Source organism: Leopardus geoffroyi, chromosome D2, assembly GCF_018350155.1.
Source record: "Leopardus geoffroyi isolate Oge1 chromosome D2, O.geoffroyi_Oge1_pat1.0, whole genome shotgun sequence".
Taxonomy (NCBI): Eukaryota; Metazoa; Chordata; class Mammalia; order Carnivora; family Felidae; genus Leopardus; species Leopardus geoffroyi.
In genome coordinates, this window is record NC_059334.1 from 34,716,925 (window position 1) to 35,679,220 (window position 962,296).

General features: G+C 38.5%; 11 protein-coding genes, 3 long non-coding RNA genes, 4 other non-coding genes and 1 pseudogene across 68 annotated transcripts; 10 read left to right on the forward strand and 9 right to left on the reverse strand.

Moving 5' to 3' along the window:
• The first annotated feature begins 545 nt into the window (after nt 1–545).
• Nucleotides 546–26,307, forward strand: SEC24C (SEC24 homolog C, COPII coat complex component). 10 transcript variants are annotated; one of them, XM_045439621.1, is made up of 25 exons: nt 755–875; nt 1,066–1,318; nt 2,622–2,821; nt 4,907–5,042; nt 13,694–13,869; nt 14,299–14,670; nt 14,961–15,097; nt 16,332–16,400; nt 17,713–17,824; nt 18,044–18,171; nt 19,336–19,474; nt 19,688–19,803; nt 19,976–20,100; nt 20,220–20,411; nt 20,621–20,714; nt 20,917–21,033; nt 21,812–21,982; nt 22,664–22,760; nt 22,863–23,008; nt 23,234–23,372; nt 23,521–23,639; nt 23,735–23,914; nt 24,162–24,353; nt 24,832–24,921; nt 25,067–26,307. In XM_045439621.1, the coding sequence occupies exons 3-25, from the start codon at nt 2,650–2,652 to the stop codon at nt 25,205–25,207; spliced, it is 3,360 nt and encodes a 1,119-aa protein (XP_045295577.1). In that variant the 5' UTR covers nt 755–875; nt 1,066–1,318; nt 2,622–2,649; the 3' UTR covers nt 25,208–26,307. The 10 variants fall into 10 exon arrangements, with proteins under 10 accessions (XP_045295579.1, XP_045295576.1, XP_045295584.1 ...); XM_045439620.1 differs by lacking the exon at nt 1,066–1,318 and having other exon boundaries at nt 748–875; XM_045439628.1 differs by lacking the exon at nt 1,066–1,318 and having other exon boundaries at nt 748–875; nt 14,578–14,670.
• Nucleotides 26,308–26,390: 83 nt separating this feature from the next.
• On the forward strand, nt 26,391–33,386 carry FUT11 (fucosyltransferase 11). The gene is made up of 3 exons (XM_045439638.1): nt 26,391–27,214; nt 27,334–27,959; nt 29,567–33,386. Exons 1-3 carry the CDS (start codon nt 26,507–26,509, stop codon nt 29,712–29,714), a joined length of 1,482 nt encoding a protein of 493 aa, XP_045295594.1. The 5' UTR covers nt 26,391–26,506; the 3' UTR covers nt 29,715–33,386.
• A 1,372-nt stretch (nt 33,387–34,758) lies between these two features.
• On the forward strand, nt 34,759–36,027 carry CHCHD1 (coiled-coil-helix-coiled-coil-helix domain containing 1). The gene is made up of 3 exons (XM_045439639.1): nt 34,759–34,919; nt 35,043–35,161; nt 35,726–36,027. The coding sequence occupies exons 1-3, from the start codon at nt 34,796–34,798 to the stop codon at nt 35,837–35,839; spliced, it is 357 nt and encodes a 118-aa protein (XP_045295595.1). The 5' UTR covers nt 34,759–34,795; the 3' UTR covers nt 35,840–36,027.
• A 1,671-nt stretch (nt 36,028–37,698) lies between these two features.
• Nucleotides 37,699–51,935, forward strand: ZSWIM8 (zinc finger SWIM-type containing 8). Of its 4 annotated transcripts, none has more exons than XM_045439616.1 (26): nt 37,699–38,375; nt 40,679–40,832; nt 41,066–41,160; nt 41,337–41,509; nt 41,683–41,790; nt 41,906–41,987; nt 42,122–42,242; nt 42,482–42,683; nt 42,830–43,005; nt 43,374–44,367; nt 45,113–45,244; nt 45,380–45,559; nt 45,671–45,854; nt 46,053–46,151; nt 46,708–46,832; nt 47,259–47,499; nt 47,599–47,757; nt 47,855–48,083; nt 48,253–48,542; nt 48,686–48,909; nt 49,432–49,920; nt 50,151–50,334; nt 50,439–50,615; nt 50,784–50,903; nt 51,227–51,337; nt 51,458–51,935. In XM_045439616.1, exons 1-26 carry the CDS (start codon nt 38,168–38,170, stop codon nt 51,916–51,918), a joined length of 5,718 nt encoding a protein of 1,905 aa, XP_045295572.1. In that variant the 5' UTR covers nt 37,699–38,167; the 3' UTR covers nt 51,919–51,935. The 4 variants fall into 4 exon arrangements, with proteins under 4 accessions (XP_045295572.1, XP_045295574.1, XP_045295573.1 ...); XM_045439618.1 differs by having other exon boundaries at nt 37,705–38,375; nt 51,159–51,337; XM_045439617.1 differs by having other exon boundaries at nt 37,705–38,375; nt 50,151–50,310.
• Nucleotides 51,936–52,045: 110 nt separating this feature from the next.
• NDST2 (N-deacetylase and N-sulfotransferase 2) lies at nt 52,046–60,456 on the reverse strand. 8 transcript variants are annotated; one of them, XM_045439631.1, is made up of 17 exons: nt 60,096–60,444; nt 59,319–59,423; nt 59,178–59,232; nt 57,883–57,928; nt 56,458–57,798; nt 56,179–56,266; nt 55,709–55,863; nt 55,338–55,523; nt 54,935–55,063; nt 54,621–54,803; nt 54,432–54,528; nt 53,943–54,066; nt 53,630–53,804; nt 53,269–53,439; nt 53,054–53,163; nt 52,781–52,883; nt 52,046–52,683 (listed from the first exon to the last, which is right to left on the reverse strand). In XM_045439631.1, exons 5-17 carry the CDS (start codon nt 57,460–57,462, stop codon nt 52,558–52,560), a joined length of 2,652 nt encoding a protein of 883 aa, XP_045295587.1. In that variant the 5' UTR covers nt 57,463–57,798; nt 57,883–57,928; nt 59,178–59,232; nt 59,319–59,423; nt 60,096–60,444; the 3' UTR covers nt 52,046–52,557. The 8 variants fall into 8 exon arrangements, with proteins under 8 accessions (XP_045295587.1, XP_045295586.1, XP_045295590.1 ...); XM_045439630.1 differs by having other exon boundaries at nt 59,178–59,423; nt 60,096–60,456; XM_045439634.1 differs by lacking the exon at nt 57,883–57,928 and having other exon boundaries at nt 60,096–60,449.
• Nucleotides 60,457–60,832: 376 nt separating this feature from the next.
• CAMK2G (calcium/calmodulin dependent protein kinase II gamma) lies at nt 60,833–117,020 on the reverse strand. Of its 21 annotated transcripts, XM_045439640.1 has the most exons (23): nt 116,809–117,007; nt 115,377–115,471; nt 103,862–103,921; nt 96,635–96,689; nt 95,691–95,756; nt 92,631–92,703; nt 92,385–92,487; nt 91,870–91,953; nt 91,329–91,423; nt 90,587–90,709; nt 86,911–86,994; nt 86,620–86,662; nt 84,023–84,085; nt 81,970–82,013; nt 74,332–74,364; nt 72,048–72,116; nt 70,860–70,904; nt 68,982–69,030; nt 67,663–67,776; nt 65,536–65,611; nt 65,075–65,169; nt 63,307–63,551; nt 60,833–62,856 (listed from the first exon to the last, which is right to left on the reverse strand). In XM_045439640.1, exons 1-22 carry the CDS (start codon nt 116,871–116,873, stop codon nt 63,319–63,321), a joined length of 1,767 nt encoding a protein of 588 aa, XP_045295596.1. In that variant the 5' UTR covers nt 116,874–117,007; the 3' UTR covers nt 60,833–62,856; nt 63,307–63,318. The 21 variants fall into 21 exon arrangements, with proteins under 21 accessions (XP_045295596.1, XP_045295598.1, XP_045295597.1 ...); XM_045439642.1 differs by lacking the exon at nt 84,023–84,085 and having other exon boundaries at nt 116,809–117,006; XM_045439641.1 differs by lacking the exon at nt 74,332–74,364 and having other exon boundaries at nt 116,809–117,006.
• Nucleotides 117,021–146,440: 29,420 nt separating this feature from the next.
• PLAU (plasminogen activator, urokinase) lies at nt 146,441–152,340 on the forward strand. 2 transcript variants are annotated; one of them, XM_045439663.1, is made up of 11 exons: nt 146,441–146,592; nt 146,897–146,983; nt 147,432–147,465; nt 147,617–147,724; nt 148,042–148,216; nt 148,406–148,497; nt 148,681–148,924; nt 149,141–149,289; nt 149,880–150,020; nt 150,372–150,520; nt 151,197–152,339. In XM_045439663.1, exons 2-11 carry the CDS (start codon nt 146,927–146,929, stop codon nt 151,371–151,373), a joined length of 1,326 nt encoding a protein of 441 aa, XP_045295619.1. In that variant the 5' UTR covers nt 146,441–146,592; nt 146,897–146,926; the 3' UTR covers nt 151,374–152,339. The 2 variants fall into 2 exon arrangements, with proteins under 2 accessions (XP_045295619.1, XP_045295618.1); XM_045439662.1 differs by having other exon boundaries at nt 146,459–146,592; nt 146,897–147,724; nt 151,197–152,340.
• A 33,040-nt stretch (nt 152,341–185,380) lies between these two features.
• Nucleotides 185,381–260,101, reverse strand: LOC123577416. 3 transcript variants are annotated; one of them, XR_006701832.1, is made up of 5 exons: nt 259,998–260,101; nt 233,462–233,575; nt 216,546–216,601; nt 193,038–193,194; nt 185,381–186,397 (listed from the first exon to the last, which is right to left on the reverse strand). It is a non-coding gene; the product is annotated as an uncharacterized LOC123577416 (long non-coding RNA). The 3 variants fall into 3 exon arrangements; XR_006701830.1 differs by having other exon boundaries at nt 193,038–193,197; XR_006701831.1 differs by lacking the exon at nt 259,998–260,101 and having other exon boundaries at nt 193,038–193,197; nt 219,090–234,381.
• VCL (vinculin) lies at nt 217,980–328,425 on the forward strand. Of its 2 annotated transcripts, XM_045439664.1 has the most exons (22): nt 218,034–218,315; nt 253,128–253,198; nt 281,454–281,604; nt 281,788–281,896; nt 283,933–284,055; nt 285,645–285,805; nt 294,397–294,487; nt 295,766–295,913; nt 299,968–300,121; nt 301,310–301,485; nt 304,491–304,681; nt 306,797–306,996; nt 308,130–308,258; nt 311,905–312,054; nt 313,767–313,875; nt 315,000–315,302; nt 316,529–316,653; nt 317,956–318,141; nt 321,183–321,386; nt 323,405–323,608; nt 323,979–324,083; nt 326,313–328,425. In XM_045439664.1, the coding sequence occupies exons 1-22, from the start codon at nt 218,148–218,150 to the stop codon at nt 326,457–326,459; spliced, it is 3,405 nt and encodes a 1,134-aa protein (XP_045295620.1). In that variant the 5' UTR covers nt 218,034–218,147; the 3' UTR covers nt 326,460–328,425. The 2 variants fall into 2 exon arrangements, with proteins under 2 accessions (XP_045295621.1, XP_045295620.1); XM_045439665.1 differs by lacking the exon at nt 321,183–321,386 and having other exon boundaries at nt 217,980–218,315.
• On the reverse strand, nt 270,630–279,517 carry LOC123577415. The gene is made up of 3 exons (XR_006701829.1): nt 279,504–279,517; nt 273,828–273,832; nt 270,630–270,742 (listed from the first exon to the last, which is right to left on the reverse strand). It is a non-coding gene; the product is annotated as an uncharacterized LOC123577415 (long non-coding RNA).
• Nucleotides 328,426–328,512: 87 nt separating the features above from the next.
• On the reverse strand, nt 328,513–352,552 carry AP3M1 (adaptor related protein complex 3 subunit mu 1). Of its 5 annotated transcripts, none has more exons than XM_045439667.1 (10): nt 352,483–352,552; nt 345,182–345,283; nt 341,371–341,646; nt 340,491–340,662; nt 337,406–337,543; nt 335,910–335,995; nt 335,163–335,296; nt 334,097–334,304; nt 332,281–332,425; nt 328,513–331,841 (listed from the first exon to the last, which is right to left on the reverse strand). In XM_045439667.1, the coding sequence occupies exons 3-10, from the start codon at nt 341,641–341,643 to the stop codon at nt 331,741–331,743; spliced, it is 1,257 nt and encodes a 418-aa protein (XP_045295623.1). In that variant the 5' UTR covers nt 341,644–341,646; nt 345,182–345,283; nt 352,483–352,552; the 3' UTR covers nt 328,513–331,740. The 5 variants fall into 5 exon arrangements, with proteins under 5 accessions (XP_045295623.1, XP_045295626.1, XP_045295622.1 ...); XM_045439670.1 differs by having other exon boundaries at nt 352,207–352,521; XM_045439666.1 differs by lacking the exon at nt 345,182–345,283 and having other exon boundaries at nt 352,207–352,552.
• A 333-nt stretch (nt 352,553–352,885) lies between these two features.
• Nucleotides 352,886–882,021, forward strand: ADK (adenosine kinase). Of its 4 annotated transcripts, none has more exons than XM_045439672.1 (11): nt 352,886–353,019; nt 393,823–393,897; nt 419,426–419,479; nt 521,408–521,486; nt 599,176–599,348; nt 604,286–604,394; nt 703,368–703,538; nt 770,807–770,842; nt 781,124–781,238; nt 841,384–841,470; nt 881,199–882,021. In XM_045439672.1, exons 1-11 carry the CDS (start codon nt 352,955–352,957, stop codon nt 881,321–881,323), a joined length of 1,089 nt encoding a protein of 362 aa, XP_045295628.1. In that variant the 5' UTR covers nt 352,886–352,954; the 3' UTR covers nt 881,324–882,021. The 4 variants fall into 4 exon arrangements, with proteins under 4 accessions (XP_045295628.1, XP_045295631.1, XP_045295630.1 ...); XM_045439673.1 differs by lacking the exon at nt 352,886–353,019 and adding an exon at nt 374,919–375,302; XM_045439674.1 differs by lacking the exon at nt 393,823–393,897 and having other exon boundaries at nt 352,939–353,019.
• Nucleotides 452,865–455,340, forward strand: LOC123577413 (pterin-4-alpha-carbinolamine dehydratase-like). Its single transcript, XM_045439676.1, has one exon. It carries the CDS (start codon nt 454,435–454,437, stop codon nt 454,846–454,848), a length of 414 nt encoding a protein of 137 aa, XP_045295632.1. The 5' UTR covers nt 452,865–454,434; the 3' UTR covers nt 454,849–455,340.
• On the forward strand, nt 491,367–491,482 carry LOC123577629. The gene has a single exon (XR_006701971.1). It is a non-coding gene; the product is annotated as a U5 spliceosomal RNA (small nuclear RNA).
• Nucleotides 530,242–530,594, reverse strand: LOC123577414 (annotated as a pseudogene).
• Nucleotides 789,065–789,134, reverse strand: LOC123577606. The gene has a single exon (XR_006701958.1). It is a non-coding gene; the product is annotated as a small nucleolar RNA U2-30 (small nucleolar RNA).
• Nucleotides 789,701–789,780, reverse strand: LOC123577607. The gene has a single exon (XR_006701959.1). It is a non-coding gene; the product is annotated as a small nucleolar RNA U2-19 (small nucleolar RNA).
• Nucleotides 878,873–878,979, reverse strand: LOC123577574. The gene has a single exon (XR_006701933.1). It is a non-coding gene; the product is annotated as a U6 spliceosomal RNA (small nuclear RNA).
• Nucleotides 882,022–889,511: 7,490 nt separating the features above from the next.
• Nucleotides 889,512–908,034, forward strand: LOC123577417. Its single transcript, XR_006701833.1, has 2 exons — nt 889,512–889,901; nt 906,681–908,034. It is a non-coding gene; the product is annotated as an uncharacterized LOC123577417 (long non-coding RNA).
• Nucleotides 908,035–962,296: the final 54,262 nt, after the last annotated feature.

The window sequence follows — 962,296 nt, forward strand, 5'->3', positions numbered from 1 at the left end:
ACCTGAGCCAAAGTCGGACGCTTAACCCACTAAGCCACCCAGGCGCCCCCGATGTGGGACTCTTGGTTTCAGCTCAGGTCATGGTCTCACCATTGGTTAAGTTTGAGCCCTACATGGGGCTTTCTGCTGTCAGCACGGAGCCTGCTTCAGATCCTCTGTTCTCCCACCCTGCCACTCCCCCCCTCATGCTCTCTCAAAATAAATAAACATAAAAAAAGTTAACTAGTAATATCTGACATTTACTGAGTGATTGCTATGGTGCCAAGCAACCTGTGTGACGTGTCTAATTACATTCTCTCAAGAAGCTATTAATATAAGGGCATTCAGTATTCTCTCATTTAAAAAATGAAAGAAACTAAGGCAGAGATAGTTGCCTAAGCTGGTCAGCAGCTAAGCCAGAACACGAACACATGAAGCCTGAAAGCCGAGTTAGAACTCTTTACCATACTAGTTCCGCACATCTTATGACCAGCGAAAGTCATAAGAGCAACTTCATAGACGGAAATCAGTGGGGCCAGGGGTCAGCAGGAAGTGACTGCAGGATCTAGATTAGAGGTCACTAATGCGTCACTCTCAATCGCATCTCAGCTAGTGGGACCATAACGTGATCAGAACGGGGAGCGGGGTAAAAAGGCAGAAATGCACTAAAACCTGCGGAGGCTCTCAGGCTGCAGCCACGACGGGAGAGGCCGTGGCGCATGCGCGGCATCCGGGTTCTTGCGCGCGCATCTACTGCAGACGTGGCAGAAGGAGTGTCCGGCCCTGGAGCGTGGGGGAGGAGCTTCCGGGGGCGACGCTCAGGCCCCCTCGGAACCGGAAGTTGGGCCTGGGATCCTTGACGTTAGGAACGAAGTCGAACCTGGATCTGGAGCCGGGTGAGGAGTGGCATCGGGAGGTTGGTGGGTAGGACAGCAGGGGAGAAGCCGGGGTATCACTGGCCCGATAGGGGTCCCGTCCGAGAAGGAAGGGAGGAGCCTGGGGGCGGGGCACGGAGAGAGACCCTCACCTCACGCATCCACAATCCTGAATCAGTCCTAGACCCTCCCTTCTGTCCTCCCGGCCCAGATTCCGGCTCCCGCTTCCTGCCCCAAGCCTGTTGAAGGGCGCGAGACGCTCGATCTCCATGCTTTATGGACCAGCCCTCTCGTCGTGGCCCGAGAAGCTAGCTTGACTTCTTGGTCTTGATTCCCGGCGCTCCCAGCCTCCACAGCTCGACTACCTTCAGAGTTCTAGGAAGCTTGCCCCGCCCCCTGGGTTGTCACCCTCGGCTGTCTACCCAGAATGAAGTCCAGACTTGAGCCTTACTCCAAACTCTTGGGTGTGAGATTATTTCCTGGCGAAGAAGCTCCTTTCCTCCGCTCCCCGCCCCCACACTGATTTAGGAAGATACAGGGGCAGGGGACATCTGTCAAGCTTAGTGTTTGTGACCTGTGCAAGGTTTAGGATTTGGAAGAACAGCTCTTGAGATGGGTTTAAGATTAAAGAATTCTAGTCCAGGAGCAGCTCAGCTTTTCTATTATCAAGATGACCCTCTTTAGCAAATGGGAGAGGCCCATTGTTCCACTACAGCATCTGTGAACTCTCCTGCTTCCTGTGCCCCATCTGTGTATAGGGTAGTTGAATGATAAGGCGTTCAGATGTGATCAGATAGTCTTGTTCTTGGAAGGACCCCGGAAAGGCTCTCACATTCATTCCTCTGTTGCTGGGTGAGATTGTCATAATTTTAGTGGTGGCCTATATTCATGACAAACATAAGGAGAGCAGAAACGGGATAGTTGGGAGAAGTGATGGGATTTGGAATACTCCAAATCTGCTTGAAGTCCCTCTGCTTGAAGGATAGGTGAATGATCTTTTTACATGAAATCTTTGTCATTGATCCTTGAACTGTTTTCCTAGGTTATTGTGAGAAGTTTTTGTTCCTGGCCTGCACTTACTGGTGTCTGTTACCTTGCTAGAGTTTTGGGTGTCCTTTGCATTTAATGATTTTAATGCTTTAGTTTTCAAATCCATACATTCTTTTGGTGGAAAGACTGGGGATGGAGTAGCATTTGAATTATTGCAGTTCAGCCAAATAATTTATTTCTCTGATCAGTTACTCTAGAATTTGTCTTTTGAGAAGGAGGGAATTTAACTGATCTGTTTTGTATGTGTAGCCTGAGTGATGGAAAATGACTAGCACTTTAGAGGGTATTCAGTGTTTGTTGAATGAATGGATGCTAGGGTGAATGAATGGAAAGTGGGAACATTGTTTCATTTACTTATAATATCACAGTAGTTCATCAGTGGCAGGACTCCTTGTGTGACTAGACACTAGAAATCATACCACTGGGGAATGGAGGCTATTCCCCATTCCAATGGGGCCTATCTGAAGTTGAAATTTATACCCTCCTGGCAGTGACAAAGCATGGGGTTCACATAACAAATCCTTACTTTGAGGAGGTAATGTGGCTACTGGCTGGGGCAGAAAATTACAAAGATCTTGTGGTAGTATGGGAACAATTAGGCTGATAACTGCCTGATAAGGTCAGTCCTTTTTTTATCTATACTTTCTACCCTGAATAGTTGTTCTCTCTTTAGGAAGTTGATTTTGACTAATATCTCTCTTCTCTCTCATCTATTAGGTGAGACCAAGTTGGGGATGCACTCATAATGAACGTCAACCAGTCAGCTCCACCTGTGCCGCCATTTGGGCAGCCCCAGCCTGTCTACCCAGGATATCATCAGTCTAGCTATGGTGGGCAACCAGGGTCCACAGCACCCCCAACTTCCTATGGAGCCTACAATGGCCCAGTACCAGGCTATCAGCAAACACCTCCCCCAGGTATGTTTCCAAGTTTCCTTTGAGCTTAGGAGGGGAATCAGTAGTGTTCAAGCTGGGTGGTATTGCCTTACAGAAGCTGCCTAGAGAGTTGGGATGACTGGGATTGAGGAACGTGCCTCTGGCTCTCGGTTACAAGAACTCTGTGGGCAGTCTTCCCTTCCCTGTTTTTACATAAGTTCTGCCTTAAGACATCTAGTGGAAGCGCATCTTCCAGGTTCAGTGGCAGTTCATTTCATGTGAGTGTCATCCTGTATGTATAGCCTCAACTGGCTGCTTTGTTCACAGCTGGATGGAAAGGTTGTGGTCACAGCTCTTACAGAGCCTGTGACCAGGATTGAATATTTCCTGTTGACCTGAAGTCTCCCTGAAATCACTTGTTCTGCATGTATATTGGTAATACCTGTCATTGGATTAATGGTTCTATTTATAAATGACCCTGGGACATGGGAAACTAATTCGTGGATAAAAAGTGTGGTGTTTGTGTGTCTAAATTTTGGTGCTTCTCATATCTTTCTGCTGATACCATTTTTTGCCTTTGCTTGAGTTTCCTCTGCTTCTTAGATGCTCTGTAATATCAGGACAATAAGAGAAGACTAATCTGCTGCCTTAGGATCAGTGTTTGCCTTTTACATTGCTTTTTCAAGAAGAGCAGCTGGTACTCTACAGACTGTCCATAAGGCTTTTTGGAAAATGGTTAACACAGCGGATCTTTGGTTAGGCTAGCTGAAGAGTTAATGCCAAATGCTTTATGCATAACTTTTTAAGATAGTAAATTCCATACAAGGATATGGGAAAAAGAAGGCACCAAGAAAGCATAGGTAAGATTTGGGAAATGAATGAAGTATTACTGTTTTAATTATGATTTTGAGAAAAAAAATTGTCAAGTGGTGAGATTAGGTCTCAGGTCTTTGGAAGAGCCTTATTCTGGGTTGAGACTTTGGCTGGACAGAGTCCACCTCTGATCTGTCATGTCCTGGCTTATCAGGATGGAGTTTGGCATTGCCTCAATGGGAAGTTTTATTATTGAAAGGAAAACCTATCTGGTTCTGGGATGGCTAGTGAACGGGTTCAGATTAATTAACCTGTAGGCAGGTTCTAAATTGTCTAATTGTCTAATCTATTGAGTAACAGAGCAAAAGAAAAACAATTGTTTGAACAGGGGTCAGCAACACTTCCAAAGTGATGTGCCGAGTAACTAATTCCCTGCATTTCATGTGGGAAGGATGGTTGGGGATAGTATTCAGAAAGGATGGTCGGGGGTAGTAGAAATAGCTTTGATAGGAGCTCTGAGGAGCAAAAGGGCTGGGGTACAGCTTTTGTGAAGACAAAGGTGGCACCACTAGTGAGATGGCAAGTCAGCTGTCCTGACTGAACCACTGGGCAGAGTCTCCAACCTGAGATTACTTTCCTGAACCATGTAATATTGGCAACGTCAACACTTAGAAGTGGATGGTTAGGATAAGTAGAATATATGAAAAAGAGGTTGGCAGAATAGTCTCCCCAACAGGAGCCTGTCTTTACAAATTAGTTCAGTTTATTACTTGATCACCTTCTGTACTACCTTTCTCATATGTTCAAAGTTTCTGAGTTCTGGAGTAGGATCTTTTCCTTAAAAGAGTTGACTTTTTGGGGCACCTGGCTGACTCAGTCAGTGGAGCATGTGACTCTTGATCTTGAGGTTGTGACTTTGAGCCCCATGTTGGGTGTAGAGATTACTTAAAAATAAAATCTTTTTTTTTTTTTTTTTTTTTAAGAGTTGACTTTTTGTCTAGGGTAAGAACATTAGACTGTCCTGGATTGTATGAAAGTGTATGGTGATTGCAGGAAGCCCTTATGTTCTTGTGGCTCTAGTTACAGCTTCACGTATAGTATATCTGTCTAGAAGAGTGGAGACTCTCTGACTGGGTGTCCATGTTCAGAATCTGCTGTAGCTGGAGTTGCATGTTCATGGTATCCTTTTGATATCAAAGCTGTGGCACTGGGCCAGTGAAGCTCTGAGCTTATTAATTCTTGCTTTATATTCCTTGCTCAGGGTGGAGAAGAAAGTTATTTCCCAATTGCTTAGTTTCTGTCCTTTACCCTCAGGTGTGTCAAGAGCCCCACCTTCTTCAGAGGCACCTCCAGCCTCAACAGCACAGGCCCCTTGTGGCCAGGCTGCTTATGGCCAGTTTGGCCAAGGAGATGTACAGAATGGGCCGAGCTCCACTGTTCAGATGCAGAGGTATGTATTTGGATCAACCTAAAATCGGTCTGATGAAATTAGAAGGATTAGGAATGGATGAGGGCCTGTTTCTTTTTTCTTGACTTTCTCTTAGATCCTTTTTTCTCTCCCCTCTACTTTTTTGTATTTTGTTTTCATTTTTCCAGATTATGGGTGCTGCTGTTGTCTACTCCATAGATCATTAACCCATCTTCGTACCTGAGTTCTTTTGTATATTCTTTCTGTGAACTTGAGTTTTTTTCTTGACTAGACATATATCTTCAATAATTGTTGCAATCATACTGAGCCTGCCCTCAGGGAGAAACAGGAAGAAAGGATCTCAGAATTATTTATGTCTCTTCTGACTTCTCCCTTTCCTCTAGATCAGGCAGTTAGTAGGACTTACTGGATAAGTTTGGGTGTGACCAGTTTTGAAAAGAAAGATACTCAAAGAAAAACCACATAAATGATAAAAACTTTGGTGGTACATGATCCAATAAACACCTGTCTTTGTATGGAAGTCCATTAAGGGAAGGCAAGTCATCTCTGTTGGACTATTGTTTGTTTCTTGGTAAACAAAGGATAAAGTATAACTGTGAGTAGGGTGTGTGGTAATGGAAGAGTCACTTTCTGACATTTTTATTGGGTGTCCAGAATATCCATTTTTAGCATCAGATGTTAGCATCGGAAAGACCCTGGGAAGTGCTCCCTAATCTTGTGTGTTAGAAAACACTGAAAAGCAGTATAAGAAATTCATTCATTCATTCAGCCACTCAAAAATATTTATTTTGTATTATTATGTGTTGGATGTTGTTCTACAGGTTGGAGATAAAGCAGCAAACAAAACAGACCGAATCTCTGCCCTGGTGGAATTTATAGTCTAGTGGAGTACACAGAAGATAACAAGTAGACAAATATAAATAAGAAATAAAACAGAGTAGGAATATACAGAATGTCTGGTGAGGAGGTAGGGAGCTGTTTTAAATACATTGGTCAAGGAAAGCCTCTCTGAAGTGATGTTTGAAACTTCTGTGAAATGACTCAGGGAGCTATCCAAAGATCTGGGAGAAGAATGTCTTGGATAGAGGAAACAAGTGTAAAGGCTCTGATGGAGAAATTAATTTAGTGGGTGTGAGAAAGAGCAAGAATGCCACTGTGACTAGAGCAGAATGGAGTGTGGAGGAGATAAGGTAGAAATATAGTCAAGAGCCGTATCATGTAGTGCTTTGTAAGTCATAGTAGGAAGTATAAATTCGATTTTAGTTGGAGTGAGAAGCCATTGGAGAGTTTTAAGCTGGGGAATAACACATTTACATTTATTTGTTTATGCAGTAGATTTTTTCATTATAATATAAAACACATACAGAACAAATGTATGGCTTAGGAAATTATTGTAAAGTGAATACCCTTGTAACTACAACCCAGATGAAGAAATAGAAAGAACTCTGCCACACGCCCCAAAAGCCCCTTCCACGTGCCTCAGTTCAGTCATAACTCTCTCCTTATCCTCATGAGTAATGATTATCCTCTTATAGTAACCACTTTGTTGTGTTTTTAAAAATAGTTTACACCCAAATGTACATCCCTAGATACCACAGTTTAGTTTTGCCTGTTTAAAAAACCAAAAAACAATTTGATATGTCTTTAAGTTGATAGGTTCTCTTTCTTTCTTTCTTTCTTTCTTTCTTTCTTTCTTTCTTTCTTTCTTTCTTTCTTTCTTTCTTTCTTCCTTATTTATTTATTTAGAGAAAGAGCAAGCGAGGGAGGGGCAGAGAGAGAGGGAGATAGAGAATCCCAAGACTTGAGGCTCAGTCTCACAAACCGTGAGATCATGATCAAAGCCGAGATCGAGTCAGATGCTTAACTGACTGAGCCACCCAGGCACCCGCCATCCTCCATCTCTTTCTTTTCTTTCTATTTATCTGTTGAAGAACTGAAGCCAATTGACCTGAAGAGTTTCCCACAGTCTTGATTCTTCTGGTTCCAAATTCATATTACAGTTCAACATGTTCCTCTTTTCTCTGTATTCTCTGCAAATTGGCAGCTGGATCCAGAGACTTGCTTTCTTAATATCTTGTCTTTTTTTTGTAATGTTAGCAGTTGTTGGAGCTTAATACATATGTGTATTAATTCCTTGGGTTTTCAAAATGGTGATACTTTTGAATTCTTTTGTTTTTCATTTAATTGTTTGAATACTGTTACAGTTTTCCTCTTGTGTTGTTTGGTTACTTATGCAGCTCATATAGGTTAAATGCTTGCTTCTTTACCTTTATTTCCAAGTTTATAAGGGAATGAATTGGTCCTTTGTTACCTACTGAAGGTGACCTCTTCTTTTTTAATGTTATTTCGAATTTACAAATTTAAACATACATATTTTTATTTATTTAAAATGTTTATTCATTTTTGAGAGAGAGAGAGAGTAGGGGAGGGGCAGAGAGAGGGGGGGACCAAGGATCTGAAGCAGGCTCTGTGCTGACAGCAGCCCTGTGCGAGCCCTATGCTGGGCTTGAACTCGTGAACCATGAGATCGTGACCTGAGCCGAAGTTGGACGCTTAACCAACTGAGCCACCTAGATGCTCCTAAAAATATATATTTTTTAAAGTTTTTATTTATTTATTTTGAGGGAGAGAGTGAGGAAGAGAAAGAATCCCAAGCAGGCTCCATGCTGTCAGCCAGAGCTGAACACGGGGCTCTATCACACAAAACATGACATCATACCTGAGCCGAAATCAAGAGTGAGATGTTTAACCAACCGAGCCACCCAGGCACCCTGAATTTAAACAAATTTGATGGGTTTTGGGGCACTTGGGTGGTTCAGTCGGTTAAGCATCCCGACTTCAGCTCAGGTCATGATCTTGCATTCATGAGTTCTGCACTGGTGGCACAGAGCCTGCTTGGGATTCTCTCTCTCTCTCTCTCTCTCTCTCTCTGCCACTCCCCACTCAGGTTCTTTCTCTCTCTCTGTTTTTCTCAAAATAAACTTAAAAAAAAACATCTTTGATGGGTTTCAATCCACTGCAATTATCATCATTATTGAAGTTAGAGTGTTCCATCTTTGACCAATGGGAGCTTCTTCAAGTTGACTCCTGAGTACTTCTGACATGACCCTAGTAGTCTTTGAGAATGATAAGATGTCTTAGGATTGTCTTACACATTTTAAGACCCAGACCAGGAATTAGGCATTTTTCCAAGAAATCCTTTATTTTGGTGGTGATAAATGACATTTTGTGGCCGTAATCTGGGCACTAGGCACGTTCAGTGATTGGTCACTCCTGGGCCTTTATAGTAAGCATAGCTAGGAAACACATATCTACATATCTATAGATATCTACATATACATGTTTAAATTTGTACTTCCAATTCAAGACTACAGAGCCTTTACTTAACCTATTATACCTGTATCTCTTCTTTTTCTTAAGGCTATGGGGATGATGGAATTAAAATACTGAAATATGCCATAATTTCTCATTTACTTTATCCCTTATTGTACACAGCAGTCTCAGTACAACAATACTAACACTATCACAAATGTGATTACTAAAAACAGTATCTTTTTAAAATTTTGCATATAGTCTCCTCATTCTGTAATAATTTAAAAACATATACTATATATATCTATACTAGATATATATACATATATGTCTTTCTTTCAAAAATAAAAATAAACATCAAAAAAAAATTTTTTAATTGGATTCTGGTGATGGTTGCACAGCTCTAAATTTACAAAAAATCGTTGAATTGTACACTTAAAAGGAATGAATTTAATGGTATACACATTGTGTTTCAAAGCTTTTTTATTTTTATTATCATTATTTTTTTAATGTTTATTTATTTTTGAGAGAGAGAGAGAGAGAGAGAGCATGAGAGGGGGAGGGGCAGAGAGAGAGGGAGACACAGAATCTGAAGCGGGCATCAGGCTCTGAGCTATCAGCACAGAGCCCGATGGGGGGCTCACACTCACGAATCATGAGATCATGACCTGAGGTGAAGTTGGACGCTCAACCTTCTGAGCCACCCAGGTGCCCCAGGTCAAAGTTTTTTTTATTTTATTTTATTAAAAAAAATTTTTTTTTTTTTTTAATTTTTTTTTTTTTCAACGTTTATTTATTTTGGGGACAGAGAGAGACAGAGCATGAACGGGGGAGGGGCAGAGAGAGAGGGAGACACAGAATTGGAAACAGGCTCCAGGCTCTGAGCCATCAGCCCTGAGCCCGACGCGGGGCTCGAACTCACAGACCGCGAGATCGTGACCTGGCTGAAGTCGGACGCTTAACTGACTGCACCACCCAGGCGCCCCAAAAAAATTTTTTTTTAATGTTTATTTATTTTTGAGAGAGACAGAGACAGAATGCAAGTGGGTTGAGGCAGAGAGAGAGGGAGACACAGAATCTGAAGCAGGCTCCAGGCTGAGCTGTCAGCACAGAGCCTGACGCGGGGCTCTAACTCACAAGCTGTGAGATCATGACCTGAGCTGAAGTCGGACGCTCAACCGATGAGCCACCCAGGTACCCCTTTCAAAGCTTTTTTTTTTTTTTTAATTTTTTTTTTAATGTCTATTTATTTTTGAGACAGAGAGAGACAGAGCATGAACGAGGGAGGGTCAGAGAGAGAGGGAGACACAGAATCTGAAGCAGGCTCCAGGCTCTGAGCTGTCAGCACAGAGCCTGACGCGGGGTTTGAACTCACGGACTGTGAGATCATGACCTGAGCCGGAGTCGGCCGCTTAACCGACTGAGCCACCCAGGCGCCCCTCAAATCTTTTTTAAAAAATGTCATCTTGGGTGGCAATATCATTGGAGTATCTTTCAGAAGCAAATGTGAAACAACCACACTCCCTCAACCCAGGCTGTAAAGGATTCTCAGAGAGAAAAAAAAAAAAAAATTGATTAGACTAAATAGAAACTATTAAAAGAGAGCAGATAGTAGACTAGTGCCTTGAAAGGACTAAGGGAATGTAATTGTCAATGTAGAATTATGTACCTGGCTAAGAGAGAGTACAAATATAGATATTTACAAACTGACTGAGAGTTTAAGAAAATTATCAAGGGATAGACTAAGGAAAGAAAGGAAAATTAACCCAGAAAGAAGAATCTTTAAAGAGAAAGGGAATAGGAACTAAAGACATGGAGATAGAATATAGACCAATTCTTTTGTAATGCTTGGCTAAAGAAGGAGCAAAAGCTTGAGGGAGGTCTGAGGTTTTAGGGCAATTTTATTTGATTGCATTTTTGAAGACAACTTAATTGAGATATAATTCACATATCATGTAGTTCATCCATTTAAAGTGTACAATTCAGAGGCATCTGGGTGGCTCAGTCAGTTGAGCGTCTGACTCTTGATTTCAGCTGAGGTCATGATCTCACAGTTTGTGAGTTTGAATCCCCACATCAGGCTATGCTCACAGCGTGGAGCCTGCTTGGGATTCTCTGACTCCCTCTCTCTCTCTGCCCCTCCCCGCTTGTGCTCTCTCTCTCTCAAAAATAAATAAACTTAAAAAAAATAAAGTGTACAGTTGAATGGCTTTTAATATATTCGCAGATAATGTGCAACCATTACAATTTAGAATATTTTCATCACCTCAAGAAAAAACACCATATCCTTTAGCTGAGTAGCTACCCTTATTTAGCTATTTCTTCAGTCCCCCACTCTCTCAACCTTAAGCAACCATTACAGTAGTCTCCCTTTCTGCAATCCAGAAGCAGATGATCCTCTTTCTGACATACTGTCAGAGGGTCAATAGTAGCTCAATACTTCTTCACAATGCCTACATCATTCACTTCACTTCATCTCATCCTGTAGGGACTTTATCATCTCACATCATCACAAGTAGCGTGAGTACAATATAAGATATTTTGAAAAAGAGAGGAAACAGGGGCGCCTGGGTGGCGCAGTCGGTTAAGCGTCCGACTTCAGCCAGGTCACGATCTCGCAGTCCGTGAGTTCAAGCCCCGCGTCGGGCTCTGGGCTGATGGCTCAGAGCCTGGAGCCTGTTTCCGATTCTGTGTCTTCCTCTCTCTCTGCCCCTCCCCCGTTCATGCTCTGTCTCTCTCTGTCCCAAAAAAATAAATAAACGTTGAAAAGAGAGGAAACATATTAAAAAGCTATCCAACCTCATAAATAATGAGAAAAGTACAAATCAAAAGCCGTAACAAGATTCTATTCTATTATGTATCCATCAAAGTGGCAAAATTAAAAAGTCTGAGAGTCCCAAATATTGCTGGACTATCAGAATAACAGGAACTCTTTATCCACCGGTGATCAGATGCAAATTAGAACAACTACTTTGGGAAAATAGCTTGGAATTATTTGTTAAAATTAAAGATATCGGGTACCTGGGTGGCTCAGTTGGTTGAGTGACTTCAGCCCAGGTCATGATCTCACAGTGTGTGAGTTTGAGCCCTGCATTGGGCTTTCTGCTGTCAGAATGGAGCCCACTTGGGATCCTCTGTCCCCCTTTCTCTCTGTACCTCCCCCACTTGTGCTCGCTTGCTCTCTCTCTGTCTCTCAAAAATAAACATTAAAAAAAAATAAAGATATACATACCTTATGACCCAGCAACTCATTCATAGATACATGCTTAGAAAAATTCATGTATATATATATATATATATATATATATATATATATATATATATACATGAATTTTTCTAAGCATGTATATATATATATATGAAAAATTCATGTATATAAACAGGTATATGAGTGTTCATAGCAACATTGTTTGTAATATTAAAAAATTAGAAAAACCTAGAGATCTACATTAAAATACTTAAGTAAATTATGGCATATTTATTTAGCAGACTAACATTTAGTGATGAAAGGAAATGCTACATGCAACAGCATAGATGAATTTCATAATCATGGTTGAACAAAAGGAGGAAAACTCAAGGAGTATATGTGAAGTGATTCTGTTTACAAAAGTGTAAAAAAGTGACAGAACTAGTACCTGGGTGGCTCAGTTGGTTGAGCGTCCGACTCTTGATTTTGGCTCAGGTCATGATCTTGCTGTTTGTGAGATTGAGCCCCATATTGGGCTCTGTGCTGACAGTGTGGAGCCTACTTGGGATTCTCTCTCTCTCCCTCTCTCCCCACCACCCCCACCCCCCACTCGTGCTCCATCTCAAAATAAATAAAATAAATATTTTTTTAAAAAGTGACAGAACTGAACTATGTTGTTTTAAAGACAAGGGAATGATTATTAGGAAGTTAGGAAAGTGGTTACCTCTGGGAGAAGAGAGAGGGCTGTGATGGAGGGGAGGAGCACTGGGCCTTTGGGTGCTAATGTATTCTATTTCTTGACCTGGTTTTTAGTTACATTGGTATTTGTATTATAATTATTCAACAGTATATACTTGTTTTATGTTTTTTTTTTTTTCTATTTATGTTACACTTCATAATTAAACAGTAAAGTACATTGAACTAAGATCAAGATCAGGTCTGGGCTCTAGTTCTAGCCTAGTTTGCCACTTACACTCTTCATGTCTTACTTTTCGATCTGCTGTGTCCTCATTTTGCTGTGAGGATTACATTAAATAAAGCACTTAGAGATGCTTTATAAGTTGTAACGCTACTTAGAGATAAGGTGGTATTTTATTATTACTCAGGCATGTGATGGAATAACATTGGGTAGTTGATAGTATTATCCATATTAATGGAGTAGTAACCATGAAATATAATTATTCTGACAAGGATTTATGGGCTTAGGCTATGGAGCTAACAGTATGTTTGGTGCTATGGAAGACAAAAAATGCAGAGCCCAACAAAGGACAACAAATACAGAGCTGCTCTCTCAGGGAGATAAGGTTCACTAGCATAACACTCAGAAAATAGTAATTGAATGAATGAATGAAAGAAAAGTGTTAAACTACAAGACTAATGTAATAAATATATTATATTTATTATACAAAATATAATAAAGTACAAGTTGTTTAGTAGAGACAAAATAAGCAGGAAGAATAAATCAGAATTTAAGTGTAACTGATTATTGTTGTAAAGAGTTTGATTCACTCTTGAAATCTCATATGGAGCTTTTATGTATCATCTATGTTGTAGATTTCTGCAGTAATATCAACCTAAAACACCACTTTAGTTACTAGTTGATATGCAATGCTACTGGAATGATTTTGTATTTATATTTTAATGTGCCATCTGATACCATGGGAATGTCCAGTGTCTCTATCCAAGTAATGAGGCTTTGCTAGATAAACCTGGCTAGAAGGCTCTCTGGTCTGTGCCCTGTTTTCCTAGTCCCTTTCTGGTAGAGCTGGCATCATCTTTCTGATTAGTACAGAATGTCAAACTCAGATGACTTACTCTGCTCTTAACACCTTTAGCCAGGATAAAGTAATAAGTACTTTGATTGTTTAACTCTGTTGAGTCAGAGGAGGTGATAATCTAACTAGTAGAATAAATAATACCTGATCTGAGGGTGCTTGGCATATGTTTGTGGAGTGAACCTAATGGAAAACAAGATTTTCCATGAATAATCATAGTGTGGATCATCAGGAATGTAATACATCTACAAATATACAAAAACATGAAGCCATAAAAGAGCCCAGGATGACAGGAAGATGCTGTAGAACAGTATAGTTTCCTGTATGATGTGGAGCTCCTGCCAACTTTGAAGGGTCTCCCAGCCTACTTGTTACCTCTGCCTTCCTTGTATTTACAGGTTCCCTGGGTCTCAGCCATTTGGGTCAGTCCCATTGGCCCCTGTGGTCAGCCAGCCAGCTGTGCTTCAGCCCTTTGGCCCTCCCCCGACAAGTGCACAGGTGACTGCTCAGCTGGCAGGAATGCAGATCAGTGGTGCTGTGGCTCCAGCCCTTCCCCCTGTGGGGCTGGGCTATGGTGAGTACTGATGACCCCAGGATTGTTATTTTCCCCTTCTTTTTAAATATATATATTTTTAATGTTTATTTATTTTTGAGAGAGAGAGACAGACAGAGTGTGAGTGGAGAGGGGCAGACAGAGAGGGAGACACAGAATCCAAAGCAGGCTCCAGGCCCCGAGCTGTCAGCACAGCCTGATTTGGGGCTTGAACTCACAAACCGTGAGATCATGAGCTGAGCCGAAGTTGGACACTTAACTGACAGCCACTCAGGTGCCCCTGCCTTCCCCTTCTTTTTAAAAGCATCAGACTCTGGTGTATACCCGAATCCCTTTTATTTCTTGTGGTTCTGAGGGCCAGCTGATAGGAATGGTCATTCCTGCCCCTCTCATGTGGAAAGGGGAAGGCAAAATGACTAGGGTTCTGACTGTATCTCTTCTACTTCTCAGGCCCACCAACATCGCTGGCCTCAGCCTCAGGAAGTTTCCCCAACTCTGGTCTGTATGGCTCCTATCCTCAGGGCCAGGCTCCTCCCCTTAGCCAGGGCCAGGGTCATTTTGGGGCCCAGCCTCCCCAGCGATCTGCCCCACCACAGGCCTCCAGCTTCACATCCCCAGCTTCAGGGGGTCCTCGGATGCCTTCGATGACTGGTCCACTCCTGCCTGGACAGGGTTTTGGGGGGCCCTCTGTGAGCCAGCCCAACCATGTGTCCTCACCTCCTCCTCAAGCTCTGCCTCCTGGCAGCCAGATGACTGGGCCCCCAGGACCACCACCACCTATGCACTCCTCCCAGCAGCCAGGCTATCAGCTGCAACAAAATGGTAAGTTTTTCCCAAGGTCTGTCTAGAAGCCAAAGGCTTCAACTATTCAGGTGTTTTTGTTTGTTTAATATTGCTTGCTAAGCGGTGAACTAGAAGCGGTGAACTAGCTTCAGGGTATTACTACTAGGATGCAGGATTTATAAGACATTCTTTTTTCTTTTAGTTCAGATAGTGTGGTCTTTCTCTGAATGGTCATTACCTCTATACTTATAGGAGTCTAGTCATTTCCCTGAGGCCTTAAGAAGAGATCAGGGATTTTGAATTTATCAACCTGTGCCCTTGTCTTTCAGGTTCCTTTGGACCAGCCAGGGGCCCTCAGCCCAATTATGGAAGTCCCTACCCAGGAGCATCCACTTTTGGCAGTCAGCCTGGGCCTCCTCAACCACTGCCTCCTAAGCGCCTGGATCCTGATGCCATCCCAAGCCCTGTAAGTAGATACTTATGTGGTCCTAGGGAAGGAATTTGTGGCTGCCAGATAAGTGAGTCAACCTAGATGAGATGTTTGCCTAGCATTTTCTGATTATTTTCCCTTTTCATTTATCTTCTGTTAGGTATAGAACCTAGATGTAATTTTTGACTCTTTGAACTGGAACTTGAGGCCCCAGAAATCTTTTGGGGGCACTTTTACTCTATAGCTGGGCAGGGAAGAAAGCAAAGCTAGGAGTGATCAGTAGTGTCAGTAGACAGCTGGGTTGATACTGCCTTCTGTCACTATTGGACATAGCATGGTAACCTCTACCCTTCTGTGGAGTAGTAGCTGGGTCCAGGTCTTGTCCTTTTAGATTTAGTAGGATAGCAGTCTTCTTAATGGGTAGATCTGGTAGGAATTCTCTGATGGTAGGTGTTAAGAGAAGGAAAGCCTCATTGGTTTCTCTGTGCCCCTAGTTGGACAGTGTTTTAGGAAGAAACCTCCAGTACTTTTGTTGGCTAGAATCCTGCTGTGTGGATGGGGGAAAAGTGATCTACAGTTTATAAGGGCAATGTGGGGAAGCTGCTTCTCCCAGGAGGGGGGTGAATTTCACTCTTACAGCCATCATCAGAATCCTTAGGGCTTCCTTATCCTACTTGGAATAGAGGCTGGGACTGTACTCCCAAGTGGGGGCTATTTTATAGTTCTGTCTGCAACATTTGCTATGTCAATTACCTCACCATGCTTAGCCATTGTCATATTCCATTCTGTTCTCTTTCCTCTTCCTTTGGGGAATTACCATGGTGAAGGACCCTTTTGGCTAAGAGCGACCCTAGAGGATTAAGCAGCCCCTCCTTTTCGTCTCCTTCAGGGAGAAGTAGAATCTGGGTTGGATGTGAGGAAAGGCTTCTTTAAGCATAAGCACGGTCCTTAGATGGGAGTTTGGCCTTTTGGGGGGAACATCCCTCTTCTTCCTTCTTAAGATTCCTCCCATTCAGCCCCTCTCTCTAAAACTTGCTTCCTATTTGCCACTTTATCTTTCTACATCATAGTCTGAGCCATTAAAGCCTCTGTGTTGGGCCAGAGAGCCCTGGAATTTCTGACCTAGAAGGGGCCTGATTTCAGCAGTATGAGCTGGGCTCCAGCTATTCATGTCTAATTCATCAGGGTCAAGAGAAGTAACATCTGCTTCTTGTTCTTTTGTCTCCCTCCCTGTATTCCCCTGCTGCCTTTATTATTAAAACACTAAAAGCAACTCAATGAGCTGCCTCCTCAGCAGAAAACCAGGCACAGAATAGACCCTGATGCCATTCCTAGTCCAGTAAGTGCAGGGGGTGGTGTGTGTGTGCGTGTCATCCCTGTGTTAATGCCACCCATGCATGCCTGTGACCTCATCTTCACCTCATCCACCATGTCCATCCCTCTCCACCCTCTTCCCTTAGTCCTTCTAGACCCTCGCTTTTACAAACCAGAAGGATGTGCATGTCTTAAGTCACCATGTAATGAAATAACAAGCTGTTTGGCGGTGCCTTGAGTATGGGGTGGTAGAAGACCAGGCTGTAAGGTGGCATGTTAAGCTTTGGTTTTAGTTCTGCTGGGTCCTCCAGGAGCCTGCATGTGACATTTGAAGGAACAGGACAAAGTTGAGTAGTAGGTCCTTCCCCTTTGGGACTGATATGTCTACAGCTTGTGGAAAAACTTTGGGTAGGTGACTACTAATGTACAAGTTTGGGATACTGGTATTTCTCACAGGGGAAGAGACTACTGGTTTGGGAAAGTGTGGGCCACTTTCTCATCTGGAGAGTCTATTTGACTCTGATATATTTCTAAGCTTCAACTCTTTCTCCTATGTAATATGGAGTCTTATTCTCCCTTTACTTTTTCTGGTTTTACAAACCATCTTGAAGTACTGACCAAAGGTCATCAGCCTACACAAAGATCTGATTACCAGCTTTGCAAAATCTTTTTTTTTTTCCTTTCCTTTGCTGGATCTGTCAAAATGTGGGGGACTGAGGATTGGGCTTGTAAGGATTGGGTACTTAATCCTCTTCTCCCATATTTACACACGGATGCTTACCTGAAAATAAGGCAGCATCTGCTTCCTCACCTTACCTGTTCATTTCTGTTTAATCCTCTCCTCACCCTGTCCCTTCTACTTTCATTGAGTGTAGAGTCATTCCAGGTAGATTTCATTTTTACATGGTTATTGTTGTCTGTTTTCCTGCTCTGACTCAGAATGTGTCTTGGTGAGAGGAGTGGGTGGGGGGGGGGGCATGTAATGTGGGAGGGAAGTGAAATCTGATATATTTGAAGGTTTGTGATGAGAGCTGGAACTTTCCTGGAGTGGGGGGAATAATGGGGTGGTCACCACTGATTGGGGGTCAGGGCAATTCATAAAGAAGCCCTTTCTCAGTGTTGACTGTACAGCATCTTGCTACTGATTATAGAGCGGAAGATTGGCATTGTAGCATTTTATGTGATCTCCAGAACGAGAGCAGGCCTGGTGCATGAGGTGTTCTTAGCAAATTACTAGTTTCTGTGCAGTAGCTCTAGCCTTTCTTTCTCCTGGTTTTCTAGGACCTGGTACTTCCCTTTCTTGTGTCACCCTCACTCATTTCATTTCTTCCTTACAGATTCAGGTTATTGAGGATGACAGGAACAACCGGGGTTCAGAGCCATTTGTTACTGGAGTACGGGGCCAGGTGCCACCCTTAGTCACCACCAACTTCCTGGTGAAAGACCAAGGTAAGAAGGGTATTAATTCCTTCCTGTGAGGGCCTTTTCTCCAAGATTATCAGCTAATGGATAGGCTTCTGTTAGTCTTTAATCAGAGACCAGTCCCTCTAGGGGAAAAGCCGCCATCAGCTCTAGCATATGTCGGGGTGATGAGGTGGATCAGCAATGGAGAGCTGGTGTCTAGAGGGATTCTGTGATCTGACTTAGGTTTTCTACCTCCTACTTCAGGGAATGCAAGTCCCCGATACATCCGATGCACATCCTATAATATCCCTTGCACATCTGACATGGCTAAACAAGCCCAGGTGCCTCTAGCAGCTGTCATCAAGCCACTGGCAAGGCTGCCACCAGAGGAGGTGAGTCAGGGAAGGGACTGGAGTATAATGAAAGGGAGGAAGAGAGGGGGGAGGAAAAGAGGGGGCATAAGACTTCTTCCTGAAAGTGATTCTAGCAGTCACAATGAAAGAAGTCCTGGTTGGGCAGGAAGGGAGAGTATCTCAATAGCTTTCTACCCAAGGGCCCATGCCTGATGGGTGTGGTTGTGATGAGAGTAAAAGCCCAAGAAGTTGTTGGGTGGGAGCATGGTCCATATGAGAAACAAACTGAAAAGAGGCAGGGCCAACTTGTAGGGGAGGAGACAGCTGAATGCAGAAGCCTTACGGTCATCTCCAGATGATTACAGGTACATCATTCTATTTTTATTCTATACTGTCCTAACATCCCTGGTGAGTTAGGGAATGTTAGGAAATCATATAAGGGAAAAAGGTAGATCAGGGTCCAATAGTCCTTCTCTTATCTGGCTTGGGCCCTGATTTTTCACCTCAATACCTGAAATCAGGAAGAAAAGAGAGAGAGAGAACTTGTCAGCTGCTCTGCCAGGCTTTGGCAGGAAAGTCTGTTTATGCCTGGCTTAATGAATTTAGAGTGGATTTCTCTATAACTGGCTCACTTTACATCTTGCTTCTCTGTCTTGTTCTGTGTTTTTCTCTTTCTCTCTGGATCTCAGTGGAGATGGTTAGACATTTAGCTGCTGGTCTCTTATCTGTAGCATGGCATCTAGTTGAGACACTGGTAGATGTCACAGATATCCAGGGATGGGGAGGATCAGTGTCATAAATACCTGGTTGGGGAAGGAAGCAGAGTCAAGATCCCTAGGGCAAGAGTGAAGAGAATTGAAGATAGGGTGTGAAACGAGAATCCTAGGGAATCTTTGGCTTTCTCCTTATATGCTTATAGCAGTCCCTGATTTGTTAGGGCCACTTTCACAGTTCTCTTTCAAGAAGGGGAGTTGTGGAGATGAGGAGTAAGAAGAGGGGACTATAGAATTTGAACTCTTAGGGACATTCCTGTGCCTGGTACCCTCATCGTTTGTCTTCATTCCCTTTCACTGTATTCCCTCCTCAGGCAAGGTATCTCAACCATGCCCTTCTCCCCTCCAGGTTGTTCTTCTTCATCTACTGCCACATGTCTCAACCCGCTGTAGCTTTCCTTTGTCTGAGCCCCTCCCCTTTGCTCCTTAGGCTTCACCGTATGTCGTGGACCATGGGGAATCTGGCCCTTTGCGCTGCAATCGCTGCAAAGCATATATGTGCCCCTTCATGCAATTCATTGAGGGAGGGAGGCGCTTCCAGTGCTGCTTTTGCAGTTGTATCAATGATGGTATGTTCACAGAGGCTGGGATTGGGGGTGGGGGGGTTCTGAATTGCATCTTCATTATTCTCTTTCTAGTTAGATAGGTAAGGTTCCCTTATTCAGGAACTGTGGAAGTAGGGCACATATGGGGATGTGGGGTGGTAGAGTGAGCTTAGCCAGTGCAAGACTACTAAGATTGAGAGTGGACATTTGAGTAATATTCTCACGTACTCCCCACAGTTCCCCCCCAGTATTTTCAACATCTGGATCATACCGGCAAACGTGTGGATGCTTATGACCGTCCTGAGCTATCGTTGGGCTCTTATGAATTCTTGGCCACTGTAGATTACTGCAAGGTAAGAGAAAGTAGCATGGGGAGGAGAAGTGGGTGGAAGACAGTGAGACAGCTGAGAATTGCTGTGTTCATTTTCCTCACCCTTTCATTGTCCCCTCTGATATTGACTTCTCTGTAGTCAACTAGCCTGCTTACCAATGCCCTTCTCTCCCCAACATTTCCTTCCTTTGCAGAACAATAAGTTTCCCAGCCCTCCTGCCTTTATCTTCATGATTGATGTCTCCTACAATGCCATCAGAAGTGGTCTTGTTAGGCTCCTCTGTGAGGAGCTCAAGTCACTGTTAGATTTTCTACCTAGGTGAGACTTATGGAGCCAGGGTTCTTTTTTTGGATAATCACTGGGGTGGGGGTGGGTTCTGGTTGACTCAGTAGGTGGAGAAGGTGGCCAAGTGTGGGTAACAATGTTACCTTCTACAGGGAGGGTGGAGCAGAAGAGTCCGCAATCCGTGTTGGCTTTGTCACCTATAATAAGGTGCTCCACTTCTACAATGTGAAAAGCTCATTGGCCCAGCCACAGATGATGGTTGTATCTGATGTGGCTGACATGTTTGTGCCACTGCTGGATGGCTTCCTGGTCAATGTCAGTGAGTCTCGGGCAGTCATCACCAGGTAAGAGCCAGATTGTGGGGATAAAGTGGGAATGGGGTAGAGACAATCAGAGAAAGTCAGTCAAGCAGAGGGGTCAGCAGATGGACAGGGACTGTGCCTCAGGAGCTTTCAGTGTGGGGTGGGGGGAACATGATTCTTCAGTGAATTGAGGGCTAAGGCACTGAATCTGGATAGCAATTTTGATTGCCTCCCATCATCTATCTTTTCAGCTTATTGGACCAGATTCCTGAAATGTTTGCAGACACCAGAGAGACAGAGACAGTATTTGCTCCAGTTATCCAGGCTGGGATGGAGGCTCTAAAGGTAAGGCTAGAACCCTGGCAACTTCTCTGCCTCACTTTCTTCTGACCATCCTACTCCCTGGGATATAACTTTCTTTAGTGATTGATGACTGCCCAATGAGTCAGCGTATCTGACATAATTGGCACCAAATAAATGATGAGGGAAGGGATGAATGAATAGCTGAATAAAGGAAAGAATGAACAAGTAGTCCTCTCTTTCCTAGGCTGCTGAGTGTGCAGGGAAGCTGTTTCTGTTCCACACCTCCCTGCCCATTGCAGAGGCCCCAGGGAAACTGAAGAACAGAGACGACAGGAAGTTGATCAACACAGACAAGGAGAAGGTGTGGGATTGGGAGATGGGGGGAGAACTTTCTATTACAGAGGAAGGTGGTGACTCTTCATAATGTAGTACTTTTTTTTTTTTTTTTATGTGTATTTATTTTTGAGAGAGAGAGTGTGAGCATGAGAGGGGGAGGGGCAGAGAGAGGGAGACAGAGGATCCGAAGATGGCTCTGTAATGACAGCAGAGAGCTCTACGTGGGGCTGACGCTCACAAACCATGAGACCATGACCTGAGCTGAAGTCGGACACTCAGGGGCCCCCACGATGCAATACTCTCAACTTTCTTGAGGGGGACTGGGATGAGATACTCTCCCCTTTCACATGTCAGGTCCATGACTGCCAACCTTCTCCAGTGCTCCCACACCTCTTTACCCTATCTCATCCCAAAGCGCTCAATAGATTCTTCTTCTTTTTTTAATGTTTATTTTTGAGAGAAAGAGGGAGACAGAGTGTGAGTGGGGGAGGGGCAGAGAGAGAGGGGGACACAGAATTTGAAGCAGGCTCCAGCTCTGAGCTGTAAGCACAGAGCCTGATGTGGGGTGCAAACTCATGAACCATGAGATCATGACTTGAGCCAAAGTCGGATGCTCAACTGATTGAGCCACCCAGGTGCCCCTTGATAGATTCTTCTTTTTAAGAGAATGTTCTACTACTCCTGCAAATGCTTATGAGGTAGATCTGAAGTCTTACATATATTTGAATATCCCATATTAAATATACAGTTTTCAAATAGGGTAGAGCTGAGATATTCGAATGTTTTCTCCTGTTCCTTCCCAGACTCTGTTCCAGCCTCAGACAGGTGCCTATCAGACCCTGGCCAAAGAGTGTGTGGCCCAAGGCTGCTGTGTAGACCTCTTCCTCTTCCCTAACCAGTATGTGGATGTGGCCACGCTCTCTGTTGTACCCCAGCTCACTGGTGGCTCTGTCTACAAATATGCTTGCTTTCAGGTAGGGCATGGGACTCTGGGTGGCAGGTGGAAGCCGGACAGACAATGTCTGCCTACGTGTGGAGCAGCTCTTTAGCTGCCGACTCATTAATAGGAATACTGTTGGAGGAGAAGACCCCATAATGTAAAGAAGAGAGTAACAAGGGTAGTGGTTAGGAGCATGGGGTTGGAATCAGTCTTCAGCTGTTATTCTGGCCCTCCCAGAATACTCACTATATAACCTAGGAGAAATTACTTATTTTTTCTTTGTTTCTTCATCTGTGAAATGGGATTTCTACCCAACCTCCCATTTTTCTGAGCGATAGAGAGGCAAATGGAGAGGGAGAGAGAGAATCCCAAGCAGGTTCCATGTCCGGCGTGGAGCCTGATGCAGGGCTCAATCCCATGACCGTGAGGTCACACCAAAGCCAAAATCAAGAGTCGAGCCCTCAACCGACTGAGCCACCCAGGTGCCCCTATAAAATGGGATTTTAATACTTAAGATTTATTATCAGGAATAAGTAGTTATATGTAAAATACTTAATGTAGTACTGGGCTTGTAGCAAATGCTTAAAAGCTATCATTATTATCATCGTCACTGTTACTATGATTCAGCAGCTTGTAGAGTGGAGGGGATGCAGGGAGATAATCTGCAGGGTGTTATGTAGTCACTGATGTGACTCTGGGCCTGGGGGGGCTGCAGGTGGAGAATGACCAGGAACGGTTCCTGAGTGACCTGCGTCGGGACGTACAGAAGGTTGTTGGCTTTGATGCTGTGATGCGTGTTCGGACAAGCACTGGTCAGTCCTGGTTGGAGAAGAGCAGGTTGGGGGCTAAATCTGGAAGGGAGGCAAGTGGCACCTGTCGTATTTGTAGCCCTGACTCTATCCATGTGGCTTCAGGTATCCGTGCTGTAGATTTCTTTGGGGCTTTCTACATGAGCAACACAACAGATGTGGAGCTGGCTGGGCTGGACGGGGACAAGACGGTGACTGTGGAGTTCAAGCATGATGATCGGCTCAATGAAGAGAGTGGAGCCCTCCTGCAGGTAGCAGGCAGGAGGCAGGGGTTGGGGAGGAACTGTCAAGTTCATTGTACTGGATATAAATAGGCTGTGGGGAAGAGGATAAGAGGTGGGTGGAGAGGACTAGAAGAGGCTGGGGAAGGGATGGCTCATGTCTTTCCTCTATCTTACTAATATAGCAAAGGAGCAGTTTTTCAGAGGGCTTTGGTGAGGGAGGGGTATGAATTCTCCTTTTCTCCCTTCCCCTAGTGTGCTCTGCTCTACACCAGCTGTGCAGGGCAGCGACGGCTCCGCATCCACAACCTGGCCCTGAACTGCTGCACCCAGCTGGCTGATCTGTATCGAAACTGTGAGACTGACACACTCATCAACTACATGGCCAAGTTTGGTGAGGGTAGAGGCAGGGCGAGGGGGGATTGGGGCTGAGAGAAAGGTGGTTGTCGGTGATTCAGCATTCCCGGGTAGGTGTGATGGTGGGAAAGCACATGTGATGGGGTGGCTAGCCAGTGACTGTGCTGTCTCCCTTTCACATCCAGCATACCGGGGGGTCCTAAATAGCCCTGTGAAGACTGTTCGTGACACTCTCATCACTCAGTGTGCCCAGATCCTGGCCTGTTACAGAAAGAATTGTGCCAGCCCCTCCTCTGCAGGACAGGTGGGACAAGCATGTTGGAGGAATTGTTAGGACAAATTTTTGCATTTGGGAGAGATTTCTCATGATTATTAACTTTACTTTGATAACCCCTGCAGTTGATCCTTCCTGAGTGCATGAAGCTACTCCCAGTTTACCTGAACTGTGTGTTGAAGAGTGATGTCCTGCAGCCTGGAGCTGAAGTCACTACTGATGACCGTGCCTATGTCCGACAGCTGGTTACCTCCATGGATGTGGCCGAGACCAATGTCTTCTTTTATCCTCGGCTCCTACCATTGGTGCGACTAAGGGCTGGGGTGTGAGACATTGCACTGAGAAAGGGGCATCATAGAAGGAGGAAGGGAAAGGTTAATATTATCTGTGGTTGACTCTAGTGAGTTTGTTTCTAACCTACATTATCTGATGTAATTTTCACACTGAAAGAGTTACTGATTTAGCTTTCTGAAATTTCACGTGTGTGTGGTGAGGGGCAAACTTGTCTTATGGCCCTTGGTAAATAACCTCTTGCCCCTTCCTTTTGTCTAGACAAAGTCTCCCATTGAGAGTGCCACTGAACCACCAGCAGTTCGAGCATCTGAAGAGCGTCTGAGCAATGGGGATATATACTTGCTGGAGAATGGGCTCAACCTCTTCCTGTGGGTGGGAGCAAGTGTCCAACAGGGTGTTGTCCAGAGCCTCTTCAGTGTCTCCTCCTTCAGTCAGATCACCAGTGGCTTGGTGAGGGCAGGAAGTCAAGGGGAATATGGGTGTGGAAAAGCATTTTGTTTCTTTTGTTTTTAATTTTTTTTTTTCAATGTTTATTTATTTTTGGGACAGAGAGAGACAGAGCATGAACGGGGGAGGGACAGAGAGAGAGGGAGACACAGAATCGGAAACAGGCTCCAGGCTCTGAGCCATCAGCCCAGAGCCTGACGCGGGGCTCGAACTCACGGACCGCGAGATCGTGACCTGGCTGAAGTCGGACGCTTAACCGACTGCGCCACCCAGGCGCCCCTGGAAAAGCATTTTGTGATATGAGTGGGAGTCAGTAAAGTTTGTATGCTAGTCCCCTTTAATAGCAAGGAATCCTTGGAGGGGATGGGGGATGCTGTCATTATTCCGAGGCTTGTTTCAGATAGTGCATAAATCTTTGCTGCCCCATTTTGCCTTGACTCAGAGAATTTTACCATAAGGATAAATGAATTTTGTGTTGCAGAGTGTTCTACCAGTTCTGGATAATCCACTGTCCAAGAAGGTGCGAGGCCTCATTGATAGCTTAAGAGCACAGAGGTCACGGTACATGAAGGTAACTCTGATCTAAACTCTGCATTTCTTACCTTGTTAAGTCCTCCCCTGGAATGGGGGGTGGGAATAAATGATTGGATAATGGGATTTTAGGGCATGTTTAATTCCTTTTGGCCCTGCCTCATGACCCTGTCTTCTGGCCATAGCTTATCGTGGTGAAACAGGAGGACAAGCTGGAGATGCTGTTCAAGCACTTCCTGGTGGAAGACAAGAGCTTGAGCGGGGGAGCATCCTATGTGGACTTTCTCTGTCATATGCACAAGGAAATTCGGCAGCTACTGAGCTAGAGCAAGTGGGTAAATGGCATAGGGTCCCAGGCCAGCTTCCAGAAAGTACACCAGGATGGCAGAGAAATTGGAACAGTTCCATTATCTTATAAGTCATGTAAGCTGACCTCAATCTCTCTGGGGGGAGGGGGAGGTATAAGGAGACACCTTTCTGGAATCAAGTATCCTACCACTCTGTCATGTCCTGCTGATGGAAGGTGCCCCTATCCCCTCACTTTACCCTCCTTTTCCTGCTAATCCTGTCGTAATGAATGTAGTTTCTCAGTTCACTGTATATGATTCGGTATTGGGGGATTTGGAGGCACCCAGATTCTGGCAATATTATGTGTCCCCTTAGACCAGCCTCCAAGAAGAGAGGGGCAGGCAGGAAGGAGTGGGAATCCCAGGGGTACTATACGGGGGTGGGTAGGGGCTAATTCAGCTCAGTGTCATCAAAAACTTCCTATATTAGGGACGAAACATTCAGGTGCACAAGAGCTGGGGTATAGACCATAGATGGTGGAGAGAAAAGTGGTTGGTCAGTCCTTTTTGGGCCTGGAAGTCAGCAGCCAAGTCAAAGTTGGAGAGTGGTTGATTAGCTCTTCTGTCTCCTGCAATGATTGGTGATCACTAAGTGGATAGAGGCACATTGTCAGAGATGAATGAGCCTGGGAAGTGAGTTGCAAAGAATATTAAGACCTGGGAGAGGTAACAGCCTCTTTCCCAGCTGGAGAGGCTCCAACACTGGATGGTTCTGTTGGGAGCCTGGTCATCAATTTGCAATACCTCACAGAGCCAGCCCCATCCCACTCTGAGCTCCCACTGGAAACACTGCTTCTCCAAGCTGGGAGTTGTTGAGAGGGGAGAGGCAGAGGTGGCTGGAGCTCTGTTCTCTCCTGCCGGGACACCATTCAAGCTCTGGTATTGACAGAGTGGCCGACCGTTATCTTCCAACCTGAACTGGCTGGGGCAGGACAAGGGCTAGGCTTGATGGTGGCCAGGCTTGCCTGCTCCCAGCCTGGGATGCCCCTGCTCCAGACCTCTCATTTCTCTTCATTGGTTTATTTTTCAATGCATCTTTAATTTGTAAAGAAGTAAAATAAATTAAGATGTAACAATTAGCCTCATTTTTACTTGTGACTTACCATTTTCCGTCCCATTTGTTGCTGCTAGGCCTAGCACTTCCCAGGAAGTGGTAGGCTGAGCAGAACTACGCATGCGCCACACGCACCATGGGCGTAGGACTTCGTCAGGTCGCTACTCCCTGCGGGGCGGAGGCCTGATGCTGCCGGGAGGGGAGCGGGGCAGCTGCCAGTGGACATGGCGGCGTGCAGCAGCGGGGCTGTGCTCGCTGCCCTGGGAGTGCTTAGTATTTGTGCGGCCAGCGGCTCTGGGCCCATGGCTCAGGGGGAGACCGGCAGAGAGGCGGGCTGGGCAGAGCCGTGGGATGGCGCAGTTTTCCGGCCGCCCTCGGCGCTGGGCGCGGTGGGGGTGGCGCGCAATCCCGGGCCCTTGCAGCCAGGGAGGGAGGAGGCCGTGGACTTGCCGGTGCTGCTGTGGTGGAGCCCAGGGTTATTTCCCCACTTCCCGGGCGACTCAGAGCGCATCGAGTGCGCGCGCGGCGCGTGCGTGGCGTCCCGGGACCGACGGGTGCGAGGGCACTCGCGGACGCGCGCGCTGCTCTTCTACGGCACTGACTTTCGAGCCTCCGAGGCGCCGCTGCCGCGCCTGGCGCATCAGAATTGGGCGCTCCTGCACGAGGAGTCGCCCCTCAACAACTTCCTGCTGAGCCACGGGCCGGGCATCCGCCTCTTCAATCTTACTGCCACGTTCAGCCGCCATTCGGACTACCCGTTGCCGCTTCAGTGGCTGCCCGGGACCGCTTATCTGCGCCGCGCGGCGCCTCCGCTACAGGAGCGCGCTGAGTGGCGCCGACGCGGCTACGCGCCGCTGCTCTATCTGCAGTCCCACTGCGACGTGCCTGCGGACCGGGACCGCTACGTGCGCGAGCTGATGCGTTACATCCCGGTGGGTGGGGCCGGGGCGGGCCTGGGGGTTGAGGGGGGCGCGCGGGGCGGAGGCTAGGACCCCGGGTGTCCAGGTCGGCTCGCCGCACCCACTTCACGGCGGTATTCTACCCCGAACAGGTGGACTCCTACGGGAAATGCCTACAAAATCGGGAGCTGCCCACTCCGCGGTTACAGGACACAGCCACAGCCACCACCGAGGATCCAGAGCTCTTGGACTTCTTGTCTCGCTATAAGTTCCACTTGGCCCTTGAAAATGCCATCTGTGACGACTACATGACAGAGAAGCTGTGGCGCCCCATGCATCTTGGTGCTGTGCCTGTGTATCGCGGCTCTCCCTCTGTGAGGGACTGGATGCCCAACAATCACTCCATCATCCTCATTGATGACTTTGAGTCACCTCAAAAGCTGGCAGAATTTATTGATTTTCTGGACAAGAACGATGAGGAATATATGAAATATCTGGCATACAAACAACCTGGGGGCATCACCAACCAGTTCCTTCTGGATAGTCTGAAGTATCGGGAGTGGGGAGTGAATGATCCTTTGCTGCCTAACTACCTCAATGGCTTTGAGTGTTTTGTCTGTGACCATGAACTGGCTCGGCTGGAGGCCGAGAAAGCACACGCAGCCTCTCCTGGGGACATCCCTGTCCCTGAGCCTCACATTGCCCAGCCCTCACACATGGACTGCCCAGTGCCCACACCTGGATTTGGCAGTGTGGAAGAGATTCCTGAGAATGACAGGTAAGGATAGCTGGGGTCCCTGTGGCCATCAAATCAAGCGATTTACTTACTTGCTCACTGTGGGCAGTGAACTAGCAGTAGGTGCTGAGGGGATTGTTGTATAGGGAAATTATGACATGGGCTTACTCTGCCTTTAAAGTGTCAAGAGTCTAATTGGGAGAGTCTAATTCCTGAAAAAGCTCAGGAAAAGATGCAAAGTGGAATTCAGGGCAACAACCTATGAAAATCAGCTTATGTGAGCAATGTTTGCAATAGTGATTCAAAAAAGGCTTCAACCAGAGCAGAGGAGGCCTGTTTAGGGAAGTGATGAGGGAGAGACAAAGTTGGGCAGATAAACTCGGGCCAGGCTATACATAGCCTGAATACCAGGCTTAGGAGTTGGACTGTCTCGAAAACCAACTCAGCTGTTTATTTAGCACCTTTGAAATGTTGGGGTTGGGGATGAGCAATACATAGATGGGTATTTTGAGAGAGGTTTGTCTGCAGTAGGGTTTGTATCTATTAACCTGGCACAATTATTCATAGTACCTCCTTTCACTCTTTAATTTTTTTTAATGTTTATTTATTCTTGAGGGAGAGAGACACAGAGTGTGAGTGAGGGAGGTCCAGAGAAAGGATCCAAAGCAGGCTCCAGGCTCTGAGCTGTCAGCACAAGAGTCCGACACAGGGCTTGAACTCATGAGCCATGAGCCGTGATATCATGACCTGAGCTGAAGTCAGACACTTAACTGACTGAGTCATCCAGGCGCCCCATATAGTACCTCCTTTCACTCTTAGAAGTACCCTGATTTGGGTGATAAATTATATGTTCACCCCAAACAGAATGGAAGGAATGTTTTCAATAGATAGAATAAACACTGCTGGGCAGTGTGGATTGGAAGAGAAGTGAGGAAGCTACTGCACTAGGTGGCAGAAAGTGGTGCATTGGGAAACAAGGTCAGCACGGGAGGTGGGGTGGGAAAATGCTGAAGCCACTTGCAGCAAACCACACCTGTTTGGGGAGAGGTGATAAAAGATTATTAAGCTTAATAAAGCAAGACTGCTAGAATGGCCTGCAGAGACTAACTTGCACAGTGGATGGCAGCAGAGGGCTGTTTATATATACTGCTGGCACAGTTTGATTCTGGGAATGGAGTCTTCCATCAAATAATTTGTTTCTAGTTTATGCTGAACATATTATGATTTACTAGGAAAAAAAGTGTAAAACGTTAAAAAAAGAAAATGCGTTTTATCTAGACTTTGGATAGCACTGCACCTTCATTTTGATTATTGAAATTGCAGCTTATAAGGTAACCATCTAAATATTAGACTACTTGGTTCCATAGTCTGCCCCACTGCCCTGCCTTCTTCTAAACTCCCACCACATTTGGGAACCAGGAGCGGGCAAGTCAGGAAGTTTAACTCATTGGGGGTGGGATGTGTGATAGATTTGTGTTTGCAGCTGTCACCTGTACTATTACTAGACTACTAGATTTACTTCACATTCCCTTTCCTTCAAAGCAGAGCCCTGTCTTAGCCAGAGACTGCTTATCTGCTTAAAATTTCAGAAGGCAGGACTTGTAGCTGTGCAGAGGTTCCATAATCCAACTCCCATTTTGATGTTTCAGCTGGAAGGAGATGTGGCTGCAAGATTATTGGCAAGGTCTGGACCAGGGGGAAGCTCTCACTGCCATGATCCACAACAATGAGACAAAGCAGAGGAAATTTTGGGACTACCTACATGAGATCTTCATGAAAAGGAACCAAAATCTCTAATTATCCTTGCAAGAGCCTTTAAATTGGTAGAGTTAAGGAGATGGAAGTCCTTATTCTACCATGGGACATGAGGGGCATCTGCTGCATATCCCTTAACGAACACTGTCTTATTATGAGTTCAAGGAATTCCAGTTATATCCACTGATATTTTGTCCTAATGATGTGTATCCAGTGTCTCAGTTTGTGGTATTAGGGCTTCTCCTCAATGAGAGATGGAGGCCTCTAGTTCTTGGATTAATGGAAAACAGAAGCCTGAAACACCCACTTGTTTTAAAGTGCTGATTCAACAGAATCTTTAAAGAATTGCATCTTTCTCTAGCCATTTCATCCTCTTAACTGTGATTGGAACAACACCTTGGTACTTGGCTTAAGAATGAGGTAAAATGGACCACATTCTTTAGTAGGGTCTTAAAATTTCTGTGCTCTTCTTTAAACTCTTTATTATTCAGTACCTTTCCTTTATTTTTTTTTACATTAAAAAAAAAAATTTACTTTGAGAGACAAAGCACAAGTCAGGGAGGGGCAGAGAGAGAGGGAATCCTAAGCAGGCTCTGCATCGTCAGTGCAGAGCCCAATGTAGGGCTCGAAGCCATGAACTGCAAGATCACCACCAGAGCCGAAGTCAGACACTCAACTGACTGAGCCACCCAGGCGCACCTATTCAATACCTTTCCTAATCTCTTTTCATCTCCTGCTTTATAAATGGTTACATTGGTGGTGAAGCAAAACTCCTGGTGGGTTGTGTTATGGTTCTTTGGAATTGTATTTTTTATATCATTTACTTGCTCTTGATGTCAAACTTTTTAACTTTTTTTTTTTTTTTCAGGCGCCTGGGTGGTTCAGGTCATGATCTTGTAGTTCATGAGTTTGAGCCCCATGTCGGGCTTTGTGCTGACAGCTTGGAGCCTGAAGCCTGTATCAGTTTCTGTATCTTCCTTTCTCTCTGCCCCTCCCTACTAACGCTCTGTCTCTCTGTTTCTCAAAAGTAAACATTAAAAAAATTGTTTTAATGGTTTTTTCTTTCCTGGTTTTCCGTAATCTGACGAAGATGCCACCATCCCCACATTCATTCTCCTCTACATTAAACTGGCTGTAGATTTTTGACAGCTTTGCTTACTGCTGGTTTGCTTCTTTTTTAGGGAATAGCTGTAATTCTTTCTCATCTCATGAACAGAAAGATCCGATAGTTAATATATATCATGTCAATTTAATGAATTGTCCTGCTCTGTTTTAGGTTAGAGATAGAGACTATGGCTGGAAATGATGGCAGAAAAACAAATTTAATATTTAAATGATTTTTTTAATGTTTTTATTTATTTTTGAGACAGAGCATGAGCAGGGGAGGGGCAGAGAGAGAGGGAGACACAGAATCCGAACCGGGCTCTAGGCTCTGAGCTGTCAGCACAGAGCCTGATGTAGAGCTCGAACTCACGAACTGTGAGATCATGACCTGAGCTGAAGTCAGTCGCTTAACCGACTGAGCCACCCAGGCGCCCCTAAATGATTTTTAAATGTTAAAATACACCAGGGTGAATCAAACTGCAGGTTTTTATAGATCTTTGGTCTTTTCTGTCTGCCTAATGAACTCTTCTCTATATTTTATTATTTAAAAAAATTTTTTTAATGTTTATTCATTTTTGAGAGAGACAGAGTGCAAGTGGGGGAGGGGCAGAGAGAGAGGGAGACACAGAATCCGAGGCGGGCTCCAGGCTCTGAGCTGTCAGCACAGAGCCCGATATGGGGCTCGAACCCACAGACCAAGAGATCATGACCTGAGCTGGAGTCGGCTGCTTAACTGACTGAGCCACCCAGGTGCCCCTATATTTTATTATTTTTAAATGCTACAAAAATCCCATTTCCTCCAAAGAGTCATGAAAATTACATTGGAAAAAACAGCCCAGCAATACAGTTGTAATAATTACTTCATACTATGGAGCACTTTTCAGTTCATGTGGGATGAATATTCCAACTTGACTCATTCTATTACTGATATCCTTCTGTTCAACTTTATAGTACGTACTGAGACTACATTTTGATGGAACATACCTAAACTCAAGGGGCTGAGAGGTGAGGCAAGACTTATGTTGGTGGTGAAGCAAAACTCCTGGTGGGTTGTATTATGGTTCTTTGGAATTGTATTTTTTATAACATTTACTTGCCCTTGATGTCAAGGGGCTGAGAGGTGAGGCAAGAGTTAGCCACCACAAGTGGCTGGTTCAGTAAAAAGCTGTTAGGCAGATTTGGGGATATAGCCAAACCTTTATATTGCTGTGGCTTGAAAATAAAGCTTAAAGGGCAGGGAGACCATTAGCTTTTTCAGGGCCAGTGGAACAAGAAATACCTTAGACCTTAGAGCTACTCTGGTTGTAATGTGTAGTATTAATGAATTATCACTAAAGAAGTTCTATAGCTTATCAGTGTATCTATAAATTAATATGTATATGTACTTATATATATACACATACATTAATTTACAACCAGGTGTGTGTGTGTGTGTGTGTGTGTGTGTGTGTGTGTGTGTGTGTTTATGTATGTAAGGTGCTTCAACAACTAGGGTCCCACACTTAATATTGTGACATCTAAGGATGTGGCCAAGGAGAGCTCTCATTTAGACTGGATTTCACGGTCATAATGGTTCTATTTTCATTTTATTTTTTAGTAAAAAATACCCTCACAACAGCATGGAAAGTTTGCTTAACCTGTTTGGGCTTTTGCAGAAAAGCACAAGAGGGTAAGATAGACCTTCAAATGTACTATTAAAATTGGGTATAATGTAGACCCACAAAAAGAAGTCAAATTCAGGACTCTGACTTCTAAACTTGAAATCTATTTTTTTTTTTTTTTGGAGTAGGTTGTTTTTTTTTTAACGTTTATCCATTTTTAAGAGACAGACAGAGTGTGAGTTGGGGAAGGGCAGAGAGAGAGAGGAAGACAGAATATGAAGCAGGCTCCAGGCTCTGAGGTGTCAGCACAGAGTCTGATGTGGGGCTCAAACCAATGAGTCGTTAGATCATGACCTGCACTGAAGTCGGGCACTCAACCGACTGAGCCACCCAGGTGCTCCTAAACTTCCAATCTACTTAAATGCAGGTGCTGATATATAGTGCAAAATACACATTACTCAAATGCAAACTAAGGTTAGGACTCAAGTTTACGTGCAATAAAAAGGGTAAGTGATGGTTATGCAAAATGTAGAATCATCCTTACCTATTACACCAGTTCAGATTGGCATTCCTTTTATGTACAAAATGGGCACTTTTATGTACAAAATGGGCCAGTTGTTGAATGATTGTGAATGATTGTGAATGATTGTGGCTGGAGACTCAGGCCTGCTTTGTGGACAGGGCTTTTTAGACGTTCTTCTTTAATCCTATTACCATAAAAGTATTCGTAAAAGAGCAAGATAAGCCAGGTGCTACATTTCCACAAGAGCAAGCAGAACCAATATGAAGAGAAAGCAAACAATGTGAATTTTCTCTGGTTTGGGGCTCAGTTTGCTCTGTCAACAGCAGGAGGCTTGGGGTTATTGGTGGTAGAAGTGCTTGATTAGGAATCTGTTTTATTGGACTGGGGGTGGAGCATGGGGCTGATGCCTTTATTACTCCATGTGTTGCAATATCCTATAATCTCAGGTTTCATTTTGTATAATAAATGGCTTCTTTTTAAACAGTGTCTGCTGCTTGTTTATATTTCTGGGCTGAGTATGATACACTTGGAGACTTGGAAAAATATGTGAAACACTTGTTCACTTAACAAGTATTTATTATCACTATTCTAGGTACTAGGAATTCAGTAAGACAAGGTCCTGTCTCTCATGGCACTTACATTTTAAATGGGTGTCGGTGGTAAGTGAGGCCATAAACACACATTAAATGAACAAGTTAATTCAGACTGTGATATGTGCTATGAAGAAAATAAAACAGCTTGATAATGGAGAGATATGGGAAGTCAGGGAAGGCCTCTCTGACAGGAACTGAGAACAGAAGAAAAAGAACCAGTCATGCAGAGATCAATGGGAAGATTAAACGTCTGTGATAAATGATTTTAGCACACTAAATTTTACACAACCAAATACCTATTGCTCCTCCAAAGTAGTCATCTTATGAACTAAAAGCTTGCTCAAGTTATGCTTCCGTTACCAGAAACATTTCTTGAAGTTGTTATAAATGCCTTGAGAATCCTTGGCACATCTTTGAACTGAGTTGTTTGTTTCTTTTTGAATGTTTCATTTATTTTTGAGAGAGGGAGACAGAATTTGAAGCAGGCTCCAGCCCAATACGGGGCTGGAACCCACCAGCCATGAGATCACGACCTGAGATCATGAAGTCAGAGGGTTAACCAACTGGGCCACCCAGGTGCCCCCGAAGTGCCTTTTGTAAACACCTAAAAGTCACTTAGAGCCAAGTCTGATGAACCTAGGCATCACAATTGAAGAGCCCAGTCTAATAATAGGAATGATACCACCAAGTATCTTCACAGGATTGGAAAGAGTCTTAAATTAGACAATGAGCGCCAAAGCGCTTAAACTTCACCCTACCCAGTGAGATCATTACAAAGAAGAAACGATATATAAGTGGTCGCTACTGTTTATATGAGCATAATTTTTCTTTATGGCTTCGGGGTGGTTTTAAAGGTAGTAAAATCCAATAGTTCTTGAAGACTTATTAAAAACATAATAATAGTCTGTCCCAGCCTAACATCTTAAGGTCTCATATTTTGATTCGGTCCCATCCTCTGCCCTTGCTTTTGTCAATCACCCTCGAGTTCGGCCAGCTACCACGATAAATGAGTGTCCATTTATCGAGCCCTTTCTTGGATGTTTCCGGCCTAAGACCGCCCTCAGACTTCAGGGCCGGGAGCGGCCTAGGTCAGCACACGAGTCCCAAAGACTCTCCTCCTAACCTGCACACAGGTCTTGAACGACCGGTGCCCGAACCCAGCAGCAGGGGTACGAGGCGAAGAAAAGCAAGCACGAAGGCAGCCGAGCTTTCGGGAGGCTGCGCGCCAAGCTTCGTCGAGCTCTTACGGGTCACGCAGGGTCACGCACGGTGACGCAGAGCCTGCCGGGAGCTCGGTGCGTAATGGCGACGCCCAGCCTGCGGGGTCGGCTAGCGCGGCTGGGAAACCCACGGAAACCTATACTGAAGCCCAACAAGCCGCTCATCCTAGCTAATCGTGTCGGAGAACGACGCCGGGAGAGAGGCGGTGAGCAGTTGGAGCCAAGGAGGCTCCCAGAGCAGAAGTCCGAGGGATGAACGGGGCGGCTGGGTGGGAGGGCTACAAGATAAGGTAAGGGTGACTGAGGGTCTTCCCGTTCTGCTCCTCCAGAGGCGACTTGTATCACAGAAATGTCGGTGATGATGGCATGTTGGAAGCAGAATGAATTCCGCGACGAAGCTTGCAGAAAAGAGATCAAGGAATTCTTCGATTGTGCTTCGAGGGCCGAGGTGACAGAAGGCTCTTAGGGTGTCATCTTGGGAGAGAATGGGGGTGGGGGGATACAAGCAATTATACAAGGCAAGGAAAGTTGTGGGAACGATTTCACTAACGCCCAAGTGGAAAAGGTTATGGTTTTGAAGGCATTGTGATCTTGAGCGATTTGTTTCACTGCTCTAAGCTTTAGCTATACCAGTTGTAAAATAAGGTTAATTTTAATACCTTACAGAATTTTGTATTACATAAAGGGAAATTACATGGGAAAAAATCACTTTGTAAAATTTAACGTGCTGCTCAAGTAGATATTATTGTCCGAAATAGAACTAAAGATAGATAGTGAAAGGCAGGTTGTTTGGATTTTAACCTAGAATTAATTGCTAGCTGGCATGGTAGCTTCAGGTCATACAGTCATCTGTAGATCTTAAGTCCCTTTGTTGAAAGGGGACTGGGAAGATGACACAGCTATTTCCAGGCTGGTTAATGTATTAGTGTGCTTTGTGGTATTGTGAGAACTGTTGGCCTAGGTCAGGACAAACTTAAGAGCTGTCATTTTTGTTTTTGTTCTGTCTTTTCAGGCAGCGCGAAAGATGAGATCAATCCATGACACGTTGGGAGAATCTGGGGGTTTACCCCCCAAGAAACTGAATAAATTGTTACAGAGGTTTCCTAACAAATCTCATGTCAGTTGAAAATGAAGAAGCATTTTCTATGACTGGACTGTTAGCTACTGAGAACTATGCGTAGGTGTTTTGGAAACGTTTGCACTGCCATGCGCTATTTGCAGGGTGAAAGGAGGCAAGACACTTTTTCATCCTTTGGAATCATTGTCATGGTGGAAGTTATGCTTTATTTTGAAATAAAATCCTCTGAAGATAAATTGGCCTTTGTTGTAGATTAGGTTCTCCCTCCATACTTGAACTCTGTATCCTTCCCTAGATTCTGGAAGTTCTTTGCTTCTTGATTTGCCCGAGGAGCAGGATAAAGACTTTCATCTTGTTCTGCCTTTGAAGTCCTTACACCATTTATTGCCCTTGCCTTTGGATGCAATAAGGATGTTCAAGTCTGCCTATATGCAGAGTTTTTCGGTATCATCTGTATTTAGTGACTACCCATTTTGTGCAAAATAGTCCCTGCAAAATGCTCACAGAATAATCAGAAGTTCACAAACTGATGAACTGCAGATGTATTTTATTTAGCCAACACAATTGGAAATTAGTTTTTAAACGATCACCTTCAAAAATGGGAAAAATGTCATTAAAAAAAAATCCACTTTTTAGCTTTCAATTAAAAAAATAAAAGGATCTGTAAACACCAGTTTCTTATCCCTGCATGGCAATAACCAAGTAGAGCTGATTATCTTTTGTCTCCATTCTCTAGGGACCTGGCCATTGGCCTCTTCCACATGGTGAAACTGAAACTTATTTGGCAGTTCTCTTCTTTGTGTATCACCTGTTCACTTCTCTCATTAAGTTATCCACCTAGTTGCTGAAGGCATTAACTTTTGTGACCCTTTGATATTAGAAACAGTTGTATGGCATTTTATATATACTCTGCCCTTCCAGGTTTAATTCACTTAACCTTTTCTATATACCTTGCAGCATTAGACAGACAAAGATCAGTGGGGTTTCTAAGGCTCCAGTGGGATAATTATTAAGATAAAGAAGTGGTCTTGCCTCCCTGACCCACACAGCTACTTCTTCCAATAGTCCTCAGACCTCATGGGTAGAGCACTGGGCAGTTGCCTTGTTCTGAAAGCTGAGGCTTTTAGTTACAGGAAGAAGCTCAATACCTAGGCACTTTGGACTTAGGAGTTCTTAACCTAGGGTCAATAGATTCTCAGTAGGAGGTCTGTGGATGTGGATGGGAAAAATTTTTTATCTTTAACCACAACTGAAATTTAGCACTTCAGTTAGGACCATGGAAGACAAACCACAGTATCAATTAGCAATACCTATATGAGATTATAATATTTTCATATAGTAGGTTGCAGGTACCTCAATATCATTTATACCTATCACTAGCTTCAAAATTATGGTAGTTACCCTTGCTGCTGGACTTTACTTAATGTGTAAATAAAGAAGTATTACTATGTTACAAATTTGTTAATATTTTGATAATCGTATTTCAATATAATTCATTTCCTTTGTAAGTTATATATTTTGTGCATTTATAAACAATCTGAGAAGGAGGTCCAGGGACTTCACCAGGCTGCCAAGGTGTCCGTACTACAAAAAAAGGCTAAGAACTTCTGGATTCAAAGGACCCACTGACAAAACAGTACAACCATTTCCCGAAATCAAATGCATTCTTTTCAGGGTGCTTTCCTGATCAGATCTTAGAAAAAAATCTAATGGAATGCAGGCTTCTGGACTACAACTCCCAGAAGGTGATGCGGCCCCAGGGCCTATCCGGAGTTGAGGCAATGACTCCACCCAGTTGTCCTGTGTACCGCTTGACAGCCTACGATTCCCGGCATTCATGGCGGCTGTTTATTCCTTGGGGACATTATGGACGCCGAGTTATTGCTGGGATTTGTAGTCATTTCATGTATCTCTGGTAGTCGGTTCCCTCTTACAGTATCTGAGGGTGGCTTCGAGAAAAAAGAGGCAGGAAATGTAGCAATTAAACAAACGGGTCCTCTACATCTGCCGGTACCGGGTCTGGTTCCCAAGCGCGTGAGGCGGAAGTGGTGGTGGCCGGCGCGGCCGGAAGTTCAGATCAGCTGATGGGGGAGGCGGCGCCGCAGCCGCGGAGAGGCCCCGGCTGCCGAGCGCTTCGTCCGGGCCCAGAGTCTCGGATACTGGCCACGATCCCCGTTCGCACCTCGCAGTTGGGCGAGGCCCGGTCCCATATCCCTTCCAGGTTTGAGATCCTCGTCCGGCACGGCCGCCCTGAGCGCCCCGGCCACCCCCAGCCCCGGCTCGCCCCTCAGGCCCCGGGCCTCCCCTCAGCCCCCGGCCGGCGGCCCAGGCCCCGGATCCGCGGGGGGGGACCCGGCCCCGGGGGGTGCAGGCCCCATGGAGCTGATGTTCGCGGAGTGGGAGGACGGGGAGCGCTTTTCATTTGAAGATTCGGACCGCTTTGAGGAGGATTCGCTCTGTTCCTTCATCTCCGAGGCCGAGAGTCTCTGCCAGAACTGGCGGGGATGGCGCAAACAGTCAGCGGGGCCCAATTCCCCCACTGGCGGCGGTGGCGGAGGTGGCAGTGGCGGTACCAGAATGCGAGGTAAGGGTGAGCTGGGGGGAAGGGAACGGGCTGGCTCTGCTCAGGCCTTGCTGGGGAGCTGTCCCCGCTCGGGAGCTGTCCCGGACCGCGAGCTGTCCCGAGCAGCTTGGAACGGACTTCTGGACTCGCTTTTCCAGTCTTCCTGGGGTTGGCTTCTCCACACCAGCGTGTGTGTGTGTGTGTTGGAGTGATGGCTGGGAAATTCTGGGTTGGATATGATTAGCGACAGAAAGTAGATTTTTTTGTGGTTCATTTGCCTTAGTAATGGAATAGAAGAAAAAACAACTCTGACTTGGGAATACTTACCTAGTTAAGCCCGCGGCAAGCCAGAAAATAGAAGAGAAGGAGGGTAGGGAGTGGATTGTGAAGAAGGGACCACTTGAGGCGTGTCACCCCCATTGCAAAGTGCATTGGGAGCTTCTTGTTAGGGGTGATGATGATCTTTGATTCTGGCTACACCAAGAAGGGATTCCACTCATAGGAAAGTGGAGGTGAACTGGAGATTCCATAGTCACATAGGTTCAAATCAGAGGCTTGTTTCTTGTCCATATTGAACAGCTGTCAGAAGCTGGGACCACTGGATTAGAGCCTTAGATTTCTATCATCTGGGGCCTGGGGAAGAGTGTAGGAAACTGTCTCTAGAGTCTCCTTATGAAATGCTCTTCCTGCTTTGTGCTGTGAGTTTCTTTCATCCTGGGGTCTTTCAGTGAATTAACTGATTAGTGCTGTGAAGAATTTTGCTTTTATTAAAGGGGATTGAGGGAAGAGTGATGATTAGTGAAGCTCCACAGGCTCAAGACTTACCACATCCTTTCCCTGCCTTCCTCATGGCACAGTTTTTGTTCTGGGCCTCAATGCAAGCTGACTTTTTTCAGCAGTTGGGATTGTGATTGTACTCCGGCCATTCCAAACTCCCGTTTTCCAAACTTCCCTGCAGAGATTTCTAGCACCCTTTTGGGACAAAGAAGTGTACATATGTCACTTGTTAGGAGTGGTAGTGTTCAACTTCAGTTGGAGAGGTAGCATATGTTCTGTGCACATACACCCACACATGCACAAAGATCATAGGCAGTTTCACTGTGGGTCTTCTGTGGTCTCTTTGCTTTTTCACATTTGCATGTGTGGGTAGCCTTGGGGCTTAGAGCTCCTTCACTTTGAGGGAAGTAACTGAAGTAATGTCGGTGAAAATTTTCAACATACTGGTATCTTCCTGAATAGGTTAAAATCTAGAAAAGCATGTCATTCCCCAAACCTGCTGCCATCCCGGGGTACTCTCAGTCTCTCACTTGTAAAATAAGGAGATTAACTTTTTAAAAAAAAAAGAGGTTTCTTTCAGCTCCATGATTTTCTGATCTGTCTTCTAATTTGACCAATTTGGTGAGATATGTATGCAGTCTGTCGCGTTTCACCTTTTTAAAAATTTATTTATTTTTGAGAGAGAGAGAGAGAGCAAGCAGGGAAGGGGTGGAGAGAGGAGAGAGAGAATCCCAAGCAGGCATCACGCTGTCAGTGCAGAGCCTATGCGGGGCTCGAACTCACGAACCACGAAAATCTTGACCTGAGCTGAAACTAAGAGTTAGACGCGCAACCGACTAAGCCACCTGGGCGCCCCTCACCATTTATTGATTAAAACAGTGTGGGAAACCTTGAGTGGTAACTCCATCCTACTCCAGGTGTTTTCAGGAGCAGCAGCTAGGTTCCCTTGGGATAACCCATCTTCCTCCCCATCCCCCTTCCCAGGCTTCCAATTGTAGGAAGCCAAGGATCAGGTGTGCCAAGGGACATGCAGCCTCTCTTGCTACTGGAGGTCCCTGTCTTAACTCCTTTGGGCTCTGGCCTGTCTCCTCTCCTTAGTTAGAGGCCTAGAATAATCTAGAGAAAAAGGGATAGTAAAAAGCAGTTGGAGAAGAGAATGTCAGGGGAGAGACATTAACAATGTAATATAAATATAAAGTGCTAGGTGTAAGGGAAATTAGATGCCAAGCCATGTGAGAGGGTTACTTGCTAGGATCCTGGAACACACCTGTTTGGCCAGGATTTTCTGGGATATCTGTGGTATCTTCTGTTCTAGACCTTAGGTAGCAAGTTATGGGCTGCAGTTGGTTAGCTCCCCTCCCCGAGATGAAATCTTAAGAGTTGATGTATCCTAACAGGAGGGTCCCTTGGTTTTTCATCCAGATCTCCCTTTTCTTTCATAGTGAAGGTGGGGCCCAAGATGTTAGGCGCTGGCATTGGTGCCAGGTAATCATGACCCTTTTCATTTCCCCTTCTCTTTACCCTCACCTAAACCTTTGTTTCCAAAGATGGACTTGTGATCCCATTGGTGGAGCTCTCAGCAAAGCAGGTGGCATTTCATATCCCATTTGAAGTGGTGGAGAAAGTTTATCCCCCAGTGCCTGAGCAGCTACAGCTCCGAATTGCTTTTTGGAGCTTCCCTGAGAATGAAGAGGATATCCGGTGAGGCTAAAGGACTGATGGTGGGGAGTGGGTCCTGATATTCCTCACTGTGTGCTGGGTTTCCTCCAGAACAAAGGAGATACTGTGTTTGGGGTTGTAAGAAGAAGACAAGGGGAGGAGTGCCTGGGATTTTCCCCAAGAGGGAGTGACACTGGGGAGAGCGTGTCCAGGGCATTGTGGTCTCTGACAGGTTGTTTGCTGAGTTGTGGCTGTGTCCTCTTCTTCACTCCCAGGCTGTATTCGTGCCTGGCCAATGGCAGTGCCGATGAATTCCAGCGAGGGGACCAGCTGTTCCGCATGAGGGCTGTGAAAGACCCACTGCAGATAGGTAAGGGTCCCATCATGCCCTGTGGCACCCCCTGCTCTGCCCATCCCCTGTATTATGAGTTAAGGACCTACTGCAAGAAGCTGGAGCAGGTTGTTGGAATAACTGCAGGGCCAGGGTTGAGGGCAGAGAATTATGTCTTGATGGCTCTCCCTGACCATACCCATGTTTCTCCCCAGGGTTCCACCTGAGTGCTACAGTGGTGCCACCTCAGATGGTCCCCCCCAAAGGGGCCTACAACGTGGCTGTGATGTTTGACCGCTGCCGGGTCACTTCCTGCAGCTGCACCTGTGGGGCTGGGGCCAAATGGTGCACTCACGTCGTGGCACTCTGTCTCTTCCGCATCCACAACGTGAGGCCCTCCCAATTTATCCTGGCCCTATCCTACGCTCCATCCCCCCCTTCTCTGCTGCATGCCTGGCCACAATGTGAGCCTCCTCGCCTCCCTTAATCTGCCTGTCTTTCCCTTGCTCCAGTGTCAGCAAACCTTTTCCAGCTTGTTCTGTTTCTCTGTTTCTCCTTCAGGCTTCTGCAGTCTGCTTGCGTGCCCCAGTATCAGAGTCCCTGTCTCGGCTGCAGAGGGACCAGCTGCAGAAGTTTGCTCAGTACCTCATCAGTGAGCTCCCTCAGCAGGTGAGTGAGGTTGGGACACCGTTCTCCAACTCTAAGCTCCAGGACTGCATATTAGTCTTCATGTTAGGCCAAGGCCAACTTGGGTCACTTATGCCTTTGTCCCTTTCCCCCTCAGATCCTCCCCACGGCCCAGCGTCTTCTGGATGAACTCCTCTCTTCCCAGTCAACAGCCATCAATACAGTGTGTGGAGCCCCCGGTGAGTGTGGAGAGAAGGAAGGGCAGTCGGAAGGAAGAAAGCTGGTGGTGCAGAGCACCACTTACTAAAAGCTTGCTGTTGTCAGGTGAATCCAGGCCCCTATCTCTATGTAACTGACTACCTATCATCCCCAGACCCCACAGCAGGGCCCTCTGCCTCTGACCAGAGTACATGGTATTTGGATGAGTCAACACTCACTGATAACATCAAGAAGACACTACACAAGTTCTGTGGACCTTCGCCTGTGGTCTTCAGGTAAATTGGATCTCTCTATGTCTGTGTCTGTGGTGGAAGGGAACAACCCTCAGGCTGTTAATCGATCCTTTGCTCTGTTAATACCTGTGCCTCAAGAATTTTTGTCTTAGACATCTTTTGTCTCCTACACTCTGTATTTTGGGTCAGGGCCTCTTTTGTGTCAAAGCCCTGGTGTACTTTCACCTGTCGTATGCAGCCCCATCTGAGAGTAATCATTTTCCACTCCATTACCTTCACAGTGATGTGAACTCCATGTATCTGTCTTCCACGGAGCCTCCAGCTGCTGCTGAATGGGCATGTCTGCTGCGCCCTCTGAGGGGCCGCGAGCCAGAGGGCGTTTGGAACCTACTTAGCATTGTGCGGGAGATGTTCAAACGGAGAGACAGCAATGCTGCCCCTTTGTTGGAAATCCTCACTGACCAGTGCCTCACCTATGAACAGGTAACCCTCCAGAGTTGGGTGGCCCCACTGTGGTTCATTTTCTCCTTCCCTTAACTTCATTTACCTCTTGCTGACAGGGACACTGGGGAGGGCTGCTCTTCTTTTCTCCAAACTATTAGGTGCATCTCAGAGCTCTCTGTTTCCAGATAACAGGTTGGTGGTACAGCGTGCGCACCTCAGCCTCACACAGCAGCGCCAGTGGACACACGGGCCGTAGCAATGGGCAGTCAGAGGTAGCGGCCCATGCATGTGCCAGCATGTGTGATGAGATGGTCACACTGTGGAGGCTAGCTGTTTTGGACCCTGCACTCAGCCCCCAGCGGTGAGTCTCCCCCTAGGCTCATCACAGCACGGATATTGGGCCAGCCCAGGACAGTCCAAGGCCTCATATCATGTGCACATAGAAACGTACTATTCTTCTAGTCCTAGGGAAATGGGAGGTACTGAGCGTTAAGGTTACCAGTGATTTAGGCGTCCTTTTTCTGAGAAGCTCTCTTTCCTCCCTTAAATAGCTCCCACTTTCCCAAATACCTGAGTATTGGAGTGATGTGTATGAGCTGGCTCAAGAAGTTCTTCCCTGGGTCCCTTCCTGTACCCTCCTTCTGGGGGTTATGCCTGCTCTATCTCCTTCCATCCCTTCTCAGAGCAGAATGTAGCCCCCCAGCAACCTCCCCAACTTTGTTCCCACAGCCGCCGGGAATTGTGTGCCCAGCTACGCCAGTGGCAACTGAAGGTGATTGAGAATGTGAAGCGGGGACAGCACAAAAAGACCCTGGAGCGGCTCTTCCCTGGCTTCCGGCCAGCGGTGGAGGCCTGCTACTTCAACTGGGAAGAGGCCTACCCACTCCCTGGTGTCACCTACAGCGGCACCGACCGGAAGTTGGCATTGTGCTGGGCCCGAGCCCTGCCCCCTCGGCCAGGTGCCTCCCGATCTGGGGGCCTGGAGGAATCCCGGGAGCGGCCCCGATCTCTTCCTTCTGAGCCAGCTGTGCGGCCCAAGGAGCCTGGGGCCAAGCGCAAGGGATTGGGTGAGGGGGTCCCCTCATCGCAGCGGGGTCCCCGCCGCCTCTCTGCTGAGGGGGGAGATAAGTCTCTGCATAAGATGGGTCCAGGTGGGGGCAAAGCCAAGGCACTGGGTGGGGCTGGCAGTGGGGGCAAGGGATCAGCAGGCGGTGGGAGCAAGCGACGGCTGAGCAGCGAAGACAGCTCCCTGGAGCCGGATCTGGCTGAGATGAGCCTGGATGACAGCAGCCTGGCCCTCGGTGCAGAGGCCAGCACCTTTGGTGGATTCCCTGAGAGCCCGCCACCCTGCCCTCCTCCTGGTGGCTCCCGTGGTCCTTCTACCTTCCTTCCTGAACCCCCAGATACTTATGAAGAAGATGGTGGTGTGTACTTCTCAGAAGGGCCTGAGCCTCCCACAGCCTCTGCTGGCCCCCATGGCCTACTGCCTGGGGAGGTCTGTACCCGGGATGACCTCCCTTCCACAGATGAGAGTGGCAATGGGCTCCCCAAAACCAAAGAGGCAGCCACTGCAGTTGGAGAGGAGGATGATGACTACCAGGCATATTATCTGAATGCCCAGGATGGGGCTGGAGGCGAGGAAGAGAAGGCTGAGGGCGGGGCTGGGGAGGAGCACGACCTGTTTGCTGGGCTGAAGCCACTGGAACAGGAGAGCCGCATGGAGGTGAGGGGACACTGAGGGTTCTCTTTCGCTACAGCTGGGAGAGGGGCCATCTGGCTCTAATTGGGAATGTCAGGACTGTAGTGAGGCTGTTAGAAGCCTTTAGCGGGCTCCTGTCTGGCCTCCCTGCCTATAGTCCATTCTTTTCACTGCTTCCATATTGATATTCCTGAAATGTCTGATTGTGTCCCTCTGCTGCTTAAAAGTCTTCAGTGGTTTCCCACTGCCCTTGGCATGACCTGTGAGGCCTCACTTGTTCTGATCTTTGTATGCTTTTTCAGCCTCATCTAGGCATTCTGCCCTTTCTACTACAGTCAGTCGAACCATTCCTCCAGCTTGCCATGCTCTCTCTCGCATCCTTACATTTGCACAGATTGGCCTGTCTGCCTAGAATCTTCTTCCCTCACCTTTCCTGGCTAGCTTCTGTTCTTTCTGCAGGTCTCAGGTATCTTAGAGATCACTTCCTCTAGGAAGTCTTCCCTGAGCTTGCCCCTTTGCCCCAGGTCCCAGTGAAGTATCTTACTTATGCCCCTCTTGGCCTTTCCCAGTGGTAGCTGGCTTCACGCTGGTTTGTGCGTTCGTGTGTCTGTTTCTCTAATCAGACTATGAGTTCCTGTGGTATACCCAGGACCAGCATAGGGCCTAGCATATAGCAGGTACTCATGGGATGTTTGCTGCTTGAGTATGAATATGGTGTCCTGCCCCTGGAAGTTGGGGCTTCAACCTGTGTGGTGCCCGTCCTCTCCAGATATTGTTTGCCTGTGCTGAGGCCCTGCATGCGCACGGCTACAGCAGTGAGGCCTCCCGCCTCACTGTGGAGCTTGCCCAGGACCTGCTAGCCAACCCACCTGACCTCAAGGTAGAGCCGCCCCCTGCCAAGGTGAGAGACCCCCCATTCACCTCTCCCCCATTTATTGCTAACCCTTTTCTATGTCCCACCCCAAGTGAGAGCCTCCTCACTCCACCAAGATGAGTCAGACTCATATGTCTGCTTCCTTGTACTTCCCCTCTTTAGGGCAAGAAGAACAAGGTATCTACGAGCCGTCAGACCTGGGTGGCTACCAACACCCTGACGAAGGCAGCCTTCCTGTTGACAGTGCTAAGTGAACGTCCAGAGCACCACAACCTGGCCTTCCGAGTTGGCATGTTTGCCTTGGAGCTACAGCGGCCCCCAGCTTCTACCAAGGCCTTGGAGGTCGGAGGTTCCATCAGCCTTGTACTGCAGTCTCCTCAGGGACTCCTCAGAGACTTACAGCTTGAGCTCTACTGAAGTGTTAGGGGTCTGAGTTTCTTCCTGTATCCTTAGGTGAAGCTGGCATACCAGGAGTCTGAGGTGGCTGCCCTGCTCAAGAAGATTCCTCTGGGTCCAAGTGAGATGAGTACCATGCGGTGCCGGGCAGAGGAGCTTCGGGAGGGGACACTCTGTGACTATCGGCCCGTTTTGCCTCTCATGCTGGCCAGTTTCATCTTTGACGTTCTCTGTGCTCCAGGTATGGTGCGTGACTCTACTCAAGTGGGGATCTTGGGTAGGAGTAGTAGAAACCAAGAGGCCCAAGGCTCTGAATTATCCTTAGGACCCATCAGGCAACTTCATGAGTGGTCTGGAATGATGAGGGTCTTGGGTTGCCTACATTTCATTCTTTCCAATGACACTTCTTTCTGCCTGACTTACTCCACCTTTCATCCAGTGGTTTCTCCCACGGGTTCCCGGCCACCAAGTCGTAACTGGAACAACGAGATGCCTGGGGATGAGGAGCTGGGATTTGAAGCAGCAGTTGCTGCCTTAGGTGAGTCTGGAGTATCTTGAGCACTTCTGTGAGCTAGTTGGCCCAGGCCTTGAAGGGCATGAGACATGGTCCCTGTTTGAAGGGGTGGTATGGTAGTGGGACAGTCAGAATGTGACATGTTTGAACCAGGTAGTACAGTCAAGAATTTAGGGACAAAAGGTGTGCTATGGCACACAAAATGTAAGAAAAGGATTCAGGAAGGGTATAGAACACAGAATGTAGGTCAAAAGATCAGTTAAGTTTTTGGTAAGGGGACAAAACACCATGAATAAAGACAGGGACCATCAAGTCTTAATGAGGGCAAGGAGTCAAACTTCCTTGAAGTGATGGGTATGCCATGAAGGTAGAGTGGGCCAATTATGAAGGTCTTAAAAAGCAGATCAGAGCTAAGGCCGGATGTAATAGGCAATTGGGACCTTCCACGGGGGATGTGGGTTGGACCAGGAGATCTCCTTATCTCACATATGCTGATGGCTGGGCAGCCCTGGCCTGTTCACTTTGGCTGTCTTGGGAGTTATGGCCATTCTCAGTCCCTATGAGACCCTTCTTCTCACAGGTATGAAGACAACAGTGAGCGAGGCAGAGCATCCCCTCCTGTGTGAAGGCACACGTCGGGAGAAGGGTGACCTGGCACTGGCACTAATGATCACTTACAAGGATGATCAAGCCAAGCTCAAAAAGGTAGGGACTGAAGTACTAGGATTTTGACAGGCAGAGAGCAAAATTTTACCCTTTCTCAGAGGATTGCAGTCCAATGAGGAAAGGGCTATACTGCCCATAGGGGATAAGTGGAAAATCTTGGGGACACTTGATAAAGAATAAGACCAATGGTTCTCGTAGGAGTGCTTGGGCAGGGGATGAAAGAAAAGAAGCAGTTACTCATTTATTTCAATATTTACTGAATATCAACGTAGTCAGTCCTGTGTTAAGTGTTAGGATATCAAGATATGTAAGCCGGTGCCTATCATCCAGGAGGTTCTCCTATGGTTGTGACTGGGGAAGGTTTCCCGAAGAGGTAGTATTAAGCTGTTTCAAAGAGAAAGTAAGGTAATAGAAATAGAAGTCAGGATATAAAGGGCATCCTGTCACTGCTTCTCTCTTCTTCAGATCTTAGACAAACTCTTGGACCGAGAGAGCCAGACGCATAAGCCCCAGACACTGAGTTCATTCTACTCATCCAGCCGCCCAGCCACAGCCAGCCAGAGGTCTCCTTCAAAGCATGGGGGCCCATCTGCCCCAGGGGCCCTGCAACCACTGACCTCGGGCTCTGCAGGGCCTCCTCAGCCAGGGAATGTGGCAGGGGCTGGGCCAGGCCCCACTGAGGGCTTCACAGAGAAGAATGTGCCTGGTGAGGTGGGGGCACTGGGCAGGGGGGGATGAATGGTATGGATTCATGTTGGGGTCCCCTTTCCTTGGCTTATCCCAATGTCCTATTTTCCCCACCTAGAAAGTTCCCCACATTCTCCCTGTGAGGGCCTCCCATCTGAGGCAGCTTTGACCCCAAGGGCGGAAGGGAAGGTTCCCAGCCGCCTGGCACTTGGCAGTCGTGGAGGCTACAATGGACGGGGTTGGGGCTCCCCAGGGCGGCCTAAGAAGAAACACACAGGTATGACAGCCTGTGGGATGACATGGAGGGAGGGATTTCCTGAAGTGTGAATTCTGTAACTTCTAGCTTCTGAGACTGATTTGTCTTGGGGAGTTAGGCATGGCCAGCATTGACAGCAGTGCCCCTGAAACAACATCGGATAGTTCCCCCACCTTAAGCCGGAGGCCACTTCGAGGGGGCTGGGCCCCCACCTCCTGGGGCCGAGGACAGGACAGTGACAGCATTAGCAGCTCTTCCTCGGACTCTCTGGGCTCCTCATCCTCCAGTGGAAGTCGCCGGGCCAGTGCCAGTGGAGGGGCCCGGGCAAAGACCGTTGAAGTTGGCAGGTCAGTGGAAGAAATACTCCTCTCATCTGGCCCACCCTCAGAGTCACATCCCTGGTGTAATCCAACTATTGTTCCCCCAGCGACACCACTTATCCTGCTCTTTCCTGCCTACCTGGACACCCATTTCAGAGAAACCCCAATCCCCGTCCCTACCCCATTGCCCCCTCAGGTACAAGGGCCGCCGTCCCGAGAGTCATGCCCCCCATGTACCCAATCAGCCATCAGAGGCAGCTGCACACTTCTACTTCGAACTGGCGAAGACGGTGCTGATCAAGGCAGGGGGCAACAGCAGCACTTCCATTTTCACACATCCATCTTCCTCAGGGGGCCATCAGGGTCCTCACCGCAACCTGCACCTTTGCGCCTTCGAGATTGGGCTTTATGCCCTTGGCCTGCACAACTTTGTTTCTCCCAACTGGCTCTCACGTACTTATTCTTCGCACGTTTCCTGGATTACAGGTAAACCCAGTATCTTGATTTGGGAATGGGTTGGGGATTAATTGATAGAAATGAGAGTCTTATCCTTGTGGAGTTACTGATCTGAAAGAAGACACCATACTAACCGCCCCCCCCCTTTTTTTTTTTTGCTCCTTTCCTTGAAGGTCAGGCAATGGAGATTGGTAGTGCAGCCCTGACTATACTGGTAGAATGCTGGGATGGACACCTGACGCCCCCTGAGGTTGCATCCCTGGCTGACAGGGCATCACGGGCACGAGACTCCAATATGGTGAGGGCAGCAGCGGAGTTAGCCCTAAGCTGCCTGCCTCATGCCCATGCATTGAACCCCAATGAGATCCAGCGGGCCCTGGTGCAGTGCAAGGAGCAGGTATTTCTACAGGCAATCTGGGGACTTGCTTTCAGGTATCTAGGAAGGGACATGGGGAAAACTAACAGCCCAGCTCGATTTCCAAATCTTAAAGTTCACAAATTTTCTAGTTTGTGCTATTATGGTGACACTTGACGTATTAATGCACTTTCACATCCATTACTTCTTTTGCCTTACGACTCTGAGGTTAGGATTATTCCTGTTTTATAGATAAGGAAATGGAGATCTATAGGTTAGGGACTAAGGTGGTCACCAGGTTGGAATACTTGGGGAAGGCCTTGGGGAGATAGTGGGAACTGGATGGGAGGGAGTGGCTAGATTAGTTTGGAACTGGGACTGTAAGTAGTTTGGAACTGGTCACCAAGTGTTTGTTCAGTGTCTGTGTGAGGCATCCATTGCTCTGACTCTGACCTCTGATGCCTCCCTGGGAACCAGCCAACTCAGAGGAAGATGTTGGAATGTCATTTACAACCATGCCTGAGTAAAGCCCCTCCCCTTAACTTCTGTGCCCCTTCCTTCCAGGATAACCTGATGTTGGAGAAGGCCTGCATGGCAGTGGAAGAAGCGGCTAAGGGTGGGGGTGTATACCCTGAAGTGTTGTTTGAGGTTGCTCACCAGTGGTTCTGGCTATATGAGCAAACAGCAGGTGGCTCATCCACAGCCCGTGAAGGGGCTACAAGCTGTAGTGCCAGTGGGATCAGGGCAGCTGGGGAGGCTGGGCGGGGGCTGCCTGAGGGCAGGGGGGGCCCAGGCACTGAGCCGGTTACAGTGGCAGCAGCAGCAGTGACAGCAGCAGCCACAGTGGTGCCAGTCATCTCAGTGGGGTCCAGTTTATATCCAGGTCCAGGACTGGGGCATGGTCATTCCCCTGGCCTGCACCCCTACACTGCTCTACAGCCCCACCTGCCCTGCAGCCCTCAATACCTCACCCACCCAGCTCACCCTGCCCACCCAATGCCTCATATGCCCCGGCCTGCCGTCTTCCCTGTGCCCAGCTCTGCATACCCACAGGTGAGACCAGTGTTTTGTTGGGGGGTTGGGCACGTGGGAAAACATTAGGAGTTCATGTGGGGTTGGAGTGTGGGGTACTCTGGGAGAATAATAGGACTGTCTTGGTGAGGTGGTGGGGGTCTGGGGGGACTCAGACCAACCAAGATAAGAAATGTAGGGATACCCACTTGTGGGATGAAGGGGGAGAACCACATCTTAATATAATTTCCTACTCTTTTCCCTGTCTCTAGGGTGTGCATCCTGCCTTCTTGGGGGCTCAGTACCCTTACTCAGTGACTCCCCCCTCACTTGCTGCCACTGCTGTGTCTTTCCCCGTCCCTTCCATGGCACCCATCACAGTACATCCCTACCACACAGAGCCAGGGCTCCCACTGCCCACCAGTGTGGCCTGTGAGTTGTGGGGACAGGGAACAGGTGAATGGAGGGGAGGTACACTGGGCAGGGGAGATGGGGGGAGGAACCCTCTCCATCCCTCTTCGGGCTGTGAATTCCTCATATAGCTTTCATCCCACCCTCAGTGAGCAGTGTCCATCCAGCATCCACGTTTCCAGCCATCCAGGGTGCCTCGTTGCCTGCTCTGACTACACAGCCCAGCCCTCTGGTGAGCGGAGGGTTTCCACCACCCGAGGAGGAGACCCACAGTCAGCCTGTCAACCCACACAGCCTACACCACCTGCACGCTGCCTACCGTGTTGGTGAGAGGTCTTTTTTTTGTGCCCCCACCTGCAGTTGTGCCAGAGGCTCTTTAGTGATGCCTCCCTCCCCATAGCTCTTACTTTGTTTGTTGTGGGGTCCGATGTACCAGATTGAGGTGCAGGGTGAAAAGGATGTACCTTTACTATGTGCCCACCCTTTTCTCCCAGGAATGCTGGCACTGGAGATGCTGGGTCGCCGGGCACACAACGATCACCCCAACAACTTCTCCCGCTCCCCCCCCTACACTGATGATGTCAAATGGTTGCTGGGGCTGGCAGCAAAGCTGGGTAACACCTCCCCTCCCCAGGACCATTGTCCGCCCCCACCCACTTTCCCCACCTTCCTGTCCCAGACCTCCTTCCTAGCTCTTGCTCAGAGTTGAGGCCTTGGTCGGGTATGTGTGCGTGCGCGGGGGGTGGGGGGTTACCTCAGCTCCTGGGGTGGAGGGAGGCTCTCTGCCAGGCCAGAGCTGAGAGATAAAAGTTGGGTCCCTAGGGCAGAGGTGGCCACCCCCGTCTCATGCCCCTCCCCCTGCCCCCCAGGAGTGAACTACGTGCACCAGTTCTGTGTGGGGGCAGCCAAGGGGGTGCTGAGCCCGTTTGTGCTGCAGGAGATCGTCATGGAGACGCTGCAGCGGCTGAGCCCTGCTCATGCCCACAACCACCTGCGTGCCCCGGCCTTCCACCAACTGGTGCAGCGCTGCCAGCAGGCATACATGCAGGTGACAACCCTGGAAGTATGGAGTAGGGTGGAGCACCTCCTGGGCAGGCATGGAACTGATTACCCCGCATGCTAGGGAGGACGGGCCTGGTTCTGTGCTTAGTGGCTCATCCTCTTCCAGTACATTCACCACCGTTTGATTCACCTGACCCCTGCCGACTACGACGACTTTGTGAATGCGATCCGCAGTGCCCGCAGCGCCTTCTGTCTGACACCCATGGGCATGATGCAGTTCAACGACATCCTGCAGAACCTCAAGCGCAGCAAACAGACCAAGGAGCTGTGGCAGCGGGTCTCACTCGAGATGACCACCTTCTCCCCATGAGTCTGGCCCCTCTAGGGTCCTATACAGGGATACAGGCCTGTGGCTATGGGGGCCCCTCACACAGAGGGAGTGAATCTTGGCTGGACAGATCATCCCCACTCAGTTCTCTGGTAGCCCAGACTGGCAGCTGCTCTTGGGCTGTAGCTTGGGGCCAAGATGTCTCAAACCCTAGAAGCCTAGGGTTGGGGGAGACAGCCCTATCTGGGAGGGGGCATTGGGTGGCCTCTGGTATTTATTTGGCATTTATAAATATATAAACTCCTTTTTTACTCTAGTCCGCCTGGGCCTTTGCCTTCTTTCCCTCCATGTGCAGATGAACTTTGAACCGGGGTGGGGGGAAAAGACTGATACTTCCAAGTTTCTCCCACTCCAGTGAGGCAGACAAAACAGAAAAATAAGGATGTTTATTAAGGACATTTCTAGCCCACAGCTAGGGCTCATACTCAGCTCTATGAGCCACTGTCCGGCCTCATCCCCATTCAATGTGAATGACATTAGGGAGGCCGGGCCACAGGTAGATCCCATTGATCCCACAGTAGGGGGGGGTCCCTCCCATAGCCAGGTATAGATAGATATACTGCTGAGAATGAAGAGGGAAATCACTGGATTAATAAGTTCCTCTACACCTTGCCTGGACCCTTTCATTCTCACCCACCTTCAAAGACCATGGGTTGAAGGTGCCTAGTACCATGATGTGGGGTATCAAGGGAAGCCCCTTTATAAGACCCTAGAGCTATGGGAAAGGACTGCCCTTTCCTTCTCAGCCATCCCAGGCCTGGGGGCCACTGAGGTAGAAGGGGCAGGGGCTGGGCCACTCTAATACCCCTTGTGGGCCCTGCTCTGGGCTTGCCCTTTAGGGTAGCGGGGCGCTTTTGCTGGTACAGGAGGCCTGGACATCAGCCCAGACTGGAATGTTGCAGTTCTTCCCGAAGCCATGAGGGCACTGGCTGTCCAAGCCGGCTTAGCAGCTTCGACAGATCCAAATTGTGGTTCCGGAAAAAATCCATAAGAAAAAGGCGGGACTGAGAGGAGAAAAATGGAGGCAGAAATGGTAAGGAGTGGGACGCAGGATGAGACCTCAGAGGTAGAGAGGGATACCTTGTCTGAGGCTTTACTCACCTCAGTGTCCATATCCGGATACCTCCGGCCTTTGCTTTTGCCCAGACAACGAGTCTTCCCACCTTCAAGTCCCTGGCACCAGAATCCCTTATCTTCATCAAACCTGCTCAATAGCAAAAGGGCATTAATTGGTAGGGAGAAAAGCAAATTCAAGCCCCATAAATGTATATTACCTCTCCCAGCTCACAGGGACACATGTCTCTTCCAAACAGACATGGTCAACCTGTTTCCCCATTTCCCCGATTCCTCCTCCCCTGGGTCATGCTCTCCCACCTGAGGGTCCGTGTGTAGTTCAGAAAGGGTGTGATACCCAGGAACTTCTGGATGCTCTCCATTGAGGCAGCTGGGTTGGTACGCAGCTCTTGCCCATCCACAATCAGCAACTAAAGGGAGAGATGTAGTTCCCTCTGTATTCCTTAGAAGCCTCTAGGCTGAAGGGACAAAGAAGGGAAGGGGGACCCCAACAAAGGCTACTGGGGGGCATGTACCTGTCCAGAGGGGTAGTAAGTCAGCCAGCGCTGCAGATGGGTGGAATAGTAGCCAGGGACAAGACAGCGGTTCTGCAGGGAGCGAAGTGCCAGAGGGGCCTGAGAGGAGGCTGAAATCACCTGGTAGAAAGTATAATTCAGAGCAGCTGGGTCTCCATGTGCTCGCTGGTGCTGAAGGACAAGGAACAGGAAAGGATGGGTGATTTGATAGAATTATTCTGCCCTACTCTTGATCTGATGAATACACAGCATAGGAATCCCACACCAAAGCAATTTAGTTTCCCTACCCTCTTCCTTTCTGTCTCTAGCAGTCACCACCTCCCTCACTTAAGCCCTAATGTATCCCTAGCTTCAGGCTCACCTGATACCAGGAGTAGGCCCTGTCAGCAGGGTTGGTGAGCACAGTGATGATCTTGGCTCGTGGCAGAAGGGCAGCCCCCCGACGTGGTACAACCTCTGAGTCAAAGTAGGTGGCACTTTTTTCAAAGAGAAAGTCAGTGCTGGCATTGGAAGGGACAGGGAAGAAGTCCATGTACCTAGGAAGTAGCACAGAGGAGAGGCAGAGAATTTGCAGCATGAAGGGGCCAGATACCTGCACTGGTGGAAGCTGGAATGAGGATTTGGAGGGAAGGGAATGTTCCTCTGAGAAGCATTACAAAGGGTCCCAGTCTCACCAATCAATACCCTTGTGGTAATTAGGGCCGTTGAAGAACTGAATCTCCTCAAAGGTGCTGGGGCTAGGGAAGCTGCTAGTCACAGCTGGGTGCAGGCTCAGGAAGAAGTGAATAGCTGTGGTCCCTAAATGGGAGAGAAGGTCGAGACTATTTTGGGAAAGAAGCCAGATCAACAATATGAATTTTAAGGAGGTGAGAAAATAACCACTCTGAGTAGTAATATCCCCTTTGGACAAACTAGAGTGAGAGAAGGAAAAGACAGCGAGACCCAGGGAAGTTAAAATAGTAGTTCTCAGCCTTGACTGCATCAGAATCACTTGTGGATCTTTAAAAAAAAACAACAAACCACAGATGATTCTGATTCAGGATTAAGAATCACTGTCTCAAGAGACTGGATTAAGGAGAGGTGGGTATGAGAAGGGAATTCCTTGGCCAAAGAATCCTTTGGGCTTAAGGCAGGGCAAGAGAAGTTGACTAAGGACGATTCACCTGTTTTCTGGGGTCCCACAATCAAGAACTTGGGTAGCCGATCACAGGTTTTCTCCTTGGACCAGATATCTTTGTGCCTCTTGTCATCACAGGGATTCTGAAGGTGAGGCCAAGAATCAGATGTTTCATCTTTTCTTCAACTCTCTCCACCCCCATCACGTCTCTGGTCAGCCTGAGCTCCAACCATACCTGCCAAAGGGGGCTTCGCTCTTGAGGGAACAGTTCAAAGTACTTTCGTGCAAGAGGGACAGGAGGAAGGGTCTGTAGGCGCAGCCGTGTCCAGCATTGAAGGAAACGCACCAGGCTCTCAAAGGTATACAGGCCCAGCCGATCATTTCCATAATTTGACAGATGGGTCATAAAAATGCTGATCTGCAAGAGGGAGCCTGCGTGTCAGAATTAGAAAGCCTACCCCACCTCAGAATCAGGCTTGGTGAGCAAAGTTCCCAGCCTACATACACTTCAGCTCTCCAATCTTCTAGCCCTTCCTCTCAGCACCTTACCGGATTAAGCAGCACTGTCAGAAAGAGCTCTCCACCTCGGATGCTCCGGTCTAGTTCACGAGAGCCTCCAGGATATTCATTATAGAAGATTGTGTGAGTGAAGAGTCCACACGTCTGCCGTGGTAATACCTAGAAGAAGAAGGAAAAAACAAACTAATATGAGATTTGAAAGGCAGAATGAAAAATAAATAAGGGACAAAAGACCTAAGGCATTAGGATTCCCTGGGTTTGTAAAGTACTGAGTTACACCAATAAAACTCTTACTATGTGCATTATGACTTTTCACCCCTTTACCCCCTATTATGTGAACTTGGACTGGCAGTTGAGAGGACACAGGTCAGTGCAGGTTGGTGGCTGTCTAAATGTAGGAGTTTGATTCAGGTTTGTATCAGGGGTCCCTCACCATAATGCCATTGTGAATGAAGCCACGGCGGTAGCGGGCAGGGCGGAGATGGGGATATTCCTCAGTGCTGGTCACCTGGATGCCCCACACAGATTTCCAGGCCTCATAGAGTTGCGTGTGGATGGGGTATACACCCGAGTGGTGGGGGGCCACAGCATACCCCAGATCCGTGGGAATCCCATGTTCCTGGGAATGGCATAGATTCTCACCAGGACCTGGTGAGGTTCAGGGAGTAGAGGGTAAAGAGGGTGGGGATACCTCCACAGAAAGAAAAATGGAAAGGGTAGGGAAAGGGCACCCCATTAGGGGAAGGTTGAAAAGGAATCATTATGTCTGGGAAAAAGTATGGGGAACAGATCCAAGGGTCTCACCAGAGCAAACTGTTTGTTGAGCCTCATCTGGTCAGCCAGCACGGAGCGATTGTGGAACAGGTGTGGCTGCATGTGGCTCCACATGTGGGGGAACCACCAGAACTCTTTGCGGTGCTTCAGCAGCATGTCGTCCCCTGCATCCTCCTCCTCTGTCCCTATGACCACACACTGACCACTGACCACAGCCAGTCAGGCCCTGTGCCCTCCTCTGTTCTGTAACAACACTGACCATCTTCCATTCTTGGGATAAGATTGCTGACTTCTGCCCACCTGAGACTATTTTGCCCCACGGCTGACTTGCTCTTCAGCCACCCATGCTAACCTAAATTCATATCCACCGCTAGCTCCTCACCATATTTTGACCCCAAACCCTGCCCCTTTTCTCCAACTTGCCTGCCCAGGAAGATGAACAGTGAAGGGACAGTCCAAACTAAGACAGATATGCTGAAGGAACAGGGGAATACACTCACCGGTATGATAGAACTTGCCCGAGAAGCCCAAGTTGAAAGTGAAGTTGGGGACTAAGGTCCTGAGTTTGTTCTGGGTGGTCAACAGAGCCTGGGAAGAGTAGCAGGAACACAAGAAATCATGAGAGCAGACTGATCAGGAGAAAAATGAAAAGTAATGTTCTTCCTGCCTGAAAAGGGCAGGGAGTATACCTATGACAAGCTCAGAATCAAGGGAGTCTGATAGGACAGAGCTTGAAACAGCTTCTAAGGAAAGAAATTTGAGTCAGGAAAAAGACTGACCTCAACATCAGCCACCTTCATGCGGGTACCTTCCTTGCCCACAAAGATGTCATCAATGTCTACCAAGATGTAGCGGTCAAGGTCTAGGCAGAGGCGCTTGCCAGTGAGGTATGCAACAGCATCAACAAAAACAAGTTTGTGGAGCCAGAAGGAAAGGCCATGGCCAAAGAGCACCCGCTGGATGCCATCATGAAGCCCCAGGTCTTGTACGACAGTGGGAAGCCGGGTCCGGCGAGGCACTGGTCCTGGCACAGGGGATTCAGCTGGCCGAAGGCTGGCAAGAAGCACTGGTTCATATGTGCTATGATTGGATTGGAAGATGGTCCAGTCATCACCAGGCAGCGGCCCAGGTTCCAGGCGGCTGGGGCGTGTGAGATGCAGTAAGGGGGCAGAAGGATTCACTTGGTAGTCCCGGAGCCCCAAGTTTGAGTGTAGGAAAAGGGGAAAACCCTTGAGCTGGGCACTCAGTAGGCTATGTTCATGGGCTCGGAAAAAGCCAATGATGCCCACACCGTACTCCACACAGTACCGGTCCAACAGTTCCCGACTCCAGGCATCCAGGTTGACATACTTGAGCAGGTTTTCATAAATGACCAAGACATAGCGGCCACGGGTATGATCAGTCAATGTGGGCATGTCCCCTCGGCCGGGTGCTAGCTCAGTGCTATAACGAAAACGACTAGACTCCAAGATGGCCACAATCTCCTGCCCCAGCTGTGAGTATGCACTCTCCACAAACACAAGGACCACAGGTTCAGTTCGAGCTGTCTCTGGTGGCCTGGGGGGCCGTGGTGGGACTGGTGGACGTACAGGGCCAGGGCCAGCTGCCCCACCACTGCTGCAGTCTCCCAAGGGCAGGGGCAAGGGTTCCTTGGCCTTGGGGCTGGTGGATACGTAGTAAGCCAGGAAGCCCATGGAGCCCAGACTGAAAGCGATCAGCAGCAGTATGAGGCGGTGCAGTTCCAGCTGCCGAGCTGGGCGTACCACCTTCCACAGCTTGAGCATGGCGGGGAAGGGGAGGCAGGGATGGGGTCTACCTCAGGGGATGGGAGGTAGGAGTTCTATAGGCTGGGCTCTCTTAAGAGGGTAGGATAGGAAAGTAAGGGAAAATGATTTCCTCAGGGTTAGTTCCCTGAAAAGTTGGAGCCAACTCCCCTTACTTTAGGGTAGGGGAGTTAGAAGGGGCAACGAGGGGCAACTGGACACAGTCCACTGGTCTCAAGTCACCATGGCCCCCTGGTCCATGGCTTCAGGATGCAAATCTAGCCAGGCTCCACTCTTGGTCCTGCTGAGCTCCTCACATTAGAGGTCAACAAAGTTCATAATCCCTGCCCTCACTATCTGTAACACAGAAAAATCAATGGGTTACTTCTCCACCTGAAAGTGTATCATTAACCCATTCCCCTCTTCACCCATCTCTCTTACCTCCTGCTCACAGGATGATTTGTTCTCCAAAAAAAAAAAAAAGCTCCTGTAGAAGAACAACACAATCTGAGTCTTATACCTTCACTTCATAGCTTGTTGCCTTTCTTAGAATATAAATTCTCCTTCCTGAGCTAAACTCAGAGCTAGAGCACTATATTCAAAGGCTGGAAGGGAACAAATCTCCCATCAAAAGGAGACCAAACAGCTCAGGAGGGTGAAAATGAACCTGTTCTGGAAGAAGTTCCCAGCCCACGACTAAGCAGTTGGCCAGCCAGCAGGAGCTCTGGTCGTCCTGTGAGGAAGGGACAGAAAGCCCCACAAGTCCCGTGCTCCAATGAAATATGAGATAAGAGGAAACTCATGAGTCTGTTAATCTTCCTCATCAATCAAACCCAACATCACAAGCTAGAAGCACTAACGAACTTGTAGTGAGAACACTATGGTGGGGGGTGGGGAGATTCGAAAGGTAAAAGAAACGGTGCTACCTAATCATTCGATTCACTTCCAAACCCAGAAACTCTCTATTACTTGTGAAAAATTACTCATCCCCTGTCCTTCATCTCACCTGCATGAGTGTCAGAGAGGTGATAAAAATGTAGCCCCAGGGCAGACCACATCACTGGGGCCTGAGAGAAGCCAGAGGGCTGAGTCCAGTCTGTCTTCCTATCACTTCAGTTCACCTTCTTAACTTAGCCTAGGTGATACTATATCCTCATCACTGAACAGCTCAGAAGGGTCCTGAGCTAGCCTATGGAGACATAAGGGATTGAATCCTGTTACAAAAAGATAGCAAACTTAGTGGGGCTGGATGAGAGCTACAACAGCTTAAGTCATACCCAACCAGTAAGAAAAGGGGTAAGGACAGTGTGATCAGAAAACAGTTTCAGGGAGACCTAATTTTGGAGACTGTTTTCTTAAATATATAGACTGCTTCTAGAAGCTTTATTGTTGTTCTCTCCAGCTTAGCCATTCCTAGTAAGGCCAGGGACTGGCAATCCTTCTCTGCTACCCACTCCCAGGCATATACATCTCAGGGGTGAGATCAGGCAGAGACAGGGTTCCTCAGAATTGAGAGAGATGATTTAAGAACAGTTCAGCTTTGGCCTGGGTAAAATTGACATGAAAAGAAAGCTGGGGAGAGGACTGAAATAGTGATGGGAAGGGGTGAATCCTAAGAATTAAAGGAAACTCTTTAGGGAAAACACAGTAGTGAGAAGTCCTCACTGACACGAAGTGGACACTCAGGGTGTCTCCCCCATTACTGTTAAGAATAATTGTAAATAGTGAGAGCTTACTCTTTGTCAGACATTCTTCCAAGAGCTTTCCATATATTTAACGCTCACATCAGCCCTGGAAGGTAGGTAAGAGGCAGACACTATTATTATCCCCATTTTACATGTGAGTAATTTGAGGTCCAGAGAAGCTTAGTCACTTGCCCAGGATCACACAGCTCAGTCAGTCAGTGGAGGAACTGGGATTCAAAGTCAGGCCTGTCGAGCTCCACAGCCCGTGTTCTTAACCACTGCATGTTGGCTTCACACCTAGAAGAAGCAGCAATATTTAGGGAAGGGGTGCTGAGGGAGCTATTGGGGTCCAGTGTAGGATGGGATGACAGATACCGAAGTAGGAACGCGGGGAAAGGGTTGCTGTACGTGTGAGCAGCAGCGGGAGGTTTCTGAGGCAGAAACCAAAGGGGTAACCCAGGCCTGGGCTGAGCGACAGCACTAGTGAGAGGAACCAGGGAAGGCGGGGAGACGAGTGGTGCAGATGCCGCGGCGGGGGGGTGGGGGGGGGGGTACCGAGGAGCGAGCGACGTGGGAATGCGGGGCTGCCATACCAGGAGTCACGGGTAGAGGGTCCCTGCTGAGGGGGACATGGGGTCACAGGTGGATATGAAGGGAGCGCCAGATGGGGACCGGGCAAGGGACACGCCGAGGAGAGCTTGGGGTGACATCGAGGCAGGCATTGGGCTGGGAGAGCCCCGAGGGGAGGAGGAGCCCCCTACTGAGGGAAATGAAGCAACTACGAGGGAGGCTAGTGGAGGGGACGCAGGAGAGGGGAGCGCTGGGCCGCGCTGAGGGCCGCCCGGGACAACCCCGCGGGTGGTTATGGTGGCAACACTGAGGGGAAGTCTGTGAGGGGAGGGACTGCGGGCGACCGTGGGTGGGGGCCACCCTCTGAGTGGGGGGTGGTTACCCTCAAGGGCGGCTCACCCGGCGGACCAGGCGGCGTCCCCGCTGTCCCCGGGCTCCGCCGCGTCCCGGGGCTGCCCGGCTTCCCAGCTCTCGGGGCCTTGGGCCGCGTCGCGGCGGCTCCGCCATCTCCGAGAGAACGCTCTGCCGCAGCCGGGCCCAACCACCGCTCCCACCCGGGGTGGGGGGAGGCGGCTCGCTGCCGCTCGTGACGCCCCTCAGGTCCCCGCAGAGTCCGGGCCTGGCAGCTGCACTGCCGAGGTGCTGGGCGGCCGAACAGTCCTCCGTAGCGCTCGGTCGAGCCTCGGCCTCCGAGACGGCGGGCTGCGCGCCTCGCCCGCAGAGGCGCACCCCTTCCTCCCCGCCCGGTGGCACAGTCTGGCGAGCGTCGGGCGCCGCGGCTCCCGGGGCAGGGGCGGGCCCAGGGTTCGGGCTCGTCCACTCAGCCCTGCGAAGGGGGAGCCGAGTCGGGCCACTGAGCGGCGAAGGGGGCGGGGCAGCCCGTGACGCGGGCGGGGCCCGGGGGCGGGGCGAGACCCCTAGCCCGCCAGCTAAGGGTCCACATCTTTTCTCTCCACCCCAAACTCGCCTCAGCAGCCCAGTGGGCCAGTTGGAGGTTGATGAGTTTATGAGGAAGTTTTATTTTAAAGTGGGCCCAAAGGGAGTGGGAGAAGCTACATCTCCTCATCTGAAGGCTTGTAACCCAGGCTGCTCAAATCAGCCTTTGGCCATAAGCTTCCAACAGCAGTAACACAATGGACTGTTTAAAGGTTATTTTATTAAATATCTTCAGTTCAAGGTTTCATTGTAACAAAGCTATGAAGGGTCTACCAACATTCAGAACAAACACTAACTATTTTTAAATTATTTCTATGTCATCATGCAAAAATTCTGCATCAAATGCCTTCCATTTCCTGTTTAAAAGGTGATTTTTTTTTTTTTTTTATAGTCTATTGTCTATAGATGCTGACATTAGCCCCAGAAGAGGAGTAAGAATGCTAAGAAGTGGGGCTGGAGCAGCCATATGAAGCTATGGGTCTTAATGAACTCTAAGACCATTTGTCTTCAAGCCAGCAAAACCAAATCCTGTGGTGAAGGCGTCTGCGTGCTGGTACTGCAGGCTGCAGGGCAAGAAAGGGCTGGGGCCCAGGGGCTGAGGCATGCATGAGGTGCTCAGAGGAGCCTGGCTAAACCCAAGCACCAGCACCTGTGAGTCTGCTCTCTTCTCAGCTGGCTCCAAGGTAAACCTGTAGCTCTGCCTCTTCTCCCAGCTCCTGTGCCTCCTGAAGATAGTTCAGGAAGCTGGGATTTACCCACCTTTCCCCCAATAGTGCAGATATTTGTGCAGATAAGTCTGCATAGTTGTTCTGGGGGAAACCAAGGCCATGACCAGTTGCTCCTCCATTATCTTCTCCGCTATCTGCTTAGGGTATAGATCTTTCCTTCCTGGAATGGAACTCCTTGAGCACAGAGAGGGACAATGAATGTAGGAGCCTTGGCTCTGGACACCTCTTTTGGGTACATGCAGGTGAGGGGGGGGTGATGCCCATGCAGATTGTCCAGCAGTAAGTCATATACTTCAGTTGGTCAGTAGAGAGGCCTCTTTAAAGAGAACATCTCTTCTTGCCAGAGCAGTCAGGTCAATCTCCAAGACAGGTAAAGAGATGGGCGTGCAGCAAGGGAAGAGTAAGAAGGGAGGCAGTCCTGAGGGCAGCCTGAATGCATAGAAACAACCATCAACTCAATCCCGCTGCCTCACTCCTCCCATCCCACAGGGGCACTTGGCAGAGGGCCCAGGCCCAGATGAGGGTCAGCACGGGGACCACCACAATGAAAAGTCAAGACAAAGATGGTCCAAATCGGCACAGAAACAGAACTGCCAAAGGCAGCAAGGGGAGCCCTGACCAGGGCCTGACTCTCTCCTTGCTAAGTTATAAGAAAACAAACACAAAGCAAAGCAGCAACCCCTCCCCTTTCCCAGCTGCAGGTATTAGGCCTCAGTATCAGGGCCCACGTGCATTGTGCATCCTATAGAAATGGATGAGTAAGTGAGTACATGTCAGACTAACACGAGGTTTCTCAACAGCTTTGTGGCGGACACACTTCTGCAGCACCAATTCTCTTCCTTTCTACACTAAATGGAACAGTACAGCAACGTCCAGGCCCTCAGTCCCAAGGCCACTGCTTCTCAGCTGCCTCCACAGCAGGCTGGGAGCTCTGCGTTCTCTCACAAGTAGGTCTGATGGCCACGATGTTCTCATCAGCCTCATTCTAGGCGCTATGCAAGTTCAGAAGAAGTCCATTCCTAGACCTGGGGCAGGCAGGCCACCTCAGGGGCTGCAATCACATCACAGCCCCCAAAGCTCTGTCAGAGTTCTTGCCTGGTCCCCTGAGTCCACGGAGGCCAGAGGCCGAGCTCACCTCTTCAGGGCTGGTGGGTGAGCCGGCTGCTCATGCCAGGACGGGTGTCACACAAACTCCTGCCTTCTTGCCAGCCCAAGGGCTATCGGTGGTTTTAAAACGCATCATGGTATGGATTCCATTTTTTTTTTAAACAATCTTTTTTTCTTTTTTTTTCTTAAATGTAAAAAACACCTCGGTACAGCAGAGACAGACACGAAGGGCGGGCGGGAGGGCTGCATGCAGGGGCGTGCATTGGCTGCTGCCGCTTTGTAATTTAATTGTTTTAAACCTCAAACGAACAGGACTGCCGCTGTCACTCAGGCCCTCCAGAGCCACTGGCTGCGAAGGTTTGACCTCCGGCTGGGATCTCCTAATGCCCCTGTCAAAGAGGACAGACGTGGTAACAGAACAAAGGACAATAAGCACACAGATGAGTTCCAGGGACTTAAACACACTAGACACGTGGCCAAGTCTGCCTGAGAAGGTGGAGGATGGGGGAGAAGCTAGCATTTAAATATAACATTGCTTCACATTTGCTAAGCAAATGCTTTACTTCTGAGTATGTTATTTAATCCTTACAACTCAATGAAGTAGGTACCACTCTTTCTCTCTTTTTTGACAGCTAAAGAAACAGGCTTAGGGTAGGGAAGTAACCTGTCCAAAGTCACCCAACTTAGAGTCCTAGGGCCAGACACAAGTCTGTCTGACAGCCGTTGCCACTCCCCTGGGATGATCCATATCTCTTCCCCTAGTGCCACTTCTCAACCTCCTCTTCCTCCCCTGATCCCATCTGTCCCCCTCCTCACCCCCCCCCCCCCACCAGGTGCACCTGTGGCTGAGCTCACTGCAGCGGTGCAGCAGGGGCTCCTGAGCAGTGATAGTGGACATTGAGCCACTTGCCATCCCGGCGGTGCCAGACCCGGGTCTCCTCCGACTGGCTGGTGCGAGGCCGACCCTGCCCATCGATGTACTGGGTGAGGCGGATGTAGGCGATGCAAGCTGCGTCCTCCCCAATCACGTGGACGTGCGGGTTCAGGATGGTGGTGTGGATGGGCTTGCTGTTCTTGGATAGAACTGCAGGGGGCAAGGCAGAGTGCAGTAGGTAGGAGGGCATCAGGCCTGGGCACTGACATTTTCCTCCCAGCCTGCTCTTCCAGGTCTCACCCTCTTTTCCAGCAACCGTTCTGGGAGTCCCTAAGTCCCCCATACACCAAAGGCCAGGAAACCCCATAACAGTAGTCTCAGTTATCCAAATGGAAGAAAGAGGTGGAGAACAATGATAATAGCAACTACTACTTTAATCAGACATTGCACTAGGGGTTTTACATACATAAACTATTATTTCTTGGTCAATATTATTTTCTTTATTATGAAATAATGAAGCAGGCTCAAGGAGGTTAAGTAATTTTCCCAAATCACACAACATTTGAACTCAGGACCATCTGACTCTTTACTAAAGCCTATGATCTTTCCATTCTTCCAGGCCGATGTTTAGATTTCATAAGGGTTGGCTTGACCCTAACTGGCTGCAGAGCAAAATCAAGAGCTTAAGATTTCAAAATTGATTTGTGATTTGGAAAAAAAAAATGTCCAAAGTTAAAATAGAATCACCAAAGCACCAAGCTCAGGATATTCCTAGGGTTCCCAGATTCTGCTGTGGGAAGGCCAAAAGAAGTTGGATTGCCATTATCAGCGAACACTGTGAACTGTGTTGCTTTTAATGAGATTCACATTTTAATTCATTTCAAATGTTAGACAGGGTCTACCTGAGACCCTCCCTAGGGCTTCTATAATCTCTGAAACTGCTTCTGGCTAACAGAATTACTTAGATAGCCAAGGGTTTACATTTGCAGCCGACATGGAGAGGATGGTAGTTAGTAGAAAAAAACCGTGACGAAAAAAAAGCCACAAAACAAACAAAAAACAAACAAAAAACAAACAAAAAAACCTCAGGGCAGGATGGGGGAAGGCCCGGGATAAAATGGGAAAGAAAAGAAAAAAAAAAAAAAAATAGGAGGAGGGTGCTAGAAAGTGGAGAGAAAGACAGGAGGAGGTGGTGATTCACCTTCTTATTCCCTGGAACTTCCACGAACTGTCCAGAGTCCAGAGTATACAGCCCCTCAGCCAGGACTGCTTCCCTCCATATTCAGGAGGCCCCTAGCCACAACTTCTGATCTCACAAATCACCCACAGTGCCCTGCTACTTGCTTGTACATTCTTATCCTGGTTTTAATTTCCTCTACTGTGAAATCTATACATACAGAACTTCATTACTACTTGCTGACGTCATCTCAACCTAATCTCAGTGGTTTCCAGTCATTGTGGAAAGAGGTGAGGCTTAAAGAAATCGTGACCCTGATTGTGCCACAAAGCAGCTGCAGTATGACGGGGCGTGGGGCTCTGAAGCAAGTCCTTCAAAGGTGTCAGTTTAAGACCATCCTCAGGGCACAAGGAAGCAAACACATAGAACAAGGTGCAGCCAAGCAGGTCAAATAAGGGAAAAGCAGGCAACTGGGAAGAGGAGATGGTGAGCAGGGACAGAGGCAAAGGGGGTAAAGGGTCAGGCAGGAGTATATCAGCAGCACGAACCCACTCACGATTCTCAAAGTAAAACTTATGGAAATCCATCCCCTCCACGAGGTTACCAAGGGCCTCAGGTTCAAAGGAAGTGAGGCCTGGATCGCAAATCTTCCTGCAGAAAAAAATAGCCTGTCAGTCTCCTATAGGATTACTTGTCTTTCTTCCTTGTCAGTGATGTCTGTCCTGCAGCATGTTAGCTGCGGGCTAGGTCTGACAAGATGGCTAAGATCTTAGGGTCTTACCCTCTCAGCCCACCACCAAGACACCATGGCAGGGGTGGGGAATGGGGGTAGGTGGGGGTGGGGTATTATCATAGGGTATCTATCTGGGAGGGATTCCAGCCCAAGGGCCTGGTATTTAATTCAAGCATTGTGCCCAAGGCCCAGCCTTCCCTTTTCCCAGGGTCCAAGCTGATTTTGGGGAAGAGGGAAGGCTTCTAGAGTTGACTTGGGTCTCAAGGAAATGGGTCTCTACTCACGTGTAGGCTTCAAAGTCCCCATTGTTGATGGCCTCAATCAGTTGTTCTGTGATCTTAATGATCTCCTGTTTCCGCACTGCGGGGGGGGGGGGGGGGGGAAGGGGGGGAAATCCAGCAATTTACCTGCACGGGATTGAGGAGCTCCCAAGTGACAGAGAACCCTCCCCAATCCTTCAGAGAATACCCTGTGATCTCTGTGACAAAGACATCCCTCTTCTCTGTCTTTAACATTAAGGCCCTCTGCAGAAGAGTGAGCCCACTTTTCTCTTCATGCCTTCTCTGTTGTCTGTAGAGCTAATGGCCCCCTCCTCCTGAAGCCCACCCACTGGTTATGGCTCCCTGGCCTTTGTCTCCCTCTCCATCAACAACCAGGATGCAAAAAACACTCTTGTCTTTTACAGTTGAGGAGCCTAGCCATCATGAATACTCTGACCAGACTCTCTACCCCATCCCCAGCACATTCAGCCTCTCTAAGAAGCATCTCCTGATATGGCTGTTTCCACCACCCACTTACTTCTCTCACCTGAAGGGGCTCAGTCAGGTCTCAATTACCACCATCACTACACCACCCCAGCCCTCATTCAGTGGTCCAGAACCTAGTCCTGGGCAACAGCCAGGCTGAGAGCAGAACCTAGCCAAGGATGAGGGCTCCACAAGGATGAACAGAGCCCTGGGACAGATGCTTAATTCTCTTTACCCTGCTCATCTCCTCCACAGGGCTTTTCTGGGATAAAGGATCTTGGAACTATAAACACTCTTTTTAAACAGAGCCTCTCACCAGAGAGATGTCTCCATTTACCCTGGACGAGCCTTAGAATAGCTCTAAATCTCGTACCAGCTCTCATGCCAGGATGCGTCCCCCAAGAAAACTGAGACAAGGTTCAGAATGACAGCAGGCAGAACTGATGCCCAAAGAGCCCCCCACCTCCACCCTATCCAAAGCCAAGGGACTTTTGGTGGCATCCTACACTCACAGGCAGCTCACTGACAGGGAGCGCCACTATCAGCAGAGGCCACCAGGGTAAGAGAGGGCTCAGGCTGAGCTCAGGCCAACCCTGACCAGAGCCCCAGGCTGGCCCAGGCCACAAGCCTTTCCTCACAGGAGCGAGAGGCTGCAAGACAAATGCGAGCATTAGAACAGCACAGCCAAGAGGCACAGCTGGGAGAGGGCAGTGCAGCCAAAGATACAGCCAGGTGGTGACCCCATAGCCACCAGTACTGTCACGGAGGCAGCTCCAGGTGAGTAAGCAGCATCTTAGGGGAACAAACGAGCTGCATCCACTTTCTAGAGGCAAGCAGGTATGTGAACACACACACACACACACACACACACACACACACACACACACTCATACACACCCCCTCTCCAACCCACCAAACCCATTTGCAGGACCTGACTGGGGCCCTAAGGGTGAAGAGGATTGTGTTTCGAAACTTTAAAAGGACAGATAATAGAAGGAAAAGAAGCAGACAAAGGCATCCTCTACACAGACACAACTTAAAATAAAAATATGAGCTACCATTAATCCAGCAAGGCATCATATCAAGACATTCTACTATCTCATTTATTTTCATAACAGTGCTATCAGGTAGGTGCTATTTTATTCCCATTATACAGATAAAGAAGCTGAGGCTCTGGGAGATTTAAGCTACTTCACACATTTTGAAGCTGGGATTTAAACTCAGGTCTGTCTCACCCCAAGCCTCATGCTCTTAATATGATGTGCTGAGCCTCAGGAAACCCCAAATCCCAACACGGTTCTTGGCTTATGGCAATTTCACCATCATCCCCGCTCCCACCACCTTTGACCTGATTTCTGACTCAGCCTTTCTTCCTGGCTCGTTGCTGAGGCAAGGCCCACTGAATATCCCAGTGGCTTTCTATTCCTTCCCACAATGCCATGTTCTTCCACCCACTCTTCTTTATGTCTTTGGGCCCTGGTCCCAGGGGCCCCTGCCTGGTATTAACAGCACCTCCAATCAGCTCCCCCACCCAGCAGAGGCCGAGCTCCCCAAGCTTACTAAGACAGATAGCTGGGCTGGGCTGACAGCTCTGGGGGGGATCCCTGAGGGGCTTCAGGACGAGCCAGGGAGACAGAAGCCAGATTGTGCCTCCCTCACACTTACTGGCTGAGGAGCAGAGAGAAGGCTGGGGCTGCATGCCTGCAGAGGGGGCTGTTCTGTCCCGGGAGCTCCGTCCTTCAGGCACCGAGCTGCCATTCCCAGTGCGGAGCGGGGCAGCTAGCCAGCCAGGGCAGGGCAGGGCAAGGCAGAGCAGCCAAAACAAACAGAACAAGGCAGGTGAGCGAGCAAGCCAGACAGGACCCAAGCCCGTGGCACTGCAGAGCCGGGGCAAGGCAACGCCTCGGGCTGCTGTGGACACTGGACCACATCCCACACTGCCGCCTCTGCCAGAGAGGCCTCCCAGCTGAGAGCCCCGGGAAGGTGCACAGACTTGGGCTTGTGGCTTACAGAGGAGCCTTCAAACAGACTGTACAAGGACACCTGCTCCCAGGGAAGATGTTCTAGGGCGCTAGGCTACAAGGTCAAGAGCCCAGCAGTGAAGGAGCCACTGACTCCACCAGCATCACCAGAACTGAATTGCTCTGGCCTTAATCCCAGCAGCCCTAGAGGTACTGTTGTTTATTGCTTTATACATTTATGCTCTCTATTTTTTTTTTCGTTCCCAAAGGTTTATTGCCCCCTTACTGCTCCTGTGTATGTTCTCTTAGCTCTGTCCTGCAGCATTTCTCCATCTTTTCTGAGAGCCTGGCCTCAGGCCACTTACTGTGGCAAAGGGAACAATTCCAGGAGGCCAAACCAAAGAGCAGGGCAGAGATTCCCAGGGGTCTGGCCTGCCACGCCCTCCCACACCCCCTGGCCCTCCTGGCCAGGCCCAAGCTTAGGGTGGTGGTCCTCACAGGACCACCTGGATATGGCCAAATGTGGTTCTGGCTCCATCATTCATGTCAAGACTTTGTGATGAGAGTGACTGATCCCAATGTGCCCAGGACCGTTCTAGTTTTAAAACTGAAAGTTCCACATTCTGGGAATCACCTCAGTCCTAGGGAAATTGGGACCATTGGTCACCCTACTAATGACTCACTATATTTAAGGGCTACTTCTGCAGGGGCTCAGGATGTCCCTGTACAGCGATGTCACATCATTATCAGCAACAGGAACAGTTCTCTGAGCCCTGGCCCTGGAAAGGCTTAGGAAAAACTCTAGGTTAGCTATTCCAGACCTGGGGTCAAAAAAGAGAAGCCTCTTGCCTAGCCCAGCCAGGGACCTCACAACCCACAGAGAGTAGCTTTTATGCCAAGCCCTCTCCTAGAGTCTAAGGAGTCACCATTCTCAGTTCTGGGGACAGACAAGACAGGTGCCCCACTGGAGCCAAGGTACCAGGGACACTGCTAGGGTCCCTTCCCGACCCTGCCAGCACCTACCTTTGAGGTCTTCATCTTCTGTGGTGGTGTTGCAGCTCTCTGTGGAGCCCTGTAGGCCAAAAAGAACATGTTTCTATAACACTCAGGCCCTTGGAAACCAGAGAAACTGAGCAAAACAGAAGCAGAGTATGTGCTCCTGCAGGAGGTGCAAGGAAGAATCATAGGAAGTTCTATTTTCACCCTTGCCATCTGACTTTTATAACACCTTGGGTTCCCAGATCCCCTCCCAAGTCTTCCCCAACTCAGTAAATGACAATATCTATCTTGTGGTTAAAACCTACAGTCACCTTCTAGGTTTGATTCTAGGTTGAATCTTTGCTTTCTATTTTTTTAAAATGTTTATTCATTTATTTTGAGAGAGAGAGAGCGCACAAGTAGAGAGGGGCGGTGAGAGAGGAGAGAGAGAATCCCAAGCAGGCTCTGAGCTGTCAGCACAGAGCCCGATGCGGGGCTCGAACTCACAAACCCTGAGATTGTGACCTGAGCTGAAATCAAGTAGGAAGCTTAACCAACTGAGCCACCCAGGCACCCCTCTTTCTCTTATATCTTAATTATCCAATCTAAATTCAAATCTCTTAGTTCTACCTCCAAAGTAAGTCCTGTCTCTTAACTCTTCATTTTTTTAAACAAAGATTTTATGTTTAAGTAACTCTACACCCAATATGGGACTCGAACTCACTACCCCAAGATCAAGAGTCACATGCTTCACCAACTGAGCCAGCCAGCCTGGCACCCCTACCCCTTCTCTTTAAATGCACAGCTACTATTTGATTCCAAGTTACCAACATTTGGGACCTGAACTACAATAGCTTCCTGGGCCCCCTGCATCCATACTTGCCTACCTCCCTAAAGCTCTTGCCCATAACACAGCCAGAGGGGCTTTTCAAAGTGTAAATTAGACTATATGACTCTCCTGCTAAGAACCTCCAATAGCTTCTCCTGACTGCTGGAATAAAATGCAAACTACTATGAAGTCCTACGAAGCAGGCCTGCCTGCTTCTCCAACATCATCACCCTGCCCCCCTTCCCCCTGCCCCCGCCACTCCCTTCCCTCTTCCCTGTGCCACCCGCATCCTCCCCCCCGCCCCGCCTCTCTCCACCCCCCCAATGCCACTCTCCTCTGGCTCCATGCTCTAGGCTCTGCTTCGTTTCCTCTGTTCTGTATACATGCTAAGCTCCTACACTTGCAGCCTGCCTGTCTAGGGCATTCTGCTCCAGAGTCAGCCCAGCTGTCTCCTTCCTATTGTTTAGTTTTTAGCTCAAAAATCACCTCTTGAGGGAAGTCCTTCCCTGACCACTTAATTAAAGGCCTTGTTCACCCCCCCCCCCTTTTTTTACTTTGTATCATTTTCTTCATAGCATTTACCACTACTGGATTTTATCTTACTTATTTGGTTTTTGGTTTATTATCTGCCTCCCCCACACCTGTGGAGAGAGATTTTTATCTTGTCATGAGTAGTGAAAATAAGACAAAGTTACTGAGGGCATAGTGGGGGAGGCAATGGAGGATGTTCTAAGGGTCTGGTTATACTCTCCTCTGTTTTTCTAGCTAATTGCTGCCATTTAAGCCTCACAAGTCATGGAGTAAGATTTAATTATTATTATCCTCAATTTACAGAGAAGCAAATTGAAGTGCAGAGCACCAGAGTGACAGTGGCCCCAGATTCAAACCCAGGCCTGCCTGACTATAGAGCTTGAAGTATACTGCTGTCCAGGAAACAAACAGATGCACGGTATTCCCAGCCTGGACTCCACACATACTGTGGCCTCGAGGTGTGGCCTGTCATCTGCCATCTGCAGGACCCATAGACCCTGTGATCCAGCCCACCTGTTTCCTGCTGATCCATAAAGCAGGAGACCAGCTCAGGAGCCACTCACCTTGATCCCATCTGTAGCATTGTGCACCACGGTGGTTTGTGGCTCCTGTGAGAGAAGATGAAAATTACCCTCTTGACCTCAGGACAGACCTACAGCTTTTCCCTGAGGGACCCTATCCTTATCCCATCACAGACCCTATGATGACCACTGAGGCCTGCCCACCAGCCATTCCCACAAGACAAAATATCCTGGCTCAACTGGGTCCCAGACAGCTGGGAAACCCCAGATTTAGGGGACAGCACTGGCTGAGAAAGAAGGAGAGGCCTGGCACTTAACAAAAGCAGGTACCAGGGAAGCTGAGAGGTCAAGGGTCTCTGTCCCTGATTCCTTGATTCCTGCTAGATCTGAGTGTTCTTTCCCATGGGACAGGTACACTGGAGGAGCTGTGGGGCTGAGGGTCCAGGCCAGGTGCTGCCAACAGCATTCATCAAGGAGTATGTAGGAGGAAGGGACACAGGGAGAGTAGACTAAGGTCTCCCAGAAAGACCCAGGATGGCCCCTCAGCAAGCTGAGCCCAGAGAGCTGCTTGCTTTACCACCTTTCCCCAGAGTTCCTGTCCCTGTTGTGCCATAAGGCAGCACGAGGGTCCGGGTCTGCAAGCACAATTATCCCTCCTTCTCTCCCAGTCACCCCCCATGCTAACTCTCTAGTTAGCCACCACTAGCAGAAGGTGCTCTGGGAGCACACAGTGCCCCCAGCATGGGGCTCTCCAGGAACTCAGAGACCTCAGCACCATCCAGAGGTAAGGGACCCCAGCCCTCCTTCTTGTTCAAAGCTTTGCAAAGAAGAAGAAGCCGAGGCAGATTTTACAAGGAGCCTCTAAGAACCGATGTGCAGGTCCAAAGAAAGCTCCTACCCTCTTCTTTTATAAGCCACTCACCTTCCCGGCTCCCACAGCAGACCCATGGGGGCCCAGCCTGGGGCTGAGAGGTTTAGCTGAGAGCCCTGACCACTCTTCCCCCCCAAAAGCGAAAGGAGCAGGAGCAGCAGTTGTGCGGTGCAGGAAGGAGCATGGCCACACGGGACAATGAGGGGAAGGGGCCCACAGGGCAGTACACAAAGCAGCCTGCTCTATAGGGACTAGAAGGAAAGGGCCAAGGAGGCCTGGGAGGGAGGGCAAGAAGAGGAAGGGAGAAGGAGCGGGAGGCAGCCAGGGGCAGGGGCGGAGAAGCCGTAGTCAGGAGGTACCATGGCCGTCTGCAAGGGCGCGGGCTCTTGGGCTGGGCTTACGAGACTGTTTTTGTTGTTGCTCTGTGGCTGAGACAAGAAAACAGATGGTTTAGTTCCTCTAGAGTTACCAAAGCTGCTCAGGTTCGACTCCCAGACCTCCCTTGCCCCCCGGCCTGGCCCGGAGGAGCTAGGCCTGAGGTGGCCTCCATAATACTATGTGGATGGGAGCAATGGTCGGAGACATGATCAATCTGAGGAGGGGAGTATTGGGAGAGGCCCAGAGACCTAGCTCTGGAAGCATCCTTAAGGTGGGATTAGCCCAGAGGCTTGTTTTAAAGCATCTCTCCAGAAATCTCTGCTTATGTCAGATGCCACGTCACTGCACAATCATACTTCGCTCAAAGAAATTCAGGATCTTCTTATTTTACAGGGAAAAAGAAGGGTGGTTTATAAGAGAGCAGAACAAAATTCAGAAACTCTGGGTCCCCTATCTGTGGGTAGTCTCCTGCTGTCCTTTCAACCTGCCACCTGCATTTCCTTTCCCTTAAAACATCAGCTCGGAGCCTGATCTGAAAAGAGGAGGAACATGAAGAGAAAAAAAAAAAAAAACCTCGCCTAGAAGATGGTGGCGAGATTTCCTCGCCTAGAGGAAAGGGGGGGAATGTGACTTTGGATACAGAATGCACCCACTGCCCCCAGGGAGCAGAGACAAGGCTATGCAGTTGGCACAGATATATTTTCTGCCTGGTAAATCTTGGATTTGCTTAACTGGGAGTGAGAGCAGAACTCCAAGGCAGGGCAGGTGAATCCAGGGTGGGTGGCTGTGGCTATGGTCCCAGAACCCAGCCCCCGGGAGAGTAGGCTGCCTAGCAGGCCAACATTCCTAACAGCAGCAGACCACTGGGATATCTCCTTGCCTTTTGAAATGTTATACTGAATGGCACAGCAAGGAAGGTGGGGGAGGATGGTGAGGAAGGAAGGAGGCTGATCTCTGGGGTGGGGGAGCCATATCTATAAGAGGCTCTTTTGCCTCTTACAATCCCCTCTGCTTCTTATGATACCCTCACCAATGTACTCAGTATCACTGGGAGTCCCAGTGGAGCCAGTGGCCACCAAAGAGCAGCCTGATGCCTGCATGTTCTTCAAAAGACAGAGAGACAAACATGTAGCTACCATCTCTGTGCAGGGCACAAATGGGACACATTGGCAGTTAGGATGTGCTTCTTCCTTCCTAGGACACACACAGAAAGCTAGCAAGACTGTCCTACTTCTTGACTGGAGGCTTCTTTTATGGCTCCTTAGACAAGACCTGAAGGCATCCAACCCTAGCTTGCTGTCAATGGCTGACATGTGCCCAAACCCAGTGCTAGGCATGGAACCTTAAGTCAGGTACCAAGTACTACCAGACTCCACTGAACTCTGCAGGCTGGAAAACAGGGGTCCCAGGAATAGTCAGGACGTGGGTCTAAACTCACATAAACTCTGCTCTCTTCTATTCCCCACCCCCCTAGCTCAGCTACTAAGTCTGACCTGTTTGGGAATCATTGGATAAGGCTGCCCTCCCTGCAAAGCCTAGCTGAGACAGAGATCTTGGCAGGGAGCAAGAACTCCAGGGTGCCCTTAAGCCTGCCATATCTGCAGAAGGCTGAGATGTCACCCAGGTGGACCGACCTCTGGCTTTAATGGATGGTTTCATAACAATTCAGGCTGCTGTGCTCCCTCCCCTTGGTGGCCTGTGTCCCATGAGAAAGAAAGGTACGTTCTCTGGATTCTTTCAGCTGCTCCTCCTGAGGGGTGGGTGGGGAAGGATGAAATGTTGGGCACAGCCTGTTAATGGGCACTTGCATAGGGGAAAAGGCTGAGAGTAAGGCTCAGGGCTGTAAGCCTACAACCAGGTCCTCTGCCCACCACACAGATGCCCACCAGCTACCAGTCTGTAGCAGGAGGCCCCAGTGAGCAGGGCCTCTCCTCCTGAGCAATAGCGAGTGAGGGTCTCTCCCTGTGACTGCCACCTGGCTCCGAGTCCCTCCTAGCTTCACTTCCTGCCCTGGGCTGCTGGAGGCAGTCCAAGCTCTGCAGCAGGGGGTGCCATACCATACATTCCGATGCCCATTTTTTAGGTCACCGGGAAACCTTGGGCAATGGCCCCTGCTTGGCAGGACAGGCCACGCTTGCCCACACAGCACAGACATGCAGTGAGGATGAGTGAAGCACACGCACATGGCAGAATGGGTTTGCGTGGCTGGCAGGCGGGCACGCAGGCAGCATGGAGGAGGCAGATGGGTGGGCAGGCAAGGCTCACCATTAGGTGCACGCTGGAACTCGACTTCCTTTTCTGGACACACCACAGCGAAAGGGAAAGAGAAGGGGAAAGAGGAGGTAAGAAGAGAAGCACAGAGACGCCGCAGGTTAGTGCAGCAGTGCGGGCTCTGCCTCAGGAGGAAAGAGTGGAAGAAGGAGACCTGGAGCCCAGCACCAGAAGGATTAAAACAGCACCTAGACCACCAGGCACACAAATCCCTCCAGACCCTGGGAGAAGACCTCCTTTGCTGTCAGGTTCACAAACACAGATTTAGTATATTCTAAAATGTCTCAGCATTGCTCAAAGCTTTGTGAAGAGATGAACTCACAAGTTTATGAAGGTAACATTTTGCTGCAAATTGATAGGTTTGGGCTTACAAGGCTGGCTCTCCTATAAGGTTATTTATTTTCTCTCATTACTAGGTCTGCCCAAAATTTGGGCAAGCAGCTACCAGGTAAATAGCAAAAGCCACTCGGGGCCATCCTCAGCTTTAGAGACATTATACTTCTGAACCTAGTTTTTTTGTTTGTTTGTTTTTTGCCGCACCCCTATACTGCTTTTCAGATAAAAATGCTGAGCTTTTGAAAATCATCTTGTAAACAGTGAATTGGTAGCATCCCTTTCTTTGTCAGTGTGGCCATGCTCATTTATAAGACTACAGTATCTCACTGCATTTTGGAATTAGTGGGAAATGGGAAAATAGGAGTGCTGGTGATTAAAAGTGCGGTGATGACAAAGACATCAAGATGTGAACCAGGGGGAATGTTGAAAGCAGTGATTCTTTAGCCCTCAGCCAGATGCTCATGGACTTTATGCTCAGATGTGAAACAAGAGCATAAACATAAAGACCACATGGAACACTGAAAGTACATCTCAGAAGGCTGTGTCTAAAAGGTGAAAGCACTTTATAATTAGCTTGCTGGGAGACAGAAGTACCCTTGGAACATGTCCTATCTGTTGTCTGACTACTATTCTAGGCACAGTGAACATGTCAGATAAATGCTCCTTTCCTCAAGAGCCTGCATTCTACTTTAGAAGACATCTTCAGGACGGTATTAAATTGAAAAGAAAGGGACTACAAGTATTGAAAAGAACTGAAAATTACATCTAAAGGAAAAGAAAGCCTAAATATAATTGGGCAGCTTCTGCTTCTTTTTTTAATTTATTTTAAATTAAAAAATTTTTTTTACAGTTTTATTTATTTATTTTTGAGAGAGAGACAGAGTGAGTGAGCGGGGGAGGGGCAGAGGGAGAGGGAGAGAGAGAATCCCAAGCAGGCTCTGTGCTGTCAGCACGGAGCCCGACGCAGGCCTCGAACTCACACACCGTGAGATCATGACTTGAGCCGAAACCAAGAGTTGGACTCTTAACTGAGCCACCCAGGGGCCCCTCTTCTTTTTTTTTTAAAAAATCATCTCTGTGCCCAATGTGGGGCTCAAACTCACGATCCTGAGATCAAGAGTTGCATGCTCCACTGACTGAGCCAGTCACAAACCCCTAATTGGACTACTTTTGCATTAGTCTTTCATTTATGCCCAAAAATGAGATTTTACTTCCAAAATTATTCCTCAAAAAGAGGAAGGTGCGCTACATCCATACTTATCCTTTTATCCAACTAGAGTGTTTACAATGTGAGGGAAGGTCCATCTTTTTAATCTCCTCTGTGCCTAGCAAAATGCCTTAAAGTTAGCATATGATCAACAAACTTTTGCTGAGTTGAACTGGGTTTGTGGACACTGGTTTCTCCCCAGGCTAAAGCAGAGCACAGGTTTCTAACTTGCCCAGAATCACTGGAGTGAAAACTGCAGGGACACCGACCAGGCCTAATCTTGGTTCTTGTGATTTTCAGGAACATGCTGTCAAGCTTTCACCTGGACTTCACCTTAGGTAGAGCACTTTCTATTGTCTGCTTCACCTAATGGGGAGTAAGTTCTCAATTCCAGCTGCCTCTCTTTTTCCTAAACTGTCCTGCAGGAAAACCTAAGATAATCCTCTTCTACCCAAGGGCTAGTTTCTACTGGGTTAGTAGACTTCTTCCAGTTCCTCTCTCCATCCTTTCGGGGCTTTGCCCTCAACCATGTATAGTTGAGCTCCTCTCAACCAGCACACTGCAGCATTGTTTCAATACCAGATCATTTTTAAAGAATCACATCTCACTTTTATTTAAAAATTAAATATTTAAAATTTGAAATCAGAAAAGGGTTCAAACCTACTTTCCATACTTAAACAAATATCCAAACAGTACTTAAGGAAATGGCTATATCCCTTGTTTTTTTCTTTTGTTCCTTCATTTTTTTTAAAACTGGATGGCCATTCTGGCCTTGGGGCTAGTCCTCAACTAGAGGCCTCTCAGGATCTGAGAGTTTGTGCCCCCCCCCCCCCCCCCCCCCGCCCAGAGTCTTGTCCTCACAAGTGGCTGTCATTCTTCTACAGACCCTGGGTCCCTATACCACTATTAAATAAGTCTAACCAGAACCTGGGGTCCCTAAATTCAAAAAGAGTCGATGCTCAAACCAATGCTAATAGCTCAGCATCTTGTGAAAACTTCTGGACAGTGAGAAACAAACCTCTCTACAGACCTTAAACACCAGGAATTGGGAAGGGGAAGCTGGGAAAGAAAGGTGGGTCTATAAGAGCCCAGGATGCTCACAGGTCAGCATCTTTTGGGCAACTTCATAGGCCTCCCTCATATACACATGTGGTGACCTTGACCTTCAAGAGAGTCCAGAAAAGTTGAACCCCACACATCTCGCATTGCCCTCCCCTCTGCCTTTGCCAGTACTTCCATCCAGCCACGCCATTCATTGTTATATACATGTTCCTGATTCTAAAAAGTCTGTAGCCATATTATAAGCAACTTGGAAAACAAAGAAGGAAAAAAACCCACCTAATCCTATTTGTCTTGCTAGTCTTTTTTCTTACACAATTAAAAAAAACATCATTATAAGCTACATACAAGTTGATGCCTTACTTTTTGAAACAAACAGTATTTTGATTTTTACTCTGATTATCAAAGTAATGCACGGTCTAGGTAAAAAAGGTAGAAAACATAGAAAAATATATAAAATAAAAGTTTCCCAAATTCCCATCATCCAGTGAAGTTACTATTAATACTTCATGGGGTTTCTTCCAGTTCCTTTTCTATCCACATGATATATACCAAATATAATCAAAAACATATCATTTTTTCAAACAAAATTTAGATGATAGTGTACGAATTGCTTTATATCCCACTTTTTTTTACTTAATATAAAACATTATATAGTCATGAAAATTAATAACTTTGTAAAAGTCTAGTAAATGGAGTTCTTGTAATTATTTGGTCATTATCTTACTGACTTTTGAAATTGTCTCCAATTTTTTCAATTACAAATGTCATGTTGAACATGAAATTATTTTTTTTCTAAAGTTTATTTATTTTTTTTAGTCATCTCCCCACCCAGCATGGGGCTCAAACTCACAACCCTGAGATCAAGAGTCACACGCTCTACTGCTCTACCAGCTGAGCCAGCCAGGCGCTCCTTGAATTTCTTTAGGACAAATTCCCAGAAGTAAAATTAAAGGGTAAAAACAGCAGGAACGTTTTTATGGCTTTTGACACGCAGACTGTTTCAGAAAGGGCCACTGTTATTTATGCTACTATCACAAACTTAAGAGTCAAAAAATGGCACCTCATTTCAACCTGCATTTCTTTGTTACTAGCAAGGCTAAACATCCACATTTATTAACCAGTTCTACCTCCTCTTTATGGGGTTGTCAGTGCATCTTCTCTGACCACTTATTTACTGGATTTTAGGGGGGATTCTTATTTGTTAGAGAAAGCTTTTTTGTATAAAAATAATATTAACCCTTCCCATCATACCTGCTGTGAATATTTTCCTCAACTTGTTGCTGGCCATTTAATTTTGGATGATTATTCCCTTCTTAAACATTTGCATCTTTGCCTCTGATCCAGCTACTATATTCAAAGTCTTCTCTCAAGCACAAAACTCATGTACTGAGCACATAGCAGGATCAGGCACTGGGTTCCCCACATACGTTCTCATTTAAAGCAATTTATTTAACGATTTTTTTTTTTTTGCCTAGTCCTCCTCCTTCTCAGTGCTCTGTAAGGTCAGACAATGTTGTACACATATGTTCTTCTCCCACCTCTTCTGTGTTTTCTGTTTCCTTTGATGATTCCTCTTCTTCCAGCCTCTCAATGACAGCCCTGAAAATATGCATTTACTGAACTTTTAAACCTTCATGCGCTTTAGATTCATATGGGAGAAGGGGAATATTATTAAATTCAGATTCCACCTCCCACCCAAAGCTTCCTGAATCTGAATTCCAGGGTGGATCCTGGAATCTATATCTTTTTAATTAGTTCTTTAAGCTAATATTACAAGGCTATGCCTAACACTCATCCTTGGAGGCAGCCATCTAGAAAGTTCCATCAGAAACCTGTCCTTCAATGTCTCCTTTATCCATCTTTTTACTACCACCTCGGCTGTTACTGCTTTATTTCAGGTCCTACGTCGTGCAATCACTTTTTCCTTCAGGCTTTCAGAGCTACTGAAGTTCCCAGAATCACCACACTGTTTCAAACCTATACATCTTGTGCTATTTCCTCTGCCTGGAATATCCCCCCCATCTCCTGCCCACTTCAACCTAGCAAGATCAAAGGAGTCCTTCAAACTCAGGTCATGGGCCATCTCCTTCAGGAAGATTTCCTGTTTTGGCTCAGATGCTGGCCTCTACTCCCCCAGCACCTGCCCTATATACACCTCCCTCATAGACCTTACCAGACTACATGGGCACCGCTGGTTTCTCTGTCTCTCTCCAACTCTGAACACCTTACAGGGTGGATTATGGTGTTATCTTCCCAGCTCCTAAAGCATGGAATTTGGCTGAATGAGTGAACTCCTGTGATTCACTCATATGAGCCCTATCTGCAGGTCCAGTACTGACCTCTTCCCTGGGCTACCCCAGGTACTTCCCAGCACCTTAAAAGTCCTCTCCACCCAGATCTTCACCTGTCTCTCAATCTCAGTGTGGTCAAAATAAAACTCTGGCCATCAAAATGGGCATTCCTTCACAATTACTCCCATTTTTAGCAGAGTTACTACCAATTCTTCCAACCTTCAAGGAACTCTGACATTATCTTTGATGGGTCCTTTTTAACATATTCAGTGTCAACTTCCTTTGAAGTTGGGGCAGCCAACCTCTAATCACAGCCTCCCATTCTTGGATACAGCTGGACCAATTATCTACAGGCACTGCCTATTCTTTTTTTTAAATTTTTTTTTTCAACGTTTATTTATTTTTGGGACAGAGAGAGACAGAGCATGAACGGGGGAGGGGCAGAGAGAGAGGGAGACACAGAATCGGAAACAGGCTCCAGGCTCTGAGCCATCAGCCCAGAGCCCGACGCGGGGCTCGAACTCACGGACCGCGAGATCGTGACCTGGCTGAAGTCGGACGCTTAACCGACTGCGCCACCCAGGCGCCCCAAGGCACTGCCTATTCTTAATATTTGTTTATTTTTGAGAGAGAAACAGAGTGCGAGTGGGGGAGGGGCAGAGAGAGAGGGAGACACAGAGTCCGAAGCAGACTCCAGGCTCTGAGCTGTCAGCACAGAGCCCGATTCAGGTGTTGAACTCGTGAACTGCAAGATCATGACCTGAGCCAAAGTCAGATGCTTTACCAAATAAGCCACCCAGGTGCCCCTAGGCAGTGCCTATTCTGATTAGTTGGTGCCTGTGCTCTTCTGGTAGTTAAGTATTTTCAATATTAGCTCTTTCTATTTCTAATCACCTTTTCTTCACTCTATGCCTAGATCATTCTAATTGATACCTCTGTGTCTAGTTTCCACCCTCTTCTATTCATCCTTATACCCTTAGCCAAATCTTTTGAAAGCATAGCTCTTGCTGTAGCTTCCCTGCTCAGTGGCCTATATTTCCTGTGGTCTGACACACAAACCTCTAATCCCTCTGCCCAACCAGACCAGTCCAGCTGTATTTTAGATATCCTTCTACCACAAACCCCATGTTCCAGTTGAGCAGAGAACATCAATATGCATGACAGAACCCATACAATTACTTTGTTGTTTTTAAGTTATAGAAGGAATGCCTTTTCATTTTAAGGAAAAATACACGTGTACAAACTAAAAAACGAAAGATATGTCTTTCCACCCTGTCCTCACCACCAATCCCATTCACTAGAGGCAATCAGTGACTGGGTTCCAGTCTTCCTACATCCTTTAAGTCTTCTCCAATAAGCTTTTGCCCAGAAGCTTCTTGGACTGAACCATGCAATGCAGGGTCCAGAATCAATACCATTCAGTGCCTAGCTGATTTCAGGTATGTCCATTTTCCTATTCTATTAACTTTGCAACTTCTCAAAGCTAGATGAAAACTACATCACCCCTTCTATCTCTTGTGTGCCCCTAGAATTGAGTACAGCACTGGGCCTCTGATAGGTACTTATTAAATACTTTGTAAAGAACAATTGATTCTAGCTTCTTTCCCAGATAGAAATATGCAAACTTTCTCTCCAACTAAACCTTCTACCTTTTCCTAACTTGGCTCCACCCATCCAGTTCATGTCCCTATAACTGGGGGACTGCTGGTCACCCCCCACTCTATGTCAGCAGGTGTGTGTGGAGCCCAAGCTCCCCTCCTTGGGGCAGAAGTACACAGAAGCAGGCATGCAGAGAATGAAAAAGAAGAAGGGGAGGGGGAGGGAAACGGGGCACACATATATATCTCAGCGGGGACATAAGATCCAGGGGAAAGGCCCAATTTAAACTTTTGTTGGAATTTAAAAGTTTGGATAATTTCATAGTTTGAAATATCCTATGGTGTAAATTGGTAGGCTTCAGGATAGTATGAACTCCTGCCCCAGCCCCAGGACCTGTTCTGCCCCCAAACATTTACAGAACACTCTGGGACCTGTAAAGACCTCTAGCCACCTCTCTTCCACCTTTCCCAAGCAGCCACTCCCACTAGGGCTTTCTGCTGGTCCCTGTGGGCCCCTGTTCTTTTGCCACAATCCCGTAGGGAAAGCTCCCTAAATGGGAACAAGCTGTGATACACCATGTCCTTCATCTGTTTCTGAGGAGGCTATGCCTCAAGAGAGTATAAGACACTTTCACTTAGCGGTATTTGAGCTGGGTTCTGGAAGTGCTTTGGAGATAAGGACAAAAAACTAAAAGGATAGTGGCTTCCAGTTCCAAGCCCTGGTACCCTGAGTTAACCAGGCAAACTTTGCTTTCATTTGTTAAAAAGGATCTGCACTCTAAAAAGAAAAAGAAAATGAGAAGACTGACCCAAATGACCTAAAAAAAACCCCTGAGAGTCAAGCCATGGAGATGACGCATGTGTCTGTAGTCAGGTTCAGGATTCAGCTCTAGTAAATTATAATTTAGACCACTTCCTCTGAGTCTTCATGATCAAACTAGGGCCAAAAGAAACACATCTTCCTCCTGCCCTCTCAGGCCAATGGAACCTGCTGTTCTGAGCACAAAGGTTTCCGGTTTTAAAGCAGAAAAGCAAGGATAGGAGGGTTTCTGGGAAAGGAGGAACAAAGTGCCAAGAACCCCCCATAGAGACATTGGGAGAGAGACCAGTCTCAGGCCAGAGGGGTGGAGACACCTACCTTGACACCACCGTCCGACTTCTTGTTCAGTAGGCTTTTGGCAGCTGTGAAAACAAAAAGGAAAATCAAGTCTCCTGCATTGTACTCTCTCCCTAACCTGAAGTCTGGCAGCCGGATCCGCAAGAGTCCGCTGTGTCTGACAAGGGGGCCAGGAGTCTCCTGAAGCCCCTGGAAAAGGGCCCTCCTGGTAGCCTCAAAGCAAGAAGGGCATCTCAAGCTGCATCAGACCCTCAGGGTGGCACCCTGGGATCTCTTCTGCCACGGAAGTGGGCTCAGCAGAAACAGGGACACACTGCACTTAGGAGGAGAAACCACATTCAATACTGGAGCTGCCTGGGGTACTAGGAACTCTGCCTTCAACAACTTCACCCAGGTCTGGAAGCAGAGTGCCAGGGTGAAAGGTGAGGGCTCCGTCCTTAGATGCCATGAAATTCCTCAGAACGGCCAAGCTGGAAGGATGCAAGACATCTCCTAAGAGCTCTTAAGAAACAAGAGTGTCACAGTTCACAAAGGAGACCAGACGTGAGGACAGACAGACACAGACACAGAGACCAGGACCACCTACAGGAGGGTTTTGCCAGGGGGTTGAAGCCTTGACTGGGCAGGTCCTTACCAGGCTTACTGGGTCCTATCTGCCCCTCTTTCCTCAGTCTACTCTCTGGACCCACTGAGCAGGAAGGAGTGGGCAGAATAATGAGGTATTAAACAGATTCTAGCCAGGCACAGGATGAGGCTCAAGGCTGATGAGCTTCGTGTAGGAAGGCTGGTGATGCCTGCTGGTCACCAAGGCCACAGGAAGGTAGCAGACAATGGATGGCAGAGTCTGGGAGGCACAGGGGGATGGAATCAGCTGTCTGATCCACCATGACAACTGGCTCTCCCGGTTGCTACCTGTATGACCTTGAGTGAGTTAACCTCCCTGAACTTCAGTTTCTTCATCTATAAAATGGGATAAAATAGGGCCTAGGTCACAGGACAGTGGTGAGGATCTAATGGGACCATGCATGAAAAGCACTAAGCAGAGTCCTTGACACATAGCAAGTACTCACTAAGTGTAAACCATTGTCACTGTTACTGCTGCCATTCTTCCCTTCAAGTGGCCATTCCTACCCTAGTTGGGTCCCATCTAAGACTAGGGATCTCTCCATCACAAGAATTCTGACGTCCCAGAAGTGGCCTATGGTCCTATCTCCATGCGGGGGCGACTTAAAATTTATATATTTTTTATGTGTTTACTACTATGCCCGACCACCTACTGTGTTAAGTGCTTTGTATACACCAGAGTTTTCAACCCTGGCTGCCCATTAGAATCACTTGGGGAGCTTAAAAAAATCATTATGCCTATCCCCTGCCTAGGATTCTGATTTTATTTGTCTGGGGTGGGGGGTGTCGGCATCAGGGTGTTTTACAAGCTGTCCTATATAGGCAGGGTTGAAAGCCTTCGACATACGTGATCGGAATCATCGCCACGTGATTTATTATCCCCACCGGAGAAATGAGGAAACTAAGGCTGGGAGGGCTGACATGACTTGTTCAGGATGTGGCAGGGCTATCATCCAAAACCAGGGATGGCTCTCTCTACAGCTTCTGCACTCTATAGCCTTTCAGACCTGGAGGCCTGCAAATGCCAGACTTCACAATTTTGAGAGGCATGGCTTCCTCTGTGGGGTCTGCCAACAGTGCTGACAAAGCCTAGTTCTAGCATTGGGCAGCTCCAGCCATGCCCGGGACTGTCTCTGGGGGCTCCCGCTGGCCTTCGCCCTCAGGCAGGCCAGGCTCTCGGCCGTCTGGAGGAAAGCCTCCTGCTGCCCAGCTCCACGTCCCCAGGCTATTGCCTCCTGAGAGTTGGCAAGCGCCCAGCATGCACGGCTGGTTAGGGGGCTCTGTGACACCAATGCGCTCGCAGATGCCAAGTTAGGTGGTCCGTCCGGCATGCCCATCTCAGCCCGCAAGCATGGGACTCGCCTCCCTGGTGAGTGGGCCTGGCATGCTGGCCCTCCTGGTGGGGTGGCAGGGAGCCGAGGCAGGCGGTCGGGGGACTCATGCCACGTACCTTGCCCGGCCAGGCCGGCGGCGCTCGCGGCAGGCGAGGCGGGGGCGGAGCTCTGCCTGCCAACTGAGGGGATACAATCTCTCAGTGCACAGAGCTGCCGCAAAGCCACAGGGGCCAGTCAGCAGCGAGCATGCCCCAGCACGAGGCGCGGGAACCGCTGGCCGCCCACGCACAGCAAGGCCCAGGCGGCGTGGCCAAGCCAGCCGAGCTGGGGGAGCGAAGGCGCCAGGGGCAGGCTGATGAGCAGGTGCAGCCAGCCCTGCAGCAGTCTGGGGATCTGAGAGGACTGGGTTCGGTCAGGGTGTGGGGATTACCACAGCTCCAGCACCTGTCCCATAAGCACCTCAGGCGAGGGTCTAAAGCCTGAATCGGTGAGAGATGGTGTCCTTTCTGAGGCAGCCAGGCCCTCGCTTGAGGCTGTTGAGGAAACTGAGCCTCACCTTCAGACCTTCCCTCCTTAGGGGACTTACATGAGGATATTATCAGAGAGCCCTTTTCCTCTGGCCATATTCCAAACAGGAGGGACACTGGCACTCGGGGCCAGGGGCGGGTGCATGGCCCTTGTGCAGCTCGGTTCACTGATGGGCCCTAGCTGCCTATCCCTCTCTTATTCCTCTAGCTCCTTAGAGACACGGGTTGCTTGCCCTCTTCAAGGGAGGTAGCCAGCTTTTCTCAGCCTGTATTTCAGTATTCTGAGGGTGAAGATGCCCAAGAAATGAGCCTCAAGAAAGAAAACAAAGGCTGCTGAAGCAATACATTCTAGAAGCCCTGATTCCACTATTAGCTAACCTGCTAGAGTCTAGGGCTAAGCTGCACCCCCTATTTGGGGTAAACTCAGAAAATGGCCTAGTTCATGCCCAAATAAAACACACAGGTGCCCTTCCTTCTTGATTATACCTGGTGACACCATTTTCTGCAGCAGCTTTTAGAGACAGGCTCTATCCCCAGATGTCCCAGAGTCATACTAGAGTGCTTGCAGCACTTTTTTGGGTCTCCTCTGACCCAGGGCAAAGTGAGCTCAAAGGCTAACAAGGTCTGGGCAGCAAGGACAGGAGGCTCTTTAGGGATGAGTGAAAGTACTTTGTCCTAACAGAGAGACCAATTTCCTGAAACCAGGATACCAATTTTCTGAAATGGGATGGGGGAGGGAGGTTGATGTGGAGGCCTTGGGACAGGGCACATGCTACTGATTTCCTGGTCTAGAAGAAACGCAGTGGCCTGTCTTCACATTTCTTCTACTCGGAGAGACAACAGATCACCATTCTAGGTCAGCACAGAAATGCCCTTGACCGTCCTCCAGAAAGCTCTCACACTGAGAAAGTAGAAGCTTCAAGTAATTGGAAGACAAGAAGCCTGATGTGGAACTACAGGTCCATCTCTGTTGGAGGCAGCCAAGCTGTGCTGTCCTGCTCTCATTTGTGAGAGCTGAATCCAGAACCAAAGTCTTCCCCTTATGGATATCTACATAAGAATGAGTCCCAAACCAGAAACACAGGGGATGGTCCTGAGGTGGGACACTTCCCTGGTTCACTTTCCAGTCCTGACCCCAGGTTCTCACTTGGGTAGAGCTCATGAAGACCCAGGACTTCCCATCTGCAGTATCCTCAGACTCAGGGCCCTTAGGTTATCCTGAATCAGCACAGACAAGCCCCTCCTGATCAAGGGGGCAACCCTGGCCCAGAGTGGCTGTCTACACAAGTGCTGCCTCACAACTCTGTCTCCACGTCAGCACAGGAAAGCAAGAGAAGGAATCTTGCTATGAGAACAAGAGAAAGGGTCTTCAGCCAAAACAGTGGGGCTGGGGGTTGCAAGGCTGTGGAGGCCGGAGGGGAAAAGGCAAGCTGGGAAGAGACCTTCTTTCTTCAGTTAAGTTCTGACATTAACCTTTTCCTCACAGAAAGCCACTGGGCTTCCCCACTGAGGGCAAACAATCATGGGGTTGGGTTGGGGTGGGGTGGAGTGTCTTGCATCTTAAAAAGACATGCCAAGTGTGATTTACAAATTACTGGTCCCAACTATCCCAATTTCTCAGGCAAATTTAAGCAAGTTGCTTTCCCTTCATCCTGCTGGTCTCTATTTCTTTACTTTTACACAACTAGTATCACAGAGCATATTTTAAGCACAGTCTCTACAAAATGTTTAAGCATCTGGAAAAATTTCTATTAGTCATCCCTACTTAGACACAATAAAGTAGAGATGGTCCCAGTAGGCAAATTAATGGTGGTGATTGAGAAGATTCACTACATCTCATCTCTTTCTTTTCCCCAGCACATTGTCCAATACCCTAGTGACTGGCTAAAAGCTTAAAGTGCTAAGAGTCTTTAGAGAATTAAATAAGAATCCCCAGGGACAAGGTAAATGGGAGGCTGGGCAGTTTACTCTTTGGGAGGGTTTAGGGAATAGAATTCGTAAATGTGAACCCAAGAGAAGTCCCCCAGAATCTCATGTAATAGGACCCAGCAGCAGCAGCCCCTCAAAACAGGGTCATCTTCATATTGGTCAAGGTATTGCCTGAGACACCCACCACTGGGATGGCAACACCCTGTTCTGACCCACTCACCTCAGTGGAATTAAAGTGCACGGCTGGGGAAACATACCTGAGAAGTTTCTGGAGACAAGCATGGTCGTGAGGATGGCACCCTGGGGAAAGAAGAAGGGCCTGTCAATTCAGCTGGAACTCTCGAAAAGCACAGCCTGGTCTCAGGCAGAGGGCAGCTGCTGTCCAGAGCCTCAAGGCCTCAGGTCTTTGGGGCTTCCCAACATGTACAACTTTCACAGCTCAGCTCCAGCCAGAAGGGGAGCTTCCTTTTTGATGGGTTAGGACAGGCTTTTGTCCTGTCAAAAGCCATGATTCCAGGATGCTGGCAGCCTGGAAAGGCAAGACTCACCTTCAGTTTTCTCCGTGCATTGAACTTGCGCAAGCACTCCACAGTCTCTTGACGATGCATCATGGACGCCACCGTGGATCGTTGCTGGAACCCAAACAGACAGACCTGTGAGCCCTCCTGCCAGGTCCTCTGCCCCTCACCCTAGTCCTAGCACTGTTGGCTCTGTGCTCAGCCACCCCTGAGTTGATCTGAAGATAAAATGAGGTCATAGATGTGAAATGCTTTTACAACAAAAGCACTATCCCGAACTCAAGGTTATATAAGGACAAAAATCCGAACATGAAAACATCACTGATAACTGATGCTAGATGAGGAGGGTGCATGAGACAGCCTCTCCCCTTCCTTGGGAAATGGGAGGCTACGGAATGGAAGAGAGTATCCTGTGTGTTGTGATCCTCATGCAGTAACTCCTTCAGCAACTGCTGGCTGAGCACGTACTGCACTCCTGAGGAGTGAGAGAACAGGCAGTGTTCCTGCTCTCTACAGAGAATGTTCATCCCTTCCAAGAGCCCCTCTCATCACACCCCCACAAGGACCTGAAAGCTGATCTGAGAAGCTAAGGGTCTTCACCTTGAAGTATCAATTCTTTTCATCATTTTGGATGGTAATTTCTCTTCAGTGTATCACTGCTAACTTCCTTCCTCCTTAAAGAGTCCACTGGAAATGATTTACAATTATGATGATTTACAATGATTTCCTTGATGACTCAGGGTCATCAATACAAGCATCACTTATTATGTAATGTTTTAATAGAGTGATGTCCTCAGGAGCTACTGAGTTATATAGGATGGTGGAGGGTGGGGCCTATGAGAATGACTCCCAGGACACAGTATAATCCCCAGTTCTTGAGTATCTGTTTTAAGTTGCTCACTGCCCCCCTCCTCCCTTTGCTGTTGCTGTCTTGGCTAGTCTGCTAGAAAAATAAATCCCACAACATGCAGACTGGTGCCCCTCCATGGGGCTGCCCCATAATCCTTCCCCTCATCCCTGACCCACTCCTTTTCCTGGTTCCCAAAGCAAGTCTGCCAACCTCCTCTTCCCTTTCCTGAGTCTTATAACTTCACTTCCTCCTCCAAAGCATAAATTTTTCCACAAAGAGAAATGAGAGATCATCACACAAGAACTCCTTCAACTTCAGACCCCCATCCACAAAGTGATGTTCATCTGATTTCAACCTCTTTTTACTAGCCCAACCTTTGCTTCTTCAATTAGTCAATATTTTTAATCCTTTATTCTAGACTATATTCTTCTCTATACATTATACTCAAGCCTCTCCTTAAACAAAAATATAAAACTCCCCTGACTCATCATCTTCTGTATACAGTACCATTTCTTTCTCTCCTCACCCTCATTCCCTCTTCCCTCACTGAAGAAAGGGTTCAGTTTCTCACTCCACTGCCTCTGTCAGTGAAATAATGAAACAATGGCTTCTGATTGGTCAGAGTATATGGATTCTTCTCCATCTTTATCATGGACTCTCTGTGGCAGACCATCCCTTATTGAGACCTCGTTTCTTAGGATCTCCTGCTCCTGAACCTCCTTCGGCCACAGAAGTTCTCATTCCCAGCCCTCTTTGCTGGCTCCTCTAACTGTGTCTTTACTTGCTGGTGTTCAGTGGCCATCTCTTTTCTTACCGAAGCAAATACAAGCCATAATGGGAATTCGATCAGCATAGAAACAATCCCATTTATTTCAACACCACCCACACAGAAATGACTGCAACCCACATTTCCAATTTTTAACTTCTTTTCTAATCTTTGGAACCACATTTCTAACCACCCATCTGATGTCTCCAGCTAGAGGTCCCCAGACACCACACTCGATATGTATAAAACTAACATCATCATCTTTTCTCACAAACTGGCTCTTCCTCTGGGTTTCCTCTGAATCAGTGAATGGTACAACCCTCTGCTTATTACCAACTCAAAATCTGGCAGTCCCCATAGATACCTCTCTCCTTCACTCCCTAAATCCAACTGGTCACTAAATCCTTTTGATTCTGTCTACCAAATATCTCCCAAATCTGTCCACTCTTTGCCACACCACTCAGTCTCCTATCATTACCCTTAGCTAAGACCTCATCTGGTCTTGCTTAGACAATTACGACAGCTTCCTGAGCTCTCTGCCCCAGCCTCCTTTCTTCTTCAATTTCATTTTCTACAAAGCTTCCAAAGTGACCTTTATTAACTGTGTACTTCATTGCCTCTTTATTTTTTTGTAATTTATTGTCTTCAGATTTTATTTTTTTCTAAGCAATCTCTACACCCGACATAGATCTTGAACGTACAGCCCTGAGATCAAGAGTCACATGCTCCACTGACCAAGCCAGCCAGACGCCCCTTCGTTCCCTCTTTAAATCCCTTAAATGGTTCCCTGTGCTCTCAGAATAAAATCCAAACTCATTAGGCAGAGACTTGTATGTCATGGAATCTTTTTGGCCTTGTTCTCTTGCATTTTTGTAGGCATATCTTCATCTACAACCAAACTACTTAACATTCCTTAAACTTGCCACAATTTCCCATGGCCTTTCACCCTGGCCCATGCTAACCTCTGTCTTCAGGTTGTTATCCTGAGGAACTCCCAGCCAGCTGTCAAGAACCAGGACAGAGGTCACCTCCTCCATGCAGCCTTCAGTAACCTCACTACTCACCAGACAACAAGAGTTCCTGTGCACTCATTAGATTTTTTTATGTACTTGTCACATTGCAGAATGGCTGCTGTTTGAGTGCCTACATCCCCAGATAATTTTTAAGATCTCTGGGGGGAAGGGACCATGCTTTACTCATCTTTTTATCTTCAGTACCCACACAGTGACTGGCACTGAAGAGGCACTCAGTAAACACAGGAAAAGCAAATACATAAATGCACCATGGTTGTCAGGAGGCCTAACTGTACCAGATCCTCTTCTTTGTTTGAAAACAGATTTCAGGGGTGCCTGAGTGGCTCAATCAGTTGAGCGTCCAACTTGGGCTCGGGTCATGATCTCACGGCTTGTGGGTTCAAGCCCCGCATCGGGCTCTGTACTGACAGCTCAGAGCCTGGAGCCTTCTTTGGATTCTGTGCATCCCTCTCTCTCCTCCCCTCCCCCGCTTTCACTTGCACTCTCTCTCTCTCAAAAGTAAATAAAAATTAAAAAATATTAAAAAAAAAAAACAGATTTCAGCTTTATAGAAGTGTTCATGGAAAAAGAATATGTTGATCCACATTGACAGCCTGGAGGCTCTCCTAGCTTTATGACTGAACTTCAAGATGCTCTTTTTAACTGCCCAGAGGCCCCTTTTGTTTATTTGTTGGGTCTTGGTCACATTTCCATTAGAGTTGTGTGACAGCTGAGAGCTGAATATGCACCCTAAGCTTGGTAATTCACTTTGGGTTGTGCCAGCTGCTTTCTACCATCAACTCTCTAGACTCTGCAAGGGTCAACCTAAGCTTTCATTCAAGATCAGAACTAAATCACACCTGACAAGTAAGTGGGGGAGAGACAGGTTGAAGCCAATTAGGCCACTGCCTCCTTGAATCCCTCCTGGGCCCCACCCAGTCCCCCTCCCTCTCTGCTGGGTCTTTGCTCAGGGCCCAGAATTATTCTCTGTTCATAAAAAGGAGGGTGAGGAGAGTACTAAGGGCATATTGAGGGCTGACATCTCTGAGATCCTCCACCCCAGGCGAAGACACTTACGCAGACCCATGGATGCTTGAGAGCCTGGTCAGCTGTGATGCGCTTCGCAGGGTTTATGGTCAGCATCTGGTTGATTAAGTTCTTGGCTTCAGGAGTCACCGTGTCCCACTCTGGTGATGGGAACTAAGCAGGAAGAGGGAAAGGAGACATATGAAATCTGTGAGCCCCACACTCTGAAAGGGAGGCTCTGTCTTCGTTCCAACTCCTATAAATGGGATATTCTGTGCTATCTAAACCTCCCTGGCAGAGAGATGGAGAAGCCCTGGGGCATCCCAGCACCTGTGTCAAAACTTAAACACTAGGAGAGGAAGATAGAATCATGGTTAGAATGCCAGGATATCAGATCAGAGTGGGAAGGGGATTCCAGCAATCCCATCTTCTGGTTCAACCCCATCTTTTTCCTACTAGAAAGAAACAGTGGCTCAACAATGTGCCCAAGGCTGCACTGCAGTGGAAGGAGCCATGACACTTCTTGTCCCTATGTTATGTACCACATCACACCTCTCAGGCCATTCTCTGCAAATAACGGATCAAAGAGCTTCCATGTGCTCCTCAATTTTATAACTACCAAGAAAGGCTGTGCAAAAAAGTTGTTCTTGGGATAGGGTGTGGCAGGAATTGAGACCTGTATGCCCATCCTTGGGTCCTCAAAGTCCCCAGACACTCCCCATATCCCATGACATACTAAACATGTCCCCTCCTGTGGACAGAGCCCGAGGGTCATGAACAAACCAGTCCTTACATCATAGGCCCCAGCCTTGATCTGCTGATACAACTTGTGCTGATCCTCATCCCAGAAGGGAGGGTATCCCACCAGGAGGATATACAGGATGACCCCTACGAGACAGAACACAGGTCATCGGGGTCACTCACCTACTTCACTGAGGAACCAAGAAAAGCCACACAGGGCTCAGCCACGCAGAAAGTCAAGGTTATATCAGAGGTGGAAGTGGATGGCAGACGATAATGCTGTGCCACTAGCCCCCTCCTGCTATCCTTCGCTCCCAGTGTCACCACCCACATTAGGGATTTCTTTAGGCATAAGCCATCCTCTAAGGCGTGGGTAAATCCCTCTTCAGGAAGGATGCAGTATAATCCAGGAAGTATTTGGGGAGGAGCGAGTGATGAGAACAGCCATCCCAGGGGCACTAGAGCAAACACCGTGATTTCACACACACCAGACACTTGGGGGGCCCACGAGGAATAGCGATGCCTCTTTCTCACCATCACTGGAAGTTGAGGGCCCTTAACATCAAAAAGCTGAGAGTGTGGAATGGGCTTACCGCAGGCCCAGATATCCACAGGTTTTCCATAGGGATCTTTCCTCAAGACCTCAGGGGACAAGTAACCCGGGGTGCCAGCAAAACCTGTAGCAGAAGAGAGGGCAGAGGCACATTGAACCCACTTTCTCTCTCATTAAAACCACATCAGCAATTTCCCCCGAGTCCCTTCTCATTCCTGCTGCTTTTGCTACATAAGCTCTCAGCACGTGGGCAGCAAGAGATGGCAGGCTGGGTTTCTTGTAGTGCCCAGAATAAAAATCAGAGGGCAACTCCGTGTGCCTACCAAGAGCTCCCATTCCTCCCCAGAGGCAGCAAGAATGCTGTGCTGACAACAGCTAGACTCACTGTACTGAGTCACGTAGGGCCAGGGGTACACTCTGTACCCTCCCCCTTCTCCAGTCTCTGAGGAGACCAGGACCATTAAGGGTCTGGCTTTTAGTTCTGAAAGAGGAAAGCAGATCAGGAAGAGGAGGAAGGGCGGGGGCCACATTCCAGGAAGACAGGGTCACTCTTACCAAACCAAGCCTGCTGCTCTCCCTGTACTTCAATGGCTAGGCCAAAATCAGCCAGCTTGACGGCGGCACCCTTGCATTTACTCGCCAGCAGCAGGTTTTCAGGCTGTATAAGGAAAAAAAACCTTATGAGGCACCCACCCTCTGGCCCTGAGGAAGCCTTGTTTGGGTCCTCGCAGTACCACACCCTGGCACCAGGTGGCGCCTATGCTTCACAAGCAGAAGGCAAAAGGGGAGCCTGGGTAGTACCTTCAGGTCCCGGTGGACGATGTCATGCTGGTGGATGTGGTTAACACTCTCCAGGATCTGATGTATACAGTGGCTGTAAAAGCACAAGGAAAAGAAATGTCAGTGCAGGGTTAAACTACTCATCCACGACCACACACTACAGATTAAAGCATGTAAGTCTGGGTTACAGATTCACAGGGAATCACTGAACAATAGCTAAAACCTTGGACTCTGGACATCATCTAGTTCAACCTATTTTACAGAAGAAACTGAGGTCCAGGCATATTAACAGGTTTGTCCAGGGATTCCCACTAGATAATGGCAGAGGACAGACCAGAACAGAGTCCACCAGGCCTCCCTAGACTGCAAAGGCCCAATACAACCAGTCCATTTCCAGGAAATTGGGGACACTCCTGAGAAAGAGAGACCATCCAATCCCTTCCTTCTTTTTTCCGCCTATAGAAACTCTGTTCTCGGAGAAGAGATTTGTGGTGGCATCTTAGGAAAGCTAGTACAACTATACCTAAGTTGTTTTGTTGGAGGTACACTCACTCATTTAAACATTTATTGACAACCTACAGGCACTGTGCTTGGTAGCACACAGACTATAAAGATAAAACCCAGGACGCAGACACCTTTAAGAAATGATGTGCTTAACTACTGGGCATTTATCCAAGGGATACAGGTATGCTGTTTCGAAGGGACACTTGCACCCCAATGTTTATAGCAGCACTATCAACAATACCTAAAGTATGAAAAGAACTCAAATGTCCATTGATGGATGAATGGATAAAGAAGATGTGGTATACATATACAATGGAGTATTATTCAGCAATCAAAAAGAATGAAATCTTGCCATTTGCAACCACGTGGATGGAACTAGCGGGCATTATGCTAAGTGAAATTAGTCAGAGAAAGACAAATATCATATGACTTCACTCATATGAGGACTTTAAGACACAAAACAGATGAACATAAGGGAAGGGAAGCAAAAATAATATAAAAACAGGGAGGGGGACAAAACAGAAGAGACTCTTAAATATAGAGAACAAATAGAGGGTTACTGGAGGGGTTGTGGGAGGGGGGATGGGCTAAATGGGTAAGGGGCATTAAGGAATCTACTTATGAAATCATCGTTGCACTATATGCTAACAAATTTGGATGTAAATTAAAAAAGTAAAATTAAAAAAAAAAAAAGAAACGATGTGCTTAAGAAGGTTCCAAACAGGGCAACTGAGGAACATTTCTGGTGATGATTTTCCACAGAAAAAAAACAAACTAACCCAGAGTCACCTTCACCTACTATTTCTTTTCTTTCTTTTTTTTAAAATAAGGTCCACGCCCAACATGGGGCTTGTACTCAACGTGGGGCTTGAATACATGACCCTGAGACCTCAAGAGTCTCATGCTTTATCACTGGAGCCAGCCAGGCACTGCAACTGCTATTTCTTGAATCAGGCCATCCACCTTCCAAAATATCCTGCCACACTTGCAGTCAAACTCCTGGCAGAGAGCATTGGTGATCTAGAGCAATGGTGAAAAGTGGGGGATGATTTTGCCCACAGGGGACATCTGGTAACGTATGGAGACATTGCTGGTTTTCACAAGCCATCCTCTAAGGTGTGGGTAAATCCCTTTTCAGCGGGGGGTAGATGCTACTGGCATCTAGTGGGTAGAGCCCAGTGACTTCTAAAATGCTACAATGCACAGGAGAGGCTCTCACAACAAAAAATTATCTGGTCCCAAACATCAGTAGTGTTGAAGTTGAGCCTAGAGAATGAGACCCCAGCCAGCCGGGAGGTACTACCAGGTATGCAGAGCAGGCTTGCAGAGTGTCCGGGGGTGCTGGTCTGATGTCCTGGACTTCTTATTCCTTCCTCTAAAATCTGATTCTGGGGCTTCCACAAGAGCCAAGGGGTCTTACCAGGCTCCTGGAGGCTGAGGCTCAGGCCTCCCTTCAGGACACAGCCCATGAGTAGGCCAAAGAGACTTCAAGACTGAGCTGAAGAGGCGAGTCTCCACAGAAATGTATAATTAGAACAGAGCCAGGCTAGCAGGGAGAGCCTTCTGGCCAAAAATGGCAAAAGTGCGAAGTGTCCCAGCAGAGCCAGGCCAAGCCCACTGGTACAGTCACACACAACCCCTCCCCTCCCCCTAGCCAGCTCTCCCTCCTCCCCGCCAGGCTCCCAGAGCTATCACCGCCTCCTCCTGCCCCAGAGTCTGGTCCTCCCCTGCTGGCACTGGAATTCATCTCCCCACTTGAGAATTTTTCCCTGAGGCCGAAGCATCTGAAGTTGATCAGCAAACGCTGGCCTCTCAGGGTTGAGAAATTTGTGAGGAAGCTGCACTCTCCCACTCTCCAGAGGCAGCCAGAGCTGCCACAAATGCCAGATAAACTGTAGGCAGGATGATCAAAACCAGGTTGTATGGACATCACCCTCAGAGAAATCTCAGGGCTGGGGGAGGAGCCAAGGCAGGAAATACAGGTCACACAAGCACCTAAGAGCTTTGTGGGCTTCCGTCGGGGGGGGGGGGGGGGCGGCGGGGGTGAAGACTGAGGGATATGACCAAGGAACAGTCCTCCAGCCTGAGGAGCCCCACATCAGGGCTGGTCATGGTGGTCAAGAGACTAAGTGATCCAGGATGGAATCTCTGCCAAGAAGGTTCCTGGTTGGATTATTAGCCCAGATGTTTACACTCCTTCAGAACACAAGCCATGTTTCCTCCATCTCTGGATCATTCCCAGGATGCCTTGCACACAGTAAAATTTGTCAAAGGAAAGAAGCAGGGTAGGGAGGGCCCTTGGGCAGGCTTGCAAGTACACAGTAGTACAAAGAAAAGGTATTTCCAGAGTGAAAGGATAAAGGAGACTTGCAAATGCTTCACAAAAACACGGATCTGGGAGTATTGAACTTTTAACTTCTAACATCACCTATCAAATGCAACCCAGGTCCAGCTTACAGAATCTCTGTCCAGATAAGAGCTCTTCTGATCTTCCCCAAAGACTATTCAAATAGGCAAAATGCCTGCCCCCCCTAACGTGGCCAAGACTCACACTGAACTCTAGGGCACCCATCTCACCTGGCATCAGCTTCACTGTAGTACTCTCTGGCCACGATGTCTTCAAACAGCTCCCCACCGGTAACACTGCAACCAACAGACAGAGAGAGTCAAAGGGGGTAGGTCAGTTGGCCAATACCAGCATCCAACAGGTAACAGGTCACACCAAGGAACAGCTTTTAAAGAAATCCAAACTCTACATGCATTTCATCTGAGAGCCCAGAACATGCTCGATCCTTCAATGACATGGGGCTTCACCTTGGGGTAATGTGGGCCCTCCTTTTCTCCAGCACATTTGTTTCTATAACCTACAGATTAGTTAACACTCAGGCAAAGAAGAATATACAGAGATCTAAGAGAAAATAATCAATCTACTCAGAAAGTCATAGCTTTATTTGAGACCAATATGAATACTAAGATACACAGCTACCCAAGAAGGACACACCTATTCTTAAAGTTGAAGAATAATGAGACCAAGGACACAGAGACCCAATCCTGAAAATACCAGAGAGGCATTTCCAGGAGGTAAAGAGCCACTTTTAAGATATTAAACCACAACCAAAGTGGAGGAGAGACCAATTGGAGTCCAGTTTATGACTAATAAAAGCCACCTTCAATTTCCCAGAATTTTTAAGGTCATGTGAAGAGCTGTATTCTATTTCTCCACTAAGGACAACACACCAAGAAACAAGAAAAAAGCATTTGCACAAGGTGTGCTGCTGAACAGAAATGCAAGAGTAATGCCATCTGGGGGTTCAGAGCCCTGGGGAGATACTGAGTGAGCAATGAGGTCCCCTGAGCAACCTGCCCATTACTAGAGGAAGTTCAAACTCAAACCCTTTCTTTTGGCTAAAGGAGAGGGACTCTCAGCAGAGGCTGAAGACCCAGTTTAGGTCTTTTTCCAAGCCTTCATCTTGAGCCAGCTGGAGGGAAAGGCCCCCACACCCTCAGAAAGTGGAACTTACAGGTCAAACACGAGGTAGTGAAACCCTTCTTCAGAAATACTGTCATGGAGGCGCACTGCAAGAGAGGAGATGGGGACAGAGATTAACAGAGAGAAACCTTGGAAACCTACTCCTCTCCTCCTCAGCAATCCCACCCCTGTCCCAGCCTGTCAGCCTCACTGGACGGTCTTCTGAAGGAGTGGCAGTAAGAAGTGGCGACATGCCCATCACCCCCCAAGACCAGGTGACACAGCCACAGAACAGAGAAACAACCAGACCCCAGGTCCAGTGCTCTGGCTGCCATCTCATACTGCCTCAAACGTAGGCAAGAGATAGAAGCTTTGTGGCTAAGAAATAAGACAGAAAAGCAGGAACCTTCCCAGAGGTGCTAGTCCCAGAGGAGGTGGTCCTGGGATATGATGCATGACAGTGTAACGTAGAGCAAGAGCAAGGACCACCTGGGGATGCTGACCGCAGAGGAACAAAGAATGACAAGATGGATGAGCCCGAGAGCTCTTTTACGGGAGTAGATGGGAAAAGGGGAATTAAAGGCAAGGGGAAAAGCTGGAAAGGTAGAGTCCAGCAGGAAGGCACGTGGAGTGGGGCTAATGGATGGTAAGCATGGGAGGCAACATGCAAACTCAGGCAATGACAATAATAATTGTTTATTAAAGTGCTTATTACATGCCAGGCCTTGGGTTAGGCTCTTTGCATACATTATGTATTTCTACAAGCATTTATTGAGTGCCTACTATGTGTCAGATTCTGTGCTGGATGGTGGAATTTAGGGACATAGCAGCTGCCTCCGAGGAGTTTATTCTTCTGGACAACCACTCCCATTCTACAGATGAGGACGCTGGAGGCTCAGAGATGTTGTATCTTACCAAAGGCCAAAGATATAATAGGTCAAGATGTAAATCCAGCTCTTTCTGAGTCCAAAGACTGGTCTACACCACTGCTTCCTATAAGAGATGCAGTGTAGCCCACACAGCCAGGCCATAGAGCAATGGAGACTGTGAGAGAGACTACTCACGAACGCACTTATGACAGCAGCATAGACGGGTCCAGGAGGCCACTGCAATGAGCAGACTAGGGCAACTCACCCGCTGCAGGAAAAGGCTGGCAAGCAGAATCCCTTCCCACTTCCCGCCTCCAGAGCTCCTGGGCAAAAAACCAATCTAATGTCTTCTGAGGTCTCCTTTTCAAGCTTCTGCCCACAAAGCCACCTGTGGCCTAAATGCCAACCCCTGAGCACCATTCTAATGCAAACACAAGGAGATGCTTTGGCTGAATGTCCCAGCTGCTCCCGTCCCTTCCCTCACCTGATCTCTCCTGATGGGGAACCTCTGTCTGACCCTTGCCAATCCTCGGGGGTTTCAGGAGCAACTCACAGAGCACGTTAGGAATGGCCTGACACCAAACCAGCCAGTGAAGATCTTGGATACACAGAAGTCATTGTGTCTCTTCCTTGGTGGCTCCATGTTGCCAACCACCCCAAATGACAGATTCCATTTCCAGTGTCAGACTCTTTCCTCAGGGCCAAGGGGCTTCCCTACATCCTCTCCCACCACAGCAAGATCAGCCAGAACACAAAATATAGGCACTTAGCCATTACTACAGCTCTGTGGTTCTTCTCAGTTGACAAATGAGGACGCAGACCTGCCAGAGCCAGATCCAGGGCCCAACAACTGTCATATCGTCTACTTTATTTGATCTGATCTGGTTACCCAAAGTTCTACCCCAAACTCAGTATCTCTGTGATCTACCAATGGGATCAAACGCAGGTGGTACTACCAGGATCCCTCCTCCTCCAACTGTTCCCTCCTGTACTTGGGCAAACAAGCTCATACTTCTCTAGGCCCCCAGATGACAGAAGGAAGGAGCTACAGCCAGACCCGTTCTTCCCTCCCACGCTATTCAACCCAGGCGTGCTCAAGCGAGCTCCCCCAAAGCCCGGCCAGCCCCCTCCTCACTTGTGCTTCTCTGGTCTAAGTTGGGGCTGCACACAAAGTCTTGCTGCAGCTGCTGCTCCCTTGCTTCCAAAAGGACTTTCCATTTAATTAAAAATGCACTATTAAAAAGCATTAAAGTGTGTAATACAAATAATCCCCTGGAAATCAGCTGTCCCAGAAGCTAAAGACCAGCTTCATTAGGGAGGTGACTAACAGTAGCAGGACAGTAAGCTAATAGTACAGCAGGTACGATGCTAACAACCGCTCCCAGGGGAGTCCTGCCACCCGGCCCTACCTCTCCCAGCCCCTGGCCCCTGTGCCTGCCTCTTAGACTAGCACAGCAGGGCTGAGAATGGGGCAGAAAGTACAGGCACCCATGCCCATGCTGAGCTATGGAGGCACTGGCGCTTGCTCTTCTCCAGGAAGGCCACACACAGAGCCCAGGTGGGAGGAAGCAGGGGAGGGGAATCAGAAGAGAAGAGCAGTAATGGAAAATTAATCCAGCCCAGAGAATGGCTTTGATGTGTGCCCCAGAGCAAGGTACCACTGAGACAAGAAGGGACAGGTGCACAAGTCCCCATACCTGAACGAGATACTTTTTTTTCTCTTGCAAAGAAAATTAGGAGAACTGAGAACGAGGGAAAAACTTGACTGCACAACTCTAAGTGCCTCCCTAGCAGAATCTTGATAATAACGATCCAAGCTATAACAGCTAATATTTAGTTGGGCTGTTTCTATGTGCTAGACATTGTGCCAAGTGCTTCACATATGTTATGTTATTGAACTCTAAGAAAGGTACTTCTACTACCCCCATTTGACAGGCGAGAAGACTGAGGTTCCGAAAGGAACTCATCCAAGCTCATACTAAGTGGCAGAACTGAGACTTGAAACCAAAACAAACTGACATCAAGATTCTTGACATTGTAGAATTGCCTGTGAGGGAGTCACTTTTTCTGTCCTCTTAGGCTAAGGAGCTCCAACCTGTCCCCACTAACTCCGGCCATTCCGACCTGCTCCCCTGAAACAGGCATGGCTGAACAGGCCATGGATATGGCTGTGAGGAAGAGAAACCCAGCCATGCTACTGCAGAGCTTCCAGGCCAGTGGGGAAGACGGGTGTTAAACCAGCACTTACACAAATATGTAACTAAGCACTACTGTGTTAAGGGCTATGAAGTAGAAGTAAAGGATGCTACGGAATAAAATAATCACCCAGCCCGTTCCACAGTAATTAGATGGTCGAAGGCCAAGGAGGGCTAGACTAAGTCCACAGACGGGAAGACCTGGAAAAGGACTATAAAGCATTTACTGCATTTCAGTGATATAAACCTAATTACTGCTTTTTAAAAACTGCGGAAAGAAAAAACAGCCCAAACACCTAAATACTTTTACTTGATGTTTCGTACCTCCAAGCACTCACAAAGCCATAACCCAAGTGCTGTGGCTATTTCCAATTCCTTAAAAACCACCCCAAAACATGCCATATTTTAAGCAAATCTTGGCTTGGAAAAAGCGTCACTGTTAAAAGTGTCTGCAGCAATAGCAGAGTGGGAAGGAGGTCCTGCTTCCCGGGGGACTGACGGGAGACTCTGGCTGCCCTCCCCATCTAGGAGCAGGTGGGCAAGAACCCCCTTGGAGCAGAGATTTAGGAGCTGCTTGGTCATGATGCAATGTTTTCTTCTTTTTCTTTGCACCTGTTTTTGCTACACTTACTGTTAGCTAAATGGCCCTGGGTCCAAGGTAAATGGCAGCCTGGCTTAAATAATCTGCAAACTGAGCTGGGGCTGAGGATTTAGGGAAGATCACTTCTGGGGGCTAGAATCTCCATTTTCATCACTTCCATTTATTTCCTAGGCCTCCTTTGCTCACGGAGCCCTCTCACAACTCCACGAAGAGGCACAGATAACAAAATGGAGGTGCAGGCAGGCTAAATAATTCGCTGCAGGTCACAGCTACAGACCAACACATCCCAGATTCAAACCTGGAAGACATGATACCAAAGCCATACACTTTGCTTCTCCATATATGGTTCACAGACCAGCAGTGTGGGCATACCCTGGAGACTACACACGAGGAAGCTCAGGTCTACCCCAGACCTCCTGAATCAGAATCTGAATTTAACACGATCCCTCGATGATTCATGAGCACATGAAAGTTTGAGTAGTGCTGCTCTAAACCATAATCCTAGACTGTGATTGAACCTCCCAGGGCAGCTCAGCACGAAGGAAGACAGAGTCTATTCATTAGAGGAATTTAGAGCAGGGAGCAAGCAGATCACAGGTAGCACACATTCCACTCAGACTAGACAGTACTGCTGCTGGCTCCTCCTCTCAACTCCACACCTCTGGCCACTCTCCCAAAGATGTTTTAGTTTCTGCAGTTAATGCCTCATAACCAACAGGCTTTTTTTTTTTTTCATCAATAAACTTTATTGTTTTGAGCAGTTTAGGGTTCACAGCACAACTGGGTAGGAAGTACAGAGAGCATCCACATACCAACTGCCCTACACACTCATGGCCTCCCCTACTGTCAATATCTCCCACCAGCAAGGCACATTTGTTATCATCCATGAGCCTATACTGACACATCATCGTCTCCCAGACTCCACAGTTTACAGTAGGGTTCATTCTTCCAGCAGGCTTTTAACCTCTGGGATAGAATATCTATTAGGGAGGAAAACTGGGGATGCCTGGCTCCTTGCACCAAATATCCTTCTGAATTCAAGGGTCTCCGAGTCTGACAGCAACCAGAGGGTGATCATGTGCTCTCTGTTCTCAGCATCCTCAACTCTGCACCACTCTCAGGCTGGTCCACTTGTATCCCTGCGGGATGGAGTTAAAGAGGCTGGAGCCAAAAGGGCCAAAGCTCTGAAGGAGGGGGCAGCGAAGAGAGGAGAAGAATAGTGAATTAGGGCACAAAACTGCCTCCTCTCCCGCCACAAGCCAGATCAGGATCCATGGCAACCCCCGCCTCCTGGATCCACAGTTCCACCACATCTCTAGCAGCCCTGGTTCCCACCGGAAGCCAGAGAGCCTGGCCAGCCAGCTCTCCCAGGACACCGTCCTGACTCACCCTTCCCTCTCCCTGCTCTTGACCCCAGAATAAGGCCTCAGACCAACATCCCTCAGGATCTGGGAACATTCATGACACGAAGCACAATTCTAGGCAATCAGATGCTGATGAAGTGAGGATGCCTTTCCTGGGTTGGGTCTCGCTGGCCCCCTAACAGAGCAGATGGCTGAGGCAGACGGTCTCCAGGTAGAGCTGGGGGCAGGTAGATAAAAAGGAAAGAGCTACCAAACCACAGTAAGGTCTAAAAGGTCAAAAGTATATATTTCATTTCTAGAAATGCATAAAAAGAAGGGTATGACTGTTTTCAGCTAGAATCCCATTTTTGCCCTTCCTGGTCATTTCTCAATTGTCTTCATCTTACCTCAACCCTTCTAGGGTCAACCAGGTCAACCAGGAGGTGGTTCCGCCTCCTGCCTCATTTATCCCACCCTATATTCTCCTCCCTACATGAGAACAGTTCATCATTACTCTATGAGTTGGTCACAAGTAGCATAAGGAAAGGAAGTGGCTGTCCTCAGACCCTGAGACCTGGGACTGGAACATCAAAATGCTTCTGTGTTTGTGGATGGCTTTAGCTACCAACATACTTTTTCTTCCTGTTCTGGAACTTCTAGGTTAGAGGTCACAAGCTCAAAAGCCTATGGCAATCAGTGCAAACATGAGGTACCAGAGAGTGGCAAACGACGGTGACCAGCAGGCTCAAGGGACAGCCGCTGCCCAGCCCGAGCAGATGGAGGCTCAGGAGAGCCACAATGTCTGATTCGAAAGACTGGGAAACAGAATTTTTTTTTTCTTCAAAATGTGAAATCTCGTTTTTAAATATTGGCAAATAATAAAATATTTTTAGACCACTGAGCTGGCCAAACAAAACACGCCTGAATTTGCGATTGCTGGTCTAGTTATTCCTCTCATTGTCTCTTCTCTCCTACCCAAGGTGATACATTGGTCCCAACTGTGCTGTTTTCAGGTGAGGGTCTAACTGGAGAGCTCACCCAGGGAGCTCCAGTAGTTCCAAGCCCAGGACCCCTCAGCTGAGAGGTGCTGGCTCGATGGAGCACACTGCACCAGCAGAGTCGAGCACTGGCTCTGCCAATCTGCTTCAGGTGTAATCCAAGCTGCTGATTGCGATCTGTAAAGCCCTGCATGGTTGGAGTTCTGGTTACCTCAGAGCTGCTCCTCTCCCCCTTGGGCCGGAGTACGACCTCGGCTCTCCCATGTAAGGGCTCACATTAAGCATTCCAGCCTGAGGTCTGGGAAACCAGAGGCTGGGTAGCTCCGGAGGAAGCATCCAGCTTCGGCATGTCACCTCACAGCCCCGGCCGCCAACAGAGCAGAGGGGGAGGCCTCTGGGGCACTGTGGGAGCCCCGATATTTAGGCCATGCCTGAGGAGCAGGGAACACGTGTTGTTCTTTGTGATGACTCAGGGCTTTCAGGGAAAACCTAGGAGATGCTCCCTGCTCTGCCTCAAGTCAAGACTGGGGTTTCTGCTCAGATGCTGCAGCCAGCCCAATTTCTGTCCCCTCTGCAAGAAGCACCAAATCAGGGCCAACGCTTTTGGCAAAGGCTATTTCAGCTGAACAATATAAAACTGAGCTGGAGTGGGTTGTGGCAGGCAAACCTCCTCAGGCTTTAGAACAACCAACAATGTGCTCTTGTCCCCCAAGTTGGGGTGGGAGCAGGGAGAAATCCTCTTAATTTTTTCTCCTTCCCCATGAGAGTGGCCCCTGCCATCCCTTCTCCAGAGAAGCCAGGCGGGTGGGCAGCTTGCTTTCCTGGCTCTGGGGAATACAAACGGGAGCACCATGGAAACCCCCAGAGTGTGCATGACACCGTTAACAGGAACAAAACTCTTTCAAGTCCAGAAACAAAATCCGGACCCTTTTATGATGGCTGTGGAAGGCCCCTGGTGAGGGATGCTGGCAGGCTACTAGCCCAGTGCCTCACACGCTGAGGATCCTGGACCTCAGCCCAAAGACGGAAGGAGAAGGGGAAGAAAGGGAGTCCAAAACCTGTTCCAATCCTCACATCCTAGCCCTGAAATAACACTGCAGGGATGGAGACCCTCAGGTCTCTAAACTAGAACGCCCCAGAATTCTTAGCAAGACACAGTTGCTATCCCACTTGGACAAGGCCCAGGGGCAGAAGTGGTTTCATACACAAAAGCAGTGCACCTCTGTTCTCCCTGCCTTCTACAACATGCCCAATAAATACCCTAAGCACTTACCAATGTTTGGATGTTTCAAAAGTCGGCATATCCGGGCCTCACGTTCTAGTTTTTGGTGATCTAAAAGCAGAAGAGAGGAAACAAAAACCATCAACCATCCATTCTCTTTGTGGCCACCTTGCTATTCACACTCTTCCAACTATGCACTTTTTACAATTTGCTGAATTAATGCAGCAAGTCACAGCAATCCCAGGGATAGGTATTATGGCCACTTTTTCCAAATGAAGTAATGCTCTAGGAAAGCACCTTAAGTTAGTGACAGGTGGAGCTGGGATTTGAATCCAGGTCTTCAACTAAAACTCTGGTACCCTTTTCACTATAGCAGGGATTTCACTGGGCCAGGGTGTCCAGAATTTCTTTCTTGATAGAAATACTAATAATAGCTAAGTTTTATTGAACACCTACTATATGACCAGGCACTGTGCTAGGAGTTTTACATATATTCTCTAATTGAATCTTCATAGCATCCCTGAAACATAATGCTGCTGACAACCAAGATGATGATGAAGATGGTAATGATTTGATAAAATAATCATAGCTAACATTTCTTGAGAGCTTACTTCTACACCAGGCAGAAACAGCTTTTAACTGATTCTCGTAACAACTCCATGAGGCTGGCACTATTATGAGGCCCATATTACGGTAATCCTGCTTCTCCCCAGGATCTGCTTGGCCATACACTGCTATGAGCTCTCACCTCTTCGCACTCAGGCACTGGGGTTACTCTGCTTTGGTGAAATGACCAGAATCTAGGAGATCTCAGATGCAAGCAAGCAACATTGGTCAATTCCTTCCATAGGAAGGCAGAGCTCCAGGAAGTAGAAAGAGAGGATGCTACTATGCAAAGCAAGGTGGCCTAGAAGCCCTCTCCACCCCACCTGCTGGAATTCTGCCAGACAGCCCCCTCCTACACAAAGTCTCCCCTATTCCTCTCAGTAGATGGGACTTCTCCTCCCCCTGACCATCCCCCCACCTTCCACTGCACTTCTTATAATGTTCACATCATACATTATGTCCACCATCTTTTGGTCACAAGCTCTTTAAAGGGTGGGATCTTTTTGAGTGATGCTTCCTAGAGTTCCTTCCATAACAGAGGCTTCATAAGGGTTTATCAATAGCATCAATAGTAGTAACAACCATTATTTACTAAGGATTTACTATTTGCCAGGCAGAGGCATAGATTATCTTATGTCACCCCCACCAAACCCCTATGAAGTAAAGGATCTGATTAACTCTATTACATTACAAGTAAAGAAATGAGGAAACTGAGGCTTAAAAAGTTGAGGGAACCTGCTCAAGGTCGCAGGCAGTGGATGCAGGTGGTCTGAGCCTAGAGCTCTTTCTCCAGCATGATGCTATGATGACAGGATAAAGAAAAGTAAAAGCAACCCGTAAAAACTCCAGGCTTTGTGGGGGCATAGCTCAGTTCACCTCGACTTCTCCAGGCCCAGGCAGGTGCCTTCACATCTCCATCTGCCAAACAATTCCTGCCTCCCTTGGTAAGGGCTTCTCCCCACCCTACCTCTACCTTAATAGCAAAGAGCCTCTGTAGAGCTTGCCATGACTCCCACAACCATCCTACCAGGTAGGTGCTATGACGGTCACCATTTCACAGAAAATGACACTGAAGCCCAGAGAAGTTAAATAACTTGCCAGAGATCACACATCTGGAAAGGGAGGAACTAGGATTCAGACCCAGGCCTGCCAAGACAATGTAGTCTGTGATAATGCAGGGATTATAGACTAAAAGGAATTCCTAATTGTTGTTTCACCAATCACCCCTAGTTTTGTCCTAAACTTTCCCTCTAGCAACAGCTCTGCTTTGTGGAAAAAGGAGGTGGGGACAGGCAGAGATTAGTTCCTGCTGCCCAGGCTAATCCATCCCAGCTGCCCAAAGATCTGGGTCAGGCCCTCCTTTCTATCCTCAGGTTTGGCATTACCTCTAACCGGGATGCAGCCAGAAAACCACAGGTAACCCCACACTCCCACATCACCTGGGACCCATCAGTCCCAGGGACTTTCAGACCCTAGAGTTAGTTGAGAAAGTAGTGCTAGCCCAGCCCAGTTGGCAGGGGGCTTGCTTTTTCCAGATATGGCTGGAAGGATGTCAGGGCTACCCCACCTTCCTCTCAGCCCCTGAAATTGGGATGGGAGTACCCAGCTAGCCAGCCCCAAAGCTTCCCTCTCTCTGACCACTTACCTCACCACCCTCCAACCCACAACCCTTGGGCATGGCTGCCCAGGCAGGTGCAGAGGAACAGCATCTTGCAATGCGGAGGTAGCTGCTAAGGGGAAGGCCTGTAAGATCAATGTTTATCTCCTCCCTTAAGTCTCTTACTGGCTAATGGTTCCAGTCCCACAAGAGCAACAGCACTAAAAATAAGGGTGCTCTGGCTTTACCAGTGACTCAGAAGGAGGAGAGACACAGATTCATCCTTCCAGCTCCTTGAAGGAGCTTCCCAGCGTCCAGAGGGTCCTTGTTAGCCACTTAATTCAGCCCTGTCTCCAAGAAACTGAGTCCCCATGTCTTCTCTGAACCCCAGGCTACTCCTTCGTCTTTGCTCTGATCCTTAACCATGCAGTCCATCCATGAACACAACAGTTCTGGAGCCAGACAGCTCCGGGTTGAGTCCAAGCCCTGCTATATCAGGTAAGCTATTAAACTCATCTGAGCCTCATTCATGCATTCAAAAAAATATTTACTGAGGCCTTCTATGTGACATGCACTGTCCTAAATGCTGTAGATACAGCAGTGAACAAAACAGGACAAAAATCCCTGCCTTGATAGAGGTGATATTCTAGTGGCGCTGGGTTGGGGGAGGGACAGACAATAAGAACTAGATGGCACATTAAATGTCTTGGCAAGTGCAATGTAGAAAAATAAAGCAGGGAAGGGGAATAGTACATATCTAAATAGGATGATCACGGAAAGCCTCAGCAAGGAAATGACATTTGATTAGGACCTAATGGAGGTGATAAAAGGAGCCAGATAGATACCTTGGGAAAGAGTGTCCTCACTTCTAAAACAGAGGCAGTCAGGGGCGCCTGGGTGGCTCAGACAGTTAAGTGTCAGAGTCTAGATGTCGGCTCAGGTCATGATCTCGCGGTTTGTGAATTCCAGCTCTGCATCCACACACTGCCAGTGTGGAGCCTGCTTGGGATTCTTTCTCTCCCTCTCTCTCTGCCCCTTCCCAGCTCACACTCTGTCTCTCAAAACAGTAAATGAATAAACTTAAAACAAAGAAAGAAAACAGAGGCAGTGATATCTGCAGATTAAATGAGGTAATCAGGTAAATGCTCGGCACGGTGCCTGGCACATGGAGAACCTCAGCCGTGGCTATCACCAGAGACACTGAGAGAGTTGGACCCATTCTCTCTCAGCTTGGGCACCCAGAGAGTCCACAACACACCAGCAGAGCCCTCTGACTCAGCTCTGTTGCAGCCCCCCTGGGCATCGAGGTATTCCCTCCTGTTTTGGTGGGGCCCGCCTGTGTCTACAGCCTGCAGGTGAAAGGTTAGCAACAGGGGCTTCTCAGAGAGAGGAAAGCCTAAGGAAGTGCCACTGCCTGCAGGATCCCTCCTCTTCCTCAGCCTCACCTTTGTTGGCTGTGGCGTCCTGCCATGCAGAAGCTCTGCTCAATGAACCATGTGGTTTTTGCCAACCATTCTCTCTCTGCCTCCTCACACCATACACAGCCAGCCGGTACCCTGGCCTCTCTGCTATTGTCTCCTGTCTCTTTCCTCCACACAGTTCCTGGCCTGTAGTCCCCTCCAGGACTGGTCTACGTCTGGGGAAAAAGCAGAGAGCTCCACCCTAGCAGAGGCTGTGGTATTTCAGGAACAAATATGGTATGTAGAGCATCTTTCCCAATTGCAAGGGCTGTCCTGGCTAACACACAGTATCACAACCCCAAAAGAGGTGAGGCCACTGAACTGACTTGGTCCACAGTGGCAGGTCAAGGGCCTGGCTGGGCATCCTAAGGTGATAACACACCAGCTGGTGCTCTTGTCACAAAGGTGGCCTTCTCCCTTGATACACCCCTCCTCCTACTGACCATGGAGCTCACCATTCCTAGGCCTTCCAAGGCTGACCCTCTTCCCACCCACCTTTCAAGCGGGCTATTCCCCGCCCCCTCACGTGGCCCAGCCCCCCCTTCCTGTTTGACAACAGCCACTTCCCGCTTTTGCACAGGGCCACTTCCTGCCTGCCTGTGTGCTGCTGCCATGGAGAGACGCACCCCTGCCGACCTTCAGCCCAGCTCCAACCACATCTCTCTGCAAAGTTCTCCCCCTCAATAGTAGAGGTAGCAACAGGAGCAGAAAGCAGAAGTGGCTGTTATCAGGGATCTGCTTGGGCCTTCCCCAACAGCCCCTCCAGACAGAGCCAGGCCCAAGAAACAGGCATCCCTGGAGGCTCTGCCTCTCCTGCCTTTTGCCCAAGTATGTCCAGACCTGGTCCAGGCCAAGTACCGATCACAGGAAGAGCAGCAAGGAGTGACCAGAGGGTCAGTGCCAAGCGAGACAGAAAAGAGGAAGCAGTGAGGAGACAGCATACGGCAAAGGGGAGGCAGAGTTCTAGAACCACCTCTCCCCTAAACCCAAAAGAGAAGCCTACTCCAAATGCACTTTCCTTCCATCACAGGATCAGGGGCCAGGGAAGGCTGGCCATTGATCCTCCATGGCCCTGTAGGGATATGACTGATTTAGCGACTTTTCTCTATAACCACAAGTGCCAGCACTAATTTAAAAAAAGATTTTTTTTAACGTTTATTTATTTTTGAGAGAGGCAAAGACAGAGTGTGAGCTGGGGAGGGGCAGAGAGAGAGGGAGACACAGAATCCAAAGTAGGCTCCAGGCTCTGAGCTGTCAGCACAGGGCCTGATGTGGGGCTTGAACTCACAAACCGTGTGAGATCATGACCTGAGCCAAAGTGGGACGTTTAACCGACTGAGCCAACCAGGCACCCCGCCGGCACTAGTTTCACATAAGATCCTATTGCCACCTAAATACACAACCCTCTATCATGGAAAGGACACAGAGCCCTGCTCTGGCTATGAGGACACTCTCCAAGTTCCAATCCCAATGACATCTTTGACTTTTCAAAGGGTATTTCAAGGGTCTGTGCCTATGATCCCAACATGAATGATGAGAAGATTCCTACAGTTTCATAAAGCCCAATTTCAGATGCTTCAAGTGGAATGTCTCCTCTTGCTGCCCTCCTGAGTGCCCTCCTCTTCCTTACTAAGCAGCACAGACCTCCGTCTGGCCTCTGGGGCATCACCTGGAGGAGAAGAAACAAGGGCACCAGAGGGATCTGGTGTCATTATCCGCATTTCCAGCTGCTTATTAACAGTCCCTGGCCTTGGGCACTGACCAGTGGGAATCCCAAGTCACAATCCCATTGACCTCATCCTGACACTGTGATGCCACATCCCTTCCTGTTTGAATCTCACTCTAAAGGTGCAAAGAGTCTCCAATTAAGAGCAAAGTCCATCCACCATGTAAGAGCAGGGGTCATGGCTTCCAATTCCTTCACACTCACACACCCGGGACCAGCTGAGGGCTATGAGTACAGTGGGATAGGCCCTGAAATGTGCTCATGTGAACCTCCAAGGTTCTGTCCCTTAATCTGGTATTCTCCCTTTCTCTTCAGTCCTAACTCAAGCAGGTTTAACCAGGTGACACAAAAAGCCAAGCCCTACTTTGGCCTTTGTGTCGTAAGATAAGAGAAGCTTTAACTAAGGAGGGAAAGGAGAGAGGAACCAAGAAGTTGTTCCATAGCAAAGGTCTTCCAAACCAGCTTGGGTGGAGAAAATACCCATGGGGTCACTAGCAAGGTCCAAGAAGGCAGGGCTCTGCCTCTGGACACTCTGGATGCTCTCAGGGCCAGAACAGGGTCAGCCGCTGAGTTCTCCATGCCCCCGGCACGGCTCTGGGTGCCTGCAGCCTTTGCCCACTGTTTTGGTGACATTTCCTTCATGGTAACCAGCCCCAAGTAAAACATCCCAGGAAGCAGCCCCTAAAAATAGCTCCTCCCAGGGCAGCAGCAAGCGGTGGGGGGGGGGGGGGGGGGGGAGGGGAAGAGAGAGAGGAGAAAAGAGGGGAGCAGATGGGAAGCTGTTGCCGCTGCTGATAGGACCCAGGAAGCAGAGACGGTGTTGGTGGGGAGTGGCTGGAAATGTCCCCACCACAAAGGGTCTGTACCCAGAGAGGGGGGGTACAGATGAGAGCGAGGCCTCAGCCAGCAGAACGGAGGGATTTGCTCCACTGGGCTTAGAGCTCTGGGCCTAGATGGAGGTGTGGGGATGATATATCAACATTCATCACAGGAACAAAATGCCCAGAATCTGGTTTAAAGGGAGGAGCCAAGTGAAGACCACACTGCTTGAGGATGCTGGGGTCTGAGCACTAGCAAAATCACTGGCATACCTACAGCTCAAAAGAAACAAACCAACCTTCTGTGCCTTGGTTTCCCCACTGGCCCTGGGGCAGATCTTTTTGGCCCTGGGCAGATGACAAAGGCCTCTGCTGAGAGGCACTCAAGAGGTGCAAAGTGCCCATCTCTTCCTGTCATCACCCTTTTGGCACCCATGGGATCAGGCCCTTGTTGGCCTGCCAAGGCTGTCCAGAGAGCGAGCACAGAGATGGGGACGGGAGCCCATCATACCCACACCTCCCCTTCCCTGCCTGTAGCCTCACCAGAGAATGGGGTCAGCCACTCACCTCTAGGGTTTCAGCATAGCCTCAAAGCTTGGAACACAGCTTCTGACAAGAGACCAGGGCAAGCAGCAGAAGAGATCAAGGATGGGGCCACCTTCCAACCTCCATCCCCACCCCATGAGGCCAGCACCCGAAGTCACCCTGGGAAGGTGGACAGGATGGCAGGGTGACAGGCCAGTGTTGTATGAACTAAGCCACATAGCTCACAGCGTGACTGTATGACAAAACCGGCCCAGCATAAGCCTTGGCACAGAGAAGGGACCTCCAGGCTGTTTTCTCATCCACTTAGGGGGACGAGTCAGTGGAGCTCAGTCACTTATATACAGGATGCCCATCTCTCTGTCAACAGAAACTGACTGGCCTATTATCTTCAGGAGGAAAACACAGTTCTGCATACAACCTCCTTAAATGCTTCCTCAAGTCGCAGAGTCCTGGCATTCCAGTGCTGCATAGATCTCTCTTCCTTCTACCCCTCCCGCACTGCTGCTTCACCCTCCCCTCTCTGCCTCCCCTCACTTCACCCAGATCCTTAACAGGAAAGTCTCATTTGGAGATACCACAGGGGACACAAATGTCATGGGGGCTACTCAGGCCAACACTAAGGGGGTGGGGACTTACAGCTGGCACCACCCAGGGGGATCCTATTTCAGTCCCCAGGGCCAGCTGGACCCAGAAAGGGACAGCCTTTGCCCTTCTGGTGGCCAACATGCCACAATCTCAACCACTCAGCTTGCCACAGGCTTGGACACAGACTGACACCTCAATCTGGGGGCTCAGAAGGAGGCCCCTAATCACAGAAAAGCCCATGTGCACAGATGGCCACATACAGGCAGAGATGCCACCTAGAAAAGGCTGGGCCAAGGTTTGTCTGGTAATCTCGGAGAATGTGGCAAGAGTGATTGTTGATGCTGTTACTGATTTTAGATGGCATTTCTTAAAGCATGGCTGAGGGACCACCTGCATGAAATTCATTAGGGCACCTGTATAAAATTTAGATTCTGGGACCCAACCCCAGACCTTCTGTGGATGGAGACTAGGAATCTGTATTTTTTAACCAGTACTCAGGTGATCCTTACACATACTAAAATTGAAAATTGTGGCTGAGAGGAAGTCCCAACATTGCCCTATAAGGTCATTTCTGAAGGGAAGAAAGAATCATAAGCTACACTATCTTCCTACATCGCCCACCTACCATATATGCCCCAAGCACGGTCTATAACTTCATGTGTCCTCTCCAACAGTCATGTCAGGCTTACAGCTTGGCTCCATGGATTCACAAAGGGGGAACCCAAGCCAGCCACAAGGTACAAGGGTTTCTACAACTTGGCTCCGAGTTTCCTGACAGCCAAAGCCAAGAAGCAACCATGACCGGTTATGTGGTCCTTTGAATCCATTCATTCAACATGTATAGGCTAGGTATGTGTCAGGCACTTTGTTGGGCCCTGCCTGCACAGAAGTGAAGAAATAGATATGGTTCCTACCCTCACTTCACAGGTCCTCAGGAAGAGGAAAGCTTGCTTACATTTAGCCTCAATAGAAATTTCTTCACGGGGGTAGGGGGTATACAGACTAAATAAATAGACATAGCAAGTGCTGTAACAGATTTCAAAATACTGTTTCTGGTAGCATCTCTTAGTAAGGCCAAGTATCCACTGTAGTAAAAGCAACTGGAATCCAGATAAATGGATACCAGAGATAAATAAATACAGAGATTTCTTATAATGCTAACTGTTCCAAGGATAAATCCTAAACTACAGAAGAAGAAAGGACCATTTGCCCTTCAACTATAGCAATATGGGGAAATGCTTTGGATGTAAGCAAGAGAGCAGGATATAAAATGTTAGGCTCCACGAGGTGAAAATCTATATGCATATGAATAAAGATAAGAAGGGAATATGAAGATTTAAAAATAAAAAAAGACATAAGGGCTCAGGCTCCTTGGGGGGTGCTCTTAAATCTTAAAATAACGACTTATCATTGCCATCACCTGGCCCACTAGCTCCTGCATCCAAGCCTATTTTAAATGCCTCCTTCAGCCTAGTGGAGAGCTAAGCTTGGAACCACAGGCTCCCTTCAGAGCCCCAACTCCACACCTATCACTGTTCCAAGCAAAGGGAGTGACGTTATGTGACTTCCAGTGACTTTATGTAGACAGGCCAGCAGACAAAGACGGTGCTCAATGCACAGGCACACGCACGCCCTACCTTGTAACACGGCTATGAACATGGGCCTCTGAAGCCGCAATGACAAGAAACAACAGAGCAAAAGAAGGATTCCCATCCAGATCAGATCCCCCATAAGACCAGGTGATCTCTCCCCATGCCTCCTGAACACTTCACCATGGATGCCAAGGAGAAGCAGCTTGATACCCTTTTCTTTCCTTTCGACTTACAGCACAGAAAATCACAAACAAGAAAGGAAAAGGCAGAGAGACTCAGCAAACAGAGCAAGCCCCTTCGGACCCTCATGGATGACTCCAGTGGGCCCACCACATTCCCAGACACAGAAATCCAACACCTGCGGAGCCCTAGACAGACAGACAGTGACGAGTGAAACCCAGCCCCAGCTGCTGCACCTTTATAAAATATACAGCGTAAACTGAGAGGCTGCAGGGAAGCCACGGCCTTCACTCCCTAACCCCATGGGCACCAGCCTAGTGGGCACCCTGGCCCAACTCTCCACAAGCTCACATCCCCTGTGCCCACACCTACAGCACAGCCCCCAGCTTGGTCCCTCCATCTCCAAGACAACACCCTCCCACTCTCCCACCTCCAAACGGTACTGGCACCGACAGATTCCTGACCCGTCTTGTTGGCACCTGTGCCTATCAGCCAGGACCAGGTCTCTGTCCCTAAGTTAACCTGGCACGCAAGCCATACAACAGAGCCCCAGTCTTGGCATAACCATCTCGAGAGAGGGGGAGTTGATGTCTGAAGCATATGATCTTACACAAGAATCCTTTTCTTGAGGAAAAAAAAAATCAAAGAGAAACCAAACCTCATCCAGTTTGGGCAGGGAAAGAAAGATGTCAGTCAGAAAACCAAGACAAGGTTGAAAGGAGGTGAGGAAGGGAATAGAACATGATGACACAGGTCAGGAAAGTTCAGGTGGGTAGGAAAGGAGAAGGAAATGACAACCAAAGGCAGGCAGCTCCACAAAGTCACCACAACAGCTATCTTCACATCCTAGAGTTTGGTTCCTAGAGTCCCTCCCTCCCTTACCCCTGGGTCAGAGGACACTGGTGAGATGAGGAACGCTAAGCATTGCATCACTAACTGGAGACACCAGACACCAGCCCCATTTCTGATGCACCAGGGCTATGCTGCGTGGGCACAGGGAGGTATCCACTCTAGAACTGTCGTCTCTGCCTGCACCCTGCACCCTTGGCCAGAGGATGTCTGCCAAAGAGCCCAGCCCACTGTGTCATCCCCTACCCCAGGGGAGGAGGGCATCTGACTGCCCACATATCTCTATGGCAACCATCGCCTCCGACTCAAGGTACCCAGAAAGAAAACAAACAAATAAGTCAACTTCATAGCCAATTAGAGGAATGGCAAGAAGTGGAAGCTGGGAAGGAGACAGTAAGACAAGCTCTGTTTTGGGGGATAAAGAGAAGCCCTCCCAGCCAGGAGGCAGACACAGCCTTGGTAAACAGGTCCCAGAACAACTGTACACATAACAGAAGCCCACTGTCATCTCTGTGGAATTTAACAGCTTCTCTGATGCTGAGGGACATTTACTGTATCTCTTACCCCAGAGACGCCTGGGTCACTATTAACCACAGTCCTCACCTTCCCCAGGGTGTTTGTCCTGGCTCCTAATATATTTGTGGCATCCCATTGCCCCATACTAATTCCTTTCTCTGAGTCTAATAACCTTTGTCGCCCTCGATGACGATCCATCCACATTACCTCTGTACTCACTAGACCTGTTCACATAGCACTTCACACATTGCTGGGTCTATACCTATCAGATGAGGTGAGTTTGGCAAGCACCCAATACAAGGTTCAGGGAGTGTAGGTTTGAGGTGTGAAAGACAGGGCCTCACCCTCCTGGCCTCAGGTACTTGGGAGGATCTCACAAAGCAGGCTCCAAGGCCTGGGCCTTCACAATCCTCAGATCTGGACACAATGCTGCTCCCACCCGGGCCAGGCAATTGAGATTTCCAGACCATGAGGCATCACCCTCTCCCCAGGACAGGCTGCATCTGCTGCTGCACCACCAACTTTGTAATTTGATCAAAAAAGCAATCAAGTTCATCTGGCAGGATTTGTTCCCGAGAAGCCCTCGCCAGTAGCAGCCTCCCCTGATGTTTACAGATTCCCTTCCCTTGGGAGTCTGTTCTGCCGCCTGGTGGGCAGGGGGAGGCTGGATTTGTCAGAGCTGTTCACTTACTGCATTTCCATCCTAAGTCACCACTGGGGCACAGGGAATAGGACAGGCCTGGGGTGGCTACCACTACCCCCAACACAGAGACTCCAAATTTAGAGCTCCCCATTCCATGCTACCACCACTCCCCACATCTCCTCTTCCCTTAAAAACCAAACTCCCTTGAGCCTTCAGGGACCATTCCTTCTCATAGCTATCTCCATGTCTTACATCTTTCTCATTCTTTTCTACCTGAGCACTTCTGGTTCCCCATGCAACTCCTTGCCTGGCTTCCAAGTCAACCAACCCTGAAATCTCAATTCTTCTGCAGGGGCTAAAATGCACAACTCCTAATCCCTGGAACATCTTCAGAAGCTATAGCCCTTCGAGGCAATCTAATGAGAGGCCAAGATGGGGGAACACTCACCCCGGGCAGATAACTTCTTGGTATTGATGATTTTTGCTGCATACTCTTGCGTGGAGGTTTTCTTCACACACCTGCGGACCACAGAGAAAGCACCCCTGGAGGGAGAAGGGGGAAAGAACTGGGACACGGAGCAGAGCAGAGTGACACAGACACACTTCGGGTCTGAGAACAGCGATGATCGCATTACCATCCCTTTAGTCAAAATCACACACACCAGCATAGTGACCATCGCCATCCAACGTGGGGCAGAAGGATGAGGCCACTGCATGACACTGAACAGATGTGATGGAGGACCACCACATCCTACTCCCACATCTAGTCACTGGACAAAGCAACACCCCAACCTCAGGCTGTACATCAGGAGCTGGTGGGCAATGCTTAAAACACACACCTGCTGCATCTCACAGACAGCTCTGCAGTCCCAACCAGGAGAACCAGGAGAAGGGACAGAGACCCTGCCCTTCTCTCAGCGGGAATAGTTGAGGGTAGGGGAAGGGAAGATTAGACAGAAGGTATAATCCGGAGAGGGAAATCTCCCTCAATCATAGGGGAAGATGAGGAAAGTGAGCCCCCACAACTGGCTTCATCCCACTGCATCCCGGCTCAACTGACAGCACGGAAAGAGAGGATCTCAGACATCAATAGCTCCCCAACCCTATGCTATTTTCCACTACTTTCCCCCCAAATGGGAGCTCGCACTCTCTAGCTCTGGAAACGTCTAGGGGGGCGGGCAGGGCGGGGGCTGCAGTGGCCGGGCTCGGCGCCGCGGGTGGGGGTGGGGGGGGGGCCGGGGCTGCTGCAGCGGCCAGCTCAGTGCAGAGGGGAGGGGGATGCTGCGGCTGCGGCGCGCGGCTCCCGGGACCACTGCAGGGATAGGGGGAGGGGATAAGGGGGTGCTGCAGCACTGCCCAGAAGCGGGGCTGGGATCCTGGAAGCATCACTAGCGGGGGGCGGGGCCGGGCACCAAACATCCCCCCCCACACTCAGGCACCGCAGCGGGGTTGGAGCCGCAGGGCCAGGGAGGGTCCTGAGTGCCAGACGCGTGGGACCTGAGACAGGGTGCTGAGTGAGCTCCTGAGTAGGGTGAGGAGGGGGCGCGGCGAGCAGGCGGGGTCAGAATGGGGGGCGCCTGATGGATGAGGGAGGGGCGGGGCTGGAGGGCTCAGAGGAGCGGTCCGGGGGCTGCAGTCCCCGCGACAGCGCGGTGTGCAGCAGCCTGGGCAGCTGCTGCAGGGCGCGGAGGGGGCTGCGGGGCAGAGAGCTGGGGACCAGGGGGCCCCGGAGGCGGCAGGCGGGAAAGGCTGGGGGTGGGGCGGGCCGAGGGGGCGCTGCAGCGGCCGGTGCAGGGCCGGGGGGCGGGGCGAGGAGCCGCATAGCGCCCGGGCGGCGGGGACAGGGTGGGGGACCGCGGCAGGCGGAGTGAGGGCCGTACTTGCCGAGCTCCTCGAAGAGCTGGTAGTCGTCGGTGAAGCGGGTGCAGGTGGCTGTGGTGGCCATGCTGGCGGGCGGGCGGACGCGGCGGTGCAGCCCGCGCCGACGTCGGTGCACAGTCACCGCCGCCCGGCTGAGGGAGCAAGAGGAGGAGACGGGGCTGAGCCCGGCAGCACCGCGAGACTTTACCGGGGAGAGCGAGGGAGGGAGGGACACCCCCGCGCCCGCCCGCCTGCCCCGCCCCCAGTCCCGCCGGCCCCCCGCCCGGCCCCCGGACCGCCTCCGGGGAGGGGCCTTCTGTCGCCGGCTCCGCCCCGCCCCGGGAGCCGCCCGGGTCTGGCCGCGCGCTCAGGGGAGCAGAGGGGAGCAGAGAGGAGCGGGGGTCCCAGCCCCGGGCCACCCCGAGGGAGCCGAAAGCCTCGCGACCTGTGGGTTTGTCCCAGGGCAGACCCTGCAAGGGCTCGGAATGTGCGTGCTATGTATGTGTTTTGGGAATATGTAGCGGTCTGGACCACGGAGTTTTCTAGCAGTCTTTAGCCCCCAGACCGGCTCATACGACGTGTAGAAGAGGCCAAGGTCAAAAAGTCGGCGTCAGACCGCACACGCGGGCGGCGCCCCCAGCCTGTGCAGAGCCAGTGCTTTCAGCAGCCTTCCCTCTGGAAGCTGATAGTCTAGACTTGTGTAAGCATCAGGGCCATTATTAGATAAAACCCTTCAGGCACGGTTTGTTCAGGGAGACCAGGCCAGAGCCAAGGATGCAGGTGGAACTTTGCCTTCCTGCACTCCAACCTTGGAGATAAGATAGTGTTCTCTCAGGCTAGTAACGGCAGGGATGAAGTGGGAATGATTAGAAACGTTTTGTGCAGTTGTGGGCTGGAAGAGCAAGTGGAAGGAAGGAGAAAATATCCCCATTTTCTTTCAGCACACCCTGTATTTTTATTTTATGGCACCCATCACAATTTGTAATGATATATTTACTGCTATGAGAGGCAGTAGAGCTAGAATGTGGTTGTCTAAAGAGTGAATTCTGATGTCAGACTGCCTGCTTGGATGTATGCGCAATTCATTGACCAGCTGTGTGATGTTGGGCAAGTCACTTAATCTTTCTGTGCTTCAGTACCTTATCTGAAAACTGAGAAGAATAATAGTATCTACCTCGCAGGGTTGTGAGTATTAAATGGGCTAAATCACATAAAGTACTTTGAAGAGCTCCTGGCACCTAATTAGAACAGAGGTAGCTATTATTATTTAATATTTGTCTTCCCACTAAATTGTAGGCTCCAATAGGGCAGGGCCCCTGCCTCTGTTCATCATTGTGTACTTAGCCCCAGACCCTCAGGAAATATTTGTGGAATGAAGGGACTACTTAGGGCTGTGGTAGGGGGAGGGAGCTACCATTCCTTCCTCTGTCCCCACTGTCAGGGGAATGGTAGGACTGAGGCACATAACTGTCTCAGTGGAGGAGAAACACGCTGGGCAGGTTCCCGACCTGCCCTCCCTGGGCAAGTGTACCCCAAGTCCCGGGCCAGCCCCAACTGGGCAGGATGGAGTTGGGCCAACTGCTGCAGCTCAGTCTTGATTACAGCAAGACGCCCACTGGGAGTCAGGCCTCCATTGTCAGCAGGCTGGCTCACAGAGAAGGCAGCCGAGAGGCTGAGAGGCTTTCCAGCCTCCCTGGCTGCCTCCCTGAGGGGTGGGTGGAGCAAATCTCCCAGGGAGGGCTCCCCTCCTCTCCTTAAGCAACAGCCCTGGGAGCTGAGGAGAGCCAGACTGCCCAGTGGGGGCGATTTAAGGAATAGGAGAGGAAAAGCATTAACAGATTGTCTAGGTCAGAGAGGGCCAGAGGAAAGGGCTGAGGTGACAGTACACCATGCTCCACCCCTCCCCAGGGCAACAGGAAGTAAGGCGCTGGGGAGTAAGGCCACTTCCTATCTCAAAGCACTGGGGTGAAAGCCAGGTTCCAAGTCCCAGCGTGGGACTTGGGCAGGGCAATGCAATGAGATTATATATGGGGATGACAAACAGTCCCGAGTTTCTTACCTTAAATGCAGAAGTGACAGCTAGTCTGCACTCCAGAAATAGGGGCTGTATATTAATCATCAATATGCCCTTCCCGAGCCCTCAGGACAACTTGGTTCCTGACCTCCTCAGGTTGAAACTTAATATTCATTAATATAAGGTGGAGTGAGAAGATGGAGGGAGATCTGAACAAGCACAGACTAGGGCTACTGGAAAGTCCCCTAGGGTATCCCAGGAAAAAATGTTAAAACAGCACTACAACTGCCAGGTACCTACTGTGAGAGGGGGGGCTATCTTCTCCACTGAGCATGAGGGTTCTACCCTGGATATTTGAGTGTAACCATATAAAGCACTTTGCAATGAGCCTCTGGGTAAAAGGAAGAGTGATGAAAAAAATAGTGGGGGGGAAGCCTTGGGGATGACTCACAGTACTGTGTAAGGGGAACTAGCTATCTTTCAACAAATGTTTATCAACTGCCTACTATGTGCTTGGCACTGCCTCTCATTTTGAGAAACATCCAAATAAAGTGGAAAATTAGACTTCACAATCAAAACAAAACTCAAATCATTCTCTCCTTTTTCCTTTCTATGTTTCTCTCACTGCTCCTTCTCTCACTACTTCTGTCAACAATTCAGACTCTGACATGGCCAGAGTGGCAATTCGGAGCCTATAGACACCTTTGTGTGCACACACAAATACACACCCTCATACACACCCTCCTGATTCCCATTGCTGTAGTACCTACACAACCTCCAGCTACCCCACAGAAATTAGGAGGAAGATACATATAAATAATAACGAGTTCACCAGCTCCCTGCGCATCAGTATCTATGGCAACCTCATGGGGTCCTCGAGCTGTGCTGTTCTGGTTGCAGCAAGTCCCCTGGGCAGCACCAGCACTCAGGCTGTGCCCACAGCACGGGGAACAGGGAATTACACAGGAAATTGATGCCCTGATAATCACCAGAGGGGTTCCACTGGGTGGGACCCTCTGTCATTCCTCTGCTCTTTCTCTTTCAAGGCTCCGAAAATTGCACCATGGGACTTGCTCCCTGAATGAGAGAAGCCTCCCTTCCTAATTTTGGAATGCAATTTTAGAGCAGAAAGGTACTTATTCTTCAGACCTGAGGAAAATGGGGCAGTTGAAAGTGAGGTGTTTAAATGCAAGGGGGATGACACTTTTGGAAACAAACAATAGTTACCTACTTGTTGGGGGATGTTGTAAAATAAATTTGGAGAGAATTTAGCCTTGTGCCCATGAGGAGTTTTTAATCCATATTCCACAGAAATGTACAGGTTACATGGTCATGCCACAGCAGCTACTCAACATATATATTGAGGTTCAATGTAAGGTTTTGTTGAAGAAGAGTCCCTGGCTTAAAGACGTCCCTGAAAGAAGTTTGAAACTCACTGGACCAGTGGCTTCCGAGTCCCCTCCAACTCTAAGATTCTATGGCTAGTTTTGGAGAATTAGGGGTGATGAGGTCATGGTCTCTCTCCAAGGACTCTGAGAAAATTATTAGTGGTGAGGTATTTGAACCTAGTGACAACATATGAAAATGGGGATAAGAAAGAGGGAGAAAGACAAATGAAAACGTTTAAATAAACAGTTCCTAAACTAGGGGGCCTGGTGAGGGATGCCCCTCTCTCCTCTGGAAGACACATCAAATCACAACAATGCACAGAGTAGTTGCAACCAACCTCAGTAACTACTCCTGATAGCAATCGTCCTTAGTCCTTAGTAGGAGTGTTTTCCCATCCCTGCTGTGTCTAAGAACTGAAAAAAGGATTAGGAACCACAGATTTAACCAATGACTACAGTGTTCTTAACAGAGGACCTGAGGAATGTAAGGTGAGGGGCTGAGCTCTGAAGGATTGGCCACAGGGGATGAGATTTTGGAGGGGATGTGATATATATAATGTGAGGAGCTGTAGTATTTGGAGTGAGGGGCTGAGGGACTGGCAGGAAGGAACTCCCTTCCATTTCCCAGCTAGAGGGCTGATTCCAAAGGACAATCTGATTTCCTTCTGCCTTCCCACCCCCAGTCGAGGTCAGGGCTCTCTCTCACCCCTCCACCATCCTCCTAGAGACTATGCATTCCTTGAAGATAGAGGGTACCTGATCTTTCTCCTCGTATCCTTAACACAGAGCACAAAGCCTGGCAGATAGTAGGTGCTCAGTAACTATTTGTAGAATGAATGGAGTATTGGGGGCAGGAAACTGAGACATTTAGGATGAAGAGGGAGCACCAGAGGAGAGGTGACAAAGCTGTTATCAGAGACAGAAGGGAGATACTGAGGTAAGGGGCCAGCTGCCTGCACCATTGGGGATGGATGGTCAGGGCTGGAAGAGTGGCATGTGGGGCCCCCTGGTGGGCAGACCTGAGGCACACAGGATGCTAGAGGGAGGGGATGGAGAGCCAGAGGCCTATGAATGAGAAAGAGAGGTGTGGTGACAATAATAAAACCATAATTGTAGTTAACCTTTAGGGAGAGCTTGCTACCAGAAAGTCATAGGCACTAGGTACTCTAACCTATGCTATTCCATGTAACCCTCACCACCACATTGTGAGTGTAGGGGCCGGGCCATCAGCCCCATTTTACAGAAGAGGAAACTGGAGTTTAGAAAAGCAAAGTAGGGGCACCTGGCTGGCTCAGTTGGTAGAGCATCTGACTCTTGATCTTGGGGTCTTGAGTTCAAGCCCCATGTTGGGTGTAGACATTACTTAGAAAGAAAACAAGGAAGGAAGGAGAGAGGGAGGGAAGAAGGAAGGGAGGAAGAGAGGGAGAAAGAAAAGGAAAGTAGCCTGCCTAGGAGCAAACAACTAATATGTTGTAGGGGATGATGTGACTGAAGAGAAGTGAAAAAAAAGTGGGTATTGAGGTGGAAGAGAAGTAAATGGCATGCAGGGTTCAATATAGATATGATCATACTAGCAATGGGATCCAGATTGGAATCTTAAACCCAAGGTGGATTTATCCCAATCTAATCCTAGTCCTGAATCCAGATACTTACTCAGAGGAGACACTCATTCATTCATTCATTCATTCATTTCTTTAATCTTGTTGCTCACTATTCTGTTCCAGTCACTTGGGAACCTAAGAGAACAATCTGACAAAATTCTTGCCCTCATGGAACTTACATTGGACTGTAATGTAGTCCTGTATGGACTGTAATGCAGTCTGTACTGTTGGCAAGCAATTAGCCTAGAAAGTGGTCCCTTTAGACTGGAGTAAGTTCCACAGAGAAAATAAAATAAAGCAATGGGATAGAGTGAGGGAGGAATGGAGAATTTCTTTAACTGAGGTACTCAAACATGGATACTCTTGGAAAGGGACTTTTAAGGGAGACCTAAAGGATAAAGAGGCAGTCATTTGAAGACGTGGGGCAAAAGCATACCTGGTGGAAGGAACTGCAGCAAAAGGCTGAAACAAAATTGGTCACGGTATATTGGAGGAGTGGAAAGAAGGACTGTGTGGCAGGAACAAAAGGGCAAGTGGGAAGCAGTAGGTTAACAGGATCTGGAGACCCCAGTAAACCCCACTGTCCTGGTACAACTACCCTGGTGCTCCTTCCAAGCTGTGGGTCACAGGTAGTTCTCAGGGGCAGGCTGCCTTCATGCTCACAAAGGCATGAGACCTGAAACCCCAGCTCAATGCCAGAAGATACCTTCATCAAGAGTGGACATAAAAATGGGCCTGAAGCTGGAGATGATGCTGTTCCTTATTTATCACAATAGAGGGCAGTGAAGGGGGGCTCAGGGTGACCTCTTAGTGCCCCTGAGGTTTTGGGGATGTTGTGCTGAGGGGTTCTGCACACAGCCAATGTCCTCAGTTCTGCTGAGGGGTTCTGGGACAGCCAATATCCCCTCAGTCCATTTAGACAATAGTCTTACAGCCCTAGGTAGGCGTCAGTGCTAACTCTTATAGGGGACAAAAAGATGGGCCAGAAAGAGGCCCTGCCTCAAAGGAGCTTTACTCACTGGAGGCAAGAAGATAAGCACGATAATAAAACAATGATACAACAAAAGATAAGTACCATAGTACAAATGGCTACCTGCATCACATTTCCCTTCCCTTGCCTAACCTCCAGTTCTCTGTTCAGGTGCCACTTTCTCCAAGTACCTTCCCCTGGCCTTTTGACTACATCAGATCCCTGAATGGCAGCCGCAAAGTTCCATCCACCACTTCTTCAAAGCGCTTGTCCCAAGTGTAATCTTGCATGTGTTTGTGTGACTACAGACTTCATGAGGGTAGGGTCTGTGTCTGTTTATGTTTATCCTGTATCCTCTAAAGTGCCTGGGGCATCGTAGTTACTCAATAATAAATGCATGGGGGGTAAAAAGCAAAGTACTATGGGATTTTAATGGGGGAGCAATCAGATCAGTTGGAACAATTGGAAAAACTGGATGAGCTAAAAGGAAAGGAAGGATGTTGGCAGATGGAGTTGTAGGTGAGGGGTCATTGCTAGTAAAAAAGAGAGTGTGAATCAGACCCTGAGATACTGAGTGCTTGGCAGGTGTTTGGGAAACTGGGTGGTCAGGTGAGCTGGAGGGGAGGGTGGAGTGGAGGAAAAGAACATAAATCTGGGGACCAGCAAGATGTAAATAGTATCTGGCTCTGGGCCAGGCAGGCTAGGCCTCAGGAAGGACCAATGTCCAACTGTCTGACCAGACCAACTCCAGAGGGTCTTAGATACCAGATCTGGGCTAGAGATGATTACTTACCAGATGATTCCGCTTGAATGTCTTGCTGTCCCCTCAAATTTAACATGATCCATAGCCAAATTAATCAGATTGAGAGAGAGTATAACATAGTGGTTAAGAACAATAAAGCCAAATAAATCCTGGCTCCTCCTCTTACTAACTATGGGAGTCTGTGCATTTTGTGACTTCTCTGCCTCAGCTTTCTCATCTGCAAAATAGGGATGATGATAGAACTCACCTCACAGGGTTTTATGAGGAGTACATTATTTGTACATGAGAAAAGTAAAACAGTGCCTTTCATATTAAGGGCTCAGTAAATATTAATTATTATAATTACTTCTCTTGCCTTGACCAGTTTTTCTCTCCAGTTCCTTTGGCTGTGACAGTGACATGACTATCCTGCCAATGACCTATGTTCAGAATCTTGGAGTCAACTTTGACTCATCCCTTATCTCACTTAGAGGCAGATGTGGGTGTGGATTCTGCCACTTACTAGTTGTGTGACCTTGGGCAAGTTTCTCAAAGTCCCTGAGCTTCATGCTACTTCCTGGTAAAATAAAGATGTCATAATTTTCATTATAGGGTCCTTATAACAATTTAATGATAATATTTGTAGATTAATGGCTCAATTCCTGATGCTAAATAAATGGTAGTTATTATTATTTTCATCCTGTGTGTTATCAGGAACCAGCACCAGTATATTTCACCCTTTAAATGTCTTTGTGTCTATTCCTTCTTCTGCATTTCCCTCCCACCACCCTAGACTTGGCTTACCTCACCCTCCAGAGTTACTTCAGTAGCTCTCCTACCTTTGTCAACTTCATTTTATATTTCACTTTTCTTTCTTTCTCTTTCTTTCTTTTCTCTTCCTTTCTTTTCCCAGTGCTGGGGGGTAGAGCAGTGAACACAATAGAGGCTATCCTTGCCCTCAGGAAGCCTACCTTCTTGTGAGAGGGACAACCTATAAACAAATAAATATTTAATATGTCAGGTGGCGATAAATACTACAAAGGAAATCAAAGTAGGGGAAGGGGATGGAGGTGCTGTTTAATGTAGGGTAATGAAGTAATGTCCCTCTGATAAGATGAACATATGTGCAGAAATCTGCAGGGAATAATATCGCTTTCCTTAGGTCACATCTTGGCTGAAATGCTGTTTCCTTCAGAATTATGTATGAATGCTTATGTATAACTTCTTAGCCAATTCTAGCCAATCTTGTGATTTCATACCACTCACAGAATGCCCCTGCTTCTGTAGACATGCTTAACACATTAAGAATGTATATCATTGGATTAATAGTACTCTGATCATGATATCAGTGTGAACATTTTACTCTTCCTTAAATGTGCTAAGTTTTTTATGATGAACGTAGATTACTTGAATAAGAGCAAGAACAATAACACCATATTTTCTCCTCATCATCTTATTATAAACTTCATGTAACTCTGCAAGGTAAGTTTTATATCCCTGTTTTACAGATGGGAAAACTGAGGCACAGAGAGGTTAAGCTAAATCTCTGAATTCAGCTCTTGAAATGTTTGGCACCTGATTACAGGCTCGCTGTTTGCTTACTTTAAATTTTAGTTTTGCCTTCTTAGAGCATAGGTTTCTTAAGGGCAGAGTCCTTGCTTGTTCCTGTATCTCCTTCTTCCCCCTCCTCGTGCTTTTATCAGAGTACTATGTACTGTACATAATGGGTGCTTTTTAATGGATTGGCGTGTTTGATGTCTCTTGTCTATTGCTGTGATATGGTTCATTATCTTGCTGATGGTGCCATGGTGTATACTCTTGACCCTGGGTCCAAGGATGGAGAACCTGAAGCTCCTGGTTTCAAAGAGGTGAGGGAGCTGGACCTCCACCCCAAAAGGGTAGTGATTCTGCTTGTCCACTAGAGGCCGCAGTAGGCCTGGGTTTAGAGAGACATCAGGGCTGTGGATTACTCAGCAGACCCCACCCCAGGAGTCATTTCCAATACCAAGTCTGTCCTAGAGCCCAAAGCCCCAGAGACAGCCTATCAGTGTACCTGGCTTCAGTTTCTTCCAATAGACCATCAGATTCCAGGACCTGGAATGAGCTCCAGAATAAAAGCTGCTGATGGCAGCTAGATAGCAGGAGCATGCTGGCAGTTTCCAGATGCCCCTCAATTAGCCAAATAAAGAAACATGCATGGAGCACACTACTGAGCGCCTGCTGTGTACCACGTAGCATGCTAGACCCTGGGACTAGCTTGGTCAACAAAACAGACTCTTATGATCCCAGCTCTTATGATCTAAGGAGGTATGCAGACAAGCCTAAAAATATTGTATTGTGTGATAAGCTGCTAACATGATTTCTGTTCCAGGGTTAGTTAGCTCTCCTTGGGTCTCATTTCAAAGTAGGTTATCCCATGGGATATCTACCTGCTTTAGAGAAATGAAATAAAGATGAGAGACAGAGATAAGAACCTTTGTCCACATTTGGAGAATCACTGTGGAGTCCCCTCCTCTCTCAAGGTGGAACGGTTCCCAGGGGCTCCTGGGAGATCTGAGGGTGTCTGGGGTTGGGGTGGGTGCTGGGGGAAAGGAAGTGCCAAGCCACCTCTCCACAGCTTTTTTTCTCTCCTTTCTCCAAGTGGCCTGGGAGCTTTGCTTAGGAAGGAAAGATTCCCCAGATTTTGGGGTGTGACCCAGACTGCTGGTTTTCTCACTGATTTCTCTTTGCCTCTTTCTTTTCTTTGCTCTTTTTTCTCAGATGATTTGTCAATCAATGTATTTATCAAATGAATGTTCTGTTTAGGGTACCCCTTTTTATCCAGAAACATTAAGTCAAGGAAATTACAACAGTTAGAGAAAGAATATAACTAGAGAGGTAAAGACAGACACCCATGCAATGCAGCATTTTGACAAGTGCAAATTGGTAGCCACAGACACTCATCCCTGGGGACTATCCCTGGGGCTGATGTGGTCTGAGGAGACTTCCTTCCTGGACAAGGTGACCAAGACCTTCCAGGATGAGCCTTCAATCTATTCCAGTGGGGTTTCTCTGGGAGAGATACCCTCAGAGAACAGAGGGAAGGGTAAAACATCCCCCACACCCCAGCTGTTCCTTGTTCATTCCCTTGTGCCTGGACAAGGGGCTCAGAGGCCCATGTGCTCAACATTCCTGAGAAGCAGCTTCTGAGTCAGAGCCCCAGAAACAGCTGAGGCAGCTTCAGGCTGGAGTCTTGGCTCTCTTTTCCCCTTTTCTGTCCAAAAGCAACTCCCTCCCTAGCTATTTGGATGTGACCAGAAACCCAAGCAGGGCTGTGGGGTAGCAGCCTGGCTCAGCCAGTCTGCAAAATGTATTTGGTCCCTGAATCCCCTTTGAGACTGTGGCCCTTAGGTAAAGGTGTATGCCCAATGCCACCTATGCCAGGAAGTCCAAGGGGTGAGGAAGACTCGCCCATGCCTACAAGTCAAAGCTCCCCATGTGGCCATTGTTGGGCTGCCTCTGGGAAGGGGTCGTAACTAGGACTTGGCTTGAGTTAAGACAGCAGCATTCCCCAGGCAGTGTGCCAGCACCTCCTTACTGCCTGGGCGTGGGGCCCAGGACATGCCAGGGCAATGCCAGAGAGCTGACTCAGGGGGCGGCATAAGGGGAACAGAAAAACCCTTCGCACCCACCAGCTAGGAGAGGAGAGGAAGCTGCCCTGAGGCCTGCTGTGATTGCCCTATAGTGTAGACCACCAACAGGTTCTGTGGATGGGTCTGTTTCTCAGCCACTGATCCATGAAGTGCCACATTTCCTGGGGCCACCAGCAGAAGGCCAAGGCTCTCCCACTTTCCCTGAGTTCCTCTCTTCCTACGAAGACCTCTAGATGTGCAAATCTAGGTTCCCAAACCCCTTTCTGTGATTGATTCAGGCCCCACCATTGTCAGTTTCTTAAGACTGTGATCTTGGGCAGGTCACTTACTTTGACTTTTGTGAGTCTCAGATTCCTTCTATTTAAGGTGGGATGGGTAAGACCTGCTTGTCCATAGGACTGCAGTAAGGATCAAATAAGATCACATCTATGAAGGTAATGTATATACTCTAAAGTACATTTTTAAGCAGATATTGTTAATTGTCATGGTTATTCCCAAGATGGGAATGATAGCTGCTAGCCCTTGAAACTCAAGGTCCTCCTCTTTGCCTATTTCATCAGACAAGTAGCTCTGAAGCCAGTGCTGGAATCCTAACCCAGTCCTGGGCCTCGGAAGAAGCTTTTCTGCCTGGTGCTATGGTGCCAACTCAGGGAAGCAACCTCCACCAGCCCAGCTCTGTTAAACCGGTTCTTTCTCTTCTAATCAGACTCCTCCAGTCCAGTTTGCCTGCAGTGATGACAAAGGAACCTAAAATAGCACAGGCTCTGCAAACACTGCTGGAGATGGCTTGGGGCATAAGGTGTTGCCTGTCACCCGTGGGCCTGTCTGGGCATCCCAGCCAGGTGCAGCCCTCTACCCTCCAGGGCCTGGTGTGTCTTCCTCTATGCAGCAGAGGATGACAGTGCCTCCTGTCAGCACTTTAGGTGGCTGAATTGGATGACTACTAGAAAGTTGGCTTGGCTAGAGGTGCCAGTGTGGGGAGGGGGACTCACAGCTCTCCCCACCCCCCACTGACTCCTCGAACACATACTCTGGGGGCCCCTCTTTGTACCAGGAGGCCAGGTGAACTCAGATCATGCAGAACAGCAGCTGTCTTGCAGTTTTCGGAAAGGTTGCTGACTGGGAACCAAAAGAGTCTCACTCTGAGGACCCTGCAGCTGCAGGTCCTGGCTTGCCACTCTTGCTGCAGAACCAGTTTGGTACAGGCAGCTGCTGGGCCTGCCTCTGCTCTGAGACTTCGCATAGGACGTTCCTGTAACTCAGGTGGGAGCCATAACTGCTAGCTGCGAGGGGGCTTGCAGCAGGGAACCATGGGCAGGAGCTGCCAACCTCGAAGTAGCATTCATTATTGCTGAGGCCTCCCTAATTCCCCATATTTTAAGCAGTCATTTTCCCACAGCACTAGTCTCACTCTTAGAATTTTCTCATCAGACTCTTCCTTAAGCACTTTTTCTTGACATGTGTATTCCTTTCCTGGGTGATTGCTATAAGAAAGATGAAGTCTTAGTTAATGTCAGGAATCCTAAACTGATGGTCTGTTGGCCAAATCCAGCCCTTAAACCTGTTTTTTTTGTTGACTTGCATAATTTCAATTGGAAAGTTTTAACATTAAAAAAATCCAGATTTCAGACATTTCTTAACATTTTGTGTCCTACGTAGGTTTCTCCCAGAACAAGTCTTCAGTTGCAAGTAGTTTATTTGGAAGGTGATCCTAGGAAACTCTAGTTAGGGAGTGAGGAAGTCAGACAGGGAAGGGATGGTAGAAGGGCAAGGTTACCAAGGAAGTTACCATATGGGCATCTGGAGCTTACTTATGCTGGGGCATTCGGGGAACCAGTGTAGAACACGCGTCTCACAGTTGTCTCACCTGAGAGGCAAAGGCATTAGCATATTTATCCACCAAAACCAGCAGTTATTGGCTGGGAGCTGCTACAGTGTGGGGGAGAAGGGACAATGGTGGTGTTAATGCATAAGGAACATCCAGCCTGTTGTACAGCAGAGAAGAGTGGGCTCCCAGATCCAGAAGACGCTGGAACTGACAGCATCTGCCACAATATGGAAGATTTAGCAAAACTGCTCCTCAGTTCTCACTTGGCAACAATTGGCAGGAGCTTGATGGCAGGTGCCCCTTTAAACAAGATAAGAGATCTCCTGTCTGCCATAGTCGTTACACTCCCTTCCCCACGTTGTCCTACACTCAGCCTGCTTTACTCTTTATGTTACCTACTTAGCCTCTGGGGTGTTGGCGTTTGTGACCCCTGGTGTATGTCTAGTTATAGCTGTGAGTCCCACTGACTCTGTTTCCAATAACTTCTTAGTCTTCTTTGCATCTCACAGGGCAGCTAGCCCAGTGATTCCAAAAGATGTTGTCTGATTACTTCTGTTTCTCTAGCCCTGTACTCTGACTTATTTAATTCTCTGAATTTCAGACCATCTTCCCTCTCTGCTTCCGAGCGTGTAGAGTAGGTCTTCACTTTGTGGACTGGCTTAGGGAGGCCCTTTCTTATCTAACATCAACCTAATTGGCTTTCAGTTTCTAAGACACATGAAGCTCCTTTCTGCCTCATGTCAATATCCCTGCCTGAAAAGTTCTTTTTTTTCCTTTATGACAGGCTAACTCATATTCATCCTCTAGGACTAAGACTAAGTGTCACCTCCTCAGTGGAAACTTCCATATCATTCAGTCCCTTACAAGGGTTATGTCCCTCTACTATACATTGTCACAGTGCACTGTATTCCTCCTTAACATATTTATAATAATTACATATATATTGGTATAATTTGTATTTACACTGGAGTTCCCTCATTAATGCAGTTATCTTATGCAAACCCGACTATACACACTCAACTGAAAGAGAAAGAAACAAAGAAATTCCTTTATTTAAAGCATGCTCTTCCCTCAAAGCCAGATCTGGACATCTACTGTCTCAGGTGATACCTGAAATGCTAAGAGAAATAGCTGTTATTTCTTGTTTTTTGTGCTTCTAAATGACAAAGTCCTGGTGACTTAACATATTTTCAGGAGTAATTTTGCAATCTTTGGGGCGTCTAGGTGGCTCAGTCAGTTAAGTGTCCAACTCTTGATTTCGAGTCAGGTCATGAACTCACAGTTTGTGAGTTCGAGCCCCCTGTCCAGCTTTGAGCTAACAGTGAAGAGACTGCTTGGGATTCTCTCTCTCCCTCTCTTTCTCTGCCCCTCCCCTGCTCGTGCTTGCTCACTCTCTTGCTCTCTCTCTCAAAATAAATAAATAAACTCAAAAAAAGAATAATTTTGCAATCTTTGCCTTTGAACTGATTTTAGAACCTGCCTCCACTCACTAACACACACAAATATAGAAGATTGAAATTTCAACTGCATTATCTGCCTCTCCGTCTAGACTGAAGCTCCATGAGGACAGACAACATTCTTGCCTCCATCATTATTGCATCCTCAGGATCTGGCAAAGTGCTGGACACATAGTGAGTATCCAATAAATCTTTGTTGAATGGATGATGATGGGTAGGTAGGTGGTGGATGATGGAAGATGTGGAGGGATGATGAGAGACATGAGGACCAGCGCTGTGCAGGACACGCCTGGAGATAGGATGGTACTTAATATGACAGCTCATTAGGGGGAGAAGGATGAAGGAGGTGAGGTCACTGAACTACTGCAGTTGACTATCTGCCTAAAGGCCTACTCTTCTATAAGTCTCTCGGGATTTGTTAAGTCCTGCATTCTACTTTCCCCCAAACCAAATTCTCTGGATTAGTGCCTTTTCCCAGGTAGTGCAGCCGCCTCTGAGTCACTGCACAGAACTGCTGTATCCCTCAGGGCTCAGACAGAGTGCACCATCCGGCCTGAATTCCTAGGCTAAACTAAAAACTCCACCCAACTCCCTACTGTGATCCTGCTCATGACTCCCTCCCTATTTTAGCCCAAAAGTTTATTTTGACCCCTAAGGCCAACACTCATCTTGATCAGTTTGTTTTTATTTTAAGTTTCTTTATCTATTTTGAGGATGGGGGAGAAGGGGCAGAGAGAAAGGGAGAGAGAGAATCTCAAGCAGACTCCGTGCTGCTGATGCAGAGCCTACTTGGGGCTCTGCCTCACAAACCGTGAAATCATGACCTGAGCTAAAATCAAGAGTCAGCCGCCACCCAGGTGCCCTTATCATAATTGTTTTTTATAGCCCTCATGCCAATCCCACCCTTGATTCCCATCTTGACCCTAACCTTGGCCCTGAAATAGGCTTGCTTCTGATTCTGAGTACATTATATACATCCATGCTTTTTGGTTGTTGTTGTTGTTGTTATTTATAAAGCCTTTACAGATAGTATTTAATTTGAAATTTACAACTCTATGTAATCATCCCCATCTTATAAATGAGGAAACCAAGAGTATGGAAAATGCCCAAGGTCACACAGTTAATAAATTGAGGATCCCAGATCAGATTCAGGTCTTCCTGCTCTAAATCCAGGGTTACAGGCGTCTGGATTACTGAAGTTCCAGAATAAGGTTCCATTGCCCTTGGGGCAAAGCAATCCTAGATAATCAAAGACCTCAGGGTACTAATAGTAGTGATAATAATAATAACCTTAACTCACTGATCAATTTCTTTGTGACAAGCAAAGTGCTGAGAAGCTCTTCATACATGAACTCATCTAATCCCCCCACCAAGGCTACAGAGCTCCATAGTTCCATTTGACAAGTGAAGAAACCATGGCTTTCAGAGATTTAAGTAATTTGCCCAAGGACACATAGCTAGTAAGGGGCAAGACAGAATTCAGACTCGAGTCTCTCTGATTTTAAATGTAGCTCACTTCAATCTTTACAAAGAAATGGAATAGCAACAGGAAGCAGCTTGGAGCCTGGATCTTGCAACGATATACCCACCATACCTTTTGAGCCATGGTGCCAAATTCTAGAGTATTGTGTTTGATTACTAAAATTGGGTCAAAAATGAGTCAAGTCTTGGTAGGACTGACTCACTGTGGTGTCTGTCAGCTCTAAAAGGAGACAGGAAGCCTCAGAGGGCAACAGCCAGCAGACCACTGCAGAGTGGATGAAGGTCCCAGAGGCATCTACCACAAGCCCTGCAGTGGTTAAACATGGAAATCCACGTGCCTGCCAAAGAAAAGACCCAGACTTAAGACTCATTTTGAAAATTAAACCTGCCAAACCCCATTTCTTTCTCCATACTCAGCCCTACTCCCTAATAGGGCTCCATTTTGGTCAACTTCTCTGTCTTTCATCTCTGACTCTCACACTTTATCCTTCTCTTTCATGGGCAGGGCTCTTTGTCTCCCTCCAAGTCCCCATCCCCATCTCAGCTCATGACTCTGAATATCATTGCTGCCACCTTCCCATGTCCCATTTCTCTGAATCTTACTCTCAGTGCCTGGTAGATCTCTGTGTTATGGGATCCCCCCTCTTTTTTAGTAGAATATACATAACATAAAATGTACCATTTTAATTTCATTTATTCTTATTATGGTAAAATATGCATAATATTTACTTTTTTAACCATTTTAAGTGTACAGTTCAGTGGCATCAAGTACATTTACTTTGCTGTATGACCATCATCACTATTCATTTTCAGAACTTTTTCAACACTACAAACAGAAACTCTGTACCCATTAACCAATAACTCTCCATCCCCTCTCTCCTCAACCCTGGTAACCTCTATTCTTAACTTCCTGTCTGTATGAATTTGCCTATTTTAAATACCTCACAGAGGTGGAATCATACAATCTGTGTCTGGCTTATTTCACTAAACATAAAATTTTCACAGTTCCTTCATGTTGTAGTGTGTATCAGAATCTGATTCCTTTTTAAGGCCGAATAATATTCCGTTGTATGTATATGCCACATTTTGTTTTCCCATTTGTCTGTTGGTGGACAGTTGGGTTGCTTCACCTTTTGACTTCACCTATTGTGAATAATGCTGCTGTGAACATGGTGTACAAGTCTCTTTTTGAGTCCCTGATTTCAATTCTTTTGGGTATATACCTAGGAATGGAATTGCTCAATCATATGGTAATTCTATGTTTAACTTTTTGAGGACCTGCCAAACTACTTTTCATAGTGGCTGCACCATTTTATATTCCAACCAGCAATTCACAAGGGTTTTAATCTCTCCACATCTTTGCCAACACTTATTATTTTCCACTTTTTTGATAACAGCCAAACAAGTGGATATGAAGGGGTGTGTGAAATCTCTTTTGAATACAGTGTTCCAAGCATTCCTGATTCCCAGGGTCTGCTCCTCCCTCTGGACTCCCCATGCACCTCTCCTGACTGTGAGGGTTGGCATTTCCCTGTGGCAGAGAAACCATCTTTGCTGATGAGCAGTCACCACCCTTCTTTCTCCCTGTACTTTCTGGTCTTTCTTCCAAGCTCTGGCAAGCTGCTGCCCATCTCTCTGCCTTTTGCTTACGGAGAGTTGGACTGAGAAATAATACAGGCTTTGGGAAGAATACAAATTCAATATCATCAGGCCCACAATTTTCTGAGCTCTTTTATTCATATCGTCTTCCAGACCAGAGACCATAGGACTCCACGGGGACCAATTTTATGGCTTTGACCTGCCACTGACCTCAGAACTAGAACAGCATCCAGATCCTTAGGCAAAATTGTTTCTTGGTCTCATCGGAACCCAAGGGAACAGCTTATATTCTAGTTACAGCGCCCGATCTATTTGCATCAAGTCCTTTCCTTTGCTGAGGCTCATATTTGGTGGTTTAGGTCTCCAAGACAGATCCTGGGTGTGGTGATTCACCTCTTGCATGAGCCTCATGACTCCTTCAGGGGAACTTGGAGACCTGGAATTTTGGTTGGGATTCCCAGTTCATGTTCCCAGAATCTAGACCCTCTGGGGCAACATTTGTTTGTACTGTTTAGTACTTACGTCCTCTCCATGGACTTCTGATGTCAAGAGCAGAGTGTGTCAAAACCCCACGTTGTCATACATTCTGGGCTTTGCTTCAGCCCAGTCCTTACCTGTTTGCTTAAATTAGGTGCCTGGTGTAAATTTCTTTTTCTTTTTGTCTTTTCTGTCTTCCGTGAAAGCAGGTGGAAAAAAAACGTCCTGCATTTCACAAAAGAGGAGAGAACTATGGAGGGAAGTGATTCACCCTGGTGCACAGATGGACTCAGCAATGAAGCTGGGAATGGAACCCCATTCTCTGACTCTGAAACCACAGCCCTCACCATGGGCAGTCACCCTCTTCTTCAAGAAAAAGCTCTTGGCTTATGCTCCAAGATATGGCCTTTGTACTTGACAGGTGCCACTGGGATTGGGTAGTGGGGCTCTCTACCCTCATTATTCCCACTCCAACCCATGAGAATATTGTATTGACCTTCAAATATGGATTTCGTGGTATAACCCTTGAAAGGAAATTTCTAAGGCTCTTTTTTTTTTTTAAGTTTATTTTTGAGAGAGAGAGAGAGAGAGTGAGAGCAGAGGTGGGGCAGAGAGAGAGGGAGAATCTTTATTTTTTCAATATATGAAATTTATCGTCAAATTGGTTTCCATACAATACCCAGTGCTCATCCCAAAAGGTGCCCTCCTCAATACCCATCACTCACCCTCCCCTCCCTCCCACCCCCCATCAACCCTCAGTTTTTTCTCAGTTTTTAAGAGTCTCTTATGCTTTGGCGAGAGAGGGAGAATCTTGAGCAGGCCCCGTGCTGTCAGTGCAGAGCCCTATGTGGGACTCGAACTCACAAACTGTGAGATCATGACCTTTGCCGAAATCAGGAGTTGGACGCTTACCCGACTGAGCTACCCAGGCGCCCCCTTTCTAAGGCTCCTTCTACAGCAAAACATATGACCTCGCAAGTTTGGAAAAACAAAAGCTCCTGAAGAATAAGAATGGAGGCAGCTGTAGGGGCTCTCCTCTATTCCCTTGAATGGTCACTTCCCCTCTGGTGTCCTCTCATTTCATTTCTCCCTTCCGCTACTACACCCAGCTCTGGGGGGTATCCTTCCCTCATTCCCTCCAGCCCAAGCCCATACACAATCTAGGTCACTCTCTTTTGCTTCTCTTGTTTCAATTGAGATTAGTAGGAACTTTCAGCTTTACTAAAAACCTTATACACATCCTTGTTTAAGAACTTATAGTGTCTTTCTGGAGTCTATGGTATCATGTGGTTTTTAAGAACTTTTACAATCAGAACTCATGCTACTTAGCTCTACTTTGTTCTCACTACTCGTCAGTGTAAACTTTTCTTAACTGTACCAGATTTCTCACTCTTGTATACACGTGTACACATGTATACACACAACCACACGCATGCATACACACACCACAGTTAAGGACATATAAAATTTACTCTCTATAAGATATACAATGTTTATTCCAGCTTCTGCCTTTTTCCAGGACTCTTGTTTGGAACTTCTTTTTTTCTGTGCTCTTACCAATCCATCATGACCCATCCCTTAAGATTTGTTCAGGCCTAGGAAATCTCTAACTTCAGTGTGCCTGTTCTCTACTTTTACTGTAGTTTTGGTCAGTGGTCAGACTGTTTGATGTTAACTTTTTTTTTAAGCATTTGACTTTAAATTTTTTAAGCTTGTTTATTCATTTTGAGAGAGAGAGAGAGAGAGAGGAAGAGAGCATGAGCAGAGGAAGGGGAGAGAGAGAGGGAGGGAAAGAGAAACCAAGGAGGCTCCCCACTGTCAGCATGGAGCCCAATGTGGGGCTTGAACTTACAAACTACAAGACCATGACCTGAGCTGAAACCAAGAGTCGGATGCTTAATCAACTGAGCCATCTATGCGTCCTGACCATTTTTTTTAATTATAGTAAAAACACATATAAAACTTACCATTTAACAATTTTTAAATGTACATTTCAGTACTATTAAGTATATTCCCTTTGTTGTGCAATAGATCTCCAGAACTTCATCTTGCAAAACTGAAGCTCTATACCTATTAAACAATAACTCCCCCCATTCCCCCTTCCTCTTAACCCCTGGTAATTCCCATTCTCCATTTCTATGAATTTGACTACTTTGGATACCTCTGTATCTAAAGATATATGTAGAATCACGCAGTATTTGCCTTTTTTGTTCGTTTGTTTTTGGACTGGCTTATTTCATTTGGCATAATGTTCCCAAGATTCATCCATGTTGTAGCATGTGATAAGATTTCCTTCCTTTTTAAGACTAATTTCCATTATACGTATATACCACGTTTTGCTTATCCATTCATGTCAGTGGACATTTAGGTTGCTTCTACCTCTTGGCTATTGTGAATAGTACTGCTATGACATGAATGTACAAATATCCCTTTGAGACCCTGCTTTCAATTCTTTTGTATGTATACCCTGAATTGGTATTGCTGGATCATATGATTGTTCTATGTTTAATTTTTTGAGGAACTGCCATACTGTTTTCCATGGTGGCTGCACCATTTTACAATCTCACTAGCAGTGGAAAAGGGTTCCCATTTTTCCACATCTTGCCAATGCTTGTTCTTTTCTTTTTTCTTTTCCTTTTTTTTTTTATAGTAACCATCTTGTTTAATAGCATTTTAATTGTTTCATATATAGCATTTTGTCTTCCTTACCAGATTTAAACTTCTTCAGGACACAGATCACGTATGTTCTGTGTGCTCTTAGGGTCTAGCCCAGCACTAGGTACACATTAGGTATTTGAAAGTAATTTTTGGTTGATTGTATGAAATTAACAGCTTGAGTTGAACTTAATTCTTTTATTTTTGAACTTGGGCTGGAGTTTGCTTTCCAAATAGAATAAGCTGACTGCCATGACATAGACTGAATAAATCCTAGGACACTATGCCATGGAGCAGAGAGTCTGTTCAGGGAGAATGTCACTGTTATTTCCTTGTTGACTAAAAATGCAAACTTTGTGGTTATCCCACAAGCTGCTGGGCCCACTGTTGCTGAGGGTGGTTCCTACCCTCCCTGCAGAGGGACAATGCTCTGGAAACCCAGTTTTACTTAGAAGATCCTAGAAGGAAAAATTAAAAAGCTCAGAAGGGTGCCAGCACAAGAACTGTGAGGAACTATCACAGATGGAAAGTAAGTACAGATATTCTCAATTCTGCTATCTTCTCACCTCTACCCAGTTTCTCCCAATTTTCCTGAACCTTAGGGAACCAAATTCTCATCCACTGCCGTGACTTTCAGGGTTACTCTCATTCCCCAAATTCTTTCAATTTCTGTACAGAAAAGTCCCTCCATTAGCCAAACATCTGACATTTTTAAAATGGAATTATCACTAGGATCTAAAAAAAGAACAAGTACAAAAGTGCCGAAGCAATTAGCTTTTTTGAGAACAGATTCTTCAGGAAAGTCGCCTCAGGGTAGCCGGGTTTGCACAAGACTCTCAGGTGTACATTCCCTTCTTGATTCATCCCTGTCTGAGAAATTCTACGCAAAAGTTGGCCTTCCAGCCCTGGATCTTTCCCACTTCTATACTGGTCCTTATTTCAAAGGAAAGGGTTGGAGTAGAAGACATAGGAAATAGAAAGTTTGTGACTTAACTGGGTATTCCCACGTAAAAAAGTAAACCAACAGTCCCAATTATGCATTAACTGACATTTTCCCCAAATTGTTTAATGGTAAGAATCTTCTAAGATGCATATTAGGATTCAGATTCCTAGGCCCCATCCTGGACCCAATGAATTAGAATTTCCCCAGAAGTTACCTGACATTCTGTGTTGTTTAAACCTTTAAGTCAGGTGATTCTTATCATCAGACAAGGTTAGATAACATAACAGGGAATATTTTTTTTTAGTTTTTTATTTTAGAGAAAGAGAGAGAGAGCACAAGTGGGGAAAACAGACAGAAAGAGAAAGAGAATCCCATGGGGCTTGAGCCCATGACTCTGGAATCATGACCTGAGCCAAAATCAAAAGTCAGACACTCAGCCGACTGAACCACCTAGACATCCCAGTGAATGTTTATTATTACCATTTCCTGGGCACCTATTCAACAGGGTGCATTGTTTCCCTTGGGAAGGGTAAAGCAACAACACTATCGTAGTGATAATCAGCACAAGTTTTGGAGTGAGAAACTGAGGTTTGACTTGCCAGGTATCGGCTTAGCTTTGTAACTTTAACTTCTCAGAGCCTTGGTTTCCTTATCCATAAAGTAGGGATGATATTGCATCTCATTAAATGGGATAGTGCACATGAAGCTGTTACCCAATGCTTGCTAAACAAAATGCACACTCAGTAAATAGAAGCTATTGTTACTTCCCTACAGAAGAACTCTTGGGTATCCCCATTACTTAATATGGTTGAATAATGGTTGCAAAAAGGGAAGACTGGCCATAGATGGTTCCAGAGATCCACTTAGATATAATAAACATAGCCAGAAGACCCACTGATCACTTCTTTGACTAGACCCAGTTGTGGCTGGTTATATTAAATAAGAGGAAGAACATTTTTATTAAAGTCTGGCTGAAGCTAGGTAGTCAGGAACCAATACAGACAAGACTTGGACAGCTGGGGCTACCCCAGGATAGCATCCGTGGTTAGAAGTGGGAAGATTCCCAGAAAAAAGGACAAGCACCCCCAAAACCCTCACCTTCTTGACAGAATGCATTACTGCCTCAGAGATAGTTCTCCACATTCTGGAATCAATCAGGTGTGAGTATAAATCCCAAGTCTACCATTTACCTACCTATAGCGGGAACTTGGGTAAGCTGCTTAAACTCCATGAGCTTCAGTTTTCTCCTTCATAATGGTGAAAATAATAGTACCTTCTTTCTCATCAAAATAAAATAAAGCTTCAGGGGCGCCTAGGTGGCTCAGTTGGTTGAGCGTCTGACTTCAGCTCAGGTCATGATCTCACAGTCTGTGGGTTCGAGCCCCGCGTTGGGCTCTGTACTGACAGCTCAGAGCCTGCAGCCTGCTTCGGATTCTGTGACTCCTTCTCTCTCTGCCACTCCGCCTCTCACGCTCTGTCTCTCTTTGTCTCTCTCTCAAAAATAAATGAACATTAAAAAAACATTAAAAAATAAAAATAAAAAGCTTCTGCACAGCGAAGGAAACAATCAACAAAATTAAAAGGCAACCGACCGAATGGGAGAAGATATTTGCAAATGACATATCAGATAAGGGGTTAATATCCAAAATCTATAAAGAAATTATCAAACTCAATACCCAAAAAACAAATAATCCAGTGAAGAAATGGGCAAAAGACATGAATAGACACTTCTCCAAAGAAGACATTCAGATGGCCAATCGACACATGAAAAAAATGCTTAACGTCACTCATCATCAGAGAAATACAAATCAAAACCACAATGAGATACCACCTCACACCTATCAGAACGGCTAACATTAACAACTAAGGCAACAACAGATGTTGGCGAGGATGCAGAGAAAGAGATCTCTTTTGCACTGCGGGTGGGAATGCAAACTGGTACAGCCACTCTGAAACCAGTACGGAGGTTCCTCAAAAAATTAAAAGTAGAACTACCCTATGATCCAGCAATTGCACTACTAGGTATTTATTCAAGGGATACAGGTGTACTGTTTCAAAGGGACACTTGCACCCCAATGTTTATAGCAGCGCTATCAACAATAGCCAAAGTATGGAAAGAGCCCAAATGTCTATCGATGGATGAATGGATAAAGAAGATGTGGTGTGTATATATACAAAGGAGTATTACTCAGCAATCAAAAAGAATAAAATCTTGCCATTTACGACTATGTGGATAGAACTAGAGGGTATTATGCTAAAGGAAACTAGTCAGTCAGAGAAAGACAAATATCATATGACTTCACTACAGATGAACATAAGGGAAGGGAAGCAAAAATCATATAGAAACAGGAAGGGGGACAAAACATAAGAGACTCTTAAATATGGAGAACAAACAGAGGGTTACTGGAGGGATTATGGGAGGGGGAATAGGCTAAATGGGTAAGGGGCATTAAGGAATCTACTCATGAAATCATTGTTGCACTATATGCTAACTAACTTGGATGTAAATTAAAAAAAAAAAGTACCTTCCTTAAAAGTTGTTGCCAAGATTGAAAAAGAACTTTAAGCAAATAAAAATTGGTTCCTATCATCTATCTTCAACAAAGGATAGATTATAACATCTCCTTGGGGGGAACAGCCTTCCTCTTCCTTTTTTTTTTTTTTAATGACTTTTTTTTTTTAAGTGTCTTTCTTTCTTTCTTTCTTTCTTTCTTTCTTTCTTTCTTTCTTTCTTTCTTTCTTTCTTTCTTTTTTTCTTTCTTTCTATAATCTCTACACCCAATGTAGGGCTTGAACTCATTACCTCAAGATCAAGAGTTGAATGCTCTTCCAACTTAGCCAGCTAGGCACCTCCAGCTCCACTTCCCACCATCCACTGCTTTAATTCTAGCTGCTGTCTTTAACTGCTGTCTTCTTTAACTGCTGTCACACTTCCCACCATCCACTGCTTTCAGAGTAAAGAGAAGCCTCCTGGTTAGACTACCTGCATGCTGTTTTTCCACTCACTCTGCAAACACACCTATCTCAGGGGCTCCCTGCTGGGTCCCTGCTCCCTCCTCTCACAGACTTCCATACATTTCGTCTTGTGTGCCCTCTGGAAGGAAACTGACCTCCCCGCAGGGCTTGGCTGCCTCATCACACTAGTATCAATCACTGTTTGGAGAAAAGAAGCACCTTCAGAAGACAAAGAGACTGAGGGTGGGGATAGAGGGTGGTCAGGAAGGGAGGCGGTGAGGATTCAGAATAGGAGGGGAGAGGGTGGAAATGTGTCATGAGTTTCCTCAAAATCGGTGAATTCTGAATCTCATCATTTTCAGTGAATGAACTCAGATGATTCACTTCCCTTCATTAGCCCTCTATTTTCCTCTCTGTGTAATGGAAAGGGAAGTGCTTGCACTTGCTTTACAGACAGAGAAGCATATAGAAATCATCTCGGGAGAGCCATGAGCACATGATATTATACATCGTATGGGCTATGGATGCTATGTTGGTTTTCTTCTGAGCAATGTTTTTTAATATACTAGCTCCTGGCTTAATGTATTTCCTTAAACATCATCGACTTCTTGGTAGTACCCACCAGTTTCCAGTTTCCCTTTCCAGTCCTTTCTTCCTAGGTATCCCCTTACCTTCCAATTAAGGAGCCATTGCCATCCAGCACGGTAACTTAAGCAGAATTTCTAGGACCTAGCTTTAGTTCTTGGAGGGGACTCAGAATCTACGTCTAGAAAGCCATGACCAACACTCCTTTAAGGTCACAAGTTCCTGATTTAGGAAGTTAAAGACAAATTTGGGTTAAAGATGAAGAAAAATTTGGCCAAGGCTCAAAATATTCACGCAGAGATCTGAGCTAATTGACTTCAGCGGGGTAGGAATTGGAACAGAAATTGTGAGGCGTAAAGGGTGAGAAAGAGTAGGGGTCAGAGGCTGAACTGGAGGGACCAACGTGGCCTCTCTGTTCAGGGCATTACTGACGACAGACTATAACCTCAGGATGCAGCCCCTGGGCTCTTTGCTTTCCATGAGTAAGGAAGCAAGTATGTGGCTTCCTCTGCCCCACTCTTTCCACAGGCTGCTGGGGGCCTAGCTGTTCCAGAAGCTCCCCTATCATGTTTCATTGCATACTGTGACAACAGCGTCTTTTCCCTTAGCTCCAAACACACGTGGGAGTCCTCAGACCCAGGGAAGCTATGTGACAGGCATTCAGTGCCTCCTTCCCAGAACTGCAGAGGAATCTGTCTGCCCTGGGTGTAGGGGAAAAAGAGAGGAGCTTCAGGCCACAGACAGCAGAGAAGTGGGGGAGGGAATGGAAGTCAGGGCTATAGAGGGTGAATAGCACATGCAGCTGGCCAGCTGCTGGGAACTATTGGCTAAGGACACGGCATCCCCACTTAACCGGAATCCTGGGACAGACTCCAGAGAATTGCTGGTCTTCTGGCCCAGTACAGCCATAGTCAGGAAGGCAAGGCAAGCACTCAGGGTAGGAATTGTAGTTTACAAAGTTCATCCCTCTATCTCTAGTATCCAGAAAAGTTCATCCCTCTATCTCTAGTATCGAGAACTGTCCTTGGCATTGGGTCCATAAATAAAGGAATGAACAAACACTTCCACACACACAAGCATGATCTCATTCAATCTGCAAAGTGAGGAACAGGCAGAGCAGGCATTGCCTCATTTTGCAGCTAGGAACTGAGATGAAGAGAGTTAAGTGTCTTGTCTGAGGTTATTCAGCCTGGATGTGGCAGACCCGAGGCTAGACGCTACTCTCTATGTAGTACCATGCTGAACATTCTTTTTTTATTATTATTATTTTCATTTTATTTATTTGAGAGAGAAGTGCAGAGGGAGAGAGAGGGGGAACCCCAAGCAGGCTCCACGCCCAGCTCAGAGCCCAACGCAGGCCGTGACCTGAGTCAAAACCAAGAGTCGGATGCTCAACTGACTGAGCCGCCCAGTCACCGCCATGTTGAACATTTTTGGTACAGCAGACCAGGAATACATCCTGTGCCTTGATGTGAGCTTCCCTTTGGTTCCTGCTGGTCAGAAAATAGCCTTTTCAGGGGCCCAGTTTCCTGGACATAGTCTCAAGGCCAAGTTTGGACATCCTGGTTCTTCTTGTGCACCTGGCATCTGCCTGCACTTTTATAAGAAGCTTTGGGAAAGGGGACCCCTTCATTAGTCTCTGTTGCCACATCTGACTTCAAAGTTTGGTCTTCTGAAACACAGAGGTGGGGGCAGGTGGTGTGACTCTGGGAGTCAGGAACAGAATGAAACCATATACATTATGCTCCTTATTCTCTTACCCTCGATAGAAACTTCAGATAGCCTAGACGACCAAGTTAGTTCTTAGAACTCAGGCAAGCAACTAACCCATACCACAGTGCAGACTTTCCAAGAACTAGGGGCCCATAGCCCAAGGAGAATTCTGGAAGGTGGTCCCAAAACCAGCAAGAGGGTTCCCCTGAGCTGGAACATTGTACATCATCTGATGCTCATCTTCACAGCATTCTGTCTTATTCCCTTCTCCATGGAGGCAGTGAGGTATAGAGCATGGGAATAAGGATCAGAAAACCTGGGTCCTAGTGCTGGCTTTGCCACTCATCAAGTGTGTATCTTTTCTCCACCTCATTTTCCTCATCTGCAAAATGGACACGATTTCCAGCTATGTCATAAGGCTGTTAAGAGTTTAGAGAGGAATAGTTTGGGGGCAACTAGGTGGTCAGTTGGTTAAATGTCTGACTCTTGATTTTGGCTCAGGTCATGATCTCATGGTTGTGAGGTCAAGCCCCATGCACCAGGCTCTGCACTAGGGGTGGAGCCTGCTTAAGATTCTTCCCCTCCCTCTATCCATCCTCTGCTCGCAGGCACAGGCATGCGCGCTCTCTCTCTCTCTCTATCTCTCAAAAAAAAAATTGTTTAAAACAAAAGAGGAATAGTTTGTGTCAAATTGCTTTTTAGCACAAGACAGAAACAATACCAGTACTATTTTTCACTGCAAGAAAGAGAGTAGGAAAACTTTCAGGGTGCCCCAAAGCTTTCTATTGCCACTTGTTTACTGATCCATTCCTCATAAAACACCTACATGAACAGGGCATGTACCCAGGGTTGAGGGAGAGACAAAGATGTTTAAGATGTGGTCTCTGCCCTTGAAGAATTGAAAAGACTAGCACAGGCTGTGCACCAAAAGACGGACACAGAGGTTTCAGGGAGCACCAAAGATCATACAGTGGAAAGACAGTAAAGAGTTGGAGGCTCCAGGACTGTTCAACCAGGTGAAGGCACTGCAGGGGGAAGAAAAGGGAAGAAGAGTGTCACGCTGCATAACGGTCTCCAAGCCTCTTTGTCCAGGAGGAAATGAGGTCATCCTGCTCTCAAGAATCAGCATGACAGCCTCCAGCCAAGTAATCTGGAGTCATGAGAGCTGCTGGGGGTGCTCTGTGAATCATGACAGTGTGCTGGGAATTTCCTGATACCTAACCTAGTAGTTTCGGGGTAAGTCCTCAGGCTGCAACATCTCTGTTTACATTTTGATCACGTTTATTTGCAATTAATGGGTTCTAAATCCAAACAAAACATGCTTCAGTTTTCTAGAGGAAGTAGCCAGGCCAGCTCTGAAGCCTCTAGCACCTGTGACTCAGTCCATTCCCTGAGAGCTGGCAGCTCAGCCGGACACAGAAAAACCCTCTCCAGAGGATGATGGGTCACCTTCCTCACGAAAGCTGAATGGTTAACTTGAACTTCCCCCAAGCAGAGGTTGGCATCTTGAGACCTCTGGCTGGAGCAGAGCAAAGAAGCTTTCCTCCTTCCTACTGGCATTCTCCCTGCCTTCCTCCTTCCCTTCTCAAGTGGATCCAGACCCAAGGTTCAGGTTTGCCAGGCAGCAAAATGTTGTAGGCCTAGGCAGAAAGAGGGACCAAGCCTGGGGCTTGGCTTTAGGATGCTAATGAGTAACAGGGACACAGCCCTCTTTCTTCCCATTAAGGGGACAGTCCCTCTGGATAGAAGGAAGTCACCCCAAGCCATTCCTTCACGCAGGTGTTGGTTCCCAACACCAGGGGAAAGGGAAAGGGTTGACTGAACCTCAGAGTCCCCGCTGTGCTCCTTCAGCTATGCCTGAGAGATATGTGAATGTGCATGGCTATACAACTATGTGTGCTTGCCTTCGGGCAGGTAAAGCGGGTGGAGTCCTTTACACATGGCCTGTCTTTCTGGAGGCCAGCCTTGTTTGATAAGCAATTATTTTATCTCATTAGAAACAAGGCTTTATGGTGAAGTCTAGAATACTAAATACATGTGCATTTTTTAAAAAGTTTATTTATTTTGAGAGAAAGAGAGTATGAGAGCAAGTGGGTGAGGGGCAGAGAGACAGGGAGAAAGAGAATCCCAAGCAGGCTCCACAATGTCAGGGTACAGCCTGATACGGGGCTCACCAACCGTCACCTCATGACCTGAGCCAACTGAGCATATGCATTTTTTAAAGTTTATTTATTTATTTTGAGAGACATAGGGGTGGGGGGAGGAAGAGGGGGAAGAGAGAATTTCAAGCAGGCTCCAAGCCCAGTGCAGAGCCCTATGAGGGGCTGGGACCCACCAACTGTGAGATCATGACCTGAGCCAAAGTGGGATGCTTAACCGACTGAGCCACCCAGGCACCCCAATACATATGTTTGTTTGTTTGTTTTAAATCTGTGATTATGGGGCACCTGGGTGGCTCAGTCGGTTAAGTGTCCCACTCTTAGTTTCTTCAGCTCAGGTCATGATCCCACAGTTTTGTGATTCAAGCCCTATGTTGGGCTCTGTGCTGGAAGCAAGGAGCTTGCTTGGAATTCTCTGTCTCCTCTCTTTGGCCCTCCCCCCCAACTCATGCTGTCTCTCTCAAAATAAATTTTAAAAACTTAAAAAAAAACTGTAATTATATTTTTGGAATGGGTGATATAAAGGTATGTTTTCAAAAGTTGAAGCAGTGCAAAAAGGCATAGAGTGAAAAACAAATCTCATTCTTGTCCTCCAGTTCCCCAGTTTCTCTCCTCAGATGTGAAAACAGAACTTCCTGCCCCTCCACAGCTTAGTGTCTACCTTAATAAGGCTTTACATTCTATTGTCTTTATTAACTGACTATACTCTGGCCCAGGCAAATAAAGGGATTGTTTGTTACAGGAAATTTTTGAAAGATCCATCAATACTTTAATAGAAAGCATTAACAGTTTGTGCCCTTAGACTTTGTTCTCACAATCCTATAATAATATATCGTGCGTGATCCTTATGTAATCCTTACCAAGCCCTCACTTTGAAAGGCTACCCTTAAGTTAAACCAAACTCTAAATTCTCAATAAAATCCGATCTTGCCTACCCGCTGCTCCCGCCCTTAGGACGGTAAGCAATAAACTCAACTTTGTTTTATCCACTGGTTGTGTTGATGAATTTCGGGGAGCTGCTATTCAACAGCTCCTGTTAGCAGGAGTAAGCAAGCATGTGTCACGTGCATTTTCACGTTGAGAAACAGACTTAGCTCTCTGAACTGCGGGCTATGACCCCACACCCAGTGGTCCGAATCATTCTCCCAGGCGTTTGGGGCCCAAAGGTGTAAAGGCTGGAGAAGAGCTGTTTAGGGGATCTGGGGAGAGACATCAGAGCTGGACGGAGAGTCTCCCAAGAGCAATTCGGAGGCCCCATGCCCTGGGATGGGGCCCAGGACAGGTGAATGGGAGGAGAGGGCGAGGAATTTAGATGCCTCTGTGTCTCTGTTTTCAGACCTCGTACGTCCCCTCCCCTGGGGACCGCGCAGCCCCTCACTCTCAGACAAGGTTGAGGAAACACACTTCCCCAGGGAAGCGGAGAGAAGGGAGGGGCTGGGGAGATCCCAGGCTGGGGCGGGGCCAGGGCTGGGGCGGGTCCTGATATAGAGCCCGGCGGCGGGCTAGCAGCACAGCGCAACTGCTGGAGCCCCAGAGCCCCTCGGATTTCAGTGTCAACCTGTCTCTGCCGTCCCAGCGCCGAGTCCCTCCTGCCGTAGCCGCCGGTGAGTGCAGGCCACCCTAATTGCGCAGGGCTGCTCCTCCGGGTTTCCCTTCCCCCTAGCCCGGCTGCCCCAGCGGCCCGGCTCCGCAGCGGCAGAGTCCGAGTCACCGCTCCCGGTGCCTGTGCATCCCCTTCGGGTGCCGGAACCCCTGAGCCTCCAGCGAGGAGAGGCGGCGGGGCCTGGGAAGCCTGGTCACCGCAGGCGCGCCTCTGGGGAGACCTTGGGATTTCTGTTCTGAACTGCGGTGACCCACCCGGCACCTTCCTCTGCTCCTTCCTCAAGTTGACTTCTCCCTCCTTTGTAGAGTGCTGTCTAGAGCCCCAGCCTGGCCACCATGAGAATCCTGATGACCTGCCTGCTCCTCTGTGTCCTGGTGGTGAGTGACTCCGAAGTAAGTGGCTTCCCCGCTTTGACTTATGGCGGCGGGAGGGGGCTTGGCAGGACTCCTGAACAGCGTCAGGGGAAGGAAGGAGAGCGGTGCATAGGGAGCTGGGGTCCTCTGGATTCCATCTACAGGGGGCTAGCCTCTCAGGAAAATAGGACAGGTGTGGCTGTGGGGACCCTGAGAACCAAGGGAGTTCACACCTTCAGCCAAGGGAAGAAGAAACTGCAGAGACTGGCCTAGCTCTCTTGCACCCTAGCTTGCTTGAGTCAATCCATTTCTCCCTGCTTGAAACCTATGATCTTCCATTTGAGGGCTAGTTAGATATGAACAAGGTGAAGAGAGAGGGAGCTGGAGGAAAAGGTGAGATTTGGCAGGAGGCCAGTTTATCCTTCCCCTTGGGTCCCAGGAGCATGGGACCTTTGATGAACTTTCCCCTCCCTCTCATCGTTTCCAGGGCAGCCATGAACTTCATCCAGTGTCTGATGCATGTGAGTATCCACCCCTTGCATAATATCTGGCGGTACAGACATCTTGGAAAAGCCTCAGGGGGCAGCCCCTCCCTGACCCTGTTGCAGGGCTGGCTCCCCCCTTGCCTCCTCCCACACTCCTTGCTTACCCCTCCACCTCTGTGCTCTCCAGCAAACTGCGGCTGCCTGAATGGAGGAACATGTGTGTCCTACAAGTACTTCTCCAACATTCAGCGATGCAGCTGTCCAAAGAAATTCCAAGGAGAACACTGTGAGATAGGTATGGATATCCTGACTCTAACTGGGGAGTAGGGGACACCAGAGATTTGGGGACAGGGAGAGATGGGTGGGATGTAAGAGCAGGCAGGAGTTAAGGGCTGGAGGTAGAGTGGAGGACATCTTGATCCCCATGTGATGTACACAGACACACTGTCTCATGAATCTGTGGCTGCACAAATGTGGGGTGGGGACGGAAGGAGATCCTTTCTAGTGTTTTCTGCCAGGTCTGAAATCATGCAAGGCCTGACAGGATCTCTAAAACGCCTGTCTGAATTTCCTCCTCTTTCTAATATCTCTCATCCTCACATTCTTCCTTAGATACATCGAAAACCTGCTATCAGGGGAATGGTCACTCTTACCGAGGGAAGGCCAACACCGACATCGTGGGCCGGCCCTGCCTGGCCTGGAACTCTGCTGCTGTTCTTCTGAAAGAGTACCATGCCCTCCGATCTGATGCCCTTCAGCTGGGCCTGGGGAAACACAATTATTGCAGGTGAGGTGGGGCAACAAAGACCCTCCCGTAGCCACACAGGAACCTTTGGTACCATCCTGTGTTTCAAGAGTACTGATCGTAGCATGAGAAAAGCAAGGCCTCTGGCTGAGTTTTCCCTGAAGGGGAAGGAAACGTATTCTGGGTTGGAATGACAACCCCCCCACCCCACCTTTCCCTCTGTGTTACCAGGAACCCGGACAACCAGAGAAAGCCATGGTGCTATGTGCAGGTTGGCTTAAACCAGCTTGTCCAACAGTGCATGGTGCACGACTGCTCTTTTGGTGAGTGTCACTGACCTATTTATGACAGTAGGGTGGAAGGGGACAGCCTCATACATCGCCTTATTCCATCAGGAGAGTTGAGGAGGGAGGTCTGCCCGGCTTTGAAAAACTGGGAGGTCAAAGGACAAGAGAGGGACACTATCCTACTTGCCTCCCCAAGACATCCCTCTCTTTCTCCTCCAGGAAAACGTCCCCTGTCTCCTCCAGGAAAAAGTCCCCTGTCTCCTCCAAAAACAGCAGAGTTTCAGTGTGGCCAGAAGGCTCTGAGGCCTCGCTTTAAGATTATTGGGGGAGAATTCACCACCATCGAGAACCAGCCTTGGTTTGCAGCCATCTATAGGAGGCACCGTGGAGGCTCTGTCACCTACTTATGCGGAGGCAGCCTCATCAGTCCTTGCTGGGTGGTCAGCGCCACACATTGCTTCATGTACGTCCCTCTGTCTCTTCTCCCTGACCCTCCTACCTTACCCCAGACACATCCCATTCTCCTTCCCAGCAAAGCATTCCGCTTAAATTCTGCCCCCTTAGCCCCTCTCCATGTGGCCCATGGCCTTGGGGACAAGTCATGCTCTGAGCTCGCTGTGGAGGGGAAGTGACAAGATCTCATGAGATCAGACTATCTAACAGGTCTCCCCTCCCACAGTAATAACCCGAAGAAGGAGGACTACATTGTCTACCTGGGTCGGTCAAAGCTTAACTCCGATACACTTGGGCAGATGAAGTTTGAAGTGGAAAATCTCATCTTGCATGAGGACTATAGTGCTGACACTCTTGCTCACCACAATGATATCGGTGAGTAGAAAACCCTTATCTGCTATAATGATGATGGTTGGAGGAAGAGGGGTCCAAAAAGAGAACCAAGTGGGAGGTTGAGGTTGTAGGGGAACTGAAAAGCCTACTTTATATAACAAAAGGACATATGTGAAGGGCCTGCTGCTCCTCTGCAGAGTCTTTAAATTTTCAAACATTTAGCCTCCTACAGATGGCAGTGACCCTGTGGGCATATGGCTTGGGCTGGGAGGCCCCTTCTTTTGTTGGATACAACCTCTGCCTGTCCCAGGATCTGCAACTTCGAGCATTGGGCTGAATTCAGCTCATCTACATCAGCCAGGGCTGTTCACAGAAAACAACCATATGGCTGTATACAGCGGCTCTGGCTGGCCAAGCTCTTGTCGGCAGCTGTAACAAAGCCCTTGAGACATGGGACAGGGGAGACTTGTTTCAGGTAATAAGCTACAGGCAGACTTTCCAGGATGATCTCTGACCCTAACCGGTTTAGGGATAGACAGACAGTCCTTCAGCATTTGGAGGCGAAACATGGTGACCAACTGACCAGGTGGAGATCTTTCCCCCTGACCTCTCCTGCTTCCCTCCTCCCCCAGCCTTGCTGAAGATCAGATCCAACACAGGCCAGTGTGCACAGCCATCCAGGTCCATACAAACCATCTGTTTGCCCCCATCGTATGGTGATGCTCATTTTGGCACAAGCTGTGAGATCACTGGCTTTGGAAAAGAGAATACCAGTAAGTGACATTTGGGGCTGGCTGAGAGGGTTCTGAGGGAGTGTTGTAACCTGGAAGTGAACTCAACTTGATCAAAAGAGGACCATAGAGATAGAGATGGGAGCATTGTGGAGGTAGCAGACGGGTCCAGGGATGGAGTAGGGAGCACTGTTTAGGGAGTAATGGGCCATAAAGGTAAATAGATGGGGGATGAGGGGCTATACATGGAGTAAAGGCTCAGATTTGGGTGGAAATGAATAAAGGTTTTCCCTGGTGAGGACACTTTTTGGTCCTCACTCCAGCAGAGAGTCCCAGTGGAAAGACTAGACATATACAGCTTAATGTAAACTTCTCCTTGTTTCCTCCCTCCAGCTGACTATCTCTATCCAGAGCAGCTGAAAATGACTTCTGTGAAGCTGATTTCCTACCAGGAGTGTCAGCAGCCCCACTACTACGGCTCTGAAGTCACCACCAAAATGCTGTGTGCTGCTGACCCACAATGGGAAACAGATTCCTGCCAGGTGAGAGTTCTAGCTTCTCTCCTTGTCACCCCCAAACCTCCCCAGGGCTCCTGGGCCTGTACCTGCCAGCTTTGGGGAGCCTCTGTCCAACCAAAGCCCTAAGAAGCCAGTATTAGGAGCTTAGGTCTTAGACAGTTTAAACTAACCCTTATATGTTTCCCAAACATTTGCTGTGAGCCTGGCTCTGTGCTAGACACTTTGCACTGGGGAGGGAAAGAAATAAGACCACAAGAAAGAGGAAAACAATAGAAAACAACACAACTCAGTGCTCAGGGTGTGGTATGAATTGTAAATGATTAGATGTTTGGGAGCAGAAGGTGAGTGCCAACTGGAGGGAAGGCTTTAAAGAGAATGTGACTCTGCAGGGATTTGAGGAGGTCTAGGGAAGAAAGGAAAATGTTCCAGTTCAAAGATACAAAAATGGGTGAACATGGCATAGTCCAGGATGGGGAGGAAAAGGATCTGAGAATGTAGATGGAATTGTGGCAGATAGCAGGGCTTTGAAAAACAAGCAGAGCATTTTAAACTTTATGTGGTAGAAAGTGGGGAGTCACTAAGGATTTTGACTCTAAGAAACTCTCCCTTCTCTCTCTCTTGCGTATGATTGGGTGATTGGATCAGATGGCCCCCTCCTCACTTCTCTCTGGGCTCACCTTTTGTGTCTTTGGCTTAACAGGGAGACTCTGGGGGCCCTCTGGTCTGCTCTATCCACGGCCGCCTGACTCTGACTGGGATTGTGAGCTGGGGCAGCGGATGTGCCATGAAGGACAAGCCGGGCGTCTACACAAGAGTCTCAGGCTTCCTGCCTTGGATCCAAAGGCACACTGGGGAGCAGAATGGCCTAGACCTCTGAGGCTCCCCAGGGAGCCAAGGGAAGAGAAGGGTACCACCCACTCCCATGCTGTCATTTTTGCAGTAGAACCATCTGCATCAGCTATATATAAGGAAGAAACTGAGGAAGATAGGCTCTGCAGAGATGGTTTTGCATGTGCCGCCCACCAGGGTGAGCAACAATAGCTTTAACCTTAGATACAGGCCTGGGTGCTAAGTGCCCAGATCTCCTGTGGCCAGGATGGAGGGCTGGTTCTGACCCAGGATGGTATTGACCAGTAGTTTGTCTTTTTCGGAACTAAAGCCTCCTGGAGTTAAAAATGCCATTTCCTGGGCACAGCTAGAAGGAGAGCCAGCTCCCCCAACAGTGGGCATTCATGAGGCCCACTGTTGGGGAAAGGAACAATTTCTCAATTAGGAAGTAGAACAGAACTGAGGTCTTTTGAGTGAGCTCGGCCACTGTGGAACAGTGGTTTGGGGAGTGGAGACACTAATGACTTAGGGAAGGGCTCTGACATTCCATGAATGTATCAGGAAATATTATATATGTGTATGTATGTTTGCACACCCGTGCACAGGCTGTGTCAGTGTGAATGAGTAACAGCTGGTATTCCTGTGTCTGACTGCAAGTCTAGATATTTCCCTAAACTGAATGGACTATGATGCCACATAGAATGGTCTGTCTGGAGAGGTCATGGACTCCTATGTCCTTTTGAGTCTCTCATGTGATGCCTATGAATGTATCATTCTGGGGCATGGCCCGTGACCAGCACTAAATTTTCAGTTTCACTTTTACATAGATGTTCTTTCTTGGCCAGTTATTCCTTCTGACCTTTCAGCTGAGTCTATCCAATCCTCACTGGGTGAAGTGAGGACCACTCCTATACACTGAATATTTAATAATTATATTCTGCTATTTTTATTTATATCTATTTTTGTAATTTTGAATAAATATGATCAAAAAATGTGATTTTTCTGAAGACTTTGGTTCTTTCTTGGTACTTGTTTGGGAGGAAGTTGGGGAGCATAAAAAGTGGAAAATGATGATGGCGGCATATACCTCAGAGTTCCTTGGGGGCTGAATCTCCGGACTTAATGGCACTTTGAGAAGTAGAGGCTAGAAGAATTGTAGAATAGGTCCTGCATAGCATGTAAGGTACAGCCTAGTGTGCAGATTGGATGTCTGCCCTCAATTCCCTCCTTAGCCTGATGCCTTTGTACAATGCACATCTTGTACGGCTGTACACAGTGATCCTCTAGGATAAGTCCCACCACATTCTCTTTACTCTGCCCATAACAATCCTGGGGTTGACCTCAACCTAGGAGAACACTGGCATGAGTGAAACCTGCTGATTCAAAACCCAGTCTGGCTTGGGTCTGTGTCATTCAGGGAATAGAAAACAATTTCCCATCATCTGTGTGAGGGGCTGGTGCTGAGTTTTCTCAGTGTGTTAATGAAGCTCATGACCAGTCACTGCTATCCCTAGTATCAGAGGACCCAGAATCTAAACCTAGGTGGTATCCTAATAGAGGTGACCACATAGTTTGAACCAAACATCAGTTTCTGAAGAAGTGGGGAGATATAGTTGGATACTAAAGTGTTGGGATTTCCAACCTATGTTAATGGTTTTTAGCAGTGTTTCTTAACCAAGTCACATGAAAACCTTTTAAAAAATACATACATGACCATTCCCCCCCCCCCCCCCCCCCAGACATTGTGATTCAGGTCAGGACTGGTGCCAGGGCTTGTGATGTTAGAAAAGTTTCCCAGGTGTTTCTTATAAGAACTCCTGATTGAAATCCTTTGGGGACAACTGGCCAGATTATGTGAAGGGCTCAGTAAATTCAAGATTTGTCAGCATGCATTCTCTGCATGAGCAATCAGTTTTCTGAGTGGGGTTTGGGGGTGCAAGGTCTCCTGGGCTTCCCGTTCAGAGGTTCCCTAGATCATGGGCCTCTGGAGGTCAGGGACCCAGAGTATTTCATTTTTAGTCCCTCTAATCTGGCATGTTGTCTTATTACTATGATACAGTGGTTCAGAGCATGGGTTACAGAGTCAAGTGGTCTGGACTAGAACCCTGGCTCTGACACTAGCTGTGTGACAAGGGAAAGACTCTTAACCTCTCTGTGCCCCAGTTTCCCCATCTGAAAAAAAGAGATCGTAATATCTACCTCCCAAGAATGTTATAAGGATTCGTGAGTTCACAAATTTCTTAGTATAATCCTGGCACCTAATAAAGGCACAAAAATGATGGCTTATACTATAAAACTATAGATTGAGTGGGAGCCCCCTCTCTTCCACCCCAGCATTGCATTCGTGGGTTTTGTGGGAGCTGAAACTTGCCAGGAAAGAAAAGGCATGATGTGAAGCTAAGGGACCCAGCCCAGGCTGAGTTGCTTCTCAGCCTCTGCATTTCCCCTGAGGGGCCAAGAAAGATCTTGTTCCAACATGAGCAGCTCCAGCATCTGGGCTCACAGACACTGAAAACAGGAAGTGTGAGCCCCACTGGTGGGATTGAGCAATGACACTGCTCTTTTCAGACCATTTCCCAGCCACCACCCTGACCTGACTCCCCCCTTCCCCTGCCAGCTACTATCTCTTCCCTAATCTCTCTCTCAAGACTATCAGGAACAGCCACTTCTCGGGCAACCAGTTTCAGGGTTCCATATATTAACCTGTCACTCACCTTAGGGACTGCCTTCTTCTAGTCCTCACTATGTATTAGACACTGTTTTGTTTTTTAATTTTTTAATGTTTACTTTTTTTTTTAAATTTCTTTTTTTCAACGTTTATTTATTTTTGGGACAGAGAGAGACAGAGCATGAACGGGGGAGGGGCAGAGAAAGAGGGAGACACAGAATCCGAAACAGGCTCCAGGCTCTGAGCCATCAGCCCAGAGCCCGACGCGGGGCTCGAACTCACGGACCGCGAGATCGTGACCTGGCTGAAGTCGGACGCTCAACCGACTGCGCCACCCAGGCGCCCCTTTAATGTTTACTTTTGAGAGAGAGAGAGAGACACGGAGTGTAAGCAGGGGAGGGGCAGAGAGAGAGGGAGACACAGACTCTGAAGCAGGCTCCAGGCTCCGAGCTGTCAGCACAGACCCCGATGCTGGGCTTGAACTCACAGACTGCGAGATCATGACCTGAGCCCAAGTCGGACGCTTAACCGACTGAGCCACCCAGGCGCCCCTTGTTTTGTTTTTTAAAGTAAGTTCTATGGTCAACATGGGGCTTGAACTCATGCCCCGAGATCAAGAGTCACATGCTCTACTGACTGAGCCACCCAAGCACCCCTGTATTGCACACTGTGTCTGGTTTAATCCTTACAACAGTCCTATGAGGAAGGTGCTATCATTGGCCCTATTTTACAGTAGAGAAAGTGGAAACACAGAGGGAGACTTGCCGGAGGCATCACAGCTGGTAAGTGGCAGAGACAGGATTCAGCTGGCTTCCTATGACCTCCTGGCAGGGCCCAGCCTGGGAAAAGGAGAGCAGCCCCCTTTCAAGCTCCCTACTTCGGAGATGCTGGGGTTTCCAGGCTAAGTGTATTAGTATTTCCACCCCTGCCTATATTATAACTCTTTTCTCTTAAAAGATTCCCAGGTCAAATGAGGAGACCACACTCAGCCACTAGTTTCAAAGTAAAATTTCACTCTTCTCAGCTAACCTCATCCTTCTTTTTTCTGAAACCTGATTTCATTGAAGTGGTTTCCGTTTACACCAGAAGCCCTCCTTCTGAAATATTCTGTGGCCCGTTCTATTAGGAGGACTCAACTTGATTTCCACTTATGCTCTGCCTTTCCCAAGCCAACCCCCTACACCACACCCCTCATCTGCCCCTCCACACTCACCTCCAGTGTGTCCATCTTCCTCCCCAGCAGTAAACATTTGAACCTTCCCTTTGAATCAGATACAGTGGGAGAAGTTGCTGAGGTGCTTTTTAAATAACAATACTATAGAGGCACCTGTTAAGCGTCTGACTCTTGATTAGGCTCAGGTCATGATCTCATGGTCATGATCTCACAGTTGTGAGATCAAGCTGAGCCCCCTGTGGGGCTCCCCATCCCCCACCCCAGCACTGGATGTGGAGCCTGCTTAACATTCTCTTTCTTTCTCCCTATCCCTCTGCCCCTCCCTAGCTTGCACAGCTCAGGTGCTCATGCATGCTCTCTCTTAAAAAAAAAACAAACAAAAAAACAAAAAAACCTCAAACAAGCAAAACCAAAGCCACAAATAAAATAATAAAAAAATAAATAATAGTACTATTTAATTTTTTTTTTAACATTTACTAATTTTTCAGAGACAGAGCGCAAGCAGAGAAGGGGAGAGAGAGGGAGACACAGCATCTGAAGCAGGCTACAGGTTCTGGGTTGTCAGCACAGAGCCCAATGCGGGCTCAAACTCACAAACTGGTGAGATCATGACCTGAGCCAAAGTGGGATGCTTAACTGACTGAGCCACTCAGGCACCCCAAAATGTGTTTTTAAATTTATTTTTGAGAGAGAGAGAGAGAGAGAGAACTGGGGAGGTGCAGAGAGAGAGGGAGACACAGAATCTGAAGCAGGCTCCAGGCTCTGAGCTGTCAGCACAGAGTCCGATGCAGGGCTTGAACTCACCAGCTGAGAGATCATGACTTGAGCTGAAGTCAGATGCTTAACCGGCTGAGCCACCCAGGTGCCCCATAACAGTAGTATTGAGATATAATTCACATACTATACAATTCACCCCCCTTAAAATGTACAACTTAATGATTTTTATATTCAGAGCTGTGCAACCATCACCATAATCAATTCTAGAACATTTTTATCACCTCAAAAAGAAACCCCATGCTCGTTAGCAGTCACTCCCTTTTTCTCTCCATCTCCTCAATCCTCTAATCTAGGTCTGTCTCTGTGGGTTTGCCTATGCTGGGCATTTCATATATATAGAATCATATAATATGTGGTCTTTTGTGAGAGACTTTTTTCCCCCAGATTTTTGTTTTTAAGTAATCTCTACACCCAAAGTGGGGCTTGAACTCACAACCCCGAGATCAAGAGTCACATGCTCTACTGACTGAGCCAGCCAGGCACCCCTTTTGTGACTGATTTCTTTTGCTTGCCATAATGTTTTCCACTTCCATCAATGTTGTAGCATGTATCAGGACTGTTGCTGAGCTTTAATTTTTTTAATGTTTGTTTATTTTTTTTGAGAGAGAGAGTGAGCACGAGCGGGGGAGGGTTAGAGAGAGGGAGACAAAGAATCCAAAGCAGGCTCTAGGCTTTGAGCTGTCAGCACAGAGCCTGACGTGGGGCTTGAACTCATGAACTGGGAGATCATGACTTGAGCCGAAGTCGACCACTTAATCCACTGAGCCATCCAGGTACCCTGTTGCTGAGTTTTAAATAGAAAATTGGGAGAAAAGATAGTCTAGGGCCCCCTGACCTTGCAGTCCCATTGGCAGTCATTCAACAACCTTTAAAAAAAAATTAGTACCTGGACACCAGACATTGTTTTAGATGCTGGGGATACAAGAATGAGTGGGACATAGTCTTAGTCCTCAAGGAGCTCACAGCTTTGTGAAAGAGACAGAACCAAGACTGCAGTTCAACGTGATAAATGCTATAATAAAAGTATGTATAAAGTATATGGAACAATGATGAGGAAACAATTCTGCCTTGGGAAGTCAAGGAAGACTTTATAGAGGAGGTGATATTTTACCTGGGCCTATAAAAAGGCAAAGAAGTTTGCCAAACAAGGAGGAGAAAGGCATTCTATGTATAGGGAAAATCGTGAAGACATGAAAAGGCAAGGCATTCTCAAGAAATGATGAATAGGGGCACCTGGTTGGCTTAGTTGGTGGAGCATGTGACTCTTGATCTTGGGGTCATGAGTTCAAGCCCCATGTTTGGTATAGTGATTACTTTAAAAAAGGGAAGAAATGATAAATAAATCACTGCAGTAGACAGAAGAGTTTGAGGGTTGGCAATGAGCAGGCAGAGGGCTGGTGGGGGCAAGGGGGGAAGGAGCTAGTTGGATCCAGTTGGTGAGGACCCTTAAGCAGGGTTGATAATCAGAAATAGCTGTTTGAAGATCCCTTCCATGTGGCCTCCTGCTACCCAGCCTCTTTCCACTTCATGATCCAGCAACCATAGGGCATAGGGCCTCTGACACCCCTCCCTCCTTTAGCTACCATCCATGTGTTGGGGCTCTGAAGTCCTACTAGTTAAATATTTTGAACATCACCTCTTGCCCTCAAATACTATTTTTCAAAAATCTAAAAAGTTAATTAAGGTCAAGGAGCCATAAGAAGTTTTTTTTCCCCTTAACTAAAATTTTCTACCCAATTATAAAAGTAACTATAAAAGTAAAATGCTTCCATAGCATTCCATAGTTGCTGTTAACGTCTCTGGTTTCTTGGGTTTCCTTTGCAATCAACCTCCTCTACTTGGCCCTGAATATTGGGTTCCCTAAGTTCTCATTCTAGACTTTCTCCTGTTCCCAACTTTCTCTCACACAGTTTCATTCACACACAGGCTTAAATTACCACCAATAAACAGTTGACTTATAAATGCTTATACCTAGCCAGACCTACCCTCATTTTCTGCTACTTTACACCCCCTTTTGGTTGTCACACATAGGGCACCTCAAACAACCTGCCCCAAATTGGTCCTGTCTTCAGGCCCCAACCTGATGAACTTCTTCCATCACCCTCTGTCTCAAGGGATGGCACCACCTCGATTCACATCCAGAAACCTAGGAGCCATCTCAATGCTTTTCTCCTCTTGCTCCCCTCATCCCATCCTGGCAATTTGCTTCATAGCCCTTGAAGTCATCCATTTCTCTCCATTTGCAGCACCACCATTTCTTGAGCCTAAGTCACCATCAGCTCCTGCAAGGACTGCCACAATAGCTTCCCAACTGGCCTCCCCCATTGACTCTATTTCCCCCTCCACTCTCTCCCACACCCCACCAATTCATTCTGGAGAAATCTTTTGAAAATGCAAGTGTGCCTAATGACTCCCATTGTTCCTGGCTGGCTGGTTTGGGCAGTGTCTGGCCCCTACTTCCTCTCTAGCTCCACCTGCACCACCCTCTCCCAGTCTTGCTCTACTCAACCATTCTCTTACTCATCAGTCTCTCTTACCACAGGGCCCTTGTTCATGATGTTTCTTCTGCCTCGGACTTTCTTTGACTAGTTAAATTCTTCCTTGTGCTTCAGAGATCATTTCTTCAAGGAAGTCTTTCCTGGACTGCCTATAACTGTATAAGATCCCTCTATTTTGTCTGTAATCTCATGGTAACAAGTACCACCTCTTCGACGCACTTGTAACTGCTGCAATTTTACCTTTACTGCATCATTTGTTATTTGATTAATGTTTGCTTTTCCCCACCAAATTGTAACTTCCATGAGAGGCGATGTGTTTTTGATCACTACTATATCCCCAGCACTTAGCACAATGTCTAGAATATAGCAGATATTTAATAAATATTTATCGAATGAATGCATTCTGATGTATTTATTTCCTTTTTAAAATATTTGCTTCTTTTTTACATAGTTGTGTTCACATTCTATACATAATTTTGTGTCTTGCTCTTTTCTTTTGACTACTTTGTCATAAGCCTTTTCTTGGGGCGTTACAAATTTCTCTAAGCGTTGTATGTACCATGTAGTTAATAACACTCATCCAACCTACCTTTCTGGTTTCAGGCATCATAGATAAAGTATGTGAAAGTTCTTTGTAAACTGCATATACATATGAGGCAGTATTATTTGCATTTAAAAGGAAATGTGGTAAAGTTTGTTTTGTCTCTGGTGCCCTCTCTACCCTTGCCTTTATACCTCCTTTCCTTGGGCGCACATGCGTGTGTGTGTGTGTGTGTGTGTGCCCTTGTTCTGCCTGATCACCTAGTTAATCTAAAATAACTCATTAACTTTAATATGCTACCAGCCCAAGGATGTTTGCATTTTTTAAAAGGACTTTTAAAGAAGGACACTCAGGGCAAGTTGATGAAGTTTGGGGCCTGGGCAAGGACTCAAGATATTCATTGATTCATTGATTTATTTTTCATTCATTTATTTAACAAACATTTACTGATAGTTGGTTGTAGGCCTGGCACTGTACTGTGTACTGGGTATGGAGGTAAAAGCCCCAGTCTCATCTTCAGTGGAATAAAAGTCAAGTGGAAAAACAGATAAGCAGATGAATGGAGTACAGTGAGAGTGAAACTATGAATCAGATGTTCAAATGGGCATGGATGGCTAAGAGTGGAGTCTTGGAGGGCAAATACAGAAGGGAGAAATGACAATCTGAGCAGAGGAAACAGCATGTGCAAAGGTAAAGAGGAAGGAGAAAGCAAGGAGCACTCAAAGAACTGCAGGTGGTTCAGGTGGATGGGGTATAAAGCCAATTCTGTAGAGGTGATTTGTCTGCTGGGATTGGTGAGAGCTGGCACCTAAGGTCCTAGGCGACCATGCATGCCACAGAAAGGACTTTGGACTTCATAATGATGGAGAATCATTAAAAAGTTTGGGGTGTGTGGCAACAGTGTTAAAGATTAATTAAAAGAAGATTCTTGGGCCTAGATGATATTACGAGCAGGGAAAACCAGTTCAGAGACCACTAAACTGAGCTTGGTGGGAACTGAAAAAGGTCTGAACCAGGGCAGTGGCAGTGGGGTGTGAGGAGAGGGTGCAGATATGGGAGATTTTGTGAAGATAGGATTGACTTGGTGCCTGGGTCGGGGGTGAAAGAAGGTATCATTTGACTTAGCCTCCTGCCTTTAGACAGATAAGATACTGTATACTTTTACAGCTGACGTTCTACCATAAGTGATTTCCCTAAAGCCATATCTACCAGGCACATGAACAAACTAGAGTTATTTCTGGTGGAATTTGGGGGATCAGTATCTACAGGGCAAGCTAGACCTGCTGATGGCCTCTGTGACTCTGTCCAAACCTGCAGGGGTAAATACCCCAAATCTGTTTAGCCTTGTGACTGTGGTTCTGCCTCTAGAAACTTCTCCCAAACTTTGCAGTCCTGTGATTTACTGTCAGTGAGTTAGTAGATGGGCCTGTACTATGTATAAAGGGATCAGCAGACTGGATCTAGCTATTTGCCTTCTGGCTTCCTAAAACTGAGACGTGACTTCTGGTGTTTGAGCAGGTCATGTGAACTTAGCACATAACCAAATTCTGTATGCAGAGTGTGAAAATAAAGTGGATTTCGTAAGAACTTTGGCTGGTTGGGTTCTCAGCCCTTACATCCCCTTGCCAGTTATGGCCTGTCAGTTGCCTTTAATTTTTCACTCTCTCTTAATAAAAGGACAGGGAATGACTTTCCTCTCTCACCTGGCTCTTCTCATCTTTGCTCTTTTGGTTTCTTTAGCTCTCCTCTCCAGAGCATGTGTATAAGCTGAGGTCAATACCACTGATGAACAAGACTCTATAGCCTCAGCTTGGCTTTCCCCCTAATTACTTTGGTGACAAAGGTGACCTCAGATTTTCTCTTATTACTATACCTGCATAGCTTTTACTATCACAGGCTGTGAGGCTCTGCCAGGGAAGCTCTAAGCCCTTGAGTGCCAGTGGGGCTGGATGTATATGTGGAGTTAACAGCTATTGATCATATCATTTTTATTTTCCACTGGAATTTGGCCACCATGGAGACTGGCCATGAAGAGCTCTTAGATTTATGCCAGGATGCCCCTGTGGTGAGCTTACCAGAAGTCCTTCCCTAACAGCCCCTCTGTAGCCCCCTCAAGTCAAGAGTCTCTTGGCCACTTGCCTTAGCCCTTTCTTTCTCCTTGGCTAGACTCTTTCATGGCTGAGAGAATCAGGAGAAAGGATGGATAGAGACACATGGTGAGATCAACACTTTGCTTAAAACGTCAATCTGAAGTGATGGTTCTCCAGGGTGCCTGGCTGGCTCAGTCAGTGGAGCATGAGACTCTTGATCTCTGGGTCATGAGTTTAAGTTCAAGCCCCAAGTTGGGCATAGAGCTTACAACAAACAAACAAACAAATAAATAAAATAAAGTGGTGGCCCTCCAAGTGTTCTCAAATCAGCAACTTGAGTATCACCTGGCACTTGTTAGAAATGCAGATTATCAGGCTCTACCCCAGACCAACTGATTCAGAAATTCTATAAGTGCAACCAAACAATCTGTGTTTTAAGAAGCCCTGCAGGTGATTCTGTTACATACTCAAGTACCAGAATCACTGATTTAAGGCATTGATTCTCAGACTTCAGCATGAACCAAAACTTCCTGGGGAGCTTGTTAACCATAATCTGGTTAAACAAAACTGGATTGGTGTCTGAGAAACTATTTTTAGCAAGGTCCCTAGGTGATTCTGATATTCATCAAAGATTGAGAATCATTGATCTAAGGAATTCATCTTGTCAATTAGCTGAGTCTTTTGGGGAAGGAGCAGACAGAAGGCTGTGGAAATGTCTCTCCAAGTTCCAAATGCCACCTGCATCTGACCCCCTGAGGAGCTTGTTAGAAGAGTAGGATATAAGTATCTAATGTATTGAACCAGACTCTCTAGGCCTTAGCCCGTGGCATTTACATTCAGAGTTCTCTAGGTAGCTCTTATGCATGTGAAAGTTTGATAACCCTGGAGCAACAGGTAGACAGGTGTTCTCAATGACAGTATGCACAGTAGAATCACTTGGGGGAACTTTAATAATGACATACCTGAGAGCCTGTTTTAATAGGTATGGGCCGGGGCTTCAACATTTTTTACAAGTCTTCCCCCTCCCCCACTCCCATCCTCACACCACCTACCACACCCAAGTGATTTTAATGTATAGTTAGGGTTAAACCAAAGGCTAATGCAGATCTGGGAAGGGTCAGGAAACAGGAGAAAGCGATGAAATGCCAAGGAAACAGTTGGTGGAAGCCTGTGGGGGGAATTAGTTATAAATGTCAAGTTGGAAATCTACAGGAGATAGAAAGGTGGAAGCAGCCTCAGGTGGAAGATTGAGTAGGTTGGCTTGAGTGGTATGGAGCTTGGTGAATGAAAAGGGTTAGTTTATGAGTTTCCTATTGCTGCTGCAACAAATCACCACACTTTAGTGATTTAAAATACCACAAGGGCACCTGGGTAGCTCACTTGGTTAAGTGTCCAACTCTTGATTTCAGCTCAGGTCATGATCTCAGTTCGTGTGGGGCTCTGTGCTGACAGTGAGGAGCCTGCTTAGGATTCTCTCTCTCCCTATCTCTTTGCCCTTCCCCTGCTTGTGTGCACATACTTGTGCTCTCTCTTTCTCTCTCAAAACAAATAAACATTAACAAACATAAAATAACACAAATGTATTATTTTTATAGCTCTTGAGGTCAGAAATCCAAAATGGATCAGCAGGGCTGCATTCCTTCTGGAGGCTCTGGGGAGTAGAATCCACTTCTTTGCCTTATCTAGCTTCTAGAGGCTGCCTACATTCCCTGGCTCATGAATCCACATCATCACATCTCCTTTAATTCTGACCCTCCTGTTTCCCTCTTATAAGGATCCCCTTGTAAGAGATCCAGATCTCTTAAAAACCTAGAATAATCTCGGGGTGCCTGGGTGGCTCAGTCAGTTAGGTGTCTGACTTTGGCTCAGGTCATGATCTCGTGGTTTGTGGGTTCGGGCCCCATGTTGGGCTCTGTGCTGACAGCTCAGAGCCTGGGGCCTGCTTCGGATTCTGTGTCTCCTCTCTCTCTGCCCGTCCCCTGCTCATGCTCTGTCTCTCTCTGTCTCAAAAATAAATAAAAACATTTTAAAAAAAATCTAGAATAATCTCTCCATCTCAAAATCCTTAATCACATCTGTGAAGTTCCTTTTGCCGTGCAATTAACATATTCACAGATTCCAGGGATTAAGATGTGGATATATTTTTTTAAATGCTTATTTATTTATTTTGAGAGAGGGGGGTACAGACAGAGAGGGAGAGAGAGAGAATCCAAAACCAGATCCAAGGTCAGCACAGAGCCAGATGTGGGACTGGATCTCATGTACCATGAAATCATGACCTGAGCTGAAATCAAGAGTCAGATGCTTAACCAACTGACCTACCCAGACTCCTCAAGAGGTGGATACTCTTGAGGGTCATTATTCAGCCTACTACAGTTTGCCCTCCAGACCCCAAGGATTCACATTTATCTCATATACAAAATATACTCACATACCTATTCCAACATCCCTCAAAATCTCAACCCATTAGAGCATCGACTCAAAGTCTAAAATATCATCTAAATCTCATCAGCTCAAAATCCTCAAATCTCATCATCTAAATATTCTAAATAAGACATGGGTGAGACATTGGATACAATCCATCCTGAGGACAATTTTCTCTCCATCTGTGAACCTACGAAATTCAAGAAACAAGTTATCTGCTTCCCAGGATGGGCACTGAATACTAGTTACAGATATTCTCACTCAAAAAAAAGGGAGAAAACGGAATAAAAAGGAAGTCACTGGTCCTAAGAAATTTCAAAATGTAGCTGGGCAAACTCCTTTAGGTTTCAAGGCCTGAGAATAATCCTGTGGCTTGAGACTCTGACATCTGGGCTTGCCCCTCCTCTCTAAGTTGTTCTTCCTTTTTCTTGAATAATTTTATTTTATCATCTTGTTTCTTGCCTGTAGAATGTTGAGAGTCTGGCAGCCTTCTTTCATTTTGTTTTTCCTCTATCCCTTTTAATCCAAGTCGACAGTGTTTCTGCCAGTATAAAATTCACAAGAACCTTGTGGGTCTCCCATACATGTCATAGGCATTCACTCCATTAGACAAAAGGCTCCTCCATAGATTTTTTCCTAGATGATCCAAACTTTATTTCTGGATTCTTTTTTTTTTAATGTTTGTTTATTATTTTGAGAGAGACAGAGCATGAGTGGAGGAGAGACAAAAGAGAGGGAGACACAATCCAAAGCAGGCTCCAGGCTCTGAGCTGTCAGCACAGAGCCTGATGCAGGGCTAAAACTCATGGACTGCAAGATCATGACCTGAGCCGAAATCGGATGCTTAACTGACTGAGCCACCTAGGCACCCCTATTTCTGGATTCTGCTGAGATGGTTGTGGGGATACATGAGTCACATGCCTAATATTTTCTAAGAATCCACTGAGAAAATGAATACTCTGACCTTTTGGTCTTTCCAAGGCATTAACAAAAGATTGTCTAGTCACACCTTTGGCTTTCTTTCCAGAGAATTCTTTCCTGACAGTGAATCTCCTAATTTTAGCATCCTTTCCAATCTGGATAGGCTGAGAATTTCCCAAATCATTACTCCTGCTTCCTTTCTTTTTCTTTCATTTTTATTTATTGGGGGGTGGGGAGAGGAGCAGAGGGGAAAGAGTGAGAGGGGGAGAGAGAGAGAGAGAGAGAGAGAGAGAGAGAATCCCAAGCAGGCTCAGTGTGGAGCCTGACATGGGGCTTGATCCCACAACCCTAGGATCATGACCTGAGCTGAAATCAAGAGTCAGGCACTCAACTGACTGAGCCACCCAGGCACCTCCCCTTTTTGTTTATAGTGCTTCTCTCAATTTATCTCCTTCCTCTCACATGTTACTATAAAGACAAAAATAAGCCAGGTTGCACCTTCGATACTTTGCTTGGAAATATCCTAAGCTAAATATCCAAGTTCACTCCTCACAAGTTCTGCTTTCTATATAACTAAAGGATGCAATTCAGGTAAGTTTTCCATCACTATATAACAAAGACCCCTTCCCTCCTTCCTCCAGTTTTCAATAAAATATTACTACCTTCTAACCCCTACCAGCATCACCTTTAATGTCCATATTATTACTAATATTCTGTTTATGATGATTTAGATATTCTCTAAGACTATATAGGTTTTCTCTATTGTGCTCCTCACTTAATTCTCATTCCTCATTAGCAGAATTTTCACCTTCTATAGTTCTACTAACAAGTCTGTTCAAGGGAACCTAGATTTTTTTCTATCACACTTAAAATTCTTCCATCCACTGCCTACTGCTCAATTCCAAAAGCCATTTGGCTTTGAAGGTATTTGTTACATCAGCACCCTTCTCCTAGTATCAGAATCTGTATTAGTTTCCTACTGTTGCTGTAACAGAGGACCACCAACTTAATGGCTTAAAAGAACACAGATGTATTATTTTATTGTTCTAGAGGTCAAAAGTCCAAAATGAGCCAGCAAGACTGGAGGTTCTGGGCAGAATCTGTTTCCTTGCCTTTTCCAGCTTCTAAGGACTGACTATATTCCTTGGCTCATGGTCCCATATCACTCTGACCTCTCTTTCCATCAAGACCTCCCCTCTTTTCACTCTGGTTCCTCATTTCCCTTTTGTAAGGACCTTTGTGATGACATTGGGCCCACCTGAATAATCTAGGATAATCTCCCCATCTCAAGATCCTTAACTCAATCACATCTGCAAAGTCTCCTTTGCTATGTAAGGTAGAATTATAAGTCCTAGGGATTAGGATGTGGACATCTTTGGGAAGCCATTATTGAGCGAACTACAGTTAGTGCAGCTTAATAGGAGTGGAAACAGTTGTTAAGGCACAGTGAAAGTCATGCCAAGGTGAAGATTTCCAGTATAGAGTCCAGCCTCTCCCAGGGTTCGGTTTGTCACCTCTGGCCAGCTCCAGGAGGTCCCTGGCATGGTTGAAATGTTGGTCAGGCTCTGAGGCTACTTGTTGGGATCAGTATGCTCATTGGTGCTCCTCATGTCCTGGACTTTCTCCTCAACTCAGAGAGAGGAGAAGGGAAATAACATTTTTGAAGGCCCATTAAGTGCCCGGGACTTACCTCTGTCCTCTCAGGGAGATTGTGGCTTTGTCTACTAAGGTACTAGGAGCTGCAGGACAGGTTGGCTAACCAGCCATGGGTTCCCCATGGGTGGAGGGGAATGAGAGGGAGAAAGGAAAAGGTGTTAGATAAGGAAAGGAGCCTTAATTCTCTACCCTAAGTTCTTGCCCTTGGCCTGGAACTCCAAAGTCCTTCACAGAACAGTGTGGGTTCTTAGCATCTAGGGTCAGATTGGTCCCCACAACCCCCAGTAGCTAATGTCCTTCCTGGGCAAACAGATGTATCATATCGGACAGCACCTCTCCCTTGCTGGCACCTGTGTGGTGACTCAGACCCCCAGGTAAAGCCCTACCCCATGGGAAATGACTAAGCATTGAAGTTTGCTTCCTCTTAATGGGGAGGGAGGAGGAAGCTGGAAGCTAGGCCTGACCCTCCCCCTCCCTCAGATTTCTCAAGGTAGCAAGAAAGGGGGTGGGGCTTTGCAGGCGACAGCGCTCCTGAGGATGTCCCCTAGAGCGTCCAACTTCTGCTTTTATTCTGGGTATGTGTACGTATGTGCGTGCGTGTGTAGACAGTTTAGGAGATTTGGAGGTGGTGACCGTGCTGGGATTTCTCCCTTGCTGTCATCTCTGTCATCTGCCATCTCCTGTCTTGCTGCCTTTGAAGAGGGTCAAAAGTTTGTTTCCTGTCCCATTGCATCCATTTTCTTGAATATGGAAAGTAGGATTTGCAGAATGGGGAAGACTCATGCTGGTTGCCTGGACTGGAGTCCTAACAGTGGGATAGCACTTAAGAAAGCCCAGTACTAGATTACAAAGGCTCCATTTAAAGTGCATAGTTGGACATCAATGAAAGGCTGCATGGTACTATAGTGGCCTCTAGGAAGGAAGGCTAGGTAGCTGGAGGATGGGAAAGGGAGACTTACTCTTCTCCATATCTATCTATATATATATATCTATATATCTACATCTATATCTATCTATCTTTTTAAAAAATAGGTAATACCTTTATTTTTTTAAAAGTAAGCTCTATACCCAATGTGGAACTTGAACTCATGACCCAGAGATTAAGAGCTGTATGCTGTACTGACTGAGTCAGCCAGGTGCCCCATTCTCCATAAACCTTTTGATAACTCAAATTTTGTTCCATTTTCAAATATTACTTATTCAAATGAAAAGAATAGTACATGGTTATCTGGAAAGGAGGAGAAAAAGAGAGGGTTTTTTTTTCCATATTAGTGCTGAAGCAGTTCATAAAGTTAGTTATTGATTGTGCAAACATTACAAAGTCCCTGTTGGACATCAGGAACTGAGCTAGGTTCTGGATACTCTGCATAGGGCAATGTACTATCCCTTGCCTCATAGATATCTGAGTCAGGGGAGCAATTCAGATATCCAGCCAATCAATGATCATGCAAGTGTCAGAAGCATGATAACAGCTAAGTGGAGAAACCAGGGAGTGCAAAGGAGACTCTTCTGCCCTGACTTGGGAGGTGAAGCCTTCCTGGGCTTGGGGCTGCCCACATGGAGATTTGAAGTGTATGTAGCAAGTTAGCCAGGGGAAAGGAAGAGGGTACCAGGCAAAAGGAAAAACATATGTGCACAAAGACCACAGGGGCCATAAAAATCTTGGCTGCTTACCTGGAATTGCAAGGAGTCAGTAGGTCTGGAGTGTTGAGTTTGGGGGTGATGTTGAAGAAATGAAGTTTGAGAGGGAAGGTCAAACATCAACATGTTTTATAAGGCGGTTTAATGTCAGTTAGCAGTCACTTTGAAACAGGTGTGGAGCCCTGAGGGGCAGGGGTAAATAATAACCCACAGGTATTGGAATGTTCTTTTGTGCCAAGCACTGTGATCTTTTTACATAAATTATCTCATTTAATCCTCCCAGCAAGCCTGTGAACTATGTATTATCATTTTTCTCTATTTTATGAGGAAATTGAGGATCAGAGAGGTTAAATTCAGCCAGAAATATTATAGGGTCCTATCAGAAATAACATAGATTCTAGGCATCCAGCTAGCTTAGGGCAGAACTGGAGTCTAACCCAGACACTCAGTTTGCCATGCTACCTCCTCATTCATATAGAGAAGTGGTTCTCAACAGAGGGAGGTGATTTTGCCCCTCTGAAGACATTTGGCAGTGTCTGGAAACAGTTTTGGTTGTCACAACTGGGGGGATGCTACTGGCATCTAGTGGGTAACTAACATCTTTCAATGCATAGGACAGGTACACCCAGCAAAGAATTATCCGGCCCCAAATGTCAATAGTGCCAGGATCAAGAAATCCTGAGATTGAGAATAATCCATAGAGGGCAGGCACAGGGAGGTAGCCAGAAGGTGAGTGTGAAACTTTTGGAAGAGACATTTTTAAAAAGGCCTTGAACATACTGTACTCACAGCAGCAAGAGGCAGGGGTCAGCCACAACAAAGCCTGCAATGGATTTGGCACATCCTTTTCCCAGTGTGCTCCTGCTTACTCCCAAGCACCAGCCTTAAAGCTCAGAGAAAGCCATTAATGAGTTATCCTAGAGTTACTCACTAACTCTGAAGAGTTTCCTGACACCTAACAGACCCAGGACTGCTAAGAGGTACTAGCCAAGATGGCCATTCCTCGCTAGCACATTGTGACAGGCCAGAGTCCTAGCTCTGGCCCTATTGACACATGGTACCTGAGCCCAACGTTTTTTACCAATGTGTAATTTCAACGAATGATAACATTCAGCAGCCAGAGACCAGAGATACAAGAAGTATATTGGAAGTCCTTACTGCCTGAATCTGCTATTCTTATAAACCCCTTAGTATCCCTTCCACCTGGGTCAAGAGAGGACATTAGGTGGGTTAACTACCTATTCACTGATTTAACACACCAGCCAGGAGTTTCACTTATCTTTATACCTTTATACTTTTATACCTTTATACTTTATACTCTAGAATGGGTGAATCTTTATAGGAGGCATATAAAAACTCATAGGATGAGGCAAAAGTTGCCTTAGTTTCCAGGATGTGTGTGTGTGTGTGTGTGTGTGTGTGTGTGTGTACTTGGATTCCTGAGTGCTTTAAATTTTGCATATGTCTTGATATCTGATCTCTAGCTGAACTTTTACCTGTTTCCCTCCTGGTTTTTGTCTGGTTCTCTGGTTTGACTCTTGACATAGGTGTTTCTCCTAATTGGGTTTTCTAGCAGGCCCTGTTCCTTTCCCAGGCCCACATGAGTCATCAGAGTCTTGCCTCAGTCTTCCTTATTCTAGTTTTTTGTCTTGCCCATAGTGTTATCCCTGAGAATAAGGAAAAACTATCCCTAGGACCTAGGCTCTAAAAGCTTTCAGGAAGATCCACCTTTTCCTATGTCTGAGAATCCACTGTTAGAGAGTTAAATTCTTATGAATATCCCATGTTTCCTAGTGTCCACATGGAAATTCTTTGAGGTATTAATAGATATTAAGTGGAACAAAGAGTTTTGTAGCCAAATAAGTTTTGGGAGTACTCTTTACGGTTCATTTCTTGTCTACAATCTTTCCAGAGCCTTGAAATGCTATAAATAGGATAAATGAGGGGATTTATACAGTTCACAATCCAGGACCCAAAACCCTTGGGGCCAGATGTATTCAGAATTCAGAATTGTGCATATTTTAATAAGATATTATAATGAATGTACTACTTATTCCATAGCATCCCCAGCAGAGTGGATCACATACTTATCACCTGTAATCACATACTTCTGCAGATAGTCACACTAAGTAGGTTAAATAAAGAATCTGAAAAGAATCAGGACTTTGTTTTTACTTTAACATTGTGGATAAAGGATTGTGGATCTGTATATTATGTCCCCTAAACATATTTGACCACAAACCCCATTTTTCCGGAGCATCCAACAGAACTAGTGTTGCAGAGGCTCTTTAGGATACCCCGAGCTATTAGTCTATAATATAACCTTCTCAGGAGAGGGAGCAAACTGGGGCCCTTGCCGGTCATTCACATTTGCCTTATCATCTCCCGTGACAACCAGAGATGATGGGGATTCTGACAGCTGAACAAGGAGGAAGAGGTTGAAAATGTTGAGCACCAGAGCAGAAACCACAGACCTTGGGGAGATGGGGAGAGGGGTCCATGGTGCTCAGCCTCCAGGTCCCAAGTGAGAAAAGAGACATGAAGACAAGCAGCATTGTGGAAATATGGGTTGTTGTTTTCTCTTCATTGGCAAGAAGTTGTTGTTCTGACTGTTGCTGAGGAGAAGGTGCCCAGGGCACTCGGAGGGCAAGTGCTAGGTCCCTGGGAAGATAATTTCCTGTTGTTTGGGCCTCTTGGCCCAGCCCAGAGAGGAGGTGGGGTGGGCGGGGTGGGCTGCACGCCTGAGGCTAGTGTCCCCTGGGTAAGGAGGAGGATGTTGGATTCCTGGAGAATTTCCAGGAAGATTTCCTGCTCTGAGAAAAACAGCACAACCACAGGAAAAGGCTCTGGGGCCTATGGGGTGGGAGTAATGGCCCAGAGTGGAGGTTTTGCGGGGTAGAGACTCGTACAGAAAACAGCTGGGAGCAGAGAAGCTTCACTCTTGCCATCCATCTATGTTTCTCAAGCCTGCTGGGTGCATTTTTCCACCTAAGGGTGATGGATTGGGAGCTGGAAGAGGGGGACCAGTAACTTTCACAGCTCCCTCTTCTCCATTCTGTACTTAGTGTAATATTTCACTGTGGCCTGGTCCATGGAGGGTAGGGATGGATAGTAGGCAGTGGACTAGAAGGGCCATTTGGCTAGGGTCTCACATTTATGATGGGCCTTAAGTACGGATCTGAAATGTGGGGGTTATGTACGTATCACAGAGCTGCACTCAGTCTCACTCACTGGATGCAGAAAACATGCATCCCAAACCTGTCCCATTACCAGACCATGCCAACTGTAGTGTGCTATAAAGTATTTTCATACAGCTTGTGAATTGTACTACTATGTTGCAGTGTGTATGGGGGGGGGGGGTATCCTGAAGTTTAATTTTCTAAGTATAAACTTTTTAAATAAACCACAATTTTAGTAATTTTGGGGGGCATTAAAAATATATCAGGAGCCATAAAAATGGAAATACTAAACATATTTCTTAAAATAATAAAATGGAAGTACTCTGGCCCTGTCTTCACTTCTGAGAGGGATGAGGGGAGCTCTGAGCAGGAGGCTCAGAGTGCCTGTTCCAGCTAGGTGCTTGGACTGAGAGCTTCTGAAGTATAGGCTATTATGCCAGCCCCTGGGCCCTGTTGGCAGCCCTTCTTTTACCATTCCCGCCAACTCTGGCTCCATCTGCATTACTCTAGCGGCCTCTGCTGGGCTGGGGGTGAAAGCGACCAAGGATGGGGAGGCACCCAGAACTCTGGCTGTGAAGAAAGGCTGGGAGGGATGGTCTGACGGGCAGCGTGTGGACCTTGCTGTCAAAGGAGGCTCAGAGAAAATAGACTCTGACTACCTCAAGGTTGTTTATGCCATGCTCTGGGTTTTAGAAATTGTTCTGATATTGGGGCTGAGGAAAAGAGGCAAGTCTAGGTCTGAGGGCAAGATGGCTTAGCCCAGGGAGACAAATGGTCTGTTGCTGCATGGGGATTAATGACTCCATTTTTTTCTCTTCCGATTCCTGCCTCCATATGGACCATAAAGGGCCTGGCCTCTCTGAGAAGGGCAGACATCCTTTGTGCAGCTGGTTGGGTCATGAACTCTCTGATTCAGACAAAGGGAACAGGAAGGCTTGCTGAGGCCTTTTGGTTACAGCTGAGTTCTCTGACCCAGCTTTTACTAAAGAACCTTGTTCCAAGGGCATGCAGAAGCCTTACCCAGCCAGTTACTAAAAATGCTTCTTCTTGCTATGGGGCATTCATCCCTGTGAGGTGGATGGAAGCATTCAGGCTCCCAAACACTTCTGTGCACATACTGGTGACCAAGTGGGTACTAGTGAGTATTTGGGTTAAAAATAACACATGGGAGCCCACAGCTTAGTGCAGCTGCTGTGGCGTGTGACAGAAGCTGGTATCAAGTTATTGAGAAAATAGACCCTTTTAGGTTTAGCAAAGGTTCACTTCAAACAGACAGAGGTTTTAGTCATCATGAATAAAGCAGTTTATACCACCACAGCTTGCTTTCCCCCCTTCACCCTGTTTCTCATCCAATATTGCAGATGGAAACTTTAAAGAAAAAATAGCTTAGTTTCATACGGATTAAGAACACTTATGTGTGAAGTTTGGGGCCATTAGGTTGCTAGTGGTAGAAGCCTCCCCCAATTCTGTCCTCCTTCTCATTTTGTATATATTTTTAAAGTTTTTTTTTAATATCCATTTTTGAAAGAGACAGAGTGCAAGTGAGGGAGGTGCAGAGAGAGAGGGGGACAGAAGATCTGAAGCAGTCTGACTTTAGGAATCAAGTTTGCTCAGACTCAGGATTAGTATCTGGAATATGCAGAAAACTCCTGCAGATAAACACGAAAAAGACCAGAAACCCAATGGAAAAGTGAACGATAGATAGATCAGGAAATCACAGAAGGGAAATCAGAATGGCTTGCCAGTGTGTGAAGAGATGCTCAACCTTAGAAGCATTCTAAGCAATGCAAATTAAAACTTGTTATCACTTTGTGTTAATTAGACTGGCAAAAGTTAGACAAGTCATCTATTACCTAACAAGGGTTGGCAAGGATGTGGGAAAGAGGGAACCATGGGTAGAAGTATAAACTTATAGAACCATTCTAGAAGCCATCTGACTCTATTTCACGAATTTAAATATACTCTACCCAAAGAGCCAGCAACCCCACACCTGGGTATACTGCCCTGGAAAAAACTCAAACAGGTCCCTAATGGAACATAAACAAGCATATTTGTCAGAAGATTGTGTGCAGGGGTAACTTAGGTGTTCATCACTGGAGAAATGATGAAGTGAAATGTGTGGATGCATGCTTTGCAGTACTGTGCAGATGTCAGACTCAATGAACCAGATGTACTTAGAGCCACACAACAATATTAAATTATATGTCATGAAGGAAGAAATACACTAAAAGTTTTGGTATAATACCATTGATGGAGGCTAACATCATATCTATCCACAAAAGAACACTATGTATACCGAAGGATATGTATTACATGCATTATAGAGATTGCCCCTTATGAGGTGGGAAGAAAGATGAATGAGTAGGGAGATGAAGCGGTGGGGGGGGGGGGGCGGATAAAAGAAGGCACCTACCTACTGATGATGAAATAATGTACCATGAACTGAAGAGATTTGTCCAACTTTCTGTACCAGAGACAAAAAAAAAAAAAAAAAAAAAAAGCTACCACCCCAAAGTTGGTCAACAATAAGGGCATCTGGAGCTTAATGATTAGAATAGTTGGTGGCTATGTAAAATTTAGACAGACATTTTAAAGGAAGACCCATTACATTACAAAATGTTTCAGGCATCTTGGAGGCATTTTAAAGTGACATAGGGATTGTAAGAGTGAGAAAGCAGGTAAGGGCTTAGGCTCCCAGGTGACATACTCAGGGAAGTCATGGGGTGGGAATTACAATGGAAGGCATAGGGAAGATGCACACTGAGAGAAGCCAGAACACAGTGGATCCAGGCCAGTCCTGGGTGAGATGCCTCCTAACAGGCAAACCTCCTGGCTGGACTTACCCTACTCAGAGAAAAGGCAGTGAGCAGGATTTGTCTGACCAAAGCAGTCTTCAGAGAGACCTTATATCTATGGGGTCCTCCAAAGGCAGTCTATGGAGAAGCACATGAGAAAAGTAAATGACCTGAAAGCAAGGAGATAAAAAAAAAATGAAGGAAGGCACTCTGACCCCATGTTAGTACTACATGTAGTAGTAAAAGAAGAGGAGCAACTTAAGAAGCAGGTGGAATTTATGAAAACTTATTTGTCTCAATGCATTGTGGTATCCTGGAACACAAAAAGGACATAAGTGGAAAAACTGGTAAAATATGAACAATGTCTAAATTTAGGTTAATAGTACTATACTGGCATTAATTTCTTAGTTTTGACCATGGACCACCTTTATTTTTTTTTTATGTTTCTATTTATTTATTTATTTATTTATTTATTTATTTATTTATTTATTTTTGAGAGAGAGAGACAGAGCATGAGCTGGGAAGGGTCAGAGAGAGAAGGAGACACAGAATCCGAAGCAAGCTGTAGGCTCTGAAATGTCAGCACGGAGCCTGACATGGGGCTCAAACCCACAAACATTGAGATCATGACCTGAGCCAAAGTCGGACACTTAACTGACTGAGCCACCCAGGCACCCCGACCATGGACCACCTTTAGGTGTATGTAAGGTGTTAATATTAAGGCAAGCTGGGTGAAGGTTATACAGGAATTCTCTGACTCTCTTTGCAACTTTTCTGTAAATCTAAAATTATTCCAGGGGCACCTAGAGGGCTCAGTCAGTTAAGCATCTGACTCTTGACTTTGGTTCAGGTCATGACCTCACAGTTTGTGAGTTCAAGCCCCACATCAGGCTCTGTGCTCACAGTGTAGAGAATGCTTGGGATTCTCTCTCTCTCTCTTTCTCTCTTCTGTCTCTCTCTCTCTGCCCCTCCCCACTCTCAAAATAAATAAATAAACCTAAAAAAAATATTCCAAAATGAAATGTTTCTTTGAAAAAATGAAAGTCAGTTCCAGTCCAAAGGCATATAAAAAGAAACAAAAATAGGTAAATATATCAATTAAATATGTATTGTATATATTTGCATACATATGTGTTTATAGATGTGCAAATTATAAAGTTTAGAAAAATGTATACCAGAATATTCTTATCTCTATACCATATTATTACAAAGATGTGAGCTATAGGTTATTGGTTCATTTCTTTGTACTTTTTTGTATTGTCTAAATTTTACGATAAAAATATGTAAATGTTATAATTATGAGAAAAAAAACCTCGTTTGGGCCTCCCTAAGAAAACACGGTGCCAGGCTCACAGGACACCCTCCCTGGATGTCTTACACAGATTCCAACCTTCACTGGGTCCCAGGTTCATCCTCTCCCAGGGTCAGGTTTGAGTAAATCTCCTAGAGATGAACAGCTTTCTTCTCCCTCTGCAAGGTCCACCCTGAATGAAAATGTGTGGCCCTGTGGATGTTCAGGAGAAAGCGTGGATACTATTATTGGTGGTTAGAGAGCTCCGAGCATGTTGGCATGTCTGATTGTTACTGTGCATGTATGCAATTGCACAGTATGGACTGTATATATAGACTGACAGTATTTATTCTTCCTTTCTTTTTTATCTTTAGTATTTCTCAATTACCAAGATGGTTAATATATACGTGCAGTGTAAAAAATTTGGAAAACATAAATGTGTAAATAAAAAGTTAGAAATCCTCCATATATGGCTCAAGGACGTTTTTTAAAATAGGCTTTTAGAAAGAATATTTTTAAGCTCACAGCAAAACTGAATGGAAGGTACAAAGATTTCCCATATACTCCCTACACCCATCCGTATACAGCCTCCCCCACTATCAACATCCCCCGCAAGAGTGGTATATTTGTTACAATTAATGAATCTACATTGATACACCATTGTCACCTAAAGCCCATAGTTTATGTTAGGGTTGACTCTTGGTGTCGTACATTTTATGGATTTCAACAAATATGTAATGACATGTGTCCATCATTTTTGTATCATATAGAGTAATTTCATTGCCCTAAAAATCCTTTGTGCTTCATTTAGTCATCCCTCCCTTTACATTTTTCATATCAGTAATAGATACATATTTGTCATTCCTTTGAATGGTTACATAATATTCCATTGAATGATGTACCACATCGGGCATTTTCTAAACCTCTGCAATACAAATGATGCGTCCACAGACACACTTTGCACCTATGTCTTAGTACAGTTTTGCTATTTCTGTAGGATAGACTCTTTCAGTAGGATGGCTGAGTCACACAGTATCACATTTACAATTTTTATAGAGACTCTAAAAGCATTCACTTATTCAACACATATATATATTGGGTGCAATTTTGTGTCAGACATTTATGAGACCCTAGGAATTCGGCTATGAACAAAATGACACAGATTCATCCTATGTCACTGAATAGACATTATCACTAAACAAATAATTACATGAATTAATATATTACTGTGATTAGGGTTACTTCTTTGAAGAAAAAGAACAGGTTTGTCAGAGAATGTAGACAGAGGAACCTAATTTATACTAGGGGTTTAGAGACAGCCTCCCTGAAACTGAGAATTAACAGATGAATAGGAAGATTAGAGAGACTGAGGGTCGGGAGAATGCCTGGGGAAGAAGGATGTTTCCAGACAAGGTAGACCTGTGTAGAGGTCCTCAGATGGACAGTAGGCTGAGCTGGAGGAATACCAGGGCCAGTGTCAGGGAGAAAATCTGGAGTTGAGGCTAAAGAGGAAGACTGGGCCAGGCCACACTTGGCCTTCTAGGCTGCCTGATTTATAGTCTCCCCAGCAGAGCATGAAGGGTTCCATTTCCTGCACCTCTGATACCAGCAATACTTTGAAGTGTTCTCCTCCCTCCATTCTATTACTGTATGAACATTCCCTGATTGCTGTCCTTGCTTGATTTTCAGTAAAAGTCTTTTTGAGAAGTGAGAAACAGCTCACGTTGAGATTGTCAGATTCAAAATGCACATCAAATTTACTTCACAATGTTAACCAAGTTCCCTAATTCCCTGTGCATCCCAGCATATTCCTTCTATTTTAGGACTTGAAGTATGAGAGAAATTTCCTGTGTCTGCAAAATCAATTTGTTCATCTAACGCAAACTATGCTTGCTCTATTCAGCTCATGTTCTGGAAGCTCCCTCTGGGGGTCCTGGATCCTGCCTTGTTCTAGCCAATGAGATGCAAGGCCTGGGTGGGAGGGAGAGTGCTGGGAAGCTGAGCTTTTAGATTCATACTTGCTAGTAAATCCTTGATGCTACTAGTGCAGTCAAATACGTGCCTCCCAGCCTATGCATCTCCTCTAGGCTCTCGCAGCATCCTGGGATAAACCTGCCATTGTGAGCTCAACACTGCTATTTATTTTTTCCTATTGGTGCTCAGTAAGTATTTTTTGAATGGATATATTGTATCCATAAAGGGTTAGAAAACATCTAAATCATGGCACACCATTCAATGGAATACTATGCAAGCATAAAAAGAATGAGGTTGGGGCTCCTGTGTGGCTCAGTGAGTTAAGGGGCCGACTTCAGTTCAGGTCATGATCTCACAGTCTGTGAGTTCGAGCCCCACATCGGGCTCTGTGTTGACAGCTCAGAGCCTGGAGCCTGCTTTGGATTCTGTGTCTCCCTCTCTCTCTCTGCCCCTCCCCCACTCACACTCTGTCTCTCTCAAAAATTAATAAACATTCAAAAAGAATGAGGTTGATATATACTTATTGACCAAGTTGTCCATGAGCTACTAAGTGAAAAAAGCAACACTTTTTTGTGTAGCTATGGATGTACAGTACAGTCTTCTTTTTCTTCCTAAAAATTGTGAATACACATATACACATACATATATGGAAGATATCTACCTATTTATTTATACATTTCTGTATTGTATGAATTTGTTACAGTGCACATGTGTTACTTTTGTAATTAAAAGAACACAGTAATGAATGAATAAAGGACTTTTTAGGTTTCCCAGAAGGGTGGATGGAGAAGGAAACTCTGTCCTTAAGTTTCTATCCCTGACCTATTTACCGAGTTTGAGACTTGTGCTTCCAACGTATATTTCAATAATAATGGGAAAAAAGAGACATTTCTAAAGGGTGTTCACGATGTAATAAATAAAAAACAGGTTCTGAACTACATGACCCCATTTTTGGGAAAAGAAATTGTATACATATAGAAAAAGGTCTGAAAGCAAATTGCTGATAGGGCTGTCCCTGGGTGTGTCATAGACTGGGGGAAACTTCTGCTTCTGTTGCTTGAATAGTTCATCATATGCATGTATTTCTTTAACTAATGGAGACAGTGCTGAAGGTTTGCTTTCCTTTTTTTTTTTTTTTTTTTACTATTAACATATTTCCTTTTCTTTCAAGATTTATTCATTAATTCAGTATATGTTTATTGAGCAACTGCTATCACATGACTGCCTGACACAGTGCTAGGAGGTTTTCTCCTTAAGAAACCCACAGTCTGATGGGGAAGACTCACAAGAAAACAATGTGATGTGAGTGGATATATAACACCAAGTGTTATGAGGCCATCCATCTGGCTAGGAGAGTCAAGGAATGATCAGGGAAGACTTTACAAAGGAGGTGTTGCTCATGCTGAGTGTCAGAGAATGAAGAGAAGTTTGCTAGTTGGACTAGGTGAGAAAGGGTATTCCAGAGAAAAGAAATACCTACATAAAAGCACCTTGTATAAAAATGTAGAGGAGTAAAAGAAGACATCCTGCTCATGAACTTCAAATAGGTCAGTGTGGTGGAAGCATAGGGGTCATGGGGGAAAGATGAGCTGGAAAAAGAGACACTCTAAGAACAGTAGGAAGCCTTTGAAGAACCCTGTGCAAGATAGAGTGCAGGCATTGCTGCCCCATTTAATAGTTTACAAGACTGAGTCACAGAAGGTTAAATAACCTGCTCAAAGGCCACATTAGGGGATGAAGTCAAACTACAAAATAGTTCTAAGATTTTTATGCTTCGGGCTACAGTGCTTCCTGGGCCAGGACATCCTTGAGAGCCTTCTGATGCTCTGGCTTGAACCACTCCAAGTTGTTAGCAGCAATGAACAGGCCCAGCCTCACAGTAGGCTCTGACCACATTGGCCACACACTTGGCACACCCTTGTACCAGAAGCCACAGGAGAGCTTTCTCTAAAGGAGCTTTTCCTAGAAAATGGCATGTGCACACTCAATCTTGACTTTGATGGGCACACCTCAGAAATGATGGAGGAGGCAGATGTCCTGGCACGTAGCTGTCCTGGAAAGCCACTTTCCATTCTTGCTGCCAGCATGTAAGTGGTACTTAAGTGGCTTTTTCCTACCCAAGACCGAGAACTATGGATGTAGCAGGAGCTCTATGATGCTGCATAGGCTTTGGGATGGGAAAGGGCTGATTCTCACACTCATTTTAATGGCTAAAATGAAGACCAACAATTCCATGTATTAGCAAGGATGTGGAACAACTCAACTGTTTGGCAGTATTTAATACTGTATTAAACATTGGCAGTATTTAATAAAGTTAAACTCACTACTACCTAAGAAAAATGTTCATGGCAGTGTTATTCGAAAGGGCCTAAAACTGGAAACGACCTAAATATTCAGCAACAAGAGGATAGATAAAAGTAAATTGGGTGGTATATTCATAAAAGCAAATACTGTTCAGCAGTAAGGAAAGGAAAAAACTGCTGATACATACAACAAGGTAGGCAAATCCTGGACACACTCTACTGGGCAAAAGAAGCCAGATATGAGTATGATTTCATTCATATGAAGTTCAAATGAATCTATGAGGATAGAAGTCAGAACATTGGTTGCCTTGGAAGTTAGGGGGAATGGGCATGGGGGAACTTTTACGAGTTATGTAAATGTTCTAATTTTGATCTGGGTGGTGGCCACATGGCTATATACATATTAAGTGTATGTAAGTGATAGTTCAATAAAGTACTGAGAGAGAGAGAGAGAGAGAGAGAGAGAAGCAAGTCTTGATTCTAATTCCCAGTTCTACCACTGTGACCCCTGGGCAAATTAACATTTATGATCCCCTTACCTCATCTATAAAATGGGGATAATAATAGTACTGTTCTCAAAGGGTGGTTTTTATTTTTTTATTTTTATTTATTTTTTTTTCAACGTTTATTTATTTTTGGGACAGAGAGAGACAGAGCATGAACGGGGAGGGGCAGAGAGAGAGGGAGACACAGAATCGGAAACAGGCTCCAGGCTCTGAGCCATCAGCCCAGAGCCCGACGCGGGGCTCGAACTCACGGACCGCGAGATCGTGACCTGGCTGAAGTCGGACGCTTAACCGACTGCGCCACCCAGGTGCCCCGGTTTTTATTTTTTTATTAAAAGGTTTTTTTAATGTTTATTTTTGAGAGAGAGAGAGACAGAGCATGAGCAGGGGAGGGGCAGAGAGAGTGGGAGACACAGAATCTGAAGCAGGCTCCAGGCTCTGAGCTGTCAGCACAGAGCCCAAAGCGGGCTCAAACCCGCTGACCCCAGGATCATGACCTGAGTCGAAGTCAGATGCTTAACCAATTGAGCCACCCTGGTGCCCCTCAAAGTGTGGTTTTTAAATTTTTCATTTTATTTTATTTTTGAGACAGAGAGAGACAGAGCATGAGCGGGGGAGGGGCAGAGAGAGAGGGAGACACAGAATCCAAAGCAGGCTCCAGGTTCCATGCTGTCAGCACAGAGCCCAATGTGGGGCTCAAACTCATGAACCATGAGATCATGACCTGAACCGAAATCAGACACTTAACCGACTCAGCTACCCAAGCGTCCCTAAAAAAGTTTTTAACATTTATTTATTTTTTGAGAGACAGAGTGAAGCAGGGGACGGGCAGAGAGAGGGAGACACAGAATCTAAAGCAGGCTCCAGGGTCTAAGCGGTCTAAGCACAGAGCGCGACGTGGGGCTTGAACCCACAAACCATGAGATCATGACCTGAGCTGAAATTGGATGTTTAACCAACCGACTGAGTCACCCAGGCGCCCCTGTACTTAACAGATTTTTGTGTACAACACAGTATTGTAAGTTATAGACACAATGTTGTACAGCAGATCTCTAGAACTTATTCCTTTTGCATGACTGAAACTTTAAACCTATTGATTAGCAACTCCCCAGGCTTCTCCTGGCAACCGCTATTCTATTTTCTGCTTCTACGAGTTTGACTGTTTTTGATACCCCATATAAGTACAATCATATGGTATTTGTCCTGTGACTGGCTTCTTTCACTTAGCATAATGTCCTAACGTCCTCAAGACTCAATCATGCTGTCACATATTTTTAAGGTTTCCTTCTTTTTAAAGGCTGAATAATATTTCATTGTATGTATCTATACATTTTCTTTATCCATTCATCCTTCAATTGACATTTAGGTTGTTTTTACATCTTGACTATTGTGAAACGTGTTGCAGTAGACATAGAAGTTCCAATATTGATTTGTGATCCTGACTTCAATTATTTTGGATCAATACCCAGAAGTGGGTTTGCTCGATGACACAACACTTCTATTTTCAATTATTAAAAATTTTTTATATAAATTCCAGGGGTGCCTGGGTGGCTCAGTCAGTTAAGTGTCTGACTTTGGCTCAGGTCATGATCTCACAGTTCGTGGGTTTGAGCTCTGCATGAGGGTCTGTGCTGACAGCTCAGAGCCTGGAGCCTGCTTTGGTTTCTGTGTCTCCCTGTCTCTCAACCCCTCTCTGACTTGTACTGTCTCTGTCTCTCAAAAAATAAAAAAATTAAAATAAATAAATAAATAAATAAATAAATAAATAAATAAATTCCAGTTAGTTAACATACAGTGTAATGCTAGTTTCAGGTGTACAATATAGTTATTCAACACTTCCATACAACACCTGGTGTGGTCACAACAAGCACACTCCTCAGTCTCCATCACCTATGTGACCCATCTTCCCATGCCTTGTCCTCTGCTAACCATCAGTTGTTCTCTATAGTTAAGAGCCTGTTTCTTAGTTTCTCTCCTTTTCCCCCTTTGTTTGTTTCATTCTTAAATTCTACATATGAGTGGAATCATATGGTGTTTGTCTTTCTCTGGTCTATTTATTTTGCTTAGTATAATTCTCTCTAGCTTCATTCACATCATTGTAAATGGCAAGATTTTTCTTTTTTATCGCTGAGTAATACTCCATTATATATATATATATATATATATATATATATATATATATATGCACAAACATATACATATAATATATACATACCATGTCTTCTTTATCCATTCATCAGTTGATGGACACTTTTCTGCATTTCCACCAACAGTGTACAAGGGTTCCAGTTTCTCCACATCCTCACTATCACTTGTCTTTTGCATAGCACTTGTTTTAAGAGTCAAATAAGATAATGCACAAAAATCTTAGTCTAAAAGCCTGAAAAATACCGAGTCTGGCAAAAATTATTCTCACTGATGGTTCCTCACTCACCACCTACGAGGAACAGGCCCCTGAAGACTCACCCCCCCCGTCCCCCAAAAAACAGTTCCACCTCTGGTTAGCAGCGCTTCCAAGCCCCACATGACAAAATGCTGTCATGCTTGCAGAATCCATGAGGCTCCAGTGACTAGAAAGAAGTTTCATTGAATTCTGAACAGGAAGTAGCAATGGCAGCTGATAATCTGTGACCTGAATATAGCTATCCATTATCTCACTGTGGTTTCTTGTTTCTCTGACAGAGGAAACACCCACGACTTTCTTGAAGTTATTCAAAACACTCAGCTCCTTGTTTAGCTCTGGCAGGATAATGTTACCCCTGGGCACTCCTGTGCTTTGGGCTGTGGCCTCCCTGCCAGCCTGCGGCTCCCAGCTCAGCAACCAACCTGTAGAGTAACTATCCCCTCTACTTGGGGGGCAGTGATAGGAACAAACCAGGAACGAGGCCAACAGTATCTATAGCTGTTGGAAGGGGAAAACAAACAAAGCAAGAAACCTTAACTACAACATCCACTTTTTTTCTTTTTCAAGAAGCCAGTCAGGCATAACTGACATGCTGGAAGAGTATGTGTTACCAGCTTCTTCTCATCATCACTAGTTTCTAGAGCAGAATTTTTTTTTTATCTTTTAATGTATTTTGCTTTTTAAATGTATGTTAAGTAGGCTCCATGCCCTACTTGGACTTGGGGTTTGAACTCATGACTGTGAGATTGAGAGTCACGTGCTCTACTGACTGAGCCAGCCAGGCACCACAAAGGTCATTAGTTTCTAAATTGCTCTCCATCTCTGGATGCTTCTCTCTGGTTCTGTTCTCAGGGAAGTGAATCTGTCCTAGAGGATCCACCCTCTAGGCGAGGAGCAGAGCTCAAGCCCAAGTCTCAGGTTTGAGCAGAAAAGTGTTGTTGACTCTTGGTTTTATAAAACTCAGAGTCCTGGAGACTCTTGGCCAAATCGTATAGTAGGGAGTTTATCTTTGACTTCACCTCCTGCTGTCTCCTGTCCAGCCTGCTCTCTTACCAAAGCTTTTGTCACTTACTACTACATCTGGGAAATCATTCATTCCGAAGAATTATGTCATGTGTTGCCTCTCTCAAGAGTACTTCTATTTTAAAAAAGAACTCTCAAGACAGTAATGCTTAAATCAAAGTACTTCATCTCTAGACTTCAGGGGAGCAGTGTTTGGCAGGGCAGGGAAGGCCTTAGGACTCTCTTTGGCCCCCTGGTGGCCATCACTTCTTAGTTCTCCGGATGTAGATGACACAGCATGACTCTCATTTTAAAAGACTTTTCTTTTTCTGAAGAGGAACAGAAAGGTGGAACTCCTGTAATTTGGTCAGAACAGAATGGGGAAGCTGTAAAAGCAGGTGGCCGAAAAGCCCAGGAAAATGTGTTCAAAAGCTGTTCTTACAGGCCCAGAGCTCATGCTCAGAGTTGGAGGGCCCCCAGAAAGCTGGAGGAGTAAAGGGTCACTCAGGGATTCTGAGACACAGTGGAAGCAACACCACACTGGCGTGAATGAAACCAGATTTCTGACGGCTGGTCTCTGCCACCTACCAGTTGAGCCCTGAGCAGTCCTTAACCTCTCCAGAACTCATTCTCTTCAATGAAAATACTCCAGGCAGGAAAAATACAGACTGAGATGTTGACAGTGGTCCACTCAGGATGTGGGATTGCAGGTGAAGTCTGTTTCTTCTTATTGCCTGTATCAGAGTTTAATTAGAGATGCATAACTACTAAGAATGACCTAGAATCAGTGGTTTATTATAAGGGATTTGAAGTTATGTAATTGTGGGCACTGGTTAAATAGCTTATGTGCACTTGCTGCTTATGTTTCTCGCGCTGGGCCTGAAGTCAGGAGGGTAGCAGCTAGGAAGAATGAAGAGACATGAAGTATGGGAGAGTGAGGGCAAACTGGAACTTGCAAGAAAAATGTGGCACCCTGAAGGGTGAAGTGGAACCTGCATCTGTCTCCCACTGCCTCCACCATCTCCAACCTCAGTGATGTCAGTGACCTGCAAAAGGAGCTGGGACCTTTGGCATGGAGCTAAACACACATTTGGACCAGGAGTTGAACAAGTTGAAGGACAAGATGTGGTGGGAACTATGAGTCCAGTTGCCTTCCCATGCCAACAGGTAAACCAGCAGATCTGAGACATGTATGAGTTGCAATGGTGCCTGCCTTTATGCAGACCTTCTGAACATAAACATGGCTGCTTCACTTCTGCAAGTCTTATGCAAACTTACTTTTTTTTTTAAGCTCACTTATTTATTTTGAGAGAGAAAGAGAGAAAAGAGAGACACAGCATGAGTGGGGGAGGGGCAGAGAAAGAGGGAGATAGAGACTCTCAAGCAGGCTCTGCACTGTCAGCACAGTGGGGCTCCAGCTCATGAAACCACTAGATCATGACCTGAGCCCAAACCAAGAGTCAGTCGCTTAATGGACTCAGCCACCCAGGCACCTTGTATGCAAATTTTCTTGTGGCTAAATCTAGCCTGGAATCAGATAGGGAAAAAAAATTCTGAAAAACGTAGTTCCAATTTAACTAAATTGACGTGTACAAAGCCACCACGATTCCTTTCTGTATTTGACATACCTTCTTCAATTAGCATGTATTACTTTAATAACCAGGAAAGCAAAACCTTAAAAAATTCCTAGAATATCCAAATGGCTAATAAATATATTAAAAATACTCCATTCACTAATCAACAGGAAAATGCAAATTAAGAGCACAACAGGATATCTGTTCACATCACACCAGAATGACTAAAATAAAGAAGACAGACAACACCAAGTGTTGGTGAGGATATGGAGCAACCAGAACTCTCACACATTGCTAGTGGGAGTATAAATTGGTTACAACCACCTTGGAAAAATGTCTGACAATATCTATCCAAGCTGAAAATGTGCATACCCTATGACAGCAATTGCATTTCTAGAAAAACATATGTTCACTAAAACATATATACAAGAATGCTCATAGTGACACTATTTGTAATAGCTAAAAACCAGAAACAATTCAAATGTCCACCAACAATAGAATGGATAAATAAATCATGGTGAATTCATATAAAGGAGTATTAGATAACAATGGGAATAAATAGTCTATATCTCTATACAATAGTAAGGATGAATATCATAAATATAATGTTAAGTGGAAGAAGCCAGGCAAAAAAAGAATACATACTTACAATTCCATTTATGTCAAGTTCAAAAACAGGAGAAATTAATATATGTTTTTAATTTATGAACAGGAATTACCCTTGAGAAACTAGTGACTGGAAGATGTGCTAGTGACATTCTGTTTCTTCATTTAGGTTTTGGTTATATGAAGGTGTTTGCCATTTGAAAATTTATAGAACTGTATATTTATGATTTGTGCATTTTTCAGTATATATGTTATACTTCCACAAAAAGCAGAAAGAAAAAGAAAAAATTAGTAATCCCTCATTTAGGAAACTCACAAATTATATCACAAATTGAGGTGATTCAAATGCAATAATGTGGATTACAGTGCTTGGATTACAGTTCAGAGGAATACATAGACATAGGAATAAGGACAGAGAATAGAATATTTAACCTAGGTTGGCTAAATATGATTCTTTTTAATCATAGTAAAATACGTATAACATAAAATTTACCACTTTATGGCTTGGGGTATTTTTTAAGAGAATATGTGTGGTTGTATGTGTGGCAGGGGGAGGTACTGGTTGGTGAGAAGTAAGAAGGAAAGACAGGTTTCCTGAGTCCCTGATTAGCTTCTGTCATACTTGCCTCAGTTTGTTCTGCTTGCTCAGCTGAGGTCTCATGACCAAGCAGGGTAATTCACCGCCCCTTGAAGTCAGTCCCTTCATTGGCTGTGGGGGGATTCTCCAGCCCCCTGAAGTCAGGCTAGAACTGATGACAGGGGCTCCTATGAACTCCAGAAGTGCCATTGAATCCCACTCTGTTCTCCTCACTACCCCCAACACACACATTTCACCTCACCTGTGACTATCTCTACCCCTGAAGCTCTTCTCTTTATCAGCAGTCATGAGAAAGACCAGGAGTACAAATTCAGCAAAGGTTTTAAAGGGCCGTCCCAGGACAGTAGTCATGGTGTCAATTTTGCTCTCCAGAGAGATGACATGTATGTATTTCCAGGCTCACTTGGGCAGTTGGTTCTTTATCTGGCTCCAGCACCAGCACCAGCACCATCTAGAGAGGGAAGGAATTCACAGCTCTTTTTTTTTTAAGAGGTGGGGAGGGTCAGAGAGAGAGAGAGAGAGAGAGAGAATCCCAAGCAATCGCGGCACTGTTGTCGCAGAGCCCAAAGTGGGGCTTGATCTCATGAACTGCAAGATCATGACCTGAGCTGCAATCAAGAGCCAGATGCTTAACTAACCGAGCCATCCAAGTGCCCTGAAACTCACAGCTCTAAAATACTTACATTGGAGTAGAGGCCAAGAATAACAGAAAATTCTGTTCCTGATAATACCACTGGAGAGAAACAACGGAGTGCCTACTGTGTGCTTGGCATGATGCTTCCAGCAAGATACCCATGCCTCTTGGAGACCAGCAGAGGGCTCAGGACTCATCTAAGTGCAGGTTGTTTGAGCTAGAGCTTTTTAAGGGGAAGAGAAATCTGGATAAATTACAGTGGGTGACTCATTCTCCCTCTTCCTGGAAGCCCAATCAACCCAGATTTTATTCTACTAAAATCAGATTAAAATAAACACCACACACACTTATGTAAAGAGAGGTCTGGAAAGATAACACAGTAGTTACCTTTGAGTGGTGGACGAGGGTTGATATTTCCCTCTTCCTTGTACTTTTAAGGAAGCCTGTGCAATATTTTTTTTTTTTAATTTTTTTTTTTCAACGTTTATTTATTTTGGGACAGAGAGAGACAGAGCATGAACGGGGGAGGGGCAGAGAGAGAGGGAGACACAGAATCGGAAACAGGCTCCAGGCTCTGAGCCATCAGCCCGGAGCCTGACGCGGGGCTCGAACTCACAGACCGCGAGATCGTGACCTGGCTGAAGTCGGACGCTTAACTGACTGCGCCACCCAGGCGCCCCAGGAAGCCTGTGCAATATTTAAGCACATGGCCTTAGGACAGAAAGCACTTGGGTTCAAATCTCAGCCATGTGACTTTGGGCAAGTTACTTCACCTGTATGAACTTTAATCTTATTATCTGTAAACGGGGATGATAATAAACCTACCTGAATAAAATGATGCACATTAAGTGTTTTCGTATAGTGTCTTACACAAAGAAAACACTCCATAAATGGGAGCTGTTATTGTTATATTTCCATATTTTTTGACATTTTTTATCAAACACATTTTAAAAATAAAAAAAATAAAGATTTTTTTTTTTTTTTTTTAAAGAAGAACAAGGACAGTCCTGAAAAGGAAGAGAGTTTGTAAGAAGACATGTGGAGACTTAGGAGGTGTGGGCAAAAGGAGGGAGTGGCTCAGCCATGGAGTGGGGGGTAGGGGTTGAATTGGACTATGAGCCTTTCTTTTTTGGCTTCCAGCTGAGGATCTATGTCTTTCTGCCCTGGGTTACTGCTCCCTGCACCCTATGCTCAGACACAAGAGCAATTGCCCCAGTTAGCTCTACTCTGGAAACATCTCTGATACTAGAGAATCCTGGGGCACACTGGTTACTAGAGAGTTTCTTGCCATGATCTGGATACAGAGTGACATGACCAGCTCAGCACAAGGCTCCTATCATTTCATTTCTTGTTCTCACATGCTGTGTCTGTGAGTACTGCTTTAAAAACCTCTAAAGGTTAGCCCTTTGAAATCACACCTCTTAGTCCCTGGGGCTGGCAAGGATTTTACTGGTTTTTAAGTGCTTATTTATTTATTTTGAGAGAGAAAGAGAGAGAGCGAGTGCGACAGCACAGGTGAGTGCACGAGAAGGGAGGAGGGGAGAGAGAGAGAGAGAGAGAAAGAGAGAGAGAGAGAGGAGAGAGACAATCACAAGCAGACTCCTCAAGGTCAGCGTGGGCTCAAACTCACGAACTGTGAGATAATGACCTGAGCTGAAATCAAGAGTTGGACGCATAACTGACTGAGCCACCTAGGCACTCCTGCTTTACTTTTAATAAGACATTCACTGCTATGACATCATCAAAATAACTCTAGGAAAGGGACACAGTCCTTAGAGGAGGCATCCTCCCACCACTTTTCTGGGGTTGTTCCTTTTCCTTTAAGTGAATACTTGCTCTGCCTCTCCACGCCTGGCCTGGCATTCAGCACACACTGTGGGTTTTGCCTTTTGTCACACTGAGCATGCCTCCTGCAACCGTGGCTGGGGCACACATTCTCCCATATTTGGGAGTAAGCTGGAGACTTGGCGGCATGTGGGTTTCTGTTTAAAATTCCAAAGCCAGCGGGGCGTATATTATCCATTTCCTCAAATCCAACATGCTGTAAAGCATGAGTCAGAGTCGGATAAGCTTCTTCCCAGGGGAAGTTGTGTCAGTTGGTTAGTGAATGTAATTAAACAAGGATAATGTTCACTGGCATTAGCTGCAGATTAATGCAGAGAAAAACAAAATCTCCATCTTGAGTTTACAATCTTCCTGCCAAGATAGGACAACTTCCCCAAGTGTCACTGATCAGGGAAGGCAATCCAATCTTAATGTAATTTCAGGGGCATAGGAAGACCACTCCATCAATTGTCTCCTTCCACATAAATAAATAATGTAGATATTAGGAACTTTTGGGCACTTGGGTGGCTCAGTCGGGTGAGCGTCTGACTCTTGATTTTGGCTCAGGTCATGGTCTCACGGTCATGGGATCAGGCCCACTTGGGGCACTGCAATAACATTGCAGAGGCTGCTTGGGATTCTCTCTCTCTCTCTCTCTCTCTCTCTCTCTCTCTCTCTCTCTCTTCCCTCCCCTGCTTGTGCACTTGCATGTGCATGTGCACGCTCTCTCTCTCCCTTTCTCTCTCAAAGTAAATAAACTAAAAAAAAGATATGAGGAACTTTGGAAGAGGGATGTATATTCGGATTATTTTTAAGTTATTTTGTGAGGAGGGTTACATGTTAGGAAATCTCAGTGAGGGTTATTTTATCTGATTTAATCCATCATCACGCAGGGCCAGGTGGTTGAAAGCAGACTCTGAGAGAATGGAATATAGGACAGATAAAATTCGATAAGCACTGGGAATGATATTCAGCTTATTGTGCTTTGCATACTAATGGGTCTTCTGGGAGGTCCCTCCAGGAAGCCCGAAAGCAACACCAAGGCCCTGGGCTCCAGAAGGGCTGAGGGTTTAAAGGTACCAGGAGGGAAGTTAGGGAACGATGGGTGTGTCTAGAGGTCATTGGAAACCCATGGTTTCTGTTGCACGCTTTAGCCTAGACAAGCCCTTTCCACAATCATGGAAATCACAAAACAGAAAGTCAATTCTGGAAAGGTTATTGGAGGTCATTTAGTCCAACTCCTCTTCAAAGAAGAGCAAAATGAGGTCCACCCAGAGAGGTTAAGTAATTTGTCCAAGTTCACCCAGCAGCAGGGTTGAGACTTTAGTCTCCTCTTTTCATCTTTCTACCAAGCTGCTCCAGGAACGACAAGAGCTAACACTCAGGCCGACCTCATTGGCCCATCCTGAAAATATCCACTTAGTCCCACCTTTTCAAATATAACCTCTGCGTAGGAGAGATGCAATGCTAAACCCCATCTGAGAAACTATAGTCTCCTGCCATTCAGCTCCCTCCTGGCTTCAATAGCAGTTTCAAAATGTATTTTTTCTTCATTCCAGTAAAAAGTGTGCTAAATTTCATATAACTGAGATACAAAGCTTATTGCTAACTAGAAGAGCTTCTGGGGTTAAAGCAAAAGGGTTTTGTGAATGTTCTTTCTTTTAACTATCTGATGAAGCATTCCCCACCCCATCCACATTCCCCCACCTTCCACTTGAGCAAAGTATTTAGAAATATACTTGATCTTTTTGCCATTTCTCTGTGTTTTAGTGTTTTCAAGTGCCCCTTCTGATGTAGGTCAAAGCATTTTGTTTTTTTTTTTTTAATGTGAGATTGTATTCTTTCTGCCCAGATAGGATGGAAAGGACTTTTCCAAATAAGGAAGTTTTGCTGGAGTGTGTGGCTCAGGCAGCAGCAGTTGCTACCATCCTAACTTAGTCAGATACAGTAGGTCCTCTAAGCCAGGAAGACGAAGCATTTAAGGACTCATTAGCATTTTTGCACCATTGGGGGTCAGGGGGTGCTGCCAGCAGGTGGTTGTGGCAACCAGGGATGTGAAAAAAATTTGTAGAGAAGGCAAAGTTTGGTTTCGGCACACCTCTACTCTCCACATTCCCTACTTCCCAGCCCCAGAGTTCTGCAAGTTATTTGTTCTCTCTTCAGGACAGAGAGTGGATGCTCTGGTTTTTTGGAATCAGATAGATATGAGTTAAAGTTCTCACATATAATTTGTGTGATTTTCAGTAAGTTACTTAACTTTTTTTTTTAGCCCTTTTCCTTTCTTTTAAAGTAAAAATGGGGGCAGCTGGGTAGCTCAGTTGGTTAACCATCTGACTTCGGCTCAGGTCATGATCTCCTGGTTCCTGAGTTCGAGCCCCGTGTCAGTCTCTGTGCTGATGGCTTGGAGTCTGGAGCCTGCTCGGGATTTTGTGTCTCCCTCTCTCTCTGCCCTTCTCCCACTCATGCTCTTACTCTCTCTCTCTCTCAAAAGTAAATAAACATTAAAAATTTTTAAAGGAAAATGATAGTACTTATCTCATGGCATTTTTATGAGCAGTAAATAACCTACTAAATGTAATACATGTAGTGTGTCCCAATTCCCCTTTTTAGGCTCTAAAATTACTTGTTTTCTACCTTTTTTAAAGTACCTCCTCTACTACCAGAACATCTTAGTCGGTACTTAACCAGGGGTTAAGAGGAAAGTGTGATTATTAAAGTAATTTGTGCTAAGGTGTGAGTGACTACAATAAAAAATTTATTAGCCCATATGAATTTCTGACTTCTGAAACAAGGGATGTTGTTGTAAGCGAAATGAAGAATTTCCTTGCAATAATGAAGACATATTTTCTTTTGTAATGCTCCTTAATTTATACAACTATGCCTTGCTCCACGTGCCCCTAAAGTCTACTCAGCCTTTTAGGGTGAGAAGAGTCAAGTGCTCCTTAAGAGTCTATATAGTTCTGGAAACTTGATAAACAGGATCTTTTTTTTTCCCTAGAGAGAAGAATGCTAATCATCGTATTTTCAAAAATGTTGAAAAGCACATACTTTTTTAGATTGTTAAGTTCAGATCATAATGTAGTGAAAGCCTTTGACAGAAGTTTCTTATCTGAACAGCAAGGGCCTGTTTCCAAGGCCATACCCAAATGGAACAACAATTAACCCAAGACCAAGTAGATCTTAAGAGAGCCTTGATGTAAATCTGGCAGTTTCTCAAAAGGTTAAACACGTGGACCAGTAATTCCACTCTTACGCATACACCCAAGAGAAATGAAGACATATGTTTACACTAAAACTTGCACATGAATGTGCATAGCAACATTATTCATGATAGCTAAGAAGTAGAAACAACTCAAACGCTCATTAATTAATGAATGGATAAAGAAAACGTGGCACATCCATACAATGGAGTATTATTCAGCCATTAAAAGAAAGGAAGTACTGATACACACTGCAACATGAACTTTGAAAACATTATGATAAATGAAAAAGACTGACACAAAAGGCCACATATTATATGCTGCCATTTATGTGAAATTTCCAGAATAGGCAAATTCAAGGAGACAGAAAATAGATTAGTAGTTGCCTAGGGCTGGGGTGAATAGGGGAATGTTTGTTTGTTTGTTTGTTTGTTTGTTTTGTTTCTGTGATTCTTTTAATTATTTTAACAGTTTTAATGTTTATTTATTTTTGAGAGAGACCTAGAGACAGAGCATGAGCAGGGGAAGCAGAGCGGTAGAGAGAGAGGAAGACAGAGAATCCAAAGCAGGCTCCAGGCTCTGAGCTGTCAACACAGAGCCCAACGCAGGGCTTGAACTCATGAACCACGAGATCATGACCTGAGCTGAAGTAGATGCCTAACCGACTGAACCACCCAGGCACCCCAATTTTCACGATTTTAGATGCTGGAAAATTCTATATCTTCTCAATTTCAATCCTTTTTGTTATAAAATATAAATTTCCCAAATTAAAAAATAGGAGTCCTTAAAAATATTCTTTGCACAATTTGAGATAGGACAAAACACAATTATAGAATTTAAAAATTAGAACACTATGCACAGTTTGAGATTTCCTTTTAATCTGTCCTTTTTGCTTTAGTAGGATAAATTTCAATACTTTTTTTGGTGAGCTTTGTTGTCACTATGTGGAATGGGGAGTTTTGTTACTGGGCATGGGGTTTATATCTGGGGTGATGAAAATGTTCTAAAATTCATTTTGGTGATAATTGCACAACTCTGTGAATATATTAAAAATCAATGAGGGGCGCTGGGTGGCTCAGTTGGTTAAGCATTGACTCTTGATTTCGGGTCAGGTCATGATCTCAGGGTCATGAGATCAAGCCCCATGTTGGGCTCTGCACTGGGTGTGGAGTCTGCTTAAGATTCTCTCTGTTCCTTTCCCTCTCACAAGCCCCTCCCCAGCTTATGCACACACACACACACACACACACACACACACACACACACTCAAAGAGCCCAAAACAAACCAACAAGTTTTACACTTTAAATGGGTAAATTGTGTAGTATATAAACTATACCTCAATAAAGCTGTTACACACACACACACACACACACACACACACACACAGAAAGATAGCCTTGAGAAAAGTACTTGTTACCTTGTAGGTACTTACAGCTTGGCTGGTGAAAGGCTATAGGACTCCTGAGGTCTGGAAAATGGCTCTGGTATCCATTTGGATATGCTAGTGAGTGGCCACTTGTTTGAATCCAGGCATGGGTGGGAGGAGCCAGGGTGAGAACCTCATAAGCTTCTCATTCTGCATTCCAGTTCTTCTGACCAGAAACACAAATAAAGCAATAAAAAACAGGCCCGAAAATGGCTTCTAGAATACATTTTAACAGTTATTTGTAGTATTGCTGCTGTTTTCTCTTAAAAATCAAATTTCTCTTTAAGCCCTATAAATAGAACAAAGCTTATTAAAGGGATATCATTATTTAAGATTGGAGTCACAAGAGAAATCATATAATTACTAATTCCACAGGCAATGAATTAAAATAGAATACTCCAATCTACCAAAGGGAGACGAGACAGGATCTTGGAAAAGATGCTAGATTATTAACAGAGTTCTTTCACTCTAAAACAAAAAGCCTTAGGGGTCAACATGAAATTTAGTTGGAATTGCTTTGCTTCAAAGATCCGAATGACCAATAGAATACTAAAAGGAACTCCTTGTAGATTAGGAAATTCAATGTCATTAGTAGTTGTTTTAGGAACAATTTTGGTAAAAAAGGTACCACAACTTCATGAATTTTTGTGCCCGGGAAAGTGCCCCTCCTTGATTTATAGAATGGAAAAGAATAACTAAAGCACAATTCAGACCTTAAGTGAGCAGTCTCCGTTTCCTCTGAAACACCAAGAAAGCAGGGCAAAATTCCTATTTTGCAGCTTAACGCATGACTTGATAATTTAAGAATGCATTTGTATTAGTAAACGCTCAAAATTAAGGTTGACTTCACACATTTAAAAATGTTTTTACAATTTCAAAAATGGGGTGCCTGGGTTGTTCTGTTGGTTAAGTGTCTGACTTCAGCTCAGGTCATGATCTCACGGTTCGTGAATTTGAGCCCCACGTTGGGCTTTGCGCTGACAGCTCAGAGCCTAGAGCCTGCTTCGGATTCTGGGTCTCCTTCTCTCTCTGCCCCTCCCCTGTTCGTTCATGCTGTCTCTCTCTCTCAAAAATAAATAAATATTCTAAGAAGTTAAAAATAAATAAATAAAAAATTTCAAAAGCAATGCATTTTAACTATAAAAATGTAACTATGCAGGGTTGCCTGGGTGGCTCAGTTGGTTAAGCATCCCACTTTTGGTTTCAGCTCAGGTCATGACTTATTGGTTGGTGGGTTGGAGCCCTGTGTCTGATGACACAGCACAGAACCTGCTTGGGATTCTCCCTCCCTCTCTCTGCCCCTCTGTTGCTTGCCCACGTACCCGTGCACATACACACACACAAGCACACGGGTGCGCTCTCTCTCTCTCTCTCTCTCTGTGTCAAAATAAATAAATAATTTTTTAAAGGTAATAATGCAGCAGTATATAAATTATTATTAATAATTACTAACAATTAATACATATTTACAAAGTGCCTAGCGTTAGGTTTGGAGGCATCTGATTTAATCATCACAATCATCTAACAAGATAGTTATTATTATATTTTCCTCCACTTTGCAGATAAAAAAGCTGAAGCTCACAGAAATTAAGTAACTTGCCTAAGGTCATACATCTTGTGAATGGTAGAATCAGGATTTTAAACAACGCGGTTACGTTTCAACATCTAAGCTCTTAAATGGGTGGCTCAGTTGGTTGAGCATCTGACTCTTTTTTTTTTTTTTCTTAACGTTTATTTATTTTTGAGACAGAGAGAGACAGAGCATGAACGGGGGAGGGGCAGAGAGAGAGGGAGATACAGAATCTGAAACAGGCTCCAGGCTCTGAGCTGTCAGCGCAGAGCCCGACACGGGGCTCGAACTCACAGACTGAGAGATCATGACCGAGCTAAAGTAGGACTCCCAACCGACTGAGCCACCCAGGTGCCCCGAGCATCTGACTTGATTTGGGCTCAGGTCATGATCCCAGGATTGTGGGATCATGTGTTACATGCTCAGTGTGGAGCTTGTTGAAGATTTTCTTTTTCCCTCTGCCACTCTCCCCCACTGGTGCACACAAGTGCTCTCTCTCGCTTGCTCTCTCTCAAAAACAAACAGAAAAATCAAATTCATTTACCCTTTTTTTATTTCTAAAATAGTTTTTTATTTATTTTATTTTTTAAATTTAAGTTAATATTTATTTATTTACTTATTTTCTTATTTATTTATTTATTTATTTATTTATTTATTTATTTTACATCCAAGTTAGTTAGCATATAGTGCAACAATGATTTCAGGAGTAGATTCCTTAATGTCCCTTACCCATTTAGCCCATCTCCCCTCCCACAACCCCTCCAGCAACCCTCAGTTTATTCTCCATGTTTAAGAGTCTCATATTTTGTCCCCCTTCTTGTTTTGTATTATTTTTGCTTCCCTTCCCTTATGTTCATCTGTTTTGTCTCTTAAAGTCCTCATATGAGTGAAGTCATTTGATTTTTGTCTTTCTCTGACTCATTAATTTCACTTAGTATAATACTCTCCAGTTCCATCCACGTAGTTGCAAATGGCAAGATTTCATTCTTTTTGATTGCCGAGTAATACTCCATTGTATATACACACCACATCTTCTTTATCCATTCATCCATTGGTGGACATTTGGGCTCTTTCCATACTTTGGCTATTGTGGATAGTGCTGCCATAAACATGGGGGTGCATGTGTCCCTTGGAAACAGCACACCTGTATCCCTTGTATAAATACCTAGTAGTGCAATTGCTGGGTCGTAAGGTAGTTCTATTTTTAGTTTTTTGAGGAACCTCCATACTATTTTCCAGAGTGGCTGCACCAGTTTGCATTCCCACCAGCAGCACAAAAGGGTTCCCCTTTTTCCGCATCCTCACCAACATCTGTTGTTGCCTTAGTTGTTAATGTTAGCCATTCTGACATGTGTGAGGTGGTATCTCATTGTGGTTTTGATTTGTATTTCCCTGATAATGAGTGATGTTGAGCATTTTTTCATGTGTTGGTTGGCCATCTGGATGTCTTCTTTGGAGAAGTGTCTATTCATGTCTTTTGCCCATTTCTTCACTGGATTGTTTTTTGGGTGTTGTGTTTGCTAAGTTCCTCATAGATTTTGGATACTAACCCTTTATCTGATATGTTGTTTGCAAATATCTTCTCCCATTCCGTCAGTTGGCTTTTAGTTTTGCTGATTGTTTCCTTCACTCTGCAGAAGATTTTTATTTTGTTGAGGTCCCAATAGTTCATTTTTGCTTTTGTTTCCCTTGCCTCCAGGGATGTGTTGAGTAAGAAGTTACTTAGGCCGAGGTCAAAGAGGTTTTTGTCTGCTTTCTCCTTGAGGATTTTGATGGCTTCCTGTCTTATGTTTAGGTCTTTCATCCATTTCATCCAATGGTCTTTCATCCATTTTGAGTTTCTTTTTTATTTAAAAAAAAAATTTTTTTTAACGTTTTATTTATTTTTGAGACAGGGAGAGACAGAGCATGAACAGGGGAGGGTCAGAGAGAGGGAGACACAGAATCTGAAACAGGCTCCAGGTTCTGAGCTGTCAGCACAGAGCCCGACGTGGGGCTCAAACTCACGGACCGAGAGATCATGACCTGAGCTGAAGTCGGCCGCTTAACCGACTGAGCCACCCAGGCGCCCCATTTTGAGTTTATTTTTGTGCATGGTGTGAGAAAGTGGTCCAGGTTCATTTTTCTGCATGTCTCTGTCCAGTTTTCCCAACAGCATTTGCTGAAGAGACTGTCTTTGTTTCATTGGATATTCTTTCCTGCTTTGTCAAAGATTAGTTGGCCATTATGTTTGTAGGTCCATTTCAGTGTTTTCTATTCTGTTCCATTGATCTATGTGTCTGTTTTTGTGCCAGTTCCATACTGTCTAGACGATTACAGCTTTGTAATACATCTTGAAGTCCAGGATTGTGATGCTTCCATATTTGGTTTTCTTTTTCAAGATTTCTTTGACTATTTGGGGGTCTTTAGGGGTTCCATATAAATTTTAGGATTGTTTGTTCTAGCTCTCTGAAGAATGCTGGTGATATTTTGACAGGGATTGCAAATTCCTTTACCCTTAAAGTAAAGGTCCCATCAACTTCTCTAATCATCTTCTTCGAAATTAACTATTATTTGCTGTTAACTGGGGATTAGAAAGATAAAGTTTAATAACTGGAAAATAACCTTTAGCTTTCTCATAAAAATATCAATGAATCAGATATATTATAGAATACATAAAATTAATTAAATGTAGAAATGTAATTAAATATAATTAATTATATAAAATTAATAAATATATAGAATTAATATATTATAAAATATATTTAAATATTCATGGACCAGATATCAACCCAAGAGAAATGAATACTCATGTCCATATAAAAGCATGTATTTGAAGGGCGCTTGCCACTTTTAGTCAACTAACTTGAACAATGGAAACTTGAGTATGGTAGAAGGGCCCACAGAGACTCCCTACTGAATACAAACAGGCCCATTAGGCCACCCATCTCAAAATATCCATAAGGCCTAGCTGACCAATGAGTTACTTATACCTGGACATAGGTTCCAAAAAAGGAAAATTCCCATACCTTCTCACCTTCCCCCTTAAATACAGCTTCCCCACCCCCCACCTGCTGCCTCCTGGCAGGCAGTCTCTCCTTTGCTGTCCTGCCCATTGCTCCCTTGTGGTATAGTCAATAAACTTCTCTCTCCTTTGTTCTGCATTGGGGGAATTCTTTCACCAGCCTCTGATCAGGTCATCCCACAGAGATCATATGGAGAAGTGACTTAGAGACCAGGTAGAAAGGGAGAGACCCTGAGACTGCATGGGCAAAGAGGCCCCATCCATCTCAGTGGCCTATTTCAGCCCTATCCCTCTTCTAACCAACCTCAGCAAAGTTCCAAACATGTGAGTGTGCCATCTTGGATGTTCAGCCTAGGGGACACCCAGATGACTGCAGCTTCATCTGCTGTCACAGGGAGCAGAACTCCCAACTAAGGCCAATCAATCCACAGAATCATGACAGATAATACAATACAGCCACTGAATTTTAGAGTGGTTTTATTATGCAGCCATAAATAATTGAAATGAAACATTTTTGTTTTCTATTCCTCCAATCTTTTGGAGGTGTTGATGGGCTTTGCTATTCTTAGAGTTATTTAGGGGAAGAAAATGCCATTGTCTGTTTTTCTTTCTTTCTTCTTTCTTTCTCTTCTTTCTTTCTTTCTTTCTTTCTTTCTTTCTTTCTTTCTTTCGAAGCATGCGTGCAAGTGGGGGGGGGGGGCAGAGAGAGAGAGAGAGAGAGAATCCCAAGCAGGCTCTGCACTGTCACCACGGAGCCTGATGTGGGGTCGGAACTCACGAACCTTGAGGTCATGACCCGAGCCAAAATCAAGAGTTGGGTGCTTAACCGAGTCACCCAGGTGTCCCTATTGTTTTTCATTTTTAATTTTTTAAAGTTTATTTATTTATTTTGAGAGAGAGAGAGCAGGGAGGGGCAGAGAGAGAGAGAGAGAGAGAGAGAGAGAGAGAATCCCAAGCAGACTCTGCACCATCACCACAGAACCTGATGTGGGCTTGAACTCATGAACCTTCAGGTCATGACCTGAGCTGAAATCAAGAGTCGGACGCTTAACCAACTGAGCCACCCAGGTGCCCTTTGTTTTTAATTTTTAAAACTTTATTTGGCAATAATTTCAAATCTACAAAAAAAGTTGCAAAGTAGTACACAGAGCTTCCGTATACTTCCATCTTGATCCTCTATTTATTTCTCAATTATTTGAGAGTAAGTTGTAGACACAATGCCCCATTACCTTTAGTATTCTAATTTGTATTTCTTGAGTGCAAGGATTCAGTATAACAATCAAAATCAGGAAATTAATGTTGATCCAATAATATCATCCAATCTATATACCCTACTCAAATCTTATGGTCTCAATAACGTCCCTTTTAGGTTCAGGATTCGGTTTACAATCATATATTGCATTTAGTTGTGTCTCTTTAGTCTTCTTCAGTCTGGAACAGTTTCTCAGTGTTTAATGATCTTTCATGATCTTGATAGTTTTGGAGACCCCAAACCAATTGCTTTTGAGAATGTTTCTCAATTATGGGGAGTTGTCTGATGTTTCTTTGTAATTTATGCATTTTGGCAGGAATCTTACAGAAGTGATGCTGTGCTAGTCTCCAGGAATCATATGAGGAGGCACATGATGTCAATTTGTTCCATTAATGATGATGTCAACTTTTATTACTTAGTTAAGATTGTGTCTGCCAAGTTCTCTATTGTAACATAATAAATTATTATTTTGTAGCAAGACTCTTTGAGATCATTTGACTATCTTGTTTCTTAGCAAATTTTCACCAGTTTACCATCAGTTAATGATTCTAGCCTGAATAAATTATTATTCTGATGATTATGAAATGGGAATTTTCTAATCTTGTCATTCATTCTAGATTAGGTAGGATAGAGCTTTCCTTTCTCTCCAATTAATTAATTAATTAATTAATGTCAGTATGAACTTAGGATTTGTCTTTTACTCACAGGGTTACAATCTGTTATTATTGTTATTTATTTTGATACTCAATTTGTCCCAGACTTACCAGCGGAAGCCACCTCAAGCTGGTTACTGTGTATTATACACAAGCTCCCATAGTTTTTCAAGCATTTTTTTTAACCTTCTGGTGTCATAAAATGTTCCAAATACATACATCTTATATTTTCCTTGCTCTAGTCCTAGAGTCATATTGTGGCAAGGAGACCTGGTTCCTTTTAGCAGATAATGTTATCTAGAAAAAAAAGATCTAAATCGGTTCATTGTTATCAGAATGCCATTGCTTCTAGACCCTCTTAGTGAACAGAGCTAGAACACACACACACACACACACACACACACACACACACACACACACACTTATATTTGTCTATCTAATCAGGCCATAAGACTGATATCTCCAGTTCCTTTGCAGCACTCCAGGATATATTCTGGACTTCCTAATTTCCATAGTTGTAACTCCTTTCTCTGATAGTGAGAAATCTGTATTTATTTATTTGTCTAACCCTGGACATACCAACTTCCATCCTTTACTGGGTACCAGTGGAAAGCTCAGCCCTAATGAAGGCAAAGAGGAAGAGAAAAGAAAAGTCCTTTTTTTTTCTATGTGTCAGAAACTTGAGCAACATATAGCAGACATTTATGTATATTTAACTTTTGACCAAGCAGTACACAGACCATTCACGTTCTTAAATAACACAAAGGATAAGCAGGTTTGCTTAAAGATCCATATATTATCATTAGCAAAGATTTTGGCAAACTAGATTTTCAGTGGCATCTGAAAAAGCAACAAGATACTAGATTGTGAACCAGAAGGAACTTGGTTTAATTTCTGTCTATAAGAGTCAGTGAAGCAACCGTTGGTAAATTTCTTAATTTCTCTGAAATGCAGTTTCCTCTTCTTAAAATGGAGATAAATGAAAGACATTATTCTGCTTAGGATAAATGAGATAAAATATATGCAGTGGCTTGCCTTGGTAGAAACTGGATCTTGAGCTTTTTTTTTTAAGCCAAATAAAAACTGTTATTTAAAAATTATAAGCAGTTCCTTCTTGCTAACAAGTGAAGATTTGGATACATATTGAACGTTGGCCCCCCCTCTGTTCTGGAAAAGCCGTGACTGTTTTAAAATTATGCAAACAAGTACACAGTATCCACCCTTTGTTCTTAGGAGAATATTGAATAAAATGTAGTGGTTTTCAATCAGGAAGTTATATGTTTGATCATGTAAATTGGGTGTATCTTTAGTGTTCTTGAAGGGGAAACTGTTCTTTCTTCCATGAATCTAGGCTGTCCTATGCCTATAATTGTTACTCATTCTTGGGTAGTAGTGTAAAAATTTTTGTTTGTTTGTTTGTTTGTTTGTTTGTTTTTTAGGAAGGAACGCTGAGGACTGCAGGAGGGACCACAGACATGAACTTCACCTCACGTTGGAGGAATGACTGTACACAATGATAGCTCTGGGCTATTATTGCCCTTCACATTATAATTTTTAAGACTGGATAAACCAGAATGTATTCATACTGATCTGTTAGTTCAGGTCCATTGAAAAGCAAATCAAGATGCTATTAAATGTCCAACAAATTTATTAGGAAAAATGCTTGTGAGACAAATGGAGAGAGAACAAAGAGAGTTTGGACAGTTATTTTCCAGACTATGGATGAAAAAGTAAAGTAATTCAGACTACAGAGGGTGGAGAATGAAGCAGGTGCCCAGGAGAACAAGGGGCTCCAGAAGAAGGCACAGAGAAGATACCTGCTATTGTACTTGACTACTCCTGGATCCCTTTTGTTCTGTGTCTTATGAGGCTGGGCTGCACATCTTATCCTTGGATTGTGTCGGGTACTCTACTATCTATGCAAAACATGGCTTTTTTGTTCAAGTCTTTTAAAAATATTTTTAAAGTTTATTTATTTATTTTGAGAGAGGGAGAGAGCACAAGTGGGGGAGGGGTAGAGAGATTAGAAAGAGAGAATCGCAAGCAGGATTCACACTGTCAGCGTAGAGCTGGGCACAGGGCTTGAATTCACGACCATGAGATCATGACCTGAGACGAAATGAGGAGTCAGCCACTTAACCGACTGAGCCACCCAGGCATCCCTGTTCAAGTTTTGATTCACATTGACCTGCCTGTACTCCTAGCAAAACTTTTCCAACTCTGGGACACTATGGACTCTGGGTTCCTCCTCCCTGGCAATGAGCCAGAGCAATTGTAAAGCTCCCACTGCTTGTTTCTCTTCTTTCAGGTGTTACTACCATGCACTGCCTATTGGCTAATGTTTGAAAATGATTGTTTCAAATGTTTTGTGTGGTTTTTCTTTAGTTTTTAGGTAAGAGGGTAAATCTGGTCCCTGTTACTCTGTCTTGGTCAAACTTGGAAGTTAACTTCCTATTTGTTTATGCCAGTCTTAGGGTTCTATTATTTGTAGCTAAAAGCATTCTTAATGGATACATGCCTCGTTGAAATCATTTAGGTGACTAATTTATATTCTGACTAAAATATAATCTTTACTGTATATCAAACAAAGAGTAAAATGATATTAAGTGGTGACATACTAAGGTAATTATCATTAAAAAAGAGATGACTATCAACATCACTAAATTGATATATTGAAGGTTGTAGCTAATGCAATAAGATAAGAAAATAAGATGGAAGTGCAAGCTGGTGCAGCTGCTCTGGAAAACAGTATGGAGGTTCCTCAAAAAACTAAAAATAGAACTACCTTACGACCCAGCAATTGCACTACTAGGTATTTATCCAAGGGATACAGGTGTGCTGTTTCGAAGGGACACTTGCACCCCCATGTTTATGGCAGCACTATCCACAATAGCCAAAGTATGGAAAGAGCCCAAATGTCCACCAATAGATGAATGGATAAAGAAGATGTGGTGTGTATATATACAATGAAGTATTACTCAGCAATCAAAAAGAATGAAATGTTGTCATTTGCACCTATGTGGATAGAACTAGAGGGTATTATAATAAGTGAAATTAGCCAGTCAGAGATAGACAAATAGCATATGACTTCACTCATATGAGGAATTTAAGAGACAAAACAGATGAACATAAGGGAAGGGAAGCAAAAATCATATAAAAACAAGGACGGGGACAAAACATAAGAGACTCATAAATATGGAGGACAAACAGAGGGTTACTGGAGGGGGTGTGGAAGGGGGATGGGCTAAATGGGTAAGGGGCGTTAAGGAATATACTCCTGAAATCATTGTTGCACTATATGCTAACTAATTCGGATGTAAATTTAAAAAAAACATAACATTTTTAAAAAGATTAGAAAATAAGATATACAGGAATAAATATTGCAAATAAAGTGGCAACATGAATTTGATTTTTCAGATGATATGATTACATAACAAGAAAACCCAAGAGACTATCAAAAATACATCTTATTCACAGCCAGTAAGAGAATTTATCTTATGGTAAATTTAAAAATAGCCTTTCTTTAAATTATAAATAATTTCTTAGAAAGGGTAATTTCAAAAGCTGTTCCAGTTATCAACAAACTATGAATACCTAGAAATAAATTTACTAAGATAATACCTCTCTGTGTGAAAAAAGCAATACATTTTATTGAAGGAACACAACACAAAACTTTCATAATTATCATATACAAAACCCTTATTTGCAAATACCATTTCCAAACATTTCTGAGGGTGGGGACTTGAAGATTTTCTCTCAAAGTCTTCCCTACCACTTTAGATCAGCTAAAGTTTGATAATGATCAAATAATTAGAAACTTCTGCCTGAGTTTCCTAGATTTTGCTTTGGTGCCCAGCCTAATGGTGTTCAAGCTGCTGTCCTTATTAGTGGCTTTTTGCACATTTGAATGATGTCTGTTATTGATTGGCAAAATGCTGAATTGCCAAATACTGTACAGTGTTGTATATTATGTGTGTATGTTAATACATACAGTTAACAGCTTAGTTGGCAAAGATGTGGACAAGATAGAAATTTGAAGAAGATAGCAAAGAACTCTTAAACGGTCTTAGCTGAAAGGGGATGGGAAGTGCATGGGTGCAATGCTTTGTGTGAATATTTTACCTAATTTATAAATTCCAGGATTTCTCTTAAGTGAATTTCTGAAAATCATGGCATTCCTGTACTAGCCAAAGAAGTTTTCTTTATAGAAGCATAGAAATCCATACTGCGTATTGTTCTTACAGATGGAATCAATAGTTTTCTAGATTAGTGTTTATCAAATGCCAGATCTTGTACTGATTGTGTCAGAATCACCAAGGGACCTTACTAATAATACATATTCTTTGGCTCCATCAACTGAGTCAGAGTATTTTGGGCAGGGTCTAGAAGTTTGTATTTTGAAAAAGCTCCCTTAGTTGATTCTGAGGTGTACCCACATTTTAGAAATAAATATCTGGAAAACTCCATACCACCTAAATGTTTTGCCTGTTGTCCTACCACAATGTCTGAAATTCTCATGTTACATTTAAATGTTGAAGGCTGTGATTGATGCATAAATGTTATCAATGTGTATTAAGCAGTGTTTCTTCACTTGTCAGGGACAAAGACCTAACTTTAGCAAACTGGCTAACACAACTGGGAAGAGGGAGGAGAGGTTTTTTCAGTCCTGGCTTGCTCCAATAATTCAAATGATGTCATCAGGGATTGGGGCTTTTCATTTCTTAGAAGGCTGTCTCCACTTAATGGGGAAGAAAGTTGTTTTTAGGCTTTCCTAAAACATGATTTGCAAACTGGAGGTAGAGAGGGAAGACAGGGAGTGAGTGACAGAAAGAGAGAGACAGGGAGAGAGAGAGAGAGAAATAATTTTCTAATAGCTCAGCATGAGAGTTCCCAAGAAGCTCTAGGCAATCATGCATCACATGCATATCACTGGGTGAGAAAGGGGTGTGGTCAACTTCATCTCAACCATCTTGAATAGGTTCTCTTTAGGAAATAAGGGTTTTGTCACCAAATGAAGATGAATGTGATGCTGAGAAGTCAAAATAAAAGATGATTTATACAAAGTGATATGATAGGGGCAAAGAATGCATCAGCACAGACCAGTGGTTCTTGTAGCATAGTCCAGGGACTGCTTTGAGTATCTGAGATACTTTCAGGAGGTCCACATTATTTTTCATAAAAATATATTATTCTGGGGTGCCTGGGTGGCTTAGTTGGTTGAGTGACTGACTCTTGATTTTGGCTCAGGTCATGATCCTAGGGTCATGGAATCAAGCCCCACATTGGGCTCCATGCTGAGTATGGAACCTGCCTGGGGTTCTTTCACTCCCTCTGTCCCTTTACCCTGCTTGCAGCTCTCTCTCTCTGTCTCTCTAAAATAAAAACAATTAAAATATGTTATTTATGTTAATGCATGATGGGTTTATCATTATTTTTAAAAATTAATTAATAAATATATAAAAGTTTTATCAATTTCTTTAAAGCAGTAAATACTGATAAATATAATCACATAAACAAAAGATCTTTGGGGTCCTCAATAACTTTTAGAAATATACAGAGGTCCTAGGGGTGCCTGGGTGGCTTAGTCGGTTAAGCATCCAACTTCAGCTCAGGTCATGATCTCGTGGTCGGTGAGTCTGAGCCCCGCGACGGGCTCTGTGCTGACAGCTCGGAGCCTGAAGCCTGCCTCAGATTCTGTGTCTCCCTCTCTCTCTGCCCTTCCTCTGCTCATGCTCTATCTCTCTCTGTCTCTCAAAAATAAATAAACAACAACAACAAAAAGAAATATACAGAGGTCCTAAAAAAGAAAAAAGTATATGGAGATCCTGAGATCAAAAAGTTTGAGAATTGCTGGCATATGCAAAAATTAGCCATTCATCAATTTTGTTATGTAGTAGTTTTACTCACAGCGTAATTCTTGGATCTGCAAAAATATTGCTGAAAGAAGTTCTCTGTGCATAAGAATCTAGGAGGACTGAAAGTTCTTTTTTGATGGATTACAAAAACCCATGGGAATGAGGGAGATAGGAAGAACCCATTCTCCACACAGCTAAGAAAACAATGTCCTCTGATTATTCCTTTGCCATTATAAGTAGTTAAAATTTACAAATTAAATGTTGTTTGGAGGGGCATCTGGATGGCTCAGTTGATTGAACATCTGACTCTTGGTTTCAGCTCAGGTCATGATCTCAAGGTTCATGGATTTAGGCCCCATGTTGGGCTCTGCACTGATAGCATGGAGTCTGCTTGGGATTCTCTCTTTCTGCCCCTCCTGTGCTTGTGTGCATACGTGTGCTCTTTCTCTCTCTCTCAAAATAAATAAATAAACTTAAAAAAAAATAAAGGTTGTTTGGAAATGTTTAAAAGATAAGGTTGAGTTTTCAGTCATTTTCAAAAGAACAGCAGGAGAGGCTAATAAGTAAAATATCAGAGTAAGCAGTAGTATAGGAAAGTTGGAAGCAAGAAATATTACTTAAAAAATTTTTTTAAAACATTTATTTATTTTTGAAAGGGAGAGAGACACACACACAGAGTGTGAGTGGGGGAGGGGCAGAGAGAGAGAGGGAGACACACAATCTGAAGCAGGCTCCAGGCTCTGAGCTGTCAGCACAGAGTCCAATATGGGGCTTTTGGATGTTTAACCAACTGAGCCACCCAGGCATCCCAGAAATATTACATTTTAAAAATGGCTTCCACGGGGCACCTGGGTAGCTAAGTCGGTTAAGCATCCAACTTTGACTCAGGTCATGATCTCATGGTTCCTGAGTTCGAGCCCCACATGGGGTTCTCGGCTGTTAGCACAGAGCTTGCTTCAGATCTTCTGTTCCCCCCTCTCTCTCTGCCCCTCCCTCACTTGCATGTGCTGGCGCTTTCTTTCTCTCTCAAAAATAAACATTAAAACAGTTTTTCAAGTGGCTTTCAAGAAAAATGAGTATATATGTGTCCAACCAAAAGACATATATGATTGTTCATAGAAGTTTTATTTATATAATCAAAATGTGGGAAAAAATTAAATTTCCACCAACAGTAGAAAAGATATATTTTGGTATATTTATGAAATAAAATACTATACAACAATAATAAAGAACAGACTATTTCTAGATGTAAGCATATGATGAATCTCACAGATATAACAGTGAGTGGAAGAAGCCAGGAACAAAGAGTGTATCCTGTATGAATTCAATTACATAAATTTCAAGAACAGGTAAAGCTAACTTCTGATGATGATAAAGGTCAGATTAGTGGATATGTTTGTGGAAGGGGCATATTATACATCTATTCCTATGTAAAAAAATACCTGAAATCTTAATGCTGTGAAACAACAAAAATGGTTACTATATCAGAAAAATATCTGTGGGTCAAGGACTTAGGAGTAGCTTATCAGGGTAGTTCTGGTTCAGGGTCTTTCCTCTTATGAGGTTGTAGTCAAGATGTCAACCAACTTGCGGTCATCTGAATGTTATCTTTTAATACCATTTTTACAAAAAAACACAACGGTTTGGAGGCACTTGGCTGGGTTAGTTGGTGGAATGTGTGACTCTTGATCTCAGGGTTGTGTGAGTTTGAGCCCCACTTTTGGCATAAAGATTACTTAAAGAAATAAAAAAAAAAAAGCAGTGGTCTTCCTACATATGTTGCTAGACTGGAAGGTCTGTCTTACTGTTTTGGTGCACTTGGCACAGTCTGGCACAGAGTAGATTCCCTATATCAATGTAGCCTTTTTGGTTGCAAGTGAAAGAAAACCCAAATCAAACTGTTTTAAACCACAAGAGGGATTAATTTGCTCAGTGTGCTGGTTAAATTTGTGTCAACTAGCCTGGGCCATGGGGTGCCTGGATATTTGGTCAAATGTTATTTGGAGTGTTTCTGTGAGAGTGTTCTTGGATGAAACTAACCTTTAAATTGGTAGACTCAGTAAAGCAGATTGCCCTCTAATGTGGGTGGGCCTCATCCAATCAATTGAAGGCCTGAATGAAGCAAAAAGAGTGACCCTCCCCCAAGTAAGAGAGAATTCTTTCTTTCCTCACTAATTCCAACAGGGACATTAGCTTGTTTCCTGCCTTTGGACTAAAAGTGAAACAGGGTTTTTTTTCTGGGCCTTGAGCCTGTCACCCTTTGACAGGAATTACACCATCAACCCTCCTGGTTCTCAGGCCTTCAGACTTAGACTAGAACTAAAACATTCTTCTCCTGAGTCTCAAGATTGCCAATCATCCTGCAGATCTTAGGACTTGTCTTCCTCTATAATGGCATGAGCCAATTCCTTATAATAAATCTCTTTGGTTCCTACTTGCTCTGTTTCTCAAGAGAACCCTGACCAATATATTCAGTAAATGAAAAATCCTGAGGTCAGTCTGGCTTTAGGTGAGGATTGAGTCCAAAATAAAAATTTCACTGAAGACAAATTTCTCTGTCTCTCTCTCACTTCTTGGTGTTGCCTTCAAATTCAAGCTCCTGTGGTGTTCCCCAGAGCTCCAAACTTTTTCCTAATGAAATAAAAATGACTGCAGATGCTTCCTACTTTCATATCATGCCTTGAAGGAAAAAGAAAGCACGTCTTTGGTAGCTCCTACACCTGAGACCTGAGAGTCACTCTTTCTCATGTTGGGCCAAATTGAGTCAAATACTTATTCCTGAACCAAACACTATGAGCAGGTGGATAGACAGTATTGATTGGCCCATGCCTGTCGAGAACTATCCCTGGAGCTACATTCTTGTGTATCAGAAAGGGGCAAGGACTTACATTAGGAAAATGAAAGCTTTACTAGATCTCTTAGCTTAGTTTCATTAAGGCAGAATTTATCACTTGGCTATCCTAGCTGCAGGAGAGCTTGGGTAATTTAGTATGTTTAGCTGGGTTCTGATAGGAGGAAGGATAAATACATTTTAGGTGGACAGCTAGCAGTGTCTTTTATACTAACAATAAAGAGTGGGATTACCATAATTGGTTTAGACAAAGCATAGTTCATCCCTTAGGTTTGGGTAGGGTTCCACCTTCTCTGAGCATTTTTGCTCTTCTGGCAGGTTAGATTTTCCAAATGTCTCCTTAAATGTGACTGATACTTTTACATCAAGGAAGAAATGAGGTTCATGTTCTCTTTCTGAAATCTGGGTGGGCCTATATATGTACGATTCAGGTGGGAGATGATATTTGTGATTTGCACGACTAAGTTAGAAAAGGTGATACAGCTTCTGCCTTGCTCTTGATCTCTTCAGAGATGTGCTTTTTGAAGTACTGAGTCCTATATAAGAAGTCTGGCTACCCTGAAGTAAGCATGTTTGAGAGATAATGGTGGGGGGACCACATAGATATAGAAAGAGATTCTCTCTCTCTCTCTCTTTTCTTTCTTTCTTTTTTTAATTTAATTTTGTCTTAAATTTATTTTTGAAGGAGAGAGAAAGACAGAGCATGAGCGGGGGAGGAGCAGAGAGAGAGGGAGACACAGAATTCAAAGCAGGCTCCAGGCTCTAAGCTGTCAGCACAGAACCCATCGCGGGGCTTGACCTCACAAACCATGAGATCATGACCTGAACCGAAGTCGGAAGTCGGACACTCAACCGACTGAGCCACCCAGGCACCTATCTTTTCTTTCTTTCTTTCTTTCTTTCTTTCTTTCTTTCTTTCTTTCTTTCGAGAGAAGATAGAGCATGAGTGGGAGATGGGTCTAGGGAGGCAGAGAGAATCTTAAGCAGGCTCTACACCCAGCACAGAGCTTGATGAGGGGCTTGATCTCATGATGAGATCATGATCTGAGCCAAAATGAAGAATCCTATGCTTAACCAACTAAGCCACCCAGGTGCCTCGAAATAGAAAGGGATTTTTGAAAGGCTCTACCATGTAAGACCCCACTTTTTCTAATCTTCCCAGTCTAGGCATCAAACATGTGACTGAAGGAGCTTTGGAGATGACCCCAGCTGACTGCAACATTATGAGAGACTCTAAGCTAGAACTTCCCAGCCAAGCCACTTCCAAATTCCTGAGCCATAGAAAACATGAGAGAGAATAAAGGATTATTTTGGGGTAATTTATAATGTTTATTTCTTTTTAAGGAGAGAAAGACAGAGCATGACTGGGGGAGGGGCAGAGAGAGAGGGAGATACCGAATCTGAAATAGGCTTCAGGCTCTCAGCTGTCAGCACAGAGCCCAACATGGGGCTCGAACTCATGAGCCATGAGATCATGACTTGAGCCAAAGCCTGACTCTTAACTGACTGAGCCACCCAGGTGCTCCTGTTTTGGAGTAGTTTATAGACAGCAATAGATAACTAATACACCTCTCCAAACTATGAGATTCTACAAACTAAGGATGAAGGAGAGAATGTCTATTGGGTAGGCAAACAGTAGCATTTGCCCCTCTCATAAGTAAAAATGTGTTAAAACAATAATTCTATGTCTATAAAAATAAAAATACGAGACTATTTTTCAAAGCATTATTTACAATAATGAAAAGTTGGAGACAATTTAAATGTCCAATAAGAAGATGTTTAAATAAAATATGATTCTTGCATACTTTAAAATGGCTATAAACTATAAAAAATAAAGTTTTGGAGAATATTCAATGTCATGAGCACATGTTCTTGATATAATAATGTTGAGGTGAAAATAGCAGGAATAAAAATTGAACACTATACTTTAAAAGGGTAAATTTTATGGTGCGTAAATTATCTCAGTAAAAAATTTGTCTGAGAAAAAAATGAACACACACATAAAAATATATACGGGCAGAGAAAAGCCTGAAAGGTAATATATTAAAATGTTATTAGTAGCTATCTCTGGGAGCTGAAATTTTACGTAATTTTTAATAACCTTCTCTGTAGCTTTCTCACAGAGTAGAAGGTTGAAGTGCAATAAAAAAGTGAGAACACTGGAAAAATGTGAAGCTGAAAATGATTTAAATCCATACTGAATTTTTAAAAAATTGGTGAATAAAGGAAAAGATCAGGATAAGATAGTTCTATTTTTTATTTTTTGAAGAGCCTCCCTCCTGTTTTCCATAATGCCTGTACCAATTTACATTTCCAACAGGGAATAAAGATTCACTTTTCTCCACATCCTTGCCAACACTTACTATTTTTTGACTTTTTGATAATAACCATCCTAACAGATGTGAAGTGATATTTCAACGTGGTTTTGATTTGCATTTCCCTGATGATTAGTGATGTTGAGTGCCTTTCCACATACCTGTTGTCCGCTTAGATATCTTCTTTGGATAATGCAATCCCACTTCTGGTTATAAATCCAAAAGATATGAAATCTACATCTTGAAGAGACATTTGTACTCCAATTTTTTTAAAAAGTAAAAAAAAAAAAAAAAAAAAAGGAAAAAGAAAAGAAAGAAGGGTGATTACCAGGGGGTGGGGGGTAGTGGGAGAAATGGGGAGATGTTTGTCAAGGGTACAAACTTCCAGTTATAAAATGAATAAGTTTTAGAGACCTAACATAAGCATGATAACTATAGTTAATAATAATGTATTGTATAATTCTAAAGGGTAGATTTTAAGTATTCTCACAAGAAAAAATGGTAACTATGTGAATGTGTGAAATAACTTGATTGTAGTAATCATTTCACAGTATGAATATATATAAAAACACTACATTGTATAGCATATATGTCTGTGTGTGTGTGTGTGTGTGTGTGTGTGTGTGTGTGTGCATGTTTTGTTAATTATACCTCAATAAAGTTAAGGGTAACAAAGAAGAAAAGAGAAGAGCCCTGCTGTTTTCAAAGTGATGGGGGAAGTGGTTGTGGTTTTGGGTGGGGGTGGAGGGAGGAGTGTGGTGTACATGTAGCATTTGGGGAAGAAAGGAAGAACTACTGATTGAGCCACTGTGTGGTTCTGATGTGGGGACAGTGTGGGGAAGAGGTTGGTGAGATGGTATAAACAGAGAAGGTACATCTGTGTGAGTTGGGGGATGCAGTGTGTGGCGTGTAAATTGTAGATTTACCAAAGCGGGCGTGAAGTATACTAGAGAGTATTGAGAAGGTATAAGCCAATCCTCATGCCCATAACTGACATAGAGCAGTCCGAAAACTAATTAGGAGGACAGCATAGAAACTAAACTAAACAACTAAATACAGAAGACTTAGATTTTATACCCAGCTCTCTCCCTGATTAAAATTTCCACATATTGTATTCATACTGACAGTTGCTACTATGTCTCAATTTCCCAGTCTGTGTAATAAAAGAGAGCTGTACTTCTTGTTTTTCATGTAACCTGGAGAACTGCTATGGACTTAGAAGAATTTAAAGCTTCCCATACCATGGGGCACTGTGTGAAATAATTGCCATCATCAAAAACTCTACCTCTGGGGCACCAGGATGGCTCAGTCAGTTAAGCGTCCGAGTCTTGATTTCGGCTCAGGTCATGATCTCACAATTCGTGAGTTCAAGCCTCATGTCCAACTCTGCACTGACAGTGTGAAGCCTGCTTATGATTCTCTGTCACTCTGTCTCTGCCTCTCCCCCACCCTCTCTTTCAAGATAAATAAATAAACATTAAAAATAAAACTCTTCCTCAATTATTTTTTTACCGAGAAATGCTAAATTTTTACATATCTTACAATGTACCCTGTCATTAGTGGCCTTCAGACTAATTATATGGCAGAGCGATGTTGAGCCAGCTGCAACCACGAGCAAATGTCACACAGTCCTTAACCTCTGCAGGTTATAATCTTGTGGAAATTTATCTTTTCATTCTTATCTTTGAGCCATGTGAACATTCACTTTAGTCTGAGGACACTAGTCCCCCTCATCCAAAGCTTCAACTTGGGGGCTTTCAGTGATCTACAGTCCACCGTGGTCCCGAAGCAGCTGCTCTTCCTTCTGACAGACATCAGAAGGGCGATAGCAGCCTACACTTCATCACAGCACCTATGTCCTTCACCTCATTTGTCCCATCATGCAGGCATTTTATCATCTTAGAGCATCACAAGAAGAAAGGTGAATATCGCATGGCAAGATATTTTGAGAGAAAGACCATAGTCGCCAACTTTTATTATAGTATATTGTTGTAATTGTCCTCTTTTATTATTAGTTATTGTTGTTAATCTCGTACTATGCTTAATTTATAAATCAAACCTTATCATAGGAGAAAAAACAGTGTATATAGGGTTCGATACCATCTGCAGTTTCAGGTATCCACTGAGGGTCTTAGAATGTACTCTCCTGTGCATAAGGGTAGCTACTATAATTTAATCATGTCCCAGAACATGCTGCCACCTCTAGGTGCCTTCCTAACCAAAATTCTTCCTTTGCAGCTACATTGATTTCACTGTCCCATAAACTCTTTTTTATCCTTAGGTCCTTATCGTGATCTCTTCCTGCTTGGTACATGACAACATGGTCTTCGCCACATTATTTGTGACTTAGTTTCTTAGTCTAATGTAGGCTGTCAATTGACCTTTGTTAATGTTTTTCTCGTGCTGATTTTGTGCTAAGTCCTTTCTATTAAAAAAGGTCCAAAAGATTACTATCCCTATTTTAGAGATGAGAAAACCAAAGCTTTGTAACTTGCCATGTGTCAAATTGGAACAGTGTGGCTAAGTGCCCAGCTATAAATCTGGGGTTCTATTACTGTGGAGAAAGAGCAGAACAAGTATGGGGGACATTTAGCAGTCTCTGTAATAGGAGAGAAATGTAAAGTGGTCATGTAATAAAAGGGCGATTGTGATAAGTTTTAAGAAGGAAAAAGGGTTTGTATAAATAGTTCATGCCAGGGTTTTGTGGTGGGAAGTCATATAGAAAGGACTAGTAGACCTTGGGGGCGCCTGGGTGGCTCAGTCGGTTGAGCGTCCTACTTCGGCTCAGGTCATGATCTCACAGTTCATGGGTTCGAGCCCTGTGTTGGGCTCTGTGCTGACAGTTCAGAGCCTGGAGACTGCTTCAGATTCTGTGTCTCCCTCTCTCTCAGCCCCTCCCCTGCTCACATTCTGTCTGTCTGTCTGTCTCTCTCTCAAAAATAAATAAACATTAAAAAAAAAAAAGAAGTAGACCTTGAAGGTAGGTGCATTAGTATTCTATTGCTACGTAACAAGTTACCTCACAACACTCATGTTCATTTCACAATTGTAAAGGTCACATGTTTGTCCTTCATGGTGTGGCTGGGTTCAGTGTTCATTATCACATTCTGAAATCAAGGTATCCAATGGACTGAGTTCTCATCTGGGGGCTCTGTGGGAAAATCTGTTTCCGAGATCATTCTTCTCCTTCTCCTCCTCCTAATTCTCCTTCTCCAGAGAGACAAAGAACATGAGCATGTTAACAGGGCAGGGGCAGAGTGAGAGAGAGAGAGAGAGAGAGAGAGAGAGAGAATCTTAATCTTAAGCAAGCTCCACACTGGGTGTGGAGGAGGGGCTCAATCCCATGAGCCTGGGATCACACCCTGAGCTGAAGTCAACACTTGGATGCTCAACCAGCTGAGCCACCCAGGCACTCCCCCAAGATCATTCTACCTGTCAGAATTTAGTTCCTTGTAGCTGTGGGAATGAGGTCTACATTTCCCTGTTGTCAGCCAGGGTCTACTTGCAGTTCCTAGAGGCAGCCTGCATTCCTTGACATGTGACCTCCTGCATCTTTAATCTATCCACAGCTTGTTAAATCCTTCCTGTGGTTCTAATCTTTAACTTCCTCATGACCAGCTGAAGCAAACTCTTTGCTTTAAAGGGGCTAATATGGGCACCTGGGAGGATCAGTTGGTTAAGTGTCCAACTCCTTTTTTTTTTTTAATGTTTATTTATTTTTGAGACAGAGAGAGACAGAGCATGAATGGGGGAGGAGCAGAGAGAGAGAGGGAGACACAGAATCCGAAGCAGGCTCCAGGCTCTGAGCTGTCAGCACAGAGCCTTACGCGGGGCTCGAACTCACGGACCGTGAGATCATGACCTGAGCCGAAGTCGGACACTTAACTGACTGAGCCACCCAGGTGCCCCAAGCGTCCAACTCTTGATTTCAGCTCAGGTCATGATCATGGTTCGTGGGATCAAGCCCCGCATCAGGCTCTGCACTGACAGAGCAGAACCTGCTTGGCATTCTCTCTCTTTCCCTCTCTCTCTGCCCCTCCCCTTCTCGTGTTCTCTCTCTCTCTCAAAATAAATAAATAAACTTAGAAAAAAAGGACTGATGTGATTAGGCCAGACTTCCTGGATAATCTCCTTATTTTAAGGTCAACTGTGCTATATAACATCACCATGTAGATAAAATCCATTACTTTTGCAGTTCTGAGGATTACACCAGGGATAGGAAATCTAGGCAGACATCTTAGAATTTTACCTACCACAGTAGATAAGACTTAGACAACCAGAGAGAGGTTTTAGTTGGAAAAGAAATATAGGCAAAAGCTGAAAAGAAAAATTCCACCAGCAATTTTGTGACTGTTGTGACTGCTCCAATCATAGTAACAGCTCCCTTTTCCTGAGGGTCTCCTAGGTGCTTTACACAAATTCATTTAACAATCCTTACATCAGCTCTATAAGGATGGTATCATTCTACTTTTACAAACACAGAAATTCAGGGAGAGAGAAGAAAAGCTACTTGTCAGAGTTCTATCCCAATCGAATTGTGAAGCTGGGATTATGGCTTGAACTCTAGATGACTCCAGCTTTGTGCTCTTTGCACTATTTAACCCACCTTTCTGTGGGTCTGGATGAGGAAGGAGAAGGCAAGGAGGTTGGTCTGAACACAGACTGTGGAGGACGTTGACGTTAACATAGGTTAAAAGTTGCCATGGAGGATTTTGGATGGTGTGCATGAATGTGGGGGAGGAGGTGGACAGACGTGGACATGGATGTGGATGGAGGGGAGCATGTGGCTTGGACATCCCATGTGGTATTTTAGGGAGGTTAATATGGTTAGTCTGGAGTAGCCTGGAGTATAAAATTGGAGACAGGGATGATATATTACAGTTAGAAGTCTATTGCATGATTAAGTCTCTGAGTCTTGCTGCTGATTTGCAGGAAATAGACGGGCCAGAAGAAAGTGTTAAACTACACTTAAGTATATAATTATTAAAGCGGGGGCAGAGTAAGGATTACAGAAAAAAGATCATATGTAATTCCATTGCCCATATATTACTATTACTACGTGAGATAATAAGCAGAGAAAACAGCTTTGGTAGCTGTGGTAGACTAGACAAAAATGTTATTAGTTTTGAAGAGAGGATCCATCAGGCAAGGGAGTTCCTGTGAGCTGTTTAGTAATTAAGAGTTAGTCATGGTCAGACTAACATGGTTACTAGCTGTGTAACTAGGGTCAGGTTCACAGGCCGGGGTGGTTGCACAGGGCCCTGCACTCATAAGAGCTTCACATTTGAGGTGTAATGCTCGTGGGTTATTGTCTTAATTTTTATAGTTTTATCTTTGAGGGGCCTCTGGGTGGCTCAGTCAGTTAAGAGTCTGACTTCGGCTCTGGTCATGATCTCATGGTTTGTGAATTCAAGCCCCATATCGGTTGTCAGCGCAGAGCCCGCTTCTGATCCTCTTTCCTCTTCTTTCTCTGCCCCTCCCCCACTCGTTCTCTCTTTCTTTCTCTCTCTTTCTCAAAAAAAATAAAAAATAAAAAAAAAAAACCCAACTTTATCTTTGAGTTTGTATTTTAGAAGTCCAATGAGACAATGGAGCACACATCGGGGGTTTGGAATCTCCACTTTTGCACGGTCCTGTCTCTCACCACCTCCTGTGGATGGGTTTTAGGCAGCCTGCTCCCCCAACCTCTTGGTCCCCTGCCCCCACTAACCTTTTCTTCCCCACTCCTGTCCAGTGACCACAGCTGGTTTCTGTTCTGCCTTAGGCAGGATTCCATGTGGGCTCCCCATAGCATCTAGGGGTGAGGGATTATGGTGGCCATTCCCAACTCAAGCTATCAGGGCCACAGCATGTTTGAGAGCTGTTAGGTGGCCATGGGTCTCTTTCCCTCCCTTGATCCAGTTACTTAGTGAGTCTCAGTGTTGAGGTAAAGATGTCTTTTGAGGTCACCCATCTGCTGAGGGTTGTGGAGGAAGGCCTATTGGAAGGGAAGATGCCTGGCTTGGTTTCCTTACCTTTCGCTGGTCCTAGGTGAAACTTTAGATGAACGACAGAGCTTCAGTTTCCTTATCTGTAAAATGGGGGAGAATAAAGTAGTATAAACTGCATATACCTCAGTTTGAATAAGGGTTTACACAGTGCCTAGAACTTATAAAGTATAAATAAATGTTAGCTTAAAATAGATATAGAATTCTGTTACCTATAAGGATATGGAAGTAGTAGCCAAACAGTGATGATATTATGAGAAGAAAAAAATGCAGGATTTGGCAACATGCAGAGTAGAAATAGGGGATATATATTACCAGACAAAAATAGCTTCAAAAATTGCACAGGAAAACACACATAGTTTAGCCTCTTGGAAATGTGGGACCTTGAGAAATAGTTTCATTTGACTTGAGGAATGTCAGCTTGGTGGTATTAGTGAAAGTGTTACCTTGGAATGGGAAAGTTTGGGTGAAAGAGAATCAGAGATATATTCACAAGATGTCTTTAATATAAAGTGTGCTGTGAGAGGAATAGGTAATTTGGTTGTATCAAAATGTAAAACTTTTGATAAAACTTTTTCATTTTTACTTCCTTTCTAGGTTTCTGTCCTAGATATTTACACACGTGCACAACACAATGCTGGTCATGCAGAATTGTTTTTTGATACTGACAAACAGAATTTAATCTAAATGTCCACTAGTAGGAAATTGGTTATCTAAATTGTTTGATTTAATGCAATGGAATACCATGCAGCCATTAAAAAAGAATGAAGTTAGACCTATATTTATCAATGATGAAAGATAACCAGGGGATTTTAATTAAGGGGAAAAATATCAAATTCCAGGAAAATGTTTAATCCCACTTACTTAGAAAATATACATGTACAAGAAAATGAATACCCAAAAGTCTAGAAGGCTACACATTAAACTATTAACAGTGAAAATCTCTGAGGAAGGGAGTGGGTGGAGTGTGTGTGTGAATGAATGGGACACTCATGTTACATGTGCATTCCTGTTATATGAATGTTTTACCAAAAGTATTTCCACGTATTACTGAGAGGAAATGGAAAGAGTATTTTGAGGGAATTGTGCGAAGGGAAAAGTTGAGGAGGGGGCGGGGAGACCCTGATCTCTTGAGACTCCAGAGCCGCGGGAGGTGAGGAGACCCCGCCCCGCTGAGGTGATTCTGCAGAGGGGCGGAGCTCTGCAGAGCCCTGGCGGGAGGTGGCTCCTGGGGGCGGGGCTGCTGATTCCAGCCGCACGCTCCGCTCCCACCATGCCCTTATAAGGAGCGCCCGGCGTTAGGGCTCCGGAATCCGGTCGCAATCCCTGCGGCGCAGCCCCAATCCCAGGCCCCTCCCTTGGGAATGGGGGCGGGGCGGGTTCTTGGCGGCGCGGTAGCGAGGGCGGAGCATCTTGAAGTGGGACCAATAGGAGTGGCGGACCCGGTCTGAATGGTGCTGCCATTGGGCGCGGCTACATGAGGGGGCGGGGCGCCCGCGGGGCTGGTTACGCCGAGGGAAGCCCCGACTCCGTAGTTGCTGCTCGCAGTCGGTCTCTTTGCCGGTTCCCGGCCCAGCCGTTCCCAATTCTCTGTAGCCAGCGGTTCGCCGCCTCCTGCTTGCCGCCGCGATGCCGGTGTTTCATACGCGCACGATCGAGAGCATTTTGGAGCCGGTGGCGCAGCAAATCTCCCACCTGGTGATCATGCACGAGGAAGGCGAGGTGGACGGCAAAGCCATCCCTGACCTCACCGCGCCGGTGGCCGCTGTGCAGGCGGCAGTCAGCAACCTTGTCCGGGTGAGCGCGCTAGGCCTGGAGTGGGGAGCGGGGTGAGGAGACATTCCAATGGCTCCCCTTTGCCGGCTTGCTGCCTGTGGCTTTGCGCGTGGGTTCTGCAGCCAGATGGCCGTGGGTTCGAATCCCAATTCCCCCACTCTGTGACCTTGAGCGAGCCCCTATGCTTCTCTGGGCCTCAGTTTCTTCATCCATAAAATGGGGGCAATCATAATAATGCCTGCCTTGCGGGTTTGTTGTGAAGATTCAGCGAGGTGGTATTTGTAAAGTGCCTAGCGCAGCTTGTGACCCACAGTAGGCGCTCAGTAAAGGATAGTTGTTAGGGTGTCTGATGGCCCCTTTCACTCAGCAGGCTGTCGCCCCTCGCGTTGACAGTCTTGCTCTCAGTTCCTTCTTAGGCCTCCCCAGTCTGGCCTATGTGCGGGCGCGCTCCCCTGCCTTTCCTTCGAGGGATTCTTATTTGAGCGGCCTTGTTCACCTTTCTAATACTTTTGCCCCTCACCCGGAGACCTCCCTCACCCACCACCCTTCCCCCCCCGCGCTCCCCGAGTCGGGCTCTTTTGTCTACTTGTCTTACTTGCCACTCGTCTCTCGGTCTCCTCCTTCCTTCCGAGGCATTTCTACTTCTGCTCACACCTCTGGCACTCTCAAACACCGGGTAATTTCTTTATATTTCTTTATGCAATAATTCATGACCCCGAGTCCCTTTTCCACTTTTGCTTCACCCTGCGGCCTTTCATTTTATTCCCTCCCGTGGAGATTTCCACCTGGCTTTACCTGCTGTCAAACGGCTTCCTCCTTCTGGGGCCTTTCTAGACTTGGGGGCCCTCCTCCTCCGCCCCTCCTCCGGGCAGGAAGCAAGATGGAGTGTTGGGAGAGGCCTGTGGAATCTGGGATCTGCGGCCCCTGCCGGAGAGAGGCCCCTGCCGGAGAGGGGAACGGGCGTCTCCTCCCCAACCCACAACTTCGCTGGGTGGCTGAGTGGCCCTGCAGACCTCTGTAGCCCACAGCTGTGACTAATAACAGAGGTGGTTCTTAGGGGAGGCGGAGCTCACTTCTGAAATGGGAAAAGAGGTGCTGTGACCAGCCTCCTAACACTTCCCTGACTAATATCACACTTCTTTCCCACCCTTGGTGGGTGACTGACTCACTCAGACCCCTGCTGCCTCTAAGGGACAACTTTGGAAAAAGTTCATACTGTTCCCCCACTGAGCTGTGTAAATAGTGTATGTCAGGGTAGTTGGCAGCTTGGGAGGCAAATGTGGGTCTGGGTGGGGCTTGGTTTACTTGTCTGATTAGAGCACTGTAATGCACTAGTGGCACTTCAGCCGCTGAAAGTCTACCTCAGTCTTTAGGGGTCCTTCTCAGCCAATTCAAGAGACTGATAATTAGGAAGGGGGGGGGACCCCACCGACTAAATTCCTCAATTTCGTTCTGTATAGATTTAGTAAGAATCTATTCAGTAAGAATGCAGTATTCATTCAGAATATCTAGTTCTATATTGTTCTTGTTCTTTTTGTAACTAATTTTAATCTAAGACTCCAGAGTACATTCTTAAGTAGTGTTGTCTAACATGGCTGCATTCCAGACCTCCATTTTTCAACAAATAGGAAACAATGTAAAGAGACAGAGTAATAGTGTCCCCCCATGGAATACTTCAGGAAATGAAATCTTAAAACCACATGTTGCACTTGGAACAGAGCTAGTTTAGTCTAGGGGTTGATATCTGGTTAGGCTATTTAGAGAAAAGTTATTTATGAGCTTCATTGCATGAATTAATAAGAAGTGAATGCTGCCTAGGGAGCATTGTAATAAATCAGTGGTTCTCAGGTTGGGGTGTGCATCAGAATCACCAGAGGGGTTTTTAGGAATAAAGTTGTCCAGCTCCCATGTCAGACTTAACTGAGGAGCCTTTCATGGGGTAGTCTCAAGGCCTTTGTATTTTTCAGAAGCTTCATATGTGGTTGTGATACACCCTTAGTTAGGAAACACTGCAAAGGTATCGTGAGACAAATACAAAAGAAATAAGGCCAGTCATGAGCTGAAAAAAAAAAAAAATACATATAGTTGCATCCCAATACATACAAAGAAAGGGACTTGAGGTTGGTGGTACATCTGAATTAGCAAAGAGAAAGTTGGGAGGATTGTGCTGATAGTTAAAATGAACAAAGGTACTGGTAAGTCATTTCCAGGTTACAACAAGTATATTGTCTGGACTAGCTCAGGAAGTAAGTTGGAGAGAAATTAGAGACGAAGTCAGTGTATGACATATGGCAGTTAAACAGAAGGCCTTATCGAATCATCTTATCCCAGATGAACAAAGACGGTGGGAGGGAGGAGTGGATGAGAATAGTTTTTGAGGGAGACTGTATAGGTTGTGTTCTCTGGAGGCCAGGGGACCTACCCATTGCGTGGAATTCTCAATGCCAACTGTGGCCCTTATATATATGCTACTGAGTGTTGTGATGAATTGTGTACATGTGTCAAGTTCTCAACTAGGTTGTGTCTGGAGAATAGGCCTCACAGGATGGCCCAATAAGTATTGCTGAAGGAAAGAAGGAACTGTAGGAGAGGAGATAAATTAGGAGAACTTTTAAGTTGGCTGGTCATGAAAAAATTGAGGACCTGGACTTTGAGTGTGGCAGCGAAAATGGAGAAGGAGTTAACTAGAAATATAGTAGAGGAAGAGTTAGTGGAACTTGATACTGGCGCCCTCAGGTTTTGCTAGGAAAAAACGTTGTGTTACTATAAAATAATGAAACTGATTTTTGAACAAATATTCTGGAATTGATATAATTCAGGCTTCTTTCAGTTACCTTGGGAAGTTATATCTTTATTCCAGTGCTTCTGTTTGAGAATTTCTCTCAGATTATTTACATATATGTGTCAAATTAGTCCAGAAAATTTTATCTGCGGTGGGCATTCCTTAACCCTACTATTTTATGTGTCGTTCTTGAGTCTAAGTGCCTTTTGGACATTTCCACAATGAAAGTTTACCAGATGAAGATGAACTTCTTGATTGTTAAGCGTAGTCACTCACTTATCAAACAGGTGTTTATTGAGACTCCCTTTTAATGTCAAAGCAGTAAGTATGATTCTGGGCAGAATAAGTAGAATACTAGATTGAAAGCCCCAAGTGACACTAAGGAAGTGAAGTACTGTGAAAGTTCAGAGGAAGGTGAGGTTACTTTCGGTGGGAGAATTGGGAAGGCTTCAAGGAGGATGTAGCATTTGAGACAGCTGGAATTTGAACATTTAAACATGTGGTAAGAAAGCATCCTAAGTGGAAAGAATGACCCAAACAGAGGCATAGAATTATTGAGAATCTGAGGACCAAGTTTAGACTTAGGGCATCATTAAGGTGACTACTTTTGGAGGGGTAAGACTCATTTGGAGTTGTAATTTCAAGTATATTTGTTAAACAGAAGTAGTCCGGTCACTTTTTATACATATCTTATTGCAACTGAGTTATCATTTTTACTCCACACTTAGGGAGGGGTAAGATGGGAGTATTTATTTGCATGTCCTTTTTTTCAGGATCCTGAGGAGGACCATGTTTTAAAAAAACAGTTTTGTTGAGATGTAATTCACATACCATACAATTCCCCCATTTAAAGTGTACAATTAGGTGTTTTTTAAATATATTGACAGAGTTGTGTAACCATCACTGCAATCTAATTTTAGAAAGTTTCTATCCCATGAAAAAGAAACCTCGTACCCATCAGCAGTCACTCATTCTCTCGATCCCCCACTTTCTCAGGCCTAGACAACCACCAGTCTACTTTCTGTCTCCGTGGATTTGCCTATTTGGACATTTTGTGTTAATGGAATCATAAAATATATGGTCTTTTGTCTCTGACTTCTTTGACTTTGCATAATGTTTTCAAGGTTCATCCACAGTGTAGCATAGTATGTATCAGAACTTCATTCCTTTTTGCTGCTGAATAATATTCCCTTGTATAGAATAAGGCCATTTTAAACATAGAGAGTGATTCTAATGTAATAAAAAACAAAACAAGGAAGAGGTGCTGAGACAAAGAAGGGTGGGAAACGAAAAACAGAGGAGGGGTAAGAATTTCCAAGGGTGGGATTCAATGAGCAGTGTGAAAAAGTCAGAAGTCTTAGACTGCCTGTTTTGTAGCATGGCATATAAATTTTTCTTTTTTTCCCACTGAAGTGGCCCATAGAAATCTGTCAGTCTTTGTGATCGTATGGTCATGGTAGTTTTATTAATGGGACTTCAGACACTTTGCCTTCTCCATTGCATCTGAGGGCATGTGTTGTAACTCCTCCTTGGGCTCATGAAATATTTATTTTGGGAGTTTTTGTGGCCTTGACTTTTATGAGCCTCACCCATATATTATACCCTGTTGAGACCAGCTATGGTACAAATAGCAGGATTGTCTTTACTTTAAACTGATACATGGGAAAGGCCGTTCTGCTCTTAAAAAAAAGATCAGCAATTAATTTTGTCATTTGTAAATTATCATTAACATCCGAAATTATTTTTGCTCTAATTTTTTTTTGGTTGATGTTAGATTTATTTCAGTTAAGATAAATAACAGGGGTGCCTAGCTGGCTCAGTTGGAAGAACATGCAACTCTTGATCTCAAGGTTGTGAGTTTGAGCCCCACGTTAGGTGTAGAGATTACTTGAAAAAAACAAAATCTTAAAAAACAACAACAACAATGGTGATAGGCCTGTGGGTGATTTTTTTCTTCTTCATATTTTCCTGTATTTTCCAATTTTTAAAATGAGCATATAATTCCTATATTAAGGAAAAAATAAAGGGAATAATATTTGTGTAATCCTTCATAGTTAATAAAATACTTTCTTTTTTTTTTAATGTTTATTTTTGAGAGAGTGAGTGGGGGAGTGGCAGAGAGAGGGGGAGACAGAGGCTCTGAAGTGGGCTCTGCTCTGACAACAGAGAGCCTGATGTGGGGCTCGAACTTACAAACTGCAAGATCATGACCTGAGCTGAAGTTGGACGCTTAACTGACTGAGCCACTCAGGTGCCCCAATAAAATACTTTCATATGCGGTATCATAGTAATCCATTAAGGTAGGTATTGCGATGGTCCTGGTTTTACAGATGAGGATACTATATAGATCAGAGAAATTAAGTAACCTGCCCACAGTGGCACAGCTAGTTAGTGGTATAGCTTGAACCCAAATTCTGTTTTTCTTCCTCTGTATCCTTTGCTTTCTCTACTCCACTATTCTGTGTCCACTTAGAGCAAAGTTGTTAAATATCAGTGGAAGTTTTCCACCTAGAGTCTGAAACAACGAGAATGCTGTTAGTCATAGAGTTTCCGTTTGTCCTGGGCCTGGCAAGGTTATCTGTTTAAAACCTTTTTTTGGCATGGCCTGCATGACGGGCCTATGTGAAAAGAATGATGTGTAGGTATGGTTCTGTTTCACAGTAACATTTGATTTTGCAGCAATTCTTTAAAAAAAAAAAAAAAAAAGAGTAGATATAGATCAGCACAGAAGTATTTATGCCTGCAAAACAGATAAAGGCTTTTTATAGTATATATGCCTGCTCAGATTGAAAGCCTATTACAACTAATAGTATTTAAAGTAGTTTTGTAGGATTTCTGTATTTAAACAGTATTTGAAGTAGTTTGTGGACTCTTTGGGGAATCATGAACTTTCATTTGAAAAATGAAGGGGCGTCTGGGTGACCTAGTCAGTTAAGCGACTGACTCTTGATTTTGGCTCAGATCATGATGTCACAGTTCATGAGTCTGCACTGGGCATGGAGCCTGCTTAAGATTCTCTTTCCCTCTATTGCTCATACTTTCTCTCTCTCTTTCTGGAAAAAAAAAAAAAAAAGAAAAGAAAAATGAAAAACTATGGATCAAAAGAGATAAATGGATGGGACAGGTCGTGAACTTTGTTCTCTCATGTGATTGAGAGAACTGGAGAGTTTTGAAGATTATAATGTTTCTACAACTATGGTTTTAATTTTAATAGGGCCCCAATTTAAATATTTGTGTATCTACGTAGTAGAAAGTTGGGCCTTTTTTTTTTTTTTTTAAGTTTATTTGTTTATTTTGAGGGAAAGAGAGAACATGAGCAGGGGAGGGGCAGAGAGAAAAAGAGAGAGAGAGAGAGAGAGAGAGAGAGAGAGAGAGAGAGAATCCCAAGCAGGCTCCACTGTCAGCGCAGAGACCCTTGCAGGCTCCATCTCACAAACCACGAGATCATGACCTGAGGCAAAATCAAGAGTCTGCTGCTTAACCGATTGAGCCACCCAGGTGCCCTGAAAGTTGGGTTTTTCTAAAGCTTTTGTATAAATGGCACTAGTATAATTCTAAGTGGACAGAATAAAGGTTAGAGTAAAAGTCCTATGGTATTAACCACAGTGTCTTAAGTTGGCTTCTGTTACAGACCAGGAATAAGGGCAGCATTAAGGCAACTACTTTAATGGGGATGGGACTTATTTGGATTTTAATATTTCTTGTATATTTGTTAAAAAAGTGGTTTCATCATTTTATATACTTATTTAATTATTAGCCACTTATACACATGTAAAATGCTTATGCTTCATATGTATCAAAACTGAGAAGGTCATTTTTATTCCTGGTCTTCTCCTCCAGTTCAGCATGGCATGTGTATACTCTCCTGTGACATTCATCATACTTAGTCAATGTTTGTTTTCTCCACTAGATTATAGGTTCTCCAATGGCAGGGACCATGTCTGTTGTGTTCATTACTTTATTTCTAGTGTCAAGCTGTGACCATAGGTGTGCAATATAATTTTCTTTTAACTAAGTGAACATGTACATAGCATTTCTTTCTTATGTGAAAAATATTGTAATAAAAATTTTGTGCAATGTATATTTTTCATCCCCAGCTTTGAAGCATCTGATGTAGCCAAATTTGAACAGTTGCAGTGAATTTATAGTGGGCTTTGTCTGAAACAAGTAGAATATGTATAAGAGGAAGGAACGAATGGCTAGCTGCCCATTGGTTGAGATAACAAAAGTGTTCAGGCTATTTTGGGTTGTGGTTCTCTGTTTCAGAGTCATTTCAAGTACGCAGGCCACTTATTAAATTCATAATGTGAGAACATGTTCCTAACTGAAAATGGCATTGGGATCTTGCATTCTTTTTAAACTGCAATGTCTTTTTAAAATTTAACAATTTAGACCAGGTATTGATACATTATTTGGAGGCCTGCAGGTTACAGCATAGTATCATACTATGAGTCATGAATTCCTCTGTCTTTTCTCTCTACTTCAAACCAATTTGTGTTTCCCTGGATATAAATACAAATTAAACTATATATAGATGCACCAGTTCTTATTGTTTTTCACCATTAAAAAACAAACAAACAAACAATACCTCAACTCCTTTAATTCACTTTCCTGTTTAAGAATTTGCAAGGAAAGGGGTGCCTGGGTGGCTCAGTCGGTTAAGCGTCCACCTTTGGCTCAGGTCATGATCTCACAGTTCATGGGTTCCAGCCTTGCATTGGGCTCTGTGCTGACAGCTTAGAGCCTGGAGCCTACTTCGGATTCTGTGTCTCCCTCTCTCTGCCCATTTCCCGCTCGTGATCTATCTCTCAAAAATAAATATATGTTAAAAAAAAATTTGCAAAGAAAAGTGAGGAGACCCAGTCTGTTACAATATCCCAAGACTTTGTCATGTGCCATTGAAGAGCCATGATGTACTTTACTGCTTGTTTCAGTAAGTGTGGAATGAGATGACTTTAAAATAATGGGCTAGATCCTGAAAGAACTAATCTTGACATACTATTTAAAGATATGGGGGCTTTAGTCTGATTAAATCTATTTAGGTATGAGCAATATGTGCAGACAAAGAGATAGGTAGGGTATGAGAGAGTAATGGATAAAAGGGAACTTGTATAACTAGACATAGGAAATTGGGGATTTGTTGCTTTCTTTCCAGTCGCTTGGTAGATTTTGTGTCCTTGTATATTGGGTCATCAGTCTGATGATTGATTTGTGGTTTTTCTTATCCCTCCCACCTGCCCCGCCCCCTCCCTTAGGGTATTTCCTTTAGATTGTTGGTTTCTGGAGGGCAAGAATGGGGCTATATTCTTGGTATTTCTGGTGCTGTTCTTATCCTAGTCCCTTGCTCATGGTATTCCTTCCACAAGTGTGTTGTGCTTTGATAGTTGCTATCCCAGCTAGTCATTCTAATGAGGATAGCTCACTATCTTTTGCCTCCCTTGGAAGGCATGGTGATTCTCTTTTCTTGCCTTCAAATGTTGCTATATACAAATGGCTATGTAATCAAAGAGAAAAACAAAGATTCATAAATGATACTATATTCTGTTGTTACGTATTTGGACTTTTAGATTTCAAAAAATGTTGTTACTTCTACTAGAAGTCAGCTTATTGGATTGGTATGAGTGTGGGATTTTTATGTGTATAGAGGATGAGAGGTAGTGAATCTTAGAACTAAAAATGTTTTACAAATATTGTCAAGTTGCAGAAAATAGAATCTTTGGCCCCTAGAGAATTTCCCACCGATAAGATTTCCAGTCAAATGACTTTTAAGAGGAAAGTGGCTGAATTTCATTGCAGCTGGCCACAATCCAAGTAAAAGTCATTCCTTCTTTTGAAATAAGTTTACCTTATTCCCACAAGTAAGCTTTCTGTGAAGAAAGAGAAATAGCACATTTGTTCTTAGAGTTGAGAGGTGAGGGACCTCTATTACCTAGCTCCCTATATTTTAAGCCTTCTTTCTTTGTTCAATGCATCTCTGAAGAATTGGTTTTATCTGTAAGGTAGACAACCTGTTTTTATATATACAGTTAAAGTGGATAAGGATATATGAATGGCGGCATAATTCTTACACAGAAAAAAATCAAGTCTACTAACACTTAAATATCTTATCTTTGCTCTTCTCCCCAAAGAACAAAATTATTTATCAGACCCTTGTTATGCACCTTGCTAGGTGTCCTGAGTGATAGTAGGATATGTAAGATATGGTCTCTGGCTTCAAGTTGTTAAAATACAGATGAAATTTATAATCTTAGAAAATATTTATCTTACCCATGTCCTCTCCACCAGTGAAATTGTTTGCAGAATTTAAGTTACCCATTTTAAGGGGTTGTGCGCTAGTACTGTAAATGCTTTATTTCTTGGAGCCACGGAGAAAATATGAGTGGACCAGCAGCAGAGTGAGCAGGTGGTGGGCCTCATAGTGAGGAAAAGACCTTTGAGCATTGGCCTCAGCTGTTGTCTTCTTGTGGTACTCCAGACACACTGGGTTTTCATTTCCTCCAAAGCACAGTGCTGTTCCTCTGCTTGAACTACTTTTCAGTGCTTCTTTATTTGGGCAATTTCTACCAGTCCTCAACTTCCATATTAAATGTCAGTGTTTTAGGGACACCCTCCCTGACTTTATCTCCAGAACTAAGTTAGGTCAGTCTATCATATGATTTCTATACTTTTTTCCTTATTTTGCTTATCACAATTGTAAGTAATTATCTGTGTGATACTTAACATCTTTCTCCCCACTAGAGCCTTAAGGAGCAAATACTGGTTCTACTGTGTTTGCCCCAGAATTTTCAGCACCCATCATAGTGCTTGCACCTAGTAGAGTCTTGAAGAATACTTGTGGAATGAACAAATGGGAAGACCATGTGCTGCTTCCCTACCAAAACTGTTTTATGTTTTTTTGGAAAAATATATATCATGCTGTGGGTGAATCTTGGTGAGGTTTAGCTGCCAATTAGGAAAGTAGCTGTAAATTTTTGCTTAGCACAGGGCATTGCATGTAGTAGGACCATCTAATTCCTGTTTCCTGAATGAATCAATTCCAGGCATAAAGTCCTGGGGTGAGGTGGGAATAATCCTGTCCAACATAGGAAGATGCAGAATTTGTTAAGTGTAAATGAAACTATAACATGGATTTGAAATTCTCGATTAGTTTTAATGCTTTGCAAATAAACAGAATAGACAAGTTTGGCAAAATGCATCTAGTATGAGTTAGCAAATACCAAAGTCAGACTTTAGATAAAGATACAAGGTAAATCAGGATACAAACTTGACAAGAATCTTGGAAAGCAGTAGGGTATAATGGTTAAGAGTAAAGACTCCAGAGCTAAACTCCTTGGTTCAAATCCCACTATTGATTGATACCTCTGAGGTATGTAAATTGGGGAAATTAATTTAATCTCTATTTCTCATGGTCCTCCTCTGTAAAATAAAGCTAATCATAATACTACCTGACTCATCATGTGTTATTGTGAGGATTAATGAATTCATAAAAATGTTTAGAACTATGCCTGTCATATAGTTAAGAGCTCAACGAGTGTTAGATATATTAAGATATTTTCCATAATTTTTAAGTCATATTTTAAAATGTTAGTCTAATGAAAAGGCAGTGTTGATTCTTTTTTTTTAATGTCTAAGCATAACTTCTAACTTTTGCTTAACAAGGCAAAGTGCCAGTGAAAGCTTTCAGTAGAATTCCATATGTTGTGGAATATACAGTTTTACCAACTGTGGGGAAAATATCACTCACAGTTTAGGTGCCTGAGCTTTGATTGCCATTTCCTCATGATTGAATCAAACATCTAAATTTTTGATTGATAACTCCTTTGGAGCAATAGTGAAGGGAAAAGTAAAGTATCCCCCCCTCTATATTTGTCCCCCCAATTTAGAATCAAGAAATGGAGCTTAGGATTTGGGATTTTATCCCAAGCATTCATTGTCCCATTTTCTAAAAAGGAAAAAAGATGAAGGGATAGTCAGGCCACTCACTAAAATAAGTAAGATAGGATCAGCCTTCCAGGTAGAGTTGAGAAGTATAATGCATTTGTAAAATAGAATTCATTTTATTCTGGAACAGCCAAATTAATGTAACAAATATATAATGACTACATATTATGGTAGGTACTGGGTGGGCTTAGTATCTCTTATCTGAAAGGAGGGCTAGAATCTCTTTCAGATGTCCTATCAACATGGGGGTAATAGAGTCAAAGAATATGATGGCCACACTACTAGTTTAGAAGGTATACTGTTATTTCTAGTCTTATGGTGGTTTTCTGGAAATTTTTTTAACGTGTGTATTTAATGTCAATGTCTTAAATTAGATAGCATTTTTACTATCTTCCTGAGTAATATAAAGATTGTAAAATACTTCTAGTTCCATGATCCCTTTACTTATGGTTGTGCAAAATTTTGTTTGTCTTGTTTTTTCACCCCATAAGTTAGATAGTATTGTTGTCTTATACTGTTGCTTTTTTCCCCATTTACCCACATTTACTATTTCTTTGAGATGTAAGAGAAGTGATGAACAGACCTTCCTTCTAGGTATATTTCTCTACTTCCTGAAGTATACCCTACACTAGTATCTTTTTTTTTTTAATGTTTATTTTTATTTTTGACAGAGAGAGAGAGAGAAAAAACAAACATGCGGGGAAGAGGCAGAGAGCGAGAGGGAGAGCCACAATCTGAAGCAGGCTCCAGACTCTGAGCTGTCAGCACAGAGCCCAACATAGGGCTCAAACTCACAAACTGTGAAATCATGACTTGAGCTGAAGTCAGACGCTCAACCAGCTGAGCTACCCAGGGGCCCCTATGCTAGTATTATCTTTAATGGGGTCTTTGGGCAGTATACATTCTAAGTGTTTATTTGGCTGAAAATGTCTTTCTTTTGTCTTCTCTTTTGAAAGATAATTTCATTAGATATGCTAATCAGGGCTGATAGTAATTTTTTTCCAGCACTTTGAAAATACTATTCCAGTGTTTCTGTATTCACATCAGCCAATTGTTGTTTTGCTGCAGGTTACAACTTTTCTCTCAGGGGTTTTTAAGACCTTATTTATCTTTCTTGAGATTTTTTTTTTGGGCTCCCTGATTTTTGAGGATTGATTTCTTTTATCAATCCTAGATAATTCTTAGCCATTATCTTTTTGAATTTTTACCTCTTTCCTCATTTTATTCTCTCCCTTGGGAACTCTAATTAGAAAAATGTTGTACTTTATCACTCTATCCTTCATATTTCTTAGTAGTTTGTGTTTTACCTTTAGTAATTTCTTCAGTTCTTCCAGTTTGCTAATTCTCATGCAGCTGTGTCTGTCATTTCATTCATCTACTGAGTTTTTAATTTAAATGACAGTATTTTTTACTTCTAGAATTCTGTTTGTATCTTTTTCAAAATCTGCCTGTCAGTTTTAATAGTCTCCTGTTCTTTCATCAGACCCTTTAAAAAAGATTATATTCTCTCTCTCTCCCTTTTTTTTTTTTTTTTTTTTTTTTTTGGTTTGATAAAAAACATCTTGGAGTGTAGAAACTATAAGAGCTTAATACCAGGATGAAAATAGAAAGGTACTTTTGAAATCTGAAGGAATTCTAGGATAATATTACTGTCATGAGACTGTGGAAGTCTCTGATTCTTTTCTTTCTTTCTTTAAAAAAAATTTTTTTTTTTATTATTGCGGGAAGATACATGTAACATAAAAGCTACCATTGTAGAGGCCCCTGGGTGGCTCAGTTGAGCGTCTGACTCTGGATTTTGGTTCAGGTCATGATCCCAGGATTGTGGGATTGAGCCCTGTGAAGGGCTCTGTGCTGAGTGTGGAGCCTACTTGGGATTCTCTCTCTCTCCCTTTGTCCTTCTTACCCCACTTGCACTCTCGGTCTTCAAAAAATAAAAAATAAAAAAAAAATAATAAAAAGGTGTCATTTTAACTATTTTTAAGTGTACAATTCTGTGACAATAAGTACATTCACATTGTTGTGTTACCATGATCACCTTCTACCTCTAGAACCTTTTCATTGCCCCCAGCTGAAACTCTGTACCTATTACACACAACTTCCCATTTCTTATTTCACTGAGTTCCTGACAGCTATAATTCTACTTTCTGTCTCTTTGAGTTTGACTTCTCTAGGCAACTCCTATAAAGTAGAATCATATGGTATTTTTCCTTTGGTGACTGGCTTATTTTACTTAACATAATGTCTTCAAGGTTCATCCATGTATCTTATGTCGGAATTTCCTTCCTTTTTAAAGCTAATAATAATACTCCATTGCATGTATGTACTGCATTTTGTTTATTCATCTATTGATAGCCACTTAGGTACCTTCCTTTTGGCTCGTGTGAATAGTGCTGCTGTGTCATCACTCTTTTTATTGCCTTCTGAGGTCTGGACTTTGCATCTGAGGGGTAGAAGCTTCTGATGGATTCAGGTAGGACTGTGAACCCAGCCATGTTTGCCAGGGAGCAAACATGTAATCAAATCAGGCCAAAGGCCCTTTTGCAGAATATGGCAGGAAGACAGGAGAGGAAGTTCATTCCATCCCAGGGAGCCAGTATTTGAAGCACAAGCAAGTTTGTCAGCCAGAGAAAAATGGAAAAGCCTTCTGTGCAAATGCAAAGATACAAGAGTGTAAATGTGCAGTTAGGGAGTGGGGAAGCTTTAGTGATGAGACTACCAAGATAGATTGTGCTAGTTTGGGAAGGGACTTATATGCCATATTAACCAATCAGAAAAACCCAATCAAAAAATATTATATGCCATATTAACCAATCAAAAAAATCCTTTAATTTTTGAATAAGTAAAAAATTCACCTGGTTTGAAATTTGAAAGGTTTGGGATTTAGTAAACAGTCTCTCTCCCACCCTTGAACATCAGTCACAGTTTCAATAGGAAACCAATAGGCTTCCTCCTCATAGGAAACCAATGGACACAGGAAACCCAATGTCTTGGGTATGCTTCTAGAGATAGTTTATGCATATTCAGGCAATATGTGTTCGCCTTTTACATAAGTGGTGACCTATCATTACTGCCCTGTTCCTCGATTTTTTTCCCTTGAAATACTTTGAGAACATTTCTTAATACATATTGAATCTTTTGACAGTTACATAGTAATCCATTGATGACTGTAACACAGTTTATGTAACTAGGCCCTTATGGAGGGACCTCAGGTTATTTGTGATCTTTTGCTATTTCAGACTGTGGCAATGAATGACACAGTTAAGTCATTTTATGCCTGTGCAAGTACATTTATAGGATAATTTCTAGAAGGGGACCATTCTAGGCACTGGATGTGAGGCAGTGGAAGGATTTTAAACTGAGGTATAACATGGACAGTTTTGGGTTTGGGTAGGATAACCCTGGTAGTGGTGAGGAACATAGATTGGAGAGTGAGACACACATTGTTGGAGAGCCATCCATCCAAGAGACAGGGAAGGCTGCCTTCAAGCACTGGGGGAGTGCAGATAGAGAAAGACGGGGCAAATTCTAGAGAGTTCTTTATTACTTCATTTACATTTGGAGTCACAGTAATCTCAATTTCAGTAATGCACCAGTGAAACAAAGTGGTTTTAAAAATTACTAATTATTTTATTTATCCTTAGGGCAACACTATGTGGTTGTTACTCCTATTTTATAGATGAGCCCGGGGCTAATAAGTGGCAGGGCCAGAACTTCAGTATTTTAATTATGCAAATGAGCTCACTTTGAAATGCAGGACCAAAAACCTAAAAGGTGTCAACAATGGCTATATTGAAGTTGTATGTTAAATAAGTCATACCATACATACCTTTTTGATTTCATGTGGAAAACAGAAAAATTAAATACAGTGGCTAGTAGCATGGATCTACCTATAGAGATCTTGGAAGGAAAGAGAAAAGAACAAGTTGAAGTGGGAGCTCTAAGGAAAGAGCTGTACTTGGCCTTCAAGTCAGGTAGGCCTGTGGTTTTTAATCACTCCAGTAAGATGTTATGCAAAAACCAGTAGGGAGATATGTTTAGAATGATCCCGTTTTATATTATCCTATATGTGGAAGAGCATATACTAAAATGTGGTGGGATTGAGTGGTGGGATTTCAGGTTAAACTTTTTTTTCCTTACCATAATTCATGTTTTTCCCCTAAAAATGAAAATGTACCACTTTCGAAGTAAAAAAGATACATCCAGTATTTTCTCATATCTTTTTCTTGTTATTGTTTGTGCTATTTTCAATGCTTGGAATCACCCTTCCAAGAGTTAAAATGGGCCCGATGTTGATCTCACTTTCTCCCTGAAGCTTCTTTCCAGGAGGCTCAGTTGAAATTAACCTTTCCATAAGGCTTGTCTATGTTTCTTACAAGATACTGTCATGAATTAGAGCTACTTGAGTATATGTGTTTGTACTCTGTCCTCCGACCTCACCCACCTTACAAGTTTGAGTTCTGGAAGGCTTGTAGTGCTCTCGTAGAGTGGGATTGCTTGCACTTGGTAGATACCGTAATGCTGAATCAGTTGTATTTGCAGCACTGCAGTTTTCTCTCTGTCAGAGGAAGAAGAAATAGAGATAAATTCCAAGTCATAGTCAGCAGAGTGACTGTGATATTATCTGTGTACACCAGATGAATACTCTTTCCTAATTTGCGAAGGCTGCTGAAAAGTCCCTGGAGGAAAAGGAGCCGTAAATAAATAAACATCATCTCTAAAACTGCCATATCTATTGCGTCTCTAACACCTAAACATGAATGCTACATTTTACCTAATATACCAGGACACTATTATCTTTGAACTGGAAGCTCCAAATTGGCTGCTTGTTCTAGAGTTTCCAGAAACAGGCAAATTCCTCAGTCTCCTGTAGTCATATACTGATGGCACTGAGGAATGGGAATGCAGAATCCCCTTCTTCCCCCTTCTTGTCCAGAAATTGACCCCTTTTATTATGTTTGCCAGATAAACCTTTTCCTCTTCTTTTTTTTAAGTAGTGTTCTGTTGATCTTTCCTTCTATACCTTTTTTCTTCTTCTCCTTCTTCAAAGCTACCAGTCTAGATTAGACTTTAATAATGTCCCTCCTTGGGGCGCCTGGGTGGCTCAGTCGGTTAAGTGTCCATCTTGGCTCCAGTCATGAACTCACCATTGGTGCGTTGAGCCCCGCATCGGGTTCTATGCTGGCAGCTTGGAGCATGGAGCCTGCTTTGGATTCTGTGTCTCCCTCTCTGCCCCTTCCCCGCTCACGCTCTGGCTCTCAAAAATGAATAAACATTAAAAAAATTAAGAAAAAAAGAATAATGTCCCTCCTTGATAGTTACCTATTAGCCTCTCACTCCTATCCATTACTGCCAATTTACTTATTAGTAAATCTAAGTACAGTTCTGATCTCAATACTTGTCTTGCTCAGAAGTCTGTACCTCCTCCTATTGTCTTTTAAATTAATCTAAACTCCTTATTTTAGCTCTTGAGGGCTATTACATTTCACGCCCCCCCCCCTTTGTTTTTATTTCTCTGTGGAGTGGAGAAGTCAGCAAACTATATATAGCCTGTGGGCCAAAATTTATACTGCCCAGGAGCTGAAATAGTGTTTATATTTTTAAATGTTTGAAAAAAAAAATCAAAAGAAGATTCCATGGTGCATGAAATTATATAAAATTGAAGTTTCAATATCCATAAATACAGCTTTCTTGGAACAGCCCTGCCCACTCATTAACATATTTTCTATGACTGCTTTCAGCTTACAACAGTGTTGAGAAGTTGTGACAGAGGCTATATGGTCCATAAAGCCTAAAATATTTACTATCTGGCCCTTTATAGAAAAAGTTTGCCAACCCCTGACCCAGAGTCTTAAGATTTATAAAGTTGGGAATAGACCTCAGAGATGTTCTAATCCAACTCTCATTTTTTTTTTTTTTTTTTTTAAGTAAGCTGTATGCCCAATGTAGGGCTCAAACTCACAACCCCAAGATCAAGAGTCGCATGCTTTACTGACTGAGCCAGCCAGATGGCCCCAACTGTCTCATTTTAAAAATGAGAAAGTGGGGGCACCTGGGTGGCTCAGTTGGTTGAGGGTCCGACTCTTGATTCGGCTCAGGTCATGATCTCATAGTTTGCAGGATCAAGCCCTGCGCTATCAGCACACAGCCTGCTTGGGATCTCTCCTCTCTGCCCCTTCCCTGCTTGCATGTGCTCTCTCTCAAAAGAAAGAAACTTAAAAAATAAATAAATAAAAATGAGAAAATGTATTCTCAGACATGATCAATAGAGTCTCTGAGGCAGGTACCTTTGACAGTGGAAAAGCCAAAATCAGAATCTACTGCTGGTCCTACCCCAGAGTAGGGCCCCTCCCTCAAAGCCTGCACTTAGAACCCATGAGACTGCTTGGCATTTCATGAACACATTCCAGTCCTTCTCAGTTCTGTTTCTTTGCATATGCTGTATTTCCTTCCATCTAAGATACCTTCTTCCCTCCAGAAATTATATCCATGCTTTAAGGCTTAGCTCAAACACTGAAGACTGTCTTAATCTCAACAGCTGGTTGCACTCTGTGTCCACCTACCCCCAGTAGTGCTAAGCTCTACTTCCCTGTTGGCCTATACACAGCAGGCATTTATGTAGTTCTGATCTTTTCCAAGCCTAACTAACTATAAACTGCCTAATTGCGTCTTTGTATCACTTGCACATTGCCTTACAAATGGAATTCCTAGGACATAATTTAAAGAATAAATTAACTAAAAACATCAGGATACAAAAGATGCCTTCAACATCTCTAGTTTATGTCTTATTAAAAAAAGGGGGTGCCTGGGTGGCTCAATCGGTTAAGTGTCCAACTCTTGATTTGGCTCAGGTCATGAGCTCACCATTGTGAGATTGAGCCCGTGTCGGGCGGGCAGGCTCCACTCCCAGCGACCTCAAGATTCTCTCTCACCCTTCCCCTCTGCTCCTCCCCCACTTGTGCTCGTACTCTCTCTCTCTCAAAAAAAAAAAAAAAAAAAAGAAAGAAAAAAGAAAATACAACACCACTGAATAATATTTTTGATGGTATTAGCTATATAGAAGAATCTACCTCACAGTCGATGAAGTATGTATACCCTAGGGAGAACTTGGATTTGTTCCAAGGAGGATCATCTAATTATGTGATTATTATTTAAGACTTGAGTATATTTATTGATTACTAGGCTTATAGAAACTTCCCTGCTAAGGTAGGAATTCACACTCTAAATTCAAATTCAACAGTGATAATCTTATACATTCTCTATCTACAGGGATTCTCTGTTGTTATATCTTCCATGTAAATTCAATTCGGGAAGGTTTCCATTTATGAACCAAATACAGACTTGTGTTCTGTAATGAGTCATTAGGAGTGAACTTGATATTTAGGGATGACTGAAGATAAAAGGATTGTAGTTTAGTGTATAGGTGCTTTGCCAGCATTGACTTTGATACTTTGCTTGAAACAACATCAACAATAAAAAAAAACACAAAAAACTAGATGGATGAATAGACCCTCATGATAATGTAATCCTCTCAGTTCTAATTCTCTTTCTTTTCCCCAACTGGGAATAAGTTATGTAAGATGGTAGAGCCAGAACTTAACTGATGGGTTTGGTTATCTGTGGCAGCTCTTCAACATCTAGGCTTGTGGTACTTTGTATTAGTAAGTAGGTGAAACAAAAGGAAATAATGTCCCTGTGAAAGTCTTCTAATTAAACCAAGGTTGTGTCTGATCTATTAATGTTACATGAAGAGCAGTGATGAAATATAATTGGCAAAAGGCACAAACACAAATAGTATAGCTGGGGATGGTTGACAACAGCTTTTTTTCTGTCTGTACATCTCGGCCAGTTTGGTCTGGATGTGTTGCAGCTGTTCTCTTATTTCACTTTTCAGCAAGTTTAGAATTGAGTCTTGCTTAGCCCATATGTAGTCGCACTAAATATGTTTGTAGTCATTAAGAAGAAAAGGTAAAAACGTTAAAAACAAAAGCCTAAAGGTAAAACTTGGGGGTTTTATTTAGTTTAGGTACCATTAAACAAATCTTTTTTATGGGCATTTGAAGTGAGCAGCCTTAACCGTTTGTCATATTAGTATTCCCAAACATTGGATTTCTGGTTCTGGCTGTTTATAAGAAATGTGTTTGTAGCTTGAGCTGAAATAGAATAATTCTGCTTCTGGCCCTAATTTAATGGGTCAGAGTGTCTGTTACAGCCTGGAGCCAAATTTAATTACTAAACTGTAAAAGTGACTCTGAATGATCTCCAGTTAGCAAGCAGGATGGTTCCCAACATTAGTAAAGACACTCAAAGACATTTGTCTTTGGGTTACTATTTCAAATTTTGACCACACCTGTAATTAAAAAAAAAAAAGAGTAAAAGGCTACATTATTGGTCAATCCTGGTTCAATTTTAAAAGCTAATTGAGGCCAGGTTGACTCAGCTGATCATTCCTAAGCAAGTAACAGTTATGGAGCTGAAGCAGCTTTATCCCTAGTGAGCCTGACCTGTCCTCGCTGTGGAAACCTTCCAGCTTCTGGGAAGGAAAATCAGAACAATTGGATATGAGCTGATTAGACTGCAGCCTGGTGGTTTATGTATACCCATTGTGGGCTTGAAGTCTTTCTTATCCTTGCCGTCTGATAGCTCCATAGAATTATAGAATCATGTGATGTAACAGCAGGAAACATTCCATATCATTGAATCCTTTTCCCTCATTACACACACACATACACGCATGCACACACACCTACACACACATACACACACAAACACAGTAGAGTGGCTTATTTTATTTGTATTTTTTAAGATTTTGTTTTTAGGCAATCTCTACACCCAACATGGAGGTTCAAACTTACAACCCCTAAGTCAAGAGTCACATTCTCTACTGACTGAGCCAGCCAGGCACCCCTGAGAGTGGTTTAGAATTAGAGCATGGGTGTGCTGAAGTCAACACCAGTATCTGAGTAATTTTAGGCAGATCAAGGAACCTATCTTTGCCTCTGTCATCTGTAAAATGAGATTGTAATGGTACCTACCTCATAGGTATATTGTTATAAAGATTTAATGAAGTAATAAAGAGCTCCTGATTTACAGCATGTGCGCAGTTAAAAAAAAAAAAAAACTTTTTTAAAAGGAGAAAACAGAAGTCACAGATGAATACCACAATGGCAGAGGGAAAGAAAAAAGGACTAATGTTTATTTAGCACCTGGTATCTTCCAGGCCCTGGAAGATACAGATGTATTAGGTGATTTACATATGTATTACATTCTTTAGCCTTGAGAGAGATTTTACTTTTCCCATTTTACTGGTTAGAAGAGTGAGAAAGAGATTAAGTTACTTGCCCAAGGACACTGTATTAATAATAGCAGAGTGGGAGGAGAGATTCATTCCAAAGCCCCAGTTCTTTTCCACTACCCTGTTACCTTCCATGAGGTCCCCAGTTTTCCCCACATAAAAATGGGTTGCATTTCAAAAATTCATTTAAAAATTCATTTGAAGTTATTTTTCCATAAGGACAAAGTTACAAATGGTGGTTATAGACCCAGACTTATCTGCAAAAGCTGCATTGTTACTGAAATTATGCACATTTGTGAACTAAAACTGTCAGAAAAAAATGCATTTGCAATTTTGGCTATTAAACAGAAAAAGTATATTTTAAGTTCTGTGGAATAATAGTTCTTTGAGAAAAGCAGATTGGTTAGAAAACAGTAAGAAGATGGAGACTGCTTTGATGCTGGTGGGGCCTTTGGGATACTTTAAGGGACTGAACATTTATAGCACGGAACAGCCTATGTTTGATGACACCTTGATGATGTACAAAGCACATTCTTATTCATTATAATCATGTATGAGACACGTAGGATAGGTAGTAGAGTTGACCTAATTAGTTAGCTTTTTTTCCTCCATCATTTCATCCATGATTTTTGTTTTTTAAAGGACCCCAGCTAGTCACTTTAATACTCAAAGGATTAGTTTATAGATATATTGAAGAATGAATGAAAATAAAAGAATGAAGGTCTTTGATGTAGAAATGTTGGGGCTTGGAGCAAGCGGTCAAGAAAGAATTCTTGAGGCCTCTTTGGTGCAAAAAGGTGGTTTTCTTAAAGCATGAAGACTGGACCCATGGTTAGAAAGGGCTGCACTGGGATTGTGAGAACAATTGATTACATACTTTCAAGTTGGGAGGGGTTAGGGATAGTATAAGTCTCTAAGGAATTTGGAAGCAAAGTTTCCAGGACCTTGAGGGGCTAGCTGTTGTTAGGATAGGTCATTTACTACTGTCTAGTAAAACCTTAGTCATAAGACCCTTCAGATGTATATCAGTGGGCCATATGCTTGGAGGATGTTTGCTAACATATATCTTGGGGGGGGGGGGCGTGTAGAGATAAAGGAAGTTTCCAAAGGAATTTTTGTATGTTAATGGAGACTTAACAGGACCCTGGAGGTTGGGATGTTAAGCCCTTAGCAAAGTATTAACATCCAGGCAGTTGAGTTCCTAGAGGAAGGTCACTCTGCCTGTTTCAAGGACTTGTCACTGGGCTCTAAGTTGTAAGGAAATTTAATTTTTTTCTGTTGCTTTTGTTCCCCATATCAGTCTTCCTGAGTTAATTGTGCTGAAATAGAAGGAATTAGAATGGAGTAAAGGGTATATGTGGGCAGATAAGAAAATGGTAGAATTAAATGTTAACTTTTTTTTTTACTGTCTTTAATATTTTCTTATTTTAGTTGGCACTATTTTCTGAGCACATTATCAGTCATTGTGTGTCAGACCTGACCCCAGTGGAATTTGTTCTTTACTTGAAGCATTTGCTAAAGATTATATTCAGATCATGCAATGATCTTTTCCTCCCCACCAGTATTTATGAATATGCGATAGTTATTTAATTATAAGACTAGTGGGACTAGTACGGAGTTCCTGTTTAAGTAATCTTTTTAATAACTAAAAAAAATTAGAAAAACTAAAGCAGATTGAATGAAAAACCATCCTTTTATTTTCCTGTAATTATTGCTTGTTCTCCTCTTACTAAAGGCAGGACTAAAGGGTGAGAATTGGGGGAACTTTATGTGATGTAGTATTTGCTTATGCATGTTTCGAAACAAAAGGGAAATCCCTTTAAGTAGGATTTGATATGCTGTAAACGAGTGTAGGACTATTTGTCACTTAATGTCTTGCTTGCAAGTTAGGAAGTATACCTGAAAACACAGGAAATGGAGCCAAGATGCTTGGATTTACATTCATGTTCTGCAACTTCTTTAGAGAAAGAACCTCCCTGACCCTCCTTTTTAAAGTGATGCATTTAGGTTAGATTGCCAAATTCTTTATTACTCTGAAATTCTCCGTGAAATGGGAGGAGCATATTTTGTGTTTATTTGAGATGGCTGGGAGAAAGTGGGTGGTGGCGAGAAGTTCACTGTGCTGGAGACCTGCTTTGTTGTTAAATTAGTGGCCATCCAGAGCGCAAGTGTAAGTATTTGTGATGTGTACAGAAGAGTACTGAGTTGAGGGAGAGAATCTAGTATTTGCCAATTGGAAGCCTGCCCACAGCATCTTCATAAATATGAATCTGGTGAGCAGGCTGCTCTGTTAACATTTATCTAACCTTAACTAATACAATCTTAAATTGGTTTAGAATAAAAGGCTGCTGCCGAGGCAGCTTAACACTAGTTCTAAGGAAAGTATGTTGCATCAAATAAGCCTGCTTGACGTTAGAACTTGCCACTGACATGGTTCATCTACTATTTATCCCATGTGATTGTGTTATCATTGGTGCACATTTAAATTCAATTTTTGGCAGTTGGTCAAAATATGAACCTTTTAGGCACTGGTGGTTTCTCATTACTTTATGGATTATTACTTGCCAGGAATATTTTTTTAAAGTTTATTTATTTATTTTTTGAGAGAGATTGTGAGGGCAGGGGAAGAATAGAGAAAGAGGGAGAGAGAGAATCCCAACCAGGCTCCACAATGTCAGCACAGAGCCTGATGTAGGGCTCCAACTCACAAATGGCGAGGTTGTGACCTGAGCCAAAATCTACAGATGGATGCTTAACTGACTGAGCCACCCAGGCGCCCCCTTACCAAGAATATTGTTGACACTTTTCATTTTATTTTTAAATGTTTTATTTATTTTTGAGAGAGAGAGTGCAAGCAGGGGAGGGGAAGAGAGAGAGGGGGACAGAGGATCCGAAGCGGGCTCTGCACTGACAGCAGTTAGCCCAATGGGTGCTTGAACTCATGAACTGTGAGATCATGACCTGAGCTGCAGGTGGATGCTCAACTAACTGAGCCACCCAGGTGCCCCTGTTGACACATTTTAGAAATTTAGTTTGTTTTTCTGATTATAGAGGTAATGCATAGTCATTTTTTAAAAATCTGGAAAGTACAGGAAAAGATTAAGAAGAAAAGAGAAATCACCTGAAATTCTACTTTCCATGCTGTTTCCTTCTAGTCATTTTTTTCTTTTTTTTTGAGGTAGCTATGTGTTTGGGGGAGAGGGGGATATTTCCTTAGTGAAACAGCTGAGGCATAAGTAGAATTTCCCATGACACTCATGATGTTGGGAATCTTGCCTTGTGTACTGTGCTAATTAAGAACTGAATGATTTTGTCTGGGGCACCTGGGTGGCTCGGTCGGTTGAGCATCCTGACTTTGGCTGTGGTCATAATCTCACGGTTTGTGAGTTCAAGCCCTCTCCTGTCAGCGCAGATCCTGCTTCAGATCCTCTGTCCCCCCCGCCCCACCCCCCATCCCTCCCTCACCGATACTTTCTCTCAAAAATAAATAAATACTAAAAAAATATAAGAACTGAATGATTTTATTAAACCAGGTGGCACAAACTCAGATGCCTGCACAACCAAATGTGTAAATGTGTGAATCAGACCAGTTAGAGGACACTGGGGAGTGGTAGGGACTGTGGTAAATTGAAAAATGTAGGACCTGATTGAAGAAGACTGCTACTATCTCCAGCTTATTGTTGCCATATGGAAACAGAGTCTTGTGTTACCAGATCTTCCTGATATCCAATAAAATCTGGAAATCTGTATTTCTTTTTAATGTGAAGTTTTCCGTTTTAAAAAAATACCGTGCCTGTCAAATAGGTCTGTAGATTACACCCGGCCCATACACTGCCGTTTTGTCATTCCTGACGTAAATACTTCCCTCAGTCTTTCTCACAGCTCTCATAAGAAGAGCACTTTTATAACAAAATATTTAGAGGGGACTTGGATAAGGAATTTCTAAGAGTGGCTTCAGGAATTTTCACTCTGTGTAGACACTGAGAGGGTTGCCTAATGTGGGAATGATAAACCTAGATATCCACAGAGACCAGGAACTGACATAAATGAGTGAAAGGGTCTGGATATTAAGATTATAGGGAATGGTACAGAGAGTATATTCCCTGTATAGGATATTTGGGTTCTAGCAAATTGTTTCTTTGCTGAAATGCAGATCTGATGTGGCCAATCTTCTAGTATGTCAAGAGTTTCATAAATTTGTATCTTTATGAAATTTCTTGACTTAAAAACAATGTGGACGAAACATAAATTACCGTTGGTCCAAATCTGCACAAAGGCCACTAATTTGTAACTCGTGGCCTAGATGACTGTTTTCCTAAGTATATCCTACAAATCCCAATTCCATCATAGGTTGGTAGGAATTAAGAAATTGGAAAGTGGTGGATTAAATTAAACAGATTTCCTGACTGAAAGTTATCTTAGATCCTTAAATAAACTGTTTGTAAATTCCTAAGAAGATATAGGTCATAGGCCCCACAGTTACAGTTAATGTCTCTGTCTTCACTCACCATCCGTCTTGTCTCTGAGGAAGAGATGATTTCCTCCTGGTAAATGTTAGTGTCTCTACCTGTTCTCCAGATTCTGTCCCTGCCTCTTTAGAGACCTTGCTTTATAATCAACGTCTTGTTTCCTGCCTCCTTTCCTTCAGCCTATCAATATGCTTGGTTTTTTTAAAGAAAATAATAACCATTTTCTTAGCATACACAAAAAATTAACTTCAAATGGATTGTGGACTTAAAATGTAAGAGCTAAAACTGTAAAATTCTTAGAATAAAACATAGGAATAAATCCTCATGACCTTGGTCATGCAAAGCCTTCTTAGATACTATACTAAAAGCTCAAGCCACAAAAGAAAACAAATAGATAACTTGAATTTCATCAGAATTAAAAACTTTTGTGCTACAAAGGACACCATCAAAAAAGTGAAAACAAGTCACAGACTGGGAGAAAATATGTGGTATAACCGTATAATGGAATATTATTTGACAATAAAAAGCAATGAAATACTGCTATATGCTCCAACAGGAAAGAAGCCAGTCACTAAAGGTTGTATCCTGGGGCACCTGGGTGGCTCAGTTAAGTATCCGACTTCGGCTCAGGTCATGATCTCACGGTTCGTGGATTCGAGCCCCGCATTGGGCTCTGTGCTGAGAGCTCAGAGCCTGGAGCCTGTTTCAGATTCTGTGTCTCCCTCTTTCTCTGCCCCTCCCCCACTCGTGCTCTGTCTCCCTCTGTCTCAAAAATAAATAAACATTAAAAAAAATTTTTTTTAAATGTTGTACACTGTGTGATTCCATTTGTATCAAATATAGGCAAGTCTGTAGAGACAGGAAGTAAATTACTGATTGCCTATGGCTGGATGGGGTGGAGAAGGTTTGGGGATAAATACAAGGAGTGACTGCAGATGGTTTCTGTATGGGATGATGATGATATTCAGAAAATGATTATGGCGATGGTTGCACAACTCTCTGAATATACTGAAACCATTAACTATGGCAGTAGACACTATTGACTCTTCTTTCACATTCTTGGAACTCTGTATTTCTTTAGCTTTCATGGCATAGTTCTACCATTCCACACATCCTGTTTTCAGACATTTCCTTCTCAGCTCTTTTCACCAGCTTGCTTTTCTACCACCTCTACTCTGTTTCTTCAGCCTAGGCATGTAAACTGAAGAACCATCTCTTCAGTTGCTTATTGAGCAAGTGCTTATCTCCATCTCAACATCCCATAGGTAGTCATTATTTTCTTTCTCAGATCTGGTTTTCTCTTCCTGTATTACCTATACTACCAAGTCCATTTGAGTCAGGAGCCTGAGAGTCATTCCAGACTTCTCCCTTACCCTCCACGTGGAATGCCACATAGATGCACCTCTTAAATCTGCCTTCATATCCATATCCATACTGCTGCTGCTTTTAGTTTATCTTTAGTTTACTTTCACTAAGACTCTAAGCTCTGTGTGATTAGGGGCCACATGTGTTTTCTTCATTACTGTCTATAATACCTGGCACATGGTATGTTATATAAATATTTGATTGAATAAATGAACTAACAAATGAACTGATCATCCTAGTTTTTTTGTTCTGTTTTATTTATTTATTTATTTTTTTTACCTTTGTTTTATTTTTGCTGCTGAATTTTTCTTACTGAAATGCAAACCTAATAATGTCTTTTGCTTAGGACCATTAAATAATTTCCCATCGGTTAGAGAATAAAGTCTAAGTCCACTGCACACAAGGCCCTCCCTGATGTGGTCCCTTTCTTCTTCTCCAATTTCCTATCTTCTTTATATCTCCTCCTTGTGGACCTGTGTTCCTTGAACTGGCCATACCTTCACATAGCTGCTCCACTGCTGGAAAGCTCTTTCTTCCCCAAATCCCATTACTCCTGGAGAAGAACTCTTATCAGCCTTTCTAGAGTTTCTTTTCCTCTGTGAAACCTCTTCTACATCACTGATGCAGAGCTGAAGCTTGGATGTGACTCTGTTAGAGCACGCATTACACTGTGTAACAATGATTAGTTTAAGCATTTGTCTTGTCTTTCTGTGAAGGGCAAGGACTGAATCCCACTTACTTTTATATTGCCATCACACACAATGTTGTGCACAGTGCCTACCACATAGGAAGTACTCAGTGAGTGGTTGATTAAATGAGTGAGTTGGAAATCAGAGTAGGTTAGAGAGTCCTTGTTTTTCTGGATATATGGCTTTTTAAACACCTGACTCTAGTATATCATCTGTGAACAATGCAAAAGGTACAGTGAGGGGTGGGTGGATCATAAATCCATCACCACTGCAGGAAAATAAGCAAAAGTGTTGCTGATGGTGGGCATATACATTATTATTGTTTTATGACATAGACATGGTACTGGACACAGCTGCATATCAGAATGGCCCTTCAGTATAACGGATTGATCAGCCTAATAGCTATACTACAGAAACAGAGATTTGAGCCAAACTAAGTGCAGGCAGTATTGTGCACATTCCCTTGTCTGGTCACAATCAGTTGGTTTCCATCAGTTGGCTCCATGGCTGGCCTACCGTAACTTTAAGTGTACATTTGGCTTACATTTTCATTGTTTGCATTTTCTTGTCTAAATACATTAGGGGAGCATCTGGGTAGCTCAGTCAGTGAAGCATCTGACTCGATTTCAGCTCAGGTCATGGATCTCACGGTTTGTGGGTTTGAGCCCCGATCCAGCTCTGCGCTGACAAGGTGGAGCCTGCTTGGGATTCTCTCTCCCTCTCTCTCTCTGCCCCTCCCTCTTAGCTCTCTCTCAAATAAAAAAATAAATAAAATAAAAATAAAATACATTAGGGACTTCTGTTGATTACCCTCTCCCTGTACCCTTTAAATCTGATGTTCTATGGCTACCACTTATACTGTGTAAATCTCTAATACAGATTCTCTTATGTGTTTTGTCTTTCTGTTTTATATTTAGGCTAGCTAAGGGAGACATCTACATTAACATACTTTTAGTCTGGGTAATGACTTGAACCAGCCAAGTTGTTGTTTTCTTTCTTTCTTTCTTTCTTTCTTTCTTTCTTTCTTTCTTTCTTTCTTTCTTTCTTTCTTTCTTTCTATTGCTGGAAAGAAACCAAATCTCTGTACATTACTGAACCAAATTGAGTGGGTCGTGATAAAAGGAGTAATAATAACAACAGCAGAAGACAAAAGGCCTCTCTCATAGAATTTTGAACTAAAGTCACATATTGAACAAAAGATATTTAAATTAACTACTGAACAAAGTAAGAGCTCTTCAAAAGAAACAGGGCTTCCCGCCAAGCCCCCTGAAAATGCCCCCAGGCCTCTTACTCATTCACTACCCTTATTTCATTTTATCTAAGGATGCTTTATTTCTTATCTCATTCTCTTCCTACCACCTAGCGGACACATAGTTGGCACTTACTGCCTGTTTATTGAATTGAGGGAATTGGGCCTCAAGAGTTAGAGGCAATTCTCTGAAGAAGAAAATAAAAGAGAAATAGTTTTAGCAGTGAATAGAACCAACAAGTCTGAATTTCAGCAATGGAACAAAGCTTGGAAGTAATAAAATGTATTTACTATAAAGTTAGATTACTTTGAAAGGGTTGTTTTTAAATGCTCACCTGGAAAACCTCAGAACTTATAATTAAGACCTATTTGGCATTCTGGCATTCTTTTCTCTGCTTTTTTTTTTTTTTTTTAAGTACCCTTCATGCCCAGCATGAGGCCTGAACTCACGGCCCTGAGATCAAGACCCAAGATGAGATCAAGAGTCCGATGCTCAACTGACTGAGCATCCAGGTGCCCTTCCCCTGCTTTGTACCCTTTAACTATGGGCATTTATTTTTCAGAGGGAATATGATTTATTTTAAGGTTAAAAAATCAGACATCAACTTTAACCTCACAATCATAAAATGTATAGATAAAATATACAGGAAGTGAGAGCTTTTAAATTTTGCATTTATTAATCATTTCATACCTTGCCTTGTTCCTAAAAAGAATTTGAAGTGGTCAATGAAGACTGAAGGTAGAAAAGATAAACTTAAAGGTAAATTTCCTTTATCAGAGAGCTAAAAGGTAATTGGGTCAACCTACAGTAGACAAGGAAGGAAAGAGATCACATAGTTGAGAAGAAATATTTGAGTAATTATATGATTCATTTCAGGTCACATGACCATATATTTATTTATTTGTTTATTTTTAATGTTTATTTTTGAGAGAGAGAGAGGCAGAGCACAAGCAGGGGAGGGGCAGAGAGAGAGGGAGACAGAATCCAAAGCAGGCTCCAGGCTCCAAGCTGTCAGCATGGAGCCCAACGCGGGTCTTGAAGTCACGAACCCTGAGATGACCCAGAGCTGAAGTCGAACCCTTAACATACTGAGCCACCCAGGTGCCCCCATACATGACTATTTATTAGCTAAGCTGTAACTAGAAACCAAGTCACTAAATTCCTGTGCATGTGCTCTTAACATGTATGTAGTAAAAACATTTGGCTTAACTACTCAAGTTGTTAAGTGTTTTGATGACTGGTGCTGCACAGGTTCGAGAAGCATTTGTCCAAATTATTACTGACCTGCTTGTTTGCAAAGTGTAGCTTGTATTAGGAATCATGTGCTTCCCCACAGTAAGGCTGAGGCCTCCAGGAGTAATGTTTTCCACAAGCCATGAAGATTCCTGCTAGTTAACAAAGAGCATTTTGTGAATTAATCCCTTTCTTAATTGTTCTACTCTTTTTGTTTGGAAAAGATGGATGCTAAAAAAGCTGTTTTGTTTTGATAGTGTGGGAAAAGAGAAGGAAAGTACATTTCCTGGTTGATGGCCTAAAAAATGTGAAGCTTTATCTTGGCTCTCCTAGATAGACTTTGCCAGCTGTTCACAAATAGAAGATGCTTTTCTGATCCTGCATATCTTTAGAAACTGGCTTCTTTGGAACTTCTTGACTTGATACTTGAGTGATACAACACTGAATTGGAAAGATCTAGAACAGAGGATGACAACCTTTGAATAAATGGGCAAGTGAAGTTACATAATCTTCTCTGTCTTTGCTTGGCATACAAAGCCCTTCCCAAGGTGACTGGAGCTTCCCTTTCTAGCCTCATTTCTTTTGCTGAGGCTACACCAACCTGTTTTTCTTGTCTACTCAACCATATGCTCAAACACATCGGAGCCTTTGCCTGTTCTCTCCTTTCTGCTTGGACTGTCGGATCCCTCTCTTCTCCATCTAGCAACTCTGTCTTTGCAGACCCAGCTCCTTTGTTTTGTGAAGAGACCATGCAGCAAAGGCAAAAATGAAGGTTAATCTAGCAGCTGTGTGAAGAGTGAATTAGAAGATGGAAGTCTAGAGTCAGGAAGACCAGTTTTAGGAGACAGTGAAAGTCCCATCGACCTGAGTTGTGCAATATAGTAGCCACTAGCCACATGTGGCAATTACAATTAAAATTAATTGAAAGAAGCCAATCGATAAAGGTCACATACTGGATGATTCTATACGACATTTTAGAAAAGGTAAAACTATGGAGACAGTGACATGATTAGTGGTTGCCAGGAGTGAGTTGTCATGTCGACTATGAGTTTTGGGTGATTATGATGTAGTCAATGGTAGGTTTATGGGTAGTAACAAATGTACTCTCTGGTGTGGGTTGTTGATAATGGGGGAGGCTGTTGTATGGAGCAGGGAGTGTATGGGAAATCTCTGTTATCTTCCCCTTAGTTTTGCTGTGAACTTAAAGTGCTATAAATGAAAAATAAAATCTTAATTAAAAAAATAAAGATTAATTAAAATTAAATAAAAAGTAATAATTTACTTCTTCATTTGCACAAGCCATACTGCTCAATAGGCATATGTGGCTGTTGCCTACTGTATTGGGTAGGACAGTTCAAAAAGAACATTTCTATCATAACAGAAAGTTCTATTGGACAGCATTGCTAAAAATCAATTCCTCAAGTGAAAATGACATTTATTCTACACAGTCATGCTTTATGTGTTTTGCCTTAAAAACGGGAGCGTTTATTTATTGTACCTAATTTAATTCTGGACTGAGTATATTGAAGATTGGAGTGACTGTGGATACTGTCACCACAAGTATGAATGCAGCTTAGAATAGTAAATTAAGGGGTGCTTGGGTGACTCAGTCAGTTGAGTATCTGACTATTTCAGCTCAGGTAATGATCTCAGGGTGGTGGGATTGAGCCCCGCATTGGACTCTGTGCTGGGTGTGGAGCCTGCTTAAGATTCTCTCTCTCCCTCTGCCCTTCCACGCCATCTCCCTGCCACCAAAAAAGAAGAGCACAGGCTCTGGAACCACATGCCTTTTTTTAAAAAAAAATAGCTTCTGGATAAGTAGCCTTTGAGTATATTTTTATTATCTACTTTTCTTTCCCCACTTACCCCTATCCTTAGAAAAGAGAAATAAAATATTTAAGTAAAATTCATTCATTCTTCAGTAATTACCTTCACCAGGGTCAGGTTATTGGCTATTTGTAAAACTGTTTTAATGGTTTTGCTGGGTGTACTCATGATTGCTTTATTTTTAATTTTAATTTTTATTTATTTTTTTAAAAACAGATTATCTTGGGGCGCCTGGGTGGCGCAGTCGGTTAAGCGTCCGACTTCAGCCAGGTCACGATCTCGCGGTCCGTGAGTTCGAGCCCCGCGTCAGGCTCTGGGCTGATGGCTCAGAACCTGGAGCCTGTTTCCGATTCTGTGTCTCCCTCTCTCTCTGCCCCTCCCCCGTTCATGCTCTGTCTCTCTCTGTCCCAAAAATAAATAAACGTTGAAAAAAAAAATTAAAAAAAAACACAAAAAAACAGATTATCTTAATTTTTAAATTTAATTTTTTTGAGAGAGACAGAGAAAGCATGAGTGGGGGAGGGGCAGAGAGAGAGGGAGAGAGAGGGTCCCAAGCAGGCTCCCTGCTGTGTGGGGCTCAAACTCCCGAAACTGTGAGATCATGACCTGAGCCAGAATGAAGAGTTGGACAATTAACCGACTGAGCCATCTGGGTGCCCCATGATTGTTTTATTTTTTGAGGGTAAATCTTTGCCATATATCAGCCTTCCAGCATTGCTGCCTTCAAAGACCTTTCACCTAATTGATCAGAAGTCATTTCTGATTCCCCCACCCAACCCCTCGGTCTACTCCCCATCCCCCACTCCTTGCAGTCCAAGAGCAAGTCCTATTAGTTCTTCCTCCAAAAGAGCTAATTCTCCATTTCCACTTTCATGTCTTATTTTAAGTTACTGTCATCTCTCTGCTGGATGACTGCAGTAGCCTCCTAACTGGTCAGACTGCTTCCCCTTACCCACTAAGATCACTTGGCCACATCACAGACAAAAATGTCTTTTTAAAAAGAAAATCAGGTCATTTCAATCTCCTGTTTAGCAGTCCTTCTTCTTACTGTATTTAGAAAAGATTCCACACATCTTAACCTAGCCTAAAAGGCTCTTTGCCATCTGGCCCTTGCCTTCTTATCCAGCCCTATCACCACCACACCTTCTCCCCTCACTGAACTTCAGCCACTCTGGCCTCCTTAAGCTTCCTTGGATATACTCAAATTTTCCTGCCATAGGGTCTTTGTCTTGTTTCTCCCTATGGAGTGTTCTTTCCCAGTTCTTCCATGAGGCTTCCTTCTCAGCTTCAGAGTCTCAACTCCAGTGTTACTTCCTCAGAGAAGTCTTCTTTATCCACTCTTTAAAGTAGGAACCCTCTACTCCTACCCTATAGTCTATATAGCATCATCCTTACCATTATCTGGGGTGATTTTGTTTGTGTATTTATGTACTTGTGCACTTTCTGTCTACTCCTACTAGAATAGAAGTTCCATGAGGGCAGGAGGCTTATTTTTACTCTCTGCTCTAGCCCCAATACCTAGAACAGTGCCTGGCTTATGTAGTTGTACTCATTAAATGTTTCATAATGCTGAATAACTGCTGAATAACTGAATGTTTTCTAAAGGAGATATAAGAGGAACTCACTCCTCTTCTTCCCTTGCTGTGTCTCTGTGTGTGTAAAATAAAAGAAATCTCCATGTGTCTAAATATGAATATCCTTCTAGGCCCTTATACTCAGTATGAACTAGTGACTTTGTTGCTGAACTTCATTTTTTATTTCATGAAATCATGGCCCACAGCTTTTTGAATGGTTGATTTTAGTTGGAAAATATAGTGAACAATACATCTGGAAATATTCTGTCATGTTTTGATCTGAGAAACTCTAGAGAACCAGCTGCTGATTTGAAAGGCTTTTATTATGATACAGGCAGTCTATTGTGTACAAAAGCACTGGCTATTACACAGTGGTATATGTGTTTTTGCTTTTTTCTGAGCTATTAACTTGAGAGAAAAAACTTGTATTCATTAACTTATGCATGACTTGTATTCCCTGAGAATAGTTTATTGTATTATTTTCTTTAACTGATTTACTGTGCACTAAGGGATTTTTCTTACTTGTTTTTTTTCTTTAAACTCAAGCAAAAGTTAAACAGTTAAATGGTAGGATTGAGATACTTTCCATTCTGGATTTAAAAAAAAATTACAGATTTCGGCATTAAACTGTGGTTTATATTTATGATTTAACACTTTTATGTAGCTTTATATTGGTAAAATGGGTGGATTTCACCATTTACTATATTCAAGTTTACCTTTCTTTAGAGTACTTTAGAGTATGTGATATAGCTGTAGTGAAAGAAAAATTGACATCCAAGCCCTACAGAGGAATAATTTTGAAGAAAGTGAGTATGTGTACCATTTGTGATATAATAAATATGTGTGCACATAATCTGGTTAGTGTGGCTTTTAATATTTTGATATATTTTTAGATATTACTATTTGGAAGATTTATATGAAATGACCTAATTACTACAGTTATTAGGTAGCAAATAATTGCATCTAAATAACCCAGAATAACATTTTAATATTACTTTTTAAATTATAAAAATTGTATATTCACATTTCAGAAGATTAGAAAAGAGGAAATACAGATACAGAATTTCCTAAGCATCATTATAATCACTGTTAACATTTTGTTCTGCATTCTTTCAGTGTTTTGCTTCATACATATGGATTTTTCTGGTTTGTTGTAATCATAGTGTATTTATTATTTTTATTCTTCCTTTTAAATGAAATATAATGTCAGAAAAATTTTTATGTAGTGCTGAGTCTTTATAACCATTGTTTTAATGGCTCTGTAGTACTCTATCTTTATCCTAATTTACTTAGCTGTTCCTTGTTGTTGGATAAGTTATTTAAAAAATGTTTTGGCTTTTATAACTAACATGATAGTGAATATTTTTGTGAATCTTACCACATTTGGTATTATTGCTTATAGTGTATATTCTCTTTAAGTGGAATTCCTAGATATGACTTTTCATATCTCTTAACACATACTAGTAAATGCTTTTCCAAATGGAGTATGCCAGTTTACATTGCCATTAGAAGGGTATAAAACTATTCCATTGTAGCATTCAGCATTATATATTATTTTTTAAAAAGTTGATCTATAATTAGGGGAAAAATCATGTTGCTTTAGTTTGAATTTATTTATTTTTAATTAAATTTTTTTTTTTTTTTTTAGTTTAGAGAGAGCATGAGCAAGGGAGAGGGGCAGGCTCCATGCCCAATGCAGAGCCCGAGATGGTGCTTGATCCCAGGACGCTGGGATCGTGACCTGAGTGAGCTGACATCAAGAGTCAGATGCTCAACTGACTAAGCCACCCAGGCACCCCTGGTGTGAATTTTTTTGATTAATGGTGAAGTTGTGTATTTTCATATGTTTGGTTTCTAGTTTCAGCATCATAATTGCTTTATACTTTTTTTCAGTTCCAGTAATATGTTTTTTTTCCCCCCTGTATAGACATTTAGCTTACTTATCTTGATTCATTGTACTTCATGTACTGTATTAGAGATACAGGGGTACTTGACTAGCTCCGTTGGTGGAGCATGTGACTCTTGATCTTGGGGCTGTGGGTTTGAGCTCCACATTGGGTATAGGGATTACTTAAATATAAAATCTTAAAAAAAAAGATAAAGTAGTTTGTCAATTAAACATATATACATATATCTCAGAGATGAGTTTATCTCTTTTTTTTACTGTGCTCCGTGGTGCCTTCAAATGAATTACTCTGAACAAGGGGTGGTACATTGTTTGTATCCCATATTGTTATCCAAGTATATTGTGGAAGGATATATGGGAACTATCTTGATAATTTCAAAAATCCAGAAATTTTCTTTGAATCCAGAAACTTCGATGATAAAGTATGTTTCAATATGTTTAAGTATAAGTTTTTAAAAGTCTGAGAATTTATTATTGAATTGTGAATCTTTTTCTCCTGTAGGTTGGAAAAGAGACTGTTCAAACCACTGAAGATCAGATTTTGAAGAGAGATATGCCACCAGCATTTATTAAGTGAGTAAATCATTCTTCTCTTGCTAAGCAGAATAATCCTCTTGGTAGGAAAGAAAATTAACTGATTCCAGGGCAACTTTTTTTTTTTTTTTAATATAAAAGTGTTTACAATTGAGATTTTGACTTTTCATCTTATAACACTGTAGTTCCTACTGTTGATTGTATTCATTGCTATTAGGCATTTTTGACATAGTGATTTTTAAAAAAAAATTTTTTTTTTTTTCAACGTTTATTTATTTTTGGGACAGAGAGAGACAGAGCATGAACGGGGGAGGGGCAGAGAGAGAGGGAGACACAGAATCGGAAACAGGCTCCAGGCTCTGAGCCATCAGCCCAGAGCCTGATGCGGGGCTCGAACTCATGGACCGTGAGATCGTGACCTGGCTGAAGTCGGACGCTTAACCGACTGCGCCACCCAGGCGCCCCGACATAGTGATTTTTAATGAAAGTTTGACTTCTGAGTTTCATTATTTGGAATGGAAAAGATTCAGAAACATTCTGACCTTAGCAGGTGTGAATCTGAGTTATATGCTAAACACCTTTGCTTGGAGATGAGGGAATAACAGTAGATACAAACTTAAAAATTTGTTGCAGTGTTATTTCAGTAACATTTTAAATTTAAGTTATATTTACTTATCACCCAAATTCCTACAAATAATTTGCAGGTGTTTTGGCCTATCCTGAGTAAAAGTGGAGATACTAACTTTTGATTAGTTAAAACTTTGTCAAGTTTGTCTTTGCTCAGTGATTTTGTTCTATGGCAGTCAAGTCCTAAGTAAATGTAAAGGTTGGTGCATAGGACAGAAAAAAAGTGAAATCTTTACTTTTCAAAAGTCAAAAGTAAGGAAAGGCTATTCAGTTACAAAAAGAAAGTGGCAAAGGATTTGAATAGTCACCTCAAAAGAGGAAATCTAAATTGCCAATAAATTATGAACAGGCACTCTATCTCATTACTCATCAGAGCTGTGCAAATTACTCCATTATAAACCCTAAATTAAGAAGTGTGATAATATTAGTTGTTGATAAAGATGTGGAGCAATTGGAACTCTCATACACTCCTACTGGGAATGTAAATTGGTGCGGCCACTTTGGAAAACAGTTTGGTGTTAGTAAAGTAGAGGACAGACAATTCTCAGAGAAGCTTATGCCCATGTACACTAGGATCCATATATGAAAACATTGATGTCAACATTTTTCATGATGACTCCACTGGTCTGTTTATTGTAGAATGGATAAAAACAATTATGGTATAGTCATAAATTGGAATACCAATCAGTAATGAAAGAGAATTTTTCACTTCAAAATGGTTGATTTTATATTATGTGAATTTTACTTCAATTAAAAAAATGAATGAATCTCAAAAATAAATGAGAGAAATTAATGATAGATACATAGGCAGTCTCCATTTATTTAAACTTCAGAAACATGTAGAAGTAAACTGCCTTTAAAAGATGAAGATAAGTAAGGAAATAATGATTACAAAAGTCAGGGTAATGGTACCTCTGGGAGGAAGGAAGAGGGTTATACTCAGGGTGAGGCCACACAGGGGCTTCTGAAATGGTAATAATATCAAAATAAACAAATAAACGGTAATGTATTTCTTGATGTAAGTGTTGAGTTATATGGGTTTGTTTTATAACTATTCATTATATTATATGTATGTTTTATACAAATTTCTCTATGTATGTTATATATCACAATTTTAAATAAAGTGAGAAGTATTCTTTTATTTTTAACCTCCTTATGTTCTATTTTCATTGAACAGATGCAAAATTTCACCCATGTTGATGTCTTTTTATTTCTAACTTACTTGAGTGGGTGTTTCTACATAATGGTGTTTCTGTTAATTCTGCAAAATGTTCATGTGTCAGGAAGTAAGGGGCCAGAAGCATCTGTTTTTTGTAGAGCCTGTTTTGTGGGAGTATCTTTTCTGATTTGCCTCACTGGACTTGATAACCTCCAAGGTTTCTTCCAGCTCTAACCAATATGAGCCTACTTTGTTTATGTGCCATTTCATCAGCATGGTAATATTAAGAGGAGTCCTATGCTGTCAGTTAAACGTTATAATTAAACTTATATTTACCTTACATTAAAAACACAGATCTTGGGAATGCAAGCTGGTGCAGCCACTCTGGAAAACAGTATGGAGGTTCCTCAAAAAACTAAAAATAGAACTACCCTACGACCCAGCAATTGCACTACTAGGCATTTATCCATGGTGTGCTGTTTCGAAGGGACACGTGCACCCCCATGTTTATAGCAGCACTATCCACAATAGCCAAAGTATGGAAAGAGCCCAAATGTCCATCGATGGATGAATGGATAAAGAAGATGTGGTGTGTATATACAATGGAGTATTACTCGGCAATCAAAAAGAATGAAATCTTGCCATTTGCAACTACGTGGATGGAACTGGAGGATATTATGCTAAGTGAAATTAGTCAGAGAAAGACAAAAATCATATGACTTCACTCATATGAGGACTTTAAGAGACAAAACAGATGAACATAAGGGAAGGGAAACAAAAATAACATAAAAACAGGGAGGGGGAAAAAACAGAAGAGACTCAAATATGGAGAACAAACTGAAGGTTACGGGAAGGGGTGTGTGGGGGGGGATGGGCTAAATGGGTAAGGGGCACTAAGGAATCTACTCCTGAAATCATTGTTGCACTATATGCTAACCAATTTGGATGTAAATTAAAAAAAATAAAAAATAAAACAAGTTAATACAAAAAGACATTAAAAAATCATTTATAGATTCACAAAACAGATTGGTAGTTGCTAGAGATGAGGCAGAGTGGAGTGGGGGGCCAAAATGGTGTAGTGGGTCAAACGTACAAGCTTCAGTTACAAAATAAATGAGTCTTGGGGGTATAATATAAAATTGTTAAGAAAATGAATTTTAAAAGTTATCATATGAAAAAATTAAAACTATGGATGGCAACTAGTCTTAATTTGTGATTCTTTCACAATATATACCCATTTAAAATCATGTGTACATCTGAAACTAATATAATGTTATATGTCCATTATACCTCAATAAAAAATAAAAAGAGAAAAAAACCACATAGATCTAGCTCATACCTGTTTGCCCCTCACTCCCTGGAAAGTATAGAGCATGGTGAGATAATGCACAAGGGGTTTTCAACATCAGGTGGGTATTTGAACTAGGTGACCCTACAGAAATTTCCTTTCAACCCTGACATTCAAGTCTATGAAGATCATTTGACTGATTAATGATTTTTTTTTTCAGGAAACTAATTTCTGCTCATCCCCAGAAATATATCCTTGAAGTATGCTATGTGCTCTCACAGGCTTCCTTGGGGACTTAGACAAATTAAGGAGTGTGTCCTAGTGATATTTTCCAAAAAAATAGGTAACTTTAAACCAAAACAAAACTTTAGGGGCACCTGTGTGGCTCAGTGGGTTAAGCATCTGACTCTTGATTTCAGCTCAGGTCATGATCTCACTTTTGTGAGTCTGAGCCCTGCGTTGGGCTCCATTGGGCTTCTTCTCCCTGACAGTGTGGAACCTGCTTGGAATTCTCTCTCTTCTTCTTTCTCTGCCCCTCCCCTGCATGTTTATATGCTCTCTCACTCAAAATAAATAAAATAAACCTTAAAAAAAAACCACCAAAACAAAACTTCATTGATTACCCTTAGTGGTAAGTAGTACACCAGTTCCCTACTCTAGTAGGTTATTTATTTGTTTATTTATTTATTGGTAATTGGTGATATAAAGAAAAAAATTAAGATTTACCTTGCCTTTCCAGAGGTTCTTCAAAAAAATTAAAAGTAGAACTACCATATGATCCACAGTTCCACTTCTGGGTATTTATACAAAGGAAACAAAATCACTACCTCAGAAAGGTATCTGCATACCCATATTCTCTGCAACCTTACTTACAAAAGCCAAGACATGGAAACAACCTAAGTGTCCATCAGAGAATGAATGGATAAAGAAAATGTGGTATGTTTGTATGTGTGTATGTATACAGACACACACACACTGGAATATGGGGGAAATGAGTGAAGGTGGTTGAAAGGTACAAACTTTCAGTTATAAGATATATAAGTCCTAGAGATGTAATGTACAGCATGGTGGCTATAGTTAACAATATTGTATATTTGAAAGTTGCTAAGAGAATAGATCTTAAATGTTGTCTTCACCCACACACAAAAAATTGTAACTATCTTGCCTTCCCTGTACAGACTTTATCTCAGAGTAACCGAACAGTCCTAGTTGATGAGGGGAATTTTAGCCAACAAATGTGAAATTAATGACAGAATTAGGAAGTCGTAATTATGCAATTTTAATTAGGAAGCAATTGATTTAGGTAAAGATCATTAATGGATTTAGGTAAACCATTCATAGGTTTTAACCTTTATTGCACCATGGGGAAAAATCCTGGTCTCCATGGAGAATAAAGGAAAAACACTATGTTATGATCAACTGAAAAACTTACTGAACGGTGTTTTTTTTTCTTAATGTTTGTTAATTTTTGAGAGAGCGAGCAAGCGCATGAGTGCGGGAGGGGCAGAGAGAGGGAGACACAGAATCTGAAGCAGGCTCCAGGTTCTGAGCTGTCAGCACAGAGCCTGACGCGGGGCTCGAACTCACAAACTGTGAGATCATGACCTGATCTCAAGATCAGGAGTCAGTCACTTAGCCAATTGAGCCACCCCCAGGTGCCCCCTGGGTGGCAGTTTTTTATTGGGACATTGTTTAGGCCAGTAGCCAGGCTTACCAGAAGTGTGACAAGCTCTTGGAGGGGGCTTGGAGAATGTTTAGGTTGAGCCAGCAGGGTAAGACTGAATAGCTCCAGTAAGGGCAGTAGCTTAGTAAGCATGAGATCGTTTTTGATCTCTTTGTCTCGTTTCCTCTTTGATTCCTCCTGTCTGTTGTTAAAGACCCTGAAGGCCAAGTCCAGTAGTTCATATTGAGGGGTTTGAGGGCCTTTATCCAACTTTTGAGGTTTCTTTCTAATGTCTGAGGCTGACTGGGAGATGAAATGCATAGATAGGCAGGATCGATTTTCCTTTGTGAAAGAGAGAGAGAGGGTGCAAGTGAGTGAGGGGCAGAGAGAGAGAGAATCCCAGGGAGGCAGAGAGAGACAGAGACAGAGAAGCAGAGCTCACCTGATGTGGGGCTCGAGCTCATGAGTTTGTGAGTTTTTAAAGAGCCTCAGTGAGGTGGGTGAGAAAAAGGGCAGAGTTTTCATCTGATCTGTGGGTGCTTTTTCTTAACCTTTCATAATTGACCTGTTTAGAAGCTGCCTGCTACATGCCTCTTATGAAGCCGGTGGTCCTGTGGTTGCATTTGGCTTTGTCTCCAGAGGAGGGCTGGTAATTCCGATTGGGCTCAGCTAAGGGAACTGCTGCATTGCTGGGAGCATGTTGTACAGGCTCTCTGCAGTTTAGATCATCGGCATATTCAGTAGCCTTGGACCAAATTCTGTTTTTTTCTTCTGGGGTGGTACAGGTGGAGAGAATAACATATAGGTCCCTCCACAATAAATCACAGGAAAGAGTGAGATATTCAAATTCTTTAGTGAACCTGGAGGAATCAGTTGAGAAAGAGCTAAGCTTAAATTCCATATGAGAAAGATCTGGCATGAAGGGAACGTGGACCCAAACAATGCCCCCTGCTGTAGCCACTTTGCGAAGAGGGAATTGGGTGGTGAGAGCATCAGGAGGTTGGTAAGAGTGATCAGAGCGAGTGTGGGCAGGAGAAGGATTGAGAAGTGGAGGCAAGGGCTTAAGGGGGGATGGGGGTGCTGAAGGGCCTTGAGGGGAAGGAGGGTACTGGGGTGTGTGTGGAGGTGCCAGAGGATCAACTATGGGTAAGTGGAAAGGTGGAGGTGGGTCAGCAGGGTCAAATCCAAGTTGGTAGAACTGGGGAGATAGAAGGAACATACGACAGGCAGTGCGAAGGTCAGGATGACAAGCGAGTTCAAAGAAAGCTTGGACATAAGGAACCTCACCTCATTTACCCAGGCCATGACAATATAAACTCAATTGGAGAAGAGAATTGTGGTTAAGAGAGAGCTGTTCTCTGGCCAGCCCTTCTGGTCATCTAATTAATATTGGGGCCAGGCTGCGTTACAGTAGAAAATTAAGACGTTTGGGCCAAATACCTTGTTTCAACTGAAGGTTTTTGAGATTTTTGTAAAAATGGTTTTTATCTATTTATTTTGAGAGAGAGAAAGAGCACGTGAGCAGGGGAGGGGTGGAGAGAGAGGAAGAGAGAGTCCCCAGCAGGCTGCAGAGCCAGACATAGGGCTTGATCTCACGAACGGAACTGTGAGATCATGACTTGAGCCGAGATCAAGAGTCATATGCTTAACTGACTGAGCCACCCACGCACCTGGAGGTTTTTGATATTTTTTTAAGGAGGCATCCCAGAGGGGAGTCCTTGGGAGGGGTGGACAAGGTATTACCCATCTGGAAATCTAGAAGGAGAAAGGAGATTTTGAGGACCAGGAACAAAGGGAAAAACTGTGAAGGGAGACATCTTGACTCAGCGTTCCAGGAAGATGAAACCCTGAGCAGTGTGGAGCCTGAGAAAGGGGCATCCCCCAAACTCAAGGGTCTGTGTGAAGGGAAGGGATTGAGGATCCCAAGACTGCAGAAAGACCCAGACGAGGTGTCGCTCCAGTGGTGAACTGTTGATTGTTGACTGAGCCCAGTACTGGGGCTTGAACCTTGCCGTGGGGGAATTGGCCAACACCTGGTGGGTGATTGCTGTCAGTGCTCAAGATCTCAAAGCGCCCTCCTGAAAATGAAAATTTGACTCACCTGAGATAAGTTGAGAAGGCGATCTGGTTGAGATGGATTCCGGTCAGTAGGTAATGGCCAGTCCTCTTATGGGCCACCAAAGCTGTTAGGGAATTGCACAAAGCATGTCCAGACAGGCAGGACAGAGTTTATTCACTCTCTAAGGGAGGAGAGGGGCCAGACATCAAGAGAGATGTCGGCCACAAGTTTCTGTCAGGCTGAGCCTTGTAAGGGGTTTTAAAGGATGTTGAGAGGGGACACAGTGTGTGGAGAGAGGGTCGACTCTCGGCCAGGTAGAGTAGAAGATGGCGTGTTTTTTCAAGCTGCTCTGTCTGGGGCTCCTCCAGGATGTGGGTTGTGGTCTGACTAGAGAAGAGTATGTTCTGTAGTTGGGGTCTGTTTTCTGAGAATATAGGCCCTGTGACCTAAAAAAGCAGAGTTAGGACCAAGTGCAGACACCTGTGAGTTTTACCTGTAAGCTTGGCTGGGAGGTTGGGGGGACTTTGAATAGATTCCTTTCAATTAACTTAATATGTTACTTGAAAATAGCACAGGGTAAAATCAACAATATGGCTGTGGCTGTCAAACAGATTTGGGGGGGCAAATATTCCACAGTTTAAAACATTATAGCTCTTTATGCTTTTCTTACTTTTCTTCAGAATGCAAATGCAAAATGAAGCAGAACGTTTTTGTAGATGCCTTGACTTGAAGGGGGAGGGGACAGAGAGAAACAGATGGAAGCAATTAATGACATCCTTGGAACTGTTGAGTAGGACATTCTTTTGGGCTGTTTCGTTGATGTTTGGAGGTTTCCAGGGCATGACAGAGCTTCCTCTGTCATCTACTTTTACAAGCACTTCTAATAGTGTCTGCTTAGGCAACACTAAAGAATAAAAGTTTCAAAAATTTATTCTTGGATCTATTTCTACTCCTAGAATGGTAGAATGTCAGTACTAGAGAAAACAGAATGCTCTTGGTCTGTAGATAGATTTATATCTAAGCAGTCTGAAATATGTTTAGAGATTTTTTTCGGGGCAAGATACGATATTTTCAGGATTTTTGGCATTTTTAGGACTTGGGGGTGTCAAAATCAAATCATAGTCTTATTTGTGTGACTGGCAATTGAGAGCATGTTGACATGTTGGAGAAAACATTTCATATCAGTTAAAACTATATATCTGAGTTATAATTCTCATTGAGGGACTTCCAATGCTTGAGCAATTCCTTACTATAAAAGCAAGAACATTTTAATATGGAGCAAGATTTGCATTGTTACAGGAAGTCTTTCTCTTGGGTGGAGTAAGAGTTATCTGATCTCTAACTGCACTAGCAGAGTTTACAGTTTACTAATTTTACCCAAGATTGAAGTAATAGCCACACTGTTGCACAGGACGTGTGGGATTGCACGATGATTGCCATAGAAACTGTCTCAATCTTCATAAACTTCAGGGGTATAATGTCCCTGCTGTACTGTTATAATATTGGTTAGATTTGCCCCGTAAGAAGTCATGTGTTCCTGTAGAGACTGTCAGGAGAAGAGTATTTTGCATCATCGTCAATCATCATCCTTATCAGGCAGCAGCAGCAGTAATATTTATGTGTAATTGATTGATTAATGTGCTGGACACACTAATTGGTTAATTAACTATTTATTGATCACCTTCTATTATGTGTAGCACACTAATCACTTGTAAGATGTATTATAAGTTATTTATTAGTAGTAATAAAATAGCCACATTTGTAAATGCTTTACTTGGGGGTATGTCATACATGTGGGTTTTATTCTTCTGTGTTGTCATGGAGGAACAAAGGTGGAAAGCTGCTGCAGAGAAATTTTTAAAAAATGCTTTAAGAAGGGGGCACCTGGCTGGCTCAATTTGTGGAGCATGTGACTCTTGATCTTGGGGTTGTGAGTTTAAGCCCCATGCTGGGTGTAGAGATTGCTTGAAAACAATCTTAAAAAAAAAAAAAAAAGAAGTAAAAAGATGCTTTAAAAAGTTTGAAATTAAAGAGCTGTAATGCAGACTGACTTTCACTATATAATAGGAATTCAGAGAAAGTGCTATTGTTGTAAGTAGGAATAGTAGAAAGAAGCTTCCTGTGGGAAATGGAACTTGGGAAGATGGATGTGGGGAAAAGGAAAATACTCTGGGTGGAATGAATTGCATGAGCAATTCATGGGGCCTGTGAGGAGAGGGTCAGTCATGTTGGGAGTAGTAGGGGCTGAGCTAAGTTCTGCCAGGTGATAAAGGCCCTTGAAAGCCAGGCAGAGGAACTTGGAATTGAGTAGCAGAGAAGCTTTCCAGTTCTTGAGCAGTAAGATGACAAGCTGGAAGTGGTTTTCCAGAGTTCATAGCCAAATACTGGATGAATAATAGGTGCTAGTGGAGGAAAGAAAGTAAGCCATGTGAACCTCCCGGATCCATTTTCTGTCAGTGTGGATTTACTTCAGATGGATTCCTTATAGGTAAATGTTTATGGCAAACTATTTTATTTGCCTTGGAAAAATTGCTGTTGTAGTGTGCATGGAATTTCATTCTTATTTCTGCAATGGAACAGAAATGAAAAGGAGGGGCGCCTGGGTGGCTTAGTCAGTTAAGTGTCCGACTTCGGCTCAGGTCATGAACTCGCAGTTTGTGAGTTCAAGCCCTGCGTCAGGCTCTGTGCTGACAGCTCAGAGCCTGGAGCCTACTTTGGATTCTTTGTCTCCCTGTCTGTCTGCCCCTCCTCTGCTCGTGCTCTCTCTGTGTGTCTCAATAATAAATAAATGTTAAAAAAATAAAAAATAAATAAATGAAAAGGAAGGCAGTTTATGGACCCTGTATAAGAGTGTTCAGTATCTGAATGTATCAAAATGTGTCACTTGTGAGGTGGTCTAGTGCTATGAACTCCTTAAAAAGGGCATCAGTGGCTTTGTTTCTTGGCAGGCAAATGATAGTTTCATGTAGAACTGCAAAGTGTTGCCAGTTTCTGTCTCAGTGCTGCTCTGAACAGTCTGCTTGAAATCATTCACCAGCTTGGATTATTTTTGAAACATATTGTGATGTCTAGGCCTATTGAATAAAAGAATGTTTCTAAAATACTGTGTGAAAGGGCTTATGTACTGTTGACAATCTGCATGATTAGCATTAATCATATTTCCTAGAAAATTACCTTGTTTTAACTCTTAAAAACTTTATTAGTTAAGCACAATTTTACCTTGGTTGATACTCATGTCCTACAAAGAAGACATTTGAAAAGGATTGAAACATGCTTACATTTAATTTAGATCTCTTTGACCTAATGTAGTAGTGTCATATTTTTAGATCACCAGCCTGTATATTTAGCTTTTTCTTTGCTTATGATCTTGAACACTCAAAATAATCTGTGATGAAATTTGTATTTTTAAACGTTCTTCTCAATGAATGTGCCCAGAATATCTCTTTTTAGAATTAATTCTTTGATTATACCACTCAATGCACTTTGCTTATCTGGGCCTAATGTGCGATCCTAATGCTTTATTTTTTTAACTTGGGTTTTTTTTTTGTGTGTGTGTGTGATTATTTCCATTGCTGTTTAAGAGAAGATTTGTGTCTCAACATAGATGACCAAGGTTCTGTGAGACTATTCACATCTGCCAGCTGACTTGCTTCATTTTTGACCTAGAGCAAACACCCAAACTTTAAATAGTTCACCTTTGAACTTGCCATATTAAACATATTTGGGTACTACTGTTTTTCAGGGACTTTTTAAAAAAAAATTGTTTTTTAATGTTTATTTATTTTTGAGACAGAGAGAGACAGAGCATGAACAGGGGAGAGGCAGAGAGAGAAGGAGACATAGAATCTGAAGCAGGCTCCAGGCTCTGAGCTGTCAGCACAGAGCCTGACGTGGGGCTCGAACTCATCAACTGATGAGATCATGACCTGAGCCGAAGTCAGATGCTCAACTGACTGAGCCCACCCAGGCGCCCCTTCAGGGACTTTCTTAAACAAAAATGGTTTAACTTTTGAGTCTTGTCAATAATGAACTCTGAGTCAGTATTATTGATTTGCAGAAGAGTTCTAAACAGTTTGGCAAAGATTTGATCCTTGGTTTACTTTGTATACCCTTTATGATTAAGAAATCATACACAATTTTAATGTGTAATTCTTTGGCTTCGATTTCTAGAGAGTAATCAAAATCATATGATTGAAAGGAACTCAAGGGACCAAGGGAACTCACCTTTTTGAAAAGCATATTATTGGGCCAGGTACTTATGTATTTTCATTTTCTCATGTAATTCTGAGAACATCAACTTCAGGATATTAATAAAGTAATTCTACAGGTAAAAAACTGAGGCTTGACAAACTTTAACTCACCCAAGGTTGGCTCAGCTTGTATGTGGCAGGACATGTTTCCTATTGGTGGTTTCATGGCTTCTTCTGAATCCACGGTCTTTCCACAATCTGACCTTCCATGAGGGTCATGTAGTCCATCGTCCTCTCCAAGGCAGTGCTACTTTTATACCACTCTTAGAAGATAACAGTTTACACTTTTCCTAAGTATTTCCAGAGAAGGAATATTACACGTGTAATTTGTGATGTATTGTGATGTCTTGCAACTCTTAAGCTATAAAGAAGTTAAATTCGTAACATTTTAAAGTTAAAAGGAATCCTAGAGATTATTTAATCCAGCTGCTTTATTTTATAGATGAATTGAGGTCATTGTCTATGTCAGCCCTACTGCCCCAAACCAAACAAACACTATAAATAATTAGACACAGGTATTCCCTTAATTATTACCTTGACTGTCCATATATAGGTCAAGTCCCAAATCAAGAAGTTCTCAAGATTGAAAATTTTTTTCCCACATCTGTTTAAAATCTTTATTGCTCTTTCCTTAGTACAGCAAAAGAACCTTATAACAATAGCTCCATTTCTTGAGCACCTTTTGTGAACTGGATATTTTAAGTTGTACTATTATGATTTTTTAATGTTTATTTTTGAGAGAGAGAGAGTGAGAGAGAGAGTACATGTTCATGTGGAAGGGGAGGGGGGAACAGCAGGGAGAGGGAGAGAGAGAATCCCAAGCAGGCTGCAGAGCTTGACCTGAGCTGAAATCAAGAGTCAGATGCTTACTGACTGAGCCATCTAGGTAGCCCTAAGTTGTATTATTTAATTCATCTCATCTTGCAGTTGAGGAAGCTACGACTTGGAGAAGCTCAGTAACTTGTTGCAAAGTCACCCAATACATCAATGTCAGAGGTTAGGATTCAAACCCTGGACTGGCTCCCAGGCTGTGCTCATTCCGATATGCTAAGACTCTTTTTCTGTCTTCATTGTAAGAACTTATAACATAATTACTGTGATGCTTAAATGTATGAGATAATGAATGTGAAAGTACCTGGGGGAGGGGGGAAAGACATTGGTGATTATTACCCTCCTTCCTTGGCTTCTCAATCTTTTTTTCTTATTCATTTTCTTCAAATAAAGTTAGTTGCTTTTTAAACTTTACTCAGAGAAAAATTTCCCCTCATTTATTGTTGCCTGTAGTAAGGTCTTTTAAAAAAAACCCAAAAACTAAAAACATGATTGCTTGTTTTTATTTAAAGTTCTTTCTGTATCTATTGAGATGATAATGCAATTTTTATCCATTACTTGATAAGATAGTCTCTGGTCTACTACATGAATATCAATTTTCTGCGATAAACCCTGCTTGGTTGTGATTTTAAAAAGAAAATGCAGTGCTAAATTCAATTTGCTAATATTTTTGAAGGATATTGCTTCTTTGTTCATGGGGTGTCTTGATCTATAATTTTCTTGTTCTGTTCTTATCTGGTTCTGGTGTCAAGGTTATTTTAACTTCATGATATAAGAGCTTTTTCTAGTCTTTGAAACAGTTTACAGAAAATAAAGATTATCTGTTTTTTGAAAGTTTGGCCAAACTTACATGTAAAACTCTGGGTCTAGTGTCTTTGAGAGAAAGAAACTTGGTTATTCATTGTCTTTTTTTTTTTTTTGTAACTCAGGTTTTAAATTCATTTTGAGTCAACTTTGGGCTTTTTTTTGTTTTGAGTCAACTTTGATAATCTGATACTTTTCTAAGAAATTATCCATTCACCTAAGCTCACAAGTTTATTAGTATGAAGTTCATAATAACCTATTATTATTTTTCATCTGAGTTACGTCTCTAGTTATATCACTTTTTTTGTTCAGTATTATTTAGTTCTGCCTTTTTTCTTTATTTATCACTCATTTAGAAATTTATGTTTTATTATATCCCCCCAGAATTCTTCTTTAATGTTTATTATTTACTTTAAGCTTATTATTTATTTTTTATTTAATTGAAGTATAGTTGACATACGATGTTATATTAGTTTCAGGTGTACAACATAGAGATTTGACAAGTTTATCCTTTGTGCTTGCTCGTAAGTGTAGGTGCCATTTGTCACCATACAACACCATTGACTTTATTTCTTATACTATAACTTTTATTCCTGTGACTTATTCATTCCATATTAAGTTTATTATTTAAATGCCTTATTTTCAATATTTCAGTCTTTATGTTCAGTCTTCTTGTTTTTAAATAAATATAGTTTAGACTCTTAATTTTGTTCTAAGTTCTACTACAAGTTTGGAAGCAGCTATAGGTACTTTTTGTTATTCAATGTATTTAAACTAAAGAAAAAGATAAAAGCAGTTCACCCATTTCTCTCACTCCCAACCCCTGCCTCTGGCAACCACCAATCTCTTCTCTGTATCTATGAGCTTGGTCCGTCAGTCGGTTGGTTGGTTGGTTGGTTATTCCTCCGTCCATCCATCCGTCCATCCATCCATCCATCCATTTGATTTATTGCTTTCACATATAAGAGAGGTGATGTGGTATTTGTCTTTGTCTGACTTATTTCACTTACCATAATTCTCTCAAGGTCCATCCATGTTGTTGCAAATACTAAGATTTCACTCTTCGTGTATATTTCATTTCATATCTATATTTCACTCACACACACACACACCACAGTTTCTTTATCCATTCATCCATCAATGGATACTTAAGTTGTTTCCATATCTTGGCTATTGTAATAAGTAATACTGCAGTGAACATGGTGCATATATCTTTTCAAGTTAGTGTTTTCATTTTCTTTGGGTAAATACCCAGAAGAAGAGTTGCTGGATCATATGATAGTTATATTTTTAATTTTTTGAGAAACCTCCATAATGTTTTCCAGAGTGGCTGCACCTGTTTACATTCCCACCAACAATGTACAAGAGTTCCCTTTTCTTTACATCTTTGCCAGCATTTGTTATTTCTAGTTTTTTTGATAATAGCCGTTCTGTCTAGGTGAGGTGATCTCTCCTTGTGGTTTTGATTTGCGTTTTCTTAATGATCATTGATACAGAGCATCCTTTCATGTGCCTGTTCGCCATTTGTATGTCTTCTTTGGAAAAATGTCCATTCATATTTTCTGCCCATTTTTATTTGATTTTATTTTTTATTTTTTTTCTTCAGCCCATTAAAAAATTTTTTTTAATGTTTATTTATTTTTGAGAGAGATAGCACTCATGGGGGTGGGGCAGAGAGAGAGAGACACAGAATCTGCAGCAGGCTCCAGGCTCTGAGCTGTCAGCACAGAGCCCGATGTGGGGCTTGAACCTCACAAGCTGTGAGATTATGACCTGAGCCGAAGTTGAACACTTAACCAACTGAGCCACTCAGGTGCCCCTCTTCTGCCCATTTTTAAATTGGATTGTTTGTTTTTTTGTTCTTGAGTTGTAGGAGTTCTTCATGTATTTTGGATATTAGCCCCTTATCAGATATATGATTTGCAGATATTTTCTCCTGTTCAGTAGGTTGCCTTTTCATTTGGCTGATGGCTTCCTTTGCTGTGCAGATTTTTAGTATGATGTAGTTCCACTTATTTTTGGTTTTGTTGCTTTTGCTTTTGTTGTTCAGATTAGAAAAATCGTTGCCAAGACCAGTGTCGAGGAGCTTTACCACTTACGTTATCCGCTAGGAGTTTCATGGTTTCAGGTTTTATATTCAAGTCTTTGATCCATTTTGAGTTAATTTTTGTGAGTGATAGAAGATAGAGGTCCAGTTTTATTCTTTGGCATGTGTCTGTCCAATTTTACCAACACCATTTATTGAAGAGACTGTCCTTTCACCACTGTATATTCTTTACTTCTTTGTCATATTGACCATATATGTGTGGGTTTATTCTGGGCTCTCCTGTTGCATTGATCTGTGTGTTTGTTTTTATGCCAGTACCATACTGTTTTAATTACTGTAGCTTTGTAACATAGTTTGAAACCAGGGAGCGTGATGCCTCCAGCATTGTTCTTCTTTCTCAAGATAGCTTTGTGTACTTGGGGTCTTTTATGGTTCCATACAAAGTTTAGGATTGTTTGTTCTATTTCTGTGAAAAATGCCACTGGAATTTTGAGAGGGATTGCATTGAATCTGTAATTGGTTTGGGTAGGATGGAGATTTTAACAATAATAGTTCTTTTAATCCATGAGCATGGAACACCTTTCTGTTTGTGTCTTCTGTTTATTTCATTGATGTCTTGTTTTCAATATATAGGTCGTTCACCTCCTTGGTTAACTTAATTACTAGGTATGTTATTCTTTTTGATGCATTTGTAAATGGGATTGTGAATTTTCCAGCTATAGACATTTAATAGTTGTAATTTTGGTTGTGAATTCCTCCTTCATAATATGCTTTATTCAGGAGTATATTTAAAAAATTTCAAAAATCTTTTTACTATCTTTTTATTGTTCTATTTCTAATTTAATTGCATTTGCCCAAAACATGAATGATATAATATCAATTCTTGGAAATTCTCTTGTGATATAATATGTGGTCAGTTTTGTGTGCTATGTGTGCTTGAAAAGAAAGTATATTCTCAGGGAGCCTGCGTGGCTCAGTCGGTTAAGCATCTGGCTTTGACTCAGGTCATTATCTCACAGTTTGTGCATTCAAGCTCCATGTCCAGTGTTGTGCTGGCAGCTCAGAGCCTGGAGTCTGCCTCAGATTCTATATCTCCATCGCGCTGTGTGTCTCTCTCTCTCAAAAATAAACAAACATTAAAAATTTTTTAAAAAGAAAGTATATTCTCTTTTGCTTGGGTTAGGGTTTTCTTTATATCGTTAGGTCAGTGTATAAAATATTATTATTATTTTAAAGTTTTATTTTTAAGTAATCACTACACCCAAAGTGGGGTTTGAACCCACAACCCTGAGATCAAGAGTCGTGTGCTCTACTGACTGAGCCAGCCAGTCACCCCTAAATATTATTGATCAAACTGTTTATAGCCTTACTATTTTGTTTGTCTGAATTATCAGCTTATGATGATGTATCTTGAAATCTATAGTAATTGTGGGTTTGTCAGTTTTTCTCATAATTGTCAGTTTTAGCTTTATATATTTCAACGTTTATTTGTTTTTTGGGGGACAGAGAGAGACAGAGCATGAACGGGGGAGGGGCAGAGAGAGAGGGAGACACAGAATCGGAAACAGGCTCCAGGCTCTGAGCCATCAGCCTGGAGCCTGACGCGGGGCTCGAACTCACAGACCGCGAGATCGTGACCTGGCTGAAGTCGGACGCTTAACTGACTGCGCCACCCAGGCGTCCCTAGCTTTATATATTTCAAAGCAATAGAAGTAAGTGGTTATAAGGTTATGATTAGTAAGTGGTTATAGGTTATAAGGTTATATATAGTAAGTGGTTATAAGGTTATGATTCTCCTGGGTCCTAAATTCTGTCAATTATTTTGTTATTTATAGTCCTTTTTTGAGAATGACTTTTGGCTGATGTTAGTCTACTGTTGACTTGTATCTCAAGATTTTTAAAGACCATATCTTAGTATTTGGCAGTTTTTTTCATAAGTAAAAGTATTCTCTTATTGTGTCTATTCCACCTCATTTTGTGTTTAGGCATTTATACCTCTAACTCATTCATTACATTGTGCTGTAGAACAGTGACTGTCAACTTTTTTAGTGTAAGGACCATCAAATAATAATAGACTTGTTATTATTTGATAAGGAGTGAATAAGAACAAACGGTGAAGTGATTTTATAATGTTTTCTGTATTTATTTTTCCCCAAACTCCAGCTGTTTAATAACAAATGCTTCCCCACCCTCACCCCATCACAGCAGCAGGAAAATCACCCATCCAATTGTGGGGGGGGGGGAGGGGTGCACTGCAGAAAGCAGGGAACAGGGAGCAGCTGGTGAAGGGCTGGTCAGGCTTCTGCCCCCCATGTCACTGACTCTTGGGAGCATCAAGTTGGGCTGGCACAGAAGCCTTTCCTTTGCCCAGCCACCAGCAGGGAGCTCCAGCTAAGGGAGGCTGGGCCTCCAGCCAGACAGCTTGAGAGGAAGCCAGGGCCGGCAGTGGGAGCAAGGGGATGAAAAGGGAAGAGACTCTGGTCTGCCACCAAGTCTGGGTCTTCTGGCTTGCCGGTGCCAAGTTCAGCTGCCAGGGGCGGGCCTTGCCCATCAAGAGGCTGCTGCCACTCACATGGACCTGGCCTCCCTGGCCTTCCTCTGAGACCTCACAGCCTCGTTGTGGGCTTTATGCTTCTCTGCCAATTTGGTGTCCTCTTGGATTTTGTGCCTCTTGCCAAATATGATCTTGTTATAAAGATACTTCTCCTGCTTCATCATCCTGATGGCCAGGCACTTGGCTTAATTCTCCTCCTCTTGGGCCAGCCGCTGCCTGTCCTCCAGCTTCACAGTGCCTGCCATCACTCTGGGCTTCTTCGCCTCCATCCTCTGCTCCTCCAGGGCTATCAGTCAGGCCTCTAATGTTTTAAAATAAAGTTTTGTTTTAGTCATCACAACAGCCTTAAGATACATTAAAAATCTACTGGTATCTGTAAGACACACTTACTTCTATGTTCATCTGTTTCTGCTGTAATCCTAGCATGAGAGAGAGGAAGAGCCATAGGAGCCAAAGGACCTACAGGTAGCAGATTTCTTGCCTGAACTTTGCAGGCTTGGAATCTCCTCTCCCTTATCAGATGTCAGATTTGAACAGGGGGTGAAGGCAATGGGGAGAAAGACTATGACTAGTCATTCAGGCTTTAAAGGATTCAGAGGGTATGACTCATACTGTACCTTTCAAATAAGTGGCCTGCCAAAACTTGAAGAGCATGTGGCTTGGACAGAGGTGACACTTCTCATCCGCCTTGCCCACGTGCCACTTCCTTTTCAGTTATCTGTTGGCTCTGGCAGAATCCTGTTTTGTTTGAAGGTGAAGTGAAAACTGGTCGCATACTCTCCTACTCTCATCTGAAATAAAAGAATTTAGTGAGCCTGTGGTGTTGGTATCTCAATGTACATATTCTAGCAAAAAGAGGTTGGTGTGGCCCTTGAAAGGCTTTGAATGTTTTAAGTATGATTCACTGTGGTTTTTAATTTTAGTTTTGGGTGTATACATGTAGTGTCCTGTGCTATCACTGAGTTAGGAGAGGGATAGGAATAATTCGTGGATGAGGCCTGTAGGATCTTTAAATCTGGGAGCACAGGGTTGGAACAGCCTGTTTTAGTGTTATCACACAGTGTACACATGGGTGAGTGGCTGCTGTGTACTTGCTACATGAACTAGATTAAAGTTTGTCATTGTACTCTGTGTTCCTGACTCCCTCCTAAAAACTGTAACTATTCTTGTGGCCATCACTCAGGTTTCTAGATGACTAATGGCTGAGGATCCTTGACCTTTCTCAAAATGGTAACACTGGGACCAAAGCATATTGGCTAGTCCTAGCTCTGGGATGCCACAGGATGAATCTACTTTTGCTATTTCAAAGTAAAATTTATGCCAAATGGCCAGTATATAAAAGAAAAGTTTATTTTCACACAACTCCCTGAGTCTTTTGTGATCTTCACATTATTTTTATTATTACTTTTTAATCCTATGTATATAAGATCTGAGGATGAAATGAATGGATTATAGAGGCAGTACTTCGTATTTGAGGGATACTAGAAAGGCTGAACTGCCAGTTGCTGATGGCTGGAATTTCACTGGAGCTTGTTCCTCAGGTTAACAATTTAAACGCTTAAATGCCTGGTGAAGGGGGAATTTTTGAAGCCTCAGCAGTCATTTTCACTCATCATACTTGTGGCTGAGACTAGGCTCTAAATATGGGAAAGCAAAGAGAGTTTGAGAGCCTGACCCTTACCCTACCCCCAGTCTCTCAGGCCTGGACTTTAATATTCCTTTCAAATGAGACCATATATAGTCATAGAGAAAAAGGAGCCTTAAAAGGTGTTTTTCATGCAATTAAAATTATTAAATGTAAACACTTAAGTCTATACCAACCATTTTTATGACCCTGTTTTGGCATTTCTTCATTTTTAAATATGATGGACTTCTCAAACTTGGAAGTGATCTGGGCCTTTCTTGATCTCTGAGAGACCCTACCTAGATGGCAAGGAAAGGAAAGCCTCAACAGGGATTAAGATGAGAGAAGGAATAGCCTTGACAGGCCGTTTTGCCTGCCAAATACTTATGTCAAGGCTAACCTGGTCGGTAATGGCAGTGATGGAGGTGCTGGGCGCAGTGGCCACAGTAGGGAAAGCCTCACTGACCAGTTGATTGTGTTTTCTTTCTTTTGTCTGTTACCTTCCCATTTTGCAAATGTTGTTTTGTGTGATTGGACATGCTTGTGGCCTAACCATCTCTCTCTCTTGAAAGGACAAGACCCAAAGTATATGCTTCTTTGGGTGTGCTCCAGGGTAATCCGACTTCCATGAAATCAAATTTTCAGGTGTTCTTCTCCATAGCACTTCAGTCTTTGGCAAACAGAATGCATTTGTGTGTGTGTGTATGTGTGTGTGTGTGTGATAGTATGTATAACCTAAATGGCTGTACTTGCTAAGTTCAGATTAAAAAATTTTATTTTAAATATTTATTTCTTTTTTGGGGTGGGGTGACAGAGAGAGAGGGAGACACAGAATTCGAAGCAAGCTCCAAGCTCTGAGCTGTCAGCACAGAGCCCGATGCGGGGCTCAAAGTCATGGACCGTGAGATTATGACCTGAGCTGTAGTCGGACAACTAACCCACTGAGACACCCAGGCACCCCAGTTCAGATTTTATCAGTGAATTTGATACAGGATTGTTCCCCCCCACACCTGACTACCCCAACATATTTTTTTGAGGTGAGGTATAGTTTCACTTGTTGAATGTTTCAGAGAGGTTTTCAGTTAAAAAAATTTTTTTTAAATGTTTATTTATTTTTGAAGGAGAGAGAGACAGAGTGTGAATGGGGGCGGGGCAGAGCGAGAGGGAGACACAGAATCCAAAGCAGGCTCCAGGCTCCGAGCTGTCAACACAGAGCCCAACGCAGGGCTTGAACTCATGAGCTGTGAGATCATGACCTGAGCCAAAGACGGACACCCAACCAACCGAGCCACCCAGGCACCCCATTTAGTTTTATATTATGGAGCGGTATATGTCTAAATAGGCCTATTAGACTGTCTCCCTGACATTATTTTGTTCCAGGGCACTCTCTTTTTCCCTCTGCTGAATCAGTGAGCTGGGATTTGCTGGTTGATTTTTTTTTTTTACAGAAGCAGATGGGAGATTGTTTGGTTTCAGAGTGAATGAGTTACCTGTACTTAGTGATAGTAGGCTGCCCTCTCTGGTCAAACCACACCTATGGCAAATGCATGGTATTTTTCACAGAAAGAACTGTTTGTGTGTGTGTGTGTGAGAGAGAGAGAGAGAGAGAGAGAGAGAGAGAGAGAGAGAGAGAGAGAGGAAGGGACGGTAAGAGAGAGAGGGAATATTATCCCATTGGAAAAACAACTCCCAAGATGCTGTGAAGAGGATCATCTTTCTAAGTAGTGCTGAGCTTCTGAGGCAGGAGCAATGTTGTCTCCACCTTCTCTATCACCACTTTCCTAATTTCCCAAGTAAAAAGGACTACTTCTACTTTTATGTCCCCTTATCCTCTGCTGGAGGTACTTCTAAATACTAATTTATATTTGTTTGTTTACATGTATGTCTCCTCCTACCAAAGTTGTAACCCCTTAAAAGTAGGGACTTAAAAATACTTTCTTTTTTTATTTTTATTTTATTTTATTTTATTTTTTAATTTTTTTTTCAACGTTTATTTATTTTTGGGACAGAGAGAGACAGAGCATGAACGGGGGAGGGGCAGAGAGAGAGGGAGACACAGAATCGGAAACAGGCTCCAGGCTCTGAGCCATCAGCCCAGAGCCCGACGCGGGGCTCGAACCCACGGACCGCGAGATCGTGACCTGGCTGAAGTCGGACGCTTAACCGACTGCGCCACCCAGGCGCCCCTATACTTTCTTTTTTTAAAAAAAATTTTTTTTTAACGTTTATTTTTGAGAAGAGAGAGAGCATGAGTTGGGGAAGAGAGAAGAAAGAGGGAGACACAGAGTCTGAAACTGGCTCCAGGCTCTGAGCTGTCAGCACAGACCCCGATGCGGGGCTCGAACTAACGGACTGCAAGATCATGACCTGAGTTGAAGTCGGACGCTCAACCGACTGAGCCACCCAGACACCCCTTAAAAATACTTTCTATTCCTGGGTATCTTATAGCATGCAGTAGGTCCTCAATATGTTAGATGAACAGATGGATGAAGAATTAAATTCAAGTAATTTAAGAGTGGGTGCATTCTGGTAGAAGCTTTAAAAATGACTTAAGGTAATCTTTATAATTTCTGGATCTGTTTTTCTCTTATATTTCTTAAATTAAAAATTCAGCATAAACTTAAGCTTGATAAAGTGATCACTGAAATCACATGGAACTGAGTAGTTTGGGATCTTTATATATCTTAAATTGTATCAAGTATATCATGTGTAATTCTGGAGAGAATGGATTTAGTAGCTTATGAGTGAACATATTTTGGGTCCTGTGAGGCTGTCATTAGTCCATTGATCTAAAGCATAAGAATTTTCTATTAATTTATGTTGAAGACTCAAAGGCAGAGAGAAGTTTTAACTTGTGATACACTTGATTGATTTAAAGTATCTAAATCAATATTATTAGGATAGAGTCAAGATATATAATTGTTTAGGAAACAGACCTTTTTCCTATTGTCATTCTCTGAAATGCTTTTTAAAAATTTTGGATTTGTGTTAAAAAGGAGATTGGGGCACCTGGGTGGCTCAGTCGGTTGAACATCCGACTTCAGCTCAGGTCATGATCTTGTGTTTTGTGAGGTCAAGCTCTACGTGGAGTTTTGTGCTGACTGCATTGGAGCCTGAAGCCTGCTTCCTAATTCTGTGTCTCCCTCTTTCTCGGCCCCTCCCCCACTTGCTCTCTGTCTCTCTGTCTCTCAAAAATAAAGACACATTTTTTAAAAATAAAAAAAAAAAGACTTAAAAAAAGTAGGAGATCACTTTAAGAAGTGAGGCAGCTTGAATGTTTAAAATCTCATTTTCCGCAGACGAAAGAGACTTCTGTCTGTTTCTGACTACTGGTTAGTCATGGTGGGATTTGTTTGGCTTTTATGAATGCCATTAAATTTTAATGTACAGATCAGATGTCTTATTGTAGAAAAATGGTACAGTGTCTGTTTTAGACCTATCAGTTTACCACACAAGGGAACCATTAGTGGAGAATCAAATTGATTCCTGCAAAGCCTTTTGATTTCATCATCTTTTTTCTGTTTCTTTTCTCCATGATGGTTATTCCTTTCATTTATTTATTTTTGTTTTTTTATTTTTTTCCAAATTTGAAACACTTAGGCAGTAATCGAATCCTTGCAAGTAGGTGTAGTACAACAGTTGCATTCTGTGATTCTTGTTTGTTTGCTTTAATTTCATCAGGGTTCATGTCACCTGGGAACAAAACCAAGTTTTGTGACTTTTTAAAGTTAATGATCTCTATGGGTGAAAATTCCTGATTGCCTATACTGGGTGAAAATTCATTTATTTACTCATTCAGCAAATATTTACTGAACATTTGTTATGTGTTGGGCATTCTCTGAAGACATTAATGAACAAGATAGACAAGGTTCTTAGCCTTGTTGAACTTAAAGTCTTGTGGGAAATAGAGAAAACTAAACTGAGAGGGTGTGAGCAGTCTCATGGGAGCACATAGGAGGTGTACTTGTAGATTTGGGATGGTTTCCTGATAGAAGAGTCATTTAAAGGCAGGGTCTAAGAGAGTAAGTAGTGGTTAGGGGGGAGAGAGAGCGGGGAGAGAGAAGTGTTTGAATTCGAGGGAATGGATATGAAATCTCTTGAAGCAAGATGCCAGTGCTCTTTAACTAAATGTCTTCAATGAGTGGTTGGCTGTCCCTAAAGGTCTTTTGAAGTATTTCTCTTGAATATTTTAAAGTTTTCATTGAAACATTTTTATTTATTTTAATTCCAGTGTAAACATACAGTGCTATGTTAGTTTCAGGTGTGCAATGTAATAATTCAACACTTCCATACATTACCCAGTGCTCCTCATCACAAGTGCACTCCTTAATCCCCATCACTTATTTCACCCATCCCCCAACCCACTTCCCCTCTGGTAATCATCAATTTGTACTTAACAGTTAAGAGTCTGTTTCTTGGCTTCTCTCTCTCACTCTTTTTCCCCTTGCTCATTAGTTTTGTTTCTTAAATTCCATAAACATTTAAAAATAAGTGTAACTAGTTTTACAGCATGTATTTTCTGCCATATTGTGTATTATATACCTGTCTTAAATGTTTCCATGTAATTTGGCTCATTTGATTTATGGAAAGCATCTGCCATTAATCATTGGCAAAGCCAGTTCTCACTGTCTATCTAGCCAGCTGGATCAAATTTACTTTTTTCAACTTCACTTTTAAAATAGTTCTTGCTTTAGTCAATTGTCTTTTAAACATATTTAAATAATATAATTTTTAATATTTACTCAGTACTTAACATGTTGTTATTTATAACCTCTTGTCTTTTGTTAGTTGTCATTTTTTTCTGTGAGTCCAAATTTCCATCTGGTATAATTTTCCTTTTTCCTGAAGGATTTCCTTTGACATATCCTATAGTTCAGGCTTGCTGACGATGAATTCTTTCAGCTTTTATATACCTGAAAAAATCTTTATTTCACCTTAATTTTTGAAATGTGTTTTTTTTGGGGTGTAGATTTTTAGATTGATGGTTTTTTTTTTTCTTTCAGTACTTTGCTTCACTGTCTTATGGCTTGCATTGTTTCTAGCAAGAAGTCTGTTGTTATTCTTTGTCCTTTTGTATGTAAAGTGTCATTTTTCTCTGACTACTTTAAATATTTTCTTTTCAACCTTGGTTTTGAGCAATTTCCTTATGATGTGTGTAGTTCTCTTCATGCTTTTTGTGTTTGGCATTTATTGAGCTTCTTGGACCTGCAGCTTTATAGTGTTCATTAAAAAAATTTTTTTTATGTCATCCTCTCTTCAAATACTGTTTTCTCTTTCCCCCTTTTCTCTCCTTTGGAGACTCAAATTGCACATGTATTAGGCTGCTTTGAGTTGTACCACATCTCACTGATGATCTGTTAATTTTTTCAAGTCTTTTTGTTCTTTCTGTTTCATTTTGGATAATTTTACTTGCTATGACTTGAATTTCACTGATCTTTTTTTCATGCAATATCTTATCTGTTAGTAATTTATAAAGTCTGTTTTTGTATCTGAGACACATCTCCAGTTATTGAGTCTTGTTCTTATATCTTTTATTTATCTATTTAATGTACTCAATCTTTCCTTTAGCTTTTGAGCATATGGAATACTGTTATAATAATGGTTTTAACGTTCTTGTCTATTAATTTTGTCATATGTGTCATTTCTGGGTTGTTTTTGAATGATTTCTTTTCATTGTGGGTGGTGTTTTCATGCCTATTTGTATGCCTGGTAAATTTCAGTTGGCGGACAGTGTCATATTACTGTTGTAACAGACACAACATTATCTTCCAGTTCTGGAGGTCAGAAGTCCAAAATGGGTTAATAGAGTTGTGTTTCTTCTGAAGATTCTAGGAAATAATCCATTTCTTTGCCTTTTCCAGCTTCTGGAAGCTGCCCCAATTTTTTGGCTTGTAGCCCTGCATCTCTCTTACTTCTTCTGTCATTATATCTTTCTGCTTCTGCTGTTACATCATTGTGAAATAATACCTTCAATGTGCGATAAAATAGCTGTCAACCTAGAAATCTGTACTACAGAAATAGTCTTTGAAGTAGGAGGACAAAATAGATATTTTCAAACAAACAAAAATGGATACATATTGTTATCAGCATTCTCTTAGTAGAGAAAATTCTAAAGAATGCAATTCAGACAAAGTCAGATGATTCTAGATGTAAGGCCTGAGATATAAGAGGGAATGATTAACCAAAATATGGAACAATTTGTTGGTAAATATAAACAAACTTTGACTTACATAGTATAACAATGTAATATCTAATGAGTTATAAAGGTTAAAATGAAAGATAGGACATATTATACATGAAAACAACATAAACATAAAACAAAACTTGGAAACAGTAGCATAAAGGTCAGGAAAGGGATGATTGAGAATTAAACATGCTAAGATCATTCTTTGGGAAGGAGGTAGAAATATTGACTAATTTTAGATTTTCATGAGACTGATGCACTGCCAACTATGCTAAGAGGACAGCTTTTATTTTAGATTAAAAAATTTTTGAGGGGGGGGCACCTGGGTGGCTCAGTCGGTTGAGCGTCCAACTTCGGCTCAGGTCATGATCTCACGGTCTGTGAGTTCGAGCCCCGCGTCGGGCTGTGTGTTGACAGCTTGGAGCCTGGAGCCTGTTTCGGATTTTGTGTCTCCCTCTCTCTCTGACCCGCCCCCGTTCATGCTCTGTCTCTCTTTGTCTCGAAAAAATAAATAAACATTAAAAAAAAAATTAAAAAAAATTTTTTTTAACATTTATTTTTTGAGAGACAGAGTGTGAGTGGGAAAGGGACAGAGAGAGAGAGAAAGAGTGAGTCACAGATTCTGAAGCAGGCTCCAGGCTCTGAGCTGCCAGCACAGAGCCCGAGGCAGGGCTGGAACTCATGAACTGCGAGATCATGACCTGAGCCGAAGTCGGACGCTTAACCAACTGAGCTACCCAGGCGCCCCTATTTTAGATTTTTAATGTGCCAAGTATGCATGCTAAAATATTTAAGGTGACCACAAAAAGAACAGAGTATATAACCTTTAAGGGAATAAGAAAAAGATAGAAAAAACTAGCAACCCCCCCACCCCCACCAACAAAAGATAAAATAAGGAAAAAAGAAAAAAAATGAATTAAAATTACAGGCCATATAGAAAACAAATAATAAGATATGAAAATAATCCTAAGTATATCAGTAATATTAATGAATTTAAGTGGGCTGAATTACTAAATTAAAAGTTCCTAGCTGGATAAAAAATCTGTAGCTATATGATATTTATAAAAGACATCTAAAACATAATGACAGTGGGGCGCCTGTGTGGCTCAGCTGGTTGAGTGTCCGACTCTTGATTTTGGCTCAGGTCATGATCCCAGGGTCATGGGATCGAGCCCTGTGTGGGGCTCCATGTTGGGCATGGGAGCCTGCTTGTGATTCTTTCTCTCTTTCCCTCTGCCCCTGCCCCGCTTGCACTCCTTTTCTCAAAAAAAGAAAAAAAAGAAAAAAGAAATTTGTACATGAATGTTAGCAGCATTATTCATAATTCCCAAAAGATGGAAACAACCCAGATGTCCATCAACACATGGATGGATAATCAGATTTTCAAAGCTGAATAAAATAGTATTCAGCTATTAAAAAGAGCAAACTAGTAACACATATACTATAACCTGGATGAACTTTGAAAACATTTATGCTAAGTGAAAGAAGCCAGACACAGAAGGTCGCATAGTACATGATTCTTTTTATATGATATATCCAGAATAGGTAAATTCATGGAGACAGAAGGCAGATTAGGGGTTACCAGGGGATGGGGGAAGAGGGAAATGGGGAGTGATTACATAATGAGTTCAGGCTGCATTTCTGAGGTCATAAAAGTTTTGACCCAAGAGAGGGGTGGTAGTTGCTCGGCATTGTGAATATACTAAATGCCATTGAATGGTACTGTTTAGAGTGACTGATTGCATGTTATGTGACTTTCACCTTAATAAAAAACTATGTTGTGATCTAATTTTGGTCTTTCATATTGATGAAGATAAACTTAAGTTTGATTATATACCAAGTTGTTGAGACTGTGAGGAAATAGGTACTCTCATCTATTGTGTTAGGAATGTAAGTAACTTCTGTGATTGGCAATATGGCAACATTTGTCAAAATTTTAAGTGTCTGTACCTTTGACTCAGCAATTCCATTTCTGGATTGTGTCTTACAGATACATACATTTTAAAATGATATTTTTCAAGGTGATTTATTGTAGCAGGCTAATGAATTATGGACTAGTTGTATAGTTATATTAAAGAATGAGGAGGCTCTTTATGTACTTTTATTGGAACATTTCTCAGGTAAATTAGGTGGAAAAAGCCAAATGCAGAGAGTATGAATAGTATGATCCTATTTGTATAAAAAAGTAGAAGCCTGTCTTTGTTTCTGGATGCATAAATGTTTTATTTTAAAGAATACAGAGGAAACGTGTAACATTAATTGCAAGTAGATGGAATTTGAATGTCTGGGAGATAGTGGAAAGAAGGTGATTTTTCACTGTCTTTCATATATAGGACTATACATATTCTATATAACTTAAAGTTAAATTAAAGATTTAATTTAAAAGTTAAAAAGGAACAGTAAACAACCAGGCCTCTAAGAGTGATCCAAAGCCACATCAGTGAGGTTCTGTTCTTCATTGATTTCATTCATTCATTCATTCATTTATTCTGTATGATCAGGTTGTCTATGTTATTGAACTGTATTAATATTAAACTATCAATAAATGGTTTTGTTATTAATGCTAGTGGCCTTTTAATTAACAACATAGTGTTAGAGGGCTCTTTTCAAACAGTCCAGTGGATTTGTCAAATCCTTTTAGCTAGATGAATGAGAATTTATGCATTACTTCATACTTTTTGTTTCCTCCTAATCCTTTGTGTTATCTGATTATTAAATTTCATTTAACACAGTGCTTTGGCATTTTAATTTACTTCCAGATATTAAATCTGAAACTGTTGTTAAGGATTTTCGTTCTTTGTGTGGTGTCTTTTTTTTTTTTTTTTTTTTTTTTGTGTGTGGTGTCTTTTAACGGCAGTGTCGACGGGGCGAGGAAGAAGGAAACAAAGGAGTTGCAGAGATATATAGCAACCTAAACTGAAAGGTCTAAAACATTTTGTCATCATTTTTTGTTGCCAGGAAATAACAAAGAACAAGGGCTTAGTGAAGTGAATGAGTGAATGTGTGAATGAATGAATGGATGGATGGATGTACCCCCTTAATTGTAGATTTTAAAAGCTAAAATCTTAAATCCTATTGTAAATTGGTCTTGGCAATTTTCCATGCAGTAAAAAAATGTGGATATGTCTCTTCATTCTTTGCATTGCACGTGATATTCTTCTGCTTGGTTCTGCCAGTGAATTAACTCCATGTTCCTCCCCGCAGGGTGGAGAATGCTTGTACCAAGCTTGTTCAGGCAGCCCAGATGCTTCAGTCAGATCCTTACTCGGTGCCTGCTCGAGATTATCTTATCGATGGGTCAAGGGGCATCCTTTCAGGCACATCAGACCTGCTCCTCACCTTCGATGAGGCTGAGGTAGGCAATCTGAGGCCCATGCAGACCTCTTCCAGGCAAAAGTCTTAAAGATAGTCTTAAAGGTAATAATGGAGGATTGATGATTGTTGAGGATGGGAAGATGTTGAAGAGCTGCACATCTGAATTAGCATGTTTTCTACTTATTGTTCACTCACTTGACTAAAATATGAAATCTATTTTCAGGTTCGTAAAATTATTAGAGTTTGCAAAGGAATTTTGGAATATCTTACAGTGGCAGAGGTGGTGGAAACTATGGAAGATTTGGTCACTTACACAAAGAATCTTGGACCAGGTTAGTCATGTCCAGTTTTTATAATAAAGAGTTTTTAGAGATTGTCCAGTTTGATCAAGGTGAAAGGAGTACTCCCTCCTGCCTTTTGCCCAAGATTAGTCATGACACATTGGGTTTTGAGGTGTCTGTACTCTGCTGATGGAGCTGACACTGTGTTTCTACTGAGGAGATATTGTCTCTGAAAGCTGAATCTGCTTTCTACAAATCCTGGCCCTGCCTAATGAATTAAACTAGACATTGTAAATGTTGCTGGAGAATATAGGAAATACTTTTCTATTACTGTAATGCTTAAGGCCACCCTGAATTCTGACCCCTCCATTCCATATTATACAGCATTCCTTCACTGTCTGCCAGCTGGCCTGTAGCTCTTAATGACCTCGTGTCTTGTTAATTAGCCTGCCTACTATTATGGATTCATGCCCTAGCCCGAGGCTGCATAATATAATCAGACCTGGAAGAAGAGAAGAGCTACTGTGACTAAGTCTCATTTTGAAATGATTGTTTAGTCACCTGAGAATTGAATATACAAAATACATGAACAGATACCAGCTTTTTCTGTTATAGGCATATAACATGAACTTGAGGGTCCTTAAAGTATGATTGAGACCAATGACAGGACAACCTCAGATGTTCAACTTATCAGTAGTAAAGATCACATACCACCTCATAAGAGTCTTTTGCCTTAGGTGGAATGATTTTTAATTCACAGTGTGTTCATGAGGTTCCGATACAGTCATTCTGTAAACTTATGGCAGTTAAGACTTTCTCTGAGCCATCTTTGAAGATCACCAGGAAATGCCTTTAGAGCAGTATTCTTTAAACTTTCCCATAGCACTGGGAAAATAAAGTTTATTTCTTCAAATAAAATCTTACACGGAATCCCAACATATAAAGACAAAAATGGAACTATTCTGAATGAGGCAGGGGCAACCCCTCCTTTCCTACCCCTCTTTGGTATCCTTTGATGATCTGTGAAACTACTTAAGAAATCTTAAGAGCAGTTTGAAAACCAAAGCTTGAGAGAATCACATAGCACCTTTGAATAATAACCAAAGTAAACAAAAAGTGCTAGCAGGCCGGTTCCAAAACACCAGATGCTTTTGATTGCTGTCCTTAGTATAATTATTTTTATAATATTTCTATTTGTTTCTAATTATAAAAATAGTACATGCTTATTTTGGACAAATCGGAAAGTACAGAAAAATATAAAGATGAAAACAAAACACATTATTGTAATTCTTAAGATTTTTTTCAGCCACTAGATTCTCAGTACTAAGCTCGCATGAGTTTTTTTTTTTTTTTTTTACTATTTTTTTTTTTAATGTCTTTACTTTTGAGAGAGAGAGAGAGAGAGAGAGAGAGAGCATGAGCAGGGGAGGGGCAGAGAGAGGGAGAATCCAGAAGCAGGCTCCAGACCTTGAGCTGTCAGCACAGAGCCTGATGTGGGGCTCGAACTCACTAACTGCGAGGTCATGACCTGAGCCAAAGTCATACGCTCAGCTGACTGAGCCACCCAGGTGCCTCAGCTTGCATGACATTCTTACATACATGCAGTGGCCAGATCCATTATGTGAACCTGGTATGTGTAGTAACCAGGCAAAATATTTTTATTCATTTTTTGCAAATCCGTATTTGTTTTTCACAAATACGTTTTTATATTTTATGTACATATAATATATTATTTATATTATAATTATACGTTATATTATATATTGTTTATATTATTTATAACATATATTATTTATATTATAATATATAGATATAATATATTTTATATGTCAACCATGTGAAAATTATGTCATAGTTTGGATTTACATTTAGCAAATTACTTTTAATGAAATGAATAAAGTTGCATTGTTACAGCTGCCCTGAAAAATTTTTATCAAAAATGCTACAGTTCAGTGACAGTATCTGTTGTTTAAATAAGCCGACAATCAGTTTGGACTTTTGTAGTCATTCGTAATGGATTTAGGCTCAGAAAGTGAATCTGGATCGTTTCACGACTCACCCTGCACAATTTATTCCTTATGCCCCAGGAATGACGAAGATGGCCAAGATGATTGATGAAAGGCAGCAGGAACTGACTCACCAGGAGCACCGAGTGATGTTGGTGAACTCCATGAACACTGTGAAAGAGTTGCTGCCAGTTCTCATTTCAGGTATTTTCTGCCTGTACATTATCTTACAGGAAAAAAAAAGTCACTATATTCTAAACTCCTGAAGTTCATTTTCTTTTGCTGCTCGGTTGCATGTCCTTCAGGCTGGGTAAAATGAGACCTGATAGATTGGGTGTTACTTGATGGCTGTAGCTGATTGGCTAAGAACCAGTATTCATCTTCTGTAATGTCCTCCTTCTCCTGCTCTTTGTTTGAAGCTGCCTTTCCTGTTGCCCAGCTCTGTTCTCATAGTTCTACTAGGCTCCTTTTCTAGGAGGTAGAATGTCTAGAAACTTTAGTTATGGGCATATGAATATTGACACTTTTATTTGTGTTATGAAAAAAGAATTAGCTGGAATGGATATTATAGAGTACTATATGACAAAGAAGTGACCCCCAAAGTCCACAGTTTTTCCTAAAATAAATTGAACTGTACAGAGCTAGTGTACCAGATGGGACTTCTTTTCCACTGGGTAGAGCCCAGAAATGCAAACATGGTGGCCGCTGTCTCAGCTAGCAAGAGGGAGCTACACTCATTGGGTGTGTAGTATGTACCAGATACCTCATGGTTCACATAAGTTATCTTAGTCAAGTTAAGGGTTAGTTTAACTGTCAGAGGGCAGCTCTATAGTCTGTCTTTTTTTTGTTTGTGTGTTTCCTATTTTCAAAATCTTGTAGGGCATGTCCTGGCACCCCCAGATCCTGCCTTCCTGCTTTGGCATTTCAGGTAGTAGCTAAAAAAGGAGAGGTGAATGTAAGAGCTCAGAAAGCCCTTATATAAACCAGAAAACAAAACATTTGTGAGTAGAGTCTTACTATCTCCGTGGGAAATGTTTTTGAGGCCAGCTGTTCCATGTGATAGAAGAGTTTTGGGAGCAAGATTTCTTTCTGATCTGGGTAACTCAATAAAGTGTTGGTTAGTCTTTGTCTTCACAATTTTAATTATTTTATGGGAAGATATTCTCTTTCTCTAGTGCTTCAAATTATCAGTATTTTCTTGTACTTTCGGGGGTTAAAAAGTTCCTACTACATGTTGAGAGAAATTCTGAAAGATAAACTCAGTATTTTGGGATCTTCATTAGGATTGGGTGCAGGAGCATACTCCAGTTACAGTTGTACTGACTATTTTTGTCTTGTCCTATTGGGTGTGCATTAGATGGGGCACAGTGTTAGGGCTGGGATGATAACTGATTTAGAAGGATATTGGACATTTGGGGATTATAGGTCATCTATATATGCATGTCAGATTAGCTCCCTGATCATTTGTAGTGATGTCTTGTACCTTAAGGTTGCTGATATTGGAACTTCATTGGCAGCCTTCAGTGTTTTGTTTGTTTGTTTTGTTTTGTTTTTAACATATTCTTTTTTTTTAAGATTTTATTTTTTTAAGGTATCTCTACGCCTAATGTAAGCCTCAAACACACAACCCGAGATCGAGAGTCTCACGTTCCACCAACTGAGCCAAACTAATATATTCTTTTTAGGATCTTAGAAACCCAAAACATGTACTAAAATATGGAATATCTTGTGTGAATGTTGTCATACAGCAAGATTAAATTCTAAGCTTATTTTCTGATCGTTTATTTTTACAGCTATGAAGATTTTTGTAACAACTAAAAATTCAAAAAACCAAGGAATAGAAGAAGCTTTGAAAAATCGCAATTTTACTGTAGAAAAGATGAGTGCTGAAATTAATGAGATCATCCGTGTATTACAACTCACTTCTTGGGATGAAGATGCCTGGGCCAGCAAGGTGTGTGTTCTCAGAGGGGAAATAAGAAAACTCCTGAATTCTCCCCTCACATTTTATCTTGTAATTGTGAGTGGCGGAAGAGTACTCAGATTTTATGAAATAATTTCTACTTCACTCTTCATGGGTTTCATGGGTTACTTGCTGCTTTTGCAAATTTACTTTGCCCCAGACTAGAACAAAGAAATGGGTATGTGGGGTGAATGGTCAGTTGAAGGCTCAGATGTGTAGCTTTTTCTTTAAGCTGGACCCTCGCTGGTCTGGTGGAGGAATTCTGATGTGGTGTCTACTCCCCTGGGTGGGAACCCTCCCTTTTTATGTGGGTGGTTGTTGCTAGGTGACTAAGTAAGATACAGAATATGCCTGTGACTGAATTTTATGGAAACTTTTCCTTAACCAACCTTTGAACTAAGAGATCTACAGAGGAAATTGTTGGCATTTCTAGGTGTGTCCCTTCAGCATACCATTTTCCTTAAGGAAAGCTTAATTAAAATATTAGTTTGCACTTTCGTGAAAACCTCGTTTGAGGGTCCTATTCACCCTTTATCTAGAATTTCTTCCTGGACTCCAAAAGAGTTGGTGGATTTCTTCTAGAGCCTAGTAGCAGTGGTCTTGTGTTGCTGCTACTGTGGTCTGCTTCTCCCTGTCTAGTGACTCTCTGGGAGAATAGGGGCACTTGGGTTTACGCTTTCCTGGGTAGAGCCCAAGATACAAGCAGTGGAGGAAACACACTCCATGTGTGACTCAGATGGTGTTTCCAGAGCCCCCAGCAGGCTAGTAGCAAAGAGGGGATTTGTAATATGACTTCCACTGGGTGCGCAGTAGGGCTGTGTTTATCCTCCAGGACACCTATAAGGTAAGGTCAAAGGTGGGGTCTTAAAATCACCAGCCCTCTCTCTTGCTGCCCAGAAAGTGAATCTAAATATGCAGAAGGAAATTAGCTTATCTTAACTATGGATTTGTTTACAGAGGCACAAAGCTCTTGAACAAGTTCTAAGACTGTATTTTAAATCTATATGGTGAAATCATTTTAAGTCTTTGATATTTTACTTAATTTTGCTTTTGCATATTTGACAACTTTCACTTCCCTGTTATGACTTCTTTATGCATCTTTTTTTTGTTCTCTTGTTTGTTTTATTCTTTTTCTCACATTTAGAAGGTAAGCTTTCTCATGCCCTCTAGTTTCTTTTTCGCTTAAAAAGAGAAAAAGCATGTCTGTGAGGTTTTCTTGTGCTGTGTGCCGTGCCTTATTCTGTGTGCCGGTGTGTAACACTGTGTCCGAATGTGCGTCAGAATGTGGTTTAATCTGGGACTTGGGGCTGTGTCTGGCAGACTGACTCTGGCTCGTATTGAGCTATTTCTTTGGGGAAAGCAAAAGAAAATACATTACTATGGCATATCAGACTTTCTGTGTTTGGTGGGTGCTTTCATCTTTTTGAACAGGCTCCTGAGAACTGTTTTGGCCTGGTCATTCGTACTGACTTCATTTGAGGGGCAAGTTTCTCCAAGTAGCTGGGTGACCTCCAAGTTACCTGTGGACCCTGCTCTTAGGAAAGGAAACTTCTAGCAGATGCCATCACTGTATTTGCATTTGCTACCAGTCTTCTTTGCAGGCTCCGGAATTTTGCTTTAGGAGATGTGTCGCTGAGGTTTTAACCATAATGGAAATGGGTAGGCTAAGGAGTTTAGATGGGGCACCTGCCCTTCACAATAATCCTAGCCTTCAAAATCTAAAGGGAAAAAGTTAAGTGTATCTAAAGTTTTTCCTAACTTCAGTTCGTGGTTCACTGCATGTCCTGCTAAGCTGTGAATCAGCCATAGTTCTCCATCACCTCATGGTCCCCTAATATAATCTCTTTCCTTATTCTCTCTCCTTTGCTTCTAGCAGATGAGAAATAGCAAAAAAGAGGAGCAGGCATTACAACTTTAATGGTTTTCTATTTTTGGAAGGGAAAAGTTATCCATCATTTAGTTAATAAGTGTTATTAAGCTTTATTTTGTGCAAGTTCCATTGAGAGATGCTTCTTTTTTTTTTTAAATGTGGTCAGTGGAGTTTTTCAGGACAAGGATTAGGCACTTGGGGAAATATACAAGGGAAACAGACCTGGTCCCCACTGTGTACATTCTTGTAGATGTTTTAGTCTTATGCTGATCTGGAAGGAACCAGACTGTTAGGGTACTACTATACAGCTATCAGAATGAAAGAAAGTAAATAAAATTAGTTCACCTGAAAGAAGCTCAAGTATATAATCACATCAGAATGAGCAAGAAATGTTTATTTTTAAATCTCATTTTGCTTTTGTTATACATTTACCTGGTTCAAAAATCAAAATGCTATAAAAAGATGTACATGACAAATCTTACTTCCAACCCCATCCCCATTCACTCTACTTCGCCCTACCCCTTAAGTTTGATTGTTTCTATTAGTTGCAAGAACGCTTAGAAAAAAAAATTTCACCTTGAGAATGGAAATTGGTAACTAGGATTTTGGTTATTTTTTTAGTTTGGTAGCATTATGCATCTTTCATTGCTCAGCTGTAAGCAGTGAGTTAATCAGACCTTATGTCTGTCTTTGACCACTGGGTCCTCATTCTATTTACATATATCTTTTACCTCCTCTCGACCCTGCCAATAAAGAATTAACTTTGTCTTACCATACTTGTTTCATGCTTCCCCATTGGTGCAGTTTTCTCCTGGAAAGTGATGGTTCCTCTAGAAAAGTGGGGGAAGAAAGTAAGTGGAAAAAATTCTTGGTAAAAGTGCGTCTTGCCAAATAAGTTAAGTTTTTAAAGAGGCAATGCGATAGCTGATTATTTTACCTTTTATACCTACCTTCAAATTACAGATTTACAAATTTAAAAGTACTTTCACTTTAAACACTTTATTTTATTTTGAAAGTAAAAATTTTCCCCTCCTGAAATCAACAGTCATAGTGATTAAAAATTAATTTAGTATACATTGTGAAGCAAAAGAATTTGTGAATTAAACACAATCATAATCCTACCCTTTGTAAATTTAGCAATTTATACCTAATCTCTTTTTTTTTGTATTTACGTTACTTGTTTGTTGATGCATGCTGAGAATCAAGAGGAAGTGAGAAAAATTTTAAAAGCTAAGAGTTTTTGAGCCCTACATAGGTGCTCCCACAACTGCTCCTTGAGTCATTAGATGCTATTATTCAGAATTAGTTCTTGTAGTGGATCTCCTTCCACTGTGGGCCTAGGCTGGTCATGAGTAAATGTAGTGACTGATTCAGATGTCATGCACCGAAGATTACTTTACCCTACCAAAGAAGGAAATAGTGATTAGAACATGTGATCCTATAATACTTGCTGTTAAATACAGACCATTGAGATTTAAGGGTTGATTTTTATATCATTTTTTAAAAAATAAGGTTGTATGTGAGGATTTTTTATATTATTATTAGAATGTCTACTATGAAAATGAAACATGATTTAAGATTGAATCAGTTAATTAAAATGATTCCATTATAGGTGTTTTATTTTTATTACTGAGATATAGTTGACATATAATGGTATATTAGTTTCAGGTGTACAACATGATGGAGCTTCTTAAGGAGTCTTAGAGTGTTTTATGTTAGCAGCAAATACAATAAAAGACTTATCTCTTGGAGTTTGAGATAAATAGTTAATTAGGCATTTATGATATTTTAGCCCCTCCCCTCTAAAAGGAGAAAAGCCCAAAATGTTAAAGCAATTGAGATTTCCCTTCTGATCCAAGTGATCTTGTAGTTGCTACCTCTGATTGTGTGCACATAAGGTGGCATAGAATTTTAGAGCTGGGAAGCTATTCTTTTTTATTTTGGTGGTAGGGAGGTATTCTCAAAGATGGGGAACTGAAGTCTGGGAGAGTAACTTCTCTGAAATTTCAGGGGTAGACAACTTTCTCCCACCACTTAAATGTAGTTTGTAAAATTTTGTTCTACTGCTCAGTCTATGCTTTCCAGAAACATCTTTGTTTAAAACACTAATTTAAGGGTCGGGGAGGGGAATGCCACAGGAATGGAACAGAGTGGGAAGGGAAAGGTGGGGAGGGGAAGTGTCAGTGGGAAAAGGGAGAGTAGGTTGGGCAGTGAACAAGAGGGGGTCCTTAGTCCCATACTGCAAATTTTCTGGAACATGGCATTGTAGAACCTCCCTTTTTCTACTACAGTTCCTCTCGATTATTTGTAGGAGGAGCTCTGGTTCTCAGTTCTAGTCAGTGTTCTTTAGATCTCACTTTGTATTACATTTCAGGAGCGTTTCAGTTCCTGGGAGGGTGTACAGAAAGGAGTTCTTTTAAGGTTGTCCCTCTGCTTTCTGGTGTGTGACAGTGCCCAGCCACCATGGTTTTTTCATTTAAAACTTGAACTCAGAAGAGTTTTACTGTAGAAGGGACCATAGCGGGAGGTGACATGCCAGCTGTCCCCAGAGCTGCACACTTAGATCTGGTCTTTTTAAAAAACAGTCACTCCTTAAAATAAAAGAGAGAGAGAGAGAGAGAGAGAGAGAGAGAGAGAGAGAACAGGGGACCTGTGTGGATCAGTTAGTTGAGCTTCTGACTTTGGCTCAGATCATGATCTTAACAGCCCAATGTCATGATCTTGCAGTTCGTGAGTTTGAGCCCCACGTTAGGCTTTGTGCTGACAGCTCAGAGCCTGGAGCCTGCTTTGGATTCTGTGTTTTCCTCTCTCTTTGCCCCTCCCCTGATCACGCTCTGCCTCTCTCTCTCTCTCTCTCTCTCAAAAATAAACAAACATTGGGGCGCCTGGGTGGCGCAGTCGGTTAAGCGTCCGACTTCAGCCAGGTCACGATCTTGCGGTCCGTGAGTTCGAGCCCCGCGTCAGGCTCTGGGCTGATGGCTCAGAGCCTGGAGCCTGTTTCCGATTCTGTGTCTCCCTCTCTCTCTGCCCCTCCCCCGTTCATGCTCTGTCTCTCTCTGTCCTAAAAATAAAATAAACATTGAAAAAAAAATTAAAAAAAAAAATAAACAAACATTAAAAAAAAAAGAACAACAAAAAAAACTGAGAAGAAATTGGTGGAGACTTTTCTCTTTCCCAAATTTGAGATTTTGCAGAGAAAATATTCAAATGAGGTGTGTTTTTTTTGTTTGTTTTTGTTTTTGTTTTCCCTTCTATTTAATATCCAGATTGTACTTGGTATTTAGGCTTCATATGGCTTAATGAAAACTTTGTGGTACATAGTACGGTTGACCACAGGGTTATGGTTATTTTCCCCCTTTATAAATATATCTCAAAATTGACTTCTGGTCCTAGTTGTTCAGTCACTTGGTTTATATCATATTCGATATTAATATACTTCTTATGTTGCTTATGACAATTCTTTTAATTCCATAATAAATACTGCCCTTCAAAAGAAATATATATGGGTTTCTTAGAAGACCAAAATATTTGTTCCCATGGACATTTTTTATTTTAATAGGTATGACATTAAAATGTAATATGTTTAGGGGCGCCTGGGTGGCGCAGTCGGTTAAGCGTCCAACTTCAGCCAGGTCACGATCTCGCGGTCCGTGAGTTCGAGCCCCTCATCGGGCTCTGGGCTGATGGCTCAGAGCCTGGAGCCTGTTTCCGATTCTGTGTCTCCCTCTCTCTCTGCCCCTCCCCTGTTCATGCTCTGTCTCTCTCTGTCCCAAAAATAAATAAACGTTGAAAAAAAAAATGTAATATGTTTAAATGTTTATTAAAACTTGCTCTGTTCCAGAAAGAATTTAAGGTGGTCCTTTCAGTTACTGTCTTAAACACCAAAATTATCTAAAATTCAGGCTATTAAAAACTTTGGTAACTAATTGAAGTTCCCAGTTTAAAATTGCGGCTTCATTTCAACTTTGCTGTAGATGCTTTTTAGGGGAAAACCAGCACCTCTGAATTTTAATTTATTCATGCCACATCATCTTCCACTCAGGAGTCAATTACTCACTTCCTGAGAATTAGATTCTCTCCTTCAAGAGTGGTGGTCATTGATGCTTTATTAGGGAGGAAAAAAACAATTAGTTTTGAGGGTACTGAGTAGAGCAAAGCCACTTTTTTGTCATTATGTTTCAAATCTTTTTTGGGCAATGGAGAATAAAATAACTCCTTTAGGTTAGTGAGGATTATGATTTTGATTTCTAGAGCTTATTTTCTGGACACTATTAACCCAAGCCAACGTCAACAAGGCAAGGACCTGCATAACATAAGGTTAGTAGAATCTTTGGCAGCTCTTTTTAGTAAAAGGAAAAAGTTCATGGGTTTGATGTCAGCAAACCTGAGATCAGTTGGGTTTGTAGGACTGAGCCCTTGTTTCTTAATTTGTGAAATTAAATTATATTTATTTATTTTTTAAATGTTTATTTATTTTTGACAGAAAGACACACACAGAGTGCGAGTGGGGGAGGGTCCGAAAGCGAGGGAGACAGAGAATCTGAAGCAGGCTTCAGGCTCTGAGCTGTCAGCACAGAGTCTGACACGGGGCTTGAACCTACCAGTGGTGAGATCAGACCTGAGCCAAAGTTGGACGCTTAACTGCCTGAGCCACACAGGTGCCTCATGTAAAACTAAATTATATTTAAATTTGAGGTTCAATAAAGAAATGAAGGGAAGAAATACCTAAAACAACTTGACTTGCAAGAAATCCTCAAAGTTAGTTTCCAAATTAATCTTTTTAATCTTTTGTTTTTTAATCTTTTTTTAAGTAGTCTTCATACCCAACGTGGGCTCAAACTCACAACCCTGAGATCAAGAGTTGCATGCTCTACTGACTGAGCCAGCCAGGGAGCCCCAAACTAGTAGACATTAATGCTAGAGTAGACACACACAAAATGTGATCTTTGTTCCTGTGAATTTAGGTTTTTGAAATGCAATAAATCTCTGATTTTATTTCACTAAAAACATAGTGTGTTAGGGAAATGGTTATGAAGTATTTTTACATGGATATGATTTCTCTTCAGAGTGTGTGCATACTGCCTCAGTCAGAGATCGTGATTTTTTTTTTCTGTATCCAGGTGAAGTCCTATAACTTATATTAGACACTAACGGCTATCTAATTCTCTGAGGTTGGGAGTTGCCTGAGCCTCTCTAAACAGGTGTTGATTTGGGCCTTGCTAATTTGGAATCATGCTAATGCTGACTTTTAAAGGCAGGCTTTGCCGTAGAACAAGATGGAGGAGGAGCAGATATTTAAGCCACTGAGAACGAAAGCACTTAAAAAATGCCATTTGTCTGCTTGTACTAATTACAAATGGATTTCGAAATACTGTCATGACTCTCTCTGCCTTCTGTTGATAGGTAGCCCCCATAATTCCAAATAACTTAGAAATAGAAAATATTTTCTTTACATTTTTTCAGTAATTTAGTTCACTTCTCATTCATTGCTGTGGCTGAGAATTTGCTATTCAGAGTCTTTGATAGCCAGGGTTAAAACGGAGAGCAGTCATTATCTGTTTAAATGGGGAAGGAAGAAATCCTAAAGCCGAGAGTCCTTATAATGTGAGTAGGTACTTTGGAAAAACTGTGGTCAGGCTGCTGACCTTAGGCCTGTGAGCGTTGTCAGCACTTACTCTGTATTAGTATACTGTACTAATTCTTGTTTGAATTAAAAGTTGGGGGGGGGGATGCTCTTTGTGCCCCCGTGTGGAAACATGGTGATACAACACCTTTAAGAACCCCAGTTTTGCAGGATTGGAAAGTGAAAAAAAGTTAAGGATTCAGGGCATTGCCCAGAGCTTCAGAGGTTAAATCTATGCTTTGATGGATGAACTCTCTAAGAGCCAGTTCCCTAGAGCAAAACTTTGATGAAATTTTAAAAACTTCATCAAACTATAGGTATAGTTTTAGTCTGTTTCAGCTTCTCATGCCATATCCTGGGAGATTTTATGGTAGTTTAATGCTAGCCATTTTGAATCCTGATTGTAAGCAATAAATTGAGACCTGCTTTATTTTATTCTGCCTCTCCTTCCAGGTTAGGATGGTAAAGGAACGAAGAATGAGGAGGGTGAGGAGGATGGCAGGGAAGGCCAGAAAAACACTTTTTTCTTACATTACATTCAGTGGTTTATTTGTGGAATTAAAACTAAATTGCTAGATTAAAATTTTCAGTTTTTTTCCAACCAGTAATTCCAAGTTTTTCAGATTAATTAAGTATAGTGAAGCATCATCCAGTGTTTGTGTATTTCAAAACAAGATGTAAAAGAACTGTGATTTGTGGCGCCACATGCTAATGAGGCTTCCCTGATGCAGGGAGGGCTTTGCCAGGGTTGCGCTAGATGAGTGGAAAGGCTGATAATGAGGCATGTGACAACAGGGCTTTTTCCTGCTGCAGACATTAAGCATCTTTTGGCTTGAGTGATTTTACCAGTTTTCACAGTCTAGCAATAGAGAAACCAGAAAACAAAATAGAATTAACTGAAGATTTGCATGCACAATGCTGCATTTTGACAGAAATAAGCACTCTGGTGTGATGAGAGTATTTTTAAGGATGTTTTAGGACTACATTAGCTATTGTATGTTAAGTGCTGTAACTTTTTCTCTGTCTTACTTTGTATCATGGTATCTCAGTTTTTGCAAAGAAAATAATTGTGGTATTTCTCTTCAAAAGGACACTGAAGCCATGAAGAGAGCATTGGCCTCCATAGACTCCAAACTGAACCAGGCCAAGGGTTGGCTCCGTGATCCCAATGCCTCTCCAGGTAACCCACTGGTTCTACTTTCCTGACAGATACAGTAAAAAGCGAAAAGTCAAGCAAACAAATAAAGAAAGAGGGTCTTTCCATAATCTCATAATTCTGAGATAACTACTGCAACATTTAGGGGCATACTCCATTCTCTGATAGTTTTGACTAATTGAAGCATTACTGGTCCTTAAAAAGATGAACGGCATAGACTAATCACCTCTCATCATGGAGGAATAAACCAAGCCGAAGTGGGCATTCTCTGCCAGAATATTGGCTCACTTCTTCCCTGAATCTGAAAGGTAATTATTCTGAATAAAAACTCTTGTCTTGGGGCACCTGGGTAGCTCAGTTGGTTAAGTGCCCAGATCTTGGTCTCAGCTCAGGTCATGATCTCATGGCTCGTGAGATTGAGCCCCAGATTGGGCTCTGTGCTGACAGTGCAGAGTGTGCTTGGGATTCTCTCTCTCCTTGTCTCTCTGCCCCTCCCCCATTTGCTTTGTCTCTCTCAAAATAAATAAACTTAAAAAAAATTATTAAAAAAAAAAAAACCTGTTATCTTTAGGGGAGTCTGGGTGGCTCAGTCGGTTAAGCACCCGACTGCAGCTCGGGTCAGGATCTCGTGGTCCGTGAGTTCAAACCCCACGTCGGGCTCTGTGCTGACAGCTCAGAGCCTGGAGCCTGCTTCGATTTGGTGTCTCCCTCTCTCTCTGCCCCTCCCCCACTCATGCTTGCTCTCTGCCTCTCAAAAATGAATAAATATTAAAAAAAAACCCAAACTCTTCTCTTTCTAGTTCCCATTGGGCAGATTTCCATTTATGTCAAAAAAGTATTTAATTAAGCAGATTAAATGATGCCAATAAGAATTGGAAAGAAAATTTAACTTACGTAAAGACCCAAATGGGTTATTGAGCTGGGTTTTATGGATTTTCTAATCTAATATTCAGTTTTAGATTAATATTTGAATGAATGTGAAAAGCCTAATGGAGGTTAGAGGTGCTAAGTAGTATTAAATTAGTAGAGCTTATTTTCATCATCTGTATTCTTACCACAAGCTGCTTATCATCTCCAGATGGATATGGTTCCAAGTATTTTTTTTTTAGAAGTATCTGTGGTTAAAACCTCACCCTCTGCTTATAAGGGCACTGCTTGGCTGTTAGCTATCAGATGTATTGCCTTCTATTCACTTGTCTTCTAAAATCACCCATTCCTTCATGAATGAAATGACTTGTAAAGTATCCTTTCTAAATAATTAATATATCAGCAGTGAGGATATTGAGTATCTCTTTATTTTAGGGGATGCTGGTGAGCAGGCCATCAGACAGATCTTAGATGAAGCTGGAAAAGTTGGTGAACTCTGTGCAGGCAAAGAACGCAGAGAGATCCTGGGAACCTGTAAAATGCTGGGGCAGATGACTGATCAAGTGGCTGAACTCCGAGCCCGGTAAAATTGCTCTACTCTTACCCAAGTTAGGTAACAGATTGTATCTCACTCCTGACAAAGTAATTCAGAGACCAAGTTTCTGCTAATTTCCCTGTGTTATTTTTGACTAATGGACAACACAGATTTTATACGCTATTAATTCTTTCAAGATTGAAGTGAACTTTTCCTTTGATAAACTTTCAAAGTAACAGATTCTTTGTAGCAAGGTTGAAATAGAAATAGAAATATGGTATCTTGGTTTCTAGCCATAGGTTTAGAAAGAATAAGGGGCAGTGGTGAAGTCTGGCATGGGTAGCCATATCTTTTATGAAGGATGGGTAAAAAGAAACAAAGAGTGAAAACACTAGAATTATTTCATGTTATTCTAAAATCCAATTAAATAGGTTATCCTGTAAGTTGGTTATTTCCAGGCTTTTGAGTCTCTATTTCGTCATTATTCATTTGGTTTCATAATTCTTTTACTTCCTTTAAGACTTGACTGTTAGAACTTTTCCCCCTGTAAACTAAATCTATATAGTTTACTGTTAAGAAAACTCAGTATAATATAGGCTTCTTTGAAACTCAGCCATAGAGTTAATGCAGCTCTAAAAGATTATCCTCATTTTTATGGACTTTTATAATATCAGCATTGAGGAAAAATTGAAATATGAAATACTAGTGTAGATGAAGTTTAATTTGCTTCAAGAAAGTCATGAAACATCTTGAGATAATTGGAATATATAGGGCCTCCATACAAACAGGCCTCAGAAATAACCCCTTGACATGTTGTTCAAATGTATTAACAGAATAAACTTAAGAATACAGTTTTTTGGGGGTGCCTGTGTGGCTCAGTCGGTTAAGCAGCCGATTTCGGCTCAGGTCATGATCTCACTGTAAATTCAAGCCCCGTGTCGGGCTCTGTGCTGACAGCTCAGAGCCTAGAGCCTGTCTTGGATTCTGTGTCTCCCTCTCTCTCTGCCACTCCCTCACTCATGCTCTGTCTCTGTCTGTCTCTCAAAAATAAACATTAAAAAAAAATTAAAAAAAAGAATACAGTTTTTTTAAAGTTTATTTGTTTTTTGTAATCTCTGCACGCAACATGAGACTTGAACCTATGACCCCGAGTTGAAGAGTCACACCCTTTTCTGACTGAGCTAGCCAGGTGCCCCAAGAATACAGCTCTTAAAGGAGTGGTTCTTAACCTTTTTTGGATCAAAATAATTTTTATAATCTCATGAGAGCCATTAATCTTCATGTAAAAAGTTGCACATAAACTTGCCCCTATAGTAATATGTATAATTTCCCGAGGATCGTGGATTCACTGCAGTCCTGGGAACTCCAGAGGTTTCAGGTTTAGGATCTCTACCTTGTAGGGGAGAAGGAACTGCATAAATAAATGTGATCTCATTGAACCCAGTGAGCCTTTTTCTCTTGCTGTGAAGCAGTCTCCCCTGTCATGAGCATGACAGGAACTTTACAGAAAGGACAAAAAGAAGTTCTGTTCCCATTCGGAGAAATGCCAATGCAGTTTGACAAGATTCTTGGCTCTTCTAATTTCTCACTGCTGGCTCTTTTGTCTGCAGCCTTTTCACAGTGTGGTAGACAGTTTTCACTTGGAATTCTCAAATACACAGTTGTATGTGTTCAGAGAAAGATGAATTTGAGCAAGAGAACAAGGTGGCTGCTGTATGGGATCGGCCATAAATCTGTAAAGAGAAAAGGCTAGAACAGGGAAGGGAGCTATGGGCCTTCTTCACACTGGAGCCTGCAATATCCTTTCCTGATGAAAGATTAGAAAGCTATCCCCCTGTTAGCTTTTCTTAAATATGCCTAGCTATTTAACATTTTAGTGGCTGAAACTCAGTAACAATTTCCTCATTGATACTCTTCTTTTCACCTAGGGTTTCTAGGTTGTAAGGATATATTTTTCCTCTCATGGGGCTCAGTAAACTTTTTATTTTGAATGAAAAATTATGTAGCCCATCAATATTTTTACATTTTCACAATTGGACTTTTATACTAACATGGTTTCTCATCATGAATTACTAGATATGAAGGAAAAAAGCAAATTAAATCCCCAAAGTCTTCCACTCCTCTGCACATAAAAGGGAAGCCTCAAGTACAAATAAAAGGTATATATATCTTTTATATACCTGGCAATAAATAGTATTTGAGTTCATTACTTCACATATTGGTTTAGATGAAAAATAAGGATGAATTTATTTTTTTAAGTTTATTTTATTTATTTTGAGAGAGAGAGTGTGTGTGAGTGGGGTGGGGCAGAGGGAGAGAGAGAGAGAGAGAGAGAGAGAGAGAGAGAATCCCAAGCGGGCTTTGCACTATCAGCGGGGCTTGATCTCATGACTCATAAGAACATGACCTGAGTCGAAATCAAGAGTTGGGCACTTAACTGACTGAGCCACCCAGGTGCCCCAATAAAGATGAATTTGAAAAGATAGATAAATGAATGACAGATCCATGCTACTATAAAGGGAAGCAAAGATGTTTTGGAGTTCATCCTAAAATCAGAAGCTCAGGTTAAGAGGATAAGCCATGCCATTATACCAACTGATAAAGTTGCCACCCCATCATTGAGTTTACCAGACCGAGTGGATTAAAAATATCTGAGGGGCGACTGGGTGGTTCAGTCGGTTAAGTGCCCAACTCTTGATTTCGGCTCAGGTCATGATCTCACGGTTTGTGGGTTCGAGCCCTGTGTCAGGCTCTGTGCTGACAGACAGAGCCTGCTTTGGATTCTGTGTCTCCCTCTCTGTCTCTCTGTCCCTCCCCTGCTTGTGCTCTCTCTCTCTCTCTCTCAAAACTAAATAAACATTAAAAAATTTAAAAAATATATGAGCTTATAAAAATGTGGCAAATCGTATTTTGTTATGACTTGGAAAGTCTCTTACAAAGAGAAAACACTTTTCTAATAATGCTCATCATTTTTAGAAGTGTATCACTTTTGGGAGAGGAAAATAGTAAAATTAGTTCTTTTTTTTTTTTTTTTTAATTTTTTTTTTTTTTTCAACGTTTATTTATTTTTGGGACAGAGAGAGACAGAGCATGAACGGGGGAGGGGCAGAGAGAGAGGGAGACACAGAATCGGAAACAGGCTCCAGGCTCTGAGCCATCAGCCCAGAGCCTGACGCGGGGCTCGAACTCACGGACCGTGAGATCGTGACCTGGCTGAAGTCGGACGCTTAACCAACTGCGCCACCCAGGCGCCCCAGTAAAATTAGTTCTTTAAGAATGTGATGGAAAACAACAGTTTCTTGTCACCTCAGTGACAACTGTTTTTGATATTTATAGATTGCATAGGAGTAGAAGGTAGACTTGAAGATTATTATTAGGTTCATTTTAATAATCATGACAATTTAATAACAGTAGTAATTATATGTTCGTATTATTTTATTGACATAGTGTTTTCAGGGTTTTTGTTTTGTTTTGTTTTGTTTTGTTTTTGCTTGAAGCCACCCTGTTAGGTAAGCAGGGCAAGTATTGTTACCTGCACACCCCTCATTTTATAAGTTACAAAGCTGAAGCCCATTGTAAACAAGGTTCACAGGTCCCAGGAGCCAGGATTTGAACACAGATCTATTTGGTCCTAGTGTCATGTGCTTTCAGTAATACAGTGCTTGCTGCTTCCTGAAACATTTTCAATGTATACTTGCCCATAAATAAGACAGTCTAATGGGATTTTTTTTTCTAAAGCACACATTACTATGGTAACAAAACCCTCATAGCAAGAAGATCACAAGCACATTTTCCCCCTGAAGTTCAGACTTGATTATGTAATCACCATCAAAAGGAGAATCATTATTATTGAAATTTGCAGGCTGGTCTGTAAAGTGGTTATGCTGTTCCAGGAAGCTAATGCATATTTTTAAAAGCCAAAGGAGAAAGTCGATGGTTTGGGTGTTTTGCTTTATCTCTTCTGTTTTCTTGTGCTATCCCAGATGTAGTAGGGGAAAGGAAAAAGACAAGCATGTTAACAAAAATGACATATTTGTGCTTCTCATGATATTTTGCCAGTAAGTATTTGAGAGAGTACAATGACAACATCTGTTTTGAGCAGAGGACAAGGAGCCTCGCCAGTGGCCATGCAGAAGGCCCAGCAGGTATCTCAGGGTCTGGATGTGCTAACAGCCAAAGTGGAAAATGCAGCTCGCAAGCTGGAAGCTATGACCAACTCAAAGCAGAGCATTGCCAAGAAGATCGATGCTGCTCAGGTAGTAATGATGGTTTTAAGGAGGGATGGGAAATAAAAGAGAAATGTTCCATAATTATTCTGCATCTCTCTCTCTCCCTCCCCCCACCTCTATATATATAGATGGGTAGATAATGGGTGTTTCTAAGTGATGATTGATTCCCAGCAATTACCAATGTTAACACTTCCTCTACTACCACAGGTTTAGACTCATGTTAACTCTATTTTGAAATAGAGATCTTAATTTTGAATACTTTGATTAAAGGAAGTACTCTGGGGGGACCTGGGGGGCTCAGTCGGTTGAGTGTCTGACTCTTGATTTTGGCTCAGGTGATGATCCCAGGGGTGTGGGATTGAGCCCTGCATTGGGCTCTGCGCTGAGTGTGGAGCCCGCCTGGGTTTCTTTCTCTCTCTCTCTCTCTCTCCCTCCCTTTGCCCCTGTACCCTGCTTGTGCATGTGTGCTCTCTCTCTCTCTCTAAAATGAAAAAATTAAAAAAAAAAAAAAAAAAAGTACTCTGAGCACCAAGAAAATTCTAGTTCCTGGTATAGATCACAGTATATAAAAGCTTTTCTTCATCTTAGAATTCACAACTGTATTTGGTCATAGCAATGTTAAAAGGTTAAAGTTTTCTGATGCCACTCTCCTGTAAAATGATTTTCAAGCAGTTCACAGAGAAATGTTTGACAAATTGAAGAATTAGTAAGGTGTGATTAAAGCAAAGATACGCTTGTGAAGATTCTCTTTTTTAAAATTTATTTTTATTAAAAATTTTAACGTTTTTTTTTGAGAGACAGAAACAGAGTGAGAGAGAGGGAGGGGCAGAGAGAGAGAGGGAGACACAGAATCTGAAGCAGGTTCCAGGCCCTGAGCTTTCAGCACAGGGCCTGATGTGGGGCTCAAACCCATGAACCATGAGATCATGACCTGAGCCAAAGTTGGACGCTTAACTGACTGAGCCACCCAGTCGCCCCTGAAGATACTTATTCTGATGGGGAAGGAAAAAAATCACTTTTAAGAAGATGGAGGATTGATTTGATTTTGCCTGAGCTAAGAACCTGTTTAAAACAGTAAGAATCAACATTGTAAAAGCGATCACTGGTGTGCCTTGTGATTACTTTTGAAATATTTCTCATGGCCTTGTCAGTTGAATGAAATGTGGTTTATGAGGAGATCACAGTGTGCTTTTTTCCCCATTTTTATGTGTTTAGAATTGGCTTGCAGATCCAAATGGTGGACCAGAAGGAGAAGAACAGATTCGAGGGGCTTTGGCTGAAGCTCGGAAAATAGCAGAATTATGTGATGATCCTAAAGAGAGAGATGACATTCTACGTTCTCTTGGGGAAATATCTGCTCTGACTTCTAAATTAGCAGATCTACGAAGACAGTATGTATTTAACTTCTGACATTGCCTTTTAATCTCTCTCTTTTTTCCCCCAAGTGCATATATAGTTGAATACTATAGGTTAAATGCACATGTGATGCTCTTTCACTGTATTCTTGTTGATTCTGTGTGACATGGCTAGGTCAGGTATTACTTCTGTTTTATTATTGACATAACTGAGGTTTAATGATTTATTGCTGATCACATGGTTTTAAATTAATGTATTTAGGATGCTAAGAACTCCTTTTTTGAGATCCACTTTTTATTTCTAAGCTAGGACTTTTCCTGCTATATCATGTTTGTGGCATAGCTGTTTCCCAGGCACAAGAGGGAAATATTTGTGGCTATCTAAGAAAAGATACTGTGGACTGTGGACAGGGGGGAGGGGGAGGAGGCATAAGAAGATGCTTTCTTTTCTCCCCAGGAATGTTATTTCTTATGTAACAGTTATAAAACATCCTTAAATACAATGTCCTCACCACAGCTACTGCTTTTAAAGGCTTTCATGGCTTCTACTTTGATTATATAAAGAGGTGTTGCTTTGTTCCTTTGATCAGTATTTTTCTCTCTTAAATAAACTGCTAAAAGAACATTAAAAAAGAGGACAAAAGTCGCTTCTTCTCCACCTCAGGCCTCCAGCCACTTCTTCAGGGATAACCATAGTCAAGTATCTTGTGAGATTTGGCTTTTCATTTAACTTGTATGTTTCATTTCCTGTTCTTCCATGGGAGAGTACCTAACCTTGTGTCAGTGACTTGTACTTTAGAATTCTTTCAAGTCTTGTATTGAGCAAGAGGACAATACTGGCTAAGAAAGCACACTCCTGCCTACCATGAATAGGAGATGGGTGGGAGCAGGGTAAACATACTTTAGGCAGGAGGTTGTGATAGAGACCAACTTAGCAGCTCAAGTTTGATTACATATCAAGGTTGATCATTTGGGAATCACTGTTTTATACCCCAAATCTTGAGTTGTTTAGGTAGAGAAAATAATTTGATCATTGTAAAATATAATGTCTATACAGTTAGGTCTATGTTTGTTAATATTAACCCATTAATATAATCTGTTTACATTATCACTAGTTTAAAATACTCAAAGGAGAAACTGTTTTAAGGACCAGAACACGATTCCATATACATATCAGGCACTCATTAATGTTTCTTAATGATGAAGAGAGAATTGATGCTAATGGTGAGAACAGCAAACCTTCCTGTGTGGTCATATGCCATCATTACTTATTAGTATAACATATACATATCCATAGCTTCCTGACAGTGGGAGTAGCCACGATCAGAACCAAAGTAAATACCTTCTTTGTCCAGCTTTATAATGGAGAAGGTACTGAAATTTAAAATCACAAAGGAGTTCTTCAGAGAATATCTAAATTAGTTGTTCTCGCTGGTAGGCTAACATTTTCATTTTTACAGGTGAGGCAGATAAGATTAACCTGATGTTTTCTCTAGGTGGACTTGAGAAATAAAATGTGTCATATTTTTTATATGTTCATAATGGTTAGAATCTGAAGTCTTTGGAATAGGGTTTTGGGGGCAGTAATCTCCCTTTGTGATACATAATTGTGATTCTCTTTTTATTTCTGTATTTGGTTACAAGAAACTCAAGAAAAAGTGGAGGCCAGAAATGTGTAGTGGCATCTAATGTCTAATGGAACTTAATAGTTTGAAGTATGGCCAGGTCTGGTGGCAACTGGAAACTACTCCCTCTGTTTGTTAGTAGCTGTATGGCATGCTGTCTGCTTCAGTCTGTGTGTTGATTTTGTTTATTTGGGTTCTTTGTCTAGCTTTGCCCTACCATGTCCCAGGCTTTCTAGTTCCAGACCCACCGCTAATTGACTATGCAGTGTTTTTGAAGCATGGGCCAAGGACAACATACCTCAGAACCACCTGGGAATCTTGTGAAAAATGTACAGCCTGGACTCCACTGCGTTTGCAGTGGGGTGTACTTAATCATAATCTCTTCTGATGGTGCATTTAAAACTAAGATCCCAGATGACTTTTATGCACACTGGAATTAGGTTCCTTGCTTGACTGTGTTCATGTTGTCTTTGAGTTAGATAACCAGTTCAGTCGGTTATGGCAAGAATTGGAGAATTATTTTGATACCAATGTAAGTAGCTAAGAGTGAGGACTCTGAAGTCATAGTGCCTGGGTTTGAATCCCTAGTCCACCAAAGTAAGTGATAGGATCTTGGGTAAGTTATCCAACCTTTTGGTCCCTCACTCTTGCTTTTTGAATAATGGGGATAATACTGGTATCTACCTCTTAGGTTTGTCATGAGGATTAAATAACATAAGAGTGTTATTTACTATCAGAGTTGGGACTCAAAAAATTGTACTACTTACTACTAGTTCTATAACTAGTACTGTAACTGCTTCAACTACTGCTATACAACATACATGGCTACTTGGGCCCACCTAATCCCTGAGGGAACTAGTGTTTTCCTTGATGGTCAACTGAGGGGTCAGACAATGTAGTGATTTTTTTTTTAATGTTTATTTTTGAGAGAGAGAGCGAGTGTGCGTGCGTGTGTGAGCACGAGTGGGGGAGGGGCAGAGGGAGAGAGAGACACACAGAATTCAAAGCAGGCTCCAGGCTCTGAGCTGTCAGCACAGAGCCTGACACGGCGCTTGAACTCACAGACCATGAGATCATGACCCGAGCCGAAGTCGGATCCTCAACCTACTGAGCCATCCAGGTGCCCCCCCCAACTTAGTGATGTTTGATTGAGCTCAGCTAACCAAATGGTTGAGCTCGATTGAGGTAGATTGACTCAAACTCTTATTTAATGTTTTAACTGGGATAATGCAATCTGAATTTAAATGATCAATTTCTTACTTTAGTGCCAAATAAATAAACCACTCTCCTTCCAAACTAAGCTAATAATAATCATTAGCAATTTGGCATCTCATTAGCATTTGTGTAGCAATTAAAATCCTCTCACTGTAAATAGTGTCTATGACAGGATGGCTTTTTTTTTTTTTTCCTTTTCAGGGGGAAAGGAGATTCCCCAGAGGCTCGAGCATTGGCCAAACAGGTGGCCACGGCCCTGCAGAACTTGCAGACCAAAACCAATAGGGCTGTGGCCAACAGCAGACCCGCCAAGGCAGCTGTCCACCTGGAGGGCAAGATTGAACAAGCACAGCGGTGGATTGATAATCCCACAGTGGATGACCGGGGCGTTGGTAAGGCCATGAGTGCACTTAACCCTCCATAAACTGGTCTTAGTGAAAATAAGCAAGTTGTTGATAGAGATCCTGTTCATCTGAAATTAGGTGCAGAAGGGGTTCTTCAGCTACTGGTGAGTAAATCATCCTACAGTGTGACTCCATTTCCAAATATAGCCCATAAATGATACCTGTGGCTTATTCAAAAAGAATTTGTGAGTAAATGATTTTGCTGTGGGCAAATAGAAAGGTCCTCAGGTTGGAATCGAAACTTTGAACTAATTATTTCCAGTCTATGTGTACTTCCATTCTGTTGTATTTCTATTACACTCATTGGAAAATACCCAGTTAAATGTAGTTTTTGAAAATAAGTAAGAAGCACTTAGCTACCAAGGTTATTTTCATTTTTGAGGGCTCCTGCATTACACAGTCACCAGTAGAACTGATAACCTAAAATTTTGATTTTGGGGAGTTTTTAGGGATGAATCTATAAGAAGTTAGGTCATATTATGATAGCAAATCTGCTGAAGCTGAAAGATCTGTTTACTTCATTTACTATTTTTGTTTAATAAAAAGATTAATTTTTAAATTGGTGATTCCCAGTTTTGGGGAATCAGACAGATGTATAATTTACTGGGGGAGGAATAAACTGGTATAAAGGTTCTGAATGGCAATTTAGTATTACATATTAAAGCTTTAAAAAAGTTCATGCTCATTGACTTAGCAATTTGACTTAGAGGAATTTATTATAAGAAATAATTAGGGGCGCCTGGGTGGCGCAGTCGGTTAAGCGTCCGACTTCAGCCAGGTCACGATCTCGCGGTCCGTGAGCTCGAGCCCCGCATCAGGCTCTGGGCTGATGGCTCAGAGCCTGGAGCCTGTTTCCGATTCTGTGTCTCCCTCTCTCTCTGCCCCTCCCCCGTTCATGCTCTGTCTCTCTCTGTCCCAAAAATAAATAAACGTTGAAAAAAAAAAAAATCTAAAAAAAAAAAAAGAAATAATTAGACATGTTTCTATACAGAGTTACATATGAGAATGTATATAAACAGTATAAATATTTAATAATAAGTAAATGATCAATAATTATGGTTAATATGATAAAATATTACATAGATGTGTAGATCATGATTTTTTAAGAATACTCAATTATGCGGAAAAATGCTCCCATTAAATAAAAAGAGGCAAGGAATAAAAGTTAATGTAAAGCACGATTTCAGTTTTGTAAAAGAGAAATGTGTATTTGTATAGGGACATGCAGTGCATTAAAAAAACCACTGAAAGATTTGCAATAACGTGGATGGATCTAGAGCGTATAATGCTAAGCAAAATATGTCAGTCAGAGAAAGAGAAATTCATATTTAGAATTTAAGAAATAAAACAAATGGACAAAGAAAATAAGACAAAACAAAAAAATAGAGAACTTAGAGAACAAATTATGGTTGCCAGAGGGGAGAGGGGTGGGAGATGGCTGAAACAGGTGAAGGGGATTAAGAGTACACTTATGGTGATGATCACTGAGTAATGTATAGAACTATGGAATCACTACATTGTACACCTGAAGCTAATATAACACTGTAAACTATACTGGAACTAAAATTAAATAAATAAATAAATAAATATTAGTAGAATAATTTTTAAAAAGACTGGTAGGAAATGTTCAACTGTATCAGTTTCTGAGGATTATGGGTAGATTATCTATTCTTATTTATACTTTCCTGTATTTCCTAATTTTTTTTTCTATTGTTAGGGGAAAAAAACCCCACTAAATGTTTTTATTTAAAAAAAACAACAGGGATACCTGGGTGGCTCAGTCACTTAAGTGTCAGACTTGGTTTCAGCTTGGGTGGTGATCCCAGGGTCAATGGGATCGAGCCCTGAGTTGGGGCTGACTTGCATGGAGCCTGCTTGGGATTCTCTTTCTCTCTCTCTCTCTCTCTCTCTCTCTCTCTCTCTCTTTCCCTGTCTCTCTGCTCCTCCCCTATGCATGCACACACGTGTCTCTCTCTCTCTTTCAAAAATAAGTAAACTTTAAAATAAAACAAACAACAACAACAACACAATAGTTTACCACAATGGTACTGCAGTTGCCTTCTCTGGGTCTCTGTAAGTTACAGTGCTTTCCTCTTGATCCAGGTCAGGCTGCCATCCGGGGTCTTGTGGCCGAAGGGCATCGTCTGGCTAACGTCATGATGGGGCCGTATCGCCAAGATCTTCTTGCAAAGTGTGACCGTGTGGACCAGCTGACAGCCCAGCTGGCTGACCTTGCTGCCAGAGGGGAAGGAGAGAGTCCTCAGGCGAGAGCACTTGCATCTCAGCTCCAAGACTCCTTAAAGGTAGAACTTTGGAGCACACATTATTACATTTCTGTGCTTACTATTATTGAAAAATGGGAGGGGAGAGATTTTTAAAATATACAATTTCTTGAATCTAGGGAAAGTGAAGAGTGTGATCAAGGAGCATATAATGAAGTCTAGAACTTACTAGGAAAAAGCTCACCTGTGTTTGACTGCAGCTGAAGTTGTTTTCCAAGTCTCAGTCAAGCAAGACCTCTTTTGTGATATTTGTTCTACCATATGTCCTCTGTGTTTATTTATTTGATCAATATTTTTCTTAAAATGGACTCCCTTTTTAAATTTAGGTGGATTTATTTAAAAGACAACTTTATAATAATCATGAAAACATGAGCTTGATGTGCTAGTTACATTTTTCCTAATATTCTTTAGAAGAAAACACATAATTATCAAAATGAAAACACTGTTCTGTCTAACATCTAACATCATTTCAGGTATCGTGAGTGTCACCCACTTTGAGAAGCAGTGGGAGTGACTGAGACTTCTTTCTCTAAATCCAGAAAACTTAGATTGGACTAAGTGTGATAACTATGAAAAGGAACCTTTTCCGTGACTTACAAGAATTGTCTTTAGATTATGTTAAGAAATGGGTACATATATTGGTTATCAAGTTTTTCTAGAAACTTAACTGAAAAAACATGTGTCAGAAAAGTTTCCCATTCTTAATTTCTTTACTCTTAATGTAAGAAAATGCTTAGAGATATGGCACTGCATCTGCCAAACAATCCTTACAGCTTCTGTGGCCATGATTAGGCTCCTCCAACATTGGGAGTGGCGAGGAACTCTGTTGACATTTCAGGGTCTTCTGTTCTACCCCATGAACCTCAGTACCATTTCTTAGAAGCCACCAAGAAAGGAAGTAAGATTTCTTGTTTGGGTGGAGAATGTGGGTGCTGTCTTACCTCTCCTACTAGACATGAATCTCTTAGAGGGTAGGATTCATATCTTACACCTGTTCCATGCTGGTTCAGTGCTTTGTACATAGTTATAGTAAATACTTACTGAATGAAAGATTAAATGAATGAATGAATGAATGTGTCACTAAAGTAAGGATATTGGCAGATGTACCTTTTGGACATTTTTGGTAATTTTTATTTGTGAACAATGTTTTTAAGGATCTGAAAGCCCGGATGCAGGAGGCGATGACTCAGGAGGTATCAGATGTTTTCAGCGACACCACAACTCCCATCAAGCTGTTGGCGGTGGCGGCCACTGCACCTCCTGATGCACCCAGTAGGGAAGAAGTGGGTATCTGGAGTCTTCCTTTTCTTCTGTTGGCCAGCCACACACACACACACACACCCACATGCACACGCACGCACGCATGCATATTTATATATATTTGGATATTTGTAAAGGTAAAATTTGATTTCAGTGTGCATCAGAGGCAGTGGTTGGGAAATTGTGGGTGAAGGGTGGAAGGGCAGAAGAGGAAAGGCCTTGCTACCTCTTCTTTTAGTTATCAGGTGTGTCAGTTAGTAATGTCTTTAGGACATCTCTTGAGTTGTAAGCTGTAGAAGACCTGACTATCAGAGAAGAAAACAAATGGGTTTTGTTTTTATGGTGTAACAAGAAACACGGACATAGGTAGCCCTGGCATTGGTTCAGCAGCTTGACACCGTGACAGCTGGCATTTCTGTGATTTTTTTTGGTCTTTTCCTAATGGTGTGAGATGGCTGTTGTAACCCTATGCATCATGTTCAAGGCAGGAAGAAATGAGGGAAAGGGCACTCCAGTCACAACTGTCCCTTTTATTAGGGCATTTTATTCTCAACGCAAAAGTCAAGGTAGTCCTTTTAAATGATTTGGTGTCATTCTTCTACTCACCCCCTTCCGACGACTCCCTCCTGTCCCAGAGGGAAGCCAGGATCCTTACAATAACAGCAAGACCAGTGATGTGCTGGTAGACTGGCACTCTAGGAAAGAAAGCCTAAAAACCAAAAAGCCCTGATTTGTAATGTTTGTTTGTTTCCATGATGTAAATATTCCCGTTGTGGCTGTTTCGGTGTGGAGTCACTGAAAGCGGTTGGGAAGAAATGGGTGCATTTGCCTCTTATGAGCTGGTGTGAGTGGTTACGGTGACTTCACACCACTGCATCTGGTTCCCCTCTACCTCTCTGACATCATGTTGTACCACTCTTACTCTGCAGGCTGCTCTGTCTACACTGACTTCCTTGTGTTGTGTTCCCAGCATGCCATGTTTATATTTTCCCTGTTTGAACCTTGGGGCCGTTGTACTTGTTCTCTCTGTTCCTCCCATAGATAATTACATGTATTATTTACTCTCTTCCTTGAGCTTCTACTGAAATACCACTTTTGGGTCACTGCCCAAGATAGTATCCCTACCCCGCCCCCAGCGATTTCCTAATCTCCATATCCTATTTTTCTCCTCAGCATTTATCAACATTTGACATGTTTGCCTCATTTTTTGTTTGTCTGTCTCCCTCACATTAGCATGAAAGGCCATGTAGGCAAGGAATTTGTTTTGTCCTACTTTATTCCCAGTTCTTAAAACAATGCCTGGCACATTGTTGGTGAATGAATGAAAGTAAAGGTTTTCCCAGAAATCCTCCAGGTGACTTGCTTATGTTTCATTGACTCCATCATATGGCTGCTCCAGCTGTAGAGGCATCTAGGAAAGCAAATATTGGCAGCAAAGAAGAAGGGGTTATTGGGTCAGGCACCCAAGACCAGGTAGCATTGGTGGGTTGGAGGTGTGTGTTATTCTTACTTGCTGATGACCCCCATTTTTTTTCTCTGGCCTGGGCGTAGTTCAGCTCATGGTCCCCTTAGGCTAAGATGATTTGCTATGTTTTTCAGTCCAAACTTCTCTGAGTTTTGACTAGTAGATCAAGTCTCTCCTGGTTATCCCCAATTTGATGCTTCGTTGGGACATCAGCATGTGTTGTCCTTTTCCTATTCTCTCTCTCTTGGAAATTTGGGAGTTGCCATTGCCTCTTCTCATACCAATAAATAACTTAAGGCAAGCTAATTTGATCTCACAAATATTTCTTGAATCCTTTACATTTTCCGTTCACACATTGCTGCAGCTCTAGCTCTGATCCTTGTCCTCTGCTGCCTAAATGACTGCACAGCTGTGACTCGTCTTCTTTGAACCTGTCACCAGGCCACCAATAAAATAAAAACAGAGATTTGACCTTCTTTTCCTACCCCTTCAGTGAGTCTTTCCTTTCACATAGGATAAAGTAGCACTGGGATCTACTTCTAATACTCTCTCTAAACCTGTTTCCCACAAACCTCTGCCTCTCAGTTCATGCCCCAGCAGTACTTAATTGCTTATGGTTTCCGGCATACTCTGCTCGTTCTCCCTTCTATGTCTTTGTTCTTTTTGTCTCTGCCTAATTATCTTCCCCTTTTTCTTTTTTGGCTAATTCCTATATATCTTTTATCCTTTACTCTTTTACTTCCTGGATAAGGTTAAGTGCCTTTCCTTTTGCTTGCATGGTATCTGCTTAGTTTTATGATTGTACATAGCACACTGTATATAAGTATCCGTTTATGGGCCCTTTTTACATCTGAAGGATTTGAGCTTCTGAGATGCAGAAATTGTGTCTTAATCATTTTTGTATCTTGAGCACCTACTCCAGGGTCTGGCACATAGTAGGTGCTTAGTAAATTTTGATTGAGTGATACGAAAAGCAGGCTAAATGGCCAGTTAAGTCAGAGGGAGCAGCAGACAAGGCTGGAATTGAAATGACTGACTAGGGTAAGCAAAAGCCCCGTAGATCCAGATTATGGGAGACCAGCCAAGATAAGAAAAGGACTGAGGCCAGGAGAAGGGGACTAGGAAATCAGAGATTTAGACAAAGATTCTGAGCATTAAATGGCAAGAACCAGGTGGCTGAACCCACAAGAGGCCATTATGGGGAAGAGACTTGTGTGGGTCAAGACAGCACCCTGGCAAGGAGACTGGAGTCTGCTGTTGAACCAGGAGGGCTTGAGGGCTTTACAGGTGGTCTGCCCTGGTCCCTGCATATGGGCAAGTAGACCCTCAGGAGGAGGCAAAGGAGAGGATGGATTCTGTCAGGCAGTTTCTGATATGCTCTGTGTGGAGTGTAAACCTGACCCAGCACTGCTTGGTATGCCTTGCTTCTTCTCAAAGCATTGTTATCTAAGCAAGTGACAGAAGAGCTTTTGTTATTTTATCTAAGTTAAATAGTCTACTTCATTGTATGCAACTTTGCATAATATCCATGTCAACAGAAAAGCTAACTTTTTTCAAATTTGAGAGCTGAATGGACAATTCAGTAGATAAGTTTTTTATTTGGGATAATAAAAATCAACCTTCCCTGCCCTAGTGTTAGGCCCCATTGTGAGCACCAGCTATCATTTTTCTCATGGAGGTCAGGGGCAGAGTTTTTACAACATTAATGGTAATGGATATGTGAGCGATTCTGCCTTGAGGAGGCTGGAGTTCGGGTTAGGACTGGATATTCTTGGCTCTTAATGCACCCAGCCACCTGCACTGGAGCCTTGAGTGGGTTTGTCTCTCTTCTTCAAACTCCAGGGTAAGACTTTTGGGAACAGGGATTTTTGGTCTTCACCTTCTGTGAAGTCCTTGTTGTAGACTTCACAGTGCTGTGTGTTCTGTCTGCACTTGGTAAGCATTGGTTGAGCTGAAATTCAAGGGTGTGTGGGTGTGCGGGTGTGCTCATGCACGCACATGATGCCTGTGGCCAAACCTCTGAGGAGATAGAGCAAGGCCAAGACCTGGCGATTGATTGTTGTCTTATTAACTAGGGTTTGATGTCATCTGTGAAGTCTTTGCTTGAGTGGTTGCTGCCTCTGCTTAAAGTGAGAATTTTTCTTAGGCTTCCTGACCCATTTGATTGAAATAAAGTTTCCTAATGTTTTTGTTTTTTTCTCAAGGTATTTGATGAGAGGGCGGCGAACTTTGAGCACCATTCGGGAAGGCTTGGTGCCACAGCGGAGAAGGCGGCTGCTGTTGGAACTGCTAATAAATCCACAGTGGAAGGCATTCAGGCATCAGTAAAGACAGCTCGAGAACTCACACCCCAGGTTAAATTATGCTTGCTTTTTATTGTTTCAATATTCACCCTACAGTGTTCAGTAAAGGTCAATTACAGAAGAGTTTCTATACATTTTTGAACACTTATTGTAAATTGTCGTGAAAGAAACACACTCATAGTCTCAAAATCATTTTTATATTGTTGTAGTTTTCTGTAATGATCATAGATTACTTCTGAAAGTAGAAAACTAGTAAAGTGACCCCTCACCCACACTCATAATTAGGGAAATATTTGGATAATCTTCAGAGGTTAGTCTTTGAATTTTAGAGCTTTTGCCTTTCCCCGCATCTCTTTGAGGATATTTTTTAAAAATTCGGTTGTGTTCATAACTTGTTTTCTTTTTCTACTTCATTATATAACCAAGTTATAGCCAGTATGCTGTGAATAATATAGTAATCAAATTATAGGAAACTCATCTTTTTAAAATTGATTTATTCAGCAGATATTTATTGTGTACCTGTAGTATATTAGGAACCGTGCTAGGCTTTACATGTCTGTGATACTGGCTTTGGTGGGAACATGCAGGGAGAGATTTAAAAAAAAAAAAGCACACCTTTATATTGTTTATCTTTTGCCCACATGGCATGTTAACAAGTTAGATTCTCTTGAAAAATCATACATGTCCAACTTCTAAAAAACACTTCCATAAAATATGAACATGAGTAACTTTCTTTAAAAAATTCCATAAAACATGGAACATAAAACAGGATTTCTGCATAAAAGTGAGATTCCTAAAAAAGAGAAACAGAAAACTAAAGATACCAATGATGGAAAGAGTAAGGATTTTGGAGACAGATCTGGACTTGAATCCTCTGTGACCTTGAGTTTCCTCATCTGTAAAATGGGGAGAATTCCTTCCTAGTGGATCATTTGGAGGATTAAAAGGATATGTGTACAGCCTGTAACTAACCAAATACTCAGGAAATGTTAGTTCCTTCCCCAACTGCTATACCTGATTAGCTGGGAGCTCTTGAGCAAGTCATTTACATTTTGCATCTGTAAAGTGGAGAAATTACCTGACCTGTCTCATAGGGTTGTTGTGAGGATTCAGTAAGTTAATAGATGTGAAAGTACTTCATTAACTGTATATAGTTAATTTTTTAACGTTTTTTTTAAATTTATTTTTGAGACAGAGAGAGACAGAGCATGAACGGGGGAGGGTCAGAGAGAGGGAGACACAGAATCTGAAACAGGCTCCAGGCTCTGAGCTGTCAGCACAGAGCCTGACGCGGGGCTCGAACTCAACGGGCCTCGAGATCATGACCTGAGCCAAAGTCGGCTGCTTAACTGACTGAGCCACCCAGGCGCCCCTATAGTTACTTTTTTAAAAATAAATATTCATAATCAGTTTTAAGTAATTTTTAGTATCTTTGTTGGTGATGATTTTTAAGGTGGAAGAGTCTTCCCAAGGGCTTAAACATAGGTCAGTTTGGTGTATGTTTGGAAGTACCAAGTGAATGCCATTTACTTTGTCATTTTATTACCTTCCCCACATCAGGCTGTGACTGTAAAATCTTCTGCAGGGGCCCATTTGGGTGAGATGTTTATGAGACCAAATCTAATGTGTTCAGCCTGAAAAGAGACTTACCCATTTTTGGCTTTCTAGCGCCATCTGTAGGTAGAGAGGGGAAAGCTTTGCTGAAAGTTTGTATTCCAGCGGGAGGGTGCCCTGAGGTTTAAAGGTTGTTTTGTCATTGGCAGGTCGTCTCAGCTGCTCGCATCTTACTTAGAAATCCTGGAAATCAAGCTGCTTATGAACATTTTGAGACCATGAAGAACCAGTGGATTGATAATGTAGAAAAAATGACAGGTAGAGCTGTGTGCAGAGTTCTTACTGTCTAATCCTTGAGGAATGAGTTCTGAGAAACTCGAGTAGGACTGGTTATATGACTTAGCTGTAATTGGATGAAGGGACGGTCATGTGCCCGACAGTGTACTTGGCCCTGATTAAGGCTGCTGAGCAGCGGCGGCTTCTCATTCAAGCCTTGCAATTTTGTTTGAAGAGAGGCTCTTTGAGTCTCTTTTATTTTAATGCTGCCCTCCCTGTGTGATGTTTATTGTTACAGCTCCTATCTTCTCTTTGAATAGTGCCTTTGCTCAGTCTGAACCAGAGTTTGGTTTCAGAGGCTGGGAGGCAGTGTTTGTGGATACAGTAAGTGTCCCTGTCATTTTCAGTGGGTTCACATTTCAAGGAACCACAATAGCTACCATTTAATTCAACTTGTCTCAGAGTTTCCTCCAACTTATCAAGTACGTAGTTTTAAAAAAAGGAGAAACCAACCGCCAACAAACCTGTGTCTGTGCAATTGAAGTGGCACCTCTGAATCTTCATTCTCTGTGGAGGGAGGGATGGGAGAGGAGGGAAGAAATGAGGAAGGCAGGCTCTTCGGCTTCCCTGCAGAACTTGCTGGGACAGGGTCCGTAGCAGCCAGAGATGAAAGTGGAGCTCCTGAGGTATCGTAAGAGAGGCAACGGAAACAAGAAACAGGTGGTTAGGGTTATTAGACTCCTCTGAGTGGCTCATCTTGGGCACTACAAGCTGCCAACAAGCAACAGATGGCTGGGGAGTGAGGCAGAAAGGGAGAAAATGTTATTAACACAACGTGGAGATGCGGTAAAGGCTTGAGACGCAATCCTTGTTTCCTCCTGATGTCGTTGCAATTCTGGTTGTCTGTTGTAGCCACAGGAAGGCCAGTGACCACGGTGGTACGAATGCTATGACTCTATATGGCCCTCCTGGTCTCCATCTTCACTTTTTTTTTTTGAACTAAGGTATTCACCTGGAAGCTTCTGATTGTAGAGGAAGGGCTTAGAGCTGAAGGAGAGAATTCTGGGTGTTAGACTTTCATGTGAGAAACTTGAGTGGACAACAGGGTTTTTGAGTCTCTCTTCTTCTAAAATAGAAACTAAATTACATTCCTTTTCTCCTGACAGGGCTGGTGGACGAAGCTATTGATACCAAATCTCTGTTGGATGCTTCTGAAGAAGCAATTAAAAAAGACCTGGACAAGTGTAAAGTGGCCATGGCCAATATTCAGCCACAGATGTTGGTCGCTGGGGCAACCAGCATTGCTCGCCGGGCCAACCGTATCCTGCTGGTGGCTAAGAGGGAGGTGGAGAACTCTGAGGATCCCAAGTTCCGTGAGGCTGTGAAAGCCGCCTCTGATGAATTGAGCAAAACCATCTCTCCAATGGTGATGGATGCAAAGGCTGTGGCCGGAAACATTTCTGACCCTGGTAAGCAATTCATGGTGTGGTTCACCTCACTTGAGAGGTTAACTCAGGAAGCCGACAGAGTGGTAAGACGATATGCACCCACCCGCAACCACCGCATACAATATCTGGGAGCCGAAACTGCAGATACTTAGTTTGAGAGTGCTAGATTAGTCTTTTCATGTCCAAAAAAAAAATATTGCACAGACTAATTTCTGCCATATTGCAGGTTTGTTGCAAGTTAGTTTCTCTGGACCAACTTTTCTGTGCTTGTCTGATTAGATACCTCCTGGTCCTGTTTACTTGTTATTTTGGAAATTACCCAAAAGATGCATGATAACCAATGTATAACTTCTTTTCTGCTTTTCTTAAAATGCTTTTACTCTGTTAAACATTTTCTGTTTCTGTCAAATTGGGAGGGCTTAAGTTGACATGTAGATCTCCTAGGTGAGTGTCCTCATCCTCTACCAAAGAGTCTGGACTTTCTTTAGCTGAACTTTGAGCATGTTTTCAGTATTACTGAAGATGTTACCACTCCTTTGGTTAGAAACATCTGAATTCCTTCCTGTTCTGAGCATCCAGTGTGTCTAGCCTCGTCTGTGAGTAGAATGCAGTCAGTGTAAGGGAGTGGGTAGGAAGAGCTGCCCTATTCATCCCTAGCCCAGGCAGGATCTTTCTGGTATCTTGAACCCACCATCACTAAGGACACGCTCAGGTTCCTAATTGGAGTTTCTAGTAGTTTGAGGAGAATTCTTGAATTCCCGGTGACTGGACACTGTAGCAGCAGCAGCTCAACAGAGAGGGTTAATACACTTAATGCCAAGGTGAGCAAAGGAGTAGTGAGAAAGATGAGACGGACTCCAGGGAATGTATGCCCAATCTGAAACTGACATCTCCCCTGTTCTGAGTTAGGCAGGCGTATCTCTTGACTGGTTCATCATAAAAGAGGTGATGAGCACCACCTGAGCCCAAAGTGATCACGCCCAGGAGTGTCTTGAGTACTTGTTAATTGTACAGGCAAGAAGGCACCCTGCACCACTGGGAATAGCTGGCTGTGACCCTTCTGACTCTTTGTATGCCTTGCGGCTTCTGCCCTGCCCTTACCTCCTTTCCCCTTCAATCACTGCCTGTGATGCTTCCTGGCAGCTTCACATCCAGCTTTTGTTAATAGAAACCAGTTCTTCTGCTGGACAGACAGTGCTCCAGGGCGCTGACCTGCCCAGCTGAAAGTGAGGGCTTCTTATGTTTAGGCCTGCAAAAGAGCTTCCTGGACTCAGGATATCGGATCCTGGGAGCTGTGGCCAAGGTCAGAGAAGCCTTCCAACCTCAGGAGCCTGACTTCCCGCCTCCTCCGCCAGACCTTGAACAGCTCCGTGTAAGTAAATTCAGAGTGATGGGGAGAATTGAGCAGAGGGTGTTGGGACTCTAACAAGGGGGAGGTTGGCTGTGTTCTGGAGCCTCAGTTACCAGAGGTCTTTGTTTAACTTCTGCTTAAAGCCTAGTTGGATGCACAAGTTGACTTTCATCTTTCATTCTGAAATTAGTGGAGTCCTAACCCCATGGTTCTGCATGGGGCGTGCTGGATAGGTGGGGGTCCGTGGGGTTGGCCTGCTGTGTTGGGAACTGATTGGAGCAGAGGAACTGGCTTTGGTAAGTGTGCATGTGATGAGTGATGAGGTAGTAGTAAGTTAATGAAGAGTGGGAAAATAATCTTGCGGTGAGATTTTTTTGTGTTCCCAGTTGACAATGGCAAACTGAAGTGGGTACACTCTTGTGTGCATTCTTTGTTCCTTTACTTGACTTTTTTTTTTAATAACAAAGTAATACAGTCTCTTTGTTTTCAAGTTTATTTTTCCCCCAACTATCATGTAAACTCTTTTGATGCACCCCGAAGTACTATAAATTTATTCTTCCATAAATCAGTGGTTTAGAAGGAGGCTTAGCTGGGCAATAGCTTATAGATACAAATCCTAGAATAGGAAATAGTGATTATTCTAACCAAGTATTAGAAATAGCTGGACTTTGGGAATAGTTTATCAAGGCAATACTTTGATTTACTCTCCTTGACTTACTTTGCCATGTTTAATGTCGATAAAAGATGTAAATTTCTAAGTTGTTTGAGGATACAACTGGGTCATTTTGCCCAAACTAAGACACAGTGCTTCCCTAGCCTCCAATGCTTCAGCCTCATTTGATTCTTTATAGCTGGACTGTTGGTGGGTTGTTAGGGCCAGGGTGGGTGGGGGCTATTTTGCCAAATGGCTTTTTATGGGATCATCAGATTTTTGACATGCAGAATCAAGATCTTCGAGGCTTGTCTAGCTACCCCTTATTGACAGAGGAGGAACCTGAGGCCCAGGGGAGAAATTACTTGCCTGTGCAGCTTCCCTTCAACATAGGGCCACAAATTAGATCTTTGGGAATCCTTGGTCCAGTAGTGCGTGCGTGCCTCCCTGGAATATGTCCAAAACTGTAGCTGCTGGCTTTTTGTGGAGAACAAGGAAGAAAATATGCATCTGTTGAGATTGAAGCAGGTGGTCCTTGCGCTCAGTGTGGGTGGTCTTATATGGAATGAATGTGGGTGGCTTTTCTGGGGATGCTTTTTAGAGGAAAGGAAAGAATTCTAGAGGGGAGTAGTTCCTAGGGTTTTACTTACAACCCAGTAATTCTTTCTTAGCTGACAGATGAGCTTGCTCCTCCCAAACCACCGCTGCCTGAGGGTGAGGTCCCTCCACCCAGGCCCCCACCACCAGAGGAGAAGGATGAAGAGTTCCCTGAGCAGAAAGCCGGGGAGGTGATTAACCAGCCAATGATGATGGCTGCCAGGCAGCTCCATGATGAAGCTCGCAAGTGGTCCAGCAAGGTAAGTAATGAAGCTTTTCTTGTGGAAAAAGGATGAAGAACTGTTCACACAGCCCAGGAAGAAGAGTCTGTTTGGAAAGTTACCCTCTGTCTGCTTTGGTTCCTGTTGTTGTCAATAGCATGTTCCTCTTCTTACTTGTGGTTTAGTAAGATGCTTCTGGCGCCTGATGGCTTCTCCTTCTATTGTCATCTAGGCTGCCTGTGATTTAAGAGGAGGGTTCCTGTCCTCTGTCCATGCAAGGGTCAGCTGCTGTGACCCTGGACATTTGGGGTCTTTGAGAAACTGCTTCTCTTTCTTAAGATTGCTGAATGTTTTTAGATGCTTTCTTGCTAATTATCAGCACTCCAAACATGAAATAGTCTTCTGTGGGCTCTGCTAGAGCTAGGTGAAGTGTTTGCATTTTCCTTCTGTTTTTCATAAAGGCAGTTAGATTGGTGTCTTAAAAGCCATGTGCTTTGTCCTTTCCTTAGAATCATCTTACCCCTTGGTTCAAGACAGCTCCAGGCTAACTCCACCTCGACAAATCTGAAAGTGTAACTATTAGTGTGGTTGGTGAAAATTTAGATGCTGGCAGCAGTCATGCCCTGGGAATAACTTTTGCCTATTTTCCCCTAAACAATGGAAAGTGAGTGGAAGCTTTTCTAGATATGAGCTAAATGTTATTGCTAACCTTGCAATGAAATATAGTTCTAAACTGTTCGTGATATGACCCTTTCTTCTAGATCTTTATTCCCACCATTTATTTGCCTTTTTACACCCTCAACTGTCTCAAGCTCTTGTATTAAATGTAGTTCCCCAGGGACCTTCTGCACGCAGCTGATCTTGGGTTTTTCCAGCCTGGGAAATTGACCTTGGGTTTTTAATTCTGTATTTTTCTGTGCTGTTAGCTGTGAGCCTAGGTTCTAAGAAGGAATGAATAGTGTGACCTTGCTGGTGTTGGGCCTGACCATGGAATTATTTATAATTGTATCTTTCTAACTAGGGCATGCACACCTCCAGGACCTTAGCAGAGTCCCACTGCATGTGGAGAGTGGGATGGAGGTGACGATGAAGGTTGGTTTTACTTAAAGATTTTAAAGGAAATTTAAGCTTTATTACAGTAAACCCAGATATACTGTGCAGCAGGACACAAAACATACATGAATTATAAACAAACAAGGGGCAGAGAGCATCAGCCTACATATTTTTACGACTCTGCCATTTGTGGCCAGAAGTCTGTAGGTCTGACTATCCCTGGAGATTTGGAACATTAGGAGATTGCCGACTTTGAGCTGTGTGAAGTCAGGAGCTATTTGAACTGTGTGTATCTGGGGGATGGGTGTGTTATGTGTTTGTGTATCTGTCAGTCTGTTTTTGTACATTTCGAGACTCTGAACCCCAGTAGCAGTGAGCTGGCTTCTCTTCTAAGGAATGGGGATGAGTCCTACTTGAGACAGAGTTTAGGGAAAGAGTTTAGGATGTACCTGAACCCCTTGTTTTCCCTGAATTCTCCAACTCTGTCATCAACGTTTGGAGACACGTTTCCTGTACAGGATAAGAATTTTAGGAGTGATAGCAACCTCAGTTAAACTTCCATGTAAACTCTTACTTCCTCTTGGTTAGCGATTTTTTTTTTTTTAAGTAGGCCCCATGACCAGTGTGGAGTCCAATGGAGCTTGAACTCATGACCCTGAGATCAAGACCTAAGCTGAGGTCAAGAGTCGGACACTTAACTGACTGAGCCACTCAGGTGCCCCACTGATGTTTGATATAAAAAAAAACCCGTGTTCAGGAGAACCTGGCTGGCTCAGTTGGTAGAGCATGTGACTCTGTATCTTGGGGTTGTGATTTCGAGCCCCACAACATTCTTAAAAACAAAACAAAACAAAAAAAACCTGTGTTCACCATTCTTCATATACATGGTTTGGCTTCCTTGAGGCAGTTCCTTTTGTTTTCTTTCCCCTCAACCTATTTCAGCATCTGATCACACTGCTTCTTGCCCTGGCCTTTCAGAATCCCCATCCCTGTTATTAAATTTATTCTTTCCCCTCATGGGTCCTGTTCTCTCGCGGGCCCACATTTGGGCTTCTCTGAACCCAGCCTTGGTCAGTTGCCACGTTCATGTGTTATCTGTGAAGTATGTAAATTAAGTTTGGGATGAGAACCCTAGTTTGCAACAGGAGAGATTTAGTTTGTACCCAAGGAACAGCTTTCTGAGTCAGTACTAGCAAGGGATGCAATATGAGATTGTAGAAGTGTTGGCCCTGAAGATCTTGGGGGGGGGGGGAGAGAGAGAGAGAGAGAGAGAGAGAGAGGTGGTCTGAAGTGTGGGTTTTCCCTAAGATGGGAAGCTGGATGGGGCATCTTCTGGAGACTTCTTTCAGCTGGGTGGTTGTAGGGTATTTGATAAGTCCTCTTCAATCACCATTGTGTTTGGTTTTTTTGCCTCTTTCCTGGTTTCATTATCAGTTGCCTCTGATGTATCATTTTAAACTCTGGGACTTTTTAATTCCTGAAGGAAATAATGATCTGTGTCTGGTTACTGCAGAGCTGACCCAACTCACTTCCTGTGCCCAGGAAGATATAGAATAGTGTCCTTATGAGCCAGCAGGGAGTACTCACTTTCTTCTGTTCAAAGCAAGTTGTGTGGCTGAATTTACTTTTTCCCTCTGGATTCCTTTTAAAGGTAATCAGCTACTATTGTTTGGTTGTTTGGCTCCTCAAAACTATTCTGAGAATTACTCTTGGCAGGTTTACCTTTGGTGGTGAGTGTATGTAAAAGGAATTGCACTTGCTTCCTTGGTATGACTTTTTCTCTGGAAACCCTTCACCACTGGAGTGAGGCTCTTTCTTTTACTATGAACAGGGCAGCTGGGATTGGTGCTGGAGGCTGAGAATTCCCTTTCTGTGAGTTTGGTTCATCTGGCTTCTGGAGAGTCTGCCGTTTTCTTTCCCATCCTAGGCAAGCTTTGGTTACTAAACCAGCTGATGCTCAGCTTCCCCAGTCCTACTGCTCTTACTAACACTGTCCCTGTTTCTCATCCTTCCTGCCATCGACAAAGCGGGGTAACCCAGCCGCTGAGGTGGGTATCGGTGTTGTAGCTGAGGCAGATGCGGCTGATGCTGTTGGGTTCCCTGTCCCCCCTGACATGGAAGACGATTACGAACCTGAGCTGCTGTTAATGCCATCCAGTCAGCCGGTCAACCAGCCCATTCTGGCCGCGGCTCAGTCATTGCATCGGGAAGCTACCAAGTGGTCTAGTAAGGTACTGATTAGCACCCCCGGTTGGGGCTGCTCCATATGCATCCGGCCATGTGCAGCCTTGACACATTGCATCACTCATGATCTGTGCGAGTCCTGTGAGTCTGAGCAGGGCGGGCATCTGTCTGTCTGCACCTTGTTGTTAGGACTGGCTTCACAAGTTTGATAGGTCTGCTAATGCCAGATTAATTGGATTGCATTTATGTTTGGGGGTAGAGATGGGGTCACTTTTTGAAAGGATTTCTTTTCTTACCTCGGGGCCACAATTGGAACCTTAAAGCCCTTGGGAAGCCGTGGATATGTCTCTCCATGACTTGCAGGTCTGGAACCATTGTAGACCATTAAGAGGTCACCTGGCCTGACCATTGAGCTTTGCCTGCCACCCCCTTCTCTGCTGACCTCTCACTGATGGCTCAGGCAGAGTTGATCAGGGTGAGAAGCAGCTTTATACGGCAGGGTCTCTGGGGCGGACTGCTTGTGGCCCTGCACTTGGCTGCCTGGCAGATGCTGGCTTCAATGGGAACCCACAGAGAAGGGGGCTTTCTTGTCCAGGTATTTCAGTGGGAGGGGCTGGGAGTGGGGAACAGTGGGCGCTTCAAGGCTGTAGGACAGGCAGCCACAGAGCTTTGACCTTGGGACTGAACCAACACTAGTTTGGGGAGTAGGGAAGAGGGTGATTATTCTTTTTTCCTTTTGAAGGTAGCATGTTGCAAGAAGAAAGGGTTTGAAGACTGATGGGTAATAACTAACCCTGGCACTACACTGTCTTCTAATCAAGGTCATAAAATCCTGGAATGATACCAGGTCTACACTGGAAGAGATGGGCCCAGACAGCCTTGTCTAACATGCCCCTATTCTCCTGACTACTTCCCATACCTGCATTCTCTCTGGCCTCAATTACTGCCTGAGATGTTCCACGCCTCCCCCCATAGTGATCGGCCACTTCGTGATGCCTGTGGGGGTGTCTCACACGGTGCCCTGCAGTGGCATGGTTTGTGTATGCTTCACTGCCTTGTATAGAAATTGAAAAGCATGAGGGGAAAAATGAGTAGGGCCTGACCTTTTAGGTAGTTTTGAACATTGCAGTTGTTATTTTTGGTTTTTATCAGTCAAAAGAGAAACCTTTTGAAGGCATAAATTATTTGTACATTTCTTTATTGTGACCCATGGGGTTTTAATGAACCCAGATGCCAAATCTCAGATAAACTGCTATTTGTTGGAGTGGGGGTTCCATTTATAGCTTTGACTCATGATTTTTATTTTTCTGGTGCCTCTGCGGCATCCTCTTAGCTGAAGGTTTCTTTAATTGAAGCCACTTAGCTGAGGGGACAGAAAAATTGATTCTTGGCCTTTTAAAAAGTGATAAATTAAAATACCGTGTTCCTTTAGGCTGACAGGACAAATAAGAGGCAGTAGAGGGAGGGCAGGAGCAGTCTAGGTGAGAAAATACATCTTGTCTCACCAATGCTGATAACAGTTACTTGGTTTAAATTCCAGTTCAGCAGCAATGGTCCTTGGCTGCTATTTGTAACAAGGGTTAGGATGAAGAGGAGGATTTCAGCATCTGGAAAGGCTCCTCTGTATTTTTCCCCTCAGGCCAGCTTACTGCTTTCCCCCTATAGAAAGGAAACTGCCTGTTTAACCAACTTCTTGACCTCATCCTCATTTTTATTGCCATGATTAACTTGGAAATGCTGAAGTGCTGTGTTCAGTGCTATGCCAGGGATGCACATGTTGCCCTTCCAGACTAATATTTTACCTGGTCTTCCTTTTTTTCAGTTGGATAATCTCTTTCCCTCTCTGTCTCTCTCATTCAGTCCTGGGGAGTGCCTTGGATCACTCTTCTCTCTGTTCTCCTGTGCCATCCATGTCACTCAAGAGTAGTCCTTTTATCTTCTTCCCACCCTTCCAGAGGGCCACTGGAGCAGCAGGCTCCCTCCTTTCTTCTCTGTGCTTCTCCTTCCTTCCCTAACTTGGCCAGAGTTGGGGCTGAGCTCACATTATGTCTTTGCTTCTCTCTAGGGCAATGACATCATTGCAGCAGCCAAGCGCATGGCTCTGCTGATGGCTGAGATGTCTCGGCTGGTAAGAGGGGGCAGTGGTACCAAGCGGGCACTGATTCAGTGTGCCAAGGACATTGCCAAGGCCTCAGATGAGGTAACGCGGTTGGCCAAGGAGGTTGCCAAGCAGTGCACAGATAAGCGGATCAGAACCAACCTCTTGCAGGTATTCAAGAAAAGTGTGCGTGTGTGTCAGAGTGGGGAGGATGGGAGGGAGAAAGCAAGAGAGAGAAAACTGGATGAGCAAGGAGGAGGAGGAGCTTTCGGAGTGGAAAGAAATGGCAGAAAGGGAAATACATATATGTACACTTGGGAAAGGCAGAGTCAGGAAAATTTATTCCCTGATCAAATGAAAAAATGTTAATGCTTCCTTTCTGAACAAAGGGACTATATTGGTCCTAGGGAGAAAGCAAGTGGAATCCTGCTGGTAATTTATTGAATGCCTTCTGTATTCCAGCCCCTAGGAATACAGAGGTGGATAAGTCTTGCCCTCAAGGAACTTGTGGGTAAGAAAACATACTAAATTTTCTTTATAGGTATGTGAGCGAATTCCAACCATAAGCACCCAGCTCAAGATCCTGTCCACCGTGAAGGCTACCATGCTGGGTCGGACCAACATCAGTGATGAAGAATCTGAGCAGGTATGTGTCTGCTGCTTCTGGTGTCGTGCCAGCAGCTTCTTTGCCAATTATAGCAACTTAATTCAGCTTTGGGTAAGTTTTACCCATGATTTGAGTATTCAGTATGTGGAATGGAGTCTCTCCAAGGGCATCTGGTTGGAGAGATGCATCAAAAACTTCGAAGGGGAAGTAAAAGTCTTAGCAACTTTGGTCACTTTACAGATGGGAAGTTGAGGCCTAGGGTTAAGCATTGGTAGCAGTTGGGACTCTGCTCAGTTCTTTTTCTCCATGGAATAGGTTTGGCTATCTTGAGGCCTCTAGTCTGTTCACTCCTGCCCATTGTGACCTTTTTGACTGGAGAGAATTTCTCCTTCCTAGCTCACTGGGTGATAAGTACCCTGGGGAGGTTGAATAATGTAGGCTTTTCAGGGGCGTGTGATGAGGCTGAAATGACAGCTCAAAGGAGGTGCTTCTCTCGGTTTCTTTGACAGCAATTGAAATAAAGATGATGGGAAGAGGGTTCTCTTAAGCAATGGCAGCCACTTTTTGGAGTTTGTCCTTTCACTGCCTCCTAGAAATGTGGCCCACGACTATTCACAAAGTCTTCATCTGAGCACCTGTTTCTCTCCTTACCTCCTCTCTAGTAGGCCCTGCTGTAAGCCAGACTTCCAGTGTCGTCTTACAGTAGGTAGCACAGCTTTTGTTGAACTGCTCAGTCAGGCTCATCGTACATGGGCATGCATGTGGCACTCACTGTATTAGGCACTATGAAGGGGGTTTGAAAAAGTCAGACACAGTCCCTCTCCTTGGGGAACTCCGTCCTTGATCTCTGGGCCAGGATACAGAGAACCTACTCCCCTAGTGCCAGTGGTGCTTTCACTACCATATTTCAATCCAACAGCTCTCACCCTGGCCTTCCTTGTGCACCAGAGGAATTGGATCTTCTCCCCTAACTTCCATGTAATCTAGGCAGGGTTTGGGCACTGGGTTGTTTCCTGTCATGTGATCTCATCTGCCCCCAAGAAAAGGAAGTAGAGAAAACAGGGAAGGAAGAATAGGACTCATAATTTCAGACCATATCATTTAACCAAAAAAAACATATTCTGGGAATATCTACTATGTTCCACCTAATATCCCAAATAAAAAAGGTAGAAAGTGACAGGGTGGTAGAATGAAAAAAAACACAGGACTGCCAGGTCAGAAGTTTTGAGTCCTCATCCTGATTATTGTGTGTTTGGTTGGCAAATCTCTGAGCCTCTCTGGGCCTTGGCCTCTTTGTTGACAGGCATGAAAAGATCAGCTCACCAGGAATTTAAGCCCATAGTTCTGCCTCTCAGAGCCGATGAACCCTCAGAAATTGCATGCACAAATTTTATACACTCGAGCATTTTTCGGGGAAGAATCTTTAGACTTCATGAACTCCTCACAGGGTCTGTGGCTCAAAAATAGTTTTGTGGTTTTGTGTGTGTGTGTCTCAAATAACAATTAAGAAATAAATTACTGAGCTAATAGATTGTAAGTTCTCTGAGTTTCTATGTTGGAGTACTAGTGTTATCCCAGTCCTGTAAGTTTGTGTTTAGATTTACTGATTTGGATTTTCATCGATTTATATGACAATGGGTTTGTTCATTTGGTTTTTTCACTCCTTATTAGAATTATATATTTATGAAATATCTCTTGTGCCAGGCACTGTCCTGAGACATAGCAGCGAACAAAACTGAAAAATATCATGGCCCTTATGGAACTTAAATTTTAAATCAGGTAAAATATCAGATAAAATGAACAGCTTAGGTAAAACATACAGTTTATCAGTTAGTAATGATGGGTTCTGTGGAGAAAAATGAAGAATTGGAGGATGAAATGCTGTCAGTGGGAAGGTCTTTGTGATTTAAAGTAAAATGAGCAGGGAATGCCTTACCAAAGATCAGAGCAAAGATCTGGAGGTGAGGGGTGAGCCATGAGGGAAAAGCATTCCAGGTAGAGGGAACAGCAGGAGCATGAGGCAGGAGCTTGTTTGAAGACCAGGAAAAGAGTATGTGCTAGAATCTATCTGCTGGTATAGTACACAATCAGTGATGGCCTTTTTTGGGTTGTTTTTGGTGATTCCCCTACACCACCAGTGATATGACAAGTGGGGGGATGCCAGCTGCAGGCGGGGTAAACTGCAGTCCACTCCTAGCTTAAGCCAGTCTTGGAGGTTGGACTGCGTCAGGGACTGTGAGTAATGGAGAGTTCTTGCTTTCCTTGCAGGCCACCGAGATGCTGGTTCACAATGCCCAGAACCTCATGCAGTCAGTGAAGGAGACTGTTAGAGAAGCTGAAGCTGCTTCAATCAAAATTCGAACAGATGCTGGATTTACATTGCGCTGGGTTAGAAAGACTCCCTGGTACCAGTAGGCACTTGGTCAAACTTGGCTGGCACAGAAACCCCTACTAAACAGAATGAAATGATTGGAGTCCCAGAAGATGATGAAAATTGCTTAGGGGGTTAAAAGCCACATCCTGGCCTGACGTAACAGAAAGGAATGAGGCCTCTTCACTTTAGAAATCATTTATACTCTTGTCATGGACACTTTGAAATATGTCTCCGTATAAAGCCTGTATTCTCAAACACAGTTAATACTTGTGCACACTCTATCCCAATAGGAAGACTGGGTTTATAGCCCATGGACTTCACATAAGCTCAGAATCCAAGACTGAACACTAGCCAGACACCTGCTCTGCCCTCATTCCCTAGGGGACAGTTCCTTCTTTGCTTCATTCTCCTTGTTCCCCTACCCCCTTCTACCTGCTAGGCTCCCAAGACCCAGGGCCCAGACAGCTTAGTTAAGAAGGAAATCACTGTGCCTCCAAAATTTGTTTTGGGCTTTCTATATTACTCCTGACCCTGGCTGTGTACTATCTGGGTCCTTTTCAGAGTGAGCTTCGCTGCTACAAGGGAAGATGGCCTCTGGGGAGCCCCAGTAGGTGGAGCCTGGATTTACTTCTTGCCCTTCCCCAATTTAATCCTTCTAATTTCCCACAGTACAAAACCAAATTTCACTCTCAGGAGGAAATCACAGAATCACATGATTCTGTCTTTACCTTGCCCCTGAGCAGTGTCTGTGCTAGGGAAAATTCCTGTCCTATATCCGGCCTCGGCCTGTCAAGGTAGCCACCCCACAAACACACTGTGTGTCCTGGTGCTTTCTGCTACTGGAGGGGCAGAGTAACCGGGGCGTGGCCCTGCCCATCTTCCCAGCAGGGTCACTCCCAGGAGCTTCATGCTTTGTCACTGCCTGCAGAGGTCTGTGCTGAGGCCTTAGCATTCATTCGTATCTCTTGTTCTGAGCTGAAATGCTGCATTTAATTTTTAACCAAATCATGTCTCCTGTCCTGGCTTTTGTATTCTACCCTCACCCCCTTCCTAAACAAGATTTTAAAGATATGTGTTTGTTCATTGTAATTTTGAAAGAGCCTTTTTATCCTTTTGAAATTGTCCTAAGAATTGGTGCTTGCCTCCCAGGAATGTTTAAGAGAAAGGCAGTCCTGTCTGAAGGGCACTTCCTACCTAAGGGAGATTGGTACTTGCAGACTGGAATTCTGGCACTGTTGGGAATGAATCAATGAGAAATAGTCCTCAGTATGTTCCTACCTCCCGTAACCAAGACCCTGTATCCTCTCCTCCCTCCCAAGTATGAGTGTCCAAGAGAATAATGGGTATAATATTTAATTATCACCATAAATTTCCTATTAGCAAAGTGAGAGAAGAACTTTTCCTTTTTTGCACTTATCACTGCTGTCTAAGCATTGCCCAGCACATGAAATCTTATTTCTTCCCAAAGCCAGAACTGGATGAGTAAAGGAGTAAGAACCCTTGCCTGAATGTCCTTTCTTCTCACCTCCAATATATGTTAAATCTCAACATCGAATGTGTAAAACTTAAGTTGGTACTGTACACTCAGGCTTCCTCTATTTTCTTTTAACTGATGAATATTATTTTTAAGGCCCTCAGCATATTTGTAGTTGCTTACCTGATATAAATGCAATATTAATGCCTTTAAAGTATGAATCTATGCCAAAGATCACCTTTTGTTTTACGAAAGATTACTTAGAGGAAATAAGAAGAATTATGTTTGCTCTCCAAGTTCTTCCAGTGTTTTGAGACACTGGTTTACACTTTATGCCAATGTGCTTTTCTCTTAATATCAGCGCTCAAGACACAGTGAAGCAAGTTAAAAAAAAAAAAAAAAAATCCCTGAAGACTGATTAGAGACATCACCACTAAAAAACTACATTTATAAGCTAGGATTTGTTATATGCAAATATTTTCTGCCTCTTCTTTTGTTCTGTTTAAAACAATAAAGTGCATTTGTATAAATAATGATTTAAATGATGGATATATTATTTTAGCAGAAACGTTTAGACCAGCTTTCTCCTTTGTTTTGAAAAATAGCCAATGAAACTAATCTTCAGGATTTGGCAACTAAAGACTTTTATTTAATCCAAATGTACTGGATGAACAACATACTACTGTATAGCAGTAGTATATTTACTTAACAAAGATCTGCATAATAAAGGACAGGTTTGGGATTATACACTAGAAGGAGGTGACAAAGGTTAACAATAGAAAGAAAGCAGCCAGTTGATGTGGATCATCCAGTAGTCTGTCTTCATCTAGCTAGCTGTGGAAACCATCGCCTCTAAGAAGCTGAAGCTGTTACATGTGCAGGAATATCACATGCCTATTTTTCGAATTTCAAAGCCCAATACAGAACAACAGGGCTGTCAGGGATCCACCAGGGCTATAAGGCAGCTAGCTTTTGGGGACATTCTCCTTTTGCTTGAGGAAGCACTGACTATAAGCAGGAACAGGTACTTGGGAGCAGAGTGGGCACATCACTTTTTGCCTGGTTTTCTAGATCTGAAAGGGGAGTGTGAAAGGGGGATAGTGCTGCAGACTACACCTATTGCCAATTTAGAAGCGTTGCTGACTAGGGAGGCAGATTCCAGACTCCTGGAGTTGAAGAGAAATATCCAAGGCTACAGAATTAGCTCAGCATCTGAAAACAGTATTCATGGTCTAATTTTTGTTACTCACCATATGTTCACTGGTGCTGCCTTCCTGCTGCATCATATTTTAGTTGTTTTCTCAAATCAGAGGACTCTAAGGACAGTGAGACCAGCATCTTCCAAAGGTTCTTCTGTAGCACCACTTTAGGAATGAACCCATCACATGAATACTCTTTGAATAAATGAGAGTAACTTCCTTATACAGAGAATGAGCGACTAACTTCATTTGCTCTTAGGATGGCTCCTTTAAGAATTTATAAAATGGGGCAATTCTGGGATTAGCTGGATTTCTGTGTTTGAAAAATATTCTACTAAGTATTCATGGATCTTTGTTACTTATTAGTAGTTGGTGCTGGTGGTGGTGGTAGGGAGAGTAGCTTTGATCACTTATTGCTCAGTCTCTGGCCATAGGGTGATGCTTAGAGAAAGTACACATGGCTGTTAACATACTGAGGTTAAGAGACGAGCACCTGGAAGTGCTCTGCAGCAACCCTTACACCTTATGTGATGATACAGAACAAAATCTGATCATGTTTAGCCTGCTCTGATACTGAGGCATGCCCATCTGAGAATGCTCAATCAACAGTCAAGTTAAAAAAAAATCAATTTGTTGCTTCGTCTTTTAATTGACAGTAAAGCCAGGTTAGATAAAGGACTTACTGGATTCAAATTAATAAATACAATAATTTAATTATAAAAGGAAACAGTCTACTTGGAAGTTTTAGCAGAAATTGCTAAAGACAAGGGACTCTTGGCATATAATCTGTTTATATATGAGAAGATAGCACAGAAAGAAAACTGGACATTTGCGATATGGATGGTTGAGATTAGGGATTCTGCAGAAAGAAAAGCCAAGGTACTGACTGCTCTTTTAAGATAGGGCATTAAAAGACATTAAAAATGAAAAGCAACTGAACTGGGTAATTAACCTCAGGCAAAGGGAATAAATATTTGGCAACGCCCTGATTTTAGCTGCCAAACTGATATCGGTTACCCAGGAAATTCCAAATTTGCAAAAAGTGCCATTTCCTATTAGATGAAAGGCAGGCTGGGTACCCTAGGCAGGCAAAGGTAAGAATGCTGCTGTATGGTGGGCTCTGTGTACCAGCATCAACCACTAGCCCTTGATAGCACAATGTGATGAATTTAAGGGTCATTCTTAGCATGATACAGAAAAGGCAGTTATAAGCAGAGACGAATGAAGAGAATGGAGTTACAAGGAGAAGAAAACTAATACCATAAGCAAGAACATGTGGGAACCATGATGAACAAGCACTTACATCTTTCAGCCTATCTCCATTCTTCGTATCTCATGAGGCAAAACAACTGGGCAAGGACTTCAAAGCCAATGAAGTTGAGTGAAGTGATACAACTACAGACTGACTTGCCAACCATGAGGATCAATATGGTTTCATCAGTGTTGGTGAAGGTTTTGTTTCTGCCTCAATATAATGCACATCCAAGTATTTTGTCAGTACAGTAGAGACATTCAAGTAATAATCCTGAACAGCTTCAGGAAGGAACCTACTACCATAACCTTGGGAAGCACACAATATGAAAAGGGGGTTCCCCTTGAAGACAAGGGATGCAGGTAAATTCAAAGACCTTAAGAACAATAAAAAAGATAAAAGGTTTAAAAGACTGACGATAGTGAAGCAGGCACATTTTCTTCCTTTTGCTGAACTAGGGCTTGAGGCCTTTAGGCTAACTATGGTTTAAGCGGTGTTGACAAGTTTTATAGAACACGAAGGTGGCAAAGGTTCACTGAAGTTTCTCTTTTACTGCTTAAATTTGCTTCAAATCTCAAATGCTTGTGCTTGCAATAACTTCCTAAAAGCAGAAGTAGTGTTCCCTTTTATGACCTTAATGAAGCATTTGCCCCTTTGATACAAATCATTTTTACTATGCTATCTAAATGGCTGAACCAGTGGCACAAAACTGAGATGGTACATACTGCAGCAAGGTCCCTGTAAATCAAAATCTGAGCTTTACATAAAAATCTTATTTATAAAAAATACAATACCAAGTATAGTGAGAATGAAGCATGGAGCAGTAGTGCCCCCTGCCAGGGCCATGTGGAAGTGGCTTCTGCTACAGTGCTTGCTTAATGGCACAAGTGAAAAGCTGAATAAGGCAAACACTTGAAGAGGCAGTTTTCTGTAAACTTCTTGGGGGTGGGGAGATTTCCTCTGTTGGGACAGTTGCTGATTTGGGATGGCTAAAATCAGGTGTGACATTTGGCTGCACTTGATGCATCACATTACAGATTAAGACAGCTCCTGCTGGCTGAGACCAGTTCATTTGCTTTAGGGAACAGGTGATCACTGTAGACTTTTGCCTTTACTGTTACAACGTGCAGCCTCCAGCTGATGCCCCCCATGAAGGAAATCACCTCCAGAATCTTCCTAACTGAAATGATACAAAATAAGCTAAGTAATTCAAAGTTTCCTTAGCTTAAAGCTCCTTAAGAACCCTACATTGATTACTAAGCAACTTCGTTAGCGGTGTGTAGCTCAACAGGGATGCTTTAACTAGAATATGTATTCCCACCCACTTGGTACCTAACAGTAATAAACTATAATGACACTAGGAAAACAAACAGATCTTGAGGAATTTTGGCTTCTTCTCATGTCCTCACTTGGAACTTTCCAGCTTTCGTGACATATTTGACTCCTTTAAATGGCTTGTATTTCTCCCCATACATGTCCAAACGGTTTACTTTTAAGCCTGTGTCAAAAAGAACAGGTAAGGAAAGGAACAAATTATTATCCTGGTCACACCAACCAATGATATTTGTTTAGCAATGAATACTACACAGTAAATCTGACATTAACCAAGAGTCCCTTTTATCATTTGGAAGCAATCTCCTTTCTACTGTTCATAAATTATAGCACTGTGGAAGGATGGTTTTAGTTTAGATTCCCATGTGGGCAAGGGATGTCTTTTCAAGATGATTCTTTCTGTGAGTATGAATGACTCCTTCTTTTCTGCTGGGAAGGGGGTCTGGTGAAGGAAGTTAAAGTGCTCTCCAAAATCACTGTACCTGAGAGGAGGCCCCATAGCACAGTGTGAAAGGCAGGCTGGAGTTAGTTCTTTTTAGAGAAGGAATGTTAGTAGCCTTCTAAGCAAAATTCAGTTAACCCTTAAACACAAAACTTATCCTTACCAGAAATAGCAAGCTGCTGGATCTTGAATTGTATGTTGAGACTTGGATTCTCTTCTGGCTTGGGTGCTCCAGACTGTAAATTTACCAGTCCTTTAAGACTTGGGAGCTTTTGTGGAGTAATTTTTCCCACATCCCATGTTAGTACCTTAAAAAGACATAACAACCAAATACAACCTGAACTATTTACTAAAGACAAATGTTTAGAGACAAGGTTCAAAGACACCATAACTTTCTGTACAGAATGGAGCACAGTGTCTTGGAAACAAGAGACCTGGGATCTTCTGTGACTCTGAATGGTGAGCACAGAGAACCAACATTTGTAGACCATCTACTTTTGGATACAGTATTGTGCTTAGCACTATTCACACATTATCTCAAAGAAGCCTGGGGGCACCTGGGTGGTTCAGGTGGTTAAGCATCCAGCTTCAGCTCAGGTCATGATCTCATGGTTTGTGGGTTTGAGCCTTGTGTAGGGCTCTGTGCTGACAGCTCAGAGCCTGGAGCCTACTTCCAATTCTGTGTCTCCCTCTCTCTCTATCCCTCCCCCACTCGCTCTTGCTCTCAAAAATATACATTAAAAAAAAAAAGCCTGTGATGCAGATTTTATCTTCTTTTTATCAATAAGGAAACTGAGGCTCAGGGGTCAAATGACTTGCTCAGGGTCACATAGCTAGTTTAGAGGCAAAATTGGGATTTGAAGGGGCGCCTGGGTGGCTCAGTCGGTTGAGCGGCCGACTTCGGTTCAGGTCATGATCTCGCGGTCCGTGAGTTCGAGCCCTGCGTCGGGCTCTGTGCTGACAGCTCAGAGCCTGGAGCCTGTTTCAGATTCTGTGTCTCCCTCCCTCTCTCTCTGACCCTCCCCCGTTCATGCTCTGTCTCTCTCTCTCTCAAAAATAAATAAATGTTAAAAAAAAAAAATTGGGATTTGAACCTAAGACTGATTTCAAATGTTGTTTCTACTATATTGCCTTCACTGTGTCTCTGGGCCTCAGTTTACTCTTCTTGTAAAATGAGAAAATGGACCTAAACTGGTGTTTTTTAAACTTTTAGCTTTCTTTGTTCAAATGAAATCTTTAGTGTGGAAGCTCAGTAACAGTCAAGAAAGTGAAGCTGTTACGACTGAAGCCAAGGTGAAGGGCCAGGGATCTGGAGCTCCCCCTTCATTGCTCAGCCCTGTGTAGTATCCGGGGAGGTTCTTCAAATCCTTAGGACTGGATTGGATGATGATTTCATTCAAAAATATGCCTTTTCACTTATCAGGCAGTACAGTAACTGCCACTGAAAAGAATCATATTTTTTACCCAAGCAGGAAGCTGAGAGAAAATCATCTTTTATAGTTTCTCTGAAAACCCTCTGCTAGAGGCACATTTATGTATAGTGAGGAAGCAGCTTTCCTAGCCAGTACCCACTGTGGAAAAGTGTGAAACAGTGCTTTTAAATGAAAAAGAAAGGTCTTACTGATCAATTTCTAAAGAAAATTTAACAATAGACTACAATACTATCTTCTTATATCCAGGTAATGCTTCTCTCTTTTTAAAAAGCTCATTAGCGAGTGGGTCTCTAGATGATCAGTGGATGAGAAAAAGACACACTCTGAGGGAGAACAGAATGAGTCTCAGTTTTCTGTTCATCTCCTCAGCAGCAGATGTGGGTTCCCTCCACAGCCAGGGCAGGCGCATAGCACAGTATGCTCTCTAGGTTTTGTTAGGAACTTTAGTTTTAACCAAGACATTAAACCCTTCCTTCTGCCCTCCCTGCCATTACAAAATAAAGACTGCAGAAACACTTGCTTACTCTTGATGAGAGGTGGCCATACCTTGGTAACTGGATCAAATGTATAGCTGCCTTGTGTTGGTGTCAGGTTCATATTCAGTACAACTTTTGGCATGTGAACTGTTACTGTGATTCCTTCAATAGTTTTCCCCATATTCTGCTTTGGTCCAATTGTAATATCGAATCTTCCACAAGAACTGTTCTCCTTAAAGCTGATGCAATGTTTCACATACACTGGTATTGCCACTAGACTGAAAAGAGAAAGAGAGACTCAACCACAAACATGATTAATGGTGTGAGACAGTTCTAGAGGTAGCCTGAAAACTTCAGTCCAGAGTGTCCTACCCTGCCTTTGACTCCACTATGGGACCATATACCCCCAGAAGTGGAGACTTAGCATCTGTACCAGGGGGTTTGAGTATATCAGGGTTCCAGCATCACTGCACTAAGACTCATACAATTTCTGAGCAATACATATACAAGTCAAGATAGTATAAACAATTGGGGCAAATAGCCCTAGTTTAAAGAAATGAATTAAGATACTATCGAAAAGATAATTTAAAATTATACTAAATAAAATAGTCCCTATGTGGTAAGAGCCAAGAAACAACTCCTTTGCTTTTAAGTCCCGTCTAATATTACCCGTATACCTTCTGATATTTTCCAGGGACAAACCAGGTACAACCCATAATGCTAATTCATTCATTTGAACCTCAGTACACAAAAGAGTGACCTGAAGCCAGTTAGTTGGGAGATAACCCTGGGAAGCTGGAGATATGTGTGTCCTTTAGTTATGAAGCCTAAAGACCACAGTAAAATTATGGCATGGATTCAAGGTTTTGCCCAGGTTACACAATTCCAAAATGCTTGTTCTCAGGTATATATTTTACTACTCTCATTTACTACTATTTTATACTCTCAGATTCAAGTTACACTGATTATATTAGATACATATTTTCACCAGTTCTTCCTGAGTCTCCTGCTGGGCCATGGCTAAAGGGAGCAGTGATGAATTCAAGTATTCAACTGTCAAAATGGAAAAGGTAAAGTGAATTCTACCCATCACACTGATCTATGATGGTAGATTTCTGGTTAATGCACCGACATACTTTTGTGAGCTGACACGATATGATATGAGTCGGAAATTCCCATCTGGAGGAATAAATGACAAAACTCTTTCAGATTCCCAACGCTTGAACCGGATGCAGGGGTGGAAGCTGACATCATCTAGAAGCCGTGGGTTCTGCCAGGAAAACAAGATAGCAATATTCATAGAGTGCAGTGAATATGGCAACTCTACTCAGATATGAGAAATTAATAGACTCCCTAAAGATAAAAGAGTCATGTTAAGAGTTGGTTACTATGACCACATTAACACAATCTTAATGGATATTATTTTATTTGAATTTCAATAACTATTAAGTAGAAAATACAAGTAGTATCATGTCCATTTTATAAATGAAAAAACTGAGGTTTGAAAAAGTCAAGGTCAGGACAAGACAGCATCAGAACTCTGTTCTCTTGATTTTCTTAGTAGTGTATCACGCTGAGTCTAAAATGATGAAAAAGATCAATGCCCTTTCATCAGCAAAACAAATAATTCGGTTAAGTGAGACTACACATTTGCAGAAGCCAGCCAGCCACTTAAGCCACTTCTGGCAAACTCAGGAAAAGACCTCAGCCTTTTCATAAAGGCCATGCTCATCATGTAAAACACTGTCTTGGGAAGCTGTACTAAGAATATTACTGAGATAATCCTTATAATCTAAGATACAAACATCTCTCAGTATTTATCATTTCATTTAGTACTTCATATGTATTAGGCATGCAAAGAACTACAGGGCAGGAGAACTTACCATGAAAGAAAGAGAAAGGTCAGGCATTCCAGATAGCTTAATGCAAGCATCAATGACCCCCTGAATTTCTGCAAAGACTGTAGATCCTGAGGAAAGAAATAAAGTGATAACATCACTGGAATCTGAGTCTTTACTAGAGCTATCACTGTATCTGAAGTAATGGAGACACCTCCTGAGTGTCAGACATAATGAAACTTGCACATCTTCTAACAAGTTAGTGGACAAAGGATCTATTACACCAGTTTCAACAGCTTCTTCACTAAGTGCCATGGCCCACATCTAACTCTGGTAGGTAATTCTAAGGAATATCAAACCTGACTCTATCTTGAGAGTGAACCTTGAAAGACTGCTGGATATGAAGTTAAAAATTAAAAACATTTTTTTTTCACGTTTATTCATTTTTGAGAGACAGAGCACGAGTGGGGGAGGGGCAGAGAGAGAGAGGGAGACACAGGATCTGAAGCAGACTCTAGGCTCCGAGCTGTCAGCACAGAGCCCAATGTGGGGCTCGAATCAACGAACCGCGAGATCATGACCTGAGCCGAAGTCGGATGCTTAACCAACTGAGCCATTCAGGTGCCCCTGAAATTAAATATTTTTAATGGAATTTACAAATGAGGCAAGTTTCTCATGAAATGGACTAAACTGTTAACTTTAAGAAATAGGCATTATTCTGTAATAATACAGTTATTATTCTGTAGGATAGAATTTTATAATGAAAAAGAGCACTCACTAAAGAAAAGATTGGTTGTAATTCGTAATAACTCATTTTCACACGGCAACTAGCTGTGTGACCTTAAGCAGATTACTAAGCTCTTCTGAGATTCAGTTTCCTTATGTATAAAATGTGAGGGTTGGACTAGATGTTTTAAATAAAACTTTATGATTCTAAGACAGTACTGCTGTTTTTTGGGGGGTTGTTATTAGAAGTACTGCATATAGGGGCAGCTGAGTGGCTTAGTCGGTTAAGTGTCTGACTTTGGCCCAGGTCATGATCTCACGGCTCAAGAGTTCAAGCCCCGTGTTGGGCTCTGTGCTGACAGCTCAGAGCCTGAACCTGCTACAGATTCTGTGTCTTTCTTTCTCTCTGCCCCTCCCTGGCTGGTGCTCTGTTGCTCCCTCTCAAAAATGGATAAACATTAAAAAAAATTATACATAAAAAAAAGAAGTACTGCATATTAAAGTGGTAGCAAAAGTATGGTGTATGGTAGATATACAATAAATGTTTAAATGAATAAACAGCAAAAGGCAGAGGCATACAGGGTAATAACTGGCTTAACAAGGCAGCATGAGATCTGATTTATAAGGTTTGGCAGATCTAAACTAGTGGTTATGAAAATTATATGTAACCTCTGGGCAAAATAAACAGATTTTTAAGCTATTAGAAAGTGAATGCCTTTCCACTGAAGCCATACTGCCAAAGGGTTTCAATTTTCTGTTCAGCTTATGTCAGCTCAACTGTTTCTTCCCAAATAAGATTACATGCACACAATTACCTGATTTATCTATAATTGCATCTATTTCTTCAACGACATCAAAATAGGCTTCATTGTTTGTGTACTTTACCCCTGCCCGTCGCCATGGGATGTTGGACAGCTGCCCAGTGGGGAGTGTGTCCCCAACATTACTGCTGCCTAGAAACCGGAAGAGGAGAAAGCAAAGGTAATGCATTAAATGGTCATCAGAAAAGCTATTTACAAGGGCACCTGGCTGGCTCAGTTGGTAGAGCGTGCGACTCTTGACCTTGGGGTTGTGAGTTCAAGTTCCAAGTTGGGTGTACAGCTAACTTGAAAGGAAGAAAGAAAGAAAGAAAGAAAGGAGAGAAAGAAAGAAAAGAGCAAAAAAGAAAGAAAGAGAGAGAAAGAAAAAGAAAGAGAGAAAGAGAGAAAGAAAGAAAGAAAGAAAGAAAAAAAGAAAGAAAGAAAGAAGCTATTAACCAGCAAAACAAAACCAAACCAAAAAACAAAAAAAGAATGCTTTATTTGCTTCTTTACTGTTTGGGTTTTACTTCATTGAAGTATTTGAAGAACCACTTGTGGATGGTTTCCAGAATTGTCGGAGATATATTCATACCAACATGATCAAATTTCTAGAAGACAGAAGTAGACCATGTGGTCCTCTATGTGCCAAACCAGGTTAAATTCACTTACTTATCTTTTGCTTTCTGCATGTTAACAGTAACCTAACCTGATTCCAGTGGCTCAACAACGGAATCTCATCCTGCTGCCACTGATGAAGAAAAGAGGCTAGTTGTTTTAAAATCTTCTGCTGATAAAATGTCTCCACTGAGAATACAAAGTGATTAGTAGGCCCTTTGGTATTCAGCTTAAATTCTACATGAGATGCTGCCAAGCAGGCCTCAGTGGAGTAACTGGATGAAGAACACACTCTAGCCTTCTCCCATTTTAAGGTCAGACACCCATATGGCTGCAATATCGCTCATGTTTAATGTCTGGCTTTTTTACTGATAAACTGACATATGTCTGAAGAAAGTCTGGTTGTCCAAAACATATCCTTGAGCTCTGACATATTTAACATTTTGGTTAATTTACATTGCCAACATACAAGTAGTACATGCTTAATAACAACAACAACACATGTGAAGTTCAGAAAAGTTGCTAAAAATATCTATCTTCCTTTTACCAAAATACAACTACCATTAACATTTTGGTATATTTCTTTAAACATTTTCCTCATAAGTAGGTTCCACTTATTATTTTTTTTTGTATTTTGATAATTTTGCTTTTTTTACATATAATTTTACAGTCTCATTTGATTGGTGTTAGTGTCTCCAACCTTTTGCCTTCCAAAATTTTTGAAAAACACTGCCTTAATCTTCCTGTTCAAAACTTTCAATGTTTCCACACTGGCTTTGTGGGAAAAAAAAAAAAAAAAAAAACACCAAAAAACCCCCCAAAACAAATTTAGCCTAGCATTCAAGAATTTCCTCAACTTAACTCTTTAATTTTATCTCTCACGACTCAGCTAAAAAACAGCTCTGCTTCTGCTAAACAAATTAATACAATTCAAGGCTTTTCACTTTGTGTGTGTTTTCTCATATCGTTCCATCTATAGAATGCTCTTATTCCTCCCTCTCTCCCTAAATTCTGTTGCTTCTCTAGGGCTCTGCCCTAGGGCCAACCAGTATAATTCAGAAGGAATTATTTCATCCACTGAACCATTCTCTTGAATTTTATAAAGCACTGCCTTAATAGCCTATACGCTGTCATTCTATTATTTTAGTAATTATAAAATACATGTTCATTTTGGAAATTAGAAAGTGTAAGGCAAAAATATAGTATGTAGTTCCTTAGTTGGAGATGGTCATTGAAAACATTTTAGAGCTTTTTTGTCTGTATGAATGTTTATGTATAATTAAGATAATTAAATAATTTTTATGGTTTGTGTTTTTTTTTTTTCCATTTAATATTATATCATGTGTACCTTCCAGTGTCACTGCATTATCTATAAAGTATGGAATTGCCTTTTACAATCTTACTATTATTTATGTACTTTATTTTTTTTTCCCAATCTCTCATCCAGAGTTTAAATTTTAGGCACACAGACACTCCATCTTATCTTTCCTTGAATTTCTCCTAACACTCAGCCTTGTATAGAGGATGAATAAAGCTTTCTTGCAAGCCTCCCTTGCCCCATTTTTTAGGTCAGTATATTTGGAGAGGGGTTTATAATGGTAGACATTATAGCTGGTGTGGCATGTAACATTTCACAGAAATCTTTCTCCAGAAGACTTCAATGCTCTCAAAAAAAAAAAAAAAAAAAAAAAAAAGCCATCATCTGGATGTACCTAATTTCTAGCTACACTCAAGAAATAAACCAAAATTAGAAACTTACAAAACAAGTACAAGGCCCACATTGCATGAGATCTCACAAATAGACTAATTTCCTATCTTTTTGTTTTAATAAATCTTCTGCATGTATAAAACAAAGACTTGGAGGAGACAATATGTACTCTGTGGTGAGGATCTTACATTTTCTATAGTCTAGTAATTTGGGTTTTATATATTTTATATATAACATAATGCCAGTTTTATAATGCTATTTTTGCCAGCTTTTATTGAGATACAATTGACATATAATATTGTGTTAAGTTTAAGTGTATAACATGATTTGATATACTTATACACTACAAAATGACTCTGAGTATAGTATTAGTTTATACATTCATCACATCACATAAAATAATGCTATTTTAAATAGTACAATGCCAGTCTATACATAGATTGAATGCTCTTCTATGTAGCCTTCCCTTTTCTATTGGCTTCTTTAGGATTAACTGGGAAGTTATTCAGTCTTATTATTTAGTATTAAGTAACAGTAATAATGTTATTGTGGTCTTATAGAAAAATCTATAATAAAAGAATAAAAACCAAAAGTTTTCTTTTTCATTTAAGACCTAGCCTCTTCCCATGAAAAGAAACACACATCCATTTTCACAACAGCACTAACTTTAACTCTGGGAAAGCTGTACTACCTTAATAATCTGTCAGATCATAAACAAGATTATAAACAACTTGTTTATAAAGTTTTATTTGCTCAGTTCCTACGTTTTCACCTTACCTGTAATAGAGTTGACGACAGAACGTAGAATTGTTGGTGGTTTAATCAGTTCTTTCAAAATATTAGATTCAGTAGCCAGTGGAAATCCATTGTCTAACATTTCTTCCAAGAGCTCATATACAATGACCACATTATCCTTAATTGCAGCTTCCGAACACTCTCCAAAGTAGTCCTTAATAAAATGTACATAATATTGCACAATGGAAGACATGAAGAAAGGCTTGCTAGACACTCTTTGTTCAGCAGGATAAACTTATAGTAGCATAATTCATTGTTTAATATGTTGAAAATACATAAATCAGAAGGAAAAAAACCCTTTGTAGTTCTCTACATTATTCTTGAATAATTTTCTTAATATTTTTAGATTGAACTGAATTCCTATTACATATTAAGCCAGAGAGTACACTGAAACATTAAACTAGAATGCGAACTATAAACTTCACTTGCCTACCTCCAAAACACAGATAAGTTTTCAATTATTTGGTACATTTAGCAAGATAATAAAATGTAAATATTAGAAGACTGCATAACCAATAAAAATCTTGGGACCATTCAGAGAACTGTATGTAGAGGGCATTACTGTTTCCTGATGACATAATTTGTAATACATATAAAAAATAACCTTCTGAAGTGATATTGTTTTTTGGGGGTGCCTGGGTGGCTTCCATGACCATGAGATTACTGTGTTCTACTGAAACAATGAATACAACAGCCATGTAAACTGCTACACACCCTACAAAAAAGGGTTTATGAATTTATTCTTAGTTGAAAAGGAGGGAGATAGAATACACATACAAAGCTGGATAATTAAAGAATATCATCATGTGTCCTACCCCTAACTTGAGTAATTTAAGTTCAAAAGATTTGATGAATAACCAACCTGAAAAGTGTCAGCAACTCGATGTAGAAACTCAATTACAAATAGAGGTGGCACTTCAGTCTGTATGACAGACACAAAGAAGAGCTTATCCCGGTAGATACTGATGAGGTAGTGATGAGGTGTTGAAATGACAGGTGGTACATTTTCAACATCAGCAGCTTTCTCTTGAGCTTCAAAGAAATAATCACAGACAGACTGGCTCACAACACTCTTCCAGTGCTTCTCTAGAAATATGTCACCGGAACAGTTTATGAGAAATAGGCTGTGAATCATTTTCTGGAGGGAAAAAAGTTTAAACAATTTAGTGTACATCAAAAAGTACCCTTGTATTATCCTGACAAAACTAGACAAAGGCAATACAAGAAAATACAGGCCAATATCACTTAAGAATAGCTGTAAAAATCCTCAACAAAATGCTAGCAAATTGAATCTAGCAATATATACAGAAGATTATACACCTCAGCCAATAGGATTTATTCCAAGAATGGAAGATTGGTTCAACATATGAGAATCAATCAATGTAACACACAACATACATAAAATAAAAGACAATAAAACCATATAATCATTTCAAAACGTGCAGGAAAATAATTTGACAAAATCTAGCACCTGTTTATAATAAAAACACTTAAAATAGAAAAAGAAACTTCCTAACATTGATGGGGCATCTATGAAAATCCCATAGCTAACATTATATTTAATGATTACAGATTAAAACCTTTTTCCTTAAATATCAAGAATAAACAATGATGTCCACTCTCACCATTTTTTTAAAATATATTTTTTAATGTTTTTATTTTTGAGACAGAGAGAGACAGAGCATGAGCAGGGGAGGGGCAGAGAGAGAGGGAGACACAGAATCCAAAGCAGGCTCCAGGCTCTGAGCTGTCAGCACAGAGCCCGACGTGGGGCTCGAACTCACGGACCGTGTGAGATCATGACCTGAGCTGAAGTTGGATGCTTAACGGACTGAGCCACCCAGGCGCCCCAACTCTCACCATTTTTATTCAGTATGGTACTGGAGATTCTAGCCAGGGCAATTAGAAAAATGAAACCAAAGGCTTCCAAAGTGGAAAGGAAGAAAAAAACTACCTCTATTTGCAGATGACACAATTTTTATATATGTAAAGTCCTAAGGAACACAGACGCACACACACACAAAATCGTAGTTAGTGAGTTTGGCAAGCTCACAGAATACAAGATTAATATAAAAATTATATTTCCTTTTTATTAAAAAAATTTTTTTAACGTTTATTTATTTTTGAGAGACAGACAGAGTGCGAGCAGGGGAGGGGCAGAGAGAGAGCAAGACAGGCTCCAGGCTTGAGTTGTCAGCACAGAGCCCGATGTGGGGCTCGAACTCACAAACCATGAGATCATGACCTGAGCCAAAGTCGGACGCTTTAACCAACTGAGCCACCCAGGCACCCCTAAAAAACAATTCTATTTCTACACATTAGCATTGAATAACCTGAAAATGAAATTGAGAAAACAATCCATTTACAAGAGCATCAAGATCAAAATACTTAGGACTAAATTTAACAAAAGTGCAAGACTTGTACATTGAATAGTACAGAACATCACTGAAAGAAATTAGAAATTAAATATCTAAAACTTGGGAAGGTATTTCATGTTCATGGATTAGAAAACTTAATATTGTTAAGATAGCAATACTCGCCAAATTGGCCTAAGATTCAAAGCAATCCCTACTATAATGCCAGCTGTCTTTTTTGTGGATACTGACAGGATCATCCTAAAATTCATACAGAAATGAAAGAGATAAGGATAGCCAAAACAATCTTGAAAAAGAAGAACAAATTTGGAGGACTCACACTTCCTGATTTTAAAAACCTACTACAAATGTACCATGTGGTACTGGCAAAGGGATACACATATAGATCAATTGAATAGAACTGAGAGTTCTGAAATTAACCCTTACATATACAGTCAATTGATTTCTGATAAGAATGCCAAAACCATTCACTGGGAGAGAGATGAGTCATTTCAACAAATGGTGCTGGGACAACTAGATTTCCACATGCAAAAGAATGAATATGGACCTCTACCCCATGTCATATACAAAAATCAACTCAAAATGTATCAAAGACCTAAATCTAAGAGCTAAAACTATTAAAAACTCTTAGAAAAAATCATATATGCACTAAGTTGTCAGTACCCTGGGTTAGATAATTTTTTTAGATATGACACCAAAAGCACAAGCAACAAAAGAAAAAAACAGATAACCTGGACTTATATCAGAATTAAAAATTTTTGTACTTTGAAGGACATTATCAAGAAAGTAAAAGGAGAACTCACAGAATGAGAGAATAATTGCAAACCATATATTTTATAAGGGACTACTATCCAGAATATATAAACACTTAACAACTCAATAATAAAAGGACAACACAATAAAAAAAATGGGTAAAGAATTTGAAGACATTACTCCAAAGAAGACAGACATACAAATGACAAATAAGCGGAGGTAAATGTGCTCAACACCTTCTCAGAATGTAAATCAAAATCACAATGAAGTATTATTTCATATCCATTAGACTAGATATAATCAAAATGCAGACAATAACAAGTATTGACAAGAAAGTGGAGAAACTGGAACCCTCATCAATTGCTGATAGGGATTTAAAATGGTATAGCTGCTGTGGAAAACAGTGTGAATTCTTGCAAAAGTTAAAGACAGAGTTATCAAATGACTCAGAAATTCTACTCCTAGGTATACAACCAAGAAAACTAGGAATGGATGTCCATACAAAAATTTGCATACAAATGTTCCTAGCAGCATTATTCATAATATTCAAAAAGTGGAGACAACTCAAATGTCTATCAACTGATGAATGGGTAAATAACAAATTTTCAAACAATGGAATATTATTCAACCATAAAAAGGAATGAAGTAATACATGCTATTAAATGGCTGAACCATGAAAACATTATGCTTAGAAGCCAGACACAAAGGTCACATATTGTATGATTCCATTTGTATAAAATGTCCAGAATAGGCAAATCTACACAGACAGAAAGTAGATTAGTGGTTGCCAGAGGCTGGGTGTAAGGGGAAGAATGTGGAGTTAGTGGTTATGGGCTTCTCATGTCTTCTTAAGGTGATAAAAACCATCTGGGATTAGAGATAATGATTGTACAGCTTTGTGAATATACTAAAACCTACTAACTTGTATACTTTAAAATGTGAATTTTATAGTATGTCAATTATATTTTATTTAAAAAATATTCTTAATAACTGTGACACACAAATCTACTTCCATATGGATTAAAATGTGTACAAATGTGCACCCAAAATATGTATAAAAATATATTGTTATGGTGAAAACCTGCAACAACTCAAATGTTTATTAATAGTGGAATGGAAAAATAAATTACACAATATTACTAAAATGAAAAATTGCACAGCAATGAAAATTAACTTGTTACATGAAGCAAAATCTTAAATCTATTTGTAAGATTTGTTTGTTTACTGAACAAACAAAGCCAGAAGCAAAAGGAAACATACAGTATGATTCTATTTATGTGAAGTTCTAGAACAGACCAAATTAATCTATGGTTTGATAAAAATGCTTTCATTGAGGAGAGTGAGGGTAGTGACTAAGAGGAGCGTGGGGGTGGTTTAGGGTACTTGTAACATTTTATTTTTTGATATAGTTACAAGTTGTATTCATTTTGTGATAATTCATTGGGCTTTATATTATGACATATAATTTTCTGAGTGTTAATTATGCTTCAAATAAAAACTTTATTATCCTTGCAAATGGGGGATGGTGGAAAAATATCTAATTACCTTAACGTGTTCCCTTCTTTTATATGGATAACATCAGTTATCAGGTGTTTAGTCTGGTGGTCCATTAATTCAAAATTATACTACTGTAGAAGTGTAGCCCAACTGTAAAAAAATTTAAAATGAATAGTTTCTCTGCATGAAGATAAATCCCAAAGAGGAAAGGAAAACTTTCCAGAATGGATGCATTCATTCAATTCTGTTGACACAGAAAACAATGACATAAACCTGAGCAGTTCTTTTAAGATTAAGTAATTTATTTTATGAAAGCATCTGACATTTAAGGACTAATTGGTGATGATTTCCCCCTCCCGTCTGGCACATGTTTAGAAGTTTTTTTTTTGTTTTTGTTTTTTCCTTTTTTTTCAACATTTATTTATTTTTGGGACAGAGAGAGACAGAGCATGAACGGGGGAGGGGCAGAGAGAGAGGGAGACACAGAATCAGAAACAGGCTCCAGGCTCTGAGCCATCAGCCCAGAGCCTGACACGGGGCTCGAACTCCCGGACCGCGAGATCGTGACCTGGCTGAAGTCGGACGCTTAACCGACTGCGCCACCCAGGCGCCCCTAGAAGTTTTTAAGTAAATTACTAATTACTAAGATGTGTTTTAATAATTACTGTATTAATTATTATGCATAAAATAAATGCTGTTAACAGTTCCTGTATTAGAAACAAATACATTTCTTTGTTCAAAGCCATCTCTACTTAGCAAGCAACCAACAGGACAATAAACCCTGACACTTCAGGCATTGGACCTACTAAATTTTTCTAGATTAATACTGCAACCTGCTCATTTTTCTACTTTATCTAATCAGATGCTTTGTTTAATAGGTTTGCTTAATGTCAGCTTTATATTTCTATTTGGGTGTTAAATAGTGTCATTAGGGGCACCTGGGTGGCTCAGTCGGTTAAGCATCTGACTCTTCGTTTTGGCTCAGGTCATAATCTCATGGTTTGTGAGTTCGAGCCCCACGTTGGGCTCTGCACTGACTGAAGCCTGCTTGGGATTCTCTCTCTCTGCCCCTCACCTGTTCCCACTCTTTCACTCAAAACAAATAAACTTAAAAAAAAAAAAATTAGTGTCATTGGAATACAGACTTGCTATATAGAACCTACTAACTTTTAACTATCATCTGGGCTAATACACTTAAAAAAAAAACAAACAAACAGGAATATCCAATGAGAAGATCTGCAACTAAACTTGTATTATGATACATTTCTTGGAATAAAATCTTCACCTGAAATATAAAATGTAGCTTAAAGGAGAATACTGTAATTCCCTCAATGAAGACTCCAATTTGAGCACTTCAACCGAGCCAACTTTGGAAGATGGTACCCTTTCCAAAACTAAATTTTCAGCTCCAAAGTGTTTTATTCATTAAGGGTAAATAAATTAATAATACCTAAAATGTATTCAGTTACTAACTGTGGGCCAGGCACTATGCTAGGCACTTATCTACATTATCTCACTGAATCTTCACAACTCAATGTTATAAATATTGTGCTTATCCCCTTTTTACAGATAAGATGATAAAGTCTTAGAAATGTTAAGTCAGATCCTACAATAAGTATAAGAGCTAGAATTCAAACCCAGGTCCATGAATCTTGGGCTCCCTTTCTCACCTGGCTCCTAGAGACTAGTTATTAGGAACATTCTCTAAGGCAGCACTGTCCAATAGGATTTCTTGCAATGATGGACTAGTATCCATTGGTCACACGTGGCCATTGAGTACTTGAAATATGGCTAATGCAACTGATGTACTGAAGTTTTAATTTTAACTTAATTTAAATTCATATAACTACATGTAGTTAGCGGTTGCCATATTGGACTAGGCAGCAAATGGATAGCAAATGTGCTCTTTGAGCTTATAATTTAAGAAAAAGAACTGAAGGATGTGCTTCTTATTTAGAAGCCAAAATGTGTTCTAATAAATTATTTTGAGCAAAAATTATATTTAAAAGATCTGACAGTAAGTTATATTCTTAAACCAGTCACCCTATAGAAGGTATAGGTCTGTGGTACTTTGTTGTCACAGCACACCCCAGAAGAGCTGCTTGTTCTCAAAGCAAGTGACTTCATAGTTCCTTTATTTTAGAGGCCACATTCCTATTCATCCTCTTAAACTGGTGAAAAATTCTTTCCAGGAAAAGTTTCCACCAAAGTTGTTTTCACTGGCAATAGTTCAAATCTCAGGAGAATACTGTAAGTTAAACCAGCCATCTGGATTTATTGTTATCCTTAATGCTGAGATGAAAGCATAACACTTGTGGCTCTCATCAGTGCTTAGCTTTAAAACCCACCTTACCCTTCTATTATAAAAGAAGAGAGCTTATTTCTTCTATTCATATTATGAACAAAAGCCTAATACATATAACAATTAAATAAATGCCACACATAGCAGTGTAAGTTGTCTCTTTAAAAATTTTTTTTAAATGTTTATTTTTGAGAGAGAGAGAGACAGAGAGAGAGAGAGAGAGAGAGAGAGAGAGAGAGAGAAACAGAGCATGAACCGGGGAGGGACAGAGAGAGAGAGCACAGAATCTGAAGCAGGCTCCAGGCTGTCAGCACAGAGCCCGACAAGGGGCTCGAACTCACGAACTGTGAGATCATGACCTGAGCCGAAGTGGGACCCTTAATGGACTGAGCCACCCAGGCGCCCCTAGCCTGTTTCTTTAGCTACTTATTCTTTTAGCAGCTGCAGTTACTTCTTTCATCATTTTAACAAACTTTCTGGGAAATTTATACACGTACCACAACCATAGCCATCTTTTTGTTATTAGTGACTTTTGAATCAGAAAACAGAATGCTACCAGCTTATTTTAAAGCCACTTGAGAAACTGTTCAGAAACAGTTCTATCAGAGCTTTGACTGCAGCTTACATGCTTCATAAATCCTCTTTACCAAATGAACACTCAACCTGATGAGTCACAAACAATGCAAATATAAAACACACAGTTCCTGACTTAGGATGGTTTGACTTAAGATTTTTCTAATTTACAATCATGCAAAAGTGATATGTATCCATTAGAATCCATATTTTGAATTTTGATCTTTTTCCAGTAGAGTGATACCATACTCTTGTGGGATGCTGGCCAGAGGCAGTGAGCCACAGCTCCCAATCACCCACATGATCACCAGAGTAAACAAGAAATACACTTACAACTATTCCGTTCTTCACTTCAGTATTCAATAAATTACATGAGATAGTCAACACTTAATTATGAAATACGCTTTGTTTAGATAATTTTGCCTAACTGTGGGCTACTGTTGAGTGTTCTAAGCACATTTAAGGTTGGCTAGGCTAAGCTATGATGTTCAGTAAATTTAGGTATATTAAATGCATCTTTGACTTAAAATATTTTCAACTTACAATGGGTTTATCAGGACATAACCTCATCATAAATAAGTCAAGGAAGATGTGTAGTCAAATTTCTATTCTTGGAATAGTGTCTAAAAAAGAAAATGTATACTCTGGTTTCTCTTCAGATCACATAAATCTTTCGCCTTTTAAAAAAGAAAATGTATTCCTTCTACATATAACAGAATGAGGGCATAGAAGGGCCTATATGCAAGGTAAGAGAATGAGATCAGAAAAGAATCTAGCTCCTCTGATTCTCAGACAATTCTTAGACCATTTATTCATTCAACAGATAGTTCGGAATATGTTTTATATACAGCATGCAATGGAGATAAAAGGGTGAACTAAATAAGTCCTTGAACTTAAGAGTGTTTAGACTTCAGCAAAGAAGGCAAACAAAACAGTAAGATGTAATTTCTATGACAGAAGTCCTTCAGAATTTCACCAATCTTTAAGGTGACAGAGAACACAAGTAAAGAAAACCAGCACAAATTTAGCAACTTTAGGAGGTGAGGTGATGTGGTGAGATGTGACGGGGAAGGAGATAAGCAGAGACTGGTTCACTTAGTTTTTAGTGCAATGTAAAGTCATTTTTTATGGTTTTAAGCAGGGAATTCATGAGATCCAATTTATAGTTTTAAGAAAAACCGCACTGTGGAAACTTAGGCAACTGGATATTGTGACACCGGCTGAGAGATGAATTATGGTGGTGGCCTGGACTAACAGAGTTGACAGCAGGGACAGAGTATAATGAAAAGATAGGAGAAATGCTTAGGCTTGAGCAAAGATTAGGTGGATTTGGGGGGTGGAGATGAGAGGAAAAATGAGGCAGTTAGCCCTGGTCCTGTATACTGACCCAATTCTGGATATATCTGACCTAAATGTATATATTCACAAGACCACTGCGTGTGTAGGTTTGGTGCTTCAGAGAGAAGCCGAGTTGGAGACATGCTTATGAGTAAACACGACTTTTTGTTAATGGGGATTATAGCTATAAGGAGAAAAAAAAAAACAACAAAGAGAGAATGTGCATAGTAAGAAAGAGCCTATGGAAAGAACTCCAACATCTGAGTAGGGCCAAGGAAATGGGCCTAAAAGAAGACTGAGAAGATGTGGCTGGAGAGCAGTAAAAAAAAAAAAAAAAAAAAAAAAAAAAAGGTAGGAGGGAGGGTAACAATTTTTAGTAAATAGAATGTGTTAGTGTGTTTCCAGAAGAATATATATAGTACAACTATATAAAGTATAATATATAAAGTATACATAAAGTATTATGTTTTTTTTGTCCCTATTGAGAATTTATGATTTAACACATAGAGGGCATTGGTGACTTTAGTAAAAGTAGTTTTTGTGGTAGTTCAGTGGAATGCTGGAAAGAAGACAGGATGAAATAGGCTGAGAAATAGCTCAAAGTGGAAAAAACAAAGGAAAGTAGATGATATACTCAAGAACTCTAGCTGTGAGGATGAAAAGACACAAAAATAAATGGGAGTATATCAAAATACAGTTAAGGAAGAATATTTCTAAATGCTTAAGGAAAGGTATGAGTAGAAGGCAAAAGGCAGATGATGTAGGAGAGAGGAAATAACTGGAAAAAAAAAAAAAAAGAGGATCCTGATTAGGGAGGAGAGGATGGTACTGGGAGACTTCAGAGATTTGTTTTCCTTAAGAAGGGACACTTTTCCAAAAATCATATGACTTCACTCATATGAGGACTTTAAGAAACAAAACAGATGAACATAGGGGAAGGGAAACAAAAATCATATAAAAACAGGGAGGGGAACAAAACGGAAGAGACTCATAAATATGGAGAACAAACAGAGGGTTACCGAGGGGTTGTGGGAGGGGGGATGGGCTAAATGGGTAAGGGGCACTAAGGAATCTACTCCTGAAATCATTGTTGCACTATATGCTAATTTGGATGTAAATTTTAAAAAATAAAAAAGAAAATTAAAAAAAAAGAAAAAAGAAGGGACACTTTGTCTCTTTAAACAAAAGGGAAGAAGGTTTGTACATTTGGTTGTAGCAACATGATCGCTTCTGTTTTTTCTGTGTAACAGAAGAGATCATTTGTAGAGGGAGAGAGAATTCTTCTCTATAAATGTCATTTGCTACTCAAGCATTTACATATTACTGAGCTACTTAAACATATCTAATCTAGAGGGAACTCCAACAGTATAGTATGTTGAATGTTTAGAAATACCATAAAAATCCTAAGACTCAGGTAAGAAAAACTAACCTTATTGCAAAGAGAACTTTCGTACCAAAGATATGTAAATTTCAGGTACTTCCTCATTCAACTCATTCCCCCACTTTTCCTATATTCTTAAAGAGTCCTCCTAGGGGCGCCTGGGTGGCGCAGTCGGTTAAGCATCCGACTTCAGCCAGGTCATGATCTCGCGGTCCGTGAGTTCGAGCCCCGCGTCGGGCTCTGGGCTGATGGCTCAGAGCCTGGAGCCTGTTTCCGATTCTGTGTCTCCCTCTCTCTCTGCCCCTCCCCCATTCATGCTCTGTCTCTCTCTGTCCCAAAAATAAATAAACGTTGAAAAAAAAATTAAAAAAAAATTAAAAAAAAAAAAAAAAAGAGTCCTCCTTTCTCTCCATAACTGATCGTTCCATTTGTAATTTTGATCCCATTTCCTTCTCTCTTTTCTTAGATTTGTATCATACACATTGGTTACTTGCTTTCTGCCCCAAAACATGATGTGTGTTGTATTTTTTAAACCAAACCCCAGAAGCGCCTGGGTGGTTCAGTGGTTAAGCGACCAACTCTTGATTTTTGGCTCAGGCCATGATCTCACAGTTTTGTGAATTCCAGCCCCAGGTCGGGCTCTGTACAGAGCTTGCTTGGGATTCTCTCTCTCTCTCTCTCTGCCCCTCCCCTGCTCACGCTCTGTCTCTCTCAAAATAAATAAACTTAAAAACATTTTTTTAAATAAAATAAAAATAAACCCCAATCCTTACAGGGACTGACACCCGCTCAATAATCTTTTGCTTCATGCTCCAAACGATGAAGGTTTGATTAGTCTACACTTGCAATCTCTCCTCTCAGTAATTGACTGTATTCAAGCAGATCTTTTAACTGGTCTAATGACTTCCTAATCATCAAATCCAGCTACCTAGTCTCAAACTTCAAATTCCTCTTTTGAACCTTGCAGCATTTCATGTCATTGATAACTTTCTCCAAACCAAAACAAAGACTTCTTATTACATGAAACTTCACCTGTTTGGTTATCACCTTGAAAGTTTCTTTTCGGCTTACTTCCCAGCCTTTTCTTTTCCCCCTTTTAATCTTTCTACCATCCACACCTAAGCCCCTGTTTCAAACTCGGTATATCCCAAGCTCCACAAAATTCCTCCTCCTCACGTATGGGCTCCTAATTTTAGTGGCACCACCTTCATAATCATACAGGTTATAAGCTTTAGCTTTGGGTACAAGCCAAACCCAACAAATCCAACCAGCCACAGTGCTCATCACTTTTCCATACTCAGTTTAGATTCCCGTCACCTCTCTCCTGAAGAACTGCAACACCTTCCTCACTGTATTCGCCACCCCAGGCCCATCCAGGCGCCACCTTCTAACAGGACGTCCGTTCAGGTTAGTCAGGGGGTTTGCCTTCCAAAGCAGAAGGCTAGGGCTGAGGTCCGAGTTGTTGCTACTTCAGCTCACCGTGGGTGACAAAATCTTTTTCCCGCGCCGAAGCACGGAGAGGGACCCCAATGAGCCTGAACCTCTTGGGCGTGGGACCCGAGAAGGCCGGGCTGCAGGTGCACCTCTCCCTTCCGGCCCTGCCGGCAAGAAAGCCTGGAAGGCCGAGAGGGAGGCCTGGTCAGCATCAGAAATTCTCCCGAAGCCCAGGCTGGAGTCCGGACCCCCAGCTATTCAGCCTGCTCCCCAGTTTTCGAGCTGTTCCCTGTCCGTAGACTCCCCGCCCCTCACACTCACCCCGACACCTGGGCCAGCCAGTGATTCGGCGCCAGGTCCACTCCGGACCTAGGCTGTGGCAGCTGAGAAGGCCCCGAGGACCCCCGCAGGTGGGGTGCCCAAGAGAGTGCCTGACTAACAGCTTCAAAGAAACCAACTGGGTCTACAGTATTGAGAAGATTAAATAAGAAGAAAGACGTTGAATGAGAAGAAGGACGTCTCTTGAGGTTTAGGATCTAAATCTTCTAGATCACCCAGAACCTAGAAGAAAGTGACTTTCACATCATGTGGACTCAGGCGCTCGTACGCAGCCTAACTCAGTCTGGGGTCCCCATACAGCCGGGGGGCGGGACCAGAAGGGGGCTGAGCCAATGGCTGTGGAAGGAAGAGACACCAAGTGGAAAGAGTCAGGAGAGGCGGGGTTCGGGGAGAAAGGGGCGGTGATGAGATAAGGGAGGTGGGGCCAGAGAGCAGAAGGGGTGGGAGTTCGAAGATGGCTGCGACCGAGGAGGAGCCGAAGCCCAAAAAGCTGAAGGTGGAGGCGCCGCGAGCGCTGAGGTGAGCGCTCCACGACATAGGGTGGAGGGTGACGGCGTCTGCAACTAACCGGGGCCCACGTAGGGTTTCACGGCCCTGGAGCCGAATGGTGTCCTCGCTGTCGGCTTGGGGCCAAAGCTCACGATCGGCAGTTTACGGAGCTGCCCGCCAGGCTGCGACCCTTTGCCCCGCGCCCGCCCAGTTTGGCCGAGTCGCCGCCTGCTCGCTCCGGCTGCTCTTGGCCAATCAGGACACTGGCCGGGGAGAACCTATCTGGCGAGGTGCACGCTGCGGGCGCCACGTGGGAGCTCCCCCCGGCTGGGCTAGTGGGACTTTGGATGACCTGACTTGTGCAGAGCAGAGTCCAACCCTGCCACCTCCTATTTTCTGGGGGATAACGAGGAGGAGGTCCAGCGACTGCTCTACCCTTGAGCAAAGACAGAATTCTTAGGGATTTTTAGTAGTGTCGCGGAAGGGCGCCTTGACCTTTCTTTTTTGTACGCACTCTGAAAGTTGACATCTTTGAAGACCTTTTGCAGGCTTGGCGGGACGGTTTTGGGCTGAATAGCTAGGAAATACTGATTTTTCTTTTTACTTTTTGGCAGCAGTGGAGATAGTTTTGCCCCTAACACCTGCCTCACATGATGTTGTAATTTACTTATAAAATGTTGTTTGTTAAAGTATTCCTTCCTGATAAGTATAAAGTGTAACATGCACAGTCCTTGATGATTTTGAAATGTTTGTTGTAAGGCATTGATTTTTATATGTAAGTATAGACAAATTGTTTTAAAACTATTGGGATATTCCTTGATTATACAAGACAAGTCTCATTTTTCCCAAAATCATCCTTCACCTCCAAAAGAATGAAGCATTTGTAAATGAAAGGAGAAGGTCATTTAGAGGCCTGATACTGTTTTCTCGCTGTTTTGGATGGATGGTGGCCATATCTCTGCCAGTGCTTTAAAAAAATTTTTTTTTTTAATGTTTATTTTTGAGACAGAGAGAGACAGAATGGGAGCAGGGGAGGGGCAGGGAGAGGGAGACACAGAATCTGAAACAGGCTCCAGGCTCTGAGCTGTCAGCCCAGAGCCGGACACCGCGGGGCTCGAACCCAAGAATGGCGAGATCATGACCTGAGTGGAAGTCTGATGCTTAACCCAGTGAGCTACCCAGGCATCCCTCTGCCAGTGCTTTTAATGTATTTCTACTACCCTCAAAGGATTAGTTTGCAAAGAAATAAACTTATTTTTTCTTTTGACAACTCAGGATGTTCTCAATTTTAAAATAAATGTTTATTTATTTTGAGAGAGAGTGAGAGACAATCCCAAGCAGGCTCTGCGCTAATAGCACAGAGCCTGACCCCTGAGTGATCCCGCTAACAGTGAGATCATGATCTGAGTGGAAAGCAAGAGTCGGATCCCAACTTACTAAGTTACCCAGGCGCCCCAGGATGTTCTCTTTTTATGTTAAGCTTTCAATCCATAGATTGAAAAAAGCATCGGCTTCTTGAATCAGACCTACCTGGGTTCAAGGGCATGTGCTTTCCCTACTCTGTCCATTACTAGAGCATTTTTTTAAAAGGTACCTCCTTCACAAAGTTTCCTCTACCAAATTGGAAGACAGATGCAACTTTTCCTTTCTATCCTACTAAACATATGGTCCTTAGATTTTTCTCTTATGCTGACACATTTTCAAGGCATTTGCCTATTTTGCAGGTGAGGAGATTGAAGCCCAAATGAAATAATTAGTTAAGGAACTGAAATATGAATCCAGAGCATCTGGATGCAAGTCCATTGTTTGATTCCATTGTCAACTTTTTTTTAATTAATTTTTTAAAATATTTGAGAGAGAGAGAGAGAGAGCAAGAGTGAGTGGGGCAGGGGCAGAGAGAGAGGGAGTCACAGAATCTGAAGCAGGCTTCATGCTCTGAGCTGTCAGCACAGAGCTGATGTGGGGCTCGAACTTATAAACAGTGAGATCATGACCTGAGCCAAAGTCAGATGCTTAACAGACTGAGCCACCCACGCGCCCCCAGTGTCAACTTTTATATAGCCATCCAAGAAACACTACTCTCTGCTATGCAGCCTTAAAAACAATGATAAATAATAATATTTAACATTTAGTATGTATGTATCAGGCACTGTTTCAGTAGTTTACCTGTTTTAACTCATTCAATCCCACAACAACCTTACAGGGTAGATACTATAATTCCTTTACTAAGGAAGAAACAGGCATAGAGAAATTAAGTAAATTGATCAAGGTCACCTATCTAATAAGAGATGGGGTTGGGATTTTAATCCAGGTGTAGTCTGATTCCAGGCTTGTGCTCTTAATTACCATGCTGTATACTTATAACTTCAAGCAATTATCCAAAAACCCTTGAGAACTGTTAACTCAGTTTTTGTTTCTCTGTTTTTGCTTATTTTTTTTTGTTAATGTACATAACTTTTTATATTGTTGCAATATATAGGTGTCTCATACTTAATTCTTTTTTTTTAATTTTTTAAAAAAGTTTTACATGCAAGTTAGTTAGCATATAGTGCAATAATGATTTCAGGAGTAGAATCCAGTGATTCACCCCCTACATATAACACCCAGTCCTCAACCCCACAAGTATCTTCCTTAATGCCCCTTGCCCCCTTAGCCCATCCCCCCCATCCTACTTAATTCTTAAATATATTGAATGTATCTTATATGTCATTGTGTTTATTTAAAACTTGTGAAAGTACTTGGGCTCCTAGCTGGCTTAGTTGGTACAGCATGTGACTCTTGATCTCAGCGTCATGAGTACAAACCCCATGTTGGGCATAGTGCTTACTTTAAAAAACAAACAAACAAAAAAACCCACCCCAAATTGTACAAGTCCTTAGGCAGCTAAAAACTCACTTTATATAGTAACCTATTTAGTGCCACTTGTAGACATGAAGTTAAAAGCTTAGACACTTGAGTACTTGGACAAATCTCTTAATTTTGTGTGAAGACCTTTGGGGATTGGCTATTCCTACTTATATTAATTTGGTTTTAAGGGTTGCAGTGTGATAATGCACTGATTGGTTGGATTGCATGCATTATCTATGATGACTGGTTTGACAGTTAAGAGGCTAGCTACCCGTTTTGGTTAATTTTTCAGGAGAGTGGCTTATAAAGCCTAAGCACAATTTAATGTGTGGAATTAGACAGTGAGGAACAAATGAATGTATGATATATGTTTGTAGGTGTCAGGGAGAAGAGTTAGAACTTTGAGAATTTCAGTTAGCTCTGGGGTAGTAGTTCTCAACCAGGGGAAATTTTGCCTCTTAGGGACATTTGGCAATGTCTGGAAACATTTTTGGTATGGAGTGCTACTGACACCTAGTTAAGTAGAGTTCAAGGATGCTGCTAAACATCCTACAATGTACGTGAAGCCCCCTACAACAAAAAAGAATTATCTAGATAACATTAACAATAGTGTTGAGACTGAAAAGACTACTCTAAGGGAGAGTATTTGACAAGTCTAGCCTCCCTTTTTCAAATATCCATTATTTTTCTAGGTTGGATTGCTTGTCAGGTTGTAGCAGTTACTAAAGCTGCAGAGAAATAAGCAGGCTTTAACATGTTTTCACGTGGGGTTGGGGAACAGAAGGGAATATTGAGTGCCAGATATTATACTAGGTGCTTTATATATGCTATCTCCTTTAGTCTTCCCAGCAGCCTGTGAGGTAGGTAATACTCCTTGTGTCACCGATGAGGTATTTGGGGCTGAAGGAAGTTGAGAACCATTTTTGGGAACTGATCCCTAGTTGAATATATTCCACGATGAATACCTATATTTAGGACCACTCATTTTCTTTTCTCTCCTTTGGGAATCTCATCCAAGTTCATTTCTTTAGTGGTCATCTCTAAGAGGATCCTGTTCTTTTGAAAGCTTATTGAACATGTGCCAAGTCTGTTTTTTTCCAATCAGTGTTTAAGTGGCTGCTATTTTAGGAATGGTACTAAATATTAGGTGTTAATATGTAGAGAGGTAAGACCCAGGCACCATCCTCCTGGTGGGAAATGAGTAAGGGTTGGGAAAATGATACCTGAGCATTCTGAAATATGACAAGGAGTTAACCGGGTATGAAGTAGGGTGTTTGGCTTTATAGGAAGGTTTGTTTGGAGGTAGAGATGGGAGAGAGCTGCCTCTGTAGGGGAACTACAGATGGTTTGGTCTGACTGGAGCAGAAGGTAGAGGGCATCCATACATTGTACTGGACATGTACTGGATCATATTGCTATTGCTAAGTCCTTAAGTTGTCAGACCCTAATTTTAACTGTCTGCTGAATATCTCCTGAGTGTCTTGCTGGCTCTTCAAAGTCATGTATATCAAGCTAAATCTGTCTCTTGTCCTAAATGTGCACCTTCTTACATGGCTCCTACATCTGTTAATGGCATCACTAATTCTTTCTCCACAGTTTGGAACCTAGGTATTTGCTTCATTTTCCATCCACATATGATTATCAAAGTTGATCTTCTTCAGTAATGTCTCATAAACACCTTTCCTTTTCCATTCCTGCTGCCACAACTCAAGTGTAGACTTTATCTTGCTTACATTTGTTGGCTTCCTAACTAGTCTCTCCACCTCCAGTGTCAAGTTCTTCCTAATCTTCTTGAGACATAGCTGTACTTATTCATCATAGCAAATATTTGTAATTTCTGAAGTTGATGTTAGGAAGGGTTGAATCCTAAGAACCAACATCATAACTTACTGACATTAGCAATTAAAGATTGTTCCAGGTTATGACTTTTAGTAACATTAAAAAGAAAACAAACTGCAGTTCTCCAATCAGCAAATATTGAGCTTTTCTCAAATTATTGCTTCCTAACCATTTCACTTCCATGGATTCCTTTTATTCTTTCCCTCTGTGTCCTGCCTTACTAAGGACCCTGTGTTTTAAAAATTGGATAGTAAATGTAGGGAGAAAAGGCTAAGTATCTTAGGTGACCAGGTAATAGTTTTAGTAACCCTTCTTCTAAAACACATTTTTTTCCTCTTTCAGAAAATTCTCTGGAAGATTAGTTTTACAAACTGAGCACACTGTTCTAGGAGCGTTCTGTTGTGAGGATTAAATGAGGAAAATATATGCAGACTGGCAAAGAGAAAGGGTGATTTGTACGTCCTTAGTGTGTTGCACAGTGCCTAGTCCTTAGGAGTGATTTAATTAATGTTTGTTGAATGAATTATTAGCACAGTATAGAGTGGCACTGATAACCTTCACTTTTTTAGACTTTATATTTTTAATAATGCAGCCTAAAATTGAAGATGGCTCTTTTTTGGATTATACTGCATGCTGTTCACTTATATTCACAAATGTAATCCTTTATGATTAAGGCTTTGGGCTATGAAGGAAAATGGAAAACAAAAGTCTTCTGAGGTACTTTGTATGAATGTCCTAATAGGGTGCTTTCCTGGGCATTATATACTAGGACAGGGTGAGGGAGGTGGAGAGAGAGCAGGGGCAAGCCTGCATGGATGGTCCTGGGTGTCTAGGGGCACATGGGAAATGCTTAGAGCTCAGGGAAAGTGGGAAGGGCTCTATGAAAAAAAGATAGGCATTGAAAACCTTGTTTCTGATTTTAGGTATAGGCCTAGACTGAATAACACTAAATAAAATATAAGGCTGATATACTACTTTCTACCTGGAATACAGCTCCACTTCCCTTCCGTTACTTAAGACGCTGCCTGTGTGCAAAATGTTCACAGTTAGGTGGAATGAGAGAGGGAGAGAGAGAAAGAGAAAGAGAGAATCAGAATTATAAAGAGCATTTTGATCAGGATGGAAGGCAGTATAGTGATTAAGAGTGTGGTCTCTGGAATCTGATATCTGGTTTGACTCTTGGTCCTTATTAGCTGGTGATCTTGGAACAGTTGCTAACTGGCCTTGTGCCTGTTTTCTCACCTATGAAATGGGTATAATAATAGTACCTACTTCAAAACATTGTTAAGAGGATTATATGAGAAAATAAATATAAAATTCGCAGTCCATAAGTATACAATAAATGTTAGCTGTTATGGTATTGTTATCCTACTGTTGACTCTCTGCTCCAGATGCAGCAATTACAAATTTAAAAAGAAAACAGATACAGCTATATTCAGGAGCAAGATAAACATATGCAGGGACTAAAACGGGAAGGAAGTATGCAATTAGACTCTGGGTTCATGAGCTGGTGGAAATAACTGTGTAGGGGAAGAGGTGTCATAAAGTGGATGAAACTGGGAGCTGGGCTGGGCCTGGATGAAAAGAAGGCTGAGTGCCTTTACTCCTGGCTGTTGCTTTAAAAAGCTGTGGACCTAAAGTGGTGGCACAGAGACGGCTGAGCTGCCAGATGGCTCAGAATTGGGAATTGTAATTTCCCCACTATCAAAAACATGTTATGAATCAAAAATTAATAGATATGAAATAAATAGCTATTTAAAAGAATAAATGGAGTTATTGAAATTAAAACAAAAAAATAGGGGCGCCTGGGTGGCGCAGTCGGTTAAGCGTCCGACTTCAGCCAGGTCACTGTCTCGCGGTCCGGGAGTTCGAGCCCCGCGTCAGGCTCTGGGCTGATGGCTCAGAGCCTGGAGCCTGTTTCCGATTCTGTGTCTCCCTCTCTCTCTGCCCCTCCCCCGTTCATGCTCTGTCTCTCTCTGTCCCAAAAATAAATAAACGTTGAAAAAAAAATAAAAATAAATAAATAAAACAAAAAAATAGGTTGATCAAACTCTAGACCAAACATATTTGAAGGGAAAATTAGTGAATTGGAAGATAGTACTGAGTAATTCACTCAGATGTAAAATAGAGAAATAAAAAGGAATTAAGAGATACAAATATCAATTGAGAGGCAACAACTTAACATCTAACTGGGTTTTCCAGAAAGAGGAAATAGTGTGAATGGTGGAGAAGATATATTCGAAGAAATGATGGCTGACAATTTTCCAGACTTTAGGACCAGCATCCTCAGGTTGAAAGGGTATTCCAGGTCCATAAATGGTGGAGAAGATATATTAGAAGAAATGATGGCTGACAATTTTCCAGACTTTAGGACCAGCATCCTCAGGTTGAAAGGGTATTCCAGGTCCATAGTAAGATAAAAACAAAAATCCGCACTAAAATTATGGAGATTTGATCCTAATTATTAATGTGTATAGAAAGAATCAGACAATTTAGACAACATCCCCAATTTTTTTTAATGTTCATTTATTTTTGAGAGTGAGAGAGACAGAGCACGAGTGGGGGAGGGGCAGAGAGAGAGGGAGACACAGAATCGGAAGCAGGCTCCAGGCTCAGAGCTGTCAGCACAGAGCCCGAAATGGGGTTTGAACTCATGAACTGCAAGATCATGACCTGAGCTGAAGTTGGACACTCAACCAAACTGAGTCACCCAGGCACCCCAACAACATCCAAAATTTAATAGCTGTTATCTCTGTGGAAACATTGTGGGTTATTTTTGTGTATTTATTTATTTTTTTTGTATTTTCCAACTTTTTTACACTGCACGTGCATATTAGGACTCTGGATTTTAAGCTGGAGAAACTTGATGTGCACTGAATACATATTTTGGGTGGGTGCTGAGTAGCTAGATATCCCCATTACAGAATGGAACTCTGAGATACTAAGTAAATCTGAAACTTTATAAAATAAGTAGTATAATGGTTTTATTACAGGTTGTAATCTTTTTGTCTATATTTCTGAAATCCCAAAAGCTCTAAAACTGGAAGTTTTAACTTTTTTAAAAAAGTTAATTTTTTTAAAAGTTAATTTGGCAGCAAAACTTGATATGAGGCTCTCTGTAATTTTTATCTGCCTTATACAACTGTATATGTTTTGTTGTAGAAATATTGTTTGTTAATGACATGCTTGATGAAACTGTGGGTGGTTTACAAAGTACATAGTACATACAGCATATTATGTTCCTAAAACCATTAAATTTGGAATCTCATAAAATTGTGGCCCCAAAACAAATCTTGCCCAAAAAATTCAACAAAAGGATTGTGGACCTTTATTAAAATTTTAAATTGCTTTTAAAACTTTGCTATTGTGCAGAAACATGAATTTCTTATCAGTTGCTGCATTTTTCCTGAGGTTCCCATTCAACACATCTATGATTTTAAGTATTTCAAAGATCTCTTTTGTTTAGCCCTACCATAATACTGGTCACATATGTCATGGGGCGCCTGGGTGGCCCAGTCGGTTGAGCGTCCGACTCCGGCTCAGGTCATGATCTTGCAGTTCGTGAGTAGGAGCCCTGCGTCGAGCTCTGTGCTGACTGCTCAGAGCCTGGAGCCTGCTTCGGATTCTGTGTCTCCCTCTCTCTCTGCCCCTTCCCTGCTCATGCTCTCTCTCTGTCTCTCAAAAATGAATAAACGTTAAAAAAAAAATACTGGTCATGTCATTAAGTTATTAGTCTTTTCTTCCTGTAAAATACTGACTGACTAAAGTAAAGATTTTTCTTCAACTTTTGGATCTCAAGATTTAGAAGGCTTATTTCACTGAAGTGGTCTTTACAAACTGAAGTTTCACATGCCACTTGAAAAGATACTTTTTGAATATTTTCCAAAGCAGATTCAAAGTTGTTACTTTCGCTTACATGTTTTGTTTCTGATGTTTTTGCTTGAATTGTTTGTACTTGTGGCCTCCTATGATTTGTGTTCATTTAGGAAGCAATGTAATTAGCTTTAAGCATAAGAACATCTGAACATGTGAGTTTCCATTTGCATTTTGGCTTTCATTGCGTACATGCTGATTTCAGTGTCTTTTCTAGAATAGAATAAGAAAATATGTACAGCATTTGTCTATGGGGAAAATTCCTTCAGAAGTAAATATACTTCTACGTAAACATTTTATTAAGGCCCTGTGGTCAGTGTTTTCTTTTTTAAATATAAAATTGCTTATTTGGTGGAGGAATACATTTTCTGAAAGAGTGCATTTACAAAAAAGATCTCAGTGACCTATCAGAATGATTAATCTTTTTCCTGTGGGTTAGCAAGTCCTTAATTAGTGACCCTATTTGAATGTAATTAGAACTCTAAAAACATTGAGGATTAGCCATACTGTTCTTAATTTTGTAGGGTACTGTGTAACATAATATGCTGTGTAACCAATGGATAATACCACAAAATGGTCTTTTAAAGGAATCTGTCTCTGTTGACTCATCCAAGAGAGGTCACTTGGAAACAAAATATAGCTGAAGAATCAAATTCAGATGTCTTGGTTTTCTCAAATTCCTTTAGGCTTGATATAGCAATAAACTGTTTTACTCTGAGCCCTAGAGCTGAAGTCTGAAAAACCATGTAAGTTTTTGAGTAAACAAGTTGAAATACAAGAAAATTATTTCCTTTAAAAATAAACAGTTCAAATGTGTTGTCTTTGAAGTTAATCACATGAGAAATTTGAACATTTTCTTGTTTTGTAGGCATGACTGAGGGTAGTCTTAGGTTCCTCCTAAAATAGAGTTTTTCAGAAATTGTTTTTCCTAAATGGAGATGAAACCATAGTTATCATTTTTAGTTTAGTTTTGTTGAAGATTAAAGCTGTTAAGCTGTAGAAGTGATGCAGGCTTATACCCTGGGTTATGTCTCTGTTCTTACACACTCAAGATGAAGCGACTCTAGTACAGATGGCTTGTTGATGCACATGAAAGTATACTGACAAAATTCTACTTGTTTGTTTTACTTAGCCGTTGCTTACCCAAATATATAGAACTGGGTGGTTTAGATTTGAAATAGTACAATAAAACAATTACAATTACATTATTTAAAGTTTTTTAATTTTTTAATTTTTGTGTTTTGAGAGAGTGATCAGAGGAAGTGCGGAGAGAGAGGGAGAGAGGGAGAATCCCAAGCAAGCTCTGCACTGTCAGCTCAGAGCCCAATATGGGTCTAGAACTCCAGAACTGCAAGATAATTATCTGAGCTGAAATCAAGAGTCTGATTGAGACTGACTGAGCCACCCAGCTGCCCCCATAGTTACATTATTTTATTCAGTAAGTAATATTCAATGTTTAGTATTAAAAATAGTATTTTAGTAAAAAAAGAAAGGAAAAGATTTGTCTTTTTTGGGGGTGGGAATACAAACCTGTGTTTGAATGTTGTAAGGGTGCTGTATAGAGAAATACATACATTTCTACACTTAAACTCACAGGTCTTTAGTTATCTTGGTCTACCCTCCTCCATTAGGCAGCAGTTCCTTCTTTAGCACTCATTTCCCCTGTGTGTGCACCATTCCTCCCCTAGGTTCAGCACAAATAAGGGAAGAGGAGTACATTTTTCTACTAATGGAAACAGTCGCGCGCGCGCGCACACACACACACACACACACACACACACACACACACACACACACACGAGACCTTTGACTTCTGTGAAGCTTGAATAAACTACATTCCTGAGAAGATTTGTTAATATCCGGTAGATATCGAGTCCAAGCCAGAGCTCCTTAAATGATTTGTTGGCCTAGATGTTGAATCTTTACACTTATAAAACAGATCTGTATACTCATAAGCAAGCTGTCTAGCCATTCCTTTTGAGCAGTTTTTCCAAAGACTGCTGGGAAATGTTGGCGGGAGTGGGGGTAGGAACAGGGGTGGGTGGAGATGACTGGGTGCGAATTCTCTGGTAGGGTGGGACCTCACAGAGCTGAGGTTTTCTGCAAATTGTGGAGTTGGGGTGTGAAAACAATAGCATATTTCAGCCAAGATGTGCCTTTGAAATTGTAATTTACAATTTTATGTGATTTTTAGAAACTTTTGAACATATTTTAGAACCGTTAGATTGTTAGTGCCTTAAAATCAGTCTAATATTTACATAGTAGAGGAGAGAATTGAAGCCCAGAGAGATTAAGTGGTATCAGTCAGGTAACACAGCTAGTTACTTAAAGCAATTAAGTATTTGAGTTGAGATTTGATCCCAAGTCCTATAACTTCCCATTGTATTTACCCTCCGGAACAAGAAACGAAGTGCCTGTTTTCTTTGAAGTTTGTTCCTTTTGAGATAAAATAACATTTAAGGATTATATCATGTGCTCTCACTTACCTTTTCTTACTGATCCTCACAGGAAGGGCACTAGATAATTGTCTTCAACTGAGGAAATAGACCCAGAGACGTTAAGACTCCCTAATTAGTGAGCTCTCAGTTCACACCCAGGACCTACAACTCACATTTCCTGCTGTTTATATTACATTTATGAAGATATAAATTGAGAATTTGTCAAAGTGAATTCTGTGTGTCCTAGATAATCACACTATTTAAAGAAATTCGGTGGCACTGTTTAGTAATCTTGTTTAAGTTTTGTCTTTCAAGTTCTCTTATTAACCAAACATATGTAGCCCTTCCCCCCAAACCCCAAGAATAAATAATACTGTATTCCCTTGTGGAATATACTTCAGTTGGTTAACTCATTGAACTTGACTTTTGAGCAGATTTCCAATTAAAAAGCCTTGAGCAAACCCAATTTTGCTTATGTTTAAGAATTAAACTGTTCCAGTTAAGAGAACAATATCTAATAAGTTTTAATTTACTTTGCAGATTTTAGACTTTCCCCTGATATTAATAATTTGAATCTTATGTCCCAAATGTTATTAATTATTATAATAATATGAAGTAACTTATTGTTTAGAAAGTGTAATATATGCCCAAGATTACACAGTGAGTGTCAGAGATAGGATTCAAACCTGAGTCTGTCTTATTAAAGATTTTTAATAATTAGCTATAATATTCAGATATTATATAAACAACAGCAACAGGAATCAACAGTGATTTGTATGACTAAAAAATTAAGCACACCCTTTGTTTCAAAAAGTATTCCTATATTATAAATGAAACAATTACTAGTAATCGTCTGAAAAGCTGTTAATCTTTTAATACTATTAGTAATTTCAAATCCTGTGAAAATGTTCTACCAGATCTGAGATGGCAGTGATGAGAATTTTTTTTCATTAAAAATGACCTATAGTCATAATTAGCCTTGGATCTCATACAAATAATAATAATAAAAAGCAACCTTTTAATAGAAATGATGAAATGTTCAGTTAACCTACTTTTAAGAATAGGACTACAACATTTCATTAAATTCATATAATATTTAAAACCTCAATTCCATAATGATAATCATAGAAAAAAGAAAGTGGGGGAGGGAAATATAGCTCTGTGAAGAGGAAGGGGGAGGTAGAAGGAAGTGATAAAAAAGAGAAAGGCTCAATTCCTCTTAGCTATTTCTGATTTCTGTATAATCTCCAGCCTCAGACACCTCATCTTTTCAGCTTTTCACTCAGCCCTGAACTGTGTGAGTTTGTGAGAAACTTCTTGTTATGAACTGGGTCCTAATAAGGTTTTTGTTTAGCTTTGTGTATGTACCTGTGAAGTGAGTAGTATAAATTAAAAATGCTTTTCAAACTACATCATGAATCAATTTAATTGTAGCATAACTGGTATTTTATAAAAGGAAAACAGAATAGAAAGTATCAGCGCATTGAATATAGTAAGTGTTAAGTATTGCTTTGTGAAACATTGTTCAGTTAGGTATAAGTATAGTATATTAGGTTGCAATGCAAAATGTGTTTTTCACAGTGAGTGTGGCTTTCTATCCCAAAATTTAGTGGCTTAAAATAACAACCATTTTATGAGTTCATGATTTTGTGGGTCAGGAATTCAGACGTGGTTTGACTGGTTGACTCTTCTGCTCCATGTGGTACTGACTAGGATCACTTGGAGGTATTTAGCTGACCACAGGTCTGGTCTGGAGTGTTCAGTTTGTCCTTACATGCTTGATGCTTCATTGAAGATGGCTGGAAAACTTGGCTCAGCCTGCTTCTCTACATCTCTGTGTAGTTTGTGATCCTCCCCATGTGGTTTCTTCAACCTCTTTGTTGGGCTTCTTACCTGGCAGTTCAGGGCTTTAAGAGACCAAGACAGGAACTGGCAGTCCTCTTAAGGCTAGTCTGGAATCTGTTATAGCATCACTTCATATACCCTATTGGTCAAAAAGTTCTAGGGTAAAATTCAAAGGGAGGGGGCATAGACTTTTGTCTCCAAGAAATTGAGGCCATTTTTAATCTGCCACAATTATGGTAAAGTAATTTTGAAAAACATGACTGAATTATATTTCCAAGCTTTTAATCTGTTATTGCCCTTTGAAAGATGATTACTCTAATAGTCTTCTCCCCATTGGGAAATATTATAAGTCTATTTTTGTTTCAAAGTTCAGAATTTATGTATATTATTTTTCCACGGAATACTGATTATTTTAGGTTTTTGGAGAAATGATTTAGGGGCGCCTGGGTGGCTCAGTCGGTTAAGTGTCCGACTTTGACTCAGGTCGTGATCTCATGGTTTGTGAGTTCGAGCCCCGCATTGGGCTCTGTGCTGACAGCTCGAAGCCTGGAGCCTGGAGCCTGGAGCCTGGAGCCTGCTTCAGATTCTGTGTCTCCTCCTCCCTCTGCCCCTCCCCTGCTCACTCGCTCTCTCTGTCTCTCAATAATAAATAAACATTAAAAAAATTAAAAATAAAGAAATGATTTAAGGTTCAAAAATTTCTGTGAAGTCTTAATTTTGCTACCTAATACTTCCTAAAATGTCTGTTTGGCATGCAAAAGGAGCTGCCTTCTTACAATGCCTAAAGATTACATTTGGATTTAATAACTCCCTTCACATACAGGCAGTTTGAGGTTCTTATGTTTTTGTTGAAACCAGAATGAGTGAGAAATCTGCTTCTGTTTCCCACCCCCCTTCAGTAAAGAAAACAAAAATGTTGAATAAAAGAAAAGGTTAGAGGGGCACCTGGGTGACTCAGTCAGTTAAGCGTTAGACTTCAGCTCAAGTCATGATCTCACGCTTAGTGAGTTTGAGTCCCACGCTGGGCTCTGTGCTGACAGCTCAGAGCCTGGAGCCTGCTTCAGATTCTGTGTCTTCCTTTCTCTCTGCCCCTCCCATGCTCACATTCTCTCTTTCTCTCTCTCTCTCTCTCTCAAAACTAAATAAACATTTAAAAAAAAAAACATTAAAAGAAAACATTAGAAACTCGTTCCATTATTTATAAAACAACCACATAGAAATGATTATTTCTTAGGACATTTTTCAGATAAAACTGCATATTCAATTTGAGACTACATTTATTTTTACTGTTGTAAAGAAAATGGTAGGGACTAGGACTTAGAAAAAGAATGTACTAAGGGCTATCTAAGTTAATTTATTTTTACATTGGAACCTTTTGTGAACATTTGTGTTTTCAACTTCTGAGTCTTGAAAGATTTTGATAAGCAAGGCCTCAATAAGGCCTAAATTAGATTCATACAGCTGAATGTCTAGGATGGGGGATTTACTTAGCTTGGTAGTAAATTTAGCCACTTGCTACTTCTTGTGTACCCCTAAGTTCTTGCAGAGTGGTTAAAAATGTTTTTGTCAAAAACCACTCTTGTGATTTTGACAGAAATGAAATTTTGAAAAATGAAGAGGTCTAAGAAATGATTCTTGGCTTTAATTAGGAGTCTTGGTTAAATTAAAGATTAAAATGGCAATTCATTGGCTGCTCAATCTATTTAAGCATATATAGGAACAAAGGAAACAATTTCTGAAAATATTTCATATGGTGCTCTAGCTAATCAGAAAACTCACTGAATCACTGCATCTTGTGGGTGAAATCATGGTGTGGTGTTCTAAAATTTGGGTATTTATAAAAGTCTCAGACTTTTGGGTTTACTCTAGTGACACTGTGTATAGTGGTAATGAGCCCCAGTTCTGCAGTCAAACTACTAGAGTTTTGATTTCTGTTTTGTAACGTGTGATTTTGGGCAAGTTATTTAACTCTTTGAGCTTCAATTTCTTATCTGTAAAATGACAATAATAAAATATCTCCTGATATTTGAGAGGTAAAATGGGATAGTACTTGAAAGATAGATAGCATGGTGTCTGCCACAAACTATGCACTCAGGAAGTTTTACTTCTTATTCTACTTATGTATATACCTATGGCTGCTAGCATTTGACTCCAAGGATGGTTTCTTGTGGTGGTGTTCAAATGAAACTGCATATACAATTCTGGACATTTATTTTTAGTCTATCAATAGAAAACAGTAGGCACCACAGAGTAAGAAAGACTAGAAGGAAAAATATGTTTCACAAGTCTCTATCTCCAACCCTGACCTCTCCAAGAGCTCCAGTCTTCTGAGCTTATCTTGTGCTTTCTCCATTTATCTCAATAAACAGCACCATTTATCCAGTTTAGTCCAAATTTGCCCAATGTGATCTAAAATCTAGGAGTTGCTCTAGATTCCTTCTTTTTCCTTAGTCTCTCATGTCTAGTCCACCAGCAAGCCCTGTCATTCTGTCTTGAAAATGCCCATCTTCTTTTATGTCCACCACTATTGTTTGTCATCTATATTACTATAATAGGCTTCTAATTTGGTCTTTCTGCTTTCATGTAATCCATTCTCTACACAATAACCAAGGGTGATTTTTGAAAACAAAATCAGATCATATTATTCATCTATTTAAAACTTAATTATAGTGGTTTCCTGTCATGCTTATAACAAAATCAAAACTTCTTAGGCTCATAAAAGCTAAGATGATCTGCTTCTTGCTCTGACCACAAACATTTCTTCTCTCCCTTGCCTTTTTTCACACTGGTCTAGGCATCATTTTACTGCTATCAGTAATGGCCTGCCTCCACCTGGCTTTGTCTTGTCATTCATTTCTCTCCTGCTGGAAGCCTTCCCTGACCATCTAAAGGAGCCTGTCTCTACATTGATCTGCTGGTTTTAATTCTCTGCATAGCACGTATGATCATTTGATGTTCTTACTTGTTTGATTATTCATCCATATCCCCTCGCTGGAATATAAGGGCAGTTCACGTTCTTAATTGTGGCTGAATTTCTAGTGTCTTGAGCAGTTGAGTAGGTACTCAGTAGATATTTGTTGAGTTAATGAATGAATAATTCCGAGGCACTTGGCTGGCTCAGTCAGTGGAGCATAGGACTCTTGGTCTCAGGGTTGTGAGTTCAAGCCCTATGTTGTGCAGAGAGATTACTTAAAAATAAAATCTTTTTAAAAAAGTGTTTATTTATTTTTGAGAGAGACTGAGGGACAGAGAGAGGGAGACACAGAATCAGAAGCAGACTCCAGGCTTAGACTCCAGGCTCTGAGTGCTTAGCACAGAGCCTGACGTGGGGCTTGAACTCATGAACCGTGAGATCTGACCTGAGCTGAAGTTGGATGCTTAACTGACTGAGCCACTCAAGCGCCCCAAAAGTAAAATCTTAACAAAAAAAAAAAAAAGCTTGTTTGTAAGTACCGTATACCAGATCTATAGTGAAATAAAAATGAGAAAAATTTGGTGTTTTTTGTTTTTTTGTTTTTTTGAGAAATAGAGCACAAATGGGGGAGGGGCAGGGGGGAGAGCGAGAGAGAGAATCTTAAGCAGGTTCCACACTCAGCGCAGATCCAGACAGACAGACTTGGGGCTGTGTCTCACAACCCTGAGATCACGACCTGAGCTGAAACCAAGAGTCAGTTTCTTAACTGCCTGAGCCACCCAGGTGCCTGAGACTAATCTATTCTATAGAAACTATACTTTATAAGATTCTAACAGTACTTTGGGAAGAGCTGTTCTTTATTTTGTGATGTGTTTCATACATTTTTATGTTAAGATGCCCTTTCTTTAATGAAATGGTAGTGATATTCAATTGCATAATTTAAAAATGTGTTCTTATCAGCATAAATAGTTGGGTAGCACTGTTGCCCTCTACCTTTAGATTGGAGGTTTTCTTTGAGTTTCAGAGATTTGTAGTTCACTGGAAATAAAGAAGCACTGTGTAGGTGTTCCTGGGAGGGAGGTTTGCTAAGAATTCTTACTAAATAAAGTTCAGTCAATCAAATGTTATTATATTCTTCAAATTCTCCTGGGAAATAAATCATCAGGTTCCATTTAAAGATTATATTGTTTGAATATGTAATGTTAAAGTGAAATGTGACATGATCTACAGATAATCATTAAAAAAAAAATAATAGGCCTTTTTTATATAATGTCTTTTGGGGAAAAGAGTAAATACATTTACCAGTGTTTCTGGGAATAATCTTGTCCATAATGAAAGATGACTAAAATTGCCTTAAATTGATCAACTCTTTAAAAAACAACCGAAGTTGTATTGAGACACAAGTGAACTTTTTTTGTTTGTTGATCAATAAAAACTGAAAGGGATTTGAGATGTCACCTATAACAACCTCCCTTGTGTTTCAGGTAAGAAAACTGATAGTCAAGGTTATACTGTTTTTTGTTAGGTCCAGGATTAGAATTCCCATCTCTTTTTTCCCAGGCTCCTGAAACTTAAGCTATAGCATGCTACTTATTTTTAGGAGAAAGTCTTAAGAATTTTCTCTTTTTGGAGTAGGATATAGATTGTTTTAGAAATATTACTTTATTAGTATTTTCATTTATATTAGATGAGGAGATGTGTTTTTAAGTAATATGCAGGGAAGGCATTCCACATTCAGTGTTGTGATAGCTGGCCTCATAAGGGCTATGTAGAACTCTAAAAGTGGTATTAATGCTTTTAACTTTTGTCAAGGTAAGATTTAAAATTAACCAAGAAAATCATACAGACATTTTTGTTATTCCTGTTTTAAAGAATAAAAATGAGAATAAAATAAGCCCAGTTCCTCTAAAAATAAGGGTATTTTTGATGAGTTGTGATTTAAAAAATACATTTTAAAAAATGGAAAGAATAAGTTGTGAATTTTTAAACCATTTCAGAAAGATAATTAAAATTTAACAATAATTACAAAATTTTTACTTTAGTAAAACCAATATATAATAGAAAGTTTATAATCAGATCAGTATGAAAAAGAAAGATTACACATAATCCCACTCTCCAGAGAAACCCATAATGACATATTGGTATATTTCTTTCCAATCTTTTTTCTTTGCATAATGGCATGTATTTTTTTTTTTTTTAACATGGTCAAGATCACACTTGACATTCCTTTTTTTATTTTGCTTTTTCATTTAACATATGATAAATATTTTCGTACATCCTTAAAAAGCCTGTGAGGGGCGCCTTGGTGGCTCATTCGGTTGTGTCTGACTCTTGATTTTAGCTCAGGTCACGATCTCCATGGTTTGTGAGTTCGAGCCCCACGTCAGGCTCTGCACTCATAGCATGGAGCCTGCTTGGGATTCTCTTCCTCTCTCTCTGCTCCTGTTTCACTTAAGGGTGTGCACACACACATTCTTTCTGTCTCTCAAATAAATTTTAAAAGTGTCTGAAAACATTTTGCAATAGCTCTATAACATTCTTCTGTAATTTATTTAACCATTACCCTATTTTTTGTTATTTAGAATATCATAAATTTTTTTCTATTAATGCTGAAATGAATAACTGGGTTTACAAATATTTGTTCACATTGTTCTATTTTATTTATGATAGTTGCCTAAAAAAGGAATTGGTGACACATACTGCCAAAAAGCTTTCTAGAAATGTATTAATTTATACTCCCACTAACAATGTATGAAAGTGCTTGTTTTATTGCACCCTTAACAACAAACTGGTTGTGTTTGATGAGAACTTTGCTATTATTTTGAGGTTTGAAGCATTTGTTGAAAAAATTTCAGATGGTGGGTCTACATACTGTATTTGTTTATGCTACCCAAAGACACTTAGCTGTTTGGAGTTAGTTGTCTATTTGCTTTTACAGTGGCTGACTAACCACATGGTTAAATAAAATAGAGTATTTACTTACCTATCTTTCCAAGAGCAAACTATTCTGACCCACTTATCTTGATGCAACTATTTATTTATTGATGCAACAATTTAAATTGTAAGGTTAGTGAAGGTTAGAAATTTCAGTTGGCCATTTTTTCCCCTAAAGTGAAAAGAATTCAGTTGAAATAAGTTACTTAAAAAATTGATCAGGGGGCACCTGGCTGGCTCAGTCAGCTAAGTATCTGACTCTTGATCTCATCTAGGGTCTCCATCTCAGGGTTGTGAGTTCAAGCCCTGCATTGGGCTGCATGCTGGGCTTGAAGCCTGCTTAAAAAAAAAATTAATCAAAGAAGTTTAAATAATAGTTACTCAGTAGCTGCATGTGAAGTGTGTGTGTGGGGCGGTGCCGGGGGGTGTGGGGAGATGGGGAGAGAGATGGGGGCGGGGGAGATCGGAAAGGTTGGGTGGAAGGGAGGGTAGGGAAAGATTAGAAAAAGAGTGAAAGAAAGGCCTAGGAGAGAAAGAATAAAGAGAACTTCTGCTTTTGCCTGGAAAAACTTGTCTTTACTTTTGTCCCTACCTTATTGACTCAATCACACAGGAGCCCTGTTTGCTGAAATAACATTTTTATGCCTATACCTGCTGAAATGAACTGGTACCTAAATATGTTTTAAAAGAAATTTTTTGAAAGTTGTGTAGACTGATTATGAGTAAAAAACATTTAAAGTTTTGATTGTTAGATGAGAATGTGATGTAGCTTTACTTTGGTTAAAGATTTGGATAGTACAGACCCTTATCTTTCCTTAATGGCACAGAATTTAGTATATTTTTGTTAAGTAAAATTTCGAATCTAGAAGCTTAAGAAAATATTTTTAAAAACTTTATTGTTAAAAATCAAGAGCAGGAATCACTGAGTATTTTAGGCATGAGGAAAAGTGCATTTTGTTTTTCACAGGGCTAAGTTCATGTTAGCTTTCATATAATGCTTCCCAGAGATGTAATTTTAACCAGTGTGATTATAACAAAGTAGTACTTACCCATATGCCAAGGACTTTAATAGATACTTTACTAGAATTAAGTTTTAATTTTCACAATGCCCTGAAAAACATGAGTGGGTAAACTGAGGGACCGATAGGTTAAGAACCAGTCCAAGGTCATGCAGCTAGTAGGAAGTCAAGCAGGGGCTCCAAATCTTGCCTGTCTTGCTACCTTTACAACCTTACTACTTAACATGGCCCACAGACCACAAGCACTTGATGAAATCTGAATGCATAAAGAACTGGCAAAATGTTGGCCACAAGACCTATTGAGTCAAACTCTTTATTTTAATAAGATCTGTCAAGTGATGTGTATGCATAATAAAGTAGCACTATACTACATCCCATATAAAAATTACATTGAGGTTTTGAAATCCTTTCTAAGGATTATTCCTGATTTAACTTTAGTTCATGTGGGCTATCAACATTTTCCACTTCAAATTGCTATTCTGTTGCCTCTTTGATTCAGATCTTGTTTAATCCAGAGGAACAATTGATTTGTTCTGCTTGTGGACATTTGGTCAAAGTCTGAATCAGCCAAGCATAGTTCTGGTTTTAACAGCCTTTAGTCCTGGACTGAACGCACCAGATTTATAGTCCATGGGTTCATTCTGGATATGCATTTCCCAAATTAAAGAGAACAATGCTTTAAAAAAGCATTTTTGAATGAACCTTGAAGTCTTTTGAAATATTTGATGTTTTAGATGGTTACCAAGGAACCACAGATCTGAATAAACTGGTCTGCCTACTAATTTCATTTTGTGAACATAATTATTCTGTCAGAGGGGCAATGATAGGTAAGAGAAGAAGGAAGTCTAACTTAGAATATCAACGTTCAGTAGAAATATAATGCAAGACGCATATAATTTTAAGTTTTCTAGTTGCCACGTTAACGTGAAAAGAAACAGCTGGTATTAATCTTAATATATTTTAACTCAGTAAAGCAAAATATTAATGCAACATGCAATCAGTATAAAAATTATTACTGAAATATTTAATATATTTTTTTGTACCAAGTCTTGAAAAATTTGGTATGTATTTTATATTTACATTGTCGCAATTTGGGTGCTAAATTTTCAACAGTTAAAAAGTGACATGTAGTCCAATGAAAACAAAATTGTGTTTAATGGAAAATATTTTACATTGCTCTGCTTTTAAAATTTAAACTAATTAAAATTAAATAAAATTAAAAATTCAGTTCTTTCGGATACATTAGGCACATTTCAGTATCACATGTTGGGTTGTGTTTCTAATATAACTGATTTCAGACCTATGGCATTGATCACACCCTGTATGGTCAGTAGTGAATGCCACTGGAGGCTGTAGTGAGTTAATATAAATATTACTTTACAGAGAATAAAGAGGGAATAAAGAAATGCTATTTAGGTCATAAAGCCTGTATTGATATTACTCCCTCCGATCCTTGCCGCAGTTGAAATTTACCTTTTATTAGTGGTTCAGAATCAGTTTCTTAACCCTTTAGCCCCACTAAATTGTAAGGTTAGGGCCCCGAGTTAGGGTCCTTCCAATTCCCGCCCGGCAGCCCCCCCCTCCCCGCCTCGTGGCATTAGTTGATTGCTTCAGAGCTCTGCATACTTTTCAGAAAATTGTGGTAATCCGACAGTTAAGTGTGGCAAGCAGTATAGTATGAGTAGGTTAATTTGACCCAGAGGCTTTATAACTATATATGTACCTGGATTACCTGCGACTTGCTAAAAATACTAGTATCTGGACTCCACCCTTCTAGATTCTGATGCACAAAGTTTAAAGTGGGCCCTGGAAACTTCTATATTAAATAAGTTGTTCTAAGTGTTTCTGAAGTCCGAGAACGTTTGGGGACTGCTGGACTCAGCAAATGATTCTTAAAGGCTGCGAGTTCGAATTTAACACATCATGCTGTGTTGCCACACATTCGGGTTGCCACGCATTCGATTTTCCCCGGGCTGAGGTTTCCCAGGAGGTTGCTGCTTTTCTTCTGCACATGGGTTTTTTCCAGGCTGTTAAATCCCATCCCCAAGATTGCCCTGACAGCGTCCCTGTCCCAAGTCCTGTTAAAGCGACCTGAGCTTGTAGAGGTAGAGCGTGGCCATGTGACTGGCAAGCCAGTTGCCAGTTTTGGGCGGCCATTTTTGAGGCGGGCACCCAACCTCATGCCCCATAAACCGGGTATAGGGGGAACGCTGTTACCAAGACTCAAGATGGCCACCGTTCCCACTAGCCCCTCGGCTAGCCAGTGGGCCAGGCAGCCGGCACGAGACGGCACGGGCGGCTCGCCTTGGCCGGAGGCGCCCCCGGCTCATCTCCGGCCACCGGCCGTGGGCGGAGTGCCCGCCTCCTCCCGGCGCGGCCAATCAGCGCGTGGGGCCGTCTCGGCTGGGGCCGCCGGCGTGCGGGGTGTGTGAGGACGCGCTCCCGGTCGCCGAGTGCCTGAGCAGAGGAGCAGTTGCCGTGGTACCTGCTGCTGCTGGTGCTGCCGCTGCCGCCGCTGCCGCTGCTGCCGCCGGTGCGGACACAGAGCTTCGGACGCGAGCGCTGGTGCGTGGGGCAGGAAGGTGAAGCCATGACGTCCGTCAGGTAATGAAAGAGGGCGGCAGTCTAAAGTGCTCGCCTGCTGGGCATTAGCCTCCCGACTGCCGAGAAGTGTCGCCCCTTCTCTTGAGTGGTCTGGAGCCTCCCCGTGGCACGGGTCTCCCACACGTTGCAGCTTCTCTGCACTTTTCAATTTGGTCATTTCTGCTCTCAGAAGTTTTTGGGTTTTTGGCACATGAAAGAGCCCTGTAACTAGCCGCACCGCTGAGGTGACCCTCGTCCGGATGCCGGGGTCTGAAGCTTGCTTATGTGTGTAGGATTTCTCATGAAAAAAATGTAGCTATCTTTCCCCCCTAGGGGTGACCCAGCGCCTGAGGAAGTGTGACGTGCACGATGTGTAGCTATGCCTGCATGTCATGCGTTCTGACAACTTCGTTTGTGGCCATGAGCAGACCTGTATATTTGGTCCTCTCTGATGCAATTAGATCGCCTCCCGGGCTGTGAAATTGTGTGCCCCTGAAATGTTTGCTTATGACTGGAATTAGTGCTCTGGCCAGGTACCATATGTTTACTTACTTTTTTCTGAAATTCACAAGTGAAATGACTTTTGTGAGATAGTAGATATATAATGGGAGCGCTGAACAGATTAACCCCCAGTTGCTCTTCCAAAGTTGTGATGGTTTCTTGCTTTTTCTTCTTCTTCTTCTTTTTCTTCTGCTTCTTCTTTTTCTTTTTTTTTTTTGGTTAATGGTGATGGATTAATGGGCCACTCCACTTTCTGCAAGTAGCTTCTCTGAATGTTTAACTATGCTAATGAGACTACTTATAAAAAGAGATAAATTGCCGTATTTACCCAGTGTTCTGAACTGCCTCTTTTAAAGTAGACCTTGGCAAAAAAAAAAAAAAAAAAAAAAAAAAAAAAACAAAACATCAAAAAAACAATAAACAAAAAACCTTGGCGATCGTAGTCCCAGAGAAAGGGAGGCCCTAGCACAAATGTGAAGAGAATAAAATAAATTAATTTTTGGTCTTTGAGCTTCCGGCAGCCTAAGCCCTGGTGATTTAACGGTTTCTCAGTGATAATTTTGAACTACACAATATTTAAGAGATGACTTGAGAACCTCCTTCAGGTAAGATAAGGTAAGATGCAACTGTGCTGAACTCGGATACAGTTTCTTTAATTGTATAATTTTATACCAACATAGACAAAGAGTAATTACCTCATTACGCAGAAGAGGAAATTCAGGTGCTAAAACTTGGAGACCCACATGGGAAGGTTTCACAGTAAGTTATACTGGGACATGAGAATCTAGCTTTTAATGTTAATATTTTAGGATGTATTAACATTATGCTGTCAAACCAAGTTAGTCCCCCCCTCACCCACTTCCATTCCCATCCTGGCAGCCTGCTGCTAATTAGGAGTGTGGGTCAGATACTTTTATGTTAAGCATCAGTTCTTATGTGGACTTAATTTTAATTGACCATTGTCTTCTGGCTACTCTTGAGTGGAGAAACACAAATCTAAAGCTTCTGTTGGCAAGTGACAACAGGATGCATGTTTTAATGTAGAGGTTGAAAGGTTGTTCTGTTCACAAGACTGAATTAAAGGTTGACATCAGCCTTATTTGACTTATGGAAGGATTGATAACTGCTAATAGTTAAATTTATGCTTGTTTCTTCAGATGTTAGTTGCATTTTATATAGCCTTGAATTATAGTGGTGACTCAAAAAAAAATTTTTTTTTAGGTGTTATCTAAACCAGATACCACATTTACACCTGAGGAAACAGACCAAGAAAAGTCGAGTGCCTTGTACCAAATCATTTAGTGGCAGTTAGGAATTGAATCCAGACATCCATGATCTAGTGCACTGCGTGATGCTTTTATAGGAACAATATACTACTTAAATTTCCTGAAAAAGCTGCTTCTGTGAACAAAAATTGTCACGTATTATGAGAGACAATTATAGCAACTCTTGCTTTGCTCTAGTCCTTTGAGGAACTTGATAACTTAGAACGTAGGTTTAGAAGTAGGCAGGAAGCCTTCTGAAGTTGAAGCAAGTCTGTGTAAGTGGTGGCAGTTTTACATGAGCTGGTAATCCTACAGATACCAGCCACTTTCCACTGAGGACTGCATTCAGTGCAATTTTGTCAGCCTTAGTTTTCACAAACATGGTATTAGGCTTGTTCTCATTTTGTGCCTAGTCTAACAGTAGCCCAAAAGATAGGTGTTACTGACTGGCTTTTACTGGTGAGGAGAGTGATTGAGATCACAAATTATCTAAATCTGAGTTTATGTCCAATGTTGTTTTTTATACCACACTTAAAATAATCAATGCTAAATGTAGTAATATGTAGCTTTTTGCAATGACAGAATATAAGATTAGAAACCAATGAGGACCAATGATCAACATACCTGGGTTCCGGGAGTCATTTTTTTTTTTTTAGTTAACTGATTTCCCTCTTTTCTTCTCTGAACGTTTGTTTAATGAACTACTCAGTGATGACGATACTAATAGGTATCCCACAGTGTTGTTGGGTAGGTATGAAAGTGCTTTTAAATTTTATGGCATTTTATAAATGCAGTGTTCTCTCATTAAAGCAATTTGAACCCCCTAGAGAATAGTGTTATCTGAGAATAATTGTTTAAACTTTAAAATTTTTAAATAGAAAGCAAACTAACCTATTTAATTCCCTCATTTTACATTTCAAGAAACGAAAGCTAAGAGATGTTGGGATTTGTGTAAGCTCACACAAATAGTTGCAGATCTTGAACTACAATCCAGATCTCTAGACACTTGGTTCAATGCCCTTTATAGTGTAGCATTCAACTATTAGGAATTCATAAACAGTGATTTAAATAAAAAAAAATTATTTATGAGAGAGAGACAGAGTGTGAGTAGGGGAGGGGCAGAGAGAGAGGAAGGCACAGAATCTGAAGCAGGTTCCAGGCTCTGAACTCTCAGCACGGAGCCTGATGAGGGGCTCGAACTCATGAACTGTGAGATCATGACCTGAGCTGAAGTTGGACACTCAACTGACTGAGTTGGCAAGTGACAACAGGATGCACACCAACAATGATTTAAATTAAAAGCATTTTTAAAGTTTATTTATTTTGAGAGAGAAAGACAATGCGAGTGGGGGTTGGGCAGAGAGAGAGGGAGATAGAGAATCCCAAGCAGGCTCCGCAAGGTCAGCATGGAGCCCGATGTGGGGCTTGATCCCATAAACCGTGAGATTACGACCTGAGCTGAAATCAAGAGTCAGTCGCTCAATTTACTGAGCAACCCAGGAACCCCAAATTAAAAGCATTTTTTAAAAAAACCTTAGATCTTTGAATGAATTTGGTGGAGATACTGTTTCTTTGGCTTACTATTTGCATTCTGCTCTGCTACATCATTACTGATGAAGAGTCTAAATTTATAGCCTCTAAAACCAGTTATCCTTGAAGAATAATGTTTGTCTTTTGTTATATGTATCAGATTCCAGCTGGGCTTTATTTGGAAAATGATAGAACATATCTGATAAGTTGATGCTTTTGTCATTTTTAATTGGCCCAATAGGAAAGTTGATGCTTGGGTTAAATTCAGGAGACAGGAAAATGTACAGTGTCAGGACTAGATGAGAATCTTAGAGGGCATTTTACCTTTTCCTTTCTCTATACTGGACCTTGAGGTCCAAAGTGAAGGGTATGTCCTAGTTAGACAGTGGTAGAGCTTAGGATCGAACTTAGGTTTTCTGACTCCCATTTTATGTACTTTTCACTGAGCAATACTGTTTCGAAATACTGCTATGAATATTGCTTTGTTTTCCTAACATTAGTGTCTAGTCTGGTTTTGGGCATTGCTTAGAGCTGGATTTTGTCCCAGGGAAGACTAGGAAAATGAGGTAGGGAGATAGGGAGAGTGTTTGCTGTAAAGCTGAGGAACCCTATTCTTTGGCCTGCCCAGACAGGTCAGATTTGGTCTATTCTGGGACTTGACATGACTGTGCTCTACATGATGATTATGGAACCACTTTTGTGGGTTAGGCCTACCTTGGAAAATTTATGTGGGCTGTGGGTTGGGTCCTATGGTGTTTTTCTCCTAACACTCAAGTCTTTTGAGATGCGTCCAGTAATATCTGCCAAGCCACTCAGATGGCGAACATTCATTTGGAGACTAAAATCTGGCTAAGAATGAAACTGCCTTACTTTGTTGAGTTGGTTTCTTTGGAGCCTTTAAATAGAATTTTCAAACTCATTGCAGGACTTGTGTCTTTTATAAGAATTATAAATTTCAGATTTACATAAACTTTTTTATGCTATGGGACCTCTTAGTGAGACAAGTGAGCTTTTAAATTAAAATGAAATTGTTTCATTTATGAAATATTCTGAAGAACTAAAACAGAAACCCTTCTGTTACAGAACTGTGCAGTGTTGTCAGTTGTTAATGCTCATATTTGTAAATAGGTCATCTTTCCTTGAAAAAGCATACAAGGTTTTCTAACTACAAATCTTTCCAGCCACAGTATTGCTACATTAAGAAATGTCAAAGATAAAAGGGAACCAAAATGATTGCCTAGACTGTTTGAATGTTAACCCTTTCCTGTAACATTGTTAACATTTATATTTCTTTATCTCTTCATACCTACCCAGTTTTAAATTATTTCAAAAACGTCATAATAAAACATAAGTATGGATTTTTATTTTCAAAAAGCAAAGCTAACTTATAAATAGGGTGACCATATGTTCCAGTTTGCCCAGGACATTCCTGGATCATACAGTTATCCTGGCATAATTATTAATAGCTCTTCCTTTATTCTCAAAGGTGTCCTGTTTGGGTGATAAATTATCTGGTCACCTACTTATACACTGTAATAATTTTGTTGTAGTAGATTTTGGTCATTGAAATGTTACTTGAAATAGGACCATACGAGAATGGAATATTAGCCTTTTGGTGGGGGGGAGTATATTTGGATGTTTTTCATTGGTCAGGTATTTTTATTGTACTGAGAGTTCTGGATGTCGAAATCTAGTATTTTATTTTATTTATTTAAAAAAAATTTTTTTTTCAATGTTTATTTATTTTTGGGACAGAGAGAGAGACAGAGCATGAACGGGGGAGGGGCAGAGAGAGAGGGAGACACAGAATCGGAAACAGGCTCCAGGCTCTGAGCCATCAGCCCAGAGCCTGACGCGGGGCTCGAACTCACGGACCGCGAGGTCGTGACCTGGCTGAAGTCGGACGCTTAACCGACTGCGCCACCCAGGCGCCCCTAAATCTAGTATTTTAAACATGAAAGCATGATTTGAAGTTGGGAATCATTTATTTGTTGTCTGACTTTTGGCAGGTTTTAAAACGTTTTAAACCTTGTGTTCTTGTTAAACAGAGGTAATTGCAATACCTATCCTATGGGGTTATTGTGAAGATTTAAAGACAGTAACATAAAAAAAATAAAGACAACATATAAAAATGCTTAAGCTCTAAATAACTGTGTTAGCCTTGTCACATATGTGCTTCTGAAAACTGAATTTAAAACGAACAATTTTGGGGTGCCTGGCTGCCTTACTTGGAAGAGCATGCCGCACTTGATCTTGCGGTTGTGAGTTCAAGACTCACGTTAGGTGTAGAGATTACTAAAAAAATAAATAAAATGAACAATTTTTATCTAGATTAAGGGAATTTACTATTTAATAGAGCAAAGACAATCTGTAGAAGTGTTTTACTGTAACAGGAACAGGGACTTAATAGCAGTTGAAGATATATGTGTGGGTTTTTTGGAAGGAAAGGGCTGAAATTTCAACATATTTGTATGCTGAAAAGAATGATGCCATAGGAAGCAAAAAAAACAGATGATGCTGGAAAGAGGGAAGAGATCATTTCTTTCTTTTTTTTTTGTCAAAAAGAGATTTATGAAATAAGTGTATCATTAGGGAAGTCTATAAACTTTATTTTTTATTTTTTTGTCAAAAAAGAAGAGCTTTATTAAATAAGTTACTGTATCAGAGATCATTTTCTTGAGAATGCAAGGAGGTGTATTCAAAATACAAATGCAAGGATTGGCCTTACAGAGCCCAAGGGACACAAATATTTCCCTAGTCTATTCACTTGGCTAGTGAAAAAAAAATGCCAACAAAATAATTTAAATACAGTAAAATCAATGATCATAAGTTCACTGAATTTTGAATATGAATGTATGTATTCATATTCATATAAATACAACTCAGGTCAATATATAAAACATCTTCATCTCCCCTGCCTCTTTTCAATTAATCCTGTTATTTCCTGTTGCATCCAGGCAACCATTTTCTATCAGTAGTTACTGGTTTGCCTGTTGTAGAACTTCATATAAATGGAATTATACAGTAAGTACTATTTGTGTCTCTTTACTTTTATCTGTTTACTTTTGTTCAATAATAATTTTGAGATTTATCCATTTTGATGTGTATATCAGTAGTCTGTTCCTTTTCATTGCTGAGTAATATTCCATTACATGGAACTGTTGGTGGACTTTGGGTTGTTTCTAGTTTTTGATTACTCTAAATAAAGTTGCTGTGAACATTTTTGTTTAAGCCTTTGTCTAGACTTGTGTAAATACCTGGGTGTGGAATTGCTGTGTCCTAGGGTAAATGTCTGTTTAACTTCAGAAACCACCAAACTACTTTTAAACCACTTTTTTAAAATGGAAAGCTAAACACATTTGACATTCCCACCAGTGGTGTTATAAGACTTCCAGTTATTCTATATTCTTAACAATGTTTGACATTTTTTATTTTAGTCATTCTGGTGGGTGTGTAGTTACGTTTCATTGTGGTTTTAGTTTGCAGTTCCTTGATGGCGAATGATGTTGTGATTATACACTGTTTGCTTATCTTTTCTTTTGAACTGCCAGTCATTTCAAGTCTTTTACCTATATTTTGACTCAGTTGTCTTTTTGTTGCTGATTTGTAGTTTTTATATTCTGGATACAAGTTATTTGTCAGATTATATATACACACACTCTTAAACACACTTTGATATGTAGCAGATGTTTTCTCCCCATTTTGAGCCATGCCTTTTCATCTTTTGGGAGCAGAAGTTTTAAATTTTGATGAAGTCAAATTAATTGATTTGATTTATTTGTTAGTTATTACCTATTGTGTTCTTAGAAATCTTTCCTTATCCCTGTCACAAAATTGTGAAACTATTCTGTTATGTTTTCTTCTAGAAGCTTTATAGTTTTAGATTTCACTTTTAGGTCTATGATCCATCTAAAACTAAATTCTTGCTGTGGTGTAAGAGTTTCTCAAAAAAGTCCTCAGTCAATTGATTAAATTGGTGTATGTTTTTCCTAGGACTTACTATTCTGATCCATTGAACTATTTGTATATTGCTCTGCTGGTGCCCCTGTCTTAATTATTGTAATTTTGTAAGATTGATATGTTTCTTTAAATTTTTTTATTGAATTCAGTAATGAAGCTATCTGGGTCTGAAATATTTCTTTGGGTAAAACAGAAAATTTTAAATTACAAATTTACTTTCTTTAACTGATATATAATTAGTCACATTTTCGATTTTTTCCTGTGTCAGTTTTGGAAAGTTGCATTTTTAAGGAAATCTGTTCTAATTTATTGAGTTATTACACAGTTGCTCATAATATTTCCCTAGTATTCTATTATTGCGGGTAGGGGAGGAGATCAGTCTTACAAGGGTTTACCAATCATAATAATCTTTTTAAAGACCCAGATTTTGGTTTTGTTAAATTTAAATTTCTGTTTTGGTAATATGCTTTCTATTTCATTTATCTTTGGTCTCATCTTTTTCCTTCTACTCTTTTGGAGTTAATTTGCTCTTTTGCTAGTTTTTTTTTGTTTTGTTTTGAGTCAGAAGTTTAGATTATTGATTTTAAACCTTTCTTGTTTTCTAATATATGTACTTCATATATGAAATTTCTCCCACTAAGTACTTCTTTGATTACATCATACAAATTTTGATATGTGTGTTCAATTCAAATTATTTTCTAATTTTTATTGAGATTTCTTGAATCCACAGGTCATTTAGAAGTTAAGTTTCATGGCCTAGCTTATAGTCTGTTTTGCTGAATGTTACATGTGTTTTCAGTCTTTAATTTCAGTCAGCAGTATTTTGAGGTTTTCAGTGTAGATGTTGTGCACATTTTTCATTAAGTAAATAAATATTATGGTTACTGGGTATAGTGTCCTATAAATACCAGTTAGGTCAAGTTTAATTCGTTTACTTAATTGTTATTAACTGTTGTTTAATTGAGATATAATTCACATACCATAAAATCTATCATTTTAAACTAACTGTACAGCTCTTCGGGGTGCCTGGGTGGCTCAGTCGGTTGAGCGTCTGACTTCAGCTCAGGTCATGATCTCACAGTTTGTGGGTTCGAGCCCCGCATCAGGCTCTGTGCTGACTGCTTGCTCACAGCTTAGAGCCTGCTTCAGATTCTGTGTCTCCTTGTCTCTCTGCCCCTCCCCCCTCACGCTTTGTCTCACTCTGTTTCTCAAAAATAAATGTAAACTGTACAGCTCAGTGTTTTTTAATATATTTACAAGGTTGTACGACTATTACCACTATCTAATTCCAGAACATTTTCATCACCCCAAAACTAAACCTCATACTTGTTAGCAGTCACTCTCCATTTTTTCTGTCCATCCCCTGGCAATTCACTAATCTACTTTGTCTTTGTGGTTTGCCATATTCTGGACATTTCATAAGTGAAATCATAATATTTGGCCTTTTGTGTCTGGCTTCTTTCATTGAGTATAATGTTTTCAAAGTTCATTTATGTTGTTGCATGTATCAGTATTTCATTCCTTCTTATGGCTGAGTAATCGATAGTATGTATATCCTACATTTTATCCATCTTTTGATGGATATTTGTATTTCCACTTGAGTATTATGAATAACGCTGCTATAATCATTCATGTATAAGTTTTTGTATTGTCACGTGTTTTTATTTCCCATACTTAGAAGTGGAATTGCTGGGTCATATGCTAAGTTAATGTTTAGTTTTTTAAGAAACTGTCCAACTCTTTTTCAAGCTAGCTGCTCATTTCCAACAACAATGCACGAGGATTCCACTTTCTCCACTTGTTGCCAATACTTGTTATTGTCTCCCAATCTTTGCTGAGAGGCTGTGTGTGCTTGTTGAGGCATACCTTTTAACATTCAGGCAGGCTTACAACTCTGCCATAATCTTTATTTCCTGCTTGTGCAGAGACTCATGGCTCAGAGATGATTGCTTAGGACCTTTTCAGGTCTTGAGCACGCCACAGCTCTGGGCACATGTGCATAGCTTTCTAGGTCCTTAGGAATATTCAGAACTTTTCAGAGCCTTTTGTGGATGTCTCATGCCTCCACTTTTCCTTTTAAGTTTTTTGGTTAGCTTCTTTTGTGTGCCAACTGCTTCAGACAGCTGGGAGGTTAAACAATTGCGGCTGATTGTTTTTGACAAATGCTCCTGGGGAAAAGGGTGTTAGAGCTGGGCAAGCTCGGAGTCAGGTCAAATAATGAGAAGCCTCAGGAGTGGGGTTTTTCAGGGAACTGCCAGTAAGCTTAAATAATAGCAGTTCTCTGAAGATAGGGCTTTGAAAGAGCTCCAGTCCTGTTCGGACCTGTCTAGCAGCTGCTAGGCTCCTGGTTTTCACTGTGTGTGTGGGCTTTTGCTTTTTAAGGCTACCATGGAGCTGGGAAGAGGGGAATGGGAATAGGGCAAGTTAAAATGGCACAAAACTTGCTGTTTAAAAAAAAATTTTTTTAATGTTTTCTTTATTCTTGAGAGAGAGACAGACAGACCGAGACAGAGCATGAGTGGGGGTGGAGCAGAGGGAGAAAGGGACACAGAACCCAAAGCAGGCTCCAGGCTCCGAGCTGTCAGCACAGAGCCCGACGCGAGGCTCAAACTCACAAGCCATGAGATCATGACCTGAGCTGAAGTCGGATGCTCAACTGACAGCCACCCAGGCACCCCAAAACTTGCTGTTTTAAATGAGATTTGGCCTTTTTTAGAAAATGCCCCCCCAGATCATTGTAAGCCTTTGGTTAGTATTTAAGATTTTGAAAAAGTTGATTTTGACATTTTTTTGCCAGTGTTCTTGTCGCTTTTATGGAGAGACAATTTTTGGAGGCTCTTATTCTGCTATTCCTCATGATGTCATGATGAGGACATTTTAAGCTTTTTTGTTATTGTAATTTTTTTAATATACTTTTCATTTTTGTTATTTTAAACTTTTTAAATATACTTTTTCTTTCTTTTGAAATACTTTAAGACTCACAAGAAGTTGCAAAAATAGTACAGAGAGATCCTGTGCACTCTTCACCCAACTTCCCTTAATGATACAGGATAAGTTGACCACAGATATTACTACAATGTTATCAGTTTTCACACATACTGTTTTTTTATTGGTGTGGTGGTGGTGGTGTATAGATCTACGAAGTTTTGTCATGTCCAGATTAGTGTAACCATTAACATAGTTAAGGTACTAAACTGTTGTATCATCACAAAAAACCTGTTTTGTGTTATCCCTTTATGGTCACCTCCCCTCAACCTTAGCCCCGGCAGCTACGAATCTATTCTTTAACAATGTAATTTTTCTCACTTTGAGAGTGTTATATAAATGGAATCATACAGTATGTAACACATAAATAAGGCTTTTATATTCACTCAGCATATGTCTTCGAAATCCATCCAAATTGTATCCTAGTTCATTTCTTTTTATTACTGAGTGTTAGTCCATTGCATGGGTGTACCACAGTTTACCTACTCACTTGTTGAAGGACATTTGGTTGTTTCTAATTTTTTTTTTACTATTACAGATAAAGCTGTTATGAACATTTGTGTACAGGTTTCCGTGTGAACTAAGTTCTCATTTTTGTAGGATAAATATCTAATAGTGTGATTCCTTTCTTATTTCTGTGTTTTACCAATTACTGAAAGAGGGGTGTTAAGATTGTGTATTTATCTAATTTGTTTCTGTCAAGTTTTTTCCCCCCAAGTATTTGAAGCCATTTCTTTTCTTGATCAAATGACTTATTTATTTGAAATCCTTTTTATATGGTGATACTCCTTGTTTTAAAGTCTACCTAGTCTATACAGCATAGGGAGTAAAGTTAATGGTATTGTAGTAGCATTGTATGTAGACAGATGGTAGCTACACTTGTGAGCATAACGTACAGAGTTGTCAAATCATTATGTTGTACACCTGAAACTAACATAATGTTGCATGTCTACTATACTTTAATAAAAAAATAAAATCTACCTTGGCTGATATTAATATAGCCACTGAAGTTTTCTTATAGTGTTCGCATAGTATATCTTTCTATTCAGTCTTTTATTTTCAAACTCTCTGTGCCTTTATATTTAAAGTGTATCTCTAGTAAATAACATTTAATTTGTTTTTAATCCAGTGTGATTATCTTTTAGTTGGAGTATTTGATCCATTGACATTTAATATATTACTAATATGGTTGGTATTAATAATGTTTTCCAATTATCCTTTATGTTGTTTTGCCTTTCATGCCTTTTTTTTTCCCTAAGTTGAGTATTTTATAGTTTTTCATTTTATATCCTCTATTGGATTTTGATGTATTATCATTTAGTGATTGCTGTAGGGAACACAACATTCCTTTTTAACTTATTATAACCTGTCTTGAATTAATGATCTGTCATTTCACCTTTAAAATCTAATTTTACTCTAGACTCAGTCTTGATCTTTGGGAACCTGAGAAAAGCAGCAGTCTATTGATAGAAAAGGTCAGAGCGTAGAATTGCAAAATTGCTCAAAGCCCTTGTGATTATCATATGCTAGCCATTGAGAAGACAAATATGATTAAGATTTAAAAAATTATTTTACCTTTTATGTCTCGCTGATTGAGATTAATTAAGATAAAATACAAAGTAACCCCTAAAATCAGTTAAAAAGTTTATCAAAGAACTTATAGAACCTAGGGGGAGAGAATGAATAAAACTTTGGGAGGAAGGGCAGCAGTACTTAACACAGAACTCCAGAAGCTATCATCCATACTGTGAACATCAACTTGTGCAGCTTTACATGAGAACCTTTTGGTAGGAGTTAGGCAGAGAAGATTTTCTAAAAGGTTGCATATGAGAAAATTTTAAAAACATGAATGGGAATTTGCTAGGCAAAAGAAGTAGGGGAAGGACTTTTAGTCAGTCTTTCTTGGGGAACAAGTGAAGTGTTATGATCAGCAAATAGATTGTGTGTATTAGAATGGTAAGTGATAGAGTTAAAGACACACTGTATTTCAGTGCTTTTTTTAAATTTTAATTTATTTTTTTATTAGAGAACACATGTGAGCAGGGGAGGGGCAGAGGGAGAGGAAGAGAGAGAATCCCAAGTAGGCTCCATACTGAGACAATGTGGGGCTCCATCCTGTGACCCTGGGATCACAACCTGAGCCAAAACCAAAAGTTGTGTTTCTATTTAAGAAACTAGCCATTTTAAAGAATTAGTGTTTTTAGCAAAGTTTTAATTTGTCATATTGGAATGAAGTCATATTAGTTATATGATGATGGAGAGTAGTTTAAAGTATTTGCTTTTGGAAATAACTGTATAATTTTTGTTAAGTAATCTCTATTCCAAACATGGGGCTCAAACTTACAACCCAAGATTAAGAGTTGCATGCCTTGCTGACTGAGCCAGACCAGGTGCCCCGAGAAATAATTGTTTAATTTTAACTTACTATATGAAGACTTCTTTTATGTATTACTTTAAATTTTGTCGCTACCTCTTACACTAGCCACTGTTGCAGCAACAGGTTCCACGTGGGTTTTGGACAATTACAACCTAATAGCATTTCTCATCAGGGCCATGCTGCTTACTTTTTTAAGGGGAGATAGTAGTCACCATATAAATTCTCTCTCTTTTGTCCTTTAGACAGGGATCTCTGAGTCACATTTCAACTTTTCCTGAAAAGTTTGAGCCACAATCACCTATAGTGATGGGATTGAGTGATATCATCTGTAATCATGGCCAGCTCAGTAACACATCTTCATAGGCTTTTCCTCCTTTCCTGTTTCAGTCTCTCATCTCTTGCCTCTGCTTCCTGGAATCACTTTTCAAATAAGTGCCCTGTTTATAAGTCTTTGTTTCAGACTCACTTTTGGGAGAACCTATCCCAAGACACCATCTTTTTTTTTTTTTTTTTTTTAATGTTTGCCTGTTTATTGTATTTTTAATGTTTACCTGTGAATGTATACTTGTTTATTGTTACCTGTTTATCATAAAGTATACAGACAAATGGAAAAGATGCATAGGGCAAGTACGATGTGTGGGTTTTCCAACACCACCAAGCAATTAACTCAATTCTGACACTATCTACATGGAGATAGTGTTAGATGCCACAAGTTAAGAGCTCAGTTCCACAAGATTGTCCCTTCCCACACTTCAGATTCTGGATTCCATCTATACTTTTTTTTTTTTTTTTTAATGTTTATTTATTTTTGAGAGAGAGACACAGCATGAGTAGGGGAGGAGCAGAGAGTGAAGGAGACATAGAATCCAAAGCAGGTTCCAGGCTCTGAGCTGTCAGCACAGAGCCCGATGCGGGCCTAGAACCCATGAATTGTGAGATCATGACCTGAGCAAAAGTCGGATGCTTAACCGACTGAGCCACCCAGGCGCCCCTCCACCTGTACTTCTGACCAACCAGTTCGAGATCAGAGATTCCCATGACCCCCTACTTGGGTTCATTTAATTTGCTAGAGTGGTTCATAGAACTCAGAGAAGCATTTTACTTACTAGATTATGGTTTATAATTGTCAGATGACAAACAATTTAGTAATGAGTTTCATGTTCTTTATTTAAGGGAAAAACTGTGTGGATTTGGAGTATACAGTGCCTTAGAAGCAGTGGAATACTCCTCCCAAGGCATGTTGGGCAAGCGTGTATTTTGTAGAGTGTTAGAAGGGGCAACGTGGAAATGGCATCATTGGCTAGGATTGCATATCTGACTTTATTTAGAGAGATCAAGGAACAAGCAAATAAGTATAGAGTTGTCTGGTGTTAGGGGAGTAGCTGACTGGATATACCATGTTTCTGGTCAGTCTGACCATTTACAGGAACACAAAAGTTAAAAGTTATTTTTTAATGTTTATTTATTTTTGAGACAGAGAGAGACAGAGCATGAATGGGGGAGGGTCATTGAGAGAGGGAGACACAGAATCCGAAGCAGGCTCCAGGCTCTCAGCTGTCAGCACAGAGCCTGATGCGGGGCTTGACTCACGACTTGACTCACGACTCACGGACTGTGAGATCATGAGTTGGATGCTTAACCGACTGGGCCACCCAGGCGCCCTGGAACACAAAAGTTTAGTTTGCTGATGACGCACCCTGGGCTGGAGATGGCTCCATCTTAGGCTTAGAAATTTATTTTAACATTATAAAAGGATATAACTGAGGAAGAGCTGGAAGGAAGAGATGCATAAGCCAAGGTATGTGAGAAAGGACAGGAACTTCATGCTCTGTGAGCCCCTTTCCCCAAATCTCCAGATATGTTCACCAGTCTGGAAGCTCTCTGAAACTCATCCTTTTGGATTTATATGGAGGCTTCATTACATAGACATAGTTGATTAAATCACTCCCTGGAGGTGAGGGGGGACTACTAATCCTCTAGTCCCCCGAGGTTCCCCTTGGAACCACCCCCATCCTTAGGTTACCTAGGAGTTTTCCAAAAGTAACCTCATTAATATAACAAAAGATACCTTTATCCCACTCCTCAGAAATGCCAAGGTTTTTAGGAGCTCTTTGCCAGGGACCCAGAAGAAGGCCAAATGTGCATTTCTTATTCTAAATCACAATATCACAGAAAGGTATGGGAGTGGGGGGATTGAACTTCCCTGCACTCTTTGGGCGGTGCCACCTTCCCAGCAGTTGTGTTCACCAACCCAGAAGCTTCTACACCATCTTAATTTATTGTGTTTTTAAGATTTATGTTAAAATTTTGATTGGCATCTGCTAGTATATTTATTGAGTTACTCTTGGGGAAGTAGTTTAAGTGTATAGTTCGAGAATTAGAAATAACTTTATAAGACAACAAGGCAGCCTATATATGTGAATAAGTAGAATTTGTTTAAATGCATGAAACTATTACCGTCTATTGGAGATATACAAAGAAAATCTCAAATATTGGTTGAACATATTTTTTCAAGCTCCATATTTCTATGACAGTAAAAGTAAAATCCATATAACCTTTGTCACAAAGGGAAGGAAAAGAAATCCAAGAGATCTGCCTGAGAATTAATTAAGACTTTAGCCTCAGAGGAACTTAAATTAATGGAACATGGATTCATAATGCCAATACTAACAATCTTGTCTATATTACAGCTTTATAATAAAAATGAATTATAAAATATAACAAGTTTAAAAAATGAAATATGACAATTTATGTCTATTAGTAACAGAAAATGAGTCTGAAATTGTAATCAACAAAATAATTTACTTACATGTAATCAAAAGTCCAAAGAGGATATAGGTTTCAAGCGAAGCTTAATAGGTCCAACAGCTTCATCAAATGATCCAGTTTCTCTGTGTCATGACTTAGTTTCCATTCTGCCCTCTGTGATGTCAGATTTACCTCAAGGCAGCCACCTGGGAACCTTGAGGTACTTAAATCTTCCAACACCTTCTGCATTTATACTCTGGAGGAAGATGTTTTATATATGAGCATTCCTAGGAAGGAAACCTTGGCGTCCCTTTTGATTTGACTGGTTTAGGTTACATGCCTATCTCTGAACTGATAAGTATGGGTAGAGAAATGCATTGTGCTGATTGGTTTAGACTTTGCTGTTCCTCCAGGTTAAGCCAGTCAGACTCACTCTCTCCATGAACTGGAGTAGGTCAGTTCCACCCAGATCTCTTTAGCCTGTACCTTTGGAGTGAAAGTAGGAGGATGACAAGGAACAGATGACAAGCACACAATTCTGGTTTGTTAGAGAATGTCTTCAAATGACCTTAACTGAATTGTAATATTATTTGGCAATAACAAGGCAAATATTATGGTTATCTAGTTTATTAACAATAAATAATAAAAGAACAAGTTTCCAGTTAAATTTTTTCCTGATCACATTTCCCCTCCTCCTCCTCCTCCTCATCCTTCTTCTTTTTAAATTTTATAGAGAAGAGAGAGAGCAAGAGTGCAAGTGGGGGAGGAGGGCAGAGAGAGAGAGAGAGAGAGAGGGAGAGAATTTTAAGCAGGCTCCATGCTCAGCATGGATTCCAACTTGGGGCTCGATCCCACGACCCTGGAATCATGACCTGAGCCATAATCAAAGTCAGACGCTAAACCAACTGAGCCACCCAGGCTCCCCAACAATCATCATTAATGATATATAAAAAATTTCTTCCAATATTACATTTGACCAATTCAGTTCCAGTATATTCTTGCTCTGTGTGTAAATGTATTCGTGTCCATTTGCATTCAGGAAAAAAAAGTTTTGCTAGACAGATAAGTTTAGGAATATAAGTTTAAACAGGGTTCTGTGATTCATTCTGCTCATCTTTCTCCCCATATTTCTTAGAGTATAGAAACCTTAGGCCCAGAGAGGGTGCATTGATTTATTAATACTATACTAAGTTTTCAAATGGGGTGCAATGAACTGTTTTGGGAATCCATGAGATGTTCAAAGGTTTGACTTCTGAAAAAGAAATATCACAATTATTGTCCTTAAAACTAAGAGGGGGGGCGCCTGGGTGGCTCAGTCGGTTGAGCGTCCGACTTCAGCTCAGGTCACGATCTCACAGTCCGTGAGTTCGAGCCCCGCGTCAGGCTCTGGGCTGATGGCTCAGAGCCTGGAGCCTGTTTCCGATTCTGTGTCTCCCTCTCTCTCTGCCCCTCCCCCGTTCATGTTCTGTCTCTCTCTGTCTCAAAAATAAATAAACGTCAAAAAAAAAAAAAAACAAAAAAAAAAAAACTAAGAGGGGACAAGCTGGGGTGGAGCGATTGATATGAGGGTAGCAGGATATTTTGTGGTGTTAGAAATGTTACATATTTTGATTCTGGTGGTGGATTCATGACTGTATGCATTAAACCAAACACTAAAAAAGGGTGAGTAAAAAGAAACAGCCAAGCAGCCCAGTAACATCCCATGCTTTTTTTAAAAAAAGCAAGTTCTAGGAGTTTTTATTGTTTGAATAACAATACACAAATCAGGCAGAGAAGTTTCTAATAAAATGATGGCCAAGTTTTACTGTATCTGCCAGTTGATCCTTTATCTTCTAAGTACTTAAGATATTTTCTTTTTATATTAGATTTTTTTTCTGATTATAAATGCAACTTAAGTCTGAATAGATAATTGTATTTTCTTTTAACTCTCCCTCGTTCAGGTTTCTTTAAACAGAAAAAAGGGGGCGGTGTGGCGCCCGTGTGACTCAGTCAGTTAAGTGTCTGACTTCGTTTCAGGTCATGATCTTGCGGTCTGTGGTTTTGAGCCCTGCATTGGGCTCTGTGCTGACAGCTGAGAGCCTGGAGCCTGCTTTGGATTCTGTGTCTCCTTCTCTCTCTGCCCCTCCTCTGTTCATGCTCTCTCTCAAAAATGAATAAACGTTAAAAAAAATTAAATTTATAAAATAAAAAGAGAAAGGGGAGAGAAAAAAGAACAAAGGGACAAATACCTCTTTATTATGTATTCAGCCATAGTTGCCCAAACTGTGGTTTTAATATGATACTGCAATTCAGTCTTCTAAATCATTGTAGATTATAAGTGTAGGTTATATTTTATTCTCTTAAAGAAACTCTGGGGTACCAGTAGTATTGATATTACTGATAGTCTCCATGTGATGAAGATAGAAACTGGTTTGGAGGCAACTGGAAGAGGTCTTCAGCAAACTGGAGACCAACGGGAGATTACACAGAGGCAAATTTCATTGAAAAACCTAGAAGAATGCTTCCCACTGAGGCTGACCCAACCATGGCCACTGGTCCATTTCTTGCTGTTAGTTGGGCTTCTGTTTAAGGCATCTCTTGTGGTGGAGTTGTAGCCTTCTCTTGGTTTTGAGCTACACTGGGATCATTGTGAACATAGACTTCTTTGAAGTCTGTTAAACGTAATTGAAAATTTCACTATCTGTGATACTCATTGTGCGGGTCTCACCACATTCAGTTTGTCCAAGGTGGGGCTTTTGGCTGGACTCCTGGAGGACTTGCTGCAATCTCCCTAATCACTTTTGGTAGTTGGGTATCTTACTAGCTAGATAAAGTTAATTATCTGTCGTGTTTGTTGGGTATAGAACTTTTGTTATGATAGAACTTAAAAAAAAAAAACAGTCTAATTAGCTTTGGTCATTAGCTGTTGAATATTATGAAAAAAGATCACATGATCTGGTTTCTTCTATTTGATCCAATTTGAAAGTCATCCTCCTTTCTAAATAGCTTATGCTACCTCTAAAATGTTGTCTGAAATGTAAAAAGCAAATCAAAGGTTTAATAAACTAGCATGTTAGGTTTATTTTTGACGTAAAGTGAAGATACATATTTTTATATTTGTGTGCATTTTATACATCAGCTTACTTTTAGAAGTATTTCTAACTTGTGCTTGCATTTTTGTGTGTTTTTTTTTTAGTGAAAATATTCTCTTTGGGATGGGAAATCCTCTTCTTGACATCACTGCTGTAGTGGATAAGGATTTCCTTGATAAGTGAGTATTAAATTCTTCGTATGTACTATGTGAAACTTATATCAAAAGAAAAACTGTTGAAGACTTTGGACTCTAATACTTTCAATTGGAGGAAAACTCAGGAAATTTAATGTGATTAATAGCAAGTTGCACTATAATTATTTATGAATTGACCACAGTTTTCTCTGGGAAAACTTTAGGTACATTTGTTCAATCCTGTTGCTAGTTTCACTTGAAATTAATTAATTCAAGTTTATTTTTGAGAGAGAGAGAGAGAAAAACTGCATGCACGTGCATGGGTGCAGGGCAGAGAGAGAGGGGGTGGCTAGAGGATCCGAAGCGGGCTCTGTGCTGACAGCAGAGAGCCTGATGTCTGTCTTGAACTCACGAACTGTGAGATCATGACCTGAGCCGAAGTCACACACTTAACTTGATTGGGCAACCCAGGTGTCCCTGAAATTTATTTTTTATTCTCTGCAAGGAAGAAGTATATATGATTTACCTAATGATTTAGTTCCCAAATTTTTAAATTGTTATCAGTGAACTACATCTGTCATGGTGCTATAACACAAATGGGAAAAGAAATAGGATTAGAGAGGACAAGAAGAATATGCAAGACATAATTCAGAGGTGATCATTCTATATTAATTCTCCCTTAATAGTAACTTCTGATGTTTTAAATTTAGCTGAGAAATCAGTTTGTGTTTATTTTTCTGGCTGTTTGACACCATTTGGTACAAAGAAAAAATTAAGTAGTAAAAAAGGGATTTATAATGAGGAAGCAAGTTCTGTCTGTGCCCAAGGGCAACCACTTTTTTTTTTTAATTGAGGTAAAGTTCACTTAAAATTTATAATTTTAACACTTGTAAAGTGTGTAATTCAATGACTGCCAATACATTTTTAGGGTTGTACAACCATCACTGCTATCTAATTCCAGAACATTTTCATCACCCCAAAAACAAAACTGTACCCAGTGGGTAATCATTTCACTATCCCTGCTTGCCCTTTCCCCACCTCTGCTCCATGCTCTGATCTCTTGGGACCTACCATTCTGCTTTCTGTTTCTATGGATTTGCTTATTTTGGCCATTGTATTTCATATAAATGGAAACAGTTTGTGGCCTTTTGTGTCTGTCTTATTTCACTTAGCGTGATGTTTTTCAAGGTTCATCCAAGTTGTAGCATGTATTAGTAACTCATTCCTTTTTGTGGCAAAATAATATTCCATTGTGTACACTCGCACACACACACACACACACACACACACACACACACTGTATTGGTTGATGAGCACTTAGGTTGTTTCCTTTTTTGGCTGTTGTGAATCAAACTGCTATGAACATTTGTGTACGAGTTTTTGTGTGGACATGTATTTTCATTAATCTATGGTATTGGTATCTATTGGAGTGGAATTACTGAGTCATGGTAATTCTGTGTTTAACTTTTTGAGGAACTACCTAACTTTTCTACACGGTTGCACCCTTTGATATTCCTACCAGTAATGTATGAGGATTCCATTTTCTTGCCAAAACTTGTTCTTTTCCCTTATTAATTAATTAATTAATATTTATAATTTTTTTTATTTTTGAGAGAGAGAGACAGCATAAGCAGGGGAGAGTGGCAGAGGGCGGGGGCGGGGGGAGAGAGGGAGGGAGGGAGAGAGAGAGAGAGAGAAAGAAAGAAAGAAAGAAAGAAAGAAAGAAAGAAAGAATCTTAAGCAGGCTCCATGTTCAGCACAGAGCTGGATGCATTACTCAGTCCCACGACCCTTGCATCATTACCTGAGCCAAAGTCAAGAGTCAGATGCTCAACCAACTGAGCCACCCAGGCACCCCATTTTATTATTTTTAAATATTTTATTTTTTAAGTAATCTCTGCACCCAACATGGGGCTTGAACTCATAATACCGAGATTAAGAGTCACATGTTCCACTGACTGAGCCAGCCAGGCGCCCCTTCCTTTGTTTAAATTATAGCCATCTTAGTGGGTGTAAAGTGATATTTCATTGTGGGTTTTGATTTGCATTTTTCTAATGACTAAAGATGTTAAACATCTTTTTCATGTGCTATTCATGTATATTAAAGTCCTTCACCCATTTCTGAATTTAGTTGTTTGTCTTTTGTTGTTGAATTGTAAGTGCTCTTTATATATTCTGGATAATAGACCCCCTTATCAGATAAATGATTTGTAAACATTTTCTCCCTTTCTTTGGGTTATTTTTGCTTTCTTTATAGTTTCCTTTGATGCACAAAGATATTTAATTTTGATGAAGTTCAGTTTATCTGTTTTTTCATTTGTTGCTTGTGCTCTTGCTGTCATAATGAGAATTCATTGCTAAATCCAGAATCACAATGTGTATGTGTTCTTTTAAGATTTGTTTTAGCACTTAAATTTAGGTGTTTGATTTGTTTTTAGTTAATTGTTTTATTAGTTGTGTGTTAAGGGTTTAGTTCATTCTTTTGCATGTGGAAATCTGGTTATTTCAGCATCATTTGTTGAAAAGACTATTCTTTTTCCCATTGAATGCTCTTGGTACTTCTTATGAAAATCAATTGCTTATAGACTTGAGGTTTAATTTCTGGATTCTCAATTCTTTCCACTGATCTTTATGTCTGTCCTTTTGCCATTACCACACTGTTTTGATTATTGCAGCTGATTATTTCAGTAGTAAGTTTTGAAGTAATGTGAGGAAGTGTGAGTCCTCCAACTTTGTTGTTTTTTAATTTAAGCTTGTTTTGTCTATTTAGGGGGTGCCTGGGTAGCTTACTCGGTTAAGTGTCCCACTTTGGCTTAGGTTATGATCTTGTGCTTTGTGATTTCGAGCCCCTCATCCGGCTCTTTGCTGACAGCTCAGAGCCTGAAGCCTGCTTCAGATTCTGTGTCTCCTCTCTCTTTGCCCCTCTCTGCTCGTACTCTGTCTCTTTCTCTCAAAAATAAACATTAAAAAAAAAAAAAAGATGTCCATTTGGAGTCTTTTGAAATTCCATATGAATTTTAGAATCAGCTTATCTATTTCTGCAAAATTGGCACTTGGCATTTTGTATGGGACTGTACTGAATTTGTAGATCAGTTTTGTAAGTACTGACATTTTAACAATACTAAGTCTTTCAGTTCATGAACAGGGGATGTCTTTCCATTTATTTAGGTTGTCTTTAAGTTGTTTCAAAAGTGTTTAGTAGTTTTCAGTGTGTAAGTCTTACATTTTCTTGGTTAAGTTTAATCCTAAGTATTTCATTATTTTTGATGTTACTGTAAATAGAATTGTTTTATTAAGTTTATTTTTCTTTGTTTTTTTCCACAGTACTTGTTAGTTGTTTATTTATCAAGAGAAACTATTCCATAGTCCAATATTCATGTTTCATAGTTCAGGAATACAGGTCAGTGACCAACTTCCGTGGAACCAACTGAAAGAAAGTCACTTTGCTCTCTGAAAGATACCAGCCTTCATCATTTCCTCAAAATCTTTTCCGGGAATCATAATTTCTGTAGAAATCCACATAAACCTTCTTTCTGGTTTGTCCACAGCAAACTTTTAGGAAGCTGGAACCCCCAGGGTTATAATGAATGTTGCAACAATACGAAATTACAGATGCTTAGCCAGAAGGCCTTGCATCTGAAGTTTTAGCAAAGCACTGGAAGTCACGGTATTTATTCTCCTCAACACCATCTTCAAACCCAAACTTAATTTTACTTTTGGATTATTCATTGCTAGTACATAAAAATACAACTGATTTGGTGGGGGGAAAACCATTGTTAACAAACTGTATTTTTTAATGTCCTGGAAACTACCCCTATAACTCTTTTAGGTAAACTTGTATGTCAAAGGATCAGGCAAGAATTTATAAATGTGTAAATTTGGCCTATTATAATATAATAAGAAATGGCTCAGATCATGATCCCAGGGTCATAGGATCCAGCCCTGTGAAGGACTCTGTGCTGAGCATGGAGCCTGCTTAAAATTCTCTCTTTCCCCTGCTTGCTCTCTCTCTCTCTCTCTCTCTCTCATTCAAATTCATTTATTTATTTTTAAATGTTTATTTTTGAGAGAGAGAGAGAACACGTGCAAGCAGGGGAATGGCAGAGAGAGAGGGAGATAGAAGATACAAAGTGGGCTCTGCGCTGACAACAGAGAGACTGATGTAGGGCCCAAACTCATATTTATGTCTCTATATAGACTGATGTCTTGCCTATAGACTTGTGGGTTAATTTCTGGATTCTCAATTCTTTCCCATTGATCTTTATGTCTTTCCTTTTGCCACTACCACACTGTTTTGTTTTGATATTGCAGCTGATTATTGCAGAAGTAAGTTTTGAAGTAATGTGACAGAGTGTGAGCCCTCTAACTTTGTTGTTGTCTTTTAAGATTGTTTTGTCTATTTAGGGGGTACCTGGGTAGCTCATTCGGTTAAGAGTCCCACTTTGGTTGTGAGATCATGACCTGAGCTGAAATCAAGAGTCACATGCTCAACTGACTAGGCTACCCAGGAGCCGCTAAGATTTTTTATTTTTTAGGTAATCTCTACACACAACATATGATTAGAACTCACTACCCCGAGATCACATGCTCCACTGACTGAGCCAGCCAGGCCACCCTGCATTTATTTATTTATTAAAAAAATTTTTTTTAATGTTTATTTATTTTTGAGAGACAGAGAGACCAAACATGAGCAGGGGAGGGGCAGGGAGAGAGGGGGACACAGAATCCGAAGCACCCTCCAGGCTCTGAGCTGTCAGCACAGAGCCTGATGCAGGGCTCGAACTCACAAACCGTGAGATCATGACCTGAGCCCAAGTTGGACGCTTAACTGACTGAGCCACCCAGGCGCCCCAGGATATTTGTTTTTAAAAGTTCATGCAAATGTGATCAGAATGGTTGTGATCTGACAGCTGTGTGCTGATACTACAGAGAGCTCAAGTCGCTTCTTTGTTTCATTAGCAGCTCATCCTAAATAAGCTGAAACTTAGTATTTTTGTTTTGAGTTTTAATTTTTAAACTTGATTTTTGACGTCAGTACTTGGAGATAAAAAGCAAGGTTTTGGATCCTAATCATAAATGTAGAGACTTTCCTATTCTTATGTTCCAGAACATTTTTTCCAAAATACATTTTGAAAGTATTCCTTATTATTTCACTAGACTGTGTTTAATTTACATTTCAGACCATATTTAGTTAAGTGTTTTTTATATTTGAACTGTGTAAAAATAAATTTTCTGGGAATAGTTGGGTACTAAGCAAATGAATAAATATATATTTATTAGTCTCTTACACTGTGAAAACGAGTTAACTATCAAAAATTTTTGGATAGAATTTGTTTCCTGATTCTAATTTTTTAAACAAATATCTGGCCTTGGGGCACCTGGGTGGCTTAGTCAGTTAAGTGTCCTGCTTTTGATTTCGGCTCAGGTCATGATCTCATGGTTTGGGAGTTTGATCCCCAAGTAGGTCTCTGCGCTGACAGTGTGGAGCCTGCTTGGAATTCTCTGTCTCTCTCTGCTCTTCCCTTGTGCTCTCTTTCTCTCAAAATAAATAAATAAACTTAAAAAAAGGTATCTGGGGGGTGCCTGGGTAGTTCAGTTGGTTGAGCATCCAACTTTGGCTCAGGTCATCATCTCACAGTTTGTGAGTTGGAGCCCCACGTCAGGCTGTGTGCTGACAGCTCAGAGCCTGGAGCCCACTTTGTGTCTCCCTGTCTCTCTGCCCTTCCCCTGCTCATGCTCTGTATCTCTCTCTTTCAAAAATAAGTAAACATTAAAAAAAGAAAAAGTATCTGGCCTTTTGAATAAAAAATACTTATCAATGTACAACTACTGCTAGTTAAAAAGTAAACTAGTACTAAAGGCTTATTGTTTTTAAGTTCATTTATTTATTTTGAGAGAGAGAGAGAGAGAGAGAGAGAGAGAGCAAGCAGAGGAGGGACGGAGAGGGAGGGAGAGAGAGAATCCCAAGCAGGTTCTGTGCTTTCAGCATGGAGCCCGACGAGGGGCTTGGTCCCATGAACTAAGACCATGACCCAAGCCCAAATCCAGAGTTGGACACTCAACCAACTGAGCCACCCAAATGCCCTACTACTGAAAATTTTTAAGGAATAATGTTAGTCCTTTGCTGCATCTTCCACCTCTCCCCTTGCTTTTACCCTATATCCCAAAAGTGCTATTTTTCCAAAAGAAACCATTTCTAATTCTTAGCTGTTCTTTCCTGGTATCCAATTGTTTCTAAATAATACACTAATATTGCTGTATGTGATTTTTATAAGGCTGGTTGATTGGAGAGGCAAAGAATAAATGTTCCTTTAGTGTAGGGAAAGGATACAAGAACACGATTGCATTAGGAGGGTTTCCTGAACAGAGGACACAACACTCCGTGTGGAGGGGCACATTGATCTTCAAGTTCCTGTGGGAGGATATAACCTAATCATGTTCATGAGTGATAGTGGAAAGGATTTCCTCTGGCCTTCTGAGAACTTTGCTTTTGCCATTTTTTACCAGGAATTTTTATAATTTCTTGGTGTTTAATTGTTGAAGAGTCTCTGGTTACTTATCTCATTGTTGTCCAGGTTCTAGTAACTGTTAAAAACTGCTGTACATTCCTGAATGTTTACTGTGAGAGTAGGCAAATTGAAGGTTAATTTCTCATGCATACAATCTGACTAGCAGTCCCAAGCTTAGGGTCTGTTTGAGGTCTGTATTACTAGGTATTTCTTAGGTTTGTCAGTTTTTATTTATTTATTAAAAAAATTTTTAAAAATTTTATTTATTCTTAAGCACTACCCCCCACCGTAGGGCTTGAACTCATGACCACAAGATCAAGATTCACATGCTCCATCTACCAGCAGAGTCAGCCAGGAGCTCCTTGGGTTTGCCAGTTTTAGATATGTATTGACTCCCTATTGTGATAGCTAAGGATTTAGCTCTCTTTCACCTGTTACCGTTTCCTCTTCATCTTCCCCATGTTATTAAATTATGTTAAAAGCCAATAATCATTGTGAACAAAATTGTGGACTATGGTTACTTATAAAACTTTTTGTTTTTTTTTTTTTTTTTTTTTTTTTTTTTTTCTTCCAGTGACTTATTATATCCTGTATTCATTTGTACCATTTTCTATACACTTACTGAAAATTTCAAACCACTGTTGTTAAATCTGTCATATGTCTACTAACCTCTTCCCTTCTCCTCCCCCTCTGCCTCCTCATTTCTTAAAAATCAGTAAGGGGATGCCTGGGTAGCTCAGTCAGTTAAGCGTCTGACTCAGGTCATGATCTCATGGCTTGTGAGTTTGAGCCCCGTGTCGGGCTCTGTCTCTCTCTCTCTCTCAAAAAATAAATAAACATTAAAAAAAATAAATAAAAATAAATCAGTAAGTCTGTCAACATCTTTTTCTCTGGTGACTTCCTTTCTAGAGTTCTCCATCTTTGTGCTCAAAATGAACAGGTTGTGCTGTTAGACTTTTTTTTTGTTTTTAAGTTTATTTATTTTCAGAGAGAGGGAGAAAGCGAGAATGAGCAGGAGAGGGGCAGAGAGAGACAGAGGGAGAAAGCGAGAATGAGCAGGGGAGGGGCAGAGAGAGACAGAGGGAGAGAGAGAATCCCAAGTAGGCTCCACGCTGTCATGCCAGATCCCGATGCGGGGCTCAGCCTCAGGAACCTTGAGATTATGACCTGAGCTGAAACCAAGAGTTTCCATTTCCTCAGAGTCAGGCACTCCACTGACCGAGCCATTCAGGCGTGCCCCCACCTTTTAAAACAGCAGTTTGCCTTGAACTTCCCTCTGACTTTCTCCTGTTTCAGATTTCTTGTTTCCCATACCTTATATATGCTTAGTTGGTTTTGTGTGTGTTTGTGTGTGTGTGTGTGTGTGTGTGTGTGTGTGTGTGTGTGTGTGTATGTATAGCATAGCCTCAGTAGCTTCCTAAGAGAAAGAGTGCATGAGTACATGTAATTTTAATCCTTGCATATGTGTGACAATCTTTAAAAAATTTTTTCCTTTGCACCTATTGGTTGGTTAATAGGGTTTTTTTTTTTTTTTTTTGCAAATTTGAAGGCATGTGCCATTGTCTGCCGTACATCAAATGCATCTCCTTCCTTTGTAGATCACTAGTCTTTTTCTCTGTGAAAGCTTTTAGTGTTTTTGTTGTTGTTGTTCCTGCTGTTAGTAAATTATTATTATGTAACATTCTGTTGTGTTATGGATGTAGTCTTTTTCTCCTCTCTAAACATTAATTAGAGATGGTTTTGTTTGTTTTATGAAGGTTTCTCTTCTGTTTCCTGCTTTATCTCTATTTTCTGTGGATTACTCTTATTGTTTACTGTGGCCTTCACAATGGAGACTTTCTTTCAATATTAGTTGATTTTTGGCTCTCTGTTCATATTAAATGGTAAGACATTAAAAACCTCATTCCATTGATTTGTATAGGAAGAAGAAAAAATACAAAAGGATATGTTCTAAGCTCTAACAGTTGTGGGAGGGTAGGTTGCCTATGGTAGGTACTTTTATTTCAACATTCTGTACAGTTTAAGATTTTTATAACAATTTTGCTTTTATAATTTTCTAAAAAAGTTTTGATAAAATTATCTATTGCTATGTAACATGTTACCCCCAAACTTGGCTGCTTAAAGTAACAAACAAGTTTAGCATCTATCACGGTTTCTGAGGGTCAGGAATTTGAGAGTGTGGCATAGCTGAGTCATTCTAGCTTAGGGTCTCTGGTCAAGTTGTAGTCAGTCTCTTGGCCATGAGTCAGGGCTCAACTATGGCTGGAAGATTTGATTCCCAGATGACTCATTATTGGCTGTCCTCACTTTCTTAAAACCTTTTTATTTTTTTTTCTTAAAGTTTATTTATTTTGACAGAGAGAGAGAGAGAGAGTTAGTGAGTGAGCATGAGTGGAGGAGGGGGTTGGTGCAGAGAGAGAGGGAGAGAGAATATCAAGCAGGTCCCATGCTATTAGCAAGGAGCCAGTGTGGAGTCCTACCCGGGCTCGAACCCATGAACTGTGAGATTGTGACCTGAGCTGAAACCAAGAGTTGGATGCTCAACCAACTGAGCCACCCAGATGGCCCTCTTAAAAGCTTTTGAACAGAGGATATCAGTTTCTCATCTCATGGACCAACACATGGTAGCTGTTTGCTCTCTTACTAGTGATTTGAGAGAGGCAATCATTTTCCCTAGATGGAAACTGTAGTCTTTTTTATAACTTAATCTTAGAAAGTGACATGCTATCATTTTTGCCATATACGGTTGATCATACACACCAAGCCTGGTATAATGAGGGAGGGCACTACACGTGGATGTAAAAAACAGGAGGCAGGGATTACTGGTGGGGGACCAGAGTGTACACTTTGGTAGCTTCCAAGATGGCTCCCAGTGATCCCTTCCTCCTGGTATTCCATTGAGTAGTCTCATCCCAACTGTACTAGGACTGATCTATATAAGGAATGGCATACAGTAGGAGTGTTGGTATGCTACAGATTAGGTTGTAAAAGACTGTGGTTTCCATATTGAGTGTTCTCTCACTTATTTGTACACACACCTCTTTCTTTCTTTTGGATTACTAATTCTGGGGGGAGCTAGCTGCCATCTCTTGATATTCAGGCACCCTATGGAGTGGGAGATAAGAGGCCTCTGCTTTACAGCCTTTGAGGAACCGAGACTTGCCAGCAACCATGTACATGAGCTTAGAAGTGGATTCTCCATCCTCTGTTGAACCCTGAGTTTACTGCAGCTTTGGCTGACAGCTTGATTGTAACCTCATGAGAGACCTTGAGCCAGAATCAGTTAGCTAAGCCACTCCTGGGTTCCTGACCCTTAAAACCTGTGTGGGATAATGAGTGTTGTTTTAATCTGACAAGTTTTGGGTGAATTTGTTACATAGCTGAAGAACACTAATAAGTAAAGCAAAAAAAATTTTTCACACACACACACACACACACACACACCATACACATTCAAAACCTCATTGGAAGGTTGGTATGCATAGGTTGGGCTTGTTGAGTAATGGAACTTTATTGTGGCTTGATTATATTAAAAGCCTGTTTTTATGGGCTGACTCCTAATATTGGTATCTGGAGGTCTGTTCTCTGAGTCTGTTTAGTTTCTTTACAGAAAAGTCTTTGAAGCGTGGTTGCTTTATTCTTAGAGCTGGACAGAGTAAGGGGGCTAAAGTTACCATAATTAAGTAGGTGGTTTGATCTGTCCCTTCCTATTTGTCCTGTTTTGCCTGTTGTCTCTCATTTCAGAGATGCTTCTGTTTGGTTTCTTCAGACAGTAAATCTCTAATTTATTTTAGGAATTGTAACTTGTCATGGTGAGATGGTAGTCAGTTTCCCTACTTTTAGCTCCATGCCTTATCCATTTCCTCTGAGACTTAGGGCTTCTGCTAGTAGCCTTGGCTTGCCTATCATATGTAGCCTTTTTCTCTTGGAATTGAGATTTGTTTTTCCAGCTCTGGTAAGTTCGTTCGTTCGTTCTTTCTTTCTTTCTTTCTTTCTTTCTTTCTTTCTTTCTTTCTTTCTCTTCTTTCTTTTCTTTCTTTCTTTTCTTTTCTCTTTTCTTTTCTTTCTCTTCTTTCTTTTCTTTCTTTTCTTTCTTTCTTTCTCTTCTTTCTCTTCTTTCTCTCTCTCTCTCTCTCTCTCTCTCTCTCTCTCGGATTTTTTTTAAGTAATCTCTATAACCAACCTGGGGCTTGAACTCACAGCCCTGAGATTGAGTTACATGCTCTATTTACTGAGCCAGCCAGGTGTCTCTCCCTCTCCTTAAAAAAAAAAAAAAAATTATCATTTTTTTTAAGATTTTAATTTTATTTATTTATTTTTAAAGTTTATTTTGAGAGAGAAAGAGAGTACTTGTGCACAAATGGGAGAGGGGCAGAGAGAGAGGTAGAGAGGGAATCCCAAGCAGGCTCTGTGCTGTTAGTGCAGAGCTCCGACTCAGGGCTCAGACTCACGACTGTCAGATTATGACCTGAGCCCAAATCAAGATTTGGATGCTTAACCAGTTGAGCCACCCAGCAATTGGTGGGTAAATAAATGATTATCTTACTTTTTTCTAGGTTCAAATCTTTTGTTGATTCCTGACTTTATTTTTTAAGTATTTAATAATTTATATAATTTATGTGATGATCTTATAATTTCTCAAGCAAGCAGTGTTTAGAATAAAAGAGAGGGTTTTTTTTTTCTTTAATTTACAATTTCTTTTGATTTTCTTGTCTCTCATTTATTTATTTTCTTCTGCTTTTTAATCTCTTACTTGAAAGGATGCTAATTTTTTTTTTTTTTGTACTAGGTTTATAATTAAATATACATAGTATAAACCTTGCATGCAGGGTTTATAAACATTGATGGAGAGAGACAATTCGGAAAAGTATCTTTGTAAATCTGTTATATATACAGTAAACTCTTTGTATAAAGGAACTACATTATATTTTTGCTATATGATAGTATAGTGATGGATACATGTTAGGTACTTGGGAGATAGCATCTGACTGAAAATTTTTTTTTATGGAAAGTCCTTTTTAAAGTGGGATTTTAGGGGCCCCTGGATAGCTCAGTTGGTTGAGCATCTGACTCTTGATTTCGGCTCATGTTATGATCCCAGGGTCATGGGATTGTGCTCTGAGTTGGGCTCCACAGCTGAGCATGGAGCTTGCTTAAGATTCTCTCTCTATATATAAAATAAAAAAATTGAATTAAATTAAAAAATAAAGTGAGATTTTAAGTGTTCAGTGTTTAAAATGTGAGAATTGATACTTTCCTTTTTTGTCTTTAGATACATATTTTTTCTTTCTTTCTTTTTTTTTTTAAGTTTATTTATTTATTTTGAGGGGGGTTAGGGGCAGAGAGAGAGAGAGAGAGAGAATCCCAAGCAGGCTCCTTGCTGTCAGCACAGAGCCCAGTGTGGGGATTGATCTCACGAATTGTGAGATCATGACCTAAGTCAAAATCAAGTCTTTTGCTCAAACAACTGAGTCGCCACTGAGACGACTGGGTGCCACTCAGAACAGGTTTTTAAAGAATTAGAGCCATCATATGCTAATAGTCTTGACACACTGGACTGATGCACCACAAAGAGTGGAATGTAAAGAAGGGCCATGGAAGATCCATCTGAAAAACATTCAAGAATATATGAGAAAAAAGAATATAATAAATTTTAAGAATTGTTATCTGATAAAGATAACATTTATTCAGCATGTATTAGATGTATACGGTATCAGTTTAGTCCTCTTGGCAACTTTATGAGGTAGGTATCTCATAAAGAATAAGTTAGATCTTAAGAAATTTGTTGATGTCCAAAAAACATCAATCATTGAGCAGAGATTTGAAATATAGATTTGTTTTAATTGTAACATTTGTATTATTTATTTTCTGTGAACTTACTATGGAAGTATTAATTTGAAATTAATTATATGTCCAGACTTTGGTGTAAATTATGGTAGATATGTAAAGGTTTATAAACTTAGTGAAATTGTGTTTTCCTTCAATTATAGGTATAGTGTAGGTGAGAAAAAAATGTGTGTAATTTGCTCTAAAAATTGTTAATATTTAGTTTTAATTGGTACATTAGTAGATGAATAAATCCTGTATGAGAGATTGAAACACTCAACAGTTCTTCTTGACTAAGTTTTCAAACAATACACTTCTTGTATTGAGAGTTTCCAGGATAGAACAAGAATTGCCCCTATTCAGAAGTATCAATTAGATAATTATTTGATATTTAAAAATTAAACTTCTAGAATATACTAGTTTGTTTAAAGATTGTGAAAGCCAGTTTTTTCCTGGAGTAAGAAAAATGTTGGATCTTTATCTAATTGAAAGAATTAAGTTAGTCAATTTTGATGTGTCCAATTTGTCAAAATATAGTAGCTGAAAATACGTAGGAAAACTTGAAACAAAGTAGGCTGTTGAAAATAATCTTTTCTAGCATATTGAAGAGTTACAGTGGGTATGAGGAGAGATAAAATGTGGAATGTATAATAACTGCCAGATGAGTGTTGATCTAATTATGGAGAGTAAAGGAAGAGGTTTATACAAAAGAAAGTGGAGGAATATATAAGACAGGTTTGTTTTGATTTTTCCTGACACTAGGTAAATACTATAGAAGTAAAGGTATGAAGAGAATTAATGTCATGGTAATCGGGAAGTAAAAATCCTCATTAGAAATGAAAATAGTTTTAAGAAAGGAAGCTAGAGTAGTTGAGGAAATATATTTTTCTTATGAATCCAAATCTTTAATAATGTAATCATACAAACCTTAGGTAAGTCTTGATTAACGTAAGCACGCATGAAAGACATTACTTAATGTTTACTCCAAAAATACTCAAAGTAATAATAGTTGGTTGTAAATTTCAGTGCTGATTATTCAATAACAAAAATTTACAGCTGGATTATTTGTATAAATCAGGATGAATTATTTCTGTAAATAAATATATAGTAGTTTGAAGTAAAACAATATTTGGAGTATCAAGTGATACTCCATATATAAGGTTAAAAGGCTATAATTGTTTTGTTTCATTATAAATTTTTTTTTTTAATTTTTTTTTGATGTTTATTTATTTTTGAGACAGAGAGAGACAGAGCATGAACGGGGGAGGGGCAGAGAGAGAGGGAGACACAGAATCGGAAACAGGCTCCAGGCTCTGAGCCATCAGCCCAGAGCCTGACGCGGGGCTCGAACTCACAGACTGTGAGATCGTGACCTGAGCTGAAGTCGGACGCTCAACCGACTGAGCCACCCAGGCGCCCCATGTTTCATTATTAATTTTTAAAAAAAATTTTAAAAATGTTTATTTTTGAGAGAGAGAGAGAGAGGGAAACACAGAATCTGAAGCAGGCTAGAGCTGAAATTGCACACTTAACTGACTGAACCACCCAGGTGCCCCTATAGTTAATTCTTTATAAAGCTATTTTTCAATATTTTCTTCTCCATGTTTTAGCATTATGGTTTGTATATTTAGGTCTTCAATTGACCTGAATAGATTTCTGTATATGATGTGAAGTGGGGATCCAGTTAATTTTTTTTTTTTCCTCAAGTGAAATCAAGTATTCTATCACTGTATTGTGATAGTCCCGATCTTTACCCATTGATCTGCAATGCCAATTTTTATTTGTCTATAGCTTGGTTTCTAGGTATTCCATCCTTTTCTGCGTGTCTGTTTGTCCTTGAACTAATGCAGCTTTATTTTTATTTTGTTACAAAACTTTATAATAAATCTTGATGTTTGATAGGACAAGTCCCTACACTTTGCTCTTATTCAAGAATTTTCTTAATTATTCTTGGCTCTTTCCTTTTGTGCATAAATTTTAGAATGAGTTTGTCAAGTACTTAAAAAATTCTTTTTGGGGTTTTTGTTTAGGATTGCATTGCATTTTTAGATTAATTTGGAAAAATGAGATCTTTACCATATAAGTTTTTCTATTTATGCATATATATTTCTATTTTTTCCTCTAGCTATTTTGTATATTTTAGTAACATGTAGTCTCTAAGTACATTAAATACAGGATTACAAAATGGTTAGGTTTTTTTTTGTTTTGTTTAAAAATTGTTTTTTAATTCTTTAAATGTTTTTATTTATTTTTGAGACAGAGAGAGGACACAGAACATGAGCAGGAGAGAGAGGGAGACACAGAATCCGAAGCAGGCTCCAGGCTCTGAGCTGTCAGCACAGAACCTGACGCGGAGCTTGAACTCACGGACTGTGAGATCATGACCTGAATTGAAGTTGGTTGCTTAACCAACTGAGCTACCCAGGCGCCCCTGTTTTGTTTTAGACTTCCACATCTTATGGTAGTGATCATTGCTAAGTTTGTTAGGTTCAAAAATTATAAAAATAATTGTGTTTGGGGAAAAATGCAAACCATGCAGAAGTGATTAAAAGAAAAATCTGGGCAAATTATTATCTCTACAGCAATACTGTCCATTAGAATTTTCTGCGATGATGGAAATGTTGTATGTCTGTACTGTTCAATATGGTAACCATTAGTCACATTTAGTTTTGAACATTTGAAGTGTGGTTAGTGCAACTGATGAATTGAATTTTAAAATTTTATTTGATTTTAATTGTTTTTAAAAATTTATTTGTTGTTTTTAGTAATCTGTACACCCAACGTGGGAGTCGAGCCCATGATCCCGAGATCAGTAGTCATACTCTCTTCTGATATAGTCAGCCAGGCACCTCTAATTAATTAAATTCAAATAGTGATATGTAGTTGGTTGTTACAATATTAGTGCAGCTTAGGTCTTACTGCAGTATTGTACAGTTTTCTTCTAGGTGTACATTTTTGGTGAGGTTTATCCTGGGTATTTTATTTTATTTTATTTTTATTAAAAAAATTTTTCTTTAACATTTATTTATTTTTGAGAGAGTGGGAGACACAATCTGAAGCAGGCTCCAGGCTCTGAGCTGTCAGCACAGAGCCTGACGCGGGGCTCGAACTCACGGACTGTGAGATCATGACCTGAGCCGAAGTCGGACTCTTAACCGACTGAGCCACCCGGGTGACTCCCTAGGTATTTTAAAAGTAAAGTTATTGCTATTGTGAGTAGAATATTTTTTCAGTAACATTTTTTCGATTATTGCTGGTATTTGGAAATGCTCCTGAATTTTGTGTATTTTCTTTAACTTGGTTACCTTGTTACCTGCATTAAAAGAAAGATGGTCCTTGGCTCTTCTGATTCTCTCTTTCAGAATTCCAGATTCTTAGATTTTGGGATAAAGCAGCATTAGGGATGTTGTTGAGGGATGGTGGTGTTGAGGGATGGTGACCTGATCATGCAGTTTGGAGAAAGTTCAATAATATTTTACTGTTATAAAGGTAAGTTTAATGATTGATTAATGAAGGGGGCAAAGGAGTCAGGGATGACATTCCAACTTTTGGTTTTGGTGGTATTTACGATTGAGTTAGGGAGTATGAGAGAATGACATGTTAGAGGGAGTGGATAGATTGAGTTCAGTTTTGTTCATGCATGAGGTGCATATGTGATATTCAGGTGGATTTGATTTATGCTTCTGGTGGGTAGAGGATTCATGGCTGGAGGGAAGTATAATAAATAAGCATTATACTTAATTTTACCTTGATATAATGCCATTCAATGAAGGTTAGCTGTTATTATACTATTATCAGCATCATCATCATCACCACCAAAATTATTAAATAGGTGGTATATAAAGCAACCAATGGGGCACCTGGCTGGCTCAGTCAGAAGAGTGTACGACTCTTGATTTGGGGGTCATGAGTTTGAGTCCCGCATTGGACATAGAGATTATATATGTATGTAGATACATACATATGTATAAATAAAAAATAAAAAATAAAAGCAACCAATAGATAAGCCTTTCAGAGAAAGGGTAAAAGTGAAGGCAGTGGGTTGGAAGATAGAACACTGAATAAATGGATAGATGAAGAAGAATTGATTATGTAAGGGGCTGAAGAAGAAATAGTGAGTTTTTAGCAGAACTAAAACAGGGTCTCATGAAGTCATTGAGTTTGTATGACAGAGCGGTTAATAGTATCAAACGTAAGAGAGATGCCTAGTAACATAAAACCTACAAGAATTTAGTGGATTTGATAATAGGATGTCAGCAGTGACCTCAGGTAGGTAAATCACGGTGGAATGATAAGGGACAGAAGTCAAATCTAAGAGTGTAAGAAATAAATGACAGGTGTGATGTAAAGTGGCCCAATTTTGTTGATATGGCCCAGTGGCCAAGCAGTAACATCTTCCAAGTCAAATTTTAAATTTCCTTTAATGAAAATACGTGGCTAGTCATTTTGAATAATTATCAGTGATTTTTAAAAATAAAAACATAAGTGGGGTGCCTAGGTGGCTCAGTCAGTTAAGTGTCTGACTTTGGCTCAGGTCGTGATCTCATGGCTGGTGAGTTCGAGTCCCGTGTTAGGCTCTGTGCTGGCAGCTGCTTTAGATTCTGTCTCCCTCTCTCTCTGCCCCTTGCTGCTGTACTCACTCTCTCTCTCTTTCTCTCTTTCAAAACTAAACAAACATTAAACAGAATTAAAAATAAATAAAAATAAAAACTTAAGCAAAGAAAATTTAATAATATAAAGAGTGTAGTTCTATTTAAGTGTAAATCTAGGTTTTTTTTTTCTTCAGCCTTCTGTAATTGAGTTTTAATCCTCATTTAGTTTACTAGTGAGAATTTAAAATGTTATTTTTATAAATCTTGTAACTTTTTGCTATTATTTTCGTTCTAATCCAGTGGTTTACTTTTTAATCTGTTTCTTGGTAAGCCTCTTAAAACATTGCTGTGGTGATTAACACTTTTGGCCTCCCTTTTTCCTTTCCAACATGTTTTGATATGTTTATTTTTTAATTGCTAGGGGTAATTAAACATGTTTAAAATCTTAACCATACCCATACTATCTGATTGATTCTACCAATTCTATAAAATTTTGCATACTGCTATTAGGATTCTTTGGACCATGTGGTAGTATTTATAGATTTCTTCAAATTTTACTTAATTCTTGGAAGGCAATCTTAGTTGCAGGCATTTATGGAATATTTTATTGTTATATTGCTGTGTAAGCAAGTCTTAGCTTGGTGTTACCTATTTGTGTGATATTGGGGGTTGGCCATTTCATTTATAACTGGGCTGTCTCTGGACTTGACAGCATTTTTAAGGACCTTTGTAGGTCTGAAATTTTGTGTTATGCTTATCTTCAGGGAAAGCACATTTGAATAAACAATGTTTGTTTCAATCTTAAGGCCCTACCTGTGTTTCATTACTGTTAGTTGCACACTGCTGCTGATCTAGCATATCTTAATAGTTATCTATCATGTATTAATACATTTTATTTATGTGTTCTGATATTTAATTATACACCTAAATAACAGTGCCATTTTCCCATTGCCCATGATGGGAATGCCATGATGGGATTTTATTCTTGTGTGCTTCCTTTAATAGCTCGGATAGGGTTGAAGGAAAGTTCTCCCCCTTGTCCTCTCCTACTTCTTGCCCTCCTCCCTTCTTTCTCTCTTTTCCCTCTTCCTCCTTTCCTTCCTTCTCTCTTTTTTCCTATCCACTTGTCACCTGTTGCTGTCAATATTTATACAATACAAATATTTAAAAAAATTTATTTTAAAAATTTTACACAAGAAAAGTTTGAACTAATCTTCGGAGGCTTAAATGTTCATTGGTTGAAAAATTTAAGTGAAAACTACATCCAGAAGAATATTATAACCCCATTCTAAAGTATTATATCTATTTGTTTTTAATGTGATTTTTCTAGTTTCAAAAGTAAAACATGCTAATTATTTACATTTTGAAAAAGCACAAAGAAGAGAATAAAAATAATCTGTAATGCTATATAACATTTTGGTGTTATGTTTCCAATTCTTTTTGGGAGTATATTGCCATTTTTCCTTTTTTTTTTTTTTTTTTAAACTTAATGCTGACCTGTTTCCCAGTGGTGTTATAACTTACTCATTTTAAATCTACTACTTTCTGGATAATGTTTGCTTCCACTTTTCCTTAAATAATGCTCGCATTGACATCCTTGTACCCAACTGTCTGATGTCTTAATGGAAATTTGTAGTTATACAATTGTTTCAAAATGTGAACAGTTTCAATTGCTTTCCTTCTCTATTTAAGCTAGATGAATTAGTCATTTTATTGAGGTGCAAGCATTACAGGAAAGGGAAGAGAGGTGAGTATTGCATGTAAATGTGTCGGCACCTCTCATGTATTATCTTATTTGATCCACATAGCAACATGAGATAGGTAGTTTTATCCTTCTTAGAGAAATTAAATGGCTTGTCTACTTCCAAAAGCTAATTAATGGCTGAATCAGGACAGTAACACAGGTCTTAGACTTGCAATCTAATGTTCTTTCACTTAGAGGTTCTCTGCAGAGGCTAGAGGCAGGATAAAGTCTGTGCTTTCCTGTATTGTCTCCACCTTCCTTATCTTCTGATAGGAGTAGGCACTTGTCTTTATCCTCTGGCAAATTCAGACAGAAAAAAGGTTGAGAACTACCAGTAAACCATTTTGCTGTCTCTGACTTTCTAGGGACCATGTTTATGTTTGAATTTAAGAGATGAATATAAAAACAGAACATCTATCTAATCATGTCTTTTGGAAACAAAATCCAACTAAAAAATAGGCTGTACTTAGTATCATTTTAGGAAAGACATGGTAGAAAGTAGAGGTATGTACATTTTAGTGAGAACTAGCTCCATTTCATTAGTAGGGGTTATGGTCCTGATGGTATATTTACCTTTATAATTTATACTTTGCCTACTTTCAAAATGAATGTGAGGCATTTGTTAGTTAACACATAATTTTTACAATTATAGGTTTGTACTATTTTTTTGTGTACACTTTAAAGGTGTTTTGGAAAGTTTTTGTTTCCTTAAAAATAACCATCTATATAGAGTTTGGTTGTAGTTTATGAGCTTTGGAAATATATTTAAATTGCGTGGAGGAACAAATAATCTTTCTCTATTAGTGCCTTTTTTCTAATTTGCAAATTAAATCAGTGTTCCATTTTAAAAATTAGAATAATTTTCAACATAATTATATATATATATATATTTTTTAATGTTTATTTATTTTTGAGAGAGAGAGAGAGAGAGAGCAAGAGAGACAGAGTGCAAGTGATGGAGGAGCAGAGAGAAAGAGAGACACAGAATCCGAAGCAGGCTCCAGGCTCTGAGCTGTCAGCACAGAGCCCGATGTGGGGCTTGAACTTAGGAACCATGAGATCATGACCTGAGTCGAAGTTGATTGCCTCACCAACTGAGCCACCCAGGCGCCACATAAAATTAGAATAATTTTCTTTTGGGCGGGTAGATAATTAATAACAATAGGTTATTCTAGTGACTTTTCATATAGTTTATTAACCTAACTAAAATTGGGTAAAGTGAGTATAAGGGAGAGTTCTATGAAAAATGCAGATCTAGATGGAAGTTTATGAATATGCACTCATATAGTATGCCTACTATACATAGGCATATGTGTAGTAAAGAATTTGGCCTTGTCCAAAGAGATGTCTGACCTTTGGCCCCAGCTTCTGAGAGGTAATCTACATCATACCTGATAGAAGTGTCATTTTATTTAGGACAGGGCTGGCCACACCCCACAGAGTGACCAGTTACGTGATTTAGGGTTAAACTTTGGGTCATATGATATCAATTGACCTGAAGACTGAGTTAACCATTGAGGCAGTCAGTTGATCAATCATGCCTATGTAGTGAAGCCCCAATGAAAAATATGGATATTGAAGCTTGGGTGAGCTTCCCTTGTTGGCAGTACTGCATACCTTATAGTCACATATCAACAGTGGTCTATATGGTCAACATACTGATGTCAGGACAGACTTTCCATTTGGAACCCTCCCAGACACTGCTCTATATGTCTTTTCCCTTGGACTTTGACCTGTATCCTTTTCTTATAATCCATAACTGTGAGTGTAATAGTTTTCAGGGAGTACTGTGAATCCTCCTAGTGAATTATTGAGCCAGAGGGTGGTTTTGGGAACTTCTAGAACTTGCAGTTGGTGTCAGAAGTGATGATAGCCTTTTTTTTTTTTTTTTTTTTTTTAATATTTAATTATTTTGTGAGAGTGAAAGCAGGGGAGGGACAGAGAAGATCCCATGCAAGCTCCATGCTCAGTGTGGAGACCTCCACAGGGCTTGATCTCATGACTATGAGATCATGACCTGAGCCAAAATCAAGAGTTGATTGCTCAACTGACTGAACCACCTGGGAACCCCAGAAGTGAGGATAATCTTGGGCACTGTTTCCTCAAACCTCGCATTTTGGCTAACTCTAAAATGCAGTGTGTAAGAGTCAAGGAAGAGATAAGGAAGAGAAAATTGAATTTAAAAAAACCTAGCCTGGGTGGCTCTCTTGTTTAAGCGTCTGACTTTTGATTTTGGCTTAGGTCATGATCTCACAGTCATGAGATCGAGCCCCATGCTGGGCTCCATGCTGAAGCTGAAAAATTAAGGCTTTTGAGATATGATAAAAGTTACCTGGTTTGGGGCAGAAGGAAATCAGATGAGAGAAAGAAATGATATGGGAAGAGTAACTACTTTGAAGTTTGTTTGGAATTAGAGAACTAATTTGCTTGGAGAATAGTTCAAAATGAATCTTGTACATTTATTCTTGAGGATCTGGAGATGTACTCAGTCCATTGAGAGAGTAAAATTTCCTGTTTGCTGATTTAATCAAAATCAGGTCTATCCTTCCTTGCCTGCTTCTTGCCTATTTGGACTCCATTTTTTTTTTTTTTTCTGGCCTCCACCATTTCCTTTAAATTCTTATCCTGAGACTTTAGAAGAGAAGGTTTTGTTGTTTTGTTTTGTTTTTTAATAGGAAAGGAACAGAGAAGAGAGATGAAATGGGGAAGGAAGAGAAAACAGATAAAAGCTCTCCCTTTTTTTGACTCTTTTAGGAAGGAGACTTTCTACTGTTTTGTTTGAACACTGTACATAGCTTTATCATAACCTTATCACACCACATTTATTTTTATTCTTACTCATTTACTGCATTGTGAGGTCCTTAAGTGCAAAAAATATTTGTTATTCTCTATCACTAGCCAGCTGGAGAAGGAAAATAACATTAATTGATTTGCTATTATCTATGTACAAAACACTTTGTTGAGACATAGATATCATCAAATCCCTTAGTTTCAAAAAACTTTCATAAAAATGTTTTAATAAACATTAATAACTTTCCTTACTAAGTTAATATTTATGATTTATAATGCTAAATAAAACTGATAAATCACTCTTAGTGGACTCTAAATACCATACGGCTTTGATACCTACCATAATCCATTTATTTAAAAAAATTTTTTTACCGTCATTCATTTATAAAAAGACACAAACAAGCTCTTTTATTATTTTTTTTTTAAATTTATTCAGCTTTTGAGAGACAGAAAGAGACAGTGAGTGGGAGAGGGGCAGAGGAAGAGGGAGACACAGAATCCAAAGCAGGCGCCTCTGGGCTGTCAGCACAGAGCCTGATGTGGGGCTCAAACTCACAAACTGTGACATCATGACCTGAGCTGAAGTTGGCCGCTTAACGGACTGAGTCACCCAGGTGCCCCCAAACTCTTTTCTTAACATTGAAAAATTTTATATTCCTTTCTCTATTTAAATTTATATTTGTATTATACTTTTTCCTGCCAGATTTTATCCTTATGTAATGTATTTTTGTGCATGAATTATATTTTTATGTAATATGCATATATTAGGAAGGTAATATATTTTTATACATTAAAGTCTTTTGTGCACATTAATCACCCTATCAGGTCTCTGCCACAAATATATGCCTGTAAATTGAATTTAAAGATATCTCCTAGGGGGCTCCTGAGTGATTGAATTGGTTAAGCGTCCTACTCTTGATTTCTGCTCAGGTTGTGATCTTGCCATTTATGAGATGGAGCCCTGTGTTGGTCCCCATGCTGACATTGCGGAGCCTGCTTGGGAGTCCCTCTCTCCTTCTCTCTGTGCCCCTCTCCTGCTCACGTGCATGTGTACACTCCTTCTCAAAAAATAAATTAAAAAACTTAAAAATCTATTCATTAAATTGTAATTAACAGATAGTAAAATAACGTAAATGTATTAAAATGTTGAGTAATTATTAAACAAAAAATCTTATTGGAAATGCATCTTTTAATGAGGTGGATGAAGCTAATCTAATTTTTTTCTTTTAGTTCAGCCTTTCTTGGATAAATAATGCTCATTGCTGCAGTTAGACAATGTTCAGCATCAATTTTATTTTCCTTTTTTCTTTTAGAGATGTGAAGAGGTTCAGGATAGGCCCCCCTCAGAATGTGCCACTTTGGCGTGTGGATTATTTTGAGCTGAAGACACTTAAGACCCTGTGGGCTCAAGAGGAAGTAGTTTCCTTCCCTAACCACATGGAAGAATCTACACTGAGAGTCTTTCCAAGAATAAGGGTTATTAACAGAGATAAATTTTATCTAAGTGACCCATCTATATGGTAGGGCACACATCTAATTACCAAACATCTCTTATCACCCTTTGAAGTACATTCCTTTCCTTGAAATCCCAGACCCTTACTCCCTCTCCTTAGTTCAGAATGACAGGTATACCTCATTTTGTCTGACCGACTTTGGAATTTCCATGTCTGTGTGGATTCCCCGTACATATACCTATTAAAGTTGATTTTCTCCTGTTAATCTGTCAATTTGATTCTTAGTCTGGCTAGAAGGACCTTCAAGGGCACACAGGTCCTTGCTCCCTGAGAAGGGAATGAGGAATTTTTGCTTCCTGACAGGTAGAAGTGCTGAGAAATGTGTTCACATAATTAATTGGATGGAAGTAGACAGAGCTTTGTTTCACCAGTATCACTTAATTGTTTGAGCATCTCTGTCATCAAATGGTCTATCATCAAAAATTATTTTTATTTGTCTATCAGCTGATAATTTGATTAGGTCCTTCAGTTTTTTTGGGAGCAAAGAATTAGAAACCACCTGACTTTCAGTTATTAGAGTCACTAGAGACATGCAGTTCTGGGAAATGCACCAAAAAAGACTTTAGTACGTCTTCTTAAATAGCTAGTAATCATATCTATTAGTGTTTTACTTATAGGTGTATGTTTACCTAAACAGTTTAGGACATGCTGGGGAAAGTTAAATATTGTTAATTTCAATATACCTATGTCAAAAGGATTAAAAAAATTTTTTTTAATGTTTAATTATTTTTTGAAGGAGAGAGAGTGTGAGTGGGAGGGGGGGGGGCGGGCAGAGAGAGAGGGAGACACAGAATCTGAAGCAGGTTCCAGGCTCTGAGCTGTCAGCACAGAGCCTGACGTGGGGCTTGAACCACAAATCGCAAGGTCATGACCTGAGCCGAAGTTGGATGCTCAACCGACTGAGACACCTAGGTGCCCCAAAAGGATTTTTTTTTTAAATAGAATGTTTTTATTGAGTGCTTTAACTATGTTTTAGTCAAAATCATTCATTCAGTTGCAGGCCACTGTCTGCCGTGGAAGGATTGGTAAAACTGTTCTTCATTGTCAAACAAATCAGATTTGCTTTCATGATAGAAAAAGTCTGGCTTCAGTTTTCAGTTCAAATAAATGATTTGATTTTTGTTTCTGTGACAACCATGTTCTGATAGTTAATCCTCAGTAGATAAATGGAAGGCAAGGAACCTTGTTTAAAATTATTGCTTGGAAGAAGTAAGTTGACTCTTGTTTTTTTTTTTTTAATTTATTTTAATGTTTATTTATTCTTTGTGTGTGTGTGTGTGTGTGTGTGTGTGTGTGTATGTGTGTGAGAGAGAGAGAGAGAGAGAGAGAGAGCGTGAGCGCGCACGGGGGATGGGGGGAATGAGTGGGGAGGGGCAGAGTGAAAGAAAGACACAGAATCTGAAGGAGGCTCCAGGCTCCAAGCTGTCAGCACAGAGCCCAGTGCGGGGCTCGAACCCACAAGTCGTGAGATCATGACCTGAGCCTAAGTTGGATGCTTAACTGACTGAGCCACCCAGGCGTCCGAAAAGATAAACTTTTTAAAGAAAACTGTAATCAGCTTGTGCCCTATTCTATAATATACCTGAAAATAGAATATCCTACGACAGATAGTTCCCCATTGATAATTTGTGGCTTCATTCTTTACAGAAATAATGTATAAAACAGGAATTCCTGTGGGCAGTTTATGGTACTTTACTTACAGAGGCTTTGAAGATAAAAATATTATGAACCATTTCTTGTTTAGCACTTCAGAGGTTTTTATACCCCAGCCAATGTAGTACAGTTCTATTTAGGATGTGTGAGAGGTTTGCCATTCTTTTCATAAAGTGGGTAAAGGGACTTGTGAAAGGGGAGGCAAGAAAGGAGACTCTACATGCATGACCTTTCCACTTAAACCCCTGACCCATTGTTAGGCAGCTTAGTTTTAGGAAAGAATTGAACACAAGTGGGAATTGAAGACCTGGGAATTGCCATCCAATGTTTATTTTTTTCTGTATACTCCTCAGAAACAGTTACCTTTAGCAGTACAAATTATATGGTAATTTGAAAGATAAATGTTCTAATATTTATCGCAACTTCTGTTTTATAGACAGGGAAAGTGAGACTTAAAGAAATGAAATGATTGCCTATGGTCATTAAGCTAATAAATAACAACTTATTTTTCCTCCTGTGTCATGCCACCTAGGACATAGTCTGGTGCATAGATGTTTACTGTATATTTAATGAATGAATAACTGCTTATTGTTTTGTGAACTTCTAAATACTTACTGTAGTAATTTCTTGAATTTTGAACTACTAGAGGCATGTTACATTGCAGATTATTCACTACAGAAGAATATTGAAGATACCTTGTGTTGTCAAAGGTCAGGTTGATCCTACTTCAGTTCTTTGGATGGTGTCTGTGGCAGTGACTAATAGAACAACAAAGAACTTAGGTATTTTTCAATGTTTTATCAATGAAGACAGAGGACTGTAACAGTGTAGTAGTGCTTATTTGATAGGAGTTAACTCATTGTATGTTGATACCACAGTCAGATGTCCATGAGGCAAAGGTACTTATATGTTTATATGATGTATTTTTTTGTTTCTGTGTTACAGGTATTCTCTTAAACCAAATGACCAAATCTTGGCTGAAGACAAACACAAGGAATTGTAAGTACATTAAACCCTAGGTGGTACATAGTTTATTCCTCTATGGAGGTGTGTGTAAACAATCTGAGTTTTCAAATGATATAAAATATAAAGATGTAATTAACACTATTACCTTAATACTAGTAAGATTAGGATAATTTACATTACATAAGATTAACATAGGAAATAATTGTTTCTGCATGCGTGTTAAAACATGTAGTATTGCATCATCTAGACTAAGGGCATATTGGGAAATATATAATTTCATTTTCTTTCCCCAGATAAAATATTAAAGTGTTGTTAATTTTACTCAATTGACTTCCCCAACCTCATTATTAAGATGACAAAATGTAATTTTGTTACTTTTGTTTCTTTATGAAAAGGTAAATGCCTAGTATTGATTGGCATAAGGAAAAACACTTTAAAGTTTGGTATATGAACAAAATTTTGTTCCTTTTTAAAATTTTAATGTTCTTAGGGTTCTTTCAGGGAAAAATAACTTGAACATATGATTCTGAGATATCTCCATTGCTATTTTTCTGCTCTGTTATAGTATATTATTTCACAGGAACTTTGAGGTTTTTAGTTAAAAATGATAGGTTTGGGAATTTTAAAATTTCATCTTAATCTTTTTAGTGCCATTGTCCAAAGGAGACAGCTATAAAATAATTTATATGCTTCTATTTTCTACTTAGTCTACTTTATTTTTCCCATTGTACCATAAGAAAGTTCTGATAGCCTTAATTATTATGCAAACACTTAATGTCAAATAATACTGTGGAATTAAAAATTCGAGGAATCTGTGGCTGGCTATACACCTTCAGGTCAGACTACACTTATTCTAGATATCCTTATTAAGGTTCTATCCTTTAATAAATATACTCATGAATTTTACAAACTTCCGTCAGGAAGCTTCCCTTCCCCTGTTCATCTGTTTTGTTTCTTAAATTCCACATATGAGTAAATCTTACGATATTTGTCTTTCTCTGACTGACTTATTTAGTATAATACACTTCAGTTCCATCCATATTGTAAATGGCAAGATTTCATTCTTTTTGATTGCCAAGTATTATTCCATATATATACATACATACATATATATGTTCCATCACGTATATATATACACACACACACGCACACACACACACGCATACACATACATATACAGACACACACCACATCTTCTTTATCCATTCATCAGTCGATGGACGTTTGGGCTCTTTCCATACTTTGGCTATTGTTGATAGTATTGCTATAAACATGGGGTTCATGTGCCACTTAGAATTAGCATTTTTGTATTCTTTGGATAAATACCTAGTAGTACAACTGCTGGGTCATAGGATAGTTCTATTTTTAATTTTTTGAGGAACCTCCATACTGTTTTCCAGAGGGGCTACACCAGTTTGCATTCCCAGCAACAGTGCAAAAGGGTTCCCCTTTATTTGCATCCTTGCCAACATCTGTTGTCTGAGTTGTTAATTTTAGCCATTCATCATGATGGGTGTGAGTTGGTATTTCCTTGTGGTTTTGATTTGTATTTCCCAGATGATGAGTGATGTTGAGCATCTTTCCTTGTGTCTGTTAGCCATCTGGATGTCTTCTTTGGAAAAATGTCTATTCATGTCTTCTGCCCATTTCTTCACTAGATTATTTGTTTTTTGGCTGTTGAGTTTGATAAGTTCTTTATAGATTTTGGATACTAACCTTTTATCTGATATATCATTTGCAAACATCTTCTCCCATTCCATTGGTTGCCTTTTAGTTTTGCTGGTTATTTCCTTTGCTGTGCAGTAGCTTTTTATCTTGATGAGGTTCCAATAGTTCATTTTTGCTTTTGTTTCCCTTGGTTCTGGAGATATGTCAAATAAGAAGTTGTTGCAGCTGAGGTCAGAGAGATTGTGGCCTGTTTTCTTCTCCAGAATTTTGATGGCTTTCTGTCTTACGTTTAGGTCTTTGATCCATTTTGAGTTTATTTTTTATGTATGGTGTAAGAAAGTGGTCCAGGTTCATTCTTCTGCATGTTGCTGTCCAGTTTTCCCAGCACCACTTGCTGAAGAGACTGTCTTTATTCCATTGGATATTCTTTCCTGCTTTGTCAAAGATTAGTTGGCCATATGTTTGTGGGTCCATTTCTGGGTTCTCTATTCTGTTCCATTTTTCTGTGTACTTGTTTTTTTTTTGCCAGTACCATATTGTCTTGATGATTACAGCTTTGTAATACATCTTGAAGGCCAGAAATGTGATGCCTCCAGCTTTGGATTTTCTTTCAACATTACTTTGACTATTCGGGGCCTTTTCTGATTCCATACAAATTTTGGAATTGTTTGTTCTAGCCTTCTGTGAAGAATGCTGTGTTATTTTGTTAGGATTGCATTGGATATGTAGATTTCTTTGGGTAGTATCGACATTTTAACAATATTTGTTTTTCCAATCCAAGAGCATGGAACGTTTTTCCATTTTTTTGTGTCATCTTCAAAAAGCTTTTTTTTTCATAAGCCTTCTATAGTTTTCAGTGTATAGATTTTTCACTTCTTTGGTTAGGTTTATTATTAGGTATTTTATGGTTTGGAGCAATTGTAAATGAGATCAATTCCTTGATTTCTCTTTCTGCTGCTTCATTATTGGTGTATAGAAATGCGACCAATTTCTGTACATTGATTTTATATCCTGCGGCTTTGCTGAATTCATGTATCAGTTCTAGCAGTTTTTTGGTAGAGTCTTTTGGGTTTTCCACATAGGAGTATCATGTCGTCTACAAAGAGTGAAGGTTTGACTTCCTCCTTGCTGATTTGGATGCCTTTTGTTTCTTTCTGTTGTCTGATTGCTGAGGCTAGGACTTTAAATCCTATGTTGAATAACAGTGGAGAGAGTGGACATCCCTGTCATGTTCCTGACCTTAGGGAGAAAGTTCTCAGTTTTTCCCCATTCAGGAGGATATTAGCTGTGGGTCTTTTGTATATGGCCTTTATATGAGGTCTAAAATGAGTCTCTTGTAAGCAGCATGTAGATGGGTCTTATTTTCTTATCCATGCTGATACACCCTGTGTCTTTTGATTGGAGCGTTTAGTCCATTGACATTTAGAATGGGTACTGAAGGATATGAATTTAGCACCATGTTGCCTGTTGAATTGGTGTTTCTGGTGATGTTCTCTGGTCCTTTCTATTCTTTGTTGCTTTTGGTCTTTTTATTTTTGTTTTGTCTTTTCTCTGCTCAAAGAATTTAAGAATTTAAGTATCCTCCTTAAAATTTCTTGCAGAGCTGGTTTAGTTTTTGTTTGGGAAACTGTCTTTCCTTCTATTTTGAATGACAGCCTTGTTGGATAAAGAATTCTTGGCTATGTATTTTTCTGATTCAGCACATTGAATATATCCTGCCACTCCTTTCTGGCCTGCCAAGTTCTGTGGATAGGTCTACTGTGAACCTGATCTGTCTTCCATTATAGGTTAAGGACTTTTTTCCTTTGCTGCTTTCATAATTTTTTCCTTTTCTGTGTATTTTGTGAATTTTACTATGGTATGCCTTGGTGATGGTCAGTTTTTGTTGAATCTAATGGGGTTCTCTGTAATTCTTGGATTTTGATATCTGTGCCATTCCCCAGATTAGTAAAGTTTTCCACTAAAATTTGCTCACATAAACCTTCTGCGCCTTTTTCTCTCTCTTCATTTTCTGGGACTTCTATGATTCAGATGTTATTCCTTTTTAATAAGTCTCTGAGTTCTCTAAGTCTTGTATCATGATCTTTTGCCTTTATTTCCCTCTTTTTTTCTGCTTTGTTATTCTCCATAATTTTATCTTCTGTATTGCTGACTCGCTGGTCTGCTTTGTCCATCCTTGCTGTCATGGCATGCATTTGAGATTGCATCTTGGTTATAGCATTTTTAATTTCAGCCTAAATTTTATTTCTTTTATCTCTGCAAAAAGGGGTTCTCTGGTGTCTTCTATGCCTTTTTCAAGTCCACCTGGTATTCTTATTATCGTGTTTCTAAATTCTGGTTCAGACATCTTACTTATATCTATGTTAAGTCCCTGGCTTTCATTTTTTCCTATTCTTTTGGGGTGAATTCCTTTGTTTGTCATTTTGGAGGAAGAAAAAAATTAATAACATTAAAAATAAAAATTAAAAACAAAAAAAATCAAATAAAGGAAGCTAGATTCTAGGTATGTTTTGGTCTGCTTGTTGAAAGAAGCTTGATAGAGAAATAAGGGAAAGGTAGGAAAAAATTTAAAACTTAAAAAAATTATATAATAAAATAGACAAAATAAAATAAACAAAATAAAATAGAATAAAGAAGTAAAGAAATAAAAAATAAAGTAAAAAATAAATTTTTTCTATTCTGTATACAAGAAAGGAAAAAAAAGAAAGATAAAAGAAAACAATTTAAGCAAAAACAGAAGCAAAGAAAATGAACAAATAAATGAACCAGAAAACAGAATGAAACTCGAATGAAGTTACGTCCAGTTTCCCCTAGAATTCAAACTATGAAGCACTCTATAGTTTGAACACTAAGCAGATGGAGTGACTTGTTCTGGAATTCCTGTGGGATGTGCTTGGAGGGTGCAGTTGGGCAGGGCTTGGTGTAATGGCTCTGTTCTCCATTAGGTGGCGCTGTTTAGCTTACTGGGGTGGATCAGTGTGCATGCATGCATTCATGGGAGATGTGGAAATGAATGGCTTCACCCAGCTCCGTAGTCTGGCGCAGAAACTTCATACTCTCACCGACCTACGATCAAGCTCCTTTGTCTCAGCCCTCCATCCACTCCCTGCCTGTATCCTGCCTGTGTCCAAGCTGTCTGTCTGCCAGGCAGCACTTCCTTCCAGAATTTTATCTCAGATGGTGTTGTTTGAAAACCCCACACTTCAGGGGCACCTAGGTGACTCAGTCGGTTAAGCGTCTGACTTCAGCTCAGGTCATGATCTCCCGGTTCATGAGTTTGAGCCCTGCATTGGGCTCTGTGCTGACAGCTCAGAGCCTGGAGCCTGCTTCAGATTCTGTGTCTCCCTCTCTCTCTGCCCCTCTCCTGCTCACACTCTGTCTCTCTCTCTCAAAAATGAATAAACTTGGGGCGCCTGGGTGGCTCAGTCGGTTGAGCATCCGACTTCGGCTCAGGTCATGATCTCGCAGAGTGTGGGTTCGAGCCCTGCGTCAGGCTCTGTGCTGACAGCTCAGATCCTGGAGCCTGTTTCCAATCCTGTTTCTCCCTCTCTCTCTGCGCCTCCCCCAGTCTCACTTTGTCTCACTCTGTCTCTCAAAAATAAATAAATATTTAAAAAAAATAAAAAAAAATGAATAAACTTAAAAAAAAATTAAAAAAAAACAAGCAAACCCCATACTTCAGAGACCCATGCCAGCTCTCTTGGGGAGGGTCTTGCTGTGCAATGGCTGGGTGCTAGTTTGCCCCAGAAAATGTTTGTGTGATTGTGCAGTGGCAGAGGTTCAGAGATTACGGCAAATCACAACACACATCTGGCACCAGGTTTTGCTGAACTGTGGTGTCTTTGTTCCTGAACCAGTAAATGTGGTTGCTTTCTGGGGTCTGCTGGGACCTTTGCCTGTGGGGAGGCCATATGGTCTCTACCAAATGCATTCCAAGCAGGGAAACCACATCTCCCAATGTAGCACACAGACCCCTCATACCGTGCTGCCTGCTTCTGGGGATTTGACCTACTTCCTTACCAGAACACTATCGGGCACTAAGCTCTGAAACTTCGGACTCTGTGCTCCACTGTTTGTAGAATCCTGGTGGTACTGAAACCCTCTCCTTTCTCGCTGTCAATGGTTTTGGGGAACAGATTTCTTGTTCAGTTCCGTGCAACTGTTTTCACTCTTCCTCTTTCTCCAGTTGCTTTGAGGGGGAGTGCTTTTCTTGCACGATCCGGATGTGCAGTTCTCTTCCCCTTCCTTTTTCTCTCTGTCCTCCCTCTATGAAAATGGCTCCCTACCCTCCACGGTTTTTCTCTCCCCTGTTCACCTCTCCACACCACGTACCTGCTGAGTTCTGTGGCTCAAGTTAATGCAGATCATTGTGTTGTTCCTCAGATCAATTTCTTTATGTGTTCAAAATGGTTTCGTGCAGATCTAGCTGCGTTTCAGGGATGAGACAAGCTCAGGACTCCATGTTGCTCTGCCATCTTAACTCTTCCCCCTGCTCTATTGCTTTTTAAAATTGATCTTTAAAAAAGCTGTAACATATACCATTTGTGCTTGCAAAGCTGTGCCTCCAGGAGTACCTTGTAAATGTATGTTAGATTTATTTTGCTCATTTTTTAAACCAATACCATCAGGTGACTTCTGTGAGAATCTCAAATGAACATTGATCGAATTTATTTCAGGCAACCACAAATGGTTCTCACCTTCTCTGTGACCAGAGTTTATCCTGTTTGGTGAACTTTTGACTGTGCTCTCACTTTAAAATTCTAGGATTTCATAGTTTCTTCACATCTGTTGTTATACCTGAATCATGAAACTTCTGGAGTATTTGCTTAAATATTTTACTATTTCAAAGAAAATTATTAACCCTGACATAAAGAAGAAGAACTCATTATAAGAGATAATTTTGGGATTAAACTTGGATTTATATTCATGTATGTATGATGGATGAAGGAAAAATATATATCATTATTGGTAAAATCTTAAAACCTTTAAAGGATTAATCCTGGGCTCCTGGGTGGTTCAGTCGGTTAAGTGTCTGACTTCAGCTCAGGTCATGATCTCCTGGTCCTCACGGTCCGTGGTTCAAGTCCTGCACCAGGCTCTGTTCTGACAGTTCAGAGCCTGGAGCTGCTTCAGATTCTGTGTTTCCTTCTATCTCTCTGCCCCTCCCCCTGCTCGTGCTCTCTCCCTCTCTCTCAAAAATAAATAAACATTAAAAAGAAAATTAAACTAACTTGCAATTTTCTGCTTTTGAAGAAATGTGTACTGCCTTGGACTTAGCATTAGAAGAAATTTATGTATGAATTTTGTCATAGATTACAACCTTGGTGTATCAGTTCCACTATGAGTGTTAAGAAATAAAGGAATTTACTGTAGGAATTAAACCTTGTTCAGTTGTGGAAAAAACTAGGGAAGTAAAGGCTCACAAAGAATCAGAGAAAAGTCCAGTCCTGGTTCAGTTTCATGAGTTGAAGCTTTCAAAAATCCACCTGCTGGAGTAAACTGTAAAGGAGGCTGGTAGGTTGTTGGCTCTTTGCAGCTACCACCTCTCAAGTTTCAGTGGAGCATCTGGTGATAGTGCTGGTACTGTTTGGGAGGGTGAGCTGGGGTGGTATGGGGATAAATAAGGGCAAATTGGAATTCTACCCATACTTCTCTGTCTTTTACTACCTGTGACCAATAACTACCTTTGGAATAAAATGGCTGCTGCTTCACTTGCACCCTCCACATTGTACACAGAATTTTTTTGTGGTTAGTCCTAATCTGAAACCATATAGGAAAGGAAATTCTGGGAAATATAGTTCTAGTTAGCACAAGTATAAAACCTATCACACTTGGATTAATCATTTAATCTTCTGAATTTAATGTCTTTATTTATAAAATGGTGAAAATTTCATGTTTGAATAAGTTTAAGGATGGTTAAATGAAATTATGTGAAAAAGTTTCGAGCTATGGAAAGGTTATATAAAAGTTACTTGTGATGTAGGTTTTTGTGAGTCTGATGATGTTTATGAAAACTCAACTGGCTTCTGCTCTTGGAGCAGTTGTCTCTCAAATATCCTTGTGGGATTAGATCAGTACTCTGCTATTTTATAATTATCCATTAAGCAAATGATTTGTTTAGTTGCCTACTTCTCTTTTAGTCTATTCAGTAATCCTATTGGGTATAGTTTCTAAGTTTCTAGCCTGAAATTCTACAGGCAAAAAATGCTAATGGATTTCTTTGTTCTCTCTTTGTTGTTTTAAATTGACTATTATTAGTAGTAGTAGTAGTAGTATATTGTTATTATTATTTTGCTTTCTCTCTCTTTGATGTTTCACCCTGGAAGGGTGAGGTGTTTTCTGAAGTTTTATTCAGTGCTTTTTTCTGAAGTTTTATTCAGTCCCAGTGTAGTTCATCAATCCTTTGTTACAAATTTACTTGACAGTATTGCAGTATGTGCTATCAATGGGAATATTCATCAGGGTCAGCATGGAATGAAGAGAGCAGAAACTTCTGATTGTTGAATTCTTTTTTCCTTTGGCCTACAACAAACAGGAATATTTTGAGAATGAAGCTATGACAGATTTCTGCCTGAAAAACACTGTAAGGGTTATATGCCAACACTATCTATATCCCCTTGAGGACTGAGTCGGAAATTTTGGGAGTAATATGGATTTGGGAGTTTTGGGGAACTTTTAGCATCTATTAGCAACTAATCTAATCCTTGAAAACATTTTCTTTACTAACTGTAATTATTGATTTTTTTGAAAATTTATTAAAATTTTTTTAGAAAAAAATTTATTAAAGAATTAAATAATACTTATGTATTAAAAAACCAAGGAAGGAGATCTTTATGTCAGTTACTTTTGTGCTCTAATTTAATTCTCATAGCAACACTAGAATGTAAAAATTATAATCATTCCCATTTTATGGGAAATAGGCTTGGAGCGATTACATAACTTATCTTCTATTAGAAAAGAAATAGATTGTGATTTGATTTCAGATTTCTATTTATTGCTTTGTACTTTTTCTAAATTCAGTGACTTAGAGAAAGACTATGTTTTACTTTTTTTGGGAGGGATAATAATATTTATTTTTTTTATTTTATTTTTTTTCCTATAGTTTTTTAAAATCTTTATTTATTTATTTTTAGAGACACAGGGATAGAGAGCGAGCAGGGGAGTGGCAGAGAGGGAGAGAGGGAGAGAGAGAATCCTATGCAGGCTCTGTGCTTGAACCCACCAACTGTGAGATCATGACCTCAGCCAAAATCAAGAGTTGGATGCTTAACTGACTGACTGAGCCACCCAGGTACCCCAGGAGAAATAATAATATTTAAAATAAATGTACCTACTTCACAAACTGTTTAAAGGTACTCATGGTAGATATTACCTTTCATAAGTTTTAATATGGTTTAATAGAAATATGCCATAATATGTAGGTAATACTGTATTTTTGGGGGGTTGTTAATATCTAGGGTAAAATCTTAGAAGATAAACTGAACTCATGTTGGTGAATGGAAATCCAATTATTTCTAATAGACTAGGTCATTTCTTGAAGTCCAGTGTAGTATAAATTTGTTCTTTGTGATGCTAGCTCCCTCTGTGGAACTTCATTGAGATTACAACTTGACTTTTTCGATTATTTAGCTAAACGATTGAACATTTAGACTAGATTTTGAAATTTTCTGTAAATTTTACTTTGTATGCTAATAATTTCAATTGTTTTTCTTGTGAAAATGTTATTTTATAAAAATGTCTCACTTTGTAGATACTGAATTTTAATAGCTTGTGTGAAATGAAACCCACTTCCTCAAACATTGCAACAACTTTTATGCTTTTTTGTTTGGGAAGGCCAGAGATACCAATTCCTAGGTCTGCAGCACTGTGTTAGGTTAGACAGAAGGAGATAGATAAAGCCTAATGGAAGATTTGGGGGGAAAAAAAAGGTTTTGGAATTATGTTTTTTTTTTTTTTTTTGAGTTTTTTAATGTTGAATTGGGTGGGAAAATGTTCATTGAAGGATTTTTTTTTGTTTGTTTTATTGAAACAGACAAAATTTCTGCTTGACAGAAAGAGGAGAGAGAAATATCTTAGCAGGATCCCAAAATTCAACAAAGAAATGTAGAAAATGTCTTTTACATGTATAATTTCCATAAATTTATGCTCTTGTAAAGAAAATTCTTTGTTATCAAATCCTACTACTGATTTCCCTTTTACAGAATGTGTATATTTTTTTCACCCCCACTTTTTTTCTCCTTTGTCTCCCAAACTAGTTTATATTTAAATATTAAATTGTGTAATTAGTTTTTAAAAATATTTTCCATTCTAGAATGAGGGCAGAGGGAACATGACTGGCTTCCACGATAGAATTTAGCAAAATGGGCAAACCGATGTCAACCATAAAGCTAGGGACTAAAACATAAAAGATGAAGATAGGAAAGAGCTAAAGTGTATATGCTCTTTGAATTTATAAAAATTTGATTTTAGTAGGTCATTGTTAAGATCATACATGAATAAGCTTTTAAACAATTTTGTAAGATAATTATTTTGAGCCCTTTGTTAATACTAAACATATATTATTCCCTTAAAATATAATATAATTTACACAAATACAGGCACGCATTATGGTGGCACAAAGAAATTTGTTTTAATATTTTTTAACCTTGACTAAATTTAGATTAGGTATTTCTTTAAAAGAATAGAATTGAACTAGTTTTATTTATGTAACAATCCTATCCTTTGTTATCTTTAAAACATATTATATCCTTGATAATAGTAATAATGTTTTCTTATATGAGTAAAAACTTTGAATCAATATATAAATATTTTGCTGGGGTTCTTATAGTTTTTATCTTTTAGTCAGTTATTTTCTCACAATCTTTAAGGATAATTAACCCATCTCCCATTAGTTTTTGAAGAAATCTAGAGTGAACTTCCTTTATATTATTGGCTACTTAAGTCCATGTCATTTTGAATTTGATTTAACCTATGTGTCACATGTATAGTAGTGCTTTCCAATGTTAGTACTTCATGTATTATTTAAAGTTTTCTCAAAAACTGTGGAACCTCTTTTATTCTCCTTGACTAACTCCTCTTCACCTTTTGAGGCTTAACTCAGATGTTCTTTCTGGTAGTCTTCTCTATTGTACACTCTTCCTGTACTCTGGGGTTAGTTTGGTACAAACCAACAGGCAGACCAGAATTAAAATCCTGGTTTTGATAATTCCTACTTGTGAGACTTTGGGTTACTTATTCTTTTAAATATTTCCTCATCTAAATTATGAGAGTGATAATCCTTAACCTTACAGGATTATTATGAGCATTACGTATATTTAATGTACATGTAGAGAATTCCATGATGCCTGGCATGCAAATAACTACTTCTGCTTTTATTTATTTATTTATTTATTTATTTATTTATTTATTTTTTGTTAATATTCTTTCTAGACTCAGTACTTTGAGCACAAGGTTCGTATTTTATTCATCTTTGTATCCCCAGTGGCTGGCACATGGTAGAAACTTAGTAAATATTTGTGAATACTTAAAGACTACTTTAGTCCGCAGGGTATCTATGATGGTTTCAGTTCATATGTTTATTCGTGTATTTTATCATTAAGTGGGTTTATTCACAATAATTTTGGTTATTCTTGGTTTCACTACAAGGTTGATGATTAATTAAACAGCTTTGTTATCCAAGTTTTGTTTTCATGAATGTAATCAATTTTAACAGCAGGCTCCTTATGAAAATCAGAATCCTGAGTTAAAATTAAGTGCCTCTCTCATTATTCCTCAAATATTATCAACCTAAGTTTCCTTAGTAGAGAGCAAACAAGCTTTCTTTTTTCTTCAACATTTGGATTGACTTTGTATATAAGTGCCTCTAATTCTAGTAGGCAGCTGGTGTTGGTGATTAAGTTTGGAATGATTTGTGTGACTGCCCCCTTAGGTTTGGATTCTGAGAGAATTTTTTCAATGCCAAATTTAGTTTTTTTTAATTAGAATTTTTTTCTTTAAATATGTGATAGATGAGAGTATAAACTTTTCCAGAACTAATTGTCTCCAAAGTCAGGATATTTGCCTACTATTTGTAGGTATACAGTCACCCAAACAAAGTAACAGACACCCAAAACAAAATGTCGACTTAATCTATAAATACAATAAATTTGGAGGTAAAGACTGGTTACTTCAGTGCTTCAGGAACATCATCAGAAAGCCCTTTCTGGATGTAATTTGCAGACTTTTTCTCAATTTGATCCTCAGCAACCCAGCAGGACAACTTTAAAAATAAACAAAACAATTTACTGTCTCTAAACCAGAGAAGGTAGAAAAATGTATTCAGAAGAATGGTATACAGTATAAGCTGTTGCTTTGGTTAGTGCTTTATATTTGAAAAGAGATGCATATTTTTAGAGGATCACAATGGGGAAGCTGATCACATTTCTGCTGCCTCCTGAAAACCTGATTTATGGTATAGTTTTTCGGTGGGGGGGCAGAGTTTAAAGTCTTAGTACTTTGGGGGATTTTATTCTAGACTAGTATAAATCATTACTTAGTAACTTGTTTAGAATTGTTTTACTGAGTCATTTAACAAAGGTAGGATTAGATATTCTCCATAAGAATATTAACTCACATGGAAAGAGGTATAGATTAGTCATTGATGAAAGCAATGACTTTGGGTTCAGTCCACCTTGAAGAAAGAATAAAAGTAGAATCAAATAATCTCTGGAAAAAGCAAGATGGTCTGTCATATTCTAGTACTTACTATATGTAAGAATGTTTAATATTAGTAGGTGATTGTATAATTAAAATATTCTAATTTATGTATCTTTAAATCAGTTTGTAATAGCCAAACCACAAAAATTCAGTTTCCCTTGCATGTGAAGAACTTTTTAAGTAGAAAGCTCTGCCTTAATTTTCATGTCTGTATATATTTATGCTTTTCATTTCTCTGCAATGCTTTTTTTTTTGTTAAAGTGAGACTTGGAAAATAACGGTAATAATGTTTCAATTCCTGAGATGTGGGTAATTTTCATCCTCTCTTCAAGACTTTCATATTATTTTTGTAATGTTTTTATTTTTTTTTTTATTTTTGAGAGAGAGAGAGAGAGACAGAGTGCGAGCAGGGGAGGGACACAGAGAGAGAGGGAGAGCGAGAATCCCACGCAGGCTCCAAGCTCAGCACAGAGCTTGATGCAGGGCTCAGTCTCACGATGGTGAGATCACAACCTGAGCCAGAATCAAGAGTTGTACGCTTAAGTGACTGAGACACCCAGGTGCCCAAGACGTTCATGTTATTTTTAAGTGTATTGTTATCATTTGCATGTTTCTTATTTCCTTTGTTGATTCTAATTATGCCCTCAGGAGTTATCATAGTATAAATTTATTTATTTATTTATTTATTTATTTATTTATTTATTTATTTATTTAGAGTATAGCTGGCACACAGTGTTACATTAGTTTCAGGTGTATAACATAGTAATTGGACAACTCTATATGTTATACTGTGCTCACCACTAGTGCCACTGCCATCTGTCACCATATAACATTATTATGGTACCATTGAGTATATTCCCTCTGCTGTACCTTTTATTCCCATGACTTATTTATTCCAAAACTGGAAGCCTGCAAGCATATTATAAATTTATTATGTTTTCTATATGACATGTCATCAGATATTTAAAAGTGATTAAATATTTTTTAGGGGTAGAAACTTTCATTTGTGTTTTCAAGACTCAGTAGGCCATTATATTTGTTGACTGACCTGACTGAGAACTTAATGTTTATCAATATTTCATTGTGTTCCAACAGTTTGTGTAATGAGAGATTTTTTTTTGTTCTTACCTTAGATTTGTGGTCCATAAAGTATACTCTAATAAAGTTACGTATTTATTTTCATAATTGTTTTACCTGGGCCTGCATAAATGAAATATTTTTTTTAATTGTAATCATTTAACCTTGTAAATCCATTGTTAAGGATTTGGAAAAACCAATATTGTATGAGATGAAACGCTTTTTTTTTTTTTCAAAGATTAGTAGAGGAAGCACTTCTTTTTTTGTTCATTTCATATTACACTGGGAAACCCCTATGTGAAAGTTCTATTAACTATCCCATTCTCTTTGGAATGAGTTATTGATATTTGTAAAACAAAATTTATCAGTAAGACTGTAAGATTCTGTTGGATTCTGGGGATCATGTCATTGACTTTGTTACTGGTATTGTTGACAGCATTATCATTGTTATTAGCCATTAGCCCTTGATGTCCACATTTGTATGGCAGAGTAAATAAAGCTATTATATAGGTTGATTACAGGAATGACTTAGCATACAGTTTACTGTCAATCTTTAGGAATTTTATTTAGAAATTTTTTTTTTAAAGACTTAGGGTGTTATGGCTCTAAGCCTCTCTGCTTATGGCCATTTTTATGTACAAAAAACTTTAGGGTGGTAAAATTGTGTTTTATCATGAATGATTGATTTAAAATGAATGATTCCATTTCCCATCCACAAAGGTTTTCATAAGGTATTACTTAATGTTTAAGTTATGCCATTCTCTGACAGCAGTAATGAAAATGTCCTCAGGTTCTTGAATATTTTTAGCTATAGAAAACATTTAGTGTACGATTCCTTTATTTTTGGTAAAGAATAAACTGGGGCATAGAAATCATAATTGGTAGGGAAGACTGGTACTCAGGTCTTCTTTTTTAGTCCATTGTTCTTAGCATTTTACCAAATTGTAGTCAATTTTCCAATATATACATATGGAAACATTGGGTTTTGAATTGATGTCCTTTCAGAAAGCAGCAGATTTGTTCTTTATTTTTGGGCTGTTGATTTTTAGTTTGAATACAGGTTACATTGTTCCATAGTTATTAAGTGATGTATCCCTTATTGTTATGACCTCTTTTGAAGTTATAGTAGTATTTCATCCTATGAAGAATAGGCGACTAGAAATTTTTAATTTTTTTTTAATGTTTATTTATTTTTGAGACAGAGACAGAGCATGAATGGGGGAGGGTCAGAGAGAGGGAGACACAGAAACTGAAACAGGCTCCAGGCTCTGAACTGTCAGCACAGAGTCTGACGTAGGGCTCGAACTCACAGACCGCGAGATCATGACCTGAGCCGAAGTCGGCCGCTTAACCCACTGAGCCACCCAGGCACCCTAGGCGACTAGAAATTTAACATACTTCTTCAAGGTCACAGTATAAGTGTTGAATCAAGAGTACTCTGAAATCAATTGTAGCTCTTTGGCTTTTTTGTCACCCTCCCTTTGTATTGTTAATTTAAGATAATTCGTGTGAATCATCTAACTCTTTCTCGTGTGTGGGGACACTCAAATACGCACATTATTTATATTTGGCCTATTATAATTTTTATAAATGGAAATCTGATCTTGTTTCTTCCAGGTTTAAAACCTTTCAATGACTTCTCTTTGCATGATGAAACCTAAAGAACTTTCTTTGCTTTTTAATCCCTAATTCTAGCATCTGTTTGCAATTCATTGAACATGTCCCTCTTGTCCATATAATTGCACATGCTGCTCCCTCTAAAAACCTCCTCCTTGTAGGTCTCCCCTCACTACCTCAAATCCTTTTCAAGATTCAGAATTTTATCTGGGAAACTTTGATCTCTGTTAAAAAGCAATATTGATCTAAGTAAATTTGAAGATCAAATTAGCTTTGTTTGCTCATTTATGAATCTGGTAGCATTCCATCTGATGAAGGCTGGCTGGGTCCAAGGACTCAGAGGAGGGCCTGTAGGACCACCCAAGAGAGTCCTTGGCTTTGTGCAAGGTAGAGATCAAAGGTGAGCCAAGAGGAAGTGAGAGCAGAGTTTATTGAAGATATAGAGTGTAGATACGAACAGAGCATCAGGGAGATTCAAAAAAGAAAGAAGAGTGATTCTTGTCTTTGCTGGGGTCATGGGGTTTTTACTGAGGAAGGTTGTTGGGTGGTCTCCATAATCCAGGAATAAAGAGTGTTTAGGTGTCTTGATGAGTCCATGGTCTTGGAAAGTTCATGACAACCCTGCCTGGTCACTCCTTAGATTATCTGTTGTGTTTGTTGGGAGACTCCAAAGAAATCATTGTCCTCTCCAGGGAGGACATACATTGTCTGTTCTATAACATGTGCGTATGTCCTAGCAAAAGTAGAGGTGGGAAAGAAGTGGGAAAAAGAAACAAAGGAACAAACAGCTGTTCATGGCGTTCCTTTAGTTCCCCTATCTCATATGTGACAATAGAAGGGTGTCCCGTTGAGCTGCAGGAAAGGAAAGGTTTTTAAGGATAGATAGGGAATGGAAAGAAGGAAATTATTAGCAAAGAATCCTGATCAGCACTACAAGGTAATCCAGTGATAGACCTTCTGTTCCCCTTACAAGTGTTGCTGGATCGTGGAGTGCAACAGCCAAGAAAGAATTCTTGAGAAGTTGTATGGTGCAACTTAGTTTAGTTTATTTAAGTAGCATAGGGACAGGACCTGTGGACAAAGGCTGCACTTTTGCTTTATGAAGCTTGTGGTTATATGCTTAGAGTTTCAGGGGGGAGGGACACGCAGGGAGTATTAGATTATAAATGTTTACTTCGAATTTCTACTTGTAAAACTATTTTTGTAAGATTTCTCTGGTGCTTATCATTCAGTTCCGTATTAACTATTGGTGAAATGTACAGACAGTCATGAGACCCTTTAAGAATGTAGCAACCAGCACTTATTTGATCCTTATCAAAATTATGCAGGCGATAGGTCAGCCTTCTGGGTTAAAGGTGAACATTTTTCTGCTTCTATCCTTCATCAGGAGGACAACTTTGCCTAAAACAATGCAAACTACAGGTTAGCTGGCTAAAGGTCACATTCTTGACCTGGTGGAGGGGGCAAGGAAGGATGTTGTTAAAACTCTAGTTAGGTTCTGTATTAAGTCTTGGTTTGCTAATGTGGTGGCTTAACATAAGTGACTCCATTTTGGGCTCATGGTTTTGTTTTTAGCATTTCAGTGATTCATGAACTGGATAGCATCCAGTCTAACAGATGGAAAGATGATTCGAAGGGCACCTGGGTGGCTCTGTCAGTGGAGTGCCTGACTCTTGATTTTAGCTCAGGTCATGATCGCAGGGTTGTGGGATCAAACCTCACATTGGGCTCCATTTTGAGCATGGAGCCTGCTTGGGATTCTCTCTCCTTCTGCCCTTTTACCCTCCTTGTGCATGCACACTCTCCCTCTCTCTGTCTTAAAAAAAAAAAGGCTATCCAAGGAGATGTACAAAATGAAAGATTTTTATAGGCAGGAGGAAGCAGGAACAAGACAGTTTTACTAGGCAAAAAGGTTGGTTTTTGCAACTAATGGCAGGGGTCTAATCAGGCAGATTTGCTAAACTACTGCTGATCAGGCTGTTCCTGATTGGGTTAAATATTTCATTTCTGGGAAAGCTAAAACTGTAATTAAATCTTGCTTTGGTGATGTCACTTAACATAAGTGACTCCAGGTTAGGCTTGTTGTCTGTTTTTAACACCTGAATCTAAGTTTTATGCAGATTTTATGTCAGAGGAATTATTAGATCATTTTGTAATTCCCTGTTTTCTTTTGTCTTTTCTAGATTATGAGCTAAAGGCAAGGGTACTTTTATCTTTCTATCAGGGCTTGGCACTATACCAAACATATTCTAGAAACTCAGTACATTTTAATGAATATATATTATGTTTAAATGTCTCCAATTCTAGGGGCACCTGGGTGGCTTATTCAGTTAAGCATCCAATTTTGGTTCAGGTCATGATCTCACAGTTTGTGAGTTCAGGCTCTGCATCAGGCTCTGTGCTGACAGCTCAGAGCCTGGAGCCTGCTTCAGATTCTGTGTCTCTCCTTCTCTCTGCCCCTCCCCTGCTCTTGCTCTCAAAAATAAACATTTAAAAAATGTATCTCTCTCTCTTAAATAAATATTAAAAAAATATTTTTTAAAATATCTCCAACTCTATCCATTCTTTATTTTTCATAGTTCTCGCCCGGGATGTTACAGTAGCACCTCATATAACTGTGCCTCCAGTCTCACCCCTTCTCCTGTCCTTACTTTACATTCTTTTTTTAATGCTTTTTGTACTTTTGTTTGTTTCTGTCCTACTGATTGTCCATCTTTCTAAAACACTAATTTGTCCCATCATTTGACCATGTTATTAAAACACCTTAATAGTTCTCCCATTGCCTACAGGATGAATTTTAAGTTATTAAGCATGACTTTGGAAGCAGATCTGAATCTTGCTTTCCCCTTTGGCACTATTCCTACCAACAGCCTTCTTCTACCTTTAGCCCTAGTAAGAATTAATTGCTTATTTTTGTATCTGTGCTTTTGCACGTGCTGGTCTACCCTTCTCGAGTATTAGCTGCCTGATAATTTCAAAACTTAGCTGCTTCCTCTTCACCTCTGATAAATTTGTTTCTGTTATACTATAATTTGTCTGTGTTATCTTCTGTATTAGACTAAACTTCTTGAGGCCTGTGGCTATTTCATATTCAGTTCTTCTTGTGTGTAGTACATAGAACACTGTTTGTTGAATGCTGTTGAAGTGAATTAAATGCCTGTGGATTATAGAATAAGTATTACTTGAATTAAGAAGGTGGTGCTTCATGGGGTGCCTGGGTGGCTCAGTCGGTTGAGCATCTGGCTTTGGCTCAGGTCATGATCTCTCTGTCCGTGAGTTCAAGCCCCGCATCGGGCTCTGTGCTGATGGCTCAGAGCCTGGAGCCTGTTTCAGATTCTGTGTCTCCCTCTGTCACTGCCCCTCCCTGGCTTACACTCTGTTTCTGTCTCTCTCTCTCTCAAAAATAAACAAACAAAAAAAATTACCAAAATTAAAAACACAACCTTTTTTCTGATTTTGTCTTCTGTTTGTTTGTATTCCTTTCCATAGTTGTTACATGTTTATTTGGCTCACTAAAATTGGGAGTTAATTTATGTTTTGACACTTATCCAGCATATTGTTAGTACTCAGAAAGCTGTTATTGTTAATAAACCTTTAGATCAGCCTTATTATTTTCAGCTGATAATTTAGACACACCCACACTTTTGGGGATGAGCACTGGATGTCATATGCAAAAGATGAATCACTGGGTTTTACTCCTGAAGCCAAGACACTGCATGTTAACTAACTTGAATATAAATAAAAACAAAATTAACCCTAAAAATAAACAAATAACAGACAATTCTACTTTTTGTGAGGATTATGTTCGCATCTCATCCTTTTCTTTGAATAGTATAGATGTATTATATGAAAAATATAAATTATTTTTATATTAAAAATGTCTTTTTTATATTAGTCTTTTTTAAACTAAGACCACAAGGTTAAGTTCTGAGGAGATTTTATCCTAAATGGCATCATAGAAAGTTAACTTCTTAATAATTAAGAAACAGTGCTGCAAAGTTGGCTCGATTTTAGAGTGTACTTTTGCTTGCTAATTAAGCTACTTTTCATCATTAACGCATAGTACTTTAAAATGATTCCCTATTGTTATGCAGTTTTTTCAAAGAAGCGTTAGTAAGGTAAATGTAGAAAATTATTTTAAAACTAAAGTGATACCCACCAGATGGTGCTATTTTGCCTGTTTTGTTTGTGCAGATACAGAGGATGAATGAATACAGAACTTTTAAAAAGAGTATGGGAGATCTTCTAATATTTTTAGGGCATAATATTTTGGGGGTGGAGGAGCTCAGTGGAAAATATTCAAATGTAAACTTATATTCAGTACTGAATTTTATCTTAAAGGTAGAAACTATTGCTGGTTACATGCCAGAGAAACTTCTATATAGTCTAAAATTCAGTAGATATTTTTAAGTTTGACATAATGTAAATCCTATTGACTATCATAATTCCACATGCATGAAAAATGTAGTTATTTCTAAAAGGAATTGTGTATTACTAAAATTTATGTTTTAGTTTTCTTTACATTTTCAAGTAAACAATATTACTGAGCTACATAGTTACTTACAAATTAAGGGAAACATTTTAATTATTTTATGTGTTCTTGAATATTTCCCAAATAAAGGAGAGAAATTTAGGCTTAAATTCATTATTTTTACAAATGAAAAGGATGATCATTCTAAATTATGTGTTAAATTAATTACATAATTAAATTATGTATTAGAAAGTAGTATGTGGTGCACTGTTCGTTTGGGTGCTGAAATTGAATGTTCACTATAGTTAAAAATGGCTAGCTAATGAAATACATTTTTCAGTGAAGTATGAAAGATTCAGCCAGTATTTCTAGGATTTTAATTTACTTAAAAATTTATTTATTTATTTTGAGAGAGAGAGAGAGAGAGAGCATGCACACACGTGAGTGGGATAGGGGCAGAGAGAGAGGAAGAGAGAAAATCCCAAGCAGGCTCCATGCTGATACAGGGCTCGATCTCATGACTCTGAGATCGTGACCTAAGCTGAAACCAAGAGTCCGATGCTTAACTGACTGAGCCACCCAGGTACCCCTTACTTTATTTACTTTTTCTGATCTTATTATCACTTGTTTTTATTTGTGTCTGGCCATGAGATTGAAGCATGAAAGTATGTAGGTGTCATTGTAACTATTTCCCAAAGTCATTGTTGATTATACCAACAATTACTTTTTTGGAATGTGTGAAATTAGAGATTGAAGTTGCTTTTATTTTTTTTTAATTTTTTTCATGTGTATTTATTTTTGAGAGAGAGACAGAGTGTGAGTGGAGCAGGTTCAGAGAGAGAGAGGGGGAAACACAGAATCCAAAGCAGGCTCCAGGCTCCAAGCTGTCAGCACAGAGCCTGACGTTGGACTCTAACTCATGAATGGTGAGATCATGACTTCGCTGAAGTCGGAAGTCAGAAGCTCAACCGACTGATCCATCCAGGTGCTGCAAGTTGCTTTTATTTCTTAAATTTGATTTTTTCTCTGGAAAGGTACATGTATTACTTTGAATTTAGTGAATGAAACATATCACCATAGGCTAGTAAATATAGATAGATTTTCTTATGTTCCTAGACTTTGTGCATGAGTAGTTTAATCATAACTATATTAACATCATCTTCATAATACCCTTAAGATTATGAACCACCATATTGCTTTATCCTATAGCATTTGTTTGGTTTTTTTTCTTTGTATTATAGCTTTGGAATCAATCCTTCAGATCTCTTCTATAAGAGGATAAAGTTCCTCTTCCATTAAGACAATTCTTTACATATAGTAGGTGATCTATATATATTTGTTACATAAAGAGTAATTTTGGGGCACCTGCCTGGCTCAGTTGGTAGAGATTGTGATTCTTGGGGTAATGAGTGTAAAGTCCCATGTTTGGTACAGAGATTACTTAAATAAATAAATAATTTAAAGCTGAGTGATTTTGTTATGCCGAATATTATAATACAAAGGAAATTATTTCAATAGCTTTTCTTCCTTGTAGGAATTTCCATAGTAACAAAGAATATTCTATATTCTGTTGTTTTTACCTTATACTCTTTTTCTCAGATGGCTTTTTTTATAATTTTATTTTGTTCATTTTTTTAATGTTTATTTTTGAGAGAGAGAGAGATCGTGCACGTGTGTATGAGCAGGGAAGAGGCAGAGAGAAAGGGAGAGAGAGAATCCCCAGCAGGCTCCAACAGTGTGGAGCCTCCCCTGTTGGTGTGGAGCCTCCACACTACACTGTTGGTGTGGAGCCTGATTTGGGGCTTGATCTCATGAACTGCAAGATCATAACCTGAGCAGAAATCAAGAGTCGAATGCTTAACCATCTGAGCCATCAACATGCCCTGAGATGGCTTTTTATAGTTGGTTTAAAAAGGATCATCTCACTGAAATATCTTAGAATCATAATAGTGATACATTCTATCATAGTAAAGTTGGGTGTATTTTCATTAAAAAGATTAAAAATCTTGACATCATTCTGGTTTCATGTAGATCTAGAGAATTACAGATGATCTAGTGTGGTACAGGGCTTCTTGGAGAAGGTTTCCTAAGACCTTTTCAGCGGGTCCATGAAGACAGAACTGTTTTCAAAGTGATACTTAGACATTGTTTGCCCTTTCCATTCTCATTTTCTCACTAATGTAAGTATTTTTCCGGAGGTTCCATGATATGTGATATTGATCAAATGCATAAGAGAATCTAGCTATCCTCTATTAAGCCAGACATTAATTTTAAAACAATATTACTCTTCTCACTCAATTTTTAAAATTTGGAAATAGTTATTTTTCATAACATGTTATGTATGTTAACATTTAATGGTTCTGTTTAAAAAAATTAATAAACATTTAGAATTTTTGTTTTAATTTTAATATGGTCACCAGGGATAGATATAAAAGCTCTTTGAAGTACTCAATACTTCTTTTTAAGTATAAAGAGGTCCTGAGATCAAAGCATATGAGATCTTCTGATCTTAATTCTTTATCTTCATTTTACCAGTGAGGGTACTCTGAGACTCAGAGGGGGTTAAATGGTTTAGTCATGTATATTCAACCATTTTTGGCTTAGCTGATACTTCCATCACTGACTTCTGACTCCTTTGATTTAACTGTTTCACGATTTAGATATTTCCAACCTCGCACCAACTCTGAGCTCCTTCAACTATTTTTTTCGTGTGGTATTTTAACTAACTTTATTAAGTGCATGAGCAAGTTGGGAACATTCACCTGATTCTTCAGCTACAATAAAATGGTGTCCTTTTTTTTTTTTTAACGCATAAAATATCTAGTATAACTTTGCTATAAAATGTGAACTTCCTAGCAGGAAAAGGGAATTGATACATGAAATAGTGTAGCCTTAGTGTCAAAAAAAAAAAAAATAAATAAATAAAGTTGAGGGCAAAGAGGTAGCCTCTCATATTTTAGAGACTCTTTTATTATCTTCTTTACTTCCCTCCTACCCTGGCCCCCCATCAACAATAAAACATTGGATACAAGCTTCCCTGGACATTTATGGCAGTCCATTCATAGAAGAACAAAGTATTCTATCCTTAGGTTTCAAACATTAAGAGGATAATAATTCTATATTGCTCTTTTGTTAGCCGTATATTATTTCCCATGTTGAAACTTATGATTGAGAGGATAGATTCTAAAACCATCCTCCCTCCCCCCTTTTTTTAATTGTTGAAGGAATTTAAAATCATGTCATGAAAATGGATTGAAAACCTGGGTAGTTTTAACTTAGAAGAAAGAAAACCAGGATATATATGATAAGCCTCCTTCTTCATTTGAAGCACCTTCTTTATGTGCAAATGAGATTAGATCTATTGATTTATTTGTGAAACCTCAAGGATAGAACAACTAATGAGTGGATGGTATAGACTGAATCATTTTAGCTCAATAAAGGAAAACTTTCTAGTAGTAAAGAAATGCAAAAATTGAATAAACTTGTTTTGGAGGTAATGAATTCCCTTTCTCAGGAGGTGTTATAGACTGGATTACTTGGTAGGAATTACTTGGTTGGCACACAAATCAAGAAGGTATAGTTAATTGGATTAAATGACCTTTTAAGATTCTTTCTATTTTTATATGCTTGGTATATTTGTTGAAAATAACTTAATTATAAGAATTTTATTTACTTTTTAAATAAGAGTTAATTTTAAAAGGACAATTGGTTTAGTAGATATATTCCACCCTTATATCAACTAGTCAATAGACCTGAAGACTTTATGGATCTGTGGTCTTGCCATGAACATTAAAATTGATTTTCTTGAGTGTGTGTTTTATTTATTCCTTTCATTGCAAGCCATTTGAAGAGATGATTGATTGGTAGCAAAAATTTGGAAGAGGAAAGGATGATAAGCATTAGAAAGGAAAATAAAAGCCATTTTGAAAATGTACATTGATTTGATATTTTGGGGTTTATTTTCTAATTTGCTTATGATCATAAATATTTTCTGCCTCTTATTACTACTCTTTTCTGTTTCTTTTCCATATATTCCAAACTATCCATAACCAATATTTGTGTGAAATTGTCCTTAATTGTAGGTGGTTTTATAAGTAGTAGAGTCCATTGTAATATAATCACTAAAATGATGACTGCATTAAAACATGTGGTATAACTTCCTAATTTAGCAGGTTATTTTGGGAGAAGAGGAGAAATGGGTCTACCCTAATGTTTCTAACTCTTTTTTTCTTGGGGTACTAGAGGGAAATACATACTCTTATTATTACTAGAAATAAATGGATAATCACAAAATATTTGGCTTTATTTTCATTTGGGAGTAGGTATTTGTATTTCTGTGTATAAACATGTATCTTTATATATCACATATATTTTTAATACTTCCAAAAAGAATTTGAGATCTTATAATGTGTTATTTTGTACACACACACACACACGTGCACACTGAGTTTTATTTGTTCATCAGAGAAGGCCTGGCATAGGATTTAAGTTAAATTAGCTATAGGGTTCAGGTATCAAATGAGTGAGTAAAATGAGCCAGTTTGAAGCAATAGACATTGATTGATTGGTACATTATAACCTCTTTTCAAAGGAAGATCCATGGCACTGTAGAATCTTGCCTTCAGTTATACAGTGTAAATAAGATTGCCGTATGTGATATTTAAATAGTTAAGAAATTAGACCAGAACTGAAAGAAAGGGTTTCCTGTATAATCTGCTGTCATTAGACAAATTAAGTGATTGTTCCATTCTGCAGGTATGGTAAGGTTGTGTTTTATTAATTAATTAATTAATTAATTTAATATTTATTCATCTTAACTATGTGTAAAGCTTGACTTTAGACATTGGATACAGAGCATCAGACAGTTTTCCTTCACTTATAGAGTTCACAGTCTAAGACAGATTTGAATATTAAATTTCTTATTCAGTAAGTATTTCTGGTAAAAAGCTTATAATATGGAGTCTAATGACTTAAGTTCTTATTCTGCTACTTTTTCTTTATTCATTCAGTTAACATTAGTAATAAATGCTTATTATATATCCCAGAAATGTAGAGATTAGTAAGATATAACCTTGCCTTAAAAATTCATTCTCTTCAGGGGTGCCTGAGAAGCTCAGTTGGTTGAGTGTCCGACTTCGGCTTAGGTCATGATCTTGCAGTTCGTGGGTTTGAGCCCCACGTCGGGCTCTGTGCTGGAGAACTCAGAGCCTGGAGCCTGCTTCAGTGTCTCCCTCTCTATCTGCCCCTCCCTTGCTTGTTCTCTCTCTCAATCTCTCTCTCTCTCTCTTTCAAAATAATAAACATTAAAAAAATTCATTCTCTTCAGGAGTATTAAACAGGCAATAACTAGCTATCATACAGTGTGATAGATAACTGCTATGATTAAATTATGTGTCAAATCCTATAAGAGAAGTAGATTCCTCTAGCTGTGCAGGATGCAAGAAGCTATCTCAAAGAGCTGATATTTGAGCTGGGACTTGAAGAATGAGTAGAAATTAGTTGGGAACAGAGGAATCAACATGAACAGAGGATTAGTTAATCTATGTTAATAGGTTCTGCATGAACCCACAGTATAGAGTGATCTGCATGAACGCACAGAAACATGAGTGAGTAGTGTATTTGGACAATGATGAAGTATTGTTTAGTTTGGTTAAAACACTAGGTATGTTGTGGAAGGAGTGGAAAGAGAAAAAGCTACACATGTAGGTTGGGGCAGATTGTGAGAGGTCTTATATACTGGGCAAAGGTTTTAGGTTTATATATGAGAGGTATTTGGGACCTGTGGAAGGTTTTTAAGCAAGCAAACATGCTTAGTTTGCATTTTACAAAGACAGTTGATAGAAAATAGGATGAGGTAGAAATTGAGGCTGGAGGTGCGTATACTAATTTGAAAACTGTTCGTAATAGAAATGAGTAAGATAATGAGGATCTGTTATAGGGAGGTAGTAGTGACTTTAGAACAACACAGGGGATGGATTCAAAATATAGTTCAGAGGTTTGAGTTGATGGGATTTAGTGACTGATCAGTGAAGAGAGAGGGCATCCAGGAAGATTTTAAAATTTTGTCTTTGGCATCTGTATAGATAAATAGTGATGCTATTATCTTTGAAAGTAAAAGCAATATGACTTGGAAGAAGTTATGAATTTGGTTTTGTAATGTTGAGTTTGGAGGAATAAATCTAAAGGAATGTTGGAGGTGCTTAAGTTGCAGGTGGAGGAAATGCCTCTCCAAGAGAAGAGAAGAATTAGGAGAGAGGTAGTAATTGTTAGGTATATCTCAACCTGTTATTTATAGAATATGAGACATGGAATTATTTTCTGATTTGAAAATGAGCAATGTTTTAGTTATCTTAAATTCTAATTTCGTAGTGCAAAAATCACAACACTTATGTATATTATAGGCCAATAATATTAATTAAAATTTATTGAGTGCTTGCTATGAAGCTTAGCTAAAATGCTAAGCATTTTACATTCATCATCCTTTAATCTCATAGCAGTGTGACTTAAATATTACTATTATCTGGATTTTCAGAAGGGTATCTTGACCAAGATTTTATAAGTGGCCGAATGGGTTTTCAAACAAATGTCAGTGTGACTTTACAGCCCAGGCTCTTAACCACTATGCTATTTGTATGTCTTGTAGAACATGAGAGCTGAAATGGATCTAAAGGCATCTAGCCCTACCCTATAATTAAATATATGTCATAGCTGAAATCTGTAATTTTGGTTAAGATTAGCTATTCAGTTTACTTAATAAAAAGCTTACCCACCAACCATTCATTACTCCTGTTGTTCTTGTGGCAGATCCTTCTGTGTGTGTGTGTGTGTGTGTGTGTGTGTGTGTGTGTGTGTGGTGTGGGTAGGCTGACCCCTCTGCCGTGTGAGTTGCCTTATCAGTCTGGGTCAATCTTGTTTGTCCCATTTTTTGTGCTAGTTAGTTAAGAGATGAGCATGTGACTTCTGTCTGGCCAGTGAAACATGAGGGGAGGCTTGATGAGGAGCTTCTGGGAAAGGTCCTCAGCCCTGCATTTCTGGATGTTATCCATATAAGTGGGTGCTTAGAATTCTGAGAGCTACTTTGTAACCATATGAGGGCTAGTTGAGTGTAAAATCAAAACACTACATAGCAGAGTGAAAAGATGGAGAGAACCTGGATCCTTAGTGATATTTTTGAGCTGTTAAATTACCCAATTCTAAAGCCACCCTAAGTCTTATGTGAAATTGGAGGAAGTTTATTAGGCCACTTTAAATTGGATTTTTTTTTTTTTTCATATTTACCAATGAAAGGAACTGAACTATGGTCTAAAGTATCTACCCTTCACCTGAAGTACAAAAAAGCCATGGTGGGGGCGCCTGGGTGGCTCAGCTGGTTAAGCATTCAGTTGTGGCTCAGGTCATGATCTCGCATTTTGTGTGTTTGAGCCCTGCGTTGGGCTCTGTGCTAACAGCTCAGAGCCTGGAGCCTGCTTTGGATTCTGTGTCTGCCATTCTCTCTCTGCCCCTCCCTTGCTTATGTGCGTGCGCTCTCTCTCAAAAATAAATAAAGATAAAAAAAAAGCCATTGTAAGGCTTGCATTACTATTAAGGTAAGCTTGAAACTGGAACAGTTTTTGTGTCAATGTTCGGTTTTAGTGTCTACACCTAATTTTATTGGGGTAGAAGCTAGAAGTGCTCGTGTTCTAGAAATTAGATGTTATATGTTAAAGTAGCAAAATGTCATTGAGGAAATAAGATTGATTATTTTGATAATAGATAAAAGGAATAGGAAACTGCTTTTCAAGTTAGGGTAGGAAATCGATATGGGTTTAATTTGTAGTCAGTTAACAAGTTTCAGGGTTTCTCTCATAGACCCTTCCAAGACCCTGAGAGGATCCCAAGCAATGTGTTTACATAGCTATATTTTGGGGGGATAAAATTGTCAAAAGTTAGATATTTTAACCAGTTAAATTGCTATTTATTTTCACTTTGACTTACTGGGTGGCATTAGAGTGGTCAGAGGCATTTCTGGGATCTGGTTATGGGGAAGTATAGTATGGGATATGTTTAGATGGAGTACATAGTTTGCAGTTATTTCTGCATATTGTTAAGTTCTTACTAGCTGTTCTGGCATAGGTATGACTCCCAGTAATATTCTTACTGTCCACTGTGCTGATGGCTTTGTGATATATAGATGCAAGGGCAGAGGTCTTAAATTTTTTTTTTTTTTCAACGTTTATTTATTTTTGGGACAGAGAGAGACAGAGCATGAACAGGGGAGGGGCAGAGAGAGAGGGAGACACAGAATCGGAAACAGGCTCCAGGCTCTGAGCCATCAGCCCAGAGCCCGACGTGGGGCTCGAACTCACGGACCGCGAGATCGTGACCTGGCTGAAGTCGGACGCTTAACCGACTGCGCCACCCAGGCGCCCCATGGGCAGAGGTCTTAAAGCAATCTAAACATGTTCCTTGAGTCTGGTAGGAGAAAGAGGAAGGGAAATATCATTTAAATATATGGACTCAGAAGCTAGTCTGGAAATTTTTTCTAAATCTTAGAATTCATATATGAAAGAAACTTATTAGGAGTTTTCCTGAATCTGACAACAATCTTAACAGTGTTTATGACTTTATCAGTAATAACTTGTGAAACTGACAAAAACTTTTCTAAACTATCAAGAATAAAACCTGAATCAAACACACTAGCAGAAAGACTGAGTTACCTTTTTGTTTTCTTAATATTATAAAACTTTTATATGAAAAGGAAATCAAAAGTATGCAGTCAGAAATGTATGAAAATAAGAGCATATAGAGGTTGGTTAAATAATTGATAAAAATATGCCAATCTTGGGATGCCTGGTTGGCTCAGTCAGTTAAGCATCTGACTCTTGATTTTGGCTCAGGTTGTGATGTCACAGTTCATGAGATTGAGCCTTGCATCAGACTCTGCGCTGACAGTGCAGAGCCTGCTTGGGATTTTCTCTCTCCCTCTCTTTGCCTCTCTCTCTCTCTCTCTCTCTCTCTCTCAAAATAAATCAAATAAACATTAAAAAATGCCAGTCTTTCTTGAATTTATGATGTTTGTAGTATTTTGTTACCTTTTAAAAATTTGTAATTTATATTTGCAAACTGAATCTAACAATACATTGAAAGAATTATCGCCACAATCAAGTGGGATTTATTCCTGGGCCGCAGGGGTGGTTCAATATCCAAAAATCAATGTGACTTATCACATTAACAAAAAAAAAGGATAAGAGCCACGTGATCCTCTCAATTAGATGTAGAAAAAGCATTTGACAAAATACAGCATGTTTTCTTGATAAAAATTCTTGAGAAAGTAGAGATAGAAGGAACATACCTCAAGATCATAGAGGCCATATATGAAAGACCCAGAGCTAATATCCTCAATGGGGAAAAACTGAGACCTTTCCCCCTAAGATCAGGAACATGGCAAGGATGTCCACTCTCACCACTGTTGCTCAACGTAGTATTGGAAGTCCTAGCCTCAGCAGTCAGACAACAGAAAGGAATAGAAGGCATCCAAATTATCAAGGAAGAAGTCAAACTTTCACTCTTTGCAGGCAACATGATACTCTACGTGGAAAACGCAAAAGACTCCAACAAAAAACTACTAAAACTGATACATGAATTCAGCAAAGTCACAACATATAAAATCAACATCCAGAAATCAGTTGCATTTTCTATACACCAATAATGAAGCAGCAGAGAAATCAAGGAATTGATCCCACTTACAATCACAGTGAAAACCATAAGATACCCAGGAATAAACCTAACCAAAGAGGTAAAAGATCTGTATGCTGAAAACTATAGAAAGCTTATGAAAGAAATGGAAAAACATTCCATACTCATGGATTGGCAGAACAAATATTGTTAAAATGTCAATACTACCCAAAGCAATCTACACATTCAGTGCAATCCCTATCAAAATAACACCAGCATTCCTCACAGAACTAGAACAAACATTTCTAAAATTTGTATGGAACCAGAAAAAAACCCTGAGTAGCCAAGTAATGTTGAAAAAGAAAACCAAAACTGGAGGCATCACAATTTGGGACTTCAGGCTGTATTACAAAGCTGTAATGATCAAGACAGTATGGTACTGGAAGAAAAACAGGTACATAGATCAATAGAACAGATTAGAGAACCCAGAAATGGACCCACAAATATATGGCCAACTAATCTTCAACAAAGCATGAAAGAATATCCAATGGAAAAAGACAGTCTCTTCAGCACATGGTGTTGGGAAAACTGGACAGCGACATGCAGAAGAATGAACCTGGACCACTTTATTACACCGTACACAAAAATAAACTCAAAATGGATGAGAGGCCTAAATGTAAGACAGGAAACCATCAAATCCTGGAGGAAAAAACAGGCAATAACCTCTTTGACCTCGGCTGCAGCAACTTCTTGACATGTCTCCAGAGGCAGAGGAAACAAAAGCAAGAATGAACTATTAGGACCTCATCAATATAAAAAGCTACTGCACAGCAAAGGAAACAGTCAACAAAACTAAAAGACGACCAACGGAATGGGAGAAGATGTTAGCAAATGACGTATCAGATAAAGGGTTAGTATCCAAAATCTATAAACTTATCAAACTCAGCACCCTAAAACAAATAATCCAGCAAAGAAATGGGCAGAAGACATGAACAGATATTTTTCCAAAGAAGACATCCATATGGCTAACAGACACAAGGAAAGATGCTCAACATCATTCATCATCTGGGAAATACAAATCAAAACCACAATGAGATACCACCTCACACCCATCAGAATGGCTAAAATTAACAACTCAGGCAACAATAGATGTTGGCGAGGATGCAGAGAAAGGGGAGCCCTTTTGCACTGTTGTTGGGAATGCAAACTGGTGCAGCCACTCTGGAAAACAGTATGGAGGTTCCTCGAGAAATTAAAAATAGAACTATCCTATGACCCAGCAATTGCCCTACTAGGTATTTATCCAAAGAATACAAAAATGCTGATTCAGAGAGGCACATGTACCCCAGTGTTTATAGCAGTGCTATCAGCAATAGCCAAAGTATGGGAACAGCCCAAATGTCCATCAATTGATGAATGGTTAAAGAAGATGTGGTATATATATACAATGGAATATTACTTGATAATCAAAATGACTTAAATCCTACTGTTTGCAACAAAATGGATGGAACTAGAGTGTATTATGCTAAGGGAAATAAGTCCACGAAAGTTAAATATTGTATTATTTACTCATGTGGAATTTAAGAAACAAAACAGATGAACCTAGGGGAAGGGAAGGAAAAATAAAATAAAAACAGAGAGAGGCAAACCATAAGATACTTTTAAATACAGAGAACAAATCGGGGGTTGCTGGTGGGTTGTTGGGTGAGAGGATGGGCTGAATGGGTGATGGGCATTAAAGAGGGCACTTGTTGGGATGAGCACTGAATGTTATATATAAGTAGTGAATCACTAAATTCTACTCCTGAAACCTTTATTACACTATATGTTAACTAACTTGGATCTAAATAGAATAAAAAAAAATTTAAATAGAAATTTGTAATTTAACGAGGCTTATTTTCATATTTTAAATACATACTTCACATCTAATTTGTGTCCTTTTCCTTCAAAAGAGTTCCCCAAGTTGTAGAAGTTACTGGTCCATAAAACCTGGATCCACTCCTCAAAGGAAACACAAGCTAAGATTTATTTTGTGGGGGCACCTTGGTGGCTCAAAGCCGGTTAAACATCTTACTCTTGATATTGGCTCAGGTCATGATCTCACAGTTTGTGAGATTGAGCCCTGCATGGAGTTTTGCACTGGTAGTGCAGAGCCTGCTTGGGATTCTCTCTCCCCTCTCTTTCTTTGCCCCTCCCCTGTTCATGTAACCTCTCTCTCTGTCTCTCTCTCTCTGTCTCAAAATAAGATTTGTTTTGTGTAAGTGTTGAAATAGGTACTGCAAGTGACAGTTAAGGGAGTCCCATGTTTTAGTATTATGATAGATGATAAAGGTAAAGATTTTGAAAGATTTGGGGTAGGATGGAATGTAGCTGTTTAAACATCTACAGTGGATTAGAGTGATAATATCTTCCCTTAAATTTTGTCAGATTTTTCTAGTACATGGCTATGGCAGCTTTGATGATATTTTCTTCATTAATGTTTTTCAGAAATTAGAATGGGGGAGATTTGATGAGGGGAAAGAAGGCCTTTACTGTGTGCCAGCTAATGAAAACAGAATCACTCCCTGTTGTATAATAAAGAATTTGGTTTTTACCCTGGGTTCCTGGTACAGAGCAACTAAAACCCATGGAATATCCCAAGTGACAGAGTGTCTTTGTTATTTATGAGCTACTAGGATTGCTGTGCTATCACTGTCATTATTCTAATGAAGTGACTCATGGTGGGCCCCTAGCTCACTTCTGAAGGGGGGCTGATCAACCAGGAAGATCAAATCATGTGATTATTTAGAGGGTTTGGACTTAGAGCTAGCCCACCTCTGGGAAGGGGGTTTGGAGATTGAATTCATTCATGTGGCCAATGATCCAATCATTGTAATGACATCCCAGTAAAAACTCTGGACAGTGAAGCTCAGTGAAACTTCCTTCTTAATGAACAAAATACTTTGCAGAAATGTGTTGCACTCTGATCCCAGGAGGGGAGGGCATGGAAGGTCTGTGTTTGGGACTCTTCTAGACCTCACCTTATTTGTCTCTTCATTTGGTTGTTCTTGAGTTGTATTATTTACAATAAAACTGTAATTGTAAATACAATTGACCCGTGAACAATATGAGGATTTAGGGGTGCTGATTGCCCATGCAATTTAAAATCCATATATAACTTTTGATTACCCCAAAACTTAACTACTAATAGCCAACTATTGTTGATTTACACATATTTTGTATGCTATACGTATTATATACTATATTCTTACAATAAAGTAAGTCAGAGAAAAGAAAATGCTGTTAAAACTATATGGAGGAGAAAATACAGTACTGTAAAAAATCTACTTGTAAGTGGACCTGCACAATTCAAACCTGTGTTTTCAAAGGTCAAACTGTATAGCACTTTCCTCAGTTATGTGAGTCATTCTAGTAAATTATTGAACCTGTGGGAGGGTAATAGAAAACTCCAAATTTGTATGTAGTCAGAAGTGTGGGTGGTCTGATGTGAGGGAAACATGCTGTGAACTGTGTCCATTAACTTGTGAGATCTGTGCTAACTCTGGGTGATTAGTACCAGAATTGAATTGCAGTACACTAGTTGAGGTTGAAAGAGAATACCTACAGGAAGACAGATTCTAAAATTAATTGCCAAAATACTGAATCCAATTTAGGACTTGGTAGTGTGTAGCACTAAACAAAATACAGGAACAAATTTCATATGAAGATGTTCAACTTCATTCATAGAAGGTAGAACATTTTAATTTTTGGCCTCTACTGTGTTCCAGTGTTTCATTGTCATGAGATGTTAATCACTAATTCACATGTTGTATCAATTAGGATTGAATTTGCATATGAGAAAGTCCAAAATTACAGCAACAGAAGCAAGATAGAATTTAATTTTTCTTTCATGTAATAGAAGTCTAAGTTGGTAGCCCAGGTTGGCCTGACAGCTTTACAGTCAACAGGAACTGAAGCCCTATCTTTACTATGCTGGCTTCCATTTTTAGGGTCCTCTTATAGTGACTATTACTTTAAGACATGTTAGGTCTTATACTAGGTCTTGTCCTTAGTCTATAAAACAGACCTAGTCCCCAACCTCATGGAGTTTTTAATGTGTGAAGAAGCATCCTGTAAAACAATGTGTAGTAGGCTTCAAATAGTGGCTTCTCCTTGGGAAGGATAGAGGTGATTTCTGAATAGGATAGATTAGTAGCAAAAATAATAATTATGATGATATAATCAGAAAACTGTGAGTGAATCTGTTAACCTTAAAAATAAAACTGCCAGTTATTTTATCAGCAAAAGTGGGTTTGTTTGGGAATAGTAGAGAATTGCAATTAGGGACAAGCAAGCTGTGGCAAAACCATAGACAAGTCCAGCAAATAAAGAAAGTTATACTCTTTTATAGGGGAAAGTGGAAATTAGGAAGACTTTTATAAACAAAAAATCCATTGGAGTAAACTGGGAGTTCGAGTACAGTGACTTTCATTGGGTGAGTTGTGACAGTCTCTCATTGGCTAGGCTGTTGCCTGGGGACGAGGAGAACCTTTCTTCCTCCTACTGAGTTAGTAAAGCAGTAGCTAAAATAGTATGGATTTGCAAGATTCATCTCTTCTGTTGGGTCTGCATTTGACCACCAGTGGTACGGTGCTCCCCATCTGTACTCCTGGCTCCATTTTAATGAGGTTTCTCTTTGTGAATTTTTACAAAATAAGTGGTAAGATAATCATATAGTATGCTAAAGGAAACAATAAAAGAATCTGTATAAGATACAGAGGTAGGTGCGCCTGGATGGCTTAGTTGGTTAAGTGTCTGGCTCTTGATTTCGGCTCAGGTTATGATCTCACACGGTTTGTGGGTTTGAGCCCTGCATTGGGTTCCCACTAACCACGCCCCCCAACCACCCAACCGCACCACCCCTGCTCCACAACAACTCAGAGCCTGCTTGGGATTTTCTCTCCCTCTCTTTCTGCCCCTTCCCTGATTGCACTCTCTCCCTCTCTCAAAATAGATAATAAAATAAACTTTTAAAAAACCTTAATAAAAAAAAGATACAGAGCTAGAGGTAATGATTAACTTCCAGTAGTATCAGTATTGAAAATCAACAGGATAGTCTTTCAAATGAGTTGAAAACCCCTATCTGGTTTCCCTCTGAGCCTCCTTTTTATTCACACTTTAGTTTTCTGGTTAGCCCCAGAATTTCTTGGTTGTGTCCTGCCTTCAGTGCTTACATAATTTTCTCTCTGGAAGTTTTTGCTCTCCACAAGAAGCTAACTTTGGTTTGCTTGGAAAATTCAAGATTCCTTAAAAGGTTATCTGAGAGCCTTCTTGATCTCCATCATGCTAATCTTTCCGTTGCTCACATTAGTACTTTTTGCACTTTACTGAAATTATTTTTGGTTTGCCATTTCCTTTAAATTGTATATTATTTGAAGATAGAAACTGTGTTTTAATTCTTTCAGCGCTACTGAAAATAAAATATTTACATGAAAAAATTTTTTTAGTGTAGTGTGCTTAACCGCGTATGTGTTGTGGGATTGTTGAGTGTAATGGTCAAGAAAGAATTCTTGAGACATTTTATGGTGCAACTTAGTACGTTTATTTAAGTAGCATGGGGTCAGGACCTGTGGGCAGAAAGGGCTGCACTTTTGCTGTATGAAGCTGGTGTTTTATGCTTAGTGCTCAGGGGGGTTGGGGACATGCAAGGAGTATTAGATCATAAATGTTTTCTTTGAGTTTCTACTTGTAAAACTACTTTCACAAGATTTTTCTGGTGTTTATTATTCTGTTGGATATTAGGTATTGGTGAGATATACAGGCAGTCATGAGACCCTTTCAGAATGTAGCAACCAGTGGGTGGTGCCGCCCTCCTGCCCACAGCCATCTGCTGCTTGGCCACATCCGCACCTGCGCAGTGCTCAGGATGGCTGGCAAAGCACAGAGGCTGAGTGATGAGGAGAGGAACCAGCTGCTGCCAAACCTGAGAACTCTAGGGTGGAACGAGCTGGAAGGCAGAGATGCTATCTTCAAGCAGTTCCATTTCAAAGACTTCATTTGGGCCTTTGGCTTCATGATGAGGGTGGCCCTGCAGGCTCAGAAACTAGACCACCATCCCGAATGGTTTAACATGTACAGTAAGGCCCACATCACCCTGAGCACCCGTGAATGTGCAGGCCTTGTAGAACAGGACATAAACCTGGCCAGCTTCATTGAACAATTAGCAGTATCCATGACATAGGCCCTGCCCTTCCTCTTTGAAATCTTTGGGGGACGTGGAGGGACTGATTTGGGAATCCAGGGAGGGAACTGGGGAGCCCTGAGATGTTCTACAGCCAGAATTGCCAAGTGGACTCCGCTGCCTCTGTTTAGGGGAGAGTCCTTGCTGTGGTAAGAGGAGACGCCAGCCTCACTGCCGACCACTCTTTATCCCCAGCGCTCTGGCACACGTATGCTAATCGAGTACGATCTTCCCCTTCTGTAGGACTTCCCAACAACAGTAATGGTCTTCTTGCCAGGCTGTGTCTTGCTCCTTTTCTGATTCATTTCCCAAGAAGCTGTGTCTAGGATGCAGTCTTAACTTAGAAGCCAGGACCCTAAAGTCAACCCCCTGGTGTGTGACAGAAACACGTGTGCTTTTATGTCTCAAATAAAACTATTGTTTCAATTGGGAAAAAAAAAAAAAGAATGTAGCAACCAGTGCTTACTTGATCCTTATCTAAACCATGCAGGCCTTCTGGGTTAAAAGTGAATGTTTTTCTGTTTCTATCACTATCACTCTTTGGGCCTAAATATATAACAAACTGTAATTTTTAAATATTTGGAAGCATTATTTTCCTTTAAAAATCTGGGGTTTGGGTCATTTGTTCTACTTAACTCTGTTATATAATTTTATAAATTTTATTTTATTTTATTTTTAAAGGATCTTATTTTTAAGTAATTTCTATACCCAACATGGGGGTTGAACTCACAATCCCAAGATTCAGAGTTGCATGCTCCACTGACTGAGCCAGCCTGGCACAGCACCCCCACACGCCTTTTTTTCTCTAAAATTTATTTTAAGTGCATTTGCACTGAACATGTACGTGAAAGTTTTGTTATATCTTTGAAAAATACTAATATAACTAATAAAGTTACTAATACAGGGGTGTCTGGGTGGCTCAGTTGGTTAAGCAAACGACTCTTGATCTCAGCTCAGACCTTGATCTCAGGGTTGTGAATTCAAGCTCCACATTGGGCTCCACCCTGGACGTGAAGCCTACTTAGAAAATGAATGAGTGAATGAATGAAGAAGTGAATGAATGAATGAATGAATAAATAATAAAATAACTGATATAAACTCTTAACAGCTTTTTTTCCTGGAGGCTGTAACTTCAGTAAACTCTTAGTCTATTTCCTATTTTTTAGTTACTATAAATTATAATTTCAAAATTATAAAATTCACCCTTTTTTGGTTCCATGTTCCTTTTTGGTTCATGGTCCTTATGAAAGATCAAAGTGATTTATAAATATATAGAAAGCACAAGTTCCCCACATATGTTTTCCAACATTTTCTTTAAAGAGTATTTGATATAGACAAAAGAGTATGTATCATGTTTTGAAGCATACCAATGAAACTAAACCTCATGAACCTATCACCCAATTGAAGAAATATGATATTATTAATGGCTTCGAGACTCCTTTCATACTCTGCCTAGAGTCATTCTCCCAAATCCTCCACAGAAGTAACCATACTCTTGAATATAGGTTTGGTATTTTTTTTTAACATAATTCATTTTCTTTATAATTTAATTGTGATTATGTATTCCTGAACAGTATGTTTTTTTAGTTTTGTTTTTAAACTGTATAAAATTAATACATTTTTGTATATATCTGTGATTTATCCTCGTTGATACATATAGCTGTAGTTCATTGATTTTCATTATTCAATAACTAGTATTCCACTGCATGAATATGTATCATTTTATTTATTTTATTCATTTATTTTTTTAACATTTATTTTTGAGAGACAGAGCATGAGTGGGGGAGGGGCAGGAGCAGAGGGGGGACACAGAATCTGAAGCAGGCTCCAGGCTCTGAGCTGTCAGCAGAGCCTGACACAGGGCTCGAACTCACGGACCGCGAGATCATGACCTGAGCCAAAGTTGGACGCTTAACCAACTGAGCCACCTAAGTGCCCCTATTTATTTGTTTGTTTATAATTTATTTATTTTGAGAGAGAGAGAGAGAAAGGCAGACAGAGAGGGAGAAAGAGAACTCCAAGCAGGTCCCACACTGTCAGCGCAGAGCCCGATGTGCAGCTCATTCTCATTGAACTGAGAGATCATGACCTGAGCTGAAATCAAGAGTTGGATGCTTAACCGACTGAGCCACCCAGCATTTTATTTTTCCATTCACCTGTTGATGGACATTTATGTCATTTCCAGTTGTTTTGTGACTATGAACATTCTTATATTTGCCTCTTGTACATACGCAAGAATTTATCTAAGGTAGTAGTTATCAAAATACTGTCAACTGAAACTAACAGCAAGACTTCATTTACATTGAAGTGGGCATATAGACACACACACATATACATACACATGCTCCTCTGATTGAAACATTTCAGGAAATAGTCCTTTTATTAAACATTATATAAATGTAAGAAAGTTAATAACAAATACAGTTCAACAATCTCTAAAATGAGCAATACAGACATGAATATTTAGAAATGTTTTGGAAATATTTATACAGTTTTGGAAATTTTTATGAAGTGTATTCTTGTCTACTCATAAATTCATTTTAGTTCACAGCATACAAGAATAATGCCGTATGTTTATTTGGTACACTGTTGAGCCTGTTGCTTTTCTATGTTTTTCATAATCACAGTTAAAATCCAGTTTATACTAGTAGGTTGTTGCCTATAGTAATATACTCTTTCTATTTAGCAGTAGAAAGTTTTAAACCTTAAATAATTCATTATGTTTGGGCACCAAATTTAATATTATTATTAATTCATGGTCTAAAAACTGGGTCTTTTATCCAAATATTTTTCTTTAATGTTTCACATTTCTCTTTCAGAAATTAATCGTGAAATGTTTTGCAAAGGGAAGTTAGAAGTGACATATTGTATTTATCATTTAGTTCAAAACTATATTTATTAATAATGTTCTCTTCATTAAGCTTGGGAACATAGAGTAACTAGAGTTTTTAATTTTAAGTCTTACTGACTATAATGATGTTTTTTGGTATCCTTGGGTATCTCTGATGTATTAAAATAAATCATTATTGCCTGTAGTTTCACATTTATTTCTTTTAGAGTGTTTAAATAATCAATTAAATATGCCTATTTTATCCCCCAATTTTTCAATATTTGCCAGTTGAGATTTTTATTCACTTGAATACAAAAGTATCCTATTCCTGCATTTCATACCATCTCTGCTTAGCATCCTTTTTTCTCAACAACCAATAAATGTACTTCAATATTGTATTATAAATGAGTATGGTTAGTTCCAGTCTCTGAACAAAATACTTTAGAAAGTCAGCTATTCAGTGAGCTTCCTTTCATTACATTAACAGTTTTTATTACATTTTACCCATGAGATCTGGTAGAATTTCTATGCTAAAGCTTTATTATATAAAACAATGATTCTAACCAACTTTAGTAATCTCCTAATTTTTAAGAATGATTCTGCTCTTTCCCAATCATATTTGCTGCTCTATAACTTATAATTCTTGTAAATTTTTAGTTGAATTTATATTGATCAGCAGTGTACTTCATAATTCTATAAATAAATATAAGCCAGTTATGAGAGGTTAAAATTTCTACAATCAGAAAATCTTATATTAAATGGTCTTCCCACATGTATCTGACATAAATTGTAAAGTTCCTATCAAGTTAGGTTATGAAATTTATACCAGGCTACAATGAGAAATAAATATTTTCTTGTTATTTCTGCAGTAGTACAGATTTTATGTAATAGTATATCACCAAAAGATACAGCTTTTAATTTATTAGTTCTTTTATTATTAAAACAAATGTGCTTTTAAAAAATACATTCTCTGCACAATGCTAAACACAAAAAAATGTTCAGTGGCTATGTGAGTCACTTTGTTTTGCCAGTGTGTTAGGCAACTAAATGGTGATAACAAGAATGACTAAGTATTAGGCAGATAACTTTGCCTTTTTTGTTTCTCGGAAAATATTTCAGGAATGTAGAGCATGCTGTTTTTCCAAATGTCTTGTTACTTTTAAAGATTCTCATCTTTCATTTTTAAGGTATCATTACAAATAATACTTGGTTTATAATTTTTATTAATGTTTTTGTGCAGCATTTTCATTATTTACCCTTTCAGATCCAGCAACTAAATTTGAGCATGCCTTCATATTTTTTACTTACTCATTTTGCTTTTAAAAGTAAAGTCATCTATTTTAATGTCAATTTGCTCTTGTTTAAGTAAAGTCTTTAATATGAACTTGAATGACATTCTTCTATAATATACTTCAAAAAAAGATTTTTAAGCTAAACATAGTTGATACTCTTGTGGTCAGTGGATGATATTTGTTCCAAACATTTTCTTTTTTTTTTTTTTTTAATGTTTATTTATTTTTGAGACAGAGAGAGACAGAGCATGAACAGGGGAGGGGCAGAGAGAGAGGGAGACACAGAATCCGAAACAGGCTCTAGGCTCTGAGCTGTCAGCACAGAGTCCGATGCGGGGCTCGAACTCACGGACCGTGAGATCATGACCTGAGCTGAAGTCAGACGCCTAACCGACCAAGCCACCCAGGCGCCCCTGTTCCAAACATTTTCATAACTATAGTGAATTATGTTAATATAAAATTACATTGTGAAGTCTTAACCCTCCTCTTACAGTGATGGTGAAGTGAACTGTCAAAAAATTAGATGAGACATCAGTGAGCAAAATATTGAACTGACCTATTTAAAAAAAATTTTTTTTAATCTTTATTTTGAGAGAAAGAGAGAGACTGAGTGCGAGCAGGGGAGGGGAAGAAAGAGAGGGAGACACAGAATCCGAAGCAGGCTCCAGGTTCTGAGCTGTCGTCACAGAGCCTGACGCAGGGCTTGTACTCATGAAAGCAAATTCATGACATGAGCCGAAGTCAGATATTTAACCAACTGAGCCACCCAGGCGCCCCTGAACTGACCTGTTTTTGTCTGATATTGATGACGGTGTCTCAGCTGACCCTTAATTAATGCCATCTCTAGAACCTCTACAGTTGGCATTCAGTAAATACTAGTTGAATAAAGTAAAGACAGGGGAACGATGAAGGAAAAATGAACTGAGTGTCACGCAGCTTTAGGTTAATTTTATCAGAATTGCCCCCAACAAACTCTGTGTACTCTGTGTACTCTGTGTACTAAAGGAACTGTGTACTCTGTGTACTCTGTGTACTAAAAGGAACTCATTGAGCAAGCTTATTTCGTAATTATATCTTCATGAACTGATAGGACAGTTATTCTTCATCAAAGCATGTTGCTTTCCTTTAAGATCATTCATTTGAGACTATGGACTTTTAGTTATTTTTCTAGACATTTATTTGTTGATTAGCCAGTAAATGTCAGGTACTGGGGATTCAGAGGTAAATACAATAGTGTCTGTTTTCAAGGAGTTCATAATCTAGTGTGTAGCCAATGAACAATCATAGTGGAGATGTGGAATCAGTGTTAGAGTACAGTACTGGGTGTTGGGATCAGACTCAGGTGAAGCTTCACTGTGGAGATGGCCTAAGCTTAGTTAGAGGAAGAGGAAGATTTCATCAAGTGGAGGTGGCAGAGAAAGCATTCTCACATGGGCAGCATGTAAAAAGATTTAGTACAGTATATTTATTAGATTTGTCTTCCTGGAGCATTCTGTACATAGTACTGAATATTCTGAGAAGACAGAAAAACAGGCCGGGATCATTTCATGGAGGGTGATGGTAAGAAGGTCAGAGGATTTTAGGTAGGTGGTCTGTTCAAATGCAGTTTTGAAAGTGTGCTTGATATTAGCCTGGTTATACTTTTGGCAGATTTGGCAAGAACACCTTGTTGTGATATGGTAGCAAAGTAATACAAAAAGGAATTTGAAATGCTATTTGTATTCAAAGTCCTTTATGAACATTATCTAACCTATCTTCATAACTGACTTTGTGAAGTTGATGTCTTTGAAAAATTTTTTTTTCAAGTTTTTATTTAAATTCCAGTCAACACACAATGTAATATTAGTTTCAGGTGTAGAATTGAGTGATTTGTCACTTATAGACAACACCCAGTGCTCATCCCAAGAGAAGTTGTTTTTTTGTTTTTTTTTAATTTTAGAGGCATGTGCCTGGCTTAGTTGGTAGAACATGTGACTCTTGATCTCAGCGTTGTAAATTGGAGCCCTGCAGTGGGTATAGAGATTACCTAAAAATAAAATATTAAAAAATTTTTCAATATTTAAACTTTTTCAGGGTTTTACTTTCCCAGATAGTTAATTGGGTAATGAATTATGAGCAGAAGTGAAATTGTTTTTCTGGGTTGGAGCATTTAATGACCAGTGCAAGACTGTCCAGAGCTCTCTTTCCATCTGCTATGATGACTGGTAGAATTTGAGGTGATGACTGCTCCATTATCTTGGGTATTGAAATGAAAAGACATGGAGTAGAACCCTTAGATGACCCATGGGCATCTAGTGTAAATGAGAAAAAGACCTTATTGTTTAAGCCACTGAGATTTTGTAGTTGTTACGTGATAAATATTGCCTGAACTATACCTGACCTGTCTTCATTGATACGACCTGCATATTAAAAGTCTTAGCTTAGGGGCGCCTGGGTGGCGCAGTCGGTTAAGCGTCCGACTTCAGCCAGGTCACGATCTCGCAGTCCGTGAGTTCGAGCCCCGCGTCGGGCTCTGGGCTGATGGCTCAGAGCCTGGAGCCTGTTTCCGATTCTGTGTCTCCCTCTCTCTCTGCCCCTCCCCCGTTCATGCTCTGTCTCTCTCTGTCCCAAAAATAAATAAAAACGTTGAAAAAAAAAATTAAAAAAAAAAATAAAAGTCTTAGCTTAGAAATCAAGTTATTTTAGAAGGAATCAATGTATAAGTATAAAAATTGTAGAAAACTTTTTACCTAATTTGATTTTGAGATATTGAAACCACAATAGTTCATGTATATAGTAACAAAATGAGTAAGTTATTGCAAGTATCTATAAGAAGGTCATTTTGAAAGAGATTAAAATTACCTTTAATTTGTTGACATAAATACAGCAAGTGTGATATGAATCCATTCCAAAACTGGGTAAAAATTGAAGACAATTGCAATTATATAGGTCCCTGAATTTAATCTTACACTTGATATTATTTTACGGTAAGTATTTACATGGTAAGAAACCTAAGTGGTTCATTTGCACTTTGATATTCACAGTCTAAAATAATCTATATGTACATTTTTTATAAGGAATGTGGTGATAATACTGTTTATTTGAAAATATGAATTACTAAAGTAATTTAAAATTTATTGACATCAGCTAAGTGTTTTGGGCAATCATCATTATCCAATATCATTAGAATAATCATCTATATAGATACAAGTACCTTAATCTTTCTATAAGATATTCTTTTGATGTTTTGATTATTATCTTAACTAATTACGAATAATGAGTAAGAAATCACACTACAAATATACAAACCGATGTATGCTTAAGATTGTTACTGTTTACTGATAGTAAATTAGATTTCCATACTAAATGATTCCTGTTTATCTAGGCAATAAATTTAAACTATAGAAAAAATGCAGTGTAACTTGTACTGTAAATAAACTATTAGCGATGAGCATCGCAGTGAGAGCTGGTAGTATATGAATTATTCACTGCAAACTTATTATCTCTGTGTCATTAGCATGTAAGATAATGAACCTAATTACCATGGCTTTAAACTCGGGGGAGTTAGCAATTTATGTGTGGAACTTTCTGGGTTGCAGTTACCACCCACAAGGGTATTGAGAGAACTGCAGACATTATTTCTGTGTTTTGTTGCTGAGATGCTCTTTCTCCTTACTTGCTTCTTTGTTGGTAAATTAGTTTTTATTTATTTTTAGGGTAAGACTTATAGGATTTTTCTCTTGCTTGAATACCCTTTAAAGGAGTTATGGGAAATATTCAAGTATTTTAGTATGTGTTCTTTTTAGTCTATTTTAGTGTTTTAGGTAGACAAAATATTATTCATATGCTTTTATTCACTCACATAAATTAGCATCACCTGTTATAATAGATTACCATAAATAGTGTAATACCTTGAAAAATCTAAGCTAAAAGGTTAATAATCAATTTTCCTCTGTTAAAGGATTTTGGACTAAAATGATTTACTTTCAAAGTACTTGGTATTAGCATATTGCCCTTTCTAATCTATAATATTGTATCTCTGATCTTAATTTAAGGTTTTGATGAACTTCTTCATTCTATTTTCTCTCTTAGAGTGTAAATTATCTGTAATAAGCCATCCTAATTAAAGTTGGTAAATCTACAACTGCTTCAATTATACACTAATCAATTATACACTAATTTAATTCTACTTATCCGGATGCAGTGCGTCATTAATTGGTTTCAGCCTTAATACAACAGATTTAGAAGTGATCAAAATTTGAAGCATTTTATTTAGCTGGGAAGAGTATAGGATCAAAATGTCAAGTAATTCTTAAATCAACTGTGATAAACTAAGAAATTCATTTTTTTAAAAATGAAGGTGTGTGTCTGCCATTTATGTTCATTGTTGAGTGCTGTGGGATGAGGTGGTGATTGTCCAATATCTTTAGATATTAATAATATAATTTTTATTCTACCTTTTCCCTAAATTTTTACTTTTAAAAAAAATGTTACCAAATTTATTTTCTAAAGCATGGTTGTATATATAATATCATATGGATATATACCTTCATTCATTGCTTTTCAGCCTTTTCCTTGTCATGGCTCATGCAGAATATTAGTAGTTTGTTTTGAACATGTAAACACGTGCTCAGGTGTATTTTTTTCAGAATTATAAAAGGTGATTAGATACAATTAACTTAAAAATCTTTAGCAAAGTGATCTGTTGTTAAAGTTTTATTCTTGTTGAGATGTGTTGACTTAAGTGTGTTTCAGAATTCTTAGGAATGAGTTATTAACTCAATGTGACAATATTTCTGCAGTAACTGCTCATTGAATTAAATGGTTCAGATTAAATTTCATTACTCATTCTTTCTCTGCACATTCATATTATTGGGAATACTCCTTGCCTTGCCGAGCTTTCTTCCCAATAAAATAGTATTCCTTTGTTAACCTGTCTTATATTTTTTTTCAGAGGGAATTTCTTTTTAAGTTTATTTATCTATTTTTGACACACACACACACACACACACACACACACACACACACACACACACACACAGAAAGACTGACAGCATGGAGCCTGACATGGGGCTTGATCCCATAAATGCAATATCATGACCTGAGCCAAAATCAAGAGTCAGACGCTTAACCGACTGAACAACACAGGTGCCCCTTGTATTTCTTTATAAGAATATTCTATATAGAGTTTTTCTAGATTGTGTGAAGACTATGTTAAATGCATTTCACCCTTTTGAGAAAGTTATTCTTGATAATAAGTTTTGGGGAACCCCATGGACTTTTGATCCATTATATCTCAGGGCCACTTTTTAAAAACTCAAAGGTGATATATGTACATCATTAGAAATCAAATAGAATAGATGTATAATAAAAAACAAAAGAAATCCTGTTCCATGTTTCCCTGCCACTCCCCCAAGGCAGCCACTTTTAACTATGTTTTGAGTGCTTATTGTGGTTATTTCTACGTATAGTAGGATTATATAATACTTCTTGATATTTCTTCTTTGTTGTGTTCCTTTTTGATTAGGTGAATCTTCATCTCACACCATTTTTACCTTTTCTTTACCTTGCTTCCATCATTGTTTCAGTTCCTAAGTTGGTTATTTTACATGTCCAAATAATATATTTCATGTTTTATTAACTGTTTTGCCTGTTTTCTGTCTCTCAGAGTCTTTTAATTTTAACATCATCAAAGTTGATTATACTAGGAACATTTTTTTTTCCATGAAGCCCCAAAGGGGCACAAGAATATTTTTAGTTAAAGTAATTCTTGCATATGGGTAAAAATTTGATTATTGCCAAAAGGTTTACAATAAAATATAGCAGTCTCCTGCCCTTTTGTTAGTGAGCCCTCCTATTCAACAATAGACCTCAACAGCTAAAACCAGAAATAGACAAGACTGCTTAACTCATGCTCCAACTAAAACCTTTTGTTCTTATTTCTTACCTCATTTTCTTGAGGCACTGATGAAGATGTTTTGCAATGACTGGAACATTCCAACCACCAGAAAAGCCCCAGTAGTAACAGAATGTCTAGAAGACCACACCTGCATATCCCCTGCTCTGCCCATAGTCTTGGGCTGAACAAATACCAACCCCCACCCAGGATCATGTGCCCTCTGCCTGCTTTCTTGCATGTACCCCTCAACGTCTCCTCATAAAACTCTAGGTGTCCATCTTGCCAGCAGAGAGGTTGGTTGGTAAGGCTTGAGCCTGCTGGCACCTGAACTAAATTTCTCCCTTTCTCTCTTACAAACTTTTGTCTCTTGAGTTATTGGCTTTTCTTGAAATGAGTTTATCCTTTGTTTGGCAACAGTGTTGGCAGGCCCAGCCAGGAGCTGTGCTTTCAATGTGTCCACCCCCCTTGAGATTCCCCAGGATGGAGCAGTTGGCCATGCCAGCATTCTAGGGCTTTATCTGGCTTTACCTGAGTTAGGGGCTGTGATAGGTCGTTCAGTAACACTCTCAGTTCTCTAGAAACAACCACTTTTAATCCTATTAGGTTATTCTTTCTGATGCTACCTTATGTTTAATAATATGCTTATTCAGCTTTCCTTGATGAACCAATTTTAGATGTTATCTATTGACCTTTTTATGGCGATTGGGGATTTAGATCATATTTTATACCTACTCCTGCTAAAATTTTGGGAAGTTATATAATAATTTTGCTTAAATCTATAAACAACCTATACTCAATATTTACATTATAATGACCATGTAAGTATTGAATAACATAATGCATTATATTACACTTATTTACTTAAATACATTTTTTTGTCCTTTTCCCCATCCCATATTATTTGTCTTGCTTATTCAGTTGCTTAGTTTCCTATGGGCTAAATTACTGCTTTCCCTCTTTGTTTCAGCAACTCTCTCAGGCATCGCTCATTAATTTTTTTTTCAAATGCTTAAATATAGGTCCCAAAGCTCCATTAATATTTTTATGTCAACTTCTTTCCTCACCTTCAATTCTGCTTCAGTCAGGTTTTATTTTGTTTTGTTTTATGTTTGTTTTTTACTCTCCACAGTTCTCTGATCACACTTCCCTTTGTTGCTCTTGTGTTGGAGAAATTGCTTTTTTTTCCCCCTCTTAGTAGTTTATTCCCTCGTTTTGCTGAAGCATAGCATCCTCCAGATATTGCTGAAAAAAGAAAGGGTGGAAAATAAAACTTTTGAGTACTTGCAAGCCTACAAAAATGTCTTTATTCTACCTTCACATTAGATTGGTATTTCAACGAGGTATAGAATTGTAGGTTGCAAATGATTTTCTCTTAGAAATTTAAAGGTCTTTCTCCATTAGTAGCCAGCAGTGCCCATGAGAAGACTAATTTCTGAACTTTTATATGTGATCTGTTTTTTGTCTTTGGAATCTCTTAGACAGAATCTTTTTTTCCCTTGGTATTTTAAGATACCTTTATGTGATTTTTCTTAGTATGGCTTTTCTTTTTTTCACTGTGCTGAGCATGTGATTGGCCCTTACAATCTGGAAACTTGATTGTCCTTCCTGCCATTTTTGTTACTCATTTTAGATAATTTCCACTTCACCATTTTCTCTGTTCTTTCTCTCTAGAACTGTGAATTATTTTTATTAGTTAATCCCGACTAATGAATACTTTGGGTTTTTCTAGTTTTTCACTACCAAAAACTACTCACATTTATAATCTTTTTGCATATACTTTTACAAAATTCTGCCAGTTTTGTCGGGGGGGGGGGTTCTGCCAGTGTTTTTAATAAGATATAACTAAAAGGAATATACATTTAACTTTTGAGAGATACCAAATTTCATAAAAGTTGTATCAATTACTTATGATAGAGTACAATAGTATTTATCTACCTCTGCTACCAATGTGATAGGTGCAAATGTGACATTTAATAGTTATAGTAAGCTTTGTTTTCTCTGATTATTGGTGAGGTTGAAAGCATTTTATTGGCCGTTTGTAATATATTTTGCAAAGATCCTTTTGTAGTCATTCTGCAAACAGAACTATTTGGCCATTTTCTCCTACGTTCATATCCTGATACTCGTTTTTCTAATCTTAGCATTCTAATGGGGAACACATAGCATGAGAGAATCAATTCAAGGAATAATGTGTCAAGAAAAAGATCTCTTTTCCTTTAGGTTGACAGTGATTGGCTTAAACTATGCACCCCACACCTTTTTCCTGGCTTTGTCATTTTGTAGACAGAGCCAGCCAAATGGAACACTGAGAGAAGGCCTTACCATAAGACACCAGATTATAAACTTAAAAATGGGATTTAGCCTTCATCCCGTTTATCAGTATTTCCTCTGAGAGATGGAAAGTGGATTGCATTTAAGGCAGAGGGAGAGAGAAGCTTTGAGGTTCTCCTGCCTGAACTTCAAATTCTGGTGTGAAGCTCCAACATTTAGAATTGCTTTTTTATGCAACTTTATTTCCAGTTTTTCATTTTATTTTGTCTTACTAAGTCATGATGTACAACAAACCAACATGGAACATATTCGATACTGATGATAAATGTAAATAGGTAGTTTTATTCATTGATTCTTCACTTATTCATCCATATGATGTTAATCTTTGAGGATATGGTGTGTACTATACTTGCTCTCATGGAACTTACAGTCCCAGGGATTGGTAGAAGTCTAATTGATAAAACATATTTTTTGTACTTCTCAACAATAGGATTGAGTAATTCAAGAAAACTTTTGAATCCAGAGACAAGCTTTCTTTAAAGGGAATGCAATGTTTATTTTTGTTTTCATGAACACGTTTATTAGCTTTTGATTTTTAAAACTAGAAGAGAGCAGAATGTTTTGGCAGAAGGACCTAATATGTGATCCTTATGAGTTCTTCAATTGTTGCAAAACATAAACTTTCAATAAGGGGTTGAGCAAAGTAGATTAAATGTTATTTAAAACATATGTTCTAGTTGACCTCATGGCTAAATGGCCTGGTTCAGGAATCCATGAATTATCCCAAGGGTAATTCTTATATAGCAAAGTTTTTTGTTTTGCTTTTTGCTTTTTGTTTTTTCATGCTTAAATACTTGATTTCCACAAATACTACACAAGGGAATTGAATAAGAAGTCAAAAAGTCAAGGAAAAGAGAAACCTTGCATTTTTTCTGCTTTTACTACTAGGAAGCAGAAAACATTTCTGGTGACAAGCTATGCTTCATCATGAAAATACAGTTGGGTATTTTAGGCCTTCACAAATTTGATTTCATTGTGTTTAGTAGTGGATCTTAGTTAACTGAGATGGGGAGAAATTAAAGAATAAACTGGAACTCTAAAACTTCAGGTGGTTGTGTTCTACAGTTTGGAGCATGGATTTTCTTGTTTTTAGTCTTTCCTTATGAAATATTTTAAGTATACAGTAAAATTTAACAATACCAAGACACTCACTTAACCAAAGTTTTAACACTGTGCTATAGTTGAAGGTTTGAGTGTGGTTCTGGAAGGGAATAAAACATTACAGATACAGTTAGGGCCCTCCAGATTCTTCTTTGCAGTCTGCAATCCCATTCTCCTTCCTGTCCCAAAGGTGACTGTTATTTTTAGCTGTTTTTGATGTTTTTAACTATAATACTTTTCTTAGTGCTTAAACTGTATTTATGTGTATCTATAAACAATATGAGGGATTGATTTGTAGGTTATGTTATGTAAATGCTTTTTACTGTGTCTATCCTTCACGTTTTTTATGCAGTATTGTATTTTTGAGATTTATGTATATTAACAAATTATTTGTATATATAATTTATTTTTCCCATATATCACTTATGAGTATACCAATTTATTCTGTTGAGGACTTACAAGTATTTCAGTATTAGGAACACTGTTGCAATTAAGATACTTGTATTTATTTCTGTATGCATATGTGAATGATTTTCTAGGGCTGTATTGTCCAATATAGTAGCCACTAGCCACATGTGGGTTTTTTTTTAACTTAAGTTAATTAAAATGTAATACAATTAATTTTGTTTCTTGGTTGCACTAGTCACATTTGCAGTGCTTAATAACCACATGTAACTAACAGCTAATGTATTGGGTATTGTATGGATAAAGGACATTTCTGTTTTTCCAGAAAGCTCTATAGGACATTGCTGCCTGGGATTTTTATGTGCCTATGGAATTGTTTGCCGCACATCTCTTACATCACTAGATTGCTAAATTGTTCTTGCCAGCAGTATCTGGGCATTCCCTTTCTCAATTATTTTGCTAAGAATTGGTATCAGTAGAAATTTTAATTTATTTCTAATTTGGTACATGTGAAATGTATCTCACTGTTTAATTTACACTTTAAAAATGTGATGTTGAGGGGCACCTGGGTGGCTCAGTTGGTTGGGTGACCAACTTCAGCTTGGGTCATGAACTCACTGTTGGTGAGTTCGGGCTCCACCCCCCACCTTGGGCTCTGTACTGACAACTTCAGAGCCTGGAGCCTGCTTCAGATTCTTTGTCTCCCTCTCTCTCTCTGCTCCTCCCCCACTTGCACACTCTGTCTCTCAAAAATAAATAAGCATTAAAAAAATTCTTTTTAAATGTGAGGTTGAGCATATTTCCTATGTTTGCCTAAAGGTTCCTGCCTCGTGTCTTTGCTAAATTTTTTTTCTGTTGGAATATTTAAAATAACTAATTTACAGAAGTTCTTTATATTTTATGGATACTAATTATTTGATTGTGTTTGTTACATGTATCTATGCCCTCTGTGTGACTTTCCTTTAACTTTGTGGTATCTTTTGTTTCAAGTTTTACAATTTGATGTAATAAAATTTATCAATCTTTTTCTTTTATGCTTTTTATGCTTTTATGCCTTAGAAATTCCTTCCTACCCCTAGAGTCAAGGAATTTTTCTATATGTGCTCTGCAGAGTTTGATCTTTCATTCAGCTGAGTATAATTTTTGTGTAGTGATAGAGTTTTGAGACTGAAATTCTTTGCATATGGATAACCAAATATCCTGGCATTTTTTTTGAACAGTCCACTGTGATATGTTGAGTTTTCTATATGTGTATGAGTCTGCTTCTGGGCTGTAATTCTGTTCCATTGGTCTATTTACCACTATTCCATTATTTCATTTGAATTTTCTTAGAAGGAACAGTAGTGGTTAGGTCTAAGTCCTCCCCCCCCAAATTGATTTAACTGATGATAAGCTGGAAGATGAAAATTCATAATACAACATATTACAAAATGATATTAGTGTAACTAGCAGATGTGAACAAGAACATTGATGGTATTTGAGGAAAGTTTGGCTTAACTTTGAAAGAGTGAAAAAAAAATGGATATTTACTTTTTAAAACCAGGGCTTTTTATTTTATTTTACTTTATTTTTGTCTGTGCCCAAGGACAGAGGAATTTGTTCCTGGTCCCTCAGTACCATCCTTCCCCACTGCTGTTTGCAGCATTGGGTATGGGGGTTCCTGGAGACTGTGTCTCCATCTCTCTTGCTGTTCTCTTGCCATTCTATCTTTGGTTGTTGAGAAGCTGTTCAATCTGGTCTCATTTTTTCTTCCTGAGAAATTATTTTATAAATAGGTGTAATTTCATATGTTCCTTGAAGGAGATGAGTTCATGGTCTTCCTATGTCACCATATTGGACCAGAATTGAATGATTACTTTTTGGGGAAAAAAAAAAGTGTTTTGGACACAGTAAAAAATGAAGAACTAAGAAAAAGCAGCATGAGCCTTATGAGTAGTAATTAAGAAAATGAGTTTTAAAATCACATTGCCTATCCAGTGATCTGTGAGCTTTTGTATGTGAATGGGATACTACTTATAGTAGTAACTTCAGAAAGTGCTTGTAATAACTTACGTTAAGCACCAATTATCTGGCAAAGATCAAGACCACACTAATGAGTTGTTTCAAAAGTAACTGGACAGTTGAGAGAGGCATTAGAGGAGACAGGACAGTGTGTATGTACAAATGAATAAGAAAGACATGGATTTGGGGGAAGAATTATTAATGAGAACAACAGTGAGAGACTAGTTTGTGTTCCTTCACCAGTAAAAGGAAGTGGAAGACAGTGAGTCTGATAGTGACCAGTACAGGACACTAGGTGGTGCCATTAGCTTAGACTGCTTATTTGATATGGCTGAATAGCCTCAGGGTAGATAGAAAGGCAGTCAGAAATTAAGGGGTTAGTCAATAATTGCTGATATATTAAAGATGTGAATTGTATTATTATTTCAAAATAATATGATAGTTTTTCATATTTTCCTCTCCAGTGATCATTTTGAAAAATTTCCTGTCTTAAAGCAGTTTATCCATCAAATAAAACTGTATTTTAAAAGTAACAATGTTTCTAATTTAAAAATAAAGATTATGTATAAAAAACTATTTATTTAGAACTTATTAAAACAAGATAACTGAAGTTTTCATATTGAAAAATGATTGAAATGATGTAGTCAGAAAGAACTTAGTGTTTTATTAAGCTTTAGAGGCTTTATTCCAGGTCTGTGTACAACTCCATTAAACTTGTGAAATACTGAAAATAGTTCCTTGATTCCTGTTAAAAATGTTTTTCAGGTTCTAGATTGAGAGTAATTAAGTACAGCATTTGATTTCTGCAGATGATTTATACCATTAAATTTTTATTAATAGGTACATTGAACAAGTGACAGAAATCCTCCAAATAAGCAAATGGACATTTATTGGGGCACGTAATTTAAAAGATCATGATATGGCCAATTTCAGGTGAAGCTTGATCCAGTGGCTCAAATAATGTTTTTGGACCCTCTTCAACTGTTCGCTCAGTTTATCTTGGTTTGGCTCCTTTTGCAAATAGGCTCTCCTTTTCTGGACATAGGGTAGCTCCAAGCAGCTATAGGTTTACATCCTTCTTACTTTTTTTGTATTTGTTCTAGTGGCTTCAAGAAAAGTTGTGGTATTAGATCATGTATTAGGTCTGTTTAGCTTGGCTTGAGCTACATACTCACTTCTGCAGTTGGAGATAGAATTAGCACTGCTGCTGGAAATATATGGATCAAGAATGTTGGACAGAAAATCTCTTAACAGAAGGAAAAAAAAGAATGTTGGAGAGATGGTTCCCTAAAAACAAATTTGGAGTCTTGCTTTGGGAATAAAGAATGGTTGTAAAATGACAACCAGTTATTTAAGAAAGTTATCTTAAAACTATTTTCATTCTTTTGATTTTATGTCATTAGAATTTATGTTTACTTTGATCCCATTCCTACTACTTACTAGTTATTTGACTTCTCAGAGTCTACTTCATTATTGACTAATTGGGGCTATAGTTATTGTGACGATGAAATAAGATAATGTATGTGAAATACCTAGCCTAGTGCCTGGCATCTATTAGATCTTCTAGAAATGTTAATTTACTTCTGAGCATGATTATGAGCCAGCTGTTTTTGGGTTTTTATCGACACTGCTATGTTGTATATTTATCTGTAATCTGTCAATATTTCAAATGTAGTTTTTTTAATAATTAAAATAATTTTTGATTCCCTTTCAGTGCTTAAATGATAGTTGAAAGATACTGTTCTATTCATGACTTACTTGTATTTTTTACTTATATTGAATGTGTAGATTTCATTCATACAAGATTTTTGTAATAAATCTATGTTGAGAAATATAAATTGTCTTTAAAAACAGCAATAAATACAGTGAAATTATGATAAATGGTTTTATTGTTTGGGGAAATAATATAAACAGGTTCATGTATTTGAGGAATAGAAGGAAGTTGGCAGCAAGAGAGAAAGATGAATGATTAAATATTGTTTAAATTTGTTTTTTAATTAAGGTGCTTCATTGCTGTGTACATATTCAGAAATATATTTTAAATGTAACATTAATTTTTCACTTACCATTTATCTTTATTAGAAAATATTGCTTATATTTATCATAATTTTTTCACCAATTATAAAGCTTTTATAATCCATTTAAGTTAACTGGTATGAAGTCTCAAGGAAAGAACCCCTATAATGGTTTTTAAACTATTTGAACGTTAGATATTTGGTAACCCACATCTCCAATAACTAGCAATACACATGAAACTGTTGATAGTGATGGAATAGAACTATTAATTTTACTTATAAAATAACATAGTACATCATTATTTGACTTACAGCATATTTAAATGTGTTTAGCTACAAGCTGTGTTATACTGGTATCTTTCATTTATAATTGATAAATATAAATGTAAAGTGTAAAAAGTTCTTTTTACCAGATTTCAACATATAAACATTTGTAAACAAAATAAAGCCACATCAGACCAAAGGATGTCATAAACAGCTGTGGCCCTGTGATTTTATTGTTGGTTATTGTGTTTTTTATTTTGTACTGTGTTTGCTTTGTGTTTTAATTGCAATTTATTTTTAATTTTTTTTAACGTTTATTCATGTTTTGAGAGACAGAGCGAGGGTGGGGAAGGGGCAAAGAGAGAGGGAGACACAGAATCCAAAGCAAGCTCCAGGCTCTGAACTGACAGCACAGGGCCCGACGCAGGGCCTGAACTCACAATCCATGAGATCATGACCTGAGCTGAAGTCGGATGCTGACTGAGCTGACCGACTGAGCCACCCAGGCACCCTAATTGCAGTTTATTTTTACTAATATTGTATTTGTGGGAAAGCAGTAGGAATATGAAATATTAATAAGGAGAGAGGTATCAATCTGATGGTAATTAAAAGCAGAAATTTTTTTTAAAAATTGCAAATGGTGAAAAATTGGCTTATGCAGTAACAGGAATTATTTTGAAGACAAAACCAATGATTAAAACATGTGTAAAGTAGTGTGCCTATGCTCCAGAGGTATTGCTTAATGGCTTATGTATTTTGATATTTACCGTATCAGAAATTTAAAAAGGGGTGCCTGGCCGTCTCAGTTGGTGACGACTCTTGATCTCACGGTCATGAGTTCAAAATCCATGTTGGATGTAGAGTTTAGGATATAGACTTTACTTAAAAATCTAAAAAAATTTAAACATTTAAATGGAGACATTTGAAAATATTTATTAATACATTTAAATATAATTGTAATAAACCCATTATATGTTAACATAAGTAACATTTTTGTGAAAAATATCTATATTTTCCAAAACTAAAAATATTGTAAGAAGAGTGGTATTGTTTTACATTTTTGTAAATTCTTTTAATGCCTGACTTAACTGAAAGCAGATGGAGTCTCATTTGCTTCTGCATTCAGTCTGTTGCAATATATTGATTGAAAGATATGATATAAATGTATATGTTGAAATGTATGAATGAAATATTTCCTCACAGAGATACTTATGTATTTTTTTTATTAAAAATTTTTTTCTTAATGTTTATTTTATTTTTGAGACAGAGAGAGAGCATGAGCCAGGGAGGGGCAGAGAGAGAGGGAGACACAGAATCCGAAACAAGCTCCAGTCTCTGAGCTGTCAGCACAGAGCCCGACACGGGGTTCAAACTCACGGACCATGAGATCATGACCTGACCTAACTGAGCCACCCAGGTGCCCCAGATACTTATATTATAGCACATATAGCTAGTAAGAGGACAGTAGAAGTTCAGAGAACAAATTTAATTAATCTCTGAAAACACACATATTAATACCTTAGATATATTGCCTGAAAATATTTTCAAAACAGAACAAAAAAATACACAAGAATCCATTCCATTAGCCACCAGAATGTTGTTATTATGTTACGTAGCTTCTGGAAAACTTCACTGGAGAGTAGTACAAGAATGACATTGAAAAAAGGCAGTTTTAACCTGTGGATTCCCTGCAAGAAATTTAGAGACCCATGTGATTTATGGACCATGCTCTGAGAGCTGCTAGTCTGTGCAATTGAAAATAATCAATAAGAAACATTGGTAGAAATTCTTTTGAATTTACAGGAGAGTCTGAGAATCATTGTCGGATGTCTATTGACCTTATGTTAAAAGACAAAGCATTTGAGAGTTTAAAGTTTAAAGCAGTGTGTAGATGCTGGTGATCAAACTTATCACAGCCAAAGATAGTTCTATGGGGCTAAGGCCCTTCAAATCCATCAATAACCAAGTAAGTGTCAGGGCAGCAACTGCGGATATGATAGCTGCTAAAATTTTCTTATGACACTTCTGCAGAGATCATCAAGAAGAGAGATTATCTCTCACTGTCAATTTTTAGTGTAGACAAAACTTTAATATTTTGGAGAAAGAAGCCTGGAAGACACATGTACATTCAAGTTAGAAGAGAGGATAACGTTGTAATCTTCCATTTGATAGGACTATAGATAGGGACTGGTTATGTTAGGTTAAGGAACAAATGAGACTTATTAGCATACTTATAAATAGGGCTTCTGTATTGGGAATTTTTCATAGTAGAACATCTATTCACCCTGACATCAAGTTGTGGGTTTTCTTGGTACCTCCACCCTGGCAGTTGTTAATAAGAAGCATGGAGACAGTATACAGTATCTTGTAGTAATTGTCCTTTCTCATGCTGGAAATTTTAGGTCTTACACTATTGATATCATACTTGAGCCATTTACGTTTTCATGTTTAGAGATTAAAAAGTGTTTGTTTTAGGGGCGCCTGGGTGGCTCAGTTGGTTAGGCGTCCGACTTCGGCTCAGGTCGTGATCTCGCAGTCCGTGAGTTCGAGCCCCGCGTCAGGCTCTGTGCTGACAGCTCAGAGCCTGGAGCCTGTTTCAGATTCTGTGTCTCCCTCTCTCTGACCCTCCCTCGTTCATGCTCTGTCTCTTTCTGTCTCAAAAATAAATAAAGGTTAAAAAAAAAAGTGTTTGTTTTATACTTTCATTCAGGTATATTTGAAGACAGTTTTGTTTTAAATATATCATTTATTTGTTCTGATAGTGTTTATCAAAATTGTAATTATTTGGTATGACAGAGCCACTTGGTATTGTCATATTTAGCTTAACCTTCTCTTTGATAAGTCCAGCAAACAAACAAATGCTTGTTTTATTTTTTTTGTGTAGAAACCAATGAGACTGCAAATCCATTGATATTACATTATTTGCAGAGATTTAACTTGTAGGTAAAGCTTAATTATTCAGAATATACTTATGCTGTGTAAATGTTTACTGTTTTTAATGTGACTCGATCAAAATCTATGTAGATAATTTGCATCAGGGGGAAGTGTTGCTAATATCTTTTGCATTATTGAATGTTACATGTAAAGGTGCTTTTCCTTGTAAGGGATATACGATATTTTTCATTCTTTCATTCCGTTTCTTCAATTTCTGTGAAAATGTAGACTTATCTTTTATAATATAAGGGGAGTAGAACAAATGATCGGAAGCAAGATCTGAAAGTGTTTGCTTATAAGCTCTCAGTCACAAGCATTTTCATAATTCCCTAACGATAAACAGCAATAAACAGATTAGGTAGGAAGAAGGGTTATTGATGCTGACATTGAAATTTTGAGTAGAACTCTTAACCTCCTGTAAGAGTACCCTTGTTCAAAATGTTTCAGTGACACCAGTCTTTGTTTGTTACTTCCTTCAACAGATACTCATTCCTACCTTGAGACCTTTGCATATGTTGTTTCCTCTTTTTGGAATGCTCTTCATTATGGTTCTTTTGGACTTCTTTTAGTTCTCAGTTTAAATGACACATCTCATAGCACTTACTCATATATGAAATGACTTTATTTCCTTGCTTTAAATATCCATGCTGTCAGCACAGAGTCGGATGTGGGGCTCAATCTCACGAACTGTGATATCATGACCGGAGATGAAATCAAGAGTCTGATGCTCAATCGACTGAGCCACCCAGGTGCCCCTGTTTCCTTGTTATTATCAGACTCCTCTAACTAGAATGTAGATGCTCTTTGAAGGCAGGAGCTTTGTCCTGTTGACTTCTGTATCTCACTCCTAAGAAGCAGTTGTCTCACAGTATGAACTTAAATGTTGTATGAAGGAAGGTTGTGATTAAATGCAATGTATGATGAAAACATTAAAAATGTGCCTTATTTTCTAATTCTGATTATAATTAAAAAGATAGTATTATAGATGCTTAATTTTATAGCCCCCAAATAGTGATCTTTTACTGCTCCTTATTGTGATGGGTAAATTACAAGCCATCCCATGTTTAATTCCAGTTTGGTTTGGTGGAAAAGTCATCTACTTTGTTTGCTGTTGGACCATTTTGTGAGTTACTCCTATCTAATTATTTCATTAGCAGCCTTAGTCAGCAATTTACAAATAAACTCAGAGTTCCTTAGAGTAGGGCCTAAATCTATATCCAGCTCAGTATGACCATGGTTTGTAGTATACCTCTCGGCGAGGTCTTTGCAGTGCACATACTTAGCTACAAATGCTTGGGTTTCTGCCTTAACAAAGCACACTGGTATAATAAGAAGTAGAAAAGAGTAGAAGTAGAAAGTACAAGAGAGGAGAGGATTTTTAAAATGGAGAAAACAGGTTCCTATGCAAAAGTGTGGTAGACATGGAATTGTACAGCCCCGATCCTCCTTCAAAGAGGAATTGCAGCCCGGCTGTGGGGAGGAAAGTAATCACAAAGCTTTCATCTGTCAGCTTCTTCAAGGTCTGCCTCTGCTACAGGAAGCCTCCTTGCCTAAACCCCAGCCTTCCCAGGGCAGCTCTTGTCCTTCAGCTGATCAAGATGGAGTTATAAGGGCCCAGCCATTTTGTTCATACCTGAGACAACTCTGACAAGTAATATATTTCCAGAGATCCCTGCCAGGTTGCCTGAGGCTTTGTGAGGTACTGTAATTTGACTTCCTGCTTTCCAAACCTACCCCCCCTTCTTTTCACAGGGGTTGATCCTTAATAAATATTTTGCACCCCAAACTATCTCAGTGTCTGTTGTTAGACAATCCAGATTGCAATAGGGGAGTATATGGGCTACATGTTTTTCTTGAAACTTTTGTAAAATTCTGTGCAATTTTTTTTTCTTTCCTGTGGATGTGCATTATTCTGAGAAGGTCTATAGCTTTCGCAATATTCTTAAGGATAGATTGAAAATGACAGGTCTTTCTCATCAAGGACTTAAAGAAGGAAAGGCTTTTGATTTTCTTTTTTGATGCAGGGTCAAACTAAATATTGTAAAATTTTGATTTTGGTTAGCATTCAAGCCAAAGCTCTGTTGATATGGGAGCATTCTTCAATGACACAGCAATTAACTTCCTGGCAAAGGCCACTGGAGCTGGTTCTAATATGCTGCTGTGATGGCTCTTGGAAGTTTGGAAAAAGTGATGGCCCATATATATTAAATGAAGTACAGGTATCAAGGCTGCTTGGCAGATAGTAGAGCAAGGGATCAAAAGGCTCAAAGAAGTGAGCATGCCCGGAATGGATCTACTATATTAAGATGAGAAAGACACTTTGTTTGTCAATAATGCAATAAGGAAATGCAGAGCGAAGGGAGCACCAGCATCATAGAGAGGCCTCAAGAGTGGCTGTTTACGGTAGACGGAGGCTGATGGTAGAAGATGCCTTTACAGAACTAGAGTCTCTAAATAGTGGTGTTTCAGCCTATGTCTAATTTGTATTTTTTAACAAGTGAAGTTGAAGATCTTATTTAAAAACCATTTGCTTTTCTCTTTTTATGAAATGTTTGTTCATATCTTCTGCACTGCATTGACTTTGTTAGGGGAATTGTTGGTCTTTTTAGTGTTTCTGGGAGCTTTTTGTATGTTAGGAATGTAAGTCCTTTTGTGATATGAGTTGCAAACATTTTTACATGATTATAATTTGGATTTTCTTTTGCTAATTTCATTTTTATTATATAATGGAATTTATTAATTATTTTAAGACTTCTTTACTCTTAATTATTTGATCCATCTATAATTTGTCTTCACACACAGTATGGGATATGGATCCTGTTTTAATTTATTAAAAAAATGTTTTTAACTTTATTTATTTTTGAGAGAGAGAGAGAGAGAGAGAGAGCGTGAGCGGGGGAGGGACAGAGAGAGAGGGAGACACAGAATCCAAAGCAGGTTCCAGGTTCTGAGCTGTCAGCACTGAGCCCGACGTAGGTCTCAAACTCACGGACCCCGTGAGATTGTGCCCTGAGCTGAAGTCAGACACTCAACCAACTGAGCCACCCAGGCGCCCCTTGTTTTATTTTATTTTGAAGATTTAATTTTTTAAGTTTATTCATTTATTTCTGAGAGAGAGAGAGAGAGAGCGCGCGCGCGCGCGCGAGAGCAGGCACACAAGCGGGAGGGGCAGAAAGAGAGAGGGAGACACAGAATACGAAGCAGGCTCTAGGCTCTTGAGTTGTCAGCACAGAGCCTCACACAGGGCTTGAACTCACAAACTGAGATTGTGACCTGAGCTGAAGTCAGATGCTTAACCTACTGAGCCACTGAGGCACCCCCAAAAGATTTAATTTTTAAGTAACTATCTACCATGGGGCTCAGACTTAACAACCCTGAGATCAAGAGCCACATGCTCTACCAACTGAGCCAGTCAGGTTCCCCTATTTTATCTTTTATTGTAGGTAATTTGGTTGTCCCATACTGTTTATTGACTACTCCATCTCTTTCTCATTATTTTGAGATATCACTTTAAGTATATGTTACTGTCATATCTCAATTTACGTGTTTATAGAGTTTGTTTGTTTACTTTTTCTCATGTTCCATGGATATGGCTCATTATTGTGTGCCAGTTTAATTGTTGAAACATGAAAGTTTTGTTCTCAATTGGGCTATTGTCTCTCACTTCATTATTTTTTTAGAGCATCCTTATTTATACTTACTTTATCAACATTTTATCATGTCTCATATGTACCATTCTTCACACAAAACCAAATAAAAACCCCCAAAAACCTGAAACCTGTTGCTCTTGATATGGTTATTATGTTAAAATTAGAAATTATGTTAGCATCTTAATATTGATTTGGCATCTTAATATTATGTTGGCATCTTTTTTTATTTTTTTTATTTTTTATTTTTTCAACGTTTATTTATTTTTGGGACAGAGAGAGACAGAGCATGAACGGGGGAGGGGCAGAGAGAGAGGGAGACACAGAATCAGAAACAGGCTCCAGGCTCTGAGCCATCAGCCCAGAGCCTGACGCGGGGCTCGAACTCCCGGACCGCGAGATCGTGACCTGGCTGAAGTCGGACGCTTAACCGACTGCGCCACCCAGGCGCCCCTATGTTGGCATCTTAATATTGAGTCTTCCTAAGCCAGAGCATGGTTTGTACTTTTATTGCTTCAGGTCTTCTGTTAATGACTTCAGGAGTGTTTTAAATTTATTTTCTTACATGCATTATATATCTTTAAAGTTTATCTCATTGTTTTTGTGAATCAAGATCTTTTTAAAGTGGTTTTGGTTTATATAAATGAAAGTTACTTTTTTGCATTATTTTTCTTACCCATATACCTTACCCAACTTCTCTTACAGTTTTAAGTTTTCTGTTCATTTTTATTGAGAATTTTTTAAGGTGTGTAACAATAACAGTTTTAAGTAGTAATAGATTTATTTCTTGATTCCCAATATTTATACCTTTAATTTCTTTCATTTTGTTTAATAGTGTTCACTAGTATTCCAGTAGGATAATAAATGGTGGTGATAGTGGAGGTTCTTGTCTTATTTCTAACTTGGCAAATTAGTGGTATAATTATTCATTTCATGGTAGTCCCCTCACTTTCAAAAAGTATTATTTCATAGGCTCTTTTTAGTGAATTTCTACCACTGGACCCTCGTGCCACTTTGTACTTTACTTGCTACTGCATGGCAGCACTTTTGACAAGCCATCATTGATTATTCCATCTTTTCCTCATTAATTTGCAATACCTCCTAACTATGTCTCCTAATTTTACTGAAAATAAAGTGCTATTTTAATTTTCCTTGATTTTACATGATTTCCAGTACAAGGAAGTATTCCATGAACATATTAGATGTTCTCAGAAATTTCAAACTTAAAGTTGGAGCATCCTGAATTGAACTACACCTCCATTTTTCTTTTTCTCTGTGTACAAATGAAATATTTAGAGTTGCTCAGATTTGAGTGATCATATTCCTCTCTTAGGGTTCTGGCTACTGTAAAACCAACTTATTTATTACTTAAAGCAGACATTTTTTGTGCAAGGCTATTTTAAGTCTCAGTAGTTAGTTTCATTTTTGCTTTATTGTCAAAATTGTGTTTGTATTTCAAGGCAATGCTCCATTATCTGCTAGCTTTCAGTGTTGCTGTGGTGAAATCTGATGCCCTTCTGTTTCTTGATCCTTTGTTTGAAACATTTGTTTTATTCTACAAAAAGCCTTTAGGCTCTTTGTACTGATAATGTCTTTGTAGGGGTTTCTTTTCATCCATTTTGCTGGACACTTTGGTGATGAATTCTTTTGACATGGATCATGTCCATTAATTCAGAGAAATTTTCTTGAATTATTTATTTGATTTCTTCTTCTTTTCTTCTCTCGCTCTCTCTTGTTTTTTGAACTCTAATTATTTGGTTGGACATCTTGGACTGGTCCTCTAAATTAATCTTTTCTAATTTTATATTGATTTTTGAGAAATTTTGATTTTTACTGTCATTTTTATTTCAAAGTGTTATTTATCTTAATAGTTGTTTTTTTTTTTTTTAGTAGCATCTGTTCTTGTCTCATGGATGCAGTATCTCCTGGCATCTCTCTGAGGATATTAATAATAAGATAACATTTTTCTCAAGCTTTTCCCCTATCATATGTATCCCTTTCCTCCAAGCTGTCATTTACAATTTTTGTTTATTTTGGCTTCAATCTTTCACAGTAGAGATTTTCTTTTTCTTTCTTTCTTTCTTTTTTTAAATGTTTTATTTATTTTTGAGAGAGAGAGAGAGAGAGAGAGAGAGAGAGAGAGAGAGACAGAGTGTAATCTGGGAAGGGGCAGGGAGAGAAAGAGACATAGAATCTAAAGCCGGCTCCAGGCTCTGAGCTGTCAACACAGAGCCTGATGCGGGCCTCAAACCACAAGCCATGAGATCATGACCTGAGCTGAAGTAGGACACTTAACCAACTGAGCCATTCAAGTGCCCCATAATAGAGTAGTTTTCTAGTGAGATATTCAATTGATCAGTATTGAGATATTAATGGTTACAAAAAGAATTTGCCACATTGGTATATATAATGTTCATTTGAAGCATGTAAAAGAAATAATGATTATTATGTATTATTATAAACAGTGTATGAAAATAACATTGATTTGATTCTTCACTTTTAATACAGTTAATTTGAAATTTCAGCTTTTACCACTCACCAGATACCAATATGCTTTATGGGAAGCTGGGTTCTTCTTTACCCTCAGGGGCTGAATCTGAATTAATCTAAGCCAATCATGGTTATTTCATTCCCTTTGTGCCAGTGATTGATTTAGTAACAAGTGGGCAGCAACAGTTGAGAAGTTTAATGGGAAAGTTTTCCTTTTATTTATTTATTTTTTTGCTAGACATACAGAAGGGGCAATCTTTCTTCAGAACTTTGGACATTAGGTAAAGTGATACTTGGAACTATGGTAGCTGTTGTTGAACCATTAAGGAAGAAAAGCCATCACACTAAGGATGACACAGAGAAAACATGGATAAAACTGAGGCCTCAAGTGATATTGAGTTGTAAATTAATCCCAGAGCTGTTGTAGCCCTGGATGTTTTGTTATATGAGGTAATAATTCCTCTGATTGTCTTTAAAAAAACAATGAAAATAAGTATTACTTATATCTAGCTAAAAAATATTGTTAGTAAACATTCTAAAGTTCAAATTGTATAAATATTAAAGCTTAAAACTGCAGTTTTCTGAGAAGTTAGTGATTATTGTTTTTGCTAAAATAAGCTGAATTGGATATTTATATCATGTTCTTTCATTATTGTTATCTTTGTCCATAACTTATGTAGATCTGACATTTTAGCTATTTGGTAAAGCTGATGATTTTAATCTTTTGTTTTGGTATGATTCAGATTGACCTGACATTTTAATAAGTCTGGCCCTTAGGACTGATTAAAGAAACATCTTATTTGTTGAAGTATGTACATTTTCTTCATGAAATTGGTTTTTCTTTTTATCTGTGACTTGTCTTGCTAAAACTTTGAAGCATATGTTTTTGATACTGGCATTACATTTTTAATTAATATTTTAGATGCAAAAGGTGACAGTTTAAAAGATTGTTTTGTTAGTGGTTTATCCTTAAAAGCAAGTGGCATTTGGTTTTATTTTACAATAGAATTTAATCTTATATGTTTTTTGTTAAAGTAATGTTAACCAAAAAATCTCTTATTGAACTATTTGTGGTGAGCTTTTTAAGGATGTTTAAGATTTCACATGGAGTTTAACTGATCACAGATGAAGTTGTAAATTAATACCTCATGAGCGTATTTGACTGCAGGGCATTGTTTGTGAATCAAAACTGCTTTGTTCCTGTAAACTGTGAAAGAGGTTTAAGCATATGGATTAAAATTGCATGGTGATTCCAGTGTACTTATGAAAAGACACTGTAGTTGGATCATATAAAATGTTACTAAAATATTATCAGTGGCTATAAATTGTAATAATTCCCTTAAGCTTTTAAGGGTTGTAAGATTTAGTTTTATTCCTTTGTTGGATTTAACCACCTTAATAAGAAATTGTTTTGTTGTTTTAAAGCTGTACATAGCAATAAGAATAATCATTAATGTATAATGGTAACACAGTGAAGTTTCCCAGAAAACATGTATTTTTATGTAAATGTTCACAACTATATCAAATATATACATGGTTTTTTTCTTGTTTTCATTTAAATCATTCTCTTACCAGAAACTGTGGAATGAATAATTGTTCATTGATAGCTTCTATTATAAGATCATTAATGTGTTGTTTAGTGTCAAATCAGACTTCTTTTGCTGTTATTTTTGTTTTACAATATATGAAAGTCACTATTGTAGAATGTACTCTCTGGCCATGACAAATTGAAGTTTCCATTGAAAAAAATAGCAGAAAATTAGGGAAGCCTTGTTCTGGAAGACAGTGATAAGTTAGAGGAAATAGGATTGTGCTTTAATTAACTTCTTAGGTCAGTAAGGCAAACACTAGATCATACTTAGCAAAGGTTTGAGTGTCATCCTTTTAGACCTCTTCACATCCTTTGAAAACTTTGGTACCTGTTTTACAAATACTCTTTTTTTCTTGTACCTTCTTAACTTTCCTGTGGATGATATTTCCAGCACCAGTTATCACACTTCCTTAAACTCCTCTATTATAACTACCCTTATCTCCATTCCACTTGAGCAACCCTCTTTCCACATTCTGAACCCATTCCCTGCCTCAACTGCTTTAAAAAATTTTGTATCAGCTTCGTGTTTAGTTCCTTTGTATTTTTACTTTATTCTCTTTATTTAGCCTGAGTGGCATGGTCAGTTGCTTCAACTACATTTTGCCATTGCCTTCAATTCTCTCTCCCTTTTGACCTTGTCAGTTTCTAAACCTGGGTCAGTTTAATTGCGTGCCTTGCTTCTTGACTTTTTGTCACAATTTATTTTGCCATACTAGAGGCTTTCAGTCATCTTTGATCCTATTCCCTAAACAAGCAGATTGTTTGCTAGCTCTTATTTACCATTTGAAATGTCTTTCAAATCTCACCCCTTTTTGCTACTCTCCTGTTTATTGCCCCTGTCACCATCTCTTGCATTGAATCTTGTAGCCCTTTCTTCTCTGGCCGCGTTTCTCCAGTTGTTCTTTCTTTTTGCCTTTTCTATCCCATCAACACATGAGAGATTGGATTCCCATCCAACCACTTCATCCCCATCTTAATTAAGAGAAGCTTCTTTAAGTAGTAATTCTCAGTTGAAGCACCAAATATTGTGAGTCTCTGTGTAGTGTGTATTTATTTAGTTTTCAGAATACCTTAAAAGCGATTTTCTTCCATCTTCCTGAGGTCCTGAAGGATCTGTTGCAGGACTTTCTCAATTCCACCTTCTATAGTGCTACAGGAGTCATCCTTCTGAAATGTGGATTTGTTCACTTTACAAATGTATAGCAACTTACTTTTTGCCAAGTACTGGAATAGCTGCTAGAATACGGAAGATGAATGCTAAGGTGTTTGCCTTTGAGAGAAGTATTAATGACATAGTACATCTGTCATTTACTAGAACTTTTATTAAGTGTTAGGCACTTCCTAGATATGTTCCCCCCCACCCCCCGCCCTTGGATTTATTCTTATAAAAGTCCTTCAGTGTAGATAATATTAGTAACTGTACAGATGAGTGAACTGAATCACATAGAATTCTGAGCAATCACACAGCAAGTAATTCTATAAACAAGTGATAAGTGTTATGACAATTACTTGAAAAGGGACCTCTGAGAGCATATAGGAGAGATACCTAGTTTAGGATTGGAATATTAACAAGGTAGGCTTCACAGAGAAGATGATACCTTAAGCTGAGTCTTTCAAGACAAGTATGATGCTTGTGAGAAGAAAATGATACACAGATAGGAAGGTATGTATGTGGCATGGTTGTGCTTGTGAACAGGCTTTGCAAAAGACATGCAGACATGAGAAAGCATTTTGTGGGAACACCTCAATATGACTGAATCATAGTGCCTGAGTTGGGGAACTGAGAGTGGTTTTAGCAGATGTAAACACATTAAACCAGGTTGTATTACGATAAGAAGTTTAGATTTGTTTTTAGTGGGTGATAGGGATGATGTTAAATAGGAGAGTTAACTGATTAGACATTGTGAAAAATGGATTAGAGCAAAGCCTTTCTGGAATCATAAAGGCCTATCTATTAGTCTGTTGGAATAGCCCAATAAGAAATAGGAGGTCCTGAAATGTGTCAGTAAAATTGAAAACAACAACAACAACATCAACAACAACAACAACAACAACAACAGGTGCAACACAGGCTCTTTGGGAGGTAGAATCAACAGACTTAGTGGTGTAAAAAGTGAGTGAGAGGAATGATTTCTTAGGGTATCCTCAGCTTGGGAGAGTAGTTATGCCAATCCAAGATATTTTATGCTTGTATGTATGTATGTATTTAGAAATATGTTCTTTAAACACCTTGGCCAACTATGAGCTTTGAGACCTTTTCATTTATCAAGCCTTCCTTGAATGCCCAACAGCTCAGTTATATCCTGCGTCCTGGGAGGGGGCACAGTGGAAGTTCTAGGACTTGCCCATCTAGTAGAATCTCTTGAGTTTAAATAGTTTTCAAACTTTCAGTTTTCATATTTTCCAGTACAGAAAACAAACTTTGCTAGAGGTCATGTAAACCAGTATTGTGGTTTAAAAAACAAGTGACCATAGTATATGGAAGTAAACTTTAAAAACTTGACTATAGAATTCTTCACCTAAATATCATTGTTTTTGTTTTTTGCCTATTTATCGACTATTAAAATATTATAGTGAGTTTGAGTTACTGGAGGTATCTCTTTACATACCTTTGGTATGGAACCTTGATAACTAATACAGTGGAAAATAGGATCAAAACAGGGTAACATTGTCATCTCACTTTTCTTTCTTAATATCCATGGAAGTTATTTTTTCTTAAATTATTTAAGAACTTATTTATATGAAAAGTAAGTAATGTTTTTTAACCCTGTATTGCAGTTGAATGGGGGGAGGATGGTTAGTTTGAAAATTATGTCATCTAGGAAATGAAAATATCATAATGAAATAGTTTATACTTCTTTGTTGAATTGAACCATGATGTTGTGTAATAAAGCCTGGATTAAACTTTATTGCAACTTAAAAGATACAAAAAATAATAAATATATTATTTATTGCATTAATAAATTTATTGCAATAATAAATAAATATATTATTTATTGCATTAATAAATAAACTTTATTGCAACTCCGACACCCCTCACACACACACACTCAAATACACACATACCTATACTATATAAAGACTGAAGTTTGTGGCTTCTTTCATGAACTGCGTATCATTTTGTTATGATACTTTGCTTTACACATAGTAGATATTTGATAAATATTTGTTGAAGTGGACTGAATAAACATTTCACTCTCAAAACTATGTGAAGATGAAGCCTAAGTAAATATGTGCTTTGAGCCATAATGAGAGTTAAAATTACTTAAAATGTAGTCTTATTACAAAATAGCATGTTTCTTTCTGATTGGTAAGAATTTGGAAAACATGTAAAATAGAATGAAAAATATGAAGATCATCAGTAATTCTAATGAGAATAAAATACTCCTATTGCCTATTCTTTTGTAACTAATTTTTCTATCAAAAACAGTACTGCATTTTTTAGAGAGGGGAGTACTTCAGGAAAGTTGCTATCAGTTTACTTTCTTAAATTGGTGCTTTTCAAAAAAATTGGCTCTAAAGCGATCTCCTGTAGTGAATCTTCTCTTGATTTTTAAAAGACCTTCACCTCCTAAAATAAAGGGGAAAAAATTCTCCTTTATGGAAAAAGGAGAGAAGATGAAATGTATGGTGTCATAATACACCTGAAAATTGATATATTTCTGTAGATACATGGACAATTAGTAGTTTACTTGTTCTTAAAATAATATTTCTAAACCCTATTAGGATTTTTGGCTACATGTGACAAGAAACCTAACTAGCACTAGCTTTGGCTAACAAAGGAATTTAGTAACTCAAGTCATTGAGGTGCACTCACACAAAAATATGGTTACAGTTGGGCCTTAGGGATGAGTAAACTTCTAAGGACTCAAAAGCTGTCAGATTTTTCTTTCTTCAGTTCTTCTTCCCTTTGTCTGTCTCAGAGTTATCTTCAATTTGTCAGACTGCCTTTTTTTACTTCATCTTTTTTTTTTTTTACTTTGTTTTCTTGGTTTTGTGCTAGGTTTTTTTTTTTTATTGCTTTTTTGAAAAATTAAACAGTATTTATTAGTAATTTCAGATACCGTTTTCACATTTTAAACCTTATGCAAGATAAATATCTAGAAAAAATAGTTTGGTTTAATATTTTTGTAAGATTTACAATGTATATCACTGTTCTTTGTCAAAAGAGTAATCTCAAATGAAATATCTATGATAGGATTCTCATTTGTTTAATGGCTGAAAAAGCCTTTCAGTTTACACTAGGGACGAGTAGATAAATTTTAATATTTGTGACCAGTGTTCATATTCTAAGGTATTAAATGCTTTTATTTTTTTTTTTAATTCTTTTTTTTTTTTTTTCAACGTTTATTTATTTTTGGGACAGAGAGAGACAGAGCATGAACGGGGGAGGGGCAGAGAGAGAGGGAGACACAGAATCGGAAACAGGCTCCAGGCTCTGAGCCATCAGCCCAGAGCCTGATGCAGGGCTTGAACTCCCGGACCGCGAGATCGTGACCTGGCTGAAGTCGGACGCTTAACCGACTGCGCCACCCAGGCGCCCCTTAAATGCTTTTATGATAGAAATGTGTTTTTACTTATAGAAGGAGAAAAAATTCATTTTTTTGTGATTAACAAAGTTTTCCCCATTTTTGCTGAATGCTTTCTTTTTAAAAAATTATACATCATTCCAGGCTTTTCTTCTTGCTGATCACCTAAAGTGCTAAATGTGTTTTGTTAAGGTGACCCTTGAAGATTGCTCTTATAGACTAAAGAGAGGCACTGCATTTTCTAATGTTGTGAAAGAGGTTATATTTAGCTATTGGTATTTCAAGTTGGAACACTTCATTCTACTGTGACTTTTGTTAATGAGTCATCTGGAGAAAATGGGCTGCCTCTTGCTTTTAGGAAGAGTCTGCAGCAAATAATAATAATAAGTTAAACACTGTGGGAGATTTTCTGCCAAATAACAAACTTAAAATGGAAACTGTTTTGTAATACATTTTATTGCCCGTATGTAAAATATGTGCTCAAGGATATAGAAATATTTTGCTCATTATTATCTTCAGCTGATAAAAACAAATAATAATCCTGACGTCACATACAACAAAAAGAAAGCATTTTCTACCAAAGCATCGTGTAGGTTGTTAGGAGTTATAGGCAAGTGGGAAGCTAGCATATTTTTTTAAATTAATTTATTTAAAAATTTTAATTCCAGTATAGTTAACACACAGTGTTTTATTAGTTGCAGGTGTACAATATAGTGATTCAACAATTCTATACATTATTCACTGCTCATCAGTTTAATAACTGTACTCCTAATCCCCTTCATCTATTTTACCTATCCATCCACTCATTACCCCCTGGTAACCATCAGTTTGTTCTCTACATTTAAGAGTCCATTGTTTTTTTTGGTTTGTCTCTTTTTTTCTTTGTTCATTTGTTTTTTTCTTAAATTCCACATATAAGTGAAATCATATGGTATTTCTCTTTCTCTGACTGACTTATTATTCACTTAGCATTATACCCTCTAGATCCATCCACGTTGTTACCAATGGCAAGATTTCATTCTTTTTATCACTGAACAATATTCCATTATATTATATATAATCACATCTTCTGTGGTCGTTCATCTGTCAGTGGACATTGGGTTGCTTCCATAATTTGGCTATTGTAGACAATGCTACAATAAACATAAGGGTGCATATATCTTTTCAAATTAGTGTTTTTGTGTTCTTTGGATAAATACCCAGTAGTGGAATTACTGGATTATATGATAATTCTATTTTTTATTTTTTGAAGAACCTAGCAATGGTCAAATCTTAATGATAATTTTTAGTAACTGGGGAAAGTATTGCAATTATTAAAGTATTGATTTTTTAAAAACGTATTTTTATATTTGTTTAACTTTTCCCATTTTTTAATTTTGGTAAAATACACATAACATAAAATTTACCATCTTAACTATTTTTAAGTGTAGGTTTAGTGGTATTAAATACATTCATACTCTTGTGCAGCCATTACCACCACCCATCTCATAACTCTTTTAAATAGCTGAATCTCCATACCCATTAAATTATCACTCTTCTTCCCCTCTTTCCTCTATCCCCTGGCAACCACCATTCTACTTGCTTTTTCTATGATTTCGACTATAAATGGAATTATATAGTATTTGTCTTTTTGGTGCCTGGCTTAGTTTACTTAGTATAATATTCTTAAAGTTCATCCCTGTTGTAGCCTATGTCAGCATTCCTTCCTTTTTAAGGCTGAATAATATTGCATTGTACATGAACACCATATTTTGCTTATCTGTTTATCCATCAGTGAACACCTGAGTGGCTTCCATGTTTTAGCTTTTGTGAATAATACTGCTATGAATGTGGATGTACAAATATCTCTTTGAGACCTTGCTTTCAGTTTTTTGGTGTATATACCCAAAAGTGAAATTGCTGGATCATATGATAATTCTATTTTTAATTTTTGAGGGAACCACTGTACCTTTTTTCACAGTGGCTATACCAGTTTACTTTCCCACCAACTGTGCATAAAGGTTCTAATGTCTCCATTTCCTTGCCAACACTTGTTATTTCTAGTTTTTCAATAGTAGGCTTCCTAATGGGTGTGAGGTACTATCTAATAATTTTGATTTGCATTTTCCTGATGACTAGTGATGTTGAACATCTATCCTTGTGCTTATTGGCTATTTGTATATGTTCTTTGGAGACATGTTTATTCAAGTCCTTTGCCCAATTTTGAATCAGGCTGTTTGTTTATTGTTGTTGAATTTTAGGAGTTCTCTATATATTCTGGATATTATTTCCTTATTAGATAAATGATTCATAAAGATTTTTTCCCATCCTGTGGGTTGCCTTTTTATTCTGTTGATGCTGTCTTTGATATACAAAGGTTTTTAATTTTCATGAAGTCCAATTTGTCTATTTTTGTTATTGCCTATGCTTTTGGTGTCATATCCAAGAAATCATTGCCAAATCCAAAAAGCTTTTTGCCTTATGTTTTTTTTCTAAGAGTTTCATCGTTTTAGCTCTTAAAATTTAGATTTTTAATCCATTTTGAATTAATTTTTTCTATATGGTGTTAGATATGGATCCACTTTCATTCTTTTGCATGTAAATATCCAGTTTTCCCAGCACCAATTGTTGAAAAACCCTGTTTTCCCACTGAATGGTCTTTGCATCGTTGTCAAAAATCATTTAACCATGTTTGTGAGGGTTTATTTCTGGATTCTCTGTACCATCCCATTGGTCTATATGTCTTTTTGCCAGTACACACTGTTTTGATTATTGTAGCTTTATAGTAAGTTTTGAAATCAGGACGTGTGAGTCCTCTCACTTTGTTCTTCTTTTTGAAGTTTATTTTGGCTATTTGGGGGTCCCTTGAGATTCCGTATGCATTTTAAGGTGGCTATTTCTTGAGATTCCATATGAATTTTAAGGTAGATTTTTCTTTTCTGCAGAACAGATCACTGGGATTTTGATAATGTGCTAAATTTTTCATAGGTTTTGTTGTTGTTACCACCTCATATTTAATTTAGTATTACACCTTTACAAAATTAGAAATTCTTTGAGAGTGGATAGTTGGCAAGGGGTATGAGAGATACGAGTTCTAATATTAGCTACCTTTATACATGTCACACTGATTGCATACTTCATTTTTCTTATCTATACAATAGTTTTTCCTCATGACTTTTCTTGCAGGAATGAAAGGAGATAGTATGGAATAATTAAAAATATATCATACTGATACTCTGTTTTTTCTTCAGATCATATAAATGTTTTGCTTTTTACTAAAGATTTCCTTGGAGAGGAATGATTCTTAGTGTTTATCCAATTTTTTGAGGCCTTGCACTTGCAGGGCTTACTAATAATAAGATATATATATATATATATATATATATATATATATATATATCATACTGAAAAATATGAAGATCTTAGAATTTGTATTTGAAGCAAGTTGTCTTTTTTTTTTTTTAATTTTTTTTCCATGTTTTTATTTATTTTTGGGACAGAGAGAGACAGAGCATGAACAGGGGAGGGGCAGAGAGAGAGGGAGACACAGAATCGGAAACAGGCTCCAGGCTCTGAGCCATCAGCCCAGAGCCCGACGCGGGGCTCGAACTCACGGACCGCGAGATCGTGACCTGGCTGAAGTCGGACGCTTAACCGACTGCGCCACCCAGGCGCCCCCAAGTTGTCTTTTTTGAGGTGAACTTGCCAAGTCTTTCTTGGGCACTGAATGACTATATCACTAGTCATGAACTATAATAGCACCATGAACTATGGGATTTTTTTTTTCCTTTTTCTCAGATTTATTTATTTATTAAATATTTATTTATTTATTTATTTATTTATTTATATAACATTTATTTAACATTTAACATCTATCTGTCTGTCTGCCTCTCTCTCTGCACTTTCTTTGTCTCTATCTAGAACTCTTATGAGCTTAGTGTTGCCTGCTATACCAAGAATACCAGTTCTTTACTCTTTTTTTTTTTTAACAAAGATCATGTGTAATATACTGGAGGGGAATTTAGGCCTTTGGTTCTGCCTTAGGAAAGCCTGCATTTTTGTTCTTTTTATACATGGCAGTCAGGCTATATAGGCCAGTTCCTGCCATGGAATGATAGTTCCTTTTGTGAAGTCTATCCTTTTTGTGGGTCTCACAGAATCATTTCTTTGTAGTGAAGTAGAGTGTATGTTATGGCATAATTCTTTGTGTCCTTACTCATCGCAGTTTTGGAGTATTGGGGAATCAGTAGTGTTTGAAAGATTGACTGATTTGTTCTTCCAGCATTTATTTAATGAATGCACTTGGATTTTTTATAGTCTAAACTCAACAAATCCAAGCTGAACTCCTAATTTTCCCCACTGTCCCAAACCTGTTCCACCTACAGCCTTCTCTGTTTCACTTAATGGCAACTCTGTCCTGGTTGTTTAGACTACAAACCTTAAAGGTATTCTTGGTACTTCTCTTTTTCTTATAGCACATATCCTGTCCTTCACACATTGTACTGAACCACCTTTGAACTATATCATGAATCTAATCACTTCTTACCATCTACACTGCTGTAGTCATCTGTCCTATGCTTTGTGCCACCATTATGCTTTACCTGAATTGTTACAATGGCCTCTTAACCTAGTTTCTCTCCTTCCACCCTTGGCTGCTTTCCTCATATTCTCAGCCCAGCAGACAAGGTTGACTTTTTAAAAACAAAAGTCAGACCATAATACTCTGATAAAAATACGTTAGGTATAAAAATGGTAAAGAAAGGAAATGCTATTTGCAGATGAAAGTACTGTATTTTTGTAAAACGAAGAAGTGAAAAATAATTAAAAACCAACATTTACTTGGTGGGTAGTTACAAAATTAATACACAAACATGCATTCTTAATACTTTACTAGATACAAAGAGCCACAAATGATAAATTAAGAGCAGTATAAACTAAATACAGTGATATATCAAGAGACTAGTAGTACAAGTAGGGTTTATTCCAAAATGAAAGGATAATTCAGAATTAGGGAATCTATTAATATGATTTTACCCTGCTCTCCAACTGCTTCCCAGAGGGTTTCTGTTGTTTGCTTAGTAACCCCAGACCAACTAAACCAATGAACTCTACTATCTGGTGGCTGACCCACACTTTCTCAAAAGAGGTCTGATCCTTCATAAATTTTTCCTTCCTTGGGTACTTTTCATTCAGCCCTAGAATACCATATGGACCTTTCTTTTTTTTATCATAGTTAATAATTCTTTATGTTAAAATTCCGTTTAACTTACTATGTGGTTTTAATCTTTGATTGGACCCAGATTTGATTTTACCATTTAATTTTTAGAGAGATTTTAAATGATTATTTTCATAGATGCTAAAAATGCATTTGCAAAACTCAACATTCATTCTTCTTTTATTAACTTTTTATGAATTGAAGTATAACACACGTAAAAGAAGTATACAAATCATAAGTGTACAGCTGAAAGAATTACCTCAAAGTAAACATACTTGTTTAACTACCAACCAGTTCTAGAAATAGAACTTGGCCAGAAGCCCAGAAGCACCCTTGGCCCCTCTCCTTCCCCAAAGGTATCCACTATCTTGACTTACAACACCAGAGATTAGCTTTGCTGTTTTGAACTTTAAATAAATGAAATCATATAGTGTATATTTTTTTGTTTATGGCTTCTCTGGCTCATCTTGGTTTGTGTGATTTATCCACATTGTTGCATATAGTAGTGCTTTCTTCATTTTCTTTTCTCTGTCCAATTCCACTGTACAAATCTGTCTCAATTTAATTTTATACTCTACTGTTGATGGGTATTTGGGTTGTTTTGGGTTTGGCTTTGTTACAAACAATGCTAGTAATGAACATTTTTGTATGTGTCTTTTGGTGTTCATGTACACACATTTCTGTTGGAATTATAAATAGGAATGGAAATATTGGGTCACTGGGTGTGCTTGTCTTAAACTTTACTAGATACTACCAAAAGAGATTTCCAAAGTTTTATATTCCCATCAACAGGACTGAAGTTTCCATTTGTTCCACTGGTATTTTCAGTCTTTAAAATTTTTGTTTTAGCCACACTGGTTGGTGAGTGACTAGAGGTATCTTATTATAGTTTTAATTGTATTTCCTTGACCAGACCACTAATAAGGTTAAGCATATTCTTATTTGTATATTGACCATTTAGATACACTTGCTTTGTGAATTGCAAGTTTAAGTTATTTTTTCCAGTTTTCTATTAATATTTTTTTAGCAGTTAATAGAAATTCTCTGTATATTCAGGTTATGACTTATTTTAGTTGGTAAATGCCAGCTCTGACTTGGCCTTTTCCCTATCCTCATGATATCATTTCATGAATAGATGTCTTCATTTTAATGGGGATACTCTTTTTGGTGTTCCTGTCCTTTTTAACTCTCTGTACAATTGTGCCTATGGTTTGCCTATGCCTTAAATATTTGGCACAATTCACTGATAATGTGATTGAGACTTGAGTTTTCTTTGTTGGGAATATTGCATTAAAAAAGTGAAAGACTGGGGCGATTGGGTGGTTCATTTAGTTAAGAGTCTGACTCTTGATTTCGGCTCAGGTCATGATCTCATGATGCTGATACTGAGTCCTACATTGGACTCTGTGCTGAGCATGGAGCCTGCTTAAGATTCTCTCTCTCTACCCCCCTACCCCCCTCCCACGCTCGTGCTCTCTCTCTCTTACTGTCTCTCCCTCTTTAAAAAAAAAAAAGATTCTCTCCTTCTCTCCTTGCCCCTCCCCTGCTTGCATGAACCTTCTCTCTCTTCTCTAAATAAATAAAGTGAAGGACTTTTTAGATTTTTTCACTTATTCTTATGTCAGCCTTGATTAAGTATTTGTACATTTTTGTCTAAATGTTAAAATGCATTGACATACTCTTGTTCATAATATCTTTCTATGACCTTTTAATATTTATATAGTCTATGGAGAAAAGTATCCTTTTGCATTTCTCTAATGGTTATTTGTTCCCTCTTTGCAAGGGGAGTGGCTCATTAATTTTGTTAGCCTTTTCAAAGAACCAACTTTGGCTTTGTTGTTTCCCTATAGAGCATGTTTGTTTTCTCTTTCTACATATTCAGCTCTTTCTTATTTTCTTCTTTCTACAGTCTTTGGGTTTAATTTGCAATTCCTTTTTGGTTTTACATTCTTGCAGTGGATGAATGCCTATATTAAAAATATTTTTTAATACATGACAAAAAGTTTGCATAAAGTCAGAAGCGAGTTTACCAACTGATAAAAATAATTGCCAACTACATCACAGTCCAAGATATTTCTATGTAAAGAGCTTCTAGAAATCCATGAGAACAACAATTATATATTAATAATGAGCAATGTCTGTGAACTGTTGCTGGGTAGAAAAGTTAATAAAATGGTGTGTAAACATATGAAAGTATGTTCACCCTCAATCATAGGAGGAATGAAAATAAACCTGTTACGATAATTCTTATATGGCAAGGATTATAGGGAATAAGCAGTTTCATAATATGGTGGGACTATAAGTCACCACACCCTTTTTGAAGGAATCATTTTATTTATCAAATTTATCAAATTGTATCAATATTTATCAAATCAATATTATTTATCAAAATCTTAGGTCTTAAATGCTCTTGGATCTATGAACTGTATATGTGTAAGGATATTTGTTTTTAATTTTTTTTTCTTTTATTTATTATTGTTGAGAGAGAGAGACCAGGCTTGAATGAGGGAAGAGCAGAGAGAGAGGGAGACACAGAATCCAAAGCAGGCTCTAGGTTCTGAACTGTCAGCACAGAGCCCGACACGGGGCTCGAACCCACAAACTATGAGATCATGACCTAAACTGAAGTCAGACGCTTAACCGACTGAGCCACTCAGGCACCCCTGTTTTTATATTACCTGTAAAAGCAAACAAAATTAGACAAAACCTAAATGTTTATTGTAGAGATTAAGTTGTAGCTATACAATGGAAAACTATGAAGCTACCAAAAAGAGAGAGAGTGTACTTGCTGGCTGTATGGAGGAAGTCCCAAATAAGACTGGTTGCTGAAATAAAACATTTATTAAAAGAGTTTGTGGGTAAAGTGTTTTTTTTGTATCCATAGTGACTTTCTGAAGTGCTTGTTTGTTTTGCAGGTAAATGCTTAGTGTTTGTTTTTTATCTTTATGGAATTGGATTGACTGCCTGCATAAGTACATTGAATGTTGTGCAATCAATATTTTGTGAATGCAAAATAGAATTAGTTGATACTCATTGTTTTATAGTTTTAGAACCTGTTCACGTATGTTTGATGATCCTTTTCATTTTCCTCTGTGGTAGATAGGTACAACAATCATTATATTATTTACATGTGACAGAAGAGTGAGCTGAGCCCAAGAGAATAAGTGACTTGTTTAAAGCAGGGATGGGCCAGATTTGTCCCACCACTTGTTTTTGTGGTCTGTAAGCTAAGAATGGTTTTTATATATTTTTAATGACTGGTAAAAAGAAGAATAATATTTTATGATGTGAAAGTTATATGAAATTTAAATTTCACTGTCCATAATTAAAGTTCTATCTTACTAGAAGATACTCATGCTCATTCATTTATGTATTGTCTATGGCTGCTTTCCCACCCCTACAGCAGGGATGAATAGTTACAGCAAAGATTTGACGTGGTATTCTCATTGTTTCACACTGCTGCTTGGCATACTAACATCCCAGTGATAAAGTAATTCAACAGTGTTTTAAGTGTCACATTTGTTACTGTGGCATAACACTTTATTTTCTATTTCTAGTACATACCTATCATGTCAAAACAAGAAAAAGAGAAAAGGGGACTTTGAATCCCATTTTTACAGGATAGTGAACTATGGGTTATTTTATTAAATTAGATGATGAGACATTGTGTTTATTAAGCTCTATTAAAAGACTATTGCATACATTGCCATTACCAGGCTAAGCACTTACAGTATTCCAAACTCAAGGAAAGCAATTCTTATACAAGTTAGAAAATTTAAAGTATAATAGCTTATCACAGCAGAGGTTTTTCACACATACAAACAAAAAATCAAAATGAGGTTGCACCCAAAGTAAGGTTTGGGAGTATATAATTTCTTAGCTAAACAGTGAGAGCCATTTACCAGTGTTGAGTGAATTAAACTGTGTTTTGTTGTATTAGCCAAAGAAATGTGTTTAGAGAAAATAAATTTAAGACTGTCAGTTTTTTGGTGACAATAGTTGCTTTAACAGTTGAGGACATTGGTAGCAACATCAGTAGTCAATTAAAGAAAAAGAATGATTTTGAGTGGTTTTCCTTAGTTTTTGGTGAGTCATCAGATATTTACTGACAGTAATCAGTTGTTTTTTTTTAATTCACAGAAGTGATACTGAGTTTCAAGTGACTGGACAATTAATTAGCCTTCATGAAAAGTCTGTATCAAACAACTGTAGGCAAGAATATTTTCAAAAAAATTAAGAAAACACTATTTCAGTATGTCTGAAAGTATAATCTGTTAAGATGTGTTACATATGAAACAAAATACGTATGGAACAAAAAAAAAGAGTTAAGTAAGATATTTATAAAGTTTGTGAAAATGTAAGGTTTTTAAAGCCTGTGGTTATTCATTGTATTATTGTAATCACAAAATTTTGTAAAATATTTGAATCTCTCATTTATTATTGAACTAGTAGTATTAACAGTGAACTTCATTTGATCTCATGAAGAGATAGTTCCATAAATTTCTGCCTGAAATTTGAGCTATTTGACTTGCCCTGCCATTTGATTACTACAGTTATTTTGAGTTAAGAATATAGATTCAGAGTTTTCTAGATAAGACGCTCCATTAACTAATTATTGTAGCACATGGAATGGCTTTGAAAATTAACTTTTATTTCAGTCTTTATATTGTTTCTTAATGATACTGATATTGTTTCTTAATTGTGAGGCCTATATAGCTCTTACATTTGAAATTTAACCATGGTAGTCATTTGACAGCAACTACTGTAGTTTGAATTGTGACAAATGTCAAGCTACTTTATGTATGTCTCATTCTGTCAGAAGTTAAAACAAGAAGTAATATCTCTATTCTTACACTCTTTATAGCAGATATATTTTTCAGGCTGAAACAATAGTTCCAGGAGTATTTTTCAGACCTTGATGGCAGTGCAACGGATGCTTCCTTATTTTAAATCCTTTAACAACGCAGTTGACGACCCTTCGTCTAATTTTGAGTTGGAAGTGATTAATCTATAAGGTAGTGACATGCTAAAAGGCAAATATCAAGAGACTCCTGTAATAGAATTTTATAAATGCCTTCTATGTGATGAATATATTCAATAAAAATCATATGCTTGTGGATTGGTATCAATATTTGGCAGAATCTATTTATGTGAAAAGACTTCTTCAAAATTGAAATATGTAAAATCTCATAATAGATCAATGTTAACAGATGAACATTTGCAGTCATTTTTGATGATAGGGAACGGTAACTTTGAACACCAATTAAATGAAATGTTATTCTCCCCAAAAGAATTATATTCTTTTTATTAGTAGACTGAATTACAAAACAAACTGACAAGCAAAAAACAAAACACTACTCAATTATATTTTTAATTTTATCAGCAAAAGTACTTTTGGAAATTTGCTAATCTCGTTTTCCAACCACCTAAAAAATATCCTTGAGTTTTTCTTTTTACCCACAAAGTCTAAAATATTTACTACCTGGCCTTTTATAGAGAAAGCTTTCTGACCTCCCCTCTTGTCCAGAAAGAATATTATGTCTAATTAGATATCAGTTCTACATTAGATTAATTGTCCTTTATTTTCATTTTAGAGTTCTTGCATTTATAAAATACTAAAAATGTTCAAATCTGGTTTATTATCAATATAATATATATTTAAATTGCATACTTTGAAATTGGGAAACAGATTTACTTATAAATTATATATCAGTATAGCCTGTAGGGTATACTGTAACACTCTTTCTGTAGTAGCTAAATAACTGTGGAACCCAGGGTTTTGTCATTTCACCTTGCTTTTGTTTGCTTTTGCTTCCAAATTGGTGGATGTTTGAAGTTTTTACTTTTGAAATTCAGTATGTACTGAAAAGAATATATTCCACATTGTATTGAGTCCAGTGTTGGTGGTTGTTTTAAAAATAGTCTGAATACTCTCTTCAGTTAATAAGCTTTATGGACAGTTTTATTGTAAATTCTGTAAAAAAATTATGAGTTTTAGGGGCACCTGACTGGCTTAGTTGGTAGAACATACAACTCTTGATCTTGGGGTCACGAGTTCAAGTCCCATGGTGGGTGTAGAGCTTACTTTAAAAAAATATATATGAGTTTTAGGATCTCATGTATCATGTCTTGATACATTCTATATCGTGTATTTATAAATGCAAAGTTTATGAAATAACTTTTGCATTAATATTAACTTGATGTAAAAGAAAGATACATCTTCAGTTTTTAAAAATATAAATTATCCCATTTATTTCTTACATTAGCTTTCTGGGAGTTTATTGTTATCATATGAGAATTCATAGCTGGAGAAACATCTTTTACAAAAGAATGTTTGTAATCTGAACCCATCACCCAGTATTCTTCAGTTAGCAATTACAAAGGTTTATTGACAGTTACTTTCTGGTTGCTAATATCCTAAAATCATTATATTCTCATGATTATTTAATAATTAAGTTCTTTTTGTTTTATAATTGAGCTCTAGTGTTTATTTTTAAAGTTTCCTTTTATGGAGCATTTTTGTCTCTTGGCACGTTGCTTTCGAATTAGAGTTCTTTTTTCTTCTTCTTTTTTTTTTAAGAGTCTGTTTATATTCAGTGGGATTAAAAACACACTTCCACTTTTAGAGCAGATTTATCATCTACCCTTCAGGCTGTTCTTTAACATGGAGCTCTTAAGAATGAATATCTTAAGATACTCCCCAGATGTTTTAAACTTCAGCAAAGTTGTGGTTTTCTTTATTGGAATCTCTGTTTGTAGTGTTCGAAGATGAAAGAAAACATCTCTTTAGTATCTAAACACTTTTCATATTGGTTTTAATGTCTTTTGCTGCAAAGGCATGCATAAGATAAAACTTCTATACTGATAAATTTTCAAAACTTTACTTTTAAAAAGTAATACCAAATTGAGAATTTCATTTACAGTAATATAAAAAGTAATATTGTGTGCTATATGTGCTTTTGAATCAACATTGATGTTATGTGGTTAGTATGTAACCTTTGGATATGCAATAGATTTTATTTTTCATTATTTAATGAAGTAGGGATTGAGACTGTTATGCATCAGATATTTTCCAGGATGTTGAGAAGTTTGAATTTAAAATTGTAAAGGTGTCAATTATTTGTGTGTTTTTTAGATGGTATCCAGATTGAACATTCTCTGCAAAATCAGCAAGTTATTCCTCCCCAGTTACATAGATAGTTGGTATCATTCATTAACTGTTTATGTTTAAGGCACTGATATAGTATTCACAACAGAGTGGTAACGTTTTATATTAATTGAAAGAAAGATAAGGAGTTACTAAATGACGTGAAAGAGTGAAATAGTACACTGCACGTGCATACACAGACACACACATGGACACACACACTTTTTTTTCATTCTGAGCCTGGTGTAGGAGGAGCAACTCAGAACACCCTAATCTAATCTCAGTTCACAAATAATTTGATTTTGTTTTTTCTCACTAGATAACATAATGTCTACTTATTAATCTAAAATCTGTCTTATAGTTAAATGTTTCCCTAATAACAATTTTCTACATTCTTATTTTTTTTTAAAGTTCTTTTGCCATAAGTTTTTATTTAGTGTCCAGTAGGTATCTAAGATAGAGGGAAAATTCAAATCAATGTCAAAGTTTTTTAAAAATGCTCAAGAAAAACTTAATTTTGTTAAAATGTGTACAGATTGATCGTCTGTACTTTCATAAAAATCCAATAGCAACAGCAATAGTAAGAAGATGGTCATTTAATCCTTCCGTAGTTCTTCTATCCAGCCAAACATTCTTTTGTTTATCAACTTTTTTGGCATGTATGTACCTAATATCTGTTAGGTACTATACTTAAATATGGTAGAATGCAAAGACAGATATGGTCTTCAATACCATGTTTTACAAATGAGGAAACCTAATCTCAGGGAATTTAGGTTACTTGTGCTATGTCATAATTAGATGAACATGAAATTAAAGCCAGGTCTGTCTGACACCAGAACCTTTGCTCTAAACCAGTAAGGAATGCTGCCTACCCTGATGACTTGAAATATGAAATCCTTTTTTGGATCATATTGATATCAGATTTGCCTTTAATGTTCTTTAGTAAGGAATTTGACTCTGCTGGATACTTCTTCCTTCCTTCTAGATATCTTTCTCTCTCTGGGCACTCTCTCTGCCCCCTTTGGTAGGTCAGTGCTTCCCTTCCTCTCTGTTGGTCCTTTTCCTCTTAAATATTGATATTCCACCCAGTTCCACTCTCTGGATTCTTCTCATTTGTCTGGGCATGGATTTCCATGAGTTTATACTGTTTGGGCTTTCTGAACTTTTTGAGCCTGTAGGAGTGTGTCTTTAATCAAATTTGGAAAGTTGTAGACTCTTATATTTTTGAAAATTTTCTTCTACACTGTATTTTTCTCTCTTCATCTGGTACTCTGCTGACATAAACTTTAGATGTTTTAATAATATCTCATAGATGTCTGAGTCTTTAATCATTTTTTAAAAATAATTTTTCTCTCTGTTGTTCAGACTGGAATATGTTTATTAATCTGTCTTCAAGTGTACTGAGTCTTAATTCTGTCTTCTTCATTTTGCTATTGAGCCCATCTTGTGAGCTTTAAAATTTCAATTACTGAAATTTTTCTTAGATTTTTTTATATCTTCTATTTCTTTGATTAGTCTTTTGTATTTTCCAGATGTGTTAAGAGCCCTAGTTCTTTGTGGTTCCCTGGAATTCTTCTCTTTGGTTCTCTAGCCAGAGAACCGGGGCTTTATTTTCCCAGTTGTTCCACATCCTTCTGTGACTGATAACATGTCTGTGGCTAAGTAGGAGGAAGATTCAGAGAGAATAGTTTAAATTTAAACTTATTCATGAATTCTGTCTTTTTAAAGTTTTAATTTTAATTACAGTTAACATACAGTGTTATATTAGTTTCAGGTCTACAATATACTGATTCAGCAATTCCATACATCACCCAGTGCTCATTATGACAAGTGCATTCCTTAATCCCTATCATCTGTTTCACCCATCCCCCCTTACCCACACCCTTGTGGTAACCATCAGTTTGTTCTCTATAATTAAGAGTCTGTTTCTTGGTTTGTTTCTCTCCCTTTCCCCTTTGCTCATTTGTTTTGTTTCTTAAATTCCACATATGAGTGAAATCATAAGAATTTGTCTTTCTCTGATTTATTTGTTTAGCATTATACTCTTTAGCTCCATTCATGTCATTGCAAATGTCAAGATTTCATTCTTTTTTATAACTCAATAATATTCCATTGAATACATATGTGTGTGTGTACACACACACATACATACATATGTACCACATCTTTATCCATTCATCAATTGATGGACCTGTGGACTGCCGCCATGATTTGGCTGTTGTAGATAATGCTGCTATAAACATAGGGGTGCATGTCTCATTTGGAATTAATGTCTTTGTATTCTTTGGGTAGTGCATTTTCTGGATCATATGGTAGTTCTATTTTTAATTTTTTGAGGAATTTCCATACTGTTTTCCAGAGTGGCTGCACCAGTTTGCATTCCCACCAGCAGTACAAGAGGGTTCCTTTTTCTCCACATCCTTGCCAACACCTGTTGTTTCTTGTGTTTTTGATTTTAGCCATTCTCACAGGTGTGAGGTGATACCTCATTGTAGTTTTGATTTGCACTTTCCTGATGGTGATAGTGAGCATCTTTTCAGGTGTCTGTTGGCCATTTGTATATCTTCTTTGGAGAAATCTCTGTTCATGTCTTCTGCCCATTTTTTCATTGGATTAATCGTTTTTTGGGTGTTGAGTTTTTCTTTTTTAAGAAAAAGAGCGTGTGTGCACCAGTGCAAGTGGGAGAGAAGGAGAGAGAGAGAGAGAGAGTGATAGGTATTTCCCAAGCAGGCTCCATGCTGTCAGCACAGTGCCCAACATGGAGACCTGACCCCACAAACTGTGAGATATGATCTGAGCCTAAAACAAGAATCGGATGTTCAACCAACTGAGCCACCCAATGCCTTGGGTGTTGAGTTTTATGAGTTCTTTATGTATGTTGGATATTATTGGATAAGTCATTTGCAAATATCTTCTCCCATTCTGTAGGTTGCCTTTTAGTTTTGTTGATTGTTTCCTTTGCTGTGAAGAATATTTTTATTTTGATATAGTCTCAATAGTTTATTTTTGCTTTTATTTCCCTTGCTTCAGGAGACATATCTAGAAAGAAGTTGCTACAGCTGATGTCAAAAGAGATTATTGCCTGTGTTCTCCTCTAGGATTTTTATGGGTTCAGATCTCACATTTTGGTCTTTCACCCATTTTGAATTTATTTTTGTATTTGGTGTAAGAAAGTGGTCCAGCTTCATTCTTTTGCATGTTGCTGTCCAGTTTCCCAACACCAGTTGTTGAAGAGAATGTCTTTTTTTCATTGGTTATTCTTTCCTGCTTTGTCAAATATTAATTGACCATATAGTTGTGGGTTCATTTCTGGGTTTTCTATTGTTTCTTTGCCCCGTGTGTCTATTTTTGTGCCAATACCATATAGTTTTGATTACTACAGCTTTGTAATACAGCTTGAAGTCCAGAATTGTGATGCCTCCAGATTTGGTTTTCTTTTTCAAGATTGCTTTGGCTATTCAGGGTCTTTTGTGGTTCCATACAAATTTTAAGATTGTTTATTCTGGTTCTGTGAAAAATGCTGTTGGTATTTTGATAGGGATTGCATTAAATGTTAAACTTATTCAATGAATTTTTAAACTATATCAAATTAAGTTCTAGATGTTTATTATATTGTTTTCTTTATATATTTAATTCTCTGTTGTAATTCTCTATTCTTTTATCTAGTTTATCAAGTTTTATCAAGTTCTTTCCTTGTTTCCTTGAAAATACTAATCATAGTTATTTTGAAGTCCTTTTATTTCCAGTGTCTGTATTATTTCTGAAACTTTTCTCTTGTTGTTTCCTTTTGTTTTTAGGCAAATTATTTTGCCTCTTTGCATAACTATTAGTTGTTTATTATTTATGTAAGAAATGTAGATCCTTTAGATTGTATTATCTACCAGTGTTTGCCCTTTCCTCTTTGGGACTGATATGGAGTGATGGGAGAGCTGATTGCCTTAACAAAACCAAGGATTAAGCTAGATCAAAGTTGATTTTCAGTTTTGATAGGTTCAGTCTACCTTGTTTACCTCTGTTTCTAGAGCTTGATCCTCTTGGACTTTTAATTGAGGCCACTGGGTCTTTGTCTCATCAGCTCTGAAACATAGCATCAGAAGTGCTCTCAGAGATTTCCAGCTTCTTTATCCTCCAGCCTGATCCACTTCAGTGTTTGGCAAATATCTCAAGTGGGAAGCTGACCTTTTATTTTAGGTCCTCAATTTCCAATTTTATCACTTTAGTACTAATAGTGTCTGAAATCCCTATCTTTTTTTACTCCCTTGCTCTCCACCCCCACCCTAGTGTTCTGTTAAGCCCACAGTCTGAATTTTCAGCCTTTAGATATAACCAGTATAGATAGATGTCCTCTCCCAGTCCCCAGGGAAAAAGTGTCTGTGTTATCTTTAGATTTTATTCTCCATGCCTTCTAGGATTTCATTTTTGCCTGTTATGTTTTTAGTTCCTTTTCTGTTCCTGTCTTTGTTTTTTAAGCCCTGCCAGGCTGAGAGATCTTTCTGCTTTTCAAGTGATTTTGGTTAACCTTCTTAGCTTACCAGTTTCAGAATTCAGCAAATGTGTTATGGGACAAACCAGCTGTGTGTTTGAGGTCCCCAAAATGTCAAATTTTCTCTCTCTAGCCCCATGCTACTGACTACAAATTTAGCCAGGTCGGATAATCATCTGCCAGTTCTAGCCTACCCTCTGAACAGTCCCCACTTCCTTGGAAATTTATTCATTTGATCCTTCTATAGCTCTTTGGTACCTTTAATGATTTATAATTTATATGACTTTTCAGATTGTTGTCAGTATGAATGTTGGCTGTGACCTGCTATATGCTATTCAGAATCAGAAGTTCCATATGTTCTGTTTTGATAAGAGATTTAAGTGTTTGAGTGTTCCTGATGAGTGATATTTTTCTAAAGTTTGGTAGAGAAAAATGATTAATTATTGCTTGAATACTTTCCCTTTGTATCTGTTACATATGTTTCTAGAATTTTTCTATGATCAGCGAAACTAAGGCCCCCTTATAAACCATGGATTCTGTGATAGAAATAACAGATGAACCAAACCAATACAGGAGGTAAAAAGTATAATTTGTATTTTGGAACTGCCTGTGGGCATATGGCTGGCACTATAGGTTTACCAGGAAGCTGCATGTTTCGTTTTGAGAACCATTGTCCCGCACTATTTCTCCTTTTCTCATATGGCTTTTTTTGGTATGGTTTAAAACTGTCAAACAGTTTTACTATTTAATGGAAATTGTAAATTGGTTTAGTCAAATTTTGTTGTGTTTTTATAATGGGTAGAAACCAAATACACATATCATGCATCTGAATTTAGGAATAATTCATTTTATTGTAATTATATACAAAGTGCTTTCAAAGGTATATTTGATTATCTTAACATGCAAAAAAAAAAAAAAAACCTTTCAGACCTATAAATGAACAGAATTAAACCTTTAAACCTTTAAACTTTTTAGTATTGAATAAAGGTTTACCTAAGCAACACATGGTTAAAAGTGTTTTCTTATCAAAGAAAATAAAATTAGAGCTTAGAGAAATACCTTTAAATTACAATTCATATGAACTAATAGCTTAACCCTAGTTTTGAAACCCTAGTTTTGACTGTTACTTTTCCATCTTTAAAAATATGGTTAAATATAAACACATGTGAGAAATGTCCCTTTGGCTTTTATCAAACTGACATTTAAGCAAATTTTTTTCAACCTTACTAAACATTTGTGGTAAAAGGTTTCAAAGCTTTGAATCTTACAATTTGCCTATGGATTTCCCTCCTTGCATTATTCTATTAACATTTGGTCTTAATAAGTATAATCTGTTTAGAATTACTGATTTTTTTTTCATTTATTATTTGTTTAGATGAGAAGTTTAGGAAAGAACATCAAAAACCCTAGTTGGAAGTTATGAATGCTTTCTTAAGGAAGTTAAACTTTTTTGAGTTTTGCCGTAAAGATTTTACTTGTCTTACTTTACTTTCTCTATGAAATGTTCAAAACTGTTGATGTTTGTTTCTATGCAATGGTGATAACACATTGTGAGATCTTTACCTCCTGATGTATGCTGATTTCTCTTTTTTTTTCCTCCCAGGGGAAGGTAAAAAGAAGCTTTAGTTACTGTGAAAGTGGGAAGCAGTTACACTAAGTTAGAACTAGAAGTTGTAAAGGGTGCTTTTGTGGACATTTTCTTACCATATCTTATCATATCTTACCAATTCTTACCATATCTTATTTATAAGGACAGTTTTTTCCATATAAGAATGACTGGTACAAGTTACAGGGTATAGTAATCTTTCACATTTCACGTAGTATTTGCTTCATATCAGATAGCTAGAAAACAATTGCACATCAAAATTTAAAGAGCTATTTCTGTTAATTTCTCTCTCCCTTTTTCCTTTGTCATCATTTTCATTTTCTTTTGTTTTTCTGGCTTTATAGAATGCTTCTTTTGGATGCATCTTAAAAATAATTAAACCATGGGCACTTGGGTGACTCATTTGTTTAGGTGTCTAACTCTTGATTTTGGCTAAGGTCATCATCTCACTGTTGGTAAGTTTGAGCCCTGCCTTGTGCTCTGTGCTGACAGCACAGAGCCTGCTAAGGATTCTTACTCTCAAAATAAATAAATAAACAAACATTTTTTTAAAAGGAAAAAAAATAAGCCACAGCTACCTTTAATTAAAAAGAAATTCATTCACGGGGCGCCTGGGTGGCGCAGTCGGTTAAGCGTCCGACTTCAGCCAGGTCACGATCTCGCGGTCCGTGAGTTCGAGCCCCGCGTCAGGCTCTGGGCTGATGGCTCAGAGCCTGGAGCCTGTTTCTGATTCTGTGTCTCCCTCTCTCTCTGCCCCTCCCCCGTTCATGCTCTGTCTCTCTCTGTCCCAAAAATAAATAAACGTTGAAAAAAAAAATTAAAAAATAAAAAAAAAGAAATTCATTCAGTTTTGGGCCATAAGGAGTTTTATTCTAAATATTCTTATTTTTATCGTATGTGATTGTATTATTTTCTTAATTATATTGGATGGATCTCCTAATCCTGCATGCGCCACTTAACAATTGTGAGAAATCCATCAAAAGTCACTTAAAATAGGCTTGGAGGATAATGACTCTGAATTTCTTCATCCTTAAAACAAAGGATACAAATAGAATCACATATAACCTGCACCTTCAGAATTGCTGAGAGACAGAATATACTAGAAATCTAATTTCTTATAAGTAGAGGAAGAAACATCATATTTCAGTAGAGCTCTTATTGCTTCTATAGGTGTGCACCTTTGGAGAGCAGGGATTTGGGGAGGGGGTGCTTAAGAGACTGTGAAACAGAAGAGAGGGATGTGGAGAATGTAGTTCAAAACAGACACAATCATTCCTGAAAAGAAAAAGCCCAGACACAGGTCCCAGACTGTTGTTGCTTTGGACTTAGAGCAGAATTAAGCAGGCCCTCTTACCAGTGCACCATCCCCAGTCCTTTCCAGTTAGATTTCTCTTTTTAATTTTTAATGCTTATTTTTGAGAGAGAGACACAGAGTGTGAGTTGGGGAGGGGCAGAGAGAGAAGGAGACACAGAATCTGAAGCATGCTCCAGGCTCTGAGCTGTCAGCACAGAGTCTGATGCAATGTTTGAACCCACAGACCATGAGATCATGACCTGAGCCTAAGATGGACGCTGAACGAACTGAGCCACCCAGGTGCCCCTAGATTTCTATTTTTTGCCCTTTAAGGGGCTTGTCCAGTATAAGTGCTGAATTCTATCCTGGACCTCAGAGCCAAGGATCTATCTGGAGAAGAAGAGAGATACATAATGGGGAAAAAGATAACAAAGAATGGGAGAAGACCATGGCTTTGAATTGTGTTAGATTGGAATTGGAGATATCCATATGAACTCATAAAATCAAATTATTTCACAGATACAAACTTCAACTTCTTAGGAGGTTTTCACTGTGATATTATAAATAATAAAAGTGCATTTTATACAGTCTTTTTAAATGATTTGTGAAAACTAAATATGTATCTATAGAGAAAAAGAAAAATTAAAAATTGTTAAAAACTGATGAATCTTGGTAAAAGGTATATAGGTATTCTCTGTATTATTCTTTAGTGTTTCCATAGTTCGAAGTTATTTCCAAATCAAAAGTTTAAAAAGCAAGTCACTAAGAGTCTAAATCTGAGTCTTAGAAAATTGGGATATTTGAATTCGTCTTACTTGTCTCATAGGCTTGTTTTGAGTTTCAAATGTGTTTCACATGTATCTATGAGTGTCCCTGTGTATGTCTTTCTGTGTAGGTAGGTGATATGTATATATGCGTATACATACATGCAGAAAGAGAGAGACTTTTGGAATTTCCTCTTTTTTTCTAGATAGTGTATTATTCTTATTTAAATTGCCTATATATTTGCCATATCCAGAATGTCAAATAAATGGAATCATACTGTATTGTAGCCCTTTTATGCCTGGCTTCTTTCACATAGCATATTTTGAGATTCACCTATGTTCTTGAATGTATTATTTGTTTGTATTACTTGATGAGCTTGCCTTACATGGATATACCACAATTTGTCCATTCACTACTTGATAGGCATTTGGGTTGTTTTAAGTGTTTGGTGATTATAAATAAATAAAGCTATTCTAAATAGTCATGTATCTGAGTTGTCTGGTGACTGTATGTGTAATTTCCTAAGAAATTTCCAAATTGTTTTCTAAGGAGGGTGTGTCGTTTTTTATTTCCATCAGCGATTTATGAAAGTTTCAGTTGCTGTACATCCTCATCAGCATTTAATATTGCCACTTTTTTTAAGTCATTCTAATAGATGTATTTCCTTATAGTTTTAAGTTGGATTTTCTTTAATGACCAGTGATATTAAAATCTATGCTTATTTGTCATCTGTATCTTTTCTTTGGAAATGTTGCTATTAATTTTTTGCCATTTTATTGGATTTTTTCCTCATTAATGAGTTTTGAAAGTTTTTAATATATATTTGGGATATTATATCCTTTGGAAAGTTAATATTTATAATAAATATTGAAAAGTCTTCTATAACAATAAGTATATTTTGAAATATTAGGTCAATCATATTTAAGTCAGAAATTATGAACAAGGCTTTGGTACCCTTATTTGCTAGACTCACTATGCAAGACTCACTATTCAGACTAATAATAGGTTGTCAGACTTGTCAGGAATTAATGTTATATAATATGAAGAATATAATAGCTTAGTAACAAAATAAGTCACCTTTTCAGGAATGTCAGAAAATAAAAAATTTATATTTCAAAAATTTCCTATTAAGTTTCTCACATTTATATAATTTTGCCATTGGTCTTGCCAACTTACAGTATTGCCTGGGTTATTTGATTAGGCTTAAAAAAAGTTATTTGAAAGAAGTTTCTTAACCTAAAAACTGAATGAAGAAGATAGGAAATCAAAATACCCTAGATTTTGAAGCTTTTTTTGAATCTTCCAAATTGAACTGGAGCATTTTGATCCTTAGGTTACGGAAGTAAGTCTTTTTCATTAGATTTTTTTTTTTTTTTTTAACATTTAATTTTGAGAGAGAGAGACAGAGTGCAAGTGGGGGAGGGGCAGAGAGAGAGAGGGGGGCACAGAATCCAAAGCAGGCTCCAGTTTCTGAGCTGTCGGCACAGAGCCTGACGCGGGGCTTGAACTCACGAAAGAGAATTCATGACCTGAACCAAAGTCAGATACTTAAGCAACTGAGCCACCCATGCGCCCCTCATTAGATTTTAAATGTATGGATCATAGTGGTATTAAGAGTCCTGGGATTGTTTTTCTAAGGTATAGTGAATATACACTGTTTCATTATCACCTTCTAAAAAAGATTGTCCTCCTTACCTTTCACACCCCTGATTTTCTTTACTCTTGTGTAGTGGGTATTCTTTAGTTGTGAGCGCTAAATTTTCTAAGCAGAGCGCGGTTATTGCATTGTATATATTGTGTGAGACTTGTATGTATTTATGCTGTTATTAATCTACCTCTTAAAATTCATTGAAACATCAGTTACTGTTTGTTCCTCATTTTACAAAGTGGAAACTAGTTGGGGCTCCTGGGTGGTTCAGTAAGTTAAGTGTCAGACTTCGGCTTAGGTCATGATATCACGGTTCATGAATTCGAGCCCTGCATCAGGCTCTGTGTTGTCCAGCTCAGAACCTGGAGCCTGCTTCAGATTCTATGTTTCTCTCTCTGTCTCTGCCCCTCCCTCGTTTGCACTTTGTCTTTCTCTGTCTCAAAAATGAATAAACATTAAAAAACTTTTTAAAAAAGTGCAAACTAGTTGGAAGTCTTAGGAAACAATGAGTACACTTTAATAATCAGCAAAACTAGCTGCTCTCTTTTCAGTTATAGCATCAGTTAATTCTGTTCCACTAAAATTTTCAGTTACTGACCTTCCCATAACTTATCTGCTCATGTTGTACTTAGTACAATTACTGTTTCTGAAAAGGTGAATCTCTTTGTAATATACCTTCCCACATTTATTTCTATTAATAGTTGTACCTTGATAGCAGTGCTAAAGGGATTTATTCTAATGGCAGATTATGTTACTTTGTTTAAGTTAGTCATTGAGTCACTGCCCAGCTTTCTACATTTACAAGCTGTTTTCTGCTGCTAGTAGCACGGTTATGATCTTCAATATTATTATTATTTTTTTTTTCAACGTTTATTTATTTTTGGGACAGAGAGAGACAGAGCATGAACGGGGGAGGGGCAGAGAGAGGGAGACACAGAATCGGAAACAGGCCCCAGGCTCTGAGCCATCAGCCCAGAGCCTGACGCGGGGCTCGAACTCACGGACCGCGAGATCGCGACCTGGCTGAAGTCGGACGCTTAACCGACTGCGCCACCCAGGCGCCCCAATATTATTCTTATTTTTACAGGAAGTCAGTGCTATCTTTTAGTAGACTTTAAATTCCATATGTGATCATTTCTTTTAATTTTTTTTTCTTTTGGGCAGACAGAGTGATCATGATCGGGGGAGAGGGGCACAGGGAGGAAGGGAGAGAGAGAGAGACAGAGAGAGAATCTTAAGCAGGCTCCTCATTGAGTGTGGAGCAGGGCTCTATCCCACAACCCTGGGATCATGGCCTGAGCCAACATCAAAAGTTGGATGCTCAACCAACTCAGCCATCCAAGTGCCCCACCATATATGATTGTATCATTTGATATCTTTTCTTGTGTATAGTACCATGCTGAGGTGGTCCTGTATCTCAGAAGATTTAATATTAAACCCAGCATCAGAAGACTAGTGGTCACAGCTTTGCCTACCAAACATTAGTGTTTGAAAGTTTCTCCACTTCCTTGTATGTTACTTTTCTTCTCAAACAGCAAAACATATAGATAGCTATCGTATTAATTGTCAGGAATTATCAGTTGTTTATAAAGTAATAATATGTGATATGAGCGTGGAAAGCATTACTTGGAATTTCAGTTCTATTCATTATCAGAACAAGTACAAAAACTTCTTTAGGAGTATATAGCATATTGCTTTTTTTTTTCTCTTGAGGTTAGTCCACAAGAACTTCTGAATTACATTCCAGTGACATTAATTTATATTTAAAGTTTTCTTTAATAAAACCACTTTCATTATAAAATGAATATAAACACATGAGTAAATGGTAGGAAATATAAAAAAGGAGAAAGCTTATATAAAAAATACCTTTGGCATGTTAATGTATTTTCTTCTGGTCATTTTTGTTAATAATTTCATTAAAAAATAATGAACATGTGAAATGCATCTCTGATTGTTCTGAACATCCATTCTTTTGTTTTTTGTTAATATGTCCATTTATCTGAGCCTTAATATTTTCATTTCTCTTCCCTATGAGAATATTAAATTAACATTTTAAAAATTGAATTAATTTATTAAATTAATACCAAAATACATAATAATATCTTAAGATATTTTTTTAATTATATAAAGTAAATGTAATAACCATTTTTCATATTGTAAAATTTCTTTAATTTGCTTGGATTTGTTTAATTTTGCTTTTATAGAGAAAAATTCTAAATATTTTTACATTATCAAATTTGTTTTTATTCATTTTTTACTTCCATTGTATAGAAACTCTCATCTAGAAGTTGGATAAGCACTGAATCCAGTTTTTCTGTAGCATTTTATTTAAGTAACATTCTCTCTGGAAGTTTTTAAGCATTATGAAAGCTGTATATATTTTATTAATTTGGGTTTCACAAATAGACTGCTAGTAGGAAAATGGGTCAGCTATTGTTCTTTCACTTCTGCCAGTCATTTGATTGAAGTGTTAGATATGCCCACTCCATTTAGACAAAGAAGATTAACCAAAAGGAGAAAGTAAGAATGAATCTAACATGTACTAAATTGCTACTTTACTCCCTGTAGAAAAAAATCACATAATAGAAATATGTTGAAGTTTCCTATAAAATATAAAGCTTTTAAACAATTTCATCTCTAAACAACATAGGAAATACTTAATGTTTTCACATAATTGATTAGATTATTTACCTATCAAATTATAATCATAGTTTGAAGTTCATTAATGTTTCAGCCTGAATTTATGGTTTTATTCATTAAAGATACATAGTCCTTCATCTTTTCGAGGTATTTTCCATTGACTACATTGATAGTTTTGACACAAAGTAGACCATTTACCGACAAACAAAATTTTGTGTCAGCTAGAAAAGTATAGAGAGAAAATCTGGTTGTAATTTATGTTCCTAATCCCTGCAAGAGATAAAAAGAAACAAATCTTGCCTCCTTAGAATCACTTCCCTAAATAGAAATGTTTCTTGGTTTGTTTGTTACTATATAGGAATTCCCTTTGTTCCATACAATTTCTTTTCTCTCTTGTATTTACCTTCTCAACATCATCCACTTGGTCATCCAAACTAGAAATCTCAGAATTGTCATCCCTCTACCACATCTTCTGCTTCCAGCTATTTATCACGTGTTATGTCTTCAACTTCAGAAATGCTTCCTTAGTTTAATAATTTCTCTCTAGCATCTTAGCTCAACATCTGATCTTTAGTATGAACTATTTGAAAAGTGGCAATCTGCCTGTCTTTATTCTACACTGTCCTCCAAACAGCGCTGACTTCATTAAACAACAACAAAACAAGTCTGTTTTTCACACTGTTGGCACAGAGTTTAGTAATTTCTCCTTGCGTACTGAATAATGTCTACATTTATTAGCGTGGCAGAGAGAGTTATGTTTGTCAGTTTTTACTACTTTGATTTTGACCTATATTTTAGTCTGTGTTTAAATTGTTTCCTGAATATGTCATATTTTTGTTTTACCCTCAGTCCTGAATATTTTTTCTCCCTTATCTGTCAAATTCAGTTCAAGTGTTAAATTTTTCCTGCCTCTTTCATTCAGAATCACTCACTTCTCTGCTCTATGTTTTATTCTGCTTTGTCCTATATGTAGTTCTTTTTAGATACTTATGTAGAAAATTGTTATGTTCTTCCACTATAAAATGAAGTAAAAAGTGTCTTCATTACAAAGCAGTTTATTATGCTTATTACACAGTCAAAATAAATGTATACAAGATCCATAATTCCTCCTACTTTGGAGCTAACCACTGTTAACTCCTTGGTTGTACTTTTCTAGATCCTTTATATATATTACATATTATTATTATTATTATTATTATTATTATCATATATTTTATATATTATTTATATATGTATATATACACACACATATATGTATATATTGGGTAAATTTGTTTGTAATATACACAGGTATATTTTAATTCTATTGGGTTGTATTATACATTTGAAATATATGGAAAATATCAGTAGATAGAGGTCTAACAGTTTAAAATATTTAACTCTTTAGTAGAAGCAGTGCATACATACAGTAAAAATGAAGTGAAAGATTAAATACTTCCCTCTAAGACTTAGCCGTTCACCAGGATTCATTAGGATTTATTAGGTCAAAGTTTGGAATAAGCCTAAGTTTGCCCATTACTATCCACTGTTATCTGTGCATGTTATGCTGGAGGTCCTCAGTCTTTGCACTAAGGCAAGAAAAATAGAGAAAAAATTGTCACTGTTCACAAAAGTTATGTCCGGCAAAAACAGATAATTATTGGAATTAGAGATGTTAGCAACTTGGGTAGGTAAAAATTGTTATATAAAGAATTATATTTCTGAACACCAGCAACAAATAAAAACTAGGTTTAAACAAATATTACTTCTAGTAGTATTAAAGCAGGAAATAATAGTGACTTGAATAGAAGATGCACAAGATTTATGGCAAAAATTAAGAAACTAATTAAGAAGTACTAAAGACCTAAATAAATATATTGTGATGCACACTGTGATCAGGTTTTAGTTTAATATTAGAAAGGTTATAACTTCCATATATATCTTTAATACAGTCCTAGTCAAAATCACTACAAATTGTTATTTGGAAATTGACATCTAGTTGTACATTTATATAGAAGTACAAAGGACCAAGAATAATATTCAATGACGAGGAACAAGATGAAGGTACTTGCTTTTCATTAAGACTTACAAGGCAATAGTAATTAAGACAAAATGCAGATTGTGCAGGGGTAGAAATGTACATCAGTGAATCAATTAAGAGCCCAGAGATGGTCAAGCGTACATATATCATTATGTCTGCCTGCCTTTCTATCTTCTATTTATTTATGGTGATGATGCCTCTGGCCATCACACCAAAAGCCCAACAATGTAACTTCCCTTATTCTGCACTCCAGAGCTACAAATACTAACAGTTAATGTTTTTAGTTTATCATTATAAAATTTATATAATGTAGTTATATTCCTTAATTAACAAATTTACATGTCTATGGACTCTTCCTCTGGAAGATGAACAATATAGTGCACTTATGCTATTTTTCTCTTTTTCCTTCCTCATTGCTTTCTTTATGCTATTTCATACATTTTAATCTTCCTACTGATTGATTTTATGACTTTAAACAGTGTACTTAAAATCCTTTTTGAAAATTTGATTATTAACATTTGAGATACTTATGAACTCTAACTGAAGGAGAGAAAATGAGAAAACTTTTTCTTTCATCTTTCCCTTCTTCCATTCAAAATGTCCATGTATATACAATGTTTTTATATTTTGTAAATGTTATTAAGTATTACAAATGTTTGCAATTGCAATTAAATGTTACATGTTTTATCTCAGCATAGTTTCTAAAATTGAAAACCAGACAAAAGGCTTTCATTACCAAATAACTAGGTAACTATTATTCTTTGTAGAACCACGTACTGTAGTGTATGTATGGATTCATAGAAGAGAAATACATTACTTTGTTATTAAAATATTTGCTACTAAGGAAGAATTTTACATGTAATAAGATTTATTACATGTAATAATTTTACATGTAATGGTTCCTCCTTTAATTTCTTTTTGGACTCCTTTACTTTTTCAAAGTTATACACAGTTATCACTTTTTTCCCTTTTTTGTTGTTGTTGTTGTTGTTGTAAACCCATGCTTATCTTCTTTCTTATGTTTTGTTTTGATTGTTACACCTCCTCCTTAGTAACTTTTCTTTTCATAATTGCCAGTACTTACATGTGAAGCTTATATTTTCCCTTATCATGAGTTGATAATCTGAGTGGATATTGAATTCTATTTTGAAAATCTTTTTTTTTCTTCTAGCATAGAATATAATGTAGGGTTTTTTTGTTTTTGTTTTTTGTTTTTTTTAGCATCCTCTGTTCTTTAAGAAATCTGATATACTCTGATTCTTACTCCTTTTCAGATAATCTGTTATTTTTCACTCTAGAAGTTCTTAATGTTTTCTCTTGATATGAAGAATTCTGAAATTGAATAAGGTATTGTCTAAATATGGATCCTAGTCCCCTCCCTAATGGAATTGCTTCACATTTGAACAAATCTGAAGATTATATATTTTTTCTCTTTCGAAAACTTTTTTTTCTAGAATTTCTTTCTTACCCTTCATTATCTCTAGTCTCCCCATCATTCTTCTTAAATGGATCTTGGGCTACCTGATCCATTCTCTGTGCTTCTTAATTTTTCTTTCATACTCTTCATCTCTTATATTTCCTACGGATTTTGGGCATTTTCCTGGGTATTTTCAGCTTTCTTACCTTCATCTTATTTTTTATCCAAAGCCATTTTTATCGCTCAGGTCCTTCACTCAACTATTGATATTTTTAAAAATTCACAAGTGGTAAAACTAATTTATAGAAACTCTGTTATTTTTTAGTTGCTTCCTTTTCATATAATTAGGCAGGCAGGTTTTTCTGCATTTTCTCTGAGAAAAAAAATAAAAAGGAATGGAAAATAGTGCAGCAGTTCTTCAAAAAGTTCAAAAGTTAAAGTTAATAGTTAAAAGTTAAACTGACCCAGTAGTTCCACTCCTAGGCATATGCCCAAGAGAAATGAAAATATTATGTCCACACAAAACCTTGTATGTGAATGTTTATTATGGTATTATCCATAACAAATCAAAAGATGAAAGCAATCTAAGTATCTGGGATGGATGAATGGATAAACAAAATGTGGTATATCCATATAACACAATGTTATTCAGCTAAAAAAAGGAGTAAAGTACTAATAGATGCTGCAGCATGTATGAACACTGATAACATTATTCTAAGTGAAAGAATCCAGTCAACAAAATCATTCACATATTATATGATTCCATTTATATGAAATGGCTAGAATAGACAAAAATACAGACATAGAAAGTGGAATAGCAGTTATTTAGGGTGGGGAAGGATGATGGGGATATTCGGTTTTGGTAACTAAAGGTTTGGGTGTTTCTTTATGAGTTAATGAATATATTCTTGATAGTGGTGATGGTTGCACAATTATGGATATATTTAAAATGATTGGACTGTAGACTTCAAATGAGTGAATTAATAAAGCTGCTAACAAAAAAAAGTTAAAAAAATTTTTTTTTAACATTTATTTTTTTTGAGACAGAGAGAGATCATGAACAGGGGAGGGTCAGAGAAAGAGGGAGACACAGAATCCAAAACAGGCTTCAGGCTCTGAGCTGTCAGCACAGAGCCTGACGCGGGGCTCGAACCCACAGACCACGAGATCATGACCTGAGCCAAAGTCGGGCGCTCAACTGACGGAGCCACCCAGGCACCCCAAAAAAAGTTTTTTAAAGAAAAAAAATTTTTCAGGTAGGCTAGGAAGCTACACAATTATTTGGGATATGGAGGACTTTCAACAACAAATTGGAACATTTAAACAAATTGTACTCTTGTGGGTAAGGTAGGAGAGGCTGGACAGTGTTCCAAATGGAGTGTTTAAAGGAATTACTTTTTTATGTCTCCTATCACTGCTTTGTCAATTCTATTATGTTTTCTCTCTGTAAAGTTAGTATTTATTATTTCTTCAATTTGTGGTCTGTGTTTGGCCTCTTTGCTTGCTTTGTGGTATTGTTATACGTTTTTTCATATATAGGTAAATATATAAATATATATGTATAAATATATATAAAACATGTTTTTTGACATCTGGTAAGACTTGGGAAAGTATGCAAACATATGCATCATCATCCATCTTGAAATGTGAGGTCCTATAATTTTTATACTTGAACTAATTCCAAAAGTAATATTAATAAACAAGATTTTGGTTTTTATAGAAAACTCTCTTTACTGACTGAAATGATAAAAAATAAACCCTGATTTGTGTGTATTTGTAATTAATTAACAAGTAATTTTGATACTGCAGTTCTGATTTTGACTCATCAGTGTGCCATATGTGACCTCTGGCAATCTACTCAAACTTTATGTCTAACTTTTCCCATTTTTTTTAAGTTTATTTTTTTATCTTTTGAGAGAGGGAGAGAGAGAGAGCGAGGGAGAGGCAGACAGAGAGAGGAAGAGATGATCCCAAGCAGGTTTGACATTTGAGCACAGAGTCCGATATGGGGCTTGAACTCATGAACTGCGAGATCATGACCTGAAATGAAATCAAGAGTCTGACGCTTAGCCATCTGAGCCACCCAGGTGCCCCATTTCCCATTTCTTAAATGAAGGTATTCTTTTAGGTCCATTTCAGCTCTAGAATTGATCATGTTTACTCTGTTTATTTTGTTATTGAACTCTTCCAGCACCTCCAGCAGTACTTTTTTGTAATAAAGGGATATTCTTTATTTGTGTATGACTTTGATAGCCACTATTCACACATGGCTGCTGAGCACTTGAAGTATGGCTAGTGTGCCTGAAGAACTGAATTTTAATGAGTTAGTTTTTTAATTTAATTTATTTTTTTTTCTTTTATTATTATTTTTAATGTTTATTCATTTTTGAGAGACAAAGAGAGACAGAGTGCAAGCAGGGGTGGGGCAGAGAGAGAGGGAGACACAGGATCTAAAGCAGGTTCCAGGCTCTGAGCTGTCAGCCCAGAGCCCGACACAGGGCTCGAACCCACAAACTGTGAGATAGATCGTGACCTGAGCTGAAGTCAGACTCCTAACTGACTGAACCACCCAGGTGCCCCAAGTTAGTTTTTTATTTTAGAAAGAATGCAAGTAGGGCAGAGGGAGAGAGAGAGAGAGAATATCTTAAGCAGGTTCCACACTCAGTGTGAGCCCAATGCTGAGCTCTGTCCACAACCCTGGGATCATGACCTGAGCCAAAATCAAGAGTCAGGTACTCAACCAACTGAGCCACCCAGGTGCCCCTGAAGAACTGAATTTTAAATTTTATTTAACTTTATTAGTTTAAATTTGAATGTCTGTAGCCTTCCTTGCCTCTTCCAGCTTTTGGTGGGTGTTGGCATTCCTTGGCTCCTTATCACTCTAGTCTTTGCCTCCATCTTCACATGGTCTTCTCCTTTGTGTCTTTTCTTCTGTCCATTATGAGAAGACTTCTTACTGAACTTAGGCCCCTCCTGGGTAATGTAGGAGGGAAGATCTTATCTCAAGCTCCTTAACTTACTTGTATCTCCAAAGCCTTCTTTTCTAAATAAGGTTACATTCACTGGTTATGGGGGAACATATCTTTATGGAGGCCACAATTCAACCCACTACAAATACGATCCAAAACCTTTGGAGGAATTGGCTTTTGACAGTGGAGGGACCTCAAATGAGCCTAGCAATTGATCACTGTATATTTACTTTATCCATTCACTCTCCCTTTCTTCAATCTGTAACGTCACGCTTAGCTGATATCTGTCTAGTTCAGAAAGTAAGTAGAAGAGGGGCACCTGGGTGGTCAGTTGGTTCAGCATCGACTTCAGCTCAGGTCACGATCTCATGGTTAGTGGATTGGGGCCCTGTATCAGCCTCTGTGCAGACAGTGTGGAGCCTGCAGCCTGCTTTAAGATTCTGTGTCTCCCTCTCTCTCTCCTGTCCTCTGCTCGTGCTCTCTTTCTCTCTCTCTCAAAAATAAATAAACATTAAAAAAAAAAATGTACCTAAGTAGAAGGGAACTTCCCTTGAGCTACTGCAGCTACCTACCTCTGCATCTGTGCCTATATATTTTGCCTTTTCTACTGTTATTATTACATTGGTATTATTAGTGGCATACGAATTCTGCTGTCAAAATTCTGGGCAGGTTTGCTAGTTGTGTTTATTGTCATCTCAGTGTTTTACAGATGGAATCCCAAGGTAGTTGGATGTATGGGAGTGGGTATAACTCCATTTTTCCTATTCCTAATATAACCATATCTGTATTTGTCTTTTTGGTATTTTGAGGTTCTGTGAAATGTTTCATTTTAGTGAAAGGATCTACTTCTGTACTTTGTTTTTAAAGTTTTGAAAATACTTGTCAATACTGAAGCCTTCCTTGAATATTCTATTCATATCCCAATCTCCCTTTTTTTTTTTTATAAATTTTTTTTCAACGTTTATTTATTTTTGGGACAGAGAGAGACAGAGCATGAACGGGGGAGGGGCAGAGAGAGAGGGAGACACAGAATCGGAAACAGGCTCCAGGCTCTGAGCCATCAGCCCAGAGCCCGACGCGGGGCTCGAGCTCCCGGACCGCGAGATCGTGACCTGGCTGAAGTCGGACGCTTAACTGACTGCGCCACCCAGGCGCCCCTCCCAATCTCCTTTTTTGACCAACCTCCTCTAGCACTTGCTGTCTACATTGCACATATTCTGTTTTTTGATAATTTGGTGGTTTCTAATTTTCTGTATTTTCTCATGTGTATTCATCCTTGTCTCCCTCCAAAGCTTCTTAGTCCTTTGAAATTAAAGTGCATACTTATGCCCCTTGGATATCTCTAACATGCTAAAGACATGCAGTAAGGAATATTGATTTGAAATCTAGGTTAATAAAGGCCATCTAATTTGAGATTTATTCAAATCAGTGTCCGTAGTTTTTTGCCTGGGTACATGAAAGTTTCATGTGTAGTGGATGTATGTATTTTCCTGGAGAGAAGTTCTATAGCTTTTATCAGATGCCCAAAATAATGGCTTTAGATATTTGGATATTTAGATAAAGCTTTAGATCACTCCTGTCTGTGTCTTTATATGGCAGATACAGAAATTATGTCACCAAGCAGCTTGCCTAGAATCATACCCCAATGTGTGGTTTCCCAGTTCTTTACATTTTAAACTAATTGTCTTTATGATATCTAAAACTTTTTAAACTTACTAGAATTTACATTTGTAAGGATTCTAGAGATCAACATTTAATATGGGAAAATATGCATTGCTTATAAGTAATAATTTATGAATTTGTATTTTTACCTTTTTTAGTATAGTGGTTAATTATGGACAGTTTATATATTTTAAATTCTTATAATTGTACATTTGTAGAAAAATTTTCATAAGTACAAATTCAGCATGCTTGTTTTTCATATATATTTTAATTCATTTATTCAACATAATTATATAATTGAAAATATTTTACTAATGGTGATTCAGTGTGCTTCTAATCAGAAAAATTTGCATTGTGACAACTGACAGATGCTAACTTACTTTTTTCTACTGTGATTTTCTTGTAGGTTTGATGAACTTGTAAAAAAATTCAAAGTCGAATATCATGCTGGTGGTTCTACCCAGAATTCTATTAAAGTGGCACAGGTTGGTTAATTATTTTAAAAGTTACAAAGAAATAGATTCAAAATGATTCTAGATTTATGGTCATTGTACATAATTGTTCCAATGTATATTTTATTGCTACAGAATAGTTTTGTTGGTTTTGAATTGGGATTTTAGCAATCATTGTCCATCTAATCAGCAAAAATTATCTTACTTTAATTGATATTCCTTTGATTATTGGTAAGCTTAAACATGCTTTAATACGTTTATTGTTCACTTATATTTCTTCTTAATTACTTATTGAATTCATTCACTGTTTATTTTATAATTTTTAATGTGTTAATGACTTATGGAAATACTTTATATTTTATGGAAATTATCTGTTGAAAGTAATTATTATTCATACTTAAAATCTGCTTGTGGTGTATTTTACTGTGCCAAAGTTCTTAGTTTTTTAAATATAATTAAACTTTATGGCTTTTCTGAATTTTCTTTATCTTAACAAAACTTAAATTTACCCATTTATGGACAGGAATTGTGGCTCTCTTCTACTTAAAAATACTAATTTCAGTCTAGCCCTCAGTTGAAGATGTTGTTTGCTTTTCAGTTCCCCTAATATTTTGAGAGTACTTTTCCTTTCCATCTGACTGATAATCCAAATACATAATTACCAAATTATAATTTGTGTCTAGGATAACCACAGTTTTCAAAAACAGTACTTTAGAAGTACTTGCCTTTAGAAGGACAATTTCTCAGATTTTCCTTGAAAGTCAGTAATAGGAGGAACTGATTCGTTTGTACATAAAGCACATATTTATTGAGCTCCTGGTATATGTGCTAGTCATTGTGCTAGGTAACTTAAGTTCTCTTGTCTAAATTTTAAGAAAAATCTGAAAATATAGTTAGAACCTTAGAGTGGCTGATCCTGATATGGTCTTAGTTATATCTAATTCTGATATGGTCTTGTTGAATGAGGACATTGAGGTTTAATTTAGAGTGGTCTAAAAAGTATAGGCAAATACACTAGAAAGGAGTTGACAGGGATACCCACCAGGGAAAGTACTGGGTTTTGTTTTGTATTAATGTGTTTGATTGGTTGGTTCGGGATTTTTCTTTCCATTCGAGTTCTCCTTCACCCACAAAACAACTTGATTATTGATTTCCATTTTTTCTATCACTCTACATTATTAAAGAAGCACGTACTGGGCAGCAACTATAAGCCCCATAGACCTATGCTCACAATGTCTGCCAGATTCTATGAACTGGAGATCTAAAATAGGATAAAATATATGATAGGGTAAGAATTCAGGGATCATCTATTCACAGACCACTTAATTCTACATATTTTTTGATGGTATATACCATGTGAAATATATATTTTCTGTATCTATGTGTTTTATGTAATACATATTTTGAAATATTCAGTTCTTCCATTGAAATAAGAAAAACAGGGTGGATAGGATTCATAGATAATAAACTGGTAGCTTATAAGATTGAGACAAAAGTCATGGGATTTTTTTTAAGTATAGATAGTAAATAATCAAGTAGTTTGGGAAATAGGTGAACATTCAGCTAGTTGAGGTCCTTTATAACTTGATTGCATCCTAAGGTGTTATACCGTGAGTGTTAACTTAACCCCAGCTTTTCCCCTTGCTTCCTGCTGTTTGTTTTAAATGAATAAATGTGTAATGTAAACATCATGATTTAGTTGGTAGGCCCTTTTTGTTCTTTGCCCTCTGGAATAGCTGGCGTATTTATGTACGTGGAGGTACATAGTGCTTCAAGGTAACTTCCCCACACAATACCAAGGTTAGGTGAATTTCTCCTTGTCCTGTGGTTTAATAATACTTTACATGGTAGCTGTGGAAAAATATGTCAAAGGGAAATATAATGAAAGGGAGCATTAATTTGCAAAGATCAAAACTTCTATGAAAGAAGAACCAAAAGTCATACAGGGAATAAAGTTTAACATTTCACAATCAATGTAGAGCTCATTTTGATGGATCTAACCAACAACCACACTTTGACATATCCATCGATATGGCAAATCATATCAACAAGAAAATGTTCCGTTTAGTTCTTAGATACTTTGATTTGTTAAGTCCGTTAAATCATATTCTTAAAGATTTTAGTGAAACCACAGGCAACATAAAACAAGATTGTTGAGATGTCCAAATATAATTCTAGACTTTACTCATCTGTGTATTTGACAGACAGTGCAAATTTAAATTTTGGACAATTTCATTCAGTGTAATTTTTTTAAAAAATAAAATAAAAGATCTTATCTGCAAAGTGTTTTGCGCCCTTTGTATATAGCACTGCTAAAATGTGATGTGATTTGCTTACTTCTGATATTGAAGCTTTCATAGTGAACATTTTAGGGCACTTTTCAATGTTCTCAATATGTACAGGTACACTTAATGTGATTTTTGACTTTAAAGAAATGGAAGGAGATAGCCTCCTTGGACATGTGCCTAAAGAATGGCTATAATTGTTGTTGGACTTAGAAAAGATATCCTGCAGTAAAATATTTTTAAAGTGTGAGACAGGAAGAATGTCCTTGTCTAATTTGGCAATACATTGAGGATGAGAACGGAGAAAAAGATTATACTAAAACAGAAATTTTTATGCCATTTCTCCAAAAATGTTTGATGATATTTGAAGAAGCCATAAGGAGACTAGAAAAAACTTATACAACAAACAAATGTCTCATTTTTTGTGTAACATGACTGCTTCCTAACTCAAGGTGGAGAAAAAAAGTCACCACAAAAGGACAGCCAAGTTAAATAAGATACTCTCAATGTCTTTACTAAAACTGTAACTCATTTGGAATGCAACTTTGATAGCATAAATTGAAATTACTAGTGTGCTTCTGAAATGATATTTATTTTACACATGGAAAGCAAAGATAATTAATCTATCAATGCAAAAGACATGATTGATTAACAGTTGGAATACCAAAACAAGCATTTAGATTCAAAATAGATGGATGTTTTGTGGAGTTTGAAACAATTTCTTACATATCTAAGTACCTGCCATTACTAGTAATTACAATCCTAAGTATTCTGTGCTTATTGAGAGGGTATTTAGCTTGATATCATCACAGGACTGACACCAAGAATATGGACTTGATACAAGCAGAGTGGTCAAAATGAAATTTACATTTAACGATACTCAGTTTTACCACACTAAAAAGAAGGGTTCTACTCGGTACAGGGAAGTGTTATTATTGGAAAGGAGACACAAAGCATGAAACTATTTTATTTCATGGGACAAAAAGAAACATGTCATTGTTATTTTTTCTAAATACTGGTAATATTTGTTTAATCCCACTTTTTTTTCTCTTCTTTTAAAAAATCTTAGGGGGCACCTGGGTGGCCTCAGTCGGTTAAGCGTCCGACTTCAGCTCAGGTCATGATCTCGCAGTCCGTGAGTTTGAGCCCCGTGTTGGGCTCTGTGCTGACAGCTCAGAGCCAGGAGCCTGTTTCAGATTCGGTGTCTCCCTCTCTCTCTCTGACCCTCCTCTGTTCATGCTCTGTCTCTCTCTGTCTCAAAAGTAAATAAACGTTAAAAAAAATTTTTTTTTAATCTTAGTTACATTTATATATATTAAGAATATAAAATGTGGCCTATAAAATTTAAATTCCAATAGAGTTAAAAAAAAGATAAAATAAGTTGCTGAATTTATTTTATCAAAAGAAACATAATAATGATTATTATATTTTCTCACACATATTTTTTGATTAGTCCTACTTTTAATTTTTACTGATTGCCACTGTTAATTGTTCCTGTTGTTTCATTTAAATAGCACTCATGTTACAGAAAAGTAAATAATGCAGAATAATATGTTCTTTCAAATAGGTACTGTATTGGTTTACTCAGGCTGCCATAACAGTACCACAGACTGAGTGGTTATCCAAGAGATATTTATTTTCTAATAGTTCTGGAGGTGAGAAGTCCAAGACTGAGATGTCAGTAGCTTTAATTTCTTCTGACTCCTCTCTCCTGTTGCTACCTCTTCACATAATTGTAATTCTGTGCATACCCCTGGTATCTATTTGTTTGTATCTAACTTTATAAGGACAATGGTCAAATTGGATTAGGATCCATCATAAGGGCCACATGTTAACTTTTTTATCACTTTAAAGGCCCTTTCTCTAAATACAGTGCATTCTTAAATTCTGGGGCTTAGGGCTTCAACGTATGAATTTGGGGAGGACACAATTCAGTCCATGTCAAGTACTCATTTGTATGTTTTTTATTTTTGGTAGTGTACCATTTTGATTTTCTTATTTTCTTTTGTGTATGTGTTTTAGTTATTTTCTTAGTGGCTACTTTGGGGATTACAATTAACATACTAAACTTACAACAACCTAGTTTAATTACTACCAACTTAGTTTCAGTGGCATACAAACAGTCCCTTCCTTTGAAAAGTCCCTTTCCATCCTCCCCCTTTATATTGTTATTGTCAGTAATTACATCTTTATACATTGCCCATTAATATAGATTTATAATTATTTTATTCATTTGCCTTTTAATTCCTACAGGAATAAAACAGGAGTTGCAAACCAAAAGTGTGGTAATACTGGCTTTTATATTTACCTATACAGTTACCTTTACCAGTGTTCTTTATCTTTTGTTATGTCTTCAGTTTACTATCTAATGTCCTTTCATTTCAGTCTCAAGAACTCCTTTTAAGCATTTCTTGCAAGACAAGTCTACTATTAACAAACTCCTTTAGCTTTGTTTATCTGGGAGTGTCTCAATTTCTCCTTTATTCTTAAAGAATAGTTTTGCTGGATATAGAATTGTTGGTTTACATTTTTTTTAGTATTTTAAATATCATCTCACTGCTTTCTGGCCTCCGTGGTTACTGATAGTCAGCTTTTAATCTTATTTATCCACTTCTCTCTCTGTTTTTAAGATTCTTTCTTTGATAGTTTGGTCAAGTCTTAGTATGGATCTCTTTGAATTCATATTCCTTGGAGTTCATTGGGCTTCTGGATGTGTAAATTCATGTATTTCCTCAAAATTGGGAAGTTTTAGGCCATCTTATTTTTAAATATTTTATATTTGCCTCTCTCTTTCTCCTTGGATTTCCATAATACGTATGCTGGTCTGCTTGATGGTGGTGGTGGTTGTCGTCGTCTTCTTCTTCTTCTTCTTCTTCTTCTTCTTCTTCTTCTTCTTCTTGATGTTTCTGTAGAACAGGTTTTGAGCTACCAGTTTGTTCCACAGTTATTTATCATATTAAAAATTTTTTTTTGTCTGGTATGTTCATTCTTGGATTAGCATTCTAAAAACTTGCTACTCTACCTTAAGACCAGTGGCTTATTGTTTCATATTCCCACACTGGAGCTATTGGTTTTCTTAAACCTGGACTACTTAACTTACTTACCTCTTTGCAATCCTTATTTTATGCTACTGTGTACTCTCTCAAAATCTAGATCCTCACAACAGCTTAGGAGATAGACCAGATGAGTCTTCGTTTTAGTGATAAGGATTCTGATTAAATAAGATAGACAAAAATATGCCATGATAAGTATCTAGGTAAAGCAGAATTTAAAACCAGGTGTTTTAACTGGAACTTCTGATTTCTCTCCTTACTGGAGATTTTTCTCTCTTCCTTAGAAGACTTCAGTTTTGACTCATCTATATGTGTGAGGTTTTGAGTGTTTTCATAAACCCTCTCCACTTCTTCCAGTCAGCTCTAATTTTGAAAGAATTGGAGGTTGTCAGGGAAAATCAAGTATCCATCATTTTAAATGTAGTTCTGAGTAAACCAACTTGTTCTTTCATGCTTCTTAGAGACAGCAATTTTTCTTGATGTTTAGATACCTTTTTGATCCTTGGACATTTATGCTTTTTTCTGAATAATTAAATTTTTTAGAAGCCTGATGACCAGGTATATGAGGTATTCCAAAATATTTCTATGTTGTTTTCAGTTATGTAGGTTCACTTGTTTTTATGTTTCTTGCAAGTTAATTTACTGATTTTTCTAATGTTCTGTAGTCGTTAAAAGTTTGTTATTGTTCTGGGCATCTAATCAAATATTTTAAGTGTCTTCTTATCCTTTGTTAACTGAACTATAAGCAGATCATCATTAGAATTGTTGAACAACAAAACTCAACCAAGTAAATTTGAAGCTCTAATTGGCTTCTTTAAATGATTTGTGAGTTAGGCAGCATCCCATCTCACAAGTAGAGGAGAGCTCTGTTGAGCTGCAGGAAAGGAACAGTTTTTATTTTATTTTTATTTTATTTCATTTCATTTTTAAAAATTTTTAATGTTTATTTTTGAGAAACAATGCAAGTGGGGGGTGGGCAGAGAGAGAGGGGGACAGAAGATCTGAAGCAGGCTCTGTGTTGACAGCAAAGAGCCAGATGCAAGGCTTGAATTCCTGAGTTGTGAGATCATGGCCTGAGCTGAAGTCGGAGGCTTAACCAGCTGAGCCACCCAGGTTCCCCAGGATCAGTTTTTAAAGGCAGAAAAGGAATAGAAAAAAAGGAAACTATTAGGAAAGAATGTTGCCCTCCTAAGGGGAATGAAAAGGGTCTATCAGTACATTTCCCAGTGCTGACCAGGAAATTTCATATTGACTGGTTAAATGTTACATTTTTGGGGGTACGGAAACTGCAGTTAGGTTAGGTATTAAGTCTTGATTTGCTCACATGGGGCTCTTAACATAAGTGACTTCATTTTGGGCTTGTGGTTTTTCTTTTTAACAGAGTAAATTATTGCTTCTCTCTGTTATCCCCCAAAATGTTGAGGCTATCTGAATTTTTATGACTCTATTCAATAATTAAGAGTAACCATTTTTCTATTATTTTAGTACCTGCCATCTTTGTAAATAAAGCATATTTTTCTCTCATTTGAAGCAGAGATCTTTGGGATGAGTGTAATGCCCCTGATTTCGAATCCGAGAGACCACCAAGGAGCCGATACCGATGCAAACACACGAGGGTTTATTTGCAAGCTCGAGCTTGGGCTCAAGTATACCCGACACAGCGGAGCAGGGACTTGGTCCCCTAGGTTATGAGGTGTAGCAGTTTTATGGGGGCCAGTGGCCGATGAGATTGTAACACACACAGAAAGTTGTACATTCATGTCAGTCCATATGCAGGTGGCCAATTGAATTACAATTTACCGTATAGTAACTGTTTGAACTAGCCTATCACTCTGGTCAGAATTGGCGCACAAGTTTGGTGAGCAAAAGGCGGGGTTTACATTCTTTGGCGGTTAGGGGTTCTGCATTCCTAAATGAGCCAGTTTCCAGTGAGGGTGTGTTCAGCGGCTTGACTAGGGTGGGGGAGTGTCTTAAGCAATAAGTAGGTCATGTGGGGGTTATACATGAGATGGTGGGTGTAGCACAAAATGGAGTTAGTCTTGCTCTGCTTGTCCAGGGGTAGGGGATTTTTGTAAAATTCCTTGGGTCCCACATGAGATAATACTTCTTTATTTGCTGTAGTCTAAATCATTTCATGGAAACTACTAAAATTGTATATGTTCCTTACCCCTCTTTCTATTTGTCTTTCGTTAGTAGCAATGACACCTCTCATTACAGATGTTCCTTGATCACATGTATAAAACTATCAGTAATAGATCTGAATTTTTTTCTTCACATAAACATTAAACATTTAACTTGGTCTCTTCTTGAATTCTTATATCCTTACCTCTGTCTTTTAAGTCCTAACCTGGTTCTCTGATCATCAACTTTCTGGTTTTCCAGTTTCTCCTCTCGTTCCCAGTTAGATAAGCGTCCGTATTTTTATTTAGCTACTAATGAAAATTTAACCAAGTTTTGTTTAACCAAGTTTTTGTTTTGTTTTTAATTAAATTTTGAGAGAACTAAGTACCAGGATGTTTATATTTTTATACAGGATTTTACCTGGAGGAGAGAGGAGGAGTGCTTTGTTTTTTTTTTCTTTGATGCAATGTCATGTAATGAACCAGCTTTCAGAATTATGTTTTAAAGCCCAGACTACGTACATTGAGTTCCTAAAAACATTTTTTTTAAGTTTCAAAAATTACATTTGAATAAACAGAAACAAGTTGGGCCAAAAATTGTAGAGCTGGTATTTCAAGAACCATGTCGCATCTCCAACTAAGTCCCATAGTATTTAGAAATTAAAAGTGATGAAAATCAAGAGGTTCATACTTCTCTTCTTCTTAAAAAAAGCAGTTAATCTGTGTGTTTTTTTGTTTTAATATATATTTCTGATTATCTCTTTTTCTTGTGACCTATTTCACCTGAACAAACCAGTTAGAGATTAAAAGGCTTTTTACTAGACATACCTCTGGGAACCTGAGAACAGTCCAGACTGCTTGTATTTAAAAAGAAGAAATGACTTTGGAGTGATCAAAGAGAATTCTGTATTCTAATGTCTTACACCTGGAACAGTTGTAGAACCATCAATAGCACAACTGTATTTATAAATATCAGAGCAGGATGTGGCAGATGGTGATGCAACACAGAGGCTTGTCAAGCCTTATGTCATTAAAAAGGAGGTTTTTGTTGGTGCCAATTTTAAGATAAATGAATAATTTTAAGTAATTTGGTTCTTACAAAGTAAAGTTGACTATGCAAAGCGTGATTTCTCCTTGCAGTTGAAAAAACTTTAAATGTGAATTAACACCTTTTGTTGTTGAATTAGATTGTGAGAGACTTTAGTAGCTAAAATAAAGTGAAGAAAGCAGTGTTTCGTTTTCTGAAATGATATTTTTAATGGGTTTGTGACATTTTTTAAGTTACGTGAGGTTATTTATTTATCTATTTTTGATTTTTTAAAAATTTATTTAGCAACAATTTGTTTATTGGGATAGTTTCCCACTCATCTTGATTCAGGGTGGTTTTAGTGCTGCTTCCGTCTGAAGGAGCATCCTTCTGTAAGCCTTGCTTTTCTTCCTGTAGGCTGGCCAGTGGAGCAGCCAACACACAAAACTACCGTTTGTGCATAGCTAAAGATAGGTGATGATTTTGTAGAGTCCTGGGCACCTCACGTCCATGAAGTAGGAGGTGGGGATCTGCAGCAGTCACTGCTTCTTATGCTTCCTCTTTTCTTCCAGGAATGGGTACAGGAGATCCTTTTTGAGGGGCATGTTCTCTTGGGGAGGTGGTTACCACAAGAAAAGATGTCAGGTTTTTTTAATGTGAAGCAAAATGTCAGATTTTTTTAATGTGCCCCTCCCCTGCTCACACTCTGTCTCTCTCTCTCAAAAAATAAATGAACATTAAAAAAAAAATTAAAGAACAGCTTTTCTAGAGTATTTCTTTGATCTTTGGTACTTTTGATGGTGAGATACTTGAGATAATGAAGTAAAAAGCAAAATAGTCTAAATTTTAGCAAGGCATAGTGATTAGGGGTGTTGAGGATGTGCTGTGGAGTTAAGCAAAGCTGGGCAAGCAAAAACTTGGACAAGTCAGCTAACTTCTTCAAGTTTCAGTTTTTTTGTTTGTTTGTTTGTTTTGAAAAATGGGAATAATCCTAGTAATTTACAGCCTAAAAATTTTAAAAGAATAAAATTATGACTCTCATAGAAAATGAACACATGTCAACAATTTTAACTCATAATTAATGAGTAAACAGGTAAGTATAGTTGACTTAAAAGAAAATTCAAAGTCCAGAGACATGTGTGGTCTGTGAAATCAAACTACAAGTATTACAAAACTGATTTTTTGTTGGGGTGGCAGGTTTCACTTCTCTCTGGAGGATCACATTTTATTTACTGATTTAGAGACAAGAATTATTACTAAGTAATATATAATTTATGTACTTATAAAATAGCTCAAAGGTGATAAAATGTATCAACCCCATAGAATCAGATAATCTAGAAGGCTATGCTCTAAAAAAAAAAAAAAAAAAAAAAAAAAAAAAAAGCATAGGCTTCCATTAATACCTGCAATCTTTTTGATCCATTTCAAAATCTTTCACAATTTTTTTCTTTGGTGGTGCTTAACTCAATATAGTGTGTTGTTAGAAGTAAATTATAAAATATGAACAATATAACTCAGTACTTATACTGAGGGCTCAATAAATTGTAGTTATTATTACATTCTGAAAAATGTATATGGTGGGCATTTTCCATTAATTGAATTAAACTTAGGCTGTAATTCCAGCAATTTGATAAGACTGTATTTAAAGCAATAAAATATACCAGATATTCCTTCCTTCACACCTATTTATCTCACAACAACTTCTTTCAAAAATAGAAAATAATGCGGGGCGCCTGGGTGGCTCAGCCGGTTGAGCGTCCGACTTCGGCTCAGGTCACGATCTCACGGTCCGTGAGTTCGAGCCCCGAGTCAGGCTCTGTGCTGACCTCTCAGAGCCTGGAGCCTGTTTCAGATTCTGTGTCTCCCTCTCTCTCTGACCCTCCCCCGTTCATGCTCTGTCTCTCTCTGTCTCAAAAATAAATAAACGTTAAAAAAAAAAATTTAAAAAAAAAAAAGAAAATAATGCAATGGGGCCTAAAACTGGTTAGTGGATTGGTTCTTACAAGGATTAAGAAGTTGAATAAAATTTGAACTTGTTCTAAGCTCCTGAATGTTTACTTGGTTAGCTAGATTGTTTTGGTTACTGACTTGGAAATTCTTTGTTTACAGCTTGGAAGATTTGTTGGTTGATTTAAATTGATATAAGGATTGTTAATCGATAGTTAATTGAATGCAAAAGAAAAGAAATGTTAGTCTCTTGGTATTTGAGCATGGTACTTAAATAAAGATGTAGTTTAAATGCATTTTATGTTAAATATAAACACTCTAAGTTTTTATTTAAGGAAATTAATAATAAATCCCTTTGTAAAAGAATTTTTTAAAGAATGAGATAATAGTCTCTAATTATTGCACCTAAGTCAGTTTCATAAATGTTTATCTTCCATACCACATTCCTAATTCCACAGTCTTTATTCAGTAATTTTCCTCACATTTTCTTAGGTTTCCATGTCCTTATTTAAGCTAAGTAAACATCACAGAAAGCTCAGAGCATGTTGTCAAAACCAGTTTTTTATTACAATCAGCCTCTTTTTGTCCCATGGCCTAGGCCACTACAAGTATATAAAGAGTGCCTTGATGCTTCTGGATGCCAATGAATCAAGAATCACTGCAAACACCACTTTTTATCAAGTCCTGTGAACCTGTTTGTTCTGTTTAGTCTTAGAGTTAGATATTTGTTAGTCTTCACCTTCCCATGTATACTTTCCTCTGCCTAAAATGCTTTTTACCATGCCATTTTTTCTCTCATCCCTTCTAAATTTACCTGTCATTTCCAGCAATAAATGCTTTTTCTGACTTTTCATTTCCCTATGTTAGAAGTTCTTATAGGAACATATATATCTCTTTATATAGCTTAACCCAGCTAAGTCTGTACATTTGCTTGTGATATCCTGTCATTAATTTCATCTTTCCCTTTAACACCATGCAAATCATTGGTCATGGTTTTCCCCCCGTTTGTTCATTAATGGATTAATATAACCCAATCAATACTTACCATATAATGGGCAAATGAATGAATCTTTGTTCCCTTTTGTATTATTTATTTGACCTTCTGATCATGAACACTTACACCTCTAGTCAAGTAGATCCTAGATTATCCTTACTTTTACACTTTATTATCTAAATCAGAATTAGAAGTGGCACCTGGGTGCTCAGTTGGTTAAGCGCCTGACGTCGGCTCAGATTATGATCTCATGGTTCATGAGTACAAGCCTCGCATCAGTCTCTGTGCTGACAGCTCAGAGCCTGGAGCCTGCTTCAGATTCTGTGTCTCCCTCTTTCTCTGCCCCTGCCCTGCTATTGCTAAATCAGAATTAGAGCCTTTTGCTAAATAAAAACAAATCCAGAATCCTGTAAAGGAAGAGTTTATTCATAAGGATTATTTCAAGAATGGAGAAAGGAACCTTTGCAATAGGGGAATGGGAACTATTGCAATAAGGAAAATGCTACCATTGTGAGAATCTGTAAGTGTCTTAAAAGTCAGGTAGAAAAGGGGTGCTTGGGTGGTGCAGTTGGTTAAGCATCTGACTTCAGCTCAGATCGTGATCTCTAGGTCCATGGGTTCATCCCTACTTGGGACTCTGTGCTGACAGCTTGGAGCCTAGATCCTCCTTTGGATACTGTGTCTCCCTCTCTCTCTGCCCCTGCCCTGCTACTGCTAAATCAGAATTAGAGCCTTTTGCTAAATAAAAACCAGATCCAGAATCCTGTTAAGGAAGAGTTTATTCACAAAGGTTATTGTAAGAATGGGGAAAGGGACCTTTGCAATAGCGGAATGGGGACTATTGCAATAAGGAAAATGCTACCATCGTGAGAATCTGTAAGTGTCTTAAAAGTCAGGTAGAAAAGGGGCACCTGGGTGGCTCAGTTGGTTAAGTGTCTGACTTCAGCTCAGGTCGTGATCTCTAGGTCCATGGGTTTGGCCCCACTTCAGGCTCTGTGCTGAGAGCTAGGAGCCTAGACCCTGCTTTGGATGCTGTGTCTTCCTCTCTCTCTCTCTCTGCCCCTCCAGCTCCCATTCTCTCTCTCTCTCTCTCTCTCAAAAATAAATGAGCATTGAAAAAATTAAAAAAGAAAGTCAGGCAGAAAAGTTTTTCTTGTAGAAGGAAGAGGGAATATTCTAGAAAGAACCTGTTGTGTGGAAGTGGAATGAATAGATACAGGTGGGTACAGGTGGAGTGATTGGATAGTACAGAGAATGTTTTACTTTGAGATCAGCCTGTTCTTAGGAGGGGCTGTTAGGTTGTATGCTGGTTAAGAGTGGGTGTGGGTCAAAGTTCAGGGGTCTCAGGGAAGTAGAGAAGCTTTGTAACTAACCTTTGGTTAAGTCCCAGTAACAGATATTTTGTTGAGATCATTGGGTACAAATAGTTCAAGTAATCATTTTTGAACAAAGAATGGGAATTTGGAATGTCTGTGTCTAGCCTTGTCATAAGGGAAACAAGGGAGTTATCTGTGAATCTTTTCTAGTCATATGAGGAAGAATGATTCCTTGTAGTAAACTATTTCAGGAACACAAAGGGGTGGGGGATTTCTTTAACTGTCCCTGGTTACTAGGATTGTAGGGCTTGAGGTAAAGTTAACATTGAGAGAGGAAATTGGAAACATGTTTTTAATACAGTTATCTTGGTCACTTCCTCCTCCTCTTTATCTTCAGCCCTGCGCCCCACCCCACCGTGCGTTGCCCCCCCAGGGAAGAATTAGAAATCCGTATCTCTCAGATTCAGAAACCTTTAAATTATTGCTAAAATATTTAGTCCACGTAGTTGTACATTATCTTTTCCACAAAATTTTATTTTCTGTTTTTAGTCTTTCCTCAGAATGATCTTTAGAATAATTTTATCTGTATTTTGAAAAAATCCTCCTGTGGTTTGATGGGAATTTAGTACATGTTCTAAATTAATTTGGGGGTAACAGACATTTTTATGTTGTGTTTTGATCTAGTTAAATGACATTAGAATGACGTATCTCTACTGAGTCAAATGTTTTTTTAATCACCCAATAGTTTTATAATTTTTTAAAAAGATCCTCGTACGTTCATATATGTTGTAAATATCATGTAGTGTGATATCATTCTTATTCTTGTTGTTATTCCTACAACTTTAAAATGACATCTTTTTTTTTCTTTTACCATGCTTTCCAGGTGATTATTGCTGGTATAGGAAGAGATATAGTTATTTTATACTCAGATACAACATTCCTTTACTGATTCTGTTACTTTTTTAGCTAATATCTTCCTTTGAGTTTCTAGATAATTATTCATGTTCCCTGAAAATTGCATTTGTTTTTTCTTCCTTTCTTTTGTTTATCCCTTTTTCATATGCTGTTGCAGTAACAAGAATTTGAAAACTCTTTGGAGAATTGTAATTTTGATTTCTGAAGGTATGTGCTCTGTGTCAGGGAAGAATTCTTCTAATCCTGGTATTTTTACAACTTAGATTAAATGGCTGTTGAGGGGCACCTGGGTGGCTCAGTTGGTTAAGTGTCTGACTTTAGCTCAGGTCATGATCTTGCTGTTGTCAAGTTCCAGTCCTGCGTTGGGCTCTGTGCTGACAGCTCAGAGCCTGGAACCTGTTTCAGATTCTGTGACTCCTTTCTCTCTCTGTGTCCCTCCCCCACTCACACTCTGTCTCTCTCTCTCAAAAATAAATAAACATTTAAGAAAAAAAGTGACTGTTAAGTTGATTACATAATTTATTTTAGTTTTAGCTTATTGTTAAAATATAAGCATTATGATGTCAGGCGCTTTGTCAGTTTTGTTCTCTGTTGTTTACCCTCAGCATTTCCAACAATCTCTGTCACTTAGAAGACATTCATTGAACATTTTTTGAGCGATTTAGTGAATTAATAGACATAACCCTGTATAAACAAGCTGTATTTTTCTTTACTGTTTGATTATGTGATTTGTATTAATTTTATTTAATTTTTTGACGAGTCAAAACATAGCTTTTTGTTTAAACATGAATATTTCCTTTAATCTACTTATTGATATTTTTTCTTTGAATGCCATGCATTATACATTTTGACAGGCAGTATAAACAAGGCAATAAAGAGTATAGACTTTAGAAGCAAAAACCTGGATTCCAGTCCTGGTTCTTCACTTACATACTGAGTGATCTGAAACTCTTTGACTAATAGTTTCTTCACAAGTAAAATGAGAGAACTCATAACAAAGCCAGCTTTGTAGTTTAAGGGAGTTAAATATGATAATACCATAGATTACTTAGAATAGTACCTGGCACATAGTCAATAATCAAAAAAGCTTAGCTGTGTTGTTGTGCTATCATTGCTTTAGTTGTGTTTGAATTTGGTTGTGTTGTATCATAGAGTTGTAAAATCTTATTTTCTTTATGTAAAAGCAGTTGTTTCAATGATATCTAAAAACTGTGTGTGAAATCATTTCTGAGTTGTTAGACTCATCCCTAACTAATAGATATGTAAAGTAAAATGTTGGGCTGTCATGAATACCCTTTTATAAGTTGGTATTTGAGATGTTCACAGAACAGAAAATCAGTATACAAAAATCTGTTGCATTTCTATACACTAATAATGAACAATCAACAAGAGAAGTTAAAACAATCTCTTTTACAATTGCATCAACAAGAAGAAAATACTGAGGCACCTGGGTGGCTCAGTCAGTTGGGCATCATGTCATGAGTTCGGCTCAGGTCATGATCTCATGGTTTGTGAGTTCGAGTCCCGCATCAGGCTCATTGCTGTCAGCTTTAGAGCCCACTTCGGATCCTCTATCCCCACCTCTCTGCGCCCCTCCCCCAACTCTCAAAAATAAGTAAACATTAAAAAAATTTTTTTTAAGAATAAAATAGCTAGGAATAAACTTAACCAAGGAGGTGAAAGACCTATATACTGAAAAATATAAGACATTAATGAAAAAAATTGAAGAAGACACAAATGAAAGATATTCTGTGATCATGGATTGGAAAAATGAGTATTATTAACATGTCCAAACTACCTAAAGGGATCCACAGATTCAATGCAATCCCTATCAAAATCTCAATGACATTTTTTACAGAAAGAGAACAAATCATCCTGAAATTTATATGGAATCACAGAGACTCTAGGTACCCAAAGCAGTCTTGAAAACGAAAAATGAAGTTGGAGTCACCATACTCCCTGATTTCAAACTAAAATTACAAAGCTATGAAATCATAACAATATGCTGACAAAAACAGACACATAGATAAATGAAACAGGATAAGAGCCCAGAAGAAGTTTATGCATATATGGTCAGTTAGTTTACAAGAAAGAAGCCAATATACAATGAGGAAAGGACAGTCTCTTCAGTAAATAGTGCTGGGAAAACTTGACAGGCACATGCAAAAGAATAAAACTTGATGAGTATTTCATACCATACACAAAAATCAACTCAAAATGTGTTAAAGACTTGAACATAAGATTTGTAACCACAAAACTCCTAGAGGAAAATATAGGCAGTAAGCTCCTTGACTTTAGTCTTGATAATGATTTTTTGAATCTGACAGCAAAAGCAACAAAAGCAAAAATGAATGAGTGGGACTATATCAAGCCAAAAATCTTTTGCAAAGCGAAGATAGTTATTAAAATGAAAAGCAACCTACTGAATGGGAAAAAATACTTGGAAATCATATATCTGATAAGACGTTAATATCCAGAGCACATAAAGAACCCATACAACTCAGTAGCAAAAATAAAAACAAAACAACAACAAAAAAACCCTGTTTGATTTAAAAAGGGTAGAAGATTGCAGGAGACATTTTTCCAAAGTAGACATACAAATGTCCAATAAATGCATGAAAAGGTACTTAACACCACTAATCTGAGGGAAATGCAAATCAAAACCACGCTTCACATATCACCTCCCACCTGTTAAGAGTGGCTATTATCAAAAAGACTAGAAATAACAAGTGTTGGTGAGGATGTAGAGAAAAGGGAACTATTGTGCACTGTTGGCAGAAATGTAAAATAGTGCCCCCTATGAAAAGCAGTATGGAGATTATCCCAAAAATAAAAATAGAACTAGCTACATGATCCACCAATTCCACTTCTGGATATTTATCCAAAGAAGATGAAAACACTGCTTTGAAAAGTTACATAGAACCTTCATGTTCTTTGCAGCATTATTTATAAAATAGCTAAGATGTGTATACAACCTAAGTGTCCACTGATGGATGAATGGATAAATTAGACCTGTTGTATTATTCAGCCATAAAAAAGAATGAAATGTTGCTTTGTGAACAGCACTGATGGACTTCCAGGGCATTATGCTAAGTGAAGTAAGTCAAATGGAGAAAGACAAATAATATGATCTCATGTGTGGAGTCTAAAACATACACATACACAAAACCAAGCTCAATAGATACAGTAAACAAATTGGTGGTTGCCAGAGGCTGGTTAGGGGAAATGCATAAAGGGGATCAAAGGTATGGAAGTCTTATGACAGACTTCCAGTCATAAAATAAGTCATAGGGATGTAAAATACAGCTTGGTAAGTATAGGTAATAATAATATATTGCGTATTTGAAATCACTGAGTCAATTTTAAAAGTTCTAATCACAAGAAAAAATTTTGTAACTATTTATACTGGTAGACATATACTGATAGATACTAGACTTACCGTGATGATCATTTCCCAATATATACAAATTTTGAATCATTATGTTATGCAGTTAAAGCTAATAATAGTATTGTATGTCAATTATACCTCAGTAGAAAAAAAATTCTGCCTCTTACAACTTGCACTATGTCTTACTATTTCAGATTTTAAATACAAAAACTCCAAATGGCCACACAAACAAAAAAAGATTTTTATGTTCTATTGATCATGTGCTATCATAAGATATTCACCATACCTAGGAAAATAATGTCCTGAATTATTTTGTTACCTAGAACAGTGGACAAATTAGCTCATTTCTGAGGTTTAAGCCAAAGGTTTGAATTTTGCTTAACACATTCTGTGATAATGAAGTAGAAATTTAAAAACATTTCTAGGATATACTCACTTAAGATCATCATTAAGCCATAGAATTCACTTGATAGTATCCATGACAAACTGTATAGGAAAATTGCAAAATTTTCCTGTGATTCCACTGAAGGAGAAATTATAAGTATATATTTTAACAAGTCCTTACAGCAGAGCTTTTTTTTTTTTTTTGTAACTGTACTTTTGATTAGGCTTTTGAATGTAATAGCTTATTGATAAAAATCTTGACTAGTGAATGAATTGTGCATCTTTTAAAGTATTTAGGGTTTGTCTTAAATGTTGGGAAATTGCTCTTCATTCTTCATCGATATAGCCTGGGTTTTATAGTATAATATCAAATTTTGTAATCTATAATAATGAATTATCTAATTCAGAGTGTGTGATATTACTTTTCCAAGTTCTAGTATTTGCCTTGCACTCGTCTTTAACTGTGAGAAGGTGAGGTAAAATATTAGCTTCCTATCCACTACCCTGTGCATTACTGCCCAGAGGTGACCAAATACTCAAAACCCCCATCTCCCTTTTCTTGTCTCTCCTTTTCCCCCTCAGAGGCATTGTTGCCTTCTAATTAGAGTCAGTGACTTCCTATTTTCTAGTTTTACTCCTTTAGCAGTCAAGAGTCCCATTCCATCATTGGCATGTTTAAGACAATGTATTCACATTGATTTTTAAACTTATTTAAATATGTACCTGTTTAATATTTATATTATTATGAAATGAAAGTCCTGGTTGTTAATAGAATTTGAAATAATTGCAAATGTAAGGTAGGCTAAGATACTTATCTCTGGTTTTGAAATTAAACTCTGGGCATGTTTGGACCTAAAGATAGATATGTGCACATGTACATATAGTACGTTGTAAGGCGAAGTGAAGAATTGGCCTAAGGAACCCTATTACATTCTTTGCTTCTTTTTGAATCCCTCACATAAAAAGCAATATGCATATTTACAATATGTATATAGTGATATAATTTTTGGCCCATTTTCATAGGTTTTACCTGGTAGTAATTGTTTTTCATTCCATCATGGACCAGAATTTTCTTCTTTCTTCAGAAGTCTCTACATGAAAATTAGCAGCTATGCAGCAGACTTGAAATAAGGGAAAGGAGATTGGTTGAATGGGTGGATGTTAGCTAACTATTGAGAAACTCTATTCTTGGTAGGAGTAGCAGGTGGGTTGTAGATGGTGTGTAGTTAAGTTAAAAAAACTTTGCCATTTACTATTTCTGTATTTAGAAGTGATTTAACAACATGTAATAGAAACTGAAAATATTGAGAATTTTAGAAATTAGAGGTCTGACAAAATAAGAGAAACTTAGATTTGATTTTATAAAAGCAATGACAATTCAGTCATTTATGAATATGGCATACCATTTATGCAGATATGAAGAATTACAATAATATGTTTTATTAAATAGATCAGATTACTTTTCAGTTCTGTTAAAAATAGTAATTATTCAGGGGCGCCTGGGTGGCGCAGTCGGTTAAGCGTCCGACTTCAGCCAGGTCACGATCTCGTGGTCCGTGAGTTCGAGCCCCGCGTCGGGTTCTGGGCTGATGGCTCAGAGCCTGGAGCCTGTTTCCGATTCTGTGTCTCCCTCTCTCTCTGCCCCTCCCCCGTTCATGCTCTGTCTCTCTCTGTCCCAAAAATAAATAAACGTTGAAAAAAAAAATTAAAAAAAAAAAAGTAATTATTCATATTTATTGACCACTAGGGGTTTGTGCTTTGTGTAATAGTTGTTACCTATTCTATATTAAAAATCAAATGAAATATTCTTTAGGTAGATTAGCATAAGTAACATAGGAAACTAATATTTGAAATGTGTGAGTTATTTAAAAATACTGGGGAAATGAAAAGTAATATCTCTGTGAAGCATTTATATAAATGTGTCATGTGCCTTAAATGATGAAAAATTTTAACTTTAAATATGTAGAGCATTTCTTTAAATTATTTAAAATGGGTCATTTTCCCATCCCAAAACTTACAGATTTAATCCTAGCCTGAGGAAAATTTTACTAAATGTGAAAGATCATAGTCAGTAATAATGTAGTTAGTGTTGCAATTTTTTTTAAAGCAGGAACTGTCAATTCTTAACCATCTCCCTTAGGTCCGTGAGAGATGAATCTTAATTTTGTAGTCATATTGGCTGTGAGTAATGTATAGAACTTGGGACATGTACAAAGCTTCTGATTTCATGGGACTTTTATATTTTAGAGAAGCTGTGTAGTAGGAAGCTGTTGGGCTCCTTTATAGGAAATTAAACCTGGCATCTCAAAAGTTGTGGCAAAAAAAAAAAAAAAAAAAGTTGTGGCAGATTTACATTTTATCCTTACACTATCATATATGTAGGAGTTCTTAAAATTTTAACTGGTTTTAATTGTTAAACTTATAACATTGAAAGTAAAGAAAGGAAAAATGGCAATAATCACTTTTTTGTTTTCTTCAGTTGTATCTGAGACAGTGTGTGTATTTGTGTAGTTCCACAATTTTATATTTGGCGGAGAAAACATGTTGCTTTTTTTTTTAAGTAAATTTAATTCACGGCATATAGTTTTACAGAGCCATCAAAACACAATCTTAGGGAAAATAATGTAAAGACTAAGTACAATATATTTCTTGACTCTGGTGCTTAGTTCTGGGAAGCATATAATTAAAATATATGACAGATTTCTTACTTGCTACATGTGACCTTGGACAAATTTACATAGCCTTCCTGTGCTTCACTTTGCTCATTTGTACACTGTAAAATGTATACTGTACATTTGGGGCAGTGTGGGTAAAGTATAAAATAAGGGTATGAATAGTAGGTACTTGTAGGTAAAGTACTAGCACATAAAAACTTTGTCATGATAGATGTTGATGTTATTAGATTTCAGTGTTATCATCATCAAAGATTATATGATTTAATTCCTGAATATTTTCACAAAATATTTATATGAAGTAGGTAGTGTATATTGATAAATTGTACTGGACAAAGCCAGTTTCAAAATAGTCCTGTATTCATATTTCCAGAGACTTCTAAAGTTATTTTTAGTTGTATATTTATTAAATTGCTGCTCTGCCTACTGTGACTTCTCAGAAGCACATATTATGGGTTGAATTTTAGATGTCAACATATGTTCATCTTGGATTGAAATGTGTGTTATCATTTCTTAAAAGTCAAAATTCTCAGTCCTTTCCATCATCCTTTTAATTAGTGGTAAAAGCTTGTCTTCAAGAATATTAAGTAAATTTTTTTACTTAATTTCATAAAACTATTGTATTTGTATTTTCCAAAATGTGATATTACGTTTTGGTTATTTAAACTATGTTCACACATTCTTCTACATTCTTTCATTTAGAAGGTGGAGCCTAATTTCCCTTCTTTTGAATATGGGCCAGATTTAGTGACTTGCTTCTAACAGATAGAAAGTGTAGCTATGATGGTGTGCTATTTCTGAGGTTAGATCATGAAGGGCGTTGTTACTTTCATAGTATTTTCTTTTGGAACGCCCATAGAGTCAACCACCATGTTATGAAGCCTATGGAAAGGCCCATGGAGGGAGGAGCTAAAGTTTCCCACCTCCAACCAGCACCAAATGCTAGTCCTATGAAAGAGCCAACCCTAGTCAAATTTTCAGATGATTGGAATTCTGTCCAATTTATTCACTGCAGCCTAATGAGATACACTGAGCCAGCACTGCTCTGCTAAACCACTCTCAAAATCCTGAGCCATAAAAGCTATGTAAGATTATATATCTACTATGTTTGGCAGCAACAGATAGCTAATAGGCACAAAATGCAAAATTTTAAGTGAGTATATAGTGAAAAGTAGAGGTTTTTTTCCTTTGTCCATACTCTACTTGCCCAGTTCATTTCATAATACATGATTCCTGTAACAAGCTTTTTGTATATGCTTCGAAAAATATTCTGTTCCTTTACATCTATGTGTGTCTCTATTAATCTGTGTTTTATGTATATATTAAGCTACATAAGTAGTTTTATATCTTGTGGGTTTTTTTTCTTACTATGTATTAGAGATTGCTCCATATCAGTACAAAATAGATCTGGCTAATTCTTTTTAATGGCTATAATGGTCCATTCTGTGACAGCATTATCATTTGTTTAATGAATCCCCTATGTTTGGACATTTAGATGGCTTACAAAGATGCTTCAGTGAGTGCTTTAATATACATGTCATTTTCCATTTGTGTAAGTATAGCTTTATCATCAATTCTTAGAAATAGAATGGAAATAGAATTGCTGCCTGAAGTTGCTAACTTTATCCATGTAAAAATTTTACCAATTACTATTTCCACTAGAACTAAATGAAAAAAAAAAAAACATTTAATACATCCTTACAAATTCAGAATATTTTTCAGAATGTTCTTTATCAGTGATATGTGAAAAATAATATCCCATTGAAACTTTACATTTACATTTCTATGGATGAAATGAAGTACTTGGATGGAGTGAACTATTGTCCAAGAGAAATAAATTGCCAAAACCAACTCTAAAAAGAGATGAAAAATCTGAATGGAATATACCCATACAAGAAACAGAGCAGGTTATAAAAGAACTTTCTCTCTACAAGAGTTATAGTCCTAGTTAGTTTCATTGGAAAAAATTCTGACAGATAATTCTGAGACAATTCTAAATAATTTGAATTATTAAATAAATGAATAGAAAGAAAAATAAGTGAGCATAAAATTAAAAGAATGGATTAATTCTATTTGTGAATATTGTAAAAATTTCAAAATATTTGGAAATGGAATCTAGTACTGCATTAATAATAGTGACCCATTTGGGAAGTAGGGCTTATTCTGGAATGCAAGGATGGTTCAGTAATATAAAATCTATTATTTTGGCCATATATCAATAAACATAGGAGAAATGGAATCTTAGGATGCTAAAATAGCATCTGTTGATGATAATAGATCTAGGATTCTTTAACATGATAGAATTTATCTCTCTTAATTCCAATGCCAGCATTATATTTTACAAATAAAATGGGGAAATAATACTATCTTTGTTGATTCTTTGGTGGAAAACCCCAGTGGAATGAAATGAAAAGTTATAAACAGAGAATCAATAAGTTAGTTGGATTTAAAATTAAAGTATTGAGACACCGAAGTTAATAGATTGTATATACAAACTGTAAACCTCATTCACAATAGCAAACAAAAGATGAAATTCCTTTTGGATAGCTATTATTATTTTTATCCCTGTTGTCTGCAATCTCTGCCCACCCCCTCCCACTTAAATTTCCTATTTAAACTTAATTGTTCTTGCCTTTTGTTTTATTTCTTTGTTTTCTCTATGTAATTTCATATATTTGTTGTTTTGAGCTATAAGAATAATTTAATACCAGAAACATCACAGATTATATAGTACAGCGAATATAGAAAATACAGCTTATATTGTACATTAGTAGTGTAGCTTAAATCAACAAGTACAAATTAACTAACTTTTGGCTCTATGGCTAACTTTATTTTTTTACAGATGCATGGAAGTGCCTAAAATTTAATTCTATATACCACAATGTGTTTTAAAATTTTTGAATCATACTTCTAGTTTTGCAAACAACTATTGGTTTTTATTTCTCACAAACATTGTATTCTTAAATAACTGGAGTGATAACTGATTATACAAGATGTTTTACTTCAATTGAAATAACATGGCCAGAGTAATTTAATTAAGTTTTCCAGAAGAATAACAAAATAAAAGTCAATGATAATTCTATATTAACATTAGCTTATATATGTATTTCTATTTCTTTAACTTCAAATCGTTTGTTGCTGTTAGCTGGATCATATTTCTTGAGTTTAACTTTAATAGTAATTTTGCTAATGTAAATATCATATAATAATGTGTTAGTAATATCATAACTCTCTCAAGCTGATGCTTTCTTTAAAATTGTTGATGATAACAATGTAAGATGAGGGGTATATAGTTATGAAAGACCCTAACATGATTGTATATCTTTTTATTTAAGTACAAAGTATAGTCATATTGTTTCTATCACCAGTATTTTTTTTTTAATGACATTGCACAAAGAACTGTATTATGGTGGGGAGACTCTGAAAAGGTAAATTTATGGTTAGCTTCCAGATCTGCTCTAGAGTTTATTACCATCTGGTCTCTTTGGAGACTATTATAATTATTCATGGGAATGTTTTCAACACAAAAAAAAGCATGATTTGTGTATTGGCAGAAAGTAAAAAATACCAGTGGTTTAAACCATATGTAGTTTTCTTAGAGTTAGGCAAGGGAAATGAACTGAAGAACTAATTGAGAATCATCAGTAGTGATGTGGTTTGCCTCAATTTTGTCAGAATCTATTCATAGTCAACAAAATATTGCAAAACAAGAAAAGCTAATGGTACTGTAAATACAATAATAACTCCATTTGGTCTATTATTTTTCCTTCATTTTAATCAGTGAAATGTAAGACTCCAATAAACCTTTGTGTAAATCTTAGAAACAAAATGAGGAATATATACTAAATTTTGAGAACTTTTAAAAATGAAAACAAAAACATTCAAGTTAAAATAATTTTAGGGTTGAACACTGGAACAATGCCTCTGTGAAAGGTATTTGTTATAAATTTAATGCAAACATTATTTTAAATAATTTTACATGTGTCATGGACTAGTTTAAAATTTTTCTGAAGCTTAAGTTGATTTAATAGTAAAAGCATAAAAACAAATATCTTTTCACTTTTGCATTCTGAGAGTTGGAGAGAGGTCTATAAAAAATGAGATGACAAATCAAAAAATAGAAATCATCTATTTTTATTCAGCTGTTTTAAAACAAAATGCCTGGTGGGCTGGGAATATACAGGAAATTTAAATTTGTGATTGAGAATAAGAAACGCATTTGTGGTTTAAAAAAGAAATACCAGCATGTCACATTAAAGTTATGATATCCATGGTATTGTGCAGTTAGCAGGAAAATGTATTACATCAGGGGGTATGTTGCACTTTAGAGAGCTAGTGTGGGGCTGCTGAATGAAGAGAATAACTCCATAGAAAGCATGAACATTAATAATCCAGTCAGAGAGGAAGAATTTTGCTGTCTCTCATGTAACATAAAACAGATGTTACATTCTATTAAAAACCTTCTTAACTAAAATGAATGTTTAGATCATTGGTCAATAGGAGAAACATGAACAATGGCAATTTAATGATTTTCAAATTTATTCTGTTTGTCAGTTAATATTGGTGGTAGGAAGGATGAAGGGAAGCTTGCCAAATGTTACTGTATTTTGTATATCTTCATTTAAAAAGTTGAAAGGCAACAGTAAACTATATTACTACTTTATTTTGTTTTACAAATTTAAGCGATTTCTTTGTCACGAATTGTAAAACAAGAGATTTAGAAATTGTGTCCTGATTCAATAAGTTTGAATAGGTGGTTTAGCTATATCTAAAAGTATGTAATGAACTTTAAATGAACATTGGAAACATTAAGCAGTTGGCAATTAAAAGACATACAGAAAGGGCTGCTTGGGGATGTTAACACAAGTTATTAAGTATCTTTTCCTTTTTTAATTTTTTTATATTTACTTTTTTTGTATTTTTTCCATGTAAAAACTTAGGTCTAATTTACATACAGTTAAATTGACCTTTTTAATGCACAGTTCCATAATGTTATGATACATGCACACAGTCATGTAGCCACTACCAGAAATAAGATATAGATTAGTTCCATCACCACAGAATTTCATCTTGCCCCTTTGTAGTCAACCTTTCCCCCACCTCAGCTCCTAGCAATCACTACTCTGTTTTTGTTGATAGAGATAGTGCTCCTTGGTTGGTGTGCCAAGACTAAGGCTCTAAGTGTTCTTTTTCCTGGAGGATTTCTGAGCATTGTTGATACAGCTGGTGGACTTAAGATATGGGGTAACAGACTCATTACTGTTTGCTGTTAAATTGGTGGATTCCCCAAGCTTGATGTTCCTCACCTGCCAGTGCAGACCTACTGCATACATAACATCTATCTGAACCTTATCATCTCACCCCCAAAGGACTTAGGGAAAGCGTAATTGGTGCAAATATGCTTATGTTCTTATGCTTTGCCATGAGTAGTAATGTCTTTTGTGTTTGACTCAGGAGTCTTGTGTCTTTTGCCTTCATCTATGAATTTAGTAACAGACTTTTTTGTTAGCTTTTAAACAGGGTCAAATCAAATCCCGTATCTCATATGTTTTTGTCCCTATGGTTCTGCCTTTTTCAGTGTTTCATACTGAGGAATCTAGCTCCTGGCCAAAAACCTTTGTGTGATTTTTCAGGTCCAATTATAGGCATTTACAAAGGTTTCACCTAGCCTTTTTTATTTTTTAATGTACATCCAAATTAGCATATAGTGCAACAATGATTTCAGGAGTAGATTCCTTAGTGCCCCTTACCCATTTAGCCCATTCCCCCTCCCACAACCCCTCCAGTAACCCTCAGTTTGTTTTCCATGTTTATGAGTCCTTTCTGTTTTGTCCCCCTCCATGTTTTTATATTATTTTTGTTTCCCTTACCTAGCCGGTTTTAATCGGAAAGCTTGGTATAAAGCCAGTGCTTTGCAGTTTCTGAAGGTAGTTTCAGTCAAGGACTAATCTTCCCTGGCCAGCTCTGTTCTTGCATATATCTGCACTCCTAGCCCATGCATCTTCGTTTGGGGGCCTTTTCTTTCTGGGACTTTCAGTGAGGCTTGCCTCTGTCAACACCTTCTCATTGGGGAAGTGTGGGGGACTTTGAAGACACTTTTCTCTGGTGACTCTGTACTCAGGACTTCCTCTCCTAGCTTTTTCCTCTCTATCTTCCCTGGGATCTAGGGTCAAAAAATTGCAGGAGCCTTTTATTGGGGTCTCCCTGGACAAAGAGGCAACCCTTACATCTGTGCTGGTCCTTGAGGGAAAAATGGAACAGTGGAGAGCTGGCACTTCTTCTGGGTTATCTTCTTGTTGTATCACAATAAGTGATACATTTTGTCTTGTCTAAATTGACTACAACAGAATCTGGCAGCTCAGCTCTCTCCAGCTCACCTGAGTTCCTAACGCATATAAATGGAGTCATACAGTGTATAGTTTTTGAATCTGGCTTCTTTCACTTGGCATAAGTGCATCTGAGATTCATCCATTTGTTATGTGTCAGTAGTTTGTTTCTTTTATAGCTAACTAGTATTCTATCATATAGATGTGCTGCAGGTTGTATATTCATCTCCAGTAGAGGAATATTTGGAATGTTTTCCAGTTTCGGTGATTGTGAATAAAGCTCCTATAAAAGTGTTAACACTGTGTTATTTTCATTATTACTGAGTTTTCAGAGTTCTTTATGTATTCTGAATACAAGTCTTTCATTAGATATGTGATTTGCAAATACTTTCTCCCATCTGTTCTTACTTTTTCATTTTCTAAACAGTGTCATTCAATGAGCAAAATTTCTTAACAATTATCAGTTTGGTTTTTATTAATTATGCTTTTATGTGATAGTTAAGAACTCTTTGCCTAATCCGGGGTCAGAAAGATTTTCTTCTATATTTTCTAATAAAAAATTTATAGTTATACTTTTTATATTTATGTCTCTGATCCATTTTGAGTTAATTTTTGTGTGTGTAAGATGAGATATGGAACAAGGCTCCTCTTTTTCTCACACTTTGGCATATAGATATCCAATTGTTCTGATCCATTCCCTTTCCTGAAGTTTTTAAAAATTGTTTTAATTGCCTTTGTGCTTTTTCTCAAAAATCAATATATGGTTGTATTTCTGTACTCTGTATTCTGTTCCATTGATCTGTATGTTTATTCTTTCTCCAATATCATGCTGTACTGATTTCTGCAGCTTTATAGTAACCTTTGATGTGTTTGGTTTTGTGTTTGGTCTCTATAATCATGTTAAAATGAGCCAGAAAGTTGAAATTATTACATTTTAAAAGTTGAAAATATATTTATAGTTATCTATAATTTTTCACTTTGGATTTTGATGTAATATGCATGTTAGAAAATATGTTTTCAATATGCATAGGAAAGTAATGTTAACTTAGTTGACGGGAGCTTTGAAATAATAGGACCAATAAGAAAAGGTAAATAAGGAATAAAAATACTAATAAAAAGGTAAAAGGAAAGCTTATACATCTTAATTGTCACTACCTTTTTGTTTTAGGTATTTATCTTAAAAGGAGACTTATTTTGTTCTGGTGAGTTGTTTGAGTTTTATAGGTATTTCCAGCAACAGAACCTTGGACACAGATTTTAGAACAAAGGGTCTATATGAGAGATGTAGGTAACACTGGCAGGGGTGGCAGGAAGACAAGGTAACTAATAAAAAGCAATTAAGCCAGATACCATGATAGGTTGCTGGAGCTTTATTCTGTGTGGAAATTTGGAGGACAACCAGTGTCAAAATTGCTTTCGGAATTAACTGACAGAAAGTGTGAGTGTATCTCCTATTAATAGCTGTTGAGTGCAGTCCAGAGAATTGTTCACCTGCCTAGCGCTCAGCTTTCACCAGTTCAAGAGAAAAGCCCTTAGGCATAGAGAGGAAGATACTAACTGTTATCTGGAGCAAGGGCAAGTGTTTAGGTCCAAAGGATATGAGGTGGTTATTGACAGCATTAGGTGCATACCCTTATGACTTTTAAGTGCCTTTCCTGGATTATTATAATAAATAATGTTATTCACATTATCCTTGTAATGGTATTTTGTAAATAAATTAGATTATTTTTTCTATACTTATGCTTGTCTCCCCCTTTTATTCATACAGCTTCATTAACTTTTTGTATAGTTATCCCTGTTGTCTTACTATTTAATTACCTAGAAGAGCTTCCTAACTGCACATTTAGAGATACTAAGACATATTCCCTCTTCAGATCATGTATTTTAAAATGTTAAATGATAAGAGGATATATAACATCGCAGATAAGCATATAAAATGTTTTCAATATCTTCAGCCATCAGAAAAGTACAAGTTAAAACTACAAGGGGTGCCCGGGTGGCTCAGTTGGTTAAGTGTCCAACTCTTGGTTTCGGCTCAGATCTTGATTTCATGGTTCATGAGTTCAAGCCCTGCATTGGGCTCCACACTGACAGCATGGAGCCTGCTTGGGATTCTCTCTCTCCCCCCCTCTCTCTGTCCTCTACCTCTCACTCTCTTTCTGTTTCTCTCAAAATAAATAAACTTACAAAAATATTTTAAAAACTATAAGAAATCCTTGCATATATATTTGAATAACTAAAAATTTAAAATGCTGACAATAAGACATCCTGGTGAGCATGTAGAATGACTGAATCTCTCATACATTGCTGGTGGGAATGTAAAATGACATAGCTACTCTGGGAAACAGTTTGGCACTTCTTATAAAATTAAACATACATTCCATATGACTCAGAATTCTTGAGTATTTATCAGAGGGAAATGAAAACTTATGTTCACACAAAAAACTTGGTACACAAATATTTATATCAGCTTTATATGTAATTGCTCCAAATTAGAAACAATGCAAATAACCTTCAACAGGAGAATGGATAAACAAACTGATACATCTATACGATAAAATACTACTCTGTTTTAAAAAGAAAGAAAGTGTTGATACAGGCAATAATATGCATGGATATTAAGGGCATCACTAAGTAAAAAAAAAGCTGAAAGGGTTGCACTCTATATGATTTAAATTATAAGTGTTCTTAAAATTTTTTTTAATACGTATATAGTTTCGGAAAACAGAACAATGATTACCAGAGACTAAGTGTGAAAGGGAAAGGAGGTTAGTGTGAATATAAAGTAGTTGTATGAGAACAGTTCTGTATCTTGATTGTGATAGTGATTTCACAAATCTATATAGCTGATAAGATTTCCTGGACTGTGAACACACACAAGCAAGAATGCATATAAAATCTAGTAAAAGCTGAATGCATTCAGTAATTGAGTATTGTACCAATTCAGGCTTCTGCATTTGAAAATGGGCTATGGTCATATGTATGTAATTAGGGCAAGTTGGGAGAAGGTGAGATGGGAGCTTTCTGTATTATTTTTGCAACTTCTTGTGAATCTGAAATAATTGAGTAAGTCCTATTTATTCATATCCTTTGCATCTTATATCTAAGCTAATTCTTTTTTTAAAAAAAATTTTAATGTTTATTTATTTTTGAGCGAGAGAGAGAGTAAGAGAGTGCAAGTGGGGGAGGGACAGAGGGAGAGAGGAAGACATAATCTGAAGCAGGCTCCAAGCTCTGAGCTGTCAGCACAGAGCCCGACACGGGGCTCAAACTCACAAACTGTAAGATCATGATCTGATCCGAAGTGAGACTCTTAACCAACTGAGCCACCCAGGTGCCCCTAAGCTAATTCTCTCTCTCTCCACGACAGAATAACTACATGATGTGTGTATTTAAACAAAACAAAACAAAACAAAACAAAACAACAGCAAGGGCTTGAAAGGCTACAAAACTAACTGCATGAAAATAAATTTTGTAAACTGTTTTTCCTTTGTATATTTCTTGACTTCCTTCATAGAATTCCAGAGTTACAAATGTAAAGAAAATGATCTACTTTATAGACTAATCTAGAAGACCTCCCGATTTCTAAGGAATTCTACACTTAGATAAATTGAAACTTTTGGTGGTCACCTATCTCATTGGCATAAACATAAAATCTCCTCTGCTTATAAAATTATTTTCCTTCATTTGACCAATTGGTACCCATTTAATATGTCTCAAGCTTAAACATCACTTTCTTGTGGAGGTCTTACCATTGACACTCCTCTTTCCTTCAAATCTATGTTTAGTGTCACTCATGCTCTTATACAAGGCTGGATTCATTTTACAGATGTACAAAAATGACTAAATAATGGGCAAGTTAATCACCCAACTGAAACAGTGGCATTCAGTGTAAAACTTGAGAGTACATCCCTAATCTTAAATATACAAATAAATTATTCAAAACATGAGGCCACCCAACCCATTCTAGTGATATTTAACAGAGATATATTTGTAACTGGTAGAAGAAGAATCACTCCCTAGGTACAAGATCAATTGCTGTTCATTTTATTCACCTGAATATAAATCACTTTCACAGATTTTGCAGACTTCTCCTTTTCCTGAAAAAAATGATTTATTAAAGTGGAGGTTTCCTTCTTATATCAATGCTGGCTTACCCTTCCCTTTATAATACTTCTGTATTAGACGGAAGCCAGAGGCCAATAGTAGTCTTCTCTGTTCTGCTCTTTATTTCATTGTTATTTTAAAACTCATTGATGAAACTCTTTTCCATTTTGAAGGGCTATTTTTCTCCTACAAATGAGAGAATTTTAAATATTTGAGCTGATATTAATGTATTCTACTACTATAAATTGTGTTTAGTTTGCTTTTGAAAATACCTACTGATTTATATTCATTTAGCATAATTTTAGGATTCAACTCTTTTGACCAGAAAAATAGTGCTTTTTGGGTGAGTGTGAGGGGAAGGAAAAGGTATAGAATACTGCTTAAAAGTCTAAGGAAATGTTTTCAGTGTTTCATCATGTATCTACATTTTTCATTGTTTATATTTTTATATGAGAAGAACTCACTTGTTTCCCTGTATTCCCATATACTGTTTGACAGTTTGGGTAATATGACAGTTTTCATTTTTGCACCTAGTGACTTTTCATTCCTTTTTTTTTTTTTTTTTTTTTTTTTTTTTTAATGTTTATTTGTCAGAGAGAGAGAGAGACAAAGCTCAAACAGGGGAGGGGCAGAGAGAGAGGGAGACAAAAATCCGAAGCAGGCTCCAGGCTCCAAGCTCCAGGCTCTGAGCTGTCAACACAGAGCCCTATGGGGGGCTCAAACCCATGAACTGTGAGATCATGACCTGAGCCGAACTCGGATGCTTAACCGACTGAGCCACCCAGGCGCCCCAATGACTTTTCATTCTTAAAATATTTTCTAAACCAGATTTCAGATCATATACTTTGATTTCTAGTTTGGGAAATTTTTTTTTAAGTTTATTTATTTATTTATTGAGATAGAGAGGGAGAGAGAGAGAGAGAAAAAACAAGTGTGGAGAGAGAGGCAGAGAGAGAATCTCACCAGGCTTCATACTGACACTGTGGAGCCTGATGTGGGACTTGAACTCACAAGCTATGAGATCATAACCTGAGTAGAAACCAAGAGTCAGATGCTTAACCAGCTGAGCCACCCAGGCGCCCCTCTAGTTTGGGAACTCTTAATGTTACTATTCAAAATCAGAAACCAGTAGATGTTTTGTGAAAATGGGGGGATAGTACTGTATGCTTTGATAAAGTGAATAGAAGTTTGGACTGTTCTGGAACATTTAGGATATGTTTTAATGTGTATATATCATCTGGGCATACAGATTGACAGATTAGGGGATCATAGTAGAGTCAGGAAATAAACATGAATAGAAATGGAAATTCAGTAAGAATATACGAAAACTGGCAACCGGTGTACGAAAACTGAGGAAATGCTATTTGTAGGAAAATTATTTTCTACTCAATGTGCTTTCTTACTGTTTTAATCATTTTTATAACATGCTGTGTATTATCAATTTAAATAAATTCATGATTTTGAAAAATTGAAATGGCCGATATATTTATACAGGAGCAGTTTGTTTAATCAATCTTTAATCATTGTCAATTTGCAAAATGTACTGGTAATCATACAATAGTAGAACATTGGGTAGTGCCTTTTAAATACTTTTAAAGAAAAAACCATAGACTTCTTCCCTAACAAATATTTAAAAAATTTTTTTTAAAAGTTTGTTTATTTTGAGAGAGAGGGAGGGGAGGAAAGGGAGAGAGAGAGAATTCCAAGCAGGCACAGAGCCTGATGTGGGGCTTGAACTCACACACCATGAGGTCATGATCTGAGCCAAAAACCAAGAGTCTGACGCTTAACCAACTGAGCCACCCAGTTATACCCTTAACAAATATTTCTTAGTTGATTAAGATTAACTCTTGGTCATTCAGCAAGTCCTATCTTTCACACTCTTTGCATCATATAACTAAGTTAATTCAGACATACACCATTTCCCTTTATGTCAGAAATTTAGAGCAAGACAAATTTTATGCTTGCCCTTATTTATGAACACTTGTCATTTTCTTGTGCTATATATAGCCTTGTGATATCAAAACTTAGTTTCCTATTTAGAGTTATATTTCTTCTCCTTGATATGCACTACCACAAGTATATCCAGTGATGTCCTGGATTTGTTCCTTTCACCTTTAAATTCATTTTTACTATGATTTCACTAAAATTTCTTATACTTACCATAGTATATTGTATACATTGAATGGACTTTTATAATCATTACCCTTGTTTCTTGCTGTCTCTGTTTCGTTTTCCTTTGCTATCTACTGAATAGCTTCTTCAAAGGTTTTTGTTTTTGTTTTGTTTGGTGTGTGAGAGCAGGAGGGGCAGCGAGATGAGAGAGAGAATTCCAAGCAGGCTCTGCAGTTTTAGTCCATCACAGAGCCTGATGCAGGGCTCGATCTCACAAACTGTGAGATTGTGATCTGAGCCAAGATCAAGAGTCAGACGCTTAACCGACTGAGCCACCCAGGCATCACTTCAAAGTTTTTTATGTTTGGATGACTTCAATCTAAAATCCACCATGTGCTGGCTCTCATGTAGTTGCTTACATAATACAAATAACTATTTTTGGAGTTTGTATATTTATTTGGCTGTCATTGTACTGAAAATTGTTTTGACAGTTGTTCATTTTTGAACTTTCTTAGTGCAGAAATATGCAATGCAAGAGCAGCATGCCCAGGCTTGTGCTGTTGTGGTTAATTGTTGCTATATGTATATTTTCAAATTTTTAAAGATTTTAAAAATGTAAAGCATATACTTAGCAGAAATGTCACCACTCCTTGGTACCTTCTATAAATGTCCTTCCCCTACAGGAGATTAAACTGCTGTTTCATTTAGCAAAAACACTTTCTAAAATAGGTCTTTCATAAAAGTGAAGTGGTGTAACACAAACTTACATATCTTTTTCTGTCCTTTTACTTTCAATCTATTTGTAACTTTTTAATCTAAAGTATGTCTTCTATAGACAAACATGTATGTCTTTTAGGTATAATTATCATAGCTATTAATATCTTCTGGCATGGAGATATAAGTATTAAATATAACATTTTAGTTAAATTTATGTGCCATTAGATTTATCTCTGTTAGATTAAATTCTTGTATTGATAGTTTATTGCCAATTTATCAACTGTAAATTGTTACATATTAGAACTGTATGCTGCTAATGATATTGATAAGTGCTTTACAGTTATAATGTAATTATAATATGGGTGGGCCTCATCCACTTTAGTGATTAATTAGTGTATAGTTAATGCAAACTCGTCTAAATTTATACTGATTTCTAGTTTCTAATCAATCTGACTTGAAGTAATATTTTTTTTATTTTTGAAAGAGGGCGCTTGAGCAAGGGAAGGGGCCGAGAGAGCAGGAGGGGGCAGGGGATACGAAGCAGGATCTCCACTGACAGCAGAGAGCCTGATGCAAGGCTTAAACTCACAAACTGTGAGATCATGACCTGAGCCAAAGTCAGACACTCAACTAAGTCACCCAGGTACCCCATGAAGTAATATCTTTTGTATTTTGTTTTCCCTTTAAAAAATCTCTTAAAAGTAGAAAATACTAAAATTATTCAAATGAAAAGTTAAAAGTATTCCATAATGTAAAAAAAAAGTAATCATATTTTTGAAATGTTCAGTTTATTTGATTTTGTGTATAAGAGTTCCTTAGGGATTAAAAAAATACTTTTCTGAATTTAGAAAAAAAAAGGGAAGAACAGAAATAAAGCTGTACAAATGCTCTAAATTCTCTTGCATTAAAAAAGGTTTTCATTTTTTAAAAAGCATCACTTTAAAACAGCACTTAAAAATATGTATTCAACAAATTGGTGTATGGATTATAATATAGGCAACTAAATCTCTGGCTTTAGTTTCTCTGCTGATTACTGCTGTTGAGTAGAAGTTTCATATGGGAATAGGAAAAAGTGAACTCATCATTCCCTTGAGCATCTGGAGTAAGTTTCTGCCAGAGGCAAGATAGTAATTTTTATCTTCTTATCAGTATAGCAAACCCTGCGTTGCCCTGAAATGAATTACATGCACAGACTCATTGACTCTGAAATATTTCAGTGTTTGTATGGTTACTTTTGCATGTCTTTGACTCCTACACAATTCCTTTATAAATAGTAAAAATTTCCCCATGACACAGTTTCTTCAATTTTAACATTCTTTGATAATTATTCATGAAGTCCTTCAATATTATTATTATGTTACTATTATTAAAACATTTATTGTTTTTAATTAAAATTACCTCTAGAATTCTTATAATGTAAAAACATGAAGTTTACTTCAACTCTTTTGTGGCTATTTAGACGAAGACATCTTTTTTGCATAGTCTTAACAAAACCTTTATAAACCTAAATGATAGAAGCACTCATAACAAGTGACAGGTATGGTGGGAGCTCACAAGGTAGAAGGTCTTCTTCATGCTCTGTCGTCAGGTAGGTGAGTGATCTTGTGTAAGCGTTTCAACTTCTTAATCTGGTCACTGATTATTATAGTCTTTTATAACGACTAAGGCTCATGATAGTTCCAAAATTTCATGGCATCTCTCCATTTTTAATTATATTGTTTTATTATCTAAGTAAAAAATGCATATTGGATTCAAAGGGAAAGTTCTTTTTTTTTTTTTTTTTTTTTTTTTTTAACGTTTATTTATTTTTGAGACAGAGAGAGACAGAGCATGAACAGGGGAGGGGCAGAGAGAGAGGGAGACACAGAATCCGAAACAGGCTCCAGGCTCCGAGCTGTCAGCACAGAGCCCAACGCGGGGCTCAAACTCACGGACCGTGAGATCATGACCTGAGCCGAAGTCGGACGCTCAACCGACCAAGCCACCCAGGCTCCCCGGGAAAGTTCTATTAGTACTTGAATTAAATTTGAGTTGTGAGATAATCTTACTGCATCTCACTTTTCACTCACTGCTTCCACTATGTGTGATTATGATTATTTAAGCCATATGTACTTATAGTGCATTAAATCCAAGCAGAGGACTGTAGTAAATCACTGAAACTTCATTACAAATCTTTATTCATTCTGTGGATTTGGTTGTACTGTGGTCAATTTTTTTTCTAATTTTATATGCATATCTTAAGAGTTTGTTACTTGGCTGAGCTCACATGGCTAGTTACTGTGATAAGTAAGGCTGCTTGTTCAAGCTCAGCTTTCCTGACTAAACTTATTCTTACAGGTTAAACCACCTATTAGTTAAGGTAGTTGCTTTTTCATCATTTTGCTTCTTAGAATTGTTAACAAAGTATGTATATGTCAACTTTTTTTTTTTTAATTTTTTTTTCAACGTTTTTATTTTTATTTTTGGGACAGAGAGAGACAGAGCATGAACGGGGGAGGGGCAGAGAGAGAGGGAGACACAGAATCGGAAACAGGCTCCAGGCTCTGAGCCATCAGCCCAGAGCCCGACGCGGGGCTCGAACTCACGGACCGCGAGATCGTGACCTGGCTGAAGCCGGACACTTAACCGACTGCGCCACCCAGGCGCCCCTATGTCAGCTTTTTAAAAACTGTGTCACCTGAAGCAATAGCAAAATGACCTAAAGGAAAGAAGAAAAACATTTCAATAATATATGAAGTATATACTCAGTCCTGTGCAATCGAGAATTAATGATATAATGTCTATGAACTAGGCTTAATTTGTTTTATTATAAACCCCTTCATGGTAGTGGTTGTTTAATACGGCTTTTATTTTATTTTATTTTTTTAGTGTTTATTTATTTATTTTGAGAGAGGCAGAGGGAGCACGAGTGGGGGAGAGGCAGAGAGAAAGAAAGGGACAAAGAATCCCAAGCAAGAAGGCTCCATGCTTAGCATGAAGCCAAATGCAAGGCTCAGTCTCACAACCTTGAGATATGTCCTGAACAGAAATCTAGAGTCAGATGCTTAACCGACTGAGCCATCCAGGCACCCCAGCTTTTTCTTTGTTTGTTTGTTTGTTTGTTCATCTATCCATCTATCTATTTATTGCTTGCTTCCTTGCTAGAAATGTAGGGTGTGGGGCCAGTTGAGTTGGGGAAGATTTTTAGATAGAACCTTCAGAAGCTGAACAGAAAAGCATATTGTCCTTAGAATTATTAGAATTAATGTTATTCAAAATTTTCAGTAAGATATTTAGCTCTTCTCACTCAAGACCATCTAATTTCTTTTTCTTTTGCAAGTTAGTTCCTTTTATCTTGTCCTCAGTTCAAATTGGACAATTGGCCTTTAGCCTTTCTAATTTTCATTATGTTTAAAACTGAGATTTCCTCAGTTTTATTTTCTTAAGCATTTATTTGTTGGTAATGTGAAGCACTATTTATAAATTCCCAATTCTTGATTATAGTGCTACTTATTTAGCTTACCATATAACTAAATACATATGTCTGCCAGTCCACACTAAAATATCCAGTTTTCATCACTTGTAAGGATGCCTGTGTGTATATATTTAATTAAAATTTTTCATTAAATAATTTTACCCTTAATACCTTCCAGGCACTTTGATTTTTATTTTGTTCTGTTCTGTTAGATATAGAAATGATGACTGGGACCAATTACAATTATCATCATCTATTAATGCATCACAGACCACTGCTTGAAAAATCACTGAAAGAGGTTGATTAGTATGAAGGAAGGTATCTTCTCCTTCTTGTTTGCATAGTAGATACTAGTGGGTTATTTTATAAAATACTCATTTCATAGGATGGTTTGTTATAAATACTAGGGTTTTTCCATTTTTTCATTTTGTGTCAAGTGAATCAAGAACCCTACTGTTCAGTATATCTTTAGCAAGGCTATTTCAAGTCTTTCTGTCTCAAATACTTACTCTATATGCTGGTCACTTTATTAGGCACCTTACGTCTAAACCTTATGATATGTCAGGGGCGCCTGGGTTGCTCAGTTGGTTAAGTGTCGACTCTTGATTTCATCACGATCTCAGGGTTTGTGGCAGTGCAGATCCTGCTTGAGATCCTCTCTCTCCCTCTCTCTCTGCTCCTCCTCCGCTCTGTCAAAAATAAATATATAGGGGCCCCTGGGTGGCTCACTCGATTGAGCATCCAGCTTCAGCTCTGGTCATCATCTCGGATTCGTGGGTTTGAGCCGAACATCAGGCTCTTTTCTGACAGTGCAGAGCCTGGAGCCTGCTTCAGATTCTGTGTTTCCCTCTCTCTCTGCTCCTCCCCTGCTTACATTCTCTCTCTCTCTCTCTCTCTCTCAAAAATAAACATTAAAAACAAATAAATAAACTGAAAAAATACCTTATAGAGTACTTCAATATAACTTCATTGTATCTGTTATTATCCCCATTTAGAGATGGGAAACTGAGTGTTGGCAGATAGTTCATGGATTTTCCACGTGCCTGCACAGTCTCAGCCTTCTAAACAAAGACATTTACAGTGCCAGTGTTTTCTATAAGGGAAATTCCTGGATAGTTAAACTAGTAACATGTCCCTCCTTGGAGACATCCCAAAATTAAAAATAAAAGCCCTCATCTTTCCCTTCCTATGGGAGATATGCTTATCTACTAGTGTAATGTGTAATCTTTCTTTCTGGAGCAGAGCAGAAACCCATAGAAGATCAGAATTTCTTAGTTTTGGGATTACTCTCCTTTGCTGTTCTCCACTGCATGTGCCAGTAATATCTAGCCTTCACTGCATTGCCCCATGAGGTTTGGAACTCAGGGAAATAGCACTAAGTTACTGCTCTGGCTGCTGTATTTGCCATGAGCAATAAATTGTCTTTGTCTCTGAGCCAGAGGTCTCATGTCCTCCTGTCACTGCCTGTGTGCATGTGTGTACACATGTGCATGTAGGGAAAAAAGAGAAAAGAGACAGGTAGACATTGGCTAATTTGCTAATGTAAGTAGGATTAAGTATCAGACCCTTGATGGTTTCTGAATTAATACTTATTTATAGGATATGCAGGGCTACACAGTAAGTAGCAGAACTGCAGTTTGGCTTTAAGCTTTACTTCGGTGGATAACATAACTAGAAAATAATAGTGCTAATGACTAGAATTTGGCATAAGCAGATAACATATTCCTATCACATTTGCATGTTTATGATCTATGACTCTGAATATTTTTCTCTCTACCCCTATATGTTAAACTAAAGAAGTATTGGTGAGATTAGAATATCTAGTCATGAAATTCTATTTACGTGGATAAATTTTGTATAAATATGTACCTATATTTCATAATATATTGAAAAATAAAAGTATAATCACCTTTAATACTAAAATAAATTATTCATTAAAATAATCTACTTAATGCCCAGAGAATAAAAATACTTCTAGAATTTTTTTAATTAACATTTTTCTCAGTAGTTAGAATTAAAATGCAAACTAAAACCTAGACTTAATTTACCATTTATTAATAATAAAAGAATCTTGATAACTAATTTATCACAATTGTGACAGATGCAAAATTAGAATATATCTTTATACTTGTTATGGAATTGCCTCATATCATAAATATTGACTTCAAGTGACAGTACTTATATAATATTTTGGTATTGTTAATCCTGTGTTTTAAGGAGTAATCATAATGTAAGTTAACCTTGTGGAACATTTAAAAGAAAGTCCTTCAGAATTCATCACCACTAAACCAGCCCTACTAGAGATCCTAAGGGGGATCCTGTGAGACAAAGTACCAGAGACATCGCTACAAGCATGAAACCTACAGACATCACAATGACTCTAAACTCATATCTTTTTATAATAACACTGAATGTAAATGGACTAAATGCCCAACCAAAAGACATAGGGTATCAGAATGGATAAAAAAAACAAGACCCATCTATTTGCTGTCTACAAGAGACTCATTTTAGACCTGAGGACACCTTCAGATTGAAAGTGAGAGGATGGAGAACTATTCATCATGCTACTGGAAGTCAAAAGAGAGCTGGAGTAGCCATACTTAGACAAACTAGACTTTAAATTAAAGGCTGTAACAAGAGATGAAGGAGGGCATTATATAATAATTACAGGGTCTATCCATCAGGAAGAGCTAACAATTATAAATGTCTATGTGCCGAATACGGGAGCCCCCAAATATATAAAACAATTACTCACAAACATAAGCAACCTTATTGATAAGAATGTGGTAATTGCAGGGGACTTTAACACCCCACTCACAGCAATGGGTAGATCATCTAGACCACGGTCAATAAAGAAACAAGGGCCCTGATGGGGCGCCTGGGTGGCGCAGTCGGTTGAGTGTCCGACTTCAGCCAGGTCATGATCTCGCGATCCGTGAGTTTGAGCCCCGCGTCAGGCTCTGGGCTGATGGCTCAGAGCCTGGAGCCTGTTTCCGATTCTGTGTCTCCCTCTCTCTCTGCCCCTCCCCCGTTCATACTCTGTCTCTCTCTGTCCCAAAAATAAATAAACGTTGAAAAAAAAATTAAAAAAAAAAAAAAAAAAAAAAAAAAAAAAAAAAAAAAAAGAAACAAGGGCCCTGAATGATACATTGGATCAGATGGACTTGACAGATATATTTAGAACTCTGCATCCCAGAGCAACAGAATATACTTTCTTCTCGAGTGCACATGGAACATTCTCCAAGATAGATCACATACCGGGTCACAAAACAGCCCTTCATAAGTATACAAGAATTGAAATCATACCATGTATACTTTCAGACCACAATGCTATGAAGCTTGAAATCAACCACAGGAAAAAGTCTGGAAAACCTCTAAAAGCATGGAGGTTAAAGAACACCCTACTAAAGAATGAATGGATCAACCAGGCAATTAGAGAAGAAATTTAAAAATATATGGAAACAAACGAAAATGAAAATACAACAATCCAAACGCTTTGGGATGCAGCGAAGGCGGTCCTGAGAGGAAAATACATTGCAATCCAGGCCTATCTCAAGAAACAAGAAAAATCCCAAATACAAAATCTAACAGCACACCTAAAGGAAATAGAAGCAGAACAGCAAAGACACCCCAAACCCAGCAGAAGAAGAGAAATAATAAAGATCAGAGCAGAAATAAACAATATAGAGTCTTAAAAAACTGTAGAGCAGATCAATGAAACCAAGAGTTGGTTTTTTGAAAAAATAAACAAAATTGATAAACCTCTAGCCAGGGTTCTCAAAAAGAAAAGGGAGATGACCCAAATAGATAAAATCATGAATGAAAATGGAATTATTACAACCAATCCCTCAGAGATACAAGCAACTATCAGGAAATACTATGAAAAATTATATGCCAACAAACTGGACAACCTGGAAGAAATGGACAAATTCCTAAACACCGACACACTTCTAAAACTCAATCAGGAGGAAATAGAAAGCTTGAACAGACCCATAACCAGCAAAGAAATTGAATCAGTTATCAAAAATCTCCCAACAAATACGAGTCCAGGACCAGATGGCTTCCCAGGGGGGTTCTACCAGACGTTTAAAGCAGAGATAATACCTATCCTTCTCAAGCTATTCCAAAAAATAGGAAGGGAAGGAAAACTTCCAGACTCATTCTATGAAGCCAGTATTACTTTGGTTCCTAAACCAGACAGAGACCCAGTAAAAAAGAGAACTACAGGTCAATATCCCTGATGAATATGGATGCAAAAATTCTCAGTAAGATACTAGCAAATCGAATTCAATAGCATATAAAAAGAATTATTCACCATGATCAAGTGTGATTCATTCCTGGGATGCAGGGCTGGTTCAACTTTCCAAATCAATCAACGTGATATATCACATTAATAAAAGAAAAGATAAGAACCATATGATCCTGTCAGTCGATGCAGAAAAAGCATTTGACAAAATTCAGCATACGCTCACCAAACTCCACACCGGAAAAACAAGTAATCCAGTGAAGAAATGGGCAGAAAACATGAACAGACACTTCTCTGAAGAAGACATCTGGATGACCAACAGGCACATGAACAGATGCTCAATGTCGCTCTTCTCTTCATCAGGGAAATACAAATCAAAACCACACTCAGATATCACCTCACACTAGTCAGAGTGGCCAAAATGAACAAACCAGGAGACTATAGATGCTGGAGAGGATGTGGAGAAACAGGAACCCTCTTGCACTGTTGGTGGGAATGCAAACTGGTGCAGCCACTCTGGAAAACATGTGGAGGTTCCTCAAAAAGTTAAAAATAGACCTACCCTATGACCCAGCAATAGCACTGCTAGGAATTTACCCAAGGGATACAGGAGTACTGATGCGTAGGGGCACTTGTACCCCAATGTTTATAGCAGCACTCTCAACAATAGCCAAATTATGGAAAGAGCCTAAATGTCCATCAATGGATGAATGGATAAAGAAATTGTGGTTATATACACAATGGATGTGGCAATTAGAAAGAATGAAATATGGCCCTTTGTAGCAACGTGGACTGAACTGGAGAGTGTTATGCTAAGTGAAATAAGCCATACAGGGAAAGACAGATAACCATATGTTTTCACTCTTAATGTGGATCCTGAGAAACTTAACAGAACCCATGGCGGAGGGGAAGGAAAAAAAAAAGAGAGGTTAGAGTGGGAGAGAGCCAAAGCATAAGAGACTCTTAAAAAATGAGAACAAACTGAGAGCTGATGGGGGTGGGAGGGAGGGGAGGGTGGGTGATGGGTATTGAAGAGGGCATCTTTTGGGATGATCACTGGGTGTTGTGTGGAAACCAATTTGACAATAAATTTCATATATTTAAAAAAATAAAAGAAAGCCCTTCAGTATTAACATAGGTTTCAAAGTGATGTATAGAACAATTGATTTAACATTAACATTTGTGTCTAATAAAAAACTATTGTGCATTTACTTCAGATTTATATATATACATAGAATATAAAATAGTTTATTTAAAAGCATATGAATTACTTCTTTATTAACATAATTTTATATTAAAAACCCCTTCACACTCACTTACATGTATATATAATTTGTGTTATATATTTTTCATAGTAGGAGACAAAAAACAGACTAAACCTTCTATTCTCAGACTTAGGAATTCTTTATCCTATGTTTGACTACATGAGGAAGATGACGGTATTTTTGTTTTGCATAAGCAATCATCAGCAAACACATTACAGATACATCAACAGATACTTATGACATCTCTACAGATTCATTCATAAATATAGCCACATTTCCTGAAGTATAGCTAGAACTGTCTAATGTGGTTAATTATGAAAAAATTTAGCAACATACATAAAGATTGACTAGTTACTTATGATATTTTGAATCATAGTTATTCTAAATTGCATATCATGCCAGAAGAAATCCAGATGATAACGGAATAAGTGGTTGGTACAGACTTGCATAAAATCGTGCTGTTCATACAGAGGCAAAGTAACGTGGTTTTCCAGACTGAGTTGGGCCCTCAACCTTTTTTTTCAATTCTTTTTACTTTCAGTCATCTTTCTCATTTCCTTCAGAACTTGCTTGAATGACTTATTCCTGTCCTCAAATTGCTGCCCAATTTCCTATCCTTTTATCAGGAGGCAACTTCTCATCTTCTACTAACAATTATTTTAGCCATTAAGAAATGTTCTCAATGTCTGAACCCTCTGTTCTTTAAATGCAGTTAGTTTTTAATCTTTGTACTAAATATCCAGTACCTTTTGAAATTTTTCGTATAGAACATTTCGCTTTGCAGTTTGTCATACCCTAATATGTAATTATAGAAAGGGTGTAATTTCCTTTGTCGATTAACTAATAACTGTTATTGGTTAATGCTGAAGTAATGATGAAAACAAGTTTCTCTGTAGTTGTTCTCTTTTTAAAAAATACCACTCACTTTCTTGTTAGTACTTTACAAACATTACCAAGTTAATATGTCAGTTGTAAAACAGACATAAAATAGTTTCTGAAAAAAAGAAAAAGAAGACAATGTTAAATGAAAGTTTTTGGCAGTCAAACTTTTTCTTTGAGAGTAAAGGGATACTAGATTACAATCAACATTTTTAGATATTTCATATGTAGAGAACCAAAGAAATTTAAAAAGTTGATATAAATATCAATGTGCTATGAAACTTCACACTTTATATGTTCACGCCCCCAAGTTCGAGTGTTTTAAGAAACATGAAGCCTCTCCAAATTAGTTTATGTATTGCTTTTCTGATTATGCTTTATAGATTTTTAAAAATAATAACTCTGCAACAAAGGCAAGGAGAATTTGCTTTGAAAGAGTGAAAACTGCAAATGCATTTTGTACTCTGACACTGTTTATTATATCTAGCTGGTGAGCTGTAATCATTGTTGTACTAGGCATTCAGAAAATGTAAGCCAATAGGTACAGCGATGGCTCTTTGTAAATATGAAGACTTAAACATTAGTTGAAGTCTAAAATAGTTATCAACAGATGCTTTAAAAATTTGCCTATAGCCTTTAAAGCTGGTGTTTACAAAATTTTTTCTTTACATTTATTTGTTTTTGAGAGACAGAGCACAAGCGGGGAGTAGCAGAGAGAGACACACACACACAGAATCCAAAGCAGGCTCCGGGCTCTGAGCTGTCAGCACAGAGCCCGACAAGGGGCTTGAACCCACGAACCGTGAAATCATGACCTGAGCCGAAGTCGGATGCTTATCCGACTGAGCCACCCAGGCACCTCATAAAGCTGGTTCACGGATGAGTTGGAACGAATAGCTGTTTATGGACCTATAGGAGGTCCATACATCCACTAAAATTATAATTTTTATTTTATTTTTTATTTTCAATAGAGAGCGCACAAGCGAGAGAGAGGAGCAGAGGAAGAGAGAGAGAATCTTTTTTTTTTCTAAGTTTATTTATTTTTGAGAGAGAGAGCATGTGACAGAGAGAGAAGGAGACAGAGAATCCCAAGCAGGCTCCACACTGACTTCAGCTTAGGCTGGTAAATCCTCAGCCTGATAGCATCTATGAAGAACCAGTGGTAACATTATATTTGTTGTTGAAAGACTGAATGCTTTCCCACTAAGATTAGGAACAATACAAGAATGTGTGCTTTCATCACTTCTATTTAACATTGTAGTGGAGGTTCTAGCCAGAGTCATTAGGCAATAAAAAGAAAAGCATCTAATTTAGGAAAGCAGAGGTAAATCTGTCATTATTCATCAATGATATGATCACCTATGTACATTACCCTATAGAATCTACAAAAAGGTCCTAGAGGTAATAATTGAGTTACGCACATTTATAGGATTGAAGATCAGTGTTTTCAATTGAGTATATTTTTCTCTGGCAATAAAAAATTTGAAATTTAACAAAAAGCAGTGTTTACCATAACATCAATAATATAAAATAGGGACAAATCTGGCAAAAAAAATGTATAAGACTTGTATTCTTAAAACTATAAAACTTTACTTAATGAAATTAAGTGGACAGATTTCTGAGATATGTCACCAGTAGAAGGATCCAAAAAGAAAAAATTGATTAATTGTACATTGGGTATATACCTGGCTCAAAACTTATATTATTTTGTATCTTAAATTTGTACAAATAATTTTGCATCATCTAAACGTCTGTAAAGCTATTACAACAAATCTACAAATAGAAAAACTAAAAGAACTTGAGACTACATAACACTAAATGAGTTGTCTAAAATCAACTCAAATTTTTAATCACAAAATGATCTCTAAAAATGACTGAACATCACGGAACAAAAATTATGAGTGTGGTATAGATTATTAGATATCAGTTAACATTATTTCTTTGAAAACCAGAACTAGCTTAAGTATTCATAAGCTTGACCAATTTGCTTACTTGTTGACTATATTTGCCTACCACAATGTTTGGATTAGCACTCCAAAATCTGAGCAACATCTTTTGAACTATATTCTACAATTTCTTCTGATAAATAATCAGTCCAATAGATCATGGTTACAAGTGAGTATGGGTTATGTGTGTTTAGGGTAGAAAATATTTAAGAATTATTTATTATTAAGAATCTTTTATTAATATTTATAAAAGTCATGTAGAGTAATTTTGAGGTATTACTAAATATTCTTGTAATTTTTATTGGCGAGCTGAGTTAAACTGTTAGTTTCAGGGTAGCATTACTGATCATCTAGTACATTTTTAATCATAATGTTTCCTTTTCAAATAATATATGATGATAAATAATAAATTCACAGTGAAATGTATGTATTAGCAGTTGCAAATTTGGGGTTTGGAAAAAAAAGTAAAAACAGCCATGTTTACATATTGGAAAAATTATAATCTAAAGGTTGATGCCCTACCCACACCAAAAGATAAAGTCAGTTCCCCTCAACTTTCTGAAATTGTTTAGATTTCTAACATATGTATTTTGAAAGGATGTATATTTATTTTTTACTCATATTCAGGAAATACTGGGAGGTTTAGCCATAATACTAGCCTATCCATTGGTAATCAATGTATGAAAGAGATTGTTTTTTTGCAAGAGAGAATTTATACATTCAATTATATGTTTTAATTATGTACACATCTTGGCTATCAGGGAATTTCTATTGTGTAACAATTATTTCCTAGAAATGAGTAGTTATCCTGGAATTGAAATATTCCATTTTTTTTAAGTTTATGTATTTTGAAAGAGAGAGTCAGAGAGAGAGAGCACAAGTGGGGAAGGGACAGAGAGAAAGGGGATTCCAAGCAGGCTCCACGCTGTCAGTACAGAGCCTGATGCAGGGCTCTATCCCACAAATTGTGAGATCATGACCTGAGCCAAAATCAAGAGCTTGACCAACTGAGCCACCCAGGCATCCCTGAAATATTCTAGTTTTTTGTCTGTCTTACAAAGTAGTAGTTTCTCTCAATAATAGACTTTTTGTGTCTCTGGTTTTTTTTTTTCCCAATGTTACTTATTTTTGAGAGAGAGAGAGAGAGAGAGAGAGAGAGAGAGACAGAGTGTGAGCAGGGGAGGAGCAGAGAGAGAGGGAGACATAGAATCAGAAGCAGGCTTCAGGATCTGAGCTGTCAGCACAGAGCCCAATGTGGGGTTCAAAACCATGAAGCAGGAGACCATGACCTGAGCTGAAGTTGGATGCTTAACTGAGTGAACCACCCAGGCTCCCTTTTGTGTGTCTATTAATAACTTGTAACTTTTGGGGTGCTTGGGTGGCTCAGTCAGTTAGGCTTCTGACTTCAGCTCAGGTCATGATCTTATGGTTCATGGATTCAAGCCCCATGTCAGGCTCTGTGCTGACAGCTCAGAGCCTGGAGCCTGCTTCAGATTCTGTGTGTGTGTCTCTCTCTGCCCCTTCCCCGCTTGCACTCTGTCTCTCTCAAAAATAAATAAACATTAAAAAAATAAAAATAACTTCTAGCTTTTGATACCAGTTGACTCCTGGAGGTCCATTTATTGTTTACAGCTCTAAAAGTGAACCAGATGAGGGGCTTCTGGGTGGCTCAGTCGGTTAAGCTTCAAATCTTGATTTTCTCATAATAAGTCAACTTAAAAAAAAGTGAACCTACAAACAGTGGACAGTGAACAAAACTAAAAGGCAACTGATGGAATGGGAAAGATATTTGCAAATGATGTATTGGATACAGGGCTAGTATCCAAAATCTATGAAGAACTTATTGAACTCAACACCCGAAAAAACACAGTGAAGAAATGGGCAGAGTTCATAAATACACATTTTCCAAAGAAGACATCCTGATCTCCAACAGACACATGAAAAGATGCTCAATGTCATTCTTCATCAGGGAAATACAAATCAAAGCCACACTGAGATACCACCTCACACCAGTCAGAGTTGCTAAAATGAACAAATCAGGAAACTACAGATGCTGGCAAGGATGTGGAGAAACGGGAACCCTCTTGCATTGCTGGTGGGAATGCAGATTGGTGCAGCCTCCCTGGAAAATAGTGTGAAGGTTCCTCAAAAAATTCAAAATAGAGCAACCCTATGACCCAGCAATAGCGCTACTAGGAATTTACCCAAGGGATACAGGAGTGCTGATGCATGGGGGCACTTGTGCCAAGTTTATAACAGAGCTTTCAACAATAGCCAAATTATGGCAAGAGCCCAGATGTTCATCAACTGACGAATGGATAAAGAAGACATGGTTTATATATTCAATGGAATACTACTTGGCAATGAGAAAGAATGAAATCATGCCATTTGCAGCAACGTGAATGGAACTGGAAGGTGTTATGCTAAGTGAAATAAGTCAGTCAGAGAAAGACAGATATCTTATGTTTTCACTCATATGTGGTTCTTGAGAAACGTAACATAAGATCATAGGGGGAGGGGAAAGGGGAAAAAATTTACATGGAGAGAGAGAGAGAGAGAGAGAGAGAGAGAGGCAAACCATAAGAGACTCTTAAATACTGAGAACAAAATGAGGGTTGATAGGGGGTAGGGGAGAGGGGGAAGTGGGTGATGGGCATTGAGGAGGGCAGTTGTTGGGATGAGCACTGGGTGTTGTATGGAAACCAATCTGACAATAAATCATAATAAATAAGTAAATAAATAAATAAGTCAAACTTAAAGGATAAAAATAATCTTTATTTCCTATATCATCTTACCCTACTCTCAGAAAAAGACTTCATATCCTAATCTATAAATATAGTAGAAATCATTAGGTTTCAACTTCTTCACCTTCTCTTCCCATTATCTTCAAACTTGTTTATATACTTTTGTCTTTTTAACTCTCTTCTGTTGTCTTTTTCATTCTCTAGAACCTCAAACTGTTATCCTCTTATCTCCCATTTCCTGGAATTTTTTATAGTTTTAGATTTCACATTTAGATTTTGATCCATCTTGAGGTATTTTCACTTATATTATGAAGAATGGGTTGAATATTTTTTTTTATATGACTATCCAGTAATTCTAGCATCATCTGTTGGAAAAGTGATCCTTTCTCCAGTGAATTAGTTTTGTTCCTTTGTCAAATTTAGTTGTCATAGATTTAAGGGTCCAGAAATTCATCCATTCATGGTCAGTTGATTTTTGACAAGGATATCAAGACAGTTCAATAAGGGAAAAAATGGGCTTTTCAACAAATGATACTGAGAAAACAAGGTATTTACATACAAAAGAGGTGAGTTATACCCCTCTCACCATATACAAAAATTTTGGTGAGAATGTAAAAAATTGTGCTGGTAGGGTTTAAAATCGTGCAACTGCTTTGGGATATAGTCTGGCAATTCTTCAAAAGGCTAAATAAAGATACAGTTACTATAAGACTCAGTAATTCTGGTATATACCCAAGAGAAATGAAACACGTGTACATAAAATCTTACACATGAATGTCAATAGCATTATTTGTCATGATAGCAAAAAAGTAGAAACAACCCAAATGCCCATTAACTGATGAATGGATAAATAGAATGTCAAGTATCTATCTGATAGAATAGTGGCTGTAAAAGAAATGAAGCCCTGATTCATGCCACAATATGGATGAACCCTGAAAACATACTAAGTGAAAGAAGCCATTCATAAAAGTTCACATATTTTATGATTCCATCTCTCTGAAATGTCCTGAATATGCATATTTTATGCATATACTGACAAAAAATACATTAGTGGTTGCCCAGGGCTTCTGGGGACAGGGGTTTGGGTATGATGACTAAATGATAAGGGGTTCTTTTGAGAGTGTTGAAAATATTCTGAAATTAATTTAATGATGCTTGAACAACTTTGAATATACTAAACGCCATTGACTTGTATGCTTTACATATGAATTATGTTGTATGTGGACTGTATCTCAACAAATCTGTATGTTGAAAAAAATCTTTTAGTCTATATTTAACTCTTTTGTCCATACATAACTTTTGCTGCGATGCCTTTGGTCATTTGCACAGTTTTTGTCTATTATGCAGATCTTACAAATGTTGTAAAATGTCTCATTTGTCAATATCACTACCAATCTCAAGAAAATGGTCTTTTATGTATTGGGAATTGGTGTATGTGAGTTTTCCACAATTATAATTTTTAGTTGAAAGCTCAAATTTTATTATTAGCAGTATTCCTGACAGTTATTTTTTTAAGTGACAGTCTTGCTTTTTTTCATTTTCAAGAAAATGTCTGCCAAATACCTACGTCTGAATAACTATCATTTGCCTGTCAATCATTGTTTCAAATAAAGAGTTTTTTTTATAAAAAGAGCAGTTCATGTAGAAAGTCAACTGCACAAGTGCTTTTCCTCAAGAAATCATTGTACTTCGTTCATACTAACCATTTCCATACATAGAGAATTAAAAAGATGAGTATTTAAGGGTCATTGTTTAATAAAATTTAGTGATTTTTTTTCTGCTTCCTCAAAAAAATTCTTAAAATCAATTGGTATCTTTTTAATATGAACACAGGGTTGTGATAAACTCAGTGACTACTAGTACAAGTTGGTTCTATTGCCATTTTTTGTTCTTAGGTACCAGCAGTTTCATACACCATTGAATTTGTGGTATAAAAGCAAATGTCAACATTGTAAAAATGCAAATAATATCTCAATATTGTGAAAATTTACAAAAATTTAAATTAAAAAAGTTGACTTTGTGGATACCCTGACAAGTTCTCAGGGCTACCAGGGGTCTGCTGACCCTTTTTTGGTAGCTGATTCTCAATGATTTTTCTCCATTCCTGACCTCTTTCTGGAACTACAAACCTAATTTGCAATAATCCAGAAGGTATCTCTACACTAATATACTTTTAATTCTATATGTTCAAACTTTATTCACAGCTCTCTGGCTTTTAACATTGCACTTGCTCCTTTGTTCTTATATTTTCTTTTCCTGTTAATGACATAACCATCCATCAGTCATCCAGTGAGAGACATTATAGTCATACTCAACCTATATTCTTCCACACCTCCCACATTTAGTCAGTCCCAAGTCTTTTCCTTTTTGCCTCTAAAAAATGTTTCTTACATCTTTTCCTTCTTTCCTTATAATTCTTAAAGTTGAAATCTTTGTTTCTTTTCCTGATACCGTATGACTTGTTAATTGGTCTTCCTATGTCCTGCTCTGGTCTCCTCTTGTTTGTCTACAACAGTGAAATGTCTTAGTTTTTACCCTGTTTGCAAGCTAACAAATTAGTCTTCCACAGTTTCATAGATGTTGACAGAAGACAAGAGCCTACTGTGTCAGAGACAAATGAATTTTTCTCAAGGCACAGCAGGCAGCATGAGTTTCAGATTCCCATTGGTTCTGCTTGTCTCCCCAGTCACTCAGGGGCAGTGTGGAGACTGACCCAGGTGGAAGCTGTATTCACCGTTTATATCACAGTTGAGTAATCTTGAATTTAGGAAACCCCAATCTTTAAAGGTGCTTTTTGGAAACTTTCCCTACCTTTACCCTGTGACAAAGTCACTATCTTTATCTCTTAAGGCTGTTTGCTATTTAAAAAAAAAAAAAAAAGCAAAATTTGATAAAGACCTATAGAGACATGATAGACCCATGGAGAATGTCTCCCAGCATTTTTTTGGTTAGTTCTCTGAACACTGTTACAAAAATTATCTACCTGAAATACATTTTTATTATGTAACTCTGATCCCAGCCTGCTTTTCAGTGTTATGGGTAACTAGTCTATCATAAAATATGCTATCAATGCACCCTGTGTTTTACTAATTCCCTGAGTAAGCTTTGAACATAGTATCCCTCTTTTTTTACACATATTTTTTTCTGCGTGTAATTTACTTTTCTTTTACTTGTTCTCAGCCTGGTCAGATCTTCAACCTTCAGCAACCAGCTTGTTATTTTCTCTTTGACGTTTTCATTACTCTCAAACTTCTTGGTGCTCACAGAATATTTTGTGCATGTCTCTCTTGTAATGCTTATTGTACTTTAATTGTTTTCCATGCTGCCTCTTCCAATAGACTGTGAACTCCTCAAGGTCTTATTTGAGCTTGTATTCCCTCATAGAGTACTTTAGATATAATAAGAGCTTAATAGAAGTTTATTGGATAATAAGTATGTAATTCCATGGTGTGTGCCCAGTAACATTTTTATTCTGATGATGTTATAATTGAGCTACTGATACGGTTCTCCTTGAATTCTTCACATGTAAATCTTTTTCCTAAAAGAACTCTATACATTTTAATTGTCTGATGTTACGTGTAATTATCTGATATTACCGTGCAAAAAAATACATATGAGTATTGCCCATTGCTTTTTGTTTTATTATAAGAATAGATATAGGCAGGCTGAAGTGTGGGCCCACCAGAGATATTGTCCTTTGATTCATCTGTCCTCACAAATTAACACTTGGCATTATGGTTATTACCACTTATTTACTCTTGGTGGCCAGGCAGGCTCAAAACTAAAGTCTCTTAGATTCAATCAGGACAGGACAGAATGGCATAGACACCTTAGCAGTTAGATGAGAAAGGCAAAGGGAGCTTCTTGAGAGACCTATGGCATCCTCACTCTGAACGGGAGGAAAAAACGTCAACAAATCCTTAATACACATTTGAAAGCCAGTGACTTGGCTTTTGTATTTGTAAAATGCTGCAGTTTTTCTCTGGATAGCTCTTTCTCGGTATTTTAAATGCTTCTATTCTTTACCTAAATTAAAGGAGTATGTGTATTATTGCCTGTGTCTATGGTCTTTACTTTCCCAAGCACTTACATCCTTGTGACAAACTTCTGGATCTTTTTCTTAATGATTTCTCAGAGTGTTCCATACATTAAGGATACTGACCTCTTCCTTTGCTCCCCATACTCCCTGCCACATACACAACCTTCTTTTTCCTGAGCAGTGATCTTAAGTTTATATCTAGTCATAACTGACAGTATTTTCCTTTATACTATTTGGCACACATTTCTGTTTTTTTACATTTTTGTTTACCAGGTGATGGGGAAGGATTTCCCCCCCTCCAAATGACTGTATACTTATCCTAGCTCGATGTATTAAATAATTTGCTCTTTTACCATCTCTTTGAAATGTTATTTGTATCCCATACTGTATTGCCCTAGGTAATTGCCATTGGGTCTGTGTTTGAATTCTGTCTTTTCTCATTGTTTTCTTTCTCTGTCAGTACTAAATTCTTTTTTTTTTTTTAATTTTTTTTTTCAACGTTTATTTATTTTTGGGACAGAGAGAGACAGAGCATGAACGGGGGAGGGGCAGAGAGAGAGGGAGACACAGAATCGGAAACAGGCTCCAGGCTCTGAGCCATCAGCCCAGAGCCTGACGCGGGGCTCGAACTCACGGACCGCGAGATTGTGACCTGGCTGAAGTCGGACGCTTAACCGACTGCGCCACCCAGGCACCCCAGTACTAAATTCTTTTAATTATAGTTGCCAAATAATACCTTTTATTTTTATTTATTTATTTTTTTAGCACAGCAGGGATTTATTATGCATGAACCAATTCCATTTTTTCAAATAATACATTTTAATACCTGGTAGTAAATTCTTCCCTGCCCTCTCTACTATCTTTTTTTTTTTTTTTTTTTTTTTTTTTTGTAAGTAAACTCTACACCCAACGTGGGGCTTGAACTCCCAACCTCAAGATCAAGACTCACATGTTCTACTGACTGAGCCAGCCAGGTGCCCCTCCAATAGAATTTTTACTTATTCTTTCCAGAACGTACTTTCTTATTATCCCCTCAGGTGAATTTAAGGATCATATTGATGTTTTCAAAATATCACATTGGAATTTATAGGTTCAATGGAGAGAAATAACATTTTTATAATAAACTTTTTAGAGTAAATGTTTGTCTTTCTTTTTGTACTACATCAAGATTTTCATGTTAATTTCCTACTTTGTCTATATATATAATACATATATATTATATATAATCTTCCTCTATGTATATATTACTTTGTATTATAGAAAATTTCAAACCTACTCAGTAGTAGAATAGTATAATGAACGCCATGTACCCATTATGTAGCTTCAATAAGTATCAGCATTTGGCCAAACTTATTTTTTCTCATATGAGGTAAATCCCAGTTATCTTGTCATTTCATCTCTAAGGTTTCAGATTGCCTTTCCAAAAATGACACTTTAAAGAAACCATTTTACCTTAAAATGTTAACTTCTTAATGTTATTTAATACTCATTTCAGATTCAAATTTTCATAATTGTTTCAAAAATATACATTTGTGATAGGTTTATTTGAATCAGGATCTAAATAAGATTTCAAACATTGCATTTATACTTTGTATAATTCAGTTAGTAATCCTGCTTCCCCCATAAAAAAAAATTTTTTTAATGTTTATTTTTGAGATAGAAAGAGAGACAGAGCATGAGCAGGGGACGGGCAGAGAGAGAGGGAGACACAGAACTCGAAGTGGACTCCAGGCTCCGCACTGTCAGCAGAGTCCCAACGCGGGGATTGAACCCAGAAACTGGTATCATGACTTGAGCCAAAGTCAGATGCTTAACCAACTGAGCCACCCAGGTGCCCCTTTTTCAAATTTTTTAAAGAGAAACTGGGTTATTTGTAAAATATCTCACTCTTTGGATTGCATCAGTTGTTTCATGTTTAGTATTTGCTTATAGTTAGAGTTGCAGGTTTGTCTAGATGCACCTTTGTTTCTTTAGGCAAAAATCTTAAAACTTGTACTCTATTATTTTTATTATATCTCATTTGTAACACATCACATCTTTTTGTTCTGCTTTTAGTGATAGTAATATTGATCAGTGGGTTCAGTGTGGTTTCTAATAGGTCATTAATGGTATGTGAGAAGGTTCTCAAATATACATTTTAGTAACTAAACATCTTACTAAATTCTCTTTGCTATTTCTAATAATTTTTTAGTGGATCCTATTCAGGGGTTATTATAGAATAGGGGTTTAAACTTGGGCTGTGTTTGTAAACGTCTGGATTCAGTCCTCGGGAGGTTATTTACACTTTCTGTGCCTGTTTCTTCATCTGTAAAAGGGAGGTTATAAGTTTACTTACCTCATATGGTTTATAATGAAGAGTGGGTTTGTTTTCCATAATATACAGAAATTAAGTGGTTTGTAAATTTTCCTTTTCTTTTGCAGATTGTGACATTACCCTTTACCTTTTCAGTGTTTTTATTGCTTTATTTAATTTTATGATATAATCATAGTGGTTATAAGCCTTAAATAATTGCAGTGATAACATGCATCCTTCAATAATATTAATTGGTGATGTTTTTGGAAGCATTATTTTATTCTTTATTCTTGTTTTAAATATGCTGTTGATCTCTCTTTTGCTATCTCTTGATTTGTTATTAAGATCCAGTTCATCAAATCCTACTGAGTATCTACTGGGAATGCATTGGTGAGCAAAACATGAAAATTGCTGCCTTCATGGAGCTTATATTCTAGTGGAAGGGAGAAATATAATGTATGTAATATATAAAGAAATTAGAAGGTGATAATGAATAGGGATAAAAAGTAGAATGTGGTATTGGGAATGTTGGAACAAAAGAAGCATTTTACAATATTAAATGGGGTGTGTGGGAACAGTTTCCTTTAGAAGATGAGATTTGACTATAGACTTTCAAGATGAGGGAAGAGCCATCTGGCTAGCTAGGGATATCCAGTCTATTAGAGATGTCAGCAGTTGCTAAGGGAGAGCATGCTTGGCATGTTTCAAAATCCTCAAGGAATTGAGTTTGTTTGGAGCAAATATGACAAGTGCAGGGAGTTGAGCTTAAAGAGGCAGCAGGAGATAAAGGAGAGTGACTTGTTCCTATAGGGCCTCATAGACTAAGAATTTTTGCTTTTTTTTAAGTTTGTTTATTTTGAGAGAGAGAGAGCACAAGCAGGGAGGGCAGAGAGAGAAGGAGCAAGAGAGAATCCCAAGCAGGCTCCACAATCTGCGCTGAGCCCAATGTAGGGCTTGATCTCACAACCATGAAATCATGACCTGAGCCAAAATCAAGAGTCAGACGCTTAACCGACTGAACCACCCAGGAACCTCATTTTTGCTTCTTACTGGGTGATATGGAGGGTATGGCAGGATTTGAGCAAAGAAATGGCATTCACTGACATTTTAAAAAGAAAATGTCAAGGATGGAAGCAAGGAGATTAGGAAACTATTGAAACAATCCAGACAGGAGACTATGATAACTTAGATGGTTGGTAGCAGTAGAATTAATGAAAAGTGGTTGGAAAAAAAGTAGTTAAAAACTGGAAATAATACAAGAATAGAACCAATAAGCTCTTTAAAAGGACTGGATGTGGGATGTGAATAATACCTTTCCTTTACTTTTATATGTAATATAAAATCCTTCTGTATAGAATAGCAAAAGTGATCCTTAAATTAAAAATTTTGCTTTTTTGTTTAAAACCCTTCAATAACATCCTGTTGCACCCTGAATAAAATTTATTCTCCTCCCCATAGCCAATAAGGTGTGCATGATCTAAGCCTGCATTTTTTCCAAACTTAGCTACTCTCCATCTCCCTCACTGAGCTTTAGCCACACTGCTTTTCAGTTTTTTGAATATGCCAACTTCTTTCTTGCCCCAGAAGATTTTGCGCTTGGTATTTCTGTTTGAAAAATTCTTCAGCCCCTAAGCTCACTTTATCTGATTAACTCATTTGCATATTTTATGTCTCAATTTAAATGTCCTTAGGTCTATTTAAAGTAGATACCTTCCCTTGCTTCTCTCTCTCACCCATTGTACTTCTCAGCCATTTGTTTTTTCCTTCATAGCATTTCTTACAATTATTTTTCTGTTTAATGTTTTTGTTTCACGTTTTGCTTTGTGTGGAATCTCCATGAGACAGGGACATGTCTGACTTGTTTAATTTTGTGTTCTAGTGCCCGAATGGGGCCTGGCCCATAGACCCATTCAAAATAGCTTTAGATCTATTGACTGATGGCATTAATGAACAAATGAGTAAAGAATATATTTACATTATATGCTAGGGTAGCAGCCCTTGACATTACACCTAACATTTCAGTTCAGTCTTGTTATTTTGATATTGTCCATCTTTAATAAGCAATAAGCAATACTGCTTATTGTAAGGTTTCTTTATCACTAGAAGAATGTTTCCTTATTGAAATTCATTTGGTTATTTTCTATGTAAATTATTGTATTTCAGAAGACAACTCTACTCAGACATTTATGCTACTTGTCAGGGAGATGTATCAAAGGAAATCTGAAACAGTAGCTTCAAAGATGTCCCCTACCCTCACCCTGTTTTTTCCTTATCCTAAAGTAAGAAAGGGAAAAAGAGAAATCTATGGTGTGAGTTCAGGTTTACTACCATAAGTGTTTAAGAAAGGGCCCTGTTACCATGACAACAAATGCATGAATTTCAAGAGGAAATTTTTCAGCATATGGTACTGACAAAATTGTAGCATTCCTATTCTCTTAGTATAGAATTGCTCTTTGTCAAGTTAAAAAATATATTCTGAAAACCCCTATTAAAATTTTTAAATGTTTCTGATACTGTTTTCAAGTCATGTATTGTGTACTTAAAATTATACCAAAAGAACATACTTTCATAGTTCTGCCATGCAGAAGATTAAGTATATGATTTGACATTAAAAATTATTTTTTAATCTGTACTAGATCTTTGCTTAAATGATAAATAAAATGGTAAACAGTTTAATGTATTGAGACTTTTTGACAATGGAAAATGACCTGCCAGTTTATAGATTCCTTTGCCTTAAATGCTTTCTAACTCCAGTGGAGGAAAGCTGTTAAGCTTTAAGTGCTCTGTCATATTTGCAGGCTTTTATAGTAGAAGAGAACAGCAGTGAGCAATGATGATGGAAAACGATGGCAGGTAGACTTAAAACACCATAAAGCACAGACGATTGTGTGTAATGCCTTGAATTGAATCCTTTTTGAATGAAATGATCAGCCATATGTGCCACCCTTATGGACCCTGTAAGAAGAGGAGAAGAAATGTGCCCTAATGCTAACTGTGCATGAAATTGCAGTGTTAGGAGATATTGACCAGATGTTTCAATCTCAACAAATAGCTTGTTATGTGACTGAGTGAAAATATCTTTGCTGCTTTGATCACATACACCTTGAAGGAAGGGGTAATTTAATAGAGGCTGTCATAGTTCATCATTGTCAATAAACTTTGACTTGACCTTTGCCTTATGTTTTTGATGTTGCTGCTGATAGGTGTTGATGGGCAGATGTTTACTGCCTTGAGGGATTTTGCTTTTTACAACGTGTATGTTAGAAAATAAAGGAAAAGGATTTTTCTCAATTCTCTTTTTGCTCTTTGGTTGTTAGTTGGCATGCTTCTCTGTGGATTTTGTAGAATTTCTGGGCAAATATATCTCAGTGACATTCTTACTTCTAAAGACCACTGTGCTTTCTCTCTACAGGTTTCTTACTCTCCTCACCTCTTTGTCCCAGTTTTAATTGGCCATGATAAAGTTCTGTTTAGATTTTTTCTTGATGTATATACAATATATTCTTCAGTTCTTTTCATAGCTTAATGTGATGGATCTTTTAGAGGATCACTATAATTTTCTGGCTTTTACAATTAAGGACAATAATAATCAGACCTTCTGCAAGGTCATGCAGTTAACTCTTTTTCAACCCGGTTCTATGTCTGAGGTCTGATGACACCCATTCCATGATTTTCTTCTCTTTCCTTTCTTTCCTCATATCTAAAACCATACAGACTTGAGTTTTGCCACTGACCTATCATCTCTGCTTCCTCACCTGTGAATTGGAATAGTATTTACTTCATGTGTGTTCGTTAAGATTAACTGAGAGATAACTTCGTAAGTAAAGAAGTAGCTTAATGGCAGAAATTAGTAAGTACTCACTAATTTAGCTCTTGAGTATATTGTTTTTTCTAATTCACCTTTGGCTAACTATAGTTTTTCAAACTAATTTTTGGGTTATATTTGGTTTCAGTGCAGTTTTTCCTAAGTTGCTGGGGGAAATATTTGGAATATATGCAAGAAATTTTAATATGATTTTAGAAATTAATTTTAAGTTATAATAAATATATGGGTGAAAAAAATGTCCTTTAAACTCCACAGCACCTACTCTTACAGTCTCCTTTAATTTGAAGTTGCTTCAGGGTTAAGGGAGGAAAATGTATTCCTGGACCCTTTTAGGGTCCCTGGCTGGGTCTGAAAATTAAACTAATAAAGGATACAGATTTATTTAATATAAGTTTAATGTGACACAGAGCCTTCATTAGGAAATGAAGAACTGAGGAAACACTTTGACCTGAGTGTTTTTATGCTACGCTTGATGAATAATGGGAAATTTTGTAGAAATATGATAGGTCAGAGAGAATGAGGCGAGTGTAGTAAAACTGGGACAAATTTAGCAAGGCCTTTTTGTTGAGAATCTTCTGGTATCTTTGTATTTGGAGATGAGGATGTTCTTTTCCTGCAGGTATAGGGAGAGCATCTCTCACGTGAGGGTTTTATGACTTGTTTCAGGGAAGAAGGGGAGGAAAGTCAGAATGACCGTCCTGCTTCTGCTCTTTTTTTAAATTCCTTCAACCAAAGTGCCATAGCTTGGAGTAGTGTGTCCTGAACCCCATCATCATATTGCCATATACATTTACGACATCATTTCATTATATAAGGGTATTTAGTAATTTCACTTAATGTTGTGGAAGTGCTATATTGAGTTCTGTTTCTAAAGACATTTTCCAGGTTTTTTTTTAAAGATCTGATTATTCCTTAAGAGATCTCTTTATTCTTATATAAAAGATATTATTGTGTCTTTTATCAAGATATCAAAGGAAAAATACACATGATTTCTAAAATCTTAGGAGAACATAGGTTAGAATGTATACTATCCATTTGTTAGAAATCTTGTCGCTTAAAGGCTTTTGGTGAAGGTCCGATTGAATAAAAACCTGAAGCCTTTTATAACATCATATTGCAGGCACTGTTATTTTTTTATCACCTAGTTTTGAAGACCTTTGGAAATAAATCTAGGCTACTTATTTTTGATTGTTAAATTAAATGAGTAACAGTTTCAGGTAATATGTTATTTTAAAAAAATCGTAATGTATACAGTATTTTTTTATTCTAGATTAATAGCTTTGGATTAAATGGTTTTCTTGGTTAATTTGGTACAATTTTATAAATGTGTTACTCTTCTGCTTAAAAAGAAAAAGACTTCCTCTCTGTAGTTGTGTTTTCCCTGTAACTTCCCCCCATACCCTCCCTGTTAGCGTGGGTGGCCTCGTCCCTTTTCGGAATCTTATGAAATCTGTGAATCCTTTCCTCTGAAAAATACATCAAAGTTTCCTTACAGTTTCTGGAAGTTCATAGATTACCCCTTCCTCCCACACATGCCTTGACCTGATAGGGGCCCATGAACCTCAGGGAGGCTGCAAATCTCTTTAAAAAGTAAAATTCAAACTCCTTAGTATTCTAAATATTTAACAATTTGTCTTAGAAATAACCGTAACAATAGTGTTATGTCAATATAATAATTTCAATAGTAGTTATTGTAATAATAGTCAAAATTCATTCTGTGCCAAATTTGTCAGGCCCTATGCTGAACGTTTAACCTAGATTAATGGTTATATTAGTAATGATATCTCTGTGGAATCTATTAAGTATGCATTTATTACGTGGTTTAGAAAATACTGTATCTTTAGAATACAGATTTAAGGAGGAGATTATATGCATTTTGATTCTAAGATCTTTTTTGTATTCATCTTCATTTATTTTATAAGGTACCCAAATCTTTTTGGAAAACTGAATTTACTTTCAGTTCTCTACTGCCAACAGTCTCCTTTTTGCTTCTGTCATATTTATTTTTGTAAAAATTAGCTAATCTTCCTCAAGACCTACCACATCCCTTAATTCCTACAAGTTTCAGCCTGGACATAGTTTCTTGTATTTCCCTTAGGAAATCTTTGGCCACTTCCCAAAGTCAAAGTAGGTGCTACTTCCATGTGCTAAGTAGCGCCCACGCACACTCTCTCTATCATATTAAATAGTGATATAGTTTTCTTATTGAAGTATAATTGACATAGAATATTATATTAGTTTCAGGTATACAACATACTGATTCAACAATTCTGTATACAGCTCAGTGCTTACCACAAGAAGTGTGATCACCATCTGTCACCATACAGTGTTATATCAATATTATTGCCTCTTTTCCTTTTTCTGTACTTTTCATCTCCATGACTTCTTTATTTTTATACTGGAAATTTGTACTTCTTAATTACTTTTATCCATTTCACTCATCCCTTCACCCTCCTCACCTCTGACAACACCAGTTCTCTGTATTTAAGAGTTTTGTTTTTTGGAGCACCTGGGTGGCTCAGTCCAGTTGAGCTTCTAACTCTTGGTTTCAGCTCAGGTCATGATCTCATGGTTCGTGAGATCTAGCACTGTGTCAGGCTCTGTGCTGACAGTGTGGAGCCTACTTGGGATTCTCTTTCCTCCTCTTTCTCTTGGTCCCTCCCCTGCTTGCTCTCTTCCTCTCTCTCTCTCAAAATAAATTAATTAATTAAAAAAAAAAAGAGTTTTGTGTTTTCCGTTGTCCATTCATTTGTTTTGCTTTTTAGATTCTACATATAAGTGAAATCATATGGTATTTGTCTTACCCTGTCTGACTTACTCACTTAGCATAATACTCTCTGGATCTATTCATGTTACTGCAAATGGCATGATCTCATTTGTTTTATGGCTGATTAATACTCCATTGTGTGTATTTATATCCATTCATCTATTGATGGGCATTTGGGTTACTTCCATATCTTGGCTATTGTAAATAATGCTGCAATAAACCTAGAAGTGCATATATATTTTTGAATTAATCTTTGGGTAAATACCCAGTAGTGGAATTACTGGGTCATACGATATTTCTATTTTCAACATTTTGAGGAACTGCCATACTGGTTTTCACAGTGGTTACACCAGCTTACATTCCCTTTTCTCCACATCCTTGCATGAGGATTCCCTTTTCTCCACATCCTTGCCAATTCTTCTTGTCTTTTTAATACCAGCCATTCTGACTTGTGTGAGGTGTTACCTCATGTGGTTTTGATTTGCATTTCCCTACTTAGTGATGTTGCACATCTTTTTGTGTGTCTGTTGGCCATCTGTATATGTCTTCCTTGGGAAAATGTCTGTTCAGGTCCTCTGCCCATGTTTTAATTGGATTGTCTGGGTTTTTTTTTGGTGTTGAGTTGTATAAATTCCTTATGTATTTTATATATTTTACATACATCATCAGATATATCATGTGTAGATATATTCTGCCATTCAGTAGGTTGTTCTTCTTGTTTTGTTGATGGTTTCTTTTGTTGTGCAGAAGCTTTTTATTTTGGCATAGTCCCAAGAGTTTGTTTTTCCTTTTGTTTTTCTTGCCTGAGGAGCCATATCCATAAATATGTTGCTAAGGCTAATGTACAAGAAATTACTGCATTGTAGGGCAGGGCTTGCTCCCTGTACATAGGCTAATAGGCTCAGTTGCAGACACTGTGGGTGCAGTGTTGTGTGGGCTTATCTTTTCCCCTCTTCAGGCCAGGAGACACTTTGCAGTGGGGCCTATCCTTGCTGGGGTGTCCTGCAGTGTGTCGTGGGGCAAGAGCCACCCTGGAAGGACTAGCTCCACAGGAGCATGCTGGATTGGGCACCAAGACTAGTCAGGTAGATGAAGGGTGTTGGCTCTGGCTTCTCTGGGCACCCAGCCATCCAGGCTGAGGGGAGGAGATGAGACATGGTGCCTGGGAGAAACCTTCTGCAGATCCCTATCTCTCAGGCACACATTCTAACATTAGTCAACGTATCTCCTTCAAGGTGCTTTTTAGACTGTTTCTTCTGTGCTGTGTCTTGGGCTGAGTTATTCAATATACTGGCTCTTCAAGGGTACAGACTCAGTTTCCTATTGCCCTCTAACTTTCCTGGAGTTAAGGCCCACTGATTTTCAAAGCCAGGCGTTATGAGGAGTTGTCTTCCCAGTATAAGTCCCCAGTGCCAGGGGTGCCTGGTGTGAGGTTTGATTCGCTTACCTTTCCGTGTTTGTAATGTCCCTCTCATTTATGGCTAGTCACACAGGAGATTTGGTAACCAACATGTCTCCACCTCTCTTGCCCTTTTCGATGTGGCCTTCTCTCTGGTATCCTTAGGATCTTCCTATTCCACCATCTTCCCCCAAACTCCTCAATGATAATGTACTTTTTTGGGTAATTTTTGTGTAACCCTAAACTATAAGCTAGAAGAAGACGGATTATGCCTTCATTCCTTTGTTTATGTGACAGATATTTAAGTATACAGAATGTGGAGGCACTCTTCTGGATGTAGAAATGTAGTCTATAGGCCTTTCAAAGAAGGCAGGGAAACAAATGTGTTGAACAGGAAATTATTATTAAGTGGCATTGATTTTATGATGGGATTGATACACTTTACTGTGACAACATAAAACATGGGCTTACCCAAGAAAGTGAGACTTGTAACCTAAGCTAGAAAGAACAAGAAACAAAATATGAATGGGATGAGAATATGAATGGAGTGGTACTGGAACATTGCATTCCAGAGAGTGAATACCATTACATGAACCTGGAGAGGCAGTTGATGGTTCATTCATAAAATTGTTTATGCTTGAACTCTGTTCAAGAGAAATGGGTAACTATTGAAGGACATTTTTGAAAGAGAACTCAAAATGTAGTGAATTGGAGGGAAGCAGTACTGAAGGCACTTATATTTTACCCATGAAACTAATATTAACACTGACCGTTAACTGAAATTAAAATAAAACGTAAAAGAAATAATAAAATAAACATAAACACACACACACAAAAGAACTGAAGGCAGGGAGATGAGTTAAGGAGCTTTTGCAAATGGTTGTGAGAGTTGGAGTGGGGAGAAGAATGAGGCATGATTGCTAATGGAAACAGGTTTTCTTTTGGATTGATGAAATGTCCTGGAGTTAGATAGTGGTGGTGGTTGCACAAACTTGTGAATATATAGGAAACAACTGAACTATACTCTTTAAAGTGGTAGCTTTTATGGTATGTGAATGTATTTCAACAACAAAAAAATTTTTAGAGAAGTTTTCACAGTCTAATTGACATTAGATGATGGGCTTGCACTAAGGTGGTGGTAATGGAGATAGAAGTAGAAATGTGTAGATTTAGTGGCATAGACATTTGAATATTCAGGTCAGTAATCTGAAGACAGGTCTAAACTAAAAATAGAGGTGAGGAGTCTCAGCATATAGATGGAACTTTAAACCGTGGGGATAGATTAGATCAAATTCAGAAAAAGTGTACGGTGGACAGAGCAGTTAATCCTTGGATCCAGGCCTGCAGAACACCAAGGGTTAGGGAGAAGAAAAGAAGCCTATAAAAGAGATAGAGAAATGCTGCTTTATCCATTATTTACTATAATAATGTCCAACAACTGGTAGGTGATCACAAATATTTATGGAATGAGTTGAATGAAAGTAGACTAAGAGGTTTTTTTGTTTTTTTGTTTTATCATTCTCAGTGCCTGCCCTGTTATTACCATCATCATCAATACTGCTTAACAGGCACTACTGTAGGCAGTTTGCTTACATTATCTTATTCAATTCTCACAATAATTCTGTAAAAAATAAAATCTCTGATAGAGTATGTAATTTACTGTCACACAACTGGATGAATTTATATGTATCTGAGTCTGAAGTTTATGCTTTTTTCTTATGTAGGCCAAAGTTTCCTAAAATCTCTTCTGAGAAATAAATGTTAACAGGTATTTAACAAGAAAAACAACTAAATATTGTGGGGGATAATAGTAGGACTATCATGAACCAATTTTTATTAATAGGACATCTACCAACAAGGGAAATGGAACAGTTTTGTCAGGGAAGGAGTATAACATACTAGTTATTGAGGGAGAATGGGTTCTTTAATAATATTTATGAAAATTTTGGGGCACCTGGGTGCCTTAGTCAGTTAAGTGTCCAACTTCAGCTCAAGTCATGATCTCGCAGTTCGTGAGTTCAAGCCCCACGTCAGGCTCTGTGCTGACAGCTTGGAACCTGGAGCCTGCTTTGGATTCTGTGTCTCTCTGCCCCTAACCCACTTGCATTCTGTCTCTGTGTCTCTCAAAAATAAATAAATATTTAAAAAAAATTTTTTTTAATATTTATGAAAATTTTGTGTATCACTGTGTCACTTGGTAGTATGCCAGTCATCTGAGACAGTCAATCCTTTAAGCTCTGTGACATATGCTGTGTTCCTAACCAACTACTTCAATTTTGATTTCCTCATAAACCTTTGCAATCCACTTGTTAACAGTTCCTTCCCAGTTTGACATTTAAATTCTTTTTGTTTCCTGAAATTCCTCATTGGGTTTTCTGATATAAAATTGCTTATCTTTGGCTTGTCCTGCAACTATTTTAGTATCCTTATTTGAGTGTCAGTCTTCATTATTCTGTTATGAATTGAATTAAAGTGTATAGCATTATCTTAGACTGACTCTTGAGCATCATTGTCAGTTATATTGTCCTAAATACTGCATTAGGTGGTAAAGAGGAAATTCATCTGGAAGGTGACATTAACAATACTAGAAATCTGTCTATATGTTGTTAAAGACACTTGATATGAAACTTAATGCATCATTTTTCAGCACCTATTTAAATTCAGTTGTAAATTTTCTCCTCCTGCTTCCTTACCTTAATGAGGCATCATCTCTTATCATCTCATTCCTTTGTTTAAAAACCCTCATGTGCACCCTTTTACCTATAGAATGCTGCCTCAACTTCTTAAAGTGACATTTAATGATCTGGCCTGGATCATCGTTTCTCATTAGTCTTCCCTCCCACATAGCACTCTGTCATTATACTCCTAATAGTCCTTCATTTCTCTTTTTCATTGTTTTTGTTAACACTGTACTCTTGTTTCCCCATCTGTGTGCTAAGGCCTCTTGGGTGCTATAACAAACCCACATTGGGTCCACAAGATATTTTAAATTTTCTAGCAAAACAGTGACATCTATCAGAACATGAACTGCTAGCTTCAGATATTTCTGTTTTAACATCAGATTGCTGCATTTCTTTGGTGGTATCATATACTTTATAACACTGGGTTTTTGATGGTGAAAAAAACAAAAACAAACAAAACAAAAAAACCTAAGTACTGCACAAGAATCAGTGTGAAACAAGAAATGGGGTTGGTGGCAATCAGTCTGATTCCATGGTTTGAGAATTTTATAGTGCATGACGTGTGCTAAATTGTTAGGAAATAAATAACTTACTAAGTTTTTTGGAATGAACTACTTAATAAACAGAATTTCTTTTGCCTTAGGGACACCATGATAAAATTCCTAAGATAGGAAAGGAGGCATGTGGTCTATGTCTCTACTTTCTTTCCAGTTTATAATCATTTTTGAATAATATACCCATTCTTCACAGACTAATTGATTATGTCACCTGATTCTAGATGCCTTTTCTGATCCCCTCATCTACAATTAATCTCCCTCCTGGGTCTTTTCTGTTGACATCTGCCTTTACTATTGCTTTTAAAATTGAACTCAACTAATTCACATATTTATTTAAAGTTACCAAATAGGGGGGCGCCAGGGTGGCTCAGTCTGTTAAGTGTCCAACTTCGGCTCAGGTCATGATCTCACCATCCGTGAGTTTGAGCCCTGCATCGGGCTCTGTGCTGTCAGTTCCGAGCCTGGAGCTTGCTTCGGATTCTGTCTCCCTCGCTCTCTGCCCCTCCTCCACTCATACTCTGTCTCTGTCTCTCAAAATAAATGAATAAACGTTTTAAAAAAACACTTATTTATTTTTATTTTTGAGACAGAGAGAGACCTAGCATGAACAGGGGAGGAGCAGAGAGAGAGGGAGACACAGAAACGGAAGCAGGCTCCAGGCTCTGAGCCATCAGCCCAGAGCCCGACGCCGGGCTTGAACTCACGGACCACGAGATCGTGACCTGAGCTGAAGTCGGACGCTTAACCGACTGAGCCACCCAGGCACCCCCCCAAAAATTTAAAGTTACCAATTAGGGCCATGTCTTTCTTTACTTTTGAGAGAGAGACAGACAGAGACAGAGACAAGAGTGCAAGTGGGGGAGGTGCAGAGAGAGAGGGAGACAAAGAATCTGAAGCAGGCTCCAGGCTCCGAGCTATCAGCACAGAACCCAACCCGGGGCTTGAATCCACAGACTGCAAGACCATGACCTAAGCCAAATTCAGACACTCAACCAACTGAGCCACCCAGGTGCCCCAGGGCCACGGCTTTCTTGATCTCCAATTAAGTGTACCTATTTAGAGCATAGTGTGAGCCCTTTCATTCTTTGTATAAAAGAGATCTAACTGGGGCGCCTGGGTGGCTCAGTCAGTTGGGCGGCCGACTTCGGCTCAGGTCATGATCTCGCGGTCCGTGAGTTCGAGCCCCGCGTCGGGCTCTGTGCTGACAGCTCAGAGCCTGGAGCCTGTTTCAGATTCTGTGTCTCCCTCTCTCTGATCCTCCCCCGTTCATGCTCTGTCTCTCTCTGTCTCAAAAATAAATAAACGTTAAAAATTAAAAAAAAAAAAAAAAAAGGAGATCTAACTATAATAGTATCAATTACTGAACTAAATTGCGTGTTTTGTTAGTCTGTTTCTAATTCTTGAAATATACTTACAAGATCATAGATTATATTATCTACATTTTAGATTTGAAAAAATTGGGATTTAGCAATGTTGGCTTACTTCACACTGACATACCTCCCAACCATTGGCTATTCTTGTTCCCTTTCCTTTACTGCTGATTTATAGAATTAGCTTTTTGTTATCTTTCAGAAATCCTATTGAGATACTGGTTGGAGTTGCAACAAATCTATGAATCAGTTTGGGGAGAATTGCTATTTTAAGAATATTACGTTTTGTAATCCATGCATATAGTAAAGTTCTCCATTTATATAGGTTTTCTTCCCTCCTTCAGCAAACTTTATGGTGTTTTATGTATAGGTCTTGCACACATTTTCTTAAATTTTGTCCCAGTATTGTTTCATTTTTTGATGCAATTGTAAGTGACAGTGTTTTCCTAACTTTAATTTTCAACTGTTCCTTGATAGTATGTAGAATTACATTAGATTTTTGTATATTGATACTGAAGCCTTAGACCTTGATAAACTCACTTTTTAAATCTAATGCATTTATGTAGATTCTGTGTGATCTCATATATTCCTTAAACATGCACAGATTGGAATTCAGCCAGAGCCTCAAGAGTTAACGACTTTAGCACAGTACTCTGAAACTCTTTTTCACAGTTTCTAATCTCTAGGCTCTCCTTGAACACTTATCTCTGTACCCTCATTTCACTGAGAATACCTTGCTCTGTTTGGTTTCTTTCTCCCTGCTCCACAGTCTAGAAATTGCCTACTGGCAGAGAACCTACATGATGTAAGGGCTCACCTTGTTTCTTTTCTATCAGAGATCACAGTCCTGCTCTGCCTGTTGTCCAGTGTCTGAAAATTCTGTAGTTGTTTCCTTCTGGTTTTGTTTTGTAGTTATTCACAACACACACGTAATTCTAGACCCTGTTACTCTTTCAGGGAGGTAAAGATAGGTGTTTAAGGATGTACTATACATACGTAAACAAAGAGAAGCTGGGCAATTTGTTTTAGCTAAAAGGAACAACATAATAAGAGGTTATAAAAAGGGTTGAATGTCTTTTCTGGAGAATCTGAAAATGTAGTGGTTGTGACTATTAGGGACACTATAATTTTCATCTTCTTATCCTCTAGTAGATATGCATTAAATGTTTTTGACTGGATGTCAGAATGGTGAGAAACCGTTTGGTTAGGTATTGGTAATACATTGTATTTGAGATAAAGTTAGAGAAGTACTAAAATATTAACAAAACTCTTAAGAAATTAAAACTTTTAAAAATTATTTTTTTATCTATTTCAGCTGATGATAGCATCTTTAATTACTCAGCTAGGTTATTAAGTGCTTTGAAACAGTGAACCTGGCTTCTATTTGTTCTGTGTGTCTACTTCAGCCTAGTAAACTCTCACTTTGGATTGATGGGTTTAAATGGAAATCACTGATCAAGAGTAAAGCTCTCACATTTTGTCAGTGTCCTGATATACTAATATCATAAATAGTCAAATGTCCGCTAGTTTCCTGTGATGAAATATTCAGTAATAGAACTATAACAAAATTGCTGAATATTTTATTATTTTTCATTTTTGTTTTGCAGGTTTAAGTAATATTGATTGGTAATGGAGACATTTCAATTCTTCTAAGTCCTGATTATGAAAGAATTATAAGTCAGATTTAAGCCTGGTCGTTAGTTGATTTTACCCCTTTTTCAGACTATAGTTTGAACATGTAAACTTTGATTTAATTAGGCTTAATTACATTATAATGGTTTCATTTTCAATGAATGAAGTTTGCTATTATTTTGATGGCACATCAAGTTATTTAATCTTACTAAAATTTGTTATTGGCTTTGTTTTTGTATTTTACTGCATAAAAGAGGCATCGTTGATTACTTAACCGTGCTTTCTACATGAATGAAAGTAATGTATATATCAATTCAACCACTAATGGTTGCTTCTATATATTAGCTATTGTAAATAATCCTGCTATGAACGTGACACTGCAGATATCTTTTAGAGTTACTGTTTTCATTTCTGCTGGATATGTTCCCAGAATAGAATTGCTAGATCATAAGGTAGTTATATTTTTAATATTTTTTTTACTTTCCTTTTTTTTTCTTTTTTTTTAAAGTTATCTCTGCACCCACTGTAGGCCTGGAACTCATGAGAAATCAAGAGTCGCATGTTCTCCCAACTAAGCCAGCCAGGTGCCCCCTATTATTAATTTTTTGAAGAACTCTGAACTGTTTTCCGTAGTAACTGTACCAATTTACATTCCCACCATTGGTGCATAAGGGTTCCCTTTTCTCCACATCCATACCATTATTGTTTTATCTTGTGTTTTTGATGGTGGCCATTCTAACAGGCATGAGGTCATATCTCATTTTGGTTTTAATTTGCATTTCTTTAATGATTAATGATGTTGAGCATTATTTCATGTACCTATTGACCATTCATATATTTTCTTCTGAAAAATGTCTATTTAGGTTCTTTGCCCATTTTATTTTTTTTTTAAGATTTTTTTTTTAAAGTTTATTTTTGAGAGAGAGAGAGAGCGCACAAGTGAGGCATGGGCAGAGACAGAAGGAGAGAGGGAATCCCAAGCAGACTCCATGCTGTAAGCACAGTGCCTGACGTGGGGCTCAATCCTGCAACTGTGAGTGAGATCATGACTTGAGCCAAAATCAAGAGTTGGATGCTCAACCCACTGAGCCACCCAGGTGCCCATGTCCTTTACCCATTTTAAATTTGATTATTTGAGGGCACCTGGGTGGCTCAGTCAGTTAAGCGTCTGACTTCGGCTCAGGTCATGATCTCACAGTTCGTGGGTTTGAGCCCCTCTTTGAGCTCTGTGCTGACAGCTCAGAGCATGGAGCCTACTTGGAAGTCTGTGTCCCTCTGTCTCTCTTTCTGCCCCGCCCCCACTCACGCTCTGTCTCTCTCTGTCTCTCAAAAATATTTTAAAAAATTTTTTAATAAATAAAAAATAAATTAGATTATTTGTTTTTCTGCTGTTTTGTGAGTTCTTTATATAGTTTAGATGTTAAGCCCTTATCAGATATATGGTTTGCAGATATTCTTTTCCTATTCCATAGGTTGTTTTTTCATTTTGTTGATTGTTTCTTTGCAATGCACAAGATTTTTAGTTTGATGCACTCCCACTTGTTTGTGTTTGATTTTGTTGCTTGTGCTTTAGTTGTGATTTAAAAAAAAAATTACCAAGACCTATGTCAAGGAGGTTTTTTCCTATGTTTTCTTCAGAGTTTCATGATTCAGGTCATACATTTAAGTGTTTAATCCATTTCAAGTTAATTTTTTGAATCTTGTAAGATAGGGGTCAAGTTTCATTCTTTTTACATGTGAGTATCATATTTTCCCAGTACCATGTATTGAAGACACTTTTTTTCCCTTGAGTGTTCTGGCTTCCTTGTCAAATATTAGTTGGCCATATATGCTTGGGTTTATTCCTGGGTTCTTGATTCTGTTCCATTGGTCTGTGTCTGTTTTCATGCCAGTACCATGCTGTCTTAGTCCATATAACATGAAATCAGAAAATGTGATGCCTCCTGCTTTGACCTTCTTTCTCAGGATATCTTTGGATCATTTGTTCCGTATATATTTTAGGATTGTTTATTTCTGTAGAAAAGGCCATTGGAATCTTGATAGGGATTACACTGAATCTATAGATGGCTTTGGTAGTATAGACATTTTAACAATATTAATTGTCCCAATCCATGAACATAGGATATGTTTCCATTTATTTGTGTCATGTTGATTTCTTTCATGAATGTCTTGTAGTTTTAAGAGTAGATATCTTTAACCTCCTGGATTAACTTTATTCCTAAGTATTTTATTGTTTATTTGATACTGTTATAAATGGAATTCAGGTTTTTTTTAAATTTTTTTTTAATGTTTATTTATTTGAGAGACAGAGCATGAGCGGGGGGGGGGGCGGGGCAGAGAGAGAGAGAGACAGAATATGAAGCAGGCTTCAGGCTCTGAGCTGCCAGCACAGAGCCCGACGCGGGGCTTGAACCCACAGACCGCAAGATCATGACCTGAGCCGAAATTGGTCACCTAACCGACTGAGCCACCCAGGCACCCCTGGAATTCAGTTTTAAAATTCTTTTCCAGGAAATTTGTTGGTTGTTAGTGTATAAAAATTTTACTGATATTCTATCTTGTATCTTGCAACTTTACTGAATTGATTAGTTCTAGCTTTTTTTCTTTGGTTATTATTTTCTATATGTACAAAATCACATCATTTACAAATAGAGATGATTCTACTTCTTCCTTTCCAAATATGATGCCTTTATTTTTCTTGCCTGACTGCTCTAGCTAAGATTTTCAGTACTGTGTTAAAAGGAGTGGTAAGACTGGGCACTCTTGTGTTGTTCCTGATCATAGAGAAAAGCTTTCAATCTTTCACTGTTGAGTATATTGTTAGCCTTGGGCTTGTTATATATGGCCTTTATATTGTTGAGATATGTTTTTTTATGTTTAATTTTTTAAGTGCTTTTATCATGCACAGATGTTGAATTTTGTCAAATGCTTTTTCTGTGTCTATAAAGATGATCATGATTTGTTTCTTTCCTTCTGTTACTGTGATGTATCACATTGATTCACTTGTGTATGTTGAACCCTCCTTCCATCTCACTTGATCATGATGAATGGTTCTTTAAACGAGGTGCTGAATTTGATTTTTTAGTATTGGTTGAGAATTTTTGCATCTGCGTTCATCAGGGATATTGGCCTGCCATTTTTTGTTTTGTTCTGTTTTGGTCTTTTTTTTTTCCTAGTAGATTCCTTATTTGGCTTTTGTATCAGGATAATGCTTGCCTCATAAGAATAATTTGGAAGTGTTCCCTCCTATTCAAAGTTTTGGAAGAGTTTGAGGGGGATTAATGTTAATTTTTACTTAAATCTTTGGTAAAATTCATCAATGAAATCATCTGGCCCTGGGCTTTTCTTTATTTAGATAGTTATTGTTACTGATCAGTCTCCTGGTGCCTGGTGGAATTGATTTATTCAGATTTTTTATTTCTTTCCAATTCAGTCTTGGTAGGTTTTATGTTTATAAGAATTTTTTCCATTTCTTTTAGGTTGTCCAGTTGGCATATAATTGTTCATAGTAGCCTTTTATGATTCTCTTTATTTCTGTGGTATCAGTTGTAACGCCCTCTTTTTTGTTTATAATTTTGATGATTTGTGTTCTCTCTTTTTCTCCCCCCTTTCGTTAGTCTGGCTAAGAATTGTGAATTTTCCTTATCTTTTCAAAGAATCAGCTTTAGTGTGGTTAATCTTTTCTATTATTTTCTGTTCTGTATTTCATTTATGTTCTAATCTGTGTTATTTCCTTCATCTACCTTTGGGATGTTTGTTCTTTTTCTAGTTTCATAAGGTGTAGTATTAGATTGTTTATTTAGGATCTTTCTTATTCATTAATACAAGCAGTTATTAGTATAAACTTACCTGTTAGAATTGCTTTGCTGCATCACCTAAGTTCTGGTATGTTGTTTTTCCATTTTCATTTGGCTCAAGAAAAAATTTTTTATTCCCCCTTTAATTTCTTCTTTTATCCATTGGATTTTCAAGAGAGTGTCATTTAATTTCCAGATATTCGTGAATTTCCAGATTTCCTCTTGTTATAGATTTCTAGTTTCATGCCATTTTGGTCAAAGAAGATACTTGGTATGATTTCAGTCTTGTTGAATTTGCTAAGACTTGTTTTGTGGTCTAACATATGAACTATCCTAGAAAACACTGTATATACCCTTGAAAAGCATGTGTATTCTGCTGTTTCTTTAATATAATGTTCTATATATGTCTGTTAGATCCATTTGGTCTATGGTTTTATTGTAATTTGCTGTTTCCTTATTGATTCTCTGGATGGTCTATCCATTGTTGAAAGTGGGGTATTAAAATCCCCAACTATTATTGTATTGCTTGTCATTTCTCCATTTAGCTGTTGTTGTTTTTTTTCTCATATATTTAGGTGCTGCAATGTTGGGTCCATAAATACTTACAATTGTTAAAACTTATGGATGGATTGACTACTTTTTTATTATATAATGACTTTATTTGCCTTTTTTTTTTTTACGATTGCTAGTTTAAAATCTGTTTTGTCTGATATCAGCATAGCTACCCCTGCTTTACCGTTTCCTTGAATGTCTTTTTCCATCCCTTCACTCACTATGGGAAGTGAGTCTCCCATAGTCAGCATCTTAGATGGATCTTTTTTTTTTTTTTTTTTCAGACATCCTGTGTCCTTAGATTGGAGAATTTAATCTGTTTATGTTTAAAGTACATTAGTATTCCCCTCACCCCCTGTCCACAGTTTCAGTTACCTGTGGTCAACCATGTTCTGGAAGCAAATAATCCTCCTCCTGTCATATCATCAAGATATCAACAGTAACATAATTCCATGTGTCACAGTGCCTGTTATTCACCTTACTTAATCTCATGTAGGCATTTTATCATCTTTCATCATCCCAAGAAGAAGAATGAGTAAAATGCAATAATATATTTTGAGAGAGGGGGAGAGATATTCACATAACTATTGCTACAGTATTGTTATAATTTTTCTATTTCATTGTTAGTTACTGTTAATCTCTTGCTGAGTCTAATTTATAAATTAAAGTTTATCATGGATATGTATGTATAGGAAAAATCATAATATATGTAGGGATCAGTACTATCTGCAGTTTTGGGCATCCACCAGAGCTCTGGGAACATACCCTCTGCAGATAAGGGGAGACTACTATAATTATTAATAGTTAAGGACTTACTGTTGGCATTTTTGTTCATTGTTCCTTGTTTGTTTTGTCCCTTATCTCTTACCCTGCTGTCTTTTTTCATGTTTTGATGTCTTTTGGTAACAGTATACTTTTGCTTTCTTATCATGTTATTTTGTGTAGTTGCTACAAGTTTTCCCCTTGTGGTTACAAAGAGGCTTATATAAAATATGTTAAAATTATAATGCCCTATTTTAAGCTGATAACAACTTCACTTCATTAGAATTGCTAAATTGTACACTTCTCCTCCCTGCACACTTTAGGTTATTGCTATCACAATTTACATATCTTTATATTGTGTAAGTAATAACAGATTATTGTGTTTATGGTTATTTTTACTACATTCATTTTTTTAAATTTAAACTGAAGTTGAAGTTGTAAGTAAATTATGCACCACAATTACCATATTACAGAATCTAACTTTGATGGCATAGCTACCATTTCCAGTGAGTTTTATGCTACCTCCTTATGTTATTATGATGTTAATTAGCATCCTTTCCACTCAACGAACTCCATTTAGCATTTCTTATAAGCTAGGTCTAGTGGTAATGAACTTCCTCAGCTTTTGTTTCTTTGGGGGAAAAGTCTTTATCCCTCCATTTCTGATGCACAGCTTTGCTGGATACAGAAATCTTGGTTAACAGGTTTTTTTTTTCTTTTAATATTTTGGAGGTTTCATCTCATTTTCTCCTGGCCTGCAAAGTTTCTGTTGAGAAATCCACCCATAATCATATGTGTTTTTTCTTGTATATAACTTGTCTCTTTTGCAGCTTTTAAAATTCTTTATTTGTCTTTTGACAACTTAATTATAAGTTAATTATAATGTGTCTCAGGATAGCCCTATTTGGATTCAGCCTGTTTGGGTCTTTTTGGGCCTCATGGATCTAAATATCTATTTCTATATCTAGGGTCAGGAAGTTTTCAGCCATTTATTGCTTGAAGTATACTTTCTGTCCTTTTCCTGTTCTCCTTCTGGAATTCCCATAATTCAAATATTTTTTTTTTCATTGTGTCCCATAAGTTCTGTAAGCTCTCTTCACTCTTTTTCATTCTTTTTTTTTTCTTTTTGCTCCTCTGAGTGAATAATTTCAAATGGTCTGTTCTCCAATATTTTTGGTTTTTGTTCCTTTATATTAGTACATTGAAAAGTAATAGTATGTTGAAAGTTATTTGCGTTTTTCCTATGGGGTTATGTTACAATTTGATATTTTCTTTAGTTTCTTTGATTCTATTGTATTCAACTTTATCATTTTTTTCCAAATGAATTTCAAATTCAAATTGAATTACATTTTCAAGAATGTATAATTTTAACATTTCAAAAGGCCACTCTATGTATAGTGTCACATTCAGAAGAGTCTTTCTTCTGTTTCTATTTCTTTATTCCATTCCCACTCACCCTGATAGAAAACCATTTTCTTTAGTTTATGGTTTGTTCTTCCTGTTTTTCTTTTTCACAAAATAAGCAAACTTAAAATTATATGTAAATTCTAAAAGAGTATGTGTATATACTAAAAGGATATGCAGTAAAATCTTGGTTTTAGAGCATAATTCATTCTGGAAATATGCTTGTAATCCAAAGCACTTGTATATCAAAGTAAGTTTCCCCATAGGAAATAATGGAAACTCAGATGATTCATTCCACAACCCCAAAATATTCATATAAAAATGATTACAGTACTGTAATATAATGCAAAAAGATAAAATACATAACGTAAAAAATAAACAAATTAACTTGCCCTTACTTTTGAAAACCTTCATGGCTGGTGTGAGGGAGACCAGAGAGAGGAGGGTTATTGTGTAGGATGACTTTCACTATCACTAACAAAATCACTGCTGTCTATTGGCTCAATGGAATCGATTTCTTTTCATGCAACTTTAACAAGGAACCTATCCAATGACACTTGCTTTTGCCTCCTTTTAAGGATTTCATGAAAATGTGACATTGCATTGTCGTTAAACAGATTCATTGCTTGCACTGCTACAGCTTTATTCAGGTGGTCCTTTTCTACAAAATTTTGCAGTTTCCCACATTTTACACATCTCCCTAATCTCATTTGAAGTAAGGGATTCCTCTACCTTTTCCTCCTCTTCCTCTGTAGATGAGATCTCCTCCATAACCTCTTGCTGTTCTTCGCGATTCAGATCCATCAGTTCGTACTTCTCAATGATTTCCTTCTTAATTTCCACCGTAATCATCTTCTTCTTACTGCCTTTCTTTTCAACCTTCTTGTGCATGGAGGCCATTGTATACATTTGCACAGATGTTGACTACAGTACAGTATTAATAGACTCTTATGATATCCTGTATTTAGTGTAACTAGCAATAAGGCAGCAGAGGAAAGCATTCCTAAGCATTCGAAGCATTCCTAAGCTTAGTCTTGTATGGAAAAGCAAAGGACTGTCTGTAGGTGCTTTGAAGTGACAAAAAGAGTGCGAGTTGCGAGCACCTTCCATCGTCCTGAAAGGTCACTGATTTCTGCCACACTCCATGGCCTGAAACTGAGCATCTGAATATGGGAGATAGTCACCCACAATCCCACAGTGAAGGAGAGAGAGAGAGAGGGAAAAGAACCATTGGCTCAGTTGTGATCATGTGAGGTTTGGCATCACGTACTGTTCATCTTGCAGAACACTCACAGAACAAGTTACTCACAATCCAAGGTTTTAACTGTATATGATTTTAGTTCTCACTGTCTCTTAAAACATACATATACACATACAGACCCACACTTTTGAACTCTGCTCTTTTTTTTTTAATGTTTATTTTCAAGAGAGAGAGAATGTGTGTGAATGGGGGGTGGGGGAGGGGTAGAGACAGAGAATGACAAAGAACCCCAAACAGGCTCTGCATTGTCAGCACAGAGCCTGGCATGGGGCTGGAACTCATGAACCATGAGATTATGACCTGTGTTGAAGTTGGGCACTTAACTGACTGAGCCACCTAGCTGCCCCTGAACTCTGCTCTTTTTTTTTTAAATATTCACGAAATATCCTGGCAGTTACTCCATATAGATGGATTACTCTGCATAGCTTTTCCTTGTTTGTTTATTTTTTAAGTTGCTGTATGGTGTTCCATTGAGAGGATTTATCAGTTTATTTAACCAGTTTTGTATGGATGGGTATTTAGCTTATTTTTCACATCTTGGCATTACAAGTGATGTCTGAAAGAGTACTTATGCGTATGTTGTTTCATATTATACATGCATTTGTTTTATACTTCAAATATTTGGCAATGTGTAAAATTTTACTGTCTTGACTTTGTACATGGGATTTTTTGTTTATATTGGTGTTAGAAACAAAATAGATGGCAGTGTTAAAATAGATACTATAAGTATTAGAAAAATCAGGAATTTGAGCTAATTATGAAAGATGACAGTTCATATCAGTGAAAAACATATATTTTAAAAGCAATCCATTGTCATTTTATAGCAAGGAAATTAAAGTTCGAGACTACTGAAACTGAGATATTAGAATTTTTAACACTAGTTTTGAATTTTTAAAACAGTTAGACTTAATCATAGTTTAATTTATATATGAATTAAGTATGAAAATAATAATGACCACAGCTAATATATATCTTTTACTATGTACTGGGTAATGTGCTCAACAATGCATAAACTTAAGTTGTTTATTTGTCATGAGGTGTACCTATAATTATTTTTCCATTTATAGGTGAGGAAAATGAGGTAAAGAAATGCTAAGTGACGTGCTCTTACTTAGACAGGTAGTAAATAGCAGAAGCAAGATTTGAATCCAGATAGTCTTCATTATAGGGCCTGGGCTTTTAATGACAATGCTACTATACTTCTGTTGGGACTCACTATTAATTTTCGATATCAAGTTAGCACTGACCGAAAATCTTTATGACTTTAGATTCTGAGTTCTTAACTACTGTGTTCTATTTTTTCCCTAAAAGTAGTATAAGATATTATGTGGTTGTTATATCACATTTATCATAAGCATTAGTACAGGATTGGAATTCCATTCATAACAGCCACAGCATCTAACAGAGCATCCCTTCTATACCACCATTCTATATGTACCATATTTTTGAGCCATTAAAATTATTTATGTTCCTGTTTTTCAGTGGATGATTCAGCAGCCACACAAAGCAGCAACATTTTTTGGATGCATTGGGATAGATAGATTTGGAGAGATCTTGAAGAAGAAAGCTGCTGAAGCCCATGTGGATGCTCATTACTATGAGCAAAATGAGCAAACAACAGGAACTTGTGCCGTGTGCATCACTGGTGACAACAGGTCAGTGTAATTCCAAGGGAAGGTTTGTACTAATTACATATTTAAACAATAGTAAAATCTGAATTCCAATCTGAATTTGGAATTTAGATCTCATGAATCTTGAATGTTTTAATAACTCTTCTTCCTTGGGGCACCTGGGTGGCTCAGTCAGTTAAGCCTCCAACTTCAGCTCAGGTCATGATCTTGCAGTTTGTGAGTTTGAGCCCCGCATCGGGTTCTGTGCTGACAGGTCAGAGCCTGGAGCCTGTTTCACTTTTGTCTCCCTCTCTCTCTCTGCCCTTCCCCCGCTCACGCTCTGACTCTCTCTCAAAAATAAATAAACATTTAAAAAAAAACAACTGTTCTTCCTTGTATAATTTTCTTTAAAAAAAAAAAATGATCCTTATTGTACCTGCTTTTGTATTCACGAGGAATATAGAATGAAAATTTTTTTAAGTCTATTTATTTATTTTGAGAGAGAGAGCATGAGCAGGGGAGGGGCAGAGAGGGAGGAGCAGAGAGAGAGAGAACCCCAAGCAGGCCATACACTGCCAGCATAGAGCCTAATGCAGGGCTTGAACCCACAAACTGTGAGATCATGACTTGAGTGGAAGTCAAGAGTCTGAAGCTCAACCCACTGAGCCACCCAGGCACCCCTGGAATGAAATTTTTGGGACTATCAATTTCAGTCTCTAATTTTTAAAAAAAAAATTTTTTTTTTCAACGTTTTATTTATTTTTGGGACAGAGAGAGAGACAGAGCATGAACGGGGGAGTGGCAGAGAGAGAGGGAGACACAGAATCGGAAACAGGCTCCAGGCTCTGAGCGTCAGCCCAGAGCCTGACGCGGGGCTCGAACTCACGGACCGCGAGATCGTGACCTGGCTGAGGTCGGACGCTTAACCGACTGCGCCACCCAGGCGCCCCCCGTCTCTAATTTTTATAATTAAGATCAGAAAAGGAAAATAAGGAAAACATTTCATTTAATGTCTTGTAGCTAGTTTCTTGCTGAAACTGGTATGAAAAGAATGAATGATCTTTTCACCATATCCTTAGATTGGAATATTCAGATACATAGACATATAGACACATGTATTTTGCAACATATATAAAATACTCCATTATATCCAGTGTCCTACGAACTAGGTCATCTAAAGCATTTCTGGCAAACAGTCATCTATCCATATCAAACAACTTCAGTCATGGATAACGCACCACTCAGAAAACAATCCATTACATTTTTTTTTTTTAATATTTTTTTCAACGTTTATTTATTTTTGGGACAGAGAGAGACAGAGCATGAACAGGGGAGGGGCAGAGAGAGAGGGAGACACAGAATCGGAAACAGGCTCCAGGCTCTGAGCCACCAGCCCAGAGCCTGACGCGGGGCTCGAACTCACTGACCGCGAGATCGTGACCTGGCTGAAGTCGGACGCTTAACCGACTGCGCCACCCAGGCGCCCCAGTCCATTACATTTTTATGCAACTTTACTTTTTAGAAAATTCTTCTTTCTATGAACTTGAAATAGATCTCTCAGGAACTTCCCATACATTAGTTGTATTCCTGCCTTTTGCAGCTACACAGAGGCTTTTCTTCAGTATATCCTTGCATTATTACCATATTGCTCATCAGCATCTTTTCTCTCCTTTGCAAGGGAAAAGCAGAATAACTTCTCTAGCTGTTATATTAAAATCAGCAACAATGATCTCTTTTTAAATAATGATTTACTAGAAATTTTACTTTCCTTATACCTAGAAATATTTAGTGTGTCCTCCTACATTCCCTATCTCCTTTCTTACCCTTCTTTCCCTCCTTTCTTATTTGCTGCTTGTCTTCCTATATTTCCTCCCTTCTCTCTTCTCTTTGCTCCCTTCTTCCACTTTCTTACCTCTGGTTGTTTTTTGTTTGTTTGTTTGCTTGTTGTTTGTGCATTCCTTGATCTTTAGCAAATGTATGTGAAGGACCTGACAGTTTTATGTCCAGTAGTTATTGAATAACTAAAAATATAACTTTTTAAAAACAATTAGGGTCCCAAAGCCATGTTTAAACTTTTCCTATAATTTTATTTTTTGTGTGTAGGAGAACTTGATCATTTTAAGGTTTTAAGAAATAAAACCATTTATTGTTCAAACATTGAAATATACTTATTTATACTTTTTCCCTTTTCAGTTTTCCTAAAGACAACTTTAATATGCAGATACACTTTTCTCATTAGTGAAAAATAGGTCAGATTTTGCCTTTGATACCATTTGGGGTAGTATAAAATTGCTAAATTGTTTTTGTATGCTAAATTGGTATTTTAAAGAGCAGTTATGATCATATTAGCTCTCCCAGATGTCAAAAGCTTAATTAATATACTAATATTATGGTTGTGGTGATCAGTAATGTTCAGATGATGTTAGAAGTGAAAAACTAGGGGGAAACTCTCACATCAAACTTATTATCAACTAAATTGTAGAACCTAATATGTTTAGATAAATTGTTTTAGATAGGGCTGGTCACTCTTAATATCACTATCCAAAACCCAGGAACCAAAGAATTTGGATAATGCAATATTCTTCTTTATTCATGTTTTCATTCTCCAAACTCTGAACCATAGTCACTTGGATAGTGAGAGTACTTACATTTTAGGGAAATAGTGTAGTTTACTATCAAAGAGTAATTTTATTATCAAAATAGAAGTTAGTAACTGGTACCACAAGTGTTTGCTTTTTATTTTTATGTATAATTATTTCTGTCAAAATTTTGCTAAAGTCATGACTACTAGAATATGTTTTAGGAGTGCCTGGGGGGTTAGTTAAGCAGTCAGTTAAGTGTCCGACTCTTGGCTTCAACTCAGGTAATGATCTCACAGTTTGTGAGATCAAGCCTGGTGTTAGACTCTGCATTGACAGTACAGAACCTTCTTGGGATTCTCTTTCTCCCTCTCTCTCTGCCTCTCCTGCTCATGTGAGTGCACGTTCTCTCCCTGTTGAATAAACTTAAAAAAATAAGTTTATTATTTTAGGGAGAGAGTGAGAGAGAGACAATGCAAGCAGGGAAGAGGCAGAGAGAGAGGGAGAGAGAGAGGATACCAAGCAGGCTTCGCACTGTCAGCGCAGAGCCTGACATGGGCTCGAACCCATGAACCATAAGATCATGACCTGAGCCGAAACCAAGAGTCGGATGCTTAACTGACTGAGCCACCCAGGTGCCTCTAAAATAAAATATTTTTTATAAATTGGGCCTAATTATTCTTAACTTTGTAATATAGTAATATTTGCATATAAATATATTGATTCATACTGTTATTATTTTTAATCATTTAATCGGGCATAAATTTGAATTGATGTATCCTGAAGTAGTCAATTGGCATATGGATGAGTAGAAATATGTTTTGGAAGGGAATTAGTTTTTTTTTTCCTTAACAGAAGAACCAACCATTTTATAAAAATCTCAAGTGATGAAATGGTATGTCTATTTTTTTTAACCATAACTGTTCCCTTGTGAGAGTGAAAAAAATGGCAAGTTATTTTCTAATTCCAGAATCAGAATGAGGAAGAAAATATTTTTATTGATTTGTATTTAACATAAATAATTATTTTATTAACTGTATTTGTTGTACAATAACCAAAATTACTATCTGGCACTTGTAGCAAGATTTTAAATGCAGTGTCCTGCTTAGATTCTTCAGCTGCAAAACTGGACCAGTATAGGGAGTTTTCGTCTAGAGAAATTAATTTTAATTTACTCCAATCTTTAAAATGTATTGGTTTGCAAATTAATATGTCATAGTAAATAGGGCCTACATTTATATGTGTGTTTTGTGAGATTAATCCCATACCTGGCTTTTAAAGCATTAGGTTAAACAATGTATATAACATGTTGATAGTTAAAAACTGAAGTTTTTGTATATAGGTACATATGTTCATATGTCTTTTTTTGCATAACAACATAGTTTAATTTCCTAACTGCATTTTAAACCATTAAAATATAGGAAATGGATAATGTTATCATTTCAGTACCAAAGGAAACAAATTCCAGTTTTTCAAAATAGGTGGTATTAAAACAAGGATCAATATCTCTGTTTATCTCAAAGGTAACAGAGAAGTCTCAAAAAGTGCTCAAAACAAATTTAATTTTATTTACATTTATAAAATCAATGTGTAGCAATTAAAAAATTAAGAATTATGGGAATGCAAGCTGGTGCAGCCACTCTTGAAAACAGTATGGAGGTTCCTCAAAAAACTAAAAATAGAACTACCCTACGACCCAGCAATTGCACTACTAGGCATTTGTCCAAGGGATACAGGTGTGCTGTTTCTAAGGGACACATGCACCCCAATGTTTATAGCAGCACTATCAACAATAGCCAAAGTATGGAAAGAGCCCAAATGTCCATCGATGGATGAATGGATAAAGAAGATGTGGTATACACACACACACACACACACACACACACACACACACAATGGAGTATTACTCAGCAATCAAAAACAATGAAATCTTGCCATTTGCAACTATGTGGATGGAACTGGAAGGTATTATGCTGAGTGAAATTAGTCAGGCAGAGAAAGACAAAAATCATATGACTTCATTTATATGAGGACTTTTAAGAGACAAAACAGATGAACATAAGGGAAGGGAAACAAAAATAATATAAAAACAGGGAGGGGGACAAAACAGAAAGGACTCATAAATATGGAGAACAAACTGAGGGTTACTGGGACGGTTGTGGGAGGGGGGATGAGCTAAATGGATAAGGGGCACTAAGGAATCTACTCCTGAAATCATTGTTGCACTATATGCTAGCTAATTTGGGATGTAAATTTAAAAAAAAATTTTTTTTTTAATTAAAAAAATTAACAATTAAAATGTAAACCAAAATTTGCAAAATGTATTGTTAATTAATTTTATAGAAGTACATGACAACTTTAACTATCGTATTACAGCCTAATTGCTTTTTGTTGTTGTCTTAGGTCCCTTGTAGCTAATCTTGCTGCTGCCAATTGTTATAAAAAGGAAAAACATCTTGATATGGAGAAAAACTGGACACTGGTACAAAAAGCAAAAGTTTATTATATAGCAGTAAGTATTTACCTAATTCAAATTTCCGGTACATATTTACACTGTTAAGTATAGTTTTTTAGTGGATATACATTTTTAAATAATTGTCTTTTACTTATCCTGCAAATTATTAGCCCATGTCAATGCATATATCGGAATCATTATTATAAATAGAAACATGATCATTCCATGGTAACATTATTTGTATTACTTACATTCAAGTCTACCTCTTTTTGGATACATTATACATAGATGTGTCTTAGGTAAGTATCAAATTCCATATTAAACCAGTTTCTTAAGATCTTTTGAAGTAATACTAAAAATTTACATTTTATATTTTCAGGCTGCTTGTTGCGAATGATGCATGCATTGTGTGGGAAAATAGTAGTAGTATAAATATTCACTGCAAACAGAGCTTATTTGCCTAAAAAAATCTTAATTGCTGTTTATTCCATAGTAATTACTATGACATGTTTTAATTTAATATTTCAGAAACATTGATCGTGACAAATCTCTTAAATCTGGGAATAAGGGCAGCATGTAATTTGAATTATTAAATATTCTGACATAAAAATAATTGGTTAAGAGTTCATTTCTAAAATAAGATGGTACTAAAATTTCCCTGAATTAATCACCCCATGAATACCTTGTTTTTATTTAATATGAGTTAAATGTTCCTGATCACAAATAAGTAGATACCTACGAGAAATTAGAAGTACCTCATATGCATATAATATATGGTTTTGGTATAACAGCTGCTGCCATTCACTACCTGAGCTGTGAAACAGCTGCAAAGACGTGTAAAAAATTGATTATCCAGTAGTAACATGTTTATTGAAAATATAATTATTTCTTTCAGTCTAGTGTTAATGTCTCCTACAACATGTTTATGTTCACTGCTTTAGGCTTTACAAGGTTATTATTGATTCCTCTATAAGGCAAATCGTACCCCTTTATAATGTCAAGTAAATTCTTACGTTGAGAGGATTATATACAGGATGTTAGCTCTTTTGACAGTATGTGAGAAAACATTTCAAAAATTAAGAAATTTTCCCTCTTCATTGTCTTCTATTTTATTTTTCTAAAGGGCCTCATTTTTTTGTTACTATCTTGGATGCCTGTTTTGTAGTGTGGTTCTTTAAGGGGAATTTATGTGCTATTTCAAACCATCATGCATTTGAAAATCTGATTTTCATAGAACACCTGGTTTAAAATTTGGCATTATTTATGTTATTTATATTGGCTATGAAGTATGATAATATGGTGGAAAACTACATTTAGCAAATAATTATAATTCTATTTTGATATATAGCAATTGGACTCCAAATTATGAGTGGAAACACTCAGTCTTAAACAGTTATGTATATTTAACATAGGCCAAGCTTGGATGAATGGAATTTTTATGGTAGTATAGACCCAACTTGCAAACAACTTAGAGTTTTTAATAATTATGTACCATAGTGCATGTAGCCAACTTTGGGCAAATTCAAATTTTTATAATATTAACAATTTATATAAGTCCAGGTTTATATAAAATGTAGAGCGCTCAGTTTGGGTCAAATTAATAAAGAAGATTGAATTATTTTTAAAACTTGTTAAAAATAAACATCCAGAAACAAATACCAAAAATGGATTCCAGTTGATATCTCTGAGCTGTTAGCCCTTAGTTTCTATTTCAGCAATTTTGTAAAAGGAATGCTGTTTTACATTGCCAGGCAAGTTAATAGTTTGCTGAGAGTTTGGCTATTTTAAAATAGTTCTGAAAATATAAGAGTCATAAGGGATACCTGGGATGCTGTATATTCTACAACTATTTTTTTTTTTTTACTGTTTGTTTATAACTGTTTATTTGTAAGAAAGATAGCATGAGTGGGGGAGGAGCAGAGAGAGAAGGGGCACAAAGCATCCAAAGCAGGCTCCACGCTGACAGCAGAGAGCCCAATGTGGGGCTTGAATTCACAAACCGTGAGATCATGACCCAAGCCAAAGTCAGATGCTTGACTGAGCCATCCAGGTGCCCCTGTTTGTTTATTTTTGAGGGGGTGGCAGAGAGGGAGACAGAATCCCAAGCCTGCTCCATGCCGCCATTGCAGAGCCCAACACAGGGCTTGAACTCCCAAACGGTGAGATCATGACCTGAGCTGAAACCAAGATTCAGACACTGAACCTACAGAGCCATCCAGGCACCCCTCTACAACTATTTATTTTGATATTAACTAAGTACATAATGCTTATTCATTAAAATCTGTGAAATCTCTTTTGAAATGTAATGTTATGTGTACAAAGACATTCTGCATTTCTTTTATTATTTTTTAAATTAATTAATTTTTTAAGTTTCAAGTTATTATTTAAATCCTAGTTAACATACAGTGTAATATTAGTTTCAGGAGTAGAATTTAGTGATTCATCACTTAAATATAACACCTCTGCAGTTCTTTTAATCCTTTAGTTTCCTTCAAGGTCCAGACATCCAGGATAGTCTTTTCCTAGCATATCCTCAAACCACAAGTTTAGATTGAGTAGATATATCTATACTTATTTCAACAAATTAGGTGGACTCCTCCATATTGGTTCTGTAGGGTCAGCAGTCTTCTCACATTGTCATTATAAATAGCTGAGGTTTAACAAGCTGAAATTCTGGGAACTCTTTCATTTCAAAATTTCTTGGCCTGAGGAAGCAGCTCAGTGTATCTATTCAACGAATTTCCATAATTAAGACATCTATGTGCATTATGTAAAATAAACCAGATCTACATACTCGGCTCTTCTTTCCACTATTCCATAAATAAATAATGCTCATGAGCATTAAGAAAACCCAAAACCTTGATTGTCTTTTTTGTCACATAATTCAGTGAACTTAACAATGCAGAGTTCACGTCAGAAACTTCACTGATAAAAGCTAAAATGGAATACGCATATACCAACATTTTCTTTTGGTTTAAGTAAGTGTTTACATCTTTTTTTTTAACCTTCATAGGAAGTGTTCCATTTATGGCATGTAAACTCAGTTTTTCCATGTTTAAACCAAATTCCTCAGTTTTTTCCTAGTATGTGATAAGGGATTACAGTTATGGTGACAGTTAATTATATTTTTGAAAATATAAATTCCAGGTACTGTTCACCTTAACATCATATTCTCTTGCAAGAAATACTTCTTATAATAGCCTTTTTAAGGCTATGATATTAGGAAAGATTTATGAAAAAAATTAGGAAATTGGAGCTATTCATTTTTCTAAACTATGGATTTCCTTTTTAAAACAATATTAATGTTATGAAAAATGAGAAAATTAGCTTACAGCATTTTATCCTGTTCTTGATTTTTTATACTTATATTTTTATTTTATCTTTGCATTTTTAGTGTTTTAATATTTGCATTCTATTCTATAGCCATAATACTTACAGTCTTGTTTCTATATTTAAATGAGTTAAATGCTCAACCACCACCAAGTATTTTACTCCATCCTCCTATTTCTTTATTGTTTATTTTTATATCCCTCATTTGGCTGCATTTTGTCATTTTTATCCCAAGGAAGGACTCAGAGCTTCTCTCTCTCCTTGAGATTTTATTTACTTCTTACTGCTTTATATAGAAATAACAACTTATTTGGTGTAATACAAAGTACTTCTTTGTAGATATTGCTTTATTTCCTAGCACTTTCTATGGGAAACCTGAGTCCAGGTTGGTTTTTATTTCTGTTCTTTATTATTTCCTTATTTTTGCTTACTTTAGATTTAATTTGCTCCTCTTCTACTCTTCATCCTTCATCCTCACCCCCCCATTCATACTCCATCTTTGCTTTCTTTCTCAAGGTGGAAGCATAATTTATTGATTGGAGACTTTTTGCTTTAGACCTTTAGTGCTATAAAATTTCTCTGTGAGTATTGATTTGGCTGCCTCCCACAAATTTTGATATGTCATGTTTTCATTTTCATTCAGCTTGTAAAACCTTCTACTTTCTCTTTTACTTTCTTCCTTGACTTGAATTATTTAGAAGCATATTGTTTATTTTCTAAATATGGATATTTCCCAGAGATCTTCCTTTTACTACTATTATGGATTTGTATATTCCTCTTTGCATTTCTATCAGATTTTTCTTCAATGTGTTTGAAGCTGTTATTAGGTCCATAAGGATGTAGGGTTAATTATATGACCCATTTATCATTTGAAACATTTAATCCTGGTATTATACTTTGTCCACACTAATTATTCTGTCTGATACTCTGATATTAATATAGCCAATTCAACTTTTTTTTTTTACTATTAATATCTTGGTATATCTTTTTCTACCCTTTTGCTAATAATCTATTTTGTGTCTTTATTTTTTAAGTACATCTTTTGCGGTGCCTGGGTGGCTCAATTAGTTAAATGCCCAGCTCTTCATTTTGGTTCAGGTTATGATCTCACAGTTCCTGAGTTCAAGCCCCATGTGGAATTCTCTCTCCCTCTCTCTCTACCCCTCCCCTGCTCACACCCTCTCTTACTCTCTCTCAAAATAAATAAATAAACTTAAAAAAAATAAAGTGCATCTCTTGTAGACAAGATTTTGTTGGATCCTATTTTTTTATCCAGCCTAAAAATGTCTGTCTTTTAATTGGGATGTTTATACCATTCCCATGTAATATGATTGATATGATTAGATTTAAGTTCATCATCTTGGTGTTTGTCTTCTGTTTGTCTTCTTTGTCCTTCATTCTATTTTTATTCTGTCCTGCTTTCTTTTAGGTTAATCCAGTATTTTTATTTCCATCATTGGGTTAATATCTCTTACTCTTTATTTATTTATTTTTTATTTTAGTGACTGCATTAGGGCTGATAGTATACATCTTCAACTCATTACTGTCTGTGTTCATTTTTTTTTTTTTTTTAATTAAGTAAGCTTTGTGTCCAGTGTGGGGCTTGCACTCACGACACTGGGATCAAGAGTCACATGCTCTCCTGACTGAGCCGTGTCTTCCTTCAAATAATACTATATCCTGTCACTTATAGTATAAAAACCTTACAATAGTATACTTCAGTTTCACCTCTCCAAGTCTTTATGTTATCACTGTCACGCATTTTCCTTTTTTAATATTTTAATTGTTTTTTTAACATAGCTTTATTAATATATAATTGACATACCATGAACAGACAAATTTTATTTTTACTCATGTTATAAACAGTGTAACATTATTTTTGTTTAAATTGTCAAATATCTCTTAAAGAGATTTCAATAATTTAAAAAACCTATTTATTCATTTAATTACCACTTCCAGTTCTCTTTATTCTTTTGCTTAGAATTATATTTCCATCTGGTATAATTTTCCTTCTGCCTAAAGAACATTTTTAGCATTTCATATATTTGGGTCTGTTGGTGATGAATGTTTTCAGTTTTTGTATGTTTGAAAACTTCTTTTTTTCACCTTTATTTTTAAAAGAGATTTTTGCCAATTCTACTTTGACAGTTTTTTTGTCTTTCAGTACTTGAAAAATGTTGCTTTACTATCTTCTCTCTGAATTGTTTTTTTTAATAAGAAATCTGACATCCATACCTTTGTTCCTTTGGATGTAACATTCCACATACCCCCAACCCTGGCTGCTGTTAAGATATTTTATTTATTACTGGGTTTGATCAGCTTGATTATATTGTGCCTTAGTGTATTCTTTTTTATATTTCTTGTGCATGGGGTTTGTTTAACTTCTTGCAGCTGTGGATTTATAATTTTTATTATTTTTGGAATGTTTTCAGCCATTATTTTAAATATATTTTCTGCCCAGCTGCCCTTCACCTTTGGGTCTCAAATTACCCATGAAGTTGTCTCCGTACCTCAGTGATGCGACCCTTTTCATTTTTTTGGATACTTTTTTTTCACTGTGTGTTTCACTTTGGATTGTTTCTTTTGCTATGCCTTCTAGTTCACTAATATTATCTCCTATATCTGAACTGTCATTAATCCCATCCAGAGTATTTTTCATCTTATTTGTTGTTTTCATATCTAGAAGATTGAATTGAGTCTTTTATCTCTTCTTCGTCTCTACCTTGGACACATAAAATACAGTTAAAAGAACTATTTTGATATCTTTCTCTATTAGTCTTTACATCTTTGTCAATTCTGGGATAGTTTTGAGTGGTTAGTTATCCTCCTTATTAAGAATTGTGTTTTCCTTTCTCTTTATATGTTTAGTTATCATTAGTTTTCATTGGTAAATTTTATTGAGGTTTATTCTGGGATGCAGTTATGTTACTTGGAGCAAATTCAATATATTTGGGTCTTGCTTTTATGATTTGTTAGGTGAGTCCGGAGTAGTACTCTTTTAATGGCAATGGTTTCTCAACCAGGGACAATTTTCCCCCTTCGGGACATTTGGTAAAATCTGGACATATTTATTATTGTGATGAGTGAATGTTCCTACTAGTAAATATAAGACAGGAATGTTGCCAAGCATCCTGTACTGTATGAGACAGCACTCCACAATAAAGGATTATCCATTTCTAAATATCAGTACAGCCAAGGTTAAGAGACCCTGGTCTAAAGCTAAACATTCCCTACTACTGAAGTGAGACCTTCCTGTGCTCTATGCAGTGCCACATTAATTATGTTGTAGATGGTGGAAACAGGCACTATTCCCAGAATTATGTGTGCCCCAAGTACTGTTTCCTCTAATCCTTTTCCCTCTAATTCTTTTGAATGACTCATTCCCAGGCTCTGATCTGATGAATGTTGATAGAGGAATCCACTGTAGGTTTCCAGTATTCTCTGTAAAGTTTTCTCTTCTCTGCTATTCTTGCCTCTGAACTCTAACTACCCAGTTCTTCCCACCCTCCACTCTATCTCCTTAACTCCCTGGGCTGTCTGTCCTTTCCAGTTTCTGCTTATTGTGCTGTAGCCTGGGAATTCTCTCAAGGCAGTAAGCCGATTCTATGTTAGGGCTTGCCTAGATTGTTTTGCAACTCTCAAAGATCACTGTTTTTCATCCTTGATGTTCATGGTCTTAAAAACTATTGTTGAATGCATCATGTTTGTTTTTGTTGTTGTTTCATGCTTGAGGATATATCCAGTTCCTGTTTCTCCACTGTCTTCTGCCTTGCATTTTTTTTTTAGAAAGGAAGTCATTCTTAACCATTGTTTCTCCTTATCTCTCTTTTTTCCTCTAACTGCTTTTAAGATTTTCTATCACTGGTTTAAGCAATTTTATTATGATATACCTTGGTATAGTTTTCTTTATGTTTCTTGTGAATGTGGTTTGTTCAATTTAGAAAATTTTCTGTAAATATTTTCTCTTCCCACCTCCATCCACTTTTGGAAAGTCCATTTAATATTAAGCCACTTGAAATGTCCCTTACCTTAGTGATACTCATTTCATTTTTTCTCTTTATTCTTCATTTTATATAATTACTATTGCTATGTCTTAAAATCATTTCTGTTACAATATGCCATGAATCACATCCAGTACATTTTTTATCTCAGACATGATAGTTTTCATCCCTGGAAGTTTGATTTGGACCTTCTTCACTCCTGCCATGAGTACATTACATACTCATGTTGCCATCTGTCATTTTTAACTTAGGTAATGTAGTTATAACAACTGTTTTAAAATCCTTGTCTATTGGGGTGCCTGGGTGGCTCAGTTGGTTGAGCGTCTGACTCTTGATGTAGGTTCATGTCGTGATCTCACTGTTTGTGGGTTCAAGCCCTGTGTGGGAATTTCTCTCCCTTTCTCTCTGCCTGTCCTCTGCTCGGGTTCTATCTCTCTCAAAATCAATAAATAAACATTAAAAAAAAAAAACTGTGGAGCACCTGTATGACTCTGTTGGTTGAGCATCCAACTTCAGCTCAGATCATGATCTCATGGTTCATGAGTTCGATCCCCATGTTGGGCTCTGTGCTGACAGTTCAGAGCATGGAGTTTGCTTCAGATTCTGTGTCTCTGTCTCTTTGTCCCTCCCCTGCTTGCGCGCGTGCTCTCTCTCTCTCTCTCTCTCTCTCTCTCTCAAAAATGAACATTAAAAAAAATATTCTTGTCTATTAATTTTATTGCATGTGTTTTTTTTTCTGGTTCTTACTTTGGCATTGGGTTGTTTCCTTATGCACATGGGAAACCCCTACAGATCTCCAGAGTTCTCATTTCATATCTATTCCTTCTAGCAGCTCTGGTCTGTCCAGTATCTGTCCTTGCATTTGCTGGCCACCTTGGCCTCCCCAAATGGAGACGAATGACTCTCCATAAGGCTCTCTCTTTCTGAATTGCAGTTTGGAAACTCTCTTCAGGGAGTAAGTTTGAACAATTGTAGAAGTCACGTGATTTTTGTCCCCTTTTTGATTATTATTCAGTGTCTGAAAATTGTTTCATATGGTTTTTTTTTAACCATTTTTATAATTGTTTAAGATAGGAGTATAAATCTGTTCCCCCATTTCTCCATCTTGGTTGGAAGCTGCAATTCCCAGGCTGATTTTTCTTTTACCTTTTTTAGATGACTCTTTTTTTCTATAAGAAGCCCTAACTTTCTCTTTGAATTTGAACTTGTTAATAACTTAACCAGGATTTATCTCTGTGTCCGTTGTTATATACTGACTTTTGTGGAACATGTTATTTATTTCAAACTGCAGATTTAGTTCTCAGTTAACCCATTAATTTTTTTCTTTCCCTGTCTCCTAATTTCATTTTTCCTTCCTTGAACTATTTGAAAGCCAGAATGACAAAGTCATCATTGTAAGGAGTAATCAAGTAACAGCAAAAATTTCAAGTTTTGCTGAGAAATAAGTTTTAAATTGGGTTTGAGGTTGATTCAGCCTAATAAGCTTCTCAGACTATTATTCTAGATTCTATAAAATTCTTCAGTTATCATTTTATCAATTAAAAATAATTTTTAAAGTTCTCAGCTAATAAAATAAAGCTGTTCAACTGTGTATAATTACTAATGTTGTAGTAATTTTTTCTATTTTCAGGCAGCCCTTTATAGTGTTTTAAACTATATTGTTAATACAGTGTGATTTTGCATAGAAATCATGCATTATTTCTAATAACATTTTTTTTTGAGGAAAGGTTCCAAGTTTCAGATACTAATCAGCTTGCAAATTGAGGCTTATCATGGGAAAACTTTTAAATTCAGAGATTAACAGATATTTAAGAAATAGGTTTAACAAAAGGTTTCAGTACCTTTTCTAACTTACTCTATATAAATTTAGCTAGATGTGTGCCCCTTTTTACTGACTGAAAATTCAGCACTTTAAATGAAAGAATAGTGAATCATACTTTGTCAATCATTAAGAATATAGAACTTGTAGTTTCAATTTTCTTTTGGCAACTATGTTTATTTCCTTCTTTCTGTGATTTTTACACTTCCCATGGCTGATTACAGATCTTTCTTTTTTCCTCTTTATGTTTATTTTATAACTCTGTCTTGACCACTTTTATCTCTTTTCAGCCTAGAATCATACCATTTTGGGAAACAGGGTTTTTGTGAGAGTAGGGTGTTAAAAGGAAGTGTTACTAATGTTTGCTTTTGGAATAAAAGGAGGTCTGATTAGAGATGAGTGGAAGAATCCTGGTTTGGAGAAGTGTACAACCAAGGAAGAAAGAGAGTTCATATTTGGAAAGAAATAGGAGTATTTGTATATAAAATACAAATAATAATCAGTAACAGTTATTTGGGTTTTATATCTCTCATTTTGTTTGGCCTGATTCAATTTTTTACTAAAATTTTTAGTGATGCCATGAGTAATAATTTATCTTAGTGGAACTGTAATTTAGACTCAGTTACAATTAAATATCTTTGTCAGTTACTTGAAAGCAATAACTAATGTTCTTAAAATGAGTTATTGTGATAAATTGTAAAAAATCTAGTCGAAGAGATCATATATTTGCAATTTTTCATATTAGAAGTATTTCTATGAATGTTGGTTGACAAATTAGAATGAATGTATAATAAAACATAATTGTTATTTTTTTAAGATTTTGTTATCCTTTGGTAATATTTACCAAAAGATATGCTTACAAGTCAAAATTGGTTGAAATTTTAAAATTTATTTTGATTATGCTCAAAATGTAGTATGTATCATCTGATATTCATAGCTCTGTTGTGAAAAGATTTGAAAAAAGTTCTAGTGAAAGTGAGTGAATTTTTCTTATAATGGTAACCTAATAGAAACTGGAGTAATGTAAAAAGAAATGAAAGAAAACTATTACTTTAAATATATGTTTGAGATTTATACTCTCCCCCCCCCCCCCCGCCAAAAAATCTGGACAGTTGAAGATAGAAAAGTTTTACTAACTTATGGACAGTAACTTAAACTCATTGCCTTAAATCTTACTATACCATGGAAAAAGGCTTTGTAATGTTATCTTTTGAAAGTTGTACTGTTATAATGAATATATTTTGGCAGAGTAAGTAAACTAATGGAATTAAAAAAAATTGAAGCTATTTTGTAAATGACAACTGATTTAATAAGTCACAATTCTTAATGAAACACTTAGAATTTAAAACACTTTTTTGGAATTTATTAATCTTTACAATATTCTTCTGAGATTATTACATAAGAAGATAGGATGGTTGAATTACCATAGACTTTTCATTTTATCTGTGTTCTAAATGCAGTTTTTCAACTCTTATGTATTGGAATTCTCATTATATTGGTCAAGTCAGTGATCATCATTTGGATTTGTTCCTGTATTTTTAACCATCCTGTTCTGTACGTCTTTATTAACTTCATTAGAGGTTACTATGAATTGTTAAGTCTTTATTTGAAAACAGCTTTGCAGGTGACCTAAAGTATTATATTTATAAATTCAAAAATAAAGCAAAGAAATATGTGGAGGTTTATTTTCCCTCTTTTGAGCATTTCGTGTTTGTGTATAATTCCCTGACATTTAGTATACCCAAATCTTTATCATAACGTGGTTTAAAATTTTATGTGCCAAATTGTATACTTTCAAGTAAAGTCCGAAACTGTGTGGTAAATAAACACATTTTTCTTTAGCTCAGATACAGTGTAGAGAGATTCAAGAAAAAGACTTACGTTGCTTCTTAGGTGTTAGCATTAGAATTTAGTTTTTAACTTTATAAAGAATTCTTCATATATCTATTAATGTTCAGGGAGCTGCCCAAATGATTAGTGTTTTTACTTCTTCCTTAATAGGGATAGTCTTTGATTCTTGATAGAAAAATTTTCAAATGAGAGTGTGATTATAGAAATTCTGTTTGTATTCATTTCTGATTTCTCTAGAATTTTTTTGAGGGGGCATGTTAAATGCTAAAAACAGTATGAGATTTTTAGACTAATGCTTTGTGATTTTTATAGATAACTATATTCTCCAAGTTGTACTATTTACTCTTTTATTCCTGTTATTTTTGTCAAGTCTTATTTTGGCAAGTTATCAAATGTAAAACTCAAGGAAAGGGAATCTATAGGATATTAAACTAAGATTATTTTGGGGGCTTCTGGGTGGCTCAATCAGTTAAGCATCTGACTCTTGTTTTTGGCTCAAGTCATGATCCTGTGGTTAGTGAGTTTGAGCCCTTCATCAGACTCCATGCTGCACACCTGTGCAGAGCCTGCTTGGGATTCTCTGTCTCTCTGCCCCTCTCCCACACTTGTTCCCCGCTCCCCAAAATAAATAAACTTAAAAAAAATTAAATTAAGATTAATTTTAGTGAAGTAGAATAGTCTTTTCACTTTGTAGAACTAAGATAGTATTGGTTAAAGAAGTTTTGAGCTCTAAAGATAAATATTAGACATTTTTGTGTTTTGGACTTGTGGTGTTATAATGAAGCCCTGGAGTTTTATGTGAAGTTGGAAACCACACTATGTGCTAATTGCCTTAGAATGGTAAGAAAATAAACATGTGTATAGCACTTAGTTGTTAAGACAGTAGGCCCTTACACAGAGCCCCAAATGAATTAACAAACCATCTACTGAAATGTTTCCACTTCCATTTACTTTATTTATATATTTCAGACCAGTCAGCAATTGCTTGGGAAGATGGAATATTTACTAAATCTCTTTAATAAACATGATTAAGAGAGGGAAAATTTATAGACATTATAATGGCAGTGTACATTTTTATGTGTTGTCATACCATTGGAATTGTGTATAACCTGGACATAAACAGTCTAGTATCTGTATGTATAAGTGTAAATGTTTTTCAACATACTTTCTGTACACATAGAGGCTTTATAGCTTATATGACTTAACCCATATGTTCTGTTGTCACTATTCTAGATAAATAAAATTCGCTTTAATCTTTTTATAATAACTTTATGAGATATTTATATACCATAAAGTTCATCTGTTTAAAATGTACAATTCTATGATTGTTAGTATATTTACAGAATTCTGCAACCATCACCATAATCTAATTTTAGAGCATTCACATCACCACATAAAGAAAGAAACTTTGTACCCATTAACAGTTATTCTCCATGGCCCTTGGATTCTGTCTTATTTCTACATCTGTCATAATAATTTCAATGATATTCAGGTATTGTGATTATAAATGATACAGTTGTTCCTAATTAGACAAATAATTTATGTCTTTGTTTTTTGATATATGTAATGGAAGTCATAATAAGTCTATTTTGATTTCTTGCTGCTACCTATTTCTCTTTTGCAGACACTTTAAAGAGGGTCTTTCAAGCTTTTGTTCTCACTTATTTGTTCTAGATACAATATAACTATGTTTGGGGTCAGTTCTTCAAAATACCAATTTTTTGTTTGAGTGGATGACATATAGTAGATGAAGTTTTTTAAAAACTTAAAAATGTGGTAAAGTGGGATGAAAAAGAAAAAAACAGTTTTCTTCCTTCCAGTACTTATTCAGAAAGGCAAGTTCATATATAAATTCATATTGCTGTTACTCAAGTTCAGACCATACAGGTTTCACAGCTCTTTAATACGGCTCATTTTACTCTAACATCTTGTGTCCATCATGTGTTTTCTCTCTACCCCTTGGAAATAGCTTCTAGAAGCTGGAGGGAAACCTCTAGACTTCTAGGATATATCCAGACTGTCTTTTTCTCTGACATTGTCCTGACATTAGCAAATCCCAGATAGTTGAAGATGTTATGAATGATAGATTGCTGCTTTTCCAAATTGCATTCTTCTTCTTCTCTATACAGATGAATGGCACAAATTTTTCTAGTCATTTTTTATATTCCTTTTTGAAAGTATTTCTTTCTTCATTCTATAAAGAATTTAAGACCACACTGTATTATTATAGTATTGTTAAGTTTAAAGGATATGAAGAAAGTCACAATCAAATAAAATATAAAATGTAAAATAACACACCAAAAATTTCCTGGTTCAACTTTTCCAGGAAAATACACATATAGTAAAGTAAAAGAGTGCCATATATTTCATTATTCATTCCTCAAAAATATTTTTGCACGTACATGGTTTCTTATAAGGTTAACATTTATTTCATTTGACAGCTATAATAAACTAAATTCAAATTTAAAACAATATTTTACTTGTGAATATAGCTAGCATTTCTCTGGTGGCTTGATATTCTTAGAGTAGTGGTTTTTAATCTTTTCTTAGTTTTGAATTCTCCCAGAAAAAATTATTTACTCACAAATTTTTCATTTAATTTTTGAAAGTTTATAGATTTCAAAAGACTTTTTGCTAATTCTTGGAGCCCAAGTCAAGAAACTCTGTCATAGTAAATAGTGAATTGAATTAAATTGATATTTATTCTAGTTACAGTTCCATAATTAAAAATGTCCACTCTGAATTTCTAAAACTTTTCTGATTGTGAATATATATTTACTTTCTTATTTCAACTAAGAATTGATTTTTGTAAAAATATATTAAAGTGGAGAGTCAGACTCTGGTGAGATGATGTGGTTTCAGGCCAGTAATAAACAGAATTCTATAACATCATTTAAATATCTGTAATTTGTTTTCTGTCTTCTAAAAATGTGTGTATATTTTAACTACCTTAATATAACAAAGACCTTTTAATTTTATTGCTCCTTTATAAATATTCCCTACTGTCATTTTTATTTTTGTCTGTCATGGTGGTCAGTGTGATATTTTCATGTAGACTAGCATTTTCTCTTCCTCATGTGAGCTGAATTGGGACTATACTTTGTGGGAAGTTTTTTATAAAGTGTAGACATTGGTAAGAATCGGAATGTCCACTGACTTATTAGTTTCACAGATGCTTCCATAATACTTAGTGTACTCTTGGGTATATTAAATTATCATATCCTGACAGCAATCCTGAAACATGCCATTCTTATATAGCCATTTTTCTGAGAACTAAAGCAAGGTATCAGCGAACCATATCTGACATGCCATGTTAATTTCCATAACTATTATTACTGCAGTTGGTAGTATTTCTAAGGCATAAAAAAATCTTAATAAACCTACCAAGTAAAAAATGGTAAAATACCTACCTTATCATTAGGTTTCCAATTATGACTTCCTTCAAGCTCAATTGACTCATTTCAAACATAATTGTAAATATCTATATCCTGCTATCATTTTTCTAAAATAGTTATTTAAGTATACAGTATATCGAAACACAATATTTTGAATTATTCTGTTTTCATTATGTGTAGTGTTCATATTGTGAATGAACACCTCATTCTGCCATCTCATATTTACATATACACATGATTTTTGCCTTAAGTAGAAAAGAAACAGCTGATAGATACATAGGTTAATTTGCTTTTTAAAATTACAGCAAGTTGTTCTGTGATTCTTTTGTGTGTTTGGGGCTATTTTGTAAAGAAAGAATTTGTCAAGTAACATTTAAGGGACATTAGCCTTTTCCACCCCTTTCTAAATAAACTTAAACAGAAATCTGTCAACTCAAGAATAAAATATTTCTTTATAAATTCTCACCTGTAAATTATTGATAATGCAAGGAGCACCTTTTTAATCCTTATATCCCCCTTCCCCTCAACACAGCCTTTAGATTGTAGATAAACTTCCCAGCTCAGTAATTAACTGAGCTCAGTCATTGCACCCCATATCATGTGATTTTTTTTTTTCCAGTGGAATACATTATTAGAGCACTTACACAGCCAGTCTAGCTGCAGCAGCCCAGGCGGCAACAGCAGTGCCATTTTTCACAAAGAAAATGTTGAACAGGAGCCAAATGTTTGGTGGCAGTCTGTTGCTAGGAAATCAAGGTCCTGAGGCGATTAATGACAAAGCAAGCAATAACAAGAAGGCAGAATTACAGATTTAAAAGAGAAAAAAGTGGTTGGTGTTATAATTACCCAAAGAAATCCGCACTCATTAAATTGGCTGTTTTTATGATTGACTTTAATTGGAGGTTAGCTCAGATATTTAGCTCCTTTCCCACCCCTTTAAACACACACAGGCACATAATCTGTAGAACTGCAGACTTGTTTTTCTAAGCATTGAGAGGAGCTTGCCCTGTAATTTGATCCCCACTGACAGATGCATTTTCTATGCTGCCATTTTGAATTAACCTATTGTAGAACAATTTTCTTCAGCCCTGTTGAATAAAACATCCAGTCTGATTACCTCCGATGGATTTGATAGAGTAAAAGAATGTACTTCTCATTGAAGTAGATTGTTTTCATGGACTCTACTGATTTTGAACTTTGCCAATAAGCACAATCATTTGTAATAAATTTTCAAAGAAATTTGTGGGGAAAAGGTAATGAGAGTCACCGTTTTATAGTTTAATGTTTGGGCACCTGCATTAAAACAATACTTTTTTTTACAAGATTGTTATTTTTCCAATAAGATGTTCAGAGGCATTGAAAAATTTTTTCTGAATCTCCATTTAAACTGTTGATATTTTTAGGAATAGAATCTTCTATTTATGTGCTCTAAAATGATCATTTCCTCCCCACCAACAGTATTTTAATTACAGGACTCAATGTGATTCAAAGCACTCAATTGTAAAAATATTTTTCTTACATAAAATATTTAAAATGATATTAAGATCTGCCTATTTCAATCAGTCTTTGATTTGTGTAAAAAAATAATTCCTTTATTTAAATTTTCTGGGATTTGATAAAGCATATTACCAGAAAAGCATTGATTCGTTTTCATGTACAATACCAGAGGAAGCATCACAATTTATTTACCTTTCAGAAGCCTTAAGAATAGTTACATGATGCCACTGCTTTCCAGATTTCTAATCAAACCCTGGAACAAAAGAGCCAAGCACATTCTATCTGACAATACACACACTGCTAATCAGATGCCAATGCCAAGCTGTCTGCTTTGTTAAATACTTAGCTTCCTAGAGGCAGGAAGACAGCTGCTATAAGTATGATGAAATTTGGTAGTTCAATCTATTTTTACTACCCTTGGGCTACTAAGATAGTGTTAATTTAGACCACCCCAATTGGTACACTTTAGGGAGTTTTTTAAAGAGTTTGTAATTAAAATGATAAAACATCATTATTACATTGAAGACCTTCTGTAAGTTTTACATTTGGCAGTTACCTACTGAGATAACCCCAGCATGTAATTTACAATGATGTAATGGTTGTAATTGCATTTTGGAAAAAAAGGGAACTATAGGAGACAAGTACTTCCTTCAGAAGTGTTTTGATATGGGATTCGATTTCATTTAAATCTACTTCTGTCCCCAAATTGCTTACCTATAATTGGCTGGAGCAGCCATAAACATTAAGGTACTATACAAATATTTTTTTTAATGTTATCAACACAGACACTACCACCAGGGGGAGAAAGCTAAACTTAAAGTCCTTAACTGATGTTACTGCCAGCAAGTAGATTGTGCTGCTTAGACCTATATAGTTAACCATCTTACCAGATGACACTGCCTTTGGGGACATGATTCTAAAATTGGACATGAAATCTATACAAACTTACCACACTATGCAAGTGCAAATAAGATGGAAACTTTCATACCTCGTGTTTTTGTTTGTTTTTTTTTACCAGAGAGAGTACAAATAAGCAGTCTGAAGATTTTTATTGTTCTTGTATTATCTGTCAATCTATTTGAGGAAATGCCTTTCTGAAATTGAATGCTTTAGATCTGTGATACTGGGCAGCTATCAGAGCATATCTATTAAGATAAAATAATCACAGAACTGATATAGCACCACTGAATAGGTGGTAACATAGTTTTCTAGTTTATTATCATTTCCATATAATTTTGCGTTTTAATATTTCTCTAGTAAACCATTTAACGTTTCAATCCTAAACATATGAACATACGTGTGAACAAACATTATGGGTTTTTCCCTTAGAGAGCATTTTATAAATGCAGAAACTACTTGCTTGGGATTAGAACCCAAGTCTCAGCCATGAACAATGTCAAAATTGATCTCATAGTCTTACATGTTATAGCAACAGCATGAAAAAGCTAATTAAAGAACTTAGGTGACAAATGACTACCTCTATTACAAATACATGACGTTACCTCCCTGAAAGGATGGGAGGAAAAAAAGGAGCTGACCTGAGTAACTTTGGAAAATGGTGTTCTGACTGGAAAATGTTAAGCTGAAGATAAAAGAATGTTACAGAAGCACTCTATTTTAGTTGGCAAATTTGTTTCTTGTAAGGATATGGATTAATAATTTTGAACCTATTTTGCATGTATACTAGGGTTGAACAAATATCTAAAAATGATGAATATTATTATTTAGGTTTCTCACTGTCAGAGAGGGAAATTACAGATAAACAAGATAAGCAAAAGGGAGAGCTAGAATAAAACCCTGTGGTACTGGATTAGAGTTGGAGATACTCTTAGGAACTTATGTATAAAATGGGTAAATGCAGAAATAATTACAGATATATGTTTATACATGGATTATGTACATAAACATATTTCCTAGTTCTGTCCACTGAGAAGGCTTGGAAGCAGTGATTCCCCAGTAGTGACAAACATACACCCAGATCTGGGTTGTTAATTCCATTCTCCAGTAAAAGGATCTAGAGTTCTTTAGAGAAATGTCTAATTCTAGGCCTGGGGTAGGGAAAATGCAACATGAACATGGAGTATTCTTCCCCCAAACCCATAGCCCTAATCAGACAAATCCAAGCAGATGGACATTGTACAAAATACCTAAAGAATATTCCTCAAAACTGTCAAGATCATAAAAAAACAAGGAAAGACCAATAACTTATCACTGACAATAGAAGACTAAGGAGACATGACAGCTAAATACAAAGAGGTTTTCATGGATTGGATCCAGAAAAACAAAAGGGATATTACAGTAAAAACTAGTGAAATCTGAGTTGTCTGGACTTCAGCTAGTAGTAACTCAACAAAGTTGTTTTCTTAGTTTAGACAAATGTACCATGGTCATATAAGGTGTTAATGTAGGGCAGACTGGTGTATGGGATCTCTGTTTATTATGTTTGGAGTTTTTCTGTAAATCTAAAATTACTCCCAAATAAAACTTTATTTTTTTTAAGTTTATTTTTTGAGAGAAGGAGAGAGAGCGTGAGCAGGGGAGAGGCAGAGAGAGAGAGAGAGGGAGAGAGAGAGAATTCTAAACAGGCTCCACACTACAGTGTGAGTCAGACTGTCATTGAGAGTAGGACACTTAACCCAGTGAACCACCTAGGCACCACAAAACTTTTATTTTAAATATATTTTAAAACATATTAAACATATGTTTTAAACATTTAAAACATATTTAAAAACATATATTTTAAAATGAAAAATATATGAGGGGTGTTTGGGTGGCTGATTCGCTAAGCTTCCAACTTTGGCTCAGGTCATGATAATTGGGTTCATGAGTTGGAGTGCCACATTGGGCTGTTTGCTATCAGCATAGAGCTGGCTTCCGGTCCTCTGTCCCCCTCTCTCTGCCCCTTTCCCACTCACGAAATTGCACACACATGCACTTTCTCAAAAATAAACATTAAAAAAATTAAAATAAATGAAAAATATGTCTACCTACCACCTGTCTTAAGAAACAGAACATTTATTGGTATCTTTGATCTCAGTGTGTTCCTTGTGATCCCATCTGTTTCTCCACCCCAAAGATAACCATTATTTTGAATTTTATGATTCTTATTCCCATACGTTTCTTTATAGCTTAACCACATATGTATCCCTAATCATTCTGTCACTTCACCTCTTCACCTCTTACATAGTTACCATATCTTTGTCACATTCTTGATACTTCCTCCAGATCTACTTTGTCATGTTTCTGTCTGTCTTTAGTGGTGTCTAATGTTCTGTTTTATCTGCCCATTGAGTTTTAATATACATTTCTTTTTTTTTTTCATTTTCATTTCTTTCTCTCAAATCTGCTTCTTTCATTTTGATAAACTCTTCATTGCTTTCTCCCATTTATAATCCTTTTGTTTTTTAAAGTATATTAAACATTTTCTATTTTGTGCCTAACCTTACACTTAAAACTTTTGCAGCTCTGATTTTGTTGTCGTTTCTGCTACCTCATACTCAAGCTGCCTGTTTTGTGTGTGTGTGTGTGTGTGAGCTCACGTTCATTATTTGTGGTAATTTCCGAGGCTGACATGAAGATATGTTTCCAAAGAGAAGATTTGCATTTGAATCTGCCAAAAGCCTGGGGATACTGTCAACCTGGGAACACGCTGAAATAAATCTCAAGCTTAAAGTTTTGTGGGCTGCATGGGTAGCATGAGTTCCAGATCCATAAACTTTCATGAGGGTGGGCTTCTGGTTAAATTTTCAGGGAAGATATTTTTACCTCCACCCAGCATCAAGTTTGAAACAGGCAAATTTCCTTGCTGATTCTTTCTGTGGGGTAAACATTGTTCTACTAAGTTCTACTAAGCATGCAGCTTTATATGGAGATCTCCAATTAGACTCCCTATGTTCAGTATACCTAGGATTTCTTTCCTCAACCTTGGGCTCAGTAGATGCTGATAAATATTTTAAAACTAGTTCTCCAGAGGAAAAAAAGTCCTGATTTGTTATATTTTTCAATTTTATATCATGGCTGATTTCAAGCTACCAGTGTGAAGCCACTGAACATGAATTTGGGGAAAAATATGTATACTTAGCTTCACAAGCTGGCTCCAGCATACCACTGCCAGCTCTCTGTACATGGCTGTGAAAACTGAAGCTCAGTTTATGGGTTTGGCATATCCTCTGAATGAAAGACATTAGAGTGTTTGCTTACCTCCCTGGATTTCCATTTTTACTTTGTTTTAGCTTTCTGAGTATTCTGTGTCAACCAAGCAATATATTTAAAACAAGAAAGATTCTTTTGTTTTCTATTTTAAGTTATCATTTGTTGTTGTTTTTAGCAAAAGGGCTGTGTTGTACTACCTAAGTCAGCTTTACTGTCAGAAATAGAATTCCTCCTTCTTGTTTGCAAGTATAATTTATTATTTTTATTTTTTAAATGTAAACATAATACATGATGATTACATTAAGCTTGAAAAATATAAAAAAAGAATATTAAAATCCCTCACATCCCATCATACATGTTTATATTTTGCAAATACATGTGTCTTTTTGAGTTTTTATACAATTTGCATTATACTATATCTACTATTTCATAATACGATTTTCTTTTCTTAATATTTAATGAATGTTGGCTCATGTCATTAAATATTCCTCCACAATATCCCCCACACCAATTACACAGGACAGTAAAAACAAGTCTGCACAGATGAGAATTAATTTAATCCAGGAGTCCAATCTTTTCGGAATATAAAAATAATTTTCCTAAGATTATATATTGTAGCATATTAATAATTGCAAAATACTAGAAACTATATAAGTGACCAATCATAGGAGATTGGTTGAATAAACTATGGTACTACATACAATAGAGTACTGTGGAGTGGTTTCCAGGAAATACTACATGCAGAGGAAAGCACAAAAGAGTATATATAGCATATGCCTTTTGTGTAAGAAAAAGGAAAAATAAAACATGCATATATGCAGGAAGGATAAAGCAGAAAACAATAAAATCAGTAATTTCATGTGGTGGAAAAGAAAGTGTAGTGACAGAGATACAGGAGGGCATGACACTTCCTGGAGTATATTTTTTGGTAATTTTGGTAGCATATTAATAACCTACCTATTCAAAGGTTAAATAAAAATGTTATCAGTAAGATATGGGACCTAAAAGTGTAAGCAGACTGAAACAAATGAAATTAATTAGCAAAAGTGAAATGAACACTATACTCATAATGAAGATAAAAAAGACAGGAAGGAAGAAGGGAAGACTAATCCAAATAATTTATGAGCACAGTATTGAACTACATATATCTTCAGTTTGGGGCAGAATAGCAGAAGAGGAAAGTATTACAAAAAAAAAAATCCTGAACTCTTTTTAGTACATTTGTTTATTTTAGTGGTATGGGCAAACTAATTCTGAAACTATTTTGAGCACATGAGTAGATGAGTTAATATCATTAGGAACTTGTGTTCTCACTATGGAAAAGGAAAAAAAAAAAGGCATGCAATGTGGAGTGGGAGAAGACAGGGAAGAACCCTGGGAATGGATTATATTAGGGTATCTGTGTAAATATATACATTCATGTTTATATGTGTGCATATTTGTATCCGTATACAAAATAAATCCGTATACAAAAATAAATAAATTTATTTACATATACATACATACATTTCCTGACTCTATTGTCAATTGGACCAAGTAGCAAAGTCACTCAAGTATTAATGATACAGCTAGCACCATTCCACTCTGTTAGTTTTCTAGGGCTGCCATAACAAATTGCTACAAACCTAGAAAAACAGAAAATTTTTCTCACAGTTCAAGAGTCCAGAAGTTCAAAATCAAGGTATTGATAGAGTTGGTTAATTCTTGGAAGGGCAGAGGGAGAGTCTGTCCCATTCCTCTTTTCTAACATCTGGTTGTTGCCTACAATCTTTGGTATTGCTTGGCTTGTGGCAGCAAAACTCTGGTCTCTGCTTCCATTGACACATGGCATTCTCTGTGTGTTTCTGTGTCTACATTTTCTTTTTCTTATAAGAATGCTAGTCATTGGATTAGTACCACCCCAATGCAGTCTTGATTATATCTGCAAAAGCCTCATTTCCAAATAAGCCTACATTCACAGTTATCATGAGGTAGGCCTTAAACATACCTTTTTTTGTGGGACACAATCAACACACAACACCAGAACTCCTCATTGAAATGGCTGGCTCCAGGTCTAAGGCCAACTAGATAGAAGATGAACATCTTGAAATAATAATTCAAAAAGATATATGCAGCCCTATGTTTATTGCAGCAGCATTTACAATAACCAAATTATGGAAGCAGCCCAACTGTCTATTGATAGATGAATGGGTAAAGAAAACATGGTATATATACATGGGAATATTATTCAGCCATTAAAAAGAATCAAATCCATTTGCAGCACAATGTATGGATCTAGAGAATATAACGCTAAGTGAAATAAGTCAGTCAAAGACAAATAGCTTATGATTTCACTTATATGTGTAATTTAAGAAACAAAACCAACAAACAAAGGAAAAAAGAGACAAACGAAAAAACACTCAACTATAGAGAAAACAGAAAGATAAACATCTTGTGTACAAAGATAAGTGCTTAAAACAATGATGGGAAGTTTATCGTAACTATATGGGAGCTACCTTGAAGAATCTCCCACTGGCCAAATCTGGGACAATTTGAGCATGAAAATAATTGAAAAAGTAATGAAATATAGACCACTGGGAAAAAAAAGTTATATGCAGCTGTAACAATGATAGATGGGAGAAGAAAGGAAGGGGAAGGAAGATGTCTTGCTCACAATAGAATGCTGATGTTTAATTGGCAAATGTGGAGTGTGTGCTTGAGTTGGAAAAACAAAACAAAATATTATTTTGGAGTCATTAGGGTGAAGATTAAATCAGGCAAAAATCATTAATGGATGCAATATTTAAGAGGACATGTTGATGAAAAGCAAGATATTTGTATAGCCTTAAAATATCTTTCTATAAAATGTTTATTACTTGTAAGGGAGCAGAAAAAACAGCAATAATGCAGTGGAGAAGTCAGGAAACACTGACCTGGTGATCAAAATTAACATCACCAGTGAGAGTGAGATGGCCCAGGTGTGCCTCCTGATAAGGTTTCCTCAGAAGCATACATCACCTATACAGTATTCCGACTCAGAATGCATAATCTCAACCTAATAAAAATATTGGAATACACATAGAAGAATACTAGCAAACACAAATAATAAAGCAAATGAGGTAGAAAAATATTGTGTTCCCTGTACTATTTTTATTTTTTGAAACATTTTCTACATTTGAAATAATTTCCAATTCGAAATTTAGATAAATTGTCCTTTAGTTGCAGAGGAGAAATTGAGAAAAATAGGTTAAAGTGGACTCATAATGGAGAGTCCCAAATGACATCTAGCCAGTCTTTTGAGGAGAGAATAGGGGGCAGAATTACTCCTTTAAATGCTTTCCAGTAACTAGAATGTTAATGGCATTTTTATTTTGCCTCCTATTCCATTATTTTTTTTCTTGAGGTACAGTTGACATACATTATGTTAGTTTCAGGTGTACAATGTAATGATTTGAGACTTGTATGCACTGAAGCGATCACCTTGATAAATCTAGTCACCATCTGCCACCGTAAGAAGTAACAAAAATATATCTTTCCTTGCATAAGAACATCCAAGATCCAATCTCCTGGCAACCTTCAGATACGTGCCTTAATACCATTGACTTTAGTCACCATGTTGCACACTATATCCCCATGACCTAGTCACAATTGAAAGACTTTATCCCTGCCATCTTTTCATTTATTTGTGTCTTCAGTTTCTTTCATTAGTGTTGTCTTAGTAGTTCAAGTGTACAGGCATTTCATCTCCTTGATTTAATTTATTCCTAGGTATTTTAGTGTTTTTGATGCAATTGTAAATAAGATTGTTTTCTTAATTTTTCTTTTTCATAGTTTGTTATTATTGTATAGAAATGAAACAGATTTTTGTATGTTGATATTCTATCCTCCAATTTTACTGAATTTTCCTTAGAGTTTTTTTAGTAGAATCTTTAGGGTTTCAATATATAATACCATGTTACCTGTAAATAGTAACAGTTTTACTTCTTACTTTTGGATTTGGATGCCTTTTATTTCTTTTTCTTCCTAATATCTCTGGCTAGGATTTTCAACACTGTTGAACAAAAGTGTTGAGAGTGGATATCCTTGTTTTGTTTCTGATCTTAGAGGAAAAAGCTTTCAGCATTTCAGCATTAGCTATGGACCTGTTATATATGGCCTTTATTGTGTAGATGTACATTCTCTCTATACCCACTGTTGTGAGAGCTTTTATCATAACTGGATGTTGAGTCATGTCACATGTTTTTTCTGCATCTATTGAGGTGATCATGTGATTTTTAACCTTCATTTTATTAATATGTGTCATGTTAAATGATTTGTAGATGTTGAATCATATTTGCATCCCCAGAATAAAACCCACTTAATCATGATGTCTGATCCTTTGAATGCCATGTGGAATTTCATTTGCTAATATTTCAGTGAGGATTTTTGCATCTATGTTCATCAAGAATATTGGCCCATAATTTTTTTTTTTGTGGTGTTCTTGTCTGGGTTTGGTGTCAGGGTAATGCTTGCCCCATAAAATGAGTTTTGAAGCATTTCCTTCCCTTTAATTTTCTTTCTTTAATTTTTTTAAGTTTGAAAAGGTTAGGTATTAAATCTTCTTTAAATGTTTGGTAAAAGTTACCATTGAAGTCATCTGGCTATAGACTTTTATTTGATTGATTGCTGATTCAATCTCCTTACTAGTAATTGGTCTATTTATATGTTCCATTTCTTCATGACTCAGTCTTGTAAAATTGTATACTCTAAGAATTTATCTGTTTTTTTCTAGGTCCAGTTTGTTATCTTATAATTGTTCATAGTAGTTTTTCATAATCCTTTTGATAACCTATGGTTTCAGTTGGAATCTCTTTAATTTCTGCTTTTATTTATTACAGTCCTATAGCTAAAGGTTAGTCAGTCTTTTTTATATTTTCCAAAAACTAGCTCTTAGTTTCATTGATATTTTCTAGTATCTTTTTCATCCATTTCATTATTTTTAAGTAATCTCTATGCGTAACATGGGGCTCAAGCCTACGACCCCAAGATCAAGAGTCACATGCTCTACCAACTGAGCAAGCCAGCCAGACACCCCTCATCTGTTTCATTTATTTCCACTTTGATCTTTGTTATTTCCTTCCTTCTATGAACTTTGAGCTCATTTGTCTTTTTCTATTGTTTTGAGTGTGAAGTTAGATTATTTGATGTTTTTGTTGATCAAGAGGTAGGCCTGTATTGCTATGAAGTTTCCTCTAAGAACTGCTTTTCCTTCATCCCATAGATTTTGGAAGTTATACTTCTATTTTCATTTGTCTGAAGGTATTTTTTTTAATTTCTCCTTTGATTTCTTTGTTGACCTATTGTTTATTCAGTAGTGTATTATTTAATCTCCATATATTTGTGATTTTTTTCCATTTTTTTCTTGTAACTGATTTCTCCTTTCACCTCATGGTGATCAAAAAGATGCATGGTATGATATCAGTGTTCTTAAATTTATTTTCTTTAATTTTGTTTAATGTTTATTTATTTTTGAGACAGAGAGAGACAGAGCATGAATGGGGGAGGGTCAGAGAGAGAGGGAGACACAGGCTCCAGGCTCTGAGCTGTCAGCATAGAGCCCGACATGGGGCTTGATTTCACGGACCACGAAATCATGACCTGAGCCAAAGTCGGACGTTTAACCGACTGAGCCTCCCAGGCACCCCAGTGTTCTTAAATTTATTGAGACAGGTATGGTGGCCTAACATATGATCTGTCCTGGAGAATGTTGCGTGTGCACTTGAAAGAAATGTGTATGCTACTTTTGGATGAAATGTTCTGTGTATACCTGTTATGCCCTTCTGGTGTTATGTGTCATTTAAAGCCGATGTTTCCTTATTGATTTTTTTGTCTGAAAGATCTATCCATTGATTTAAGTGAAGTGTTGAAGTTCCTCATTATAGTATCCCTGCCAATTTCTACCTATAGGTTGTTAATAGTTGCTTTTTATATTCAGGTTCTTCTATATTGGGTGCATAAATATTTAAAAATGTTAAAAATGAGTCACTGGGTGACTCAGTCGGTTAAGGGTCTGACTTCAGCTCAGGTCATGATCTCATCGCTCATGTGTTTGAGCCCTGCATCAGGCTCTGTACTGACAGCTCAGCCTGCTTCGGATTCTCTCTCTCTCTCTCTCTCTCTCTCTCTCTCTCTCTCTGCCCCTCCCCCACTCATGCTCGCTCTCTCTCTCTCTCTCCCTCAAAAATAAACACTAAAAAAATAAATAAAAATGTTATATCCTCTTTATAGTTATGTAATGCCCTTCTTTGTCTTTTATTATAGTCTTTGTTTTAAAGCCTATTTTGTCTGATATAAGTATATATAGCTACTCTAGCTATCTTTTGGTTTCCATTGACATGGAACACCTGTTTCCATCCCTTTACTTTCAGTTTGTGTGTGTTCTTACATTTTAAGTAAGTGTCTTGTAGGCACCAAAAAATGGAGTTTTATTAATCCATTCAGCCACTCGTTGTCTTCTAATTAGTGTATTTAGTCCATTTACCTTTAAAGGTATATTCTTACTGCCATTTTGTTTATTGTTTTCTGGGTGTTTTATCATACCTCTGTGTTCCTTTCTTCTCTTGCTATCTTCCATTCTAGTGATGACTTTCTTCAGTGTTATGCTTAGATTCCATTATATTATGCTTTGTGTCTCCACTGTAGGTTTTTGCTTTGTGGTTACCATGAGGCTCACCTATAACAGCCTATATACATAATAACTTATTTTAATTTGATAGCAGGTTAAGTTTGAATGTATTCTCAAACTCTACATTTTTATTTTATGATTCTGGTGTCATGTTTTACATATCTTTATTTTGTGTATCCTTTAACTGATTATTATAGTTATGGTTATTTTTACTACTTTTGTATTTTTACCTTCATAATAGCTTTATAAATGATTAATCCCCTACTTTACTATGTATTTACACTTACCAGTTAGATTTATATATTTTCTTATTACTAATTAATGCTTTTCATTCACCTTAAGAAAGTCCTTTTATCATTTCTTGTAACGCCAGTTTAGTGGTAATGAACTCTTTTAGCTTTTGCTTGTTTGGAAAACTCTTTATCTTACCTTTAATTCTGAATGATAACCTTGCAGGGTAAAGTATTCTGGGTTGGAAACTTTTTCCCTTCAGCACTATGAATATATCTTGCCACTCGCCCTAGTCTGCAGTATTTCTGCTGAAAAATTTGCGTATAGTCTTATGGGGGTTTCCTTGTATGTAACAAGTTATTTTTCTCTTGTTGTTTTTTAGATTCTCTATCTGTAAATTTTGACATTTCAATTACAAAGTGTCTTGGCATGGGTTTCTTTGGGTTCTTATTTGGACTTCTCTGGACTTCCTGGGTCTGGACATCTGTTTCCTGCCCTGGTTAGGGAAGTTTTCAACTATTATTTTTTCAAATAAGTTTTCTGCTCCTTTTTCTCTCTTCTCCTTCTGGGACCTCTATAATGCAAATGTTACTCCACTTGATATTTTCCTTAAACTTTCCTCACTTTTTTAAAATTCTGTTTTCTTTTTGATATTCTGAGTAAGTTCTCCTGCCGTGTCTTCTAGATCACTGATCTTTTCTTTTGCTCCATATAGTTGATTTTTCAGCTCGATTATTGTATTCTTCAGCTCTGGTGAATTCTATTTGGTACTTTCTTATATTTTCTGTCTCTTTGTTGAAGTGCTTACTGTGTCCATTCATGCTTCTCCCAAGTTCACTGAGCATCTTTAAGACCATTACTTTCAACTCTTTGTTGGTAAATTACTTATCTCCATATCATTAGGGTTTTTTTTTTTGTTTTGTCTTGTTTTTTGGTGTTTGTTTTTTTTTCTCTAAAGTTTTATGTATTTCTGTTGTGTGGAACATAGTGCTTTGTTTCCTCACTTACTTGACTTTCTGTGTTTGTTTTTATGTATTAGCTAAAATAAGCTAACTCTCCCAGTCTTGGAGGAGTGACTTTGTATAGGAAATAAAACTTATCTTTGAACCTTTCCGTAGCTCATGGTTGTCTCTCCAGCCACTATGATGGTGTAAGCAACCTGATTTATTCTTGATAAGTTCCAGTTGTTGAGGATGTGCCAAGACCTGTCAGTGTTCAGAAGGGAGGATCTCAGTCAGGTCCTAGACTGGAAGCCAAACCCTCAGGCAGCAGCTGTGAATGTATGCAATTAAATACAGTCCTTTGGGACCACAGTTATAAACTCTGCTGGCCTCCAAAACAGGGTCATCTAGAGGTGTCCCCTGGGTGAGAGTTGCAAAAACTGTGACTTTAGACAAGTGTATAAATTCCTTTTGGTGAGATACCAGCAAGCCAAGGGAGAGTGAAAAGATGGGGACCCCTGGCCTGTATTCTCTGAGAGTACCTCCATAACATCTAGATGTGTGGCAAACCTGAAGCCTGCCCCTCAGGCTAAAACTCCATGGCAAGTAAATAAGCCTGTTTCACAGAAAGATTGTGGATGTGTTTCAGTCTGTGTAGTGCCTGTGTGTGGTAGCCTGCCAAGAACTGTCTCTCTGATTGTTATAGTCCTGTGGAACCCAGGAATACAGGTGCCCACCCTCCCACCCCTGCCCCAACCACCAGACCAGGTGTTCAAGGAGTGTTCTGTGTGGTCTGCTCATGCCTGCTAGTTTTAGTGAGGCAGCAGTAAAGTGCAGGGCTTAGACTCACCTGCTGGCTTTCTCAGTGCTGCAGGAGAATGCAGGGCCAGGATGCACTTGCTGATGCTATCTTATAGAAGAGCACAAAAATGGCACCTGCCAGAGCCTCCATCCCAGAGAGAATCCCAACAGGCCACTGCCCTTCCAACAGACACTCTGAGATTAGCAAATGAATCTCCTTTATATATAATCTACTTACTTTGAAACTAGTGCTTTGCAGTGGTCACAGGAGCAGGTCAGTCTGTAGGAGAGCCCATTAAAAGAAGTATCTAAGTTCCTTATAGTCCTTCCTTATATGTCTCCTGGACTTATATGTCTTCCTTATGTGTCCCATTGGTTTTCAAGGCAGGTATTTTGGAGACTCACCTCTCCTTTGTAGGTCGCAGGCATTGGGATACCTGATATGGGGCACAAATCCATAGATCCTCACAGAAAATCTATATTTTTGATTCCCCTCTCAATCATTGGTTGCCACACCAGGGGTAGGATTTTTGGTGAGACTGCATCTCTCCCTTTCCTACCTGTCCCAATGTGTCCCTTTACCATTTGTCGCAAAGAAGTTATACAGCTAGTTTTCAGGTCTTTTTCATGGGATTGTCTATATGTAGCACCACATGCACATTCCATATGTAGTTCCATATGTAGATTCAGTGTGTCCATAGAAAGAGGTGAGTTTAGAATCTAATTATGCCACTATTTTGGTACACTCCCCTCCAGCTACTTCTCTAAGAGAATATTATTCGTGCTGTTCAGTTAGGAAACTGATAATTGTGAAATGTCTTTTTATATTGACTATATGTTTCTTATAGTACCAAATTATGTTACTTAGAATTACCTTCAGAGTTAACACATGGTAGTAGTTTAATATGTGGTTGTATATATAGTTCATATGCATATTATATTTATATGTGTTTGTGTATGTATATATGTGTTTGTGTGTGTGTGTGTGTTTGTGTGTGTGTGTGTGTGTATAGTGGTTACATAGTGGTTTATACATAGTTTTATTTATATAATTGTATCTTCCAATAAAATATGCGTTTTCTTTACATTAATTCTGAACTCTTTTTTATATGGATGCAAAATAATGTTAGAATTACTTGAAGTTACCAGCAAATTCTTCAGACAAGTTGCTTGATTAGCATAATTCATATCTGTAGGTAGAAGTAGGGAAGGAAAAGATTAAAAGTATATCTGTCAGCTCTTTTAGTCATGTTGAGTTTAATACTAATGTATTTTAAGCCAAGAAAGTTTTCATGAGAAGGGAGGAAAGAAGGAAGTACTCTTTAATACAGAGGGAAATTTTTGTTTTCAACTATAATCAATTTTACAAATATAAAAAATTTTATCTATAGGTGTTCTTAAACTTGGAGATTAAGAAGAGTGATTTTGTCAATATACTAAAGGCAAATACGTCTCAAGAGCATTCATTTGTTTGTTCCACAAATATTTATCAAGTGCTTATTATGTACCAGGTAGTTTTAGGCATTAAGAATACAGCTGTGAATAAAGATCATATATTTTAATGGACAATATAACAGACATCATTTTCTAAAGAATTGTTAATAGTAGATATTTATATTTATATAACACTTACTCTGTGCTACATACAATTCTAATATTTTTAAATATATTGATTTACTTCAAATAACCTTATTAAGGTAGGAAATACTATTGCCTCCATTTTTTTTTTCTCTTTTTTTTTTTTTTTTTTCATTTTTTTTTTCATTTTTTTTTTTCAACGTTTATTTATTTTTGGGACAGAGAGAGACAGAGCATGAACGGGGGAGAGGCAGAGAGAGAGGGAGACACAGAATCCGAAACAGGCTCCAGGCTCTGAGCCATCAGCCCAGAGCCCGACGCGGGGCTCGAACTCACGGACCGCGAGATCGTGACCTGGCTGAAGTCGGAGGCTTAACCGACTGCGCCACCCAGGCGCCCCAATTGCCTCCATTTTATAGATGAATAAACAGAGCCATAGAGATGTTCATTAACTCGTTCCAGATCTCACAGCTGGTAAGCTGCCAACCCAAGATTTGAACCCATTCAGTTGGCTCCTGTGTTCAATCTTTTTTTTTAACTAAATTTTTATTTTGAGATAATTGAAGATTCACATGCAATTGTAACAAATAATACAGAAAAATATCATACGCCCTTTACACAGGTTTTCCCAAAGGATAGTACACTATCACAACTCTTATATTGACATTGATAGAATCCAAATACCAAACATATCCCTTACAAGGATCCCTCATTGTCTTAGTTCAGGCTACTGTAACAAAATACTGTAAATTACGTGGCTTAAACAATAGAAGTTTGTTTCTAACAGTTCTCAAGTTTGCAAAGTCCCAAGATCAGGGTGACAGTGTGGTTGAGTTCTGATAAGGGTTTTCTTCCTCGCTTGCCAAGGAGTATCTTTTTACATTCGTCCTACATGGTAGAGAGAAAGTATCATCTCTCTTGTCTTTTCTTACAAGGGCACTAATCCCATTCATGAGGGCTCTATTCTTAGGACCTGATTACTTCCAAAGACCCCTCCTTAAAAAACATAATGTTGGAGATTGGGACTTCACTATATGAATTTGGAGAGACACAAATATTCAGTCCATAATACTCATGTTGTCCCTTCATACCCACTTCCCTTCTGCCCCAGTCCTCCCACCCCCCAGCTTAATCCCTGGCAACCTCTAATCCTGGCACTTCTCATCCTATTTTGTTGTTTTATGGTTGACTAAAAGACAGTATTAATCTCCCTTATTTCCATTTTTTTGAGGGATGTCTCACATTGCATCCTTGTACTGACAATAGTAATAAATACCTATAGACAATTTTTTTTAATTGGGGTAAATTTAACACTGTTATTGAAACATTGTTTAGTGATATTCATTCCGAATTGTCAAGGACATTAGTGAATCTTAAACAAAATATTGAGTGGAACCTTCTCTACATTCTGTTCTTTTGGATATAGATGTAGCTGTAAATGTTTCAAATTCATTGTCTTCTTTCATCAATTCTGTGAATATAATCAGTTTTCTTCATGTCTAAAGATCATCATTTACAGTATCTGTTATTTATTGGGCATTTATATGGTCTATTCTAGGGTACATTTCTTTCCTTTTATTTTAGTTGACTCCAAACTGCTCTGTCTTTTGAATGCATATAGATATTTTGTAATAATTTTACCACTTCTAGAGCTGGTATGTATCATCACTAACAACCTTCTTTTTTTATTATTTCTAATTGTGTAGGGTATGAAATATCTTACTAGGTAGGTATCATTTTTAGAAAAGAGTAAGTAAGTCAAGTACTAAATATTTAAGTGTTTGACTACCCTGCAACCTTTTCCCCTTCCTGAGCCTCATTTGTTCTCTGCCTTCCTGAGGTTTCCTTTCATTAACTGTAAGGCTTTATTCAACAAGGTGACGACTCATCAGCAGTTGTTCCATGTGTTTTTTACTTGGAAGTCCTTTGGTTCAATGCAAGCAAACACTGCCCATTAATTAGCAATCCAACATAGAATTATTCTGTTGATGAGAAAATTAGCAAAATGGATCATCCATAAGTGTTTATACTGCAAACAGTGAATCGAAATGTCATAATCTCATTTCATTAAGAAATTTACATACACATCAGATTTTTGAGTGCTCATTCATGATGAAAGTCTACTTCCACACTGTTTGTGTTTGGAAACATTCAATAGCCAGTCTTGAATTTAAAAATTTAATTGAATGCTTAAAGAATTACAAGTGTTCCTTTCCTTAGCTCTAATGCTAACCAGAGTGCTTTTCTAAACTGCTGAGAATGGACTGAAGATTCTGCTGAGGGCTGTAGATACTTATCTGCCTAATTGAGCCATCATTTGTTGACATGAGAAAAACCACGTGACCTGCTTTAATGCATTTCTCAGTAACAGCAGGAGGCTAGAATGTAGTTCATCCAAAAGTAAAACCAGCAGCAATATTATTAGACATGTGAAACTAGCATTGATTATGGATGGTTTTAGTAAAAGAATAGTAATATAAAAGCATATAGTTATATAAACAGTATAGACAGTGATTTTTATTCTCAATTATTTTGAATCTAAATATTTTAATCATTTAAGTTAGTCATTTATTCAATAACTATGTACTAATGTTTATAGTTGCTTGATATATTAAGGAAATTTTTGGCTTGTCAAAATTAATTTGTATAAGTTACTGATAAAACTTGAAATTAGTGATGTGTCATGGAGTACTAAAGCAATGAAGTATTTTTTAAAGTTTTTGAGTAGGCAGGGAAATAATAAAGTCAAAATTGTGCTGGCTACATTAACCTGACCTGGGATGAGACAGATTATTTATAGGAACGTTATTACAGTAACACTAAAGTGTTACTTTAATCTAATTCAAGGTAAGAGAGAGAAGGATCTTAACTAAGATATCAGTAAAAAAGGAAACAATGCAAGAGCTTTTGGAAAGGAATGTGTGTGGCAGATTAAAATAAGTTAGAAGTTATGGTCTTGGATAAGTTGAGAAAATATGACTCCATTAGTAAATCCAGAGGAAGAAATGATTATCTAGATATATGAGTTTGGTTTTGGATATGTTGAAATAGAAATGCCAATCAGGGGTGCCTGGGTGACTCAGTTAAACATCCAACTTTGGCTCAGGTCATGATTTTGCAATTCACGAGTTTGAGCCACCCATCAGGCTCTGTGCTGATAGCTCAGAACCTGGAGCCTGCTTCAGATTCTGTTTCTCCCTCTCTCTCTCTCTGCCCCTCCTCTGCTCATGCTCTCTCTCTCTCTCAAAAATAAATAAACATTAAAAAAATTAAAAAAAAAAAAAAAAGAAATGCCAGTGAGATACCCAGAGGTAATCTAAAATGTAACCCTTGGGTTCTTGGGAAAGGAGTCAGAGTTAAAGGCTCAGATTTGGAAATGTGCTATAATGATGGATTTTGTAAAGCTTTGAAAGTATTGAGATTATCAAGAGAAAGAATATAGAAAGAAAAATACCAAGAGCAACACCTTGAGGGATGTTTTATAAATGGCAAAGAAAGAAATTAAAACCAGCAGAGGAGGTAGAGAAGGATGGCTATGAAAGATAAGTTAATTACTCAGTGAACTAAGTGGTAGACCTTGCTTATACCAGTATTGACAGTTAAAAAAAAAAAAAATCACTAGACCAAAGTGCACTCTGGGAAAGATTTGATCCCAGTCTACAGTGAGTTAAATACAGAAATTGGGAGTAGTTAGAAACTTTTTAGTAAGTTGACATTGCCCCCACATCCAGGTGCATGATCACTGGATTCCTTATTGAACAGGAAATGGACAACTTCAAATGATAGATAACACCTGTGATGAGCTTCTTGCGGTATAATCTATAAATGAGTCATGAACAGAAGCACCATATATGGGTCCAGGTTGGACTGAGTTAAAATAACCAAATTGTCCTTCACCACAGAGTGAGAAGCACTACAATCAGAGAGATGATCATAGTTGACAGATTACATAGAGTTAATTACTGTTGGTGAGAGGGAAGTTTTGCTTGAAGACATAAGAGATTGGAGTTTGTATATTGGCTGAAAAAGATATGATAGAACAGAGGAGTATGATGATACAATATAGAATGTGATGATTAATGGATGAAATTAGACCAAAGGCATATAGGTAAAGGTTTCATCCTTGAGGGAAAAAAATGTGCACTTATTCAATATTTTGTGTGTTATAGATATCATTTAGTTTGATCTTCACAGGAATCCAGTGAATTACATGAAGTATAATTGGCATGATTTATCCCCCTTTACATGTAAAGCAATTAAAACAACAAATTGTGTTTTATCCATGATCACATGGTTAGAGGATGGAAATATTTTATGCATAGTTCTATACTGTATCTACTATGATGTCTGGTAATAAGGACAGAAAAATATTTGAGGAAATAATGACTGAAGACTTCTCAAACTTATTGAAAAACATTAATCTACACATCTCAGAAGCTCAATGAATGCCAAGTAGGATAAGTACAAAGACATATAATAATCAAATTTTTGAAAGACAACAGAGGGAATCATGAAAGCAGAAAGGAAAAAAAGCCATCACATTAAAGGGAACACCAATAAGTTTTTAGCTGACATCTCATCAGAATCAATGCAGACTAGAAGGCAGTGAGATGACATATTTAAAGTGCAAAAAGAAAAAAAATCATCAACAAATAACCTTCTGTCCAGCAGAAAGATCTAAAACCTGAAGACAAAATACTTCCCTTGATAAGCAAATCCAAGAGAATTTGTTACTAGCAGATCTGCCTTACAAGAAATGCTGGAGAGTTTTTCAAGCTGAAAGGGAAAATAGTAATTCACATTTATACACAATAAAACAAAGAGTACTGACAAAGGTAATTATGTAAATAATTATAAAAGATAGTTTCATTGCATATTTTTTCTCTTAACTCATTTAAAAGCAAGTCATACAAATATGTATTTATAAATTAAAATATATAAACATAAAATTGTCTTCTTATCTCTATAATATATCAGAATGTAGTATATATAACAATAACAGCACAAAGGGGGTAGGTGGCAACAAATCTGTATTGAAGTAAGAAAATGACATTAGATGGTAACTTAAATCCATAGGAAGAAATGAAGAGAACCAGAATGATAAATAAGAAGGTCAGTGTAACAAACTCTGTAAATGCATATTTACAGAGCCCTCTTTTCTTCTCTAAAAGACATAAAATTATATAAAATAATATAAAAGGAGTCTGCACATACACTTTTTTTAAATTAAGGTTTTAAATATTAATTCCAGTGTAGTTAACCCGCAGTGTTCTATTAGTTTCAGGTGTACCATCTTGTGATTCAACAATTCTGTATGTTACTCAGTGCCCATCATGATTAGCATACTCTTTAATCCCCATCACCTATTATTTTACCCATCCCCCCACCCACCTTCTCTCTGTTAACCATCAGTTTGTTCACTATAGTTAAAAGTCTGTTTCTTGGTTTGCCTCTCTTTTTTCCCTTTACTCATTTGTTTTGTTTCTTAAATTCCACATGTGTGTGAAATCATATGGTATTTGTCTTTGACTAATGTATTTCATTTAGCATTATACTCTCTAGCTGTATCCATGTTATTGCAAAAGACAAGATTTCATTCTTTTGTAGGGCTGAATAACATTCCATTATATATATGTATATATATAATGTGTATTATTATTATTATTTATAATGTGCATAATGTGCATATGCTGAGTAACATTCCATTATATGTATCATATGCATATATATGAATATATATAATGTACATAATTTGCCTATTGTAAATAACGCGGCAATAAACATTGGGGTGCATGTATCCCTTTGAATTAGAGTTTTCGTATTTTGGGGGGTAAATGCCCAGTAGTGTGATTATTGGGCCGTATGGGAGTTCTATTTTTTATTTTTTGGGGAACCTCCATGCTGTTTTTCATAGTGGCTGCACCCATTTGCATTCCCAGCAACAGTGCAAGAGGGTTTCTTTTCTCCACATCCTCATCAACACTTGTTTCTTGTGCTTTTGATTTTAGCCATTCTGACAGGAGTGAGATGATACCTCATTGTAGTTTTGATTTGCAATTCCCTGATGATGACTGATGGTGAGCGTCTTTTCATGTGTCTGTTGGCCATCTGTATGTCTTTGGATAAATGTCTGTTCATGACTTCTTACTTTTTAATGGAATTGTTTGGGGGTTTTTTTTTTGGTGTTGAGTTGTATCAGTTCTTTATATATTTTGGATATTAACCCCTTATTAGATATGTCATTTGCAAATATCTTCTCCCATTCAGTACATTCTCTTTTAATTTTGTTAATGGTTTCCTTTGCTATGCAGAAGCTTTTAATTTTGATATAGCCCAAATAATCTATTTTTGCTTTTATTCCCTTGCCTCAGGAGACATATCTACAAAGATGTTGCTATGGCCAGTGTCAGAGAAATTACTTATTGTGCTCTCTTCTAGGATTTTATGGTTTCCTGTTTCACATTTATGTCTTTAATCCATTTTATTTTTGTGTATGATGCAGGAAAGTAGTCCAGTTTCATCCTTTTGCATGTTGCTGTCCAGTTTTCCCAACACCATTTGTTGAAGAGACTTTTTCCCATTGCATATTCTTGCATTCTTTCTTGATGATCAATAGACCATGTAATTGTGGCTTTATTTCTGGGTTTTGTATTCTGTCCTATTAATCTGTGTGTCTGTTTTTATGCCAAACCCATACTGTTTTGATCAGTACAGCTTTGCAATATAACTTGAAGTCTGGAATTTGATACCTCTAGTTTTCTTTTTCTTCTTTTTCATGATTGCTTTGGCTGTTCAGGGTCGTTTGTGGCTCTACACAAATTTTAGAATTGTTTGTTTTACTTCTATGAAAAATGTTGGTAATTGCATAGGGATCACATTAAATCTGTAGATTGCTTTGGGTAGAATAGACATTTTAACAATATTTGTTCTTCCAGTCCATGAGCATGGAATGTCTTTCAATTCTTTGTATCATCTTCAGTTTCTTTCATCAGTATTTTATAGTTTTCAGAGTACAGGTCTTTCACCTCTTTGTTTATTTCTAGGGATTTTGTTATTTTTTGGTGCAATTGTAAATGGGATTGTTTTCTTAATTTCTCCTTCTGTTGCTTCATTATTAGTGTTTAAAAATACAACAGATTGCTGTACATTGATTTTGTATCCTGCAAGTTTACTGAATTCATTTATTCCAGTAGTTTTTGGGTAGAGTCTTTTGGGTTTTCTATATATGGTATCATGTCATCTGCAAATAGTGAAAGTTTTACTTTTTCCTCACCTATTTGGATGCTTTTTATTTCTTTTTGTTGTCTGATTACTGTGGCTAGTACTGTGTTGAATAAAAGTAGTGAGAGTTGACATCCTAGTCTTGTTCCTGACATTAGGGGGAAAGCTCTCAGTTTTCCTCCCATCAAGTATGATGTTCGCTGTGAGTTTTTCATATAAGGCCTTTATTATGTTAGTTATGTCCCCTCTAACCCTACTTTGTTGAGGATTTTTATCATGAATACTGTACTTTGTAAAATGCTTTTTCTGCATCTATGAAATGATAATATGGTTTTTATCTTTCTCTTATTGATGTGATGTATCACGTTGACTGATTTGTGAATATTAAACTACCTTGCATCCTGGAAATAAATCCCACTTTATCTTGTTGAATGATTTTTTTAAATGTATAGATGGGTTCAGTTTGGTAGTATTTTGATAAGGATTTTTGCACCTATATTCATCAGAGATATTAGCCTGTGGTTCTCCTTTTTAGTGGAATCTATCTGGTTTTGATGTAGAATAAATTTGGAAGTTTTCCTTCCTCTTCTGTTTTTTGGAACAGTTTTACACAAATATGAATTAAATCTTCTCTAAATGTTTGGTAGCATTTATCCATGAAGCTGTCTGGGTCCTGGACTTTTGTTTGTTGGGAGTTTTTTGATTACTGATTCAATTCCATTGGTAATCAATCTGTTCAAATTTTCTATTCCTTCCTGCTTCAGTTGTGGTAAGTTATATGTTTCTCAGAATTTGTCCAATTCACCTAGGTTTTCTGATTTGTTGGCATATAATTTTTCATAATATTCTTTTACAATTGCTTGTATTTCTGTGGTATTTGTTTTTATTTCTCACTTTCATTTGTGATTTTGTTTGCGTTTTCCTTTTTTTTTTTTTTTAATTTTATGAGTCTGGTTAGAGACTTGTCAATTTTGTTGATCTTTTCAAAGGACTTAGTTCCTGGTTTCACTGATTTGTTCTATTATTTTTTTTTTTTTAGTTTCTATATCATATATTTCTGCTCTAATCTTATTATTTCCTTCCTTTGGTTAGTTTTGAGTTTTGTTTGTTCTTCTTTTTCTAAATCCTTTAGGTGAAGGTTAGGTTGTTTATTTGAGTTTTTTCTTGATTCTTGAAGTAGACCTGTATTGCTATAAACTTACGTCTTAGAATTACTTTTGCTGCATCCCAAAGATTTTTGAACTGTTGTGTTTTCATTTTCATTTGTTTCCATTGTAACATTTTATTTCTTCTTTGATTTCTTGGTTGACCCATTCATTGTTTAGTAGCATATTATTGTGATGTTCACTCTTGATGCTGGTTCTGTTTCATATCTAATACATCTCTGTCTATGGTATCACTGTAGGGCTTGGGGCTCTCTGGTCAAACCCTAGTAGTCCTTCTTGGTTATTCTTTTTCCTTCAGGAAGTCTTGATCTTTAAAGTACATCAGGAATGTATTTTTTCTTTTTTTAAAAATCAATAATTATTATATTATTTTGAGACATTACTATTTTATTCCTGGCCTACTGAATTAACTGGTCTCCTTGCTTCTATTTTTTAACTCTTCCATACCATTCTCCACAGAATAATTGGAGTGATGTTTTAAAAATGCAAATCACCATAAGATACTTTGGTGTTAAAATCTCTTGCATAGCTACCAGTTGCTCACAGAATAAAGCCCATGTTTCATGCAATGATGTATAAGACCCTAAATGTCTTACGTCTTTTTCTTACAAGTCATATCATCTTATTTCACTCCTTCTGTCATTGACAGTTCTTAAATATCCAAGATCTTTTCCTACTTAAGTCCTTCACTCTTATTCCTTCTTCCTAGAATGAACTTGAACCAAGTTTTCTAAGGGATGACTCATTGAAACCCTTAGGCTTTCAACTCAAATATCCTCTCAGCAAGACTTTTTCTGGTCACCTATCTAAAATTGCTTATCCTGCTTTCTGTGAACTGTTGTCATTGTTCACTTTAAACCCACACCACCTATCACATAATCATGCAAGTTGCCATTATTGAGTTATCTCATTTGGTATTACTTTGTCTAGTCCTTCCTCGAATACTAGCTAGATGAGAAGGTAAAGTAAGTCCTTTCCTGTCTTAAAGACCACATAGCCTGTAGCACTTACTATAGTGCCCAGTATTTAAAGTACATTCAATATGCATCTGTAGATGTTTTTCTTTTTGTATACTCCACGGTGCTGAATGTATATATGCTCATGTTCAGGTACATACCAATAGTCAGTATTCTTTTCTCCCTAATTGCATGTCTTCTATATAAAATTTTCCTCTTCATATCACAATCACTTCTTTAAAAGCCATTTTATATGTTCCACATAATACCCCCCCACCTTTTTTTTTATGTTGTTAGACTGCCCAATAAGTGTTGACTGGATTTGTTACCTTTGATACATGTTCTAAACCAAAATTTAATTCTAGACCTTGGGGGTCAGCATTTTTCCAAGTGTGTTGAACTGTAGTCCTTTATAAAATGTTATATGTAAAATAGTGAGCAATTTTTTATGTACTAAAAGCTGAGAAAGTTATTACTTCAGCTTTCACCATGATGACTTAAAGAAAGTTTATCAAAAGGATTATAGAAAGAACAGATTTATAACAACTGTCTGATATATAACCAGAATCCCCATGTTCAACTAAAACAGACTTGCCCTAGGCTTTCTAGAGCATAATGCCTTTAGCAAGTAGCTTTCAACAGCTTTTTCAGGAAGCAATATTTTCCTTCAGTAAAAGGGTCACTGTACTGTTTTTCTTTTTCCTTCTCCTGTCTTATCTTTTGAATTCAGGAAGTACTTTAAATTTACAGGCAGCTTTGAAGGCATGAAGCAAGTTCAGCCCCAGAAGTATTTCCTGTTATGGCATTAATCTAATTCCATGAAAGTAGAGCTGATTTTTCATCTGTAAAGTAGATAAAGTGCCTAGAGCAGCCGACCATTATTCTGGGTTATCATGATAAAGAGGCTTAGTTTTGACATGAAAGAGTTTATCAGCCTAACCAGTGGAAGATTTCATCCTTTTTGTTGAAAGATATATTAATGGATTATAATCTATCTTGGCTTCCAAAAGAAAGTTTGTCATTATTTTAAAAGTGTTTACTTAAATCAGTAAATGTGGTTTTCATGTTTATAAAATGTGTAACATACAACGAATCAAACAAACATACTAAGGGCATCATATAAAATTAAATCTCTAATGTTGAACCATTTTATGTTCATTTAACATTCAAATTAATGTCCCAATTTGAAATAATCACAAATATGCCTTACAAATCAACATGGCTAAATTTCAATATATAGACACATGTTATTTTCTTTTTTTTTTCAACGTTTATTTATTTTTGGGATAGAGAGAGACAGAGCATGAACGGGGGAGGGGCAGAGAGAGAGGGAGACATAGAATCGGAAACAGGCTCCAGGCTCTGAGCCATCAGCCCAGAGCCTGACGCGGGGCTCGAACTCACGGACCGCGAGATCGTGACCTGGCTGAAGTCGGACGCTTAACCGACTGCGCCACCCAGGCGCCCCTTCACATGTTATTTTCTGTAAGCATATATGTTTGGTATTAGTGACCCATGTTATTAGGTCATATAATATACAAATAGCTTTTTCATAACATGATATTTCTTTTAATAATTAAAGCTGGGGTGCCTGGGTGGCTCAGTTGGTTAAGCGTCTTACTTTGGCTCAGGTCATGATCTTACCATCCATGAGTTTAAGCCCTGCATCAGGCTCTGTGCTGACAGCTCAGAGCCTGGAGCCTGTTCAGATTCTGTGTCTCCCTCTCTCTCTCTGCCCCTCCCCTGCTCATTCTCTGCCTCAAAAATGAACAAAAACATTAAGCAAAAAATTTTAATAATTAATTAAACCTATTTGTTTTGTTGACTAACTTGAATATATAATATATGCAAATAATATGTAATTGAAATAGTAGGGCTTTATCTCTTTCCCATATCTGTCACCTAGTTCACCACCAAGCTAAGATATTTAGATTAACCCTACTGACTTAGTATAGGTTAAAGAATTTTTTAATTTGGAAATGGATTCCATATTCGACATATAGACACTATTTTCTTGATTAATAACAGTTTATTTCAGTACATGCTTACTATATACTAGTACATTACATATTTAGTCCCTTCAGTAGCCCTCTGAGTTAAATTCTGTTTTCCAGTTTAAAAATGCAGAATCTAAAGCTCAGAGAGGTTAAATAATTTGCTCAAGGTCACTCAACTCATAAGTTATAGGTTTGGGACTAAAATTCAGGTCCTCATTATAGGTTCACTGAAGTAAACCAGAATTCCCCAATTTTGCCTTTATACTTGCAAGGAACAAAAGACTCTATTGATCACTTATTTCACAATAATAAGAAAATTAAGTTTATCATATTTTAATGAGATGGTATTTCTCATTTTGTTTAATATATCTGAACTACTGATTCATGTTCATAAACCAAGATAAAGACATTGCTGTATCATAGATATGAATATTTTAAAAGTTAGATCATCTGAACATGGAGAGTCTCTTGCCTAATCAAAAGCATATGGAGTACTAAATTTAGGATTAGGAAATTTGGAGTTTTATAATGGTCTCACTAGTTGAAAGCATAATTATTTATGATCATTATTTTCTAAAGGGGATAGACTACTACCAGTCCATTCTATCATAGGGATTTATAAAAATAATATGAGATCAGATATTAAATGTATTAGTTTAAACATCATTCATTGAGTCTGCCTACTCTGTGTATCCTGTTAGGTAATGTGGCAGATGCAAACATTAAGGAAACATGGTTCTGTCTGTATTGAGCTACCAGTTTTTTTAGGAAGGATAAGCTCTATTACAATATAAATTAGAATGGTAAGTGCTTACTTAGTATATGTGAGGGTCTTTAAGCTAAGCTGTCACAGGTGACAACTATAATTTCATCACCTTTGTACTAATTTTATAGCCTTAGAAACTCAAGACCTTACATCTGCTTTCTGACACACATGTATACACACATATAAAACAGAAGTGTTAATAAGCACATGAGAAGATGCTCAAAATCATTAGTTATCAGAGAAAAGCAAATCAAAACTGGAATGTGATTTGAGTTCACCCTTATGGATGGCTATAAACAAAAAGATAATAACAGGTGCTGACAAGGATGTAGAGAAAGTAGAACCCTCATGTACTGCTGGTAGGAGTGTTTACAGTTCCTCAAAAGGCTAAATATAGAGTTACCATATGACCCAGCAATTTCACTCCTAGATGAAATGAAAGCCTGTACCTACACAAAAAATTTGTACATGAATGTTCATAACAGCATTATTCATAATATCCGAAAAATAGAAATGTAAAAGGATGACTGCATATTTCTGTGAATATACTAAAAACCACTGAATTGAGCACTTCAAATGTGTGTGTTGTATGGTATATGAATTAGATCTCAATTAAGTTGTTATTTCAAAAAAAGGTGGTATTACAGAACTTTTAGACTACTTAGACTGCTTGGCATCCATAAAAACAAAGCATTCTAGAATTTAATATTCTGATATTTATCTGTAGTCTTATAATGCATGAGTTTAGAGAGGGATACCTTGATGATATTTATAGTGTAAAAGTATTATACGGCTGTTCTGTTATCTTTATCAAACATCATGGAGTTAACTTATTCATGTCACCATGGTCCTTATTGGTTAAATATATTCTAGTAGTTAGGATGAAACTCAAATGTTGGTAATCCAGTGAAGAAGAACTGATATTAGAAATTTGTACATCCTCTATCACTTGCCTCTCCATTTCAGGTATATGCAACTGACCTAACAGTTAACATGATTATTTCTTTAGCACTTCATCAGACCATCCAGTGTGAACAAATGAGCAACATGCCCAAATTAATTTGTAATCTAGTTATCTGAGCTTAAAATTCATTTCCCCACAGAAATTAACCCCATGTACAAATGTGGGTTAATTTCCCACAATACTCTGTAAACGCTTAACACTTAAACGTAGCTAAATTGATGCATTAATTAGGTAGGAAGCAGTGGATCTGTAGTCAAAGCAGAGAAAGAGAAGTCTCTTTCTTGATGGTTAATTCCGGTCTAAGGTTTTGCACTTTTAATGGGGCGTATTTGTCCATTTTGTGATAAACACATATTTGGGAGTTAGTAGCTTCACTAATCTTCTCTTTGATCATGATCATATAACTGATAGGAACATTTAAGGAGTAAAAATCTTTAAGTTATTCTTTACCCTTCCCTGGTAAAAATAAAGAGGTTCTTACTTTCTGGAGTAGTTTGAAGTGTTTATTAAAGTGAGTAGGCATGGAAAGCAGTGAGGGATGGAGGGAGTATCTTTTAAGGCAGCTTCTCCTCTGGCAACATCTCTCCTATGACTATAGTATAAACATATAATTTATAATGTAGGAAAATAAAGATTTTGTCTTTTAAAGAACCATTCCTTTTTAATTCAGCCTTAAGGCTGAAGGGGTTTAGATGCTTTTTCTTCAGCATCCAGCAATGAGTTTAGGGGTGGTGGTCATTAATATCTTGATCTATTGCTTTCTGTAAAAAATACAATTTTTTCCTCTAGTGGTTCATTTGTCTGATTGCTTTATTTCTTGCAGGAAATCACAAAATCCATTTCCTGTGACAGTATAATAATTTTCTCAACATCTGATTATACTGCACATACACTCAGAAGATTAAAGATTTAGGCTAGAAAAGGATAAGAAGACACTGAGAGTAAACATTCTGGTAGAATTTATATTTTAATGTCATAATCACTAATTTAGAAAAATAAATATAAATAATGGACGATAGTTTGTTCAATATTTTCATAAAGAATTAATTCATTATATGCACAATTAGTTTTTATACATATTACCAGTAATTTTTTTCAAAAAATTCTTTTCTCTCCCTATTCTCACATGAAATTTACTGATGGTTATACACAGCCTCTGTTGAAAAGATACGCTGTTAAAATCAGCTACCCCTAGACTGACAAATCTTGAGTACTTAGTTGGTTAACATGTTAATAACAAGTGTGACTGTCATTAATGTAGATACAACTTCATTATTAACACCTTATGTTTCTTTAATGTTTATTTATTTTTGAGAGAGAGGGTGTGAGGTGGGGGCAGGGCGGGGTGATGGAGGGCAGAGACACAGAATCCGAAGCAGGCTCCAGGCTCTTAGCTGTCAGCACAGAGCCTGATGCAGGGCTCAGACTCATGCACCGTGAGATCATGACCTGAGCCAAAGTCAGAGCTTAATGGACTGAGCCATCCAGGCACCCCAGGGAAATGCATTTTAAACTTTATTTATTTTTTAGAGAGACAGAAACAGTGTGAGTGGAGGAGGGGCAGAGTGAGAGAATCCCAAGCAGGCTCTGCACTGTGAGTACAGAGCCCCAGGTGGGGCTCAAACTCATGAAACTGTGAGATCATGACCTGAGTCAAAACCAAGAGTTGGTGGCTTAACTGACATAGGCGCCCCAACACCTTAAAGTTTCTTATTCTTTCCTTAAATGGAGAATTTTCTAGTTAACTAAGCAATTATTATGTAATTTTTATTTAATAAAGAATAAAGTGCTGCTGACAGTAATAATAATTCCTATATTTGTTTATAACTTGCTTTCATATCTATTCTTTTATATATTTTTCTATTATTAATACAATACTTTTTAAGTATCTTTGAGTGAAAGAAAGTGGTTGAAATGTAAAAGAAGCTTCTTGGAATGTCAGTAGTATCACATGTCTTAGTATGTTTACACCTGCTTGAAGGAAAGAGTAAATTATTTCCTGAGAACCCCACAGCTATATAGCTAGTTCCACCTCTGATCTGCTCTGAGGCATTTAACCTCTCTTAACCCTGGTTTCCTTATTTAGAGGAAGTGGCTGTTGAGCCTTACCTAAATCATAAAGTGAGTGCAAGTAATTGTTTACTGAGAATTCTAAGAAAGGGTAATGGAAAATGTCAAGTATAAATGAAAGAGTTATAACTGCTCTTGTCTCTCAAAGGAATTGCAATTCACTCAATGAACTTTTATCATTTTTAAAACTTATACCTTTTTTAAAAAAGAACTGTTTAAATATGAATACATAAATGAATAAATATAGGATTTTGGTTTGTTGCTTCAGTAGTGACTTTAAATTAGTTAAAGCATACATCTTAAGTGTATTTTTTATTACAGTTAAATAGTAAGTTATCCAAAACTCAGTAAATAATTTGGCAATAGATCTGCCAGGTGAATGCTAAAATAGTTGGTATGTACTTTAAAGGGCTTTAACTTTTTCTTTTGTGCTGAATTAAGACTGATAATTTACCTCCTAGTAATTGCTTGAACTTTGGCAGGGGGAGGAGGTGGTCTGCCACTAATTGTATAACCCTTGTGTAATTTACTTATTTTCTCAGAAATCCTTCCAACCTGCCCCCTCCCCTTAATAGGATGATGTTCATTTTTAATTTCCCAGAAAGAGATATGATATGCAGTTTTAAAAATCTATTTGCCACTCAAGCTTTTTTTTCAGAGAACTTATGGAACAGATTGTGAAATACTAGGCTAGGTTGCATGTGGAAAAATGGTAGCAGATGGTGGTAGAAAAGTAAAAAAGTCAGAATGACCTTATACTCCATGCTTAGAAGTATAAACTCTATACTTTAAGCAGTTGGGAACCATAAAATCCTCTTAAGAAAGAGTGTGATGTGAGACTGTAATTTGGAAGAATAGGAGTGAGAGGATGGGTAATTGTACATTTGCATTTAACCCTTTATGCCAGTGGTTCCCAGGTGAATGAAATATGGAAGACTAAGATCTTCATGTAATCTTCAGTTTTTTGTTACTTTTGATATTTTGAAATATGTTGACACAATTGTAAACTTGTTTCATCAACTGTATTTGCTCTAGTTGACAAGTTACAATGATTTTAAGCAAATGTCTACATTGATTTTTGAAAGTCAAAATATATATGATTAGTCTTAAAGTGACCCATGTTCCTCACTCACTGATTTTTATTGAGGAAGCTTTGGGTTTTGGGTTTTGTTTCTATAATGGCTTACTGAAAGACTTCAAAGTCTTCTACCATTCCATTCATAATTTCAAACATCTTTTATTATGTTCATACTGATTGCTAAATTAGCAGCTATAATATTTGCTATAGTTCCTTAAATATCCTTCCACTATCCTATTCCCCCAGAAGAAGGTAAATTGGCTATGGCCTACTCTCAGATACCAGGGCACTGAATTGAGATAACTCTTAAGTTTTGGCTAATATCCTACAACTCTGTGTCAATTTCCTACCTCAGTTCCCTCATCTATAAAAAATGGAGGTTATGATAGTATTTGCCCCAAAAGTTTGTAAAATGTCAACAAAAAAATGCAATTTAAATGCTTAATAAAATGGTCTAACATCATCAGTGCTCAAGGAATGATTCCTTATATTGTTAGGGAATCATTTCCTTCTAAGAGTCTATGATGCAGATGAAAAAATTGGAGCTTTGGAGTTAGATAGGCTTGTATTCAAGTGCTGATTCGGCTACCTATTAGCTATGTGACCCTGGACAACTCTAAGCCTCAGCTTTCCCAGCTAGAAATAGAAATAATGTTTGCTTCACTTAATTATGAGGATTAAATAAGGCAGCATATATATAGCACCTGGCATATAATAAATATTACTTACATGTCACCTCCTCCTCCATATAGACTTGCTTGCCCTCTTGCCTTGGCCCAGGAGGTTAAACAACTTTTACATAAAACCATGTCCTCTTTGTTTTTGACACCAGCACAAAGATCTTGAAGATCACCGGCAGGCTTGAACTCCATAGGCAGAGGCCAAAACTGTCTTATGTGGGTAGAATATATTCTAACAGGGAAACCTTGGCTATGATTTTAAGGCCTTCCAACTGATCAGTCTGTCCTTCCAGATTATGAAGGATACTCCTTTACTAGATGTCAACTAATTAGGGGTTTTAACTACAGCTGAAAAATACATTCAGAGTAACTGCTAGATTAGTGTTTGATTGAATAACTGGAAGTTTGTAGCCTAGCCAAGATACAACATCAAAAACATCATTACAGAGGATAAATTTCTGCGAAATAAAGTAGTAAGTTCAGTGTATTTGGTCTTTATTTTTATGTATTATGCATGTTACATCATGTTGGATTTTTTTCTAACTCCTAATTTCTTAAGAATCTAGAAAACTATATAGCAAGTTTTTTGCTAAGAGTTTAAAAGGAAACAGAAGGCATCTTAAGTTTTTTCCAAATCTTAAATCTTAGTTCATTCAAACACTGCCAAAATCATTGTAAGGATTGATAGAAGAGGTAAAACTTGAATCATAAATATAGTTGGATTGACAGAAATGGAGTGATCTGTTCCAGTGTGTGATTAAGCATACATTGAGGCGGGAATATGTTGGTGACTAAGAGGATAAAAAGATGATAATATCAAGAGTACAACTAGACTGTGAGCTTACTAAAAGCTGGTGTTGTGTGTTTTTTATCTTTGTATTCCCCTCACTTGGCACAGTACCTAGAAAAAAGTGTTCAACAATTGTTTGTTGTTTAAGTGGATTAAATAAAGAATAAAAGCATAACTTAAAACCTGTCTGTATTATAATGTGAACCATCATATGCATTCAGAGGTGATTGTACTTGAAATCAAAGCCCCATATTTAAGTTAGTTAAGAATCAATACAGTCCCATTTTCTAAATTGGAGAAAGCCATTTTCTAGCGTATCCTCCCTCACAAGAATGTGAACCATCTGAGGACAAGAATTATTATGCTGTTTGGGATCTCTTCTTAGTGCTTTATTGCTTTGCATTTAAAAGATACTTAATAAATATTGCTTGTTGAATTCACTAAAAATTACATATAGAAGAAATCCAAACTTAGTTTTGTAATACATCTCCTTTGAGCTGAGAGAAACCAGAATATTTTAAATGTACCATGTAATTGAATAAAGAATAGTAAGCTGATTTTTTAATGTTCCTGTTTTTATATATTTAAAGTTTATGTTCAATTATTTTGCCTTAAAGAATTACAAAATTTCTCTGAAATTTTCCACAGGCTTTCTGTGGAACAAGACAAAGAATATAAAGGAAAGTTGTAGTTTTATCCTGCTGAGTACAAATATTTGTTTGGGGATTAAAGGCTTATGAGATAAATGGTGTAAAGATTAATTAACTGTGCTATCTTTTTACCTTCCTGTCTTATTTGTAGGTCAGTGGTCTGTTAATACACATAAATTGCTTTATTTCCCATTGTGTTTCCACTTCTAAGTATTAGAAAAATGTCAAAGGAACAACAACTGGATATCCTTTCTCTTTTTTTGTGCTTTTAAAATTTGTAAGAATTATGGCTCTACTGCTTTTTTCCCTAGTTAAATTAATTTTTCCTGGTATTTTATCAAAAAGTTAAAATAATAGTTCTACTTGTTTTATGATTTTTTTTTCAATTGATCCTGATTTTGTAATACCAGCCCAGTAATGTACAGACATTTCCTTGTGTGGAATGGGAGGGAGCAAAGAATATCTTACTCTGATGGCTTCTTAGTGATTTTATTACTAGAAAGATAAACACTGCTTTATTGTCTATTTTCACCAGTAAAGTTATCTGCAAACTAGGTAACAAAATGCAGAGCAGTGTATATACTTTCTCACTTTTTCCCAAAGAGACGATAAAAGCAGTGTTCCTGTGGAACAATTGGGTAACTGTACTTTTTCTTGGTGAGTACTGGTAGCTTTTATCACATGGTTATAGATACAGTGAAAAATGCTAATGATGAAAGATGAGTATAATATCTATTCCTTGAAATGTGACTAAAAATTTAGAAGTGAAATCTATTTTTCTGAGGTGACATCTAGATTAGCAGTTCATTTTCATTAGATGCCCTGATTCACTTTTCCCAGCATTTCAGTTAAAAAGATGGGGGCGGGGGGGGGGGGTAGAAGGGCTAATGTATAGCAAAGCTACTAAAGTGACTATTTGGGTATTTTATTCCATCTGTCATAGCTTCACTGGGAATAAGAATTTGGCACAAACGGATGTAATTCATTCTCTTTTTATAAAGAAGCGAATGATAAAACAAAACTATCCTAAAATGAAGGAGTAAAATGAGAGAAAGAGTGGAAGGAAAAAAAATTCAGGATTCTTTGGAAAAATGTTAACATAATTCTTAATGTAAAATAGTGATTATATTAATGATTATTTACTTTTTCCTGTATTTGGTATTTAGGGGAAAGAGGCATGAAAGAACTTGATCAGAGCCAGTATGTTGATTAAATATCTCAATTGCCTGTTTTGCTTATTCATGATGGACCAGCCATAATTAATTTTTCATAGTGTAGACATGGTGTGTTCCACAAAAATTAAGTTACATATAATCATGTGTGATTAAAAAATGATACACCTTATTTGAACAAAAATATTTTAGTGAGTTTGCAACTAAGACAATAGATTTGGTTGACAAGAAAACATGATAGATACATTTTAGATACATGAATTTAAAATTTTGAGATTAACCTTTTATCTGCATTTGGATTATCTCATTAGCTAGAATATAGAAATAGACATTCTTTCTACTTATTGACTGCATCTGAAGTACTTACTTATGGTAAAAAAGCTTTGTGGTTCTGCCTTCTTTAGAACTGTTAATGATTTGCTATTTCTTACAGAATTTTTAAAATCAGTTTGTAATTGATCAATACACATGAATGTGGGAAGAAATGAAATTAGATATACAAGCTTTGTATTTAAAACCATGTTATAAAACCATGAATTTATAAATATAGAAACACAATCCTTTGATATTTATCAGGAAATTTATAAATGAGAGCTTCATATTACCATGGAACAGAAATAAGAATTGTATTCTGGTGTTTTTGAGAACAGTCTTTCATGGCAAGTTGATTCTGGTTGAACATTTTCCTTCTAGTTTATGTCATGATTGACCACAAATTCTTAATGTAGATATTTGATTTTAACTGCCTTATATGCATAGTGGTTATAATTAGAATAGCTCTTAAATGAAGAAATTCATTTGGAACAAGTAATAGACAAATTTCTGGTTTGCCTCTTGCCATAGACTATTAAGAATTTTTTCTCTTTTTTGGGTTATGATAACCACTGAAGTTTTCAACAGTGATAGTGGTAATATACTCATAAAAAAAGAAATGTCTAGGTTTTATTATAATAAAAATTAGAAAAACTTACATCAGCTTCATAACTTTATAAGTGCTTATACACAGACACTTAATCAGATGTATTAATTTTAAATTGTCTTCATTTTGCTGTTATTTTACTTTCTGGTTATTTACACAAATCATGGCTTAACATATGGGCAAGTCATTAGTCTCATGGTAACAGAGATAAAATTCCAGCAGATCTTATAAATCTTTCTGAAAACCACCCAAACAAGATGATTCTTAAAAGGTCAAGAAGTTATTAAATTTTAAAAGTATGAACACCTGGTACCATGCAGATGTTTTATTGAAATTTTTTAAAAGAAAAATCCAACTGGTGAACAGCTAATTTGCTCAACATTTAGGATGCATTTCTTAGGAGCAAGAACATGCATCCCATCCCCTTGACTATGGCTCTAATTACTTCAGCTTGGGCTGATCAATATTTGATCTTTTTCCCACCGTGCAAACATGTTACTTTGACTGTCTCTTTCTCTTCCTTTTGGATAATTTGCAGCCATGTGAGAATGGTTCGTTTTGTTTGTTCTCTCTGGCTAGAGGCCAGGGGTCTCTTATTAGTATAATGCAGTTCATTGATGTGAATTTGTTGATCTCCTGGGTAGTTTTTCACAAATTTAAGGCAATTAAAAGCTTTTATATGGCATTTTACTTGAAGTTATTAGTGGTCTTTCAGTGATTTTGCTTTTAAAAATTACTTCATCATTTTATGATTATTTCCTTTCCTTCTCATTTCTCTCCCCTCCCCAGCCTATAAAATTCTAGAAAAAAGGACTGAAACAACCATTTCATTGATTGATTTCATAAAAAGTAACAACTCATGAACTTGTAATTTAATAACTTAATAATATTTTAATTAACACAGTTTTAAAAGAACTAATGAAATTTTTGGCTTTGTTTTATAAGACCTGTTATATTCATGATAGAAGCCATAATGAATTTGGAAAACAATGACAAGAATTGAATCTAAAAATTATTTAGTAACTGCCAAAAAACTTTAAAATCATATATATATATATATATATATATATATATATATATATATATATGTATAATGTATATATATGATTATATATATATATACACATATATATGTATATAATTTTTCTTTTAGTGAGGCAGAACACTTTGTAAATTGGAGTTTTACTAAAATCTTAAAATTTTCTCGTAGGTAGCAGATGTCCATGTTTCTTTCCTTAACTTTTGCAGTGGATGGACCTTTCTTTAGCACATCAGAAGTAAGAATGTTAAATGAAGACCACCTAAGTCTTTGGGGCCGCTACAACACTGATTAGATAAAAATTGTTTGGCTTTATTTATACATAGTAGGAATCATTGGTGCCATTTCTTTATTTTTTCCCTATAAAAAATTGATTATTACAATTGTTTTCTTGGTGTTTGTTAATGGCATAGGTTCAATTACAGTACTTGATTCAATTTGTTTCATTAGTATACTTGATTATTTTGAAAAAACCATCAGTAGAGTACATTTGAAATAACTCAGTAAAATTTTTAAGTTATTACAATGAGTATATGAAATGTAAATTACTTATGGAAATATTCTTGATCTTTAAGATATATGTCAATATAATAAATATTTATTAGGATTTATTAATATTTATTTATGCTATATTAAGATAATATTGTATTGGTTAAGAGGGTATACCTTGGAGTTAAACTGTCAGGATATAAAATCAAGTTTCAGTACTTACTACCTGTATAACTGGGAAATTAACTTCTGAGCCTCACTTTTTTCATCTGAAAAAAGAAGATAATAATACCTACCTTGTAACGATAAAATGAGATAACATGTTCATATTGTCAGAACAGTGCATGGCCTACAAGAAACACCAAATGTTTTCTATGAAGATATTTTTGTTATTTGCCAGACTCTGTGTTAAATTTTATATATATTTATTCCAAAGTTAAGTAAAAGGAATGCCAAAGAGAAAAGTTGGATCCCAATAAAAAGAAAATCTATATATAAAAGAAATAACACATTTGAGTAGTAACTTTTTTGGTATAATAAAGACAGTTCTTTATAGTTCGCTGGAACAGAACAATGTACAAAGCAACCTCACAGTTTAGAAGAGGTGGTTAACTTTTGCATTTATGGTTAGAGTTCTATTGAGTAATAAATAGCATCTGCCAATTCCTTGGCTGTTTAGGAATACCTTAGAGAACTAACATTCTCATTTATACCAGAAGTAGAGTGATTTATTAATTCAAGTGATATGATCAGAACCTCTAGTTTTGATTTGGTGATTCTTAAAGTGACTTTTGTTTGTGTAATATAGGGAATATTTAACTTTCTTTTCGAAAAACATTGCTTCATCTAAATTATGTGAATATTTCTGTAATGATTTTTATTATCATACATTGCAATGGCGTGGCTTTAGGACATCCAAAACTATTCGCTGCCTCTTCCTCTAAGGGAGAATTTAATTTAAAATCTTTTGGGCATTCAATGGGTTAAGCAGTTAAGCGTCCGACTTAAGCTCAGGTCATGATCTCAAGTTCGTGGGTTCGAGCCAGCATCAGACTGTGTGCTGATGGCTCAGCGGCTGGATCCTGCTTCAGATTGTGTCTCCCTCTCTCTACCCTTCCCCCACTCACACTCTGTCTCTCAAAAATAAATAAATGTTAAAATAAATAAAATAAAATCTTTTGACTTCCAAAAAAAACCTTTCTTTGTCTGTTTTCTACCTGCCTGCCTTCATACAGTGTTCTCCCAGCTCTAGTCACACTGGACTTCTAGATTTCATTCTTCTCTGCTAGAACAACTCTCATATTCCCACCTTCCTTTACCTAGTTAACTCTACAGTTCCATCAGATTTTGTCTCAATCATCACTTCCGTACTGGCTCACTTCCATTTAATACACTCTTTCTCCAAATCCATGTGGCATTCACAGTTTCAACAACAAATATTAAGTGAGTCCATATTATTTGCGGATACCAAGTATACTGCAGAAACAAAAATCCTTGCTTCCAGGGACCTTTCATTCTAGAGAGGCAGAGGAAAGGAAAGGAGTAGGGTGTAACAAATAATTATATAGTATATATTTAGGTGGTAGTAAGTATTTTGTGGAAGAATAAACCAGGGAAATTAGTTAGAACTTAAATTTTTTTTAATGTTTATTTTTGAGAGAGAGAGAGCGCATGAGTGAACATGGGGATGGGCAGAGAGAGAGGGAGATACAGAATCTGAAGCAGGCTACAGGCTCTGAGCTGCCAGCACAGAGCCTGACGTAGGGCTCAAACTCATGAACTGTGAGATCATGACCTGAGCTGAAGTCGGATGCCCAACCAACTAATCCACCCAGGCACCCCATAAATCAGCTAGAATTTAAATGGCAGGGAATAGGGGTGCTCTCTTCTAAACAATGTTCTTGGAAGATCTCTTCAAAGAAAGGACTTCTGGCAGAGATTGAAGTTATTTGAGGGGCAAGGCATGTGTGTGTCTGAAATACCAATGTTCACCCAGGCAAATGTAACAGAAAGTAAACAATGTTTGATATTTTTGAGGACCAAGAACTGTTTGTGATGAGAGGAGAGAGAATGTTTTGTGGCCCTAAAAACAATGGTTCACATATAACATGTGATCAAGTACATTTTTATTGAATGACAGACTGATAACTTGAAATATTGGCCCAGATCGTTGTTATTCTCTTGGCAGAACAAACAAACTGTTTATTTTTATTTTTTATTTTTTTTTTCAACGTTTATTTATTTTTGGGACAGAGAGAGACAGAGCATGAACGGGGGAGGGGCAGAGAGAGAGGGAGACACAGAATCGGAAACAGGCTCCAGGCTCTGAGCCATCAGCCCAGAGCCTGACGCGGGGCTCGAACTCCCGGACCGCGAGATCGTGACCTGGCTGAAGTCGGACGCTTAACCGACTGTGCCACCCAGGCGCCCCACAAACTGTTTATTTTTTAACCATTTTCTTAATCGACCTAAACCCCTGCCTTTCAAACCGGCTGGAAAAACATCAGGGGTATACCACATCTTCTTGAATATAAAATAAAAATAAGTAATTTTTAAATTTTGCATGAAAACATTTTAATGCAGTATTTCCATGACTTTTAAAAATTAAAATTTATTCCTCAGATCCATCATGTTCCCACCACAGCCCAATTTGAAGTTACTGCTCTTTTCCGTCATCCAGATGTGGGTACTCTGAGACTATTCCAAAGAAAAATTGTATATTCTCATTCGGTTTGGCTTTGGAAATCTTTTTATTGCTCCATACTTCTAGTAAGGCGGAGATCCAGTTTGGTATAGACATTGTATACATGACACCTGTACTACCAGCTCCCACTTGTCTCAGTTCCCCAAACAAGTAATAATAAATAGCTTTCTTTGCCATACTGCTTTTGGAAATACTCCTCTATCTTACCTTTAGGACCATTTAGTGGTTCTTCCCTAACCATAGGGTTCTTTTTTTTTTTTTTTAATTAATTTTTTTTGAAGTTTATTTCTTTCTTTTGGGGAGGTGGCGGGGGGAGAGAGAGTCCCAGGCAGGCTCCGTGCTATCAGCACAGAACCCGGTGCAGGGCTGAATCCCATGAACCATGAGATCATGACCTGAGCCGAAATTAAGAGTCAAACACTTAACCAACTGAACCACCCAGGCACCCCTAACCATAGAGTTAGAGTCTTTTGATCAGATAAAGTTTAATATGGGATAGAATGAGAAATTATTAAACAAAACTTGATTATTTTCTTTAAATATATACATGTATATACTCTACCTTAACATATGGTTTAAAGTAATTTTTTTCCATATAAAGTAATATATTCCATGAGAAAAGAATTTCATTTCCAAATTAGCTGGCAAATACAAGGTCAAAAATTGAACAGATTTCTTTACTGGAGGACAAAACCCTTTTTTCATAGAATATCTTCTTGCATCTCAGGGGAGACTAGAGGTTAGCAGGACACCATTTGGAACATACTCATACAAAAAGTCAGCTTTTGTAGTCAGGAGTCAAACATTTTCGCTGCTAAAAAATAAGGCCGCTATATTTTTTTTCTCCTTGCTTAATTGCTATGCCAAACTTTATTGGTTATTTCTTGTCTCCCAGTGATTTAAAAAGAAAAAAATATCTAAATATGTTCCCACCCCAACACCACCCCCATGATCATTTTTTTGTTTATAGCATCCCTCTAAGAATATTTCACCTCATAATTACACTTAACGCTTTAAGAAATACAAGACAGTCTGTTTTGTTTTCAAATTTCAAATTAGAAAGAGATTTGGGTTTGGAACCTTGTTTCTCTCTATGGCTACCTAACTGTTCCTCTACCCCAAGGGGAAAATACTGTGAAAGAACACCTGCTATTGAGCACTCTTTGAACATTATTCTCTCAAACTTACCCCAGATAAAGCAGTTTTTGATAGAAAAACAAAAAAGTCCTTGTGATACCTCTATGTACCAAAAGGTCCTTTTGACATAAGCTATGTGATACTAACACACACACACACACACACACGCACACACGCACGCACGCACGCACTCACACCAAACTCATTTCGGTTGCTGGGGGTAGTGGGGAGGTGGTGCTTATTTCATTTATTGTGCTTATGCGTCTGCTGTTTTGCAATTGTGAAATTCCAGACATCAGTATATCCAATTTGTCAGTTGTATTTTTATTTCTTGTCTCACATGTATACTATTTTTGCTTTAAAAAAAATTACATGAATATAAAAAGATTGTAGTTGTTTCATGTTTGTTAATTACATTTGATTTTTTTATAATACAAATAATGGAGAGATTCCCGTTCAAAGTTGCTTAGTTTTTCCTGAAATTTCAGTTAGGATTTTATGTTCAATGTAACGGTTTCCATCTTACACAGAGTGCCAGGTTATCCTGTTTCTCTTATCCGTACTATGTCCAATTTATATACTTTGTTGCAAACACTATAGGATAAGCACAGTTGTCCCTAAAAACATGAAATCTGCAGGATTTTTGTTTATTGTGCCTTTTCCTCTGTGAAGTTATTCCTTCAGGGTGACATGATGTGACATGGATCTTCTAGTGAAGTGTTCCTTTTATTCCATTAATTACAAACAGCTTAAGATAATATTTAAAATAAAACTATAATGATTAGTCGTTGTAGTCTCCATTTTATGAGAATGCCTTTGTCAGAAATTATGTCATCACAATGGACTGTTAGCCAGGAAGTTCTGTCTAGCAGATGAATGAATTAGGAGTACTGAGTTTCTAATAAAAGACACTATTGTAATATTGAAATACTGCTGATGTGGGTTGCCAATTTTCTGTCTTTAAATTTACAGAACATCTTCTGTGATTAAACTGAGGAATACTTAGAGTAAGTCCTTAGAGTAAACCAACTATAAACTTGAGAAGCCAGAAATAGAAAATGATATTTCCTTTTAACAATGCCATTTAAGTTCCTAACTTTTCTTGTTTCAGCTGCCAGACACTTGTTCCTTTGTCTCAAAAACTGTTAGCAAAAACCCGTAAATATACTTCTTCCTTTACCCAGTTAATATCTGATTTTATCTGCACATTGATTATATTTTAAAACTTCTCACCTTCCTAATCTGAATGGCTTATATAGCCCTCTATTGTCATAATTGTCAGAAAAAAGACTTTGATTCTTTATTTTGGAAAAGAGAAAAGTCCTAACAATACTGTTTGCACTTGTTTTAATTATTTCCTTCCAATTTAAAATGTGGAAAATTTAAATATCTCTCTAAAATCTATTCTGTATGTCAATGCTAATTTTTTTTTTGTAATTACCACTGCAGTGGTCTTACAATATGCATTCCCTTTATGACTGACATAGAGCTTGTTACATATAGTAGGTATTCGGTATAATGGATGATGTATGGAACACATACATTTTCAAGGCAAATATAACTCTGCTGTTGTTTCATCAACTTTCTTAGCTGGATTTATTTTAACAGTGCCTAGACTTCATGACTTTTTACAATTAATGGTAAATTCAGTATGCATTATCTGTAGTAAACATAGAAAAATGTTTCTGAAACACTGCTCCCCAAGTCTTAGCTTCCTTACTAATAAAATATCTTATCTGTACTAGGGTTTTATTGTACAATAATTATAGCATTTTCATGTGCTGTATCATAACCTGTTAACTAAAAATAAATGGGTACTTAAAATGGAAAATGAAATTATCCTGTTGCTTGAAATATCTTAACTCAGGTTTTATTACAGGTTGCATATGGTATCTGTTAGAACTTTGAACCTATCTTGGTTGTTGAATTATTATGTGGATTAACTGTTGTATTTGAGAGTTCTTGACTTTAAAAACATGTCTGTTTTAAATCTTATACAAATGCCTTACAGGTTTTGAGAACAGTCTAATCTCTTTGTTGTGTGTCTTTTTTGTTTGTTTGTTTTGTTTTTATACCAGAACTCCAAATTCTAAGCGCCAGCCAATTTGTAACATTACTTTGGATAGTTTTATGATATCATTAATATGTTTTTAAAATTAGATAAAATCTATCTAAGTTATTGACCTATTGTAAGGAACATGAAAATGTTTTTAACAATTTGGAAAACTTAGAAGCATATTAAGAAAAAACTCACTTATTGTGGTACTCCCACAAAAAATACAACCCTTTTTGAAGAGTACATTTGAAGAGCTTTTCTAAAATTCTGTAGATCAATCTGTAGAGAAAAAAATATAGGAAGAAAAGTTTTAAAAAATGTAGAGAGACCACATTTTCTCCTAAAACCAACTATTGAAGCTTGGGGAAATAATTCAATAACTAATGTATGTTTCATATCTAATTTTAAAAATCCACATAATTTTTGTGTTTTCACCATCAGGTAGAGTCTTACAATTTAGCCTTAGCTGAGTCATCCACTTCAAAATGAAAGAACAAGATAGTTCATTGCCATTCACAAATTTAACTTTTCATAGCTTGGCTCACATTTGCCATGATCTTAAATAATGAATGAATCTAATCAACTGTTTAGCATCCAGTGTGATGCTTATCAAATAACCATAGCTCTTCTGAAATGTTAAGAACTTGGATTCTTCCTGAAAAATAACCTTTGAATAAGAAGAGAAAGTTGTAGGGGGGATTAAAAAAAAACTGAACAGCTTTATATATAAAGGAAAGAGGACTCTCACATAGGATAAAAACAGAAATTTTAATTAGCATATCCACAATTCATGGATGTAAAGTTGTGATATTTCTCAAAGCTTTCTTCTGAAATTCCAAGATAGTGATGACTCAGATATCATCATTAAACGTGGGAAGAAAAAAAAATTAAACAACTAAACAACAATGAAAGTTCTTGAGGAATTTCTAGCTAATGCAATTATTTTATCTTTGTATATTTTTTAAGCAAAGAATCTCCATGTACTGTTTTACTCTTTACCCAAATGCCAGCCTTTTGTACATTTTCAGTTGTATCTCTGTGTTTTTCCTTTTTCCCACAGTTATTAGAAGGCTTAAATAAAATCTCTGTTGTGTAGCTTATGGCACACATTTAAGGTTTTATTCTGTTTTCTTCTCTAACTTTTAGTCATGGTGTTATCTTTTTTACATCCTCCTAAATCAACTTTATCCTCAAGGAATTAGGCAAACTGTAAATAAAATACTAGTAAAACTCAAGGAAATGTTCCTAGATTGTTATTTGAGAACATATAGATCCTAAATGTATTATAAGAGAAAAATCATAAGTGAACTTCATAAAGTGGTGTTTACTGAATTAGAAAGGACTGTTGCTTTTATGATTGATCTGAATTGTGTATTCTTGGACACCCAAGGATTCCTGTACATATGTGTTACTTATGCTTCCAAATTTCTACACATAAAGCATTTGTATTCATGAACAAGACTATGAAGAAAAACTTTGGGAATATACATAAGATATGTTTTATACACAGCAATCAACTTTTCCTCTCTCTGGAAATTTTTACCTTTATGAAAAAGGGTAAGAGTGTGCTGTTAGTTAAAATAAGAATCTATAAATACATGAAATAATGATATTTACTGTATATTTGTTTCTGTCATACCCTGAAAGAATATTTCATGAGTTTTTAATCACTTTTACTTAAGAGATACAGATGAAGAATTCAAAAGATAACCTTTAGAAATGTACTTAAATATAAATGTTGTTTTGTATGCCTAATTGATTTCTGTTAAAGGTTTACTATGTGCCTTGTGCTTTTCTAAGACGCTGAAAATATAGGAGTAACCAAAAACATTACAAATTGCTACCCCCAAGGAACTAACATTTTAGTGGGTAAAGACTTTAAACAAAATATCTAGTATATTATATGATAGTAAGAACTATGGAGAAAAATGAAACAGAAAAGGAGGCTAAGGAGTCCTGGAGCTTGGAGAGAGGGGTTGCACTTCTGAATAGGACTGTGAGGGAAAAATCTCACCCAAAAAGGTAACATTCAAATAAAAATTTGAAGAAGTACAGGGTGCCTGGGGCTCATTCAGTTAAGCAACCGACTCTTGGTTTCAGCTCAGGTCATGATCTTATGGTTTGTGGGTTCCAGCACCACATCTGCCGGTGCAGAGCCTGCTTGCAGGCTCTTTCCCTCCCCTGCCCATGCTTCCTCTCTCTCTTTCTCTCAAAATAAATAAATCTGAGAAAAAATTTTTTTGAAGAAGTTAAAGGAACCAGTCATGGACATATGAGGGAGAAAAACAATCTAGACACAGAAAATAAATAGCAAGTACAAAGGCTCTATGCCAGAAGCATAACATATTTAAAAAACAAGGAGGCTTCCTAAAACCCTTAATACACTATATGTTAACTAACTGGAATTTAAATAAAAACCTTGAAACAAACCAAACAAACAGACAAAAAGAAACAAGGAGGCTAATATGGCTAGAGTGGAGAGAGCAATGGGAAAAGTAGCAGGAGATGTAGTTATGGAGGGAAAGAGTTGAGGGGCATGTTGAATAAGACTTTATAGGTCATTGTAAAGACTTTGTTTTTTTTTATTCTGAATGAAATAAAAAGCCTTTAGGGGGTTTTGTGTAGAGAAGAAACATAACCTGACTTATATTTTAGTAGGGTGATTCTGGCTTCTATGTGGACAAGGAACTAAATGGGGAAAATATAGAAATAGGGAGATCAATTTGGAAGCCATTGCAATAATCCAAGTGAGAGAGATGGTGGATGGATTAGGTCATTAGCAATGGAAGTGGTGAGAAAGAGTGATTAGGTTCTGAATATAGTTTGCAGCTAGGTATAAAAGAATATCTTATTGGTTTGGAAGTAAGGTATTCGAGAAAGAAAGAAGTAAAGATGGGACTTCCATGAACTGAAATGAGGGAAATGGGGAGAATTTGGTTTAGTTTTATATAAATTACGGAAACTTTTAGTCTCATAACCCAGTATCCTGTGGCTAATGTATACTCCCTGTCCATAGTGAGTGATAGGTTTGACTAATTTAATATTTCTCTTTGCCTCACACTTGATTTGGACTTATACATTGATACACTTCTATGTTTATGATGAGTAAATTGATTTTTTTAAATTCACTGATTTCATTATTTATATTTTATAATGGATTATGAAGCACATTAATGGGAATACAGCTTGAAGTTCTTTACTTTCCTTGCTAACATTTTTAAAAAGCATATATAATGTTTTTGTCTCACTAACATATTTATACACCCTCCCCCTTCTTGGCAAACTTGTTTGAAAGTATAGTGTTACACGTTATGTCATGGGTATACTGGAGCACATGTGTTCAATGCAGTTCATAAATGGAAGCAGCTGGTTTCCTGTGCAGTTAAGAGAAGGCATGCACACAGCTGAGATCCTCAAACTTCAGAATTCATTGGATTCAGTTTCTATCCTGTGTAATCATGCTGTGATTTCAATTAATACAAATGTGTAACAAGCTACCTTAATGGCTTAAAAAAATTATTTTGTTTCAATAGTTGAACTGCTAAACCTGGTTAATGTTCTTTCCCTCTGCCTTGTCTGGACTCACCCATCCTACCTCTTAAAAGAACATTACACCTATAGTCTTAGTTTTATACTCAATTCTGAAAAGACCTTGGCAAGGGAAAAAAAAAGAAAGTTATCATCTCAAAGGGAAAAGCTGAATTCATACACAGGAACTGCAGGATTACTTTGGCGTTTTACTAGTCCCTTGTAACACTGGCAAGTCCCATAAATACCTAATGGAAAAACAGCAGAAAATGAGATCTGCAGCAGCCTTTTGAGATCGAATTTATGTTACTGAACATTTTTTTTGAGGTTGAGTGTAAAGGTCAAAAGAAAGTGGATAGATTAAAGTTGCTGATTTTTGCAAACTTAAGGCCACATTTAAAGGTTTCTCTTTCTATAGCAAGAAAATTTCAAGATAAATGGCTTTGCTTCATTAGCTGAAATGTCATATCTTCATTTAATATGTTACATGAGACATTTAGTGATTTAGTAGTATTTACATGCAACAAATAAAATCCTCAATCCAATTTAACAAATCTAGATAAAAAATTAATTTATGAAATTGAAGATCTTTCCAAGAAGAGTAAAATGATAAATGAATATATATGGTTGTATTACTCTGTATGTATGCATTTTAAGATAATTAATTTTAGATACTTTTGGAAAATATAGAAGGAAATATATAGATCGAAATTTTGTCTTTGTAAGTATGGATTATTGATTGATCCAGCAATGTAATTACCCACCTCTTTTTTTTTTTTCATTTGTCTTATCTATTAAACTATTTCAGTGAATGTAAATGACCTCAAAGAAGGAACAATGGCTATCTTTTAGCATTAAAATAAAATTCATGGGTACTTTTATTGGTGCCTTTCCCTTCTGAATAACTCAACACTATATCAAAGAAACTGAGTCACTAGGGTGCTTGAGACTTGCACTGTGATAAACAATGAACTGCCATTTCAGGACACCTGTATCTTGAGTTGATAGTACATAAAATCATAGCAAGTGTTAACCTGAAGTTATAGATTATTTATATCTAAGGGCTTTCCTTGTGTCTTTGATTTCACAGTCCAGATTGCCAGTTAGTACTACTTAGAATCCAAAAGAATGAGGTAGTCTTTTTTACTTACTACATTCAGTGCTTCACTAAAGTAAATGGAAATTATCCAGATAATTTCATAGTAGAATAATAATATACTAAATCTTTTCTTTTATGTGATACTTAACAGTCAGTAGTAAAACTATTCATTTTTATCTCTAGGAAGTAGGCTTATAGATAACTCTTCACTTTTTTTTCTCTATTTGAATTTTTCATAACAATTATTTCATAAGGACAATGTTAATTTTCATTATTCATTTTTTGTTTACAACTGTTAAACATTTTCTCTTATAGTGCCTCAGAATCATAATTTATATGAAAAGTTATTTTTACATGATAGGTGAGTTTGCAATATCAGTTTATTTCAATTAGATAAGGTAACTGTCTCTTTATGGAACTAGTTAGAGGTCATGTACCTCATTAGTCTCTGACAGCCAGTTTCAAGCTCAGGTACTACCCCATCTTTTTCCCCATATACCACATTTCCTCATTAGTTCTCACTACACTGTATAGGCAATTTCCTCCTCTTAACTTTTTGTATTTTATTACACTGTTAAAGTACAACTATACTTCTCTTCTCAAGTGCCCTTTTCCATTCAGTACTGTTTCTATTCAAGGGTCCCAGGTGGTCAATGATTCTGACTGGGGAGAGGGAGAAGGTGGTATTATAGCTAGTGGTATTAAAAGGCCCTTAGGAAACTAGATGGATGTACAGTTATGACTCTTAAAGAGAGCCTCCCCTCACCTTCTCAGACTAAGGCTGTGCCTTAACTGGCTTATTGCCATTCTTATTTTTGAGGCCACCCAATAGTGATGTCTTTGGAGTATTTTTTATTTTATTAAGGTGAGGAACTCAAATAAAAATGAACCAAAAGATCCTTTAGCTGTTTTCTTCTTTATTGACAGCCTTAATTTACTTTTATTTTTATTTTTTTAGTTTTTTAGTTTTTATTTAAATTGCAGTTACTTAACATACATATAATATTTTTTTAAAGTTTCTTTGTTTTGAGAGAGAAAGAGAGAGAGAGAGAGAGAGCAGGGGAGGGACAGGACAGAGGGGGAGAGAGAGAGAGAGAAAAAGAGAGAGAGAGAGAGAGAGAGAGAGAGAATCCCAAGCAGGCCCCACGCCATCAGTGCAGAGCCTGATATGGGGCTTGAACTCACTAACCATGAGATCATGACCTGAACTGATCATGATGCTTAAATTGTCTGAGCCACCCAGGCACCCCAACATACAGTGTTATATTAGTTTCAGGTGTACAGTATAGTAATTCATCATGATTTTAATAAACTTATGTTTTCCAAACCTTCATAAGTAGTAATATCTAGTGATTCTTTCAAATCTGACATTGCTGTCATGTGATTTTTAATGATAATTGTTAACGGAATGGTTTTTAATATTTTAGCTAGTTATAGAGGCAGTCAGTAAAATTTATGATATGTATTCTATGTTCATTGATAGAGCTTTCATGAGGAGTCTGTATTATGTATTAGAGCACTAGATAGGAAGTAAGGTTTCAAATATTAATTATAGTTTTGCTGCTAATATTCAAATTTAATAAACTTTCTGGACTTACATGTCTCCTCCTAAAATTGGAAGATGAAAAAGGTTATTTTTATTTTATTATTTTTTAATTAATTAATTAATTTTAAAATTTACAACCAAGTTATCATATAGTGCAACAATGATTTCAGGAGTAGATTCCAGTGAGAATAAGATTATTTTTAAAGTCTCTTCCAACTCTAGGGGCACCTGGGTGGCTCAGTCAGTTAAGCGTCCAACTTTGGCTCAGGTCATAATCTCACGGCTCATGAGTTTGAGCCCGCTATCAGCTCTGTGCTGACAGCTCAGAGCCTGGAGCCTGCTTCAGAGTCTATGTCTCCTTCTCTCTCTGCCCCTGCCCCACTCGCACTCTGTCTCTCTCTCAAAAATAAACATTAAAAAAAATTAAAGTTTCTTCCATCTCTAAAAACCTGTAATTTTTTGAACAATTATGGAAAATATGAAATAATAAAAATACATAGAATAGCATATTGAACCCCTGTGTACCCATTACCCACCTTTATATATATTACCACATTAAAAACATAACTGTGAGGTGACATATATATTAACTAACTTTATAGTAATCATTTCATAGTATATATGTAAAATCACATCATGCACCTTAAACTTCCCCAATGTTATATATCAATTATATCTCAATAAAGCTGGAAAAATTATTTATATCAATTTGGATAATAGATATTTATCTCGTTTGGGAGTTAAAATCCAATACTCCATTAACTTTATTGCTCAAATATTGCTTTGACTATTGGGAGCTTTTTCAGGCCAGCTTCTGTATCCTTCTGACAGACCTCCTCCCTTTTTTACCTTCTGGTGCTTCTTTACCTTCTGGTACTTGCCATACCCCAGCCTATTTATTTCTCCAGTGAACTCTGGTTCCATTTATTGAAGAATGGTATTTAAAAACCGACATCTGGACATTAGATGTGCTCATTGCTACTAGCTGTCATTGCTTCTGGGGTCCCTTAGCAAATATAGCTAGGAAATATATTTATATGTACTGGCTCATGCATTCACACACAGAATATTTATTCCTGTGTGTGTGTGTGTGTGTGTGTGTGTGTGTGTGTGTGTGTGTGTGGCATTTCTTTCTGTTTATTTGTGACTTTTTTCTTTGATAGTGAAAAAGCTGGTACTCATTATTTGACGTGCATTTACTTACTTGCTCAACCCTGGTGTACCTGCAAAGTAGTTTCGAAATTGCTAAATCATACTCCCCTGATAAACAAATTTACAAAAAGTACACTGTTTATATATAGTTCTTTTTGTCTTTAGCCAGATGGTATCTAAACAAAGTACTTTTTTGTACAATTTAAGTTAACTCCTTTCTTCCCTACCACCTTCAGTAAGATTGTATCATACAAATGTAATATGGTTGGACTAATTTGTCACAGTTGGCATTCCAGCCTAGGTTTTTCCAGCATCATAACTGATATTTTAACATTTGCATTCCCTAAAAGTAACTCATTTTGGCATACATTTCTCTACATTTTAATAAATAGTTATGGATGCACCAGTGCAGAACCATACAAAGTAATTCTTCTATCACCCTAAAAATTCAAGGGTATGGCTCTTTTATAGATAAACTCTACCCGCATCCACAGTCCCTGGGAAACAATTAGTTTTTCATCCCTATAGTTTTGTATTTTCTAGAATGTCATTTAAATGGAATCATCATACAATATAGCCTATTGGATCTGTCTTCTTTCACTTAGAAAAATGCATTTAAGATTCATGGTGTACGAATCAAGAGTTCATGTTTATTACGTGAAATATATATTTCTGGGCCGAATTCTGTCATTTTTTATTATGTTTTCTGTTTTATAAGGGATTTTTGTTTCTATCTTTCACAGTGCTCTCCCTTTGGTTTATGTATGTGTTTCTTCCAGTAATTTATAAGGCTTGCATTTTTATTCTAATGACTACCTTTAGATCTGTAACTTTATATAAAATAAAGTTATTTTTAAGATAATAACTAATGATTCTTGTGAGGAATTCTTCATTCCTTTTTCTTACAAAATATTTCTTTCCGTTTGTACTTTTAAGTATACTTAGACTGCAATTATATGATTTATCACCTTTTCAGAATCTCTTTGACCCCTGGCTATAAAAGATAAATTTCATACTCTCTCACCTTCCGCTCTCAGCTACTGTATTTTATATATGTCTTTATTGCCCTGGTTTATAACATTTACACTCTATTCTATAACCATAGCACTCTCATCTACCCACACTTTTTTATCTTATTCCTAACAGTTAAAAACCTTGATTGCCAAGCTTTTTATGATAATTAAGTCACTTCATCTCTGTTTTGCTAAAGTTTATTCTCAGTGATTTCTTCAGAAAGCCACATAAAAACTGTATACCCCAAGTTCTTTTATGTCCAAAAGTTTTATTTAATTTATACTTCTATGATACTTTAGTCAGATATAAAATTCTTAGCTAGACTTCCTTGAGATGACCAACTGCTTCATTGTCTTGTGGCTTTACGTGATGCTTTGAATAGTCTGAGCACTCACGTATGTTTCGTCTCTCCTCGTTAGTAACTCTGTTCTCTTATCTAGCTTTACTTTTCTACCATGTGATATATATATTCCTTGTTTTATTTCTTTGTTTTCTGTTTCTGTCTAGCCAAATGTCAAATCAATAATAATAAAGGGATTTGGTCTGATATGTTTACTGCTGAATCCCAAGAGTCTGGGTTAGCGCTCAAACTTCTACAAAGTTTTCTCAAAGTGTATCTTTACATCAGGATTTCAACTTCTGGGTGTTTTGTTTGTTTGTTTGTTTGTTTGTTTGTTTGCTTGCTTGCTTGTTTGTTTGTTTTTTGTTGTTCCCATTGGCCTGGTTTATCTTGATCCATTTTAGCTACTTTGAGTCATTCTGTTTCAATGTGTCTTTGCTATATAGCAGAAAGCTGAGTTTATCTTTCTGAGGCAATTTGAAAATTGTTTTCTTTTAATAGGCCACTGATGTGCTTAGCCTCAACTCTGTCAAGTTGGGGTTTTTTGAATTTTTTTAATGTATATTTTTGAGAGAGAGAGACAGAGTGCACGAGCAGGGGAGGGGCAGAAAGAGAGGGAGACAATCTGAAGCAGGCTCCAGGCTCTGAGCTGTCAGCACAGAGCCCGATGCAGGGTTCAAACTCACAAACCGTGAGATCATGACCTGAACCAAATTCAGACACTTAACCAACTGAGCCACCCAGGCACCCCTCAATTCTCTCATGTTACTCTGTGTGATAATTACTGAACGTTTGATGTGTACTGTTTTTCTATGTGGTGTGTTTTCTTTGCTGTTTTTATTTTGTAAGGTTTGTGTATCTTTTCTAGTGTGAACTTTTATTTATACATTTTGTAGTACCCTTATTCCTCTTTTTTTCATAACATTTTACTATCTAGTCTATCTGTTTTAAATGGTATCCCTTGATCACCTATACAGTAATCACTGATGTAATTTGACTTCTTTCCCCCTTCTCTCATCTTTTAAATTACATTATTTCTACTTTATCAGAGTATATAAAACTTATAGTCAATCCTTCCTTCCATCCTTTTAATTTGTAATTATAGTTCTGTAATTACATATAGTGAATCCTTATCAACAGTCCTTAGAGTTTTCCCCAGTTGTCTCTTGCCTGATTGAAGCTTATCTTCTAATAGATTACTCAGGAAGGGGCACATCTATATACTACATATTCCTATTTTTTTTTTTTTCTATAACTTTTATATTTGAAGGACAGCTTGGCTGGATACAGAATCTTTGACTTTATCTCTTTAAAGTATTATTCTTGAGAAGTCTAATACCAGTCTAATTTATGAATCATTTTATATTTTTGCTTGGAAACTCTGCAAATATTTTATCATTAAAATCTAGTCATTTTACCAGGATATGTCTTACATTTTATTTTTTGTGGTCAGTTTTCCCAGGTGCACAGTAAGTCTTTTAAATATGTAGATAATTGTCTTTAACTTTGGAAATTATTCTCATATTTGAAATGTTATTTCTATCCAGTTGTTTTATATTTCTTGGGGCTATAATTGTGCATATGTTGGATCATCTTTTCCTGTCTTCCATTTCATCCACTTATCTCTGGTCCTTTTTCTTTCTTATCTTATTTTTATTCTCTTTGTTGTTTGCTTTAATTTCTTCAGTGTTCCATATTATATTTTTCATTTGAATGTAATCTCTCTTGGAAATTTTGTAATTTATTTCTAGAATAGTTTTATCCCTTTTTTTTTCATGTCTTCCCAGAATTCTTCACCTTACTAAAGCTGAAGAAATGGTCATATGTTGTTTTATTTGCTCTCCTCATTGTTATTGTTGCTTATTGGAAGGATATGAATAGAAATTTAGGTGAATGCTGTTATCTCCAAATACATTTTTGACTATTTTTATGTTTTATTTTATTACTCTAAGAATATCATTACGTTAGATTTACTTGGTTTTTGTATCCATAGTTTTTCATAAATTCTGCACTTATTTATTTGGAAGATTTTTCTTTTTTTAAAGCAGTTTTAGGGGTGCCTGAGTGGCTCAGCTGGTTAAGTGTCCAACACTTGATTTCAATTCAGGTCACAATCTCACAGTTTATGGGACTGATCCCCACCATGGGCTCCACGCTGACAGCACAGAGCCTGCGTGGAATTCTCTTCTCTCTCTCTGTCCCTCTTCCCTCTCACACTCTTTCTCTCAAAATAAATAAATAGACATTTTAAAAAATACAAAATGAAGGCAGTTTTAGGTTCACAGAAAATTGGGAGGAAACTACAGAGATATTCTATAACCCCTTGCCTTCACACCCGTATAGTCTTCTTTTATCCACATCTCCTAGCAGAATGGTTCATTTGTCACAATTGATGCACCTACACTGACAAATCATAATAACCAAAATTCCATACTTTACATTAGGGTTCACTCTTGGCGTTATATATTCAGCGGATTTGGACAAATGTATAATGGCGGGCATTCACCATTATAGATCATACATAGTGTTTTCACTGCCCTAAATATCCTCTTTGTTTTCTGTCATTTTCTTAGTAACTTATTTTATTACTTTCATTAATTCCCAAATCATTTTGCTTACCCAATCCTGCCTCTATTTCATTTATCACATTGTTGCCAATGTCTTTTGTCTGTTTCTATTCTGTCTTTATTTCTTTTACATATCTCTTTGAACACTTGTTAATATCTTTAATTATGTCTTTTGCATGCTTTCGTATCTCTGATTAATCGGGATCTTTGCTTCATGAAATTTATCTATGTGTATTCAGTTATGAATTCTTATATGTTCCATTGCTATATATATCTGTTAAATGCTTTCATGTGTCATTTATTTGGAGAGTTTACTTTTCTTTTATCTGTGTACAGGCTGATCGGCTTTTGATTTTTCTATATTTGGAGAAGGTATGTTTTTCTAAGCCGTTTTACAGGAAGTTCATATAAGGAAGGAGTTAGGAATATGTTCCATTCTAGCAGGAATTTTCCTTATCATACATATGCATCAGTTTACTTAATGGCCTGAATGCAATAGCATACAAATACAAAGTACCTTTATGTTTTCTCGTCACTATCCTCAACCACATTATATCACATTTCCTTTTCATTAAGCTTTGGTGACATAGGGAAAATTTGCCATAGTTTCTAGTGACTTTCAGCTATTAATGACATGCTCTTATTTTTGTTTATTAAGTTTTAGTTCCATTATCAAAAATATCATTCTTATCACATTCATAAAGTGAAAATTACAATGTCATTAAAAGTGTCAATTCTCCCTACACTTAGCCATAAAGCCAATGCCATTCCAATGCACATGCAAAATAAGATTCTTGGGAACTTTACCATAAGTTTCCATGGAATGGCAAAAAGCCAAATAATTAAGATACTCCTGAAGAAGTACAATAAGGGGAGGTAGGACATATCCTACCATATGTGCAAATATTTTACAATTGTGTTATTTAGACAATGTGCTTTTGACACAGTGGTAGACTACTGGAGTAGATAGGACAAAGAGACACCCCTTATACATAGTAACTTGGTTTATGAAAGAGCTAGTATTGCAAGCTCAGTGGTACTGTATAATTATTTTTTTTATAAAGAAATAAAACAAAACTGAATTCCTGTTGTTATACCATACATAAATCCCAATTTCAAGTGGACTGTAGATCTAAATCTTAAAAGTAGCAGAGCTTCTAGAAGGTAGCATAAAGGAAAAGACTGTTTTAAGGCTTAACACTTCCAAATCCTGCCCAGGATTAAGTTTAGTAACTCTTATATACTTTGGAAAACACTATTTGATTATTTGTTAAAGTTGAAGATATGAATTCCCTACAGCCCAGTAAATTTTGTTACTTTTGGACACTAATTGTATCTGATATCTGGAACTTTATCTCATGAGTCGTATACAAGAGCTCTGTACAAAAAATTATATACATAATGAAAAATTTTAAACGCAAAACTTAAAGAAAACTTAAATAAACAAAGGTACAGTTTTAAGATGTTTGTGGATTAGAAATCCCAATCTTGTAAAGATTCAGTATCAGTTCTCAAACTGATCTGCAGATTCAATGGAATTCTGATAAAAACCCTGACAAGTAGCACTGTGTATATGTAAATTGACAAATGGATTCTTAAATATTTTTGGAAATTCAAAGGATCAGTAGTATCCAAGACCCTCTTAAAGACAAACAAGATGGAAGAAGTTAATTTCCTGTATCTAAATAGTAATAAAATTCAAGTAATAAAGTAATAATAAAAGTAATAAAGATATTGTGATAATGGTGCTACAGTAAATAGTGGAAAAGAGTAGAGAATCAGAAACATACCCACACATAATTGTCTTCCATTTTGATTAGTGTGTTGAAGCTAATGATACACATTTTTTTTTAATTTTTTTTTTCAACGTTTTTATTTATTTTTGGGACAGAGAGAGACAGAGCATGAACGGGGGAGGGGCAGAGAGAGAGGGAGACACAGAATCGGAAACAGGCTTCAGGCTCTGAGCCATCAGCCCAGAGCCCGACGTGGGGCTCGACTCACGGACCGCGAGATCGTGACCTGGCTGAAGTCAGGCGCTTAACCGACTGCGCCACCCAGGCGCCCCTAATGATACACATTTTAAACATAGCTGCTTTCAATAAATTTTTCAAACTTTATCATAAATATATATACATATACATATGTGTATATATACATATATATATATATATATATATATATATATATGTTTTTTTTTAATCAAAATCTATTGCCTTGAGAGACAAAGTGATATGGATTATGGCCTTTGAAGGTTAGATCTGAGTTTAGGTCCCAGTTCAGTCATGCACTTACTAGCTACAGAAGGCAGTTATTTAACTACACTGGTTCTTAGTTTATCTGTAACATGAAATAATAAATTTTCCTCTCAGGACTTTGATGACAATTAGAAGTAACAAATGTAATCCTGCCAGCACATGCTATGCCCTTGTTAATGCATACTTGTTAATATGTTTCTCAGGAAAAATAAACACTTTTTATTCCTGATAAGAATTCACATTTCGTAAATCTGTGATACGTTATTATATATAAGCTTATCAAATTGTGTCTTATGTCATGGTTGCCAGTGGTACTGTTTTGTTTTATTATTATTACGTGGAACTCTTTGTTCAGAATGCTTCCTTATCAGGAATAGTTTTTGCAGTTTTAGAAGAGCCCTACTTTTGCCTTGTATTCTTTTTTTTATACTTTTTAAATTAATTTTTTTTTTAGTATTGTTGACCTACAATGTTGTATTAATTTCAGGTGTACAACATAGTGACTTAACAACTTTATATTGTGTAATGCCCAAGTGTAGCTACCGTCTGTCATCACACAACACTATGACAGTTCACTGACTATATTCTTTGTGCTGAGCCTTTTATTCCCATGACTTATCCAGTCCATAACTGAAAGCCTGTATCTCCCACTCCTCTTCACCTATTTGGCCCATCACCCCAAGCCCCTCCTCTCTGGCAACCATTAGTTCACTATATTTACAGATCTGATTCTACTTTTTGTTTGTTTATTCATTTGTTTTTGTTTTTTTTATAGATTCACATACGAGTGAAATCATACAGTATTTGTCTTTCTCAATCTGACATATTTCTTCAGCATAATATCCTGCAGGTCCATCCATGTGTCTCAAAGTTTTGCCTCGTATTCTTAAAGTGGTTTTGTAAACATCACTTATCATAGCATGATGAAAAATTAAAAGCCCTCAAAATTATTAATATTCTTTAAAATAATTCAGTTAAGTGTAGAAAAGGGCTAGGTATAAGTATTTATAGTAAGCCTCTTTTTTATAGTATTTTATAGTAATTAAACTGGAACTTAATTTTTGGACATGCTAAAGGTATATTTGCTATTAAGAATTTTTTCTTGTGTGAATTTATGCTTCAGTTTAGGAATGAATAATTACTATAAAAATAACAATGTGACTAATCTTATAGGCTGAGATTGTCCAGATTTATACCCTGATCCCACCACTTAGCAACTGTGTGATTTTGGATGAGTCATTTGACATATCTGAGCCTTACTCCCTAAATATCAAATGGTTTATTCTTCTAGGAGTGTTATGGTTTTAAGCCTCACATTTAGGTCTTTAATTTTATTCTGAGTTTATTTTTATGTATGGTACAAGAAAATGTTCCAGTTTCATTCTTTTGCATGTAGCTGCTGAGCACCATTTGTAAACTGTCTTTTCCCATTGTATTTTCTTGTCTCTTGTTGTGGATGAATTGACCATGTAAGCATGGGTTTATTGATGGGCTCTCTATTCTGTTCTGTTGATCTATATATCATTTTTGTGCTGGTACCATACTGTTTTGATTACTGTAGTTTTGTATTACATATTGAAATCTGAGATTGTGCTACCTTGAGCTTTGTTCTTCTTTCTCAAGATTGCTTTGGCTATTCAGGGTCTTTTGTGGTTCCATACAAATTTTTGTATTATTTGTTCTAGTTCTGTGAAAAATAGTTCGGATTTTGATAGGGTTTGCATTAAGTCTGTAGATTGCTTTGAGTATTATGGTCATTTTAACAATATTGGGTCTTCTAATCCAGGATCATGGAATTATCTTTCCATTTGTTTGTGTCATCTTCAATTTCTTGCATCAGTATTTTATAGTTTTTGGAATATAGGCCTTTCACCACCTTGGTCAAGTTTATTACTAGATATTTTATTAATTTTGGTGTAATTGTAAACAAGATTATTTTCTTAACTTCTCTTTCTACTGCTTCATTATTAGGGTATAGAAATGCAACACATTTGTGTATGTTAATTTTCTATCTCGTGACTTTATTAAATTCACTTATGAGTTCTAGTAGTTTTTTTGGTGGAGTCTTTTAGGTTTTTCTATATAAAGTATTATGTCATCTTCAAATAGTGAAAATTTTACTTCTTCCTTACCAATCGTATGCCTGTTGTTTCTTTTTCTTGTCTGATTGCTGTAGCTAGGACTTCCAGTACTGTTTTGAATAAAAGTAGTGAGAGTGGACATCCTTATCTTGTTCCTAATCTTATATGAAAAGTTCTCTGTTATTCACCATTTAGTATGATTTTAGTTGTGAGTTTTTCTTATATGGACTTTATTGTGTTGGGGTATGTTCCCTCTAAACCTACTTGATTAAGAGTTTTTATGATGAATGGCTGTGTTTTGTCAAATGCTTTTTCTGCATCTATTGAAGTGATCATATGGTTTTTATCCTTTCTTTTGTTAATGTGACATACCACATTGATTGATTTGCAAATACTGAACCACAGTTGTATTCATGGAATAAATCCAACTTGATATTGTTGAATGATTTCTTTTTTCAGTTTATTTATTTTGAGAATCGGAGAGAGGGGAGGGGGGAGAGAATCCCAAGCAGGCTTTGTGCTGTCAGCAGAACCTGATGTGGGGCTCAAACTCAGGAACCATGAGATCATGACCTGAGCTGAAACCAAGAGTCAGACGTTTAACCAACTGAGCCACCCAGGTGCCTGGTCAGTGATTTTTTTAATGTACTTTTGAGTTCAGTTTGCTAACATTTTTGACGATTTTTGTATCTGTGTTCATCAGAGATGTTGGCCTGTAATTTTCCTTTTTTGTAGTGTCTTTATCTGGTTTTGGTATAGGGTAATGCTGGCCTTATAGAATGAATTTGGAGTTTTCCTTACTCTACTATGTTTTGAAATAGTTTGACACAAATAGGTATTAACTCTTCTTTAAATGTTTTGTAGAATTCACCTGTGAAGCCATTTGGTCCTGGACTTTTGTTTGTTGGGAGTTTTTTGATTACCAGTTCAATGTCATTGCTAATAATTGGTCTGTTCAAATTTTCTATTTCTTCCTGATCCAGTTTTGGAATGTTATAGGTTTCTAGGAATTTATCTATTTCTTCTAGGTTGTCCAATTGGCATATAATTGTTTATAATATTCTCTTATAATCCTTTGTATTTCTGTGGTGTTGGTTGTTATTTCTCCTTCACTTCTTTTTTTTGTTTGTTTTCAAGTTTATTTTTGAGAGAGAGAGAGAGAAGGGGAGAGGCCAAGAAAGAGGGTGAGAGAGAATACCAAGCAGGATCCATGCTCAGTGTAGAGCCCAACACAGGGCTCAATCCCACAAACCATGAGACCACCACCTAAGCTGAAATCAAGAGTCAGACACTGAAACCAATCGAGCCACCCAGGTGCCACTCTCCTCCTAAATTTCTGATTTTATTTACTTGAGTTCTCTTTCTCTCTCTCTCTCTCTCTCTCTCTGTCTGTCTGTCTCTCTCAATCTCTCAGTCTCTCAATGAGACTGGCTAAAGTTTATCAATTTTGTTGATTTTTTTTTTCAAAGAACCAGTTCCTGGTTTCACTGATTTGTTCTGTTGTGTTTTTTGGTCTCTGTTTCATTTATTTCCACTCTAAACGTTATTATTTTCTTCCTTTCAATGAAGCTTGGGGCTTTATTTATTCTTTTTCTATCCTTTAGGTGTAAGGTTAGGTTGTTTGAAATTTTTCTTGTTTCTTGAGATAGGACTGTATTGCTCTAATCTTCACTCTTTGAACATTCTTTGCTGCATCCCAAAGATTTTGGAACATTGTGTTTTCATACTCATTTGTCTCCACGTATGTATTTCGTCTTTGATTACTTCATTGACCCATTCATTGTTTAGTAATGTGTTATTTAACCTCCATGTATTTGTGTTTTTTCCAGATATTTCCTTGTGATTGATTTCTGATTTCATACCATTGTGGTCGTAAAATATGTATGATATGATTTCAGTCTTTTTTAAAATTTATTGAGACTCTTTGTGATCTAACATATGATCTGTTCTGGAGAAGGTTCCATATGCACTAGAAAAGAATGTGTATTCTACTGGTTTTGGATGAAATTTTCTGAAACTATCTATTAGGTTAGAAAATAAGCAGTGATTTCTTTGACATCAGCTGTAGAAACATTTTTCTAGATAGGTCTCTTCAGGTGAGGGAAACAAAAGCAAAATTAAACTATTGTGACTATACCAAAAGAAAAAGCTTTTGCACAGCAAAGGAAACCATCAAAACAACAAGAAGATAACCTACTGAATAGAAGATATTTGTAAATGATGTGTTCAGTAAGAGGTTAATGTCCAAATTTTTTTTTCTTTTCAAATTGATTTTATTTTTTTTTTGATATATGAAATTTATTGTCAAACCCAGTGCTCATCCCAAAAGATGCCCTCTTCAATACCCATCACCCACCTGACCCTCCCTCCCACCCCCCATCAGCCCTCAGTTTGTTCTCATTTTTTTTTTAATGTTTATTTATTTTTGAGACAGAGAGAGACAGAGCATGAATGGGGGAGGGGCAGAGAGAGAGGGAGACACAGAATCGGAAGCAGGCTCCAGGCTCTGAGCCATCAGCCCAGAGCCCGACACGGGGCTCGAACTCACAGACCGTGAGATCGTGACCTGAGCCGAAGTCAGAGGCTCAACCGACTGAGCCACCCAGGCGCCCCTGTTCTCATTTTTTAAGAGTCTCTTATGCTTTGGCTCTCTCCCACTCTAACCTCTCTTTTTTTTTTTTCTTACCCTCCCCCATGGGTTCCCAAAATATTTAAGAACTTACACAACTCAACTCCAAAATGGGCAGAGGACCTAAATAGGCACTTTTTCAAAAGAAGATATACAGGTGTCCAACAGACACATGAAAAGATGCTCAACATCACGTATCATCAGAGAAATGCAAATCAAAACTACAATGAGATATCCTTTCATACCTGTCAGAATGGCTAAAATCAAAAACACAAGAAACAATAAGTGTTGACAAGGATATGGAGAGAAGTTGCACTGTTGCACTGTTGGTGGGAATGCAAACTGGTACAGCCACTGTGGAAAACAGTATGGAAGTTCCTCAAAAAATTAAAAACAGAACCACTGTATAATCCAATAATTTCACTACTGGATATTTACCCAAAGAATACAAAAACACTAATTCAAAACTATATATGCACCCCTGTATTTATCACAACATTATTTACAGTAGTTGAGATATGGAAACAACCCAAGTATCCATCCATAGATGAATGGATAAAGAAGATGTGGTGTGTATATATACAATGGGATATTACTTGGCTACAAAAAAGAATGAGATATTGCCATTTGCAACAACATGAACAGACCTAGAGGTATAATGTTAAGTGAAATAAGTAAGTGAAAGATATTTCCTATATGTATTCACTCGTGGAATTTAAGAAACAAAGAAAAAAGAGAAACAAAAAAAACACTCAAATACAAAGAACAAACTGATGGATGCTAGATGGGAGGTGGGTATCAAGAGTATACTAACCTTAATGAATACTTTGTAATATATAGAATTTTGTAATATATAGAATAATATATAGAGAGAGAATTTCATAATATATAGAATAAAGGATATCTAGAGTATACTAATCTTAATGAATATTTTGTAATATATAGAATTGGTGAATCATTATACCGTCCACCTGAAACTAATAAGTACTGTATGTTAATTATACTTTAATTTTAAAATTATCAAATAGGGTAATAATAGTACCTATCTCTTAGAGTTTTACTAATGATTAAATGAGGTAATATATTTGGAACACTTAAGAAAGAGCCTGGCACATATAATATTCTAAAAAGCATAACTGCTGCTATTGTTATAGTTCTTGTTCTTGTTCTTGTTACCTGGATCTTTGCTAAGTGAGTAACAATGTAAGACTGAAATGCCTCTTGAGTTCACAACATAATAGTTTGACTCACAGAGAATGTAATTACACATTTTATAATAAAAGAGTTCACATAGAACACCTTGCTTACATGCTTAGTCATCTTTTCAATCAGATATTGAGTTCTACAATATAAAAGGTTGGGGCACCTGGGTAGCTCAGTTGGTTGAGCATCAGACTTTGGCTTAGGTCATGATCTCATGGTTCATGGGTTTGAGCCCCACACCGGGCTCTCTGATGTCAGCAAAGCCTGCTTCAGATCCTCTGTTTCCCTCTCTCTGCCCTCCTACTGCTCATGCATGCACTCTCTCACTCTAAAAAATAAACATTAAAAAAAATTTAAGGTAGATTTGAGGTCAAAAGATACATTAGCATATACTTAGCAGAAAGTTTATATGATAAGCATCAAAAGAAAATACTACTCAGATAAATTCAGCAAATTTGTATCAGTAAAAGAAGGTCATCAATTTTGGGAAGAGATTAGAGAAATGAGGAAAGGAGACTTATTCCCAGTTGGGACAATGACTTGAGGAGGGGTACAGATACCCTTAGTATACATGTAGTATATAGACTAAACTGTGTGTGTGTACATATATGAAAAAATCTTTGGCACGTTTAAATTTTAATTAAATTGTGATTTTAAGAAACCATTTTCCCTCTGCACCCTGTTTTTGACAGTATTCTTTGAAACAGGGATATATCTGGTTCTAAAAATGCTGCCTTTATTGTGCCAGACTCAGAGCAGGATGGGATAATTTTCTGATTATTTTTCAATTGGATCACAGTGTGATGGCTCACCCTGAGTTCTGTGCATAACTACTAAATGCTAACTCACAGAGTTAAACCAATTTCCATTTTATCCAGTTAAAATGGAATGCACAGAACTTTTTTAGACCTAAGATACAATATTATATCTAATTTACTGAAACCATTAAAATCAGGTAGAGAAAAGTCTTGTGTAAGTAGGAATAAAATAGTAGGGTTTGAAATGCTCTTTTAAGAAATTCTTTAAAATCATATAAAATGATTTCAGCTTTATAACTTTGTTAAATCACAAATAGCCCACATCAATTTTAGCTTAATGTAATAATATTTGAACCCATATTTTAACTGGTAGTTCTGAAAATAAATCCTTTTTCCAATCCTAATCTATATACTTAAAAAATTCCTTCCCTTTATTCTTTCTTTTCATATCTATTCTTTTTTCTGAATTTGGAAAATATTTCAGCAAATAAAAAAATAAACATGTTTTAGAAAAGACTTTCCAAATTAGATAAAAATGTTTGAGGAAATAAAAACCTCTTTATGCATTCATTACAATATTGATTTTATCAGTATGTTTCTTTAAAGATATTTATATACTAACTCTGCATAGGTTCAACATATGGTATATATTATGTAATTAATGATAACATAGAACTATGGTAGCCCACAAAATATTGCCAGGGATTTACCAACAGCCACAAATTCAATTATACAAAAGAAAATTGCAGTTGAAAATGTAGTCTTTTGTCTTTTTATATTCTCTCTTTATAACTAGATGGTACCATATTATATCCCAAGGTAGCATATGATACCCAGAATGCATTGCCATAATTAAAACAAAGCCTCAGAACCTAACTTAAGCCTTCATGGTTACAGTTATTTCCATAATGCTAGAGAAAAATAAATCTTTGATCTAATGTCCTACCTTCAATCTCCTATTTCAAATAGGAAGTTTTGATCCAAAGGCCAAAGATTTCAATATCTTTCATCTCTGTCTTATCACACAGTTCTTTGTTTTTGTTTTTGATCCTTGGGCAAGTCAGTTGGTTGATGTTTGTCTTAGTTTTCTCCTGGTAGGATTCAAGAAGATGATCCCAAAAGTTTCTTCTAGCTTGAAACTTCTGTTGATTTTTCTCTTAGTAACTTACAGATTGTGCCTCAGGGTGGAAATAGTGTTGTACACACTCAGGCATTAGACATTAGATTAGGTTTTTATCCATATATCTGTGATTATTTTAATTTTTATTTTATTTATAAGAAGAATTATATATATTTCTCAATGGAGAAATGTGGATGGAATGTGGTCTTTTTATTTCAAAAATGTGATACATTGAGTCACCTAAAATAATGACCCTATGAAATTCTAATAGTAAAAATTTGATAATGTATAAGTATTTCTCAATTAAATATTAAAGACTGTATCAGCTCAAAATGGACACAAGAAAAATCTGTTACTACTTAAGCTATTTATAAAAGTCTTGTTGGTTCTAATTTGAGATAAAAATCATACAGTGCCTTTTTTCACTATCATCCTGAAATTCCCTTCATCTCTGATCTGTGTTGACTACTTGTTTCCAGAATCCCATGGATTCTTCCCTAGTTAAATTCTTGTTTTGAAGATATACATCCTCTGTTAACTTTCTGAGAGAGAATACAAGAGAGATAAATGTTTAGAGACCTAAATATTTCAAAATATCACCATCATTTTCTCTCATTCTAGATGAATAGTTTGGCTGCATAGGGAATTCTAGGAAGAAAAATTCATTTAGAATTGGGGAATGGCTCAGTCGGTTAGGCTCCCAACTTCAGCCCCGGTCATGATCTCGCGGTTCGTGAGTTTGAGCCCCGCATTGGGCTCTGTGCTGACAGTTCAGAGCCTGGGGCCTGCTTTGGATTCTGTGTCTGCCTCTTCCTCTGCCCTCTCCCCACTCACACTCTGTCTCTCTCTCAAAAATAAATAAACATTAAAAAAATTAAAAAAAAAAAAAAAAGTTGGGGAATGATTGTTGTATTATATTGTAACCTCAAATGTTGCTTTTGAAAAGTTTCTTTTTTTCCTAAGCCTTTGTATGTGATCTGACTTTTTTCTGAACTCATTTTATAATCTTTATCTCTGATTTTCTAAATTTTCCTTACCAATAATATCTTTTCATTTGTTGCATTAACTACCAGTTCCTATAAATCTAGACAATAAGGAAGTTCTGGAGGATTTTTAAACGTTTCTTTTCTAATTTCTGTCCTACAACTTTTCTGTTCTTTCTTTTTATAACTTTTGTTAGTAATTTGATTTCTTGGATCAATCCTCTACTTATATTTCTTTTCATCATTTTCTCTGTTTTCTGTCTCATTGGGATTCCTTTTCTGTATCTTCACTTTTTGTTAGACACTCTTCTTAAATACATGGTAATGCTAGTTGTCTGTTTATATTTTGGAGTGATGCATTGAATACCTGGTTAGACCAGGCACAACTTGAGACATTTGGACCTCCTTGGAGTATTCAAGTAAAAGACAGCTTTTTCATAGGCGAGATAATTTGATTTTCTTCTTCAGGACTAGTTTCTCCAGAGAAGATTGGATTCTCCAGTATTCTACTCAACTGAACTTAAGCCAGAGTGCTAGTCAGGAAAAGGGGTGGGCTGACTCTTGGCATCAGAAATGCCATCTTAAAACCAGCTCTACATCTTTTAATTATTTCTCATTAAAATCTATCAATAGTTTAATAAGTTTTCCTTAATATCTGACTTTTGAATAATTGAATGCATTTAAATAAATATTGAAGAATCAATAATATTTTATGGTATGAGATAGGTCCTATTCTATTTGATTAGAGCAAAAGTGTGGCATTTCTTTGAGCAGCATTTCTAAATAAAAATAGGATACTGGCAACATCTGGCCAGAAATAAAGATTCATCTCATTTCATATACATTTTTTAGTCACTTACTATTTGCCAGAAACAATAATACTTGTTGCTCATTGAGCATCTATAGTCTTTAAAGAGAAATGACTTTTTGAGTGTTACCACTCAGTTCACTCATCAAGTTTGCTTGTGAAAAACACAGTTTTGGTTTTAAATTTTAAAAAAGTGTTTTGTTTATGTTTATTGAGGACAGTTTATATTTTTGTTTTAGTGGTTACCATTATGCTTACACTTTTTAAAATGATCTTTTCTAAGTCCCCTGTTATTTTATTTAACCTTTTACCATCTGGTTTTTCTGTTTGGGTTAGTATACTTTAACTCTCATCTGTTGTGTATATAACAGCCCTTCATCTTACTCTGTTTCCTTCTCTCTCCATCATTTTTAGTTTTGTTTACTTAACATTATTTCTGCTTTTCCCAACATATAAAATTTGTACGTTACTGTTTTACCCTTGTCTCTATTTTTATTTTAGCAATAGATGTACATGTATATATTTTTAAGTGTTTACCATCATATCAAAACTCCTCCTCTAATAGACTCTTCAAAACAATTCATGGGGACAGAATTACCTAAAATCTATGTATTAATATTTAAAGGAAAGTTCATCTGGATATAAAAATAATTGGTTTACTCTTTCAGTGAATTTTTTAAATTTTGCTGCTCATTTGTTGCCTTGTTTTGTATGTTGGTTTTGGAAAAGTCTGATACCAAATTATTTTGACTTTATAAAATATTTGGTTGTTGGACCTGGAGGTCTAGAGGATTTTGTTTTTATTCTTGAAATATAATAGTTTCACCCTGATACATCTACAGGTTGCTCATTTGGGGGTTATTTCCCTAGGTACCCAGTGGGCCGTTTCATTGTCAGGCTTATTCTTATTGTTAAAAAGTTTTCTGGGATATTAGTTTTAAATATTAACTTTGTTCCCTTGTATTTTGGGAGAAGAGAGGGATTCAAACAAATATTATTCCTCCCTTCCCTGTCTACTGTTTCCATTATTCTTCTCTGACTTTTTACCTCCTAATTATTTTCATTTTCATTCTCTTTTAGTTTCCTGCCTTTATTCAGTGTCCCTTATTACATTTGAATTTCTCCTTCCCTGAGCACCCTATAGTTTATTCTTCATTTCTGAGTTGATTTTATCTTTGTCTTCCTTTCTTGTTGCTGAATTCAGACCATTCAGTTTTTGTGGTTTTCGTTTATTTCTGTTCTTGGTTTTGGAATTTTAGATTCATGATGGGTTTTCATATCTTCAAATGTTTGTTTGAATATTTTGAATTCCATTTGTGGCATTGCCTTGTTACTTTCTTTTGTATTGGGTTGATTTTCCTTTGGAGTTTTCCTCAGTTAATATGTATTAATTCTCATTTCTGATGTTTGTTAGCTATCTGCTACTCTTTCTCTTGTTCGGTGTGGGAGGGCGTGTGTGTGTGTGTGTGTGTGTGTGTGTGTGTGTGTGTGTGGAGGGGGGTGGTATTATATTGTTTTAAACGATTCCTAGTAAAAACAATATGCTCTGCCATCAGTGAATCAAAATGCAGATTTGTAAAAAAAAATTTAAGTTTATTTATTTTTGTGAGAGAGAGAGAGAGAGAGAGCGAGCAAGTGGTGGGGGATGGGCAGAGAGCTAGGAAGAGAGAGATCCCAAGCAGGTTTCCCACTGTCAACTCAGAGCCCACTGTGGGGTTCAAATTAACAAACCACGAGATCATGACCTGAGCCAAAACCAAGAGTCAGACACTTAATTGAGCCACCCAAGTGCCCCTCAAAGTACAGATTCTTCAGTGGATTTGTTTTGTGCAGAGGGATAGGAATTGTTTTCAGTATATTTTTCTTCTGGGATAGGTTAAGGATTGTGAGTTCTCCAACTCTGTGCTCTCTTTCAAAACGCAAAAATTGCCCCTTTGCTTTTTTTATCTTCATCTCCTTCTTTTTTATCTTCAAGCCAAAGGGGCTGCTTTTGTACCTTTTTACTCTCCCTCAGGAAATGTACATTTCAAAGAATGCTCCTTTAAATTTGTGTACTTTTAATGTCTTCCTCTGATCTTCTTGGATACTTGTTTCATATTTTTCATGTTTAGGATGGATATCATCTTTCTGACAGTAGTTTTAGATTATCTTAGGCCCAGTTACCAACTTCTCTTTACCCAACAGATTTTCTTAAACTACCTTTGCTCTCCACAGGGCCTTAGAATAGAGTCAGGGTGAGGCATGAATGTAAGAGATCTAACTATGGACCTTGATGGTTTTTCTCTTTTTAATTATAGGTATTTTGCTCTTGGGCATTCTTTTTGTCACCAGGTTATGCTGAGGACATGGTGTTTTTATTATTTTCCCATCCTTGTTCTGTATTGTCTTGGAGAGAGATAAGACTTAGGTGGCAACCATTGCTTCAGCTACCTGGTATTTTTATTAATGTGTTTTAACATTATACCATCTCTTTTTCTGCTTCTCTGTCCAGTCTAAGTAAATTCATTCATTCAAAAAATATTTAAAATTTTTTTCTAACTACATGCCAGACTTTGCTCTGGGGATGCAATAATGAATAAAACAGATGTTCTTGCCCTGCTAGATGTTAAATTCCAATAGTACAGAGAATAAATAAAATAAATATGTGAATGTATAATATAGTGTTAGGTAGTGATGAATGCTATGTTTAAAAATAAATAAAGCCAAATCAAAATGACAAGTACACTGAGTACTTGAGTACACTATAGTACTACCTAGAATTGTTGGTGAAGATCTCTTTGAGCAAGTGCTATTTGAGCAAATTGTCTTATAGAATAGTAATGTAATTTCTTATAGTAAATCATAAAGATTTTACCACTGAGCAGATTTCCATGACAAATAAATTGATTATTCTTCATGTAATAGAGTGGGTGGCATGGTATTATGGAACATGTACCTAATAAGAAAACTCTTAGAGAGTACAACCTCCAATTGTACTCTCTGTAAATATTTTCTCATCCTGTTTTAGAGAATTGATAATGATAGAGGATTATTTGAGGAACAGATAGTCTGTCCTTTTCTCTAAAAACTCCCAAGTTTTATGCTTGGACATCAGAGAACTATTTACTTGGCTTTTTACTCCCACTTGCACTGCTTTCACTGAGTTGTTTTGATATCAGGGCCACAGTCTTTCACTGAAGAATGGCACAATAAAGACTGAACTTGCTAATGAGAAGTTGTTAGAGATAACATAGTCTTCTGTATCGATCAGTGTTCAATATGTCAAGCATAATATGAGAAGTATGTTTTAGAACCAGTGTTCCTCATACAAAAGTATTACTTTCTCTTCAAGAATGAAAGTCAGGTAACTGGATGTTTTACTTTTTGCTTTGGCAGTCAAGAAACTTAGAACCAGATTCAGAGTTAATCCAAGACTCCTGTGCTATCTATGTATTTCATTTTATCCCCAAACTTAACCTAATCTGAGTTATATTCTCCCTGGTCGTTTTTTGTTTTTTTAAGTTGTCTTATTATTTATGGAACATGGCAGGGGTGTATATAAACAAATAAGCAGATATATGAGACAGTAGATTGGAATTCTAGTGCCTCCTCAAATCATTAGTTGCATGACCTTGGACAAGTAGAGCAACCGCTCTGAGGTTTTTTGTTTTTTGTTTTTTAGTTTTATTTATTTGTTTGTTTGTTTTTAAGTAGGCTTCATGCCCAGTGCAAAGCCCAACACAGGGTTTGAACTCATGACTTGAGATCAAAACCTGTGCTGAGATCAAGAGTCAGTCGCTTAACAGACTAAGCGACCCAGGCGCCCCCTGAGGTTCAATTTTAAATATTTTAACTGCAGAACCCTCGTTTCATGGGAGATAACTTGGAAGCCCATATATGAACCAAATAATAGCAGAATGGCTGTGTTCAGGCCAATGTCATACTTACAAGCAAACTAATCCTATTTTTTAAAAATTTTTTAAATTTGTACTTTAATTACAGTATAGTTAACATAGAGTGTTATATTAGTTTCAGGGTGTACAATACAGTGATCCCAGAATTCTATATATTACTCAATGCTCATCAAGATAACTATACTCCTAATCCCCTTCACCTGTTTCACCCATTTCCTACCTCCTCCCCTCTGGTGACCATCTGTTTGTTCTCTATAATTAAGAGTCTGAGGTTTGTTTTTTGGGGGGGGGGGGGTTGTCTCTTTTTTTTCCCTGTTGTTTGCTTGTTTTGTTTCTGAAATTCCACATATGAGTAAAATCGTATGGTATTTGTCTTTGTCCAACTGACTTCTTTTGCTTAGCATTATACTCTTTACGTCCATCCATGTTGTTGTAAATGGCAAGATTTCATTCTTTTTAATGGCTGAATAATATTCCATTGTGTATATGTACCACATCTTCTTTATCCATTCATCTATCAATAGACAACTTGGGCTGCTTCCATAATTTGCCTATTTTAAATAATGCTGGTATAAACATAAGAGTGCATGTATCATTTTGAATTAGTTTTTTCATATTTGGGGGGCAAATACCCAGTACTGTGATTATTGGATCATACAGTAGTTCTATTTTTAATTTTTTGAGGGACCCCCATACTCTTTTCCACAGTGGCCACACAAGTTTGCATTCCCACCAAGAGTGCATGAGGGTTCCCTTTTCTCCACATCCTTGTCAACACTTGTTGTTTCTTGTCTTTTTGATTTTAGCTATGCTGACAGGTGTGAGGTGATATCTCACTGTGGTTTTGATTTGTATTTTCCTGATGATGAGTAATGTTGAGCATCTTTTCATGTGTCTGTTGGCCATCTGTATGTCTTCTTTGGAGAAATGTCTGTTCATATCTTCTGCCTATTTTTTAATGGCATTATTTGTTTGTTTTTTTGGTGTTGAGTTGTATCAGTTCTTTATATATTTTAGATTCTAACCTTTTATTAGATATGGCATTTGCAAATATCTTCTCCTATTAAGTAGGCTGCCTTTTAGTTTTATTAATTATTTTCATTGCTGTGCAGAAGTTTTTTTTATTTTGATGTTGTCCCCAGTAGTTTATTTTTGTTTTTGTGTCCCTTGCTACAGGAGACATATCTAGAATTAATTTTAATTTTTTATTTAGATAATGTTAGAGCTACTTCTTGGAACAAAAAGTCACAGTCTGTTTTTCCTTCACTACAGACAGTTTTTATGTTTTGTAGTGGGTCTCTTTTTTGCCATCTTCATGAAGATTTTTAGTTTCTCTATGCTGGATAGGGTCTTAAGGATAATGAATGGATCTTTCATTATTATAGACCAGTGGTTTTCATACTTCTAACATACGTCAAAATCACCTGGAGGGCTTGTGAAAACAAATTGCTATGTCTCACCCACAGTTTCTGATTCATTAGGTCTGGGGTGGGACCTAAATTTTTCATTTTTACCAAGTTACCAGTGATACTATAGCTGCTGATTCAGGAATTACACTTTTAGAACCACTGTCCTAATATCAGTAATAAAAATACATGTTAGTCATTCTTATCTTAAAAATTATATCAAATCGTATAACTTACTAATAGCCAGAAGACAATGTCTAAGTAATATATGGTCTGAAAAATGATATTTCATTTAACATGCAAACTTTCAGTGTCATAAGGTTTTCATAGCTAGTGTCTCAAGAGTTATCTGTACCTTTTTGCCTCCTTGTGCTACTACTGTGAGTGGTTGGATATTAATCAGGTAGCGATCAGGGTTGGCTTCAGCAATAAAGAAGTTATTCAAGTCTGAAAGTAATCCTTTTCCTTTTGATGTGCTTGCAGCACCTAAAAAGAAAATGTCAAGGTCCGTGTAAGTGCATTTATTGACTATTTAGCTCTTGCCTGTGTTTAAAGTGCACTTTTGACATGTACGTGTGTATTATTTATTGCTTCTAAAAATATTATGAAAAAAATGAATTATGAAAATAAGCTAAATATCCCTAACCAGATAGATGGATAAACACATTGTGAGATGTGTTTGGAATGGAATATTTCTCAGCCATAAAAAGGAATAAATATACAACATACTACAACATGAATGAACTTGAGAAGTTTTATGCTAAGTGAAAGAAGCCAGACATAAAAGATCATATAATGCATGATTCCATTTATTTGAAATACCCATAATAGGTAAATTCATAGAAACAAAAAACAGATTAGTGTTGCCAATGGCTAGGAGCAAATTTTTAATGAGTAGAGGGTTTCTTTTTTGGCGTGATGAAAATGTTTTGAAACTAGAGGTGATGGTTGTACAACATTCTTAATGTACTAAATTACACTGTACTCTTCACTTTAAAATGGTTAATTTTATGTTCTATGAATTTCACTTCAATTAACAGTTAATTTTAAACTTGTGTTCTACTTTTGTTAATGCCTCCTTCATTTATTTTTTCAAGTAAGCTCTTTACCCAATGTGGGGCTCAAACTCACAACCCCAAGATCAATGAATAGTTATAAGTTCTATCAACTGAGACAGCCAGGCATCCCTGAATTCTATTATTTTTGAGATGGAGGGCCTCTGAATATTATCCACCCAATCTTTTGTCTATTTTTTGTAAATGAAAAAACCAAAGCTCATCAAGATTAAATATATTTCTCAAATGTTTGAAAGTAGCCTGTCTAAAACCTAGACCAGAATTTCTAGTCCAGTTGCTTCTTTAACTATCACATGCTACTCTATTATCTGTTACTATTTTTTATATTTTAAGGGGACGTACTACTCCAGTTTTTCCTTCTACGTAAAAATAAAGACAAAAAAAAACATAGCTCATTTGTGCCTCTCGCTTTTTTAAAATGTGGGAATAGCAGTGTTTATTTCAGTAATTTGCCAAAAAGTAGGCCAAAGTTTGAATTAGAAGAGCACTTCTCTCTGTAATACCTTGACAATCAAAGAAGCCACCATATATTTTAATTGTAGTCTACAGTTGCCTGGTTTGTAAACCTCAAACTTCTATCATGATTATGATTTTTTTAAAAACAATCTCTGTGCTCATTGTGGGACTTAAACTCACAACCCCAAGATCAAGAGTCACTTGCTCTACTACCTGAGCCAGCCAGGCACCCCAATTATGATTTGTTTTTAAAAATTCAAAACTTGTCATTGCAAACATTTGTTAGCTTGATTAACACATTCCACCACTTCCTCTACTAGGGTGAAGCACTGAGGGGGATTGAGGGGTAGGGATGGGGCGCAACAACAACTAAAATAAGATAAAACAGTATCCTATGGAAATTGGATGTGATACTCAAATGTAAGTGAATTGTGTTGTCTTGGTGCTAGCTAGAAAATAGTCAGATGTTCTCATTTCAAGATAGGACGTTAGGAAATGTAATTATAGTTTCATTCTCTCTCTAAACCCACCTTCAATTTCTTCATGCTCTTTATTATTAAGAGGAAGCTAACTCTCATTACTGCCCTACATTGGATTTCCTGTCAATGTTCTCTTCAACATTCTTTTTATCTGAGTAGTTGTTTTCATTTCCACTTAGTAGTGTATATTTCTTTTTTTTCCTTCAGTTCAGGAGTAAGCAAAGTATGTCTCTTGGGCTGGATTTTGCCCACTGCCTATTCTTGTGAATAAAGTTTTATTCAAACACAGCCATGCTCATTCTTTTATGTATTGTCTATAACTGCATTAGTGCTACAATAGCAGAGTTTAACAGTTGCAATAGAAATCATCCGACCCACAAACCTAAAATATTTTCTTTTGGGCCTTCAACAGAAAACACTTACAAAGCTTGCTTTTGTTGACCAAGTGGAAGGTAAAGAACAGATTCTAGTGAGTGAATAAATATCACCAGCAAATGAAAGTATATAGGAAAGTATAGGATTTCTACTTAGGCTAGCTGGAAGACCTATGTGGTCAGATATTATATATCCATAATATAGGTAATACCTCTATATTAATCATCAGAGGTAATATAGGAAATATAGATTACTTTAGAGGATTTTTAATGCCATGTCAAGAGCTTAAATGTCTTGTTAGGAAATGAGCCATTAAAGGTCTTGGAGCAAAGAAAGGAAACTGTTCCAGTAGTGTTTACAAAGTAATGAGGGCATATTAATGGGAAATTCATACTAATGTTGTATTAATGAGAAAGATGGCATAGTTGGAAGAGTTACTAAAGAGTTAAAAATTGATAGGGCATTAAACATTGGATTTGGGGACAAAGATAATAATAATTCTTAAATTTACACTTTATGGAGCATAAAAATGAAAAATTATTTACACATATTTGGAAGGTAAAGAGCTAATTTTTATAGAAGGGTTAGGTTAGGACAGAGGGATTATAACATTACATAGGATAGAAAACAAATGAAAATTGATGACTAGGTATCACCATTACCAAAGTTATTGGGGCATCCCAGCCACAGGCAAGTTTTCATTGGCTGTGTTGTACTTTCAGGATATCCCACTGCCATCATCTAGTCAGGGGCCATCTCCGTAAAATCCTCTTAGCTCTGCTCCCCAGAATGCCACCTGTACTCAGATTTACTTCTATTGTCTCATGCATAGTAAATTATTTCCATTTTCTAAATACTCTGAATCATACCCAAGAAGGACTTTAGCTCGTTCAAGTAAAAATGTTTATCACAGTATTTTCTTCAACTAGAGCCACAGTTCCCAAGCTGTACACTGAGATACCCTAGGGTACTGCAGCAAATTCACAAGAGTTCTGTACTATATTTATCTCAGAGTAATGCACAGTTTCAACATTAGATAGCGATACATTCCTTTGGGATGATATCCTATCTTTGGGATTGGTTACCATGATTAAAAAACAGCAAGTACCTCCTGAAAATCAGTGCAGAACAGGAAATGAGGGTTACACTATTCAATTCAAATCCAAGGCTTAAAGAGTTGTGCAATGCCCATAAGCACCATATCATATCCCATTAATAAGTCTTACGGTTTTTTTGAAGTAAAAAGTATTTTTTAAATTTATATGTATGATTTTCTCAAGCCAGCTATTAAGTTGTTTCTTCTCAGTACTTATTAGGTTATTTGGACCTGTTAAAAAAAAAAAACAAACAAAAAAACCCAAAATAAGTAAAAATAGAAACTAGAACTGTTAGGTATGTCTCAGAGCACCATAGGAAAAAAAAAATCACTTATAACTTAAGGGTGCTGGGAGCTGAAGAAGTTTCAGATCCTCTGAACTAGAGAGTTGTCCAACTCTAAAATGAATATAGTCTTCTCTTAGGATATGAAAACGCAGCTGTCCTTTTTCCTTTTCTTTTTTTCAAAATAGCATCTCAGTTACATGGGAATCTAGGTAGAGTCTCAGTAAAAATTTAATCACATATTTTTAAATTACTTGTACACCATACACACTGCTTTGTACTGGAGCCAATATTTTAAAGTATACTTGCACTTAAGGTTACAGTCAGGCAAGGGAGGCTAGGCAAATGTAAGTTGTTTAAAAATAAACAAAATAAAATTGTCTTATTTATTTCGTAATATTACATATTATGGACGTTCAAAGAGGAATGAGTACATCTGTTGTTGAACAAAGACTTTGTGGGATGAAATTTAGATTTACACAGACCTTGATGAAGGAGTAAAATTCAAACAGGTAGAGGTAGTGGATATTTCAGATAGAGGGAACAACATAAAGATTCAGAAGACTTATTTCAGGAGTAGGAAATCATTCTGTATGATTGAAGCAAGGACATATGTTGTGGAGTAATAGAGGTTACAGCTGGTTTACTGTGTAAGTTGGAGTATTTTGTGGAGAGTTTTGAATGCTGGGGTGTTAGGCATTTGGATTTAATTTGCTAGGAAAAGAAGAGTGATTAGGGTGATTAGTCTGTCAGCAGGATATAGGATGATTAAATCAAGGAAAGAGAAAGGCAGACAGAGCTTTTGGAAAGGCAGTGATGGATTTTGTTTTATGTATTTGTATTTCAAAGGAAATACCAAACTGTATAAGGATGTTTAAGAGCATACTTCTTGTTCAGCATTGTAACTAACAGCTATAAGGTAGAATTCACCATTCGTGCAAAAACAAAATAAAACTTTCTAATGTTCTTCATAGTACTACAGAAATAATAATAATAAAATGGAAATATATGTGAAACACATACAACATACCGAACATTGTATTAAACATTCATTTAATTCTTACAACAACCTTGATAGGTGTTACTATTCCCATTTTTCAGATGAGAACAGTGAGGCCTCAAGAAGTTAGATAACCCCAAATCACAGTTAAATAATAGTCTGATGGACAAAACTGTTAAAAATAAGTATACTGTTGGGGTGTCTGGCCAGCCTAGTCTGTATAGCACGCAACTCTTGTTGATCTCAGGATCGTGAGTTCAAGCCCCATGTTGAGTGTAGAGTTAGTATACTGGTTTGTTTAAACTCGCTCATGCTGAGAATTGAGTGGATCCTGTCAGATTATTTTCATTTGGCTTAGACATGGCTCCTCTCTTATTATTTTATTTTTCATATCATTCCTTATCCCTAATCCCATTCCTCTTCTCACCATGGGAACTCTAACGTGTTTGATATGAACTTTATATCCTTGAAAATGTATCATTTTTTAGATGCATGTTTACAATATATACAATATATAAAAGTATGAACTATATAGCTTGTTCAATCTGATGTATATATTTCTAGTTTATTGCTTTTAATCTCTTTATAATAGCGTGCATTTACCACATTTTCCTTATCTTTTCCCCTAGAAATGGACTTGCAGGATGCCTAACACTGCCTTTCACTTTCAGCAAAGCTGTGATTAATATCCTATGTATGTCCCCCTAAAACCTATCTTCTTTTCACTATGTCTTGCTGCCTCCTATTACATGCTTTTTCAGGGGATTATTTCAGATAGAAGAAAAGCTAACTTCTAGGCTCATGGAATAGTTAAGATTGCAGGTATTCTAATCCCTAAAAAGATTAAAATATATTGGAATGAGTGATCTCATTGATGCTTCCAAAAGGAACCACATAGGCAGGAAGACCTAGGTAAATTATTTTGTTCCTTTGAAGCATTATATTGTCAGTGCTAACAAGTATTTGCTAGTGTATTTGTTCTGGCTTTTTCTTTTACTGATTCCACTGCTGTCATTGGTAGGAAGTAGTATACATCATAACTTTGTAATTGTAAACAATTTACACATTGTCTTAATGGTTGTCAAAGTCAACATTTTCCTTAAAAGCACATAGGGGGGTGCCTGGGTGGCGCAGTCGGTTAAGCGTCCGACTTCAGCCAGGTCACGATCTCGCACTCCGTGAGTTCGAGCCCCGCGTCAGGCTCTGGGCTGATGGCTCAGAGCCTGGAGCCTGTTTCCGATTCTGTGTCTCCCTCTCTCTCTGCCCCTCCCCCGTTCATGCTCTGTCTCTCTCTGTCCCAAAAATAAATAAACGTTGAAAAAAAAAATTAAAAAAAAAAAAAAAGCACATAGGAACTGTGCTTTGTCATAATTCATATTTGATCTTCCCACCCCTATAAGGAGATACATTTTACACTCTGGGAGATTGATAAAACATGTAGATCCTTTGAAGAAGAAGAAAACATACTATATGGTTGGGGTGTGTGTGTGTGTGTGTGTGTGTGTGTGTATACACTTTTTTTTTTTTTTTTTTTTTTTTTTTACTTCTCATTTATTCATTCTTTCAACCTCATTCTCTGACAAGTGTTACTATGGCACCTCCATCCTGCTATGGAAAACAGACTAAATATGTTCTTTAGAACAGACAACAGTTATATGTCTTGAGAAACAGCATCTGGACTCTGAGCCCTCTCTTATCATTGGTAGTCTAGGTTGGGGGCACTCTTTTGGTTGTCTAAATGTTTTTCTGTTACCACACATCCTTCTTACTTTCTCTTTTGCTGTTATGAATAGTGATTTATATTTACCAAAGTCACTAATCTCATATTTAGTTTTTTCCTTTTTCCAGCCATCTACTTGAAGAAATAAAATGGACTTACTTCTAGCTATTTATCTGCTCTCATTCTTATTTATTGAGTTAAGCTTCTCACCATTTATAAACAACTCTTGTTTGTGTAGCAATTTACTTCAAATGACAAAATATTTTGTCTTTTAAGTAGTTTTTATCAGAAGAGAATTGAACAGCATCACCAAAATTTGAAAAATAAAAAAGTATTAAAATTATCCATAATTTTTTCTGCTCACATTTAACCATTTTTACTGTGGGTGTATTCTCTTCTAGTTTTGTCCTTTTGATTTAGTGTAGTTTATAACCATATTTTGTACACACTATTTGTATGTCTTATGTTTCATTTAACATTTATCTGATGTAAACATTTTCCACTTTTCTACTTAGTTTTCATAATCATAATTTTAAAATTTTTTCATATTATTCTCTGGAGGAACATTGTCCAATGGAAGTAGAACAAGTCACATATAGATGAAAATTTTCTAGGAGCAAACTGAAAATGTAGAAAGAAACAGGTAAAAATAACATTAATAATGTATTTTATTTAACTTAACATATCTAAAATATCTTTCATTTCAACATGCAATTATATAAAATTATTATATTTTTGACATTCTTTTGTTCATGCTAAGCCTTTGAAATTGTTGTCTATCTTAAATTTACAGCAATCAATTCAGTCACTAAATTGTCAATAATCAAAATGAAATGTAGCCCTACCAAAACAATAAAATTGTTTAGCAGAAAAATATTTTCCACTGCTTCTATTTCCAAACTTCAATATATTAAATTAAAATTTAATTTCCACAGTTGGACTAGCCACATTGCATATGCTCATTAGCTATATGTGGCTTCTTACATTTAAATTAAAATTGAATAAAATTTGAAATTCAGGTCTCCAACTTTACTAGCCACATTTTTTTCTGAACTAGCCACATTCTAAATGATCAACAGCCAGGTTTAACATAGGTATATATGCCAATTATTTCTTGGCTATTTGTTCCTCTATCATTAAGCATTTACATTATTTCCAGGTTTTCAGTAAAATAAATAGTATGCTGATATGTTCATAAATGTGTATTTTCCCATATTTTGGATTATTTCCATAATGTAGACTCTCATAAATAAAATTATTGGTTCAAAAAGTATGAATTTGTTTATGGTTCCTCATGTGTATTCAAATTATTTTCTGAAAAACAGTGTCAGTTGTCCTCCCACCAGCAGTATTAGTATATTAATTTCACCAACCTTTCTTCATCATTGAAGAACCTTTTTTCACCATGTTATTTCTTTAATTGCTAGCGAGGAATACTTGTCTATGTATTTATTTACTAGCATATTTATTTTAATGGAATGCTTTTTGATGTTCTTGGCTCATATTTATTGGTGTCCTAATGTTTGTTTAATTTTTAATCTATTTTTAAACTTCTTTATAGACTAAAGATATTAACTCTTATTTACTGTATTAACTCATATTTACTGTAGACATTTTTCCTGGTCTTTTGTCTGATTTTTTTTTAACCCCTCCAAGGATTGGAAGAGAATCAACTGAAAGTCTTAATTTTTCTCTAGCAAATCTTTAGATAATCTTCTCTCTTTAGGCTCAAAAGTCGTTCCCACTCCAGAAGTTTGATATTTACTTCTGTTTTATTGTAGATTGTCTATGTTTTTTAAGAAAGTAAAAGAAAACTCTTTAATCAAACTAGAATTTATATAGTTCTGTATTTGTAAGAAAGGAAACTAAATTACACGTTTTTAACCTTTAGTCAAAATCCAGTGTTTACTCATTATTTATAGATCAAACTCTGACCTACATCTACTACTACTACTACTGTGTTTGAAATTTTATGCATATATATATATGTAGATAGGTTCAAATAGATTGTTTTGAGTGTTTCAAAATAATATGATCTATTTCTGCCCTGTTCTATTCTAATTAGAGTATTTTTCTGAACAAAGGGTCTTTTTTCTCCGTGTATTCACAATTGATAATTATAAGGCATGGTTACTCTGTGTAACTTTAGTCCATTTTTAATCAATATTTTTGTATTTCCAAGAGTTACACATCCTTAAATTTTACAATGTACATGCATACATGCGCACACACACACACACACACACACACACACACATCTATTCCTCAGGTAATTGTTAATGGAAATAATAAAAATAAATTTGTGCACTTAGGTAAGGACAATTAAAAAGAGCCCCAAATGATTGTCCTGAATTAAGGTATGTACTGACAAAGAGCAAGAAGAGCAATTCCTTTCCTTATCTTTTAGTATATTAAACAGTTTAATTTCTTACGTTCTCTTTTGTAGTAGTTAAACTACACAGAGAAATTCTTAGAGTAGTTGGATGACAAATTTATGTACAAATGATTCTTGAAGAATGCAGGAGCTGGGGGGTGTCAACCCCCGATACAGTCAAAAATTTGTGTATAATTTTTGACTCACCTAAAACTTAAGAACTAATAGTAGTTAACTACTGTTGACTAGAAGCCTTACTTATAACATGAACAGTCTATTAATATATATTACAATAAAGTAAGCTAGAGAAAAGAAAATGCATTAAGAAAATTATACTGGGCACTTGGGGGGCTCAGAACATCTGACTCTTGACTTTGGTTTGGGTCATGATGTCACGGTTTGTGAGTTTGAGCCCCGATTCAGGCTCTGTGTTGACAGCATGGAGCCTGCTTGGGATTCCCCCTCTCTCCCTCTGTCTCTCCCCCTCCTCTGCTGGCTCTCTCTCTCTCAAAATAAATAAATAAACTTAAAAAAAAAAGAAAATGATAAGGAAGAGAAACTACATTTATAGGACTATACTGTATTTATCAAAAAAATCCACGCATTAGTGGACCCACACTGTTCAGTCACACGTATTTGAGATTTCTAAGCATTAAGTTTGGCTATGCTAAAATGATTCTTTGGCTCCACCTTTGTCTTTTGCCATCCCTCTCACTCCTGCCTGTTTGTTCTGTTTTCTTTTCCATTTTAATGGGTAAAATCGTCTTGCTTCACTCTCAGTACTGATTAATATTATCAGATTTCTTAAGTGTTAGAATCTGCTTTGCTTTTGGTTGCTCATAGGGACAAGGAGTAATAGGATTAACTGTTGTATAAACTGAAATCCCTAATTAGAAAAATCATAAGATTTTATTGATTATACAGAGTATTTTTCTAAACTCTAGCCATATAAACTATTGGCCTGTTTTTATTACAAATCTGACACCTGAAAAAAATTTTTTTATAATGGCACTGTTTTTATATTTGGTGATAATACAGTCTAGAACATATGGCCTAGCAAAGGATATAAATCAAGGAAGAAAAATTATGGTTGGCATCAGTTTTAAGTCTTTGCACTATAACAGAACACAAATCCTAAATTGTTTAAATACTAAATATTTACTTAAAGTAAAACAAGAGACTATTCAAAAATGGAATTAATTTAAATTGTGAATTTTCCTCACTTACAAACTGATAGTTTTTTGTATATTCTTTATAAAATTAACAAAATGTAAGTTATATTGTCCACATCACAATAATCTTGTGTTGCATTTTAAAGTAAAACACACATACAACATACACACTTTTGGAATGAGGCCAAATTTAGACTCCAGGGACATACTGTTCAGTACCTTAAATTACAATCAGATGTATTTTAGCACAGATCAAATTTTCAGTCTGAAGTTGGTGAGAAGCCTAATTATTTGACCAGGTTACTATTTGTGTAGACCATTCTATGGCTGTCTGTGGTTAATCCACAGCTGGCAGAATGCTAGCTCTGGGAGGTTTTTATTTCATGCTGGAACAGTTTGGGGAGAAATGGGAGGGGGGTTAGCTTTAAACATTCCTCATTAAATGAAAGACTAAAAAGCAAGTACATACATATTACTATGGAGACAAGATGCTATATAAACTGTTCATTTTAATTCTCCAAGTGACAAAAATAGCAAAGGAAACAGCTTGGATGTTCATAGATTGCAAGTGACATGGTGGTTGGTTAAAAAAGTAAAGTGAAAACATTCAAAAAACAGTGTTACCTAAGACTAAGATTTGTTATCTTTTAGAATAGTTGAATATTGGTAAAGAATTAATGAAATGGGATTTTTAAATAATATAAAAATATGTTATAATAGGGAAACATTTTTATTAGAATTTCATTAGCAATACTTTAATAACAGACAATTATACTATAAAATTCTCTCAATACCTCTGAGTTTATCAGGGCAATAAACCCTTCAAATTCAAGTATACATGACTCCTGCCTCAAAATTAATTTTTTAATATTCTTTTAAAATTCTAATTTTTAAGTAATGGAAAAGAGTTTTTTTCTTTTTAAAGTATTTAAAGTTTGCATGATGGAAATGGTTAGTCCTTCAGTTGTAGTTGAGTATTTCAGTAGCCTTTTTGTAATTTTAAAAGAAGTTTCTGTTACATTTTCAAGGTTATTTCTTCCATTTACAAGCTAGCTCTTCGTTCCTTCTTGTTCCCATTGCCCTTACTTCCTCTGGTTTCTTGTTCCTTCTAATCATCCTCCCTATCTTGCTTCTTCATTCTTCTGTTTCTCCCATAGATCCTTCTTGCTGAAGAGCAAAAATGCTCAAACTTTCCCTATTCTTAAGAGCAACTCTTCCAGTCTTCTTCCCCCCCACTAAAATGTCTTTCTGCTCTTTTCTTTTCTATTACCTATTCAAACTAGGGATATTATCTCTGGTCATTTGAATCTAAGTACCATCAAATATAAGCTGTCCTGGGGGACATTAATTTTGCTTACCTATTTTGCCTGTGTTTCAGATGATTCTATTATTTTTCATTGATAAACCTTCCAAAATAATTTATAGCCTTAACCCCTGCTTTCATATCATTCTTTCTTTAATAGCTTTTTTTTTCTAACCTTTACACCATAAGCACTTAATCATTAAATCCAGTGACTTTTGCTCATTCTTTCTTTCCCTACCCACTGATAGCTTTGGCTACCTTAAAGTATCTTCCTGAAATTTTCCTTGTTGGATTTCTCTGTCATCACTTCTGCTGACCTCATTTGCCTTCCTCTTGTTCTCTCCTTTACGATTTTCTGTTTGTCTTAACTGTTGCTGTCCAGATTAACTTTCCTTTAAATTTTTGTACAGGCTTGTTATTCCTTCCTTTCAAGGAAAACATCATTACCCATCATCTGTCCCCATGCCATCTAATAGACTCTTGACCTGCCACTGAAGGCCTTTTGTGTTCTTAACTCAGCTGGCCTTTCCGACTTTATCTTCTGTTGCTCTTTGTGTATTCCTTCACTCACTTGTGCATCATTCAAACCAATTTCCTATGTAAGCATCCATGTCTGTGCTTATACTTTCTTTTATGTAGAAAGCATGACTATATTTTTTAATTAAAATATTTTTCTGTTATTACTGAATTATTTTCTCATTACTTGAAAATTCTAATTCAGAATCTTCCTTAAAAAAAAACCCTGTAGGTGTTTCATAAGCTAACAAGCTATGATCTTAGGAAACTAATTTTATGTTTTAATAAATATAATGTCACTGATAAGAATCCAAACTGTTTCTAAGAAGCTACAAGGATCCAATCTGCCTTCATTACTATTTTTCTATTTTAAATGTAATTATTATATTGAATAAGGGCTTTGAAATATTTTTTTCTTATGTGGATTCCCAGGATTCTTTCCATATTTAGTATACAAATCTAGTATGAAATAAGTTATGTGTTATACTCTGACATAATGGCACATATTAAGCATATTGTACTCATATGATAGTTTTTTTCTTCTAATCAGATGTTGCTGCTTTCTGCCTTGCATTTTATAACTGCAGTTTAAAGTTTGTATTATGTAGACTTTTGCATTTTTTATAGATTTCTATTATTCTGACTGAGAATGACTCTGGAGATGACATTTTTAATTTCCCCTCCTTTTTTTCTTTATCCAGGGCTTTTTTCTTACAGTTTCCCCAGAGTCGGTATTAAAAGTGGCTAACCACGCTTCTGAAAACAACAGAATTTTTACTTTGAATCTGTCTGCACCATTTATTAGTCAGTTCTACAAGGAATCATTGATGAAAGTTATGCCTTACGTTGACATACTTTTTGGAAATGAGACGGTGAGTTACTTTTTAAAAAAAAGAAGTACCTGGTGGTTTTTCGGGGTTTTTGTGCGGGTGGTTTTTTTCTCTTTTTTTTCTCTTTTTGGTTTGTGTATAAGTTTAGAAATATATCAATAAAAACTGAAATATTTGCATAAATAGAATTGAAAATAGCACAACAAAATGTCTTGAGTTTGTAATTCAGGATTTTTAGTATTTCCTCTGGTATATATTAATTTCTATCATAATAAAAAATTGTCTCTTAATGGGTTAGATTATTGAGGTTTATAATTTACATATAGTAAAATTAAATTTTACTGTACATTTGTATGAGCCTTTGAAAATGCATGCCTGACATGTAGCCATGACCACAATCCAGATAAAAATCATTTTCATCACTCCTTTCGGTCATCAACTTACTTGTTTCTGACCAGTAAAATAATGTTTTCCTCTGAAATTTTTATGGATTAAGGTAAGGGGCATTTGGCCTAAAATTAGTATTTTATGAATTTAAGTATTTATTCAAAGTGTGAGTCTATTTAATAGATTATGGGTAAATGTTGGTATAATTTGTATTAAATTTTTTATTAATAATATTATTTTTGCTAATATTTGTATGTTGTATTTGAAGGTGATAAAATGGGGTTTAATTTAAACTTTTACAGCTCTTTTGTTTACTAAAATTATAGTTTCTTTCATTCTAAATTAGTAGAAAATAGGTTTTTTTGCTCATTTAGTACTTACAGATTTGTTTAACCTGTAGACTTTACACATCCATAAAACAGGGGGGAAAAAAGAGAGAGAGAGAGACCTTCAGTATATCTTCTTGTGACCTGGGCAGTATCACTTAACTTTCATGAACCTCAGGTTTTTATGTGTAAAGTGAACATGTTGTATTAACTAGTCCATTTGGATTTGAATTCTATAGTTGTAATGTAGTTTGATTATATTCACTGATTTTGTACCTAAATAAGATAACTGTTGTCTGTGTAGAATAAAATAAATTTGATGTGGAAATAATTTATGAGATCCCCTTGGTGGTTTACAGAAAATAATATGGTGTGAATATCTTCAAAGACACTTTGAAGGGAACTACTACATTCTCGATGATTCACAAACTGATATAATGGCAAGAAATAGTGGTAATAGCCTTGAACTGTGTATCTGCTAGAAGTTTCACTTGGTTAAAATCTACATTTCACATTTCCTTTATGGCTGACTTTATTTTCTGAAGGATTAAAGGAAGTAATTAGGAAAAGTGTTAATCTGGCCTTTTAAGTTAACATGGAAGAATTGGTCATCAGTATGGTTGAGAATCCTTGGGAGAAATTGATATTTGAACTCAGAGTTCTTTGTAGTCAGAAAAGATGAGACTGGCAATATTTAAATATATGCTCTGTATTTTAAGAAGAAAAATTTCTTAAACTTTTTAAAAAAATAAATATCATTGCAAAGAATGAGATTTTAGAATCAAAGACAACCTGAGATGATTGAATACCATCAAAAATTCAGTTCTGATTTTATAATATCAAATGACCATAATTAGGAAGAAAATGGGGAGGAGCCTTAAAAACAAACATTGCAGAGCACAGAAAATTCTTTAATAAGAGCTCACATTTGTTAAACACGTGTAAAAAAGATGGAAAGCATTTATAGAACCAGAGAACAATGCCAAACGTTTGGCATAGACATAGAAGAATAGAAAACAACAGAGGCCCAAGATTATTAGGTTTGCAGAAAATGCTGATGATATCAAAATGGCCTTCACTTAAAAGAAAAGTCTCCAAATGCACAGCAAGAACAAGACAAAATAATTGGACTTTATCAAAATTAAAAACTTTTGTACATCAAAGGACAGTATCAAGAAAGTGAAGCCTAAAGCCAGCAAAAGGAAGGAAATAATAAAGATTAGAGCAGAAATAAATGATACAGAAACTAAAAAAAAATAATAATAGAACAGATCAACGATCTGGTTCTTTGAAAAAATAACTAAAATTGATAAACCTTTAGCCAGACTTATCAAAAAGAAAATAAAAAGGACCCAAATAAATAAAATCACAGATAACAGAGGAGAAATAACAACCAATACCCCAGAAATACAAACAATTAGAGTATGATGAAAAACTATATGCCAATAATAATTGGACAACCTGCCAGAAATGGATAAATTCCTGGAAATGTATAAACTACCAAAACTGAAACAGGAAGAAAGAGAAAACTTGAACAGACCAGTAACCAGCAAAGAAATTGCATCAGTAATAAAAATAAATAAATAAATAAATAAATAAATAAATAAATAACCAACCAACCAACCAACCAACCAAAAAACAAAAATCCAGGGCCAGATGGCTTCACAGGCAAATTCCACCAAATACTTAAAGAAGAGTTAATACCTATTCTTCTCAAACTATTCTAAAAAATGGAAAAGGAAAGACGACTTCCAAATTCATTCTATGAGGCCACTTTGAAGTGCTGAATCACTATAATGTACACATGAAACTAATATTATATTACACTGTATGTTAACTAACTGGAGTTTAAATAAAAACTTGAAAAAAATTTTAACAAAGTGAAAGCCCATGTAATGAGAGGAAATATTTGCAATGATATATCTGGTAAGGGATTAACATCCAGAATATATATCTCAACAACAAGAAAACAACTCAATTCATAAATTGTCAAAGGACTTAAATAAACACTTCTCCAGAGAAGATATACAAATGGCTAATTAAGCACATGAAAAGATACTCACCATCACTAGTCATTAGAGAAAACCAAAATGAGATACCACTTGATACACATTAGGATGGTTATTTTCAAATATATGGAGAGGAAAAAAATATTGCCAAGGAGGTGGAGAAAATGGAACCCTTTTGCATTACTGAATGGATTGTAAAATGCTGCTGCTGCTGCTGCTGCTGCTGCTGCTGCTGCTGCAGAAAACAATTGGGTGGTTCCTCAAAATGTTAAACATAGAATTACTACCATATGATCCAGCAGTTCCACCGATAGGTATATACCCAGAAGTCCTGAAAGCAAGGATTCAAGTACTTGTATGTCAATATTTATGGCAGTGTTATTCTCAATAGCCAAAAGTTGGAAACAAACAGAAAGTTCCTCAACAAATGAATAGATAAAATTTGGTATATACATAAAATGGAATACTATTCAGCCTTAAAAAGAAATGAAACTCTGATACGTGATACAACATGAATAGATCTTGAAAATGTTATGTCAAGGGAAATAAGCCATACACAGACAACTGGATTTTCCTATAAAGACTACACTTATATGAGGTACTTAGTCAAATTCTAGAGACAGTAGAATATTGGTTTCCAGGCACTGGAGGAAAGGGGGAATTGGGAGGGGTTTTTAAAAATTTTTTTAATGTTTATTTTTTAGAGAGAAAGGCAAACAGAGTGCAAGCGGGGGAGGGGCAGAGAGCAAGAGAGATTGAGAGAGAGAGAGAGAGAGACAGAATCCAAAGCAGGCTCCAGGCTCCTAGCTGTCAGCACAGAGCCCGACGTGGGGCTTGAACTCACGAACCGTGAGATCACAACCTGAGCTGTAGTTGGACACTCAACCGACCAAGCCATCAAGGCTCCCCAAGGGAGTTATTTTTAATGGTTGCAAAGCTTCTATGTGAAATAACAAAAAAGGTCTGGAAATGGATAAATGGTAATGGTTGCACAGCATTATGAATGTACTTAAGGTCACTGAATTGAACACTTAAAATAGAATGGTGAAATTTTATCTTACATATATTTTCCCACCTTGTTTAAATAATTAATGCTACCAACTAGTAAAGTTAAACTAGGACTTATAGACTAGTAGAGACATTATACTGTTATAATCTATATATAGTATAGATTATTAAAAGAATCATTTTTCCCTACCTAGAAGAGGAAGTTGTAAAATGACAAGCTACAAGTCGTGTCTGGATAAATTTTTACTTTTTTTTTTAATGTTTATTTTTGAGAGAGAGAGTGTATGCATGTGCACAGGGGAGGAGCAGAGAGAGGAAGACAGAGTATCTGCAGCAGGCTCTGCACTGACAGCAGAGAGCCTGATGCATGGCTCAAACTCACAAACCATGAGATCACGACCTGAGCCGAAATGCTTAAGCAACTGAGCCACCGAGGAAAATAAATATTGGATATGAGGCAATTAGACATATTTGGTGTTTTCTTGAACCAGTCTCAAAAAGTCTGCTGATAAATAAATAGATTTCTGGTGATACACTTCAGTGTTTACTCTGAGCTTTGCTCAGCTATCAACTATTCAGATAAAGCTGTATTTGCAGAGAATGCAAATGCAGAGAATGCAGATAATGCAATACTTTAACAAATATCAAGTAAGTTGAATGTCAAAATGAGACTTTTGAAAACTTTAATAAACTGGAGATACCAGTTGAGTGATGAAAGTTAATAAGGATAAGATTCCATATTTGATTATAAAAAACAAGTGTGGCATTGTTTGTTTTTTTCCTTTAATCTCATCTCTCATTTTTCTCCTTGAATACTTCAGTAATAAAGTATCTTTAAGTTTCCAGGGGAAAAAAGGGACATTGTATTTCTATTTTTTTTTAATGTTTATTTTTGAGAGGTGAGGGGAGGGGCAGGGGGAGAGAAAGGATCCAAAGCAGGCTCCACGCTGTCTGTGCAGAGCCTGACGCAGGGCTTGAACTCATGAACCGCAAGATCTTGATCTGAGCCAAAGTTGAAAGTTTAACTGACTGAACCATCGAGGTGCCCCAGGACAAAATGCAATGAAGTGTAAAATAGATTTCTCAGGGCATGCAAGTAGGTTTGTTTTATCTTTCTTTCTCCCTCTTACCCCAGAAGCAACAATCAAATCTGTGCTTACTGTAAATTTTCAAAATGTCAACTGTTAGTGGCAATCAAAAGAATGAAATCTTGCCGTTTGCAACAATGTGGATATAACTAGAATGTATTATGCTAACCGAAATTAGTCAGAGAAAGACAAATATCATATGAGTTCACTCATATGTGGAATTTAAGGTACAAAACAGGTGAACATAAGGGAAGGGAAGCAAAAATAATATAAAAACAGGGTGGGGGGACAAAACATAAGACACTCTTAAATACAGAGAACAATCTGAGGGTTGCTGGAGAGGCTGTGGGGGGATGGGCTAAATGGGTAAGGGACATTAAGGAAGACACTTGTTGGGATGAGCACTTGGTGTTATACAAAGGGGATGAATCACTGGATACTACTCCTGAAATTAAGATTGCACTATATGCTAACTAACTTGGATGTATATTAAAAAAAAAATTAAAAATAAATAAATAAGTTCTAGTTCTTGAGTAAGTAAAAAAAAAAAAACGTCAACAGCAAAAACAAAACACGCTTGGCTCTCATTTTCAGAAGGTTATACACTATTAATGATGCTTTAAAGCTTTTCTGATAACTTTAATATTAAAATTTTTTTTTAATTTTTTTTTTCAACGTTTATTTATTTTTGGGACAGAGAGAGACAGAGCATGAACAGGGAAGGGGCAGAGAGAGAGGGAGACACAGAATCGGAAACAGGCTCAGGCTCTGAGCCATCAGCCCAGAGCCTGTCGCGGGGCTCGAACTCACGGACGGCGAGATCGTGACCTGGCTGAAGTCGGACGCTTAACCGACTGCGCCACCCAGGCGCCCCAATATTAAAATTTTTTAAATGCCTTGTCCACCAAGGTTCTCTCTTCACATTGATCCTTGTGAGACCAGAAATAAATGAGGTGATCCCTATGATTACTTAAGCTTACTGCTTGGAGAGAATTTCCAGGCCACTATATGACCTAGCTATTCCACTCATAGGTATTTGCCCAAGAGAAATGAAAGGATATGTTCATATAAAGAATACACAGGGGAGACTGGGTGGCTCAGTCGGTTGGACATCTGACTCAGGTCACGATGTCACGGTTTGTGACTTGGAGCCCTACGTCAGGCTCTGTGCTGACAGCTCAAAGCCTGGAGCCTGCTTCAAATTCTATGCCTCCCTCTCTCTGTGCTCCTCTCCTACTCACACTTTGTCTGTCTGTCTGTTAAAAATAAACATTAAAAATTAAAAGAAAAAGAAGACGTACACAAATGCTTATAGCCATTTTATCTGTAATACCCAAAGTCAGGAAACAACCCAAATGTCCATCAGCTGGTGACTGGATAAACAAATTATTATCTATCCATACTGTAAAATACTACTCACCGTTAGAGGTGAATTATTTATACATGCACCAACATGGATAAATCTCAGAATATATATGCTGAGTGAAAGAGGAGATGCCAGACAAAAGTACACTATATATGATTCAATCTAAATTAAATTCTAGAAAATTCAAAGTAATTTGTAGTGACAGAGTAGATCCATGGTTGCTAGGGATAGAGATGTACTGTGAGGCAAAGATCACAAACGGATGTGAGGAAACTATTGGAAATAATGGATGTGTTCATTATCTTGATTGTAGTTATAGTTTCAGGACTTGATACATGTGTCAACACTTACCTAATTATTAACTTTTTGTTTGTACAGATTATTAAATGACAATTATATCTCATAAAGCTATTTTAAAAGAATGTATACTGTGTGATTCCATTTATAGAAGTTTGAAAATAGGAAAAATTAATCTAGAGTCACTCAAATAAAAGTCACTCCAAAGAACCAATGTTAAAATGAATAAATATCAACTTATTTTTTTAACTATGTATCAAATTTCTATTATTTCCATGAAAGATTTCCTTACATTTCAATAGTATTATCAAGCCAAAGGAGGAGTACTTGATAGTCCTGCATTTTAATCCTGACAGACTATTAAATATTATCATACACCACCATTAAATAATGCTTTAAAATAAAAGTGTTTTACACAAAAACCATTTCATCTACACAACCTGTGGCTGATTTTCTAATGCATGTACGGTTTCAGCTTTACTCATAGAGATTACTCCATTTTTGTTAGGTGGCATTGGTAGTGTTACTAGGACTGTTGATCCTATTCCTCTCTTAATTAAGTTTTACTTAACTAACTTGCTCAGATAACATGCAATCCTCATTCTTTTGATAAAACTTAACAAGTAGTCTATGAAAACGAAAAAAACAAGTAGTTCCAAGTAAATGAGGGAGAATTCGTGGCTATTAGGCTATTCTCTGGTATACCACCTTACTTCTTTCCCCGCAAACTTCTTTGTTTACCAGGACTCACTTTATTTGTTCCTAAACCTTTTTAATGCAGTTTATCTTCATCATATAATTAATTATTATATAATCTCACAAAATGAGACTGCAAATAGAATAAGAATTAGCTTAATGAATTAAAAAGTTGCTCTTGAATTAGATGTGGGCATGAAAATGATAAAATATTAAAAGAAGCAAAAGCTATAAATATCTACACTCAGGAATGGCTTGATAAATGTCTATGAGTTTTCATTCTGCTTTAAAGAACTGAAACTGAAATCATAAACTATGAATTATGGATCTGGTTCTATAAGAAAGACTCTAGAATATCAGCAGACACACACTCAAAATTTTGACCCTACTTTAAATATTAGCAAATGATATATATTTATATGTTAATAAAATGCTTAGATTTTTTTCTTAATATAATCAATTTGCTGATTTATTAGGCAACTGCTATTCCTTTAATTTCCTCATTTTAAAGTGACAGATTTGTGTGGAAATACTAAAGGATCCTTTAAATTTTTTCTTACAGCTTAAAATTTAAAAAAAACAACAACTAAGGATTCATTTTCTCACACATTCTAATATTCAGTAAAACTGACCTAATTTATTCTAACCAGCAAAGTCTTCGTTCTGAAATCTAAAATAAAATGCCTACCGTATTTTAAATAGTTATTCTTTTTCATTATTCATTTCACAGACTCGACTATAGTACCTTTCAAGCTAGACTTTTCCCATTTCTCATCCCCACTATTTCTTTTCTCAGATTTGCCCAGGGAAAACAATATTCTTCTCCAAGGAATATTTGCAAATATTTGGTTGAGCAAATCCAGATACAAAATAGAAGTGTCCACAGGAATAACATTGCTGCATTAATTAACATTGCATGTGTTAAAAACAAAGTATAATTATTAAGTAATATAATTTACTTTTTTTCTATTTTTTCTTTCATTGTGGTAAAAAAAAAAAAAACAACAGAAAATTTACCATTTTTAAGTGTACAATTCAATGGCATTAAATAAGCCCTCAATATTGTGCAGCCATCACCACTGTCCATTTACAGAACCTTTCCATCATCCAAACAGAAGCTGTATACACATTAAACAATAACTCCCCGCATCTCTAATTACCACTATTCTATGAATTTGCCTATTCTAATTTCCTCATCTAAGTAGGATCACGAAATAGTTGTCTGTGTATGACTTATTTCGCTTAACGTAATGTTTTCAAGGTTTATCCATGTGTCAGAGTTTTGTCTTTATTTAGTCATCTGTTGATGGACATTCAATTTGGTTTTGCCTTTTGGTTTTTGTGAATAATGCTGCTATGAACGGGTACAAGTATCTGTTTGAATACCTGTTTTCAGGACCTTTATTCTATACCTAGAAGGGGAATTTGCTGGATTCTGATAATAATTTTATGTTTAACTTTTTGAGGAACCATCAAATGGTTTTCCATAGCAGCTGCACTATTTATATTCCCTCCAGCAAAACTCGGTAGTTAACAATTTCTCTGTATCCTTACTAACATTTATTTCCCCTTTTTTTGACAGTAGCCATCTTAATGGATGTGAAGGAGCATCTTTCTGTGATTTTGATTTGCGTGGCTTACTTTTAACAGATTCAGAAATGCACAGAATCAAATTTCTCTGTTACCTCAAAATTTTTGGTGTCCTGTTACAGTGCATGATGTACTTTTAAACCTCACATCTGAATTTGTCAATTTCTTCTTAGGGTAGTTTTGAAACTACTCTAGTATATAAGGCCTTTAAATATGACATTGTATTTTTAATTTGTTTCTGACATCCTCAAAGTTTAAAATACTTCCCGTCAGCAACAACCATTTGTTAGCTGGAATCACGTGTAATCAGCTCAATAAAGGACATTTTACATGCAGGTAATTATATCCATTGATGCCTGCTAATGCTAGCTGCTTTGTGGTCATTATCTAGCAATACATGACTAAAGAATTTGATTATTCTTCTTGTTTTTCATTTTTATTAAATTAAGAAGTTTTTTTGAATAGTGTCATTTTGCAAATGGTTCTTAGGAGTAATACCTTTCAAGGCTCCATAATCACTAGATAATTAACCTGCCAGGATTAAGTATACTCAACTTTGCCTCAGGATGCTTAACTCTCAAATAAGGTCAGTTATCTCATGATAATAACTGCTTTGTCAATAATTAACACTTAATTCCACAGTAAAACGTCACATCACCCATAGAATGCACTTTAAGATAGTTTAAATAATAAAATACAGCTTGAAAATTGGGCAGAAGATTTCAGTTTAATTATTTCAGACAGATTAAGGATGATAATGTTTTAGATAAAACTCCCTCACATACCTAGTGTTTTGAATCTCACAGATGATTTCTATTTAAAGGTTATTTGCTACTCTGTTTCATCATTTTGTTGGCAGTATGCCCATATTGTACATTATCTTGCAGGGAGTCTATTTTAAACCTCTTGACCCTACAGAGAGGATTCACTATATTAAAAATCTCTAGTATAGATCAGGAAAACTGAAATTACGCTTTCCTGAGTGATGATTTAACTTTTTAAAAATGTATCTATTTTGTCAATGAGTGAGTTACAAAACAGTGAATGAAATTCCACAGTTTGTTGATGTGGTTGTTTGTTATTGCTGAGTAGCTCTTCAATCATGTTTAGCACAGTGATATGCAGCCGAACACAGGAATGCTATTTGCAAGAATACATCAGGACATTTTTAAGGAAATGTAAAATTGGCTTTAGGTATTTGAATCCATATTTTCTAAACCTGAATAATGGCTGCACCTCCTTATATACAAACCCTTATAATCTTTTTACCAAACCAGATGGAATAAGTTAGGTTTTTCTTCTCTGTCTACCTATTGAAGGGTGGGGGCAAGGAGGTGATTTTATTGGTATTTATTGTTTACGTGGTTAAATCCATTTTAATAGCCATTGATTTTTTTTTAATGACAAAAATCATTTGAAACCAATGGTGCTTTTAAGTATAAATAAACTTTGATTAACTCTATCTTATCTGAAGTATTTTTCCAGGTTTTATATATCTGTAAAATGGAACTTATTTGCTATTTCAATATGAAAATCTGTATAAATATAAATTAGATGTGCCACATATGGTAAGTGTTATACATGAATATATCTTCATTCAGATGATTTCTTTGTATAGGAAAACTTCTGTTCTTTGTAAAGGTATTATTTTTAATTTTTGGAAGTTCTGTGTCTCTTCAGCCTATGCATATTTTATTCTAAGAGGATTTTTTTTAATTTTTATATCTTTTTGTCAAATTGAAGTCCTTAAGATACATGATTTCCAAACATTTTCAGAGAGCCAGCCTGTCACCACATCCATATTCTGACAGAAGAGATGGGTTTTTCTTTTCCTCATATCAAGGTATTCCCATCATGTATGTGGGTAATAGGACTGTATCTAAAAGTATAATTCTTCCTTGTTGAAGAATTGCCTTGTTTCTTTCAAGAAAAAACGGTCATTACCTTCTTGAGACTGTTCATACAGATCTTTCAATTCCTCTTTCTTTGCTATAAGCAGTGAGAGGAGCCTTTGATATAGACAAAATCTAAAGTTATTATAAGATCAGTCAAGGGGCACCTGGTTGGCTGAGTCCATTAAGTGTCCCACTCTTGGTTTCAGCTCAGGTCATGATCTCAAGGTTTCGTGCATTCAAGACCCCCATCGGGCTCTGCTCTGGCAGCAGGGAGCCTGCTTGGGATTCCCTCTCTCTCCCTCTCTCTCTGTCCCTCTCCCACTTGTGCTGTCTCTGTCTCTCTCAAAATAAATGAATAAATTTAATACAATTTTTTTTAAGTAAAAAGTAAATGTTTAAAAAAAACAAAAGATCAGTCAAGGAAGGTGAAAAGAGCGTCCAACTTCAGCTCAGGTCATGATCTCACAGTTTGTGAGTTTGACCCTCACATCAGGCTTGCTGCTGTCAGCACAGAGCCACTTTGGATCCTCTGTACCCCCTCTCTCTGCCTTTCTCCTGCTTGTGTGCACTCTCTCTCTCTCTCAAAAATAAATAAACATTAAAATAAATAAATAAATACTTAATGGTGCTCTTATAAAATTCTGACATATTTACATTTCCTGCTAAGGATAATGAAGTTTCAATTAAGACAAGGGTATGGCACCATAAGATTGCTATTTAGCTTCTGGATTTGACTTTCTCCTTAGGGTCTTTCTAATAAATATATCTGGTCTGGAAAAAAAAAAATGAGATTCACTGTAGCACAAGGGAGGTTCCTAACATCAGTGGTATGTTGTAAAGATGTGCTATGGGAAGGATTCAGAATGAGCCAAAGGCTATGTAACTATGTGATTTGCATCTCTCTTCCTTCCTTTCTACTTAACTCCTTTACTCCTTTTCTGTTTGGATCCCCACCGATATATCCTTCCTTTCTTACCCTCTTTCTCTCCCTCCCTTACCAACTACATTGCCTATCCAAAGAGGAAGGTTTTTAAATCCTTCCCAGACTACCATCCATTATTGATAAAAAAAGCCCAATAACTTGAGATAGCTTGAATTGCTTTGGAGACAATCATATTTTATGCAATAATGCCATACATACCATGTTACTTAGTATTTCAATTAATCTTTTTATTTGCTTGTTTCAGTTACTGTACTACAAATTTGTGACTCTTATAATATTACCTATCTAGTATGACATGATATAAAAGTAATGAGTTACTATTTAAAGTTCTTATTTAATACATTTTAAATGTCATATTAAAATTATTAAATAAAATCGATGTATCCCTGTACATAAAAACTGTAGATTTAGGGATGCCTGGGTGGCTCAGTCAGTTAACCATCTGACTCTTGGTTTCCGCTCAGGTCATGATCTCGTGGTTTCATGGGTTCGAGCCCTGTGTTGGGCTCTGCACTAGCAGCACAGAACTTGATTGTGATTCTTTCTCTCTCCCTCTGCCTCTCCCCCATCTGTGCTGTCTCTGTCTCTCTCAAATAAATAAATAAACTTAAAAAATATTTTTAAAAATTTAACAAACAACTAAATTTATATGACAGTGGAAGGAACACTGGACTTTATTCAGAAAATCTGGTTTTTGGCTCAGCTTGAATTTTTTCCGTGCCTTTCTTCTTTGACATTAGGAGCCTAATTAGCACAATTTAAATAGGTTCTGTAGATTAGTAATAGTGTTTTATCAACAGTTATTTCTGAACTTTGATGATTCTATAATGGTTATGTAAAATCTTCACCTTTGGAAAATTCCTAATGTCTTTTGTCTGATTCACACCCAAGCTAGGTTCCTACATTGCATTCAGTTTTCATGTTTCCGTAGTCTCTTTAATCTGGAACAACTTCTCGTTTTTTCTTTGACTTTTAGGAATGTGACTCTTTTGAAGAGTACTGGCCTGTTATTTTGTAGGATGTCCTTCAGTGTAGGGTAGGCTAATAGTTCCTCTAATTAATGAAAATTTTGGCTAGAATACCTCAGAAATGCTGTTTTGTCTTTTTGCATACTGTATATCAAGATTTCAACATTTCTTATTACTTGTCATATTAATTTTGATCACTTGGTTAAAGAGATATTGACCCAGTTTATGCACTTTAAAGTTACTGTTTTTCCTTTTGTAATTTAACTAGTAAGTATCTGGTGGGGAAATACAAGAGACTATGTAAATATTTTGTTCTTTCATTATATTTTCACTCACTACTTTTAGCATCTATTTGATGGTTCTTGCTTCCAGTAATTATTGTGGTATTTGCCAAATGATGATTTTTTTTTCATGTAAGGTAATTTTTTTGTGCATCATCTTCTCCTCCAATTATTAATTAACTTCTTTTCTTCAGTATAATTTATGGATATTTATTTTATTCCATGAGTTCCAATCCATTGCAGTCATTATGTTGTTTTTCCAATTGTCCTGACTTTGGTCATCCGGAGCTTCTTCATGTTGGCTCCTTTGTTCTTTTGATGTGCCCTCATTAATTTTGAGCACTCTACTTTCTGGTGCCACAAGTTGTTCCAAGTTCATCTTATATTTTCTTTGTCTTAACCCTGGCGTCATCCTATCTGCCTATCTGCCTGTATCTCTATTTATATTTAAAAATGTGACACCAGGGGCTCCTGAGTGGCTGTCAGTTAAGCACCTGACTCTTGATTTCAGCTCAGGTTGTAGTCTCACGATTAGTGAGATTGAGTCCTGTGTTGGGCTTCACCCTGACAGCCCAGACCCTGCTTAGGATTCTCTATCTCCCTTTCTCTCTGTCCCTCTCATGCTCATGTGTGCTCTCTCTCTCTCTCTCTCAAAATAAATAAATAAATTTATAATAAAAAACATGACACCATAATAATACCTCAGATTGTAATCCAACACCACAGGGTTAAAGCTAACCTTCCTTTTTTCCTTATTCATATTTCCTTTCTTCAGTAAGAAACCTGGCTTTCATTATCTGCAATTTAATGACTTATTTGCTCACATCTAAAGTATATATAAAGTAGTTTCAGAATTACAAACCCACCCTTAGGAGAAGGTGAGCATTATTTGCAGGTAGGAGGGATATGAATTGTGGGCTAGAAGACAGACTGTGATAGGCAGTCTATAAAATGTCCCTCATTGATTCCCTTCCTTCCTCCTAGTATTCACTATCTTATGTAGTCCCCTCTCCTTGACTGCGGAGCTGGGTATAGTGACTTGTAACAAATTGACTATGACAAAAGTGATAAAAGTCATTTCCAAAATTACATTACAAAAGTACTGTGATTTCTGTCTCACTTTCCCTCTCTTCTCTCCCTGGGAGCCCTCACTTTGGGGAAAGCAAGCTGCCATGTTTTGAGTAACCCTAAAGAGAGACTCACATAGCAAGGAACTCTGGTCAGTAGCCAGGGAGGGCCCGAGGGCTACCAACAGCCATATGAATGAGCTCCCTTAAACATGAAATAACTGCAGCCCTGACCTATATTGTGGTTGCAGCCTTTGGAAAGACCATGATTAAGAGACACCTAGCAGGGCGCCGGGGTGGCTCACTCAGTTGAGAGTCCAACTCTGGATTTTGGCTCAGGTCATGATCTGATAGTTCTTGAGATCCAACCCCATGTGGGGCTCTGCACTGACAGTGCCTAGCCAGCTTGGGATTCTCTCTCTTCCTCTCTCATTCTCTCTCTCTCTCTCTGCTCCTCCCCAACTAGTGCTCTTTCTTAAAATAAATAAAATAAACTTAAAAAAAAAAAAAATAGAGGCACCTAGCTAAGCCAGGAATGCCTAAAGGATTCCTTACCTATAGAATCAATGTGATAAGTGTTTGTTGTTTTAAGCCACTAAATTTTGGACTAATTTCTCATGCCATAATGGATATCTAATGCTTGCTATGCAAAAGAGATTTATGAACTAGATATTACTATTTGTGTAAAGTCTTCTTGTCTTTAGCTTTCATTACTCAATACTTTTTTTTGAGGTGACTTAGATTAGTTCTTTTTTTTTTTCCACAGTCCCTCAGGGTGGTTATGTCATTTAATTACAGTTGTATCATTTATTGCTATTTGCATTCTATTAAGATTCCCCAACATTTTGAATTACTTTAATTTTTTTTAAGTATGTGAAACATTTACATGGTTTTAAATGCCAGAACTATGCAAAAGAAGCTTACTTATAAGTGTCACTTCCCAAGACCTCATTTCTCATCTGCTTCTTTCCTCCTTCTCTCATTCTTCCTACTGTGTTTCTTCCCACCTACCCTCTGTCCTGTAGGTAATTTTTAATTAGTTTCTGGCTCACATCCTAAATTTCTTTTAGCATAAATTAGTGGCAACATGTATATTTTCTTATTTTCACATATCCCTTTTTTGTTACATGAAATGTAGTACACTGCAGGTTCTCTTTGCATTTAGCTTTTATTTGCTGTTGTTAATTTTATCTTGGAAATCATTCCATAAAAGCTCAGAGAGATCTTCCTCACTTTTTTTAATAGCTGCATTGTACCTCATTGTGTGAATGTACCAGAGTTTATTCAATCACTCTCTTTTATGTGGGCATTTAGGTTGTTTCCAGTATCTCGCAGTTAAAAGCAATCTTTAATGAATAACTTTATGCACTCATATTTTTATGTTGTTAGAGATATTTTTTCATGGTAAATTCCTACAAGTGGGATTGTTGGGTCAAAGGGTAAGTGCATATGTGGTTTTGTTAGATGTTACCAAATTGCTCTCCAAAAGAGTTATAACTGCTTTCATTCCCAATAGCAATGCATGTGAATGCCTGTTTCTCATGTAGTTATTTTAATGTTTGGTTATCAGCTGTTTGTAAGACAGCCATCAAATAGAATTCACTAAAAGGGTAAAATTCTAGTCTTATGTCAAAGGGGCACTTGGCTCGCTCAGTTGGTAGAGCATGTGACCCTTTATCTCAGGGTTATGAGTTCAAGTCCATGTTGGGCACAAAGCTTACTTAAAAAAATTATTTTTAGTTGCTGCAAGAATTAAACTGAGCTAAGACTAGTATGATTTAGCCCTACTAGGCAATTCATTTTAGCACCGTAAAAATAATCCAAGAATTAAAAAGTGAGCATCCTTTAAGGTACAGACTTTAAAGACTTATTCATTCATTTTTGCTTGTTTGTTTAAAAACATTAAATGAATATGAATGAATCCCTATTATACAGTTTAGTTTCATTTTCTGGCCCTTTATCTATATTTGTATCCCTTAAGCTCCTCTTTTCTCCTGTACTATTTAACTATTTTCCAGAATGCACTGTGGTCACTTTTGTTTTCATGTCCTTTCAGTTTTTTTTAATGTTTGTTTATTTTTGAGAGAGAGAAAGAGAAAGAGAGAGCATGAGTGGGGGAACGGCAGAGAGAAAGGGGGACAGAGGACCTGAAGCAGGCACCTTGCTGACAGGAGAGAGCCTGGTGCAGGGCTGGAACTCACAAACCTTGTGATCATGACCTGAGCTGAAGTCGGGTGCTTAACCTACTGAGCCATCTAAGTGCCCCTTTATGTCCTTTCATATGCCACTCCTTTTGTCATTATCCTCACTCCTTTCCAATTCTCTCTGGTAAACTTCTACTTATCCATTAACACTCAGTTCATATATTGGACCGTCTGGCTGACTCAGTCACTAAAGCATGTGACTCTTGATCTTGGGGTTGTGAGTTCAAGCCCCCCATTGGGTATAGTGATTACATAAAAATAAAATCTTTTAAGAAAGAAAGAAAGAAAGAAAGAAAGAAAGAAAGAAAGAAAGAAAGAAAGAAAGAAAGAGAGAGAGAGAGAGAGAGAGAGAGAGAGAGAGAGAAAGAAAGAAAGAAAGAAAGAAAGAAAGAAAGAAAGAAAGAAAGAAGAAAGAAAGAAAAGAAAGAAAGAAAGAAAGAAACTCGGTTCAGTTATTGAGCCCCACATCTTAGAATTCTCTCTCTCCCTCTATCTGTCCCTCCCCCTGCACACACACTCTCTCAAATAAATACTACCTCACTCACACCTTCCCCCTCCTTCTCTACCCCCTCCACTACTGCTCACCTAGTCATTTTTAAAATGTGATCTGTAATATTTTGTTTGTCATTATAATACTTGCATTGTTTAGTAATAATATGTTAATTGGTTTTTTTACACAAGAATGTGTTCCTTCACAGCAAATTTTCATTCTTCATTACAGTCCTCCTGCCTAACAAATATGTATTTATTAAATATTTAGTAAATGAGTGAATGAATTTTTTCCTTTGTAGGGAGAGTTTGAATCTTTGCAAATTATAGACAATAGTTATCTTTATAAATATTTATACTCCAGGGGCACCTGGGTGGGTGGCTCAGTCAGTTGAACTTCCAATTCTTGATTTCAGCTCAGGTCATGATCCCAGGGTTGTGGGATTGAGCCCCGCATCAAGCTTCATGCTGAGCGTAAGATTCTTTCTTTCTGAAGATTAAGATTCTTTCTTAAGATTCTTTCTTTCTCTCCCTCTGCCCTTCTGTGCTTGTGTGTGCATTCTCTCTCTCTCTCTAAAATAATAAAAAAAAAATTATATTCCTATTTAATCACTACTTTCAATCTTAGATCTAAGATTGATCTTACCAAAGTGAACTTTATAACTACTTTATATTATATTTGACAACAGTTAAAATATTTTCGGAATAAAATATTGACCTTAGTTTTTGATAGTTTTATGTATGCTACGTAACATAATAATGCAAAATTCAAATTAACCAGTACCTAAATAAACCAAATGTTCTCTTCACTGCTGACTCATACTTTTCTTTTCCCTTCATAAGATAGAAAGTTGTACATTACATGGACTATTTGGTTGGCTCTTGAATTTGAATGACAACCCTAAAATTTATAACTCTTGGAACAGTGTGAAGAAATATTTTGTAGATATGTATAAAGTAAAACTGAAAAATACTGAGCCCTATTATTTTTATAGTTTAATAATGCATAAGGATGCCTGGGTGGCTCAGTCAGTTAAGTGTCCAACTTTGGTTCGGGTCATGATCTCACGTTTCGTGAGTTCAATCCCCCCATCAGGCTCTCCGCCCCTCCCCTGCTTGCTCTCTCTTTCTCTTTCTCTCTCTCAAAAATAAACATTAAAAAATAAATTAAATTTTTAAAGATAAAAATGCATAAATTTTTCTTGCCCTCTAGGCACTAGCACTGGGTGACAACATGCGCAATGTATACTTGCATACTTTGCTTTTCCTTGATCATTACCCTTTACCTTAGTTTTGTTTCCACAGCAACTGGGTAGATGGCAGTTGAATTCTGACAGTAACTACCCAGATTTAGCATCAGACTGTATAGGTTTAAGGGTTCAATTCTCTAAGTCTGCCCTTACTTAAGGCTCCAGCTGAACTTCGGCCACCTACATTTCTGATCAACTTGGCTACGAGTTCAGGGATTCCCAAAACCCTCTCAGGTTTGATAATTAACCTAGATGACTCACAGAACCCAAGAAAGCACAATACCTACAATTACAGCTTTATTATAAAGATACAACCCAGGAATAGCTAAATGCAAAGGTACTTAGGGAAGGGTATGGGAGGATTTTAGATGCAGAGCTTCCATGACTCTCCCCTTAGACTCCAGGCCTAGCACCCTCTTACCACATCAATGTATTTTGCCCACCAGGAAGCTCCACTGAGCTTCAGTGCCCAGAATTTTTATGACAGTTTCGTTATATAGGTATGGTTGATTACCTCATTTGCCATGCGATTTAACTCAGTCTCAAGTCCCCCATCTTTGGGGGATGGGTGGACCCAAAGTTACAACCCAATCTTGAAGCTGTCTATGGACCCACAATGTGTCACTTTATAAGAAAGACACTCCTATCAGCCAGAAAATTCCAAGGATTTCTGAAGCTCTGTGCCAGGAACCTAGGACAAGGACCAGCTACATTCCTTATTATACAACATTAAGGGTATGATGAATAGATTATTATTTGCACAAGCTTTATAACTGGGGTAGGGGAGTACAGGATCATATGATCTAATCAATAAAAAATGAGATAAAGTACAAATACACAAAATTTGAAATGACAGAGGGAAATAATGAAAACTGAGAAATTTCTAAGAAAGTTTGAGACCACAACCTTGGTGCTAGGGATGCTCATTGCTACAATATTGCTTCTTTATTGAAATAAGAAAACAATCTCATTTATAATTGCACCAGAAATAATAAAATACCTAGGAATAAACCTAACCAAAGAGGTGAAAGACTTGGACTCTGAAAAGTATAAAACATTGATGAAAGAAATTGAAGATGACACAAAGAAATGGAAGGATATTCCATACTCGTAGATTGGGAGAAAAAATATTGCTCAAATGTTCATACTACCCAAAGCAATCTACAGACTTAATTCAATCCCTGTCAGATTACCAACAACATTTTTCATAGGACTAGAACAAATGATCCTAAAATTTGTATGGAACCACAAAAGACTCCAAATAGCCAAAGCAGTCTTGAAAAAGAAGAACAATGGGGCATCTGGGTGGCTCAGTCAGTTAAGCATCTGACTTTGGCTCAGGTCATGATCTCATGGTTTGTGGATCTGAGCCCAATGTTGGACTCTGCGCTGACAGTGTGGATCTTACTTGGGATTCTCTCTCTCTCTCTCTCTCTCTCTCTCTCCTTCTCTCTGCCCTTCCCCAACTCGCACTTTCTTTCTCTCTCAAAATAAATAAATAAACTGGAAAAAAGAAAAAAAGGACAAAACTAGAGGTATCACAATCCCTAATTTCAAGATATACTACAAAGCTGTAATAATCAAAACAGTATGGAACTGACACAAAAATAGACACATAGATCAATGAAACAGAATAGAAAGCCCCAAAATAAATCCACAATTATATGGTCAATTAATCTACAGTAAAGGATACAAAAATATGCAATGGGAAAAAGTCTCTTCAACAAATGTTTTTGGGGAAACTGGACAGCTACATGCAAGAGTGAAAATGACCACATTTATACAAAAATAAACTCAAAATGGATTAAAGACCTAAATAGGAGATCTGAAACTGTAAAAATCCCAGAAAAGAACAGAGGCATTAATTCCTTTGACATTGGCTGTGGCAACATTGTTCTAGATATGTCTTCTGTGGCAAGGGAAACAAAAGCAAAAATAAAACTGTTGGGACTACATCAAAATAAAAATCTTCTGCATAGAAGAAGACACAATGAACAAAACTAAAAGGCAGCCTATGGAATGGGAGAAGACATTTGCAAATGACGTACCCAGTAAGGGGTTAATATCCAAAATATGGAAAGAACTGATACAAAAACCAAAAAAGAAAACAAATAATGTGATTAATAAATGGGCAGAAGACATGAATAGACATTTCTCTAGAGAAGATATACAGATGACCAACAGACACATGAAAAGATGCTCAACATCACTCATCATCAGAAAAATGCAAATCAAAACTACAATGAGATATCACCTCACACCTGTTGGAATAGATAAATCAAAAACACAAGAAACAAGTGTTGGCAAAGATGTAAAGAAAAAGGAACCCTCTTGCACTGTTGGTGGGAATGCAAACTGGTGTAGCCACTCTGGAAAAAAAGTATGGAGGTTCCTCAAAAAATTAAAATAGAACTACTAGGGCACCTGGATGGCTCAGTTGGTTAAGCATCTGATTCTTGGTTTCATGTCAGGTCATGATCTCACAGTTCATGGGATCAAGCCCTGTATGGGACTGTGTGCCGAGAGCATGGAGCCTGCTTGGGATTCTCTCTCTCCCTCTCTCTCTTCCCCTCCCTTGCTCTCTAGCTCTCTCGCTCTCTCACTCTCTTGCTCTCTCTCAAAATAAATAAACTTTTTAAAAAATAAAGGGTCAGACTTGCCTAGATAATCTAAATTCTCAGGAACACAGTATGCACACTTTTTCAGTACATAGTTCTAAATCTTTTTTCCCCAGGAATATTTTCTTAAAATGTAGTTTTTGGTATTTGTTGTTTTCTTGGCTTCAGTTTTCTTTTTTCAGGCACTCTTTTTATCCACATGCTGGATCTTCTTTGCCTGCTTCAATATTTGTTTCTTTAACTCAGTTTTTATGTGCTTCATATATTTTTGTTTTTAAATTTCCTCTTTTTGTCTTCTTTTTCCGTTAAGACAAAAATTGTTGTATTTAATTCTGTCCATTCTAGTTTACTCTTCATTTCTGAACATTTTTTAATTGTAATTCTTTCCTAAATTCTGTTACTTTATTTCTGCATTTTTATCATTCTAAAATATTTTTGTTTTATGGTTTATATAATTTTCTTAATCTCATTTAGCTTGTTTTGAAATAGCAAATTACAATTTTACTCTATTTTGTGAATAGTCTTTATGGCATGCTTTCTTTATACATAGAGATTCTATTCTATTCAGTCATGATGCATCTTCTGATGAAATTATACTACCACTTATGTAAGTCTTGGGAAAACCAAAAACAGACTTGAACCTTGATCTATAAATTCACCAACTCTAACTACCATGGTAAATATAAGAGGCAGAGAAGCGTGTTAAATGACCACACAGAGATGTATTCAACACAGTTTAGACAGAGACATTCTACAGGACAAATAACTCATTTTAAAAGAGAAAATGTGTAGGTTATAAGAAAACTAACATATATCAACCAATGACAAGGCATAGACTTTGTGTCCTGATTCCAATTGAAGCAAACTGAAAAAAACACACAAACATACAACACAAGGAGGGAAGTATTTGTATTATTTGTTGTTACTAAGGAAATATTGTTAAATTTTTTAGGTGGGTAGTGGTATTGTTTTTTTTAAGTAACCTTTATTTTAGACACGAAAAATGTATCTAAAAACATATATTTATATGTGTAGGATGATCAAAGCACATCTCACTGAAAAAGTAATGTTTGAGCAGAGATCTGGAGGACATATATCTGAGGGAAGAGCATTCCAGGCAAATGGAATCAGTGAAACCAGAGTGGCTTGAAAGGGAAAGTAGTACGAGATGAGGTCAGACTGTATGGGGTGCTAGAGTATTCAGGGTCGTGGAACCCATTTAAAGGCTTTTAACTTTGGGGCACCTGGGTGGCTCAGTAGGTTAAGTGTCCAACTCTTGGTTTTGGCTCAGGTGATGATATCATGGTTCATGAGTTCGAGCCCCGCATTGGGCTTTGCACTGACAGCGGGAGCATACTTGGAATTCTCTCTCTCTCCCTCTCTCTGCCCCTCCCTCACTTGTGCTGTCTCTGTCTCTCAAAGTAAATAAATAAATTTTAAAAAGGACTTCAACTTTTATCTAGATAGGAGGGAAATGGGTATGGTTTTAAACAAAGGAGTGAAATGGTAAGATTTACCTTTTTTTTTTTTAACTTCAAATTAGGTAGCATAAAGTGTAATAATGGTTTCAGGAGTAGTATTTAGTGATTCATCACTTACATATATCACCGAGTGCTCATCCCAACAAGTGCCCTCCTTAATGTCCATCACCCATTTAGCCCATCCCCACCCAGCACCCCTCCAGCCACCCTGAGTTTGTTCTCTGTATTTAAGAGCTTCTTATGGTTTGCCTCCTTCTCTTTTTATCTTATTTTTCCTTCCCTTCCTCTATGTTTATCTGTTTTGTTTCTTAAATTCCACACATGAGTGAAATCATATGATATTTGTCTTTGGCTGATTTATTTCACTTGGCATAATACATTCTAGTTCCATCCACGTTGTTGCATATGACAAGATTTCATTCTTTTGATTGCTGAATAATATTCTGGGATGTGTGTGTGTGTGTGTGTGTGTGTGTGTGTGTGTGTACGTACACACCACGTCTTCTTTATCCATTCATCAGTCAATGGACATTTGGGCTCTTTGCATAATTTGGCTATTGTTGATAGTGCTGCTATAAACATTTCATGTGCCACTTTAAATGAGCATCCTTTTTTTTTTTTTTTTTTTTGTATCCTTTGGATACAAAGTTTTTTATCCTTTAGATAAATACCTAGTAGTGTGATTGCTGGTTGTAAGGTAGTTCTATTTTTAATTTTTTAAGGACCCTCCATACTGTTTTCCAGAGTAGCTGCACCAGTTTGCATTCCTATTAGCAGTGCCAAAGTGTTCCCCTTTCTTTGCATCCTCACCAACATCTGTTGTTAGCTGAGTTGTTAATTTCTGGCCATTCTGACAGGTGTGAGGTGGTATCTCATTGTGGTTTTGATTTGTATTTCCCTGATGATGAGTGATGTTGAGCAGGTAAGATTTACTGCTTAAAGGGATTACTCTGGCTGCTGTGTTTATTAATTAAACAAATACTTTTTTGAATGACTATTAGTAAGTGCTAAATTCTGAGAATCAAAACACAAAAATATTCATCTTCCTACAATGATACTTCAGTAAGAAAGAATATACTAGAAAGGCGGCAAAAGCAAAGAGACTCATTATTATTAGGTTATACCACTAATCTAAGCAAAAAGGATGGAGGTTTAGACAAAGGTAGTCGTGGCAACAGTAATGAGAAGTGTTTAAGTCTGGATATATTTTGAAGATGGAACCAACAGGATTTACTAATAGATTGAAAGTGAGATTGGAAGAAAAAAGTTAAAGATGACTACATTTTCTTATTAAAATGTCATATAAGGTAATTAATATCTGTGACTAGGATTTTTATATTATTTTCAGTTGTCACCTTTTCAAAGTTAGAAGGATATCATGAAGTACGGTATGGGGCTTGCTCATCTGCATTGGACTTGAGTTCAACTACAGATAATAGATTTTCCAGTTTTTATCATTTTCATTTACCCTCTTCCTCAAGAGCTAATGGTATAGATGCACATACTGATGCTTTATCTCTTTGCTAGATGTACTCTCCAGTACAATAGGGTTAGTAGAGTGCTTACCTGGGAGTCATGGAATCTCTAATCTGTTAGCAGAGTAAGCTGTCTGGCAATGACAAGTCCATGTAACTTTTCTAGGCCTTTATTTTCTCACCTGAAAAATGGTAATAAACATACTCCAGTTTTGTCAGTATTAAGTAAAATGTTAATATGATTTCAGAAATACAAAATGTATAAAAAACAAGTCAGTGATATCCTGTTTTACTTCTCCCTGTTATTGCAGAATACAATGCAAGTAAAATCGAATCTATATGATCTTGATCACAGGCATAAGCATGAAAGAATATCTTTCACAATTTTGGTAATACCCCAAATTGTGTGCTTTGGTAAAGTAATCAGTATAAAAACAGAATTATTGGGTGATAGATTTTGAAAAGAATAGAATTAGAAGTTTATTTTTAGCTTCTTCCTTTTAGTTTAAGATACTCTTTTAAAGATTTAATGTCCTTCAATTTGAACAGAGTTTATTGAGACCATGTTCTGTGTCAGGCATGGTGTTCTATGCTACATATTCTAAAATATCTTAGTAATGGTAGCACTGCTATTATATACAGTTACTTATCACAGTCCCTTTCTTCTCAACTTTTTTCAAAATAGGAATCTGTGATATGTTTTCACATATGGAGTTCAGACCCAACTTAGGGGTCCCAGCTAATGTAAATAGTTTAAAGAGGCTAATTTTTATGTTAACCCTGTACTAATTCAACAAGCTCATGGACTCTGGTTTCTACCAGAAGCATTTTGTCAGCTCTCCTCCCCTCTGGTTTTAAGTCATAGTGTAGAGAAGCCTATGAGACTAGGACATTAGCTCCCAATTGTCAAATTTTGCTACCTAAATAACAGAAGACTTCAATCTATCATCATTTCCTTTTTTTTTTGTAAACAGTCTTTTTTTTTTTAAGTGTATTTATTTATTGTGAGAGAGAGAGCAAGTGGGAGAGGGGCAGAGAGAAAGGGAGAGAGAGAATCCCAATGAGGCTCTGTACTATCAGTGCAGAGCCCAATCCAGGGCGTGAATTCATGAACCATGAGATTATGACCTGAGCCGAAGTCAGATGCTTAACTGCCTGAGCCACTCAGGAGCCCCAATCTATCATGGTTTCGTACATTCAAGAGCTGATTGGCTTCTCCAAATTTTAATTCCTTTTCTTTGGAAGAGCGTTCTAATGTTCATTCAGAAATATGACTGCTCATAGGATTTGTGTTAGATATTTTCAAGCCTAAAAGATATGGTTCCATTAATGTTGTCTTATTGTTAAACTATTATTCCTTTTGAGTTATATGAGCTATTCATAAGTAATAATGAATAATTCATTTGAGAGGTAATATATTTTTTCAGTAATTGATCTGAATAAAACTCATATTAAACATGAAGACATTAGTTAATAGAGTGGATATTAGCAATCATTTATTCAAATTAAGGTAGAATTCTTAATTTGATAAAGAGAATTCTTTTATTTACAGCATCAAGCCAACTTAGATTGATAGTTTGTGGAAAATTAATTTCTTACCACATGAGGAAATACACATTTTCTTTCTCTCAGCATGATATTAATTAAAAAATGACCTCTTCAGAGGCGCCTGGGTGACTCAGTTGGTTAAGCATCCAGCTCTTGACTTCAACTCAGATCATAATCTTAAGTTCATGAGTTCGAGTCCCAAATTGGGCTCTGCGCTGGCAGTGCAGAGTCTGCTTGGGATTTTCTCTCTGCCCTTCCCTGCTCGTGAGTTCTGTTTGTCTCTTAAAAACAAAACAAAAAAAAATTTTTTTAATTAAAAAAAAATTGAACTCTTCCAGGAGGAAAATTCTGCTTTCTTCCTTCATAATCAAACCACCTTTGTTATGCTAAAATCAGAGTTTATATTTCTTGTTATATAGATATAGAAATGCACCACAAGGAATACTGCAAAATAAATTAGCAGAATTTTTCCTTATTGTTGAGGACATATCAACAACTATAAAATGGGTTTTAAAAAAGGTATAAATTTACCAAGCAACATTTTCACAACTGAATGGTACTTAGTACTATTTTTCAAATAACAAATAGAAGAAATTGAAGATTTATGAGATCTTTAAAAATGTGATTTTATGGGGCACCTGGGTGGCTCAGTCGGCTAAGTGTCCGACTTCGGCTCAGGTCATGATCTCAGTTTGTGGGTTCAAGCCCCATGTCAGGTTATGTGCTGACAGCTCAGAGCCTGCAGCTTGCTCCAGATTCTGTGCCTCCCTCTCTCTCTGCCCCTCCCCCCCCCTCTCTCTCAAAAATAAACATTAAACAAAAACATTTTTAAATGTGATTTTATGCATTAATTCCTATCTGGCAAGGACATAAGAGAGGTAGGCCTTTTCTAAAAATATTCTCATCTCCATTTTTTGTGTATACTCTCAGATTCATATTAACTGACCTCAGGATTTTTTTTTTTTTTCTAAGCAATCAGGAAAATATTCCCAGGACATTGCTGATTTTAGTTATCAGATTTACTGTGTCTCTGTGTAAGATTAGTAAAATGAGTACAGGGAATATTTTGGGGAAGGTTGCTTATACCTAGACCAATTTCAAGTTAGAGCCTTTTAAAATTACCTGTATTGTAAGACAGTAGAATGTTCTGGATACTGGGGTAGGAGACTTATTTCAGTAGATGGACAAGCTTTTGACACTTACTTTTTGGTACCTCTAGTTCTTAGGAAAGCAATTGAAAATACATTCAATCTTCTAATGTAATTTATGTTATCATTCATTTGGGTTTTTTTATTTTTTTAATGTTTACTTATATTTGAGAGAGAGAAAGAGAGCATGAGTGGGGTGGGGGCAGGGAAAGAGGGAGACACAGTATCTGAAGCAGGCTTCAGGCTCTGAGCTGTTAGCACAGAGCCTGACACAGGGCTCAAACTCGCGAACTGCAAGGTCATAACCTGAGCCAAAGTCAAGAGTTGGGCACTTAACCAACGGAACCACCCAGGCGCCCAGCATTTTTTAGTATCCTTAATTGTTCTTTCAAGTGTCATCTTGGGTGGCTATATATTATTTATTTTCATTAGTTTTGTATTGGACATTTTTACAGTTTCTGATTTTTTTTAGCATTAGAAATACAGTTGGGAAGAATGTCTTATAAATAAATCATTGTAATTTAAATTTCTGAATACATCTATTAAGTGTTTGTTAAGTGCTTACAACATGGAGCAACAAAACAAAAATCCTACAGAAGACAATAATTAAATGTTAATCTCTATGATTCTGAATATAATTAGAATGGAAATTTGGAAACGGGGGAAATTACCAGCTAATGAGGTTGCCTGATTTAGCAAATAGAAATACAGGATATCCATTTAATTTTGAATTTCAGATGGGACACACAATATTTGGGACATCCACTAAAAAATTATTCGTTGCATATCTGAAATTCAAATTTAGCTAACTAGGCATTTTATATTTTATCTGTCAACCCTACTGGAGGATTGAGTATTCAGAAAAACTTCATGGTAGAGGTGATGGAGGGGAGTAAAGACAATGTTTCATAGAATGAATGGTTTGATATTGCCACTGAAGCAACAGTGAGTGTAGTTTATATGAAGTATAGTCTATAAGGATAAAGACTTTGTGTCTCATTCACTGCCATATCCCCAACCCTTTATTTTTTATTTTTTTATTTTTTTTTTTTTTAATTTTTTTTTTTCAACGTTTATTTAGTTTTGGGACAGAGAGAGACAGAGTCTGAACGGGGGAGGGGTTAGAGAGAGGGAGACACAGAATCGGAAACAGGCTCCAGGCTCTGAGCCATCAGCCCAGAGCCTGACGCGGGGCTCGAACTCACGGACCGCGAGATCATGACCTGGCTGAAGTCGGACGCTTAACCGACTGCGCCACCCAGGCGCCCCTCCCCAACCCTTTAAACAGTGCCTGCACACTGTAAATATTTTCTGAATGAATAAATGAATTTGTACTTTGAATAAAACCAGGCCTTTTGGAACAAAAGTTACCTTTGTTGCAACTAAGTTGTGAAGAATCAAATTTCCGTGAGTCTAGAATACCTAGCAGAAGAATTTGGACTTCCTACCTTCCTTTATTCATCTGAAATAGAAATGTGAAATATAATGATTTTTTTTTAAAAAGAAATATAATTTATTAAGTGTCTACTATGTATCAGATGCTGGGGATACTTCCATGAATAAGAATAGACATGATTTCTACCCTCATGGAGTTTACAGTCTAGTGGAAATGACAGACATTATTTAAATAAACCAATCGTTAATTTATAATTACAGACAGATGCATGTTCTGAAATCACATAAAATGAGAGTGTATTCTTAAAAACCTAAGTTGAGGTTGGGGGTTGTGTTGTGTCCTTAAGAATAAATCCAGTTTCCTATGAAATTTTCATTCATTCGCTGATTTTCCCCCCTGAGTTTATAGAATACTCTTTAGGCTATCACACTTGGTTCTCATACAGCTTTGGTTTTTTATCTTAATAGATGGGTGATTTAGTAGATTATATATTTTTTGAGAAAGGACAGGTTAGCATAGGCAAAAAGGTGGTTAGATTTATCTTTATCACCTGTAGTTTTATGTATATGATAGGGTAAGTTATTTGTATATTGACTCATTAGAATTGTGTTGGAGCTTTTGATAGCTGTAGATATGCCATGTACATCTAAGAGATTATTTCTTGATTCTTTGAGCATCTCAAAGCAATTTATGATGTCTAAATGTCATTCTTAGTTTATAGCCCCTTAGTAGCAATTTTAATTCAGGGATAGATGTCCAGTAATTTGCAGTCAGGGAACTCGGACAACCATTTTCACATATTAACTTTAATCAAAGCAGTTGCTTTTGAATCTACCTACCTTCAATATATATTGAAAATCTGACTTCTTACCACCTCTGTTGCCTTTCTTCTGGCTCCTGACGCTGTTACCACTTACCTGGATTATTGCAGTATACTCCTAATTGCTCTGCCCCAGTCTTGTCCCCCTTGTAGCAACAAAAGGAAGTTTTTAAGCAGTGGTGGTAGCATTACAAGCTCTGTGCTTTGACATAGGCACATTGTGTTTAATAGATTGGAATAGAAGCATGGTAAATGTGTGTTGATTTGCCGTACCAGTAGGAATCAGGATAGTATGTATAATCAATTCTTAAAGACTTCATGTTCTTGCTACTGCTTATCCATTTAAGTACAGTAGACCCTTGAACAACATGGGGTTACAGGCACTAACCTCCCTCATACTGTACTTTTGTAAAATGTAAATAATACCTTAATAAAGCTACTTTTTTTTAAAGGACAGTATTGACATAACAAATAAGATTAAGAGAAAACATTTACAATCCATGTATCTGACAAAGGACTGTATATAGAATATATAAAGAACTCCTACAAATCAGTAAAACAACAAACAACACGATAAAAAAATTGGGGAAGGGGTGCCTGGGTGGCTCAGTCAGTAAAGTATCTGACTCTTGATTTGGGCTCAGGTCATGATCTCAAGCCTGACGTCAGTCTCTATATTGACAGCACGGAGCCTGCTTGGGATTCTCTCTCTCCCTCTCTCTCGGCCCCTCCCCTGCTTGCTTGCTCTCTCTCTCAAAATAAGTAAATAAATTTTATTTTAAAAATTGGGTAAAATATTTGGACACGTCACAAAGAGAACTAATATAATGTCCAATGAGCACATGAAAGGGGGCTCAACATCATTAATCATGAGGGAAATACAAATTAACACCACAGTGAAGATACCATTGCCTACCCACTTCAATCATTAAAGTAAATAGGGCTACCAAGTGTTGGCAAGGGTATGGAACAACTGGAGTTCTCTCTTTGCTGATGGGATCACAAATTTGGAAAACTATTGGGAGTTATTTTGTTTGTTTTGTAAAGTTAACCATACATCTACCTTATGACTCAGCAAGTCATTTACCCAAGAGGAGCAAAAACATGTCCACAACATGTGTACACAAAGACATACATAAAAATGTTCATAGCAGGAAACAGGATTGTCCATCAACAGGACAATTTTTCAGCAAATTATAGTATATTCATGTTATAGTACACTAGACAATAAAAAGAAATGAACTACTGATAGCCCCAACCACAATGATAGATCTCAAAGACATTATGTTGAGCAAAAAAGGAGTCAGACGCAAAGAATCTTTGTGTTCTGGGGTGCCTGGTTGGCTCAGTCAGTTTGCATTTGACTCTTGGTTTCAGCTCAGGTCGTGATCTCACAGTTTCGTGAGTTCAAGCCCCACATCAGCTCTGTGCTGGCAGCACAGAGCTTGCTTAGATTCTCTCTCTCTCTCCCTCTGTCTCTGCCCCTCCCTAACTTGCACTGTCTGTTTCTCTCTCAAGATAAATAAACTTAAAAAAGAAAAGAATATCTGTGTTCTATATTTCATTGAAACATATGAAACAATCTATGATGGAAGTCAGAAAGTAGTTTCTTCTTTGTTAAGGAGGAATAGAGATTGACTGGTGATGAATAGTGGAGAACTTTCTGGAATGATAGAAATATCCTGTATCTTGTCTGGATGAACAATTAAGGTCTCTGCATCATATTGTACATATATTATACCTCAATAATAAGAAGATACAAAATATTATAAATAATAGCTAGTTGCAAGCCAACCAAGCATCTCTGTTCATGTCTCGCCATTTTTTATAAGAAAAATAAATCCTGCTTCTCTGTTTCCAGAAAAAGAAAAGACAGTTTTATTTAATGCTATTTTTATATACTTCTATGTAGCATACAAATTATGAAAAGATTATCTAAACAGATTAACTAAAGATCACCTGTGGAAAAGGGTGAATATTTTGCCTTACTGCATATGCATTTATATTGAGGAAAAAAGGTGATTTCCCATGATAGGCTATTGTACTCTATTCTCTTGCCATTTCTTTTGGTAAGATGGGAACTATGATGTTCTGACCATGGAAAACACTATACAGTGAGGAACTCTTTTTCTTTTCTCTTGTATCTTTTCTTTTTATAATGAAATATTTATATGGAAGAATATATGTAACACTTACATGTTACAAAGCAGATGCCTTTGCCTCCCTCTTCATTTGAAGTATTTAAAGCCCTTACCAATCCATTGCAGAGCTAATGCCTATTCTGACTTTTGTATTTTCATCCTTGTGTATGTATGTATATCCCTTGCATATGTACATATATTTATGTGTGTCTACATGTATATGTATATATATACATATATATTCTATACAATATATTATGTGCTTCTTTTTTAGCTTTATAGAAATGGTGTATTATGGTATTGCTCTTTTTATTCAATAATAGGTTTTGGTGATTCACCCATGTTGCTGTATGTAGCTGAATTTACATTGCTATATAATTGTCTATTGTTGAAATATTTTTTGGTCCCATTTCCTTTCTCATCCTTTGACCCCACCGGTTGCAGTAGTTAACTCAGCAAAATCATCAGTGACTTCACAAGTATGGAATGTTTCTAACAAAGAGTTGTAATTATGACTTTGAAATATAGATACCATTAGAAATTCCTTCTATTCCTACAAGCATAGTAAGCTATATGATTTGCATTTTTATAGTGGGGTATGAATTATATAGTTATAATGACAGCTGCAGGATAGAAAGTTTTAACACACTGGAATAAAATGTATCTTGGAGACATTTTTGGTATCTGAAGATCAACATGCCCCATATGGTGCCACTGAACCAATGAGTTTCAAGAAAATATTCTTACTGCTGAAACAGCACAAAGTACGAATTACTCTTTTTTTTATACAATTTTATTGTCTTTCCAGCTGAATGTCTGTATGAATAATTATATGTATAAAATATATTGATTGTAATTATAATGTGCTTTATTTAACATGTGATTTTCCTCCACATTTCCAATAAAATGATACTATATTTTCTAAATTCAAAAGCTGTAACAAAAAAAAAGTTGCAGATCAAAGTTGATATCAAGTTATAAGATATGGTAAAGCTTAGAACATTGTCATTCACTATAAAGAATAACCATAATTCTGATGGGTTTTTAAATAGTCCATTTTGATATTAATATTTGTTGTAGTAAAACAGTGTTTTATTTCTCACAGAATATGGTCCTTTATAAAAAAAACCTCAAAGTATTTATGTAAAAAACATAATTTTGTGTACATGCAGATATAGCTTATTTTATACATAACCATAGTGTTATAGTCATTGTGGTAAGCCATTTTATTAATGTGACCACAGGCTTAAGATAATATGAAATTTGGTATAAATTTAACTTCTAATATAATTTGTTTTAAGGGCTGACTTTTCATTACATTTTTTTTTTTTTTTTCAACATTTATTTATTTTTGGGACAGAGAGAGACAGAGCATGAACGGGGGAGGGGCAGAGAGAGAGGGAGACACAGAATCGGAAACAGGCTCCAGGCTCTGAGCCATCAGCCCAGAGCCTGACGCGGGGCTCGAACTCACGGACCGCGAGATCGTGACCTGGCTGAAGTCGGACGCTTAACCGACTGCGCCACCCAGGCGCCCCTTCATTACATTTTTAACACTTTGTTTTAAGTCATTGATGTGAAATCCCTTTAGCTATTCCACAGATCAGAATCCTGGATCAAAAGAGAGGGAACAGTGGGAGGGATTGGAAGAGAGAGAGAGGATTGTCAGAGAAACTTGTTATGATTTCTGTTCCTAAATGGCATCATACAAAAAGTTTAAAATTAAATATATAGTATTATAAGTATCTCATTAAAATGCAGTACAATCAGAGACTGATCTAAAAGTAATCAAAGATAATCAAGTCTTAGGAGGATCTTCTTTCTAGATTGCGCTGGTGAGCAAGCACATAGAAGTGAAATAACTCTTATGCCAAATTAGAGACTTTTCCCCCCTAAATCAACTTAAAAACCTGACTGGGTTGGTCCAAACAATAGACTCAAACCCCTAGAGAAGATAGAGCATTTTTCCTGTTGACCAAGGCTGAGACTCCATTCATCGTTATATAGTACATTGCACATACATTTTTGGAAGCCTAGATCTCCACTAACAATAACAATAGTTTCCTATGAAGCAATTGAAACCCTGTATGAAAGACATCATGTATTTATTTTTTTTAATGGGGAAGGCGTTATAGGGAGTGAAGGCTTTTTAACCTCATTAAAAAAAAATAGAAGGGGTAGAATTTTATTTTAATAAGTCATACAACAAGGAAATTTAAGTTATTGCAGCTCTGGGGTGGCAATTACTTATATATTGACAACTTATACATGTTTTACATGCCCGTTTGCTCTCCTGTTCACTACTGAAATGTAGTTACCATAGCAATGAACACATCACATGGTTCCTGTGCTAGTTCTAAAATAGAGAACAGCAATACGCCATATGAGCCATGCTTATTTTCTACATAAGGACTGCATATACAACTTGAGGCTATTCCATACCCTTCTCAGTACAGATAGCTTGTCATTGATTTAGAAAGCTTTTAAAGTAAAAAGCAATTGGCAAGAGTACATATCAAGTCTCCAAACTTTCTTCTACTATATGATATATATTCTTTGCTACTGAGCTAAAAGAACAGCTTTACTAGCTTTGACCAGCAGGGACTCTACTATTATATATTTAACCAATATCTTCTACTAGAATATCAGTACCACTCAGGAGATTAGAAGGGAGGGGCATATATAGCATTCATGGAAACATTTTCTCAGTCTTATTGACCAATCCTTAACCAATCTTAGCTTTTCCCCTACTGTTTCCTTTTATGTATCAAGTTTTAAAAAATAGGATTCTTTTGAGAATTTGAAAAAAGGAGGATGCCAGGCACAGTTGGAGACATGCTATTAGTTCCCTTTTAGGACCATTATTGCGCTTTAAGATTTTAAGCATAGGTTACACAGCAGTGTATCTATAGAAAAGGACTTCAGATTTCTCTGAGTGGTGTGTGGGTCCCCACTTCTGCCTTACTGTTACATTCTTTCAGAGTATGTAGTAGACTGTCAGACCTCAAGAAATACAACAGGAGCATACCCCTATTACTGTGGATCTTACATATTTACTTGAAATTGTCCAAATGCTATGACATATTAGACAATGATGCTACTCGGTAGCTATTTCTAGCATGTATAAAGTAAGGAAAATAAATTTCAATTTGAGCTGCCAGTTATACTATACCAATTGTCACTAGAACTACAAAATAAAAATTTTAAATATTGTTTATTGAAACTACTAGAAACAGCTATGCTGTAGATAGTGGAGGACTCCGGTGCTTTATTTCCTCATTACCTTCTATTCTTGACTGAATTTTGTAAGAGGTGAATCACAGGTCTTCAAACACAAATCAGTAAATTTAAGAAGCTAAATAGGCATATATATTTGACTACTACTGATGAGGGATATATGTTGATTGTTTAATATTTGTGTTTGCTTTTTTACCCCCTTTATAATTTAAAAAACATATGATTTAGTATTACGTGAACTATGTAAGATGCATACTTTTATACCCAGATAATTTACAACAAAGATCAAATGACCAGAGATGTCATTATAATCTTGTACTGGAAACTTATTTTTTTCTTGGTCATTGTTTAAAAATTGTACACTACAGGGACGCCTGGGTGGCTCCGTCAGTTAAGCGTCTGACTTTGGCTCAGGTCATGATCTCACGGCTCGTGGGTTCGAGCCCCGCATTGGGCTCTGTGCTGGCAACTCAGAGCCTGGAGCCTGCTTTGGATTCTGTGTCTCCCTCTCTTTCTACCCCTCTCCTGCTCACATTCTCTCTCTCTCTCTCTCTCTCTCTCTCTCTCTCTCAAAAATAAACACTAAAAACAATTTTTTTTAAGTTGTACACTACAGAGGGACACCTGGGTGGTTCAGTTGGTTGAGCATCTGACTCTTGATTTTGGCTCAGTTCATGATCCCAGAGTCATGGGATCGAGCCCCATGTCAGGCTTTGTGCTGAGTGTGGAACCTGTTTAAGATTCTCTCTCTTTCTCTCTCCCTCCCTCCCTCTCCCCCACTCATGCTTGTGCTCTCTGTCTAAAAAATAAAAATAAAAAATAAAAGCTCCTTAAAAAATTGTACACTACAGAAATAGGTAATGCAGAAAGGAAACTTGTAATCCAACATCTCATAGTGAGATAATCTCTATTATCACTTTTGATTGTGCCCTTCCAGATTATTTTGTATTGTAAAAAGTATTGAAAACATTTATTTTAATGAGAGCATATTATACTTATGCTTTGCAACTTTTTTTTCCCAAAGTTCATTTATTTTATTTTGAGAGAGAGTGAGGGAGAGAGAGTGTGAGTGGGGAAGGGACAGAGAAAGAAAGGGAGAGAGAATCCCAGGCAGGCTCCACCCTGTCAGCACAGGGCCCTGCTCAAGGATGGAGCCCACAAACCATGAGATCAACTGACTGAGCCACCCAGGCATCCCTACAGCTTTTTTCCAAATAAAATACCTAGATCACTTTTCTTGTTAAAATAGACTTTATCTTCCTTATTTTTATAATAGCCATATGATTATACCATATACCATTATATGATTGTACCGTATAGTTTGTTCTCCTATTGAAGGCTGTTGGGATGTTTTCTGGGTTTTGTTATTGTAAAATAGTGCTGTGTTCTTTGTATAATTCTTCTATAGGCTCAGTCTCTAGAAGTATAACTGCTGATTCTTAGGAAATGAATATTGTAAATTTGATAAATTTTGCCTATTGTCCTGAGAGTTTCTACCAAATTTATCTCCAATTTAAATGTGTTTTTAAGCTTTGCTAAAATTTTAAATTTTGAATGACATCTCATTGTTTTAATTTGCATTTCTAGAGTTGTTGAAGTTCCACATCTTTTCATATTTCCAAGCCATTTGTATTTTCATCTTCTGTTATCTCCTTAATTCTTCATCCATCTTTCTTTTGGATGGTTTGTTTTTTTTCCTAACTTTTTTCTTGTGTGTTTCCTTTTCTTTGTTCATTAGAAAAAATTCCTAGTTGACTTGTAAATATTTTTCCCAGTTGTCTTTTCTCTTTATTTTTGGTGCTTTTTGGTATGTGGAAGTTTTATATATTTATATATACATTCCTTATATATTTTATATATATATATATGTATTTATATATATATATATATATAATTTACATATAGTCAGATTTGTTAGTCTTGTTTTTTTAGCTTCTAACTTTCATGTATTAATATTGAATTGTACACTTCTTATGAGTCTCATTTACATATTCATTCACGTGTTTACAGAATCTAACCATCTGAGTCCTATAGTATATCAGATGTCTCTTAGATGATGGGTCACTATTGCACATACAATCTAAGGATGTAATCCTATTTGCAACACTGTTTTAGCATAGCAACAGATCAAATTCTCTAGAATGTTTAGCAAATACTTCTGAATATTACTATAAAGCAAATTAACATAGAATATGACCAAATTCTCTAGAATTATTAACATCTACCTCTGAATATTACTATAAAGTAAAAGTAACATGTAACATATAAGGCAAAAGTAAAAAGCTACATATAACAAACAGGTAGTCCTTTTTTGAAATTTACTCTTTTATGTGTCTTAATATTTACTATAAGTTTTATGGCTAATATGTCTACATCTTCCCTAGTTATGGTATTATTATGAAAGGCATGGCCACTGGCATTTCACACAGAAGAGAAAAAAATTTCTTTATATAAAAGCCAGTTATCCTCATTCTACATACTTTTCTCCATATTATTAAATCAATAAATATTTATTCGGTGCCTGTTTTATTGGGTACTCTTACAAGAAAAAGAAGTGGTGGAACTTTTTTTTTTTTAATGTAATCTCTATCCCAAATGTGGGGCTTGAACTCACAACCCTGAGATCAAGAATCATATGCTCCACTGACTGAGCCAGCCAGGTGCCCTGGAAGTTTATTATTATTTTTTTTTTAATTGTTAATTTGTTATCTTAGAGTTCAAGCTGGAGAGGGGCAATGAGAGAGGGAGACAGAGACTCCAAAGCAGGCTCCACTACTGTCAGTGCCAAGCCTGACATAGGGCTCAAACTCACAAAACGTGAAATCATGACCTAAGCCAAAGTCAGACACTCAACCAACTGAGCCACCCAGACACCACCCCCCTTTTTTTAATGTATTAGTTATGAACCTATCTTCAAAGAGCTCATGATCTAGTTTGGAATACATAGATAAGTATTTTAATTCTTTTTTTATTTGAGAGAAAGCGTAAGGGAGAGGGGGAGGGAGAGAGCGAGAGAATCTTTTTTTTTTTATGGTATTATGTATTTTTATTTTTTTAATATAATTTATTGTCACATTGGCTTACATATAACACCCAGTGCTCATCCCAACAAGTGCCCTCCTCAATGCCCATCACCTACTTTCCCCTCTCCGCCACCCCAATAAACCCTCAGTTTGTTCTCCATATTTAAGAGTCTCTTATGGTTTGCCTTCCTCCCTCTCTGTTTGTAACTACTTTTTCCCCTTCCCTTCGAGAGAGAGAGAATCTTAAGCAGACCCCACATCAGCTCAAATTCAACATGGGGCTCAATCCCACAACCCTGGGATCATGACCTGAGTCGAAATCAAGAGTGGACACTCAACCAACTGAACCACCCAGGCGCTCCCATAGCATAAGTATTTTAAAAGTTAAATGATAAAATAAATTATAATTACCCAGTGATGTATAAAGACCCTTTCCCAAAGCCAAAATAAAACAACAACAACAAAAATGTCTCTCCTGGAGCAGTATTATCTGTTAAGAAAATGTTACTGGTGTGGAAGCTTTGGCTATAGTCATTTCCAGAATGTAAAATGAAGAAATCCTAGGGGCACCTGGGTGACTCAGTTGGTTAGGCCTTGGACTTCGGCTCAGGTTATGAGCTCGTGGTTTGTGGGTTCAAGCCCTGCGTTAGGCTCTGTGCTGACAGCTGAGAGTCTGGAGCCTGCTTCGGATTCTGTGTCTCCTTCTCTCTCTGCTTCTCTCTCTCTCTCTGTCAAAAATAAACATTACCAAAATTTTTTTTAAATGAAGGAATCCTAAAAAGGCTGTATCTCCCACTCCCCTTAACCCATTTTGCTCATCCCTACCCCTCTCCCCTCTGGCAACCATCACTTCTCTATATTTATGGGCCTGTTTCTGCTTTTTGTTTGTTCATTTGTTTTGTTTTTAGATTCCACAAATAAGTGAAATCTGGAATAAAAGGTACAGCATAGGGAATGTAGTCAATGATATTATGATAGCATTGTGTGGTAACAGATGGTAGGTCCACTTGTAGTAAGCATAGCATAAAGTATAGACTTGTTGAATCACTATGTTGTACATGTGAAACTAGTGTAACATTGTGTGTCAACTAGCACATGGTACTTATACTTTCATTTTAATAAAATGGTATTTTAAAAGAAGAAGTCATAAAAAAAACCTGAACATGGCCAATTTACAAGGAGACAGAATATGTGGTCACCTGAGAGTTTGTGAATTTAAGTCGCTAATTCTACCACTTTCAGTTACTCTTTTGTGTTAAAGCTTCTTTTTTTTTTTTAAATGTTTATTTAGTTTAGAGAGAGAGAGAGAGAGCTTGAGCAGGGGAGGGACAGAGAGAGAGAGGGAGACAGAGACTCTCAAGCAGGTTCCATGCCATCATCAGGGAGCCCAACACAGGGCTCAAACCCATAAACCATGAGATCATGACCTGAGCCAAAGTCAAGAGTTGGACACTCAACCAACTGACCTAGCCAGGCACCCCAGAGCTTCTGCCTTTACTGAAGTAGAAGTACCTTCTGGAAATTTTAGCATACTAAATGTTGTCAAGTATTAATACCACAGTGTAAATAACTTTAAGATCCTTTCCTTATCTCAATTTTGGATAGGGAAGGAAAGAGACAATGAGAAGACTAGTAGTCTGAGGTAAGGGGAGAAAATGAACAGTGTGAATCTGGGGATAGGGCATCAAAGGTAACCTTTGAATACCTCAAAGTTGCCTCTGAACATAGACTTCATCTGCCCAGTATACATGTGTCCACTCCTCAGATCCATTCATTTTATTGAATTTCACTGGAATTGTTAAAATATTTTAAGATGTCCCTTGTCTATAGTTTATATAGCATCAATATATGAGTCAGAGTTAAAACAGAGAAGCAGAACCAGTAGACATAGGTACAGAAATTTGTTACTAGGAATTGGCCTGTACAGTTTTGGAGACTAGCAAAGCAAACCCAAAATCCAGTCAGGAAGGGAAAATCATAAATAAGTGGAAACCCAATGGGCATACACTGGTTGGTCTCTCAGCTCAGGGAAAGCCTAAGTTCTCTATAACAGGGCTCACCTAATTAAGTTAGGCCCACCTGGGATAATCTCCCTTTGATTAATTTAAAGTCAACTGATTAGGGATTATAATTACATTTGCAAAATTCCATCACAGCAACAATTAGATTAGTGCTTGATTGAATAACTGGGGAAGATAGTTCAGCCTAACGAAGTTGACACATTTTTTAAAAGCCATCATAATCTTTTAGACATCATTTAAACAATAATTCTTTTCTTGATCATAATTCACAAAATTATGATCCCTACAACTTCCCCTACAAGTAGTAACCCCACAGATCATTTTCATTTAATATAATCATACTGTAGCAATCCCAGTCACACTCAGAAAATAAGCTTTGTCACTGACCATAAAACAAGGCTTAGAACTAGAACAGTTCCCTTAAGAGGCCATCCAAATCTATCCCTTCATTTTACAGTTATAAAATCTAAAGCCCATAAAGGCCGTCAAATTTATTTTTGTTTTTTAATGCCATAAAAGGAAATACCTCATTCCAGAATATATTTTAGCTGCCTTAGTCTTTCATTGAGGCCCTATAAAAATTACATGAGAAAACAGGTGGAACACTGAAAATACTCCATTTTCAGTTCATTTACATTAGTTGCCACTTTTTTTTCATGTTTATTTATATTTTTGAGACAGAGAGTGAGAGAGAGAGAGAACAAGCGAGGGAGGGGCAGAGAGAGAGGGAGACACAGAATCCAAAGCAGGCTCCAGTCTCTGAGCTGTCAGCACAAAGCCCGACGCGAAGCTCCAACCCTCAAGCTGTGAGATCATAGTCTGAGCCAAAGTCAGATGTTTAACCCACTGAGACAACTAGGCACCCTGCCACTTTTTTTCAATGTTTATTTATTTATTTTTGAGAGAGAGAGAATGCAAGTGGAGGAAGGGCAGAGAGAGAGGGAGACAGAATCCCAATCAGGCTCCATGCTTTCAGCACAGAGCCTGACATGGGGCTGAAACTCATGAACTATGAGATCATGGCCCGAGCTGAAATCAAGAGTCGGACACTTAAACGACTGACCCACCCAGACACCCCAAACCAGTTGCCACTTTAAATGGCTGTTATAAATGAGAAATCTCGGTATGTAGAAATATGTCTCTTAGGTACAAAACTGAAAATCCAGATATTTAATGAATTTTGTAGAGATGGCTTTTATTAGAATGAATTTTGTACCCTTTAGAGGGTTCAAAGCATGTTCTGTGAGATCTCGTAAGGATTAGTGACATGGTTTTAGTATTTTTCCATTGCCTTGCTTCTGAACTTTACCTTATAATTTTTTACAATGGATCCCTAAAGTTTGCCCTTTGATACTGTAGTCTAAAGTTAAGTTCAGCTGACATTTGGAGGTGAGGGTTTTTTGGTGCTTAGTCGTTTATATCTGGTGTTCTTGAGCACTTGCACAAACTTCTCGCCACTAAAGGTCCCTAAAAACCATTTATTAATTCAAAAAATATTTAAATGCCTGCTATGTGCCAAGAATTTCTCCTGATAAAACAGTGAGCAAGATAGTCTAGTAGGAAATTGAGACAGGGAAACACCAACATTAATTGTGGAAAATATTACAGAAGTATAAGGATATGATTCATGTTTTTTCTTTATGGCCCGCTGCCTGACACATAGCACATACTTAATAAGTGCTTTTTTAATAAATAAGGCCTATATGACATTTTTAAAGGAATATATACTTTTAAAAAAATATGTCTACAGGATACTTTATACAGAACTAGGTTAACTTGAGCAGGTAGAAAAGCAATGAAAAGTTCTGATTTGGGGATGGATTCAAGGACTAGAGTATATCTCAATGGGTGCAAATACATCTCTACTGATTAACAATTTGTTTCATTTTCTTTAGAGATAGTCTTATTCTCCTTGTTCCTGACCTTTAACCTTTGTTTGAAATTAGTGCATCAGTTTGTACTAATTGGAATCGCCAGTGACCAAGTGAATATGACATATCTATAAAAGAACAGAGAAAATTAGGTCCTTATTATGTTACTGCATCACTAATCCAGGCTTCCAGAGAAATGCCAGAATATAAATTAGATCCCTTATCAAATGTGGCACATAAAAATTTAGGATCCTTTTTAGTGTAGTACATGTGCTTTCAATAAATGCCTGCTTTGGCAAGAAATTAAATCAGTGTTCTTTGTGTCAAGTATACTTGCATTATGTTTTATGCTCTATAACTTTAAAACTGTCCTTGCAAACCAGGTCAAGGGCACAATTAAATTTGATTTCTGGATTTAGTTTTACATTCAACCAATATCATTTTTTCTTTGGTTATATTGTGTTATGGGTATTTGCTTTATTTTGTTTTTTTCACTTAGGAGAAAATCAGAATCCATAACACTGTGTCTCCACTAACTAGTCTCCTGCCACACTGGCCTAATTTCAGTTTTAAAAACCATTGAACTCTTTTTTCTGTCCTTTCAGACTCTTTGCAAATGCTCCTCTTCTGCCTTGACCTATTTTTACTCCATTATTCAGTATTATTCACCCAGTTAACTCTTACTCATTCTTTAAGCCTCAACTATCTTCTCTTAGAGATTCCTTCTTCATCTATACCATCTATCAGTTAGATCCCCTTTAATAGTCCCTCTATATTACTAGTCCTTAACAGTCCCTGGCACATAGTGGGTGCCTGTTAAGTGAAAGGATAGATTAATATATTGAGTACTTACTATGTTCTAGTCACTATAAAATCTCTTCAAGGAACTTTCTGAAGTCTGAGTTCCAAAAGCCCATGTTATTTTGTAAATGATATACTTATTTAGTTTCACTTTAGGGGACTAAATTAACAATTCTGAATGAAAGATCTAAGGATATACATTTATGTAAGTGCATGTGTACCTGTTTGTGTGTAACAAGTTGCAAAGTAAAGTGAATATTCTATGTGGTTACTGTCAGGAAACCTTAAATACTATTACTTTAGTGAATATTATTGTATAATAATTTCCTTACAAGTATGTCTAGAAAAACAACCTGTTTCACATAACAGCTTCTCCAAGCATCTCTCTTCTGTCTACATCTTTGACTTCTTAAATTTTTTTTTTTTCAACGTTTATTTATTTTTGGGACAGAGAGAGACAGAGCATGAACGGGGGAGGGGCAGAGAGAGAGGGAGACACAGAATCGGAAACAGGCTCCAGGCTCTGAGCCATCAGCCCAGAGCCCGACGCGGGGCTCGAACTCGTGGACCACGAGATCGTGACCTGGCTGAAGTCGGACGCCTAACCGACTGCGCCACCCAGGCGCCCCTACATCTTTGACTTCTTACAATTCATTGCTTAGGGTCAAAAGTCAGAATCTCGACATCTCCCAGAAAAGACCATTTAAATTAAATGAGTCCATCAAGATTTTGGAGAAAGGCCACTTGAAAAAAAGGAAAATATATTACATTTTACTTTTAATTTTCGAAACCTGAAAACTAACGGTATTTCATCTATTCTTTTTGATGGCCCATGTGCTCCAGTCCTGTGATTTCCTTAGCATGCTGTAATAGTTTTTACTTTTATGCTTTCTACTTTTATGTATTTCTTCCCAAGATGCTCTTTGAAGCTCCAACACAGAATTCCTTTTTCTCTAACAAACTTTTCCTGACTAACCCTATTCCATTTTTTCTGAACTCTGAATTTTTTCACCATGTTAGTATATATATATTTCTCAACTTTTATACACTGTACTATCATGTACTTGGTCATATGTACATTAGGTTTTCATTGTGAATAGCCTGTGTGTGTGTGTGTGTGTGTATGTGTGTGTGTGTGCTGTGTTCTTGCTCCTTGATTTCACATGACCCCCACACACAGCCCAAGTCACTTTAATCTTATTTTCCTTGAATTAAGTGAAACACGGTTTTAAATCCCTTACCTGGAAAATGAAATATAAGTCATTACAGGGGTACTTTCCTTCACCTCCTCAGGGTTCTCACACAAACTAAAACATTCAGGGAATTATGCCCCCCACGCCCCATCTTCTGTCCCCATTGGTTCTACTGAGACACCACTGTTCATCCTTAAAGTCCAGTGGCTCTGCCTCTTATTAGGGCATAAGAATCTTGGCCAAAGCTGGTAGCTGTAGTAGCTTAGATCTAACTTCCTATGTTGGTATTTTCTGTTGGCCCTTCAAGACTGACATTTTACTCTTCCTTTCCTATTCTGTCCTTGAGCGCCCTAAGAAATCTTCTTAGTAGCATGGAGAAAAAAGGTATATAGACCTTGTGGGGCCCTAAATTATTTAAAATACGGTTTTAAAGCCCTGGAAGCCTGAAGGTTGGGTGAAAGTAAAAGGATTAAGAAAGGGGGAGTTAGAGCCTGGAAAGTCAAGTCACAGGTCTTAGAATTCATCCTCTCCCCAATCATGCTCCAGGAAAATTACTGTACCTTAACACGTGCTTGTTGAGTTGATGAAACAATATTTGCATAACTATTCCCTAACAACTGAATTAAAAGAGTTAAAGACTTTAACAATTCAAGATTGCTGCCTGTACTGCTGGGAATTTTTTAAACAAGTGGTCATATCAAAAATAAAACATAAACCTTGCTTTTAGTAAGAGGAACAATAGTATAAGAACCCACTTGCCGTTCTAGTTTTCAAATCAATGAATATGATAAAACTAAGATGGGATAAAAATTTTAGAAGACAGTCAAATAAAATCCAAATTGGATGTGGAATAAAGGCCAAATTGTTATTTTCAGTCATGTGGTACATATTTCCATATGTTCTGAAAATCCTTAAGAACTTGGCACAAAGTTCTGCTGAAATAATTTCTGCTTCTTAAATGACAGGTGCCTCATTTTTTATTGTAGTATTAATTCAGAATCCCAACAAGTAAGAAAATGCATAACATAAAAGATAAATTTGTAAGCATTTGCCTAACTTTAGCCATGGAATCATTACTTTCATTCACTTTCAGTGTATTTCTGTTTCCTTCCTCTCTTTCACCTTCTGGCCTCCTTATGTCTTCATTTTCTCCTTTTCATTTTAACCACAATCATTTGTCTATCAGATGGTTCTTGTTTCTACTTCTGAATACACTTAAATGCCATTTATAAAATCATAAATACTTATTGAATTTGTTTAAAAATCTAATGGGATTCAACAATAGTTTGAAACTGCAACATAATTATTAAATGTGGGTTTTAACACCAGTGATGATTCACATTTTCCAGCCTCTATGTTTTACAATTTGTTTTTCTTGGCAAGGGTTTAAGTATCCATGAATAAGGCAAAAGGTTTCTTGAATTTTGGCTTTTAAAGAAGGAATACATCTTTTCCTGTCTTCTAAAAAGTTACTTTACCTTTTACCAAAAGACATCAGCCGTAGAAATGATAGATACTTAAATCTACTCACTGATTTAGGCTAGTCATTTCTTGATAAAGTCACTGGGTTTTTTGTTTATGAAACCTTCCCTAATAGGAGACTGTCTGTGGTTGTTAGGGACCTTCCAAAAAATCATTTTTATGGTCACTGAATTTTATAATTAGAAGGACTTCAGGAAAGGGTTAGAAACCTCTCATTTTTGAGATGAGGAATCTGAGAAAGAGAGTTTGTGTCTTGCCCAAAGTCACATGATAGGTAAAGTAAGAGGCAAAGTACGAGTTAGAATACAAGTTTCTTGATTCCAAGTCTAGGACCATTTTTATACCATTGTTTCATGAGCATGGAAAGCAAGCTGACTGTTCACCTAAAATTCATTATATTGTGTGTACCTTAGAACTTGTCGTTTCTATACTTTATTCTTTGAGTTAAAATATTTTGTATTTATCATCTGTTTTCTGATTTGCCATCTAAGAATCTTCATTTGTCTTCCCTTTTATATCCAGTCTGCATAATGCTACTAGGTAAGCTAGTCTTTTAAAATGCAGTTCTAATTATGCCACCTACTTGCTCAAAAACCTTAATATCTCTCACCTTCTCCATCTACCTACCACATAGTTAAATGAACTAAATCCACTGTCCTAACTCATTAAAGACTAACTTTACCTTTCAAATCTTAGTGCTTTCTGCTTCTCTACTCATCCCTTATGATCCAGCCAAATTGAACCATGTGCTATTTTCAGGATACACATTTCATTTTCCATACCTCTGTGTCCTTCCTTATTATATCTTCACCTAAATTTTTACCTATCTTTCTAGATTTATATCAAATTTTGGGACACCTGGCTGCTCAGTTGGTAGGGCATGCTTGATCTTGGGGTTGTCAGTGGGCATGCTTGATCTTGGGGTTGTGAGTTCAAGCCCCACATGGGGGATAAGGTTTACTTTAAAAATTTTTTTTAATTATTCTTATTTTTGGTTAATCAGATGAGTTTAGCAGAATGCCATATAACTATGGAAATAAGTGATATCTAATATGTTCTTTGGTTGCTAAAATTCTTGAAGCAGATGGAAGATAGTTATTACCTTTTATTCCTACAACAGATAATAAAAAATCTGCCCAGACCATCACGACCAAGAGATGCCCTACAACTACCATGCCTATCTAGCACTCAATGGTATCTGAGTACCATTATCACAGTAGTTACATGGAGACTAGGGATACTCATTAGAATTCAACTAGATCTATTAAATGCCTGCTCTGAATCTATTATGGTTACCAAATCTTTCAATTTAGTCAGTACCTGTAGATTATACAATGTATATTTTTTACTTTGGGGCTACTAATGAAAGTGCATATTTTTTTAAACAAGTACACAGAAAATTATGCCATTTTTAGATGTTGCACCTGATAACACACTCAATAATTTAGGATGCTTTTGAAAAACCTTGGATAGACCTTGACACTGTTGGCATTTTTTCATATACACAATTTATATAGCTTTCTTCTCAAGAATGCGCCATTGCTTTCTTGACTCTTCACTTTCCTCGCCATCCTTTCAAAATAAGAAAAGTAAATTACCATCATCTGTTGATTAGTGATGAGGGCTAATGTGAAAGTAGCAGAGCAGAAAGAAAAGTTACTGATAATTGAAAATCTCTATAATAACAAAACCACTGCCAAGAGTTGATTGTCCATGGTAAAGTTATAGTGACTTATTCTGTTTGAAGTAGAGTTGGAAGACAAAGTGCCCTCCCCACAGCAATCCATTCCTAAATCCAGGCTCCTTGCCTTCACCTCTGCTACTGCTAATCCAATACTGACTAATTACCAAGCTCTACTGGGTTGGTGAATACATCTCCGGCCCCTGTTGTGTCTAAACCATCTCTAATCTACTCTAGCTAGTCAAGAATTGACTTTCCTTGTTTGTGGGGTGCAGTGCATGTTAAGTAGAGATGTAACTCACACCATTCCTTTCACCCCAAGGTTTTTAGGATTGTTATCATTCTCCTGGCTTCTATTTCCAAGGGGTTCACTCTGAATCAGATCTCATTATTGAAATACTTGACATAAGATCAACTTCTTATATATAATATTTTCTTTTGAAATAAGAAAATTTAGCAGTGGGTCTTGAGCTACACATGTGGTAGTGTATATAATGATATGTGCATTGGCAGTGAAAAAAAAAATGACATAGATTACACTGGGTATGTATTAGCATTTATTTGCTAGAGGGAAGAAAAGGCTTCATTTTAAAGTTGTGAAGGGTACCATTCACTTCAACCAGTGACTTATTGCTGGTTATAAGTTCATTTAGACTTCTGTTTTTATCCCACATGCTATAAATCTTTTAATTTATCTTGCATGTCAGCAAAGCAAAATAGTAGCTTGTCATAAAATTGCTTAGTTGGTAACTTACCAAGTACTCAAACTGAATTCGGTTTACTCTTTACCCCTGTTATTTAATCTGTATGTAAGGTGTTTTGTGGTTTTTGTTTAGTTAATCTGTTGGTTTGTTTTTTGCTATTCTTGCTACTTCTATCGTAAATATTTTGGCACTTATTCTTATATTGTATTCTTTGATACCCAGTTTCTGCCAGTGATGTCTGGACGCTATATCCTTGAAAATATAATTTTACAATTCAGAATAAAATATTCTTTTAGGAAAAACTATCACCCTGATTATTTGTGTAATATTTGGAAATGAGGCAAATGCCAATATCTTTTATGGTAACTTTCCAGGGCAGGACAGCTGCAGATTTGGCCAAGGTATAGATTGCATAAATACTCCCACAGAACACAGCAGACCAGCAGTTTATTAAATATTTAGCCAAATCTTAGATCTCATTCTTGAAAATCTCAATACAGATGGGTAGAAGGATCTTTTGCCTTTTTTAATAACATTCTTTTAATCAGTTTAACGCATTCAGTGCACATTTATGTATGAGGCACAGTTCTAGGATAAGATATAAAAACCAGGTCTCAAGAAGTTCATAAACTAGGGAAGAAAATAGGCCACGTAAATAAATTATAATGCAATGCAAGAAATAGCGTAATAGAGGCATATACACAGCACTAAGTCAGTGAACTCTGATCCAAAAAATAAAGTATAAACCGCAAGAAATCAAGTCAATATAAATCTCCCAAGGAAGTATTTCTTCTTTGCTTAATGTTGGCAAGTGCTTTGTCTTTATCATTTGGTAAATCAACAAGGATTTATAATCTATTCTGTGCAGAGGAATATGTTAGATGCTTTGAGGATACAAAGTGAGAAAGAGTTTCTGCACTAAGAATTTATAATCTAGTAGGAGAGATAAACTGTACAAATAAGCTGTGTTTCCAGTCTGCACATAATTGTCATAAGAGAAACCTTTATAAATTGAGCAAAACTCTTCTGCAATGCATAAAGCCACTTCTGGAGATAGGGAAAAGAGAGACCATGAACAATTCAAGAAGGCTTCCATTAAGCAGAAGATGGCTGAACTAACCCTGGAGGGATTAGTAGGATTTTGACAAGGGTGGTTGAAGGGTATTCTAATTCATTTAGTGCCTACATGTGCAAGGTAGCATGAAGGCAAAAGAGCCTGGGGCATGTTCAGAGAATAGCAAGTATTCTAGTTTGAGTGGCATCTGGTACATGTATAAGGGAATAGTAAAAGATCAGGCTAGAAAGGAAAAGTAGAGGCACTTTATGGAGGACCTTTGAAAGTCAGGCTATGGAACTAGGACTTTTATCAGGAAGCAGTAGGTAGTTTTTTGAGCAAAGACTAATCGAAGTTGATATTTAGGAAGGTGACTCTAATGGTCATGTGCAAGGATGCATTCAAGCTGAGTGTGATTGTTACCAGAGACTGGTTAGGTGACTATATAGGCAATAGGTAGTATAGGCCTGACCTAGGGTTGTGTTGGTAGGAATGGAAACAAGGTTACAGATATTACAGGCCTCATGTTTATAAAAGGTACTTGGCAGAACTTGGAAGCTGTCTGATGCAAAGGGAAAGTGTCAAAGGGACTCTGGAAGTGAGGCAGGATATCTGGTGATGATATCAAATAAAAGGAAACTACCCCCCAAAAAATGTAAAGAGAAAACAGATCAGAAAATTGGAAACTGAATTCTAGAGAAAGACTGTCCTTAGAGAATTTAACAAATGAGAAAGAAGCTAAGCAACAGAAAAGTGGGAGAGATAGGGAAAGAAGATACTCAACACAAAAGTAGGGAGGGGAGTTTCTAGGAGAGGTGAGAACAATCAAACTCAAAGTATCAGTTAAGTCTCACTTATTAAATTATCCATTGGAATTGGGAAATCCAAACAAAGGAGCTTGAATGTACAGGGAGTTGAATGTACAACTTTGGGGGAAATTGCCCAAAGGCCCAAAGGAGGGAAAATATTTACTCAAGAAATGAAGAGTAATTTGCGATGCAAAGAAATTTGGAGAGAGATTGAAACTAAACCTCTAAAAGAATAGAAGGAAATGAGTACTCATTTTATTTCTTAAAATAATTATTCCTAAATTTTATACTATGCAGAAATCCTTCTTCCCTCAAGAAAAGCAATTAAGTCCTATTCAAAAAAGTCAAGAGGAAAGGCTAAGATTGGTGAGAACACACTCTCTGAGATGGATGTAGGTAGACTCCAACTTGTAATACAATGTACAATAAGTCAAAATTGCTGTTAACAAAATCCCATCTGTTAGCCCAGTCACATTATACTGTTCAGTAGAATAAAAATGCCAGTATTTTTGCTACTAGCTCTCTGCTGTATTACCTTCGGTTACCAATGTGCTGTTGATATCTAATGAAAATTCATCCTTTGTCATGGAGACTCCAAAACTCCACAGGTAAGCACTAGGATTGGATAATGTGTTCAATCAGATTCTGATTCAAGGTTTGTGAGGTAGAAAGATAGACATTTCTTTAATTCTAGTTTTTAGACTAAAATGATTGGCTCCCTGGCTCCCATTTCATTGTCAAATGCAATATGAGCTTCTCAGTAATAGTATCTTTTCAAACCTGTTTCTTCTTCATACAGCAAGGGTAGGTGAAATCACACTTTCCATCTAACATTTATTGAGTACCCTGCTACATGCTCTGTTGGGTGTTTTCTACTATTTTTCTGTTATTTTTTTAATAGCCTGACTTGTTCGTTTGGCTAATTTCTTTTTTTTTATATATAATTTATTGAGCTAATTTCTTTATCATGCATGTTGGATTTTTTTTCTTTGTTTTGTTTTTTGCCTGAAGAGACCTGTGTTGATCATTACTTTCATGGCTATTCTTGCTACTTCCCACTGGCCATTGTGAAAATTTTAAGTTTGTTTCTATAATGAGACTTGTTTCTAAAAGCAGCATTATAGGAGCACCTGGGTGCTCAGCCAGTTCAGGCTTTTGATCAAATGCCATGTCAGGCTCTATGCTGACAGTGTGGAGCCTGCTTGGGATTCTCTCTCTTCCTCTGTCTCTGCCCCTCCCCTGCTCACTCACACATGCTCTCTCTCTAAGAATAAATAAATAGGGGCACCTGGGTGGCTCAGTTGGTTAAGTGGCCAACTTCGGCTCAGGTCATGATCTGCCAGTTCGTGAGTTTGAGTCCTGCGTCAGGCCCTGTGCTCATAGCTCAGAACTTGGGGCCTACTTCAGATTCTGTGTCTCCCTGTCTCTCTGCCCCTCCCCAGCTCACACTCTGTCTCTGTCTCTCTCAAAAATAAACGTTAAAAATTTTTTAAATAAATAAATATAAATAAATAAACTTAAAAAAATAAAAGCAGCATTACAATACACTCTGTACATAATAATTTTTAACCAGCTAGTAAGAAGGAAGGAAATAATACAGGTTATTGGTGATATTTGAATGTGATGTGTTATATACATATCTATAGGTTAAAATTCACATCTGGGGAGAAAATACCTTTTTATTGTTTGGGTTTTTTTTTGTTTTTTTGTTTTTTTGTTTTTTTATAATATATGAAATTTATTGTCCAAATTGGTTTCCATAAAACACCCAGTGCTCATCCCAAAAGGTGCCCTCCTCAATACCCATCACCCACCCTCTCCTCCCTCCCACCCCCCATCAACCCTCAGTTTGTTCTCAGTTTTTAACAGTCTCTTATGCTTTGGCTCTCTCCCACGCTAACCTCTTTTTTTTCCTTTTTTCCTCCCCCTCCCCCACGGGTTCCTGTTACGTTTCTCAGGGTCCACATAAGAGTGAAACCATATGGTATCTGTCTTTCTCTGTATGGCTTATTTCACTTAGCATCACCCTCTCCAGTTCCATCCACGTTGCTACAAAAGGCCATATTTCATTTTTTCTCATTGCCACGTAGTATTCCATTGTGTATATAAACCACAATTTCTTTATCCATTCATCAGTTGATGGACATTTAGGCTCTTTCCATAATTTGGCTATTGTTGAGAGTGCTGCTATGAACATTGGGGTACAAGTGCCCCTATGCATCAGTACTCCTGTATCCCTTGGATAAATTCCCAGCAGTGCTATTGCTGGGTCATAGGGTAGGTCTATTTTTAATTTTCTGAGGAACCTCCACACTGTTTTCCAGAGCGGCTGCACCAATTTGCATTCCCACCAACAGTGCAAGAGGGTTCCCGTTTCTCCACATCCTCGCCAGCATCTATAGTCTCCTGATTTGTTCATTTTGGCCACTCTGACTGGCGTGAGGTGATACCTGAGTGTGGTTTTGATTTGTATTTCCCTGATAAGGAGCGATGCTGAACATCTTTTCATGTGCCTGTTGGCCATCCGGATGTCTTCTTTAGAGAAGTGTCTATTCATGTTTTCTGCCCATTTCTTCACTGGGTTATTTGTTTTTCGGGTGTGGAGTTTGGTGAGCTCTTTATAGATTTTGGATACTAGCCCTTTGTCCAATATGTCATTTGCAAATATCTTTTCCCATTCCGTTGGTTGCCTTTTAGTTTTGTTGGTTGTTTCCTTTGCTGTGCAGAAGCTTTTTATCTTCATAAGGTCCCAGTAATTCACTTTTGCTTTTAATTCCCTTGCCTTTGGGGATGTGTCGAGTAAGAGATTGCTACGGCTGAGGTCAGAGAGGTCTTTTCCTGCTTTCTCCTCTAAGGTTTTGATGGTTTCCTGTCTCACATTCAGGTCCTTTATCCATTTTGAGTTTATTTTTGTGAATGGTGTGAGAAAGTGGTCTAGTTTCAACCTTCTGCATGTTGCTGTCCAGTTCTCCCAGCACCATTTGTTAAAGAGGCTGTCTTTTTTCCATTGGATGTTCTTTCCTGCTTTGTCAAAGATGAGTTGGCCATACGTTTGTGGGTCTAGTTCTGGGGTTTCTATTCTATTCCATTGGTCTATGTGTCTGTTTTTGTGCCAATACCATGCTGTCTTGATGATGACAGCTTTGTAGTAGAGGCTAAAGTCTGGGATTGTGATGCCTCCTGCTTTGGTCTTCTTCTTCAAAATTACTTTGGCTATTCGGGGCCTTTTGTGGTTCCATATGAATTTTAGGATTGCTTGTTCTAGTTTCGAGAAGAATGCTGGTGCAATTTTGATTGGGATTGCATTGAATGTGTAGATAGCTTTGGGTAGTATTGACATTTTGACAATATTTATTTTTCCAATCCATGAGCAGGGAATGTCTTTCCATTTCTTTAAATCTTCTTCAATTTCCTTCGTAAGCTTTCTATAGTTTTCAGCATACAGATCCTTTACATCTTTGGTTAGATTTATTCCTAGGTATTTTATGCTTCTTGGTGCAATTGTGAATGGGATCAGTTTCTTTATTTGTCTTTCTGTTGCTTCATTGTTAGTGTATAAGAATGCAACTGTTTCTGTACATTGATTTTGTATCCTGCAACTTTGCTGAATTCATGTATCAATTCTAGCAGACTTTTGGTGGAGTCTATCGGATTTTCCATGTATAATATCATGTCATCTGCAAAGAGCGAAAGCTTGACTTCATCTTTGCCAATTTTGATGCCTTTGATTTCCTTTTGTTGTCTGATTGCTGATGCTAGAACTTCCAGCACTATGTTAAACAGCAGCGGTGAGAGTGGGCATCCCTGTCGTGTTCCTGATCTCAGGGAAAAAGCTCTCAGTTTTTCCCCGTTGAGGATGATGTTAGCTGTGGGCTTTTCATAAATGGCTTTTATGATCTTTAAGTATGTTCCTTCTATCCCGACTTTCTCAAGGGTTTTTATTAAGAAAGGGTGCTGGATTTTGTCAAAGGCCTTTTCTGCATCGATTGACAGGATCATATGGTTCTTCTCTTTTTTTTTGTTAATGTGATGTATCACGTTGATTGATTTGCGAATGTTGAACCAGCCCTGCATCCCAGGAGTGAATCCCACTTGATCATGGTGAATAATTCTTTTTATATGCCGTTGAATTCGATTTGCTAGTATCTTATTGAGAATTTTTGCATCCGTATTCATCAGGGATATTGGCCGGTAGTTCTCTTTTTTTACTGGGTCTCTATCTGGTTTAGGAATCAAAGTAATACTGGCTTCATAGAATGAGTCTGGAAGTTTTCCTTCCCTTTCTATTTCTTGGAATAGCTTGAGAAGGATAGGTATTATCTCTGCTTTAAACGTCTGGTAGAACTCCCCTGGGAAGCCATCTGGTCCTGGACTCTTATTTGTTGGGAGATTTTTAATAACCGATTCAATTTCTTCGCTGGTTATGGGTCTGTTCAAGCTTTCTATTTCCTCCTGGTTGAGTTTTGGAAGAGTGTGGGTGTTCAGGAATTTGTCCATTTCTTCCAGGTTGTCCAATTTGTTGGCATATAATTTTTCATAGTATTCCCTGATAATTGTTTGTATCTCTGAGGGATTGGTTGTAATAATTCCATTTTCATTCATGATTTTATCTATTTGGGTCATCTCCCTTTTCTTTTTGAGAAGCCTGGCTAGAGGTTTGTCAATTTTGTTTATTTTTTCAAAAAACCAACTCTTGGTTTCGTTGATCTGCTCTACAGTTTTTTTAGACTCTATATTGTTTATTTCTGCTCTGATCTTTATTATTTCTCTTCTTCTGCTGGGTTTAGGCTGCCTTTGCTGTTCTGCTTCCATTTCCTTTAGGTGTGCTGTTAGATTTTGTATTTGGGATTTTTCTTGTTTCTTGAGATAGGCCTGGATTGCAATGTATTTTCCTCTCAGGACTGCCTTCGCTGCGTCCCAAAGCGTTTGGATTGTTGTATTTTCATTTTCGTTTGTTTCCATATATTTTTTTATTTCTTCTCTAATTGCCTGGTTGACCCACTCATTCATTAGTAGGGTGCTCTTTAACCTCCATGCTTTTGGAGGTTTTCCAGACTTTTTTCTGTGGTTGATTTCAAGCTTCATAGCATTGTGGTCTGAAAGTATGCATGGTATAATTTCAATTCTGGTAAACTTATGGAGGGCTGTTTTGTGACCCAGTATATGATCTATCTTGGAGAATGTTCCATGTGCACTCGAGAAGAAAGTATATTCTGTTGCTTTGGGATGCAGAGTTCTAAATATATCTGTCAAGTCCATCTGATCCAATGTCTCATTCAGGGCCCTTGTTTCTTTATTGACCGTGTGTCTAGATGATCTATCCATTTCTGTAAGTGGGGTGTTAAAGTCCCCTGCAATTACCACATTCTTATCAATAAGGTTGCTTATGTTTATGAGTAGTTGTTTTATATATTTGGGGGCTCCGGTATTCGGCGCATAGACATTTATAATTGTTAGCTCTTCCTGATGGATAGACCCTGTAACTATTATATAATGTCCTTCTTCATCTCTTGTTACAGCCTTTAATTTAAAGTCTAGTTTGTCTGATATAAGTATGGCTACTCCAGCTTTCTTTTGGCTTCCAGTAGCATGATAAATAGTTCTCCATCCCCTCACTCTCAATCTAAAGGTGTCCTCAGGTCTAAAATGAGTCTCTTGTAGACAGCAAATAGATGGGTCTTGTTTTTTTATCCATTCTGATACCCTATGTCTTTTGGTTGGCGCATTTAATCCATTTACATTCAGTGTTATTATAGAAAGATACGGGTTTAGAGTCATTGTGATGTCTGTATGTTTTATGCTTGTAGTGATGTCTCTGGTATTTTGTCTCACAGGGTCCCCCTTAGGATCTCTTGTAGGGCTGGTTTAGTGGTGACAAATTCCTTCAGTTTTTGTTTGTTTGGGAAGACCTTTATCTCTCCTTCTATTCTAAATGACAGACTTGCTGGATAAAGGATTCTCGGCTGCATATTTTTTCTGTCTAGCACACTGAAAATCTCGTGCCAATTCTTTCTGGCCTGCCAAGTTTCAAAAGAGAGATCAGTCACGAGTCTTATAGGTCTCCCTTTATATGTGAGGGCACGTTTACCCCTTGCTGCTTTCAGAATTTTCTCTTTATCCTTGTATTTTGCCAGTTTCACTATGATATGTCGTGCAGAAGATCGATTCAGGTTCCGTCTGAAGGGAGTTCTCTGTGCCTCTTGGATTTCAATGGCTTTTTCCTTCCCCAGTTCAGGGAAGTTCTCAGCTATTATTTCTTCAAGTACCCCTTCAGCACCTTTCCCTCTCTCTTCCTCCTCTGGGATACCAATTATGCGTATATTATTTCTTTTTAGTGTATCACTTAGTTCTCTAATTTTCCCCTCATACTCCTGGATTTTTTTATCTCTCTTTCTCTCAGCTTCCTCTTTTTCCATAACTTTATCTTCTAGTTCACCTATTCTCTCCTCTGCCTCTTCAATCCGAGCTGTGGTGGTCTCCATTTTGTTTTGCATTTCATTTAAAGCGTTTTTCAGCTCCTCATGACTGTTCCTTAGTCCCTTGATCTCTGTAGCAAGGGATTCTCTGCTGTCCTGTATACTGTTTTCAAGCCCGGTGATTAATTTTATGACTATTATTCTAAATTCACTTTCTGTTATATTATTTAAATCCTTTTTGATCAGCTCATTAGCTGTTGTTATTTCCTGGAGATTCTTCTGAGGGGAATTCTTCCGCTTGGTCATTTTGGATAGTCCCTGGCGTGGTGAGGACCTGCAGGGCACTTCCCCTGTGCTGTGGTGTATAACTGGAGTTGGTGGGCGGGGCCGCACTCCGACCTGATGTCTGCCCCCGGCCCACCGCTGGGGCCACAGTCCGACTGGTGTGTGCCTTCTCTTCCCCTCTCCTAGGGGCGAGATTCACTGTGGGGTGGCGTGGCCCGTTTGGGCTACTTGCACACTGCCAGGCTTGTGATGCTGGGGATCTGGCGTATTAGCTGGGGTGGGTAGGCAAGGTGCACAGGGGCAGGAGGGGCAGGCTTAGGTCGCTTCTCCTTAGGTGATCCACTTCAGGAGGGGCCCTGTGGCAGCGGGAGGGAGTCAGATCCGCTGCCGGAGGTTTGGCTCCGCAGAAGCACAGAGTTGGGTGTTTGCGCGGAGCGAGGAAGTTCCCTGGCAGGAACTGGTTCTCTTTGGGATTTTGGCTGGGGGATGGGCGGGGGAGATGGCGCTGGCGAGCGCCTTTGTTCCCCACCAAACTGAGCTCTGTCGTCCGGGGGCTCAGCAGCTCTCCCTCCCTTTGTCCTCCAGCCTTCCCGCTTTCTGAGCAGAGATGTTAACTTATGACCTCCCAGACGCTAAGTCGCGCTTGCTGTCGGAACACAGTCCGTCAGGCCCCTCCGCTTTTGCAGGCCAGACTCCGGGGCTCTGCTTGGCCGGCGAGCCACCCCTCCGCCCCGGCTCCCTCCCGCCAGTCCGTGGAGCGCGCACCGCCTCGCCGCCCTTCCTACCCTCTTCCGTGGGCCTCTCGTCTGCGCTTGGCTCCGGCGACTCCGTTCTGCTAATCCTCTGGCGGTTTTCTGGGTTATTTAGGCAGGTGTAGGTGGAATCTAATTGATCAGCAGGACGCGCGGTGAGCCCAGCGTCCTCCTACGCCGCCATCTTCCCTGGTTCTGTTTGGGTTTTTTTCTACTAGAGATAGGAGACTAGATGCTTTTCTGTTTTTACTACATTTTGTTATGTTATTAAATCACAATGTCCTATAAATTCTTTTCTTTATTTAGTACAGTAATATTTTAGACTGAACATTACTGGAATTTCCAATTCTATTTCCTCTTCTCCCTCAGAAGACCAAGAGATCTAAAGAATAGGGGAGCTTTTGTGAAGGGTCTGAAGTTAAAAGTCAAAACAGCTAGAAATTGGTGATCTCTGTAACATCCACTTTCCTCTGCCATATTTCACACCTTACCCTTCTCCCTTTGCTCACAGGTAGAGTTGTGCTCTTGTCCATCTCTGAATTTTATATACAGTTTTCACTTTATTTTTATCTTATTTTTTAAAAGTTAATTTTGTAAAACTTCCAGGCTAGAATAAGGTCATTAGAGTGGCCCTAAGAGGCAGGCTTTATATTGGCAGTAGTATCACACATTGACAACTTGGGAAGGATCATGCATGAATATGGAAAATATAAAGGACATTGGTGTACCTTTGAACTGAGAGAAAGGAATCATTAGGTAGTTAATAAGAATCTCTCTCCATCTGAGATCTTCCCTTTCTCTAATGCTTAGCAGTGGTCCATAATGCCTTTCTGGTTGTCCTGCATACAAATGGATCTAAATTCATAAGAATTGGTTATTTATCTTTTACTGTCTTTTTTTTTTAATATAAGTGATTTGGTTTTTAGATTTTTTTTTATTTGTATGTGTGTGTATGTGTGTACGCTCCAGTGAATGAAAGAAATAAGACCTGTCAAAAGATACACATTTTACCTATTTTAAGGCTAACAGGCTGGAGCCTGCTCTCCATAAGGGCTTCAGAAAACAATCTGTTTTAAAATTTATAAATATCCTACTAATATCATAATTCAGGGGTTGGCAAACTTTTTCTGTACAAGTACAGTTAGTATAATCTCTGTTGATCTAGTTAACTCTGCTGTGGTAACATGAGCAACGATAGGCAATATGTAAATGAATGAGCATTGCTATGTTCCAGTTAAACTTTATTTATAAAAACAGGCAGTGGGCTAAATTTGTCTTGCAAGCCACTGACCCTGGGCATAATGTATTGATCATAAATTGTAGTAGAACCCTCTGTTGGTTGAAAGAGACGCCCAGGGAAAATTTTTTATCTAAAAAGGAAAGGTGTTACTACTTATCTGGAGGTTTCTAGTTGGTGGGACAAAAAGCAAGAAAATGACAAGTATATAGGATATGTAAAGTAAAAAAGGATTTAGAACTAATTAGAGTTATTCTTCAGAGGGTTTCAAATGTAATTATTGATAGAGTGTTTATGATTTAGTGCATCAGCTACAGGAATAGGAACTGTATCCATTGTATAATAAAATGTAAAAAGCAGTGTATGAGATGCTTAAGATAAATGATCAATCTGTTTTGTCATTGGCTTGATCATAAATGTTTTTATCCAATAAATAGAGAACTACAGAATTGTTGAACATGCCAGGATATTTTAGGATCTGTACTTCATGATGGACCCACATTGAACTTCTGCTGGAAGTAATGGAGTAAAAGAGACCAGATTTATCTTCCCTCCTTAAACAATATAAAACCAGAGAAAATATATAAAACAATAGTCTCCAGGCATTAAACAACAGGCAGTACAGGATGGTGATCCCTGAGAGAAGATGAACAAATGAGAGAATCCCTGCAATTGCCATAGCACTCTGTTTAAACAAAGTTTCCAGTCTACATTGTAGGAAGGGGAGTCCCAGACCCATTTAATTAACTGAAACAGAGTTAAGAACTGAAGAAGGCCAAAATAGGTAGAATTTACAAGAGGGGGTACCAGAGAAGAAAGAGCTGCACAGAGACAAAGTGTACATACTAAATATCTGCAGGGGGTTCCCTGGAGTCTTCAGCTTTTCAATACTGACCAGTATATGTGTATGAGGAAAGTATTCAAGGTAAAGGATGAAACTATTGGAAAGACGCAAACACAACATTCCCCAACTTCACACAGGTTGATAGCAGTTTATGTCCCCAATAGCCAGAGTGGAGAAACGTATAATAAATAGGCTTTTTTATTTAGTACTCAAAAAGATAATTACATCAGTAGGATTCCATATTTGCTCTAGATTAAAGGCTGCTCTTATTTCACCTACCAAAGCTTAAAAATAAGTCTAGAAAAGATCAAAATGTTTCCTAGTAACCTAACTGAATTTCAGAATAAACCTCAAAAATGTATAAAGTAATACCAAAAAATCCAGCACCTAAAACATACAATTCATAATATCTGGCGTCCAGTCAAAATTATTGAGCATGCAAAGATGCAGGAAAATACAACCCAAAGTGAGGGGGAAAAAAAATCAGTCAGTAGAAATGGATTTAGAAATGGCACAGATGTTAGAATTATTTGACAAGGATTAACATTTCTAAATATATTCTGTATTTCAAGAAGGTAGAGGAAAGCTTAAGCCTGTTAAGAGATATAAAAAATATAAAAAAGATTGAACTTCTAGAGAGGAAAATGTACTGGATGAGAATAGACATTGCAGAAGAAAAAAATAATAATTAGTGATCTTTAAGACACAGCAGCAGAGGCTATTCAAAATTAAACACTGAGAGAAAAAAATAGACTTTGAAAAACAATAAACCATGCATCAGTGAGCTTTGGGACAATGTCAGGTGATCCAACATACATATTTGGAGTCCTGGGGAAGAGGAGAGGAAAGGAAAATATTTGAAATCATAATGGTTGGAAATGTTCCAAATCTGATGAAAACTATAAACCCACAAATCCAGGAAGCTCAACAAATCACTAGTAGAAGAAACAAGGGGAAAAAATCAAACCAAGAAGCATCAAAATGAAAATGCATAAAATCAATGATAAAAATCTTGAAAGCAGCCAGGTTTTTTTTTTTTTAAAGCCACATTATATACAGAGGAACAAAGATTAGAATGACAGCAGTCTTAGCATCTGAAACAATGCAAGCTAGTCCATAGAGCACTGAAAGAAAAAAAAAATCATCAATCTAGAATTCTATAACCAGCAAAAGTATCTTTCAAAACACCCGAAAATGAAACAAAGATTTTTCAGACATAAAAACTGAAAGTTTATCAGTAGGAGACCAGCACAAACCATTTAGGAAGACTAGGTCCAAATGCTACCTATATCAATTACTGCTATGTGCTCTTGGTCATACTTTAATCTCTTTGAACCTTCAGATACTCATCTGTGAAATGAGAAACCTATTTTATGGGATTTTTATGAGGATCAAATGAGATAAGGAAAATAATAGACATTTGTTGAGTGTTTCCTTTGTGCCAAGCATATGTTATCTCATTAAAAATGAAATAAAATACCCAATAAGATGCCCACTGGTCTGAGAATTTTCTTATGCTATCATAACGTAGCTAATCAGTTAAATTTTGTTGAAATACTTTTCCTAACTTTGTTTTCTTTTAGTTACCACCATTAAATATGCTCAAAGGTGGGAATGAACAACTCTCCTTGCTATATAATAGATTCATTAGCTAACAAATCACTTTTGTGAAAGGATTAGATATGTCCTAAGCTAAACCTAATATTTTGGCTTGTGTTTTCGCTGCCTAATGTTTTTTTCAGTCCAGTTTATTGAGGTCTAATTTATATACTGTCTATGTAACTTTTATTATAACCTATTGGATAGGGGCCACAAATATCTTTATAGCTTATACTTTGCCCCACTGAGTTTTTGGCACTCAATAAACATTAAATAATATTTCTATTCAGCATTCTGCAGACAGGAAGCATATGGTAATAAATGTCAGAGCACAGGTTGAAAGTCCCCAAAAAGTTATGTGTTATACTCCTTGGAAAAGCCAGTACAGATATTTTTTCTGAATAAAATCTATTTTAAAAAGCAGTTCCCAGGCACATATTTTACTTAATGATTTTTCTCTACCCTTCCTTTACTTTATTTTCAAATTAAAACTTTTCCTCAGGGACACCTGGGTGGCTCAGTCAGTTAAGCATCCAACTCTTGATTTTGGCTCAGGTCACTCACAGTTTGTGAGTTTGAGCCCCACAGCATCAGGCTCTGCACTGACAGCACAGAACCTGCTTAGGATCCTCTCTCTCTGCCCTGCTCTGCTCATGCTCACCCTCCTTCTCTCCCTTTCAAAATAGACAAATAAAGTTAAAAAAAATTTCCTCATAAAAACTAATATAATATTAAAAATAATATAATATTAATACAGTGTCATAAAAACTATATAAGTGATTTTTTTAAATAGCATAAAGAAATTCTTAGTCTGAAGGACAGCATGAGGAAATATTTAGAAGCTTAAGCAACATAAGTTTATGATGTATTGTATGAAAGGAAATAAACAGCAGTTAGTTCTTTATCATTAAATATCAGTATGACTTAGAAGTGTATCACTGCTATAGCTGTCGCAGACCTTATAATGGTGTTAGACTTTGGCTCAATAACATTTTTCTCACCTGAGGATTCTGGCACTACTTAAATATCTTACTCTATTCTCAGTAAGGTAATCATTACTTCCAAATAATGAAAGACATGTAAATTGAAGCTAGATGCCAAAAACAAATTTAATGCAAAAGACAATATATCCCAGTTTATCTCTATTGAAGAAATGGTTAACCATAATCAGTTAAACAAAACCATTTAGATAGCATGTATCTAAATTATCTTTCCATAATTTGCTCACCCTGTGATTGACCTGTTGACCACACTTAATTTGATTTGATTTTTGTGAGGATTTTTCTAAAGATTAACATAATCTGAGTGAGAAAATATCTTAATTGGGCCATGTTACATAACCTAAGGCTTAGGATTCTCATATATAAAATGTGGATAAGGATTCCAGACACAGCTTAACGTGATGCCTCTAACTCAGAGTCTCTCAAAAGGCTGTAATCAAGATGTCAGACATGGCTGTAATCATATTACTACTGGGGGAGAATCTACTTGCAAAATCACTCATATATCTGTTGCCAAACCTCAGATCCTCACCAGTTGTTAGCCATGGGCCTCTCCGTAAGTGTACTTGTAACATGGCAGCTTTCCTCTAGGGCAGGAGCTGAGAGCATGTGAGCAAGAGAATAAACAAGGCATCCCATCACTTTTGTCATATATTTTTAGAAGCAAATCACTAGGTCCAGCACACACTCAAGGAGAGAGAATTATACAAAAATTTGAATACCAGCAGTCAAGGATCATTGGAAGCCAGTTTGGAGGCTGTCTACTACACATATGATCCACAGATAGGACAAATCATTGAATGTCCTCTGGAGGCTATGGAACTTGTTTAAACTATCCTAAGATCTAATTAAGAACCTGAATTCAATAGGCAAAATGATTTTAATTTCACATTAAATATTCCATTGATTCCTAGCAACAGTCTAATGAAACAGGTATTATTGGCATCAATTTTATTGATCTAAACTGATACACTGAGTGTCTTGCTCAAAATTACATAGCAAATGAACTATAAAATTGCACCCTTAGTGTAGGTCTTCTGATTCTAAGCCCTGTGCTCTTTCCATTTAGCTGTAACTGCTTCCTGACCAGTACTACCTTGCACTTAAAGCCATTCAAAAAGAACATTGTGCATCTAAATGTATACATAAATACGTGAATTTTTTATATACAGAGAAAAATATATAACATTCTTAGACTCTCTACACCATACCATTTAAGATTCACAGTATTGTTTCAAATATTATTGAGTCAAAGTCCAATACCATCTAAGGTTTGCAACAGCTATAGCAGTGATACACCTCTAGGTTAATAGTATCTGTTAGTCTGAAAGTACACATGGGAGGACAGGGCGCCTGGGTGGTTCAGTCAGTTAAGCGTTTGACTCTGGATTTCAGCTCAGGTCATGATCTCATGGTTTGTAAGATCAAGACCTGTGTCGGGCTCTGTACTGACACAGTGTGGAGCCTGCTTAGGATTCTTTCTCTCTCCTTCTTTCTGCCCTTTCACCTCTCTCCTTTCTTTCTGCCCTTTCACCACTTACACGCGTGTGAGCACTCTCTCGCTCAAATAAACATTATAAAACTATATATAGGCAGTAAATACTTATTGAATGGAGAGATGAACAAGGTAAAAACAACAACTGGTTTGGTGGCTCCATTCACCCTTGGCTTTTCTAAAAGCTCTAGACTCCTGTGACTTGAGTGAGGACCATGGGGGAACGCTTCAGTGAATTTTCTTCTTCCTCCTTGCACTGGAGCAACAAAGTAGTTTGTTTTGGATGGATAGGCAGCTTTCTGTGGATAGTGAGAAATTACCTTTCTTTGGTCCTGAGTTTGATATTCTTCCTTTTTGTTTCATTCCATGAAGTTTCAGCCTATACCACGACCCTTCATATCCGAGATCAAAAATAGAGTGGTAACATTAGGAAGCAGTTAATAGTTCTAACTGGGTTTGGAGCCTTCAAGTGCAGAGCAGGAAGTGTAAGGGCAAGGGTTATGAACTCTGGTGGGGGTGGTAGTCATACCCTTCAGATCACCCTGGAGAAAAGAGAGGTGAATTTTGTTTTTAAAGGTCTTTGCCCACTTCTCAAAATAACTTTGTGGTATGTTTAATAAGAATGTAGAAAATTACCTTTCTTGGGGCACCTGGGTGGCTCAGTCGGTTGAGCATCTGACTTCGGCTCAGGTCATGATCTTGCGGTTTGTGAGTTCGAGTCCTGTGTCCGGCTCTGTGCTGACAGCTCAGAGCCTGGAACCTGCCCCATATTCTGGGTCTCCCTCTCTCTCTGCCCCTCCCCCAGTAACTCTCTCTCTCTCTCTCTCTCTCTCTCTCTCTCTCTCTCTCCCCTTCAAAAATAAACATTTTTAAAAAAATTTTTAATGAAAATTACCTTTCTTTATAGAAGCAAAACAATAGTGCTTACAACAAAGAAGTAAATTTCACAAATCAGAGGATACAAGGTCAATATACAGAAATCACTTGCATTTCCTATATAGCTAGTAACCAATAACTTCAATAACCATAATTGAAATAAGAATATGGACAAGTTACCATTTTAATTTAATATTGATTGCAGGTCATTCTACTTTATAAATTAAAACTGGGGTGTTATCAAACTATAAAGAAAACAGTTTTTTTCCTCAATTGAATAAAAAGGAAATAACTCTTTGATACACACAAACATGCTCTTGAGTTTCTTCTTCCTTTCCTGTATAATCTGAGGATTGTGCTTTTTAATAGTGGCTTGCTAATCCTTTTTAATAGCTCATAAAGTAAGTATTCCATAGTTTTCATTAACCTTGAATTTCAGCCTCTTTTTTTCTTAAACCTCAAAACCTACATATTTGGTTGCTGTTTGACTAGCACCCTTTTAGCCTGGTCGATGCAGCAAGCCTACTGCAAATCCTAAATAACGTGGTGTAGATGAGAGCTTGAGACTTTAATTACATGTCATTTTACTCACAACACTCAATTCCAGGAAGGAAAAAATGACTTTGCTGTTGTAAAAGACATATTATGTGAGTATCATTCATTGTAAACCAAAAATGATACTGTATTAGAGCATAGACAACAATGGGAACTAATTCTGAAAATGTGACCTGTCTGGGAAACTGAATAATAGTGAAAGTTATCAAAATGGAAAGAAGTGTTAATGTGAAATCCAGCCTTCTCAGAAATACTCTTTCCTGGCCTGTTTGGTTTTGCTTTTGTTGCTTGTCATGCATGAATGAAAGTGCTACATACACTCTCAGGGGAGTAGGAAAGCCTCTGTCGGTTGTTTATTTCCTTAATCCCTCCTCCTTTGTGATTTTTGATGTCAGATCTAAAATGGAAAGCCTGTAAATATAATGATTATCACATGGATAATCACCTGCATTAGGAACCGCCCTGCTTCTCTATTCTAACCCTAGCTGTTCTCCACACGTCACATCCACTCTGCGGTTGGATTTTAACCTGACTGCTTCATTAGATTTGTGAAACTCAGTGCGTGGCGCCCTGGGGCAGCACAGATGGGGACATGCTTGTTTTCTTTTCTCACTTTCACTGCAAAGACACACTAAAAAGTCCTTTTCAATTTAGTGTGATCAGTTCACTTGGAATTAACCCTGATATTTGGAACCTGCCTTACTCTTCTGCCAACTGTCTATACCCCTTTTTCCTTACCTACTTTCAGACCTACTGCCTTTTCTTTTTGTCCTTCCATGCAGTGAATCTGAGGACTAAAATTCTGGTTAAATTCTGACTGGGTCAAACTGTTCCCCTGTGTTGTTTTATTTGTTTTGCTGGGAGGGAAAAATAAATGTTGTTCCATCATTGTATCTGCAAACACCTTCAAATCAGAGGTTAGCTGTGGGAAAAGTCTGCAGTGATGTGAGCCAGCTGCCTTCTCTAATGGACTGACTGGGGGCACCAGCTCAAGATCAAAAGAAGGTGGGAGGAAGTCAGGAGATAAGATCTTTTTAAGCCATAGAACAAGTGCTTAGCTTTTCAGTGATAGGGCACAGCTCTGCAAACCTGTATGAGGGGGTGCTAAGATAAAAAATTGAGTTGACTTTTTTTCAGCATGTCCTTCCTCAATCAGAATATGTTGGCGCTTTGAATAGTTTACAGATGTGGAAGTGTCCTAGGGCCTTGTTTCCTTAAAGAATAATGATCTGACATTTATATATGTGTCTTCTTGCAATTAGTTCTACTATACCATAACAGATCATAGTTAATTTCTTCTTATATCTGTGTGAGCAAAACTGGACATTAAAAAAGCAATTTAACTACTATATGTTGGATTTTGAGTTTTATGCCTTAGTGCAGTTTTAGTCATACGGATCCTTTTATTATTATTATTATTTTAGAGAAAGAGAGCACGCACACACATGAGCTGAGGAGAGAGGCAGAGGGAGAGAGAGAATCTCAAGCAGGCTCCACACTCAGCACAGAGCCTAATGTGGGTCTCAATCCCACGACCCTGGGATCATGACCTGAGCTGAAATCAAGAGTCAAATGCACAACTGACTGAGCTACCTAAGCACCCCCATACAGATTCTTCATATTAATTTTGTCTTATAGTTCTCTGGGCTTCTTTCATGCCTCTGATGAAGATCTATATAAATGAGTCGTTGTAGCAGAGCTTTCAGTTGTCTTTTTGATAAAAGAATTATCTTGGTTAATTCTTGGATTGGACAGCTTGGAAAAATATTACATTGATATCATTTGAAACTTCTCCTTTTCCTTGACAGGCCAGCAAATATTATCGACTGTGTGGTGTATAAATACTATTATAAGCAAATTGTCAAAGAGGCTTGCTTGGACCAATTGTTAAGTTCATAATTCAGTTTTTTTAATCTACATCACTAAGGCTAACTCAATCAGCTTTATGCTTCCCTAGCGAACAGCCTAAGGAATTGTAGTTTCAGCCTATCACTTTCTGTTAACTTAAGTGTTTAGCTTGTAGTCATCTATTTCAACCTTTTCAAACCCTCAAAATGGGTCTTCAAATCTATATGTCATTAGTACCTCGGACCATAAGAGTGCATACATACTTCTTTTCCCAGCGTTTTCCTTAACATGTAGATAGTACCCAGATTTGTGCTAGAGACACTGACTTACTTTCTGCCTTACATGGTTTGGTGCGGCAGTCGCTTCAGTTGAGTTGGATCTGCTCACTACTCAGGCTCAAATCCCATCCTTCTATTAATATCTCTTGGCAAAGATAATTTTGGAGGAATGTAAGTTAAGATGTAGAGGCTCTTGACAGTTGTCTGCAGTTTTTTTTTTTTTTTTTCATTTTCAAGAGGGAAGTTAAGTTGAAAAGTAATATTGCTTCTATTTTCTGTATCAGTCCTAAAATTAAAATATATGCAGAGTACAGAAAGAGAAAGGGTTTGGTTACACAGATGTGTTTTTGTAATTTGATAGCCTGTTTTAAGAGCATTAATGGTTATAGTAATGTTCATCAGATTGTGCCCTTAAGATATTCAGGAATCAAGAAAAACATTGTGAATTTAAAATTTTTAACTATTTTTTTTAACGTTCAACTTCTGTCACCCCTGTCATCTATATAAAAGAGAAATTGGGGAGGAGGTAGACTGTTTGCTATAAAAGTTTTTAAACAGACAAAGTAAAAATACTGAATACATCTAGATTTAATCATTGTTAACATTTTGCCATTTTTACTTCACTTTAATTTTTTAAAGTATTTTTAAGTAAATTACACATATGTCATTTTATTTCTAAATGCTTCAGAATAAACCTCTAAAATTAAGGACATTTACCTTATCAAGTTAATAATTCCTATCATTGTCGCCATCCTGTTTCATTATCAAATTTCTCTAATTGTCCCCAAAATGCCTTTCCTGATGGTTTGTTCAAAACAGGATTCAGTTAAGGTCTGTACATTGATCTTGGTCATTTTTCCCCTCCCCGGGTTATCATAAGATTGATTTATTGAAGAGACCAAGCTATTTGTCTTATAGAATGTCCTACTTTATGGATTTTTCCATTTGCTTTCTCATTGTATCATTTAACTTGTTCTCCTATCCTCTGTATTTTCTGTAGACTGCTAGCTATTGAATTAAAGTTTTGAGTAATTAATGTCACAAATGAGATCAGAAAACTTTATAGGTGATGCTGTGTCCTTTATACTGCATCGTAACAGAAGGCACAGAATATTTGGTGATTCCACTATTAATGGCAAAAACTGATAGGATTGATCACTGGGATAAAGTGATGACAGCTTGATCCTCTCATTATAAAGTTATACTTTGCTCCCCGTGACCAGCATATAATCTGTGATATTTAGGTTCCATGAAACACCCAGCTTCCTGTCATCCTTTCACCTAATGAATTTAGCATCTGTTGATGATCCTTGCCTGAATAAATTTCATTAGGGATTGCAAAATGATGATTTTATGAATCTATACATTTATTAGTAGACATTCTTCTCTACAGAAGAGCTTTCTGAAAGGTATTGTTTCAATTAAAAACACAACCATCAGTATGTTCCTTAGGTTTCAAATGATTGTCTTTCTTTGCTGGGGTCAAAACACCTGAACTCACTGTGACAGCTACAGTAAAAACACGCACTACATCTTCTTTATTCCAACTTGTGAAGTGTGTTGACATTATGCTGCCTTTTTTTTTTTTCATGCCAAGGGAAAAAGAAATCTTTTTTGGCGTAAGAATAAAAATTGAACTATGTGGGTATATTGAGATAATTGTGTAAAAAGAAGACTGTATGAATGAGTTTCAAAATGGATTATTTCTTCATTACCTAGCACTTTATAATTAACTGTTCTTTTTTTTTTTATTTCAGGAAGCTGCCACTTTTGCTAGAGAGCAAGGCTTTGAGGTGAGTTAACCCACAATTGCACACTAAACAGATCCTAAAGGTTTTTTCTAGCTGATAATGAAGTTCTTTTGGACAGTGATTGATGTGCTATTATACTCTCAGAGCCTCGCAGCAGTTGCCATGGAAACTTGGCAGTCGTCATGGTTTCTTTGTTCTGCCAGCACAGTGTTATGACGCACTCTGCTAGGTCTGCACCCAACATCGCCTACAGATGTTATTTATTGAATTTTGAAAAGCCTCTTGGGAAGCCAAGAGGTTGGGCACGGTTTCAAGCTGCCTCTGCAGATATGGGGCCTGTCAGTTTGTTCAGTTAAAAAGCTACCTCATTAGCTGTATTACATTTCATAAGGATTCACTGCTAAAGCAGTGGTGGAGCAAGACTAAATAGTGAAATATAATGTCATTTAAATAATTTCACCCCTACCACATGTAGATTATCATTATGCAAATTAATTTCCAAAGGTTGTACTTAACAGTTGTTAGGGACTGATTAATTTAAATCCCACTCATATAAACTTCCTGTTTTAATCTTCTTTTTTCTTCTCTCACTCTCTCTCTTTTTTTCTTGCATAAATGTATATAAATTTTCTGAAACCAAATATCAATAATTGGTTTTAATTTCTAGGTCCTAATTTTGTTTTCCTAGTAGAAGTATTAGCTGTCAAGATTCAAAACTCCATGTGGTTGTTGTTGGCAAAATTAAGACAGATAACACCATGTTTTTATCTATATATTATCTATCTTCCAGTTGATTATTAGAAAACATTGACTTTAATCTGAACCCAGGTTAACTGACAGAGAATTCATAAACTGAGTTTATAAGTTTTATGACTCTCATATGTATTGAGCCAGAACTATGTAGAATGCTGTGTTCTGTACAGCAACTTGGAATGTTGCATGGTAGTAATTTTAAAAAATTAAACTAACTATTTACATGCTCAGTATTGTTGACCATCTAGAAAACCTGTGAGCATTGATTGGATGTATCAGTAATCTCACTTTGAACTGTTCAGAGAAAAGTGTTGTATGAATTTGTGATGGAATAGTTATTTAAATGTACTGAAGGAAGATTCATTATCGAGCAACAGAGTAATACACATGCATGTTATCCATGTCATACATAGGACTTGACAGCCAGACATAAAGCTTCCTCTTCTTGGAGGAAGACATTGAATTTGTGGTATAAGTATTCTATGAAAAAACTAGATCCTATGCAAACTAACTTTTTCTGTTTTCTACTAACTGGCATCATATTAACCTTTGCATTAATTCTTATTTACTGATTCTAGAATTGTTTCTTTTTACCATAAATCTGCCATAATTGATTACAGCATATAAACCAAGTGATGATGTTTATAATAGTATATCTTACTACCTTCTAACATAGCAAAACTGCTCTGTTGGTAATGTTGACAGTAGTATGTTAGATTAGATAAAGCACACCATGTCTTGATGTGTCCCTTCATGAGTTTCCTAAAATACTCCAAGCATTGTAGAATATATAAGAGCCATGAGTAGAATATTTTTGTTAATAAATATAACCCATATATGGAATCCTATCTAGAGGAATTCAGTGATTTTAAAATGTCATTAAATTTTCCTTAGTCCATTAGACAGAATAGGAAAGCATAAGTTTGAAGCTTGGTGTTTTTAAAGAATCAAAAAAGAATAAATCACTTTATCTTAACACTTTAATATCTATAGAATCGCTTCTCAGCCTTTTGGCTAAGATCAAGTGTAATACCTATAGAAATGTGTCAGTGCTCTCAGGTCTACTGTGACAAACTAGACAAAATCTGCATTTTATCCCTCTCAACTTTAATTTTACCTCTAAACTGGGGCACGAGTGAGGAAAGAAATGAAAAGATTAAAAAGAAAGGTGAGCATTTTTTTTCTACTGGCTCTGCTGTTCTACCATCATTTCTATTATAAATCCCAATCAGTTCCCAAAGCCACTGAATATTGCAACTAGTGATATGTCTGTTAACAGACCAGTCCAAAAGCCTCTAAAAATAACCAGTATTTATTCATCAGGAAATATCTTCAGTAGCATTGTTTGTGATATTCTGGTTAGCTTCTCTGCAAATTTTAGATAATCTTTCTTTTTTAAAAAATCTTTAATCTTTAAAATGAATTGGGCAATTTTCAGTAAGAAGAGGCAGCTTAGGAGGGCACTGGAGAATGAGATAAAAACTGGAGCTGGGCAAAGCACAAAGCAGAAGAGAGAGGATATATATATATATATATATATATATATATATATATATATATAATGGAAAATTGCATAGTGCCTGATTCAAATGACAGACCTGCTAAGAATTTAAAATGACAATTCTTGAGGTAAAAAGTTTCATGAGGCCTTTTATTATTCTGGGAAATCAGTTCAGACTGCAATGTGTTTTTAAATCTACTTTATCTTGAACTGAACCAATTAAAGGTTTATATTTTTAGAACCCAAATAAAAATAAGATACTTAAAAATATGTTTCATTATTAAACCTTTTAAAAGCAGTCTTGAAAATTGATTTAAATTAAATAAAGAAAATACCTCCAAAACTTAAATATAATATTCTTTGTATTTTCATCCTTTGTGCAATAGACTATGTGCCAAATGATGAAAATAATACATACCTTCTCTGCTGAGTCATTTATTCAGTTTTACTCCAAGCAATGAATTTTAGTTTTATTTTAGATCTCTAAGATACATTACTTCTGACCATAGAGAAAACAAAGCAATCGTTTTCCCTTTTCCAACTTCCCCACAGCCCCTGACTCTATCCAGAGGATCCTAGGCTTGTAATCTATATCTGACCATTGATGACTGTATGATCTTATACCACTGAGACAGGAAAGTTTTGAATTGTGCTATCAATACAGCATCTGTTAGCCACAAAATTAATTAAAATTAAATAAAATTTAAAATTCAGTTCCTAAATCTCAGTAGACAGATTTCAAGTGCTCTCTATAGCCTTTGTAGCTTGGGACTGCCATATTAATACAGATATAGATCATATCTACCATCACAGAAAATTCCATTGATCAGCATTGGATAGAAAGTCCATAGAGTATTCAGGAGGTATTGATTCCCAAAGAAATCTCCAAAATTTTTCTGAGGTTCTTGTGTTCCTCACAAATGCAAAGGATACAATGAATGATCACCTAGAGTTTCTGGAAATAAGACACTAAGTTAGGTCCTACTGGCTAAGAGAGTACAATGCAGCTTTTCTAGGTGACTAAGTCCCCAAAGAGGACAGTTTTTTTTTTTTGTTGTTAAATATATTTTATTGTCAAATTGGTTTCCATACAACACCCAGTGCTCATCCCAACAGGTGCCCTCAAAGAGGACAGTTTTATTTTTTTTTTAATTTTTTTTAACGTTTTTATTTATTTTTGAGACAGAGAGAGACAGAGCATGAACGGGAGAGAGGCAGAGACAGAGGGAGACACAGAATCGGAAGCAGGCTCCAGGCTCTGAGCCATCAGCCCAGAGCCCGACGCGGGGCTCGAACTCACGGACCGTGAGATCGTGACCTGAGCTGAAGTCGGATGCTTAACCGACTGAGCCACCCAGGCGCCCCAAAGAGGACAGTTTTAAAACAGTAGATTAACAGAAAGAGATAAGATAGCCTTGTAATTATCTTCATTTAATCATTTGTTCATTCAGTAAATAGTTACTGAGCACTAACTCGGGGCCTAACACTCTGATAGACCCTAAACTCAAGATAGAAGTGACCAGAGAGTATACTGTGAAGGAGAACATGGGAGGGGTTCTTATTTTAGATATGATAGTCATAGAATGACTCTCTGAGGAAAGTAAAACTTGAAAAATATGGATATCTAGCATTCACAGAAAAAAACAAAACAAAGAAACAACAGGGAAACAAATTTCAAACAGAGGGAACAAGAGTACACAGGCCCCCAAGGAGAAGGAACATAATGTACTGTGTAGTCCAAGAGCTGAGAGAAGGCCAATGTGCCTGGAATGAAGAGAGGAGAAAGAGGTAGTAGGAGATAAGACTGGACACTGACACATCATGTGAGCACCGTAATTATTATAGGAGTTTCTATTTGGAAAACAAAAGAATGTGATATGGTTAAGTGAGGCACTGTGGGAACCCCACAATTGGTATTCTCTAGGAGTAGGTAGATTGTGACAGTATTAACATGTGTATCATCAGCTTGTTAAAAATGGAATGAAGAGGGTATATTCTTTAATTTGGAAGACAATGCTAAATTTAAGGTGTGCGATCACCAGTGACAATAAAAGCATAATTTAGCATTTATAAAATGCTTCACAGTTTATGAAACCTTTTCCAACATATAATTAATACATTTAATATTCACACAAGCCTTTTGGGGTTAAGTGGGGCATGTATTGCCCTATCAGTTCAACAGATGGAAAATAGGCTACATGACTTGTGCAGGATCACACATAGCTAATATATAATGGAGCCAGAACCAGAGCCAGCTCTTTAAGTCTTGTACTCTTTACTATACAAACTACACTTCTTTCTTTCTCACATCCTAACATATTGGAGGAGGAGATTAGATTTCCAAATGACCTTGGAAAATGAAAAATATCTTGAAAGTTAAAAACTGAAAATCACTAGGGTAAAATACAAGCCAGAATAATTAAGAGGAAAAAAATAGCAAACTTAAATACAGGATCATCAGTGACTTGTGCATGTGACAGAAAAATGATTTCAATTGAACATGCTATCATTTTGTGATAACAACAGAAAACACATTGCCAGAATTCAAAGAAGCAGTATAATCTGTGGAGCATGGAATATTGGTTAAGGGTATAATTTCTGGAGTCAGGCTTTGTAGGTGCTAGCCCTGGTTGTACACTTAGAATATTTATGACCTTAAGAAGCTTCTTAACTTCTCCGTGACTCAATGTCTTCACCTACAAAATGAGGATATAGTAATAATACCTACTGCCATAGAAGTTAAGATTTAATGAGCACTTTAGAGCTACATACATGGCTCATAACTAAATTATATGAGCTTTCTTCTACTCTTCCCCCTTTTTCCTTTTTCTCCTCCCTTATTAGATACTATAATTGAATTCCCAATACTCAAAACTCTTGAGGTCCTTTCTAGAGATTTTGGGGCAATCGCAGGATATGAGTTTTGGAGAGTATTAAAGATGGTTATTAGAGGAAAGAAATGAACATTTATTAAGTACTTAGCACTTGTTAAATATGGCATTAAGCTCTTTCACTTACTTTCTTTCATCCTCACAACAATTATTTTCAACTTTTTATTTTGAAATAATTCTAGAAATAATTCTAGACTTAGAAAATTTGCAAAACTAGTACACTCAGCTTTCCCTAATGTAACATCTTACACAGGTGAAGGTATATTGATCAAAACCAGAAAATTAACATTAGTGTGATACTGGTAACTGAACTACAGTCCTTATTCTGATTTCACCAGTTTCTTCTTAATTTCTTTTCTCTGTTCAAAAATCTAATCCAGGAAAACAAATTGCATTTGTCATGTCTCCTTTGTCTCTTCCTATCTGTGACAGTTTCTCATTCTTTTCTTGTTCATGATCTTGATCCTTTTGAAGAAGACTTGTCAATCATTTTATAGAATATCCCTCAATTTGAGTTTCTCTGATATTTTCTGTTAATTAAGTTGAGGGTATGCAATTTTGCCAGAAATACCACAGAGGTGATTTGCCCTTCTCAGTGCATCATTATCAGGAATATAAATGATGTCCCATTGTCTTACTTATTTGTCTTACTTATTGTTGGTGACATTAACTTTCGTCACTGGGTTAAGGTGGTATTTGCCAGTTTATTTTTTGTAAAGTTACTATTTTATCACTGCATTTAATAAACATCTTGATGATATTTGGGGACTGTACAAAAATCTTGTTTCACCTACTAATTAAAATTTGTAATGAGTAAGTATCTTAGGGGAAATACTTTGAGACTATGCACATATCCTGATTCTCTTCAAATTTTTGCCCACTAATTCTAAGCATATTTCTTTCTTTTTTAAAATGTTTATTTATTTATTTTGAGAGAGAAAGAGCAAAGGAGAGACAGAGAGAGAGGGAGAGAGAGAGAATCCCAAGCACTCTGCATGGTATCAGCACAGATATCAGATCTTGAACCCACAAACTGCAAGATGAGCTGGAACCAGGAATTGGACACTTAACTGTCTGAGCCACCCAGGCACCCCACTTCCCAACATCTTTTAGCATAAATACTTTCTTAGTTTTATAGATGAGGAAGTGCAGCCTCACAGAGGTTTATTTACCTACTCAAAGTACACAGATCTAGGTATGTCACACTCTCAAGTCCTTGTAATTTCATAATTCTGTTAAGATGCTAGCGCAAGTATAAGAGAGAAGAATCTATGGGGAGGTGGGGGTGGCTGCAGAACTAGGAATATATAACTTTGAGAAAACAAAATTGAGGTTTTAAGAAAAGTTTCCATCCTAGATTGGGCTCAACTATTGAAGCCAAAGCAGTGGCTCTTCGAGGCACAGTAAGAAATTTAGATCTGGTATTACTGACAGTGATTCCAGAGTGACAGAAGGATTTTGTATGAACCGTGGACATGGATACAATTAGAATAAAGTTTAACCATTCTGTAAAGATTTGTGTTTTATATTTGGGAAATTTATTTCAATCTTGAATTGCCAGTTTTATAAAATTTAATTTGAGACATAAGAAAGGTTTCTTTGATTAAGTTACTCAAACTCCCATAAAATATATATATCTTCCCATTGGCCAGAAGACAACTGTGGAATCTCATTCTTAATTTATTCCTTATACCACATTGAAGAAAGACCTCTATTTAAAAAACATCCACTACATCCCTCGGATTCTGATGATGATTGATTGATTGAATGTGTCTCTGGGCTTTGCCCCTTTATCTTTATTAAATATGAACTGTACCCAATCAAGCAAAAATCCGACAGTAGTAAAACTTAAGTGTGCTAAGGAGATTGGGAGAATATATGTCAGTCATTTTAATTAATGTATACATTTATTTGAGAGAGTGAAAATGTCATTATGTGGCTTTTGTTTTTCTTTTTTTAGTCCTTTCAGCTGTTACTAGTCATTTCTGATAGTCTTTCCCTAAAACTGAGGGAATTCCTTTTCTCAGATATCAGAGTTCAGGCTTAGTTTTGTTCTAAAATAAGCAACCCAAAGTGAAACAGTCAGCATGTTTGAAAGGTCAGCAGCATTGTCTTACCATACGTGGCTATTCTTTTCAAAAACAGCAGTCGTCCGGAATCGTCATGTTAGGTGCAGTAGAAGCTTGGATTCATGTATTATCTGGAATTTCTTAAGTATGTAGTGAACAAACAACATAGAATATTTCACTAAAGATTTTCATACCTTTAAAAATGTTATAGTTGCTGATGTTCTTTGTAACCATTATGACTTGTCTACCTTGATTACCTAAATTTTTCTGTCCTGTATATTCTAATTTACTTCCTTGATACCACTCATTTATTTCTCCTCTAGTATGTGTTTCTCTCTCCATAACTGTTTGAAACTATACACGAGAGAGTACCAAAAAGGCCAAACCATGCATGGTTTAGAGGGCCACTGAATTCAGACATGGATTTTTTAATTATTTTAAAATTGCTGAAAACATGATTCTAAGAATCTTACTGATAATAGCTCAAGAGTTAGATTTCAAGTCAGAACAGTTAAGATGTAAAACTTCATGGCCTATGTGATGTGAAAAATAGCATCAGTTTTCTAGAATTAATTTGTTATTTTTTTAACTTTATCTTCTTTAAATAAAATTAAGTCTGTAGGAAATAGCATCTCTTTCATTTTTCTTTGAAAATTTTGGCATTTTAGCAACATTATTTCCAGAGTCAGCATAATTCTGTAAACCTCTAAAATAATTCAATATTCCTTTTTTATTTTTTACAAATCTCTCTTTAATTGGAAATTTGAATATTGGCTATTTGCTGCTATTAAGAAATTATTAATTAAAAGATCTGTGTGCTGAAAACTATAGAAAGCTTATGAAGGTAATTGAAGAAGATTTAAAGAAATGGAAAGACATTCCCTGCTCATGGATTGGAAAAATAAATATTGTCAAAATGTCAATACTACCCAAAGCTATCTACACATTCAATGCAATCCCAATCAAAATTGCACCAGCATTCTTCTCGAAACTAGAACAAGCAATCCTAAAATTCATATGGAACCACAAAAGGCCCCGAATAGCCAAAGTAATTTTGAAGAAGAAGACCAAAGCAGGAGGCATCACAATCCCAGACTTTAGCCTCTACTACAAAGCTGTCATCATCAAGACAGCATGGTATTGGCACAAAAACAGACACATAGACCAATGGAATAGAATGGGAACCCCAGAACTAGACCCACAAACGTATGGCCAACTCATCTTTGACAAAGCAGGAAAGAACATCCAATGGAAAAAAGACAGCCTCTTTAACAAATGGTGCTGGGAGAACTGGACAGCAACATGCAGAAGGTTGAAACTAGACCACTTTCTTACACCATTCACAAAAATAAACTCAAAATGGATAAAGGACCTGAATGTGAGACAGGAAACCATCAAAACCTTAGAGGAGAAAGCAGGAAAAGACCTCTCTGACCTCAGCCGTAGCAATCTCTTACTCGACACATCCCCAAAGGCAAGGGAATTAAAAGCAAAAGTGAATTACTGGGACCTTATGAAGATAAAAAGCTGTGCAGACACAGCAAAGGAAACAACCAACAAAACTAAAAGGCAACCAACGGAATGGGAAAAGATATTTGCAAATGACATATTGGACAAAGGGCTAGTATCCAAAATCTATAAAGAGCTCACCAAACTCCACACCCGAAAAACAAATAACCCAGTGAAGAAATGGGCAGAAAACATGAATAGACACTTCTCTAAAGAAGACATCCGGAATGGCCAACAGGCACATGAAAAGATGTTCAACGTCGCTCCTTATCAGGGAAATACAAATCAAAACCACACTCAGATATCACCTCACGCCAGTCAGAGTGGCCAAAATGAACAAATCAGGAGACTATAGATGCTGGCGAGGATGTGGAGAAACGGGAACCCTCTTGCACTGTTGGTGGGAATGCAAATTGGTGCAGCCGCTCTGGAAAGCAGTGTGGAGGTTCCTCAGAAAATTAAAAATAGACCTACCCTATGACCCAGCAATAGCACTGCTAGGAATTTACCCAAGGGATACAGGAGTACTGATGCATAGGGGCACTTGTACCCCAATGTTTATAGCAGCACTCTCAACAATAGCCAAATTCTGGAAAGAGCCTAAATGTCCATCAACTGATGAATGGATAAAGAAATTGTGGTTTATATACACAATGGAATACTACGTGGCAATGAGAAAAAATGAAATATGGCCCTTTGTAGCAACGTGGATGGAACTGGAGAGTGTGATGCTAAGTGAAATAAGCCATACAGAGAAAGACAGATACCATATGTTTTCACTCTTATGTGGATCCTGAGAAACTTAACAGAAACCCATGGGGGAGGGGAAGGAAAAAAAAAAAAGAGGTTAGAGTGGGAGAGAGCCAAAGCATAAGAGACTGTTAAAAACTGAGAACAAACTGAGGGTTGATGGGGGGTGGGAGGGAGGGGAGGGTGGGTGATGGGTATTGAGGAGGGCACCTTTTGGGATGAGCACTGGGTGTTGTATGGAAACCAATTTGACAATAAATTTCATATATTAAAAAAAAAAAGAAATTATTAATTTAAAAAAATATACTAGTATGTGGTTATGTTTAAATCATTACCTCTCAGGGATACATAATAAAACATTTATGGATAACATTTTGTATCTGGGATTTGCTTGGGAATAATATGAAAGGCAAGTGGGTAAAACTATAGATAAAAATTATCACAAATTTAAAATTGTTGGGGCCACCTGGGTGGCTAGGTTGTTTAAGGGGCTGACTCTTGATTTCAGCTCAGGTCATGATCTCACAGTTTGTAGAATTGGGCCTAGCATCAGCTTGGGATTCTCTCTCTCCCTCTCTCTCTCTGCCCCTCCCCTGCTCATGGTCACGCTCTTTCTTTCTTTCAAAATAAATGAATAAAGTTTTTAAAAAAATAAAATGTTTTCAACTTGATGGTGGGTTCCTTGGAGGTTATTGGACTATTCTATTTACTTTTGTATGTAGTTAAAATTCTTATAGTAGGGGTACATATCTCTCCTATTTTGAGCATGAGAAGCTAAATCCTTAAACTACCAGTAAGTTTTGCTTTATTGTACTGGTTATGAGAACTTTTTCCTCTTCTCTATTAATAGACTGAAGACATTAAAGAAATAGCCAAAAAGACACAAGCTCTGCCAAAGGTGAATCCGAAGAGGCAGCGAATCGTGATTTTCACCCAAGGAAGAGAGGATACTATAATGGCTACAGGTACATGTGGAAATTGTATGAGAAACCCAGTATTATGAAGATTAATTGTAACAAAATTCTATATTCTTGATACAATTTATTTGAAAATAGCATACTTTCTTTTCTGTTTTTTTTACCACCTTCATGCATTTCACTGACCCCATCCCCACCCCTGCCTTTGGCAAACACCTATCTGTTCTCTGTATTTATGAGTTCAGTTTTGGGGTTTTTTTATTTTTTGTTTGTTTCTTTGTTTTAGATTCCACATACAAGTGAGATCATACAGTATTTTCTTTCTTTCTCTGAGTGATTTCACTTTGTATAATGCCCTCAAGGTTCATTCATATTGTTTAAATGGCAGGATTTTCTTCTCTTTTTTTTTATGGCTGACTGATACTCCATTGTGTCTGTGTCCATTGGATACTTAGCTATTGTCTTAGCTATTATAAATAGTGCTGCAATGAACATGGGGGCATAGATTTCTTTTTGAGTTAGTGTTTTTGTTTCTTTTGGATAAATACCCAGAAATGGAATTGCAGATCATATGGTAGTTCTATTTTTAATTTTTTGAGGAACGTTCATACTGTTTTTCTATAGCGACTGCACCAATTTACAGTCCCACCAACAGTACATAAGTGTTTCTTTTTCTCCGTGTCCTCACCAACATTTATTACTTATCTTTTTGATAATAGGCATCCTAACAGCTGTGAGGTGATATCTGATTGTGGTTTTGATTTGCATTTCCCTGATGATTGCTGATGTTGAGCATCTTTTTGTATACCTGTTGGCCATCCATAATAATGATCTAGTTTCATTCTTTTGCATGTGGCTGTACAATTTTCCCAGCACCATCCATTGAAGACTGTCCCTTCCCCATTGTATATTTTTTACTTTTTTGTCATAAATTAATTAATCATTTAGGGATGGGTTTATTTCTGGACTCTCTGTTATGTTCCATTGATACTTGTGTCTGTCTGTTTTTATGTAAGTACCATACTGATTTGATTACTAGATCTAATATAGTTTGAAATCAGGAAGTGTGATGCCTCCAGCCTTGTTCTTCTTTCTCAAGATTGCTTTGACTATATAGGGTCTTGTGTATTTCTTTTGATGGTTAGTTGGTTGGGGTTCTTTTTTACTATTTTTACCCTCCCCTCCCCCTGCCCAGACTCTTTTTGTGGTTCTGTATAAATTTTAAGGTTGTTTCTTCTATTTCTGTGAAAATGTACCTTTTGTAGTGTTTTTATTTTAATTTATTTTAAGTTTACTTATTTATTTTGAGAGAGAGAGAAAGCAGGAGAGGGGCAGAGAAAGAGAGGGAGAGAGAGAATCTCAAGCAGGCTCTACACCATCAGCATGGAGCACATGCGGGGCTTGAACTCACAAACTGTAATATCATGACCTGAGCCGAGGTTGGACACTTAACCTACTGAGCCACCCAGATGCCTCTGTTCTTATTTTAATAAGTAGACCTACCTTCTATCTCAGTAGAAAAGATTTCATTTTCAAGAAGGTAATTTATTAAAATTCAGTTGAGTAAATCCACTTTGATTTAGTTTATTTACCTTAATATATTGGGAATATTGTCAGTCTAATAATGTCTTTCCTAAAAAAAAAAGTTTTACTTAGTAAATTCCTGTGCTTGCTTAAATGAATTTATCCAATTATGAACAAATAAAATCCACAGATAAGTTACTTCCTCAGTTTTAAACTTCAAGAAGAAAACCTCACTTATCTTACAGATATAGGAGTTTCATCTAGTAAATAAATATTTTATTGGTTAAAATATCATCAGTGTGATGAAAACTATTAAAGCCAAATATAAACCTGTTAATTCTGTGTGAACCAGTAAGATTAAAACTTGTCAGTTAACTAATAATTATTTTAAACAGTAGCAATTATTACCTTTGTGTTTTTTCAATATACTGCTAAACAGAAATTCAAGATATAAGCCTTAAACATCTAACTAGGAAATAAAATTAATACACATAAAAATGTAAATACAAAGAAGTAAAATTACACTTATTCATTATTGGTACAGACTATATGGGTTGTATTGACTCAGAAAGGAGACTGATCAATAAAGCCAAAAGAAAGATGTTATAGTGAATTTTTCTTGAATTTAATATTTAAGCCTGAAAAGGGTCAAAAAAAGAAATGAGTGTCAATTTTGGGTAAGAAGAGGCCTTAGAATTAATTCATTCCAACTTTCTTACTTTAGAATTGTCAAAAACAAGATTCAAACGCTTACTTAAAAAATATTTATTTCAGGGGTGCCTGGGTGGCTTAGTCAGTTGAGCATCCAACTCTGATCTCGGCTCAGGTCATGATCTCACAGTTCATGAGTTCAAGAGCCACGTGGAGGTTTGTGCTGACAGCACGGAGCCTGCTTGGGATTCTGTCTCACTCTCTCTGCTCCTCCCCTGTTCACACATGCTCTTTCTCTAAAGTAAATAAACAAACAAACAAACTTAAAAAATATATTTATTTCAAAATAATCCAGTGAGTGACAAATAGTGGAGTTATAAATGAAATGGTGATGGGTATATGTGGGGTGGTCATTATGTTATTACTTCCACTTGTGTCTATATTTACAATTTTTCCGTGATTAAAAGTATAAAAAACAGAAAGACAGAAAAATAAAAACTAATTCTCAATCAAAATCAGAGATACTAAGTAATTTTCCTAAGATACGTTGATATCCTTGCTAAGCCTTGAATTCTAGGAAGGATTTAAAGCAAGGAGAGCAATCTAGTCATATGAGTGAAGAGGACCATATGAGCAAAGGCATCAGGTACCATATAATCTTTAATTGTTGTGACAGAAAAAGCCACGCTGTTAATTTGTGCAAGAGAGAAAAGAAATAAATCACGAAAAGATATCCCTGCATTGATAATAACCATCTGGATTGTCTTCATGTAGTAGGTGGCCTGTTCCTGTCTTAGCAATGAACACTGCTTGGAAAAGTGAAAAACATGGAGACTTCTTATCTTACAGGACTGTAGTACTGCCTTCAGATTCATAAAATGCTACTTGGTTGCTCTTTCTGGAGACATTTATTTTAAGGCTTTATATATTCTAGATATATATAGTGTACAAGTGTCTTCCTCATTGTGAATTTATACAATTTCCCCAAAACTGATATCTTTAAAATTAGTCCCCCCCTTCCTGTGACTCAATTTCTTTGTCAACTCATTTTGTTCTTTATGAAATCTATTAAACCATTCTTAGGAATACTTACTGGCAAGAATTTATTTGAGGAAAGACATTGGCTAATCTTTACTCTTCATACTATATGAAAATGAACTTAAATTAGAGGATGCACTATATCTGCAATGCATGATAAATACAAGATGGATAGAGAATCTGTTCAGCGGTGTCAGCTACAAAAGCAAACATGATAAATGTTAATGCAGTTTTGAGCCCTGGGATAAGCTATTCAGTGCACAAGCATAGCTGAATCTCTTTGCTATGTTGTTATTCATGGCAGCCAAATAAATGTCAATAATAAAAGAGAATTAAAGATTTTCATTTCCCAGAGGCAATCCTCTAATACGGCTTGATCTTTCATTTCATTTGTAATTCGTTCTCATGTCAGGATGCAATCATTCGCCAGGCTCTGGGTGTCATGTTAAGTCATTTAATAATGATTAAGAACATAAAAATGCTTGGCCTGTGGGGCAATTCACAGAAGAGATGCCAATTTATTATTGTTTTTCCTCCTTTGCTTTTGAATATGGATCAGCTTTTTCCCACCTCCTAGCATTAAAATACTAATGGAGAATGGGGAGGGAAAGTATCCCTTAATTTACCATAAGTGACATTCCAGAATGGCACAAGGCAGTGCTAACACACTTATTAAAACACTAATTAGGAATCATTGTTCCTTAAACCTCACAATGTGGAGTATTTTTAAATGATCACTGCTAAGTTTGTGTCATTTAGCAATAATGTAACAAAGTCAGTTTTCTTGGTATTTAATTCTAGAGACGTTTCTCCTTTTGAGATATATATGGTGTCTATAAGCCACTTTCTGTTATTTTATACATGTAGTTCTTTGAATTCCTCTTTGCTAAATTGTCTGTGAATCTAAAGTCTTTAACATCCTGTTTGGTCACCTCTATTTCAGTTGAGTCTCCATTTTGTATACCCATCTGCCGAGAAGTTTTGTCACATATCAACCATTGTATCATTGCTTGCAGGCTAATTGAGTTCCAACCTTTTTTGGGGGAGTGCTGTGGTGGGGGTGGCAGGGAGCACTGGAAAGTAATAAGAGTAAGAAGCCAGGAATGACAGGCAGGAAAGAAAATATGATTCTATACACTTTGAACCTTTTAATAAATGTTGAATGAACCTGTTAGGTAGCACAAGAGTCAGGTCAAGGAAGTCATTCCTGTGTCTATAAACTGTAGAAAAACTAAGACTATAGATTTTTATTTCCTACTGGACAGCAATTACTAATGAGATCTTCATATATCAATACCTTATTATATTAACAATTGTAGTAAAAATAAATATTTTATATACATGCATATATACAGAATACATACACATATACAGACATATATGTCTTTATAGAAAGTTTATATTTCTCCAAGTTTCTGTACTACATATATCACTAAAAATTGGAAAAAGCAATAGGATTTTTATTCTAAATTGAAAATAATGCATTTCACACTTTTGCTCTTATGTGACACAATGAAATAGGTCCACTCCAGAATAAATTGTAGACTTCTCTGAATACTTTCAGAATTCTTTCTGGTCTGTTTGAATTTTGATTTTTGCCAAACGGAAGAAAATAGATTAGGTCAAAAGTTTCATGTGGAAGACAGGGGCTGCCATGTCAGAATCACCTGGTGGGCTTTTGATAAATATAGCCCTGCCTTCATAGAAGTATGTTCACTTCAACTTGATACATCCCTATGAAGAGTAGTAGAATATACATCCTTGAGAAGATGTATGAGAATGGGGTTTGTAGAGTGTGAGGGAAGTGGAGTATAGGGTTGTGTATTGTTGTAAAGATCCTTTAGGTAATACAGCAATGCTGTCTGTCCTTCATCTCTCACTTTGAAACCTTTGGATTAGGTGATTTGATAATGTTGCCCAAGTTTATGATTTTGTAGGATGATAGAAACAGAACCTTTTAGTAGCTAAACATCTAGTATTTGAATAAGTCAAGCCTTGGTGAATGCTTCTTTCTCTTGATAATTCACAAAGTGTCATGTACTCATCTACTATTACTAGCAATCTACATATATTATTTTAAATAGCCAAATTCATTTGATTAGTTTATAATTTAAGGTAGTCTCATCATAGTGCCCTTTGTCATTTCCTTATAAGTAAGTGAGGTTACTGAAGCTGCTTGTCTTCATGTTCCTGAGACCTTAAAGAAGCTTGTCACCCCATTTGCTAGTTAAGTTTTCATGTTCTTTAAAAATACTCAGTGCTATACATTATAAGAAAAGGTCAATGTGTTTTACAATTCTTGTAGACATAAAGTACAGAAAGTGTGCAATAGAAAATGCAGACTCTAAAGAAAACAACTTTAGCAGCTGGAAGAATAATAATGTCAGCACATCATCACAACTCCTACTCCTACAAAATATTGTCATAAATCATTTTGGAAATGTTATCTATACTACAGCCAAACCAGTTTTAAATGATGATCTTGTTGGCATACATTGCTGATGTTGTGAATAGAACAAATTAAGTGGCATTCTTTCAGAGTGTCTATACATGATATTCATGAAAAAAAGTTCTTTATTTTTAAGAATATCCTTTTTTGAGCATTATATTACTTTTGACAACATAAGATGCTCTAATTTCTTGTATTTTCCCTGGTTCCGTCCTGGAATCAACTACTTTTTCAAGTATCCCTCTTTCCTTTAATTAGCAAATGATATTTAGAAACCCAGATCTGGATGCAAGATATGCTCATTGCTAATTGAGAATCATTGCTTTGGGACCCTTCTGGCAAACAGATTGGCAATATATGTATGTGTATTAACTCATGCATACATATCCTTCTATATGTATTTCTATATCTATTTATCTACTTAAATTACATGGTTTGAACCTGCTGGTAACTTTGATTCCAGTCTAACAACAGAATTCATTCTAGCCTTCACCCTTTCATTCCTTTTAACTTCCTCTGACATTGGGAGTTCTGGCTCTCATTATCCAAAATATATTTACTTATTGTTCCATCCTAAAGTACTTTCAAATTACCCATACCCTTGTGAGAAAAGAACATATTTACTTCCTAAAGTGTTTGTTTACAGTTCTTTTTATCTGTAGCCCTCTACAGTCTAGTCAAAATACTGTTATCCAAAGTCACTTTGGGTTAGTTCTTTTATTCCATCTACTTCAATGTGGTTACATTACTTATTTGTAATACAGTTAGGTTTATTTCTAAGAGTTTGTATTCCATCTTGGTTTCCTTTCATATCTAGGCTGGTTTTTTTTAATAAGTACAATTCATTCCTCATGGTGTCAAGGTTCTGTGTGCTTTGACAAATACATACGATCATGCAACCACTTCTATGGTTATAATACAGAAGAGTTCCATTTTTCACTTCTAGTTTTCTAAAGTGGTGTTACTAATTTATATGCCCACCACCAGTATATAGAATGGCTTTTATTTTTCTATATTTTAATCAGTATATTCTACTGTCCATTTTTTATTTTAGCAATTCTGGTGAGTATGCTCTAGTTTCTCGTTGTGTTTTTTATTGGAATTTCCTTAATTTAGTGAGGTGGGGCACCTCTTCGTTTGCTTATTAGTATTTAGATATCTTCTTTTGTAAAGTTGCTATTGGAGTCTTTCGCCCACATTAGATTGTCTTATTGATTTATAATTCCTTTTGCAGTCTGCATACAAGTCTTTTGTTAGATAAATGTATTGTAAATATATTCTCCCACTTTGTGACTTGCCTTTTCATTCTCTTCATGGTATCTTTTGATAAGTAAAGCTCTTAATTTTAATTTAGTCCAGTTAATAATGTTTTCCCCTTGTGGGTAGTATTTTTCATATTCTTTTAAAGAAAATCTTTGTGTATCCCTAGCTCATTTTTATTTGTTACTCTTTATTTGTCACAGTCTGTCTAGAATTAGAATTAATTTTTATATATGATATGGGTTAGAGGAAAAATTCATGTCTTTTGCCTATATGAATAACCAGTTGGCCCACCATCATTTATTAAAAGAAACATCCTTTCCCTTACTGCAATAAATTAACACATTTGTCACATTTCATATTACCTGATATCTGTGAGTCTTCTTCTAGACTATTCTATTCCATTATTTTCTTTATCCTTGTAACCAGTTTACACTGTCTTGATTACTTATAATTAGTCTTTTTATTTCATAATGTCAGAATTCCAACTTTGTTCTTCAGGCTTGTCCTGGTGTTTCTTGACCCTTTGCATTTCCACACAAATTTTAGAATCAAATTGTTAACCCCCTGAAATTTTTAATTCTTACTAGAATTTTTTTGAATTGAATTATATATTGGATCTAGAAATCAATTTGGAAAGAATTAACATATATACAATATTGTGTTTTCTAATCCATAAGAGTATCTGTCTCTATTAATTTAGGTGGTCTTTAATTTTTCTCAAACTGTTAGTTTTTTCAGTGTAATGGTCTCACATATATAACTTTTATAAGATACCTAGATTTTATAAGATTCCTATTATTTGTTTTTTGTATTTTTTTTAAGTAAGCTCTACATTCAACATGGGGCTTGAACTCACAACCCCAAGATCAAGAGTCACATGCTCTCCTGACTGAGCCAGCCTGGCACCCCTCTTATTATTTTTGATGCTATCCTTTTTTTTAATTAATTCTGAGCTGCAATCAAGTGTAAAAACACTCATAATTATAGAAGTCAGTAGTAAAACCTTTTCATCATTGCTGAGAACTGACTAGTCTTTCATACACACACATATCTACTTCCAATCTCATTCCTCCATCAATAAGTCCTCAGTTATCCACTGTCACTTTTTTTTTTAATTTACTTTGAGAGAGACAGAAACTGTGTGAGTAGGGGAAGGACAGGGAGAGAGAGAGAGAGAGAGAGAGAGAGAGAGAGAGAGAGAATTCTAAGCAGGCTCTGCACTGTCAGCACAGAGCCCAATGTAGAGCTCAAACTCACAAAACTGTGAGATCATGACCTGAGCCAAAACCTAGAGTCGGAAGCTTAACCAACTGAGCCACCCAGGAGCCCCTCTACTGTCATCTTTATACACACAAATGCACACACACCCTCACAACTCCAGACACCAGCCCTTATTGTTTTAAATTACTTTTGCTCCTCAGAACTACAGAGATCAGCGGCACCTGGGTGGCTCAGTAGGTTAAGCATCCAACTTTTGATTTCAGCTCAGGTAGCACAGAGCCTGCTTGGGATTCTCCCTCTCCCTCTCTCTCTGCCCTTTCCCCTCTTGCGAGCACTCTTTCTCAAACATAAATAAACTTAAGAGAGAGAGAAATACAGAGATCACGCATCAGAGACACTGGAAAGTCTTCTGATGCTTCGATTTATCTATTCTCATCATTGATCCATTTCGGTAAAGAGAAAATCTCGGAATGATGCTATCTATTTGTAAATGGCATCTTTTTAGATTTCAGTTTCTGTTTGTGTTTTACTGGTATATAAATTTTTTATAATGACATTGTTTTCATTTATTAATTTTAATAATAAGTCTGTTGATTCTTTTGGATTTTCTATGTATATGATGATATCATTTGTGAATAATGACAATTTCACTTCTTTCCCAATCTTGGTATTTATTTTATTAATTTTTCTTACTGCACTATCAGCACAGTGAAGCACAATGAATATGAGTACAGTTGAAATGGTTGTAGTGAGTACCTTTGTCTTTACCAGTCTCCTGTGGGAAGCCTTCAGTATTTCATCAAAAAGGATGCAGTTTGTGGTAGTCTCTTTACAAATACTCTTTAACAGATTAAGGGGGTTTCCTTTCATTAATAGTTTGCAAAGAGTTTTGTTTTTGATGATGGTAAGATATTTTTAGTCATGAAAGGATGTTGAATTTTATCAAATAACTTTTCTGCATCTCTTAAACATTACTGTATAATTTTTCTTCCCCCCCCCCCCTTTTTAATGTGTGAATCACAGCTTGATTTTGGAATGGTAAACCATCTTTGCATTCTTGGGATAATCCCAATATAGTCATGGTGTTCCTTTAATATATCATCAGATTTGATCTAATTATATTTTTCTTAGATTTTTGCAGTGTTGTTATGAAAGAGTTTGTTTCATATTTTCCTTTCTTGTAACATCATTGTTAGTTTAGGTATGAACATTATGATGACCTTATTAAGTGAATTAGGAAGTACCCTCTTTCTGTTCTGGGAGAGTTTTATAAGCTTGAGGTTGTTTGTTTGTTTTTTTTTTTTAATTTTTTTTTTTTCAACGTTTTTATTTATTTTTGGGACAGAGAGAGACAGAGCATGAACGGGGGAGGGGCAGAGAGAGAGGGAGACACAGAATCAGAAACAGGCTCCAGGCTCTGAGCCATCAGCCCAGAGCCCGACGCGGGGCTCGAACTCACGGACCGCGAGATCGTGACCTGGCTGAAGTCGGACACTTAACCGACTGCGCCACCCAGGCTCCCCGAGGTTGTTTTTATGTAAAAATTTAAACAAGCTCACCCATCAAAATATCAGGGAATATCAAGAGAATGGTTCATTGGATGGTTTTTCATTACAGATTCTTTTAATTGAATAGGAATGTTCATTTTTTTCTTTTTCTTTCTATGTCAGGTTTTTAAAAAAAAATTTTTTTTTAATGTTTTTATTTATTTTTGAGAGAGAGACAGGGCATGAGTAGGAGAGTGGCAGAGAGAGAGGGAGACACAGAATCTGAAACAGGCTCCAGGCTCTGAGTTGTCAGCACAGAGCCCCATGCAGGGCTCAAACTTGTTCAACGCAAGATCATGATCTGAGCCAAAGTCAGACGCATAACAGACTGAGCCACCCATTCGTCCTATGTTAGTTTTGTAAAGTTGTATTTTTCTTGGAATTTGTCTCTTTCATCCAACATAAAATTATTTATAATATTCTCTCATCTTCTTAAATACTGGCAGATCTATAGTGATATTCCCTTTTTAATTCTTAATCTTGGAATTAAATTTATGCTCTTTCTCTTTTCCTTGATCACTCTCCCTAGAAGTTTATTTTAATTTTAATTTTCAAAGAAGTAAATGCCTAGATGATGTTAGATTATCAAGAGATTTATTGAAGGAAACACCTGTAAGGCAAGATAAGTTATGGGCCAGAGGAAGCAGGGAGACCTGTCAAATTGTGGTACAGGTCTGACCCCTTTGTTGCAGTGAAGGAAGGTTGGGCAGGAAGAGGCATAGATTACAATATGGTTAAGTTTTGACAAGGCCAGAGAGGAGTCCTCAAGCCAAAGTTGCCCCATAAGCAAAGTTGCCCAAAGGAGTCCCATGTATCTCCAGAATAGGTCTCCATACTGTTTCGATTGTGCTCCTGGCAAATGTGGCCTCAGTATGAATGCAGTGGTGAATTTCAGAGCATAGCTCCACCTGGCACATCTGAGAGGCAAATTTTTATGGCCATGACAAGGTTTATCAATTTAATAGTCTTATAAAGAACCAACTCTAGGGGTGCATGGGTGGCTCAGTTGGTTAAACCTCCAATTTCGGCTCAGGTCATGATCTCATAGTTCATGGGTTCAAGCCCCGCGTTGAACTCTGTGCTGACAACTCAGAGCCTGGAGCCTTCTAAGGATTTTGTATCTCCCTCTGTCTCTCCCCTTCTCCTGCTCATGCTGTCTGTCTCAAAAATAAGTAAAACATTAAAAAAAATTTGTTTAATAAAAAATAACCAACTCTGCCTTTGTTGATTTTTTTCTACTGAATATTTGTTTTTTGCTTTTTAAATTTTCAGATACTTATTTCTTTCTTCTATTTTCTCCATGTTTTATTTACAAATTTTGGTATGTCTATTTTCATTATATTCAGTTCAAATTATTTCCCATTTCCTATTGTGATTTCTTCTTTAATCCATATGTTATTTAGGAAGTTTTGTTTAATTTTTAAATATCTAGAATATATTTGGAGATTTTCTAATTATCTTCTTGTTTCTGATTTTTGGTTTAATTCCATTGTGGTCAGACATGCAGAATGATTTTAGTTCTTCAAAATTTATTGAAATTTTGTCTTACTGCACATCATATGGTCAATTTTATCCATATTCTTTGTGCATTTGAAAACAATGTATATGCTGACATTCTTTAATATAGTCTTTGTATATACAATAAAGTCAAGTTTGGTAAGTTTGTGGTCCAGATCATTTATATTTTTATTTAGTTTTTGTCTGCTTGTTTTATCAGTTACTGAGAGACATTAATTAAAGTGTCCTGCTATGATTGAGATTTTTATATATTATTAGTATAACTATACAGGCTTTATGTTGTTTTAGTATTTGCATGGTTATTCCATCCCTTTACTTTCAAACTTTCTATGTTCCTAAATATAAGATTTTTTTTGTAATCAAAATGCACTTTTTATTATCTTTTATTTATTTTTTTTTTTTTAACGTTTATTTATTTTTGAGACAGAGAGAGACAGAACATGAACGGGGGAGGGTCAGAGAGAGAGAGGGAGACACAGAATCTGAAACAGGCTCCAGGCTCTGAGCTGTCAGCACAGAGCCCGACGCGGGGCTTGAACTCACGAACCACAAGATCATGACCTGAGCCGAAGTCGGACGCTTAACCGACTGAGCCACTCAGGTGCCTCTATTATCTTTTAAATTCATTCTGGCAACTTTTTAATTGGAATCTGTTGATATTTAATATAAGTTACTCATATAATTGGATTCATATCTCACATATTACTCTTTTTTTTTTCTATTTGTCTCACAAGTTTATCTTCTTCTTTTTTCTTCTTTCCTGCTTCGTTTGGATTGATCAAGTATTTTTTATTCTCATTTCCTTTTTTATTTGCTTGGTAGTTGTATATCCTTCTGATGTTCGCCCTAAAAATTACAAAATGTATGCTTGACAGATTGGAGTCAAATATAAACTATAAGGCTTGCCACTTCTTATACAATGGTAGGTCCTAGAACATTTCAATTCCATTTAAGACTTCCAACCTTTTGTATTATTGTTGTCAGTCACATTAATTATTAATGCCTTGTAGTGACAAAATACTGTTATCATTTTGTGCAATTGAATTTTACTTTTTCCATTGTTTTTCTTCTCTGCCTACATTTCCATGTTTTTATCTGAATAATTACGAATTATTTTATCATTTTTCTTTTGCCTACACAGCTTCTTTCAGTATTTCACTCTGTGCGAATTCTCTTAGTTTTTATTTGCAGATATTCTTTATTTTGCCTTTCAGTAAGTATAGAACTCTACATTGGAAATTACATTTTTTGAATCTTTAATAATGACCTATTATCTTTAGATTCTCTTATTTTGTCAAGAAGTCACTTGTTAATCTTATTCTTCCTTCTTTAGATATATTTCCATTTTCTCTGCTTTTTAGAATTTTTCTTTGAGTTTAACTTTTTACTTGGTTCTTGTTTTTTCTTGTATTTATCCTGCTAGGGTTTTTAGTACTTTTTGAATGTATGGTTGATGACTCTTATTAGTTTGGGAGATTTTCCAGCCATTATCTCTTTAGATACTGCATTCCTCTCCTTCCAGTTGGGACACCAGTTACACATATCTTAGGCCTTTTTTATTGTGTCCCATGTGTCATTTATGATCTTTTTTGTATTTTTATCATTTTTCCTCCTCCAGTTTCAGCATATATATTTGTAGGGTTTTTTGTTTTTTTGTTTTTTGTGTGTGTGGGGAGGGTTTTGTTTTGTTTTGTTTTGTTTTGTTTTTGGTGCAAAAATGTGATTCTTATTAAAGCATGGGGACAGGACCCATGGACAGAAAGAGCTACCTGCACTGGGGTTGTGAAGAATGACTGGTTATATACTGTGGACTTGGGGGAGGTAAAATCAAAAGGGAGGTTGCTAAAGAGATTTTCATATGCTAAAGACTCACAGATTACTGGAGGCCTACCTATTGTCAAGCTAAGGTTGTTTTTCCCTCTAGCAAAGCATTAATATTAAGATGTAGGGAGTTCCTGGACTTAGGGCTATTGATGGGATTGCCTTTTTCTTGTAAACTGGTGTAGACTCTTATCAGTTTAACCATTTGTTTTTTGTACTTTCTTGGGTTTTTTTGGGTAGCTGGGAGGGTCCGAGGAATATCACACATATCCCACCTCGGAAGGAGGGGTGCTAGCTTGTACTTTGCCCTCAGCCTGCCTATGCTCCCTCATCATAACGCCCCTAAACAATTTTGACCCTTAAATCTTTAAGGTTGTTGAAGGTTAAAGATCTCATCTTCTGTAGCATCTTCCTGCTGAGTAAGGACATAGAGACGTCCCTGCCTATATGGGTTAATATTGGTCAGTTTGGGAAGGCATAGGGGAGTTACAACAGGTGGAGGCAGCTAAATCCAAGGTGGGCAACATACATGAACCTCCTTGAGTTCATTAGTATCATTAGTTGGTTTGAAGTTGTAGTGATGGAGTCTTGGTACCAGGCGGAGATACGAGGGAGAAAACAGCAAAACATAATGAGAATAAAGAAACCCCAATAAAAATCCTTTGGTATTTGACAATAATCCTCCAGTCCAGGAGTTAAACCACTCACTAAAGGACGGAGAGGGATTGTTTAAAGCACCAATTCGAGTATTCATGTCAGTTAGAAATCCGGAAATATTGTTGTGGTAATCTGGAATGTATACACAGCATTATCTTTATGAGAACACAGGTTCTGCCTTGTGCAGCAGTTGAAACATTTAATGCCATTTTATTTTGTAGAACTGTTCTATGCATTTGACTCTTTTTAGTATTTAGTAATGTAATGTTATTGACAGTCACTGAAGTTATTAACAGTATAACAGGTGGTGTATAGCTATCATATAGAGTCTGTTCAGTAAGCAATCAAGTAATTAATAAGAGGTACTTTTATGGAAATAAGAAAAATATAGGTTAACGGTTAGAGCAAATTACAAACCCAGTGTCTGTCAGTGCTGCCAGTGAGAAGATTTTTAGATGTCAGGCTTGAAGCATCCTCAGATGGAATAGGAACAAGCAGCAGGAATCAGATGGATTTTTCTGGTTTATAATTTAAATGTCTGTGGTGATCCTTTTGAATGATCCATTTTATGAAGGAATTGTCAGTGTAAATTGAGGAAAGGAGAATGAAAAAGAAAGGTACAACCATCATGAGAGGAGTTTGAGGTCTTCCACAGGTTCACAGGAATAAGAAAGACACATTAGTTTGCTTCTTGGTTTCCCACGAAGGAAGTATGGGTTTTACTTTAGATATAGAAGCCCATGAAGAGTGTCTCTATAACTTTACTGCTGTGGGAGTACATAATATGACTAGGGGCCCTTGCATTTTGGATTAAATCCCCTGGTATATTAGACTTTAACTCCTTTAAATAAACCAGGTCTTTTGGGTTTATATGGGGTGGGTTTTTAGGAACTGTCAGTTCAAGTTTAGGAAGGATATGGTTTGAATATTTAGAGATTTATGAATTAACCCAGCCTTAATTGAATAATTTAATAAAGCACAATAGTCTTTATCTATTGATAAGTCTACAGTGAAAAAAGACTTTTCATATACAATTGTTGGGGGAATCCATCCCATTTTCCAGTTGTTTAAATAATCATATGTCCATGGGGTCCTGTTATTATTGCCACAGAATAACAAGCAAGAAGATTGTCCATACCTATGCTATGGTGACAATTTTTCTAAAGTTTACCTCAAGTTCTTCAGCTTACACAAACAACAAACATTTAAAGACAATCAGAACTAGGATTTAGTATCCATAAAGGTGTGTTACTGAAGCATAGTTTTTCTCTCTGGAATCACCTCTGTTTTTGAGGTAGCCAAATCAAGACTAATTCATTTGTAAAACAACTACAATTTTTACCTTGGCCTAATTATTTACATAAGTACAGCAAGAACAGCTATTGGTCATATAGATCTTTTATAATTGCTTTGCTGGCACTTTTTGTAAGGAATCTCTAGATTGACTTTTAGTAGTCTCTGTAGGCCAGAAGCCAAGCCATGTCTGCAATACCTACAGATTTGGGAGAATTCCTCTTCTCCAGGTCTCCAAGATATCCTGAGGTTTCTTAAGAAGTGACATTCTTTACTCACCTGGTAAGGATGCTGGGAACTCTGTAAGCAAGGTATCAGGCCAACATTTCCAAGGGGCTTGATTGGCTCCATGTTTCATAAAGTCAACCTTAGTTCCTTAAAGCTGTATAATCATATCTGAGTCTATGCATGTTGCTCTCAAATATGACATTCCAGTCAAAGTCTTGTTAAAATAACCAGTATTTCCAATGGTATCCTGTTACAAGGAGAATAAACTCTCATTGAACTTATGCAAGTAACTGTAATTGGCATGAAAGAAAGAACACTTGTTGAGAGTTTGTGAATTTCAGAGGGTTCAGGTAGAAGAGTTAAATGCTTTAGTTTGTTTACGGAGGAATACTTTATCCTATTATTGTATATCATGGGTATCTTAAGAGAATGTCTCCTTAATCTGGAAGGGCAAACATTAGAGAACCAGCAATACTTCAAAACAAAAGTCACAGAACTATACCTGTCTTCTTCAGTTCATTTAGTCCCATGTTACTAATTCTTGTTCAATTTGAATGCAGCTTTTTAGTTCTGGAAATTTCTAGCCATTTTAGTATTAATCATAAAGATGTCAAATACCTATATTTGTCCTTAAAGCCCTTAAAGATGAAACATGTTTTGCTAAAGCATCAGAACAATTAATTATAAATGATAGAACTCAAAAATGGACATGGTTAACAATGTGATATGAGTCGTTGTGATGTAATTGACAAGGTAATCCAGTTATTTCTGTGACACAGAACCCTTAAATACTTAGAATGTTAAGTGAAAACCTTATACCAGAACATATTAAAATTTTAGGAATTGCATATAATCCCTAGAATAGTTATGGCATTTACCCAAGCAGTACAGCCTAAGGTTTATCATTATTTGTTTGACAGGGCTTACAGAGTAACATAACATACCAAATAAGCAAGCCTTAATTGGTCAAAGACTTCATTACAATTTAAATCCTGGGAAGTTAAAACCTTAGAAAGTTAAAAGGACATCCTAAATAGGATTACAAATCTTATTTATTTAACCAAGGTGGCAATAGGAAATTCCAAAGGTAAATATGTAGGGTTATATAGTTGTTACCAAAACTTAGCTCCTTTGACATTGAGAAGTTTTAACCAAGAAACCAAAGACCAAATAAAAGCATAAACTTAAATATTTAAAACATAAAGCTTTGGTTTTCCTGGCAGACAAGAGAAAAAAACCTTTGCTTATTATTATTGTTGTTGTTGTTGTTGTTGTTGTTGTTTTTATAACTTTTTTTAATGTTTATTTATTTTGAGAGAGACAGACAGAATCCAAAGCAGGCTCCAGGCTCTGAGCTGTCAGCACAGAGCCCAACGCAGGGCTCAAACCCATGAACTGTGAGACCATGACCTAAACCAAAGTCGGCCGCTTAACCAACTGAGCCACCCAGGCACCCCCTATTATTATTTTTTTTAATCAAGAGCAGAATAATCCAAGAAAACTTTGTCTTTTGAACAGAGAGAAAAGCAGAATTTTAACCTCATACCAGTGCACTTTTATTTATTTTTTTATTTTTATTTTAATATGAAATTTATTGTCAAATTGGTTTCCATACAACAGCCAGTGCTCATCCCAACAGGTGCCCTCCTCAATACCCATCACCCACCCTTCTCTCCCTACCACCCCCCATCAACCCTCAGATTATTCTCAGTCTTTAAGAGTCTCTTATGGTTTGGCTCCCTCCCTCTCTAACTTTTTTTTTCCCTTCCCCTCCCCCACGGTCTTCTGTTAAGTTTCTCAGGATCCACATAAGAGTGAAAACATATGGTATCTGTCTTTCTCTGTATGGCTTATTTCACTTAGCATCACACTCTCCAGTTCCATCCACGTTGCTACGAAAGGCCATATTTCATTCTTTCTCATTGCCACTTGGTATTCCATTGTGTATATAAACCACAATTTATTTATCCATTCATCAGTTGATGGACACTTAGGCTCTTTCCATAATTTGGCTATTGTTGAGAGTGCTGCTATAAACATTGGGGTACAAGTGCCCCTATGCGTCAGTATTCCTGTATCCCTTGGGTAAATTCCTAGCATTGCTATTGCTGGGTCATAGGGTAGATCTATTTTTAATTTTTTGAGGAACCTCCACACTGTTTTCCAGAGCGGCTGCACCAGTTTGCATTCCCACCAGTGTACTTTTAAAATCCATTCATTGCAACCTTAGTCTGTCCTAACCACACAACCTAACCTTTCCAAAGATTTCCCTTCAAGAATTTTTTTACTTTGCCTTTACATTTTGTCCCAAGCCATTTTTCTTCAAACAACCAGTCTCATTTAGGACAAAATTACTTTCTTTTTCTTTTACCTTCCACAAAAATCTATCTCCATTCCTTATATCTTTCTTACACATCTCCTACTTTTTTACATACAGAGTTGCTTTTCTTATTTCCATCAGTCTTAATTATATTTAGCAGAATTTTAACTCTTAGAAACCTTAGTCTCCAGTGAAAAGTTAGTAGTAACCAATTGTGAACTGTTACACCAGAATTCTTTAGGTGGCAAACTTATGAACCACTTAAGCACAAAGCATGTTTACCAACAGACCAAAATAGTCTTAGTTTCTCTGCAATAAGAAGTCAAAAGCAAAATGTGTTTTCATTAATTAATGTTTTAGCATTCCATTCTATTTGAAAAAGACCTAGATGTTCAATGAATTCAATCCCATTTATCATGCATGCAAAACTTTTAAGTTTCAGGTTACCAAAGACTGAAAGCTATCTTAACAATTACCCTTGAAAACTTTGAGACAGACAAAATTAACCATTATTTTAAGTCATTTTTTTGCTAACAAGTTGCAACAGAGATAACATGAGCTTATTTGACCTTTAGCAAACCTAGGTAGAATAAAAGTTTCATATTTAATGCTGATAACCCAAAGACATGTCTATCTTAATTAAGCCAACAAACTTAAATTAGCTTAAACACCAAATATGTTCCACCTGAATCCCCTTAAAAGTCAATCAGTTGTTCCCCATTGTCAGTTTTTACCTGGGACAACAGTGGGAAAATCAGCAGCATATATATTTGTACTGATGCGTCTTCCAGTTGACTGTCCTCTCTCTTCTACTTTGTCCAGTCTGCATTTCAACACATCTATTGAGTTCTTTATTTCAGTAGTCAAATTTCTTATTTTTTATGTTACTTGATTCTTTTTTATTGCTGCCAGTTCTATACGATGTTAATCTACCTGGTCATTTTTTTTTGAACGTGTTAATCACATGTTCAAAAAAATAATAAATTTCATGTCCAAAAACTATGATATCTCAGTCGTCTGTGAGTCTAGTTTTTTTTCTTCTTGGGGGGGGGGGGCTTATATTTTTGTTTGCCTGATAATTTTTCATTAAATGCTAAATATTGTCTGTAATAAATTATAGCATTTCTGTTGATGGTATTATCTTTTTATACAAAACAGCTAGAGTAGATATATCAAGGATTGAGCTGACTCAAGGTTGGGTTACAGTTTTTGTAAGGCTTCTAATTTGCCTCCATTCCTATACTATAGCTCTCCTGAAATCTCAACTGAAATCCTACAGTATTTACTAGGGTCCACACTCCTTGATAGGTTGTTGTTGGCACCATACAACTGCTAAAATTACTACTCTACCTTGTAGAGGTCTTTTGCTTAGTGTCTTACATTCTTGTCCTGTAACATTACAAATTTGGCAAATATCTCAAAGGAGAAGACCCCTGAGTTTCAGACTTAATCCGTATGTTCCCTTCTCTTCACGAATGTGGCACCTCATTTCTTACTGCCTTGGCAGCCCCAATCTCCAATTTTGTCTCAGCAATGCTGGAGATTGTCAAAAGCTCTATTGGCTTCTCTGCCTCTTCTTAAGAGCCCTTTACCTAGATTCTCAACCTCTAACCCAGCCAAGAATTTGCAAATGTCCTGAAGGGAAAATCAACTTTTAAAATACCAGCCTAGCTCTTTAAGGTTTTCTACATCAGGAATTTTATCTCAAGTCTTGGCTACTTTGACAGCCTCTCATACCTTCATCTGTTTATTTATTTTGCAACTTTTCTGACTGTTATGGTATAGGAATTGGTTTATCATAAGCTATGGCATTAGAGTCTAAATTAAAGCCCCTAGTCAATATTTTTTATTATAAAATAGAAAGGGGCTCCTGGGGCGCCTGGGTGGCGCAGTCGGTTAAGCGTCCAACTTCAGCCAGGTCACGATCTCGCGGTCCGTGAGTTCGAGCCCCGCATCAGGCTCTGGGCTGATGGCTCAGAGCCTGGAGCCTGTTTCCGATTCTGTGTCTCCCTCTCTCTCTGCCCCTCCCCCGTTCATGCTCTGTCTCTCTCTGTCCCAAAAATAAATAAATGTTGAAAAAAAAAAAAAAATTTAATAAAAAAAAAAAAAAAAAAAAAAAAAAAAGAAAGGGGCTCCTGGGTGGCTTAGTCGGTTGAGCGTCCAATTCTTGATTTCGGCTCAGATCATGATCCCAGGGTCATGGGATCAGGTCCTGTGTTGGGCTCTGCACTGAACGTGGAGCCTGCTTGGGATTCTCTCTCTCCCTCTGCCCCTCTATCCAGCTTATGCTCTCTCTCTCTCTCAAATAAAAAAAAAAAAAATTAGAGGTGCTTGGGTTGCTCAGTCAGTTGAGATGCCGAGTCTTGATTTCAGTTCACTTCATGATCTCCCAGTTCATGGCCTAAGAAAGTTAAGTGGATTCATCTGTCATATAAGGCTCTTAGATGATTTAGCAATACTGTCATCCATAACCTACTTTGAGAATGGCTGGATTCAGTAATTTACCCAAGATCCCAAAGTCAGAGCCAAAAAACCTGGATCAGAACCTCTTAAATCCCAGTCTAGTCTAATCTGTTTTATATTACATTGCCTCATTTATTTATAGCAGTGATTCTCAACTAGAAGCATTTTTTCCCCTCACTTTTGGTTGTCACCACTGGGTGGACAGTAGAGAATGGGGGGATTCAACAGGTATCTAGTAGATAGAGAACAATCCTATAATGCATAAGACAGCCATCCATGACAAAGAATTATCTGGCACAAAATACCAGTAATGCCAAGGTTGGGAAAAACCTGGCTTATAGTGTATCTCAGAATGTGTATATTTAAAGGATTACTTTCTGCTCCTTCATTATACTTAACCATTAGATCAATACCAATAGATGTTAGTAAGATAAATCTTCTTGTAGGAATACATCCAGAGACCTTTTGGCTCAAGAAAAATCCATGTATGATCTAGTAGATATTTGGTTAACTGTGTTTCTCAGAGCTTCAGCCAAATAATTTCCAATTTTAAGACTTTTCGTTAGAATTTTTTAGAGCTGGATAAAACATTCTCATGTGGAAGTATGTATATGTATATTATAAATGCATTATGTATATGTGAATGGATATCTAGATGATATAGCTACATTTACCTACACATTTATAGTTGTATATGTATGCATTAATTTAAATGGTTCTTAGAGAATGTATCCATCTTCTTACAAAACTCCAAATAATCAATTTCTATAATTTAAAGCACTTGAAAATATATTATAAATGGATATTCATCTAGGAAGTATATTACCAAATGTTTTTCAGAATAATTATTGTTTGTACCCAGTGAGTGATTCTTCTGAAATTCAATTAGACTCCAAAATTTATTTTTCAGAGCATTACAGCTTGGCGGCAGAATTTTATTTTGGCTGAAGCACGGCATGCATGTTTCTGGCTCAGATAAAAATCTTTGGAGGTGTAGCAGAAAAATCTGATTCAGATAACTGAAAAGTTAGAATTTTCTTTGGTTAAAAAGAATAAAACAGTTGCTCATTGGATATTGAAAACTATACTTAAATGAAGACTTAAATCTCGCCTTACTCCTTTAAGCCTTAGCCAAGACAGTTTATCCTAATTAAACTTCTTTAGAAACTTACATCATTTTTGATGCTTATTGACCCTTGAAGTAGCACAAATAGAAGCCACTATTCCTGAGGATTTTCCCCTATTGTTTTATCTTGGCCCTTCAAGTTTATTTAGCTTTTCTCAGCTTCTATTGAGGCAATGTGGTCTTGGCTTCAGGAGTAGAACCCCAGTGATTTATCTCTTACATATGACACCCAGTGCTCATCCCAAAAAGTGTTCTCCTTAATGCCCATCTCCCATTTAACCCATCCCCACACTCCCCTCCCCTCCAGCAGCTTTCAGTTGGTTCTCCATATTTAAGAATCTCTTATAGTTTGCCTCCCTTTCTATTTTTATCTTATTTTTCCTTCCCTTCCCCTATATTCATCTGTGAGAGAAACTATTAAGCTATTTTAAGTTCTTATATTCAGTGCCTTTCTGTTTTAATAAGCAATCTAAAATCTCAAGAAAATGTCCTAGTTTTTTGTCAAATTAATCATTTTGCACTTAGCCACCTATTCAATTTATTTATATTAAATTTTCCCTGTACTCTTTTTTTAAAATGCAGTCTTTCTATTTTTAAACATTTATTTTTATTTCTTTGAGAGTGAGAGACAGTGCAAGCAGGAAGGGGCAGAGAGAGAGAGAGAGAGAGAGAGAGAGAGAATCCCAAGCAGGTTCTGCACTGTCAGCACAGAGCCCAATGTGGGGCTCGAACCCACAAACTGCGAGATCGTGACCTGAGCTGAAATCAGAAGTCAGACGCTTAACCAGCTGAGCCACCCAGGCACTGCTAAATTTTCCTTGTACTCTTAACTATTTCATTTAGTCCTAGAACTCTACTCTCATCTACCTTACAAAGGAGAAATTTTTTTTAATGTTCTATGAATAGGCAGTACATCCACATGGTTCAGAATTCAAAGGATACAATAATTAGGATTGTTCAGCTATCCAGTACTTGTGAGAAAGTACATCAAGATGACCATTATTAAGATGACCATAACATTTATCAACAAAACTTCAATACTTTTGAGAGTGAGAGTGAAAGTGGGTGCCATTATTTATTCTTGGGCTATCGGGAGCAAACCAGTCCATATTGTCATGCCTATTATTATAGACAGTTAAGCAGAGGTATTTAGCAAAATGAATTCTGTATTGGCTGAGTTTTTGGACTGTGCTATTTCTAACATTTCTTCTAACTCAAAGATTCTTGATCATATGCTAAGAATATGCTGGGTAATATAGAACTTAAAGAAATCTGAGAATCGCTAATAGGACAAATCAGAGAGGCAAGATACAAATAGATAAAACAGTAAAGTAACAGTACAAATGAACTCAAATCAGTATGGTTTTACTGAGTGCCTACTATGTGTCAAGAATTGTGGTTTTAAAGATAAATAAGGCAAAAACTCTATTCCTTGAAATCTAGGAGAGACATAATCCACTAACACAATTTGAAAAGTAGTATACGACTTTTATGAACTATGTTTATAGAACAAAAGGCACAAGAAATTGGGAAAAGTTTCACAAAGGAAGTGATATCTTAACTAGGCTTTGAAGAATATAGTTCCTATTTGGCAAGTTGAGATTACAAAGGAATATAAATTAATGGAATAAGAAGATCAATAAGCAAAGAGACCATAAAAGGTATGATGTATCACAGAGAATATCAAATACTGGGGAGAGAGTTGTGGGTAGGCATGAATGGTAAGTTGTGATAGGCCTTTGAATGCTATGCTGGGCAGTACATGATTAAGTGCTTAGAATACATACAGAGAGAGAAGCAGTCATTTGGGCTGAGAAACATTTGTGGTCAGTTTATCATAATGCACTTCTATTTGTTTATAAAGCCCTGTTTCAGAGGGATCAGCAGATACTAAACATGAAGATTTTTTTTTTTTTTTATTAAATGCCAGGAATAAAAGCTGCAATGATCCCTCTAAAAGGTATTAGTAATGAACAAACCCATGGGGTTAGAGTGAGACAAATTTGATAGGGTTAGGAAAATTGTAGATAAAGAAAAAGAGCCATATATAAATCATGGTAAGAGCACTAGGGAAAATGCCTTAGAAAATTAATAAAGATTGGGTTGGTTTAAAGATGATAAACAAAGACTAACGCAAAAGGGTAATGAATTCAGTCATGGAGACATTTCATACTAACGTGCTTTCTAAAAGAATTGCTGCTGGACTGGCTTTATTAAGCTTTTTTTCCCCCTTAAATTAAGGAAAAAGGGTAAGTAACCCATTAATAAAATTTGCAGTTGGCACTAAATTAGGAGATAGTATAGCTGTTAATAAAATTACACAAATATTGATAGTAAACACTGGAAGCTAGGAATAGAAGTTCAAAATAATGTTTAAAATAAAATAAACTATATTCACTCCATTTTTAAAAATCTATATAGAATCAGCAGATAACAGAGAAATGTCTCCATTTCCAGGAGATATTCCTGGTTTAGGGTTTAATAAGTAAATGATAAAATAGGAGCAGTAACAATATGTCTTCACTAAAGAGTCTACATTTATAAGCTGTATAATGTGATTATATTCTATGATTCAAAGTGAATTTTTTGTAAAATTTTTCTTATACATCTTTGTCATTGAATTTTCTATTGAACAGTGTTCTTTCTGTGACTAATATTTTAATGAAACTGTTTTAAAATGGTCTTATGCCTTCTAGGTGTAGCTTAAATATCTAGAATGTATCTAGGTCTTACGGAAGATTGGATGAGGAACAATGAGTGGAGGCCTAGACTAAAAGATGTAGTTCCCTGAAACAGTTACACAGATCCCAAGCAAGGTTCATATTTCTGTCTAAACTGCTGGTTAATCTGAATATGCCCATGAGTTCTAGGGAGTAAACCATGGCCTTGACTTTCTGTGTCTTGCAGTAGGATTAACCATTATATTTCCACCATAAATTACAGATCGTAGCATGGTTATTGTGGAAGATCAACAGTGTTCTTTGTTATGAGCAAATAAATAGTTTTACAGTCAGCTGTTCTGGAATCTGCTAAAGCATTTAAAGCATAAACCATTATAGCAAATCCGTATAGATATAAAGAGCCTCGGCTCTAGCTACTTTGAGAATTTGACACAAAAGGTAATCAAAAAAGCTTTATCTTGAAATAGCCTTAGACTTTATCCATTTGTATCTTCACATTCCTCTATAAAAGATAGCTACATTTAGATTTTTTTTATTGGATGTTTTATAAGTACAAAGAACCATTTAGGGGAAAAAATGTTATATATAATAACATATTTATTAAATATATTAATATGTTAAATCTATATTGTATATTAAATGGATATATTAGTATATGTTCAATATATATATTAAACCTTAACTGAACATTCAGCTGCAGTAAACTTTTAGAAACCTGCTTGTTGGTATGTCAGCATAAGTAGATCATAATGGGGGTCATTAGGTTTCTTTCACACGTGATAACAACAACCCAACCCACCGTCCTACTTGTAAGCTTACCTATAAAGCATAAAAGCATTTGTCACCATTGACAGTACTGACATTTAATCTGGGATCTGTTTACAGCTCCGTTTTCCATGTGTTACTATGTATTTGGTGGTTTCTTTTTTTTTTTTTTTTAATGTTTTATTTATTTTTGAGAGAGAGAGAGAGAGAGTGCGAGCAGGGGAAGGGCAGAGAGAGAGGGAGACACAGAATCTGAAGCAGGCTCCAGGCTCCAAGCTGATAGCACAGAGCCCGACACAGGGCTTGAACTCACGAACCGTGAGATCATGACCTGAGCCGAAGTTGCCTAACTGACTGAGCCACCCAGGTGCTCCCGTATTTGGTGGTTTCAATTCAGCTTCAAAGCATACCTAACTTTTCCCTTCCAGTTATTCTGAATTTTACCTAAACAGAGGAGAATGGAAATATTAAGTAGATATTATTAGGGTGATAATTTTTCTCTAGATGAATCATGCCAGTCAAAAAAGTTCTGGGTGTTGACCTTTTGTGCTGTTTCTATAGTGTACAAACTTTGATAAGGTAGATTATATAGTAAGTTAGATTAATGTCCAGGAAGGAAGCATAGCAGATCAGTTAAATAGGAAACTCAGGAAAGCAGAGCCATCAGGGACTGGGAAAAACTTAACTCAGGTGAGACAGATATTGCGACAAAGTGTCTGGACACAGGAGTTGGTAGGAAATCTGGCACTAAGTCATTTTAAGTACAATCTCTGAGGGTACAGCAGTCTCGGCAATTCTGGTATGAACATACCAAGATATTACATGAGCTAGAAGTGGTAGTGGGAAGAGGAAAAACGCTGTTTTTCAGGAGGCAATCAGTATCATTCAAAGAAGTCTATTCTTTTTTTTTTTTTTATGTTTATTTATTTTTGAGATACAGAGTATGAGCAGTGTAGGGGCAGAGAGAGAGAGGGAGGCACAGACTCCGAAGCAGGCTCCAGGCTCTGAGCTGTCAGCACAGAATGCAGGGCTCGAACTCACGAACTGGGAGATCATGACCTGAGCCGAAGTCGAATGCTTAACCGACTGAGCCACCCAGGCGCCCCCAGAGAAGTCTATTCTTATATAAAAGGAGCTATATTGGTCTTCTGAAAGGAAAGACTGCCAGGAGCTAGCAAACACTAAAATCCTTAGTAAATGCATTGGAGTTAGAGCAATCTAGTTTTTAGAAGGTGGACCCTAGAATGTTAAGAAGGATAATCACTCAGGGCTAAAAATAGACTATCTAGACTGATAAGGCAGAAGACAACTTACTAAGGTAAAACAAATCTTTACCTTGGATGAACCATGATAGCTTACATTTGGAGGTCTAAAGTAATTCCATGCCCTACTCTTGATTCATATCCTGCCCTTGTTAGGACTAGCTTAGAGTTGGTACCCAACTCTGCTAGTACAGCCTGAACTATAAAGACCCAGGAAAGATATAAGGAGGGCAAAATGAAGAAGGAGCTCATCCAGACAATATAGGACTTGAAGTATCAACCAATAAGGTATCTGAATATGTCTATGGCAAGAAGCAAGTAGCCACTCGACTCCTGCAGTGCTGAATTGAACCACTGCTACATATAACATATACTGTGGTGGGGTAACATTGGAAGCAAAGATATATGGCCCTTCCTTCAAAGAGTTTATACTTAAATAAAACAGGTGAGATATACACTAGAAAATCATATATAGAAATCATTATGTGAATTTTACCAAGAAATGGGCTGTAGAAATAATGCAAACATGAGTTCACTTTACACTAGTAATCAGGAAGACAGTATATTTTTTAAGTGACATATAAACTGATTTATGCACTATATGTGAGATTTTGATGCAAATAAGAACTTGAAATGACAGAGGTCATCTGGTACCCCTTGGAAATTTGAAAAGTAATTGAGACCCAGTACTGATGGGAGAAATTTTGTACAGCTTTCCTGGGTGACAGCCTGAGAATATGTATCAAAAGCCTTTAAAATATGCATATCCTTTGACTCAATAATTTTCATTACAGGAATTAATCCTATGGCATAATTTAGCATATGCACAAAGATTTACATACAAGGATACTCCTAACATCATTGATCTTAAAATTTTAATATTCTTATCTTCTCATTTTGTAGCAAAGAGGCTGCAAAAATAGTAGAGATCTTCCATATATCCTTCACCCAGCTTTCCTAAATACTAACATTTTATATAACCATAGTATAATTATCAAAACCAGGAAATTAATATTAAAAAATACTATTAATAAACTACAAACCTTATTCAGATGTCGCCAGTTATCCTACTAAATGTTCTTATTCTGGTCTAGAATACAATCCAAGACCCCACATTGCATTAGCAGTTAGTCAGTTTCTCTTATTCTCTTGCATTCTTGTATAATTCTTCAGTCTTGCCTTTATCTTTCATAACTTTGACACTTTTGACGAGTACTGTACAGTTACTTTGTATAGTTTCTTTTTGGGTTTGACTAATGTTTCCTCATGATTAAATTCAAGTTATACATTTTAGGTACAAAAATGAAATTATGCTCTTAGTGTATCATATCAGGAGGCATATGATACCAGTAGTGGTGATACTAATTTTGATCACTTAGTTAAGGTGGCGCCTCTCATAATTCTCCATTGTAAAATTAGTATTTCTCCTTTCTTAACGAATAAATACCTTGTGGGAAAATACTTTAAGGTTATGTGTCTTTCTTTCATTTTTCTTTATCTCATCATACTTTTGCTCTAATTTTAACATCTATTGATTAATCAGTAATAATTATTACTGTGGCATTAGCCAAATAATGATTATCCATTTTTATTATTCCTTATATGTTTATTAGAATTCTGCTGTCAGGAGAGCTTTCTTTTCTGCCCATTTGTTTAGTCATTTACTTACTTCTATCCTATGGACTTGTGGGTATTTATATATTCTATGATTAAAATTCATTACTATTATTTTTTATTTTTTGCTCAGATTGTCCTAGATTTGGCTATTGAAAGTGCCTTCAACTTGGCTGCTTTACTCTTCTGACATATTGCCATCATTTTTTGACCTATTTATATTCTGGCATGAGATGCTCCAAGTTTTTCTGCCCTATGAATGGAATCAGCCATTTCTCAGAATTCTGGTTCCTTTTGGAGTGCCTGGCTGGCTCAGTCAGTAGAGCATCTGACTCTTGATCTCAGGGTTGCTCTTGATCTCGGGGTTCTGAGTTGGAGTCCCACGTTGGGCGTGGAACCTACTTTAAAAAAAAAAAGAATTCTGGTTCCTTTTCTTGTCAGTAGCTGTTCTCATTGCTACTGGCTTGTCTTTACTCTTAGGTTTCTCTGTGGGTAGAGTTAGGAAATCTATGAATATGTGCACACACCTGTGTGTGTGTGTGTGTGTGTGTGTGTGTGTGTGTGTGTAAAATATGGGTTCATACTGACATTGCCTACTCCAGTGCAACACAAAAGAGTTTACCCCCACATCCTAGTTAATTTTAATTTTTTTAATGGTATATAGAAAGTTACCATGGTTCTGTAGATACCATAGTATCTATGTATAAAGATATACTCAGTGAAGTATCACTCTCCCCACATCCCTACTTCTCCTTTGCCATTTTCCTATTCTTTCATCCTTTTCCACCTATATCTTGGAGGCAGCGGAACTCATTAGTTACTGATTTATCCTTCTTGTATTTCTTTTTTTTTTTTTTCTTTTTTATAATTCTCATACCCACTGCTCATCACAAGTGCCCTTCTTAATACTTATCACCCATTTGGCCCATCCCCCTGCCCACCTCCCCTCCAGCAACCCTCAGTTTGTTCTCTATAGTTAGGAGTCTGTTTTAAGGTTGGCTCTATGTTCCTATATTTCATCTTTTTTCCCCCAAACAGCTTTATTGAGATATAACTCTCATACCATACAGTTTACTCATTTAAAATGTATAATGCAATTTTTTGGTATATTCACAGAGTTGTACAACCATTACCACAATCAATTTAGAACATTTTTATGTTCTAAAAGAAACTCTCTCCTCAGATTCTCTAACTTCTCCCAGTCCTTTCCAACCACTGGTCTGTCTCTGTACATATGCCTATTCTGGAAAATCACAAAAATGGAAACTTAAAATACATGGTCTTTTGTATAAGCTTCTTTCATTTAGTATAATGTTTTCAAGGTTCATCCATATTATAGCATGTATCGATAATTTATTCCTTTTTATTGCCATGTAATATTCCATTGCATGGCATAATAACAACTTACTACAAACAGGGGGCCTTTAAACAACATGAATTTATTCTCTCAACAGTTCTGCAAGCTAACAGTCTCCATAGATCAGCATGTAGAGTGATCAGCAGGGCCATGTTCCTTCTGAAGTCTATAGGGAAGAATCCTTCTTTATATCTTCCTAGCTTCTGGTGGTTCTTGGCAGTCAATCCTTGGCATTTCTTATAAGTCTTTGGCTTATAGATGTATCACTCCAATTTCTGCCTCTGTCTTCACATAGCCTTCTTGCCTATATCTATATTCTCTCTCACTTCTTATTATAAGGACACTCTTTTTTTTTTTAGTATTTATTTATTTTGAGAGAGAGAAAAAGTACGAGTGGGGGAGGAGCAGAGAGAGAGGGAGAAAGAGAGAATCCCAGGCAGATTCTACACTGTCGGCACAGAGCCCAATGCAGAGCTCAGACTCAAAAACCATGAGATCATTACCTGAGCCAAAGTCAGACACTTAACCAACTGAGCCACACTGGCACCCAGGACACTCTTAATTAATTCCATGTGCAATTACATCTACCTTATTTTTATTTTTTTGAATTTTTATTTTTTTTTATTTTTTTAATATATGAAATTTATTGTCAAATTGGTTTCCATACAACACCCAGTGCTACATCTAGCTTATTTTTAAATAAGGTCACATTTTGAGATTCCAGGAAGGGCATGAATTTTAGAGGGACATTATTCTACCTACTACATATAAATATTCTATTTATCCATCAACAGTTCACAGACATTTCATTTCTAAATTTGTTTATGCCCAAATGAGCAGATACATGAATATTTTTCTATTTACCTTTTCTTTTTATTTGAAAGATGGCACACTGTTGGTACTCTTTTGTACTTTGCTTTTTTCACTTTGTAACATATCCAGGGACTCTCTCCATATTACTTTGCAGAGACTTTATTCATTCTAGTCTACATATTCAACCACAGAGAATTTATTAATATATCCATAAGATGGAAATTGATTAGTCAGAAAAGTGTTTTATTAGCATGGGAAGATATACATAATATATTCATATGTGTTTTTCTATGAATTTGTTTTTAATATACATTTATAAAGTATGAAATTTTTCTTCCTAATCTTACTCCTCATCTGTTCAGTTCTTTTCCCCAGCATCAATCAGTGCTTCTTTTGGAAGTCAGCAATGCATATTTTTCCACACCTTTTTCACTTAATATATCTTAGAGATCATTCCATATTTTTTATGACTGCATAGTATTCCATTTCATTAATGCACAATTTAGTTTACTATTCTTCTGATGTACATTTGGTTATTTGGTTTATTTCTAGTCTTTTGCTATAACAAATATAGCAGTACTATTTGTAATGACCAAAATATTTAGAAACAATACAATGTCTATAAACAGTAAAATGGATACATTAGTGATATATTAATACAGTGGAATATGGAATGAAAAGAGAATGAATGAAGGAATATAACATAATTTTGAGCAAAATCAAACCTGAAAGAGTGATTCCTGACTTCCAACTTACAGTAAAAATAGGTCCTATCAGCCCGTTCCTTCCTCAGGTAGCAATTGAAATGCTGTACAAAATATCATAAAAGCAACTACCTGGGAACATTAAAAAAACAATGAAAATTAGGCGGAAACTGAAGGGGCATCTATATTTGAAGGAAGGGAATGGTCTTAAGTTTCCTCTCATGGCTTTTATCTCTAGGGCAAGCCTAAGTTGGCATTAAGTGGCATGCCTAAAACTTGATAGAAAGCATATAGTCTGACTGACAGGTTAGAATTTGAGTCTAGCCAAGTTTAACTGCCTATTTGATTAAAAAAAAAAATTAACCCTCTTTGTGGAAACATAGTTGACTGGTCTCTACAATAGGGTTAGCAAACTTCTCAAAGGATTAAAGATTAAATATTTTAGACCTTATAGGCCAAGTGGTTTCTGTTGCAACTACTCAACCATGCCATTGTAATGCAAAAGCCTTTACAGAAAGTTCATAAACAAATAGGCATGACTGTGTTCCGCTAAAACTTTATTTACAAATCAGGTGACCTGCCCACTGGCTGTAGTTTGCCAACCCCTACTCCGCATCTCATATACAATACTCAGAATACAATCTAAAATTATAAGACATACAAAGAAACATGTATACTGAAGAACAAAAGAAATCACTGGAACTGGGTATCTACCCAAAGAAAACAAAAACACTAATTTAAAAAGATTTATGCAGACCTGTATTCATTTGTAGCTTTGGCATTATTTACAATAGCCAAGATGTGGAGGCAGCCTAAGTGTCCATGGATAGACAAGTGGATAAGTAAGATGTGGTAGACAGACAGACAGACACACACACACACACACACACACACACACAGTGGAATATTGCATAGCATAAAAAAGGATGGGATTGAGGCACCTGGGTGGCTCTGTTGGTTGAACGTCCGACTTCAGCTCAGGTCTGATCTCACCATTCATGGGTTCGAGCCCCACATTGGGTTATGTGCTGACAGCTCAGAGCCTGGAACCTACTTCTGATTCTGTCTCCCTCTCTCTCTGCGCCCCCCCCCCCTCTCAAAAATGAATAAACATTTTTAAAAATGTAAAAAGAGAAAAAAGGATGGGATTGTGTCATTTGTGACAACATGGAAAGATCTGGAGGATATTACACTATGTGAAATAAGTCAGACTGAGAAATACAATACTATATAATTTTACTCATATATAGAATCTAAGAAACAAAACAAATGAATGAACAACAAAAAAAGCAGAATCAGGGGGTAAAAAGCTGAATCAGATCTATTAATACAAAGAACAAACTAATGGCTGCCAGAGGGGAAGAAGGTGGAGGATGGGCAACATGGGTGAAAAGGAGTGGGAGATACAGGCTTCAAGTTATGAAATGAGTACATCCCAGTAATAAAAGGTACAGCATAGACAATATAGTCAATGATATTATAATAGTGTTGTGTGATGACAGATGTAGCTATACTTCTAGTGAGCATAACATAACATATAGAGAAGTTGAATCACTATGTTATACACTTGAAAGTAGTATAACTTTGTGTGTCAACTATACTCAAATAAAAAAGCTCAAAAGGTAAAAAATTTTAAAAAAGGATATCAGTAGAGACCAACTCTGAAATGACTCTGATGTTGGAATTAGCACACAATTTTAAGACAATTATTTTAACTGTACTCCAAGATGTAAAGGGAAATTTGCTCATATGAATGAACAATTAGAAAATCTCAGCAGAGAAATGGAAACTTTAAAAAGTGGAAATTGTAGAAATGAAAAATACAATCTCTGAAATAAAAAATTCAATAGATGTTCTTTCAGCAATTTAGAGATGACAGGAGAGCCAGCAAACTTAAATACAGAGCTATAGGAATTATCAGGTGTGAAGAATGGAGGGGAAAAAAAGATTGAAACAGAATGAACAGAGCTTCTGTAACCTGTGGGACAATATCAAAGGGCTCTGTAATTGGAGTCCCAGAAGGTAAGGAGAGAGAGAATGAGTCAGGAGAAATATTTGATGAAATAATGACTGAAATTTTTCCAGTTCTTATCAAAGACCTGAACTTTTAGATTCAGGATGCTCAGTGAGCCACAAAGAGAATAAATACAAAGAAAACCAAAACTAAATGTATTATAATCAAACTACCAAACCAAAAAATAAAAAGAAGATATTGAAAGTTGCTAGAGCAAAATAGCACATCACATACAAGGGGGAAACTATATGAACAATTACAGATTTCTTATCAGAAACAATGGAGGTTAAAAGAGAGTGGAACAACATCTCTAGAGTGCTAAAAGTGGGGGCATCTGGTTGGCACAGTCTGTAGAGCATGCAACTCTTGATCTTAGGGTTGTAAGTTCCAGCCCTACACTGAGTGTAGAGATAACTTAAAATAAAATCTTTAAAGTGCTGAAAGAAATCTACCAATCTAGAATTGTATATCCAACAAAATTTTTCTCCAGGGATGAAGGTAAAATAAAGACATTGCACATTATGTGAATTTGTTTATATAAAGTCAGTGGAAATAGAAATCAGGTTACCCTTGAAGGGGATTGGTAATTGCAAAGAAGGGAGTATTTCAATGTAACCAACCACCCCACAAATTAGTGGCTTAAAACAAAAGCAGTTTTATATTCTCACAATTCTGTAATCAAAGCTAGACTCAGGTAGGCAGTTCTAATGGTGTTAATAGTGGTCACTAGTATGGCGGTAGTTAGCTAGGTGTTGGCTGCAGGCTGAACTCATTAGGCATGACTAGAACCTTTTCTGTCTCTCCATTTAGTATGAGTCAATACTTCAGGGTCAGGCTTCCAATTTGTACACTTTTCTGTATATGTGTTATACCTCAATAAAAAGTCTACTTTGAAAATAGAGAACCTATTTTTTAAAGAATAATGTAGCAAAAATAAAGACTACAAGATGGGGCGCTTGGGTGGCTCAGTCGGTTAAACGTCCAACTTCGGCTCAGGATATGATCTCGCGGTTCGTGAGTTCAAGCCCCGCATCGGGCTCTGTGCTGACAGCTCAGAGCCTGGAGCCTGTTTCCGATTCTGTGTCTCCCTCTCTCTCTCTGACCCTCCCCCATTCATGCTCTGTCTCTCTCTGTCTCAAAAATAAATAAATGTTTAAAAAATTAAAAAAAAAAGACTACAAGATGTTCCAGAAAATGTAAGTACTTCTATATGACTAGTATAGAGTTTGTGTAAGGAAAATTAATAGATGATAAAGTAAATAAAATAAAATAAAATAAAATAAAATAAAATAAAATAAGATAAAACAACAACTTAGGGTTAGATTGCAGTGATATTTGAATGCTTGATTAAAGAGTTGAGTCTGAATTTAAAGGAAGTGGGAAGTTATTAAAGGGGTTTGAGCAGAGAAATTATATGATCCAAAATAGCAGTTTAGGAATATAATTCTGTGCTAATATACAAAATCAACTGGAAGAGGCAGAGGTTATAGTCAAGCAGACCTATTTGGAAGCAAAAATTTGGATAATGCACCAATAGGGATTTGAATTAGAATGGTGAAAAACTCACAGAAAAGAAGAATTTATTTAACCCATATATAGGGACTGAGGGCCTACTGTGTTCCACGCTCTAGTAATGTGTAGGATATGTGGTGGTGTCTATATTCAGGGAACTCAAGAGTATATGAAATAGAGATGTGTGAAGAAATAATCACAATTTCTTATAATAAGAGCTGTAGTAGATGAATGCTTAAAGTGTTAAAGACCTAAGAATAGGGAACAGTTAATTGCACGGAGGAGTCTAAGTGATTTATACAAGAGTTAACATTGGATGGGTAGTTGAGGTTTGCCAAGAAAAGACAAAAAAAAAAAATCTATGCAAAAGAAACAGCATGGGCAAAGAAGAGTCAAACATCATGCACTGGGGGACATATTTCATATGACTATAGCGCAAGCTAAGCATAAGTACCTGGAAAGATAAAGGATCACATTACTAAAGGCAAAAAGACATCACGGAAGAAGGTTTAATAGGATTTAGCAACTAAGAAGACAAAAGTGACCCAAAGATTTTGAATTGAAGTGACTAGAAGCATGATAATACAAAGAAGTGGGAACTCAGTATTAAGAATTACATACCCTAGATATTTTTCATCTGAATCGACAAAAAAATACCTAGGAGGTCTTTTTTAAGTATGTGTGAAGAGTAACCATAAATCAATGAAATTCTGAATATCAGATATTCACACAGGTTCTTAAAAAAGTCAACCAACAACCTAGAATTGATCATTGTGCCAGTTGACCATTGGAATAATCACTAACTATAAAAGAAAAGAAAAATTACCTGAATGTATGTTTTCTTAACTCAGAAGAAGAAGAAATCTTTAAATACATATAGGATAACTGAAGAAGAAACAGAATTGCTATGAATGTTTCAAAGGTTTCATTCTAAATAATCAAATTAATTCCTCTTTCATTTGTTTTAAAATACTGTTGTTTCAAGAACCACCAATTATCAGCTAATGCTGGAAGTCTGTAATTATGTGTTAATATATGACGAGGCTGGCAATCTCCACAGAAGACTGGCACTTAGCAGAATGCTTAAAGCTGCTGTTGGTTCAATGAATCTGTAGCTCCGAAATTTTCCTAGAAAGTAACCTTTGTTGTTCAAATAACATATCCATTTATGGAGAAAAAACCCACTGAGTACAGGAAGTGTTACCTGAATCATTACAGAGTAACTGATTAGAAACCCAAATCAAACTTTGATACTGTGGATCCAGATGAGTGATTGCTTGGGCCGTAGAGGATAAGAAGAGGTAGCAGCTTACTAAGAAGCACAAAGAAATTTTTTGAAGTGATGAATATGTTCATTATCTTAGTGGTGGTGATGGCTTCATGGATGTATACATATTCAAACTTATCAAATTGTACACTTTAAATATGTGCAGTTTATAGTATGTCAACCATACCTCAATAAAGCTGTTAAAGAATTTAATTTTAGAATAGTCAGATATAATATTTTTTTAGTCCTGCACTGTTATCCATATAAAAAAAGTTAGCCATTTTTAAATATATATACACAACTTAAAGAGATCTAGACTACCTGAGTTATGATGAATTGAGTGTAGTGATTTTTAACTAGAGTCTTAAAGTATTACACTTCATTAAGCTGTAGATTTGTGTATATATGTTTGTGAACCTGTGCTGATTCTGGGTGATTAATTTTCTTGAGTTCATATCTATGGACTGGATGTTAGACTGGCTTTTAAGGAGCTTTTAGAATACATCAATATCACATTAGTTCAGATATTTTTTCCTTGTGAGAGATGCAGAGCGATCAATGTTTTAGGTGCCCCAGAACATAATAAACACTTTTAATAAAGCTTTTCTTTTAGAATCAGACTATTAATGCCTTTCTCACAATGTCATCCTGGCTCTGATTGAGACCAGTATGAACTTGTTGTTAAAGATTAATTTTGTGGGGGCGCCTGGGTGGCTCAGTCGGTTAAGCGTCCAGCTTTGGCTTAGATCATGATCTCACGGTTTGTGGGTTCAAGCCCCACGTCAGGCTCTGTGCTGACAGCTCAGAGTCTAGAGCCTGCTTTGGATTCTGTGTCTCCCTCTCCCTGCCCCTCCCCTGCTCCCTCTCTGTCTCTCTGTCTCTCTCTGTGTCTCTCGCTCTCTCTCAAAAATAAACATTAAAATTGTAGGTAGAACCTAGATATGTTAGAAAATATAAGGACTTTAATAAAGAAGTTCAAATTGGGATATGTGATATAAGAGAAACTTTCAAAAGAATTGTTATTTGATGCTTGGAGTGCGGTCAATCAGATGCCCTTATAATATTGCTAGAGTATAAATAGTGAAAGTATTTATACCCTTTTATACAGTAAATTCAGTTCATGGAATTTAAATAGCTAAAAATATGAGCACAACTACATGTGAAGATATTCCTGTCATTTTTGCATATAATAGTAAAAATTTAAAGAAACTGTAATATAATGGGTAAACTGTTATTTATTCATGCTACCATTCAAAATAATGCAGCAATTTGAGACTGTATGTACATTAGATGAAAAATAAACCAAAACAATGGGTTCATTCATTTTGTGAAATTTTGTTACTTAAAATTTGAGAACTTTTCTGTAAATATAAAAAAATCAGAATATAAAATCCATTACAATCAAAATAGCAACAGTGATTATGGTAGGGGGTAAGATGATAAATACTGTGTGTTTTCCATATCTTGCTTTTATTTTTTAAATTATCAGTCCTTTTTAAAAGAACATACTCCTTTTAATTAACAAATTTAGCTACCCTAAAGTAACATAGACAACTAGTGGCTGAAGCTCTGGGGTTTCATTACTACAGTGATGACTTAATTAACAAATCCTCTATGAACAAAACCTCTTTCCCAAGACTGGCCTTGGTGCAGCAGGCATGAGGGAAGGATCAATTTTCTCTGAGCTAGATTGGTGGCAGCAGGGACTAATGAGGCAGGGCCTTGAAAGTGGCTCTCTCTCAGATCTAACTCCTCAGGGGTTGGTTAGAACTGATGCTGAGGGCACTGCTGCACTCCTGGGACCTACACAGCCTGGTTACCCAGGTGTTGAAAAAACAATTTCTGTGCCAAGACCATATGTGGCTTTTAAGAGACTCTGCAGGACTCTTGCTTTAGGCAGAGCATTCCTAGTGTGGAATGAGTAGGCTAGAAAATAGCAAAGACAAAATCCCATGTGCTAGGACGCTTCCACTTGTCTTCTGTGTGCTCACTGTACTGCTTTTTCAATTGTCTAGGCTTCATTTTATTCTACTGTAAAATGAAAAGACTGACACCAAACTATTGTATTAAATTCTCTGCAATAGAGGAACCCTAAGCTTTCTTGATTAAGGAAGGAAATGGTGTCTACAACACTTATGATTTGATTCTTTTAAGTCTTCAAAATTCTTTGAACCTACTAGGGCAGAATTTCAATGCCTGTTAATTTTGTTTCTGATAAAATCCGCTAAATCAGTCCTTTCCTGATAATGTGGGCTGCAGACCCTGTGTGTATATCTGTGTGTATGTATGTGTATGTGTGCTTCAGAAAGGGGCAACTGCCATGCTTGGCAGACTTCAGATCTCCATCTGTCTTGCTTGGGTTTATATCTTGGTCTTAAGCTACCAGGATTCTAATGCAGAAATTGGTCCATCTTCACTTTTGAGACCTATATTAGTTCTCCCACGTCAGTCCTCAGCTAATCTACCTTGTCTAGTGTATTTATATCAAATTTTATTTCTGTTTGGTGTAACAACAAAGCAACCATAGGTTGAGATAATTAATTCAGGCCTATTATTACACAAATGGATCAGCATGGTGACATTTTATCTGCCTAGAGAAGTCTAAAATATTGTTTGCCAGCTTGCTTTCATCTAAGCAAGGATCTTTACTTTTTAAGCTGCAGAGCATTAATTCCTTACTGGCCTATCCCACTAAACACAGATGTAAGCACAACAGAACTGACATATTCTTGTACTTACAGTTTATCCAGAGTAGGCAGGTCTACCATTTCAGCATGGTGACAACTATAACCTTACTTTAATGCAGCAGTTTTCAAAGTATAGACCCATTGGAGGTCTCTGAGACTCCTTCAGGTTGTCTCTTCCGTTAAATCAAAGCTATTTCACAATAGTATTAAAATATCATTTGCTTTTTTGACTCTCAATTTTGGTAGAGTTTTCCAGTCTACATAATGTGTGATATAGTAACAAATTGAATACTGAAACAAATATGAAAACTCAGGTGTCTTTTATTATAAGACGTTGAAGAGATTAGCAAAAATGTAAATGCTACTCTTTTCACATTTTTGTTTGGAATATTGTTATTTTTCAAAGAAATATGTTAATGTGTATTTGGTTCACAAATATATCTTTTTAAATTTCTGTTTTAATTTCTAATATAGTAAATATTGATAAATATAACTCACATAAACAAAAGCTATTTGAGGTTCTCAATTTATATGAGTGTAACAGTAGTCCTGGAACCAAAAAGTTTGAGAATCCCTACTCTAATGTATTACTCTTATTTGCAATTCTCTGATCTCAGGGCTACCAATACCATCCGCAGCATATGACCGTAAATAAAATATCCACTGACGTATTCCCAGAGGTAACAAATGTTAAAAATTTAGTGATTATCCTTCCAGACCTCTATTGAGTGCTTCTGTGCACAAATTACATAATTTTAAATACTGTACTATACTTTTCAAAACTTTATCTCATGAGACACTTCAAGTCTCTGAATTCTTACAAAAACCTAAGGTCTTGAAAAGGGAATAGAGATCATCTTATCTTATTACCAAATCAATTCAAGAATCCTCTTTAAAACACTCACTACCTAGCAGATTTATTCATTTCAGTTTTATAAACCCCAAATTGTTAGAAACTGTTTCCTTCTGTTGAACAGAAATTTTTCTTTTTATAACTTCAGTCCATTGGTTCTAGTTCCACTTTCAGAACCCTGTAGGATATATCTTACCTATGTTGGCTGTGCTGCATTCTGGATATTTTCTTCTGATCTATCTTCCAGTTAACTAATTCTTTTCTAAGCTGTATCTAAGTCTATTGTACCTGTCCACTGAATTCTTATATTCAATTTCAATTTAAGCCTATCAAGTTCTTAACTTCAATTTCAGTTTTTTATACTTTAGAGTCCTCTGCTGAAGTTCTCAGTTTTAACATTTGATTAGTAAGCATAGTTATTTCAAAGTTTCTGTTTGGTAAGTTCAATACCTTAAACTGTTTTGGGTATTTTCTGTTATATAATTTATGCTGGTTTTAATTTTCTTCCATCCTTATATTACTGTTTATTTACTGTTTATTTTTTATTGAGCAAGACTGTGTACTTGGGAAATTCTTTACAGAAACAATTTGAGGTATAGGATAATTCATATTTACTTTTGACAGGTACAGAAACACTGGCACACTAGAGTCATCCTAAGTTTAGGATTTAGAATTGGAAACTAAGCTATAGTCCATTGCCTAGGCCTGTCTACTTCCTGTTCACCTTTAATGAAGCCCTCTGGGTTCCCTTCCATAAGGAGGTTTTACCAGGGGCATTTCTCTTGACAGGCTCTAGATTCCAAATCTTGTCTTTGTAGCAGTATCAAACACCAGACTCACCTCCCTGGGCTCTATCATCCTTGATATCCCATTCTGGTAAGTCTTCACTCTTTGATTAGGCTGTCAATGCCTTCAAGCACATTTTTAAAATACATTTTGCCCAGATGTTCTCATTGTTCTTCTTGAGATACTTGTTTAAATTATGTAATCTGCCATTATCAAAAACCTCTAGAACCTACTTAATATTAATACTTCTCTATTCTTCTGGGATACTTAGGAAACAGGGTTAGGATGTCTTACCAGAGCATCTTCTTATGCACATCTTATCATCTGTACCACATTCATAAGCACTTCTTGAATGTTTAGTCTGATATTATACTTGTTTCAGACAAAGTGAAAACATTATCAAATTCAAATAAGCAGTTACTCTGTTGCCTCATAATTTCCATTTGTTTGGATTAAAAATCACAGTGCTATCTTTTTTTATATGTTTATTAACCAGATTAGGCTAAGGTAGTAGCCTAATAAATAACCCTCAAAATCTTAATGACTCTTTTTTTTATGTTTTTAAGTTTATTTATTTTGAAGGCGAGAGTACACACACATGAGCAGGGACAGGACAAAGAGAGAGAGAGAGAGAGAGGGAGAATCCCAAACTGACAGCATGGAGCCCAACATGGGGTTCAATCTCACAAACCATGAGATCATAACCTGAGCTAAAATCAAGAGTTAGACGCTTAACCAACTGAGCCACCCAGGCACCCTTCAAAATCTTAATGACTTTCAATAATAGATATTTATTTTTCTGTTACATTCGTGTTCTATACTGAGTTAGCTGAGGCACTATCCGTGTTTTATTTATTCTAGGACTAAAACTGAGGGGAAGCCCCAATCCAGAACATGCTAGTTGTATTAGAGGTGAAAAGACTTGATGAAAGAACTACAGAGTAGTTCTTATAGCTCTTGTATCACTTCCCCTCACATTTCATTAGCTGAAGCAAGTCACATGGCCAAGGCTGATATTGATCAGGTAGGAAGTACAATTTTTAACAGATCACAGTTCTCTCACAGGGATAATCCCAGTAGGGGGACAGTGAATACAGTGTACATTGGCTCCATTTTCCTTTACAGGGTTATACGTATTCTTGTCTTCTCATTTTAAAACTAATGCTTAGAATGAAAGGTCTTGTTGTAATTTAGAATTTAAACCAACTGAAAACAAAACATCAAAACAAACTATTGTTTAAACCTTGAATTAAGCTAAAGAATTAGATTTGTTTTAGAAACCACTCTAGACTCTTCTTTAAAACATTAATTCTGTGTGTGCAGTTTCTTTCATCTGGTATTTCTCTAAATTCTTTTATACCATCTCTTATCCCACCAGTCATATGGGAATTTGCTCTTGGGGGAGTTCAATCTTCAGCATTGACCTCTAGGTATTACTGAATGTCCCAGTTGTGTTTTCCTTTCTGTATTACACTTTCCTGAGCACTAAATTTTCCATATTAGTTTTTCTAGGACTTTTTAAAAATAATTTTGTTTGTTTTAACTTTAAATTACATTATTCCCACTTATTTGCAATTCTTCTCTCTTCTCCTAATTGTTTAATTGCTCACCCACCAAAAGTACATTTACTGTCTCTTATCCTTTCTAGGACTTTTTAAAAATAATTTTGTTTGTTTTAACTTTAAATTACATTATTCCCACTTATTTGCAATTCTTCTCTCTTCTCCTAATTGTTTAATTGCTCACCCACCAAAAGTACATTTACTGTCTCTTATCCTTTCATTCATTATATATGCCCATAAATTCTAAACTCAGAGTTCTCTAATTGTGGTATTTTTCTAGCTGCTCTCCTATTACTTGTTTAATATGTTTTTAGAATGTATTAGGATTTTCTTCAGTGTTTGAGGTTTTCTAATGTGTCATTTTTATGGATCAGAGCAATTCTTACTATTCTTATATGGAGTGTCCTATATAATGATTTTTTTTCATGAGTAAAGTACAATATTAAGTAAAGTACAATATTTCATGAGTAAAGTGCAATATGGAGCTTGTTAAGATTTTATTATTTCTTGATCTAAAATATAACTTATTTATTTAATAATGAGATGGAAGAATAGGTTTTGTGAAATGGAGAGAGGTATGCTCCAAATAGAATTCCTGTGTCAAAAAGCAGCAAATGCTACCACTGTTTTGTGACCCCTGAGTGATGCTGCCTTCTTTGTACTAAATCTAAAAGTAATTGATCCCAGAGAAGATCACAGAATTCCCCATTGTTGGCTTTAGAAATGCATTGATGAGTAACCTTGTTTGATGGGATAAAAGCTTCAATAATTGATGCCCCCACCTGAGTGGTTAATTTCAAAATATTGTTTGTCTAACATATTGTTGTCAGTGACAACTGAACAAGAACTTGTAGGAGCAGTTGGCTGTCCAATAATAGCAAATTTCAAGGCTATGCAAATTGTGCCAGTTCAGCCCCGCTCTTTTCTCTATTATCATATCAATTGAGTCAGTTCATAGTAGACAAAGCAAGGTTATGGGAACCACCTAGAGCATCATGCACCATTTAACATCAATGCAGCATACATGAACATCTGCAACTTCAGTCTTATTAACAGAGGATAGAATAGAAGGCAATAAACAGCTTTCTTCATCATTTAATTGCAAAATAGTATTTCCTAATGTGTGCATTGTTTATCAACAGGAACTTCATCAATAATTGTATAATTATGGTTGCCTAGATTGCAGTGCTCTCATGCATCTTGTCATTTTTTACAGAAGTCTAAATTTGAACACATGATTTAAGACTAATAATATAAGTCCTTTGAAATGTGACTTACATAATACAGATATTTTGTATAGCGGGAGAATGGCAGGTTATGATTCCTCAGTCACTTTGAGGATTAAGTTAACACAGAGAAAAGAAAGAAAGGCAGCAAAAAAATGAGAGGAAGCCACTAGTTAGATTCAAACACAGACCCATTGAGCACAAGAGTAGGTTATGTTCTTTAGAATTAATCACAAGTAATTAGATGTTTGCTTTAGGCCAAAACTGGGCTGAATTAAAACACGATTATTATGCTGAAGTCTTCTCCTCAATCTCTCTATTTAAAGAGAGAAAATGGCAGAAAATTATGAGTATAGTAAGGTATGGTGGCCAAAGTTAGAAATTCCAAATGCAAAGGAAAGGCTTGACATACCTGTTCATTCAGCCTTTACCTCTGTTGCTTTTTTAAAGCCTCATAATGCCATTACTCCTTACTATAAAAATATTAGCATTTACAGTAAACAGCCACGTACATTCTTCAAGCTCTGTGGCAGCAGAGTTCCTTTTCAGCCTACAGTGCAAAATATCCAAGAAAAATGAAGGAAACTAATATAAGCTCAGTAACAGTTATTGGTATGATCAGTGGGAGTTGTCTCACAGTAGATCAGGAATAGGAAAATATGAAAAACAATGGGTACATCTAAAACAAGTAAAGCAAGAGGGCTGTTCTGAAAAGCTTATCTCATTTAAGCATGAAGATCTCATATTTTTATTTAAATTCATTTTATAAATTATATACATAATATGTATACGTACATATACATATGTATGTATGTGTGTATATATAGTAAAGCCTTGGATTGCAAGTAACTTGTTCTACAAGTGTTCTGCAAGATGAGCAAACATTTCTATTAAATCTTAACTTGATAAACAAGCAGTGTCTTGCAATATAAGTAGTACATGACACCAAACATCACATGATCACAACTGAGCCAATGGGTCTTGAAATTCGCTTTGATATACAAGTGCTTTAGATTACAAGCATGTTTCTGGAATGAATTATACTTACAAACCAAGGTTTGCATCTATATATATACACACACAAACACACACACACACACACACATTTTTTTTTAGAGAGAAAGAGTGCGAGCCAGGGAAAGGGACAGAGGGAGAGAGAAAATCTTAAGCAGGCTCTATGTTCAGCATGGAGCCCAACATGGGGCTCAATCCCACAACCCTGAGATCATGACCTGAGCCAAAATCAAGAGTCAGACACTCAACTGCCTGAGCCACCCAGGCACCCTAAATTTATTTTATATTTAAGGAAAATCTGAGGCCTGTTCATGAAATCGTATTTGAAATACTTTTTTTAGGATTTTATTTTTAAGTAATCTCTACACCCAACATGGGGCTTGAACTTAGAACCCCAAGATCAAGAGTCACATGCTCCACTGACTGTGGCAGCCAGGCAACCCCTGAAATACTTTTAATTGGTGATTAAGATTCTTCTACCTCACAGAAAATTAAGTCTTAAATTGAGTGAGCCCCATTTGAACTGAGCTGTTTCTTCCCAAATGATCAATATAGTTATTTCCTGGGGGGGGGGGGGGGGACAACTCTGGAATTAGAATATTTTCTCCCCCCCTGATTAGTCTGTATTTATGCCTTTAATAATTCTCCATTGATTTTCTTGTAGGAAATTTTTCTTCCCTTCTCAGATTTTTTTAAAGATGACAGAAGGAAGTGGGGGGAAAGCTGCTATATAGTAAAGTATCAAAGAGTAGGGGAACATAGTTTTTGCCCCCTTTTTTGTGTTTTTTGGTTATAATGAATGTGACAGAAGCTTTTTTAACGTGATAGTTAACCTATCATTTCCTCTGTCTGAGGGATGCTAAGAACTGGTTTGTTAGAGGAAATAGTTTGACATGTAATTACTTAATATGGGGCTAAAAGACTTTTAAAGTAGTTGCAGCCTTTACTATAAACTTGAAAAAGTTCTTGCACTGTGCAGAATGAGGGTAGAGATTTTATATACATACAAATACATATATATGCCTCTCACCTGATATCTCAGAGAACACATTTCTATAGGTTGGGGCTTTCCTTGCAGTAAATGTCTGCAGTACCAATTCTGACACATATATACCTTTACTTTAAAGAACTTATATGCAAACATTATTCAGGAACCCTTTCTAGGAGCTATGTATCAAAACTGCTATGATAATAACTTTGTCCTAATGAGTCCCAGTCTCTGTTTAAGGAGTAATCGATAAACTACAGATTAATGTTCCATAATTCACATTACAATGCACATGTAATTATTTTGAGGTGATGCAAACTCTGTGCATTTAATTTACAGCTGTAATTAAGTACACTCATTTGATACTAATTAGGTGAGCCTAGAAGGATCATAGGTTTGTATATTTAATTATCGAAGTATAATCAGCAACCAGTTTTTGAAAAGCTTTCCTAACTTGAGCTCAACACTGAGCTTTGACCACAATTTTATCTTATCTTCTTGGACTTTCAGCATATTAAAATGCGTTATGAATTGTGGAGCATCTATTTGGTAAGTTAGTTTTTTGGTAATTATATTTGTAATTTACCACCTGAAAAAAAGGGCTTTAAGAATGCAGAAGTTCTAGATCTGACAAAACTGCCCATCAGAAGTGAAAGTAAAAATTAAGACATTTCCAGTTAAACAAAAGCTAAAGGAGTTCAGTACTAGTAGACCTGCCCCATGAGAAATTAATGAAGAGAACCCTTCAGGCTGAAATGAAAGAATGCTAAACAGTCACTCATAACTATATGAAGAAATAAAGAACTCCACTGAAGGAAACTACCCTGGTAAATGTAATAGCCAGTGTTAATGTATTTTTGGTTTATAACTCCTCTTTTTTTTTCAAGTTTATTTATTTATTTTGCAAGAGAATAAACATGAACACAAGCAGGGGAGGGGCAGAAAGAGAGGGAGTGAGAAAGAGAATCCCAAGCAGGGTCTGTCATGCATGGAGCCCAGTGCAGGGCTCGATCCCACAAGCCATGAGATCATGACCTGAACCAACATCAAGAGATGGACACTTAACCAACTAAGCCACTCAGGTGCCCCTGTAACTCCTCTTTTATTTCATACATGATTTAAAAGATAAATACATTAAATAGTAATTATAAATATATGTTAATTGGCACACCTGTATAGAGATATAATTTATAACAACATAAGTGGGGAAGGAGGTATAAAGGAAAAAAACATTTTGTATGCTGTTGGAGCTAAGTTGGTATCAATTCAAAGTAGACTGTTAGATACTTAGGATGTTAGTTTTAATCCCATAGTATTCACTAAGAAAATATCTAACGAATACAGAAGTTTTCTCTGTTTTGTTAAAATAGTATATGAATAGAATACAGTTTATTAGAAAATGTATTTGAATGCTGGCTTAGAATTAAATTCTACTGTCAGTCAATCACCGAGTACTTTTTGAGTACCTAAAAGAATGGGCTTTCTTCTAGCTTTTAATAGTTGTCCCCATTTCTTCCCACTATATGTATAAATGTGTAAACAAGAACGAAGAGTTATCTGCTATCTAGAGTAACTTCCTAGTGTTGGGATATGCTAGATTAAGTGTTCACATTGTCATATTTTCCAGCCACATGTATGCTGTAAGGAACATGAAAGCTTGTGCTCATGATTCCCTGAAGGGATAAAAGATGTTTCTCTCTCTGTCCTTTAAAACCAAGACACCTGGCTGTAAAAGAAATAGAAGCCACCTGTGTGGTCAAGTATATGTTCCCTTCACTCTCAAAATATTTAGGGTACTACCATCACTATCAGAAAATGTGAACCTTACCCTCAGACTCTCAAATTCTGGGCTTTGGGAATGAGCTAACCATAACATGGTTGTTGTTTTTTTCCCCCTTTCCTTAGCAGCCACTATAGTAAAATAAAAAGTAGTTACAGATACTTTCATTGTGCATTACAACTCACATAGAATATTTACCTGTATTATCTAAAATGAGGGGGAGAGGAGAAAATGGGTGATAGACATTGAGGAGGGCACTTGTTGGGATGAGCACTGGGTGTTATATGTAGCCGATGAATCATGGGAATTTACTCCCAAAACCAAGAGCACACTGTATACACTGTGTGTTAGCCAACTTAACAATAAATTATACTCAAAAAAAAAAAAAAAAAAAAGAAAGAAAGAAACAAAGAAAGAAAAGAAAAGAAAAGAGAAAATGAGGTAGTAAAACAGATGAACAAATTGGTATCTGACCTATGAGGCTGTTATTGCTTCTTTTACTTCTTTGGGGCTACTAGACTTTGGTCTTTCCAAAGAATTAACTAGCACAGCACAAATTTCTTCTGCCCATATGTAATCAACATCAAAACTTCATATACCACACAATTAACGACACCAGCCTTGCTGCACTGACTTCTACTGCCTGACCAATTTGTACATTGTCTCTGGGTCATCTAAGAAAGTATAAATAGTATTTGTCATCTATGAACAGGCCAAATCTAGCAGGTGCCACTTACTAGACTAGAGTATAATCAGCTATGTGTTATAATAGCTATATTTGTATAATGTGGTGTTACTAAATTGAATTGTCTGCCACTTTCTCCCAGTCTGAGAAACAAAGATACTGATTCTTGTATTTGATGGCAGAACTCTTAGTAGTTCAGTATAACTAGCAAAGTGTAAAGACTTGACACCTAATGGCTTCTCTTCTCTCTGAGAGTGAGAATTATTTGGTGACTTGAGAAGACATTTAAAATAATACTTTCAGGAGGGAAATGGAAGCACTAGCTAAGGATCATTAGTAGGACCAATTCTGAGGAATTAGCAGTAATTGGCACAGTGTTTGCATGACAAATACTGTCTTGCTTTGACACAGGGTCTTTATAATTTTTTAAATAGGGTTATGCAATTCGTCCTAATCTCCTGACGGCCATGTGTATGACCCTTAAACTATTCCTGCAACTTTTAAAAATCTGATGCTGAAACTTCTATTTATAAAAAATGATGAGGAAGGAACACAACCAACCTTTAAAAGCATTGTAAAATATGGTACTTGAGAGGGTTTTTTTTTTTTTTAAACAGGTAATTAACCATACGTTTACACATTTTAATCTACTTTTAAGTGCAAGAGAGATTGGCAAATGACTCAATAAAGGAAAGTATTCTGTTTAAATTGGGTAAAATGGTTGTTTACTGGTGTTTATCTCTATACTGCAAGTAGTCAAGTTATCTGTGATTCCAATTTAGTTTATTGGACAATAGTACTCATCACTTTTATCTGTGTTTGTCAGGGCATCCATTGAAATTGACTCCATACTTTGGGAAACTTTAACTTAATTGTACAGTATAGAATATTTTAAAAATCTCTTTCTTTCGGCATAAACCTATGACATTACCTTGAAGCATTATCATCCCTGCAAACCAGATTGCACTAAACATCAGCATTGCTTTCTTGCTCTAAGATTTCTTGCTGTAAGATTTTTTTCTAAGATAAAAAGGCAACAGTGGTCCCCTCATATCTGATGCAGCTTTTCCTTTGTAAACTTCATAAAATAATTGCCATTGTGACTATCAACAATTCAAACAGAAATCTTACTGATGGGAAGTCCATAATTAGAAGTAGTGGCATCAATAGCTTTTCCTTTAATAACAGAGAACAACTTTGCATATGCATATTGTTTTGAAAATCTTTACTTTTGTATTCTGAGAGAAATGCATGACATTAAGGAGTACATTTAGAATATCAATAATGTTCTATATCTTCCTACTGCAATGATTAGGACTAAGCCACACACACACACACACACACACACACACACACAATAAGAAAGCCGTTGATGTTTGGTCACTCAGTTTTTTTCATAACCATGATACCTTGGTTCAATTATGTAACATATGCCTATTCCTGTTCTTCTAGTTTTAAGAGCCTATGGTTTCTTTGTAAGGAAGGATCACATATATATAGATGTTGGTTGGACTTATATGGTAGCTTCATGAGGTGAACCCCACCCATGTCACTGTGATCCATTTGATTGCCCAGGTTTGTTCCCATCTAAGAGTTAACTCCCAAGTCCCTATATCAGAGCCTTCTATATTTAGAGAGGATCTGAACCTAGGTTTATTGAATCATAAAAGCATCTTTATTTCAGAATGATGAGAAGCAACTTGCTTGAAGATGCCAATCATATATTTTTATTATTTCTCCTAGGATATCTTCAGCACAATTAGATCTGGAAAGGTTTTTAGAACAAGTTGTGCCGTGTTGAATTTTTGTACTATTAAAATAGCATATTACCTCTGATTTTCAAGTAGTTGTTTGGCTTCCTTTTATACAAGCATTTAGAATTCTAGATTAAATCCTGATAACTCTAGAAAGCAGGGTCATGGACAACTAGAACCCTTAGTTTACTTGGTTCACTAAACTAACCTAGAGAAGTATAATTATATGACACTTATTCAGAATCATTCAGAAAAAAACATACTGTGTTCATACCCTACTACATGAAAAAGAGACCAGTCTTAAGGAAGTTACAATCTAGTAGAAATTTGTTCAGTAATAAGTGCTTATTGAACATCTGTGCACTAGGTATAGAACTAAGACCTGGACTATGATTAAGTCATGATTCCTGCCCACAAAGAGCTCATAGTTTCGTAGAAAAAATGCTTCCAAATAAGTAAAGCTATAAATATGATAAGTCTTTTCTTAGAGGTATGTGAAGCTTATAAGTGATGGCATAAAAGAGGAAGGAGTCAGCTCTGCTTCTAAGCAGAACCCTCAGAAGTCAGGGACTACATCCAAGAAGACAGTCTTATCTAGTATTTGGGCTGATAGTGAAAGACAATCTGTGCAATAAACCTGGTATGTACACAGGTGTAAAAAAAAAAAAAGCATGACACACTTAAAAAATATGAGTATGACAGAGGAGCAATCACAGCTCAGGAAATGGCAAAAGATGAGGTTTAAACAGTAGGCTCGATTCATTCATGTCCTAGAGTTAAGACTTCAATAAAGAACCATCAAAGGGTTTTTAACACAGTAACATGATCAGATTTGTACCCATGAAAAATCAATCAATCTGAACAGATATTTACCGAGCACCTATTACGTGCAAAGCATAGTTCCAGGTGCTAGCAATCATCAAAGTGACTTTCCTGTATCCCTTTTTACCTAAGTTAGCCAAGGTTTGTGCCAGGAACCCTAGCTTCTTCCCTGGGTATTGCTGATTGAATCAAGGCTAGGAACCTCAAAAGGTTAGACAGTCTATAGATAGCCAGTGACCTATGAGCTAAGCCAGCAGAGGAAACCAGTTTTTATAGATACGAGAATGGAGCAAATGCATAGAAAGAAGCAGAGAGAGAACAGGTTGAAATGAACTGCTTTATGTAAGGTTAAAGAGATATGCTTTACTAAAGTGCCTGAGTGGCTCAGTCAGTTAAGCATCTGACTTCGGCTCAGGTCACGATCTCACAGTTCATGGATTCGAGTCCAGTGTCAGGCTCTGTGCTGACAGCTCGGAGCCTGGAGCCTGCTTCAGATTCTGTGTCTCCCTGTCTCTCTCTGCCCCTCCCCTGCTCGTACTCTGTCTCTCTCGCTCAAAAATAAATAAACATTAAAAAAAATTTTTTAAGGGATATGCTTCGTGTAGTGAACCTGTTAAAGGTATCAGAAACCTCTTAAAGAAAAAAAGTATATATACACACATATGTATATGCATTAATATACACACATACGTCAAACAAGGGGGAAATAAAATTTTAAAGCACTAATTTCATTTATCATTGTTTTCTCCATTACTTTTCTATGGAAAACTATGTTCATATTCAAAGCAAACACTCCTGTACTCTCTTACCTGTCTATATTCAGCACTGAAGATTTTAACAGGCATTTAATTGAAACGTTTGTAGAAAATTGAAAGAAAACTTGAACAAACTGAGAGGCTTTACTGCAAATAATGATAGTAGTGCTCCATGTCAAAACCAGGCTTTCAGTAGCAGCAATTTTAAGTGTAATCTGCATCTCCTGTACCCAAAAGTCATATTTTAAGATTAATAATATTCTTGTCCATGTATTCATTAGATGCTTACTATGTGCCAGCTTTTGCTTTAAGTGTTTTGCATGTATTAACTGAGTTAGCCTCATAAAAACCCTATGAGAGAAGTACCTGGGTGGCTCAGTTGGTTAAGCATCTCAGCTCAGATCTTGATCTCAGGGTTGTGAGTTCGAGCTCCACGTTCAGCTCTGCACTAGGCATGAAGCCTACATCAAAACAAAACAAAACAAAACAAAACAAAACAAAAAACTATGAGATAATTACTGTTATTGTCCCTATTTTACACATGAGAAAATTGAGGCATAGAGAGTTTGACTTGGTTATAAGCTAGTAAATGGGACTTTACTAGTAATTGAGAATATGAACCCCAGCAGTCTGATTTATATTCTTAATACAATATTATACTGCCTCTGTTCTCTGTGGAGTATTTATCTACTTAATTTGGTAAAATTCAGTTATCAGTACAAGGCTTAGAAAGGGACTTTAAATGTCAGTTAACTGCTGTATAATGTGTAATCAAAATGTGGGGTTTTTTTTTCCATGATCAGCTTTTTTTCAGAAAAAATGATAGCAACATTGCTCAAATGACAACTTTGGAATCACGTTTTACTTTTTTCTCCTTTTTTTTTTCTTTTTCTTTTTTTTTTTTTTTTTTTTTTTGGCCCTAAGTCCTACTTTGCCAGAGGACCCTGAGCAGTTGACAACCTCTGTGAGGGTCAATGTCTTCATTTATAAAATCAGGTCAATAATACCTAACTACTGAGTTTACAGTGAGAAATACATGATACAAAGTATATAAAGCACTTGCTGTAGTACTTGATGAATGTCACTTTGTTTACTCAAAAACCTCAATTGCATCCCATTGTTTGATGTATAAAATCCAAAGGTTTGTCTTCTTAAAGAGGGCTGGACCCCACCCATCTTGCATTATTTCTTTTCCTTATGTAACATATAAACTTCTTTCTTTCTTTCTCTATGCCTTCTGGAATATGTATATCTTTATTTCCTCTCCTCTTCACTATCTACATCTTCAAGACCTAGCTTAAGTTCAGTCTTCTCCATGAAATCTTCTCACATTGTTTCTTTCCTTCTTTGAACCCTTGTTTCAGTTATAATAAATATTACATTATATGATACTTCACAAATTCTTTCACATGTGGTAGATTTCTCTTTCCATCTAGATTGTAAGTTCTTTCAGAAGACAGATCATGTCATAGTATTTTTCCTATATCTCCCCCAAAGGATCTAGCAGAGTATGAGGAGCTCATGGCAAGTGTTCAACAAATAATTGTTACCTGATTGAAGAAAATAAGCTCCTAAGAACACCTTATAAAATTGTGTAGCAATATATAGTGATATGTATTACCTTTACACATATAAACACATAAATAAGAGGGTGAAAACTTAGCGTTTGCGTTCTCTATAGCCTCCAGAGAGAGATCATAAGCAGTGAAATCTTGGTGTTGTGGTGTGCAGAAATGAAGAGTATTAAACCATATTTAAGAACAAAAAAAATTGTATAGGGCTTTATATTTGACAGGATGCTTTCATAACATTGTTAATACTTAATCCATGTAAGAATCACAGAAAATAGCTAACACAAGTATTATTCTCATTTTCTAAGTATAGTAAAACTGAGATTAAGTCATGTTATGACTTGTGCAAGGTCTTGAAAAGTAGTGTCATTGAATCTACTCCCAACCTCCACCATTCTGTCCATTCTTTTTTCTTTTTAATTTTTTTTAACGTTTTATTTATTTTTGAGACAGAGAGAGACAGAGCATGAACAGGGGAGGGCAGAGAGAGAGGGGGACACAGAATCGGAAGCAGGCTCCAGGCTCTGAGCCATCAGCCCAGAGCCCAACGCGGGGCTCGAACTCACGGACCGCGAGATCGTGACCTGAGCTGAAGTCGGACACTTAACCGACTGAGCCACCCAGGTGCCCCAATTCTGTCCATTCTCTATAAGGCTGCCAGAATAATCATTTTTTAATAATTTTTTAAAGTTTATTTATTTATTTTGAGAGCCGGGAGGGGCAGGAGAGGAGAGAGACAGAGAATCCCAAGTAGGCTCTTTACTGTCAATGCAGAGCCCAAAGTGGGGCTTGAACTCACAGACCACAAGATCATGACTTGAGCAGAAACCAAGAGTCGGTCACTTAACCAGGTTGGACTGAGCCACCCAGGCGCCCCCAGAATAATCTTTTTAAAACAAAGATGGGATCATGTCGCTCCCCTGTTTAAAACCTTCCAGTGTTTTCCCATTTTACATAGAATGATTTTCTACTAACCCCCACCACACACACTCACATGCACACATATACACAGCCACACAATCTTGATACCCTCACTATAGTTACAGTCTGGTTACAGTGGTCTTCTTAACTTTAAACAGGCTTAGCTCACCAAGCTTGTTGCTAGCCCAGAGCCTCTGCTCTTGAATATCTTGCACCTGTATCTTCACAAGGCTGGCTGCATCTTGGTATTGAAGTCTCAATTCAGACATCCCCTCTGCAGTGAAGTAACACCCATCTAGATTAATTTGCCCCTCTAGTCATACTGTATCACATCATCCTGTTTTATTGTCTTTATGGCACTTATTATTATCTCAAATTATCTTGTTCATTTTTTTGTCACTTGTATATTGTCTATCCTCACTAGAATGTAGGTCCCATGAGAGCAGGGTTTTTGTCTGACCCATTCACATCTGTATTCTCAGTCTCTGACTGCCTGACACATGATAAGCTCTTAATAAGCATTTGTTGAATAAAGTAGCTGAACCAACACCAGACCAAAACCATGGGTCTTTTGAGTCCTAATCCAATGTTCCTCCAACTATTCCATTTATCCTGCCTTTCGTGAAAGCACTTACACCTTTGGAACTACAATAAGAATTGATATTCAGAATAATGACATTAACATGTGCTGTAGGATTCTCTATTATCAAAGAAAATTTTCATTCAGTTCAATAAACTAAACTAATTAAAGCAGGGATGTCATGGTATATTATTATATTAATACATTTAGAAAGATTTCTAACTAAAAATTAGACTTTGTGCTTTTTCTTTAGTTAACCAGAAAATTAAATTAACCCAGCTCTCTTCATTCCCCAAAAGTCCTTGTTAATTAGGATTGTTCTATAAATCTCTATTATTAGTAGAATTTGTCATCTGTTTCATTACCCTGTTTATTAGGGCAGTCTGAGCAGGGTGTCTTTGCTCATATCCTGGTATGTGTATCCTAATGAAAAACAAAAGCATTTCCTGGATTCTCACTTTTTTTTCCTATTCTTTGACACAGGCATATTTCATGTTCTTTGTATAACAACTTAGTTTTCTTATGTCAGCCCCCTGTAAAAGAAGGAATGAAATTATAGACTTGGCTTTTAAGTACAATAATTAAATTTAGGGTCTGCCTAAAATAAAAGCATTAGTGCTTTGCAACATTGTATGTAATAACAGAAGACTTGAAAAAAACAACCTAAAAGTCCATCAATAGAGGACTGCTTAAAAAAGTTATAGTATATCCATTCAATGGACTATTATGCAGCAATTTAAAAAAGAAGACATTCTCTGCTTACCAACATAGAAGGATCTCCAAGTGAAAAAACATGGTCCAGAGTAGCCTGCATAGTATGATACGTTTTTGTTTAAGAAGAAAAAAAGAAGAATATGTTTGCTTGTGTATGCATAGAGAAATTCTGGGAGGATATACAGAAAAACAATAACAGTGATAACCAGATTGGAAAGCAATACAATTAGAAACTGGATACATAGGAGATAAGAGGTGAGAAAGAGTTTAATAGCATACCTTTTCATACATTTATATTTTTTAACTATATGTGTGCATTACCTATTCAAAGGTTTAAATTAAGGAAGGAAGGGAGGGAGGGAGGGAGGGAGGGAGGGAGGAAGGAAGGAAGGAAGGAAGGAAGGAAGGAAGGAAGGAAGGAAGGAAGGGAAAGAAAGAAAGAAAGAAAGAAAGAAAGAAAGAAAGAAAGGGAAAGAAGAAGGAAGGAAGAAAAAGAAAAAGAAAGAAAGAAAGAAAGAGAAAGAAAGAAAGGGAAAGAGAAAGAAAGAAAGAAGAAAGAAAGAAAGAAAGAAAGAAAGGGAAAGAAAGAGAAGGGAAGGAAGGAAGGAAGGAAGGAAGGAAGGAAGGAAGGAAGGAAGGAAAAGAAAGAAAGAAAGAAAGAAAGAAAGAAAGAAAGAAAGAAAGAAAAAGAAAGAAAGAAAGGGAAAAAAGAAGGAAGGAAGAAAAAGAAAGAAAGAAAGAAAGGGAAAGAGAAAGAAAGAAAGAAGAAAGAAAGAAAGAAAGAAAGAAAGAAAGGGAAAGAAAGAGGAAGGAAGGAAGGAAGGAAGGAAGGAAGGAAGGAAGGAAGGAAGAAACACAACTAAAAGTAATATGTGATTCTAGACTGGATCCTGTAGTGGATGAAAAAAATTGGTGTAAAGGACACTAGGACAATTAATAAAATTGGAATATGGAATACAGATTAGATAAAATAACAAGTTTTTTAATTTATTAATTATACTGTGGTTACTTAAAAGAGTATTTTTTTTTAGAAATAAACACTGCATTATTAAGAAGTAAAGGGCCTTATATATGCAATTTATGCTCAAATGGCTTGAAAGCATAAATAATATATATATATGGAAGGATTGATAAAGAAATTTTGGCAAAATCTTAAAAACTGGTGAACCTGGATAAATGTTCCATGGGAGTTCTCTTTCTCATCAAACTTTTCTGTAAGTTTAAAATTAATGTCCAAATGAAAGGTTAATTAAAAACAAGCAAACAAAAATATTAATATTCTCGAAATTACCTCATTATAAGGAATGACCAAGGTAGAGGAACCTCTTTTAAGAATCTTAAGAGTTTTAGTTTCTAACCTAGTTAAACTTTTCACTTCATGGTGAAGATTTTGCCATCACTCTTCTGTTTTTTCCATACCTGGTGATGCTTAGAGACAGTGGCAGAGGTGGTGACTATAGTCCACCTTGAGGTTGAAAACACCTCATCCTGCTATATATCTTCAACAGTTACATCTTGCCCACAATTTAGACGTGACATCAAAAAATGTATAACAAAACATGACATTTTAAAATACCTTGAACAAAATTTTCAAAGGATATTATCATGAGGTTGTATGTATAAAATGGTAAAAATATATAGTTAATTTGCTAGTGGTAAAGCTACAAAAACATGTAATCTAATTGTTTGGCATTGAGTGCCTGAAGTTTTTATTATTTTTTCAGTTAGATATTGTGGCATTTGTATGAACTTGCCATCTCTACTATAATTGACTTAGCATTACAAACATGTGGAGATGTTTTGATTCTAACCAGAGTGTGTTCCTAAGTGATTAGGTAGTGAAGTTTATGTCAAAGTAAAGTGAAAAGTAAATTATTTGTTTATATAAACTGTCCAGAGAATGTTTGAATTTTATTATTTTATATTTTAAGTAAGCTAATTTCATTGTTCTTAATGAAGGTACCCTGAGGCTCTTATCTAATAAATGACACCAAACAAATCTGGTGTCAACTGACTTGTTCTTTTCTGTTTCCTGTCTGCTTGGAGAAGCTCATGATTTTGTGGTTTTATAGAAGGAAATCTGGAAAATAGAAATAATAATTATTACATGTTAATAATAATTAATCCTTTTCCTTCTCACTTTAAAGAAGTTTGGAAAGATTTGAGGAGCAATGGCTCTGACTTACCTTTTTTTTTTTTTTTAAAGATATTAAAAAAATGTTGGAGCACCTGAATGGCTCAGTCAGTTGAGCATCCAACTTTGGCTCAGGTCACGATTTCACCGCTTCTGAGTTCGAGCCCTGCATAGGGCTCTCTGCTGACAGCTCAGAGCCTGGAGCCTGCTTCAGATTCTGTCTCCCCCCCTCTCTCTACCCCTCCCCCACTCATACTGTGTCCCTCTCTCTCTCAAAAATAAGTAAAAACATTTTTAAAAGATATAAAAAAATCTTTTGGGGCACTTGGCTGACTCAGTTAGTACAGCATGCAACTTTTTTTCTTGGGGTTGCGAGTTCGAGCCCCCCAAAAGGGCTTTGTTAAAGATTTATTAAAATCTTTAACAAAAAAGTCATAAGGTATAAAAAATTACTAAATCTTTTTATTAGTAATTCCATGTAGTATTAATAATATTCTCCCACATATTATATACTTCTAGTTTTTAAAACTTTTCTGAGTATAATTGACACACTGTGTTGCATTAGTTTCAAGTATATAACAGAGTGATTCCACAACTCTATACATTATTCTGTGCTTACCACAAGTGTACCTGCCATCTGTCACCATACAACACTATTCCAGTTACCATTGACTATATTCACAATAGCCAAGATATAACAGCAACCCTAGTGTCCATAGATATATGAAGGAATAAAGATGTGGTGTGTATGTGTGTGTATACACACATACACACACACACACACACACACACACACACACACACAATGGACTATTACGAAGCCATAAAAAGAATGAGATCTTACCATTTGCAATGACATAAGTGGACCTAGAAGGTGTTATGCTAAGTGAAATAAGTCAGAGAAAGACAAGTATCATATGATTTCACTTATATGTGAAATCTAAAAACAAAACAAATGAATAAACAAAAAGAAGGATTCAGACTTACAAACAAAGAGAACAAACTAGTGGTTGCCAGAGGGGAGGGAGATAGAAGAATGAGCAAAATGGGTGAAAGGAAGTGGGAGATACAGCTTTCCAGTTATTGAATGAATAAGTCGCAGGAATAAAAGGCTCTAATTTATCCTAAGTACTTGATCAGAACTAACAATGTCATTTTTCTACAACTCAGACAGAAAGCTATTTTTTCTACTTCTTCCCACAGCTACTCCAGGCCCATTTCACACCTAAGAAAACTAGGTCCAAGTGAGTCATGTGAATGTCCTGGGCCTCATTAGCTGAATAATGTTCATGCCTATAAGTGTGTCTTAAGATTTAGTGAGGTATTTCATGTGTTCATACAGTAAATTGTCTAGAAGGCTATAGAATAGGTCATGCTGGTAAATACTGTCTAGTTAGTTGTGTGGGGAGTTAAATAGCTCTATAAACTAACTTAGATCATTTCATTTCAAAAAATCAGAATGTACCAACAATATAATTGAACTTAAATATTATTAAACATTGTTTAATCCTTCTTCAGTAATTTAGAACACATTTCAAGGTCTTACACATTTTCAGGGTCATTATTTTGAAAGGAGCTCTCATAATATAACTCTAGATACAGAAGATAATAGAGACTGGACTATATCCATACCAGTTTATGATAGTTCTTTTACGGTCTTGATATTCTTACATATTTATTTCCATTAATAAGTAGAAAAGGTGAAAAATTCTTTATATTACAAGAAATGAACTCTATGACATCTAAAGATAAAGCATCTCAAGGATCTACACATATATCCTGAAAATAGTTTTCATTTAGAATTTTCAGTACTTTAGGGGCACCTGGGTGGCTCAGTCAGTTAAGCATCCAACTTTGGCTCAGGTCATGATCTCATGGTTCATGAGTTCAAGCCCCGCATTGGGCTGTCAGCACAGAGCCCGCTTTGGATCCTCTGTTCCCTTCTCTCTCTGCCCCTCTCCCACTTGTGCTGTCTCTCTCAAAAACAAATAAACATCTAAAAAAAAATTATTTTTCAGTAGTTTAGATCAAGAAGTCATGATTCTTTTTTTGTTGTTGTTTTTTTTTAATGTTTTATTTTATTTTTGAGAGAGAGAGAGACATAGCACGAGCAGGGGAGGGGTAGAGAGGGAAGGTTACACAGAATCTGAAGCAGGCTCCAGGCTCTGAGCTGTCAGTACAGAGCCCAGTGCAGGGTTTGAACCCATGGACCGTGAGATCATGACCTGAGACTGAGTCAGATGCCTAACCAACTGAACTACCAGGCACCCCAGAAGTCATGATTCTTAAGAATAGAGTTCAAAATCTCTCCCATTTTGAGTTAGGTTCTATTCATAATAAAGATTTATCCAACTAAAAATCAATGACTTTTTCAAACAAAGAACTCAAGGAATTATATCTAATTATGGCTTACTTACCATTTGTATGTAATTATTTTAAAATCTGTACTCCAGTAATTAATTCTTATATTAATACTTGCATTACCTTAAGTGTTTTATAGACATATTTTATTATTACGCAATGTAACCCTATTATAAATGGTAATGGCATCATTAACTTAGCCAATTTTACTTATTTAGTGGCTGTTTGTTCTTACTTTACAGTTGTTAATTCTCTTTATAGTATGACTTGTACTTGGAAGTAATAAAATCAGATTTCTTTATAAATATTTATGGTATAGTCCTTTTGCCTAAATCAGATTGTAGCCCTTTCCTAATTATTTCTAGTAAAGTCTGCTTACTTTTTTTTTCTGCCTTTGTAGCAATATATACTACACACTCCCTAGAAAATTTAATCCTGGATATTTATGCCTTAACTTCTAATTAATCAAAATGTTGTTAACTACCATGTTGTCCTGGTGTTACAAAATGTGGAAAGTTAGTTACTTAAAGAGTTTAAGTAGATACTTCTGATATGGAGTGTTAGCGTCTACAGTCATATGGTCAAAAGGATCACTAAGCGAAGAATCTTCATCTTGAAGATTATCATATCTGAGCTTATCTCTTGTTGAAAGTAACATTAGTACCAGGTAAGAGAAGGCAGACAAAATATGCTTTTTTATTTTTAATGTTTATTTATTTTTGAGAGAGTAACAGAGCATGAGCGGGGAGGGGCAGAAAGAGATGGAGACACAGAATCCTAAGCAGCATCCAGGCTCTGAGCTATCAGCGCAGAGCCCGATGCAGGGCTCAAACTCACAAACCAGGAGATCGTGACATGAGCCAAAGTCAGATATTTAACCAACTAAGCTACCCAGGTGCCCCCAGAACATGCTTTTTGAGATTCTTAGGTTCTTTATTAAGACCCTAAGGTGTTCAATATCTCTTTTTCCTCTCTCTTAGGTGAGAGTGAAGTTTACAAGTCTTTGGCCATATTTGTCCCCATAAGGGATGCAAATTTGTGATTTCAGAAGTTCAAGCCACCAATAAAAAGCACTATCCAATCTTTTACAGATGTCCTCTGGGCCAAATTTCATCACAAGTAACTCCATTCCACTGTTAAGGGCCAAGTTTAAAGTATTAGGTTACGTTATAGTCAAAACAACCAAGCCCTGGTCCAGACTGCTGTAAGGCAAGAACCCATTGCACTGTCCCTTTTGTCCTACCCAAGCACTCAGTAGTAGCTTTTCCTTTTGCTAGTTGACGTATAGTTTAAAAGAAATAGGAACTCCTTTGTAAAAAGTAACCAGATGAGGTTATTTGTAATGAGCCCACTAAAATCAGAAATTCTTAACATTGGCATGAAGTATCATAACGGAATAGTACTTACGTTTTTTATTATACCATTGTGATTATCTGTAGAGAAACACCCAAGACTCATTATTTATATATTTTAAATTTACAGCTCTTCAACTGTATCCAAGATTTCACTGCCAAGAATGCAGTCAGGCTTGAAACTTTATTAGAGATCCATGATCCAATCCTTACAAACACTTTCTTTTGCTCGTAGTTTCTGTTCAAGTATTTATACTGTCCAGAAAGGTACTGCTATGATTTACAGTCATTCCCAAAATATGTGAACTACCCAGATATAACACATACGCATGTATATGCTGAAAAGTACCCCAGAAAAGCATTGTTTGCAGATGACTTTGCACCTTGGTTCCCAAGTACTCATGTACAGAATATGGAACTCAGGTTCTGTCTCTCTGTTTGATAATGAATGGTCAAGGAGCTTCAAACTTTACTAGGTGAGTTTGTATATTGAGTGTTATAAAGAGAAGTCAGTCTGCCTTTCTTTGGCTCTACTTGCAGAAAATGAAGTCACCGCGTTTGCTGTCTTGGATCAAAACCAGGAAGAAATTGTTGATACCAATGGAGCTGGAGATGCATTTGTTGGAGGTACAGACTCATTTATTTCATACTTACAAGTTAAACATTTCCTTTAACCCTTGCCTCTACCACTTAGCCAAGATTTATGAATTTAATAACTTAATTTCTTCTTGTAAATAATTAACTCCTAATGTTCTTTCCATATGCTACTATCACTGTGAATATTATAAGGTATTTTACAACAGGAAAAATACTTATTTTTGGCTTAAAGATAATTTTCTATTATGCTGTATCCCAGTCATTTGTGTGTGAGAATACTGCTTAAACAAGCTGCATCAAGTATAGTATATAGTATATTCACAGTCCTTCAGGCTTAAATGTCAACACATTGTTGTTCTTCTAAACAAGTTGTGGTGAATTTTAAACAGTATTCTAATAACTAAGGATGGTATCTTTAGATTGTATCATTTGGTTAAAACATCTGTTTCTAACACAGTAGTTAAATGTTTATGATATACTAGGAAGGGTTAAATTTTTGTCTGATTCAGGCTTAGTAAGAACTGGCACAGGGCATCTGGGTGGCACAATTTGTAAGGACTAAATCATTTTTAGAATGAATACTCAAAAATAAGTTGAAGACAGTTGGAAGATCCTTTGCTTGATGACTTAGATTGATCTAAAATCTGGTTCAAAGGTTCTTTTGCTATGTCTAAACCCCTTCTAGTTAAGTGTAGTTAACCTAGACTGTGGTCTCTAGAAAGCTTTACATTCCTGACTGATAATCCAGAAGAGTCCCTCCTGATCTCTGTTTATAACATCAGGCTTGAACAGGGACAAAAAAGGCAAATAGAGTTGACCATTGTCCTCCTTTCCTTGGAAGATAATTTGAATCATGGGAAACTTACCTCAAATTATGTAGTATTGTTTAAAATATAGATATTCTTTTAATGATCTTTTTCACCAACATAAATTTCTCATGTTTCCTTCTTTGAAAATATTCATGCCTACTCTTAAATGAGCTGTTAACCAATAGACTCATACATGCCCCAATGCATGTCCTTTTCTTTGGAAAGAGTACATACCACAGATAACATTCTATTTTACTGCCATGCTTGTATCTTTTGTGTCTATGCTCTGAAAGTCTTTATCATTGATTAGAGTATTTTGCAGCTATTTTTTCTATGCCTTATTTCTTCAGAGCTGTAAATCCATGTAGGCTAAAAATATCTTATCCAGAATTGGGCTAAATTCTGTAATACATTAAAGAAGCACCATGGATTTCTCACTTAAAATTGGTTAAACCGGGATATTCGTACATAACTTTTTTTTTTTTTAATTTTAGAGAGTGTGCACATGAGTGGGGAGAGGGGCGAAGGGAGAGGGAGAGAGAGAGAATCTCAAGCACGTTCCATACTAAGCGCAGAGCCCAACACAGGGCTCGATGCAGGCCTCGATCCCACAACCTCAGGATCATGACCTCGGCCTAAATCAAGAGTTGGATGCTTAACTGACTGAGCCACCCAGGCACCCCAGTACATAACTTTTAAACTTATACCTTGTGTGTGCATTATTTAAGTACTTTAAATACTTAAAATATTAAGTGTTCTATTTTTTTTAATATTTAGTAAGGTACCATCATATTTAGTAGTGACCTAATTAGTCACTACCTTCAGTCCTGGGCTGCCCTGCAAAAACAAACTCCTTTACAAATACCTACCTATAAGTTCCCAGTACTGGGTAAAAACATAGGGACTTTCTGAGGGTGAGAGAAGTCATTCTTAGGGTACTGAAGCTACCCATTTGTATCGTGGTAAGGGTAATAAATGAACTACCTCAGGGTGCCTGGGTGGCTCAGTCGGTTAAGCGTGCGACTTCGGCTCAGGTCATGATCTCGCAGTTTCTGAGTTCGAGCCCCGCCTTGGGCTCTGTGCGACAGCTCGGAGCCTGGAGCCTGCTTTGGATTCTGTGTCTCCCTCTCTCTCTGCCCCTCCCTGCTCATGCTGTCTCTCTCTGTCTCTCAAAAATAAATAAATGTTAAAAAAAATTTTTTTTTAAATAAATGAACTACCTCACCAAGACACTTGGGCTCTCTGTTACAGGATTTTCAGCCTCTTTTTTATTTCACTCTACCTACCTACGATTTATTGTTGGGGTACAGTGAGGTAAGTGGTAAGGGAAGTATGTTGAACAGGGATCCACAAACTTTTTTTATAAAGGGCCAGGAAGTGAATATTTTAGGTTTGCAAGTCATATGCAAGCTGTATTACATATTCCAGTTTTGTTTGTTTGTGTATTTGCTTTTTGTTTTGGTTTAGGTTTTTTACAACACTCTAAAAATGTAAAAACCTTTTGTATCTCTCCAGTTACACAAAAACAGGCCACAGGCTGGAATTGGCCCTCAGGCTCTAATTTGTCAACCCCTTGTGTAATATGTTGGCAGCTTCCTCACTTTTTTCACTTTCATCATACCCTGGATCCAAACAGTGGATTTCACTACGTGCTGTTGAAATCACTATAGAGAAGGTGGAAGGCAGGCTGACAGTAGGCAGGACTTTACTGGTACTACCTCAATGAGGTAGCCATTTTTCTCACTTTAACCCTACTCTGATCAATTTCCAGGATAATCAGATCCTGACAGATTGAGTCATGCAATGACATGAACACTCCAATGTCATTTTAGAACTGAAATACTTATCTGGGCATGTTTAGCACATTCTGTGTAAGTCAAACTATACAGTATAACAATAGGTAATATTTATACAGCACCTACTAGCCAATCAGCATCTTAAGCATTTTACAAATATTAATTCATTTAATGTTCATAAAATCTCACTGAGGTCGGTTATTTTTAACCCCATTTTACTGATGAGAAAACTGAGATACAGAGGGGTTAGGTAACTTGTTCAAAGTCTCATAGCTAGAAAGTAATAGGGACAAAATTCTAATCCAGGCAGACTGGCTCCAGAGTCAGTGTCCTTACTGCACTCTTGCTTCTCTAAACTTTTAGAGGAATCTCATCATTAGGACTGAGAGCCACAGACCAGCCTTACTAACCAAAGCTGTTTTTTTTGCCAAAGAGAATCTTTCTGTTATCTGAATAGATGATTTCGTGTATTGAACAGGAGTTTTGTTATCTGATAGGAATCATGAGGACTCTAGGGTAAGATTGTTGCAGAAAAGAAAGAGAAAGTGAAAGGGAAAATAATCGAAGGACTATAGTCCCTGGTGAGTTTGAACCAGGAGCTTTTTGCTAAGCAGTAGAATCGATTGCACTACAGAGATACAGAAAGACAGATCGTAAACTTGCTGGGTCAGCATGGAATCTGAATACGAGGAGTTATAGGAATCAACCATTTAATAGCACCAAGCTAATGCATTCCATTTTACAATAGAGATGGTCTTGTTAGTTGGAAATACTAAAACAAAAATCTCATTGGTTAAAAACCCTACTTCCATCTCTACACTAGGGAAAGCCTTTCTACTAGGATCGGAAATACTCCAGCTGTTGAAGCTTACTTCTCTACCTTGAATATGAATGGAGAGGCAATAGCAGCTTTTACATTTACTATGTAGTTTCTTCTTCTTTGCTCTATTTTATTGCCTGATTAACATATCTCCTCTGACTGACACATTCTATCCTTAGATAGTTAATATATTCCTCCTATTACTTTTGAGTTTTGTTGGCTTAAGAGTATTTCTGTCTTTTGTGACTTTGCATTACTATATTCCAGTCCCAGTTTCTTAGATGAAGCATCACTTCATCTACCATGTGCTAATTACATATCCCAGTACCAGAGTGCCATGTGTTCTTATTAGCCACATAAGAGATATATAACTATAGTACATCATAGATTTTCATGTATAATTTTAAAATGAGTACCCCAAATGTATATAAATTAAATTCATAGTTCCATCTCAAGTGTTCAGTAACAGTGACAATTTCCTCTAGCCTCTACAAGCATGCTTCCTTGTTCTATTTGGAGATCTTAAGAACTCTGTAACATTTGCCCTTTATTTGTCCATAGCCAGGCCTGATGGAACTACCCTTTTCACATTCTCCCTCAAAAGCCCAAGTGCTACGATTGTACCCTTGGAAATGGAGACAATTCTATAATCTCTAAGTGTGATTTCCTAATTTCCCAGGTCAGGAGAAAATTTCTTCCTGTTGTCCTGCTGTGCTTTGTCACAGCAGGTCTGCCTTTTCATTTGGAACCCTCTTTGTCACTGCCATAGTAACAAATGGAAACATTGAGAACATTTTGTGACAGGCACTGTCATTGTTCCTGGTGAAATCTCTTCCCCTGTGTCTTCCCGGTAAATGAAACTGAGAAGAAAAATCATAACAAATAACATGAAAGGGGACCTAATCAATATGTTCCCAGTGGGCTGTCAATACCAGCCTGTGTTAATCTAATATGATTTAGTTGTAAGTTTTATGGCAGCTGTAGGAATATGGACTAGACCTACAAATCACTAAAAGTGGGTACACCTTTGACAGATTATACCCAAGAACATATATATATAGCTCTCAGATAAAAGACTGGAGACCTCACCCAAGGACCAACATTCTTAGGATTAAAAAAGCTTCGTTAAATGTAGTTAAGAGCCATATATAGCTTAGAACAGTTTCTTTTGAATGACAGTAAAGTAACTGTGCTAACCTCTAATACTTTTTATTTTTAAGTTTCTCATGACAGCTTTAGCAGAGAAAATATATCACCCTAAAAGATATTACCTATAGTATACAAATGACTATTAAATGCACTTAGCAATCACAATGTAAATAATTACCCTATTTCCCATCTAATAAGAAGAAACATCAATTTTACTTTATAATTCATTTTCAGGAAAGAATTTTGGTTAAGAGAAAAAGGTTTAAGTTTCTCAAACAAGGATGCTACTTCCTTCTCAAGTAACACGCGTCTATACGTCTGAGAGTCATGGGGATTTTCTAAATTATCTTCGTTTTTTCTATTCTCACCTTGTTTATTTGTTCCCAAACGTGTAACTTGCTCTCCTGTTCTTAATTGCTGCTAAATTGTGCTGTGCAAAGAAGTGGCACAGAATTCTTGTGATATTTTTTCTGCACTACCTCTTTTCTTAGCTGTCCAACTCAGAAAATTAGAAAATAACTTAAATATGTCATTTCTCACAACAATTCACTCAAGAATCAAAACTTTCATATAGCACTCATTGTATGCAGAGGATTTATTGGATGATGACCAAGATATGAGTTGCATACTCCTACTCACCCCCACACCCACACCCAAGGAAACAATAATACCTTTCCCTGTCTTGTAACTTCAGTAGGACATCTTTGGTATTTTATTTCTTTTTCTTTTTTTTTTTAATGTTTATTTATTTTTGAGAGAGAGAGACAGAGCGTGAGCAGGGCAGGGGTGGAAAGAGAGGGAGACACAGAATCCAAAGCAGGCTCCAGGCTCTGAGCTGTGAGCACAGAACCCGATAACGGAGCTTGAACTCATGAGCTGTGAGATCATAACATGAGCCAAAGTCGGATGCACAACCAACTGAGCCACCCAGGAATTTTATTTCTTAGGCAGCGGTTTTCCTTAAAACCATCAAATGCAGTATGAAATTGACTTCATCATTCAGAATAGGAAATTCACCATGGACAGCAGCCCAAGTTCACAGTGAGGGAGGGGGGATTCATACCTTGCACAGTCATAGGACACTCTGCGATGCACAGTCATAGGACACTTCACGACATGCTATTCTAGTGCTGATGTGGGACCAGGAACAAGTTTCAAGAACAATTGCCTAAAGTTATTTAAGCCTTTGTTGGCTTAAAGAGGTAGATGATTCTGAAGCCATGACAAAAAAAAGAGAAATAACTTTGGTTCACATGGAATACTGGATAATTTTAGGTTGTAAAGTCTGGGGGCGCCTGAGTAGCTCAGTCGGTTAAGCATTCGACTTCAGCTCGGGTCATGATCTCACAGTTCATGGATTCGAGTCCAGTGTTGGGCTCTGTGCTGACAGCTCAGAGCCTGGAGCCTACTTTGGATTCTGTGTCTCCCTCTCTCTGTGCCCCTCCCCTGCTCACACTCTGTCTCTCTCTCTCTCAAAAATGAATAAACGTTAAAAAAAAAATAATTAAGTTGTAAAGTCTAGAATTTCTCACAAACATGAATGCTTCCTCAAAGAACTAGTATCCTGGATGGCCTCCACCTAGAACAATTATAAATAGATAATGGAATTCAAAGGACTTTGTCTTCTGGGAGATTTCAATAAGACAGATAGTCTGAGCCATGTAGACTATCAGACCCTGAAGTTCAAATATGAACCTAAGTTTTCTAAATTTGAAGGTTATTGAGAAATATTTATTCTAAGAAAACAATGTTGATATTTATAAGATTGTATTTAGTGACAGAGGGCCAGAGGAAATATCATAAGCAACATTTCTGAAGTTAATTTTCTTAGATAGAATTGTGAAATGGCAAAATATATGCGTATCACTTTCCTGGTCTTGAATATTTACTAGTCAAATGGAACTAATTTGAATTCATTAGTGGACCCAACTGCTATTACATGGACTTGATCAATCTTACCTACCATATCTGTCTGGTTCATATAACATGTATTAGTTGTATACATAACAAACCACCCCCAAAACTTTGTGACCTAAAACAACAACCATTTATTTAGCTCCACAAGTCTGTTGATTGGCAGCTAGGCCAAGGCTCAGCTGGGCAGTTCCTCTGTCTCAGAGGTGGAAAAGATCAAGTATGCCCAAAGTCACAGTGAAAACCAGGATTCAAACTCAAAGTTTGACCCCAGAGTTCTTAGCACTAATTATTTTGTTATACTCTGTTCCATTAGTATATCATCTTATCTTCCCCTCCAAAGGAGGAGAAATAGCCAAAATGGTTTTCTAAACACTAGTCTATAGACTGATGCCTGTCTATGACCTAACAGATTTTATCAATCAATAAATACCAAGATTAAAAAAAGTAGGAGCAATATAATAAGTTTTCATGAAGCTAAATGTATTCAGTTTTAGATCTTGTCTTAATTGTGTTTGAATTTGTTACAGTGTACCTTCATTGGCTTTGTAATTTATATAAATAAAATAATTAAAGTCATGTTAGTAGTGCTGATGCATAGCCTGGCTAATCTTGGGACCTAGCAGAAGTCTGAGTCATGGTAAAAAAGTGATTAAAAACAACTTTCCAAACTACTTATATGAAAATTTGTATGAAACAGAACCTCTGATGTTGTAAAGCTGCTTACTATCAATAGTCTGAATAAAATATAAATTACACAATTACTAAATTCACAACTGTTCTCACTTCAGATATATGAATTCCCAAACCTGGGGTATGAACACTGGCTCTTAATTTTTTTTTTTTTCATTTAATTATCCAGCTAACATTGACCTTTTATAGAGATGAGATATGTTTGGTTTTTTTGAAGAAATTTTTTTAATGTTTATTTTTGAGAGAGAGAAAGACAAAGCATGAGTGGGGGAGGGGCAGAGAGAGAGGGAGACACAGAATCTAAAGCAGGCTCCAGGCTCTGAGCTGTCAGCACAGAGCCCGACACAGGGCTTGAACTCATGAACTGAGAGATCATGACCTGAGCTGAAGTCGCATGCTTAGCCAACTGAGCCACCCAGGTGCCCCGAGATATGTTTGTTTTATTTCTAGTCCATGAAATAGATGGCAAATTAAAAACCAGTTTCTATCATCAAACACTCTTAAAATTTTAGAATCACCCTTCTGGTAAGAATTGTCAGCTGAGCAAATGAAGGCTTTTCAATTGAGTTAAATAACAATATTAGCTGTCTTGCTTATGAATTCGGGCATAAATATGCTCACATAAATAAGTTTTCTATCATCTTCTTATTCTGGCAGCTATGACCTTCCTTGTCCTGATGAGCCTTTTTGTTTTTTAACTATATTATATGTTAGTGCTGAAAGGGAATACTTTTAAAAATCACATTTCCTGGTTTTCAGGTTTTCAAACTGTTTACAGTCACCAAAGTATGTTCAAATGAGGTCTTATGTGAATCAGAATGAAATGAGATTAAACAAATCCTCATTTGGTCTTATTCACATTTTATTTGGTGGCTCATAAACAACTCCCTGGAACGAGTCGATGTTAGGTATGAAAGCCATGATCTGTTCAGAAGTCCCCATTTGATGGATGAGGAAAGTGAATCCCATAGAAAGGGACTTAATTGCAAATATGCAGTACTAGGAGACAGATTTCCTGACTCATTAATTCATGGTTCAATAATTACACATGTTAATAACCCAGATGAAAGTTTTTCGTTGAGCAGTCTGTTACATAGGCCTCTTAGAAATATATAGGTCAAGACAAGAGTCAATATCCCAAATAGATAGAAGTCTTTGATGTACATTTTCTTGGCATATGGGTATCCAAGATGTTTGACTTCAACTATAAACAAAAGCATATGCTAAAACTCTTATTTTGGGAAGAACCACAACAGAGATCACACATTAGGTTTAAAATTCAAATTCTAACCTGATCTTGCACATTTTTGATTCATAAGGAGGAATGATCTTTAAAGCAGTATTTTGAAAGGGGTTGGGGCAGAAGAGCAACTTAACTATACAAGTAAAACATATGGTTTAGTGGTCCTCTTCAGGATCTTGCCTGAATTGGGGGCATTTAAAAGGTTTTTGGTTTGAGTTTTGTTTTGTTTTTTAATTCAAATGCAGTATCCCATGCCATGTTAATAGAATTTGACAGGTTTCCATTTTCAGTCACCAGAAAGAGGAAATAAGTTATCCTCATAGTTACAGCACTGGCCACTTGCCCATATATTATACCATGCTGCTCAGTTGCTCATTTTGTGTGGGAGGATGTGTGGTGCTAAGCTATTATAAAGAAACCTTTGCTCTGAATTGACTTCCTGTCCATGTCAGTCACTTGCCCATCTGACACTACTTAGGCTTTGGTTTTCATTATACAAATACCTGCTAAGTCAGACCTTTCCCTGGCAGGCAAAGTAGCTTTTTAGGTTGTTTCAGAATTTAATGTTTGTTGATTTTCTTTTTCCAGAAAACTATGTATTATCTAGCATATATATGGATCATAACTTGTTACTTGAGTTCATGACTAGTTGGTAGTCAATATGAAATCAAAACATAAGAAAACAAAATTTTACTAACTAGACTACATAGAAAATGAAAGAAAAAGAGTTCACATCTGAGCACTTTTCCCTTGAGGGAAACCATTACTTTGTCACATCTGGGTAGTCTAAGCTAGCCAAATTGAAGTGGGAATTTCCTGCCAGATGTTAGTCCTTTGAGCAACCTGTGAAAATCTAAAAGAGGGTATATGAGATCTTATTTGGTAGGGCTATAGCCACTGTGGAAGCTCACTCCTAATAGGTAGCAGACATTTTTATGTACTACCACTAGTTAGGAGGTTGTGTGGCCTATCTAAAGCTAACACTGTTTGGTCTTGTTAAATACATAAATATGGAAGGCCTAATTTGGGAAGTACAACATCAGGTCTCACAGATATTCTAGCCAGAGTAAGTACTGCATTACAATGACCTCCCAAATGTACATGACAAAAGTTCTGTTTCATTAAGAAAAAGAAGGTAAGACTGAGCCATCCAGGTACTCCATATAACTTGAATAAGGTCATTTTACAAAGGCACTGAACCAAAATAAGCCTCTAAATATGAAGGGAATTAAGAATCTGAAATGGCAGGGAAAATACCAAGTATTTACATCAGCTTCCTGTTCCACATGCACCTGGGAATTAGGAAGCAAAAATTTCATTCAGAAGAGTTGTGCACAAGAAGTAGAAATGCTTTTATCCAATTGAAACAAGAAACATTTTTAAGGGGGGAAAAAGACTTTCCACATGATCTCACTGTTTTTGTCATCCTCTTAAAGGAAAATATTGACATTTACCAGACTGTTTGCTCCAGCTTTCTGATCTCCTGCAGTTTATTTTTATAACAACCTTATCGATGGGCCTCTTACCCAGCTCTCTAGGTTTAACTGAGTTGAGTCGATTTGTTACCACAGCTTCAAGTAGCTGTTACAGAACAAGCAAGACATCCTAATAAAGCTGTAAATGTGTTTACTCAAACAGAGTATTGATTTAACTTGGAGAGGGAGAAACCGGTGCTTAGCACAGTGTCAGGGTGGATGAATTTCACTGCAGCTTTTCATTGTCATCTGTCATGGTTGTGAAACACTAAGTAAAGCCATCAGAGGATAATTAGAAGTACCAGAAATTTAGCCCCTAAAATCAGTTAACCGCTTGGGAGTTTTGTAGCTTAATTAGCTTTTATTAAAAATTTCCTCCAGTAATAATAGTCAAGCACTTTTAATGGTGTTTTCAGATAGAGCAAGATTTCCAGGTTGTGACTTGTTAAATATATGAATTTAACAGGTAAAGGTTTTCCAGAGTTTTTCTCACTAATTAGGCTAACACAGAACACAATGTAAAGACACCATGATCTGTACTCAAACCAGCAAAAGTACATGATTTTTCTGAAAAATCCATTTCAAAGGAGTAGTAAAACAATTATAAAATATTTAAAACACATGTTGTTGTAGAAAAAATACCCTGTTAACATCTTTATTAAATGTAAATGTTTAATACATAAAACTACAAATATAAATGTTTAATTACATAAAACTGTCAATACCACCCTTGTTTCTAGATACCTTTTTTTTTTTTTTTTTTTTTTTTTTTTAGAGAGAGAGCACAGGAGCTGGGGAGAGGGGCATAGGGGGAGGGAGGGAGGGAGGGAGAGAGAGAGAGAGAGAGAGAGAGAGAGAGAGGAGAGGGAATCTTAAGCAGTTCCATGCTCAGCATAGAGCCCAACGTGGGGCTTGATCTCAAGACCCTGGGATCATGACCCAAGCCCATATCAAGAGTTGGATGCCAAACCACCTGAGCCACCCAGGCACCCCTAGATACCATTCTTCATTTTTTAAATGTTTATTTATTTATCTGGGGGAAGAGCAGAAAGAGAGGAAGAGAGAGAATCCCAAGCAGGCTCCATATTGTCAGCACAGAGCCCAGCATGGGGCTTGATCTCACAACTGTGAGATCATGACCTGAGCTGAAATCAAGAGTCAGACACTTAAGCGACTGAGCCACCCAGATGCCCCACCATTCTTCATTAAAAAAGAATCTAAAATATTCTGGTTTGGGGCGACTGGGTGACTCAGTGGGTTAAGCATTCGACTTCAGCTCAGGTCACGTTTGTGAGTTCAAGCCCTGCATCAGGCTCTGTGCTAACAGCTCAGAGCCTGGAGCCTGCTTCAGTTTCTGTGTCTCCCACTATCTCCACCCCTCCTCTGCCCTCTCTCTCTCTCTCAAAAAATGAATTAAAACATTAAAAAAAATTTTTTAAATAAAGTAAAATATTCTGGCTTGCTATAAGTTAGTCATCATCTTAAAGATTAAAAAAGTTGATGTGGGGCATCTGGGTGGCTCAGTTGGTTAAGCATCCAACTTCAGCTCAGGTCATGGCTAGTGGGTTCAAGCACCCTATGAAGCTCTGTGCTCCAGCTCAGCTGGAGCCTGCTTAGGATTGCTTCCTTCTCTGTCTGCCCCTCCCCCACTTGTGCTCTGCCTCTCTCTACCTCAAATATAAATAAATATTAAAAATGATTTTTTTCAAGTTGTACACCTGTGTAAAGAAAAGTTCAGACTGAGGAGTTGCTTACCTTCTATAGAAATTGAATTAGCTATTAAATTTGATAAAAGGTATTCATATAAACACTCTACCCGCCCTCTTGCAAATGGCTTCAAAAATGTCATGGTCAAAAAAAATCATCTAGGATGATGAACACAAAACTGAAAACTTATTTAAAATAAGTTTGGGATGCCTGGGTAGCTCAGTTGAGCATCCAATTCTTGATATCAGCTTAGGTTATGATCCCAGAGTCATGGGATTGAGCCCAGTGTCAGGCTCCACATTCAGCATGGAGTCTGCTTAAGATTCTCTCTCTCCCTCTGCTCCTCTCCCCTGCTCATGCTGTCTCTATAAAATAAATAAAATAAGGGGTGCCTGAGTGGCTCAGTTAGTTAAGCATCCGACTTCGGCTCAGGTCACGATCTCACAGTTCATGAGTTCGAGCCCTGCGTCAGTCTCTGGGCTGACAGCTCAGAGCCTGGAGCCCACTTCAGATTCTGTGTCTCCCTCTGTCTGCCCCTCCGCTGCTTGTACTCTGTCTCTCGCATTGTCTCAAAAATAAATAAACATTAAAAAAATAAATAAAATAATCATTAGATTTAAAATTAGTCTTCCTCTCTTACATATAATCATTTATTTACTACACTATGGTTGAACTTCTCATGCTTTCTGGTACTACTGCTCACCTGCCTAAATGACTAATAAAAGTGATGATAATCTGAGGGATGACCTCTTCTGAAGCCTGGAAGCAACTGTCAAAAAGGACAGTGAAAGATTTTGGGAGAGTGTTCTTTGCCTTTGAAATGCTATGTAATGATAAGCTAAATTCTACCCTGAGTTAAGTCATTAAGCCATGAAATAGCAGATTATAAAGTTTTGTTACATAAGAGGGCACCACCAGAGCTCTTTCTTTCAATTTTTCAGGAGATAAAGGAAATTGGTTTTCTACAGTTCTGTATGTATGTATGTATGTATGTATGTATGTATGTATGTATGTATTGAAGTAAGCTCTAGGCCCAACATGGAGCTTGAATTCACAACCCCAAGATCAAGAGTTGCATGCTCTACCAACTGAGCCAGCCAGGTGCCCCTTCACAGTTGTATTTAAATCTTTATTCTATATTAAAGTATTCAAAAGCAGAGGGAAAAGAAAAGATATGGATTTATAATTAGCACCCTATTTTTACATGTACATTTTAAAATCCCTACAGTACAGCTATGTATTTTGTTCTATTCAATCTTCTTAAGAATGACACTATGTGAGGGACCTTGTTGGCATGGAAGGGAGGGTAAGATATAGTAGGTAGCCATACTTTGGGTTTAAGCCTCTTTGAACAAAAGGAACAGAAATCCATTTCATTTAGCTAAGGATAAGGAATTTTTTTTTAAGGAAGCACACAAGCATTAAGGAAGACATTGTAACACAGTGGTTAAGACAATAGGTCTCAAGACATAGGTTTGAATCCTGGTACTGCCATTAACTAGTTGTGGGACTACGGACAAGTTAGTTAACATTTCTAAGCCTTAGTTTCCTCATCTATAAAAATGAGGATAATGAGTGCCTATATCACTTGGGTTATCATGAAAGTTAAATGAAATAATGTTTCTAAAACACAGTGCCTGACACATCATAAGGTATTATTACGTGTTAATCTGTTATCAAACGAATCTCATAAAAGAGCCCAAACTGGACAGGTTTTCACTTAAAGTGAAGCCAGATCGTAATTCTAGATTCAAATCAGTTCCAGGGACCTGAATAGCAGATATTCATGGATCTTCACTCCAGTACTCACGCATTAATGTTGTTCAGCTGTCATTGCCTGTGTGCATCTTCCTACCTCACAATCAACTTCCTGGTCTCTCTTGGCTTCCCATTCTGGCTCCTTAAAGAGAACATTAGGTTAGCTCAATTTTGTGCCATTCATCCGTAGCACACTGGCAGAACCATAAGTTGTTTGCTCTTGGGTCAGATCCCCTCCCCTGGGTTTGGTTAGTAGTAAGGGTTGATTTACATGCACAAAGTGTATCCACCAACCCCCTAACCAATGCTAGAGGGGAGGTGACTTTTCTTAAAAGGATAATGGATGGATAAGCTCTAAATGTGTATGTTGGTGTGCCTGTCTACACCCTTTTTCTCATACTCATGGTTCTTAAAATGTTCCCTACAGCACAATCCATCTATAACACAACACACGGAACATCAAATACCCTGAATCTCAAGCTGGAAACCTAGGAGTCATTTTTTTAATTAAGTTTTTATTTTAATTCCAGTTAGCTAACATATAGTGTTATAGTGGTTTTAGGTGTACAATGTAATGATTCAACAATTCCATACATGACCTGGGGTGCCCTTCACAAGTGCCCTCCTTAATCCCCATCACCTATTTCACCCATCTCACTCACCCACCTCCCCTCTGATAACCATCAGTTTGTTCTCTATAGTTAAGAATCTGTTTCTTTGTTTGTCAGGGTTTTCTTTCCCCTTTGCTTGTTTGTTTTGTTTCTTAAACTGCACATGAGTGAAATCGTATGGTACTTCTCTTTCTCTGACTGACTTATTTCACTTAACTTTACGCTTTCTAGCTCTGTCTACATTCTTGCAAATGGCAAGATGTCATTCTTTTTATGGCTGAGTAATATTTCACTGTATATGTATATATACCACATCTTTTTTTTTAAGTTTATTTATTTATTTTGAGAAAACAGAGAGAGTGCAAGCAGAGGAGAGACAGAGAAAGAGGGAAATCTTAAGCAGGCTCCATGCTGTCAGCTCAGAGCCCATTCAGGGCTCAAACTCACGAAACTGAGATTATGACCTGTGCTAAAATCAAGGCTTGGATGTTCCACTGACTGAGCCACCCAGGAGCCCCAGTACCACATCTTCTTTATCCATGCATCTCTTGATGGACACTTGGGCTGCTTGCACAATTTGGGTATTGTAAATAATGCTGCTATAAATATAGGAGTATATGTATCCCTTTGAATTGGTGTTTATGTATTTGGGGGTAGTACAATTGCTGGGTCGTAGGATAGTTCTATTTGTAACTTTTTGAGGAAACTCCATACTGTTTTCCACAGTGACTGCACCAGTTTGCATGCCCACCAGCAATGCACAAGTGATGCATTTCTTTCCATGTGTCCATACCTTCAGTGAGTTCTTTTGAGTCAATTTTTAGAATATATCTCATATCATCTTTCCTCACCTTCATCCACTTTTCTCCCATGACCTTAGCTTAGGCCTGTTTTCTACTACAGCAGCTCCTAACTTATTTTCGTACTTTCGGTCTTTCTTGCTCTCCATTCCATTTTCTAAACCCTAGCCAAAATAATCCTTTTAGGGAGAGACTTAATTACTTCACTTCCTTGCTTCAGTGGCTTCTAGTTGCACTTAGACTAAAAATCTAAACTCCTAAAAGATCTGCCCTAAAAGATCCATACCATCCGCTATCTGTGAATCTGTATTTCATGCTGCTCTCTTTCTCAGCTTTGCTTCAGCCTTCTGATTATATTGGCCTTCTTCTTTTAGGCCTTGGACACATGGAGCTCCCTTGGCCTAGAATTGTCTTTCCCTGCTCTTTACATGGCTATCTCTTTCTCATCCTCAGTTTCAACTTAAAGGTCACCTCTTCTCTAATTATCCTATCTACTGTGGGTCTCTTCACTACTATTCTCTACTGCTACACATAGTTATTTTCCTTAATAGCACTTAACATAGTCTGGAATTATCTTTTTTTTAATATATTTTTTAATGTTTACTTATTTTTGAGAGAGAGAGAGACAGAATGCGAGCGGGGAGGGGCAGAGAGAGAAGGAAACACAGAATCTGAAGCAGGCTCCAGGCTCTGAGCTGTCAGCACAGAGCCCGACGTGGGGCTCGAACCCACAAACTGTGAGATCATGACCTGAGCCAAAGTCAGACGCTTAACCAATGGAGCCACCCAGGCGCCGCTCTCTGGAATTAATTTATTTACTTATTTATTATCTTAGTTATCTTAATTACTAACTTATTACTTCGGATTTTTTTTTTGTATCTTCCTCATTAGAATATAAGCTTCAAGAGAACCAGGGACTCTGTGTGTCTTATTCACCAAACTATCCCTAGGAACCAAAAAAGTCCCTGGCATAGAGTAAATACTCAGTAAATATTTTTTATGTGAATGAATTAATCACATGGCAAGCTGAAAGCAAACTTGCACCCTTCCATCAAATAAAAACCATTCTAGTGAAGAAACTTGTTATCACAGGATTTTGTCAGAAGATGTGGAATGAGTCAGGAAATAGTAAAGTAGGCCATACTTTAGTATAGGGTCGCCTTGATTTAAGATAAACCTCTGCTAAGGGTGTCTGGGTAGCTCAGTTAGCTGAGCATCCAACTCTTGATTTCGGCTCAGGTCATGATACCAGGGTCATGGGATCAAGCCCAGCATCAGGCTCCACACCGAGATTGGAGCCTGCTGAGGATTCTTTTTCTCTCGCTCTGCCCCTCTCCCTACTCATGTTCTCTCTCTCTTTCTCAAATAATTAAAAAAAAAAAAAAAAAAAGATTAGCCCATGTTAAAAAAATTTTTTTTAATTTTTTTAAAAAATTAAAAAAAAATTAACCCATGCTGAGGCACCAGGGTGGCTCATTTGGTTAAACATCTGACTTCAGCTCAGGTCATGATCTCACGGTTCATGGGTTCAAGCCCTACATTGGACTCTGTGTTAACAGCTTGGTGCCTGGAGCCTGCTTCAAATTCTGTATCTCCCTCTCTCTGTGCCCCTCCCCTGCTCATGCTCTGTCTCCCTCTCTCTCAAATATTGATAATAAAACATTAAAAATTAAAGAAAAAAGATTAACTCATGCTAGTATGTATATGCAACTAAGCCAATGACAGAGAGACCGATCACAGATCTCTTTTTCCTACTGTTACTTAAAATAGAGGTAAGTTTAAAAAAAAAAAAAAGAGGTAAATATGGAGGGATGCCTGGCTGGTTCAGTTGGTAGAGCATGTGACTTGATCTCGGGGTCATGAGTTCAAGCCCCTTGTTACACATAAGATGACTTTTTAAAAAATAGAGGTAAATCTGGAGAGAATGCATGTGTTGGGAAAGAAGGCAACATCTAATATCAATTGTCCTGAGTATTTATAATACAAATAAGAAAACTAATTGTCAAGATCATAAATCTGTACATCAGTTCCTGTTGTAACAGGCAGTGGCATACAGATCAGAGGCTCCAGTCAGGATTTCACAGAATATGTTGAAGTTTTCCTGTAGTTATTTAAATTTGGTTTGCCAGAATGCCCAGTGAATGTCCAGCGCATTAAATAACAGCACACCTGTACTGTCCTACCTAGGACCTTTGCTGGTATTCCCTCCACTGACAGGTGGGAGTGGAGTAAAGGGTAGGTCCTCCCCAGAGAAAGCAATGATCATCTCTAGTGAAGAGCACTTGACGTGAACTGAGCCTGGTACATACCCCATGTTTCATTGTCCACTCAGCTTCCTAAGCTTTAGCCACAGAATGGTCCTTAACTGTTTACATTTTCATCAGCACTCACATCAGATCACTAAACCTATTTTTTCTACTTCCTGGCCTTATTATCTATCACCTGGGATAGTGTTTTTCAAACTTGAGCATGTATAAGGATCACCTGGAAGACTCATTAAAAGACAGTTTCTGGGCCCTATCCAGGTTTTGATTTGGTAGGTCTAGGATAAGACTTAGGTGATCTAGAGACCACAGTTTGCAAACCACTCCTAAAGTACTACAGTAGATTCATATTTGATCTCTCTGCCAACAGTCTCTTTCCTAGTAAGTTCATGTTTCACACTTCTGCCGGGATTATTTTTAAAGTATTTACATAGCTTTCTCTCCTAAAACTATAAAATTCTCAAAGACAAACACTATGTTTTATCCATCTTTGAGTCATGATGTCTAGTAATGGTATAGATATTCAATAGCTGTTGGTTGACTGGATAAATCAAAATATTTTTTATAGCATTCTTGGTTTTTACTTTCTTTTCATTTGCTTCTTATAATAAAAAAATCAAGTATAGGAGTGGTAGTAGCATGGGTCTAATAAATTGAGGATTATACTAGTCAAAGTTTTAGTATATATCTTATTCTCTAAAGCAGCTACATGTAATAAAAATACAGCCTTAAAGTTGACTGTCTCATGCCATGTGGCAACATGTATCTGGTAACTATTGGTATAGAGAGTATAGCAGGCCAGTTTTTAAGCACATAAATCATTACCAAAGTGTAGATACTTAAGAAAGGTGGAAAACAAAGTATTGAAAAATCAAATTGACCCAGAAATGACTGAGAGCACATTTTTTACATGGAAGACAGGGGGAATATAGAATTCAGCACTGTTAGTTGCTGTAAAATATTATATCAGGTTTGCTTTAATTACACAGTAATGTCTCAAAGAACAAAGGTAAATTACATGATAACTTATGTTACTACTCCCACATTATCTCTTAATAACTATGTAATTAACTTGTCACTATATAAAGTGTGTAGTTTGATATTACTCATGTATAAAGAACATTGATAACTTAAATGAAGGAGCTGGGGTCGGGCGAGGAATGGAGGCAGTAGGAAAATCATAATATTATAACAATCAGGAATTCAAATGATTCATTAGATCATTGACCCAGTCCTCAATAATCTGAGCCAAAACCCTGGAAAGTAACAGTGGAATCTTAGGTGAACCATGTAGCTTTCTAAGACAAAAAGCATATAATAAACTAAGTAAATTTACCAAACAGTGAGATAGATAAGTGAGGTTGGTATAATGCATATACTTTTAAACAGTCCATTTTGTTTAGAGAGGTTCTTCTTTTTAAGTAAACGTTTATTTTTTTCATGGAAAAAACATTCTTTCACTCATATCATTTTACCAACTTCTTGAATTTATGTGTATGGCCCATGTGGTGAGAATGTGCAGAACCAGGAACTCTCTTTCATTGATGATGGGAATGCAAAATGGCACAGCCACTTTGGAAAACCGTTTGGCAATTTCTCACAAAACACACTTTTACCATATGACCCAGTAATCATGTTCCTTGGTATTTACCCAAATAAATTGAAAACTTATGTCCATGTTACAACAGATGCACATGGATGTTGACAGCAGCCTTCATTTTAATTGACAAAACTTGGAAGCAACCAGCATGTCCTTCAGTGGGTGACTAGATAAACTGTGATACATCCATGCAATGGAATATTATTCAACCACAAAAAGAAGTGAGCTATCAGGCCATGAAAAGACACAAAGGAAACTTAAACACATAGTACTTAATTAGAGAGACCACTCTGAAAAGGCTGTATACTGTATGATTCCAACTATATGGTATTTGGGGAAAGGCAAAACTATGGACACAGTAAAAATATCAGTGGTAGGTAGTCAAGGACTTGGGTGGGGAGTAGGGAGGGATAAGTTGGTAAAGTACAAGAGTTTTTTTAAGGCAATGAAACTATTCTGTATGATACTGTAATGGTGGAAAACAGATCATTATATATTTTTCAACTCTTAAAGAATGAATAGCACAAAAAGTGAGCCCTAATGTAAACCATGGACTTTAGTTGTTAATAATGAATCAATATTGTCTCAGCAGTTGTAACAAATGTACCACACCAGTGCAAGATATTAGTGATAGGGGAAACTGAGGGATGGTGGGGCGGGGGGGGGGGGGGTCGGGGATGAGAAGGTATAAAGGAACTCTGTACTTTCCATTCGGTTTTTCTGTAAATTTAAAAATGCCCCAAAAAATAGAGTTTATTAATTTTTTTAAATACCAAAGTGTTTGAAAAACTTTTATTCTACCTATCTCATTTTACCAGTATCTTCAGTATATGTGTGAACCCTATGTTTCCCAGCTTCATCAGCGTCCTGTGGTGCTGAGTGTCTTATGGCCAGTTACCTCACAGTTTTTACCAAAAAGCTTGTTTTCATTGATATCACATAATAGCCACTCTATCCAAGTACAGTGATCCTTTCTGCTTAATTCTGTCAGGAATTTTCCCAGCAATCCCTGCTAAGGAAGCATTGGCCCTTGAATTTCCATTTCAAAAGATGCAGACTGATTTACTTGGCATATAGTTTCTATAGATGAAGACTTGATTCGAGAAAGAAAGACTGTGCTTAAGTCTACTCAGAAATTTTGTAAGATGTTCCCTCTCACATTACCTATGTTTCCCTAAGTATAAAATACAGAAAGTAGTGAAGATCTTTATGTCCTTGAGGAATCTTCTAAGAAGAGTGACCAATTTCATTGTACTTACACTGATTTACTTTGTGGAAAGCTGTATTCCCAAGTGACTACAATTATTAATGAACTCTAAAGAAATAAGTGGAAAACTGTTAGAACAAAACATCACTTAGCTGAAATTTTTGAATGAGTTATTCATAACTATCTATCTGAATAGTTAAACATCCCCATGTTATTGTTTAAAATAATATTTGTTGGCTTTTTTATTATAAAAGTAATACTTCTTATTATAAAAGTAATATTTCTTATTATAGAACATTTATGAAATGAGAAAAGCAAACAGAAAATAAAAAATCATCTTTGAAATTAGGAAATGATGATGTTGTCTTTTTAAACACACATAAAATTTGCTTTTTTATTGTTTTGAATAAAAATGTTTTTAAAGTATATTGCATGGATATGACCAAAAAGTAAAAATGAAAGGAAACACATATAGAAATTTAATAAAGTCAGGATGGGTAAAATAGCACTCTGTAATATTCTTGCAGTTCTTCTGTAAATGTAAAATTATTTCCAAATAAAATGTTTAAAAACAATTGGAACAGGATGGATTACTTAAGGCATAGTAGTGGAACAAAAATATAGCTTTTTGGGAAAAACGAAGGTTAATTACTACCAATCACCATACTCAAAGAATTTCCAGATGGAATAAAGAGTTAAATGACCACAAATGAACTAAAAGAAAATATAGTCTGATGTTTATTCAATCTCATGCTGTGGAAAACCTCACGCAGCCTAAATTCAGTGGAAAATTTATTAAAGAAAGATTAATATATCTATATAACAATAAAAATAAAAGGCAAATGACAAAGTAAGGAAAAGTATTTGCAACATATATAATAGATAAACTGGGACTGTCTCTTAAAAATCGGTAAAAGAAGTATTCCAATAGAAAAATAGATAAAAGTTGTCTTCAGTTTATAAAAAGAAATACAAATGACTAGGAGGCATATGAAAAGTGTTCAACCTCCCTAAACGAATAACTGTAAATTAAAACAAGATTCTGCCTTTTACTTTTCAAATTATCAAACAGAACTTTTTAATAGCAAGAATGCTATTGGGAATGTACATTAATGAGATCTTTTTGAAAAAAAATTTGGCAGTATGTGTATAGAGCCTGAAAAATTATTAATTACCCTTAAAGAAACTTATCCTAAGGAAATTAAAAATATGCACAATGATTAATGTCATAAGAATGTTATAAAGATATTCATTGTGGTGTTATTTATATTTAAAAAAATGGAAACAGCCTAAATATCCAATAATGGGATTAAGTCAATTATGCTATATCCACATTTAAAAAGCATGATTTCTAGGAGTATTTAAAGATATGGCAGAATGATCCTAATAAACCTTTATTGCAGGAATAATAGGAAGTAGAAAATACAATAGTACATAAAGGATATATACATATATAATAGAAGTAATAGATACAATGAAAAGTAAGCATTTCTCCTACCCCAATCCTCTAATTCCCCTCCCTGAGGCAGCTTTACTTGCTAGTGTTTGTAAATCCTTCCAGAAATAACCTGCACATATACAAGTTTGTGTATGTATACATATCCCAGTTTTTATCAAATGTGAATAATATATACTGTGTTTACTGTTCTGTACCATTGATTTTTCATTTTCTCATATCTTGGAGATTGTTTCATAGCAGCATATAAAGATCTACCTCATTGTGGCTGTTTTGTATTATTCCATTCCATGGATTTAACCTCTCTCCTTTACAAATTGATGGATTTTACTGAGCATAAATCATATAACTTTTTAAAGAAGAAACATGGTAGACATTACCTTAATCAAGTGATGAAACTTAACATCACCGAGGATGGAACAAACCAACACCATGTACCCTCAGTGAAATACCCTAAGAAGGATACAGCATCATTTCTGTGATACTCCTGCCAAACTTGTTAAACCTGAATGAATCTAATCATGAGGAAACATCAGACAAACCCAGATTGAGAGATAGTGTGCAAAATAGCTTAGCTGGACTTTTCAAAAATGCCAGTTTTGAAATGTTGAATGAGAGGGGATACTTTTCTAGATTAAAAGAGACTAGGGACGCCTGGGTGGCGCAGTCGGTTAAGCGTCCGACTTCAGCCAGGTCACGATCTCGCGGTCCGTGAGTTCGAGCCCCGCGTCAGGCTCTGGGCTGATGGCTCAGAGCCTGGAGCCTGTTTCCGATTCTGTGTCTCCCTCTCTCTCTGCCCCTCCCCCGTTCGTGCTCTGTCTCTCTCTGTCCCAAAAATAAAATAAACGTTGAAGAAAAAAAAAAATAGAGAAGAAAAAAAAAAAAAAAAAGAGACTAAAAGGAACATGACAACAAAATGGAACTATGATCCCGGATTAGATTCTGAAGCAGACAAAAAAATCTATAAAGGATATTACTGTGACAAGTGAGGATACTTTAACATAGACTGTATATTAGATACAGTATAGTATTAATATTAAATTGGTCATTTTTATTACAAACAATGCTGTAATGGATGTACTTGTACTTATGCTTTTGTACACATATATGCATATATATAGCTTAGAGGCCACTTCGAATTTTTAGAAGTAGAATTGCTGAGCTTGAAGGCTTTGTACACTTAAAGTTGTTGTTTGTTTATTTGTTTGTTTTTTTAAGTTTGTTTTATTTAAGTAATCTCTACACCCAACATGGGGCTCAAATTCACGACCCCAAGATCAAAAGTTGCATGCTCTTTCAACTGAAGCCAGCCAAGGCACCCCTGTGCACTTGTAGTTTTGATAGACACTGCCTAAGTACCCTTCAAAAAGAGTGCTCATTTATACTCCAGTATATAATTATGTTCACTCTCTTTGATAATATAATGTATTAACTATTTTTATCTTTACTAACCTCTTAAGTGAAAAATGGTATCACATTGTCTAGATAACATATTTTTAGTGAAAAAAGGTTACATGACAATATCTAATAGTATGATATCAAGATACATATGTATGTATATATACACTATATATACACACAGGGACACATATATATGCATACATGTGTATACGTATGTTTATACATCTTGGCAGATATACAGAGAAATGTTAAATGTTGTTATTTACTAATTTTTTTAAGTTTTGAAGTGGCACATTTTATAAAGTAATAGATAAAATGTATAATCAAATACAAATAATAATAATATGAAGAGGCCTCTACCTACAACCCAGTTGAGAAAGAGAACATTTACTAATACCTTTGCCTCTTTACTGCTAATATCTTTAAAGCCCCTGTATACCTCACCCCAATTTGGTTCCCCTGCACCAGAAATAACTATTTCCTAATTGTTTTCTTTTATTTTAAATTTATGATATATTAATATATTCCTAAACAATGTGAGAATTTACCTATGTTCGCATACATACTTTATTGAATTCCATCATAGGAATATGCTATGATGATTCAGTTTGTGGTTAATGGACACTTTAGTTGTTTCTAGCTTTTAGCTATTATTACCAATGCAGCTATGAATACTCTGATACATGTGTCCTACCTAATGCAAGAGTTTCTCTAGGATGTATACGTAGTTGTGAAAATGCTTGGTCACCTTTACTAGGGAATGCCAAATCATTTACCCAACTCACTCCTCCCAATTTTAACTCCTATCAGCTCTGTACAAAGATTACAAGGCATCATCATCAAGTGGTATAGTCAAACTTTTAAGTTTTTGCTAATTGAGTGGATGTATAGTAGAATCTTTTTGTTTTAATTTGCATTTTCCCTCATTACTAATAAGGTTGAGCATCTTATGTTTCCTCTAGAAAAGCTTAAAGTTTATTTATTTCAAGAGAGAGAGACAGAAAACATGAGAGGAACATACAGAGAGAGGGAGAGAGAGAGAGAGAGAGAGAATCCCAAACAGGCTCCAGACTGTCAGCGCAGAGCATGATTCAGGGCTCGAATTCACGAACTGTGAGATCATGACCTGAGCCAGAATCCAGAGTGCTTAGCTGGCTAAGCCATGCAGGCACCCCTTTCATACAGATTTTAGAATCAACTTGTCAGTTCCTCAAAACCTTGTTGAGACTGTGAATTTACATTAATCAGCAGCGCCTGTGTGGCTCAGTCGATTTAACGTCCTACTTCGACTCAAGTCATGGTCTCAGGTTCATGAATTCTAACCCCGTGTTGGGCTCAGTGCTGACAGCTCAGAGCCTGGAGTCTGCTTCATGGATTCTATGTCTCCTTCTCTCTCTTCCCTTCCCTCACTCGTATTCTGTCTCTCCCCCTCTCTCTCAAAAATAAATAAAACATTAAAAAAAAACAAAAAATTGAATTTGCGTTGATCAATCTTCTAATCCAAGAACCTGGCATATCTCTCTATTTATTTAGGTCATTATAATGTTTTTTGATAAGGGCTTATAATTTTCTTCATTTGAGACTGGCATAATTTGTGTTGCTTTTGTATCTTTTTTCAAATTTCTTTTGTCTTGTGTTACTGATATATTTTTCTCATAGCCAGCAATCTTCCCAAAGTCTCGTAAGTCCAATAATTTATAGACTATTTGGGGTTTTCTATATACAATATTCTTAACTGAAAATAATGACAAGTTTATTTTGATTTTTACACTTTTTAATTTTTTTTCTTAGTCTTATTACTCTTGTTAGGCTCTCCATGCTATATTAAATAGCATTGATTATTCTTTATAATGGGACTATGTGTGTGTTTTATTTACTTCTTAATTCTGCTGGAGTTTTTTTTCTACTTTTTCTACATCTGTTGGTTATTACTTTTACAATCAGGAAAAAAAATCTTTTTCCTTGTTTTATTAAACTAAATAGGCTCGTAGTGAAGTCATGAGGGGTGGTCATTGTACATGTAATATGCATGACCATGGCAGCTGCTATTGCTTGAAGTCTTGTGCCTGAGATAATACTCTGTTTCACATTGTTAGTGAATTACATGGCTTAAAAACTACTTCAAACACATATACATTTGTATATATTGTCAGGTAAACAAAGTACTGTCTAAATGTATAAGAATTTAAACTTAGCATAAAATGTGATTTTTAAAGAAAATTATATATATTCTACAAATGCTTTAAAATGTTTTACTCTCGGGGCATCTGCGTGACTCATTCAGTTAAGTGTCTTACTCTTGATTTCGGCTCAAGTCATGATCTCACAGTTCATGAGATCAAGCCCTGCATCAGGCTCTATGCTTTCAGCACAGAGCCTGCTTGGGATTCTCTCTCTCCTTCTTTCTCTGCCCCTCACATCACCCCCCTCTCAAAATAAATAAAAGAAAATGTTTTACTCTCCAGTGTGCCTTGGTGTCTCAGTCAATTAAGTATTCGACTCTTGATTTTGGCTCAGGTCATGATCTCAAGGTTTGTGGGTTCAAGCCCCCATGTCAGGCTCAGTGATGACAATGCAGAGCCTGCGTGGGATTCTCTCTCTCTCCCGCTCTGTCTCTGCCTTTCTCCCATTCACATGTGCATGCTCTCTCTTTCTCTCTCTCTCAAGATAATTAAACTTTTTTTTTTTATGTTTATTTATTATTGAAAGAGAATGAGCAGGGGAGGGGCAGAGAGAGAGGGAGACACAGAATCTGAAGCAGGTTCCAGGCTCTAAGCTGTCAGCACAGAGCCTGACGCAGGGCTCGAACTCACAAACCGCGAGATCATGACCTGAGCCAAAGTCGGACGCTTAATCGACTGAGCCACCCAGGCGCCCCAAGATAATTAAACTTTAAAAAAATGTTTTACTCTCCATACACATATTGTGGTCTACTATATATTAAAAGTCTTTGGGGATTGTGCAAGAAGTAAAGAGATAATCACTGATATGTACTTATGCAGTATCATTGGAGAAGCAATTTGAGAATAATATAAGATGCTAACACTTGTGAAAGATGAATTATTAAAAGTTCATTTTTCCATCATAGTCAGAAAAGGTGCATGATAAGATTTTATTCTTTTTGTATTTATTGAGACTTGTTTTGTGCCCAAACATGTGATCTGTCCTGGAGAATGTTTCATGTGCACTTGAAAAGAATGTGTATTCTGGTGTTTTTGGATGAAATATTCTGTATATACATTAGGTCCATCTGGTCCAATGTGCCATTCAAAGCCACTGTTTCCTTGTTGGTTTTTGTCTGGATCTATCCACTGATGTAAGTAGAGTGTTAACGTCTCCTACTGTTACTGTATTATTGTCACTTTCTTCCTTTGCATCTGTTTTTTTTTTCCCCCTGTTTGTGTCTGTTAATAGTTGCTTTATGTATAGATGCTTCCATGTTGGGTGCATAGGTATTTACAGTTGTTATATTTTATTCTTGGATTGTTTCCTTTATCATTATGTAGTGTCCTCCTCTGTCTCTTGTTACTGTCTTTGTTTTAAAGTCTATTTTGTCCAATATAAGCATTGCTACCCTGGCTTTTTTTTTTTTTTTTTTTTTTTTTTGCTTCCATTTGCATGGTAATTGTTTTTCCATCCTTTCCCTTCCAATCTGCATGTGTTTTTAGGTTTGAAGTGAATCTCTTATAGGCAGCATATAGATGGGTCTTGTTTATTTATCCATTCAGTCACCCTATGCCTTTTGACTGGAGCCTTTAGTCCCTTTATATTTAAAGTAATTATTGGTAAGTATGTACTTATTGCATTTTGATACTTGTTTTGTGATTGTTTTTTGTAGTTCTTCTCTATTCTCTTCTTCTTCTCTTGCTCTCTTCCCTTGTAGTTTGATGCCTTATTTTTAGTATTATGTTTGGATTCCTTTCTGTTTATTTATCTTTTCTTTATTAAACATAAGAAAAAATCCATAAAGAGCACAAATACATACAGGCTAAATAACATGCTACTAAACAGTGAATGGGTCAACCAGGAAATCAAAGAGGAAATGAAAAAATACATGGAGACAAATGAAAACAAAACCACAATTGTCCAAAATCTTTGGGATGCAGCAAAATCTGTTCTAAGAGGGAAGATTATAACAATACAGGTCTACCTCAAGGACTGAGAAAAATCTCAAGTAAACAACCTAACCTTACACCTAAAGAAACTAGAAAAGAAAGAACAAATAAAGCCCAAAACCAGTAGAAGGAAGGAAATAATAAAGATTAGAGCAGAAATAAGTGAAATAGAGACTTAAAAAACAATAGATCAATGAAATCAGAAGCTCCATCTCTGAAAAGATCAACAAAATTCATAAGCTTTTAGTTAAACTCATCAAGAAGAAAAGAGAGGGGACTCAAATAAATAAGACCAGAAATGAAGGAGAAACAAAGCCAGCACCACAGAAATACAAAGGATTTTAGAAGAATATTATAAAGAATTATATGCCAACTGGACAACCTAGAAGAAATGGATAAATTCCTAGAAACATATAAACTTCCCAAACTGAATCAGGAAGAAATAGAAATTTTGAACAGTGATTACTAGCAATGAAGTTAAATCAGTAATCAATCAACAGGGACGTCTGGGTGGCTCAGTCAGCTAAGCGTCCAACTTCAGCTCAGGTCATGATGTCACAATTCGTGGGTTCAAGCCCCACATCGGGCTCTGTGCTGACACCTCCGAGCCTAGAGCCTGCTTTGGATTCGGTGTCTCCCTCTCTTTTCCTCCCCCACTTATGCTCTGTCTCTATCTCTTAAAAATAAATAAACGTTAAAAAATTTTTTTCTTAAACAAAAACAAAAAACAAACTTTAATTCTTCCAAGTTCATAAAGTCTGTGTGGGGGCGCCTGGGTGGCACAGTCGGTTGAGCATCCGACTTCAGCCAGGTCACGATCTCACGGTCCGTGAGTTCGAGCCCCGCGTCGGGCTCTGGGCTGATGGCTCAGAGCCTGGAGCCTGTTTCCGATTCTGTGTCTCCCTGTCTCTCTGCCCCTCCCCCGTTCATGCTCTGTCTCTCTCTGTCCCAGAAATAGATAAACGTTGAAAAAATAAATAAATAAAAAATAAATAAATAAATAAAGTCTGTGTGGTACAGCTTTCTTATTTGATGACAACCAGAAAAAGCTGTCATTCTTTTTGTTGTGAATGAACAATATTGTTCAACATTGTTGAACATTGTTCAACATTGAATATTGTTCAACATTGAACACAATTCAACATTATTGTTGAATGAACAATAATGGAGTCTACTGGGCTTTTAGTTTTACCCACCATGACAACTATTGGTGAAGGAACTATATATGAAAAAGAAAAAATTGATTTACAGACTTTGTTCATTTCTTTCTAAAATATCCCTAGCTCTTAAGTCTCTTAATTAAAGCTTTCTTACCTACTGACAATATTTATCACTTTTCTGTAAAGACACTGAGAAAATTCTAGGTATTATATCTCTTCTACAGTAACTACATGAAATGGACAAATTAAGGTAGGAAATTATATTGCCTTTTGCCCATACCAGCCATCCCACCTCTATGTGCTTTGACGAAACTAGCTTAGCGCCTCCTCTCTGCACAGTTTAAACCCATGTTGTGGGTCTCATCTCAGACTCTACATTCATTTATGCTAAAATGGATTGTTCTCCTTAACATCAGGAAAAGAAAAATCCAAATGAAAGTAACCAGAAGGTAATAAGTGTTATTAATTGCTAATGGACAGAGGTTTATTCTGATAGCTCTGGATCTGTGATTGTTGGAGAGATTCAGAGCCAGCCAACACTAGCCCTAGGAACCAAATTCATTGTCAGTGAGAAACCTTCACCTACCATATGCCTCAACAGCTGGAGACCTAAGGTCCACAAAATAACCCAAATTTCAGAAAAGTCCAGAGGTCATGGGATAAGCCTTCTAATCCATAAAAGGATTAGAAAGGAGTTATACAGAACCCAGAGAGAAGGAACCAAAGTAGAAAGGCAAGAACAACTGGCTCAGCATATGAGTTCCTGGTTGGAAATCTATGTTGATATTTCTTATTCTTCAGTGTTATACCTCCTGTTTCTGTTCTCTTGACTATGTTGGAAGGCATATATACAGAGCCTTACCCTTCATTATCAAGATAATGTACTGATAAGGACCATAAGAACCAGAAAAAGGCACCAGGAAAAAGGGCTCCTAGGGGACTTTTCATGTGGAGCACACATGCCAAGTCAGCTACTTAAGATTTTCTTGTTGAATTCCTGATAGGCCCAAAGTCTTTACTAAAAGAGAGGAAACTTCTTTTTTGATGTATATCTGCAAGCCATATTTATCTGCTATAGTGTGTGCCAACCACACTCTAAAATTCACCACATTCAGTGAATAAGATATGAACAAGCATTTTAGTTTCCTTGCTGACACAGTATTTGTATATATTAATAGCATACTGTTATTGTTGATATTTTTCCCTGCCTAAGAAAATACTTTATTAGAATAATATCCCCAACATGTAAATAACTTTTAAAAGTAGCAGAAGACCAAAAATCCTTTAGAAGGATAGGAAAACAACAAACAATTCAGAGAAAGGGATTTGTTCTTTAGACATGTAAAGAGATGTTCAGGCATGCTTGGGTGGCTCAGTCACTTAAGCATCCAACTCTTGATTGCGGCTCAGGTTATGATCTCACGATTTGTGAGTTTGAGCCCCATGTCGGGCTGTGTGCTGATGACGCAGAGCCTGTTTGGGATTCTTTCTCTGCCCCTCCCCACTTGTGTGCACGAGCTCACTCTCAAAATAAATATTTTTAGATAAGTAAGTAAATGAATAAGTAAATAAATGGATGTTCAGCCTCACTCATAATAAGAGAAATGCAAATTAAAATTACACTGAGATATCATTTCTAACCCACTGGCAAAAATTCAAAAGCTTGACAGCACACTCTGTTGGTGAGGTTGTGGGGAAACAAGCACTCTTAAACATTGCTAGTGGAAATATAAAATGGAGGATTTGGCTGTATCTAACAAAACTGCTTCCATATTTACTCTTCTACCCAGAAATTCTACTTCTAGAAATTTATCCTGAAGATACACCCCCCTACACCAACACAAAAATATCTACACAAAAAAATACTGTGGCATTCTTTGTCATTGCAAAGCATTGGAAAGTATATAAACATCCAGGTGATCAAAATTAACATCACCAGTGACTAGCAACTGGACATAATGTGCTTCAAAATATAATACCCTGAGAAGGACACAACATAATTTTGTAATATTCTGACCAGAAATGAATATTCTAAATTAAATCATGAGGAAATATCAGATAAACCCCAAATGAGAATATATGCTTCAAAAACGTCCCTGTCTCATAAGTCAAAGAAAGACTGAGGAAATGTTTGAGATTAAAGAAGACCAAAAGCACAAGAAACCCTATATACTAGATTATATGCTGGAAGGAAATACAGTGCTATGAAGAACATTATTGGGGGGCACCTGGCTGACTTAAGCAGTAGAGCATGCTGCTCTTAATTTCAAGATTGTGAGTTCAATCCCCACCGTGAGTGTAGAGATTACTTAAGAATAAAAAAAAATCTTTAAAAAAGAATATTATTGAGTCTTTGACAAAACTGGAATATGGAGAGTAAGATTAGATAACAGTATTCTAACTGTGTTACTGAAGTTGATAACCGTAGTTGTATATGAGAATAGCCATATTCTCAGGAAGAAACACTGATGTATTTAAAGGTAAAGAGCCATGATAAATGCAACTTGCTCTCGAATGGAGAGAGTTTATATAGGAAAAACCTATATAAAGAGAGGGTATATATCCACAAAGGAGCAAAATGCTAACACTAAGTGCATCTGGGTAAAGGATATATAGGTGCTATTCACATTATTTTTATTCTTGCAACTTTTCTGTGAATTTGAAATTATTTCCAAATAAAGGTTTTTATTCAGAATATACTTTAGGTTAGGTAATAATTAAAAATTCTAACTTAGAGGGGCGCCTGGGTGGCTTAGTCAGTTGAGCATCTGACTTTGGCTCAAGTCATGATCTCACGGTTGGTGGGTTCGAACCCTGCATCAGGCTCTGTGCTGACCGCTCAGAGCCTGGAGCCTGCTTCAGATTCTGTGTCTCCTTCTCTCTCTGCCCCTCCCCTGCTCACTCTCTGTCTCACTCTGTCTCTCGAAAATAAATAAATGCAAAAAAAATAATAAATTCTAACTTAGGGGCGCCTGGGTGGCTCAGTTGATTGGGCATCCAACTTTGGCTCAGGTAACGATGTTGTGGTTTGTGAGTTCGAGCCCCGCGTCAGGCTCTGTGCTGACAGCTCAGAGCCTGGAGCCTACTTTGGATTCTGTGTCTCCCCCCCCGCCCCCCGTCCCTCCCATGCTTATGCTCTGTCTCTCTCTGTCTCTCAATAATAAATAAACGTTAAAAAAAAATTTTTTTTAATTCTAACTTAAAAAATTATATTCAGTGGAAATGCAAACTGGTGCAGCCACTCTGGAAAACAGTATGGAAGTTCCTCAAAAAACTAAGAATAGAACTACCCTACAACCCAGCAATTGCACTACTAGGCATTTATCCAAGGGATACAGGTGTACTGTTTCAAAGGGGCACATACACCCCAATGTTTATAGCAGCACTGTCTACAATAGCCAAAGTATGGAAAGAGCCCAAATGTCCATCGATGGATGAATAGATAAAGAAGTTGGGATATATATATACAATGGAGTATTACTCGGCAATCAAAAAGAATGAAATCTTGCCATTTGCAACAACATGGATGGAACTAGAGGGTATTATGCTAAGTGAAATTAGTCAGAGAAAGACAAATATCATATGACTTCACTCAAATGAGGACTTTAAGAGACAAAACAGATGAACATAAGGGAAGGGAAACAAAAATAATATAAAAACAGGGAGGGGGCAAAACATAATAGTCTCTTGAATATGGAGAACAAACTGAGGGTTACTGGAGGGGGTGTGGGAGGGGGGATGGGCTGAATGGGTAAGGGGCATTAAGGAATCTACTCCTGAAATCATTGTTGCACTATATACTAACTAACTTGGATGTAAACTAAAAAATAAAATTAAATAAAAATTAAAAATTAAAAAAAAAATAAAAAATAGAACTACACTATGACCCAGCAATTGCACTTCTAGGTATTTATCCAAAAGACACAAAAATGCTAATTCAAAGGAGCACATGCACCTTTATGTTTATAGCAGCAGCACTATCGACAATAGCCAAAGTATGGAAAGAGCCCAAATGTCCATCGTCTCATGAATGGAAAAAGAAGATGTAGTATATATATTCTGTGGAATGTTACTCAGCCATGAAAAAGAAATGGAGTCTTGCCATTTGCAACAATGTTGTTGTAACTAGAGTGTATTATGCTAAGCAAAATAAGTCAGAGAAAGACAAATACATGATTTCACTCATATGTGGAATTTAAGCTACAAAACATGGGGCACTTGAGTGGCTCAGTTGGTTAAGCGTCCAACTTCAGCTCAGGTCATGATCTTGCAGCTCACGAGTTCAAGCCCCAAGTCAGGCTATGCACTGATAGCTCAGAGCCTGGAGCCTGCTTCAACTTCTGTGTCTCTCTCTCTCTCTCTCTCTCTCTCTCTCTGCCCCTCCCCCACTCACACTCTGTCTCTCTCTCTCTCTCTCTCTCTCTCTCAAAAATAAATAAACATTAAAAAAATTTAAGATACATGGGAATGCAAGCTGGTGCAGCTACTCTGGAAAACAGTATTGAGGTTCCTCAAAAAACTAAAAATAGGGGCGCCTGCGTGGCTCAGTCCGTTCAGGTCATGATCTCACGGTCCGTGAGTTCAAGCCCCACGTCGGGCTCTGTGCTGACAGCTCAGAGCCTGGAGCCTGCTTCGGATTCTGTGTCTCCCTCTCTCTCTCTGACCCTCCCTTGTTCATGCTCTGTCTCTCTCTGTCTCAAAAATAAATAAACGTTAAAAAATTGTTTAAAAAAACTAAAAATAGAACTACCCTACGACCCAGCAATTGCACTATGAGGCATTTATCCAAGGGATACAGGTATGCTGTGTCGAAGGGGCACATGCACCCCAATGTTTATAGCAGCACTATCCACAATAGCCAAAGTATGGAAAGAGCCCAAATGTCCATCGATGGATGAATAGATAAAGAAGTTATGGTATATATATATATACAATGGAGTATTACTTGTCAATCAAAAAGAATGAAATCTTGCCATTTGCAACAACATGGATGGAACTAGAGGGTATTATGCTAAGTGAAATTAGTCAGAGAAAGACAAATATCATATGACTTCACTCATATGAGGACTTTAAGAGACAAAACAGATGAACATAAGGGAAGGGAAACAAAAATAATATAAAAACAGGGAGGGGGCAAAACATAATAGTCTCTTGAATATGGAGAACAAACTGAGGGTTACTGGAGGGGGTGTGGGAGGGGGGATGGGCTAAATGGGTAAGGGGCATTAAGAAATCTACTCCTGAAATCACTGTTGCACTATATGCTAACTAATTTGGATGTAAATTTTTTTTAAAAATTAAATTAAAATTTTTTAAAAAAAAAAAGCAAAAAAAATTTAAGATACAAAACAGAGGGACATAGGCAAGGGAAGCAAAAATAAAGTAAAAACAGAGGAAGACAAACCATAAGAGACTCCTAAATACAAAGAACAATCAGTGTTACTGGTGGGGTGTTGGGGTTGGGGGGGGAAGGGCTAACGGGGTGAGGGGCAATAAGGAGGACACTGGTTGGGATGAGCACTGGGTGTTATAAGTAAGTGCTGAATCACCAAATTCTATTTCTAAAAAAATAACTATATTTTGATTTTAAAAAATTACATTGAGAAACATTACAGTAAGTCAAATAAGCCAGACACAAAAGAACAAATATTGTGTGATCCTATTCATATGAGGTACATAAAATAGGCAAATTCATAGAGACAGACAGTAGGGGAGCAGTTGCCAGAGGCCAGAAGTTGAGAATTATTGTTTAAAGAATATAGAGTTTCTGGTGAAGTGATAAAAAAGTTCTGAAAATCGATAGAAGTGATAGTTACACAACATTGCAAAATAATCTTAATGCCATGAATTGCACACTTAAAAATAGTTAAAATGTTAAATTTTAGGTTATGTATGTTGTACACAATAAAAAACTATCTTAGAATATTTATCCATGTGATAAAATGATTCCCTATGATTCATAAAACCGAAGTTCTCTTTATTTAAACCATTTTACATAACTTTTAAGATTCACACACACAAAAAAAGATTCACATCAGCTACTTTATGAAGGGTCCACTTATAATTGATTATATAACATCTGTAGTTCACCTCAGTTGGTTTTTCTAAATAGATTATTGAAAACTGTTATTCACCCAGGGCAAAGGTCTTAGCTTTTTTTCTGCATCCCGGCTTTCCACTTGTGAAAGCAAATGTCTCTTCAGAGTACTTCACTTCAGTCATCAACTAGCTATTCTCTTAGAAGGAGGATGCTGGTGCTTATGCTTTACAAAAATATTTCATAAACATAAGCTTTCCTTTTTCTCACAAAGATCATACCAGAAGGAATGAGGAAAACAGATGTTGCTTATAAGGCTTCTAATAGACGTGTTTCCATTGTAAGCTGATCTGACTCTGAATTTGGCGTCTGCTCCATTCACTGTGTGGGCTGAGCATTTTAGCCTCGCAGCTTGGTGGAAAGTTAATATTGACCTTTGACTGTTACCTGAAAACTCAATGATAAAATGTTCTTACTAAACCTCTTGAGGGAGTGACTTCACATTCTAAGCAAATGTCTTCAAAATATATCACTCCATTAACCAAATTAATTTTATTATTTGGTTGGGAATACTTATTTTACTAGATACAGAGCATTCCCCACATCTAACAGGAAAAAAGCTTGTGTGGTCAGAAAGGTAGAGAAGAAAGGACGTAAATCTCTTATAATGCTCTCTACAGGTCTTATACCACAGCTTCTCAATTAATCTTCACCCCCACCAGGCTGCCAGGGCCTAGGGAACAGCCTGGAAGTCTGGCTACAGAACAGTTTCTCATTATCATCCATTCTTCTGAGTATTTGAGTCTGCTACAACAGTTCAGGTTTCCTCTGGAGGGAAAGTAGCCCCAGATTCTTCTGTTCTTGACCTATCTTATTTGTAACTACAACACTTTCTCTTTTTTTTTTTTCATCTTTTATAGTTTTATTGTACTATGGTATACAGTAAACTGCACATATTTAAAGTGTACATTTTTGCAAATGTTAACAGAGGCATACACCCATGAAACCATCACTATAGACATATCCACTACCCCCATGCTGTTTTGTAATCCTGCCTTCCTGCTTCTTCTCATCCACATCTGGATCATTTCCAGTTTGGGGAGATTACAAACAAAGATTTTGTGAACATTCACTATACATCTTTAGTGTGAATATATGCTTTCACTGACCTTGGGTTAAATACTTAGAAATAAAATGACTAGGTCAAATGGTAAATGTATGTTTAACTTTTTAAGACACTGACAAATGGTTTTCAAAGTGGTCTTATAATTTTATGTTCCCACCATCAGTATATGAGGATTCCAATTCACCCACACCATTGATAACACTTGTTATGGTCAGTCTTTAATTTTAGCCATTCTAGCAGGTTGGCAGTAATATATTATTTGGCATTTGTTCATCTTCTTTGCTAAAATGTTAGTTCAACACTTTTGCTCATTCTTTATTGTGTTGTTTCTTGTTATTGAAGTGTAAAGTGTTCAATTTGACAAAGCCCAGTTATTTTTTCCTTTATAAAATTTTGTACTTTTTATGTCTTACTTAAGAGATTTTTGGCAAATTCCAAATCACTAAGATTTTCTATGTTTTCCTCTCAGAATTTAATGGTTTTACCTCTTACGTTTAGATCTGTGACCCATTTCAAATTAATTTTTGTAGATGATAAGTAAGGGTTGAAGTGGTTTGTTTGTTTGTTTGTTTGTTTGTTTGTTTGTTTTTTCAAATATGCCATCCAGCTGTTCTAAGAACATTTGTTTAAAAGATTATCTTGTTGGGGCGCCTGGGTGGCTCAGTCGGTTGAGTGTCCCTTCTTCGGTTCAGGTCATGATCTTGCGGTCCAGAGTTCGAGCTCCGCATCAGGCTCTGTGCTGACAGCTTGGAGCCTAGAGTCTGCTTCAGATTCTGTGTCTCCCTTCTCTCTTTGCACCTCCCCCACTCATGCTCTCAATCTCTCTCTCTCTGTCTCTCTCTCTCTCTGTCTAAAATAAATAAATATTTTTTTTTAATGTTTAAAAAAATTTTTAAAAAAGATTATCTTTTCTCCACTGGATTGTTTTGATAGTTTCATCAAAAATCAGTTGATGATATAGAAGTAGGTTTATTTCTGGACTCTGTGCAGGTGCATTGATCTGTTTGTTTATCCTTATGCCAATAGCATAGTGTCTTGATTATTTTAGTTCTGTGATAAGTTGTAACTAAAGGAATCTTGTTTTTCAAAGGTGTATTTTGACTAATCTTAGTCCTTTGCATTTCCACATAAATATTGGAATCAGCTAACAGTTTCTATAAGAAAGGCCTGCTGGAGGGGCGCCTGGGTGGCCCAGTCATGTAAGCACCTGACACTTGATTTCAGCTCAGGTCATGGTCTCACAGTTCCTGAGATCAAGCCCCACGTTGGGTTCTGTGCTGACAGCATGGAGCCTGCTTAGGATTCTCTCCCTCTATCTCTGCCCTCCCCTGCTCACATCCACATGCTCTCTCTCTCTCAAAATAAGTAAACTTAACAAAAAAGCCTAAAAAAAAAAAAAACGAAAGATAGGTCTGCTAGAATTTTTATTGGTATTACATTAAATCCATAGAAAAATTTCTTAGAGCTGTTAACAATATTGAATCTTCTGATCTACAGACACTTTATATCTCTCCATTTATGTAGGTTTCTTTCCTTTTTCTTGGCATTGTTTTGTCATTTATAGTGTGCAGGTCTTACACATTTATCAGGTATTACACATATTTGATAGTATGTTAAAAGTGATTTTTAATATCAATTTCTAATTGTTCATTGCTGGTATATCTTGCTATATATACACACGCAGTATGGTGTGTATATAGTATGGAAATTCAGTTGATTTTTGTATAGTGATCTTGTACCCTGCAGCCTTACTAAACTCACTTAGTAGTTCCAGTAATTTTTTTCTAGATTCTATAAGATACTCTACAAAGGCCAGGAATTTCTCAATCTCAGCATTATAGACGCAGTAAGATATTTAACAGCATCTCTCTTTCTACTTACTAGATACCAGCAGCACCCTCTACCCTAGCTGTGACAACCAGAAATTGCCAGATCTTACCAAATGTCCTCTGGTGGGGGGCAAAAATACCCACTATTGAGAACCATAGACATGACAAACATGCCGTCTGCAAACAGAGACAACTTCCCTTCTTTTTCCATCTTAATGCCTTTTTTTTTTTTTTTAATTTTTTTTTTTTTTTCAACGTTTTATTTTTGGGACAGAGAGAGACAGAGCATGAACGGGGGAGGGGCAGAGAGAGAGGGAGACACAGAATCGGAAACAGGCTCCAGGCTCTGAGCCATCAGCCCAGAGCCTGATGCGGGGCTCGAACTCACGGACCGCGAGATCGTGACCTGGCTGAAGTCGGACGCCTAACCGACTGCGCCACCCAGGCGCCCCTTTTTTTTTTTTAAATATGGGACACTTCACGAATTTGCTTGTTGTCCTTGTTCAGAGGCTATGCTCAGCTTCTCTGTATCATAGCAGTTTTAGTATATGTGCTGCCAAAGCAAGCACTTGATACCTTTTATTTATTTCTTTTTTTTCTAAAATGTCTGTTTAGGGACACCTGGGTGGCTCAGTCGGTTGAGCGTCCAGCTTCGGCTCAGGTCATGATCTCGCAGTCTGTGAGTTCGAGCCCCACGTCAGGCCCTGTGCTGACAGCTCAGAGCCTGGTGCCTGCTTCGGATTCTGTGTCTCCCTCTCTCTCTGCCCCTCCCCCGCTCATGCCCGCGCGCGCGCTCTCTCTCTCTCTCTCTCTCTGTCAAAAAAAAAAAAAACATTAAGAAAAATAAAATGTCTAAAATGTCTGTTTATTTATTTTGGAAAGAGAGAGCAAGGGAGGGACAGAGAGAGAAAAAGAATCCCAAGCTGGCTCCATGCTGCCCGCTCAGAGCCCGACACGGAGCTTGATCCCACAAATCATGAGATCATTACCTGAGCCAAAATCAAAAGTCCAACACTTAACCAACTGAGCCACCAGGCACCCCAACTTTTATTTATTTCTTTTGTTTGCCTTAGTGTACTGGCTAAAGTGTTCAGTACAGTACACTGTTTAAGAGCAAACATTTTTGTCTTGTTCTTGATTCTAAGGGGAAAACATTCCACCATCCACCATTAAGAATGATTTTAACTGTAAGTTTTTCCTAAGTGCCCTTTATCAGGTTGAGGAAGTTCCTTTGTATTCCTAGGTTGCTGAAAGTTGTTATTAGGAATGTATTTGGATTTTGCCAACTGCTTTTTCTTCTTCTATTAGATGATCTTATGGTTTTCTTAGTTATGGTAAATTACATTGATTGATTTTTGAATGTTACACCAACTTTGCATTCCTAAGATAATAATAATTTATTATCTTTTTTAATATACTATTGGATTTGCTTTGCTAAAATTTTCTTTAAAATATTTGCATCTTTTTTTTCTTTTCTTTTTTTTTCTTTCTTTTTTTGGTATCAGAGTGATGCTAGCCTCAAGGAATAAGTTGGGAAGTATTTTCAGTTTTCTAAAGAGGTTATTGTATAGCATTGATACTATTTTTATTCCCTAAATATTTGGTAGAATTCACCAGTGACAACATCTGGACCTGAAATTCTCTTTATTGGAAGCTTTTTAACTATAAAATCAATATGTTTAGTAAGTACAAGACTAGTCAGGCTATCTATTTCTTCCTGAACTTTGATAACTTGTGTCTTTCCACAAATTTGTCCAGTTCATCTAATTTACCAAATCTATTGGCATAAAGTTATTAATGTTTCTTTGTTATTCTTTTAGTGTATGTAGATTCTATAGTGACATCACATCTCTTATCCTCAATAATGGCAACTTACATCTTCTCTCTTTTTTCCCTGATCAGTTTGCCTATTAATTTTGTCCTACTTAGACTCCCAAATCCATCCTGTCAATTCAATGAGACTGTTGAACTCTCCCTAGGTTGTTGTTTCTTGTGTTGTGGCCTGGTAACTCTCTCTAGGTGGTCAGCTAGAGCAATTTTATAGTTTACCCCATTTGTTTCCCTCCCTTCATGAATCTTTTACAGTATTTGAAAAACTTTCCTTCATATACTTTGTCCAGTAGTTTCTGGAAAAAGGACAAATCTGGTTGCTTTTATTTTATTTCTTTGTGGTCAGAAACAGAAGTTCTTAACACTATTTTCTACTTTATCACATTTATTTTAATGTCAACTAGTCCATGGCACTTGACTATAGAAATTATTTCACAGTTGCTTCTGGGAGTAAAAGGGAGATGTAAGGTCCTTTATAACTTTTCAACTCTTAAATTTGTACTTGGAGAGATATCCATACAATAGAGTTTTGTGCAAAAGCATATGCTAGGAATAACAACACAGAAGGAATCCAGAGAGATGGAGTGAGGGAATAACTAATACCTTCTCAGCTGTAAAGACCCAAGATAATATTATTTGGCCGGTATTTCTTACTCACAACCTCTTAATCTCAAAACTAAAGGAAAGTGTGATTATACTTTTGGCTTACAAAGACTAGAATGACTTGATGGTGAATTGTCATGTCCCAACTTGAGCTCTTTAAAAGAAATGTTGAGGAAAACCTATGATATTTGGGGGAAGAATTCTTCCACATGGACTCTAACACTTGGAGTTTAACACTTACTATCAAGACTGAAGAAAGAGATAGGTACATAGACCACTTTTTGGCCTGACCCAACATGACATTTCTGACGCTATTAGACAATACTCATGTTCTTCCCTTTTGTCTGTGTTCCAGGTTTTCTGTCTCAGCTGGTCTCTGACAAGCCCCTGACTGAATGCATCCGTGCTGGTCACTACGCAGCAAGCGTCATAATTAGACGGACTGGCTGCACTTTTCCTGAGAAGCCAGATTTCCACTGATAGAAATGCAGGAAATCCAAGCCCAGTGGAACAGATACTGCCCTGATTGCTTCCTGAGAATTCCCATATTAATAAAGAAGAAAATTATCTGCCATCTTTTCCTACTATAATAATAATCATTCTTAATTTGGAGGGTACAGTAATTCTCAGTAGAATCTTTATTCTCTCAACAACCTAAAAAAATAATGTCTATTTCCATAGTTTGATCGTGCCACTTAAATGTTGATTAAACAGGAATATAACATTTCAATGGAAATTTTTATTTCATTTTCAATTACTTTGTAAATTCATGTGTATTTAGCAAATTGATCAGTTTTTTTACATTTCTGCTTTGAATGCAGATGTGATTTAATATAATAGATTTTTAAACAGGACTTAATTCTAAAACATCAATCTTCAGCTTTTTATACGAGTATACTTAATTTAGGAGTATGTGTATGTATATATGTATGTGTGTATGTGTATACATACATATATGTGTACCACATATATAAATGATAAGTGGTCAAATAAGGTACAGAAGAATTTATCTTGCCAAGTTATGCCAAATAACCTCTTTAGTGCATACTCAAACATGTAATAAACTTTGGATAATTAAATAATTTGCCAAATTATAAGTTATAGTATTCAAATTATAATCTTATATTTACCTATGGTACTCTGTAATTTGATACAAATAAAAACTTGTCATATAGGAATTTCCTTATGTCTTTGCCCTGTTCTCAACAAGATAAGGAGGTTAAGATCATTATTTAATACTGGGTCCTGAAATGATATCTAATTCATTGATGGTGATAGAAAGAAAAACAACATAATACATTGAAAAATAACTTAGTACTTGAGACCAATAAGTCACTGTTTTAAGGAAGACAAAATTGCATAATAGAACCTCTGGAGTCAAACTTAATTGCCTTTATATGACCTGGGGCAAATTACTGAGCCTCTTTTACCTTCATTTTCCTTTCTATAAAATGGGATAATAACTCCATGTACAAGATCATTGAGATGATTTGAGAGAAAATACCAAGTATAAAATGCTTGCTTGCTGCCTGCCTAGTAAGTGCTTAATAAGTACCTGCTATTTTTATCATTATGATTATTATTGTTGAAGAAGAAAAAGGTAATATTGATAACATTGAATTCAAGCCATAAAAAAGGGTTCAAGTTTTTGTTTGTTTTATGTTTAGGAAAACTTTAAGGTATGCTATGCTTGCTTGTCTTTTTCTTTTTTTAATTGAGATATAATTCACATACCATAAAACTTCCATTTTAAAATGTACAATTCATTTCATTTTAGTGTATTCACAAAATTATACAACCATTACCATTTTTATCATCCCAAAAAGAAACACTGTATCTCCCGATTCACCATACTCCCCATCCCTTGGCAAGTACTAATCTATTTTCTGGCTCTATAAAATTTGCCTGTTCTGGATATTCATAAAAATGGAGTCAGTATAATGTGTGTTCTTTTGTGTCTGGCTTCTTTCACTTAGCATGTTTTCATGGTTCACCCATCTTATAACATGTATCAGTTATTTTTTTATTTGCCAAATAATATTTTATTATATAGATATACCATATTCTGTTTAACCATTCATCAGTCGATGGACATTGGGTTATTAGCACTGTTTAGCTATTATGAATAGTGTTGCTATGAACATCCATATACAAGTCTTTTGTGTTTTCGGTCCTTTGGGTTATGTACCTAGGAGTGGAATTGTTGGGTCACATGGTAACCCTATGTTTAACTTTTTGAGAGGCTGCCAAACTTTTTCCAAAGGGACTGCACCATTTTACATTCTCACCAGGGTTTGAGAGTTCAGTTTCTCCACACCATGGAATATGAAGGGATATTTCATTGTGGTTTTGACTTGCATTTCCCTAATGACTGATACTAAGCATCTTTTATATGCTTATTGACCATTTATATTTTTTTCTGTGGAAAAATGTCTATTCATACCCCTTGCCCATTTTTAATTGAGTGATTTGTACTTTTATTATTGAATTATAAGAGTTCTTTGTATATTCTAGCTGTGTCTCATCAGATATATGATTTACAAATATTTTCTTCCATTCTTGTGGGTTTTTACTTTCTTGATGTGTCCTTTGAAGCACAGATGTTTTCAATTCGTATGAAGTCCAGTTTGTCTATTTGTTCTTTTGTCATTTGTGCTTTTGGTTTCATGTCTAAGAAGCCATTTGCCTAATCCAAGATCACAAAGACTAACACCTGTGTTTTTGTCTAAGTTTTATAGTTTTTGCTCTTAGATTTAAGTCTTTGATCCATTTTGAGTTTATTTTTGTATATATGTAAGGTAGAGGGCCTAAATTCTCTTGCATGTGAATATCCAATTGTCCCAGCACCTTGTTGAAAAGACTGTTTTCTCCACTACTGAACTGGCTAGGCACACTAGTCAAAAATCAATTGGCCATAAATGTAAGGTTTTGTTTCAGGACTCTCAGTTCCATATGTCTATCCTTGTGCCAGTCCAGACTGTTTCAGTTATGGAGCTTTGAGTAAGTTTTGAAGTCAGGAAGTGTAAATCTTCCAACTTTGTCTCTCAAGAACAATTAGTTTAAGTGCTAAGGTATCTTTATCATATTAAAACTACTACAGAATGTCTTTCTCTTAGGAAGGACACTGATAAACTTTTTCTACTCTTTTTGATGAGAAGCTTTCTTATCCCAAGACTATTGATCAGGTACCACTCATTAGCTAGGCCTCTGACAGGCACTAAAGGAGGTTACAAAGTATGCTATTTGGTAGCACTTAACGTGCACACAGAGCACATAACTTTCTTATAATAAAAAATAGTCATTGGGATATGTGTATTTTGTCCTTGAGTTGATGACACTTTTTTTTTTAGTTCTCTGTTTTGATAAAGGGCAAAGGAGAAATAATGGCTAGCCTAACAGACTTGGTCTCAGGAAATCTCTGACTGGTTGTTAACACATTCCCCACTGTGACCTAAGTTTTTGCATCTTGGAGTGGGGAATAGTTAACCTAGTCTCACTTTATAGTATCTTGGTTTAATGGATATTTGGGGGAGGACATGCAATATGGGAGAAGAATAATGAAGTTATCAAGAAGACATGAGCCCTGGCCCCAGGTTGGCTTCAAATAGCTGTGTGACCCTCTTATCCAAAGTTATGCACCAGATATAGATAGTTTACTTGTGACGTCTCTAAGTATAATTATATTGTGGACCAGTGTTTTTAATAAAGTTGCCTCCCTATACGTGGGGAAAGGCAGTTCTTACCGGAGTAGTGATCCAAAAAGATAGGCCATTTATTTGTGAGTCACAGTTGGGCAAGTGAGGTGGGAACAGAAGACTGATCATTTGGTGGGGGAGAGGGGACGAAGCTTGGTGATCTGGAGAACTAGAAAATTGAGGTCATCCTAGTCTCAGCAAGTGATCAAGGTTGCCAGAAAAGTGCTTTCATAAGATTGGAAAAGAAGATGGTACAAGCATTTAAAGATAGGCTGGGTGCTCAAGTATATAACAGAGTAGGAGAAAGAGAAAAAAAAAGAATAAGAGTAGCTACAAGAGTAGTTGATAATTTTTACATCTGTCTTCATTATATGTACCTTTACTGCTTTATTTCTCTGAAAAAATCAAAGAGTAAGACTTTTTTTTTTTTTTTTTTTTTTTTTTTAGATCAGGGTGAGGGAAATACATTCTTAAAGTTCAAGCAACTTTGGCTAAAAGCTATTATTCTTACCAACAAGCAACTTTGGCTAAAAGTTATTATTCTTACCAAATTTTGCAAAGCAATTATTATAATTTTACGCTTTCAAACCAAAGATACATAGTATAGAGATTGCTTTAGACATACATAAGCCTACAAAGGAAGCATGTGTTTAGCTGGCAGTCTAAAAATACCACCAGTATTAAAATATTAAAAAATTCATGATTCACTTCTCTCACTACATCACCTTCAGAAAAAGTGTCCATTTAATAATATTTTCATGGGATAAAATAGGTTTAAAATGTAAACAATTTTTTTTATGATTCAGTTGTAGTTCTATGGTCTAGTCCCCAGCTTTTGTCTCGTTGGACAAGTTCTTGAACGGCTGTGAGCCTTGGTTTTCTCAACTGTAAAATAAGGAAAACATATCCACCACCACCACCTCCAGTGAAAGAATGTTAAAAGAAGGTAAAAGGAAAACATAAAGATTAAATAAATTTAAACATGAAGTAGTTTGATATTTTACAGAAGTACCAAAGCAACTCAGTGGGAAAGGAAAGTCTTTTCAATAGACAATGCTATACCAATTTGACATCTATAAGAGAAAAAAATGAACCTTACCTCACACCATACATAGAAGTTAGAGATGGATCATAGCCATAACATAAAAGCCAAAGCTATTACACTTTTAGAAGAAGACATATGAGAATATTCTCACGGCTTGGGGGTATGCAAAGTTTCTTAGAGAGGGTTTTGAAAGCACTAACCATGAAAGAAAAATATTGATAAATTGAACTCCCAAAAAATTTTGAACTTTTTTTCATCAAGACACCATTAAGACTATGTATAAACCACCAGCCAGGATAAAATATTCACAGTACATGTATCTTGATAAAAACTTGTATTTAGAATATATTAAAAACTCAACAATGGAAAGGCAGATAACCTTACAAAAATATATATATATATGAATGGCCAATAAGCACATGATAAAGTAGTCAGCATCATTATTCAGAGTGAAATGAACATTAAAATTTCAATGAGTTAGCTCTGTACCAGAATGACTAAAATTTAAATGACCACACCAAATGTCAGGGAGGATGTGAAGCAACATTGCTAGTGGAAGTGTAAAATGGAAGAACCATTTTGGAAAAGGGCCTGGAAGTTTCTTATAAAATTAAACACACCTATTCTTTGAGCCAGCCATCCCACTCCTGGTATTTACCCAAGAGAAATGAAAGCATATGTCCACAAAAAGACTTGTATTAGACGATTTTTAGCAGTTTTTATTCATTGTTGCCAAAAACTGGATACAGGATCGTTGTCCAACAGCAGGAGAACAGATAAAAACTGGTATATTCAAACAATGGAATAATACTCAGCAAAAGAAAGAAATTAACTACTGATGAAACAACAGGAGTCAATCTCAAAAACATTTTACTGAGTGAAAGAAGCTAGATATGAAAGAGCACAAACTGTAAGATTCCATATATATGAATTTCCAGAATAGGCAAAGCCAACCTATAGTGAAAAAAAAAAAAACAAAAACAAAAACAGAGATTGGCTTTGTGGAAGAGAGAAGTGGAAACTAGGAAAGGAGATGAGGGGAACTTCTAAGCTCACAGTGTGATCCATGTCATAGTAGGGGATACACAGGCATATGCATCTGTCAAAACTCAGAGAATGTCCTATTTATGTTCCATGATTATTTAACAACACAAAGAACCCTAAGCAAATAATGAACTCTATTAATGTAATACATACCAATAGAGATGAAGTGTGTTGATGTCTTCAGCTTACAGTGAAGGGCATCAAAAAATAAGATGAATGGAAAGAGGGATGAATAGATAAGTGGTAAGGCAAATACAGCAAAATGCTAATTGTAAAATCTAGGATGTTTGCTATATAATACTTTTCAACGTTTCTGTATGGTTGAAAAATTTCCTAATGTTGAGGAAAATATAAATTTTATATTTTTATCTAAATAGGAAAACCTATTAAACTTGATCAATAGCAGCATCTGATGAAGAAGATAAAACAATACATACAATACATAATCATACAGAGATCTTCCAACAAATCCACTGTAAGTTGAAAATATTTTAAGTCAAAAATGCATTTAATACATTTAACCTATTGAACCTCATGCCTTAGCCTAACTTACCTTAAATGTACTCAGAATATTTACATTAGCCTACAGTTGGACAAAATCATCTAACACAAACCATATTTTATAACAGAATTGAATATCTCTTGTAATGTATTGAATACTGAAAGTGAAGAATGGTTGTATGGGTCCAGAATGGTTGTAAATATTTCAATTGTTTACCCTAGTGCTCGGGAGGCTGACTGGGAGCTGCAGCTTGCTGCCTCTGCCCAACATCACGAGAGAGTATTGTACCACATACCACTAGCCCAGGAAAAGATCAAAATTCAAAATCTGAGGTACAGTTTCTACTGAATGTATATGACTTTCACACTGTCATAAAGTCAGAAAATCATAAGTCAAACCATGATAAGTTGGGGACCATCTGCATATTACTTACTACAAAGTGTAATTTTTACATGAATTCCATGACAAAATTAGCCCATCTTGGGCTACTGCAGGGTTTCTTGGGGCTACCAAGCTCCTCTTCTGAATATGGAATACCCTCTCCTCATCCCCCAGCCCACCTGACAATTGGATATTTGATGAAACACCCTTGCAAACATCAACCAGACATATTCCCACCCTGACCCCTGAACCCATTGCTTTCTGCTTCTGCCTCCTCTGAAGCATCCCTTCTGATCACCAGAACATTTCTAATTGTCCAATCCAATGGCTAATTTAATTTCTTAATCTACCTCTTCTTTTCTCAGCACCTGACTCAGAGGCCACACTCTCTTGAAACTTCTTATTCCTTGGCTTTTACACAACCACTTTTTCCTCATTATCTTGCCTTCTTTATACCTTCTTACTATGCTTTAGGAAGACATCTCTGTTCAGTGTCAAGAAGCCTCCACCCCAACAAGCCTTTTGTCATTCTCTAAACTCCAAGGTGACCAATTTGACTCCCACAATTTCATCTATCACCTAATTACTCTCAAATCTCTATTTCTTTTTGTTCGTTTGCTTAATTTTTTTTATTCAATGTTTATTCTTGAGAGAGAGACAGAACACGAGCAGGGGAGGGGCAGAGAAAGATGGAGACACAGAATCCGAAGCAGGCTCCAGGATCTGAGCTGTCAGCACAGAGCCTGACATGGGGCTCGAACTCACGAACTGTGAGATCATGACCTGAGCCCAAGTCAGAGGCTTAACTGACTGAGCCATCCAGGCGCCCCTCAAATCTCTATTTCTAACCTTGATCCCTCTCCAAGCTTTAGGCTTGAAACCTACAGGTCAGCCCCTTGGGATGTTCTGTAGACACACTGATTATCAAAACAGCACTCACCTTCTCTTGAACACCCAGGCCCAGTTCATTCCTCCTACTGTTTAAACTCCTTGACCATCCACCACTTAACCACTTCAACAGCCTTCCTACTGCCATCCCTCCTTATAACCCTTCATGCCAGCCCAAACATACACCTATGCTCATGCCTCTATCTGGATTACTATTTTCCTTCTATAACAACTCAGTTGTAGATCCAGTCCAAAAGTCAGGTCCTTTAAAAAGTTTTCTCTACACCTCCCAGGTTAGTTGCTGCTCCATTCTTTTTTTTCTCTTAAAGTACATTGCATATTTCCTTACTGTAGCTTATACAATTATAACATATCATGTAATTGTTTACTGATGTATATGACTTCTAAGGTTGACTTCTAAGTATATATACATATACTGATGTATATGACTTCATCCACTGCCACATAGTGGATGCTGAATAAATGTTCACTCAGTGAAGGCCTCTCTCACTTCTCCAGATCCCCGCAGTGAGTTGGAGACTTTGGGATGGCAAAGTCACCAAGGATTTTAGCTGCCAGGACAGCCATAATTGTTCATATTATCTGGCTATACTTCTGATCACATTCTCCACACTGGTACCCTTATTTCTTCCTTATTTCTCTTCATTCTTAGAGGTCTGTTACCAAAGTGGTCAAGAGAAAAGGGAACCCAGGGTGCCACAGCGAACCACCTTCTCTCCCCAACCCAACCACATAATCTACATGCACATAAAGGAAGCACGATCGTGTGATATAGTGTAAGCTTTTATCCTTTGTGACTTCTTGATCATTTCCCATGTGACTTCTTGATCATTCCCATTTCAAATTCTGTGTCTCCCTCTCTTTCTCTGCCCCTCCCCTGCTTGTGCTCTGTCTCTCTCTATCTCTCAAGAATGAATAAACATTAAAAACAAATTTAATAAAAACTTTTTTTAAATCTGACTCTTGATTTCAGCTCAGGTCATGATCTCACAGTCGTGACATCAAGTCCCACTTCAGGCTACACACTGAGCGTGGAGCTTGCTTGGGATTCTTTCTCTCCCTATCCCTCTGGCCCTGTCCCCCTTCAAAATAAATAAATAAATAAATAAAAGTAATAAAATGACTTTTTATGAGACATTTGTAAAGACCTAGCACAATGTATAAAGATGCAGGAGTCATTCATTCATTCCACAAACATTCACTGTTTTTTAAGTGTCAAGTAATGTGCTAGGTGCAGGTATATAGCACTCAATAGAATGTGAGGTTCTTTTCTTGCAAGTTTTGGATGTTCTCATGTTTCTAATATTCTGTATAGTGCTGTTTCTTCCCCACCCTGTTCTCCTTTGGTCAAAATAATTTTTCTCTGAATTCCTTCTTTAAGGCCTGCTAAGTAGCATTGAGTGGTGGTTAACAGCATGGGCTTAAGCCAGACTTACAAGGTTTGAATCCTGGCTCTGCCAATTTTTAGCTGTGAGACACTGGGTAAGTTGCTTAATTTATTGGTGTTTGCTTTCTGCATCTTTATTTTATTTTATTTTATTTATTTTATTTTTTGCTTTCTGCATCTTTAAAGTGCAATAATACCTACCCCCATTAGGTTGTTGTAAAGAATAAAAACATTAATATATGTAAGTCTTCAAATGTTACCTGCATTAAGTAAAGTGGTGGTTATTATCATTTGCTACCTATGGTTCATTGAGTACTTACCTTGCCATGAAATCAGTTCTGTCCCAGGTATGAGAAAGCAGTTAGATTAAAGACCTTGTTTCTTATTTATATTTTTTAAATAATTTTAATAAAAATATTCTGATAGACCGACACTGTCCAGTATGGTAGCTACTAGCCCTATGTAGCTATTGAACACTTGAAATGTAGCTAATTAGAAGAGTAGTGTTGCAAGTATAAAATAACTCAGATTTTAAAGATTTAGAAGAAAGGCATCAGTGAAAATAATAAAGAATGTCAAAAGTCCTTCTGTCTGTAAGAGCAACTAAAAACTCTCAAAACTTGTGAGAATCAACTTTTTCAGAATTCTGGACAGTAATAAAAGCCTTGAAGCAACTTGGGGAGTATTTTTTTTTTTAAGAAAAATGGCTGCATCCATCAACTACACTCAATTTTATTTTTAATTTTTACATGGCTCCATCTTGATAATGATGCACTTTGTGGCATTTTACTATGCCCTAGTGACATCCCCCACACTCATGTGAATGCAAAAAAGAAGAAAGTATTGCCTATACATAGGGGAAAAAAGCAATCAATATAAAACTGCTCTGAGGAAGCCCAGACATTGGACTTACTGGACAAAGACTTTAAATCAGCCATTTTAACTATGTTCAAACAGCTAAAAGAAAGCATGCCTAAAGGAAAACATAATGTCTCACCAAATAGAGAATATCAATAAGGAGACAGAAAATATAAAAAGAAATCAAATAGGGGCACTGGCTGGCTCAGTTAGTAGAGCCTGTGACTCTTGATCTTGGGGTTGTGAGTTCAAGCCCCATGTTGAATGTAGAGATTACTTAAAAATAAAATCTTAGGGGCGCCTGGGTGGCGCAGTCGGTTAAGCGTCCGACTTCAGCCAGGTCACGATCTCGCGGTCCATGAGTTCGGGCCCCGCGTCGGGCTCTGGGCTGATGGCTCAGAGCCTGGAGCCTGTTTCCGATTCTGTGTCTCCCTCTCTCTCTGCCCCTCCCCCGTTCATGCTCTGCCTCTCTCTGTCCCAAAAATAAATAAACGTTGAAAAAAAAAATTTTTTTTAAAAAATAAATAAAATCTTAAAAAAAAAAAAAAGAAAGAAAGGAATTGGGGCACCTGGGTGGCTCAGTCAGTTGAGCATCTGACTCTTGGTTTTGGCTCAGGTCATGGTCTCACAGTTCATGGGTTGAAGCCCCGTGTCAGGCTCCGCACTCAGAGCACAGGGACTGCTTAGGATTCTCTCTTCTGCTCTCTCTGCCCCTCCCCTGCTTGCATATGCATGCATCTTCTGTCTCACACACACACAAAATAAATAAACTTAAAAAATATAAAAATTAAATTAAAAAAAAATTTTAACGCTTATTTATTTATTTTTTTTTTTAATTTTTTTTAACGTTTATTTATTTTTGAGACAGAGAGAAACAGAGCATGAACGGGGGAGGGTCAGAGAGAGGGAGACACAGAATCTGAAACAGGCTCCAGGCTCCGAGCTGTCAGCACAGAGCCCGACGCGGGGCTCGAACCCACGGACCGCAAGATCATGACCTGAGCTGAGGTCGGCCGCCCAACCGACTGAGCCACCCAGGCGCCCCTAACGCTTATTTATTTTTGAGACAGAGAGAGACAGAGCATGAACGGGGGAGGGTCAGAGAGAGGGAGATACAGAATCCGAAGCAGGCTCCAGGCTCTGAGCTGTCAGCACAGAGCCCGACGTGGGGCTCGAACTCACAAACCGCGAGATCATGACCTGAGCCAAAGTCGACCACTTAACTGACTAAGCCACCCAGGCGCCCCAAAATTAAACAAAGGAATCAAATAGATACTCTGACATTGAAAATTATAATAACTCAAGTGAAAATTCACTACAGGGCTTCAACAACAGATTTGGCTATGCAGAAGAATCAGAGACCTTGAAGGTAGATCAACTGAGATTTTTCTAATCTGAGGAACAGAAAGAATTAGAAGACAAATGAAAACTCATGGTACACTATCAAGCATACCAACATATGCATAGTAAGAATCCCAGAAGGGGAAAAGAGAGAGAAAGAATATATGAAAAAATAATAGCTGAAATCTCTGCAAATTTGATGGCAAATGTTAATCTACATATCCAGTAAATCAACAGACTCCAAGTAGGATAAACTCAAAGAGATTCACAATAAAACACATTAAATCAAACTGTGTTTGATCAGACAAAAACAAAGGGGCGCCTGGGTGGCTCATTCAGTTAAGTATCCAACTCTTAATTTCAGCTCAGGTCATGATCTCACAGTTTGTCAGATCAAGCCCCATGTTGGGCTCTACGCTGACAGCATGAGCCAACTTGGAATTCTCCTCTACCTCTCTCTCTGCTGCTCCCTTGCTGGTGCGTTCTCTTTCTCACTCTCTCTCAAAATAAATAAATAAACTGGAAAAAAAAAATAGACAAAGACAAAGAATCCTGAAATCAGCAAAAAAGAGGTGACTCTCACATACCAGGAATCCTCAATAAGATTAACAACTGATTTCTCATCAGAAATCTGGAAAGCCAAAAGATAATCGGTCAAGAAAATGAGAAAACATGGGGCGCCTGGGTGGCGCAGTCGGTTAAGCGTCCGACTTCAGCCAGGTCACGATCTCGCAGTTCGTGAGTTCGAGCCCCGCGTCGGGCTCTGGGCTGAGGGCTCAGAGCCTGGAGCCTGTTTCCGATTCTGTGTCTCCCTCTCTCTCTGCCCCTCCCCCGTTCATGCTCTGTCTCTCTCTGTCCCAAAAATAAATAAACGCTGAAAAAAAATTTTTTTTTTAAAAAAGAAAATGAGAAAACAAGCCACAGACTGGGAGAAAATATTTGCAAAAAACATGTTTGGTAAAGGACTGTTACCCAAAAATATACAAAGAACTCTTAAAACTCAACAGAAAGAAAATAAACAACTTGATTAAAAAATGGGCCAAAGACCTGATCTCACCAAAGAAGTTACACAAATGAAAATTAATTATATTAAAAGATGTTCAACATCACATGTCATAAGGGAATTTCAAATTAGTACACTTCATGCCTGTTATAAAGGCCAAAACCCAGATACTGACAACACAAAATGCTATTGAGGATGTGGAGTAACAGGAACTCTCATTCATTGATAGAATGCAAAATAGTACAGCCACTATTGAAGATAGTTTGGCTGTTTCTTACAAAACTAAACATACTCCCATCATATGATCCAGCAATCACACTCCTTGGTATCTATCCAAAAAAGTTGAAAACTTACATCCACACTGAAACTTACACACAGATGTTCATAGCAGCTTTAGTCATACTTGCCAAAAGTCAGAAGCAACCAAAGATGTCCTTCAATAGGTGAATGCATAAACAAACTGTGGTACATCCAGACAATGGGATAATATTCAGTTCTAAAAAGAAAGAAACTATCAAGCCATGAAAAAATATGCAAAAACCTTAGATGTGTATTTCTAAATGAAAGAAACCAATCTGAAAAGGCTACCTACTATATAATTCCAATTATATAACATTTTGGAAAAGGCAGAACTATGATAACAATAAAAAAGTCAGTGGCTGCCAGAGGTTGAAGGGAGGTGGGATGAATAAGCACAGCACTAAGAATTTTCAGGGCTGTGAAACTATTCTGTATGATACCAACAGTGAGCCCTAACGTAAAATATGGACTTCTGGTGATATGATATATCACTGTAGGTTCATCAATTGCAACAAATGTACCACTCTGGTGAGGAATATTCAGAGTGGGGGAGGGTGTGCATGGAGGGGAGGCAGGGAGTATATGGTAATTCCCTGTACTTTGTATTCAATTTTATGTGAACCTAAAACTGCTCTAAAAAAATATAGTAAAAATTTAGAAAGCTGCAGGATAACATATGCAAAGTGCGAACAGAAAAAAAAACTATTAGCCAAGAATCCAGCAAAAATATCCTTCAAACTGAAGGTGAAATTGAGATATTCCCAGCTAAACAAAAGTTTAGGTGTTCATTGCTGGCTGACCTGCCCTGAAAGATATGCTATGTCCTTCAGACTGAAATGAAAGGACACTAGCCAGTAGCTCAAATCCACGCAAAGAAATAAAGAATGCTGATTAAGGGTGACTACATGGATAGATATTTTTTAAATAATGTATTTTTATTGTAACTCTTATCTGATTTAAAAGATAATTGGATAAAGCAATAATGATAAATATATGTTGATGGGCATACAATGTGTAAGGATATAATTTATGAGAGTAACAACATATGATACAGCAATAGAGAAAGTAGGACAAAGCCCTATAGGAGCAAAAATTTTGTATATTATTGAAATTAAATTGGAATAATTTGGGGCGCCTGGGTGGCGCAGTCGGTTAAGCGTCCGACTTCAGCCAGGTCACGATCTCACGGTCCGTGAGTTCGAGCCCCGCGTCGGGCTCTGGGCTGATGGCTCAGAGCCTGGAGCCTGTTTCCGATTCTGTGTCTCCCTCTCTCTCTGCCCCTCCCCCGTTCATGCTCTGTCTCTCTCTGTCCCAAAAATAAATAAACGTTGAAAAAAAAAATTGGAATAATTTGAATCACAAAGACAGAAGGTAGATTAGTGGTTGCCAGGGACTGGGAGAATAGGAGGAACGGGGAGTGACAGCTCCTGGTTATCAGGAATTTCTTCTTGGGGTGATGGGAATACTCTGGAATTAGATAACAGGAATGGTTGCACAGACTGAATGTATTAAAAATCACTGAACGTTACGCTTTAAAAGGTAAATTTTATGATATATGAATGATATCTCACTAAAAATTACTTTGAAACAAATAAAAAGATAACATGAATTGCCATCTATATGGTAAAGAAATGGAATTTGTAGTTTAAAAAGGCTTCCCACAAAGAAAACTCTAGGTCTGTATGGCTTCGCTCATGAATTTTATCAAACATGTAAAGAAGAAACAATACAATTCTGCATATACTCTTCCTAAAAAAATTGAAGACACAGAATTCTTCCCAACTCATTCAATGAGGCCAGTGCCAAAAGCAGATAAAGACATTACAAAAAATATATATATCTCTCATGAACATTGATGAAAAAATTCCAAAAAAGAATGTTTTCAGGGGTCCCTGGGTGGTTCAGTTGGTTAAGCGTCTGACTTTGGCTCAGGTCATAATCTCACAGTTAGTGGGTTCAAGCCCATGTCAGGCTCTGTGCTGACAGCTCAGAGCCTGGAGCCTGCTTCAGATTCTGTGTCTCCCTTTCTCTCTGCTCCTCCCCCACTCATGCTCTCTTTCTCTCTCTCTCTCTCTCTCTCTCTCTCAAAAATAAACATTAAAAAAATTTTTTTAATGTTTTCAGCAAATTGAATCCAACAAAATATTAAAAGATTAATACCTTATAACCAAGTAAGGTTTATCACAGGAATACAAAGTTTGGTTTAACATTCAAAATCAATCAATGTAATTCACCATATTAACAAACAGAAAAAAAATATGATCATCTAAATAGATATAGAAAAAGCATTTGACAAAATCCAGTATCCATTCCTGATAAACACTCTCAGCAAATTTAGAATAGAAAGGAACTTTCTCAACAGAAAAGGGAATCTACTGTGGCGCCTGGGTGACTCAGGCAGTTGAGCATCCAACTCTTGCTTTTGGCTCAGGTCATGATCTCACAGTTTGGTTTGTGAAATCGAGCCCTGCTTCGGGCTCTGCGCCTGCTTGGGACTCCCTGTCTCCCTTTCTCTCTGCCCCTCCCCTCCTCACTCTAGAGCAGTTTCTCTCTCTCTCTCTCCCTCTCTCTCTGAATAAAGAAATAAAAAAAGAAAAGAAAAGGGAATCTACTAAAATCCTACAGCTAGCATCATACTTAATGGCAAAAATCTGAGTAATTTCCCCAGTCGGGGAACAAGACAAGGATATCGGCTCTCCCCATTTCTATTCAACATTGTACTGGAGGTTCTGGCAACTGTTATGAGGCAAGGAAAAGGAAACAAGCAGCCATTGAAGAAATAAGACTCTATTTTCAGATAACACAATTGTCTGTGTAGAAATCCAATTGAATCTAGAAAACAGAAATGAGAACTAGTGAGTTTAGTAAGGTTGAGAGATACAGGATCAACATACAAAAATTAATTGTATTTCACAATTCTAACAGTGAAAATCAGAAATTAAAATTAATAAAATGTTATTTATAATAGCATCAAAAGTATGAAATACTTAGGAATAAATCTGATGAAATATGATTTTGGTTAAGCATCCAACTCTTGATTTCAGCTCAGGTCATGATCTCACAGCTCCTGGGATCAAGCCTCACATCGGCATGGAGCCTGCTTGGGATTCTCTCTCAACTTCTCTCTTTCTGCCCCTCCCCCACTTGTGTGTGATCTTTCTCTTAAAATAAATAAATAAACATTAAAAACAAATCAAAAGGGCACCTGGATGGCTCAGTTGGTTAAGCATCTGACTTCAGCTCAGGTCATGATCTCACAGTTCATGAGTTTGAGCCCTGCGTCAGGCTCTGTGCTGACATCTCAGAGCCTGCAGCCTGCTTCAGATTCTGTGTCTCCCTCTCTCTGCCCCTCCCCCACTCATGTTCTCTCTCTCTCTCTCTCTCTCTCTCTCTCAAAAATAAATAAACATTAAAAAAATTAAAAACAGGGTCACCTTGGTGGCTCAGTCGGTTAAGCGTCTGACTTCAGCTCAGGTCATGATCTTGTGGTTTGTGAGTTCCAGCCCCGTGTTGGGCTCTGTGCTGACAGCTCAGAGCCTGTAGCCTGCTTTAGATTCTGTGTCTCCCTCTCTCTGGGCCTCTCCCCTGCTCACGCTCTGTCTCTCTCTGTCTCAAAAATAAATAAAACATTAAAAAAAATTTTTTTAATTAAAAAGACATCAGTTGTCCCCAAATTGATCTATAGATGCTATGCAATCAAAATAAAAATTCCTTGCAGGCTTTTTTTGTGAAAATTGACAAGCTGATTCTAAAATTCATATGGAAGCACACAGCCTACAACAGCCAAAACAACTTTAAAAAAAGAAGAGCAAAGTTAGAGGATTTACATTCCCTGATTCCAGATATATTATAAAGCCACAGTAATCAAAACAGTGTGGCATTTGCATAAAGAGAGACAAAGTAGAACAGAATAGAGTTCAGAAATATAAATGACACATATAAAGGACAACTTTAATAGCTTTATAAGACATAATTTCCAAACCATACCATTTACCCATTCCAAATGTAAATTCAATGTTTTATAATAAGTTCACAGGGTTGTGCCACAATCACTACAATCTACAGATCATTTTTGTCCACCCAAAAAGAAACCTCGTACTTATTAGCAGCCACTCTCCATTCCCCTATTACCCTTCCTCAGCCCCAAGCAAACCTCATCTACTTTCTTTCTCTCCAGATTTGCTTATTCTAGACATGTGGTATAAACAGAATTATACATGACTTGGCCTCCTATGACTGGCTTCTTTCACTTAGCGTAACTTTTTCAAGGTTCATCTATATTGTGGCATGCCTCAGCCCTCCATTCCTTCCAGTTGCCAAATAATATTACATCATAAGGATATAGCACATTCTGTTTATTCATTCATGAGTTGATACACACCAGGGTTTTTCCCACTTTTTGGCTACTATGAATAATGTCACTATGGATATTTATGTAAAAATTTTTATGTGGACATGTTTTCATTTCTCTTGGATAGATATACAGGAGTGGAATTGTTGAATCATATTAAACTCTGTGTTTTACTTTTTAAGGAACTGAGAAACTATTTTCCAAAACAGTTTTACATTCCCACCAGAAGCGTATGAAGTGTCCAATTTCTCCACATCCTTGCTAATACTTGTAATTCCTTGTCAGTTTGATTATATCCATTCTAGTGAATGTGAAGATCTCATTATAGTTTGTTTTTTTGGGGGGGAGGGGGTGGTAAAATACACGTAACATAAAAGATGCCATTTTAAGTATGCAATTTAGTGACACTAATTACATTCACAATGTTGTGCAACCATTGCACAACCACCACTATCTAGTTCCAAAACTTTCCATCACTCCAAGTAGAAACTCTGTACCAAATAAACACTAAAATTCCATCCCCCTCACTCCCAGACCATGGTAACCTCTAATCTACTTTCTATACCCATTCTAAATATCTTGTGTAAGTAGAATCATATACTATTCATCTTGTTTCTGGCTTTTTTCACTTAGCATAATGTTTTCAAAATTTATCCGTGGTATATATAGCCTGTATTGGAATGTCCTTCCTTTCTATGGCCGAATACTATTCCACTGTGTTTATATACCACATTTTGTTTATCCATTCATCTGTTGATGGACACTTGATTGTTCCACTTTTTGGCAATTGTGAAAATGCTACTGTGATTATTATGATACAAGTATCTGTCCCCTGTTTTCAGTTCTTTCAGGTATATACTTAGGAGTGGAATTGTGGGGTCATCTGGTAATTATATTTTTTAACTTTTTTGGAAACCACCACTGTTTTCCAGAGTAGCTGAACAATTTACATTCCCACCAGCAAATGTACAATATTTCTAATCTCTCCACATCCTTAACAACATTTTTGTAAAATTTCTGGTTATTCTTATTTTGGGCTTTGTTGTTGTTGCTGGTGTTGTTATGGTCATTCTAGTAGGTGTGAAAAGGTATCTCATTATGGTTTTGATTTGTATTTCCCTAATGACTAATGATGTTGAGTTTCTTTTTATGTACTTTTAGTCATTTTTATATATTCTTTGGATGAATTTATTTTCATAAATTTCATAAATTTTCCTATTTTTTATTTAAATTCTAGTTAGTTAATGGGGCACCTGAGTGGCACAGTTGATTAAGTGGCCAACTCTTGATTTTAGCTCAGGTCATGATCTCATGGTTCATGAGGCTGAGCCCCGCATCAGCCTCTTTGCTAACAAGGAGGAACCTGCTTGGGATTCTCTCTCTCCCTCTCTCTCTCTGCCCCTCCCCCACCTCAAAATAAGTAAATAAACTTTTTTTAAAAAAGTAAATTCTAGTTAGTTAACATAGAGTGTAATATTGATTTCAGGAGTAGAATTGGGGTGCCCGGGTGGCTCAGTTGATTAAATGTCGAGCTCTTGATTTCAATTCAGGGCATGATGTCACAGTTTGTGAGCTCAAGCCCCACACCAGGCTCTGCACTTACAGAGCAGAGTCTGCTTGGGATTGTCTTTTTCCGTCTCTCTCTGCTCCTCTCCTACTCTCTCTTTCTCTCAAAATAAATAAACTTTTTTTAAAAAGGAAAAAAATAAATGTATAAAACAGGAGTAGAATTTAGTGATTCATCACTTACATATAACACCCAGTGCTCATCACAAGTGACCTCCTTAATTCCCATCACCCATTTAGCCCATCCCTCTCCCAGCAACCCTCAATTTGTTTGCTATAGTTCAGAGTCTCTTACGGTTTGCTTCCCCCTCTCTCTCTTTTTTTCCCCTTACCCTATGTTAATCTGTTTTGTTTCTTAAATTCCACATGTGAGTGAAATCATATGGTATTTGTCTTTCTCTGAATGACTTACTTTGCTTAGCGTAATATACTCTAGCTCCATCCATATCACTGCAAATGGCAAGATCTCATTCTGTTTGATGGCTGAGTAATATTCCATTGTATACATATACCACATCTTCTTTATCCATTCATCACTTGACTGACATTTGGGCTCTTTCCATAATTTGGCTATTGTTGATGATGCTGCTATAAACATCAGGGTCATATGCCCCTTAGAATCAGAATTTTTGTATCCTTAGGGTAAATACCTACTAGTGCAATTGCTGGGTCATAGGGTAGTTCTATTTGTAACTTTTTGAAGAAACTTTATACTGTTTTCCAGAGTGGCTGCACCAGTTTACATTCCCCACCAACAGTATAAAATTCCCCTTTCTCCACATCCTCACCAACATCTATTGTTTCCTATGTTGTTAATTTTAGCCATTTTGACAGGTGTGAGGTATTACCCTGATGCTGAGTGATATTGAGCATCTTTTCATGTGTCTGTTGGCTATCCAGATATCTTCTTTGGAAAAATGTCTATTCATGTTTTAGTTTATTTTTTTAAGCTTATTTATTTATATAACTTCTACACACAACGGGGGGCTCAAACCCATAACCCCAAGATCCAAAGCCACATCCTCTTCTGACTGAGCCAGCCAGGCATGCCGTTAGTTCATTTTTTATTTATTTTTTATTTTTTTAATGTTTATTTATTTTTGAGAGAGAGACAGACAGACAGAGCATGAATGGGGAGGGGGGGGGGAGCATGGAGAGAGGGAAACACAGAATCTGAAGCAGGCTTCAGGCTCCAAGCTGTGAGGACAGAGCCCAATGCAGGACTCGAACCCACAAGCCGTGAGATCATGACCTGAGCCAAAGTCGGATGCCTAACCCAAGCACCCCTTTAGTTCATTTTTTAATTGAGTTGTCTTGTTACTGTTAAGTTGTGTTTTTATATATTCTGAATGGAATTCCTTCACAGATATATGATGTGCAAATATCTTCTCCCATTCTTTAGGTTGTCTTTTTACTTCCTTGGTGGTATCACTTATAGTACAAAAGTTTTCTAATTTTGATGTAGTCTAGTTTATCTATTTTTTTCTTTTTGTGACTTGTGCTTTTGGTATTATATCCAGGAAACCATTGCCTAACCCAAGGTCACAGATATTTACTTCTTAATTTTCTTCTAAGTGTTTTATAGTTCTACCTCTTATGTTTAGGTACACAAGTTATTTGAATTAGTTTTTTGGTATGGTAGTGAAGTAAGGGTCCAACTTCATTCTTTGGCATAACAGTCTAGTTGTTTTAGCACTATTTGTTGAAAAGACTACTTTCTCCTGACTGAATTGTCTTGGTACTCTTGTCAAAAACAATTGGTCATAACCATATGGATTTATTTCTGAAATTTTAATTCTCCAGCAGGTGACTTTCATTAAAAAATCCAAAACTAATTTAGTGGAGAAAGGATAGTTTTTCAACAAATGGTGCTGTAACAAGTGGATAGTCTTATGTAAAAACAAAACAAAACCAACAAAAACTTCAATCTTTATCTTACTATCTATATCCTGCATATCTCATATTAAAAAATTGTCTCAAAATGGATCATACACCTAAATATGAGCCCTAAAACTATAAAATTTCTACAAAATAAAGAGGACAAATCTTTGTAGTAAATTAGACAAAAAAATTTTAGCTATGACACCAAAAGCACCATCCCAAAAAGGAAAATTGATAATTTGGACTTCATCAAAATTAAATGCTCTGCTCTTCAAAAGATGCTGTTTTTTTTTAATGTATTTTAATTTAGTTTATTTTTAAAGTTTATTTTGAGAGAGGGAGAGAGTGGGGGAGGAGGGAGAGAGAGAGGGAGAGAGAGAGAGAATCCCAAGCAGGCTCCACACTGTCAGTGCAGAGCCTGATGCGGGGCTTGAACCCATAAACTGTGAGAACATGACCTGAGCTGAAACCAAGAGTCGGGCGTTTAACCAACTTAGCCACCCAGGTGCCCCCTTGAAAAGGCACTGTTAAAAGAATGTAAAGATAATCCCCAGAATGGGAAAATATATTTGCAAAACATAAATCTGATGAAAAAGAACTTGTATCAAGAATATATAATGGGGGCGCCTGGGTGGCTCAGTTGGTTAAGCATCTGACTTCAGCTCAAGTCATGATCTTGCAGTTCATGAGTTTGAGCCCTGCATCAGGCTCTGTGCTGACAGCTTAGAGCCTGGAGCCTGCTTCAAATTCTGTGTCTCTCTCTGTCTCTCTGCCCCTCCCCCCACTCATACTCTGTCTCTCTCTCAAAAATAAATAAATGGGGGACGCCTGGGGGGCGCAGTCGGTTAAGCATCCGACTTCAGCCGGGTCACGATCTCACGGTCCGTGAGTTCGAGCCCCGCGTCGGGCTCTGGGCTGATGGCTCAGAGCCTGGAGCCTGTTTCCGATTCTGTGTCTCCCTCTCTCTCTCTGCCCCTCCCCCGTTCATGCTCTGTCTCTCTCTGTCCCAAAAAATAAATAAACGTTGAAAAAAAAAAAAAAATTAAATAAATAAATAAATAAATAAATGGTTAAAAAAAATTTTTTTAAAGAATATATAATGAACTCTGAATACTCTATTTATTTTTAAAATCCAGTTTTATAAATAGATTTAAACACATACTTAACCAAACAAATACATGAAAAAGATGCCCAGTATTATTGGTCATTAAGAAAATGCAAGGTACATTATTCACAATAGCCAAGATATGGAAACAACCCAATGCTCATCAACAGATGAGCAATTAAAAAGATGTGGTATATATACACAATGAAATATTACTCAGCCATAAGAAGGGAGAATATCTGTCCATTTGTGACAGCATAGATGGAACTTGAGCATGTTATGCTAAGTGAGATAAATCAGACAGAGAAAGACAAATACTGTATGGTATCACTAGTATATGAAATCTAAAAAAGGTAAACCTGTACAAAAGAGAGTAAAATGGTGATTACCAGGGTATGAAGTAGGGGAAAGATAAGAGTGATGGTGTTTAAGGGCACAAATTTGTAATGAGTAGTAAATAAGCCATAGAGAGCTAATACACAGTATAACAAATATAGGCATAATTACCATAACTATGTAATGTGATAATTATCACCACACCGACAATCATATATAAATGTATGAGGTAACATGTTGTACACCTTAAACTTAAACAACATTACATGTCAAATTTATTCAATAAGAAAATACAAATTAAAACCACAAAGTATCTCTTCACACTGATTGGAATCAATGCAATTAAGTTAAGTTAAATTAAATCAAATCAAATTAAAACTGACCATATCAAGTGTTGGTGAGGATCTGGAGGAAATGGAACTCTCTTACACTGCTAGCAGGTTATAAAATGGTAAGACCACTTTAGAAAGAAGTTTGGAAGTTTCTTAAAATATTAAATATATACCTATAACATAATCCAAATACTCCATTCAGGTATTTAATCAAGAAAAATGAAAGCATAAATTCATACAGAGACTTTTGCATGAATGTTTACAGCATCTTTATTTATTATAGTCCTAAACTGGAAACAACCCAAATGTCCATCAACAGGTGAATGAATAAATAAATTGAAGTATACATGTACAACAGAATACCACTCATCAATAAAAATAAATAAATTACTGATATATTCAATAACAAGGATGCATCTTAAAATGATTATGCTCAATAAAAAAAGCCAGATGAAAAGGAGTACATGCTGTGTGATTTCATTTATGTAGAATTCTAGAAAATCAAACTAAACTTTAGTGACAGCAGTTCTGTGGTTGCTTGGGAACAATGGGGTGTTAGAGAGGGGAGAGGTGGGAAAAATGGATTTTAAAGAGGAACAAGGAAATTTTGGAGTGATGGATATGCTCATTGTCTTGATTGTGGTGACGGCTTCACAGGTATATACATATGTCAAAACTTACTAAATCATATACTTAATATATATACATTTCATTATATGTCAGTTATGCCTCAATAAAACTATTTTTAACATTACATATATTAGTAATATAAAATAGTACAGCTTTTATAACAAAAGCTGGGCCTTTCCTCAAAAAACTAAACATGAGGGGTACATGGGTGGCTCAGTCAGTTAAATGTCCAACTCTTGATTTCAGTTCAGGCCATGATCTCACAATTCCTTGATTCAAGCCCCATATCAGGCTCTGTTCTGGCAGCACAGAGTCTGCTTGGGATTCTCTCTCTCTCTCTCTCTCTCTCTCTCTCTCTCCCTCTCCCTCCCCCTCCCCCACTTTTGTTCACTCTTTCTCTCTCAAAAATAAATAAACTTAAGAGGCGCCTGGGTGGCTCAGTCAGTTGAACATCCAGCTTTGGCTCAGGTCATGAACTCATGGTTCATGAGTTCCAGCCCCACATCAGGCTCTGCACTGACAGTGCAGAGCCTGCTTGAGATTCTCCCTCTCTCTCCCTCTCTATGCCCCTCCCCAACTTGCACACTTTCTCTATTTCAGAATAAATAACCTTAAAAATAACAATAAAAATAAATAAATAAACCTTAAAAAAACTAAACATGGAATTATAAATAAATTTTTATAAATTTTATAAATTTTTATAAATAAATATTTATAAGTAAACCTAAAAAAAAAAAGAAAAACTAAACATGGGTTATCAGACCCAGCAATTTTCCTTCTACATATCTACCCAAGAGAAATGAAAACACATATCCACACAAAGAAACTTGTACATGAATCACCATAGCAGTATTACACATAATAGCCAAAAATCAGAAGCAAGTCAAATGTCCATCAACTGATGAATGGATAAACAATTATGCTATATCCATATAATGGAATGTTACATTCAGACATAAAAGAAATCAAGTACTGATACATGGTACAACATGAATGAACTTCAAAAATGTTATGCTGAGGTGAAACAGCCATCACAGAACACCACATGTTATATGATCCCATTTAATTTTTTTTTATGTTTATTTATTTTTTGAGAGAGAGAGACACACACACACAGAGCGCAAGTAGGGGAGGGGCAGAGAGAGAGAGGGAGACAAGCTTTGAGCTGACAGCACAGACCCCAACGCAGGGCACCAACTCACAAACCATGAGATCATGACCTGAGCCAAAGTCAGATGCTTAATCCACTGAACCACCCAGGTGTCCATATATGATCCCATTTATATGAAAAGTCCAGAATAGTAAAGTCTGTAGAAACAGAAAGTAGATTAGTGGTTGCCTAAGCCTAAGGGTAGGGGAGAATTGGAAGTGGCCGCTAATGGATACAATGAAAATGTTCTAAAATTAGATTATGGTGATTGTTGCCCAACTCTATAAATATACTAAAAACCATCGAATCATATGCTTTAAACAAGTAAACTCAATGGCATGTAAATTATATGTCAAAAAGCTGTTAAAAATTACATATATGGCTGGAATTATATTTTTATTTTATACTACTGTTTCAGAGAAACACAGCTTGGTGAAAAATATGGGCCAGAGTAAGTAGGACATAGTCGTGCTCATTATATGCCTCCCTTGCATATAATAAGCACTCCATGGAAATTTGCTCATTATTAACATAAGACAAATGTTGCAGCCAATAAAAATTATTAGAGGTAATTTTTTGACCCCAGGATTTATAAAAATTATCATGTGTAAAAGATTTTAAATAACCCGTTTACATTTGCTAAATAATAATAAAGCTCTAAAGTTAGCTTGAGTGTACAAATTACTTTCAAGTCTTAAATAGGTTTTGTCTTTAATGATTTTCATTCAATCACTAAGGATGCCATCCCCCACTCTGCTCCATTTACATCAAAGCTTTCTTTCCATCTTGTCAGATTGCTTCCTTGGGAAAGTTCAGGCAGAAGCAAGTTTTCTAATCAAATGCCACCTAATGGTGTGTCAATATTTGGCTGTCTCAAATCTTTAAATCCACCAAATGAATTTTACTGAGTTTGATTCCAGAATCAAATAACTTCATGGTCATAAACTGAAAGCATGATGTCTGTGTGAGTTTTGGGCATGATGGTGACTGGCAGCTTATTTTTTCTAAAAGGATGGAACTGTCTTCCTCTTCAAGGGAAAAGATTATCCTAAAATATCCCGGACGGAAAATAAAGAAATGAAAGCTTTGATAAGCATAACAGTCCCACAAAGATGTCCATGCCCTCATCCCTGAAAACTATGAGTATATTATGTAACATGACAAAAGGGACCTTTGGAGACGTAATTAAGGTTACAGACTTTAAAATAAGGGGATTATTCTGGACGATCTGGGTAAGCCCAGTCTAATCACATGAACCTTTAAAAGAAGAGAAACTTCTCCATCAGAAAGCAGGAGAGATGAGCCAGTAGAAGTCAGACAGATTTGAAGCATGGGATGGACTCCATGAACCATTGCTGCTTGGAAGATGTAGAAGCAATGTGAGAAAGAATATAGGAAACCTCAAGGAGCTGAGAGGGGCTCCAGGGCTTCAGGCTGACAGGCAGAAATGAAACGGGACCTCAGCCCTACAACCACAGGGAATTGAATTTGACCAACTACCAGAGTGAGCTGGTTTGAGGATTCTTCCCCAGAGCCTCCAGTAAGAAGCAAAGCCCCGAAGACAATCTTGATTTGTATTTTGTTTTGAAATCTGAAAGGAAGTACCATCACACTTGTGACTACAGAACTGAGAGATAGTGAATGGGTATTGTTTTAAGCTTCTAAATTATGCCAATTTGTTACATGGCAATAGAAAGCTAATACAAGAGTTCTCAAGAAAAGATTTCGGAACCCCATGTTCATAAAAATTCTCTGTCAGGGAAGTTAAGGGGAGTGGGGCTTACATTTTAAAACTGGGAGGCACATTCAGGGATACGAATAAAAGTATTATAAGAGGGATTATATTATATCACAACAACCAGGGCTTTGGGCTCACAAGTCGGCTCTGACATTGGACTCTTCGGCAGGCATAGGAACTGGCCTGATAGATTTAGCTACAGTTGTACAAATTCAGAAGGATGCAGAGGATAAAGACAAGAAGTGGGAGATACTGAACTTTTATTTGTGTCCGACGTCTGCAGGTTCTGTGAGACAGGAACAGCACTGTGTTGCTTTTTGCCACCCTGCTTGCCATCTCTGGAGTTTTCTACTCACCTCATACAAAGCCAGTTGGTCACCTCGAGTCATCAGTCCAGTCTTATGCCAGCCAAGAATATTGAAAAGCTCTAGAATGGGGGCATACTTGGTGTCCTCACTGGGAAAAAAAAAAAGCCAGTCCTTTCAAGAAGTGAACACACAAGGCCGCTGTTCCCCAGAGAAAGGGCAGGACCAAACCATGAAATACATTTCTTGTCTTCTGGCTTGTTGTTTAAATCTTCATTTTGTCTCATTTCCATAAATTCTTTCGAAGGTCTGAGACTCAGGAAACCTGGGACCTTTTCCCAATTTTAGTCTTCTAGCTTGAATGTAATGATTTAATGTGATTGTCCAGGAATAAGAATGAAACAATTCCAATTCTATATACACTATAGAAATAATGGTGAGGTTTCCAATTTATTTTGTAAAGTTAACATAAACAAATATACACACACATACACACATGCACAGACATAAACACACACCCCACAGGCTAGACCGGATTAGTTTGACTTAAGTTATTTATATGGAATTTATAAACTTACATCCTAAATGGAATATGACTAAATCTAACCTATCAGTACAATATATTAATAATATTCCATTACCAAGAAGGGCTTGGCCCAGAAATGCAAGGATGATCAATATTTTAGAATCTATTAATACTATATACAATGTCTGTTTGGTACATAGTATAGTCCTAGTATCTAACACAATGACTAGCATGCAGTAGATAATAAGTATTTGTTGAATGACTAAATGAATATTCATTATCCACTATCAATAATCCGTTTGAAAATAAAATGAGAAGATCCCATTCAAGTAGCAATTATAGCAATTCTATGTAATTATATAAAAATGCATATGTGTGTGTGTGTAGGTACATGTATATGTATCACCCAGGAATAAACCTAACAAAATGTATTTAAGATCTACTTGAAGGAAGGAGCAAAATTTTACCAAGGTACATAAAAGGAGATAAATGCATGTACAACAATGTGACTATAGTTAAAAATACTATATTGTATACTTGAAATTTGCTAAGAGAGTAGATCCTAAATGTTCTTATCACAAAAAGAAAAGAAAAGAAAATGTTGACTATGTGAAGTGATGCATATGTTAACTACCTTCATTTGGTGATAATTTCACAATGGATATGTATATCAAATCATTAAGCTATACACCTTAAATATATACAGTTTTAAATGGTCAATTCTACTTGAGTAAAGATGGAAAAAGAAAAGAAAATATCTCCAAAATGATCCTGAAAACAAAAAATGTAATGTTTTTTTCTTTTAATTCTTTTTTTTTTTTAATTTATTTATTTTGAGAGAGAGAGAGAGAGAGAATCCCAAGTAGGCTGGGCACTGTCAGAGCAGACCCCTATGCAGGCCTCAGTCTCATGAACCATGAGATCATGACCTGAGCTGAAATCAAGAGTCAGACACTTAACCGACTGAGCCACCCAGGCACCCCAAAACATATAGTATTAAAAAAAAAGATAAATACATGAGAGACATATGCAATATTATAAAGATGTCACTTTTTCTCAAACTAATTTATAAATGTAATACAGTTCCCATTAAAATCCAAAAGAGATTTTGGGAAAGGTGAGTCAGTGAAATTTTTTGTTGTGGGGGTTGGGGGGGTGAGCAGAAATAAGAGGGGATATTTGCATAATTAGGTATTAAAACCTATTATAAAGCCAGAGTAATTAAAACATCAAGACTTGGCATAAATCAATAAAATACAATTTAAAACCTTCCAACAGACCCAAATATATACAAGTATTTAGTATATGATAAAAGTAGCATTTACTTTTTTTTAGAAGAACCTCAAACCTTATTTTTGAGAGAGACAAAGAGACAGAACATGAGTGGGGGAGGGGCAGAGAGCGAGGGAGACAGAATCAGCAGATCCAGGCTCTCCAGCACAGAGCCCAATGCGAGACTCAAACCCACAAACTGTAAGATCATGACCTGAGCCAAAGTCAGGCACTCAACCTACTGAGCCACCCAGGCACCCCTAAAAGTAGCATTTAAAATCAGAGGGTGAAATGGGTGAAGGAGGTCAAAAGGTACAAACTTCCAGTTATAAAATAAGTAAGTTATAAGATAAAATGTACAGCATGATGACTATAATTGAGAATGCTGTATTGCACATTTGAAAGTTGCTGAAAGGGGCGCCTGGGTGGCTCAGTCGGTTAAGCGGCCGACTTCGGCTCAGGTCATGATCTCGCGGTCTGTGAGTTCGAGCCCCGCGTCGGGCTCTGTGCTGACAGCTCAGAGCCTGGAGCCTGTTTCAGATTCTGTGTCTCCCTCTCCCTGACCCTCCCCCGTTCATGCTTTGTCTCTCTCTGTCTCAAAAATAAATAAACGTTAAAAAAAAAAAAAATGAAAGTTGCTGAAAGAGTAGATCTTAAAAGTTTTCATCACACACTATATGCTAACTAATTTGGATGTAAATTACTTTTAAAATTTTTAAATAAAAGAAAAAAAGTTTTCATCACAAGAAAAATAATTTGTAACTAGGTGACAGATGTTAACTAGACATATTGTGGTGATCATTTCACAATATATACAAATATCAAAGCATTATGTTGTACACCTGAAATTAATATAATGTTATATGTCAATTATAACTGAATTAAAAAAATCAGGGGCGCCTGGGTGGCTCAGTCGGTTGGGCGGCCGACTTCGGCTCAGGTCACGATCTCGCGGTCCGTGAGTTCGAACCCCGGGTCGGGCTCTGGGCTGATGGCTCAGAGCCTGGAGCCTGCTTCCAATTCTGTGTCTCCCTCTCTCTCTGCCCCTCCCCCGTTCATGCTCTGTCTCTCTCTGTCTCAAAAATGAATAAAACGTTAAAAAAAAAAAATTTAAAAAAAAATCAGAGGGGGAAAATATTCTAGCAAATAGTGCTAGGATATTTGGTTTCTGCTTGGAAAAATTAAACTTGAGTTCCTACTACATGCTAATCATCAAGGTAAAGTTCCAAATAGATGAGTTATTTTTTAAAATACCTTAAAATAACTGGCCAATACACAAAGTGTTTATATAGTCATGAGTCATAAGTGTTTTTCAGAGCATAATACCTAAAGCAAAAATCATAAAAGGGGGCACCTGGCTGGCTCAGTCAGTAAAGCATGCAACTCTTGATCTCAGAGTTGTAAGTTCGAGCCCTACATTGGGTGTAGAGATTATTTAAAAATAATTTTTAAATCTTTTTACAAATCATAAAAGATGCATAGATTTGTCCATATAAAATTTTAAAACTTACATTTAATTCTTTAAAAATGAAAAGGCAAACCACAAGCAAGGGTAAAATATTGGCAATATGAAAGATAAAGTCTTTTTATCTTGCTTCTTGCAAGCAGAAGGAAAAAGAAATACAAACTAGATATTAGAATAAAATGAACAAAAGACAATTCACAAAAGAACACAAATAAAAAAAGAAATGTTTATCCTCACTAATAAACACGAAAATACAAATCAAAAGAAGGTATCTTTTTATACCTCCCAGACTGGCAATGATTTAAATAATGATAATATAACTACCAGGAAGCAAGGACTTCATATACTGTAGAAGGTAGTTAAAAGCCATTAATATATGACCCGAAAATGCTAGAATCTAGAATTTTTTCTGAAAAGATCAAGCAACTTATGTGAAAATTTGTCTTCAGGGACATTCATCATAGAATTCCTTAAAATATGTTTAATGGAAATAATTGAAACATTCTGCAACAGAAAGCTTCTTTGGTAAGTTTTGGTCACGAATATGATGGAATAACACAGACCCTTAAAAATCATGTTGAGGGGCACCTAGGTGGCTCAGTTGGTTAAGCGTCCAACTTTGGCTTAGGTCATGATCACACAGTTCATGAGTTTGATCCCCCATAAAGCACTGTGCTGACCGATCAGAGCCTGAAGCCTACTTCAGATTCTGTGTCTCCCTTTCTCTTTGCCTCTCCCCTGCTCATAGGCTGTCTCTCTCTCAAAAATAAACATTAAAAAAGTCATGTTGAAGAGGGGCACCTGGCTGACTCAGTCGGTAGGGCACACAACTTTTATCTTAGGGTCCTGAGTTTAAGACCCACATTGGGCTGAGAGCTTACTTTAAAAGAAAAAATCATCTTGAAGAGTATATTCTGACTTGATAAATATCAGAATGTTCAGGCCATTGGGCTCTGGAGTCAGACTTGTATTCAAAACCATCTCTTCCCAATTTTGTGTCATGAGGCAATCTGTTTAACCTCTCTCAACTTCAATTTCCATACCACCTTTTAAAGTTGTTGTGGGGATTAAATAAATCATTTTCTCTGAACTGCTTATAAACACAGTCCCTGGCATTCAATGAGTAGTCACTGCTCATAAATATAGTGTGATTGGATTCTAAATCTTGAAGTCATACAAAAGACATTTAATAAACATCTTTTAAAAATAAAATATGATGGGGGTGCCTGAGTGGCACAGTCTGTTGGGCATCCGACTTCAGCTCAGGTCATGATCTCATGGTTCGTGAGTTCGAGCCCTGCATCGGGCTCTGTGCTGACAGCTCAGAGCCTGAAGCCTACTTCGGATTCTGTGTCTCCCTCTTTCTGTGTCCCTCCCCCACTCACACTCTGTCTCTCTCTCTCAAAAATAAAGATAAAAAAATTTTTTAAATAAAATATGAATATGATAGGGGGTTGACTGAGAAAGCTATGCTTAGGTTTAAAAAAAGATGTGACTCGATCTCGCGGTCCGTGAGTTCGAGCCCCGCGTCGGGCTCTGGGCTGATGGCTCAGAGCCTGGAGCCTGTTTCCGATTCTGTGTCTCCCTCTCTCTCTGCCCCTCCCCCGTTCATGCTCTGTCTCTCTCTGTCCCAAAAATAAATAAACGTTGGAAAAAAAAAATTTTTTAAAAGATGTGACTATAAAGTAATGACACGGGTTTTATTTTATCTTATTTAAGTATTCTCCACACCCAACATGGGGCTTGAACTCACATCCCTAAGACCAAGAATCACATGCTCTACCAACCAAACCAACCAGGTGCCCTCTCCCCCACTTTTTGTTTTTTTTTTGGACACTGGTTTTATATGACTTAATTAAAGAACTCAGGAGGAAATGCTAAAAAGAGAGCTTTCAAAAGTTTTGAACAGTAGCAGGATATTGAAATGAATATATATAGCCTCAAAAGGTGAATTCTTTAGGAGACAAGATTCATTTCAATATCAAAGTTCTGTTAAAGTGTTGTTGTTTTTTTTAATGCTGTGACTTCAGAGCCTTTTCTACATGGTCCACATCAAAATACCTTTAGTAGTTGATTCATTCAATGAATACTTTCTGAGCACCTAGTGTGTGCTAAGCACTGCCATAGGCTCAAGGTCTTTGCCTTTGGGGAGTGTTTTATTGTGGTTAGATTACATATTCTCACTGCCCTATAGGCACTAAAGTAGGTTAACAGTGCCCAGGAGAGCCTGGTGCTGGGTCACCCAAGAAAACCCCAGGCTTACCTCCTGGGGAATAAGGAGGCCCTGGCTCTGCCTGCCACACACCCAACTGTGTAACCTTGAACTTCCTTGTAAGTCTGGACCTCAACTTCTCATCTATAAATGAGAGTGTTAGAAAGATGACTTTTGATTTTTTTCTTTATGCTACAAGCAGAAAGAAACTATTCATGGCCCAGTACACACACATGCACACACACACACACACACACACACACACACACACACACACACACACACATGAAAGCCATTTCATAGATGCCAAGGCCACATCTAGATCTGTTTTTCTAGTGGAAAAAGGTCTGGTAAGGAAGCAAGAGCCCCGGTTGTTGGTGGCTGCCAGCCTTATTGGTTCTTAGGCAAATTCTCTCACCTCCTCAATGAAATGGGGTTCTTGGCCTAGATGATCCCTGATATCCATTTGCATTTCTGAAATTGTTTTGTGATCACTCAATTCTATTCAACAATCATTGAGTACTCTGTGCCAGACACTTTCTAGGCCCAGGGGAATGACTCATAGTCTCCAACACTTAATGACTCACTATCATATTGAGTGAGACAGGGAGGGTAGCACAGAGATGGAGGTATGTGTATGTTTGTCCCAGAGTTGGTTTACAACATGCTTTAAAGTCCTGAACAAAAGACCATGATCTCTGCCTATCTCCTATTGGCCTCGTCCATTTTTTATGGGCGTTGAATATATTAGGAGTCATTACTTATACTTTCACTGCATTTCTGTCCCCTACTTTGAAGGAAAGGTGGGAGCCTCTGTCCATTCTCTGTGACCAGAATCAGCTTATGGCAAGCTCTGATGACGAGGGCAAATGCTCCTTATGCTGCACGTGCTGCATATTATGAAGGACAAATACAGAATACAAAATACAGCTAAATGCTGAATTAATTATCTAACTAAAATCTAAATGTTGTTTTGCAGCCCACACTCCCCCACTCTGTGAGTTGTTTACTTTTATCAGTTAGATTTTTTAAATCGATATCATGCAAAACATAATTATATTGGTAGAAATCCAAAAACGTTTCCTTATTTGAGATCCACCGTCATCCATCTGACCACTTTCTATCCGAAGACACTCTTTGAACCATCAGCTCAAAAGTTCCCACAGCCCAACAAGGCCAAATGCTAACACACACACAAAACCCCTCCAAGCCAATTGACTTTATTTCTAATGCCAAACACAGCTTTGAAATACTGGTTCAGACAGCACGTGAACTGCTAGTGAATAATTGCTTCAACAGGATCAGCTCTTTAAGAGCCAAAGGAGTAAACATGATCTTCCGTGTGAATAAAATGCAATGGCTGTATACAGATGAGACATATTAAGGGTTTACCTTCAGCTGCGCAATCAGAAGTAGACTCTTTCCTTGCTCAAGTGTGAAAGCCCGTCTATAAACAGCTTTAACAGCTCTGTGGTGCCAGACAATTGGACCATTGAAAGACAGGACTGGTAAGTGCTACCCATTTCCAGGGATTATTCTGCACGGCTCCATAGAAATAGGGCGCTTTGTCCTGCTTTGCCTTTATGTGAGTAAGCGTCTCATTCTTCCAGGAGCCCCTGCTCCCTGCTCTGTCTCTTGCTGTCATTGTTTAACATTAGCAGCAGCAAGGAGGCAAAAGGTAGAGGAGCCAATTGCAAAACAGGCCCATTCCGGTGCCGGGGGCATAACCTTCTCTTCCTAGGAATTGCTGTTTGGTCACAGACCCATTACTCAGAGTGGAGCCTCAAAATGGCTTAGAGTATACTTTTTCTGGGAAGCAATAAAGCCACCCAGAAAGCCATAGTAAACTACCCAACCCAAAAATGTTCATTGAGACCTAACATACACCAACAATTTCCAGGCCTTGGGGAAAGAGCTCTAATTATGACCAAGTCCCTGCTGTCATGGAGCACACATTCAGTGAGGCAACAGAGATAATAAATAATTACATCATATGTCAGGTGGTATTCAGGGCAAGAGAGATAAATCAGGACAAGGGGAAAGATGCTATTCTAGATATGCTGCTCAGGGAAGTTTCCTCCAACAAGGCAATATTTGAATGAAGAAACAGACTGAGTCATGCCCTTATCTGAGTCAAGAGAGTTTCAGGCAGAAGAAACAGTAAGCAAAAAGTCTCTGGTCAGGGTGTGCTTGGCATTTTGAGGACCCACAGGTGGCACTTGGAGGAGCTGGTGACAGAAATTCCTCCCGCACAGCCTCTTACAGGAGATACTGATGTAGATGGAAAATAAGGAGCTTCCTTTTATTTTTTTACTTTTTGAAGTTTTTGTTTTGAAATATGTTTTTAAGTAAGCTCTACCCCCAATGTGGGACTTGAACTCATGACCCTGAGATCAACAGTCACAAGATCAACCAATTCAGCCAGCCAGGCACCCCAGGAGGATCCTTTTAAAATTACTTGTGATGGTCTCTCCATGTGAACAGTGGGTTGATCCTGCCCATAACTGGAGCTCATGTGTTCTAATTCCTTCATCCAGTCTCCTCAACACATGTTGAGGGGCCACAGCTGCTGAAATCCAAGCAGTCTCACAAGCAAACCACAACAGGATGAAAACAAGAAAAATAGGCCAGTCTTAAAATATTCATAAAGAGTGGCTCCTGGGTGGCTCAGTCAGTTGAGCATCCGACTTCAGTTCAGGTCACGATCTCATTTGTGGGTTCAAGCCCTGCACTGGGCTCACTGCTGTCAGCGCAGAGCCCATTTCAGATCCTCTGTCCCCCTCTCTCTCTGCCCCTACCCCACTCTCATGAGCATGTGCACATGTGCACACATGTGTGCTCTCTCGCTCTCTCTCTCAAAAATAAATAACCATTAAGAAAATATTCATGGGGTGGCTGGGTGGCTCAGTCGGTTGGGCATCCAACTTCGGCTCGGGTCATGATCTCTAAGTTCGTGGGTTCGAGACCCACGTCGGGCTCTGTGCTAACAGCTCTGAGCTTGTAGCCTGCTTCGGATTCCATGTCTCCCTCTCTCTCTGCCCCTCCCCTGCTCACACTCTGTCTCTTTCAAAAATAAACAAACATTAAAAATATATATTCATAAAGAAAAAATAAGTCTGATTAACTTCTGTTGATCATTTACTAAGTTACAAACACTTTATATAATACCCTGTATGTAAGTGTGGTTATCGACATTTTACATACAAGTCCCCTAGATCAGGATTTGAACCCAGGTTGTCTGACTCCAGAACCCGTGTTCTTTCCTGCTGCACGGCATCTTCTCCTGTGTACTGCAATCATGTGCATTGGATACGATAGACCCCTGGCTATCCCACTGGCTACAAAGTGTTGCCAGGGAGCAAACTTCCAGTTTTGGTTTGAGACTGCACAGGGACCCCTGATAACTAGCAAGTTTTTGTATACAGTGGCTGTGACTTAATTTCTTACCACCTATGTTTCTGCCAGATGTATACCATGTCTTCATTGCAAGTTTGGCCATTTCACAAACTGAAGGGGTAGCAAAATGCCATCTTCAACCCAACTCACATCCGAAGGACCACAATGGGCCCTCGAGTGATGAGCCTGAGGCAGGGAGGCCTAAGCTTTCAGAGATTTGCCAAATGCTTTCACAGTTAACCAGTGCTTTCTTCCAAATGAGTACCATATGTGTATCTGTCACACATGAAATGCCACAAAGAGGTTAATATTCATTTCCCTTTCTCCAAAGAGACATCTATCATGTGGAATCATGGAAAGTGAGGGTCAGAATGGACCTGAAGTTCTTTGAGACCAATTGTCCTCTGATCGTTCCTGTCTACTACTCCATATTTTTGCCAACTGCTCATCCTGTTCATGTTGGAACACTCTAGTTTCCAGGGAACACACCATGTCCTGAGCAGCTATTCTGTCTCTGGGCAGCTCTGGGAAGCTTCCTTACACTGTGTCAATATCTGGCCTCCCTCAGTCTCCACCCTGTGAAATTAATGTGTACTCTTCCCGGGAGGCTATGCAGTACACCTCTAATCCCTGTTAGGAGGAAGCCAAACATTTGCTATATACTTCTGTTAATATAGCCTATAGTCGCAGCTTTTTTGACACTTACATCATACTGTTGACTCACATTGGGTTTTTCATCAACTAAAACTTGTGGGGGTTTTTTTTAGGTTATTGCTGTTAAGCCATATCCCTGTGTCCCCACTAGTACCCTTGATTTAATGAACAGTTATAAGACTTTATATTTATCTCTATTAAACTTTCACTAGATGGCCATCTGTTGATTAAATCTTTCTGGATCTTGATGTTATCCATTTTCTTCTATTCCTCCCACTTTCACTTTACCTATGATTATTTAGGGAAGCATCTGCCAACAGGCTTTCAAAATCAAATATCTATAGAGACCAAGGAGGTGACATGAATAGATAATGAGGTGTAAGTGCACACTCTGTGTGAGTGATGTGGGCTCTGTGAACAGAGGAGTAAAGCCCCTGGGCATGGGCAAGGGTCAGGGGACAGCTGCTGCTTTACTCCAGTAGACTATTGCCCTGCAGAAATGCAAATGTACTCTTGCCAGTTTTCCAAATTCCATAAGAGAATTTAGAATGAATTTTTTTCACATCACTTGATTTTTTTCAAATCACATTGACCCTATGTTTTTTATAATAGCATGTGGGACAAAAATATCTGTGGAACAGATATCCTATGGACCACCAGTTAGCAATCCATTCATTCACTCACTCATTCATTCATCACTAAGCAAATTGAACTATAAGGATGGTGGTCAAAACCTGTAACATGCACTAGAAACCACCTTCCAAGGCAATCTGAATTCATTCCCCATCACCCTCTGGATGTGGTCCTTCAACCACTTACTAAACCACCTGCTTGGATGGAAATCCAGCATTCCATTTACAATCTTGCCCAGATATCCTGGAACTGCTCCATAGAGAAAGCAATTTATCTTAGAAGAGAATATATACAGAGTAGGAGGGCAGAGTTCAAGCCCTGGAGTCACACAGTACTGGGTTCTCATCTTCCCACTGCCATGTCCTGTCTGTGTGACCCCAGGCAAATGCCTTCACTTCTCTGTGCTTTAGTTTTTCTCATCTGTAAAAAGGGAGATAATAATAGTATCTACTTCAGACAGTAAATTCACTTCAGACAGTAAATATTTTACAAATACTTCAAATATTTTACAAATATTTCACTACTTCAGACAGTAAATATTTTACAAAACCATGCATGTAAAGCGCTTAGTTGAGGATCTAACACATAGAAATTAATCAATAAATTTAACCTATTCTTATTTTTTATGGCTATCATTATTATGAATCACATTATTATCTCTGACATCTACTGAAGATGGTGACTGGATGAGAACAGCCCAGTGAGCACAGAAGAGATGCTCTTGGAAACCCAGCATTTTTCCTTCACTCAGGACCCCCTTATCCTGGCAACCTCAGAACACTGCTAAAGCTTCTCTTAGAGAAAATACCTCCCAACAGTGAGAGCAGAAATCCCAGTTTGGACTTCATTTGACACAGACCAGATCATGCCACCCCTCTCCTTAAAAACTTTCAGTGAGGGCTTCTGTTTCTTATTGAATGGAGTTCAAACTCCTTTGCCCATCATTCGAGGCCCTCTCCCATGTGGCCTCTGCCCACATCTTCAGTTCTTCTCTCCAGAGAACTTTCCCAGGAGCCCCAACCTTAGGAATTCCATGCCTGTGAGTAGCCACTCTGTGGACAGGCCCTGGATCCTTCCATACCCATCCTGTGCCCTCTTCTCCCAGGTGAGGTGCCCTCACCTTGCTCTTCACTGACTGAATCCTATCCATCCTTGAAACCCTGTGAAGGCCACCAGGAAAAATGTTTCCTTTGAAATTCTTCAGCATTTTCTGTTTCTACTACTTATTTGGTATTTAGCATATTCTTTTTAAAAAAAAAGAAAGAAATATCTTTATATTTTGGTTTTTTTTTATTTTTTTAACTTTTTAAAAATGTTTTATTCATTTTTGAGAGAGAGAGACAAAGTATGAGTGGGATAAGGGCAGAGAGAGAGGGAGACAGAATCTGCAAATCAGGCTCTAGGCTCTGAGCTGTCAGCACAGAGCCTGATGTGGGGCTCAAACCCGTGAGCCATGAGATCATGACCTGAGCCAAAGTTGGATGCTCAACTGACTGAGCCACCCAGGCACCCCTTTATATTTTATTTTTTAAAACATTTTGTTTTTAAGTAATCTCGACACTCAATGTGCGGCTCGAACTCACAACTCTGAGAACAAGAGTTGCACACTCCACCACTGGGCCAGTCAGGCACCCCTACATTTAGCATAGTCTGCTTTCTATTGTTGTTCAACTGGTAAATCACAGAAGAGAGATTGGTTCTTGGCCTTTTTTGTGACTCTCCTCTCAACACACACACACACACACACACACACACACACACGCTTCACATAGCACAAGGCTGAGAACACTGAGAATGCTCAATAAAGAAACATTTTTGGCCTGAATGAATGGCCTGAAGGACTATTCCTTTCAACAATTATGGCCCAATAAATTATACTGGCATTGCCTCCTGGAGGGAAAGGCCACACCAAGGCTCCCGCAGATGGAGAAACTGCTCTGTCTGCCAAAACCCAGATGCAGGGCAGCCTTGGCCCTGTTTGGCTGTCTACCTGAATCTGGGTTTAACAACTTGGCCTGCGATTTTACAGCCTGAGTCACCAGGATCAGCACAACAGCATGAGTTCTTTGTCCACACGCTGGTGCCAGGTGCTAAAGGAGCTGGATATGTGGCTCACCCAGCTCAAGGAGACTTGCAGGCAGAGGAGGGGGTAGCTATACCCCAAGCCCTGAGGCCACAGGACTTATCTGCAAAAGGAGCCTTTATCTGAACCCTAAACAGGAAAAAAATAAGTGAGAAAAGTTTATAGCATGAGGATTCTAGGCTGGATACTGCTGGAGGATGTGCACTAAGTTGGAGGTTGAGATTGGGGGGGGGGGGTGGATATAGAATCATCTTTAAGGTCAGATGAACTGGAAAAACCTGAGAAAAAGGGCCTAGGCTCAGATTTTATTTCCATATTGTAAGAGTTATGCTCCTAAGAAGGTAAAAAGATGCAGGAATCTATCAAATTTATCCAGTTGTTTTTAAGTTTATTTATTTATTTTTAGTAATCTCTATACCCAACATGGAGCTTGAACTTATAACCCTGATATCAAGAGTCACATGCTCTACCAACTGAGACAGCCAGGCACCCGAGGAATCCATCAGATTTAAATTTTTAGACTTAAAAAAAAAATAAAAAAATAAATTTTTAGACTTGAAGTTTCATATCTTAAGGGCCAAAGAAATGCAGTATCTGAACAAGCAATATAAGGGTTGAAAACTTATATTAACCTGAGTAGAGGTTAGAAGGCCTCTGGCTTTGTGAGCATTCCCTTTTTGGGTTATAGAGTCAATGGTACAGCAACTATAAATAGGGTTCATGGCAGTGGTATGTTGGTTAGGATTTAACAACCAGTTCTCCAAAAAAGTCCTGATTTGTAGCATTTGCAGATTTCCATGGTGTTAATACACCCACCATGGCCAATTTCAAATTACTAACACAAGGCCCAGAATGTAAGGTTGGGAAGAGACTGTACAGCCAGCTCTTGTGATCCTGGGTAAGTGGCTCTGACACACACGGATTCCCCACATCCTTGAATCCTGTCAAGGTCACCAACAAGAATCTCATCAGCAGCCCACTTCTCTTTTGCGACCTTAAGTAAGTCAGTGCAAAATTATATGAGAAAATAACTCCAAAAATTTTGTGAGATAATATAATTCCCTTAGTGGATAATTAACTTGGAATTAAGTATGGAAATGTTGAAAAGAAGAAAACTCATAGCATTAATATGTTTAAGTTAAGATGTTTGTACTTATTCAGTTTTTTTATGTACTTATCAGGCTTAAAGGAATTTGGCCTGTTAGTGTAACAGTTTTCAGCCTTGTGACTGTAATTTCAAATATGCAGTCAATCTCCTCCTCTTCCTTCCCTTCCCTTTCCTTCCCTTGTCTGTCTGAAAACCATTAGGAAGGCAGAGAAAAATAGATTTGTAGTTGATGCTCATTATTTGTGGATCTCATATTTGCAAATTCACCTACTGACTAAAATGCATTTGTAACCTCAAAATCAATACTCGTGGTACTTCTGTAGTCATTCACGGATGTGCACAGAGCAGCAAAAAATCTGAGACACCCCAGGAACACCTTCCTGGCTGAGGTTGAACAAGGTGATGCCCTGCCTTGTTTCAGCTCTCATACTGTAAACAATATTTTCCTTTTCTTGGTCTACATGGTGCTGTGTCTTTCTATTTTTTTCTCTATTTGTTGTTCCATTTATTGCTGATTTCACTGTTTAAGATGGGCTCCAAATGTAGCCCTGAAGTCCTGTCTACTTTTCCCAAATGTAAGAAGGCTGTGATGTGCCTTACAGAGAACATATGTGTGTTAGATAAGCCGTGTTCAGGCATGGGTTACAGTGCTGTTGGCTGTGAGTTGAATGCTAATGAATCAACAATATCTATTAAATGAGGTGCCTTAAACAGAAATACACATAAAACAAAAATGTGGCCAGAGGCTCTCAGGAACCTAGCCCTGTATTTCCCTTAGGAGCAAAGATTTGGTATTCACAAATTCAGTGTTTGTGACAACTTTATAGAACAAAACTTCTTCGAATGAGAATCATCTTCAGAAAGAGTGAGGAACTGTAGTGGACCAGGGCACAGTGTCAGATCTCAGGCAGGATGAGGAGAGGATCCATGCAAAGGGAAGCTCAGAATAGAGATAATCCAAGCAGGGAAAAGAGGGTGACTGTCCAGGTGGGAGAATAATTTACTAATTAATACATAGCAATTGATCAAATAAGTAAACATATGAAAGGTAATGGAAGTCAATTTTCTCTCTGTTTCCTGTCCACTGGAAGGACCTGGAGCAGCATTACCCCAATGGCAATGAGCATACCTTAAGGGAAGGTCCTGGCTTCTAAATAGTATTCTTCATGGCTCCTTGAAGTAATGGATGATTCTAGGCCTAGAGCAGGGAAGATGCAATATAAACCTGAAACATCGTATTTTGCCATGAAGCAAAATAACGCCCAAAAAATTAGAGTCATATCAGATGGAAAAAGCCAGTTTGATTACAGGTAATATGAAAACCAAAATAAAGAATAGTACTAACAGCTGGGGTGCCTGAATGGCTCAGTTGGTTGAGCCTCTGACTTTTGGTTTCAGCTCAGGCCATGATCTCATGGTTGGAGCCCCACGTCAGGCTCTGTGCTGACAGCATGGAGCCTGCTTGGAACTCTCTCTCTTCCTCTCTACCTGCTCCACCCCCACCCAGGCACGCTCTCTCTCTAAATAAATAAATAAGCAAACTTAAAAAAAAAAGAATGGTAATAATGGATTATAAACCATTGAACAAAATGGGAAATATACAGACATAAACAAACAAATAGTTTTATAAAAGCTTTTACAAAATTGGGATATTTACATAGCTTCAAAATACTGTTAAGTTACAAAGGGACCAAAAATAAGTTTACAGTGAAGACTAGAAGACACCACCTTAATCAGATCAAAGTGAATATGATAAAGGAATGAGAAAAGCTGAAATCACACACCAATTGATAGAATGCAGTAAGAAGAACACAACATTGCTTCTGTAATATTCCTGCCCAAGATACATAGTCTAAACCTACTCATGTGGATCAAGCATACCCAAACCAGGGGGATGTTCTGCAAAATAATTGGCCTACAACCTTCAAAAATATCAAGTACAAGAAAGTCAAAGAAAGTCTAAGGAACTGTTCCAGACTGAAGGAGAATAAATAAACGTGACAAATAAATGAACATATGATGCTGAATTGTATCCTTTTGCTTATAAAGTTCATTGTTGGGACTAGAGACAAAACTTGAATGGGTCTGAGAGTTAATAGTAGTATCAGTGTTAATTTCCTGATTTTAACGGCTGTGTTGTGGTTCTATAGGAGAATGTCCTTATCTATAGGAAAGCACACACTAAAATATTTAGAGGTGATGGGGCATCAGATTGGCAACGTACTCTCAGATGGTTTAGGAAAAGGTTTTTGCAGTGTACTCTCAACTTTTATATAAGTAAAAGAATTGCTAAAATTTTCTAGACTTGGGGCATCTGGGTGACTCAGTTAGATAAGCATCCAACTCTTGCTTTCAGCTCAGGTCATGATCTCATGGTTCATGAGATTGAGCCCCGGGTCAGGCTCTGAGCTGACAATGAGGAGCCTGCTTGGGATTCTCTCTCTCTCTCCCCCTTTCTCTCTGCCCATCCCCCACTCATATGCATGCTCTCTCTCAAAAATAAATAAATAAACATTTAACAAATAATAATAAATAAATAAAAATTTCTAGATTTATAAATACAACAGGGTCCCCAAATGAACTTAAAAGTCTAATGGATAGTAACTTGTAAAAACCAGAATAAATACAAATAGTTTTTTTGTGGGTATTATATATTTATCAGTTAACAAGCAGGGCTTCCACACCAGTTTTGTGCCTAGATATGCTAGGGTAAAGAAGAAATCCAAAACATAATCTATGACCTGCTAAGAAGATGATAACTATTCGGTGCCATGAGATAAACAAATAGGAGAAAAACACAAATAAAACAAGATAGCAGGTGTCAGAAACTGACATGTGGCATATCCTTTCCTCGAAGGCAGAATTCCAATCAAGAGGAAAATAAAGGCAATTATAATATTCAGTTTTAGGGTGCCTGGGCGGCTCTGTTGGTAAAGCCTCTGACTCTTGATTTCAGCTCAGGTGATGATCTCATGGTTCTTGAGTTTGAGCCCCACATCAGGCTCTGTGCTGACAGTGCAGAGCCTGCTTGGGATTCTTTATCTCTCTCTCTCTCTCTCTCTGTCTCTCTGCACCTCTCCTGTTCACTCTCTCTCTCTCTCTCTCTCTCTCAAAAAAAAAATTTTTTTTTAACATTTTTAAAAAGGTTTATTATTCAGTTTTACTACTCAGGATGGGATAATCTACACTACAAGAACAAACAAACCTTAAATTCTCAGAGACTTAACACATGAGCGTTTGTATCTTGCCCATGCAAATTAAATGCAGGCCAGTAAGGATCCAGGAATGTTTCATGTCATAGCTCCATTATCTCATTGCTTCCAGGGTTGCTGCAACAGGGAAAAAAGAAAGTGGAGAACTCACACCTGCTCTTAAATACCTCACCCTAGAAGTTCCAGGCTAGAAATAGTAATATAGTCCCACCTAATCAAAAAAGTTCTGAGAGGGTGTCTGGGTGGCTCAGTAGGTTAACTATCTGACTTCAGCTCAGGTCATGATCTTGCAGTTTGTGGGTTCGAGCCTGACATTTGGCTCTCCACTGACAGTTCAGAGGCTGGTTCGGATCATCTCTCTCCATCTCTCTCTGCCCTTCCTCCACTTGCTCTCTCTTTCTCTCTCTCTCTCTGTCTGTCTCAAAAGTAAATAAACATTTAAAAAAAAAAAAAAAAGGACTGGGAAATGTAGTCCTTCTGTATGCCCAGAAAGGGAAGAAGACCTCAAATCTATTTTCTACCACAACCACGTATTTGGAAAGGGAATATACTTAGGAACACAGGTTTTGCAGTTGGACCTGGTTTGAACCCAGATCTGCACCGTTAAAATAACAGTGTGACTTTGAGCAAGTAAGTTCTCTTTGAGCAAGTAACTATCTCAGATGGTTGTTGTAAGAATGGAAAGGAGACGGTATATCCTATCTCGATATAAAAGCTCAAAAAATAATGGTTTTTGGGGGTGCCTGGGTGGCTCAGTCCGGTTAAGTGTCCGACTTCGGCTCAGGTCATGATCTCGCTGTTTGTGAGTTTGAACCCTGAATCAAGCTCTGTGCTGACAGCTCAGAGCCTGGAGCCTGCTTCAGATTGTCTGTCTTCCCCTCTCTCTGCCCCTCTCATGCTCATGCTCTGTCTCTCTCAATAATAAACAAATGTTAAAAAAAATAATGGTTGCTGGTGTCACCATTATTACCAAGTCATCCACTAACTGAACTTACTACTTAAAAAGCAATGACTTTCTGGGGCACCTGGGTGGCTCAGTCAGTTAAGCGTCCGACTTCGGTCAGGTCATGATTTCATGATTTGTGAGTTCGAGCCCCACGTCGGGCTCTGTCCTGACAGCTCAGAGCCTGGAAACTGCTTTCGATTCTGTGTCTCCCTCTCTCTCTCTGCCCCTCCCCCGGTCAGGCTCTGTCTCCCTCTGTCAATAATAAATAAACATTAAAAAAATTTTTTTTTAAAAAGCAATGACTTTCCTTTTACCTTGAATGTATCCAAAGAAAGACAGGCCTGCAATTTCTTCAGAATCCTGGGGGAAAGATTCAAGCTTCAGAGAAGGGGCCAGTCTAAACCTGGAAGGATCTTTCACAGAGATTCTGTTCTATTTAAATGCTCTAGAAAATGAAGGAAATTGGGGCGCCTGGGTGGCTCAGTCGGTTAAGCGGCCGACTTTGGCTTGGGTCGTGATCTCGCGGTCCGTGAGTTCGAGCCCCGCGTCGGGCTCTGTGCTGACAGCTCAGATTCTGTGTGACAGCTCAGATTCTCTCTCTGACCCTCCCCCATTCATGCTCTGTCTCTCTCTGTCTCAAAAATAAATAAACGTTAAAAAAAATTAAATAAAAAAAAGAAAAAAAAAGAAAATGAAGGAAATTGGTATGAAGTAGAGGAGCCATGGCCACCATCAGAACTTGCCTGCAGAGTGACTCCTGATCAAGTGGGCTTAAAGGAAAGGGAAACATGGAGTTAGAAGGTCTGACTTGAAATGGAACATTATTAAGAACCTGTGTGCAGGGGTGCCTGGGTGGCTCAGTCAATTGAGCATCAACTTAGGCTCAGGTCATGATCTCACAGTTCATGAGTTTGAGCCCTGCATTGGGCTCACTGCTCTCAGTACAGAGCCTGCTTTGGATCCTCTGTCCCCCTCTCTCTCTGACCCTTCCCCCACTTGCACTCTCTCTCTCAAAAATAAATAAAACGTTAAAAACAAACAAACAAAAAACCTGTGTGCAGAGTCCCTGGCTCAGTCGGTAAAGCATGTGGCTCTTTTTTTTTTTTTTAATTTTTTTTTTTTAACTTATCATTTGAGAGAGAGACAGAGAAAACAAGCAGGGGAGCAGATGAAAGAGAGGGAGAGAGAGTATTCCAAGCAGGCTGCACACTATCAGCACAGAGCCCAGTGTGGGGCTCGAATTCATGAACCATGGGATCATGATCTGAGCTGAAACCAAGAGTAGGACGCTCAACCAACCGAGCCACCCAGGCACCTCTAGCATGTGACTCTTGATCTTGGGGTCATGAGTTCAAGTCCCATATTGGGGGTAGAGATTACTTTAAAAAAAAAAAAAAGAATCTGTGTGCTGTGGTGTTTTTGTTTTGTTTTGTTTTTTTTTATATTTATTTAGTTTTGAGAGAGACAGCATGAGCAGAAAGGGGCAGAGAGAGAGGGAGGCAGAGTATTCAAAGTGGGCACTGAGCTGTCAGTACACAGCCCAATTCGGGGCTCAAACCCATGAACTGCAGGATCATGACCTAAGCCAAAGTTGGGTGCTTAACCTACTAAGCCATCCAGGTGTCCCTGTGTACTGTTATTTCAACGAATGGTGCTGGGATTACTGGATTCCACACACAAAAGAATGAAGTTAGACCCCTTCCTCACATGCACCATATACAAAAATTAACTCAAAATGGACCAAAGACCTAAATGTAAGAACTGAAACTATACAACTTTTATGTTTTTATTTTATTTTATTTTTTTAGAGAGAGATAGAGTGAGCAGAGGTAGGAGTCAGAGGGGAAGAGAGAGAGAGACTTTCAAGCAGGCTCCACGCTCATCTCCGAGCCTGATGTGGGGCTGGATCACAAGACCCTGGGATCATGACCTGAACCCAAATCACGAGTCAAACATTCAACCAACAGAGCCATCCAGGTTCCCCTGAATCTATAGAACTTTTAGAAGGAAATGGAAGTATGATCTTGGGTTAGGAAGTAGTTTCTTAGATATAACACTAAAGGCACAAGAAGCAAAAGGAAAATTGACAAACTAGACTTCTTCAAAACTCAAAACTTTTGTGCTCCAAAGGACACTATCAAGAAAGTGAAAAGATAACCCCCTGAATGGAAGGATATGTTTCCAAATTATATATCTGATAAGGGTCTAGTATTCAGAATATATAAAGAGCTCTTAAAACTAAATAACAAAAAGAAAAACAACTCAATTTAAAAATGGATCAGAATAGTCATTTCTCCAAAGAAGACACAAACGGTGAATAAGCACATGAAAGCGACATCATTAGTCATTAGGAAAATGCAAACCCAAACCACTGTGAGATGCCACTTCACACTTACGAAGATAACCATATTAAAAAAGATGGACAGGGGCAGCTGGGTGGCTCAGTTGGTTGAGCATCTGACCTTGGTTCAGGTCACAAGCTCAGGTCGTGAGTTTGAGCCCTGAGTCGGACTCTGTGCTGACAGCACAGAGCCTGGAGCCTGCTTCGGATTCTGTCTCCTCTCTCTGCCCCTCCCCTGCTCTCTCTCTCTCTCTCTCTCTCTCAAAAATAAATAAACATTAAGAAACATTTTTTTACATAAGAGACTCTTAAATATAGAGACCAAACAGAGGGTTGCTGGAGGGGTTGTGGGAGGGGGGAAGAGCTAAATGGGTAAGGGGCATTAAGGAATCTACTCCTGAAATCATTGTTGCACCATATACTAACTAACTTCGATGTAAATTTAAAAATATTTATTTTTAAATATTTAAATATTTATTTTTAAATAAATAAAAATACTTTATTTAAAGTATTAATAAAAAATAAAATAAAATAAAGAACTGTATTTCATTACCAAAAAACCCACATTTTTTGTAGTTAAAAAAAAAAAAATCACAGATGCCTGGAGCACCTGGCTGGCTCAGTCAGTAAAGAACACAAGTCTTGGTCTCAGGTTTTAAGTTCAAGCTCCATGTTGGGTGTGATTACTTAAAAATAAAAAATCTTTAAAAAGAAAAATCACAGATGCCTGACCCCACCCTGTTCATTCATTCAGCAGATATTTATTAAGCATCTTTTTTTGTGCCAGGTACCCTTCTGTTTACTTGGGATACAAGACTGACCAAAAAAAAAAAAAAAAAAAAGACAAAATTTCCTGCTTATGTGAGGCTTGTGCTCTAGTGGAGAAAGAAAAAAACAACAAACTCAATAACCTAGTAAATGATGTGGATGATACAGGGAGGTAAGTGCTGTGGAGGAAAAGACGTAAGGCCAGGGACATGAAGAGCCTTAAAGAAGGTGAGGGGAACTGGTTGCAATTTTAAACCTAGGGGTCAGGGTTGGCCTCATTGCAAGGACTACATTTGAGCAGAGGCCTGAAGACAAGGGAGTTAGCACACCAGCTTCAGGCAGAGGGAGCAGCCTTTGAAGCTGAGGGGATGAAGTCTATTGTAGGATCTGCAAGGACTGGCATTGGCTGGATCCCAGGTGTCTATCCTCTGCCACTTAGAGGTGTTCCCACCTGGTTTCCATTTCTCCATCCTGAGGTTTGAGAAGTGGGTATGTGACCACAAGGGGCACTTCGAACTTGAAACTCTGGTGGCAGGTTAGAACAGGGAGGAGAAAGACTGGAGGGGTCGACCCCAGTGGAAATACAACTTTTGTCTTGTCAAAGTGAGTGACAATGGAAATGAAGGAGCCTGAGGCAGCCACCACTTGCTGGATCCTGTGGACAGAGGAGAGTCAGCGTTGAGCAGCAGAGCAGGTGTGGTGTGACGGCAGAGGCACCGTGGTTAAGGCGAGTTCAGCAGTAAGTGTTGTCCCAGCCTAACTTATTTACTCATTAAATGTGCTCTATAGTCTGATTTTACCCAGTGTAGGTTTGGATAAATACGTGATATTAATGTGTATATATTTTCAACCATTTATTTAAAGAGAAACTTATTGCTTTAGGGTATTTTATCTACAAAGTTTGTGGAAATTGATATGTCAGCTATTTACTTATAAAAATCAGAGGATGCATGCTTGAAACATAAAAGGTGCTAAATATGGCTTCATTTCACACTGGTAGGATGCTGGTCAAGAGAAGATACATTACCAGCAACCCAAACCTCTGTGGTTCATAACAACAAAGGTTCATTTCTCACTTGAGCTATGTGTCTATCATAAGCTGGCTGGACCACTGCTCCACATCTCCTCATTGCAGGGCCCAGGCTGGGGAAGCAGCTGCCATTGCAAACATTGCCAGTCCCCATGCAAAGGGAGGGATCTCAGAAGGGTCTTGCATTCACAATTAAATGCTTCAGCCCAGGCACAGCACTCACACTCAGGACTCAAGAGCTACAACGAGCTACATGGCCCCACCCAAGCACTGGAGGGCTGAGAAATGCAATTCTACCATGTCCCATGTTCCAGAGAGCTAGAAGTATTTGGTGAATAGCAAGAATGACCACCCTAAACTGTCATCACTGACTGGTATTCAGACAACTGGTCACAACTGAACAACCAATGGGAGCTCAGCCCACAGCACCCCTTGGGGTTGTTGTGCCACATCTGAGAAGTGAGTATTAGCTGAGGCTTCTTGATGTAGCACAGTAGAAACACTTAACTGTGAATAGAGAAAAATAATCAAATGGCATGGTTGTACTTGTCACAAAAGAATGTCTAATTGGGAGAGAACATGACAAGGGTAGACTTTGTATCAGTTATGTAAAAAGATAAAAGCAAGTAGCATCCTGCCTCCTACAAGGTTCCAGCCTAAAACCTTTAAAGAATAACCATGATCACTTAAATGTCTTAGGAGCAGTTACTCAGAAGAAAAATACCACGTTCTGTTCTGGATGTGCCAGGATTTGAGGACACAGCATGTCTGTAGAAGGCTGGACCCAGAATGCAGGTAGTAATGTATTTCAGGTGAGAAGACAGGGCTTAGAGACACACATTGAGAAGTCATCTGCATCCAGATGAAGGCCCAACCAGGAAGAAAGGGGAAAAGGTCAGGAAGAAAACCTTGCCAATGCTGTCGGACCCTGAGGAAAAAAGAGCAGAATGTCAGAGGACCAAGAAGGCAGCCATCTTGAAAACTGAAAGAGGAGAACACCTCGAGGAGGAGGGTTTGGAAGGGAGGGAACGGGTTGAAGAGAGTACCTCCAAGCAGAGGGAATACACAAGCAAATGCCAGGGGACTCAGCTTAGACATCATAGCCCTGGAAACCCTCCCTGACTTCCCTAAACTGCCTCAGTGGTTTTCTCTTGCAGTGTGCCCTTCCCCGTCCCCAATCCCTCCCCTTAGACTGGGGCTTCTTGGCACCTGGGACAATGTTTTGCTCACTGTGACCTCCCCAGTGCCCAGCCCAGTGCCTGATACTTGAAAGGCACACACAAATGATCAATGAATGAAGAGTTGGATGATTAGAAAGAGAAGGTATATCCAGAAACTAGTAAAGACTGAAGCTAAGGGCTCACATGGGGGAAAAAATAGAAAATAAAGAAGCAAAGATAGATGCAATTTGACATAATTCAATGAATAACATACTCAGCCTCTCTGTGTGGTAGGAGTGGATATAAGATGTGAGATGACATAGGTCCTGTTTTCAAGGTTCACACAGCCCAGATGGCAGGAAGAGTGAGGAAGCTCTAGGAGAAACACACAAAATGCTATGGATGTTGAAAGTAGGGAGAGATGGAAAAGCAACCTGGATGGTTTGGCATTTGAGATGGGCAGTTAAAAGCACAGATGATTTTCCAGGTAGATGAAACAGAATGATGAAGGGGACCAGCCCAGGAAACTGCAGCCTCCCCGACATATAAGATGTTAACATCTAGAGTCAGAAGCAGGAATCACTGGTATGTGAACAGTGGAGAGTGAATTCTTCTTCATAGGAATGATTCTGTGTGAACATGAAAATGTGAGCACATGGGAATGACTCAGACTGAAGGCAGAGTGTCTGCTGTTTGTGTGGTCACTGAGCTGCTGTCACAGAGGAACAAAAATGTTCAAAAGAACAAATGCAAACAGAAGGTGTCAAAATGCACCTTCCTTCCCCCTTCACACCCACTTAAGAAGACCTATGCAAAGGAAGTAAAAAACCACTTTACCATTGACCTCAATGGAGCCCTACAAGAAAAACTTCTAGCTAATATTCTTTCAGAGAGTTTGGATGGAATTTTTAGACTTTATATTTTGAAATTAGTGGCTGTGATTTATTTGCCAGTCACTTGTCAGTTGGGGATACTGGGGAATGAACCAGTCACTTGGATTGGCCAGAGGACCTGTCCCTCTCACAAGAACCCCTAAAATTCTTCTAATCAAATTTTGCAGGAGGCTGGGACCCAAGATATGGAAGTCAGGCCTGCCAACTCTTGTGGCCACTTATTGTCAGGGCTGAACAGCGGTGATCACAGCCATGGAACAGGGACAGAGCTAGGAGTGGGACATTAGGGGGCCTCACCGGCAGGTGGGAGACACACCTGCATACAGGCTCTGGTTGTCCCCTAGTAGAGCACAGAACTAGTTCCCAGCTCCCTGTCACCTGGCAGTTCTGTCCCTCAGCATCCAAGAAGGAAAAGGGCCTTCTAGTTTTCAGCATTGCTTTACAAGGCAAACCTCCCCAGTTTCTCCTTGTAAAACAGCCTTCTATAGCTGTGGGAAGTGGCAGGATCAAAAAGTATCTGTACCTTCTCCAAAAATAAATCAAAATCCCTCCTTGATCTAAATAAAGTGACTTAACAAGTTTTCACTTAATTTAGAGAGAGGATTTGCATCCAATTCAACAATCTACCTGCCAAAAAGGCGCTTTATGGAAACTAAAGCAGAGTTATGAACCTCTCAGCAAACTTGTTTATAATGGAAATTACATATCAGTGGCAATGATATAATTATGAAGGCTGTTTTACAAAAAAATAATTCTCCTAGCATGTTCACAGATACTTTATGTTCCATTGCATAAAAACCAATCCTGGGCCATTTGGAAACCATGACATGGTATGTGATAATGACTTGTCTTTTTCCTGGTGGGTCTAAGTATTCATGTGGGCCCTTATCTTGATCTTCTAGGGGAATCAGATTTACAAATCATTAAAATCTAATGCCTTGTACTCAACAGTAGGTCATGGCAGTCTCACCCTAGAGAGGGCACCACAGGGACGCAATGAATAGGAACAACGAAGGGCAGCAGAGTGCAAACTGGGGCACCAAAGCCTGGTGGGCTCTGCTGGGTCATCCTGAGATGACCCCAAATAAGTTAAAATTAAACCAAATAAATTTATGTTTTCCATAGGACACAGCATCTCAGCCCTCGGGAAGGCAAAGGACAGGGAGAAATCAAATTCCCACATGCCAAGTAAATGGACAGCATATTGGGTGGGAAGGGTGCCGAATGAGGAGTGGTATTTCCCGAAGCATGGTACCCAAGATCACTTTAGGAGATACACAAAGGAATCTTTTTGATGTTAATAAACATTAACATGTATATCTTAATGAATAAAGGCAAGTGATACTGGCTTTTCTACTTAGGATATTGATATAAAATTTCTGTTTTGACTCCATTTAAGTAAAAGAGCAGTTCATTTAAATAAAACTTTTTCACAAATAATAGTACAGCTCAGCCAATGATAAGACAGTAATACCCCATTGTAAAGTCTGGGAAACACTGAGCAGAGATAAGTGTCCTGGGCTGACTGGGCACTTTTTTCTGTCCCAGGGTGGGAAGAGGTTCATTCAATTGATTCCTTCATTTGACTATTAACAAATATTTGTTGGGTCTCTCTAATGTGCCAGACACTGTCCAAGGCCCTGGCATTGACATGGTTTGTGCTCTTGAAAATCTACATGTTAGGAGGCAATACAAACAGAGACAGAGAACATAGGCCATGGTAAGTGGGAAAAAAAAAAAGGATCAGGACATGAAGTAAAAAAAAAAGTAATAGATACTTTGAGGGGTGCCTGGATGACTGAGTTGGTTAAGTGTCTGACTCTTGATTTCGGCTCAGGTCATGATCTCATGGTTCATGAGATCAAGCCCTATGTTGAGCTTTGCACTGACCAGCATGGAGCCTGCTTGGGATTTTCTCTCTCTCTTTGCCCCTTCTCTCCCCTCAAAATAAATAAATAAACATTTTTTAAAAAATAGATGCTTTGAAACATTGGATGGTAAATTATACAAATATTTAATCTTCTGAGAAAAGGAAACAAGGGGTGCCTGGCTGGCTCAGCGAAAGAGCATGCAACTCATTTTTCTTTAATGTTTACTTATTTATTTTGAGAGAGAAGAGAGTGAGAGTGGGAGAGGGACAGAGAGAGAAGGAGACAGAGATTCCCAAGCAGGCTCCATGCTAAGAACAGAATTCCATGCAGGGTTCGATCTCATGACCTTGAGATCACAATCTGAGCCAATATCAAGAGTCAGACACTTAACCAACTGAGCCACCCAGGTACCCTGAGCATGCAACTCTTGATCTCAGGATTGTGAGTTTGAGCCCCATGTTGGGTATTGAGATTACTTAAAATCAATCAATCAATAACTTTAAAAAAGGAAACAAAGTTGATAATATAGTCATAAGAGAAATGATGTATAATATTATTTTTTAAAAGATTTGATTTTTAAGTAATCTCTATACCCAGTGGGGGACTCAAACTCACAATACTGAGATCAAGAGTTGCATGTTCCACCAAGTGAGTTAGCCAGGCACCCCAATATTATTTTATTAATGAATAATCGCTTTCAATGATTAGCATTTTCCATGTGCCAATCTTTGTATATATTATTTCATTTAAATCTTCACCATAACATTGCAAGTTAATTCTTATTCAATCTATTTTACAGGTGAGCAAAAAGAAAGTCTTGTCCAAATGCACACATTGGTGGTGGGATTCAAACTCAGATCTTCTTGGGGCCAAAACTTGAGCATATTCACTAAGTAGCCACATTAGAGCAAATGTCAGAAGAGCAAGGGAGAGAAAGGGGAAGTGGAAAGAAAGTGTAGAGCAAGGAGTGGAAAATAGGGAAAAGAGGAAAAGAAGTAAGGAGATGGATGAGGGAATAAGGAAGCAAGTGAGGAAGGAGAAGAAGGGAAATGCAGGAAGTCTATGTCACTGAGATGGGGGAGGGAAGAAGAATAACCTGATTACATTTAGGCAGTGAGTGGCCTGGATACATTGATCAGGCCAAATGCATTCTAGAAACACTTAAATTGAAAATATGGAACATTCACAACAGATAATTATATAAAGAAAGAGAATTGGGGTGCCTGGGTAGCTCAGTTGGTTAAGAGTTTGACCCATGATTTTGACTCAGGTCATGATGTCACAGTTCATGGATTCAAGCCCTGCATTGGGCTCTGTGCTGAGAGTGCAGAGCCTGCTTGGGAATTCTCTGCCCAATCTCTCAGCCTCTCCTGCACACACATGCTCTTTCTCTCCCAAAAATAAATCAAATAAACATTAAAAGAGAGAGAGAGAGAGAGAATAGATTTGTGGTTGCCCATGGCTGGGGTTTTGGAATAAATGGGAGGTGACTGCTAATGGATACAGGGCTTATTTTCCAGTGATAAAAATATTCTAAAATTAATTGTGATTGTTGCACAACTCAGTAAATACACTAAAACCATTGAATTGTATACTTTGAGTGGGTGAATTGTATGGTATATAAATTATATCTGAATAAATTTGTTATAAGAAATAATTTTTAAACTTGAAGATAAATCAATTGAGTTATCCGGTTTGAGAAACAGAAAGAAGAGATTGAAGAAAAAGAACAGAACCTCAGAGACCTGTGGAAAACCTTCAAGTATACCATCGTATGCATAATGAGAGTCCCAGAATGAAAGGAGAGAGAGGGAGCCAGAAAGAATATCTGAAGAAATAATGGCCAAAAACTTACAAATTTTAAGGGAATAAAAAACAATCTACATATCTAAGAACCTCAACAAAATCAAGGTAGGATACATGCAAAGAGACCAAAAATTGGACACATCATAAACAAACTGTTGAAATATAAAGATAAAAAGAAAATCTGGGGGGCACCTGGGTGGCTCAATTGGTCAAACAACCGACTTCAGCTCAGGTCATGATCTCATGGTTTGTGAGTTCGAGCCCCACATCAGGCTCTGTGCTGACAGCTCAGAGCCTGGATCTTGCTTCAGATTCTGTGTCTCCCTCTCTCTCTGCCCTTCCCTCATTCACGCTCTGTCTTTCTGTGTCTCTCAAATATGAATAAACATTCAAAAAAAAAAAAAAAGAATCTGGAAAACAGCAAGACAGAAGCAACACATCACATACAAGAGACCCTCAATAAAATTAACAGCTGACTTTTTATCAAAAATCTTGGAGGCCAAAAGGCAGGAGGATGACATATTCATAGTCCTGGGGTGGGGGTGGGGGGAAGGGGACCTGTCAACTAAGAATTCTATATCCAGTAAAACTACTCTTCAAAAACGGAGAACTCAAAAGATATTTGTATGCCAATATTCATAGCAGCATTATTCACAATAGACAAAATGTGGAAACAACTTAACTGTTCATTGACAGGTGAATGGATGAACAAAATGCGTTGTATACATGCAAAGGAACATTATTCAGCCTTGGAAAGGAATGCAATTCTGATACATGCTACGTGGATGAAAAGTAAAGACGTTATGCTAAGTAAAATAAACTAGACACAAAAGAACAAATTGTATGATTTCACTTATATGAGGCACCTAAAATTGGGGAAATTCATAGAGACATAAGGTTGAATGGTAGTGCTTACCAGGTGCTCACTAGAAGGATATGGGGAGTTGGTATTTAATAGGTACAGAGTTTTAATTGGGGAAGATGAAAAAATTTTGGAGATGGATGGTGGTGATGGTTGCACAACAATTTGAATGTTCTTACTGCCATAAACTTGTACACGCAAAAACAGTTAAAATGTACTTTTATGTTCTGTACATTTTACCACAATAAGAAAAAATACAATATTAGATAAGAATAGCAAAAGAAAAGGAGAAATTAAGAGATTCCCAGGTAAACAAAAACTGAGAGAATTTGTTAATAGCAAACCTATACTACAAGAAGTTTAAAGGGAGTTCTTCAAGCTAAAATGAAAGAACATTAGGCAGTAACTCAAATCCACAAGAAGAAATAAAGAACATTGGAAGAGCTAACTAAATAGGTAAATACAAACTATAGTACAAAAGAAAGGGTAAAGGAATTGAACTATTTTTGTCTATTTTTTGTGAACGAAGTTTTGTCTATTTTTTGAAATGTCTTTTATAATTTTTTTAATGTTTATTTATTTTTGAGGGAGAGAGACAGAGCATGAGCAGGTGAGAGTTGGAGAGAGACAAACACAGAATCTGAAGCAGGCTCCAGGCTCCAGGCTCCGAGCTGTCAGCACAGAAACTGACCTGGGGCTCAATCTCACAAACCATGAGATCATGACCTGAGCCAAAGTCGGACACTTAACTGACTGAACCACCCAGGTGTCCCAAAAGTTTTGTATTTTTTGAAATTAAGTTTACATCACTCCTAACTGGATTTTTTAAAGTTAATTAATTAATTTGTTTGTTTGTTTGTTTGTTTGTTTTAAGTAATCTTGATACCCAGTGTGGGACTCAAACTCACCACCCTGAGATCAAGACTCATATGCTATACTGACTGAGCTAGGAAGGCGCCCCACCAAACTGGATTGTTTTAAGATGTGAATTGCAATCCCCAGGGGACCACAATGACTTATACATAAGACAATGACTCAAAACACAGTAAAAGAAGAAATGACAATGAAATTAGAATGCTACACTAGAAAACATCTACCTAAAAGAAAGTGGCAATGGAGGAATACAGAAATAAAAAAGACTTAAGACACAGAGGAAACAAATAGCAAAATGACAGATGTAAATTCTATGTTATCAGTAATTAAATTAAATGTAAATAGATTGAACGCTCCAATCAATAGGCAAACATTTTGGAAAAGATAAAAAATAATCAAATTATATTTTGTCTACAAGAAACACTTTTTTTTAACGTTTATTTATTTTTGAGAGAGAGAGAGAGACAGAGCATGAATAGGGGAGGGTCAGAGAGAGGGAGACACAGAATCCGAAACAGGCTCCAGGCTCTGAGCTGTCAGCACAGAGCCCAACGCAGGACTCGAACTCATGGACCGCGAGATCATGACCTGAGCCGAAGTCAGCCGCCCAACCGACTGAGCCACCCAGGCGCCCCTGAAAAAAATATTTTTTAATTTAAGTAATGTCTACATTCAACATGGGGCTCAAATTCGGCCCTGAGATTGAGTCACATGCTGTTAGGGGCGCCTGGGCGGCTCAGTCAGTTAAGCGTTCAACTCTTGGTTTCGGCTCAGGTCATGATCTCATGGTTCGTGAGTCCAAGCCCCTCATCAAGCTCTGTGCGGACAGCTTGAAGTCTGGAGCCTTGAAGCCTCTGTGTCTCCCTCTCTCTCTGTCCTTTCCCTGCTCATGCTGTCTCTCTCTCAAAAATAAACATTAAAAAAAAAAAAGAGTCACATGTTGTTCCAACTGAGCCAGCCAGTTGCCGTTATAACAGACATATTTGAGATTCAAAGACACAGATTGGCTTAAAGAAAAGATATGAAAAAATATATACCATGCAAACAGTAACTGAAAGAGAGCTGGAATGTCTATAGAAGTATCAGACAAAATGTACTTTGAAATAAAAATAGCTACTACAAAGATGATGATATAAATATAGAATGGCCAATATATTATGAACACAAAACAATTATAAACAAGTATCTATGAAGAGATAGATATAGATGACATAGATAATAGGAATAGATATATAACAAAGCCTCAAAATATATGAAGCAAAGACCGTCAGAATTGAAGGGAAAAATAGACAATTCACTAACAATAGTTGAAGACTTAATATCCTATTTCAATAATGGGTGGCATAACAAGATGGAAGATCAACAAGGAAAAAGAAAAATTGAACAGCACTATAAACTAACAGACATCTATAGAATACACTAACAACAGCAGAATATACTTTTGTCTCAAGTGCACAGGGAATATTTTCCAGAGTAGACCATATGTCAGGCCATACAACTTTTTCAATAAATTTAAAAGGATTGAAGTCATACAAAAATGCCTCTGATCACAGTGAAAAGAAAGTACAAATCTATAACAGAAGGCAATTTGGGAAATTCACAAATATGTTGAAATTATACAATATACTCTTAAACAATGAGTGGGTCAAAGAAGTCACAGGGGAAATTACAAAATACTTTGAAATGAATGAAAATGAAAACCCAACATACCAAATATTTTGGAATGCAATGAAAGCAATGCTTAGGAGGAAATATATGGCTTTAAGTATCTATATTAAAAAAAGAAAGATCTCAACTTAATAACTTAAACTTTCATCTTAAGAAATGAGAAAAAGAAGAACAAACTAAACTCTAAGCAAACAGAAGAAAAGAAATAATAAAATTCAGAGCAGAAGTAAGTGAAATAGGGAATAGAAAGACAAATAGAGAATATTAACAACCCAAAAGTTGGTTCTTTGAAAAGATCAACAAAAATTGACAAAATTATAATGAAATTAGCTAGACTGAGAGTGGGAAAAAAAACAATATTCAAATTATTAAAGTCAAGAATGAATTGCTAGTTGTACCCCCCAAAAAAGTATTCTATGAACAGTTGTATGCTTACAAATCTGACAAACTAGGTGAAATCAACCAATTCCTAGGAAGAATAAACTACTGAAACTGATGTAAGAAGAAATAGAAACTCTGAATAAATCTATAATAAGTAAAGATACAAAATTAGTCATCAAAAAGTTTCCAACAGGGGCGCCTGGGTGGCTCAGTCGGTTAAGCCGCCAACTTCAGCTCAGGTCATGATCTCACAGTCCGTGAGTTCGAGCCCCACGTCAGGCTCTGTGCTGACAGCTCAGAGCCTGGAGCCTGTTTCAGATTCTGTGTCTCCCTCTCTCTGACCCTCCCCCGTTCACGCTCTGTCTCTCTCTGTCTCAAAAATAAATAAACGTTAAAAAAAAAAAATTAAAAAAAAAAAAAGTTTCCAACAAAGAAAAGCCCAGGACCAGATGGCTTCACTGGTAAATTCTACCATATCTTTAAGTAATTAACACCAATCCTTCACAAAGTCTTCCAAGAAATAGAAGAGGAGAGATTACTTCCTAACTCATTCTATAAGACCACTATTACCCCCAGACCAAAACCAACATAAAGAAAACTATAGACCAAAATCCTATAAGAATATAGATACAAAATCCTCAACAACACACTGGAAAACTAAATTTAGTGACATATCAGGATTATCCTCCAAACCAAGTAGGAATTATCCCAGGAATCCAAGGTTGGTTTAACATACAAAACTCAAAGTAACTCACAATATTTATAGAATAAAAGACCAAAAACAAATGATGGTCTCAGTAGATGCAGAAAAGTTTTGACAACATCCACCATTCTTTCATGATACAAACACTCACCAAACTGGGAATTTCTCACTCTGATGAAAGGCATCTATGAAAAACTCACAGCTAACATAATACTTAATGGTGAACGATTGAAAGCTTTCCCTCTTATACTAGGAACAAGACAAAGATGTCCATTCTTGCCACTTGTATTCAGCATTGTAATGGAGATTTTAGCCAAGGCAATTAGGCAAGAAAGAAAATAAAAGGTATCCAGATTTGGAAAAAAAGAAATAAAACTATCTCTTTCATAGGTGATATAATCTTGTATATAGAAAATCCTATGGAATCCACAAAAAAATTATTATTATTGATAAACAAGCTCAGAAAGGTTGCAGGATACAAAATCAATATACCAGAGTATATTTCTATACACTGGCATTGACCAACGCAAAAATGAAATTAAGGAAATGAATTTGCAACTTAAAATCTTATTCAAAAAAAACAAAATACTTAGGATTAAATTTAACAAAGTACAGCATGGTACATTGAAACTATAAAATATTGTTAATTTAATAATAAAAAATAACCTAGTTAAAATGAGCAAAGGTCTGAATAGATATTTCTCCAAAAAAAAAAGATACACAAATGGATGATTAAGCACATATAAAGATGCTTAACATCATTAGCTACCACGGAAATGTGAATCAAAACTACAATGAGATATCACTTCACAGCCAGTATAATGGCTATAATAAAACAAATGAACAAACAAACAAAAACAGATATTAACAAATGTTGGCGAGAATGTGGAGAAGTTAGAACTCTTGTACATTGTTGATGGGAAATGTAAATGATACAGCCACTTTACAAAACAGTCTGGCAGATCACCCAAAGGTTAATCATAGAGCTACCATAAGATACAGATATTCCTAGGAAGAAAGCAAGAAAAATGGGAATATATGTTCACACAAAAAAACTTGCACAGAAACTTTATAAAGTATTCTTCATCATACCTAAAAGCCAGTTTATGTATTTAGTGTAGAAAAATAGTGCTTTTTATGTGAATGTTTCATTAGCATTGCCTATAGCATGAGTCTGTAAGCCCCACAAATGCAAGTACCACGTCTGATTTTGTTCATCATTGTATGTCATCCATGTAGCAGAGGGCTCAATTCAAGAGAGACAGTCTTATAAATAGTTGTTGAATTAGTGAATGAATAACTTGCAAAGAGGGGTTCCTGGCTGGCTCAGGGTATAGAGTGTAGTGATTCTTGACCTCAGGGGTCATGAGTTCAAGCCCCATGCTGTGTGTGGAGCCTACTTAAAAAAAGTCAGTCAGAGAAAGACAAATACCATATGATTTCACTCGTATGTGGAATTTATGAAACAAAGCAGATGAACATAGGGGAAGGGGAAAACAAAAGAGAGAAGGAAGCAAACCATAAGAGACTCTTAACTATAGAGAACAAACTGAGGGTTGGTGAAGGGGAGGTGGGCAGGGGATGGGCTAAATGGGTGATGTGTATTAAGGAGGGCCTCAACACAGGGCTTGATCTCATGAACCATGATATCATGTCCTGAGCTGAAATCAGGAGTCCAACACTTAACTGACTGAACTACCCAGGAGCCCCTGTATCTGGCTTTTTTGGGTCAACATTTACCTATGGTGCTGTATGTAGTTGTAATTAATCTTCATTGTTGTATAGTACTCCAGTAGGAATACACTGCAGGTTATGTATTTGTTCTCTTGATGGACATTTGGGTTGTTTCCAGTTTGCAGCTATTATGAATAACGCTGCTATGAATATTGTTGTCTTTTGCGGTCTTGGATATGTATTTCTGTTCATTATATCCTTGAGAGTGAAATTGCTGCATCATAGGACATGATCTGTTCAGTTTTAATGACACTGACAGACAGTTTTCTAGTGGGTATGCAAGTGCCAATCACTCCACGTTGCCAGCAGTCAGTAGCCTTTAATGGCTCAATATTTCATAGCCGATAGCTTCCTTTCAGAATAGGATGGTCTTAGCTAAAGGAGCTTCAATGATTTCCTGGTGGGACAGCTTCTCTCCAAGCTCTTGTCCTTGTATAGATTAGTTGGGCTAACTTAACTTTTTAAAAATTCATTTATTATTTTTTCCTCTAATGTTATGGAATATTTCAAGGCTATACAAAGAAGAGAAAACACTAGGAACTATTTCCTCAGCTTTGCCAAGTCTCAAGATTTTGTCATATTTGTTTCAATTTTTTAAGATAAAACATTACAAATCAATTGCAATCCATGCCCCTCACTCTCAAAATGAGAGATGACCACAATCCTAAATTTATCATTCCCTTAAGCTTTTATACTTTTACTATAGGTACACATATATATGAATAGTATTGTTTTACATATCTTAAAACTTTATATAGTATGATATCATACCATAAATATCCTTTTGCATCATGATTTTATTGCTTAATATGATTTTGAGATTTAGCCATGTTCATTCATTCTTGGTGTTTGGGCTATAGCAGTAAACAAAGCTGACAAAGATCTCTGCCCTCATGCAACTTACATTCTACCAAGGGAAGACTTAAAGTAAACATTAAATATTATATGTGAATTATATTTTATATTTGAAAGGAGATCATGCTAGAGACAAAGGAAAAGCTGAACAGAGCAGGTGGGCTTCAGTACCCAAGGGAGAGGCATTTTTTTTACTGTAATTTGTAATTGTAGGTTGTTCAGTTGAGTGGTTGGGGTGTTCCTCACATTAAAGGTGACATCTGAGCCAAGACTTGACAGCAGGAAGGAGGGAGCTATGGAACACATTCCAGGTAACGCCAGAAAAATGGGATAGCATGGAGGATGCCAATCATGGAGAACCTTGTAGGCCATTGTGGGGATTTTCCTTTTCTTATGATGTGGGGAGGCACTGAAGTGTCTGGAGCAGAGGAGGGATGTGATCTGACTTACATTTTATTAATAATGTATTTTTTTAACATTTATTCATTTTTGAGATACATAGCATGAGTGGAGGAGGGGCAGAGAAAGAGAAGGAGACACAGAATCTGAAGCAGGCTCTGGGCTCTGAGCTGTCAGCACAGAGCTCGAACTCAGGGACCGTGAGATCATGACCTGAGCCGAAGTCGGATGCTTAACTGACTGAGCCACCCGGGTGCCCCATCTGACTCACATTTTAAAATGTTGACTCTGGGGCGCCTGGGTGGCTTGGTCGGTTAAGCATCCGACTTCGGCTCAGGTCATGATCTCACGGTCCGTGAGTTCGAGCCCCTCGTCGGGCTCTGTGCTGACAGCTCAGAGCCTGGAGCCTGTTTCAGATTCTGTGTCTCCCTCTCTCTCTGCCCTTCCCCTGTTCATGCTCTGTCTCTCTCTGTCTCAAAAATAAATAAAGACGTTAAAAAAATTAAAAAAATAATAATAAAATGTTGACTCTGGGGTGCCTGGGTGGCTCAGTCGGTTAAGCATCCGACTTCAGCTCGGGTCACGATCTCGCGGTCTGTGGGTTCGAGCCCCGCGTCGGGCTCTGGGCTGATGGCTCAGAGCCTGGAGCCTGCTTCCGATTCTGTGTCTCCCTCTCTCTCTGCCCCTCCCCCATTCATGCTCTGTCTCTGTCTCAAAAATAAATAAAGGTTAAAAAAAATTTTTTTTTAAATGTTGACTCATAGGGGCACCTGGGTGGTTAAATTAGCTCAGGTTACGATCTCAAGGTTTGTGGGTTTGAGACCTGAATCGGCTCTCTACTGTATGCATGGAGCCTGCTTTGGACCCTCTGTCACCTCCTCTCCCTGTGCCTCCACCCCCCCACGCGCATACATTCACGCACGCTCACTCTCTCTCTCTCTCTCCCTCTCAAAAATAAATAAATAAAAATAAATAAATAAAATGTTGACTAATATATTTGATATTTATTGTTACACCTGGTTCATCTTAATTTTTGCATGGTGTTCTACTGTAGGATATACTTATTTATTCACTCTCCTACTAGGTTAAATTGTCTACATTTTTATTATACACAATGCTACAGTGGACATTTTTTTTTAATTTGTCCCTTGGAACACATGTGGGAGAATTTTTCTAGAAGAAATTAGTGGATTGTGGGGTATTTGCCTCTTAAATGTTATTAGCTCTTGCCAAATTGCTCTGCAAAGAGCATGTCCCACTTTACATGGGCATCAGTGTATGTGAAGTTTCATTTGCTACCCAGCCTCCCCAGCCCTTAAAATATCTCTTTGTGGTTTTAATTTGCATTTCTCTATCCTCGGTAAAATTGAACACCTTTTCACACATTTATTTGTGGTTTGGGCTTTTCTTCTAATCACCTGATCATGTCCTTTGATCAATATTCTAAGAAGATATTTCTCCCTTTTTTAAAAAATTGGTTTTTAAAAGATCAATATCTAGAATAATATATACTAGTATTGATCTTTTGTCAATGATACACAATCTGTTGTTGATTATATGTAATGTAAATATCTTCTCCCCTCTCTGTCATCACTTTTTTTAAGACATCTTTTGTTGTACAGAAGTTTTTCATTTGTGTACAGTTGAATATTTGAATCCTTTTCTTTTAAGGTTTGTACTTTTTGCGACTATGCCAAAGTCATAATATTTTCTCCTATCTGTCCATCCCTTATATTTGTTAATACAATCAATCTGATTAGTATTAAGAGGGGAGGGGAAGACTGATCTGTCCCTTTAGAGGTGACTCTGTATCTTGCCTGGATTCTTTAATGCTGATTTCATGGTTTAACTCTCGGTGGGCAAAGCTTTACTAGGCTCCAGGGAAAGCTTTACTGAAATATCCAAATCCTAGGTGGATTTTTATTTAGTGGGCCGAAGGTGGGGGTCCTGGGGTCTGTGTTTTGACATGCAACCCAGGTGATTCTGATGCAAGAGGTCTCCTGTTAAGCCATTAGATAGTGTTTAATCACCCTTCCAGGTGTCTGGCAACTGGGGAATAAACCCACTTTTTCCTAGCTGATGATTTAGATTCTCTCTGCCTCTGGTTCCTCTTTGGTGAAAGTCCCTCCCTTAAGAATTCTTCCACGAATGATGAGCCCCATGATGAATCCCATGTGTCAAGGCTTAGTCTAGGCCTGGCTTGTAGAAAGGCTCAGTAAAAGGCGGATATTCATTAACCCGAAGGTCTCAAGCTCTGGGGTGAGCTGGCCCTGCCTCCCTCCTAAACTTATCTCCTACCATGCTCCCCATCTTGAGCAAGTCACTTAACCCCACAGAGTCTAGATTTCATCATCTGTGCACTGGTATTAATCTCTGCCCTAGAAGGTTATGGTAAGGATTAGAAATGGAATGTAAAGTGCCCACGACAATGCCCAGCACGTGCTGTTCTTACAGAGTCTGTGCAAGCTGAACATTCGTGCTTTTAGTTCAGGGGAAGCTGAACTTGAAGTTCAGAAGCTGTTCTCATTGGCGTGCCACAGACCCTGAGCGGTGCTGGGCCATCTCCTGTATCCCCTTCCAGTGCCTCTAACAATCCTGGACATACAGGCTTTCAGTAAAGCTTTGGTAAATGAATGTTTCTTTCCAGTGTAACACACAATTCTTACATTCTATCAATACCTCCAGAGAAGCCACAAAACTGGAAAAACATTTTTATTATTTTATTTAACAGGTGCTTATACAGAATTTATGCTAGGTTAGGCCCTATTCTAAGTGCTTTATATGAATTAACTTATTTAAACTTAAACTGATCTAAAGGGCAGTACTCTATGGAGTGCGTTGACTCCCCACCCCCGCAGTGTGCTGCATTCAGTGTGGTGGGGTCAGGCACCTGGAAAGAAGGTGACTCGATTGCTGGTCCTTCCCCAAGCTTTCTGCCTCTGATTGAGGTGCTTTATTACAAGGGGAAAGAACCTTTTGAATTGAAAATCATATATCCTTGAGCAATATTAGTTGTAAATCAGATGTTATTTTTTAAAATCTATCCTGCCACTTCACACCCTCTAGGATGGCTGCTATAAAAACAAACAAGCCAACAACATAGGAAGTGTGTCAGGCTTTGGAGAAATTAGAACCCTTGTGGTTCACTGTCAGTGAGAATGTAAAATAGTGCTGTTCCTATAGAAAACAGTATGGTGGTTCCTAAAAAAAAAAAAAAAAAAAAAAAAAAAAAAAAAAAAAAGAATTCCCATATGATCCAGCAATTCCACCTCTGGGTATGTACCTGAAGACTTGAAAGCAGAGATTCAAAGAAATATTTGTACACCCATGTTCATAGAAGCATTATCACAACGCCCAAAAGGTGGAAGCAAGCTAAGAAAATATGGTATATGCCTACAACAGAATGTTCATTCAGCCTGAAAAAGGGAAAGAATTCTGACTCGTGCTAAAACATGGATGAATCTAAAGGACCATATGCTAAGTGAAGACACAAAGACAAATACCATATAACTTATCTGAGGTACCTATCTTATCAGAGACAGAAATAGAATAGAGACAGTAGAATGGTGGTTGCCGGGGGCAGGAAGGACTGGAATAGGAAGTTATTATTGAACAGGTACAGAGTTTTAGTCTTGTGAAGAATGAATGTAAGGAATACCTAATGTATACTTAAAAATGGTTAGGATGGTAAATTTTATATGTGTTTTACCACAACAACAATAATTTTTTCTAAAGAGAAAAACAAAACTAATTATGTGATGGTGGGAAAATGGATGGTAGTCTCTAGAAGAGCAGTGACTTGTCTATTCTATTCATCATTGTGGGTACTCAAACAATGTCTGGGCCTCCTGTGGGCATTTAAAGACACTAGATGAACAGGGGAGCTTGGGTGGCTCAGTCAGCTGAGCATCTGACTTTGGCTCAGATCAGGATCTCACACTTCATGAGTTTGAGCCTGGCATCGGGCTCTGTGCTGACAGTTCAGAGCCTGGAGCCTGCTTCGGATTCTGTGTCTCCCTCTCTCTCTGCCCCTCCCCTGCTCATGCTCTGCTTCTCTCTCTCTCCCTATCAAAAATAAACATTAAAAAATTAAAGAAAAAAGATACTAGATGAATAAATGAATATTAAAACACAAGACAACACACACACACACACACACACACACACACACACACACACACAACTCTCTGGCTAACTCCTATAGCCAAATAGGGAATCCTACAAAAAATGAAAAATGGTGCTGGGAGGAATATAGAGGAAAAAGTGGAATGAAGGTAGTGGTCAGTTGTTCAAGCTCCACTTAATCCAGGTAAGAGCCAGCTGAAAGGTAGCTGGAGATGCTGGGACGTTTTCCTGGGTGGGTGATGAGGGGAAAGTGGATGGAACGTGGCATTAAAAAAACTTATGTGTATCTGGGTCCGTTGATGGCCCCACCAGCCTCCCAGGTCCTTTGGAGTAGGACTGAGATGTTACTTGGGACTCCTCTCTCACCTTACTGTCCCCCAACAGTCACCATGACTTTTTTTTTAGGTTTTTTTTTTCAAACTAATTTCTGCACCCAACATGGGCCTTGAACTCACAACCCCAAGTCATGGTCACATGCTCTTCTGACTTAGCCAGCCAGGAGCCATGGCTTTTCCATGTGACTCCATCCTACCTCTGACTGACCCTTCCTTTCCACCTTTTTGCCTATAGCAGACTGATTTATAGTCAGCCTCCTCACCCCTAATCCTTCTCTTCAACCTGAAGTAACTCTTCAAAGTAGCCTTTCTAAAAATCAGTTTTCATACTTTTAAAAAGTCAGTAATAAACCTCATTCTCTACCTACTAAAATCTAAACTTAGATGTTTAAAGAACTCTGTAGAACTCTGCCCTTTTGCAGCTGACATATAGGCTGTGCTTGTTCTTCTCCCACCAGCCCCAGGTTTTATTGTGTGTGGGCTTTTATTTATTTATTTATTTATTTACTTTTTATTATGAAATATTCCAACATATATAAAATTAGAGAATCCAAGGAATGTCTATGTACCTAGCCCTCCCATAGCTTTAGTAGTTGTCAACATATGCCAGTCTTGGTGCATCTGGAACCTCACCAATTCCCTGACCCCATGCACTACCATTTTTTTTTTCACTCATGGGTTTTTTTCCCCCTGGTTTTCAAATAATATTTCCTTTCTTTCTTTCTTTCTTTCTTTCTTTCTTTCTTTCTTTCTTTCTTTCTTCCTTCCTTCCTTCCTTCCTTCCTTCCTTCCTCTTTCTTTCTTTCTTTCTTTCTTTCTTTCTTTCTTTTCTTTCTTTCTTTCTTTCTTTCTTTCTTGTAATCTCTATCCCCATTGTGGGGCTTTAGCTGACGACCCCGAGATCAAGAGTTGCATGCTTTAGTGACTGAGCCAGACAGGCGCCTCTCAATATTTCTTTTTTTTTTTTCAGGTTTTTTTTAAATGTTTATTTATTTTTGAGAGAGAGACATACATGCAGTACAAGCTGGGGAGGGGCAGAGAGAGAGGGAGGCACAGAATCCAAAGCAGGCTCCAGGCTCAGCACAGAGCCTGACGTGGGGCTCAAACTCACTGAATACAAGATCATGATCTGAACCAGAGTCGGACACCCAACTGACTGAGCCACCCAAGCACCCCTCAAATAATGTTTCTTATAAAAGTTTTAAATATCACAAATGTGCAGAACAAAGACTGTGAAAGCCTCCCATAATCCCACATTCCTGAGATAATCATTGTTTGTAATTTAATGTAGGTTTTCCAGATTTTTTTGCTATGCATATATTAAAATATAAACTAATGAATATTCTCACAATATTAATAACCATATCTAATCTGTTTTGCAAATTGTTTTTTCCATTTAACAATATATATTGGACATGTTCCATACATATTAGATCATACAGATCTACCTCATTCTTTCAAAGCCAATTGACAACCAATTGTATCATCCTATATGGTGTGCCATAGTCCGTTTAATCAGCCCTTATTGGTGAACAGTTGAGTGAGCAGTTTCCATCTTTTCATTATTACAAAAAAGTTACAGAAAGCATGTTTTTTTCTGCACTCGTGCAAGTATTTTTTATAGGAAAGAGACCCAGTGTGGAATTGCTTGGTCCACAGGTAAAGACATCTTAAATCTATTTATTTTTTTAATGTTTACTTACTTATTTTGAGAGAGAGAGAGTGAGAGAGAGAGAGAGAGAGAGAGGGCATGCAGAGAGAAAATCCCAAGCAGGCTCTGTGCTGTCAACACAGAGCCCAATGCAGAGCTCAATCTCATGACTGTGAGATCATGATCTGAGCCAAAATCAAGAGTCAGAAGCTTAACCCACTAAGCCATCCAGGTGCCCCAAAGACATCTTAAGTTTAAACAGATGCCATAAATGTGTATGAAAGTGTATAAAAGTATTTTTTGCCACATTCCTGGGATAAAATTAATCTATCTAATCTTTGCCGGTCTGATCAATTTAAACTGATATTTCATTATAGTTTAAATTTGTTTAATTCTCTGTGAATTTGAGCCTCTTTTCATCTATGAATCAAACATCAGAACTTGAGGGAGGAGTGGAGAAAAGGAATAATGGAAACAGAGAGGCTGGGCCTGGAGAGGTAGACCAACTCTAGCAGGCTAAGTGCCTTGAGCTTTAGGCAGACGTGACTATGAACCATACTACAAGTTAGAAGGTTCAAACTAAGGAGTGACTGAGGTCACATTCTCTGCATTCAGATTTGGTGTCCTTCAGTAGAGCCTGAAAGCCTCCAGCCTGTCTCTGCCTGTATTTCTGGTTTCCTCAGAGAAACTCTACTCTGCTGCTGACCAGCCAACTCCCCACCCCCATCAGCAGCCTTCCCTTTTCAAATACACTAGTGCTTAAGTAGGGTTTCAGTCAAAGATGGTGGACTTTGGGCTCATTGGAAGATTGAAATACTTAAATCGTTAGTAGAAGAAATTTTTGTAAAATTGTAATACTTGAATTCCTATATCTCCATGTGTACAGTTAATAGCCAAAACCATTTCCTGCTTGGGACCTGAATTCAGAAAATTCAGTGTTTAGCCTCAGAATTAATTCACTGAGTCAACCAGTGTTTCCAAAAGGCTTCCTGAGTATTACCAGGTATTGTTGCTAGACACAGGGATGCAAAGGAGAACAAAAGAGACCTGGTCTGGGGAAAACAACTTTTTTATTTTAATATAACTGTCAATATCCAAATATTATAAACAGATGCAAAAAATGACTGACAAAAAGAGAGTGAGCTAGCAAGAGAGACACCCTGACATGTGTTTAAATGAATAAACACAAGGATCACCTGGCTGACTCAGTTGGTGGAACATGTGACTCTTGATCATGGGGTGGTGAGTTCAAGCCCCATGTTGAGCATAAAGGTTACTAAAAAAAAGCAAATCCAAAACCAACAAGAAAGAATACACACTAAGTGAAAAAAATTTATTTTACCGTGTTTATTTTTTTTTTAATTTTTAAAAATGTTTATTTATTTTTGAGAGGAAGAGAGTGTGAGCAGAGAAGGGGCAGAGAGAGGAGACACAGAACCCGAAGCAGGATCCAGGCTCTGAACTGTCAGCACAGAGCCCAATGTGGGGCTCGAACTCACTGTGAGATTATGATCTGAGCAGAAGACAGATGCTTAACGAACTGAGCTACCCAGGAACCCCTATCATGTTTAAAATTTACCAAGTTTGGGGTGCCTGGGTGGCTCAGTCAGGTGAGCGGCCGACTCTTGGTTTCGACTAAGGTCATGATCTCACGGGTTTGTGGGTTCGAGCCCTGCATTGGGCTCTGCATTGACAGTGTGGAGCCTGCTTGGAATTCTCTCTCTCCCATGCTCTCTGCCCCTCCCCCGCTCTCTCTCTCTCTAAATAAATAAACTTAAAAAAACAAAATTTGCAAGATAGTACAAATATATAGAAAATAGTGTATTAGAAAGTTGCAAGTGAATATGAACTATAATGAAAAAAAATTCATTTCAAAATGTGACTCACTTGATAATTTGGTTACAAATGCATGCGGGGTGCCTAGATGGCTCAGTAGATTAAGCATCCAACTCTTGATTTCAGCTCAGGTCATGATCTCACGGTCGTGGGATAGAGCCCTGAGTGGGGTCCTGCAATGACAGTGCAGAGCCTGCTTGGGATTCTTTCTCTCTCCCTCTCTCTCTGTTCCTCCCCTGCTCACGCGCGCTCTCTCTAAGTAAATAAATAAACCTTTATAAAAACAAAAAGAAGAAGAAGCATGAGCAATCAAAGGTATTTTTATCAAAAATGCATAATCTGAATCTAATCATGGGAAAACATCAGAAAACCCAAACTAAAGGAAATTCTACATAACAACTGGCCAGTAACCTTTAAAAACATCAAGATCATAAAGACTAAATTGAGGAACTCTTCCAGTTTAAAGGAAATTAAGAAGACAAAACAACTAAATGCAGCCACGATTAGATCCTGGTCTGGGAACAAAAAAAACTATTAAGGGCTTTATTGGGACAATTAGTGAAATTTGAATACGAACTGTAATTTAACAATGTTAGATTTTCTGAATTTGATAATTGTACTATAATTATTTAAAAGGCTGTCCTTAATGTTAGCAGCAAAGATAGAACTATTTAGGGGTAAAAGTCCAAATTTGCTCTCATAGTTCATTAAAAAGATCAATAGTATATATTGCATATACAGAGACAAAGCAAATGTAGCAAGAATAATGGGTGAATCTAGGTGAGGAGTGTATTTGTTGAATTGTTTTTGCAACTTTTCTGTAAATTTGATATACTTTTCAAAATAAAAACCTTGAAATAAGGCTTTAATATGTGCAGAAATATAAAAATAATCTCTGATATCTCTGGTCTGGTTGGAGTCATAGTTTAGAGGGGTTCTTTCTGGGAAGAGGGGGCTAAACCACGTGAGTAGAGCAGATCGGATGCCTGAACACAGCCCTCCTTGTGTCACATGGGTGTCCCTTGCTCATGAAATGTGGCTCTTACAAAAACGATACTGATGGCTAAGCTCCAAAATTCAGTCAGCTGCGAGGACAAGTTTTAATTTCGTACGTCTGCCCAATTTTGCTCCTGATCAGCAAGCAATATATGAGACCTTGGCAGCAATACCTAGCCTGGCCCACCTCTGCTAAAGCCTGAAAATTGTTCTGTACTCTCTTCCTCTTCCTTTTTTTAAGTTTGAATTTTCTTAGTTCTTCCTGGTGGGGCCAGGAATGCTCCAAAATCTCCATAGATTAGGGTTAATCATTTGCATGACACAATCTGAGCCACCCTGTTCTCAGTTGTTTTAGAAAGGGACTTTCCTTTTTCTCCCAGGCCTCTGAGAAGACAAGTTGAAGAAGGTCTTCTGAAGCTCACCCAGGCTCTGTGGGTGGGAGTGTGCCTGTCAGCCTGCTCAGTGGGGACCCAGAGCACAGTGAGTCTACAAGGGGCTGAGCTGGGGGTGAGGTGGGTGGGAGGCTGGGGGTGGATTTGTCAACTCATGTGTCCTTGAATGTTGAGGCTGCTGACTCTCTGAGGCTGGGATAATACTGTGAAAATTCGCTACATTTTGGTCACAATTTTGTCACGTGATTATTTCATGGCAGTGGCAGAAGTTGATAAAAATCGAGAATGTTTTCTTTGTGTACTATGTAAATTTACCTGCAAGACCACAAGTTCTTGGCACTTAACTCAAGGTGGGACTACTGTCACTGAACAAGTATCTTGTGGGTGCCCACTGGGGCTTCACAGGGTGAACTAGATGGTAGTTATGGTCCCTGCCCTGAAGGAGCTCCGAGAGAACGAGAAGTCAGTGGGTGCGGTCAGTCGAGAGTGTTACAGCACAGAAAAAGCAATTGTTTAGAACCTAGACAATGTGCATTTTTTTAAAACAAGGTGAATGGCAAAACCGCCAAAGAAAGTTTTAAAATAAGTGATTTTTAAACTGGAGGAAAAACACATTTGTTTAAGTGTCAGCCAAAGTGGTAAAACAATGCAAAATGAATAAATAAATAAGACCCACTACCCGACAGAAGCTGAGGCCAATGGTACTTGAGCCAACAATTCAGTGAAAAGGAAATACAAATGGCTCTTAAACATATGAAAAGGTGTTCAACTTCACTCATAATAAGAGAAATGCAAATTGAAATTTCAATAGGATGCCACTTTCACCTTGACCAAGAATAAAAGGTTGATAATATTGTTGTGGAGAGCTGGGGAAACAGCGAGAGTGTGCATTGGAGCCCCCTCCCTGTGGGGCAAGTTGGCCATAGCTTTCGAAATTTAAAATGTAAAATTTAAAATGTAAAATCCTTTGACCCAACAATTCCAATGCTAGACACTTACCCTGCAGACACGCTTAAAACTTGCAAAATGTCATACTATTAAGTGAAAAAAAAGCAAGATACAGAACAGTGCATATCATATGCTATCAACAGAGTTTATATATAAAACCATGTAGCTGTACCATAATTTTCTTAACTTTTCCCCTAATGCTGGGTACATGGTTGGTTTCCATGATCTTATGATTATAAGCAATGCTAGATAGACATCTTTTGTGCATGAATCTTTCTTACATCTCATATTATTTCCTTGGGACAGTCCAGATTACTGGGCTAAAGAGAATTTATAACAACCATTGCAGCAACCACCACTATTTGTTAAGCAGCCTTTATTTTTTCTCTTCATCCTGACGACAGCCCTGTGAGGTAGGGAGGAGCAGCCCCACTTTCCTCATATTTGAGGAAAGGGATTTAAAAGAGGCAAAGTGACTTGTCCTAGAGCACACAGCAGTAAGGGTGGGTGGTGAGAACTCATATCTTGCTTGACTCCCAAGCCCCTGACTTAGAGCCCACTCCTCTGAGTGGAGTATTTTTAAGGCTCTCGATAAACATTGTCAAATTACTTTCCGGAAGTCTCACACCAGCTCCCAACTATCACTCCCAACTGAGTGCTAAATTTTGTCACACTTGGGCCAGTGTTAGGGATTCCATATTTTCATTTTGCTATTTTGGAAGGAAAAAAATATCGTCTCACAGGTCTTCGATAACTAGTGAATCTGAACATTTTTCATATATTTATTAGCTATTTGTGCTTTTTCTCTTTTGTTAAGTGTACACAGTTGACTATATATATTTTTAAATATATAAAACTTTATTACAAATGTAACATGTCAATGGGGCACCTGGGTGACTCAACTCTTGCTTTCAGCTGAGCTCATGGTTTCACAGTTTGTGAGTTTGAGCCCAGGGTCCAGCTCTGCGCTGACAGTGTAGGGCCTGCTCGGCATTCGGTCTCTCTCTGCTCCTCCCGTGCTAGTTCTGTCTCTCAAAATAAATAAACTTAAAAAAATGTAACATGTCAATTCTTATCTAGTCTCAGTTAAGACACCTGCTCAAATGGGCAAAAGCAGCAGGGGAGACAACCAGATGGGTTCTGGCTCTGGAGATTTAAGTCCAGGAGGCGTGCGGCCACTGTGGGAGAAATCGGGCACATTCAGATTGAGACAGGTGGCAGCAAGGACTTGGGTGTGGTGTTTAAATAAACCCAACACTAGGATGTACCATCTATGTATCGCTTTCTGCTAAAGCAACAGATGATGGTGGCCTGGGGCCATCATCCCTGGACCGGCCTTTCTTTCTGATTGTTGATGTCAGGCTGGTGATGGCCTCACGACCCGCTGGCTGGAGCGCCCGGAAACAGACGCACATTTTCAGCGGAGAGTAAGCTCTTCCAGGAGCCAACCCGTCAGTTTCCAGAACCTTCTGCCTGATTTCCCCAGCCACTAGGGTCATGACCGGCCAGGAGAAGGAAGGCTGCCTGAGGGTTCCAGGACTGTGGAGGGTGCAGAGGTCACGCCAGGCCCAGACTCAGGCTCTGGCTCACTCTTTGCGCCAGGAAGGGAGCAGGTGCTTTGCTCAGGGAGGCAGGGGAGACGGTGGCCTGGAGGTGCGGGGTTCCGGGAGGCAGGCCCGCGGGGAAGTGAGGCCAAGACACCAGAAGTGGGGAGGGCTAGCAGGAGGCTTCTGTCAAAGCCCGCTTCTCACTGTGAGTTTTGCGCGCCTGACAGCGGCCCTTCAGCAAGGTGAATTCTTTCGGAAAGGGTCTCATTCACACACTGCCAAGACAGCCGCGACCTATTCTTGAATTCACACAAAAATTAAAAGCAAGACAACAGCCCGGCTAATTTAGCAACTTGCGGGATGCAGCTGGTGCTCCTTTGCACGCCGAAAAGGCTCAGCCTTCCGGCCCCCACCCCCGCCCCGGGGAGGTCTCGCTGGAGTTATTTCGTATCCTGCAGTTCCAGGCCGGATTGTGACAGCTGAGTGACTTAGCTGGCACCGTGGGATGCGGAATGACAAAGGCTCAGAGCATCGCCCGGTGGCGGGGGCTGGTGAGGGCTGGCGGGGGAGGGCACGGCGGGCACCCGGCTCTCGCCGCTGCCTGGGGGAAGCCTTGGTGTCTTCCCCCCTTCCATCTGTCTCTGTAAAATGATTCTTGTAGGAATTAAGTGAGAGACTTTTCCAAACCAAAAAGTGGTTACTATGGTGTCCTTACAGCCTGGAAGTGGTTGGGCCTCAGGCTTCTTCAAGGCTTGGCCTTGGACGGTTCTTTTCTCTGCAGCTGCCAGCAGCGCCTCCCCTTTCTCTTTTCCATCCAGTGCCAGGGTTCCTTCCTTCTGCCCGAGACCATATTGCTCTCCCTGGCCTCCTTCCGTCGTGCCTGGAGGTCTGGCCGGTCTGGCCAAGGGCCTCGGGCCTAGGTGACTGGGAGAGGGCGTGGGTTCTCAGGGTTGCTCCTGGTCCACAGGCGCCCCCTGGACAGTATGAGGAGGGCAGGTTGCTCAATACTTCCCCGGATCCTGAACAGCCCCAAGCACCCTCATGGGGCAGTGGCCTCAGGGGGCCAGGCTGAGTGTAAGGTTGAGCCAGGTGGGAATTCTGATCTCTTGCCAACTGCTGACTTAACACCTGGGGAGCCACAGTTTCTTTGTTTGTAAAATAGAAGTTAATAGTATTTGAAAAGGAATTTTGTGATGATGAAATGAGCCAATTCAGGGAAATCGGTGCTCTAAGTGCTGCCCAAGTGCTAGCTATTATTAATAATATAGTTACACTGAGCACCCTAAAACCATGTTCAGCAAACATGCTCTGTCAGTCCACTTGAACATCCTAAGTTCCCACACTGTTTATCCTTAAAGGTTTCTCGTGGAACCACAGAATTATACAACCCAACAACCAACATGAGCCCCCTTACTCCTTTAATTAACAGGAATAGCATGTGCTTCTAGCCACATTGCAAATCAGCTCCTAGGTCATTTGTCATTTTTTAGAGCTCCAAGACTAGGTCGAAGGGCTACAAAAAGGGTACTGAATGGATTGGGACAGAATTTCTTTCTCTTAATGTTTTATTTATTTTTGGGAGATAGAGAGACAGAGTGGGGGAGGGGCAGAGAGAGAGGGAGGCACAGAATCTGAAGTAGGCTCCAGATTCTGAGCTGTCAGCTCAGAGCCCAATGTGGGACTCGAACCCACAAAGCGCAGGATCATGACCTGGGCCGAAGTCAGACACTCAACCGATTGAGCCACCCAGGTCCCCCTTTTAATAACTTTTTAAATGTTTTATTCATTTTGGGGGGCAGAATTTCTTTCTCTTAAGAAGCAGCTGTATTCCCAAGGAATGTCTGTATTTCCAAAATCTCAACTTAAACACTGGTAAGAAAGTTAATTATTTGGAAGCCAACAAAGTCACACTGAAGAGCTAAGGTTATTCTGACTTGCTTTTCTCCCCTGTTGGGGCAAAGCAGTAGATTCTAGCCTGAGAATGACATCACGGCTTCAGGCTTTTTCAGCTTTTATTCAGATGGAGAAACAAATCCACTTTTTAATTCTTTTGGTCTCATCAATAGTTTTGCTAACTTACTATAGGGAGGTTCCAACATAACTTGATATATCTGGTGTTTCTGTCACAACCGTGGCTGGTGGGCAGTCAGCTGGGGTGTTTGGAGGAAAGGATAATTAGTGGGAAGGGAAGTGTTTTTACCTCGACGGCACAGTCACTGAGATGTATGTAAGAAAGGTATTTGTAAAGTATTGTGTTTTACGAATATATTAATGTAGGTTATGCAACCCTACTACCTGCTGTGGTAGACAAACTTCAACATCTCTTTGGCTTCACACAACAAAATTTGTTTCTCCTATTACATGTCAAAGCAAGTGGCGTGGGTAGGAAGAAGATTGGGGAGAATCTGCTCCATTCAGTCACTCAAGGGTCCAGGCTAATAGTGGCTCTGTCAACTTGTAGCTCCTTATCTGGGACACATGACTTCTCGGATGCTTCGGAAGGGAAAGAGGGAGATGGAGAATTAACACCCTGATTCTTAACTTTCTTGACCCAGAAGAAATGCATACCACTTCTGCTCATTATCCATTGGCCGAAACTAGCCACATGGTTCTAACCTAATTGAAAGGAAGGCTGTGAAATGTAGGGGAGCACAGGGAATAGCTGGTGAACATTAATCTCTCTGCCAGAGACTGAGATACTACAAACTACAAATCAACTGAACATGGAGTTACTTCAGGTCATTTGCTATGATTCAGGAAACAAAATCAGGAGCCGTTATAGACTGTTTACTAAAGATTATCACTCAGTGTGTGGCATTACAATTGAAAGAAAACAAGAACTCAGTCCCAGCCAATAGATACGTGTCAAGTGACATCAGCCACTGAAATGAGGCACATAAAGCGGATTAATAGGCCACAAACTCTAGAAGGGGCAGTTAAAACTTTTGTGGGAGTAGAGAGGAGTGCCTCAAAGTATGGAACTCTTGATCTTAGAAAATTAGAAGGAACTGGTTTCAATCTATGTATGTATGTATATATACAGTAGCTAATTTTGTGTGATAAATAAAACACACCCATTGGTCAAATGCTAAAATGTTAAAATGTTCAAAGATATTCCTCAACAAACATACACAAACTTAGAAAAAGTGGTTTTAGATTTGGTAACAGAAAGTACTGTTTTACAGTGGTTAGGAAATGTATCTATCCAAACTTCATATATTTAATGAATGCCCATGATGTGTAAAACACTGTATAAGAAATCTTTAAGCTTATGAAGTTTATAGCCCAATTTATGAATTTTAGAAGACATGGCTTTAGATAAGCAGATAGATAACAGATTATTTTTTTAATGTTTATTTATTTAATTTTTTAAGGTTTATTCATTTTTCAGAGACAGAGACAGAGTGTGAGTGGGAAGGGGCAGAGAGAGAGGGAGACACAGAATCTGGAGTAGGCTCCAGGCTCTGAGCTGTCAGCCACAGAGCCCGATGTGGGACTCACGGACCTTGAGATCATGACCTGAGCTGAAGTTGGACACTTAACCAACTGAGCCACTCAGGCATCCCAATGTTTATTTATTTTTGAGAGAGAGAGACAGGATGAGTGGGGAAGAGACAGAGACAGAAGGGGACAGTTTCCAAAGTAGGCTCTGCTGCTGATAGCAGAGAGCCCAACGAGGGGCTGAAGTCTGATGCTTAACTGACTGAGCCACCCAGGAGCCCCAGATAACAGATTCTTAACCTCTATTTTACTCAGTATCATTTATTACCACCATGTTCAAGGCCAGTTGGGGAATATAAAGGTGAACCAAACCCAATCCCAACATTTAAGGAGTTTATGGCTAAGTTTGTTATGATCAAGCTCAATCATGTTCTCCCACAAGCAGTTTGTTACTAATACCAGGAAGGGCATCAAGCTGGTAAAATGGCTCACCAGACTGATCTCCTTAGCCTTTTTTGGGGTGTTTTATGTTTGTTAACTGGAATGAGGGGAGGTTGACTGCTGGAAAGGCTATGTTAGGCTCTTTGTAATTCCATTGAAAATTGGAATTTTTCTAGACATGGAATTATTATGATATATGCCTACCGTCTGATAGTCTCAACATTCTAGTATGTTCTAGTAAGTTACTTTTTACTACTCTAGTTTCCTTAGCGGAAAAAAAAAATTTAACGTTTATTTATTTATTTATTTATTTATTTATTTATTTAGAGAGGGTGGGGGAAGAGAGAAGGAAAGAGAACTGCAAGTAAGCAGGCTCTGCACTGTCAGTGAAGAACCTGATGCAGGGCTTAATCTCAAGAACCTGTTGAGATTCTTAATCTCAAGAACTGACAGAGTTGCCAGTTTCCCCCAAATTTCAAAATTGAAACAAATGGAGATCATTAGGGGCGCCTGGGTGGCGCAGTCGGTTAAGCGTCCGACTTCAGCCAGGTCACGATCTCGCGGTCCGTGAGTTCGAGCCCCGCGTCAGGCTCTGGGCTGATGGCTCAGAGCCTGGAGCCTGTTTCCGATTCTGTGTCTCCCTCTCTCTCTGCCCCTCCCCCGTTCATGCTCTCTCTCTCTGTCCCAAAAATAAATAAACGTTGAAAAAAAAATTTTTTTTTAAATAAAAATAAAAAAAAATAAAAACAAATGGAGATCATTAAATTAACAGTTGGGTAGTTCAAATTTTCTTTGGGATAGCCTGATGCTAAAAACTGAATCCTTATTAAGACTCTCTTATGATTAGTAAAAAAAGGCCACCACAGCTTTGAGTCTCAACAAAAAAAGATCCCTGAGAACTCTGTCCTAGCTAAAATTAGCAACATTTAGCTAATTTTGATATCTTTTACCATCCTCATTTCTTCGGAATTTCTCACTTGATGCTGAGGCATCCTGCTGGTTTGTATAAATCAATGTTTTTTTACTCTGATGGCACAGGGTACTTAAAAAAAACCTGAGGGGCGCTTGGCTGACTCAGTAGAGCAGGTGACTCTTAATCTCCAAGTCATGAGTTCAAGCCCCATGTTGGGTGTGGAGCCTGGAGTCATGAGTTCAAGCTCTATGTTGGGCGTGGAGCCTAATGCAACAAAAACAACACATACGAAAAAGACCCCCCCCCCCCCATGAATGGGCCACACCCCCAGGGATATTTATTTAAGCAGCCTCAGGTGGTTAAGGCTGCTTAAGGTGGTTAAGCGCTAGGCTGGTTGAAAAATTCCTCAGGTGATTCTAATGTACACCCAGTCCTGGGAACCACAGGTATGTATGGATGGTGTTTCTTTATTAAGTACCGTTTATTGTCAGGTACAGGGCAGTTACACAAATGATCAAGCCGGTCTATGAAGTAGAAAAGCTAATGAGGAAAACAGGAAGGCAAAATGTGACAAGAGAGTGTGATAAGCACTTTTATTTATTCCGTAGTTCAACAAATAATAACAGTGTACTTAACAAATGCCAGGGCTGGAGTAAAGGGTATGCTCAAAGTCCTATGCGCTACCTGCAAAGACCAGGAAAACTTCATAGAAGAGGCAGTAGCCAAGGAGGGATTGGGAATAATCCTTCTTCAAGGTTTCCATCAGGTAAAGTAGGGAGGGCGGGTATGGCTGTAGAGGGAACAGTGTGTGCTGTGTATGGAGGAGTGTGTTGGGCTGGGAGAAGCTAGAGATGAGTGATAGGTTGTGTGCAGATGTACAAGCCTTAGAGGTAGATTAAAGAGTTTAGACCCAATCCAGAATGCGTTTTAAAGACATTAAAGGCTTTTAAAGGATGCACAAATGGGGTATAGATACAGAACATCAGTATTTAGGCTATTCGTACACAAAACTGTAGATTGAATTTGTTAGCCTATTTAAAACTGATGATGTGACCTGTCATCCCCAACCCCCTCTGCCCTTGACTGATATAATTAGACATTGTGACCTTGTGGGGACAGTTTTTTATTTATTTTTGGGACAGAGAGAGACAGAGCATGAACGGGGGAGGGGCAGAGAGAGAGGGAGACACAGAATCGGAAACAGGCTCCAGGCTCTGAGCCATCAGCCCAGAGCCTGACGCGGGGCTCGAACTCACGGACCGCGAGATCGTGACCTGGCTGAAGTCGGACGCTTAACCGACTGCGCCACCCAGGCGCCCCCAGACCAATGCTTTTTAAGTGACTTACTGAAGTATAAGTAGAATTCACCATGTACTGAAGTCTGGACAAATCAGTTCGGGTTCCCTGTTTGCTGCTTGCTTACCTAATTTCCTTCAGAAGGACTTGTTAGTACGTCTGTAGATGTGATACCTCTTATCAGGCTGTTTGTCTGACTTGCCTCAGAGCTAGTAAACAAACCCAATAGATCAAACCCTCCAGGTTTCCTTCAGCTCCTGAAGCTCTTCTGCATTCTTTTTTTACCCTTACTTAGGACTCAAGGACAAATAGGCCAAACCATGGAATCATCCCAGTACTAGAGATATACTTAACCTGGTTAAGACATTCACGGAATAAACATTCCTTTTCAGCTGGGGAAGAAGAGGATTCAGCCTAGCCAGTGGTTCTCCAATTCAGTGATCATAAGCTTGAAGTCAAGTCATGGGCTAAAAATGTAGAGCTGGGAGCCCCACTTGACACCTACTGAATCAGAATCTCTGGGTAGGCCAAGGAAACTGTTTTAAGCACTCATTCCCAAATCATTTTGGTGCCAGTGATCTGTGAACCACACTGAGCAGTATAAATGTAGTTGTCAGTAATTCTGGCCTGAGGTGGCCACTGGCAGCTGTTTTGGGGGAGGGAGGAGTGGTTAAATGAGCCCCTGGATTCATAATCGTCTAGCACAGTCAGCTTGCGAATTTTGCAGGATGCTTGGTTTTCAGTTCAAGTTATTTCTAGGTTAACTTCTTAATTGAGCTGTTTAGCTCAGCAGAGGACTTGAGATACCACAGATAAGAGACAGGTTTAGGAGTAAGCATTAAGTATCTCTGGCTGTGTTTCTGTTATCCTTTCCAGTCCCACTTAACTGAAGAGCCAGGATTTCTCAAAGGACAAGTAACTTTAGAGGGAAGTATCAAGGGGAAAGCAACACATTCCCTTTCCTTGCCATGCCCGTTAGAGAACTATGTTTGTTAAGAAAAGAATCTCAAAAAACACATCAAGATGTTGGCTAAAGATGTTTCTTCTGTGTTTGCCAGCTCCTGGGGTTACAGGAGTACAAGTTTTAGGCAAATAAGGCCCATTTCTCTCTAAAGGTGTCTCTTCTTGATGCACTGGAAATCCATGTGGCTAACTCATTAGTGATAGCAAGTGTTAGATGCTCATAAATCTCCCACAATTCATTGGCTGAAGACATCTTAAATGTGGACTTTTTGGCTTTTAGTGTCTTTGGTTGCTTCTTTAGTGAACTTCAGTTTGAGTGTACAGATTTGGGGTCTTGAAACTTGTTTTCAATTAAGACATGGTTTATTTTTATTGCTTGAGATAAAATGCAGTCTGGGGGACTCAAATCTAAGTTACAAAATAATGTGCATCTGGGCAGACCATAGGGGGAAAAAAAAAGAACATAAAGGCTAACTTGTCTGCCAGGATTCTTAAGTTTACTTAGTAACTTCATGGAGAATAAAAACCCCAGCACCTGCATTATAAAAAGAGCACACCTTATAAATGTCCTACTCTTTGAAATACCTAAATGAACTAGGCTGAATTATGAACTAATGGCTTGTAAAAAATTCACCTTGAGCCAGCTACTGAAGATACTAAATAAGAGATAAAGGCTGAGGAAACCCAACACGCTGTTTGTTTGTTTTATCAGTAATGTAGCTCAAAAGTAGCCAAGCCAGTGGTGGATGGGGAACTTTCCCTGTGTTTTGTTTCCCTGAGCTGAGCCTGCAAATGCCAAGATTTAATCTAAAGAGGTTTGTGTTTTAAAAACTAACAACCAAGTAATAAAACACCTATAAAAGGGGTTTATAATGGAACTGGTGACAGTTTTGAGTGTAGTATTACAACTCTTCTGCTCCCCTCTCCCTTTTTCTATTCTTTCATCCAACTCCGTGCCCTTTGTCTTAGCTCCTTTCTCACCTTGTTGTCAAGAAGCATGTAAGTAGGGGCAGCTCACACCCCAGAGGTGCAAGCATCTTTAAAAAGTGAAGTGTGTATTGTGCTCTGCATTTGATGACAGGGTTGTGCTGCTTGTTTTGTCTGAGATAAGTTGCTCTAACAAAGTACCTACCTAGTTTGCACAGTGGTTTTGAATGGGAAGTTGGAGATGCTGCTGCAGTGTCAGTGGCATGAGGATGTTGGGAGTCAACCAGGGCAGGAGGCCCGGGGCCTCTCCCTGGCACCCTGCCTCACCCTGATCTGCCAGAGCCCAAGATCTGCCTGACTCCAGGGACAGACTTCAGTCAACAGGTGGTTTTCCACCCAGGCCATCAAGCCTGAAACTTGGTTCTTTTACAAAGCCAAAGTTCTCCCCCTCCGGAAGAAATGGCGCCTCAGAAGGGAAACTTCATACTCAAACTCTGTAGGAGCCATTTCTCGAGGCTACTTTTCTTATTTTCCGAAGTCGCCCCTGCCAGCATCCCATCCATCCTCAGGAATAGCGAGGGACGGTCTTTTCGGTCTGGAGGGCGCTGGGAGGCACGAGGGCAGCGTGAGAGTGGCCTCGTCTGGGCGGCCAGAGGAGCCCCGGCCTCCCTCGTGTGGGCCTCAGGAACTCGGGGGGCCCAGGGGAAGCCTGGAAAACCGAACTTAGCCATCAGCCTTCGTTCGAACGTTGGCTAGAGGGGGAAGGGCCCCCCAGCGGTCTTTCCCCGACTCCCCCCCGCCCCCAGCACCTCTGCCATCCCTCTGCACCGCCTAAGAAAGCACTCAAAACGCAGCTGAGCTCTACAGCTCATCTCAGGCTGGGAGAGGGCATCTTGAGGGGGCAGTTTCCCCCTCCAGCCCACGTCTGACAT

Bases quoted from the DNA above. Each gene is read 5' to 3' on its own strand.
- NDST2 (XM_045439630.1), bottom strand. From the start codon at position 57,462: ATGCTCAAGCTGTGGAAGGTGGTACGCCCAGCTCGGCAGCTGGAACTG. The intron at 55,864-56,178 runs GTGAGTGTATTC...GTGTGGTCATAG, and splicing joins GGGCAAGTTCTATCATACCG to GGACAGAGGAGGAGGATGCA. The intron at 52,684-52,780 runs GTGAGTAAAGCC...TTCTCCTCTCAG, and splicing joins ATCCGGATATGGACACTGAG to TCCCGCCTTTTTCTTATGGA.
- ZSWIM8 (XM_045439616.1), top strand. From the start codon at position 38,168: ATGGAGCTGATGTTCGCGGAGTGGGAGGACGGGGAGCGCTTTTCATTT. The intron at 41,791-41,905 runs GTGAGTGAGGTT...TTTCCCCCTCAG, and splicing joins TCAGTGAGCTCCCTCAGCAG to ATCCTCCCCACGGCCCAGCG. The intron at 45,855-46,052 runs GTATGGTGCGTG...CCTTTCATCCAG, and splicing joins TGACGTTCTCTGTGCTCCAG to TGGTTTCTCCCACGGGTTCC.
- PLAU (XM_045439662.1), top strand. From the start codon at position 147,301: ATGAACAAGGTGAAGAGAGAGGGAGCTGGAGGAAAAGGTGAGATTTGG. The intron at 148,217-148,405 runs GTGAGGTGGGGC...CTGTGTTACCAG, and splicing joins GGGAAACACAATTATTGCAG to GAACCCGGACAACCAGAGAA. The intron at 148,925-149,140 runs GTACGTCCCTCT...CCCCTCCCACAG, and splicing joins AGCGCCACACATTGCTTCAT to TAATAACCCGAAGAAGGAGG.
- SEC24C (XM_045439620.1), top strand. From the start codon at position 2,650: ATGAACGTCAACCAGTCAGCTCCACCTGTGCCGCCATTTGGGCAGCCC. The intron at 19,804-19,975 runs GTAAGAGAAAGT...CTTCCTTTGCAG, and splicing joins CCACTGTAGATTACTGCAAG to AACAATAAGTTTCCCAGCCC. The intron at 20,101-20,219 runs GTGAGACTTATG...TACCTTCTACAG, and splicing joins CTGTTAGATTTTCTACCTAG to GGAGGGTGGAGCAGAAGAGT.
- FUT11 (XM_045439638.1), top strand. From the start codon at position 26,507: ATGGCGGCGTGCAGCAGCGGGGCTGTGCTCGCTGCCCTGGGAGTGCTT. The intron at 27,215-27,333 runs GTGGGTGGGGCC...TACCCCGAACAG, and splicing joins AGCTGATGCGTTACATCCCG to GTGGACTCCTACGGGAAATG. The intron at 27,960-29,566 runs GTAAGGATAGCT...TTGATGTTTCAG, and splicing joins GAGATTCCTGAGAATGACAG to CTGGAAGGAGATGTGGCTGC.
- CHCHD1 (XM_045439639.1), top strand. From the start codon at position 34,796: ATGGCGACGCCCAGCCTGCGGGGTCGGCTAGCGCGGCTGGGAAACCCA. The intron at 34,920-35,042 runs GTGAGCAGTTGG...CTGCTCCTCCAG, and splicing joins ACGACGCCGGGAGAGAGGCG to AGGCGACTTGTATCACAGAA. The intron at 35,162-35,725 runs GTGACAGAAGGC...CTGTCTTTTCAG, and splicing joins ATTGTGCTTCGAGGGCCGAG to GCAGCGCGAAAGATGAGATC.
- CAMK2G (XM_045439640.1), bottom strand. From the start codon at position 116,873: ATGGCCACCACAGCCACCTGCACCCGCTTCACCGACGACTACCAGCTC. The intron at 96,690-103,861 runs GTAAGTGCTTAG...CCTCTCTTGCAG, and splicing joins TTTGAAACATCCAAACATTG to TGCGCCTCCATGACAGTATT. The intron at 84,086-86,619 runs GTATGTTTCCCC...GTATCCCCTCAG, and splicing joins TGTCTCCAGAAACTTCTCAG to TTGGCAGGCAGAGCTCCGCC.
- ADK (XM_045439672.1), top strand. From the start codon at position 352,955: ATGGCTGCGACCGAGGAGGAGCCGAAGCCCAAAAAGCTGAAGGTGGAG. The intron at 419,480-521,407 runs GTAAGTACATTA...ATTTTCTTGTAG, and splicing joins GAAGACAAACACAAGGAATT to GTTTGATGAACTTGTAAAAA. The intron at 521,487-599,175 runs GTTGGTTAATTA...CCTGTTTTTCAG, and splicing joins ATTCTATTAAAGTGGCACAG to TGGATGATTCAGCAGCCACA.
- LOC123577413 (XM_045439676.1), top strand. From the start codon at position 454,435: ATGAGACCCTTTCAGAATGTAGCAACCAGTGGGTGGTGCCGCCCTCCT.
- VCL (XM_045439664.1), top strand. From the start codon at position 218,148: ATGCCGGTGTTTCATACGCGCACGATCGAGAGCATTTTGGAGCCGGTG. The intron at 306,997-308,129 runs GTAGAACTTTGG...AATGTTTTTAAG, and splicing joins AGCTCCAAGACTCCTTAAAG to GATCTGAAAGCCCGGATGCA. The intron at 324,084-326,312 runs GTATGTGTCTGC...CTTTCCTTGCAG, and splicing joins GTGATGAAGAATCTGAGCAG to GCCACCGAGATGCTGGTTCA.
- AP3M1 (XM_045439667.1), bottom strand. From the start codon at position 341,643: ATGATTCACAGCCTATTTCTCATAAACTGTTCCGGTGACATATTTCTA. The intron at 335,996-337,405 runs GTAATTGTGTGC...TTCTTTCCTCAG, and splicing joins TGCAATTATAGATAAATCAG to GATCTACAGTCTTTGCAGAA. The intron at 334,305-335,162 runs GTATGTCGGTGC...TTCTCTTTTCAG, and splicing joins TATCGTGTCAGCTCACAAAA to TCTAGTGGCAATACCAGTGT.